The sequence below is a fragment of the Hyla sarda genome, chromosome 5 (assembly GCF_029499605.1).
Source record: "Hyla sarda isolate aHylSar1 chromosome 5, aHylSar1.hap1, whole genome shotgun sequence".
In the NCBI taxonomy this organism is placed as follows: Eukaryota; Metazoa; Chordata; class Amphibia; order Anura; family Hylidae; genus Hyla; species Hyla sarda.
In genome coordinates, this window is record NC_079193.1 from 223,147,490 (window position 1) to 224,177,897 (window position 1,030,408).

Consider the following 1,030,408-nt stretch of genomic DNA (forward strand, 5'->3'; position numbering starts at 1 on the left):
CTAATTGAAACCTATGAATCTGCTTATCACTGTAATCTATTCTAACCAATTAATCATTATAATATAAAGAACAATACATTTGACACTTTTATAGGTATACCTGTTCAATTGCTTAACACAAATAGTTAATGAGCGTATCACATGGCAGCAACTTCATTCATTTGGGCATGTAAATGTGGTCAAGACAACTTTCTGAAGCTTAAACCAAGCTACAGAATGGGGAAGAAAGGGGAATTGACTTTAAACATTGCATAGTTGTTGGTGCTTGTCAGCTTAGGACATGAAACTGAGGCTACAGTTTGCACAAGCTCACTAAAATTGGACAATGAAAGACTAGAAGAACGTTATCTGGTCTGATGAGTCTGGATTCCAGCTGGAACATTCAGATGGCGGGGTAAGAATATGGCATAAGCAACATGAAAGTATAGATCCATCCTTCCTCGAATGAACGGTTCAGGCTCGTAGTGGTGTAATGGTATGGAGGACATTTTCTTAGATTACTTTGGGCCCCTTAGTACCAACTGAGCATCATTTAAACGTGAAAGCTTACCTATTGTTGCTGAGTATTGTTGCTGATCATGTCCATTTCTTTATAACCACAGTGTACCCATCTTCTGATGGCTACTTCCAGTAGGATAATGCACCATGTCAGATAATCTCAAACTGGTTTCTTGAAGATGGCAATGAGTTCACTGTACTCCAATGACCTCTACAGTCACCAAATCTCAATCCAATAGAGCACCATTGGGATAAGGTGGAACGGGAGACTTGCATCATGGATGTGCAGCTGATAAGTCTGCAGACGGTGCATGATGCCATCAAGTCCATATGGACCAATGTCTCTGAGAAATGTTTCCAGGACCTTGTAGAAAGTATGCAATAAAGAATGAAGGCAAAAGGGGGTTTAACCTCTTAACGACAATTGGCATAAATGTACGTCATGATGTGGTGGGACGTAAAGGAAATCTGTCAGCAGTGTCACCCACACTAAAACACAGACTTGTAGCGCGGGTGATGCTGATCAAAAAAAATACTCACGTTGTCCAGATCCGCCCAGCCATTCCGCCGCAATTCTCCTTTTTCTTTTTAAGCAAATGAGGGCCTTGGGGCATGGCCGGAGCTCTGAACCGAGCTAGGGGCACGCTGATGTCATCTTTGCCTGGCAGGTGCTCCACCCTGCTTGTCAATATTCATAACCCCCCCTCCCTGCTCTTGCGACCCATGTTATTGTGCTTCTCGGGCACTCCCAGAGTGGGCGGCGCATGCACCATACACTAACACGAGCACAAGAGCAAGGAGGGAATCAGCGCATTCGCCGTACACTAACATGCGCCGTACACTAACAATAACAAGAGCAGGGAGGGGGGTTATAAATATTGATGAGCCGGGCGGAGCGCCTGACCCGCGACGATGACGTCAGCATGCCCCTAGCTTGGTTCAGAACTCCACCCATGCCCCAAGGCCCTCATTTGCATAAAAATAAAAATGTGAATTGCGGCAGAACGGCTGGGCGAATCTGGACACCGTAAGTATCGTTTTGATCAGCATCACCCACACTACAAGCCGGTGTGACAGACTTAGTGCGGGTGATACTGCTGACAGATTTCCTTTAACGCTTTATGATGTACATTTATGTCATGTACATGACGCAAGCACTGGACTGGTGCTCACATCATGCACGTCAGATACCGGCTGCTGTCAGCAACCAGGGACCTGCTGGTAATGGTGGACATCAGCGATCGCGCTGATGTCCGCCATTAACCCCTCAGATGCCGTGATCAATACAGATCATGGCATCTGCAGCAATGTGGTCGTTTAACTGTCAGGATCCGGACTGGAGAGCTGGGAGGACACGGGAGTGGATCCACTATGTCAGTGAGGAGATGGCGTGGGCCGTACCAGGGGAACGGAATCTAAGGGGGTTACTGGTTTACACCAGAGCAAAGCGGGATGGACTTGCTGCGGCAGGTAACCCCCAGGTCGTTTCACCCGATAGCGACTAAACCTCACTGACAGCTGAGACAGGCGCGGTACACAAGGACTAGGCAAGGCGAGGTCAGACGTAGCAGAAGGTCAAGGCAGGCGGCAAGGTTCGTAGTCAGGGGCAACGGCAAGGGGTCTGGATACACAGGCTTGGGAACACACAGAAACGCTTTCTCAGGGCACAAGGCAACAAGATCCGGCAAGGACAGGAAAGGGAAGTGGGTTTTTATGGAGAAGGAGGTGATTACACTTGATTGTGCCAGGCACCAATTAATGGTGCACTGGCCCTTTAAATCTTAGTGAGCCTAAGGAGCGGGGCCGCGTGCATCGGGAAGAGACAGCAGCAGGCGTGCGGTAGGTGACATGGGACGCGATTATAGGCGCCCCTTAGATCAAGTTTGGTGAAGATCTTAGCTCCACGCAATCGATCAAATTGTTCAGAGATGAGTGGTAGAGGATAGAGGTTTTTCACTGTGATCTTATTAAGACCGCGGTAGTCAATACAAGGGCGTAGAGAGCCGTCCTTCTTGGCCACGAAGAAGAATCCAGCTCCGGCTGGAGAAGATTTCCGGATAAAACCTCTTTTGAGGTTTTCCTGAATGTACTCTGACATGGCTTGTGTTTCCGGGCCAGAAAGTGGATAAATCCTACCACGGGGCGGTGTGGTACCAGGGAGCAAGTCGATAGGGCAGTCATAGGGTCTATATGGAGGTAAGACCTCTGCTTGCTTTTTACAAAAGACGTCAGAATAGTCCTGATAGGCCTTAGGAAGACCAGGCAATGGAGTAGCAATGGAGACTTGGCAGGAAGGAACTGGATGGGGACATTGCTTGTGGCAAGAAGATTCCCAACTCTTAATGTCCCCGGTGGCCCAGTCAAGGCTTGGCGAGTGACTTTGGAGCCAGGGCAAGCCCAGAAGAATTTCTGAAGTACAGTTGGACAGCACAAAAAATTCAATATGTTCATGATGGTGAACTCCAACACTCATGAGCAGCGGTTGAGTGTGGTAACGCACGGTGCAGACCAGCCTCTCTCCATTGAAGGATGAAATGAAGAGAGGTTTGACAAGACGGGTAACTGGAATATTGAATCTGCTGATTTGGGAGGCTTCAATGAAACTTCCTGCTGAACCAGAGTCCAAGAAGGCCACAGTGGAGAAGGAAGTATTGGTATTAGCGGGTATAGCAATCCGCACAGGTATAGTCAGTCGTGGAGAGGAAGGATTCCCACCTGGTAACGCCTCTCCCACGTTAACCAGGTGCATGCGTTTTCCCTGACGTGGAGGACAAATAGGACAGTCCTTCAGGAAATGTTCGGTACTAGCACAGTACAGGCACAAATCTTCGTTCCTGCGGCGAGTCCTCTCTTGTTGGGTCAGGCGAGACCGATCCTCTTGCATAGCCTCCTCGGCGGAAGGCACAGGAACTGGTTGCAAAGGAGACGGGAAGAGAGGTGCCGAGCGAGGAAACCGCCTGGTGTGAACAAGATCCTTTTCCTGGCAAAGCTCCTGGCGTCTTTCAGAAAAACGCATGTCAATACGGGTGGCCAAATGGATGAGTTCAGACAGGGTAGCAGGAATCTCTCGTGCGGCCAGAACATCTTTGATGTGGCTGGATAGACCTTTCTTAAAGGTCGTGCAGAGGGCCTCATTGTTCCAAGCTAGCTCAGTGGCCTAACTGTAAGGCTTATTCGCCCACTGAAGAAGTCCCTTGGACGAGATTCAATAGAGCCGTCTCGGCTGAGGAAGCCCGGGCTGGCTCCTCAAAGACACTGCGTACTTCGGAGAAGAAGGACTGGACGGAAGCAGTGGCAGGATCGTTGCGGTCCCAAAGCGGTTTGGCCCAGGACAAGGCCTTTCCAGATAGTAGGCTGACCACGAATGCCACCTTAGACCGTTCTGTGGGAAACTGGTCCAACAACATCTCCAGATGCAGAGAGCACGGGGTCAGGAACCCACGGCACAGCTTAGAGTCCCCATCAAACTTGTCAGGCAGGGACAGGCGGACTCTGGACGTGGAAGCGGCAGCGCGCAGTGGAGGGAAGGCTGGAGCTGGTAGAGAAGATGACTGCTGGATCATGGCGGTCAACTGCAACAGCTGTTATCCTTGTTGGGTGATCTGCTGAGACTGCTGGGCAACCACGGTGGTGAGGTCAACGAGACTTGGCAGCGGCACCTCAGCGGGATCCATGGCCGGATCTACTGTCAGGATCCGGACTGGTGAGCTGGGAGGACACGGGAGTGGATCCACTATGTCAGTGAGGCGATGGCGTGGGCCGTACCAGGGGAACTGAGTCTAAGGGGTTACTGGTTTTCACCAGAGCCCGCCGCAAAGCGGGATGGACTTGCTGCGGCAGGTAACCCCCAGGTCGTTGCACCCGATAGCGACTCAACCTCAGTGACAGCTGAGACAGGCGCGGTACACAAGGACAAGGCAAGGCGAGGTCAAACATAGCAGAAGGTCAAGGCAGGCGGCAAGGTTCGTAGTCAGGGGCAACGGCAAGGGGTCTGGATACACAGGCTTGGGAACACACAGAAACGCTTTCTCAGGGCACAAGGCATCAAGATCCGGTAAGGACAGGTAGGGGAAGTGGGTTTTTATAGAGGAGGTGATTACACTTGATTGGGATAGGCACCAATTAATGGTGCACTGACCCTTTAAATCTTAGTGAGCCGGCGCGCGCGCGCCATAAGGAGAGGGGCCGCGTGCGCCGGGAAGAGACAGCAGCAGGCGTGCGGTTGGTGACATGGGACGCGATCCGAGAGCGGGCACGTCCCGTCCCGTGGATCGCGTCCCCTCCGGTGACAGGGGAGCAGTGCTCGCGGTCAGCGCCGCTGACTGGAGCACTGCATACAGAGGGACGCCGTGAGCGCTCCGGGAGGGAGCAGGGACCCGTGGGGCTCGGCGTAACATTAACAAGATGATTGGATCGCTCACGGCGCTGCCGCGGGGATCCGATCATCCAGCATGGCGGCCGGAGGTCCCTTTACCTTCCTCTGGCCGTCTCCAGGGGTCATCTGCTCTGGTCTGAGATCAAGCAGACCAGAGCAGAAGAATGCCAATAACATTGATCAGTGCTATGCATATGCATGGCACTGTTCAGTAAATACAATCGAATGATTGCTTTAAATAGTCCCCTATGAGGACTATAAACGTGTAAAAGAAAAAAGAAAAAGAAATTAAAAAAATAATGTGAAAAGCCCCTCCCCAATAAAAATTTTAATGGCCCTTTTTTTCCATTTTATCCCCCCAAAAAAGTAAAAAAAATAATTTATAAACATATTTGATATCGCTGCATGCGTAAATGTCTGAACTATCAAAATATGTTAATTATATGTGAATGGCGTAAATGTAAAAAAAAATTCCAAAATTGCTGCTTTTTTGTCACATTATTACAAAAAAAAAAAATTTATAAAAAGTGATTAAAAAGTTAAATGTAAGCAAGTGGTACCTATAAAAACTACAGATCATGGCACAAAGAATTAGCCCTCATACTGCCCTGTATACGGAAAAATTTGAAAGTTATAGGTGGTCAAAGTAGGGCAATTTTATCCAAACTAATTGTGTTTAAAAAGTTTGAGATTTTTTTTTATACCGGTACAATTATAGAAAAGGATATAACATGGGTATCATTTTAATCATATGGACCCACAGAATAAAGAAAACGTGTCATTTTTACCATAAAGTGTACAGCATGAAAACAAAACCTTCCAAAATTTGCTAAATAATATTGTTTTGGTTGTGCCATACATTTTATGGTGAAATGAGTGATGTCATTACAAAGTAAAATTGGTAACACAAAAAATATGCCCTCATTTGGGTTGTGGATGAAATTATAAAAGTTATGATTTTTGGAGGAAAAAACAAAAATGCAAAAATAAAATTGTCCAGGTCCTTAAAGGAGTACTCCACTGGGCAGTGTTCGGAACATTTAGTTCTGAACGCTGTGTGTGCGCTGCTGGGGTGGCCACGCCTCCTCATTACATCAGGCCACACACCCCAGGGGTGTGGAAATTTTATAAAAAACTACTTGTCCACAGGACTAAAATGGAGCAAAATCTACTTGTCCCTCATGACGATCCACTTGTCCGGGCCAATTTTCGCTTTTACACTCTCGTTTTTTCCTCCTCACCCTATAATAGCCATAACTACCTACTATAATGATACCTTTTAATTTTTCAATAACATATTCTCTGAACCAAAAAAAAAATATATATATATATATTTAAGGAAGTGAAATTGAAATAGTAAAAGATAATTTTGCAGATTTGATGGTTTTCTTTTCTGCGCCATTTACCTTGTGGTAGAGGTAACATGTTAGTTTTATACTTTAGGCGCCTGATTACAGCAATACCAGATTTGTATCGTTTACGTCAGGTTTTACTAATTCTGGACTTTTTCTAATTTTTTTAATTGCCATTTTTTAACCCCTGTAGCTTTATTTTTTTTCCACATACCAGGCTGTATGAGGGGTCATTTTTTGCGCCATAATCTGTTTTTTGTATTGGTACCATTTTGGTATTGATCTGACTTTTTCATTGCTTTTTAACTTTTTTTCTGGGATATTATAAAAATTGCAAATCTGTGGTTTGGTATTTTTTTTACATTTACCGTACGGGATACATAATGTTATATTTTAATAGGTTGCACGAAGCGATACCAAATATGTTTATTTTTATTATGTTTACGTGTTTTTATACAGGAAAAGGGGGTGATTTGAACTTTTAACATGGAAGGGGTTAAAGGAGAACTACGGGATTGAACATTTTATCCCCTATCCTAAGGATAGGGGATAAGTTTCAGATCGCAGGGGTCCGACCGCTGGGGCCCCCCCACGATCTCCCGTACGGGGCCCCGGCTCTCTGCATAGAGAGCGCGTGTCGACCACCGCACGAAGCGGTGCCTTCGGCAATTTCCGGCTCTCCCATAGCAGTGTATGGAGGGGGCATGTCGGCTGCTGCTTCGTGCGGTGGTCAACACGCCCTCTCTAACTAGAGAGCCGGGGCCCCGTACGGGAGATCACGGGGGGCCCCAGCGGTCGGACTCCCCGCAAGCTGAAACTTATCCCCTATCCTTAAGATAGGGGATACATTTTTCAATCCTGTAGTTCTCTTTTAATGCAGCGGTCTTCAAACTGTGGCCCTCCAGATGTTGCAAAACTACAACTCCCAGCATGCTCGGACAGCCAACGGCTGTCCTGGCATGCTAGGAATTGTAGTTTTGTAACATCTGGAGGGCCACAGTTTGAAGACCACTGGGTTAATGTGTGTCTTTCAAACTTTTATTAAAACTTTTTTTTTTTAACACTTCATTACACTTATATGAGGAATCATTAGATTCCTCAGACAGATGAATAGAGTTCTATTGAACTCTATTAATCTCTGTGTTCTGTGATCCATTCATAGAGCCTGGTCCAGCCAGGATCTATCAATGACAGAGCTGGGAATGGAGGAAGCAGAGGTAAGCCCTCCGGCTACCTCTATAGTGGATCTCCCCCCGCGATCGCGCTGCGGGGGGGGGCGATCCACCCCACTAGCCCACCAGGGAGCATTCACATCTCCCTTTAGACGCCACTGTCAGTTTTGACAGCGGCGATCTAAAGGGTTAATAGCCAGCCGCGGCAATCGCCGCATGCTGACTATTAGCGGGGGCCCCCGGCTACTGAGAACAGCCGGGGGCTGCAGAGTATGAAGCCGGCACGAGTCCGGAGCCCCCTCCATACTCCCCTGTGAGCGCCGCATGCATCTCTCCATGCAGACGCGCCTCCTCCCCTCAGCTCTCCGAAGCTAGAGCTGGGGGAGCGAAGGCAGAGGATGCAGGTCTGCACGGGGAGCAAGAAGCCACGCCCCCTCATCTCCCCCCGCAGATCTGCAGAGCAGAGGAGAGAAGACAAATACACAGCTTGTCCCGGGCGTCGGGCGATAGGAATTCCACATCCCTGCCCCCTCAATGCAAGTCTAATGTTCAGAATGCTGCCCAGTGACAAGCAGAATTAATTGCCCAGAATTAATTTCTGAGCAAAAACACTGTATTCTGTGTCCTACAGAAGGCTGAGGTGACTAAGAGGTGAAACGCTGCTGGAATGAGCTTTTCTGTGTAACACACACACAGCGATGTCCGTCCTATCTCTCTGCAGTGTAATGAATGAAATGACGAGCCGGAAAATGCCTACTGAATATATAGGGCTGTGACATCACAGGGGTGATTGGCTGCTGATAGGCTGCATCCTGCATGTGATTCAGGGTCATCCCACCTATTTCTCTTCCCGCCTTGCCTTCCCACCTTCCCAGAGTTCCTTGTACCATGTAATGACATGTGGATCCGCCATTTTAGATGCTCTGGAGCCTGTACCACAGTAAATGGAGTTTAATGAAGCGATTTGCGCAATAGAATCGTGGCAATATTTGAAATACCTGAGAGCCAATAACTTAGAGAGTATATGGGTGGGTGGGGGGTAATTTATCAGCTGGTTTCAAAACTTTTTAAGTTGTAGAAAAACCAATGGAATTTCTCTTGTGCGAGTTTTTGCTAAAGTGATTTTGACTATATTTACTTTGGTACAAACTTTATTTATATATATATTTTTTTTTTTTTTACTTTGCAGAGGTTGCTGATTTTATAAAATTCACACATTTTATGCGCAATGGGGTAAAATTCGGATATCAAAATGAGTTTGCAGAAAAGTCACAGAGAAGGAATAATACAAAGTGGTGTTCTGAAGTTATTTATTATGTTTTGCTTACATACAAAACACACTTTCTAAAGACACACAATGATACATTTCCCCCATAGTGTTTATTATAAGCTAATAACAGATTGTAGCAGCTTTTTTTTTATCATAAAATCTTAACCTCATGTTGTAAAGCTGGGGAAACGAATGGGAAATCCCCACTTGTATTGTTAAATCATTCATTTATTTATTTGATTTGTTATCAATTAATAACAGCTATGAGGAACTATAGAATGAAATAGGGAATTTCCTAATACCCCTAAACTAAATTAAATCATTTACAACATTAAAAGATACAGTGTATTCTATCGGATGTGATATTTCTACAATTTTAAAATAATCTTTATTATTAAGAGGAACAGGCAACATGATGACTTTCACTTGAAGGGATTGTTAACAAAAAAGATTATTCCAGAAAGGCTTCAGAATATTAGGTCTATGCAGGAACAACACCAAAAGAACCTCAGATACTGAATGAAGTAGCTTGTTCTAATACAGCACCAACAGCAGGGAATTTAGGCCTAATCATATCACGATTAGAGTCTTCCCCGTCATATGTGAGGATACTGTTAAAAAGGTATGGTATGGTGTTCCTGTGGTTTCTGTGGCTTCGCCAAGGCATAATGGGAGGAAACGGAGCGCCGTCTATATCCCCCTTTCCACCAATCAATACACAACATAGTTAAAAACACATAAACAGCAAAGAATTGATATCAAAAGTATAGCATATATACATATTAATTGTTGCAGAAGAAAGCAAAACATAAAGATCATAAAAATGAAGATCATTCAGACCGAGCGCACCTGTGGCTCCAGTCCGAATGATCCACTTCGCTTCAGCTTGCAGGAGTCTAGTATGACAATCTAGACCTCCTTCTGTGGGTGTAATTCTCTGTAATCCTTGGAATCTTAGAACACTGCTATCTCCACTCTGTACCTCTTTTATATATGTGATCAAACGCAGGCAGCCCTTTCCAGTTGTAATTGAATTAAGGTGTTTGCGAAATCTATGGAAAAGAGGGCGGATCATTTTACCGATATAAAATAAGCGACAGGGGCACAGCACAGCATACACAACAAAATCTAAAGGACACGTAAGAAAATCCCTCACTATGGGGGACATTTATCAATGTTTGCTTATGTATTCCTTTTTTTAGTTATTTTTTTCTTACTATTTTTTTTGCTTATGTGCGACTTATTTATCAACTGCTTTCAGCCGGTTGATAAATTTCTTTCACGTAAGCACTTTTTCTGTTTTTGCTTTGGTAGTGGCTTTTTTCTGCTTCATGTCTGAGCTGGAGTAAATTTAGTAGGTTTTTTCATGCGATGCGACTTTTTTGCAACTTTCGCATTTGATAAATCTCTGACCACTGCAAGTCAAAAATCACTTTTTGCTTTGGTAAGCAAGATTTTAATTTTTTGCTTAGGACACTGAACAAGCAAAAAGTCACAGAAAAAAGAGCGTAGGCGCACGTGCGACAATTTTAAGCAAGAAAAAACTACTAAATGCTTTGATAAATGTCCCCCAATGTGATAAACGCACCCCAACTGAATGCATCCAAAGTCAATCATTTGTTTGCAAAAGGAGCAATATTTGCATTGAAAATTACATTTAGATAGGCTCTGTTGCATCCAATTGCTGCGGACCTGTGGGAGACGACTACAGACTAGTTCATCTGTTAGATTTCATGATCTACAAAAGGATACCACCAGGGGTGCTATTGTAATAGCCCTAAGGTCAGTGTTGGCTTGAATTATGTTCCAGCTCTTGCGTTTAGTTTGTCTGATAGTGTTAGTTAGGGGGCTATGTTCAAAGGAAAAAACGGCCCGGGTTATTTCGACTTTCTTGCCTTTAGTCCTCTTGAACACCAAATCATGTCTGTCCTTTTTACTAGGCCTAGAGAATGCATCCTGTATCACCTGTTCTTCATAGCTCCGGTTTCTCAGTCTTTGCATCAGTTCACATGCTTGTTCCAGAAATGATGCATACTCTGAGTTGTTCCGTCAGAGAGAAATTGGCCATATGGTAAGACCCTAGTTACGTGAGCAGGGTGAAAACTTGTGAAATGTAACAGAGAGTTAGTGGCTGTGACCTTTCGATAACCTATTACTGTGAGACCAGAGTCGGAGGTTATTAGAGTCCCATCCAAAAACTGAACATCCGTTTTAGAAAAATGGGACATCATTTGCATATTGAGATCATTTGTATTGATATATATTACAAAGTCATCAAACCTTTTATTTGTCCCTGACCAGACAATTAGACAATCGTCAAGATATCTGGACCAGTGGACTATATTATGCTTAAAGGGGTTTTCTGGAGAATAGATAAAAAGCTCCTCCTGGATTGCAAGAAAAAGAATAGAATAGGTTGGTGCCACAGGATTGCCCATAGCGGTACCCGTCCACTGGGCAAACCAGTGGTCGCCAAACTGAAAGGCGTTATGTTCCAACACAAAAAACAAAGCCTCACAAATAAAATCAATACATCTCACGTCCTTACCAGAGCGTGTCAGAAATCTTCTGACCGCATTAACTCTTGGTGTCGGATCTGGGTGTCGGATCTGGGTGTACACATCAATAGTGACCAGCTTTTAATTGCAAGGAATACCTGGTGCCATGATCACTTCTCTTGTGTTGTCTTGTCTCAACTGAGTGCGATTGCAGGATTTAATGCTGCCTTAGTGGTGTTCACACTGTCCAAATGTGAACACATGCAGTATATCTCAGAGTGTATAAATTGTAATACTGCTAGTGTACTAACCCCAATGATTGCAATGATCTATTGGTTCGAAAGGCTTTTGAAATTTGCTTTGTTTTATCATTACTATCATTCTACACTATTTTAATATAATCTAATACATTTTTTGGGGGGGGAGCTGGATTGCACAGTTTTTTTTCTTTTCAAGTTTGGTGACATTCACCAAGGAAACTGCTTGGCTTTGAACCGTGCTTCCTACTAAAAAATTGATGCATCTGAGAACTCATTTACCAAATAAAACAATGATAAATGTCCGCCTATATGTTTTATTTGTATGACACAAAACTACTCTTTTTAGAACATAAATAACAGAGACCACTACAGTCTAAGAGTACTCAGGTCTTCCGCCATGGTCAAAAAGGCCTACTGATCAGCCGGCGCTCTGACATAATTATTAGTCCCTAATTCAACAGTGTCAGTGTTTACTTTTATATTTCTTCTTGAGAGATCTGGAAAATTAGATTTTCAATGCTTGGCAGTCGCAATGTTCCAAACAATTGAATGAGATGTTCCAGATGAAGCAACCACAGTTTAAAGGAGTACTCCGCCCCTAGACATCTTATCCCCTATCGAAAAGATAGGGAATAAGATTTCTCATCGCGATGGGGAACCCCGCGATCTCCCAGCTGCAACCAGCATTCATTTAGAGCGTTGGGTTAAGCACTGGAGGCTCGTTACATCACGGCCACACCCTGTTCATAACATAACCCTGCTCATAACAGGGGGCGTGACGGCCTCCACATCCCCTCCCATAGACTTGCATTGAGGGGGCATGGCTGTGACGCCATGAGCGGGGCGTGACCGTGATGTCACGAGCCTCTGTCCACATAGCCAGTCATCCAGCAAAGATGGGACCCCCGCAGCAGGACCCCGCAATCAGACATCTTATCCCCTATCCTTTCGATAGGGATAAGATGTCTCAGGGTGGAGTACCCCTTTAGCACCCAAAGAACATTCAGCAAGAGTAAAATGGCATAATTTCTCTTTTGTTACCAAATACACATTATATGGTCTTCCAGTTCAGCTGAAATCAGGCAAAATCTAGTATGCATAAGACCAGCTTTAGGGTAGGGTAGGGTAGGGCACTTTTGTAATGTATTTTACCCTGCGGATGTGCTTCTGGCAGTCACAGGACGACGGCAGAGCTATCTCCCTACTCCTTGTAGCTCTGTGTGTTAGCTTGTAGGGGACACAAAAAGCTACCCAGCAGCAGCATGGTGCTCGCTCTGTGACTGCTGGCAATGCATCTGCATCATCAAATACGCTGGGGATGTGCTATGTGTGGCACTATCCTTAGAGTGCAGATTCATGTATGTTTAAAGATGCATATCAATCCCTATGGAGACAGGTGGGTGATGAAGACTCATATGGCACTAAGCAGGTTTAACAAGATTTATTCATTTTTGCCCCAACATCAGGACTTAAATCTGTAATATTCATTAATTAATCCCACTAAAAATGGCAGCATCTTTAAAAGGCTAAGGAATTGTATCAGCACCAGGTGGGTGTGATGCAGATATGTTTACATGAGGTGCATAAACTGTACTGTGTGCATCACTGCTTACTGAATTTGCTGGACTGGGAGCTCTCTTACTCAGTACTGTACATTTATTGGGCTGGCCTGTAACAAGAGTCCTTGCTACTTTCCATGCTGCACTACGCAATAGAGTATTGCGCCTTCCAAAAACAGTAGTATGTCGGCAATTTGTTTGGCAGTGGTTACGTCTAAATGTTCTAGCTAGCATTAGTGAGGTGTTAGGGAGGAAAAGGAGATCAAGTTGAGACAGAGGCTACATACAAAGCAATTTAGAAAAGCATGGGTATAAAAGTACGTGTTTTTTTTTTTGTGTCACCTGCATTCCTACTATAACATTACAGAACCAAATTATTTACCAGTATACATTGTAATGATTCATTAAAGGGAACCTGTAATGAAGATTGAGGGCGTAAAACTAAGAGCAGCATGTAAGGCATCAAAATAAGGTTTCTTTCCATGTTAGTGTTTTGTTTACTGAGTGGTCTAAGTACTGGAAAAATTACTTTTAATTCGGCGCACAGGGTATGCTAATGAACCCTAAGTAGCCATCAGGGTCTAGGAGCTGAGCGCAACAAAAGAAGTGTCTTTGCCTGTCAATATTTGCACCCTGCTCCTTCCCTGATGAATACTTAAGGTTTATTAGCATACCCCACACACCAGATTAATTATTATTTGTTTCAGGACTTATACCATTAAGTAATGGCTCAGTAACTTGGTAATGGCTACTTTTAGCAGCCTGGACTCACCACTAATGCGATCACACATTTAACCCTTTAGATGCCATGTTCAATGCTCATCACATCATCTAAAACATGGAAATATAGTTGATGGGGCACTTATCAGACCCCATGCATCCAGATCACGGGGGTCCGATGAGTGAAGATGGCAGCTGGAGGTCTCCTCCATTCCACTTTCTGGGGATCTTTTTGTATAGTTTCCATAGCACTGAACAGTAATAGCTATCAAAAGATTTTTAAATGTGAAGTTAATAATGGAAACATTTTTTTTTTAAATACAGTCATGGCCTTAAATGTTTGCAACCCTGAAATTTTTTAAGAAAATTAAGTATTTCTCACAGAAAAGGATTGCATTAACACATGTTTTGCTATACACATGTTTATTCCCTTGTGTATTGAAACTAAGCCAAAAAGGGAGTAAAAAAAAGCAAATTGGACATAATGTCACACCAAACTCCAAAAATGGGCTGGACGTAATGCTTGGCACCCTTTCAAAATTGTTGAAAAATAAGATTGTTTCAAGCATGTGATGCTCCTTTATACTCACCTGGGGCAAGTAACAGGTGTGGGATATATAAAAATCCCACCTGAAAGCAGATAAAAAGGAGAGAAGTTCACTTAGGTCTTGCATTGTGTGTCTGTGTGTGCCACACTAAGCATGGACAACAGAAAGAGGAGAAGAAAACTGTCTGAGGACCAAAATTGTGGAAAAATATCAACAATCTCAAGGTTATAAGTCCATCTCCACAGATCTAGATTTGTCTTTGTCCACATTGCGCAACATTATCAAGAAGTTTGCAACCCATGGCACTGTAGCTAATCTCCCTGGGCATGGACGGAAGAGAAAAAATGATGAATGGTGTCAACGCAGGATAGTCCGGATGGTGGATAAGCAGCCCCAAACAAGTTCCAAAGATATTCAAGCTGTATTGCAGGCTCAAGGAGCATCACTGCCAGTGCAAACTATCGGTCGACATTTAAATGAAATGAAACGCTATGTCAGGAGACCAAGGAGGACCCCCCTGCTGACACAGAGACATAAAAAAGCAAGACTAAATTTTGCCAAAATGAGCTTGAGTAAGCCAAAAATCCTTCTGGGAAAATGTCTTGTGGACAGATGAGACCAAGATAGAGCTTTTTGGTAAAACACATTATTCTTATGTTTACCAAAAACTAAATGAGGTCTACAAAGAAAATAACACAGTACCTACAGTGAAATATGGTGGAGGTTCAAATATGTTTTGGGGTTGTTTTGCTGCCTCTGGCACTGGGTGCCTTGAATGTGTGCAAGGCATCATGAACTCTGAGGATTACCAACGAATTTTGGGTCGCACTGTACAGCCCAGTGTCAGAAAACTGGGTTTGCGTCCGAAATCTTAGATCTTCCAACAGAACAATGACCCCAAACATACATCAAAATGTAACCAAGAATGGATGGCAACAAAGCGCTGGAGAGTTCTGAAGTGGCCAGCAATGAGTCCAGATCTAAATACCATTGAACACCTGTGGAGAGATCTTAAAATTGCTGATGGGAAAAGGCGCCCTTCCAATAAGAGAGACCTGGAGCAGTTTGCAAAGGAAGAGGGGTCCAATATTCCGGCTGAGAGGTGTAAGACGCTTATTGATGGTTATAGGAAGCTACTGATTTCAGTTATTTTTTTTCCAAAGGGTGTTCAACCAAATATTAAGTTTAGGGTGCTAATAATTTTGTCCATCCCATTTTTGGAGTTTGGTGTGATATTATGTCCAATTTGCTTTTTTTCCTCCCTTTTTTGATTTAGTCCCAATACACACAAAGGGAATAAGCATGTGTATAGCAAAACATCTATTACTGCAATCCTTTTCTGTGAGCAATGCTTCTTTTTCTAGAAAAATGTCAGGGGTGCCAACATTTACAGCCATGACTGTATAAATAACCCCCAATATTATATATATTTTTAAATTACAATCGATCATGCATGAAACACACCCCCATATGGCCCTGTATGTGGGAGAATTAAGAAAGTTATGGCTATTAAAAGGCGAAGAGGAAAAAATGTAAACTCAAGAAGGAAAAATCGCCTCGTCCACCAATGCACAATGAACAGAGTGAAAGGAGTACTCCACTGGTCAGCCATTCCGGCTGCGTTCAGAACATTAAGTTCAAAACATTATGCACGCACAGCGGGGGGTTGGCCTTGCCCCCTCCAGATGTCGGGTCATGCCCCCTCAATACAAGTCTAATGGAGGGGGCTTGACAGCCGTCATGCCCCCTTCCATAGGCTTACATTGAGGGGCCGTGGCATGATGTCATGAGAGGGCATGGCAGACCCCCGCAGTGCGTGCACAGAATTCTGAAATAGTGGAGTACCCCTTTAACTACTTTTGACCATTAATTGTTTGTTTGCTGGACCATAGCTATGCCGAACAGCTGATCGGCGGGGGTGCCAAGTATCATGACCCTGACAAACAGACATTGATGGCGTATCCTGTGGAGTTGTCTGTGATAAGAGAACCCCTTTAACTATTAAGATAGTGATTGACATTTTCATCTGTTAAAAATGGTTTGTTAAATAGTTTGAGCTATGATAAGGGTATAAGATAACCTTTTGGAATAGAAACCTTTTGGAATATCAAGCATGAATAGACTGTATAGTGAATCTATCTATCTTTTTATCTATCTATTTATCTGTCTATCTATAGATATATCTCCATTCATCCATCTTCCATATGGCTGGTTGCACAATCCTTCTCTACTCTTTGGCATGTCCCAGTTTCCGAATTTCTGTTTTTCCTCAGAATAGCCACATTCCCATCCATAAACAATTATAAAACACAGCAGTTAGGAATTGTGTGTGTAGATGACTGGAATTTCCTAGGTCAAGCTCTGGAATCTATAAGACATAAGGCAGCCAACAGCCAGGAGACACAGCAATATGTGCACGGCTGTTTTCTTTTTCCTTTGACAGGGTTGACAAAAACTACATTCTAAGAAGTTAAGATATAATTTTATTAAAAATCACTCAGAAATTCCCATGAAAAATATTGCAGGTTTTTTTTTTTTTTTTTTTTTTTTACATTTTAACTCATGAATCTCCAGCTTAGTTTAAGATGCCTGCAGCAAAATATGTACAGCAATTGCAAGGCACTTCTGGTTATAAGTTTGGATGAAAAATGTCCCAACAGGCTTTAGGTTAGGAATTGGCAACTTGTTGATCTGAGTTGACAGGTCGAGCGCTGATGAGTCTCACGTAGACCTAATCATCACTCTTAACTTTATCTGTGTCCTCAGGATGCGAATTAAGTTGAAAAGTGCAGCCGAGGTTGGGAGCCTTTGGCTGTGTTGTCACAGCTCACTCTCTATCTTTATGTAAGCTTGTCATACTGCATAGTGCATATTCCTGGCTGCATGCTCCTACATCGTGCCCCCACCTTCATCAGCAATGGAGAAGCTCCCAGCACTACACACATCAAATCCACAGAGTACCACTCTGCTTTAACCCCTCAGTATTCTAGCAGAACAGAAACCGACACAGGTCTTCCACTATGTGGTCCTAGCTCCTAGGGGTGCAATTATACTATGGAATATTTGACCAGAGAAATTTCTGGCAGATATTCTGAGTACTGTTCTGAGTACAGCAGTTAATGCCGATATCAATTGATGCTACGTCCATGAGGACTTGCACTATTCTCATTAACAGCAATGCAGTCCTTGCAGAATTCAGCCGAAATAATGCACATGTTCATTCTTTCGGTAGGTCTGGAATTCTGAATTTCTGCAGTGTGAAAGGCTGTACGGAAACCCCATTCACATCAATGTGCTCAATTCCAATCAGAACTTATGTAGTGTTAATGCACCCTAAGGAGCCAGAAAGTCTGTCTAGTGACTTCCATGTTGTTGTCTAGTAAATCTTGCTTAAAAAGTTTGTCTGATGAGTCTGATAGCGGTTAATTGACAGTTCCTTAAAGGCATGTGCTGTGCAGTGCATGTGAATCAATCACTTCATTGGTACAGTACAGACTTTGTGCCCTGCTGATACACCATGACCCCTCTGACCCTATAACACAGCCCAGCTCATATCCCCAGCTGCTTGCTGCTGCATCCTGCCATCAGCTTTATTTCTGAGTTTAGATCTGTGCAGATTGGATAAGCTTGGTAGCACAAAAAGCAAATCTAATGCCACCCTGGGTGGGAAAGCCAAACCCAACAAACTGAATGCTTTGCATCCGGTATCCCCTTCGGCACTCCTTAGGCTGAAATGGGGCATGGCTACAAAATTCTACCCGCAAGGGCATCTAAAATGGCGGATCCACATGTGAGGACATGGGGCAAGGAATCCTGGGAAGGTGAGAAGTCGGGTAGACCCTTAATCACATGCAGCAAGCAGCCTATCAGCAGCCAGCCACCCCTGTGATGTCACAGCCCTATATAATCGGCAGCCATCTTGCGGCCAGTTACTTCAGCCTTTTATTGCAGAGAAAGAGAGAGAGGGACAGAGGGCAGTGTGTGTTGCACAGAAAAGCATTTTTACAGCAGCGATTCACCTCCCAGTCACATCAGCGTTCTGTTACAGAGAGAGAGGGACAGAGAGCAGTGTGTGTTGCACAGAAAAGCATTTTTACAGCAGCGATTTGCCTCCCAGTCACATCAACGTTCTGTTACAGAGAGAGAGGGACAGAGAGCAGTGTGAATTGCACAGAAAAGCATTTTTACAGCAGCGATTCACCTCAAGCCCAAATCCAGCCTAGAAGCACTGATAGGGAAGGGAGTGAGATTGAGAGGGAAAGTGCAATTTGGGGTGTAGTACACAGCGGCTGTGTGCTGCAGCACTGATGCGTACAACAACTGAAAAGCTAATAGTAGCCAGCCAGTTAGGGTAAGCAGAGCACTAAAAGCGTATTGTCCTCTATTAAGTGTAACCTGTGCGTACATCTAAGTGGTGTACCATTTTGTTCCTGTTAAAGTCTTAAGGGCCTAGATACTGTGAAAGGCCAGGCAAAAGTACACACCTGCTGGTGTAGACAAATATTGTTTTAAGCGTACTGGAGCGCATTGTCCTCCCCTCATAAGTGTATACCACAGACGTACATCCAAGTGTTGTACTATTTTGTTCCTGTTAAAGTCTTAAGGGCCTAGATACTGTGAAAGGCCAGCCAAAAGTACACACCTGCTGGTGTTGTAGACAAAAACTGTGTTAAGCGTAGTGGAGCGTATTGTACTCCCCTCATATACGCACTAAATATGCATATACATATGTCAGACAGTGAAGTGCCAGGACATGTCGGGATGTGGCAGCAGAGTCGGGAGACCATATGGCGTCACAATTGAAGAGATTAAAGAGATTTTTAAATTTAATTTTTATTTAATAAAATGTTTAATCTTTAATTTTTACATTTTTTTTATCCTTTTTTGAGGACCCATTGGAGGGCAAGTCTGATGCCAACAGCACCAGTGGAAGTGTTAAGATTTTTAAGTAGAAGAAAATTCCACATGTGGAAAAAAAAATTTGAAACAAACTGGTGGCAAAACATTAATCTCAGAGTTCTCCTCACTCAGGTTTATGGAACGGACTGTTGCAGAAATTTCTACAACTTAAACTGCCCCCCTTTTAAATCCACCCTTGATGACCTTGTCACATATGATACTACCTCTTTTTTTATAGCACTTTTATCACAGATTTTAGTGTTTTTTGAAGTTGGTATTTTTTGCACTTGCATGTTCTGTAATCAGAGCTGTAGCTCCGATGAGGCGAGTGAGGCGATCGCCTCAGGTGCGCTGTTGCAAAGGGGCGCAAGGGGGGTCCAGCACACATTACACTGAGGCATTATTTCCCAACCAGGGTGCCAGGATACTCTGGTGGGAAATATAGCGCTAACATTTTTTGATTTTTATGCCCAGGCCTGCACACCTGTGAGTCACAGACGTGCAGGCCAGGTGGGAGGGAAGTCTGTGTGCAGTGTCAGAATGGGTGATGCTGCAGCTCCAATCCTCGTGTATCCTCCCTCTCCTGTGGAGCAGCTCTGGACTCTGGATTCTCCCTGGTCCCTCAGCAGAATTATGTGGATGGGGGAAGGAGCAGGGGAAGCACTGACAGAGGCCTACTCAGCTTCAGGTAGTGAACCCCCACCCTTCTTTCAATCCTGTACACCTCTCTTTCACCCCTCGTAACCTCTCTGTAACACCTGGACACCCCTCTGTTATCCCATACACCCCTCTGTCACCCCTCTACACCCTTCTGTCACTCCTCTAAACCCCTCTGTTAACCCTGTACACCCCACAGTTACCACGTACACCCCTCTGTCACCCCTCTACACCCCTCTGTCAGCCCTGTATTCCCCTCTGCACCCCTGTCTCCCATGTACACCTCTCTTTCACTGTGTGGGGTAAGACTGGAGGCATTGTGTGTGGGTGAGGCATGAGGTATTGTGTGTGGGGAAGGCTGAAGGAATATGGGTAAGGCAGGAGGCATTGTGTGTGCTTGTGGGGAGGGGGGGCTGGAGGCATTTGAGTGAGGCTGGAAACATTGGGGGAGATTTATCAAAACCTGTGCAAAGGAAAAGTTGCCCTGTTGCCCATAGCAGCCAATCAGATTTCTTATTTCATTTTGCAAAGGCCTTGTTAAAAATGAAAGAAGCAAGCTGATTGGTTACTATGGGCAACTGGGCAACTCTGCACAGGTTTTGATAAATCTCCCCCCTTGTGCATTGTGTGAAGGCTGGTGGCATTGTGTTCGGATGAGGCTGGAGTCATTTGTAGGGAAAAGGGGAGAAAAATGCTGGAAAAGTTCAGAGCCTAATACTAATATGTTTGTGTTGCAGGTTCTGACCAAGATTTTTGGCTGGAACAGTTTATCATGATGTCCTGTGCCAGATGGGGAAGAAAAAAAAGAGAATGACTCTGATCAGCGAATATGTCATTTGTGAGTTGCTGCATAAAACCGTCCTATAATCTACATAAGAAACATATTTAAAAAATAATTCGCTAAGGTTGTCCCGTAAATTTTTTTTTCAAGGGGTGCCCCAAGCCAAAATGGGGGGTGGGAGGGGCACAATTTTCGGTTCTCTCCTCAGGGGCAATAAGAGCTAGCTACAGCTCTGTCTGTAATGCAAATCATGTAACAATGTTTAGCACTTATCTGATCACTGTTATAAGAGCCTTGTAGTTTGCAGACTTTGTTTAGAGTGTTCTGTTGGTCTCTGTCTGCCAAGTATATGCCAGTGTTACCATTTTTCTTTTTTGTATAGAATAGATCCACCTATGCAGTCTATAGCAGATCCACCTATGGAGTCTATGGCAGTGGCAGCCAGAAAATGTATATGTCCAAAGTTTATCGAACTGTAAATCATAGTGTCAATAGAGCCGAACAAAGTTAAAGAGGGTTTCCCACATTAGGATAGGAACACGGTGCAGATGTGCTGTATATTTTCTGTAGCATAAAATGTGCCAAAGGCAGAAGATGCAACGGGATCCAGAAGATGGGAGGGGAAATAACAAGTAAGGTTTTATACTTCCCCCTTTCTAGCTGGATCCACTACTGGATCCACTGCAATATGTGTTCCTACTCTCATCAAGAGAAAGGATTTTGTTTAAAGCACCACGATTTACTAGCATGAGGAGGCTGTGGTGCTGTGTCCATTCTAATTTTTCACCCATTGGTTCTTGACTTATGGGAGTCTCTACTCGGCTACCATTTAACAAACCCTAGTATATACTATTAATAAGACATCATCTGATCATGTACGAAAAAACCTTCAATTGTCTACTATTTAGTAAAGCAATTGCATATGTTTTCTGCCATAGTTAAAGGGGTATTCTGGCCATCTTATCCCCTATCCAAAGGGACCCCCCACGATCTCCATGCAGCACCCACATTCTATGCGGAGCTGCTGCTCCAGTCTCAGAAACCTCTGCGTTTCTGAGACTGGAGAAGTGACATCACGCCACGCCCCCTTGTGATGTCACACCACACCCCTTTGTGACATCATGCTATGCACCCTCCATCCCTCTCTTCATGTCTATGGGAGGGGGTGTGGAAAAAAACAAAACAAAAACAGAACTCATCTTTTACATGGGCTGGTACTACAACGGGCTGAATGGAATGAACTGCAATATCAGACTCAACCTTTGTATATAAGTTGAGGTGTTTCTCAGAAAGAAGGGGGGGGGCACATTTCTTCTGAGAAACCAGCCTATTGTGTTCTAGTTTAGCTTGTAAATTACTTTTCTATGTGGGTTACTACCATCCATTCTAGAACCAGTAGCTTCTTTTACATAAATTAAAATGGGAAAACCAGAGCAATTGCATAACTTACATTCCTCATCCCATAGTTATAGCAGGAAATAAACCGCAGACCATTTTGTTAAATAATTTGTCAGCCTAGGAATGAAATTGCCTGAAAATTAGAACTGTGTGTTCTTTTCTCTGGAACATTGCTTGGTTTTGGTTGTGTCTGCAGTGGTTTAGCCTTAGGAACATATTCATAGCAGTCAGGAAGCAAATGTATAATTGGCAGTAATGTAATACATCTATGTGCATGCAACCCAGCAAAAGCAACAAAATAAAGGACAATACGGAACATTTAAAAACAAATTTTCAAATTTTTTTTTTATAACTATTATTGGCAGAAGAGACTATATACATGCAAATTGACCTGTCTGCCCAAAGAAAGTTTTTCTGGTTTACTTTGATCTTCCTCCACAGAGAATACAACCATGACACTTAACACTGTTATTCCACTTCTGGACTATTTCAGGATAAATTCACCTAAAATCAATGTTCCATGCCCTGGTATTATATTTTTTGTAAAATATACTTTTTATGGTCCTGTTAACCTTTAAAGTAGCTTAGTTGGGCAATTCTATGAACTTTAATAAATGTTTTGCAAGAACAAAATTGCAAATTGCATTCTTTAGTGGAAAGGCAATGAAATGAATTGTCTGATTTAGCTGCTCTAAGGCCTAAGCCCTCTACCAGTGGTGCATGTACTAATAAGAGTACACGCTATGTCTCGGGGGGTCCTTACACTATGCTCATAGTTTTTATTGACCATCATCCAAGTTACTGGATGGATTAAATTGTCAAGCAGTTGTGTTAAGTGGTCAGTTGTATCCAATGATTGCCCTCATCTTAATGCTGCAGTTTTGTTGAAGTTGAATGTTCTTACTGCTGAGGAACCCACAAAATTGGACTCATAGTCAACAAACTAAAGATTTCCATACACTATAGCCAAAAGTCAGTCAAACCCACCAACTTCGGCAGGACCAATCAACTGTCTAAAGTGTAGGGGGCCTACTGACTCTCGCCTGCCAAAAGATGTGAGGGAAGAGAAGGGGCAGGCATGTTGGGTTTAAACTTCTATAGTTCTTGTAAAGATGAGCTGCCAGCAGAGCTGTCTGCCACCAGCTTACCCCTTCTCTCTCTATAGAGAACACATGTTTGTTCAGCTGTGCTAAGTTTTCATGTATATAGGGAGATTGAGAGAGAGGACTGTTGGCCAAGCGAACATGTGTCCGACAGCTATTGAGAGTGTGTGGCCACCTATAATAGCACATCATACAACCCTTTGTAATGTCAGGCAGTAAGCAGAGAGTGAGGGAGGCTACAAGTTACTACACAGAGAGGATAGCCATGGTCTTGGCATCTGGAAGTGTTTGCCGCACATTTCAGTGGTTGGTGGCTAAGGAACTGAATGCTAGAGGAGATCACCTGAGGCCTAAGACACCTAATGTTAGAGAAGATGCCTAAGCTTAGACCAGGAAAACAGAAGCTGCTTATATGCCTGCTGAAAGCCTGAAGAAGCATTATATCTGAAATTTCTGTCAAATTGCTCTCTTTTTTATGAAACCCTGATGACTTAAAAGCAAGAAATATTATATGTGGTTCCCTTTCTTTGGGCTGACGAATCAAAGTGTTCAATTGAAGTCTTATAGAGCTATCTGCTTTGGATGAGTCTGATGGCATCATTTGAGCCCTCTTAGTTCTCCTTACTGACTGAGAGGGTCTCTTCTACCATAGTATTCCACCGTGTCTCTATCTTGGGGATGCAAATGTAGTTGACAGCTCATAGTATCACTCATAGTGTTGAGCGGCATAGGCCATATTCGAATTCGCGAATATTCGCGAATATATGGACGAATATTCGTCATATATTCGCTAAATTCGCATATTCGTAATATTCTCGTTTTATTTTCGCATATGCGAAAATTCGCGTATGCGAAAATTAACATATGCGAAAATTAGCATATACAAAAATTAGCATAAGCGAAAATTCACACGCCAGTGTCACACAGTAGTATTAGAGCCTTCTTTACACCACACAAGCTGGAAGCAGAGATGGGTGATCACTGTGATGTGTACTGTGAAAAAAAATAATAATAATATTCGTAATTACAAATATATAGTGCGATATTCGCGAATAAAATTTGCATTGCGAATATTCGCGAGCAACACTAGTCACTCATAGATGTTGGGCTCTGGACCACAAATCCAGGTCTTCTGCCATGGATACCTATATGTTCCTTTTAAAATAGTATCTATTAAAAGTATAAGCATTAATAATATTGCAGTAACTTACAATATAGGCTACTTACAAACACAGATACAGACTACTTAAGTTGTCTCTGGCAGTGTGAAGCCCGTTATTTTAGGATCAAGAAAAGCTGGAGAAAAAAAATTGTGCTTGCACTGTCTTTCTCTACGGATTTTCTCTCCAAAAATAACGGCGCCTGACGGACCGCATTGACTATAATGGGGTCCATCGGGACCCATTATTGGCCGATATTAGCCATCAAAATTACGGCCGTCAAACTGCAAAAAAAAAAAAAAGAGGGGAGTTTGCCAGCCGTATTTGACGGGTCATAGCGGCAGTGTGAAAGGGGCCTTTGCCTTGCTCTTTGCTTTCTTGAGCTAAAACAGTAGTGGTAGAAGTCATACCTGTTAATGCATAGCTCTACTTGTATACTTTAAACAAGAGGAGGGTAAGGAGGCACTCATATTTTGCAGTGTATCAGACTTCTTTAGTTTCTGGGGGGGTGAAACAATTGTCACTCACACTGTTTGTACAGCTATGGCGTCTTGTTGTTGTATTGTCTCAGTGCATCGGAAGTCCGATTACCCGCAAAACGTGAGTGCCTCCTTACCCTCCTCTTGTTAATCTCAGGTTTATTTAGTATACAAGACTGTTGATTTAATTGACCCAGAAGTGTTAACCGACGTCACAAACGCCTGTGCCTGCTCTGTTGCTTCTTTTACTTTTCTCTACTTGGATACTCCTGCCTGCATCTCTTTACAGTTTACCACAGACTTTACAGTCTTATAGATTATTTTTAATAATCAGCAAAGTTATGTTGCCCTAAAGTTGTGTGCATATGAAAACTATCTATGCAAATCGAGAGAATATACTGCAGGACAATATAGCATTTGCGTGTGCAATTTATGTGACGTTGCCCTAGTGTCTGTATGCTGAATAGCACCTATGCATGACCTGCTCTAGAGCAAACATCTGTTTAGGGCTATTAAGCATCGGAAATGAGAAGAACCAAAGTATCCTTCCGATTCTGTGTAAGTTAATTGGGACAAAGTTAATAGATTCCATCATCCATTTACCAATGATTACTGTAACATGATACTAATGATGAAACATGCCCTGGAGTTAGCACTCTGGATCACAGATCAGGATGGTCATTTGGAAAGTCTTGCTTTTCTTTATTACACTTGGAAATGCCTTACTTTTATTTGATGTTAATTCACCATTTGCCCTAGCTGTAACAGAAATAAGTATCTTAAAGGGGTTATCCAAGATAAGGAAAACATAGCATTTATTTTTCCCCAGAAACTGTATCGCTCTCGTCCTGTGTGTGATATTTTAACTAAGTTCAGTTGAAGTAAATGGAGCCAAGTTGTTGTACCAGACACAACCTGTGCACAGGTGTGGTGATATTTCTTGGAATAAAGAAGCTATGATTTTTAAAAGTGGTTCTCCACCCCTAAATATCTTGTCCCTAAATGAAGGATAAGGAATAAGATGTTTGATTGCAGAGGTATGGCCACTGGGACCCCCTGCTATCTCCTGCGTGGCACGCAGTCCTGGTGCACGGAGCGAACTCCGCTCCGTGTTGGATGACGGGCGACCACAGCCGACATGCCCCCTCCATTCATGACTGTGGGAGGCGGTGTGACAGCTGTGTACTAGCAGTCATTCCCCCTCCCATAGACATGAATGGAGGGGGCGTGGCATGACATCACGAACAAGTAACGTACAAGCTTCAATGTTCAGAACGCTGTGGTGCTGGCACGGAGATCGCAGGGGGTCGGACGCCATGTGATCAGACATCTTATCCACTAACCTTTGGATAGAGGATATGATGTCTAGGAAAGGAGTACCCCTTTAATTCTTGGATAACCCTATTAACCCCTTAAGGACCAAGCCCATTTTAACCTTAAAGGGGTACTACCGTGCTGACAAATTATCCCCTATCTAAAGGGGACTCCTTTAAACCCATTTTTTTCACCCTTTAAACACATTCCATTAAAGAGTACCCATCATGAACTCAACTGTCCCTAATTGCCTGCCCCCGCCCCCCCCCCCCCCCCCATCCGTCCCTGACTCTTTTTTTCCCTAAAACTCCTTTTCCCACCTTAATCAGTCCCGTCAGCTGAAGCCTGCATGGGCTCACTCCCGCCCTTCATCTGCGGGCCGGCTTATAATCAAGGGGGGGGGGTGGTTTGATGGCGTCGGGCACTGTGGCCCACTTATAATCATGGGGAGACCGCAGATCCGATCCACTCATCATGCAGGGCAGCGCTGCACCAATATTTGGCCAGCGCGTGTTGGCTCTCCTGCTCAGGGGGCGGAGCCTGATTATGCAGCCGGCCATGTCAGGAGCGCGCCCTGCTGAGCTGCGCTGAGTTTGTCACGTGTGCCGGTTGCAGTCTGAGATTTCAGACTCATGCCAGGCCAGCAGGAGTCTGAAATCAAGCAGAGACTAGTGACCGGCTTATGTAGAGAGACCCCTAGTGGTAGTTTCTCTAAACATAAATTACACATAAAAGTATGCATTTTTTAATAAGATATATTTAGAGACTTGCAAAAAAAAGGCTTAATGAACATCATATTAAAAGTTCTTTTCGTGACAGGTACTCTTTAACCTTTATCCAATTTCACAGTAGTTTATGCCACTGTACTAGCAAATCAATTCTGAGTGAATCGAAATTGCTAGGAATTTCAGATTTGTCTGAATCTGAAAAAAATTGAGATTTGTTTTAAGCGAATTGCATTCAGGAGCAAGACCTTATGTCAAAGGCAGAAGTCCCTGCTCCTGGACACTGTGCAGAAAAGCATACACTGTGTGCCTCACAGCTTTGAAATGCGTTGTGCATGTTTTATCGCTTTTAAGAAAATAAACCAACTTGTCCAGTACATTTTCCCACGTACTTGTTGTGCCGGTAATTATGATAAGGATGGCCAGAGGGGAGGCTTGTAGGACACAAAAGTTCTTCAGGTGTAAGTGCTTGGGCTAATTCAAGGTGCATCCCATCATCCTTATAATTATTGGTGGCTTCGAGTTTCAGGAGTAAATCTCAGATCCGTATTTTTGACATTTTCTATATGAGACATGATTAGCTGGATTCTCTTGATAGTGGTGTTGACCTCAGGGTTATCCCTATCAGTATAGGTACAGGGTCTCTTAGGAATAGATAATGGACACAGCTCCCCTGCGCAACGAATCCGAGGAGTCTTAGCTCGGGCACACACATCACAAGAAGCAACAAAAGCTTTCACATCCCTGTTCAGGATTGACCACCAAAATCTCTTTTGAAGCAATCTCCTTGTACAATGGATACCAGGATGACCTGCTAACGGCGAACAATGAGATTCCTCGATTATAGGGAGGCGAAACTGATTAGGTACAAAGATTTTGCCTCCAGGAATTTCTGGAGGAACCAAACCTTGATTACTCAAAATTTCCGATGTTAAATCGGCAGATACTGCAGAGATAACCACGCCTTCTGGAAGAATAGTCTCAGGATTAGAGTTCTATAGGCTGAGAAGCGCTGAAACTTCGAGACAAGGCATCAGGTAAAAGTTCAATAGCACAGACATAATCTCGGTGTGGGGGCAAAGCAGAGGAGGCCTCCTCAGAAAAACCGTCACAAAAATCTGAAATAAATTCAGGTTGAATACTTTTACCCACACCGAGAGTAGCAAGAGAGATGGTAATGCATTTGTTAGAACACTCAGATCCCCACTTGATAAGTTTCCCTGAGGTCCAATCAAAAACAGGGTTATGATTTCTTAACCAGGGTAACCCCAAAATCACATCTACAGACAAATTTTTAAGAACAAAAAAGGTGATTTTTTCAAAATGCATAGAACCGACCAATAATCCCACTTCTGGAGTAGAAAAACTGACACAACCCCCTGACAAGGGTGTATAATCCACTCCAGAAATGGGAATTGGGTCCTCCAACCGTCTCAAAGGTAAATTTAAAGACTTAATAAATTTTAGATCCACAAAATTAGCAGCAGAACCAGAATCAACAAAAGCTTTACCAAATATTTTTCTCTTTTGAAAACATATTTGCACTGGTAACAACATTTTTGAAGATACATTCGGAGGTACCTGTGCACCTAAATGACCTCCCTGATTGTCATTTAGGCGCTGGCATTTGATGCAATTCTGGAACCGATGTCCTTCGTCTCCACAAAATGTGCTTTTCTTCCGAATGGATTTTCTCTGCTGAGGGGAAAATTTCCCTATCTGCATAGGTTCCTCGGCAGAGACATGAAGGACAGGAAAACATGGAAACATGGAGGAAGGAGAGTGAGGAACAGAATTAAAAGTCCGCTCTCGATTTCTTTCTTTCATACATCTGTCAAGTCGTATAGCTAATGTCATGGCTTGTTCTAATGAGTCAGGTGATAATTTACAAAGGCATCCTTAATAGCGTCAGATAATCCTAGTCTGAACTGACACCTAAGGGCTGGATCATTCCAACCTGAAGCCGTGCACCACTTCTGAAAATTCGCACAGTACTCCTCTGCAGTTCTCTTTCCCTGCTTAAGATTGACTAGCTGCGATTCTGCAAAGCCTGCACGGTCTGGCTCATCATCAAAGAAGGCTCAAAGCAGAAAAAAAAGCATCCACTGAACTTAATTCAGGAGCTGAGGAAGGTAAGGAGAAAGCCCACTCTTGAGGGTCTCCTTGCAAGAAAGACAATATAAGTCCTACTCTCTGGTCCTCTGTGCTAGTAGACTGTGGTCTCATGCGAAAATATAGCTTACAACTCTCTCTGAAGACAACAAATTTCTTTCGGTCACCTGAAAAACGGTCAGGAAGACTAATTTTAGGGTCACTTGAAACAGCTGGAGGACAGACCACTTACTGACCATTAGCTGTCTCCTGAGCCTGAACCCTCTCAGCAAGAGAATGCACTAACTGGGTTAATCCTTGCATTTGCTGTACTAAAGCAGTCATTGCTTCCATCATAGCAGATGCAGGTAGTAGCTTGGGCCTGTGAAAATATCACGTATGGGCAGGGAAGGAGTGCAGTGTCTGCTTTGCCAGTTTGTGAATGGGAACAGGGACTCGTGCCTTTGACAGGAGTCCTTGCTCCTTGACGTACTTTTTGTGACACCCCAGGCTAATGGGTAGAATTAAAATGTCATTTGTAATGCAAGTTTATACTAAAACTGACTTTTAAGGAGCACTGACAGGCCCTCTTTTTGACCCAGCACTTTACAGTCATATGTATTTAATATTACTGAAGTGGGGACATATATGCTTGTTGAACCAGGCACATCTGTGAACATTTGTGTTATTGTCGGGATTATACAGTTATAGTAATGCAATGGGATGCTAAGGGGAAAATTAGAAAATGTGTCTGAAACCATAATTTCTTTTAGATTTTCTTGAAAACTACATAACAAGGTAATATTTAAAATGGTGTCATCACAGACGACACAAAATACTACATAACACTGACATTTTGCTCAACCACGTTAGCTCATAAAATCATATTTCTACAGTCAAGAAGGCCTCATCCATAACTATGGCAGATTGGAAGCATTACTTATTTTAAAGTAATGAAGTATTGTGCAGACAGCCAAAAATATCAATATGATGAATCACCTTTACTTTTTCACTGGAAGAATACATGTTGAATGAGCTAATGTTTTACTGGCAGGAATGGAGTCTAAAAAAAAAAAAGTGAACTCATTGCTGGAGGTCATTAAAAAACAACTTATTCAACACAGCGGAGACTTTCTCCTTCGGAAAACATCTATGTATTTAATTACCCATGAACCTTCTGTCACAGAGGCAGTATAGCTATAGGCTTTTTTGACTTTCTATAAAGAGAGAAGAACTTATCATTACTATGCCTGATGGCTATTCAGAGTTACAATAAGCAGTATTCACACAGGTCTGATACAAACTTGTATGTGACACTTGCTGCTCACTTTTGATGAAGATGCTGTAAAACAATCCCATTCACGTATACGGATTTGATTTTCAGCCGCATTTCTCTAACGTTTCAGCAACATGTGTACATCCTGTAAAGCTCCAGAGACATGAACAACATTAAATCAGCCACATAAGATGATTATTGCATTTATTTGTCATTACTATATCAATTAAAGTTCATTAAACCAGTAAATGAGTGTACTGCAGAAAATGATTATGTAAAATTGAGATGAATGAAATTTCTAAATGTCATAGGATTTTTTTTTTCAAACCACTGAATGTCATTTATTCCTAAAATAACACTTTATGCTGTGTTAAAATATAAATGTGATTACCCTATTATTCTATAACAATGGTAACAGGATACTGGATTCAATATATTGTTACTGGAAAGGGTGCTGTAGTGACATCAACATTTTCCTCCCTGCTGCTGTATCCGTCACTGTGTTCTCCATTTGTCAAGCTTCCTTATCAGAATAGTAAGGTGACTTTGACAAAGTGAGGCACATGAATCATAAATTTAAACTCACTTACATCATGAATGAAATCAAATCCAAGTTTTGATCCATAATTAGTTGGCTTTAAATATTTGTCGCAGGGGATGTCATGACCCAGATTTTAGAGCGGTGAAGAACAAACTTGTATAGTGATAGTGAGTCATGAATAGTGTAGCGTTGTCAGTGTGCTCGCATACATTTATCCTAAAATCTGATCAAATGCTAGGTTTTCTAGTAAAAACTACAAATTATAGGATGGCAATGTGTCACTTATGATTTGGTGACACAACAATTCTGAAGTATCAATATTTGATAAGAATAAAAATACATTAATAAAATAAAAAAAATGTATTGTAGTCTGCCATAGACTCATTATGGAGCCCTACAAATAGACAGATAGGCACTGTTGGAAGAAGACAACTTATATACTTCCCTTACCTGTGTTTGGTGGCTGGTATTGAATTTATTTGTCCTTCTTTTCCCTGGAGGTTCATTTTCTGCAGCCTACAAAATGAGTGTTGCCTTGGACCTTTTTCCTGCTTGCTGTGCGGACCCGAGACAATACATTACAAGCAGAGCTCAAGTACTGCAGGAACATGTGTCAGCTGAGTTCCTTCACTTTTTCTACAGCAGGAACACCATTCCCATTAGCAGGACCAGCCCTTGAGTGGAAATCTTGGGTGAGTTCCCACACTTTTTCCCCCGGACTTGACCCCTGATCATAAGTCAGGTGCTAAAAGGGGGCTTGGCTGCTTTGTCTGTTTTGTGTGAAGCCAGCCCCCTGATGATGTTACCAGCACACATGTGCATGCATTCATCATCATACAGATCCACAGCTTGTGTGTCAGGTTGTGCTGTGCTGCATTGGGTGGGACGACCGATGTGTGGGAGGGGAAATAAGTCATCTCCTACCTTGAAACAAAGGATCCTTGGGATTGTAGTTTGAGGATGCCACAGAAACAGGAAGTAGCCAGTTCCCCAAAACAAGCCAGCAGTGTGATAGGGAACACAATACACAGTCATTTACCACCAACACAAGCACATATCCTTGGTAAGCAGTTCCATTACTGCATGAACCTAATGTCTTAATTAGTCTAAATTACTAATGTCACCTTATGTTGCATAACCCCTTTAACATATAATCCACATAAAACACATATTAATAAGGCAACAAAAACATACTGAAAAAAAATGGCTTGAGTTGGTAACATGAGATGGGTGACAAGCCAAGGGTAATGGACCATGAACTTAAAATATACATATTTCTTTATTGGGGGTGTTAAGAATAACACATACCATGTCCATACCATACCATATCCATGTTTGCCATTTTTCTATGTTAATGTTGTTATTCTATATTTAACTAGAAAATACCTATATAGATTCTTAAAGATGGTTGTTAAGCACTGTTAAATGGGCACTGTCAGATACAATATGTTACGCCGAGGTCCCTGCTCCTCCCCGGAGCGCTCGCGGCGTTCCTCTCTCTGCAGCGCCCCGGTCAGACCCGCTGACCGGGAGCGCTGCACTGACACTGCCGGCGGGGATGCGATTCGCATAGCGGGACGCGCCCGCTTGCGAATCGCATCCCAAGTCTCTCACCTGTCCCGGACCCCGGCTGTCTCGTCCTGGCACACGCGTCTCCGTTCACTAGGGCGCGCGCGCGCCAGCTCTCTAAGATTTAAGGGGCCACTGCACCAGTGATTGGTGCCTGGCCCAATCAGTCTGATTAGCTTCCACCTGCTCCCTGTCCATATAACCTCACTTTTCCTGCACTTCCTTGCCGGATCTTGTTGCCATTGTGCCTTGAGAAAGCTATCACAGTGTTTGCCATTTCCAGTGTTCCTGACCTCTTGCCGTAGCTATTGACTACGAACCCTGCCGCCTGCCCCGACCTTCTGCTACGTCTGACCTTGCCTCTGCCTAGTCCTTCTGTCCCACGCCTTCTGGTTTGCCCGCTGTTGATGAGGTTTCCCGGGACTTCTCCGCCGTCTGGAAAGAGACTCAAAAATCCCTCATACAGGCCTCATCCCGGATGAAGAAGCATGCCGACAAAAAAGAAGAACTCCTCCTGTCTTTGTTCCTGGAGACAAAGTGTGGCTCTCCGCCAAGTATATCCGCTTCCGCGTCCCCAGTTTTAAACTGGGACCACGTTATCTTGGACCCTTTGAAGTCAAGTGCCAAATCAATCCTGTTTCCTATGAACTCCTTCTTCCCCCTTCTCTCCGTATTCCTAACGCTTTTCATATCTCTCTCCTTAAACCGCTTATCCTTAACCGCTTCTCTCCCAAGGTTGTTGCTCCTACTCCTGTCTCCGGGTCCTCAGATGTCTTTTCGATTAAAGAATTTTCAGGTTCCAAAAAGAAGGGGAGACCCAAGGGGGGGGGGGTACTGTTACGCCGAGCGCTCCGGGTCCCTGCTCCTCCCCGGAGCGCTCGCGGCGTTCCTCTCTCTGCAGCGCCCCGGTCAGACCCGCTGACCGGGAGTGCTGCACTGACACTGCCGGCGGGGATGCGATTCGCATAGCGGGACGCGCCCGCTCGCGAATCGCATCCCAAGTCTCTCACCTGTCCCGGTCCCCGGCTGTCTCGTCCTGGCGCGCGCGTCTCCGCTCTCTAGGGCGCGCGCGCGCCAGCACTCTATGATTTTAAGGGCCAGTGAACCAGTGATTGGAGCCTGGCCCAATCAGTCTGATTAGCTTCCACCTGCTCCCTGTCCATATAACCTCACTTCCCCTGCACTTCCTTGCCGGATCTTGTTGCCATTGTGCCTTGAGAAAGCTATCACTGTGTTTGCCATTTCCAGTATTCCTGACCTCTTGCCGTTGCTATTGACTACGAACCTTGCCGCCTGCCCCGACCTTCTGCTACGTCTGACTTTGCCTCTGCCTAGTCCTTCTGTCCCACGCCTTCTCAGCAGTCAGCGAGGTTGAGCCGTTGCCGGTGGATACGACCTGGTTGCTACCGCCGCAGTAAGACCATCCCACTTTGGGGCGGGCTCTGGTGAAAACCAGTAGCAACTTAGAACCGGTCCGCCGACACGGTCCACGCCAATCCCTCTCTGACACGGAGGATCCACATCCAGCTAGCCGAATCCTAACACAATAACTTTTGATATGTTATAAAGCATGCAAAAACAATATGTTTTGCAATTGCTTTACTGTGGGTCAGTGAAGGAGGGGGAGAAGTCATCACAGTGAGGAGAAGAGAGAGAGACACGCCCCATGTCTCTGCATGGACAGAAACCTCACTGAGCAATGATGGCAAGTAAATAAAGGTAATTCTGAGAGAAATATAGGTCATAGACACATACAAATTAGATGTACATGATAAGGATGAGGTACTGAGCAAAATAACAGTTTTTTTTTGGGGGTGGGTGGGAGAATCCAACAGGTACGCTTTAACCTAATAGGCATGTGCACATAACATGACACTGTTGATGCACGAGTAATGTAGTTAGCTTGTGCACACTGTCTTGTTGCCAGCACTTGTGTATTTGGATTACTGGGGTGATGTAAGCACTGTACTTTTTTTTCTAAATCATATGAAATATCATATTGCTCATGAACTGAATTTCCTATGTGTATTCCATATTAATAAATATTGTTATAAGTATATTTCATCCATAATTATGCCTAATGGAATTATATGTATATCATGATTTTTAAAACATTTTTAAAACCAATAGACAGCAGCACTGAGCTGAGCACTGTGCCCAGTCATGTCTGCTTGTCACTGCTCAGTTTTTGTTAACACTAAGTACAGTTTTACCCCTTAAGGACACAGCCTACTTTGGCCTTAAAGGTGTACTCCGGTGGAAAACAATTTTTTTTCTAATCAACTGGTGCCTGAAAGTTTAAATAGATTTGTAAATGACTTCTATATAAAAATCTTAATCCTTCCAGTACTTATCAGCTGCTATATGCTCCAGAGGAAGTTGTATAGTTCTTTTCTATCTGATTACAGTACTCTCTGCTGACATCTCTGTCCATGTCAGGAACTGTCCAAAGCAGGAGAGGTTTTCTATGGGGATTTGTTCCTGTTCTGGACAGTTCCTGACATAGACAGAGTGCAGAGGGCAATCCGATCATCCATTCAAACGCCTGCACTGTCGCAGATGCCATGATCTTTAGCTGCCTAGATACTGTGAAAGGCCAGGCAAAAGTACACACCTGCTGGTGTTGTAGACGAATATTGTTTTAAGTGTACTGGAGCGCATTGCCCTCCCCTCATAAGTGCATACCACATACGTACATTTAAGTGGTGTACCATTTTGTTCCTGTTAAAGTCTTAAGGACCTAGATACTGTGAAAGGCCAGCCAAAAGTACAGACCTGCTGGTGTTGTAGACAAATACTGTTTTAAGCGCAGTGGAGCGTGTTATACTCTCCTCATATACTTACTAAGTGCCAGGACGTGCACAGAGGAGTGGCAGAGGCCTAAATTCATCAGGCAGAGGTTGCAGCATACTAGGGGCGAGTGGCAGCAGGAGTTGCAGTGAGAGGCCTGTGCTCCCGGTATCAGCTAGCGGTCGTGTCTCAACCAGCAACCCTGGTCGTCTGCTGTCATCGATTGGTTAACACGGTCATCCACTTCATCACAAGTGACATCTGACACCCCCAGTCAACAGTCAGTGGGTTCCTCAGACACAACCCTCAGTTGGCATGGCCCAGGAGCAGTCCCTGTCCTCCCATTGCCTCTGTCCTATGCTGTTCCCTCCCCCACAGAAGTATTCAGCTCCACTATTTAGTGAGGACAATCTACTAGAGGACAGTCAGCAGCTACTGCCCAGCCAAGAAGTGGAGGAGACATCCGCCGCTTCCTTCGCTAGGTGGGCAAGTAGTCATGAGGAGAGTGGCGTGGGAGGTGGTGTTACGAGCGTTCAGGCTCCTGAAGCAGACACTATTAAGGAACCTGAGAAGGACATCAGTGATGTGCAGACACAACTCAATGATGATAAAGCCGATCGCACTTGGGAGCCAGGTGCAGAATGGGCTTCATTATCATCAGGAGAAGAAGGTTGCAGGTTGCCCGTGAGGCAGCAGCTGAGCCAGAAAGGTGGTAGCATGGTTGGCAGTCAGCATGGTGGCAGAAGTGGAAAGTCTGGAGCCAAACGTGCCCGGAGTAGGCTACCTGCTTCGCGGCAGCCTACCTTCCCGAAAAGTAGTGGAACAGGGGTTCCTGGAGTTGGTGGCAGTTGCAGTCAATCAGTGCGGATTGTTGGTAGGAAAATCAGCTACTTGGCAGTTTTTCATCAAGCATCTGGAGGATGTTAACCTGGCCACATGCAAGATGTGTCGGCAGAAGGTGAAGCATGGCCAGGGTCCCAGTGTTGGAACCACTGCCCTGAGTCAACATATGCAGCGTCACCATAAAGCGGCCTGGGACCGTGGCTCCGAGCCTGCTGCATCACCCAGTGGCACGCCGCTCCCTGTTTCAGCCAGGCAAAGCTACAACACCTCAGCTGAAGGGAGCTGTCTGTCATACCCATCTTCTGTTGCTCCAGATGCTCCTGCTCCTCCTACTTCGAGTTAGTCATTCTGCCAGCAATCCATCAGCAAAGCTATGTCCAAGAGACAACAGTATGCGCCGACTCATCCAACGGCACAGAAGCTGAATGTGCTCCTGTCCAAGTTGCTGATGCTGCAGTCCCTCCCTGTTCAAGTAGTGGACTCCTTTTAGAGAACTGATGGCTTGTGCCAAGCCGAGGTGGAGAGTCCCAAGCCGTCATTTATTTGCAAAGAAGGCAGTAACAGCCCTGCACAATTTTGTGAAACTGGATGTGGGGCAGTCCTTGAGCCTGTTGGTGTGTACCAAAGTGCACGGCAGGTTTGGAGCTGTAACTATGGTCACGGACAATACATGTCCTTTATAGCCCACTGGGTGTATGTGGTTCCTGCACAGCCACAACAGCAACTTGGACAGGTAGCGCCGCTTCTGCCTCCACACTCTCAGGCCGTTGGTCCTGTGACAGTGTGCGACTCCACCTCCTCATCCTCCACCGTGTCCTCAGCATCCACTGCACGGATAAGTCTCAGTGCCCCTCCAGCATATCATGTGTGCAGGGCATGGAGGTGTCACGCTGTTCTTCACATGGTTTGCCTTGGCGAATGGAGTCACACAGGGGAGGAACTGCTAAAAGTCATTCATCAAGAAATCGAATCATGGCTTACTCCACGAAAACTGTAAATGGGAACCATGGTGACTGACAACAGGAAGAACATCTTGTCTGTGATGTAACAAGGAAGCCTGAGCTATGCGCCCTGCATGGCACACGTGTTCAATCTGGTTGTCAAGAGTTTCCTGAAGTGTCCCCCCTTCTGCAAGACATCCTAACAATGGGAAGGAAAATTTGCATGCACTTCAGCCACTCGGATGCCACAAAGCACACCCTCCTTGAGCTGCAGCATCAGAACGGTATCCCCCAACACTGTCTGATTTGAGACATTTCCACACGTTGGAATTCCACCCTCCATATGTTTGACCGACTATACGAACAGAGAAAAGCCATCATCGATTTCTTGATGATCCAAGCGGATAGGGGGACTCCCCTGTGCTACTTCAATGTCAACCAGTGGCAGCTCATACGTGACACCTGCCATTTGCTCAGACCCTTTGAGGAAGCCACATTATTATTCAGTCGCCAGGATTACGGGATGAACAACGTCATTCTACTGCTTCATCTACTACAACAAGTGTTGGAAACAGTGGCTGATCAGGGCACTGGAGATGTGGTGACTACATCTCACGGCCACATGAGCCCTGTGGGGGCTGAACTGGAGGAGGAGGAGGGCGAGGGGCTCAGTGGAGCACAGTTTAGGTTTCAAGAGATGGATGGTTTTTCTAGTAATCTGAGGAGTAAAAAGAGGAGAAGCAGTCAGTAAAGAGGAGGAGCAGGAGCAGCCAGAGGAGCTAGAGGGTTATGATGTAGGTGAGACAGAGGACCCAGACACACCGTAGCAGTATGCAGTGGAGATGGAGGAAGGGAGTCCCTCTGAGTCACTTGCACAAATGGCACGATGCATGCTCTCTTGCTTGCGTAATGACCCCTGAATTGTTACCATTCAGCAGCGGGATGACTTCTGGCTCTCCACCTTATTGGACACTTGCTACCGGCAGAAAAGGGGGGCCTTTTTTACACCCACTGAGAGGGAGGACTAACTGACCTACTACAGAGACATCCTACGTAGTCAGTTGGCCGATGTCTATCTGTGCCATCATCCGTCCTCTCGTAGGTCTGACTCGAGGGGCCCCCTGCGGTCACCTTCCACTACCATGGCTGCTGGGGGGTGGGGTGGCAGGAGCAGTACCCTACTCTCGCATTATTAATTCCCTTCTTGGCAGGTGTTACTCGCTCTAAAAAGGGCGGCCCCATACAGGAACCTTTCCCTATTTCCCCCTACATACACTGCCATTTCCCAGGATTTTTAGGTGGAAATAGAGAGAGTTTCCTGTGTGAGTCCACCCTTTTAGGGTGAATAACACTTGCCAAGAAGGGAATTAATAGAACGAGAGTAGGGCATTACAGGGGAAGTTTTTACCCCCACCTGCTACAATGGACAATATGTTGTTCCCTTCCACCTTTTCGAGGAAAGTGTTACTCATCTTAAAAAGGGCGTCCCCACACAGGAACCAATCCCTATTTCCTGTGTGGGAGATTCCTGTGTGGGGCCGCCCTATTTTTGGGCGAGTAACACTTGCTAAGAAGGGAATTAATAATGCAAGAGTAGGGCCGTACAGAGGAAGTTTTTAGCCCCACCGGTTACAAAGGACCATCCTTTGTGTTCCCTTCCACCTTTTAGAGGTCTTTGGATCACATTAATACTTGGTGGCGTAGGTGGCACATGGTGTTTTTTGCACATCTTTCCTTTTGTTTGATTGAAAAAAAAAATTTGGGGTCCATATATTTTATCATAAGCATATTATTAAAAGTTACGTTTTATGTAATGCATATCCTCAATACTTACTTGTGCACACTAACACTTTTAGGAAAGAGACCGTTTTCTTCTGCCTGCCTGCCTCAGCTACTATTCTGATCCTGCCACTCGCCTGATGCCACACATCTGATGCCAAATTCTCCTTTTTTCACTCACCTTTGTCACCGGGTACTGGTACTGCCACCCACCACACCAGTCTGTCACCGGGTCACTTTCAGGACTCCTGATGCTGTTGCTGCCACCTCCGGGCTGTCTCATTCTGCCACCATATGTTCTCCTCGTGCTGATACCACCTCCAGGCTGTCTCATTCTGCCACCATATGTTCTGCTCATGCTGATGCCAGCTCCAGGCTGTCTCATTCTGCCACCATATGTTCTCCTCATGCTACTGCCAACTCCAGGCTGTGTCATTAAGCCACTATATTATCTCCTCATGCTGCCGCCAACTTCAGGCTGTGTCATTCAGCTGCTATATGGTCTCCTCATGCTTCCGCCACCTCCAGGCTGTGTCATTCAGCCACTATATGTTCTCCTCATGCTGCCGCCAACTCCAGGCTGTGTCATTCAGCCACTATATGCTGCCGCCAACTCAACTCTGGGTGATTCAGGCACTATATGGTCTCCTCATGCGGCCGCCACCTCCACACTTTGTCATGCAGACACCATATATGGTCTCCTCATGCTGCTGCCACCTCGACGCTGTGTCATTCAGGCAATATATGGTCTCCTCATGCTGCTGCCACCTCCACCCTGTGTCATTCAGCCACTATATGGTCTCCACATGCTGCCACCACCTCGATGCTGTGTAATTCAGGCATTATGTGGTCTCCTCATGCTGCCGCCAACTCCAAGCTGTGTCATTCAGCGACTATATGCTGCCGCCAACTCCAGGCTGTGTAATTCAACCACTATGTGGTCTCCTCATGCTGCCTCCAACTCCAGGATGTGTCTTTCAGCCACTATGTGTTCTCCTCATGCTGCTACCACCTCCACACTGTGTCATTCAGCCACTATATGGTCTCCTCATGCTGCCGCCACCTCCACGCTGTGTCATTCAGTCAATATATGGTTTCTCATGCTGCCGCCACCTCCACGCTGGGTCATTCAGCCACTATATGGTGTCCTCATACTGATACCACCTCCAGGCTCTGTCATTGTGCCGCTCTGTGACAGTGATTCTAATAGCGATGCCTCTGGTCTGCATGTCATACTGAATAAAAGTATTATTTCACTAACCCAGCACACACCCTATGCATGTTACAGCAAGGCAAAGTGTTCTACACCCTTATTGAGGCTCTCTGTAAGCCAGAAATAGATGTTTTTAATAGTGATTTGCCACAAATAAATTTGGACCGAAACAAATTTTGGGGGGAGAATTCGGCGAATCGAATTTTTCAAACATTTGCTCATCTCTACTCATAATAAATAGAGAGTAAATGGGGGAGAGAGCTCTGGATATCATAGATTGGAAAACAAATAATGTAGAAAATTAAGAGGTACGAGTTCACATGGTCAACATTCTCTAATAACAAGAGAAGGAAAACAACTTTTAATCAAGTGTTTAAGAATTGGCAGTGCTATAGTACGTTAGTCTATATTCTATAAATTCTATTATTTTTTCCTTCGTCTGACAAAAGGATGGGACGGGGGCTGGGTAAGTTTAATAAAGTGTTGATGGGAAGTTTGGTTACAAACAATGATTTAAATATTAAGTCTACGAGCAATTTTATTGATATGTGATCCTTATCATTTCTGCATCATGTGATGTATATAATTTTGATTATTTGATATCTATAGATCATGTATTCCGGACGCTGTGAGTATGTGAAATACCTTCTTTGTAACCATGCTTCCTAATTTTGTATTTTCATGGAAAATTGTAATAAAGAGATATATTATAAGAAAAAAATAAAAATAAAAAAAAGGTGTTTTTTTTCTGCACTATTACAGTGATTGGCCAAGTTACGAGCGTTATATTGTCTTTCTAGGGGCCATGACTTTACCAGTAAACTTAATTATTCTATGAACTTGGGTCACAGTTCCTTCTAGACACAAGCCTATTCAGTATTGTAGTAACAACACATATATGCCCTATTTTAGAACAACCAAAATAAATGACTCAACTCAGATGGTCTTAATCCAAGGAGGATCGGGCTACCTAACCAGAGATCCAGGATGTGACACAATATCTAGACCCAGCCACAACAGAGTCTATGAGGTTCAGCAGAACATGATAGGGTTTGTGTGTGAAGTGATGACCTCAGAGTTTATAGTATAATTACCCTTTTGACTGCCAGGGATTTTTAGGACAAATAAATCCTGGATTATAAAATATAATAAAAATATATATTACATCTAATACTATATATTTTCTGAAAGTAGACAACCAGTATATTGTAAAAATTAAAGAGGTACTCCGGTGGAATTTTTTTAAAATTCTGGTGTCAGAAAGTTGAAAAGATTTGAAAATGACTTCTATATAAAATATTAATCCTTCTAGTACTTATCAGCTGCTGTTTGCTACAGAGGAGGTTGTATTTCTTTCTGGAATTCTTTTCTGTTTGACCACAGTGCTCTCTAATGACACCTCTGTTCATGTCAGGAACTGTTCAGAGTACAAGCAAATTCCCATGGCAAACCTCTACTGCTCGGGACAGCTCCTGATACGGACAAAGGTGGTAGCAGAGAGCACTGTGGTCAGACAGAAAAGAACCACAGAAAGAAATGCAATTTCCTGTGGAGTATACAGCAGCAGATAAGTACTGGAAGGATTAAGATTTTTGAATAGAAATAATTTACAAATCTGTCTAACTTTGTGGCACCAGTTGATTTAAAAAAAATGTGTTTTCCACTGGAGTACCCCTTTAAACATTTTCTTATGTTTCATGTTATACATATAGAAAGAAACATTTGTTTCCATTATGCTTATACAGTGTGTTTTCTGTCATACAGTATGAAAACAAGATTTTATCAAAATGTGTAACACTAAAGGATCCCAAGTAAACTTCTCTTTGATGTAGATTAGAACCTCCATTATTCTGGAGGTATAACAATATAACAGTAGGAAGGGAATGTGTGATAATGGGCTGATTCTTCTTTTAATGTAATCTTTTATGGCATTACTTATTCAGATTTTTAGTAAGAGGCCTTCTAAGAGATTTACAAGTCTATATTAATGATTGACATATATATATAACTCTGTTTTTTTTAGACCTTGTGTCTCAGCATATGTTTTTTGACATTAGTCTGCCAGCTTAGAAACTATCTATAAAAACCAGTAAGTATGTGACGTGCGCTCATCAGATTACTCAGATACCCACAAGCATAATATGTCAATCTATCTTAAACATGTTGTTACATATATGGAAGAAAATAACTTATTTTCTGTGTCCTCCCGCCCTCCCACCTTATTTGCCTGAGGCTGATGTATTGAGTTTTATAAGTGAATTAATGGCGTCATGACTCATGTATGGATCTTCCCACTACTGCTTTTATCAAAAGAAAACTACACCGACTGCTCAGGAAACGCCATTACACAAATCTATTAAGTTACTTTGTATTTAATGAAAACACTGACATGAAGAACTATTTCCCCAGTATCAACTCATGCATGCATTTACACAAAGGAGGTTGCATCAGCCTAGGGTATTGATATTTTATATCTCAGAGGAGCACATTCCACTTCTAGCACCTCCATGTCTAATGTCAATTGTGCAGAAATGTACAGGAGTCAATTACAAGTAAGACTAGTTAGTGCCAGTTGTGCCTCCTATCTATAAATATTTAGACAACTGACAAGGATAGTAACTTCTGTACTGCTATCCGCTCTTATATGATCATATACTAAACTTTTTAAAGGTAACCAATCAGAAGCTATGTCAACCTGGTTTTACCACCAGCTATCACCATATAGACTGTACAGTGGTCCCTCAACATACGATGGTAATCCGTTCCAAATAGACCATCGTTTGTTGAAACCATTGTATGTTGAGGGATCCGTGCAATGTAAAGTATAGTACCGTGGTCTACAACCTGCGGACCTCCAGATGTTGCAAAACTACAACACTGGGCATGCCCGGACAGCCAACAGCTGTCCGGGCATGCTGGGAGTTGTAGTTTTGCAGCATTTGGAGGTCTGCAGGTTGAAGACCACTGGTATTGGAGGTTAAACTCACGTGTCCCCGCCGCTCCGCACCGTCACCGTTGCCCTGGATGTCGCCTTCCAAAGCTGTTGCCACGTCCCCAGGGTGTCCCCCTCGGGCAAGGCCTCTGCTTCCCCGGAATCCTCGCTCTCCGTCGCCGCCATCACGTTGCTATGCGCGCCGCTCCTATTGGATGATGGGACGGCTTGCGCAGCAACGTGATGACGACGATGGTGTTCGCCGACGATGCAGGGGATCCAAAAGAGGACGTCACGGAGCCCCGAGGACAGGTAAGTGATCGTCAGCGGACCACACGGGGCACCGTAATTGGCTATCCGGTGGCAGCTGAAGCAGTCTGCGCTGCCGGATAGCCGTTTATGCGATGGCCCCGACATACAAAGGCATCGTATGTTGATGAGGGCCATCTGAGAGGCCATCATATGTTGAAATGATCGTATGTCGTGGCCATCGTAGGTCAGGGGGTCACTGTATACCTCTGGCTCCTATTGTGTGTGGTTTACTATGGTGCCAGTAAAAAAGCAGGAGAGATGGTGAGGCCCTGCAGATGATTCTTTTTAAATTCATGAATGAGTTGGCCATGAAGTATCTCAGTCTATGTCCTCTATATACATTGGTCTACCAAAGTCTTGTAAGCTAAAGACACTTTGTGGAGGACTAGCTCTTAAAGCTGTTTAGAGGGACATAGCATAGTCTTCTGGTTCTTGTTTCTCAACTTGACCTCAGAGACAGTATAGACATGATTTGTGGTAAAGAATTTTCACCATCAGTTGGTGGACAGGATGTCACCTTTCTGGATGCAGAACCTTCAAGCTGACCCTGAACTATCTGCACTTGATGCCCTGGAGTGACAGAGTAGAACTGGAAAGCACCAGCATTTTTTCATGAATGTCCCTGAGGGTGTGCTGCTCAGCCATGGTGCCACAACATAGTAAGGCATACTGCAAGGCATAATGCAGGCTGCAGATGATGAGCCCATTGGTGCTAGGCTGGTCACTGCTGCTATGGTCTGGTACCTTGCTTGAGTTCCTAAGTGCCTATTGGGAATATGACACTGCCCCTTTAAAGGAGTTATCAGCATGTAGCTCCATAGTTGTAACAGTACATTGTTTGACTTTAAAGGGGTATTCCAGGATTTTTTTTTCCTTCAGCCTTTGAACCCATGATGCTAAGTTATAATACTGTGTAATATGCTTCTGTTACCTCTGTGCACCACTTTGTCCAATTTACATGCACAGGACCTACACCCAAAAGTGCAGTAATAAATGGCTTTTGAGTTTACTATTGTCTTTGACCTTTCCCAGCATTTCATGTGGCAAGAGACAATATGTCATAAGTCACATGGTCTCCAGAGGATGTTGAAATGCTACAGTGGGTGGGTAGCAATGTGGAAAGGATTTACTGAAGTAATGCTATTAATTCACCCACTGCAGCATAGTCATGCTCCCTGAGATCATGTGACGTATGACATATTGTCTCTGGCTGCATGGAATACTGGGAAAGGTGAGAGACAACAGTAAATGAATATGAAGAAATCCATATGGAGCACTCACCAGGTATGCTTGATAGTTGAATCTTTATTTCGATGAAGTTCAAAAAGAAACAAGTGCTGTTCAGTGGGGAGCAGAGGCTGCAGCGTGTATCGGGCGATTGCAGCCGTTTCACACACAGAGGCGTGTCATTGGTCACCGATGGGCCTGATGACACACCCCTGTGCGTGAAACGGCCACAGTCGCTCCCCGTCGCCCATTTAGCTTAAAGGGGTACTCCACCCCTAGGCATCTTATCCCCTATCCAAAGGAAAGAGGATAAGATGTCTGATCACGGGAGTTCTCCACGCATGGACCTCCCATGATCTCCAGGCCTGCACCCTGGCATTCTGAACATTTATGGCTGTAGTCGTGATGTCACACCATGCCCCCTTCATTCTTGTCTATGGGAGGGGGCGTGACAGCTGTGGTTGAGCAACCCATAAATGTTCAGAATGCCGGGTTGCATTCTTATCCCCTTTTCTTTGGTGAGGAGATAAAATGTCTAAGGACGGACTACTCCTTTAACTCTGTACTTTGTATCATGCTATGTAATATTACTATACTGCACAAAGAATAAAAACATTTCTATGTAATAAAAATTGGGCCTGAAAAGGTTTTAATGTTCGGTTAGAAGTTAATAAGAAGATAATTCTTTACAGACACAAGTGATTTGACTAATTATTTCTTCTCATTTAGAAACCCATTTAATCACCTACATTCTAATGAAGTTAAATTAATGTGATAAAATATTATATTTATATAGTTAATCACTTTCAAATTAGGTCACAATAGAAGTTTTAGCAGGAGGGTGAATGATATTTTGGGAATCATGTTACAGTTAAATAGTATTTTACTCATTTATTCTTACTTAGTTATATGACACCAACATATGGTGATATAAAGTTTTTGCTAAATTTGCAATCATTTATCAGTCCCTGTTGCCAGTGGGGTTGGCAATCCAATTTCACTAAGTGCACATATATGACAATGAGCTATGGACCGTTTTATAGAAAACCTGTATAGCTATTAGGTAAAATTAACACATAGTGCAGGTTTGCTATAAATTTAGACTGCATTTAGATGGCTGTAAACCTGTACCACCCATGGTTCTGCCGATCTGAACATAGATTGTTTTATTTAGAATTCATGTAAATTCTCTATTATTAACTATAAGGCAATATATGTAGCCATTTAAATGTTTTCTTTAGCTCATTTACTGCCTCACTTCAGAAAGCATCAATCAGTAAGTACACTTATAATCTTCACCCACACCCTTGTTTGACTGACATGCGCTATCCCATTCATACTGAGACAACAATAGTTGGTGGTATTATATTTGCACATGTAGACTGGTGGGCTTAGGTAGATGTACAAATTAAATAATGGGCGCAAAGATTGTTTGGCTTAAGCTAAATTGACAGGAACAATACACTAACTAACTTTACAATGGGGATCGGTCAAACTGTGAGCACAGAGCAAGACTCCTGCAAATACCATGTCAGCCTTACAGGTAATGATAAATCCATTTGGGATCCACCATAGCATTATAAAGCATTGGCTTCATTTTCTGGCAGCCCATTTCAGAATAAAGTGCAGTCTTCAATGAGTGTGGGGATGTGGACACATGTTCTTGAGAGTATGTCTTTTAAAGACTGTGAAGTGGCTGAAACCCATACAAACCTAAAACCGAGAGTTTGCTACAATGTTTCCAATCTTTGCAATCATTTGTGAGCTAAACAGCTTGGACTTTTAAAGGCCAATGCATTTGTTTCCAATACAGAAACATTGTAGCATCATACTATGAAGATATGAGGGAGATTTGTTTACTACTGATGCTCATGAAGGGTCACTTATGCTACATTCAGCTTATAGTAGCTAATTAGATCTGTACAGGATCTCAGCTATTTCAGAGAAATCAAGCAGTTCTCCATTCATCAACAGCAAACAGAGATCTTGAAAAAGGTGAAGCTGAAACAAAAAATTTGTTTAAAACATTCAGATCCGGATAGGAGAAAATAGAAAAAAAATCCTATACTTACCTAGCCCGGTCCCCCACAGCTCCTTTTTGACTCTGTCCAGTTCCCTGATATTCTGTCTTCTTCCTGCTTAAGAGAAGAGGAACTGTATGGAGCGAAATGGAAGCAATGGAGAACCAGAGAGAGACAAGGCAAGGTAAGTATGGCATTTTTTTTTCCATTTTTTCCTGCCTCCAGCAGGATATAAATGTGGACAATTATAAATGCTGAATAGCCCCTTAAAGTACCAGAAACCCTCTTTTAATGGGTAACTGTCATTTAAAAAAAAAATCAAGCTTTTCCCATTCCTTTATCTTCAGCACAGCTTAGCTTTGCTCTCTGACCAGAAACACGTGTAGAGTATGGATTCACAGAAGTCAATAGAGGTACCCTTTAACTGGCAAGGTTTTGTACAGTGAATACTGTACAATTATACTGTAGAACATGTCAGCTTTAAATAAAAAGTCAATTCAAATTTTAAAGTAAGTCCCAAACTCATTAGATAAACCTAGCCATAAATAAATATATATTAAATATGTGTCAACCAAACATGCTGTTTCATTGAGATTGACCAACCATCTAATGTAGATGATGACGTCAGGTGTGAGAAGAATCTGGAATGTTCCAATTCAACTGCCTGACCCTTTTTTCTCAGTGTCAGAGCTGTCTGGCAGTGGCTTTCTCCCCTCTTTCTGTTTTTACAAACATGTAAGTGTGTGGGTGGAGGATTCAGAGAAGTAGTTGTCAGTTAAGCAAGCCTTCAGCCGAAAGTAATATTATGTGGCACGATAGAAAAACAAGGGGAATGCATGAAAAACAAATGCACTTGTATTGTTTACTACTGTTCATATGTGTGAATCAGTATTTGTTCTATCAAAACGATGGACACCTTGGCAGTAACCATACAGATACCCTTATGAAGAAATGTGTCCAAATGGCACCAGATCCAGCACAACATTTTGGCTTCTGTTATAGCTTGTTCCATCTTGCCTTCCTTCCACTTGCTTGATAATAAAATAGTTCCTGGTCTGTATTATGAGAGCTTTCCTGCTTATAAACAGAGAGTGATTAATATATTAAGAATATTTTATTTTACAGAGATTCTAAACAATGTATTATGCATATTAAGTTAATAAAAGAGACAATTGTTTATCTTGACAATGGATACACATGAATTTACAGTATCGGACATAAGTGAATACACCCCTCACATTTTTGTAAATATTTTATTATATCTTTTCGTGACAACACTGAAGAAATTACACTCTACAATATAAAGTAGTGAGTGCACAGCATTTATAAATGTGCAGGACTGAGCGTTTTTCTGTTTTTGCTCTTTCATTTTTTCCTCCTTACCTTTTAAAAATCATAACCCTTTCAATTTTGCACCTAAAAATCCATATGAGGGCAAATTTTTTGCGTCACCAATTCTACTTTGTAATGACATCAGTCATTTTACCCAAAAATCTATGGCGAAATAGAAAAAAAATAATTGTGCGCCAAAATTGAAAAAAAAACACCTTTTTGTAAATTTTGGGGGCTTCCGTTTCTACGCCGTACATTTTTCGTTAAAAATTACACTTTATCTTTATTCTGTAGGTCCATACGATTAAAATGATACCCTACTTATATAGGTTTGATTTTGTCTTACTTTTGGAAAAAATCATAACTACATGCACGAAAATTAATACATTTAAAATTGTCCTCTTCTGACCCCTATAACTTTTACATTTTTCCGTGTACAGGGTGGTATGAGGGCTAATTTTTTTTGCGCCATGATCTGAAGTTTTAATCAGTACCATTTTTGTTTTGATCAGACTTTTTGATCGCTTTTTATTCCTTTTTTTATATGGTATGAAAAGTGACCAAAAATACCCTATTTTGGACTTTGGAATTTTTTTGCCATATATGTTTATTTTTATTATGCTTATATATTTTTGTATGAAATTTAGGGGTGATTTAAACTTTTAATAAGGAAGGGGTTAATGTGTGTGTTTTAAAACTTTCTCTAAAGGGTTAATAGCCGACATGCGGCGATTGCTACAGGAATCATCTGGGATTCGGGAGCCTGTGTCATACCCCGTTAACGGCCATTGGACGAGCATAGACGTCCATGGTCATTATCAGGTTAATGTCGCTGTATTCTCAAAATAACTCAACACACAGCCTTTAATGTCTTAGCCTTGGCAACAAAAGTGAGTACATCCCTATGTGGAAATGTCCAAATTGGGCTCAGTTAGCCATTTTCTCTCCCTGGTGTAATGTGACTTGTTAGTGTTAGAAGGTCTCAGGTGTGAATGGGGTCATGTCTTAAATGAAAACTGTCAGCTTGCTCCCCCCGCACTAACCAGTGGTATTGGCTGGTAGTGTGGGGGATGCTGATCAGTTTGATGCCTACCGTGCCCGGATCTGCCCCGCCGTTCAGCCGAAATCGTTGATTTTCTGTATATGCTAATTAGGTGCCAACTGGCACAGGCAGGGTTACTAGCATTCTGACGTCCGTACCGCTCATCCGCAGAGACGGGCAGCTCATCAATATTCTTCCCCTTCCTCACCTTTCCCTCTTCATTACAGAGCGGGGAGTAGAGGGGAGGAATATTGATGAGCTGGGCGGCACTGACATCAGAGTGCCAGTAACTCCGGCCTGTGCCAGGTAGCACCTAATTAGCATATACAGAAAAACTTAGATTTCGTCCGAACAGCGGGGTGGATCTGGGCACGATAGGCATCAAACTGATCAGTGTACCCCGCACTACCAACCAGTACCACTGGTTAGTATGGGGAGGGGGGCAAGCTGACAGTTTTCCTTAAAATTTCATAAATTTGAAAACTGGGTCGCAGAGCTCTGGGTCGCAGGGCAGTATTCCAACATGATAACGACCCTAAACACACCTAAGATGACCACTGCCTTGCCAAAGAAGCTAAGGGCAAAGGTAATGGACTGGCCAAGCGTGTCTCCAGACCTAAACCTTATTGAGCATCTGTGGGGCATCCTCAAACAGAAGGTGGGAAAGCAAAGGTCTCTAACATCCACCAGCTCCCTGATGTCGTCATGGAGTGGAAGAGGACAGTGGCAACCTTTGAAGCTCTGGTGAACTCCATGCCCATGGCCACAAAAAATATTGATACTTTGGGTTCAATTTAGACATTACACTTAGGGGTGTACTTATTTTTGTTGCCAAGGTTTAGACATTAATGGCTGTGTGTTCAGTTATTTTGAGGGGACACAACATTAAACACGGTCATACGGGCTGTGCACTTACTACTTTACATTGTAGCAGAGTGTCATTTCTTCAGTGTAGTCACATGACAAGATTTAATAAAGTATTTGCAAAAACATAAGGGTCTACTAACATATGTTAGGTGTACTACCATACATAGCTCTTATTTAGTACCTTTAGGCCGTGTTCACATGTTGCAGTTGCATTGTAGTTTCATTGCAGTAGTATCACAGCACTGAATAACTTTTCCTGTGACAGTACCACAACAGTGCTGCAATGAAACCGCAATGCAGCCTTATGCTTCTAAGCAGTCAAATTACTAAATCCACTACATTGTTGATTTATCTACTTAAAGCGCAACTGTCATGAAGTTTTAGTCCCCCCAGACTACTACATGTTGTTACAGATGTCCATAAAGTGAGTGTAACAATACCTTTATCACTCCAGCGGTCAGGCACAGTGGGATAGGTGTGGCGTGGCATCCGCCACGCCTATCCTCTCCTTTCAGCTCTTGGACCGCTGTGTAGTAAGACGCAGCACATGTGCCCCTCCCTTACGCTAGTACTGCACCTGCACATTGAGCGCATAGGCAGCGGGAGCGAGTGCTCTCACTCTGTCAATGCAGGGCAGCGGCGCATGCACGTCAGGAGGGGCACATGTGTTGTTGATGCAATATGTTGGTGCTATAAAAATAAAGAATATTAATATTGTATGTGGTCACACTCATTAGTATTGTTATACAAATGAATGGGACAGTTGTAAATGGAAACAGACACTGACCTTCTATAATCACAGTGCAGAAATGGACAAAAGTCTTTCTTGTTCCATATGAAGAGGAATTAAAAACAATGGCTAAGGACGTAAAATAAATGTGTCATATACAGTAATAACTCTAAAATTATTGCCAATATTTTCTTTCAGTAAATAGACATTCTTTGAATTACCTGTCTAGACCTTCCCACACATTATTTGATCATACAGCCTCTGCATAGTACAATTAAGTGGGATTTTCCGGTGACACATGTATACGTGTCACATACTCATGTTTCACCTGTTATAGGTTTTGTATGAAGCTTTAAGCCGTAGGCAATCCTTTTTTGAGTAGTAATCTCCAACCATACCTATTTTCCTATTACTGATCTGCAGTTTTACAAGTATTATGAGAATAACACAGATACTTGTTTAATTTTTTTTATTGCTTATAAATATTAAAATGTTATGCATGGTGCATATATTTTATACTAATAGAAAAATAAACAATGTATGTGTGTTTTGTTCTTTATAGAGGAACGATCAGTAATAGAACTGGAATACCAGCACTGTAGCTTTTTATGTTTAATTATAGACCTGAAATGAAAGTGATCACATTGAATTTTACTGAAATATAATTCAAATCCTGGGCTTATGCTGCTGTTCTTTCATACACTATATAGAAAAAAGTATTGGAGCGCTCTCACATTACATCTAGAGGAGCTTTTATGAGCTGTACAAGTCAGCCACCATCTACATTAGACACATTGGCCCTCATTCACTAAGAGTGGAGTGTCGGATTGTGTTTCTTTTTTGTGTTTTCAACCTTTTTTTCTGTTGCACTTTTCCCGATATTTTTAATCGCAGGGAAAAATTCTGTCGCACGGTAATTTCTGTCGCATGGTCATTTCTGTCGCACTGTAAATTCTGTTGCAGACAGGTTTATTTCTGTCACAGGGTTTCTTCTACAGAAGTACAGATGTGGGAGGTGGGAATTTACCTAGTTCCCACGGTTCAAAAAAATCATGTCTATCCTAGGGATCGACTGATATTGATTCTTTTTTAGGGCCGATACCGATAATCTGTCACCTTTCAGGCCGATAGCTGATAATTTATACCGATATTCCAGTATATGCTATTGGCTATTTCAACCCCCCAGCGTGGCAGAAGCCGTTGCAGATCAATGATTTAAAGCGGGCGCTTTAAATTAATGAACTGCAGCGGCTTTTGCGGTGCCAGGGACCGCCGCCGCCACCCGCTTCTCTTCCCCCGTCTGTCCTGAGTCTAACCACCACAGTTGCCCCATCGCCTCCCCCCCCATCCTGTGCCCACATACCGCCGCCGCTGCCCCATTGCCTCCCTTCATCTTCTGGCCACATACCTCCGCTGCACCATCGCCTCCCCCCATAATCTGGCCACATACCGCTACTGCCCCATCACCTTCCCCCATCCTCTGCCCACACACATACCGCCACTGCCCCATCGCCTCCCCCCATTCCCGGTGTTATAATTACCTGTTCCTGTGGATCCGCGATCCTTCTGGCTCTGTCGGCGTCCTGCGCTGTCACTGTGCATACTGACGGTGACGTCGCGTTGGGGACGTCATTACGCAGTGCAGCGTACAGCAACAGTGCAGGAGCCAGAAGGATCGCGGACCCCCGGGAACAGGTAATTATAACACCGGGGATGGGGGGAGGCGATGGGGCAGCCGCGGCGATGGTCAGGGCGGGGCATTATCGGTATATCGGCAAGGTAATTTCCAATTCCGATAATGTCCAAAATCGCGATTATCGGCCGATCCTAATTAAGGTATAATCCCAACACTGTATATCAACCCAGGAATTGAACCCACAGCAGGGTCTCCCATCCACATTACTACCAGGACCCTGCTGTTTAGCTTTCTACCCCGTTTGCCACAAGATCTCCATAGACCACAATGGGCAAAAAATCACACTGTCATAGATCTAGCCCATTGTTTCCTATATACCACCAATAGACCCTGGAGGCTGACGTCATACTCAGCCTTCAATGGTATTCAGACCCGGCAAACTTCAAATGTTTAATGGGTTAATGTATTCATGGAAATATGTATATATAAAGTACTGTATCCACACACTGTAACTTGGACCTGAAGAAGGAGGGAGACACATATAGATAGATGTATTAAATGAGTATATATATATATATATATATATATATATATATATATATATTTTTTTTTTTTTTTTTTAGAATCCCCATCATTACTGAAAGGATAGGAAAAAAACGCTGAAAAGATTAATAAAAATTGTATTAATAAAGCTATAACCTTGCTTAAAAATTTAATTGTGAAAAAAAAAATTAAATTACAAGTAAGAATTGCTTGAAAAAGATGAGGCAGGCAAAGGAGCAAACAGCCAGAGAATTTACTCCGCTTTCTGAAACTTTATACATGCTTTAAAGTGCCGGGTTTTATTCCCAGATAATTCACATTAATTTCGGAGTGGTTTTAGAAAAAGATGAATGATTTTGGCTGAAATGTTGGGAACTCTCCCCTTTTCCCGAAAAACCACGCCCCTTTTGTAGGGTTTTTATTTTCACTCTGAGTGATTCAGATTCTGTCGGGTTTTTTCTGTCGCACATTCTGTCGCACAGAATTTAGGCGCCAAACCCGACAAAAAGAGTCAGAATCATGTTAGTAAATGAGGGCCAATGTAGTCAGGAACGTAACATTCTCCTGGCATTCACTAAACCCAGACTACTCAATCAGAATGCCAGATAGAGAAGCATGAAACACATAATTACTGCTCCAGAGTCCAGTGGTGGTGTGCTTTATATTGCACCATTTTCTGCTTGCCATTGATCTTGGCATTGCTGTAAAGCTTGTATACAGCTGCTTGACCATGAAAACCCAGGCCATGATGCTCCTGGCAGGACACAGATTTTGTGCTGATTTTATTGCAAGATGAAATTGTTAATTATTATTAATAATTATTAATTATTATTAATAACTCTGCAGTTATTAGGTCAGCACAGTGTTGGTGACCTTTATGCACTAAGCTTCTCAGCACTCTCTCAGTGACCCCCGCTTTGTAACTTTACGTGAGTTGTTGTTGTTCCTAAATACTTCTATTTGAAGACTCACAGTTCATTGTGGAATATCTTTATGCTTATAAAGGCAGACTCTTATGGTAGGTGCAGTCATTGGGAGTTCAATGATTAAGAGGTGGGGCCCATTCATTTGGTCTATATAATGTATGTAACACTCAATTTTTCACAACAGTCCCCAAACACTGAATCTGTTAACAAATTGGAAATTAGGGCTAAACTAGCAATGTGGAAAATAAAGGAGGAAATAAATAGGCTCAATTTCTTTTTAGATTGTATATTTAGCATAGGAAGTGTAATAGTACCACTCCTAGAGAAGTCAATGTTAATATTGTTCTGTCATTGTTCCTCAAAATAACTGCAGTCCTGTGAGAAATATCAGAAACGTGTTGTGATATTTGTAGCAAAAAATGAGTTGAAAAATGATAAACCCAGCTCTGTGGCATTTAACCCCTTAAGGACTCAGGGTTTTTCCGTTTTAGCATTTTCATCACCTTCTAAAAATCATAACGCTTTCAATTTTACACATAAAATTCCATATGATGACTTATTTTTTTGGGACACCAATTCTTCTTTGCAGAGACATTAGTAATTTTACCAAAAAAATCCACGGCGAAATGGGAAAAAAATTCATTGTGCGACAAAATTGAAGAAAAATTTAATTTAGTAATTTTGGGGGCTTCCGTTTCTACGCAGTGCATTTTTTTGGGTAAAAATAGCACCTTATCTTTATTCTGTAGGTCCATACGGTTAAAATGATTCCCTACTTATATAGGTTGGATATTGTCATACTTCGGAAAAAAATCATAACTACATGAAGGAAAATTTATATGTTTAAAATTGTCATCTTCTGACCCCTATAACTTTAAAATTTTTCCGTTTACGGGCCGGTATGAGGGCTCATTTTTTGCAACGTCTTCTGAAGTTTTTATCGGTACCATTTTTGCATTGATCGGACTTTTTAATAGCTTTTTATTCTTTTTTGCATTGATATAAAAAGTGACCAAATATACGCTATTTTGGAATTTTTTTGCGCATACGACATTGACCATGCAGTTTTATTAATGATATATTTTAATAGTTCGGACATTTACGCACACGGCGATACCACATAGGTTTATTTTTATTTACACATTTTTTTTATGGGAAAGGGGGGTGATTAAAAATTTTATTAGGGAAGGGGTTAAATGGCTTTTATTAACTTTTTTTTTCACTTTTTTTTTGCAGTGTTATAGCTCCCATAGGGGGCTATAACACTGCACACACTGATCTTTTACCCTGATCCCTGCAAAGCCATAGCTTTGTATGGATCTGCGTAATAGGGGCTTGATTGCTCAAGCCTGTAGCTCAGGCTTGGAGCAATCAAACGCCGATTGGACGCGACGGAGCAAGGTAAGGGGACCTCCGCTCACGTCCTAGCTGATCGGGACATCGCGATTTTATCACGATAGTCCCGATCAGCCCGACTGAGCTGCAGGGAAGCTTTTACTTTCATTTTCGACACGGCGATAAACTTTGATCGCCGTGTCTGAAGGGTTAATAGCACGCGGCCCAACGATCTATAAATAGCATCCAGGACCGATGCGGTGTGATGCGGGGTCACGGCGTGACCCCGTTTTAAACACCGGGACCGGGTGCAGGGCGTACAGGTATGCCCTGCGTCCTCAAGAGGTTAAAGGGGTACTCCACCCTTAGCAGCTCCCCCGTATATTAGCATCACGGAGCTATGTTTGATCTGTGGCTGATGACGGACGATACAGGAGCAGGGGTATCGTGACGTCACAGCCACCACGCCCCCTCCCATAGACTTGCATTGAGGGGTGCGTGATGTCACGAGGGGGCGTGGCCCCTGTATCACCGATCATCAGCCACCGAGCAAATATAGCTTTGTGCTGCTGATATACGGGGTGCTGCAGGAGAGATCGTGGGGTCCCCAGCGGCAGCACCCGCGTGATCAAAAATCTTATCCCCATCCTTTGGATAAGGGATAAGCTGTCTGTGGGTGGAGTACCCCTTTAAACTTCAGGTCTACTATTTCTGCACACTAAAGAAGTGTGATTGCAAGAATTCCAGCCACAATTGACTTATCCCCTATCCACAAGATAGGGAATAAGTAGCTGAACGCGGGGAGCCCCTCCGCTGGGACCCCTGCCATCTCCAGAATGGGACCTGGCTCTCATTAAGGAGTGCGTAGTGCAGATGGCATGCACTCCATTCATTTCTAAGGGAGTGCTGAAAAGACCCAAGTACAGCAGTCGGGCTTTATCAGTGCTCCCATAGAAATCAGATAGAGAAAATAAACAAACATGGTAGCACATCTACAACATGCACAATGATCTAAGGCTTCTCAGCAAAATTGAATAAACTAGCAGGTCATTAGTGTACTTGATGATCATGAAGTGCAAGCCCTATAAATAGCTGGTCTCTAAAATTCCTAGCATAAAATGGTAAGAGGCGGCCACCACTGCCGCAACACCAGTTCCCACAGGGATAACGACCCACTGGCAGAGCAGCACCAGTGCCGCCTGACCAGACCCTGTGCCGCGCCTCTCTACAGACACGGTCCCATGGCAGCAATGGGCATTTCACTGTGCAGCACCAGAGTGAACAGGTGACAAAGCTCACTTATCATGTGCTCCCAGTCAAAGACTGGGAGACTGCCGGAATGATTAGGGCCCTTTGCAGCTTCCTGCAATTTATATAGGCCTGGGCTGAAAGGGAGGGGAAGAGTGCTGACCAAGTAAAAACAAAAAAAGAGGGGGATAGAAAACACAATGATGAATTCACACTGGTGCTGCGCTGAACGGTGTCCATTACTGCTGCGACGCCGTATGTGTGTGGAGGCATGGCTCAGGGTCTGGTCGGGTGGCAGTGGGGCTGCTCTGCCAGTGGGTCATTCTCCTTGTGGGCACTGGTGTTGCGACAGTGGTGGTCGCCGCTCAGTGCAGCGCCATTTTATGCTAGGGATGTTGGGGACCTGCTATTTACAGGTGGCCATAACGTGGCTAGCGGGCTTGCACTTCATGATCATTAAGTACAATAACGACCTGTTAGTTTAATAAATCATGCTTAGAAGCCTTAGATGACTGTGCATGTTGTAGATGTGCAACCATGTCTGTTTTTTCTCTATATGAGCTTCCATAGAAATTAATGGAGCGTGTGTCGTCTACCAGTAGACGACACACGCTCCTCACTTAAAGAGCCGGGTTCCCATTCCAGAGATTATAGGAGGTCCCAGCGGTTGGACCCCCCATGATCAGATACATATCCCCTATACTGTGGATATTGTATAAGTTAATTGTGGCTAGAATTCTCCTTTAATGGGGTTAATTATGGAAGATTTTTTCCCCTAACTATGCCAATTATGTGGGGTATAAAAAAAATAAACCTCTACTTACCTTTAGCGCTTAAGCAGTGCCTTCAGTGTCCTACTCCAGTCCCATGATGTGATCGTCTTCCTGAGCTGCATTGTGCCCTATTGGGCCTAGGAAGCACCTGCACACAATGTATCACACTGCAGCCACAGTGATGTCCCGCCTCAGCCAGTCATTCAGCAGTATGACACATTCCAACTCAGAAAAACAATTGCATCAGGGGACCAGAGCAGAACACCATAGGCAACATGGGAGTGCTGGAGGTAAGAAAAAGTTTACTTTTTTTTATACCCCATACAATCCCGGATATCCCCTTTAAAGATGACATACCCATTAGTTGTCAGGGCTATTTTTAGACATCAAGGCTTTTAAGGGGCCACTGACAAAAAGGGGCTTAAAGGGATATTTCAGTGGAAAACTTTTATTTTTAATCAACTGGTGCCCGAAAGTTAAACAGATTTGTAAATGACTTCTATTAAAAAATCCTAATCCTTCCAGTACTTATTAGCTGCTGAATACTACAGAGGAAATTCTTTTCTTTTTGGAACACAGTGCTCTCTGCTGACATCATGAACACAGTGCTCTCTGCTGACATATCTGTCCATTTTAAGAATTGTCCAGAGTAGCAGAGAGCTCTGTGTTCTAAAAAGAAAAGAATTTCCTCTGTAGTATTCAGCAGCTAATAAGTACTGGAAGGATTAAGATTTTTTAATAGAAGTCATTTACAAATCTGTTTAACTTTCTGGCACCAGTTGATTTAAAAAAAAAAAAGTTTCCCACCGGAGTACCCCTTTAATTTATACATAAAAAAATGTATTTGAAGAGAGCAATCAGGTGGTGCTTTATATAAATATGTCTCTCTTTCTCACTTTCTCTTTTTCAAGAGTGTGGTGTGGTACATTCTGAAACCCCTGCATTGAGCACCCAGAGACCTTGCTTCACCCCTGCCAGGAATAATACAGCAGAATCAACTGTGTAACACATTCCTGGTCACTACTATATTTATACCATATATTTCCAGCTCTCTCTGTGTAGTTACATTGGTAAAATCAGTTACCGTAAGTGTCATCTTTAATATTTCAACATTTATTATAATGCTTTATCAAATATGATATTCTGACATGATCACTGGGACAAAATATGAAAATCAGCTATGTGACTGACCTATAAATGTTAACAGAAGGTCATTGTGGATGAGGCAAGGGATAAGGCAAAATGATACTTTATTATGTGTATGACAGGTGTAAAAAAACATGCCCTGAGGATTTTTTTTTATGAAAAAGCAGCACGGAAGTTAATGATAGTGTCTGTGATAGAAGATGTCATAGAATCTTTCTTATCATTGCCATCATATTATTCTATTGACTTAATATGGCTATCGTAAAGCATATATTCATAGCTAGCGGCAGCAAAGAATGAGCTGTGTTTGCTTTGGAATGTAGCCCTTGAGGCTCTATTGATTTGCTCTATTTCCCAGCTGTATTATATAAAAGCTTCCACGTCGACAACTGACAAGTCATGTTTTGGCAGACAGCAAAACATGAGAAAGCTATGGCACTGCCTGTACACAAAATATAAGGCCCAGATCATGTTTAGGCTACGTGTGGTCTACTTAATAATACTATAACTCTAGCAACAGTTTTTCCCCCCATGTGCCAGTCATTAACATAATGAGGTCAATTTAAGACTGGCACTTCACAAAATGGTCTTTGGTAAAATCCTGCTGGCCATACGTTCAGAAGATTTATTAAGAGGCATGCACCTTTTTATAAACTTACAATTTCAGCCACAGCTGCCCACACATTTTGCCTTTGAAATCTACATCAGGTCTAAGCTAGCATAGATTTAAGCTACATATACCGTAAATTGTGCAAAATTTGGTCTGCACAGGAGGCCACTTCTCTTTAGGCTAAGCCCTTGCCGCTTGCTTAAATGTGGCCAGGGCAGTGAAAATCTTTCAAAAGTTGCAAATTTTGGTGCAAACCAGAGGACAATATTTTACTGATTTTTCATTGTTAATATGTTTCCTAAATGCAAAGTGAAGCAATTTCCTAAACAATCTTCAATACAAATTTCCAAACATTTAGCTGCTACTCAGAGAAATATAAGTCTATCAGACTGTTCCTTGGCAATTGCAGCAAGGAAAATGGAAAAAAGTTATACGCAAACTCCAAATGTAGACAGGGGGAGAGAAACCTTGAAGGACAGCTCACACAATCTGGACAGAGAGGAGGGCAGATACAAGGCACTTTGCATGAGAGAATCATTCAGGGTGTAGAGAGAGAAAAGAGAGCTTGTAAATCACACTGTACATAACTAAAAAGCAAAAATAAAAAGTATTCATAGCCTTTAAGTAAGAATCTTAAAGGGGATATCCACTATAAGGTGATTTTAGTATGTAACTGGCAGACAGTAATGGACATGCTTAGGAAGGATCTGCGCTTGTCTTGGGGCTAAATGGCTATGTTGTGAGATTACAATAACACTGTGGCTAGCTTTTTGTGAACTGGTATTTCCTGTTTCAGTTTTCTTTTTTTGCCTACAAATCCCAGAATTCCATTTTCCTAACTCCCATACACCAGCCACCCCACCCATTGAAACATAAATGAGCTGCATCCATTCAAAAGACCTGTGGTTTTCAATCAGTGTGCCTACAGCTGTTGCATTAGTTGCAGATTGATCTCTCTCCCACCAAGCGATCGCTCCACCCATTGAAGCAGACAGGTTCCCTGTCATCAGCTGACTAGTGAGTCAGGTCTCGGCTGCATTGCAAGCTGGGAAAAATCTGAGACAACAGTCATTTTATATGCTGTTAAAAATAAATACTGGGTGAAAATCACAGAATTGTGAGAAAACCATCACACACAAGTACAGACACTATATTATGAACTACACTAACTTTACAGCCCCTGTAGCATAGTCAAATAAAAAAAATCCTGGAATACCCCTTTAAGGACAGATCAGTATGTTTTTGAAGTGTCGGGAAAAAATAAAGCACCTATAGGAAACCAGCATGCAATTACTTTTTTAACTTGTATATAGTAATTAAAATATTTGTATGATCTAAAGGTTTTATTCTGCATTTGCAAAACGGCAAACTTGTTGTATGACCAGCATCAACTGTTTAATTACAGAGTACAATTTTTCAGACCTTAAAATTACTTTAAGACTTTTGGCCCTGACCCTATTAAAGAGGACCTTTGATCATTTCTAAAATCGCTATGTACTGGTATGTATAGATTCCTTAGATGAGCTGATCACAAACCTTTTATAGTTTGTTGGATTTCTGAATCCGTCAGATGGGCGTGCATAATTATGATGTGCTGGAAGTATGGATGGATAACTTACTTTCCCGCAGTATGTGCTCTTCTCACTTCCTTGTGACAGTCTTGTGAGATCCTGCTGACTACGTCAGAAGGAAGCAAGAGGAGTGTATACTGCAGGGACATAAGTCCATCCATGTGAATGCGGCCTGACGCAGTGTTTTAGTCTCATCTGACAGATTCCTGAATCCGTCAGATGTTTGTGCATAGTTATGATGTGCTGGAGGTATGAATCGGTTTACTCGGCCAGGGGCAGTCACACACAGGTACAGACACTATATTATGACCCCTACACTGTAATTGGTCTGTGAGAACAAAGGGCACTATGCAGATTCGGTAGCCAATATTTAGTATTTATGTTTGTCCGGAGCTCTTGTCAGTAACAGCGACCGCTGCTACTAAGTAATTTCAGACACTGCAGGAGATGCTAAGCTATGTAAAGATTGCATATATATATATATATATATATATATATATATATATATTTAACAATATGTAGAGATAATAGTAGCTTGCACTCACCGTCACCCGTGTTCTTTTTATCTTTAAAACATTGATACAGCAGGGAGCATATCAGAACATTGCAGGGGCGCTCAGACGGCCATTACATTGTGCCTCCATTTGTGCCTGCTTATAACAGCAATCCGCCACTACAAGCAGACACACTGCAATGTGCGAAATCATCACGCTCATGCACAGTATGCTTGCACACATTGCGGCCGCTTCCCATGCTCCCTGAGCTAGGCCAAGAGCAGCCGCGATGTGTGCGAGTATGCTGCACATGCGCGCAGCGATTTACATATCGCAGCGTGTTTGCTTGTAGTGGCGGATTGCCGCTATGAGCAGCACAGATAAAGGCACAATGTAGAGTTACATCGTAAAATATGCTCCGGATCCGTCCGTGTGAACGCGGCCTCACTCTGGAACAGTGACAGGTGGCAGAAAAACTATAAAAAGGTTTGTGGTCACCCCCCCCCCCCCCCCCTCCTAAAAAATCTATACATACCAGTACATAGTAATTTTAGAAATTACGACAGGTCCTTTTTAAGAAGTAGTTATTTAATAATGTGCACTGTTTTGACCTATGCTAATGTTTACTGGATTTCATAAATGGAAATGTTATATCATTCATACAGAACAACACCTTTTTTTTATCCCCTCCCTTTTTATTGATCACACACAAATAAAAGTGTGCTAAATCCTATTGAATTTAATTGTATAGAGTCAGTAGAGATAGGTCTATACATATCTTTTAGTAGGGTGAAATATAAAAGCTTGCACCGTTAATAAATTATTTTATTAATGACTTACAAGTAGCTGCATGTGGAAGTTATACTGTGCTGAATGCCTGGACTTCATGCTACAGTGACCGTCACACATGACTTAACTATGAATTTTGTTACAATTATCACTATGACAACCCATGATGTTACTATTGACGTGCATCTTGGCTAAAATGCATTCTTCTGTTGTAATGGTTTTTCGTTACCATTTTATTAAGGTTGTAATATACGGTTTCATTCTACTTTCCCATGCCGCAAACATGTGTTCAATCCTATAATTATCCCTATTTTCTGGGAGCACTGAACAATCTGCTAAGAATACTTGAGAAAATATAACTGGTAAATGAACCACTATAGCTGCTGAGAGGCAGAATGATTAAAAGGTCAAGGGATAGCTTAGGCCTTATGCTACTCTTCAAGATGCTAGATACTATTTATTACTGCATAGTTTTAGCAGGTTATGTAGAAAGCTTAGTGTTTACAGAGGCACTGTCATTGTTAAAAACTTTTCATATATTGCAGGACTCATTATAATATGACATTTCACAATATACACCTGTTACATTTTCACCTGAAATTAAAGCTCAAAATAGCCACCACTAGGGGTCGCCTGTCTTTTAGCCAGACAGACTAGTCTAGATTTTACAGCATACTGGATACCGGCCGTAAAGCATACCGGTATCCAGTATAGGAGATTTCTATTGTGTATGCAAAACTACAGATAAAGGATGTGTGGACATGCTGGGAGCTGTAGTTTTAAAACAGCTGGAGGCAACACTGCTCTAACACAGTTATTTACAAACATTGCAGCTTCAGTTGTTACTAAACTACAACTCCCAGCATGCTGAAATAGTCAAAGCTTTCTCGGACTCCTGAATGACAAAGAAGTTGATCAGACATTCAGGAGTCTGTGAAAGATGATTGACACATATAGTGACAGCTATGCTGATTAGCATCCAGCTTTACTAGGAGAAGATAAAACAGATAGAACATGTATTCATAAAAATGCTGTACTTTTATCTAAAAAATCCTTGCACTAATTTTATAAAGATCTATTGTTATATTTATACATTTTATCCTGTTATGAATTCACCATAATGTCTTCTGATTACTGCAGGCAAACTCCAAGTATCTACCTCTGTTTAACATGTACAGCATGAAACCAGAGAGGAAAGGGTTACAGAGTAGAGTGTACTGATTGGCTGACTGCACAGGCTTGCTCCTGTGAGGGAGACACAGACACGCCCCCTCCAGCCTGCACAATGAAAAAGTAACTCACCAGCAGATAAATGCTTATATCTCTGGATATATAGGCCCGCGACACATAAAAATGATATGCACATGATCGGGATTTGGTCCTGAGTAACATATCCCTTTTTTCTTTTTTTTTGCACTATGACAGGTACGCTTTAATTATTAACGTGTATATCTCAATATAGACTTTGCACATCATGTAATAACTAAAACAAGACTGTTATGTTACAATGTTATTGGTTCAAAAAATATACTAATGCGGCACTCTATATGAACTAACAATAGGGCCCCTATTACGAAAAAAGCAGTTGGTGTCCCCTGCATACCACAATACAGATAGCCTATCTCAAGCAAAGGACACACAAAAAAAGTATGAAAAATATACAAATCTTTATTGATGAACACATTTAAAATATAAATTAAAAGGACCAGCAGCAGTTAGAAAAAAGTCACAATTCCAGAAAACCAAAAGGTAATAAATTCCCCACTGTATAAATATACTAAAAATGTGTATACGTATATGATATAATACCCAAGCAGTTGTCCCTGAAAGAGATATTAAATAATCAAGCTATAATAGTAACATAGTAACATAGTTCATAAGGTTGAAAAAAGACCAGAGTCCATCAAATTCAACCTATAACCCTAATGAGTCCCTACTGAATTGATCCAGAGGAAGGCAAAAAACCCTCATACTAGAGGTAAAATTTCCTTCACGACTCCAAATATGACAGTGAGAATAAATCCCTGGATCAACGTTCTGTCCCTATAAATCTAGTATACATAACTGGTGATGTTATTATTCTCCAAAAATGCATCCAGACCACTTTTGAACTCTTTTACAGAGTTCACCATGACCACCTCCTCTGGCAGAGAATTCCACAGTCTCACTGCTCTTACAGTAAAGATCCCCCGTCTGTGCGGGTGTAGAAACCTTCTTTCCTCTAAACGTAGAGGAGGCCCCCTTGTTGTAGATACAGTCCTGGGTATAAATAGATCATGGGAGAGATCTCTGTACTGTCCCCTGATATATTTATACATAGTTATTTGGTCTTCCCTTAGCCTACTTTTTTCTAAACTAAATAACCCTAATTCTGATAATCTTTCTGGGTACTGTAGTCCTCCCATTCCCCGTAATACCCTGGTAGCCCGTCTTTGAACCCTCTCCAGCTCCAATATATATTTCTTGTACACTGGTGCCCAGTACTGTACACAGTATTCTATGTGTGGTCTAACTAGTGATTTGTACAGTGGTAGAATTATTTCCTTGTTGTGGGCATCTATGCCCCTATTGATGCACCACATGATTTTATTTGCCTTGGCCGCAGCTGCCCGACACTGGTCACTACAGCTAAATTTACTGTTAACTAAGAATCCTAAGTCCTTTTCCACGTCAGTTGTCCCAAGTGTGCTCCCATTTAATACATAATCCCAGCCCGGATTTTTCTTCCCCATCTGCCACTTCCCAGTCCAAATCTCCAACCTATCCAGATCCATTTGTAACAGTTCACTGTCCTCTATTGCTTTGACCACTTTACAGAGTTTAGTGTCATCTGCACAGATTGCTACTTTACTATTCAACCCCTCTACAAGGTCATTAATAAATATATTAAATAGAACAGGACCCAAGACTGACCCCTGTGGTACCTCATTAGTAACAGTAACCCAATGAGAACAAGTACTATTAACCAGCCTAGCGGTATTCCCGAGCGTGACTCGGGGTTAATTTTCGCTGCTAGAATCGGTAACCCCGAGTCACGCTCGGGGTAGAATTGCAGAGTTGCTGTGCGGGCTGCACAGTATATCGCAAAAGCAATCAAATCGCGATTTTTGCTTTTTGCGATGTAGTGATGCAGCCCCCGGGAAAATATGTGATTATCTGCTCGGGTCGGCTCCCGTTGCAGGGGCCGGCCAGAGCAGGTAAAGACATATACTAAAAGTCAGTGTTTCTCAACCAGGGGGCCTCCAGATGTTGCAAAACTACAACTCTCAGCATGCCCGGACAGCCAAAGGCTGTCCGGGCATGCTGGGAGCAGTAGTTTCACAACAGCTGGAGGCCCCCTGGTAGAAAACCCTGAACTAAGTGTAAAAGTAAGAAGGAAGAAAATAAAAAAACCTTTTGCTCCCCTAGTCCCGGTCCCTGAAGATGTCGTTCCCCTCCGTGCGCTCTGTTCACTGCTCTATTCATCTTACAGGACCTTTCCCTTTTCAGCCAATCACAGGCCGCAGTGGTGTAAAGCCTGTGATTGGCTGAAGGGGAAAGGACTTGTTCTGCAGCAAATACACTAGGTTTGAAATCTGCCGGCAAACCTAGTGTATACTGCTGCAGGACAAGGGGGGGGGGGGAGAATGTGACACAGGGGAGAATGTAACAAGGGGGGAATGTGACACAGGGGAGAATGTAACAAGGGGGGGGGGAATGTGACATAGGGGGGAATGTAACAAGGGGGGGGGGAATGTGACAAGGGGGGGGGAATGTGACATAGGGGGGAATGTGACATAGGGGGGAATGTGACATAGGGGGGAATGTGACAGAGGGGAGAATGTGACAAGGGGGGGGGGATGTGACAGGGGGGAGGAATGTGACAAAGGGGGGATGTGACAGGGGGGGAGTGGAATGTAACATGGAGAGGGGAGAAGGTAACAAGGGGGGGGGGAGAATGTAACAAGGGGGGAATGTGACAGGGGGGATGAATGTGACGGGGGGAGAGTGTAACAAGGGGGGAGAATGTGACAGGGGGGATGAATGTGACAGGGGGGGGGAGAATGCAACAAGGGGGGGGAATGTGACAGGGGGGAATGTGATATGGGGGGGGAAATGTGACAAGGGAGGGGGAATGTTACGGGGGGGAGATGTGGAATTTCAATGCAAAAAATTGTACCGCTTTTGGTACAAATTTCCAGACGGAATCGTACCGCTAGGGAGGTTAATAACCACCCTCTGTTTCCTATCACTGATCCTGTTACTTACCCACTTGCACACATTCTCCCCTAGCCCAATCCTTCTCATTTTATGCACCAACCTTTTATGTGGAACCGTATCAAATTTTTTGGGGAAAAAATCCAGATATACAACATCCAGTGATTGCCCCTGGTCCAGTCTGGAGCTCACCTACTCATAAAAGCTGATCAGGTTAGTTTGACAGGACCGATCCCTCATAAAGCCATGCTGATATGGAGTCATACATTTATTTTTATCAAGATATTCCAAAATAGCATCTCTTAGAAAACCCTCAAACAATTTACACAAAACAGAGGTTAAACTAACAGGCCTATAATTCCCAGAGTCAACTTTTGTCCCCTTTTTAAATATTGGCACCGCATTTGCCATGCGCCAGTCCTGGGGAACAGTCCCTGTTACTAAGGAGTCCATGAATATGGTGAATATGGTGATTTGTCTATTTAGATTTGTTGTAGGAGGCACTGTACTTCTTCCTGGGTTAGACAGGTGACCTGTACTGGGGAGTTTACCTTATCTTGCTGTATTTCACCTGGCATTTCATTTTCCTCGGTAAATACAGTGGAGAAGAATTTGTTTTAAATATTTTTTTTCTGATCCCCGTTTATAATTTCTTCCTCATCATTTTTTAAAGGGTCTACACTTTCATTTTTGACCGTTTTGCTATTTATATAGTTAAAGAACATTTTGGGGTTAGTTTTACTGTCTTGGGCAATGAGTCTTTCTGTCTCTATTTTTGCGGCTTTTATCAATTTTTTTACATATTTTACTTTTTTCTCTATAGCTTTTAAATGCTTCTTCACTGCCGTCCTGTTTTACTAGTTTAAATGCTTTATTTTTGTCATTTATTGCCCCCTTAATGTTTTTTATCCATCCATATTGGTTTTCTTTTATTTCTGACTCTTTGATTCCCATAAGGCATATACATCTTACAGTGAGAGTTTAAGATATTTTTAAAAGTCTCCCATTTAGCGTCAGTATTCTTGTTTTTGAGGACATTATCCCATTTTATATTATGGGCTTCTCTGAGTTGATCAAACTTTGCCTTCCTAAAGTTCATTGTTTTTGTGGCCCCTCGCGAGATTCCCTTATTGAAGAAAAAGTTATAATGTATTAAATTATGATCACTATTTCCTAAGTGTCCTTCTATTTGGACATTAGTTACTCTGTCAGGTCTGTTGGTTAATATTAAGTCTAGTGGTTGGGCCCTGCCCCATTTGGGACAGGTAATTGTCTTTAGCTATAGACAGAAACCTGTTTCCTTTATGAGATTCAAAGGTCTCAGTCTCCCAGTTTATATCAGGATAGTTGAAGTCGCCCATTATTATCACATCATTCTGATTTGCTGCCTTGTTAATTTGCCCCAGTAATTGATCTTCTGCCTCTTCCGTTATATTTGGCAGCTTATAGCAATCCCCTATGAGAATTTATTTTTTTATCTCCATATATTTCTACCCATAATGACTCCACATATTCGCTTCCCTCCCATATATCCTCCCGCAGTGCGGCCTTCAGACTGAATATATAGAATATAATAGAATATAGATGACAGGGTATGCAGTGGGACCAAAGTCTAGTACATGAATTTTACATACAAAGTAATTGTATCATCAAGTTGTCCACTCAGGAAGTATATAGGATCACAAAATGTGTGGACAGGTGTGCTCACAGACCAAGATGTAAAGAGCCTCATCCAGACCACAAATCATCCTAAACAAAGACAAATCCTACAAGCCTATACCAAGCAGACAACATTCTGTACTTACATTCCTGGAGCTGTGACCACCCCTATGCCGTTTCGCTTTACACTTCCTCAGGGAGTGTGTTGTATAAGTCCCGGGAAGTTATTTATATCCATTCGTGACCAATTTTGAAACCTAGATTAATACCTCCACAGACAGCTGTGGCATCCCGCTGTTAGTTCCGGTGTCCAGCGCCAAACTGCGCATGCGCACTAATGCAGCACCCTACAAAAATGATGTCAAGGATAAGTTACAAGAAAATGTGTTATACAACCTGCCAGTGCATGTCAATTTTAGTATTTCCCATAAAAAAAATATGATGGAACATTATAGATTGTGCAGTTTCTCTGTTATTCCTCCTGTGTATGTATTAATAAATTGACAACAATGTGTCACCATTCATCCCTGTCACTAGGGTGCATCTACACATTCTAACACTGTGAACTGGAATTAGACAAGGAAATAGTATGTAAGGATACGTTCACACGAGTGGATCCCCAGCGCGTATTACGCTGCGGATCCACCACTGAAGGACCGCTGTATGCTGCATTTACAGGTGCCTGCTCGGAGCGGCAATATGCCGCTACGAGCAGACACATTGCGACATGCGAGTTGCTGTGCAGTATACTCGCGCATCACAGCAGCTCTCGGCCTAGCTCATAGAGCAGGGGGAGCGGCCATGATGTGTGCGAGTACACCGCGCATGAGCAGCAACTTGCACATCGCTTCCGTGTATCTGCTTGTAGCAGTGTATAGCCGCTCCGAGCAGGCACCTGTAAAGGCAGCATACAGATGTCCTTCAGCAGTGGAACCGCAGTGTAATACGCACTGGGGATCTGCTGATGTGAACGTACCCTAAGGAGGGTAACGCCTTACAAACCAACCTTATGGTATATGTGTGTAGTTCCCTTTGCATTAATTCTTTCCATGTTGTTGTGCCCCCATTATTATCCCATTGGCTTCAAAAGGGTTAGATACATTCCTAGAACAAAATAATATTAATGCAAATGCAGAAACATGGCATCCCCTCCCCTTCATCCACCCATACCGCTTTCCTTTACCTCCTTGGTTGAACTTGATGGACATATATCTTTTTTTTTTTCAACTGTATAAACTATGTAACTATGTAACCCATCGGTAAGTGCCACAGTACTTTTTCTACAATATATGGATTGGAAGCTTTGAATTTTATGCTGCTGGTTACTCTTGAGCAGCAAACTCAACTTGTTTTACGTACACTGAGACAAGAGTTGTTTTGAACAGTGCCGAGATTCTATTTCTGGCTACCTATATGGATCTTATTTAATAAGCCTTTATCGAATTTGCTTAATAAAACATTTTGTACATATTCCGTATCATTTGTTTTTAATTATATAGTTTACCCATATTATTGCATTTCCTCAGAACAGTTGCATGAAGTATGATGATTAGATTCACATCTTCATTTCACAAGTTTAATCCCTCATGCCAGGCTTCTCCAAATACACAAGAGCATTGTGTTGTCTTTGCTAAATAGGCTGTGTGTAGCAAACCAATCAAGGCAACAGATTTTGTTTTCTCAATATTACATTCTACTCAACACCCACAAGGTTAGTTTAGGTCAATAGTCCATAAAAAAAAACAATACGGGCAGTTCCAGTAAATGTTCCCTCTTCCCTTTTTCTCATGTGTAAGTGACAAAGAGTGTAGTCTACTACCGTATATCCCGGCGTATAAGACGACTTTCAAAAAATTCGGGGGTCGTCTTATACGCCGGGTATTGAGGTCCGGGATAGGAAAACTTCTGATTATCTGCCCAGGCCGGTTCCCATGTGTGGCTGCAGGCGGGGGCCAGCCAGAGCAAGTAAAAACTAATACTGTATACTAAAAACCAGGGTGCCTCCAGCTGTTGTGAAACTACAACTCCCAGCATGGCAAAGGCTGTCCAGGCATGCTGGGAGTTGTAGTTTTACAAAAGCTGGAGGCCCCCTGGTTTTTAGTATACAGTATTAGTTTTTATCTGCTCTGGCCGGCCCCCGCCTGCAGCCACTCACGGGAGCCGGCCCGGGCAGATAATCATAGGTATTCCTATGCCGGACATCCCTGTGTCCCGAAAAATCTTTTTCGGGACCCCACGAACTTTAATGCCACGAATTAACATGTACAAAACAAGGATATCTAGCACAATTAAGCTCCCAAACAAAGAAAACCACAGCAGCACTACTTACCACTGCCATTGTACATGGAATAACTGAAAAAGTAAAGACAAAAAAATATATTCTATCCTTTCCATGCTAAGGCAGTTATGGGGGCAGATAGCAAAGCCATATATGGGGAAGAAAACATCATCATCAGGGGGTTAAGATAACATGGTCACAGTGGTGTAGTTATAGAAGTCTCAAAGGTCGCCGTTGCGACTGGGCCCCATAGCACGGGGGGCCTGCCCCCCTGCCACTACACTATACTACAGCTGCAGGTCGGTCCTTCAGGCACAGCCCGAGGTCCTAAGCCTGAAGAGAAGGCTCGTTGCTGTGACTGCACCAGGCCCGGCGCTTGCCTCAACATCCCCCATACCCAAAGTGCTAGGCGCAACCCCAAAGCCCCCAGTGCAAGCCTAAACCACAGCCCATAAGCCCCATAACATGAACCCCCCCGCGTGCACGCTGGCACTCACCGCACGCAGGCTCCTAATGCTTGCAGCAACAGCCTGTGGGCGCAGTGCTGCCACCGCCGGCACCCGGACACTAACAGGCCCCAGCGCAGATCATCTTAAGGGTGGCCGCAGGTGAGAGGGGGATATCAGGTATGAGATTTGTTGTCCAGAGGAGCGGGAGCTGGGGAGGGGGGGTTTGTGGTCGGGTATGGGATTTGGGGTCCCGAGGCAGCTTGTGTATGAATGATGTGTGTGTATGTACTGTATGTATGATGTATGAATGATGTGTGTGCATGTATTGTTGCATGTACTGTATGTATGATGTATGAATGATGTGTGTATGTACTGTATGTATGATGTATGAATGGTGTGTGTATGAATGATATGTATGATGTGTGAATGGTGTGTGTATGAATGATAGATGTTGTGTAAAAAAAGATGTATGTATGTATAATGTTTGGAAATGTGTGTAAGCTATAAGGATGTATGTATGTATGTATGTACAGTGGGGGATCAAAAGTTTGGGCACCCCAGGTAAAAAAATTTATTAATGTGCATAAAGAAGCCAAGGAAAGATGGAAAAATCTCCAAAAGGCATCAAATTACAGATTAGACATTCTTATAATATGTCAACAAAAGTTAGATTTTATTTCCATCATTTACACTTTCAAAATAACAGAAAACAAAAAAATGGCGTCTGCAAAAGTTTGGGCACCCTGCTGAGTTACTATCTTGTACTGCCCCCTTTGGCAAGTATCACAGCTTGTAAACGCTTTTTGTAGCCAGCCAAGTCTTTCAATTCTTGTTTGAGGTATCTTTGCCCATTCTTCCTTACAAAAGTCTTCCAGTTCTTTGAGATTTCTGAGCTGTCTGTCGATCACTGCTCTTTTAAGGTCTATCCATAGATTTTCAATTATGTCGAGGTCCGGAGATTGTGAAGGCCATGGCAAAACCTTCAGTTTACGCCTCTTGATGTAATCCCCCGTGGATTTCGAGGTGTGTTTAGGATCATTATCCATTTGTAGAAGCCATCCTCTCTTTAAAGAGGTTCTCCGGTGAAAACCTTTTTTCTTTTAAATCAACTGGTAGCAGAAAGTTAAACATATTTGTAAATTACTTCTTTTAAAAAATCTTAATCCTTCCTGTACTTATTAGCTGCTGAATACTACAGAGGAAATTCTTTTCTTTTTGGAATGCTCTCTGATGACATCACGAGCACAGTGCTCTCTGCTGACGTTATTATAATAATAATAATAATAACGCTTTATTTATTGTTTGAACCCAAGTCCCCAGCACTGCAAGGCAGCAGTGCTAACCACTGAGCCACCATGCTGCCCTTAGCATACATCTGCTATGCATGGTTGCTAAAATGGACAGAGATGTCAGCAGAGAGCACTGTGCTCGTGATGTCATCAGTGTTCCAAAAAGAAAGGAATTTCCTCTGTAGCATTCAGCAGCTAATAAGTACTGGAAGGATTAAGATTTTTTAATAGAAGTAATTTACAAATATGTTTAACTTTCTGCCACCAGTTGATTTAAAAGAAAAAAGGTTTTCACCGGAGTACCCCTTTAACTTCAGCTTTTTCACAGATGGCATCAAGTTAGCATCCAAAATTTGCTGAAATTTTATTGAATCCATTTTCCTTCTACTCGTGAGATGTTCCCCGTGCCACTGGCTGCAATACAACCCCAAAGCATGATTTATCCACCCCCATGCTTAACAGTTGGACAGAGGTTCTTTTCATTAAATTCTGTTCCCCTTCTTTCCAAACATACTTTTGCTCATTCCAGCCAAAAAGTTCAATTTTAACCTCATGGGTTCACAGAACTTGTTTCCAAAATGCATCAGGCTTGTCTATATGTTAATTTGCAAATTTCAAATGCTGATTTTTGAGGTGAGGACATAGAAGAGGTTTTCTTATGATGACTCTTCCATGAAGACCATATTTGTACAAGTATCTCTTTATAGTGGAATAGTGTACCACAACTCTAGTGTCTGCCAGATCTTTCTGGAGGGATTGTGCAGTCAAACGTGGGTTTTGAATAGTTTTTCTCACAATCCTGTGAGCTGTTCTGTCTGATATTTTTCTTGATCTTCCAGATCTTGCTTTAACTACCACTGTTCCTGATGACTGTCCATTCTTAATTACATTCCGAACAGAGGATATTGATATCTGAAAATGTTTTGCAATCTTCTTATAGCCTTCTCCAGCTTTGTGAGCATCAACTATTTTCACTTTCAGATTTCTTGACAACTGCTTAGAAGAACCCATGGTGCTGATTGTTGGGGCAAGGGATGAGTCTGGGCATTTAAAACCTTTGAGATTGACATCACCTGGTCTTTCCAGATGACGATTGAGAACAATCTATGACACTGGCAAGTCTCAGCTTTGCAAAGGGGGCAGAGCATGCTATAAATTCTGCAGGGTGCCCAAACTTTTGCAGACGCCATTTTTTTGTTTTCTGTTATTTTGAAAGTGTAAATGATGGAAATAAAATCTAACTTTTGTTGACATATTATAAGAATGTCTAATCTGTAATTTGATGCCTTTTGGAGATTTTTCCATCTTTCCTTGGCTTCTTTATGCACATTAACCCCTTAACGACACAGCGACCCCGCATCACATCGCGTCGGTCCCAGCGCTCATCAACGGCCGGGACTCGCGGCTAATACCACACATCGCCGATCATGGCAATGTGCGGTATTAACCCTTTAGAAGCGGCGGTCAAAGCTGACCGCCGCTTCTAAAGTGAAAGTGAAAGTATCCCGGCTAGTCAGTCGGGCTGTTCGGGACCGCTGCGGTGAAATCGCGGCGTCCCGAACAGCTTACAGGACACCGGGCAGGCCCTTACCTGCCTCCTCGGTGTCCGATTGACGAATGACTGCTCCGTGCCTGAGATCCAGGCAGGAGCAGTCAAGCGTCGATAAAACTGATCACAGGCGTGTTAATACACGCCAGTGATCAGCATAGCAGTGTAAATAAAAATAAAAATAAACATATGTGGTATCGCCATGTGCGTAAATGTCCGAACTATAAAAATATATCATTAATTAAACTGCACGGTCAATGGCGTACACGTAAAAAAAAATTCCAAAGTCCAAAAAAGCGTATTTTGGTCACTTTTTATACCATTAAAAAATGAATAAAAAGTGATCAAAAAGTCAGATCAAAACAAAAAGATCACGGCACAAAAAATTAGCCCTCATACCGCCCTGTAAGTGGAAAAATAAAAAAGTTATAGGGGTCTGAAGATTACATTTTTAAACATAAACATTTTCCTGCATGTACTTTTGATTTTTTCCAGAAGTACAGCAAAATCAAACCTATATATGTAAGGTATCATTTTAACCGTATGGACCTACAGAATAATGATAAGGTGTAATTTTTAACGAAATATGCACTGCGTAGAAACGGAAGCCCCCAAAAGTTACAAAATTGTGTTTTTTCTTCGATTTTGACGCACAATGATTTTTTTTTCCGTTTCGCCGTGAATTTTTGGGTAAAATGACTAATGTCACTGGAAAGTAGAATTGGTGACGCAAAAAATAAGCCATAATATGGATTTTTAGGTGGAAAATTGAAAGGGTAATGTTTTTAAAAGGTAAGGAGGAAAAAACAAAAGTGCAAAAATGGAAAAACCCTGAGTCCTTAAGGGGTTAATACAAAATTTTACCTGGGGTGCCCAAACTTTTGATCCCCACTCTAGGACGTGTGGAGATGTATTATGCGGGGGGGGGGGGGGTGAGAGGTATCTGGAGGTGGCGGGTGTATGTACTGTATGATATGTGTTTATACATGATGTGTGTGTATGTATGCATCATGCATGTGTGGGAGGCGGAGGCGGCATGTGTATGATGTGTATTAAATTTGATTTGGCCGATTTGCTCAATTTTCCGAAAAAATTTGTTTTGTTCAGAATTTATTTGCTGCGAATTTCTGGCCTACAGGGAGCCTCAATAGGGGTGTAGAACACGCATAGGGTGTGCGCTAGGTTAGTGAAATAATATTGTTATTCAGTATGACATGCAGATCAGAGGCATCGCTATTAGAATCAATGTCACAGAGCGGCACAATGACGGAGCCTGAAGGTGGTACAAGTATGAGGAGACCATATAGTGCCAGAATGACACAGCGTGGAGGTGGCGGCAGCATGAAGAGACCATATAGGGGCTGAATGACACAGCCTGAAGTTGGAGGCCGCATATAGTGGCTGAATGACACAGCCTGGAGTTTGCAGCAGCATGAGGAGACCATATAGTGCCTGAATGGCAAAGCGTGGAGGTGGCGGCCGCATGAGGAGTTGTTGGTGTGGCATCATGGTCAATCTACTCTGTTGCATCAGGCATTGGTGGGTGAAAATCCTGGCTGATCTATGCCTGATTCATCTTCACAAAGGTCAGTCAGTCAGATGAGTTCTCCTTGGGGTTACTATGGCCCCCACAGCACTAAACACGTGCTCTGATGGCACACTACTGGCTGGGCAGGACAGCTTTTCCAGGGCAAACTCTGCAAGTTGCGGCCACAAATCCAGATTGGCTGCCCAAAAGTCCAGCGGATCTTTAAGGTGTGTTGGCATGGACCCGCCTAGCGGAGGAAGCGGCGGATGTCTCCTCCACTTCTTGGCTAGGCAGTAGCTTCTGACTGTCCTCTAGTAGATTGTCCTCACTAAATAGTGGAGATGAACCAAAAGCATACGATACTTCTGTGGGGGAGGGAACAGCATAGGACAGAGGCAATGGGAGGATAGGGACTGCTCCCGGGCCATGCCAACTGAGAGGAGCCCACCAACTGTTGACTGGGGGTGTCAGATGACACTTGTGATTAAGTGGATGGCCGTGTTAACCAATCGATGACGGCAGATGGGTTGCTGGTCGGTACACGACCACTAGCTGATACCGGGAGCTCAGGCCTCTCACTGTGACTCCTGCTGCCACTCCCCCCTAGTCTGCTGCGACCTCTGCCTGATGAATTTAGGCCTCTGCCACTCCTCTGTGCACGTCCTAGCACTTCTCTGCCTGACATACTTAGTGCGTATATGAGGGGAGGACAATACGCTCAACTACGCTTAAAACAGTGTTTGTCTACAACACCAGCAGGTGTGTACTTTTAGCTGGCCTTTCACAGTATCTAGGCCCTTAAGACTTGAACAGGAGCAAAATGGTACCGCACTTAGATGTACGTATGTGGTACGCACTTATGAGGGGAGGACAATGCGCTCCAGTATGCTAAAAACAGTATATATCTACAACACCAGCAGGTGTGTACAGGGTGGGCCATTTATATGGATACACCTTAATAAAACGGGAATGGTTGGTGATATTAACTTCCTATTTGTGGCACATTAGTATATGTGAGGGGGAAACTTTTCAAGATGGGTGGTGACCATGGCGGCCATTTTGAAGTCGGCCATTTTGAATCCAACTTTTGTTTTTTTCAATAGGAAGAGGGTCAAGTAACACATCAAACGTATTGGGAATTTCACAAGAAAAACAATGATGTGCTTGGTTTTAACGTAACTTTATTCTTTAATGAGTTATTTACACATTTCTGACCACTTATAAAATGTGTTCAATGTGCTGCCCATTGTGTTGGATTGTCAATCCAACCCTCTTCTCCCACTCTTCACACACTGATAGCAACACCGCAGGAGAAATGCTAGCACAGGCTTCCAGTATCCGTAGTTTCAGGTGCTGCAGAATGGGCAAAACAAAAATTGGAACAGGACCCTCAGTTTACGCAGAAGATTTTGTTCAGTGATAAGGCCAACTTTTATGTGAATGGTGAAGTTAACAAACAAAACCACCGCTAATGGTCTGACACTAACCCTCATTGGATAGATCCCTCCAAGACTGCTGGAACACAAAAATGTATGGCATGGTGTGATATATGGGGTACAAAGATAGTGGGGCCATTCTTCATCAATGGAAACCTCAAGGCCACTGGATATGCGAAATTGCTACATGATGATGTGTTTCCCCTTTATGCACTGAAGCTGGCACGTTAGCTGAGTTTTTCCAACAAGATAGTGCACCACCATATTATGGGTATCAGGTCCGAGCATTCCTAGATGAACAGTTTCCTGGAAAGTGGATTGGTCGTCGTGGGCCAGTTGAATGGCCCCCAAGGTCTCCCCATCTGACCCCCTTAGACTTTTATCTTTGGGGTCATCTGAAGGCAATTGTCTATGCTGTGAAGATACGAGATGTGCAGCACCTGAAACTACGGATACTGGAAGCCTGTGCTAGCATTTCTCCTGCAGAGGGTTGCATTGACAATCCAACACAATGAGCAGCACATTGAACATATTTTATAAGTGGTCAGAAACTTGTAAATAACTCATGAAAGAATAAAGTTACGTTAAAACCAAGCACATCATTGTTTTTCTTGTGAAATTCCCAATAAGTTTGATGTGTCACATCTTCCTATTGAAAAAACTAAAGTTGGATTCAAAATGGCCGACTTCAAAATGGCCGCCATGGTAACCACCCATCTTGAAAAGTTTCCCCCCTCACATATACTAATGTGCCACAAACAGGAAGTTAATGTCACCAACCATTCCCATTTTATTAAGGTGTATCCATATAAATGGCCCACCCTGTACTTTTGGCTGGCCTTTCACAGTATCCAGGCCCTTTGGACTTTAACAGGAACAAAATAGTACACCACTTAGATGTACATATGTGGTATGCACTTATGAGGGGAGGGCAATGCGCTCCAGTACGCTTAAAACAGTATTTGTCTACAACACCAGCAGGTGTGTACACCCCCAAAAAGCGTAAAAAATAAATTTTATAAACATATTTGGTATCGCCGCGTGCGTAAATGTCGAACTATTAAAATAAAATGTTAATGATCCCGTACGGTGAACGGCGTGAACGGAAAAAAAAAAGTCCAAAATTGCTACTTTTTTAATACATTTTATTTAATAAAATTATAAAAAATGTATTAAAAGTTTTTTATATGCAAATGTGGTAGCAAAAAAAGTACAGATCATGGCGCAAAAAATGAGCCCTCATACCGCCGCTTATACGGAAAAATAAAAAAGTTAGAGGTCATCAAAATAAAGGGATTATAAACTTACTAATTTGGTTAAAAAGTTTGTGATTTTTTTAAAGCACAACAATAATAGAAAAGTATGTAATAATGGGTATCATTTTAATCGTATTGACCCTCAGAATAAAGAACACATGTCATTTTTACCATAAATTGTACGGCGTGAAAACGAAACCTTCCAAAATTAGCAAAATTGCGTTTTTCTTTTTAATTTCCCCACAAAAATATTGTTTTTTGGTTGCGCCATACATTTTATGATATAATGAGTTATGTCATTACAAAGGACAACTGGTGGCGCAAAAAACAAGCCCTCATACTAGTCTGTGGATGAAAATATAAAAGAGTTATGATTTTTAGAAGGCGAGGAGGAAAAAATGAAAACGTAATAATTAAATTGTCTGAGTCCTTAAGGCCAAAATGGGCTGAGTCCTTAAGGGGTTAATTAACTTTTTTTTTTTGCACTATTTTTGCAGTGTTATAGCTCCCATAGGGAGCTATAACACTGCACACACTGATCTTTTACATTGATCAGTGGTTTCTCATAGGAAACCACTGATCGATGATTCTGCCGCTCGACTACTCATGCCTGGATCTCAGGCACTGAGCAGTCATTCGGCAATCGGACAGCATGGAGGCAGGTAGGGACCCTCCGGCTGTCCTGTAAGCTGTTCGAGATGCCGCGATTTTGCTGCGGCGATCCCAAACAGCTCCTTGAGCTAACGGCAACGTTTTAGTTTCACTTTAGACGCAGCGTTCAACTTTGAATGCTGCAACTAAAGGGTTAATAGCGTGCGGCATCGCGATCAATGCCACGCGCTATTAGCCACGGGTCCCGGATGTTGTTAGAGGCCGGGCCTGACCCGCTATGCCACGCCGTGGCCACGCGTTATAGAACGGGAGCAGACTCATGACGTACCGGTTGAGTTTTTGTTTTCTGTCTGGCAACAGTGCTCTCTGCTGACATCTCTGATTGTCTTGGGAACTGCACAGAGTAGAAGAGATTTACTATGGGGATTTGCTTCTAAACTGGGCGGTACCCAAGACAGGTATCATCAGAGAGCACTTAGACAGAAAAGAACAACTCAACTTCAGCAGCTCATAAGTACTGAAAGGATTAAGATTTTTTAATAGAAGTAATTTACAAATCTGTTTAACTTTCTGGAGCCAGTTGATATATACTTAAAAAAAAAAAAGTTTCTTCCTGGATAACCCCTTTAACTATCATAGAGAATGAACAGTGCATGTGCTGACCCACTGCTCCATTTAACCAGGAGAGTGGGGTCCCAGTAGTTGAGATTGGGGGGTGGGGGGGGATATGTTTTTAGTCACTGGAGTGCCCCTTTAACTTGCAAATAGTTCAGAAAATTAAACACATACTTAAAAATAATCCATCAGTCTGTTTCTTCAATTACTGCTTGCTGCCCACACAGATCTTGTCTTATGGCACCATAGTCTCTGCTATGCATCTCACCACTTCATCGCCAAGTCTCTTTGTAGCTGCAGCTACAGGCCCCTATAAAGCTCCCTCTTTGTCAGGTACCTTTATTAAAATGTGCTTAATTTTCTTTGCTCTGCACATTTCACCTGTTATGTTGCTAGATTGCACATGTATTCTCTTCCTGGCAACAGCTCCTTATATACGCCCCAAGATTTTGCAACAGCAATGGAATCAGGTGACAACAGTTAATATTACAGCATTAACGCATACATAAAATTAGTTATAGACAATTGCAAGAGACACATAATTTATAATATATAGGCAATAAACAGACACTTTATGCATAGGGAGAGAAATCAAACGTTCTCTGCACATTGGGGTCCCCGCGTTAAAATTTTATGTACATGTTATATGATGAAGGGGTAAAAAGTTTTCTAGATGAGAGCACCACAAGTCCTTTCAGCCAATTACACTTTACTAGTTAAACGCTATGCAAAGTAGCCCTCCTCCAGAAGTAAGGGGGCTTACTCTCTCTCTCGTGCCATTTGAATGGACAAGCATAGATTTACAGGAATGCTACCTCCAAAAGGAGGCACAAAAGGGTAAGCCCTCTTGCTCCTGGAAGAGCGCTAATTTGCATGATATGTCCTGTAATATTGAGAGGCCAGAGCTAAAAAAAAAAAAAAAAACACAGCAAACCTATTGAGGAGCAATAGCTTTAATGTTTGTTTCCTTAATTAGAACTTAACATCTGTAACGTAAATCCAAGCAAAAATGAGAGATCATTTAAGCAGAGTACTTTAAGAGTATTCATAGCTGTGGCTGTTTATATCTTTCACAGTCCTGGCACATTCTTATGTTGGTGAGCAGGTGCAAACGGACACTTTCCCTGTAGAACTAAACAGACAAAATTGGATCATTAGAGAAGGCATTCAATATGTGTGTGACACACAGTAACATTATCTGAATATGAGCAATGAGACCTTGACAGGAAACAGCAAAAAGTCTGTGGTTTCTGTGAGCAGAGGAAAAAGCTTGAATATTTTTTTTCAAAGTCGCCTGGAGAAAGACTAGTAACTGAAACTTCTCTATATAAAAAAAAACAAGCGATAACTTGCAATCACTTGCTCCAAAGATGACACATTCCTACCCTTATATGATTTAAAAGAAAGAGAAACCTTTCAATGGTAAGTGTATATTTTTAATGCATCCTTGGAAGTGATAGTGTTGTTTCATCAGCTCCGTGTTCCACTTCAATAGCTTTAAGTTGTTTGATGAGTTTGCCTAAAAGGGTTTCGCTTCTATATAACCGTCCTCTTGCACTAAGAGTTTAACTTATATGCAATTTTGTTCATTTTCTTTGGCAATATGCCTGTTAAATGTTTATGTATGTATTGTTAAGGAGACTTATAAAATAAAAACAACCTTAAAAATTCTACCATGTTCATTACAGAAACAATAATTTGCATGGGATTTATTTTCTAACATAAAGGAATGCATAGTGTTCTAGTACCCCGATATTCACAACACTATATTGCAGTATACAGTATCTCTCTTAAGTGATTACACACCTTAAAATTACACATCTTTTCACGTGACAACACTGAAGAAATGATACTCTGCTATAATGTTCAGTAGCACACAACCTGCATAACAATGTTTAATGTTGTGTCCCCTCAAAATAATTTAACACACGACCATTAATGTCTAAACCTTGGCAACAAAAGTGAGTGCATCTCTAAGTGGAAATATCTGAATTGGGTCCAAAGTGTCAATATCTTTTAGCCTTAAGCCTCTTGGGCATGGAGTTCACCAGTTTCCACTAAAGTCCTCTTCCACCCCTCCATGATGACATCATGGAGTTGGTCAATGTTAGAGACCTTGGTCCCCCCACCTTTTGTTTGATGATGACCCACAGATGCTCACTAGGGTTTAAGTCTGGAGACATGCTTGGCCAGTCCATCACCTTTAACCTCAGCTTCTTTAGCAAGGCAGTGGTCGTCTTGGAAGTGTGCTTTGGAGCTGTTATGATGTTGGAATACTGCCCTGCTTCCCTATGCCACAGTACATGTTGGCATTTATAGTTTCTTCAATGAACTGTAGCTCCCCAGTGCCAGCAGCACTCATGCAGGCCCAGACAATGACACTCCCACAACCATTCTTGACTGTAGGCAAGACACACTTGTTTTTGTACTCCACAACTGGTTTCTGCCACACACGCTTGACACCACCTGAAACCAAATAAGTTAATGTTGGTTTCATTGGACCACAAGATATGGTTCCAGTAATCCATGTCCTGAATCTGCTTGTCTATAGCAAACTGTTTGCAGGATTTTTTATGTGTCATCTTTAGAAGAGGCTTCCATTTGGGACAACAGCAATGCAGAGAGGCAAGTGACTAACTGGTGAAGGGGTGAAACTGTGTTGAGTTCTAGCACCTGAGGAGAACACCCAATGGGCTTCAAAGCCTAAATTGTATGTCTTTTTTAAATCTGATATTTTAGCACTGGAGAGATTAATTTACGCAACATTGTATCTGAGGGAGTTTTTTTTTCTCTATGAACTACTCTGTTAATCTCACCCATCTATGTTTCTTAAAAAATATGGCTGCTCATTAATATTTTTTAGGAGATTAACACACACAGATTCAACCTGCGTAGAATGCACAAGTATGCAGTGTCCTTTAATAAATCTTTGGCCTGCAATGCCATTTGACAGGCAATACTGAGTAAGCTCACTTTCCCACAGGAGTATTTTGGTCAGTAATTTGCATCATTATTCCTCAGTCAAAGTCAGAAGTGGAACCTACACAGACAGAAACTATAATGTAAAGCACCTGTACTTCTTGGGAGAGGAGCCCAGATCAGTTTTCTATCAGTAGTAAAAGGAATGTGACCAACTAGGGCTGGTCCCCCTCTCTTGAAGGGCCCTATAGCAGCTACATGGTCTGCCTTTATGATATGCATGCCCTTGTCAAACTTTCATTCTGAATTAAGGAAACCTCTTAATTTGGTCTTAAAGTTTACCTGTCAACTTAAATAAATTTTGACATATCGTTTGAACACTCACAACTATTGATCCCTAGAAGTAGAAGGGAGTAAGCACTAGAAGAAGCAGGGAGGGAAGTGCATGGCTCCCCGCTCTCTGTGACAGCAACCAAGGCAATACTATAAACATACATTGTACGTTTGTCTCGGCCACGTGGCACAGACCTGGCAGAGACTGTGCCTAGCAAAATCTTCTGCTGGCTAATTTAGGGATCGGCAGGGGTCTAAACACTTAGACCCCAACCAATCAATGCTTTTGACATGTCTTTACAATATATCAAAAGTTTTTTAAGGTTTTCATTTAAACTTACTGGAAAAATGGCCACTGACCACTGAGAATACAAAAAACATCATTAAAACCCCAGTAAGTTAAACGCTTTTGCATAATATTAGCTCAATAGTTATGAATGTTGCCTTGCAGGTTTGTGGAACAAAGCTCAAATGAAGCCAGACGAAACATCTGAAAGTCCCTTCTTGCTTTAAGGCAATTTCCTCCAGGTACTTACCATGAGAAAGATTTATCAAAGCCTGTGTAGAAGGAGAGTAGTGCAGTTGCCCATAGAACCCAATCACATTGCTTCTTTTATTTCTTCAAAGCCCTTTTTAAAATGAAAATAAAATAGCAAAATCTTTGTGGAGTAAATATTAGCTTATTTTAACAGTTCTAAGGGCCAGTGTGGAAGCTGTAGTATTTTATTTCTAAATGGATAATCTCATTAACCCCTTAACGACATGCGCAGTAAATGTATGGCGCTGCATAGCGTCACTTAGAGCACAGTGCCGTACATTTACAGCGCGGCTGTGACATAAGCACAGGAGCTGCGCTAGTTTCATTCCTGGTTGGTCCCAGAGGCTGTCAACAGCCACGGACCTGCCGATAATGGCGGACATCAGCGATCGCGCTCATGTCTGCCATTAACCCCTCAGGTGCCGTGATCAATACAGATCACGGCATCTGCAGCAGCGCAGCACTTATAATGGCAGATCAGCCAAGATGGCGGACGGAGGTTCCCTCACCTGCCTTCGTCTGTCTCCCGAAGTCTTCTGCACTGATCTGCCTTCCAGCAGACCAGAGCAGAAGATCGCCGATTATACTGATCAGTGCTATGCTCTATGCATAGGACTGAACAGTATTAGCCATCTAATGATTACTATAAATAGACCCCTATGGGGACTAAAAAAGTGTAAAATAAATGTAAAGTTTTAAAAAGTTTTTAAAAAAGTGAAAAAAAAATTGAAAAAGCCCCTCCCACAATAAAGTTTAAAATCATCCCTTTTCCCCATATTAATATAAAAAAGCATAAAAAATGATAAAAAAAATATACATATTTGGTATTGTTGAGTGTGTGAATGTCTGAACTATAAAAATATAATGTTAATGAACGGCGAACGGCGTAAACGTAAAAAAAATTAAGTAAAAAATGTCTGCTTTTTTGTCGCATCAAACTTCAAAAAATTTTATAAAAAGCAATCAAAAAGTCACATATACACAATCATGGTACCAAAACAAACTACAGATTATGGCACAAAAAATTAGCCCTCACACATGCCTGGATGCAGAAAAATAAGAAAGTTAGAGGTGATCAAAATAGGGCAATCTTAAACATACTGATTCTGTAAAAAAAAGTTTGAGATTTTTTAAAAGCAGAACAATAATAAAAGTATATGTAACCATGGGTATCATTTTAAATGAAGTGACCCAGAGAATAAAGAAAACATGTAATTTTTACCGTAAAGTGTACAGAGTCAAAACGAAACCCCCCAAATTTGCTAAATTAGGATTTTTGTTTAAATTTCCTTACACAAAAAATATTTTGTGAGTTTACCATACATTTAAGGGTAAAATGAGTGATGTCATTGTCATTACAAAGCACAACTGGTTACGCAAAAAACAAGCCCTCATATGGGTCTGGGAATGGAAATATAAAAGAGTTATGAATTTTAGGAGGCGAGGAGAAAAAAACTAAAACGCAAAAATAAAATTGTCCTAAAGGGGTTCAAATAAAGCACCACTCACAAATAAAAAACGATTTTAATAAAAAAAAAAAATAAACTGATTAAATAATGTCATTTTTTGACAATACATTTTCTTTAAATATGTGCGTGAAATCAATTATTTCCTCCAAGAAATAAGTGTACTTCTCATTTTGGTTAGTAACTTATGTTAAAAATAGGACATCTGAGCAGGGTTTAAGTAAATAAGGAAGGGTGTTTCTTGTTTGTGTGCATCCTACATAGTCACAATAAGATGACAGATTGACACTTATGAATGCTATCTTACCCAAAGTTTTACATGTGAAATTTTAACACATGACAGCAGGATAGGATGAACCTGAAACCAAGTCCAACATCAAAGAGTGAGGAAAAGTTGATGATGCCTTGCTGCTGATGATAGTAATGCATGGCCCCAGAGTGCTGATTGACACTTCCTGAACATTAGCTGAAGCACTGGCTTCTAGAGAGGACATTTCCCTAAAAAATTTGGATATCACTTTCCAGGTGTACTGATATTATTGTAAAAAAAAATTGGTTCATTTAGAACTATGTCGGTTAACAAATGCAAGGCATGTATATATTGGTTTTATTTTTATTTGAATATGATCAGTACCAATAAAGACACTCTTCATTATGAACCAATATATCAATAGAGTTCTTTAAATTGATCTTATTGTCAGAAAAGCTTTCTGAGGGACTCAAAATTAATGGAACAAAAAGCTTGTAAACAACAGAGCCCACAGAAAACTTTATAGTAAAAATGCACTATAAGATAAAGCTTTGTTCACCTTAGGTTCCATCAGGGACCACCGTCATTCATTCAGTTACAAATGCTGGACAAAATAGCACAGCATGCAATACTATTTTTGTCCAGTAAAATGATGGACATCATGACAGAAACCTGATGGAACCCGTTCTAGCCAATGGTGTCAAGTATAATTGCTTTTCATCATGTGAAATTTCTGGCAGCTGTCATTTTCATTGTTCTGCAATGGAAATGACAATGCAGATGTAAATAAGCCCTAAAAATAACAGGTGATGAGTATTTCTTCTATATCTGTAAGGGATGCGCACATGCTACGTCATGAATCAATAAAATGCTTCCCCACCACCATGGTCATTCATAGAAAGAGGAATGGGATACAAAAATCCCCTATCTTAGTAATCTTTGGAGTCTTAACTTCCATTGATCTAATGCAGAGATCTAGTGCCGCGCATTCTGCACAGTTTGTCATGACAAAATGCAGCTCACGGCGATTGGTTGGGTTATCGAGGCAAGAGTACAATTCCCAGCAAGTTCTGTGCAGAAGTTCTATTAATCAGAATAGGGCTCAATCCCTGAACTTGCTGGGTGTTGTACAGTTACCCCGCCAATCTAAACACTTGGCATGACATGCATCTCTTTACACTGAACTGCAGAGAGTGTGGCACCACATTTCTGGGGTTATTCTTGTAGCTAGAAAGTGATCTGTGGTACCTGGCATTTTTCTAAGGTACACAAATGCAGTGTTCAAATCATCATACCATACATTGCCTAACAGCCACAACTGTACAGTTTCCAAATAATTTCAGCATTAAGTAGCTAGGTAACAGTGTCATAAACTAAACTAGAAAAGGCAGCTGTGTTCTATGCAGTTACTTTTCCATAGATTTGGCAACTAAGTGACGTATTAGAGCTGTCAGCTTTGGGCAAGCAGTGTTTTCTTGAGCACCTCCTGATAATAATTCCCAAGTGACCTGCCCAGATTCGTAAGCAATTTTAATAAAACACATTAGCAATCATGTTTCATAACAGTATGAATACACCTGTGACAACATGCGCTCCGGCAACGGTGCGAGGTAAGAAATTCTTCTTAGTTGACTGGAAGGGATTTGGTCCTGGATCATGGTCTCCTCAAATGTTTTCTCAGCCCCAAAAGGAGGGGGAGACCAAGGGGGGGGAGGGTACTGTGACAACTTGCGCTCCGGCCACTCACTCTGGCTATGAGCGCATTGTCCCCTTCTCTTCCCCAGCCGGCGGGGATGGGATTCGCATCACGGGACGCTCATTCACCTCTGTCCTCTGCTGCTTCCTCTCAGCCCCCCCTACCTCCTAAGGCACGCATGCTAGAGCTCTAAGAGTTAAAGGGTCAATGTGCCCGTAATTAACTGCACCTCCCACATACCCCTGCCGGATCTTTGTTGCCCTAGTGCCTGAGAAAAAGCGATCCTGTGTGTTGTCTTGCTGTTTTCTGACCTCATTGTTCCGTGACCTGACCTTGCTCTTGTGCCGCCTGCCCTGACATTCTGCTATCCTGACCATGAGTTGCCGTATCCTACCTGTGCCTCGAACCTCCTCACTCGCCTGTGTGGTCGAGTCATGCCAGGGGTAGCAACCTTAGACCCCGCTCCCTGGTACGGCCCATGTCATCTGCGACACAGGTCCAGTGGATCCACTACCACAAGTGTTCCTGTCTACTGAACCGTGAGTGTTACAGTAAGATCCGGCCATGGATCCGCTGAAGTACCACTGCCAGAAGTCTCGGATCTTCCTTTCGTCGTGGTGCGCCAGTCTCAGCAGTTGGCCCAACAAGCACAGTAACTTAAACAACTGTCTGCTATGATGCCACAACTCCTAGCCAGGCAGCAGCAACAGCAGCAGACGCAACCTGCTCCAGTGTCTCCACCATTTCCTGCAGTGTCTTCTGGCTCCAAGTTGCATTTATCTCTTCCTTCAAAGTATGATGGTGATCCTAAGCTGTGTAGAGGTTTCGTTACACGGTGCTCTATGTATCTGGAGCTCATGTCGGACCAATTTCCAACAGAACGAGCTAAGGTGGCCTTTGTAGTTAGTCTTCTTTCTGGAAAAGCCTTGGCCTGTGCTCTTTGGGACCGCTTACACCTGATTACCTCCAACTTGATGGCGTTTCTGGCTGAATTCCGTCTTTGAAAAACCTGCATGTGCTTCTTCTGTCGAGATGGCGCTTCTAAATCTCTGCCAGGGGAATTCCTTTGTTGGTGACTACGCGGTCCAATTCCGCTTTCAAAAAAGGATTGTCTTGCAGAATAAAAGACACCCTCGCTGCCCGAGATCCTCTGTCTTCCTTAAGTGAATTAATCCATCTTACTACACGTATTGATGTGTGTTTTGCCGAAGGGCAGGAGGAAATATGCTTGGAGGGGGAACCAATGTGTTTCAATGCCCATCTCTACAAACCTCTGTGCCTCTTGCTGAAGAGGCCATGCAAGTAGATTGTTCTCGCTTGAAACAACTGGAGAGATCTCGACGACGCAGTGAGAATTTGTGTCTGCATTGTGCTAGCCCGGAGCACTTTCTCAAGGACTGTACAGTTCGCCCTCAGGATCTGGGAAATGCTCGCACCTAGGGCACGTGGGAGAGGCGTCTCTAGATGGGAATACTACCTCTCTTCCCTTGACCATTTCTGTAAAAATACACACTTCAGTCATCATTTACTACTTCAGCATTTTTGCACTCTGGTTCCGCAGGCAACTTCATTGATGCCTCCTTGGTCCACAAATATAATCTTCCTGTTACTCGGCTTGCCAAGCCTTTGTTCATCTCCTCTTTTAATGGACAATGTTGGGACTTCCACGTGCTATTCCGCACAGAACCTCTTGTTATGCAAGTGGGTGTTCTGCATCAGGAAAAGATTGAATTCTATATGCCACCTCACTGTACTTCAGAGCTTCTTCTAGGTCTCCCTTGGCTCCAATGTCATTCTCCGCAGCTTTATTGGAGATCTGGAGAGATTACTCGCTGGGGACAGTTCTGTCAAATCATTTTTCAGGCCAGTCCAGCCTAAACTTGTTTGTTATCATGCTCCTCTGCCAGGTCTGCCTCTTTCATATCAAGATTACCCGGATGTCTTCTGTGAAAAGCAGGCCGAGACTCTTCCTCCACATCGTCCTTACGATTGCCCCATTGATTTACAGCCTGGGACCATGCCACCACGTGGAAGAATCTATCCTTTGTCAGTTCCTGAGACTCAAGCCATGGCTAAATATATCCAGGAGAACCTCCAGAAGGGATTTATCCAAAAATCCTCCTCTCCTGCCAGTACAGGTTTCTTCTTCGTAGGGAAGAAGGATGATTCTCTCCGTCCATGAGATCACGGTCAAAAATCGTTATCCACTTCCTCTGATCTCTGAGCTTTTTGACCGTCTACATGGTGCCAAGGTCTTCACAAAATTGGATTTGTGGGGAGTTTATAATCCGATTCGTATCTGTGAGGGTGATGAAAGGAAAACAGCCTTTAACACCCGTGATGGACATTTTGAGTATCTGGTGATGCCTTTCGGTCTTTGCAATGCTCCAGACATTTTTCAGGAATTTGTCAATGATATCTTCCGAGATCTTCTCTACACCTGTGTTGTCATATATCTTGATGATATCCTGATCTTCTCATCCAACCTAGAGGTGCATCGCACACATGTTCGTCTGGTTCTTCAACGCCTCCGGGGGAATCATCTATATGCCAAACTGGAGAAATGCCTTTTCAAGAAATAAAGTCTTCCATTCCTCGGTTACATTGTTTCTCATCAAGGCCTGCAGATGGATCCAGATAAACTGACTGCAGTTTTGGAATGGCCTCGCCCTATAGGACTTCGGGCTATTCAACACTTTCTCGGATTTGCCCACTATTATCGTCAGTTCATCCCACACTTCTCTTCCCTGGTTGCTCCTATTGTGGCTCTCACCAGAATGAACTCTAACCCTAAGTTGTGGCCTCCTGAAGCTGAAGAAGCCTGCACACGCCTAAAGACTGCATTTGCGGTTCCTGTCTACTGAACCGTGAGTGTTACAACACCAAAATATTTAGTTATGTTACCGCTTTCTGTTTATTGTAATCCATTTTTGTTACATAATTGTAAGAACTAATACATCACAACTAATAAAATGCATAGAAAGTGTCAAGAGAAATCCCAGGAAAGGCGAAGTGAAAGAAGAAGAAAGGCAGATGAGAGAGAAGTTGAATAAGGCTAAGTTCTCACATTGTAAAAATGAAAACTAAAAACTGCAGCAAAATAGGTATAAACAGTGGCAATATTTATTTTAACAAATTTGTTTCATTTGCCTATGGAAAAGTTGACATCAGTGCACACATTGTATATAAAAAAAAAACAGGAAAAATTCCAATGTTGAACAGCTGCTTTGGTACAGACTTTAATGGAATGCATAGTTGGTTAAAAATATTGCTGCTTTTTATACCTATAAAATGCAGTTTTTTGTTTTCATTTTACAATGTGTGAACTTAGTCTTATATGGTGCATCATTTCTTGGGTTTAGTGTTCATCTCTAATGTGCTTGCTGAAGTTAATACCATTTTATGCTTCAATATCGTAGAGGAAAATGTTGCAATAATGGGTGTGGGAAATATTGGTGTGGGACCAGAGTCCTAAAAAAGGGGTTTCCCCAATTTAGTTCTCTCGTAGTGCATACTATATATTCAATGCTATATTCATCCACAGCATTTTTAGGTTAACCTAAATGTAGAATCTAAATATATAGACAATTTAAAACACATTGGGGGACATGTATCAAAGATTTTACCCCTGTTTTGTGTGTATTTTTTTGCGCAAGCCCTTTTTTTTTGCACATTTTTTTGCGCACATTTTGGTAGAGCATGTCCTCCAGATGTGGCCGAATCAGGGTACCTTGGAGTGACATCTATAGTACACATGGATTTATTAACTGCGTACTTTTCCTTTACACCAAAAATTTTGCGCCAAGAGCTGTTTTTTTTTTCCGCAAATATAAGCCATCTTGGACTTAACGTAGCAAGATGCTCTAAATCATCTATTCTATTTTCCAAAGAGTGGATTGAGGAGATTACTATATTTACCCGCAATTTATGAAGCTCATTGCGCTTGATTGATAAATTTAGCGCTTCTGCACATAATTTAAAATTCGGGAAAAGGGGTAAACTGCTTCTACCATACACAAATAATGATATATGTCCCCCATTGGGATGTATTCTACAGCCTGATAATGGGAAATGCATGGCATGGGCAGCTATCATGTTTGACAGTCTGGTCACTAGGAAGACATTGTGTAATAACTAGTCTTTATGAGGCTGCCAGCAGCATGTTTGTGTCAAATAGTCTGTCATATACAATGATCATTAAGACCACCTGTCTTTCTGCAAAGCCTCTAGTGCTGCCAAAACAGCTTTAACCCCACAAAAATTTAACTTTAGCAAGATCTCTGAAGGTGTCCCTTGGTATCTAGCACCAAGACATTATTTAAGTACTGTAAGTTGTGAGGTTGGGCCTGACTGTTCAGAATCTTGCTGAAAAGCATCTTGTGTCCAATGGTCCATACAGGTTACTCCACATAAGTTTGTGAATTTATCTGCTATATGTCTGTGCTGAATATTGATATGCCTGTTGACTTCATCCCTGGACAATAATGCATAATACTGTCTAAAATTTGAACTCCTATTTCTGATTGCTGCCGCACGGTACATTCACATGTACAATGTTTGCTGAAGATTTGATGCTGTGTTCAACACTGTACGGGAGAATGTACACTTAAAGCACGATCGCAGACCAGAGCAGAAGACCCCTGGAAGGCAGCAGAGGCAGGTGAGGGGACCTCCGTCTGCCATTTTGGATGATCGGATCGCTGCGGCAGCGCTGAGCAAGATCCGATCATCCATTTTGGTGACCGCGATGCTCCAGATGCAGTGATCTGTATTGATCACAGCATATGAGGGGTTAATGGTGGACATCCGCGCGATGCTCGCGGTTATGCATAGGATGTAAATGTATGTCCTGGTGTGTTAAGTACCAGCTCACCAGGATGTACATTTACGTCCTGCGTCATTAAGGGGTTAAGCTTTCTTACGTGACGTGTGATGTGACAGGTGACATTTCATTCAGTCATGGCTGAGCAGAGTAAGGCTGGGTTCACACCACATTTTCGCCATACTGTTTTCAATCAGTTTTTCTAAAGAAAACCATATGGCAAAGAAAACGGATGGAACCATATGGAAACGTATGGGATTAAATAAACCGTATGCATTTTTATATCGTATACTGTTTTTAAAAGTGCATACAGTTCCGTAATTTTTTTTTTTGAAAAACCATATCTTTTTTTGAAAATTTTATTTAAAATAAATACATTTTTTTTTATTTTTACTTTAGGATGCAAATGTGCATGTGCGAAGTAAAAAACATATGTTACGCCTAGCGCTCCGGGCCCCCGCTCCTCCCCGGAGCGCTCACGGCGTCTTTCTCCCTGCAGCTCCCCGGTCAGTCCCGCTGACCGGGAGCGCTGCTCTGTCATGGCCGTTGGGGATGCGATTCGCACAGCGGGACGCGCCCGCTCGCGAATCGCATCCCAGGTCACTTACCCGTTCCCGTCCCCTGCTGTCATGTGCTGGCGCGCGCGGCTCCGCTCTCTAGGGCGCGCGCGCGCCAGCTCCCTAAGACTTAAAGGGCCAGTGCACCAATGATTGGTGCCTGGCCCAATTAGCTTAATTGGCTCCCACCTGGTCCCTGACTATATCTAACCTCCTCCCTTGCACTTCCTTGCCGGATCTTGTTGCCATCGTGCCTTGTGAAAGCGTTTTGTGTGTTTAAAAGCCAGTGTACCAGAACTCCTGCTATCTCCCCTGACTACGAATCTTGCCGCCTGCCCCCGACCTTCTGCTACGTCCGACTTTGCTTTTGCCTACTCCCTTGTACCGCGCCTGTCATCAGCAGTCAGAGAGGTGAGCCGTTGCTAGTGGATACGACCTGGTCACTACCGCCGCAGCAAGACCATCCCGCTTTGCGGCGGGCTCTGGTGAAAACCAGTAGTGACTTAGAACCGGTCCACTAGCGCGGTCCTCCCCAATCCCTCTCTGACACAGAGGATCCACTACCTGCCAGCCGGCATCGTGACAGTAGATCCGGCCATGGATCCCGCTGAGGTTCCCCTGCCAGTTGCCTCAGATATCACCACGGTGGTCGCCCAGCAAGCCCGACAGATCGCCCATCTAACCCACCAGCTGTCGGAAGTGTCCACCATTGTGCACCAACTTCAGTCGCAACTTCATCAGCAATCATCTCCTCCGCCAGCTCCTGCACCTCCTCCGCAGCGAGTGGCCACTCCTAGCCTCCGCCTGTCCTTGCCGGACAAATTTAATGGGGACTCTAAGTTTTGCCGTGGCTTTCTTTCGCAATGTTCATTGCACTTGGAGATGATGTCGGACCAGTTTCCCACTGAAAGGTCTAAGGTGGCTTTCGTAGTCAGCCTTCTCTCTGGAAAAGCCCTGTCATGGGCCACACCGCTCTGGGACCGCAATGACCCCGTCACCGCCTCTGTACACTCCTTCTTCTCGGAAATTCGAAGTGTCTTTGAGGAACCTGCCCGAGCCTCTTCTGCTGAGACTGCCCTGCTCAACCTGGTCCAGGGTAATTCTTCCGTTGGCGAATACGCCATACAATTCCGTACCCTTGCTTCTGAACTATCCTGGAATAATGAGGCCCTCTGCGCGACCTTTAAAAAAGGCCTATCCAGCAACATTAAAGATGTTCTGGCCGCACGAGAGACTCCTGCTAACCTGCATGAACTCATTCATCTAGCCACTCGCATTGACATGCGTTTTTCTGAGAGGCATCAAGAGCTCCGCCAGGAAAAAGACTTAGATCTCTGGACACCTCTCCCACAGTCTCCACTGCAATCTGCGCCTAGGCCTCCCGCCGAGGAGGCCATGCAAGTGGATCGGTCTCGCCTGACCCTGGAGGAGAGGAATCGCCGTAAGGAAGAGAATCTTTGTCTGTACTGTGCCAGTACTGAACATTTTTTGGTGGAGTGCCCAATCCGTCCTCCACGTCTGGGAAACGCACGCTCGCACCCAGCTCTCGTGGGTGTGGCGTCTCTTGATGCTAAGTCGACTTCTCCACGTCTCACGGTGCCTGTTCGGATTTCTACGTCAGCCAGCTCTCCCCTCTCAGCCGTGGCCTGCCTGGACTCTGGAGCTTCCGGGAATTTTATTCGGGAGTCCTTAGTGAAAAAATTCCGCATTCCGGTGACCCGTCTTGTCAAGCCACTCCACATTTCCGCGGTCAACGGAGCCAGATTGGACTGCACCGTGCGTTATCGCACGGAGCCCCTCCTAATGTGCATCGGACCTCACCACGAGGAAATTGTATTTTTTATCCTTCCTAATTGCACTTCTGAAGTTCTCCTTGGACTACCCTGGCTTCAACACCATTCCCCAACCCTGGATTGGTCCACTGGGGAGATCAAGAGTTGGGGTCCCTCTTGTTCCAACGACTGCCTTCAACCGGTTCCCAGTACTCCCTGCCGTGACCCTGTGGTTCCTCCTGTATCCGGTCCCCCTAAGGTCATTAAGGACTCTGCCTGCCACAGGAAATGCCCCTCCCCCCCTCCCAGTTCCATCAAGCAAGCTTCTGTGTCCCCTCATGGTCCTCATCCTGGTGTCACACTGCCCCGTGCCAGGTCTCGCCCTCTGCCCTCTCTCCCCATTCCTACTCCCGCGGTTCTGCCTGCCGTTGAGGAATCCCTCCATCCTTTCCCGGTGTCCTCATCCCAGGGGAGGCAGTTACCCGATAAAGAGAAGGGGAGACCTAAGGGGGGGGGTACTGTTACGCCTAGCGCTCCGGGCCCCCGCTCCTCCCCGGAGCGCTCACGGCGTCTTTCTCCCTGCAGCTCCCCGGTCAGTCCCGCTGACCGGGAGCGCTGCTCTGTCATGGCCGTTGGGGATGCGATTCGCACAGCGGGACGCGCCCGCTCGCGAATCGCATCCCAGGTCACTTACCCGTTCCCGTCCCCTGCTGTCATGTGCTGGCGCGCGCGGCTCCGCTCTCTAGGGCGCGCGCGCGCCAGCTCCCTGAGACTTAAAGGGCCAGTGCACCAATGATTGGTGCCTGGCCCAATTAGCTTAATTGGCTCCCACCTGGTCCCTGACTATATCTAACCTCCTCCCTTGCACTTCCTTGCCGGATCTTGTTGCCATCGTGCCTTGTGAAAGCGTTTTGTGTGTTTAAAAGCCAGTGTACCAGAACTCCTGCTATCTCCCCTGACTACGAATCTTGCCGCCTGCCCCCGACCTTCTGCTACGTCCGACTTTGCTTTTGCCTACTCCCTTGTACCGCGCCTGTCATCAGCAGTCAGAGAGGTGAGCCGTTGCTAGTGGATACGACCTGGTCACTACCGCCGCAGCAAGACCATCCCGCTTTGCGGCGGGCTCTGGTGAAAACCAGTAGTGACTTAGAACCGGTCCACTAGCGCGGTCCTCCCCAATCCCTCTCTGACACAGAGGATCCACTACCTGCCAGCCGGCATCGTGACAACATATTTCCCGCATGGAACCATATATTTGTGCGTTTCCCATTGACGTTCATGTTAAAAAAAAAAAAAAACATATGCAGTTGCAATACGGATTTTAACCCACAGACAAAACCGTGGTCAACCATGGTTTTGAGTATGTAAAAAAAACGTAATGCAAGCAAACCGGATGCAACTGGATGCATATGTTTTCAAATGTTTGTCTATGTATATGGTTTTCAATACGGTTCCATGCGTTTTCTATAATAAAAACGTAAACGGGAACCGTACTTGAAAAACGTGGTGTAAACCCACCCTTGGATTGAAGGAAGTCTTAGCACTCATGTAGTCTTTGCAAAATTACTTAAGTGTTTATTCACACATCTTCTTATAATGATGCGACACACAGGACGCATTTCGGCCAGAAGCCGTTGTGAACTGTTATGCTCACAGTTTCACATACAATGCAAATTATAGGAAGCCTGCCTGCCCCATCTGATTGGCAAGTTCTATACAGGGACCAGTATATACCTATTGATTTTTTAAGTTCTATACAGGTGTCAGCTAATATTAAACATACGGACAAGAGAATAGTGCATCAGATATCAAAATATCCATAAAGAGACTTCCGGTTCCGGCGCACGGATGTAGGACCGTCAAATGAGAGCTCCGTCCTCACCACTGCCGAATCCCGCTCCCCGCTGCTAATAACTGCACTCCCGGGGCACTTACTTACCGACACTGAATTCTGGACATCTCTGGGACCAAAATGGACCGCTTCGTATCCCGATGCGGGGACGGACAAGTTCAGCGGGCAGGCTCATCTTTTCAGGCGACGGGGGAGGGAGGAGGAGGCAAGATGGCGGAGGCGCGCGCTGCTGAAGCTGGCGCGGCACCGAGTTCAGTGGAGCTTCTGCAGGGATTACAGCTGACCGGTATGCTGGGCAATGAGGACACCCCGATACCAGGTTTACCCTTCTCCTTTAAAACTCTGGCAACACTTATGGCAGCAGAGGTGGCCAAACTCATACTGACTGATATCAAACAGCAATTAGACTCTACTATAGCCACCTCTCTATCTGCTATTCAAGGGGAGGTGTCTCACCATTCCTCACAGATATCTGAGCTAGAAGAATGGCTTAGTGTAGCTGAGGAAGAAATTATGGCCACAAAGCAGCAACTACAGCAATCCATTAAGCTTACAAAAGCGCTACAAGACAAGGTGGACTATTTGGAGAATCGCTCCAGAAGGAGCAACCTGAGGTTAGTGGGCTTACCTGAGAATGTGCCGAATCACCTACTACATATTATCTGTGCTGAGGAGTTGCCGGCTGCCTTGGGTCTGCCATCTAAATGCACAGTAGAGAGAGCCCACAGATTAGGCCCACTGAGACATGCCACTATTGCAGCTGCCCCCTCTGCTGACTCTAGACCGCGACAAGTGATTGTTAAATATTTGAACTATGCTGAAAAGACACTTATCTTGACATCATTCAAGAAAATGAACTCGCCATTAATACTTAGAGGTCACCGTATTCTACTGTTTAACGATTCTCAGCCGAGGTTGCTAAGAAACGGAAAGCTTTCTCTGCTATATGCACGCAGCTGGTGGCGCAGCAGCGCAAATTTGTTTTACAGTACCCTGCTATCTTACGGATTTACAAACCTGATGGATCCACTGAGGTGTTCAGATCTCCTGAGGAGGCACAGGCATCGCTGCGCCTGAGGGCGGCGGTAGAGACTAACCAGGAAATGGACAAGCACAAACGCCGCCGACACAGGAGTCCACCATTGGTGATGGAAAATATGGAGTGAGCTGACTGACCATATTCTGGATGGATGTAAGCTTTCTGGCCGAACTGCCACCTTCCTGAGTCTTAACGGCCTGACTCTTGCAGACATTGTTGAGGTTGTCCTTTTTTCAGGTTTTTTTTTTATCCCCTGTACTCATGGCCGATACTACTGATTGCTAGTTGATGCTCTGCGGAGCTTCCCTTTTTTTTCTCTCTCTTCTTCTTCTCCTTCCTCCTCTGCTTCTCTCTCCTCTCTCTCCCCCTTGTTGTCCTCCCCTTGTTTGTCTTTTATGTGATCTGAAGCACTGCCATTGCTGACCTGGCCAAGGTATCTGTATTGCCTCAGACCTGGGTGTGGACGTTTCTCACTACCCTGAATTTGCTAAGTACATTTCTTGTGTGAGTTAGCGAGAGCTCAATGAGAATCCGTGGAAGAAGTGAAGTCCTGACTTTGCTTATCTCGCATGTGCTCTTAGAGCTATTTTGCTCCTTGATAATGCTTCTGTTCTACCATTGTTTCTGTTTGTTTTGTTGTTATGATGTTATGTTCCCTGATGCCATTCTCGACCCGACTAGATGCACCCTTGATATTTATCACCACTGACGGGTGTTTTTTTTACTATATTTGCTCAGAGTGCCTTTGCGTTTGTGCCTATATTTTCTGTGACTACGTATGAAAGTAGTAACATGGAATGTTAAAGGTCTACGGTCTCCTGGGAAGCGATCACTGGTATTGAGGCATTTACAGAAACTGAAAACTGATGTGGCGCTTCTCCAGGAGACCCATTTACTTAAAGGGGTATTCCGCCCCTGGCATCTTCTCCCCTATCCAAAGGATAGGGGATAAGATGTTAGATCGCCGCGGTCCCACTGCTGGGGACCCCGGGGATCGCTGCTGCGCACCCCGCCATCATTACTGCACAGAGCGAGTTCGCTCTGTGCGTAATGACGGGCAATACAGGGGCCGGAGCAGCGTGACGTCATGGCTCCGCCCCTCATGACATCACGGTCTGTCCCCTTTAAGCAAGTCTATGGCAGGGGGCGTGACGACCGCCACACCCCCTTCCCATAGACTTGTATTGACGGGGGCGGGCCTTGATGTCGCGAGGGGCGGAGCCATGATGTAACGATGCTCCGGCCCCTGTATTGCCCGTCATTAGGTGCAGAGCGATCTCGCTCTGCGCAGTAATGATAGCGGGGTGCAGCAGCGGCGATCTCCGGGGTCCCCAGCAGCGGGACCCCGGTGATCTGACATCTTATCCCCTATCCTTTGGATAGGGGATAAGATGTCTAGGGGCGGAATACCCCTTTAAAGAGGATTTTATGCGCATGCAGAACAGATGGGTTGGAGCAGTACTAGGCTCCCCGGCAGTGGGGAGGAAGGATGGACAGGTTATCTTAGTGCATAGAAAACTGGCACAGTCTATCCACTCACACTGGGAGGATTCAGAGGGCCTACTGCAGCAATTATTACTGGAAGAGGGGGGTCATCTTTATAGTATTTACAATGTATATGGTCCCCATACACGAAAACAATCCTTCTATGAATCTCTTTGAGATCGTATTAGAGCAGATGCTAATGGTTACAAACTGACTGGAGGAGATTTCAACACTGTTCTACACTCCTCAGAGGACAGAAAACTATAGCCTCACAGGAGGAGTTACACTTCTCTAAATTTCACGCGTTCCACTGACATGACAGATTCATGGAGGTACCACAACCCGACTGACAGGGCATTCACACACTTTTCTCATGCACATCAGTCATGGTCGAGGCTAGACTATGTCCTCCTCTCCCCACTTTTGACACGTAGCTTGCACACTAACATACATGATATTGTGATATCTGATCACGCCCCTGTCTCAATAGACTTGGCTGATATGTTTCCTCAGGGTACGGACAGGATGTGGAGATTCCCCTCTTATCTTGCACGTGATGAACGTTTTACTCAACTGTTAGAACACTGGTGGGTGGAATATAGCATTGACAATGATGAACATATAACTGAACCTTTCCTATTTTGGGAAACTGGCAAGGCGGTCTTACGGGGGAGAATAATAGCCTACGCTTCCCATCAGAGGAAAGTGGCCTCTGAGACTTATGCAAAGTATTCAGACACCTTAAGACAGTCCTATGACGCCTTCCTCTCCTCGCCATTGGACACTACTAAACAGGACTGGGTACAGGCTCAACGTAAATTTGAGGCTGCCCAGGCAGCCATAGAGTCTCACTATTCTGACAGATTTGCGTCCGAATTCTAATAAGTCTGGAAAGCTGCTGGCAAACATGGCGAGGGGACAGAGACGGATGACCCAATTTAAGCCACTGAGAGATGAAGAAGGAGCCATAAAAAAGAATCCCGGAGACATAGTTGACGTCTTTAGACAATTCTATCAGAAGTTAAACTCTAAACAACACATTGACGTGGAGGGAGCGACCTCCTTTTTAAATAAGTTGTCTCTACTGTCCCTGACTTCTGAGGCACTGGCCACGCTAAATGCACCTATAACTGTAGAGGAAGTAACTCTTACCATTAAAAATCTTAAAAACCACAAAGTCCAGATGGATTCTCGGGAGAATTCTTCAAAATCTTACGTGACATAATTAGTGGACCTCTCCTGATTGTTTATGAAAATGTCATGTCTACAGGAACCCGGCCCCAATCAGGCAACACAGCGCATATAAAAGTCATATATAAAGAGGGAAAGGACCCTTCTACCCCGGGAGCGTACAGGCCAATATCATTGATAAACGTAGATGTAAAAATATTATCTAAATTAATGGCTGATAGATTAGCTGGGGTTATGCCCTCGTTGATCGGACCTCACCAGGTGGGCTTTATTAAAAATAGAGCAGCAGTCTACAACATTAGAACGGTTTTGGCGGTGCAGGGGTGGGTTGCTTCTCTGCCTTATTCCAGCCAGGTTCCAGCCCTATTGGCACTGGACGCAGAAAAAGCCTTTGATAGAGTTGACTGGACCTGGCTGGATATGGTACTGGGCGCAGCGGGCATATCGGGGCAATTTAGATCACTAATTCAGGCTTTATATGCTGCTCTGCTTTCTAGAGTACATATTCCGGGTTATCTCTCCTCCCCCTTTCCCTTACAGCGGGGCACACTACAGGGGTGCCCGTTGTCGCCCCTCTTATTTAATCTAGCCTTAGAACCACTGGCTCAATATTTTCTGCAATCAAATGTATATCAGGGGATTAAAATCGGATCCATGGAAGTTAAAATTAGCTGTTTTGCGGACGACACCCTGTTCTATGTTAACTCTCCAGACTCACAATTAAGTGCTATTTTTGAAACACTACATTCCTTGGTCTTATACTGGGTACAAAGTGAATGTCGATAAATGTCAATTATTGTATTTGGGCACTACTCCTTCATTACCTCCCCAGGTCCCGTCGGTTCACGTTGCCAGGAAATACATCACATACCTAGGTATTAAGATAGGCCGTACACCTTCATCACTATACAACTTAAACTATCCCCCACTTATTAACAAAATAGAAAGAGAACTGCTTAGATGGAAGTCCTTGCCTTTATCTCTATATGGTAGAATACATTTGATAAAAATGATGAGTTTCTCCAAACTACTCTACCATCTACAGACCATACCATTACTCTTGAGACACATAGACGTCAGACGATTGCAATCCACATTTACGAAATTTATCTGGTCTGGTAAGAGGCCAAGGGTGGCATGTGACACCTTGTGTCTGTTTAGAGGGGTGGGTGGACTACAAATGCCCAATGTGAGATTGTATAACTTGGCTGCAGTGTTTCGACATGTGAGGGATTGGTTGTTTGACATGTCCTATTTTTCAAATACTGCCCTGGAGAGAGAACTATGTCCCTAGGGTAATTTGCAGATATTGTTTCACCTCACATACAAAGATATTCCACCCTCAATTAGGAAAAATATTTTGTTTAGCGACACTCTGGCAGCATGGAAAGTGTTGAGAAAATTGTATAAGCTTCCATGGTGTCTCTCCAGGTTCTTTTCATTGTGGCCTGCACCAGCACTACAACACTGCACTAGTAATCCAATGAGTAAATTGTTGGTGGAAAGGAATACACACGCTTTCAGGAATTTCCTTGACAACAGAGATGGGGAGTTTCTTACATGGGAGGCCTTTAGGGACACATATAATCTTCCACATTCTCACCAGTGGCTATACAATCAGTTGAGCTCATACTTTGGGAGCTTGGTGAGGAGTTACAGACAGGTGGAGAGGCGAGAGAAATTTCACACGCTCGTAGGTCACTCAGTTAGCCATAAGTCCTTATCACTCATCTACGCAAACATCAAGGATGTAGTATTAAGTGAGTCAGAAGACAAGGCATTGTCGAAGTGGTCCACACATTTAGATGACCCTGACTTGTCCACCCGTATGAAAGAGGGCTTAAATGCGGTAGTCTGCTCTACTCCCAGCTCCCAATTACAAGAGGTCCATTGGAGAATACTACACAAGGCTACGTACGCTTTTAACTGGAGAGGATCTCCACCCCCTCCTCCTTATCTAGATCACTGCCCTACATGTCACTTATATAAAGCAGATCTGTGGCACTGTTTATGGGACTGTCCTCTTGTTAGATTGCTATGGGATGAAGTCGGGGTATTGATGCAGGACATTTGGGGTTACCGATTGCCTCCCTCCCCTGAACCGTATTTATTCCACTACATGCCTGCAATAGAATCTGACCCCCCAGACAGAGGGAAATTAAGAAAAGGCGCTTATATTTTACTACTAGTTACTAAATTGTGTTTATTCAGACATTGGCTTAAACCAACGATACCTACCATTACCGAGATCCTCAAAGAATTACACTCTGTAGTGAATAGGGAACTGCTATTGGCCATCAGAAATTCAGAACTACGTGCAAAACAATTCTTTCATAAATGGAAAGCTTATCTACAATATTTACCTGACACTGCTGAGAGACACAGAATGGTGGCTTTCTTTTCATCCACTACTTGGTATAATTTAGAACTTTTGAAGGGGACTCTGAGAAATCTTACTCTACCACAATCAACGGGATGACTGCTCTGTGATACTTGGTCGGATGGTGAAATGTTTCCTCCGTGTCTCTACTACTGTTGGAAGTTGCATCTAGGACTCCCTCTCAATATAAGGACTCGCCTTATATTGAGAGGGTATCCGATAGATGTTCTAAATAAAGCATTCACTAGAGCACAAAATGTAAGTAGAGCTGCCCTGCTGAGAGGAAGAAAATCAAAAGAGAAAAATAAAAACAGAATGGGCACACAAACACTCAGGATAATGATAAGAACCAGAGACTATGTTTTTCCTTCAAATACAGTCTGATGGCTGAAGTAATTAAAAAATCCTTCAGAAACAACTGGTTTCTCCTGCAAAATGATAACGACTTGAAAGACTATACATGTAATATTCCTCTAATAACTTAAAAAAAAACACAACTATTAGAGACCATCTTGTTTCCAGCAAATTACCCATGAAGCGACCAGAGAACTGGCTAGGAAAAACTCTTGATCCCGGCAATTACCGCTGCGGTAGTTGTAATTGGTGCAGTTACATCTACACGGATAAAAGTGTAGATGTAGATGCCCTACATGTCACTTATAGAAAGCGGATCTGTGGCACTGTTTATGGGACTGTCCTCTTGTTAGATTGCTATGGGATGAAGTCGGGGTATTGATGCAGGACATTTGGGGTTACCGATTGCCTCCCTCCCCTGAACCGTATTTATTCCACTACATGCCTGCAAGAGAATCTGACCCCCCAGACAGAGGGAAATTAAGAAAAGGCGCTTATATTTTACTACTAGTTACTAAATTGTGTTTACTCAGACATTGGCTTAAACCAACGATATCTACCATTACCGAGATCCTCAAAGAATTACACTCTGTAGTGAATAGGGAACTGCTATTGGCCATCAGAAATTCAGAACTACGTGCAAAACAATTCTTTCATAAATGGAAAGCTTATCTACAATATTTACCTGACACTGCTGAGAGACACAGAATGGTGGCTTTCTTTTCATCCACTACTTGGTATAATTTAGAACTTTTGAAGGGGACTCTGAGAAATCTTACTCTACCACAATCAACGGGATGACTGCTCTGTGATACTTGGTCGGATGGTGAAATGTTTCCTCCGTGTCTCTACTACTGTTGGAAGTTGCATCTAGAGATTGAGATCTTTTATGTCACTCGACGGGGGGGTTCTAACTTGAGTTACCGTTTAATTAGCCTAAGGTTATGGTTAGTTAGAAAATTCAGAAGAGGTACAGGGGGTCGATGATGATTCATTTTGTAATGTGTATGATACCTATTGCCATCTCATTGTCATTGCCCTGTTCGCTTCTGTGAATAAAGTTTCTTTAAAAAAATATATATATATCAATAAAGAAGCAAAACAGAACGAATGACCTGTATCATGTCAGTCACATTTCTTGACCATACTGTAGCTTGTTATTTTCTACGTAGTGTCTAAAATGAAAACAGAAGGACAAGTTGAAGCATAAATACAACATAATTTTCTATTAAAATATATACATCGGCAGAGTAAGAATAACACCAATAGAGACATTTTATAACAACTGTGTCAACTCATACATGGCTGAGCAGAGGGCTGGCCACATAGCCAACTCCCATTAATCACATCTCAGACAGCAGATGGATGCTCATGAAGTCCATAAGATTGTGCCATGCTTTAACACGGAATTATTCTATGTCCCAGAACCATTGCTTCTATAAGAGAGAGTCTTATTGGGGCACCATACTGAAGCATACATATATAAGACGGCAGTGAGGAAGCGGATCGGCAATGAAACGTATTATGGAGCTCTGATGCTGGGGTTGCTGTAATTTGACAGGTGGAGGAATGGAGACTTCAGAAGTACTGCATATATGACGTGGTGCTCTTTCTATGAGTAGCAGCTCATAAATATGATATGAAAGAGAAAGTAGAAGGCACTCACGTTTAGTTGCTGTGCAGATTTCTTTTTCTTTCACGTGCTTTAAAAGTCCATTTGCGGGAAGCCGGAGCAGGATCAAGCCAGTGTAGTGGTAAAGGCCATATCGCGCATCATCCTCGGCGTTTCATTGGACCACGCCTACTCTCAGGTGAATGGCCAGGTTCTGACTAGAGATGAGCGAACTTACAGTAAATTTGATTCGTCACGAACTTCTCGGCTCGCCAGTTGATGACTTTTCCTGCATAAATTAATTCAGCTTTCAGGTGCTCCGGTGGGCTGGAAAAGGTGAATACAGTCCTAGGAAAGAGTCTGCTAGGACTGTATCCACCTTTTCCAGCCCACAGGAGCACCTGAATGCTGAACTAATTTATGCAGGAAAAGTCATCAACTGCCGAGCCGAGAAGTTTGTGACGAATCGAATTTACTGTAAGTTCGCTCATCTCTACTTCTGACCAGTGACGCCTTAGGATAAGGGCGTTCACATCTCTTTTAATATAGTAATCATAAAAACAACGAAATGTGCAATAAACTACTGGCCTGTACTTATTATCGTAATAGTTAGCTAAAAACAGTGATGCAATGCCATAATAGAAGGGTGCACCGACAGTAAGGGACTGAGGGAGATGCTTTTATGCAAAGACGCTCATATCTAGCCAGTCGTTCAGACCGAGTCCGCCCTGTGCATCTGTCCTAAGTATCCAATTAGCTTCTCTCTGTAGAAGAGCTCTCCGTCTATCCAGCCCCTCTATCGGTTCAACTTTTTCCAACCCTTACACTTGTAGGTCTGATGTTCTACCTCCGTGCACCTCATTCATATGAGCTATGAATCTGGGGGAGCCCTTACCGGTTCTAACCGAAGTAATATGCTCCCTAAAGCATGTATGCATTGCTCTGATGGTGCACCCGATATAGAACGAGTCCCACATGGGCTCAGGAACTACAAGGAGCCTTCCCAGTTTATAGATGATAAAGAATTTCTAGCTGAATGGTCTAAAGTGCACCTGGAGTATTCCTTAAATATGCTGCGATTGGTTATTAAAAGAACTGAAAAAGAGTATGAAATCATCACACAGGAACTCGCAAAAGCTAAGACCGAGTTAAAGGTGCGTCTTTCAGAAACCCACTGGATAAAAAGCTTATATCCTTACAGTCCATCAGTCCCTGTAGGAAATGAAGGACGAGACGAGGCCGGGGCAGAAAATATCGGGACAAAAAGGAAGACTGTCTCATGGAGACATTAAAAGATTCTGAAACATTAGCCGTTATCAACCTCTCGAGCTTTGTTCTAGATGAACCAACTATTTCCGTCCTCTCCAACGGACTTAATTTTTGTGTAACAGACCAATTCTGTGTTGTTCCTGTGTTGTTTGAAATTGATTTGCACAGTTCATTACGAAAAACAAATCTAAAAAAATTCTTTCATAATAAATCCAAGGGTTCAATGCGTACTGAAGTTGAAATACCGGTTAGTATTGGTCCGTTGGGCTTTACAGTGTTACACCGATTTGGAAACGCTAGATTCCCTTATGGATTTATTATCCGAAAATTACATGACAACAGAAACCATAAAAGATGTAATTTCTGTACTGGAGTTCACCGGAGGGGGAGATCCAATTTTAACCCCCCGGTGATCCCAGGTAGTAGTATTGATTTGTTTTCTAAGCGGGTACTGGAAGAGATTAAGGCCCTCAGATATCCCATTGCCCCCTCAAATCTGACATTACAAGAAAAAATAGCATTGGAAAACTTGAAAAAAAGGGATGACATTATTGTCAACAAGTCAGACAAAGGGGGCAACGTGGTACTGATGGATAGAGATTATTATCTGGCTGAGGCAAAAAGACAATTAGATGACCCCAGATATTACTGTAAATTACGCTCGAATCCCTTACCAAAACTTACAGATAAATTACACTCGTTATTGAGATGCTATGCAGAGAAAAATGTATCATCCAAAAGAACTGCAGAAAAACTGTTACCCTCACAACCTAAGACACCAAATTGGTACTTCCTAACAAAAGTACACAAGACCCTTAAGTCCCCTCCCGAGAGAACAATTGTCTCTGGGGTGGGGTCACTCATGGAGCCGCTTTCTAAATTCCTGGATTGGATTCTGCATCCTCTACTTGTGGAGATACCGGCATTGGTCAATGGTGAATGAATTTTTGTTCACTTTAGATGGCCTGAGTTGGCCGGAAAATTGCATACTTTTGTCCATTGACATTGAAAGTTTATTTACCAGTATCCCACAGGTGGAGGTAGTCGAAGCCATCAGGGAATCTCTTTCCTTGTTAGACAAAAGTCCAGATTACATCCAGTTCGTGTGTGACGCTTTAGAATTTGTTCTTACGGGCAATGTGTTTAGGTTCGGAGATGAGTGATACGCCCAAACGGGAGGTGTGGCAATGGGTACACCTGTTGCGTGTACCCTTGCCAACCTCTATGTGGCAATTTTTGAAAAAAGGTACATTTTTACAGAAAATAACTCCTTCCTTAGATACATTGCCTGTTACCGTCGCTTCATGGACGATGTCTTTAATGTCTGGACTGACACGGAGACATCGTTCACGGAGTTCGTTACAAGTATGAATAGAAATAATAACATGAATTTAAAATTTACTTATAAAATAGGTCCACACGAAATGGAATTTTTTGACGTTCTTGTTAAGATAAAAGACAATGGAATCATAACACAAGGATATCGGAAGCCGACTGCGTGCAATGCGTTATTGCACCATGGCAGTTACCATCCTGACCATGTAAAGTTGGCTATCCCCTATGGGCAATTTTTATGCATGAAAAGGATAAACAGTAGGGAGGAGGATTTTTTGGTTCAAGCCAATGATTAAGGACTCGCCTTATATTGAGAGGGTATCCGATAGATGTTCTAAATAAAGCATTCACTAGAGCACAAAATGTAAGTAGAGCTGCCCTGCTGAGAGGAAGAAAATCAAAAGAGAAAAATAAAAACAGAATGGGCACACAAACACTCAGGATAATGATAAGAACCAGAGACTATGTTTTTCCTTCAAATACAGTCTGATGGCTGAAGTAATTAAAAAATCCTTCAGAAACAACTGGTTTCTCCTGCAAAATAATATTCCTCTAATAACTTAAAAAAAAACACAACTATTAGAGACCATCTTGTTTCCAGCAAATTACCCATGAAGCGAACAGAGAACTGGCTAGGAAAAACTCTTGATCCCGGCAATTACCGCTGCGGTAGTTGTAATTGGTGCAGTTACATCTACACGGATAAAAGTGTGAACATCGGCGGAATATCACATATGTTTAAGGAGGTTATATGTTGTAGATCATGTTACGTTGTTTACACTATAGTATGTACATGTAAAAGGTTCTATATCGGGTGCACCATCAGAGCAATGCATACACGCTTTAGGGAGCATATAACTTTGGTTAGAACCTATAAGGGCTCCCCCAGATTCATAGCTCATATAAGCATCATATAAAAGCATCTCCCTCAGTTCCTTACTGTCGGTGCACCCTTCTATTATGGCATTGCATCACTGTTTTTAGCTAACTATTACGATAATACATGCCAGTAGTTTATTGCACATTTCGTTGTTTTTATCATTACTATATTAAGAGATGTGAACGCCCTTACCCTAAGGCGTCACTGGTCAGAAGGTATATACCTGGCCATTCACCTGAGATTAGGCTTGGTCCGATGAAGTGCCGAGGATGAGGCGCGATATGACCATTACCACTACACTGGCTTGATCCTGCTCCGGCTTCCCGCAAATGGACTTTTAAATCACGTGAAACAAAAAGAAATCTGCACAGCAACTAAACGTGAGTGCCTTCTACTTTCTCTTTCATATCATACATATATATAAGGGTCACTGTACAGTGTCCAGTGTCCAAGCTATTTTGTGGGCAAAAGGGGTTATCCCTTTTTTTGGGGGGGGAATCATGAAAAATATTACCATGACAACTTCCGTTTACATAGACCCTAAAATTGATTTTATTAATGTCTTTATAAACGGTACCGACAGGTTAGTGCTGGTGACACTGGTGACAGATTTCCTTTAAAAGAAAAAAAAAATGTTGATGGTAATGTAAAAGCATTATGACCTTTTTAAAAATGATTTAAAAAAAAAGAGGTTCGATTGGTTCTCAAGGTCTATTAGTAAAACAGCTTATTGGTAATCAATTAAAATAAATGAATAAATGGATAAGAAGAATAAATTAATGAATAGAAATATTATATGTTAATCTGGTTATAATGAGTGATATATTCAGATGAGACTATATCAGCTACATTACAACACCAGCTCGCTGCCTTGGGACGGTTTGCAGTCTTGTCAGAGACCCCATCCGCAGCTAGAGCTGCAACTTTACAGGACTACCGTGGAAACTATTTTCACTAGTGGACAATCGCTGGCAAGCCTGCAGCGTATATACAAAAGGATTTCTACGTTGCTGCTTTCCGTTTATTCATTTCTCCTTCCTCAATACGGATTGTGTTTTAAATGACTAGTCACTCTATCATATTGTATGTTTTTGCATGATATATGTTCATAATGCATTTTATTTGATGGACCGTTTAGAACTGCATAGTGTGCAGCAATTAATGGGGAAGCAGAGCGCTAGGGCCAAGCGCTCTCCCCATAGAGTGTATACATTTTTATCATTTTTAACCAAGTAACAAATACATTTACTGTTTCTTATCCTGACCAAGCAATTTCTTTCTTCCTCTATTTTTCCTTTTCCTTTTTCCTCTTGCTCTTTTTCTCTCACCTACACACAGAGATATCATACCTATCATTCATTAACCTTCCATATACACCATTACCATACATAGACCTAAGTGATCACACACATTGCAGTACTCACAATCTTTTCATTCTCATTTGTACAATGCCATATCACTGCCCATTTTACATATATATAAAGTCTCAGCTGAGTATATTCCTCATTATAAACAGATTAACATACAATTTTTCTATTCATAAATGTTTTCTTTTTATCCATTTATTAATTTATTTTAATTAATTACCAATAAGCTATTTTACTAATAGACCTTGAGAACCGATCGAACCTCGTTTTTTTCATTTTTTGCAAATCCCATTTGGGTGTTTGGGGATCACACCCATATTGTAGTTTCTCGGTCGCCACTGACAGATTGAGCACACCTCAACCAATCTTGATTATGACCTTTATAAGGCTTCTGCTGGAAAAAGGCATATCACGCAGCCTCGGGCATAACTAGATTCATGCACTGTCAATTTGTGGAGAAGAGCTATAATTGAACTGATTGCAGTTGTCATGGTCGGAAACAACTAATGATATTATCCACTCACCCAAATATGGATAAGAAAACTAAATAACATGTCTTCTATGCTAGGTTCATTCAGAGGTAAGACTCACAAATGTAATAAACCAGATGGAGCAGTTGAGAAACTAAATTAGTGAATTGATATTACAACGATATAATTGGTATACTGTCTCTTGTGGCATGTGTAAGCTTTTCTCATAGTTTTCTATTTAATATGAAACTGTGGCATTTACCCTGTTTCTATTAAAGTTGTTTCGTAAAAAAAAAAATTTACTCCATATTGCTAGCATATGCCATTAATTTCTGTTTTTTTTTTTACCCTGCTATTCACTAAGACAAATTGGCAAAGCAAGGGAAGCATTATGGGGGAGATTTATTAAAACCTGTGTAGAGGAAAAGTTGACCTCTTTCCCAATCAGATTGCTTCTTTCATTTTTTCAAAGGCCCTTTTAAAAATAAAAGAAGCAATCTGATTGGTTGGTATAGACTTTTCTTCTGCGCTGCTTCCCCGAGCTGTATTACAGGGACCAGCTGTGATATCTGTATGCCTTAACAGCAGGCTGACTGAACAGACAGCTTTGGGGTTTCTTTTATGACCCCAGGGCGTTTTCCCAGTCTCTGACTGGATTATTAGGAAACCATAGACATCCAAGGGTTAAATGAGATCCTGGGTTTCTGAGGCTGCACTAAGTACTGGAGCTGTTTGTAACAGCTTGTTCATAGCGCAGGAGACACCTGGAAGCTGGAAACGTACCTCTACTAGATTCAATCTCATTTTATTGTACAAAAGAGAGAGGGTTACTTATTTTCTCCAACACTAGGTATCACTAATCTAGTTGCTGTCAGAAAAAATCTCAAAATGCCAATTTTAAATGGACCAACTTCACCTGTTAATAATGCTATCTGAGGCGAATTTTTGACTTTTTTTCCAGCATAAACTGAGAAAATCTGTAATACTTTTAATCTAATCTTAATCTTCTGGCACCCCCACCATATGTGTATGTCACGATGCCGGCTGGCAGGTAGTGGATCCTCTGTGCCAGAGAGGGATGGCGAGGACCGCGCTAGTGGACCGGTTCTAAGCCACTACAGGTTTTCACCAGAGCCCGCCGCAAAGCGGGATGGTCTTGCTGCGGCGGTAGTGACCAGGTCGTATCCACTAGCAACGGCTTACCTCTCTGGCTGCTGAAGATGCTGAAGATAGGCGCGGTACAAGGGAGTAGGCAGAAGCAAGGTCGGACGTAGCAGAAGGTCGGGGGCAGGCGGCAAGGATCGTAGTCAGGGGCAACGGCAGGAGGTCAGGAACACGGACTAGGAACAGACAGGGAAACGCTTTCACTAGGCACAAGTGCAACAAGATCCGGCAAGGAAGTGCAAGGGAGGAGGTTAGATATAGTCAGGGACCAGGTGGGAGCCAATTAAGCTAATTGGGAAGATTGGGCCAGGCACCATCATTGGTGCACTGGCCCTTTAAATCGCAGAGACCCGGCGCGCGCGCGCCCTAGCGAGCGGGGCCGCGCGCGCCGGGACAGGACCGAGGGAGAGCGAGTCAGGTACGGGGGGCCGGGGTGCGCATCGCGAGCGGGCGCTATCCGCATCGCGGATCGCATCCCGGCTGAAGGCGGGACCGCAGCGCACTCGGTCAGTGGATCTGACCGGGGCGCTGCAACAACGAAGATGAGGCGAGCGCTCCGGGGAGGAACGGGGACCCGGAGCGCTCGGCGTAACAGTACCCCCCCCCTTGGGTCTCCCCCTCTTCTTGGGGCCAAAGAACCTGAGGAAAAAAAACTCAATTTTTCCGTGATGAGGTCCGATGCAAATTAGGAGCGGTTCTGTGTGGAAACGTACGAGACAGTCCAATCTTTTATTGTAAAAACAATAGATGTAGAGGGGTCTGGCGAGACTGGTCACAGGAACGTAGAACCTGTTGATGAGAGAGGCCAAAAAAAATTTTCCTGCAGATCCGGAATCCAAGAAGAGCATAGTAGAGAAGGAGAAGGTAGAGGCAGATATCCGCACAGGCACAGTAAGGCGTGGAGAAGCAGAGTTGACATCAAGAACTGTGTCACCTTTGTGCGGAGTCAGCGTACGTCTTTCCAGGCGGGGAGGACGGATAGGACAATCCTTCAGGAAGTGTTCGGTACCGGCATAGTACAGGCAAAGACTCTCCATGTGGCGTCGTGTCCTCTCTTGAGGTGTCAAGCAAGACCGGTCAACTTGCATAGCCTCCGCGGCGGGAAGCACAGGAACAGATTGCAGAGGACCAGAGGAGAGAGGAGCCGGAGAGAAAAAACGCTTCGTGCGAACAAAGTCCATATCCAGGCGGAGCTCCAGACGCCATCCGGAAGAACGCATGTCAATGCGAGTGGCTAGATGAATGAGTTCATGTAGGTCAGCAGGAGTCTCTCGTGCGGCCAGAACATCTTTAATGTTGCTGGATAGGCCTTTTTTAAAGGTCGCGCAGAGAACCTCACTATTCCAGGACAACTCGTAAGCAAGAGCACGGAACTGAATGGCGTACTCGCCAACGGAAGAAACACCCTGGGCCAGGTTCAGCAGGGCAATCTCGGCTGAAGAAGCTCGGGCATGTTCCTCAAAGACACTTCGAATTTCCGAGAAGAAGGAGTGTACAGAGGCAGTGACGGGGTCATTGCGGTCCCAGAGCGGTGCGGCCCATGACAGGGCTTTTCCGGACAGAAGGCTGACTACGAAAGCCACCTTAGACCTTTCAGTAGGAAACTGGTCCGACATCATCTCCAAGTGCTGGGAACATTGCGAAAGAAAGCCACGGCAATACTTAGAGTCCCCATCAAATTTGTCCGGCAAGGACAGGCAGAGGCTAGGAGTGGCCACTCGCTGCGGAGGAGGTGCAGGAGCTGGCGGAGGAGAAGATTGCTGGAGAAGTTGCGACTGAAGTTGGTGCGAAATGGTGGACATTTCCGACAGCTGACGGGTTAGAAGGGCGATCTGACGGGCTTGCTGGGCGGCCACCGTGGTTAGGTCAGCGACAACTGACAGAGGAACTTCAGCGGGATCCATGGCCGGATCTACTGTCACGATGCCGGCTGGCAGGTAGTGGATCCTCTGTGCCAGAGAGGGATGGCGAGGACCGCGCTAGTGGACCGGTTCTAAGCCACTACAGGTTTTCACCAGAGCCCGCCGCAAAGCGGGATGGTCTTGCTGCGGCGGTAGTGACCAGGTCGTATCCACTAGCAACGGCTTACCTCTCTGGCTGCTGAAGATGCTGAAGATAGGCGCGGTACAAGGGAGTAGGCAGAAGCAAGGTCGGACGTAGCAGAAGGTCGGGGGCAGGCGGCAAGGATCGTAGTCAGGGGCAACGGCAGGAGGTCAGGAACACGGACTAGGAACAGACAGGGAAACGCTTTCACTAGGCACAAGTGCAACAAGATCCGGCAAGGAAGTGCAAGGGAGGAGGTTAGATATAGTCAGGGACCAGGTGGGAGCCAATTAAGCTAATTGGGAAGATTGGGCCAGGCACCATCATTGGTGCACTGGCCCTTTAAATCGCAGAGACCCGGCGCGCGCGCGCCCTAGGGAGCGGGGCCGCGCGCGCCGGGACAGGACCGAGGGAGAGCGAGTCAGGTACGGGGGGCCGGGGTGCGCATCGCGAGCGGGCGCTATCCGCATCGCGGATCGCATCCCGGCTGAAGGCGGGACCGCAGCGCACTCGGTCAGTGGATCTGACCGGGGCGCTGCAACAACGAAGATGAGGCGAGCGCTCCGGGGAGGAACGGGGACCCGGAGCGCTCGGCGTAACAGTGTAATAGCATTCCCTCCTCTACATTGCATCTCCAGCATCTGTCTGATTGCTCTGGGAACAACCTATACAGTGATTTAGGGCTCTTGCACCTCCTTGACATAATCTTATTATTTTTCTCTTTAACTTTGGCTGATGTGGACATCTCTGCGGAAAGTGAACATATTCTGTTCACCTAAGCTTCGCTGAACATTACCTCTAGTTCTTCTTCCCATTTAGAGAAGAAACTAGCTCATCCGTTGTTACATGTCTTTAGCAGCAGTTGGTAAACCTTTAGAGTGCCCTTATACATTCGATAGGGTTCAGAAACATTTTATCTATGTCGGAAAGCTTCCAGTTTTCAATGGCCTTCCTATTTGACGATATAAATGAGCTTATCTGCGAGTACTCCAGCCAATATATTCTAGAATTTGGAAAAATTCTACCCACCTCTCTAGTGGTACTACTTGGTCGTTTACTAATAGGTCCTTTACTCTACTTTTCTCTATACCCAAATGATGGAGATATTTCTAATCTCCAAGGCTTGGTGGGAAAGATGGGTTGGCAAAGAGGAGAGTCATACCTCAATCAAGTGATCAACCCATCTATCTCAGACCCTCAATGCGTTGGTCACAAATAATGGCTATCCCTGTATGTATTTCCTGTCCTCCTTTGTGCTCCCAATCCAACTGGGGACAGATCCAAGAGCAGGGCCACCCATCTTTTAGAATATATATCATGAGCCCAATCTAGCATTAACCTTAGGGTTGCGGCTCGTGATACCTCTTAATATCGGGTAAGCCCACTACCCCCACTCTTTCTTTTTAGTCAGAGACTCCCATTTAATTCTTGATTTCCCATTGTACCAAATAAATCGGGATATCATTTTCTGAACCGCCTTAAAGTAGCTTCCGGGGACAGGGATTAGTACTGTCTGAAAAACTTACAAAAACCTTGTCCAAATCCGACCAAACCATGACAAAAATTTGTTATGAAAAGCCTGTAAATCCGTTGCCGTGTTTTTCTGTAGAGGAAGTTAATTCAAAGTAAACAGCTTCTCTAGTTGACAGGGAATCTGTATGCCTAAATATGTTATGCTATTCTCTAGATATAAAAGAGAAGCTACTCTTGATTGCTTCTAACTATAAATGAGCGAATTTTTTTAAAATTTAATGCGGCCGATTCAGCGAATTTTCCGCAAAAAGTTGGTTTGTTCCGAATCTATTTGCGGCGAATCTCTATTAAAAATGGCTATTTCTGGCCTACAGAGAGCCTCAATAGGGGTAACATAGTAACATAGTTCTTACGTCTGAAAAAAGACCGGAGTCCATCAAGTTCAACCTATAACCCTAATGAGTCCCTACTGAGTTGATCCAGAGGAAGGCAAAAAACCCTCATACTAGAGGTAAAAATTCCTTCCCAACTCCAAATATGGCAGCCAGAATAAATCCCTGGATCAACGTTCTGTCCCTATAATTCTAGTATACATAACCAGTGATGTTATTATTCTCCAAAAATGCATCCCGAACCACCTCCTCCGGGAGAGAATTTCACAGTCTCACTGCTCTTACAGTAAAGAACCCCCATCTGTGCTGGTGTAGAAACCTTCTTTCCTCTAAACGTAGAGGATGCCCCCTTGTTATAGATACAGTCCTGGGTATAAATTGATCATGAGAGAGATCTCTGTACTGTCCCCTGATATATTTATACATAGTTATTTGGTCGCCCCTAAGTCTTCTTTTTTCTAAACTAAATAACCCTAATTCTGATAATCTTTCTGGGTACTGTAGTCCTCCCATTCCCCGTATTACCCTGGTTGCCCTTCTTTGAACCCTCTCCAGCTCCACTATATCTTTCTTGTACACTGGTGCCCAGTACTGTACACAGTATTCTATGTATGGTCTGACTAATGATTTGTACAGCGGTAGAATAATTTCCTTGTCGTGGGCATCTATGCCCCTATTGATGCACCCGATTATTTTATTTGCCTTGGCCGCAGCTGCCTGACGCTGGTCACTACAGCTAAATTTACTGTTAACTAAGAGTCCCAAGTCCTTTTCCACATCAGTCGTCCCAAATGTGCTCCCATTTATATCATAATCCCAGCCCGGATTTTTCTCCCCATGTGCATTACATTACATTTATCAGTGTTGAACCTCATCTGCCACTTCTCAGCCCAAACCTCCAACCTATCCAGATCAATTTGTAACAGTGCACTGTCCTCTATAGTGTTTACTGCTTTATAGAGTTTAGTACCATCTGCAAAGATTGCTACTTTACTAATGAACCCCTCTACAAGGTCATTAATAAATATATTAAATAGGACAGGACCCAAGACTGACCCCTGTGGTACCCCACTAGTAACAGTCACCCAATCAGAATAAGTATCATTAATAACCACCCTCTGTTTCCTATCACTGAACCAGTTACTTACCCACTTGCACACATTCTCCCCCAGCCCCATCCTTCTCATGTTATGCACCAATCTTTTATGTGGCACCGTATCAAATGCTTTGGAAAAATCCAGATATACGACATCCAGTGATTGCCCCTGGTCCAGTCTGGAGCTCACCTCCTCATAAAAGCTGATCAGGTTAGTTTGACAGAACCAATCCCTCATAAAGCCATGCTGATATGGAGTCATACATTTATTTTTATCAAGATACTCCAAAATAACATCACTTAGAAAACCCTCAAACAATTTACATACAACAGACGTTAAACTAACAGGCCTATAAGTCACCTTTTGTCCCCTTTTTAAATATTGGCACCACATTTGCCATGCGCCAGTCCTGGGGAACAGTCCCTGTTACTATGGAGTCCATGAATATTAAAAATAGGGGTCTGTATATTACATTACTTAATTCTTTTAGAACTCGGGGGTGAATGCCATCTGGACCTGGTGATTTGTCTATTTTGATTTTTGTAGGTGGCACTATACTTCTTCCTGGGTTAGACAGGTGACATGTACTGGGGAGTTTACCTTATCTTGCTGTATTTCACTTGGCATTTCATTTTCCTCGGTGAATACAGTGGAGAACAATTTGTTTAATATATTTGCTTTTTCCTGATCCCCGTTTATAATTTCTTCCTCGTCATTTTTAAGGGGCCTTTTTTGCTATTTATATAGTTAAAGAACATTTTGGGGTTAGTTTTACTTTCTTGGGCAATGAGTCTTTCTGTCTCTATTTTTGAGGCTTTTATCAGTTTTTTACATATTTAACTTTTTTCTCTATAGCTTTTTAATGCTTCTTCACTTCCATCCTGTTTTAGTAGTTTAAATGCTTTATTTTTGTAATTTATTGCCCCCTTAACGTTTTTTTTCATCCATATTGGTTTTCTTTTATTTGTGACCCTTTTATTCCCATAAGGTATATACATCTTACAGTGAGAGTTTAAGATATTTTTAAAAGTCTCCCGTTTAGTGTCAGTATTCTTGTTTTTGAGGACATCATCCCATTTTATATTGTTGAGGGCCTCTCTGAGTTGATCAAACTTTGCCTTCCTTACGAGATTTCCTTATTGAAGAACAAGTTATAATGTATTATATTATGGTCACTATTTCCTAGGTATCCTATTTGCACATTAGTTACTCTGTCAGGTCTGTTGGGTAATATTAAGTCTAGTAGGGCGCCCCCTCTGGTCAGGCCCTGAACCATTTGGGAAAGATAATTGTCTTTAGCTATAGTTCAGGAACCTGTTTCCTTTATGAGATTCAAAGGTCTCAGTCTCCCAGTTTATATCAGGATAGTTAAAGTCCCCCATTATTATCACCTCATTCTGATTTGCTGCCTTGTTTATTTGCCTCAATAATTGATCTTCTGTCTCTTCCATTATGTTTGGTGACTTATAGCAAACCCCTATGAGATTTTTTTTATTTTTATCTTCATATATTTCTACCCATAATGACTCCACATTATCGTTCCCCTCCCGTATATCCTCCCGCAGTGTGGCCTTCAGACTGGCCTTTACATAAAGACAAACACCTCCCCCTTTCCGTTTTGTCCGATCCTTCCTGAATAGACTATAACCCTGTATGTTGACCGCCCAGTCACAGCTATTGTCTAACCAACTCTCTGTTATACCCACTATGTCATAATCCTCCTCAGACATTATCAACTCCAGTTTGTCAGTTCTATTGGACAGACTTCTGGCATTAGTCAACATACAATTCAATGGTGTATGTTTTTTACTATGAAGCCTATCCCTATTAACTATTCTAACCCCTCCCTCCGCTCCACCCCCAGGTACATTAATAAGTCCCCCCTCTCCATCTACACTATCTTCCCCCTCTATGTTGTAGGTTCCCTTCCCCCCAGTCCATAGTTTAAACACTCCTCCACCCTTCTAGCTATCTTCTCCCCAAGCACAGCTGCACCCTCCACATCGTGGTGCAGCCCGTCCCTACGGTAGAGCCGGTAACCAAAAGCGAAGTCGGCCCAGTTCTCCATGAACCCAAACCCCTCCTTCCTACACCAGCTTCTGAGCCACTTGTTTACCTCTCTAATCTCCCGCTGCCACTCTGGTGTGGCTCGTGGTACAGGTGATATTTCAGAAAATACTACCTTGGAGGTCCTTGCCTTAAGCTTGTGGCCTAAGTCCCTGAAATCATTTTTAAGGACACTCCGCCTACCTCTTACTTTGTCATTGCCAGTGCCAATATGTACAATGACTGCTGGCTCCTCTCCAGCCCCACCTAGCAACCTGTCAATCCGATCCGCGATGTGCCGAACTCGAGCTCCAGGAAGACAACACACTGTTCGGCGATCCCGGTCTTTGTGACAGGTCGCCCTGTCTGTCCCTCTAATAATTGAGTCCCCCACTACCAGTACCTGTCTGCCCTACACTCCTCCCTCCCTCCTTACTGGAGCAGACACCCCACTGGCGGTCAGAGGCAGTATCTTGCTGCAATACTGCTAGCTCTGAAATGGCATCCCCCCATCTGCCAAAGTGTAGAACACTTTGCCTTACTGTAAACACGCATAGGGTGTGTGCTGGGTAAGTGAAATAATACTGTTATTCAGTATGACATGGAGATTAGAGGCATCGCTATGTCGCAGAGTAGCACAATGACAGAGCCTGGAGGTGGCATCAGTATGAGGAGACCATATAGTGGCTGAATGACACAGCGTGGAGGTGGCGGCAACATGAGGAGACCATATAGTGGCTGAATGACACAGCACAAAGGTGGCGGCAGCATGAGGAGAACATATAGTGGCTGAATGACACAGCCTGGAGGTGGCAGCAGCATGAGGAGAACAGATAGTGGCAGAATGAGACAGCCTGGAGCTGGCAGCAGCATGAGGAGAACAGATGATGGCGGAATTAGACAGCCTGGAGATGGCTTTAGTATGAGGAGAACATATGGTTGCAGTATGAGACAGCCTGGAGCTGGCATCAGCCCCCCCCCCCCCCCAAAATTTGTAACACCATTTCTTCAGAAGTAAGAACATATCCCATATGTGGAAACTACACCCCTCACGTAATGTAATAAGGGGTACAGTGAGCATTCACGCTCCATAGGTGTCTGACAGATTTTTCATTTGCACAGCCCACTGTTCCAAACATCTGTCAAACGCCAGTGGGATGTAAATGCTCACTGAACCCCTTATTAAATTCTGTGAGGGGTGTAGTTTTAAAAATAGGGTCAAATGTGTGTGGGGGGGTCCACTGTTCTGGCACCATGGGGGTTTTGGAAGCGCACATGGCCCCTGACTTCCATTCCAAACTAATTCTCTCTCCAAAAGCTCAATGGCGCTCCTTCTCTTCTGAGCATTTTAGTTTGCCCGCAGAGCACTTTACATCCACAAATGGGTATTTCCATACTTAGAAGAAATGGTGTTACAAATGTTGGAGGGGCTTTTTCTCCTATTACCCCTTGTAAAAAAAAAATTTTATTTGGGGGAAAACTAGCATTTAATGAAAAAAAATGTTTTTCATTTACACATCCGACTTTAACTAAAGTTGTCAAACACCTGTGAGGTGTTAAGGCTCACTGGACCCCTTGTTACGTTCCTTGAGGGGTGTAGTTTCAAAAATAATATGCCGTGTGTTTTTTTTCTTTTTTTTTTTTTTCTTTAGTTTTTTTTGCTGTTCTGGCACCATAAGGGCTTCCGAACAGCAAAATGCCCCCAAAAACCATTTCAGCAAAATTTGCTTTCCAAAAGCCAAATGTGACTCCTTCTCTTCTGAGCATTATAATTCGCCCACAGAGCAACTTCACGTCCACAAATGGGGTATTTCCATACTCCAAAGAAATGGGGTTACAAATTTTGGGGCCATTTTCTCCTATTGCCCCTTGTAAAAATGCCATATTTGGGGAAAAAACAGCATTTTAGTGAAATTTTTTTTTGTCATTTACACTTTCAAATTTAACGAAAAGTTGTCAACTACCTGTGGGGTGTTAAGGCTCACTGTACCCCTTGTTACGTTCCTTGAGGGGTGTAGTTTCCAAAATAGTATGCCATGTGTTTTTATTTTTTTTATTTTTTTTTTGCTGTTCTGGCACCATAGGGGCTTCCTAAATGCAACATGCCCTCCAAAAACCATTTCAGCAAAATCTGCTCCTTCCATTCTGAGCTCTCTAGTTCACCCATAGAGCACTTTACATCCACATATGAGGTATTGCCATACTCAAGAGAAATTAGGTTACAAATTTTGCGGGGATTTTTCTCCTTTTACCCCTTGTAAAAATGTAAAAAATGCAAGTGTAAAAAAATTAAGATTTTGAATTTTCTCCTTCACTTTGCTGCTATTCCTGTAAAATACCTAAAGGGTTAACAAACTTTCTGAATGTAATTTTGAATAATTTGAGGGGTGTAGTTTTAATAATGGGGTATTTATAGGGTATTTCTAAGATGAAAGTCACTCAAATCAACTTCAAACTGAACAGGTCACTGAAAAATTCAGATTTTTTAATTTACGTGAAAAGTTGGAAAATTGCTGCAATACTTTGAAGCCCTCTAATGTCTTCAAAAAGTAAAAACATGTCAACTTTATGATGCCAACAGAAAGTAGACATATTGCATATGTGAATCAATATATCATTTATTTGAGATGTCCATTTTCCTTATAAGCAGAGAGTTTCAAAATGCTACATTTTCAAACTTTTCATCAAATTTGGGAATTTTTCACCAAGAAAGGAGGCAAGTATCGCCAAGAATTTACCAGTAACATATGTCACGAAAAAACGATTTCGGAATCAGAATGAAAAGTAAAAGCATCCCAGAGTTATAAAGTGACAGTGGTCAGAATTGCAAAAAAGGGCTGAGTCCTTAAGGTTAAAATGGGTCCCTAAGGGGTTAAATTTGTTTTGCGCTATCCATATTTGTGAAGTGTTGGTGTGGCACCATGGTCAACCTACTCTGATGCATCAGGCATTGGTGGGTGGAAATCCTGGCTGATCCATGCCTGATTCATCTTCACAAAGCTCAGTCTCTCCACATTTTTCGTGGACAGAAGAGTTCTCCTTGGGGTAATTATGGCCCCGCTCTGATGGCACACTACTGGCTGGACAGGACAGCTTTTTCATGGCAAACTCTGCTAGTTGCGGCCACAAATCAAGTTTAGGTGCCCAGAAGTCCAGCGGATCTTCAACGTGTGTTGGCATGGTGATGTAAAGGTATGTCACCACCTGCTGGTTCAGGTCCTGCTCCAGGTCTACCTGCTGCTGATGAGTTGCTTCACTATGCGGGTGAAGAAAGGTACTCATCAGCGACTGTAGACTCAGGCTGCTGCTGATAGAGTTGGTACTGCTCCTGCCACCCCACCCCAGCAGCCATGGCAGTGTAAGGTGAGCGCAGGGAGCCCACTGAGTAAGACCTGCGACAGGATGGACAAAGGTGCCGATAGGCATCGGCCAACTGACTACGTAGGATGTCTCTGTAGTAGGTCAGTTTGTCCTCCCTCTCAGTGGGTGTAAAAAAGGCCCCCTGTTTTGTGTCGGTAGCGAGGGTTCAGTAAGGTGGAGAGCCAGAAGTCATCCCGCTACCAAATGTTGATAATTCAGCAGTCACTACCCAAGCAAGTGAGCATGCATTGGGCCATTTGTGCAAGTGACTCGGTGGGACTCCCTTTCCATCCATCTACACTGCATACTGCCACAATGTGTCTGGGTCTTTTGTCTCGCCTCCCTCATAACCCTCTAGCTCCTCTGGCTGCTCCTGCTCCTCCTCTCCTGTCAGATGACTAGAAAAACTGCCCATTTCCTGAAACCTAAACTGTGCTCCACTGTGCCCCTCCTCCTCCAGTTCAGCCCCCACTGAGCTCATGTGACCGTGAGATGTAGGCGCCACGTCTCCAGTGCCCTGACCAGCCATCGTTTCCAACAGGTGTTGTAGGAAATGAAGCAGTGGAATTACATTGTTCATCCCGTAATCCAGGCGACTGACTAAATGTGGCATTCTCAAAGGGTCTGGGCAAACAGCAGGTGTAACGTAAATCAGGGTCTTTTTGCAAAAGGAAACAATAATTTTTTTATAGATTTTTTAATAACTTCAGCCATTGGGCCAAACTGAAAAGAAAAACACAGCTTCTGTGTACCTTTTTGTGCTCTGGATGTGTCGGGGTTACGTGTTGTCTTTTTTTCTGCCTTTCAATAATTTTAGCCTGTTCTGTTTGCTAGCTCTTAATGTAGCTTTGTCTATAATGTTAACAGTATAGCCTCTAATTATTAAGTGTTTTTAGGTATTCTGCTTGTGTGATGAAATCTTGTTCTTCACTATTAATACGCCTTAAAGGGGTATTCCAGGAAAAAAGTTTTTTATATATATCAATTGGCTCCAGAAAGTTAAACAGATTTGTAAATTTCTTCTATTAAAAAATCTTTATCCTTTCAGTACTTATGAGCTTCTGAAGTTAAGGTTGTTCTTTTCTGTCCAAGTAATCTCTGATGACACGTGTTTCGGGAACCGCCCAGTTTAGAAGCAAATTCCCATAGCAAACCTATTCTAAACTGGGCGTTTCCCGAGACACGTGTCATCAGAGATTACTTCGACAGAAAAGAACAACCTAAACTTCAGAAGCTCATAAGTACTGAAAGGATTAATATTTTTTAATAGAAGTAATTTACAAATCTGTTTAACTTTCTGGAACCAGTTGATATCTAAAAAAAAAAGTTTTTTTCCTGGATAACCCCTTTAATCTTAAGAACTGGCCGTATGGGACTGCAGTTTTAACATGATTGGGGTGGTAGCTTTCATAGTGCAACATGAAGTTCACAGCGTCCCACACAAAATCTACAAAATTGGGACTTTTGCCTGCTGATGTTAATATATCTCTAATGACTCCACCTACCCCCGCTTGAGAGATACTTGTATACAAACTCTCAATGTTGATAGACACCAACATACAGTTCTCTGGCCAACTTAATCCCTCAATAGTAAGGAGAAATGGGTTGGTGTCTTTGACTAGGAATTGTATCTCCAATAGCAAGGGATGTAGGAGCTAATCAATGTATAGGGTGGGACATTTATATGGATACACCTTAATATCCATATAAATTGGTGATATTAACTTCCTGTTTGTGGCACATTAATATATGTGAGGGGGGAAACTTTTCAAGATGGGTGGTGACCATGGCAGCCATTTTGAAGTCGGACATTTTGAATCCAACTTTTGTTTTTTCAATAGGAAGATGTGACACATCAAACTTACTGGGAATTTCACAAGAAAAACAATGATGTGCTTGGTTTTAGCATAACTTTATTCTTTCATGGGTTATTTACAAGTTTCTGACTAGTGTTGCTCGCGAATATTCGCAATGCGAATATTATTCGCGAATATCGCATATTCGCGAATTCGCGAATTTCGCGAATATAGCGCTATATATTCGTAATTACAAATATTCGTCGTTTTTTTTTTTTTTTTTTCTTCACAGTACTCATCACAGTGATCACCCCTCTCTTCTTCCAGCTTGTGTGGTGTAAAGAAGGCTGTAATACCACTGTATGAGACTGGCGTGCGAAAATTCGCATATGCGAAAAGTAGCATATGTTAATTTTCGCATATGCGAATTGTCACATATGTTAATTTTCGCATACACGTATTTTCGCATATGCGTAAATAAAACGAGAATATAACGAATATGCGAATATTCGCGAATATATGACGAATATTCGCGAATATTCGCGAATTCGAATATGGCCTATGCCGCTCAACACTATTTCTGACCACTTATAAAATGTGTTCAATATGCTGCCCATTGTGTTGGATTGTCATTGCAACCCTCTTCTCCCACTCTTCACACACTGATAGCAACACCGCAGGAGAAATGCTAGCACAGGCTTCCAGTATTCGTAGTTTCAGATGATGCACATCTCGTATCTTCACAGCATAGACAATTGCCTTCAGATGACCCCAAAGATAAAAATCTAAGGGGGTCAGATTGGGAGACCTTGGGGGCCATTCAACTGGCCCACGATGACCAATCCACTTTCCAGGAAACTGTTCATCTAGGAATGCTCGGACCTGACCTCGAAAAACTCAGGGAACGTGCCAGCTTCAGTGCATAAAGAGGGAAACACATCATCATGTAGCAATTTCGCATATCCAGTGGCCTTGAGGTTTCCATTGATGAAGAATGGCCCCACTATCTTTGTACCCCATATACCACACCATACCATCAATTTTTGTGTTCCAACAGTCTTGGAGGGATCTATCCAATGTGGGTTAGTGTCAGACCAATAGCGGTGGTTTTGTTTGTTAACTTCACCATTCACATAAAAGTTTGCCTCATCACTGAACAAAATTTTCTGCGTAAACTGAGGGTCCTGTTCCAATTTTTGTCTTGCCCACTCTGCAGCACCTGAAACTACGGATACTGGAAGCCTGTGCTAGCATTTCTCCTGCGGTGTTGCTATCAGTGTGTGAAGAGTGGGAGAAGAGGGTTCCATTGACAATCCAACACAATGGGCAGCACAATGAACACATTTTATAAGTGGTCAGAAACTTGTAAATAACCAATGAAAGAATAAAGTTACGTTAAAACCAAGCACATAATTGTTTTTCTTATGAAATTCCCAATAAGTTTGGTGTGTCACATGACCCTCTTCCTATTGAAAAAACAAAAGTTGGATTCAAAATGGCTGACTTCAAAATTGCCGCCATGGTCACCACCCATCTTGAAAAGTTTCCTTCCTCACATATACTAATGTGCCACAAACAGGAAGTTAATATCACCAACCATTCCCATTTTATTAAGGTGTATCCATATAAAGGCTCCATTAGGGTCCCCACCCCAGAGACAATGGGTCTCCCAGGTCGGGACTACAACCTTTTATGGACCCTTGGAAAAAGTACCAATTAGCCCTCTTGGAATGCAGAGGAAACAGCTTTTTGCCCATTTTGCAATAACATTATTTTCCACACAAGACCTCAGTAAGGATTATAGCTTGTCACTTAGTTTTTTGGTGGGATCTTTAGAGAGTTTGCAGTAAAATCTTTCGGCATTCAACTGGTGAGCAGCTTCGGCCAAATAATAATCTCTCTTCATCAGTACAATATTGCCCTCCTTATCAGATTTCTTTACAATGAGGTCATCTCTTGCTTTTAATTTTTTGAGGGCTGTTTTTTCTTCTATAGTGAGATTGGGGGGGGGGGGGGCAATAGGGTACCGTAGGGCTCTAACATCGGCCAGTACTTCTTTATAGAACAAATCCACACTGCTCCCAGGTGGTACCGGGGGGCAGAATGTGGATTTGAGACCACCTGTAAATTCTGGTACAGTTAGCACTTCCCAAGCATCTCCTGTGTATATTACAGATTAATTTTCGGCTAACAGATCTATGAGGTCATCATAAGGCATAAAGCAGCTTAATTCAGATTGTGCAGCATCTTTTAACACTGAAAAACCCAGATGGCCAATGCTCACTGGGGTTTCACCTTCTGCGCTATGTACATTGCAGGTTTTACCATGAAAGAACATTTTGAGGCTGATCTTTCTGATTGATTTATAAAGATCAACCTCAAAAGTGGTGCGGTTGAAACTTTCAGTCATGCAAAAATTAAGTCCCCTAGAAAGAACAGAAACTGTGCGATCGTCCAGCTCATAATCTGTCAAGTTGAAAATGGAAAGATTATCTATGTCGCCCACTGTTTCCAGGAGACTGTTTTTATCTTGGTTCCTGCATTTCCTCGTACGCCCTCTCCTTGTCCTCCTCTTTCTCCTAAAGGGGGATTCTCATTGGAGGGGCCATCACTGTCTCTCTTAATGCGATTTATTCTCACGGGAGGACCTTTCTTGTGCTCCGATTCACTGGTCTCTGATTCGATAGTCCAGTAGTCGGATCTCCTCCGTCTTCCCTTTTTTCTCTTTTGTCACTTCTTGGGGAGACTGGCATCAGACATGCCTACTCCGGAACCGAGGGTCAGGTAAATACCTGTCAGCCTCTGATGTCACGGAGGGGGCGTTACATACCAGACTGCAAACATTAAAAATAAAATTGTATATCAGAGCACAATCAAAAGGTAGGGAGCAAGTTACAGTTCATATATTAGAAAAGTAAACACTAATACATAGCAAAAAAGGTCAGTGTAGACAAAGCAGCAGAGAAAAGAAGACTATAAAAAAAACACTAATATCTAAACGGTCATTCAGACCTAGGTTCCCCTGCGCCTCAGTTTTAAGAATCCATCGCGCCTCTTGTTGTAACAAAGTCTTACGTTTGTCTGCACCTTCCCTACCCATTACCTTTTCCACTCCAAGGAACCACATTTTTCTGGGGTCACTATCATGATATTTCTTCATGTGGGCAATCAGCATAGGGGATCCTTTCCCCGTTCTCAGTGCAGTGGCATGCTCTCTGAATCTGGTGTGCCTAGCACTAATAGTGCAACCTATATAGAACCTTTTACTTTCACATATGATAGCGTAAACTACATAATTACTTTTACAGCATATCACATCTTTGAAGCGTACAGTGATTCCTCCAATATTAACACTTTTATCTAGGAGTAATGAATCGCACCAGTAGGAGTAATGAATCGCCTCCTGGTTTCTTTATCTCGTGATTTCCTATGCTGGATTTATATGGTTGAGCACCGTGGCTAAGTGTTTAGTGCTCGAGCTCTGCTACAGTCTCAGATCCAGAATACCCGGTGAGCCAGTGCCAGCTTCTGTGCCTATGTGTATGCCAAATGAAATCATAGAGTGCATCAATAGATGCCCACGACAAGGAGATAATTCTACCGCTGTACAAATCACTAGTCGGACCACACAGAATATGATGTTGTTACGCCGAGCGCTCCGGGTCCCCGCTCCTCCCCGGAGCGCTCGCTTCACTCTCCCCGCGGCAGCGCCCCGGTCACGTCCTCTGACCCGGGGCGCTGCGATTCCGCTGCCAGCCGGGATGCGATTCGCGATGCGGGTAGCGCCCGCTCGCGATGCGCACCCCGGCTCCCCTACCTGACTCGCTCTCCGTCTGTTCTGTCCCGGCGCGCGCGGCCCCGCTCCCTAGGGCGCGCGCGCGCCGGGTCTCTGCGATTTAAAGGGCCACTGCGCCGCTGATTGGCGCAGTGGTTCCAATTAGTGTTTACACCTGTGCACTTCCCTATATCACCTCACTTCCCCTTCACTCCCTCGCCGGATCTTGTTGCCTTAGTGCCAGTGAAAGCGTTCCTTGTGTGTTCCTTGCCTGTGTTTCCAGACCTTCTGCCGTTGCCCCTGACTACGATCCTTGCTGCCTGCCCCGACCTTCTGCTACGTCCGACCTTGCTTTTGCCTACTCCCTTGTACCGCGCCTATCTTCAGCAGCCAGAGAGGTGAGCCGTTGCTAGTGGATACGACCTGGTCACTACCGCCGCAGCAAGACCATCCCGCTTTGCGGCGGGCTCTGGTGAAAACCAGTAGTGGCTTAGAACCGGTCCACTAGCACGGTCCACGCCAATCCCTCTCTGGCACAGAGGATCCACTACCTGCCAGCCGGCATCGTGACAGTAGATCCGGCCATGGATCCCGCTGAAGTTCCTCTGCCAGTTGTCGCTGACCTCACCACGGTGGTCGCCCAGCAGTCACAACAGATAGCGCAACAAGGCCAACAGCTGTCTCAACTGACCGTTATGCTACAACAGTTACTACCACAGCTTCAGCAGTCATCTCCTCCGCCAGCTCCTGCACCTCCTCCGCAGCGAGTGGCCGTTCCTGGGATACGCCTATCCTTGCCGGATAAATTTGATGGGGACTCTAAGTTTTGCCGTGGCTTTCTTTCCCAATGTTCCCTGCATCTGGAGATGATGTCGGACCTGTTTCCCACTGAAAGGTCTAAGGTGGCTTTCGTAGTCAGCCTTCTGTCCGGAAAAGCCCTGTCATGGGCCACACCGCTCTGGGACCGCAATGACCCCGTCACTGCCTCTGTACACTCCTTCTTCTCGGAAATCCGAAGTGTCTTTGAGGAACCTGCCCGAGCCTCTTCTGCTGAGACTGCCCTGTTGAACCTGGTCCAGGGTAATTCTTCCGTTGGCGAGTATGCCGTACAATTCCGTACTCTTGCTTCAGAATTGTCCTGGAATAATGAGGCCCTCTGCGCGACCTTCAAAAAAGGCCTATCCAGCAACATTAAAGATGTTCTGGCCGCACGAGAAATTCCTGCTAATCTACATGAACTTATTCACCTAGCCACTCGCATTGACATGCGTTTTTCCGAAAGGCGTCAGGAACTCCGCCAAGATATGGACTCTGTTCGCACGAGGCGTTTCTCCTCCTCGGCTCCTCTCTCCTCTGGTCCCCTGCAATCTGTTCCTGTGCCTCCCGCCGTGGAGGCTATGCAGGTCGACCGGTCTCGCCTGACACCTCAAGAGAGGACACGACGCCGTATGGAGAACCTCTGCCTGTACTGTGCTAGTACCGAACACTTCCTGAGAGATTGTCCTATCCGTCCTCCCCGCCTGGAAAGACGTACGCTGACTCCGCACAAAAGTGAGACAGTCCTTGATGTCTACTCTGCTTCTCCACGTCTTACTGTGCCTGTGCGGATGTCTGCCTCTGCCTTCTCCTTCTCTACAGTGGCCTTCTTGGACTCTGGATCTGCAGGAAATTTTATTTTGGCCTCTCTCGTCAACAGGTTCAACATTCCGGTGACCAGTCTCGCCAGACCCCTCTACATCAATTGTGTAAATAATGAAAGATTGGACTGTACCATACGTTTCCGCACGGAGCATCGGATCTCATCATGAGAGGATTGAACTTTTGGTCCTCCCCAATTGCACCTCGGAAATTCTCCTTGGACTTCCCTGGCTTCAACTTCATTCCCCTACCCTGGATTGGTCCACTGGGGAGATCAAGAGTTGGGGGTCCTCTTGTTCCAAGAACTGTCTAAAACCGGTCCCCAGTAACCCTTGCCGTAACTCTGTGGTTCCTCCGGTAACCGGTCTCCCTAAGGCCTATATGGACTTCGCGGATGTTTTCTGCAAAAAACAAGCTGAGACTCTACCTCCTCACAGGCCTTATGATTGCCCTATCGACCTCCTCCCGGGCACTACTCCACCCCGGGGCAGAATTTATCCTCTCTCTGCCCCAGAGACTCTTGCCATGTCCGAATACGTCCAGGAGAATCTAAAAAAGGGCTTTATCCGTAAATCCTCCTCTCCTGCCGGAGCCGGATTTTTCTTTGTGTCCAAAAAAGATGGCTCCTTACGTCCTTGCATTGACTACCGCGGTCTTAATAAAATCACGGTTAAGAACCGCTACCCCTTACCCCTCATCTCTGAACTCTTTGATCGCCTCCAAGGTGCCCACATCTTCACTAAATTGGACTTAAGAGGCGCCTATAACCTCATTCGCATCAGAGAGGGGGACGAGTGGAAAACGGCATTTAACACCAGAGATGGACACTTTGAGTATCTGGTCATGCCCTTTGGACTGTGCAACGCCCCTGCCGTCTTCCAAGACTTTGTCAATGAAATTTTTCGTGATCTGTTATACTCCTGTGTTGTTGTATATCTGGACGATATCCTAATTTTTTCTGCCAATCTAGAAGAACACCGCCAGCATGTCCGTATGGTTCTTCAGAGACTTCGTGACAACCAACTCTATGCCAAAATTGAGAAATGTCTGTTTGAATGCCAATCTCTTCCTTTTCTAGGATATTTGGTCTCTGGCCAGGGACTACAGATGGATCCAGACAAACTCTCTGCCGTCTTAGATTGGCCACGCCCCTCCGGACTCCGTGCTATCCAACGCTTTTTGGGGTTCGCCAATTATTACAGGCAATTTATTCCACATTTTTCTACCATTGTGGCTCCTATCGTGGCTTTAACCAAAAAAAATGCTGATCCCAAGTCCTGGCCTCCTCAAGCAGAAGACGCCTTTAAACGACTCAAGTCTGCCTTTTCTTCGGCTCCCGTCCTCTCCAGACCTGACCCTTCCAAACCCTTCCTATTGGAGGTTGATGCCTCCTCAGTGGGAGCTGGAGCTGTTCTTCTACAAAAAAATTCTTCCGGGCATGCTGTCACTTGTGGTTTTTTCTCTAGGACCTTCTCTCCAGCGGAGAGGAACTACTCCATCGGGGATCGAGAGCTTCTAGCCATTAAATTAGCACTTGAGGAATGGAGGCATCTGCTGGAGGGATCAAGTTCTCCTGTTATTATCTACACCGACCACAAGAACCTCTCCTACCTCCAGTCTGCCCAACGGCTGAATCCTCGCCAGGCCCGGTGGTCTCTGTTCTTTGCCCGATTTAATTTTGAGATTCACTTTCGTCCTGCCGATAAGAACATTAGGGCCGATGCTCTCTCTCGTTCCTCGGATGCCTCAGAAGTTGAACTCTCTCCGCAACACATCATTCCACCTGACTGCCTGATCTCCACTTCTCCTGCCTCCATCAGGCAGACTCCTCCAGGAAAGACCTTTGTTTCTCCTCGCCAACGCCTCGGAATCCTCAAATGGGGTCACTCCTCCCATCTCGCAGGTCATGCGGGTATCAAGAAATCTGTGCAACTCATCTCCCGCTTCTATTGGTGGCCGACTCTGGAGACGGATGTTGTGGACTTTGTGCGAGCCTGCACTATCTGTGCCCGGGATAAGACTCCTCGCCAGAAGCCCGCTGGTTTTCTTCATCCTCTGCCTGTCCCCGAACAGCCTTGGTCTCTGATTGGTATGGATTTTATTACTGATTTACCCCCTTCCCGTGGCAACACTGTTATTTGGGTGGTCGTTGATCGATTTTCCAAAATGGCACATTTCATCCCTCTTCCTGGTCTTCCTTCTGCGCCTCAGTTGGCTAAACAATTTTTTGTACACATTTTTCGTCTTCACGGGTTGCCTACGCAGATTGTCTCGGATAGAGGCGTCCAATTCGTGTCTAAATTCTGGAGGGCTCTCTGTAAACAACTCAAGATTAAATTAAATTTTTCTTCTGCATATCATCCCCAGTCCAATGGACAAGTAGAAAGGATTAACCAGATCTTGGGTGATTATTTGCGACATTTTGTTTCCTCCCGCCAGGATGACTGGGCAGATCTCCTCCCATGGGCCGAATTCTCGTATAACTTCAGGGTCTCTGAGTCTTCCTCCAAATCCCCATTTTTCGTGGTGTACGGCCGTCACCCTCTTCCCCCCCTCCCTACTCCCTTGCCCTCTGGTCTGCCCGCTGTGGATGAAATTTCTCGTGACCTTTCCATCATATGGAGAGAGACCCAAAATTCTCTCTTACAGGCTTCATCACGCATGAAGAAGTTCGCGGATAAAAAAAGAAGAGCTCCCCCCGTTTTTTCCCCTGGAGACAAGGTATGGCTCTCCGCTAAATATGTCCGCTTCCGTGTCCCTAGCTACAAGTTGGGATCACGCTATCTTGGTCCTTTCAAAATTTTGTGTCAAATTAATCCTGTCTCTTATAAACTTCTTCTTCCTCCCTCTCTCCGTATCCCTAATGCCTTTCACGTCTCTCTTCTCAAACCACTCATCCTCAACCGTTTTTCTCCCAAATCTGTTCCTCCCACTCCTGTTTCCGGCTCCTCGGACATCTTCTCGGTCAAAGAAATTTTAGCTGCCAAAAAGGTCAGAGGGAGAAATTTTTTTTTAGTGGACTGGGAGGGTTGTGGTCCTGAAGAGAGATCCTGGGAACCTGAGGACAACATCCTAGACAAAAGTCTGCTCCTCAGGTTCTCAGGCTCTAAGAAGAGGGGGAGACCCAAGGGGGGGGGTACTGTTACGCCGAGCGCTCCGGGTCCCCGCTCCTCCCCGGAGCGCTCGCTTCACTCTCCCCGCGGCAGCGCCCCGGTCACGTCCTCTGACCCGGGGCGCTGCGATTCCGCTGCCAGCCGGGATGCGATTCGCGATGCGGGTAGCGCCCGCTCGCGATGCGCACCCCGGCTCCCCTACCTGACTCGCTCTCCGTCTGTTCTGTCCCGGCGCGCGCGGCCCCGCTCCCTAGGGCGCGCGCGCGCCGGGTCTCTGCGATTTAAAGGGCCACTGCGCCGCTGATTGGCGCAGTGGTTCCAATTAGTGTTTACACCTGTGCACTTCCCTATATCACCTCACTTCCCCTTCACTCCCTCGCCGGATCTTGTTGCCTTAGTGCCAGTGAAAGCGTTCCTTGTGTGTTCCTTGCCTGTGTTTCCAGACCTTCTGCCGTTGCCCCTGACTACGATCCTTGCTGCCTGCCCCGACCTTCTGCTACGTCCGACCTTGCTTTTGCCTACTCCCTTGTACCGCGCCTATCTTCAGCAGCCAGAGAGGTGAGCCGTTGCTAGTGGATACGACCTGGTCACTACCGCCGCAGCAAGACCATCCCGCTTTGCGGCGGGCTCTGGTGAAAACCAGTAGTGGCTTAGAACCGGTCCACTAGCACGGTCCACGCCAATCCCTCTCTGGCACAGAGGATCCACTACCTGCCAGCCGGCATCGTGACAGATGTACAGTACTGGGCACCAGTGTACAAGAAAGATATAGTGAAGCTGGAGAGGGTTCAAAGACGGGCAACCAGAGTTATACAGGGAATGGGAGGACTACAGTATCCAGAAATATTATCAGAATTAGGGTTATTTAGTTTAGAAAAAAGAAGGCTTAGAGGAGACCTAATAACTATGTATAAATATATCAGGGGACCGTACAGAGATCTCTTCCATGATCTATTTATACCCAGGACTGTATCTATAACAAGGGGGCATCCTCTACATTTAGAGGAAAGAAGGTTTCTACACCAGCACAGATGGGGATTCTTTACTGTAGGAGCAGTGAGACTGTGGAATTCTCTGCCTGAGGAGGTGGTCATGGTGAACTCAATAAAATAATTTAAAAGGGGTCTGGATGCATTTTTGGAGAATAATAACATTACAGGTTATGGATTCTAGATCTATAGGGACAGAAGGTTGATCCAGGGATCTATTCTGATTGCCATATTTGGAGTCGGGAAGGAATTTTTACCTCGAGTATGAGAGTTTTTTTTGCCTTCCTCTGGATCAACTCAGTAGGGACTCATTAGGGTCATAGGTTGAACTTGATGGACTCTGGTCTTTTTCAACCTTATGAACTATGTTACTATGATTCGTGCGATCGAATCACGGCAATATTCGCATTTGTTGCGAAGTGAATTTTTCCTGAAATTCGTAACATTCGCATTCGTCAGATTCAATTCGCTCATCCCTACTTCTAATTCATGCTCCGGCAGGGAAATATTAAGCCCTCCTGTCTTTTTAAAGTTGGCCTTAAAGTTGCTCAGTCTCCAAAAGCTCTCTAGTTCTTGAACTATAGATGGCAAGGACATCCGAGGGGAGGTTATGTAAAATAATAAATCGTTGGCATAGAGAGCCAACTATCTGAGTTATTCCGTATAGCAATGGCTAGATGTTCCATTGTTAATATATATATAACATGGGGGACAGAGGGCATCCCTGCTTCATGACATTGTTGATGCTGAAGGCCTCCGACACGTCCAGTAGGCGCTGACAACAGGACCATAACATGGCTAATAAAGACAGGTCCAAGGCCAATCTGTACTAAAGATGCCCGAATAGATTCCCACTGAACCCTATTGAAGGCCTTTTCTGCGTCAACTGCCAAAAGGCAGGATGGTAGCTTTACACGTTGGGCATATGCAATCAGGGAAATAGAATGCAAAGTATTATCTTTTGCCTTTCTGCCACCCACAAAGCCGGCCTGATCCAAATCAGTCACTCTAAGTATGATTTTACTCAACCTATCCGCAAGCATTTTTGAATACATTTTGATATCATTGTTTATAAGTGAGATAGGTCTATAATTCCCACAATGTGTACGGTCTTTACCGTGTTTAGGAAGAACCACCACCTTCCAGAGATTGTTTAGTAAAGGGACAAGCTGATGAAAAGCAATTATACACCTTGGTCATTAATGGCATAAAGGGAGTCCAAAAATCTTTAAAGAAAGCCGCCATGAACCCATTCGATCCTGGACTTTTGCCGCCTTCTAGTGACAGTATCACCTCTTCCACTTCCTCTTGGCCTCCAACTCACCCTCTACCCCTGCTTCAATTTTTTGGTAGGGCCATTCTATTCATGTACTCTGAGATTTTCCCCTCTAGTTCCTCTTTTGGCAGTTGAGCATAATGCCCCTTAATATTGTATAAATTCTCGTAATATTTTCAAAAGGTTCCTGCAATGCTTCATTTGTCACATACCAATTTTCCCTTAGAGTCACAAATGTTTGCTATATAACTTACCTCTACTAAAGCTATACCAGACAGCTTCTTGAAAATTGGGGATCTGCATCGCCTGCGATTAGAAAAATTGAAGAAGATTGTTAAAGGGGTACTATGCCCCTAGACATCTTATCCCCTATCCAAAGGATAGGGGATAAGATGTCAGATCACCAGGGGGACCCCCAGGATCTCCGCTGTGGCACCCTGCTGTCATTACTGCATAGAGCAGACTCGCTCCGTGCGTAATGACGGACAATACAGGGGCCGGAGCATTGTTACGTCATGGCTCCGCCCCTCATGACGTCATGGTCCACCCCCTTAATGCAAGTCTATGGGAGGGGGCGTGTTGGCTGCCACACCCCCTCCCATAGACTTGTATTGAGGGGGCGGGCCGTTACGTCATGAGGGGGCAGAACCGTGACGTAACGATGCTCCGGCCCCTGTATTGCCCGTCACTATGCACGGAGCGAGTCTGCTCTGTGCAGTGATGACAGCAGGGTTCCACAGCGGAGATACCGGGGGTCCCCAGCAGCGGGACCCCGGCGATCTGACATCTTATCTCCTATCCTTTGGATAGGGGATAAGATGTCTAGGGGCGGAGTACCCCTTTAAGGGGTCATTTGCAATTGGAACTTAGATTTGCTACTGTACCCAAACATTTATAGGATATTTCTGCAATTTATAGCTATGCATTTCTAAAAAAAAGACTTTTTCTGGGCATGATTGTTTAAACACAGTTAACCTTTGTGTATTCTGTAACATAGCAGAAATGATGGATCCATATTTATATACTGTATGCATATTTCTATAAATTATGTGTCTAGAGTCTTCTAGAAGCTTTTATCTGAAGTCATAGTTTAGTGTCATAAGAGTGCGTGTACTATTTAGTAAGATGATGCATGTGGACGTTAGATAGCATATCAGCTTTCATCATCAGTATGCTTTTTCCAAAACATATGTACTGCAGATATGTGTCCAGAGCCTTTCCAGTAACTTTGGTCTCCTCTGTTAAGAAATATTTCATTTACGAGCAAATTCCCTCAAGTGGTAAAAGTCAGACAATGATCTGCACATTTCCACTACAATAAGTAGCTTTCAAATTTGTAACTTATTGGCCAACAAACCAAATCACACTAAAGTGCCAATGAGCTCATCATCTGTGGAGGGAACCACACGTTTCTGTGTGGTGTTAAAATCTCACATGCATGTAAGAATTATAAACAGCTGAGAGCATTGACTGTTCCTTGGAGAAACAGAAATTGGAGTAGCGTGTATATCTTCACTTTTGCATGATAACGTTAACCAGTAAGTATTAGTTCTGGGTTTGTCTTATACAGTGTGTAGTGTTTATGAGAGTACTGAAATATGTAAATGGTGCTGTGGCACCATTTGTATTGGCCACTCGTTCAAAAATCAAAATTGGATATAAAATCTAATGGTTAAATATACAGCACATGCTTTTTATAATACTGTCTGTAAAACAAAATGCATATGTTTTTATTATTTCTCTTTCCTAGCTCCATATATATATATATATATATATATATATATATATATATATATATATTAAAGTCACAAAGTTACATAACTATACTGTATATCATTTACTTAAAGTTTTCAAACAAAGCATTAAAAAAGGGAATGTCCCATATTGAAAACCCGTTTTCTTAAGGCAACCCTGCCGGTAATCAGCTCCTATCCCCAGAGAAAGCTGTGGGTGGCACACATTTCCCCTTTGGTGGTCAGTGCATGGGAAATGTAATAATACAATCTTGCTCAAAAGTTTACATACCCTGAAAAATATATGTTAAATAAATATTTTTAAAAAATTACTGTCTTTTATTTAACAAGAGTGATCATTTATTGCCACATAATGTTTGGCTCCTTAAAAAAAATAAAGATAACAGACATCACCCAAATTACCCTGATCAAAAGTTTACATACCCTTGACACTGTCTACACATATTTCAGTACCGATGCATTTTAGCTGTGAATTACCTATGTCCCCATAAAAATGATGTGTTTCAAACACTATTTTAGCAAATTGTGGCAAAAACCTAACATATTTACTAAGGTTTCCACATAAAATGTGGTGGATTTGAGCTGAGGAAAACTCGACAGATCAGAGCATGTGTAAAAAAAGCAAAGTGTAGGGAAAGTGGAAAATGTAGGGAAACCTTAGTAAATACAGTGGAAAATAAATTGTAGGGAATTAAACCCCACAAAGAAACCTACACTCCACTCTTAGTAAATGAGGGCCAATGTGTAAATCACGGCCTGAATGTTTGGCCTTGTTACAGACACATAATGTGTTACACACAGGTGAAAATGGCTAATAAAGGATCATTTCCAACAAATATAGATTTTTAACTGGACTGTACAGGTACGCCCTTGTGTCCTGGTACTTAAGGATCAAGGGTGTACCTGTATGCCCCTGAATCCTCAAGCGGCTTTGAAATGAGCACAGGAGCTGCGCTTGTGTTACAATCTGAGCTCCGGCTGTTTGCGCTGGCCGTGAGTGCACTGCCCTGCTCTCTCCTCCGTCACTCACATCGGTCCTTTGCTGTCTCCTCCCCTGCCTTTCAGTTCTGGAGCACGTGTCCCCGTCTCCTAGGGCACGCACGCATTGGAGCTATAAGATTTAAAGGGCTAGTACGCCCATAATTAGTTTTACACCTGTGCATCACTACATTACACCTGCTCCTCCCACACATCCCTGCCGGATCTTTGTTGCCTTGTGCCATTGAGAAAGCGTTACTGAGTCTTGCCTTACCGTGTTTCTGACTCCTTGTTCTGTGACCTGACCTTACTACTGTGCCGCCAGCCTACTGACCTCCTGCTAAGTTCCTGACTACGCATCAGTGCTGCCTTCCCTGACCTTCTGCTATCCTGACTATAAGTTGCTGTAGCCCTCCTGTGCCTCGAATCTCCTCAGTCGCCTGTGTGGTCGAGTTGTGCCAGGGGTAGCGACCTGGGTGCTGCCTGCTGCAGCAAGACCATCCTGCTTTGTGGTGGGCTCTGGTGAAAACCTGCGGCACCTTAGACTCCGCTCCCTGGTACAGCCCGTGTCATCTGCCTCATAGGTCCAGCGGATCCACTACCTCCTGTGTTCCTGTCTTCTAATTGTGAGTGTTACAGTAAGATTCGGTCATGGATCCCTGCCAGAAGTCGCAGCTCTACCCTCCGTTGTGGTTCGTCAGTCGCAGCAGTTGGCCTAACAGGAGCAGCAACTTACTCAATTGTCTGCTATGATGCAAAAGTTATTAGCCATGCAGCAGCAACCGCAACCTTCTCCACTTCCTCTACCTGTTTCTGCAGCGTCTTCTGGGTCCAAGCTTCGGTTACCTTTACCCTCTAAGTATGTTGGCGATTTCAAGTTGTGTAGAGGCTTCGTTACACAGTGCTCCAAGCATTTGAAGCTTTTGTCTGACCAGTTCCCGACGGTATGAGCTAAGGTGGCTTTCGTCACCAGTCTCTTGTCCGGAAAAGCCCTAGCCTGGGCTACACCTCTTTGGGACCACGGTGACCAGGTATCCTCTAACTTGACGGCTTTTCTTCCTGAATTCCGCAGTGTCTTTGAGGAACACAGTCATGCCTCTTCTGCTGAGACGGCTCTACTGAATCTCTGCCAAGGGAATTCCTCCGTTGGTAACTACGCAGTTCAATTACGCACTCTTGCCTCAGAACTGGCATGGATCAATGAGGCCTTGTGTGCAACTTTCAAAAAGGACTGTCTAGGAGGATAAAAGATGCTCTCACTGCACGAGATCCTCTGTCTTCCTTGACTGAAGTTATCCACTTGGCTACACGTATTGATGTGCGTCTTGCTGAGAAGCAGGAGGAACTTTGCATGGAGAGAGAACCTGCCTGAGCACGGTGATATCCTCGCCTTGCACCCATGTTCCAACGTCCACCACTACAGTCCCCTGTGCCTCTTGCCGAAGAGGCTATTCAAGTGGATCGCTCTCGCTTGTCGCAACAAGAAAGATCTCGACGATGCAGTGAGAATTTGTGTCTGTATTGTGCTATCCCGAAGCACTTTCTGTAAGACTGTACTGTTTGTCCTCAGCATCCGGGAAACGCTTGCACCTAGGGCACGTGGGAGTGGCGTCCCTAGATGTGAATACTACCTCTCTTCATTTGACCATTTCAGTACAAATATATACGCTTCAGTCAAGACTTCATTCATCGCTACCACATTTTTGGACTCTGGTTCCGCAGACAACTTCATTGATGCCTCTTTGCTCCATAGATATCATCTTCCTGTTACCCGGCTTGCCAAGCCTTTACTCTTCTCTTCTGTTAATAGACAACATCTGGACTGTAAGGTGCTATTCCGTACTGAGCCTCTTGTCTTGCATAAGGAAAAGATTGAATTCTACGTGCTTCCTCACTGTACTTCAGAGCTTCTTCTTGGTCTTCCTTGGCTTCGACGTCATTTTCTGCAACTTGATTGGAGAACTAGAGAAATTACTTGCTGGGGACAGTTCTGCCAAAATCTTTGTCTTAGGCCAGTCCAGCCTAAAGTTTCTCGCCTTCCTCCTTTGCCTGCTCTGCCTCTACCCTACTAAGATTTCTCAGATGTATTCTGCAAGAAGCAGGCCAAGACTCTACCTCCACATTGTCCTTACGATTGCCCCATCGATTTACAGCCTGGAACCACACCTCCTTGTGGAAGAATTTACCCGCTATCGGTTCCTGAGACACAAGACATGGCTAAATATAACCAGGAGAACCTCCAAAAGGGATTTATCCGTAAGTCCTCTTCTCCCGCCCGAGCAGGTTTCTTCTTTGTGGGGAAGAAGGATGGTTCTCTGCGTCCATGTATGGACTACAGGAGAATTAACAAGATCACGGTCAAAAATCTTTATCCACTTCCTCTGATCTCCAAACTTTTTGATCTTCTCTGGGGAGCCAGGGTCTTCTCCAAGTTGGACTTGCGGGGAGCTTATAACCTTATTCGTTTCTGCGAGGGAGATGAATGGAAAACGGCCATCAATACTCGTGATGGACATTTTGAGCATCTCGTTAAGCCTTTCGGTCTTTGCAATGCTCCAGCCGTTATTCAAGAATTTGTCAATGATATCTTCCGAGATCTTCTGTACACCTGTGTTGTCGTGTACCTAGATGACATTTTGATCTTCTAAGAGGAGCATCGTTCACATGTTCGGAAGAATCATCTCTACGCCAAACTTGAGAAATGCCTATTTGAGAAGTCTAGTTTCCCGTTTCTCGGCTACATTGTCTCTCATTAAGGCCTGCAGACGGATCCAGATAAATTGTGTACAGTATTGGATTGGCCTCATCCTTCTGGCCTATGGGCTATTCAACACTTTTTGGGATTCGCTAACTATTATCATCAATTCATCCCACATTTTTCTTCCTTGGTTGCTCCAATTGTGGATCTCACTAAAAAAGGCTTTAATCCCAAGACTTGGTCTCCTGAGGCCGAACAGGCCTTCTCACATTTGAAGTCTGCATTTGACCCTGCTCCCGTGCTTTCTAGACCTGATCTGGAGAAGCCTTTTGTCTTAGAGGTTGATGCCTCATCAGTTGGAGCCAGTGCAGTTCTTACTCAGAAAAAAGCTAAGGGCAACTTGTGGTTTCTTTTCCAAGACTTTCTCACCTGCTGAGAGGAACTACTCCATTGGAGATCGAGAACTCCTTGCTTTCAAGCTAGCCTTGGATGAATGATGACATTTATTGGAAGGATCTTTTCATCCAGTCAGCATCTACTCAGACCATAAGAATCTTCTATACCTTCAGTCTCCTCAGTGATTGAATCCCCGCCAGGCAAGGTGGTCTTTGTTCTTTTCTAGATAAAATTTCTTCATTCACTTCTGTCCAGCCAGCAAGAACATCAGAGCTGATGCTCTCTCCAGGTCCTCAGACGTCATAGGTTTGGACTCCACACCAAGGCATATTATTCCTCCAGATTGCTTGATTTCTGATGCTCCTGCCCATATTCAGCAAGTTCCTCCTGAAAAATCCTTTGTACCTGCCAGATTGAGATGCAAGGTTCTGAAATGTGGTCATTCTTCTTTGTTGGCAAGTTATCCTGGAGTACGTAAGACTTTACTTCTAATCTCTCGGCACTACTGGTGGCCGCATCTAGAACGTGATGTTTCCGATTTTGTTCGTTCCTGTGACACTTGTACCAGAGATAAGACTCCTCGTCAGAAACCTGCTGGACTCTTACAGCCTTTACCCATTCCAGAGACTCCCTGGTCCCACATTGCTATGGATTTTATCACCGATTTGCCACCATCCTGTAATAACTTGGTCATTTGGGTCGTGGTTGATCGTTTTTCCAAGATGGCTCATTTCATCCCGCTACCAGGTCTCCCATCTGCTCCACATCTGGCGAAGGACTTTTTGCTACATATCTTCCGTCTACATGGTCTTCCACAGCATATTGTTTCGGACAGCAGAGTTTAGTTTGTTTCTAAGTTCTGGAGAGCTCTTTGTACCCATCTAGACATCAATCTGGACTTCTCCTTAGCCTACCACCCTCAACCAACGGTCAAGTGGAGAGGGTTAATCAAATTCTGGAGACAAGATTTTGCTTTCCTAAAAATACATTCGGTTCAGGATTCCCTGCTACAAGCTTGGTCCTCGCTTTCTAGGCCCATTCCAGGTGTTTCTAAATATGAATCCAGTCTCCTACAAACTCAGTTTACCTGCTACTTTACGTATTCCTAATTCTTTCCATGTTTCCCTCCTCAAGCCTCTAGTCATCAATTGGTTTTCTTGGAAGAATTTTGTCCCCACGCCAGTCTCCGGCGCTTCTGATGTCTAAAAGGTTAAAGAGATTCTTGCCACTAAGACCGTGAGAGGTAAACATTTCTTCCTGGTTGATTGAGAAGGTTATGGTCCAGAGGAAAGATCTTGGGAGCCGGAAGAGAATATCTTGGACCGTGACTTGTGACTATCTCAGGAAATTTCTGCACTACAAATGGAGGGGGAGACCAAGGGGGGTACTGTTACAATCTGCGCTCCAGCCGCTCGCGGTAGATGTGAGCGCACTGCCCCGTTTTCTCCTCCAGCCGGCGGGGCTGGGATTCGCATTTTGGGATGCGCCCGCATGCGAATCCCAGCCCGTCACTCACCTCGGTCCTCTGCTGTCTCCTCCCCTGCCTCTCAGCTCTGGCACGTGTGTCCCCATCTCCTAGGGCACGCGCTTGCCGGAGCTATAAGATTTAAAGGGCCAGTACGCCCGTAATTAGTTTTACACCTGTGAATCACTAATAAATTCCTGCTTCTCCCACACATCCCTGCCAGATCTTTGTTGCCTTGTGCCATTGAGAAAGCGTTACTGAGTCTTGCCTTACTGTGTTTCTGACCCCTTGTTCTGTGACCTGACCTTGCTCCTGTGTCACCTGCCTACTAACCTCCTGCTACGTTCTTGACTACGCATCAGTGCTGCCTGCTGTTACGCCGAGCGCTCCGGGTCCCCGCTCCTCCCCGGAGCGCTCGATACACTCTCGCTACTGCAGCGCTCCGGTCAGATCCACTGACCCGGTGCACTGCGATACCGCCTCCAGCCGGGATGCGATTCGCGATGCGGGTGGCGCCCGCTCGCGATGCGCACCCCGGCCCCCGTACCTGACTCGCTCTCCGTCGGTCATGTCCCGGCGCGCGCGGCCCCGCTCCCTAGGGCGCGCGCGCGCCGGGTCTCTGCGATTTAAAGGGCCACTGCGCCGCTGATTGGCGCAAGTGGTTCTAATTAGTGTGTTCACCTGTGCACTCCCTATGTATACCTCACTTCCCCTGCACTCCCTCGCCGGATCTTGTTGCCATTGTGCCAGTGAAAGCGTTTCCTTGTGTGTTCCTAGCCTGTGTTCCAGACCTCCTGCCGTTGCCCCTGACTACGATCCTTGCTGCCTGCCCCGACCTTCTGCTATGTCCGACCTTGCTTCTGTCTACTCCCTTGTACCGCGCCTATCTTCAGCAGTCAGAGAGGTTGAGCCGTTGCTAGTGGATACGACCTGGTCACTACCGCCGCAGCAAGACCATCCCGCTTTGCGGCGGGCTCTGGTGAACACCAGTAGTGACTTAGAACCGGTCCACTAGCACGGTCCACGCCAATCCCTCTCTGGCACAGAGGATCCACCTCCTGCCAGCCGGCATCGTGACAGTAGATCCGGCCATGGATCCCGCTGAAGTTCCTCTGCCAGTTGTCGCCGACCTCACCACGGTGGTCGCCCAGCAGTCACAACAGATAGCGCAACAAGGCCACCAGCTGTCTCAACTGACCGTGATGCTACAGCAGCTACTACCACAGCTTCAGCAATCATCTCCTCCGCCAGCTCCTGCACCTCCTCCGCAGCGAGTGGCCGCTTCAGGCCTACGACTATCCTTGCCGGATAAATTTGATGGGGACTCTAAATTTTGCCGTGGCTTTCTTTCTCAATGTTCCCTTCACTTGGAGATGATGTCGGACCAGTTTCCTACTGAAAGGTCTAAGGTGGCTTTCGTAGTCAGCCTTCTGTCTGGAAAAGCTCTGTCATGGGCCACACCGCTCTGGGACCGCAATGACCCCGTCACTGCCTCTGTACACTCCTTCTTCTCGGAAATTCGAAGTGTCTTTGAGGAACCTGCCCGAGCCTCTTCTGCTGAGACTGCCCTGTTGAACCTGGTCCAGGGTAATTCTTCCGTTGGCGAGTACGCCGTACAATTCCGTACTCTTGCTTCAGAACTATCCTGGAATAATGAGGCCCTCTGCGCGACCTTTAAAAAAGGCCTATCCAGCAACATTAAAGATGTTCTGGCCGCACGAGAAATCCCTGCTAACCTACATGAACTCATTCATCTAGCCACTGGCATTGACATGCGTTTTTCCGAAAGGCGTCAGGAGCTCCGCCAGGATATGGACTTTGTTCGCACGAGGCGTTTTTTCTCCCCAGCTCCTCTCTCCTCTGGTCCCCTGCAATCCGTTCCTGTGCCTCCCGCCGTGGAGGCTATGCAGGTCGACCGGTCTCGCCTGACACCTCAAGAGAGGACACGACGCCGCATGGAGAATCTCTGCCTGTACTGTGCCGGTACCGAACACTTCCTGAAGGATTGTCCTATCCGTCCTCCCCGCCTGGAAAGACGTCCGCTGACTCCGCACAAAGGTGAGACAGTCCTTGATGTCAACTCTGCTTCTCCGCGTCTTACTGTGCCTGTGCGGATATCTGCCTCTACCTTCTCCTTCTCTACTATGGCCTTCTTGGATTCCGGATCTGCAGGAAATTTTATTTTGGCCTCTCTCATCAACAGGTTCAACATCCCGGTGACCAGTCTCGCCAGACCCCTCTACATCAATTGTGTTAACAATGAAAGATTGGACTGTACCATACGTTTCCGCACGGAGCCCCTCCTAATGTGCATCTGACCTCATCCCGAAAAAATTGAGTTTTTGGTCCTCCCCAATTGCACTTCCGAAATTCTCCTTGGACTACCCTGGCTTCAACACCATTCCCCAACCCTGGATTGGTCCACAGGGGAGATCAAGAGTTGGGGTACCTCTTGTTTCAAGGACTGCCTTAAACCGGTTCCCAGTACTCCTTGCCGTGACCCTGTGGTTCCCCCTGTAACCGGTCTCCCTAAGGCCTATATGGACTTTGCGGATGTATTTTGCAAAAAACAAGCTGAGACTCTACCTCCTCACAGGCCTTATGACTGTCCTATTGACCTCCTCCCGGGCACTACTCCACCCCGGGGCAGAATTTATCCTCTCTCCGCCCCAGAGACTCTTGCTATGTCTGAGTACATCCAGGAAAATTTAAAAAAGGGCTTTATCCGCAAATCCTCCTCTCCTGCCGGAGCCGGATTTTTCTTTGTGTCCAAAAAAGATGGCTCCCTACGTCCTTGCATTGACTACCGCGGTCTTAATAAAATCACGGTAAAGAACCGCTACCCTCTACCTCTTATCTCTGAACTCTTTGATCGCCTCCAAGGTGCCCACATCTTTACCAAACTGGACTTAAGAGGTGCTTATAATCTCATCCGCATCAGAGAGGGGGATGAATGGAAAACGGCATTTAACACTAGAGATGGACACTTTGAGTATCTGGTCATGCCCTTTGGCCTGTGCAACGCCCCTGCCGTCTTCCAAGACTTTGTTAATGAAATTTTTCGTGATCTCTTATATTCCTGTGTTGTTGTGTATCTGGACGATATCCTGATTTTTTCTGCCAACCTAGAAGAACACCGCCAGCATGTCCGCATGGTTCTTCAGAGACTTCGTGACAATCAACTTTATGCCAAAATGGAGAAATGTCTGTTTGAATGTCAATCTCTTCCTTTCCTAGGATACTTGGTCTCTGGCCAGGGACTACAAATGGATCCAGACAAACTCTCTGCCGTCTTAGATTGGCCACGCCCCTCCGGACTCCGTGCTATCCAACGTTTTTTGGGGTTCGCCAATTATTACAGACAATTTATTCCACATTTTTCCACCATTGTGGCTCCTATCGTGGCTTTAACCAAAAAGAATGCCAATCCTAAGTCATGGCCTCCTCAAGCGGAAGACGCCTTTAAACAGTTCAAGTCTGCCTTTTCTTCGGCTCCCGTGCTCTCCAGACCTGACCCATCTAAACCCTTCCTATTGGAGGTTGATGCCTCCTCAGTAGGAGCTGGAGCGGTCCTTCTACAAAAAAATTCTTCCGGGCATGCTGTTACTTGTGGTTTTTTTTCTAGGACCTTCTCTCCGGTGGAGAGGAACTACTCCATCGGGGATCGAGAGCTACTAGCCATTAAATTAGCACTTGAGGAATGGAGGCATCTGCTGGAGGGATCAAGATTTCCAGTTATTATTTACACCGATCACAAGAACCTCTCCTATCTCCAGTCTGCCCAACGGCTGAATCCTCGCCAGGCCAGGTGGTCTCTGTTCTTTGCCCGATTTAATTTTGAAATTCACTTTCGGCCTGCCGATAAGAACATTAGGGCCGATGCTCTCTCTCGTTCCTCGGATGCCTCGGAAGTAGAGCTCTCTCCGCAACACATCATTCCTCCTGACTGCCTGATCTCCACTTCTCCAGCCTCCATCAGGCAAACTCCTCCAGGGAAGACCTTCGTCTCTCCACGCCAACGCCTCGGAATCCTCAAATGGGGTCACTCCTCCCATCTCGCAGGTCATGCGGGCATCAAGAAATCCGTGCAACTCATCTCTCGTTTCTATTGGTGGCCGACTCTGGAGACGGATGTTGTTGATTTTGTGCGGGCCTGCACTGTCTGTGCCCGGGATAAGACTCCTCACCAGAAGCCCGCTGGTCTTCATCCTCTGCCTGTCCCCGAACAGCCTTGGTCTCTGATTGGTATGGACTTTATTACAGACTTACCCCCATCCCGTGGCAACACTGTTGTTTGGGTGGTCGTTGATCGATTCTCCAAGATGGCACATTTCATCCCTCTTCCTGGTCTTCCTTCAGCGCCTCAGTTGGCAAAACAATTTTTTGTACACATTTTTCGTCTTCACGGGTTGCCCACGCAGATCGTCTCGGATAGAGGCGTCCAATTTGTGTCAAAATTCTGGAGGGCTCTCTGTAAACAACTCAAGATTAAATTAAACTTTTCTTCTGCTTATCATCCTCAATCCAATGGGCAAGTAGAAAGAATTAACCAGGTCCTGGGTGATTATTTACGGCATTTTGTTTCCTCCCGCCAGGATGACTGGGCAGATCTTCTACCATGGGCCGAATTCTCGTATAACTTCAGAGTCTCTGAATCTTCTTCCAAATCCCCATTTTTCGTGGTGTACGGCCGTCACCCTCTTCCCCCCCTCCCTACTCCCTTGCCCTCTGGTTTGCCCGCTGTGGATGAAATAACTCGTGATCTTTCCACCATATGGAAAGAGACCCAAAATTCTCTCTTACAGGCTTCATCACGCATGAAGAAGTTTGCTGATAAGAAAAGAAGAGCTCCCCCCATTTTTTCTCCAGGAGACAAGGTATGGCTCTCCGCTAAATATGTCCGCTTCCGTGTTCCTAGCTACAAATTGGGACCACGCTATCTTGGTCCTTTCAAAATTTTGTGCCAGATTAATCCTGTCTCTTACAAACTTCTTCTTCCTCCTTCTCTTCGTATTCCTAATGCCTTTCACGTTTCTCTTCTTAAACCACTCATCATCAACCGTTTCTCTCCCAAACTTGTTTCTCCCACTCCTGTTTCCGGCTCCTCGGACATCTTCTCCGTAAAAGAGATACTGGCCTCCAAGAAGGTCAGAGGGAAAACCTTTTTTTTGGTCGATTGGGAGGGCTGTGGTCCTGAAGAGAGATCCTGGGAACCTGAGGACAATATCCTAGACAAAAGTCTGCTCCTCAGGTTCTCAGGCTCTAAGAAGAGGGGGAGACCCAAGGGGGGGGGGGGTACTGTTACGCCGAGCGCTCCGGGTCCCCGCTCCTCCCCGGAGCGCTCGCTACACTCTCGCTACTGCAGCGCTCCGGTCAGATCCACTGACCCGGTGCGCTGCGATACCGCCTCCAGCCGGGATGCGATTCGCGATGCGGGTGGCGCCCGCTCGCGATGCGCACCCCGGCCCCCGTACCTGACTCGCTCTCCGTCGGTCATGTCCCGGCGCGCGGCCCCGCTCCCTAGGGCGCGCGCGCGCCGGGTCTCTGCGATTTAAAGGGCCACTGCGCCGCTGATTGGCGCAAGTGGTTCTAATTAGTGTGTTCACCTGTGCACTCCCTATGTATACCTCACTTCCCCTGCACTCCCTCGCCGGATCTTGTTGCCATTGTGCCAGTGAAAGCGTTTCCTTGTGTGTTCCTAGCCTGTGTTCCAGACCTCCTGCCGTTGCCCCTGACTACGATCCTTGCTGCCTGCCCCGACCTTCTGCTACGTCCGACCTTGCTTCTGTCTACTCCCTTGTACCGCGCCTATCTTCAGCAGTCAGAGAGGTTGAGCCGTTGCTAGTGGATACGACCTGGTCACTACCGCCGCAGCAAGACCATCCCGCTTTGCGGCGGGCTCTGGTGAACACCAGTAGTGACTTAGAACCGGTCCACTAGCACGGTCCACGCCAATCCCTCTCTGGCACAGAGGATCCACCTCCTGCCAGCCGGCATCGTGACACCTGCCCTGACCTTCTGCTATCCTGACTACGAGTTGCTGTTGTTACACTTCACCCTCCGGCCGCACGCACCGGCCGTGAGCGCATTGTCCCTCTCTCGCCGGCTGCCGGCGGGACTGGGATTCGCATTGCAGGACGCGCTCGAATGCAAATCCCAGCCCATCACTTACCATGTTCCTCTGCTGTGTTTCCCCATCCCCTAGGGCGCTCGCGTGCCAGAGAGCTAAAATTTAAAGGGCCAGTGCACCCATAATTATGTCCAACACCTGTCACCAGTCTATAAGTTCCTGCACCTCCCCCTCTTCCCTGCCAGATCTTCAGTGCCCCTAGCCTGAGATTAAGTGTTCCCTATTGCCTGTTTGCCTTATCCTTGTATCCAGACCTTCCCGCTACGTTTTTTGACTACGCACCTTTGCCGCCTGCCTTGACCTTTTGCTAAGTTAGACTATGCTACTGCCTCTTCCTTTGGTACCTCGCCTGCCCAGCTACCTGTGTGGTCATGCCGTGTCAGGGGTAGCAACCTTGGTGTCGCCTGCAGCAGTAAGCCCATCCTGCATTGCGGCGGGCTCTGGTGAAGACCAGCAGCACCTTAGATTCCACTCCTCAATTTGGTCCACATCCAGCTCCATAACAGCTGTATCCCTCCTGTGCCTCGAATCTCCTCAGCCGCCTGTGTGGTCGAGTTGTGCCAGGGGTAGCGACCTGGGTGCCGCCTTCCGCAGCAAGACCATGCCGCTTTGCGGCGGGCTCTAGTGAAAACCAGCAGCAATTTAGACTCCGCTCCCTGGTACAGCCCGCTTCATCTGCCACACAGGTCCAGCAGATCCACTGCCTCTTGTGTTCCTGTCTTCTAACCGTGAGTGTTACAGCTTGCTTCAGAGCTGTGAGTGATAGGCTATACTCCCCCATGGAGAGACTGAGTGAGAGAGAAAAAAAAAGTGGGATTTTCTGGTAGCTCAGTGGAGCTTGCGGAACTCCCGCAACATGATCACAGGGGTTCCATAAGCTAACATAGCGAAGAAGGGTCCCCCTACCATCCTCCTGCCGCTGATCGCCAATTGACTAATGTAGCCTGGGCTTAGCCAGGCTGTATCAGTGCTAATCTGACTGTGTTATCAGATTTGGTATTGCCACATGCGTAAATGCTTTGTAAAAAGAAATACCGAACACCAAAAATACTGATGTTAAACACATCATATACCAGAAAAATTTATAAAAAAACGATCAAAAAGTCAGATCAAAACAAAAATGAAGCCGCAAAAAATGAGCCCTCATACAGCCCTGTATATGGGAAAAAAAATTAAAGTTGTAGGGGTGAGAAAAGGACAATTTTATGCAAACCAATTTTATTAAAAAGTTAGCTTTTTTTTTTTTTTTTAAATAGCACAATAATAGAAAAACTATATAAATTGGGTATTGTTTTAATTGTGTTGACTTACAGAATAAAGATAATGTATCATTTTTACCATAAAGTGTACTACTTAAAACCAACCCCCCCCAAAAAAAAATTTGCTAAATTGTACTAAAGGTATGCTTATTTTGAATAAAGGTATTTTTTTTCCTCTGTTGCCATGTTTTATTTTATTGTGTCATTCTGTTATAACCTAAACTTGAATTGAAATCCCATAAGAAATAAAAGAAATGTGTTTTACCTGTTCGCACATATATCACCAATTCTAATAAACTTTTGAACACAACTGTACTAAGAATCCAATGCACTGGACCAATGTTTACAAGGTTAAATATATTTTTATTATAAATCCATTAAAATTGATTAAATACAACTGCAGTGGTTTGGCCAATATTAGCCTTTGTCAAGCCAAATGAGAATTACAAGTAACGAGGTAGAAGGCCACACAGTGGGAAGCATGTGTTACATGGAAGGAACTACTATTTGTATTGTAATGTGCAGTTATACATAGCACCCAAGTACCCAAATGTAACTTAATACATGGTGACACTAAGTCATCCAGAATGGTAACATTTATGTTCTGGCCATTTGAAGTCTGGAGCAGGGTACACCTCTGTATGAGGTCTGTATGCTTTAATATAGAAGAATGGCAAATGTGCAAAGAAATGGAAAGTGGCACAGAATTCCTATGTTTCTGCATAGCAATAGTGCTTTCATACAGCTCTGTATTTTCCCCTTGCATAATATGAATCTGTAAGGTGGTGATGTGCATAATTTTGATTAGAAACTCAAAAGAACTAGCACTCAAGGTCTATAAATATAAAGCACATCTAATATTGAACCAAGATGAAATTTTTTAGTATATGTATAAAAATGCATATGCTATCTCAACTGACAGGGCCCTTGTCAGAGAGTGAAATAAAAATGCAGTCATCAAATATTCAAAAAACATCCATGTATAAAATAAAATACAATCTGAACTTCCTCAGTAAAAAAAAATAAAAAATAAAGTCACAAGATCTGACACAAAGTCAAGATTGATGTCAAAATGCTAAAGTTATAAGATGATAAAGTTTTCCTTGTATGCATATAATCAGTAACAAGTCACTACAGCTCGTAGTATAGTAAGATGATATCGCTCACCCGATCCTACGCAGGTCCCCTGGTTCTTGCCACTGGCTGTGTTGAGAACAGCGTGCTGGAGCAGACCTAATACTCACAGTCCCCTAAACAAAAAAGATGCCTGAGGGTTCCAGGTCATTAAATCATAAGCAACCTTTAAGGGGTGACCCCTATCGGGGAAAACCCTTACTAGAACCCCCCCCATAAAAAGTTATATATTATTGTTCTTTATTAAAATGGTTAACATATACCCTTCACGTACAATTATTAAAATTGTCAGCAGTATCTCAGTGGTCTCTATTACTGGGAGGGGGTAGTGTCTCCCAGCTGTGGGGGGTCTGCTGTCAGTTATCAATGGGTATTGTATTGTGCGCCCTATTTTCCGCACATGTGCTGACAGCACACGCTCCCTCTATATGTGCCGCTATGCCACTGTATTAAAACATGACCTTAGCCTCCCCAACGTTTTGCTGAACGAATTAGCTTTGTCAAGGGATGTGAGGCTACTGAGCAGAAGCCCACGACCCATCAGTGGCAGGCTGTTTACCAGCACACTGATCGGTCCTGCGCGGTAGCCCCATTGCATTTTATCACCTTGCAAGCTGTCGAGTTTTCTGTAGAAATTCCTGTATATCCGTTGTTTTCTGTCTTTATTTCTATTTACAGTCATGGCAGTAAATGTTGGCACCCCTGAAATTTTTCTAGAAAATTAAGTATTTTTCACAGAAAAGGATTGCAGTAACACATGTTTTGCTATACACATGTTTATTCCCTTTGTGTGTATTGGAAGTAAACCAAAAAACGGAGGAAACAAATCAAATTGGACATAATGTCACACCAAACTCCAAAATTATTGGCACCCTTTCAACATTTTGGAAAAATAAGATTGTTTCAAGCATGTGATGCTCCTTTAAACTCACCTGGGGCACGTAACAGGTGTGGGCAATATAAAAATCACACCTGAAAGCAGATAAAAAGGAGAGAAGTTCACTTAGTCTTTGCATTGTGTGTCTGTGTGCCACACTAAGTGTGGACAACAGAAAGAGAAGAGAACTGTCTGAGGACTTGAGAACCAAAATTGAGGAAAAATATCAACAATCTCAAGGTTACAAGTCCATCTCCAGAGATCTAGATTTGCCTTTGTCCACAGTGCGCAACATTATCAAGAAGTTTGCAACCCATGGCACTGTAGATAATCTCCCTGGGCGTGGACGGAAGAGAAAAATTGATGAAAGGTGTCCACGCAGGATAGTCCGGATGGTGGATAGCCCCAAACAAGTTCCAAAGATATTCAAGCTGTCCTGCAGGCTCAGGGAGCATCAGTGTCAGCGCGAACTATTAATCGACATTCAAATGAAATGAAACGTTATGGCAGGAGACCCAGGAGGACCTCACTGCTGACACAGACATAAAAAAACAAGACTATATTTTTCCAAAATGAACTTGAGTAAGCCAAAATCCTTCTGGGAAAAGGTCTTGTGGACAGATGAGACCAAGATAGAGCTTTTTGGTAAAACACATTGGCCCTTATTTACTAAGAGTGGAGTGTAGGTTTCCCTACACTTTGCTTTTTTTACACATGCTCTTATCTGTCGGGTTTTCCTCAGCTCAAATCCACCACATTTAATGTGGAAACCTTAGTAAATATGTTGGGTTTTTGTGAAAATGTCGGGAACACGCCGCTTTTTGGAGACCACACCACCTTTTCCTGGCAACCACGCCCCTTTTTCAGGTCTTAGCAAAATGGAGAGTTAGTCAGGGTTTTTTCAATTCTGACGCAAAATCTGGCGCAGACAGAATTTCTGGCGCAGTGCGACAGAATCTGGTGCAAAACCCGACAAAATATGTCAGGTTTGCAATAGTAAATGAAGGCCATTATAATTATGTTTACTGAAAACAGAATGAGGAACAAACAAAGAAAAGAACACAGTACCTACAATGAGATATGGTGGAGGTTCAATGATGTTTTGGGGTTGTTTTGCTGCCTCTGGCACTGGGTGCCTTGAATGTGTGTGTGCAAGGCATTATGAAATCTGAGGATTACCAACAGATTTTGGGTCGCACTGTACAGCCCAGTGCCAGAAAGCTGGGTTTGCGTCCGAGATCTTGGGTCTTCCAGCAGGACAATGACCCCAAACATATGTCAAAAAGCACCCAGAAATGGATGGCAACAAAGTGCTGGAGAGTTCTGAAATGGCCAGCAGTGAGTCCAGATCTAAATCCCATTGAACACCTGTGGAGAGATCTTAAAATTGCTGTTGGGAAAAGGCACCCTTCCAATAAGAGAGACCTGGAGCAGTTTGCAAAGGAAGAGTGGTCCAACATATCGGCTGAGAGGTGTAAGAAGCTTATTGATGGTTATAGGAAGCGACTAATTTCAGTTATCTTTTCCAAAGGGTGGGCAACCAAATATTAAGTTAAGGGTGCCAATAATTTTGTCCAGCCTATTTTTGGAGTTTGGTGTGACATTGTGTCCAATTTGCTTTTTTTGCTCCTTTTTTTTGGTTTAGTTCCAATACACCAAAGGGAATAAACATGTGCATAGCAAAACATGTACTGCAATCCTTTTCTGTGAGAAATATTTAATTTTCTAGAAAAATTTCAGGGGTGCCAACATTTACGGCCATGACTGTATTTGTATTATTTTTTATTTAATAATATTTTTATATATTTTTTTTTTTTCATTTCAATTTCATTTTAAATATTTTTTTTCTATCTTCAGCATTATTTATATTTTATTGTTATCTTTATTTTTATTCTCTTTATTTTCACTTATTTTCACTAATTACTTTTATTTTCACTTTGTTTTATACTTCATATTTGCATACTGCTCATCATTATTGTATGTTTATGAAATGAACAAGACACAACTTTATTTATATTTTTATTTACCGTATATACTCGAGTATAAGCCGACCCGAGTATAAGCCGAGACCCCTAATTTCAACCCAAAATCCCAGGAAAAGTTATTGACTCGAGTATAAGCCTAGGGTGGGAAATACATCATCCCCCCCTGTCATCATCCAGACCCGTCATTAACATCCTCATCATCATCACCACCTGTCATCATCCAGACCCTCATCATCATCACCTGTTATCATCCCCTTGTCATCATCCCACACATCCCCCCTTCATCATCCCCTTGTCATCATCCCCACCCCCCTTCATCATCCCCTTGTCATCATCCCCACCCCCCTTCATCATCCCCTTGTCATCATCCCCACCCCCCTTCATCATCCCCTTGTAATCATCCCACACCCCCCTTCATCATCCCCTTGTCATCATCCCCACCCCCCCCTTCATCATCCCCTTGTCATCATCCCACACCCCCCCTTCATCATCCTCTTGTCATCATCCCACACCCCCCCTTCATCATCCTCTTCTCATCATCCGCCCTCAGTGGTCTTCAACCTGCGGACCTCCAGAGGTTTCAAAACTACAACTTCCAGCAAGCCCGGGCAGCCATTGGCTGTCCGGGCTTGCTGGGAGTTGTAGTTTTGAAACCTCCGGAGGTCTGCAGGTTGAAGACCACTGCGGCCTTCGACATCATCCAGCCCACTCTCACCCCCCTTTAGTTCTGTACAGTACTCACCTCCGCTCGGCGCTGGTCCGGTGCTGCAGGACTGTCCGGTGAGGAGGTGGTCCGGTGGGATAGTGGTTCCGGGCTGCTATCTTCACTGGGGGCGCCTCTTCGCCGTGCTTCGGGCCCGGAATAGAGGCGTTGCCTTGACAATGACGCAGAAGTACGTTGGCAATGAACGTACCTCTGCGTCATTGTCAAGGCAACGTGACTATTCTGGGGCCGGGCCCGAAGCGCTTAGAAGAGGCCTCCCCGGTGAAGATAGCAGCCCGGAACCACTATCCCACCAGACCACCTGCTCTCCGGACAGTCCTGCAGCACCGAACCAGCGCCGAGCGGAGGTGAGTACTGTACAGAACTAAAGGGGGTGAGAGGGGGCTGGATGATGTCGAAGGCCGCAGTGGTCTTCAACCTGCGGACCTCCGGAGGTTTCAAAACTACAACTCCCAGCAAGCCCGGACAGCCGATGGCTGCCCGGGCTTGCTGGGAGTTGTAGTTTTGAAACCTCTGGAGGTCCGCAGGTTGAAGACCACTGCGGGTGGAGAGTTCACTCGAGTATAAGCCGAGGGGGGTGTTTTCAGCACGAAAAATCGTGCTGAAAAACTCGGCTTATACTCGAGTATATACGGTATATCTATATCTCTATTCATATTTTTTCCTACATTCCTAAATTTCCTATGCTGGTCTATCCCCTACAACCCATATTCATACCAGTCTGAATTATATTTATTTTTTTTTGTATTCCTCATATATTTTTGATTATATATTTTATATTTATGATCAGGACATGGCTATATATATATATATAAATATATATATATATATATATATACTATTTATTCCTACATTCTTATATTCCTTATTTTAATCTACTATATTTATTTGTCTTTATATAGCCCCATACAACCCATATTCTCAAACTTTCCAGTTTGGAATTTGTTATCCACTTTTTTGATGCTACCTGCTCTCTGTGACATCACACTCTAGAAGGTGATTGCTAATGTTTAGAACCTGCTAAAGTTTGGAACCTATAAAAACACTGAGATGGATGAATGACTATATATTATTCTTTACTTGTTAACTTCAATGAGGAAGGTCCCTAAGGCGGAAACGAAACGCGTTTGTAATCAGCTATACTACCACGAGGACACCAGCCGACTTCCTTTTCATTTTAATCACATTTTCCACAAGCCACCCAGATCCTAGGTCAGCAGAAACTCCGCTTTTCATCACCGCTACCACCACCTCTGCTATTCATCACCGTTATGCCTCACCACTGCTACCTCCAAGAACATCCAGGTCTGCACCGCACCTAGGATCCACATGCATGAACCAGGTCTTCACATTGTTTTATCAGGATCAGAGAGCCATCCCGCTTCTCCTTTCTTTTTGCATAATTTTGAATAGTCACAATTCCATATGTGCAACATAGACTTAAAAGAGTTATCCGGGAGTAACTTATTTATTAAAGGAGAAATGCATTTAATGAATAAAAAAACTTAGCCCCTATCCACAGCCAAAGATTGCCAAATGGCTCCCCATAGAGATATATGGAGGAGGCATGGCAGCCCCTGTGGCGTGACACTCTGCTCCCTGGGAGAGCCCGGACTCCGTACATGAGATTCCGGGGGGGGGGGGGGGGTTGGGAAGATATGGGATACGTTTTTTTAGTACGAGATATCTCCTTTAATTGAAGCTCAGGCGGGTACTGAAAAAATAAATAAAAACCAAAAAAAGACACCAAAACTATACCCACCTTCCTCAATACCCTGCCATTGCCAATATTACAGAGCTCTGGTAGCACTGCGCAACGCTTTTAAGTTCATTACATTAAATTACATCTACAACTTTATTTTGACAACCTATGTAATTCGTTTTTCCTCTTTGTACCCTATTACTTTTAAAGCACACATGCTAATGAAACGTTTGTTTGTGTCCTACTGTGCATATAGGAATCCTCAAACTCAAATAAACCTTGTGTTTACTTGCTGAAAGGGAGCTCTAAACTTATTAACTTGCCACTGTTAAAGTCAATTACAACTCCAAGACACTCATGTGTACGTAATTTACTAAATGATACCTTATTTCCAGTTAACAAGTGGTATGTCCGATATTTTGATTTGGATTGTTAATAAATGCAGAGCCATTGGCCAGAGGCAGTAAAGTGCTGCATGGACTTTCTGTGGCTTCTCAGCATACCATGACAATGATTCATAAGGAATCTGACTGAAGAAAAATAATTCCTAAAGAAGTCAGACTGTATAGAAGTAAAGTAGAAAATTTTATAGTGTTGTATTACAGCCACGTGCACGAGGCCCAAGTTATGCCAATTTTATTTTTAGAATTCTTATTGTTGCACATGTTTATGTAAAGAGGGCCTGGGTCATGTTATGTAAAGTGAATGAAATAAGTTTTTAACCATTTCACAATTTTTTTTTACTAAATATATATATACATGAAATGTACCTGAATTTTCACCAGATGTTTGTAATAAACCCATATAATCCATACATACAAAGAAACCCAAATAAGCACAAATTAAGCTATGTGTAATAATGTGAAAGGACAGGGAAAAAGTATTGAACACATTAACCCCTTAACAACGCAGGACGTATATTTACGTCCTGCGCCGGCTCCCGCGATATGAAGCGGGATCGCGCCGCGATCCCGCATCATATCGCGTCGGTCCCGGCGCTAATCAACGGCCGGGACCCGCGGCTAATACCACACATCGCCGATCGCGGCGATGTGCGGTATTAACCCTTTAGAAGCGGCGGTCAAAGCTGACCGCCGCTTCTAAAGTGAAAGTGACCCGGCTGCTCAGTCGGGCTGTTCGGGACCGCCGCGGTGAAATCGCGGCGTCCCGAACAGCTGACCGGACACCGGGAGGGCTCTTACCTGCCTCCCCGGTGTCCGATCGACGAATGACTGCTCCGTGCCTGAGATCCAGGCAGGAGCAGTCAAGCGCCGATAATGCTGATCACAGGCGTGTTAATGCACGCCAGTGATCAGCATTAGAGATCAGTGTGTGCAGTGTTATAGGTCCCTATGGGACCTATAACACTGCAAAAAAAAGTAAAAAAAAAGTGTTAATAAAGGTCATTTAACCCCTTCCCTAATAAAAGTTTGAATCACCCCCCTTTTCCCATAAAAAAATAAAACAGTGTAAAAAAAATAAAAAATAAACATATGTGGTATCGCCGCGTGCGTAAATGTCCGAACTATAAAAATATATAATTAATTAAGCCGTACGGTCAATGGCGTACGCGCAAAAAAATTCCAAAGTCCAAAAAAGCGTATTTTGGTCACTTTTTATATCATTAAAAAATGAATAAAAAGTGATCAAAAAGTCCGATCAAAACAAAAATCATACCGATAAAAACTTCAGATCACGGAGCAAAAAATAAGTCCTCATACCACCCCATACGTGGAAAAATAAAAAAGTTATAGGGGTCAGAAGATGACATTTTTAAACATATAAATTTTCCTGCATGTAGTTATGATTTTTTCCAGAAGTGCGACAAAATCAAACCTATATAAGTAGGGTATCATTTTAACCGTATGGACGTACAGAATAATGATAAGGTGTAATTTTTACCAAAATATGCACTGCGTAGAAACGAAAGCCCCCAAAAGTTACAAAATGGCGTTTTTTTTTCGATTTTGTCGTACAATTATTTTTTTTTCTGTTTCGCCGTGCATTTTTGGTAAAATGACTAATGTCACTGCAAAGTAGAATTGGCGACGCAAAAAATAAGCCATAATATGGATTTTTAGGTGGAAAATTTAAAGGGTTATGATTTTTAAAAGGTAAGGAGGAAAAAACGAAAGTGCAAAAACGGAAAAACCCTGAGTCCTTAAGGGGTTAAAGGGGTTATCCAGAAATCGAAACACAAACCTAATTTATTTCAAAGACCACTCCCTGTCAGATTGGGTGTGGTATTACAATTTGGCTCCATTCACTTCAATGGAACTGAGCTGCAGAACCACACCCAACCTAGAGACAGACAGGGTGCGGTATTTAAAAGAAATGATCTCTGTTTTTCGATTCCTGGATAACCCCTTTAAGAAAGGGAGGTACATAAAGGCATGGAAAGCCAAGATAACAGCTGAAGCCTATCAGTAATTAAAAAGCAATCCAGCCTCTTGTCAGGAGGAGAAATGGCACTGCACATTACCCTAAAAACACCATACCAACAGTGAAGTTTAGAGGTGGGAACAACATGGTGTGGGGCTGCTTTTCAACAAATGTTACTAGGAAACTTCACATTATTGAAGGAAGGATGAATGGGCAAATTTACTAAGAAATTCATGGCAAAAATCTGCTGCCATCTGCCAGGAAGATGAAACAAGGGTGGACATTTTAGCAAGACAATGATCCCAAACATACAGCCAAGGAAACTATCAAATGGTTTTGGAGAAAGAAAATAAAGCTGCTAGAACGGCATAGCTAACCACATGACTTAAATTCTATTGAAGATCATAATTCATAGAAGAGGCCCACAGATCCTTCAAGATTTTAAGACTGTTTGTGTGGAAAAATGGAACAGAGAAATGTGTGCGACTAGTTTCTCCATACAGGAGTAATTACCAACAAAAGCTTTTGTAAAAAGTATTAAAAAAATATAAGCAAGCTTGTTCAACACTATTTCACTGTGTCATTTCACACTATTAAACAAAACTTAATTTCTGAGCTTATTTGTTTTGATTTCTTTGTATGTATGAATGTATGAATTACATGGGTTGTTACTAACATCTGCTTTAACCACTTAGGGACCCAGGGCAACAGGCACGCCCCAACACCCTGGTACTGATGTCTATCAGCAGGCACCCTGTGCAAACCCCTGAGGGGGTCCTGAGACCCCCATTTCGGCGATCCATGTCAAGTCAGACCAGCGATTTGCAGCGATTCCAGGTCAATCGGGGTGAATGGGGCTGTGAATGGGGCGAGACAGCCCCATTCATCCTTACCCAGCAGGAGTGAGGTGGCACGGGTGCCACCTCACGATCACGTGATTAATCGGTCGGAACGATCGGGCGGCGATCGGGGCCGGCGGGAGTCTCCTTCCTCTCCCTGGTCCAGCGGGGGTCCCTGAGAAGCGGCGGTAGCAGTCCCGGCGGCAGGAGGGGTGGCAGCAGCGGCGGTGGACCCGACAACAGCCAAAGGGCATGCCCAACTACAACTCCCAGCATGCCCTTTGTTAGACTGTGCATGCTGCAGGTTGTAGTTATGCATCAGCTGGAGGGACAAAAAGTGTGCATCCAGCTGTTGCATAATTACAACTCCCAGCATGTATGGTCTGTCAGTGCATGTTGGGAGTTGTATTTTTGCAGCAGCTGGAGGCATGCCCCCTACCCTGCCCCCCATGTGAATGTACAGGGTACATTCCCACGGAAGGGGGTTTTCAGCGAGTTTTCTGCGGCAAGTTTGAGATGTGGCAAATTTTCTGCTGCAGCTCAAACTCCCAGCAAGAAACTCATTGTAAACCCCCGAACGTGCAAATGTACCCTTAAAACACTACACTACACAAAATAAAAAGTAAAACAGTACATATACATATACCCTTACACAGTCTCCCCCCCCCAAAAAAAAAAAAATCTGTCTTGTACAGCACTGTTGCCAAAATGGAGCCTTCAGCTGTTGAAAAACAACAACTCCCATTATAGCCACTGACTGTCCAGGCATGCTGGGAGTTTTTCAACAGCTGGAGGCTCCCTGTTTGGGAAACACTGCTGTAGGGTATTTTGGTGGCGCATGCAAATCCCCAAAATAGGCCTCAAATGCGCATTGGCGCTCTCTCGCTGCCCTGTTGTACTTAAAGGCAGCAGTTTAGTGCCATATATGGGGTATTTCCATACTTGGGAGAAATTGTGTTACAAATTTTGGGGGGCTTTTTCTCCTTTTACCCCTTATGAAAAGGTAAAGTTGGGGTGTACACCTGCATGTTAGTTTAATGTTTTTTTTTATTTTTTACTCTAACATGCTAGTGTTGCCCCATACTTTTAATTTTCACAAGCGGTAAAAGGAAAAAAGACCCCCATAATTTGTAATGCAATCTGTAATGATCTGTGGGCGGACAACATGGCTCAGAAGTGAGAGCGCACCATGTACATTTGAGGTCTAAATTGGTGATTTGCACAGGGGTGGCTGATTTAACAGCGATTCTGACATTTTGACACAAAACAATAAAAACCCACATGTGACCCCATTTTGAAAACTACACCCCTCACAGAATGTAACAAGGGGTATATTGAGCCTTAACACCCCAAAGGTGTTTGACGGATTTTCATTTCATTTGGATGTGAAAATGAAGAAAGACATTTTTTTTCACTAAAATGCTGGTGTTACCCGACATTCATTTTCACAAGAGAGAATAGAAAAAAACAAAACAAATTTGTAGCCCCATTTCTTCTGAGTAAGAACATGCCCCATATGTGGATGTAACGTGCTCTGCGGGCGAACTACAATGCTCAGAAGAGAAGGCGTGCCATAGGGCTTTTGGAGAGAAAATGTGTCCAAAATTGAAGGCCATGTGTGTTTTACAAAGCCCCAATAGTGCCAGAACAGTGGACCACCATATGTGACCCCATTTTTGAAACTACACCCCTCACATAAATTAATAAGGGGTGCAGTGAGCATTTACACCCCACAGGTGTCTGACAGAGTTTTGGAACAGTGGTCCGTGAAAAGGAAAAATTTTATTTTTCATTTGCACAGCTCAATGTTCCAAAGATCTGTCAAACGCCAGTGGGGTGTAAATGCTCACTGCACCCCTTATTACATTCTGTGAGGAACGTAGTTTCCAAAAAGGGGTCACAAGTGGGGGTCCACTGTTCTGGCACCATGGGGGTCTTTCTAAATGAACATGGCCCCCGACTCCCATTCCAACCAAATTCTCTCTCCAAAAGTTAATTGGCGCTCCTTTTCTTCTGAGCATTGTAGTTTGCCCGCAGAGCACTTTACATCTACATATGGGGTATTTCCATGCTCAGAAAAAATGGGGTTACAAATTTTGGGAGGCTTTTTCTCCTATTACCCCTTGTGAAAATGAAAAATTTGGGTTAACATTAGCATTTTAGTGCAAAAAATCTAATTTTTTAAATCTATTTTTTTTTTGGGGGGGTGGGCTTTTTCTCCTTTTACCCCTTGTAAAATTTCTAAAACTGGGTCTACAAGAACATGCGAGTGTAAAAAATGAAGATTTTTAATTTTCTCCTTCACTTTGCTGCTATTCCTGTAAAACATCTAAAGGGTCAACACACTTTCTGAATGTCATTTTGAATACTTTGAGGGGTGCAGTTTTTATAATGGGGTAATTTATGGGGTATTTCTAATATGAAGGCCCTTCAAATATCCACTTCAAAACTAAACTGGTCCCTGAGAACTGGGACCTTAAGGGATTAAATTAGACTATTTTCTACTCAACATGGCCCTAAAGAGTATTCATTTATAGTAGTTTGAAATGTTGCTAGTTGTGTCTAGAGGCTTCAGCATAGACCCCATAACTCTGGGGGCAGTCAATTCAGGTTTTAAGCCACTGCCCTAACAAGGGTAGGAGTCAGAAGCAATAAAAACAGGTGTGTGCCATACAACAGCATGTAAGTGCAGCAAGGTAAGTGTTACGCCTAGCGCTCCGGGTCCCCGCTCCTCCCCGGAGCGCTCACGGCGTCTCTCTCCCTGCAGCGCCCCGGTCAGTCCCGCTGTCCGGGAGCGCTGCACTGTCATGGCCGTCGGGGATGCGATTCGCACAGCGGGACGCGCCCGCTCGCGAATCGCATCCCAGATCACTTACCCGTCCCGGTCCCCTGCTGTCATGCGCTGGCGCGCGCGGCTCCGCTCTCTAGGGCGCGCGCGCGCCAGCTCTCTGAGACTTAAAGGGCCAGTGCACCAATGATTGGTGCCTGGCCCAATTAGCTTAATTGGCTTCCACCTGCTCCCAGACTATATCTGCTCACTGCCCCTGCACTCCCTGGCCGGATCTTGTTGCCATTGTGCCAGTGAAAGCGTTTCCTTGTGTGTTCCTAGCCTGTGTTCCAGACCTCCTGCCGTTGCCCCTGACTACGATCCTTGCTGCCTGCCCCGACCTTCTGCTACGTCTGACCTTGCCTCTGCCTAGTCCTTCTGTCCCACGCCTTCTCAGCAGTCAGCGAGGTTGAGCCGTTGCTAGTGGATACGACCTGGTTGCTACTGCCGCAGCAAGACCATCCCGCTTTGCGGCGGGCTCTGGTGAACACCAGTAGCCTCTTAGAACCGGTCCACCAGCACGGTCCACGCCAATCCCTCGCTGACACAGAGGATCCACTACCTGTAAGCCGAATCGTGACAGTAAGATTCAAGTTGCCTGATGTGATCTGTAGTACTATGATACAATAACGAAGGTCAGGCACAGAACTCTGCTGTGTTATGGCCCTAACACTGCAATGATAACAAACACTGTGGCCGACATTTATCATTGTTGGTGTAAGTGAAGCATTTTTTTACACTTTTTTTTTTTTACTGGTAATGTGTAGGAGCACCAAATTTATTAAATGGTCACAGAGCATTTGATACATTTTGTGCAGGTCACATTTTTCTATAATTTCTTTCTTCACATACACTAAGCTAAGTCTGGGCTGGTTTAGTTTTAGAGACTTTTCAGTGGCAGTAGATCCGGCCATGGATCCCGCTGAGGGGCCGCTGCCAAGTCTCGCTGACCTTACCACGGTGGTCGCTCAGCAATCGCAGCAAATTGCCCAACAAGGACAGCAGCTGTCGCAGTTGACCGCCACGTTACAGCAACTTCTGCCTCTGCTACAGCAGCAACCATCTCCTCCGCCAGCTCCTGCACCTCCTCCGCAGCGAGTGGCCGCTCCTAGCCTCCGCTTGTCCCTGCCGGACAAATTTGATGGGGACTCCAGACTCTGCCGTGGATTTTTGTCTCAGTGTTCCCTGCATATGGAGATGTTGTCGGACTTGTTTCCTACAGAACGGTCTAAGGTGGCGTTCATAGTGAGCCTTCTTTCAGGAAAGGCCTTGTCTTGGGCCACACCGCTCTTGGACCGCAATGATCCTGCCACAGCCACAGTCCAGTCCTTCTTTGCTGAGGTCCGTAGTGTCTTCGAGGAGCCAGCCCGAGCTTCTTCTGCCGAGATTGCCCTGCTGAACCTGGTCCAGGGTAATTCTTCAGTGGGCGAGTACGCCATCCAATTTCGTACTCTTGCTTCCGAATTATCATGGAATAACGAGGCTCTCTGCGCGACCTTTAAAAAAGGCCTATCCAGTCGCATCAAGGATGTGCTGGCCGCACGAGAGATTCCTGCCAACCTGCAAGAACTTATCCATTTGGCCACCCGCATTGACATGCGTTTTTCTGAGAGACATCAGGAGCTCCGCCAGGAAAAAGACTTAGATCTCTGGGCACCTCTCCCACAGCATCCTTTGCAGTCTACGCCTGGGCCTCCCGCCGAGGAGGCCATGCAAGTGGATCGGTCTCGCCTGACCCAGGAAGAGAGGATTCGCCGTAGGGAAGAAAATCTTTGTCTGTACTGTGCCAGTACCGAGCATTTCTTGGTGGATTGCCCTATCCGTCCTCCACGTCTGGGAAACGCACGCACGCACCCAGCTCACGTGGGTGTGGCGTCTCTTGGTTCTAAGACTGCTTCTCCACGTCTCACGGTGCCCGTGCGGATTTCTCCTTCAGCCAACTCCTCCCTCTCAGCCGTGGCCTGCTTGGACTCTGGTGCCTCTGGGAATTTTATTTTGGAGTCTTTTGTGAATAAATTCCGCATCCCGGTGACCCGTCTCGTCAAGCCGCTCTACATTTCCGCGGTCAACGGAGTCAGATTGGATTGCACCGTGCGTTACCGCACAGAACCCCTCCTGATGTGTATTGGACCCCACCACGAAAGGATTGAGTTATTCGTCCTTCCCAACTGTACCTCTGAGGTCCTCCTCGGTCTGCCATGGCTCCGGCTTCATTCTCCCACCCTTGATTGGACCACCGGGGAGATCAAGAACTGGGACTCTGCCTGCCATAGGAAGTGCCTCTCCCCCCCTCCCAGTCCCGTCAGGCAAGCCTCAGTGCCTCCTCATGGCCCCCGTCCTGGTGTCACACTGCCCCGTGCCAGGCTTCGCCCTCTGCCCTCCCTCCCCATTCCCACTCCTGCTGTACTGCCTGCCGTTGAGGAAACCCTCCATTCTTTCCCGGTGTCCTCATCCCAGGGGAGGCAGTTACTGGACAAAGAAAAGGGGAGACCTAAGGAGGGGGGTACTGTTACGCCTAGCGCTCCGGGTCCCCGCTCCTCCCCGGAGCGCTCACGGCGTCTCTCTCCCTGCAGCGCCCCGGTCAGTCCCGCTGTCCGGGAGCGCTGCACTGTCATGGCCGTCGGGGATGCGATTCGCACAGCGGGACGCGCCCGCTCGCGAATCGCATCCCAGGTCACTTACCCGTCCCGGTCCCCTGCTGTCATGCGCTGGCGCGCGCGGCTCCGCTCTCTAGGGCGCGCGCGCCAGCTTTCTGAGACTTAAAGGGCCAGTGCACCAATGATTGGTGCCTGGCCCAATTAGCTTAATTGGCTTCCACCTGCTCCCAGACTATATCTGCTCACTGCCCCTGCACTCCCTGGCCGGATCTTGTTGCCATTGTGCCAGTGAAAGCGTTTCCTTGTGTGTTCCTAGCCTGTGTTCCAGACCTCCTGCCGTTGCCCCTGACTACGATCCTTGCTGCCTGCCCCGACCTTCTGCTACGTCTGACCTTGCCTCTGCCTAGTCCTTCTGTCCCACGCCTTCTCAGCAGTCAGCGAGGTTGAGCCGTTGCTAGTGGATACGACCTGGTTGCTACTGCCGCAGCAAGACCATCCCGCTTTGCGGCGGGCTCTGGTGAACACCAGTAGCCTCTTAGAACCGGTCCACCAGCACGGTCCACGCCAATCCCTCGCTGACACAGAAGGATCCACTACCTGTAAGCCGAATCGTGACAGTAAGATTCAAGTTGCCTGATGTGATCTGTAGTACTATGATACAATAACGAAGGTCAGGCACAGAACTCTGCTGTGTTATGGCCCTAACACTGCAATGATAACAAACACTGTGGCCGACATTTATCATTGTTGGTGTAAGTGAAGCATTTTTTTACACTTTTTTTTTTTTACTGGTAATGTGTAGGAGCACCAAATTTATTAAATGGTCACAGAGCATTTGATACATTTTGTGCAGGTCACATTTTTCTATAATTTCTTTCTTCACATACACTAAGCTAAGTCTGGGCTGGTTTAGTTTTAGAGACTTTTCAGTGGCTTTGCACCTTATTTGCGCCTTTTCACAAAAAGGCGCAGTTCATAAAACCCTTCCATATCATATATATTGCCAAATCAGTGGACTGCAACTCAAAATCAGCAGAAATGTGTAAACCAAAAGGTGCAAATAAACCCTGCTTGCAGCTTTTATGCGTCGTTTCTAGACACAAAAAACAGTCTAAAGACAATAACTGTCGGCCTATAACTCCATATGGACATGGCCTATTTTGGCCTTGACAGTTTCATTTTTGCATTTTCTTTTTTTCCTCTTTGCCTTATAAGAGCCACAACTCTTTTTATTTTCCAAATAAGGACTTGTTTTTTGTGTAACCAATTGTACTTTGCAATGACACCTTTAATGGTACCCTTAAAGGGGTACTCCGCCCCTGGCATCTTATCCCCTATCCAAAGGATAGGGGATAAGATGTTAGATCGCCGCGGTCCCGCTGCTGGGGACCCCGGGGATCGCTGCAGCGGCACCCGCCATCATTACAGCACAGAGCGAGTTCGCTCTGTGCATAATGACAGGCGATACAGGGGCAAGAGCAGCGTGACGACATGGCTCCGCCCCTCATGACATCACGGCCCGTCCCCTTAGTGCAAGTCTATGGCAGAGGGCGTGGCGGTCATCACGCCCCCTGCCATAGACTTTTATTGACGGGGGCGGGCCGTGATGTCATCTGGGGCGGAGCCGTGACGTAACAATGCTCCGGCCCCTGTATTGCCCGTCATTACGTGCAGAGCGATCTCGCTCTGCACAGTAATGATAGCGGGGTGCTGCAGCAGCGATCCCCGGGCTCCCCAGCAGCAGGACCCCGACGATCTGACATCTTATCCCCTATCCTTTTGGGATAAGGGCTCTTTGCTGTAGTACTTTAAAAAAACAAAGATTTTTTGACAAAATTGGTATGTTTGAATCACTCTATTCTGAACGCTATAACTTTCTCATATTTCCATAAACAGGGCTGTTTGAGGACTCGTATGCACTGTGATGTTTAGTTTTTATTGGTTTCACTTTTGTTTATTTACCTCTTTTTTGTTTTTTTACGTTTATATTATTTACTGTACAGGATCATTAACACTATGTTTTAGTAGTTCAAACATTTACACACGGCGATACCAAATATGTTTATTTTCTTAAAGTTTTTTGTAAAATGGGAAAATCGGATTTACATTTTTATTGGGGGATTATGGTAATTAAGGACAACATTATTGTAATGGGATATTTCATATTTCTGACTATAGTATCATTACTGCTGCTTTACCATTATAAGAAAACAATATAGAGCCAAAGAACAGTTTGAACAACTGAGTGGAGCAATTGTTGTTGTTTCATTTGTTCCCCTACATTGTTTAATTTCTTTGTTTTGCCAAGATTATCTGTTGTGAAAAATACTTTTTTTTTTTTTTTACTATAGCAGTGTTTTCCATAAACTGTAAATTCCCCAGTAAAACACAGTCAGTTCAATTGCATGAATGTGTTTTTACCAGAAAGTGGATATTTAGCTAGCAGAAACTGCTAAATTCATTGGTTTTATGATTGTAGCCAATGAAAATGGCAACTGTTTACACAATGGCCAGAAACTGACATTTGACTCTATGCAATACCAAAAGGAATACCAAAAGGTTTGTCATTAAAATAGCTTCACCTAGAAATGTAAAATATGCACTAAGTTTAGGCCATATGCACATGGCAGAGCATGTGCAGGAGACTGTATGGCAGCTATATATGTATTGTTTTAAGAAGTAACTTGATACTAAAATTCCTTAAAATTACCGTATAGCAAATTAGAGACTATTATGATCAAAATGATATGTATGGCTCACTGGGTTCTACTGCAGGATTCTACCTCAAACATGTCAAAAGTTTAGATCTGTCAGGGTCTCAGTGCTGAGGCCCCCTCCATTGGTTTATTTCTGGTACTCAATCTGACTGATTCCAGGAGATGGGCTCTATTATAACTCTATGGAGAAGAACACAGCCATGTGTCTTACCTGGCTATATCTAAAATTTGGAGGTGGTCTCAGCACTGATCAAAACTTTTGGCATACAAAAATTGATTTGACCTATTAAAGGGGCTTTCCGGGGAGCAGAAAAGGTCCTACCTGTTCTGCTCACCAGTGCTTTCGGTTATCTCGGAAGTATATAGCTCTAAGACAAAAGGAGGTGGTTGCTTGTCCAGATCATCGCTTGCAGAGACGAAGCCATGGCCGCACATGATGTCCAATAACTGCATGTTATTACTAATATTGTGGCGACATCCTGCATCTATTAGACATTACGTGTGGTAGTGGTTTTGCCCACATAGGATGATTGGGACAAACACCTGACAAGGAAGTGGGGACAACCCCTTTAAGGATATTGAAAATGTTTGCCCTAAGGGCCCTAAAGAAAATGTATCCCATACTGTATATTTTTTCTTTTTGGTTCACATTTTATTTTATGTATTTTAGTTATTGTCATATATTGATCGAAGTCTTTATGTTATCATTTTTATAGCAGCGGACATTGCTGTAAAAACTGTTCTGAATTGGAAGTATGCTTACTGTACAAAATCCTGTATTGTTATAGGAAATGAAAGATAGATATAGTTGTCCTTAATTCACCATATTACAGTAGTGAGGTGGAGATCACTGAGGTGGGCCTGTGGTGCAGACTTTAGGTCGAGCAAGCTAAGAAGATCACAAGAGAAAGTCTGTCTGCACACTACAGCTATTCATATTTACATTACACTAGCCATGCTGAGGGCTGATAAACACTTCTCAAACAAAAGATAAGCCTGGCATTTCCTATGTAGGATTGCCTGCCAATTTACTCTTCATTCATTTCTTTCTATCACTTTGTACTAACAATAGTTCAGTGTCATGTTTCATGACTGCATTTTATAAACTAATTACAAGGTTGAGTTCAAGTGCTCAATTTCTGCAGCCTGATGATCCTCACTATGTTCCGCTAGTAGAGATTATTCTGACACTTTCAATTAAAGAGAATGTGTCATCTTGATTGGGTTAACTGATTAAAGGCAGATACTAAAACATGTTTTCTATTTTCGAATCTGTTTTTATTGTTTCTCTTACTGGTTGTAAATTATTTTATTCCTGTACATTATTTGTCTACATTGTGACCTTTACAAAGTTTGCTGTGCAGGCAGGGAGAGGGGAGCTGTGTCTATCACATATTGAGAATGGCCTGATCCCATCTTACCTATTTATGGGGTGTCACCTTTTACTGTATGTAATACTGTTTGTGATGATAAGTAGAGAATTGCTGAAAAACTCTAATATTACTGCCCACAGAGAAAACGATGTCAATCAGTGGTATATCAGAACCTGATTAAGAGCATAGCACTTCAGAATCCAAAGCTACTGTTACGCCGAGCGCTCCGGGTCCCCGCTCCTCCCCGGAGCGCTCGCAACATCCTCGCTACGGCAGCGCCCCGGTCAGATCCACTGACCGGGTGCGCTGCGATACCGCCTCCAGCCGGGATGCGATTCGCGATGCGGGTGGCGCCCGCTCGCGATGCGCACCCCGGCTTCCGTACCTGACTCGCTCTCCCTCGGTCCTGTCCCGGCGCGCGCGGCCCCGCTCCCTAGGGCGCGCGCGCGCCGGGTCTCTGCGATTTAAAGGGCCACTGCGCCACTGATTGGCGCAGTGGTTCCAATTAGTGTCTTCACCTGTGCACTCCCTATGTATACCTCACTTCCCCTGCACTCCCTCGCCGGATCTTGTTGCCCTTGTGCCTAGTGAAAGCGTTCCCTTGTGTATTCCTAGCCTGTGTTCCAGACCTCCTGCCGTTGCCCCTGACTACGATCCTTGCTGCCTGCCCCGACCTTCTGCTACGTCCGACCTTGCTTTTGTCTACTCCCTTGTACCGCGCCTATCTTCAGCAGTCAGAGAGGTTGAGCCGTTGCTAGTGGATACGACCTGGTTACTACCGCCGCAGCAAGACCATCCCGCTTTGCGGCGGGCTCTGGTGAACACCAGTAGTGACTTAGAACCGGTCCACTAGCACGGTCCACGCCAATCCCTCTCTGACACAGAGGATCCACCTCCTGCCAGCCGGCATCGTGACAGTAGATCCGGCCATGGATCCCGCTGAAGTTCCTCTGCCAGTTGTCGCCGACCTCACCACGGTGGTCGCCCAGCAGTCACAACAGATAGCGCAACAAGGCCATCAGCTGTCTCAACTGACCGAGATGCTACAGCAGCTACTACCACAGCTTCAGCAATCATCTCCTCCGCCAGCTCCTGCACCTCCTCCGCAGCGAGTGGCCGCTTCCGGCCTACGACTATCCTTGCCGGATAAATTTGATGGGGACTCTAAGTTTTGCCGTGGCTTTCTTTCACAATGTTCCCTGCACTTGGAGATGATGTCGGACCAGTTTCCTACTGAAAGGTCTAAGGTGGCTTTCGTAGTCAGCCTTCTGTCTGGAAAAGCTCTGTCATGGGCCACACCGCTCTGGGACCGCAATGACCCCGTCACTGCCTCCGTACACTCCTTCTTCTCGGAAATTCGAAGTGTCTTTGAGGAACCTGCCCGAGCCTCTTCTGCTGAGACTGCCCTGCTGAACCTGGTCCAGGGTAATTCTTCTGTTGGCGAGTACGCCATACAATTCCGTACTCTTGCTTCCGAATTATCCTGGAATGATGAGGCCCTCTGCGCGACCTTTAAAAAAGGCCTATCCAGTAACATTAAAGATGTTCTGGCCGCACGAGAAATTCCTGCTAACCTACATGAACTCATTCATCTAGCCACTCGCATTGACATGCGTTTTTCCGAAAGGCGTCAGGAGCTCCGCCAGGATATGGACTTTGTTCGCACGAGGCGTTTTTTCTCCCCGGCTCCTCTCTCCTCTGGTCCTCTGCAATCCGTTCCTGTGTCTCCCGCCGTGGAGGCTATGCAAGTTGACCGGTCTCGCCTGACACCTCAAGAGAGGACACGACACCGCATGGAGAATCTCTGCCTGTACTGTGCCGGTACCGAACACTTCCTGAAGGATTGTCCTATCCGTCCTCCCCGCCTGGAAAGACGTACGCTGACTCCGCACAAAGGTGAAACAGTCCTTGATGTCAACTCTGCTTCTCCACGTCTTACTGTGCCTGTGCGGATATCTGCCTCTACCTTCTTCTTCTCCACTAAGGCCTTCTTGGATTCCGGATCTGCAGGAAACTTTATTTTGGCCTCTCTCATCAACAGGTTCAACATCCCAGTGACCAGTCTCGCCAGACCCCTCTACATCAATTGCGTTAACAATGAAAGATTGGACTGTGCCGTGCGTTACCGCACGGAACCCCTCCTAATGTGCATCGGACCTCATCACGAAAAAATTGAGTTTTTGGTCCTCCCCAATTGCACTTCCGAAATTCTCCTTGGACTACCATGGCTTCAACGCCATTCCCCTACCCTTGATTGGTCCACAGGGGAGATCAAGAGCTGGGGTACCTCTTGTTTCAAAGACTGCCTTAAACCGGTTACCAGTACTCCCTGCCGTGACCCTGTGGTTCCCCCTGTAACCGGTCTCCCTAAGGCCTATATGGACTATGCTGACGTATTTTGCAAAAAACAAGCTGAGACTTTACCTCCTCACAGGCCTTATGACTGTCCTATTGACATCCTTCCGGGCACTACTCCACCCCGGGGCAGAATTTATCCTCTGTCCGCCCCAGAGACTCTTGTTATGTCTGAATACATCCAGGAAAATTTTAAAAAGGGGTTTATCCGCAAATCCTCCTCTCCTGCCGGAGCTGGATTTTTCTTTGTGTCCAAGAAAGATGGCTCCCTACGTCCCTGCATTGACTACCGCGGACTTAATAAAATCACGGTAAAGAACCGCTACACCCTACCTCTTATCTCTGAACTCTTTGATCGCCTCCAAGGTGCCCACATCTTTACCAAACTGGACTTAAGAGGTGCTTATAATCTCATCCGCATCAGGGAGGGGGACGAATGGAAAACTGCATTTAACACTAGAGATGGACACTTTGAGTATCTGGTCATGCCCTTTGGCCTGTGCAACGCCCCTGCCGTCTTCCAAGACTTTGTTAATGACATTTTTCGTGATCTCTTATATTCCTGTGTTGTTGTGTATCTGGACGATATTCTGATTTTTTCTGCCAACTTAGAAGAACACCGCCAGCATGTCCGCATGGTTCTTCAGAGACTTCGAGACAATCAACTTTATGCCAAAATGGAGAAATGTCTGTTTGAATGTCAATCTCTTCCTTTCCTAGGATACTTGGTCTCTGGCCAGGGACTACAAATGGATCCAGATAAACTCTCTGCCGTCTTAGATTGGCCACGCCCCTCCGGACTCCGTGCTATCCAACGTTTTTTGGGGTTCGCCAATTATTACAGACAATTTATTCCACATTTTTCCACCATTGTGGCTCCTATCGTGGCTTTAACCAAGAAGAATGCCAACCCTAAGTCCTGGCCTCCTCAAGCGGAAGACGCTTTTAAACGGCTCAAGTCTGCCTTTTCTTCTGCTCCCGTGCTCTCCAGACCTGACCCATCTAAACCCTTCCTATTGGAGGTTGATGCCTCCTCAGTGGGAGCTGGAGCGGTCCTTCTACAAAAAAACTCTTCCGGGCATGCTGTTACTTGTGGGTTTTTTTCTAGGACCTTCTCTCCGGCGGAGAGGAACTACTCCATCGGGGATCGAGAGCTACTGGCCATTAAATTAGCACTTGAGGAATGGAGGCATCTGCTGGAGGGATCAAAATTTCCAGTTATCATTTACACCGATCACAAGAATCTCTCCTATCTCCAGTCTGCCCAACGGCTGAATCCTCGCCAGGCCAGGTGGTCTCTGTTCTTTGCCCATTTTAATTTTGAAATTCACTTTCGCCCTGCCGACAAGAACATTAGGGCCGATGCTCTCTCTCGTTCCTCGGATGCCTCGGAAGTAGAGCTCTCTCCGCAACACATCATTCCTCCTGACTGCCTGATCTCCACTTCTCCAGCCTCCATCAGGCAAACTCCTCCAGGGAAGACCTTTGTCTCTCCACGCCAACGCCTCGGAATCCTCAAATGGGGTCACTCCTCCCATCTCGCAGGCCATGCAGGCATCAAGAAATCCTTGCAACTCATCTCTCGTTTCTATTGGTGGCCGACTCTGGAGACGGATGTTGTTGATTTTGTGCGGGCCTGCACTGTCTGTGCCCGGGATAAGACTCCTCGCCAGAAGCCTGCTGGTCTCCTTCATCCTCTGCCTGTCCCCGAACAGCCTTGGTCTCTGATTGGTATGGACTTTATTACAGACTTACCCCCATCCCGTGGCAACACTGTTGCAGGCTCTAAGAAGAGGGGGAGACCCAAGGGGGGGGGGTACTGTTACGCCGAGCGCTCCGGGTCCCCGCTCCTCCCCGGAGCGCTCGCAACATTCTCGCTACGGCAGCGCCCCGGTCAGATCCACTGACCGGGTGCGCTGCGATACCGCCTCCAGCCGGGATGCAATTCGCGATGCGGGTGGCGCCCGCTCGCGATGCGCACCCCGGCTTCCGTACCTGACTCGCTCTCCCTCGGTCCTGTCCCGGCGCGCGCGGCCCCGCTCCCTAGGGCGCGCGCGCGCCGGGTCTCTGCGATTTAAAGGGCCACTGCGCCACTGATTGGCGCAGTGGTTCCAATTAGTGTCTTCACCTGTGCACTCCCTATGTATACCTCACTTCCCCTGCACTCCCTCGCCGGATCTTGTTGCCCTTGTGCCTAGTGAAAGCGTTCCCTTGTGTATTCCTAGCCTGTGTTCCAGACCTCCTGCCGTTGCCCCTGACTACGATCCTTGCTGCCTGCCCCGACCTTCTGCTACGTCCGACCTTGCTTTTGTCTACTTCCTTGTACCGCGCCTATCTTCAGCAGTCAGAGAGGTTGAGCCGTTGCTAGTGGATACGACCTGGTTACTACCGCCGCAGCACGACCATCCCGCGTTGCGGCGGGCTCTGGTGAACACCAGTAGTGACTTAGAACCGGTCCACTAGCACGGTCCACGCCAATCCCTCTCTGACACAGAGGATCCACCTCCTGCCAGCCGGCATCGTGACAGCTACTTTATTACGTTCTGAGCTATGGATGTAACAAACTGTAAATCAACATGTAACACAATATATACAATTAATTTCAATGGCATATAATACACCAGTTTAATGTTTGCTACATCTGCTAACAGAGCATGTAAAGACAGGTGACTGCCTCCTTAATGTGAAATATTTATGCAAAACAATCATTACCAGAATTGATCAAGATCGATTTGGCTTGGGATCAGTACTTGAATGTGTAGAAAAAGAAGTAAGAATAAATATGTTGCCAGTAATACAGAAGTAACTATATTTTTTTACCATTATGTTGTCATATTGAAAGTAATTTATAGTTAGCTAATAATAAAGCATATTCCTGTAATACAGTCAGAACTTCAAACAGACTAAGCATACCTGTTGTACTTGGGAGTGAGTTGTTACGCCGAGCGCTCCGGGTCCCCGCTCCTCCCCGGAGCGCTCGCTACACTCTCGCTCCCGCAGCGCCCCGGTCAGATCCACTGACCGGGTGCGCTGCGATTCCGCCTCCAGCCGGGATGCGATTCGCGATTCCGGCTCCGTACCTGACTCGCTCTCCGTCGGTCCTGTCCCGGCGCGCGCGGCCCCGCTCCCTAGGGCGCGCGCGCGCCGGGTCTCTGCGATTTAAAGGGCCACTGCGCCGCTGATTGGCGCAGTGGTTCTAATCAGTGTGTTCACCTGTGCACTCCCTATGTATACCTCACTTCCCCTGCACTCCCTCGCCGGATCTTGTTGCCATTGTGCCAGTGAAAGCGTTCCCTTGTGTGTTCCTAGCCTGTGTTCCAGACCTCCTGCCGTTGCCCCTGACTACGATCCTTGCTGCCTGCCCCGACCTTCTGCTACGTCCGACCTTGCTTCTGTCTACTCCCTTGTACCGCACCTATCTTCAGCAGTCAGAGAGGTTGAGCCGTTGCTAGTGGATACGACCTGGTCACTACCGCCGCAGCAAGACCATCCCGCTTTGCGGCGGGCTCTGGTGAATACCAGTAGTGACTTAGAACCGGTCCACTAGCACGGTCCACGCCAATCCCTCTCTGGCACAGAGGATCCACCTCCTGCCAGCCGGCATCGTGACAGTAGATCCGGCCATGGATCCCGCTGAAGTTCCTCTGCCAGTTGTCGCCGACCTCACCACGGTGGTCGCCCAGCAGTCACAACAGATAGCGCAACAAGGCCACCAGCTGTCTCAACTGACCGTGATGCTACAGCAGCTACTACCACAGCTTCAGCAATCATCTCCTCCGCCAGCTCCTGCACCTCCTCCGCAGCGAGTGGCCGCCTCTGGCCTACGACTATCCTTGCCGGATAAATTTGATGGGGACTCTAAGTTTTGCCGTGGCTTTCTTTCACAATGTTCCCTGCACTTGGAGATGATGTCGGACCAGTTTCCTACTGAAAGGTCTAAGGTGGCTTTCGTAGTCAGCCTTCTGTCTGGAAAAGCTCTGTCATGGGCCACACCGCTCTGGGACCGCAATGACCCCGTCACTGCCTCTGTACACTCCTTCTTCTCGGAAATTCGAAGTGTCTTTGAGGAACCTGCTGAACCTGGTCCAGGGTAATTCTTCCGTTGGCGAGTACGCCGTGCAATTCCGTACTCTTGCTTCAGAACTTTCCTGGAATAATGAGGCCCTCTGCGCGACCTTTAAAAAAGGCCTATCCAGCAACATTAAAGATGTTCTGGCCGCACGAGAAATTCCTGCTAACCTACATGAACTCATTCATCTAGCCACTCGCATTGACATGCGTTTTTCCGAAAGGCGTCAGGAGCTCCGCCAGGATATGGACTTTGTTCGCACGAGGCGTTTTTTCTCCCCGGCTCCTCTCTCCTCTGGTCCTCTGCAATCCGTTCCTGTGCCTCCCGCCGTGGAGGCTATGCAAGTTGACCGGTCTCGCCTGACACCTCAAGAGAGGACACGACGCCGCATGGAGAATCTCTGCCTGTACTGTGCCGGTACCGAACACTTCCTGAAGGATTGTCCTATCCGTCCTCCCCGCCTGGAAAGACGTACGCTGACTCCGCACAAAGGTGAAACAGTCCTTGATGTCAACTCTGCTTCTCCACGTCTTACTGTGCCTGTGCGGATATCTGCCTCTACCTTCTCCTTCTCCACTAAGGCCTTCTTGGACTCCGGATCTGCAGGAAACTTTATTTTGGCCTCTCTCATCAACAGGTTCAACATCCCAGTGACCAGTCTCGCCAGACCTCTCTACATCAATTGCGTTAACAATGAAAGATTGGACTGTGCCGTGCGTTACCGCACGGAACCCCTCCTAATGTGCATCGGACCTCACCACGAAAAAATTGAGTTTTTGGTCCTCTCCAATTGCACTTCCGAAATTCTCCTTGGACTACCCTGGCTTCAACACCATTCCCCAACCCTGGATTGGTCCACAGGGGAGATCAAGAGTTGGGGTCCCTCTTGTTTCAAGGACTGCCTTAAACCGGTTACCAGTACTCCTTGCCGTGACCCTGTGGTTCCCCCTGTAACCGGTCTCCCTAAGGCCTATATGGACTTTGCGGATGTTTTTTGCAAAAAACAAGCTGAGACTCTACCTCCTCACAGGCCTTATGACTGTCCTATTGACCTCCTCCCGGGCACTACTCCACCCCGGGGCAGAATTTATCCTCTCTCTGCCCCAGAGACTCTTGCTATGTCTGAGTACATACAGGAAAATTTAAAAAAGGGCTTTATCCGCAAATCCTCCTCTCCTGCCGGAGCCGGATTTTTCTTTGTGTCCAAAAAGATGGCTCCCTACGTCCTTGCATTGACTACCGCGGTCTTAATAAAATCACGGTAAAGAACCGCTACCCTCTACCTCTCATCTCTGAACTCTTTGATCGCCTCCAAGGTGCCCACATCTTTACCAAACTGGACTTAAGAGGTGCTTATAATCTCATCCGCATCAGAGAGGGGGATGAATGGAAAACGGCATTTAACACTAGAGATGGACACTTTGAGTATCTGGTCATGCCCTTTGGCCTGTGCAACGCCCCTGCCGTCTTCCAAGACTTTGTTAATGAAATTTTTCGTGATCTCTTATATTCCTGTGTTGTTGTGTATCTGGACGATATCCTGATTTTTTCTGCCAACCTAGAAGAACACCGCCAGCATGTCCGCATGGTTCTTCAGAGACTTCGTGACAATCAACTTTATGCCAAAATGGAGAAATGTCTGTTTGAATGTCAATCTCTTCCTTTCCTAGGATACTTGGTCTCTGGCCAGGGACTACAAATGGATCCAGACAAACTCTCTGCCGTCTTAGATTGGCCACGCCCCTCCGGACTCCGTGCTATCCAACGTTTTTTGGGGTTCGCCAATTATTACAGACAATTTATTCCACATTTTTCCACCATTGTGGCTCCTATCGTGGCTTTAACCAAAAAGAATGCCAATCCTAAGTCATGGCCTCCTCAAGAGGAAGACGCCTTTAAACAGCTCAAGTCTGCCTTTTCTTCAGCTCCCGTGCTCTCCAGACCTGACCCATCTAAACCCTTCCTATTGGAGGTTGATGCCTCCTCAGTAGGAGCTGGAGCGGTCCTTCTACAAAAAAATTCTTCCGGGCATGCTGTTACTTGTGGTTTTTTTTCTAAGACCTTCTCTCCGGCGGAGAGGAACTACTCCATCGGGGATCGAGAGCTACTAGCCATTAAATTAGCACTTGAGGAATGGAGGCATCTGCTGGAGGGATCAAGATTTCCAGTTATTATTTACACCGATCACAAGAACCTCTCCTATCTCCAGTCTGCCCAACGGCTGAATCCTCGCCAGGCCAGGTGGTCTCTGTTCTTTGCCCGATTTAATTTTGAAATTCACTTTCGGCCTGCCGATAAGAACATTAGGGCCGATGCTCTCTCTCGTTCCTCGGATGCCTCGGAAGTAGAGCTCTCTCCGCAACACATCATTCCTCCTGACTGCCTGATCTCCACTTCTCCAGCCTCCATCAGGCAAACTCCTCCAGGGAAGACCTTCGTCTCTCCACGCCAACGCCTCGGAATCCTCAAATGGGGTCACTCCTCCCATCTCGCAGGTCATGCGGGCATCAAGAAATCCGTGCAACTCATCTCTCGTTTCTATTGGTGGCCGACTCTGGAGACGGATGTTGTGGATTTTGTGCGAGCCTGCACTGTCTGTGCCCGGGATAAGACTCCTCGCCAGAAGCCCGCTGGTCTTCTTCATCCTCTGCCTGTTCCCGAACAGCCTTGGTCTCTGATTGGTATGGACTTTATTACAGACTTACCCTCATCCCGTGGCAACACTGTTGTTTGGGTGGTCGTTGATCGATTCTCCAAGATGGCACATTTCATCCCTCTTCCTGGTCTTCCTTCTGCGCCTCAGTTGGCAAAACAATTTTTTGTACACATTTTTCGTCTTCACGGGTTGCCCACGCAGATCGTCTCGGATAGAGGCGTCCAATTCGTGTCTAAATTCTGGAGGGCTCTCTGTAAACAACTCAAGATTAAATTAAACTTTTCTTCTGCTTATCATCCTCAATCCAATGGGCAAGTAGAAAGAATTAACCAGGTCCTGGGTGATTATTTACGGCATTTTGTTTCCTCCCGCCAGGATGACTGGGCAGATCTTCTACCATGGGCCGAATTCTCGTATAACTTCAGAGTTTCTGAATCTTCTTCCAAATCCCCATTTTTCGTGGTGTACGGCCGTCACCCTCTTCCCCCCCTCCCTACTCCCTTGCCCTCTGGTGTACCCGCTGTGGATGAAATAACTCGTGATCTTTCCACCATATGGAAAGAGACCCAAAATTCTCTCTTACAGGCTTCATCACGCATGAAGAAGTTTGCTGATAAGAAAAGAAGAGCTCCCCCCATTTTTTCTCCCGGAGACAAGGTATGGCTCTCCGCTAAATATGTCCGCTTCCGTGTTCCCAGCTACAAATTGGGACCACGCTATCTTGGTCCTTTCAAAATTTTGTGCCAGATTAATCCTGTCTCTTATAAACTTCTTCTCCCTCCTTCTCTTCGTATTCCTAATGCCTTTCACGTTTCTCTTCTTAAACCACTCATCATCAACCGTTTCTCTCCTAAACTTATCTCTCCCACTCCTGTCTCCGGTTCTTCAGACATCTTTCCTGTAAAGGAGATACTGGCCTCCAAAAAGGTCAGAGGAAAAACCTTCTTTTTGGTTGACTGGGAGGGCTGTGGTCCTGAAGAGAGATCCTGGGAACCTGAGGACAATATCCTAGATAAAAATCTGGTCCTCAGGTTCTCAGGCTCCAAGAAGAGGGGGAGACCCAAGGGGGGGGGTACTGTTACGCCGAGCGCTCCGGGTCCCCGCTCCTCCCCGGAGCGCTCGCTACACTCTCGCTCCCGCAGCACCCCGGTCAGATCCACTGACCGGGTGCGCTGCGATTCCGCCTCCAGCCGGGATGCGATTCGCGATGCGGGTGGCGCCCGCTCGCGATGCGCACCCCGGCTCCCGTACCTGACTCGCTCTCCGTCGGTCCTGTCCCGGCGCGCGCGGCCCCGCTCCCTAGGGCGCGCACGCGCCGGGTCTCTGCGATTTAAAGGGCCACTGCGCCGCTGATTGGCGCAGTGGTTCTAATCAGTGTGTTCACCTGTGCACTCCCTATGTATACCTCACTTCCCCTGCACTCCCTCGCCGGATCTTGTTGCCATTGTGCCAGTGAAAGCGTTCCCTTGTGTGTTCCTAGCCTGTGTTCCAGACCTCCTGCCGTTGCCCCTGACTACGATCCTTGCTGCCTGCCCCGACCTTCTGCTACGTCCGACCTTGCTTCTGTCTACTCCCTTGTACCGCGCCTATCTTCAGCAGTCAGAGAGGTTGAGCCGTTGCTAGTGGATACGACCTGGTCACTACCGCCGCAGCAAGACCATCCCGCTTTGCGGCGGGCTCTGGTGAATACCAGTAGTGACTTAGAACCGGTCCACTAGCACGGTCCACGCCAATCCCTCTCTGGCACAGAGGATCCACCTCCTGCCAGCCGGCATCGTGACATGAGTCATACTTCAGATTATACAAGGATATCATTTACAAACCATTTTATCAGTTTATCTAAATATAAGAATATGTGACATAAGATTATTGATATAAATGCTTTTTTTTTTGTTTGCCTTCTGTATTTAGTTTTGTTATAATGTCAAACACAAGGAAACAGTATTAAAGGGGTTATCCACCATAAGGTAATTTTAGTACGTACCTGGCAGACAGTAATGGACATGCTTAGGAAGGATCTGCGCTTGTCTTTGGGCTAAATAGCTATGTTGTGAGATTACCATAATGCTGAGGCTATCTTTTTGTGAACTGGATATATTCTGTTGGAGTTTGTTCCCTCAAACTACAAGTCCTATGATTCCTGGTTTGTAAGTTTTCTGTTTCTGACCAAAGTGCATCCAGCTGTTGCAAAACCACAATTCTTGCAGAATGATCTCCCTCTCAACCAGCAGTCGCGCTACCCATGAAAGCAAAGACGGGCTACCTCTGACCACCTGGCTAGTGATGTAATGTCTCGGCCGCATTGCAACCTGGGAAAACCTGAGACAACAGTCATTTTGTATGCTGTTAAAAATAAACATTGGGGCAAAAATCACAAAGAATTGCGAGACCACCATGAAACACAGATACGGACACTATATTATGAACAATACTAACTTTACAGCCCCTGTAGCATCGTAAAATAACAAAAAATCCCAGTGTACTCCTTTAAACAAGAAGTTTAATGTGGCACAACCAAAGCAGCTTGAACTAAAGTCAGATAGCATCTTCATGGATTTCCTATGGCGATTGCTATCAAGTTAGATTGTTACATAGCCTGACATACAAAGGAAAATGAAACAATAGTAAGCAACAAAGTTATGACAGAAATGTAGAACAAAGTGGTAAACTTAAAGATTGTTCTCTACATTCTAAGTATGAATAATATACTTAACATATAAGCTATAAATTATTATTTACATTTTCTAAGCTGTTTAATAATACAGGAATTTAGGTGCACTACTGTGGTAGATGTAAACAATGACATTGGCCAACCCTCAAAACTGATGTTAAAATTGAGACATTAGCCAGTATATCCTTGTAGGGAGGACATACCTGAGCCCATACACCAACGCCAAGGTTTCTCAAGTGGCACCGACCTTGGCGTTGGTGTGCGGGCTCAGGTATGTCCTTCATATAATGATATACTGGCTAATGTCTCAATTTTAACATCAGTTTGAGGGTTAGCCAATGTCATAGTTTACATCTACCACAGTAGTGCACCTACATTTTTGTATTATTGTATTATTCTTTTTGTTACACATTCACACCTTTCATCTGGTGTATGATGCCCATGTGGCACTTGTAGTCTGTTGCAGGCATCCCCCATTGTATGCATTTTATGCTGGGGATCGCCCCTAGCAATGGACCACAAGGGCAGGATCTGCTTCCCCGGCATAAATGTACAACTGCATTTGGGGTTGTGCACCTCCTACCATTTGAGACCACATCTTTGTTGTTGTTTAAAGCTGTTTAATAATGATGAGTTTTTCTGTAGAAATAAGTGTGAATAAGTCGGACACACACTGGGGGAGATTTATCAAAACCTCTGTAGAGGAAAAGTTGCCCAGTTGCCCGTAGCAACCAATCAGATCGCTTCATTCATTTTTAACAAGGCCTCTGCAAAATGAAAGAAGCTGATTGGTTGCTGTAGGCAACTGGGCAACTTTTCCTTTGCACTGGATTTGATAAATCTCCCTCACTGTGCCCATAATGAAAACACATTGTTTCTTCTTTAGCTGAATCTCACCCCTGCACTGTCCTCCCCAGACCTCAGTGTCTTTCTCCTCCAGGCTCCTCCTTCTGCCTCCTCCAGACTCCTCTGTTCCACCTCTCCAGACCCCTTAGTCCTCTCCACGCTCCTCTGCCCCCCTCCCCAGACCCCTAAGTCCTCTCCTGGCTCCTTTGCCCTCCTCCTCCCCAGACCCCTAAATCCTCCCCTGACTCCCCTGCCACTCTCCCCAGACCCATAATCCTCTCCTGGCACATCTGTTACCCTCCCCAGCCCCTAAGCCCTCTCCTGGCACCTCTGTACCCAGACAGCCCCCCCCCCCCCCCATAATCTTTGGTCTCCTCACCAAACCCATTAGCAGCCAGCCCCCCGGCCTTCAGTCATCCTCCTTTACACTTTTCTGCCCCCAGCCCCATTTTCCTCCGCACCCCCCTTCAGTCATGCTACTACACAATTTTCTGCCCCCAGCCCCCTTCTCCTCCACATCCCCCCTTCAGTCATCTCCCTTCACATTTTTCTGCCCATCCCCGACCCCTTCTCCTCCGCCCCCCCTTCAGTCATCATCCTTCACACTCCCCCCCAGCCCCCTGCACCCATCCCTCCAGTCATCCTACTTTACACTTTTATGCCCCCCAGCCCCCTCCGCATCCTCAACTTTAGTCATGCTCCTTCACATTTTCATGACCCACCCATCCCCCCCTCCTCTTTAGTCATCCTCCCTTACACTTTTTGCCTCCTCCCTTACTCTCTCACCTTGTGGAGGAGGGTTGGCAAGAGATGCTGCAGGTTCCTCTCCTCAGAAGAAGAAGTAGGGACGTCCGTGACGTCAGGGGTGTGCCTGTGCACGGACATCTGCTGCTCTTAAACAGCAGTGTCCCTGCCCGACTCACTGCACTTGGAGCCAGGGGACCGGCCAGAGCGAAGACCACTGCAGGTTAGGAAGGGAGGGCGTTAGTGAGTGGCCAGAGGCACTATTATATCATTGGCCGCATCTGATAGAGGGCAGGGAAGGCAGAGGGGCTGGCAGCAATGGGCCAGGCCCTCGGGCGGCAACCGAGTGCCCGACCTGCTGCCGCAGCAACATATAGTGTAGTGGCAGGTCATGAGGCCTGGTCGCGATTTCGACCCTTGCGACCTCTATAGTTATGCCACTGCTGTATATTGTACAAGCTGAAATGACATTACATTGTAGATAAGTGATATACAGTTGTTACTTGGCATATCCCCAAAGCTTAGTAATGTTTTTTAAATTAATGTTTGTATTTTTTTTATTCATGGTGAGTTAAAACAAGTTTATAGAATTGTCTTTAGAAGTCAATACACTGGCCTTGCTATAACCTGTAGACTGGGCTGGTGCTAGACTATTTTGCTCCCTAGCCAAGACCTCCTACTTATACCCCAGAACAAGACTTAATAATATGACCTTTTAGAATCTAGATAATTTGTCTGTTATGTTAATAGGTACCACATAATAATAGTAAAAAAGAGATATTTACACCTGCAGGTGATGTGATGTCTTTAAATGTAACAGCTCAGATGTGTATCATTACATGCCTTTTCAGATAAATAGTACAAGAACAGCCTAAGTTTGTCTCAATCTGAGTCATCTCTTATAAAGTGCCTCTTAATTTTGTCTCATAGAGGGGGTCCAAAGTGGGGCACACTACTTATGACATCCATAGGCCTTAATAGGGCATGTGGACAGGGGTTGTCTTCATCTTCAAAAAAGCACCTTAAACTTACGGTACTTACCACAGTTTAGCTTTCTTGACATCTATGACAACTATGTCAGCAAAAACAAAGACAAACTGGATAAAGAATGAGCAATGAGCTACATCTAAACAACTCCAAAAAGAGGTAACCTCTACAAGACAACATCTGCAAGTATAGAAACTAAATAAACCAATCAATGGCCGGTTATAGTGACCTAAACAGGTGTGAACGGTAGAAATTAGTTGCATGACACCGGGGAGAGAAAATGGCTAATTGGGTCCAATTTGGACATTTGCACTTAAAGGTGTACTCACTTTTGTTGCCAAGGTTTAGACATACATGGTTGTGTGTTAAATTATTTTGAGGTGACAGCAACATTAAACACTATTGTAAATGCTGTGCACTCATTATTTTACAATATATAATATAATATATGTTGTACTAGCTGAGTACCCAGCATTGCCCGTTTTTTCCTTCCAAATTCTTGTGGGGGAGGAAAAGCAACAAAGGAGGAAGCTTTTGTCCTCATATCCTGTCCTCACATCCTGACCTCACATTTCAACCTAATTTCCCCACCTCATATCCCATCCTCATGTCCCGACCTTATTTCTCAACCTCATATCTCAACCTCATATCCCGACCTCATATCCCATCCTCACATTCCGCCCTCACATCTTCACCTCACATCCCAACCTCATATCCCGACCTCATATCCCATCCTTATATCCTGACCTCACATTTCATCCTCATATCCCAACCTCATATCACAACCTCATATTCTGTCCTCATATCCCATCCTCACATCCCAACCTCATATCCCCACTTCACATCCCCACCTCAGATCACAACCTCATATCCCGTGCTTATATCCAGTCCTCATATCCCATCCTCATATCCAATCTATATATCCCATCCTTATACCCCATCCTCATATCCCGACCCTTTGTAATGTCCTCATATACTGTCTTCATATATCATCCTCATATCCCATCCTTAGGTGGGGCTGTTGTGGGGATATAGTTGTTGTAATATAGAATATGTAAGCTGAAAATAGAAGGAGGTGTGGCTTTATTGGAGTGGGCGTGATTTGCCAGCCAGGCTGATGCACAAAAGGGTAGAAAATAAAAGGGTTGTGGCTTAAATCGTGGACGTGGCTTTGTGAGACAGGAGTGGCATGCAGGAAGGGTGTGGCTTGAAAGCCAGACTGACGCAATTACCAGGAGATGCAGAGTGGAGCTTGTGGAGTAAGGTAACGGAAGCCCCATATAGTTGCATGAGACTTGAAATGAAAAAAAAAAAAACATCATTCACGTAACGAGGTAGGTTAGGGTTTATTTAACTATCCTATATTGTTAAAAGAGGTGTATATATGGATATATATACTGATATATTTTCTCAAATCTGGGCTTATATAGTTAGTTAAATACTAAATAGTTGTAAATAAATTGATTTATGTGTTGGTGGTATAAGGTCAAAGAAAGAAAAGGATGGGATATATATATATATATATATATATATATATATATATATATCAGATTACCGCTAGGAGGATCGGTAAGTGGTGCTGTGCACCATCATGTGGATACATAATTGCAATATACCACCTTCGTCCATAGGAATATATGCAATAAAAACAATTTTTTTAAGGATACCGGTATCCACGTTTTACCATAACCATTGTGATACTAACATTTGAACACTAAACTATCTTCACAAAGCGGATACAAACTATAATACTGCAAGGTTATCCAATACTATTGCCTTTTATCCTGGAAAGCGAACAATAGCTGGTTTCCATATATATATACACACCTGTATATATATGTATATATGTGTATAAGTTTTATAAGCTTTATTATTATTTTTTAATTATTTTTAATTAAAAGTTATACATTTTAAACTATTATACTATCAATTGTACTATTCTACCCTATGCAAGGGCCCTGCAGGGGTAGATAGTCACTATATTATAAGTAAATATTGAAATATATTGAATTCTCCTAAATCACTTATTTACCACCCATACACTATCCACTCACATCACCCAATCACTTATTGTAATTTCTACTTAATATTTATACACATTTTCTACATACACATATACTCAGGTGATATACCTGGATATATATATATATATATATATATATATCACATCCTTTTCTTTCTTTCACCTTATACCACCAACACATAAATCAATTTATTTACAACTATTTAGTATTTAACTAACTATATAAGCCCAGATTTGAGAAAATACGCAATCAGTATATATATATCCATATATACACCTCTTTTATATGTAAATAAGGTTGAATGGGTTACACAACCTTGGCGTGAGTACTCATCTGGCAGTGAATTCCATACAATCACATTTTCGGTTGCAGCTACCTCCCTACATTTATCCTATATTGTTACTTTTCATAGATGTAATGTGTGTACCAAGTATTTTCAAAATATCTCCAGCCATACGGAAGTTATGCTGGAACACACATTTCCCATAGACTTGTATGGGATTTTAAACAATAACCTCGACCCTCGCAAAAAGGTTAGGGTTAATTTAACTATACTTATTCATTAGTTGACATATTAGTAACATGTGTACCAAGTTTCATGTTAATATCTTTAGCAGTTTGAATGTGATGCTGGAGCATACACACACATATTGAGTTTTCAAATATGTTAAAACCTAGAGCCTATCAGAAAAGCAATAGAAAGTAGGTTACTAGTTTACCGAAAGGTTAACCACACAAGCCTCATTGAATATTTGACCCCAAGACACATTATTGTGTTGATATCTTTATTTCTACTTTCTGCCTGTATTTCTACCTGTGTTCTTTAAAGAGGTACCCTATTACATCTTATCCCCTATCCAAAGGATAGGGGATAAGATGTATGATCGCGGGGGTCCCGCCGCTGGGGACGCAATCCGTCATTCCACATCCCCCTTTGTGAGCTCTCCGCAGTGCTGGAGGCTCTGAGTGTGAAGCATGATGACCAGGGGGTGGGAGTATCGTGATGTCATGACTCCGCCCCATGTGACATCATGCCCCTCCCCCTCAATGCAAGTCTGTGGGAGGGGGCATGATGGCCTAAGCAGTAACAGGCTGTCGTTATTTAGGCTGGGGATGGCCGGTAACAATTGTCCTCGCCCACCCTGGTACAACAGGCTGTGGCTGCTTGGCTGGTATTTGGCTGAAAATGGGGGAACAATATGCGTTTTTTATATATATATATATATATATATATATATATATATATATATATATATTTAATTATTTAAGCAAAAAAAAAAAAGCATTTTTGATGCATCGGCTGGTACCGGTAAATAAAAAAACACACAACACATTTTAAAAAAATTATTCCAAAAAAACACTCCCCCAAAAGCCCTCGTTAATCATTTTATTAACATTAAACAAAAAAAACACTGGTCATTGGTAATCCACAGGATACACGGATCTGAAATGAGAAGTAAAAAAAAAAAAAAAAAATGAGTAAGTACATTTAGGGGAAAAGAGTGGTAATTTTTTTTTATAAACTCAAATATATGTATCACAAATTTTTTTCAAAGCTGACTCCGAGTTGTCTCATCCTTCCTGTGCCATGTAACACCTCAGCAGCCTGGGTGGACGAGTCGTATCAGGAGTGAAAACTGGCAGCACCTTAGACTCCGCTCCCTGGTACGGCCCACATCATCATCCACACAGGTCCAGCGGATCCACTTCACCTCAGCCGTTACATTGACTTCATATTATCCCATCTTCATATATTGTTGTCATTTCCCAACCACATATCCTGTCCGCATATCCCCTCCTCATATCTCAACCTCATATCCCATCCTCATATCCCGACCTCATACCCTGTCCTTATATCCCCTCCTCATATCTCAACCTCATATTAAAACCTCCTATCCCGTCCTCATATCCCATCCTCCTATCATGTCATCGTATCTCGACCTCATATCCTGTCCTCATATCCCGACTCCATATCCTGTCCTCATATCCCGACCTCATATCCCGTCCTCATTTCCCTCCCTCATGTCCCGTCCTCATATCCTGACCTCATATCCCGTCCTCATAATTCAACCTCATATCCCGTCCTCATATCCTGTCCTTATATCCCGACCTCATATCCCATCCTCATATGCTGTCCTCATATCCTGTCTCATATGCTGTCCTCATATCCTGTCCTCAGGTGGGACTGATTTGTGATGAAGATATTGTAAGCTGAAATAGAAGGGGACATGGCTTTGTGGGACTGGGCGTGATTTGCAACCAAGACCGATGCACAAAAAGGGTAGATATTAAAAGGGGTGGGGCTTAAAGAGTGGGTGTGTCTTTGTGAGATGGGGTGTGGCTTGCAAACCAGACTGACACATTCACCAGGAGATGCAGAGCGGAGCTTGTGGAGTAAGGTACTGAAAGTCCCATATACTTGCATGGGACTTGAAACAAAAACACATCTTTTATATAAGGATGTAGGTAAGGGTTAATTTAACTATCGTATATTTTTATATGACATATAAGTAATATGTGTACCAGGTATTATTGAAATATCTCCAGCCGTACGGAAGTTATGTGAGAAGATACATTTCCCATAGATTTGCATAGGACTTTAAAAAAAAAAACAACCCTCACAAAGGGGTGTAGTTAAGGGTTAAATTAACTATCCTATATTTTAAGTGGACTTACAAGTTACATGTGACCAAGTATTATCGAAATATCTCCAGCCGTTTGCAAGTTATGCAGTAACATATACTGTATTTCCCATAGACTTGTATGGGACAAAAACCCTGACCATGGCAAATGGGGGTGAGTAAGGGTTAAATTACCTAACCTATGTTTGTTGTTGACATATAAGTAACATGTGTACCAAGTTTCATGTTAATATCTTTAGCCGTTTGGACGTGATGCTGGAACATACACATACACACACACATACACACATTGGCTGGCATTTATCATTGTAGTGTAAGTGAAGCATTTTTCTACACCTTTTTTGTGTGCTGGTAATGTGTAGGAGCACCAATTTTATTAAATGGTCACAGAGCATTTGATAATCCCTGCGTGTGCCTTTTTTCTAGACACAAAAACAGTCTAAAGACAATGATGAATGTCGGCCATTGAGTTTTATAGACATAGATTACACCACTGATTGTGTGTTTCCTTAACAAATTTAGTCTTGGTACCCATGAAATGCTTCTGCCACTTCGCCATCTTCAATGTCAGATTCAAGTATTTTGCATTGTAACATCTGTCTATTTTAGCAGAGAACAGCAATTAGCTATTGAGTCTGTTTAGAGGAATTCCAATTGCTCTGTCTGAAAGATTATAGGGCTCAGCCTGTTAAATGAAGCACTTCAATACTCAGTCACCACAGGCACTCAAGAGCAATAGTTCAAGTGCTTTGTTTATTTCTTGGAATACCATTTTTGCCAATCACTTAAAAATAATTGGCAAGGATTTAGCCTAGGAGACAAATGGTGATTATTACAATATAATGAACTATTCTGTCCAAACGTTTAAATGAAAAAATCATTTTGGGAAAGGTACACAATGATCAAAACACAATAATCTAATTTTGGGGCCCAGCAGCTGTAGTGACTATCTTTCACTGTTAAAGGTTCTTCAGAGTTGAGAGGTGATTAGGGATTACTGTTGATAATCCAAGAAAAAAAAGCATGCATACTAAAAATGGAGTGAAAGTCAAAATAATTAAACACTTTTCCATTTATGAACTTACTTTTTGTATTTGCTGCTGATGGTGTACAATGGGACCTATTCCATTTTGTCTACAGGGACTAATGGTTTGAGTTACACACCTACTACAAGTGAAACACTTTTAAATCTAAGGAAATTAAAGGTGACTTAGTATTCTTATTTGTTTATAATACAAACAAGGATACTTTCTAACACACAACTCTGCAAAAGCTTGTTTTGAGATGGGTGGAAGAGGTATTGTGAGCTTAAAGGACACCTGCAGCGGTATAAACACTTATCCCCTATCCTCAAGATAGGGGATAAGTGTTTGATCGCGGGGGGTCCGAACGCTGGGGCCCCCGGCGATCTCCTGTACGGGGCCGCGGCTCTCCCGTGCAGGGGGGCGTGCCAGCCGCAGCATGACGTTGCGGCCGGCACGCCTCCTCCATACATCTCTATGGGAGAGGCGGGGAGGCAGCATTCGTGCCTCCCTGCATCCCCCATAGAACTGTATGGGGACGGGGAGGAGACGGGGCATCACCGTTGACCTCTAGGTCGACGCTACGTCACCATGGGCGCTAATGCCGGCGCCCCGTTAGGGAGATCGAGGGGGGTCCCAGCGGTCGGACCCCCTGTGATCAAACACTTATCCCCCCTGTGGATAGGGGATAAGTGTAATTCCGCTGCAGTTGTCCTTTAACATCAAATATTCTTCTTTAAAAAGAAGTTCTTCCATTGCTGAGACCCACCAGTATGTAATAGACACAGGCAGCATGCTTGGACATTTCAGATAAATCTGAGTTTTGAATAGCCGCCAGGACCTGAGTAAGTGGTCACAGGAGGAGATCCCTGCAGTTGCTTCCCACCCCACCAGCCATGAGTGACATGCCTCCTTCTATACAATGCTAGGCAGATACACATTGCTCAGGGCTGGCGGGACAGGGAGTGTCATAGAACGGGAGCAGGCGCAGGGCATACATTCACGCTCTGCGTCCTTAAGGTGTAAAATACTGAGGGGGCATCAGAGGAACAGTATATGTGTTGACTATAACAACAAATAAGATTCTAGATTTCATTTTTAAAAATGCCTCTGAAAAATGAAAGCTGAGATCTGATTGGTTGCTATGGACACCAGTAAGTAATGGGTCCCTAGCATCCCTAGCATAAAATGATGCATCACTGAGTGGCAACCAACACTGCCACAACACCATTGCCCACAGGGGGAACGACTCAACTGGCAGTGCAGCCCCAATGCCACTCAAACCCGTCCCTGGGCCGCACCACCCCACAGACAAAGTGCTGATGCAGCAATGAACGCCACACAGAACCGCATCAGGGGGAACAGATGTGATAATAAATGTTGTTGAGAAGCATTAGATGGGGTGGCGTGACCACAGGGGGAACGACTCAACTGGCAGTGCAGCCCCAATGCCACTCAAACCCGTCCCTGGGCCGCACCATCCCACAGACACAGTGCTGGTGCAGCAACGAACGCCACACAGAACCACACCAGGGGGAACAGATGTGATAATAAATGTTGTTGAGAAGCATTAGATGGGGTGGCGTGGCCCAGGAACTGGTTTGAGTGGCATTGGGCTCTGCCAGTTGAGTCGTTCCCCCCTGTGGGCACTGGTGTTGCGGCGTGGTGGTTGCCACTCAGTGCTGTGCCATTTTATGCTAGGGATGCTAGGGACCCACTACTTACAGGTGGCCATGACGTGGATAGTGGGCTTGCACTTCATGATCATAAAGTACACTAACGACCTGTTAGTATAATAAATGTTGTGGAGAAGCATTAGATCAAGGTGCATGTTGTGGATGTGCGACCATGTCTGTTTTTTCTCAAGTTGAATTTATCTCATGGTAATGACTAGTTTAAAGGGATTGTCTACTGGGAAAAACCCTGTGAATATCATAGAAGCAGGTTCATTTCCGTATACCCATTGCAATGACCCAGAATGGTAAACTCTGCTTCAATTAAAGTATGCATGTTTTCCAACTGTAAGATGGGTGTTTAAATGACAGCTACAGTTGGTGAAATATGTATTGAACACGTCACAATTTTTCTTACTAAATATATTTCCAAAAGTGCTATTTACATAAAAATTTCACCAGATGTTGGTAACAACCCAAGTAATCCATAAACACAAATAAAACAAAACAAACGGGCTCAGAAATTAAATCCTGTGTAATAATATGACATGACACAGGGAAAAAAAATATTGAACATGCTTCCCTGAAATTTATTTAACCCCTTGCCGCAAAACGCCATTTTTAAAAAGAGCTGCGGCACGGCAGAGTTATGAAGCGAGCTCAGGAGCTGAGCTCGCATCATACCCGCACGGTCCCGGCTGCTATCAGCAGCCAGGACCCGTGGCTAATGTCAAACATCACCGTTCAGACAGATGTCCGTCATTGACTCTTTAGACGTGGCGATCAAAGTTGATCGCCGCGTCGAAAGTGAAAGCTTCCCGGCAGCTCACTCAGGATGATCGGGACCACCACGGTGAAACCGCGGTGTTCCGATCAGCTAGGACGCACGAGGAGGGTGCCTTATTATGCAACAGCTTTTGGCCTTGCAACAGCAGCAGGTACCCCAACCTGGCCCACTCCCACCACCTGCTCCTGCAGTGTCTTCTGGCTCCCAGCTGCACCTGCCTTTACCTTCCAAGTATGATGGGGATTCCAAGTCATGCAGAGGCTTTGTTACACAGTGCTCCATGCACTTGGAGCTCATGTCTGAACTGTTTCCGACAGAACGTGCGAAGGTGGCCTTTGTCATTAGCCTACTGTCCGGCAAAGCCCTGGCCTGGGCTACACCCCTTTGGGACTGCAGTGATCCAGTAGCTTCCAACTTAACGGCTTTTCTGGCAGAATATCGCTGTGTCTTTGAGGAACCTGCACGTGCCTCTTCTGCTGAGTCGGCTTTGCTGAACCTATGTCAAGGGAATTCTTCCGTTGGTGACTACGCGGTTCAATTCCACACTCTAGCCTCAGAACTGGCATGGAATGATGAGGCCTTGTGTGCCACATTCAAAAAAGGACTAGCTAGCAGGATTAAAGATGCCCTTGCTGCACGTGATTCTCCTTCTTCTCTGACTGAACTTATCCACCTGGCCACACATATTGATGTACGTTTTGTTGAGAGGCAGGAAGAATTGAGAGATGGCACCTGCCCAAACACGGAGATATCCTCGCCTGGCACCCGTGTTTCAATGTTCACCTCCTGCGCCTCATGCCGAAGAGTCTATGTAAGTGGTCGTTCCCGTCTTACGCAACAGGAGAGATCACGACAACGCAGTGAGAATTTGTGCTTGTATTGTGCTAGCCCCAAACCCTTCCTCAAAGACTGTTCTGTTTGTCCACAGTATCCGGGAAAATGCTTGCACCTAGGGCACGTAGGAGAGGCATCCCTAGGTGTGAATACCACCTCTCCTCGCTTAACTATTTCAGTACAAGTCTTCGCTTCTGCCAAGTTTTCCTTCAGAGCTACAGCATTTTTGGATTCCGGATCAGCAGGTGACTTTATTGATGCTTCTTTGGTCCACAAGTATCATCTTCCTGTCACTCGCCTTGCCAAGCCCTTGTTCATCTCCTCTGTTAATGGACAAAATCTGGACTGTATGGTTCCACTCCTTACTGAATCTCTTGTCATGCAAGTGGGTGTATTGCATAAAGAAAAGATAAAATTCTATGTTCTGCCACACTGTACTTCAGAGATTCTTCTTGGCCTTCCTTGGCTGCAACATCATTCTCCGCAACTGGAATGGAGAACTGGAGAGATTATTCGTTGGGGACAATCCTGTCAAAATCTTTGCCTCCAACCAGTCCAGCCTTAAAGGGGTACTCCGCCCCTGGTATCTTATGCCCTATCCAAAGGATAGGGGATAAGATGTTAGATCGCCGCGGTCCCGCTGCTGGGGACCCCGGGGATCGCCGCTGCGGAACCTCGCCATCATTACTGCACAGAGCGAGTTCGCTCTGTGCGTAATGACGGGCGATACAGGGGCCGGAGAAGCGTGACATCATGGCTCCTCCCCTCATGACATCACGGCCTGTCCCCTTAATGCAAGTCTATGGCAGGGGGCGTGATGACCGCCACGCCCCCTTCCCATAGACTTGTATTGCCGGGGGTGGGCTGTGACGTCACGAGGGGGCGGAGCCGTGACATAACGATGCTCCGGCCCCTGTATTGCCCGTCATTACGTGCAGAGCGATCTCGCTCTGCGCAGCAATGATAGCGGGGTGCTGCAGCAGCGATCCCCGGGGTCCCCAGCAGCGGGACCCCGGCGATCTGACATCTTATCCCCTATCCTTTGGATGGGGGATAAGATGTCTAGGGGAGAAGTACCCCTTTAAGTTGTTTCTCGCCTTCCTCCTTTACCTGGACTGCCACCACCTTACCAAGATTTCTCTGACGTTTTCTGCAAGAAACGGGCTGAGTCTCTGCCTCCACATCATCCTTACGTTTGCCCTATTGATCTTCTGCCTGGTACCACTCCTCCTCGTGGGAGGATAAACCCTCTATCGGTTCCTGAGACCAAAGCCATGGCTGAGTATATCCAGGAGAACCTCCAAAAGGGATTTATCCTTAAGTCCTCTTCTCCTGCTGGAGCTGGTTTCTTCTTTTTTGGGAAGAATATGGCTCACTCTGTCCATGCATTGACTACAGGAGACGTAACAAAATCACGGTCAAGAACCGTTACCCACTACCTCTTATCTCAGAACTTTTTGACCGTCTACGTGGTGCCAAGGTCTTCTCCAAATTGGACTTACGTGGAGCGTATAACCTCATTCGTAACCGCAAGGGAGATGAATGGAAAAGGGCCTTCAATACTCGTGACCGACATTTTGAGTCTCTCGTAATGCCATTTGGTTTCTGCAATGCTCCAGATGTTTTTCAAGAGTTTGTCAATGATATCTTCCATGATCTTCTCTACACCTGTGTTGTCGTATACCTAGATGGCATCCTGATCTTCTCTTCCAACTTAGAGGAGCATCGTACTCATGTTCGTCTGGTTCTTCAGCGACTATGGAAGAATCATCTCTACGCCAAACTGGAGAAATGCCTGTTCGAGAAATCTAGCCTTCCATTTCTTGGCTACATTTTCTCTCACCAGGGCCTGCAGATGGATCCAGATAAATTGTCTGCAGTATTGCGTTGGCCTCATCCTACGGGCCTACGTGCTATTCAACACTTTCTGGGGTTCGCAAACTATTATTGTCAATTATCGTCAATTGTGGCTCTCACTAAGAAGGCATCTAATCCTAAGTCTTGGCCTCAAGAGGCTGAAGAGGCCTTCTCCTGTTTAATGTCTGTGTTTGCCTCTGCTCCCATGCTTACAAGAACTGATCAGGAGAGGCCCTTTGCTTTGGAGGTTGATGCCTCATCTATTGGAGCGGGTGCCGTTTTTACTCAGAAAAACGCCAAGGGCAAGACTGTTACTTGTGGGTTCTTCTCCAAGACCTTCTCTCCTGCTGAGAGCAATTACTCCATTGGAGATCGTGAACTCCTCGCTATCAAGCTAGCTTTGGAGGAATGGCAACATTTATTGGAAGGTTCTTCTCATCTGGTCAGCATCTACTCCTACCATAAAAATCTTCTATACCTTCAGTCTGTTCAGCGTTTGAACCCCCGCCAGGCAAGGTGGTCACTATTCTTTTCTAGGTTCAACTTCTTCATTCACTTCCATCCAGCAGACAAGAACATCAGGGCAGATGCTCTCTCCAGGTCCATTGATGTCATTGGTTTGGACTCCACGCCTAGGCATATTATTCCTCCTGACCGTTTGATTCCTGCAGCTCCTGCCGAGATTCAGCAAGTTCCACCTGGAAAATCCTTTGTGCCCACCAGATTGAGATGCAAGGTCCTGAAATGAGGTTGTTCTTCCTTGACAGCAGGACATGCTGGAATAAGCAAGGCTCTACTTCTTATCTCCCGGCATTACTGGTGGTCCCATCTTAAACGTGATGTTTCTGATTTTGTTCATTCCTGTGAAACTTGTGCCCGCAACAAAACTCCTCAACAGAGACCTGCAGGACCCTTACAGCCTTTACCCATTCCAGAGACTCCCTGGTCCCATATCGCCATGGATTTTATCACCGATTTGCCACCATCTCATAATAACACTGTCATCTGGGTCGTTGTAGATCTGTTTTCCAAGATGGCTCATTTCAATCCTCTACCAGGTCTTCCTTCTGCCCCGCAGCTGGCAAAGTACTTCTTGTTGCATGTCTTTCGTTTACATGGTCTTCCTCAGCATATCGTTTTGGACCGAGGTGTGCAGTTTGTCTCTAAATTCTGCGAGGCCTTTGTAACCGTCTGGACATGAATCTGGACTTCTACTGGGCCTACCACCCTCAGTCCAATGGAGAGGTGGAGAGGGTTAATCAAATCCTAGAGACTTTTCTTCGGCATTTTGTTTCAGCTCGCCAAGAGGATTGGGTCGACTTTCTTCCCTGGGCTGAATTCTCATATAATCATAATGTCTCCCTATTTTGTTGTCTATGGACTCCATCCCCGTTCTCCTCTTCCCCTCCCAGTCTCTGCCAGTGTGTCTGCTGTGGATGAGCTTGTCCGTGACTTCTCTTCCATCTGGCAACAGACCATGAAGGCACAAGCGGATAAAAGTAGAAGACCTTCTTCATCCTTCTCTCCTGGTGACATGGTGTGGCTTTCATCAAAGTACATCCGCTTCAAGATCCCCTGTTACAAGCTCGGTCCTCGCTACCTTGGTCCCTTCCAGATTCTACAAAAAATCCACCCTGTTTCCTAAAAAAAACTCTGTCTACCTGCTACGTTACATATTCCTAATTCCTTCTACGTCTCTCTCCTCAAGCCTCTTGTCATAAACCGTTTTTCTCAGAAGAATCTTGTCCCCACACATGTCTCTGGCACTTCTGACATATTCATGGTTAAAGAGATTCTTGCTACAAAGACTGTGAGAGGTAAACAATTATTTTTGGTCAACTGGGAGGGTTACGGACCTGAAGAGAGATTTTGGGAGCCTGAGGAGAAACATTAGTGTTACACTTCCTTTAAATGGGCACTTTCATACAAAAAATTGCTATTGCACTCCTTATGGTAAATAATAAATCTTTCTAATGTACTTAGTTTAAAAAAATGAAGTTTTCTATGTTTTGTGTTTAAAAAAGCTGTCACTGGGTGTCTCCCTACTTGTCCAGAGCACATTTTCCCCCATCATTTTAACACACTTTGGACTCCTGCTGGCCTGGCAGAAGTCCAAAATCAGGAAATGTTGAAGGGGTGTGTACAGATTTATCCAATCATAGCTAATCTCACACTGAAATGCTCTGAGCTGTGTGTAGCAGAGTGAGGGAGGAAGTTCTCCTCTGTATGGCTTCAGATGATGTCACGCCTTCTGGGTAACACCCCTTCCCAGTCTGTGAATCTGACTGAGACTGAGCAAAAATTTCAGAGCAAAATCAAGGTAGAAAACTAACAAATAATAAAAAATAAAGGCAGGGGGTGGTTTATCATGATGGGGGCAGTGAACTCGGAGGATGATAAAATGTAACAAGATCATGAGAGGTATTCTTTAATTATGTGAATTTTGCCAGAACCATTTGCACCTCTCTTTCTTCGTTTATTCAATACCTGTTCAATACCTGTTTATTCATTTCTGAGTTTATTTCTTTTGGTTTCTTGGTATTACCAACATCAGGTGAAATTTTCATATCAATATCACCTTTGGAAATATATTTCACCTGCTGTATATACTTGGACTGATTAAGTAAGCATATTTTATTGTATAAGAAATGCCCTACAATAGGACAAAAATGGTGTAAATTTTTTGACTCAGTGGTATCCCACTGTAAGATTATTATGTAAGAATGGACGACTAAATTCTACCAATAACTGATAATACATTATCATTATCATTTACATATTTTATTGTTTATGTACATTTGGCTACAATTTTTATAAGCACAGTCAAATATTCTGTTCTGGTATAGTATTCCCTTAAGAGGATGTGCTCTTGAGAAGCAGACAAAACAACCAGCACATTATCTTTTTTGTATAATCAATTTGCAAAAAAGTTCAAGAACTGAAGAAGCCAGAATAAATTAAGAAGCAGATCATCTCGTATAACACATAAACCACAACCCAATTTCACATGATTTTAAAATGTGTTCAGCAGGAAACCCAATTTTCTCACATTTGATGCAAAAACCCCACTGTACTGCCTCTTCATACTTATTCTAAGAATTGTAATTTTGAATTGGGTGCTGTTTAAATACACTTACACAATTTATTTTCTAAACCATAAATATCTAAAAATGTTATAAATCAAGAAAAACCATACCTTAATTCTAAAGTATTATATACATTCGCTGCTCTGCTACATGTGGAGTTGCTGCAGGTAGGTTATGTATGATTAATTATCAAGTGAATAACTTGATTTATTTAAAGTTTTAATATCTCTGAGAGGGTCTTGTAGCCACACCACTGAGTTGACTTTTCTACCTGAAAGAAAACCTGTCATCAGTGTCAACTGCACTAACCTGTGGGTAGGGTAGGTAGTGCAGGTGACACTGATGACAACCATATTTACCTGGTCCCATTCCGTGCTCCAGCTTGTCCGCTATCTTCCTCCATTGTTTTTGTTCAGGGGCCGACTTGGAGCATGGACGGAGCTTTCTGACATCACCGGTAATGTTAGAAAGCTCTGCCCATGCTCCAAGTCAGCACCCAGAACGAAAACAATGGAGGAAGCTAGTGGGAGAACCTGGGCACAGAATGGGACCAGGTATGTTTGGTTGTCATCAGTATCACCTGCACTACCTGTCTGCACCGCCAGGTTAGTGTAGGTGACACTAATGACAGATTTCCTTTAACCTTAAGGACCACGGGTTTTTCAGTTTTTTTCACTTTAGTTTTTTTCTCCTCACCTTTTATAAATCATACCCCTTTAAATTTTGCACCTAAGAATCCATATGATGGCTTATTTTTTGCACCACCAATTCTACTTTGCAGTGGCATAAGTCATTTTACCCAAAAATCTACGGCGAAAGGGAAAAAAATCATTATGCGACGAAATTGTAGAGAAAAACGCCATTTTGTAACTTTTTGGAGCTTCCAGTACACAGTACATTTTTCGGTAAAAAAGATACCTTACCTTTATTCTATAGATCCATACAATTAAAATGATACCCTACTTTTATAGGTTTGATTTTGTCGTACTTCTGGAAAAAATCATAACTACATACAGGAAAATGTATACGTTTAAAACTGTCATCTTCTGACCCCTATAACTTTTTATTTTACTGCATATGGGGCAGTATGAGGGCTCATTTTTTGCGCCATGATCTGAAGTTTTTAGCGGTACCATTTTTGTATTGATTGGACTTTTTAATCGCTTTTATTAATTTTTTCATGATATAAAAAGTGACCAAAAATACGTTATTTTGGACTTTGGAATTTTTTTGCGCGTACGCCATTGACCGTGTGGTTCAATTAATTATATATTTTTATAGTTTGGACATTTACGCACGTGTTGATACCACATATGTTTATATTTATTTTTATTTACATGTTTTTTTAATGGGAAAAGGGGGGTTATTTGGACTTTAATTAGGGAAAGGGTTAAATCACATTTACTAACTTTTTTTTTACACTTTTCTTTTGCAGTGTTATAGCTCCCATAGGGGGCTATAACACTGCACACACTGATCTTTTACATTGATGACTGCAAAGCCATAGCTGTTAGTTTCGGTTAAAATATACGTCCTTGGTCATTAAGGGGTTAATGGTCTATAACCAGTATACTTGGGTTAAACTAGGATAGAAAACACCAAAGATTACAAGGGGTTGTCTGCTGTAGTATTAGTTTCAAACAATTGGTTGTCTGTTTTAGAATTTTCGGAATGGACAAATACCATATTAGGCCATTTCAAGTAAAAAGGAGAGACTCAACTAGCCAGAATGGAGAATAGGAATAGCATTTCCATAAGTACATTTCCATATTTCACATAGACAATCAGTGGACACCATGTGTTGTTTTTTTATTTGCTTATGCTGGTGATGCTGCAGGAGAATTAAACATTTACTACTACAGATCATAGCTGATTGATGAGGATCCCAGCAGTATGATACTGAAATAGTATTTTATAATACACTATGGGGGACATTTATCATTGTTTGCTTTAGTAAGAAAGTTCTGAAGGTGTTTTTTTTTTTTTGCTTTAGTTTTGCTACATATTTATTATACTATCACAGGGGGTTGACAAATTTGGAGCACATAAGCAAAACAAAATAGTCACAGGTGAGACTTTTGTAAAGACTTTTTAAATTTGCTTACGTATGGGAGTTTTGTACCCCAGGTAAGACTTGGAGCCAACTTGCAACTTTTTGTAAGGGGTTTGCAACTTTTCTTAGCCTACGTGTGACTTTCGCACATCATAAATACCTGAACACTGCAAAGTAAAAACTGATATTTGCTTAGGTAAGGCTGTTTGTAACTTTTTGCTTACTCACAAAAGTTGCACAAAAAAGTGCTTAGGCGCATGTGAGACTTTTTGTGCGACTTTTGTAAGCAAAAAAATAAGGCTCTAAATACCTTGATAAATGTCCCCCTATTAGATTAAAATTATTCAAAGCCTATAGTGCAGTCATGGGATAAATTATATAGAGCTATGTATCCACTGAACATGTTTTTCTTAATTTCTCCTACTGGACACCACCTAAAAATGCCCATACATCTTTGACCAAAGTCGGCTCATACAAGGTTGTTATAGGTCAAATCGCCAATAACTTATTGGAATCTGTCATTCTGGACTACAAAAATCACTGGTGTGCAGCCAGCTTTACTCATCACAAAGTATAAACCACCGTGTACCATGTTTCACCTTTATTAACTAGACTCTAGAAAGGTTAGTTGAGAGTAATGTAAAACAAATTATATAATCAAAGCACATATGTCATAGCCCTGAATTGCATTAAAAAATTCTGAAGGCAGCGACATTTCCCAGCATTCTATTTTAACCCAGTGTCTAAATAGAGTTTATTATAGTGATTTGCATTTTAGGAAATGCAGCTTTTACACAGAGCATTGTACAGTAATGTGACATGAGAAAACTTAACTCTCCCACATTTCAAGACCTTAGCTAAGCTGCTAGGGGTGTGTCAGCCAACAAGTTTTGTGACATATTTAATATACCACCCTTTACATTATGTCATTGTTAACCCCTTCTCTCTTTGGCGATTTTTCATTTTTGCTATTTTTTTTCCTCATCACCTTGTAAAAATCATAAAATTTTCTATTTTCCACCTAAAAATCCATATGAGGGCTTGTTCTTTGCGCCAACAATTTTACTTTGTAATACCATTAATACTTTCACTACATAATCTATGGAGAAACCATAAAAAAATTATTTGTGAGGCAAAATTGAAAAAAAAAGCCATTTTGTAATTTTTAGCAGCTTCCGTTTCTACACAGTGCAGTTTTCGGTTAAAATTGAACCTTATATTTATTCTGTAGGTCAATATGGTCGCAAGCATACCCAATTTATATAGGTTTGATTTTATTTTACTACAAAAAAAAAAAATTTTATAACTACATGCACCAAAATGAATAAGTTGAAAAATGTCCTGTTCTCACCCCTTTAACTTTTTTATTTTTCTGAATAAGGGGCGATGTGAGGGCTCATTTTTTGCGCTGTGATCTGAAGTTTTATGGGTATCATTTTTGTTTTGATCAGACTTTTTGATCCCTTTTTATACATTTTTTTATGGTATAAAAAGTGAATAAAAGTACGCTATTTTGGACTTCGGAATTTTTTTTACGTGTACGCCATTGACCGTGTTGTTTAACTAACAAAATATTTTTAAAGTTCAGACATTTACACACGTGGAGATACCACATATGTTTATTTTTATTTTTATTTACACAGGTTTTTTTTTATGTAAAAGGGGGGTGATTCAAACTTTTATTAAGGAAGGGGTTAAATAACATTTAATAACACTTTATTTTCACTTCTTTTTTTTTTGCAATGTTATAGCCCTCCTAGGGGACTATAACATCACACACACTGGTTTCCTACACTGATAACTGTCATGCAATAGTATGGCATAGATCAGTGTTATTGCCGCTCAACTGCTCCTGCCTGGATCTCAGACACGGAGCAGTCATTCGGCGATCGGACAGCGAAGAAGCAGGTAGGGATCCTCCTCGCATCCTGCAAGCTGTTCGGGACGCCGCGATTTCACCATGGCGGTTCCGATCAGCACCACTGAGCTAATTGGCAATATTTACTTTTGTTTTAGATGCGGTGATCAAGTTTGATCGCCGCGTCTAAAGGGTTAATGCCGGACATCAGCCCGATCAACGATGTCCGGCCTTAGCCTTGCTATAGGCAACCGGGACCCACCGGGTATGATGCACGCTCACCTGCTGAGCGTGTCATACCTCGGGAGCCGCAAATGGACGTTAATGAATGTCCATTTGCGGCAAGGGGTTAAACAGAAACATTGATTTGATGGAAGAAAACAGGCAATTTATCTACAAACCAGTAAATCAGGCGCAGTCAGCCTGTAACAATCCCACCTAGCCAGACATCACATGCTGCGCTCTGGTCACTCAGGATCTGTAGGTGCTGGACCAATCTGCTCTGGCTTTAGCGATTGCACCCTCCTGAGCTGGTATTTATAAGGCTTTAGTCTGCTTCTACTCATCGCCTGTGTTAGAGCTTGTTATCTGCACTAGTTGCCATATTGTTCTTTGCTATATTGATCCTGTGTTTTCTGCACTTGGCTTGTTACCTGATTTTCCTCTGCTTTCCAATTTGGTACTACCCAGCTATCTAGATCGTCCTGTCTAACTTTATTTGTATTTTTCTTTATTCCGTGTTTTGTTATTGCTTCAAGTTATGTGCCTGTTAACCCCTTCCCACTATTGGGCGTATGCATATTTACTGCGGATACGGTCCCGCAAGAACACATACAGTCATAGCCGTAAATGTTGGCACCCCTGAAATTTTTCTAGAAAATGAAGTATTTCTCACCGAAAAGGATTGCAGTAACACATGTTTTGCTATACACATGTTTATTCCCTTTGTGTGTATTGGAACTAAACCAAAAAAGGGAGGAAAAAAAGCAAATTGGACATAATGTCACACCAAACTCCAAAAATGGGCTGGACAAAATGATTGGCATGCTTTCAAAATTGTGGAAAAATAAGATTGTTTCAAGCATGTGCGACTCCTTTAAACTCACCTGGGGCAAGTAACAGGTGTGGGCAATATAAAAATCAGACCTGAGAGCAGATAAAAAGGAAAGAAGTTCACTTAGTCTTTGCATTGTGTGTCTGTGTGTGCAACAGAAAGAGGAGAAGAGGAAAGGAGAAAAGAACTGTCTGCGGACTTGAGAACCAAATTTGTGGAAACATATCAACAATCTAAAGGTTATCAAGTCCATCTCCAGAGATCTAGATTTGCCTTTGTCCACAGTGCACAACAATATCAAGAAGTTTGCAACCCATGGCACTGTAGATAATCTCCCTGGGTGTGGACGGAAGAGAAAAATTGATGAAAGGTGTCAACGCAGGATAGTCCAGATGGTGGATAGCCCCAAACAAGTTCAAAAGATATTCAATTGTTCTGCAGGCTCAGGGAGCATCAGTGTCAGCGCGAACTATCCGTCGACATTCAAACAAATGAAACGTTATGGCAGGAGACTCAGGAGGACCCCACTACTGATACAGAGACATAAAAAGGCAAAACTACATTTTGCCAAAATGAACTTGAGTAAGCCAAAATCCTTCTGGGAAAACATCTTGTGGACAGATGAGACCAAGATAGAGCTTTTTGGTAAAACACATTGGGGGATATTTATCAAAGTTTATGTCCCACATCAATATAGACCAAACTAGAGAGCGTTAGGCTGGTCTATTGTGCGCCTAATTTATCAAAAAGCGCACGGCTCTTGATAAATTCTGAGCACAGACTTTGTGATCTATGCTTTAGACTGTATTTAAACCTGCTCCAACATGTTCTTACATTTCAGCGTACTTTCAGCCGATGCGACTTGTCGCTGAAAAGTCGCTTTTGATAAATTCAGCGCCAATGCATTTTCCAATGCATTTCCTTCTAAAATAGACTAGAATGCAATTTGTTCTAAAAATCCTCTAGAGCAAAAGTCTCAAAAAAGTTGCACATATTTAGACTGCGACTTTCTGTGCGACAAATTTAGACAGGAAGAACCAGTCTAAATCCGTTGATAAATATCCCCCATTATTCTTATGTTTACTGAAAACGGAAGGAGGCCTACAAAGAAAAGAACACAGTACCTACAGTGAAATATAGTGGAGGTTCAATTATGTTTTGGGGTTGTTTTGCTGCCTCTGGCCCTGGGTGCCTTGAATGTGTGCAAGGCATCATGAAATCTGAGGATTACCAACAGATTTTGGATTGCACTGTACAGCCTAGTGTCAGAAAGCTGGGTTTGCGTTCCGAGATCTTGGGTCTTCCAGCAGGACAATGACCCCAAACATACTTCAAAAAGCACCCAGAAATGGATGGCAACAAAGCGCTGGAGAGTTCTGAAGTGGACAGCAATGATTCCAGATCTAAATCTCATTGAACACCTGTGGAGAGATCTTAAAATTGCTCTTGGGAAAAGGCGCCCTTCCAATAAGAGAGACCTGGAGCAGTTTGTAAAGGAAGAGTGGTCCAACATTCCGGCTGAGAGGAGTAAGAAGCTTATTGATGGTTATAGGAAGCTGACTGATTTCTGTTATTTTTTCCAAAGGGTGTGCAACCAAATATTAAGTTAAGGGTGCCAATAATTTTGTCCAGACTATTTTTGGAGTTTGGTGTGACATTATGTCTAATTAGATTTTTTTCCTCCCTTTTTTTGTTTAGTTCCAATACACCAAAGGGAATAAACATGTGTATAGCAAAACATTTGTTACTGCAATCCTTTTCTGTGAGAAATACTTAACTTTCTTGAAAAATTTCAGGGGTGCCAACATTTACGACCATGACTGTATGCATACATCCTATTGAACTCCTGTGCTCTTGGACGCAGTGAATGAGATTTGTGGCGGGACCTGGCTGTCATTTACAGCTGGGATCCCTCCAAAGACGCTAAGACCAAGATTGTGTTGATGCCTAACCATCTATAGGATTGACAGAGGGATAAAAAAATAAAATAAATGCCCCTTTCCCAATAAAGCCTGGTATTATCACAAAAAAAACTATACATAATAGGTCTTGTCACATTAAAGGTATTTATCCCGCATGGTGAATGGTGTAAAAAAAATTTGGGTCCAAAACATGAAATAAAAATGATCAAAAGGTAGCACGTATCGCAAAAATTATACCAATAAAAAGTACAACTCGAACAGCAAATATAAGCCTTCACACAATGGCGTCGGACAAAAAAAAAAAAAAGATATGGCAGGTCGGAATCTGGCAGCATGTGCGGCATGCTGAGGACTGTAGTTATTCCTTCTTGATGTGACGCAGACTGTTCCAACCAACTTTGCTGGCCACATGGGCCAAATAGAGTTGTGGTGCCATTGTTCTAAAGTTAGGTGCAGGTCCCCGAGGTGGGACACACAGGAATACCCATTTATGTGTGTGTGACAACTGAATTTACATATATCTGTTTGAATGCTGTATCTTGGTCAGAGCAAGTGTACAATTGCAAAAAATTACAGATACAATATTTCTCTAATTTTATTTATTTTACAACATTTGTTCAGCAAAGAAGTAGTTATACCAAATTCACAAATCTCTACATGATCATTTTAAGAATTTACACATGTATTATAGATTTGTTGGTGTGAATATACCTTATAAAAGTTTCTTAATGTGCCTGCTCGCATGCCTATTTTACAGCTTTCAAATACTTAAATGGGCACTGTCACCAACTTTATTTTTTGATATGTTGTAGTACTTATGTACTACAACATATCTCTAATATACTTTTATTATTATTTTTTTTTATTAAAATGCTTTAATTTACATTTGAAAACCGGCCACTAGGGGTCTCCCTCACGCCTGAAAAAGGTCTGATGCGGCCGGGCACCGGTCCTTTTTCATTCAGCCTGCGCTCGCTCCCTGCCTGTCAATCAGACAGGCAGGGAGCTAGCGCATTGGCTCCCCGGCCACTGGCTGGGAGGCCACTCCTCCCGCACATCGCCGTCGCCGCCTCATCGCCGCCTCGTTGCCACCGCTGTCCCTGCACGCCCGCTGCCGGACTCTGCAGTAAGTGTAATGAGGGAACGGGGTATGCGGGAGGGGGGTTTGTAATGGAGGGAACAGGATATGCGGGGGGGGGGGGGTTGGTGATGGAGGGAACGGGGTATGGCGCGGGGGGAGGGAGACGGAGGGGACGGGCTAGCGCCGCATGTAACTAACTAATAGTTTATCTACACAGGGTGCCTCCAGCTGTTTCAATACTACAACTCCCAGCATGCCCTGACAGCCAATAGATGTCAGGGCAAGCTGGGAGTTGTAGTGGTGAAACAGCTGGAGGCACCCTGTGTAGATGAACTAAGGGTGGAAGTCCCCCCCAGCAGGCATCAGTGACGTGGTGCCTGCTGGGGAAGTCTGCCTGGTAGTGAGCACACTGCCAGGCAGACAAAAGGCATTTTTAATATAGTAAAAATTAAAATTAAAAGCAGGGAGGGGGTTAGGGATAGATTGGCAATAGGCAGGGACAGAAAAAAAAATAGGATGGTGGGAGCTACCCTTTAACAATTGAACTGAAACCAATGCTCCCTGCTCTGGGGACAGTGCTGAGGTGCTGGGAGTGGGTGGTGAAGGTATACTGAAAGGTGGTTATGATGAGTGTACTTAAACAGGACCAGTCAGCAGCTTTAAGGGTATAATCAGAGTTTTAAAGGTATGCAAAATAGGCTTCTGAGCCCAATGGGCATTCTCCTCAGCTGCTAGATAACAGTGGAAGGCTTGGATTACAGTAGAGCCTAGTGACTGTCAATCAGGGGAGTGGAGGAGGTGACCAGCGCACAGAGGGGAGTGACTAACTAGTGAAAGGGCCAAACTGTGCTAGACCATTACCATACATTTTTCCATTGATATATTATTATTCCTTCTAGAATATGATTACTACAAATGTGGCTGTACAGTTAGACTTTACATTGTATTTCTTTGCAAATAGATATGCTTAATTTTATTGTAAAGGTTCAGCAGTAAGTTTCATTATTATTTAAAAATCAGAACTGAATTTTACCTAAGTTGCAAAGCAAAGTGATTATATGTCTGTGCACCTTTAGCATTATTATACATTGTATGCAATAACTGCATAATGGAAATAATAAGCTATATGTGTTAATGATAACAAGTGTTACTTCAGGGCTCTGTAAGTCAGTCTATGAGGTGCCTTTAAGTGTTCAGCATCATATATTAGGAACATTTTCATTTTTTCCAAGACACAAACATATTCAAAAAATTCTGTTATTTCTAGGCCATTTTTATGCTAATTCATAATTCTTTTTTTTAAACGTAGCTTTATTGTATGATTTTCCTGCTTTACATAATGCATTTGCAAGGATGTAAGTCATAGATCAACACAAAAAAATATTTAAGTGGGCAGAAAAAAAATCATCTGTAATTTTACAACACACTGCTTTGTGGAATATAATCTTCGACTTTTCCCTTTCTGTGGGAGGCCAGCTTGAGCAAGTTGAAGAGTGTTAAATGCCAGTATTAAATGCCATTTGCTTCCTGTTTCATCTACTTAAGCAACAATCGGCATGCTGTATCTGTAAATGACTCAGGGTTATTACAATAAGAGTGGGTGCTCATGGGTCACATAGAGAACAATTGATACTTTATGTAACATTTGCAAAATAGCATTGGCTTAGGGACAATCATGTTAAGGAAATAGTGGCTATTGAAGATAGCCAAGGCAAACAGTGCGGGTTATATCTGCTTTTCTGGGCTGTGAAGATGTAGATGCCTTTGTGGGTATTTGTCACTAAAATGTGTGTATTTTAGACTTAAAAATATTGTTTTTATTAAACATTTTCAACTGTTTCTGCAGCTTCTATGTATTACCGTGCAAAACAAGCTAATTTACAGTGAAATCCATTAGACAACACAAGCTCTCGTAGATTAATGCTTGTTTACACAGCCTACTACAAGACTAAAGCACCATGGAAAAAAGGCTGTACAATCGCTGGATCATTTGTGTGTCCATCTCCTAAAATCAGCCCTCTCCTACAATCAGCCATTGGATCCCTTATTAAGAGATGTGTGGCTGACAGCCAATGATTTTTAAGTAGGTCAGCTGAACACTAGCCCATGTATTAAAGGGTTATTCCGGCTTTATACATCTTATCCCCAATCCAAAGGATAGGAGATAAGATGTGTGATCGCAGGGGTCCCGCCGCTGGGGACCCCCGCTATCTCTGTGCAGCCCCCGGCATTCTGTGCCGGGCGCTTCCTCCGAAACGTGGTAACGGACGCCCCTTGTGACATTATGCCACGCCCCCTCCATTCATGTCTATGGGAGGGGGGGTGACCGGAGGGCTACAACATTATTTGTTTAAGAAAGAGAAGCTTTGTTATTAAACATAATGGCTCTTTTACAAGGGATCCTTATAGGGAGAATGAGGGTTCATAGAAATACCCATTCCCAATAATCAGCCTGTGTAAAAGGTCTGGCAGTCAGCCAAGGGTGGAAAAATGGTAGTTCTTTAGTAGGTATTATAAAAAGGGGTTTTCTACACTGAAAAATCGCTTTATGGACAGGCAGTCCATGTAATGCACAGATGGACTAGATTCTCTTTGTACCTTCTCACAGTTCTTGATATTATATAAGAGCAGAGTACCCTAATAGGAGAAGAAAACAGATTTTCTTAGCCAGGACAACTCCTTTAAGCAATTCAGTTTGATTAAAATTGTAACATATTAATATAATGTACTTAAAGGGGTACTCTGCCCCAAAACATCTTATCCCCCCCAAAGGATAGGGAATAAGATGTCCGATCGTGGGGATAGAGGATAAGATGTTTTGGTGAGAGGAGTACCTCTTTAAGAAAACATATTAACAGATTAGTTTATATTTCCCAGAACAAAACAATATGATCTATGTGAACTTCTTGGTGCTTCTTGTTCTTGTTTTCTTGGAGATAATTAATTAATTGTAAAATAAAAAAAATACAAAATAAACAATTAAAGGAAAAAACTGCAAAATAGTTAATTTCACTGCCCACTTCTGACAAAGTCCACATGGCAGATTAAAGTGTTAACAGATAGGTCATTAGCATGAAGGTACTAACTAATTAGGGCTGCAACAATTGACATTATAGTCAGAATCATTCTTTTAATTAGCTATTATTTAACTACAGTAATTTGAAAGAGTTACTGTCAATAAAATTAACGTTGGGATGTCACACAGACATGTCAAAAGTTAAAGTCCAGTGTAATGAAGAAAACAAACTTCTTTTTAAAAATCCGGTTTAAGTAAAAGAAAAGAGTACTCTCTAAGGGTACGTTCATACTGCTGAATCTCTGCTCGCAGAAATTTGCAAGCAGAGATTACGTTCTGCGGCCGCCGCCAAAGTTACTTCAAGGGTAGGACAGCGCTGCACTTTCTCTGTGCGGAACGATTTTCGTGGCGGAATTGTACACCGATGAAATTCCTCAGTGTGAACAGGTCTCTCGGAAGACCCATTCACATCGATGGTAATGTTCACCTCACAGAATTCAGCTGGAATTCTGCAGTGTGAATATACCTTTACCATCCTCGTTCCCATGCCGCAGCCGGTGTAATGGAGCTCCGCTGCCTGCCGTCCCACACTTACGGGTTTGCTGACGTGAAGTCACACACCCACTCACCCAATCACAATGTGCCCATGCCGCGGGCGCATTTATAATATACCCCACACAGGCGCATATATAAAGTACCTCCCACCAGCGCATTTATAATGTACCCCCTGCCAGTGCATTTATAATGTACCCCCCCCCGCAGGCGCATTTATAATGTGTCCCCTGCAGTGCATTTATAATATTATGCCACCGCTGCCACTATCAGCAGCCGGCGGGCCTAATGATTCTGATAGAAATACTTTTCATTCATAGCGCTGCGGTGGCATATGTATATAGAAGTGGGGGGCAGCTAACGATATATGTCTGCCCCCCTCAGCGCTTCTATATGCATATGCCCCTGCAGCGATATGTATGAAAAGTATTGTAACGGCGGGGGGTACATTATAAATGCGCTGGCGGGGGTATATATTTATAAATGCACCCCGGGGGGTATATTTTTGTAAATCTGCTGGCGGGGGATATATATTTATAAATGCGCCGGCGGGGGGTCATATTTTTATTATTGCGCTGCGGGGGGGGGGGCATATCATAAATGCGCTGGGGGGGCTAGATATATAGGCTATATATATATATGTCTGCCCCCCCTGCAGTGCTAAATATCTTGCCCCCCCCCACAGCGCTTTTAATATACATATGGCCCACGCTGCCACTCACAATGTTCATTTTAAAAACCCTGCTGGGGAGCTGGCGGCATGCTGCGCTTCCCTGCGATGTATAGTGTTTTTACTTTAACTTTTAAATCCACCGCAGGGAGCCCTGAATGGCCGTTACTGAGGAGCCATTCAGGGCTCCCTGCGGTGGATTTAAAAGTTAAAGTAAAAACACTATACATCGCAGGGAAGCGCAGCATGCCGCCAGCTCCCCAGCTTAATAACTTCTGATCGCATGGGGTCTCATGCCCAGTGCGATCAATCCCTCAGACCCTGTACTACAACCCCCATCATGGAACAGAGTCTCTTCCATGATGGGGGTAGTAGTACAAACACTAATGTAGCCTCCTCAACCACCGGCAGACTCCCACAGCCGGGGAATTACTACTCCCATCATGGAAACAAGTTTGTTCCATGATGGGAGTAGTAGTAGTCCCAGCTGTGGGAGTCTGTAGGCAGAGGTGTAAAACTGTAATGCTGTACATGAAGGATGTTATAACGGGTCTTAACAGATGGATATGCCCGTTATTTTGATTATTCAGCCGTTAGCACCCGTTATTTCATCCGTTATTATGCATCCGTTTTTACACAGAAAACGGGATGTTTAACCCCTTAAGGACCCGGGGGAGAGGGGTTAAATGATCTTTATTCACTTTTTTTTGCACTTTTTTTTTTTTGCAGTGTTATAGCTCCCATAGGGACCTATAACACTGCACACACTGATCTTTCACATTGATCACTGGTTTCTCATAAGAAACCAGTGATCGATGATTCTGCCGCTTGACTGCTTATGCCTGGATCTCAGGCACTGAGCAGTCATTCGGCGATCGGACAGCGAGGAAGCAGGTAGGGACCCTCCAGCTGTCCTGTAAACTGTTTGGGATGCCGCGATTTCACCGCGGCTATCCCGAACAGCTCCCTGAGCTAACCGGCATGGTTTCACTTTCATTTTAGAAGCGGCGTTCAACTTTGAACACCACGTCTAAAGGGTTAATGCCGGCCGCTATTAGCCGCGGGTCCCGGCCGTTGTTATAGGCCGGGCCCGACCCGCCGTGGCCCCGCGTTATAGATCAGGAGCGGACTCAGGGCGCACAGGTACGCCCTGGGTCCTTAACAGGTTAATAACGGATGAATACTCATAGTGTGAAAGGAGCCAAACTAATAATAAAATAATCAATACATTTACTCCCAGTCAGGTGTGAACTTAGCCTCTCTGCTGCCCAAGGTGAACTCAAGAAAGGCTGGAGTATGTACTGATACCACTTTTGCGTACTTTTGATTTTTCTTTTTTATCACTTTAATTACATTTTTCTGGGATGTGATATTGACAAAAATTTAATAGTTCAAACAATTCCACTTTCGGAATTACCAAACATATTGTTTGTTTGTTTGTTTTTTTCCTTTTTTTGGGGGGGGGGTGGGTGATTTTAATTAAAATTTGGGGGGGGGGGAAATGTATATTTTTTTAAAAGTTTTTATTTTACTTTTTTTTAGCACCCCTAGGAGCCTTTTAGGGCAGGTTCATACATTACTTATACACAGTGTATTTCTTGCAGCACAGCAAACAGCAGGGCTGCCCAGCGGTAGCCATGTGTGCTCGGTGAGGTTTGGAGGTGTGGTGAGCACTCTGACATGACTGTGACGCACGGCCCTGCCTCTAAACCTCACTGCACACACAGGGCTGCAGCTTTGTAGCACTGTGTTTCTGCTTATAGGAGAATATGCAGCGTATTTCCCTTTGCGCTGCGTATATGTTTCATGTGACTATACCCTTATAAGCAATCACTTGGTTGTTCATAAAGATCAACACAATGCATATGTATTATAATGATCTATTAGACCAAGCCAAGTCACAGTAGGCATCGAGGCCTAGTACAATTCTAAGGGTGCCCAGACAATCAGTTGTGTGAATGCAGATCTGACAAACATCAGGGATATGTGACAAATGTCTAAATGCCGTGATTGCTATTGATCTTAGCATTTAAACATAAATAACTGGCATCGGAGTATTCTCTAAAGTCTGTCACTACCAATTTGTGTCTACAGATTGCAGCTGGCACCCACCAGGTATGTAGCTGGCCCATCTTTCAAAAATGTGCATTACATCCTCAGCCGACCCATGCCATAACCTGTGCCACCCTCCTTCTCCACCTAAGGCTCATGGCAGAAGAAAACAGTTAGAAACAGTTATAAAGAGCATCTGTGAACAGTAACATTTATTCTGTTAAACTAGGTATTAGGGGGGATAGCACTTTGAAATTAATTGAAGGGGGAAGATGTATGCACAGGGGAAAAATCCCCACTTGTAATATGTTTAATAAAGTATGGAGATTCACGAGACGTTTATTAGAGATTAAGGGTAGTATGCACTACACACTAATGTGGGGTAATGGAAATTTTCCAGAAATGGTGAAACTAAAGGAATATGTTAACTGGGAAAGAAATGGGGTTATTAGAGTTAAAGATTTTGTGATAGAAAGCACGTTAAAAGAGTGGAAAACATTCAATAGGGAATTTAGTATTAGTCAGAGCAAATACTTTTCATACTTACAAATCAAAAGCGCTTTTGAGAAGGAGAAGAACAACCCTAGATGGGCAATAAATAGACATGAGTTAATTGACTATATGTTTGGGCTTCGGTCCTCCTCGACAAAGGTATCAGGTAACTTATATAAGGGCCTAGTTAGATTTTCCGTTGAAAATTTTCCTCCAAAGAGTAGGGATAAATGGAAGCAAGTAGTAGGTCAGATCGATGGGGAAGAATGGAGGGAAGTGTTTATAAATATTTCCCAATCATCTCTCAACATGAACCATAAAACTTCTATGATAAAGCTGATACATAGGATCCCATATACGCCGGGGTTCTTGTATAAGATAGGAAAAAGACTTGACTCTAAATGCCCGAAATGTAATATGGAAGGTGCGGATTTGTCACATATGGTGTGGAGCTGCCCAAAACTGCTTTCCTTTTGGACAGGGGTATACAATATGGTAGAAACGAAATTGGGTACTAAGATAAGCTTTGATATTAAAACGGTCATTCTAGGGATAGGACTTAGGATGCAGTGTAAGAACAGTGTTCTGATAAAGGCTTTCGGATTAGCTAGAATAATTATTCTTAGGAGATGGTTTGCTCCCCAGGGCCCATGTTGGGTTGAGTGGCAGAGGGAAGTTCAACAAATGAGAAGATTTGAAGCTATTTACTATCAGGGAAAAAAGATAGGCCAAAAAGTTGAAAACGAGTGGAAGAAATGGGATGAGGCATCCTAGCTGGTAGTGGGTGGGGGGATAGGGGTGTGGGTGGGATTATTTATATTGTGCAAAGCGAATTTTGAAATGCATTATTGTAATTTTGTAATTTGAAATAAAAAAAAATAAAAATAAATAACATTTATTCTGTTGTTCATATTGTACTAATCTGTTAATATGTATTTATTTTCATTGCCATTGTCTTATTGTTTTTCTTGTCTGGGTGTTTCCAAAGGGTGGTTACCTAAGCCCCCAGGGAGGTAGATTTCAAGAGACTAAATTTTCCTGACTACACAATAACATTTCAGAACATAACATGGCCTTTCCAAATATAGAGCCTTTACTATTACACAGAGGAAGCAGACATTTTATGAGAAAAATTATTTCTGTACAAGTTACTAAAAATAATTAAACCAGGGTCACGTAGGTGAGCTTCTATTAATATGATGCAATTGCTTCATGTGTTTATTGCATCTAAATATCCAGTTAAATGCTGATTTTCTCCTTTTTTTCTAGCAATAGAGTAATTTTCTTTAAGTAATTCTTCTGATTTTCAAATGTCTTTCTTAATCAAAATGGATTTTTGGGTTCAGGATATGTTGCAGTTTCTGACCGAAATATGCAAGTGTGAAAGTGGCCTAAAAAATGACATGCTGCTGGGATGGGGTAAAAATAGTTCCTTCTGTTCCCCTGTCTTCTTCCTGCTTCTAAGGAAAGTGTTTGGTGAAGGCATCTGCTGCTCAGCCAATTACTGGCTGCAGTGGTGTTCCATCTGAGCTAATGATTGGCTGAGCCATCAGGTCCAGCAAGGGGCACTCATCTTGGATGACGGAAAATTAGGGGACTGGAAGAAGCTAAATGGAAGCTGTTAGGGACCAGTGGGGGACCAAGATTAGGTAAATATTGCTTTTTTCTTCCCATTTTACCCCTGCCGCAGCAGCTTATTATTTTTTTTTTTTTTACGTAATTACCCTTAACTCCTTGGGGACGGAGCCCATTATAACCCTAAGGAGGGGAGCATTTTTTGCAATTCAGCTGTGGCAAAATGACAACTCCCAGAATGCACTGACAGACCGTACATGCTGGGAGTTGTAGTTTTACAACAGCTGTAGGCACACTGGTGGGGAACCACTGAGTTAGAAAACAGACTAGCTCAGTGATTCCAACCAATGTGCCTCCAGGTGTTGCAAGACTACAACTCCCAGCATGTACGGTCTGTCAGTGCACTATGGGAGTTGTAGTTTTGCAACAGCTGGAGGCACAAGGGTTGGAACCACTGAGTTAGGAAACAGACTCTAGCTCAGTGTTTCCCAACCAGTGTGCCTACAGCTGTTGCAAAACTACAATTCCCAGCATGGCCAGACAATCAGGGATGCTGGGCGTGTAGTTCTGCAATATCTGGCCCTTCAGATGTTGCAGAACTACAACTCCCAGAATGCCTGGACAGTCTGGGCATGCTAGGAGTTGTAGTTATGCAACAACAGGGGAAGAACAGTGGCCTCCAAACTGTAGCCCTCCAGATGTTGCAAAACTACAACTCCAAGCATGCCCAGACTGTCCAGGCATGCTGGGAGTTGTAGTTCTGCAACATCTGAAGGGCCATATATTGCAGAACTACACGCCCAGCATCCCTGACTGTCTGGGCATGCTGGGAGTTGTAGTTTTGCAACATCTGGAGGGCTACAGTTTGGAGACCACCATATAGTGGTCTCCAAACTGTGCCACTTCAGATGTTGCAAAACTACAACTCCCAGCATGCCCAGACAGTCAGTGCATGCTGGGAGTTGTAGTTTTGCAACATCTGGAGGACCACAGTTTAGAGACCACTACACAGTGGTCTCCAAACTGTGACCCTCCAGATGTTGCAAAACTACAACTCCCAGCATGCTCAGACAGCCTTTGGCTGTGTGGACATGCTGGGAGTTGTAGTTTTGCAGCTTTTAGAAGGCCACAGTGAAGATCACTTATCGCGATCTTCACTGCAGTCTTCTCAGCCGCACTTTCCGGCCGTCGCTCCTCCTGCTCGCGCCACTGCAACAGGATGTCGCCTCCGCTGCCTCCTCCGGTCCGGGTAAGCCGGGCCATGTCCCCCACCTCGCCGCCCGTGTTCCCCCCGCTCTGTACCGACTTCGATCGGTGCGCAGAGCGGGGGGAAATGAACTGTAACCCCCCGCCCTCCTCCTGCCATTGGTGGTCAGCCTGACCGACCAAAGGCAGGGAATAGGAGTGGGTGGCAACATTGCCACCTCGCTCCTATCCTTTAGGCTGGTCGGAGCTGTCTCTGACAGCTCCGATCAGTCTTATTTTCCCGGGAGATCGGGTCACCAGTGACCCGATTTGCCCGGATCGCGGCAAATCGCAGGTCTGAATTGACCTGCGATTTGCTGCGATCGCCGATATGGGGGGGTCTCAGGACCCCCCTAGGCATTGCTATGGGATGCCTGCTGATAGCTATCAGCAGGCATCCCGGTCCGATCACCGCCCGGCGAGCGGCAGTGATCGGAAATGCCGAGGGCGTATGGATACGCCCTCCGTCCTTAAGTGACGGGACGCGAGGGCGTATGCATACGCCCTTCGTCCCCAAGGAGTTAAAGGGGTACTCCGGTGAAAAACTTTTTTTTTTTAAATCAACTGGTGCCAGAAAGTTAAACGGATTTGTAAATTACTTCTATTAAAAGATCTTAATCCTTCCTGTACTTATTAGCTGCTGAATACTATAGCGGAAATTATTTTCTTTTTGAAACACTGAGCTGTCTGCTGACATCATGAGCACAGTGCTCTCTTCTGACATCTCTGTCCATTTTAGGAACTGTCCAGAACAGCATATGTTTGCTTTGGGGATTTCCTTTTACTCTGGCAGTTCCTAAAATGGACAGAGATGTCAGCAGAGAGCACTGTGCTCATGATGTCAGCAGACAGCTCTGTGTTTCAAATGGAAAATTATTTCCACTGTAGTATTCAGCAGTTAATAAATACTGGAATGATTAAGATTTTTTAATAGAAGTAATTTACAAATCTGTTTAACTTTCTGGCACCAGTTGATTTAAAAAAAAAAGTTTTTCAACGGAGTACGCCTTTAAAGAGGTTCTCCGCGACTAGACATCTTATTCCCTATCTTATCCCCTGCCTCTGCAGCACCCCTGTCATCTGGTGCACGGAGCGAGCTTTGCTCCGTGCCTGATGACTGGCGATGCAGGGGCCGGTGGATTGTGACGTCACGGCCCCGCCCCCTCATGACATCATGCCCCGACCCCTCAATGCAAGTCTATGAGAGGGGGAGTGATGGCCACCACGCCCCCTCTCATAGACTTGCATTGAGGGTGTGGGGCGTGACATCATGAGGGGGCAGGGCCGTGATGACACGATCCTCCGGCCCCTGCATTGCCACTCATCAGGCACTGAGCGAGGATCTATTTGTGCACCAGATGACAGGGGTGCTGCAGGAGAGATCGCCGGGGTTCCCAGTGGTGAGATTTTATATATATATATATGTTTTTTCTATAATTTTGCTTAATTTTGCTTGACTTGCGCTAAAATTCCATTTGTTTTTAACCGAAAATATTGTTGTTACTATTCTAATGTGAAATGTGGTGTGTAAGTGTGGAACACCCTTACCTGCTGATGTAGGTGTTCAGGAAGTATTTCACCTGACCCCTTACACACAGGTAGGCGTGACCTGAGGAAGTGCTGGGATCGGCACGAAATAGCTATTGTGACCACACGCTCTTTCCTGTAGCGTGTATGTATTCTACTGCACCTTGAATCTGAATAAAGAAGCCAGCATCTGATCTATGACATGTGAGTGCCCCCGTATTTTCTTACCTTTGTCACTATATACTGACTGACCGACCGTACTCTGTACAGGCAGTCAGTAAGTCACAGCAGAGAGGGGGCCCGCCACTTTCATCCCGTTATTTATTTATTTTTTAATTACTGAGGCACGACCAGACCGTACCAACCTGCGGCTGTGGTTCAGAAGGGGGCCCAGGCCTTCACCTGTGTGCCCCAAAATCTCTGATGGCAGCCCTGGTTGCAATCCACTGATTTTTGCAATAAACATGATATGGAAGGGTTATATATACTGCGCCTTTTTGTGAAAAGGCGCAAAAAAGGCTCAAAGCCACTGAAAAATCTATAAAACTATACCAGCCTACACTTAGCTTAGTTTTTTGGTGTATGTGAAGAGAGAAATTTCAGAAAATGTGTACCTGCATGTGTACCTGCAGAAAAGCAGCCCCAAAGCATAATGTTTCCACCCCCATGCCTCACAGTGGGTATGGTGTTCTATGGATGCAACTCAGCATTCTTTCTCCTCCAAACATGACGAGTTGAGTTTTTACCAAAAAGTTCTACTTTGGTTTCATCTGAACATATGACTTTTTCCAATCCTCTTCTGGATAATCCAAATGCTCTCTAGCAAACTTCAGATAGGCTCGGACATGTACTGGCTTAAGCAGGGGGACACGTCTGGTACTGCATGATTTGAGTCCCTGGTGGCGTAGTGTGTTACTCATTGTAGCCTTTGTTACTTTGGTCGCAGCTCTCTGCAGGTCATTCACTAGGTTCCCCTGTGTGGTTCTAGGATTTTTGCTCACCATTCTTGTGATCATTATGACACCAAGGTGTGAGATCTTGCATGGAGCCCCAGATCGAGAGAGATTATGAGTGGTCTTGTATGTCTTCCATTTTCTAATAATTGCTCCCACAGTTTATTTTTTCACACAAAGCTGATTCAGTTATTACACCTATTGCAGATTCAGTCTTCCAAGCCTAGTGCAGGTCTACAATTTTGTTTCTGGTGTCCTTTGACAGCTCTTTGGTCTTGGCCATAGTGGAGTTTGGAGTGTGACTGTTTGAGGTTGTGGACAGGTGTCTTTTGTACTCATAACAAGTTCAAACAGGTGCCATTAATACAGGTAATGAGTGGAGGGCAGACGAGACTCTTAACCTCTTAAGGACTGTACGCCCTAAGCCCGGTCCCGGTGTGAAAAACAGGGTCTCGCCGTGACACCGCATTACACCGGGTCGTCCCGGCTGCTAACGATAGCCGGGACCCTGGGCTAACAGCGCGCGGCATCGATCATTGTGCCGCGCGCTGTTAACCCTTCAGACGCGGCGATCAAAGTTGATGAAAGTAAACGAAAGTAAACGGAAAAAAAAAAGTAAAAAGTTGACAAAAGTAAACTGAAAACGAAAGTAAACGGTTCCCGGCAGCTCAGTCGGGCTGATCGGGACATCGCGATAAAATCGCGATGTTCCGATCAGCTGGGACGCAGGCGGAGGTCTCCTTACCTCTCTCCGCGGCGTCCGATCGTCGATTGATTGCTCCAAGCCTGAGCTACAGGCTTGATCAATCAAGCCCCTATCTGACTGATCCGTGCAAAGCTGTGGCTTTGCAGGGATCAGCATAGGAGATCAGTGTGTGCAGTGTTATAGGTCCCTATGGGAGCTATTACACTGAAAAAAAAAAGTGGAAAAAAAAGTTAACAAAGGTCATTTAACCCCTTCCCTATTAAAAGTTTGAATCACCCCCCTTTTCCCATAAAAAAAAACTGTGTAAATAAATATAAAAATAAACATATGTGGTATCACCGCGTGCGAAAATGTCCAAACTATAAAAATATATCGTTGCACGGTCAATGGCGTGCGCGCAAAAAAATTCCAAATTCCAAAATAGTGTATTTTCTGTCACTTTTTATATCATGAAAAAATGAATAAAAAGTGATCAAAAAGTCTGATCAATACAAAAATGGTACCGATAAAAACTTCAGAACACGGTGCAAAAAAGAGTCCTCATACTGGCCCGTATGTGGAAAAATAAAAAAGTTATAGGGGTTAGAAGATGAGAATTTTTAACATATAACTTTTCCTGCATGTAGTTATGATTTTTTTTCCCAAGTACGACAATATCCAACCTATATAAGTAGGGTATAATTTTAACCGTATGGACCTACAGAATAAAGATAAGGTGTTATTTTTACCGAAAAATGCACTGCGTAGAAACGGAAGCCCTCAAAAGTTACAAAATGACATTTTTTTCTTCAATTTTATCACACAATGATTTTTTTTCCGTTTCGCTGTGGATTTTTTTGTAAAGTGACTAATGTCACTGCAAAGTAGAATTGGTGGCGCAAAAAATAAGCCATCATATGGATTTTTAGGTGCAAAATTGAAAGCGTTAAGATTTTTAGAAGGTGATGTGGAAAAAATGAAAATACAAAAACGGAAAAATGCTGCGTCCTTAAGGGGTTAAGGAAGAAGTTATAGGTCTGTGAGAGCCAGAAATATTGCTTGTTTGTAGGTGACCAAATACTATTTTCCACCATAATTTGCAAATAAATTCTTCAAAATTCAGACAATGTGATTTTATGTATTTTTTTTCTCATTATGTCTCTCATAATTGAGGTATACCTATGATGAAAATTACAGACCTCTCACATCTTTTTAAGTGGAAGAACTTGCACAATTGTTGTCTGACTAAATACTTTTTTACCCGAAATTTTATATACACATTTATTTCAATAGAAATAACAAAAGTTATGTTTTTAACACTCATATTGCACCACTGTAGAGAGGAATTACTGAAGTGCACATCAACCAGGGCATGCACTTCAATAATACATGTGATTTACAAGTTAACCACCCATACTATTTGGCTGCATTTTCTAGCCAGCTCCATGTGCCACATACCCAAATTGTCTGCGACTCTGTATATAGAATGTGGCTTCAAGTTACTATGGCCCAGAAAAGAGCATTGTTTATTGAAAATATTGTAACCTCGGGTCATTGAAACCTGAGGGATTGCTGTACAGTATAGTCCCTATAAAGTCTATAGGTGAATGGATAAAATATTTCCATTAAAGGGGTACTCCGGTGGAAAAAATTTTTTTAAATCAACTGGTGCCAGAAAGTTAAACAGATTTGTAAATTACTTCTATAAAAAAATCGTAATCGTCGAGTACTTATCAACTGCTGTATGCTTCAGAGTAAGTTCTTTTTTTTTTTTTTTTCTGTCTGACCACAGTGCTCTCTGCTGACATCTCTGTCCATTTTAGGAACTGTCTAGGCTAGAAGTAAATCCTCATTGCAAACCTATCCTGCTCTGGACAGTTCCTGACATGGACAGAGGTGTCAGCAGAGAGAGCTTTCTGGCTCCAGTTGATTTAAAAACATGCCCAGTTTTCTATTCTAAGTTATGATGTCACAAACAAATCTAATGAATTCGGAAAGCCTTCGGACCAGTTAATGTATATGTTTTTTAACAAAAAGACATATACATTAAACTAAAACAGAAATGCAGTGTGAACGCATCTGCACATCGCGGCCATGTGCTAACATTTTTTTAAAATTCTAGTTTTCCACTATCAATCTGCACTCAATACCCCATAAGGAGAATGTGAAAACAAAATGTTAGAAATGTTTGCTAATTTATTAAATTGGAAAAATTGTGACATTGCATCCATGCAGTAATTGACACCGTAGTGCCCTGTCTCAGCCTATGATTGGCTGAGTGTGACAGTTCATGCATGGTCCTCTCGGCTTCTTCTTGCTTCCTCTGGTTTTGCAACTATGAAGCAACTGACCCACTGAGAAAATGACTTAGCTTATCAGTGGCTGCCACTGCCCTTTAAGCACAAAAAAGCTGAGATGAATCGTGAGCCACTTTAAATGCAGCAGCGGGGAACCAGTATGAATTAGTATAAGGCTATGTACTAAATGTTTACTACGGCTATTTTTGCGCCCTATTTTCAGCTGTTACTGCTCAAAAAATGATGTATGAGCATAGCCTAAGAGACATTACAAACAGAGTAACAATCACAGGGCTATTCATTTGGACGTTCTGCCAGGAATCTAATGGAAAAATAATATAGTCAGTGTTATACCTTGCTGAAATGGCTGAGGACAGGGATCAACATATTGACAGGAGCTATAGAAATATAGATATATGTAACTAAACTTAAAAGGGTTCTCCACCATAAGGTGATTTTAGTACGTACCTGGCAGACAGTAATGGACATGCTTAGGAAAGATATATACGCTTGCCTTGGGGCTAAATGGCTATGTTGTGAGATTACCATAATACTGTGGCTAGCTTTTTGTGAACTGGTATTTCCTGTTTGACTTTTCTTTTTTTGACTACAAATCCCATAATTCCATTTTCCTCCTTCCCACACATCAACCACCCCACCCATTGAAACATAAATGAGCTGCATCCATTCAAAAGACCTATGGTTTTCAATCAGGGTGCCTACACCTGTTGCATTAGTTGCAGATTGATCTCTCTCCCACCAAACGATCCCTCCACCCATTGAAGTAGACAGGTCCCTGTCATCAGCTGACTAGTGAGTCAGGTCTCAGTCGCATTGCAACCTGGGAAAAATCTGAGACAACAATAATTTTGTATGCTGGTAAAAATAAATATTGGAGTGAAAATCACAGAAGAATTATGAGAAAACTGTCATACATTATATTATGAACTACACTAACAACACTCTACACTAAATTCCTGGAATACCCCTTTAAAATGCTGAAGCATAATCACTGGTGTTTTTAAGATGCAGCACCTTGATGCACAAAATATAAAGGAAGCATGAAAAAAAAAATCAGCAGAAAAAGAACAAAGCCTTCGGCAGACATAAGCAATTCATAAACAAAAAAAAAAAGGAGTGAATTGGCCCAATTTCTTAGCAGTGATTGTTTTCATTGTGCCTGCATTCCTCCTTTTTGGCCCACGCATAGCTTGGATTCCTTCTGACTGCTTTGCTTTTCCTTCCATAGTGAGACTGAGCTTGCCAAGTAGATTCAAGGAGTCCAGGCAGACCAGACATGAGCAGCACACCAGCCATACCTCACCATTTAGCTCACTGTCTGACAGCTTTTAGGCATTGCCAAGTGTAAATAAGCTTTCTTTATAGGTATTTGATTTAACGTTTAAATAATCTTTAATGTTCTGGCAGAACCTGTGTCCCCACTTTTATAAGAACAAATGCAAAATAATATCATACAGGCTTTCTCCTTTTATAATGCTGCTGGTTGTGTAAATCTGCATAAGTAGGTTACTGTTGATACACCATAATGGATACTATAAGTAAAAACTTATCGACCTCATGAATTAAAAAAAGGTGAATTGGTCATCCAGATGTTCATCCATATAAAAGCCAAACAAACCAAGGGAGGGCTGGATACAATTTATTCACATCCACACATGCACACGGAGCTGCAGTACCAGACACACTAGAATGGATGCAATGACGTACCTATGCTGGGTAATGATGTATCTTCATTCCGCTGATTAGTGGGCAACCCAGGGACATTAAGGGTGTATTTACACGCACAGGATCTGCTGCATGTTTGATACTGCAGTTTTCAAAGTAAACTAAACAATTGAACACAGCATCAAATCTCCAGCTTTAAATCTGTGGCATCAAATATGGAACAGATCCTTTTTTGTAAGAATACACCCTGACATGTACTGGATCTGAAACATATTTTCGCTTTATATTTTGTGCAGCTGATTTTGCTACCTATTAACTTCAATGGGTAGAAAATATGCAGCAAAAATATGCAACAGATCCTGTACGTGTGAACGTACACTAAAGGAGTTTTCCCACCTGACAGCTATGCCCTATTGCCCTATCCACAGTAGAGAGGATAACTAGCTGATTGCAGGAGGTCTGACCACTGGAGGGTGAGTTGCATACGGATGCTGCCTCTTATATTATTCTCTATGGCTGTTTCCACCAGATCCCATATAGAAAGAAGGGAGCAGTTACCCACTGCTTCATTCTAATGCTAGACTGGGGTTCTCATTCTCAAGATTGGTTAGTCCTCCTCATCCTGTGAATAGGGAATAACTTTGTTAGATGGGTGAATGCCTTCAGGTGCCATTCCAAAGGATAGGCCATTAATGTTATATCAAAGAGAAGATATATTATTCTGTAGGGCTCGTTAATTTGTTGAGCATTGAGTTACAGGGATGGCACTATAGCGCAAGCTCTATTTCATCTGGAAAACTACAGGGTGGGCCATTTACATGGATACACCTTAACCCCTTAAGGACCCAGCCATTTTACACTTTAGGACCCGGCCATTTTTTGAACATCTGACCACTGTCACTTTAATCATTAATAACTCTGGAATGCTATTGTTACGCCTAGCGCTCCGGGTCCCCGCTCCTCCCCGGAGCACTCACGGCGTCTCTCTCCCTGCAGCGCCCCGGTCAGTCCCGCTGACCGGGAGCGCTGCACTGACATGGCCGTCGGGGATGCGATTCGCACAGCGGGACGCGCCCGCTCGCGAATCGCATCCCAAGTCACTTACCCGTCCCGGGCCCCTCCTGTCATGTGCTGGCACGCGCGGCTCCGCTCTCTAGGGCGCGCGCGCGCCAGCTCTCTGAGACTTAAAGGGCCAGTGCACCAATGATTGGTGCCTGGCCCAATTAGCTTAATTGGCTTCCACCTGCTCCCTGGCTATATCACATCACTTCCCCTGCACTCCCTGGCCGGATCTTGTTGCCTTGTGCCAGTGAAAGCGTTTAGTGTTGTCCAAAGCCTGTGTTACCTGTACTCCTGCTATCCATCTTGACTACGAACCTTGCCGCCTGCCCCGACCTTCTGCTACGTCTGACCTTGCCTCTGCCTAGTCCTTCTGTCCCACGCCTTCTCAGCAGTCAGCGAGGTTGAGCCGTTACTAGTGGATACGACCTGGTTGCTACTGCCGCAGCAAGACCATCCCGCTTTGCGGCGGGCTCTGGTGAACACCAGTAGCCTCTTAGAACCGGTCCACCAGCACGGTCCACGCCAATCCCTCGCTGACACAGAGGATCCACTACCTGTAAGCCGAATCGTGACAGTAGATCTGGCCATGGATCCCGCTGAGGTGCCACTGCCAAGTCTCGCTGACCTTCCCACGGTGGTCGCTCAGCAATCGCAGCAGATTGCCCAACAAGGACAGCAGCTGTCGCAGTTGACCACCATGTTACAGCAACTTCTGCCTCTGCTACAGCAGCAACCATCTCCTCCGCCAGCTCCTGCAACCCCTCCGCAGCGAGTGGCCGCTCCTAGCCTCCGCTTGTCCCTGCCGGACAAATTTGATGGGGACTCTAGACTCTGCCGTGGATTTTTGTCTCAATGTTCCCTGCATATGGAGATGTTGTCGGACTTGTTTCCTACAGAACAGTCTAAGGTGGCGTTCGTAGTGAGCCTTCTTTCAGGAAAGGCCTTGTCTTGGGCCACACAGCTCTGGGACCGCAATGATCCTGCCACAGCCACAGTCCAGTCCTTCTTCGCTGAAGTCCGGAGTGTCTTCGAGGAACCAGCCCGAGCTTCTTCTGCCGAGACTGCCCTGCTGAACCTGGTCCAGGGTAATTCTTCAGTGGGCGAGTACGCCATCCAATTTCGTACTCTTGCTTCCGAATTATCATGGAATAATGAGGCTCTCTGCGCGACCTTTAAAAAAGGCCTATCCAGTAGCATCAAGGATGTGCTGGCCGCACGAGAGATTCCTGCCAACCTGCAAGAACTTATCCATTTGGCCACCTGCATTGACATGCGTTTTTCTGAGAGACATCAGGAGCTCCGCCAGGAAAAAGACTTAGATCTCTGGGCACCTCTCCCACAGCATCCTTTGCAGTCTACGCCTGGGCCTCCCACCGAGGAGGCCATGCAAGTGGATCGGTCTCGCCTGACCCAGGAAGAGAGGAATCGCCGTAGGGAAGAAAATCTTTGTCTGTACTGTGCCAGTACCGAGCATTTCTTGGTGGATTGCCCTATTCGTCCTCCACGTCTGGGAAACGCACGCACGCACCCAGCTCACGTGGGTGTGGCGTCTCTTGGTTCAAAGTCTGCTTCTCCACGTCTCACGGTGCCCGTGCGGATTTCTCCTTCAGCCAACTACTCCCTCTCAGCCGTGGCCTGCTTGGACTCTGGTGCCTCTGGGAATTTTATTTTGGAGTCTTTGGTGAATAAATTCTGCATCCCGGTGACCCGTCTCGTCAAGCCGCTCTACATTTCCGCGGTCAACGGAGTCAGATTGGATTGCACCGTGCGTTACCGCACAAAACCCCTCTTAATGTGCATTGGACCCCACCACGAAAGGATTGAGTTCTTCGTCCTTCCCAACTGTACCTCTGAGGTCCTCCTCGGTCTGCCATGGCTCCGGCTTCATTCTCCCACCCTTGACTGGACCACCGGGGAGATCAAGAACTGGGACTCTGCTTGCCACAAGAGATGCCTCTCCCACCCCTCCCAGTCCCGTCAGGCAAGCCTCAGTGCCTCCTCATGGCCCCCGTCCTTGTGTCACCCTGCCCCGTGCCAAGCTTCACCCTCTGCCCTCCCTCCCCATTCCCACTCCTGCTGTACTGCCTGCCTTTGAGGAAACCCTCCATTCACTCCCGGTGTCCTCGTCCCAGGTAAAGCAGTTGTCGGACAAAAAAAGGGGGAGACCTAAGGGGGGGGGGTACTGTTACGCCTAGCGCTCCGGGTCCCCGCTCCTCCCCGGAGCGCTCACGGCGTCTCTCTCCCTGCAGCGCCCCGGTCAGTCCCGCTGACCGGAAGCGCTGCACTGACATGGCCGTCGGGGATGCGATTCGCACAGCGGGACGCGCCCGCTCGCGAATCGCATCCCAAGTCACTTACCCGTCCCGGGCCCCTCCTGTCATGTGCTGGCACGCGCGGCTCCGCTCTCTAGGGCGCGCGAGCGCCAGCTCTCTGAGACTTAAAGGGCCAGTGCACCAATGATTGGTGCCTGGCCCAATTAGCTTAATTGGCTTCCACCTGCTCCCTGGCTATATCACATCACTTCCCCTGCACTCCCTGGCCGGATCTTGTTGCCTTGTGCCAGTGAAAGCGTTTAGTGTTGTCCAAAGCCTGTGTTACCTGTACTCCTGCTATCCATCTTGACTACGAACCTTGCCGCCTGCCCCGACCTTCTGCTACATCTGACCTTGCCTCTGCCTAGTCCTTCTGTCCCACGCCTTCTCAGCAGTCAGCGAGGTTGAGCCGTTGCTAGTGGATACGACCTGGTTGCTACTGCCGCAGCAAGACCATCCCGCTTTGCGGCGGGCTCTGGTGAACACCAGTAGCCTCTTAGAACTGGTCCACCAGCACGGTCCACGCCAATCCCTCGCTGACACAGAGGATCCACTACCTGTAAGCCGAATCGTGACAGCTATTAGTTATCATTCTGATTCCGAGAATGTTTTTTCGTGACATATTCTACTTTAACATAGTGGTACATTTTTGTGGTAACTTGCATCCTTTCTTGGTGAAAAATCCCAAAATTTGATGAAAAATTAGAAAATTTAGCATTTTTCTAACTTTAAAGCTCTCTGCTTGTAAAGAAAATGGATATTCCAAATAATTTTTTTTTATTCACATAAACAATATGTCTACTTTATGTTTGCATCATAAAGTTGACAAGTTTTTACTTTTGGAAGACATCAGAGGGCTTCAAAGTTCAGCAGCAGTTTTCCAATTTTTCACAAAATTTCCAAACTCACTATTTTTCAGGGACCAGTTCAGGTTTGAAGTGGATTTGAAAGGTCTTCATCTTAGAAATACCCCACAAATGACCCCATTATAAAAATTGCACCTCCCAAAGTATTCAAAATGACATTCAGTCAGAGTTTTAACCCTTTAGGTGTTTCACAGGAATAGCAGCAAAGTGAAGGACAAAATTCACAATCTTCATTTTTTACACTTGCATGTTCTTGTAGACCCAATTTTTAAATTTTTACAAGGGGTAAAAGGAGAAACATTATACTTATATTTGTAGCCCATACCTCATATGTCTATGTAAAGTGTTCGCAGTAGAGGGCTCAGAAGCGAAGGAGCGACTAGGCGATTTTGGAGGGTACGTTTTTCTGAAATGGTTTTTGGGGGCATGTTGCATTTAGGAAGCCTCTATGGTGCCAGAACAGCAAAAAAAAAAAAAACACATGGCATACCATTTTAGAAACTAGACCCCTTGAGGAACGTAACAAGGAATAAAGTGAGCCTAAATACCCCACAGGTGTTTCACGACTTTTGCATATGTAAAAAAAATTAAAAAAACATTTCACTAAAATGTGTGTTTCCCCCCAAATTTCACATTTTTGAAAGGGTTAATAGCAGAAAATACCCCCCCTAAATTTGTAACCCCATCTCTTCTGAGTATGGAGGTACCCCATAAGTTGACCTGAAGTGCACTACGGGCGAACTACAATGCTCAGAAGAGAAGGAGTCATATATGGCTTTTTGAGAGCAAATTTTGCTCGGGGGCATGTCGCATTTAGGAAGCCCCTATGGTGCCAGGACAGCAAAAAAAAAAAAAAACACATGGCATACCATTTTGGAAACTAGACCCCTTGAGGAACGTAACAAGGGGTACAGTGAGCATTTACCCCCCACTGGTGTCTGTCAGATCTTTGGAAAATGGGGCTGTACAAAATTTTAAATTTGCACAGCCCACTCTTCCAAAGATCTGTCAGACACCAGTGGGGTGTAAATTCTCACTGCACCCCTCATTACATTCCGTGAGGGCTGTAGTTTCCGAAATGGGGTCACATGTGGGTTTTTTTTTGCGTTTGTCAAAACCGCTGTAACAATCAGCCACCCTGTGCAAATCACCTCAAATGTACATGGTGCACTCTCCCTTCTGGGCCTTGTTGTGCGCCCACAGAGCACTTTGCCCCCACATATGGGGTATCTCCGTAGTCGGGAGAAATTGCATTACAAATTTTGGGGGTCTTTTTTCCCTTTTACCTCTTGTCAAAATGAAAAGTATAGGGCAACACTAGCATGTTAGTGTAAAAAATTTATTTTTTTTACACTAACATGCTGGTGTAGACCCCAACTTCACCTTTTCATAAGGGGTGAAAGGAGAAAAAGCCCCCCCAAAATTTTTAGGCAATTTCTCCCGAGTACGGCGATACCCCATATGTGGCCCTAAACTGTTGCCTTGAAATACGACAGGGCTCCAAAGTGAGAGCGCCATGCACATTTGAGGCCTGAATTAGGAATTTGCATAGGGGTGGACATAGGCCTCCAGCTGTTGCAAAACTCCCAGCATGCTTGGACAGTCAACGGCTGTCCGGCAATACTGGGAGTTATTGTTTTGTAACAGCTGGAGGCTCCGTTTTGGAAACAGTGGCGTACCAGGCGTTTTTAATTTTTATTGGGGAGGGGAGGGGGGCTGTGTAGGGGCATGTGTATATGCAGTGTTTTTTTACTTTTTATTTTATTTTGTGTTAGTGTAGTGTAGTGTTTTTAGGGTACAGTCACACGGGCTGGGGATTACAGCGAGTTTCCCGCTGCGAGTTTGAGCTGCCGCGCAAAATTTGCTGCATCGCAAACTTGCAGCCTGATACTCACTGTAAGCACCCTGCCCATGTGAATGTACCCTGTACCTGTTCACAGGGGGGGTAACCTCCAGCTGTTGCAAAACTACAACTCCCAGCATGCACAGTCTATCAGTGCATGCTGTTAGTTATAGTTTTGCAACAGCTGGAGGCACACTGGTTGGGAAACACTGAGTTAGGAAACAGACAATGTTTCCCAACCAGTTTGCCTCAAGTTGCTGCAAAACCACTACTCCCAAACATTCTCAGGAATGCTGAAAGTAGTAGTTTGGCAACATCTTTAGAGCCAGATTTTGCCGAACTACAACTCCCAACATGCTTACAGTTTGCAGACCACTAATACAGTGGTTCCCAATCTGTGCCCTTTCAGATGTTGCAAAACTACAACTCCCAGTATGCTAAAACTGTCCAGGCATGCTGGGAGTTGTAGTTCTGCAACATCTGAAGGGCCAGATGTTACATAACTACAGAACTACAACTCCCAGCATGCCTGGACAGTAAGGGCATGCTGAGGATTTTGCAACATCTGGAAGGGAGCAGTGGTCCCAAAACTGCGGACCTCCAGATGTTGCAAAACTGCAACTCCCAGCATGCCCGGATGCCAAGGGCTGTCTGGACATGCTGGGAGTTGTAGTGTAAGGGGACCAGATGGAGAAGTTCAGATCACTTTACGGCGGTCTGGACTGCTGCAAAGGTCCCGCGCCGCCGCCGTAGATCCACTAACCTGTCACCACCGCCGTCGGGATCCGGGTCTTCAGGGACGAGGTAAGTACCGGGGCCGGGCCCCAGCACTCCCCCGTCCCCCGCCGCGTCCTCTGGCCTTCCTCCCGTTCTCTCCGGACTTCCAGGGGCCTGGCAGGGCGGGAGGAAGTAACCACCACCCCCTGCGATTGGTCGGTTAGCTAATCACAGGGGATAGGAGGAGGTGGCAGGCTTGCCACCTTGCTCCTATACTTTAGCATGGTCCTGGCTGTCCGTGACAACCGGGATCATGCAAAATTATCGGGCGGTCGGGTCCCAGAGACCCGATCAGCCCGGTAACGCCGCAGATTTGCGACGATCGCCGACATGGGGAGCCGACATGGCCCCCCTCGGCGTTTGCCCTGGATGCCTGCTGAAGCATTTCAGAAGGCATCCGCTTCCAATCTCTGGCCGGCGCGCGGCAGGGACCGGAAAACGCCATGACGTACTCATACGTCATGGGTCCTTAAAGCCCAGGGTGCGGAGACGTCATGTGTCCTTGAGGGGTTAATAAAATGGGAATGGTTGGTGATATTAACTTCCTGTTTGTGGCACATTAGTATATGTGAGGGGGGGAAACTTTTCAAGATGGGTGGTGACCATGGCGGCCATTTTGAAGTCGGCCATTTTGAATCCAACTTTTGCTTTTTCAATAGGAAGAGGGTCATGTGACACATCAATTTTACAAGAAAAACAATGAGGTGCTTGGTTTTAACATAACTTTATTCTTTCATGAGTTATTTACAAGTTTCTGACCACAATAAAATGTGTTCAATGTGCTGCCCATTGTGTTGGATTGTCAATGTAACCCTCTTCTCCCACTCTTCACACACTGATGGCAACACCACAGGAGAAATGCTAGCACAGGCTTCCAGTATCTGTAGTTTCAGGTGCTGCAGAATGGGCAAAACAAAAATTGGAACAGGACCTTCAGTTTACGCAGAAGATTTTGTTCAGTGATTAGGCAAACTTTTATGTGAATGGTGAAGTTAACAAACAAAACCACCGCTATTGGTCTGACACTAACCCACATTGGATAGATCCCTCCAAGACTGTTGGAACACAAGAATTGATGGTATGATGTGGTATATGGGGTACAAAGATAGTGGGGCCATTCTTCATCAATGGAAACCTCAAGGCACCTGGATATGCAAAATTGCTACATGATGATGTGTTTCCCTCTTTATGCACTGAAGCTGGCACGTTCCCTGAGTTTTCCCAGCAAGATGGTGCACCACCACATTATGGGTGTCAGGTCCGAGCATTCCTAGATGAACAGTTTCCTGGAAAGTGGATTGGTCATCGTGGGCCAGTTGAATGGCCTCCAAGGTCTCCCGATCTGACCCCCTTAGACTTTTATCTTTGGGGTCATCTGAAGGCAATTGTCTATGCTGTGAAGATACGGGATGTGCATCATCTGAAACTACGAATACTGGAAGCCTGTGCTAGCATTTCTCCTGCGGTGTTGCTATCAGTGTGTGAAGAGTGGGAGAAGAGGGTTACATTGACAATCCAACACAATGGGCAGCACATTGAACACATTTTATAAGTGGTCAGAAACTCATGAAAGAATAAAGTTACTTTAAAACAAAGCACATCATTGTTTTTCTTGTGAAATTCCCAATAAGTTTGATGTCACATGACCCTCTTCCCATTGAAAAAACTAAAGTTGGATTCAAAATGGCCACCATGGTCACCACCCATCTTGAAAAGTTTCCCCCCTCACATATACAAATGTGCCACAAACAGGAAGTTAATATCACAACCATTCCCATTTTATTAAGGTGTATCCATATAAATGGCCCACCCTGTACATTGCAAATACTGTAAAAACAACTTTAATATCATGATCAGAGAAAAACTTTACCTAATAGTGTAATATGTAAAATCACAAAACAGTAAAAAAAAATTTTTTAAAGCCAATAGTTGCACCTATAAGATCCATGTCTTGATAAAATCATATCACTATGACAGTTAAAACCAAAGGTGCCGTCCATGGATCCCAAGCTGCAGTTCCTAACAGAGTATGACAAATTTTATTTTATTTTTAATAAAAAAATACATGTAATGAAACATTATAAAACAACTTAATTTAACCCCTTAAGGACTCAGCCCATTTGGACCTATTTTTACGCTTTCGTTTTTTCCTCCTCCCCTTCAAAAAATCATAACTCTTTTATATTTTCATCCACAGACTAGTATGAGGGCTTGTTTTTTGCGCGACCAGTTGTCCGTTGTAATGCCATCACTCACTTTCCTATGAAATGTATGGCGCAACCACAAAAATACTATTTGTGTGGGGAAATTAAAAAGAAAACCACAATTTTGCAAATTTTGGAAGGTTTTGTTTTCACGCCGTACAATTTATGGTAAAAATGACATGTGTTTTTTATTCTCTGGGTCAATACAATTAAAATGATACCCATGATTATACACTTTTCTATTAGTGTTGAGCTTAAAAAAAAACTTTTTAACCAAATTAGTACGTTTAAAATCCCCTATTTTGAAGACCTATAACTTTTTCATTTTTCCGTATAAGCGGAAGGGTATGAGGGCTCATTTTTTGCGCCGTGATCTGTATTTTTTATTAATACCATATTTGCTTATACAAAACTTTTATTACATTTTTATTAATTTTTTTGGGAATAAAATGTTATAAAAAAAGGAGCTATTTTGGACTTTTATTTTTTTTTACGTTCACACCGTTCACAGTACGGGATCATTTACATTTTATTTTAATAGTACGGATATTTACGCATGTGGTGATACCAAATATGTATATAAAATAATTTTTTTACACTTTTTTGGGGTAAAATAGGGAAAATGGGACAATTTACGTTTTTATTGGGAGAGGGGGGTTTTCAAATTTTTTTTACTTTCTTTTTTTTTACTTTTTTTTTTACACTCTTATAGTCCCCATGGGGGACTATTTATAGCAATCACTCGATTGCTAATCCTGTTCAGTGCTATGTATAGGACATAGCACTGATCAGGGTTATCGGTCATCTTCTGCTCTGGTCTGCGGGAAGGCAGATCAGAGCAGAAGACTCCCGGAAGACAGCGGAGGCAGGTGAGGGGACCTCGGTCTGCCGTGCAGGATGATCGGATCGCCGCGGCAGCGCTGCTGGCGATCTGATCATTATGTTAAGTGATCGCGATGCTGCAGATGCCGTGATCTGTATTGATCACGGCATCTGAGGGGTTAATGGCGGACATCTGAGGGATCGAGGGTGTCCGCCAATACCGGCGGGTCCCTGGCTGCGATCCACAGCCGGGACCTGCCGCGCATGATGCCGGCATCGCTCCGATGCCCGCGGTTATGCTCAGGACGTAAATGTACGTCCTGGTGCGTTAAGTACCACATCACCAGGACGTACATTTACTTCCTGTGTCGTTAAGGGGTTATTAAATTACTAAAGTCATTTATATGCATAAAGACCATATTACACAGGCCTAAGTTGTTCTGTGTAATAGGGCCAGAGATCAGCCATGGAACAAGCAAACACTTCTTAGTCAGTGGCCAGTCAAAAAATCATTACTCATCCAGCACACATATCCCCAAAAAATAATGGACATGGCAGCAAATGGCCACACGTACAATACAGCGATCATTCATGTAGCCCTCCCACATTATGGTTATAGGCCATGCAAATAAGTGAATATTTACGAGGGCCATCTAATAGGGCCCTTACACATGCATTTGACTAAAGTAATCATTAAAGTGGTCTCAGAGTGTGTATGCTGAGTAAAAAAAAATGTGCTTAAAGGGGTACTCCGCACCTCTAGACATCTTATCCCCTATCCAAAAGGATAGGGGATAAGATGTCAGATCGCCGGGGTCCCGCTGCTGCACCCACCTGTATGGTTTCCACCTCACACCGGGAACGCTGGAGGCTTCGGATCCCGACCACAATGGCGGACGAGCGTGATGTCATGACTCCGCCCCATGTGATGTCATGCCCCGCCCCTCAATGCAAGTCTATGGGAGGGGCCGTGACGGACCTCCCATAGACTTGCATTGATGGGGCGGGGCGTGACGTCACACTCGTCTGCCATAGTGGTCGGGATCCGAAGCCTCCAGCATTGCCTGTGTGAGGTGGAAGCCGTACAGGTGGGTGCTGCAGCCGAGATCCCGGGGGTCCCCAGCAGCGGGACCCCGGCGATCTGACATCTTATCCCCTATCCTTTGTATAAGGGATAAGATGTCTAGGGGTGCGGCGTACCCCTTTAATAAAATTTGCATATTTTATTCAAATTAGGGCCAAATTAGGAGTTCTTATTTAGTTAGGTATGAATGATAAACAACTGAAAATCAGTTGTTTTGGGGACATGCCAAAATAGTTAATATTTCAATTCACAGCTGATGTGATGTTGGTTAATAAAAAGTTCTGCAATTCCATTACTGATTTTGCCTTGTAATTCTATAGCAGAGATTCTCAAGCGCGGTCCTCAAGACCCCCCAACAGGTCATGTTTTCTGGATTTCCTTAGTCTTTCATAGGTGATTTAAACATGGTCAGCATATCAGGCATCACCACAGTTATATCACCTGTGAAAGACTATGGAAATCCTGAAAACATGACCTTTGGGGGGGTGGGGGTGGGGGTGGGGGTGGGGGGGGGAGCTTGAGGACCGCGTTTGAGTAAGGCTAGACTTCCACTTGTTTCTTTTTGGCAAAAATGCCAATAAAAATGCCCATTCTGACACATGGCATTTTCTTTTTTGTGAGAAAACGCTGCAGCCAGATGTTAGCTGCAAGTCAATAGGGAACTGCAAAATGCCATATCCACTGGGCGTTTTTCAATTTGGCGTTTTTTAAATCCTTTTGTCATTTTTCAGCTATTTTTGGCTCCTTGGCAGTTTTTAAAAAACGACCTCTTGTTGAGACTTTGGCTTTTTAAAGAAAAATATTGGCGTTTTCCTCCCATAGACGTCTAGAGGAGTGAAAACACGCCAAGAAAAACGCCATGCGGGTTTTAACTTTGCTGTTTTAGCCGGCAGTTTTTATTCTTTTCTGGACTTTAGCGATCCAAAATAGTGATGGAGATACCTTTTTTTTAGTAAAATTTCTTAGGGTACCATTAAAAAAATATAATAAAAAAGATATAGTAGTGATGGAAAAAATTGTATTTACCAAAATGTATATTTTTTATAACACAATTTTTATTCATTTTTAAACAGGGATCAATTTATGTGGGCAGGCAGGGAACTAAAAATGTAGCCGACAATAATTTAAAACATTTATAAAAGGGCCATTTAAATGTATGAATAATATAATTGTTATAATTAATTTTGTTGAATTTTTTATTAATAAATGTATTTTAATAATGTGTTGAATAAAGTCTGTGTTTTTTTTTTTACTTTTTTCACTTTTTTCTTTATTATTTAATTTTTTTAGGTAGTACTACTACTCCCAGCATGAAACACAGTTTCATGATGATAGTAGTAGTACATGTCCTAATTGACAGATCGCCCCGGGTCTATTGGTCTATTAGTACAGGAACTACTACTCCCATCATGGAACAGTGTGTTCCATGCTAAGAGTAGTAGTACTACCTAAAAAAATGTTTAAAAAAATTAAGGAAAAAGTCAAAACACACACACACACTCATACACACACACTTTATTAAACACATTATTGAAACACATTACTAATAAAAAAATTTGCAAAACTAAAAAATATATAATTTTTACATTTAAATGGCCCCTTTCTACAGTTTTATTATTGTTGGCTACATTTTTAGGTCCTTCTGTCGGGTACATCTTTTTCCATCCTTACTGCATCCCCAAGGGGGCTAAAAATGCTATTTTCACTCAAAGGCAAAAACACCAGAAAAAACACCAGAAAAACTGCCAAAAGGTTGTTTCATTATTTTTAACACAAATTCAAGAAATTCTAAATATTGCCCAGTATAAATACAAAACCAATTCGGAACAGGAGTATTATTTATGTAATTTGGTCAGTTATACATGAAAATGATCATTTACCACAATAGTAAATGGTCATCCTGAATCTTTTCCTAGTTCTGGTATGATCACATTTGTGTTTAATATCGGACTTGGTACATGGAGCAGTTGTAATGACATAAATATGTAACTTATCTAGGAAATTTTAGGCTGAAATATGTAAATGACCTTAATTCCCCTTCTCTTGACTAACTAACATCTGCAAAAGGATGCATGACAACACACAATTCATGTAGCCTACAGGCATGCTTTTAGTCAATTTTATTTAAACAAGGTGGCGTTGTACATACATTGGCAATGTAAATGAAAGACCTAAGTAACATGTAGAATGAAGACTGAATTCAACTATGTGTCTACAACTTCAAGAAGTGCTTGCTATTGTGGGCAGAGAATCTATTTCCTACTGTGCATATTTTGGTTCTGGGAGGATATGCTTCTGTATTGTTTCGTATTCCCTTTTTGGCTGACTCCTAGTAGCTTCAGGGCCCCATTTGTAATACACGATTAGCATAATGCTTTCTTGCATGCAAAGGTACTAGCATTTACATGGGGCAATAGGTGTTTAGGTCACTTAACATATGACCTGCATACAGTATGTATGTGAACAGATAGGAGCAATTGGATGTAGAGACAACAGGACTTGTAATGACAATTATAAAAAATGACACTTGCCAATTCACCTTGGGATCTGCACGCACGTAAAAAAAAAGGAAGATTTTTATCTGAAATACAAAGAAATTATCCTGCTTCCTATTGTAGAGATTATGGTGTCTAATTACACTATATATTTGATGTATCATTTTGTTTTTCGATAAATAGACATTAAAAAAATATATAGCAAATTTAGAAAAACATTTAGAAAAATCAGGATAATACTGTAAAGCCACCAATATATTCCATATGTTAAAAACAAACGTACTTTGTATGATAGAATTAACCAAGGCCAATGTAAATATCACTATTTAACACCTCCAAAACGAGTGTGAGAAGTAGCTGCAGATTACAATATGTCATGTGTCATTCTTATCACATTTGGTAGTGGGACATCTAAAAATACATTTGTCATAAATCTTCTAAAAAGGCATCTATCAGGGGGACATCCGTTTATTGAGGGTATCTATAAAGCTGGCCAGACGCATGAGATAGCCGAGTGATCATTTGGCAGACAGCTATCTCTTTCAGCATCACCATAAACATCCACGTTTGGCTTTATTTCAGTGGGGAGAGAGGATTAAGCCTTATCGTCTGTAGAAACAACGGTTTTTACATGATGAAATCCAACATACGCCGTCCTTTTTTTCTTGACACCTTCTGCTCGAGGACGATCAGTGGACCCTATTTGCATAGGATCATTGGCCAATCCCACAGAAATTTCCAGGTTTTGCTGACTTCTATCTAATGGTCACAGCAGAGAGGGAGCCCACCGCTATCATTACGATATTTATTTATTTTTTTAATTACTGAGGCAAAACCAGACCGTCCCAGGCCTTCCCTGTCTGCGGCTGTGGTCCAGATCGGGGGCTGGAGCGAAAGGGAGCGCCTTCCGGAGGGTAGCACACTGACACTTTTGTGGCTGCAGCTGGTATAAGACGTGCCTGCATGTGGCAGTTACCAGCAGGCCGGCTACACTGCACACAGGTACTAACTTGTATGGGGGCAGTGTATGTGTGCATGATGGCTGTGTGTGTATAGAGATAGTGTATGTGTATGGGGCTGTGTATGTGGGTATATGGGAGCTGTGTATGTGTATATGGGAGCTGTGTATGTGTGTATATGGGAGCTGTGTATGTGTATATACGGGAGCTGTGTATGTGTGTATGAGGGGCTGTGTATATGTGTATGCTGGCTGTGTGTGTGTATAGGGACAGTGTATGGGTATGGGGGCAGAGTATGTGAATGGGGCTATGTATGTGTGTATATGGGAGCTGTGTATGTGTGTATATGGGAGCTGTGTATGTGTATATACGGGAGCTGTGTATGTGTATATACGGGAGCTGTGTATGTGTGTATGAGGGGCTGTGTATATGTGTATGCTGGCTGTGTGTGTGTGTGTATAGGGACAGTGTATGGGTATGGGGGCAGAGTATGTGAATGGGGCTGTGTATGTGTGTATGGGGGGGCTGTGTATGTGTGTATATGGGAGCTGTGTATGTGTGTATATGGGAGCTGTGTATGTGTATATACGGGAGCTGTGTATGTGTATATACGGGAGCTGTGTATGTGTGTATGAGGGGCTGTGTATATGTGTATGCTGGCTGTGTGTGTGTATAGGGACAGTGTATGGGTATGGGGGCAGAGTATGTGAATGGGGCTGTGTATGTGTGTATGGGGGGCTGTGTATGTGTGTATATGGGGGCTGTGTATGTGTGTATATGGGAGCTGTGTATGTGTATATGGTAGCTGTGTATGTGTGTATATGAGAGCTGTGTGTGGTGTCCCGGTACCGTATTGCATACCGTGCCTAGTATGGTGATCCCCAAAGTCAGAGTAACTACTGTGATAGCCTGAGGGATGTAGGGTATGGGGAGCGTAGCTGTGCGGTTATTAAAGGGTGCTTGTTAACCCTTGCTATTTGTGACGCCAGGGTGAGGGCTCCTCAGTAATGCTTGTCCTATCGCCACCCTTCCCAAGAGCGATAGGGAGGTAGATAATAATAGATTGTCCACAACCGGAGAGTTTTTCTGAAACAGTATTAACTTTTACTGAAGGTTTTCTGCAAGCTTCAATAACAAAACAGTCTCTAAGCATAACAATGGCTTTCCTTGGAGATTGACAAAGGTTGGAACTTTAGCATTTAGAGTCTTTTAGTAGTGGATTTAGGGGAATTAGTTGCAGTTTAGTAGTTACGCTAGCATTAGCGGGGAAATTAGATTTGAACTCACGGTTTTGGTTCAGCTGAGGCCGGCAGGTTTTTGAGGCCTAGCGTGTCTTTGAAAGTTGCGTAGCACCGTTCTGTTAGTCCGGCATCCACGAGAGCAGCAACCCAAGAGAGCGATAATTGGACGCAGCTCCCTTATATGGGAAGGGGCTGGACTAGAGCTAATTGGTCATTAGCATGGTCACATGACCGAAGGTCCTGCGACGCTGAACAAGGTAAGTACTATACATTACTATAAAATATATATAATTATTAAATATATACATATATTCGCATTAGAGATAGACTTGAGGAGAGGCGACTAGGGGCTGTCCCACCTGAGGAACCCTACCTGAACGTAGTTACTCTGAATTTGGGGACCTCTACACTAGGTACGGTATGCAATACTGTACCGGGACACCTCACTACGCTAAGGTAGGGTCCCCCAGGTGGGACAGCCCCTAGTTGCCTCTACTCTAATTCTGTAATGTTTATATATGTACATATTTAATATAATGTATAGTATACTTACATACATAGTATACTTACCTTGTTAGCTTCGCAGGACCTTCGGTCATGTGACTGGGTTAAATCCTCTATGGTATGTTAGAGGACCTTTGAAGGTCCTTGGGTCCCATGTTACAAATAATCCTGTGTGACTGTTGACATCAGTATTGGACCAATTAGCTCTAGTCCAGCCCCTGCCCATATAAGGGAGCTGTAGCCAATTATCGCTTTCTTGGGTTGCTTCTCTCGTGGATGCCGGACTAGCAGGACTGATCTGCGCAACTTTCAAAGACAAGCTAGGCCTGAAAACCTACCGGCCTCAGCAGAACCTAAACCGTGAGTACTAATCCCCGCTAAAGCTAGCGTGACTACTGGACCACAACTAAATCCCCTAAATCCAGTGGAACAGTGCATATCAATCTAAAGACTCTAAATTGCTTAAGGTCCCAACTTTTGTCAATCTCCAAGAGAGTTCGCATGTATAGAGACTGTTCCGGTTGTGAAGTTGCCTAAAATCTTCAGTAAAAGTTACAACTGTTTTCAGCAAACTCTCTGGTTGTGGACATTCAATTATTCAATACCTCCCTATCGCTCTTGGGAAGGGTTGCGGTAGGACAAGCATTACAGAGGAGCCCTCACCCTGGCATCACGAATAGCAAGGGTTAACCAGACACCCTTTAGTCACCACACAGCTACACCCCATATACCCTACTCCCCGAGCCCCCATCACATGTGTATGTGTGCATATGGGAGCTGTGTATGTGTGTATATGGGAGCTGTGTGTGTGTGTATATGGGAGCTGTGTATGTGTATATGGGAGCTGTGTATGTGTGTATATGGGAGCTGTGTATGTGTGTACCCCTAGATTAGACCCCCCGGCTGGTACCTCTGCTGCTGCAGTTGTCAGAAATTCAGGGCAGAACCTTCCCCAGTCCCCAGATAAGTGCCTGAACAGCTACGCGTAACGTGCAGTAATGATGTTCGCGCACATCACGCTCTCAGAATACCTAGGGCCGGCGTCAGGACGTAGTAACGCCAGCCCTTGAATTCTGGGAGCGTGACGTGAGTGAACGTGAATACGAGGCCGAAGCCCGCAGCTGTACGGCACTTAACTGGGGGCGGGGACATCCTGAGTTCCCGGCAACTACAGATGGACCGGGAACAAAAATAGGAGCTGGAGACTGAGCGGCTTTAGTCTCAGCATTCTGCTCCAGGCTCTCGCACTGCTGGCCCGGCCGGCAGACAGGGCGAGCTGCCGAACCGGGATAGGAGGACGGCCCGGCACAACAAGCACTGGCTCTGCTCGGGGCCCCTGGCCAGCTCGGGGCCCCAAGCAGTTGCTTGGTTTGCCTGTCCTGTAGCGACGGGCCTTCTACAAAGTATGTGAATAAGACAGAGGTGCACTATAAAGGATGGTGGATATTTTCTTCTTCTTGAAAGCTGGCCTAGTATTATTTTAGAGGGGGAGGTGGGGTGGAATTCTTGGGTGAATTCTCACACTTCTTTTTCCCAGGACATGACCCTTTTATTATCTCTGTTGTTCTTCTTCTATGATAAAGCAAGACAACAAAAACAATGGCGGTGGTGTGAACATAGCTTAATAATGCCCCATGCCACACTAGTCTGTCAAAAGGGACTGAAATCCTGATAGAAGAGAACATATAAAAGTGGAAAGCTTTTCTCTAGTCTACATTATGACACGTTTCTTATTTTTGTCCCTTCTGTTAGGACACTTTTTAGCTGACATATTGGGGGCTGGGCAGCCTGACAGCTGCTGGACTTTGAAGTTCCAAAGAACAAACATAAGAGCCTGAGGTAAAAAGAAGCAAGTATGGCTGAGGGGGCAATGGCCACACATTCCTATGCCCCCCTCCACTCAGCCCACCTCTAACATAGCAAAGTAGTTTTGTTTATTTTTTGTTTTCCTTCACGTGGAGGCCAGGTCACAGGAAGCCATTTTGTCAGCACATAAGAATGCGGCTGCTGTGAGCGAAGTGTATACGGCCATGTCCTGATATAGAAATCACCACAACGTGACGGAACACGAGCACACACACCGAGCAGCCCAGAAGAGCGCGCTGCCGGGAGGCCCCGCCCCGACCAATCACGAGTCAGTATGCTAATGAGCCCTACACTCTGCCCTGTGCTACCCAAACACGGCTCTCAGATAGGAGCTCAGCGTCCGGGCGACTCGTGTGTCCCTAGTATCGCGGCAATTCATTACCAATGTGGACTGCATAACTGGGGAGGACAGGAAGCCTGCAGACATGAAGTACAAGGTAAGGTGGCTGCCTGTTCAACCGTTCACATATGGTAGAACAGCAAGGGAAACGTGACAAGTGGACGGCTCCAGCTGTAGCAAAACTACAACTCCCAGCATGCCCGGACAGCCGAAGGCTGTCCGGGCATGCTGGGAGTTGTAGTTTTGCAACAGCTGGAGCTACCCCGCTTGAGAAACCCTGTTCTATGGAATGTGTATCTTGGCTACTTGTGGCTTCCAAGCTGCAGCTCTCCAGTTGTTGCAAAAATATGATTAGTGGCATGCTGGGAGTTGTAGTTTTACAACAGCTGGAGACCCACAACTCGAAAACTTATGGTGAAGTGAGCAAGGTATGAGCCTGGAATGTTCCCAGCTCCAGCCTGTGAATGAGGGATTGCAGCCTGACTTTATAATGAGGTTCCATGGCAAAAGGTTAACCCCTTGCTGTGCTGCTGCTCCAGGCTACTGGCACGACCAGCATACTTCCAGTAGTCTTCTTCTAGAGTCCTGGCAAGTCTTCTGCACTATAGACAAGATGCCTGCTGACCCTACTCATCTCTGAGGTCATCCTGCCCAGTTACTTTGTATTTACTATATTCACTAATTGGTTACTTTGTATTTACTATTTTTTGTTAAACTCTGTTACTTTATTTACTATTTTTTTGTTAAACCCTGTTACTTTATTTATTTACTATTTTTCCTAATTAGTTTGTATTTGTAACTTATTTATTTAATTTTTTACTCAAGGCTACTTTGTATCTGAAAGTCCAAACTTTTTAGTAAGTCGTAAGAATAGTTTTAGGCTGAGGTCATGTGTGTGATCTGCTTGCCACCAACTTTTCTCAAGTTACCTGAAAATACCAAATGGCTGTCGCTACAAAAAGTCCCATGTTGATCGTACAGATTTTGGTTCACTGTGATATGATCACTAACAGTCATTTGCGCCTTAAAGTTACGTTAACGTTTTTGTACAGTTCTCTCCTATTGTTAGGACTGAGGGTGACCTATGTGTAGTAGTAAGTGGCTACCGTGATGGCTCATTGAACGGAATGATTTTTATCTTCTGTAGACAGTCAATGGGCTGCTATACCGTCACTTTGTTATAAAAGGATCGATTTATTTATGGTACTTTTTGTGGTCGGTGACTGAAAAGTCTTAGATTGTTAATAAGCATAGAGTAATTGTTCTTCAACCTTTGGCTCCCCAGCTATACTATGCCCTGACCGGTTTGGAAACATTGGACTAAGTGAAGGATGCGCATTGTTGTCTGATGTGATATGATCACACTGTGTGACTATATATATATATATATATATATATATATATATATATGCACAACAATGGATCACCGCTCACCACACCCGCAACTGCTCCTTAGTCCGTGCTGCGGACACACCGGTATCGCCTCCAGCTCTCACAATTTGCAACAAAGAAGATAGTCCGGCACAGAACTGTTGTATGCAGTTAAGAACTCAGAACTTTATTTCAGCATAACGCAGTACACAGGATAACCTGACGCGTTTCGCACCGGAGTGCTTAGTCGTAGGACCTACGACTAAGCACTCCGGTGCGAAACGCGTCAGGTTATCCTGTGTACTGCGTTATGCTGAAATAAAGTTCTGAGTTCTTAACTGCATACAACAGTTCTGTGCCGGACTATCTTCTTTGTTGCATATATATATATATATATATATAATTATTGCTTTCTCACATTTGAAACCACTAAATCACTCTTAAAGGGGTGCTCCCGTAGAAAACTTTATTTTTTTTTAATCAACTGGTGCCAGAAAGTTAAACAGATTTGTAAATCACTTCTATTAAAAAAATCTAAATCCTTCCAGTACAATACTACAGAGGAAATTCTTTTCTTTTTGGATTTCTCTGATGTCACCACCACAGTGCTCTCTGCTGTCCATTTTAGGAACTGTCCAGAGCAGCATATGTTTGCTACGGGGATTTTCTCCTGGGCTGGACAGTTCCTAAAATGGACAGCAGAGGTCAGCAGAGAGCACTGTAGTGGTGACATAAGAGAAATCCAAAAAGATAAACATTTCCTCTTTAGTATACAGCCCCTAAAAGGTACTGAAAGGATTAAGATTTTTTAATAGAATTAATTTACAAATCTGTTTAACTTTCTGGCACCAGTTGATTAAAAAAATAAAGTTTTCCACGGGAGTACCCTTTTAAGGGTACGTTCACACGCGTGGATTTTTTGCGGGTTTCCCGCTGTGTATTTGAAAGTGGGCGGGCTCTTCTCGGCTGTCCGCAGCAGATTTTCTGCAGCGGAATTTATGCTGCGGAAAATCCGCCACAGTCCCTACTGACTTCAATGGGGCTTGCAGCAGATTTTCCGCAGTGTACATTCCGCCGCTGAAAATTTGCTGCGCAGAGCTGCGAAGAGCCTGCCCACTTTCAAATACACAGCGAAAACCCGCTAAAAAATCCGCGCGTGCGAACGTACCCTTAGGCTAGAGCCACACAAGATATTATTGCGTTGCTGTATCACAACTAATGATAGTGTTCACATTGTCATTGCTACACAACAGTTGGCAGAAATCTACACCAGCTGGATTTCAACACAACCACCTTTGCTATCATGAGTTGCAGCTTAGCAGTGTGACATTGCCATCTTAAAGGGGTTATCCAGGAAAAAACTTTATATATATATATATATATATATATATATATATATATATATATATAAATTTTATATATAATCAACTGGTAAAAAATCTTAATCCTTTCAGTACTTATGAGCTGCTGAAGTTGAGTTGTGGTTTTCTGTCTAAGTGCTCTCTGATGACAGCTGTCTAGGGAACTGTCCAGCGTAGAAGCAAATCCCCATAGCAAACCTATTCTACTCTGTGCAGTTCCTGAGACAAGCAGAGATGTCAGCAGAGAGAACTGTTGCCAGACAGAAAATAACAACTCAACTTCAGCAGCTGGTAAGTATTGGAAGGATTAAGATTTTTTTAATAGAAGTAATTTACAAATCTGTTTTAACTTTCTGGAGCCAGTTGATATAAAACATTTTTTTTCCTGGAATACTCATTTAATGTTATGTGACCAAAGTTCTGGTGGCCATACAACTTCAATAGCTGTCAGCCAAACATTCATATGGCTTACAGCTATCTCTCCCATTCACCCCAAACACACGAAACCTTAGTTAAACGTTTGTGTTGTGAGAGAAGAGGAAAGCTGCTGCCAGACAGTTCTCACTGTGGTTTATGTTCCCCCAAAACAAAAGGTTCAGGCAGTTAAAATCCAATGTGCTGAATCCTTTCTGCCCCTGATATTTGTCAGGGAAGAGGCAGGAGGGTTCAATGTACATTAGATGGTTGGCCAATCCTGCGGGAATTGTCAGGGAGCATTTAGACTCGAAGTGGATCCATTCCATCAAGTTTTCCATTGATCATTAATGGTCAGAATAGTGCAGTCTAGAAATAGAGACAGACCTTATAGTACCATCAGTGTCTGTTTTATCAGTCAGAGCTCCTATTAAAATGGACACTATGACACAACCGTCAACAGTCTGTCCTTCAAATGATGTGCAGCGGTCCCTCAAGTTACAATATTAAATGGTTCTGGGACGACCATTGTATTTTGAAACCATTGTATGTTGAGACCAGAACTCTATGGAAACCTGGTAATTGGTTCTAAAGGCACCAAAATGTCATCCAAAAATAGGAATAAGTCACAATTTAAAGAAAAATAAGTAGATAACTAATATAGATAAAGCAAATCCTTACATATAAAGGTAAGAAAGAGCTGCTGGGATCTGTAAATCACTGTCTGTCAGTGTTTCCCAAGCAGGGAGCCTCCAGCTGTTGCAAAACTACAACTCCCAGCATGCCCGGACAGCCTTTGGCTGTCCGGGCATGCTGGGAATTGTAGTTTTGTAACAGCTGGGGGCACCATGCTTGGGAAACACTGGTCTATATAGACGACAGGAGCTTCTTCAGGGTCCTATACAGAACATGCAATGTCCTAAAAAAAAGCAACATGAAGTCGCCCTATCCTGGTGTCCAAAGGAGCAGGTAACCTGGGTACAGGTAAAGAGTACAGAACATGTAATACCTCTCTGTACTGTAGGGGGCGCTACCAGACATCAGTCAGTGCATGCACTTCAGTAATACAGGGGTTTTACCAGTGAATGCCCATTCTAATTGGTCAGTTCTTTCAGACATTGACACATTTCACAGATCTGGACTGTCCGTAGCATTGTATGTTGAGTCTGGTTTCAACTTACAATGGTCCAGAAAAGACCATTGTATGTTGAAACTATTGTATGTTGAGGCCATTGTAAGTTGAGGGATCACTGTAGTTCACACTGACAATCAATAGACTCTGGGGCACTTTAGCTGACATCATGGTACCTCAGTTTTCGTGTGTAATCAGTTTTTACTGTATCAGAGTGATTGAAAAATGGATAACGTAATGTTTGTTCATTTCTATTTCTATTGATATGTTGCAGTGCAAAAAAAAGCATACTGTGGTAGTAAGCATGTATACATAGATACATAGCATATAACATTTGTCACTGCTTAGAAATATTTCAGTGATGGGTACAAAGCTGTGAATACCCAAAGGTCAACATTCACAAGCTGTAGCAGGCTGAAAGGTGATGGATTCCTGTTTCAGCCTGCGTGCATGTCCCTACCTCATCTACATGACACTGTGTCTACTGTAAGGCCCAGAACAAGCTTTGTCATTTGCTTCTGGACATGTTATCAGCACTGAAATAAAAGACTGCTCGACAAGACCGAGCAACACAATGTGCTACTTATTATTCTTAAGGGTGTATTCAGGAGACCTTCAGGCAGCAGCATTGAGTCTCCTACTCCCATTCATCTAGCTGGAGGGCTTGTTATACTGTATGTACTTGTAGCCAACTAAAACTAGCACTTTCCCATAGAATTTCACATCTAATTGTGTTTACACAAGATGGATGACTAATACTTCGGGCCAGGGTTTTCTTTTATGGGATCCATAAGCAGACCTATAGCATCACTATATGGGTTTATTTTTACAGTACTGATGACACATATATGTAGGTGGTATAGTGCTGGGCGGCATACCGGTTCATACTGAATATCAATTATTTTTTTTCCTGCATGATGTGAATTTTTCCCATACCGCAATACTGGTTGTCTCCCCCCTCTCGAATGAATGAATTATCAGCCGCAGCGGCTGTCCCCACATTGGGGAACTAATCATATGTGACCTGCGGGTGCTGTTCTGCTTCTCTTACCCCCCCCACCAATGAATTATCATCCCAGCGCTGCGCTGTCCCCCACATCGGGGCATTTTTGCTGCCTGGGCACAGGATAGTACAGTACAGCGCAGTGGCTAATAATTATTTGGGGGGGGGGGAGAAGCAGCGTTCGCAGGTGACATATGATTAGTTTCCTGATGTGGGGGACAACGCAGCGCTGGGTTGATAAACCGGGGGTGGGGGAGAAGCAGCGCCCACGGGTCACATGATTGGGGGGGGGGTGGAAAATACCGCTAAATACAGTGGAACCGCCATAACTTACAAAAAATACCGTGCTACACATTTATGGTCATACCGCCCAGCTCTAAGGTGGTGTATACTAAAGAGACCAGTAATAAGGGGTTGTATACAGGCTCATCCTTGCCAGGATTTCTAAGTACTACTTGGGGACACATATTTTCTATGACTGTACAGGCATGCCAGCACTGGTCACATCCAAGTAGCTTGGTTAATGTTGCTGAGGGCAGAAATGGGAAAAGGTACAATCTCTTCATCAATACACATGTTTGCCCTGACCTGTTATTGAGGATTACAGTTTTTAATGAAAAGTTGAGCTGCTTCTAGGTTTTGTCAGCATCTGTACTTTTGTGTTCCATCAGAAATATGGGGTTTTCCACTAATCTGAATTCTTCAAAGATGATTAAAAAATCCCTGAGAAGGATACCCAATTTACCCAGCTCTGTGGATAAGTGTATAGTCCTAAGCTCTGTTCATTTTATGCAAATAGTGAAGAGGGACAGCTAACAGATCTGCATCTGCTTTTACCTAATACCTCTACACCATGTAGTGACAGGAGTCATGGTCCTCAATCCACAGCCTAAGATAGTTTGTGCTTAAACTGGGCATACAGTAAGTACCCCACCACTGGGAGCCGCCCCCCCCCCCCCCCTCTTTAAGAAGTGGCACAGGGGGATAAAGGGGGAATAAAATGGCACAGGGAGTGGTAAAGAAGGGGTGATGAATTTGCAAAGAGGGCTATAAAGGTGGCATTAGATAGCTAAGGGGGGGATCAAGAGGAAATGATGTGGCACAGGCGGTAATAAAGTGGAAGGAGGAGGATGAATGATGTGGCCGGCAGATGGACAGAAGCAGGAGACCACTGTTTAAACATTGGTCTTGGGCTTCTGCAGGGGGATGCAGCGGGGGCCTGGGACCCTTATTGGGCTATTGGCTGTACCCCGACGGTGGCTCTGTGTACAATGTAGAGCTGGCACATGAGCTTGGTTGTCCCTTATTTGGGGTGTTTTGTCCCCTAATGGAAGTGTTTTCTCTCCTGTTGTCCCCTATTGGGAATGTCCGCTATTCAGAGGGTGCAAATACATTAAGTCTTATGGGACTCTGCCGTGGAATTAAAAACTGTCCGCTATTGGGAGGGGTCCCCTTTTGGGAGGTGTCCACTAAGGGAGTTTTCACTGTACACTTAAAGGGGTATTCCAGGCCAAAACTTTTTTTTATATATCAACTGGCTCCGGAAAGTTAAACAGATTTGTGAATTACTTCTATAAAAAAATCTTTATCGTTCCAATAGTTATTAGCTTCTGAAGTTGAGTTGCTGTTTTCTGTCTAACTGCTTTCTGATTACTCACGTCCCAGGAGCTGTGCAGTTCCTATGGGGATATTCTCCCATCATGCACAGCTCCCGGGACGTGACATCATCATTGAACAGTTAGACAGAAAACTTCAGAAGCTAATAACTATTGGAAGGATTAAGATTTTTTAATAGAAGTAATTTTACAAATCTGTTTAACTTTCCGGAGCCTGTTGATATATATAAAAAAGTTTTTGCCTGGAATACCCCTTTAAGGCTAGGTTCAGATTATGGAAATTCCGCCATCAATTCCGCTTTGAAATTACATAGTTAGTATGGTTGAAAAAAGACATACGTTCATCAAGTCCAACCAGGGAATTGAAGTGAAGGGTGTAAGGGGATAAGGGAAGGGATATAGTTTTATATTTCTTCATAAGCATTAATGTTATTTTGTTCCAGGAATGTATCTAATCCTGTTTTAAAGCTGTTAATCGTTTCTGCTGTGACCAGTTCCTGAGGTAGACCGTTCCATAAATTCACAGTCCTCACGGTAAAGAAGGCGTGTCGCCCCTTTAGACTAAACCTTTTCTTCTCCAGACCGAGGGAGTGCCCTCTCGTCCTTTGGGGGGGTTTAACCTGGAACAGTTTTTCTCCATATTTTTTGTATGGGCCATTTATATACTTATATATGTTTATCATATCCCCCCTTAAGCAGGTGGAAATTCCGCTTGCTAAAATGCATAGTGTAGTGAATGGGTTTCCGTTCACAAATTCACACTTCGGAATTTGTGATACGAAATATGTGAACTGAAAATCCACTTGGAAATTTTCGCATGAAGAATGGCATTGCTCTTTCTTCAGGCGGAAATCAGCGTGGAACACATTGCAGTCTATTGGAGACTGCAGTGTCCACGCGGTCCTAGCTCCGACTGATTCAGTCAGCGTTGGCCGCACTCGGAATCTCCGGGCGGTAATTTTCAGCCCGGAGATTCTGTAGTCTGAACCAAGCCTAATAGTCACTGGAAATCAACTCAGATCTCGGTACCATGATTGATGCTGATCAAATGTTTTTGAAAAGAAAAATAGAATTACAATTACCTTCAAAATGCTATTTATTCTTTCCAAGCTTGTATAGTTCTTTACCTACAACATGTGAAACAAACTCGTATGACTACAGTCAATCATGGCCGTTACTGATTTACAGCGACTTGCCATTCATGTAGTAACAAAGGCAATCTGCACTGGTCTTGCGACAGACCATTGTATCCAGACATGTGAGAGGACTAGATTAGAGTAGTAGTTAAAGCTGCTCCAGGAGACCTCCTCATTGCCTACAATATATTAGCCTGTGTCTCCTACCCTGTAATTGGGATTTGAAGGAATGTCTCTTTATTTATTATTAACTGCAAATGAGCATTTTCTTCAAAGTCAGGCCTGTCCACTTGAGTGGTAGTAACTTACAGACTATATAACAAAGTACCCATGTCTGTAGAAACATGGGAACTATTACTGGAGAGATTCACAGAAATAGCAATAGAGGGACAGTAATAACCTAGGCAACACAAGACTCAATGTATTTTGCTATGCACAGAGAACAGCATGTACTTTGTAGGCTTTGCTTACCCCTCACATTCCTGATCCCTGTGGTTGTTAAATGTCTGGTAACTTTTGTAAATAGAGCTGTGAAAAACATTCTAAAGAACATCATCCTTTGGATAAACTGACTTCTAATGAAAAGCATGACATAGCTTTCCATTTTTGACACTCTTAATACCAAAATGCATGTTTAATGCACACACATGCTAGAGCCAATGTTGTGGGATATAGGACTACACTTTAAATTGCATATATTTATGTGATAGAGAGATGATGTTGTATTCTGCTTTTTTTTCCTGTTTAATAAATATATTACCCTCATTCTGCATTATTTTTTCACTGGAAACCATTTAATGATAAATATCCCTTTTGTGTGATGATCTCATTGTTTAGTCGGGGTTGTTTTGTGTTGGATTACATTACATGACAAAGAAGCACTTTATAGCCCTTTTAGATGGGTTGACATTCAGCAGTGATTGAGCACCGATCAGCACTCATTCACAGATCCTTCACAAGGCTAGATTACTCATGTGGGCATGCTACATTAGCGATTGCTGGATCGCTTGTGCTGCCCATCATTGTCTGTACTTTGGATATTTAGTGCTGTCCAGTGTAAACAACCATTCAGCCAACAAACGTTGCTCGTTTGTTGGCAGATCGCTGGCCATTTTACATGGACCTACTATCGAGAACAATCTTTACTGTACAATGTGATCTGTGCAGCACTGCAGCGAAAAGTGACACCAGAAGATAGCTAAGACCATATATGTAGCTCACATCTCCACCTACCCCTCTATGTGGAATACCCTCTGCAAAGGTCAGTGTGTGCCCACTAAGGTTTTAATGTGAATAGAACAGCTATTGTCTATTGTTGCCTATATCCATGGGGCTTGCTGTAAGTGAATTTCTAAATGTTGTTAAAAACATAAATGTACAAAAAATTAAAAAAATTACAATAAGAAAAAACAGATTAGAAAAATGAACATGTTTCAGTATCTGGCTCTGATCAGATAATAAAATAAAAAATTAGGCCACACGTTCCATTTAAGATTTCAGTTTGAAAACTAAAGGGTATTCCCTACTATTCCGTTCCTGTGTCCACCAGTTAATTATTAGCAAAGCTTTCCCTACGATGAGTGCGTCCTTGAAGAAGCAGGAATTTGGTGGATCGCTACACTTTCTAACTGGATGTATAGTTTTATTTTAGTGCAAATTGATATTGCATATATTTTCCCACAGATTTCTAACAATGGGACATGTTCTCTGATATCTCCTGAATGAAATGATGGCCTATTTTAGTTTCAAAGTGTTGACTTCCACCACTCACTGCTAAATAAACACAAAGATCCAGTGACTTTTTGAAGAGCGAATTGGTCACGCTCATGTATGCGGTAATCAAATTGAAGGTCTTTTTGCAAGAAGTGTCCTATTCACTGCAAGTCTGGCTGCGATTTCTTGAATTTCAAAGGTATAAAGGGTGATGAAGGATGCAAGACTTCCTGGGAATTTAGAAGGCTTGCTATGAAAACGCTTGTGCAGCAGACATCCAAGAGTCAATAGAAACCACCATCAAGCCCTAGCCATGAGTGAAAGAACTTGTTATATGTATCTCAACAAATTCAGATAATTATCCACCTCTAAGGAGATTTCCTTTTTGTAATCGTATTCAGGCAGCTCTAGCCAGCAGAGAAGGGTGGGACATTCATGGAGCTAACCATTGTTTAGGTGAGTATATAGGAAGTTCCATCTCATTTTAGGGTTACCATTTATAATTAGAGAGGATGTCTGATTGATGTTGGATTGAATTGAGCAGGTGCGGGCTCTCCCGCTCAGTAGCATTATAATGTCTTTTTGATCTCATTAATAGCCACTTGTGTTATTCATTCTCTCAGTTTTACTGCTTTGCTTCTAGTAGCCTTTGGCATCATTGCATTTTACTTTAAGTACATAATAACACACCTTGCCAGAGCCTGGAGTCATGAACCTACGATTTCACACACGCCTATGAGTCGATGTTTGTGTTTTTATTTGGTGTGGCATCTTTTAGTCACAGTGAGATCATTGCACTCTGTCATAGTGCTGTATTTCATGCTTTTTTTTAGGCTTGTGCTGTCATGGATTTAAACAGCATTTATTGAGAGAACATAAACATGTTCATGTATATGTTTTTATTAAACTGTCAAATCCTGCCATGGTTGTTGGCTAATAATACCAGTCTCTTGTTTAGCCCTCAGGGCAGATCCTATTGTAGAGGTTCCAGAATCCTATTGTAGGCGTTCTAATCAGACAATGTTAAAGTGGTCTAGTTTAGCTCTCATGTGTTGTAATAGTAAATACTGAGAAACTATATGGTTCTTTATGTAGAATCCTTATCTTTTGGCCAGATTGAAGCATGGACCTTTCCTGTCTAGCATTACACAGACAACCCACTGAACTGAATGAGCACTCTATTTGTGACCAGTTTTCCCTGTGGTGGCGCTGCAAGGAAATTATACACATGCTGCCAGTTTACAGGTAGGGATTGCCCAAAGAGGGTAAAACCCCCTTTTTAATGCTGGCTTGAAGATAAAAAAAATAAAAAATAAAGTAATAATCACCGGATTGATTCCATGCTGTTGCCACCCCGATGCTGCCCAATCCCAGATACACAGAGCTTCCTGCTTTTGTTAGAGGCAAAACAGCTAGAGATTACTTTTCAGTTGGTCAATGGATTTTTCACAGACCTTAACAGAAAAGTATCCTTTGTCCTTCCCATTCTAATTTTTGGTGAACAGGGAGAACTTTTTCAGTCAGCCCATCTTGAATTGGTGTCAATCTTAAATTGTATTGTATTTATATATTTTATGACCTTTTTTTTCCCTTTAAAACAGATGAAATGGTAATATTGGCCCCCCTTATTTACTTAACCTTCATGGGACGTGACAGTGTTCAGCTTTACTAGTACCAATGAGTATAGACAGGCAGTCTATGATCTTTATGATTGTTGAAGGTGATTTAGATATAGCGCCTTACTTTTTCATAAATGTTATTGTTAAACCTTAAAAATGCCACATTCAATGTATTGGACCTTGCACTAACAGGTTGTACTGTGAAAAACATCTTATTCTCTAGACACAGGATAGGCAATAAGTGTCTGAATGTGGGGGTTCTGACCACTGGCACCCCCGCAATCTCCTGAAAGGGACCCTGGCTCACTTTTAAATGATACTTTTCTATCAATGCCAGAACATAATTGCATCTCTCAGCAGTAAAAAAAAAAAAAAATAATCAAATGAATAGACTGATACATTTGGGCATACCCATAATGCACTTGCTTACGTCAGTCCTTCTGTTTACTGGTTGATATTAGTCTCTGTCTATCATTTGATCAGGCTGAACAGGCAGTGCATCTATCCTCTTTAATATTGCATTATTAGAAGACTGTCATAAGACTAAAGAGAGATCACTCCTTTTATTCTGCGTTTTTGATCTTGCCCTTACTTGGAAAAGTTGCTGAAACCTAATTCTTCAGTCTGAAGTATGACACTCCTGAGGATCATGTTGTTTCTCGGTAAAGGATTTATTAAATATGCTGCCGCCATTATAAAGGAGGGAGGTTAATAACACTTTAATAAGACCTTAGTTTTGCAGTTATCCATTATATTCATAAGAGTTTATCAAACTACACTGCTCAAAAATAACAATAAGATAACACATCCTAGATCTGAATTAACTAATCATATGAAATACTTTCATCTTTACATAGTTGAATGTGCTGACAATAAAAATCACACACAAATTATCAATGGAAATCAAATTTCTCAACCCATGGAGTAGGTATCAACCGATTATCGGTTTGGCCGATATTCACGATTTTCTATGTTATCGGTATCAGCAATTGCCTTGCCGATAATGCGGGCGCTTTAAATCAATGAACTGCAGCAGCTTTTGCGGGGCCAGAGACCGCCGCCGCCACCCACTTCTCTCCCCCTGCCTGTCCTGAGTCCAACCACTGCCGCTGTCCTGTGGCAGCCTTTGCGGGGCCAGAGATCGCCACCCGCTTCTCTCCCCCTGCCGGTCCGGAGTCCAACCACTGCCTCTTGCCTCTCCCTGCCTATCCTCTGGCCAGTGACTGCTGCCGCTGCCCCATTGCCTCCCCCATACCCAGTTTTATAATTACATGTTCCCGGGGTCCGCTCTACTTCTGGCTCCTGCGGCGTCCTCGCTGTTGCTGTGCGCTGCACAATGACGAGTGACGTCCTCAACATGATGTCACTGTCAGTGGCCCGGCGCACAGTGACAGCTCAGGAAGCCGCAGGAGCCAGAAGTAGCGCGGACCCCAGGAGCAGGTAATTATAAAATCGGGGATGTGGGAAGGCAATGGGGCGGCGGTGGCAGTCTCTGGCCAGAGGATAGGCACGGGGAGGCAAGCGGCGGTGGTTGGACTCAGGAACGGCAGGGGGAGAGAAGCGGGTGGCGGCGGCGGTCTCTGGACAGGGGGAGGCAATCGGGCAGCGTATTCAAATTCACAGAATATTGGTATAAGCTATTGGCCTGAAAGTTCACAGGGTATCAGTATCGGCTCTAAAAAGTCAATATCGGTCGATTCCTACCATAGACGTCTGGATATGGAGTCGCACTCAAAATCAAAGTGGAAAACTACACTACAGGCTGATCCAACTTTGATGTAATGTCCATAAAACAAGTCAAAATGAGGCTCAGTAGTGTGTGTGGCCTCCACGTGCCTGTATGACCTCCCTACAATGCCTGGGCATGCTCCTGATGAGGTGGCAGATGGTCTCCTGAGGGATGTCCTCCCAGACCTGGACTAAAGCATCCACCAACTCCTGGACAGTCTGTGGTGCAACGTGGCATGGTGGATGGAGCAAGACATGAAGTCCCAGATGTGCTCAATCGGATTCAGGTCTGGGGAACGGGCGGGCCAGTCCATAGCATCAATACTTTCCTCATGCAGGAACTGCTGACACACTCCAGCCACATGAGGTCTAGCATTGTCTTGCATTAGGAGGAACCCAGGGCCAACCTTACCAGCATATGCTCTCACAAGGGGTCTGAGGATCTCATCTCTGTATCTAATGGCAGTCAGGCTACCTATGGCAAGCACATGGAGGGCTGTGCGCCCCCCCCACCCAAAGAAATGCCACCTCACACCACTACTGACCCACCACCAAAACAGTCATGCTGGAGGATGTTGCAGGCAGCAGTACCTTCTCCACGGCGTTTCCAGACTCTGTCATGTCTGTCACGTGCTCAATTTGAACCTGCTTTCATCTGTGAATAGCACAGGGTGCAAGTGGCGAATATGCCAATCTTGGTGTTCTCTGGCAAATGCCAAACGTTCTGCATGGTGTTGGGCTGTAAGCACAACTCCAACCTGTGGACGTCGGGCCCTTATACCATTCTAATGGAGTCTGTTTTTGACCATTTGAGTGGACACATGCACATTTGTGTCCTGCTGGAGGTCATTTTGCAGGGCTCTGGCAGTGCTCCTCCTTGCACCGGAGCGGAGGTAGCGGTCCTGCTGCTGGGTTTTTGCCCTCCTACGGCCTCCTCCACGTCTCCTGATGTACTGGCCTGTCTCCTGGTAGTGCCTCCATGCTCTGGACACTATGCTGACAGACCCTCATACTACCACTAGAGTGAAAGCCCTGCCAGCATTCAGTGACCAAAACATCAGCCAGAAAGCATAGGAACTGAGAAGTGGTCTGTTGTCACCACCTGCAGAACCACTCCTTTATTGGGGGTGTCTTGCTAATTGCCTATAATTTCCACCTGTTGTCTGTTCCATTTACACAACAGCATGTGAAATTGATTGTCAATCAGTGTTGCTTCCTGAGTGGACAGTGTTATTTCACAGAAGTGTGACTGACTTGGAGTTACATTGTATTTAACCCCTTAGGGACTCAGCCTATTTTTTGCATCACCAATTGTACTTTGTAGTGAAATCACTTATTTTATGATATAACCTGCGGTGAAACCCCAAAACAATTCATTTGTGGGGTGAAACGAAAAAAGAAACGTCATTTTGTAAATTTTGGGCGCTCCAGCTTCTACGAAGTGCACTTTTTGGTAAAATTGACACCTTATCTTTGTTCTATAGGTCCATATGGTTACAAGTATACCCAATTTATATAGGTTTAATTTTAAAGGGGTACTCTGGCCCTAAGACATCTTATCCCCTATCCAAAGGATAGGGGATAAGATATCTGACCGCGGGGGTCCCGCCGCTGAGTACCCCCGCACTCTTGCATTTGGCGCCCACCTCTTTGAGCTGCATACCGCGCTGCCAACTCACAAACTGCCGGGTGCTGACCAGGGGGCCGGAGTATCGTGATGTCACGACTCCGCCGCCATGTGATGTCATGCCCCGCACCCGCTATGCAAGTCTATAGGCGGGTTTGTGACGGCTTAAACCGGTTATAATGGACCAGGGCATACAGGTATGCCTTGAGTCCTTAACCCCTTAAGGATTCAGGGTTTTTCAGTTTTTGCACTTTCGTTTTTTCCTCCTTACCTTTTAAAAATCATAACCCTTTAAATTTTCCACCAAAAAATCCATATTATTTTTTGCGTCGCCAATTCTACTTTGCAGTGACATTAGTCATTTTACCCAAAAATTCACAGTGAAACGGAAAAAAATAATCATTGTGCGACAAAATTGAAGAAAAATCGCCATTTTGTAACTTTTGGGGGTTTCTACGCAGTGCATATTTCGGTAAACATGACACCTTATCATTATTCTGTAGGTCCATACGGTTAAAATGATACCCTACTTATATAGGTTTCATTTTGTCGTACTTCTGGAAAAAATCATAACTACACGCATGAAAATTTATACGTTTAAAAATGTCATCTTCTGACCCCTATAACTTTATTTTTCCACGTACAGGGCGGTATGAGGACTCATTGCGCCATGATCTGAAGTTTTTATCGGTACGATTTTTGTTTTGATCAGACTTTTTTGATCACTTTTTATTCTTTTTTTAATGGTATAAAAAGTGACCAAAAATAAGCTTTTATGGACTTTGGAATTTTTTTGCGCGTACGCCATGGACCGTGCAGTTTAATTAATGATATATTTTTATAGTTCTGACATTTACGCACGCGGCGATACCACATATGTTTTATTTTTTATTTACACTGTTTTATTTTTTTTATGGGAAAGGGGGGGTGATTCAAACTTTAGGGTTAAATGACCTTTATTAACACTTTTTTTTTTTTTTTTACTTTTTTTTTTTTTGTAGTGTTATAGGTCCCATAGGGACCTATAACACCACACACTGAGGTCTCATGCTGATCACTGGCGTGTATTAACACGCCTGTGATCAGTGTTATCGGTGCTTGACTGCTCCTGCCTGGATCTCAGGCACGGAGCAGTGATTCGTCAATAGGACACCGACGAGGCAGGTAAGGGCCCTCCTGGTGTCCTGTAAGCTGTTCGGGACGCCGCAATTTCACCGCGGCGGTCCTGAACAGCCCGACTGAACATCCGTGATACTTTCACTTCAGACGCGGCGGTCAGCTTTGATTGCCGCGTCTGAAGGGTTAATACAGGGCATCACCGCGATCGGTTGATAGCTGCCGGGACCGACCCGATATGACGCGGGGACACCGCGTGACCCCGCGGCATATGGCGGGAGCCGGCGGAGGACGTAAATATACGTCCTGCGTCGTTAAGGATCAGGGATGCAGGGCATATGCATACGCCCTGTGTCCCCAAGAGGTCATGTTCCCTTTTATTTTTTTCAGCAGTGTATAAGACAGGGGGATTGTAATGTAACAGTAAGAAATAGGTGTTCATTTAAAATAAACCATATACTATTGTATAAATACTTATGTACAACAAAACATCTTAAGTTCAGTAATGATCCTGTGATTTTTGGCAGGTGAAATGGCATTATCACCAGCAAAATTGTATGGCCAACTAATACACTGTATGAAAACCCACCCAAAGGATGTCTGCGTAGCTTTGTCTTCAAGTTGCTGCTGCCGTGTGAGCACTGTCACGCAATTATCCCATTGTTCTGTGCGAAATCAAACGTCACTAAAACATGCAAGAATAAATAGTTCACTATCGGGTGAATTGCTTGCAGCAGTGTTAGTTCATGATAACAATAGACAAACCTGAATATTCACTGTGAGAAAACACTCAGTGCTATCTCTAGTCTCTGCATTGTAAATCAGGTGATCAGATGATAAGTAGCAACATGCGCTTTCACATGGGAATCAGGTAACCTATTAGGGTTTGGCTACTCAAGTCTAAATAAGAATCATTTTAAGATATTGCACATTTCATGGAAAGACCAAGGGAAAAAAAATAGAGGTAGATACAAAGTTAGATGACTGGTCTAAGGCTGTGTTCACACAGCAAATTTGATGGAAATCATGTATGTTTATGAACTAGGCTAGGTTTACACTTAAATGATCTTCATTTACTGTATATATTTGCATTAAGGGAGTCCTGCAGTATACACCCAATGGACTGACCATAGTAATTAGTAGACTATGCTCGGTCCATTGAATTGAATGGGCACAGCCTGCGTACACAGCGGTATGTCTCGGCAAACTATTCTGCCAGTTTATGTCCCAAACGTAGGAATATACCTTTACATTAATCTTACCATACATCTGATATATGTACATTTGTTTTTCCTTTTGTAATAACTCTTATTATAACCAAACTATTTTTCTTTTGTGTTTAGAATCTAATGGCAAGAGCTTTGTATGATAATGTTCCAGAATGTGCAGAAGAATTGTCTTTTCGGAAAGGGGATATCCTAACAGTAATTGAGCAAAATACTGGAGGTTTAGAAGGGTGGTGGCTCTGTTCATTACATGGTCGACAAGGTATTGCACCAGGAAACAGACTAAAACTTCTTATTGGCCCTGTGTCAGACATTTCTAAACATGACATTCCAAAGCAAGAAGCATCACCTCAATCCTGCTACCAGCATCAAATTTATCAAGTGCCACAAAGCTCTTTACAGGATTCTGTCTACCAGGTTCCTCCACCGCACCATAGTCCTGCTATGTTTAAGGCTTATAGGAATCATGATTTAGAAGACCTAAAACAATCTCCGCAGTTAGTAGGAAATATGGAAGGTTCTCCAGGTGCTAAGGTAAGTTGGTGTTTATCCTTTTATTTATGTTATCAACTTTTAATGTTCTTTAAAAGGTTGAAAAGTTTCATTCTGAAGCTTATTTAAATTAAAGTCTTTCAAATTGTAAAACTAAACTAAACATCACGATTTCTCCATCTGACTTGAGTACACGATTTTATAACATAAAATCATATGAAATCACATATAAATTTGGATCCATTGACCTCCATTAAAAAATCGGATCCATTACACACATCCGATTTCACGCGATTTTTGTTCGGGTCTGAAATCTGGTTTCACCATGATTTTAGACCTGAACAAAAATCGTTTGGAATCGAATGTGTGTAATGGGTGGTTTTTTTGTTTTGTACTCAAGTCGGATGGAGAAATCGGGATGTGAATGCAGCCATAGACAGTAAAAACAGTATAATATGTAAGGGAAGAAAAATAAAAAGTATAAAGAGCTGTTTTTGATAATAAACCCTGAAAAATCTGAGACACCTTTCTTTAAAGGGAACTTTTCTCTAGGTTAAAGGGGTACTTCGGCCCTAAGACATCTTATCCCCTATCCAAAGGATAGAGGATAAGATGTCTGATCGCAGGGGTCCCGCCGCTGGGGACCCCCGTTATCTCACATGCAGCACCCGGAGTCTGCTGGGTCACGACTACGGGGCCTGAGTATTGTGATGTCATGACTCCACCCTCCCATGGGACGTCATACCACACAATCACTGCAAGTCTGTGGGAGGGAGCGTGACGGCCCTGCAGCTCCAAGAGGGTGGGTGCTGCATGCGAGACAGTGGGGGTCCCCATCGGTGGGACCCCCACGATCAGACATTTTATCCTTTTGGATAGGGGATAAGATGTCTTAGGACCGGATTACCCTTTTAATGCTGCTTGAACCATGATACAATGATATATGATTTACTCTAAATGGCGGAACAGGGACCCCAACTATTGGGACAATCTGCTATTTCAGTATAGGACTCGGAGCCTCGTTCTCGGACGGTTAAAACTATGATGTCCCAGAAAGTGTTCATGCATTCTGAGTGAATCCTGGATTGGTGTCATAAGAAAAACCTGTCAGTATTTCATTCATGGACAGGTTCCCTTTTATAGGAGAGCTGCCACAGTGATCAGCTGCTTGTCATTGTTCCGACTCCAGAGTCCTCTGACAGGGAATGACTCCGTAGGCTACATACATCTCCCCTTTTCAGATGAAAGTTTTCAATAAATGTTAGAAGTCCTTATTTTTTAAAGTTCTCTGCTTTAGCTAAGTGGACAAACAGGGGATCCTCTTCTAGGTTATGTAAATGCCATAAAAAGGGAAAGTGCTCAAGCAGTTTTTCTAATGGGGATAAATACCACATTGTGTGCATTAATGTTGTTTTTTTCTATTTATCACTATTTGTTAATATAAATGTTGGACTCCTTGAACATTCACTGATGTGTTAAACAGCTTTTCCTTAAATCAAAAATACAGTGGTTTGAAGCTATCCATCTGTGTCCCAGTATTCTTTAGCACCAGACTTCAGAGACTTGTTGTCAATATGTTTTCACCATTCGCTAGCAGACGCAGGCAGGACACTGAAGAAACTGCTTGGCTGCCATTGCAGTTTAGCATTTGAGAGCCAGCTTATATTGGCAGAGAGGTCAGACATTTTCCTCCCCAGACTTTATGCTGCTGCTCACAGACCTCTGTAATATTTCTTGTGGGACTTGTACGCCAGACGACATTTTTTCTCTTTCTCTAATGCATATTTGGAAAACCAAGGCTCACATGGAATTTATGTTTCATAACACTTGGAGAAGCTCATCTTGGTTTTCATCAAAGCCAGGTGCAGGATTATTATTCTAACAGCGTGTAATACCCAAAGACAGAAAAGCTATAGAGCTGGTACCTCCACTCACTGGTATCTTTATTAGGCTGCCATATCACACAGCTTCTCACACACCATGTTGTCTTCATATGCTGCTCTGTTTACTGTGTGAATGAAGCTAGGATCACTTTTTAGTTTGTGGGGAATTGGCCACATAGCATGTCATGATAATTCCCTATAGGTGACTCCATGTGGGTTTTTTGTCCAACTACAGTGTACAGAATATACAAACTCAAATGACTATGTATTTGTTACCTAAAGCAAACTTGACACCTTGAAGGCACTGTCTAATCTGTGGCCAGGATCCTACATAGATGGAAGATCTGAGCATATTGCTGTATAGTGTTGTGGGAAAAGATTCCATTATAATGTGTATTTTTAATTTAAATCTGCTCATCCTGGTTTAGGATTCCAGTGGGCAGTCCTAACTGGTGGTGACAGCATACAGAATTTACTGTCAATCACTTCTAGTTCTGCCCATTGGAATTTTAGGCTCAGAACAAACAAAACTTTGAATGGATAAATGAGAAACCTATCTGCTCTTTAACATGCTGGCTACAGATCAGACGGCATGTTCAGTATGACAGGTTCCCTTTAGGCAGATTGCAATTGAATAATAATACACTTCTTTGCATTTTCTGGTGGAAAGCAAAACTGAGCAATTACATGGTGTTAATTCCAGATAAATCCCTGCATAGTGATCAGGGGATTAGGCTCTGCATTACAGAGACCTTGAGATTTATTTTGTGAACTAAAGTTCTAAGAAAGTCGATATAGAACACTCATCCATCTGTTCCTATGGAATGCAATAAAGGACTAATGAAAACCACCAACAAACCACATTGTGACCTTGCAGTCTAGCCTGGAACCACTTGAAAGTGGTGGTTGTCGGTTCACACCCAGCTTTTATTAGGTTGATTGAAAGTAAAGCCCCTAAATCATGCAATCTACAAACCAAAGATTTGTATTCACTATTATATAATGTCCCTTTTGGTGTAATATACTGAACCTAGAAATCAACAGCAGAAAAGTGCCATCATGTGAGTGGATGCTGTCCGCAAGCAGGGGAGTGATCATGATCTCATTGATACCTTCATTAATGCTTCCTTTATTTCTCTAAAGCTAACAAGTATTATCTAGTGAGTTTGGCTATGTGCAACATGGTCACATGTGGTTTCGGTGTATTCTGGATAAGTTACGAAATACAATTTAACTTCTGTTAAAATGAAATGGCTCAGAATATGTTTACATTTATTTTCTGAAATGTTGGAATGCCTGCTATATAGTCAATTCTATTGGGTTCTACCCCTAAGCTTCTGAGAATGACACAGTGTCACTTGGGATCTCATGACAATGGCTTGTCATATCTTAAAGTCCCTGCTTGGAAAAGGTTAAAGACTGGTTATTATCATAAGACATAGTTACTCAGCAGTCATCTATATAAGGAAGTGTTAATCTGGACTGTAATGTTCTTATAACCAGCTTGTATTGAAATAGTCCAAAGGTCTGATTGATAAGAGCAGTGACTACATTGTTTTTTACTTTCTTAGCCAATTAAAGCCATACCAAGAGCCAGTTTACTATTATAGCAGTGTGGCAATAAAAAAAATATTCTAAACTGTGTACCTTGTATATCCAAGGGCACCCACTTGGCTTTATGCAGCCCTTTGAAACTTAAACTGTTTTAATGTCACACATTTAATTGCTATTTTTTGTAGAAATGTTGAGTAGGACTTTTAATTATTACATTAACCACTATCCTGAAAGGATAGTGAAAATCAAGGATAAAAGTAAACGAAAAAAGTGATGTTGGTTAGTCAGGAATCGGCTGCTTTTGATTGGCAGCCATATATATAGCACTATCTTCTTTTAGAATATAGTAGACTATTTATTTCTAAGATGTTCTTAATATTGAAAGTATCCCTTTTGTAAGCAACTATTAGCTAAACAGGACGATTATTGCCTTGTGTAAAGGGTCCATCTATCAGCCAACAAATAAAATAAATGATCAGTCATTGTCTGATTGTTAGTCAACAGCGCATCTCCTTGTCAAACTGAGGGAACTGCAGCGGATGTAAATTTAGTGTAAGTGAAGGAACCTTTAAACAAGTGTCAGTCAACTTGTACATTGTCAATTAAATCCTGTACAGCTGTCTGCCTGTGTAAAAGAAGCCTAAAGGTTGCCCATTGAATTTCAATAGCTGTTGGCCAAAAGTACACCTCTCCTATTTACCCCATATACATGAAGGTTCAGCTCTGCTGAATGTTCATGTGTTGTGAATAAGAAGAGGGGAAGTAAGCTGCTGCCAGAAAGCTCTGACTGTGGCTTTCCTCTCTGAAAACAAAAGATTGAAATCCAATATGCCATACATCGCCTCTAAAAAAGAGAGTCAGGAGGCCTCACTTTATAGATTTGGCCAATCCCACTAAAATTGTCAAGAGCTGGCAACTTTTCACTAACTGGAATGAAGACCTTGACTGCTCTCCAGATTAGCTGTAGGACTGCAAACTTCCCATTGTCTTGATGGCTGCCCACCAGCAGACAAAGGATGTGCTACAGGGGTATACAGTCCATTTACTACTATGACTATGAATCTAAATGATCAGATATTAACATTGTTAGAATTGCTATTGTGCTCTATTTTATTCACTTTAAAAACTAAAGTGTATCATATTCGTCTTTAGTTTAACAATTTACTACAATATTTGACCGTAATTCCTAACCTAATGGGTTAATATAGAATGATTTACAGGAGTGGTCACTGGTGATGTCATGCTTGCTCTGGTGGATCTTTGAGTTTCCCAGAAGCTGGTTTTATTCATGAGGCTGTTGCTATGTGTGAAAAATAGACTGAATCATAACTTCAGCCAGAGCTGTTGCTTTTTTTAGCCTGGGTGTCTGAGAGAGCAGGGTTAGCTAACCTGATTAAGATTTTTGGCCACACAAGAGTAAAATCCACCCTCAGAGAAAACACAGCTAGTGGGATACTGATGTAAACACCATTTGCTGCAGCCATTTGGGTTGAACCACAGAAAAGTAAACATAGAGTTGGGTCAATGTTATAATCTGAACTTAGACCAATCACCCTATTTTGCAGTTGGCGTAAATAAAGAAATCTTTATTGACATGTATGTAATTTTTTATTTTTGCTAGAACAGAGTACATTTACATCTGTACAGTGTCTAGATTATTTATAGATTTTTTTTTTAAACCACTTCCTACCAGTTTCCAAAAGATTGTGTTGCATGTCTCATTGGGGTTTGAAACCGTTGGTGCACATAGAGGGTTAATTGCTCTGTTCTGTTTAGCCTTGACTATTTGTACAGCAAGAACACCTGCTGTTTGCCCAGTCGCTTACACTTCATTTTCACCTGATGAAGCCCCAGCTATGTGCAGTCAGTAAAGCCTTTGTTACTTATGAAACCCTTCTCTGAATAGTATTTACTTGTTTGTTTTAGTGCAGACTATATGGATCATGTGTATATGCAGCTCTGTCTCTTATCTGTTTGAACTCCTGCCAGACAGCGATTAGTACCAACAAGGGAAGATAAGTCGGTGGTCTTAATAGGCAGCATTTTAATAGCAATACAGTACACAGGAGCTCCCTACCTTTCCTGCTGGACCCTAAAGTTTTCTGCATATTTATTTCAAGCTGACGCCATTTATTGTAACATATATATATAGTGTCACTGTATAGATTTTGCAGATAGTACTGAAAAGCTAGGGCACATAAAATAATCCTGATCAAAGAAAAGCCAATATAGTTGAGCTGATTCCTTGCCATAAAGGCCAGCAGCCAGCATTGGTGGCATTCCAAGGGGGATGCCTTTTGCTGGCTGTAAGAAATGACAGCAGGTATTTGGGGCCAGAGGTCAGCCTCAAGTCCTCTGATCTCAGTCCACTTTACAGGCTGTCACCTTCTGATGTCTGGAGTATGTCCAGTAGAGGAAATAAATAATTTGCTTCACAATTATTTTCTCACACAAAATCCTGCATTGTTCTCTCACTGCTCCTTCATGAGAAAATCGGCCCCTTAATGGAAGGACCAGGAACTGAAATGTGAGCAACAGGAAATATAGTAACCTCGGAGTGCAGAGGATATTACACAGTACAGTGCATTACTTCAGTGTGGGCTGTTACTTTAAGATGCTGTTTTGATCTTTGCTTCTCTATTCTTTTACTGTTTATGACTGTGAACTTTGTTTCTGATCTTTCACTATGGAGCCACCATGTAGGTCTTGTAAAGAAACAGTGGGTGTGCAAACAGTGGGAGGACAAGTATTCATATTCAGTAGTGGAAAATCTTTGTAAAAAAAAAAAAAAAAAAAAAATGCAAGGTTCATACATTAAATGTGGACAGTGTTTTATCTCTGTAATAATTGACCTAATGCAAGTTTGAGGAACAAATTGTCAGGAGAGGACATATTGATAGTATTAATGAAATATTATACATTTAGGAACAATCTTAGCTTTAACCTCTGTTCATAAAGACATCTTGCTTAAGCTGGATATCCAACCTATCCTCAGGAGAGACAATCAATATTAGATCAGGAGAGGTCTGGCTTCTGACACCCCCAATGATGTTTTGAGGGTCCGAGGTACTTGGGCTGCAGCTTCTTCAGTATTTACCTCTGCTCGACCTTGCTGTCACCATACTATTAGTAAGATTCAAACACTCCACCTCTCCAAGTAATTTTTCGCCGGCACAAACGGACCTCAATACAGGCAATGTACTCCAGTAATGTTTAGTGCTGTATAGCGTGTTAACTATAGAACAACACTTTTCAAGGCCTGGACTGGCCTCTTCGTCAGGTTCATGAACCTGATGAAGAGGCCAGTCCAGGCCTTGAAACTAGTTCGTTCTATAGTTAATAAACGCTATACAGCACTGAACATTACTGGAGTACATTGCCTGTATTGAGGTCCGTTTGCGCCAGTGAAAAGCACTTCCAATAATCATTAAGGCATAAATGGATGGATGACTACACTATGGAGCACTCCTGTATTTTTTATTTTTTTTTTGTAACCAAACTATTAGTAGCAGCGGGCAAGGTACTAATTTTTTGTCACATTAGACTGAACGGGACAGTGCAACACTACAGTGCCTCAGCAACATGACAATCTAATATTATTGGCCTAGCCTAAGGATCGTCCCTCAATTAAGTAAAATTGGATAACCCTTTTAAACTGAGTCATAGAATGAAAGAGGTTGTTCAGTTTAGGCCATGTCTGAAAGGCTTCCCGGTAATTGGTAAGTGCTATAGCATCCCACACAGGTGCAGTAAAATGGTAACATGTTTGTTTACAAGGGACCTTAGGCTAGGTTCACATTGCCGTTCGCATGTGACCCATTTTTTTTTTGGAGCAGATCGGACCCTGAAAGTGGTTGTATGCAAACAGCTACTGCCAGGTCCCGATGGGCCCCTATTCACTTGAATAGGGTCCGTCGGTGACCCAGTAATTTTACAGGATTTTAGCGGAGAAAAAAAATAGGGCTTGCACTCTAATCTTGACAGAACTGCCAACAGAGCTCCACCTAATGGAGCCCGACAGCAGTATGAACAATGCCTTATATTACAGGGACATGTTGGTGTGCAATATTTTTGTCTATTGAGTACTGTTGTAGTCCTTTATCTTTAACACTATTGCCTGTCCCATTTTTAGTCTAGTTTCTAGTCTGTTCACAGTAACCAAAATCTTTTATGCAACCTGGTTTGTGCAATCATTTACATCTAGAAAAGGGATCCAACATGTTTGGGTTAAGGCGTACATTATAAGCAATCTCTCCAGATGCTTCTTAAATTACACAAACAAGTCCAAGAATTATATGGATGGAATCCACTGTTGTTTTCCAGTAAATGACTGTATAATTCAGTGGTAACCAGTGGCTTATATCTCATTATCATGCAAGTCAGGAAGTGCATTCCGAGGGGCTGTGTACATAAGACGAAGGAGAATGGAAATATTTTTTTTTCCTGGAATGTCCCTGGGTATTCTGTAATGGTTGAGCAGTTTACAACAAAATATGCTCCATTCCTGAGACAGTATTATCAGCCCACACGGATGTTAAGAAGTCTACACTAGGCATATGAAAAAATCTCGTCTGTTTGTGCCTTGCTGGGATTCACTTTTTGCAGAGCCACTTAGAATTAGGATTACTTTTATTTTAAATAATACTTTCATCCTTTTACTATTGTATATGTATTCAGCTTATTGTTGGATAATGTACAAGAATGGCCATAATAACTCAGAAAGAACTAGGGATGTCCCGATACCGATACTGGACATTTGGACGAGTACTAATCTGATACCTGCCAGCGGGATTCCTGCCAGCAGGTATCATGGAGCTGCAGTAGCCAGGACCCCTATTAACCCTTTAGACGCAGCGATCAAAGTTGATTGCAGCATCTAAGTCCTGAGATGTACTTCTGATTAGCACAGGGATTCTGATCGGAATCACCGCAGTGTAATTGTGGTGTACTGATCAGTTGTGAGGACAGCTGGAGGTCCCTTACCCTGCTTTGTCCATCCGATGGCCATGGTCATGCATTAGTAAAGGAGCGCTGATAACACTGATCACTGCTATGCTATGGCATAGCATTGATCAGTATGCAATGTACAGATTTCATGTAATAGTCCCCTATGGGGGGGGGACTATAAAGTGTGGAAAAAAAATTATAATAAATGTGAATTAACCTCTTCCCAATAAAAAAAAAATTGAATCACCCTTTTCAAAAAGTTTAAATAAATAATATATAATTTTTTTTTTATATATATATAAAAAAAAAGCCCTTTCTTTTATAAAAACAAAACCTGTCACATGTATCTGAGAGTACTTTGGGACAACCCTAGAAAGAACCTGTATAGCGGAGTTCCTCTGCCAGCCAAACAAGCCAATTAGCATTGACTAGTCATAGGTGATTCTGTTGAGAGAGGCTCAGGTGGAGCCGCAACGTGTTTAGATATGCTAAGCTGAAAGCTTCAATAAAGCAGTGAAAGCTACTTACCATGTGCCGGGTCATCCTTCATTCATGGGTGATGCACTGACTTGGGCTCTGAACTGAACATAACTTAGCAGTAACTGGATGTATTATTTTATTAATCAGAGATACATGCATACATACATTTTACAATTCTAGACCACTGACATTTCCATCACCCTTGAATTCAAATATTTTGAAGCAGGTAGCTACTTTGCATAGGGTAAAAGCTGTCATACTGGCGGGGAGGTGGGAAGAGCCTACAGCTCATGACTACTTTGGACTCCTGCCTCATAGCACTGGCATCTCACTGCAGCTATTAAACAGGGGGTTCTACAAAACTACTACTGCAGATTCAGTCACACGTAATTGCTGTCACTATTTTATGAGGGCGGTCAGGTTCCTTAAATGAACCTTATTTTAATGTAAAAAATATGGGGTTATTGATCCATGGCATTCATCTATGGGTTCTAATGTTTGGTGTTATACTGTAAAAATTGCAATTTGTTACTTTGGCTGCATTCATTAGCAGCCTATCATAAAATCGCATGGTTATATGGGTCTTTTTTTATTAATACTGTTCTGTGTATTTTCACAATTCAGGTCATAACCCCAATAAGGATGGGACAGGGATATGGTTATGAAGCTTCACCAAAGTGGCAAGCCAATGTCTATGATACGCCTCCTGCTCGACCTCAAGGGGTAGGTAAAGAAATAAAGTACAAAATCTAGCAAATATAACTGTGGGTCCAATATTAATTGAAGTCAGATTCTCTTCTTACTGTGTTAGTAGTTTTTACTGCATGTGCTGAGAAAGCAACTAGGGGGGGGGGGGGGGGGGCATTTATCATTGTAGATGTAAGTGAAGCTTTTTTTTTATTATTATTTTTTTTGTTTTTTTGCGTGCTGGTAATTCTCTTCACATACACCATAAAGCTAAGCTAAGTCAGAGCTGGTGTAGATTAGAGACTTTTCAGTGGCTTTGCGCCTTTTTTTGCACCATTTCACAAAAGGGCGCAGTTATAAAATGTGTATTGCCAAAATCATTGGATTGCACCTCAAAATCTGCAGAAATGTGTACACCAAAAGGAGCAAATAAACCCTGCTTGCGCCTTTTTTTTGTGCCTTTTCTAGACACAAATTGTCTAAAGACAATGATAAATGTTGTCCCTAGTGCAGATGGTAAACATGTCCATAGACTCATATTACAAGGTGGAGACCAAAAGAGTGTAATTTTAGCTTGCTTTCATTTGGTTTACGTTTCAGCTTGCTATATGAAAAATCTGAGATTGCTGCACTATTCTATAAGCCAGTATTCAGTAAGAATAAAATATATACCATGTGGCATACTTCTCATGTTAATAATATTTACTCTGATTGTATTCTAGGTATATGATGTTCCACTAGCTGCCAAAAATAGCATGTACCCAAGTCCAGCCAGAGAACAAGGAATATATGATGTTCCTCCTCCCCAAGGGGTAGGTGCAGATGCCTTTGACAAGGCCTAAGCTAAATGTTGTACCTTTTTCTTTTTTTATTTATGTATTTGTTTTTTATTTTATTAAATATATAATATTGTCTCTTGAGTGTACACCATGCAATAACAGTATACATAGTTTAGAGTTTTATTGATATGATTTCATGAAAACTTGATAAATTGCTATTGCAGACCAAAAAATCCAGAATTTACACATCTGTTATTTTACTTTCAGATTTACAACATATTACCCTCTGCTAAGGATAAAGCATATGACTTTCCATCATCGATAAAGCAAAAGCCAGAAGTGACATATGACACACTGCCTCCAAGCTCTAAGACCTGTCAAGAGCAGTGCAAGAAAATGAATGGTGTTAGCCAGTTGCATTCTGAGATTACTTCAAGAAAAGGAAGCGTCTATGACTTTCCTCGCAACCATCTCAGTCAAATAGCATCAGATGATTATGACTTTCCTCGAGGAGTTCACATCTCTAGTGACACTGGATCAGATGACCAGGAAGGAATCTATGATTTCCCACCTCAAGTTCAGCAAGACTGCAAAGGGATGCAGGACGTAACTGATGGTGTGAATAGGTTGTCTTTCTCTAGCACTGGAAGCACTAGAAGCAACATGTCTACATCTTCCACAACTTCCAAGGAGTCATCTGTGGCATCATCACCCTCTCAAGACAAGAAACTCGTAATGGACCCAGACTCTGCATTAGAGTTGTTGCTAAGACTTCAACAGACAGTGGAAATATCAGTGTCTAAGTTATTAACTTTTGTTAATGCCGAGTGGCGATCATATGCTTACATGGAAAGACATATAAATGAAATACATTCTGCTGTAGACAAAGTAAAGCAGTCTCTTTATGACTTTCTTCAGTTCTCAAAAGGGGCTACTATAAATGCTGCTTTTGTTTCAGAGCCTGGTCTGTATAATAAAATGAAAAGGGAGCTGCAGAGACTGGATGATTCCCACCAGATCTTGGCTCAGACCAGCCAGGACCTCAGTAACTTCAATTGGTCACTCAATGTTCTCTCTTACAATAAAGCAGGCAACAAATGTGACAGCCTAGAAAGGTTTGTCATGGTTGCCAGGACAATTGTAGATGATGCTAAGCAGTTAACCACCTCCATCAGTATTAATGCTGAACTTTTATTCAAGCAAGCTAATGTCCAAAATAAAAAACCTTCAGACACTGTGAACAGTAATTCAGAGTTTATGTATAGCTGCACCAAGCCCCAGCTTATACAACCAGATAGTGTTCAGCCATTGACGCAGATTGAAAAAGAGCACCTTCCTAATTTCAAGAGTCGGGAAGGTTCAATGAGAAGTTGGATGGATGATTACGATTATGTCCATTTACAGGTAAAACTAATAGGTTAATCATTGTGTGGATATTGTTTATTTATTACTTTAAAGAACATCAGAAGTGTCCCCTGTAAAAGACCATATATACCCCCTAAATGGAACCCTGTATAATATCAAAAGTTTATAAATGAACCAGATGATATTGATCACCTCCATTGCATACAATGCCCAGCTCAGTACTTCTGTAGTTGCAGCACTTGGGAATGAATATATATATATATATATATATATATATATATATATATATATATATAATATTATACATGTGTTTACCCTAATACAAGACAGTCCACATGGAGTCTGTCATATAATCCCTTGACTCAGGGCCATGCAAAGGGTTTTGTTAAACCAAAACTTGTATATATTAGAGAATGTCTTAGCTTTCTACTTTTATACATTTACTGGACTGGAGGAAGTTATTTAATATAGGAGTAGCACACAGCAGACAAACTGCTACAGGTATAGAGAGATTCTGGTAATAGAAGTATGGCTGAAAAATTTTGTGTGTTTTTAAGATGCAGAAATATTCTACATTTTACTGCAATATACCATATATATATATATATATATATATATATATATATATATATATATATATATATATATATATATATATATATATACTTTTTTTTTTTCTTAAAAACTTTGTTTTTAACTTAATACATGACCCCTAAAATGTTCATTATACTAGTATTCAAGCATAAGATGCATCTATGTAAGTGGCATGAGAGGGTCTATAAAATGCCTTATTTCAAAGCCACAAGCTAATACCCTCTCACTAAAGTATCATCTGCCACTGTCATGTTAGCACAGTCTATAAATTTTTAATGATATATTCTGTCTATGGAAATTGAATTAGTATGTATGTATTAGAGTGCTGTGAAGTTTCTCTTCAGGCTGGGTCAGTTTTGTGTCTCGAAATCTTTGAAGAGTTGCGTTGCAGTTTCTATATATAAGCACAAGATCATTATTATCATTTGTAATGTGATTTATTATTTCCATTGCATAATGACTAACATGGGTGGATTTTCTTTAGGGTAAAGAGGAATTTGAACGTCACCAGAGAGAACTTTTAGAGAAGGAAAATATTACAAAGCAAGGGAAACCACAGCTAGAACAGCATCAGGTAAACTTTCTACCATGGCTTTTTTATTTTTTTCTGCTCTCTGCTATTTTTAGAAAGGATGAAAGGATATGATGGTTTTCATTATCTGTGTTGCAGCTGAGTCAGTTCCAGCAACTGGAGCAGGAGATTACCACACCAATGGAAAATGATATCTCAAAGTGGAAGTCGTCTCACAGCGTTCCTGCTGAAAACAGTTCTTTGACTCCTCAAGATAAGCAACTACTCTCTTTCTACTCTGACCAGTGTGAGACCCTCTTCATCTCCCTACTTAACTCAATCGACGCCTTCTTCAATTGCATGAGCACAGCACAGCCTCCCAGAATTTTTGTTGCTCACAGCAAATTTGTCATCCTGAGTGCACACAAACTGGTCTTTATTGGTGACACTCTTTCACGACAAGTTTCCACAAAAGAGATCTGCCATAGACTGATGAATTCCAGTAACCAACTGTGTGAACTACTTAAAAACATTGTAATGGCCACTAAAATGGCTGCCTTGAACTACCCAAGTGCCGCATCATTACAGGAAATGGTGGACCGTGTGACAGAACTGGACAACCAGGCACAGCTCTTTAAACTTTCTTTGGCACAGATGGCTTCCTTATGAGACTTGCCGTATACATGATAGTTGTATGTATTGTTCATTGTTAGAATTGTACTGTGTATATATAAAAATATTATATTTTTGTAGATTTTTATTGTTTAAAAAGAACAAAAGTGCTTTTTGCTTAAGCCGTGAGATTTGGTATGAAAATTGTAATATCTGACATATATATTACATTCTGAAAGCCCAGATGTTCACTCATTGCACCTTATGTCATGTGTAAATACAATGAATTAAGAAACCTTATTAGACTAGGCCTCTGTAGAAATACTGTTTTTGTCTCTGTGCCTTTTTTAAATGTTAAAATCTGTAGAAAATGGCAACCATAGTCGCAGTAGATCATAGTCTACTGGGGTCCAGTGGTGAACTTCTCTCACTGTATCCAGGGATCTCGCATTTACACCTACTCCGTTACCACAATAAGGGAACTATTCCAATGTAGTGAAGCAATTCCTGTACTATGAAAGTCATGACTGGCCAGTATGTAAGATATTTGATCTTCCTTCTACAGTGCTTTGACTTCATCTGGAAAAGTTGTGTGTTTTTTCGTAAGACTGATGTTTAGTATCAAACTACATTTCAAAGTACCTTTTGGGAAACTGTGTCATAATTTATAAAGGAGTGTTTATTATTTTTTATCAAAGTAATGTTATTGCAGTAAATAGTTACTGTTCTCTATGTAAAATGTATGAACCAAAACATGATTTTTTTTTTTATAAAGAAACTTCCTAAACAAGCCGATATTGTTTATTACTGTTTACTACATTTTCTGACTTTCCCAGTTATCAAATTTTATAGCCAATGGGGGGAATTCATCAAGCTGTGCTTAGAAACACGACTTATGTACATTGTTTTTCATGGTGTAAGTGTTTCTTATGTGTGACACGCTTATCATTTGGTTGATAAATTTGGCATACATAAGTAAAAACACTTTTTTAGTATACATATGCAAAAAACAAGAAATTACTTCAGAACACCACTTTGTAACACCACCTCTTCTCCTCTGTGACTTTTCTGCTCTAAAGCCGCAATTGTGACAAAAATGTGTGAAAACATGGTTGTGGGGGAGTGTTTTTTGGAATACATTTTATTTTTTAGTTTTCTTAACAGGGTTAGTAGTGGCAGCTGTCTAATAGACGGAATCAATTACAAAGCCGAGCTTTGCGTTAGACCCAAAAATAGCTAGTGCTAACCCCCAATTATTACCCCGGGACCTACTACCACAGGGGTGCCTGGAAGAGCTGGTACAAACAGGCCCGGTGCTCCTGGGCCTAGGCGGTAACAGGCTGGTGTTATTTAGGCTGGGGAGGGCCAGTAACAATGGTCCTAATCCATCCTGGTAACATCAGGCTGTTGCTGCTTGGTTCTCGTGCTGAGAACGAAATTACGGGGAACCACACACATTTTTTTTGTATAAATAATTAAAAAATAAAATTTTAAAAAAAGCTTAGGGTTCCCCGTATTTTCAGTCTCAGCACAATACCAACCAAGCAGCAACAGCCTGACGTTTCCAGGGTGGGTGAGGACCATTGTTAATTGCCCTCCTCAGCCTAAATAACGCCAGCGTGTTACCGCTTAGGCAAAGGAGCGCCATTTTTTGACACTCCAGGCCTGTGGGTACCGGCTCTTCCCAACACCCCTGTGGTAGTGGGTCCCGGGGTAATAATTGGGGGTTAGCGCTAGCTGTTTTGTGGCTAACCCTAAGCCCGGCTTAGTAATGGATTCAGTCTATTAGACAGCTTCCACTATTAAGCCTGTTAAGAAAACTAAAAAAAAAAACACGTTTAAAGAAAAAAATTATTCCAAAAAACACTCCCCCCACAAGCCCTCGTTAACAATTGTATTAATATAAAAAAGAAATGCTGGTCACTGTAGTCCGAAGTAGTCCTTTGCATACACTGAACTAAAATGAAAAAAACAATCATACAAACAATGGGTTAGTACATTTAGGGGAAAAAAAGTGTTAAAAAAATTAAATAAATACATATATATGGCAAATTTTTGTCACAAATGCGGCTTTAGAGGAGAAGAGGTGGTGTTCTGAAGTAATTTCTTGTTTTTTGCTTATGTATGCTAAAAAGTTTTTGCTTATGAGCCAAATTTATCAACCAAATGATAAATGTGTCACACGTAAGAAACACTAACACCATGGAAAACAGTGTACGTAAGTTGTGTACGTAAGCACAGCTTGATGAATTCCCCCCGTTGTAACACACACTCTCACAGTGTGTGTGATATAGATAGATCGAATAGATGGATAGATTAGATAGATTATATTGGATAGATAGATAAGATACATAAGGCTGGGTTCACACTACGGTTTGTAACTGCGGTTCCCGTATACGGCTGGGAGGAGGGGTGGGCGGGCCGCAATTAAGCCTCGCCCACCCTCCTCCCAGCTGTATACGGTAACCGTAGTTACAAACCATAGTGTGAACCCAGCCTAAGATAGATTAGATAGATAGAGATATAGGGGGAGATTTATCAAGAAATGTCTGTTAGATCAAATTTCCAGCTTTTTTTTTTTTATGTCTATACTTTGACTAGCGTGTGCCTTATTCATCAATAATGCGCAGCGTAATGATGAATAAAGTGCAGCTCTCCTTTAGTGTGAAAAGTTGTCTAACGTACACCTTTTCTAAAGAAGAGTCAGACCAACAACCAGAGGCCTGGGTTCCCAACCCTTGGTACACGTACCCATAGGGGTATGCTACGGGTTGAGCGTTGGTATGCGAAAGCGCCGACAAATATTGGCCATGCACTGGCAAGTACTTGTCAGCGCATAGCCGGGCAAACCTCCAGCTGTTGCAAAACTACAATTCTCAGCATGCAGTGACAGAAGGGCATGCTGGGACTTGTTGTTTTGCAACAGCTGGAGGCACATGGGTTGACAATCACTGAGTTAAAAAACAGATGTTTCCCAGACAGTGTGCCTCCAGTTGTTGCAAAACTACAACTCCCAGCATGCCCAGACAGCCAAAGGGCATGCTGGGAGTTTTAGTTTTGCAAAAACTGGAGGAGAACGGATTAATGACCACTGTGTAGTGGTCTCCAAACTGTGGCCCTCCAGATGTTGCAAAACTTCAACTCCAAGCATGCCCAGACTGCCTAGGCATGCTGAGAGTTGTAGTTCGGCAACATCTGCAGGGCCAAATGTTACAGAACTACAACTCCCAGCATGCCTGTACATGCTGAGTTCTAGTTTTGCAACATCTGGAAGAGCACAGATTGGAGACCACTGCACAGTGGTCTCCAAATTGTGGCCCTCCAGATGTTGCAAATCTACAACTCCCAGCATGTCCAGACAGCCAAAGGATGTCTGGGCATGCTGGGAGTTGTAGTTTTGAAACTCCTAGAAGCAGCAGCGAAGATTAGTGATGATCTTCACTGCTGCCTCTGACGCTGCCCCATTGCCTCCCCCATCCCCGGTTTTATAATTACCTGTTCCCAAGGCCCGTGATCCGCGCTACTTCTGGCTGCTGCGCTGCGCAATGACGATTGACGTCCTCAACGTCACCGTCAGTGCGCACAGTGACAGCTCAGGACACCGCCGGAGCCAGAAGTACCCAGGGCCTTGGGAACAGGTAATTATAAAACCGGGGATGGGGGAGGCAATGGGGCGGTGGTGGTTTAACTAGGGAGGACCCCAGGACAGGCAGGGAGAGAGAAGCGGGCGGCGGCGGTCTCTGGCCACGCTAAAGCCCCTGCAGTTCATTGATTTAAAGCGCCCGATATTACAGTATAAGTTATCGGCTATCGGGCTGGTAACAGCGGGACTTCTGCCAGTTAACTCGTGTGCAATTCGACGCCTATAGACGGGATTCTGCGGGAAGGGGTTAAAGGTTGGATTGTGGAAGGTAGAAATTCTCACGCCTACTGGTAGGTGGTGTATCTTTGCGCCTAAAAATGTACCTTTGTCAAAAGCCGCTATTTTGTGCGCAAAAGTCGCAAATGATAAATACGTGACCACTGCATGGTCAAAACTAAAAAATTCTATGGGAAGGCAAAAAGAGTAAAACTATCTATATCAAAAGGCGCATAAAAGTCTCAAAATATGCTGCTTGCGCCTGAACATAGACAAAAAAAAATGCTCTAAAAGCAATGATAAATCTCCCCCATAGTCTATATCACTTTTGGCAAATGTATCAGTGCAATAAATGTAGGTTCTGTTCACCTAAATTACCACAAATTAGCTAAACGTGTAACTTCTAAATAACATGTCTGGATGGGGTTACTTCTGCATCAAATACATACATTCCTACAAAGGAGACAGTTGTAGTAACAAATTTGCTACATGTGAATAAATCTATATTTAACCCCTTAAGGACTCAGTCCATTTGGGCCTTAAGGACTCCGACAATTTTATTTTTGTTTTTATTTTTTTTCCTCCTCGCCTTCTAAAAATCATAACTTTTATGTTTTCATCCACAGACTAGTATGAGGGCTTGTTTTTTGCGTGACCAGTTGTTCTTTGTAATTACATCACTCATTTTACCATAAAATGTATGGCGCAACCAAAAAAATACCATTTGTGTGGGGAAATTAAAAAGAAAACAGCAATTTTGCTAATTTTGGAAGGTTTCGTTTTCATGCTGTACACTTTACAGAAAAATAGACATGTTTTGCTGACCTATAACTTTTTCGTTTTTCTGTATAAGCGGCAGTATGAGGGTTCATTTTTTTCTACCACATTTGCATATATAAAACCTTTTTAATAAATTTTTTTTTTTAAACGCCCACGCTGTTCACCGTATGGGATTATTTACATTATGTTTTAATAGTTCGGATATGTACGCACGCGGCGATACCAAATATGGTTACACTTTTTACACTTTTTGGGGAGGAAAATGGGGGGGGGAAAAAACAGACAATTTACATTTTTATTCGGGGAAGGGATTTTTAACTTTTTTTTTTACTTTTTTTTTTTTTACTTTTTTATTTTTTACTTTTATTTTTACATTTTTATAGTCCCCATAGGGGACTATTTATAGTAATCATTTGATTGCCAATACTGTTCAGTGTTATGCATAGGGCATAGCACTGATCAGTATTATCAGTGATCTTCTGCTCTGGTCTGCTCTATCAGACCAGAGCAGAAGATGACGGGAGACGGACGGAGGCAGGTGAGGGGACCTCCGTCCTCAATTACAGATGATTGGATCACAGCGGCAGCGCTGTGGGCAATCCGATTGTCCACATTAAATGCCACACTTCTGCAAATGCCATGATCTGTATTGATCATGGTTAGAGATGAGCGAACTTACAGTAAATTCGATTCGTCACAAACTTCTTGGCTCGGCAGCTGATGACTTATCCTGCGTAAATTAGTTCAGCCTTCAGGTGCTCCGGTGGGCTGGAAAAGGTGGATACATTCCTAGGAAAGAGTCTCCTAGGACTGTATCCACCTTTTCCAGCCCACCGGAGCACCTGAAAGCTGAACTAATTTATGCAGGAAAAGCCATCTGCCAAGCCGAGAAGTTTGTGACGAATCGAATTTACTGTAAGTTCGCTCATCTCTAATCATGGCATCTGAGGGGTTAATGGCGGACATCCGTGCGTTTGCAGATGTCGGCCATTACCGTTGAGTCCCTGGCTGCTATAAACAGCCGGGACCTGCCACGCATGACCCGAGCATCGTTCCGATGCTCGCGGTTATGTATAGGACGTAATAGTACGTCCTGGTGCATTAAGTACCACCTCACCAGGACGTGTACATTTACGTCCTGCATCGTTAAGGGGTTAAAGAATGATAACCGCTAGGCATCTTGGAGAACAGTTCTTCCTACACAAAAAATGAGTCAAAACAAAAGATGAAATTATGAAAATAAAGTAAATGAGAAAACAAGAATTGCAATGTACATTAGATTCTATTTTAATTTATGCATATAAAATAGATGTCCATCAAAGTAATTTTTTCTAGAAGTACTATCAGTTTATTTTTAGAATCAAAGGAGCTTGGTGCTGTTGAACATAGAGCAGCCTTACCATTAGGCTAGGTTCACACTACGGAATCTCCGGGCAAAAAATTTCCGCCCGGAGATTCCGAGTGCGGCCAGCGCTGAATCAGTCGGCGTTAGGACCGGGCGGACACTGCAGTCTCCAATAGAGTGCAGTGTGTTCCGCGAGTATTTCTGCCTGAAGAATGAGCAACACCATTCTTCAGGTGGAAATTTCCAAGCGGATTTTCTGTTCACAAATTCCGAAGTGTGAATTTGTGAACGGAAAACCATTAACTACACTATACATTTTGGTAAGTGGAATTTCTGCCTGCAATTTCAAAGGGGAATTGCAGTTGGAAATTCTGTGAACCTAGCCTTAGAGATGAGCGAAGTTACAGTAATTCGATACGTCACGAACTTCTCGGCAGTTGCTGATTTAGCCTGCATAAATTAGTTCAGCTTTCTGGTGGGCTGAAAAAGGTGGATACAGTCCTAGTAGAGGACTATTCACACGTACAGTATTTGATGCGCAGGGTTTTCTGCTGCAGATTTCAATATAAACTGAACACGGCTGGAAATCCTGCATATCAAATCTGTGCAGAACGTGTGAATAGACCCTAATAAAGTAATGTTTCTACAACACCAAGTCAAATAAAAAAGTCTAACTTTAAAAAGGTTCTGCTCTGGTCTGCTCTATCCTAAATATTTTTTTAGATATATAAATGCAAAAAAACCAAGGACAGAGCATGTAGGACCCCTTAATAATGATAATGGGGAGGTTGTCACAGGCGATCAAGAGAAGGCGGAGCTACTGAATGGGTTCTTTAGTTCTGTATACACTATGGAAGAAGGAGCTGACATTGGCCAGGTCAGTGCTGGTAACACATCATGTAATGTACTGAACTGGCTTAATGTAGAGATGGTACAAGGTAAGTTAAGTGATATAAATGTAAGCAAATCCCCAGGACCGGATGGACTACACCCAAGAGTTCTTAGAGAGGTAAGTTCAGTAATATCTGTACCCCTGTTCATGATATTTAGAGATTCTCTGGTGTCTGGTATTGTGCCAAGGGACTGGCGCAAGGCGAATGTGGTGCCAATCTTCAAAAAGGGCTCTAGGTCTTCCCCAGGAAACTATAGACCGGTAAGTTTAACGTGCATTGTGGGTAAATTGTTTGAAGGACTTATAAGGGATTACATACAGGAATACATAGGGGATAATTGTATTATAAGTGATAGCCAGCATGGGTTTACTAAGGATAGAAGTTGTCAAACCAATCTAATTTGCTTTTATGAAGAGGTGAGTAGAAGCCTTGACAGAGGAATGGCTGTGGATATAGTGTTTCTGGATTTTGCTAAAGCATTTGATACTGTCCCTCATAGACGTCTGACAGGTAAGTTAAGGTCTTTGGGTTTGGAAATTTTAGTTTGTAACTGGATTGAACACTGGCTCATGGATCGTACCCAGAGAGTGGTGGTCAATGATTCGTACTCTGATTGGTCCCCGGTTATTAGTGGTGTACCCCAAGGTTCTGTACTGGGCCCGCTGTTGTTTAATTTATTTATCAATGATATAGAGGATGGTATTAACAGCTCTGTTTCTATCTTTGCAGATGACACCAAGCTTTGTAGCACGGTACAGTCTATAGAGGATGTGCATAAGTTACAAGATGACTTGGATAGACTAAGTGTCTGGGCATCCACTTGGCAAATGAGGTTCAATGTGGATAAATGTAAAGTTATGCATCTGGGGCCTAATAACCTGCATGCATCGTATGTCTTAGGGGGGATTAAACTGGCAGAGTCACTGGTAGAGAAGGATCTGGGTGTACTTGTAGATCAAAGACTACAGAATAGCATGCAATGTCAGGCTGCTGCTTCCAAAGCCGGCAGGATATTGTCATGTATCAAAAGAGGCATGGACTCAAGGGACAGGGACATAATACTCCCCCTTTATAAAGCATTGGTACGGCCTCACCTGGAATATGCTGTTCAGTTTTGGTCACCTGTCCATAAAAGGGACACTGCGGAGTTGGAAAGGGTGCAGAGACGCGCGACTAAACTAATATGGGGCTTGGAACATCTTAGCTATGAGGAGCGATTAAAGGAGTTACAATTGTTTAGTCTTGAGAAGAGACGTTTAAGGGGGGATATGATAAACGTATATAAGTATATTAATGGCCCATACAAAAAATATGGAGAAAAACTGTTCCAGGTTAAACCCCCCCAAAGGACGAGGGGGCACTCCCTCCGTCTGGAGAAAAAAAAGTTTAGTCTCAAGGGGCGACACGCCTTCTTTACCGTGAGGACTGTGAATTTATGGAACGGTCTACCTCAGGAACTGGTCACAGCAGGAACAATTAACAGCTTTTAAACAGGATTAGATACATTCCTGGAACAAAATAAGATTAATGCTTATGAAGAAATATAAAATCTCATCCCTTCCCCAATATCGCGCCACACCCCTACCCCTTAATTCCCTGGTTGAACTTGATGGACATATGTCTTTTTTCGACCGTACTAACTATGTAACTATGTCAGTTGTGGCCAAAATGTTAGATTAAAAGTGTGTATTAACTACACTTCAACCAGTACTATATTAGAACATGGTGGGATTTACTATACAAATGGTTCTGCCACATTAAAGGGGATCTCCACTGAAAACTTCTTATCCCCTATCCAAGGGGACTCCCACGATCTCCGGGCCGGCAGCAGCAGCATCCAGAACCCGGAAGCTTGCAGTCTCCGTGTTCATGATGTTGCGCCATGCCCCCTATATTCATGTCTAAGGGATGGGGCGTGACAGCTAGTACATAGCCTCCTCCCATAGACATGAATGGAGGGGGCATGGCTGTGATGTCACGTCTCAGCACCTAGATCACGGCAGTCTCAGCTGTGGTACCCCTGCTATCAGACATCTTATCCCATATCCTTTGGATAAGATGTATAAGGCTGTAATACCTCTTTAAAAAGCATCATGAAAATTGTTTGACATTTTTTCTTTTCTTTTTAGACAAGCAAATAAAATGAGTTAATAGGTGTGTGTGTGTGTGTGCGCGCGCGCGTGCGTGCGTACGCACACGCATGCACAGGAGCCTTACAGGCTTTGTCCAGGCCTTAGTGTAGTTCATAATATAGTGTCTGTACCTGTGTTTGATGGCTGGTCTTGTTTGATCACTGGTCTTGAAATTCTTATGTGATTTTTGCCCTGATGTTTTTTTTTTATACAGCATACAAAATGAGTGTTGTGTCTGGTTTTTCCAGGTTGCAGTGTGGCCTAAGACATTACATCACTAGTCAGGTGTGCAAAGGGAGCCTGTCTGCTTCAATGGGTGGAGTGACCGCTGGGTGGGAGTGACAATATTCTCCACAGGGCTGCAGGAAATTGTCCCAGGGATGCTTCAATGGGTGGGGTGGCTGATGTGTGGGAGGTAGAAAAGTGACCTTACACTTACAAACAAGGGATCCTGGAACTTGTAGTTGGAGGGTAGAAACTCCAACAGGAAATAGCCATTTCACAAAAAGAAAGCAGCAGTGTTATGCTGGACTCACAACACAGCCATTTAGCCCCAAGACAAGCTTGGACCCTTCCTAAGCATGTCCATTACTCTCTGGCAGGTAAAATACTAAAATCATCTTGTGGTTGATAACCTCTTTAAATGCTGATAGTCGGTCCAATAGATAAGACAATATTTGATTATTTGCAGTATTCCCATTCTTCCTTTCTCAATCATTTTAATCTTAAATTTTTTCTAATATTACAAAAAAAAAAAATTTAAATAAAACATATAAAGAAAAATGCAAGTAATCAACAGAGGAGTAACCCCTGTGTTCACCATACTGCATAATTCATGTTACCTTTAGCATATGATCAAGAGGGGTAAAGAACAAACAGGTATATGGAAGTATCCTCCGTGTTTCCAGCATTTAAATCAAAGTATACGTTGTTGCAAACATCCACAATGTGTGCGCGGCTCCCATGGCGTTGTACCTCCCATTGCACAACTTCCACTAGGTGAGTGAATACGTACCCACCCCAATTCTATTACTCCTACCATCGAATTCCACACGGGAGCTCCCTGTGTCTCTTGTATCTTTAATTACACCTTTAGTATATGGACCAGTATACTGATTACCACAACCAATCAGTGCCCTCAGCAGTCATGTGTCATTTACTGGCATCTTAATTTCGAATCAATAGAGACAATGTTCCAGTGTATGTGATCGACTTCACTCAGGGCGCAGACCATGGTGCTCAGGGTAAAGAAACACACTGTAGTATCTTGCTTTCCAATTACTTAAACTAGAAATCATCCTGTTAGTAACACTAAATGGTAAGTAAGGCCAGTTATAGGACACATGACTGCTAAGGCTACTCACAGTCTGCAGTTTTGCTGTTATATTACATTTATTACATTGCTTATTTTTTTAATGGATAACCCCTTCAGGCTGACTTATTTGGTTTTGCTCTACTCAAACTAAAACTAAAGGTTCAATATTTAGAAAATATGGATATCAAAAGATTCTGCTGATCTCCAGGAAAGTTGATAAAATCAAGACAACTTTATAACATCAAAAGCTACTATTTTATCACCGTTCCCGTACCATCATCAGGACTATTAAGTGTATGTGGATGTTGGCTCCAGCTCAATGCAGTGGAGAATTTATTGGAGAACCTTTCTGTGCAAATGGAATGGTCCAGGTGTGAGTCTGCATCGCACTCATCTTATAGCAAGCACTGCCGTGTTTTGGTGTGCTGGGCTAAATGCCAAAAATGCACAGTAAACTCAGCCTAAGAGCCCCTGAGATAAAATCTTGTATCTACATTTCATTATGTTTTTAAATGTTTCTAATTAAATGGATAGTTTAAATAGGATGATTTATTTCTTATTGGTCATCTTCCCCGAAGAGATGAGATAATGAAATGTTTCAACTGTCCTGCCATTAGGTGTCCAGCACAAGTGGGTGGAAGCTGGAAGTATAAAGACAATGGGACAATACAATGAGACAATACAATTACATTGTTCAGAGGTAAAAAATAAATCAGAGAAGACATATTTCAATAAATTAACAATACATGAATACATTGTTACACCCTGTATAAATGTGTTTAGTGACAGTAATAATCAACACTCCCTTTTATCTCTATGGTGAGGTATGAATTTTTTTTTTATTCCTTCTCGTTTCTGTACCATCCCATATGATGTATGAATAAAAAAGATTATATCGAGGCCATAGAGTGCTGGACTCTTTCGTCATCAACAGAGGTATGATAAATGCTTGTCCTGACCTCTGAGCAAGAAGAAAGAGTTGTTAGTATTGTATCTCTTTCTTAGCAATGTTGAGCTAGAGGCTGGATGGACGACCCACACTATATTCCTCTCATGACCTGTATGACTAAGGCGAGGTTCACATTGCTGTTGTCCTCTGTCCTGTTCTGAGTCCGTTTGTCTATTTTATTTTTTTTCCAAACGGATCCAAAACAGATCAGAGCACAACTGACTCCACTGGGTCACCACTAGGTCTTGACGGATCCCATTGACTTGAATGGCATTTCTTGGGGATCTGGTGGTTTACCAAAGTTTGGCAGAGAAAGAAAATAGTACATACACTATTTGTTTCTGCTAAAGCGTTGTTTTGACTGAATTGCCAACGGAGCTCCTTTTATATTTCTTGACACATATTTTAGCTTTCCATGTTTGTTTCTTTTGAACAAAGGGATAATATTTTGGTGGGTCAAAAGATTGAGGAATTAAAGGGGTACCCTGCCCCTAGACATCTTATCCCGTATCCAAAAGGATAAGGGATAAGATGTCAGATCGCAGGATCGCAGAATGGGGTCCTGCTGCTGGGGACCCCCGGGATCTCGGCTGCGGCACCCTGCTATCATTACTGCACAGAGCAGACTCGCTCCATGCGTAATGACGGGCAATAGAGGGGCTGGAGCATTGTTACGCACGGCTACACCCCCTCGTGACGTCACAGCTCCGCCCCTCAATACAAGTCTATGGGAGGGGGTGTGGCAGCCATCACGCCCCTCTTATAGATTTGCATTAAGGGGGCGGGCCATGACATCACGATGCTCCGGCCCCTGTATCGCTGGTCATTATGCACGGAGCGAGTGTGCTCTGTGCAGTAATGATAGCGGAGTGCCGCAGCGGAGATCCCGGGGGTCCCCAGCAGCGGGACCCTGGTGATCTGACATCTTATCCCCTATCCTTAGGATAGGGGATAAGATGTCTAGGGGCGGAGTACCACTTTAAGCATCTTTTTATTTTTTACTTCACCTTTGTACACAAAAAGATCTTTAACTTTTCTGGAGAACTTATGACTTTATGTCATATTGTCTCTGGCTACTTAGAATGCTTGGTAAGGTCTGAGACAACAGTAAAGTAAAAAGACTTGCACTACAGCATTTCTAGGTGTGAGTCCCATGGATGAAAATGGACAAAGAAGCGCACGGAGGTAATAGAAACTTATTATATAGTATTATAACTTGGCATCATGGGCTCAAAAGCTGAGAAAAAAAACCCTAACCATCTCAACATCAATAAAGCTAAAGACATAAACACCATTTTAAGTCATTTAGGATTTTTTTTCTTGGCACTGCTGATTCATCTCTCTAAATTTACCAGATGAAAAAGTCTAAATTATAGCCACTGGTCCAAAACATTACACAGCTTTCTGGAACTGCCTTAAATATATCACTACAAATAAATGTGGGTATAGTTTGCCATGGAGATATTTACTATGTGAGAGACCTTCTCTGCCAAGGTTAAATTCACCACAGCTCAATAATTCAATTCCTAGACTTTTATTCTCATTAAGTCTGCATTGATATGTTTTGTTATTTTACCTTATAATATGTTTTATTGAAACAAGGTAAACTTTGTTCCACAATATATATTTATCATATGTTATTACCCGTTTAACAGCTGATATCCTGTGGTGCATATTGGTTTACATGTTAAAATGTATATCTGACCACCTATAACTCTTAACTTTTTGATCTATTATGCTATATGGGTGCTCATTTTGTACCACAATCTGTAGATTTGATCAGTAACATTTTGGGATACATCACACTTTTTCATCACTTTTTGGGGGGTGGGGATATGATGTGACCCAAAAATGCCATTCTGACCTCTGGTATTTTTTTCTGTATAAGCCACTTACTGTGTGGCTTATCTTTTAATAGTTCAGACATTTCCACACAGGTGGTAATGGTGTATGTTTTTATTTTTTAAAATGAAAAAAGAAAGGTAATTAAAATTTTCCAATTTTTTTATATATTTTAGAAAAAAATTTTGTGACTTTTCGACTTTTATAAGTAATCATTAATTTGCTTATTTAATACAAAGCAATGCTTATACATTGCATTGCATAAATTATTTGGCAATCTACTAGTACAGTTTGGCTACCAGTACAGTTTGGTTTAATACCCTAACACAGTGTTTCCCAACCAAGATGCCTCCAGCCATGGCAAAATGACAACTCCCAGCATGCCCAGACAGCCGTTGGCTGTCCTGGAGCTGGGATTTGTTGTTTTGCAACAACTGGAGGCATTCTGGTTGGGAAACACTGTTCTAAAGGCTATCCAACAGTGTCTGCAGCTCTTGGTAGTAAATACAGCTGACATTCCTTTTAAACGAGCACCATCCATATCGGTTGTTATCACATCCTCATTGACCAGTGTAAAGAGTCTTGTGTTTCACGTTTTTCATTGCCACATACTTTTTTACTCTGGTACATGTAGCATCATTTTACTTCAAATTTGCACACCAAGGTTACCGTATATACTCGAGTATAAGCCGAGTTTTTCAGCATGATTTTTTGTGCTGAAAACACCCCCCTCGGCTTATACTCGAGTGAACTCTCCACCCGCAGTGGTCTTCAACCTGCGGACCTCCAGAGGTTTCAAAACTACAACTCCCAGCAAGCCCGGGCAGCCATCGGCTGTCCGGGCTTGCTGGGAGTTGTAGTTTTGAAACCTCCGGAGGTCCGCAGGTTGAAGACCACTGCGGCCTTCGACATCATCCAGCCCCTTCTCACCCCCTTTAGTTCTGTACAGTACTCGCCTCCGCTCGGCGCTGGTCCGGTGCTGCAGGACTGTCCGGAGAGGAGGTCGTCCGGTGGGATAGTGGTTCCGGGCTGCTATCTTCACCGGGGAGGCCTCTTCTAAGCGCTTCGGGCCCAGCCCCAGAATAGTCACGTTGCCTTGACGACAACGCAGAGGTACGTTCATTACCAACGTACTTCTTCGTCATCGTCCAGGCAACGCCTCTATTCCAGGCCCGCAGCGCGGAGAAGAGGCGCCCCCAGTGAAGAACCACTATCCCACCGGACGACCTCCTCTCCGGACAGCCCTGCAGCACCGGACCACCGCCGAGCGGAGGCGAGTACTGTACAGAACTAAAGGGGGTGAGAGGGGCTGGATGATGTCGAAGGCCGCAGTGGTCTTCAACCTGCAGACCTCCGGAGGTTTCAAAACTACAACTCCCAGCAAGCCCGGACAGCCGATGGCTGCCCGGGCTTGCTGGGAGTTGTAGTTTTGAAACCTCTGGAGGTCCGCAGGTTGAAAACCACTGAGGGCGGATGATGAAAAGAGGATGATGAAGGGGGGGTGTGGGATGATGAAGGGGGGTGGGGATGATGAAGGGGGGTGGGGATGATGACAAGGGGATGATGAAGGGGGGGGGGTGGGATGATTACAAGGGGATGATGAAGGGGGGGTGTGGGATGATTACAAGGGGATGATGAAGGGGGGTGGGGATGATGACAAGGGGATGATGAAGGGGGGGTGTGGGATGATTACAAGGGGATGATGAAGGGGGATGGGGATGATGACAAGGGGATGATGAAGGGGGGGTGGGATGATGACAAGGGGATGATGACAGGTGATGATGATGAGGGTCTGGATGATGACAGGCGGTGATGATGATGAGGATGATAATGACGGGGGTCTGGATGATGACAGGGGGGGATGATGTATTTCCCACCCTAGGCTTATACTCGAGTCAATAACTTTTCCTGGGATTTTGGGTTGAAATTAGGGGCCTCGGCTTATACTCGTGTCGGCTTATTTTCGAGTATATACGGTAAGTTCCCACTTGTTATTTTGTCCCAAAAAAGCCAACACTGCCACACAGCGTTTTTCCACTGGAAAAACGTAACGGCCAGATGTTAGCAGAAATTCAATAGGAACATATAATACGCTAAACCCATTTTGCCTTTTTTTCGACATTATGCTGCAATTTGGGACTCACTGGCAGTTTTCCCAAATTGCAGCATACCAAGATTTTGGCATTTTTAAAATCAAAAACACCATAGTTTCAGCATCTTTAGAGATAATGCATAGCATTACTACTTACCTCCTCAGCCATACAGTACCCAGCACTGAATAGTGCTGCGCTGGATACGGTCCCTGCCACTATTGGAACTGAGCTGTGACCACGACTAAACAGATTAAAACTAGCTGTTGGTTCTCTGTTTGAGGACCCTTTATGGGCGCTCACCCTAGGGACGAACAGCCTAAATGTACTAATCTTTTTTTTGTGTTAGAATTTTCTTCTAATTTCAAATACGTGTATGCGGAGGACTAATATAGATTTTGTGGACTACATCGATGACCAGTGTTTTTTTCAACTTAAATAAAATGGTTAACGATCGCTTGTGGGTAAGTGTTTTTTTTGTAATATAATTTTATTTTTATAGAAGGCTGTACATTATGAACCCCCCACAACTCAGCAGCACTAGTTATCTTTTTCCTTGCTGGGCCACTAGGGCCGGTTTTAGACTAAGTGTGGCCCTGGGCAAAAATGAAAAAAGGGGCACCCTGATTGCATGATCAAAGATCACTATGTTGCGCTCCCTGAATTGTGCTGCATCTCAGCTTATGTGAGTAAATGAGATTGCACTGCAAACCACAAGTGGCTGTGACTACATGGAAAACATAATAATTCTATCCAGAATGAATTTGTGGCTGCAGTAATTTGGGGGTCGCATCGTGACCCCATTTAGTGCAAATCATCTCAGCTCTTCTTTTTTCAGGAACGAAGTTCACGGACAGCTGTGGAGCAACAGCAACTTGTAAGGACACATTTAAAAAAATTGAGCGGCCCCTTGAAAAAGTGGCAACGAAATCTATTCAGGCGACATGTCCTACACAGACATGGGTAAGCATTTGCATGCCTAATTTGAGCTCACAACCTCACTGTGGAGCGATTGCTGCATAATTGTATTTGAGACTAGTATTGCTAGTAGAAGGATAGGCGTTGTTTTGGAAGAATATGTAAGTATTAGCCTCTGCATTCTAGTACATAATATTAGAACCAATGGGTTGTGAACAATTAGGATTATGTGCAATTGATCTCTTTTATGTGGTGATGTGTCCCCCTAAAACCGGTGTTTTCTCTGAAGCATTTTCTATCGATTGTACTGTATACAAGAATTAGATTTTTTAATCAGTCCTAATAAAGTTGAATTGTTTTAAATAAAAAAGTGGTATATCGGAACTCATTTTTCTATAGGTGTAATATTTAGTTGGAGTTGCCTCATACTTTTCATGTCATGGTTGGGAAAGGAACCATGTAGTCAAGATGACATATAAAGAAGGGAGGTGCTTATTTGGATTCATATGTTTGTTGTAAGGACTGATGTAGAGAAATCCAATGCAAAATGGCATCATAAAATGTACATAAAATGTATGGTCACAGCAAACCACAGGGTCACAGAAAGCCATACAATTTATGATGCCGTTTTAAGGGTTTAATAAATTACCTAAAGAGCAAGAACTGATTTGCGCTTGATTTCTCTATGTCTACATTGACTTACATTAGATGAAATTCAGCCCGATTCAAAGAGAACAACATGACGATCTTTGATTGTGCGACCAATTTTTGCTATGTAGCCCTAACCTAATACTGTCACCTTGCTCTTTATACAGTAATAGTCACCACACACACAGATAAACAGTGATCTTCTCAATGCTACCTATCAGTAATAGCACCCACATTTACTGTAAGAGTGATCTTCTCAGTGCTGCCTGTCAGTAATAGCGTCCACATATATTATAACAGTGATCTCCTCAGTGCTGCCTGTCAGTAATAGTGCTCACATATACTATAACAGTGATATCCTCAGTGCTGCCTGTCAGTAATAGCGCCCACATATATTATAACAGTGATCTTCTCAGTGCTGCCTGTCGATAATAGTGCTCATTTTATTCTTTACACAGTATTAGTTTTCCTATTAATACCCCAAACTTTACAAATGCCCCTTTCGTGCCCCTTACTGTGTAATGCCCACCTTCATGCTCCTTATATACCTGCAGCCCTGTATACGGAAAAATGGTAAAGTTATATGGTCAGATTTTAAACAAACTTATTTTGTTAAAAAGTCTGAGTTTTTTTTTTAAACTAGTACAATAATAGAAACACATATAATATGGGGATCATTTAAATCATATGGACCTACAGAATAAAGAGAACCTGTCAGTTTTACCATAAAGTGCACTGCATAAAAACTAAAATCCTCCAAAATTAGCAAAATTGCGGTTTTCTTTTCAATTTCCCCACAAAATAATATTTTTTTGTGGTTGAGCTGTACATTTTATGGTAGAAAGAAAGGTGTTATTACAAAATACAATTGAATGTGCAAAAAAAACAATACCCATATGGGTCTATGGATGGAAAAATATAAGAGTTATTGCAAAAATTAAAATTAGCTGTGTCCTCAAGGTTAAAATTCTAAATCACCCCCAAAATATGTAAGTGGTTCTACACTGGTTAGGCAGGATAAATGTTCTGGAATTGAATATATCCATTGCACAGAGCCCATACATACACAGCACAAACTTACTATGGATCTTCCAAGACCTGCGATGACATCATTAGGAGTTCTAGCCTATAGGAGTCATCACAGATCCTAGAAGGTTCATAATAAGTCTATTAGTGCTGTCTATGGGTGCTCTGCAGCCCAGAAAGCTTTAGGGCTATACTTACACTACTGTATTTTGCTGCAATTTGTGCGAAATTGCGGCAACAACGCCACAATTTTACGCAAATTGCAGAAAAATGCAGTAATGTGTCCTAAAGCTTTTCAGCTGCCCAGGTTGCCCCCCCTAACACCGGCCATATGGGCCACTACACATTGCTCAGCCTAGCAAGGGCTTACTGTAAACCAGCCATGTATGCTACTTGTAAGGACTCATAATAACAATATACTTTTCTAATTACCTTTTACAGAGTACCACTTATTGCTGCACTCACCCAGAAAGAGGATTAGACTCTAATGCTACGTTCACACATTTTCCCTTTGGACATTCTGCAAATATTATGCTGTCTGAACATAGTCTAAAAAGTATGGTTCATTTGTTGGAAATTTTAGAGGAAAGTCTACATGGGAAAATATTCATGAACACCTTCAAGTTTAAGAAAATTCAGCACACGTGAGTTTTAATTTTGGCAACCACCGACCATGTAAATGAAAAATTGTTCAGGTGAAATGACTCGCTTGTCATGTGTATGACTACGCTCTTTCAGGGTTTCAGCTGCAGAGGTGTTGTTAGCAATTTAAAATTAAATTTGGCAATCTGTGTAATTTAATAATGGACACTAAGTGCTGTAATGGGATCTGAAAGGCTGTTTTTGACAAAACTGCAACTGCAGTGGCATTCAGAATGGGAAATATGTCAAGACTATTACTACTGCAACAGCAGGAAGGTAGACAAAGGCTGTGTACAGTAATTTGTAGAAAATGATATTTAACATTGCAAGACAAACTTTCATAAGAAACATTACTGGCTTGTTTAAATGTTCAGATGTTCATGTTGTGTTTCTAATGACATCCACTTTGGAGCCCAGTAGTTGAACACCTGCTTCTACATAGTTGAATGTTTATTTGCATTTGTCATTTGTATGAGTAGCATGGTAACTCAGTGGCTGTTACTGTTGTCTTGTAGCACTGGGGTCCCGAATAAGGCTAGAATTCCAATGAGGTTTTTCATGCAAAAACATCAATAAAAACGCCCATTTTGCCACGGCCAGATGTTAGCTGCAAGTCAATAGTGAACTGCAAAATGCCAGATCCACTTGGCGTTTTTCATGTTGGTGTTTTTTTAATCCTTTGGGCATTTTTCAGCTCTTTTGGGCTCAGTGGCTTGTTTTCAAAAACATCCTCAAATTCAGAGTATGGCGTTATTTTTGGGAGAATCTTGGTGTTTTCCTCCCATAGAAGTCTATGGGAGTGAAAAAAAAACCAAGAAAAACGCCATGTGGTTTTAACTTTGGCGTTTTTGCAGGCACTTTTTATTCTTTATTTGGACTTTAGTAATCCAAAAAAGTGATGGAGATACCTTTTTTTGTTAAATTTCGTAGGGTACCATTAAAAAAACAAAATTTAAAAAAAGTTACAGTAGTGATGGAAAAAATTGTAATTAACTAAATTTATATTTTTGAGAACAGAATTTTTATTAATATTTAAATGGGGATCAATTTATGTGGGCGGGCAGAGATCTAAAAATTTAGCGGCAATATAAAAAAAGTAGAAAGGGGCCATTTAATTATAAAAATAATAGTAATGTATTTTAATTATGTGTTTAATAAAATGTGTGTTTTCTTACTTTTTTTTCTTAGAATTTTTAGGTAGTACTACTACTCCCAGCATGGAACAGACTGTTCCATGATGGAAGTAGTAGTACCTGTACTAATAGACAGATCGCAGCCGGTGTCACTTCTGACACCCGCTGCGATCCTCTGGTATAAGCTATAGAAGCGGGCACAGGCCGCACTTGTTGGGTCCCCTGCCAGCACTATACTCCGCTGTAATGTGAAGTTCTCTTCACTTCACAGATTCATATTTCGATCTGAGAGCTGTGATTGGCCAGATGGTGTTGGCCACTTACAGCTCTCAGTGGCATATACAAATCTGTGAAGTGAAGAGAACTTCACATTACAGCGGAGTATAGTGCTGGCAGGGGACCGGACAAGTGCGACTGCCGTCCGCTTCTATAGCTTATATCAGGGGATCGCAGCCAGTGTCAGGAGTGACACCCGCTGTGATCTGACTTTAACTGCAGGTACTACTACTCCCAACATGGAGCACTCTCTGCTCCACGATGGGAGTTGTAGTACCTGCATTAATAGACAGATCGCAACGGGTGTCAGAAGTGACACCCGGGCCATATGTCTATTAGTACAGGTACTACAACCCTCAGCATGGAGCAGAGTGTGCTCCATGTAGGGAGCAGTAGTACCTGCAGTAAGAGACAGATCGCAGCAAGTGTCACTCCTGACACCTGTTGCGATCGTCCTTATGTAACTCAACTGTGCTCACAGCTACAGAGCCAGGAGAACAGCTGATGCTGAGCAGTAGATGTACATCGTATATCTACTGCCCAGCAAGAACTTGCAGTGAGTCTGCAATGTGTATATAGTATACTTATTGCTGGCTCACTTAACCCCTTGCTGAGCTATGCGCCAGCCCAGCAAGGAAAGTGTTAACTTACACTGCTGGACAGTGTAAGTTAACTCTTTGGGCGGTATTCACTATATACAGCTATCTATAGATAGCTGTATATAGTGTATACAGAAAACAAAGAAGTCCCCTTACCTTCCTCCAGTCCCGACTGGGTCCGTGTAGCTCCGCCCCTAGTGATGACGTCATTAGGGGCATAGCTACAGACCGGAGCCAGGCTGGTAAGGGTGTGAGGCTCTGTTCACATTGTCCGTTTTGTATAATGTGAATAGACCCTTCTGCCAGTGTCCTCCCAGAAAGGGAATTAAAGCTGTTGCTAAACTACAACTCACAGCATGCCCAGAAAGCCAAAGGCTGTCTGGGCATGCCGGGAGTTGTAGTTTTGCAACAAATGGAGGCTCCCTGTTTGGGAAGACATTGCAATATGGGCGCTCTCCCCAGTGGAGAGCTCCAAAAATATCCTAACCAATTTTTTGTGTTTTTTTTTTCTTCTCGTTTCAGATCCGTGTATGCAGAGCATTACGGCGGATTCAGAGGACTACTGTGGATGAACTGGATTTTTTCTCTTTTAATAAAATGGCTAAAGAGGGGGGAAAAATTTTTTTTATAAAAAAAAACATTTTTCCAATGTGTAATTTTTTTTTCAAATTAAATTTTCAGGCTTAGTAGTTTAAGCCGTCTTATCGACGGAATCCATTACTAAGCCGGGGTCTAGTGTTAGCACCAAATATTACCCCGGTACCCACCACCACAGGGGTGATGGCAAGAGACGGTATCAACAGACCCGGAGCGTAAAAAATGGCGCGCATAGGCGGTAACAGGCTGGCGTTATTTAGGCTGGGTAGGACCAGTAACAATGGTCCTAGCCCACCATCTGGCTGAATAAAAATACGGGGAACCCTATACATTTTTCTTTTTCATAAATAAATACATTTTAAAAATGCATAGGGTTCCCCATATATTTATCTGGCTGAGAATAAAAATACGGGGAACCCTATATGTTTTTCTTTTTCATGAATAAATAAAAAATGCATAGGGTTCCCTGTATTTTTATTCTCAGCCGGATACCAACCAAGCAGCAACAGCGTAACGTTACCAGGGTGGGCGAGAACCATTGTTACTGGCCCTCCCCAGACTAAATAATGCCAGCCTGTTACCGCCTAAGCCCAGAAGTGCCATATTTGATGCTCCGGGCCTGTTGGTACCAGCTTTTCCCAGCACCCCTGTGGCGGTGGGTATTGGGGTAATAATTGGGGGTTAGCGCTAGCTGCTTTTGGTGCTAATGCCAAGCCCCAGCTTAGTTATGGATTCCGTCAATAAGACAGCTTTCACTACTAAGCCTGAAAATTCTATAAAAAAAAACACGACACATTGGAAAAATTATTTTATTTTAAAAAACACTCCCCCACAGCCCTCGTTAGCCATTTTATTAAAAGAAAAAAAAAAACAGTTCATCAGCTGTAGTCCTCCGAATCCGCCGTAATCCTCTGCATACACGGATCTGAAACGAGAAGAAAAAAGAAACACAAAAAATTGGTTAGGACATTTTTGTCTAGGGAGAGCGCCCAAAATGCAACGTCTTCCCAAACAGAGAGCCTCAAATTGTAGCAAAACTACAACTCCCAGACAGCCTATGGCTGCCTGGGCATACTGGGAGTTGTAGTTTAGCAACAGCGTAAGGCACCCTGTCTGGGAGGACACTGTCAGAAGGGTCTGTTCACATGATACAAAACGGACAATGTGAACAGAGCCTAACATCCATACCAGCCTGGTTCCCGTCTGTAGCTCCGCCCCTAATGATGTCATCACTAGAGGGCAGAGCTACACGGACCCGGCGGGGACAGGGAGCAAAGAAGGTAAGCAGACCTTGTCTTCTGTATACACTATATACAGCTACCTATAGATGGATGTATACAGTGGGGATCAAAAGTTTGGGCACCACAGGTAAAAATTTGTATTAATGTGCATAAAGAAGCCAAGGAAAGATGGAAAAATCTCCAAAATGTATTAACACGCCTGTGATCAGTGTTATCGACGCTTGACTGCTCCTGCCTAGATCTCAGGCACGGAGCAGTCATTCGTCAATCGGACACCGAGGAGGCAGGTAAGGGCCTGCCCGGTGTCTTGTAAGCTGTTCGGGACGCCGCGATTTCACCGCAGCGGTCCCGAACAGCCCGACTGACTAGCCGGGATACTTTCACTTTCACTTTAGAAGCGGCGGTCAGCTTTGACCGCCGCTTCTAAATGGTTAATATCGCACATTGCCATGATCGGCGATGTGTGGTATTAGCCGTGTGTCCCGGACGTTGATGAGCGCTAGGACCGACGCGATGTGATGCGGGGTCGCTGTGTCGTTAAGGGGTTAATGTGCATAAAGAAGCCAAGGAAAGATGGAAAAATCTCCAAAAGGCATCAAATTACAGATTAGACATTCTTATAATATGTCAACAAAAGTTAGATTTTATTTCCATCATTTACACTTTCAAAATAACAGAAGATAAAAAAATGGCGTCTGCAAAAGTTTGGGCACCCTGCAGAGTTAATATCTTGTACTGCCCCCTTTGGCAAATATCACAGTTTGTAAACGCTTTTTGTAGCCAGCCAAGAGTCTTTCAATTCTTGTTTGCTGTATTTTTGCCCATTCTTCCTTACAAAAGTCTTCCAGTTCTTTGAGATTTCTGGGCTGTCTGTCACGCACTGCTCTTTTAAGGTCTATTCATAGATTTTCAATTATGTTGAGGTCAGGAGATTGTGAAGGCCATGGCAAAACCTTCAGTTTACGCCTCTTGATGTAATCCCCTGTGAATTTCGAGGTGTGTTTAGGATCATTATCCATTTGTAGAAGCCATCCTCTCTTTAACCTCCTGAGCGGTATTCCCGAGCGTGACTCGGGGTTAATTTTCCCTGCCAGGATCGGTAACCCGCTCGGGGTAGAATTGCAGAGTTCCCGGCCTGGCTGCACGATATATCGCAAAAGCAATGCGATATAGCGATGCGGCCCCCCGGGAAAACATGCGATTATCTGCTCTGGTCGGCTCCCGTTGAGGGGGCCGGCCAGAGCAGGTAAAGAAAAATACTAAAAGTCAGTGTTTCCCTACCAGGGGGCCCCCAGCTGTTGCAAAACTACAACTCTCAGCATGCCCGAACAGCCAAAGGCTGTCCGGGCATGCTGGGAGTAGTAGTTTCACAACAGCTGGAGGCCCCCTGTTAGAAAAACACTGAGCTATGTGTAAAAGGAAAAAGGAGTAAAATAAAAAAAACTTTTGCTCACCTAATCCCGGTCCCTGAAGATGTCGTTCCCCTCCGTGTGCTCTGGTCCCTGCTCTATTCACTATTCATCTTACAGGACCTTTCACTTTTCAGCCAATCACAGGCCGCAGTGGTGTAAAGCCTGTGATTGGCTGAAGGGGAAAGGGCTTGTTCTGCAGCAAATACACTAGGTTTGAAATCTGCCCGGCAAACCCAGTGTATTTGCTGCAGGACAAGAAGGTGACAGAGGGGGGAATGTGACAGAGGGGGGAATGTGACAAGGGGGGAATGTGACAGGGGAGAGGATGTGACAAGGGGGGGAATGTGACAAGGGGGGGAATGTGACAAGGGGGGGGGGAATGTGACATGAAGGGGGGGGGTGACAAGGGGGGGATGTGACAGGGGGAGGGGAATGAAACATGAAGGGGGAGAATGTGACAAGGGGGGGAATGTGACAAGGGGGGAAGAATGTGACAAGGAGGGGGGGAATGTGACAAGGGGGGGAATGTGACAAGGGGGGGAATGTGACAAGGGGGAAAGAATGTGACAAGGAGGCAAGAATGTGACAAGGGGGGAATGTGACAAGGGGGGAAGAATGTGACAAGGAGGGGGGAATGTGACAAGGGGGGAAGAATGTGACAAGGAGGGGGGAGAATGTGACGGGGGATGTGACAAGGGAGAGGGGGAATGTGACAAGGGAGGGGGAATGTGACGGGGGAGATGTGAAATGGGCGGGGGGGGGGAGATGTGAAATTCAGTGCAAAAAATTGTCCCGCTTTTGGTACAAATTTCCAGACAGAATCATACCGCCAGGGAGGTTAACTTCAGCTTTTTCACAGATGGCATCAAGTTAGCATCCAAAATTTGCTGAGATGTTATTGAATACATTTTTCCTTCTACTAGTGAGATGTTCCCTGTGCCACTGGCTGCAATACAACCCCAAAGCATGATTAATCCACCCCCATGCTTGACCCCTTAAGGACCCAGGCTTTTTCCGTTTTTTCATTTTCAATTTTTGCTCCTTAACTTTAAAAAATCATAACTCTTAAAAATTTTCACCTAAAATTCTATTTGATGGCTTATTTTTTGCGTCACTAAATCTACTTTGTAATTACATTAGTCATTTTACCCAAAAATCTACGGTGAAACGGGAAAAAAAATCACTGTGCGACAAAATTTATGAAAAAACACTATTTTGTAAGTTTTGGGGGCTTCCGTTTTTACGCAGTAAATTTTTCAGCAAAAATGATACCTTATCTTTATTCTGTAGGTCCATACGGTTACCCTTATAGGTTTGATTTTGTATCACTTCAGAAAAAAAATCATGAATACATGCAGGAAATGTATACGTTTAAAATGGTCATCTTCTGACCCCTATAACTTTTTTATTTTTCTGTGTTCAGGGCGCTATGAGGGCTAATTTTTTGCGCCATCATCTGAAGTTTTTAGCAGTACCATTTTTGTTCTGATCAGACTTTTTGATCACTTTTTATTCACTTTTTTGTGGTATAAAAAGTGATCAAAAATGCACTATTTTGGACTTTGGAATTTTTTTGCGTGTACGACATTGAACGAGCGGTTTAAAAAGCAGTATATTTTTATAATTCGGACATTTATGCACACGGCGATACCACATATGTTTATTTTTATTATTATTTACACTGTGTTTTTTTTATTCTTGGAAATGCCGGGTGATTCAAACTTTTATTAGGGGAAGGGATAATTGAAAGGGTTAATTATTTTTTTACACTTTTCTTATGCAATATTATAGCTCCTATAGGGGGCTATAATATTGCATTAACTGATCTTTTACACTGATTGATCCATCTCCATAGGAATGGATCAATCAGTGTTTTCGGCGATTGAATGCTCAAGCCTGGATCTCAGGCTTGAAGCATTCATTTGGTGATCGGACAGCGCAGGAGAAGGTAAGAAGACCTTCTCCTGTGCTACAGCTGTTCGGGATGCCGCGATTATACCGCGGTGATCCCGAACAGCTCCCTGAGCTAACTGGTAACTTTCACTTTCGTTTTTAGCAGCGCGGCTCAGCTTTGAGCACGCTGCTAAAGGGTTAATAGCACGCTGCACAGCGATCAGTGCCGCGTGCTATTAGAGACGGGTCCCGGCTTCACTATGACACCGGGCCCGCCGCGATATGATGCGGGGTCACCGTGTGACCCCGCGTTATATCTCAGGACCAGGAACCAGGACGTACCCATATGTCCTGGGTCCTTAAGAGGTTAACAGTTGGACAGAGGTTCTTTTCATTAAATTCTGTTCCCCTTCTTCTCCAAACATACCTTTGCTCATTCCTGACAAAAAGTTAAATTTTAACCTCATCGGTCAACAGAACTTGTTTCCAAAATGCATCAGGCTTGTCTATATGTTCATTTGCAAAGTTCAAACGCTGATTTTTGTGGTGAGGAGGTAGAAGAGGATTTCTTCTGAGGAATCTTCCATGAAGACCATATTTGTACAAGAATCTCTTTATAGTGGAATAGTGTACCACAACTCCGTGTCTGCCAGATCTTTCTGGAGGGATTGTGCAGTGAAACGTGGGTTTAGAATAGTTTTTCTCACAATCCTGCGAGCTGTTCTGTCTGATATTTTTCTTAGTCTTCCAGATCTTGCTTTAACTTCCACTGTTCCTGATGACTGCCATTTCTTGATTACATTCCGAACAGAGGATATTGACATCTGAAAACGTTTTGCTATCTTCTTATAGCCTTTTCCAGCTTTGTGAGCATCAACTATTTTCAATTTCAGATTTCTAAACAACTGCTTAGAAGAACCCATGGTGCTGATTGTTGGGGCAAGGTCAGATGAGTCTGGGCATTTAAAACCTTTGAGATTGACATCACCTGGTCTTCCCAGATGATGATTGAGAACAATCCATGACACTGGCAGGTCTCAGCTTTTGCAAAGGGGGCAGTGCATGTTATAAATTCTGCAGGGTGCCCAAACTTTTGCAGAGGACATTTTTTTGTTTTCTGTTATTTTGAAAGTGTAAATGATGGAAATAAAATCTAACTTTTGTTGACATATTATAAGAATGTCTAGTCTGTAATGTAATGCCTTTTGGAGATTTTTCCATCTTTCCTTAGCTTCTTTATGCACAATTTTTACCTGGGGTGCCCAAACTTTTGATCCTCACTGTATACTGTATACCGCCCAAAGGGGCTATAGGAGCAGGGAGTCCTGTCAGTCTGGTGACAGGTTTCCCGGCTCCTGTATAGTATACACAAGTACCCTATGCACCCCTGTATACTATATGGCCGGGGGAGGTGAGTAGTGATGCTATACATCACTCCTCATCTCCTTACACTCTGTGTACCGGGCGCTCAGCATACAACCAACAGAGTGATACCTGAAGACAGTGAAAAAACTGCCACAGGGTACAAATTTGGCTGTTTCCACACACCAGGAAAAACGCCAGAAAAACTGCCAAATCACGGGTAAAAACTGTGGCAGTTTTTCTGGCAGTTTTTCCTGGCATTTTTGCTGGTGGGAAAAAACTTCATTGGAATCCTAGCCTAACACAACATTTGTACTGATCTGTATCTGTATGTTTTCTTGAGTTTCCTCATGATTTCCCAGTTTTCTCCCACTCTTTAAATGTAAACCTATAGGTTAACCCCTTGGTGACCTGCAGGTATGTTTATTTTATTTATTACTAGCTGAGTACCCGGCGTTGCCCGGTTTTTCCTTCCTAATTCTTGTTGGGGAGGAAAATCAACAAAAGGAGGAAGCTTTTGACTTCATATCACATCCTCATATATTGTTGTCATATCCCCTTCCCATATCCTGTCCTCATATCTCAACCTCATATCCCATCCTCATATCCCATCATCATATCTCGACCTCATATCCTGACCTCCTATCCCATCCTCATATCTAGACCTCATATCCTGTACTCATATCCTGACCTCATATCCCATCCTCATATCTCGACCTCCTATCCCGACCTCCTATCCCGACCTCCTATTTCGACCTCCTATCCTGCCCTCATATCCTGTCCTCATATCCCGTCCTCCTATCTCGACCTCATATCCCGTCCTCCTATCTCGACCTCATATCCCATCCTCATATCCCGACCTCCTATCCCGACCTCATATTCTGTCCTCATATCTCGACCTCATATCCCATCCTCATATCCCGACCTCATATCCCGACCTCCTATCTCGACCTCATATCCCATCCTCATAGCCTGACCTCCTATCCTGTCCTACTATCTCGACCTCATATCCTGACCTCATATACCATCCTCATATCTCGACCTCATATCCCACCCTCATATCTTGACCTCTTATCCTGACCTCCTATCCCGACCTCGACCTCACATTCTGTCCTCATATCCCATCCTCCTATCTCGACCTCATATCCTGTTCTCATATCTCAACCTCATATCCCATCCTCATATCCCATCCTCATATCCCAACCTCATATCCCGACCTCTTATCTCGACCTCATATCCCATCCTCATATCCCGACCTCCTATCCTGTCCTCTTATCTTGACCTCATATTCCGACCTCATAGCCCATCCCCATATCCCGTCCCGTCTTTGTGAGATGGGGTGTGGCTTGAAAGCCGGACTGACACATTCACCAGGAGATGCAGAGCGGAGCTTGTGGAGTAAGGTACTGGAAGTCCCATATACTTGCATGGGACTTAAAGGAAAACTGTCAGCTTGCTCCCCCCGCACTAACCAGCAGTACTGGCTGGTAGTGCCGGGGACGCTGATCAGTTTGATGCTTACCATGCTCTGATCCGCCCTGCCGTTCGGCCATAATCTTCTATTTTCGGTATATGCCTATTAGGTGCTAACTTGCACCGATCGGGCTAACTGGCACTCTGCGTCAGCGTTTTTGGCCACAGCGCCGCCCAGCTCATCATTATTCCTCTCCTCCCTCCGCCTCTCCCTCTTCTCCCTGCTCTGTAATGAAGAGGGAGAGGCGGACGTCAGAGTGCCAGTTAGCACCTAATTAGCAAATACCAAAAATAGAAGCTTATGGCCGAACGGCGGGGTGGATCCGGGCACAGTAAGCATCAAACTTATCATCATCCCCCGCACTACCAGCCAGTACTGCTGGTTAGTGTGGGGGGAGCAAGCAGGCAGATTTCCTTTAAAACAATATTTTAAGTGGACATATAAGTAACACGTGACAAGTTTTATCGAAATATCTCCAGCCGTTTGGAACATATATTTCCCATAGACTTGTTTGGGACTTTAAACTAAAAACCCTGACCCTGGCAAATGGGGTTGAGTAAGGGTTAAATTGCCTATCCTATGGTTGTTGCTGATATGTTAGTAACATGTGTGCCAAGTTTCATGTTAATATCTTTAGCAGTTTGGATGTGATGCTGGAACATACACACAAACACACATACACACACACATTGAGTTTTATATATATATAAATACATCTATAAATATATATATATATATATATATATATATATATATATATATATATAGATGTATTTTTTTTTTTTATAAATTTCAAAATTAAAGTTTCCCCCATCATTCTGCACTTAACCCCTTAACCCCTTAAGGACCGGAGGTTTTTCCGTTTTTGCATTTTCGTTTTTTGCTCCTTGCATTTAAAAAATCATAACTCTTTCAAATTTACACCTAAAAATCCATATGATGGCTTATTTTTTGCGCCACCAATTCTACTTTGTAATGACATCAGTCATTTTGCCCAAAAATCTATGGTGAAGTGGGAAAAAAAATCATTGTGCGACAAAATTGAAAAAAAAACGCTGTTTTGTAACTTTTGGGGGCTTCCGTTTCTACGTAGTACATTTTTCGGTAAAAATGACACCTGATATGTATTCTGTAGGTCCATACGATTAAAATGATACCCTACTTATATAGGTTTGATTTTGTCGGACTTCTGGAAAAAATCATAACTACATGCAGGAAAATTAATATGTTTAAAATTGTCATCTTCTGACCCCTATAACTTTTTTATTTTTCCGTGTATGGGGCGGTATGAGGGCTCATTTTTTGCGCCGTGATCTGAAGTTTTTAACGGTACCATTTTTGCATTGATAGGACTTATTGATATTCATTTTTAAATGATATAAAAAGTGACCAAAAATGCACTATTTTGGACTTTGGAATTTTTTTGCGCGCACGCCATTGACCGAGCGGTTTAATTAATGATATATTTTTATAATTCGGACATTTCCGCTCGCGGTGATACCACATATGTTTATTTTTATTTTTATTTACACTGTGTTTTTTTTTTTTTATTGGAAAAGGGGGGTGATTCAAAGTTTTAATAGGGGAGGAGTTAAATGATCTTTATTCACTTTTTTTTTTCACTTTTTTTTTGCAGTGTTATAGGTCCCATAGGGACCTATAACACTGCACACACTGATCTTCTATGTTGATCACTGGTTTCTCATAAGAAACCAGTGATCAACGATTCTGCCGGATGACTGCTCATGCCTGGATCTCAGGCACTGAGCAGTCATTCGGCGATCGGACAGCGAGGAGGCAGGAAGGGGCCCTCCCGCTGTCCTGTCAGCTGTTCGGGATGCCGCGATTAGCCGCGGCTATCCCGAACAGCCCGACTGAGCTAGCCGGGAACTTTCACTTTTAGCCGCGATCGGTGCTGCGCGCTATTAGAGGCGGGTCCCGGCTTCACTATGACGCCGGGCCCGCCATGATATGACGCGGGGTTACTGTGTAACCCCGCGTTATATCAGAAGAGCAGGACCAAGGACGTACCGGTACGTCCTTGGTCCTTAAGGGGTTAAGGACCAAGGGCGTACAGGTACGCCCTTGGTCCTGCTCTCCGGATATAACGCGGGGTTACACAGTAACCCCGCGTCATATCACGGCGGGCCCGGCGTCATAGCGAAGCCGGGCCCGCCTCTAATAGCGCGCAGCACCGATTGCGGCGCCGCACGCTATTAACCCTTTAGCCGCGCGCTCAGAGCTGAGCCGCGCGGCTAAAAGCAAAACCGAAAGTGGCCGGCTAGCTCAGTCGGGCTGTTCGGGATAGCCGCGGCTAATCGCGGCATCCCGAACAGCTGACAGGACAGCGGGAGGGCCCCTACCTGCCTTCTCGCTGTCCGATCGCCGAATGACTGCTCAGTGCCTGAGATCCAGGCATGAGCAGTCATGCGGTAGAATCGTTGATCACTGGTTTCTTATGAGAAACCAGTGATCAATGATGAAGATCAGTGTGTGCAGTGTTATAGGTCCCTATGGGACCTATAACACTGCAAAAAAAAAAGTGAATAAAGATCATTTAACTCCTCCCCTATTAAAAGTTTGAATCACCCCCCTTTTCCAATAAAAAAAAAAAGACAGTGTAAATAAAAATAAACATATATGGTATCACCGCGTGCGGAAATGTCCGAATTATAAAAAATATATAATTAATTAAACCGCTCGGTCAATGGCGTGCGCGCAAAAAATTCCAAAGTCCAAAATAGTGCATTTTTGGTCACTTTTTACATAATTTAAAAATGAATAAAAAGCGATCAATAAGACCTATCAATGCAAAAATGGTACCGTTAAAAACTTCAGATCACGACGCAAAAAATGAGCCCTCATACCGCCCCATACACGGAAAAATAAAAAAGTTATAGGGGTCAGAAGATGACAATTTTAAACGTTTTAATTTTCCTGCATGTAGTTATGATTTTTTCCAGAAGTCCGACAAAATCAAACCTATATAAGTAGGGTATCATTTTAATCGTATGGACCTACAGAATAAAGATATGGTGTCATTTTTACCGAAAAATGTACTACGTAGAAACGGAAGCCCACAAAATTTACAAAATGGCGTTTTTTTTTTTCAATTTTGTCGCACAATGATTTTTTTTTCTGTTTCACCGTAGATTTTTGGGCAAAATGACTGACGTCATTACAAAGTAGAATTGGTGGTGCAAAAAATAAGCCATCATATGGATTTTTAGGTGCAAAATTGAAAGAGTTATGATTTTTTAAAGGCAAGGAGCAAAAAAACGAAAATGCAAAAACGGAAAAAAACCAGGTCCTTAAGGGGTTAAAGGGGTACTCCAGTGAAAATCAACTGGTGCCAGAAAGTAACAGATTCGTAAATTACTTCTATTAAAAAATCTTAATCCTTCCTGTACTTATTAGCTGCTGAATACTACAGTGGACATTCTTTTCCGTTTAAAACACAGAGCTGTCTACTGACATCATGAGCACAGTGCTCTCTGCTGACATCTCTGTCCATTTTAGGAACTGTCCAGAGTAGGAGAAAATCCCCATAGCAAACATATGCTGCTCTGGACAGTTCCTAAAATTGACAGAAATGTCAGCAGAGAGCACTGTGCTCATGATGTCAGCAGACAGCTTTGTGTTTCAAAAAAGAAAATAATTTCCAGTGTAGTATTCAGCAGCTAATAAGTACATGAAGGATTAAGATTTTTTAATAGAAGTAATTTACAAATCTGTTTAACTTTCTGGCACCAGTTGATAAAAAAAATAAATAAAGTTTTTCACCGGAGTACCCCTTTAATACCCCATAGTGACAAAGTGAAAAAAGAATGTTAGAATTCTTTGCTAAAATATTGAAAAAGGAAAAACTAAAATATTACATTGACATAAGTATTTAGAACCTTTACTCAGTACTTAGTTGAAGCACCTTTGGCAGTGATCACTTTGGAAGCCATTCTCAGGTCTTTGTAGGTCTTTGTAGTGATGTTCAATCGGGTTCAAGTTGGGACTCTGGCTGGGCCACTCAAGCTGTCTCTCAATGACTCCTGTGTTGTCTTGGCTGTGTGATAAGGGGCATTGGGGAAGACAGCATAGCAGTGCTTAAAAATACATATAAAAACATATCAAAGGATGAACAGAGGAGGTTATGGAGGAGGTGGACAAATGCATACCAGATTTGTACAACTTTGGAGGCTTCCCTACTAAACCTCTGCCGTATTGATGCCATGGTGCATTCTCACCACAGCTATGCAATACGTTGACCTAATGGGCCATGAAAGATATGTACTGTTCCTGGCCATACAAGCACTGCTCCATATGTTGATGGTGGCATACTTGGACACAGACGGAAGTATTAGGTTGCTGTATAAATACTTGCTTGATGCAGATGCATTGAGAATTTGATGGAAAAAAAATCACTATCGACAATAGGATGCACATTGCCACATTGAACCCTGCAGCGCGAAAACAGCTTTCAGACCATTTACTTCCAAACGCTGGCCAGTGGAGTACCCCTTTAAAGATGCTGTATAATTAAGGGCACACAGGTGCATGTCATGAGGTAAAAAGGTTTTCCAGGTTATTATATTGATGCTTTAGAATAGGCAATCAATGTGTAATAAATAAGGGTGCAGCCAGGTTCTTCGTTATATCTTGTTGCTGCGTTATGCCCGGCTGTCTGGACTGGTCAGCTGACCTTGATTGGAGCACCTGTTCTGGCTCCATATAAGCTGGCAATCTACTCCCAATCCTTGCCTGCTATAGAGCTCTGTGTACTCCTAGCTAGCATTTATATTGTATTTCTTATATCTGGCATTTTGACACTTTGACTCCGCTCTCTGACTCTTCTCGGCTTTGCAAATTGGCTTATCTGTAACCTCTTGGTATCGACTCAAACTGTGGACAGTGACTTATTGTGTGTATGTTTAGCTATTATACTGTTAGTCTGAGTGATTCCATTCTGTATCCCGACCTCCGTCTTTATTATAGTTTTTTATTTTGACTTGACTGCCCTCACTTATAGTAAGTAGGGACCATCACCGTGGTTACAGACCCGCTACCTAGGGTGGGTACGTAAGTAGGCAGGGATAGGGGGAGTGGGCGAGAATAGTGTGCACTCCTTCCATGCCCAGACGTGACAGTCCCGCTACCAAGGGTGGGTATGTAAGTAAGCAGGGATAGGGGGAGTGGGCCCAGACGTGACAGTCATATTTCAAAAACTGCTTCAAAGGCCTTGCCCTAAGGCCTTGTGCCTTCATAATTTTCTTGTTTTCAATAATTTTAACACTTACTGCACATCTAAATATATGAAAATATGCAACCATTGTTTTTTTAAAAGGGAATGGGAACCACAGTTCACCTTCTGAATTGCAGTGGGTATTTATTTGAGCAAACTTTTTAAATATGCCAAAAAGTGACATCCGAGTGTATCAGTATGTATTGCAGCATGTTTTTTTTTCCCATTTTGTGAACATAATCTAAGGGCCCAAGCCACAAAACAGCAGCAGAAAGTATGGGGAGTTTACTACTATCCATGCCACCATGTCTAGCAGTGCAGTTTACTCACGTTTCAGCTTAAAGCGTTACTGTCATTAGTAAGAAAATGTAAAAAAGGCTTAAATCAATGTAGTAATGTGCCCTAAGACCTGTATGCATAATGATATGCGTGTGTTAATATGTAAAATACCTTTTCATGTATGTTTTCCTGTGCTTAGCCTTTCTTAGTCTTTTGCATTTCTCTCAGAGGCTGAGGTGTTTCCCCTGGAGCATGATGAGCTCCTCTGCTCCCCCCTTCCCTCTACCCTGTCATGAGTTCTGCACAAACATTTTTACATGTTCAAAACATACTGTCTAAATGCATGCTCTATATAACTTTAAAGAGGTATTCCAGGATTTTTTTTATTTGACTATGCTACAGGGGCTGTGAAGTTAGTGTAGTTCCTAATATAGTGTCTGTACCTGTGTGTGACGGTTTTCTCACAATTCTTCTGTGATTTTCACCCCAATATTTATTTTTAACAGCATACAAAATGGCTGTTGTCTCGGATTTTTCCCAGCTTGCAATGCGGCCGAGACCTGACTCACTAGTCAACTGATGACAGGGAGCCTGTCTGCTTCAATGGGTGCAGGGATCAATCTGCAATTAAAACAACAGATGTAGGCACTCTGATTGAAAACCACAGGTCTTTTGTTTCAATTGGTGGGGTGGCTGATGTGTGGGAGCGAGGAAAATGGCATTGTGGGATTTGTAGTCAAAAAAGCATAAGTCAAACAGGAAATACAAGTTCACAAAAGCTAGCCACAGTGTTATGGTAATCTCACAACATAGCCATATCGTTCCTAAGCATGTCCATTACTGTCTGCCAGGTACGTACTAAAATCACCTTATGCTGGATAACCCCTTTAATGCAGCCATACATGCTCTATATAACTGTAATGCAGCCATGTGAAACTATATGATGCAAGGACAGAAGACAAAACCTGATTTTTTTCCCAAAAATAAGATTTTTTTAATTTTTTTAAGCTTTGTAAGCAAAGTTCATGCTTTTTATAACCCTAAAGCAGCTATGTGAACCTAAATGGTGCAAATACACAATAAATAAGTTTATAACATGACCAAAGAGAAACCATTTTGCATATAAATAATAGTTTAGCACCTTGTATTGCTTGTAACTGTGCATGAGGATGCTTCTCAAAGACTGCAGCTCTCTGGATCTTGTTTGTGCTCTGGGTTTGTTGGCAAAATTAAAAAGACGGAGACACCTAGTGGCCATTTTTTTAAAACCCTTTTTTTACATCTTTAGCAATCAAATTTTTTAATAAAGTATGTTACGAAAATGCTTCGTTTTTAAGGAAGTATTAAATGGAAAAAAAGTTGTTACGACAGTAACACTTTAATGTATTCACATGGCTATTCACATCTCACTTCAAACTGCAATGGGAAAGCAATTCTGAATTGCCACTAAAGTAATGCATGCTATATTGAGCATAGTAATAGAGTGAAAGGGGTACTCCACTGGAAAACATTTTTTTTAAATCAACTGGTGCCAGAAAATTAAAGGGGTACTCCGGCGCTAAGACATCTTATCCCCTATCCAAAAGATAGGGGATAAGATGCCTGATCGCGGGGGTCCCGATTGCTCTAGGTCTAATTACTAGCGATCACAGGGACGGATAGTGATGTCACGGCTCCGCCCCCATGTGACGTCACGCTCCGCCCCCTCAATGCAAGCTTAAGGAGGGCTTTTTCTCCTTATAACCCTTGTAAAAATGAAAAAAATTGGAGATTTTGATTTTTCTCCTCCACTTTGCAGTTGTTCCTGTGAAACACCTAAAGGGTGAACAAACTTTCTGAATGTCACTTTGAATACTGTGAGGGATACAGTTTCTATAATAGGTTCATTTATGGGGTATTTCTCACAGAAAGGCCCCTCAAATCCACTTCAAACTTAACTGGTCCCTGAAAGATTCGGATTTTGAATTTTTCGTGAAAATTTTGAAAATTGCTGCTATACTTTGAAGCCCTCTAATGTCTTCAAGAAGTAAAAACATGTCAACTTTATGGTGCCAACATAAAGTAGACATATTGTATTTGTGAATCAATATATAATTTATTTGGAATGTCCATATAGAAAGGATGCAAGCAACAATGAAAATTTACCACTAGGTTAAAGTAGAATATGTCACACAAAAAAATATCAGAATAAAAGGTAAAAGCATCCCAGAGTTATTAATGCATAAAGTGACAGTGGTCAGATGTGCAAAAAAGGGCTGAGTGCTGTAGGTGAAAATGGTCTGAGTCCCTAAGGGGTTAATAGTAGGTCTTCATTTATTTTGGTGTTTTTATTAAAGTAACATTCATTATAAAACAATTTAATATGTTAGTTCACAAAACTTAGAACTGCTTTCTGGTCAAAGGATAAATAGTATGAAATGTCACATTTTTCTAAATTATAATGAATTTCCTGCTGGAAGTCTTTTCCTTGTAGTATGTGATGGCACATTATTGTCTGTTGTTTATTCAAGGTCAGTTGTGCAGCACCACTTTTGTTGTGGTCAACAGTATGGACAACCCATGACTGTATGAACATATTGTTATGTATGAACATATTATTATAAGGAGGTCCTAATAAAAAAAACTGTACTAATGCCAGGGAAATCCCCTAGCTATATGGCTGTATTAGTAATATTACCACTGATATATCAATAGGTCATGGGACAGAGTGAGCCGAAGGCTTTCTGTTGAGTCATCAATATATTATCATCCCAACTGCATAAGGACCTACAAACCAAAAGGATTGTCCTACGTAAGCGTAGATGCCTAGCAATCAAAAAGTCCTGATCACTGAGCACCATCTAGTGGCCAAAAATGATAGTGAACCATTGTTAAATGTACACAATAGAAATGAAGTTTACTTTGCCTCTTGTCTCAAATCTATGAATGGTCCGTCCATTGCAGGGATAGTATTTATTTTTTACCCCTAATCCACATTTTACCACAAACTCTATTTAATAATCCCATAAACGTTTACGTTCTGCAGTATTTACTGTGTGTATATATATGTTAGGCTCTTCTAGGCTTCCCTCATTTTTGCATTTCCGCTCTGCAATTGATTGAAAAAACTATTAAATAATTTTCCATCAGTGACTTCAATACAAATCCCTTGCTAAGAGATAAAGCAACAAAAGAATGCAGCAGCACACTGCCAGCACAAGGATATAGGTGAAACATAAATATGCAGTTAAACATGGAGAGCTATACAGCTATGGTGTAATAGATGCAAATGTGAAACTATGAAATAGTGAGGCACTTAGCTCGCAAATTTGTCTCCGCCGGCGGTCAAATAGCTTGGACCGTCCCACCGCGATAAGCTATTTGACCGCCGGCGGAGACAAATTTGGAGCTAAGTGCCTCACTATTTCATAGTTTCACATTTGCATCTATTACACCATAGCTGTATAGCTCTCCATGTTTTAACTGCATATTTATGTTTCACCTATATCCTTGTGCTGGCAGTGTGCTGCTGCATTCTTCTGTTGCTGTATATCTAGCCTAGTAGCGTGCACCTGCAGGCCAGGTCCATATAATAGTTTGGTATCAACTAAAGTGCTGGCTGACTTATTCTTTGTCTGTATTGCACATACGGGGGAGTGGCTACCTCCATGTTGGCCTTGCACCCCACCCACCTCTATCAGGTGTGTATATAAGGTGTCTTGGATGTTCCAGACCCTGCCATGCTTACTGAACTGTTCACACAGAGGCATATTCACAGTGTAGGGTCCGTCCCAATGAGGCCACCTTATCGCGGTGGGACGGTCCAAGCTATTTGACCGCCGGCGGAGACAAATTTGCGAGCTAAGTGCCTCGTGCCTCACTATTTCATAGTTTCACATTTGCATCTATTACACCATAGCTGTATAGCTCTCCATGTTTTAACTGCATATTTATGTTTCACCTATATCCTTGTGCTGGCAGTGTGCTGCTGCATTCTTTTGTTGCTGTATATCTAGCCTAGTAGCGTGCACCTGCAGGCCAGGTCCATATAATAGTTTGGTATCAACTAAAGTGCTGGCTGACTTATTCTTTGTCTGTATTGCACATACGGGGGAGTGGCTACCTCCATGTTGGCCTTGCACCCCACCCACCTCTATCAGGTGTGTATATAAGGTGTCTTGGATGTTCCAGACCCTGCCATGCTTACTGAACTGTTCACACAGAGGCATATTCACAGTGTAGGATCCGTCCCAATGAGGCCACCTTATCGCGGTGGGATGGTCCAAGCTATTTGACCGCCGGCGGAGACAAATTTGTGAGCTAAGTGCCTCCCTATTTCATAGTTTCACATTTGCAACTATTACACCATAGCTGTATAGCTCTCCATGTTTTAACAGCATATTTATGTTTCACATATATCCTTGGGCTGGCAGTGTGCTGCTGCATTCTTTTGTTGCTGTATATCTAGCCTAGTAGCGTGCACCTGCAGGCCAGGTCCATATAATAGTTTGGTATCAACTAAAGTGCTGGCTGACTTATTCTTTGTCTGTATTGCTAAGAGATAAGATATATAGATGGAATATAACAGAAATTATACAGACTGATACAAACCACTCCACTTGTGCATTAACCTCTTAAAGGGGTACTCCGGCGCTAAGACATTTTATCCCCTGCCTGATCGCGGGGCTCCTGCCACTGGGGACCCCCATGATCTTTCATGCAGCACCCCATTACCATCAGCCCCCGGAGCATGTTTGCTCCGGGTCTGATGACTGCCGATCACAGGGCCGGAGTATTGTGATGTCATGCTCCGCCCACTCAATGCAAGCCTATGGGAGGGGGCGTGACATAGGCTTGCATTAAGGGGGCGGAGCGGGACATCACACGGGGGCGGTCCGGTGACGTCACAATACTCCGGACCTGTGATCGGCAGTCATCAGACCCGGAACAAACATGCTCCGGGGGCTGATGGTAACAGGGTGCTACGTAAAAGATCACGGGGGTCCCCAGTGGCGGGACTCCCACGATCAGGCATCTTATCCCCTGTCCTTTGGATAGTGGATAAGATGTCTTGGATAGTGGATAAGATGTCTTAGCGCCGGAGTACCCCTTTAACAAGAGGGTATTTAAATTTTTCTATTTTTATACTATATATAATCTGTCAGTACGATTACAGAGTTACCCAATTTTTAAGCTTTTGGAGTTTTGTTTTGTTTTTGTGTTTTTACTTCTGACGTGGATTTTTTATCAGTGCTCTGGTAGCTATCTTACTCCCGGCCAAATCCATATACAGAATGTATATAGCGAAGTAAATCAAACAGAGCCATTTGTCGGTTTCAGATGCTTCTGCATTCTCTTTGCTTTCCACACTCTGAACTTTATTTCAAATCGTTCAAGCTTATATCACCTTTGTCATTAACATAAGTTCCCACCCCCTGCTAGGGGGAAAGGCGTGCCATTACTCAGTCTTTCCAAGACTCTCTTTGTTCAAAATCGTCAGACGATGGGAGGGGTGATATGAGAGAGAGCAGATAGGGGAGGAGTGGACAAATAACAGGAATGTGGAGTCTTCACCCTAAATGGGCATTTTACATATACAGTATATAAGATTTATATATACACACATATAAATCTAAATAAATCTATCACAGTCCCCGCTAAAATGACCAATTTTCCCTTTCCCTAACTCATCTGCCCCTATGTGTTTTCTCGAACATTTCACTGTACTTTAAGACGACCCATGGCTTATCCATGGACCCCCTTAGCCTCAGACTTTACACATATGGAGTCAGATGATGTCCCTATGGGTCACTGGTGTTATAGATGGCATTGAAGCTCTGTGATGGGGTATAGGCTTCATCTGTAATCTCAAAGTCCTCACTTGTCATCACTGGCGTGGTATTCTTGTCGGTCGTCTCACACTTCTTCTTTAGGCAAAACACAACACACAACAAAGCAAGATTATTAGAATTATAAGTATGGTTATTTTACTGGTCCTATACTGGCTGAGATATACGTGCAACAAGTCTCCCAAACATCTTGTATACCCCCTTTTTCCTTTTACACCATACATCATATCTAATGCGGTACCATTTTGGAATATTATTGCGGATGGGACTCTTAGTTGTTCGGTCTAACCTTGAAGAGCATTTACAAAGAAATTTATTAATCTTAGTTGGTTATAATAGATATAATTAATTTTATTCATGGAAATCTGAGATATTATTGACTCAACTCCGTCTTTTTATTTGACTTCTAGTTATAAAACTCATCTGGGACCCCCCTTGGGACTCCATTAACATCAATATACACAAAGGGATCAAAACTCACAGCATGGGTTGTACGTTTTCCTCTAAAGTGTGGTTTGGATTCTTTTGCTGGTTCGTTAATGAATGTGTGTATAGGCAGACATGTCTTGACTAACGTGTATTCCTCAGTTTAATTCCTTTCTAATTCAACTCTAAACTTCATTAGTGTTGAGCGGCATATGACATATTCGATTCGTCATATATTCGCAAAATTCGCATATTCGTAATATTCGCGTTTCATTTTCGCGTATGCGAAAATTAGCATATGCGAAAATGAGCGTATACAAAAACTAGCATATGCGAAAATTAGCATATGCGAAAATTTGCACGCCGGTCTCACACACACAGTAGTATTAGAGCCTTTTTACACCACACAAGCTGGAAGCAGAGAGGGATGATCACTGTGATATGTACTGTGATAAAAAAAAAAAATAAATAAAAAAAACTAATATTCGTAATTACGAATATATAGTGCTATATTCGCGAATTCGCGAATATGCGATATTCGCGAATAAAATTTGCATTGCGAATATTCACGAGCTACACTAAACTTCATATCCCCAAGTATCCCATACTTTACGATAGTTACCATTTACTCATCTCATCCCGCTAGCTAGGTGTATCCTTTCTATAATCTTACACCAAGTATTCCTTTCCTTTATAACATTATTACTCACTGAAATACTTGTTGCACCCCGCTATCTGTACATGTTCACCTACTGTTTCTCCTCATATAACGTCACCTCCTAACAATCCGTTGTGATTATCTTTCCCTTTGGAACAACCATGGTTATGCACAGACATAGATTTAACAGTTATCAGAGATACATCTACACGGGATCATCATATGCAATCTTCTCTTTCCTCATTTATTTCCTGCATAGGTTTTGAAGAAATGGGTGACAATTACAGAATCTGAACTAGGTACAGTTTCACAAAAGGTTCTTAATTGTATACTTTACTGTATCTATGGTTAGGGATCAGTACAATTAGAATAAGAGATACTGATATTGACCTACCCCAGGCAGTTAGATGAAGTCTACTCATATTCTCTGAAACAGGTAAGATGTTTGTGGAGCGTGTTGGTCAGGTACCTTTATTGTTTTTACCTAGGTCATATGTCAGATGTAATTGATGACGTCTGTACAAACCTTCTTTCTGCATTGTTGAATCCTGAGGCGACCCAATGTACTGACATTACTATGAACATAGCTCCCCTCTACTTAGTGTATGGGGTCATATATGTTACCATGGGGTACAAGACTGCTGGCACATACATTTTCTTACCAACTCTTTCTGGATGCCGTCTTTGCCCTGTACCACCTCTTTCTTCTTCCGTTGGTCTCTCTCAGCATGCATTGCTGGTTCCTGCAAGAGACCTAACCAGAACATTCCACATTGCCCATCCACCTGTACACTTTGTAACATCATTGTGGGGGAACAGGAGCGCTGCAGCCTTGGCAGCCTCCTTCACCATTCAATCCCCTTGGCTTCTGGAGCTGTTTCCTTCATGTGTCTCTGATCTTTACGATGGCCACTTTCTCTGGCAGCTCTCGGACTTTGAACACTTGAATTACAAACTACAGATTGGTTCGCTCAAGGATTCAACAACACTTTTACTTCCATAGGCCCATACTTGTGGGTGATAATTAAAGTGTACCCGTACTCATTGTGTCATACCTTTAGACATCTTACACATCTCAGTGAATACCTTCAACTCTACTTCTCTGAACCACCAGCTCAGATCGAGTGGTTTATTGCAGTAGAACTTCATTCTGTGTGTGGTCACCATATATCCTGTCTTATGTATTACATCCTTACATTATCTGGAACAAACTTACATTTATAACTCAGCATTAACCATGGATTCTCCGATATCCTATCATGGCTCTTGAATTTTATTTATTTTTTTAAATAAGTTTAAGACAATCAGCATCTTCATATTACACTAAATATCATTATAAAGTTATCCACTTAAAATTGATATTATTCAAATAAATATAATGTAGAAAGTATAGGTATATCACGTTGTGTATGCAGGTACTATAACACATTCAAGTTTAAACAGTAGATTTGTAGTTCCTTCAATTTAATGTGACTGTGTTTCATTAGACCAAGGCTGTTCTATCAATCTTCCTATAAGCCCCTCCTTTCTCCTCCCACTCCTCTATGTCACTGGTCACCACCCCTTTGAGTCTGGCTTTTTGTCTTTCTTTCAGTTTGTTCATTCCTCAAAAATTCTTGAGCAATCAGTGCCTACATGGAGACATACCATGCACATGTAACATGTAACAATACCAACATTTACAAATACTCAATATACAACACACACAGACAGGGCCCACATTCTCACCAAAAATAAAATGCAAAAGAATAAAAATATATTCAGAGCTCTTTCAAAAATTGGGAAAAATCATCTTCGATGCGCATTATTTATAATCAATAAACCATTAGCTGATTTTAAATGCTTAAATTAATATTCATTAATTAAAGTTATCACTTTTTTATTTATTTTACCTTTTATTTTATTCTCCTTGGCCAAACTTCTTTCTTTACTCCTATAATATAATCAGACAGTTAATTGCATTTCCTTATAAATTTCCTTTTTTTTGTATCCATCTTGCACTCCTGCGAAAACAAACTTATTAAGAGATTAATAAAATATCATCAAGTAGTTTCATTATGACATAATCATGTACATACACAGTTTCATCTAAATCCATTCACTGGTCATACTCCATGTATTACTAATTTATCATATATGTTTCACTTGATTAGGTGTGTTAAAATGGCTACAGGGGAGTGGAGGTAAGAACTAATTGTATGACCTAAAATGGTTGCTGGGGGAGGAACTTCACTTCTGGGAGTGGTAACATGGCTGCCCCCCATAGGAGTAAGCACGTGGCAGAGACTAGAAGCCTAGAAGGAGAGAAAGAGAGAGAGAGAGAGGAAGAAAGAGAAAGAAACATGGAATAAAGAAAGGTAAAATCTGGGTTATGATCTTAAGGTGTCACTCCATAAGGGATTCTTAGCTCCATAATAATAGTATTATACAGACCAATTTTCACAGTCTCTCCCTGCTTACTACAAAGGCTCTCTTAATTGAAAATATGATAATTCTCATCATCCTATCACCAGTTTATAAACAAATGTATGTCTGTACATCGGTGTTAACTTCAATACCTAAATATTTGCATCATACTTTCAGCCCACACCTCATGCCTAGCTATTCGCTTCACATTCTTTTGCCTATCTATATCTATTCAGAGAACTTCAACATAACTAAGTCAAATCACAATTGTTCTGAAGAATCACGCAGTTATATATAACTGTATATTATATACCTTCTTATCCCATCAACCATCAATATATTTCAAACTTGCAACTGCCTTAATATCTACAATTTATCAATTCCATTTTGAACTCACCACATGCTTTCCATCAAACTGCATTTTCCTTCTATACAACTCCGTGCAATTCCCTTCCCCCACTTCCTCTCCGTATATGATTTCCATAAGTGAGGTGAGGTTTCTCCTGCACATTCCAAAGCCCCCCCTGCAGCTATAGCCCCCTCTGTCTCCTCCAAAAAGCACACAAACCCTAGGGTGCCCCCAGCTTTTGCCAACTAAAGCCCTCTTAAAAAACCTTGCTGTACTTTTAGGAGATATCCTTAAAACACTAATACATTAGATCTAGTATTAGAAGGGAAGTTATTTCCCCCTCTTCGTCTGAATTAGCTAATTTAACAATTAATCCATGGACATCAGACACACACAATACAAGACACATCACATATTCTATCAGTTGCAATGGGACAAGTTCCAGGAATCTGCTATTGTCGGGAAAATCCCTTTTACCCCCAGTCCTAAATAAGCTCTAATTATGACGTTATACCAGGCAACCAGCACCATATACGTCCTAGATCACTTATCTATTTATGACTCTGTCCTAACCATTCTGATGATGCCTAAACATCCCAATGATTAATTATGACAATGTACTCCGCAAAGCAACTCCCCAATCAACAGTCCCAATTCCACTTATTCACTCACACGCACTTCATACACAGGCAGTAAGATAGCTACATTATACATGGGTAATTGTCTCTGGACGAGAATTTATCTATCTTTCTCTTCTTCATCACAAACCATTCATCTTAAGGCATCAAGATAAACCAAAGGAGGGGAAGGGCAGGAGCACTGTAACTAGGTACAAGAAGGTGTTCTTACCGTACTTCCGGAGATGATCCACTGCCTTCCTCTGTGCCATCTCCTTTGGTACAAAATGATTCCCCAATTCAGCGCGACTAGATTATGTACAAAATAGCCCAGGCCCCCGTTGGGGGACAACTGACGTGGATTTTTTATCAGTGCTCTGGTAGCTATCTTACTCCCGGCCAAATCCATATACAGAATGTATATAGCAAAGTAAATCAAACAGAGCCATTTGTCGGTTTCAGATGCTTCTGCATTCTCTGTGCTTTCCACACTCTGAACTTTATTTCAAATCGTTCAAGCTTATATCACCTTTGTCATTAACATAAGTTCCCACCCCCTGCTAGGGGGAAAGGCATGCCACTCCTCAGTCTTTCCCGGGCTCTCTTTGTTCAAAATCTTCAGATGATGGGAGGGGTGATATGAGAGAGAGCAGATAGGGGAGGAGTGGACAAATACCAGGAATGTGGAGTCTTCACCCTAAATGGGCATTTTACATATACAGTATATAAGATTTATATATACACACATATAAATCTATATAAATCTATCACACTTCTTGCACATTAAAAAAATCTAAAAATTAATAAATAAATATGCAAAATTGTCCTATTCCGACCCTCATAAATTTTATTGTATTTCAATCTACAGAGCTGTAAGAGGAGTAAATTTTTTTTGTGCCATGATCTATAGTACTATTTCTGTATAGCTTTTTATTCGTTTTATTCTGATCCTTGATGTGACTAAAAATCAGCAATTCTGGGGTTCACCATGTGGTTTTGATAATGTTAGATTTTAATAGCTCAGACATTTCCACATGCCAAAATACCAAATATGTTTACTTTTTTGTTTTTTACTGAACATTTTTTAAATAAATATATTTAAAACATTTTTTCATTTTTTCACCTTTTTATCCCACTATGGAACTTGTATGAGCATTTATTTGATTTCTCATACAGATCAAGACAATGCCATTGCGATGATTCTTCAGATCAGTGAGCGGCTAGTACAGGCTGCCTATGACACCTGTAGATCACTAATGGCAGCCACTTAGTCAAGGCCATAACAGAGTACTCCCCTCAATTGTACTAATGAATAAGGAGAGACATGCACACATGTTACCACCTCTCTTTATATTCCATGACTGCACCTGCCAGACATTTATGTTATATCTTGTGAATATGCCATAATGTCTAGGATTCACCAAAAAATTTACTTTGGTCATTTGGCTTCCTAGGAAGTTTCCCTAAGGGAATATTCACCTGGTATATATAAAAATAAGGGGCCTTCTTGGTTAAGAACATATATAGGTATGTTTTTTTTAACTTTTAGTGAGCAACAACAGAATTATCAACTTCCCAGAAATAGCTTTTTACAATATTTACAACTCAGACATGCCTTGCAAAGATAATAAATCTTTCAATTAAAAAAGATGCCGCTTTAGACCTGATTGTGGAACCTATCAGATCTGTAAGGTTTATTTCCAAACTGAATGAACTGTTGATTAAATGTTCTCTGGAATCGGTACCAGTTCCTGCTTTCACAAAGTGGCAGCGGGAACTGGGATTTGAGGGCCTGTGGGAAATAGTCCTGAGGGCAGTCCCTGCTCATTCTGTGGGAGAGGCAGGTCGTTTATCGCAAATATATATTTTGCATAGCGGTTTATCAAACCCCCGTTTTCCTTCATAAAATTGGTCTCCGTAATGATTCCAGATGTCCCCGCTGTCATCAAGAAGGGGCTGATTTATTACATATGCTTTGGGAGTGTTTGGTCCTGAAGGTATTCTGGTCCTCTGTATTACAGAGGATCGGGAATGTTTTTGAAACTAAAATACCAGAAGACACCAAGATATTTTTGTTGGGATATATGGATGGTATACGGCTAGGACAAAATTATAGAACAGCGGTGGGCAGAATTTTATACATTGCTAGAAAAATGATTGCTAAAGAATGGAACAGTCAAAAAGCCCCATCTGTTAACCCCTTAACGACGCAGGACGTATATTTACGTCCTGCGCCGGCTCCCGCAATATGAAGCGGGATCGCGCCGCGATCCTGCATCATATCGCGTCGGTCCCGGCGCTCATCAACGGCCGGGACCCGCGGCTAATACCACACATCGCCGATCGCCGCTTCTAAAGTGAAACTGAAAGTGACCCGGCTGCTCAGTCGGGCTGTTTGGGACCGCCGCGGTGAAATCGCGGCGTCCCGAACAGCTGACCGGACACCGGGAGGGCCCTTACCTGCCTCCTTGGTGTCCGATCGATGAATGACTGCTCCGTGCCTGAGATCCAGGCAGGAGCAGTCAAGCGCCGATAATGCTGATCACAGGCGTGTTAATACACGCCAGTGATCAGCATAGGAGATCAGTGTGTGCAGTGTTATAGGTCCCTATGGGACCTATAACACTGCAAAAAAAATGTAAAAAAAAAAGTGTTAATAAAGGTCATTTAACCCCTTCCCTAATAAAAGTTTGAATCACCCCCCTTTTCCCATAAAAAAAATAAAACAGTGTAAAAAAATAAATAAATAAACATATGTAGTATCGCCGCGTGCGTAAATGTCCGAACTATAAAAATATATAATTAATTAAACCGCACAGTAAATGGCGTACGCGCAAAAAAATTCCAAAGTACAAAAAAGCGTATTTTGGTCAAAAAGTCAGATCAAAACAAAAATCATACCGATAAAAACTTCAGATCACGGCGCAAAAAATGAGTCCTCATACCGCCCTGTACGTGGAAAAATAAAAAAGTTATAGGGGTCAGAAGATGACATTTTTAAACGTATAAATTTTCCTGCATGTAGTTATGATTTTTTCCAGAAGTGCGACAAAATCAAACCTATATAAGTAGGGTATCATTTTAACCGTATGGACCTACAGAATAATGATAAGGTGTAATTTTAACCGAAATATGCACTGCGTAGAAACAGAAGCCCCCAAAAGTTACAAAATGGCGGGTTTTTTTTCGATTTTTGTCGCACAATGATTTTTTTTCCGTTTCGCCGTGCATTTTTGGGTAAAATGACTAATGTCACTGCAAAGTAGAATTGGCGACGCAAAAGATAAGCCATAATATGGATTTTTTTGGTGGAAAATTGAAAGGGTTATGATTTTTAAAAGGTAAGGAGGAAAAAACGAAAGTGCAAAAACGGAAAAACTTAAGGAAAAGTCCTTAAGGGGTTAAAGAACTTTGGGCAAATGTAGACCTTTTAGTTAAAGGGGTATTCCGGTGAAAAACTTTTTTTTTTTAATCAACTGGTGCCAGAAAGTTAAACAGATTTGTAAATTACTTCTATTAAAAAATATTAATCCTTCCTGTACGTATTAGCTGCTGAATACTACAGCGGAAATTCTTTTCTTTTTGAAACACAGAACTGTTTGCTGACATCACGAGCACAGAGCTCTCTGCTGACATCTCTGTCCATTTTATGTACTGTCCAGAACAGCATATGTTTGCTATGGGGATTTCCTTTTACCCTGGACAGTTCCTAAAAATGGACAGAGATGTCAGCAGAGAGCACTGTGCTCATGATGTCAGCAGACAGCTCTGTATTTCAAACGGAAAAGAATTTCCACTGTAGTATTCAGCAGCTAATAAGTACAGGAAGGATTAAGATTTTTTATAGAAGTAATTTAAAAATTTGTTTAACTTTCTGGCACCAGTTGATTTTAAAAAAAAAAGAGTTTTTCACCGGAGTACCCCTTTATGAATGAAGAAGCTATCTATGTGAAGCGTAATAATATTGCTACCCATAAACAGATATGGTCAGTATGGTTATCTAAAAGGTAAAATAAATCGTCAATCTCCCCCCTTTTTTCTTCTTCTTCTCTCTCCCCATCTGCACCTAGACTTGGGAGGTGTGGGTGGGGGATGAGGGGGGGTTGGTGTTATAATATATAATTTAAGATAGATATCCTATAAGCCTTGTTTATTATCTTTGTAAAGGATTTATTATTACTTGAGAAGTATGCTTTGCTGTCTGTTTTTCCTTTTTTTTGTGTAATTGGATATCTTGAATAAAATATATTAATTAAAAAAAAGTATATAAAAATAAGCTGTGAAATACAATGCAGAAAGTCAGAGGACAGCCTTGTGTATTTCGACATTTTGGATGACATTATTATCAGACACTAATTGGCCCCAACTAAACAGCGTCTTGTATCTCCAATGCACATTGCCAAGGAATATGCTCAGAATATACATATTCCTTGGAACTGTGCATTGGAGATACAAGATGCCGTTTAGCGACAACACAAGACTACTGCTTGTTGCAGCTGGTGGCTCTGTAGCTAGTATCTATTTAGTGGCTCTGTACCTAGTACTAATTGTGGGCATTATGTTAAGGACTTATGGTGGTTCTGTGGGATAGCACTGTTATAGAGGATCTGTGACTCATATGGAAGCTGTTTACATGGTATTCACTCTGGACATTATGTCTGGCACTAAAAGGGGAGCGGTTGTTGGCACTGTTATGGCACCTCTTTGTTTTTTAATGTGGTTTAAGACTGTTATGGTGGCTGACACTAACATCTGCAACACGCATGATTAAGGGGATCCTCCCCGAAATGTAGCGTCGGGCTCAGCTAAGGACGTGGATGTAAGGGCTCTGTGCTACTTCTCTGTGAAATATATGCTATTAAGCTCAAATAATGAAAAAATGAAATAAATGAAAAAACATCTGAAATAGGTCTGTGAATTCCTCTTTTTTTACTTATTCATAGTCGCATCCTCTTTATATGACTGGAGAGTTGGATTATCCAGAGCAAGGTGGAGCTCTGTAGACAGAGAGACTTTGCCATAAGGCTGTTCTAAAGTGTATCCGTGTATATCATCAGGCTGACACTAACAGTAACTTTGGCTGCCAATATATAGACTTTGGAAGAGTGGATTTCGGAATGTCTGCCATGGCCACCAAATGAGTTTATCCTACCCACGGTTTTAGGTCTGGTTAGAGAACCATATACAGGGCATAAATTTGCCGACCAGAGTCAGTGTTCGACTCCGGCCGGCTTATTGAAATTAATGGGGTTCGGGATGAATCTGTCTGAGATACGGGAGCGGCCAGACAGACAGCGGCTTTCACTCCTCCCAACCGGATCCGGCATCCGTACACTACAAACGTAGTGTGAACCCACCCTAAGTCTGCTTAGAAGTGAGGGAGGATCATCTAGTCAGAAGAGAGAATAACTGAGCAAGGACTTTTCTGCCAACACTTTATTAATATTTGTGGGCTTGTCATGTGGTTGCCCAGTGCAAGCTTTACTAGCTGCTACACCGAACTTACTTGGGTGGCTAAAGTATTATAAGGTTTACTGAACAGTAAAATGTGTGTCTAAAGTTATCAAGGCCTATACTCTATTACGTATGTATTTTCCTTCATTTCTCTGGTAAAACATGCAGACACTGAGTTTCTTTCAGCATCCTAACCTGGATAGTTTTCTCTGGTTGGTTAGTTCAGTTCTGACCAGAGCACATGTTGCTCTGCAGCTCTTGTCACATACCTAGGTTCCATTGTGAACCTAGATAGCCAAAAGTTGGGTATACTTTCTACAAATAGGTCACGCTGCTACTAGTCCTGTCTGCAACAAAAATCCAAGCACCATAGCAAACATTAAAGTTACTTTTCAGAAAAAGATGAAAAAGGCCTTAACATGTTTCTTGCGGCCCTGCAACAAATCAACTGTTAACATTTTTCATCTAAACCTCTTTTTTGGCCCATTTTGCTTGAGGAAAAAGCTGCCGTATAATTATGCACACCTTATTACACAAATACACATCACCTGACTTACTAATAAGCATTCAAGTTTATTCAGAGGTTAAAGGGGTACTTTGCCCCTAAACATTTTATCCCCTATCCAAAGTTTAGGGGATAAGATGCCAGATTGTGGGTCCGGCCGCTGGGACATCCTGCAATCTCCAGGCTGCCACCCCAGTGTTTATGTTTAGAATGCCAGCAGTGCTTTGCTTAGGGTGGCCGTGGTCATCACAACCCCTACATAAATGCCTTTGGGAGGGGGAATTATGGCTTTGGTTGCTCATAATCCGGCACGGAGCGGAGCTCTCTCCGTGCAGCGGATTACTTGGGTGCTGGGACAGGTATCTGGTGGTGTAGGATAGTCAGTAGTATTGTCTGTGGTGTACCGTAAATTAAGATGAAATGCTCTTAAATCGTAAGTTGTTGTCTAAAAGAAAAACTGTCTTATTTTAGTCTTATTAATAGTAACCAGTCACAGCTCAGCTATCATATTACCAGGACAGTTAAAAATGAAAGCTGACTTCTAAGGCCATTGGGAACCCGGCTCTTTGTTTGCAGTCTGTTTTTCTCCACTATCATCTATTGTGTACTGTGGATATACCTATGAGTTCCCTGAGGATTTCTGTAGGAAGAAGCACATTGGAACATATTTTTCATATATGTATCTGTTTTCTTATGACTGACTGCTCTGGCACTCCCAAACATGATCACTATGTTTACAGCAAAGGTGCAGTATGCTTAGGTTTGGTATAAGCCTGTTTCTTGGATATCTGGTGGTTATCTATGATGGTTATTGTGCTCATTTACATTATCACTAGAGTTGAGTGAAAAAGTTTAGTTTGTGGCGAACAGAAATACGCCTAACAACATGTGTATAACACTGACTAAGAGAAGTTCTGTATAACAATGCTATCTTTCTACTTAGCACTAGTGGGGGAAGCAAATACAGAAATGATGGAACAAACCATCATGGCATGGACATTTCCACCACGCCATGTAACTGAAAATGAATCTACTCATACTTGACTCAATGTCATATCATCAGGCGCTTTCTCAGCCTGAGATGACTGAGCACGAGTCAATCAGTTCACATGAACCCCAATTATCCACCGAAATCACACAACCTCTGAAAAAGAGTTACAACTTTTCCTTGCTGATGCTGCTACTACTACTACTACAATAAGGGACCAGGTTCCTGCTACTACCTGTACTGGGCCTGGGCCAATGAGTTTTGCCCACAAAGCTGGTACTGCCACCAACATGCTTACTGGCATAGAAAATGGCAGGGATGCTCTTTCCTCTACCCTTTGCTCTGCCAACATTGATTTGTGACACATTTTTTTTTATTGAAAAAGCTTTGGACGTTATTCCACATTCACTATACATGCTTTAAATATGTATTTATGTTAAACCCAGGTAAAAAATACTATGTGTTTGATTAAACCAGGAAAACACAGGCAACTTGGCATAAAATGCATATTCCACCCACACTCTCAATGCTTTCAATGCATATTTATGTTAACCCCAGGTAGAAATATAAGGGGAAGATTTATCGAAACCTGTCAGATCACTTTTTGAAAAAGCCTTTGAAAAATTAAAGAAGCAATCTGATTGGTTGCTATGGGCAACTTTTTCTCTGGACAAGTTTTGATATATATGTTTTATCAAACCCAGAAAATACATGTAACTTGGCCTAAAATGGGTATTCCACATTCACCATAAATGTTTTTAATAAAAACTCATATATGTATTGGATAAAGGATTTCTGGGATCATTAGTTCCTGTGCAGTTCCTGTGCACTGGCTTCTCTCTCTCTCAGTACTTTATTTCCAACATGGTGGCCACAAATCAGTGCATGGGGTTTTATCAGCCTCTTAAACCCACTGCTATGCTGTCTCCTGATAAGGCCTGGGAGATGTATGTCACATAATGCAAGCAATCATTGGATAACCTATGGTCATGTGAACTTGCTGCTAGGTGCAAGGTATGCTGGGCTACCCTGACGTCATCTCAGTGTTCCTAGTACTTCCTCCATTCATTCAAGTATCAAAAACACCATGTGTTCCTTATCCCTTCTGCTAATAATAGGCCAATGCCAGGCTTGCATGCGTTGAGCATGGAAAAGTTCGAATGTTCCGCAAGCCGAATTTACCCAAAAGTTCTGAGCAAGACCTTATTCGCCAACTCTAATAATCACTAGTTGCTTTGATATTACTATGGTTGATGTGAGCAAATTTTGGCGCATTATATCAGCAATTTGTAGCACCTGATTGCTCTAGTTTTCATTGATCACATCAAAGGAGCATATCCATCTTTTTAAATTGGTATACCCAGCTGCTTAACCATGTCTCTATGTGTAGAGAATGTACATATATCTTCTTATCTCTCCCTCTTGTTATTTGCAGGTTGCCTAGGATCCCGACCATTGCTCTGCTTTAGAAGCAGTGGTGATGTAACTCCCTGCTCAGGCTTATCTCATCCCATTCATCATGTCTGATAGTTCCAATCATAGTCCATTAGCTTGGGAGCTGTCAGACACAAAAGCCAATGACCTGCCTCTCTGAACGCAGCCTGTCCACTAGAAATCTAGCAGCAGCAGAGAGAGGTTAACAGGAGAGATGAGAAAACCCTTTTGACTGCTTCAAGATAGGAGCAGGTGGATAATAGTAGGGGCTTCTTACTCCTGTGATCTGCTTTGCAGTGCCTGTTGCAGGTGGGAACAGTGTACAAGAACCCCTGCTCAGACATGGGCAATATACCTAGGTTGGTCCTGCCTGGACATTAGGCCATAACAAGGAGGAATAGAGTCCAAGAGTGGGATCATACATTAGAGTGATCACTTCTACTAGGAATAGACAGAGCCTTTCCCCGTAATAGTGATAGACTTCTCTAGGCCACACTATACCGCTTTTCTCCTTGTCCTACACTGTTCGCTTTGCAAGTGTACTTCTTCATAAGTGATTACTATCTTACTTAATAAGTTAATGAATCATTATTGGAGACTACTGATCAGGAGTTGTATGTAATAGAGCCTGAATTGCTCTAGTACTTGAGCCGTTTTCTTTAGTTCATGTTTTTTGTTTTGGTATAAATGTTATACAGAAAAAAAAAATTTAAGATGTTTTTAAGATATTTGCATAGTAAAATTTAAAAAAAGAAGCCTATTTTACCTATTTTGCTTCACTGCATCTTTCAGTATTAGGGCCCCCTGTCTCTGCTAAACTCTGCTGACTCTTCACTTCCTAGAGCTGCAAATACTATGTCACTTTGCCGCTCTGCCAAACACTGCTCCAGCAGTGTCAGCAGAGTCAGTGAATTGTGTACTGAAGATGAGTCAGTGAATTGTGTACTGGAAGATGCAGGGGAGTAACAATCTCACCATTCCCCGTGATTAAACCTAATAAATATAACAAATAAAATATGTTTTTAAAATTATATAAAATAATTTCAACTAAAATAGTATGTAAATAAGGTCTTCATTAATAAAAATCCAATAGCCACTCCTAAAAACACTTTTTCCCCATAAGGATCAGGTAAATTTTCATCTTTGCACTTTAATTTTATTCTCCTCACCCTGTAACAGCAATAGCACTTTTATTTTTCTATCTACACACCCATATGAGGGCTTGTTTTTTTTATTGCTGGACCGATTGTACTTTGTAATGATACCTTTCATTTTTCCATAACTTATACTCTGAAACAAAAAAAATAAATTGAAAAAAAGGTTTTTTTTCCTTTTTTACGCCGTTCACCTTGTGGTCAAACTAACATGGTATTTTGATACATTTGGTCATCCGATTAAATCGATGCCAAATTTGTATAATGTTTGTAATTTTTACTAATTTAAAAAAAACTCTAAACTTTTTAGAATTTTTTTTATTGCCATTTTTGACCCCTATAACCTTTTTATTTTTCCATATACCAGGCTGTATAAGGGCTAATTTTTTTTGTGCCGTAATCTGTTTGTATCGGTACCATTTTGGTATTGATTGGACTTTTTGATCGCTTTTTACGTTATTTAAAAAATGCAATTCTGGGGTTTGGTATTTTTTTTTACATTTATGCCATTTATCGGATGGGATATATAATGTTATATTTTAATTAGTTTGGACGATTATGCAATTACCAAATATGTTTATTTTTATTATGTTTACATGTTTTTAATGGAAAATGGGAAAAGGAGGGTGATTTGAACTTTTAATATGGAGTTAATGCATGTTTTTTAAACTTTTATTAAACTTTTTTTTTTACACCTTTTTGGTCCCCTTAGAGGACTTTAAGAAGGAATCATTCGATTCCTCATACAGAACAATGTGGGATCTGTGCTAATTTTTTAAGCCTGCTCCAGGCACATTCAGTCAAATGCAGATCTACTGCAGCCATGGGATGAGAGGTAAGCTCTCTGGCTACCTCTATAGTGTATCACCCTGATCCGTATAAACTACCAGGGAGCATTTAAATGTCCCTTTAGATGGTGTCAGCTTTGATAGTGGTGATTTACAGGGTTAATAGCCAGCCATGGTGATTGCCACATGCCGGCTATTATACTGAAATCAGCTGGGCACAAGTCAGGAGCCCACTCCACACACCCTGAGCACCGTCGGGTTGTTTGTCTGCCTCTGCTTGCCCAAAGCAGGGCTAAAGGCCTGAAAAAGTCACCTGCCAACGCCAAGTACTGCACAGTACTGCTTGTCCTGGGCGTCGGGAGATAGGATTTCCACATCCTGCCTAATCACATCAGTAAGTTTCCTAATTATAACATTCACTACAAAACCATTAGATAATGTTTTTCACTAATAAATTTTATATACACTAATGCAGACAGTGTATATAAAATAACAAGATATTTTTCTTTTACTCTAATAGTGTTATCATTTAGCTTTTATGATGATAACATTTTAAATATGTTTAAAGGGGTACTCCAGTGAAAAACTATATATTTTTTTTAAATCAACTGGTGCCAGAAAGTTAAACAGATTTGTAAATTACTTCTATTAAAAAAATCTTTACCCCTCCAGTACTTATCAGCTGCTGTATGCTCCACAGGAAGTTCTTTTCTTTTTTAATTTCTTTTCAGTCTTTACAGTGCTCTCTGCTGACTCCTCTGTAGGAACTGTCTGGAGCAGGATAGGTTTGCTATGGGGATTTGTTCCTGCTCTGGACAGTTCCTGACATGGACAGAGGGTTCAGCAGAGAGCACTGTGGTCAGACAGAAACAAAAGCCAAAAGAAAAGAACTTCCTGTGGAGCATACAGCAGCTGATAAGTACTGGAAGGATTAAGATTTTTAAATAGAAGTCATTTACAAATCTGTTTAACTTTCTGGTACCAGTTGATTAAAAAAAATGTTTTCCACCGGAGTACCCCTTTAAAGGAATGCTGTTTTTGTAGAGAATAGACAAGGAAAGAGAAAAAGAGGTGCGCACCTCGTGCAGATTACCCGGTGGATGGGTATGGTGAGCAAAGCTAAATAAGGTGGATCCTTACCTGGCAAAGTTATGCTAAGAGCATAATGTCTAGATGAGCATATAGAAATATCAGCCGCAGCCTCGTGGTCCCTCTGGCGATCTAAGTTTGAAGACCGGCTGTAAATGGCAAAGCAGGTAGGGGGCACGGAGTACCTCTCAAAAATTATACATCAGACAGGTGCAGACTTCTCAAAAGAGTGTAGATGAAAATGTATTTTATTCCAAAGAACATGCAACAGTACAAGTGTTTCAAGCCCGAACCGGGCTCTTCGTCAGGCATATAAACACTGTGAGCAGTAAAAACCAACTAGAAAATGCTTCCGGGTGTCCAACTGATTGAATGAACCGGAACCAGAAGAAAATTGTTTTAAAAGGAAATCTTGAAAAAGCCATTTAAAAATAACACATATATAAAACATGAGAGTGCAATCGTCAATTAGGCTATAAGTTGAAAAATATAGAAGTATGTGATGAAAGAACATTGGTATTTGTAAAAATGTGTGTATATCTGTGTGAAACTAAGATGATGTAATAGAATGGGGATGGGGCAAATGTTAAGGACTTTCAGATAGAGCGGTTGCAGGATGATGCATAAAGGAGGAGACAATGATGTGCATATGTATTAGAAGGACTGCGTAGTGGAGATGATGTCATGCGGTAAATGGATGGAAAGAACAATCCATACTGACACAGTTACAATTGGAAGATGCATGCGTAAAATGGTATGCTGGAAAGAGGAAAAATGTATCACATATACAGGTATGTCAGGTAAAATAACTGCAGCACCCACCATATTATATTAAATACGTGCTGATATTCATAAGATGATTTCCTGCATCTCATTAAGACCATGGGGAGATAATGTACACATCTTCTACATCCAGAACATTTCAAGTCTCTTCAACTGTTCAAATCTGTTGTTGATTGCGGTCGGTGCGTAGTCAATAGGTGTAATAATAATAGACTTTATATTGTTGTAGCGCATTATTTGGACCTTTATCTCCGTGGGAATGTCACCTGCCTTGCAAGCTACTTGAGGGATTTGGTCCTGTCCCTTTGTCTGGAGTCCCCTCAGCCAGAGTCCCTCCATGCTAATGGGCTCTCCTGAAGGGCTAACCCCTAGTCGCCTCTTAATATGGTAATATTTAATCTATATATTTATATATTTAATTAATCTAGGATACCTCTGTATAGGACCTTAGAGGTCACGTGCCTTTAATTTATGTTATGCAATGGTTTAACCCCTTAAGGACACATGACGTACTGGAACGTCATGTGTCCACTCCCGATCTATAACGCGGGGCCACGGCGTGGCCCCGCGTCATAGCGGGTCGGGCCCGGCCTCTAACAACGGCCGGGACCCGTGGCTAATAGCGCGCGGCATTGATCGCTGTGCCGCGCGCTATTAACCCTTTAGACGCGGCGTTCAAAGTTGAACGCCGCGTCTAAAGTGAAACCGAAAGCATGCCGGCTAGCTCAGTGGGCTGTTCGGGATAGCCGCGGTGAAATCGCGGCATCCCGAACAGCTGACAGGACAGCGGGAGGGCCCCTACCTGCCTCCTCGCTGTCCGATCGCCGAATGACTGCTCAGTGCCTGAGATCCAGGCATGAGCAGTCATGCGGCAGAATCATCGATCACTGGTTTCTTATGAGAAACCAGTGATCAATGTAAAAGATCAGTGTGTGCAGTGTTATAGGTCCCTATGGGACCTATAACACTGCAAAAAAAAAGTGGAAAAAAAAAGTGAATAAACATCATTTAACCCCTTCCCTATTAAAAGTTTGAATCACCCCCCTTTTCCCATAAAAGAAAAAACACAGTGTAAATAAAAATAAAAATAAACATAAATGGTATCGCCGCGTGCGGAAATGTCCGAATTATAAAAATATATCGTTAATTAAACCGCACGGTCAATGGCGTGCGCGCAAAAAAATTCCAAAGTCCAAAATAGTGCATTTTTGGTCACTTTTTATATCATGAAAAAATGAATAAAAAGCGATCAATAAGTCCTATCAATGCAAAAATGGTACCGTTAAAAACTTCAGATCACGGCGCAAAAAATGAGCCCTCATACCGCCCCATACACGGAAAAATAAAAAAGTTATAGGGGTCAGAAGATGACAATTTTAAACGTATTAATTTTCCTGCATGTAGTTATGATTTTTTCCAGAAGTCCGACAAAATCAAACCTATATAAGTAGGGTATCATTTTAATCGTATGGACCTACAGAATACATATCAGGTGTCATTTTTACCGAAAAATGTACTACGTAGAAACGGAAGCCCCCAAAAGTTACAAAACAGCGTTTTTTTTTAAATTTTGTCGCACAATGATTTTTTTTCCCGCTTCACCATAGATTTTTGGGCAAAATGACTGACGTCATTACAAAGTAGAATTGGTGGCGCAAAAAATAAGCCATCATATGGATTTTTAGGTGTAAATTTGAAAGAGTTATGATTTTTTAAAGGCAAGGAGCAAAAAACGAAAATGCAAAAACGGAAAAACCTCCGGTCCTTAAGGGGTTAAGGACCTTTGGGTCATGTGATATACCCAGAGTTCTAATGGTCAGGACTGACAGGTTTGGCTATCCAATGAGCTTTGTTCCACCCCCTTAATATATAAGGGGCTGCATCCACTAAATTCACCCTCTTAGGCTCTTGGTTCCTGCACTTCAAAGCAAGCACAACAATCTATATCTCATAATCAATTCAAGCTAGGCCTGAAGCCTTATCTTCCACAGCCACTAAACCATGAGTTATCCAGCTCAAAACTACTAAAATCCTGTGTGACTACTGCAACTCAATTATCATAAATTCAGCAGCACAGTGGCTAGCAAATCAAAGCTCATTGCACAGAAGTCCCAGCAAACCTGTGAGGAACCGGAACTATGGTCCTCTATGCAAAGACTGTTTTGTTACCCGCAGTTGCATAAAATATGCAATAAAGTTTATTCCGGTTTTCATCAACATCTGCTGTGGACATTCCTTTATTTTCCCTACCGTTTATGGGACGGTTGGCGGTAGGGCCATTACCCTAAGGAAACCGCACCCTGGCATCACAATAACAAAGGGTTAATTCCAATACCCTACACTACCACTCCGCAACACCCCATTTCATCCTTCCACCCCGGCACCACAGATTGCTCTCAATTAATTGAACGCCTTTTACCTATGAGTTGGGAACCCAATTTCATCCTCATAGCTTGTGATGTATCCTCTCTTTATTCGAATATTCAGCATGAATATGGTCTTCGCTATGTAAAGGATGCACTAGACAGTGATCCATCTATCACCTCATCACATTGTAATTTTCTTATGGAAGCGCTTTCTTATTTTCTCCATAACAACTTCTTCACATATGATGGGACCATATACCATCAGAAACTCAGAATTGCTATGGTGCCACCTGTTTACGCAAACATCTTTATGGGGGCCTTTGAGTCCAATTACATTTGGGGTAACCCCCTGGTTATGGAAAACATATCGGTATATCACCATCATATTGACGACTTGTTTTTCGTCTGGAAGGGATCGGAGGAAGACATCCCCATGTTCCTCCAATACCTTAATGACAATTCCTGGGGTTTAACATTCACCATCGAATTAAGTAAAAACAGTATACATTTTCTGGACATTTTATATCTCTCACAATGAACAATCATTCATCACATCCACCTTTTTTTTAAAAAGGTGGATGCCAATAGTTATTTGGATTTTCACAGTTCACATTTCAAACAATGGTTACTGAACATACTGTTCAGTCAATATAAAAGAATATGGAAAAATTGTTCCAATCAAGCAAATTTCAAAAAACAGTCCTCAATTTAGCAAGAATGCTTCAAAGAAAAACATTAATCTACCAAAGTATTAAACAATTCTTATAATCGTACTAAAATACTCACAAAGAAAGATTGTCTGACAACCAAAAACAATCTACAAACATCTAATTTCATTACAACCTATAGTTAAGATGCACACCTTATCAAAAGTATAGTCACACGGCACTGGCATATACTAAAAACAGATCCTCACCTTTCCAAAGTCATCCCACCACAACCCCGGTTAACGAACAGAAGATCAGCTTCACTTAGGACCATTCTGGCTCCCAGCCAGATTAGGAAGCAGTTGAACGAAGACATCGTTAATAAGGACATCCTAGGGAGACCACTTAAAAACGGTAGCTACAAATGTAAGAGGACCTGATGTTTATGCTGTCGACAAATTTCAAATGGGTTGGAAAACTTAACTTTTTCATCAACAGGTGAGAGTTTTCCTATTAAATTTCATCTCACTTGTCTGCCCGACCATGTCATATTTAAATGATACAGTGTCCAGATTGCCCTTTGCATGACATAGGATGCACCACTCGTTCACTGCATCTCAGACTAAATCAGCACCGTCAAAACATCAAAAAGAAGTTTCTGTTACATGGAGTTTCCGAACATGTTTTCCTAGCTCATCTGAACAGTCTAAAGTCTATTATTATTACACCTATTGACTACATTGACTATGAACAGTTGAAGAGACTCGAAATGTTCTGGATGTAGAAGATGTGTACATTATCTCCCCATGGTCTTAATGAGATGCAGGAAATCATCTCATGAATATCAGCACGTATTTAATATAATATGGTGGGTGCTGCAGTTATTTTACCTGACATACCTGTATATGTGATACATTTTTCCTCTCTTTCCATTTTACCATTTTACGCATGCATCTTCCAATTGTAACTGTGTCAGTATGGATTGTCCTTTGCATCCATTTACCGCATGACATCATCTCCACTGCGCAGTCCTTCTAATACATATGTGCATCATTGTCTCCTCCTTTATGCATCATCCTGCAACCGCTCTATCTGAAAGTCCTTAACATTTGCCCCATCCCCAATCTATTATGTTATCTTAGTATCACACAGATATACATACATTTTTACAAATACTATGTTCTTTCATCACATACTTCTCTATTTTTTTTTAGCCTAATTGACGATTAGCTGTTTTTTTTTTTAAATGGCTTTTTCAAGATTTCCTTTTGAAACTATTTTCTTCTGGTTCTGGTTCGTTCAATTAGTTGGACAACCGGAAGCATTTTCTAGTTGGTTTTAAATACTGTCTTTAACTCACAGTGTCCAACAGCCTGACGAAGAGCCCGATACGGGCTTGTAACGCTTGTACTGTTGCATGTTCTTTGGAATAAAATCAATTTTCATCTACACCCTTTTGAGAAGTCTGCACCCGTCTGATGTCCCATTTTTGAGAGGTTCTCCATGCCCTCTACCTGCTTTGTAGAGAAGAGATATTTACATATGTTTTGATACATTTGCATGTAATTGTCAACATGATACAGTTTTGAGAGGTTCTCTGTGCCCCCTTCCTGCTTTGTAGAGAAGAGATATTTACATATGTTTTGGTACATTTGCATGAAATTGTCAACATGATACAGTATTTCAGTGTTTGTCACCCCATAACAGTTATTAAATAATTGTTTTGCCTTGCTCTTTTGAATTGCAATGAAACAATCTTGTGCCATGAGATTTCTAAGCAACCTTGAATCATGAGAAACAGTCAAGTGCTTTGTTTCTATTTTTACTCCTGCAGCATTACTTTTACTGAGCCTCAAAATATGTGTCATAGTTAAATGCACTCGAAACAAATGATATCACGTTAGCTGGTTCCAATGTATTGTGTATCATTTTACCAAAATTAGAAAACCAAAACAATGACAAATTTAAAATACAAGGAGTTGTGTTTTTTCTTGCAACCACTAGATGGCAGTTCATCGGGAAACAAGTTCAATGAAACACAGAAATATACTGTAGAAGAGTGACTTCAGGAAAAGAGAACATGGTCCATCCAGTTATTTTCTTTTTATCTTAGGAGAGACATTTGTTTATCTACTACATGTTTAACCTCTTAATGACTGCAGATATGCCTTTCTATGGCAGGCATTAAGGGTCCTTATTCTAGCAAGAATAGGCCGGCCAGGATCTTACGTACAGGGATCAACAGAGCAAGGTTATTAGCATGATAGCTGGGCTGCCACTGGCATGCCATGGTTAAAGTCCCACAGTCAAAGACTAGTAAAAAGTAGTAATAAATAAATAACTTAATACATAAAAATGTAAATCAAATGTCATTACAAAAAAATCTCTACTCAACCGTCCAAAAAAACAAGAACATTTTAATTTTCCTTTACTTACTTTTTCTACAAAACACATAAAAAACACATATTTAGTATTTCCACATCTGTAAGGACCTGAACAATAAAGTTATTTTATTATTGATACTGCAATGCCGTAAAAAGAATTGCTGTAGTTTATTAATCCGCCTCCCAAAAAAACTGAAAAGAAAACAATCAAACTTGTCCTCAATAAACAAATCCTCTTATGGCTATTTTGATTGGAAAATAAAAATAAAAAGCTACAAAGAAAAGTCAATTTCAGCACATTCAGTGCACTTTACAGTAAAACAGGTTCTCTTTATTTTGTAGGTCCATACAATTTAAATGATCTCCATATTATATGCTTTTCTATTATTGTACTAGTTAAAAAAGAAAACAGACTTTTTACCAAAAAAAGTTTGTTTAAAATCTGACCCCTATAACTTTCTAATTTTTCCTTATACAGGGCTGCATGAGGGCTCATTTCTTTGCGCCGTGATCTGTAGTACAGTAAGGAGCATGAAGGTGGGCATTATTACACAGTAAGGCGCACAAAGAGAGCATTTGTAAAGCGCAGGGCATTAAGAGGAAAACTATTACTGTGTAAAGAAAATGAGCGCTATTACTGACAGGCAGCACTGAGAAGATCACTGTTATAGTATATGGGGGCGCTATTACTGACAGGCAGCACTGAGAATATCACTGTTATAGTATATGTGGGTGCTATTACTGACAGGCAGCACTGAGAAGATCACTGTTATAGTATATGTGGGCGCTATTACTAACAGGCAGCACTGAGGAGATCACTGTTATAGTATATGTGGGCACTTTTACTGACAGGTAGCACTGAGGAGATCACTGTTATAGTATATGTGGGTGCTATTATTGACAGGCAGCAATGAGAAGATCAGTGTTATAGTATATTGGGGTGCTATTACTGACAGGCATCACTGAGGAGATCACCGTTATAGTATATGTAGGCACTATTACTAAATGGCAGCACTGAGGAGATCACTGTTATAGTATATGTGGGCACTATTACTGACAGGCAGCACTGAGGAGATCACTGTTATAGTATATGTGGGCGCTATTACTGACAGGCAGCCCTGAGGAGATCACTGTTATAGTATATGTGGGCGCTATTATTGACAGGCAGCACTGAGAAGATCTGTGTTATTGTCAGGGTCCGGACTAGCGGCTGGTGAAGACACTGGCGGTGGATCCTCTGTACCAGAGAGGCGATGACGCGGGCCTTACTGGGGAATCGGTTCTAAGCAGTTACTGGTGTTCACCAGAGCCCGCCGCAAAGCAGGATGGACTTGCTGCGGCAGTAACTACCAGGTCGTGTTCCCCAGTAGCGACTCGACCTCTCTGGCAGCTGAGACTGGCGCGGTACACAAGGACTAGACAGAGGCGAGGTCAGACGTAGCAGAAGGTCAGGGCAGGCAGCGAGGTTCGTAGTCAGGGGCAACAGCAGAAGGTCAAGGTACACAGGCTTGGGACACACTATAACGCTTTCTCAGGGCACAAGGCAACAAGATCCGGCAAGGAGAGGAAGGGGAAGTGGGTTTTTATAGGTTAGGGAGTGATAGGAAGTGATTGGGCCAGGCACCAATTAGTGGTGCACTGGCCCTTTAAATTTAAGCAAGTCGGCACGCGTGTGCCCTAGGGAGCGGGGCCGCGCACGCCGGGAGGAAGCAGACGGGGGCGAGAGGTGAGTGAGATGGGGCGCGATCCGAGGGCGGACATGAGCCGTGCCTCGGATCGCGTCCCCTCCGGGGACCAGAGAGCAGCGCTCGCGGTCAGCAATGCCGACCAGAGCGCTGTAGACAGAGGCACGCCGTGAGCGCTCCGGGTCCCGCTGCCACCCCGGAGCGCTCACGGCGTGCCTCTGTCTACAGCTCGGCGTGACAGTACCCCCCCCCCTTTGGTCTCCCCCTCTGGCTCCCAAGACCTCTCTTCGGGGCCACAATTCTCCCAATCAACAAGAATTTTTTTTTTTACCTCTGACAATCTTTGAAGCGAGAATTTCTTTAACCGAGAAGACGTCAGAGGAGCACGAGACAGGAGCAGGAACAGTGACCTTGGGGGAAAAGCGGTTAAGAATGAGAGGCTTGAGAAGGGAAACATGAAAGGAGTTAGGAATACAAAGAGAAGGAGGAAGATGGAGCTTGTAAGAGACAGGGTTGATTTGACTTTTGACCCTAAATGGCCCGAGGTAACGTGGACGCAGCTTGTAGCTAGGGACACGGAACCGAATATATTTGGCAGAGAGCCACACTTTGTCACCAGGGGCAAAGACAGGAGAAATTCTTCTCTTCTTGTCCGCATGTTTCTTCATACGAGAAGAGGCCAGCGAGAGCGACTTTTGAGTCTCCTTCCAAATAGAGGAAAAGTCCCGGGTCAAATCATCTACGGCAGGGACTCCAGATGAAGTGGGGATGGGGAGGGGGGGGGAAGCGGGTGACGGCAGTACACCACAAAGAATGGAGACTTGGCGGATGACTCAGAGTCTTTGAAATTGTACGAGAATTCGGCCCAGGATAAAAGGTCAATCCAATCATCTTGGCGGGAGGAGACAAAATGTCGCAGGTAGTCACCAAGGATTTGGTTTACTCACTCCACTTGTCCATTAGATTGCGGGTGGTAGGCGGAGGAAAAATTCAATTTAATCTTTAATTGGGTGCAGAGTGCTTTCCAGAATTTCGAGATTAATTGAACGCCTCTATTGGAGACGATATGTGTAGACAGTCCGTGGAAACAAAAAATGTGCAAAAAAAAATGCTTCGACAATTGTGGCGCAGAAAGGAGGCAAGGGAGTGGAACGAAATGGGCCATTTTGGAGAATCGATCAACGACCACCCAAATGACAGTGTTGCCATGGGATACAGGAAGGTCAGTGATGAAGTCCATCGCTATGTGTGACCAAGGCTGTTCGGATACTGGCAGAGGAAGAAGAAGACCCGCGGGCCTCTGGCGAGGAGTTTTATCATGTGCGCAGACAGTACAGGAGCGTACGAAGTCAGTTACCTCTTTTTCAAGGGAAGGCGACCAATAGTGTCTGGCAATCAACTGAGTGGATTTCTTGATTCCAGCATGACCTGCCAAGTGGGAGGAGTGACCCCATTTGAGAGTCCGGAGGCAAAGACGTGGGGGGACATAGGTTTTTCCTGGAGGAACTGGTGCCAGAGAAGCCGGAGCAGCAGAGATCAGACACTCAGGGGGAATGATGTGTTGGGGAGAGGTTTCTGCCTCCGTGGCATCAGTGGAACGAGATAGGGCATCCGCCCTGACATTCTTGTCTGCAGGACAAAAATGTATCTGGAAATTGAAGCGGGCGAAGAACAATGACCACCTGGCCTGGCGAGGATTTAAGCGCTGAACGGACTGTAGGTATGACAGATTTTTGTGGTCAGTGTAGATGGTGATCGGGTGGAGAGACCCTTCCAGGAGATGCCTCCACTCCTCGAGTGCCATTTTAATGGCCAGCAATTCTCGGTCACCAATAGCGTAATTTTTTTCAGGAGGAGAAAATGTTTTTGAGAAAAAACCGCAAGTGACGTTTTTTCCTTTAGCATTTTTCTGAAGAAGAACCGCCCCGGCTCCTACTGAAGTGGCGTCCACCTCAAGGAAAAATGGCTTCAGAGGATCAGGCCTAGTCAAGACTGGTGCGGAGGCGAAAGCGGCCTTAAGGCGAGTAAAAGCTTCTTCCGCTTGGGGAGGCCAGGATCTCGGATTTGCATCTTTCTTGGTCAGAGGCACAATGGGAGCCACGATAATGGAGAAGTGGGGGATAAACTGGCGGTAGTAATTAGCGAATCCGAGAAAGCGCTGGATAGAGCGAAGTCCAGAGGGGCGTGGCCAATCCAAGACTGTGGAGAGCTTATCGGGGTCCATTTGAAGACCCTGTCCTGAGACCAGATATCTGAGGAAAGGAAGACAGGTACGTTCAAAGAGGCATTTTTCAATTTTGGCGTAGAGATGGTTAACACGGAGGCGCTGGAGCACTTGGCGAACATGGAGGCGGTGTTCCTCTAGGTTGGAGGAGAAGATTAGAATGTCATCGAGATAGACCACCACGCAAGTATACAACAAGTCCCGGAAGATCTCATTGACAAAGTGTGTCATGAATGGCATGACCAGGTATTCGAAGTGACCATCTCTAGTGTTAAAAGCAGTTTTCCACTCATCTCCTTCACGAATTCTGATGAGATTGTACGCGCCCCTGAGGTCAAGCTTAGTAAAAATCTTTGCTCCGAGCAGCCGGTCAAAGAGTTCCGAGATGAGTGGCAGAGGGTAGCGGTTCTTTATAGTGATCTTATTGAGGCAGCGGTAGTCTATACAAGGGCGTAGAGACCCATCCTTCTTGGCAACAAAGAAGAATCCTGCTCAAGTAGGAGAAGAAGACTTCCTGATGAAACCTTTTTTGAGATTCTCCTGAATATACTCCGTCATGGCCTCAGTTTCCTGAGCGGAGAGAGGGTAAATCCTGCCACGGGGCAGCGTGGTCCCAGGGAACAAGTCAATAGGGCAGTCGTAGGCCCTATGTGGTGCTAAGACCTCTGCCTGTTGTCACGATGCCGGCTGGCAGGAGGTGGATCCTCTGTGCCAGAGAGGGATTGGCGTGGACCGTGCTAGTGGACCGGTTCTAAGTCACTACAGGTTTTCACCAGAGCCCGCCGCAAAGCGGGATGGTCTTGCTGCGGCGGTAGTGACCAGGTCGTATCCACTAGCAACGGCTCAACCTCTCTGACTGCTGAAGATAGGCGTGGTACAAGGGAGTAGACAGAAGCAAGGTCGGACGTAGCAGAAGGTCGGGGGCAGGCGGCAAGGTTCGAAGTCAGGGGCAACGGCAGGAGGTCTGGAACACGGGCTAGGAACAAACAAGGGAACGCTTTCACCAGGCACAAGGGCAACAAGATCCGGCAAGGGAGTGCAGGGGAAGTGAGGTATAAGTAGGGAGTGCACAGGTGGAAACTAATTAAGCTAATTGGGAAGATTGGGCCAGGCACCAACATTGGTGCACTGGCCCTTTAAATCGCAGAGACCCGGCGCGCGCGCGCCCTAGGGAGCGGGGCCGCGCGCGCCGGGACAGGACCGACGGAGAGCGAGTCAGGTACGGGGACCGGGGTGCGCATCGCGAGCGGGCGCCACCCGCATCGCGAATCGCATCCCGGCTGGAGGCGGTACCGCAGCGCACCCGGTCAGTGGATCTGACCGGGGCGCTGCAGCAACGAGGATGAGGCGAGCGCTCCGGGGAGGAACGGGGACCCGGAGCGCTCGGCGTAACAGTACCCCCCCCCCTTGGGTCTCCCCCTCTTCTTGGGGCCAAAGAACCTGAGGAAAAAAAACTCAATTTTTCCGTGATGAGGTCCGATGCACATTAGGAGGGGTTCTGTGCGGAAACGCACGAGACAGTCCAATCTTTTATTGTTAAAACAATAGATGTAGAGGGGTCTGGCGAGACTGGTCACAGGGACGTAGAACCTGTTGATAAGAGAGGCCAAAAAAATTTTTCCTGCAGATCCGGAATCCAAGAAGACCATAGTAGAGAAGGAGAAGGTAGAGGCAGATATCCGCACAGGCACAGTAAGGCGTGGAGAAGCAGAGTTGACATCAAGAACTGTGTCACCTTTGTGCGGAGTCAGCGTACGTCTTTCCAGGCGGGGAGGACGGATAGGACAATCCTTCAGGAAGTGTTCGGTACCGGCATAGTACAGGCAAAGATTCTCCATGCGGCGTCGTGTCCTCTCTTGAGGTGTCAAGCGAGACCGGTCAACTTGCATAGCCTCCGCGGCGGGAAGCACAGGAACGGATTGCAGAGGACCAGAGGAGAGAGGAGCCGGGGAGAAAAAACGCTTCGTGCGAACAAAGTCCATATCCAGGCGGAGCTCCAGACGCCATCCGGAAGAACGCATGTCAATACGAGTGGCAAGATGAATGAGTTCATGTAGGTCAGCAGGAGTCTCTCGTGCGGCCAGAACATCTTTAATGTTGCTGGATAGGCCTTTTTTAAAGGTCGCGCAGAGAACCTCACTATTCCAGGACAACTCGTAAGCAAGAGCACGGAACTGAATGGCGTACTCGCCAACGGAAGAAACACCCTGGGCCAGGTTCAGCAGGGCAATCTCGGCAGAAGAAGCTCGGGCAGGCTCCTCGAAGACACCACGGACCTCAGCGAAGAAGGACTGGACTGTGGCTGTGGCAGAATCATTGCGGTCCCCATCAAATTTGTCCGGCAGGGACAAGCAGGGGTTAAGAACGGCCGGTTGCTGCGGAGGAGTTGCAGGAGCCGGCGGAGGAGATGGTTGTTGCAGCTGTAGCTGTGACTGAAGTTGCTGTATCTGCGGCTGCAGCTGCTGTATCTGTGACTGAAGACGCAGTGTCTCGGAGGTCAAGTATGCCAGCTGTTGATCTCGTTGGGCGATCTTTACGCCAAATTTGTCCGGCAGGGACAAGCAGGGGTTAGGAACGGCCGGTTGCTGCGGAGGAGTTGCAGGAGCCGGCGGAGGAGATGGTTGTTGCAGCTGTAGCTGTGACTGAAGTTGCTGTATCTGCGGCTGCAGCTGCTGTATCTGTGACTGAAGACGCAGTGTCTCGGAGGTCAAGTATGCCAGCTGTTGATCTCGTTGGGCGATCTTTAGGGCTAGCTGGGCGACCAGTGTAGGATCTTCAGCGGGATCCATGGCCGGATCTACTGTCACGATGCCGGCTGGCAGGAGGTGGATCCTCTGTGCCAGAGAGGGATTGGCGTGGACCGTGCTAGTGGACCGGTTCTAAGTCACTACAGGTTTTCACCAGAGCCCGCCGCAAAGCGGGATGGTCTTGCTGCGGCGGTAGTGACCAGGTCGTATCCACTAGCAACGGCTCAACCTCTCTGACTGCTGAAGATAGGCGTGGTACAAGGGAGTAGACAGAAGCAAGGTCGGATGTAGCAGAAGGTCGGGGGCAGGCGGCAAGGTTCGAAGTCAGGGGCAACGGCAGGAGGTCTGGAACACGGGCTAGGAACAAACAAGGGAACGCTTTCACCAGGCACAAGGGCAACGAGATCCGGCAAGGGAGTGCAGGGGAAGTGAGGTATAAGTAGGGAGTGCACAGGTGGAAACTAATTAAGCTAATTGGGAAGATTGGGCCAGGCACCAACATTGGTGCACTGGCCCTTTAAATTGCAGAGACCCGGCGCGCGCGCGCCCTAGGGAGCGGGGCCGCGCGCGCCGGGACAGGACCGACGGAGAGCGAGTCAGGTACGGGGACTGGGGTGCGCATCGCGAGCGGGCGCCACCCGCATCGCGAATCGCATCCCGGCTGGAGGCGGTACCGCAGCGCACCCGGTCAGTGGATCTGACCGGGGCGCTGCAGCAACGAGGATGAGGCGAGCGCTCCGGGGAGGAACGGGGACCCGGAGCGCTCGGCGTAACACCTGTTTTTTGCAAAAGACGTCAGAAAAGTCTTGATAGGCCTTTGGAAGGCCGAGCAAAGGAGAAGCAATAGAGACTTGGCTGGTGGGTAGCTACTTAAGGCAGTGTGTGTGGCAGGAAGAGCCCCAGGATTTTATGTCCCCCGTGGTCCAGTTCAGGGTAGGAGAATGCCGCTGGAGCCAGGGTAAGCCAAGAAGGATGTCAGAGGTGCAGTTAGACAGGACAAAGAACTCAATCATTTCTTGATGGAGGACCCCCACGGTCATGCGTACTGGGGCCGTGCGGTGACGCACGGTAGAATTCAGTTGTTCTCCGTTAACTGAGGGAATGAAGAAGGGCTTGACTAGATGGATAACAGGGATGTTAAATCGGTTGATGAAGCAGGCTTTAATGAAGTTTCCTGCTGAACCGGAGTCCAAGAATGCCTCCGCAGAGAAGGAGGCTTTATCAGCTGGAGAAATCCGCACTGGAATAGTCAGGCATGGAGAGGAGGAATTTACACCCAGTGACGCCTCTCCCCCGTTCACTAGGTGCGAGCGGTTCCCTGACGCTGAGGACGAAGAGGACAATCCTTTAGGAAATGTTCAGAGCTCGCACAGTATAGGCATAAGTTCTCGTTCCTCCGGCGAGTCCTCTCATGTTGGGTCAGGCGAGACCGGTCCACTTGCATGGCCTCCTCAGCGGGAGGCACAGTAACAGACTGCAAAGGATGCTGGAAGAGAGGAGCCAGGCGTGGGTATCGCCTGGTGGAACGAGATCTTTCTCCTGGCGGAGCTCCTGATGTCTCTCAATGTAGCGCATATCAATGCAGGTAGCCAGTTGGATGAGTTCAGAGAGGAGGGTATCTCTCGTGCGGCCAGACAATCCTTAATATGGCTGGATAAACCTTTTTTAAAGGTCACGCAGAGAGCCTCATTGTTCCAGGCCAACTCAGAGGCCAAAGTCCGGAATTGTATGGCATATTCACCCACAGTAGAGTCTCCTTGGACAAGGTTCAGTAAGGCAGTTTCCGCGGATGAGGCACGGGCAGGTTCCTCAAAGACACTGCGGACTTCAGAAAAGAAGGACTGGACGGAGGCAGTGGCAGGATCGTTGCGGTCCCAAAGCGGCGTGGTCCAGGCCAAGGCCTTCCCAGAAGGTAAGCTGACGACGAACGCCACCTTAGACCGTTCTGTGGGGAATTGGTCCGACAACATCTCTAAGTGCAGGGAGCATTGGGACAGGAATCCCCGGCATTTTTTAGAGTCCCCGTCAAACTTATCTGGGAGAGACAGGCGGACTCTAGCAGAAGAAGCAACAGCTCGGAGAGGAGGAGATGCTGGAGCTGGCGGTTGAGGCTGTGGAGGCAGAAGCTGTTGAATCATGGCGGTCAACTGTGACAGCTGTTGTCCTTGTTGAGCAATCTGCTGGGACTGCTGGGCAACCACGGAGGTGAGATCAGCGAGGCTTGGCAGTGGTACCTCAACGGGATCCATGGCCGGATCTACTGTCAGGGTCCGGACTAGCGGTTGGTGAAGACACTGGCAGTGGATCCTCTGTACCAGAGAGGCGATGACGCGGGCCTTACTGGGAATTCGGTTCTAAGCAGTTACTGGTGTTCACCAGAGCCCGCCGCAAAGCAGGATGGACTTGCTGCGGCAGTAACTACCAGGTCGTGTTCCCCAGTAGCGACTCGACCTCTCTGGCAGCTGAGACTGGCACGGTACACAAGGACTAGACAGAGGCGAGGTCAGACGTAGCAGAAGGTCAGGGCAGGCAGCAAGGTTCGTAGTCAGAGGCAACAGCAGAAGGTCAAGGTACACAGGCTTGGGACACACTATAACGCTTTCTCAGGGCACAAGGCAACAAGATCCGGCAAGGAGAGGAAGGGTAAGTGGGTTTTTATAGGTTAGGGAGTGATAGGAAGTGATTGGGCCAGGCACCGATTAGTGGTGCACTGGCCCTTTAAATTTAAGCAAATCGGCGCGCACGCGCCTTAGGGAGCGTGGCCGCATGCGCCGGGAGGAACCAGACGGGGGCGAGAGGTGAGTGAGATGGGGCGCAATCCGAGAATGGACACGAGCCGTGCCTCGGATCGCGTCCCCTCCGGGGACCAGAGAGCAGCGGGGAGGCAGCGGGACCCGGAGCGCTCGGCGTGACAGTTATAGTATATGTGGGCGCTATTACTGACAGGCATCACTGAGAAGATAACTGTTATAGTATATGTGGGCGCTATTACTAACAGGCAGCACTGAGGAGATCACTGTTATAGTATATGTGGGGGCTATTACTGACAGGCAGCACTGAGAAGATCACTGGTATAGTATATGTGGGCGCTATTATTGAAAGGCAGCACTGAGAAGATCACTGTTATAATATATATGGGTGCTATTACTGACAGGCAGCACTGAGAAGATCGCTGTTATAATACATGTGGGCGCTATTACTGACAGACAGCACTGAGGAGATCACTGTTATAGTATATGTGGGCACTATTACTGACAGGTAGCACTGAGGAGATCACTGTTATAGTATATGTGGGCGCTATTATTGACAGGCAGCACTGAGAAGATCAGTGTTATAGTATATTGGGGCGCTATTACTGACAGGTATCACTGAGGAGATCATTGTTATGGGATATGTAGGCACTATTACTAAATGGCAGCACTGAGGAGATCACTGTTATAGTATATGTGAGCACTATTACTGACAGGCAGCACTGAGGAGATCACTGTTATAGTATATGTGGGCGCTATTACTGACAGGCAGCACTGAGGAGATCACTGTTATAGTATATGTGGGCGCTATTATTGACAGGCAGCACTGAGAAGATCACTGTTATAGTATATGTGGGTGCTATTACTGACAGGCAGCACTGAGAAGATCACTGTTATAATATATGTGGGCGCTATTACTGACAGACAGCACTGAGGAGATCACTGTTATAGTATATGTGGGCACTATTATTGACAGGCAGCACTGAGATCACTGTTATAGTATATGTGGGTGCTATTACTGACAGGCAGCACTGAGGAGATCACTGTTATAGTATATGTGGACGTTATTACTGACAGGCAGCACTGAGAAGATCACTGTTATAGTATATGTGGGCGCTATTACTAACAGGCAGCACTGAGGAGATCACTGTTATAGTATATGTGGGCGCTATTACTGACAGGCAGCACTGAGGAGATCACTGTCATAGTATATGTGGGCACTATTACTGACAGGCAGCACTGGTTAGATCACTCTTACAGTATATGTCGGCGCTATTACTGACAGGCAGCACTGAGAAGATCACTGTTATAGTATATGGGGGTGCTGTTACTCACAGGCAGCACTGAGAAGATCACTTTAATAGTATATGTGGGTGCTATTACTGACAGGCAGCACTGAGAAGATCACTGTAATAGTATATGTGGGCAATATTACTGATAGCACTGAGAAGATCACTGTTAGACCATGTTAACGCATCATAATTTCCGTGCTAGATTCCACATTGGAATCCGGCATGGAGATTCCCCTGCAGCAGAGTCCTGTTGAATTCAACAGGATTCTGCTGCTCTGTGCACACGGCAGAATTTCTGTGCCAGATGTTTCCAGCAGTGAAATTCCATTTTCTGTGTTTACACAAAGAATGAACACGTTCATTCTTTGTGCGGAGTCTGCACAGAATGCATAGTTGTCTATGAGACGGTGCATTCCTGTGTGGTCCTAGCGCTGGCATATGCCCCGCAGAGATTCCCCGTGTGAATATTCTGTAGTGTGAACATAGCCTCATAGTATATGTGGGCACTATTACAGACAGGTAGCACTGAGGAGATCACTGTTATAGTATATGTGGTCACTAGTGTTGAGCGTCATAGGCCATATTCGAATTCGCGAATATTCGCGAATATATGGACGAATATTCGTCATATATTCGCGAATATTCGCATATTCGTTATATTCCCGTTTTATTTTCGCATATGCGAACATTCGCGTATGCGAAAACTATCATATGTGCATATTGGCATACACAAAATTAGCATTCGCGGAAAATTCGCATATACGAAAATTAGCATATGTTAATTTTCGCATATGCGAATGTTCGTACGCCAGTCTCACACAGTAGTATTACAGCCTTCTTTACACCACACAAGCTGGAAGCAGAGAGGGGTGATCACTGTGATGTGTACTGTGAAAAAAAACAAAAAAAAAACGAATATTCGTAATTACGAATATATAGCGCTATATTCGCGAAATTCGCGAATTCGCGAATATGCGATATTCGCGAATAATATTCGAATTGCGAATATTCGTGAGCAACACTAGTGGTCACTATTATTGACAGGCAGCACTGAGAAGATCAGTGTTATAGTATATGTGGGCACTATTACTGACAGGCATCACTGAGGAGTTCACTGTTATAGTATATGTAGGCACTATTACTAAATGGCAGCACTGAGGAGATCACTGTTATAGTATATGTGGGCGCTATTATTGACAGGCAGCACTGAGAAGATCTGTGTTATAGTATATGTGGGCACTATTACTGACAGGCATCACTGAGGAGATCACTGTTATAGTATATGTGGGCACTATTACTGACAGGCAGCACTGAGGGGATCACTGTTATAGTATATGTGGGCACTATTATTGACAGGGAGCACTGAGAAGATCACTGTTATAGTATATGTGGGTGCTATTACTGACAGGCAGCACTGAGGAGATCACTGTTATAATATATGTGGGCGCTTTTACTGACAGACAGCACTGAGGAGATCACTGTTATAGTATATGTGGGCGCTATTACTAACAGGCAGCATTGAGGAGATCACTGCTACAGTATATGTGGGCGCTATTACTAACAGGCAGCACTGAGGAGATCACTGTTATAGTATATGTGGGTGCTATTACTGACAGGTAGCACTGAGGAGATCACTGTTATAGTAAATGTGGGCGCTATTATTGACAGGCAGCACTGAGAAGATCAGTGTTATAGTATATTGGGGCGCTATTACTGACAGGCATCACTGAGGAGATCACTGTTATGGTATATGTAGGCACTATTACTATATGGCAGCACTGAGGAGATCACTGTTATAGTATATGTGAGCACTATTACTGACAGGCAGCACTGAGGAGATCACTGTTATAGTATATGTGGGCGCTATTACTGACAAGCAGCACTGAGGAGATCACTGTTATAGTATATGTGGGCGCTATTATTGACAGGCAGCACTGAGAAGATCTGTGTTATAGTATATGTGGGTGCTATTACTGACAGGCATCACTGAGGAGATCACTGTTATAGTATATGTGGGCGCTATTACTGACAGACAGCACTGAGGAGATCACTGTTATAGTATATGTGGGCACTATTATTGACAGGCAGCACTGAGAATATCACTGTTATAGTATATGTGGGTGCTATTACTGACGGGCAGCACTGAGAAGATCACTGTTATAGTATATGTGGGCACTATTACTGACAGGCATCACTGAGGAGATCACTGTTATAGTATATGTGGGCGCTATTATTGACAGGCAGCACTGAGAAGATCACTGTTATAGTATATGTGGGCGCTATTACTGACAGACAGCACTGAGGAGATCCCCTTGTACTATTATTCCTCCTCCATCTTTATCCCCTTGTGTCATTATTCCTCCTCCATCTTTATCCCCTTGTGTTATTATTCCTCCTCCATCTTTATCTCCTTGTGTTATTATTGCACCTCCATCTTTATCCCCTTGTACTATTATTCCTCCTCCATCTTTATCCCCTTGTGTTATTATTCCTCCTCCATCTTTATCCCCTTGTGTTATTATTCCCCCCTCCATCTTTATCCCCCTGTGCTATTATTCCTCCTCCTCCATCTTTATCCCCTTGTGTTATTATTCCTCCTCCATCTTTATCCCCTTGTGTTATTATTCCTCCTCCATCTTTATCCCCTTGTACTATTATTCCTCCTCCATCTTTATCCCCTTGTGTTATTATTCCTCCTCCATCTTTATCCCCTTGTGTTATTATTCCCCCTCCATCTTTATCCCCTTGTGCTATTATTCCTCCTCCTCCATCTTTATCCCCTTGTGTTATTATTCCTCCTCCATCTTTATCCCCTTGTGTTATTATTCCTCCTCCATCTTTATCCCCTTGTACTATTATTCCTCCTCCATCTTTATCCCCTTGTGTTATTATTCCTCCTCCATCTTTATCCCCTTGTGTTATTATTCCCCCCCATCTTTATCCCCTTGTGCCATTATTCCTCCTCCATCTTTATTCCCCTGTGTTATTATTTATCCTCCATCTTTATCCCCCTGTGTTATTATTCCTCCGCCATCTTTATCCCCTTGTGCCATTATTCCTCCTCCATCTTTATCCCCTGTTGTCATTATTCCTCCTCCATCTTTATCCCCTTGTGCCATTATTCCTCCTTCATCTTTATCCCCTGGTGTTATTATCCCCCCTCCATCTTTATCCCCTTGTCCCATTATTCCCCCCTCCATCTGATCCCCTTTTGTCATATTGGATGATAATGGCACAAGGGGATTAAGATGGAGGGGGGAATAATAACACAAGGGGATAAAGATGGAGGAGGAATAATAACACAAGGGGATAAAGATGGAGGGGGAATAATAACACAAGGGGATAAAGATGGAGGGGGAATAATAACACAAGGGGATAAAGATGGAGGAGGAATAATAACACCAGGGGATAAAGATGGAGGGGGGAATAATAACACAAGGGGATAAAGATGGAGGAGGAATAATAACACAAGGGGATAAAGATGGAGGGGGGAATAATAACACAAGGGGATAAAGATGGAGGAGGAATAATAACACAAGGGGATAAAGATGGAGGGGGAATAATAACACAAGGGGATAAAGATAGAGGGGGAATAATAACACAAGGGGATAAAGATGGAGGAGGGAATAATAGCACAAGGGGATAAAGATGGAGGAGGAATAATAACACAAGGGGATAAAGATGGAGGGGGAATAATGACGCAAGGGGATAAAGATGGTGGAGGAATAATGACACAAGGGGATAAATATGGAGGAGGAATAATAACACAAGGAGATAAAGATGGAGGAGGAATAATAACACAAGGGGATAAAGATGGAGGGGGAATAATAGTACAAGGGGATAAAGATGGAGGGGGGAATAATGACACAAGGGGATAAAGATGGAGGAGGGAATAAAAGCACAAGGGGATAAAGATGGAGGAGGAATAATAACACAAGTGGATAAAGATGGAGGAGGAATAATAACACGGGGGAATAAAGATGGAGGGGGAATAATAACACAAGGGGATAAAGATGGAGGAGGAATAATAACACAGGGGGATAAAGATGGAGGGGGGATGCATTAGTATAAAGGTAAGAACACGCCTTTTGTCCGCGGGTACCCCTCGCGCGCAAGTTCCATGCGAGGGGGTACCCGCGGACATACTTTCAGCCTTTGGGGGTACAGTCGCCAAAAAGATTGAGAACCACTGATCTAGCCAATCAAAGCTCTCTGCGAGAAATATGAATAGGTGTATATATATGGCAGTGCAGGGGACCATGGAAGAGTGGCTGGCCACATCTATACTGTCACGATGCCGGCTGGCAGGTAGTGGATCCTCTGTGCCAGAGAGGGATGGCGAGGACCGCGCTAGTGGACCGGTTCTAAGCCACTACAGGTTTTCACCAGAGCCCGCCGCAAAGCGGGATGGTCTTGCTGCGGCGGTAGTGACCAGGTCGTATCCACTAGCAACGGCTCACCTCTCTGACTGCTGAAGATAGGCGAGGTACAAGGGAGTAGGCAGAAGCGAAGTCGGACATAGCAGAAGGTCGGGGGCAGGCGGCAAGGTTCGTAGTCAGGGGAGATAGCAGAAGTTCTGGTACACAGGCTTTAAACACACAAAACGCTTTCACTAGGCACAAGGGCAACAAGATCCGGCAAGGGAGTGCAAGGGAGGAGACTAGATATAGCCAGGGAACAGGTGGGAACCAATTAAGCTAATTGGGCCAGGCACCAATCATTGGTGCACTGGCCCTTTAAGTCTCAAAGAGCTGGCGCGCGCGCGCCCTAGAGAGCGGAGCCGCGCGCGCCAGCAGATGACCGCAGGAGACGGGAACGGGTATGTGACCTGGGATGCGATTCGCGAGCGGGCGCGTCCCGCTGTGCGAATCGCATCCCCAACGGCCATGACAGGACAGCGCTCCCGGTCAGCGGGACCGACCGGGGCGCTGCGGAGAGAGAGACGCCGTACGCGCTCCGGGGAGGAGCGGGGACCCGGAGCGCTAGGCGTAACAGTACCCCCCCCTTAGGTCTCCCCTTCTCTTTGTCCGGTAACTGCCTCCCCTGGGATGAGGGCACCGGGAAAGGATGGAGGGATTCCTCAACGGCAGGCAGAACAGTAGGAGTAGGAATGGGGAGGGAGGGCAGAGGGCGAGACTTGGCACGGGGCAGTGTGACACCAGGACGAGGGCCATGAGAGGACACAGAGGCTTGCCTGATGGAACTGGGAGGGGGGGAGAGGCATTTCCTGTGGCAGGCAGAGTCCCTAACGACCTTAGGGGGACCGGGTACAGGAGGAACCACAGGGTCACGGCAGGGAGTACTGGGAACCGGTTTAAGGCAGTCCTTGGAACAAGAGGGACCCCAACTCTTGATCTCCCCAGTGAACCAATCCAGGGTTGGGGAATGGTGTTGAAGCCAGGGTAGTCCAAGGAGAATTTCGGAAGTGCAATTAGGAAGGACAAAAAATTCAATTTTCTCGTGGTGAGGTCCGATGCACATTAGGAGGGGCTCCGTGCGGTAACGCACGGTGCAATCCAACCTGGCCCCGTTGACCGCGGAAATGTGGAGTGGCTTGACAAGACGGGTCACCGGAATGCGGAATTTATTCACTAAGGACTCCCGAATAAAATTCCCAGAAGCTCCAGAGTCCAGGCAGGCCACGGCTGAGAGGGGAGAGCTGGCTGAAGTAGAAATCCGAACAGGCACCGTGAGACGTGGAGAAGCCGACTTAGCATCAAGAGACGCCACACCCACGAGAGCTGAGTGCGAGCGTGCGTTTCCCAGGCGTGGAGGACGGATTGGGCAATCCACCAAAAAATGTTCAGTACTGGCACAGTACAGACAAAGATTCTCCTCCTTACGGCGATTCCTCTCTTCCAGGGTCAGGCGAGACCGATCCACTTGCATGGCCTCCTCGGCGGGAGGCCTAGGCGCAGATTGCAGTGGAGACTGTGGGAGAGGTGTCCAGAGATCTAAGTCTTTTTCCTGGCGGAGCTCTTGATGCCTCTCAGAAAAACGCATGTCAATGCGAGTGGCTAGATGAATGAGTTCATGCAGGCTAGCAGGAGTCTCTCGTGCGGCCAGAACATCTTTAATGTTGCTGGATAGGCCTTTTTTAAAGGTCGCGCAGAGAGCCTCATTATTCCAGGATAGTTCAGAAGCAAGAGTACAGAATTGTATGGCGTACTCGCCAACGGAGGAATTACCCTGGACCAGGTTCAGCAGGGCAGTCTCAGCAGAAGAGGCTCGGGCAGGTTCCTCAAAGACACTACGAATTTCCGAGAAGAAGGAGTGTACAGAGGCAGTGACGGGGTCATTGCGGTCCCAGAGCGGTGTGGCCCATGACAGGGCTTTTCCAGACAGAAGGCTGACTACGAAAGCCACCTTAGACCTTTCAGTAGGAAACTGGTCCGACATCATCTCCAAGTGCAGAGAACATTGCGAAAGAAAGCCACGGCAAAACTTAGAGTCCCCATTAAATTTGTCCGGCAAAGACAGGCGGAGGCTAGGAGTGGCCACTCGCTGCGGAAGGGGTGCAGGAGCTGGCGGAGGAGATGGTTGTTGCTGCTGTAGCTGAGACTGAACTTGCTGTAGCTGTGACTGTTGCTGCTGTTGCTGTGACTGGAGCTGCTGTAGCTGCGACTGGAGTTGCTGTGTCATGGTGGTCAAGTACGACAGCTGGTGCTCTTGTCGGGCGACCAATGTAGGGAGGTCGGCGGCAGCTGGCAGAGGAACTTCAGCGGGATCCATGGCCGGATCTACTGTCACGATGCCGGCTGGCAGGTAGTGGATCCTCTGTGCCAGAGAGGGATGGCGAGGACCGCGCTAGTGGACCGGTTCTAAGCCACTACAGGTTTTCACCAGAGCCCGCCGCAAAGCGGGATGGTCTTGCTGCGGCGGTAGTGACCAGGTCGTATCCACTAGCAACGGCTCACCTCTCTGACTGCTGAAGATAGGCGAGGTACAAGGGAGTAGGCAGAAGCGAAGTCGGACGTAGCAGAAGGTCGGGGGCAGGCGGCAAGGTTCGTAGTCAGGGGAGATAGCAGAAGTTCTGGTACACAGGCTTTAAACACACAAAACGCTTTCACTAGGCACAAGGGCAACAAGATCCGGCAAGGGAGTGCAAGGGAGGAGACTAGATATAGCCAGGGAACAGGTGGGAACCAATTAAGCTAATTGGGCCAGGCACCAATCATTGGTGCACTGGCCCTTTAAGTCTCAGGGAGCTGGCGCGCGCGCGCCCTAGAGAGCGGAGCCGCGCGCGCCAGCAGATGACCGCAGGAGACGGGAACGGGTATGTGACCTGGGATGCGATTCGCGAGCGGGCGCGTCCCGCTGTGCGAATCGCATCCCCAACGGCCATGACAGGACAGCGCTCCCGGTCAGCGGGACCGACCGGGGCGCTGCGGAGAGAGAGACGCCGTACGCGCTCCGGGGAGGAGCGGGGACCCGGAGCGCTAGGCGTAACATATACATTATACAGGAGGATCGCAACTGGTGTCAGAAGTGACAAGGGCGATCTGTCAATTAGTACAGGTACTACTACTCCCATCATGGAACAGTGTGTAGTACCTAAAAAATGTAAAAAAAAAAAAAAAGTGAAAAACACACACACACACTGCATTTTTATTAGGCTTATTTCACACCATAGATTATTTATCCGTTATTAAACATCCGTTATCTGTATTGTATAATTTAAAAAACGCATGTATAATAACGGATTAAATGACGGGTGCGAACAGCTGAATAACCTCTGCCAAAATAACAGGCATATTCATCCATTAAGACCGTTATAACATCCGTTATGTACCGTAATTTTATGGCCGTTTTAACACCCCTGCTTAAAAACTCCCACAGCCGGGGCTATTACTACTCCCATCATAGAGCAGACTAGTTTCCATGATGGGAGTAGTCGTTCCCTGGCTGCGGGAGTCTGCCGGTGGCTGGAGAGGCTACATTAGTGTTTGTACTACTATTCCATCATGAAACAGAGTCTGTTCCATGATGGGGGTTGTAGTACAGGGGCTGAGGGATTGATCGCACTGGGTCTTACTTCTGAGACCTGATGCGATCAGAAGTTATTAAACAGGGGAGCGGGTGGCATGCTCCACTCCCCTGCGATGTACAGTGTATTTTTCCTTTAATTTTTAAATTCCTTGCTGGGAGCCCTGAATGGCCGGTAAAGAGGAGCCATTCAGGGCTCCCGTGGGGTTTTTAAACTTACAGTGTGCATAATTACTGTATAATCACATTCCCCCTGACTTAAGTATATACATTTCCCCCCCCCCATGTGTATATGTACATTCCCCCCCTGCCTGCTGCCCAATCATCTTCTAGGGCTGTCACAGTGCACAGCAGGGACATGCCATTCCATTCCCTGCTGCTCATCTCCATACTTAGCAGAGATGAGCAGCGGAGAATGGAGGGACCTGTCTCCCCTGTGCGCTGCTTCATTCACCACCACCACCGGTTCCCAAACATGTGAGTCTATTCCCTACTGCTCATCTCCGTACCTGAAATGTCCCCGCTGTGCAGAATGCAGATTGCGCTTGGAGCAGGGCAGCAGTAGTGACATTTCAGGCGGCTGTGGGGAATGAATGAATAAAGCAGCGCACAGGGGGGAAAGGCCAGGTACTGGCAGTGGCGGGGAATGGAGCGCTATAACAGCGCACAGGGGAGACTGGTCCCTCCATTCTCCACTTCTCCTCTCAGGAATGGAGATAAGCAGCAGGGAATGGAATAGCATGTCCCTGCTGTGCGCTGACAGTGCTAGAAGATGACCGGGATGAAGGCACGGGGGGAATCATACATATACACATAGGGGGAATAAAATGAATATACTTAAGTCAGGGGGAATTAGGCACACTGTAAGTTTAAAAACCCCACCAGGAGCCCTGAATGGCTCCTCCGTAGCGGTTATTCAGGGCTCCCGGCGGGAAATTTAAAAATGAAAGTAAAAATACATTGTACTTCATAGTAGAGCATGCCACCCCCTCCCCTGTTTAATAACTTCTGATCACATCAGGTCTCAGAAGTGAGACCCGGTGCGATCAATCCCTCATCCCCTGTACTACAACCCCCATCATGGAACAGTCTGTTCCATGATGGGGGTAGGAGTACAAACACTAATGTAGCCTCCCCAGGCGCCGTCAGACTCCCGTTATAAGCGAACTACTACTCCCATCATTGAAAGAAGTATGTTCCATGATGGGAGTAGTAGTAGTCCCGTCTGCGGGAGTCTGCCGACGGCTGATACCAGCGGATGAAAACCGGATGTAAATGGATTCCACTAAATGGCATTCCTTTGCATCAGTTTGCATCCATTATTAGAATGGTCTGTTTAGGAGGCAATAATGGAGAAAATATGAACTTTAGCAATCCAAAAAAGTGATGGAGATACCTTTTTTAATAACATTTCGTAGGGTACCAGTAAAAAAAAAAAATGTAAAAAGACACAGTAGTGATGGAAAAAATTGTATTTAACTAAATTAATCTTTATTATAACGAAATAAACAGGGATCAATTTATGTGTGCGGACAGGGCACTTAAAATGTAGCCGACAATAATAAAAATGTAGTGTGTGTGTATTTTTCCATTTTTTTTAGGTAGTACTACTACTCCCAGCATGGAACACACTGTTACATGATGAGAGTAGTAGTACCGGTACTAATTGACTAGATCCCCTGTGTCAACTTCTGACACCCGTTGCGATCCTCCTGTTTAATGTGTAGATGTGGCTTGCCGCTCTCCTATGGTCCCCTGCACTGACGTATATATACACCTATTCATATTTCCCGCAAAGAGCTGTGATTGGGACCAGAGAAGAGCGGCCGCCCGCTCGAATCTATACATTATACAGGACGATCACATCGGGTGTCAGAAGTGACACTCGCTGTGATCTGTCTATTAATGCAGGTACTACAGCTCCCAGCATGGAGCAGAGTGTGCTCCATGTTGGGAGCAGTAGTACCTGCAGTTGAGGACAGATCACAGCAAGTGTCACTCCTGACACCCGCTGCAATCATCCTATCTATTGCAGTGATGCGAGCGCAGGAGAAAGCTGTTCACATCTATACATTATACAGGATGATCGCAGGGGTGTTGCTAATGAAGAAATTCGTTATTTAGAATCGCGTCGATGTTCCAAATCAATTTTTTTAGGAAATTTGGAACGAATTCGTCAGATTCCAGGCAACCTGCAACCCTCTTCTCCTGATGATGATGAAGCCCCTTCTGCACCCGGCTCTCAAGTGTGATCGTCTTCATAATCATCGAGTTGTGTCTGCACGTCACTGATGTCCTCCTCAGGTTCCTCAACAGTGTCTTCTTCAGGAGCCTGAACGCTTGCAACACCACCTCCAATGCCACTCTTCTCATCACTACTTGCCCGCCTAGCGGAGGAAGCGACGGATGTCTCCTCCACTTCGCCGCTGGCCAGTAGCTGCTGACTGTCCTCTATTAGATCGTCCTTCCCTATCAGTTCTTCTAGGCAGAATTTGGGCTTGAGGTGAATCGCTGCTGTTCTGTGCAACACATCGTGCAACACACTTCTCTCTGTAATAGAACGCAGTAGTGACAGGGAGGGGAATTGCTGCTGTAAAAATGATTTTCTGTGCAACACACACTGCTCTCTGTCTCTCTCTTTGTGCAACAGAATGCTGATGTGACTGGGAGGTGAATCGCTGCTGGAAAAATGCTTTTCTGTGCAACACACAGTGCTGTCTGTTTCTATCTCTCTGCAATAAAAGGCTGAAGTAACTGGGCGCAAGATGGCTGATGATTATATAGGGCTGTGACATCACAACCCCTGATGGCTGCTGATAGGCTGCATGCTGCATGTGATTCAGGGTCATCACGCCTACCCTTTGTTCCCACCTTCCCAGGATTCCTTGCCCCATGTCCACTGGCCCTTTAAATCTTAGAGAGCTGGCGGGCGCGCGCCCTAGAGAGCGGAGCCGCGCGCGCCAGAACATGACAGCCGGGGACCGGGACGGGTAAGTGACTTGGGATGCGATTCGCGAGCGGGCGCATCCCGCTATGCGAATTGCATCCCCGCCGGCAATGTCAGTACAGCGCTCCCGGTCAGCGAGTCTGACCGGGGCGCTGCAGAGAGAGAGACGCCGCGAGCGCTCCGGGGAGAAGCAGGGACCCGGAGCGCTCGGCGTAACAATGACCTTGTACAGGGGTTGAATAGCAAAGTAGCAATCTTTGCAGATGATACTAAACTCTTTAAAGCAGTAAACACTATAGAGGACAGTGCACTGTTACAAATGGATCTGGATAGGTTGGAGGTTTGGGCTGGGAAGTGGCAGATGAGGTTCAACACTGATAAATGTAATGTAATGCACATGGGGAAGAAAAATCCAGGCTGGGATTATGTATTAAATGGGAGAACACTTGGGACGACTGACGTGGAAAAGGACTTGGGAGTCATAGTTAACAGTAAATTTAGCTGCAGTGACCAGTGTCGGGCAGCTGCTGCCAAGGCAAATAAAATCATGGGGTGCATCATGCCCACGACAAGGAAATAATTGTACCGCTGTACAAATCCCTAGTCAGACCACACATAGAATACTTTGTACAGTACTGGGCACCAGTGTACAAGAAAGATATAGTGGAGCTGGAGAGGGTTCAAAGACGGGCAACCAGAGTAATAAGGGGAATGGGAGGACTACAGTACCCAGAAAGATTATCAGAATTATTAGTTTAGAAAAAAGAAGGCTTAGGGGCGACCTAATAACTATGTATAAATGTATCAGGGGACAGTACAGAGATCTCTCCCCTGATCTATTTATACCCAGGACTGTATTCATAACAAGGGGGCATCCTCTTTGTCTTGAGGAAAAAAGGTTTCTACACCAGCACAGATGGGGGTTCTTTACTGTAAGAGCAGTGAGACTATGGAATTCTCTGCCAGAGGAGGTGGTCATGGTGAACTCTGTAAAAGAGTTCAAAAGGGGCCTGGATGCATTTCTGGAGAGTAAGAACATCGCTGGTTCTATTCTGACTGCCATATTTGGAGTCATGAAGGAATTTTTACCTCTAGTATGAGGGTTTTTTGCCTTCCTCTGGATCAATTCAGTAGGGACTCATTAGGAATATAGGTTGAACTTGATGGACTCTGGTCTTTTTTCAACCTTATGAACTATTTAACTATGTTACTATATTTTTTTCTTGAATTGTAAGAACTGGTTAATTCATTTAATTAATCCTCGAATGGTTTGAGTTTTGTGTTTTACATCACACACATTTATATTCCCTTTGATACTGCATATGCATCCCAAGGATCTATGAGTGGGAGGTTAAGAAGAATTATGGGATATACAGATGAAACAATTTGACAGTTTGATAGGGCTCTATGATAAGTGCGTTCTGCAAGTAAATATTCACAAGTCAGTCATGATGCCTTTATAAAAATGTACATGGTAACCATTAGAGTAAGCAGATTTGTGCCACATGTGTGCCATGGATCGCACAATAAATTTATTGCAAATATGCATCAAAATCCACACATGCTACATGTGGTTTTTGCGGTGAATTTTGCTGTAGATCAGTTTTCAACAAATTAAAAGAGTTAAAATATGTAGTGAAAATCTGCAACAGAAATTAACATGCTGTGGATTTATAAATTACCTTCATAGGTCAGTTTCCAAGTACAACATTTCCAAAGCATGTGGATGAGATTTATACAAAAGTTTTTTTTTTTTGTTTTTTTTTTCTATTCTACTAGATCAATACATTAGTGTTATACTAGTGGCATTTTAGTAGCAGTATTGTTGAGATATTGCTACACTTTTATAGTAGGTATAATAACCGAAAATATATAACATGTTACCTATGCTTTGTGGGTCTTGCATGTTCACTATATATTCTCTGCATTCTGCACTCTCTCTTACCATATTGGGATTGATACTGGGGTTAGTGCACATTGTATATTTTTGCCTCCCCCTTTCTGCTTTTCACATGTCGACTCCATTGGTCAGTGTGTCTTACCTCACTTGCATATTTATTGCACATTCACTATACTGACCACCTCATATCTTGTATTTCCTGATATGTATATCTTGTCAGCCACATTTCACGTACTATGTACGGAATTTTATAATATGTTTGTTTTATAAATATTTTCAATAAAGCGAGATTTTATGATTCAGTTTGGCGTAACATATTTTTGGTTATTATAGTAGGTGCTGTAATGCCTATGGTATGTTTTAGATAGTAACATTATAGGTTATATAATTTTATAGTTAATATGCAAATACAGTAGTGATAAAATGTGCAATTTTTACCACAATTTCAGTTATTTTCTAAAAAAAAAAAAAAAAAAAAAAACATGGCAAATGCGTACGCAGTCCTGCTAATAAGACCACATGTGAACACAGCCATGAGCACAACATGTTCTAAACACACATCATTCTCCCTTAAAGATACACAATATGTATATATGTGACAGGGAGATCGTGATGTAGGCTGCAAGGGGTGATCAGAAGTGATGACCTCACCCAGAGGACGTAGCTTGAGTTCAGAGACAAGATCCAGTCACGCTCCCTAAACAGCAGGTGATGATATATTGCATTGGGAAAGAGGGAGCAGCCGGTGAGCTGGAGGCAATACCACAGTGAAGATAAAAAAAACTACATAACTTCCTGGAGGGGTAAATCATGCAAAAGCCAGACAATTTGTGACAACAATATATCTGTATTTTCTCTCTCTCTATTATATATATATATATATATATATATATATATATAATTTTTTTTTTTTTTTGAGGTGACAGTCTTATTTAAATATATTTATATATATATATATATATATATATATATATATATATATATATATATATATATCCAGAATACCTCATTTACTTGGAACTAGTCGCTGACTACATGATATGCTCAGATCTAGCCTCACCCCTCCTCCCTCATGCAGCCGGACCTGGCTTCAGATACCCTGGTCGGATAAGGCCCAGGCCAGAGTATCCCTAGTCTGTCATCATAGAGCATGAACTCCCCAAGAGAATGCGTAAGTCAGTGTTTCTGGACCACCATTCTGCATGGACTTATGGGGACTTGGTCAGGTGACTTAGGGCCTGGGAAATAAAGTTTTCCTCATGGTTACTCAAGAGGCTGCTGCTTTGTTTGGGAGTCATTGACTGGCCTGGTTGCTGCATAGATCAGAGGAATCGGTCAGCTGCAACTCTCCCCTGCAAGTCTGTAGGAATACAAAGATACCCAGGGTGACAGACAGACATGAGAAATGTTCACAGATATTAGATACCAGTCTGAATGAGGTACAAAAAAAAAACTAGCAAAACTCTTACAGACCTTACATTGCAGATTGGGGGGGTGTCTACTGATGTAATGATTATCAGAGATGATATACATTATATCCATGACAGACTTACCAATAAGTAAGCAGGAAAAAAGGATACAGATTTGTTTAAGAAAAAACTAATAGGTATGGAAAACCATTCCTGGTGCTGTAATGTGCATATCCTGGGTTTATCAGATGGAATTGAAGGCACAAATACAGCTGCCTTCTATAACGACAGGTTAAGGGCAACTTTTGTAAATCTCTATCCCACTATTGAAGTGAAACAGACTCACATGTGGTAGAGGGTGTGAGATGCAGGCAGATGGAATTACCCTAGGGGCAGATGGCATTAACCCCTTGTACTCGTGATGCCAGGGCATGGTTTATCCTCAATACCACCGGAAGGTATACCGCTGGATCCTGGGCTAGGCACGAGGAAAATAATGACTCCCATGCTAAGTTACGGACAATGGTAGCTTTACTGAGTGACAGATTGTACAGTCTATACAGTGTAGCCGGGCCCACAGAGGTGACCAGTGACTTCAGAGACCTTAAGGGCTTGCTGGGACTTGCAGTGGTTTTGGACAATTTAGTGCAGACCATGATGACTTGACAATAGATGACAGTGACAGACTTGACTTGACTGGAGACAGACTAAGCTGTGACTTTAGCATACTTGTAGACTTGTAACTTGTGGCTGCAGACTTGACTTGAGGCCTCCTATGACTCCAGACACACTCTTAGGCTCAACTGCACCTCAGCAAAGACTCAGGACCTAAGAGAGAGAGAAGAGACTCCTCCCAGGGCTTTTATGGGGGACCCTCTGGTGGGGTCCCATTGGCCACCCTTAACCCCTTAAGGACCGAGCCCTTTTTCACCTTAAGGACCGGAGCGTTTTTTGCAATTCTGGCCACTGTCACTTTAAACATTAATAACTCTAGAATGCTTTTAGTTATCATTCTGATTCCGAGATTGATTTTTCGTGACATATTCTACTTTAACTTAGTGGTAAAATTTTGTGGTAACTTGCATCCTTTCTTGGTGAAAAATCACCAAATTTGATGAAAAAAAATGAAAATTTTGCATTTTTCTGACTTTGAAGCTCTCTGCTTGTAAGGAAAATGGATATACAAAATATTTTTTTTGGGGTTCACATATACAATATGTCTACTTTATGTTTGCATCATAAAATTGACGAGTTTTTACTTTTGGAAGACACCAGAGGGCTTCAAAGTTCAGCAGCGATTTTGAAATTTTTCACAAAATTTTCAAACTCGCTATTTTTCATGGACCAGTTCAGGTTTGAAGTGTATTTGAAGGGCCTTCATATTAGAAATGCCCCATAAAAGACCCCATTATAAAAACTACACCCCCCAAAGTATTCAAAATGACATTCAGTAAGTGTATTAACCCTTTAGGTGTTTCACAGGAATAGCAGCAAAGTGAAGGAGAAAATTCAAAATCTTCATTTTTTACACTCGCATGTTCTTGTAGACCCAATTTTAGAATTTTTGCAAGGGGTAAAAAGGAGAAAATTTTTACTTGTATTTGTAGCCCAATTTCTCTCGAGTAAGCACATACCTCATGTCTATGTTAATTGTTCAGCGGGCGCAGTAGAGGGCTCAGAAGGGAAGGAGCGTCAAATGGTTTTTGGGGGGCATGTCACCTTTAGGAAGCCCCTATGGTGCCAGAACAGCAAAAAAACACACATGGCATACCATTTTGGAAACTACACCCCTCAGGGAACGTAACAAGGGGTAAAGTGAAAATTAAAAAAAAAAGTGTAATAGCAGAAAATACCCCCCAAAATTTGAAACTCAATTTCTCCCGATTCAGAAAACACCCCATATGGGGGTGAAAATTGCTCTGCTGGCGCACTACAGGTCTCAGAAGAGAAGGAGTCACATTTGGCTTTTTGAAAGCAAATTTTGCTCTGGGGGCATGCCGCATTTAGGAAGCCCCTATGGTGCCAGAACAGCAACAAAAACCACATGGCATACCATTTTGGAAACTAGACCCCTCGGGGAACGTAACAAGGGGTAAAGTGAACCTTAATACCCTACAGGTGTTTCACGACTTTTGCATATGTAAAAAAAAAAAAATTTTTTTTTTACCTAATATGCTTGGTTTCCCAAAATTTTTACATTTTTAAAAAGGGTAATAGCAGAAAATACCCCACAAAATTTGAAGCCCAATTTCTCCCGATTCAGAAAACACCCTATATGGGGGTGAAAAGTGCTCTGCTGGCGCACTACAGGTCTCAGAAGAGAAGGAGTCACATTTGGCTTTTTGAAAGCAAATTTTGCTCTGGGGGCATGCCGCATTTAGGAAGCCCCTATGGTGCCAGGACAGCAAAAAAAAAAACAAACACATGGCATACCATTTTGGAAACTAGACCCCTCGGGGAACGTAACAAGGGGTTAAGTGAACCTTTATACCCCACAGGTGTTTCATGACTTTTGTATATGTAAAAAAAAAATTATTTTTTTTTACCTAAAATGCTTGTTTTCCCCAAAAAATTACATTTTTAAAAAGGGTAATACCAGAAAATACCCCACAAAATTTGAAGCCCAATTTCTCCCGAGTACGGCGATACCCCATATGTGGCCCTAAACTGTTGCCTTGAAATACGACAGGGCTCCAAAGTGAGAGTGCCATGCGCATTTGAGGCCTAAATTAGGGATTGCATAGGGGTGGACATAGGGGTATTCTACGCCAGTGATTCCCAAACAGGGGGCCTCCAGCTGTTGTAAAACTCCCAGCATGCCTGGACAGTCAGTGGCAATACTGGGAGTAGTTGTTTTGCAACAGCTGGAGGCTCCGTTCTGGAAACAGTGGCGTACCAGACGTTTTTCATTTTTATTGGGGAGGGGAGGGGGGCTGTGTAGGGGTATGTGTATATGTAGTGTTTTTTACTTTTTATTTTATTTTGTGGTAGTGTAGTGTAGTGTTTTTAGGGTACAGTCACACGGGCGGGGGTTCACAGTAGTTTCTCGCTGGCAGCTTGAGCTGCAGCAGAAAATTTGCCGCAGCTCAAACTTGCAGCCGGATACTTACTGTAATCCTCCGCCCATGTGAGTGTACCCTGTACGTTCACATTGGGGGGGGGGGGGGGGGGGGGACATCCAGCTGTTGCAAAACTACAACTCCCAGCATGTACGGTCTATCAGTGCATGCTGGGAGTTGTAGTTTTGCAACCGCTGGAGGCTCCGTTTTGGAAACAGTGACGTACCAGACGTTTTTCATTTTTATTGGGGAGGGGGGCTGTGTAGGGGTATGTGTATATGTAGTGTTTTTTACTTTTTATTTTGTGTTAGTGTAGTGTAGTGTTTTTAGGGTACAGTCGCATGGGCGGGGGGTTCACAGTAGTTTCTCGCTGGCAGTTTGAGCTGCGACAGAAAATTTGCCGCAGCTCAAACTTGCAGCCGGATACTTACTGTAATCCTCCGCCCATGTGAGTGTACCCTGTACGTTCACATTGGGGGTGGAAACATCCAGCTGTTGCAAAACTACAACTCCCAGCATGTACGGTCTATCAGTGCATGCTGGGAGTTGTAGATTTGAAACAGCTGGAGACACACAGGTTGTGAAACACTGAGTTTGGTAACAAACTCAGTGTTTTGCAACCAGTGTGCCTTCAGCTGTTGCAAAAGCTACAACCCCCAGCATGTATGGACAGCGGAAGGGCATGCTGGGTCTTGTAGTTATGCAACAGCCGGAGGCATACTACATTGGCTGGGGATGCTGGGGATTGTAGTTATGCAACAGCTGGAGACACACTGGTTTACTACTTAACTCAGTGTGCCTTCAGCTGTTGCAAAACTACAACTCCCAGCAGTCACCGACAGCCAACGGGCATGCTGGGAGTTGTAGTTATGCAACCACCAGATGCACCACTACAACTCCCAGCATGCACTTTAGCTGATTGTGCAAGCTGGGAGTTGTAGTTACACAACAGCTGAAGGTACACTTTTCCATAGAAAGAATGTGCCTCCAGCTGTTGCAAAACTACAAGTTCCAGCATGCCCATAAGGGCATGCTGGGAGTTGTGGTGGTCTGCCTCCTGCTGTTGCATAACTACAGCTCCCAGCATGCCCTTGTTGCATGCTGGGAGCTGTTGCTAAGCAACAGCAGGAGGCTGTCACTCACCTCCAACGATCCACACTGCAGGACTGTCCCTCGCCGCCGCCGTCGCTCCTGGGGCCCCGATCCCAACAGGGACGCCGGGGATCGGGGTCCCCAGCACCGGGGGTCGTCTTCCCGCACCCGCTCACGTCCTCTGGAAGAGGGGCGGAGCGGGTTGCGGGAGTGACACCCGCAGCAGGCGCCCTGATTGGTCGGCCCCTACATCATGATTGCCCCCCCCCCTTGTGCCCCCCCTAGCAGCAGTAGGTCACTAGCAGCTCTCATGGCCACCAGTAAGGGTCCCGAGCCCCCACTGCACCCCTCGCCCCCCGGAGCCATCTACTCCGGCCTTTTTTTAAAATAAATCTTCAGCCTGCAGCCCTGTCACCACGCAGGGGCTGCGCTATGCAGACTGGGAAGAGCAGACAGGAAGCTCCTCCCCCTCTCTCACTCCCCTGTATACTGGACCTTGTGGAGCAGGCCCGCTGTGTGTATACAGGCCCGGACACCACCAGTATGGAAGACTTACCTGCCCAGTGCCCACTGCTGATGCTGCCATTTTAACCCCTTAAGGACCCAGCCATTTTACACCTTAGGACCCGGCCATTTTTTGAACATCTGACCACTGTCACTTTAAACATTAATAACTCTGGGATGCTTTTACTTATCAATCTGATTCCGAGATTGTTTTTTCGTGACATATTCTACTTTAACATAGTGGTAATATTTTGTGGTAACTTGCATCCTTTCTTGGTGAAAAATCCCAAAATTTTATGAAAAATTAGAAAATGTAGCATTTTTCTAACTTTGAAGCTCTCTGCTTGTAAGGAAAATGGATATTCCAAATATTTATTTTATTTTATTCACATATACAATATGTCTCCTTTATGTTTGCACCATAAAATTGACGAGTTTTTACTTTTGGAAGACACCAGAGGGCTTCAAAGTTCAGCAGCAATTTTCCAATTTTTCACAAAATTTTCAAACTCACTATTTTTCAGGGACCAGTTCAGGTTTGAAGTGGATTTGAAGGGTCTTCATATTAGAAATACCCCACAAATGACCCCATTATAAAAACCCCCCAAAGTATTCAAAATGACATTCAGTCAGCGTTTTAACCCTTTAGGTGTTTCACAGGAATAGCAGCAAAGTGAAGGAGAAAATTCACAATCTTCATTTTTTACACTTGCATTTTCTTGTAGACCCAATTTTTGAATTTTTACAAGGGGTAAAAGGAGAAAAATTATACTTGTATTTGTAGCCCAATTTCTCTCGACTAAGCACATACCTCATATGTCCATGAAAAGTGTTCGGCGGGTGCAGTAGAGGGCTCAGAAGCGAAGGAGCGACAAGGGGATTTTGGAGAGTACGTTTTCCAGAAATGGTTTTTGGGGGGCATGTTGCATTTAGGAAGCCCCTATGGTGCCAGAACAGCAAAAAAAAAAACACATGCCATACCATTTTGGAAACTAGACCCCATGAGGAACGTAACAAGGAATTAAGTGAGCCTTAATACCCCACAGGTGTTTCACGACTTTTGCATATGTAAAAAAAAATAAAAAATTCACTAAAATGTGTGTTTCCCCCCAAATTTCACATTTTTGCAAGGGTTAATAGCAGAAAATACCCCCCAAAATTTGTAACCCCATCTCTTCTGAGTATGGAGGTACCCCATAAGTTGGCATGAAGTGCATTACGGGCGAACTACAATGCTCAGAAGGGAAGGAGTCATATTTGGCTTTTTGAGAGCAAATTTTGCTCGGGGGGCTTGTCGCATTTAGGAAGCCCCTATGGTGCCAGGACAGCAGAATAACCCCCACATGGCATACAATTTTGGAAACTAGACCCCTTGAGGAACGTAACAAGGGGTACAGTGAGCATTTACCCCCCACTGGTGTCGTTCAGATCTTTGGAACAGTGGGCTGTACAAAATATTTTATTTGCACAGCCCACTGATCCAAAGATCTATCAGACACCTGTGGGGGGTAAATTATCACTGCACCCCTCATTACATTCCGTGAGGGGTGTTGTTTCCGAAATGGGGTCACATGTGTTTTTTTTTTCTTTTTTGCGTTTGTCAAAACCGCTGTAACAATCAGCCACCCCTGTGCAAATCACCTCAAATGTACATGGCGCACTCTCCCTTCTGGGCCTTGTTGTGCGCCCCCAGAACACTTTACGCCCACATATGGGGTATCTCCGTAGTCGGGAGAAATTGCATTACAAATTTTGGGGGGCTTTTTTCCCCTTTACCTCTTGTCAAAATGAAAAGTATGGGGCAACACCAGCATGTTAGTGTAAAATTTTTTTTTTTTACACCAACATGCTGGTGTAGACCCCAACTTCCCCTTTTCATAAGGGGTGAAAGGAGAAAAAGCCCCCCAAAATTTGTTAGGCAATTTCTGCCGAGTACGGAGATACCCCATATGTGACCCTAAACTGTTGCCTTGAAATACGACATGGCTCCGAAGTGAGAGCGCCATGCGCATTTGAGGCCTGAATTAGGGATTTGCATAGGGGTGGACATAGGGGTATTCTACGCCAGCGATTCCCAAACAGGGTGCCTCCAGCTGTTGCAAAACTCCCAGCATGCCTGGACAGTCAACGGCTGTCCAGCAATACTGGGAGTTGTTGTTTTGCAACAGCTGGAGGCTCCATTTTGGAAACAGTGGCGTACCAGACATTTTCATTTTTATTGGGAAGGGGGGCTGTGTAGGGGTATGTGTATATGTAGTGTTTTTTACTTTTTATTTTATTTTGTGTTATCGTAGTGTAGTGTTTTTAGGGTACAGTCACACGGGCGGGGGGTTACAGCGAGTTTCCCGCTACGAGTTTGAGCTGCCGCGCAAAATTTGCTGCATCGCAAACTTGCAGCCTGATACTCACTGTAAGCCCCCTGCCCATGTGAATGTATCCTGTACATTCACAAGGGGGGGACCTCCAGCTGTTGCAAAACTACAACTCCCAGCATGCACAGTCTATCAGTGCATGCTGGCAGTTATAGTTTTGCAACAGCTGGAGGCACACGGGTTGGGAAACACTGAGTTAGGAAACAGACAATGTTTCCCAACCAGTGTGCCTCCAGTTGTTGCAAAACCACAACTCCCAGCATGCCCAGACAGCCGAAGGGCATATTGGGAGTAGTGGTTACGTAACAGCTGGAGGAGAACAGTTTGGGGACCACTGTGTAGTGGTGTCCAAGCTGCAGCCCTCCAGATGTTGCAAAACTACAACTCCCAGTATGCCAAAACTGTCCAGGCATGCTGGGAGTTGTAGTTCTGCAACATCTGAAGGGCCAGATGTTACAGAACTACAACTCCCAGCATGCCTGGACAGTAAGGGCATGCTGAGGATGTGTAGTTTTACAACATCTGGAAGGGCACAGTGGTCTCCAAACTGTGGACCTCCAGATGTTGCAAAACTGCAACTCCCAGCATGCCCAGACGCCAAGGGCTGTCTGGGCATGCTGGGAGTTGTAGTTTACAGGGTCCCATTACAGCAATGCATGTCGTTTTACGGCGACGTGCATTGCTGTAAAGGGCCCGACCGCGGCTGAAGATCTACTCACCTGTCGCCGCCGCCGCCATCTTCATCGCCGGGATCCGGGTCTTCAGGGACGAGGTAAGTACCGGGGCTGGTCCCCAGCACTCCCCCGTCCCCCGCCGCGTCCTCCGGTCTTCCTCCCGTCTTCTCCGGACTTCAAGGGGCCGGGCAGGACGGGAGGAAGTAACCGCCCCCCCTCCTGCGATTGGTCGGTTAACTAACCGACAGATCGCAGGGTATAGGAGGAGGTGGCCGGCTTGCCACCTCGCTCCTATACATTAGCATGGTCCTGGCTGTCTGTGACAGCCGGGATCATGCGAAATTACCGGGCGGTCGGGTCCCAGAGACCCGATCAGCCCGGTATCGCAGCAGATCGCAAGGGTGATTTCCCTTGCGATTTGCGGCGATCGCCAACATGGGGGGCCTACATGGCCCCCCTCGGCGTTTGCCCTGGATGCCTGCTGAAGCATTTCAGCAGGCATCCGCTTCCGATCTCTGCCCGGGGCGCGGCAGAGACCGGAGAAACACCAGGACGTACTAGTACGTCCTGGGTCCTTAAAGCCCAGGGTGCCAAGACGTTCTAGTACGTCCTGGGTCCTTAAGGGGTTAAAGTAAGTAACTTGCTTGGGGGAGAGGGGGGAAGTTGTAGGAGACAGTGGGAGGTAGTTCAGTGTTTCCCAACCAGGGGGCCTCCAGCTGTTGCAAAACTACAACTCCCAGCATTCCTTTGGCTTTATGAGCATACTGGGAGTTGTAGTTTTGCAACAGCTGGAGGCCCCCCTAGTTGGGAAACACTGATCTATATCAATCATCTATTTATTATCTATTTAACTATCTATCAAAAAAAAAAAAAAAAAAAGCAAGAGACCAGCAGCACACAGAAAAATTAGTGCAAAAAAGGTGGAGATCTATTGCATTATCCCAGTGTACAAAAGAAGCGACGTTTCAGCGACCTCTCGTCGCCGTTCTCAAGGAGCTTGAGAACGGCGACGAGAGGTCGCTGAAACGTCGCTTCTTTTGTACACTGGGATAATGCAATAGATCTCCACCTTTTTTGCACTAATTTTTCTGTGTGCTGCTGGTCTCTTGCTTTTTTCTAGTACAAGTGAACCTCTCACCAAGGTCCACACCCAGCGTGCACCATTGCATTGGTTTTCTTAATTTTGTTGTGCTGCTCTTATGGAGTTTTTTTTTTTTTTTATCTATCCATCTATCTCCTATCTATCTATCTATTTATCTATCTCATATCTATCTATCTCATATCTATCTCATATCTATCTATCTATCTATCTATCTATCTCATATCTATCTATATCATATCTATCTATCTATCCATCTATCTATATCCATCTATTTATGTATCTATCTATCTTTCTATTTATCTATGCAAAGAAGCAGCGGCACACCAATTTCCAAGTGAAAAAGAATGGATGGCTTTTATTTCAACCAAACATCTATAGGAGCGACGTTTCGCCTGTCTCACACAGGCATTGTCAAGCTGTGTGAGACAGGCGAAACGTTGCTCCTATAGATGTTTGGTTGAAATAAAAGCCATCCATTCTTTTTCACTTGGAAATTGGTGTGCCGCTGCTTCTTTGGATAACTACTTTGGACCTGGGACCGGGTTATCCAGCGTGCACCCCCCTTCTCTACGTGTGCTGCCCAAAATATTTTTCACAATTTCTATTTATCTATCTATCTCATATCTATCTCAGATAGATGAGAGATAGATGAAAGATAGATAGATATGAGAGATAGATAGATAGATGATATATAGATATATGGATAGATATGAGATAGATAGAAAGATAGATTAATAGATGATAGATAGATAGATGATAGATATGATATAGATAGATAGATGATAGATAGATATGATATAGATAGATAGATAGATAGGAGATAGATGGATAGATAGATGATTGATAGATAGATAGAGCAGTGTTTCCCAACCAGGGGGCCTCCAGCTGTTGCAAAACTACAACTCCCAGTATGATCATAAAGCCAAAGACATGCTGGGAGTTGTCGTTTTGGAATAGCTAGAGGCCCCCTGGTTGGGATACACTGATCTATCTATCTGTCTATCTCATATCTATTATCTATCTATCTATATATCATCTATCTATCTATCTACAAAACTAAAGATCCAGCGGCACTCCCAGATAAGGTGCAAAAACAAAGGGGGAGATGTATCAATGTTGTTGTTGGTAGACGTTTTTTGTAGATCATTTTGGTTGGTCTAAATTTGGAGCAATTTCTCCAAATTTATCAAACTTGTGCAAGCCCCATGATAAATTTCGTGCAATGGTCTAAATCTCCACAAAGTTCTATTTGTAGACCTGTTCTACACCTCACAGGAATAGTGGTGTATCCTGGACGCTGGGATTTTGTTCTATTGTTTTTCAGGATTCCACTGAGGTTTTTTTTGTCCACCAGCAAAAACGCCTGAAAAACGGTCCCAGCTTTTCCTGCATTTTGGTAATTTTTCTTGGGGGAGATTTATCAAAAACTGTGCAGAGGAAGAGTAGTGCAGTTGCCCATGGCAACCAATCAGATTGCTTCTTTACAAAAATGAAAGGAGCAATCTGATAGGTTGCTATGGGCAACTGCACCGCTCTTCCTCTACATAGGTTTTGATCTCTCCCCTTGTGTTTTTTCTTGCATTTTTGCTGGTGTGCGGAAACAAACATTTTTGTACCCTGTGTGCATTTTTTTCACTGCAGGTACTACTCCATGGGTCGGATGCAGAGCGCCCGGCCCACGGAGTGTAAGGAGGTGAGGAGTGATGTATAGCATATACATATACAGGGTGCAGAGCATCACTACTTACCTCCGCCCGCTGTATAGTATACAGGGGGCATAGTGTATCCATGTATACTATACAGGAGCCCAGCAAGGAAAGAGTTAACCCACACTGCAGCTCTGAGTTAAATCTTTGTGCGCTCTCCTGTATATACAGCCATCTATAGATGACTGTATATACAGGATACAGTAGGCAGACAAGAACAATTGGAGGCTCCCTGTTACACACTGCAGTATGGGCGCACTCCCCAGGTAAGATCGCAAATGATGTCCTAACCTTTTTTTTTTCTCATTTCAGATACGTGAATGGGGAGGACTACATCAGATTCAGTGTATTGCGATGATGACCAGCTTTTTTTTAATGTCAATAAAAGGGCTTTGTGGGGAGTGTTTTTTTTAAATACATTTTTTTTTCAATGCCGGGCTTAGCGTTAGCCACAAAAACAGCTAGCGCTAACCCCCAATTATTACCCCGTTACCCACCGCCACAGGGTTGCCAGGAAGAGCCAGTACCAACAGGCCTGGAGTGTCAAAAATAGCGCTCCTGGCTGGGGTTATTTAGGTTGGGGAGAGCCAGTAACAATGGTCCTCGCCCACCCTGGTAACGTCAGGCTGTTGCTGATTGGTTGGTATCTGACTGACACTGAAAATATGGGGAACCACACACTTTTTTTTATTACAAAAAAAAAACAACACATAGGATTCCCCATATTTTCAGTGTCAATCAGACACCAACCAATCAGCAACAGCCTGACATTACCAGGATGGGCCCTCCCCAGCCTAAATAACCCCAGCCTGTTACTGCCTAGGCCAAGGAGCGCTATTTTTGATGCTCCGGGCCTGTTTGTACCAGCTCTTCCCGGCACCCCTGTGGCGGTGAGTACCGGGGTAATAATTGGGGGTTAGCGCTAGCTGTTTTCGGGGCTAACGCTAATCCCAGCTTGGTAATAGATTTCGTCTACAAGACAGCTTCCACTACTAAGCCTGAAATTTCAATTATAAAAAACACAACACATGAAATAAAAAATGTATTTAAAAAAACACTCCCCCACAGCCCTCGTTAACCCTTTTATTGACATAAAAAAAATGCTAGTCATCATCACACTCCACCGAATCTCATGTAGTCCTCTGCATTCACTTATCTGAAATGACAAGAAAATAAAAACACGAAAAATGGGTCAGTACATTTTTGGCGCTCTCCCCTGGGGAGAGCGCACATAATGCAGTGTGTTCCTAAAGAGGGAGCCTCCAATTGTTGCTAAACTACAACTCCCATCATGGGGGCTGTAGGTAAACAACAGCTGGAGTCTCCCTGTTTGGGAACACACTGCCAAAAAGGCTCTGTTCCCATTCTGCAAAACGCATAATGAGAACAGAGCCATACTTACCACCCTGGCTTCAGGCCTGGACTGTGAAGCTCCGCCCCCTAATGATGTCATCACTAGGGGGCAGGGGCGGAGAAGTTGCAAGGGGTCTCAAGAGTGAGACCCCTGAGATCCGTCAGTCTGCCCTTGGACTACTACTCCCATCATGGGAAATTTGTGTCCCATGATGGGAGTAGTTGTAGTACCGCAGTGCTGAGGGATGGCTCTTACACATCCCCCAGCTATGAAACTGTATTGTGACTGTTAGGACTACTACTCCCATCATGGACAGACTCTGTCCATGATGGGAGTTGTAGTCCTCGGGCTGAAGGACAGATCGCAGCAGGTCATTCTCCAGAGACCCGCTGCGATCTGCATTTATTAACTTAAAAAGCCGGCGGCAACACTGCACTCCCCACCGCCTCCTGTATACAGATGTCACGATTCATAATCCTCGCCGCTGGGAGACCGGAGCTCTGATTGGTGGAAAGCTATTCACCACTATACACCAATCAGAGCTCCTGTCTTCTGGCGGGGATTATGAATTGTGACAGGTCTATACAGGGGAGCGAGTGGAGCCGCTTCTACAGTATATAATTGTTATGTGTATTTCCCCATCACAGACTAATAGTGACCCCCTGTAAAGTGAGCGCTGGGACTGCTGTGTGATTGACAGGTCCCCAGCGCAAGTGTCCGGCCCCACTGACCTTTATATGTTATAAATCTTCATGATACACACTGCCCGTCCTCCTCTTCATTCTTCTGATGCTGGAGACGCACGGCTTCTGTATCATAGTCTATAGACAGAGCGCCTGTCTATAGTGAAAGCAGAAGCCGCGCGACTCCGGTATCAGAAGAATGAAGAGGAGGACGGGCAGTGTGTATCATGAAGATTGATAACATATAAAGGTCAGTGGGACCGGACACTTGCGCTGGGGACCTGTTAATCACACAGCGGTCCCAGCGCTCACTATAGAAGGGGTCAGTATTAGTCTGGGGGGGTACAGTACACATAACAATTATATACTGTAGAAGCGGCTCCACTTGCTCCCCTGTATAGACCTGTCACAATTCATAATCCCCGCCAGAAGACAGGAGCTCTGATTGGTGTATAGTGGTGAATAGCTTTCCACCAATCAAAGCTCCCCTCTCCCGGAGACGGGGATTATGAATCGTGACATCTGTATACAGGAGGCGGCGGCAGCGCAGTGGAGCCGCATGTACCGCCGGCTTTTTAAGTTAATAAATGCAGATCGCAGCGGGTCTCTGGAGAATGACCTGCTGCGATCTGTCCTTCAGCCCCAGGACTACAACTCCCATCTTGGACAGAGTCTGTCCATGATGGGAGTAGTAGTCCTAACAGTCACAATAGAGTCCCGCAGACGGGGGATGTGCGTCTCTCAGCGCTGTGGTACTACAACTACTCCCATTATGGGACAGATTCTGTCCCATGATGGGAGTAGTTGTAGTACTGCAGTGCTGAGAGACGGCTCCTGCATTCCCCACCTACATCTTCCACCGTCTGCCATCTTCTACGAGTCCTTGCTAGCACTCTTAGGTTTAGACTACTTTTCTTGCAAAAAAAAGCGCAATTGCGCAAAAAAAAAATCTACTTTTTTTTGCGCAATTGATAAATACCAGTCCACTGGATTAGGTGGTGTACGGTAGACCAAACTGATGACAACTTTAGAAAACTGTCCACCAAAAAAAACGCAGCTCTATGCAAAAAAAGCGCAATTGCGCAAAATTTGTAGACGTGAAAAATGGTCTAAATGCAATGATACATGTCCCCCAAAGTGTTTTATTCCCCCATGTATGTGTGACGTTTCGATAGCATCCCGCCATCTTCATCATACGTACAGTTGACATCACTGTGCTTCATAATAAACTGTGACATCACTGTGCTTCATAATAAACTGTGACATCACTGTGCTTCATAATAAACTGTGACATCACTGTGCTTCATAATAAACTGTGACATCACTGTGCTTCATAATAAACTGTGACATCACTGTGCTTCATAATAAACTGTGACATCACTGTGCTTCATAATAAACTGTGACATCACTGTGCTTCATAATAAACTGTGACATCACTGTGCTTCATAATAAACTGTGACATCACTGTGCTTCATAATAAACTGTGACATCACTGTGCTTCATAATAAACTGTGACATCACTGTGCTTCATAATAAACTGTGACATCACTGTGCTTCATAATAAACTGTGACATCACTGTGCTTCATAATAAAGTGTGACATCACTGTGCTTCATAATAAACTGTGACATCACTGTGCTTCATAATAAACTGTGACATCACTGTGCTTCATAATAAACTGCGACATCACTGTGCTTCATAATAAACTGTGACATCACTGTGCTTCATAATAAACTGTGACATCACTGTGCTTCATAATAAACTGTGACATCACTGTGCTTCATAATAAACTGTGACATCACTGTGCTTCATAATAAACTGTGACATCACTGTGTTTCATCCTGTAATTTGATGTCACTGTGTATAACAACCCTGTAGTGACATCACAGTTTATTATTCTTGAATGCTGACTTCACTGTGTATATTTTCCCGGTACAATGACATCACTGTATAGTTACCCTCTACTGTGAAAACACTGCGTTTATTAACCCTGTAGTGGCAAAACTGTTTATTGTCCCTGTACAGAGACATTACTGTTTATATTAACTCTGAACTGTGATGTCACTGTGCATATTTACCCTGTATTGTCACTCGCAGTGCAAGGTAAATATGTACAGTGGCATTAGGGTATACAGGCTTAATATATACAGTGATGTCACAGTGCAGTGATGTTGCAGTATAGAGATAACACACAGTGATGTTATAGTTCAGAGATAATATACACAGTGATGTCACAGTACAGGGATAATACACACAGTGATGTCACAGTACAGGGATAATATACACAGTGATGTCACAGTACAGGGATAATATACACAGTGATGTCACAGTACAGGGATAATACACCCAGTGATGTCACAGTACAGGGAGGGATAATATACACAGTGATGTCATAGTACAGGGATAATACACAGTGACGTCACAGTACAGGGATAATACACAGTGATGTTACAGTACAGGGATAATACACAGTGATGTGACAGTACAGAGATAATACACACAGTAATGTCACAGTACAGGAATAATAAACAGTGATGTCACAGTACAGGAATAATACACAGTGATGTCACAGTACAGGAATAATACACAGTGATGTCACAGTACAGGGATAATATACAGAGTGATGTCACAGTACAGGGATAATATACAGAGTGATGTCACAGTACAGGGATAATACACAGTGATGTCACAGTACAGGGATAATACACACAGTGATGTCACAGTACAGAGATAATACACACAGTGATGTCTCAGTACAGGGATAATACACACAGTGATGTCACAGTACAGGGATAATACACACAGTGATGTCACAGTACAGGGATAATATACACAGTGATGTCACAGTACAGGGATAATACACACAGTGATGTCACAGTACAGGGATAATTTACACAGTGATGTCACAGTACAGGGATAATACACACAGTGATGTCACAGTACAGGGATAATATACACAGTGATGTCACAGTACAGGGATAATATACACAGTGATGTCACAGTACAGGGATGATACACAGTGATGTCACAGTACAGAGATAATACACACAGCGATGTCACAGTACAGGGATAATACACAGTGATGTCACAGTACAGAGATAATACACACAGTGATGTCACAGTACAGGGAGGGATAATATACACAGTGATGTCATAGTACAGGGATAATACACAGTGACGTCACAGTACAGGGATAATACACAGTGATGTCACAGTACAGAGATAATACACACAGTGATGTCACAGTACAGGAATAATACACAGTGATGTCACAGTACAGGAATAATACACAGTGATGTCACAGTAAAGGAATAATACACAGTGATGTCACAGTACATGAATAATACACAGTGATGTCACAGTACAGGGATAATATACAGAGTGATGTCACAGTACAGGGATAATATACAGAGTGATGTCACAGTACAGGGATAATACACAGTGATGTCACAGTACAGAGATAATACACAGTGATGTCACAGAACAGGGATAATACACAGTGATGTCACAGTACAGGGATAATACACACAGTGATGTCACAGTACAGGGATAATATATAGAGTGATGTCACAGTACAGGGATAATATACAGAGTGATGTCACAGTGCAGGGATAATTCACAGTGATGTCACATTACAGGGATAATACACACAGTGATGTCACAGTACAGGGACAATACACAGTGATGTCACAGTACAGAGATAATACACAGTGATGTCACAGTACAGGGATAATACACAGTGATGTCACAGTACAGGGATAATACACACAGTGATGTCACAGTACAGGGATAATACACAGAGTGATGGCACAGTACAGAGATAATACACAGTGACGTCACAGTACAGGGATAATACACAGTGATGGCACAGTACAGAGTTAATACACAGTGATGTCACATTACAGGGATAATACACAGAGTGATGGCACAGTACAGAGATAATACACAGTGATGTCGCAGTACAGGGATAATACACAGTGATGTCACAGTATAACCATCTCACAGCCGGACCACCATGTAATTTCAGCAGAAAATAAAGCAGGGCCTCATGTTCAAGTTTCACCTAAGGCCTCACAAAGTCTAGAGCCGCCTCTGGTCGGCCCTACCATGGGACCCGGTGGGACCATAAGTCCCAGGTGGCACTTTTCAGGGGCGGCATTTTGCTGCCCCCTTTTTTTTTTGTGCCTAGTAGGTTCATGGTAGGGTTGGCGCCGCCGCTGCTCACTGTTCTAAAGCAGCTGCGGGGTATAATAGCACAGCGGGCACTTTAGACAGTGAGTCTGCCTCCGGCCGGCCGGGGTCTGACGAGGGACGTCGCACAAGTGACGTACTTCTGCAGACCCGCTCAGGAGGACGTCAGTGACGTCACTCGTCGGGCCGCTGCCGGAGAGGAGAAGCGCTGTGCAGGGCAGATAAGTGTGTCTCTGTGTGTGTCTGTGTCTGTCTGTGTGTTTGGTGGGGCTATGGCTACCTAATGTGAGGAATCTATGCTACCTAATGTGGGGAAACTATGTTACCTAATGTGGGGAATCTGTGCTACCTAATGTGGGGAAACTATGCTACCTAATGTGGGGAAAGTATGCTACCTAATGTGGGGAAGCTATGCTACCTAATGTGGGGAAACTATGTTACCTAATGTGGGGAATATGTGCTACCTAATGTGGGGAAAGTATGCTACCTAATGTGGGGAAGCTATGCTACCTAATGTGGGGAAATGATGTTACCTAATGTAGGGAATATGTGCTACCTAATGTGGGGAAACAATGCTACCTAATGTGGGGAAACTATGTTACCTAATGTGGGGAATCTGTGCTACCTAATGTGGGGAAACTATGTTACCTAATGTGGGGAAACTATGTTACCTGATGTGGGGAATCTGTGCTACCTAATGTGGGGAAACTATGCTACCTAATGTGGGGAAACTATGTTACCTAATGTGGGGAAACTGTGCTACCTAATGTGGGGAAACCATGCTATCTAATGTGGGCAAACTATGCTACCTAATGTGGGGAAACTGCTACCTAATGTAGGGAATCTATGCTACCTAATGTGAGGAAACGATGCTACCTAATGTGGGGGATCTATGCTACCTAATGTTGGGAATCTATGCTACCTAATGTGGGGGGCTTCAATGAGCTGCGGCATATGGGAGGCCTTAATAAATAATTAGAAACTTATACAGCAAGTGACATATGGGGGTCCACCTGAGTAAGTGACACATGGAGGGGGGGTGCTGAACAATTGATGTTTTGGGCGGGGGGGGGGGGGGGGCACAGGCACATTCTTTGCACAAGGGCCCTCTGCTGTCTGTGTCCGCCCCAGGGTAGAGAATAAGGGGTAAAGTGGAACATAGAACAAATTCAGTTATTTTTTTCTTAATTTTTTTTTAATGAAGTAAACGAGATGAAGGTAAGCAATGACTTTTCCTCAGTCTGAAGCATGGTCCTCATCGGCAGGAAGCAGTGAGGAGGAGGAGGATGACGGAGGTTCTGATTCCATCTCTGCTTCTTTTTCGTCCCTCTCTATATATAGGGCCGTGGCCATGAAGAAGGCCCCTCCGATGACTGCCATTATGGTGCAGGTCATGAGGGCATACTCCAGGCTGCGGTATTTCAGAAGAGGGGATTTGGCATATCCTCGTTCATAGGTGTCAGATATCAGGCCGATGAGGTACGGGCTGCCGGCGTCACCTAGGAGGTGATAGATTGTCATCTGCACGGCCAGGGCTGAAGATCTCCTCCACGGAGTTACTACTTTTAGTATAATGTCAGATATGAGGGTGAAATTTACTGACAGAAGCGTCTCTCCGATGAAGATGAAGATGTTGGTGGCAACGAGGCTGATGTTGCCAAAAGTCAATGCCAACAGAAGAAAAGGGGCGGAGAGCATCATCGCGCATCCACACACAAGCGGGTCCGCCCGTGGGTTGGATTTGCGATATCTTTTACTTATCTCCGTCCCCGCTACAACTCCCAGAATGCCGGAAACGACTGTAACCACACCAAATATTAGAATGTCGTGATAGTCACACGGTTCAGCACGGCAAGGATCCTTCTCTTGTAGGAGTGTTCGTGCATGGGTCAGGTATGACGGACCCCATACACCTATGGCTCCCACTATGAAGGATACAGCCGTCGATCCCATGGTGGTTAACATGAAGCTTCGATTTTTAAATAGTTTTTTCAGATCTGTCGCCCATTTGGCAAACTTCTGGGATTTGTTGTTCTTCTTCCCGTTTTTAGTCGTTCTTGGAAGCTCCTTTGTGACCAAAATCATCAAAGCCACAGCTATGAGGCCCAGGCCAGGGGTGACCCGAAATGCCCAGTGCCAATCGCCCCTTGCTGCATCAGTCACTTTGGGCCCGATGATGTATCCTAGTCCGCAGCCTACAGGTATGACGGAGTAAAACACGTTCAGCATGCGGGTCCGCTGGTCACTTGTAAAAAGGTCTGCAATGATGGAGGGGGCGATGGTGCAGAAAGTCGCCTCTCCGGCTCCAACCAATCCACTCGTCAGCAGGAAGAGCAGGAAGTACCCATCAGGGATGAATGACAGGGTAAGTGTCATGCTCAGCCAAACGATGACTCCTGCGCAAACAGTATATTTCTTATTACAGTGGTCGCCCAAATATCCGGCAATTGGTGCGACCAGCACGTAGCTTCCAATGAACAATGTATTCAATAAGCCAGACAGACTAGCATTGGTGTCATATGCTTTCTGTATATAAGGCAGCACCCCCGCCACGCTGGAGCGATTTGCATAGATGAGCAAATTAACAAAGGCGAGGATCACTACGGTGATGATGGAACGTGTGGTGGACATCACGCTTAGAGATGGCAGGTTCTGCCTCTCAGGGATATCGCCCTTTTCTACATCCATATCACTATGGTCCTCCATTGCTTCTTCCTCCTCCTTCAGCAATGGGTCTTGTGGAGAGGCCATGGTCACAGGTCAGAGCCTGAAAACACTAGAGAGAGAGAGATAAGTGAAGACATTAGACAACATGTCATCATTCCTGTCATTATACAATAGATCCTTCATACAGAGCAGAAATGTCCAGCACAGAACCACAAGATAACACTAAGACCATCGCAGCCTCAGAAGAAGACGCTTCTCTATAAGTGTTTTATATGGAGACGTCTTCCCTGAGGTTACCAATGTTTGATAACCCTGAACCTGTCCGGTCCTAGTAATATCTGATAACCCTGAACCTGTCCGGTCCTAGTAATATCTGATAACCCTGAACCTGTCTGGTCCTAGTAATATCTGATAACCCTGAACCTGTCCGGTTCTAGTAATATCTGATAACCCTGAACCTGTCCGGTCCTAGTAATATCTGATAACCCTAAACCTGTCCGGTCCTAGTAATATCTGATAACCCTGAACCTGTCCGGTCCTAGTAATATCTGATAACCCTGAACCTGTCCGGTCCTAGTAATATCTGATAACCCTGAACCTGTCCGGTCCTATTAATATCTGATTACCCTGAACCTGTCTGGTCCTAGTAATATCTGATAACCCTGAACCTGTCCGGTCCTAGTAATATCTGATAACCCTGAACCTGTCCGGTCCTAGTAATATCTGATAACCCTGAACCTGTCCGGTCCTAGTAATATCTGATAACCCTAAACCTGTCCGGTCCAAGTAATATCTGATAACCCTGAATCTGTCCGATCCTAGTAATATCTGATAACCCTGAACCTGTCCAGTCCTAGTAATATCTGATAACCCTGAACCTGTCTGGTCCTAGTAATATCTGATAACCCTGAACCTGTCCGGTCCTAGTAATATCTGATAACCCTGAACCTGTCCGGTCCTAGTAATATCTGACAACCCTCATTCTGTCCGGTCCTAGTAATATCTGATAACCCTGAACCTGTCCGGTCCTAGTAATATCTGATAACCCTGAACCTGTCCGGTCCTAGTAATATCTGATAACCCTGAACCTGTCCGGTCCTAGTAATATCTGATAACCCTGAACCTGTCCGGTCCTAGTAATATCTGATAACCCTGAACCTCTCCGGTCCTAGTAATATCTGATAACCCTGAATCTGTCCCAGTAATGGTGGATTATAAGGGCTTGGCTGTATGGTCACTGGGCCATGTGAACTTCATACTGTAGATACAGCTATTCTGCTATATACATTTACTAATAATGAACCTACCCCACCTTATTGGGATCTATCCGTCCCCTATATGACTTTCTGCCACTAGTTGATTTGAAAATTTTCCCTTTCGGAGTACCCAGAGTATTTCTATTGTTAGTACACACAGAATTCTATTATATAATATTATATTTCTGCCCTAATCTTTCTGTTATTCTTTTACTACACCACCAAATCTTTCTCATAGACTTATATCTTTTAGAACTTCATGAATTAGGACTCTTTTTCTTGGGGCTTTTTTGGGCATAATTGCATTTTAGCAGTTTTGCAAGAAAAAGCTCTGGTCATGTTACTATCTGTGCGTTTTATTATGTTTAATGCCTAAGCCAAGTATTGTCACAATGCTATGAGAAATATAACTTTTGTTATTTCTTTTGGAAATTAATTTCTTGGTTTTTTTTGCTAAAAAAAAAAGCAACAGCAATAAAAAAAAACTGTCAAACAAAAAGCCCTGTGTATGTATGAATAGAAGAGGCTGAGACTTACCTTGTGGTTCTCTCTTCAGACAAGGAACGGTCAAAATCTTGAATTCTCTATCGCAAATAGAAACTCTCTAAAAAACACTTTGCAACACAGGTTGTGAATGCAAAACACACTGAAGAGACTGCAGCCGGCGCGCACCTCCTTGTACAGCTTACGGTGACATCATCACAAGCATGTGTGACATCACAGGGTTCCAAACCATCTTCAGGTATGTGTATATCTGTATAGTAAATGTGAGTAGCCGTATTAGTCCAATGATGCAGATTGTAATACCTTTTTTATTGGACTAACAGAATTTTGTAGAGACAAACTTTTGGGATTCCTCCCTGATAATTTATAAAGTCCTTTGATCATTAGTCCTTGACTATTGGACTTGATAAAGGGAGGAATCCTGAAAGCTTGTCTCTACAAAATTCTGTTAGTCCAATAAAGAAGGTATTACAAGAGACTGCAACATATTTTTTGATTTGTGTGTATATATATATATATATATATATATATATATTTATATATATATAGTTCCAAGCGTGAGTAGGTGCCTCCAGCTAGGGTCCGTGTCCAGGATCCTGCATACGTAGTTCCAAGGAAAATGCTGTGGCACTCAAGGTATGGTGAAAAAATGAAAACTATTTATTCATCCCAAATGTGCAAAGAGCAACGTTTCAATGGTCTCACACCATCATTATCAAGCCAGTAGGTGGAGGCACCTACTCACACTTTAGGAGTGCTGCTTTCTTCTTTGACATATATATATATATATATATATATATATATATATATATATATATATATATATATATATATATATATATATTAATATACAGCTAGAAATACATCAAGTACATAAAAACATCTTTTTGAAAAATATTTCTCCAGGCCTGCCGAGTATATCCCGTACTTCACAGTGTCTTCTTAGTTTATATATTTTAATCTTTTGACCTTTTAACCCCACTAGGACCAAGGGCATCCTGGGACTTAAAGGGGTATTCCAAGCCAAAACTTTTTTTTTATATATATCAACTGGCTCCAGAAAGTTAAACAGATTTGTAAATTACTTCTATTAAAAAATCTTAATCCTTTCAGTACTTATGAGCTTCTGAAGTTAAGGTTGTTCTTTTCTGTCTAAGTGCTCTCTGATGACACCTGTCTCGGGCAACGCCCAGTTTAGACGCAAATCCCCATAGCAAACCTCTTCTAAACTGGGCGTTTCCTGAGACAGGTGTCATCAGAGAGCACTTAGACAGAAAATAACAACCTTAACTTCAGAAGCTCTTAAGTACTGAAAGGGTTAAGATTTTTTAACAGAAGTAATTTACAAATCTGTTTAACTTTCTGGAGCCAGTTGATATATATAAAAAAGTTTTTGCCTGGAATACCCCTTTAAGATTGAACCGATTATTATTGATATATGTCATGAATGCATCAACAGTCAGATGGTCGGACGACCAAATGATGACCACATCGTCTACATACCTCCCATACCATGCGAGGCATGTGGAAAATGGATTGGTGTCAGAAAAAATAAACTGCTCCTCCCACCAAAAAACAAAAAGGTTGAAAAAACTAAAATCATGAAAGATTTGGTTAATCTACAATCAAAAGTAATGTCCTAATTTGAATAAAAAGGAGGCTGCTGCCATAAAGAAATTAAAGAAAAACTAAAATTTGACGATCCGATCCGCCGATAAAGGCGGCTCGGTAGTATGTATGGACACGGGACTGTATATCAATTTAAATGAAAATCTACTATCTGATGATAAAACTTACCTTAAACTTTGTGGGGATCCCACTGAACCTTTTAAAAAAGAACTGTTGACTCTGTTGGAAGAGGGGAAAGCCAGATCTATTTTGACCCAAAAAGAAGGGGATTATATTTTCGTGCCTGCTCCAATTATTCCTATCTTCCACTCGCTACCCAAGCTGCATAAGGACCGATTCCCGCCGCCGATGCGTCCGATCGTGGCAGGGATCGGATCCCTTAACGAGCACCTATGCGAGTGGTTGGACTCAGTACTGCAACCTCTGGTTATGCAATGCCCAAGTTATATCAAGGACACTAAGCACTTGCTAAAAATCATGGATGAATTCACATGGAGCGATTCTCTGTCGTGGCTTACTTGCTACATTGAATCGCTCTATTCCAGTATTCCGCAAAATCTGGCATTATCAGCTATCTCGGATATACTGATGAGATTTTCTAAATATTCTGTGGATTTGAGACATTACATTATTGAGGTGGTAGATTTTGTGTTAGAACACAATTATTTTATGTTTGGTAACAATTTTTATTTGCAGCGCACGGGTGCTTCAATGGGAGCAAAGTCATCACCAGGGCTAAGCTTTTTGTTTTTTGGTGGGAGGAGCAGTTAATTTTTTCTGACACCAATCCATTTTCCACATGCCTCGCATGGTATGGGAGGTATGTCATCATTTGGTCGTCTGACCATCTGACCGTTGATGCATTCATGACATATATCAATAATAATCGGTTCAATCTTATGTTTACCAACACATGGTGTAAAAGTGAAACCCCCTTTTTGGATGTCATATTACGTGGCAACCCTGATACAAATAAAATTGAGGTTGATCCTTACAGAAAAAAGATATCAGGCAATACCATCCTAAGGGCAAATTCATCCATTCCAAACAAACAGTAAGAGCCATACCAGTAGGTGAACTTATACGAATTAAGCGGAACAGTTCTTCCGCCGAGGTGTACCGCAGGGAAGCTGATGCAGCATGCACACGCCTGGCGGCTCGAGGTTACCCTGGATGGCTCTTGAAAAAAGCTCGGTCGAGAGTGGATCCTATGGATCGAAAATCCCTTTTTACAAGTAAGCAACCAACTGAATCACAAGATTGTCCTACATTTGTCACCACGTACAGTCCAGAATGTAATGACATCAAACGCATTGTAATTAAACACTTACCTTTGCTATCAACAGATCCCACGGTAGGGGAGATTATAAAGTCAGGTGTGAGATTTGCAGCGAGGCGGGCACCTACTCTATCCAATCTCCTTGTTCCCAGTATGGTGGACACGGCTAGTGTTACCACCCAGTGGATTAGCACCAAGGGCTTCCACAAGTGCGGTAAATCACGGTGTGTGGTATGTCCCTTTGCCGAAAAATGCCAGAAAATAGAAGGTACGGTGGATGGCAAATGCCATGTCATTCACAACTTTATAAACTGTGATAGCACTTTTGTTGTATATAAAATCATGTGCACACAATGTCACTTAACATATGTGGGTTCCACCAAAAGGTCCCTTAAAAAACGCATGCAAGAGCACATTAGACATGCTGCTGGCCCTTTAAGCTCGAACATTTCTAACATATCTAAACATTTTCTAATATGTCATAATTCAGACACCACTTCCCTCAGGTTCTCAGGCATTGAGAACGCGCACATGTGATGTGGACCTGTCCCTCCCCTTCCTGTGGGAATGGGGAAAATGTCCTGGAGTATATAAGGGTGCCTCATTTGAGGATCTACAGGCTATGAGTAAGGATCGATAGATCAGAAACGCATCAGCCATGCTTGGGACCCCCCTCTGTTTGTGCAATATTTCATATTTTTGATATGTTCACGGTTTGTCTGCCACCGTGAAGGCTTTTAAGGAAGAACCCTGAATAAAGACGGACGTTTTACTTCTACTTGCTGGCTTTTTTAGTATTTTATTTTAGTTTTATCCACTGTGCCATGGATGAAAATTATTCCAAAAGAAACTAACTCAACTGTCTATGCTCCCCCATTGCTCTAATATTGGTGTCCCGTTCTCTGTTTGCCACTTTCTGCTTTTCCTGCAGGTCAGTGAATCACGGTGCGCTCAGTGTCATCATTGTTTCAGCACCAGTTTTACAAATCAGTGTGCCTCCAGTGTTACACCAGTGTTTACAAATAAGTGTGCCTCCAGCTGTTGCAAAACTATAACTTCCAGCATGCCTTGACAGCTAGAGACTGTCCGGGAATGCTGGGAGTTGTAGTTTTGGACCACCTGGAGAGACACTGTTTTGAAAACACTGCCTTAGTCAGTATTTTCCAACCTGGGGACTTCCAGCTGTTGCAAAGCTACAACTCCCAGCATTCCCCTGACAGTCTTTAGCTGTCGAGGCATGCTGGGAGTTATAGTTCTGCAACAGCTGGAGACACTCAGGTTTGGTAGGTAGGTCCTTAGTCCATTGTTTTCCAACCTGGGTGCCTCCAGACTCTAACTCCCAGCTTAAGACTGTCCGGGCATGCTGGGAGTTGTAGTTTTGCAACAGCTGGATGCCCCCAGGTTGGGAAACACTAACTACGGCAGTGTTTTCGAAACATTGTCTCTCTATCTGTTGCAAAACTACAACTCCCAGCATGCTCGGACAGTCTTAAGCTGGAAGTTAGAGTTTTGCAGCAGAAGGTGGCATTTTGGTGGGTAGTTGGGCCCTTAGTCCAGTGTTTCCCAACCTGAGTGCCTCCAGCTGTTGCAAAACTACAACTCCCAGCATGCCCAAACAGCCAAAGCCTGTTTGGAAAACACTGGACTAAGGGCCTACCTACCAAATGTAACGTGGCCACCCACCTACCAACCAAACATATTACCTACCTAGCAAATGCTTTTCCTGCCTACCTAACAAACGTATACCGTATATACTCGAGTATAAGCCGAGTTTTTCAGCACGATTTTTCATGCTGAAAACACCCCCCTCGGCTTATACTCGAGTGAACTCTCCGCCCTCAGTGGTCTTAAACCTGCGGACCTCCAGAGGTTTCAAAACTACAACTCCCAGCAAGCCCGGGCAGCCATCGGCTGTCCGGGCTTGCTGGGAGTTGTAGTTTTGAAACCTCTGGAGGTCCGCAGGTTGAAGACCACTGCGGCCTTCAACATCATCCAGCCCCTCTCACCCCCTTTAGTTCTGTACTCATCTCCGCTCGGCGCTTGTCCGGTGCTGCAGGACTGTCCGGTGGGGAGGTCGTCCGGTGGGATAGTGGTTCCGGGCTGCCATCTTCATCGGGGGGGGCCTCTTCTCCGCGCTTCGGGTCCGGAATAGTCACGTTGCCTTGACGCCACCGCAGAGGTACGTTCATTACCAACGTCCCTCTGCGTCATCCCAAAAGTTACAAAACCTAACCTACCCCCCCCCCTTTTTCCTTTCTCCTTGGTATGCTGCTGGGAGGCTTGATACTATGTTTGTTGGATAATGCCTTCTAGCATAATTGTGTTCTCACTGAATGCACATTGTTCTTATTGGTATTGTGAATTTTCCTTATGGGGATGTTCACCACTGCTCCCTACCTGTTTGTATTCATTTATTACCCTGACACATGAAATAAAAAATTACAGTGCTAAAGCAGTTTTTACCATTTAAAACTACAGATCCCAGTATGACCTAAGTAGTGGTGAGGATATGCTGAGAGTTGTTGTTTCACCCATGAAAACTGAAAACTTACAAGTGACTACAGCTCTGAAGGGACATAGGGGGATATTTATCAAAACCTGTTCAGAGGAAAAGTTCAGATCGCTTCTTTCATTTTGCTGAGGTCTTGTTAAAAATTAAAGAAGTGAGCTGAGTGGTTGCTATGGACAACTGGGCAACTTTTGCTTTGCACAGGTTTTGATAAATCTCCCCCATAGTGAGGAGAATGCACAATGATATCAGTGACTACAGGTGACAGCTTCGATGGTACATACCGCTGTGACTTTGTCAGCTAAATCTTCTCTCTGCAGAAAATGACTCCCAGATGGCTCCTTAATTTGTCAGTGGATTCTGATCCTCTATATGAAAACAATAATTATTACAATACCGCGAAACACCGTATCCTCTGAATACCCCACACTGCACCCTCTGAATATAACACTATCACACACTGCACCCTCTGAATATATTACTACCACACACTGCACTCTCTGAATATAATACTACCACACACTGCATCCTCTGAATATAATATTACCACACACTGCATCCTCTGAATATAATACTACCACACACTGCACCCTCTGAATATAATACTACCACACACTGCACCCTCTGAATATAATACTACCACACACTGTACCCTGAATATAATACTACCACACATTGCACCCTCTGAATATAGCACTGCCACACACTGCACCCTCTGAATATAATACTACCACACACTGCACCCTCTGAATACAATACTACCACACACTGTACCCTGAATATAATACAACACACTACACCCTCTGAATAAACTACCACACACTGCACCCTCTGAATATAATACTACCACACACTGCACTCTCTGAATATAATACTACCACACACTGCACCCTCTGAATATAATACTACCATACACTGCGCTCTCTGAATATAATACTACCACACACTGCACCCTATGAATATAATACTACCACAGACTGCACCCTCTGAATATAATACTACCACACACTGTACCCTGAATATAATACTACCACACATTGCACCCTCTGAATATAGCACTGCCACACACTGCACCCTCTGAATATAGTACTACCACACACTGCACCCTCTGAATACAATACTACCACACACTGTACCCTGAATATAATACAACACACTACACCCTCTGAATAAACTACCACACACTGCACCCTCTGAATATAATACTACCACACACTGCATTCTCTGAATATAATACTACCACACACTGCACCCTCTGAATATAATACTACCATACACTGCGCTCTCTGAATATAATACTACCACACACTGCACCCTATGAATATAATACTACCACAGACTGCACCCTCTGAATATAATACTACCACACACTGTACCCTGAATATAATACTACCACACATTGCACCCTCTGAATATAGCACTGCCACACACTGCGCCCTCTGAATATAATACTACCACACACTGCACCCTCTGAATATAATACTACCACACACTGTACCCTGAATATAATACAACACACTACACCCTCTGAATAAACTACCACACCCTCTGAATATAATACTACCACACACTGCACGCTCTGAATATAATACTACCACACACTGCCCCCACTGAATATAATACTATCACACACTGCACTCTCTGAATATAATACAACCACACACTGCATCCTCTGAATATAATACTACCACACACTGCACCCTCTGAATATAATACTACCACACACTGCACCCTCTGAATATAATACTACCACACACTGCGCTCTCTGAATATAATACTACCACACACTGCATCCTCTGAATATAATACTACCACACACTGCACCCTCTGAATATAATACTACCACACACTGCACCCTCTGAATATAATACTACCACACACTGCACCCTCTGAGTATAAAACTACCCCACACTGCGCTCCCTGAATATAATACTACCACACACTGTACCCTCTAAATGTAATACTACCACACTTTACCCTCTGAATATAATACTATTACACACTGCGCCCTCTGAATATAATACTACCACACATTGCGCTCTTTGAATATAATACTACCACACACTGCGCTCTTTGAATATAATACTACCACACACTGTACCCTCTAAATGTAATACTACCACACACTGTACCCTCTAAATATAATACTACCACACACTGCGCCCTCTGAATATAAAAATACCACACACTGCACCCTCTGAATATAATACTACCACACATTGCGCTTTCTGAATATAAAACTACCACACACTGCACTCTCTGAATATAATACTACCACACACTGTATCATCTGAATATAACCTTGCTGTGCAGTGCACCCTCTGAATGCAATACTGTAATGTATTGTGGCCCATAACAATCGTACCAACCCTGAAATTCCTTTATAATATACACCATACCTCTAAAATGCAAAACACTCTGTGCCTTCACATATAGTAATAATGCCCCATCCTGTGCCCCCACATATAATAATTATGGCCCTTCCGCGCCCCCCACATATTAATATTGTCCGTCCTGTTCCCCCCACATAATAAAAATGCCCTCTGTCCTGTGCACCTAACATATAATGCCCCCTATGCTGTGCCACTCACATATAATGCCCTCTGTCCTGTGCCCTTCACATATAATGCCCCCGTGCTGTGCCCCTTACATATAATGCCCCCTGTGCTGTGCCCCTTACATATAATGCCCCTGTCATGCTCCCCTAACATTTAATGCCCCCTGTGCTGTGTCCCTCGTATAATGCTCTCATCATGTGCCCCTCACATATACTGCCCCCTGTCCTGTGCCCCTAACATATAATGCCTCCTGTCCTGCCCCACAGGGGGCATCATATGTGAGGGGCACATGATCGAAGCATTATATCTGAAGGGCACATGATGATAATGGGGGCATTATATGTGAGGGGCACAGCACAGGGACCCCCTGTCATGTGCTATTCACATATAATGCCCCTTGACACAGGCACCTCACATTAAATGTATCCTTTTTTGCGCCCCCTATGTTTTTAAATTGCCCCCTGACCACAGTGCCATATAGTTGTGCCAAACAATACATACACATCTATTACGTTCCCGCACTGAGCAGCTCTCTTCATCTTACGTGCACACACTGTGCAGACAGGTGAGCGGCGAGCCGCGATGATGGGATCTGCAGGCGCCGGCGCGATAATGTGACGTCATCGCGCCGGCCTGCCGTTGATTGCCAATCCCAGCGGCGAGAAAGGTAAACTAATGAGTGAACGGGGGAGCGGGAGCTGACAGCACCCGCTCCACCATGTTAGAAATCGGGGGGGCAGAAATCTCGTGGGTGGTGATTCCGCTGAAATTCCGTAGTGTGCACTATGCAGCCAAATCCCATTACCACCAATGGGATTCTGCTGCACCAGAATTTCCGACTGAAATTCCTAAGTGAAATTTTCAAATCAAAAATTCTTAAGTGTGAACCCAGCCTAATGTTCTAACAATCATTCCTATGTGTGCACTTCTTCCAATACAATAGGACTGCTCAGATGTAAGTCTTGTGTAATGTTTCCAAAATATTTCAATACAATCCATATTTAGTTATTAAGTATATTAGATATTGTATGTTGATAACATACAATTTATTTCCCTTTTTCCTTTTCTTTGGTGTTTATCCACTGAATAAATAGCTATAATATTCACTGTTATTACTAAACGTTACAGCAGCAATTTACAGATTTATCTCAGATTTCAGACCGCTACAGTGCAGGACATAGAAAACTGCCTTCAGCTATTACATGACTGATGGCTGGACTCAGTCATGTATGACAGTATAAAAGATGTGGGAGATAAGCTCCATAAAGCCAGGCAAATAGCAGCAAATAGTAGTCAGAGACATGAACACTGAAATTTCAGTTTTTTTCCTCAATCCTTCACGCTCAGACATAAACACAACAATAAGTCCTGCTTGTCCAGCTCTAACTATACATAAATTGTCCCTGTCTATACAGATGGTTTACTAGCACCAATCATAAAGTTCCCTTTTTGAAGCTGCAGCATTCAGCATTCCAACTCTGATCAGTGGTATAAGGCTGGGTCCACACTACGTTTTGTCCCATACGGGAGCGCATACGGCAGGAGGGAGCTAAAACCTCGCGCTCCCGTATGTGACCGTATGCGCTCCCGTATGCCATTCACTTCAATGAGCCGACCGGAGTGAAACGTTCGGTCCGGTCGGCTCATTTTTGTGCCGTATGCGCTTTTACAACCGGACCTAAAACCGTTTAGCCCAAAAACTTTATTTAGCCCAAAAAAAATTTAGCCCAAAAACATCACTTGCCAAAACTACTGTACATTTTTCCAAGGATTTTAACCATTTTTGTATTTCCTATATTTCACCCTGCTTTCTCTTGGTCGGATCTGCACCTCCTGAAACCTGGTATCTACATATGATATATAGCTTGGGGAAATGTAGTGCTTCCTAAATACCATTCCTGTCACTGTTTATAAAACAAACAGTTAATTATTAAATATACTTAGGTTATGTTTCTTGATAATATCTGTGTCAGGTAAAAACCTATTTTTCTTAAAAAAAAGAAACGAATAGAAATCACTTTTAATGAAGAACCTGTAAAAGGACAATACATTAACAATTCATTTTATGTATCTATGATTAAAAAAAATTCTAAAACACCATTATCTCCATAGTTTTAGTTCACAATGCTTGCAAAATTCATACAATGGAAAATGGTAGAATACTTTAAATAGCAAAATGAAATAAGATAAATGAAATAAAGATATGAATAATGATGAACTAAATAAAGATAAAAAAAAAAAAAAGTTACTCCACCTGAACACTAGGGCATTGTGTTTACTGCATTTGTGCAAGATTTTGCTCCGGGCTGTGAGTGAGGTCACAGCCCAGGGGTGGGTCTTCAATACAAAGTGGGCGTGGATAAGGCCTTGTTCACATTGCCCATAAGGGTCCAATCAGTTTTTTTTTTTTTTGGAGCCGATTGGACCCTAAATGGGTCGGATGCAAACAGCTACTATCAGGTCCCGATAGACACCATTCACGTGCATGGGGTCTGTCTGTGAACCGGTAATTGTACAGGAATTTAGCGGAGAAAAAAATTGTGCTTACACTATTTTTTTCTCCGCTAAACTTCAATCCTTCTTGCCTGATTGCCGACAGAACTCTGAATTGCGGAGTCCAACAACAATGTGAACAAAGCCTAAAGGAGCTTAGAGAAGAGCTTTGGAAGGAATTAGCAGTGCTCCTAAAATAAAGCTACTCCCAGCTATGTCTCCTGTTAGGCACTAATGGTGCTTTATTCAGTATTCACTATTTCATTTCAGTTTCCCTTTATTCCCTTTCCCTTTATTTGTGGACTGAAATTGATAAAAAGGCAGTTCTGCAGCTTTTCTTAGGGTTTTGTTTTTATGTTGCCAAACCTGTAGTGTAAAACTGACAAGTTAAAAATGGAAACTTCAATAAAAAGATCTTCAATTTTCCGTTCCATATTATCATGCTTACACTGTTCTGATAAAAACATTCAGATTCAATTACCCAGTGTTAGGATTCGGCAGGCTGGATGTGGATCCTCTGTGTCAGCGAGGGATTGGCGTGGACCGTGTCGGTGGACCAGTTCTAGGTTGCTACTGGTATTCACCAGAGCCTGCCGCAAAGCGGGATGGTCTTGCTGCGGCGGTAGCAACCAGGTCGTATCCACCGGCAACGGCTCACCCTCGCTGACTGCTGAGAAGGCGTGGGACAGAAGGACTAGACAGAGGCGAGGTCAGACATAGCAGAAGGTCGGGGCAGGCGGCAAGGTTCGTAGTCAATGGAGATAGCAAGAGGTCAGGAACACAGTTATGGCAAACACGCTTTCTCTGGCACAAAGGCAACAAGATCCGGCAAGGAAGGGAAGGGGAAATGAGGTTATATAGACAGGTGCACAGGTGGAAGCTAATCAGACTGATTGGGCCAGGCACCAATCATTGGTGCACTGGCCCTTTAAATCTTAGAGAGCTGGCGCGCGTGCCCCAAGGAGCGGAGCCGCGCGCGCCAGGACGTGACAGCCGGGGACCGGGACAGGTGAGTGACTTGGGATGCGATTCGCGAGCGGGCGCGTCCCGCTATGCGAATCGCATTCCCGCCGGCAGTGTCAGTGCAGCGCTCCCGGTCAGCAGGTCTGACCGGGGCGCTGCAGAGAGAGGAACGCCGCGAGTGCTCCGGGGAGGAGCAGGGACCGGGGCGCTCGGCGTAACAGTACCCCCCCCCTTAGGTCTCCCCCTCTTTTTGTCCGGTTGTCGCTTCACATGGGACGAGGACATTGGGAGCGATTGTAGAGTTTCCTTCTGGAAGACAGAGAAGTCCTGGGTATACTCATCAAGTGCAGGCAGTTCAGAAGGAGTGGGAATGGGGAGGGGGGCAGAGGGTGAAGCTTAGCACGGGGTAGAGTGTTACCAGGACGGGGGCTATGATGAGGCAAAATCTCTGCTCGTTTATTGTAAAAAACCTTGGCATAGTCCTGATAGGCCTTGGGGAGACCAGGTATAGGAGGAGACACTGAGGTTTGACTGACGGGACTGGGAGCAGACGTGAGGTATTTTTTGTGGCAAGAAGCACCCCAGCTCTTGATCTCCCCGGTGGTCCAGTCAAGGGTAGGAGAGTGGCGTTGGAGCCATGGCAGACCGAGGAGGACTTCAGAGGTGCAGTTGGGCAAAACAAAAAATTCAATTTTTTCGTGATGCAGTCCAATGCTCATGAGCAGGGTTTCTGTGCGGTAACGCACAGTGCAGTCCAATTTCACTCCGTTGACCGAGGAAATGTAGAGCGGCTTGACGAGACGGGTCACAGGGATGTTGAACTTATTAACAAAAGAGGCCAAAATAAAATTTCCTGCAGAACCAGAGTCCAAGAAGGCCACAGCTGAGAAGGAGGAGTAGGCAGAAGGAGAAATCCGCACGGGCACAGTGAGACATGGAGAAGCAGACTTCATACTAAGAGACGCCACACCCACGTGAGCTTGGTGCGTTGGTGCGTTTCCCAGACGTGGAGGACGAATAGGGCAATCCACCAAGAAATGTTCGGTACTAGCGCAGTACAGACATAAATTTTTATCTCTGCGGCGAGTCCTCTCTTCATGGGTCAGGCGAGACCGATCCACTTGCATAGCCTCCTCGGCGGGAGGCACAGGGTTAGATTGCAAAGGATACTGTGAGGGAGGTGCCCAAAGATCAAGGTCTTTTTCCTGGCGGAGCTCCTGGTGTCTTTCAGAAAAACGCATGTCAATGCGGGTGGCCAAATGGATAAGTTCATGCAGGTTGGCAGGAATTTCTCGTGCGGCCAGCACATCCTTGATGTTACTGGATAGGCCTTTTTTAAAGGTCGCGCAGAGGGCCTCGTTGTTCCAAGATAATTCAGAGGCGAGGGTACGAAATTGGATGGCGTATTCGCCTACAGAAGAATTTCCCTGGACCAGGTTCAGCAAGGCAGTTTCGGCAGAAGAAGCTCGGGCTGGTTCCTCGTAGACACTACGAACCTCAGCGAAGAAAGACTGGACAGTCGCAGTGACAGGATCATTGCGGTCCCAGAGCGGTGTGGCCCATGACAGGACCTTCCCAGACAGGAGACTAACCACGAAAGCCACTTTCGACCGTTCTGTAGGAAATTGGTCCGACAACATCTCCAAACGTAGGGAACATTGTGACAGGAAACCACGGCAGAGTCTAGAGTCCCCATCAAATTTGTCCAGCAGGGACAAGCGGAGGCCAGGAGCGGGCACTCGCTGCGGAGGTGGTGCAGGAGCTGGCGGAGGAGATGGTTGCTTCTGTAGCTGTGGCAGAAGTTGCTGTAGCATGGCGGTCAACTGCGACAGCTGTCCTTGTTGGGTGAACTGTTGTCCTAGTTGCTCTATCTGTAGAGACTGCTGGGTGACCACCGTGGTAAGGTCAGCGACAACTGGCAGCGGGACCTCAGCGGGATCCATGGCCAGATCTACTGTTAGGATTCGGCAGGCTGGATGTGGATCCTCTGTGTCAGCAAGGGATTGGCGTGGACCGTGTCGGTGGACCGGTTCTAGGTTGCTACTGGTATTCACCAGAGCCCGCCGCAAAGCAGGATGGTCTTGCTGCGGCGGTAGCAACCAGGTCGTATCCACCGGCAACGGCTCATCCTCGCTGACTGCTGAGAAGGTGTGGGACAGAAGGACTAGACAGAGGCGAGGTCAGACGTAGCAGAAGGTCGGGGCAGGCGGCAAGGTTCTTGGTCAATGGAGATAGCAAGAGGTCAGGAACACAGTTATGGCAAACACAGTAAACACTTTCTCTGGCACAAGGGCAACAAGATCCGGCAAGGAAGGGAAGGGGAAGTGAGGTTATATAGACAGGTGCACAGGTGGAAGCTAATCAGACTGATTGGGCCAGGCACCAATCATTGGTGCACTGGCCCTTTAAATCCTAGAGAGCTGGCGCGCGCGCGCCCTAAGGAGCGGAGCCGCGCACGCCAGGACGTGACAGCCGGGGACCGGGACAGGTGAGTGACTTGGGATGCGATTCGCGAGCTATGCGAATCGCATCCCTGCCGGCAGTGTCAGTGCAGCGCTCCCGGCCAGCGGGTCTGACCAGGGCGCTGCAGAGAGAGGAACGCCGCGAGCGCTCCGGGGAGGAGCAGGGACCCGGGGCGCTCGGCGTAACACCCAGATTTGCTATTGAAAATCTTCCAGGCTGCAAACACAATGTGCCCCCCAAAATATGTCTCACATAAAGTGTGCCATATTTCTAATGGGTTTTAGACACTTTTAAGACACCTTCCCAAGTACGGTTTCAATAAAGAGGGTGTGGCTTAACTATGAAAGAGGACTTGAACTACATGCGGCAAAAAGTTCCAAAATCAGTTTAAAACACTTTGCTAAATCTGACCCATTTGAAGATTGTCTTTCTAAGTTTAAACTGTCTAAGAGTTAGACCATTTTGGTAAATCTAGGCCATTGACATTTTTATTTGACGGTCTTTTTTCACATTTTGTTCACACTGAGTAATTCAAGAGGAAATTAGTCAAGTAATTCCTCTTGAATTATCCATCTCCCCTTCCCATTGACTGCAATGTTGTTTCCGCTGTCCTGTTCACATGTTCATTCTTCAAGTGGAATCCGCGAGCAGAATCCTTCCCAACAGCGTCTTTGAGCATAATACGCGCGGAATTCTGCGCAAAAATTATAGAAAAGACAGCCCATGAAAAAAGGATGAAAAAGGACACCCATTCTCCACCCCACTCTCCACCCTTTTTTTTTTTTTAACTTATGGCAACATCGGGCAACTATATGTTGAGCAGAGGAGGTACATGTATATGAAGTTTGTCTTTATGTAAAGTCCAGTCTGAAGGCCGCACTGCTGGAGGATATACGGGAGGGAAACGATAATGTGGAGTCATTATGGGTAGAAATATATGGAGATTAAAAAAAATTCTGATAGGGGTTTGCTATAAGCCACCAAACATAATGGAAGAGGCAGAAGATCAATTACTGGGGCAAATAAGGCAGCAAATCAGAATGAGGTGATAATAATAGGTGACTTTAACTATCCTGATATAAACTGGGAGACTGAGACCTGTGAATCTCATAAAGGAAACAGGTTTCTGACTATAGCTTAAGACAATTATCTGTCCCAAATGGTGCAGGGCCCGACCAGAGGGGGGCGCTCTACTAGACTTAATATTAACCAACAGACCTGACAGAGTAACTAATGTGCAAGTAGAATGACACCTCGGGAATAGTGACCATAATATAATACATTATAACTTCTCCTGCAATAGGGGAATCTCGCGAGGGGCCACAAAAACAATGAACTTTAGGTAGGCAAAGTTTGATCAACTCAGATAAGCACTTAATAATATAAAATGGGATAATATCCTCAAAAACAAAAATACTGACACTAAATTCTCACTGTAAGAGACATATACCTTATGGAAATAAAAGGGTCAGGAATAGAAGAAAACCAATGTGGATGAAAAAAATATTAAAGGGGCAATAAATGACAAAAATAAAGCATTGAGGAAGCATTAAAAAGCTATAGAGAAAAATGTTAAATATGTGAATATGTTGCAAAAAACAGATAAGAGCCGCAAAAATAGAGACAGAAAGACTCATTGCCAAAGAGGGTAAAACTAACCCCAAAACATTCTTTAACTATATAAATAGCAAAAAGGTAAAAAATGTAAGTGTAGGCCCTTTAAAAAATGATGAGGAAGAAATTATAGACGGGGATCAGGAAAAAGCAAATATATTAAACAAATTCTTCTCACTGTATTCGTAGAGGAATATAAAATGCCAGGTGAAATACAGCGAGATAAGGTAAACTCCCCAGTACAGGTCACCTGTCTAACCCAGGAAGAAGTACAGCGCCACCTACAAAAAATCTAAATAGACAAATCACCAGGTCCAGATGGCATTCACCCCCATGTTCTAAAAGAATTAAGTAATGTAATAGACAGACCCCTATTTTTAATATTCAGGGACTCTATAGTAACACGGACTGTTCCCCAAGACTGCTGCGTGGCGCATGTGGTGCCAATATTTAAAAAAGGGGTCAAAAGGTGACCCCGGGAATTATAGACCTGTTAGTTTAGCCTCCGCTGTATGTAAATTGTTTGAGGGTTTTCTAAGAGATGCTATTTTGGACTATCTTGATAAAAATAAATGTATGACCCCGTATGAGCATGGCTTTATGAGGGATCGGTCCTATCAAACTAACCTGATCAGCTTTTATGAGGAGGTGAGCTCCAAACTGGACCAGGGGCAATCACTGGATGTCGTATATCTGGATTTTTTCAAAACATTTAATATGGTTCCACATGGTGCATAAAATGAGAAGGATGGGGCTGGGGGAAAATGAGTGTAAGTGGGTAAGTAACTGCCTCAGTGATAGGAAACAGAGGGTGGCTATTAATGGTACTTATTCTGATTGGGTGACTGTTACTAGTGTGGTACCCAAGGGGTCAGTCTTGGGTCCTATTCTATTTAATATATTCATTAATGACCTTGTAGAGGGGTTGTATAGTAAAGTAGCAATCTTTGCAGATGATACTAAACTCTGTAAAGCAGTAAACACAATAGAGGACAGTGCACTGTTACAAATGAATCTGGATAGGTTGGAGGTTTGGGCTGGGAAGTGGCAGATGAGGTTCAACATTGATAAATGTAAGGTACTGCACATGGGGAGGAAAAATCCGGGCTAGGATTATGTATTAAATGGGAGAACACTTGGGACGACTGATGTGGAAAAGGACTTGGGAGTCTTAGTTAACAGTAAATTTAGCTGTAGTGACGAGTGTCGGGCAGCTGCTGCCAAGGCAAATAAAATCATGGGGTGCAACAATAGGGGCATAGATGCCAACAAGGAAATAATTCTACCGCTGTACAAATCACTAGTCAGACCACACATAGAATACTGTGTACAGTACTGGGTACCAGTATACAAGAAAGATATAGTGGAGCTGGAGAGGGTTCACAGACGGGCAACCAGAGTAATACGGGGAATGGGAGGACTACAGTATCCAGAAAGATTATCAGAATTAGGGTTATTTAGTTTAGAAAAAAGAAGGCTTAGGGGCGACCTAATAACTATATATAAATATTAGAGATGAGCGAACTTTTCAAAAATTCGATTCGGCCGATTCGCCAAATTTTCCGATAAAGTTTGTTTTGCTCCGAATTTTTTCGTGGTGAATCTATATTAAAAAAGGCTATTTCTAGCCTACATACAGCCTCTCTAGGGGTATAGAACACTTTGCTGTGTTCTAAAACGCATATGGAGTGTACTGGGTTAGTGAAATAATACTGTTATTCAGAATAACATGCAGATTACCGGCATTGATTTTAGAATCACTGCCGCACCGCAGCGCAATTACAGAGCCTGGTGGTGGCATCAGTGTCAGGAGACCATATAGTGACTGAATGACACAGCGTGAAGGTGTTGGCAGCATGAGTAGACCATATAGTTGCTGAATGGCACAGCGTGGAGGTGTTGGCAGCTTAAGAACACCATATAGTGGCAGAATGACACAGCGTGGAGGTGTTGGCAGCATGAGGAGACCATATAGTGGCTGAATGGCACAGCATGGAGGTGTTGGCAGCATGAGGACACCATATAGTGGCTGCATGACACAGCATGGACATGTTGTCAGCATGAAGAGACCATATAGTGGCTGAATGACACAGCATGGAGGTGTTGGCAGCATGAGGAGACCATATAGTGGATGAATGGCACAGCCCGGAGTTGCCAGCAGCATGAGTAGGCACTAGGCCTTCACAATCCCTAAGATTAAAAGATGAATTAAGAAATTTAAACCAAAGATTTTGGACAGCGGGTGCTTCCTATGAGAAAATTTGAAATTCCCAGACCCAGGCCCCACAGCGGCATCAGTAACCCATATATTGCCTGAATGACACAGCCTGGAGTTGGCTGATGCACGAGTACACACCAGGGCTTCACAATCCCCCCCAAAAAGCACCACAATTTTAGAAATTTTAAAAAAAGGTTTTGGATAGCGGGTGCTACCTATGAAAAAATTTGAAATTACAAGACCCAGGCCCCACAGCGGCATCAGTAACCCATATATTGCCTGAATGAGACAGCCTGGAGTTGGCTGATGCACGTGTACACACCAGGGCTTCACAATCCCCCCCCCCCCCCCCCCCAAAAAAAAAAACACCACAATTTTAGAAATTTTTGAAAAAGATTTTGGATAGCGGGTGCTACCTATTAGAAAATTTGAAATTACCAGACCCAGGCCCCACAGTGGCATCAGTAACCCATATATTGCCTGAATGAGACAGCCTGGAGTTGGCTGATGCATGAGTACACACCAGGGCTTCACAATCCCCCCCAAAAAACACCACAATTTTAGAAATTTTTGAAAAAGATTTTGGATAGCGGGTGAAAATTTGAAATTACCACACCCAGGCCCAGCAGCGCCATCATTTTTTTATTTGAAAATTAAAACAAACTTTGAGTGTCCCGGACCCCATCGTGTGGGTACGAAGGACCAAATCCAACAAGCCCCCACAGGGCTCATGTGGCCGTGAGATTTAGGCGCAACGTCTCCATTGCCCTGACCGACCATTGTTTCCAAGACTTCTCGCCAAGGCAAACCATGTGAAAAACAACGTGACACCGCCGTGACCTGCACACATGGTATGCTGAAGGGCCACTGAGACTTGTCCGGTCAGTGGAGGCTTAAGACACAGTGGAGGATGTGGAGGCGGAGTAGCACACTGTCGCAGGACCAACGGGCTGACAGAGTGTAGCAGGAAGCAGCATTGAGTACACACCAGGGCTTCAGAATCCCAAAGAAAAAACAAACATTTTTAAAATAATTTTAAGAATATTTAGGACAGCGGGTGCTACCTATATATTGCCTGAATGACACAGCCTGGAGTTGGCTGATGCATGAGTACACACTAGGGCTTCACAATCCCTCCAATAAAATACAACAATTGTAGAAATTTATGAAGAAAACTTTTGGATAGCGGGTGCTATCTATGAGAAAATTTGAAATTCCCAGACCCAGGCCCAGCAGCGCCATCAGTAAACCATATATTGCCTGAATGACACAGGCTGGAGTTGGCTGATGCATGAGTACGCACCAAAGCCCCACAATCCCTAATAAAAAAGACAAACATTTTTTACAAAAAATTTTAACGAAAATTTAGGACAGCGAGTGCTCTCTATATATTACCAGAATGACGCAGCCTGGAGTTGGCTGCAGTATGAGGAGACCATTGAAATGTGTGATTTTTTTATTTGAAATTTAGATCAAAATTTGTGTCCCGGACCCCGCCGTGTGGGTACAAAGGACCTAATCTCACAAGCACCCACAGGGCTCATGTGGCCGTAAGTTGTAGGCGCAATGTCTCCATAGCCCTGACCGGCCATTTTTGGTTTTTGTACCTTTGTTTAAGAACAAGCGCATATCCAAGAGTCCAGAAGACTCTATAATGCAGGACGGTGGACCACCAAAAGACATTCTTCTATAAAATAATTTTTTATGAAATAAAGAAGAAGAGTTCATCCCTCTGCGTAATTTTTTTTGAAAATTTTACTTAAAAATCACACGCAACAATCGTTCAATGGTGTAATGGTTATTATTGTGGAAAATTCAAGTTTATTACTGTGATAATTATCAGAAAATTTGAAAAAAACACTACCCAAGAGTGTTTAATAACATACATTGCACCATAAATGTTGAAATTTTAATTAAGCATGCATGTATGTATTTCAAAAATCCTAAATTAAAGGCCCAAGCCCAGAAGCATCATGAAGTCAAGTAGTTCCTGAAAGACACAGGAGCAGTCAGGAGTAGGCATCAGCAGTACCCAAGAGGCTTTAATAACCCCTTACATTGCACGATCACTCGCAAGATCGAGCAATAACAGGTGTGTTATGCCCTCAGATGTCCGGGGCTGCACGCGCGCTACACTGAACGGACCCGCGTGTGTCTATCTTTCACCGACAGGTGCGGGTAACCCGCTGAACCCCGTTCGCGATAGGGATCAGGGATTGCAATTATTTGCCAGGAAAGAAGAATCACAATTAAGCGTGGGTCATAAACTAGGGTTCATTAAGTCCCTGCCCTTTGTACACACCGCATGTCTCTACTACCGATTGGATTGTTTAGTGAGGTCCTCGGATCGGCCCCGGCGGGGTAGGAGAAGGCCCTAACAGAGCGCCGAGAATTTAAAGATCATAGTTGAAATTTGCATTAAGCAAGTATTAGCTACTGCTAAACTTCCAAAAATTGAAGGCCCAAGGCCTGAGGCATCAGGGAGGCAATTATTTCCTGAAAGACACTGAATGAGTCAGGAGCAGTACCCAAGAGGGTTTCATAACCAACCCTTTACATTTAAAGATCAATGTTGAAATTTGCATTAAGCATGTATTTAGCTACTGCAAAACATCCAAAAATTGAAGGCCCAAGGCCTGAGGCATCGGGGAGGCAAGTAGTTCCCGAAAGACAAATAATGAGTCAGGAGCAGTACCCAATAGGGTTTCATAACCATCCCCTTACATTTAAAGATGAATGTTGAAATTTGCATTAAGAATGTATTTAGCTACTGCTAAACATCCAAAAATTGAAGGCCCAATGCCTGAGGGCAGGGAGGCAAGAAGTTCCTGAAAGACACAGAATGAGTATGGAGCAGGCATTCTCAGTACCCAATAGGGTTTCATAACCAACCCCTTACATTTAAAGATGAATGTTGAAATTTACATTAAGCATGTATTTAGCTACTGCTAAACATCCAAAAATTGAAGGCCCAAGGCCTGAGGGCAGGGAGGCAAGTAGTTCCTGAAAGACACAGAATGAGTATGGAGCAGGTATTCGCAGTACCCAAGAGGGTTTCATAACCCCTTACATTTAAAGATCAATGTTGACATTTGCATTAAGCATATATTTAGCTACTGCTAAACATCCAAAAATTAAAGGCCCAAGGCCAGAAACATCAGTGAGGCAAGTAGTTCCTGAAAGACACAGGATGAGCCAGGAGCAGGCAATCGCAGTACCAAAGAGGGTTTCAAAACCCTAATTGATAACCCAAGAGGGTTTCATAACCAACCATAATTGGGAAATGTTGGTGTAGCAGCATGGTCAATCTAATCTGAGGCATCTGGCATTGGTAGCTGGAAATCCTGGCTGATCCATCCCTGATTCATCTTGACAAACGTCAGTCTCTCCACATTTTGAGTGGACAGACGAGTTTGCCTTGGGGTGACTATGGCCCCGGCCGCACTAAACACCCGCTCTGATGGCACACTACTGGCCTGGCAGGACAGCTTTTCCAGGACAAACTCTGCTAGTTGTGGCCATAAATCAAGTTTGGCTGCCCAGAAGTCCAGCGGATCTTCATTGGTTGTTGGAATTGCCATGTCAATATATGCCACCACCTGCTGGTTCAGGTCCTGCTCCATGTCTACCTGCTGCTGATGAGTTGCTTCACTATGCGGGTGAAGAAAGCTACTCATTAGCGACTGTAGACTCAGGCTGCTGCTGATTGAGCTGGTACTGCTCCTGCCACCCCTCCCCTCCCCAGCAGCCATGGCAGTGGAAGGTGAGCGCAGAGGGCCCCCTGAGTCAGACCTGCGAGTGGATGGACCATGTTGCCGATAGGCATCAGCCAACTGACTACGTAGAATCTCTCTGTAGTAGATCAGTTTGTCCTCCCTCTCAGTGGGTGTTAAAAAGGCCCCCATTTTGGGACGGTAGCGAGGGTCTAATAAGGTGGAGATCCAGAAGTCATCCCGCTGACGAATTTTGACAATTCGGGGGTCACTACGCAAGCAACTGAGCATGCATCGTGCCATTTGCGCCAGTGACTCGGAGGGACTACCTGCCTCCATCTCCACTGCATACTGCCACGGTGTGTCTGGGTCCTCTGTCTCAACTTCCTCATAACCCTCCAGCTCCTCTGGCTGCTCCTCCTCTCCTGTCCAAAGACTAGAAACACCAGCCATCTCATCCAACCTAAACTGTGCTCCGCTCTGCCCCTCATCATCATCCTCCTCCAGTTCAGCCCCCACAGGGCTCATGTAGCCTTGAGATGTAGGCGCAATGTCTCCATTGCCCTGACCAGCCATGGTTTCAATCATTTGTTGTAGGAAATGTAGGAGTGGAATTACATCATTCATGGCGTAATCCAGGCAACTCACAAATAATGTGGCTTCCTCAAAGGGCCTCAGCAAACGGCAGGTGTCACTTATGAGCTGTCACTGTTTCACATTGAAGTTACACAGGGGAGTACTCCTATCTGCTTGGATCATCAAGAAATCGGTGATGGCTTTTGTTGTTCGTATAGTCTGTCCAACATATGGAGGGTGGAATTACAATGTGTGGCAACGTCACAAATAAGACTATGTTGTGGGATACCGTTCTGACGCTGCAGCTCAAGGAAGGTGTGCTTGGCGGTGTACGAGTGGCTGAAGTGCATGCACAGTTTCCTTGCCATTTTCAGGATGTTTTGCAAATGGGGTGAAGACTTGAGGAAGTGCTTGATAACCAGATTCAACACGTGTGCCATGCAGGGCGCATGGTTCACACTTCCTTGTCGCAGCGCGGACACAATGTTCTTCCCGTTGTCGGTCACCATGGTTCCCATTTCCAGATTTCGTGGAGTAAGCCATACTCTGATTTCTTTACGAATGAACTTTAGCAGTTCCTCCCCTGTGTGACTCCGTTCGCCAAGGCAAACCATGTGAAGAACAGCTTGACACCGCCGTGCCCTACACACATAGTACGATGAAGGGCCACCGAGATTTGGACGTGCAGTGGAGGCTGAGGACACGGGGGAGGATGAGGAGGCGGTGTCCCAGGCTGTAACAAGACCATCTGCCTGGGAGCGAGAGCGTGGAGGAGGAAGCGGTGTGACCTGTCCAAGTTGCTGTTGTGGCTGTGCAGGAACCACATTTACCCAGTGGGCCATAAAAGACAAGTATTGTCCCTGCCCGTAGTTACAGCTCCACACGTCGGCGATGCCGTGCACTTTTGAACACACCAACAGGCTCAAGGACTGGCCCACCTTCTCTTGTACAAACTTATGCAGGACTGGTACTGCCTTCTTCGCAAAGAAATGACAGCTTGGGACTCTCCACCTCGGCTCGGTACAAGCCATCAATTCTCTGAAAGGTGCAGAGTCCACCACGTGAAAAGGGAGGGACTGCAACACCAGCAACTTGGACAGGAGCACATTCAACTTCTGCGCTGTTGTCTCTTGGACATGGCTTCGCCGATGGATTGTTGGCGGAATGGCTGACTAAAAGCGGGAGAAGCAGGATCGACAGAAGGAGGGTTTGACACACAGCTCCCTTCGGCTGATGTGGTGGAGCCTTGGCTGGATGAAGGAGGGAGCGGATGGCCACTGAGTGATGCAGCAGGCTGGACCACTAAATCGGAGCCTCGGTTCTCCGAGGCCGCTTTATGGTGGCGAAGCATGTGTTGACGCAGGGCCGTGGTGCCGACATTGGGACCCTGGCCACGCTTCACCTTCTGCCGACAGATCTTGCATGTGGCTACGTGAACCTCCTCCGGATGCCGTATGAATAACTTTCACACTGCCGAGTAGCTGATTTTCCCACCCGCAGTCCGCACTAATTGACTGCTACTGGCGCCGTCTCCAGGAACCCCTGTTCCACTACCTCCCGGAAAGGTAGGCTGCCGCGAAGCAGGTGGTCACCCCCGGGCACGTTTGGCTCCTGAATTTCCACTACTGCCACTACGCTGACTGCCAACCGTGCTACCGCCTTGCTGCCTCAAGGGCAACCTGCAACTTTCTTCTTCTGATGATGATGATGATGATGAAGCCCCTTCTGCACCCGGCTTCCAATTGCGATCGGCTTCATCATCATCAACAGTTGTGTGCACGTCACTGATGTCCTCCTCAGGTTCCCCAACAGTGTCTGCTTCAGGACCCTGAACACTTGCAACACCGCCTCCCACGTCACTCTCCGCATCACTACTTGGCCGCCTAGCGGAGCAAGCGGCGGATGTCTCCTCCCCTTCTTGGCTGTCCAGTAGCTGCTGACTGTCCTCTATTAGATCGTCCTCAGTAAATAGTGGAGCTGAACCCACAGCATAAGATACTTCTCTAGGAGAGGGAACAGCATAGGACAGTGTCCATGGGAGGACAGGGACTGCTCCCGGGCCATGCCAACTGAGGGTTGTGTCTGAGGAACCAACCGACTGTTGACTGGGGGTGTCAGATGTCACTTGTAATGATGTGGATGAGCGTGTTAACCAATCGACGACGGCAGATGGGTTGCTGGTGGAGACACGACTGCTGGCTGATAACGGGAGCTCAGGCCTCTCGCTGCGACTCCTGCTGCCACTCGCCCCAAGTCTGCTGCCAACTCTGCCTGAAGTATTTAGGCCTCTGCCACCCCTCTGTGCACCTCCTGGCACTTCTCTGCCTGACATACTTAGTGCGTTTATGTGGGTATTACAATACGCTACACTAGTCTTTAAACAGTATTTGTCTAGAACAGCAGCAGGTGATTACTTACGGCTGTCCTTTGACAGTATGTAGGCCCTTGACAGATTAACAGGTACCAGATGGTACAATACTTGGATGTACCTATGCGGTCTGCACTGATGAGGGCAGTAATAAGCGTAACTATGCGCAGAAAAAACTCTGTATTTTTGTAAAACACCAGCCGGTGAATGCTATTGTTTGGACTTTGATGGTATGGAGCACCTTGACAGCTTAACAGGTACTAAATGGTACAATACTTGGATGTACCTATGCAGTATGCCCTGATGAGGGCAGTAATATGCCTAACTATTAGCAGAAAAAACTCTGTATTTTTGTAAAACACCAGCCGGTGGATACTATTGTTTGGACTTTGACGGTATGGAGCACCTTGACAGATTAACAGGTACTAAATGGTACAATACTTGGATGTACCTATGCTGTATGCACTGATGAGGGCAGTAATAGGCCTAACTATACGCAGAAAAAAATCAGTATTTTTGTAAAACACCAGCCGGTGGATACTATTGTTTGGACTTTGACGGTTTGGAGCACCTTGACAGATTAACAGGTACTAAATGGTACAATACTTGGATGTACGTATGCAATATGCACTGATGAGGGCAGTAATATGCCTAACTATTAGCAGAAAAAAATCTGTATATTTGTAAAACACCAGCCAGTGGATACTATTGTTTGGACTTTGACGGTATGGAGCACCTTGACAGCTTAACAGGTAGTAAATGGTACAATACTTGGATGTACCTATGCGGTATGCACTGATGAGGGCAGTAATATGCCTAACTATACGCAGAAAAAAAATCTGTATTTTTGTAAAACACCAGCCGGTGGATACTATTATTTGGACTTTGACCGTATGGAGCACCTTGACAGATTAACAGATGCTAAATGGTACAATGCTTGGATGTACCTATGCGGTATGCACTGATGAGGGCAGTAATATGCGTAACTATACGCAGAAAAAACTATTTTTTTTAAAAACAGCCGGTGAATACTATTGTTTGGACTTGCACAGTATGTAGCCCCTTGACAGATAGATTAACAGGTACAGAATGGTACAAATGCACTACAGTCCACTGAAAAATTACGTATTTCTGAACAGCAGCAGGACCCAACAGCGTAGCACCACAAAAAATCCAGGGATTAAACCCTAAATTGCACTCTGTCACACAATTCTGAGCAGCAGAAGATTTGTGGAGCAAAAAAAATAAACTCAATTGGGCTGAGAAATGAGGAGATAAGATGCTTCAGAAAGTTCAGGCAGCTTGTTGATCTGTATGAGGCAGCTGACAGCTATCTGCCCCCTCTCTGCTGCAATGCTCAATAACGTGAATAGTAGTGTTGAGCGTCATAGGCCATATTCGAATTCGCGAATATTCGCGAATATATGGACGAATATTCGTCATATATTCGCGAATATTCGCATATTCGTTATATTCCCGTTTTATTTTCGCATATGCGAACATTCGCGTATGCGAAAACTATCATATGTGCATATTGGCATACACAAAATTAGCATTCGCGGAAAATTCGCATATACGAAAATTAGCATATGTTAATTTTCGCATATGCGAATTTTCGTACGCCAGTCTCACACAGTAGTATTACAGCCTTCTTTACACCACACAAGCTGGAAGCAGAGAGGGGTGATCACTGTGATGTGTACTGTGAAAAAAAACAAAAAAAAAAACGAATATTCGTAATTACGAATATATAGCGCTATATTCGCGAAATTCGCGAATTCGCGAATATGCGATATTCGCGAATAATATTCGAATTGCGAATATTCGTGAGCAACACTAGTGAATAGGAGGTTTAGCTATCAATGATCCTTCTCAGTGTTACAGCACAGCACTCTGCACTCCTGCCTTTCCCTAATGCTGATGTGACTAGCAGTTGCAGTGTAACGCTGTGGTATGAGCTATTCACACACACGCAGACCTGTCCTCTCTATCTGAGTGCATAGATTAAATGAAGAGAGGCAAGATGGCCGCCGATTATATAGGGGCTGTGACATCACAGGGGTCAGTGAACACTGATAGGCTGCATCTCACATGTGATTCAGGGTCAGCCGCCTACCTTCATTCCCGCCCCTGTTTCCCGCCCTCCCATAATCCCCTGCCCCATGTACTCACATGTGGATCCGCCATCTTAGGTCTCCAATAGCCTGGAACGCTGTAAAATGGGGTTTAATGAAGTGATTCACGCGATATTTGCATTCCTTGCGAATCCAATTTTTCATGAAATTCGTAACGAATTCGGGTTCGTCAACTTCGATTCTCTCATCTCTAATAAATATATCAGGGGACCGTAAAGAGATCTCTTCCATGATCTATTTATACCCAGGACTGTATCTATAACAAGGGGGCATCCTCTATGTATAGAGGAAAGAAGGTTTCTACACCAGCACAGATGGGGGTTCTTTACTGTAAGAGCAGTGAGACTATGGAACTCTCTGCCAGAGAAGGTGGTCATGCTGAACTCAGTAAAAGAGTTCAAAAGGGGTCTGGATGCATTTTTGGAGAGTGATAACATCACCGTTTAAGTATACTAGATTTATAGGGACATAACGTTGATCCAGGGATTTATTCTGATTGCCATATTTGGAGTCGGGAAGGAATTTTTATCTCTAGTATGAGTTTTTTTTTTTTGCCTTCCTCTGGATCAACTCAGTAGGGACTCATTAGAGGTATATGTTGAACTTGATGGACTCTGGTGTTTTTTCAACCTTATGAACTATGTAACTATGTAACTCCCAGCATTTCACACCATATTGTTGTATCCAAAAGGGAATGGTGCAACATGCTGGGAGTTGTAGTTTTGAATCAGCTGCAAAGATATAGGTCATATCATGGCAGGCTGGGTGTTATACTTAGGAACTGCATCTCCCTGTATTTGTTGACCCACCCTATGGCTTTGCAGCTGAACCCAAAATACAATTCCCAGCATGTTACACCATAACCTATAATATCACACTATATAGTGCAACATACTGTGAGTTGTTGTTTTGGGACTGTATCAAAGCCATAGCCTGTGTCAATGATTGCTGCGACTTGAAATAACTAAATTCAACACCTAGCATGACCCGTTGCAGCTTATACCTCTGTAGCTGACTCTAAACTACAACTCCCTGCATGTTGCACCATATTATAGTATGATAAAGGGAATGGTGCAACATGCTGGGAGTTTTAGTTTGGGCGCAGCTGCAGAGATTTAGGCTGTATCTGGGCATGATGGGTGCTGTAACTGCAACTTCCTGCAATTGTTGACATAGCATATGGCTTTGCACAGCATATGGCTTTGCAGCGGACCCTAAACTACAACTCAAAGCATGACACACTATATTTTACTTTGGTGAAGGTAATGGTGCAACATGCTGGGAGTTGTAGTTTGGGCTCAGCTGAATTTTTTTTTTACTCTTTCAGATTTCTTGCATCTTGGAGAGTATCGCATTGTTGCACCCCCAATCCCGAGTTGGTAAATCTACCGCCTCTGGAATTGTGAGGTCAGCATGCCATGTGATCTGGCAACACTTGCAGCCCATTTCGATGCCCAGTCCAACCCAGGAGACGTGGCTACAAGCAGCAGCAGGCTTTCAGTCTGTAGCCAAATTCCCCAACTGCATAGGCGCCGTCAATGGGAAGCATGTACGAGTGCAGCAACCACTGCGATCAGGATCACAGTACTTCAATTACAAGAAGTACTTTTCTGTGGTCCTGATCGTGGTGGCTGATGCCAATTATAAGTACATTGCCATCAGCGTTGGTGCTTATGATAGTATTGGTGACTCGCGGGTGCTGATGACATCTGAATTTGGGCGGCAGGTTTTGAAAGATCTGACTCTGCCTCCACCAAGACCTCTTCCGGGTACCACGCATCCAGTCCTCTACGTCCTGGTATCAGATGAGGCCTTTCCTCTGATGAATAACCTGCTGCGCCCATACCCACAGAGGGGACTGAATGCACGAAAGAGAGTTTTCAATGAAAGGCTGACCCGGGCATGACGCTTCGTGGAGTGCACCTTCGACATCATGAATAGGAAGTGGAGGATCTTCACCTGTGCAATGCAGTTGGATGAGGCCAAAGTTGATGCAGTCATCAAAGCTGCGTGTGTCCTCCACAACTATGTCCGAGACTATGATAGCCCTGACATAGAAGTGGAACCACACGTGGCTTTGGATGAGGAGCCCATCAACTGGGGCTCAGGTCGTCCATCCAACTGTGCTGTACTTGTGAGGGAAACCTTCGCTGACTATTTTATGTCCCCCAAAGGTGCCGTGTCCTGGCAAGTTTAATCAGCCTTGGTGATCAACAAACGTTCTCTGGAATTGAAGGCTAAGGACCTGAAGCAGATTGTCAAGGCCCTCAATAGATGTCCTCACATCGTGGACTACCTTCAAGCAACCTGTCTACCTTCCCCAACCGTGTGGTCTTCCTTCTATCTGCATGATGTGGACTATCTTCCTACACCTTTTGGCTTCTGCTCTACTTGTTGGGCACTACCTTCAACCACATGTGGTCGGCTACAACCACCACCTTATTTATAGTAGACTAGTGGTGGTCTGCTGTGCTACCTGTCTAAGTTAAATGTTTGAGGACATTGGTGGTCTGATACGTTACTTTTATAGGGAACTACATCTGTTGTGGAATTTATTCCACCACCCTATGTTATAAAGAATTTTGAGAAAATGTTAATTTGTGAGTTTTTTTCCCCCCATACATAGGTGTTTTGGGTGATCTAATGCATATGGTTTTTTATTTAAAATAAATAAAAAAAAAAAGAGAATTTGGCAATAGCAAACATTTATCTCCCTTTTTTTATTTTGTTAAACAGATGTAAAACTATCAAAAATTGTAAGGGATCTGATTGGTTGCTATGGTCAACTCAACAACTGTAAATAGTGACAAGTCATGACAATCATCCAGAAAAAAAGGAAAACACAATCATTTAGATTTATAAAACATATTTAATACATAACAAAAAACCCACACCCCTCCCGAAACAATCCCACCCACCAATCTCTCTCACCTTTAATTAAAAGGAAAACAAAACAGGTAAACTTGAAGCAAATATTCCGACTAATGTTGATGACCATGACAATATTGATATTTTAGATGCACGTGGTAAACATATGGATGTGCACAAAAAATCCACTTTTTTTCCTCTGGGACACAGAGGCAATTTTGTGGAGACATTTTACTCATTGGTGGGGAATGATTTTAGGAACATTAATGAAGCTCCCCGTTTGACTCATAAGGATAATTTATCCTTGGAAGAACGAAAAGCGCTCAAATCATTAAGAAATAATGAGAATATTATAGTGAGACCCGCTGATAAAGGGGGGGGTACAGTCATTTTAAATAGATCGGATTACATTAAGGAGGCAATGCGGATCCTTTCGGATATAAATTATTATGAAGTCCTGTCAGATGATCCCTCTGTAAAATATTTTGAGGATTATTTATTCTTTATCAAGAATGCCTTTGACATTCAGGTGCTAAATAAAAATGAATATGAATTTTTAAAGATCAAAAATTACCAACTCCCCACCTTTTATTATTTGCCAAAGGTCCACAAGGATCAAAGTAATCCCCCCGGGAGACCAATTATCTCTGGGGTTGGTGCTATTAGTTCCCACCTATCCCACTTTGTGGAACTTTTTTTTACAGCAATATGTGTTGGAATTGCCTAGCTTTTTAAGAGACTCCACCCAGCTCATTCAAGAATTTGAATTTTTTAGAAATATTGATAATAATAATTATTTATTTATAACCTTGGATGTTAGTGCTTTGTATTCCAACATTTTAAAAGAAAAAGGGCTTGGTGCAATCAGATACTATTTGGAACAAGATGCTGCTATATCTAGTGCCCAGTTGGAATTTCTTCTTTATTCCATTCATTTTATTCTTGAGGACAATATTTTTTATTTTAATGGACACATTTTTAGACAGACCCTTGGTTGTGCGATGGGGACTCGATTTGCCCCAAGTTATGCAAATTTATATATGGGGCATTTTGAGTCCCTTCGCATTTTAAATCCGCACATCATATTTTATAAGCGTTTTATAGATGATTTATTTATACTTTGGAATGGCACTGAAGATGAAGCAACACTTTTTATTAATGAAATTAATCACAATGATTGGGGATTATTATTTACTCCAACAATTTCATCTACCAGTTGCGTGTTTTTAGATTTGGAAGTTTTTAAAAATAACACAGATGAAATACAGACACGCACACATTTTAAAAAGGTAGATGTGAATAGCTTTTTGAACTTTAATAGTTGCCATTATCCGAAATGGATTTTAAATGTCCCATATGGACAATATCAGCGTGTGCGGAAAAACTGCAGTTCTGATGCAGATATTCTTGTGCAATCTAAAATACTGCAGGAAAGATTTTTAGAAAAGGGTTATCCCAAAAAAATAGTGTCCACTGCTTTTCAGAAAGCAAGCACCTTAGAACGCAAGGAGTTGGTTCATAAAATAAATAAAAAGACAAAAGGAAGGAATGCTGTGATCCAGAATACTAATAATAAAAGGAAATTTAATTTTATTACCACTTATAACAATAATCCTGATCGGATCCGGGGGATACTGACTAAATATTGGGGAATCCTGCATGCAGATCCGATTTTAAAACAAGTTTTACCAAAGAGACCTAATTTAACATTTCGAAGGGCAAAAACCCTTAGAAATCAGTTAGCCCCAAGTAGGCTAAAAATATTGAATAATGATGTAATCTCTAGAGATATTACAAAAAATGCAAAATCAGGTACCTTTAAGTGTGGGACCTCGAGATGTCTGTGCTGCAAATGGATCCCCTGTAAGAATACATCCCAACTAACATCGTTTTCCACTCAGGAGGTAATAAAGTGCAGGGATAGTGCAAATTGTGCATCTTCTTTTGTAGTTTATTTACTAATATGTAGATGTGGGATCCAATATATTGGGCGCACAGTGCAAAGTTTGCGAGCTCGAATGAACAAACATCGCTCTAATATTGCAAAAAAATGTATGCAGCACAGTGTCTCGAGACACATAACCTTAAGTCACCCTGATAATATCGACTGTCTGTCAGTTTTTGTAATCGAACAAATTCCTGCTAATAATCCTAATCGGTATCAACAGTTAATTAACTGAGAATCGTATTGGATTTTTAGATTTAATACTATGTGGCCCGAGGGGTTAAATGAGTGTATAGAAAAAACGGCCTTTTAATGTAGGTTTTATTGTGTGTTTTTTATGTATCAATGTGTTTTTTATGCATTTGTACATTATTGCATTTTTTTGTAAAATAATCCTTTCTGTTATTGGACAGGTTTATTATCTATTGTGGAATATAGTGGATTTATTATTTAGTGATTATATGTAGCATTAATAATATTCATTATGTTTACTTGTGTGAGAATTGTGGGCGTGTTGTTATCCAGGTGCGATACGTCACTTCCCTTATATATATCTCCTGCATTCTGTGTTTTGTATCACGCCTGAAGAAAGGATTATTAATATCCAGAAACGCGTTGTGTGAATAGAATAAAAGAAATTAAGACTTCTACCAGTATCCTTGAACCTTCTCTGCAACAGCGCGATCTCAGCTTCCGATTTCCTCCTCCTTCACTGTCTCTTACACGCCGGTGGATCCAGCGTGGGAAGCCGCAGCAGTTGTTACATTAAGCCCACATCAGCGTTGTGCCTGGAATATGCACAACCTGACCAGGTGAGTGCGTTCCTCACTCACTCACATTATCCTATTTGTGCTCTGTTGTTTTTTGTCTTTTTGACTTGCTAAAACTGGTGGGTTCAGACAACTGTGTATGGCCAGGTTAAGAAGTCAGAGAAGCATAAATTTTACACATTAGGATGGGAATAATGCTAAAAGAGTAACTTGTTTTCTAGTTCTCTATTATTTGGTTCTACATTTTCACATACAGAAAGTCTGTGAGTTCTACTTCAGAATGATTGACAGTCCTACCTACAAACTCTTTATGTGGGTGGATGAAGAAGGTGTAGACTGTAAACACATACATAGGTATTTTGTTAATATCTGAAGAATTGTACATAAAAATCTAGAAAATTCAGCAAAAAGCCCTTCCCCAGACCATTAGACTTGCACCTAACATTTCCACTGATTTCTAGCATGCCTTGAGAACTAATTTCTAGGCCACATAATGGTTCTCATACAAGGTGACCAAGTCACAGATATCTTAACTCTTTCCTGTCCTCCACCAGCTCCTCTGGACACACCAATCCGTACTGATAACTCAAATATTGGTTACGTTACTTAAGTTGCGGCGGCATATAATTATAGAAGCACTGTGGGGGCAAGACATATAGCATTATCTGGCCCCCACAGTGCTTCTATGTACATATGCCACCGCAGCGCTATGAAAGACAAGTATTCTTTCAGCAGCGCTTCGGGCCACCCAGCTTCCCGGCCCGATGCTCTGCTAATAGAATACTTTTCATTCATAGCGCTGCCCGGGGCTTATGATAGCGCTGCAGGGGGAATATGTATATACATATGCACTGCGGGGGAAAATACCTCTATAAATGCGCTGCGGGGGGCATTTGATTGCGCTGCGGGGGACAATACCTATATAGATGTGCTGCAGGGGGCAAGACTTATATAGCGCAACAGGGGGCAAGATGTATAGAAGCGCTGTGGGGGTCAGACATATACCCCCCAGCAATTCTATAAATATCTTTCCCCGCCGCAACGCTTCTATTTAAAAAAAAAAAACTAGTGCCCTGAATGGCTTCTCAGTACCAGCCATTCAGGGCTCCTGGCGGGGAATTTAAAATTGAAAGTAAAAGTACACTGTACATCGCAGGGGAGAAGCATGCCGCCCACTCCCCTGCATAATAACGTCTGATCAGATCGGGTCTCAGAAGTGAGACCCGATGCGATCAATCCCTCAGCCCCTGTACTACTGCCCCCATCATGGAACAGACCATGTTCCATGATGGGGGTAGTAGTATGAGCACTAATGTAGTCTGAATTTATAGAGGCAGACGGCTGTGTAAATGCAGCCTTTCAACATGTTACATTGTACAACTTTTTTAAATTCCTTCTGGCCCATATATCTTAATCTGTTCCTTAATCTGTTCTGTGTGTGTATGCTTCTCACTTTTCTATCTTTAATTGGATGTTTCTGTAATCATCTTGGCAATACTACCTGTCAGGGCAGAATACATTTTGTGCGATAGATTTAAACCCGTGCGACACAAAAAAAAAAACAGAGACGGACGACAGATCAGTAAATCAGGGGGGAAAAAAACCAGAGTAAAAAGAAAAACACTTCACATTAAAGGGGTACTCTGGTGAAAACCTTGGTTCTTTTAAATCAACTGGTGGCAGAAAGTTAAACATATTTGTAAATTACTTCTATTAAAAAATCTTAATCCTTCCTGTACTTATTAGCTGCTGAATACTACAGAGGAAACTATTTTCTTTTTGGAATGCTCTCTGATGACATCACGAGCACAGTTCTCTCTGCTGACGTTATTATAATATTAACACTTTATTTATTGTTGCCCTTAGTGGGATTTGAACCCAAGTCCCCAGCACTGCAAGGCAGCAGTGCTAACCACTGAGCCACCATGATGTCAGCAGAGAGCACTGTGTTCGTTATGTCATCAGTGTTCCAAAAAGAAAGGAATTTCCTCTGTAGCATTCAGCAGCTAATAAGTACTGGAAGGATTAAGATTTTTTAATAGAAGTATTTACAAATATGTTTAACTTTCTGCCACCAGTTGATTTAAAAGAAAAAAGGTTTTCACTGGAGTACCCCTTTAAACACTCGGTTTTTAGTAAATCAGGGCCAATATGTTTGACTGCTATAAATGTGCATGTCTGCCATTAAAAAAAAAAAAAAAAAAAATGTAAAACAATAGCAGAATGGCTTTTTTCTGTCTGGCACTTTTCTAAAAAAAAATTATAAAAATCAATTATTAAGTCCCATGTAACACTACCAATGTCCGCTACATTTCTTCCTGCAAAAAACAAGCCCTCAAAAGCTACATTGCCTGAACAATAATGGGGCTGTGAAATGCAGTGACAAAGAAACAAGAAAAAAATCAAAAACTCACCTAACAAAAACCATGCCCACATACAGAACAATAGAAAAGTTAGAACTTTGGGAGGGAAAAAATAAGAAAGCTAAGGAAATGAAATGAATTGCTTCTGAAGGGACTGCTCCATCAACAAAACAGGATTAACAATGACTCCCTACGATCTGGCGAACAGGGCTCCCAAATTCAATATACAGATCAACAGCGGCTATGCTGGTGGATATACAGTGAAACCTCCTAAGAAGACCATCTCTTTGAGAAGACCCCCTCCCATTTGGCCACGTTTTTTCTGAAGTCGTTTTTTTTTTCTTCCATTAAAGTCTTTAGAAGGTGCCATCAACGTATCTGGCCAAAGACCATTTTTTCAAGCTAATTTTGTAATGGGAACCCCTGTGATGAGACTATGCAATGGAATGATATTCATGGCACAGCAAGGACCACTGCTTTATCTCTCTCTCTCTCTCTCTCTCTCTCTCTCTCTCTCTCTCTCTCTCTCTCTCTCTCTCTCTCTCTCTCTCTTTCTACATGATAAAATTGTATATGATAATACATATAAATAAATGAAAGATACAGTGGGGCAAAAAAGTATTTAGTCAGCCACCAATTGTGCAAGTTCTCAAACTTAAAAAGATGAGAGAGGCCTGTAATTTTCATCATACTTATACCTCAACTATGAGAGACATAATGAGGAAAAAAAAATACATAAAATCACATTGTCTGATTTTTAAAGAATTTATTAGCAAATTATGGTGGTAAATAAGTATTTGGTCACCTACAAACAAGCAAGATTTCTGGCTCTCACAGACCTGTGACTTCTTCTTTAAGGCTAGGTTCAGACTACGGAATTTCCGACAGAAATTCTGTCGTAAAATTTCCGTCCGAAATTCCGCTTACTAAAATGTCTAGTGTAGTGAATGGGTTTCCGTTCACAAATTCACACTTCGGAATTTGTGAAGCGGAAAATCCGCTTAGAAATTTCCGCCTGAAGAAAGGCGGTGCTCTTTCTTCAGGCGGAAATCCGCGCGGATCACATTGCAGTCTATTGGAGACTGCAGTGTCCGCGTGGTCCTATCGCCGACTGATTCAGACGGCGCTGGCCGCACTCAGAATCTCCGGACGGAAATTTTCTGCCTGGAGATTCCGTAGTCTTAACCTAGCCTAAGAGTCTCCTCTGTCATACACTCATTACCTGCATTAATGGCACCTGTTTGAACTTATCAGTATAAAAGACACCTGTCCACAACCTCAAACAGTCACACTCCAAACTCCTCTATGGACACTGATAATCTCCCTGGTGACCCCGCAGTGACCCCGCGGTGACCCCGCATCATATCGGTTTGGTCCTGGTGCCCATCAACGGCTGGGACCTGCGGCTAATACCGAACATCACCAATCAAGGTGATGCCCGGTATTAACCCTTCAGAAGTTCAAAGTTGATCGTCACGTCTAAAGTGAAAGTAAAACCTTCCCGGCAGCTCAGTCGGGCTGATCGGGACCACCGTGGTGAAACCGCAGCATCCCGATCAGCTGAATGGACACGAGGAGGATCCCTACCTGCCTCCTGCGCGTCCGATCGCCGAATGACTACTCCATGCCTGAGATCCAGGCAGGAGCAGTCGAGCATCGATAATACTGATCAATGCCTTGCTATTGCATGACAGTGATCAGTGTAGGAAATCAGTGTATGCAATGTTATAGTCCCCTATGGGGGCTATAACATTGCAAAAAAAAAAGTGAAAATAAAGTGTTAATAAATGTGATTTAGCCCCTTCCCTAAGAAAAGTCTGAATCACCCCCCTTTTGCCACAAAAAAACTATGTAAATAAAATAAATATAAACATGTGGTATCGCCGTGTGTAAAGTCCGAACTATAAAAATATATCATTAATTAAACCTCTTGGTCAATGGCATACACATAAAAAAAATTTGAAAGTCCAAAATAGCGTATTGAGATGAACTTTGAGATGAAGTATTGAGATGAACTTTTATCATTGACCAAATACTTATTTTCCACCATAATTTGCAAATAAATTCTTTAAAAATCAGACAATGTGATTTTATGGATTTTTTTCTCTCATTATGTCTCTATGAAAATTACAGACCTCTCTCTTCTTTTTAAGTGGGAGAACTTGCACAATTGGTGGCTGACTAAATACTTTTTTGCCTTATTCATTTTAAATGATATTGCTGTTAACATGGCATTATATGACCTCCACAGTGATTATATTTACAATGGCAAAAAAATGTCAAAAAGTGTCTCACAGACCCAGCAGAGAAAGGAATAGGGTCCATTAACTCCCACAGACAGTATGAAGGTGAGCACATGACTGTATTAATCCTTTTACAAGGGTCACAGGATATTTGTTACAACATATTCTGCAATATTATTTTCATTCCCTGATAACAGCACTCTGAATTATTTCATATTTTATTCATTAAAAACTTACATACCTGTAGATAATAGACCTTTATCTGTAGAATAAAGATAAAACTTCAAAGTGCATTCATGGCATTCACATACTTGCTAAATTCAATCATCACACACTCCTACACCAGGTCGAAAACAATTGAATAGACTTAAATGTTAGTGGAATAATAATGGCATTTGCATAGACATCAAGAACATTGCTGACAGAACAATGAGTGATTGAAAGGCTTTCAGCAGAAACAAGAGCTCACTCTGTCAGCCAAACTTGAAATAGCTGTATATTAGAATATTGTGCACATATTGGCCCTCATTTACTAAGAAAATCGGGTTTTAAGTCTATCTTGCTTTCTTACCCGACTGCTTTTTTCCCCTGGTATTTATTATTATGTTGCATCCTGTTTGTCGCACGTGGGTTTTGGTTTCCAACTACTCTTAGTTGTCGGGAAAAAATCCACAACAATTCAACAAATTCGGATTGGAAACCTTTATAAATATGTGGGAAAGCTCAGAAATGTCGGTTTATGCCCCTTTTTCGGGTTTGGGAGAATCCACATCGGGTCAGTCGGGAAAAAATGTCGCATCGTGTCGCACGATGTCTGCGATATGTCGCAGACAAAGATGCGTCAAAAAAACCCGACAAAACAAGTCGGGTTTAGAATAGTAAATGAGGGCCATTATCTGCATATTGCATGTAAGGCTCTGTTCACATCTCCATCCAAGGCGGCCTTCATTGCGGCTGTTGCAGATTCCATCAGTCGTGGTGGACACAATGATGAAAACCCAGCAGACTACATTATAGTCAATGTAACAATTTGTTTCCATCATTTTACAGCTATGGCACCACTGTCAATTTTGCGTTCTTTTCCTATGATGACACAGAACAGCCACACAGCCAGTTAAATTAAATGATACAATTCTTACTGTCTGCAGCCACCACAAGGGGGAGCTGCATTACCGAACAGATATTACAGTTGGCTGCCAGATGATTTGACAAGCTGCAGCACCTCAAGGGATAGCTTCATCCTACAACTAGACAAATGATTTGTGGTGTACCAATTATTAATCAGTTACTTACCTCATAACCCTGTATTCCTATATAACTACAGTGGGGATCAAAAGTTTGGGCACCCCAGGTAAAAATTTGTATTAATGTGCATAAAGAAGCCAAGAAAAGATGGAAAAATCTCCAAAAGGCATCAAATTACAGATTAGACATTCTTATAATATGTCAACAAAAGTTAGATTTTATTTCCATCATTTACACTTTCAAAATAACAGAAAACCAAAAAATGGCGTCTGCAAAAAAATTTTCCCACCAAATTCCCCTTTAAATGAATGCCGGGTGCAGCACAGAGATCGCACGGGTCCCGTATTGCCAGTCATCCGGCATGGATCAGGCATCTTATCCCCTATTCTTTGGATAGAAACAAAGGATAGTCACCGCTCTCACTCCTCCTGCATACCTGTGCACGGGCTGCTGGGCTGCATCTGCACAAGGTCTGAAAGTCCACAATAAAATAAATGAAACTCGACATCCACAGTTGCAGTGCAAACAGGAACTTCTTCATTTGTACGATGTTAAGACAGAACACATACAGTGGGGATCAAAAGTTTGGGCACCCCAGGTAAAAATTTGTATTAATGTGCATAAAGAAGCCAAGAAAAGATGGAAAAATCTCCAAAAGGCATCAAATTACAGATTAGACATTCTTATAATATGTCAACAAAAGTTAGATTTTATTTCCATCATTTACACTTTTAAAATAACAGAAAACAAAAAAATGGTGTCTGCAAAAGTTTGGGCACCCTGCAGAGTTAGTATCTTGTACTGCCCCCTTTGGCAAGTATCACAGCTTGTAAACGCTTTTTTTAGCCAGCCAAGAGTCTTTCAATTCTTGTTTGAGGTATCTTTGCTCATTCTTCCTTACAAAAGTCTGCCAGTTCTTTGAGATTTCTGGGCTGTCTGTCACGCACTGCTCTTTTAAGGTCTATCCATAGATTTTCAATTATGTTGAGGTCAGGAGATTGTTTACGCCTCTTGATGTAATCCCCCGTGGATTTCGAGGTGTGTTTAGGATCATTATCCATTTGTAGAAGCCATCCTCTCTTTAACTTCAGCTTTTTCACAGATGGCATCAAGTTAGCATCCAAAATTTGCTGAAATTTTATTGAATTCATTTTGCCTTCTACTCGTGAGATGTTCCCTGTGCCACAGGCTGCAATACAACCCCAAAGCATGATTGATCCACCCCCATGCTTAACAGTTGGACAGAGGTTCTTTTCAATAAATTCTGTTCCCCTTCTTCTCCAAACGTACCTTTGCTCATTCCGGCCAAAAAGTTCAATTTTAACCTCATCAGTCCACAGAACTTGTTTCCAAAATGCATCAGGCTTGTCTATATGTTCATTTGCAAAGTTCAAATGCTGATTTTTGTGGTGAGGACATAGAAGAGGTTTTCTTCTGATGACTCTTCCATGAAGACCATATTTGTACAAGTATCTCTTTATAGTAGAATATCTTTCTGGAGGGATTGTGCAGTCAAACGTGGGTTTTGAATTGTTTTTCTCACAATCCTGCGAGCTGTCCTGTCTGATATTTTTCTTGGTCTTCAAGATCTTGCTTTAACTTCCACTGTTCCTGAAGACTGCCATTTCTTAATTACATTCCGAACAGAGGATATTGACATCCGAAAAAGTTTGGCTATCTTCTTATAGACTTTTCCAGCTTTCTGAGTGTCAACTATTTTCAGTTTCAGATTTCTAGACAACTGCTTAGAAGAACCCATGGTGCTGATTGTTGGGGCGATGTCAGATGAGTCTGGGCATTTAAAACCTTTGAGATTGACATCACCTGGTCTTCCCAGATGATGATTGAGAACAATCAATGACACTGGCAGGTCTCAGCTTTGAAAAGGGGGCAGTGCATGTCATAAATTCTGCAGGGTGCCCAAACTTTTGCAGACGCCATTTTTTTGTTTTCTGTTATTTTTAAAGTGTAAATGATAGAAATAAAATCTAACTTTTGTTGACATATTATAAGAATGTCTTATCTGTAATGTGATGCCTTTTGGAGATTTTTCCATCTTTCCATGGCTTCTTTATGCACATTTATACAAATTTTTTCCTGGGGTGGCCAAACTTTTGATCCCCACTGTATATGTTGATGAAGAATACAAGATACAAACCAACATATATAGAAAACCAACTGCAACCAACAGCTTTCACCATTGGCAAAGCTGGCATCCGGGGCCATTAAAACGCAGTATACCGTATGGTCAGTTTTAAGAGCAAAGAGAAATTGCTCTGAAGAGGAGAATTTCCAAGCTGAAAGTAATAATCCAATGCAATGCTTTATTGATAGGGGTTACCCTAAAAAAATATGAGAAGAGCTTATAATAAAGTAAAAACCATGGATAGAGGGAGACTTCTTGGTCAAAAAAAGAGAAACAGAAATGACACAAAAGATAATCAGATGTATTGTGACATTCGATGGATATGTATCTCAGATAACACGTATTCTGAATCAACACTGGCATGTGCTGAGATTAGACCCTGACCTACAGGAGGTGATTGGTAAAAGACTAAATATCACACATAGAAGACGGGCGAACTTAAAAGATATCTTGGTGCACAGCCACTTTCAGAAGAGAGATGGAAAACTAACTACATGGATTCCCAATCCATCTATGGGATCTTTTTCTTTTGGACATTGTGCATTATGTAAGTGCCGGCTTACCAGCATTTTGCTTTTACTTTCGTTTACTGGGGGTTTGGGGCCGGGGCACGCCGCCCGCTCCCTCTCTGTGGTCACGGCTGCCTCCCCGCTCCGCCACGCGATGCAGCTGTCACCTGCTATCAGCATTCTGGCAGCGCTCCCAAACAGCGCTACAGCATGGAGAGGGTAATGTCGGTTAGCCTCACAAGTTCAGGAAGGGGGGCTTTTCATTGATATGTACGGTTGGGGGGGGAGGGGGTATTTACCGGGGTCCGCACGTGACTGAATGGGCCAGTACAGGTGCTATGTGTCTGTGCCGCGTGCAGCTCCAATGCGAGGAGCTGGCATAGGTACAGGAGGGACATTTGCTGTACTTATATAGGTGCCAATGCAGGGGCGTCAGGCACGATGGCGTCAATACTACTGTCTTGTCGTACACATAGCAGCTGGAAGGTTAAAGTAAGAAAAAAAAATGGGTTAATTGCTTTTAATGTTTGTGTATTTACTGCAGAATTATTCAGTGGTCTCTTGGAATTGTCATATATTGAGCAGTTCCTAGCGTTGATTCTGCAGAGTTGCAGCAGGTGTGTGCTATATTGGGAAATTAATTTTATATGTATATAGGTATATGTGTATATATATATATATATGTTTTTGGGCAGGAGGTGCGGTGCTCGTTACGGGCACGTTCCTCTAAGCAAGCCCACATGTCTTGATATGTGTATAAGTTAATCATTAGCTTATCATGTGTACGTATACAGCTTTCCAGACGGGGCTTGGCTGACATGCTGAGATCGGATCCTACATTGATTGGTCAGCAATGGTTACCTGGGGTAGGTTCTTTGTTTAGTTATATAGTGCTCTGCTTGGTACCCGCATGCTTCTTAGCTTCACTCTAGGCCCACACGACCTAGCAGCACTCATGGTGGTACCCAGTGGCCTGGCGCTGCTCCAGGTTGGCTGGGTTCCCGGGGCTACTGACTCATTTTAGTACGTCTTGTTATGATGTCATGAGCAACTATCACGCCATAGCTCCTAGGAGGGTTGTTACTGTCACATCATTTCAGCACTATTCTGCATATTTACAGTAGCTAGGCAGGTTTTATCTGACTCTATGTGTTCCTACATGAAGTTACGCAGGCCTCTGATTGCTGTCGCTTCGTTAATAATTATTGTCACCACTGGTCGCTCGAGCATCAGCTGGCAAGGGAGGTTTGTGAGTTATGTTATCCACTCTTGTTACGGACACATTTTCAGAGCAACACGCCACTGTTATACAATCATTAGCATGGCACCCGGTACTAGGATTTTCTCCTACTTACGCCACAGGGTTAGAGTATCTTATCAGCTCACTTACTGGGTGTGGCCTACCTGGCTCACGGTTGGACTGACACGTTTATTCAGTCTAACGCTTTGTTGGCATTGTAGTATGTTTAGGTCTGGTTTAACTCTGTACTTGTACTTATATACAGTTACGTTGGTCTCCGGGTTGCTGGCGACTCGTCAGGGTGAAGTCTTCGTTGATCGAATAGGCTACAGCTGTTTGGGGTATGTGTATGAGTTCTCTATCCACTGTTGTCACTGTCACGTTAACCAACACACTAGCTGCACACACTTTGGTTAGGAGGTCTTACGCTTCTCTGACTCTCCAGTTGGAGGTTTTGGTTGCTGCTGCCTCTGAGCAGTAGGAGGGTGTCCCCAGATGGTGGGGTACTTTGGCTCACTATCTCACTAAGCACGGGTAAGCTTACCTTCCTCGTGGGTCTGGTACTGACACTTCTTTAGTGTACACCTTATTTTCCTTGTCTAGTATCCAGGTTGATTGTTTGTTTTCATTACTTGTACCCACATACAGTTATGTTGGTCTCCTGCTTACTGATGCTTCTTTAGAGTGGAAAACTTTGTTGATTGCTCAACATCGTGCAAGTTGGGGTAGGTTTATTGCTTGAGGTGTTCTCTTGTTACTCTCACGGTTCAAAGTAGCACACCAGATTTACACAGGTTGCTAGGATGCTACCCAATTGCCTGACTTTTCAGGTTAAGGGGTTAATGTCGGTTGCTCCTGACTCGTGTTCAGAGCAATTCCAGTTATCATCGTTCTTGTTGTCTTAATCACTTGACAGCTCAGATACAACCTCCTCTGTTGTATTGCACGTTCATGGTACAATTCGTTTTCTCGCTAGTTGTTACAGGTCTACAGTCGGTCGTTGTGTCAATTGCATACCGATACACCCTAAGTGGGTAATAATAATAAATATAGTCCATGATACATGCTGGAGGGGGTTTAATTGTTCTTGTTTCCTTTTCCGCCGGTGCCCTGTTGGCCCGGAAAGATACCTTCTCAAGCATGTCGCATGGTTCGGACATAGAGGATTCCTTGTCCTTACTAGGTACCCCAGCCAGGGTGTCTGAGAGAGGCGGTGGTGTCGAGTAGTGTTGCTCGCGAATATTCGCAATGCGAATTTTATTCGCGAATATTGCATATTCGCGAATATAGCACTATATTACGAATATTCATTTTTTGGTTTTTTTTCACAGTACACATCACAGTGATCATCCCTCTCTGATTCCAGCTTGTGCGGTGTAAAGAAGGCTATAATACTACTGTGTGAGACTGGCGTGCGAATTTTCGCATATGCAAATTTTCAGATATGCTAATTTCCGTATCAGCAAATTTTCACCGAATATGCGAATTTAGCGAATATATGACGAATATTCGTCCATTCGCGAAATATCTATATGCCGCTCAACACTAGTGTCGAGTACCGATCATGGACCATCCCCAAGTTGATGGAAGAGCTCAGGAAACGTGGGGTCCCGTTTGCTTCTACAGCACGCAAACACGAACTGTACAAATTGTTGAGGGCCGAACCAACGCCCGGGTCAAGCCAGCAGCAGTACCCTGTAGCAGCTTCTCTGGGACAGCTACACGCCATGATGACTACCATGATGGACTCTCTTTCCAGCATACAGGCTAGAGTGGATAGTCTGGAGGGCAGCACCTCTCATCAACTGCTCTTGTATCCACGGTGATGCCTCCTCCTCTGGCCACTGGCACGCAACCTACGGCACCAGTTCCAGGAGCTAGCTCCGACTCAGGTAGGGCGTCCCTGCCCCCCAGCGTTGCTCCAGCCTATTTCGTCCCTGCCAGTGTGCTCAAAGACATACTGGAGGGCAAGGATGTTAACTTGCGTCCTTGCTGATTGTCACCCACGACATGGTGGACACTAGAACCGTGGCGTGCGGAGAGTTATCAGTAGTGCTGAAAAGCAAGGACGTCAGACTGGGCAGGAAATTATCCCTGTCTGAATTTGTAGTCGTGTTTAGCATGTTCAGAGATGTTATCTGTTCTGCTAAATCATACAGGAGGGAGGAGTTGGACACGTAATTATTCAACATATCGGAGTTGTGTAATAAGTATGGCAGTTCTTACTTCTACGACTACCACAAGCCGTTTTCTGCTAAGGCAGCAGCAGCTAACAAACAACACGGCTATTGTTACGACTGGTCGAAACTCGACACCGAGTTATTCTGCAGGCATTTCGTGGGTCTCAGTACCCCGTCATGTTCCTCCTGCCAGTCAATTTCGCACGCCACTGCTTGGTGTAACTTGGCACAGGAGGAATCATCAGCAGGTAAAACTAGTACTGCACAGACGAACCGCAAGGGTGTCGACGCAGTAGACAAATTGGACAGACCAGTAAAATTTCAAGGCAAGACCCAAATCTGTAACAATTATAACCTAGCTACTTGCAACTATAACCAGTGTAGGTTATTACACGTTCGTTTCAAATGTTTCCGGGCTCATCCCCGTTTTCTGTGTGCAATTAAAACTGGTACATCCTACCTAGGTGTCATACAGATGCATGTTTTGGAGGCACTTCTTGGCTCTCACCCCGAGGTGGAATGGTTGGCTGCTGGATGGTTTCACCAGCGGGTTCCACACCGGGTTAGTGACTCTGCCACAATCCACGCACGAATGTAGGAACTTACTGTCTACAGCCAATGACCTCATGACAGTGACGGAGCTGATAGACATGGAGGTTGACAGGGGTTACATGATTGGGCACTTCACAGTACCTCCTTTCCAGGCAAGGAGGGTGAGCCCTGTCGGCATTGTCACAGGCAAATTTAGCAACAAGAAACGGGTGATTATTGACTTATCAGCACCCCATGGGTCGGCCATCCCGAGCATTAATTCATAATTTCCGTCTTGTGAATTCTCCATGAAGTAGATGTTATTAGGCTTGGGGGCAGGTGCCTGGTTGTCCAAAATTGATATCATGGACAACGCCTTCAAGCTTCTGCCAGTTAAAAAGGAACTATGGCAATGGTACGGGGTCAGGTGGCAGCAACAATATTATTTTGCAGTCAAGTTATCCTTCGGGTCAAAATACAGTCCCTGGTTGTTTGATCAGCTCACTTGCGCATTGCACTGGATACTACAGCACTCAGTAGGGTGCCTGAATGTGATCCATTACCTGGACGATTTTTTGGTAGTAGAGCCCCCTCAGCAAGCACCTTGGCAGTTGCAGCGAGCGTTAGAAACATTCAGGCTATTGGGAGTACCGGTTTCCCCCAATAAGGTAGAAGGGCCGATCAAAGTCTTAACCTTTCTTGGCATAGTTTTAGATGCTCAGAAAATGGAGGCCCGGTTACCTGCAGAGAAGCTGGAACGCATCCGAGGGATGTTGCATAAGTTTTCTCGGTCCCGGGTCACCAACAAAGTAGAACTACAAAGTCTTTTAGGGATGCTGGCTTTTGCAATGAGGGTTATCCCTCAAGGTAGGTCCTTCATCTCGAGGCTGCTGGAGTTGCTTGCATCTGCTCCTCTCCAAGACAGCACTATCCGGTTGGGGCAATTGGCAATGGCAGATCTGCTCATGTGGCAGCGCTTTCTGGACAGTTGGAACGGGGTCTCCTTATTCGTGCCAATCTCCACCGAATCTCCACGCATATACACAGACACCTTGTCCAGCATTGGCTTTGCAGCTATTTTTGGGGCACGATGGTTAGCTAGCAGGTGGCCCAGCCAGGTTCACGATATACCAGGTTTCAGGGAGAGCTCCGCTACCTTTGAGATCTTCCCCATAGTCGCTGCTGCAGTAGTTTGGGGGGGATTGCTGGCGCAATAGCTCAGTAGTCTTCATGTGTGATAATTCAGCCACGGTGGATATCCTCAACAGAGGGACGTCTAAATCCGCACTGATCATGAAATTCTTGAGGAAATTAGTTTGGGTGGCCTTGCAGTGTAATTTTTATTTCATGGCACAACATATTGAAGGGGTCACGAATGTGCCAGCTGATGCCTTATCCAGTCAAAAATTTTACCTTTTCTTTCAGGTGATGCCGGGGGCAGACATGCACGGTCATCCAGTGCCTCACTTCCATGCACTCAGCATGGACTAGCACAGTACAAACAACTGGCACATGAGCTGATGATGAAGGCATTAGCTCCCAGTACTGCTAGTTCGTATAAATTAGCATGGGAGGTAGACAATAAGTTTTTAGAAGATTTTTCCAGTCCTTCTGAAAATGACCTTTCAAATTTAATTTGTTTCATCACGTTCTGTCATCACACTAAAAAATTGTCATATAATACCATCAAGCTTTACTTGGCTGGTATACAGCACTTCCAGTCCATGGAAACTCCTGGTCGGCCGTCACTCTTTTCGGTCCATGTCGTTAAGTCCGTACTACGCGGGATCCGTAGCGCCCCCACGGTTAGTAGTAGGGTCCGATGGCCCATTTCGGGTGACGTATTCAGAAGCTTATCCGACTTATTAGACACAGCGCCGTTGGGTTTTTGGCATAGCCAATTCAATAAAGCAACCATGTATCTGTTTTTTTATGGTTTTCTCAGGCCAGGGGAAGTCACTGTCTCATCCGTCAAAGCTAAGCCGGTACTGAGACAGCAGCTGTCTTGTGTTGGAGCTAGATACGTGCTGTCTCTCCTGGGCACCAAGACGTCCAAAACACAGGTGCTGGTCACGTATTTTCCCACAGGTCATAAATGGTGTCCAGTTGCGGTGTTGGATCACTTCATGGCTAACAGGGCTCGTGGCATGCCATTGTTGTTGTTGACAGGGTCTTCACCCCTGGTGACTACTCGCTTTACCAGTTCCATTCGCTCACTGCTCAACATGCTAGGTCTAGATGCTATGAATTTTTCTGGCCACACTTTTCGGATAGGGGCGGCATCGGCGGCCTCCAAACACAAGGTACCCGCGCATGTTATCAAAAGGCTGGGTAGATGGCAATCTTCCTGTTATGCACGCTATATCCCGAATCCGGATAACGAAATGGCTGACGTGTTTAAGTTATTAGTGTTGTGATTAATAAAGTACATTTTGCTCAAACTAAGAGGCTTGTCTTTTTGCCCTCTATAGGCATGCCCTCATCTCAAGCGGTTATGGCACAACTCAGACTGCTGTAGGATGGTGGTAGGTTACTCACTACATGTCCCAGTGGGAAGCATTTACCACAATTAGTATTATCTACATACAAAAGAATAGAGCAGTACAAAGTTCAAAATAGTACCAACCACATTATAAGAATGTAAATAGATGGCAATAAATATTGCATATACATCACTGGGTGACTAAAATCAACACAGGGTTAAAGTTACAGCACAAACATTAGATATGGTACAAATAATAATCACACAAAAATTGTTCCAAATACGCAACAATAAATTCTAATTGCATTAAATATACCTATATACTTATAATCTGACATATAACATATACAGCAGTAGCAAAATACTAGTTCTGATATGAAGACATTACTCACCATAGAATAAAGCATTAATACATGCGCAGTAGAAACAACAGAAAGAAATTCAGTCTAAGTGCAGAAACATGCGCATTGGAATCAGCGCCGAACTCTCGCGATGCCGCGGCTCCTATGTTTACATCACGTGACCGAGATCACGCAGAGAGGATGCGCGCATACTTGAACTGGATTGGTCAAAGAAATAAACGCGACAGACGGGAGTAGTGACGTCAAAGCAGGTGATTGGAGAAACGAAACCGGAAGTGACATCACAAGAAAGTTTATTTAAGCAACAGACGGCGTTTAAGGACGCATTAGCCTCGCTACCCTTGACAAATCTGATTCTTTCAGCGAAACGTCGGGGAGGCTATTAGTTTTAACACAGTGATCTATGGGCGCATAAGAAAATGATGATCTGGCACCAGTAGCCAAGGGTGGCTGGACAGTAAGCACCCAGTACAAAGCAAATATCTGGGCCAAACAGCAAACCGTGTACAGTAAATGATCTATACTCACTTATACAGACCACACATGTCGCTGGAATTTTAACTAATTGTGGGGTATATTTTAATAGCAAATCAATAAAGATTACATTTTAAGGGGGGTTCTAGTATAGGGTTTTCCCCGCGAGGGGGCAACCCCTTAAAGGTTGTCAATTGATTGCAATTGCCCTGTAATCTCAAGGGACCATTTTGTTGATTTTGGTTGTGACCATAGGAGATAGAGACGCACCAGAAGGGGCAGTCAGAAGCTAAAGGAAACCTGTACAAGCCAGCAGTCTGAAAGCCAACAAGGTGATGCCGTCCAACATATAACAGATGCAACAATTTAGTGTTCTGCTGTTCATCCAGAAGTCTGCGCCCCGCTTTGATGTCCCAATTTTTCCCAAGGTCGGTGACCTGTTTCTTTCTATATTAAAAAGCACCAATTCTGCTCCTACCATTGGGCCCTAGTGGTGGATGCAATATAATGTATTAGGAATAATATTTATGAATGGCGGCACTATAAAGGTAATTTGGATCTATCCTATAAGTCCAATATGGTGGTTAATGGTGATAAATGTCCATAAACTATATTGTATCAGATTCTAAACATACAGTTCTTATGTTGAATTGTCACCCGAGGAGTTTCGCTGGTTCCATATTGCAACGGACCTGTTACACTCACCAGTGTATCAGTAGCTGGTCACATGCTGCGACGGACCCAGTGGATGTATTACTGCTGAAGATAGCTTATCACTGGGAGATTTTTCACGGACAGATGATGTTCGACAAGCTCCAGCAGAGGCAGTCTAGCTGGGGCTTGGGCTCCGGCAGGAGCGCGATGTGGCTGAGACTCTGGCAGAAGCGCGATGTTCACAGTCAGGCTGACACTCCGGCAGAGGTAAGATGAAAATTTGCTGTCTCACTTGTACCGGGTGACGTAGATTCTGGTTGCATGTGAATCCGGAATAATTGGAATGAATACTGGATTTTCCAAATAAATGCCGTAGTTGCTGTGTTCACACAAATGAATCTAGGTGCGTTTCAGGATACTCAATGTGCTCATACAACCCCTTCCTCAGTAGATAGAAAGTTCCAAATTACCTTTATAGTGCCGACATTCATAACTATTATTGCTAATACATTATATTGCATCCACCACTAGTGCCCAGTGGTAGGAGGAGAATTGGTGCTTTTTAATATATGTACATTTTATTTACATTTTACATTGTTTGGTAATAAACTATCTGGATTTTTTCCATATTGTATGGTGAGGTCTTTGGGGTGTGGTTAAAAATTTGAGGTGTGTACTTTTGGCTGGCCTTTCATAGTATCTAGGTTCTTAAGACTTTAACAGGAACAAAGTAGTACACCACTTAGATGTAAGTATGTGGTATGAATTTATGAGGGGAGGACAATGTGCACCACTACGCTTAAAACAGTATTTGTCTACAACACCAGCAGGTGTGTACTTTTACCTGGCCTTTCAAAGTATCTAGGCCCTTAAGACTTTAACAGGAACAAAATAGTACACCACTTCGATGTATGTATGTGGTATGCACTTATGAGGGGAGGACAATGCGCTCCAGTATGCTTAAAACAGTATTTGTCTACCACATCAGCAGGTGTGTACTTTTGCCTGGCCTTTCACAGTATCTAGGCCCTAAACACTTTAACAGGAACAAAATGATACACCACTTAGATGTACGCTCAGGTTACACTTAATAAAGGACAATGTGCCTTTAGTGCTCTGCTCACCTTAACTGGCCGACTACTATTAGCTTTTCAGTTGTTGTACACACCAGTGCTGCAGCACACAGTCGCTGTGTACTACACCCAAAATGTCACTTTCTCTCTGAATTTCACTCCCTTCCCTATCAGTGCTTCTAGGCTGGATTTGGGTTTAAGGTGAATCGCTGCTGTAAAAAAGCTTTTCTGTGCAATGCACTGCTCTCTGTCCCTCACTCTCTGCAACAGAACGCTGATGTGAATGGGAGGTGAATCACTGCTGTAAAAATGCTTTATTGTGCAACACACTCTGCTCTCTGTCCCTCTCTCTGCAACAGAATGTGGATGTGACTGGGAGGTGAATCACGGCTGTAAAAATGCTATTCTGTGCAACGCACAGCACTGTCTGTCTCTCTCTCTCTCTGCAATAAAAGGCTGAAGTGACTGGCTGCAAGATGGCTGCTGATTATATAGGTCTGTAACATCACAGGGGTGGCTGGCTGCTGATAGACTGCATGCTTCATGTGATTCAGGGTCATCCCGCCTACCCTTGTTCCCGCCTTTCCAGGATTCTTTGCCCCATGTCCTCACATGTGGATCCGCCATTTTAGAGTCCCTGGAGCCTGGACCGCACTAAATTGAGTGTAAAGAAGCGATTCGCACAATCGAATCGCGGCGATATTCGCATTTGCTGCAAATCAAATTTTTCCTGAATTTTGTAACAAATTTGAATTCGGCAGATTCGATTTGCTCATCCCTACCCACAAGCCCTCATTAGCCATTTTATTATAAGAAAAAAAATGCAGGTCCTCAACATAGTCCACAGATTTGGTTGTAATCCCCTGCATACACGGATCTGAAACGAGAAGAAAAATAACAAGAAAAATGGGTTAGTACAATTGTGGTGACACAGGGGTGCAAGGTAGACTTGTCAATTTGTGACACCAGGGCACCGATAGCCTATACATGGTCCAAGATGGAGATAGTCACAGGGGCAATGCCTCATGTCTTTTACTGAGGCAGGTGTAGATGGTACAACACACACAGTACTGAGCAGAGTAGAGGGGATGCAGTGTAACCCTTGGGAGCCCTGTTGCATTGCTGGGACTTATGGTGCTTTTCACCCATTTGGATTAAATAGACTGGAGACTTGTAGATTAAGAGATATCCCACGCTAAATAGGGTAGGGTTCTGCTAAGGTCCAATTTCGCTGGCACTGCCAGGGTATGACTCTGTAATGGATGGATGTATGTATGTATATATATATATATATATATATATATATATATATATATATATATATGTACAGTCACCCACCGACTTATGATGGCCCCAACATACGATCATTTCAACATACAATGACCGCATGGTTGAAGGCAGCATCAACATACTGTACGATGCTTTTGTATGTCGGGGCCATCGCAAAGACGGCTATCCAGCAGCGCAGACTGCTTTAGCTGCCACCGGATAGCCATTTAATGTGCCCCGTGTGCTCCAGTGAGTGTCACTCATCTGTCCCCGCTGCTCCGGACCGTCCTCTTCATGCTCTACTTGGCATGGCTGTCTCTCTCCTTTATCGTCATCAAGTCGTCGGCGATGGAGAGCGACGATTCAGGGCAGCGGCGGCGGTCCTGAGCTGCGGGAACACGTGAGTATAGCATTGTATATTATTATTGCACGGATCCCTCAACATACGATAAATTCAAGTAACGGTGGTTCATTTGGAACGAATTACCATCGTATGTTGAGGGATCACTGTATATGTATGTGTATGCAGTATAAAAGGACTATTTGAGAAGGCCCATCCTCCATGCTACTCTGCTCCTTGTTCCCCTCCCCCCTCCCTTCGTGTAAGGAATTTCCTGTCCTAGCCAATGCCTAAGAGCCTTCCAAAAAATCTAACAGAAAGACCATACCTTAAATAATATGCCAAGGTTATACGCACGCCCCTAGTGAGGGTGGGAACTTATGCTAATTGCAATGTCTAAATAACTGGATGACTGGCAAATAAAATTATGAAGTACTCACAACTGACACGGCGTCCATTCGATTTACTTTTGTGCATGCATTCGGATTAAGGAATTTTAGGACGGGAGTCAGATACTTACTAGGTCACTGATGAAGTCCATATCAACTCACCAACTCCTGTACGGGGAACACTTGCAGAATGGCGAGGCTGACTTGATTAAAGATTTTCTTCAGGCTTCCCTCTGGATCACCTCACACTTCTTCCAACCGCTTTCCACACTGCAGCTCACATGGAGCTCTGCTCTCTGCAGTGACTTAGCACTGAACTGGGGAAACTTACCCCCCCCCACACACACACACACACACACTTTATATGCAGGAAAATTTGGGGGTCACCTGATTACTCTGCTTCTCCTTCTTAAAGGTACAGCCCATATACAATACAGAAATATAGTGAACACAGTAAATATAATAAAGGGCAGGAACATGGTAAACAGTAGAACAGTGGGCCCGTCACAGGAACAGCAGGTGCTGGCACACTACAAACTCCTCCTCTTAAAGAGTACCTCTCATTAACTTGATACATTTTATAATCCTCCCAGTTCACTAGAGGAGCTATGATTGGATAAGGATGGACCCCCCCTAGCACTCCTGACTGCATTTCCTCTTGGACTTCTGCCAGACCAGCAGGAGTCCAAAGTCTGTGAAAAAGATGGGGGGGGGGGGAAATGTGCTCTGGACAAGTAGGGAGACACCTAGTGGCAGCTTTTTTTAAACACAAGTAAAACATAGAAAACTTCATTAACTTTTTTTAAACGAAGAATATTAGAAAGATTTTTTTTATTTACCATAAGGAGTGCAATAGCAAAAATTTGCTTTAATGAGAGTGCCCATTTAAGAACAACCATCCTCGGCGCCCAGTCCTGGAGGCTGACGATTGACGAGGATGGTGAACTATTACGGTCCTTTTTAGGTGTAGAACAAAGTTTTTTTTATTAGAGCAAGTTGGCGAAATTTCCAGAAATTGCATTTTGATGTTAAATGCCATATATTTTACCTGATAATTATATTTATAATATTTTCTATTCTATTTAGCTGTAAAGACGTACAGACGGATAAGAAGAACAAACATAAAACATACAGACATAAAAAATATCTTGAGGCTCTGCCTTGGGTTGCAGCATTTTCACAAGCAAGATGACTCTGAAAGGGGGGGCAGGAGTTGCCATAGGCTATCCATCGCTACTGGTCCTGTGCCACAGGGCCCATTGGCTTATAGCATCTTCTCCCCGCAACTGAAGAACATAGAGAACAGGTCCTGGACAAAAATAAGGGACACTACAACACTACAAGAGGCATATAGACTCCTTCCTATGTGCAAAATTTCAGCCAAGGTATTAACCCCCCCCCCCCCCCCCGCCACCACCACCACAAAATTGGTGGTGAGCCTTACTTTGGCCCACATTTTCTTCTTTTGTAGACTTCCAATGAGTGGTATACTTGTCAGGGACGGACCCTCTGGTGGGTTAATGGTATTAATCCATGGGACTCTTGACAAGTTTGAATGGGACATGCTGGAGCAGATAGTGACCACCATTTGTACTTAGGTGGTTTGCGACACTGGGGCTGGTGGTACTGCAGCAGCTGCTCCCTCTACTGCTTCCTGTGGTGGAGGTGACTGGGGCCTAGGCGGTAGTGCAGCAAGCCTAAGTAGGGTGACAGCAGATGTGGGGGTAATGGACTAAGGTTTCTTCCCTGCAGTTTCCTTAGGGATAAACAGTCCATGAAGGTCAGAGGCCCAATCCTCAGAGGGGAAATAGACAAATGGCAGCTGAGTAGGGTTTTTACGTTGGGTAACCGCAGCCTCCCACTCTCCCCTGGAACTCTCTACTCTACAATTTCCCCACTCTCAAGGTTGTGCGGATGTTGGGGCAGATAGTCCCTTTTCACCGCCCTTCTGTTTACAAGTATGGTGCCCTCATAGTATGCAGTGGAAAATATAAAAAGGAACAAAGGGGGCGCTATCTAAGTGCAGTAATTGTGTTATAATACTATGACATAAAATATACTAAAATAACAATGATGGAAAAGGAGAGTACAGTTGGGATTGGCACACTCACCTTTTCGTTTTGTGCTAGTTCAGGCACAACACTGATGTACGCATTGCGAGTGGAGAATTCACTCTGTCTGTTCCTCGCGGCTGCCAAGCATCTGTCCTGATAGTCCGTGGTATTGGTCTGGTCAGTAGTTGCTTCAATGCCGGAGTACCTCAGCAGAGTGCTTGTCCAGCGGTTAGAAAATGATGATGCTTCTATGGGGCGCCTCGGAGGATTCCTGTTTTCTATTCAAGCTCTGGGTTTTGGAATGATGGTACAGGAGCGAGATGTGGTAAAGTAATTCCTTTATTTTGACAATGCGTTTTGCAAGGGGTCCCTTGCTTCGCTAGGTCATAACAAAAAGACATACAAGCGTTCTTTATATACATGCACAAGTTTTTGCAAAAATGCGGGAGATGAGACCTAGTGTTGACATCACTTAATTGCCAGATGTGATGTATCGGCTTTGCCATCGCATCCCGGTAGTAATGCTGATTTAAGAGTTAAAAAATTAATTTGCAGTAAGAAGAATACAGATTTGTCAGTAGAAGGCAAGCAGGCTGTCATAATTCATGCTACAGCAATGAGGGAGAGAGTTGACACCCTATATAAAAAAAACTTATGCTGTGACCATATGCCTGTAAAAAGCATAGGCAGACTAGACTGGTATATTGGATATATTGTATCATATCGCACATATGTACATATATAAAAGAATGTGCGTGAACTGGATGAAAGGTATACATAGAATCTGGGAAAAACCCAAAGAGCTTGTTTGTTGTGGTTAGAAGGCAAATTTGATGATATTTATCCTGGTGGAAGTATTATACTTGGGATCATAGTATGGGTAGTAATGATGCCTGTATGAATGTGAATATCATTGGTGTAGAATTTATGCAGACAAAGTCAGGAGGGAAGGAAGGAAGGAAGGGGGATACCTCAATACCAGCCTCATAGAAAATATTTATTTTAAAATGTCTGGAAATAATTTTAACCAATAATTTCATTATTTATGACAAATGCAAATCTCGTGATCGGCAGATTTGAAGTCCTTTTTATAAACTCACAGGAATTTTTTAAAGAACATGTCGTCATATACAAAAGGTATATTGACGATCTGTTTTTCATCTGGAAAGGATCACATGAGCATATTCTCTGTTTTGTAGAAACCATCAACAGTAACCCTTGGGGGATCACCCTCACTTCACAACAATCCACAGAAAAGAAAGTGTGGTGGCCACGGGTGAGATCCGCAGCCACCGCTACGCTGGGGTTAGCTACTTGGTTCTTGGGGGTATTAACCCAGGGTCGGATGGTATTAACCCTTAATGTCCCGTGACGCCACTGTAGTCTTGGTATCTCCCGGGGTACTACCGGTCCGGGGAACTCCGTCTCCCCACAGGCTAGCAAGGAAAGAATTGACTCCACACTAGGTTGCAGTTTAACGGAGGCTTTACTAACTTGAAGATAGGTGGTACAATCTTCACAGCGCTCAACCAAAGTCTCCCAAAGGTTTAACAGACAGTCTCTAGAGGACCACACAGCTTGCAGTGCCTGGACTTGATATTGCATATATGCTTGGCTCTTGCGGCCGGACTAGGAGTTTTAGCTCTGCGCTATATTAGGCTTGAGACTAAAGTCACTTACTGAAGTGTCGGTAGATTTGTGGCTTTTCGCCAGAAGATAATGAATTGTCCTTTAAGAATCCTCTGATCAAGGCTGAAGTAAAGGCTTGATATTTCTCCACTCTGTACTCTGACTGTAATGAGTTGATGATTCTTCACTCTGAACTCAACTTCTCTCTTGAACTCCTGCACTCCACTCCACTCAGCTTCTCTCCACACTTGAACTCTGAACCCTTCTGACCTTCAGAACTCCACTGAACTCTCCAGAAACCTTCTGACCTCCACAACTCCACTGAACTCTCCAGAACTGCTGACTGCAGAACGGTGTAATTCCTACACCGTTCACCTGATTTGGATGTAAATACCCTCAAATTAAAGCTGACAGTCTGCAATTAAAGAACATCTTGTTCATTTCATTTAAAATCCATTGTGGTGGTGTATAGAGCCAAAAATGTTAGAATTGTGTTGTTGTCACAATATTTCTGGACCTGACTGTATTTATCACCACTGATGCACTTTTTCCTTGGCTTTGATGCAAAACAAGAATTTCAATATAATCTAATACCCGATGGCTCTTCTGAGGTTGCTGCTTGCACTCTACTGACAAATCTGTATTATTCTTACTGAAAATTTATTGTTTAACTCTTAAACCAGCATTACTATCAGGATGCGATGGCAAAGCCAATACATCACATTTGGCAATTAAGTGACAGTGGGGGTGACTTGGGTCGCTTACTGAGGGCATTTGCTGACTTCTACGGTGTGGCTTCTGCTTTCAGAGTCAGAGCAGCAAAGTCCATTAGAGAACCCCAAGTGGGTAGGCCTTCTGCAGTCCCACTGGGCTCCCTGGTACTGGGGTGTCCGGCCAGGTATCATCTTCTAGCAATGGCACAGTCAGCCACCACTCGTCTAGGGACAGCCCCGCTCTTCTACTCGCTCTGCGAGGAGTTGCATCAGCTCGGGGGTATCAATTTCGGTCAGCTGTGGATCACTGGCCGCCATCTTAGTACACCCCTTGCGAGGTGCTTTTGGCCATCATCTCTCTTTGGAATCCACGAGATACAATGGGGCAAAAAAGTATTTAGTCAGCCACCAATTGTGCAAGTTCTCCCACTTAAAAAGATGAGAGAGGCCTGTAATTTTCCTCATAGGTATACCCCAACTATGAGAGACATAATGAGAAAAAAAAATCCATAAAGTCACATTGTCTGATTTTTTAAGAATTTATTTGCAAATTATGGTGGAAAATAAGTATTTGGTCAATAACAAAAGTTCATCTCAATACTTTGTTATATTCCCTTTGTTGGCAATGACAGAGGTTAAACGTTTTCTGTAAGTCTTCAGGTTTTCATACACTGTTACTGATATTTTGGCCCATTCCTCCATGCAGATCTCCTCTAGGGCAGTGATGTTTTGGGTCTGTCGCTGGGCAACATGGACTTTCAACTCTCTCCAAAGGTCTTCTATGGGGTTGAGATCTGGAGACTGGCTAGGCCACTCCAGGACCTTGAAATGCTTCTTGTGAAGCCACTCCTTTGTTGCCCGGGCAGTATGTTTGGGATTACTGTCATGTTAAAAGACCCAACCACATTTCATCTTCAATGCCCTTGCTGATGGAAGGAGGTTTTCACTCAAAATCTCACGATACATGGTCCCATTCATTCTTGCCTTTACACGGATCAGTCGTCCTGGTCCCTTTGCTGAAAAAGAGCCAAAAATTATTATGTTTCCACCCCCCATGCCTCACAGTAGGTATGGTGTTCTATGGATGCAACTAAGCATTCTTTCTCCTCCAAACACGACAAGTTGAGTTTTTACCAAAAAGTTCTACTTTAGTTTCATCTGACCATATGACATTCTCCCAATACTCTTCTGGATCATCCAAATACTCTCTAACAAACTTCAGATGGGCCCGGACATGTACTGGCTTAAACAGGGGGACAAGTCTGGCACTGCATGACTTGAGTCCTTGGTGGCGCAGTGTGTTACTGATGGTGACCTTTTTTACTTTGGTCCCAGCTCTCCGCAGGTCATTCGCTAGGTCCCCCTGTGTGGTTCTGGGATTTTTGCTCACCGTTCTTGGGATCATTTTGACACCACAGGGTGAGATCTTGTGTGGAGCCCCAAATCGAGTGAGATTATCAGTGATCTTGTATGTCTTACATTTTCTAATAATTGCTCCCACTGTTGATTTCTTCACACCATGCTGCTTGCCTATTGCAGAATCAGTCTTCCCAGCCTGGTGCAGGTCTACAATTTTGTTTCTGGTGTCCTTTGACAGCTCTGTGGCCTTGGTCATAGTGGAGTTTGGAGTGTGACTGTTTGTGGCAGAACTTGCACAATTGGTGGCTCACTAAATACTTTTTTGCCCCACTGTATGTCACAGAGTTCTGGGGTCCCTCTTATAGCAGACTGTGCAACAAGGGGCGGTCTTTTGAGTACCAATTTGGGCTTGGCACATCAACTTGGTTCCCGCACCCGGGGGTGGGGCATTTTGCTTGGCGAGCTAGTAATAGTTTATTCTGCAAGATTTCTGCTCCTGTCTGCTACAGCCCTCCTCTGTGAGTGATTACTCAATCATCCTATAGGTACTACTGCTCTCATCTATTGCATTCAGCTTGGTAAATAGTTACTCATTATTTATAACTTGATAAAAGCATGTAGGTATTTCTTCTCTGATAGCTGGTGGGTCTTCCTGTCCTGCTCCACTAATAAGACTTGGGGGTATCTGAGTACAGCCATTAGTATGACCCTGAAAAGGCGGCTGTTATAAGTGACGACTAGTGCCCTGCAGACTAGTGCCCTGCTAATACCATTATAACCACATGGCGCCACTGTCAATTTCCTTTTAAAACCATTCTATTCTGACCCTTCTACTCTGTGATCTGTAGTTTTAGGTGCAGGAAAACACATGGATCTTACACGTTTCATTTGTTTGTTCATTTATTCCATTACCTCAGAATCAGAACTATTCACAACACTTGCCACAAGTCACCATACCAGTACTAGCTAGTCCAGTGAAGCAGGTTGTGGATCAGCCAATCTGACTCGGCTATTTGGTCTTGGAAGATCAGCAACAGAGAGCATTGGAGCACCAGCTCCACAGAAGCAATGCACATTGTGGAGGGAAGGAACAAAGAGATGGCCTCCTACATCATGTCGTCAGGCTAGGCTCCATAGTGTGTTAAAGAGAATCTGACACTGGGTTATAGTACGGGTGAAGAGCTGTAAAATGAATGGTCACTCACTCATTTTTGTGGCTATTGTGCTGTGTTTGGACTTTTTATGCTGTTATTTATATTGTGCATTGGAGGTTGGGAGCCGGCTTGCCAAGCTCCCCTTCCTCATCAGTATTTCCTCCCTGGCCTGCCCCCTTCTGTGACTTGAGCAGGGGGGGTGGATGCGCTCTGCTCCCTTTAAACAGAACACCCCCCTTTCCCCGGTTGTCTCTCACGTCACAGAAGGAAGCAGGTCGGGGAGTGAATATTGATGAAGCAGGGGAGCTGGGCAAGTAATATGAATAACAGCATAAACAATCTGATGCTGGGACCCCCTGCGATCTCTCGGCGTAGCATTCTGAACACGGAAGCTTGAGGCTTCCATGTTTGGGACGTCACACCATGCCCCCTCCATTCATGTCTATGGGAGGGGGAGTGACAGATAGTACACAGCCATCATGCTCCCTCCTATAAACATGAATGGAGGGGTGTGACGGCTGTAGTTGCCCATCATCCGGCATGGAGCGAAGTTCACTCCATGCAGTGAATTTTTGTGTCCCGTGCCGGAAATTGCGGGGATCCCATCGGCCGGAAACCCTAGTCCTTTGGATTGGAAATAAGATGTCTAGAGTTGGAGTATGCCTTTAACTATAAACATGATATTTCATTGTGGGACTCCTTTTAATACTGCCTCCTGCCTATTGTAATATAACATAGTAACACAGTTTGCTTTGCTATCAATCATACCTTTATTATAAATAAATAGGTAAATGTCTTAAGAACATTTATGGTCCAATAATTCGTACCTTTCCATTCTGTTTGGAAATAGTTCACAGCCCCTCTTTGTATGCCACCTCTTCAGTGTATAGAATTCTCATAGATTTTCTGTAATGTCTACTCTGAGTCATCAGTAATGTTTGGGCTAGATTATAACCCTGTAGCGGCCACACAGAGCCTGTGGGCAACCAATTGGATAGCTGTTCCCTAGGCATCCAGACAGATGTTGTAATTATTCCCTTACTTCTCCGGGATCACAATTATAGCGCTGCACGCTTTTGCACAAATAAAACTCTCTGAAAGGTGAAGATTGAAAGTGTTGTGCTGCTCCCCTTCCATGGATCTGCAGACAAGTCATTCTCAATGCTAATGAAATCTGAGGGGGCAGACAGAGAACACGCAAAAGGCGGGGGAGGGGGGGAGCCTCTTGACCTCTCCTAAATTAGCAGGTAATGCATGTTAATGACAAACAGCTCCGCTCACAATTCAGAGGGGAGGTTTTACATCTTCATATACCGAAAGAAACGGCAGAGCTGTCAGCACATTGCTCTCATAGTCTCTATCCACAGATGAAGCGCTTACCTGTTCACCTTGCCTGGACCCTCCTGCTCTAACTTACTTCTTACCAAAGGACTGTCAGGAAGTAAATCATTTTGGTGAGTACCCTGCTTACATTCCAAGAGTCCCCCTGACATGTATTTTTCACAATGCCTTCAATTCTCTGACATTTCCATATAATGTAATTCTAGCAAACATATCTGTGGTTTATTATTATTATTTTTTGCTTTCTTAGCAACTTATTGACCAATCACTGAACAGACGACACTAGGACAGTCTTCCCATTGTAAACCCTCATTTACTGTCAATTGGAACTACAGCTTCTAAACTAATAGTTACATTCATATGTTCAGATCCTCAACACCAGAGATTAGTGTTACAGCTGAGCAGGCAGTGAACTGTTAACAGGATTCCTTCACTTACGAAATATTGAGATCTATAAAGAGAGGGACTAGGAATAATGGAGCTTCATGTTTATTGCTTGTGGAAATGAAGTATGAAAGATAATCCTCTCGAGAAGTGACTTCAAAAGATAAAGAGGTGGATGTGCAAGCTCGGCAAAGATGTGTATTTAGCCTCTTCGGTTCTATATCCTAAATAAGTTTAATCAAAGGGAGGGACGGTGATTTTTTTCTACGTCAGGTGGAAAGCATTGAAGTGATGGAACTAAAGCACTCTGTTGCCATGGTTATGCCTACTAGCCATTTTTATCAGTTGATCACTGGAAGTCCGCATTATTCATCTGGATTCTAGTCATAGAATCAAAATTGTTCTTTACACTGGGCAATTTTGCAACAATCGAAGAAGCTTGGCTTAGGAGCAGTTTCCGTGAACTAGCACAACCTCCTGCTAACTGATGTCAGTAAGTATTGTCTGTTGGCATGCTGCCATCTGGGCACCAGATATGTTCTGAGATTGAAAAGTTATTTAGCTGCTTCTGTATGAATCTCATATTGCAGAATCTCTGCTACATTCCTGCGTTATTGAACGATGTGTTACATAAGAGATGCAGTGCATGTACGTAATGATGAGGAGCTTAGAATGGGTACATCGACTTAATCCTTGCATAGATTACAATATCTGCAATATACTATCGAAAATAACATTGATATTATGATATTGTGTTGGCATTTATGGAATAAAATCTTTATGTGCAATGTACATGTAAAAAAAACGGTTCTATGAAATGGACTTCACCAGTGTGTTAATAGACTAATATGCTGAATGGGAGATGAAGATTGCTACCAGCAGTGCTTGAGACTGTACTGACATTTATTTAGACCCTGTACAAGCACAAGGACTGCTGTGAAACCTTCACTGAAGTAATAATCCTCTCATGTTCAACCAAGACCAAAAGACAATTATAAATGATTGATTTGTTTTATGTTTAATTATTCTCCGGCAATCTGAATCTTGCTGTACAACCTGCCCCATACACACAAGAAAAAGAAGGTCAGCAGGTTGTATGCTTCATAGTATAGTAAATGGGCTGTATAAATAAATGAAGAATGCCTACTTACACATTGATCAGGGGGAGATTCAAATCTGAAAGGCAAATTGGTAAAAATAAAGAGGACAGCACAGCAATAAGGCTGATAAAGCTGCTTTGAAGTAGACTTTTGGTTAGGGTGCTTTTGGACTTAGGACATCTTCAATATTTAATTTGCTCTTATGTAAGTTACCGTATTTTTCGCCCTATAGGATGCACCGGCATATAAGACGCACCCAATTTTAAAGGTGCAAAATCTAGAAAAAAAAGATTCTGAACCCAACAGTGATATTCAACCTGCGGACCTCCAGATGTAGCAAAACTACAACTCCCAGCATGCCTGGACAGCCGTTGGCTGTCCGGGCATGCTGGGAGTTGTAGTTTTGCAACATCTGGAGGTCCGCAGGTTGAAGACCACTGGATAGGAGGTAATACTCACTGGATAGGAGGTAATACTCACTGGATAGGAGGTCCGCCGCTCCGGACCCGACAACGCTGCCCTGGATGTCGCTCCATCGCTGTCGCCACGTTCCCGTGGTGTCCCTGATGCTCCGGGCGTCTTCTTCCCCAGGATCCACGCTATCCGTCACCATCATCACGTCGCTACGCACGCCGCTCCTATTGGATGGCGGGACGGCGTGCGCGACGACATGATGACGTTGAAGGAGAGCGCCGCTATGAGGGGATCCCAGCACGGAGCAGACACCGAAGAGGCAGGTAGGTCCCTCCCGGTGTCCTGTAAGCTGTTCGGGACGCCGCGGCGGTCCCAAACAGCCCGACTGAGCAGCCAGGTTAGTGTCACTTTCCCTTCAGACGCGGAAGTCAGCTTTGATTGCCGCGTCTGAAGGGTTAATACAGGACATCACTGCGATCAGTGATGTCCTGTATTAGCCGCGGGTCCCGGCCGTTGATGGCCGCAGGGACCGCCGCGATAGGTGTGTGTATTCGCCGTATAAGACGCACCAACTTTTCCCCCCCAGTTTTGGGAAAGAAAAAGTGCGTCTTATGCAGCGAAAAATATGGTATATAGAAGTACAGTTTATAAGCATGAGTTCCATTCATTTCAATAGGTTGTTTCTGCAGCATGAGAATGGATGTCAGCAAGCCCAATTCAGAAGAATAAGACAGTCACGGGCACTTTAGTTACAAAGATTGCAGCAAGTTGTAGAAACAGTCCAGTGGGCACACAAACAATGATTTTGATGCCAAACATAGCAGAGTTCATAGGCTAGATTTAAACTTGGAAATCATTTATTTTTATATTTATTTTACTGTTTATGTTAAAAGGAGTTTAACTGCTGATTGGCGGGGTGCTGACACCCATCATCCCCCTACGATTGGCTGTTAGGGTGTGAGCTGCAGCATTGCACACTACACAGTGAATGGGGTCTGTGTGCCATTCATTGTATTGTGGTGGTGCTGGGTTCCTGCAGCTCTGCTCCCATTGAAACCAATAGTCTACTAGAGGATTTGTTCAAATCACCTACAGATTCAATTCAGATTCAATGGTTGATTCAGATTTGCATAGAAAGAGGGACTCTTGTCTTTGACAGGAGTCCCTGCTTCTGTACAGAAGGAACTTAGCAATGAGGCTTACACTGTATGCCTTGCCTCTCAGTGAACATTTGCTGGACTGGTCTCAAAGCACCAGCTCAGCAAATGTAGAGACAATTTACTGTACGGGATTAGAAACTCCTTTCCTTGAGTCCCTGCTCCTCTATGTAGTTTCTGTGGTACTCTCTGCTATTAATGTAGGGAACCTTCCAATCTGCATACAGGAGCAGGGACTCCTGTCCTTGCTCCAATATAGGCATTGTATGCTTCAGTAATCCGCGAAAATTTGCTGGACTGAGCACAGAGTATTATTTCTGAGCCTGGCCCAGAGAGTGTTTACTGAGAGTGGTGATGCAGAGCTGAGCTGGGCTGGCTGCTGGGACCCCTGGCGATCTTCGGGCCGGCGCCCCGGCGTTCTGAACATTGGAACTTAGGGCTTCCAAATTCGTGACTTCACCCCACGCCCCCTCCATTCATGTCTATAGGAGGGGGCATGATGGCTAGTACAGAGCCGTCACAACCCCTCCCCCAGACATGAATGGAGGGGGTTTGGCGTGACCTCACAAACACAGAAGCCCCAAGCTTCTGTGTTGAGAACACCACAGCACCGGCCTGGAGATCGACGGGGGTCCCAGCGGTCAGCCCCCCCACAATCAGAATCCTTTGAATAGGAGATAACATATCTAGGGGCGGAGTACCCCTTTAAGCTCAATGTCATTTGATGCATTTTTCTTTATCTTTATCAGATTTTTCATCATAAATTGACTGCTTTAAATATCTAATGATGACAAACTTTTTGGATGTGGATTCTATACCAAGGCTTTTATTCAGCCAAGGAGCGCAAGGTAATTTGCATTTGTTCTTACACATGTTCTTGTCTCCGTTGACACCATAATACCCTCGATGTCAGTGCCCCGATTCTGGTAGAGAACAGACAATAGCTTGCAGCTTTTATTGGGAAATATGTATGCTCATTGCTGACTATAGCAGTGCTGCAATCTTCAGTGTTATTTTGTGTAATTATCTGATTGTCCAAGAAAGTAATTATACCAACAGACTCACTGCCTGTGCCAGGAAACGCAAGACTGATCTGTACACAGAGAAAATATGTGGGTGTAAGAAGACTGGTGGAGGATCATTTTATTCAAGCAATGAATGTGTCACTCAGATGACGGCAAAATAAGGGGAAAAGCAACTACGCTGTCTTATGCAGTAAAAATAAACTGCAAAATGTTTTAGATAATGTGCCAATGCTGAGCCCTCTTCGTTCATTCATTTATATAAAAAAAACACAGATATATTGTTGGTATACACAGATAGATACATAGATAGATAATTGACAATAATTAAATTGATAGATAAATAGATAGATTAATAGATATAGTGTCATTTTAGAGAATCAAGGGAGGACAGAATTTTAAGAGAATAATGGAATTTGCATCACATTAAAAACACTAAAGCATCCCCTCACTATAGCACCAGTAACATCCATATACTGCTGTCCACTCAAGTCAATATCAAGTCACATATATATAGATGTTGTTTTGTCAGATAATACAGTGAAGTGGCCATAGTGGTCTTACCTAAAATTTCTGCACTGAATTCTGCATGGAAATTCTGCATAAATTCATAGCCAATAAACTTCAAAGGGATTTCACTGCAGAATTTCCGCTGCCAGAATTCCGTTGAAGTGAAGGCTATAAATTCATGCTGAATTTTCATGTAGAATTCCATGCAGAATTGAGTGAAGAAATTCTGTTGTGTGAACCCTGCCTTAAAGGGGTTATCCAGGAAAAAACTTTTATATATGTATATATATATATATATATATATATATATATATATATATATATATATATATATATCAACTGGCTCCAGAAAGTTAAACAGATTTGTAAATTACTTCTATTAAAAAAAATCTTAATCCTTTCAGTACTTATGAGCTTCTGAAGTTTAGGTTGTTCTTTTCTGTCTAAGTGCTCTCTGATGACACGTGTCTCGGGAACTGCCCAGTTTAGAAGAGGTTTGCTATGGGAATTTGCTTCTAAACTGGGCGTTTCCCAAGACACGTGTCATCAGAGATTACAGAAAAGAACAACCTTAATTTCAGAAGCTCATAAATACTGAAAGGATTAAGATTTTTTAATAGAAGTAATTTACAAATCTGTTTAACTTTCTGGAACCAGTTGATATATAAAAAAAAGTTTTTTCCTGGAATACCCCTTTAAGGCTAGATTCAGACTGAGGATTCTTTCGCCAGAAATATTCAGCCGGAGATTACAGTGGATTAAGTTGACTGAACATTGTGGCTCCCTATCGACTGCAATGTATTCCGCACGGTATTCGGCCAAAAGGAATTTCAGTGGTAAAAGCTCCATCGCTGAAATTCCGATGTGTGCACTGTGCAGCAGAATCGCATTGACAGCAATGGAACTTTGCCGCATGGGAATTTCCAAGCATAATTTCTAAGCGGAGTTAGTCTCGGAAATTTCGCATTCTGATTCCCGCCTATAAAGAGAAGAGAGACTGCCATTTACCTTTTTTCAACCTCTCTGTCTTTTTTTCATTCCACAGCATGGATGTTATTACTACCGGTATACCATGCATAGCAATCTGGAAAATAATAGAAATAAAGGTTGTTACAATGTAAAAAGAGGAACAGGGGTGAAGCAAAGATTACAAGTGCTATTAAGAACCATGACTCATGTATGCAAGAATGTAATTCTAGTTTATATTTGCGCTGGAGTACAGAGCTTAAAGAAATATTTTTTAATAAATCCGGTGCACAATTTGATAAAAGCAGTTTTTCAGGTTTGTATATAAGGTTTCGGAAATTGTCTGATCATACGGAGAAAGCATTAGAGATGGGCATGCAGCACCAGAGAAGCTTTGCAGGCAAATGTCATTGAGAAATAATTTGCATTATGCCAAATAATTGGAAGAATGTAAAGGTACGCCATGCTAGTTTTTCAATTAGCTACTTTCCGCACTGATATCTTTGACTGCATAAGGCAAAATACATAAATTTGCATGGAATGGTCCATGCAGTTAACTGTAATTTCAGCAGTTTACTAGAACATCATTTATTTATATATGTGCATCATTTTATAAAAACATTCAGATGCCTTTACAGTACATTTGGTGTGAGTTTTAATGTAAATCTGCACCAAAGCTGCAGCACATGGGGTCAAAGTGCCCATGCAGATTTCTGCCCAACATCGAAAGAACCTTCCATGGGCCTATGAACAATAAAACTAGTCCATGGAGTAATGAAATAAGGTGGCCGGGTCTAAGAATTATGTTTTCTTTTACATTTGAGATAGGGAGGCGGAATTCCCCGAAATGTCACATCGCACACCAGATCTTTACCGATTGATAATGGTGGTGAATAAATTCCTATGTTTGCATTACAATTGTAGGGCAGGGTCACACGAGGTGCATCTGCAGCATATCTGATGCTGCAGATGTGCCAATGGCAGTCACAGAGGGACTGCAGAGCAAGCATCCAGCTGCGGCCGGGAGTGCGCTCTGCAGTCTCTCTGTGACTGCCATCAGCGCATCTGTAGCGTCAAATACACTGTGGATGTGCCCCGTGTGACTCTGCCCTTAATAGAGATTTTACGAATCTGAAAATTTGAAAATAAAGTATTTCAAAGCATAACTGCATAAGTGGAATGGGTTCTGTTGTTTGAGAATGATATGGAAATTTGGGAGACCCCTGGTTCCACTCCAATACAGCTATATGAAGGGTGTGGATTGTTTTTGATGTTTTCTTTTACACCATGTGGACAGCTCAGTAACTTACCTAGAGAACAGATGGCATCAGCATGCGCTATGAGAAAAGACAAGCTGGCAAAGACAATGTGGTGCTTAGGGCAATGTTCTACAGAAAAACCTTGGATCCAGGCATTAATATGAATGTTACTTTGACACATACCACCTAAACACTGTTGCAGACCATCTACATCTTATTTATGGTAACAGTATTCTCTAAAAAGTGGCCTCTTTCATCTGCATAATGCACTCTGCAACATTACAAAAATTGTTCAGAAATAGTATGGGCAACATGACTATTATTTAAGTTTTGACTTCAAATTCCCCAGATCTCAATCCGATTAGGCATCTGTGGGATGTGTTGGAAGAAACAGTTTAATCTATACAGGCCTCGCAACTTTTTGGACTTTAAAGGGAATCTGTCAGCTGTATTTGCTACTAAGAGTTGTAGACACCCTTGGATATCTGTTAAGGCATAAAGGCAAAATTTGCCATTATTGGAGTGGATGGTGGTTGCCAAAAATATGAAATAAACTTTTTTCTTAGCTCAGTGTCAATGAGGAGGGGCTGAGCTGCTCAGGTGCTGCTAATTGGCATGCCTGCACGCTTAAACTTAACTTCCTCCCCCACTTTGATCGTAAGCCAATCCTTGTATGTCAATAAAGGAGAAGCTAACAGCTATCCGGTATATGCAGCTCTTAGCAGCATATACAGCTGACAGATTCCCTTTAAGGGTATGTTACTGATGTCTTGATCTCAGACACTACAAAACACCTTGGTAGGTGCTGTGAAGTAAATCTCTTGATGGGTCAGACCTATTTTTGTGACACATGGGGACCTTCACATTATTAGGCAGATGTTTTTAATGGTATGGCCAATCGCTGTATGTGTCAACAATTTACCTTTGTTTGTAGCTGCTACATAAAATACTATATAATGTTGGTCTCCGAAGCCATTTGCTTTTTTTTTTTTACTTATAATGGGCCTCTTTTACATCATTCCTATACTTTCAAATTGAGAAATAAAATGATACATATCTGCGACAACTGCTAGACGTTGCTGAAATGAGTCATCAAGATAACAGTTGTCATGGTAACTACAACATTTTCAAAGGTCAATTCAGCATCTACAAGAAATATTAATTAAATCTTTACATAAATGATAAAAGATAAGTCACTCATAATCTTCGAGTTATACATAGTTTCATGCGTCAGATCCACATTCTATTGCAGCTAGGTTCTACTTCTGAAAGCTACAATTTTGTGATGCAATGCAATCTAACTGGCTCCTTAAAGAGGTTATCCAGTATCTAAAAATGTATCCCCTATCTGCTGGGATCCCCACTATCTCTTGCACAGCGGTCATACCCCCCGTGATCTGACACTTCTCCCCTATCCTGCAGATATGTTTGAAATACTAGATAACCTATTCAAGGCTTAGAACAAACAACACAAAAAACTGCCCCCTATTTTTTATTCAAGATAAAGATACAATTTTTGTGGCATTTTTTCCCAAAAATAGTGAGCATTAGTATAGTTGTTTTTTTGTTGTTGTTGTTTTAGACCTTTTCTAAATAATGCTTTATTTATCAATGAAAATCTGGGATTTCATCACCCCCTTTCCAAAGGCTTATATACTTGTGTGTCAACACAGCGTCACTAACCAGTGAACTCAGTATAGAATAAATGTCAGAAATAAGACCCTTCATCAAAGAGCCTTGACGACATAGCTGATCGAACCAAGTGGACTGAGAGACCATTGTAGGGGTTAAGGAAGCCATGTCACGATTGAAGATAATAAACTTGTTTGGAGGAAGGGAGCTCAAACTTAACAACCAATTGGTCAAACGATAGTGAATCTCCAGAAAGAAAAACATTTGCCACAGCAGCATATTAGAAAAGGCCTTTAGGGGCCCATGTGTTAACCATTCCCGTGGTCATACTAACTGGAAGCTCATAATAAAAAAGAAATGACTGCATTGGGGTAAAGGAGGAAAATTACCAAAATGTCACAGTACAGAAGGCTATAGGTCCTAGGAGGGGGCAAGGAGGGACAAACAAAATACTGGATCTCCAGAGAAATAATCTGGATGTACTGGATCAAACAACATTTTTCCTCCTCCCTCCATTGATTGAAAGCACAGTATGAGGACCAGGAAGAAAGTTGTTGGAGGCAAGCCGCTAAGTAGTATTAAATAATACTGTCAACATTCATATCCCATAAGGATAGGGGATAAGATGTCTGACTCCCAGAAGTCCCCTAGGTGCTGCGCCGGAGGCTCGTGATGTCATGGCCATGCCCGCTCCTGATGTCATGGCCACTCCCCCTCAATGCAAGTTTATGTGAGGGGTGTGATGGCCGTCATACCCCCTCCATAGACTTGTATTGAGGGGGCATGGCCGTGATGTCAAGAGCAGGGCGTGACCATGATGTCACGAGCCTCCACCTCGCATTGCCAGTTATCAGACGCGGAGCGGAGTGCGCTACATGCACCGATTGATTGGGGTCCCGCAGCCGAGATTGCGGGGGTCCCATCTTATCCCATATCTGTCTGTGCTGGTGTAGAAACCTTGTTTCCTCAAGATGTAGAGGATGCCCCGTTGTTATAGATACAGTCCTGAGTATAAATAGATCATGGGAGAGATCTCTGTACGGTCCCCTCATGTATTTATACATAGTTATTAGGTCGCCCCTAAGCCTTCTTTTTTCTAAACTAAATAACCCTAATTCTGATAATCTTTCTGGGTACTGTAGTCCTCCCATTCCCTGCATTACTCTGGTTGCCGTCTTTGAATCCTCTCCAGCTCCACTATATCTTTCTTGTACACTTGTGCCCAGTACTGTACATAATATTCCATGCGTGGTCTGACTAGTGATTTGTACAGCAGTAGAATTATTTCCTTATCGTGGGCATCTATGCCCCTATTGATGAACCCCATGATTTCATTTGCCTTGGCAGCAGCTGCCCGACACTGGTCACTACAGCTAAATTTACTGTTAACTAAGACTCCCAAGTCGTTTTCCATGTCAGTCGTCCCAAGTGTGCCCCCATTTAATACATAATCCTAGCCCAGATTTTTGCTCCCTATGTGTATTTCCTTACATTTATCAGTGTTGAACCTCATCTGCCACTTCCCAGCCCAAACCTCCAACCTATCCAGATCCATTTGTAACAGTGCACTGTCCTCTAATGTGTTTTCCGGTTTACAGAGTTTAGTATCATCTGCAAAGATTGCTACTTTACTATTCAACCCCTCTTCAAGGTCATTAATGAATATATTAAATAGAACAGGACCCAAGACTGACCCCTGTGGTACCCCACTAGTAACAGTCACCCAATCAGAATAAGTACCATTAATAACCCCACTCTGTTTCCTATCACTGAGCCAGTTACTTACCCACTTGCACACATTCTCCCCCAGCCCCATCCTTCTCATTTTATGCACCAATCTTTTATGTGGCACCATATGAAATGCTTTGGAAAAATCCAGATATACGACATCCAGCATTTCCCCCTTGTTCAGTCTGGAGCTCACCTCCTCATAAAAGCTGATCAGGTTAGTTTGACAGGACTGATCCTTCATAAAGCCCTGCTCATACATTTATTTTTATCAAGATACTCCAAAATAGAATCTCTTAGAAAACCCTCAAACAATTTACAGGTCTATAATTCCTGGGGTCACCTTTTGACCCCTTTTTAAATACTGGCACCACATTTGCCATGCGCCAGTCCTGGGGAACAGTCCCTGTTACTATAGAGTCCCTGAATACTAAAAATAGGGGTCTGTCTATTACATTACTTAATTCCTTTAGAACACAGGGGTGAATGCCATCTGGACCTGGTGATTTGTCTATTTAGATTTTTTTGTAGGAGGCACTGTATTTCTTCCTGGGTTAGACAGGTGACCTGTACAGGGGAGTTTACCTTATCTTGCTGTATTGTACAGCGGCAAAGTTTCCGCCGCAGAGCAAACTCCTAGCGGGAAACTCACCGCAAACCCCCGCCTGTGCGAATGTACCCTTAAAACACTACACTACACTAACATAAAATAAAGGGTAAAACACTACAAATACACCCCCTTACACTGTCCACCCCCCCCCCCCCCAATAAAAATGAAAATGTATCGTACGGCAGTGTTTCGAAAACGGAGCCTAGAGCTGTTGCAAAACAACAACTCCCAGCATTTCCGGACAGCCACTGACTGTCCAGGCATGCTGGGAGTTTAGTAACAGCTGGAGGCACCCTGTTTGGGAATCACTAGCGTAGAATACCCCTATGTCCACCCCTATGCAATACCAAATTTAGTCCCCAAATACGCATGGCGCTCTCTCACTTTGGAGCCCTGTCGTATTTCAAGGAAACAGTTTAGGGCCACATATGGGGTATTTCCCTACTCAGGAGAAATTGAGTTACAAATTTTGGGTGGCTTTTTCGCCTTTTACCCCTTATGAAAAGGAAAAGTTGGGAGTCTATCCAGGCCTGTTAGTGTAAAAAAAAAAGTTTTTACACTAACATGCTGGTGTTGCCCCATACTTTTTATTTTCACAAGAGGTAAAAGCAAAAAATAGACCCCCAAAATTTGTAACGCAATGTCTCCTGAGTATGGAAATACCCCATATGTGGGCGTAAAATGCTCTGCGGATGCACAACATGGCTCAGGAGTAAGAGCGCACTATGTACATTTGAGGCCTAAATAGGTGATTTGCACAGGGGTGGCTGATTTTACAGCAGTTCTGACATAAACGCAAAAAAAAAAAAAAATACCCACGTGTGACCCCATTTTGGAAACTACCTACAACCCTCACGGAATGTAACAAGGGGTATAGTGAGCCTTAACACCCCACAGGTGTTTGACGAATTTTCGTTAAAGTTGGATGGGAAAAAAATAAATAAAAATGTTTCACTGAAATATTGGTGTTACCCTAAATTTTTCATTTTCCCAAGGGAAAATAGGAAAAAAGCCCCCAAAATTTGTAACGCCATTTCTTCTAAGTAAGGACATACCCCATATGTGGATATAAAGTACTCTGCGGGTGCACTAAAATGCTTAAAAGAGAAGGAGCGCCATTGGGCTTCTGGAGAGACCACGTGTGTTTACAAAGCCCCCATAGTGCCAGAACAATGGACCCCCCCACATGTGACCCCATTTTGGAAACTGCACCCCTCACGGAATGTAACAAGGGGTGCAGTGAGTTTCCAAAATAGTATGCCATGTGTTTTTTTTTTTTGTTTTTTTTTTGTTTTTTGCTGTTCTGGCACCATAGGGGCTTCCTAAATGTGACATGCCCCACAAAAACCATTTCAGCAAAATTTGCTTTCCAAAAGCCAAATGTGACTCCTTCTCTTCTAAGCATTGTAGTTCGCCTGCAGAGCATTTTATGTCCTAACATGGAGTATTTCCATTACCCTTTGTAAAAATGGTAAATTTGGGGGGGGGGGGGGGGGTGAAATGCACTTTAGTGAAAAAAAATTTTTTTTCATTTACACATCCAACTTTAACTAAAAGTTGTCAAACACCTGTGGGGTGATAAAGCTCACAGGACCCCTTGTTACGTGCCTTGAGGTGTGTAGTTTCTAAAATAGTATGCCATGTGGGTTTTTTCTGCTGTTCTGGCACAATAGGGGCTTCCTAAATGCGACATGCCCCCCAAAAACCATTTCAGCAAAATTCACTCTCCAAACTGTGCACGCCGAACACTTTACATACACATATGAGGTATTTACTTACTCAAGAGAAATTGGGTTACAAATTTTGTGTTTTTTTTTCTCCTATTACCCCTTGTAAAAATTCTAAAACTGGGTCTACAAGAACTTGCGAGTGTAAAAAATGAAGATTTTGAATTTTCTCCTTCACTTTGCTGCTATTCCTGTGAAACACCTAAAGGGTTTAAAACTTTCTGAATGTCATTTTGAATACTTTGAGGGCTGCAGTATCTATAATGGGGTAATTTATGGGGTATTTCTAATATGAAGACCCCTCAAATTCACTTCAAACCTGAACTGGTCCCTGAAAAATTCAGATTTTGAAAATTTTGTGAAAATTTGGATAATTGAAGCCCTCTGATGTCTTCCAAAAGTAAAAACATGTCAACTTTATGATGCCAACATAAAGTAGACATATTGTATATGTGAATCAATATAAAATGTATTTGGTATGTCTATTTTCCTTACAAGCAGAGAGCTTCAAAGTTAGAAAAATGCAAAATTTTAAATTTTTTCATCAAATTTTGGAATTTTTTACCATGAAAAGATGCAAGTATTGACGAAAATGTACCACTTACATAAAGTAGAATATATCATGAAAAACAATCTTGGAATCAGAAGGAAAAGTTAAAGCATCCCAGAGTTATTAATGCTTAAAGGGGTTATCCAGGAAAAAAAAATTTTTATATCAACTGGCTCCAGAAAGTCAAACAGATTTGTAAATTACTTCTATTAAAAAATCTTAATCCTTTCAGTACTTTTGAGCTTCTGAATTTGAGTTGTTCTTTTCTGTCAAGTGCTCTCTGATGACACGTGTCTCGGGAACCGCCCAGGTTTCCTATGGGGATTTGCTTCTAAACTGGGCGTTTCCCGAGACACATGTCATCAGAGAGCACTTAGACAGAAAAGAATAACTCAACTTCAGAAGCTCATAAGTACTGAAAGGATTAAGATTTTTTAATAGAAGTAATTTACATATCTAGCAACACAATGAAAAAGAGGTAGCGTGCACTCACCGCGGGTAAACAGCTGCAGGCCCGAGGTTTGGGATCACCACGACATAGACGGAGACGGTAAGGGGCGCTCAGAGGCTACGCCGGCTGTTTCGGACGTAGGAACGTCCTTCTTCCGGCCTCAGAAGGACGTTCTTGGAGGCCGGAAGAAGGACGTTCCTACGTCCGAAACAGCCGGCGTAGCCTCTGAGCGCCCCTTACCGTCTATGTCGTGGTGATCCCTGACCTCGGGCCTGCAGCTGTTTACCCGCGGTGAGTGCACGCTACCTCTTTTTCATTGTGTTGCTTGATACTTTATCTAGTGTGTGCACCCCGCAGGTGCTGCGTTGTAACTTATCGGGTCCGGAGGCTGCCAGTGTACACCAGCGGTATTGTATATCTGCATGTTTAGCTGCACGGTGTGCTCTCTCCTCTTACAGTGGCTTAATTTACATATCTGTTTAACTTTCTGGAGCCAGTTGATATATAAAAAAAAGTTTTTTTTCCCTGGATAGCCCCTTTAAAGTGACAGTGGTCAGATGTGCAAAAAGCGCTCTGGTCCTTAAGGTGAAAATGGGCTTGGTCCTTAAGCGGTTAATATATTAGCTTTTTCCTGATCCCCGTCTATAATTTCTTCCTCATCATTTTTCAAAGGGCCTACACTTTCATATTTGACCTTTTTGCTATTTATATAGTTAAAGAACATTTTGGGGTTAGTTTTACTCTCTTTGGCAATGAGTCTGTCTCTATTTCTGCCTCTCTGTGGCTTTTATCTGTTTTTTCCATATTTTACATTTTTCTCTATAGCTTTTTAACGCTTCTTCACTGCCATCCTGTTTTAGTAGTTTAAATGCTTTATTTTTGTCATTTATTGCCCCCTTAAAGTTCTTATTCATCCATATTGGTTTTCTTTTAATCCTGACCATTTTATTCCTATAAGGTATATACCTCTTACAGTGAGAATTTTAAATATTCTTAGAAGTCTCTTATTTAGTGTCAGTATTCTTGTTTTTGAGGACATTATCCAATTTTATATTGTTAAGGACTTCTCTGAGTTGATCAAACTTTGCCTTCCTAAAGTTCATTGTTTTTTGTGGCCCCTCGTGAGGTTCCCTTATTGAAGAACAAGTTATAATGGATTATATTATGATCACTATTTCCTAGGTGTCCTTCTACCTGCACATTAGTTACTCTGTCAGGTCTGTTGGTTAATATTAAGACTAGTAGGGCGCCCCCTCTGGTCGGGCCCTGCACCAATGCAAAACATTTTTTTTTTACACTCGCATGTACTTGCAGACTTAGTTTTTTAATTTTTACACGGGGTAAAAGGGGAGAAATCTTCCTAAAATTTGTAACACAATTTCTCACAAGCAAGGAATTACCTCATATGTGTATGTCAAGTGTTCTGTGGGTGCACTACATGGCTCAGAAGGGAGGGAGCAACAGTGGAATTTTGGAGAGTGAGTTTTTCTGAAATGGTTTTTGGGGGGAATGTCACATTTAAGAAGCCCCCATAGTACCAGAACAGCAACAGAAACAAAAAACAAAAAAAAAACACATGGCTTACTATTTTGTAAACTACACCCCTCAAGGAATGTAACAAGGGGTCTATTGAGCCTTAACACCCCACAGGGGTTTGACGACTTTTTGTTAAAGATGGATGTGTATTTTTTTTATTTTTTTTATTTTCACAAAAATGCTAGTTTTCCCCCAAATTTTAAATTTCTAAAAGGGGTAATAGGTGAAAATGCCCCCCAAAATTTATAACCCCATCTCTTCTGAGTATGTAAATACCCCATGTGTGGATGTCAAGTGAACTGCGGGCGCACTACAATGCTCAGAAGAGAAGGAGTCCCATTTAGCTTTTGTTAAGCAAATTTTGCTGAAATGGTTTTTGGGGGGCATGTCGCATTTAGGAAGCCCTTATGGTGCCAGAACAGCAAAAAATCCCCCACACGGCCTACTATTTTGGAAACAAGGGGTACAGTGAGCCTTAACACCACACAGGTGTTTCACGACTTTTTGTTAAATTTGGATGTGTAATTTTATTAATTTTTTTCACTAAAATGCTAGTTTTCCCCCAAATTTCACAGGAGAAAATACCCCTCAAAATTTGTAACCCCATCTCTTCTGAGTATGGAAATATCCCATGTGCGGATGTCAAGTGCACTGCGGGTGCACTACAATGCTCAGAAGAGGAGTCACATTTGCAAATTTTGCTGAAATGGGGGAGGGGCATGTCGCATTTAGGAAGCCCCTATGGTGCCAGAACAGCAAAAAATCCCCCACATGGCATACCATTTTGGAAACGACACCCCTCAATGCACTTAACAAGGGGTACATTGAGCCTTAACACCACACAGGTGTTTGAGAAATGTTCATTAAATTGGGATGTGAAAAGGAAAAATTTTATATTTCACACTAAAATGCTGGGGTTACCCCAAATTTTTCATTTTCACAAGTGGTAAAAGGAGAAAATGTCACTGTAAATTTGTAGATACATTTCTTTGGAGTAAGGACATACCAGATATCTGGGCGTAAACAGCTCTGAGGGTGCACACCAGGTCTCGGAGGAGCAGGAACGCAGTCAGGGGCCTTGAGCTTTTGCATAGCTGCCTATGGGGCCAGAACAGCGGGACCCCCCCCCCTCAAGGGGCATTACATGGGGTACACTAAATAACTAAAATGGGGTACAGTGGTACATAAAATAATAAAATAGGCTATGTTCCCAGAATGATGACCCAGAGCATAGCCACAACTAAAAAATATGCCTGCCCCAAACCCTAAGCTCTGAATCATCATTCTGGGAATGTGATGTGTGTGGCCGTCTCTAACCTGCTGCCTCAAATGCGCACCCGCTCAGGTGGAGAGAGAGCGTTGCGCATTTGAGGCAACATAAAAATTCCCCGATGATAGTGACTCAGAGACCCATGACCCATTTTTTGAAAAAATACCCCCAGAGGTCTGATCATTTTTTTTTTTTTTATGAAACATTTTTTGGGGCAATTTAGTGGTTTATGGGGTTAAAACTTGGACTTGGTACATTGGGTTCAAATTATGGAAAATTTAAATGAAGAGGGAAAATTTAGTACCGCATGGAAGTGTGATACTCTCTGAAGCCGTTTTTAATGCAGAGGCCCGGATGGTCGGGGCAAGTGTCACATCGAGTGGTGGTATCCTTCCGAATCCCCCTCCTGTTACACACTCTGCATTTTTTCTGGGATCGTCCCTTCTTTCCAGTGTGGGGGACTTCACCTTGAAAGTGTTGGGCTGGGATGATCCTGGCACCTATAACTTCAATTCCTTGGGAACTCCGGCCTGCTCTTTCCTGGTCAGCAAAGATCAGGGCCCTTAGGACTTCTTCTTGGAACTGGAGGAATGTCCCTGTGTTGCCAGCGTACTGGGACAGTACAAAAGAGTTGTACATGGCAACCTGTACCAAGTAGACCGCAACTATGGCTTGAGGACTTGATCAGAGAGATCAACTCCCACCATATGCTGATTGTAGTCCAGAATACAATCAGGCTTGAGGACAGTTGTTGTGGTACCTCGCACAGGGACGGGTGAGCTGCCGTTACCATGAATTGTGGTCAGCATAAGGACATCCCTCTTATCCTTATACATGATCAGCAACAGGTTTTCATGGGTAAGGGCACGGGATTCACCCTTGGGCATATGTGTCTGAACAAAATTTCACAAGCGGACGTAGATCTGGCGGCAAGGGATGTGAATAGAGGGATGCTGGTATTAAAGTTGTCCACGTACACATGGTAACCCTTATCCAGCAATGGGTGCACAAGGTCCCAAACGATTTTCCCGCTAACACCCAGAGTGGGGGAACAATCTCGGGGTTCAATACGGGAATCTCATCCCTCATACACTCTAAACTTGTAAGTGTACCCGGAGGTACTCTCACAAAGTTTGTAGAGCTTCACGCCATAAAGCGCCCGCTTCAAGGGAATATACTGGTGGTATATGAGTCTCCCCTTAAAACTGATAAGAGACTCATCTACCGAGAGCTCCCTAAGTGATACGTAGGCCTCCAAATATTTGGCCCCAAAGTAATCGATGAGCGGCCTCACTTTGTAAAGCCGATCATAGGCGGGATCACTTCGGGGTGGACATGCCTCATTATCTGCATAATGAAGGCATTTCCAAATGGCCTTGAACCGCTTCCGTGTCATGTCCTCATTTCTGCTGCATCAATGGCATACCATTCATTGGACCTGGCCAAAAAAGAATCAAGAGTGTGTGTGTGTGTGTGGAGGGGGGGAGTATGTAGTGTGTGTTTGGTGTGACTGTTTTATATAACGGTGTGTGATTAGAAATCACACACCGTTATATGGGGGGAGCGCTGCGGCCCAAAAAAAAGGGGGGGGGGAAATCACAGCGCCCTGAACCCCTAATAGGGCCTGGGTCACTCTGAAAAAGCTTGGAGATCTATTAGGGGGTCAAGGGGGGCAAATTAGTTTTTTAACTTTTTCTTTTTTATTACCTCCTACCTTTCCCTTCACTGTCAACTCACCCTGACTAAATGGTCACTTCTTCAGCCCTGAGGGGCACAGATCTCTGCAAAGGGGGGGGGGGGGTCCCTGGCTCTCTCTCACAGCTCTGCCCACTGACTGAACTCAGTGAGCCAGCAGAGCTGCGATAAGGGGACATTAACCCCTCCCCTGCTGGCTGCTATTGGCTGGACGATCGTCCGGCCAATAGCAGCGCTCCTGGAGGGGTGACAAAATCTCCAACCTCCCCATAAATACAGGAGGTGATTGGGGGTGTATCCTATGCCCCCGATCACCATGTATCTCCGGGTCAGCGGAATCGCCACAAATTGCAAGTGTGAATTCACATGCAATCTGCGGGATCGCCGACATAGGGGGGTCTGATGACCCCCCTGGGCATTTGCGCGGGGTGCCTGCTGATCGATATCAGCAGTCACCCCGGTCCGGTCCCCTACCAGGAAGCCAGTGCCTGGGTCCTTATGGGGTTAAACACTCCTCCACCCTTCTAGCCATCTTCTCCCCAAGCACAGCTGCACCCTCCCCATTGAGGTGCAGCCCGTCCCTATGGTAGAGCCGGTATCCGAAAGTTCTCCATGAACCCAGACCCCTTCTTCCTACACCAGCTTCTGAGCCACTTGTTTACCTCCCTAATCTCCCGCTGCCTCTCTGGTGTGGCTCGTGGTACAGGTAATATTTCAGAAAATATTACCTTGGACGTCCTTGCCTTAAGCTTGCGGCCTAAGTCCCTGAAATCATTTGTAAGGACACTCTACCTACCTCTAACAGACATGCCATTTTTGTATAAAGATGTAAAACAAAAACTCATATTCGCCCCTATTGAATTTTTTGGGGCCAAAAATGCTGCAGCCAGTTGTTAGCTGGGAGCCAATAGGAAATAAGTTCTTATAAGTTGCAATGAGAAAAATGGAGGGGAAATAATGCCATATAAAAAATAAAAAATAAACATAATAATACACACTACTTCGGGGGAAAATGCCACAAAAACTGGAGGAGAAAAAAGGGGGTATGTTTTTTTTTTTTCAGATGCCTAAAGGGGTTTCCCCCATATCATCAGTCTGTGAGGTTGAAGGGGACACTGTACTAATGTAGAGCTGCACTTTCCTATGTTTTTGTTTCTTCCTTACAGTGGCCTTTCAGGTCACCTAGCTATGTAGAAAGCTGCTGGTGATGTATTGGGCCATGCTGCCATTACCTGCACAGCTGGGTGATGGGTGACCACTGTGCAAGAATAAAACAGTCCTTTAGAAAGCCAATATCCTAAAGAGGTTATCCAGTAATAGAAAAACAGAGCTACTTTCTTCCAAGAACAGCACCACTCCTGTCCGCAGGTTGTATGTGGTATTACAACTTGGCTTTATTCCCTTCAATGGAACTGAGCTGCAAAACCCCATCCAACCTGCAGACAAACGTGATGCAGTTTTTAGAAGAAATTGTCTCTGTTTTTCGTATACTGGATAACCCCTTTAAGTAAGGAATATGAAACAAGTTGGATAGATGGAATTTATCTGATAAGTTTATCAGCAAACAAATATAAACTAAAATTATAAAATTAGAGAAAAAAAATTTTTTCCTTATAAATCTTTGTCTCTCATTAAGCAATAATTATATTCTACAATCCTTTGTATTCAACCCACAAGAAAGACTCATGTTTGTTCTCAAATAGCAGAAAGACCAGCAAGAATAATGACAGGTTGTTTCTGTCTTTTCAATTTACAACAAGTGAAGATAATAGCCGGGAACACACCAGGTTTTCAAACATAAGGATTATGATGGGGAATATGACACAGCAAAGATGGGTTACATCAGTCTTTGTTGTGCATTCAGATATTAGGTGCTGTAATAAGTACCACAAATGGCGTAAATCAGCGTTCTTCATGCACCAAATATCCTGACAGTTGCCATGAGAACCAATATTTTGGCACTTGACAAACTATAATCACTTTGCCAGATGCATCCATGTAGTATCAAGCTGTGAGATATCCAAATAAATCATTTTATCTGCCAACTGTAGTAGCCTAATAAAAAATAAAAAAATAAATTTAATGAACAGATGAAAAACTAAAGACACTACAGTTGCTACAATTTGAATATCTAGCTTCATCAATTCACAGTGTTGAGATCTTCTAGAGGTTATTTAAATGTCTTATTCTAAAATGTCTATATAAATGGCTAGTACTAGACAAAAAAAGCTCAATTCACCCCCAACCAGGGCTGTACCTAGCTTTTACTATATCTGGGAAGGGGAGCAGGCGAACAGTGGAATGGTGCCATATAAGGGTAGGGGTAGAGGACAGATAGTAAAGACAAAAACAATACCATTTTTATGTTGACACATCATAGAAAGATGTGTAACATCTGCGTTAATTAATCTGGTTCCAGATCATTAGGTTAAAGGAGTAGTCCAGTATTGGAAAACTTATGCCCTATCCTAAGGATAGGGGATAAGTTTCAAGTCACGGGGGGTTCAACTGCTGGGAACCCCTGCTATCTCCCATATGGGGCCCTGGCTCTCTGGCCATATAGCGTGTCGACCACCACACAAAGCTGGTAGATTTTTGAAGGCAGTGCTCCAACTCTCCCATAGAGTTGTATTGAGGGGCGTGTCAGACGCCGCTTTGTGCAGGGACACGGTATGGGAGATGGCAGGGGTCCCAACGGTCAGCCCCCCGCGATCTGAAAATGCTGAGGATAGGGGATAAGTTTTCCAGCCCTGGAGTGCCCCTTTAATACCTGCTGTATCTTTGTATTTGTAACTACAGCTCCCAGAATGGCCTGAACAATGATAAGGATATTCTGGGAGTTGCTTCCACAATGCCACTAACCATCATCTTTCTGCAGACTATACAGTCATTCCATTATTTATGTTGCTCCCTTTTATTCAATTTAAACCGTCAGGGACCTACCTTTGATCATGACTTGTCTTTTTTTGCCACTTCAATGTCTTTCGCATGTTTCGCAATATCCGTATCTTTGCACTTTCTAAAAATAAAAACTCCTCACCAGGGGCGTCGCCAGGTGTGGCCCCCATAGCCCCGGGTGTCGTGCCCGCTTGCTTGCTTATGGGGATCCAGGACACTTGTCCCAGATCACCAGGTGAGCGTGCAGGCGCAGCTTTTAGCTGTACGCACATACTGTACATGCGCATACAGCGCCTAAAGCTCTGTCCCCTGATTTCTTGTGGGACATAGCTCCGTCCCCCAAAAGAAATCTCTCCCCCCTCCAGGCTGGTCCATCATCCCCGCCCATCGTCCGCCCGCTCGCCGGTTAAAAGAAAACAACGCAGCTCACACAGTGCTTCTTTCTTCACTACTACTGCCCGGCAGCACTGTGTGCACCTTTAAGACACATGCAGCTTTCAATATGTGCCGACTGCTGAAGTGACAGGAAGGAGCCAGCAGCTTCATCCTGTCACTCCAGCCCGGGCTTCCTGTGTGGCAGCGGCTTTAGAAAGAGGCTGTCCCCACAGGAAGCAGAGAGAAGAGGAGCTGCAGCAGCTGCAGGGGAATAATGGAGAGGTGAGTGATTTTTTTTTTCATGCTGTGAGGGGCATAATATACGATGGGGGGTAATGTAACATAGTAACATAGTTCATAAGGTTGAAAAAAGACCAGAGTCGGTCAAGTTCAACCTATAACCCCAATAAGTCCCTATTGAGTTGAGTTGATCCAGAAAAAAGCAAAAAAAACCTTGTTCTAGAGGTAAAAATTTGTTCCCGACTCCAAATATGGCAGTCAGAATAAATCCCTGGATCAACCTTCTGTCCCTATAAATCTAGTATACATAACCAGTAATGTTATTACTCTCCAAAAATGCATCCAGCCCCTTTTTGAACTCTATTACAGAGTTCACCATGACCACTGTCAGGATCCGGGCTGGTATGCAGGAAGGGTACTGGAGTGGATCCTCTGTGTCAGTGAGGCGATGGCGTGGGCCGTACCAGGGGAACGGAATCTAAGAGGTTACTGGTTTTCACCAGAGCCCGCCGCAAAGCGGGATAGACTTGCTGCGGCAGGTAACCTCAACCTCACTGACAGCTGAGACAGGCACGGTACACAAGGACAAGGCAAGGCGAGGTCAGACGTAGCAGAAGGTCAAGGCAGGTGGCAAGGTTCGTAGTCAGGGGCAACGGCAAGGGGTCTGGATACACAGGCTAGGGAACACACAGAAACGCTTTCTCAGGGCACAAGGCAACAAGATCTGGCAAGGACAGGAAGGGGAAGTGGGATTATATAGTGTGGGGAGTGATTGGAACTGATTGGGCCAGGCACCAATTAATGGTGTACTGGCCCTTTAAATCTGAGAGACCCGGCGCGCGTGCGCCCTAGAGAGCGGGGCCGCGCACGCCGGGACTGAGCAGGAGGACGGGGCAGGTGAGTGGAATGGGATGCGACCCGCGGGCATCCCCGCCGGGGGACACAGAGCAGTGCTCCAGGTCAGATAGTCTGACCGGGGTGCTGCAAGTAAGAACAGAATGCCGCGAGCGCTCCGGGGGAGCAGCGGGACCCGGAGCGCTCGGCGTTACAGTACCCCCTCCCCCCTTGGGTCTCCCCTCTTTTTAGAACCCAAAAATTTATAAATGAGTTCCTTGTCCAGGATATTGGCTTCAGGTTCCCAAGACCTCTATTCGGGGCCACAATTCTCCCAATCAACAAGAATTTTTTTTTACCTCGGATGACCTTGGAGGCGAGGATCTCTTTCACCGAGAAGACATCAGAGGACCCAGTGACAGGAGCAGGAGTGGTGACCTTGGGGGAATAACGGTTAAGTATGAGGGGTTTGAGAAGGGAGACATGGAAAGAGTTAGGAACACGAAGAGAGGGAGGAAGATGGAGCTTGTAGGAGACAGAATTAATTTGATTTTTGATTTTAAAAGGCCCGAGGTAACGAGGGCCCAGCTTGTAGCTAGGGACCCGGAACCGAGCCATACTTTGTCACCAGGGGCAAAGACAGGAGGAGTTCCTCTCTTCTTATCCGCATGTCTCTTCATGCAAGACGAGGCCAGTGAGAGCGACTTTTGAGTCTCCTTCCAGATAGATGAGAAGTCCTGAGTTAATTCATCTACGGCAGGAACTCCAGATGAAATGGGAATGGGAAGGGGGGGCAGCGGGTGACGGTCGTACACCACAAAAAATGGAGATTTGGCGGAAGACTCAGAATTCTTGAAATTGTACAAAAATTCGGCCCAGGACAGAAGATCAACCCAATCATCTTGACGGGAGGAGACAAAATGTCGCAGGTAGTCACCAAGAATTTGATTCACCCTCTCCACTTGTCCATTGGATTGGGGGTGATAGGCGGATGAGAAATTTAATTTGATCTTTAATTGAGTGCAGAGTGCTCTCCAAAATTTTGAGATAAATTGAACGCCTCTATCAGAGACAATATGCGTGGGAAGCCCGTGGAGACAAAAATCTGCTGAAAAAAATGCTTTGCCAACTGTGGCGCAGAAGCGGGACAAAATGAGCCATTTTGGAAAAACGATCAACGACCACCCAAATGACGGTGTTGCCATGAGATGAAGGAAGGTCCGTGAGGAAGTCCATGGCTATGTGGGACCATGGCTGTTCAGGCACCGGCAGGGGTGGAGAAGACCTGCAGGCTTCTAGCGGGGAGTTTTATCACGTGCACACACTGTACAGGCCCGTACGAAATCAGTCACATCTTTTTCCAGGGAAGGCCACCAGTAGTGTCTGGAAATCAACTGTATGAATTTTTTAATTCCAGCGTGACCAGCAAGATGGGAGGAATGACCCCATTTGAGAGTCTGGAGGCGAAGACATGGAGGAACATAAGTCTTTCCTGGAGGAACTGGCACCAGAGAAGCAGGAGCAGAGGAGATCAGGCACTCTGGAGGTATGATGTGCTGAGGAGGGGTCTCGGCTTTGGAGGCATCGGTGGAACGTGATTAGGCATCAGCCCTGATATTTTTATTTGCAGGACAAAAATGAATTTGAAAATTGAAGCGGGCAAAGAACAACGACCACCTGGCCTGGCGAGGATTTAAACGCTGGGCGGACTGAAGATAGGACAGATTTTTATGGTCAGTGTAGATGGTGATAGGGTGAAGGAACCCTTCCAGGAGATGTCTCCACTCTTCAAGTGCCAACTTGATGGCCAACAGTTCCCGGTCTCCTATGGAATAGTTCTTTTCAGGAGGAGAAAAAGTTGTGGAGAAAAAAACGCAAGTGATGTTTTTTCCTTTAGCGGTTCTTTGAAGAAGGACAGCCCCGGCTCCTACCGAGGAGGCGTCAACCTCAAGGAAGAAAGTCTTCAGTGGATCTGGCCTAGATAAGAGTGGTGCAGAAATGAAGGCAGCCTTAAGGAGAGTAAAAGCTTCATCCACTTGGGAAGGCCAGGACTTCGGATTCGCGCCTTTCTTCGTCAGTGCCACAATAGGGGCAACGATGGTGGAGAAGTGGGGAATGAACTGACGATAGTAGTTGGTGAATCCGAGAAAGTGCTGGATAGCATGAAGTCCAGAGGGGCGTGGCCAATCCAAGACCGCAGAGAGCTTGTCAGGATCCATTTGAAGACCCTGTCCAGAGACCAGGTATCCCAGGAAAGGAAGACATATATACGTTCAAAAAGGCATTTTTCTAATTTGGCGTAAAGATGGTTTACACGAAGGCGCTGGAGTACTTGACGGACATGGAGCCGGTGTTCCTCAAGGTTGGAGGAAAAAATTAGGATGTCATCTAGATAGACCACTACGCAGGTATACAGTAAGTCCCGAAAGATTTTGTTGACAAAATCTTGAAAAACTGCAGGGGCATTGCAAAGTCCAAATGGCATGACGAGATATTCGAAGTGGCCATCTCTGGTATTAAAAGCGGTTTTCCACTCATCTCCTTCACAAATTCTGATGAGGTTATAGGCACCCCTGAGGTCAAGCTTTGTAAAAACTTTTGCTCCGCGCAGACGGTCAAAGAGCTCAGAGATGAGAGGCCGAGGGTAGCTGTTCTTTACTTTAATTTTATTGAGGCCACCATAGTCTATGCAGGGACGTAGTGATCCATCCTTCTTGGCAACGAAGAAGAACCCCGCTCCGGCTGGTGAAGAAGACTTCCTAATGAAACCTCTCTTACGATTTTCCTGAATGTATTCAGACATGGCCCTGGTTTCAGGAGCGGAGAGAGGATAGATTCTGCCACGGGGCGGAGTGGTGCCTGGAAGCAAGTCAATAGGACAGTCGTAGGGTCTATGTGGAGGCAGGACCTCCGCTTGCTTTTTACTAAAGATGTCAGCAAAGTCCTGGTAGACCTTAGGAAGGCCAGGCAATGGAGTAGCGATGGGGACTTGGCTGATGTGTACAGACTTAAGGCAACGTTTGTGGCAGGAAGCGCCCCAGGACTTAATGTCCCCAGTGGTCCAATCGAGGGTAGGAGTGTGACGCTGGAGCCAGGGCAAACCAAGCAGAATGTCCGAGGTACAATTTGGCAAAACAAAGAATTCAATTTTTTCTTGGTAGAGAATTCCAACGGTCATGAGCAAGGGTTCAGTGCGGTAACGCACGGTGCAGTCCAGATTCTCTCCGTTTACTGATGAGATGTAGAAGGGTTTGATGAGACGAGTAACAGGAATGTTAAATCTGTTGATGAACGAGGCTTCAATAACATTTCCTGCATAACCAGAGTCCAGGAAGGCCACCGCAGTGAAGGAGGAGTTAGCGGATGGAGAAATCCGCACTGGAATAGTCAGGCGTGGAGAGGAGGAACTCACACCTAGTAACGCCTCTCCCATGTTAACTAGGTGCGAGCGTTTCCCTGACACGGAGGGCGAATAGGGCAGTCTTTAAGGAAATGTTCAGTACTGGCACAGTACAAGCAGATGTTTCCATTTCTGCGGCGAGTCCTCTTTTCTTGGGTCAGACGAGACCGGTCCACTTGCATAGCCTCCTCGGCGGGAGGCACAGGGGTAGGTTGCAGAGGACTCTGGAAGAGAGGTGCCAAGCGAGAAAACCGCCTGGTGTGAACAAGATCCTTTTCCTGGCGAAGCTCCTGGCGTCTTTCAGAGAAACGCATATCAATGCGGGTGGCCAATTGAATGAGTTCAGACAGGGTAGCAGGAATTTCTCGTGCTGCCAGAACATCTTTGATGTGGCTGGAAAAACCTTTCTTGAAGGTTGCGCAGAGTGCCTCATTGTTCCAAGTTAGCTCAGAGGCGAGGGTGCGGAACTGCATGGCATATTCGCCCACTGAAGAGCTCCTTTGGACGAGATTCAGAAGAGCTGTCTCAAGAGAGGAAGCCCGGGCTCGCTCCTCGAAGACGCTGCCTACTTCGGAGAAGAAGGACTGGACAGAAGCAGTGGCAGGATCGTTGCGGTCCCACAGCGGTGTGGCCCAGGACAAGGCCTTTCCAGATAACAAACTGACCACGAAACCCACCTTAGACCGTTCTGTGGGGAACTGGTCCGACATCATTTCGAGGTGCAGGGAACATTGGGACAGGAATCCCCGGCACAACTTAGAGTCCCCATCAAATTTCTCCGGGAGAGACAAGCGGACTCTAGAGGTAGTTGCAGCAACTCGGAGTGGAGGAGATGCTGGAGCTGGCGGAGGAGATGGTTGACGCTGGGCTGGCTGAAGCTGCTGGAGCTTTGCGGTCAACTGCGTCAGCTGTTGTCCTTGTTGGGCAATCTGCTGGGACTGCTGGGCAACAACGGTAGTGAGATCAGCAAGACTCGGCAGCGGCACCTCAGCGGGATCCATGGCCGGATCTACTGTCAGGATCCGGCCTGGTATGCAGGAAGGGTACTGGAGTGGATCCTCTGTGTCGGTGAGGCGATGGCGTGGGCCGTACCAGGGGAACGGAATCTAAGAGGTTACTGGTTTTCACCAGAGCCCGCCGCAAAGCGGGATGGACTTGCTGCGGCAGGTAACCCCCAGGTCGTTCCACCCGATAGCGTCTCAACCTCACTGACAGCTGAGACAGGCGCAGTACACAAGGACAAGGCAAGGCGAGGTCAGACGTAGCAGAAGGTCAAGGCAGGCGGCAAGGTTCGTAGTCAGGGGCAACGGCAAGGGGTCTGGATACACAGGCTAGGGAACACACAGAAACGCTTTCTCAGGGCACAAGGCAACAAGATCCGGCAAGGACAGGAAGGGGAAGTGGGATTATATAGTGTGGGGAGTGATTGGAACTGATTGGGCCAGGCACCAATTAATGGTGCACTGGCCCTTTAAATCTGAGAGACCCGGCGCGAGCACCCTAGAGAGCGGGGCTGCGCGCGCCGGGACTGAGCAGGAGGACGGGGCAGGTGAGTGGAACGGGATGCGACCCGCGGGCAGGCACGTCCCGCCGCGCGGATCTCATCCCCGCCGGGGGACACAGAGCTCCCCGTCAGAGAGTCTGACCAGAGCGCTGAAAGTAAGAACAGAATGCCGCGAGCGCTCCGGGGGAAGAGCGGGACACGGAGCGCTCAGCGTTACAACCACCTCCTCCGGGAGAGAATTCCACAGTCTCACTGCTCTTACAGTAAAGAACCCCTGTCTGTGCTGGTGTAGGAACCTTCTTTCCTCTAGACGTAGAGGATGCCCCCTTGTTATTGATACAGTCCTGGGTATAAATAGATCATGGGAGAGATCTCTGTACGGTCCCCTGATATATTTATACATAGTTATTAGGTCTCCCCTAAGCCTTCTTTTTTCTAAACTAAATAACCCTAATTCTGATAATCTTTCTGGGTACTGTAGTCCTCCCATTCCCCATATTACTCTGGTTGCCAGTCTATGAACCCTCTCCAGCTCCACTATATCTTTCTTGTACACTGGTGCCCAGTACTGTACACAGTATTCTATGTGTGGTCTGACTAGTGATTTGTACAGCGGTAGAATTATTTCCTTGTTGTGGGCATCTATGCCCCTATTGATGCCCCCCCATGATTTTATTAGCCTTGGCAGCAGCTGCCGACACTGGTCACTACAGCTAAATTTACTGTTAACTAAGACTCCTAAGTCCTTTTCCATGTCTGTCGTCCCAAGTTTTCTCCTATTTAATACATAATCCTAGCCCGGATTTTTCTTCTCCATGTGTATTACCTTACATTTATCAGTGTTGAACCTCATCTGCCACTTCCCAGCCCAAACCTCAAACCTATCCAGATCCATTTGTAACAGCGCACTGTCCTCTATAGTGTTTACCGCTTTACAGAGTTTAGTGTCATTTGCAAAGATTGATACTTTACTATTCAACCCCTCTGCAAGGTCATTAATGAATATATTAAATAGAACAGGACCCAAGACGGACCCCTGTGATACCCCACTAGTAACAGTCACCCAAAAAGAATAAGTACCATTAATAACCACCCTCTGTTTCCTATCATTGAGCCAGTTACTTACACACATTCTCCCCCAGCCCAAAACTTCTCATTTTATGAACCAACCTTTTATGTGGAACCGTATCAAATGCTTTGGAAAAATCCAGATATACGACATCCAGCGATTGCCCATGGTCCAGTCTGGAGCTCGCCTCCTCATAAAAGCTGATCAGGTTAGTTTGACAGGATCGATCGCTCATAAATCCATGTTGATATGGGGTCAAACATTTATTTTTATCAAGATATTCCAAAATAGCATCTCTTAGGAAACCCTCAAACAATTATAATTCCCAGGGTCACCTTTTGACCCCTTCTTAAATATTGGCACCACATTTGCCATGCGCCAGTCCTGGGGAACAGTCCCTGTCGCTATAGAGTCCCTGAATATTAAAAATAGGGGTCTGTCTATTACATTACTTAATTCCTTTAGAACACAGGGGTGAATGCCATCTGGACCTGGTGATTTGTCTATTTTGATTTTTTTGTAGGTGGCACTGTTCTTCTTCCTGGGTTAGACAGGTGACATGTAAAGGGGAGTTTACCTTATCACACTGTATTTCACCTGGCATTTCATTTCCTCAGTGAGTACAGTGGAGAAGAATTTGTTTAATATATTTGCTTTTTCCTGATCCCCGTTTATAATTTCTTCCTCATCATTTTTTAAAGGGCCAACACTTTCATTTTTGACCTTTTTGTTATTTATATAGTCAAAGAACATTTTGGGGTTAGTTTTACTCTCTTTGGCAATGAGTCTTGCTGTCTCTATTTTTGCGGCTTTTATCTGTTTTTTACATATTTTACATTTTTCTCTATAGCTTTTTAATGCTTCTTCACTGCTGCCCTGTTTTAGTAATTTAAATGCTTTATTTCATTTATTGCCCCCTTAACATTTTTATTCATCCATATTGGTTTTCTTTTATTTCTGAGCCTTTTATTCCCATAAGGTATATACATCTTACAGTGAAAATGTAAGATATTTTTAAAAGTCTCCCATTTAGTTTCAGTATTGTTCTTTTTGAGGACATTATCCCATTTTATATTGTTAAGGGCTTCTCTGAGTTGATCGAACTTTGCCTTACTTGCATATTAATTACTCTGTCATGTACGTTGGTTAATATTAAGTCTAGTAGGACGTCCCCCTCTGGTCGGGCCCTGCACCAATTGGGACAGATAATTGTCTTTAGTTATAGTCAGAAACCTGTTTCCTTTATGAGATTCACAGTTCTCAGTCTCCCAGTTCATATCAGGATAGTTAAAGTCCCCCATTATTATCACATCATTTTGATTTGCTGCCTTGTTTATTTGCCTCAATAATTGATCCTCTGATCTTCCATTATGTTTGGTGGCTTATAGCAAACCCCTATCAGAATTTTTTTTGTTTTTATCTCCATATATTTCTACCCATAATGACTCCACATTATCGTTTCCCTCCCAAATATCCGCCAGCAGTGCGGCCTTCAGACTGGACTTTACATAAAGACAGACTCCTCCCCCTTTCCATTTTGTCCGATCCTTCCTGAATAGACTATAACCTTGTATGTTAACCGCCCAGTCACAGCTATCATCCAACCAAGTCTCTGTTATACCCACTATGTCATAATCCTCCTCAGAAATGTTCAACTCCAGTTTGTCTGTTTTATTGGACAGACTTCTGGCATTAGTCAACATGCACTTCAATTGTGTATGTTTTTTTTTCCTATGATGCCTATCCCTATTAACTATTCTAACCCCTCCCTCTGCTCCACCCCCACATACATTATTAAGTCCCCCCCCCTCTATCTACACTATCTTCCCCCTCTATGTTGTAGGTTCCCTCCCCCCCAGTTCCCTCCACCCTTCTAGCCATCTTCTCCCCAAGCACAGCTGCACCCTCCCCATTGAGGTGCAGCCCGTCCCTACGGTAGAGAGGGGAACCGACAGCGAAGTCGGCCCAGTTCTCCATGACCCCAAACCCCTCCTTCCTACACCAGCTTATGAGCCACTTATTTACCTCCCTAATCTCCCGCTGCCTCTCTGGTGTGGCTCGTGGTACAGGTAATATTTCAGGAAATACTACCTTGGAGGTCCTTGCCTTAAGCTTGCAGCCTAAGTCCCTGAAATCATTTTTAAGGACACTCCACCTACCTCTTACTTTGTCATTGGTGCCAATGTGTACCTTGACTGCTGGGTCTTCTCCAGCCCCACCCAGCAACTTGTCAACCCGATCCGCGATGTGCCGAACTCGAGCGCCAGGAAGACAACACACTGTTCGGCGATCCCGATCTTTGTGACAGATCGCCCTGTCTGTCCCCCTAATAATTGAGTCCCCCACTACCAGTACCTGTCTGGCCTGCCCTGCACTCCTCCCTCCCTCCTTTCTGGAGCAGACACCCCCCTGGCGGTCAGAGGCAGCGTCCTGCTGCAGTACCGCTAGCTCTGAAATGGCATCCCCCTCATCTGCAAACTGGGCAAACTTGTTGGGGTGTGCCAGTTCAAGACTATCCTCCCTGACATTTTTCCCTCTACCCAGTTTTCTAACTGTAACCCAGCTAACTTCCTGACTGTCCTGCACCTCTGTCCCACTATCCTCCCCCACCTCTACCCCAGAGAGTACTTGCTCAGTGAGCAGGAGACTCCTCTCTGGGTTGTCAATGCATCTCAGTATTGCCAGTTGCTCCTCTACATCCAGGATCTGGGCTTCCAAATGAACAACTCGCACACATCTCGCACAACAATATGCACCCTCAAACTGCTGTTCAAGGATTGCATACATTGTGCAAGATGCACACTGGACTGCCTTTTCCAACATGGAGGTCATACTAGATTTGGGGATAGCAAAAATTTACAGAAAAGAAAAAAAATCTAATATTTCAATTTAAACTTCCTGAATTTAAAGTCCCTTAATTTTAAGTCCCCTCACTTTTATACTCACTCACTTGTATACTTCACACTCTTGTATACAGACACACAATCACTAGCTCAGACAATCGCCAGATATACTTGGTTTTATAGTTACCAAACAGCACCTCTCTCTTCACAGCCTGGAAGTGAATGCAAGGGCTCCATGTCAGGGGGATAATATACAAAAGTGGGCACTGTGAGGGGATAGTATACAATGGGGAGAAAATGAGAGGGATAATATAGAAAGAGGGGGTAAAATAGAAAGGGGAGCAATATGAGGGGGATGATATAGAAAGGGGAGCAATATGAGGGGGGTAATATACAATGGGAAGCAATATGAGCAGTATAATATACAATGGGGACAAAATGAGAGGGATAATATACAATGGAGTAAAATGAGGAGCATAATATACATGCTGGGAGTTGTAGTTTTGCAGCAGCCACGTGCACTCTGGTTGAGAAACAATGACCTGCCTGCATACCTGGCTACCTACAGCAGTGTTTCCTAACCAGGGTGCATCCGGCTGTTGCAAAACTACAACTCCCAGCATGCCCAAACCGCCAGAGTTGTAGTTTTTCAACAGCCGAATGCTTCCTGGTTGGGAAACAATTACCTACCTGAATACCTGGCTACCTACTACAGTGTTTCCCAACCAGGGTGCATTCGGCTGTTGCAAAACTACAACTTCCAGCATGCCCAGACACCTGGCTAACTATGGCCGCGTGCCCACAGAGGGTGCTCAGCGTTCTACCTGTGGCACGCGTGCCATAGGTTCGCCATCACTGTCCTAACACATTACCAGCACACACAAAAAAAACTGTGTAGAAAAATGCTTCACTTACACCTACAACGATAAATGCTGGCATCTGATAAATTTTGTGCAGGTTACATTCTCTTCACATACACCAAAGAGCTAAGCTAAGTCTGGGCTGATGTAGTTTTATAGTCTTTTCAGTGGCTTTGCGCCTTTTGTGCGCCTTTGACAAAATCGGTGGATAGCAACTCACAATTAGCGGGAATGTATAAACCAAAAGGGGCAAAAAAGGCACAAGTAAACCCTGCTTGCGCCTTTTTTTTGCGTCTTTTCTAGACAAAAAAAGAAAAAACTGTCTAAAGACAATGATAAACTTCAGCCAATGAGAGTTATATAAAGTGTGCAAAACAACCCATCAATTTGTTGAGAGGTGCAGGTCTCACATGTGGAACTATCAGATATTTATCAATCAAATATTTATGTCATATCATGTAGATATCCCATACATGTTCAGATGCAAATACCCCTTTTATGCTCTTTTGTTATATCTTTGACTCTGCTCATTTAGTTCTATCTATATCAGACAGCATATTCAGTAATGTCTGTTTTTTTTCTGCTACTGTGATAGCTTAAAAAATGTGGAACTAAGCATTTACCATACACACAATGCAGTAGAGACACCTTCTGGTCACTATAAAAACTGCTGTTAGCTCTGATACACTATTCCCCAGTCTACATAATGGTAAGAATAAGCAATGCAAACACATAGTAACCTGAATCAAACATTCCCAAGCAGAGTTAACCCTTTGGTTTCCATTCACCAAAATTGTTTAACTAAGTGAGCAAATATTCTGATTACTTTTTAAGCTTCACATTTCTTTATTGTCCCTGATTTTAAAAACACACACATATATAGATAAATAGATACATGCATTATAAAGCTGTTAGCAAAATACTTATGCAGGCATCAGCTACCTACCTCTTCCCTTTATATGCAAACATCAGCCAGTCTTGTGTGTATGATCATTTAATAGGGAGGAGGCATAAGTAATTGTCATTCCCCTAAAGGAAGCCAAGAATTTGGTATGTTAAAACTGAATATGCCCAGTCTTTTTCCCCAATGTCTTCCATCGAGCACAATCAGACTGCCTATGAACATTATACTGCCTGACAACCTCGCTAAAATCAATGGGTTCAACCAGCATTAATCTAATGTGTATGGTCAGCTTTAGTCTTGCCATCTGAGTATGGTGACTGGAGCACACAAGAATTATTTGCTCAGAAATATAAGGTCCCTATGCTTTGACTGAAAGTAGACACCTGCAGGGCTGCCCACTATTTTCCCAATCACCAATAAACAAAAAATGTAAACCACAGGACAAGAAAAACAAGAGCCCTTTAGTTCAATGGGGAAGGAAGGAGGAAACTTTATCACCATACATATTACTCTCATACTGTTACTAACCAAATACTGTATACTGAAACCAATATGTAGTAGAGGGTGTGAGATGCAGGGCAGATGGAATAACCCTAGGGGCAGATGGCATTAACCCCTTGTATTTGTGATGCCATTGCATGGTTTATCCTCAATACCACGCGAAGGTATACCGCTGGATCCCAGGATAGGCACGGGGGCAATAATGACTCCGACGCCAAGTTACGGACAACGGTAGCTTTACTGAGTGACAGATGGTACAGACTTGACAATAGATGACTGTGACTGACTTGACTTGAAACTGACAATGCTGTGGTTTTAGCTTACTTGTAGAATTGTGGTTGCTGGACTGTCTTGAGGCCTCCTATGGACTCCAGACAAACTCTAGGACTGGACTGCACTGCAACTCAGCAGAAAGAGAGAGAAGAGACTCCTCCCAGGGCTTTCATAGGGGAGACTCTGGGTGGGTCCCATAGGTCACCCTTAAGTCACATGGTCACTGATACCTCCTGGGTTACACTCACATGACAACTCACATGACAACTGGTGATCACATGTTAACCTCTCTTAAAGTAATAACACTTTCTATATGCATTATACTTTATAACACATACATAAAAATGTATAAACAATATAAACATAAGGGGACACTGTAAGGAGGCTGCCTGAAAGGGCAGCAAGGGTATGGGGACACAACTTCCCCACTGGGCAACCACAAAGTCCCCCTCTTAAACACAGCCCTCCTCGGTGCCCAGTCCTGGAGGGCAGACAACTGGAAGTGGCCACTGGGGACTGGTGATTACAGTTCCTGGGGCATTATTGTCGAATGTCCTTCACAGGTCTGAATATTAAAATATAACTGGGGACGAGTCCATGTAGCACTTTGTGAAAATGTCCATACATGCTTCTTGTGTTAATGGGACATAAACATGTGTGATTCATTACCCTTGTAACTGCATTCTTAACAAAGTTAAGCATAATTGAACACATTTGTTGCGGATTGGGCTGCTGGAGGCTCTGTACCCAATGCCTTAGCTACTGGGGCGCATTGGCACTAGCTACTTCTCCCCAGAACTCTATACATGTTTTACACCATATACCTTTGTATACAGCAACTCTGTCTCTATATGTGCTTTATTTATTCCTCAGGGGAACCCTCTGGCCAGTAGAGTACCCTGTACATGTGGACAGGAAAAATGATTAGACATATATACATTAGACAATTGTGGACTGGTAATATACATCTTGGCTTCAGTCCTAAGTAGCTATTACATGTGACTAGTCTATATCCAAGCTCTATGTACATCACTAAATTAGTTATGTGTAAACTGACTAGATTGGACTTTATGGTGTACAACTTTATACATGGAACCGCGACTTATTCTCTGTACCTAGCTGGTATTTGTCCCTGCGTCGACCTTTAAGATCTGCGTAACACCACCTCTGGAGAATCTGGAACTCTTGAGGTTTTTGGAGCTCTTGGGATTTCTGGCGTTACAGCTGGCTCTTCCTCAGCGAACTCAGGAGCAGGTATTAGTTCAGGACTGGCTGGACCCAGAGTCGCTGGCAGCTGTCCTGGAGAGGCTGGAGACAGGGTTGGCACCCTGGAGACTGGTGTATAGGCCAGAGCCAAAGGTGACAAGACTGGGACTGGCGTGGAGACTAGTGTGGGTTGAACCAGCCCTGGGGTTGGTGAGACACAGAAGATCGCAGGCTCATTTGGAGAAAACATTGAGAAATCCATAGTTGGGTGGATTCCCTCGCCCAGGACATACTCTCTCACAGGTCTGACAGCTGGAGGAAGCGGTGCTGGGAGCAGTGGTAATTCTTCTTTGAGATATAACTTGATTCTATTCCTGTGAATGACTTGGGGCTCATACCCAGATTTTTGTACTTCGTACATATCAGACTCAGGATAGGGTGTGGCCGTCACCGTGCATGGTTCTGTCTCCCTCTTCTAACTTGTTAGTCCTTGGAAACTTCCGTAGCCAGACTTTGTCGTCCAACTGAAGTGCTTTGGAAGAGGCATGTCGGTTTTAGTCCTCTTGTTGTCTCTGTTGAGCCTCGTCCATCTTCTTGCTGACAATTTCTTTGGCTTCTTGGATCCTTCTCTGGTGGTCAGAGACCCATTCTAGGGAGGCTTGCGGAGAATTGTTGAATGAAGCCTGGGGCCCAAATTTACGTTCTTTAGGCAGCTGCCCATGTCACCCCATCATCAAGGAGAAAGAGGTGTACCCGTAGAACAATGGACTGTGTGGTTATATATCTCCAGTAATTCGGGCAGCAGTCCGTTCCACTCTTCTTGTCTTGACACAGAGACTGCTCGCAACATGTGGAAAAAAACTTGATTGATGTGCTCACAGAGCCCGTTCCCCTGGGGGTGGTAAGCGGTAGTCCGGAGTTTCTTGCAAGCACGGAAATGACATAACTCTTGGAAGAGTTGGGTCTCAAAGGCCGTTCCTCAGTCTGTTAGGACAGACTCCGGACACCCAAGGGTTTGCACCCAATTGGAGTAGAACATCTGGGCCGCTGTCTTGGCTTTGAGATCTTTAATGGGTACAACGACAACCCATTTGGAGTAATGATCCACCATGGTGAGAGCATAAGTATACCCAGACTGGGTAGGAGACAATTTGACATTGTCTAGCGTGACCAACTGGTTGGGCCTTTCCCTCTGGTCATTGCATACATTTTTGGTAACAGACAGCACATTCACTGCACCATTTCTCAATGTCACTCTGCATTCCAATCCAATAGAATCTTTGCCTGACAGTACCTTCGGTCTTGTGGACTCCAAAGTGTCCCGACTGGTCATGGTATGCAATGAGGATCATCGCAGCGTCTCTTCAGGGAACCAGAATCTGAATAAATCGATCACCAGAGACCGGATCCAAAGAATTTAGGTACAACAGTCCTTTGTGCACAGTCGCTTCCTATGTCACCACAGATGTTTCATCTCATAATCATAATCACACTGGGCCCAGCGTAGACGGGTTGGTACCTTTTTCACCCAACAGATCCCCTTCCAGGTGTACAGGTCTTCTTTAACCTTTTCAGACCTGGGTTCACTGTCCATCAGGGTGGTCACACCGTTGATAAAATGGGGGCATCTCCACATCTTCCCACACGTCTTCGACAGGTGGTTCTTCACTGGGGGTAATTCCAGATAGTACATCTGCATTGACGTTTGACTTGCCGCTTCTGTACTTGATAGTGAAGCTGTAATTGGCCAGTCTTGAAGCCCATCGCTGTTCAATGGCACCCAACTTGGCAGTGTTCAGGTGGGCTAACGGGTTATTATCCGCGTAGACAGTAAATGGCGTGGTGGCCAAATAGTTTTTGAACTTTTTGGTCACGGCCCAGACCAGGGCAAGAAGTTCCAACTTGAATAAGCTCTAATTAGCATTGTTCTTTTACCACTGGCATAAGCAATTACTCGCTCTCGTTCATCCTGGACCTGGGATAGGATGGCTCCCAGACCTTCAAAATTGGCATCAGTGTATAGCCGGAATGGCTGACTTTAGTCTGGATACGCCAGGATGGGTGGTTCCGTCAGCAAATGTTTAAGAGCTCAGAAAGCTGTCTCTTGCTCTTCAGCCTATTCAATTGGTAGTCTTCCAATATAAGGGTGCGTTCAATCTGAGGAATATGAGAGGAATCCTCACATAAAAATTCCGCCTCGCAATTTACGTGTTTTTTTCCCCTGCAAAATTTGCACGAAAATTGCGCAGAATTAATGCAGAATTCTGCCTGGATTTTCTGTGTGGAATTTAGAAGGAAACTGTGTTTTTTTTTTTTTGCTGGACTATAACCACCAATTGGAATTTCTATTTTTACTTTTTTTTTTCATACAGAATTTCCGTGTGAATTTCGTGCAAATGCCACCCGAATTTCGTGCAAATTCTGTGCGGAAACGATTTCAAGGGGAACATTTTTTACCATTGACTTCAATGGACTGCTGCTTGCGTATTCCGCAAGAAGAATATACATGTTCTTGCTTCTAGTAGAATGGAATTCTGCGCGGAATTCCGCAAGCAGAATTTACGCAGTGTGAACAGTGCAAAGTAACATACATTGAAGTCAATGGCAAAGCATATGTTAATTATTTCTAAGTGGAGAATTCAAGAGGAATTACTTGAGTAAATTCCTCTTGCATTACTCAGTGTGAACGCACCCTAATTTTCCTTTGCTGTAACCCATATGAGAGCTGTGAGGGATTCTGCAATGTGGGCAAAGTGTTGATGAAGCGTCGGTAGTAGTTGGGAAACCTCAGAAAGCTCCTGACATCTTTCACCACGCGCTGGGTTGGCCGGTTCTTGACAACTTCCACCTTTTCAGGATTGGGCTGGACTCCCTCTGCGCTGAAAACATGACCTGAGTACCTGATTTGAGGTTTGAGCAAATGACGGTATAATCTTCAATCCATGCTTGATTAGGACTTGAAGGACGTCTGACAGATGGCTGAGGAGTTCCTGGTAGGACTTGGAACACACAATGACATTGTCCAGGCACAATAGGACACTTTGAAAATTCAGATGGCCAAGGCACCTTTCCATCAGATGCTGGAACGTAGCAGGGGCAGTGCACAGCCCAAACGGCATACTTTTAAACTAAAACAGCCCCATGGTCATGAAGGCAGTCTTTTCCAGTCCTCCATGGCCATGGGCACTTGTCAGTATCCGCTGGGTAAGTCCAGGGTGGAGAAGTCAGCAGCAGACCCGAGGGCTATGAGTGACTACTCGATCCTTGGCAAAGGATAAATGTCTTTATGTGTAACATTGTTCAGTTTCCTGTACCGTATATACTCGAGTATAAACCGAGTTTTTCAGCACGATTTTTCGTGCTGAAAACACCCCCCTCGGCTTATACTCGAGTGAACTCTCCACCCGCAGTGGTCTTCAACCTGCGGGCCTCCAGAGGTTTCAAAACGTCAACTCCAAGCAAGCCCGGGCAGCCATCGGCTGTCCGGGCTTGCTGGGAGTTGTAGTTTTGAAACCTCCGGAGGTCCGCAGGTTGAAGACCACTGCGGCCTTCGACATCATCCAGCCCCCTGTCACCCCCTTTAGTTCTGTACAGTACTCGCCTCCGCTCGGCGCTGATCTGGTGCTGCAGGACTGTCCGGTGAGGAGGTCGTCCGGGGGGATAGTGGTTCCGGGCTGCCATCTTCACCGGGGAGGCCTCTTCTAAGTGCTTCGGGCCCGGCCCCAGAATAGTCACGTTGCCTTGACAACGACGCAGAGGTACGTTCATTACCAATGTACTTCTGCGTCATCGTCCAGGCAACGCCCCTATTCCGGGCCCGCAGCGCGGAGAAGAGGCGCCCCCAGTGAAGATAGCAGCCCGGAACCACTATCTCACCGGACGACCTCCTCACCGGACAGCCCTGCAGCACCGGACCAGCGCCGAGCGGAGGCGAGTACTGTACAGAACTAAAGGGGGTGAGAGGGGGATGGATGATGTCGAAGGCCGCAGTGGTCTTCAACCTGCGGACCTCCGGAGGTTTCAAAACTACAACTCCCAGCAAGCCCGAACAGCCGATGGCTGCCCGGACTTGCTGGGAGTTGTAGTTTTGAAACCTCTGGAGGTCCGCAGGTTGAAAACCACTGAGGGCGGATGATGACAAGAGGATGATGAAGGGGGGGTGTGGGATGATGAAGGGGGGTGGTTATGATGACAAGGGGATGATGAAGCCCCCCTTCATCATCCCCTTGTCATCATAACCACCCCCCTTCATCATCCCACACCCCCCCTTCATCATCCTCTTGTCATCATCCGCCCTCAGTGGTTTTCAACCTGCGGACCTCCAGAGGTTTCAAAACTACAACTCCCAGCAAGTCCGGGCAGCCATCGGCTGTTCGGGCTTGCTGGGAGTTGTAGTTTTGAAACCTCCGGAGGTCCGCAGGTTGAAGACCACTGCGGCCTTCGACATCATCCATCCCCCTCTCACCCCCTTTAGTTCTGTACAGTACTGTGTGGGATGATTACAAGGGGATGATGAAGGGGGGGTGGGATGATTACAAGGGGATGATGAAGGGGGGTGGGGATGATGACAAGGGGATGATGAAGAGGGGGTGTGGGATGACTACAAGGGGATGATGAAGGGGGGTGGGGATGATGACAAGGGGATGATGAAGGGGGGGTGTGGGATGATGACAAGGGGATGATGACAGGTGATGATGATGAGGGTCTGGATGATGACAGGCGGTGATGATAATGAGGGTGTTAATGACGGGGGTCTGGATGATGACAGGGGGGGATGATGTATTTCCCACCCTAGGCTTATACTCGAGTCAATAACTTTTCCTGGGATTTTGGGTTGAAATTAGGGGCCTCGGCTTATACTCGGGTCGGCTTATACTCGAGTATATACGGTAAATCTTTTATTAGAAAAATATAAATCATAACAAACACAAAACCAGCACAACTTTGCCATAATGGAAAACAACAAAATGAAATAACATAAACCCATACTTTTCAAGAACAAAAATCCTGCCTAAACGGCCAGCCCAGCTTTTCCTAAAAATACTAGTACTACACCAAACATAACCAAACACACTCACATGCATGCATACCTAATGTGCAAAAACCAAATATAAAATAGCATATTTAGCTTTAACTAAAAAAATACCCAAACTTGGGAGAATCACACATTACAAAAACACAACAAGCTCTCCTGTTCAGTTTCCTGTAGTCAACACAGAAGCGGATGGTGCCATCATTGTTCTTGACCAGTACAAGTGACACCGCCCAGGTGCTCTGATTTTCTTGCATCACATCTGCCTCTTTCATGTCGACCAGCATCTTCTTTCCTTGATAGGTGGGCTGTTACCTGTGAGGATTCGGTGCTGGATCATTGAAGTCTGCCCAAAGTCTGTGGGGTGCTTGCTGAAAGCCTCATGGTACCTCTTGGCGACAGTGATGATCCCATTGACTTAGTCCCTTGGGGTAGTGTCGTCTCCAACCTGGAGTTGCGCCCACCAGGGCTCTGGAGGGCTCACACTGGATCCTTTGGCCACTTGAACTGCGCGCTGTCGGGCCACCAGATGCTCTGTCATAATGTCCTTCAATTGTAGGAGGTACAGCTTAGCTACTGGAGTGAATTTGGGTAAGACAGTAGCAGAATCAGACAGGTTTACTAACCGCACTGGGACACTCCCGTTGGTGACAGTGACAAGGTTTTTCGCAGTTCGGACAAGAGGATGATCTTCTAGTTGCATAGGTTCCAGCAGGGTCTGATTCTTGACTCCGGGGCATACACAACAACTGATAATAGTCTCTGTGTTAAGCTGTAAAGTCACCGACCTTATGTCTTGAACTCGTACTCGGCAGATTTCACCTTGCTTATTGGCAAACTTCTGCTCCGCCTGTAGAACTTTCAAGTGGTGCTGCGCAGCCCGCTGGCCTGAAGGGGACAGATGGGGAAGAGGGGCATACAAGGCTTCTAATATTTTGGCAAAACTATTTTTCATAAAGTTCATCCCCAATGTAAACTCGGCAGACCCCTTATCTGTCACATTAGTTACAATCACTCCCTGCCCGGTAAGTACATGCTTTCCCAACTGAATAGTTGGCTCCCAGTATCCATGTCTGGGACTGGTTGCCCATTACCTGCTACTACCCTGAAATTGACATCATCATGTTCACACAGCAAACTAGCATCCCAAAGCTGATAGAGATCACTTTTAGGTATGGTAGACACTTTTGACCCTGTATCTATCAACCCCTCTAAAGGCACACCTTCTACAATAACTTTTACATTGGGGGAGGAGGCGACATAAAGTGAGAGTCCTGATTTAGGTCGCTCGGCGGTTGAACCTGGTGATGGTTTTCCTGAGGGCCAGTCCTGAACCTCAGGATGAATCCGTTTAAATCCCAGCACTGCATTTTCCAATGGCCATGCTTGTTGCAATAGGTACAGAAAGGTCTCTGAGTCCCCGAATATCTATTGGGTGGAGGATTATGGTAATTGGGATTGCGGGGAGCAGGAACAGGGGCAGGTTTCCTGGGTAAAGGTGGTTCACTGTCAGGTGGAGCAGGCCAGGTGGCAAGCTCCATAACATCCTTGGTCAATTGCTCAATGTCCTGCTTAACGCTCTGTAGATCTAAGGCTGTGGTGACTGGTAAAGTGGGCTGCACTGGGACGGGGACAGGGGACGGTGATGGTATAGGCCTGGCTACCGCCCCTAGTGGCTCTTGAACAGGTGTGAGGGGAGTACAAGTTTCCTCTAGCTCAGTCCCGGACTCAATCACTTGGATAGCCAGTCTTTTGAAATGGGGGAATGACATGTTGGGGTTTTGGACCGCTAACATTCTCAACTGGGCTTTGTCCCACTTATTATGAGCCCCATCAATAAATCTGTCCATTAACACCTTGTTGCCATGCTCGGGAGTTATACCATCTAGCTTCTGGACAGTCTCTAGGGAATTCTGTAGGGCTACAGCATACGCTCGTACAGCATACGCTCTAAAGGTCTCACCTGGCTTTTGTTGCCTTTCATATGCCTCAAATACCTGTTACAGTCCTTCAAAGATCTGCTCTACAGTCTCCTGCTCGGAGGCTGGCCAGGTGCGGACTTCCTCTAACGCTGGTCCCTGTAGTTGTCCTGTGAGCAATTGCACCTGTTGATTAGGAGGGAAAGATTACAGACAAACAAACTCTGGATCCTTTTTTTGAAATCCCTCAAGGTGAAGGGGTCTCCATTGTAGGTAGGGAGGACACTGTTCCCCATTAATACCGGTGCAAACGCTGGAACACCAGGGCTGTTGATGTTGACTGCAGGCAGGGTCCCAACTGCTGGGGCAGGTGATGACTTCACTGCTGGAGATGAAGTGGCGCTGCCACCTGGTTGATCTGGAGAGTTAGGTTCTGACATCCTGTGGATTTTTGAGTGTGCTGTCGCTTTAAGAGAAATAAGGTGCATTCCCTTTTAAGATGCTTACTGAAGCACTACAGCGGCTTTGACTTGACCAATGGGGGTACTATATGGATACTCCCCCTCTATTATGCAAGCACCCGGTTATGGATAGTCTTGCGACCAGACTTGCGGGCACCAACAGGTCAATCGTTGGTGTTTGCAGTCTGCGCTGCAGCGGGTGCTTGACAGATAACAGCAGAGACGAGCGCAGCAGCCGGAGCTTCCAATATGTCTGCCCCCAGGGACCTTCCGGTTTTGGTCTGGTCGGCAAAATCTTCCCCTGTGTAACACAGGGTGGCTCTTTGGTTCCTCCTCGCTGTACTGAAGAGGCATCACCACTGGGAACTGATGGGGCAGAGCTGTGACCGCTAGCATGCGCGGTAAACACCGGGCCAAGTTAACCCTTTCAGGTACCGACTCTCTACAGCTCACAATGGCAAACAACAGTCCTTTCTTCACCTCCCCCTCTATTTCACAAGCGCCTCGGGTAAAACACTTTTCACTGGCAAAGTCCTGTAAACTTTATGGCGCAAATTTTATTCGCATCGGCATGCGACAATATTGTACACAGTTCAGACTGGGGGGCAGATGCAGGGTAGATGGAATTACCCTAGGAACAGATGGCATTAACCCGTGTATTCGCGATGCCAGGGCGTGGTTTATCCTCAATACCACCCGAAGGTATACTGGATCCTGGGCTAGGCACGGGTGGGGGGCAATAATGACTCCAACGCTAAGTTACAGACAACGGTAGCTTTACTGAGTGACAGATGGTACAGTCTATACAGTTCAGCCCATAGAGGTGACCAGTCACTTCAAAGACCTTAAGGGCTTGCTGGGACTTGCAGTAGATTTGGACAATTTTAGTGCAGGCCACTCTGACTTGACAATAGATGACTATGACTGACTTGATTTGAGACTGACAATGCTGTGGTTGTAGCTTACTTGTAGAATTGTGGCTGCTGGACTGTCTTGAGGCCTCCTATGGACTTCAGATACACTCTAGGACAGTGATTCCCAACCGCGGTGCCGCGGCACACGTGTGTGCCGTTCAGCACTGTCCGTGGTGCTGCAGGATTTTGCCTTGATTTTTTTAAATTTTTTTTATTATTATTATTATTTTTTTTAAATGTCCCGCCCCGGCCTGACGGCGCAGGGGGGAAGGGAAGTCTGCGTGCGCACTGCGCACACAGCGTCCTCCTGCGTCTCCTGCGTCCCACGCAGTCCCCTCCTTCCCCCTCTGTTCCCTGTGTCCCCCTCCTTCACCCTCCGTCTTCTGCGTCCCCCTCCGTCCCCCTCTCCCTTGCAGCGCAGTGAGCCGAAAATGGTGCCCTGGGGCGGAACGAGCTGCACCTGAGTCGGACTCCCGTGCCTGCTGTGGAACTGCAAGCTGCGCGGGCTGGCTTGCTTAAGGTACCGTACCCTTTCTAGCCCTCTGTTCACCTTCTCGACCCTGTCTGAATCCCCCCACCGTCACCCAGGTCCACCCTCTACCCCCCCCCCCCCGTCACTCATGTCCACCCCCCCTGTCAGCCATGTCCGCCTTGTCCACCTCCCTGTCCATCTCTATCACCCCTGTGCACCCCCCTGTCACCCATGTTCACCCCCCCTGTCACCCATGTCCACCCCCCCCCCGTCACCTGTGTCCACCCTCCCCATCACTCATGTCCACCCCGCCAGTCACCCATGTCCACCCCGCCAGTCACTCATGTCCACCCCCCCAGTCACCCATGTCAACCCTCCCTGTCACCTCTGTCCACCCTCCCTGTCACCCATGTCCACCCTCCCCTGTCACCCATGTCCACCCTTTCCTGTCACCCATGTCCACACCCCCTGTCACCCATGTTCACCTTCCGGTCACCCATGTCCACCCTCCTGTTCACCCATCTGTCCCTTTGTCACCCCAGTCCACCCCTCTCTGTCACTCCTGTCCCTCTTTTACCCCCTTGTCCACCCCTCTGACCCCCTGTCACCCATTTCCCCCCCCTGTCACCCATGTCCACCCCCCTGTCACCCATGTCCACTCCCCCTGTCACCCATGTCCACCCTCCCCCTGTCACCCATGTCCACCCTCCCCCTGTCACCCATGTCCACCCTCCCTGCCTCCCTGTCACCCATGTCCACCCTCCCCTGTCACCCATGTCCACCCTCCCCTGTCACCCATGTCCACCCTCCCCTGTCACCCATGTCCACCCTCCCTTGTCACCCATGTTCACCCTCCCTGTCACTCATGTCCACACCCCCCCTTTCACCCATGTTCACCTTCCTGTCACCCATGTCCACCCTCCCTGTCACTCATGTCCACCCTTCCCTGTCACCCATGTCCACACCCCCCCTGTCACCCATGTTCACCTTCCTGTCACCCATGTCCACCCCCCATCACTCATGTCCACCCGCACTCACATATGTCCCCCCACCTATCATCCCCGTCACCCATGTCCACCCTCCTGTCATCCATGTCTGCCTTGTCCACTCCCCTGTCCATCCCTGTCACTCATGTTTACCCCCCTGTCTACCCCCGTAGTCTACTCTGTCACCCATGTCCACCCTCCTGTTCACCCATCTGTCCCTTTGTCACCCCAGTCCACCCCTCTCTGTCACTCCTGTCCCTCTTTTACCCCCTTGTCCACCCCTCTGACCCCCTGTCTCCCCTGTCCACCCTCCTGTCACCCATGTCCACCCCTCTGTCACCCCTATGCCCCATCACCCATGTTCACTCTTCTACACCCATCTATCCCCCTTGTACACCTCCCAACACCCCCCTGTACACTCCTCTACACCCCTCTGTCACCCATGTACACTTCTCTACAACCCTCTGTCACCCATGTACACCCATCTGTCACCCATGTACACTACTCTACACCCCTCTGTCACCCATGTACACCCATCTTTCACACATGTACACTCCTCTACACCCCTCTGTCACCCATGTACACTCCTCTATACCCCTCTATCACCCATGTACACCCATCTGTCACCCATGTACACTCCTCTGCACCCCTCTGTCACCCATGTACACCCATCTGTCACCCATGTACACTCCTCTACCCCCCTCTGTCACCCATGTACACTCCTCTACACCCCTCTGTCACCCAAGTACACTCCTCAACACCCCTCTGTCACCCATGTACACTCCTCTACACCCCCTCGGTCACCCATGTACACTCCTCTACACCCCTCTGTCACCCATGTACATTCCTCTCTACCCCTCTGTCACCCATGTACACTCCTCTCTACCCCTGTCACCCATGTACACTCCTCTCTACCCCTCTGTCACCCATGTACACTCCTCTCTACCCCTCTGTCACCCATGTACACACCTACACCCCTCTGTCACCCATGTACACTCCTCTATACCCCTCTGTCACCCATATACACTCCTCTACACCCCTCTGTCATTCATGTACACCCATCTGTCACCCATGTACACCCCTCTGTTACCCATGTACACTCCTCTATACCCCTCTGTCACACATTTACACTCCACTACACCCCTCTGTCACCCATGTACACTCCTCTACACCCCTCTGTCACCCATGTACACCCATCTGTCACCCATGTACACTCCTCTATACCCTCTGTCACCCATGTACACCCATCTGTCACGCATGTACACTCCTCTATACCCCTGTCACCCATGTACACTCCTCTACACCCCTCTGTCACCCATGTACACTCCTCTACACCCCTCTGTCACCCATGTACACTCCTCTACACCCATCTGTCACCCATGTACACTCCTCTACACCCCTCTGTCACCCATGTACACTCCTCAACACCCCTCTGTCACCCATGTACACTCCTCAACACCCCTCTGTCACCCATGTACACTCCTCTCTACCCCTCTGTCACCCATGTACACTCCTCTACATCCCTCTGTCACCCATGTATACTCCTCTACACCCCTCTGTCACACATGTACACTCCTCTACACCCCTCTGTCACCCATGTACACTCCTCTACACCCCTCTGTTACCCATGTACACTCATCTACACCCCTCTGTCACCCATGTACACTCCTCTACACCCCTCTGTCACTCATGTACACCCATCTGTCACCCATGTACACTCCTCTATACCCCTCTGTCACCCATCTGTCACCCATGTACACTCCTCTATACCCCTCTGTCCCCCATGTACACTTCTCAACACCCCTCTGTCACCCATGTACACTCCTCTATACCCCTCTTTCATCCATGTACACTCCTCTACACCCCTCTATCACTCATGTACACTCCTCTACATCCATCTGTCACCCATGTACACACAACTACACCCATCTGTCACCCATGTACACTCCTCTATACCCCTCTGTCACACATGTACACTCCTCTACACCCCTCCGTCACCCATATACACTCCTCTACACCCCTCCATCACCCATATACACTCCTCTACATCCCTCTGTCACCCATGTACGCTCCTCTACACCCCTCTGTACACTCCTCTACAATTTTGCACCTAAAAATCCATATGATGGCTTATTTTTTGCGCCACCAATTCTACTTTGTAATGACATCAGTCATTTTGCCCATAAATCTACGGTGAAACAGAAAATAAAATCATTGTGCGACAAAATTGAAAAACAAAACGCAGTTTTGTAACTTTTGGGGGCTTCCGTTTCTACGTAGTAATTTTTTCAGTAAAAATGACACCTTATCTTTATTCTGTAGGTCCATACGATTAAAACGATACCCTACTTATATAGGTTTGATTTTGTCGGACTTCTGGAAAAAATCATAACTACATGCAGGGAAATTAATACGTTTAAAATTGTCATCTTCTGACCCCTATAACTTTTTATTTTTCCGTGTATGGGGCGGTATGAGGGCTAACTTTTTGCGCCGTGATCTGAAGTTTTTAACGGTACCATTTTTGCATTGATAGGACTTATTGATCGCTTTTTATTCATTTTTAAATGATATAAAAAGTGACCAAAAATGCACTGTTTTGGACTTTGGAATTTTTTTGCGCGCACGCCATTGACCGAGCAGTTTAATTAATGATATATTTTTATAATTCGGACATTTCCGCACGCGGTGATACCATATATGTTTATTTTTATTTTTATTTACACTGTGTTTTTTTTTATTATGGGAAAAGGGGGGTGATTCAAACTTTTAATAGGGGAGGAGTTAAATGATATTCATTCACTTTTTTTTTCACTTTTTTTTTGCAGTGTTATAGCTCCCATAGGAGACTATAACACTGCACACACTGATCTTTATCATTGATCACTGGTTTCTCATAGGAAATCAGTGATCGACGATTCTGCCGCATGATCTCAGGCACTGAGCAGTCATTCGGCGATCGGACAGCGTGGAGGCAGGTAGGGGCCCTCCCGCTGTCCTGTAAGCTGTTCGGGATGCCGCGATTTCGCTGCGGCTATCCCGAACAGCCCACTGAGTTAACCGGCAGCTTTCACTTTCGGTTTTAGCCGCGCGGCTCAGCTCTGAGAGCGCGGCTAAAGGGTTAATAGCGTGCGGCGTCGTGATCGGCGCTGCGCGCTATTAGCGGCGGGTCCCGGTTTCACTATGACACCGGGCCCGCCGTGATATGATGCGGGGTTACCGTGTAGCCCTGCGTTATATCAGGAGAGCAGGAGCAAAGACGTACCAGTACGTCCTTGGTCCTTAAGGGGTTAAAGGGGTTATCCAGGAAAAAAAAACTTTTTTTTTTTCATATATCAACTGGCTCTAGAAAGTTAAACAGATTTGTAAATGACTTCTATTAAAAAATCTTAATCCTTTCAGTACTTATGAGCTGCTGAGGTTGAGTTGTTCTTTTCTGTCTAAGTGCTCTCTGATGACACCTGTCTCGGGGACTGTCCAGAGTAGAAGCAAATCACCATAGCAAACCTATTCTACTCTGTGCAGTTCCCGAGACTAGCAGAGATGTCAGCAGAGAGCCCTGTTGTCAGACAGAAAAGAACAACTCAACTTCAGCAGCTGATAATCATTGGAAGGATTAAGATTTTTTAATAGAAGTAATTTACAAATCTGTTTAACTTTCTGGAGACAGTTGATATATATATAAAAAAAAAGTTTTTCCTGGAATATCCCTTTAACCCCTTCCCGACCTATGACATACCTGTACGTCATGGGTGGCAAGGTGTTCCCGACCCATGACATACAGGTACGTCTTGAACATTTTTGCCGCTACTCGCGGCATCCCGCAGAGCACGGAAAGATGGTGGCTATCACTGATAGCCAGCCATCTTACCATGCGACCACGGGGGGTTTCATCCCCCACCCCCCTGCGATCGCTGCTATCAGCTGATCAAATCTGACTAGCTGATAGCAGCGTTTCGCTATCAGAATACTTAGCAGCGCGGTGTGTGAGTCCTGATCACGGGGATCGGGACACACACCGCTCTGCTAAGTGTCCCTGACCCGTCCCCCGGCGTCACTTACCCGTCCGAGCGGTGTCCCGAGCGGTCCCGGCGCGAGCGACGTCCTCCATGCGGTCCCGGCGGTGCTGCGTCCCGGAGGTGAGTTTCTGGCAGCAGTGCGGCATCTTCATTGGCAGCAGTGAGATCGCCGTAAAGCGATCTCACTGGTGCCTCTAGGAGTTTCAAAACTGCAACTCCCAGCATGCCCAGACAGCCTTTGGCTTTCTGGGCATGCTGGGAGTTGTAGTTTTGCAACATCTGGAGGTCCTCAATTTGGAGACCACTGTATAATGGTCTCCAATCTGTGCTCTTCCAGATGTTGCAAAACTACAAATCTCAGCATGCTCAGTCTGTCCAGGCATGCTGGGAGTTGTAGTTCTCTAACATCTGGAAGAGCACAGATTGGAGACCATTATACAGTGGTCTCCAAACTGTGGACCTCCAGATGTTGCAAAACTACAACTCCCAGCATGCCCAGACTGCCCAAGCATGCTGGAAGTTGTAGTTCGGCAACATCTGATCCTTCAGATATTGCCGAACTACAACTTCCAGCATGCCTGGGCAGTCTGGGCATGCTGGGAGTTGTAGTTTTGCAACAACTGGAGGCACACTAGTTGGGAAACATTGTCCGTTTCCTACCTCAGTGCCTCCAGCTATTGCAATTGTTGCAAAACTATAACTCCCAGCATGCGCTGACAGACCATTCATGCTGGGAGTTGTAGTTTTGCAACAGCTGGAGGCACACTGGTATGGAAACACTAAGTTTGGTTGCAAAACACTTGAAAGTTTATTACTTAACTTAGTGTTTCCAAACCAGTGTTCCTCCAGCTGTTGCAAAACTACAACTCCCAGCATGCACGGACAGCCAAAGGGCATGCTCGGAGTTTGCAACAGCTGGATGTTTGCCCCCTCCCCCCAATGTGAATGTACAGGGTACACTCACATGGGCGGAGGTTTACAGTGAGTGCTGCAAGTTTGAGATGGCGCAAATTTTGCGCTGCAGCTCAAACTTCCAGCGGCAAACTTGCTGTGAACCTCTGCCCATGTGACTGTACCATAAAAACACTACACTAACACAAAATAAAATAAAAAGTAAAAAACACTACATATACACATACCCCTACACAGCCCCCCTCCCCTCCCCAAAAAAATGAAAAACGTCTGGTACGCTACTGTTTCCAAAACGGAGCCTCCAGCTGTTGCAAAATAATAACTCCCAGTATTGTCGGACAGCCATTGACTGTCCAGGCATGCTGGGAGTTTTGCAACAGCTGGAGGCACCCTGTTTGGGAATCACTGGCGTAGAATACCCCTATGTCCACCCCTATGCAAATCCCTAATTCAGGCCTCAAATGCGCATGGCGCTCTCTCACTTTGGAGCCCTGTCGTATTTCAGGGCAACAGTTTTGGGACACATATGGGGTATCGCCGTACTCGGGAGAAATTGCCTTACAAATTCGAGGGGGCTTTTTCTTCTTTAACCCCTTATGAAAAGGTTAAGTTGGGGTCTACACCAGCATGTTAGTGTAAAAAAATAAATTTTTTACACTGACATGCTGGTGTTGCCCTATACTTTTCCTTTTCACAAGAGGTAAAAGGGAAAAAAGACCCTCTAAATTTGTAATTCAATTTCTCCCGAGTACGGAGATACCCCATATGTGGGCGCAAAGTGCTCTGGGGGCGCACAACAAGGCCCAGAAGGGAGAGTGCACCATGTACATTTGAGGCGATTTGCACAGGGGTGGCTGATTGTTACAGCAGTTCTGACAAACGCAAAACAATAAATATCCATATGTGACCCCATTTTGGAAACTACACCCCTCATGGAATTTAATAAGGGGTGCAGTGAGCGTTTTCACCCCACTGGTGTATGACAGATTTTTCGAACAGTGGTCTGTGAAAATGAAAAATAACATTTTTGATTTGCACAGTCCACTGTTTCAAATATCTGTCAAACGCCAGTGGGGTGTAAATGCTCACTGCACCCCTTATTAAATTCCATGAGGGGTATAGTTTCCAAAATGGGGTCACATGTGGGGGGGTCCACTGTTCTGGCACCATAGGGGCTTCCTAAATGGGACATGCCCCCCAAAAACCCTTTCAGAAAAACTCACTCTCCAAAGTCCCATTGTCGCTCCTTCCCTTCTGAGCCCTCTACTGCGCCCGCCGAACACTTTACATACGCATATGAGGTATTTCCTTACTCGAGAGAAATTGGGTTACAAATTTTAGGGTGATTTCTCTCCTTTTACCCCTTGTAAAAATTCAAAAATTGGATCTACAAGAAAATGCGAGTGTAAAAAATGAAGATTTAGAATTTTCTCCTTCACTTTGCTGCTATTCCTGTGAAACACCTAAAGGGTTAAAACATTTACTGAATGTCATTTTGAATACTTTGAGGGGTGCAGTTTTTATAATGGGGTCATTTATGGGGTATTTCTAATATGAAGACCCTTAAAATCCACTTCCAACCTGAACTGGGCCCTGAAAAATTACGATTTTGAAAATCTTGAGAAAAATTGGAAAATTGATGCGGAACTTTGAAGCCCTCTGGCGTCTTCCAAAAGTAAAAACTTGTCAATTTTTTTATGCAAACACAAAGTAGACATATTGTATATGTGAATCAATATGTAATTTATTTGGAATATCCATTTTCCTTTCAAGCAGAGACTTTCAAAGTTAGAAAAATGCTAAATTTTCTAAATTTTCCTGAAATTTTTTGATTTTTTACTAAGAAAGGATGCAAATATCAGTGAAATTTTACCAATAACATAAAGTAGAATATGTCACGAAAAAAATCGGAATCAGAATGATAAGTAAAAGCATTCCAGAGTTATTAATGTTTAAAGTGACAGTGGTCAGATTTACAAAAAATGCCCAGGTCCTGAAGGGGAAAATGGGCTGGGTCATGAAGGGGTTAAGGTAGGTAGTGCAGATCAATGTAACATGTGCATGTATACCTGGACCAAGGTTTCCTAGCAGAACATTGCCCTGAGCATGACATTGTTCCCACCAGCCTGCTTTCTTCCTATATGCATACTGATGCCCTTCTTCCCTAGGTCTACACACCCCATGCTGTGCACACATGTAAATGAAAACATGATTTATTAGACCAGGACAACGTCTTCCATTGTTTTTTGGTCAGTTTTGATGCTTATTCTCCCATTGTAGGGGTTTTGCAGGGGGACTGATCTGCAGCTGTGCAGCCCCATATACTGCAAGCTTTGGATCGATCTGTAGTATCAGACCATCAAGATAGCCCTCATTCCTTGAATGTTTATGTTGCTTTTGCCGGTTCACTGGTTGTCCTTCTATGGACCACTCTTGATAGGTACAAACCATTTCATTACTAGGAACATCTCATTAGGGTTCTAGCTGCAACTGATCCAGTCCTCTGCCATGTAAATGGAAATGTGTATTATAAATGAACAATACAGGGTGGTAAGTGATATGGTATTGGAACAGTAAGGTAACATTAGTTTCATGTTACCATCCAAATGAATTTTTGGTGTTAAAAAAAAAAAAATACAAAACAAAAATCTACAAAAATAGCTGAACATGCCTGGAGTGGTTAAACATTGAATATAGAGAAAATTAAATATAAATGGTTTAAAGGGGTTATCCAGGAAAAAAAAAAAACTTTTTTTTTTATATATCAACTGGCCCCAGAAATTTGAACAGATTTGTAAATTACTTCTATTAAAAAATCTTAATCCTTTCAGTACTTATGAGCTTCTGAAGTTAAGGTTGTTCTTTTCTGTCTAAGTAATCTCTGATGACACGTGTCTCAGGAACCGCCCAGTTTAGAAGAGGTTTGCTATGGGAATTTGCTTCTAAACTGGGCGGTTCCCGAGACACGTGTCATCAGAGAGCACTTAGACAGAAAAGAACAACCTTAACTTCAGAAGCTCATAAGTACTGAAAGGATTAAGATTTTTTAATAGAAGTAATTTAAAAATCTGTTTAACTTTCTGGAGCCAGTTGAGATAGATAGATAGATAGATAGATAGATAGATAGATAGATAGATAGATAGATAGATATAGAAAAAAGTTTTTTCCCGGATAACCCCTTTAAGGTGATCCGAATGCCATAATCTCACTCTGGAATAACCTCATTTGCAAATAATTGTTATGTAAAATATTTACTGTGTGTTGGATAAGAAAACAATGGTTGCATGGAGTTCCCATGTAGTCATAATAGCCGCCTAGTTTGGACTGATAGAGTTTTGATAATGGCGCATATTTCATAGCAAGCCCTGCGACCAGGATCCTGGCCAAGATCAGGGCAGGTAGAGGTGAGTTATGAGCCAATTCCCAGCATCTACCTTTTTTTTACCATGGTGACAACTGTAACTCAATAGCAAGTAGGTCCATCACCCAGCTTGCCGACACATGTATTAAAAGCAATATACTGATTTGCCTTATGGGCCAAGTTCTCCTAATAAGTCAAAAGTCCACGTTTCCTAGAGAACCTTTTCTAGAGATCACGAATTAGAAAGAGCTAGACATTTCTTCCAGGAACACATTATTGTGCTATATATTATTTATGTAGCATTTTATATTTTGCTCACAGTGTGACCATTTACTCCTAGTGAGTTAGGCCTCCATTGCTTCTATCACCTATGTCAGTGTTTCCCAACCAGGGAGCCTCCAGCTGTTGCAAAACTACAACTCCCAGCATGCCCGGACAGCCGAAGGCTGTCCGGGCATGCTGGGAGTTGTAGTTTTGCAACAGCTGGAGGCACCCTGGTTGGGAAACACTGACCTATGTATATATTATGGTATCCTTGACATGTGAGGCTGCCTATAGATTTGCTTTATTGGTATTATTATTATGCTCGCTTAGGATTAGAGATGAGCGAACTTACAGTAAATTCGATTCGTCACGAACTTCTCGGCTCGGCAGTTGATGCCTTATCCTGCGTAAATTAGTTCAGCTTTCAGGTGCTCCGGTGGGCTGGAAAAGGGGGATACATTCTTAGGAAAGTCTCCTAGGACTGTTTCCACCTTTTCCAGCCCACGGGAGCACCTGAAGGCTGAACTAATTTACGCAGGATAAGTCATCAACTGCCGAGCTGAGAAGTTTGTGACGAATCGAATTTACTGTAAGTTCGCTCATCTCTACTTAGGATGTTGTTGCAGACAATATGATAGATATCACTGAACTCATAGAAAGAGCACCCCAATGATTTTGTGTCCCACTCTATATCTCCTATGGAGTCTTTTAACCAGAAAGGCTAAAAATAATAATAATAATAATAATAATAATAATCTGCCACATAATAGAGAAATGATGAGGTCATCAGAAAAAAATAAAAGGATTGAAATAAATATTGTCATTGTAATAAGGGATGATAGCAGGGTCACCCTGGACAGTATGTTATCATGTCCAGAAGCAGCCCCAGCTATAAGCATCTGCCCATTCATGCAGTGCCACATCAGCCTCTCAGCTCTGCCATGCAGCAGCTATTCCACTGAACCCTTTTGGTGCCATCATGCAGAATCAGTCAGTAACCCTTCGCATGCTGCACACAATAGAGGATGCCCAGTGTCTGGCAGTACATGTCAGTGTAAGCAGTGACAGCAGCTAGGCTGGGGGAGGGATCTCCTCACCTCCTGCTCCTGGCTGCTCTCTCTCTCCTCCTGCTCCCATCTACATTCAAATCCTTAACGTATTTTCTCTGTTTCCCTCCTCCTCCTCTGCTCCTGTCTCTTTCTGCCTTTTCTTCTCCTCCCCTCCCCCTCTTCCTCTCCCCTCCATCTCCCCCCTCCTCCCCGGCACCTTCTTCCTTCTCTTCCTGTCCCCCTTTTTTGGCACTGATCTACCCACTGCATTAGCTCGCCGGGCAACCTTGTTCACTGCTCACCCCTTAATGGCGGCATCTTCAGAGGAGGAGACTGATCGGCGGCCCATCAGGAGAGTCCGGTCAAAAAGTGACACCCCTTATCTGGCTGAAGCGAGGATATCCCTGAACCTGGAGACAGGTAAGAAGAACCTCCCACCCATCCTCATCATGTCTTCAAGGAGCTGTCCATACAGCCGGTGCTGAACCGCAGTCTCTACACTGGTGCCTTTGTGTCAATGTGTTCTGATCCCAGACAGGTCACCCCAAATATTCTGCACCCATATAACGTGTGTAGTCACTGTCCTCATGTGTAAGGGGAACATGACAGTGTTTATACCAAACTTATCTATGTGACCACATTTACAATGAAGGTTCTTTATGTCCATATATGTTTATCTCAGACAGGTGACCCCCAAATATTCAGCACCCATATAACGTGTGTAGTCACTGTCCTCATGTGTAAGGGGAACATGACAGTGTTTATACCAAACTTATCTATGTGACCACATTTACAATGAAGGTTTGTTGTGTCCATATATATTAATCCCAGACAGGTCACCCCCAAATATTCTGCTCCCATATAACGTGTGTAGTCACTGTCCTCATGTGTAAGGGGAACATGACAGTGTTTATGCCAAACTTATCTATGTGACCACATTTACAATGAAGGTTCTTTATGTCCATATATATTAATCCCAGACAGGTCACCCCCAAATATTCAGCACCCATATAACGTGTGTAGTCACTGTCCTCATGTGTAAGGGGAACATGACAGTGTTTATACCAAACTTATCTATGTGACTACATTTACAATGAAGGTTTTTTTGTGTCCATATATATTAATCCCAGACAGGTCACCCCCAAATATTCTGCACCCATATGGCATGGGTGTGTGTTTATGTGTGTGTTCTCTAACAAACTTGTCTATATGACATGTGTTCCCCCCTATACAATGGAGGATTTTTGTGTCCATTTATGTTGATCCCAGACAGGTGAAAATCTAAATCAGTTTAGGTCTAAATCAGTTTTTCCAACAAGGGTGCCTCCAGCTGTTGCCAAACTACAACTACCAGCATGCCTGGACAGCTGCAGGCTGGGAGTTGTAGTTTTGCAACAGCTGGAGGCACCCTTGTTGGGAAACACTGCCCTAAATATTCAGCACCCAGATGAATTGTGTGTCTGTGTAGTCACTGTCCTCATGTGTAAGGGGAACATGACAGTGTTTATACCAAACTTATCTATGTGACTACATTTACAATGAAGGTTCTTTATGTCCATATATATTAATCCCAGACAGGTCACCCCAAATATTCAGCACCCATATGGCTTGGGTGTGTGTTTATGTGTGTGTGTGTGTGTGTGTGTGTGTGCTCTAACAAACTGGTCTATCTAACATGTGTTCCCCCCTATACAATGGAGGATTTTTGTGTCCATTTATGTTGATCCCAGACAGGTGACTCTAAATCAGCCGCAGGCTGTCCAGGCATGCTGGGAGTTGTCGTTTTGCAACAGCTGGAGGCACCCTGGTTGAAAACACTGCCCTAAATATTCAGCACCCAGATGAATTATGTGTGTGTAGTCACTGTCCTCATGTGTAAGGAGAGCATGACAGTGTTTCTTACAAACTTGTCTATATGACATGTGTCCTCCCTTTACAATGAAGGTTATTAGTGTCCACAAATATTGATCCCAGACAGGTGACCTCAAAATATTCAATGTCCTATATGCTCAGTTTTTAGCTGTCACTTGTCTCCTGTATCAGGAGAACATGGTCTTTCCATAGACATTGGTTGAAGGAAGCTTCAGACTGCATATATAAGGAATATGTGTGTAGTCACTGTCCTCATGTGTAAGGGGAGCATGACAGCGTTTCTAAAAAAAACTTGTCTACATAAAATGTATCCTTCTGTAATACATTTACAATAAAGGTTATGTGTGTCCATATATGTTGATCCCAGACAGGTAACCCCAATTATTCAGCTCCCATATAAGGTTTGTGTGTGGTCACTGTCCTCATGTGTAAGAGGAGCATGACAGTGTTTCTAACAACTTGTCTATATAAGGTGTCCCCCCCTAACTACATATATAATAAAGGTTATATGTGGCCATGTGGGTTGATCCCAGACAGGTGACCCCATAATATTCAATGTCCTAAAGCTCCCTTAGGAGTGCTGACAACATGTTCTTTCCATAGACATTGGTTGAAGGAAGCTTCAGTGTGTCTTGCTATATAAATAAATATATATAGATAGATAAACAAGGATAAGTTGGCCAGCACTACTGATACCGAAACTACTATATGGACCTGGCATACAGGTGCACACTGCTAGATAGATAGATACAAACAAGGATAAGTTGGCCAGCACATACTGATACCAAACTACTGCATGGACCCAGTGTATATATATATATATATATATATATATATATATATATATATACACATATATATATGGAATAATAGTAATTTTAATATCCCAGCCAATATTCCTATCCTGCTGCTATGGCAATAATATGGGAAGGCCACCAGGAAAAGGAGTTTGCAGGGTGACGTATCATGAAAGAACACCGCTGTGGATTTACTAGGTGATAAATGGAAGTACTTAGATGAAGTGTTAATAAGCAATCTGTGCTGTCTCATCATATTACCTATTGTATGGCATGGTTACACTGGTGCCGAACGCATTGCATGGTCCACTTTGGAATATGCCTATAGTGTTAGGTGAAACATGTTGACTATTATGTGCTATAAACATGCTTATATGATACTTGTATTGCTTTAGAATAAAGCAGATGTACAATATTGTATTAATTGTCTGTTTAACTGAGCATTTCCCAACCAGGGTGCCTCCAGCTGTTGCAAAACTACAACTTCCAGCATGCCCGGACAGCCAACAGCTGTCCGAGCATACTGGGAGTTGTAGTTTTGCAACAGCTGGAGGCACCTTGGTTGGGAAACACTGGCTTAAAGGGGTTATCCAGGAAAAAAATTTTTTTATATATCAGCTGGCTCCAGAAAGTTAAACAGATTTGTAAATTACTTTGATTAAAAAAATCTTAATCCATTCAGTACTTATGAGCTTCTGAAGTTGAGTTGTTCTTTTCTGTCTAAGTGCTCTCTGATGACACGTGTCTCGGGAACCACCCAGTTTAGAAGCAAATCCCCATAGCAAACCTCTTCTACTCTGTGCAGTTCCCGAGACAAGCAAAGATGTCAGCAGAGAGCACTGTTGCCAGACAGAAAACAACAACTCAACTTCAGCAGCTGATAATTATTGAAAGGATTAAGATTTTTTAATAGAAGTAATTTTCAAATCTGTTTAACTTTCTGGAGCCAGTTTTTTACTGGAATACCCCTTTAACTGTAGCCTCTGAATACTATAAACTTGTTATTATCTTCTATAAACATATAACATGTTTATATTATACTTGTATATACTATATTATTGTTACTAAATAAATTTTTATTATTGTTTCTATATACATTTCATTTGTTTATTTTATATATATATATATATATATATATATATATATATAAATATGTATATATATATATATATATATATATATATATATATATTTATATATATATATATGTGTGTGTGTGTGTGTGTTTGTGATTCTGCCAGTGCAAGAAGCATATTGTATGTTTTATATATATATATATATATATATATATATATATATATATATATATATATATGCTTGTGATTCTGCCAGTGTAAGAAGCATATTGTATGTTTATATATATATATCTATATATATATATATATATATATATATGTTTGTGATTCTGCCAGTGCAATAAAGCATATTGTATGTTATATATATATATATATATATATATATGTATATATATATATATATATATATATATATATATGTTTGTGATTCTGCCAGTGCAAGAAGCATATTGTATGTTGTATATATATATATATATATATATATATATATATATATATGTTTGTGATTCTGCCAGTGCAAGAAGCATATTTTATGTTAGACTGCTGTCTCACCAGGTATTTGCCAGTCATATTATACCCATAGCCAATGTAATGGATGCAGCAATTGTCGTTGATATCTTTGAGATTATCCATTATATGAGTAATGGGGATATAACGGTCTAATGTCTTATTATAGAAAAAATGATCAAGTTCAATGATTAGATAGATAATTTTATTTTGCCGAATTAAGCTACGTGGAAGGTAAATGTTGTCATAAAAATACTTTTTTTTTTTTTTTTCTGCTGGATTGAATGAAAGGATGTGTTTCCATGGCAATTGAAGTGCCCCCGGCTTGGAGACAATCGCGGGCAGAACAGTCAATCAGATCTGGCTTTCACATGTGTATGTTATTTCTCTCATTCATGCAATTAGACTGTAGACGGAGGCGCTCGTTTAATTAATGGAGCAACAATGCTTGACAGGCAATGTACTCATTAGGATGCTTGTATAATGTTTGCCTATTGTGCTGCCGAATTATAGAGACTGTATTAATAGTGTGTTCATTGCCACTGCTGCTACTACTAGTAACCTGGCATCTACATATCTTAAAGGGGTACTCCGGATAGCAAAAAGAATTAATATTTTGTCTTCTCATGGCCAGACCAGCTGTATTGTTACCTGTACTGGGCCATTTTCCTTGTTGGAATAGGCTGTGACCTACCATCCTCTGTCCACCCCGTCTCCTCTCAACTGAGACAGAGATCATGTGATACTTTGTACTGGCTTTCAGTGTATGTTACACCCTTTCTGAAACATAGAATGTGTCGGCAGATAAGATCCATTTGGCCCATCTAGTCTGCCCAATAATCTGAATCCTATGAATAGTCCCTGTCCCTATCTTATATGAAGGATAGCCTTATGCTTATCCCATGCATGTTTAAACTCCTTCACTGTATTTGCAGCGACCACTTCTGAAGGAAGGCTATTCCATGCATCCACTGCTCTCTCAGTAAAGTAATACTTCCTGATATTACTGCATAAACCTTTGCCCCTCTAATGTTAAACTATGTCCTCTTATCTCCTTTACCCTGTTGATTCCCTTTATGTATTTAAAAGTCTCTATCATATCCCCTCTGTCTCTTCTTTCTCCCAAGCTATACATGTTAAGGTCCTTTAACCTTTCCTGGTAAGTTTTATCCAGCAATCCATGTACTAGTTTAGTAGCTCTTCTCTTACTCTCTCCAAAATATTTATATTTTTATGAAGATACGGCCTCCAGAACTGCGCACAATACTCCAAGTGAGGTCTCACCAGTGTTCTGTACAGCTGCATGAGCACTTCCCTCATTCTACTGCTTATACCTCTCCCTATACACCCAAGAATTCTGCTAGCATTTCCTGCTTCTCTATAGGGGAGCTTTATCAAAACCTGGCCAGAGGAAAAGTTTCTAAGTTGCCCATAGCAACCAATCAGATGGCTTCTTTTATTTATCAGAGGCCTTTTCAAAAATGAAAGAAGTAATCTGATTGGTTGCTATGGGCAGCTGGACAGGTTCTGATAAATCTCCCCCTTTGACAGTGTTTCCCAACTAGGGTGCCTTCAGCTGTGGCCAAACTACAATTACAAACATGCCCGGACAGCTTTTGACTGTCCAGGCATTCTTGGAGTTGTAGTTTGGCGACAGCTGGAGGCACCATGGTTGGGAAACACTGCCCTATGACATTGTCTGCAGTTTTCAATATAACATTCTGACATTTTGATGTCCAACCAAGGACATGCCCCCTTTTCAGTGACCCCGCCCCCTTTCCCTGCCAGCCTTGTTCCTTTTTCGGGTTTCCTAAGTAAAGTGGAGAGTTAGTAGGATTCTTTTGGAATTTTTGTAGGAAACTCTGGTGCACGACACGCTCAATCTCAGGAACATGGACTCCTACTGTATGTTTGCTGCGTATTGTACATGGGAGATGTGTATATAATATACACCTATATCTACTACTCATTCATGGACGTACAGCATCATACAACCGCATGAGCCTCTATAGCTCCTGTCCCTGAGATGGATGGAGTATATTACAGACGTTCAACCCAGCTAAATGAACTTTAATTACATTGTTCCAGAACCACTTTAAAGTCAGTGGAAGGACAAAGGAATTGTACAATGCATCTTGTCCTGAGCACTCTCAGCATTCCGTCAATGAACAGTGAACTTTTGGGCCGCCTGCCCAGCATGCTTTATTCCGTCTACCATCTCTTCTCCCCTGGTTTGATGAGTGCGCCTGTCAGTGTCTCCACTCACTGGACACAGAGTTTTAGCTGATGGTAGGATGGATTTGTGCAAATGTTAAATTGTAAATGATGTCAATATATAAGGCCCACATTTCATGTAAGGTGATTCTCTATAGTTCCTGTTCAGTTTGTTTTCTATAATACATAACAGGGTCACCAAGGCCCTATGTCAGACAGGCATCTATCTGTATCCTACATTGAAATCCTCAGATGGTATGTATCTAGTGCACATGGATACAAATCGTTTATTCTATTTATTTTTTTATTTTTTTTATTTCTGTGTATTTGTTTTCCTTTAAGACAACAAAGCAAACAGTTATATAGGAGCCAAATGAGTTGCAAAATACTTACCCTGTAAATGCCAGTATCTACTTCCAAGTGTTGCAGTGATGTGGTGTGTGGGTGCACAGAGTGCTGACACCTAATGTTATATAGCCACTGAAGACAATTTCAGACCACCAGGTTAAAGGGGTACTACCATGCTGACAACTTATCCCCTATCTAAAGGATAGAGGATAAGTTGCCTGATCGCGCGGGGTCCCACGCGATCTCGCACGCAGCACCCCGCTCTCATCAGGCCCCGGAGCGATCACGGGGCTGGAGTATCGTGACGTCACAGCTCCGCCCCCATGTGACATCACGCTCTGCCCCCTCAATGTAAGTCTATTGCAGGGGGCGAGACAGCTGTCTCGCCCCTGCCATAGACTTGCATTGAGGGGGCGAAGCGTGACATCACACGAGGGCGGAGCTGTGATGTCACAATCACCGGCCCCGTCATCAGACACAGAGCGGATGTTCGCTCTGGGGCCTGATGAGAGCGGGGTGCTGCGTGTGAGATCACGGGGGTCCCCGATCAGGCAACTAACTTATCCCCTATCCTTTAGATAGGGGATAAGTTGTTGGCACAGTAGTACCCCTTTAATCCAGTATCACTTGGTCTCAATGTGTGTAAGGTTATTAAGATCCTATGATTTGGTAGAAAAGCTACACTTGCTCCTCCCACTCACCTTTGTATAGGCAACCATATATATCATTTAAAAGAGTTGTCTGGGCTCGAAAACCCACTGAGGCAATTCTGAAGAAAAGGCCTTTTGCTATACAGTAATAACACTCTATCACCTGTGACATGTTTCATGTCCCCGCTAATTATAAGAACTGGGGTCCTTTGTACCTCTATGTTAACTGCTGCTCTATTCAAACTCTAGGGAACTGTTGAAGATAGCCAAGTACTTTGCTCGGATATCACAAGTAGCCCCGTAGGGTTTGAATGCAGTGACATTCAAACACCTGAACACAGGACCCCCATTTTCATAATCATTGGGTGTCCCAGAAGCCCCCAATCCCAACCCCCCGAAAAAAAGAAAATTAAATTGGCGATAGGTTTTTATTATGACAAAAGTCCCTTACTAAAGTAAGGTTACTAATTTAGGTCCCCCAACTATTGGCCAGAGAGGAATGCTGCTATGGGGAACACCTATCTTTGGGGGAAGAGCATGGGCAGCCCATTAATTTTAACTCTTGTGGTCAGCTTATCATAGTGGTTGCTTTTAAGAGGAAGAGATTGTTTAACCCTTTTGACTATTGATTTGTTAGGTGGCACTAAAAATAATGACAATATTTTGCAATTTTCTTACCCAATAGAAACTGATGTGCAGCCAGCAACAACATTTTTATATACGTCCCCATCACTTTGTAGTGTAATAGAGAAATGTTGTATTAGTTAATCTCTGCTGACTTTCCTCAGATCTGAACTATGAACATCATTTCCAGACTATAGAATGTTGGATTTTTATAACTTTAGCTTAGGTCACTGTGATTCTATTTCAGTGAAATATATTAAGTGTAAAGACTGATTTGGTAATGTAATAGAGCCACCTAAAGCTCAGCTTTCTTGTTGTAGCAGTAATAGAACTATTTGTCTTGAAAGGCTGAACTGTGTAGTGTGAAGAGCAAGAGTCAGCGTTTTCATTTTCACTCTGCAAAATGACGGTGTCATAAGACTACGTGGGCTTCAACTGTGGTAATTCGACAAGAAATAAAAATGTTTAATTATTGAGCTGATTGAAGTCGTGAGGAATTTCTGTAAATGGAAGTGAGCATTTCACTATTTCAGCTAAAGAAAGATATTATATTCTGATCCTTACAAGTACAAAACAGATTACCCTTATAGTATGGATGCGACCGTATATACTCGAGTATAAGCCGACCCGAATATAAGCCGAGGCCCCTAATTTCACCCCAAAAACCAAGGAAAAGTTATTGACTGGACTATAAGCCTAGGGTGGGAAATACATCATCCCCCCCATGTCATCATCCAGACCTCCGTCATCATCCAGACCCCCGTCATCATCCCCCCCCCTTCATCATCCCCCCCCTTCATCATCACCACCTGTCAATCCCTTCATCAGTGGTCTTCAACCTGCGGACCTCCAGAAGTTGCAAAACTACAACTCCCAGCATGCCCGAACAGCCAATGGCTGCCCGGGCATGCTGGGAGTTGTAGTTTTGAAACCTCTGGAGGTCCGCAGGTTGAAGACCACTGTGGCCTTCGTCATCATCCCCTTTAGTTTTCTACTCACCTCCCCTCGGTGGGAAGGAAGGGTGAGCTGGTCCGGGCCTTCTATGCTGCAAGGACCGTCCGGTGGGGAGGGTTAGTCGTTCCCGGCTTCCGGTGCAGGCTGCGAATGAACGTCCCTGTGCGTCGTCATCAAGGCAACGTCACTAGTTCGGGGCAGGACCAGAGCGCAGAGAAGAGGGCCCCCTCCCCCTGGGGAAAATGGCCATCCCGGAACGACTAACCCTCCCCACCGGACGGTCCCTGCAGCACAGATGGCCCGGACCAGCTCACCCTTCCTTCCCACCGAGGGGAGGTGAGTAGAAAACAAAAGGGGGGTCTGGATGATTATGAAGGCTATAGTGGTCTTCAACCTGCGGACCTCCAGATGTTTCAAAACTACAACTCCCAGCCGATGGCTGTCCAGGCATGCTGGGAGTTGTAGTTTTGCAACATCTGGAGGTCCGCAGGTTGAAGACCACTGAGAAGGGATTGACAGGCGGAGAGTTCACTCGAGTATAAGCCGAGTATAAGCCAAAAAATTGTGCTGAAAAACTCGGCTTATACTCGAGTATATACGGTATGTTTTATCCATTAAAGAAACAGAATTTTTCTTTTTTATTTCTACACCACACTGTGTAATAAATAGCCAGACAACCTGTTCGAACGCTCAACATTTTGGGGGCTGCCCCCTTACTCATGCCTACTGAAGGCAGGTGTGTACTAGATATTTAAATAGATATTGTACTTGACTTCAGTACACGTGAGCAAGGGGATGGACCCCAAAACATCACTTGTCCGAACTTGTCAGTTGTCTGAATGAACACTGACACCAGCCATGGTATTGTAATACCTTTCATTGCATTTGAAGCATTTTTTGTGTTTTGTGCTGCAGGGCCTGTGAGCTCATGGTCATGTGACATATACCCAGATCTTTTACACATTCTAAGCACAGAGCCTACACTAATAATGCATGGCTGGCACAACCCATGTAGTCTCTGCTTGAGTGCCTGCTTTGTGCTGATGCCCAGAACAGGCAGGAACCCTAGGCCTTACCAGACAGTTAGCCGTGCCTCACAGTTTAATGGGATAGAGACCCCTCCCCCCCCCCCCCCCACCACCACCACCACCACCACCCAACCACCCAACCTAAATAAAGACAAACAACATTTTGGATAAAAAGGCCACGGACGTTTATTGAAGGGATTTAATTAAATAAATAAATAAATAATTTATTAAATAATTTACCATATAAAACCATAAATATAAATATCAACTCAAAACTCCATAACCTGAATATCAACTTCCCATTTTCTCAAATAACCACCAACTGTCCGCCCAGACCATTCTGGGTGACCCCCACAAGACTAAATAGCTGTCCGCCCAATATTGGGCGACGCCCCTCAAAACGGCCGTGACAAGGGAGAGAAGGAGGGCGACGGATCCTCTTCCTGTCTTCACAGGACTGAGCACCGCTGCCAGGATGACCGGTTATTTATCCCTTACAAAATTCCCGCCAAAGCGAATCCACCAATCAGGATACACTCATATCTGCCCAGCAACAGCCGGCCCTGTAAGAAAACTCAGCACCACCGTGAGTCATACAAACATAGCATATTAACCCTTTACTTACTACAGTATAATTTATGACCAATGAAAACTCCTTATGCAAGCGGCAATTGGGGATGGGGGGGAGCACATCCCATGTGGCCCCTCCGTTAGCCTTCTGGGCCCTGCACAGAAGGGCAGTTGTAATGCATAATTTAGGGGGACATATAAGGTAATTTTCATTTAATTTAAGAGAAATGGAAAAATGCTTGTTAAAACCCCAAGAAAATGCGCAGTATAAACTCTGACTTATATTGCATAAGATCTGATAAATCCTCGGTCATATAACAAGCTCAGAATGATTTGTTACACTAAAATATTTTATCAATTATTTGTTACTGAATAGTATTTTCCTTGCAAAATAGAATTCTGAAACTGAATACAGTTTAACTACACCCAAAAGTTATAGAACTTATCTTCACTAAGGTAAAAGATTATTTAAGCAATATTAGCTGTGATGATTGGATTTAGAAAAGCTGAGTGGCTTTCACTGCTAAGCTTCATAAAGTCTATATATATAAATTAGGCATCCATCTGTTACGAATTGTTCTGCCGATCGGAGACTGTGGAATTACATTGCTCTATTCCTGACCTCCAGTGCTCTCTGTGCAGATGATGGTCGAAGTTACTGAAAAAAGTGTTAAAATGTAAGAATTTCCATCATTTATCATTTTATTTTATCTTTTAAACAATGGTGCGAAGTAGTTGTAGGGAGGGAGAAAACTTAAAGGGGTACTCCGCTGCTCAGCGTTTGCAACAAAGTTTTCCAAACGCTGTAACCAGCGCCGGACGTCATAGCCCCGCCCCCTCTTGATGTCACACCCCGCCCCCTGAATGCAAGTCTATGGGAGGGGACGTGGTGGCCGTTTGTTCCAATCGCTGAGCAGCGGAGTACCCCTTTAAGAGTAGGTCCAAAATCCTTATACTTCAGTATCTCTTTGTTATAAAACATTATAAACCATTGTTGCTCATATAATATTATTTATCCAAAAAGGCCGGCCTTTGAGGGACACCCTACTATACATTTACAACATGCAGATGGTGGATCTATTGTTGGTTGAGTCTCTTTCATGCATACTATATGGATGTCCCCTGCATGTATTTATTAGTATTCAGATGATATATGGACATATAGTTGAGGTTTTCCAATACATTATGTAAAATTGTACAACCAGATATCCAGAAGTCAATAAGGTACTTTACAATGCTTGTAGACTGCATCAGCTAACAGTATTATACATTATGTAAATGGTATAATAACTATGCTTTTTTATTATAAGCTCAGATGTTGGGTCATGGTGTGGTGGTTGTTAGAGGGTCCGTTTCTTGATGGTAGGTTTCTTGATTTTATACAAAAATACTTCTTCTGAATACTTCTTCTGAGTATATTAAATAAAAGAACCTGCATCAAATACTATAAAGGGATAATTTAACTATTACTTATCTGTCAGATCCATTGCCAATACTCCAATGGTCAGCACCCATCTACATTTACTTGTTCTGCCATGATGACCTCCATGGGGCAGCCAGTTCTACTATACATTTACAGCTGCAGAAGGTTGATCTAATGTTGGTTGAGCCCCTTCATGCATACTACACTGCTCAAAAAATAAAGGGAACACTTAAACAACAGAATATAACTCCAAGTCAGTCACACTTCTGTGAAATCACACTGTCCACTCAGGAAGCAACACTGATTGACAATCAATTTCACATGCTGTTGTGCAAATGGAACAGACAACAGGTGGAAATTATAGGCAATTAACAAGACACCTCCAATAAAGGAGTGGTTCTGCAGGTGGTGACCACAGACCACTTCTCAGTTCCTATGCTTCCTGGCTGATGTTTTGGTTACTTTTGAATGCTGATGGTGCTTTCACTCTAGTGGTAGAATGAGACAGAGTCTGCAACCTACATAAGTGGCTCAGGTAGTGCAGGATGGCACATCAATGCGAGCTGTGGCATGAAGGTTTGCTGTGTCTGTCAGCGTAGTGTCCAGAGCATGGAGGCGCTACCAGGAGACAGGCCAGTACATCAGGAGATGTGGAGGAGGCCGTAGGAGGGCAACAACCCAGCAGCAGGGCCGCTACCTCTGCCTTTGTGCAAGGAGGAGCACTGCCAGAGACCTGGAAAATGACCTCCAGCAGGCCACAAATGTGCATGTGTCCACTCAAATGGTCAGAAACAGAAACAGACACTGGCGCCCTGTGCTCTGCACAGATGAAAGCAAGTTCACACTGAGCACATGTGACAGACGTGACAGAGTCTGGAGACACCGTGGAGAATGTTCTGCTGCCTGGAACATCCTCCAGCATGACCGGTTTGGCGGTTGGTCAGTAATGGTGTGGGGTGGCATTTCTTTGAGATGCTGCACAACCCTCCATGTGCTTGTCAGAGGTAGCCTGACTGCCATTAGGTACCGAGATGAAATCCTCAGACCCCTTATGAGACCATATGCTGGTGTGGTTGGCCCTGGGTTCCTCCTAATGCAAGGCAATGCTAGACCTCATGGGGCTGGAGTGTGTCAGCAATTCCTGCAATAGGAAGACATTGATGCTATGGACTGGCCCACCCGTTCCCCAGACCTGAATCCGATTGAGCACATCTGGGACATCATGTCTCACTCCATCCACCAACGCCACGTTGCACCACAGACTGTCCAGGAGTTGGTGGATGCTTTAGTCCAGGTCACCTCATCAGAAGCATGCCCATGCGTTGTGGGGAGGTCATACGGGCACATGGAGGCCCCACACACTACTGAGCCTCATTTTGACTTGTTTTAATGACATTACATCAAAGTTGGATCAGCCTGTAGTGTGGTTTTCCATTTTGATTTTGAGTGTTACTCCATATCCAGACCTCCATGGGTTGATAATTTTGATTTCCATTGATAATTTTTGTGTGATTTTGTTGTTAGCACATTCAACTATGTAAAGGCGAAAGTATTTCATACGATTAGTTCATTCATTCAGATCTAGGATGTGTTATCTTAGTGTCCCCTTTATTTTTTTAAGCAGTGTATATAGATATCCTTACAGGCCTTAACATGTGCATCCCCACTGGAGCCAGAGATTGGTTGCAGTGTACACATGTATATATATGCAGCATGTCATTGCAGGACCACTAGAGCACTGCTGGATTTGACAGGTAAGTAGTGGTGGGTGGGTTTGTTATTTTACTACAACACATGCTTTCTCTTATTATACTCCTATAAATCTCCTTTATTAAAAGAAATAAGTACAAGAAGAGAGTCCTAATTCTTTTTAGTGCATTTGACAAAATATTGTCAAGTAAAGGAATTTTTCCTTAGTCCTTAGCTATGTAACACTACTGCAGGGCATTATAGCTATCTGACACTAGACAGTCGCATTAAAGGATCTCTATGACTTAACTATATCAAACACGATTATAGGCATTAAAGCATGGGCACCATTATTAGAAGTATGGTCACTATGGCTGACACTGTAAATGTCAACCATAAATGCTCTTTAGGCACTGTTGTGCTTGATGTTGTTATTCTTGTACCTAATTGTACTATCACTTAAACACTGTATAAGCACTGACTGAGCTTTTACTCATGCACTGTATCGCTGCATTATTCATAACAGTCTGCAACATTTTCTTGTGACACTATTTGTATATATTTTGGTGGGATATGACCCTGCATGACCCAGCAAATTTTTTCAGGATACACTGTCCTGTGTGTATACATGAAGAGAGGCACTACTGCTCTGCTCTGAAGGCTTTATCTGTAATTTTAAGATGTGTTGATCCAGAGGAAGGGAAAAAATCTTATGTGGCAGATACCAGCTGCCTCATACTAGAGGAAAAAAATCCTTCCTGACTCAAAATATGGCAATGAGAATAAATCCCTGGATCACATTCCACTCCAGAAATTTAGTATCCAAAGTTTGTTATAATATATTTTTAAAGGCTCCTCTTAAACTTGTTCAAAGAATCAACCATAAACACATCATGTTTTGCCATCTTTAGGAATTATTTCATAATGGACAGGTAAAAAAGGAATATATAAAGGATTACTTTTTAATGGAACAACATATAGTAATTTATTCGTACAGTATAATTATTGATTTATCTAAGAACAGATAACATTTATGAATGCTAGAGTCTCATAGGACATTGACTTCTTTCCGTGAAGGCATTCTGAAGTCTCCTTCATGAAATATTACCCAATTAATCTATCTTTAATTGTGAATTGGTCAAAACACAATATCTCTCATTTGGGAATTCGGTGGCATAGCTGTCATGGATTGAGAGCGGAATATGTGAAAGTATGACCTTTATTCATGGAGATGAGAACATTCTTATCATCCAAGTGACAGACGATGTAACCACTTGTGGTTTATGACTCTCCTTTATCAGCTGCAATAGTTGGATTCCTTTGAGACCTGCTTCATATGTGAGTGAAGCCACAAAATGTTCCTCCAGATATGCTTTTTCATCTTTATATTCATAAAAAAAATAAAGATTTTTAATAAATATGTATACTTAAAACTAGAGATGAGCGAATCAGATCTGACGAATCCGAATTTGTTAAGAATTTCATGGAAAATTCAATTCGCAATGAATGCGAACATTGCCGGAATTCTATCACGCAAATCGCTTCATTAGACTCCATTTAGTGGGGTCCAGGCTCCAGGGCATCTAAAATGGGGTATCCACATGTGAGGACATGGGGCAAGGAATCCTGGGAAGGCGGGAACAAAGGTAGGCGGGATGACCCTGAATCACATGCAGGATGCAGCCTATCAGTAGCCAGTCACCCCTGTGATGTCACAGCCCTATATAATGGGCTGTATATTACGGCCAGTCACTTCATTCTTACACTGCAGTGACATAGATAGGGACAGCCCTGTGTATTACACAGAAAAGCTTTTTACAGCATCGATTTACCTCCTAGTCAAGTCAGCGTTCTGTTGGACAGAGAGAAGTTTGTTTGTCACAGAAAAGCATTCTTACTGCTGTCACTGTCTACAGGGTTCTATTATAGAGAGGGACAGAGAGCAGTGTATTGCACAGAAGAACAGCAGGGATTCAGCTCAAGCACAAATCCTGCCTAGAAGCACTGATAGGGAAGGGAGTTAGATTGAGAAAGTGCAATTTTGGCTGTAGTACACAGCGACTGTGTGCTGCAGCACTGGTGTCTACTGCTGGTGTTGTGCACAAAAACTTTTTTAAGCTTACTGTAGCGCATTTTTCTGCCCTCATATACGTACATCTAAGTGTTGTACCATTGTTTTCCTGATAAAGTCTCAAGGGCCTAGATACTATGAAAGGACAGCCAAAAGTACTCACCGGCTGGTGTTGTACACAAAAAAAATTTTAAGCATACTGTAGCGCATTTTTCTGCCCTCATAAGTGCATACCACAATTGTACATCTAAGTGTTGTACCATTTTGTTCCTGATAAAGTCTTAAGGGCCTAGTTACTGTAAAAAGCCAGCCAAAAGTACACACTTGCTGCTGTTCTAGACAAATACTGTTTTAAGCATAGTGTATTGTACTCCCCTCATATACGTACTAAGTATGTCAGGCAGAGAAGTGCCAGGACGTGAACAGAGGTGTGGCAGAGGCCTAAATTTATCAGGCACAGGCAGAGGTTACAGCAGACTAGGGGCAAGTGGCAGCAGGAGTCACAGTGAGAGGCCTGATCTCCCAGTTCATCAGCTTGCGGTCATGTCTCGACCAGCAACCCATCTGCCGTCATCGATTGGTTAACACAGTCATCCACTTCATCACAAGTGATAGCTGATACCCCCAGTCAACAGTCGGTGGGTTCCTCAGACACAACCCTCAGTTGGTATGGCCTGGGAGCAGTCCCTGTCCTCCCATTGCCTCTGTCCTATGCTGTTCCCTCCCCTACAGAAGTATCTTATGCTGTGGGTTCAGCTCCACTATTCAGTGAGGATGATCTAATAGAGGACAGTCAGCAGCTACTGCCCAGCCAAGAAGTGGCTAGGGCAGTAGCTGCTGGAAAGTAGTGATGAGGAGAGTGACGTGGGAGGTGGTGTTGCCAGCGTTCAGGGTCCTGCAGCAGACACTGTTGAGGAACCTGAGGAGAACATCGGTGACGTGCAGACACTTGTTGTTGATGATGAAGCCGATCGCAATTGGGTGCAGAAAGGGCTTCATCATCATCAGGAGAAGAGGGTTGCAGGTTGCCCGTGAGGCAGCAGCTGAACCAGCAAAGTGGTAGCATGGTTGGCAGTCAGCATGGTGGCCGAAGTGGAAAGTTTGGAGCCAAACGTGCCCTGGATGCCGGCTTCGCGGCAGCCTACCTTGCCGGGATGTAGTGGAACAGGGGTTCCTGGAGAGGCGGCAGTAGCTGTCAATCTGTACGGACTGTTGGTGGGAAAATCAGCTACTCGGTGGTGTGGCAATTTTTCATCAAGCATCTGGAGGAGGTTAAAATAGCCACATGCAAGATGTGTCGGCAAAAGGTGAAGTGTGGCCAGGGTCCCAATGTTGGCACTGCGGCCCTACGTCAACATATGCTGTGCCACCATAAAGTGGCCTGGGAGAACCGTGTCTCCAATGTGGTAGTCCAGCCTGCTGCATCATCCAGTGGCACGCCGCTCCCTCTTTCAGCCAGCCAAGGCTCCACCACCTCAGCCGAAGGGAGCTGTGTGTCAAACCCTCCTTCTGTCACTCCAGATGCTCCTACTCCTCCTACTTTTAGTCAGTCATTCCGCCAAACAATCTTTCGGCGAAGCCATGTCCAAGAGACAACAGTATGCGCCCACTAATCCAACTGCGCAGAAGCTGAGTGTGCTCCTGTCCAAGTTCCACATGAAAAATAAAAACACTATACACATTGAAAGCTGTCTGCCACACTCCCCCTCAGTACAATCCTACTGCGGCTGTAACTAGCATAGTAAATTTAATTAGAACATTATTTAAATTAGAAATTATTATTATTAAAACATTATTATTATAATTATAATATTATTATTATTAAAACATTATTTAAATTAGAAATTAAATTAGAAAAAAGTTGCTAGAAATATATTTGTAAGAAAATGTAGACAGTGTTGTGAATTTCTCCCCATTTTGAGATATGAGAGTGAAGAGTGGGTTGCACTTTATGATGATAGTAGTAATTATCTCTCTCTCTATGTGATTGTCTCCTGGCAGGTGTTGGGGGATGTGCCCTTGATGGTGAGGATAGGCAGGTGACAGGGGTAACTTCAAACAAGAAAACTAACAGTTGTCTTTACTTGTCAAGTAAGTGGTTAGACTCTTGTACAACAGGAGGCACAGTCAGAAGGCACTGTGGGGGCCTCCATAGTAGCAGCAATTCTGTGAACATCACTAGTTACTGTCCCTTACAATCGCCATGCTGGATGCTCTGTGCCCGGTCTACCGAATCTTTACTGAGCTGTTTGGATGGAGCCCTAGCATAGAGCACCATAGAAACTACCTACTAATTTTGACAGCCTGCACAATACCTGGACTTCCTGTTGGGTGCTGTTTCCTAGAGGAGGACTTGAATAATTTCCATGCCACCTGGCCATTTGGCATCCAAGTCCCTCTGCAGGCACTGACAGGTCAGATGAAACCTCAAGCCAGGTAAAGGAGGCCTCTTTTTCAAGTGTGGTAAACTGCCTTGGGGTGTTGTGTAGATGGGGTGTTGCTGGGTTGGTATATGAGGGGTTAATTTAACCTGGAGCTGGAGCGTTGGCTTGACGAAGTACACTTGGTGCACGAAACGGAGACCGTCCCATGGAGGCGCCCCCACATCTGTATCTTCTGTACCTGCTTTACATGCCCCCAATAAAGAACTTGAGCTACAGTGGTGAGTGCAATCTTCTGAATCTCTTTACTTGTTAGATTTTGTCTTACATTTATATTGGCTTGATGGTGACTTCCCAAAGTCTTTTAGAGTCTTAGTTACAAATAATCATAGCAGAACATACCATGCCGTCTTTACACAGCTGAGTGCCCATACTATTTATTTACTGACAGATAAGGAATGGCTTCCATTCTCATATCTGATGAAATGTAGATTTTATTTGCAGACCTATTGGCACCAAGTTAGGATCATATTTCTTGAGAGGTAATTGGTATAAGGCAGACCTTCATTTTGGCACATCCTGCTCCGCAAGCTAGTTGCCTTTTTATTGTAAAATAGGTTTTGTTGCTGGAAAAGACTTCACATTCAGGTAAAAAGACCTTGACTGGAAATCACAATGTGGCTTTTATGTCTTTATAGTCGATTTCTCCTTTGATTAAGCATTAGGTTATACATGCAAATTGTAACTAAGGGGGTCTCCACCTTCAGGAGCTGTAGCCCATGTGACCAAATAGGATAACATATTTTTGTCTTTGGATATGCCTAAAGGCATTCATATAATAACATAGGGGTATGTAGCATTATCAAAGAGTTTATTTCCATATATTCCCTTATGTAGCACAGTATCTGTATTCATTGTACAATACTTATGTGTTGCACGTTCGGCATATACAGTGGGAAATGCCCCAACATATATCCCTCATGTGTCCATAGGCTATAGTAAACCTAAGTTCCCTTTTGGTATTCATATGGACTGTACATTTAGGCTTTATTCATTTGAAAAGCTTGTCTGTACAAAGGAATCCTAAAAAAAACTAAATTTGGAATTATATGCATTTTTTTTTTTAACAAGGAGAGCCATTGGTTAAGATATGGTGTTATGTGAAGACTATGGCTCAGATTTATTCATCTCCCTGAGACAAAAACAGATGGGATTTTCCCACAACAACCAATCGCAGCTCAGGGGTTACTTACTTCAATAGGTAAAGTATTGCCAGAGTTATGTAGGTTTAACCTCTTATTGCTATTGCATTGCTGTGCATAATGGAGGCGCACAGCAGCGTAAAATGAACAGTAACTATGAATATATGTAGATACCGGCACTGCTATATCACGAAACGGTACTGTATGCATGGCAAAAATTGCCCATATTCCCGGTAAAGAAGGTGTGTGGTGCTCTACATTAAAGTGCCAACTTATATTGCCCAAAAATAGAAAAAAGCAGAGATTGAGCACTCACCACATTAATCTTCTTCTTACAGTCTTTATTTCATTGCACTTAAATGTATAGACGAACACAGGATAGGTGCAGGGGACCTATGAACCTATGTGGTCACTGTGAGCAAAAACCTTTGGTTCTTATATTTTCTATGTTTGTGTATATAGCACATTATGCAACCACATGGTCCAAATTTGGAGTTGTAAGCTGGGACATCTGCGCTGCTTATATCTCGTGTTATATGTCATGTACATAATGTGAGTTACATTGCTATTATGTACAAGTGGTTGTATGAAGGATTGCACTTTAAAGCACTGATAAAATGGCTAAAGAGTTAATGTGCATGCTTTGCTTTCGCTGTGAGCTTAACCCCTTAAGGACTAAGGGTTTTTCCATTTTTGCACTTTCCTTTTCTCCTCCTTACCTTTAAAAAATCATAACCCTTTAAATTTTGCACCTAAAATTCCATATTATGGCTTATGTTTTGCGTCACCAATTCTACTTTGCAGTGACATTAGTCATTTTACAAAAAAATCCACGGCGAAACGGAAAAAAAATTAATTGTACAACAAAATTTAAGAAAAAATGCCATTTTGTAACTTTTGGGGGCTTCCGTTTCTAAATTTTTCAGTAACAATTACACCTTTTCTTTATTCTGTAGGTCCATACGATTAAGATGATACCCTACTTATGTAGGTTTGATTTTGTCTTACTTCTGGAAAAAATCACATGCACCAAAATGAATACGTTTAAAATTGTCATTTTTTGACCCCTATAACTTCTTGATCGCTTTTTTTAAATATTTTTTTTTTAATATAAAAAGTGACAACTCGGTTTAATTAACCATATATTTTTATAGGTCGGACACTTCCACACACGGCGACATCACATATGTTTATTGTTATTTTGATCCACAGTTTTTTTTAAATGGAAAAAGGGGGTGATCCATACTTTTATTAGGGAAGGGGTTAAATGATCTTTATTAACTTTTTTTCACACTTTTTTTTTGCAATGTTATAGCCCCCTTTAGTGGCTATAACACTACACACTGATCTTCTACACAGATCACTGCCATGCATTAACATGGCAATGATCAGTGTTATTGGCGGTCGATTGCTCAAGCCTGGATTTAAGGCTTGGAGTAATCAATCGCCGATCGGATGTGCCAGAGGCAAGTAACGGACCCTCCGCTTGCGTTCTAGCTGATCGGGACATCGCAATGGTCCCGATCAGCCCGGCTGAGCTGCCGGGAGTGTATTTTTGTTACTTTAGACGTGGCGATCAACTTTGATCAACAGGGTCCCAACTTTCATTAGCCGCCGGGGCCGACCCAATATCACCTTAAAAGGTTAAAGGGGAACTCCAGTGGAAACAAGTGGAAAACAAATGTTTTCAAATCAACTGGTGCCAGAAAGTTAAATAGATTTGCAAATTACTTCTAATAAAAAATCTGAAGCCTTCCAGTACTTATTAGCTGCTGTATACTACAGAGAAATTTGTGTGCTTCTTTCCAGTCTGACAACAGTGCTCTCTGCTGACAGCTCTGTCCATGTCAGGAACTGTCCAGAGCAGAAGGCAATCCCCATTGAAAACCTTTCCTGCTCTGGACAGCAGAGAGCACTGTGGTCAGATTGGAAATAACAAATGTCTCTGTAGTATATCTGTAGTTTACGCAGCTGATAAGTACTGGAAGGGTTGATATTTTTAAATAGAAGTAATTTACAAATCTATTTAACTTTCTGGAGCCAGTTGATTTGAAAACATTTTTTCCCACCGGAGTTCCCCTTAAGTTCCAAAACTTTCCATAAGTTAATTGATGTGAGTTGCTGTGATTAATGTGAGTTGCTGTGATTGGTGTTAACTGCTGTTTACCCCATCAGTGGTAGTCATGGTACTGGGACATTCCTTCCAGGACCAATGGGCTCTCTGACCAATGGTCCCTCTGTCTAGGACAGGATGTTTTGGCAGGTTGCCCTGTCCAGGGGAAGTGCATATATTTAGACCCGGTTTGCAACTAATACTGTGTTGCGTAACATTATTCTGCTGAGATAAATACTCTGAGACAGAATGCTGCTGTGTGGCTGTGAAAAGTCCATGCGATTCAGACTGTCACTGTAAGGGTAGGGTCACACGTGCCGTAGTTTGCTGCATATTTGATGCAGCTGATTTTGCTACCTATTGACTTCAACAGGTAGGAAAATATGCAGCAGCAAATATGCAGCAAAGTACGAAACATGTGACCCTAACCTAGAGAACAAATCTCTGACCTGTCAAGACAATGCATCTCTGCTGAGTGTTGCCGTGTGAGGGATCCAGGATCTGTGTTCAGACTGTATTGGGTCAGAGGACCTCATGTTGGTGTCTTGATGATGGAGCACTTCATCTTGCTTGTCTGCAGAAACTTTGCAAGGACTGTCCTGTTAAGAGATGACAGCTTTGTACAAGAGAGACTGTGAGTTTCAAAGAGTTGTCTTAACGGGGTACTCCGGCGCGTGGCAGAGACCGGAAATACATCAGGACGTTCTCTAACATCCTGGGTCCTTAAAGCCCAGGCTGTCAGGACGTTCTCTAACGTCCAAGGTCCTGAACAGGTTAAAGGGGTACTCCGGTGGAAAACTTTTTTTTTTAAATCAGCTGGTACCAGAAAGTTAAACAGATTTGTGAATTACTTCTATTAAAACTTCTTAATCCTTCCAGTACTTATTAGCCGCTGTATACTACAGAGGAAATTATTTTCTTTTGGGATTTCTTATCTGTCATGACAACAGTGCTCTCTGCTGACATCTCTGTCCATTTTAGGAAGTGTCCAGAGCAGCATATGTTTGCTATGGGGATTTTATCCTGCTCTGGACAGTTCCTGACATGGACAGAGGTGTCAGCAGATAGCACTGTGGTCGTGACAGAAAAGAAATCCAAAAAGAAAAGAATTTTCTCTGTAGTATACAGCCGCTAATAAGTACTGGAAGGATTAAGATTTTTTAATTGAAGTAATTTACAAATATGTTTAACTTTCTGGCATCGGTTGATTTAAAAAAAAAAAAAAAAAGTTTTCCACCGGAGTACCCTTTTAAGAATGAAAGCAATTATTGAGATTGGCTAAAGCTGAGTGGCCTAAGTTGAGGAGACAGCAAATTGTTTTTGAAACTTAAAGGACATCTGCAGTAAAAGACAATTTATCCCCTGTACACAGGATAGGGGATAAGTGTTTGATCGCGAGATGTCCAACCCCTGGGACCCCCCCACGATCTCCTGCATGGGGCCACAGCACTGCTGCAGCGCTCCTGTGCAGGAGGCATGCCAGCCACAGCATGACTTCGCGTGCCAGCCACAGCATGACGGCAGACACACCTCCTCCATGTAGTTCTATGGGAGAGGCGGGGAGGCAGCATTCGTGCCTCCCTGCCTGTCCAATAGAACTGTATGGGGGAGGGGGCGTGAAAGGGGCGTACCGTCGACCTCAGAGAGGTTGACGCTATGCATATTTGCCGCTCACATAGAGCGGCAATGCAGGGGCCCTTTTGGGAGATTGCGGGGGTCCCAGCGGTCGGACCCCCAGCGATCAGACACTTATACCTTATCCTGTGGATAGGGGATAAGTTGTCTTTTGCTGCAGATGTCCTTTAAGTCTGTTTGCTACCATTCAAGTCTTGTGCCTCCTTGCTGAAAAACTCCAGTCCTGCAAATGACTCTTGTGTGTGTCTTTCTCTACCAGCCCCACTCAGTACCACTGGGCATGAGGTCTATCTCCTTCTCCATCCAAAAACCTGCGGTGTTGACACCCACATGGAATACCCTGGTGTCCACCACACGCACACCACAAACATGGTGCTCACAGAGCCTAATTCAGCTCACCAAATGTCAATAGGTTGCTTTCAATTTTGTGAGCAAATGTGCCCAAAAATAAACCACCCTCATTGGTACATTCACACGTACAGGATCTGCTGCTTATTTTTGCTGCATATTTTGTGCAGCTGACTTTGTTACCTATTAAATTTAATGGGTAGCATAATTAGCTGCAGAAAACATGCAGCAAATCCTGTACATGTGAACGTACCCTTAATATGTATTACTATCCATTCTACGGTCTATATTTCTTTGGTCTTATTTTATAAGAGTTTAGTATAGACACAGTTGTGTCCCAATAAATGGTCAGTCAAATTAGGACCTATTCACACTAGTGCCAAGTTGTTTTTTTCCGAAGGGTCTATTATAGATCAATTTGTAATGGCTCAAAACAGAAGACTAATAGATCCTAACAGACCTTTATGAGATCTGTAATGCTTTAATGCTCTTTCACTTTCTTCTCTTTCCATGAGTCTGATAGTTGGGAATACAAATGATGCCAACCAATGAAGCATCATGGGATGAATAAGATTTTAGAGACAGTGGTCATTTTAGAACCATGCACTGTGCATTTTGAAGATTAAGTGCACATATTTTCCATCTCTACTTTATTGTTTTGAATATCGAATATTATTTTGAATATATTTTTTTGAATTGTTTTAAATATCTAGAAGAGGTCTATGCTGGTACAGTACACAATAATAGAAAAAATGCACGTAATATGATACTAGTAAGAAAATCTACGGTAAAATGGAAATAGAGAAATTGCATCACCCTTCAAAGTAAATATATATATATATATATAAATAAATATATATATATATATATATATATGAGAAGCATAAGCGAAACAGCATAGGGGCCGATGTATGGAGAGTTTGTATGTGGTTTGGATAGATGTGTGGTCTGTTGTTTTACAGGACATGTCTATCTTCAACCCCAGTGCTGGGACTACCATTGCTCAGTCAGTAGTTCTTCTGCTGGCTTAGTCTGACCTGTGTTTTAGTCCTTACAGAGAAACTGTCAGCTTGGTCACCCACACTAAATGCAATATACTGTGTTGTAGTGCAGGTGAGTAGCTTTAAAAAGATGGGTTACTTACATTAATCGCTGTAGTAGTTGCAGAGTTATAGGTGTTTATTTATTCCTTTCTATTGTGCTGCTATGCACAATGGAGGCAGGAAGCTGGCTCGCCAGGCTCCCCTGCCTCCGCAATATTCACCATCCAGCCCACCCCTGATACGAATATGCAAATACTTTTACTAGCCCGCCAGGGGTGAGCTCTCTGCTTTCTGAGCAGAGTGCAGGCACTGCTGCCTCCCAGGGGTAGTGAGACAGGCTCTCATGTCCCACCTGCAGGCTCTCATGTCCTAGTGATGTGAGAGTGAAGATATTTCTCTATTCATCTCTGGGCGGCTGGGCAGTAAATATTGACGGGGCAGGGGAGCTTGGTGAGCTGGCTCCTCGCCTCTATTGCGCACAATAACAAAGACAATAGGAAGACGAACCAGCTCCCCGCCAACACTGTGCACAATAGAAAGGAATAAATAAACACCCATAACTCTGCAACTACTACAGCGATCAATGTAAGTAACCCCTATTTTTAAAGCTGTTCATTTGCACTATAAGTTAGTGCGATGAACAAGCTGTCAATTTCTATTCAAGTACCTGCCATTTCACAACAGACCACTGTACCTGTGTGTCTCTTATATATGTTCGTGTCTCATCTACACACTATTGGTGTCACATATTAACCCCTTAAGGACCAGGCCATTTTACACCTTAGGGCCAGAGCGTTTTTTGAACATCTGACCACTGTCACTTTAAACATTAATAACTCTGGGATGCTTTTAGTTATCATTCTGATTCTGGGATTGTTTTTTCGTGACATATTCTACTTTATTTTGGTGGTAAATTTTCGGCGTCACTTGCTTCCTTTTTTGGTGAAAAATCCCAAAATGTCATGAAAATTTTGCATTTTTCTAACTTTGAAGCTCTCTGCTTGTAAGGAAAATGGATATTCCCAATAAATGTTATTTTTATTCACAAATACAATATGTCCACTATATTTTATCATCATAAAATGGACATATTTTTGCTTTTTGAAAAAATTAGAGGGCTTCAAAGTAAAGCAGCAATTTTCTAAAATGTCATGAAAATTGCTAAATCTGAAGGGACAGATGTTACAGAACTACAACTCCCAGCATGCCTGGGCAGTTTAGGCATGCTGAGAGTTGTAGATTGGCAACATCTGGAGGGCTACCGTTTGGGCCTGGGCACTGTAACAGTGGTCTCCAAACTGTGACCCTCCAGATGTTGCAAAACAACAACTCCCAGCATGCCCAGACAGCCTTTGGCTGTCTGGGCATGCTGGGAGTTGCAGTTTGGCCTTCCTAGTGGTTGCCACAGTAAAGATCACTTTACTTTCACTTTCAATTCCCCCCTCCCCCACAATAGTTTCCTTACCTGACCCAGGATCCAGCAGTCTCCAGCAACGATCGGGTCTCCAGGCATCTTCTCCTGCAGGTACCGACCTCCATCTTCTTTCCACGATCCCCTCGACATCCAGGGGTGGCCAGAACGGGGGGTTGCCATGGCAACCCACTGTCCTGCTCTGCCATTGGTCAGAATCAATTCTGACCAATGGCAGGGGATAGGAGGAAATCGCAGCATTGCGACTTCACTCCTACCCTTCAGGATGATCTGGGCTGTCACAATTTTCCGGGTGATCGGGTCACCAGAGACCCGATCAGCCTGGAATAGGAGAAAATCGCATGTCTGAATTGATTTTCTGCGACTGCCGACATGGGGGGGTCCCGGGACCCCCCTCGGCATTTGCATGGCATGCCTACTGAAGGATTTCAGCAGGAATGCTGTTCCGATCTCTGCCCGGCGCGCGGCAGAGACCGGAAATACACCAGGACGTTCTCTAACGTCCTGGGTCCTTAAAGCCCAGGCTGTCAGGACCTTCTCTAACGTCCAAGGTCCTGAACAGGTTAAAGGGGTACTCCGGTGGAAAACTTTTTTTTTTTTTATCAACTAGTGCCAGAAAGTTAAACAGATTTGTAAATTAATCATTACAGTACTTATTAGCTGCTGAATACTACAAAGGAAATTATTTTCTTTTTGGAACATAGAGCTCTCTGCTGACATCTCTGTCCATTTTAAGAACTGTCCAGAGTAGGAGAAAATCCCCATAGCAAACATATGCTGCTCTGGACAGTTCCTAAAATGGACAGAGATGTCAGCAGAGAGCACTGTGCTCGTGATGTCAGCAGAGAGCTCTGTGTTCCAAAAAGAAAATAATTTCCTCTGTAGTATTCAGCAGCTAATAAGTACTGGAAGGATTAAGATTTTTTTAATAGAAGTGAATGCATGCTGGTACTTTTTGTGCAGCCATTATTTATTGGTGGGGACATGTATTTTTCTTAGAGATTGAAATAGAGTTACTGTGTACCTTTGCCTTGCTTTTATTGTCTAATGTTCTAATAAAGATTGTAATTTATTTAATGATTGTTGTGTTCAGTGTCTCACAATATATGCAGTATGTTTCTGCTAGGTAGGACTTGTCACTCCTATACATTTAAATGGGTTTTGCAAAAATCCCACCCATATGATACATACAGAAATAACCCCATTCATATGTATGGAACACGTTTTTCAGAATAAAAAATGATTCCACAACTCATGATAACAATTCCTCCAATGAAGAAATATAAGGTTAAAATATAACCACATATATAATGTAATTTCATGAGCCACATAAAGACATTTTGTCATAGCCTTATTTGCCATTACACTTAAGGGAAGATCATCTTCCAAGAGAGATAGTTGAATTAAGTGATGACTAAATATTCCTTGCTATACACTATTTTTTTTTTTTGGCGTCTTGCTGTGTAGTATTTTTGTACAGGTTTTTACTCCTACTCGCTCACTATTTTTAGCAGCCACATTTGTTTGATTAAAAAAAAACAGCTTGTACTCACCAAAATAAATAAAAAGGAAAAATCTGTTACCTTAAAATGGAGAGAAAGCTCACATAAGCCTACGATCTTAGCTATTTTATGATATCTGTGGTACTGAAATTTTTTAGGGAAATTTTATTTAATTATTCAATTTCCTTCGGAAGAACTTTCCAATTTTGTAAAGTTCTTAAAGGAAAACGGTCATCTGTTCACCCACACTAAATCCAAGACACTGGGTTATAGTGTTGGTGAACAGGAGACCAGTGAGGGGTTAATGGGTTAAATACGTACCTGCAGCCTGGAGATCTGTCCCAGCAAAGATCTTTTTCCATCTTCAGTGAATTGTGCACTGGAGGTGGGCCCGCTGACTCAACATGAATATTTATTGGCGCGGGTCATGTGGGCACTCGGTACGCAATAATTTTTAAATTATAACCAATTTTACAAATGTAAATGTAAATTGTAAATATAATTTAAGGTTTATTTATCCATTCAAGACTAGAGGTAGGACAGTAAGGTCATATGTAAGTATGTCCAGTAAGGTCATAGTATACCCATAATAGGGAAATGAAATAGGGACATATGAAATCCCCGACGCCAAGTTACGGAACAACGGCAGCTTTACTGAGTCAGACAGATGTAACGTCCTATACAGCTTGGTTAGGTCCACGGAGGTGACCAGTGACTCCAGAGACCTCAGGGCTTTCTGGGACTTATGGTGGACTGTGACAATTTGCTGCAGATCCATGCTGACTGAAGACAGATTGACTTGGACTGACTTGACTATGGCAGACTATGACTGACTTCACCCCTTCTGTAGCTTACCAGGCTCTGATTTGACCTGTGGGGTACTGGACTTTAGGATCTGTGGCTGCAGGGTAGATGCTGGGACCTTCCATAATTTCATGCCCAGCACCACAACTGTCTCAATGCATGGAGCAACCTCCACTCCATGCACAGATTATTTTCGATCATGGCATGAAGAGGTGGCCAACATGCCCCTCCATGTATCTATCTCTACGCCATATCTACGGCTCTCCCATAGAGATAGATTGAGGGACCGGTTGGCCATCACTTTGTGCTGTGGTCAACAGTAATTCGTGTTCAGAGCGGAGGTCACTCTGTGCATGAGGAGAGACGAGGTGGCAGGCCGAAGATCGCGGAGGTTCCCAGCAGTCGGACCCCCCCTGCAATCAGACACTTATCCCCTATTCTGTGGATAGGGGATAAGATGTCCTGTACCGGAGACTCCTTTTAAGTAGAGATAGAGTATATGAAGCTACGGTGGTAATTGGTAGAATGGAACATTATGCGCATTTCACAACTCATACATATTATTGAATAGGATCTAAAAATATTTCTGCCTTTGGCCAATGACTGTTAGTCTGTAATATGCATGCAAGGCAAAGTCTTGTTTCATTTACTTTGAATTAATAGCATTACTTACTTTGCTGATTAGTCAGTTGTAATTGCAAAATTCTAATTTGCGTCTTAATAAGAACGTTGACTTTTATTAATAAAATATGAAAGCAAGTTGCATGGATGAGTCCCATACATAGTCATTGGGGGCTCTCAAAAATATTTCACTATATAAGGATTATCAGCAGTGTTAGCCATGCAGTGTACATTTGGGCATTACTGTCTTTTCATGAAATGAAAGAGCAATTTATCTCAATTTTAAAATGTAGAATGTATTAGTGGGTAATGGAAATTTACCATGAAATTCCTATGTAAAGCATTATTACTTGCAGCATATATATATATATATATATATATATATATATATATTTCATGAAACTAAAAGTAAGTGGCAGCTTGTTTTTCACGCAGCGTTTGTTTTCCCTGAACCTCTCTATGGATGACAATATGATTACAGATTATAATCCCTAGCATGGTGTAAAATCTCTTCATAGGCTGTAACATGATAGGGCTAGCTGTGACAGTAATGTAGCGCAGAAAATGATGCACAAGTCACAGGGGCTCATTTATTTATCGTGTTATGACTAGGTATGAGTGAATTTTTGAAAAATGTGATTCGGGCAATTTGCAGAATTCTCCCCAAAAAAGTTTTTTGGTCCGAATTTATTCGCGGCAAATTGCTATTAAAAACAGCTATTTCTGGCCCACAGAGAGCTTCAATAGAGGTGTAGACCACTTTGCCTTGCTGTAATACGCATAGGGTATGTGCTGGGTTAGTGAAATAATACTGTTATTGTTACGCCGAGCGCTCCGGGTCCCCGCTCCTCCCCGGAGCGCTCGCAACATCCTCGCAATTGCAGCGCCCCGGTCAGACCTGCTGACCGGGTGCGCTGCAATACCTCTCTCAGCCGGGATGCGATTCGCGATGCGGGAGGCGCCCGCTTGCGATGCGCATCCCGGCTCCCGTACCTGACTCGCTCTCCGTCGGTCTTGTCCCGGCGCGCGCGGCCCCGCTCCTTAGGGCGCGCGCGCGCCGGGTCTCTGCAATTTAAAGGGCCACTGCGCCACTGATTGGCGCAGTTGGCTTAATTAGTGTGTTCACCTGTGCACTCCCTATTTATACCTCACTTCCCCTGCACTCCCTCGCCGGATCTTGTTGCCATTGTGCCAGTGAAAGCGTTTCCTTGTGTGTTCCTAGCCTGTGTTCCAGACCTCCTGCCGTTGCCCCTGACTACGATCCTTGCTGCCTGCCCCAACCTTCTGCTACGTCCGACCTTGCTCTTGTCTACTCCCTTGTACCGCGCCTATCTTCAGCAGTCAGAGAGGTTGAGCCGTTGCTGGTGGATACGACCTGGTTGCTACCGCCGCTGCAAGACCATCCCGCTTTGCGGCGGGCTCTGGTGAATACCAGTAGCAACTTAGAACCGGTCCACCAGCACGGTCCACGCCAATCCCTCTCTGGCACAGAGGATCCACCTCCTGCCAGCCGAAGCGTGACAGTAGATCCGGCCATGGATCCCGCTGAAGTCCCACTGCCAGTTGTCGCCGACCTCACCACGGTGGTCGCCCAGCAGTCGCAACAGATAGCGCAACAAGGCCACCAGCTGTCTCAACTGACCGTGATGCTACAGCAGCTACTACCACAGCTTCAGCAATCATCTCCTCCGCCAGCTCCTGCACCTCCTCCGCAGCGACTGGCCGCTTCCGGCCTACGATTATCCTTGCCGGATAAATTTGATGGGGACTCTAAGTTTTGCCGTGGCTTTCTTTCGCAATGTTCCCTGCACTTGGAGATGATGTCGGACCAGTTTCCTACTGAAAGGTCTAAGGTGGCTTTCGTAGTCAGCCTTCTGTCTGGGAAAGCTCTGTCATGGGCCACACCGCTCTGGGACCGCAATGACCCCGTCACTGCCTCTGTACACTCCTTCTTCACAGAGATTCGAAGTGTCTTTGAGGAACCTGCCCGAGCCTCTTCTGCTGAGACTGCCCTGCTGAACCTGGTCCAGGGTAATTCTTCTGTTGGCGAGTACGCCATCCAATTCCGTACTCTTGCCTCCGAATTATCCTGGAATAATGAGGCCCTCTGCGCGACCTTTAAAAAAGGCCTATCCAGCAACATTAAAGATGTTCTGGCCGCACGAGAAATTCCTGCTAACCTGCATGAACTTATTCATCTGGCCACCCGCATTGACATGCGTTTTTCCGAAAGGCGTCAGGAGCTCCGCCAGGATATGGACTTTGTTCGCACGAGGCATTTTTTCTCCCCGGCTCCTCTCTCCTCTGGTCCTCTGCAATCCGTTCCTGTGCCTCCCGCCGTGGAGGCTATGCAAGTTGACCGGTCTCGCTTGACACCTCAAGAGAGGACACGACGCCGCATGGAGAATCTGTGCCTGTACTGTGCCGGTACCGAACACTTCTTGAAGGATTGTCCTATCCGTCCTCCCCGCCTGGAAAGACGTACGCTGACTCCGCACAAAGGTGAGACAGTTCTTGATGTCAACTCTGCTTCTCCACGCCTTACTGTGCCTGTGCGGATATCTTCCTCTACCTTCTCCTTCTCTACTATGGCCTTCTTGGATTCCGGATCTGCAGGAAATTTTATTTTGGCCTCCCTCATCAACAGGTTCAACATCCCGGTGACCAGTCTCGCCAGACCCCTCTACATCAATTCTGTTAACAATGAAAGATTGGACTGTACCGTGCGTTACCGCACGGAACCTCTCCTAATGTGCATCGGACCTCATCACGAAAAAATTGAGTTTTTGGTCCTCTCCAACTGCACTTCCGAAATTCTTCTTGGATTACCGTGGCTTCAACGCCATTCCCCAACCCTTGATTGGTCCACAGGAGAAATCAAGAGCTGGGGTACTTCTTGTTTCAAGGACTGTCTTAAACCGGTTCCCAGTACTCCCTGCCGTGACCCTGTGGTTCCCCCTGTAACCGGTCTTCCTAAGGCTTATATGGACTATGCTGACGTGTTTTGCAAAAAGCAAGCTGAGACTTTACCTCCTCACAGGCCTTATGACTGTCCTATTGACCCCCTCCCGGGTACTACTCCACCCCGGGGCAGAATTTATCCTCTGTCTGCCCCAGAGACTCTTGCCATGTCTGAATACATCCAGGAAAATTTAAAAAAGGGGTTTATCCGCAAATCCTCCTCTCCTGCTGGAGCTGGATTTTTTTTTATGTCCAAAAAAGATGGCTCCCTACGTCCTTGCATTGATTACCGCGGACTTAATAAAATCACGGTAAAGAACCGCTACCCCCTTCCTCTTATCTCGGAACTCTTTGATCGCCTACAAGGTGCCGACATCTTTACCAAACTGGACTTAAGAGGTGCTTATAATCTCATCCGCATCAGGGAGGGGGACGAATGGAAGACTGCATTTAACACCAGAGATGGACACTTTGAGTATCTGGTCATGCCCTTTGGCCTGTGCAACGCCCCTGCCGTCTTCCAAGACTTTGTTAATGAAATTTTTCGTGATCTCTTATATTCCTGTGTTGTGGTTTATCTGGACGATATTCTGATTTTTTCTGCCAACTTAGAAGAACACCGCCAGCATGTCCGCATGGTTCTTCAGAGACTTCGAGACAATCAACTTTATGCCAAAATGGAGAAATGTCTGTTTGAATGTCAATCTCTTCCTTTCCTAGGATACTTGGTCTCTGGCCAGGGATTACAAATGGACCCAGATAAACTCTCTGCCGTCTTAGATTGGCCACGCCCCTCCGGACTCCGTGCTATCCAACGTTTTTTGGGGTTCGCCAATTATTACAGACAATTTATTCCACACTTTTCCACTATTGTGGCTCCTATCGTGGCTTTAACCAAGAAAAATGCCAATCCCAAGTCCTGGTCTCCCCAAGCGGAAGACGCATTTAAACGTCTCAAGTCTGCCTTTTCTTCTGCTCCCGTGCTCTCCAGACCTGACCCATCTAAACCCTTCCTATTGGAGGTAGATGCCTCCTCAGTGGGAGCTGGAGCTGTCCTTCTACAAAAAAATTATTCCGGGCATGCTGTTACTTGTGGGGTTTTTTCTAGAACCTTCTCTCCGGCGGAGAGAAACTACTCCATCGGGGATCGAGAACTACTGGCCATTAAATTGGCGCTTGAGGAATGGAGGCATCTGCTGGAGGGATCAAATTTTCCAGTTATCATATACACCGATCACAAGAATCTCTCCTATCTCCAGTCTGCCCAACGGCTGAACCCTCGCCAGGCCAGGTGGTCGTTGTTCTTTGCCCGTTTTAACTTTGAAATTCATTTTCGTCCTGCCTACAAGAACATTAGGGCCGATGCCCTCTCTCGTTCCTCGGATGCCTCGGAAGTAGAGGTCTCTCCGCAACACATCATTCCTCCTGACTGTCTGATCTCCACTTCTCCAGCCTCCATCAGGCAAACTCCTCCAGGGAAGACCTTCGTTTCTCCACGCCAACGTCTCGGGATTCTCAAATGGGGACACTCCTCCCACCTCGCAGGCCATGCGGGCATCAAAAAATCCTTGCAACTCATCTCTCGTTTCTATTGGTGGCCGACTCTGGAGACGGATGTTGTTGATTTTGTGCGGGCCTGTACTGTCTGTGCCCGGGATAAGACTCCTCGCCAGAAGCCTGCTGGTCTCCTTCATCCTCTGCTTGTCCCCGAACAGCCTTGGTCACTGATTGGTATGGACTTTATTACAGACTTACCCCCATCCCGTGGCAACACTGTTCTTTGGGTGGTCATTGATCGATTTTCCAAGATGGCACATTTTATTCCTCTTCCTGGTCTTCCTTCAGCGCCTCAGTTGGCAAAACAATTTTTTGTACACATTTTTCGTCTTCACGATTTGCCCACGCAGATCGTCTCGGATAGAGGCGTCCAGTTCATGTCTAAATTCTGGAGGGCCCTCTGTAAACAGCTCAAGATTAAATTAAACTTCTCTTCTTCTTATCATCCCCAATCCAATGGGCAAGTAGAAAGAATTAACCAGGTCCTGGGTGACTATTTACGGCATTTTGTTTCCTCCCGCCAGGATGACTGGGCAGATCTTCTACCATGGGCCGAATTCTCATAGAACTTCAGAGTCTCAGAATCTTCTGCTAAGTCCCCATTTTTCGTGGTGTACGGCCGTCACCCTCTTCCCCCCCTCCCTACTCCCTTGCCCTCTGGTTTGCCCGCTGTGGATGAAGTGACTCGTGATCTTTCCACCATATGGAAAGAGACCCAAAATTCTCTTTTACAGGCTTCATCCCGCATGAAAAGGTTTGCCGATAAGAAAAGAAGAACTCCCCCCATTTTTGCTCCCGGAGACAAGGTATGGCTCTCCGCTAAATATGTCCGCTTTCGTGTCCCCAGTTACAAACTGGGACCACGCTATCTTGGTCCTTTCAAAGTCTTGTGCCAGATTAACCCTGTCTCTTACAAACTCCTTCTCTTCGTATTCCCAATGCCTTCCATGTCTCTCTCCTTAAACCACTCATCATTAACCGCTTCTCTCCCAAACTTGTTTCTCCCACTCCTGTTTCCGGTTCTTCTGACGTCTTCTCCGTGAAGGAGATTCTGGCCTCCAAGACGGTCAGAGGGAAAAAAAAATTCTTGGTGGATTGGGAGGGCTGTGGCCCAGAAGAGAGATCCTGGGAACCTGAGGACAACATCCTAGACAAAAGTCTTGTCCTCAGGTTCTCAGGCTCCAAGAAGAGGGGGAGACCCAAGGGGGGGGGGTACTGTTACGCCGAGCGCTCCGGGTCCCCGCTCCTCCCCGGAGCGCTCGCAACATCCTCGCAATTGCAGCGCCCCGGTCAGACCTGCTGACCGGGTGCGCTGCAATACCTCTCTCAGCCGGGATGCGATTCGCGATGCGGGAGGCGCCCGCTCGCGATGCGCATCCCGGCTCCCGTACCTGACTCGCTCTCCGTTGGTCTTGTCCTGGCGCGCGGCCCCGCTCCTTAGGGCGCGCGCGCGCCGGGTCTCTGCAATTTAAAGGGCCACTGCGCCACTGATTGGCGCAGTTGGCTTAATTAGTGTGTTCACCTGTGCACTCCCTATTTATACCTCACTTCCCCTGCACTCCCTCGCCGGATCTTGTTGCCATTGTGCCAGTGAAAGCGTTTCCTTGTGTGTTCCTAGCCTGTGTTCCAGACCTCCTGCCGTTGCCCCTGACTACGATCCTTGCTGCCTGCCCCGACCTTCTGCTACGTCCGACCTTGCTCTTGTCTACTCCCTTGTACCGCGCCTATCTTCAGCAGTCAGAGAGGTTGAGCCGTTGCTGGTGGATACGACCTGGTTGCTACCGCCGCTGCAAGACCATCCCGCTTTGCGGCGGGCTCTGGTGAATACCAGTAGCAACTTAGAACCGGTCCACCAGCACGGTCCACGCCAATCCCTCTCTGGCACAGAGGATCCACCTCCTGCCAGCCGAAGCGTGACAGTTATTCAGTATGACATGCAGATCAGAGGCATCGCTATTAGAATCACTGTCGCAGAGCGGAACAATGACACAGCCTGGAGGTGGCGGCAGCATGAGGAGACCATATAGTGACTGAATGACACAGCATGGAGGTGGCAGCAGCATGAGGAGACCATATAGTGCCTTAATGACACAGCCTGGAGTTGGCGGCACCATGAGGAGACCATATAGTGGCTTAATGACACAGCCTGGAGTTGGTGGCAGCATGAGGAGACCATATAGTGGCTTCATTACACAGCCTGGAGTTGGCGGCAGCATGAGGAGACCATATAGTGGCTGAATGACACACCATGGAGGTGGCGCCTGCATGAGGAGACCATATAGTGGCTGAATGACACTGCGTGGAGGTGGCAGCAGCATGAGGAGAACATATGGTGACAGAATGAGACAGCCTGGAGGTGGCAGCAGCAGCATCAGGAGAATTTTTTTTGCTGGGCACCGCTACTGAATAATATTCAATGCACAACAAAAAATGGCTAAAAAGAAGCAATATACAACACCTATATATCTGTTAGCTATGTGGATTACAGTGCTGCTGTATGCATGACTCACAGGTAATGTCTGATCAGAGTCGTTCACTTTTCTTTTTCTTCTAAATCTGGACGGGACCGTCATTGTGGTTGATGGTTTCTTCCAGCCACAACTATTTACCGCATGGACCTGCAGGAAAAAAAATATTAGGCTCCGTACTTTTCCAGCATTATCCTATCTTTTTTCCCACAAATACCTCATGTCTCACACACAGTGCCTCCAGCAGCCTCACACACATGCACACAGTGCCTCCAGCAATCACACTCATACACACAGTGTCTCCAGCAGCCTCACACACGTGCACAGAGTGCCCCCAGCAGCCTCACACACATGCACACAGTGCCCCAAGCAGCCTCCCACAATGCCCCTAACAGCTTCCCACAATGCACCCAGCAGCCTCACACAATGCCCCCAGCAGCCTCACACACACAATGCCTCCAGCAGCCCCACACACACAATGCCTCCAGCAACCTCACACACACAATGCCTCCAGCAGCCCCACACACACTATGCCTCCAGCAGCCTCACACACAATGCCTCCAGCCTCCCCCCAAATGCCTCAACCTCTCTCCCATACAAGCAATGCCTCCAGCATCCCCCCAAATGACTCCAACCTCTTTTCCCCACCCACACACACAATACTTCCAGCCTCCCCCCAAATGCCTCCAGCCCCCCTCTCATACACAATACCTCCAGCCACACTCGATGGACTCTTTTCGACCTTACCAACTATGTTATTATGTTACTCTCCCACACACAAATACCTCCAACCTCTTTCAAATGCCTCCAGCCTTTCATCCACCCTATTGCCTCCAACCTTTCACCCACCACTATTGCCTTCATACTCCCTCATTGCCTCCAGACTCCCACCCACTCACCACTATTGCCTCCAGCCAACCAACCACTCACACCTTTTGCCTTCAGCCTCCCACCCAAATGCCTCCAGCCACCCACCTGCCTCCCAGCACCATTGCCTTCATTCACCCCCCGCCATTGCTTCATTTCAACCCCCACCCCTGCTTCTATTCACCCCCACCCACCCTGCCACTGCTTCAATTCACCCCCCAGTCACCCACCCTTGTCACTGCTTCCATTCACCCCGCAGCCACCCAACTACTCACCCTTGCTTCCATTTACCTCCACTGCTTCCATTTACCCCCACTGCCCCTACTTCCATTCACCCCCCACCTTGCCCCTTTTTCCATTCACCCAAGCCCTGCCCCTGCTTCCATTCACCCCCCAGACACCCTGCCACTGCTTCCATGTACCCCCACTGCTTCCATTCACCCCCCTGCCCCTGTTTCCATTCACCCCCACCCTGCCCGTTTCCATTCATCCCCACCCTGCTTCCATTCACCCCCTCCTCCCCCCACCCTGCTTCCATTCACCCGCCCCATCCCCCAACCCTGCTTCTATTCACCCTCTCCATCCTCCACCACTGCTTCCATTCACCCCTATCCCCCCTGCCAATGGTTCCATTCACCTCCCAGCCATCCACCCTTACTACTGATTCCATTCTCCCCCTAGCCACCCACCCCTGCCACTGATTACATTCACCACGCAGCCACCCAACCACCCCACCTGCTCCTGCTTCCATTCACCCCACCTTCTCCTGCTTCCTTTCACCCCCCTTCTCCTGCTTCCATCCACCCCCCCCCCCCGCTCCTGCTCCGATTCACCCCCCCCTACTCCTGCTCCCATTTACCCCCCTGCTCCCATTCACCCCCCTGCTCCTGCTTCTATTCATGCCGAAGCCAACCAACCACCCCCCTGCTTCCATTCACCCTACCTGCTCCTGCTTCCATTCACCCCACCTGCTCCTGCTTCCATTTACCCCCCCTACTCCTGATTCCATTCACCCCCCTGCTCCTGCTTCCATTCAACCCCCCCCCCCCTGCTTCCATTAACCCCCTTTGCTCCCATTAACCCCCCCCCCCCCCCTTGCTTCCATCACATCAATACTTGGTGGTGTAGGTGGCACATGGTGTTTTTTGCAAGCCTTTCCTTTTGTTTGATTTCATATATTTTTTTCCTAAGAATATTATTAAAAGTTAAGTTTTATGTAATGCATATATCCTCAATACTTACTTGTGGTCTGATGAGGAGGAATGTCTGAAACTGGGGAGCACTATCCACATTTGTGAAGTGTTGGTGTGGCATCATGGTCAATCTACTCTGATGCATCAGGCATTGGTGGGTGGAAATCCTGGCTGATCCATGCCTGATTAATCTTCACAAAGGTCAGTCTCTCCACATTTTTCGTGGACAGATGAGTTCTCCTTGGGGTTACTATGGCCTCCATGACACTAAACACCTGCTCTGATGGCACATTACTGGCTGGGCAGGACAGCTTTTCCAGGGCAAACTCTGCTAGTTGTGGCCACAAATCAAGTTTGGCTGCCCAGAAGTCCAGCAGATCTTCAAGGTGTGTTGGCATGGGCATGTCAAGGTATGCCGCCACCTTCTGGTTCAGGTCCTTCTGCCGACACATCTTGCATGTGGCCATGTTAACCTCCTCCGGATGCTTGATGAAAAACTGCCACACCGCCGAGTAGCTGATTTTCCCACCAACAGTCCGCACTGATTGACTACTACTGCCGCCAGCTCCAGGGACAACTACCTCTACCTCCAAGGAAGGTAGGCTTCTGCGAAGCAGGTGGTCTAGACTCTGCACGTTTGGCTCCAGACTTTCCACTTTTGCTTGCTCAGCTGCTGCCTCACAGGCAACCTGCAACCCTCTTCGCCTGATGAAGAAGCTCCTTCTGCACCAGCTCCCAAGTGCAATCGGCTTTATCATCATCGAATTGTGTCTGCACCTCACTGATGACCTCCTCAGGTTCCTCAACAGTGTCTGCTTCAGGAGCCTGAACGCTCGCAACACCACTTCCTACGCCACTCTCCTCATCACTACTTGCCCGCCTAGCAGAGGAAGCGTCAGATGTCTCCTCCACTTCTTGGCTGGGAAGTAGCTGCTGACTGTCCTCTAGATCGTCCTCACTAAATAGTGGAGCTGAACCCACAGCATAAGATACTTCTGTGGGGATGGAACAGCAAAGGACAGAGGCAATAGGAGGACAGGGACTGCTCCCGGGCCATGCCAACTGAGCGTTGTGTCTAAGGAACCCACCAACTGTTGACTCGTGGTGTCAGATGTCACTTGTGAGGAAGTGGATGACCGTGATAACCAATCGATCATGGCAGATGGTTTGGAGACACGACCGCTAGCTGATATCAGGAGCTCAGGCCTTTCACTGTCATACCTTCTGCCACTTGCCCCTAGTCTGCTGCGAACTCTGCCTGATGAATTTAGGCCTCTGCCACTCCTCTGTGCACATCCTGGCACTTCTCTGCCTTACATACTTAGTATGTATATGAGGGGAGTACAATACGCTCCACTACGCTTAAACAGTTGTAACGTCTGGGCAGGGAAGGAGTGCACACTATTCTCGCCCACTTCCCTGTCCCTGCCTACTTACTTACCTGCCCTATACGACAGGTCTGTAACCACGGTGACAGTCCCTTTCTAAATAAGTGAGGGACAGTCAAAAAGTCAAAACAATAAACTACAAAACTGACAAAAGGTCGGGAAAGGCTGGAGGTACACGACTAACAGAAAACAAACCTAAACACGCACACACAAAAATACGTAGTCAGAGGGTCGATTCTAAACCTGGAGAACATGAAGTACAGTAACAGAGTATCAAAGGGAAGTCAAAAGCCAAGCCAAAAGTCACAAAACCAGAATAAACAGAATGAGCACAGAGATAGCTAGGTAATTACTAAGAACTATCACAAGCAGAGAATGACTGAAATGGGCATCCTTATATATGCCTGAGCTGCAACCAGGAGGACTCTAATTGGCTCAGCAAGCTTAACCACACCCAGGAGCACAGAGGCGTCATCCCAGCAACCAAAACAAACAACAGGGCTAGAAATCATTAACCCTATGGGTTCTGGCAGAACCAGTCATCACAGTACCCCCCTTTTATGAGGGGCCACCGGACCCTTCCAAGGCATATCAATTCCCCCCAGAGAAAAATTGACAGGTTTACATTTTTGGGAATTGGAAAATACCTGTGCGCCCCCAAGTGGCCGCCACAATGACCACTTGGACGCGGACGCTTGGCACAGGTACTGATGAAATGAGTATCCTCTCCAAAATAGAAACACAGGCCGCTGAGATACTGGAACCTTTTATGCTTTTCTGGAGTAGATATGGAGCCAAGTTGCATGGGTTCCTCCTCAGACACTGGTTGATGATTGGAAACAGAAGAGGAGACAGGCAAAAATGGAGAGACAGAGGAGGAACAACATTCTCATCTGCATTCACGCAAACGACTATCTAATCGTACCGGTAAAGTCATAGCTTGGTCTAAGGTGTCAGGAGAGGGGTAGGTCACCAGCATGTCCTTTGGGATGTAAGATAACCCCAGTCTGAACTGGCAAATCAAAGCTGGGGTGTTCCATTTGGAAGCCACACACCACTTCCTAAAATCTGTGCAATATTCCTCGACAGGTCTACATCCCTGTTTTAATGTATGCAGCTGAGACTCAACATACGCAGCTCTGTCAGGTTCTGCATACAGAAGACCCAGCCCAGTAAACAGAGAGGACAACTCAGGGGCATCAGGATCAAGAGAAAATACCCACTCTTTGGGACCTCCTTGCAAAAGAGACATAATAATACCAACTTTTTGGGCCTCAGTATAAGACGAATGAAGTCTTAACTCAAAGTATACACGACTAACAGAAAACAAACCTAAACATACACACTTAAATATATGTAGTCAGAGGGCCAAGTCTAAACCTGGAGAGCAGGAAGTACAGTAACAGAGTATCAAAGGGAAGTCAAAAGCCAAGCCAAAAGTCACAAAACAAGAATAAACAGAATGAGCACAGAGACAGCAAGGTAAGTTACTAAGAACTATCACAAGCAGAGAATCACTGAAAAGGGCCTCCTTATATATGCCTGAGCTGCAACCAGGAGGACTCCATTTGGCTCAGCAAGCTTAACCACACCCAGGAGCACAGAGGTGTCATCCCAGCAACCAAAACAAACAACAGGGCTAGAAATCATTAACCCTATGGGTTCTGGGAGAACCAGTCATCACAACAGTATTTGTCTACAACACAGCCGGTGTGTACTTTTGGCTAGCCTTTCACAGTATCTAGGCCCTTAAGACTTTAACAGGAACAAAATAGTACACCACTTAGATGTACATATGTGGGATGCACTTATGAGGGGAGGAAAATGTGCTCCAGTATGCTTAAAAAAGTATTTGTGTACAACACCAGCTATACACACCAGTGCTGCAGCACATAGTCGCTGTGTACTACACCCAAAATTACACTTTCTCTCTCAATCTCACTCCCTTCCCTGTGCTTCTAGGCAGGATTTGAGCGTGAGGTGAATTGCTGCTGTTCTGTGCAACACACTGCTCTCTGTCCCTCTCTGTAATAGAACGCTGTAGTGACTAGGAGGTGAATCGCTGCTGTAAAAATGCTTTTCTGTGCAACACACATTGCAACACACATTGTCCCTCTCTATCTCTCTGCAATAAAAGGCAGAGTAAAATAAAAGTGACTGGACACAATAAGGCTGACGATTATATAGGGCTGTGACATCACAGGGGTGGCTTGCTGCTTATAGGCTGCATGCTGCATGTGATTCAGGGTCATCCCGCCTACCCTTGATCCCGCCTTCCCAGGATTCCTTGCCCCATGTCCTCACATGTGGATCTGCCATTTTAGATGCCCTGGAGCCTGGACTGCACTAAATGGACTTTAATTTAGCGATTTGTGCAATTGAATCGCAGCAATATTCACATTTGTTGCGAATCAAATTTTTCCTGAAATTCGTAACAAATTCGGATTCATCAGATTTGATTCGCTCGTCCCTAGTTATGACACACATGGAATATTTGATATTTTACATTTACATTGGCATTTACTGTAAAACAAGCACTACATTTTTATCACATTGTGCCAGTCTGTTCATAGAAATAATGCCAGTTTAAGTAGCTGTTTTTCTATACAAGCATGGTTGTCTATATATTTGGAAAGTTTTCTGACTCTTTAACTTTTAACACATTTTGTTATGTTGCAGCCTTGTGTTAAAATAAATAAAACTATTATTTTTTCCCCATCAATGTGCACTCAATACCCCATAATGAAAATGTAAAAATTGAATTTTAGACATTTTTGCAAATGTATTAAAATTGAAAACCTAATATTTTAAATGGACATAAGTATTCAGACCCTTTGCTATGTCACTATGATGTTTAGCTCTGGCTCCTCCCATTTCTCTTGATCAGCTTTGAGATATTACTATGTGGTGTCCCGGTACCATATTGCGTACCGTACCTTGTATGGTGGTACCCAAAGTCAGAGTTACTACGCTCAGGTAGGGTCCCCCAGGTGAGACAGCCCCTAGTCGCCCCTCTTCTACTCTAATTTTATAATGTTTCTATGTACATATTTAATAATGTATATTTAATATAATGCATATTAGTACTTCCCTTGTTGGCATCGCAGGACCTTCGGTCATGTGACTATGTTAATTGCTCTATGGTATGTTAGAGGACTTTGGAGGTCCTTGGGTCACATGCTACCCATAATTCTATGTGAAGGTGATTGACAGAAGTATTGGACCAATTAGCTCTAGTCCAGCCCCTGCCCATATAAGGGAGCTGTAGCCATCGCGCTATTGGGTTGCTGCTGGATGCCGGACTAGCAGGATGGATCTGCGCAACTTTCAAAGACAAGCTAGGCCAGAAAACCGGCCTCACCCTAAACTAAACCGTGAGTTCTAAACTAATCCCCGCTAAAGCTAGCGTGACTACTGGAACAGCGCTTATCAGTCTAAGGACTCTAAAATACTTAAGGTCCCTACCACTGTCAATCTCCAAGAGACTTTGCATGTATAGAGACTGTTCCGGTTATGAAGCTCGCATAAAATCTCCAGTAAAGTTCCAACTGTTTTCAGCAAACTCTCCGGTTGTGGACATTTGATTATTCTATACCTCCCTATCGCTCTTAGGAAGGGTGGCGGTAGGACAAGCATTACAGAGAAGCCCTCACCCTGGCATCACGAATAGAAAGGGTTAACCAGACACCCTTTAGTCACTGCACAGCTACACTCCATATACCCTTCTCCCCCAGGCTATCACAACTACACTTTGTTTGAAGTCACCTGTGGTCAATTCAATTGAATATGCAACAAAACTATGGACAGACAGAGCTATGGACAGACAGGGCAGACATACTACCCTCCCATCGAGAGTATCCATGCAGCCACTCCTTGAGTACTTCTTTGTCAGGGCTGCAAAGGTATCACTGTCACATTCCTCAACTTCCAGCCCACTTCGTCCACAGGTTAGCTTGACAGGTACTTACCTGCAGAAATACCAGCAGGGCTTAAAGGGGTACTTCTGTGGAAAACAAATGTTTTCTAATCACCTTGTGGTAGAAAGTTAAACAGATTTGTAAATTACTTGTATTTAAGAATTGTAATCCTTCCAGTACTTATCAGCTGCTGTATGCTCCAGAGTAAGTTGATTTGTTATTTTCTGTTTGACCACAGTGCTCTCTTCTGACACCTCAGTCCATGTCATTAACTGTCCAGAGCAGGAGAGGTTTGCTATGAGGATTTGTTCCTGCTCTGGACAGTTTCTAACACGGACAGAGGTGTCAGCAGTGAGCACTGTGGTCAGACAGAAAAGAACTATACAACTACCTCTGTAGCATGCAGCAGCTGATAAGTACTTAATGGATTAAGATTTTTAAATAGAAGTAATTTACAAGTCTGTTTAACTTTGTGATAAAAAAAAAAATTGTATCCCTTTAAGTCCTACATGAACGCATGGGAACAGAGTTCCTGTACCTTTTCCACAGCAGGAACACTGTTCCCATTAGCAGGAATCCTGCAGGACCAGTCCTTGAATGGAAATCTTGGTTGAGTTCCCACACTTTTTTCCCAGGACTTGACCCCTGAATACCAGATTCTTAGCTTCGGAATCCCCTATAACCCTGCTAGAGGACAGCACATCTATGCAGTGGAACAAAACAGATATACATTTCATAACCAATAAACATAATCACCATTTCAGTCCGGATCCGTAAAGAACAGGCAACACAATAAGGATAATGGAGCACTCCATTCGTTGCAAGGGGCAAATGTTCATTTTTAACCCCCTTATACCCAAGATGGTTCTGATATAACATTTTGTTAAAATGTTGAATAAAACATTTTCTTATGTAGTACAAAAAGAACATTTTATAGTGTAGTCAGGATTTGTTGTCATCAAAGCCATTCCTATGTATGGTACGTATTGTACCAATTTGGACCATACTGGCCCACCATGATACCAGGGAAATTGGCTGTAACACAATAATGATCATCTAATACATCAGTAGAGTTTACTACCAGTCATATATTTATCCAAGGAAGGTTAAAGTGTACCTGTTGTCAACAAAAACTTTTTATGTGATGTAGATAATACCATTATATGTATATTTGCAATATACAATGGATTAAAATGTGTATATTTTTGGGTAAAAAAAAACTGCTATCCCTTCAGCTATTGCCTGTGTGTCTCTATGAGGAGTCCAAATACATGAAGTGAGGGTAGGACAAGCAGGGCTCTGTACAGGCTGCTGGCTTGTTAATCATTCTAAAGCCCGTTGCAAGTTATAGAGCCTCACTGCAGAGCCCTGTTTGTCCTCAGTGTACAGAGCCCTGCTTGTCCACCATCCCGTCCTGTATTTGGACTCCTCATAGAGACACACAGGCAATAGCTACAGGGCCAAAAAAATATATGTTTGAGCTGTTAGAGATGCAGCAGAGTAATCTAGTTAACTAGATGTGTTAACCTGTTAACTCTGCTACATCTGCAGTGTTTGATGTTTTATGTTAAGTGCAAAATGGCAATGTTATTAGCATAGATGCAGCATGGGAATTATCCCCTCGGCTTGTTGTGGTTACACTGCTTATATATTCTATTACACATTTTTTGCCAAAGATTAAGTGGGTATTTTATGATAAGTAGTGAAACTTGAGTTGAAGATGTGGTAACATGAAAATGATGACTGTGGTAAAAGGTGAATGATGCCAAGCTGATGTGAAATACAACATTTACGTTTTATGTACAAAGCTAATTATTCACCTTTGCTTGGAAATATAAGGAAATGTTTCAACATATTTTATTTATTTATTAGGACATATACATATGCCATTCATCTTGCGAACTGTTGTATCTCATAAACTGATGGAACAGCATCTCTAGCGATCACTGTGTTCCATAAATACCGTATTTATCGGGGTATACCACGCACCGGCCTATAACAGGCACCCTCATTTTACCAAGGATATTTGGGTAAAAAAAGTTTTTTACCCAAATATCCATGATAAAATGAGGGGGTGTGTGTGCGCGTGTATACCCCGATATACCCCCAGGAAAGGCAGGGGGAGAGAGGCCGTCGCTGCCCGCTTCTCTCCCCCTGCCTTTCCTGGGGTCTAGAGCGCTGCTGTCGGCCCTTTTCACCCCCTGGTTATCGGCGCCGGGGGAGAGAAGGGGCAGCGGCACCCATTGCCGGCGCCGCTGCCCCGTTGCCTCCCCCCATCCCCGGTGGCATAATTACCTGAGTCGGGTCCGCGCTGCTCCAGGCCTCCGTCGTGTGTCCCCAGCGTCGTTGCTATGCACGGCGCGGCGCTCTGACGTCATGCGCTGCGCCGTTCAGCGCATAGCAATGACGCCGGGGACGCACGACGGAGGCCTGGAGCAGCGCGGACCCGACTCAGGTAATTATGCCACCGGGGATGGGGGGAGGCAACGGGGCAGCGGCGCCGGCAATGGGTGCCGCTGCCCCTTATCTCCCCCTGGCTGTCGGCGCCGCTTCTCTCTCCCTGGCTATCGGCGCCGGCACCGATAGTCAGGGGGACAGAACGGGCAGCGGCGCCGATAGCCAGGGGGAGAGAAGGGCCGACAGCAGCGCTCTAGACCCCAGGAAAGGCAGGGGGAGAGAAGCGGGCAGCGACGGCCTCTCTCCCCCTGCCTTTCCTGGGGGTGTATCGGCGTATAACACGCACACAGACTTTAGGCTAAAAATTTTAGCCTAAAAAGTGCGTGTTATACGCCGATAAATACGGTATGTATCTTAAGTTTCGCAGGGAAGTACAATGTTTATTTTTTTTGCTAAATACAATTTTTTTTATATCTCTCCAAAATTGTCAATATTACTTACTCTTAGGCCCAGTTTAGCAGCACTCTAATACTGAGAAAGAACACCCTTACAATGAAGATGTTGCAAGGTTTTGTTTTGTTTAATTTTACTGATTAGAGTCAGATACTGATACATGCTCTTTTTTGCAATCTGTTTCTTTTTTTCTGATTTAATTTTTTGTATATGTATCATGGGGGCAGCAATCAAGGTTGAGCTGTTTTTAACATCATTTATAGATATGCTTTACGTCAAGCCCCATGGACATAGACAACAATAGTCTGGAGTTGACTTATTGACGTTAATGGTAGAGGTTTCTGGGTGTGCTCTGTGACCTGTGCAGAAGTTATTCCACAGAGAGGGGAAGGCTAAGCTATGGGCTAATGTGAATCAATTATATCTAATCTATACACTGGTGTCGCCTTTCACTGTAACCCTGTCTGTGATGATAAGGAGGATATTGCTAGAAAGTGATCTACACAGAACAGGAAGTGTCACATGCCACAAGTAATGTGTAGTGATAGGCATACCACAAGTCTCAGCCTATGGGAAAGGAGTTATATAGTAACAAGTCAGCGAGCCTGAGATAATTAAGTCAAGCCAATCACTGACAGGATACAGCGCAAATGCATTCCTAGTCATTGCCAAACACTAGTAAATGGGGTATGTTTACTGGTGCAGACGGACAAAGTGGTACCTCAAAGCAAATAAGTTGGCAAACTGCGGTCCTATAGCCATTATAAATGAATTAATAAAGTTCCATTGACCCAGTAATAAAAAATAAAAGGGAAGTATAGTGGCAAATAATACTGATGTTGCACAAAATATATAGACCTGTGTAGCGGGTTATACCCTCAGGCGTCAACCATGCAGACAAATGTTGCAAAATATTTTTACTCAGCCAGAAGTACTAAACCCTCATAACTATGTGGCAGAGTGGGACTTACAGCACCCAAAATTTAGGGTAGTAAGCTCAGAGGGATCACTAGGGGGAGTGAGCCCATAAAGATGCATATGTCAAAACATGTGTCTTGGGGCTTGTGTCTTAATCCCTCAAGTGCACAAACGCCTTCACTATTCCATACTGCAAACTCCAACATGTACTAGCTGAATGAAGGCCAAAATTACACTTTTTTGGTCTTTGTCGGGATTGGCTGAATGTCTAATGTGTATGGGGCAGGGACATTGCTAGGTTTTCCAAAGACTCAGGGCTAAAGCCCAAAGACCTTCCGTGTCCCTAACCACACCCTTAGGCATGTCCAAGCATACCCAGCCTCCTCTTTTAATTCTCACTAATGCCAGCGGGCAACCATACAGCGTAGTTGCAGCAATCACACTCCTATCACCCTTAGATTTCAGCATGTACATGCTGCCTGAGAGTAATAGGAGTGTAATTGGTGCAACCACACTATCACCCTAGCACAACCTATACATACTCAGAAAGGCTGTACATTGTGAGATCTAAGGGTGACAGGAGTGTGATTGCTACAGCCACACTCCCATCACTCTCAGGTACCCTGTCCATGCTGAGATCTAATAGATAGTCTTACTTTCTAAGTAAAAAGAGGAGTTGGAATATACATGTAATGTTAACATAGCTAAAACATTTCTATGTACCTCTAAAACAGGGGTCTCAAACTAGTGGCCCGCCAGATATTGCAAAACCTCAACTCCCAGCATTCCCTACAGCCATTAGCTGCAGCAAATGACTGTCTGAGCATGAGCAAACGACTGTCATGGCATGCTGGGAGTTGAAGTGTTGCAACATCTGGAGAGCCACGAGTTTGAGACTCCTGCTGTAAAAGATATTCATACAATTACCAAATAACAAGAAGCAAATATCACCATGCATGTTACTACCATACTGTTACTGACCAAATCCTGTATACACAGACGAATATAACCAGTAGAAATAACACCAGCACCTCCAAACAAAATTCTAGGTGCACACTGCTAGCTTTGTATGTTACCAGTAAGGGACAAGCAACAAATAATACTGCCACATCATGATCACCACTACCATTACCACCAACTAATAAAGCTATATTGTTACTGATTGAAATCCACTATACAAAAGACCAATATTCCCACATACTTCACCATATAGAGGTAGATACCAGCTGAACGTAGGATCTGTATACCATATAAGTGAGAAAACATGACCATTTAGTAACATAGTAACAAAGTTTATAAGGTTGAATAAAGACCAGAGTCCACCAAGTTCAACCTATAACCCTAATGAGTCCCTACTGAGTTGATCCAGAGGAAGGAAAAAAAAAACTCATACTAGAGGTAAAAATTCCTTCCCGACTCCAAATATGACAGTCAGAATAAATCCCTGGAACAACGTTCTGTCCCTATAAATCTAGTATACATAACCAGTGATGTTATTACACTCCAAAAATGCATCCAGACCCCTTTTGAACTCTTTTATAGCATTCACCATGACCACCTCCTCAGGCAGAGAACTCCACAGTCTCACTGCTCTTACAGTAAAGAACCCCCGTCTGTGCTGGTGTAGAAACCTTCTTTCCTCTAAACGTAGTTGTTATAGATACAGTCCTAGGCATAAATAGATCATGGGAGAGATCTCTGTACTGTCCCCTGATATATTTATACATAGTTATTTGGTCGCCCCTAAGCCTTCTTTTTTCCAAACTAAATAACCCTAATTCTGATAATCTTTCTGGGTACTGTAGTCCTCCCATTCCCCGTATTACCCTGGTTGCCCGTCTTTGAACCCTCTCCAGCTCCACTATATCTTTCTTGTACACTGGTGCCCAATACTGTACACAGTATTCCATGTGTGGTCTGACTAGTGATTTGTACAGCGGTAGAATTATTTCCTTGTCGTGGGCATCTATGCCCTTATTGATGCACCCCATGATTTTATTTGCTTTGGCCGCAGCTGCCCGACACTGGTCACTACAGCTAAATTTACTGTTAACTAAGACTCCCAAGTCCTTTTCCACATCAGTCGTCTCAAGTGTACTCCCAATTAATAGATAATTAATTCCTCCCCATGTGCATTACCTTACATTTATCAGTGTTTAACCTCACCTGCCACTTCCCAGCCCAAACCTCCAACCTTTCCAGATCCATTTGTAATATTGCTCTGTCCTCTAAAGTGTTTACAGAGTTTAGTATCATCTACAAAGATTGCTACTTTACTATTCAATCGCTCTACAAGGTCATTAATAAATATATTAGATAGAACAGTACCCAAGACTGACCCCTGTGGTACCCCACTAGTAACAGTCACCCAATCAGAATAAGTACCATTAATAGCCACCCTCTGTTTCCTATCACTGAGCCAGTTACTTACCCACTTACACACATTCTCCCCCAGCCAAATACTTCTCATTTTATGCCAACCAGCCCAACCTTTTATGTGGCACCGTATCAAATGCTTTGGAAAAATCCAGATATACGACATCCAGCGATTGCCCCTGGTCCAGTCTGGAGCTGTCCTCCTCATAAAAGCTAATCAGGTTAGTTTGACTGGACCAATCCCTCATAAACCCATGCTGATATGGAGTCATACATTTATTTTTATCAAGATATTCCGAAATAGCATCTTTTAGAAAACCCTCAAACAATTTACATACAACAGAGGTTAAACTAACTGGTCTATAATGCCCGGGGTCACCTTTTGACCCCTTTTTAAAGATTGGCACCACATTTGCCATGCGCCGGTCCTGGGGAACAGTCCTTGTTACTATAGAGTCCCTGAATAATAAAAATAGGGATCTGTCTATTACATTACTTAATTCCTTTAGAACACAGGGGTGAATGCCATCTGGACCTGGTGATTTGTCTATTTAGATTTTTTGTAGGCGGCAATGTACTTTTTCTTGTGTTAGACAGGTGACCTGTACTGGGGAGTTTACCTTATCTCGCTGTATTTCACCTGGCATTTCATTTTCCTCGGTGAATACATTGGAGAAGAATTTTTTTTATATATTTGCTTTATCCTGATCCCCATTTATAATTTCTTCCTCATCATTTTTTAAAGGGACAACACTTTTATTTTTGACTTTTTTGCTATTAATATAGTTAAAGGGTACCTCTCATCAAATAAACTTTTGATATATTTTAGATTAATGAATGTTGAATAACTCTCCAATAGCATGTTAATGAAAAATATGCTTCTTTCTATTGTATTTTTCCCGATCAGTCCTGTCAGCAAGCATTTCTGACTCTTGCTGGAGTCCTAAACACTCAGAGCTGCCAGCCTGCTTTGTTCACAGCCAAACAGTTCTGAGTGTTCTCCTTTATGAACAAAGCAGACTGGCAGATCGTAGTGTTTAGGACTCCAGCATGAGTCTGAAATGCTTGCTGCCAGGACTGGTAGGGAGACCCCTAGTGGTCATTTCTTCAAAGTGGAAAATTAAATAGAAAGAAGCATATTTTTTTAATAACATGCAATTGTAAAGTTATTCTGCATACATTAATCTATAATATATCAAAAGTTTTTTTGATGAGAGGTACCCTTTAAAGAAACTTTTGGGGTTAGTTTTACTCTCTTGGGCAATATAGAGGTAGATACCAGCTGTACACAGGATCTGTATACCATATATGTAACGATGCTGGATGTGGATCCACTGACCTGAGTGGCTGATGACACGGGCCGTATGGGGGAGCGGAGTCTAAGGTGCTGCTGGTCTTCACCAGAGCCCGCCGCAAGGCAGGATGGTTTTTCTGCGGCAGGCGACACCCAGGTCGCTACCCCCGATACGACTCGACCACACAGGTAGCAGGGCGAGGTGAAGTACAGTAGGATGAGGCAGTAGTTGGGCTTAGCAGGAGGTCAAGGCAGACGGCAAAGGTGCGTAGTCAAATAACGTAGCGGAAGGGTCAGAACACGGGCAAGGTAAACAGACAGTATGGAACGCTTAATCTCAGGCAAATGGCATTGAAGATCCAGCAGGAAAGAGTGGGAGGTGCAGGGATAGAATATTGTCAGGTGTTTCACATATTTATGGGCGTACTGGCCCTTTAAATTTCAGAGCCCTGGCGAGCACGCGCCGGAGCTGAGAGGCAGTGGAAGAAGCAGCAGAGGAGCGTGGTAAGTGACGGGCTGGGATTCGCATTCGGTCGCGTCCCACTATACGAATCCCAGCCCAGCCGGCAACAGGGGAGAGGGGGACAGTGCGCTCACGGCCAGGGGAAGTTGCCGGAGCGCAAGGTGTAATAATATACAGTGGGGCAAAGTCATTCCTTCCTCTCTGCAAGTCATTCACTAGGTCCCCACATATGGTTCTCGGATTTTTGCTCACCGTTCTTTTGATCATTTTGACACCACGGGGTGAGATCTTGCGTGGAGCCCCAGATCGAGGGAGATTATCAGTGGTCTTGTATGTCTTCCATTTTCTAATAATTGCTCCCATAGTTGATTTCTTCACACCAAGCTGCTTGCCCATTGCAAATTCAGTCTTCCCAGCCTGGTACAGGTCTACAATTTTGTTTCTGGTGTCCTTCGACAGCTCTTTGGTCTTGGCCAATAGTGGAGTTTGGAGTGAGACTGTTTGAGGTTGTGGATAGGTGTCCTTTACTGATAACAAGTTCAAACAGGTTCCATTAATACAGGTAACGAGTGGAGGACAGAGAAGACTCTTAAGGAAGAAGTTACATATCTGTGAGAGCCAGAAATCTTGTGTCAGGGACTGACCAGGGAACAGGGAGAGTGAGCCCTGAACTGACCCTAAAACCGCTCTCCCTGCCCACATGCCCATCCACCCTAACCAGTGGATCGACAACTGGGCGTCAGTCCCTCCCTGAACTAAAGTGAAGGGGAATAATAAAAACACATACTAATAAATAGTCGGTCACAAACCAGAAACATAACAGGAACATAGAACTCTATAACAGATTAAGTTACGAGGACACAGATCAGTGAGCAGCACAGGAGACACTATGGATCAGCGGTCATGAACAGAGGACACTATAGATCAGCAGACATGAACAGAGGACTCAGTGGTCATGAACAGAGGACACTATAGATCCATGGTCATGAACAGAGGACACTATAGATCTGTGGTCCTGAACAGAGGACACTATAGATCAGTTGTTATGTACAGAACTCCAGAGATCTGAATAAAGAACTAATAAACATATACGGGGACACTTATCATCGTTGCTTTGGTAAGCGAGTTCTGTAGGCATTTTTTTCTTGCTTTTGGTTTTGCTTATGTGTGACATATTTATTATACTATCATGGTGGGTTGATAAATATGGCTTACATAATCAAAAACCAATAAATTACTTTTGAATACCATTTTTTTTGCACACATATGCAAAAAACAATAAATGACTTCAGAACACAAATTTGGAGCTTTGAAAAAAATGTGTGGTATATATATATATATATATATATATATATATATATATATATGTTTTTTTACCAATTTTTTCCCCCTAAATGTACTTACTCATTTTTTTTCTTCTCATTTTCAGATCTGTGTATCTTGTGGATTACTTTAGATTCCGGGGAGTACAGTGATCAGCATTTTTTTTGGTTTAATGTTAATAAAATGGTTAATGAGGACTTTTGGGAGAGTGTTTTTTTGGAATGATTTTTTTTTAAATGTGTTGTTTTTTTATTTACTTGACAGGCTTAGTAGTGGAAGCTGTATAATAGGCAGAGTCCATTACTAAGCTGAGGCTTAGCGCTAACCCCCAATTATTACCCCGGTACCCACCGCCACAGGGGTGCCGGGAGGAGCCGGTACCAACAGGCCTGGAACGTCAAATATGGCGCTCCTGGGCCTAGGCGGTAACAGGCTGGCATTATTTAGGCTGGGGAGGGCCAGTAACAATGGTCCTCGCCCACCCTGGTAACATCAGGCTGTTGCTGCTTGGTTGGTATTTGGCTAAAAAGAAAAATAGGGGGAATCTTATCTTTATTTTGCATAAATAATTAATTATTAAAAAAAAATCGCATAGGGTTCCCCGTATTTTTATTTTCAGCCAAATACCAACCAAGCAGCAACAGCCTGACGTTACCAGGGTGGGCGAGGACCATTGTTACTGTCTCTCCCCAGCCTAAATAACGCCAGCCTGTTACCGCCTAGGCCCAGGAGCGCCATATTTGACGCTCTGGGCCTGTTGGTACCGACTCTTTCTGAAACCCCTGTGGCGGTGGGTACCAGGGTAATAATTGGGGGTTAGCGCTAGCTGTGTTGGGGGCTAACACTAAGCCCAGGCTTAGTAATGGATTCCGTCTATTAGACAGCTTCCACTACTAAGCCTGTCAAGTAAATAAAATAAAAAACACAACAAGTTTCAAAAAAAATTATTCCAAAAAACACTCCCCCACAAGCCCTCGTTAGCCATTTTATTAACATTAAACAGATTTTTAAAAAACGCTGGTCATCGAAGCAGTCCACCGAATCCGAAGTAGTCCACAGGATACACGGATCTGAAATGAGAAAAAAAGAAAAATAGGCTAATACATTTATTGTCACCCGTCCGCGCATGACTACAACTCCCAGCATGCCCTTACACTAAGGATATGTTGGAAGTTGTAGGGGGGGGTAGCAATCTCCCGCACCACATGACTACAACTCCCAGCATATCCTTACTGTAAGGGCATGCTGGGAGTTTTAGGGGGGCGGGTGACAAGCCTGTCACCTGCTCCCTGCCACACAACTACAACTCCCAGCATGTCCTTACTGTGAGGGCATGCTGGGAGTTGTAGTCATGTGGTGTGGGAGATTGTCACCCCCCCCCCTCCTACAACTCCCAGCATGTCCTTACTGTAAGGGCCTGCTAGTAGTTGTAAGGGGGGGTGACAAGCCTGTCACCTGCCGCACAACTACAACTCCCAGCATGCCCTTACAGTAAGGACATTCTGGGAGTTGTAGGGGGGGGACAATCTCCCACACTACATGACTGCAACTCCCAGCATGCCCTTACAGTAAGGACTTGCTGGGAGTTATAGTTGTGCAGCAGGGGACAGGTGACAGGCTTGTCACCCACCCCCCTACAACTCCCAGCATGCCCTTACAGTAAGGATATGCTGGGAGTTGTAGTCATGTGGTGCAGGAGATTGTTACCCCCCCCCCCCCCCCTACAACTCCCAGCATATCCTTATTGTAAGGGCATGCTGGGAGTTGTAGTTGTGCGGCCGGGGGAAGCGGGTGTTAATCCGCTCAGCCCGGGCTCCTTCTAACATCTAGCAGAGCCACGGAGCTTTTAATCCCTAATGTAATATCAAATTTCCCGTGATTGGCTGCTCGGTCCTGGCCAATCACGGGACCCATAGGGAAATATGAAATGACATTAGGGGAAATAGAAACTCAGCGGCGCCGAGGTATGTTAAAAGGAGCCCGGGCTGGAATCACACTGCAGCCGCCCGGGTCCTTCCGATTCTATCCCCGCTACCCTAATATAATGATGGGAATGGGGACACTGCATTACATAACCCCCACCCCCCTTGTCTTCCACCCGCCCGCCCGCGCCGCACATTGTCCGCCCGCTACAATACTACAACTCCCAGCATGCCCTCACTGTATGGGCATGCTGGGAGTTGTAGTCTTGCAACAGGTAGCAGACAGATGGGAGATGTGCGGCGCAGGAGACAAGGTGGGATGTCATTATGTTAGGGTAGCAGGGTTAGAATCAGACAGAGCCCAGGCGGCTGCAGAGTGATGTACAGTTGTAAAATATTTCCCACTGAAGCCGTGATGTCGGCTGCCAGCGGGAAATATAAAATTTGCTCTCAAAAGCCGTTTTGTATGCCAGCTCTGGGCTGGCTTACATTTATGCAGTTTTTGAGGGCTTGGGACTTTTTTTTGCGCAGTTGCGACTGTCGCAGTCAATGAATACCAGACTACCTGTAGTCCATTTAAAAATTTTTACTACGTAGTTACGTTTTGGAAAACTTGCTTTTCTCGCTTACCAGTCAAAATGTCGCACGAAAAATCGCGTAGTCGCAGGTGCGACATTTTTATTTAAAAAAATTTTACTAAATAGCTTGATAAATGTCTGTCATAGAGTTCAAAAGACCAGACAGGAAAATGGACTTTAGGAACAGACAAGAATATAGCATAATCCCCCAGAACATCCAGTAGACACAAAGCCCCCATGAAACAGGGATCAATCGCTAATTAGGAATATTTGCATTCCCTGTGCAAACCTCTAGGAGACACAAAGTCCCCATGGACAGGTAATAGAGATGCCTAGATACACAGGAAATATTTATTGAACACTGTTTACACTGAACACAAGACAGGAATAATCGCAATCCTTTTAGAACACCTCCAGTAGACAAGGACTCCCATGGAGCGGTAACACGGATGCCTACATACACAGGATATATTTATAGAGCACTGTTCACACTGAACACACAAACTGGACACTCCACTCCAATATAGGAGTAGCCATTAATAATAAATCCAAATAGACTACTGGCCAGCGGCACACTCCACCATGTGGTCAGGATGCTGGCCCAGTAGGAAAACAGAAATATAAAACACAGAACTTCACATAAATGGATACAAGAGAAAACACAGTGTGAATAGACACATAGCAGCAAGGATAAAAAATTCCTAAAACAGACTATACAAACACAGCTTAAAATCCACTTAGAGCAACCCCCTAACATGGCTAAAACCAGAAAATACAAAGTACATGCTGAAACAGAGATAGTAGATTAAAAGCTCAAATAAAAAGAGTTTCAAAGTCAATAACCAGCCCAGAGGCTAGGCTGGGCTGACATTAAATAGACACACCCTAGGAGCTATTGGCTAACAGAGGCTGAGGCTGAAAAAGCCAGAGACATTAGCTATGCCCTCACCAGGGAACATGAAACTGTTAACACACAGCAAATCCAATAGCTGTGTGTGAACACAGACCAGGACAGACAGGACATCTTTGTAGGTCACCAAATACTTATTTTCCACCATAATTTGCAAATAAATTCTTTAAAAATCAGACAATGTGATTTCATGGATATTTTTTTTCCATCAGTCTCTCATAGTTGAGGTAAATTACAAGCCTCTCTCATCTTTTTAAGTGGGAGAACTTGCACAATTGGTGGCTGACTAAATACTTTTTTGCCCCACTGTAAGTGATTACAGTAGTTACATCTAGTGACTTACAAGTGATGTCTTCTATGATCAGAGTGGTTCACATTTCCTTTCCTACTCTAATTGCCCCCCCCTCCCCCATCGTGAAACCTTCTCCCAGCCACAACTTGACAGAATCTGCCAGACAAACATTTTAGGCTTCTTTGTCCCGCACCATCCTCACCTACATGAACTCCCCATGTGTATTGCCTCACTTAGTTTTAATACACTTTTTGTGCCCCCATGTACTACATAGGCCCCCTCTGTGCCCCCATATATCAGTAGGCCCCCATTAGGCAGAAGTAAGCCCCCATACAGCAATGCCTGTCCCCATATAGAAGAAATTGCCTCATGGTAATTATCCCCCAATATAGTGGTAATAGGCCCCCATATAGTGATACTAAGCCCCATATAGTGGTACTAGGCCCCAAACAGCCATAAGCCCCCAGAAAAGCATTAGGGTACATTCACATGTTAATAACTCTGCTGCAAGTTTCTCTATCAATTAATTCAATGGGTCCATGGACAATCTGCAATAGTGACTGCAGATTTCAGAGCTCAGCGGGATCCTCAAACTGCAGTCAGACCCTGGGGCTTTGGATGCCAGAACCAAGGCTTCAGCCCCCTTAGCCCCCTCCTCCCCCTGAGATGCCCCTGGTAAAGTGGGGCTTCCCTAGAAAAGTGTATGTGGCCCTACTGCACCTATTTAGGACTCTGATTTAATTCATATTACATATTTTGGAGACATTTGCAATTCTTTTAAGTGAGAACACCTGTGTAATCCATCATAGAACAGTGTATGTGGCTCCTTGTATTCCATACAAGCTCTGTGCTTGTAACTCTTCCATGACCCTGTAGCTTTATACATAAAGATGACTGTGAAAGTGTGACTAAACATTCGACAAACGCATTCTTTGACGGACTATTTAGACGATGTTGTACATGTGTGCATGTGACCAAACAGTAGAAAAAAGAGAAGGTTGCACTCTTGGTCAAAAAATGGAGGCTCTTAGCGCACTTTTTGATCAAAATGTGTCCCCCATCCACCACGCGTAGGTGGCCTCTTGTCGGATGGGACCCTAAGTCACTCCCCTTCTGCTGGGCATATAGCCTCTGACTGGGTGACATGAAGGATCCACTATGAATTTAAAAACCTCTTGTGAAAAAGGGTGGGGTGCTCGGCTAGAAAGGGGTGCCATTCCCCCTAACTTGCATAGCAGAAACACAAAAAAGACAAATCGCAAGCAATACACGGGTACAAGCTGCTGTGGAAAATACTGAGTATTCAAAAAAGAGATGGTTGTAGCAGCACTCTTGGTAAAAAATTGAGGATCCTGTTCCTTGAGCATCCTAGCAGTAATAATTTCTTGAAAATGTATTTTTATTTTATTATTCCAGCAGTTATTACAGCTTTTGCCGCAACAACACTACTGTATATTATTATTAAATCATTCTAGTAAGAAGGGCTATATCCAGCAAGTGATCATGAAAATGCTCCCAACTTCTGGCTTTGTAAATGCTCAGCAGCCAGTACCTTTTCCTGAGTGCAGACTGAATGAAGGCAGTGACAGCCAGCCAGGAGTGTGCTGCAGCTCTGCAGGGATTGCAGAAAGATCAGAGCATTGGTCAGGGACGGCTTACCACGTTGTCTGCTCTTCACTCCAGCTTCCACCTTATTCCAGTCTAGGGGACTATTTACCAGTTATGACTAGAGGCCGGTTGGGAAATCATCTCAGGTAAATACTTAGTTTCATTCCATTAAGCTTTGCAGTTGAGAGTTATGCCTTATGTTTTGCAAGACTTAACTAGTGCTTTATGCCATAGACTGATGGACAAGCTGATAGCATGGGACACTGATGCATAGATATGAGGATATGTAGCGTATGGATAAGTTAACTCATAACTAGCACATGTTGCTTCACTGGGAAACTAATCGGCTTAATGATTAATCGGTGACAGGCAGGCTGATTTGCTTTCCTTATAGCAATGGTTAAAAATAACCAATGCTTGAGCACTGTGCGTCATAGCTCTGTGAGAATGAATGCCTTTCTTTACACATTCGTAAGGAACTGCCAATCAGCTTTGCCCATTCCAAGGCAATGCTTGCATTATTGTGCCTAGAATACACTCGGCAGGGCTTTCATTGGTGACATCATATGAGTAGGTCGTCAAAATGATATAGGATTTAGTCTATATACTCTAAAGCAAGAATAAAAACTGTATTTACCCCTGCTCTATATGGTTGATTTTCACCGTAGTGAACTACACAGGGACATATGATTACCTGCATGCTTCATTGGATTTAGCACTATCAAGTTTCTTGAGATTGATTATGTACTTTATCACAATAAGAATAATTGCTAGTATTTGGATACAAACCATGTAACCTGTTTAAAACACCAGGCAGCGTGCACATCGCAATGCATCCGTAAAAGACAAGTGCCTTATTTTTGGGCTTAAAGTTTGGCATCAGCTTAGGAACAAAGAGAAGAAATCAGCCGAGCTTTGCTGGGCATAATTAAAGAAAACAATCTATGCCATTGTTCAGCAGGGCAGGCAAATAGAGTTATTCTGCAGATTTGATCATGGGTTCTCTATAAAAGAAAAGCTTAATCTGGCAATTTCTCGCAGCACCCTGGGAGGTGAACAGCAACATGTTGATGTCTGCAAGGTAGCAGCGTGCCTGCATTGCAGTAGGCAGTCCATTAATGCATGGAGCTATAGCTTCTGAAAGGGAGATGCCCAGGCTCCTTAACATGGGACATAAATTATGTGTCATGAATTAGCTTTGCGGCCCATTGTTCAGATTTTTATGAATAATTCATTTCAGTTAATTAGTTTTAGTGTTGACTACAAATAAAATACATTAAGGAGAAGACAAAGTGAATTAAATATTTTGACTCATCACTTGTTAGGTAAAGTTTGGAAATGTAGGATTACCAAGAAGCATTCTGAGTCATACATTATAATTTGGCAAAAGAAAAGACTTGCGCATAAATCCTCATGGTTTAGGCTTTAGCCACATAGGCACTTTTGTATTTGTTGGCCGGGTTTTGATCCTTGCGCAATGAGTTGGCAACCTTTCTTTCTGGGCGGCCTAAAAGTTATAATTAATACGAGTTTCAGTTGGTTGGTAAATTAATAAAAAATAGGCAAAATATCACCATCTACTATGTAAACCAGCTCCTGCCCTGCATTCCAGTCTGTATACGAAGTTTACTACTTGTGATTCACATATTACACAAAAATAATAATCCAAATCAGCAAAGAGGGAAAAAGAGACAAGCACTTCACAAACATGCTTGTTAATGTCCATACAGTCACTAGAATGCAGGCCTCTATGTCTCCAAGTGTTGAGGTGCTAGTGGTGTCCGGTATCGAACAGGAATTGGCTGAGCAGGCAGGACCTGCTTCAAGCTTTTGTCTCAGAAGTAGGCAGAAGAGACATGTGGCAGGGAACGGAAAACAGATGAATAGGAGCTGCAGCACATCCATTGGAGGCCTGGGGGTAGGTAAGTATAACATTTTGTTTGTTTGTATGTTTCACTACAGTTCCAGAACTCTTTAAAAAGTTGGGTCACACTGGAATGCTCCTTTAAGCTTACAGTCCAGCTTAAAATCTTTATCCAAGCAAAGAAAGGAAAGTTGCGGCACTCACCACTAGACCCAAGACTTTTTTTTTATATAATAAAAAAGAAGTGGAATTTTTTTTTTATCACCTTCACCTGCAAAAAGAAAGCAAACGTTAATGCAGTAATATGTGAGTGCAGATGTTATGATATTGATAAGAGTATAAGACATATGAGTATAAGATTATACGATGAACATATACTGTATATATGTTCATTTATGTCCCTAGGATGGCAAGGAATTTCCAAAAGTAATTTAGCATGAGCTAAATAAACATAAAGGTGGTACTACCACCTGGTATTATGTAGGGTGCAGGTACCTGAGCCTGGGGTAACCTAAATAAACTGCTTTTGCAAAAAGAAACAGAGCTGATCCTGCATAGCTGGAATCTAGACCCGCATAGCCTGAATGACCCCAGTGATAATGAGCATCTTTAACTTTTACAGAGAAACTGACAGCTTGTTCACTTACACTAAACCTAATATATTGGGTGAAGTACTTGCTGAGTTATGGCCGTTTATGTGTTCTTTCTTTATTGTGCAGCTCTGCGCAATGGAGGCGGAGAGCCGACTCGCCGCGATCCCCTGCCTTATCAGTATTTACTGCCCATCCTGCCCGTGTGATGAATATGCAATTAGGTGAGTGCTCAGAGAACAGAGGACTAACCAAACTCCAACACCTAGACACTTCCCCAACCCCTGCAGGTTCTTACGTCCTAGTGACATGAGAGTGAAGACGTTGAAATATTCATTACGGAAGTGAGCCAGGAGGGGAATATTGATCAGGCAGGGGAGCTTAGTGAGCCGGATCCCTGGCTCTATTGCACAAAGCCTGCAATAAGAAAGAATATATAAACTGGTGTCACCTTTCACTGTACTCTTGAGAAGAAACACATTACTGGGAAATGATCTGTACAGAACAGGAAGTCTCAGCTTAGTTTTAAACCTAGTGGCCAGATACCCAGTAAAGACCGTATTAAAGGGGTATTCCGGGCAAAAAAAATCTTATCCCCTAGGATTACCCCCATAGACATGAATGGAGGGGGCGTGGCAGGACATCACGTCCCCAGTCCCGGAAACCCGGAGGTTTCCGAAACAGGAGACGCAGCCCGCAGAGAATGTGGGTGCTGCAGGGAGATCACGGGGGGTCCCAGCAGCGGGCTCCCCGCGATCAGACATCTTACCCTATCCAAAGGATAGGGATAAGATGTTTTTGCCCAAAATACCCCTTTAAGTATTCCCCTCCATATAAGGAGCAAGTCGTTGAGCTAGATATAGAGGACAGACCCATAGTTACTTAGCTAAGAGAATTGTGCACACATACAATGATAAAATGGTGATTCATCAGACACCACTGTATTTAATCATCACTATACAATTAACAGGCATATGGAGTAGGAGTAGCAGGAGATGTAGAATGTCAACAGTATCTACTTGCACATGTCACTCCAAGGGCTATAGAAATATTTCCTGTAACACTGCACACATCATATTACCTTACAGTTACAAGTATATAGAAACCGTACACCGTATGGTTTATGTTGCTCAATGACGAGTAAGTGTATCGTCACCTTGGGAATATGTTGCACTTCATTTGTTAGAATCAAAGCTTTGTTATATGGGTTTTAAAAGCATGACATAGTGTTGTACTGTTGTAAAAGTTTGTATGTATCAGAAACAGTTTAGTCTGTCCTCATGTGAACCTCTCACTGTCTTAACAGAATTGTCAGGCAACTGCGTAAATAAAGGCATTATTATTTTTCCCTCTAAATGCTGAGAACTAATCTTAATCATTCAGTGATGGAGCTTTCTCCCATCGTCATAGAAACAAGAGACGATTTCGAAACAATGGATCTAAACTCCATTGTCAGCCATTTTATGTGCTATATTGCTATTTTGAGGTTTTTTGAAAAGTCAACTGTCTAAGGCTAGGTTAGTGGCATCCTTTTGCATCAGTTTTTCATCCATTACTCAGCCACCTACAGACTGCAGCCGGGGGTATTACTACTCCCATCATGGCACAGACTTGTTTCCATAATGGGAGTAGTAGTTCCGCCCGCTAGGGATGAGCGGCGGGGAATGGAGTGACATGTCCACGCTGTGCACTGTGCTTGTGCTCAGAGATGTGGAGCGGGAGTCTAGTGAATGAAGTAAGATTCTTCACAGTAGAAATTAAAAAACCCAGCTAAGAGCCACTTCCATTCACGGCCATTCACGGCTCCCGGCGGGGGATTTGAAAATGAAAGTTCAAAACAGTATATACATCACAGGGGAGCGGAGCATGCTGCCTGCTTCCCTGGTTAATAGCTTACGATCGCATTGGGTCTCAGAAGTGAGACCCAGTGCAATCAATCCCTCAGCCCCTGTACTACTACCCCCAGACCTTGTTCCATGATGAGGTAATAGTACAAGCACTACTGTAGTCTCCCCAGCCACTACAGACTCCCACAGCCGGGGGAACTACTACTCCCATCATGGAAAAAGTCTGTTCCATGTTGGGAGTATTAGTAGTCCCGCAGCACTGCAGGAGTCTGCTACTTTCACCTCTTCTGAGCATGCTCAGAAGTAATAACGGTTCAAAAATGGATTTTAAAAACCGGGTGCAAATGGATGACATTAAAGGCTCATATGTTTGCCATAGACTTCAATGTTAATTATAATATATACATTATTTTTGGCAGAGGAAGAAATACTGCATGCAAAGTCTTTTCTTCGCTAAAAATAACAGAAGAGGGACCAATGAGTACAAACGGGTGACAAAGGATTGTAAAAAAAATCCCATTGACATCAATGGGATGTATTTACAGCCACTTGCAAGCCATTTGCAAAAGGCTTGAACGGATTTGAGAATGGGCATGAATTAACGGGGACAGACGTTAATGTGGACAAGCCCTTACTTTATAAGCGTTTTTATCTACTATCACCTGGAATGTTACGTCATGTGCACTATTACTAAAACCAAAGAGACCAAGCCAACACGTCAGTCATGGAGGTGCCTTGAAAGGCTTTTCTAACAAGTAGATGTGGTGATTTTTGCCGGTCTTTTGTGGCCCAGGGTAACACCCTGTGGGCTTTTTTTTACCGCTATTTTGTATTCCAATCAAAAGCATAATATTTGAGTGCCAGAGGGGTCAATTATCTAAACAATGATGTACATACACTCAGGGTCAGATACCCTGTACAGTCATGGCCTTATTTTATACACCAAAAAGCCCTTGACAGGTTTGCTTTAAACCTGACCTCTTGTACTACAACATAAGTGACTTATAAGGTAATGTGTACTTCGACTATCCATAACTACAGTTGTGGTCAGGGCAACTATCAGAAAGCCTCGAGCCTAACTACCTCCATACTACAATGCAGCATAAATTGTGACCTGAGGTTGACCAAGCATGATGACTGAGTAATACTTACCTTATATATACAATAAGCAGCTTGAATTGGGACCTAGCCGCCTAATGAAAGTACGCCTATAAAGTGGGCATACCCTGTAAAAAGGTAAGTATGAAAGAATAGATAAAAAAGGGTGGGTCGGGTGGGGCAAGCGGTGATGATGTCAGTGTAAGAGATGACCTTTAAGTAGGGACAGTAGCCCCTCCCACAACAGGTGTTAAAGCCTAACACACCAGTGACACATTAGACATAATTAAGGATTACGTCAACTGCTGCCTGTGAGTGCGGTGTGAATGAGTTGCCCCTCCCACAAAAACGGCAAATTAACCCTAACACTTATCCAGTGCACGACTGTGATGTCTTTGACCTAACAGAGGAAACTATTTGGCAAGTTGTATTGTTCATCTATAAAGAATATGTACAATATAGGATATATAATCAATATGAAATCAAATCAAATAGGTTATTTGTGAATCACTATTAGAAATAGGCAAGGCTAGTTCCAATGTTAGCTCCAAATGGGGATGCTATTGGCTGAACCTTGAATCTGGGCCCATCGGAGGATACTCTCATGGGTTAATTCTAGTCTGTAGTTACTGATACAGTGTTTACCTAAACATAGGACACATGAATTCTTGAAGATAATTCTGTTGATTCATGATTCCTTCATTTAGAAGGGGGAGCCCTGGTGGGCATTTATCTTCCTCCTTGCAGTGACACACTTTAGTGCTTTTCTGCATATTGTATTTATGAATGTATCTCAATTACAGATGATTAATGAATGAATTCTTATAGCCGGCTAAGTATTTGTGTTATTGCTGCCTACTGATTCTCACACGGTTACTGGCACACAGATTAATTGTGTAAGCAGTGGGCTACAGGAGGCCTTTATATATTCATGCTGTATGTATTCTTTGTTCTTATTGACAACTTTATATTACAGATCCCATTGTAATGTTACCTTAATGCTCTAGATTTATAGCCACACGGTATATCTAAGTAAGCATTTACAGATTTACAAATGCTTATTTACAACAGTGTATCGTTTTTTAGACATCATGTCTTTTTTGAGCCGGAGATCCCATCTGCTAGTATGTTCTATTTTTACATATTTTTTTTGCAAAGTGTACTAATAGCTGTAGTAACAGATTGCATGAAAAAACTATAGTGTAAAGCTCCAGATTTTTAGTGCAGAAGCTCTTACGGAGGCCTAACCAGGTATGCTAATTGAGATTTATATATATATATATATATATATATATATATATATATTTCATTGATATTATTTTTGTCCAATCAAAGAAAGAAAAGTTGCAGCACTCACCATAAGATCCAATACTTTTTTCATTATTAAAACTAGGTCAGCAATACTTATATGGCCAAGGCTGTTTTGCATATGTTCATGCTTCCTCTGGGCCTCATGTCATATTCAGTGCCTGCCCCTTACATACATATACATATTGCACAACAAAAAAAACACTTCACAGGTTATAGTGTGGGCAAACAGTTTTAAAAAGAGGGTTTACTTACATTTATTGGTTAAAGGGGTTGTGCGCTGCCCTGCAGTTCGGAGCTCCGCTCACAGCGTCCGGAAGTTCATTACTCCGAACGCTGTGTGCGGGCTTCCGTGTTCGCAGCCGCCGGACAGCAGTTGCGCCCCCTTCCCATAGACTTTCGTTGAGGGGGCGGGCGAAGCGTCACGAGGGGGCGGGCTAGACGTCACGAAGGGGCCGGGCGTGACGTCACGCCCGGCGGCTGCGAACACGGAAGCCCGCACACAGCATTCAGAGTAATGAACTTTCAGACGCTGTGAGCGGAACTCCGAACTGCAGGGTAGCGCACAACCCCTTTAAGTACTTGCTGAGTTATGGCACGAGAGATAACTTTGGATCCACCAGCATTCACAACAGAGCTCAACATTCCCTCTTCCTGTAGAATGAACTATGAAAAGGACACAGAGAATGCTCAGTGGTGTCTCCAATTCATCTGAATGGGACAGCCCCAATTCATCTGAATGGTACAGCTCCTGTCTATTTGACTAAATGCTGGTAAAAACAGCTCAGCAAAAGATGGAAGCCCCCATAATAATGCACAATAAAATGAAATTAAAAAAAGGATCCAAAAATAGAAACAGATTAGCAAAAAAGAATATTGTTATTCCAAGTGCGAGCATCCTACAGCGCCTCCAATGAAAAAGCATTCCCATGAACAAATAGATTAAAAATGTGTGGCAAGAAGAGCTAAAGCATCAGAAGAAGAAAGGGCATTCAAACGAATGAGAAAGCAAAAAGAGGTTGTAAAAGCAGCCCTGAAAGAAAAAAAACACCAAATGGCTAACCAAAAAGGAATGGGCAGTCGTATTACGATCTTTAGACATCCAGTTGTATTGCCCAGCTCTGCTCAATGAAAGCGGGGAGCCAGCTAGCCACATTCCCCTGCCTCCTCAATATTTCCACTTTGCCTTCACTGTTCACTGTCATGCTGCCGTGAAAAGTTTTAAATGTTTATTACGGAGGTGTGCCAGAGCGGGAAAATTAAGGAGGCAGGGACGTGTGGAGAGTCGGCCCCCGTCCCTATTGTGCACGGCTGCACAATACAAATGGATGACTAAAGACATATAACTCCTGAAATACTTCATTAATTTAAGTAAGTGACCCCTCGTTGCAATGTTGTTCACCTGTATTATGACCCACTATATTGGGTTTAGTGCAGGTGCACAGAAGGTCATTTTCACTTTAAGATCTATTTTGGCATAAATGTAGTAAATACTTCCTATGTATACTTTCATGGATGCCTCTGAAGTATACAATTGTATGACATGCACATGCATACTTCACCAATAGATCCACTATGAAAAACAATTGGCACTGTGCCTGGTGCATGTATATGTAAGAGTAGCTAGTCTGTGGGCACTGCTATGTGATTATTGTGTGGTAACTATCATGTGACTCTCACAACCATTTTGGTATCCACTCTCTGTGGTATCTTTATTTATCTGTGGTGCAAACTTTATTGTCTAATAAAACCTTACGTCCCAGATTTAAACAGGTTGCTGAGCGGAGTAGTTTATCCTTTAAATGCAGAGCAATTAAGTCAAATTTACTAAACAAAGTATACCAAAGAGAACACACAATCTGCACCTCAACTGAGAAGGGTGCAGCGCTTATCTAAAAGAGGTGTGGTGTGGGCAGAAAGGGATATGGCCTAATGTGTATTGCCATGCACCACAAAGGAGCCAAAGCATGGTCAATAGCAAATTGGCCCAATAAGTTGGTCTACAAAGTGCAAACTCCGATGGACAATCCTGAATTATGCCACATATAGCGTCACTTTGAGTGAGTTGGCACTGACAGTGTTAGTAAATCTTTCCCTTTTTGTCTACCACATGTCACACATGTCAAACTTTGAGTTCCACCTAAAGGAGTTCTCCGCTGCTCAGCGTTTGGAACAAACCGTTCCAAACGCTGGAGCGGCACCAGGAGCTTGTGATGTCATAGCCCCACCCCCTCATGCTGTCACGCCCCTCCCCCTCAATACAAGTCTATGGGAGGGGGCGTGACGGCTGTCAGTTTGTTCCAAACACTGAGCAGCGGAGTACCCCTTTAAAGCAGCTGTTTCTGAGAAGTGTATTCACTGACTGCATGAACCTTACATCAATACTTTTCATGGTTGGACACACTGAAAGTATTGATTTCTTCCTTAAAAAATCTCCTAATACTAGCAGACCGAGGTTTTACACCAGGGGACATGTTGGTTAATGTCACTGCCTTGCAAAAAATAGAATGTGCCCCAAACATTTTTTAACAGTCCAATATGTAATTTTTTATATATATATATATTATTTAGTGTTTTAATAACCCACATATCCTAATTATTTTGCTTTATTTAATTGAATGCATTTTAAAGATTTATATTTAATCTCCATTCTCAAGCTGCACCTTTGGAGTCTACAGTAGAAGTATACGGTATGGCAGAAATCCCTGACATAAACCTGCAGGGGCGTACGCTAGATTTTCTCAAGGAAGGAGGGGGGTTAAAAAAAATAATAATTCCGCCACATCATGACCACATATTACTAGATAAAAGAAACATACTATACACAGACCAATATAGCCCCATACTGTGATAGATACCAGTTGCACACAGTTTCTGAAGACTGTATAAGTAATTACAGTGCAGTAACATCCAGTGACTCCCAGGTGACGTCTCCTCTGATTGAAGCACCTTCATCACCTTGCCCCCCCCCCCTCCCCCCACCTATAGTGCCCAGTACAGTACTAATGTCTCTTTGGTGTCCCATGCAGAAAAGTGGGTAGGTAAGTGGGTTTGAATGGAAGAGGTGGGTAGGTCACCCCAATAGGTAGATAGGTCAGGTCATTCCAGTAAGTAGACTGATCCCCCCAATATGATGTTTCCTCCATTAGATGGGTGCCACCAGTATGTCATTTTCCCAATATATAAGTGCTGCAGTAGGTAGTTTCCCTATTATATAGGCCCTCAGTAGGTAATTTACCCATTATAGAGGCCCCCAGTAAGTACTTTACACTTGTATATAGGTCCCAATAGGTAGGTTTTGCCTGTAGATAGGTTTGGGATTAAAGTTTTTTTCAGGTTTCCTACTTGATGTGATAGACCCCTACAATGTAGTGTGTTGCAGAATATTATTTTGACTATAATAATATATAAAATATTTAGTAGTTAGTTGGCCACGGTTAATGCAATGTAACAGACTGTAGTATAATCTCCTATTGTATCTAATTAACTAACAGCTTCCAGTGTAGATTCTATTGCTCATCTAATATAAAAGTACAAATAACGAATGTGATTATGTATTTCAGTAGTCTTTATTCCCAACAATGCTTTGACAGCGGCAACCAGTGTTGAAACATCTACCATTTGTAGACAGATCTTTTATGTGCGAAACATCAATCCTCAACATCTGGAACAACATGTTTTCTCATTTATAATTGAGAAGAGTCTACAAATATATACACAAAACTGGTTCTATTGCTTTCTATTCAATTATTTACAGTAGTTTGCTAAATGTTCAGATCCATGTCTAGATACTTAACACCCATTTTCGGCAAAGTAGCTACACTCTTGTTTGTATTCACTCATTAATAAGCGATAGTGTTTCCCAGCTTCCATACAATTTAGAGTGATCTAGTATTTAGTCTCATTCGCTCAGTTCATTTGTTGCATATATGCATATTATATATGGTCGTTCTCATTGAGCCATAAATAAATCTCCACCAGTCACTCATCCTCCTGAACCACAGTGTATACAAAGTATGGCAGGCAGACATGTTGCAGCACAATTTATTGCGTTTTTTCCCTCTAGCTAGTATCCATTAGCTATACTGAGTAATCAGAACCGGTGTACTCTGAGGGCATCTGTTGTGTATTCTACATAAAAACCTTGTGAACAATAGAATTTTCCATTTATTTTACATTTCATCAAGAAAATGTCAATGTATCTCACTTCTGAGATTCTGAGACTTCCCATTGTATGGTGGTGTGTGTTTCTTATGTTCATCAAAGCACAGCAGAGGTTGCAGTCTAGGTAAAATCAAAATAAAAAGATAATGGGAAAACATTGGGAAGTATTATAGAAGGTGAATCAAAGTCACAGGACCATATGGCAAAGGACCTTTAGATCCTGCTTACAATAACTAAGTGCCAATATGCAAGATACACAATATTGTGATTTTAAATATCATGTTATTTAGCAGGGAGGGATCTTTGACCATAACCTACGTTGTCTAGCTCCGGTCCCGACTGCGGTCCTCTTTCTCACTGAAATCATGATGCTTGGGCCCGGAGTGACGTTCATTTATGTTTAAGGGAGTATGGCGCGCTACGGAGCCAGCCCACGCTATCTGACACTTGCCAGCAATGGCCAACATCGAAGGTCACTGTGATGTTGGTCATTTGACTGTTTAAATGACACAATTAATAACCAATGCAACATTTAAACAGTTTTTGGTGCACACTCCTCTGATGCCGATCCGTTCCGTTGTCCCCTCAAAATAAAAATTCTGATCACTCACCTTTTTCTATTTTCTTAAAAGGGTACTCTGTTGCTAGACATCTTATCCCCCATGGATAGGGGATAAGATGTCCATCAACGGAGTACCCCTTTAAGAAAAACAATTACATATTTGGTATTCACAGGTATGGAATTGTCCAGACTATTAAAGCGAAACTGTCACCAAGAATATGCTTGTAAAGCTGCACACACCGTGCACTAGGGCTATACAAGCATATTCTAGGCATACCTTTATTCTCCCCTTAGGCTAATTTATACTTACACAATCAAGCTTTATAATCCCCTCGGGAGTCAGACTGACAAAACCCGGGGTCCGCTCTGCTCCTGTAATTTCTTTTTATTTGTATTTTTATCTGTTTAGGTGTGTATTCACACACTACTTTGTTCTGAGCAGTTTGCTATTCTCCCGGGTTTGGGAATAGTGTGTGTATTTTAACCAGAGTTCTCCTGTATTCTGGCGCTGGTTATTGTGCAATACACTTCCGAGTCTGCTTGAGCATGCACCTTGTATTTATCCTGTGATATATCTTAGTTTTAGCCATGGTTAAAGGGGTACTCCGGTGGTGAACGTGTTTTTCCATTTTTGACTTACCCTATTTGTTTTGTTTCATTTCTATTCTTGTTGTTTAGGCTACTCTATTTCCGTTGTCCTTTTTATCCCCCACTTTGTTTTCCTATCTTTTCTTCTATTTCCTGTTTCTTGCTGTGCTGAAAACTACAAATCCCAGCATGCCACATGCCTTGCTGGTTTGGGGCGGCTCCTTTTTTTTTTTGTTTGTTTGTTCCGCCCTTTATCCACCCTACTATTTTCCCGAGTCAGCCCCCTTATACACAGCACACTAATATACATCCTAACATGTGGACAACAGTAAGAGATCCAACACAGAACTACAGGACTTCCTGGCCCACAAACAGGTAAGAAAAAAGACACATGCTACACAAACATATAATACATGTCAGTTGCAAAAAACAGGAACATTAAAAGAAGATGCAATATAGCTAAAAATCTTAACCACCGGAGTACCCCTTTAAATAGTCTTGTTAATTGTAGATTTTAGTCTGTGTTATTTGTCGGTTTTTAGGATGTATGTCTGTTCTGCTTAGTCTGTGTTCACACTGTGAGAATCCTGTCCCGTTTTTCCACATAGTGGTGTTTGGCTTTGAATTTATCCTGTCTTGTATTTTGAAATATATCCTGTTTTGAATCTTGGGAAATATCTTGTCTAGTATCCTGACCAGTGTTCCTCTATGTCGTAGAATTTGGTTTTCTTGTATCCGTTTTTATGAAGTTCATGTTTGTTAACTGTGTCCAGTGTGAACAGTGTCCTATGTTACATGATCGGTTTAGTGTTTTAGCTTTCAGATCTTCCGTTCATCCCCTGCTCTCCTGAATTCTGCTATATTCTTGTTGCATACCTAATCTTGCTTATTTTATCATGACTGCTGTTTATCTGATATCTGGTTTATGAACTGTTTGTTAATAAACAATTTTCTGCCCTGTTAGTATTTGTATCATGTCTGGTATATCTGGTTGTCTGTTAGTTTTCCGTTTCTGTTTCCGGCCTGTGGCCGACTATGTATATTTGTTTTTATGCCACTGCACTGTAGCGCAGGGAGGGAACGGCTTCAAGTGGGTAAAAACATTTTTCTTTTAACCCCTTAAGGACCAAACTCCCCCCCCCCCCCCCCCCCCGAATGCCACCATTTTAAAAACTAGACCCCTCAAGGTATTCGCTAGGGGGTACAGTGAGTATTTTAATACCGTAGTTTTTTGCCAGGAATTATTACAAAGTCAGTGTTAAAAAATCGAAACTAGCTTTTTTTCACAAATGCATCCTTTGTGGGACATATTTTTTGTACATCACTTCTGATATTGAAAGAAACCCTATATTTTATTTAGCTGCTTGTCCCATGTTCGGAAATACCCCCGCTTAGGCAATATATGGTTCCTTGGCCGCGTGGTAGGACTCAGAAGGAGAGGAGCGCAATTTGGCTTTCAGGGCAGAACAGTACCCCCACCCCCACAAGTGACCCCATTTATATACCACACCCCTACAAGTTATTGGCTGGACCTATCTGATTGGTCCTTGGTCAGCTAGTAGTATAACGCGTCTGTCTGTGACAGTTAAGGCTCCTGATGGATATATCCGCCATGTTGTGGGAATAAGCACCCGCTCATGGCGAATATATCCATTACTGCTGCGGCTGGGTAGCTCAGTGTGTCCGCTCATGACTGCCGGCGGGAAATCCGCCGCTATAAGTGGACACACAAAGCTACCCAGCCGCAGCAGGGATCTCATTACCGTGACTGCTGCATAATGTGTAGGATCACATGGTGGACATCCACAGCATATTACATGCTGTGGATGTCCGCCAATGCGATCCTGCACATTTTTTTTTATTAGATTCATTTAATAAATTTATTTTTTTATTTTTTATTTATTTTTACACTTTTATTACATTTTTATTTATTTTTACACTTTTATTTTATTTATTTATTTATTTTTACACTTTTTAATGCTTTGGAATACTTAGTATTCCAAAACATTGCAGTTATATGCTGCCTGACAGTTTTCACTAGCAGGCAGCATATCAGGACGTGCCTCTGGCGTCCTGACAGGCAATACCCAGGGCAGACCTGGGGGTCTTTGTAGGACCCCCGGCTGCCCAGGTATGCAGCAGCACCCCACGATGCTCCGGGGTGCTGCAGGAGAGACAGAGGAAGCCCCCTCCCTCTGTCAGAACTCCTTACAGTGCGCGGTCTGTAAGGGTTAAACTGTCGGGAGTGAAGTGAACTTCACTCCCGGCAGTGCGGCAGGCCTCGGCCAGCCGCGGCCACACACAGCACCCCGCGATCGCGATGCAGGGTGCTGCAGAGGAGATAGAGGGAGCCCCCTCCCTCTGTTATAACACTTACAGCCCACGGTGACTTCCGACCGTGGCTGTAAGGGTTAAAACTGCCGGGACAGAAGTTTACTTCGGTCCCGGCAGTGCAGCAGGGTCCCGGCTGTGTGATACAGCTGAGTCCCTGCCGCGATCTCGTGGGTGCACTGGGCAGCAACCACGAGAATAATGGATGAGTATAGACGTCCATTTGCGGGAACGGCCGCCAAACTGGACGTCTATACTCGTCCATGGTCGTTATCAGGATAAATATAAAGTTAATTCTTGTGACAATCCCATCAACTCTACAATAATGTTATCCATATGCTTCTGATTTCATACAGAAATATATGGGGTATTTTATTATTCAATTTATAAAGAACCAATGTTGCCTTGTGCTGTAGGATACAGTCATAGCCATAAATGTTGGCACCTCTGAAATTTTTCTAGAAAATAGTATTTCTCAAAGAAAAGGATTGCAGTAACACATGTTTTGCTATACACGTTTATTCCCTTTGTGTGCATTGGAAATAAACCAAAAAAGGGAGGAAAAAAAGCTAATTGGACATAATGTCACCAAACTCCAAAAATGGTCTGGACAAAATTATTGGCACCCTTTCAAAATTGTGAAAAAATAGGATTGTTTCAAGCATGTGATGCTCCTTTAAACTCACCTGAGGCAAGTAACAGGTGTGGGCCATAGAAAAATCACACCTGAAAGCAGATAAAAAGGAGAGAAGTTCCCTTAGTCTTTGCATTGTGTGTCTGTGTGTGCCACACTAAGCGTGGACAACAGAAAGAGTAGACGAGAACTGTCGAGGACGAGGACTTGAGAACCAAAATTGTGAAAAAATAAAAAATATCAACAATCTCAAGGTTACAAGTCCATCTCCAGAGATCTAGATTTGCCTTTGTCCACAGTGCGCAACATTATCAAGAAGTTTGCAACCCATGGCACTGTAGCTAATCTTCCTGGGCGTGGATGGAAGAGAAAAGTTTATGAAACGTGTCAACACAGGATAGTCCAGATGGTGGATAAGCAGCCCCAAACTAGTTTCAAAGATATTCAAGCTGTTCTGCAGGCTCAAGGAGCATCAGTGTCAGCGCAAACTATCTGTTGACATTTAAATGAAATGAAACGCTATGGGAGGAGACTCAGGAGGACCCCACTGCTGACACAGAGACAAAAAAATGCAAGACTACATTTTGCCAAAATTAACAAGCCAAAATCCTTCTGGGAAAACATCTTGTGGACAGATAAACGGAATGAGGCCTACAAAGAAAAGAACACAGTACCTACAGTGAAATATGGTAGACGTTCAATGTTTTGGAGTTGTTTTGCTGCCTCTGGCACTGGGTGCCTTGAATGTGTGCAACCACACTACTCTAATAGGCCAATTAACACATGTAGAGGTATAGAACCTAACAACAATATAACCCTAGGGGGTTAAATAGAATCTCTATATACATGTGCTAGAGATAAGATAAAACGTAACTTTTATTATGTATTTTATTTCTTAACAAAAAAAGGAGAGAAACACAGAAAAACACAATCATTTATATATATTGTTCCTGTTTTAGACACAGTGGAGATGCAATTTAAAACAATAAACTGTCACACCCCGACATGTTTTGCCACCTATGTGGCTTTTTCAAGGAGATCAACTGACAGCAATGTATGTTGAAGTCAAATGAGCCCTTTTATGTGGTACACTCATGACCTCATAATTCAATAAACATATAGAAGCCTGTGTATCTTTACACCAATCCTAGACTTCCTATAAGATATGATCACACCAAAAGTTAAATTTTATCTCTAGCACATGTATATAGAGGTTCTATTTAACCCCCTTGAAGGTGTGCAAGGCATCATGAAATCTGACGATTACCAACAGATTTTGGGTCGCACTATACAGCCCAGTGTCAGAAAGCTGTGTTTGCATCCAAGATCTTGGGTCTTCCAGCAGGACAATGACCCCAAACATATGTAAAAAAGCACCCAGAAATGGATGGCAACATAGCGCTGGAGAGTTCTGAAGTGGCAGCAATGAGTCCAGATCTAAATCCCATTGAACACCTGCGGAGAGATCTTAAAATTGCTGTTGAGAGGCCTGGAGCAGTTTGCAAAGGAAGAGTGGTCCAACATTCCGGCTGAGAGGTGTAAGAAGCTTATTGATGGTTATAGGAAGCGACTGATTTCAGTATTTTTTTCCAAAGGGTGGGCAACCATATATTAAGTTAAGGGTGCCAATAATTTTGTCCAGGCCTTTTTTGGAGTTTGGTGTGACATTATGTCCAATTTGCTTTTTTTCCTCCCTTTTTGGTTTAGTTCCAATACACCAAAGGGAATAAACATGTGTATAACAAAACATGTTACTGCAATCCTTTTCTGTAAGAAATACTTAATTTTCTAGAAAGATTTCAGGGGTGCCAACATTTACGGCCATGACTGTATATTCTCCCACACAATATGGTGCAGTCTTTAAGTACCATTGGGAGACACATGCTGATCGAGTCCTGTCTTATTGGTTCTTATGTAAAGCCTTTTTTGTTGACTCTTTCAATGATGAACCTAGGTTGGGTTGTTCATATGGATCCAGATAACTAGTTTGCACTTTAAAACTAGTGAAACAATGTTCACATTGCCAGGCACCTGACGTTTTGAAGGCACCTGACATTTTTAAAGGGGTTTTCCAGGCAAAACCTTTTTTATATATATATATCAACTGGCTCTGGAAAGTTAAACAGATTTGTAAATGACTTCTATTAAAAAATCTTAATCCTTCCAATAGTTATTAGCTTCTGAAGTTTTCTGTCTAACTGCTCAATGATGATGTCACGTCCCGGGAGCTGTGCATGATGGGAGAATATCCCCATAGGAACTGCACAGCTCCCGGGACGTGAGTCATCAGAGAGCATTTAGACAGAAAACAACAACTCAACTTCAGAAGCTAATAACTATTGGAAGGATTAAGATTTTATTAATAGAAGTAATTTACAAATCTGTTTAACTTTCCGGAGCCAGTTGATATATAAAAAAAGTTTTGGCCTGGAATACCCCTTTAATCATGATTGATCTCGCATTAAGTTTTGTATCCCTGCCGAGGCTCTGGATCTCGTTGGAGTAAGTGAAACATATGGCGACACACACGAGCTGGATTATGTGTGTTTGTATTTTAGATAATTTTATACCTGAAACCTGTACAAGTAAAATATAACTCACCTCTCCTTATCAACTGGCTGTACTGTAGCCTACTGTAGTTACTGAAACAAAGGTTACGTAATGGATGTGTTTTCCTCCTGTAACAAAATGAGTTGCACCTGTTCCAAGTCACATAAACCTATTAGTATGCTGCAGAGACCCTAATATATCAGTTCTGGGCTTCACATTATTTCAGCTTTTTGTAATAGAAAAGTGGAGTCATGGAGTGAAGGACAAATGTTACCAAGAATACAGACATATACCGGTACCCATGCCTGAAGCAATTATTCATAGGCAGCTACAATATAACGTCTTATTATACAGTATTTACCTGCCTATTATAAAATAGCTTTATTAATGGGAAATCAGCAGTTGAGGTAGTTTGTTTTATAGTAGAGCTATAATGTGAACCTATCTTCAGTGTGAGGTATAAATCAATGATTCTGATTTTAATTAAAATATATTCAGTCCTGATATTGAGTGGTACATGTCATGTAATGTATATTGGGAGGGGGGGTGCTGCATTCTGACATGAATATGCTGTAGCTATATTTTATGACTGAATATCGACTAAGTCGTAGAAAACATGCAATTAGTGTGGAATATATATATATATTAACAATAAATCACCAAAACATTCATTAGTGACCGTCTACGGATTGTCATCCAATAGTAATGATATGACATATAGTCATGACATGCAGTTACTAGGGCTCAGCACTGTGGGATAAAGTACAAATTAACATATTTATTTACTGAACTATTTTATTTAATTACAAAAGAAAACATAACTGTCTTTATTTGTTTGGATTGTATTTTTTTTTATAGTGACCAAAATATTTGGAGCATTTGCACTGTATATATGTTGGAAACCAAAAGTACCCTCAAGCCCCAACTCGTTTTTACTACAGTCAGTGGTTTCCTCAGGGGGAGGCAAGGTATTATAATTGTATCCGAAAAGCAAAATCTTCACAGGCAGGTGCACAATTTGATACCATACTTTGTGTATGGTGTGTAAAACTAACAGAGGATATTTCATAATATAATGAATAATAACGGTATATAATAATCCAGTGATAACTGAACACTGTAACTGAATAATACCATAAGGATATTATTGCTATACAGTAAAGGAATAATATTGTATAAAATGAACATCTTTAAAGGAGTACTCCAGCAAAAAAATAACTTTTTTCCTATCAATAACCTATCCCCTATGGCCTTGAGGAAAAAGCCGATTTTTGCATTTTCGCTTTTTCCTCCTCTTCTCTTTAGAGCTAAAACTCTTTTTTTTCCATCCATAGACCCATATGAGGGCTTGTATTTCACACAACCAATTGCACTTTGTAATGACAACTTTTTATCTTAACATGGCGCAACCAAAAAATACACTTTTTGTGGCAGGAAAATAAAAAGAAACGGTTGCAACTTTTTTTTCTGGATTTTTTAAACAAAATAAATATGTTTAAAATTGCCATGTTTTGACCCCCTGTAACTGTCTTAATTTTCCATTTTTTTATACAGGAAACTAGATCCTCAGAGGTGGATTCTGTTGACTTTAAAAGGGTTGATACAAGCAGGCAAGCACTGCCTATATGTCCTTTATGGGGTTTTGTTTACATCATAGAGGCTGGTCTTTGACTGGTGCAGATTTTTTTTATTAGTATTATACTAACAGAATTACTCTCTTTTTTTGAAAAATTAGTGGCACCATCCCCATGACTTGTTATAGGTAATTTGCATGTGGCGTGTGCTTTTCACTAACTTTATTTTATAATTTAGGCTGCAAAATATACAGAAATATCTTTAGAAACCTATTACCTTTAGGTATATTTGCAGTGTGGCGGTCCTAAAATGTGTTGACCGGTGTCCTTTAAATGCTAGATATATATAAACCTACCTTTTACTTTGGATAAGTCACAACATAAAACCTTTCTACTTTCTTAGCTTTTGGTTTGCATAGGGGTTGTTGTAAATGGTCAGGTATTAAATAGATGCCAAACTGACTACAACTGTATTCAGTTAGTCATGAAAATGGTGGCATTGCTGGCTAATGATGTACTGATGGGGCTTATCTACAATCTTTGGTCTAAAGAGGTCATGGAAGGAGGTGACTCTAAATTGAGCCAGATTTATTGCAAACTATACATGGTTCTAGTTCATTAAGATTAATGCTTTTCTCCATATGGATGATATTTCGGTGTCCCTGGTAATATTTTTGCATACTCAACATTCATTGACTCCTCATAATGATTATATTTAACATTTTCTAAAAATCCTTGCTAGGAAACCATTCTGCTATATACAGATACTACTGTGGCTTGGCTGGAAATTAAATGGCCTTGGTTCAGGGCCATCAACAGATGGTTTAATTAGTATGTATGTTAATAATGCCGACTGAGTCTTTATGATCTACTAGTATTCAATAATCACCTCAAAAACAAGCCTAGGTTGAATAAAACTTATCATTACATTTAAAGGGAAACTTCCATCAGTTTCACCTGCACTAACCTGTTGTAACAGGTGTGTAGTGCGGGTGACACTGATGATAACGATACTTACCTACTCCCAATCCGTGTTCCTGTTTGCTCAATAACTTACTTGTTCGGGTGACAGGCTGTGTGCATGGGCGGAGCTCCAGGAGCCCACTGATGTCGTCACATCAGTGTGCTCCTGAAGTGCTACCGGCGTACCAAGCCTCTCACCCAAAAGAGAAGGTTAACAGGCAAATGGGACCACTGATCTAGGGTAGGTAAGTATCATTGTCATCAGTGTCAATCGCACTACCTGACTGTACCTGCAGGTTAATGTGGGAGAAACTGATGACAGATTTCCTTTAAAAGACCAAAACTCATAATCAAAACACCAACCAAGAACTGGTCAGTGTTTTTTTACACATCAGAGACAAAATTCCAGGTGATAGGGACCCAAATTAATTATTAATTAAATTATTAATTTATTCAAATTAAATAGGGGACACCCTAAGGTCACGTTCTCACATGCTGGTGAATACATGCGGCTGAAACCATACCTTCATGCCTTTACCAATGGCTGTGCAATGTTAATGATAATCCTGGCATCATTGCGTGGTCATTGTAGAACGCAAGGAGGCTTAGTTTCAGATGCATACATGCATGTGGGAATACAACCTTAGTAGAGGCAGTAAATAGCATATAATCATTGCTAGTGACACACCATATAATGGCACAACAAATTGTATATAAGCTATTATTTACCTACAGACGTCTTCATATCTACTGTGGTTAATGATGTCATTCTCATCTGCAATTTACTGTAATATACACACAAAAATGAAAGATGGCACCTGATACATAGGATGGGAAAATCCCACATAAGATTAACTGATTAACTGATGTTATGTAATATCACTGGGGGAAAGGATCTGTTGTGTTGATGATCCTGCTGGGTAATATGCATATTGGCAGTAATACATGTTATGTTGTGGGGTTTCGTCCTTCATTTTTTTCCATGGTATTAATAATTACAAGTTTTCTTTACTGGTAGTAGTTTTTGTTTATTTACATACTGTATGTTGTCTTATGCTCATGTGAAGGTGTTGGGCTTATTGTAACCCGGCTTTTTTGTGGCATTGGCGCCGTAGATGCTTCTTTCTGTCAATTCAACCATTCAGCTCATTTTTGTTCAAGTATCATAGTCATATTGTACTCTATGGGGGAGATTTATCAAAACCTGTGCAGAGGAAAAGTTGCTGAGTTGCCCATAGCAACCAATCAGATCACTTCTTTCATTTTGCAGAGGCCTTTTCAAAAATGACAGAAGAAATCTGATTGGTTGCTATGGGCAACTGGCCAGCTTTTTCTCTGTACTGGTTTTGATAAATCTCCCCCTATGAAACTACCACAGTCTTTTCCCAGAGCAATGTGTATTTCTTCCTAGATTACCTGTAGATTTTTCGTTTTATCTCAAACAATTCTTTTGGCAGTTGCAGCCAATATCTTTCTTGGTCTATCCGAACATGGCTTTGTGTCAAGAGATCCCTGATTTTTTTAAATTAAAAGTGATTAAACAGTACTAACTGGCATTTTCAAGGCTTTGGGTATGTTGTAATATACTATTTTTTACATCTTTATAAATTATGCATTATGCAGGCCTTTTGGCAGTTCTCTTCTGCTCCCCATGGCTCTGTGTCTGGCCTGCTCAGTGCGTGTGTGAGCTAACACACTAATTCACTATTTATACACAGACACTAATTGCAATTCAAAAAGCTACAGGAATGGGAAATGAACCTTTTATTACCATTTTAACCTATGTGTGTCACCTTGTGTGCCTGTAGCAAGGCCAAACATTCAAGGGTATGGAAACTTTTGATAAGGACCATTTAGGTGATTTCTGATATCATTATTATTTAAAAAGGAAATAAACTGGATCTCAGTCCAAAAAATGGTCTATCATCAGCAGCAAATCTGTAATAGGCAGGGGGTGTGGACCGGCTGTGCCACCCAACCTGTGGTTTGCTGCCTTATCTATTTGCCCCAGAAGTAGGTTTTCCATAGATTCAGCTATATTGGTGGCTTATAGTAAACCCCTAACATGGGTTATTGTTCTTTTTCTCTCCATGTATTTCTACCTATAGTAACTCCACAAGTAGATGTTTCTCGCTTATATTTTAAGGTGGAAAAAACTGGCTCATAAGTTATGGTGTGCCTGTCAGCCCTACTTGTCAGCCCTTCATAATGAATGCCATGTGATGGGAAATATATAAATACATACAATGAAAACCACACTGCATGTGACATTTATAATGTAAAGGATGATATTTTAGTCTTTGTAGCCCTCCTATTTCTGAAGAATCACAATTCTGTTGCTGAGATTGATGTCTGCACAACTATTAGGAAACCATAAACCACAGGGAACAGTGTGTACTCAGCTTACACATCAAATTCTAACTGCAAATTAATAGTGAATGGGACAGATATATCAATAAAGTACATTGTTTTAGCAACACTACTGAGATATCTGAAAAAAAAATCTAATGGCTCGCAGTAAATGTCTATACAATAAATAGTGGTATTTGTAAATAATATAATAACCTAAAGCAAAACAAATCAATACAAGTTTTAGTAAATAGGGTGCATGTTACCTGTGACAGTTTGTAGAACCCATCTAGGCATCTCTTCCATTTTTTTCCAATGTTTTCCCTGTGCCTATAAATCAAACAGTCCTGAAATATTGTTTTCACAACTAAAATATTATGTCAAATATTAATTGTAGTCTAGATACAGAGTCTCACTCGAAGGTATAGTATATACAGAATGACCATTGCCCCTACAGGGTGACATCACTTTTTTAATCCAGCCTGTGAGATGGCATGTCATTAACACATATGACACACAAAACATGGGGGCGGTAAAGTAAATTATTAAAACCACCAGATGTTCTAAGGTCCTACTTCTGTCATGTTGGCCAATTACGTAGTGGTAGGGTGATTTATCAGACCCCGGGGGCTATGTAGCATTCTGTGTGCTCGTGCATAAAGACATTACAGCGTATTTATATTGTATGTTATCTTCTTTACTTATCTGATATCAAATGCGATAGTGTAGAATTTTCTTGTACATACAAAGTGTAAAATATTTTAAATTAAAATGTTTATCGATTTATTTATCATGCGGCATATTCTTGCCCACAGCATGTTTAATACAGAATTGAGTGTAATGTAAATATAAGCATTTGTGACTGTACATACAACATCCAGATGCTGGAAAGCATTAGCCACTTCATAGCAGACAAGGTCCTGATGATAGTAATAGCTGTTTATTAGGTAACAGTCAGTTTAAAAAAAAAAAAAAAACTCTGACATGTCGTACGTAGTGTGGGGAAGGGTGCCAACTTATATTTACACAACCAAATGTGCCCTATTGGCACTTTTGTGTTGTTTGGTCGTTCTTTTCAGCTCAGCGCCACTTAGCTTTGCTATAAGAGAGAGGCTGGAACAGCACACAGATTTAGAGAGTCGCTATGACATATCAAAGGTTTCTTAAGGTGACAGTTGTCTTTTAAAAAGTACCAGTCACCAAATTAAACTTTTAATATATTGTTCCCTATGTAATTATAAAACATTTTGCTATTTTCTTGCTGTTTAAATTCTCAACCTTTATATGTTTTTAATGTGATTGAACAAAAAATGGCCACTAGGTGCTTTGTTCTGTTCCCCGCCCAAGTGAGTTAGTTCCTGAGTTTGGTCTCCTGGCCTGGCAGGAGACCAAACTCAGGAAGTGCGTGTGGGGCATAAAGAGGCACAGCTCTTGCAGGCTTCAGTGACGTCGCGCCTGCTGGGGAACGCCCACTTTCTCCTGCCGGGAGCTCACACAATGTGAGCAAGGGGAAAGGTATCATACAGAGCTTAAGGGCAGGAGGGGTGTTAAGTGTATATATAATCTATATATATATATATATATATATATATATATATATATATATATATACAGAATATAATCTGAGTTTGTTTAAAAAATATGGTTTGATGACAGGTACTCTTTGCATACACTTCTCCCTGGCTCATTTTAGCGATTTTAGACCCCCACCAATCAAAACTTATGACCTGTCTCTAAAAGGTATCAGATGTTTTTAGAAGTGACAGTACCCATTTAATGTTATCCCTGTAGGCGAGCAGGGGCCAGTTTGAAAGCTTGAGGTACTGAAGAGCCATAGAACACCCTTGGGTGTATGGAATCACTGGGGTTGGGATCCCACTCATTGGAGCACATTTGCATGCCCTTCACTTTCTTACCTTTGGGCATACAATAACCGTATTTGAATGGGGTTTCGGATGCAAGGGAATATCGAGCAACCCTGGTTTCCCATTCTGGGGAGGGCAAAAAAATAAATTTGAATTGTGGTTTTGGGTTACAATAAAAAAGTGAATGAATAAAAATCAGGCTATTTTTAATGTGACGGTATAATAGGAAGTTGTGTTATTTGTCCGATAGCTCATTAGCTCACCAGTCACTCGAGTCTAGTTGATGTATGTGCTTTTATTATGTTTGATATTTTTACATTTCTGCCCTAAGGTCACTGCCTGCCAGGAGGATTTGTTGGCAGTGCAGCTGCGGATAAAGAATGATGTTTTGACCTCATCACTTCTGCAGATCTTCATTTCTTTTAATGTGTCATGTTACTGAATACAGTATGGGTAATAATAAAACAAAGGAGCTGCAGCCAAGGTCGGGTGCTTCTGTCTATGCCTGCTTGTTGTGCCAGGCATGCCAGGTGCACCAGATTTTAATTGTTACGTCTCATTCATGTCTAGTTTTGGAGGATCAATATAGAGTATATTAAAGAGTTGTTGATTTTATTTATTTATTCAATATATTTATATTTTTATTCAAAACAATACATAACGTACTCTTAGATAAATAGGCAGTCTTGGCAATTTAGACATCTGGAAAAGCTAAATGAGAATAAAAAAGAGAGTGTAGTGGAAGTGACTTTCTGTTGCCACTGCCGTAACATGGTGAGTTGGAGCTATCATAGAAAGACATAGAAGCACTGTCAGCAACTTGACAAACAAAACTCAAGGATTTTAAAGACAATGGGAGAGATGAATCAAACCCTGTGCAGAGGAAAAGTGGGGCAATTGCCCATAGCAACCAATCAGATCGCAAACAATTTTTCAGAGCACTTTTTTAAAATAAAGAATTAATCTGGTTGCTATGGTAACTGTTCCACTTTTCCTCTGCACGGCTGCACATGTGTACATTTGATCACCTCTTATTTTATTGTACAATGGGAATGGTTTACCTAGAAACGGAATGTATCACTTGTGGTCATAGCACCATGACCGCTACCATTGCCACTACACAGTGACTGAATACAGCTTACCTGACTAAAGAGAACACACTATACAAAGACAAAAAATGCCTCCATACAGTGACCATATAGTGGTAGACCAGAGCTGTACACAGGCTCTGCATCCTATATAAGGGATTTAAGTGCAGTTACATCCAGTGACTCACAGGTGACATTGGGGGAGAATCACCAAGACCTGTGCTGAGGAAAAGTTGACCAGTTGCTCATAGCAACCAATCAGATTGCTTCTTTTATTTTTTAGAGGACTTTTCAAAAATGAAAGTAGCAATCTCATTGGTTGCTTTGGGCAACTGGTTGACTTTTCCTCTGCATACAAGTTTTGATGAATCTCCCACATTGTCTCTAATTTGTTTTCTTTCATTTCCATCTGGCCCTGGCGACTTGTATCTGTCGAACAAACATCTTAGTCTCTGCACTTTTACAGTATCATCGTTGCCTTTTCCCCACCCATAGTGCCCCTCTCAGTAGATAGGTGGTGCTTCCAATTGGTAGATAGGTGCCCCTCAGTAGGTAGATATGTGCTTCCAGCAGGCAGTTACCCCGGTAGGATGTACATAGGTGCTCCCCAGGAGGTATATAGGCCTCTGAAAAATGCAGTTTGATTGGTTGCTATTAACAACGGCACCACTCTTCCTCTACACAGTTTTTGATAATATGATAATGGTCTGGACTTCTTTATAGAACAGAAAAGCTCCTTACAGTGCCAAAATCTCTTGGGCACTGCCAAATCTAAGCAAAGAGCCATTCACTTCAATGGCAGTGTGTTTTTTGGAGAATGTCGGTTGTGTTAGAATTTCAGCAGAAGTCTCCTAGTGGTACCAAAGGGATTTGTGCTCTCTATAGAGCATTTTTGGTCTGGAAATCATGTTGGAGTGAGATAACAGATTTCATTAACACTCTTACTTTTATCGATGACAAAAATAGAATTTTGACTTGATTTCCCCTTTATATTTAGCAATTTAAACTTGCAGCTGGAGGTTCCTTTACTCTTCTTTATTATGTGGGTTTCCTCTGGGTAAAATAGATAGTGATAAGTCTGATTCCTAAGAAGCTGGCACTAAAATACTGTATTTATCGGCGTATAACATGCACCCTCATTTTAACAGGGAAATTTTAGTAAAAAGAATATATAAAATGACTTGGAAACTCACACATCGTTCCCCATGCTCCTCCGTCGGATCCTCCCTGTGCCACATCATTCTTCCTCCTTTATCGGCCCCTGTGCCATAACAAAATTCCCCTCTCGATCCCCCTGTGCCTCATAATTTCCCGTGACCACCCTTGCACCTCATTTCCCCCTGTGATCCCTCTCCTGTGCCTCATCATTCCCACCCTGCTTAATTATTTCTCCCTGTGCCCCATCAGTGCCCCCCCCCTGCTTAAAAATTTTCACCCCTGTGTCTCATCATTGACCACCCCCAGCCTCCCCCTTCTCCTCTGCTTTTTCTTTCTTTAATGATTTTCCCTAACTTCCGCTCTGTGCGGAATGACGGGCGATACAGGGGCCGGAGCAGTGTGACGTCATGGCTCCGCCCCTCATGATATCACGGCCCGTCCCCTTAATGCAAGTCTATGGCAGGGGGCGTGACGACCGCCACGCCCCCTCCCATAGACTTGTATTGACGGGAGCGGGCCGTGACATCATGAGGGGCGGGGCCATGACGTAAAGATGCTCCGGCCCCTGTATTACCCGTCATTACGTGCAAAGCGATCTCGCTCTGTGCAGTAATGATAGCGCGGTGCTGCAGCAGCGATCCCCGGGGTCCCCAGCAGCGGGACCGCGGCGATCTAACATCTTATCCCCTATACTTTGGATAGGGGATAAGATGTCTAGGTGCGGAGTACCCCTTTAAAGGGTACCTCTCATCAAATAAACTTTTGATATATTTTAGATTAATGAATGTTGAATAACTTTCCAATAGCATGTTAATGAAAAATATGCTTCTTTCTATTGTATTTTTCCCGATCAGTCCTGTCAGCAAGCATTTCTGACTCATGCTGGAGTCCTAAACACTCAGAGCTGCCAGCCTGCTTTGTTCACAGCCAAACATGCTGTGAACAAAGCAGGCTGGCAGCTCTGAGTGTTCTCCTTTGTGAACAAAGCAGACTGGCAGCTCGTAGTGTTTAGGACTCCAGCATGAGTCTGAAATGCTTGCTGCCAGGACTGGTAGGGAGACCCCTAGTGGTCATTTCTTCAAAGTGGAAAATTAAATAGAAAGAAGCATATTTTTTAATAACATGCAATTGTAAAGTTATTCTGCATACATTAATCTATAATATATCAAAAGTTTTTTTGATGAGAGGTACCCTTTAAAATCAGTTTACTTAAACATGTGGTTTCCCAGCTTTTGAAGAAACAAAACCCCCAGTGTGCTCTGTAAGTAAATAAATACATTTCATGTACGTTCCTGCTTTGGAACTGAAAGCGGTTGCCCACTTTTAAGACATTTTTGGAAAATATATGGTAATGTTAGACTCGGTCCCCAATCTGCATAATGAGAAGCTCCATACCCCCCATCCCCAATCCTAAACAGTCCAGAAAAGCTGTAATATTCCTAAATAAGCTCTGTCACTTAAAATAAAAAAATAAAAAAAACTTTTGAGATGTTATAGAGACATGTCCAAAGTTTGATGGTTCAGGGTCTAAGTGTTCAGACCACAACCAATTACTAAAACTAGGTGGGAGAAGAGAGCACTAAGCGAGAAAAACATACAATGTAAGTCTATAGGAATGCCTTGCTTAGCCATGCTTTTCTCCCCTCTCATTCAAACAATTGGTTGGGGTCCAAACACTTAGACCCCAACCTATCAAAACTTTTGACATGTCTCTAGAACGTGTCAAAAGTTTTTTTTAAAGTGACAGGTGCACTTTAAGGCCAGGTTCACACATTGATCAGTGCTTTGATCAATAGTATTTTGTAGCTAAACACAGCGGGGGAAATTTTCTGCTCGGAGATCCCGCAGTGTGAACCTAGCTCAAGAAACTCATCACAATTGACTTACTGTATCTAGTTATTCTCTGAATGACTTTTAACCTGCTCTGCCATCTAGTGGCCATTAGTGAGATCTTACTAGATAAAAATGATTTTGTCTTAGGTTTACATGCACTTTCATCGTCTGATAGTTTCAGTCGCATGTAACTTTTGTCACCTTCCGTGGTTGCCAACAAAAATTCTAAATGTAGCACTGAACTTATTGAGGATTTGCAAGACAAAAATTTGAATTATTTATGGAGATTTCTCAAAACCAATGCAGAGGAAAAGTGGTATAATTGCCCAATCAGATTGCTTCTTTCAGTTTTGAAAAGTCCTGATTGGTTGCTATGGGCAATTGGTCAACTTTTTCTCTGCACAGGTATTAATAAATCTTCAAAAGGAAAAATAGCCAGCACAACAACCTAATACACAGGTGCCCGCTGCTGTGGCAAATACAAAATGTACAAAAAAGAAAGTTGCAACAGCACTCTAGGTCAAAAAATGGAGGCTCTTAGCGCACATTTTGATCAAATTTTGATTTTGAATAAGAGCCTCCATTTTTTGACCTAGAGTGCTGTTGCAACTTTCTTTTTTGTACATTAATAAATCTTCCCCATTGTTTTTTTTTTGTCATTGTATGAATGTTTTCCCATTGAAAAATAGTTAATCATGAAAAAAGTGTCATAAGTATTAATAAAATTATTCTTAAAGAGGATGTTTTACTTGCCCATATAGCCCTCTAAAGCCCATGGATGTCACAAACAAAAACTGGGCACAGCCATGTATAACCTGGCTGCCCATTAATTTGAATGGGCGTTGTGTCACCCTGGGAGCACTGGGCAGTGGCCCGCTGGTTCTTTTGTTGTATATTACTTGCAACTATTTCTGCAGACCTTAAAAAACTGCATTTACCTTTTGTACCCCCAGCAGAGTGCACTGCCTCTCCATTTGCACACAAACTTACAATAAACACTCATTGGGAGATTTATTAAAAGCTGTGTAGAGGAAGAGTGGTGCAGTTGCCCATAGCAACCAATCAGCTGCTTCTTTAATTTTTTTAACCCCTTAAGGACGCAGGACGTAAATGTACGTCCTGGTGAGGTGGTACTTAACGCACCAGGACGTACATTTACGTCCTAAGCATAACCGCGGGCATCGGAGCGATGCCCGTGTCATGCGCGGCTGATCCCAGCTGCTGATTGCAGCCAGGGACCCGCCGGCAATGGCCGACGCCCGCGATCTCGCGGGCGTCCGCCATTAACCCCTCAGGTGCCGGGATCAATACAGATCCCGGCATCTGCGGCAGTTCGCGATTTAAATGAACGATCGGATCGCCCGCAGCGCTGCTGCGGGGATCGGATCTTTCAGAACGCTGGACGGAGGTCCCCTCTCCTTCCTCCGTCCGGCTCCCAGCGTCTCCTGCTCTGGTCTGTGATCGAGCAGACCAGAACAGGAGATGACCGATAATACTGATCTGTTCTATGTCCTATACATAGAACAGATCAGTATTAGCAATCATGGTATTGCTATGAATAGTCCCCTATGGGGACTATTCAAGTGTAAAAAAAAATGTAAAAAAATGTAAAAGTAAAAGTAAAAAAAAAGTGAAAAATCCCCTCCCCCAATAAAAAAGTAAAACGTCCGTTTTTTCCTATTTTACCCCCAAAAAGCGTAAAAAACATTTTTTATAGACATATTTGGTATCGCCGCGTGCGTAAATGTCCGAACTATTAAAATAAAATGTTAATGATCCCGTACGGTGAACGGCGTGAACGAACAAAAAAAAAGTCAAAAATTCCTACTTTTTTAATACATTTTATTAAAAAAAAAATTATAAAAAATGTATTAAAAGTTTTTTATATGCAAATGTGGTATCAAAAAAAAGTACAGATCATGGCGCAAAAAGTGAGCCCCCATACCGCCACTTATACGGAAAAATAAAAAAGTTAGAGGTCATCAAAATAAAGGGATTATAAACGTACTAATTTGGTTAAAAAGTTTGTGATTTTTTTTAAGCACAACAATAATGTAAAAGTATATAATAATGGGTATCATTTTAATCGTATTTACCCTCAGAATAAAGAACACATGTCATTTTTTCCATAAATTGTACGGCGTGAAAACAAAACCTTCCAAAATTAGCAAAATTGTGTTTTTCGTTTTAATTTCCCCACAAAAATAGTGTTTTTTGGTTGTGCCATACATTTTATGATATAATGAGTGATGTCATTACAAAGGACAACTGGTCGCGCAAAAAACAAGCCCTCATACTAGTCTGTGGATGAAAATATAAAAGAGTTATGATTTTTAGAAGGCGAGGAGGAAAAAATGAAAACGTAAAAATGTAATTGTCTGAGTCCTTAAGGCCAAAATGGGCTGAGTCCTTAAGGGGTTAAAGGTCTTTAAATAAAAAAAAATTAAAGAAGCAATCTGGTTGCCATGGGCAACTGCACCCCCTTCCTCCACACAGGTTTTAATAAATCTCTACCCATGGACACCCAATACAGTGCAGTACATCAAACTACTCAGATGCAAATTCTCATGTTGCACGTACACTACACCGGTGTTTCCCAACCAGTGTGCCTCCAGCTGCCTTTGGCTGTCCGGGCATGCTGGGAGTTGTAGTTTTGCAACAGCTGAAGGAGCACTGGTTTGAAAAATACTGCTCTGTACATACATAAACACACTTATTCATGCAGTGCCATACATAAACAAGGTATAATGGCCAACCTCTTAGGGTATGTTAACACTACATAACAACCGCTAGGAATCATGGATCAAAAATGATCTGGATTTGGCGCAATCTGCTGCAGACATAAGCGCTTTCCAATTGACGGATGGGTATTCTCTCCACTGGACGATTGAAAATGTTCAGTCTTCTGTCAGAATCCATTTCCTCATTGGAAGTTCTGCTTCTTAGCATGTCGGCTCCCCATCCCTCCCAATCTGTAATTTTCTTGACAGGACACTAAAATGACAAAATCCTGTTTTGCTGGTACAGAGTTCTCACTGTGTTGCATAAAATGTACCAACCATTGGTCTAACTGCTGGGACCAACCGCTAGCGCCAGGGCTAAGAGCTCAACACCTTTGCATATGTAATCAATTAAAACAATTGCGTGGCTGCCCGGACTTCGATCCTACCATACTGGGAAGGCTTGGTAAGTAGCTTGACACCGCTGGACAGAGCAACGGGAAAAAAAAGAAAAGGTTTTACATGGGCACACACCACTTTGGTAAAGATCAGTCGTGGACACCGTAAGGAAAATAAAAAGGTGGAATGCTCTCTTTTTCAAGTCACATCTATCATATGACTTGAAAAAGAGAGCAGAGACTCTTGAAATGCGTTGTCAATGTTTTAACAATAAAATTCCACCTTTTTTATTTTCCTTACGATATCAGCGGTTGATCTTTACCGAAGCTGTGTGCGCCCATATAGAACCTGCTCTTCTTTCTTTTCCCATTGCTTCGTCCAGCTGTGTCAAGCCCCTTTATTTTAAGCTACATTTCACATCTGTTCTGGTGGTCAGTTAGGTTTCCCAGCAGAAAGACCCCACCGATCACCTAGTTATCCCCTATCCTGGGGATACAGCATAATTTTGAATTGTGGAAATGTGGTGACCCACGGTGTATGGCGGGGCCACGGGGTGTAGCCGTGTAGGTGGAGGAGCAAGATGGTATTAACCCTGGTGGCAAGGTGTTGTTAACCCCTAATGTTCGTGACGCCAGAGTGGTTTTTGGGTACCGGAACCACACGAACGGTATCTCCACTATTCCAATGGCTAGGTAGTGAAAGGAGAGTCCACAACCAGTTATGGTTTAACGGAGGCTTTACTGAGTTCATATAGATGGCATTATTTTCACAGCTAGGCTAGATTCCCAGAGAGATGGCCAGCAACACAGAAAGACCTTGCAGCTTGCTGGGACCAATTAGACTGGTAATAGACTTTAGATAATTATCTTGAAGCTTGATTTTAGACTGGACTTGACTTTGGGTAGTGACAGCAGACATAGACTTTTGACTTACTGGGATGACTGTAAATTTGAGGCCTTCCAGATGTTGGTCACTAGCAGAGAATAGAGATAAGAGACAGAATTGTACTGGCCGCCACTTTATATAGTGGGGGGCTGGACTAAAGCCCATTGGTCAAGCTGCGGGTCATAGGTTAAGCTGGTGCTCTTTGGGTAACATCATGTGAGAACATAACATGTAACATTTCACAGGTCCGTTAGATGTCATTACTGGAGTCCTCCAAAGATCATTTGTACTAACTATACATAGATATACTGACTATACATACAATACAACAAATAAAACTACAATAGCAGCAGGGGAGACACTGCAATAGAGCCCCCAGGTCACTGAGGTACTCAACCTGACAGGGCCTAAGTGTAGTGTAGGACCATGTCTTGTACTGGGACATTACGGAAATACCTCTTTAACAGCAATAATATTGATAGCTTGCCATCTGAGTTTAGAAGGACCTGACAGACTGAAAACCACCACTATCATTATGATGACAGACCATATAAGTGATTTAAGTGCAGGTTTATTCAATAATGCCCCTACATAATGCATAACTTACCACTACAGATATTAAGTGATTGCAGTCCAGTTACATCTGGTCACTCACAGGTGATGTTTTTTTTTGATCAGAGTATTTCCTTTTTCTTCTTAATTCAGCCCAGCTCTGCACATTTCTAGCACCTATAGTGGTCCAAACAATAATAACTGGTGGTGTCCCACACAGTAGAGTGGTTAGATAAGTGGGTTTGGGAAAAGTAGGTAGGTCTCCCCATTAGTAAGTTAGGTTGCTCAAGTAGTTATAAAGATTCCCTCAGGTAGATTCCCCCATTACATAGGTGCCCCTCCATAGAAAGTTGCCACCTGTACCTAGGTCCCCAGTAGATAGCTGCTCCCTATAGGTGGTTTTCCTTGTGGATAGTTTCCCCCTGTAGGTGGGTCCCTTGAAGATAGTTTGTCTCTGGAGGTAGGTCCTCTATAGGTAGCTACCCAGTGTACTTAGAAGTCTCCTGTAGATACAGTCATCGCCGAAAATGTTGGCACCCCTGAAATTTTTCTAGAAAATGAAGTATTTCTCACAGAAAAGAATTGCAGTAACACATGTTTTGCTATAAACATGTTTATTCCCTTTGTGTGTATTGGAACTAAACCAAAAAAGGGATGAAAAAAAAGCAAATTGGACATAATGTCACACCAAACTCCAAAAATGGGCTGGACTAAATTATTGTCACCCTTAACTTAATATTTGGTTGCACATCCTTTGGAAAAAAATAACTAGAATAAGTCGCTTCCTATAACCATAAATAAGCTTCTCACACCTCTCAGCCGGAATGTTGGACCACTCTTCCTTTACAAACTTCTCCAGGTCTCTCTTATTGGAAGGCGCCTTTTCCCAACAGCAATTTTATGATCTCTCCACAGGTGTTCAATGAGATTTAGATCTGGACTCATTGCTGGCCACTTCAGAACTCTCCAGTGCTATGTTGCCATCCATTTCTGGGTGCTTTTTGACATATGTTTGGGGTCATTGCCTTGCTGGCAGATTCATGATCTCGAACGCAAACCCAGCTTTCTGACACTGGGCTATACAGTGCGACCCAAAATCCATTGGTAATCCTCAGATTTCATTATTCCTTGCACACCTTGAAGGCACCCAGTGCCAGAGGCAGCAAAACAACCCCAAAACACCATTGAACCTTCATCATATTTCACTGTAGGTACTGTGTTCTTTTCTTTGTAGGCCTCATTCCATTTTCGGTAAACAGTAGAAGGATGTGCTTTACCAAAAGCTCTATCGTCGTCTCATCTGTCCACAAGATGTATTCCCAGAAGGATTTTGGCTTACTTAAGTTCATTTTGGCAAAATGTAGTCTTGCTTTTTTTATGTCTCTGTGTCAGCAGTGGGGTCCTCCTGGGTCTCATGCCATAGCGTTTCTGTTACGCCTAGCGCTCCGGGTCCCCGCTCCTCCCCGGAGCGCTCACGGCGTCTTTCTCCCTGCAGCGCCCCGGTCAGTCCCGCTGACCGGGAGCGCTGCACTGTCATGGCCGTCGGGGATGCGATTCGCACAGCGGGACGCGCCCTCTCGCGAATCGCATCCCAGGTCACTTACCCGTCCCGGTCCCCTGCAGTCTTGTGCTGGCGCGCGCGGCTCCGCTCTCTAGGGCGCGCGCGCGCCAGCTCTCTGAGACTTAAAGGGCCAGTGCACCAATGATTGGTGCCTGGCCCAATTAGCTTAATTGGCTTCCATCTGCTCCCTGGCTATATCTGTTCTCCTCCCTTGCACTCCCTTGCCGGATCTTGTTGCCTTGTGCCAGTGAAAGCGTTTAGTGTGTCCAAAGCCTGTGTACCTGAACTTCTGCTATCCATCCTGACTACGAACCTTGCCGCCTGCCCCCGACCTTCTGCTATGTCTGACCTTGCCTCTGCCTAGTCCTTCTGTCCCACGCCTTCTCAGCAGTCAGCGAGGTTGAGCCGTTGCTAGTGGATACGACCTGGTTGCTACTGCCGCAGCAAGACCATCCCGCTTTGCGGCGGGCTCTGGTGAAAACCAGTAGCCTCTTAGAACCGGTCCACTAGCACGGTCCACGCCAATCCCTCGCTGACACAGCGGATCCACAACCCGTAAGCCGAATCGTGACAGTAGATCCGGCCATGGATCCCGCTGAGGTGCCGCTGCCAAGTCTCGCTGACCTGACCACGGTGGTCGCTCAGCAATCGCAGCAAATTGCCCAACAAGGACAGCAGCTGTCGCAGTTGACCGCCATGTTACAGCAACTTCTGCCTCTGCTACAGCAGCAACCATCTCCTCCGCCAGCTCCTGCACCTCCTCCGCAGCGAGTGGCCGCTCCTAGCCTCCGCTTGTCCCTGCCGGACAAATTTGATGGGGACTCTAAACTCTGCCGTGGATTTTTGTCTCAGTGTTCCCTGCATATGGAGATGTTGTCGGACTTGTTTCCTACAGAACGGTCTAAGGTGGCGTTCGTAGTAAGCCTTCTTTCAGGAAAGGCCTTGTCTTGGGCCACACCGCTCTGGGACCGCAATGATCCTGCCACAGCCACAGTCCAGGCCTTCTTCGCTGAAGTCCGGAGTGTCTTCGAGGAGCCAGCCCGAGCTTCTTCTGCCGAGACTGCCCTGTTGAACCTGGTCCAGGGTAATTCTTCAGTGGGCGAGTACGCCATCCAATTTCGTACTCTTGCTTCCGAGTTATCATGGAATAACGAGGCTCTCTGCGCGACCTTTAAAAAAGGCCTATCCAGTCGCATCAAGGATGTGCTGGCCGCACGAGAGATTCCTGCCAACCTCCAAGAACTCATCCATTTGGCTACCCGCATTGACATGCGTTTTTCTGAGCGACACCAAGAGCTCCGCCAGGAAAAAGACTTAGATCTCTGGGCACCTCTCCCACAGCATCCTTTGCAGTCTACGCCTGGGCCTCACGCCGAGGAGGTCATGCAAGTGGATCGGTCTCGCCTGACCCAGGAAGAGAGGAATCGCCGTAGGGAAGAAAATCTCTGTCTGTACTGTGCCAGTACCGAGCACTTCTTGGTGGATTGCCCTATCCGTCCTCCACGTCTGGGAAACGCACGCACGCACCCAGCTCACGTGGGTGTGGCGTCTCTTGGTTCTAAGTCTGCTTCTCCACGTCTCACGGTGCCCGTGCGGATTTCTCCTTCAGCCAACTCCTCCCTCTCAGCCCTGGCCTGCTTGGACTCTGGTGCCTCCGGGAATTTTATTTTGGAGTCTTTTGTGAATAAATTCCGCATCCCGGTGACCCGTCTCGTCAAGCCTCTCTACATTTCCGCGGTCAATGGAGCCAGACTGGATTGCACTGTGCGTTACCGCACAGAACCCCTCCTGATGTGTATCGGACCCCATCGCGAAGTGATTGAGCTCTTCGTCCTACCCAACTGTACCTCTGAGGTCCTCCTCGGTCTGCCATGGCTCCGGCTTCATTCCCCCACCCTTGATTGGACCACCGGGGAGATCAAGAACTGGGACTCTGCCTGCCATAGGAAGTGCCTCTCCCCCCCCTCCCAGTCCCGTCAGGCAAGCCTCTGTGCCTCCTCATGGCTCCCGTCCTTGTGTCACCCTGCCCCGTGCCAAGCTTCACCCTCTGCCCTCCCTCCCCATTCCAACTCCTGCTGTACTGCCTGCCGTTGAGGAAACCCTCCATTCTTTCCCGGTGTCCTCATCCCAGGGGAGGCAGTTACCGGACAAAAAAAAGGGGAGACCTAAGGGGGGGGGGTACTGTTACACCTAGCGCTCCGGGTCCCCGCTCCTCCCCGGAGCGCTCACGGCGTCTTTCTCCCTGCAGCGCCCCGGTCAGTCCCGCTGACCGGGAGCGCTGCACTGTCATGGCCGTCGGGGATGCGATTCGCACAGCGGGACACGCCCGCTCGCGAATCGCATCCCAGGTCACTTACCCGTCCCGGTCCCCTGCTGTCTTGTGCTGGCGCGCGCGGCTCCGCTCTCTAGGGCGCGCGCGCGCCAGCTCTCTGAGACTTAAAGGGCCAGTGCACCAATGATTGGTGCCTGGCCCAATTAGCTTAATTGGCTTCCATCTGCTCCCTGGCTATATCTGATCTCCTCCCTTGCACTCCCTTGCCGGATCTTGTTGCCTTGTGCCAGTGAAAGCGTTTAGTGTGTCCAAAGCCTGTGTACCTGAACTTCTGCTATCCATCCTGACTACGAACCTTGCCGCCTGCCCCCGACCTTCTGCTACGTCTGACCTTGCCTCTGCCTAGTCCTTCTGTCCCACGCCTTCTCAGCAGTCAGCGAGGTTGAGCCGTTGCTAGTGGATACGACCTGGTTGCTACTGCCGCAGCAAGACCATCCCGCTTTGCGGCGGGCTCTGGTGAAAACCAGTAGCCTCTTAGAACCGGTCCACTAGCACGGTCCACGCCAATCCCTCGCTGACACAGCGGATCCACAACCCGTAAGCCGAATCGTGACAGTTTCATTTCATTTAAATGTTGACGGATAGTTTGTGCTGACACTGATGCTCCCTGAGCCTGCAGGACAGCTAGAATATCTTTGGAACTTGTTTGGGGCTGCTTATCCACCATCCGGACTATCCGGACTATCCTGCGTCCTTTCATCAATTTTTCTCTTCAGTCCTCGCCCAGGGAGATTAGCTACAGTGTCATGGGTTACAAACTTCTTGATAATGTTGCGCACTGTGGACAAAGGCAAATCTAGATCTCTGGAGATGGACTTGTAACCCTGAGATTGTTGATATTTTTCCACAATTTTAGTTCTCAAGTCCTCAGACAGTTCTCGTCTCCTCTTCCTGTTGTCCATGCAAAGACTGCAAAGAGTAAGTGAACTTCTCTTCTTTTTATCTGCTTTCAAGTGTGATTTTTATATTGCCCCACACCTGTTACTTGCCCCATGTGAGTTTAAAGGAGTATCACATGCTTGAAACAATCTTATTTAGCCAAAATTTTGAAAGGCTGCCAATAATTCTGTCCGGCCCATTTCTAGAGTATGGTGTAACATTATGTCCAATTAGCTTTTTTTTTCCTCCCTTTTTTTGGTTTAGTTCCAATACACACAAAGGGAATAAACATGTGTATAGCAAAACATGTGTTACTGCAATCCTTTTCTTTGAGAAATACTTCATTTTCGCGAAAAATTTCAGGGGTGCCAACATTTATGGCCATGATTGTAGTTGCCCTCATAGTTGCTTCCTGTAGGTATTAGCCACTGAAAGTAGTATCCCCCTGTAGGTAGTTTTCCCCTGTAGGTAGTTGTCCCCTGTAGATAGTTATCCCCTGTAGATAGTTGACCCATGTACGTAGACCCCCTATATACTTGCCCCCTGTATGTAGACCTTATGTTGATAGTTGTCCCCTGCTCATGATTTAAAAAATAAAAATACTCACCTTCCCCTGCCAGCTCTGGTGAGGTAACTCATCTGTGCCAGAGCACAGAGGAAGAGATGCTCAAACTCTTTTGGCTTGTGGCTCTTGTGGCTGTGATAATTCGAACAAAAAAGTGATTGATAAGTCGGCCACAAGAGTGATTGATAGGGTGAGCCAGAGCAAGTGGCTGTTCGCTCTGTAAAACTTACAACAAACACTGAATTTAATTTTAAGGACATCATTTGGACACATTTACAGTTACTGTAAATGTGAGACATGTGGAGATAGTTGTGAGGTATGGAAATTGCGTGCTTGCTGTGGAAAACATACTGGAATGCCATTCCAATGCAGGACTCGAGCCCTGCTGTAAAGAGCCAAAAGGGCTTCAACTAAGTTCTGAGCAAAGGGTCTGAGTACTTATGTCAATGCAATAAATACATTAGCAAAGATTTCAAAAAATTTATTTTTACTTTGTCATTATTGGGTATTAAATGTAGAATGAACATTATTTTATGTAAATCAAGTAACAGCTCCCAAAATAAAGAAAAATATTTTTTTTTCAAAGTCTTCCTAACCATAAAGGGGTATTATGGGCAAAAAACATCTTATCCCCTATCTAAAGGATAGGGGATAAGATGTCTGATCGCAGGGGGCCCGCCGCTGGGACCCCCCGCGATCTCCCTGCAGCAGCCCGCATTCTATGCATAGTTGCGTCTGGAGTTTCGGAAACCGCCGGGCTTCCGAGACGGGAACGCGACGTCACGCCATGCCACGCCCCCTCCATTCATTTCTATGGGAGGGGGCATAGCGGCCGCAATGCCCCCTCCCATAGACATGAATGGAGGGGGCGTGGTGTGATGTCACGTCCCCGTCTCGGAAGCCCGAAGGTTTCCAAAACTTCAGACGCAGCTACGCATAGAATGTGGGCTGCTGCAGGGAGATCGCGGAGGTTGAACGCCGTGTCTAAAGGGAAAGTAAATCATTGCCGGTTAGCTCAGGGGGCTGTTCGGGATGTCTGCAGCGAAATTGCTGCATCCCGAACAGCTGTGACACAGCAGAAGGGTCCCTTACCTGCCTCCTTGTGTCCGATCGCCGAATGACTGCTCAGTGCCTCAGATCCAGGCATGAGCAGTCAAGCGGCAGAATCATTTCCTATGAGAAACCATTGATCAATGTAAAAGATCAGTGTGTGCAGAGTTATAGGTGCCTATGGGAGCTATAACATTGCAAAAAAAAAGTGAAAAAAAAAAGTGAATAAAGATCATTTAACCCCCTTCCCTAATAAAAGCTTGAATCACCCCCTTTTCCCATTAAAAAAAAAAACGTTTTAATTAAAATTAAAAATAAACATATGTCGTATTGCCGCGTGCTGAAATTTCCGAATTATAAAAATATATTGTTAATTAAAATATAAAAAAATTCCAAAGTCCAAAATAGCGTATTTTTGGTCACTTTTTATTTATGAAAAAATGAATATAAAGCGATCAAAAAGTCCGATCAATACAAAAATGATACCGCTATAACCTTCAGATCATGGCGCAAAGAAATGAGCCCTCATACTGCCCCATACGTGGAAAAATAAAAAAGTTATAGGGGTCAGAAGATGACAATTTTAAACTTATAAATTTTCCTGCATGTAGTTATGATTTTTTTCAGAAGTAGGACAAAATCAAACCTATATAAGTAGGGTATCATTTTAATCGTATGGACCTACAGAATAAAGTGAAGGTGTCATTTTTACCGAAAAATTTACAGTGTAGAAACAGAAGCCCCTAAAAGTTACAAAATGACTTTTTTATTTTTTTTTTCAATTTTGTCTCGCAATGATTTTTTTTTACATTTCGCCATACATTTTGGGGTAAAATGACTGATGTCATTACAAAGAACAATTGGTGGCACAAAAAATAAGCCATCATATGGATTTATAGGTGCAAAATTGAAAGAGTTATGATTTTTTTAAAGGTAAGGAGGAAGAAATGAAAGTGCAAAAACTGAAAAACCCCTGGTCCTTAAGGGTTAAAGAATCAATTTGCAAATTATGGTGGAAAATAAGTATTTGGTGAATAACAAAAGTTCATCTCAATACTTTGTTATATATACCCTTTGTTGACAATGACAGAGGTCAAAGGTTTTCACACACTGTTGTTGGTATTTTGGCCCATTCCTCCATGCAGATCTCCTCTAGAGCAGTGATGTTTTGGGGCTGTCGCTGGGCAACACAGACTTTCAACTCCCTGCAAAGGTTTTCTATGGGGTTGAGATCTGGAGACTGGATAGGCCACTCCAGGACCTTGAATTGCTTCTTACAAAGCCACTCCTTCGTTCCCCGGACGGTGTGTTGGGGATTATTGTCATGCTGAAAGATCCAGCCACATTTCATCTTCAATGCCCTTGCTGATAGAATGAGGTTTTCACTCAAAATCTCATGATACATGGCCCCATTCATTCTTTCCTATACACGAATCAGTTTTCCTGGCCCCTTAGCAGAAAAACAGACCCAAAGCATAGTGTTCCCCCCCCCATGTTTCACAGTAGGTATGGTGTTCTTTGGATGCAACTCAGCATTCTTTCTCCTCCAAACACGACGAGTTGAGTTTTTACCAAAAAATTCTACTTTGGTTTCATCTGACCATATGACATTCTCCCAATCCTCTTCTGGATCATACAAATGCTCTCTAGCAAACTTAAGATGGGCACAAACATGAACTGGCTTAAGCAGAGGGACATGTCCGGCACTGCATAATTTGAGTCCCTGGCGGTGTAGTGTGTTACTGATGTTAGCCTTTGTTACTTTGGTCCCAGCTCTCTGCAGGTCATTCACTAGGTCCCCACGTGTGGTTCTTGGATTTTTGCTCACCGTTCTTTTGATCATTTTGACAACAGGGGGTGTGGTGTGGAGATCTTGCGTGGAGCCCCAGATCGAGAGAGATTATGAGTGTTCTTGTATGTATTCCAATTTCTAGTAATTGCTCCCACAGTTGATTTCTTCACACCAAGCTGCTTGCCTATTGCAAATTCAGTCTTCCCAGCCTGGTGCAGGTCTACAATTTTTTTCTGGTGTCCTTCGACAGCTCTTTGGTCTTGGCCATAGTGGAGTTTGGAGTGTGACTGTTTGAGGTTGTAGACAGGTGTCTTTTAAACTGATAACAAGTTCAAACAGGTGCCATTGATACAGGTAACAAGTGGGGGACAGAGGAGACTCGTAAAGAAGAAGTTACAGGTCTGTGAGAGCCGGAAATCTTGCTTGTTTGTAGGTGACCAAATACTTATTTTCTTATTTTACCGTAATTTGCAAATTAATTCTTTAAAAATCAGACAATGTGATTTTATGGATTTTTTTTCTCATTATATGGTATATATATGATGAAGATTACAGGCCTCTCTCATCTTTTTAAGTGGGAGAACTTGCACAATTGGTGGCTGACTAAAAAACTTTTTTGCCCCACTGTATATTTATATATTTTTTATTAATATTTTTATTTTTTATTTTTAGTGGTCTTTGTAAATTATAATAACAACAATTTAGATTCGTTGCAAATAAGGAAAACTGGTGATGCTTTCTAAGCTACATTTATTGCAATTCTCTTTTACATTGATATGACTCCGCAATGTTGCTCGCTGTTCCGCACGATCACCACTTGGTGTCAGAAATGCTATACGGTGTTAAATGTCTTCCTGCTTGAATAAAACATTTTTCACAGCAGAATTTGGACTGCTTACCAGAGCAGACTTCTCTGAAAAACTGTTTTGAACATTTGGAAGAGAAAATATGGAACATATTATTTGGATTGCAAAACTAGTACAGTAAAATTGTTAACATGCTCAGTCAACAGATCAGAAAAATCTGTAGAAATGCAATACTCCCAGAGGTCTTCTTACATAGAAGACTGGAAGAAATGGAATTCATAATGCTCCAAATATAAAGCAAACCGAATCATACGACTTGAATTATACATTGCTGTGGAAGAGAACAACACAGGAACTGTTCTTGGGTCTTGGATGCATAAAGTTGATATGTTGATCTGCTTGGCGGCTTTGTGATATTCCATGCTATTTATTCACCGACAAAGCAGCTGTGAAGCTGGAGCCAACAGATGTGCAAAGGATACTGCATACCGCTCTGCCCCACCAGGTACACAACATCTCTGCATGCTATGGAAATGCTCTCCGTCTTACACACTGTACACTAGTGTTTCCCAACCAGGGAGCCTCCAGCTGTTGCAAAACTACAATTCCCAGCATGCCCGGACAGCCAACGGCTGTCCGGGCATGCTGGGAGTTGTAGTTTTGCAACAGCTGGAGGCTCCCAGGTTGGGAAACACTACTGTACACAATGATTTACTGGGAATGTATTTCCCTAGTATCATCTGTTGTGTTCTCAAACAATGTGGATTATATATGTGATGTCTGCCTATGTTGTCTGAGACAATCTTTCAGATAGGAAACATATGCATGGAAATGTTTTATGATGTATGGAGAGGGTGTCATACAGAACAATGAAGGGGGTCTTGTAAAGGCCTTTTTTTGGGGGGGGGTCTCAATTCTCTTTTACAATATTTACAATGGGTCACTAGGGTGACCACTGAATCCTAAATTTACCATCCACTATTCAAGTAAAACTCAACTTTTAATGTCTCAAATTAAAGGGGTTATCCTGGAAAAAACTTTATATATATATATATATATATATATATATATATATATATATATATATCAACTGGCTCCAGAAAGTTAAACAGATTTTTATATTACTTCTATTAAAAATTCTTAATCCTTTCAGTACTTATGAGCTTCTGAAGTTAAGGTTGTTCTTTTCTGTCTATGTGCTCTCTGATGACACGTGTCTCGGGAACCGCCCAGTTTAGAAGAGGTTTGCTATGGGGATTTGCTTCTAAACTGGGCGGTTCCAATGCAGTTTTGGGTTATTATACAAACATTAACTTAAATGGGCCCTGTCAGATACCAAAAACTTTTTATATGTTGTTAAATATGAAAATTAAAGACCTTTTGTTATATGGTTGTTTCAAAAATGTTAAATATAGAAAACAGCAATCCCGCCACTAGGGGTCCCCATACCTACTGGGACACTAACTAGTCCTGCAGCAGAATCAGGCTTGTCCATAATGAAAAGAGGGATTTTTATAATTAATATAGGTAATAAAGAGGCATAAAAAATAGATGTACATGGTCAGGATTAGGTACCGAGTAACATAGGCAATTCTTTGTTGTGGGTTCACTTTAAAATCAACAATGCAACTAAGTATACCAAAGCATTAAAAAAGTGATCAAGCAATCGTATGTTTTAGTGAAATTTGAAAAATACAAATGATTGTCCCACAAAAAAACAATTTCCAATCAGCGTAAAGTCATAGCTGTATTGGACACTGTCCACCTTCATCCTGAGGCTCATTCCTCTCCAGCTATCTTATCCATTGATCAAAAGGCTTTTTATAACGTGAGTTAGGATTGGTTATGGAGTGACCGCAATTGTATGGGCTTTGATGGGGCTTTTTAACTTATGTGTGCTCATTGTATTTGACCCCTTTAGCTAGGGTACACCTCCCAGGGTTTCTTTCTGAACCATTTTCGGCCCAGCTAGGCACTCGTCAGGGGTGCCCTTTATCCCCTTTGCTATTTAACTTGGTTTTAGAACCTCTGTTGAGGGTCCTGGCCACTACTTCCTCTTTTACGGGTATAAAGGTAGGCACCCATGAAAGTCCGCTCTATTTGCGGATGATATTTTATTGTTTTTTTCTCATCCTGAGAGAGACTTGCGGGGGGGTGTTTGAGATCCTTACCGATTTTGGGAAGGTTTCAGGGTTCAAAGTGAACCCTCTAAACGTACTCTTTTAGATATTAAGGGATTTTTTCGCCCTTCTCCTAACCCACATTTGGGTATTCATGCACGTTACTCTCCTGCATCTATCTATGCGTTGAACTATCCCCCTTTATTTAAGAAATGTATTTCTGATTTAAGATGTTGGCAATCCCTTCCTCTTCCTTTCCTAGCCCGGTGCCATCTCCTGAAAATGATGGGGTTTTCCAAATTACTATACCCGAAGCAGACTATCCCTTTATTACTTAAACATAAAGATGTCACATTGTTATGTTCTGAGTTCTCCAAATTCATATGGGTTAATAATCGACCAAGAATAGCTTTAAAAAAGCTGATGCTACCTGGTGATCAGGTGGGGGTATTAACTTCCCAAATATTAGACATTATAACCTAGCCTGATTATTGCGCCATGGGGTGGATTGGGTAAAGGGCTCTATTGTTTACTCTAACTTTGAACTTGAGGCTGGGATGATGAGGCCTTGGTCTTTACCAGCCTTATTGCACACTAGATTCTCAGCCTTACCGAGACTCATTAAGGGTAGACCACTTTTAAAAAACACTATTGCTGCATGGAAGGCTTGCAGGGAGGCCATGAAATTGCCATTCCTCATTAGCAAGGACATGCCATTGTGGTCTCACCCGGAGTTTCCCTTGGGGCATCAAAGTCCTTTATATTGGGATTGGAGAGCAGCAGGGATACTTCTGATGAGACACCTTTAACATCCCACTGAACCCCGCTATTATACCCTACCTGAATTAACGGCCCAATATGGGATTGGACCCTCACATTTTCTGCATTGTTGTATTTTGTTCGCCTGAGGCTGATAGATCTGACTGTAGAAAGGGGCACTACCTCATTTGATGCATTCTTGACTGACACTTCTTTTTTTTTATTTTTCATAATTGTTAATTTTGGAGAAAATTTTTCATTTTTCAAACAAGTACAGCATGAAGAAAGAAAAAAATAAGAAAAACAATGTACAAGTGAATATAAAGTAACAGAAACATATATCCAAAACCGCTGAGAGCAGTGTGTGTCAAAGTCTGCCAGATTTTTTGAGAGAATTCTCACATATAATAAAGAAAACATATTTAATAATTATTTTTGTTTTGTTTGTGGTTTTTCTCTCTAAGATCAATATTCTTAAAGGGTGAGAGGGTAGATTCCTGAGGAGAGGTCACAAATAAAATTCTATCCTTCAGAGAATTGATATTTTACATAAACAGACTTCAAAAAGAAGACACAGGATTAACATGAATAAAATGAATATATGTAATATAATATGTAATATATAGGCCCGCATGGTCCGGTATGTGGGTTATCGAGTAATATAACTCAGACTGTTGTAAAGTTGTATATCCCAGGGGCGTCAAATTATTTGAAATTGAGGTAAGGTGTCGTCTGTGATAGCTGAAAAGCACTCCATGTGTTTCACCTCTCTAATTTTATCTGTCAGTGCTGAAAGGGGAGGAGTTTCAGTGCGCTGCCACCATTGGGCAATAATACATTTAGCGGCGGTCAATAAATGGAGGTATAGGTTAGTTTGGGGTTTGTTAAGACAAATAGCGGGAAGATTGAGCAGGTACGTAGAAGGATCTAGTGGAAAGAAGAAATGGATGAAATTATGGATGAAAGGTCGCACACCTAACCAAAATTGTTTAAAGGGGTACTCCGGTGGAAAACTTTTTTTTTTAAATCTACTGGTGCCACAAAGTTAAACAGATTTGTAAACTTTGTGGCACTTCTATTAAAAAATCTTAATCCTTCCAGCACTTATTAGCTGCTGAATACTACAGAGGAAATTCTTTTCTTTTTGGAACACAATGCTTTCTGCTGACATCACAAGCACATTGCTCTCTGCTGACATCTCTGTCCATTTTAGGAACTGTCCAGAGCAGCATATGTTTGCTATGGGGATTTTCTCCTACTCTGGACAGTTCTTAAAATGGACAGAGCTGTCAGCAGAGAGCACTGTGCTCGTGATTCAGCTGAGAGCTCTGTGTTCCAAAAAGAAAAGAATTTCCTCTGTAGTATTCAGCAGCTAATAAGTACTGGAAGGATTAAGATTTTTTAATTAAAGTAATTTACAAATCTGTTTAACTTTTTGGCACCAGTTGACTTAAAAAAAAAAAAGTTTTCCACCGGAGTACCCCTTTAAGTAAACAGCATTCCCAGATTATATGCAGGAGGGGCCCAATCGCGGTTTTACACAGTCGTTAGGTACTTGAGGGAAAAGTGATCGAGCATGTCTGGGGTATGGTACCAGAACATGAGGACTTTATACTGGTTTTCCTTATGTGTAATGCAGGAGGATGATTTAGCGGCATTAGACCAAATCAAAGGCCATTGATGGTAGGGTATATTTTTCCTCAAATAGGATTCCTACTTGGTCATTTACGAGTGGGGGTGGTAATTATATCAGTGGTTGTGTACAATACAGTATATATCTTGGAGATAAGTGCTTTAGATACCACGTTACCTCTTCATATCTTTTCGAAAAGAGTAAGGGGGGAAGCGGGGTAGTGGTAGGAGTGGGAAAAAAGTGGTTAATGAGATCATTATATAAGGTGATAGACGAGTTAGGAAAATCATATTTGTTTTTTAGGGACCCAAATGATAATGTAGTGCATCTTAGAGAATCAACAAGATCGATAAATAAAAAGAGCTTAGCCTTTACCCAGGGGGCGACTATATCTACCTCATTGCTCTCAGGGATAAAAGGATTAAAAAGTAGGGGAGTTATTAAGGTCTTATGTGGTTTCAGCTTGTATATTGAGAAAGTTTTACCCAAAATTTGTTTTGTGAGTTTCATTGAGCTCAGGAGACCTTTAGGTGTTTTAATAGGATTCCATGACCATATTAAAGAGCCTAGGAGAGTAGGCAAGATCCATTTCTGTTCAATTTCACACCATCTATGTTAGGCGAAGAAGTTCGACCAAATAGGTATTCTATGCAAGTGTGTTGCAAGGTAATATTTGTAGAAAATCGGGGAATGCCAAACCACCATATTATTTAGATAATGCTAAAACCGAAAGAGAAATCCTATGGCGAACTTTAGCAGTGTAGATTGAAGTTTCTAGGGACAGACATGGGTAAAGTTTCAAACAGATAGAGGACTTTGGGTAAAATAGTCATTTTTATGGCTGCTAACCTGCTAAAGAGGGATAAAGGCAATTGTGACCATTTAGCAAAGAGTTGATTTCCTGAAACAGAGGTGGAAAATTGTATATAAACAATGAGGAGAAGGTGGGGGTAAGCTTAATTCCTAGATATTTTATTTGGGTATTTTGCCATCTAAATTTAAAGTTGGTTTTTAGTCCCTGTAAGTCTTTGTCATTGATATTGATAGGTAGCGCTTCTATTTTTTTAAAGTTAATTTTGTATCCAGATACTCCTGAATAATTATCAAGGGTAATAAGGAGATTGGGCGATGAAATGTGAGGGTTAGTTAGTGTAAGGAGGACATTGTCTGCAAATAATGATATTTTAAACTCACTGGAATTTTGTTTTACACCTCAAATGTCAGGAGGATATCGAATTGCGGCTGCCAGAAGTTCTATACTAAGTACATAGAGCAGGGGAGACAAGGGGCACCCCTATCTTGTACCGTTAGATATTTGAAAGAGGCAAGACATAGCAGGTGGTAAGCGTACCTGTGTAGAGGGACTTGACTTACACTTCTGCCATTCATTCCTTGTCTTATCTTTATTGGAAAATATGGAGGCGGGGTAGTGAAGCATTGTGTGCCTCCTTGTTTCACTACTGGGAACGGAAGTTGGGAAGTTGGACTTGGGTAAAGGTATCTTGGAGGGCTGGGCGAAAGTTAGGAAAGCGGTAGTTAGCAAAGTGTGGAGGGAGACGCAATTCAAGATCATGCACTATGCGGTATATAGTTTTACTCTCCCTAGGACGGTTAACAGACCTGACAGGTTGGAGGAATGCCCTAACTGTGGTGAACAATGGTGTCACGATCACACCCTATCGGTCCAGCCAAGACGCTAGAGAGAGTGTGATGGTGCAAGGGTTAAAGCCGCCAGACCTCTGGGTATCCACTACTAGTCCCAGCAAGTCACCAAATTAACCCTTAGATAAACGTGTTTCACCCGAGCTGCCTTCAGAAAGGTGAGCTCATATATTTAGAGATCAAAGACCAGAGCTGATTAATTAAACATTTAATCTGATAAAAGGTATCACAGTGCTGACTATGAAAATACAGAAAGAAATGACATACAGTTACAAAAATATATAAAAGAGTTTAGCAAGTTCAGAAAGCAAAAATTAAGTTCTTACAGCGTAATATTATAGCAGTCCATGAGAGTGGGTCTCCAGCTGTTCTTAGGATGGTCTTGTCAGCTTGGGGCACAGATCTTAACAACCAACTTTGAGTCTAGCATTGTTTAAATATCATATCTGCTTGTTTTTTGGAGGGAAGCTCCACTCCCCCCTCCCCTCTGATCCCACCAAGGGGCATCTGTTATCTCCCACTCCTGACTTCAAACAAACAACCAGCCAGGCCCCCTAATAAACTGCAATACACAAACAGGGACACACCGTCTGAATGACCCCTCACCCCCCAGGTCTTAGTTTATACACAGATGCAATAATAAAAAACAGGTATGTTTCCATAATCAGGCCTTGGGCCTGACAAATGGTCTGATCTTCTTTATGGTTTAGTAACATGTCCTAGGACCCGTAGCTTTTGGACCTCTTTGTGTACTGTCTTAAGGGATACCTTACGGATACATTTAGCGGTAGACCCCTGTTACGCCGAGCGCTCCGGGTCCCTGCTCCTCCCCGGAGCGCTTGCGGCGTTCTCCTCTCTGCAGCGCCCCGGTCAGACCCGCTGACCGGGAGCGCTGCACTGACACTGACGACGAGGATGCAATTCGCATAGCGGGACGCGCCCGCTCGCGAATCGCATCCCAAGTCACTTACCTGTCCCGGTCCCCGGCTGTCACGTTCTGGCGCGCGCTGCTCCGCTCTCTAGGGCGCGTGCGCCAGCTCTCTAAGATTTAAAGGGCCAGTGCACCAATGATTGGTGCCTGGCCCAATCAGTCTAATTAGCTTCCACCTGCTCCCTGCTTATATAACCTCACTTCCCCTTCCCTTCCTTGCCGGATCTTGTTGCCATTGTGCCAGTGAAAGCGTTCTTTGTATGTCCCAAGCCAGTGTTCCAGACCTCTTGCCTTTGCCCCTGACTACGATCCTTGCTGCCTGCCCTGACCTTCTGCTACGTCCAACCTTGCTCTTGCCTAATCCCTTGTACCGCGCCTATCTCAGCAGTCAGAGAGGTTGAGCTGTTGCCGGTGGATACGACCTGGTTGCTACCGCCGCTGCAAGACCATCCCGCTTTGCGGCGGGCTCTGGTGAATACCAGTAGCAACTTAGAACCGGTCCGCCGGCACGGTCCACGCCAATCCCTCTCTGACACAGAGGATCCACCTCCAGCCTGCCGAATCCTGACAGTAGATCCGTCCATGGATCCCGCTGAGGTGCCGCTGCCAAGTCTCGCTGACCTACCCATGGTGGTCGCCCAGCAATCTCAGCAAATCGCCCAACAAGGACAGCAGCTGTCGCAGTTGACCGCCATGCTACAGCAACTTCTGCCACTGCTACAGCAGCAACCATCTCCTCCGCCAGCTCCTGCACCTCCTCCGCAGCGAGTGCCCGCTCCTAGCCTCCGCTTGTCCCTGCCGGACAAATTTGATGGGGACTCTAGACTCTGCCGTGGTTTCCTGTCTCAATGTTCCCTACATATGGAGATGTTGTCGGACCAATTTCCTACTGAACGGTCTAAGGTGGCTTTTGTAGTTAGTCTTCTGTCTGGAAAGGCCTTGTCTTGGGCCACACCACTCTGGGACCGCAATGATCCTGCCACAGCCACAGTCCAGTCCTTCTTCGCTGAAGTCCATAGTGTCTTTGAGGAGCCAGCCCGGGCCTCCTCTGCCGAGACTGCCTTGCTGAACCTAGTCCAAGGAACTTCTTCCGTAGGCGAATATGCCATCCAGTTTCGTACCCTCGCCTCAGAGCTAGCCTGGAACAATGAGGCCCTCTGCACGACCTTCAAGAAAGGCTTATCCAGCAACATCAAAGATGTACTGGCCGCACGAGAAATTCCAGTAACCTGAACTTATCCTTTTGGCCACCCGCATCGACAAGCGTTTTTCTGAAAGACACCAGGAGCTCCGCCAGGAAAAGGACCTTGATCTCTGGGCACCTCTCTCCCAGTATCCTTTGCAATCTACCCCTGTGCCTCCCGCCGAGGAGGCTATGCAAGTGGATCGGTCTCGCCTGACCCATGAAGAGAGGACTCGCCGCAGAGATAAAAATTTATGTCTGTACTGCGCTAGTACCGAACATTTCTTGGTGGACTGTCCTATTCGTCCTCCGCGTCTGGGAAACGCACGCACCCTGTTCAAATGGGAGTGGCGTTCCTTGGTGTGAATTCTGCTTCTCCACGTCTCACTGTGCCCGTGCGGATTGCTCCTTCTGCCAACTCCTCCTTTTCAGCCGTGGCCTTCTTGGACTCTGGTTCTGCTGGAAATTTTATTCTGGCCTCTTTTGTCAATAGGTTCAGCATCCCAGTGACCCGTCTCGTCAAGCCGCTCTACATTTCTTCCGTCAACGGAGCAAAATTGGACTGCACTGTGCATTACCGCACGGAACCCCTGCTTATGAGCATTGGACTGCATCACGAGAAAATTGATTTTTTTGTTCTGCCCAACTGCACCTCTGAAGTCCTCCTTGGTCTGCCATGGCTCCAACGTCATTCTCCCCCCCTCGACTGGACCACCGGGGAGATCAAGAATTGGGGTCCTACTTGTCACAAATGATGCCTCACATCTGCTCCTCATAGCCCCCTTCCTAGTAACACTCTGCCCCGTGACAAGCTTCACCCTCTGCCCCCTCTCCCCATTCCCACTTCTTCTGGATTGCCTGCCGCTGATGTAGCTTCCAGGGACTTTTCTTTTTTCCAGAAGGAAACTCAAGAGTCGCCCCCTATGTTCTCATCTCATTTGAAGGGACAAGGAGACAAAAAGAGGGGGAGACCTAAGGGGGGGTGTACTGTTACGCCGAGCGCTCCGGGTCCCTGCTCCTCCCCAGAGCGCTCGCGGCGTTCTCCTCTCTGCAGCGCCCCGGTCAGACCCGCTGACCGGGAGCGCTGCACTGACACTGACGACGAGGATGCGATTTGCATAGCGGGACGCGCCAGCTCGCGAATCGCATCCCAAGTCACTTACCTGTCCCGGTCCCCGGCTGTCACATTCTGGCGTGCGCGGCACCGCTCTCTAGGGCGCGCGCGCGCCAGCTCTCTAAGATTTAAAGGGCCAGTGCACCAATGATTGGTGCCTGGCCCAATCAGTCTAATTAGCTTCCACCTGCTCCCTGCTTATATAACCTCACTTCCCCTTCCCTTCCTTGCCGGATCTTGTTGCCATTGTGCCAGTGAAAGTGTTCTTTGTATGTCCCAAGCCAGTGTTCCAGACCTCTTGCCGTTGCCCCTGACTACGATCCTTGCTGCCTGCCCTGACCTTCTGCTACGTCCAACCTTGCTCTTGCCTAATCCCTTGTACCGCACCTATCTCAGCAGTCAGAGAGGTTGAGCCGTTGCCGGTGAATACGACCTGGTTGCTACCGCCGCTGCAAGACCATCCCGCTTTGCGGCGGGCTCTGGTGAATACCAGTAGCAACTTAGAATCGGTCCGCCAGCACAGTCCACGCCAATCCCTCTCTGACACAGAGGATCCACCTCCAGCCTGCCGAATCCTGACAACCCCTTTTAATTCTATTGCATGTGACTGACGAGGAGGTTACCCTGACCTTACTGACACACCTATTTTTGCTGGTGGGCAAACATTGTTTGTTGGCTCATTGGCTGTCTTCTGCCATGTCTACGGTGGCCAAGGTTCTTCTACAGATGAGACGGTATCTTTATTTGGACCATTTGGAATGTGGGAGGACAGCGGATAATTTGGTCAAATCCTTATTTTAAAAAAGGAAAACTTTTATAGGACAGTTTTTGCCTGATGCCGAAATTGCTTCTGTAGCAATTCCATTCAATACATAGTGGTACCTGCGCAAAGCCACGGCAGGTACTTTGGGTCATTTGCGGCTGCCTTCTATGCCATATAGAGGGTAGTGGGCACAAGCGCTTTTGTGGAGATTATTAGGCCTACTTTATGTTTTCTTATATACATGGAATGAGCAGTGGTGTTGTTTTTTTTTGTTTGGGGTTTGAATTCTTGCAGTCTGTACCCGCTTTATTAGTGTACCTCTTTGATCTGCTGCATTGCTTCCTGTCTATTCTGGACTCTAGGCTTCACCATTGTCCAGGGGCGTCTAGTCCCTATCTGTTATGTTTTGTAAAACTATAAAACTCATAATAAAGATATAAAAAAAAAAAAATCTCATACATCTAAGTCAATGTAAATATAAAATTGAGGATCTCAGAATGTTATGACATGTTATGAATAAATGTTATGTCAGAACATATTGTTTTATTTTTTGTTAAAACAAAAATTATATGAAATCACTAAAAAATAATAAAACTATATAAATTTTGTATTGCTGTAATCAGATCAACACATAGAATAAAGCTACATTATTTATAGAGTTGTATAAAAAATGCAAAACAATGAATTATTCATACCTCAGAATGGTGGCAATAAAATCTACAATATTGCAGAATACGTAGCTTTTCACAGTGTATTTCATCTGCACAGGTTTATTTCACAGACAAGTGTATATTGACTTAAAGGGGTTCTCTGCCCCTTAGACATCTTATCCCCTATCCAAAGGGACCTCGCAATCTCGGCTGCGGCACCCCAGACATCTGGTGCACAGAGCGAACTTTGCTCCATGAAGGATGACTGGCGGTGCGGGGTGGACGCGCCCACTCGGGATGTCACAGCCATGCCCCCTCAATGCAAATATATGGTAGATGGCGTGACAGCCTCCCATAGACTTGTATTGAGGGGGCGTGGTCGGGACATCACGAGCCTCCGGCGCTGAATCCGACACTCTAAACAAACACTGGGTGCAGCAGGGAGATCGCGGGGGTCCCCAGTGGGGACCAGACCCCCATCGATCAGACATCTTATCTCCTATCCTTTTGGATAGGTGATAAGATGTCTGGGGCGGAGCACCCCTTTACGGACCACTTTAGTAAAAATTCAGCCAACTCCAATAATCGAGGCAGGACCAAACAACTGTGGTATCCCGGTACAGAACATGGTTCTGTACAGTCCTAAATTGCCCTCAGGGGGAGTCCCTAAGGTCCACAGGGCTCCTCTGCGGGGTTCCCCCCTAAGTCATTATATGGTATTGTCTTGTATATTAAGAAACAGTATACAGGGAGGCACTCGTAGATGCAACAGCATTTTTTATTCAGGTCTGGTCACAGGATACAACAGAGGCCAACGGGTCGTTTCTCGCTTACATGCGCTTAATCATGACCAGGTCTGTTGCATCTACCAGCTGTTGCATCTACGAGTGCCTCCCTGTATACTGTTTCTTTGGATTATTGGAAGCTTGTCTCCCTTGGGATAGAGCACCGGGATTAGGACAGCATTGCAAAGTCTCTGGGTGTTGGATGCAGTTCACACTAGCGGTAATTAATGCGCGGCAGTGCCAACACACTTTTTTCTTTTTGTTTGCATCTTGTATATTAAGTATGTACATTTATTATATGTACTAGCTGAATACCCGGCGTTGCCCGGTTTTTCCTTCCTAATCCTTGTTGGGGAGGAAAATAAACAAAGGAGGAAGCTTTTGACTTCATATCCCATCCTCATATATTGTTGTCATATCCCAACCCCATATCCTGTCCTCATATCCCAACCTCCTATCCCGTCATCATATCCCAACCTCATATCCCATCCTTACATCTCGTCCTCATATCCCGACCTCCTATCCCGAACTCTTATCCCAACCTCCTATCCCGTCCTCCTATCCCGTCCTCCTATCCCGTCCTCCTATCCCGTCCTCCTATCCCGTCTTCCTATCCCGTCCTCTTATCTCGACCTCCTATCTCGACCTCCTATCTCGACCTCCTATCTCGACCTCCTATCCCGACCTCCTATCCCGACCTCCTATCCCGTCCTCCTATCCCGTCCTCCTATCCCGTTCTCCTATCCCGTCCTCCTATCCCGTTCTCCTATCCCGACCCCCTATCCCATCCTCCTATCCCGACCTCCTATCCCGTCCTACTATCTCAACCCCCTATCCCGTCCTCCTATCTCCACCTCTTATCCCGACCTCCTATCCCAACCTCCTATCCCGTCCTCCTATCCCGTCCTCCTATCCTGACCTCCTATCCCGACCTCCTATCCCAACTTCCTATCCCGACCCCATATCCCGACCTCCTATCCCGTCCTCCTATCCCGTCCTCCTATCCCATCCTCCTATCCCGTCCACCTATCTCGACCTCCTATCTCAACCTCCTATCTCGACCTCCTATCCCGACCTCCTATCCCGACCTCCTATTCCGTCCTCCTATCCCGTCCTCCTATCCCGTTCTCCTATCCCGTCCTCCTATCCCGTCCTCCTATCCCGACCCCCTATCCCATCCTCCTATCCTGACCTCCTATCCCGTCCTACTATCTTAACCCCCTATCCCGTCCTCCTATCTCCACCTCTTATCCCGACCTCCTATCCCGATCTCCTATCTCAACCTCCTATCTCGACCTCCTATTCCGACCACCTATCCTGTCCTCCTATCCTGTCCTCCTATCCCGTCCTCCTATCTTGACCTTCTATCTCGACCTCCTATCTCAACCTCCTATCCCGACCTCCTATCTCGACCTCCTTTCCGTCCTCCTATCCCGACCTCCTATCCCGTCCTCCTATCTCGACCTCCTATCCCGTCCTCCTATCTAAAGCCTCCTATCTCCACCTCTTATCCCGACCTCCTATCTCAACCTCCTATCCTGTCCTCTTATCTCGACCTCCTATCTTGACCTCCTATCTCGACCTCCCATCCCGTCCTCATATTCCGACCTGTAATATGTGTACCAGGTATTGAAATATCTCCAGCCGTACAGAAGTTATGTGAGAACATACATTTCCCATTGATTTGTATGGGACTTTAAACAAAACCACCGACCCTCACAAATGGGGGTATTTAAGGGTTAAATTAACTATCCTATATTTTAAGTGGACATATAAGTAACATGTGACCAAGTATTATCGAAATATCTCCAGCCGTTTGGAAGTTATGCAGTAACATATATTTCCCATAGACTTGTATAGGACTTTAAACAAAAACCCCGCCCCTGGCAAATGGGGGTGAGTAAGGGTTAAATCACCTATCCTATGTTGGTTGTTGGCATATAAGTAACATGTGTACCAAGTTTCATGTTAATATCTTTAGCCGTTTGGAAGTTTTTGTGGAACATACACACACACACATTGGGGGACATGTATCATTATTTGTGCATGGTAGAAGCAGTTTACCCCTTTTCCCGAACTCTAAATTATGCGCAGAAGCGCTAAATTTATCAATCAAGTGCAGTGAGTTTCATAAATTGCGGGTAAATATAGTAATCTCCTAAATCCACTCTTTGGAAAATAGAATCAATGATTTAGAGCATCTTGCTACGTTAAGTCCAAGATGGCTTATATTTGCACAAAGTGGTGTAAAGGAAAAGTACGCAGTTAATAAATCCATGTGTACTATAGATGTCACTCCAAGGTACCCTGATTCAGCCACATCTGGAGGACATGCTCTACCAAAACGTGCGCAAAAAAATGCGCCAAAAAAGGGCTTGCGCAAAATTTTGCGCAAAAAAAATACTCACAAAGCAGGGGTAAAATCTTTGATACATGTCCCCCATTGAGTTTTATATATATAGACTAGCTAAGTACCCGGCGTTGCCCGGTTTTTCCTTCCTAATGCTTTTTGGGGAGGAAAATAAACAAAGGAGGAAGCTTTTGACTTCATATGCAGTCCTCATATATTGTTGTCATATCCCAACCCCACATCCCGACCTCCTATCATGACCTCCTATCTCGACCTCCTGTCCCGACCTCCTATACCGTCCTCCTATCCCGTCCTCCTATCCAGTCCTCCTATCCCGTCCTCCTATCCCGTCCTCCTATCTCGACCTCCTATCCCGACCTCCTATCCCGTCATCCAATCTCGACCTCCTATCCCGACCTCCTATCCTGACCTCCTATCCCGACCTCCTATCCCGACCTCCTATCCCGTCCTCCTATCTCGACCTCCTATCTCAACCTCCTATCCCGTCCTCCTATCCCGACCTCCTTTCCCGTCCTCATATCTCGACCTCCTATCTTGACCTCCTATCCCATCCTCCTATCTCGACCTCCTATCCTGACCTCCTATCCAGACCTCCTATGCCGTCCTCCTATCCCGACCTCCTTTCCCGTCCTCATATCTCGACCTCCTAACTTGACCTCCTATCCCATCCTCCTATCTTGACCTCCTATCCCAACTTCCTATCCAGACCTCCTTTCCCGTCCTCATATCCCATCCTCCTATCTTGTCCTCCTATCCCGACCTCCTATCCTGACATCCTATCCCGACCTCCTATCTCGACCTCCTATCTCAACCTCCTATCCCGTCCTCCTATCCCATCCTCCTATCCCGTCCTCCTATCCCGACCTCCTATCCCGACCTCCTTTCCCATCCTCATATCTCGACCTCCTATCTTGACCTCCTATCTTGACCTCCTATCCCATCCTCCTATCTCGACCTCCTATGCAGACCTCCTATCCTGTCCTCCTATCCTGACCTCCTTTCCCGTCCTCATATGTCGACCTCCTATCTTGACCTCCTATCCTCTCCTCCTATCTCGACCTCCTATCCCAACCTCCTATCCAGACCTCCTATCCCGTCCTCATATCCCGTCCTCCTATCTTGTCCTCCTATCCCGACCTCCTATCCCGACATCCGATCCCGACCTCCTACCTGACCTCCTATCCCGACCTCATATCTCATCCTTATATCCCGTGCTCCTATCCTGACCTCCCATCCCGTCCTCATATCCTGACTCCTAATATGTGTACCAGGTAATGAAATAGCTCCAGCCTAACGGAAATTATATGGGAACATACATTTCCCATTGATTTGCATGGAACTTTTAAAAAAAAACTGACCCTCACAAATGGGGGTAGTTAAGGGTTAAATTAACTATCCTATATTTTAAGTGGACATATAAGTAACATGTGACCAAGTATTATCGAAATATCTCCAGCCTTTTGGAAGTTATGCAGTAACATATATTTCCCATTGACTTGCATGGGACTTTAAACATAAGCTCCGCCCTTGGCAAATGGGGGTGAGTAAGGGTTAAATTACCTATCCTATGTTTGTTGTTGACATATAAGTAACATGTGTGCCGAGTTTCATGTTAATATCTTTAGCCGTTTGAAAGTTTTTGTGGAACATACACACACACATACATATATACACACACACACGTTGAGTTTTATATATATATAGATTGTACAGTGAAAGTAAGTAATATATGAAGGTTGTTAGGACGTTTACACTGTATAGGACCCTCCTAAGGTCATGTGATATGTCATGTGAGATGTGATCACATGATATACCCAGAGTTCCAGAGACACAGGTAACCACAGGCAGCCAGCTACCAATGGGCTTTAGTCCAGCCCCCTGATATATAAGGAGCTGTAGTCTCCACATTCTCTCTCTTGGTTCCTGCTCTTAATTCCTGTAAGCAAAGCAAGCTCAAGTCCTGTACAAGTCAAATCCAGGATATCTGGGCCAAAGCCTATAAATCTGCAGCTACATCAAATCTGTGTGTTTGTACAAGATACCGGTTCCGCTCACCACCTATTAGGGAACATGCATCAGCTGAGCACGGACGTGCCGGTCCCGCCCTCGGCCAAACACGGAATGTGAACAAAGAAGTCCAGCTCCCAAGATGCAATTAAAAGAAGTATTCTTTATTGATCCATCAGATAGGATTCACACACAGAAGCAGAAGTGTCTGACGCGTTTCGCACAGAACGTGCTTAATCGTAGACTAGCTTCTCAACTTAACACACAGTTTAAAATACAGGTAAGAAGGGTTACATGACCCATTACATCATTGATCAGATACAAGGCATTGCACAAAACCTGGACAGTGGAGGAGTGAGCGATGGTCTCCATGTCTTAGTGGGTGGCTACCTGAGTCCAATATCCACAGCTTTCCGTGTGCCTTCATATTCCAGTGCCCAGGTTACTAATAGCTTATAATGCAATAGCATTTTAAATTACCTCCTCAAGAGTGTTTTTACTCTATATATAAGGCAATCGCACCGGGAAATTTAGAATATATTGCATGGTTGTTTTGCTTTGAGTGTTGCTGAGGGTAACTACCTGAAGACTTCAGAGACGATCTCCACTTCTCCACTTTACAGAATATGTTGATTCTTCCTGATTCATCTAGAAAATAGAGAGATTACAGGACTGTTAGAATACACATTATGAACAATGTTAAACAATGGGAACAGGGATATAAGGTAACATATTCATTAATGTACACTTTGAAAAAAAGAGATTTTTTTCAAAATATATAAATAGTTTTATGTCCCATAGAGGCTACGAGCACGTAACTACTAAGTCAAGCCTCTTATTAAGTCCCTTTGGCTGTCTGGTTTTCAACAAAAACATCCAATATGTTTCCCTATTGTACAGTTTTCTTATGAGGTCTCCACCCCTAGGGCCTAACCGGACCTTCTCCAAGCCTGAAACTCTCAAATGTCTTAGGTACCCGGCATGGGTGTCCCTGAAATGCCTAGTCAGCATAGATACACAGACCGAATTATTACCTACGTCTGAAACATGCTTCCTAAACCTGGTTTTTAAGTAATCGGTGAGTACAAGTCAAGTCTCTATTGTCCCTACCAAAGTCATAACAGTAGTAAAGTGGCCAAGCAAAGTCCAAGCAAACCTAAGAGGATCCCTGTGTCCCGGTCACCTCTGTATTTGTAAAGACTGTTATACTGCCTTCTTCAGTAACGTTCCAGTTGCATCAAAACCCTGCTCTGGACTCTCATTTACCATATGCCGTTTTGGGTTGGGTGTCGGCGGTACCCTAGACCATACAACCACATCCTGGCATCACGAATACTAGTGGTTAAAATCATCTTGCCCCAGGTGTTAATACCATCTGGCCCACTCCCTACATCCGCTACACCCTGTGGTCCCGCCATAACACCCTGGTCACCACACAACTCTAATGGGGGCCCACTGACTTTCCCCTTAGAGATGCCTTGAGTGCAGCCCTTGGCATGAGTATTGCAGTTGATACGTTTTATATTCATCACTTCTTAACCCCTTAAGGACGCAGGACGTAAATGTACGTCCTGGTGCGGTGGTACTTAACGCACCAGGACGTACATTTACGTCCTGTGCATAACCGCGGGCATCGGAGCGATGCCCGTGTCATGCGCGGCTGATCCCAGCTGCTGATCGTAGCCAGGGACCCGCCGGCAATGGCCGACGCCCGCGATCTCGCGGGCGTCCGCCATTAACCCCTCAGGTGCCGGGATCAATACAGATCACGGCATCTGCGGCAGTGCCCGATTTGAATGAATGATCGGATCGCCCGCAGCACTGCTGCGGGGATCCGATCATTCAGAACGCCGCACGGAGGTCCCCTCTCCTTCCTCCGTCCGGCTCCCGGCGTCTCCTGCTCTGGTCTGTGATCGAGCAGACCAGAGCAGGAGATGACCGATAATACTGATCTGTTCTATGTCCTATACATAGAACAGATCAGTATTAGCAATCATGGTATTGCTATGAATAGTCCCCTATGGGGACTATTCAAGTGTAAAAAAAATGTAAAAGTAAAAGTAAAAAAAAAGTGAAAAATCCCCTCCCCCAATAAAAAAGTAAAACGTCCGTTTTTTCCTATTTTACCCCCAAAAAGCGTAAAAAAAAATTTTATAGACATATTTGGTATCGCCACGTGCGTAAATGCCCGAACTATTAAAATAAAATGTTAATGATCCCATACGGTGAACGGCGTGAAATTTATAAAAAGTGTATTAAAAGTTTTTTATATGCAAATGTGGTATCAAAAAAAAAATACAGATCATGGCGCAAAAAATGAGCCCCCATATCGCCGCTTATACGGAAAAATAAAAAAGTTAGAGGTCCTCAAAATAAAGGGATTATAAACGTACTAATTTGGTTAAAAAGTTTGTGATTTTTTTTAAGCGCAACAATAATAGAAAAGTATGTAATAATGGGTATCATTTTAATCGTATTGACCCTCAGAATAAAGAACACACATCATTTTTACCATAAATTGTACGGCGTGAAAACAAAACCTTCCAAAATTAGCAAAATTGCGTTTTTCGTTTTAATTTCCCCACAAAAATAGTTTTTTTTGGTTGCGCCATACATTTTATGATATAATGAGTTATGTCATTACAAAGGACAACTGGTCGCGCAAAAAACAAGCCCTCATACTAGTCTGTGGATGAAAATATAAAAGAGTTATGATTTTTAGAAGGCGAGGAGGAAAAAATGAAAACGTAAAAATTAAATTGTCTGAGTCCTTAAGTCCAAAATGGGCTGAGTCCTTAAGGGGTTAAGAAGTTATGTTTCTAGGTTGTAATTTGTAGCACTAGTACTGGAATACTGGCCTGAGATCAAGTAAGTACTGTTATCGATGCACTTTCTAACATCAGACTATCATGCACAGAGTAATTCTAGGTAAGATAAACTGGGCTACTTTTTCAGTGTCTTTTGGACTTGTGACAAAAATCATAGCAAAGCCGATGTCCCGCAGCATCTTATTCTTCTGGAAATGCACTGACTGAACTCAGGCACATATTTTCAAGCAAGTATTAAGCAAGGTAATAAAAGCTGCCAACCTGGCATTTGGGTTTTAATTACAAAGCCAAATCTAAAGCATTCGAATAAGAAATATAAATATCTAAGTAATGGAAAAATACTGTAATTCAGAGATTTGGAGGATTTAGGAAGTAACATTTCTACAGCCTCAGCAACTGTTCAATTTTCTGCTGCTGAATGCTCTGTGTGAAATAAATGGGCTGGGCGCTACTATGTTTTATTTCTGTCTGTACTGTTCCCCGAATCTCCTGGTGCCCTGGATCACCTCTCTCAGTTGTATCTGTCTTTGGATGTAAAAAAAAGCTGAAGGCAGGGACATATTTTTATAGCGAGTGCTTGAAAAATTGTACAGAAAAATATTGGAAACAAAATATTTCTGTATTCCTAGATATGGGGGAGATTTATGAAAACCTGTCCAGAGGAAAAGTTGCCCAATTGCCCCTAGCAACCAATCAGCTTGCTTCCTTCATTTTTAACAAGGCCTCTGCTAAATGAAAGAGGCGATCTGATTGGTTGCTATGGGCAACTGGGCAAATTTTCCTCTGCACAGGTGTTGGTAAATCTCCCCCATACACTCCATTGGGGATGTTTATCAAAACCTTTGCAGAGAGAAATTGGAGCAGTTGCCCATCAGATTGGTTCAGTCATTTTTAAGGAGGTCTCTAAACCTTACTGCACACACAGGGCTGCTGGGGGTAGCTCTGTGTGTCTGCTCATAGAAGAATTTGCAGCATATTTTAGACATTCCACAGTGTGAACATAGCCTTATGGGTAATTCCCTACCAACACAGTTGGGGGCCAATTTCTAACTTTGGGACTTTGGGAACTTATGAATTCCAGTTGCATTCCTGCCCTTTGGTGTGGCATGGGGTTGTAAGCCTTTGGGCTGGGTTCATTTGTAGTACTTTGGTCAGTGTCACGTCAGCATTTTGGTCCGAATTCTTTGCCATAACCAGGAATGGAACTAACACAGAGCAAAACTACCATGGAAAGATTTGCATCTTTTTCTGGTTTTGTCTAAAAGTACTGGCAAAACTTAGGCTCAAATACTGCACAAAATACTACATGCGAACCCAGCCTTAGGCTGTGATGCCAGATTTAGGTTTTTGATGCAATTTAAAAAAGCCAAACCAAGGAATAGAATTAAAAAGAGGAGAACTCTAAGGGGGGAATGTATCATGCTCTGCACTAGCGCAGATTATGACCTTGTACAATATTTTTTGGGCAAAGATTCAGCTTCCGAAAAAAAATTGTGCACGTTTGCCACTGTGTGCTGGTGCAGGGAATATTAAATTCCCATTCATGTCTTTTATATATTGTCTTAAATTTGTGATTTGTTCCTCTCCTGGCTCTGGCTTCAAAACTCTTTTTTCTTTTAAACAGTGGTTCTAAAAGAAGATTTCAGTAGCCACTGCTCACAGCATGAGTTTATTTATTCAAACAAGGAAACTTGTCTTGGAACAGATCCGGCATGGCAAGCTACATGTATAGACTCTAGTGTACACATCCTGTGCAGACAGTCTCTCTTCCTGGGCGAGGGTCACTTTATGCTGCAAGTAGTAGTCCCTATGATGTGCTTTGCAATACAATTTAGGTTTTGTATGTGTTGTATATGGAAAAGTAAAAAATATGCATACTCTCACATTTAAAGCATTTCTGTCATTTAAATAAAATTTTGACAGGTCCCACTATGCTGAGACCCCCTCCGATCATTAGTTATAGTTGAATGAAGGGCACATCAGTACACTCCTCTCCCTGGCTTGGCGCTCGGTGAAGGAGAAAGGCTCCATAGACTTCTGTAATGAAAAGGACAGCACACTGAGCTGGGGGGGGGGTTGAAGGGGTACTCCGCTGTCCCAGTGTTTGGAACATTTTGTTCCGAATGTTTGGAGCGGGCGGCAGGGTCATGACATCACGACCACATCCCTCATGATGTCACGGTCACGCTCCCTGAATGCAAGTCTATTGGAGGGGGCGTGGTGGCCGCCACGCCCCCTCCCATAGACTTGCATGGGGGGGCGTGACATGACATCATGAGGGGCGTGGCCTTCACGAGCCCGCCACCTGCACCCAGAGTTCTAAACAAATGCTGGGTGCTGCACAGAGATCGTGGTGGTCCCAGATCAGACATCTTATCTCCTATCCTTTGGATAGGGGATAAGATGTCTAGGGGCAGAGTACCCCTTTAAGCACACCATTGCATGCTGTAACCATTGCATTGCATGTAAGCAAGGATCATCGGAAAGGGGTCTAAGCATGAAGAACTCAACCGATCTTAACTGTTGACATGTCTTTGTGGCATGCCAAAAGTTAATCTAAATAACAATTACACTTTAAGCCATATTTAAATAAATGTTTTTAGATAAAAGGGGTTCTTTTTATACCCTTTACCTGTACACCCCTCGCCCGGTCCCGGTGTTTAAAAGGGGGTCACACCGTGACCCGGCATCACACCGGGTCGGTCCTGGCTGATAGCTAGGACCCTGGGCTAATAGCGTGTGGCACTGATCATTGTGTCGCGCGCTATTAACCCCTTAGTTGATCACCGTGTCTAAAAATTAAAGTAAACGCTTCCCGGCAGCTCAGTCGGGCTGATCGGGACTTTCGCGATAAAATAGCGATTTCCCGATCAGCTAGGATGCGAGCGGAGACCCCCTTACCTCGCTCCATCGCGTCCGATCGGTGTTTGATTGCTCCAAGCCTGAGCTACAGGCTTGAGAATTCGAGACCCTATCTCGCTGATCCATGCAAAACTATGGCTTTGCAGGGATCAGGGTAAAAGATCCCTATGGGAGCTATAACACTGCAAAAAAAAAGTGAAAAAAAGGTCATTTAACCCTTCCCTAATAAAAGTTTGAATCACCCCCCTTTTCCCATAAAAAAATGTGTAAATAAAAATAAACATATGTGGTATCATCGCGTGCAGAAATGTCCAAACTATAAAAATATTCAATTAAACCGCACAGTCAATGGCGTACGCGCAAAAAAATTCAAAAGTCCAAAATAGCGTATTTTTGGTTACTTTTTTTATCATGAAAAAATGAATAAAAAGCGATCAAAAAGTCTGATCAATACAAAAATGGTACCGATAAAAATTTCAGAACACAGCGCAAAAAATTTGTCCTCAAACTGGCCCGTACTTGGAAAAATAAAAAAGTTAGAGGGGTTAGAAGATGAGAATTTTTAACATATAAATTTTCCTGCATGTAGTTATGATTTTTTTCTGAAGTACGACAATATCCAACCTATATAAGTAGGGTATCATTTTAACCATATGGACCTACAGAATAAAGAGAACGTGTTATTTTTGCCGAAAAAATCACTGCGTAGAAACGGAAGCCCCCAAAAGTTACAAAATGAAATTTTTTCTTCAATTTTGTCGCACAATTAATTTTTTTTCTGTTATGCCGTGGATTTTTGGGTAAAATGACTAATGTCACTGCAAAGTAGAATTGGTGGCACAAAAAATAAGCCATGATATATAATTCTATGTGCAAAATTGAAAGCGTTATGATTTTTACAAGGTGATGAGGAAAAAATGAAAATGCAAAAACAGAAAAACCCTGCGTCCTTAAGGGGTTAATTAACACTTTTCCCATGGACTTTCTATAATCCTGCATTGTAGCTGAAGGAAATGAGCATAAACATTGCAGGTCAGGAGACAATATTCAACAAGTTTCAGGCAAGAGCGCCTCTAAAGATCAACTGTTTAAATAAAACCGCCATTGTATGTTTTATAGTATATCAGCAAATGTACAATTAGTATGTGTTTGACTGGGCCCACACCAGCATAATACATACAGTATCTCACATAAGTTAGTGCACCTCTAACATTTTTGTAAATATTTTACTATATCTTTTCATGTAACAACACAGAAGAAATTACCCTCTGCTACAATGTAATGTAGTGAGTTCACAGCCTATATAACAGTGTTTAATGTTCTGTCCCTTCAAGATAACTCAATACACAGCCATTAATGTCTAAACAACAAAATAAATTACACCCATACGTGGAATTGTCCAAATTGGGCCCAAAGTGTCAATATTTTGTGTGGCCACCATTATTTCCCAGCACTGCTTTAAGTCTCTTGGGCATGGATATCACCAGAGCTTCACAGGTTGTCACTGGAGTCCTCCCCCTCCATGACAACATCACAGAGCTGGTGGGTGTTAGAGAGCTTGCGTTCTCCCACCTTCGTTTTGAGGATGCCCCAAAGATGCTCAATAGGGTTTAGGTTTGGAGACATGCTTTGCCAGTCCATCACCTTTACCCTCAGCTTCTTTAGCAAAGACAGTGATAGTCTTGGTGATGTGTTTGGGGTGGTTGTCATGGTGGAATACTGCCCAGCGGCCCGGTCTTATGGAGATCATGCTCTGCTTCAGTATGTCACAAAACTTGTTGGCATTCATGGTTTCCCCCAATGAACTGTAGCTCCTCAGTGCCAGCAGGCCAAGTCTGTGACACTCCCACCACCATGCTTGACTGTAGGCTAGAAAAACTTGTCCGCCACACACACTTGACACCATCTGAATCAAATAAGTTTATTTTGGTCTCATTGGACCCCAGGACATGGTTCCAGTCATCTATGTCCTTAGTCTGCTTGTCGTAAGCAAACTGTTTGCAAGCTTTCTTGTCCATCATCTTTAGTAAAGGTTTCCTTCTACGACCACAGCCATGCAGACCAGTTTGATGCAGTGTGCGGCATATGGTCTGAGCACTGACAGGCTGACCTTCCACCCCTTTAACTTCTACAGCAATGCTGGCAGCACTCTTTTTCTCAATATTGTCAACTATGGCAAGGTCTGTTCTGAGTGGAACCTGTCCTGTGAAACAGCTGTATGGTCTTGCCCACCATGCTGCAGTTCAGTTTTAGGGCCTTGGCAAGCTTCTTATAGCTTAGGCCATTTCTATGTAGAGCAACAATTCTTTATTGCAGATACTTAGAGAGTTCTGTGCCATGAGGTGCCACGCTGAGCTTCCAGTGACCAGTATTAGAGAGTGTGAGAGCGATAACACCAAATTCAAGAAACCTGCTCCCCATTCACACCTAAGACCTTGTAACACTAACAAGTCACATGACACTGGGGAGGATAAATGGCCTAATTTGTACATTTGTATTCCCATTTGCTGCCAAGGTTTAGACATTAATAGCTGTGTGTTGAGTTATTTTGTTATTTTGAGGGGACAGAACATTAAACACTGTCATACAGGCTGTGCACTTACTATTTTACATTGTAGCAGAGTGTAATTTCTGCAGTGCTGTCACATGAAAAGATATAACAAAATATTTACAAAAATGTTAGAGGTGCACTCGCTTATGTGAGATACTGTATGAATTTTTTTTTGTGTCTGTTTTATGGATGCAAGTTCCAGCCCTTCTGCAGGTCAAATGATAGCTGTTAGGTTGAATATTTAGATCCACAGTCAAGCCAGGACTCACCACTATAATTCAGATGTAAATATGCATCCATCATATGCTAGTGTGAACTTAGCCAGTATAAACTTAGCTAGTGTGAACTCAACATACTGCTTGTGCCTTTTTATTACATTATGATGCTGTGTCCATTACAACATTGCGATGATATCACTGTAGTCATTATTAAACTTTAGTTGTGACATCACTGCATTTATTTTACACTAGCTGAGTACCCGGCGTTGCCCGGTTTTTCCTTCCTAATCCTTTATGGGGAGGAAAATAAACAAAGGAGGAAGCCTTTGACTTCATATGCAGTCCTCACGTATTGTTGTCATATCCCGACCCCACATCCCGACCTCCTACTATCCCGACCTCCTATCCCGACCTCCTATCTCGACCTCCTGTCCCGACCTCCTATCCCGTCCTCCTATCCCGTCCTCCTATCCCAACCTCCTATCCCGACCTCCTATCCTGTCGTCCTATCCCGTCCTCCTATCCCATCCTGCTATCCCGTTCTCGACCTCCTATCCCTTCCTCCTATCTCGACCTCCTATCCCGTCCTCCTATCCCCACCTCCTATCTCCCCCTCATATCCTGACTTCCTAACTCGACCTCCTATCCCACCCTCCTATCCCAACCTCCTATCCCATCCTCCTATCCCCTCCTCCTATCTCGACCTCCTATCCCAACCTCCTATCCCGACCTCCTATCCCGTCCTCCTATCTCCACCTCCTATCCCCTCCTCTTATCCAATCCTCCTAACTCAACCTCCTATTCCGACCTCCTATTCCGACCTCCTATCTCGACCTCCTATCCCGTCCTCCTATCCCGACCTCCTATCCCGACCTCCTATCCTGTCCTCATATCCCGTCCTCCTATCCCGTCCTCATATCCTGACCTCCTAACTCGACCTCCTATCCCATCCTCCTATCCCCTCCTCCTATCTCGACCTCCTATCCCGTCCTCATATCCCAACCTCATATCCTGACCTCCTATCTCGACCTCCTATCTCAACCTCATATCTCGACCTCATATCCCGACCTCCTATCCCGACCTCCTATCCCGTCCTCCTATCTCGACCTCCTATCCCGACCTCCATTCCCATCCTCCTATCCCGTCCTCATATCCCGACCTCATACCCCGACCTCCTATCTCGACCTCCTATCTCGACCTCCTATCTCGACCTCATATCCCGACCTCCTATCCCGACCTCCTATCCCGACCTCCTATTCCGTCCTCCTATTATGTCCTCCTATCCCGTCCTCATATCCCGACCTCCCATCCCATTCTCAAATCCCGTCCTCAAATCCTGACCTCCTAACTCGACCTCCTATCCCGACCCGTAATATGTGCACCAGGTATTGAAATTTCTCCAGCCGAACAGAAGTTATGTGAGAACATACATTTCCCATTGATTTTCATGGGACTTTAAACAAAAACCCTGACACTCACAAATGGGGTTGGTTAAGGGTTAAATTAACTACCCTATATTTTAAGTGGACATATAAGTAACATGTGACCAAGTATTATTCAAATATCTCCAGCCGTTTGGAAGTTATGCAGTAACATATATTTCCTATAGAGTTGTATGGGACTTTAAACATAAACCCCGCCCCTGGTAAATGGGGTGAGTAAGGGTTAAATCACCTATCCTATGTTAGTTGTTGACATATAAGTAACATGTGTGCCAAGTTTCATGTTAATATCTTTAGCTGTTTTGACGTTTTTGCGGAACATACATACATATATATATATATACACACACACATTGAGTTTTATATATATAGATGTAAGTGAGATTATACCTGTTTTGTGTCATCACTATGCACATTGTCCATTTATTGTGAAATTTTGGTATCCCAGTACCGCAGTGTGTCCTGTCAGGTAAACATTGCTTCAGGTGCCTATGATACGCCCTGCTGCTCAGGTGGTGCTTTAATATTTGTCATGATCTTTACCTGTTAATTTATATTGTGTTGCACTGTGTCTTTAAAACACAGTGCCCAATGGGAGGCCCACCTAGCTAGGCCATGTGTAGTGTAGGGGGGAGGAGCTGTTCAGTTGTTGGAGAGTGTGTGTTCAGTGCAGAGCTCCTTGCGAGCTGCAATGTGGAGAAGAGACAGAGTGTGAGGTGATTCAAGAAAGCCTAAAATAAATCCTCAATTAAGCGACCACGCCATTCTGCAAGTGTTCCCTGCCCAGGAGGAATCGGAAATTCCTAATTGTGAGCATAATACCCGGTGAGTTGACGGGCCACACAGAGATCATACCCTGGCTGTGTAGCATTAATTGGACACTATCAGAACCCTACAAGTCACATCAAGTGTACAGGGCTCCCAAGGGTTACTCTGCATCTCCACTTCTCTAATCTGCTCTGTGAGGATTGCAACAGTTATATGTAACCTGGTATTGGTGTATTTCTTATCCCACACCTGGCCCAGGAGACACTGTCCTATGCTCGGACCATGTAGGTTAACAATGCCCTGGCGTCATCATCACTTCCAAGCACCCTGCACACAGTTCCCCATAATTGGGACCCCCAACATCACAGCATGTAATCACCCTTACCTATGACTTTATTTTGTTTATTATCCATGAACTATGACATAACCATGCGTATCATCCCTGCTCGGTGAAATTAGTTTTGTTATTGCTATAGTAACCTACTATAAACATGCAGAAAACAGTATTTTAATAGTTGCCACTTCAAAAGGAATTACTACCAAAACTGTACCTTCTGTCAAATAATGGTTGAAATATAATGTGGAGCATTTCATTTTATTAACATTGATTTTTGCTACTTAGTATAAAGGTCACGATTCCCCATAAGTCTTTATAAAGTTCAGCTGTGCTTAAGGAAATCTTAGTGAATGAACCCCATTTGACTTGTGGAAGTGTTTTAGGTGATTTATTTAAATTTATGAATGATATTATGGGAAATCGATGAAAGCCATACTATATATCATGAAAATTTGAGTGTGGTTTCTAGAACTGTCATATTTCTCTTCGTCTCTGCATTCTATATACCTAGTAGGCCTCAATTGTGTAAATCTTTCTCCAAGTACTTAGATCCCAAAATATTATTATGTTCTGTGCCCAATAATGTGTTTTTACAATAAAGGAAATCATTTTGATCACTTTGTTTTCATTTTTACATTTTAATTTTTTTTTCTAACCAATGCTAACCTACCAGTAATATTCTAGGAGTCTTATCTGTTTCTTCTGAACTCCTTATTTTCAAACATTTTTAACCCTTTCATTATCGGCAGCTAGGTTATGTGACCCCCTGAGAGTAGGATTTCTCATGGAGACTACACAATTATATCATCTATCAAATCTTTCCTAACAGCTCTCAAATATTCTCTCTCCCTCACCATGCTATACCCTTCGCGTTTGTCTGTTTTCTGCACACCATACACAGTTAGCTGCTGAAGATATTATTTCTGACCTTTCTAAGGGACCAGGAATGCAGTGATATAGTAGGTGATTAGACATTGATTAGCTGCAGTTATAAAACTCCCTTGGTTCAGTTCCACAGGAGTCCAGTGTAGCCTATAAAAGGTACCTTTACACAACTCTTCACTGCCTCCTGTTAGTGTCTGATAGATTCCTCCCTGACAGCTCTTACAAGCATGAGGCAGAGAAGAAAGATTTGTGAATGAAGCAGAATATCCTAGTATATACTGGAGACTCTACATTCTCTACTACTGGAGAGCTAGAGGCTTAATGGGAAATGTAGGATGCAGAGCTGTATATGAGACTGTATAGCAGTGGTCTCAAACTGTGGCCCTCTAGATGTTGCAACACTTCAACTCCCAGCATGCCCGGACATCCGTTGGCTGCAGCCAACTGCTGTCCGGGCATACTGGGAGTTGAAAGTGCCACAGTTTGAGACCACTGCTGTATAGGAAGAACCAAATCAGATGGAAAGATGGCATCAAGATGGCAAACAGTCCATATATGCAATGAACTAAACTAGGTATTCACAAGAGCCTACTTCATGGTGCATTTTTTGCACCATATACGCAAAATATACTAGAATGCTTCTTTAACCTCATTCTTCATTGCGTTCTGTCACACAGCTTGGTGCAATTTTTTTGTTAGTCCTTTAATGTGGCAGTAATAGCTATTGTGCCGCATAAGTATTGTTGGTGTAATACAACTTAATAGCCTGGTAATGTCGCTGTAATTGCTACAGTGTGATAGATTTTTTTTTTTTCATGGAGACAAGAATTATTTTTTGAACATTAAGAGGTAATGTAGGCTGATTCCAGCAGGGAAGAAATTACCTTTGTCAGGACAACTGTGTAAGTGTGCTTTAAATTAGACTAGAAATAGCTAAATGTTTGCCGATGCTTTAGAATATATAAGCGCTGATCCAAAGATTAAAAGTACATATTATGGCGTATTATGCCTCTGTACGTATTCCTATTTACTCCACTATCACAACATACAATGCATTCAGAATGTTTTCAGACTCTCTTTCAAATTTTGCTATGTTGAGGACTAATTTATTAAAAAGGAAAAACTTAAAGCATACCTGCCAGATCCCCAAAATAATATATAATGTTACTCAGTACCTATTCTTGACCCTGTACGTATCATTTTTATGCCTCTAACATCTATATCTATCTATCTATCTATCTATCTATATATATATATATATATATATATATATATATATATATATATAAAACTCAATGGCCCTGATTTACTAAGAGTGGAGTGTAGTTTTTTTTGTGGGTTTTAACTCCCTGCAATGTATTTTCCATAGTATTTACTAAGGTTTCCCTACATTTTCCACTTTCTCTACATTTTCCTTATTTCACACATGTTCTGATCTGTCTGGTTTTCCTCAGCTCAAATCCACTACATTTTCTGTGGAAACCTTAGTAAATATGTCGGCTTTTTGTGAAAATGTCGGGAACACGCCCCATTTCGGTGACCACGGCCTCTTTCCCCCCAACAACCACGCCCCTTTTTGGGGTTTTCTTAGTAAAATGGAGAGTTAGTCTGTTTTTTTACAATTCTGGCGCAAATTCTGGCGCAGACAAAATTTCTGGCACAATGCGCCAGAATCTGACGCACAACTCAACAAATCATGTGGGGTTTGCAATAGTAAATGAGGGCCAATGTGTGTATGTGTGTGTTTGTGTGTATGTTCCAGCATCACTTCTAAATGGCTAAAGATATTAACATGAAACTTGGTACACACGTTACTTATATGTCAACAACAAACATAGGATAGGTAATTTAACCCTAACCTACTCCCATTTGTGAGGGTCAGGTTTTTGTTTAAAGTCCCATACAAGTCTATGGGAAATATATGTCACTGCAATACTTCCAAACAGCTGGAGATATTTCGATAATACTCGGTCACATGTTACTTATATGTCCACTAAAAATATAGGATAGTTAATTTAACCCTAACCTACCCCATTTACGAGGGTCGGGGTTTTTGTTTAAAGTCCAATGCAAATCTATGGGAAATGTATGTTCCAGCATAACTTCCATATGGCTGGAGATATTTTGCTAATACTTGATCACATGTTACTTATATGTCAAATATAAATATATAATACCGCCAGGTGTCGTCTCATACGCCGGGTGCTGTAGTCTGCTGGGATGCCTGGTGTATGGATTATGCATACCCCGGGCGTCCCGGGTGAGATTATCTTCCCCCGTCACATTCGGGACATCCCTGTGTCCTGAAAGATATTTTTGGGACACAAGGATGTCCCAGTTACCTTTCTGCTGTCCCGTGTTAACTTTAAAAACACATGGGCCGCCGGGAGGAAGCACACGCAGGGACATCACTGATGTCCCGTGCATGCGCCCATAGCAGCAGAGCGGAGCGGAGCAGCGAGGACACGTGGGCATGGTAAGTTGCCAGCACGTCATCTTCAGTGCAACAACCACCGCTCCTTAGGTCCCGTGACCTACTGCTATGGCCTATAGGCCATAGCAGTAGATGGTGACCCCGGACCGGAGGAGTGGTGGTCGGAGCACTGAAGTGGGGCAGTACACAGACATACAGACTCCAGCCATACACTGTATATGGCTGAAGGCTGTATGTCTGTGGGGTCCACTGCCTACCTAATATGTGGGAACTATACTGCCTACCTAATGTGGGGGAACTACAACCTAATGTGGGGGAAACTATACTGCCAACCTAATATGGCGGAACTTCAACCTAATGTGGGGGAAATTATACTGTCAGCCTAATGTGGGGGAACTACAACCTAATGTGGGGGAACTATACTGCCAACCTAATGATGGGGAACTACAACCTAATGTGGGGGAACTATGCTGACAACCTAATGTGGGGGAACTATGCTGACAGCCTAATGTGGGGCAACTATGCTGACAACCTAATGTGGGGGGGAACTATGCTGCCTACCTAGTGTGGGCTAACTATGCTGACAACCTAGTGTGGGGGAACAATGGCAAGGTACCATATCACGGTAGAGGGGTAGTCTTATACGGCGAGTATATCCCAAAGTAGTTAAATTAACCCTAAGCTACCCCCATATGAGAAGGATGGGGTTTTTGTTTCAAGTACCATGCAAGTAAATAGGACTTCTGGTACCTTACACCACAAGCTCTGCTCTGCATCTCCTTGTGAATGTGTCAGTCCAGCTGGTAAGCCACACCCTCCCCGCATTCCATGCCATTTCTTGCAAAGACACGCCCACCTTTCAAGCCACACCCCTTTTATTTTCAGCTTACAATATGTTCAGCACAACTCAGCCCCACCTGAGGACGGAATATGAGGATTTGATATGAGGACAGGATATGGGGACGGGATAGGAAGGTCGGGATATGGGGTCAGGATATGAGGACAGGATATAAGGTCGGGATATGAGGTAGGGATATGAGGTAGGAATATGGGGACAGGATATGAGGTCGAGATATAGGGACGGGATATGAGGTCAAGATATGAGGACAGGATATGAGGAAAAGGATATGAGGAGGGGATTTGGGGTCAGGATATGAGGAGGGGATATGAGATCAGGATTTAAGGACAGGATATGAGGACAAAAGCTTTCTTCTTTGTTGCTTTTCCTACCCCACATGGATTAGGTAGGAAAAAACGGGCAGCGCCGGGTACTCAGCTAGTTTATTATAAAAATGCCTTTTTTTCCATTAGATCATAGCGTTACAAATCATCTTAGGGGAAGGGGGCATTTCCCTCCCTTGTGGTGTTGGGAGGGGATTGGTGTGTCTGCTCCTGCAGCCTTATCTATGAGTCATCTCTTGTCCATCACTCATGGACAAGCTGATGGTGCTGCAGGACTGGCTAGTGTCTCAGTAGGTATGGGGACCCCTAGTGGTGGGATTTTCAGGCGCAGTTTTCTTTATTAATTATTGAAAATATTTTAGATAACCATATAACAAAAGGTCTTTAGTTTAAATCAGTAACAACATATCACAAGTTTAGGGATCAACTTTGAGATGTTTCTGCACCTTGTAAATTTAGCTGATTGGACATGATATGTGAGACATAGCTCTGTCTATACAAGGTCTCACAGTTGACAATACATATCAGAGCAAACACCATGCTCTGTAGAGCTCAGAGACCGCATTGTGTGGTGGTACAGATCTGACGAAGGGTGCAAAAAAAATTAAAAATTCTGCTGCACTGAAAATTCCCAAGAGCACAGTAGCCTCCATAATTCTTAAATGGAAGAAGTTTGGAACAACCAGGACTCCTGGTAGCATTCCACCTATCTGTGCTTTATGGCAGGGTCTCCAGAAAGAAGCTTCTCCTCAGTAAATGACACATTAAAAAGCCTGTCTGGAGTTTGTAATAAGGCACCAAAAGGATTTATAGACTGTGCGGAACATGATTCTCTGGTCAGAAACCAAAATTGAATTATCTGGCCTTAATTCTAAGCATTTTGTCTAGAGGAAACCATACCACCAGAAACTAGAAGAAACCCAGACATCCCTACAGGGAAGCATGGTGATGGCAGCATAATATTGTGGGGGTGTTTTTCAGTGGCTGGGACAGGTAGACTAGTAAGGGTGTAGGGGAGAGCGGAATGGAGCATAGTACAAAGATATTTTTAACGAAAACATGATCCAGAGTGCTCTGAACCTCAGACTGGGAAAAAGGTTCACCTTCCAACAAGACAATGACCCCAGGAACACAATTAAGATAACACAGAGTACGTAAGGGAAAACTCTGTTAATGTATGTCAGTGGCCAGGTCGAACATCTCTGGAGAGACCAGAAAATGGCTTCTAAAGACAGTCCCCATCCAATCTGAAAGAACGTTAAATGGGCACTATCAGATACAATAACCTTTGATATGTTATAAAGCATGCAAAAACAATATGTTTTGCAATTGCTTCCATCAGAAATTTTTCAGTATTTCATACTGAAAAAGCCAGTCAAAAATGTGGCCACTAGGGGTCCCCCTGCCTCCTGGCACACATACCAGTCTTGCAGTGTCCTGTGGTCATCGGCATGTCATGGACACCATGAGTGATTGACAGGGTTGCAGGCAGGTCCAGAGCTGCTGTGCTTACTCCCGGCATTCAGTGAGTCAGACCAGAGTGAGGGAGGGGGAGGGGTCATCACAGTGAGGAGTAGAGAGGGGCACGCCCCATGCCTCTGCATGAACAGAAACCTCACTAAGCAATGATGGCAAGAAAATAAAGGTAATTCTGAGAGAAATATGGATCGTAGACACAGAAAAATTTGATGCACATGATCAGGATGTGGTACTGAGCAACATACAACAGTTTTTTTTTGTTTTTTTGTTTTTTGTCATCATACCCAAGAAGACTGGGGGCTGTAACTGCTGTCAAAGGTGCTTCAACTAAGTATGTCCATGCAATGTTTTAGTTTTTAGCTTTATAATACATTTTCAAAACTGTAAAAAAAAATATGAGTAAAAGGTGAAATGGCCTGAAGAATTTCTGAATGCACTGTATAATGTTGTGTGATTTTCAGTCTAAATGACAAAACTTGTCCAAATATAGAAGCAGATTTGTGTTAAGCCATTCTTTTTACCTAAAAACATACAGTATGTTTATACAGTATGGTAAGTTTATGTAGGTGGCTGTCTGCCAAAGTCTCCTTTAATTAGTGAGTCAAACTTGAAAAGGAGGAATCATTTGGCCAGACAGTTTTTTCCCCAAAGAAAATCTGTGCTTTAATTTTTTCATAGAAAAAAATATATATAGAAAAAGGATTGTGTTCTTTTAATTGTACTCTATTTTATTAATGTTTCTAAATAATTAATACAGGAATAAGAATATGAGTCGATAGAACCCATGAGCAATACTGTTAATTCTTAACCCCCCCAGATGGAAAATGTGTACTAAGGCCTGACAGACCTTCTTAGATAAGAAATCATTTTATTTCTGTCCAAACCTTATCTCACCTGTCTCTATTACCTCATCTTAAAGGGGTTATCCAGCCAAAGACATCTTATCCCCTATCCAAAGCATATATGTGTAATATATATAGATCAGGGCATTGTCACTGGCGCGTATCACAAATAATTAACCTTTATTAGATATACTTTAAAAACTGCAAGACAAATCAAAATTCATAAAAAAAGAAAACAAACACCTAATGGTCCAAATAAGGTAATTAGGAATAAGTGATGGTTGCTATTCAAGAGGTCCCAACTTACTTCGCAAATAACATAAAGGGTTCATCAGGGGATCACCATCAACTGGAATAGAAAAAAACAGGCTTTGATTAGTAGTCATGGTTGTACTGTTGATGTACAAAAGGAAGGTAAAAATGCCTGGACTCATCAGAGCCACTCATTTTCAACTCCCTTTCAGCCAAATACCTGGTATAATAAAGTGAAATCCCAAAATGTTTGCTCTTGTTTTTTTTTTTTCTTTTCTTTTCTTTTTAAACTATAACTTTCAAATATTTCCTATTGCTAATATGTTTAATATTGAAGAATACGCTATGCATATGCCATATCTGTAAATGCTTTTTGATTTCATTCTTTTTTTCTGTGAAAGCCTACATTGTACTGTAAACGTTCATAGTGGATAATACAAGTAATCGTGTGTCTTAGGCTTGTTTCACACTACAAAATGCCTCCGTTTTAAAGATCCGTTCAAAGTTCCATCTGAGAATTGGCTGTAAAACGGCGGTTACAAAATCCTATACGACCGTTAGAAAATCCCATTATAGTCTATGGTATAGACTTTTCTAATAGCTGTTTTAACCCGTTTTCGCCCGTTATTAACCCCTACAGGACCCATGACGTACTGGTATGTCATGAGTCCGCTCCCGTTCTATAACGTGGGGCCATGGCGTGGCCCCGCGTCATAGTGGGTCGGGCCCGGCCTCTAACAATGGCCAGGACCCGTGGCTAATAGAGCGCAGCACTGATCGTGGTGCCACGCGGTATTAACCCTTTAGACGCGGCGTTCAAAATTGAACGCTGAGTCTAAAGTGAAAGTAATTCATTGCTTGTTACCTCAGGGTGTTGTTCGGGATGTCCGCGGTGAAATCGCAGCATCCCGAACAGCTATGACACAGCAGGAGGGTCCCTTACCTTGCCTCCTGGTGTCCGATCGCTGAATGACTGCTCAGTGTCTGAGATCCAAGCATGAGCAGTCAAGCGGCAGAATCATTGATCAATGGTTTCCTATGAGAATGTAAAAGATCAGTGTGTGCAATGTTATAGCCCCCTATGGAAGCTATAACATTGCAAAAAAAAAGTGAAAAAAAGGGAATAAAGATCATTTAACCCCTTCCCTAATAAAAGTTAGAATCACCCCCCTTTTCCCATTTAAAAAAAAAAAATAGTGTAAATAAAAATAAACATGTATGGTATCGCCGTGTGTGGAAATGTCCGAATTATAAAAAGATATCGTTAATTAAACCGCACGGTCAATGGCGTACGCGCAAAAAAATTTCAAAGTCCAAAATTGTGTATTTTTGGTCACTTTTTATATCATGAAAAGATGATATATAAGTACTATGAATACAAAAATCGTACCTCTAAAAACTTCAGATGACAGCACAAAAAAAGAGCCCTCATACCGCCCCATACGTGGAAAAATAAAAAAGTTATAGGGGTCAGAAGATGACAATTTTAAACGTATTGTCACGATGCCGGCTGGCAGGTAGTGGATCCTCTGTGCCAGAGAGGGATTGGCGTGGACCGTGCTAGTGGACCGGTTCTAAGCCACTACTGGTTTTCACCAGAGCCCGCCGCAAAGCGGGATGGTCTTGCTGCGGCGGTAGTGACCAGGTCGTATCCACTAGCAACGGCTCACCTCTCTGGCTGCTGAAGATAGGCGCGGTACAAGGGAGTAGGCAGAAGCAAGGTCGGACGTAGCAGAAGGTCGGGGCAGGCAGCAAGGATCGTAGTCAGGGGCAACGGCAGAAGGTCTGGAAACACAGGCAAGGAACACACAAGGAACGCTTTCACTGGCACTAAGGCAACAAGATCCGGCAAGGGAGTGCAAGGGAAGTGAGGTAATATAGGGAAGTGCACAGGTGAAAACCCTAATTGGAACCACTGCGCCAATCAGCGGCGCAGTGGCCCTTTAAATCGCAGAGACCCGGCGCGCGCGCGCCCTAGGGAGCGGGGCCGCGCGCGCCGGGACAGAACAGACGGGGAGCGAGTCAGGTAGGGGAGCCGGGGTGCGCATCGCGAGCGGGCGCTACCCGCATCGCGAATCGCATCCCGGCTGGCAGCAGGATCGCAGCGCCCCGGGTCAGAGGACGTGACCGGAGCGCTGCAGCGGAGGGAGTGAAGCGAGCGCTCCGGGGAGGAGCGGGGACCCGGAGCGCTCGGCGTAACAGTACCCCCCCCCTTGGGTCTCCCCCTCTTCTTGGAGCCTGAGAACCTGAGGAGCAGACTTTTGTCAAGGATGTTGTCCTCAGGTTCCCAGGATCTCTCTTCAGGACCACAACCCTCCCAGTCTACTAAAAAAAAATTTTTCCCTCTGACCTTTTTGGCAGCCAAAATTTCCTTGACCGAGAAGACGTCCGAGGAGCCGGAAACAGGAGTGGGAGGAACAGATTTGGGAGAAAAACGGTTGAGGATGAGTGGTTTGAGAAGAGAGACGTGAAAGGCATTAGGGATACGAAGAGAAGGAGGAAGAAGAAGTTTATAAGAGACAGGATTAATTTGACACAAAATTTTGAAAGGACCAAGATAGCGTGGTCCCAACTTGTAGCTAGGGACACGGAAGCGGACATATTTAGCGGAGAGCCATACCTTGTCTCCAGGGGAAAAAACGGGGGGAGCTCTTCTTTTCTTATCCGCGAACCTCTTCATGCGTGAAGAAGCCTGTAAGAGAGAATTTTGGGTCTCTCTCCATATAATGGAAATCTCACGAGAAATTTCATCCACAGCGGGCAGACCAGAGGGCAAGGGGGTAGGGAGGGGGGGAAGAGGGTGACGGCCGTACACCACGAAAAATGGGGATTTGGAGGAAGATTCAGAGACCCTGAAGTTATACGAGAATTCGGCCCATGGAAGGAGATCTGCCCAGTCATCCTGGCGGGAGGAAACAAAATGTCGCAAATAATCACCCAGGATCTGGTTAATTCTTTCTACTTGTCCATTGGACTGGGGATGATATGCAGAGGAAAAATTTAATTTAATCTTGAGTTGTTTACAGAGAGCTCTCCAGAATTTAGACACGAATTGGACCCCTCTATCCGAGACAATCTGCGTAGGCAACCCGTGAAGACGAAAAATGTGTACAAAAAATTGTTTAGCCAACTGAGGCGCAGAAGGAAGACCAGGAAGAGGGATGAAATGTGCCATTTTGGAGAATCGATCAACGACCACCCAAATAACGGTGTTGCCACGGGAAGGGGGTAAATCAGTAATAAAATCCATACCAATCAGAGACCAAGGCTGTTCGGGGACAGGCAGAGGATGAAGAAAACCAGCGGGCTTCTGGCGAGGAGTCTTATCCCGGGCACAGATAGTGCAGGCTCGCACAAAGTCCCCAACATCCGTCTCCAGAGTCGGCCACCAATAGAAGCGGGAGATGAGTTGCACAGATTTCTTGATGCCCGCATGACCTGCGAGATGGGAGGAGTGACCCCATTTGAGGATTCCGAGGCGTTGGCGTGGAGAAACAAAGGTCTTTCCTGGAGGAGTCTGCCTGATGGAGGCAGGAGAAGTGGAGATCAGGCAGTCAGGTGGAATGATGTGTTGCGGAGGGAGATCAACTTCTGAGGCATCCGAGGAACGAGAGAGAGCATCGGCCCTAATGTTCTTATCGGCAGGACGAAAGTGAATCTCAAAATTAAATCGGGCAAAGAACAGAGACCACCGGGCCTGGCGAGGATTCAGCCGTTGGGCCGACTGGAGGTAGGAGAGGTTCTTGTGGTCGGTGTAGATAATAACAGGAAATCTTGATCCCTCCAGCAGATGCCTCCATTCCTCAAGTGCTAATTTAATGGCTAGAAGCTCTCGATCCCCGATGGAGTAGTTCCTCTCCGCTGGAGAGAAGGTCCTAGAGAAAAAACCACAAGTGACAGCATGCCCGGAAGAATTTTTTTGTAGAAGAACAGCTCCAGCTCCTACTGAGGAGGCATCAACCTCCAATAGGAAGGGTTTGGAAGGGTCAGGTCTGGAGAGCACGGGAGCCGAAGAAAAGGCAGACTTGAGTCGTTTAAAGGAGTCTTCTGCTTGAGGAGGCCAGGACTTGGGATCAGCATTTTTTTTGGTTAAAGCCACGATAGGAGCCACAATGGTAGAAAAATGTGGAATAAATTGCCTGTAATAATTGGCGAACCCCAAAAAGCGTTGGATAGCACGGAGTCCGGAGGGGCGTGGCCAATTTAAGACGGCAGAGAGTTTGTCTGGATCCATCTGTAGTCCCTGGCCAGAGACCAAATATCCTAGAAAAGGAAGAGATTGGCATTCAAACAGACATTTCTCAATTTTGGCATAGAGTTGGTTGTCACGAAGTCTCTGAAGAACCATACGGACATGCTGGCGGTGTTCTTCTAGATTGGCAGAAAAAATTAGGATATCGTCCAGATATACCACAACACAGGAGTATAACAGATCACGAAAAATTTCATTGACAAAGTCTTGGAAGACGGCAGGGGCATTGCACAGTCCAAAGGGCATGACCAGATACTCAAAGTGTCCATCTCTGGTGTTAAATGCCGTTTTCCACTCGTCCCCCTCTCTGATGCGGATGAGGTTATAGGCGCCTCTTAAGTCCAATTTAGTGAAGATGTGGGCACCTTGGAGGCGATCAAAGAGTTCAGAGATGAGGGGTAAGGGGTAGCGGTTCTTAACCGTGATTTTATTAAGACCGCGGTAGTCAATGCAAGGACGTAGGGAGCCATCTTTTTTGGACACAAAGAAAAATCCGGCTCCGGCAGGAGAGGAGGATTTACGGATAAAGCCCTTTTTTAGATTCTCCTGGACGTATTCGGACATGGCAAGAGTCTCTGGGGCAGAGAGAGGATAAATTCTGCCCCGGGGTGGAGTAGTACCCGGGAGGAGGTCGATAGGGCAATCATAAGGCCTGTGAGGAGGTAGAGTCTCAGCTTGTTTTTTGCAGAAAACATCCGCGAAGTCCATATAGGCCTTAGGGAGACCGGTTACTGGAGGAACCACAGAGTTACGGCAAGGGTTACTGGGAACCGGTTTTAGACAGTTCTTGGAACAAGAGGACCCCCAACTCTTGATCTCCCCAGTGGACCAATCCAGGGTTGGGGAATGAAGTTGAAGCCAGGGAAGTCCAAGGAGAATCTCCGAGGTGCAATTGGGGAGGACCAAAAGTTCAATCCTCTCATGATGAGATCCGATGCTCATAAGAAGGGGCTCCGTGCGGAAACGTATGGTACAGTCCAATCTTTCATTATTTACACAATTAATGTAGAGGGGTCTGGCGAGACTGGTCACTGGGATGTTGAACCTGTTGACGAGAGAGGCCAAAATAAAATTTCCTGCAGATCCAGAGTCCAAGAAGGCCACTGTAGAGAAGGAGAAGGCAGAGGCAGACATCCGCACAGGCACAGTAAGACGTGGAGAAGCAGAGTAGACATCAAGGACTGTCTCACCTTTGTGCGGAGTCAGCGTACGTCTTTCCAGGCGGGGAGGACGGATAGGACAATCCCTCAGGAAGTGTTCGGTACTAGCACAGTACAGGCAGAGGTTCTCCATACGGCGTCGTGTCCTCTCTTGAGGTGTCAGGCGAGACCGGTCGACCTGCATAGCCTCCACGGCGGGAGGCACAGGAACAGATTGCAGGGGACCAGAGGAGAGAGGAGCCGAGGAGACGAAACGCCTCGTGCGAACAGAGTCCATATCTTGGCGGAGTTCCTGACGCCTTTCAGAAAAACGCATGTCAATGCGAGTGGCTAGGTGAATAAGTTCATGTAGATTAGCAGGAATTTCTCGTGCGGCCAGAACATCTTTAATGTTGCTGGATAGGCCTTTTTTGAAGGTCGCGCAGAGGGCCTCATTATTCCAGGACAATTCTGAAGCAAGTGTACGGAATTGTACGGCATACTCGCCAACGGAAGAATTACCCTGGACCAGGTTCAACAGGGCAGTCTCAGCAGAAGAGGCTCGGGCAGGTTCCTCAAAGACACTTCGGATTTCCGAGAAGAAGGAGTGTACAGAGGCAGTGACGGGGTCATTGCGGTCCCAGAGCGGTGTGGCCCATGACAGGGCTTTTCCGGACAGAAGACTGACTACGAAAGCCACCTTAGACCTTTCAGTGGGAAACAGGTCCGACATCATCTCCAGATGCAGGGAACATTGGGAAAGAAAGCCACGGCAAAACTTAGAGTCCCCATCAAATTTATCCGGCAAGGATAAGCGTATCCCAGGAGCGGCCACTCGCTGCGGAGGAGGTGCAGGAGCTGGCGGAGGAGATGACTGCTGAAGCTGTGGTAGCAACTGTTGTAGCATAACGGTCAGTTGAGACAGCTGTTGGCCTTGTTGCGCTATCTGTTGTGACTGCTGGGCGACCACCGTGGTGAGGTCAGCGACAACTGGCAGAGGAACTTCAGCGGGATCCATGGCCGGATCTACTGTCACGATGCCGGCTGGCAGGTAGTGGATCCTCTGTGCCAGAGAGGGATTGGCGTGGACCGTGCTAGTGGACCGGTTCTAAGCCACTACTGGTTTTCACCAGAGCCCGCCGCAAAGCGGGATGGTCTTGCTGCGGCGGTAGTGACCAGGTCGTATCCACTAGCAACGGCTCACCTCTCTGGCTGCTGAAGATAGGCGCGGTACAAGGGAGTAGGCAGAAGCAAGGTCGGACGTAGCAGAAGGTCGGGGCAGGCAGCAAGGATCGTAGTCAGGGGCAACGGCAGAAGGTCTGGAAACACAGGCAAGGAACACACAAGGAACGCTTTCACTGGCACTAAGGCAACAAGATCCGGCAAGGGAGTTCAAGGGAAGTGAGGTAATATAGGGAAGTGCACAGGTGAAAACCCTAATTGGAACCACTGCGCCAATCAGCGGCGCAGTGGCCCTTTAAATCGCAGAGACCCGGCGCGCGCGCGCCCTAGGGAGCGGGGCCGCGCGCGCCGGGACAGAACAGACGGGGAGCGAGTCAGGTAGGGGAGCCGGGGTGCGCATCGCGAGCGGGCGCTACCCGCATCGCGAATCGCATCCCGGCTGGCAGCAGGATCGCAGCGCCCCGGGTCAGAGGACGTGACCGGAGCGCTGCAGCGGAGGGAGTGAAGCGAGCGCTCCGGGGAGGAGCGGGGACCCGGAGCGCTCGGCGTAACACGTATACATTTCACTGCATGTAGTTATGATTTTTTCCAGAAGTACGACAAAATCAAACCTATATAAGTAGGGTATCATTTTAATCGTATGGACCTACAGAATAAAGAGAAGGTGTAATTTTTACCGAAAAATGTACTGTGTAGAAACGGAAGCCCCCAAAAATAACAAAAAGTTACAAAATTCAATTTTGTCTCACAATGATTTTTTTTCCGTTTCGCTGTAGATGCTTGGGTAAAATGACTGATGTCATTACAAAGTAGAATTGGTACTGCAAAAAATAAGCCATCATATGGATTTTTAGGTGCAAAATTTAAATAGTTATGATTGTTTAAAGGTAAGGAGGAAAAAACAAAAATGCAAAAACAGAAAACCCCCCGGGTCCTTAAGGGGTTAATAACGGCCATTATTTTGTGACGGGCCATAGTAACAGGAGAATTAGTGCATGCACTATTTCTCCCGTTCATTCGCCCGTCACAAAATAACGGCCGTTATTAATAACGGGCGATAACGGGTTAAAACGGCTATTAGAAAAATCCCATAGACTATAATGGGATTTTCTAACGGCCGTATAGGATTTTGTAACTGGCGTTTTTCAGCCGATTTTCAGACAGAACTTCAAACAGATCTTTAAAACGGAGTAATTTTGTAGTGTGAAAGGGGCCTTATCTGTAATAGTGGAGGGCTAGAATCTGTGTTTAATTTGTCCTTCTTAGTTTATTCACAATTAGTTTTAATGACAATGGGAAGAATTTATTATTTTCTGCGCTATTCGCATACTGTGGAAAGTGTAAAAACAGGAGACCGATGCGGGGTCTCGGACTGCTATACCTAACTGCAGTCTAGAGCCCAGCTCCTCTTAAGGTCCCCCTCTTCCAGTGCTGACTTGCGCTTTGAGGCGGGCCCGTCGGCTGGATTTAAATATTCATAAGCGCAAGTCAGCGCTGGAAGAGGGGGAACTTCGGAGGAGCGGGCTCCGGACTGAAGGTAGGTATAGCAGTCCGAGACCGCGCATCGGTCTCCTGTTCACCCACACTATAACTCCTTGTATCAGGTTTTAGTGAGGGGGATCGGGTGACTGTTTTCCTTTAAACTGTAACAACTGCAAATGTGTTGGAATTCCGGACCTAATTTGTGCCAAACAACTGGCTTACAGGACTTGCGCCACGTTTAATACACTTTTGTGCCTCCCTTGACAAAGGGTTGTGACTTAGTGGAAAGTGGTCATGGCTTTGATGGGAAAGGAGCATGTGCAGCCCTGTGCATTAAATAGTCTACCAAAATTGATCTAAATTGAGACTAAACAGTCTAGTTTGCCAGGTTTATCAAGTCTTTTAAATGTGTCATATTACAGAAAAAATATAATGCTTATATGTTACTCACTAGGTCATGCAGGTGCAGGTGTCTTTCTGTGTCTAGCTTCTGTATTTGGCTTACAAACCCCTCTGTACTGCTGCTTGTTACGCCGAGCGCTCCGGGTCCCCGCTCCTCCCCGGAGCGCTCGCTACACTCTCGCTACTGCAGCGCTCCGGTCAGATCCACTGACCCGGTGCGCTGCGATACCGCCTCCAGCCGGGATGCGATTCGCGATGCGGGTGGCGCCCGCTCGCGATGCGCTCCCCGGCTCCCGTACCTGACTCGCTCTCCGTCGGTCCTGTCCCGGCGCGCGCGGCCCCGCTCCCTAGGGCGCGCGCGCGCCGGGTCTCTGCGATTTAAAGGGCCACTGCGCCGCTGATTGGCGCAAGTGGTTCTAATTAGTGTGTTCACCTGTGCACTCCCTATGTATACCTCACTTCCCCTGCACTCCCTCGCCGGATCTTGTTGCCATTGTGCCAGTGAAAGCGTTTCCTTGTGTGTTCCTAGCCTGTGTTCCAGACCTCCTGCCGTTGCCCCTGACTACGATCCTTGCTGCCTGCCCCGACCTTCTGCTACGTCCGACCTTGCTTCTGTCTACTCCCTTGTACCGCGCCTATCTTCAGCAGTCAGAGAGGTTGAGCCGTTGCTAGTGGATACGACCTGGTCACTACCGCCGCAGCAAGACCATCCCGCTTTGCGGCGGGCTCTGGTGAAAACCAGTAGTGACTTAGAACCGGTCCACTAGCACGGTCCACGCCAATCCCTCTCTGGCACAGAGGATCCACCTCCTGCCAGCCGGCATCGTGACAGTAGATCCGGCCATGGATCCCGCTGAAGTCCCTCTGCCAGTTGTCGCCGACCTCACCACGGTGGTCGCCCAGCAGTCACAACAGATAGCGCAACAAGGCCACCAGCTGTCTCAACTGACCGTGATGCTACAGCAGCTACTACCACAGCTTCAGCAATCATCTCCTCCGCCAGCTCCTGCACCTCCTCCGCAGCGAGTGGCCGCTTCTGGTCTACGACTATCCTTGCCGGATAAATTTGATGGGGACTCTAAATTTTGCCGTGGCTTTCTTTCTCAATGTTCCCTGCACTTGGAGATGATGTCGGACCAGTTTCCTACTGAAAGGTCTAAGGTGGCTTTCGTAGTCAGCCTTCTGTCTGGAAAAGCTCTGTCATGGGCCACACCGCTCTGGGACCGCAATGACCCCGTCACTGCCTCTGTACACTCCTTCTTCTCGGAAATTCGAAGTGTCTTTGAGGAACCTGCCCGAGCCTCTTCTGCTGAGACTGCCCTGTTGAACCTGGTCCAGGGTAATTCTTCCGTTGGCGAGTATGCCGTACAATTCCGTACTCTTGCTTCTGAACTATCCTGGAATAATGAGGCCCTCTGCGCGACCTTTAAAAAAGGCCTATCCAGCAACATTAAAGATGTTCTGGCCGCACGAGAAATCCCTGCTAACCTACATGAACTCATTCATCTAGCCACTCGCATTGACATGTGTTTTTCCGAAAGGCGTCAGGAGCTCCGCCAGGATATGGACTTTGTTCGCACGAGGCGTTTTTTCTCCCCGGCTCCTCTCTCCTCTGGTCCCCTGCAATCCGTTCCTGTGCCTCCCGCCGTGGAGGCTATGCAGGTCGACCGGTCTCGCCTGACACCTCAAGAGAGGTCACGACGCCGCATGGAGAATCTCTGCCTGTACTGTGCCGGTACCGAACACTTCCTGAAGGATTGTCCTATCCGTCCTCCCCACCTGGAAAGACGTACGCTGACTCCGCACAAAGGTGAGACAGTCCTTGATGTCAACTCTGCTTCTCCACGTCTTACTGTGCCTGTGCGGATATCTGCCTCTACCTTCTCCTTCTCTACTATGGCCTTCTTGGATTCCGGATCTGCAGGAAATTTTATTTTGGCCTCTCTCATCAACAGGTTCAACATCCCGGTGACCAGTCTCGCCAGACCCCTCTACATCAATTGTGTTAACAATAAAAGATTGGACTGTACCATACGTTTCCGCACGGAGCCCCTCCTAATGTGCATCGGACCTCATCACGAGAAAATTGAGTTTTTGGTCCTCCCCAATTGCACTTCCGAAATTCTCCTCGGACTACCCTGGCTTCAACACCATTCCCCAACCCTGGATTGGTCCACTGGGGAGATCAAGAGTTGGGGTTCCTCTTGTTTCAAGGACTGCCTTAAACCGGTTCCCAGTTCTCCTTGCCGTGACCCTGTGGTTCCCCCTGTAACCGGTCTCCCTAAGGCCTATATGGACTTTGCGGATGTTTTTTGCAAAAAACAAGCTGAGACTCTACCTCCTCACAGGCCTTATGATTGTCCTATTGACCTCCTCCCGGGCACTACTCCACCCCGGGGCAGAATTTATCCTCTCTCTGCCCCAGAGACTCTTGCTATGTCTGAGTACATCCAGGAAAATTTAAAAAAGGGCTTTATCCGCAAATCCTCCTCTCCTGCCGGAGCCGGATTTTTCTTTGTGTCCAAAAAAGATGGCTCCCTACGTCCTTGCATTGACTACCGCGGTCTTAATAAAATCACGGTAAAGAACCGCTACCCCCTACCTCTCATCTCTGAACTCTTTGATCGCCTCCAAGGTGCCCACATCTTTACCAAACTGGACTTAAGAGGTGCTTATAATCTCATCCGCATCAGAGAGGGGGATGAAAGGAAAACGGCATTTAACACTAGAGATGGACACTTTGAGTATCTGGTCATGCCCTTTGGCCTGTGCAACGCCCCTGCCGTCTTCCAAGACTTTGTTAATGAAATTTTTCGTGATCTCTTATATTCCTGTGTTGTTGTGTATCTGGACGATATCCTGATTTTTTCTGCCAACCTAGAAGAACACCGCCAGCATGTCCGCATGGTTCTTCAGAGACTTCGTGACAATCAACTGTATGCCAAAATGGAGAAATGTCTGTTTGAATGTCAATCTCTTCCTTTCCTAGGATACTTGGTCTCTGGCCAGGGACTACAAATGGATCCAGACAAACTCTCTGCCGTCTTAGATTGGCCACGCCCCTCCGGACTCCGTGCTATCCAACGTTTTTTGGGGTTCGCCAATTATTACAGACAATTTATTCCACATTTTTCTACCATTGTGGCTCCTATCGTGGCTTTAACCAAAAAGAATGCCAATCCTAAGTCATGGCCTCCTCAAGCGGAAGACGCCTTTAAACAGCTCAAGTCTGCCTTTTCTTCGGCTCCCGTGCTCTCCAGACCTGACCCATCTAAACCCTTCCTATTGGAGGTTGATGCCTCCTCAGTAGGAGCTGGAGCGGTCCTTCTACAAAAAAATTCTTCCGGGCATGCTGTTACTTGTGGTTTTTTTCTAGGACCTTTTCTCCGGCGGAGAGGAACTACTCCATCGGGGATCGAGAGCTACTAGCCATTAAATTAGCACTTGAGGAATGGAGGCATCTGCTGGAGGGATCAAGATTTCCAGTTATTATTTACACCGATCACAAGAACCTCTCCTATCTCCAGTCTGCCCAACGGCTGAATCCTCGCCAGGCCAGGTGGTCTCTGTTCTTTGCCCGATTTAATTTTGAAATTCACTTTCGGCCTGCCGATAAGAACATTAGGGCCGATGCTCTCTCTCGTTCCTCGAATGCCTCGGAAGTAGAGCTCTCTCCGCAACACATCATTCCTCCTGACTGCCTGATCTCCACTTCTCCAGCCTCCATCAGGCAAACTCCTCCAGGGAAGACCTTCGTCTCTCCACGCCAACGCCTCGGAATCCTCAAATGGGGTCACTCCTCCCATCTCGCAGGTCATGCGGGCATCAAGAAATCCGTGCAACTCATCTCTCGTTTCTATTGGTGGCCGACTCTGGAGACGGATGTTGTGGATTTTGTGCGAGCCTGCACTGTCTGTGCCCGGGATAAGACTCCTCGCCAGAAGCCCGCTGGTCTTCTTCATCCTCTGCCTGTCCCCGAACAGCCTTGGTCTCTGATTGGTATGGACTTTATTACAGACTTACCCCCATCCCGTGGCAACACTGTTGTTTGGGTGGTCGTTGATCGATTCTCCAAGATGGCACATTTCATCCCTCTTCCTGGTTTTCCTTCAGCGCCTCAGTTGGCAAAACAATTTTTTGTACATATTTTTCGTCTTCACGGGTTGCCCACGCAGATCGTCTCGGACAGAGGCGTCCAATTCGTGTCAAAATTCTGGAGGGCTCTCTGTAAACAACTCAAGATTAAATTAAACTTTTCTTCTGCCTATCATCCTCAATCCAATGGGCAAATAGAAAGAATTAACCAGGTCCTGGGTGATTATTTACGGCATTTTGTTTCCTCCCGCCAGGATGACTGGGCAGATCTTCTACCATGGGCCGAATTCTCGTATAACTTCAGAGTCTCTGAATCTTCCTCCAAATCCCCATTTTTCGTGGTGTACGGCCGTCACCCTCTTCCCCCCCTCCCTACTCCCTTGCCCTCTGGTTTGCCCGCTGTGGATGAAATATCTCGTGATCTTTCCACCATATGGAAAGAGACCCAAAATTCTCTCTTACAGGCTTCATCACGCATGAAGAAGTTTGCTGATAAGAAAAGAAGAGCTCCCCCCATTTTTTCTCCTGGAGACAAGGTATGGCTCTCCGCTAAATATGTCCGCTTCCGTGTCCCTAGCTACAAATTGGGACCACGCTATCTTGGTCCTTTCAAAATTTTGTGCCAGATTAATCCTGTCTTTTACAAACTTCTTCTTCCTCCTTCTCTTCGTATTCCTAATGCCTTTCACGTTTCTCTTCTTAAACCACTCATCATCAACCGTTTCTCTCCCAAACTTGTTTCTCCCACTCCTGTTTCCGGCTCCTCGGACATCTTCTCCGTAAAGGATATACTGGCCTCCAAGAAGGTCAGAGGGAAAACTTTTTTTTTGGTCGATTGGGAGGGTTGTGGTCCTGAAGAGAGATCCTGGGAACCTGAGGACAATATCCTAGACAAAAGTCTGCTCCTCAGGTTCTCAGGCTCTAAGAAGAGGGGGAGACCCAAGGGGGGGGGTACTGTTACGCCGAGCGCTCCGGGTCCCCGCTCCTCCCCGGAGCGCTCGCTACACTCTCGCTACTGCAGCGCTCCGGTCAGATCCACTGACCCGGTGCGCTGCGATACCGCCTCCAGCCGGGATGCGATTCGCGATGCGAGTGGCGCCCGCTCGCGATGTGCTCCCCGGCTCCCGTAACTGACTCGCTCTCCGTCGGTCCTGTCCCGGCGCGCGCGGCCCCGCTCCCTAGGGCGCGCGCGCGCCGGGTCTCTGCGATTTAAAGGGCCACTGCGCCGCTGATTGGCGCAAGTGGTTCTAATTAGTGTGTTCACCTGTGCACTCCCTATGTATACCTCACTTCCCCTGCACTCCCTCGCCGGATCTTGTTGCCATTGTGCCAGTGAAAGCGTTTCCTTGTGTGTTCCTAGCCTGTGTTCCAGACCTCCTGCCATTGCCCCTGACTACGATCCTTGCTGCCTGCCCCGACCTTCTGCTACGTCCGACCTTGCTTCTGTCTACTCCCTTGTACCGCGCCTATCTTCAGCAGTCAGAGAGGTTGAGCCGTTGCTAGTGGATACGACCTGGTCACTACCGCCGCAGCAAGACCATCCCGCTTTGCGGCGGGCTCTGGTGAAAACCAGTAGTGACTTAGAACCGGTCCACTAGCACGGTCCACGCCAATCCCTCTCTGGCACAGAGGATCCACCTCCTGCCAGCCGGCATCGTGACACTGCTTATTCATTCTGACATTCACTGCTCAGGAAGGGGCATGTCCGGGGCAAGCACTGAGCCTGCCCTCACTCTCCATGTATTTACTTCCTCCCTGAGTCTGCTGTGCTGTGGTGGGTATCTTCCTCCAATCACTGCAGGCTGCTCTGTAACCCCCTCCTCTCTGTTTTTATGCTGCAGTTTGACAGTAGTGAGCACAAAGGAGTTCTAAACCCATGCTTACTTTCTGGACTTTGTCCCAACTGGGACAAAGTCGCATGTAGCTGATGTTGCTGTAGCTGGACAGGACTTGATGGTATGGGGACCCCTAGTGGTCTTTGGCTGTCCGGCATACTGGGAGTCTTCCAAACGCTGGAGGCATGCTGGTTGCGAAACACTGTTCTAAATGTATGCTTGCATGTGAACTAATACTTTCATAATACAATATTCTCTAAAATAGAGATAAATAACGTATTATATGCCCATATTATGTATCAGCAGCTGTTTGTGTGATTTACAAAAGTACATAGAAAAAGGAAAATATAATAGGTCATGCTGAAATAGATTTGCCATCATGTAAAACCAAAGGAATGTGTTTGAAACCACATGATTTCATTTAAGTGTTTTTCCTTCTCTACTGATCCTGCTCCAGTCACGATGGTGTCATTTGTTACCTACCATAATCCTTGGGAGGACTAAAACGCTTATCATCCATTTCTTTAGAAATAAAATCAGTGCCAGAACATAACAATGGTGTATTGGTTCACGAAGAGGTGAAAGGGATAGAAAAAAAAACTCAGATGTTGTTCTTGCTAGTAGTCTATGGAGTTTCTTTTTTTTACTATTGATATCATCAAAAACTGTGAAGAGAAAAAGTGGTGCAGGTTCCCATAGCAACCAATAAGAGTGCTTCTGTAAGTTTTAAAAAGGCCTTCAAAAAAATGAACCCCTGCCCGCTATTGGAGATATGCATACATCCCAGCTGCTAACATGTTTGCGCAATTGGACGTATGCATACGTCCAACCCATCTCCTGCTCTGCGCAATGCGCTGCAGGAGATCAGCAGTGGGATCCCGCTGCAGCTGCCGAAACCAAGATTTAGCTGGAAAAGAAAAAGAGTATACATGCAGGGAAAGTATCAACACGTCCGGGATCACGGGGTCATGCAAAGACGGTGTGGAGCGCTCAGAGGCAACACCGGCCGTTTCGTATGACGCTGCGTTCTTCTTCCGGCCTCGGATCTACGTTATTGCGTATTGTTCTTATAAGTCCGGTAGCTGAAGCGGTTCCCCAGGGAACGTATCAACAATGGTACATAGCGCTGAACAAGACAAACATGGAAAAAAGCGTTTTTGGTAAGATTTAGCTGGTTTCAGCAGCATAAACCACATTGATGGCGTGTTCAGGACTGATCACAGCATCTGAAGGATTGACAGGGGAAAGCACCTCCCCTTGTTCCCCATCTGTGATCCTGCAATGCTATGGTGGGGTTCCAGTGGTTGCCATGGCAGAAGGAGGCCAGCTGATGGCTTAGGCCTTAGGCTGAATCTTACAGGCTGAGTGTCAGGTAGTACTGACAGTTATGTAAACATATAAAAATTATAAAAATAAAAGGTTTATCAATAAATAGACAAAGTGTAAAAAATAAAAAAATTCATGCCCAATAAAGCACTGTATAATCACACAAAAAATGCATGCAAACCAACACAAAAAAGAGAATAAATAGGATATTTTATGTAAAGGAAAAAGAACATAAAAAGCTATATAAATTGGGTATCACCATAATTGTAGATAACATAATTTTTACCACACAGTGAACCCCATAAAAAATAATTTAAAAAAAAACACCAGAAATTTTCTAATTTTTCATTATATTTTGACGTTTTTCACATAAAAATGCTCCATGTATCAACAAAAATTTACCATTAAGATTTAACAATGTGTTACAAAACACATGTCAGATTTGAAAAATGGGGCCTTGTCATTAAAGGGGTATTCCAGGAAAAAACTTTTTTTTTTTATATCAACTGGCTCCAGAAAGTTAAACAGATTTGTAAATGACTTCTATTAAAAAATCTTAATCCTTCCAATAATTATCAGCTGCTGAAGTTGAGTAGTTATTTTCTGTCTGGCAACAGTGATCTCTACTGACATCTCTGCTTGTCTCGGGAACTGCACAGATTAGAAGAGGTTTGCTATCGGGATTTGCTTCTACTCTGGACAGTTCCTGAGACGGGTGTCATCAGAGAGCACTTAGACAGAAAAGAACAACTCAACTTCAACAGCTCATAAGTACTGAAAGGATTAGGATTTTTTAATTGAAGTAATTTACAAATCTGTTTAACTTTCTGGAGCCAGTTGATATATAAAAAGAAGTGTTTTCCTGGATAACCCCTTAAAGGTAAAAACAGGCAGCGTCCTTAAGGGATCAAAGAAGCAATCTGATTGGATGCTATGGGCAACTTCTGCAAAGGTCAATCTCCCTGCTAAAGAAAGCCCCTGTAGTGGACAGCATGGGAGTAAAGGGTGCACATGACATGGGTCAGTAGAACAGCGACAGGAATTAAGGGGTCAATAGGGACAGGTGAGGTCAGGGGAAGGGGTGGGGTCAGGCAGAGTTCATCAGGAGGTGATCGGAGGGGGAGGAGCCAGTCAGGACAGAGCAAGAGGAAAAGTTGGCCGCTTGCATTGTTTTATGTTGTATCTTCTTGCTAGTTTGATAGGCTGAGAGTTAGAGGGGGTTACTTGTGGATTTGTCACAGTGTCAGGAGCTGGAGAGGGATTTGGGGAAACTTTAAGAGAATGGTGGTCATCAGATATGATATAACGGCTATTGTGGAGCTGGAACGGTACCCAGCTGGTTTGGGGAATCCCTGTGGGTAAGGGAAAGTTTAGTCTCTAAATGAGGTGTGGCGGTGCCCTTGGGTCAGGTGCTGGAGAACTAAGGGCAAAGTAAGAGACCTGATGGAAATAAGCTGCCTTCAAGTCCCCCTCTTGCTAAGTGGCATGCGGGCAGGGATATTTATAGGATGTTTATATTTATAGAATGTTTATTTATAGGATATTTATAGGGATATAGGATGTTTTTATCTATAGTTAAAATGTTACATGGGCAATGTTTACCTGGTAATTTATTAAGGATGTTTATATTATACATACATACATATTTTTATTTATTTTCTTATTTAATAAAGGCGGCTCTACTGTGACCTTTGGTTTGTATTCATGAAGGTGAGGTTTTTTTTGGGAAAGATGATCACAGTGGATCTATACGATCTCCTAGTAAAGTAAAGCATCCTAGTAAAGTGAACAACTGATGAGGACATAGTATGAGGACACACTGCCATATTAAAGCTTTGTGTTTTTTTATGAAGCTGTCGTTGTAGTCTTTGCTTTTACCTTTTAAATGTGAAGCTACCTCAGTAGGTGGTGCTGAAGAGCAGGTACTTTTCATTTTAAAGATGAGCTGCTGTGCATATTTTTTTCCCATGAGGCATTGCACAACTTTTAAGACTCCATATGCCAGTTTGATGGTCTCCTAAAGGTGACACACTATTCCCCTAGTTTCTTGCTTGTACTTTTCTAGACAAAACCTGGACAGCAGGGTACAGAGGTGCCCATGCCATGCCATACAGGCTAAACCTTAACATTGAGTTTGGTTTGCTCTTTGTTGTTGTTTTGGATCACTATGCCTATATCCTTCTTTATGGTTCTCATGGCATGATAGTTCAATAACAAGACAGAAGAATGCCAACTCATTTAAATGTGTACTAACTAACACAAGCTAGAGGGCACTGCTGTGGAGAAAGACCAACTATGTCAGCATGTACTGTGGAGGCTAGTGTTCTGTCACTGTGGCAACACGGAGTCCTGATGCCTGTGGGTTCGGAGGTGCTGGGAACCAAGAAACCCAAAGTCACTCAATAGCATGCATAGAAAGACAAAAAGGTACCCGCACTCGCCGCGAGGAAACAGCAGACCGACTTCTATGGCATCTCGGACAGATCCGACTTCAGGCTGACAGCAGGGTGCTCATAGTGGAGGCGACTGCCGGCAAAGTTTCGTGCAGATCGCACTTCTTCCGGCCTCGTATACGAGGCCAGAAGAAGCGCGATCTGCGCGAAACTTTGCTGGCAGTTGCCTCCACTCTGAGCGCCCTGCTGTCAGCCCGAAGTCGGATCTGTCCGAGATGCCATAGAAGTCAGTCTGCTGTTTCCTCGCGGTGAGTGCTGGTACCTTTTTGTCTTTCTATGTATGACATTTAAATGTGTTTCTAGGGCCTAAAATGTGCTTGGCATTACCTATTAAAGATTACCCTCATAGCATCATAAATATGCATAAACTAACCAACATGTATAGTTTTATCCATTTCAATCCGATTGTTTGAAAGAACTAGAAAAAATGGTTATAAGGCAAAAAAAAAAAAAAATAACAGATGCAATGTAACATTGACTAAAACAACTCAACAAAGCCATCTGGTTGGATCAGCGTCAAAGATGAAATATGTTTGGCACAAGAGCAAAGGACAGGTAAACATGTATGCAGTCTATGAAAAAGGGCTTCTCCTTGTGATACTATAATGCCATACGTTATTTGTAATACATCTGATGTATTGAAGGATTGGCCTATTGTATCATAATGTTTTCTGGATACACATAATGAATAGGAAAAGTACAATAATAGTTCTCTGGAAAAAATATTAGTATAGCTGAATACTCAATAAGCCTCCTGGGGTTTAGTAAAGCAGTTTACACATTCTTGTGCCCCGTGTCGGGAATATTTTGGCATCTTTTCAACCGAACATTGGCATAGTGTTTGAGAAAGACTAGTGTCAGAACTATTGTGAAGATACGGAGTCCCTAGGCAAGACTATTGTTTAAAATCTTAAGGAATTTACAAATCCAGCAATGAAAAAACCCAATTGTGAGCCCCGATTATCAACAGTCGAGTAACATGGATTTAGTTTCTGTGCTTATGTAAACTGTAGCAGATTTGGTCTTGGCATTGTGATATTCACAGGGGGATTAAATGAAAAAAGAAAACAGAAGAGAACAAGCATGAAGTACAGTACCGTCTGCCAGATATCTTTTAGCAGATTGAAGTTACACTGAGCATGCCTGGGCACATGAGACGAGATCAATAAATAGCCAGAACAAAAGACTGCTCAGCACATCCTGAGGGCAGTCTATTGCTATATCTAGGGTAAGGGGGGTTGCAGGGCTTAAATATTTAAATTATGGATTTGTAGGACACACAGTAAATTTTCGAATGCAGAATGAAAAACTGATGGGGAGAAGTGAAGCATAGTGTTGCCTGGACATCAGGGCCACATTAAGGTCGGTGGAGGCCTATAGCAAAAAAATCTGTAAAGTAACAGTTGCTTATAAAACGCTGAAAGTCAAGATAAGAACAAAGACTGCACCCAGAATATGTAACAGTTTCTGCAGGGCTGCTCTGTGTAGAAATGTATTTCCCTGGACTGTACAAAAACTGATGGATATGCTGAGCTCTATGCAAAAATGGTGGACACCAAATGCATTTCTACGCTGACCAGCCCATATGGAAATTAGGAACTACTAAACTTGTAAATCATATGTCATTGTTCTATAGGGGCAAGTCTATGCCAAAATAAAACAGTCTTTACTATATTACATTGATGAGAACCCTTATACAATGTAATATGTAATACAAAAGTATCTTGTAATGTTTTGCCTGGTATGTATAGTGACCATTGTGAATGTTCCTGAATTTGAGCTCCACATGAATGTAATAAAAATAACAGCAAGTGGATTTAACCTCCTTGTGCCCTTAATTCATCCTTCCTGTTACATAGATTATTATATTACATGTCCATAGTAAAAAAAAAAAAAAAAACATGACAGTGCCACCAATTCAGTATTTACCCATAAGCAATATGTTTTTTAAAGACATAGAAATGTACTCCATTATTATTATCCATAAGGTCCATTACATCAACATTAGCTATTCAGAAAAGTGTACCTGTAATTTGCTAAAACTTTTTATATAAGGTAGATATTTATGTACGGTATGTAAAACGTAGGTAGATAAGGTAGATATTTATGTATGTAATATACATTGGTTAAAACGTGTATTATTTCTAGGTAAAAAAATACCTTCTTGTCCCTGCAGCTATTGTCTGTTTGTCTTTGTGCAGAAACAAAATACAGGAAGTGAGGGTGGGGTAATAGGGCTCTGTGCAGGCTCCTGGCATGTCACAGAGCCTCATTCCACAGAGCTCTGCTTGTCCTCAGTGCAAAGAGCCCTGCTGGTCCTCAGTGTACAGAGCCCTGCTTATCCTCAGTGTACAGAGCCCTGCTTATCCTCAGTGTACAGAGCCCTGCTTGTCCTCTGTGTACAAAACCCTGTTTGTCCTCAGTGCACAGAGCGCTGCTTGTTCACAGTGTACAGAGCCCTGCTGGTCCTCAGTGTACAGAGCCCTGCTTATCCTCAGTGTACAGAGCCCTGCTTATCCTCAGTGTACAGAGTCCTGCTTGTCCTCAGTGTACAGAACCCTGCTTGTCCTCAGTGTACAGAGCCCTGCTTGTCCTCAGTGCACAGAGCCCTGCTTGTCCTCAGTGTACAGAACCCTGCTTGTCCTCAGTGCACAGAGCCCTGCTTGTCCTCACTGCACACAGCCCTGCTTGTCCTCACTGCACAGAGCCCTGCTTGTCCTCACTGCACAGAGCCCTGCTTGTCTTCAATGTACAGAGCCCTGCTTGTTCTCAGTGCACAGAGCCCTGCTTGTCCTCACTGCACACAGCCCTCCTTGTCCTCAGTGTACAGATCCCTGCTTGTCCTCAGTGTACAGAGCCATGCTGGTCCTCAGTGTACAGAGCCCTGCTGGTCCTCAGTGTACAGAGACCTGCTTGTCTGCAGTGTACAGAGCCCTGCTTGTCCTCAGTGCACAGAGCTCTGCTTGTCCTCTGTGCAGAGAGCCCTGCTTGTCCTAGTGCAGAGAGCCCTGCTTGTCCTCAGTCCACAGAGCCCTGCTTGTTCTCAGTGCACAGAGCCTGGCTTGTCCTCAGTGCACAGAGCCCGGCTTGTCCTCAGTACACAGAGCCCTGCTTGTTCTAAGTGTACAGAGCCCTGCTTGTCCTCACTGCACAGAGCCCTGCTTGTTCTCAGTACACAGAGCCCTGCTTGTCCTCAGTGCACAGAGCCCGGCTTGTCCTCAGTGCACAGAGCCCTGCTTGTTCTCAGTGCACAGAGCCCTGCTTGTTCTCAGTGCACAGAGCCCGGCTTGTTCTCAGTGCACAGAGCTCTAGCTCAGGCAATAGCTACAGGGACAAGACAGTATATTTCAAGCAAAAATATACACATTAACCAAATCATAATACAAATGTACATATAATGTTATTATCTACATTGTAGAAAAAGGTTTTTGCAAATGTCAGTGCCCATTAAAGGTTGTAGGAATAGGCCAATGAGTGCATGCTTACAATTAGTGGCCTGGGGTTATTATCCCAACAATTAGGCTAGTTTAGTTAGCATATTTAGTATATACTGTATTATGTGATATATATTTGGAGGGATTTTTACCTCTAGTATGAGGGTTTTTACCTTCCTCTGGATCAACTCAGTAGGGACTCCTTAGGGTTATAGGTTGAACTTAATGGACTCTGGTCTTTTTTGAACCTTGTGAACTACGTTACTATATTTCTTTTGCTAATATCAGCATAAAAACAGAACAAACTTCTGGTCCCCTGCTGCTCACCGAGATGAGATGTTTCAGCAGGACTTGCCTGCTCAGCCAAACGCTGCCCATGACAGGACATTGCTGCAGTTAGTGATTTGCTGAGTGGATAGGTCCTCCACTGATGTTTCGTCTTGAAAGCATGTAGAAACAGTAAACAGCAGAGGACCAGAAGTCACTGTGGGGGATTAGGGTAGGTAAGTTTCACCTTTTTTTTTTTTTTTTTTTACAACAGCAACAGCAAAAATGTTGTTATCCCTTTTATAGATGAACATTTTTAAGCATAGTTGCCATAGCCACAGAAGAGAAGGAAGGATAGGCAGGGACATGCTCCAGCATTGATTTTCTCAGGTTACAGAATAGCAGCCTACTTATTCAAGAGAATCCCAGAGTACATACAGTACTTCTCTGCAACAGTAGTCTACAGTATATCATATAATGCACCATGATCTAACTGAATTTTTCTATGTCCGGAATGGGACCTAAATACTAATGTCAAAAATATTATTGAAAACCTAGAATACAATGGCAAGCTACAAGATTCTGCTGACAGCAGGCATTAGATAAAAAGTATAGAGAACTTCACTACTACAATGTTAGCTTATCATGGTGGTGATTTATGTTGAAGTTGCTGTAAAGAAATGCGCTGTACCAGCACAATGACACTGGCTTAGCTTCTTTTGAGTTGCATCTGAATGAGTTCATTTAAAGCTGGACTTAATGATTTTGCCCTTAATAACCTGAAGCCATCTGGTCGTAGACGTTCCAGCAATTATACACTGTGACAATAATGCACATATGCTTAGCAATTCCAAAACTCATCTTCAAAGCCAGATTCCCGCGATCATTGATGACCTTACATCATTTTAATAGCACATACCAATAAATCAGATACGCTCTTTTCCAAGGTCTTTCAATGCTGTACACAGTAGTGAGGGTTTTAAGTGAAATGAAATTATTTGTTTTTAACAGCAAACTTCTGGTACTTTTAAGTAAATTTGGTGATATTTAGATATTTAGTGTATTTGGTATTTAATTCATAGAACAAAAGCAAAAAAGTAATTGAAAATATAACAGTATATCTGCTCTATTGATTTTCCATTGATGGATTATTGTGCATTCAATAACACAAAGCCCTGACCTTTAAAGAATTTGTCATGCAAGGATAACCTCTTTTTACATGTTATGTCCTATAAGGACATAAGGGTTTCATTGAGGGGTCCTCCACTTGGGAGCCTGTGGGCTATTGCTGCAGTTTCCATGGAGCGACCACTGTAGGATAAATTTAGAATTACATGGTTTCTATTGCAATAATGGGACATCATGTAAGGATAAAGTTTTATGGGACTGTAAAAATCCTAGAAATCATTTAAACTGGATAATGCCATTAAGGACTGTAAAAATTTCATTTGACTATTGACCCACATACCACAACTCCCACCACTGTAATTTAGCCAGAATGATTACCTTTCCATGGAGAGAGGTGCAGATAAAATGAGAACTAGAGGTCTCATACATCACTGGCTTAGATAATTATGTATTAGAATATGTATATATTTATATTTAACTTAAGACCAGAAAGCCAATTTTGTAGGAAATGTGAAGGAAAAGAGGAACAATAGAGGCGCTTGGAATGGAAAACAATATATTTATATACTGCTCACCAGGTGGTATTGAACCCAGGGTCCAACACCTATTGTTACATACATATATAGATATATATGCATCCCAGCCGATGATCAATGGATGATCAGGATGGAAGAATAGAACTAGAATCCCTCAGTAGCCTCCAAGAATGGGCGCTTTCATGGACCACAATTAAAATAAAAAGGATTTTTAATGTGGTTTAAAACTCGGACAACGCATTTCAAAAAGTGTCCACTTCAATTTTCTAGGTCCATAACATAAAATAGAGAATGCAACCTCACAGAAACAAAGAAAAATTGCAGCTGCACCCTCTATATATCATTTATAGTCTTATTTCTTTGGGGACTAAAGAAAATGGTGAATATTTAAATTGAGCCTGCAAGCAGGGTAAAGGCCATGTTCACACACCATTTGGTTGCTGGTATTTCCAGTCGTAAATTAAATGGCCAATTTTAATGAAAAACCAAAAAAAAAAAACAAGATCTGTGCACCAAGGCTCTATGACATGCCACCGGCTCACACAGCAGGCTGATTGCCAAACCAGGAGCCTGCACAGAGCTGTGCTTGTCTGCCCTTACTTTGGGGGAGATTTATCAAAACCTGTGCTAAGAAATAGTTAGGCAGCTGCTTATAGGAACCAATCAGATTGCTTCTTTATTTTTAAAAAGCCCTCTGAAAAATTTAAGAAGTAATCTGATTGGTTGCTATGGGCAACTGTTCAACTTTTTCTCTGCACAGGTTTTGAGAAATCTCCTCTTTCCTATATTTTGTCTTCGCACAGAGACACATAGGCAGTAGCTGTAGGGACAGAATTGTTTTTACCCAAAAATAGAAAAATAAATGTAACCAAAATAGGGAGCGAGATTTATCAAAATCTGTGCAGAGGAAAGTAGAGCAGTTGCCTATAGCAACCAATCAGATTGCTTCTTTTATTTTTCAGAGGCCTGTTTAAAACTGAAATAAGCGATCTAATTGGTTGCTATGGCCAACTGGGCAACTTTTCCTCTACACAGGTTTTGATAAATCTCCCCCAATGTTATCTACATTATATAAAGAGTGTCCCCGAAGAAGGAAGGGTTGTACCACTGTAATATTCCAATCAGAGTATCTGATAAAAACTGGATACGCAGCCGAGTGGGACAAGTCCTGATATAGAGTCCGGAGGCACTAAACAGTAGCCTGCACTCACTACTAGTTTTGAGACTCGAAGCTCCTAGGACGGAGGGATCGGCAGCCCTGGCTCCTGGACAAGCGTGGGGTTCTCAGAGGCCATACCAAGATGATTTTTCGCATGTATTCTGAGCACTATACTTTAACGTTCTAAATAGCCGGCTAGCATTATTCCATAGAAACAATGTTGCAGTCATAAAGCAATCACATTCCATTGTACAGGACATAGTTTCCTCAGTGTAACTGCTTATTATGCTAGCGATTAGCTAATAGAGTGCTTTATGTCTGGCTGGATACCGCACTACAAATGATCATCTCAATTATGTTTCTCTGCTGGACAAAGCCTAAATTGCTATATAACATCCCAAATGGAGTCCCAGATGTTCATACATCACACAGTGAGGTTTATAGCCAACGCTGCTTTCAGTAACGTTTGATACTTGAGGCGTCTATGATCACTTTTAATTCCCTGAAGCAGTTTAATTACTATTTCACACAAACACTTATGGGTGACGTTCCTCCTGGGCACTCGCTAGTCTATATGCCTTTTAGATGTAGGTTTACTGTTCCCCTGTGTCCGTGATAACTCAGGAAATTTCTGTGTTGGATGTTTGATGTTAATAAAGATAGGAATCATATCATTACTTTAATATACATAAAAGACATAGGGGGAGATTTATCAAAATCTGTCCAGAGGAAAAGTTGCTGAGTTGCCCATAGCAACCAATCAGATCGCTTCTTTCATTTTTAATAAGTCCTCTGCAAAATGAAAGAAGCGATCTGATTGGTTGCTATGGGCAACTCAGCAGCTTTTCCACTGGACAGGTTTTGATAAATCTCCCCCATAGAGAGGGCAAACCTGTCCATTTCCCGACCTTGTTCCCATCCCTTGTAGTAATAAAAAAAAAAAAAAAATCTATATTAGGCCATGTTAACACACAGTTTCTGGCACTTTTTACCTGAAAAAACTGCCTTCCCATGTACCAAAAATTGTAGATTGTTGGCCATTTGGTGGTACAAAAGACTGCCATCTGTCTTTTTTTAGTTATTGAATTCAATGGAACTCAGTATTAAAACTGCTGGTAACTCAGGAACAAGACATGATAATAAAAATGTGTGTGAACATGGCCATATGGCGATTAAATTGTACAATGTACTATGGTAAAAATAATTGTTGACATGTTGCCCAGACAAGTCAAAAGTTGTTTATTGCATGAAGTCTCACTCCTGAGACCTGCTGCGATCGTGAGATATAAGTTTGGGAAGTGGGCGGCATTGCAGTTCACTCCCCAGCCGGCCGATCCGAAGTTTTTTCAGTCTAGATTTCTTGCTATCCTGTACTTTACGCTTTCTCAGTGTACAGTCGAGCAAAAAAGTATTTAGTCAGCCACCAATTGTGCAAGTTCTCCCACTTAAAAAGATGAGAGGCCTGTAATTTTCATCATAGGTATACCTCAACTATGAGAGACAGAATGAGGGGAAAAAAATCCATTAAATCACATTGTCTGATTTTTAAAGAATTTATTTCCAAATTATGGTAGAAAATAAGTATTTGGTCACCTACAAACAAGCAAGATTTCTGGCTCTCACAGACCTGTAACTTCTTCTTTAAGAGTCTTCTCTGTCCTCCACTTGTTACCTGTATTAATGGCACCTGTTTGAACTTGTTATCAGTATAAAAGACACCTGTCCACAACCTCAAACAGTCACACTCCAAACTCCACTATGGCCAAGACCAAAGAGCTGTCAAAGGACACCAGAAACAAAATTGTAGACCTGCACTAGGCTGGGAAGACTGAATTTGCAATAGGCAAGCAGCTTGGTGTGAAGAAATCAACTGTGGACCTGCAGAGAGCTGGGACCAAAGTAACAAAGTCTACCATCAGTAACCCACTACGCCACCAGGGACTCAAATCATGCAGTGGCAGACGTGTCCCCCTGCTTAAGCCAGTACATGTCAGGGCCTATCTGAAGTTTGCTAGAGAGCATTTGGATGATCCAGAAGAGGATTGGGAGAATGTCATATAGTCAGATGAAACTAAAGTAGAACTTTTTGGTAAAAACTCAACTCGTTGTGTTTGGAGGAGAAAGAATGCTGAGTTGTATCTAAAGAACACCATACCTACTGTGAGGCAATGGGGTGGAAACATCATGGTTTGGGGCTGTTTTTCTGCTAAGGGACCAGGACGACTGATCCGTGTAAAGGAAAGAATGTATGGGGCCATGTATAGTGAGATTTTGAGTGAAATCTGGCGCTGCTGTGCCATGCAACATGTCAACTTATGCAAGTGAATTGGGTTGCACTGTGACCATTAGATGGATTTCTTGCTACTGTGGAGTCGAGGTTGTGGCCACTTGTAGGTCGAAATGCGTCCCCACTAAATTGCATGAGTTGAGATGCCAAGCGACACAGCAGTGTGACAAGGTGAACCAGAAATCCCTGTGTAGCCCTAGCTTAAAGTATCTTTTTAGCAGGTATACTCTTGAATACATAAATATATATATATAAGTTTTAAAGGGGTACTCCACTGGAAAAAAAACAATTTAAATCAACTGGTTCCAGAAAGTTAAACAGATTTGTAAATGACTTCTTTTAAAAAATCTTAATCCTTCCGTTACTTATCAGCTGCTGTATGCTCCATAGGAAGTTATTTTCTTTTTGAATTTCCTTTCTGCCTGACCACAGTGCTCTCTGCTGACACCTGTGTCCATTTTAGGAACTGTCCAGAGTAGGAGCAAAATCCCCATAGCAAACCTATCCTGCTCCAGCCAGTTCCTAAATTGGACAGAGGGGCCAGAAGAGAGCACTGTGGTCAGACAGAAAAGAAATTCAAAAAGAAAAGAACTACCTCTGTAGTATACAGCAGCTGATAAGCACTGGAAGTATTAAGATTTTTAAATAAAAGTAATTTACAAATCTGCTTAACTTTTTGGCACCAGTTCATTTAAAAAGGGAGTACCCCTTTAAAGGAAGGCTTCCTCTAGACAATGTCATTTTGGAAAATGTAATAAGTTGAAAGGTAGGACACACATTTACACAATTTCTGGCATGTATAAAATGTCATTGACAGTACAAACAGAAAACCCCTTTATGGAAAAATGGGAAGTCCAGGATCAGCACTTGGTGAAAAAATGTTCATTACATAGTTGGGGAATATATATAGAGATCGCTGTATACAAATCCTTTGTACATAAAATATTTAAAACCCTTTTAAAGAATAGCCAAAACACTTAGCAACTACAATTTGAAGCTGAGCCCGTCATCTAGTGCCCATATTTTATCACTTAAATGCCATGACCACTGATGTTCTGCATGTGATGCAGTGTTTCCCAACCAGTGTGCCTCCAGCTGTTACAAAACTACAACTCCCAGCATGCCCGGACAGCCAAAGGCTGTCCGGGCATACTGGGAGTTGTAGTTTTGCAACAGCTGGAGGCACACTGGTTGGGAAACACTGCTGTGATGCAACCTACTGATACATATGCTTCCTATGTTTATCTTCTAAACTGCAGCCTGTACTAACAATCTTATACAATTCTCTAAAGGCAAACATTTTACATTTACATTAGTAGAAATAAACTTTGCAATAAGGCAGGATGCAGACTCTTAATGAACAGATGGGAGCAAATAATTACGGTTGGTATAATCCCACTGCTGTTCCTAATACTCCTTGAGGGAAATCTGTCCAAGATTGCTGGGCTGAGAATGTGGTTTGGGTGGTATATCTCACTTCATAGCGCTGCCTCCAAATGAACAGCGTTAAAATATGGGGGTGAAAGTGGGTGATACACTGTGACGGAAGCATGACTATATACAGAGTCAATTCTAATTACTGGAGTCATGTATTATCAACAAGCATATTATATCACAGCAATAACATAAACATTGACACACAAAGAAAAACAATCCCACACTATCTAAGGGGAATTATTTGCAAATAATATACAAAGCATGTGACAACACGGAAGAGAAATCAATTTGTGTTACATAGCAATATGTGGTAGCGGGGAGTGTGGCGCATGGCAGATGTTGTTACCCTAGGGGCAGATGGCATTAACATCTTGTATTCGTGACGCCAGGGTGAGGTTTACCACCCGAAGGTCTACCGCTGAATCCTGGGCTAGGCATGGGGGTAATAGAGACTCTGACGCCAAGTTACGGACAACGGTAGCTTTACTGAGGGTGGACAGTTGGTAAAGTCTATACAGTTCAGCCAGGGCCCAAGGAGGTGACCAGTGACACAGAGAGCTTAAGGGCTTGCTGGGACTTGTAGTAGGACTGGACAATTGAATGCAGACCACGCTTACTTGACAGATGACAGGAACTGACTTTACTTGACTCAACACTCTGGACACACACACTAGGCACGACTGCACTGGACCTCAGCTTAGCAGAAGAGCAGAGCTCAAAGAGAGAGAAGCTAGCTCCACCCAGGGCTCTTGCGATCACCTGGTCACTGGTACCTATCACATGGTATAACTCTTAAAACAACATTACATTTTATAACGCTTTACATGGTAAAACATATTTACAATGGGGAAACAAGTGCAGGGGCCTTAAGGACACTGAAGGAAGCTGCCTGACAGGTCAGCAGGAGCACAGGGTAACACCTCCTGTACTGGGCCACCACAAATACATCTCATCATATGCTACCAAATTCCTTATTAGTGTTGAGCGGCACAGGCCATATTCGAATTCGCGAATATTCGCGAATATATGGACGAATATTCGTCATATATTCGCTAAATTCGCATATTCGTAATATTCTCGTTTTATTTTCGCATATGCGTAAAATTATCATATGCGAAAATTAGCATATACAAAAATTAGGATAAGCGAAAATTCGCATATGCGAAAATTAGCCTATGCAAATTTTTGCATATGCGAAAATTCGCACGCCAGTCTCACACAGTAGTATTAGAGCCTTCTTTACACCACACAAGCTGGAAGCAGAGAGGGATGATCACTGTGATGTGTACTGTGAAAAAAAAAATGAATATTCGTAATTACGAATATATAGAGCTATATTTGCAAATATTCGCAAATTCGCGAATATGTGATATTTGCGAATAAAATTCGCATTTCGAATATTCGCGAGCAACACTATTCCTTATGACACAATTTAAGTCCTTATTTACACACTAGAATCATTTGCATGAGGCAGGAAAGGATGTAAATAGAGTCTCTGTGACTCTGTATCATGCTTCAAATGCTTCCTTATAGTACTGTTTACTGTACTGCATTTCAGACAAATTATCCCTCTAAGACTTTTCTTTGTTATCTATCAGGCTTATATGGAATCCACCAGAATAAAATCTCTTGCCGCATGCTACATATGGGAGCAGTGTGGGGTCTAACTACTAAATGGGGGCAATGTGGGGGCCCTTCTATACTGGGCCTGTGTAAGGGGCTCAACTATTATATATATAGAGGCAGTGTGTGGGACCTAACTGCTATATGGGGGCAGTGTAAAGGGCCTAATTACTATATGGAGGCAGTGTGAGGGGCCTAACTGCTATGGATAGCAGTGTGAGAGATCCAACTACTGTATGGGGGCAGTGTGGGGGACATAACTTATATATAGGAGTAGTGTGAAGGGCCAAATTACTATATGGGGTCAATGCGAGGGGCCTTATTGCTATTTGGGGGCAGTGTGAGTGACCTAATTACTATATGAGGGCAGTGTGAGGTAGTGCTGAGCGGCATACCGGTTCATACCGAATACTCAAATTTTTGTGCTGCACGATATGAATTTTTCTCATACCGCAATACCGGTTGGGCTCCTCCCCCTCGGGAATGAATTATCAACCCAGCGCTGCGCTGTCCCCACATGGGGGAACTAATCATATGTGACCCCCGAGCGCTGTTCTGCTTCTCCCCCCCCCCCCCCCCCAAGTAATTATCAGCCCAGGGCTGCGCTGTCCCCATCTGGGAACTAATCACGTCACCCGCAAGCGCTGCCTTCCTCGTCCTCCTGTTTGTTGCGGGCCGCTGTATCCCTATGCCCAAGTTAGACAAAATAAACTTTAACACACCTTCTTACGTTCCCTCATCGGTCCGGACCTGCTTCCTGGGTACAGGAATGTCAGAGAGTCGTCAGCCTATCACAGGCACGCAGCGATGTTCTGCCTCGGCCAGTGATAGGCTGAGCCCACTGTCATGTAAAACGACGTCCGGCGGCCCGCAACAAACAGGAGGACGAGGAAGGCAGCGCTTGCGGGTGACGTAATTAGTTTCCCGATGGGGACAGCGCAGCGCTGGGCTGATAATTCATTTGGGGGGGGGAAGAAGCAGAACAGCGCTCACAGGTCACATGATTTGTGGGGGGGGGGAATACCATTATATACCGTGGAACTGCCATAAGTTACAAAAATACCGTGATACACATATTTGGTCATACCGCCCAGCTCTGGTGTGAGGGGCCTGACTACTATATGGGGCAGTGTGAGGGACCTAACTACTATATGGGGCAGTGTGAGGGACCTAACTACTATATGGGAACAGTAAGGGAGGTCCTATCTAATATATGGGGGCAGCATGGGAGATCTAACTAATATATATGGGCATTGTGAAGGGACTTAGTTGCTATATGGGGCAGGGTAATACAAATGGAGAGTTTGTGCAGAGTGTGGAAATAAGACTCTAAAATGTTTGTCTGACAGATTCTGTGGAGATGAGTTGTGGCTGGAAGAAGTCTTCATGATGGCCCAGGCCAGTGGGAGATGGAAAGGAAAAATATGTCATAACTTATATTGTCTGCAGAACCTGTGAAGTACTGGTATCTACCTCTATATAGTCAGTGTATGGGAGAATATTGGTTTCATTCAATAAAAGTAGTGGTATTATCCAGTCACCATGTGTAATATTATTGGTCATGGTGGGGTAGTGGTATTATCCAGTCACTATGTGTAATATTATTGGTCATGGTGGGGTAGTGGTATTATCCAGTCACCATGTGTAATATTATTGGTCATGGTGGGGTAGTGGTATTATCCAGTCACTATGTGTAATATTATTGGTCATGGTGGGGGTAGTGGTATTATCCAGTCACCATGTGTAATATTATTGGTCATGGTGGGGTAGTGGTATTATCCAGTCACTATGTGTAATATTATTGGTCATGGTGGGGTAGTGGTATTATCCAGTCACTATGTGTAATATTATTGGTCATGGTGGGGTAGTGGTATTATACAGTCACTATGTGTAATGATATTGGTCATGGTGGGGTATGTGTGCCTTGTATAGGGGTATATTAGTAATGTGTGCCTCGGTAAATTTGGTCAGTTACAGTATAATGGTAATATGTATGATATTTTGCTCCTTGAATACTTGACCCAAGTGGGCTCATTTAAATGAATGAGATTCGGGATACGGGAGCATCCGGTTTTGAAATTTCTCAGCCGGATTCGGCAGCCGGATCTCACAAACGAGATGTGAATGCACCCTTATAGAGGCTGTCCAATCACTTCTTTACATTGTAGCAGAGTGTCATTTCTTCAGTCTTTTCACATAAAAAAGATATAATACAATATTTACAAAGATGTGAGGAGTGGAAGCACTTTTGTGAGATACTGTATATACACACACATGTTAAGTTTTATATATATATATATATATATATATATATATATATATTAGAACGTCTTTAACCACAGTACAGCAGGAACCGAAGCTCTTCTTCCATTACGAACCGAGCCTAGAGAGTAATATAGACAAATGCAGAATATTCATAGTGCACTGTTGTTCTGATGCAGCTGTGCTGCTATGACAAGCTATGAAAAACATGAGACGCTGGATAAAAAATCTGCCTCCTATTGTCAATCATCGTCATTTGTCCATGAACCAAAGCAATTGTAAATAGCTTCTGGTGTCGACACATTAGTATGCTGTCTTCAATACGTACTGCAGATTTCTAGCATGTAGGGGCCCCATAGAGTCCGCCTATTCCTCGCCTTATCGAAACGCGAGATTTGCTTATAAAAGGTATCCTGCCCTATACTGGCCAATTAAAAGACTTAAAATTTATGTCAGGTCAGTGAAAGCTATAATAAATCCTGATGCCCCTTATAAAATACATCATCAACAAAATAATCCTGTGGATGGGAATTTAGTAATTAAATCACAAGATAGCGATTATATTATTAAGAAGGAAACCATTGCCGGTCCCCAGGGCAGCATCAGCTATTTTTGTCTATTAAAAAATTCTAGCAGGTAGCGCATCTTATTTCGTGAAAATGGCTGCTGGCAAAATCATTCTTCACCGCTTGTGTATTTAACCCTTGAACACTACAGCTCTCACTGGATAAGGGCGGCTAAGCTTAGTTCAGTATATAAAACGTATCCAACCTATTTTGCAAATGTTGATACTTTAAAGATTATTGTACTGAATAAATGTGCCTAGTGGTTGCCAGCATTTGACTTCCACTTTAGCTATACTGTTTATTGCATGGTTACTGTGGAGCTCTATTTGCTGCAGTGTCACAAGTTATTCAATATTGGCTAATTAGGCCTGTACCGTAGCATGTAGGGCAGTGTTTCCCAACCAGGGTGCCTTCAGCTGTTGCAAAACTACAACTCCCAGCACATCCGGACAGCCAAAGGCATGAGTAAAGGCACAGACTCATGCATGAGTAAGGGGGCGGACCCCGAAACGTCACGCGTCAGATCCTGACTCTTTCTGATGCTTGAGGGGCTTCGGCTCTGTCAAAATGTGCAAGTCGTTTGTATCCTCTACTTTTTTGTAAATTGAAAATTAAAATGAAAAGAAAAGACCGGACGGTCGAGAACTACAAGGAAATGTGAGTCCTTTCCCTATGTGTTTGCAAAAATTACCCCCGCTACAGCAAAACTGTTATGTGCCCTAGGACTTTGTATAACATTCTTAATGGGAGCAACTGGTGGAGCTCCACAGCTGGGATGTGATGAGAATAGTGCACTAAAAGACTGAGAAAGTGTTTATATATTACACATGGGCAGGTTACCCGCAAGTTTTCTGTGGCAGGTTTTCGGTGTATTTTCGGCTGGGGAAAATCTGCAGCGGGAAAACTCACAGGTAACCTGCCCATGTGACCATTCCCCTTAGTGCAGTCTTTTAGCGTGTCACATTTCCAGCACAAGTGCACTTGGATAGACCATCTCTGTATGCTGCTCACCCAGTCCAAATATTGTTTAAAGGGGTACTCCGGTGGAAATATATATATATTTTTTTTCAAATCAAGTGGTGCCAGAAAGTTAAACAGATTTGTAAATTACTTCTATTAAAAAATAATCTTAATCCTTCTAGTACTTATGAGCTGCTGTATACCACAGAGGGAGTTATTTTCTTTTTTAATTTCTTTTTTTCTAAATACAGTGCTCTCTGCTGACACCTCTGTCCATGTCAGGAACTGTTCAGAACAGGAGAGGTTTGTTATGGGGATTTGCTCCTATTCTGGACAGTTCCTGACAAGGACAGAGGTGTCAGCAGAGAGCACTGTGGTCAGACTGAAAAGAAATTCAAAAAGAAAAGAACTTCCTGTGGAGCATACAGCAGCTGATAAGTACTGAAAGGATTAGGATTTTTAAATAGAAGTAACTTACAAATCTGTTTAACTTTCTGGCACCACTTGATTTGAAAAAAATTGTTTTCCACCGGAGTACCCCTTTAATATATAAAATGGTGGATGATAGTTTAGAAATGTCTTCAGTTAGTGGCACTGTTGGCAGTATCGCCGCAAAACTTTATGTGTTGTGTTAGGCTATCATGGTGAAAAACGTTGTCGTTTTAATTTAAATTTGTTGAACGGGTTTTGTCAGGACTGTGTTATGTAAATTTAAGCCAAACCTAGTATTTGTCCATTTCACATTCATATGATTGGGGTTAGAGTTTTTTTTTTATGGATTTTATATTGTTGGGTGATCAGTATCTGATTAGTGGGGTCTGACCGCCTGCACACCATTGATCTGCAGATTGAAGGTAGGGTCATATGTAGCACATCCGCAGCATATTTCACACTGTGGATGCACCGACGGCAGTCACAAGAGCGAGCTCTTTAGGAGTTAGCTCTGTGTGTCCCGGATTTCTTGCTAAGGAATGTATTTGCAAATTATGGTGAAAAATAAGGATTCAGTCTACCTAGCCTTGTGCAGGTCTACAATTTTGTTTTTGGTGTCCTTTGACAGCTCTTTTGTCTTGGCCATAGTGGAGTTTGGAGTGTCATTGTTTGAGGTTGTGGACAGGTGTTTTTTAAACAGATAACAAGTTCAAACAGGTGCCATTAATACAGTTAACGAGTGGAGGACAGAGGAGACTCTTACAGAATAAATTACAGGTCTGTGAGAGCCAGAAATCTTGTTTGTTTGTAAGTTACCAAATACTTATTTTCCACCATAATTTGCAAATAATTTCTTTAAAAATCAGACTATGTGATTTTATGGATTTTTTTTCTCATTATGTCTCTCATAGTTGAGGTATACCTATAATGAAAATTACAGGCCTCTCTCATTTTAAGTGGGAAAACTTGCACAATTAGTGACTGACTAAATACTTTTTTGCCCCACTGTTCTGTGCAGTGCTGTGATCTCTTCACTTCCTATGTGAAACACCTCCATATACTGAATATCAGCATGGGTGTCATCAGAAAGCACTGTTGTCAGACTGGAAAGAACTGCACAATTTTCTCTGTAGTATACAGCAGCTGATAAGTACTGGAAGGATTAAGATTTTTAACCCCTTAAGGACCCAGGACGTACTAGAACGTCCTGGCACCCTGGGCTTTAAGGACCCAGGACGTACTAGTACGTCCTGGTGTTTCTCCGGTCTCTGCCGCGCCCCGGGCAGAGATCGGAAGCGGATGCCTGCTGAAATGCTTCAGCAGGCATCCAGGGCAAACGCCGAGGTGGGCCATGTAGGCCCCCCATGTCGGCGATCGCCGCAAATCGCAAGGGAAATCGCTCTTGCAATCTGCGGCGATACCGGGCTGATCGGGTCTCTGGGACCCGACCGCCCGGTAATTTCGCATGATCCCGGCTGTCACAGACAGCCAGGACCATGCTAACATATAGGAGCGAGGTGGCAAGCCTGCCACCTCCTCCTATACCCTGCGATCTGTCGGTTAGTTAACCGACCAATCGCAGGAGGGGGGGCGGTTACTTCTTCCCGTCCTGCCCGGCCCCTTGAAGTCCGGAGAGGACGGGAGGAAGACCGGAGGACGCGGCGGGGGACGGGGGAGTGCTGGGGACCGGCCCCGGTACTTACCTCGTCCCTGAAGACCCGGATCCCGGCGAGGAAGATGGCGGCGGCGGCGACAGGTGAGTGGATCTTCAGCCGCGGTCGGGCCCTTTACAGCAATGTACGTCGCCGTAAAGCAACATGCATTGCTGTAATGGGACCCTGTAAACTACAACTCCCAGCATGCCCAGACAGCCCTTGGCATCTGGGCATGCTGGGAGTTGCAGTTTTGCAACATCTGGAGGTCCACAGTTTGGAGACCACTGTGCCCTTCCAGATGTTGCAAAACTACACATCCTCAGCATGCCCTTACTGTCCAGGCATGCTGGGAGTTGTAGTTCTGTAACATCTGGCCCTTCAGATGTTGCAGAACTACAACTCCCAGCATGCCTGGACAGTTTTGGCATACTGGGAGTTGTAGTTTTGCAACATCTGGAGGGCTGCAGCTTGGACACCACTACACAGTGGTCCCCAAACTGTTCTCCTCCAGCTCTTACGTAACCACTACTCCCAATATGCCCTTCGGCTGCCTGGGCATGCTGGGAGTTGTGGTTTTGCAACAACTGGAGGCACACTGGTTGGGAAACATTGTCTGTTTCCTAACTCAGTGTTTCCCAACCCGTGTGCCTCCAGCTGTTGCAAAACTATAACTGCCAGCATGCACTGATAGACTGTGCATGCTGGGAGTTGTAGTTTTGCACCAGCTGGAGGTCCCCCCCCTGTGAATGTACAGGGTACATTCACATGGGCAGGGGGCTTACAGTGAGTATCAGGCTGCAAGTTTGCGATGCAGCAAATTTTGCGCGGCAGCTCAAACTCGTAGCGGGAAACTCGCTGTAATCCCCCCTGCCCGTGTGACTGTACCCTAAAAACACTACATTACGCTAACACAAAATAAAATAAAAAGTAAAAAACACTACATAAACACATACCCCTACACAGCCCCCCTCCCCAATAAAAATGAAAATGTCTGGTACGCCACTGTTTCCAAAATGGAGCCTCCAGCTGTTGCAAAACAACAACTCCCAGTATTGCCGGACAGCCGTTTACTGTCCAGGCATGCTGGGAGTTTTGCAACAGCTGGAGGCACCCTGTTTGGGAATCACTGGCGTAGAATACCCCTATGTCCACCCCAATGCAAATCCCTAATTCAGGCCTCAAATGCACATGGCGCTCTCACTTCGGAGCCCTGTCGTATTTCAAGGCAACAGTTTAGGGTCACATATGGGGTATCTCCGTACTCGGCAGAAATTGCCTAACAAATTTTGGGGGGCTTTTTCTCCTTTCACCCCTTATGTAAAGGGGAAGTTGGGGTCTACACCAGCATGTTGGTGTAAAAAAAAAAATTTTTTACACTAACATGCTGGTGTTGCCCCATACTTTTCATTTTGACAAGAGGTAAAGGGGAAAAAAGCCGCCCAAAATTTGTAATGCAATTTCTCCCGACTACAGAGATACCCCATATGTGGGCGTAAAGTGTTCTGGGGGCGCACAACAAGGCCCAGAAGGGAGAGTGTGCCATGTACATTTGAGGTGATTTGCACAGGGGTGGCTGATTGTTACAGCGGTTTTGACAAATGCAAAAAAGAAAAAAAAACACATGTTACCCCATTTCGGAAACTACACCCCTCACGGAATGTAATGAGGGGTGCAGTGAGAATTTACACCCCACAGGCGTCTGACGGATCTTTGGAACAATGGGCTGTGCAAATAAAATATTTTGTACAGCCCACTGTTCCAAAGATCTGACAGACACCAGTGGGGGGTAAATGCTTACTGTACCCCTTGTTACGTTCCTCAAGGGGTCTAGTTTCCAAAATGGTATGCCATGTGGGTATTTTTTTGCTGTCCTGGCACCATAGGGGCTTCCTAAATGCGACATGCCCCCGAGCAAAATTTGCTCTCAAAAAGCCAAATATGACTCCTTCTCTTCTGAGCATTGTAGTTCGCCCGTAATGCACTTCATACCAACTTATGGGGTACCTCCATACTCAGAAGAGATGGGGTTACAAATTTTGGTGGGTATTTTCTGCTATTAACCCTTGCAAAAATGTGAAATTTGGGGGGAAACACACATTTTAGTGAAATTTTTTTATTTTTTTTTTACATATGCAAAAGTCGTGAAACACCTGTGGGGTATTAAGGCTCACTTAATTCCTTGGTACGTTCCTCATGGGGTCTAGTTTCCAAAATGGTATGGCATGTGTTTTTTTTTGCTGTTCTGGCACCATAGGGGCTTCCTAAATGCAACATGCCCCCCAAAAACCATTTCTGAAAAACGTACTCTCCAAAATCCCCTTGTCGCTCCTTCGCTTCTGAGCCCTCTACTGCGCCCGCCGAACACTTTTCATGGACATATGAGGTATCTCCTTACTCGAGAGAAATTGGGCTACAAATACAAGTATAAATTTTGTCCTTTTACCCCTTGTAAAAATTCTAAAATTGGTTCTACAAGAAAATGCAAGTGTAAAAAATGAAGATTGTGAATTTTATCCTTCACTTTGCTGCTATTCCTGTGAAACACCTAAAGGGTTAAAACGCTGACTGAATGTCATTTTGAATACTTTGGGGGGTGCGGTTTATATAATGGGGTCATTTGTGGGGTATTTCTAATATGAAGACCCTTCAAATCCACTTCAAACCTGAACTGGTCCCTGAAAAATAGTGAGTTTGAAAATTTTGTGAAAAATTGGAAAATTGCTGCTGAACTTTGAAGCCCTCTGGTGTCTTCCAAAAGTAAAAACACGCCAATTTTATGATGCAAACATAAAGAAGACATATTGTATATGTGAATAAAATAAAATAAATATTTGGAATATCCATTTTCCTTACAAGCAGAGAGCTTCAAAGTTAGAAAAATGCTAAATTTTCTAATTTTTCATCAAATTTGGGGATTTTTCACCAAGAAAGGATGCAAGTTACCACAAAATTTTACCACTATGTTAAAGTAGAATATGTCACGAAAAAACAATCTCGGAATCAGAATGATAAGTAAAAGCATCCCAGAGTTATTAATGTTTAAAGTGACAGTGGTCAGATGTTCAAAAATTGGCCGGGTCCTAAGGTGTAAAATGGCTGGGTCCTTAAGGGGTTAAATAGAAGTAATTTACAAAGCTGTTTAACTTTCTGGCACCAGTTGATTTGAAAACTTGGTTTCTTTGTATCCAAATCTTCAAATAAGGGTTCATTCACACCGGACCTGTGCCGTACCCTATTTACTTCAATGAGCTGGACGGAGTCAGCTAGTGAATCCTGTCGGCTCATTTTTAAACCGTATCAGTTTTGTTTCTGGACCTTGGTTTTAAATCTGGCAGCAAAACTGATACGGTTCAAAAATGAGCTGACCGGACCCACTAGATGACTCCATCCAGCTCAGTAAAGTGAATGGGGTATGGAGCTGGTCCAGCGGAGATGTGTCAACGGATGTTTTTTAAATTCTCCCACCGGATCTGGCTGCCTTATACCCAAATTGTGGTGAAAATGTACCCTTACAAAAATAATTTTTTAGAGTAGTTCTGTCACGGTGAGCACTCCGGTCCGGCGCTCTGACCCGGCGGGACCGCGATTCGCATCGCGGGAATCGCCCGCATGGGAATCATGGCCGTTTGTTACCTGCTGCTTACCCGGCTCTCTGGTTCCCTGCACACACCACTAATTGGTGCCTGTTCCTTCCCATATGTTATTTAAGCCAGCTCCTCCCCCTCTTCCGTGCCGGATCTTCAGTTCCCCTAGCCTGAGATTAAGCGTTCCCTTTTGTCTGTTTACCTTACCCATATACATTTGACCCTTCCGCTACTTTATTTGACTATGCACCTTTGCCGCCTGCCTTGACCTTCTGCTAAGTCCGACTATGCCTCTGCCTCATCCATCTGTACCTCGTCTTGCCCAGCTATCTGTGTGTTTGAGTTATATCGGGGGTAGTGACCTGGGTGTCGCCTGCCGCAGCAAGCCTATCCTGCCTTGCGGTGGGCTCTGGTGAACACCAGCGGCACCTTAGACTCCGCTATCCGGTACGGCCCGTGTCATCTGCCACACAGGTCAGAGGATCCACATGCAGCATCGTTACAAGTTATGATGTCCTCATGTGACTTGAGCTGCATATGTGCATTAGAGAGTGTCATGTCCTCATGTAGAAAAGGAAATATGAAGTACACAACATATTGGGCTAATAACTTAAGAAACAATGGGACGTCTCTTGGTCAGATGATATATGCAATGTACCTAGTAATGGTTTAATTAAAACTTCATAAGTAAATTAGCAGGTGGCAAAGGCAGCTGTCTGACCCAGTGAGAAACCAATTATACCAGCTCTGGGGTTTATATGACCCATTCCTGAATGTGACCGCAGCAACACCTTTTGCTATGCCACTGTGTATTACATTCATTTACAGTGGTTAGGTCAAATCAGGAGGATGTAGTACTCTGTGTCCTTACAAAGTGTAATTCTGTGTTCTCATGCGGTGCTCATTTAGGTTGGATAAATACAATGCTCTGTAATTGTCTAGATAAGAAAGTTAAGATAAAGGGGTCCGGTGGTCTTAATGTATTAGGCCCCTTTCACACTGCCGGTATGCTCCGGCAAATTCGGCCGTCAAAAAGTCCCATCAAAAGAAAAATGGTACCGATAAAAACTACAGACCACGGTGCAAAAAATTAGCCCTCATACCGCCCCGAATGCAGAAAAATAAAAAGTTATAGGGGTCAGTAGATGACAACTTTAAATACTGTATACTAATTTTGGTGCATGTAGTTATAATTTTTTAGTAAAATAAAATAAAACCTACATGAATTGGGTATCCTTTTAACCATATGGACCTACAGAATAACTGTGTAGAAACAGAAGCCCCCAAAATTTACAAAATGGCTTTTTTTTTTTCAATTTCACCCCACAAAAATATTTTTGCAGTAGATTTTGTTATTAAATGATTGATGTCATTACAAAGTACAATTGGTGATGCAAACAAACCCTTATATGGGTCTATAGGTGCAAAATTGAAAGCGTTATGATTTTTAGAAGGAGAGGAGGAAAAAACAGAAGTGCAAAAAACAAAAATTGGCCTGGTCCTTAAGGTCAAAATGGACTTGGTTCTTAAAGGGGTACTCCGCCCCTAGACATCTTATCCCCTATCCAAAGGATAGGGGATAAGATGTCAGATCGCCACGGTCCCACTGCTGGGGAGCCCCGGGATCCCCGCTGCGGCACTGCGCTATCATTACAGCACAGAGCGAGTTCGCTCTGTGCATAATGACGGGCGATGCAGGGGACGGAGCAGCGTGAAGTCATGGCTCCGCCCCTCATGACATCACGGCCCGTCCCCTTAATGCAAGTCTATGGGAGGGGGCGTGACGACCGCCACGCCCCATCCCATAGACTTGTATTGAAAGGGGCGGTCCGTGACGTCACGAGGGACAGGGCCGTGACGTAACGATGCTCCAGCCCCTGTACTGCCCATCATTACGTGCAGAGCGAACTCGCTCTGCGCAGTAATGATAGCGCGGTGCCGCAGTGGCAATCCCAGGGGTCCCCAGCAGCGGGACCGCGGCGATCTGACATCTTATCCCCTATCCTTTGGATAGGGGATAAGATGTCTAGGGGCGGAATACCCCTTTAAGGGCTTAATAAGCCTATTCCTGGTTAGCCTCAAAACCTTATAGTGGGTGTTATAAAATCATATTGTCTGTGGAACCCCAGTTACCAAAAGTACAATAGTATGCAGATTTAGCAAATATAAATAAATAAATAAATCTAGATCATTTTTATAATCTCTGACAGCCCCTTTAAACTCAAGAAAGGAAATTGTTCACAATATAAATGAATTTCTAGCTTTCAGAGAAGGTTAACGCTATTAGGTACCAAAATAAATCCGTCTGAAAATCTGATTTTCTTTTCACTGCCAGAAGTACAAAATGGGAAGTTATTGGCTGCTCATTCCCAAATTACCTAAAAATGAAGAAAAGAATAAGTTAAGCCATTCGGATCTTTCGAACATTCATTGTAACAATCAGGAGATATTAAATCCCATTCTAATGTAGGAATAAAAAGTGTTTTCATTAGAAGAAAGCATGCCTAAAAGCCTCAGCCATTTCCTTGTGATCCTCCAACATCCGTCTGGATGAGACATGTTGTATCCGCCTTCACGGTGAGTGCATGGCAGTGTTGTGATGTCATGTGCCAAGCATTTGCCTGCTACAATCCCATTCTGTTTACTTTTACATTCCGGGAACTAATCTGTAGCATTGCTGAGATGCCATAACAATAACCCTATGGCTGTATATGTTTATCTTTCCGTGAGGTAGTATTTATGGACTCTGGAAAGAATGGCAAGCAATGCGAAATGACTCCTACATGTTGTTATTTTTTTACTATAGTTTTTATTTTATGTTTTAACAACAAAACATTGAATAGAAATTAAATTAGAAAGAAAAACTTACTAGCAACAGTCTTAGTCTCCGATAAAATGTCTATTAACACGGCTGGTTAGTCTTGACAATAATAAGATTTAATTATATAGCACCAACATATTCCGCAGCACTTTATAATTTTTTTTGAGGGTTCAAACAAAGACAAGTATGAGACATTACAATATTACACATGGCCCTACTTTCGAGAGTTTATAGACTGTGAAGAACGGGATTAAGACAAAAAAACAGAAAGTGCTTTTACCGATACAATGATCCAGACATGTTTTATAAATAGGAAAATCACATAAAGGTGGTCACCAACTAAATTTTACCTATATAAAGTGCGGAGAGAGTAGAAGGAGGCGACCAGATATGACACTTTTGATGTCTCCACGACCCATTAGGGAATGTTATAGGTCTGCATGAAGAGATGTAACTTGATATGATATGCCCTGTTAGGAAATATGGATGTCATAGAGGGGGGGTCGCCTGCTTAAGAGACCATCTATGAGCCAGAGAGGAGAGCTGCTAATATCTATGGGGCATTTACGACATCTTGTTTGCTAACAGTCAATAGCAGTCAGGAGTCAAGTCCTGGGAAAAAAGTGTGGGAACTCTTCCACTGAAGGGCCTGCAGGACTCCTGCTAATGGGAACGGTGTTCTTGCTATAAAAAAAAGTGCAGGAACTCAGTTTCCACGTGTTCCTGCAGGACTTGAGCCCTAATAGCAGTCAATGATCAGTTTATTGCTGCAGCAGTTCTCCAATTCTTAAAAGGGGATGTCTCATCACAGGCAAAGTCCTAGGGTGCTTCAAGTTGGAAATGCACCTATTGGAGGAATTTATTAAAGGGGTACTCCGGCGCTTAGACATCTTATCCCCTATCCAAAGGATAGGGGATAAGATGCCTGATCGCGGGGTCCTGATTACTGTCGATCACGGGGACGGAGCATTGTGACGTCACAGCTCCGCCCCCGTAACACGGGGGCGGAGCTGTGACGTCACAATGCTCCGTCCCCGTGATCGACAGTAATCAGACCCGGAGCGAACACGCTCCAGGGACTGATTCTAAAAGGGTGCGGCGTGCAAGATCATGGGGGTCCCCCTTTAACCTAGTTATGTAAGTTGTGTGATGTATAAAAGTTGAAATCTTTGGGGCAAGTCCCACTGCAAAGTGTGTGGTGTTTGGCAGGAATGGGCATGACAAATTTACCATAACGTTTGCCTGCCCTAGATTTGATTTCTGGTGCACAGACAACCAAAAGATGGCACCTTTGACACAAGCATATTGTGGATTTAGAGCAGTTTATAAAATATCAGGCTTAGTAAATTCCATCTATTGTAGTTAAATCGGTGTCAGGGCCGGTCTGTATAGAATGTCGAATAGAACATGTCTATGATAAAATAAAAAGATATTTTTTTACATCAGCATATTCGCCATCACCTTTGCATAGTACTGTATGTTGTTTTTTATTGTTACAATTCATTTGACAGTGTTTTTGTTCAGTGTCCTGCAGGGGTCCAACCAGGAGTAATGTCTTTATAGAGCAGGGCATAAAGAACAGCAGGGGCCCCTTGTATCTCTAATACAATCTAATGAAACAAAGAAAAAAGAATTGATGTTCTCCTTCAAAGGTGGCAACCACCCCCCCCCCCCCCCCCACCCCCCATTGCTTATAGGGTCCCTTAAAGACCTTTTACATGGGGTGATTATCAGTTACACAGCCTGATTTTTCCCCCTATGGAAGAGACAATTGCTTGTTTGTTGGCTGATCGCTAAGATTGTCTAACCCTAAAAATCATTGTTGAGTGGGCCACACATCTCCACATGTAGACAGGAAAGTCAGGAGCCAGTGTTAGTGACAACATGGTGTGTACAGGGTTGAAGAATTTGTTGGTAGGAAATAAAATAACCTAAACAACCACAATTTCTCCTTTGACCCTAAATTGTTCTACATATAGTATATTTTCTTCTGGAGAAAACTGCAAGCACTGTTCCATGTGGACGAATCTAAACTGACCTAAAATATTAAAATGTGTCATGTATGCACAATGGAATTCGCAAGAATGATGTAATTTATTTTAAGAATTTAGTGAGAACATTGGAAAATATCACTTATAGGTTTATCATTTCTGATGTTCTTCCCCTTGGAGAATAAGAAGACTAAGAAGATGTCCTGATCATGATACCAAGCAGTAAAATGTACAGAGGTGTTATCCCAATTGGAATATAGAGGAGCTGGATATCAGAAGGTTACTGTCTCAGTTATTACTAGGGTAAGGTGGAAAGGGACATCTGCTAGTAGACGGCTTCACAAACTTTATTTGGTGGCTGAAATAAAAACTAGAGATAGAGAAGAATTATCATTGTGTTGCACCCCCCTACGTATATTGCAGAAAAAATTGTGAACCCTATCAACAAAAGATTGTCATAAAAGGTAACACAGCTGTGGATGATAGATTCCTGAAAAAAATGCACATAGGGATAACATGGTCTAAAGGGAGTTATTATAGCTAAATATACTCTCCCTTATTGCTCTAGAAAAGTGATCCCAAATCTGTGGCCCTCCAGCTGATGTAAAACTACAATTTCCAGCATGCTTTGTCAATGTCGGCTGGATTCCCACAGATTGGGAATCCCTGTTATTAGACGATAGCTGTAATGGGAAGTCAGACGATCCCCCTCAAAAGGGTCTCCATCAACTGCTCCTGAAGTAAATGTCCATATATGTTTCCTTACTCTGTGGACTCTTCAGGGAAATATGGGAAAGTGATTAGAGCACCAGTATAGTGGATTCATAGACCTAGCATAGCAAGTCCCATCTGACTGCATGGAACAGCATGTACACACAGCGTATTGAACACCAAGTACCTCCCCTAGAAGGAAATGCCTTCTAACAATGAAGGACTCATATGCTGATCCATGTGGCCCAATGCTCCACATTTTATGTATATTTGTGCTATACAGTATGTGGGTAGCCTTGGATGTTTGCTGTGTACTTTGTGCTGTGTAGTGTGTGGATAGCCTTGGATGTTTGCTGTGTACTTTGTGCTGTGTAGTGTGTGGATAGCCTTGGATGTTTGCTGTGTACTTTGTGCTGTGTAGTGTGTGGATAGCCTTGGATGTTTGCTGTGTACTTTGTGCTGTGTAGTGTGTGGATAGCCTTGGATGTTTGCTGTGTACTTTGTGCTGTGTAGTGTGTGGATAGGCTCGGATGTTTGCTGTGTACTTTGTGCTGTGTAGTGTGTGGATAGCCTTGGATGTTTGCTGTGTACTTTGTGCTGTGTAGTGTGTGGATAGGCTCGGATGTTTGCTGTGTACTTTGTGCTGTGTAGTGTGTGGATAGCCTCGGATGTTTGCTGTGTACTTTGTGCTGTGTAGTGTGTGGGTAGCCTTGGATGTTTGCTGTGTACTTTGTGCTGTGTAGTGTGTGGATAGCCTTGGATGTTTGCTGTGTACTTTGTGCTGTGTAGTGTGTGGATAGGCTCGGATGTTTGCTGTGTACTTTGTGCTGTGTAGTGTGTGGATAGCCTTGGATGTTTGCTGTGTACTTTGTGCTGTGTAGTGTGTGGATAGCCTTGGATGTTTGCTGTGTACTTTGTGCTGTGTAGTGTGTGGATAGCCTTGGATGTTTGCTGTGTACTTTGTGCTGTGTAGTGTGTGGATAGCCTTGGATGTTTGCTGTGTACTTTATGCTGTGTAGTGTGTGGATAGGCTCGGATGTTTGCTGCGTACTTTGTGCTGTGTAGTGTGTGGATAGCCTCGGATGTTTGCTGCGTATTTTTTGCTGTGTAGTGTGTGGATAGCCTCGGATGTTTGCTGTGTACTTTGTGCTGTGTAGTGTGTGGATAGCCTTGGCTGTGTAATTTGTGTTGTGCAGTATGTGAGCAGCCTCGGATGTTTGCTGTGTACTCTGTGCTATGCATTTTGTGGGTAGCCTCAGATGTCTGCTGTGTACTTTGTGTTGCGTAGTCAGGAGTCAAGTCCTGGGAAAAAAAGTGGGGGAACTCACCCAAGATTTCCACTCAAGGGCTGGTCTTGCAGGACTCCTGCTAATGGGAACGGTGTTCCTGCTGTGGAAAAGTGCAGGAACTCAGTTCCCATGTGTTCCTGCAGGACTTGAGCCCTTTGTGTAGTATGCAGGTAGCCTCGGATATCTGCTGTGTATATTTGTGCTATGCATTATATGGGTAGCCCCGGATGTCTGCTGTGCACTTTGTGCTGTACAGTATGTGGGTATCCTCAGATGCCTGCTGTGTACTCTGTGTTGTGTAGTATGTAGGCAGCCTCAGATGTCTGCTGGGTAATTTGTGCTATGTATTATGTGGGTAGCCTCGGATGTCTGATGTGTACTTTGTGCTGTGCAGTATGTGGGTAGCCTCGAATGTCTGCTGTGTACATTTGCTGTGAGTATGTGGGTAGCCTTAAATGTCTGATGTGTACTTTGTGCTGTACAGTATTTTGGTAGACTCGGATGTCTACTTTGTACTTTGTGCTGTGCCGTATTTTGGTAGCCTCTGATGTCTGCTGTGTACTTTGTGCTGTGCAGTATTTTGGTAGCCTTGGATGTCTACTTTTTACTTTGTGCTGTGCCATATTTTGGTAGCCTCAGATGTCTGCTGTGTACTTTGTGCTGTATAGTATGTAGGCAGCCTTGGATGTCTGCTGTGTACTTTGTGCTGCATTATGTGGGTAACCTTGGTTGTCTGCTGTTTACTTTGTGCTGTGCAGTATGTAGGCAACCTCGGATGTCTGCTGTGTACTTTTTGCTGTGCAGTATTTTGGTAGCCTCAGATTTCTACTTTGTACTTTGTGCTGTGCCATATTTTGGTAGCCTCAGATGTCTGCTGTGTACTTTGTGCTGTATATATAGTATGTAGGCAGCCATGGATGTCTGCTGTGTACTTTGTGCTGCATTATGTGGGTAACCTTGGTTGTCTGCTGTGTACTTTGTGCTGTGCAGTATTTTGGTAGCCTTGGATGTCTACTTTTTACTTTGTGCTGTGCCATATTTTGGTAGCCTCAGATGTCTGCTGTGTACTTTGTGCTGTATAGTATGTAGGCAGCCTTGGATGTCTGCTGTGTACTTTGTGCTGCATTATGTGGGTAACCTTGGTTGTCTGCTGTTTACTTTGTGCTGTGCAGTATGTAGGCAACCTCGGATGTCTGCTGTGTACTTTTTGCTGTGCAGTATTTTGGTAGCCTCAGATTTCTACTTTGTACTTTGTGCTGTGCCATATTTTGGTAGCCTCAGATGTCTGCTGTGTACTTTGTGCTGTATATATAGTATGTAGGCAGCCATGGATGTCTGCTGTGTACTTTGTGCTGCATTATGTGGGTAACCTTGGTTGTCTGCTGTGTACTTTGTGCTGTGCAGTATGTAGGCAGCCTCGGATGTCTGCTGTACATGCCAGAATATGTATAACAAAATATGTATTAAAGGAAACCTGTCATGTTGGAAATGCATAAATCTACAAGCGCAGAAGATGCATTGACCTCTGAAAACACAGTTTATGCAAAATAGTCTTTATTAGAAAAGAAATATATATAGTAATTTCATAAAACACAAGTAAAAGACCAGATATAGACCACAAAAAGAACAGAAAGAGAAGATAGTGCTGTTTGAGATACCTCAGATACCCCAGCACCATCTTCTTCTCTCTATGCTATGTGTGCTCTTTTGCATAAACTTTGTTTCAGGGTCATTTTAGTGCCTTCTGCATTTAAATGTGTACATATTGTGATATTTTTTGTCCTCTTCAGACTTAACATCACATCTTTAAGCCTATACTTTGGGTAACTTTGTTGTTACATCTTAGAAATACAGTATAATTTGTAGGGATTGTGGGGAAGATTCATCAAAACCTGTGCAGAGGAAAAGTTGCCCAGTTGCCCATAGCAACCAATCAGATCACTTCTTTCATATTGCAGAGGCCTTGTTAAAAAATGAAAGAAGTGATCTGATTGGTTGCTATGGGCAACTCTTCCTCTGGACAGGTTTTGATAAATCTCCCCCTGTGTTACAGAAAATGAGGAGATTTATATAGAGTTATGGAAAAAAGTGAATAAATGGTCATTTATTCCTGCAAATCTCTCCTCATTCTGGGCTTAGTAGTCAAGTGGGCAGTGCTACCCAGTAACTGACAGTTATCTGTGTTAGAGCCCTGCGCGGGACTGTTTTTTTTTTTCTTCTTTTAATTACGCTCCCGCTGGATTTCTGACCATTACCGCCCGCTCCCTCAAGGTGTGTGTTCCATTACTCCCCGCTCCCGCAACATGTGTGTCCAATCCTGCACATCCCTGCAAACATTTTGTCACAGCTTTTAGAGATAGTACCCACTGTGTCATTTCATTACCCCCTTGTACCATTTCATTACCCCCTTGTGCCATTACATAACCCACTTGTGCCATTTCATCAACCCCTTCTGCTGTTTCATCAACCCCACTTTTGCCATATCATTACCTTCTTGTGCCATTTCATCAACCCCCTGTGGCATTTCGGGACTGCAAGTGATTTTGCTGGACCCGCTGTATGTTCTGGTACCGCCCGCTCCCGCCTGCACAACCTCATTACCACCCACACCTGCAATTTTTTTACTGGGTCCCACAGGACCCGTGGGATACCAATCCCGATACAGGGCACTAATCTGTATAGGTGTATTTATAGATGTCAGTCATTGGGTACGACCGCCCATTTGACTACTTAGCCCAGAAGGAGTGGTGGTTTACACAAATAAATAACAAGTTATCCTGGATCTGCCTGATTCTTATGGATCACAGTAAAACCTGCCCGATTCCTATGGATCACAGTGTAGCCTGCCCTATTCTTATGGATCACAGTGTAGCCTGCCCTATTCTTATGGATCACAGTATAGCCTGCCCGTTTCTTATGAATCACTGTGTAGCCTGCACTATTCTTATGGATCACAGTGTAGCCTGCCCTATTCTTATGGATCACAGTGTAGCCTGCCCGTTTCTTATGGATCACAGTGTAGCCTGCCCATTCTTATGGATCACAGTGTAGCCTGCCCATTCTTATGGATCACAGTAAAGCCTACCCGATTCTTATGGATCATAGTGAATCCTGCATGATTCTTATGGATCACAGTGTAGCCTGCCCTATTCTTATGGATCACAGTGTAGCCTGCCCGATTCCTATGGATCACAGTGTAGCCTGCCCTATTCTTATGGATCACAGTGAATCCTGCCCGATTCCTATGGATCACAGTGTAGCCAGTCCTATTCTTATGGGTCACAGTGAATCCTGCCAGATTCTTATGGATCACAGTGAAGCCTACCCATTTTTATGGATCACAGTAAAGCCTACCCGATTCTTATGGATCACAGTGAATCCTGCATGATTCTTATGGATCACAGTGTAGCCTGCCCTATTCTTATGGATCACAGTGTAGCCTGTCCTATTCCTATGAATCACAGTGTAGCCTGCCCTATTCTTATGGATCACAGTGAATCCTGCATGATTCTTATGGATCACAGTGTAGCCTGCCCTATTCTAATGGATCACAGTGAATCCTGCCCAATTCCTATGAATCACAGTGTAGCCTGCCCTATTCTTATGGATCACAGTGAATCCTGCCCGATTCCTATGGATCACAGTGAAGCCTGCCTGCCCTATTCTTATGGGTCACAGTGAATCCTGCCAGATTCTTATGGATCACAGTGAAGCCTAGCCATTTTTATGGATCACATTAAAGCCTACCCTATTCTTATGGATCACGGTGAATCCTGCCCGATTCTTATGGATCACAGTGTAGCCTGTCCTATTCCTATGGATCACAGTGTAGCCTACCCTATTCTTATGGATCACAGGGTCACCTGCCCTATTCATATGGATCACAGTGTAAACTGTCCTATTCTTACGGATCACAGTGTAGCCTGCCCTATTCTTATGGATCACAGTGTAACCTGTCCTATTCCTATGGATCACAGTGTGGCCTGCCCTATTCCTATGGATCACAGTATAGCCTGCCCTATTCTTATGGATCACAGTGTAGCCTGCCCTATTCTTATGGATCACAGTGAATCCTGCCCAATTCCTATGAATCACAGTGTAGCCTGCCCTATTCTTATGGATCACAGTGAATCCTGCCCGATTCCTATGGATCACAGTGAAGCCTGCCTGCCCTATTCTTGTGGGTCACAGTGAATCCTGCCAGATTCTCATGGATCACAGTGAAGCCTAGCCATTTTTATGGATCACAGTAAAGCCTACCCTATTCTTATGGATCACAGTGAATCCTGCCTGATTCTTATGGATCACAGTGTAGCCTGTCCTATTCCTATGGATCACAGTGTAGCCTGCCCTATTCTTATGGATCACAGTATAACCTTCCCTATTCTTATGGATCTCAGTGTAGCCTGCCCTATTCTTATGGATCACAGTGTAACCTGTCCTATTCCTATGGATCACAGTGTAACCTGTCCTATTCCTATGGATCACAGTGTAACCTGTCCTATTCCTATGGATCACAGTGTAACCTGCCCTATTCTTATGGATCACAGTGTAACCTTTCCAATTCCTATGGATCACAGTGTAACCTGCCCTATTCTTATGGATCACAGTGTAACCTGCCCTATTCTTATGGATCATAGTGTAACCTTTCCTATTCCTATGGATCACAGTGTAGCCTGCCCTATTCCTATGGATCACAGTGTAGCCTGCCCTATTCCTATGGATCACAGTGTAACCTGTCCTATTCTTATGGATCACAGTGTAACCTGTCCTATTCCTATGGATCACAGTGTAACCTGCCCTATTCCTATGGATCACAGTGTAACCTGCCCTATTCTTATGGATCACAGTGTAACCTGCCCTATTCCTATGGATCACAGTGTAACCTGTCCTATTCTTATGGATCACAGTGTAACCTGCCCTATTCCTATGGATCACAGTGTAACCTGCCCTATTCTTATGGATCACAGTGTAACCTGCCCTATTCCTATGGATCACAGTGTAACCTGTCCTATTCTTATGGATCACAGTGTAACCTGTCCTATTCCTATGGATCACAGTGTAACCTGTCCTATTCTTATGGATCACAGTGTAACCTGTCCTATTCTTATGGATCACAGTGTAACCTGCCCTATTCCTATGGATCACAGTGTAACCTGCCCTATTCTTATGGATCACAGTGTAACCTGCCCTATTCCTATGGATCACAGTGTAACCTGTCCTATTCTTATGGATCACAGTGTAACCTGTCCTATTCCTATGGATCACAGTGTAACCTGTCCTATTCTTATGGATCACAGTGTAACCTGTCCTATTCTTATGGATCACAGTGTAACCTGCCCTATTCTTATGGATCACAGTGTAACCTGTCCTATTCTTATGGATCACAGTGTAACCTGCCCTATTCCTATGGATCACAGTGTAGCCTGCCCTATTCTTATGGATCACAGTGTAGCCTGCCCTATTCTTATGGATCACAGTGTAACCTGCCCTATTCTTATGGATCACAGTGTAACCTTTCCTATTCCTATGGATCACAGTGTAACCTTTCCTATTCCTATGGATCACAGTGTAACCTGCCCTATTCTTATGGATCACAGTGTAACCTGCCCTATTCTTATGGATCACAGTGTAACCTGCCCTATTCTTATGGATCACAGTGTAACCTGTCCTATTCCTATGGATCACAGTGTAACCTGCCCTATTCCTATGGATCACAGTGTAACCTGCCCTATTCTTATGGATCACAGTGTAACCTGTCCTATTCTTATGGATCTCATGGAGTCCTGAGTGCCATAGAGAAGAGACGCCAGTGTGAACAGTCAGCTTTATTGGATACATTAGCGACTCCCCATTAGGAGTGAGCATGCCCAGCACTGCCCTGTAACCTCTAGGCGCCGTGTAGGGGCGGCAGTGGGCATGGGATGCTGGCATGACAGGTGGAGGAATGTGATGGTGTGCCCGGGCGGTGGGTGGAATCTCTTCAGAGGTCACACAAGACTCCGGGCTCTCCCCTCCTCCTCCTCCTGAGGATGTGTGTGTGAGAGGACTGCTGAGTGAGTGCGGATGGCGGCTCTCACACACTACGGCGGCAGGCAGCCGGGTATCTTTTCGCTGCCCTCCTTTGGCTGCAGGGAGTCGAGCTCTGTAGCGCCTGGCACCGGCGGAGGCGACAAGCAGCGGAAGAAAGCTTTCTATCTGGTGAGGATGAAGCCGCTGAAGGAGCCCTCCAACAACAACAACGTGTCCTTTGTCATCCACTGTCACATAGGCAAGGAGATCAAGCACATCTGCAGCAACTGCAGCCGCGGAGAGGAAGGTAAGAGCCGGGGCGACGGGGCACTGCTATACGGGACCGATAGGATCAGCCGCTACCTGGAGGGGGGCGCTGTGTATGTGCGTACGGCGTGCTGCGGCAGTGTGTATACTCTTCTGCCGTTCTGGGATGACATAGATTCCATTATAACTGTGCGGTGCTGGGGTGACATATACTTCCATATAAATGCGGTTCTGAGGTGACTTATACTTCCATATAAATGCGGTTCTGAGGTGACATATACTTCCATATAAATGCGGTTCTGGGGTGACATATACTTCAATATAAATGCGGTTCTGGGGGGACTTATACTTCCATATAAATGCGGTTCTGGGGTGACATATACTTCCATATAAATGCGGTTCTGAGGTGACATATACTTCCATATAAATGCGGTTCTGGGGTGACATATACTTCCATATAAATGCGGTTCTGAGGTGACACATACTTCCATATAAATGCGGTTCTGGGGTGACATATACTTCAATATAAATGCGGTTCTGGGGGGACTTATACTTCCATATAAATGCGGTTCTGGGGTGACATATACTTCAATATAAATGCGGTTCTGGGGTGACATATACTTCCATATAAATGCGGTTCTGGGGGGACTTATACTTCCATATAAATGCGGTTCTGGGGTGACATATACTTCAATATAAATGCGGTTCTGGGGGGACTTATACTTCCATATAAATGCGGTTCTGAGGTGACATATACTTCAATATAAATGCGGTTCTGGGGTGACATATACTTCCATATAAATGCGGTTCTGGGGGGACTTATACTTCCATATAAATGCGGTTCTGGGGTGACATATACTTCAATATAAATGCGGTTCTGGGGTGACATATACTTCAATATAAATGCGGTTCTGGGGTGACATATACTTCAATATAAATGCGGTTCTGGGGTGACATATACTTCAATATAAATGCGGTTCTGGGGTGACATATACTTCAATATAAATGCGGTTCTGAGGTGACATATACTTCAATATAAATGCGGTTCTGGGGTGACATATACTTCCATATAAATGCGGTTCTGGGGGGACATATACTTCCATATAAATGCGGTTCTGGGGTGACTTATACTTCCATATAAATGCGGTTCTGAGGTGACATATACTTCAATATAAATGCGGTTCTGAGGTGACATATACTTCAATATAAATGCGGTTCTGGGGTGACATATACTTCAATATAAATGCGGTTCTGGGGTGACATATACTTCAATATAAATGCGGTTCTGGGGTGACATATACTTCCATATAAATGCGGTTCTGAGGGGACACATACTTCCATATAAATGCGGTTCTGAGGTGACATATACTTCAATATAAATGCGGTTCTGGGGGGACATATACTTCCATATAAATGCGGTTCTGGGGTGACATATACTTCAATATAAATGCGGTTCTGGGGGGACTTATACTTCCATATAAATGCGGTTCTGGGGTGACATATACTTCCATATAAATGCGGTTCTGAGGTGACATATACTTCCATATAAATGCGGTTCTGGGGTGACATATACTTCCATATAAATGCGGTTCTGAGGTGACACATACTTCCATATAAATGCGGTTCTGGGGTGACATATACTTCAATATAAATGCGGTTCTGGGGGGACTTATACTTCCATATAAATGCGGTTCTGGGGTGACATATACTTCAATATAAATGCGGTTCTGGGGTGACATATACTTCCATATAAATGCGGTTCTGGGGGGACTTATACTTCCATATAAATGCGGTTCTGGGGTGACATATACTTCAATATAAATGCGGTTCTGGGGGGACTTATACTTCCATATAAATGCGGTTCTGAGGTGACATATACTTCAATATAAATGCGGTTCTGGGGTGACATATACTTCCATATAAATGCGGTTCTGGGGGGACTTATACTTCCATATAAATGCGGTTCTGGGGTGACATATACTTCAATATAAATGCGGTTCTGGGGTGACATATACTTCAATATAAATGCGGTTCTGGGGTGACATATACTTCAATATAAATGCGGTTCTGGGGTGACATATACTTCAATATAAATGCGGTTCTGGGGTGACATATACTTCAATATAAATGCGGTTCTGAGGTGACATATACTTCAATATAAATGCGGTTCTGGGGTGACATATACTTCCATATAAATGCGGTTCTGGGGGGACATATACTTCCATATAAATGCGGTTCTGGGGTGACTTATACTTCCATATAAATGCGGTTCTGAGGTGACATATACTTCAATATAAATGCGGTTCTGAGGTGACATATACTTCAATATAAATGCGGTTCTGGGGTGACATATACTTCAATATAAATGCGGTTCTGGGGTGACATATACTTCAATATAAATGCGGTTCTGGGGTGACATATACTTCAATATAAATGCGGTTCTGGGGTGACATATACTTCCATATAAATGCGGTTCTGAGGGGACACATACTTCCATATAAATGCGGTTCTGAGGTGACATATACTTCAATATAAATGCGGTTCTGGGGGGACATATACTTCCATATAAATGCGGTTCTGGGGTGACATATACTTCAATATAAATGCGGTTCTGGGGGGACACATACTTCCATATAAATGCGGTTCTGGGGTGACATATACTTCCATATAAATGCGGTTCTGAGGTGACATATACTTCAATATAAATGCGGTTCTGGGGTGACATATACTTCAATATAAATGCGGTTCTGGGGTGACATATACTTCAATATAAATGCGGTTCTGGGGGGACACATACTTCCATATAAATGCGGTTCTGAGGTGACATATACTTCCACATAAATGCGGTTCTGGGGGGACACATACTTCCATATAAATGCGGTTCTGGGGTGACATATACTTCCATATAAATGCGGTTCTGGGGAGACATATACTTCCATATAAATGCGGTTCTGGGGGGACACATACTTCCATATAAATGCGGTTCTGGGGTGACATATACTTCCATATAAATGCGGTTCTTGGGGGACACATACTTCCATATAAATGCGGTTCTGGGGTGACATATACTTCCATATAAATGCGGTTCTGGGGGGACACATACTTCCATATAAATGCGGTTCTGGAGTGACATATACTTCAATATAAATGCGGTTCTGGGGGGACATATACTTCCATATAAATGCGGTTCTGGGGTGACATATACTTCCATATAAATGCGGTTCTGGGGTGACATATACTTCCATATAAATGCGGTTCTGGGGGGACACATACTTCCATATAAATGCGGTTCTGGGGTGAGATATACTTCCATATAAATGCGGTTCTGGGGTGACATATACTTCCATATAAATTAAGGGGTAACATGCTCCATTATAACTATGCCCGCTGGCTGACTGCAGGGCCCCAAGTCTTGGGAGTCCTGTAACCTCCTTATCCCTGCTCATAGTGGCGCTCCCTGCTGGTGGAAGTGGGTTAATGCAGGTAGAGCCTTCACCTATGGACCCTGGGAATGTGACAGCTGAGAAGACAGCAGAGTGCAGGACTGTACATAGATACAAGATAGGAAGATGATACCTTGATGGGATGTCCAGTCACATAGGGGGAGATTTAGCAAAACCTGTGCAGAGAAAATGTTGTCCAGTAGCCCATAGCAACCAATCAGCTCGCTTCTTTCATTTTCACAGGCATTTAAAAAAAAATGAAAGAAGCAAGCTGATTGGTTGCTATGGGCAATTCAGCAACTTTTCCTTTGGACAGGTTTTTATAGATCTCCCCCATAGAGCATAAATATTCAGTGTACTATTGTACACCCATGATGAGCCTGTGGTTTAGACACGGTGTAGCAGACTATTGGTTACAATGTGGGAGGGATGGCCCCCGGGATAAGTCCTGAAGGTCACAGGAGGTGTGGTTGGTGTCGGAGTGCTTCTTTATCACAGTACCTGGATACCTGGAGGAGGAGGAGGATAGATTCGCTTCTGCTCTCTGATTCCCTGCATTGCTGGCATTGTACACAATAGCAGTCACCTCTGCAGAGTAGATGAAGTGTGCAGGATGTGCTCCTAGCTGGTTACAGCCGGTGGACAACTCTGTCACCCGACTCCATGCTGTGGACCCCCTGATAGATAGGTGAGAGCTGTAAGTGATCAGAAGAGCCGTATGGGTCTGACAGCCTGCCCATAGAGATCTTATAGGGTGCCAAAGAAGTGATTAATGGTATATAGTAAATATCCTATACCTATAGACCATACACTTATCCATAACCTTCATCAGCAGTTATATAGTATATATCCTATACCTATAGACCATACACATATCCATATCCTTCATCAGCAGGTATATAGAATATATCCTATACCTATAGACCATACACATATCCATAACCTTCAGCAGCAGGTATATAGTATATATCTTATACCTATAGACCATACACATATCCATATCCTTCATCAGCAGGTATATAGTATATATCCTATACCTATAGACCATACAAATATCCATATCCTTCATCAGCAGGTATATAGTATATATCCTATACCTATAGACCATACACATATCCATAACCTTCATCAGCAGGTATATAGTATATATCCTATACCTATAGACCATACAAATATCCTATACCTTTCATCAGCAGGTATATAGTATATACCTATAGACCATACACATATCCATAACCTTCATCAGCAGGTATATAGTATATATCCTATACCTATAGACCATACACATATCCATAACCTTCATCAGCAGGTATATAGTATATATCCTATACCTATAGACCATACAAATATCCATAACCTTCAGCAGCAGGTATATAGTATATATCCTATACCTATAGACCATACACATATCCATAACCTTCATCAGCAGGTATATAGTATATATCCTATACCTATAGACCATACAAATATCCATATCCTTCATCAGCAGGTATATAGTATATATCCTATACCTATAGACCATACACATATCCATAACCTTCATCAGCAGGTATATAGTATATATCCTATACCTATAGACCATACAAATATCCATAACCTTCAGCAGCAGGTATATAGTATATATCCTATACCTATAGACCATACAAATATCCATATCCTTCATCAGCAGGTATATAGTATATATCCTATACCTATAGACCATACACATATCCATAACCTTCAGCAGCAGGTATATAGTATATATCTTATACCTATAGACCATACACATATCCATATCCTTCATCAGCAGGTATATAGTATATATCCTATACCTATAGACCATACAAATATCCATATCCTTCATCAGCAGGTATATAGTATATATCCTATACCTATAGACCATACACATATCCATAACCTTCATCAGCAGGTATATAGTATATATCCTATACCTATAGACCATACAAATATCCTATACCTTTCATCAGCAGGTATATAGTATATATCCTATACCTATAGACCAAACAAATATCCATATCCTTCAGCAGCAGGTATATAGTATATATCCTATACCTATAGACCATACACATATCCATATCCTTCATCAGCAGGTATATAGTATATATCCTATACCTATAGACCATACAAATATCCATAACCTTCATCAGCAGGTATATAGTACATATCCTATACCTATAGACCATACAAATATCCATATCCTTCATCAGCAGGTATATAGTATATATCCTATACCTATAGACCATACAAATATCCATATCCTTCATCAGCAGGTATATAGTATATATCCTATACCTATAGACCATACACATATCCATAACCTTCATCAGCAGGTATATAGTATATATCCTATACCTATAGACCATACAAATATCCATATCCTTCATCAGCAGGTATATAGTATATATCCTATACCTATAGACCATACACATATCCATAACCTTCATCAGCAGGTATATAGTATATATCCTATACCTATAGACCATACAAATATCCATAACCTTCAGCAGCAGGTATATAGTATATATCCTATACCTATAGACCATACAAATATCCATATCCTTCATCAGCAGGTATATAGTATATATCCTATACCTATAGACCATACACATATCCATATCCTTCATCAGCAGGTATATAGTATATATCCTATACCTATAGACCATACAAATATCCATATCCTTCATCAGCAGGTATATAGTATATATCCTATACCTATAGACCATACAAATATCCATATCCTTCATCAGCAGGTATATAGTATATATCCTATACCTATAGACCATACAAATATCCATATCCTTCATCAGCAGGTATATAGTATATATCCTATACCTATAGACCATACAAATATCCATAACCTTCATCAGCAGGCATATAGTATATATCCTATACCTATAGACCATACAAATATCCTATACCTTTCATCAGCAGGTATATTATATATATATCTTATACCTATAGACCAAACAAATATCCTATACCTTTCATCAGCAGGTATATAGTATATATCTTATACCTATAGACCATACAAATATCCATAACCTTCATCAGCAGGTATATAGTATGTATCCTATGTTTATATCCTATGCCTATATCACATACCTATATCCTATAGCCTGTACTAATATTCTTGGCCTTAATCAGCAGGTATACCTTTAATAGAAGGTATATAGTATATAGCCTATACCTATAGTCTGTACCATTCATCAGCAGGTATATAGTGTATATCCTATACCTATAGTCTATACCATTCATCAGCAGGTATATAGTGTATATTCTATACATACAGTCTGTACCATTCATCAGCAGGTATATAGTGTATATCCTATACATACAGTCTGTACCATTACCTATAGTCTATACCATCCATCAGCAGGCATATAGTGTATATCCTATACCTATAGTCTATACCATCCATCAGCAGGTATATGGTGTATATCCTATACCTACAGTCTGTACCATTACCTATAGTCTGTACCATTCATCAGCAGGTATATAGTGTATATCCTATACCTACAGTCTGTACCATTACCTATAGTCTATACCATTCATCAGCAGGTATATGGTGTATATCCTATACCTACAGTCTGTACCATTACCTATAGTCTATACCATCCATCAGCAGGTATGTAGTGTATATCCTATACCTATAGTCTATACCATTACCTATAGTCTATACCATTCATCAGCAGGTATATAGTGTATATCCTATACCTATAGTCTATACCATCCATCAGCAGGTATATGGTGTATATCCTATACCTACAGTCTATACCATTACCTATAGTCTATACCATCCATCAGCAGGTATATGGTGTATATCCTATACCTACAGTCTGTACCATTACCTATAGTCTATACCATCCATCAGCAGGTATGTAGTGTATATCCTATACCTATAGTCTATACCATTACCTAAAGTCTATACCATTCATCAGCAGGTATATGGTGTATATCCTATACCTACAGTCTGTACCATTACCTATAGTCTATACCATTCATCAGCAGGTATATAGTGTATATCCTATACCTACAGTCTGTACCATTACCTATAGTCTATACCATTCATCAGCAGGTATATAGTGTATATCCTATACATACAGTCTGTACCATTACCTATAGTCTATACCATCCATCAGCAGGTATATGGTGTATATCCTATACCTACAGTCTGTACCATTACCTATAGTCTATACCATCCATCAGCAGGTATATAGTGTATATCCTATACCTACAGTCTGTACCATTACCTATAGTCTATACCATTCATCAGCAGGTATATAGTGTATATCCTATACATACAGTCTGTACCATTACCTATAGTCTATACCATCCATCAGCAGGTATATAGTGTATATCCTATACCTATAGTCTATACCATTACCTATAGTCTATACCATCCATCAGCAGGTATATGGTGTATATCCTATACCTACAGTCTGTACCATTACCTATAGTCTATACCATCCATCAGCAGGTATGTAGTGTATATCCTATACCTACAGTCTGTACCATTACCTATAGTCTATACCATCCATCAGCAGGTATATAGTGTATATCCTATACCTATAGTCTATACCATTACCTATAGTCTATACCATCCATCAGCAGGTATATGGTGTATATCCTATACCTACAGTCTGTACCATTACCTATAGTCTATACCATCCATCAGCAGGTATGTAGTGTATATCCTATACCTACAGTCTGTACCATTACCTATAGTCTATACCATCCATCAGCAGGTATGTAGTGTATATCCTATACCTATAGTCTATACCATTACCTATAGTCTATACCATTCATCAGCAGGTATATAGTGTATATCCTATACCTATAGTCTATACCATCCATCAGCAGGTATATGGTGTATATCCTATACCTACAGTCTATACCATTACCTATAGTCTATACCATCCATCAGCAGGTATATGGTGTATATCCTATACCTACAGTCTGTACCATTACCTATAGTCTATACCATCCATCAGCAGGTATGTAGTGTATATCCTATACCTATAGTCTATACCATTACCTATAGTCTATACCATTCATCAGCAGGTATATGGTGTATATCCTATACCTACAGTCTGTACCATTACCTATAGTCTATACCATTCATCAGCAGGTATATAGTGTATATCCTATACCTACAGTCTGTACCATTACCTATAGTCTATACCATTCATCAGCAGGTATATAGTGTATATCCTATACATACAGTCTGTACCATTACCTATAGTCTATACCATCCATCAGCAGGTATATGGTGTATATCCTATACCTACAGTCTGTACCATTACCTATAGTCTATACCATTCATCAGCAGGTATATAGTGTATATCCTATACATACAGTCTGTACCATTACCTATAGTCTATACCATCCATCAGCAGGTATATAGTGTATATCCTATACATACAGTCTGTACCATTACCTATAGTCTATACCATCCATCAGCAGGTATATAGTGTATATCCTATACCTATAGTCTATACCATTACCTATAGTCTATACCATCCATCAGCAGGTATATGGTGTATATCCTGTACATATAGTCTATACCATTACCTATAGTCTATACCATTCATCAGCAGGTATATGGTGTATATCCTATACCTACAGTCTATACCATTACCTATAGTCTATACCATCCATCAGCAGGTATATAGTGTATATCCTATACCTACAGTCTGTACCATTACCTATAGTCTATACCATCCATCAGCAGGTATGTAGTGTATATCCTATACCTATAGTCTATACCATTACCTATAGTCTATACCATTCATCAGCAGGTATATGGTGTATATCCTATACCTACAGTCTGTACCATTACCTATAGTCTATACCATTCATCAGCAGGTATATAGTGTATATTCTATACCTACAGTCTGTACCATTACCTATAGTCTATACCATCCATCAGCAGGTATGTAGTGTATATCCTATACATACAGTCTGTACCATTACCTATAGTCTATACCATCCATCAGCAGGTATATGGTGTATATCCTATACCTACAGTCTGTACCATTACCTATAGTCTATACCATTCATCAGCAGGTATATAGTGTATATCCTATACATACAGTCTGTACCATTACCTATAGTCTATACCATCCATCAGCAGGTATATAGTGTATATCCTATACCTACAGTCTGTACCATTACCTATAGTCTATACCATCCATCAGCAGGTATATGGTGTATATCCTATACCTACAGTCTGTACCATTACCTATAGTCTATACCATTCATCAGCAGGTATATGGTGTATATCCTATACCTACAGTCTGTACCATTACCTATAGTCTATACCATCCATCAGCAGGTATATGGTGTATATCCTATACCTACAGTCTATACCATTACCTATAGTCTATACCATCCATCAGCAGGTATATGGTGTATATCCTATACCTACAGTCTGTACCATTACCTATAGTCTATACCATCCATCAGCAGGTATATGGTGTATATCCTATACCTACAGTCTGTACCATTACCTATAGTCTATACCATCCATCAGCAGGTATGTAGTGTATATCCTATACCTATAGTCTATACCATTACCTATAGTCTATACCATTCATCAGCAGGTATATGGTGTATATCCTATACCTACAGTCTGTACCATTACCTATAGTCTATACCATTCATCAGCAGGTATATAGTGTATATCCTATACCTACAGTCTGTACCATTACCTATAGTCTATACCATTCATCAGCAGGTATATAGTGTATATCCTATACATACAGTCTATACCATTACCTATAGTCTATACCATCCATCAGCAGGTATATGGTGTATATCCTATACCTACAGTCTGTACCATTACCTATAGTCTATACCATTCATCAGCAGGTATATAGTGTATATCCTATACATACAGTCTGTACCATTACCTATAGTCTATACCATCCATCAGCAGGTATATAGTGTATATCCTATACCTATAGTCTATACCATTACCTATAGTCTATACCATCCATCAGCAGGTATATGGTGTATATCCTATACCTATAGTCTATACCATTACCTATAGTCTATACCATCCATCAGCAGGTATATGGTGTATATCCTATACCTACAGTCTATACCATTACCTATAGTCTATACCATCCATCAGCAGGTATGTAGAGTATATCCTATACCTATAGTCTATACCATGACCTATAGTCTATACCATTCATCAGCAGGTATATGGTGTATATCCTGTACATATAGTCTATACCATTATTCAGCAGGTATATAGTGTAATCCTGTACATATAGCATATACCATTATTCAGCAGGTATATAGTGTAATCCTGTACATATAGCATATACCATTATTCAGCAGGTATATAGTGTATATCCTGTACATATAGTCTATACCATTATTCAGCAGGTATATAGTGTAATCCTGTACATATAGCATATACCATTATTCAGCAGGTATATAGTGTAATCCTGTACATATAGCATATACCATTATTCAGCAGGTATATAGTGTAATCCTGTACATATAGCATATACCATTATTCAGCAGGTATATAGTGTATATCCTGTACATATAGTCTATACCATTATTCAGCAGGTATATAGTGTAATCCTGTACATATAGCATATACCATTATTCAGCAGGTATATAGTGTAATCCTGTACATATAGCATATACCATTATTTAGCAGGTACCGTATATAGTGTATATCCTGTACATATATCCTTTCAGCATCAGCAGCTTGTTTTGATGGTTCTGGTGGGAGATACCCTCTACTCACTCCTGTGTTCTTGTTTTTAATGCCAGAATAATGAATTTTATCTATAATATTGTACCGAACTGTATAGATTACAAGTTTTGCATCTTGTACTTGTTTCTGGTGAGCTGCTGTTTAGGGCTACCTCAAGGTGCTGACATGTTTCACTGGTTCCATTTCCTTACATTTTATTTTGCTCTGTACAAAAGCATAGTTGAGTACGTAATTGTATACAGCATATATATATATATATATATATATATATATATATATATCTTACGATCTGTCTTTCCATAATGGAAGTCAATGGGAAACAGATCTGCTGCATGGCTTACAGCAGAATCCATTTTTAGCATCTGTTAACGTATATGTTTTCACCCCATAAAATGTATATATGCGTTAAATGGAAACACGGTGTATGTTAGAGCCATGGGCAGGAGGCTGGATAACAGCGCAGAGAATCTGCTTATACCATATTATTCTTAGTCTTATCTCCAGTGCCAGAGATATTTTCTCTTAAAGAGGACCTGTAACCAAGCCATACAAAGATTTGATTTACTGTCATGAAATAGCTTAGGATGCCGTGACCAAACACCTTTTTACAGTTTCTTGATACACCCTCCCGTTCCTGAGATATGAGGGTTTATTCAGGAAGTCAGTCAGGTGGGCGTCGACTTATCAGGTGATGGGCGGGATTATAGAATCAGGGGGTGGGAATGTATTACATTGAGAGGCGTGTGCACACCCCCTGACTTTATAATCCCGCCCATCACCTGATCCCATTATTAAAATTAAATTCACGCCCATCTGACTGATTCGCTGAATTGTTACACAAACTGTAAACCCAAATATCTCAGAAAAAGGAGATGGTAAAAGATGTGTGATCGGGCACCTCAAACTATATAATGATGATAACATTGTCCTTCTTTGATGCACATAAGATAGCTATTGACTAAACACTTGTTCATCCCACAGTTATCTACCCATATCTTGCCTTGTTTATGTGTTCTGCTCCCAGATGTCTATGGCTGTGACCTATGTCTTAAAGGGGTACTCCGCCCCTAGTAATGTAGCAGCCAGCAAGAAACTTCTAAAAAAAACTGTAAATCGTGTCCATCCTGTGGCCCTGTCTAAATGAGGACTTGGTGTATCGTATAGAAAGATAGGAAGTCCGGCACTACAGGATTAAGGCTGGGGTTCATCAAACAGCAGGTGTGGATAACACGGGGATCCTCAGGAGATGATGTAGGACGGAATGGTGCATATATCCATAAGGTGCGAATGCATATATGGTGAAAGAAAACAGAGACTGCACTCACCGTCCATACAGTGTTTATTGAATGTCGTCAGGCATGGCAAGCTGTTACAGGAGCGGAGGCGGGGAACGTAACCGGGACAGGCTGTTTCACTCTTAGTTGTGCTTCTTCATACCGGCTTGAAGAAGCACAACTAAGAGTGAAAGCCTGTCCCGGTTACGTTCCCCGCCTGCTCCTGTAACAGCTCGCCATACCTGACAACATTCAATAAACACTGTATGGACAGTGAGTGCAGTCTCTGTTTTCTTTCACCATAAGTGAGGACTTGGCTTATACTGAAGTTAGGGTGCATTCACACGGCCGTCTGTCCCCGTTTTTTTTTATCCCCGTTTCGGTTCCGTTCTTGCAGGCTGTAAACGGATCAAATTTTTTTTTATTTTTTAAATCCCATTCATGTCAATGGGATTTTTTTACAATTCGTTTACATCGTTTACATTCCGCCTGCACTCATTTACGTTTTTTTGACGGCAGAAAAAACGGCACATGCAGTATTTTTTCTTCGGTCAAAACAAAACGGAATAAAAAATGGATACAGTAAATTTAACATTGAAGTCTATGGAAAACGGATGAGCCTTTAATGTCATCCGTTTGCATCTGTTTTTTCAATTCGTTTTTTGACCCGTTTTTACTTCTGAGGATGCTCCGAACAAAAAAAAAATATATATATATTTTTGGTCTATTAACTGAACAATAACGGATCTAAGTGGATACAAACGGATAACATCCGTTATTGTCCGGTTTTTTTTTTTACGTGCCATGTGAACGCAGCCTTATATAGTTCCTTGGTACAGAGAGTAGTAAATGTTATCTGGCCATAGAGAGGACAATTCTTTGTTCCATCATTGATGAGCCACAGGTGTGAAAATAATGGCATTTCTCCTACCACAACAATCGTGTACGGTCAATAAATCTTTAGGAGGATTTATTATTATTTATTGACAATTTCAAAAACTTGCATTGACCATTGATCAGGATTGTGACATATCTGTCAATAATGAATAATTCACTGTGATCACATGACTGCACGGTCTGTAGGTGTTCTGTAGACAATCAGAATGCATTAGACTTCTTTATAAGATGAATGGTCAACGTTACCAAGTGTAATATACCAATGGCTCCCAAATCAGTCCTCAAGGCCTACCAACATTCCTTTTTTTTATTTTATTTTTTTTAGTTACTCCATTGAAAACATTTAAATCCTGGACTGTTGGGCCTTGAGGATTGGGTTAGGGACCTCTGTTATATCTGACCCCATAATGCAGATGTATTATTTTACCGGGTGCAGTGGGTGTACCAGGCTGGTATAGCTGGATGGCACCAGGACCTAGTGCAGTGAGAGTGAGGTAGAAAGGTATATAGTCTGACCTGGAGTCTGGTATTTTTGTTTTTGTGTGATGGGTCTTAAAAGGGTACTCTGCCCCTAGACATCTTATCCCCTATCCAAAAGAAAGGGGATTAGATGTCTGATGGGGTGGGGGGGTTTAGAACGCTGGGTGCAGGCGGTGGGGGTCGTGATGTCACGGTCACGCCCCCTAGTGACATCACACCTCACCCTCTCAATGCAAGTCTATGGGAGGGGGCGTGGCGCCGGCCACACCCCTCCCATAGACTTGCATTTAGGGGGTGTTCAGTGGCATCACGAGGGGCGTGGGATATATGGGGAGTCTGAATATATTTAAGGGGTCTGATGTGAATATACTTTTGGGGTCTGATATTAATGCACATGGTCTGAATATATTTACCAGATCTGATATTAATATAGGGGGGTTGAATATATCATGCTTTTTATACAAACCAGTTCCTTCAGAGTTCAACTCTCGTTTTTGTCTTGATCTGCTGTCAGAGTATCACCCTCTAAAGGACTCCACCAGGCTGACATCCCTGTTTTAAAAGGGTTTTATCGAAAAGACAAATAGATCTAAGGCTAGGTTCACACCACCACTGAGCTCTGCTAAAGGTAGCTCCGTCGCTCGACTAGTTGTTAGGGTGGGGGTTGAGCTCAACTCTCAAACATTACAGTTAGTTACTACGGCTGCCGCGTCCGGCTGGGAAATTTCAAAACCGGGCTATCCCGTATCCCAGCAAGACCAGTGCAGCTTTTCATTCACTTTAATGAGCCGACTGTAGTCAGACAGTGACTCTGGTCGGCTCATTTTTGTCCGGTATTCGGTTTTGTGATGGGACCTAACACCGTAGTATACTACGGTTTTAGGTCCGGTCACAAAACCGTATATGGGGCAAAAATGAGCCGACCGGAGTCACTGTCTGACTACAGTCGGCTCATTAAACTGAATGGGTTTCGGCAGCTGTAGTAACTTACCGTAATGTGCATGCAGCTTTAAAATAGCTGCCATCTGAGGACCCCATTCAGGTCTATAATATCCGTCGGGTCCAAGCACTGTCCGTTGTGTAAAGGGACCGTTTAGCCCCATTGTTTGGCGCTGAACTGGTTGGAACCTAACCTACACTGATGCATCATATGAAATTATTCCATTGAGATGGTGAAGCATGCTCTGCAAATTGCTCATTAGTCTCTTAATGCAAGCAAGGGGGATTGTGGGAAAGTGTGTGCTTTGTTGCCTAGCAACAGGATGGTCATGGTTCAGAGAGGAAACCAGGAAGTGGTCAGATCCATGGGTGGGGGGTGTTGGGGGGGGGGGGGGGGAGGACTATACTGGGATGTAGGTAATTTTTACCTAAATAAACATCACGTGTCCTTCTTTACATACTACTTTCCTAGCAACTTTGCTACATGGGGAAAACCACTTTAGGGTGTATTCACAGGTACAGTATTCTGCACACATTTGATGCACATGATTTGAAGCTGTGTTCAGTCATTTAGTTTACATTGAAATCTACAGCATAAAATCTGCAACTTCACATCCTGCTCATCAAATATGGGCATGATACTGTACGTGTGTATAGACCCTTAAAGGCGTAGTCCAGTAAAAGACAACTTATTCCCTATCCACAGAATAGGGGATAAGTGCCTGATGACGGATGGTCTGACCGTCGGGAACTCACGATTTTCTGAACGGTACCCCAGTACTCTGAAAGAAGTGCATGCTACAGACAACACACACTTTATTAACTTCAACAGGAGCACTGGAGATGCCTGAGTACAGCACCGGGGTCTCTTCAGAGCTCCTATAGAAATTAATAGAGCAGCACACACTACTCTCAGAGGGCCACTGTCCCGTTCTGGAGATCGCATGGGGATCCCAGATGTCCTGTGGATAGGGAATACGTTGTCTTTCACTGGACCACCCCTTTAAGCTGTCCATACACATACAATAGCTGTTGTCCAAATGTTTGTTCAGCTGACAGCTTTCTCTGATGACTCGCCATACACATGCATGCTCTGCTCAACCTAGCGTACAAGTCATAAATATGGAGAGGATAGAAAACCAAACCCCTCTGGTGATGGCTTATCTCACCTAGAACAATAGGATCAGGCAGTTCAAATCCTCTGAATTTGGTGCCATCAGTAGAGAGTCAGGAGGCTGCCAAACACAGTAGATACTAAGGTGAAGAAAGAAAACCCTTCTGCTTATCCCAAGGATTCCAAGTCAGGGGTATTGTTTAATGGACCAATGACGCATTTCGAGGTGTACTCCCCCTTCCTCGTATTGGTCTTGGATACACAGTAGATAGATGATTCAAAGAAAATTGGTGGATTCAGTAATTGTTTATTGACTATTACTCCATTGCCCCAGCATTCAGAACATTTTGTTCCGAACGCTGGGTGTGGGCTGCGGGCTGCGGGGGTCGTGATGTCACGGTCATGCCCCCTCTTGACGTCACGTCACGCCCCCTCAATGCAAGTCTATGGGAGGGGGCAACGCCCCCTCCCATAGACTTGCATTGAGGGTGTGTGGCTGTGACGTCACAACCCCTGCCTCCCGCACCCAGTGTTTGGAACAAAATGTTCGAAACACTGGGGCAGTGGAGTACCCCTTTAAAGTCAGCTGTCCTTTTTTTATGTGTGTTATAATAAAGGTTTATATACCCTATAAAATAACAGTTCTGTAGCATTTTTTTAAGTACTCGGCATTGGGCCTCTGTTCTCCTCCTGGAAATTTATGAAGATTTTGACAGCATCCCCCCATGTGACACAATATATAGAGATAAGCCTTGTTGACAAAAGGAATAGGCACATTCAGTTTTCAATGTATTTATACATTTTCAGGAGGAATTGCGCAATGCATATTTCCAAGAAAAGATATTCCAGACTTGTTATCCAGAATGTTTCTGTATTTATTAAAACAGACATGTCCGGGGACAGCCTTCACATGCCCCATATACTGTTCCTCTATACCTGTCCATGGTCCTTCCATCCTTACTCCACAAAAAGTAGATTCCATAAAGAAAATGTTAAGTCACTCCTGCTCTAAAATGATGTTTTCATGTTCTTGTTCTTAACACAAAAAAAAATAACTGTAACATGGGTCATAAATATGGACCTGTGACTGTACGCCTCATTGTTTTCCATGTATTTAATTACAGTCACTTACGTCTCATGATACTACTCAAGTCGTGTACCTTTCCGTGCGTGACTCATGCTATAATAGGAAGAATGGGAAAAAGATCAAAATCTCAAAATCTGATGCAACGTGTTATGCCTATTGTTGTGCATAACTGAATGATGCACCGTTGCAAAAGGACATGTACGCTCGGGCTATAAAAGCTTGCCTGTATGCAGCAGCGCCCCATGGCTTTCTCCATTGCGTGGTCAGCATAGAAGTGGGGGGGTCTTTTCATGACTGCGTGGAAAGTGTGGTTCACTGTTTCACCGTTGAAGTCAATGGGAGCATGATTTTTTTGAAGTAAAATCACATGTTTTTTTTACATGGGAACTGAGTGCGTATCACCCGCACTAACCTGTTGGTACGGACTTCTAGTGCGGGTGACGCTGATAACAATGGTATTTACTGTTTTCTCATGCATGGCACTTTTGCTCCATTATTCTTGGATTTCTCGGTGACTTAGTGCGCTCTTGACATTCACAAGTTCACCGTGAGGTCATGCCTGGACCTTCATAGTAAATGTCCGCCTTATGCATGCTGATCCTCCTCCCCAGTGAAATCTTTCTCTGCCCGTGACTTCTCTTCATATCGCCTGTGGATGTTAAGAAGTGGCGCATGCGCAGTTGTTGACACGAGACATGAAGTGAAATCTCTCTGCTTGCAAGATCAGAGAAATTTCACAGGGGAGGAGGATCAGCACAGGGTAAAATGGTGTTTACTCTGAACATTCGGGCCTGACGTCACAGTGCATTTGGGGCTTGGGAACTAAGCCACTTAATTTGCATAAATACAGTGGTCCCTTAAGTTACAATATTAATTGGTTCCAGGAAGACCATTGTACACTGCTCAAAAAAATAAAGGGAACATTAAGATAACACATCCTAGATCTGAATGAACTAATGATATGAAATACTTTCCTCTTTACATAGCTGAATGTGCTGACAACAATAGCACACAAAAATTATCAATGGAAATCAAATGTATCAACCCATGGAGGTCTGGATATGGAGTCACACCCAAAATCAAAGTGGAAAACCACACTACAGGCTGATCCAACTTTGATGTAAGGTCCTTAAAACAAGTCAAAATGAGGCTCAGTAGTGTGTATGGCCTCCACGTGCCCGTATGACCTCCCTACAATGCCTGGGCATGATGAGGTGGCAGATAGTCTCCTGAGGGATGTCCTCCCAGACCTGGACTAAAGCATCCGCCAACTCCTGGACAGTCTGTAGTGCAACATGGCATTAGTGGATGGAGCAAGACATGATGTCTCAGATGTGCTCAATCGGATTCAGGTCTGGGGAACGGGCGGGCCAGTCCATAGCATCAATGCCTTCCTCTTGCAGGAACTGCTGACACACTCCAGCCACATGAGGTCTAGCATTGTCTTGCATTAGTAGGAACCCAGGGCCAACTGCACCAGAATATGGTCTCACAAGGGGTCTGAGGATCTCATCTCGATACCTAATGGCAGTCAGGCTACCTCTGGCAAGCACATGGAGGGCTGTGCGGCCCCCCCAAAGAAATGCCACCCCACACCATTACTGACCCACTGCCAAACCGGTCATGCTGGAGAATGTTGCAGGCAGCAGAATGTTCTCCACAGCATCTCCAGACTATGTCACGTCTGTTACATGTGCTCAGTGTGAACTTGCTTTCATCTGTGAAGAGCCCAGGGTGCCAGTGGCGAATTTGCCAATCTTGGTGTTCTCTGCCAAATGCCTGACCTTTTGAGTGGACCCATGCACATTTGTGGCCTGCTGGAGGTCATTTTGCAGGGCTCTGGCAGTGCTCCTTCTGCCCCTCCTTGCACAAAGGTGGAGGTAGCAGTCCTGCTGCTGGGTTGTTGCCCTCCTACGGCCTCCTCCACATCTTCTGATGTACTGGCCTGTCTCCTGATAGCGCCTCCATGCTCTGGACACTACGCTGACAGACACAGCAAACCTTCTTGCCACAGCTCGCATTGATGTGCCATCCTGGATGAGCTGCACTACCTGAGCTATTTGTGTGGGTTGTAGACTTTGTCTCATGCTACCACTAGAGTGAAAGCACTGCCAGCATTAAAAAGTGACCAAAACATCAGCCAGGAAGCATGGGAACTGAGAAGTGATCTGTGGTCACCACCTGCAGAACCACTCCTTTATTGGGGTGTCTTGCTAATTGCCTATAATTTCCACCTGTTGTCTGTTCCATTTGCACAACAGCATGTGAAATTGATTGTCATTCAGTGTTGCTTCCTGAGTGGACAGTGTGATTGACTTGGAGTAACATTGTGTTGTTTAGTGTTGTCTTTATTTTTTTGAGCAGTGTATGTTGAAACCACTGTTGAGACCATAACTCTATGGAAACCTGGTAATTGGTTCTGAAGCCACCAAAATGTCATCTAAAAATAGGAAAAATAAGTAGATAAGTAGGAGATAAAGCAAGTTCTTACATATAAAAGTGAGAAAGATCAGCTGGAAGCTGTAAATCACTGTCTATGTAGAGGACAGGAGCTTCTTCAGAGTCCCAAAATTTTTTAAATGGAGCTGCCACCACCCTGACACAGGTAAAGAGTAGTACAGAACATGAAGTATCTCCATGTACTGTAGGAGGCGCTACCAGACAGCCAGTCAGTGCATGCACTTCAGTAATACAGTGTTTTACCAGTAAAAGGCCCATTCTGATTGGTCAGTTCTTCCAGCCATTGACATGTTTCACAGATCTGGACTGTACATAGCATTGTATGTTGAGTCTGGTATCAAGTTACAATGGTCCAGAAAAGACCATTGTATGTTGAAAATATTGTATGTTGAGGCCATTGTAAATTGTGGGATCATTGTGCCAAATCGGGAATAATGGAGCATCAGGGAATGGTAAATATTAGTGATGCACCGAAATTTCGCCCGCCGAAATATTATCGCCCGAAAATGCAGTTTTAGCATTTTCGGCTGATGCATATTCGTGCGGAAAACTTCGGGAGGCGTGGCATAAATGAAACAGGGCATACAGGTACACCCTGGGCGCCAGGGACTTAGCACACCAGAACGTGCCTGTACGCCCTGAGTCCCGCCGCGACGATGACTCAAGTGCAGGAGCTGCGCTCGCATCATAGCCAGTGGGTCCCAGCTGCTTTCCGCAGCCAGTGACCCGCCATTAATGGCAGACATCATCGCTGATGTCCGCCATTAACCCCTCAGATGCTGTGATCATTATTGATCACGGCATCTGTGGTGGTTCCGATGGCTGATGTGGTCGCCTGCGGCATGGATCAGATCAGTTGAAATGGCAGCTGGAGGTCCCCTCACCTGCCTTCTGCTGCCATCATGCGGTCATGTGATTGCACCATACAGTCAGCTAATCCGGAGCGAAGCTTTGTGTAGTGCTGGGTCGCTGGGTTGCAGCAGGGGCGCGAGGTCCTCGTAGTGTCCATACTATACACCAACCTGTGTGTCTGTCAATGTCTCCTCAGTTAGGGCTGGTGGATGAGCAGCTTCATGTCCGAGTCCAGGGGAGCCGGTGACATTGAAGAACCTGGTGACGGATGAGCAGGGCCGCCTCTTTGACTCTTGTGCACACCATGAGGCTGATAGCTGCGGCACTGTAGATTTGCACAGGGATGCGGCTCTAGGAGGTGACTACACAATCGACTGCCCAATCGACTGCTATGGAGCCTGTCCCCTCAGTCATGTAGAAGCCTAACCAGAGACTGGAGAAGAAGAGCATGCACAAGGCTGCTATGGTGGTGGAGGTGCTGGTGCACAAGGGACACAGTGTCCCCAATGCTCTACCGGGGGCCATGGTGGCTAAAACTAAACTGAAGAGACTGTGGCTTCTGGAGTGTGGAGGGTCAAACTGAGGGAGGGGGCAGTCAGGGACAGTTTGTTCTTACCCCCAGGTAATAGCACTGCAGCCAGGTGAACTGTAGGGGGCGATAGGACTGATAGGCCATGTTTCCCAACCAGGGTGCCTGCAGCTGTTGCAAAACTACAACTCCCACTTTTGCAACAACAAAACTGGGAGTTGTAGTTTTGCAACAGCTTGAGGCACCCTGGTTGGTAAACACTGCACTACAAAAACAGGGTCCAGTCTGATAGGCCATTCAGGAGTCTAGGAGAGCTGGGTAGTAGCCTTCAGCTGTGCAAGCATGCTGGGAGTTGTAGTCTTACCAATAAACACTACAGATCACGGCGCAAAAAATAAGCCCTCATACATCCCCGTATACGGGAAAATAAAAAAGCTATATGAAAACTATATATATATATATTTTTTTTAAAGTGGGCGGAGCAATGCATTTTCGGTTTCGGTTTTCGGCCAAAAATTTCCCTTTCGGTGCACCCCTAGTAAATATTATTGAGACCAGTGTCTCCCGCACTACAAGCCTGTACCAACAGGATAGCGCTGGTAATCTTGAAGACAGATTCTCTTTAGAAGTGCAACTATCACCTTCGTACAAGGTACAGAGAGGTGCACGCACCATTAGTTAGGGCAAAGGAAGATAAAACTGAGGGTACTTTTCTTTCCTGCATCTTGCCTGCATCTTGTAAACTTATCGGCACCATCTTTTATTTCGATTGAACAACCGAAGAGACCGGCGAAGTTCCCCCAACTGATGGTGGCTGCACCTCTGTACCCTGTATGGAAGTGACCTTGTACTTTAATGCTTGTGCCAGTCATAACATAGCAATATTCTTATCCCAATCTATAATTTCCTTCCTTTGCATACTAATGTATATAGACAGTTATTTACATTAGGGCTGGGCGGTATGACCAAATCTGCGTATCACGGTATTTTCGTAACTTTCGGCGGTTCCACGGTATATAACAATATTTCCTCCCCCCCCAAATTAATTATCAGCCCAGCGCTGCGCTATTCTGCCCCACCAACAAAAATTAATTATCAGCCCAGCGCTGCTCTATTCTTCCCCCCCCCCAACAAATATTAATTATCAGCCCAGCGCTGCGCTATTCTGCCCCCCCCCAACAAAAATTAATTATCAGTTCTCTCTGCTGACGTTATTATAATAATAATAAAACTTTATTTATTGTCATCCTTAGTGGGATTTGAGCCCAAGTCCCCAGCACTGCAAGGCAGCAGTGCTAACCACTGAGCCACCATGCTGCCCTTAGTATACATCAGCTATGCATGGTTGCTAAAATGGACAGAGATGTCAGCAGAGAGCACTGTGCTCGTGATGTCATCAGTGTTCCAAAAAGAAAGGAATTTCCTCTGTAGCATTCAGTAGCTAATAAGTACTAGAAGGATTATGATTTTTTAATAGAAGTAATTTACAAATATGTTTAACTTTCTGCCACCAGTTGATTTAAAAGAAAAAAGGTTTTCACCGGCGTACCCCTTTAAGATTGTCACAAATTTTTGCACAAACAATCAAAGTTTTACGCAATCTCACTTCAGCCCGGACACACTTTGAAACTTAGATCTAAGCTACATAGCTATTTATGAAGAACCTGCATCTCTTTAGATTTGGGGGAAGCACACATGACGTACACCTAGGCAAACAGGATGTACACAGATGTTGTAAAGCTGCGTACAAAGTAAAAGTTATTTGTATTTGAAACCAATTTGACACATAAATACCATATATGACACATAACATGCATTGCGATTCTGTATATGAGAATAAAATATGCGCTGTCTAGTTATATATATATAGACAAAGAATAAGTCAGCCAGCACTTTAGTTGATACCAAACTATTATATGGCCCTGGCCTGCAGGTGCACGCTACTAGGCTAGATATACAGCAACAGAAGAATGCAGCAGCACACTGCCAGCACAAAGATATAGGTGAAACATTAACATGCAGATAAAACATGGAGAGCTATACAGCTATGGTGTAATAGATGCAATTGTGAAACTATGAGATAGTGAGGCACTTAGCTCGCAAATTTGTCTCCGCCGGCGGTCAAATAGCTTGGACCGTTCCACCGCGATAAGGTGGCCTCATTGGGACAAAGAATAAGTCCAGATCCTGCCATTCTTACTGAACTGTTCAGACAGAGGCATATTCACAGTGTAGGGTCCCTACACTGTGAATATGCCTCTTTCTGAACAGTTCAGTAAGAATGGCAGGATCTGGACTTATTCTTTGTCTGTATTACACATACGGGGGAGTGGCTACCTCCATGTTGGCCTTGCACCCCACCCACCTCTATCAGGTGTGTATATAAGGTGTCTTGGATGTTCCAGATCCTGCCATGCTTACTGAACTGTTCACACAGAGGCATATTCACAGTGTAGGGTCCGTCCCAATGAGGCCACATTATCACGGTGGGACGGTCCAAGCTATTTGACCGCCGGCGGAGACAAATTTGCGAGCTAAGTGCCTCACTATTTCATAGTTTCACATTTGCATCTATTACACCATAGCTGTATAGCTCTCCATGTTTTATCTGCATGTTTCACCTATATCCCTGTGCTGGCAGTGTGCTGCTGCATTCTTTTGTTGCTGTATATATACGGTATATATATACTTACTTGTAGTAGTCTAGGGTCATCTGAAGATAATAAAACATGAGTTAGAAAAAGTAAGCCCATTTTATGTGTTATATTATATTTCTATCATATTATATAAAGCCAGACTTTAGTATGAAACAATTGCGCTAAGCCCGCTGCCTGCATGTAATCGGATTATTCTGGGGTGTTACATTGCCAGGGCTAGAACTGTCATTTGTAACCTGGAATACGCACAATATCCTTTAATAGCCTGCAGATGTACCTTGTGTAATTGAATGCTTACATATGGTATTATTGTGCTTGGCGCCATCAGATGACTTTGGAGCTAAATCATTATGTTTGTAAGGATGGCACACACCTTCCTCTGTATACTGTGTGTGGCACATATGTATATACATGTATATAAGGAGGCTTTTTCAGACGTCCGGCCAACTTCCTCATATGTGCTAGCCCTCATAAACACCATCCTTATGTAAAACAGTCAGTGAGTAGGCAAGCCAGCTTTGGTAAGGGTTTTCTTTTTCTAATCCGAATTGGTTCTAAATTCTTTATAGTGATCAGAAATGAATGTGTCATTAGAAAATTACCTATTATTTAACGGGGTATTCCATGATTTTTTTTCTTCAGCTTTTGAGCCCAAGTTATAATTCTGTGTAGTATTCTTCGAATACCTCTTCTATTACCTCCACGGCCTCCTGGAGACCATATTGTCTCTGGCTGCATGGAATCCTGGGAAGGGTCAGAGACAACAGAAAAACAAAAAGACTTGCACAAAAGCACTTTCAGCTGTGGGTCTTGTGCATGAAAACGGAACAAACCGGCGCGCGGAAGTAATAGAAACAAAGCAAATCTGCAGCAGAAAATACGCATGTATTTTTTCATAACATAGTAACAGGTGAGTATTTTCTGCTGCAGATTTGCTGTAGCTGATTTTCCTACAATGGGCAGCAAATTCTGCAGCAGCAAATCTGCAGCAGATCTGCAGCAAAAATATGCACGTGTGAACAGGCCCTAAATGTGAAAACTGTCCTTTAATACATCTAAAATTTTCTCAGCTCAAAAAACACTGTGTGCACATAGGCCATGGATGCTTTCACACAAGACTGAAGTTCTGCTGATTTTTACAGTTAACAACAAAATCCACACTGTAAACCATAAATATTGTCTAGGTCTCCCTTGTTCTACACCTTGTACCACCACTTGTTGAGTCATGTAGTCCACAAGGTCTCAGAAGGTGTACTATATTATCTGATATGTAGAAGCTACCAGCAGAACCATTAAAGGGGTACTCTGCCCCTAGACATCATATCCCATCTTATCCTCAGCCGCGGGACCCCCCGATCTCCCTGCTGCAGCCGTCGTTCGTTTAGAGCGTCGGGTGCAGCGCCAGAGGCTCGTGACATCACGGCATCGCCACGCTTGTGACGTCTCGGCCACACACCCTCAATGCAAGTCTATGGGAGGGGCATGACAGCCCTCCCATAGACTAGCATTGAGGGGGCATGGCCACGACATCACAAGCCTCCGCCCTTCATCGTCAGTCATCCGGCACGGAGCGAAGGTCGCTCTTTGCATTGGATTTCTGGGGTGCCACAGCGGATATCTTATCCCCTATCCTTTGGATAGGGGAAAAAAAGTGTCTAGGGGCGGAGTACCCCTTTAAAGGGGTAATCCTAAGATTACAACCTGTCATCTATACACAGGATAAGTGATAAGTTTCAGATCGATTTGACAACTGGGGTCCGGACAATCAGAAGATGGGGGTCTAGAATGGAACTGTTTGAACGGAGCAGTGCTCAAGTTTTTGCACTGCTGCCCCTTTCAAACTCTATAGGGTTGCAGAAGATAGTGGAGAATGGCGCCGCACAGCCACATTTTCTTTTCTTTATTACTTTTTTTTATACCTTTACATTTTTACATTTGGATATTTAGTTTTGTTTGTTTTGTATCTTGTAGATTTATTTAAAACATACTCATAGTTGAAGTTGCGGTGAGGGTGTGATGCAGGGTAGATGGAATTACCCTAGGGGCAGATGGCATTAACCCCTTGTGTTCGTGATGCCAGGGGCGCAGTTTATCCTCTACACCACCCGAAGGTATACCGCTGGATCCTGGGCTAGGCACGGGGGCAAATGATGACTCAGACGCCAAGTTACAAAACAACGGCAGCTTTATTGAGTCAGGCAGATGTAACAGCTTGGCTAGGCCCAAGGAGGTGACCAGTGACTTCAGAGACCACAGGGTTTGTTGGGACTTATGGTTGACTTGGACAATTTGATGCAGGGCCACGCTGACTTGAGACAGACTGACTTGGACTTACTTGACTGAGACTGACTATGACAGACTTTACCCCGTTTGTAGCTTACCAGGTTTTGACTTGGACCTGGGGGGTAGTGGACTTGTGGATCCATGGCTGCGTAGTAGACTTTATGCCTCATCTGGACTCCAGACACACTCTTACAGGACTTGACCTTACTGTCACTCAGCTAAGGCTGGGTTCACACTACGATTTGTAACTACGGTTCCCATATACAGCTGGGAGGAGGGGGGCGGGGCTTAATCGCGGTGCCTGCACTCAGCAAAATAGGGAACCGTATTTAATGTATGTCTATGAGCCGACCAGAGTGAACCGCAGCCTTCGGTTGGCTGCTTTTTCGGCCGTATGCGGCTTCCCGACCGTAGGCAAAAACGTGGTCGACCGCGTTTTTGCCTACGGTCGGGAAACCGCATACGGCCGAAAAAGCAGCCGACCGGAGGCTGCGGTTCACTCCGGTCGGCTCATAGACATGCATTAAATACGGTTCCCTATACGGCTGAGTGCGGGCGCCGCAATTAAGCCCCGCCCCCCTCCTCCCAGCCGTATACGGGAACCGTAGTTACAAATCATAGTGTGAACCCAGCCTAAGCAGGAAGAGAGTGAGCAGAGGCTCCACCGAGGGCTTATATGGGAGAGACTCTGAGGGGTCCCATAGGTCACCCTGTAGGCCACATGGTCACTGGTACCTCACTGGGTTACAATCACATGACAAAAGGTCTTAAAGGCATAACACATTTTATATGCAATACACTATACAACACAGAGGCTTAGGAATATACATAGGGTACAGGTGCAGGGGGGGCCCAGGGGTCACTGTATGGAGGCTGCCTGACAGGGCAGCAAGGGTACAGGGGTGCAAATCCTGTACTGGGCTACCACAATATATAACAGGTGAATTACGCTAAACATTAACTGCTGTTCTTCATTCAGATACTTGACTAATCCTTTCTGCTGATTGTCTAGTGGTGTAGAATGAGGGATGATGTGAGTCTATGGCTCTTGTGGCTGAGAAGTGTCCATTAGCATCAGGCAAGTGATGTGCAACAGAAATGTGATGATGACTTGACGTACAATGAAGATGTAATAGAAGAACACAAGCACCTGAAATACCAGGACATTATCACCATGTCATGTTTCTCTATACTTTAAATTGCTTTACTGAAGTGTTTACCAAGTTTCTAACTTAATATTATACCAAGGTTACACAATTGTATATAGGGATGGACTGTCTACATGGGCAATTTCTAAAAACCCATGACCAGATGAGCCCCTTTAAGTCAGATGGAGTACTTATTGCCTTTTAACATTGTTTTCCTTTGGAAGACATACATTTTAATTTAAAGAGTACCTGTCACCAAATAAAACTTTTAATAAAGTGTTCCTTGTGTGGTTAGCAGACACTTTCCCATTCACTTGCTTTTAAAATTATCAACATAAATATGTTTAACATGTAATATAAAAAATGGCTACTAGGTAGCTCTGTTCTGTTCCCTGCCACCATTAATATAGTGAGATTGGTCTCCTCCCGGCCTGGCAGGAGTCTGAACTCAGGAAATATTTCTCTGCACTGAGCTTGGTTGACAGCTGCACAGAAAGTGAAATCTCCACAGATTCTCACAGAAAGCCACACAGACTGACGGCTGAAGGAGAGCCTCACTGATAGCAACAGTGAGGGTTTTTTTGAGTTTTTTTTTGCCTTCCTCTGGATTAACTCAATAGGGACTCATTAGGGATATAGGCTGAACATGATGGACTCTGGTCTTTTTTCAACCTTATGAACTATGTTACTATGTAACACAGGCGGAAACATGCACAGAGCCTGAGGTCTTCTATTCATCACAATGCTACAACCATGTGAGGGCGGAAGTGGTCCCCCAACAGGCTTCAGTAATGTCATGCCTGCTGGGGAATGCCCACTATCTCCTGCTGGGAAATTGCACTATGCAAGCAAGAAGAAAGGTAAAATACAGAGCTTTTTAAAGCTCTGAAATTTTTTTTAAGGGCAGGAGGGGTGTTAGGAGTAGTTAGGGGACATAGCCGGAGTTGAGAACAGTTTATTTGGTGATAGGTACTTTTTAATATGCAATAAATGTAATATCAATGTGTATCTTACCACTAGGAAGCTACCAATTCTGATAACAGGAGAGACCCTTCCTACCAGAGAGGTAGCCATGTGTGTGAAGTCATTCTTTATAATAGTTTATAGGATATACAAAAACAGCCATATAGTCTTACTCCTGTTTTTGGGGTTGTGTGGGTTACATACCGTATATGGCATTATATATATGACAAATATAATCATTGGTGGAATTTATTAAAACAGGTTTTTGTCAGGTTGTTTTTTAACATGTTTTTGGGTTAGATATTTGGCTGTTGTGCACCACAGTTATCATTTTGTTGCACAGCATGTGGAAACTTTGGCTATGATAACTGGAGGTTGCGTGGCTTTACGACATTTTGAGCCCAACTGTCTTTATGAAAAGTTGCACATAGTAAATTTGTGCTCTGGGCTTCACACTCGTGCTCGTGGTTACACACACACCTCGATACGCACACACCTGCATGGAACAACATCTAACTTAACAAAGTGGTCAGATCTGTGCCCAATAACTGCAGTGGAGGCAACGCCTTAAGAGGACATGCCCTGTAAATGTATAAATTGAAAAAAGGGAGGGGTGGGAGGGGACCAAAAAACATCACGTATGCCAGCCAGTAGGAGCAGGGGCATTATATACCCCCGCCCCCTACACACAACTCATTAACACCCAGCCTAGAAGTGCGGGGGTGGAAAATACTCACGCCCCTCACACATATACAGGCTGATAGGCTTAACACTTGTGCTCGGAGTTTCACATTTTTGCTCTTGGTTAGATCGATACGCACACACCTGCATGGAACAACATCAAACTCAACAAAGCGGTCAGATCTGTGCCCAATAACCGCAACGGAGGCCACACCTTAAGAGGGCAAAAGTTAACCTGGTAGGATAAATAACAGAATTCATAATTGTAACCCAATACCACAACAACTAACACAAACCCATATTTAGACTCTAACTTGAGACAGAAAAGTAGGATCTGCGAACTAGCTATGATAGTCACGCCCACTCTGAAAGAAAGTAGCTGGCACTGAAACAGGAACAGGCTAACATGCTAGCTGATATATGCATCTTTAACATACTTACTTATGACATCATGAAATACTTACTTATGACATCATGGCAAGGGTGAAACCGATAGATACCTGTCAGGCATAACAGAAAGCTATCTAAGTTCCTGCTATTGAGAGGCAAAAATAAACTGCTAGCAAAATGATATACAAGAACAAAACTGCATGACAGACCTTTGGTGATAATAACCTTGTGGCGCCATATCGCCTGTACACCAACAGGCATGCCTGTAGACATAACAGGTCTTTGTGTAACCATCGTGCCTGTAGACGTGACAGGTCTTTGCGTAATCACCGTGCCTGTAGACATGACAGGTCTTTGTGTAACCATCGTGCCTGTAGACGTGACAGGTCTTTGCGTAATCACCGTGCCTGTAGACATGACAGGTCTTTCATAACCATCGTGCCTGTAGACATGACAGGTCTTTCGTAACCATCGTGCCTGTAGATGTGACAGGTCTTTGCGTAACCATCGTGCCTGTAGACGTGACAGGTCTTAGCGTAGTCATCGAGCCTGTAAATGTGACAGGTCTTGCGTAACAATTGTGCCAGCAGACATGTCATGTATGGAGGGTATACAACTGCTTATGTGTAATGATGTTATCGAGCGTATGTACAGTATAATGGTACAAGCTTATGTACTGGAGGTAAGCCACGATCTTACCAAGCGGTCGGCCAAGCATCCCGTCGTGAGGCAGGTAGCAGACTACGGGAGATGTTGCGGCCGTGCCGACGCCATTACGCTCAGGAACAGCGAGGCTCAATAGAGGTGAGCAGCCATAGAACTTCAACACATGGTGGGAGAATCAAACGCTGGATGCAGCACCTCTACCTGTTCCAAAAAACTTCAGGTGTACGACCCGCCAGTAGGTGCAGGGGCGTTATATACCCCTGCCCCCTACACACAACTCCTTAACACCCCAAAGTACTCACGCCCCTCGCACAAATACAGCCTGATAGGCTTAACACATATTACCATTGCATAATTCCTATCCAAATACAACCATAGACTCAGCTGCTTTAGAAATCTTCTATATGAAAAGTCAGACATTTTGCCGCAGAAAATGACTGTGCCAAACAATTGCGGCAAAAAAAAAAAAAAAAAATCCAAACATAATGATAAATTCCCCCATTTTGTCAGTGATGTAACCAGAAAACCGTATGATGTTCAAGATGCGGAAATGCAAAATGGTAACCCAGCTCAAGTGTATCATGACAATGCTTAGAGTTATCCGACCTTATAAAGAAACCTAACTTTGATTTACTTTGCCTCTAAATAAAAGTTGTGGGGATAGGTACTGCGTTGATAGTTTAATGGGTGCACAGTAATGCGATATTTCAGCAGTAAATTGGACAGACGCGGCAGCAGGAGCACCCACGATCAGCTGTTCACCATTCTCAAATGGAGGTTGCTAAACAATCTTTTAATGGGGCATTCACTTATTAACATATTTTTTTTATGAATGCTGGAAAAGCTGTTGCCTATTCTGCCAAAAATTCTGACACCTATTGTGGTGAGTAATAGATCACATGGTGTGCCCCACTTTTAGTCTCTCATTCAGAAATAGGGTGAAACCTAAGCAGAATAGTAAATGGATATATGACTGTACTTGATGGAAATGATTGATGTGTATATATATATATATATATATATATATATATATATATATACAGTATATATATACCAGCCATAAAGGTGTATAATATGCCCATTGAGTTCATGTGTCATTGGCACCATCTTGATAACTCATAAATTCAGCCTTCCGCTGTCCGGGCATGCTGGGAGTTGCAGTTTTGCAACAGCTGGAGGCACACTGTTTGGAAAACACTGCTCTACTACTATATGCAATAATAGGAGATATCTGGGAGGCTGAGTTCTTTTCATAGAGCTTTATGTAAAGGAACACTTAAAGGGTTATCCAAGAAAAAACTTTTTTTTATATATATATCAACTGGCTCCAGAAAGTTAAACAGATTTGTAAATTACTTCTATTAAAAAATCTTAATCCTTTCAGTACTTATGAGCTGCTGAAGTTGAGTTGTTCTTTTCTGTCTAAGTGCTCTCTGATGACACGTGTCTCGGGAACCGCCCAGTTTAGAAGCAAATCCCCATAGCAAACCTCTTCTACTCTGTGCAGTTCCCGAGACAAGCAGAGATGTCAGCAGAGAGCACTGTTGCCAGACAGAAAACAACAGCTCAACTTCAGCAGCTGATAATTATTGAAAGGATTAAGATTTTTTAATAGAAGTCATTTACAAATCTGTTTTTCTGGAGCCAGTTGATATAGAAAAAAAAGTTTTTCCTGGAATACCCCTTTAATAAGATATATGTGATTATGTGTCTTTGTCTGCACGCTGGCCATAAAATCCTACATTTTACTTCAGACTGAACACATGGCAAGATGGAGGAGAGGGATTTGGCTGCTTGTCCGCCGTCTTATCTTTTTGCTAACACATCACATTTTTAAGTTGCATAAATACATTTCCATGGTTGTATCTAGACGTTCCTTCGTCTCGCGTACTCCTTCATCTGTCAGCACTTCATCTTTCCTTCTTTGTTGTGTTATGAATGATAGCATATGGGAGGTGCAGATCCCTTGAGGAAATTAGTTTTTGGTCTTCCAGGTTGACAGTGTCTGACTGGCACATATTTGCCTTCATCTCAATGTTTATTGTTCCAGATGAATTTAGCATTTTCTTTCTTTTATTAAGGAATAATTAGACATTTTATTCATAATTGTCTATTACCGACACCAGTGAGTAGGGGATGTTACCCCAGAATTGACGTGCTTTCCTATCTTTTATGTTTCAGCTGAAGAAGTGGAAAGACTGGCTGCAATGCGCTCTGAGTCCCTAGTACCTGGCACCCACACTCCACCCATCAGACGAAGGAGTAAATTTGCCACCTTAGGTAGACTTTTCAAGCCTTGGAAATGGAGGAAGAAAAAAAGCGAAAAGTTCAAGCAAACATCTGCAGGTAAATGTACCAAGTTTGCGTTGTACTAAACGTTGCACATCATACACCGTTAAAGGGGTAGTCTGGGGACTGAAATTTTTAGACACTTATCCCCTATTTACGAAAAGGGGATAAGCGTCTGATTGTGGGAGGTCTGACCGATGGGGTTTGCGCAATCTCTTGTACGGGGCCCATCCTACTTACTCATCTTCCTGGATGAACGGAAGTGACAGCCAACTTAATCAATCACTGGCCACAGCGATGTCCCACCTCAGCTGGTGACTAGCTGAGTCGGCTGTTCTTCCAGGAAGGTGGGTACTACTCTGCTCCGAGGACGGATTTGTCGGTTGTTGCCCCGTACAGGAGATCGTTGGGATCCCCCAGCAGTCGGAACCCCCTCCTGTGATCAGACTCTTTTCCCCTAGCCGCTATTCTCTATAAGGGTGCCTTCAGATGAGTGGATCCACAGTGTATTTTATGCTGTGGATCTGCCCCCAAAGGACCTCTACAGGGTGCCTCAGATGTGCCTGCTCATAGCGGCGTATTGCACACTGCTGCGATGTGCACATCACCGCACACCGCATATACTGCGCATGCGCACGGCGACTTGCACATCGCAGTGTGTCTGCTCGTAGCGGCGTATTGCCGCTCCGAGCAGGCACATCTAAAGGCAGCCTGTAGCGGTCCTTCAGCAGCGGATCCGCTGCGTAAAATACACAGTGGATCCGCTCGACTGAACATACCCTGTGTCTACAAAGTTCAGTTCCCTGGACTACCCCTTTAAATAGGACCTGCCAGCTCTAATAAATACTTGTATTCACCATAAAAAATTATTGTTTTTATAAAAACAACAATTTATGAAAAACTTACGTGTCGTGCTGTTTGTCTGTTATTCCTCCTGGAAATGTATGAATAAATTGACAACTGGGTGCATTCCCCTTGACAAGGGGGTATGTCCATGCACAATGTAAGCTTCTATTAAGCAGTGTCAGACTGTGTAGGGACACACCACATTAACAAGAGGAACCATGCCTAGTTTTTCATTTATTAATATATTTCGAGGGGGAATAACAATGGAAAGGGTCAACAGTTCTAGGAAAGGATTGAATACATTATGGCCATTGTGTACGCCTAATGTAGGTCCCCCTGAACGGGTGTGCTTACATTTGCCAGTTAATTTGGTCAGTAGCACAGTGCAGTGTACAGAAATGCCTTAGCAAGTCAGCATTGTGGGATGAATAGGCAGCATGGTGGATAAGCTTTCAGTGCTCTTTAGCTGTTGAGGCCTTTTAGTATATATGGTGGTCCATGGGGCTTCACATGGAGATACTTGTTGATGCCCTGATGCCATAGTAATGGAAAAAGTCTTAATCTGTCTTTCCCCAATCTCTTTTTGCCAGATTTCCTTTGAGGAGATTTATCACAACCTGTGTAGAGGAAGAGTGGTGCGGTTGCCCATAGCAACTTATCAGTTTGTTTCTTTTATTTTTAAAAGGTATTAAAAAAAAAATGAAAGAAGCAATCTAATGGCTTGTTATGGGCAAGCACAGGATTTTGGATAACACACAGTGGGCTGAGACAATGTATTAAGCAATGTCCATGATTTTAAAAGACCCAGCAGGGTAGTAACTCACAGTTAGAAGCTCGTTTCAGAAATTTTCAAGACTTTTATTTCATAACTTCATTTAAATCTTCTTACAAAGTGGAGCAAAGCTAATAACGGACAAATAGGAGCTATGATCTTCCATCTGCTCACACCTTGGACGCAACGGCATTTCGGGGCCGTGTGCCCTTAGTCATGCGTACCAGGTGTGGAGAAGGTGTGGAGAAGGATTATATAGGAATCCTCGATAGGCACCTGTTCACATTAGGTAAGTTTTACGCCGAGCGCTCCGGGTCCCTGCTGCTCCCCGGAGCGCTCGCGGCGTTCCTCTCTCTGCAGCGCCCCGGTCAGACCCGCTGACCGGGAGCGCTGCACTGACACTGCCGGCGGGGATGTGATACGCATAGCGGGACACGCCCGCTCGCGAATCGCATCCCAAGTCACTCACCTGTCCCGGTCCCCGGCTGTCACGTCCTGGCGCGCGCGGCTCCGCTCCTTAGGGCGCGCGCACCAGCTCTCTAAGATTTAGAGGGCCAGTGCACCAATGATTGGTGCCTGCCCCAATCAGTCTAACTAGCTTCCACCCGCCCCCTGTCTATATAACCTCACTTCCCCTTCCCTTCCTTGCCGGATCTTGTTGCCTTGTGCCAGAGAAAGCGTTTAGTGTTGTCCAAAGCCTGTGTTACAGACCTTCTGCTATTGCTATTGACTACGAACCTTGCCGCCTGCCCCCGACCTTCTGCTACGTCTGACCTTGCCTTTGCCTAGTCCTTCTGTCCCACGCCTTCTCAGCAGTCAGCGAGGTTGAGCCGTTGCCGGTGGATACGACCTGGTTGCTACCGCCGCAGCAAGACCATCCCGCTTTGCGGCGGGCTCTGGTGAAAACCAGTAGCAACCTAGAACCGGTCCGCCGGTCCGACACGGTCCACGCCAATCCCTTTGCTGACACAGAGGATCCACATCCAGCTAGCCGAATCCTAACAGTAGATCCGGCCATGGATCCCGCTGAGGCGCCGCTGCCAAGTCTTGCTGACCTACCCACGGTGGTCGCCCAGCAATCGCAGCAAATTGCCCAACAAGGACAGCAGCTGTTGCAGTTGACCGCCATGTTACAGCAACTTCTGCCACTGCTACAGCAGCAACCATCTCCTCCACCAGCTCCGCAGCGAGTGGCCGCTCCTAGCCTCCGCATGTCCCTGCCGGACAAATTTGATGGGGACTCTAGACTCTGCCGTGGCTTCCTGTCTCAATGTTCCCTACATATGGAGATGTTGTCGGACCAATTTCCTACAGAACGGTCTAAGGTGGCGTTCGTAGTTAGTCTTCTGTCTGGAAAGGCCTTGTCTTGGGCCACACCACTCTGGGACCGCAATGATCCTGCCACAGCCACAGTTCAGTCCTTCTTCGCTGAAGTCCGTAGTGTCTTCGAGGAACCAGCCCGAGCTTCTTCTGCCGAGACTGCCCTGCTGAACCTGGTCCAGGGTAATTCTTCAGTAGGCGAGTACGCCATCCAATTTCGTACTCTCGCCTCCGAATTATCTTGGAATAACGAGGACCTCTGCGCGACCTTTAAAAAAGGCCTATCCAGTAACATCAAGGATGTGCTGGCCGCACGAGAGATTCCTGCCAACCTGCATGAACTTATCCATTTGGCCACCCGCATTGACATGTGTTTTTCTGAAAGACACCAGGAGCTCCGCCAGGAAAAAGACCTTGATCTCTGGGCACCTCTCTCACAGTATCCTTTGCAATCTACCCCTGTGCCTCCCGCCGAGGAGGCTATGCAAGTGGATCGGTCTCACCTGACCCATGAAGAGAGGACTCGCCGTAGGGATAAAAATTTATGTCTGTACTGCGCTAGTACCGAACATTTCTTGGTGGATTGCCCTATTCGTCCTCCATGTCTGGGAAATGCACGCGCGCACCCAGATCACGTGGGTGTGGCGTCTCTTGGTACGAAGTCTGCTTCTCCACGTCTCACTGTGCCCGTGCGGATTTCTCCTTCTGCCAACTCCTCCTTCTCAGCCGTGGCCTTCTTGGACTCTGGTTCTTCTGGAAATTTTATTCTGGCCTCTTTGGTTAATAGGTTCTGCATCCCGGTGACCCGTCTCGTCAAGCCGCTCTACATTTCTTCGGTCAACGGAGGGAAGTTGGACTGCACTGTGCGTTACCGCACAGAGCCCTTGCTTATGAGCATTGGACTGCATCATGAGAAAATTGAATTTTTTGTTTTGCCCAACTGCACCTCTGAAGTCCTCCTCGGTCTGCCATGGCTCCAGCGTCATTCTCCCACCCTTGACTGGACCACCGGGGAGATCAAGAATTGGGGTCCTGCTTGCCACAAAAAATGCCTCACGTCTGCTCCCAGTCCCGTCAGGCAAGCCTCAGTGCCTCCTCCTACACCTGGTCTCCCCAAGGCCTATCAGGACTATGCTTTGCCTCCTCATAGCCCCCGTCCTGGTAACACTCTGCCCCGTGCCAAGCTTCACCCTCTGCCCCCCCTCCCCATTCCCACTCCTTCTGAACTGCCTGCCTTTGATGAGGCCTTCTCTGTCTTCCAGAAGGAAACTCTACTATCGCTCCCAATGTCCTCGTCCCACGTGAAGCAACTACAGGATAAAAAGAGGGGGAGACCTAAGGGGGGGGTACTGTTACGCAGAGCGCTCCGGGTCCCTGCTCCTCCCCGGAGCGCTCGCGGCGTTCCTCTCTCTGCAGCGACCCGGTCAGACCCGCTGACCGGGAGCGCTGCACTGACACTGCCGGCGGGGATGTGATTCGCATAGCGGGACGCGCCCGCTCGCGAATTGCATCCAAAGTCACTCACCTGTCCCGGTCCCCGGCTGTCACGTCCTGGTGCGCACGGCTCCGCTCCTTAGTACCCCAACTCTCTAAGATTTAAAGGGCCAGTGCACCAATGATTGGTGCCTGGCCCAATCAGTCTAACTAGCTTCCACCTGCCCCCTGTCTATAAAACCTCACTTCCCCTTCCCTTCCTTGCCGGATCTTCTTGCCTTGTGCCAGAGAAAGCGTTTAGTGTTGTCCAAAGCCTGTGTTCCAGACCTTCTGCTATTGCTATTGACTACGAACCTTGCCGCCTGCTCCCGACCTTCTGCTACGTCTGACCTTGCCTTTGCCTAGACCTTCTCAGCAGTCAGCGAGGTTGAGCCGTTGCCGGTGGATACGACCTGGTTGCTATCGCCGCAGCAAGACCATCCCGCTTTGCGGCGGGCTCTGGTGAAAACCAGTAGCAACCTAGAACCGGTCCACCAACATGGTCCACGCCAATCCCTCGCTGACACAGAGGATCCACATCCAGCTAGCCGAATCATAACATAAGTTAACAATAATAAACCGCATGCGAAACACTATTCTAGAGACAAATTCACATTAACTCAGGTGTTATGTTATAGAAATACTTTAAAACTACATATCTCGTTCAAACCATGTGGAAAAACGCTATTTAATTCAGTAATCCAAAAATATTCTCTTTGTAACAGACGTCTTTTGTTAAAGAGGTACTCCGCCCCTAGACATTTTATCCTCTATCCAAAGGATAGTGGATAAGATGTCAGATCACGGGGGTCCCGCCACTGGGGACCCCCGGGATCTCGGCTGCAGGACCCACATGTTGCAGCTTCCGGAAAGGCTGGAGGCTTTGGCTCCCGACCACGGTGACGTGAGATTGTGACGTCACGACTCTGCCCCCGTGTGACATCACGCCCCGCCCCTAAATGCAAGTCTATGGGAGGGGGCGTGACAGCCGACACGCCCCTCCCATAGACTTGCATTGAGGGGGCGGGGCGTGACGATCTCACGTCACCGTGGTCGTTATGATGAGAGCCTCCACCGCTGCTGGAAGCCACAAAAGGTGGGTGCTGCAGCCGAGATCTCGGAGGTCCCCAGTGGCGGGACCCCCGCGATATGACATCTTATCCCCTATCCTTTGGATAGAGGATAAAATGTCTAGGGGCGGAGTACCCTTTAAGATTTTCATTTGCCTGTATGGGAACCTTCTCAAATATTAACCATTTAAGTGTTGTAATAGAATGGTTATGTTCACGGAAATGTCTATCAACCGTACTCTCTCCAAGCGCAGGATTTTATAAATCTATTTATGATTTATATATGTTATTTACACTCAACACCAACAACAAAAGCGTCAGCAACAACGATGTATGAAACATTACAAAAGTTTATTTATTGAGAATAAAAAAATGCATCATAGCAATTAAAAAGCACAGTGTACACAGCTGGAAGAAAAGGCAGAAACATACAGGCTCAAGGTGAGGGGTATATGAATGCAAAGAACACTGACAAACGTTGCATAAATAAGGGACTCACATGAAAAGATGCAGACCATACAATAAGGTTCAATATTTGAGTATAAATGCAACAGCAGTCAGAAAAGATTACAGAGGTATATTACCACAACCGAGCCATGTAGTTACCTGCACCTACCCCAACGCACGTTTCACGCCAATGCGCTTCGTCAGGGGGCGTGAAACGTGCATTTTTTTATTCTCAATAAATAAACTTTTGTAATGTTTCATACATCGTTGTTGCTGACGCTTTTGTTGTTGGTGTTGAATTTTCCCAGAGGGTGGCCTCGGCAACATATTCTTTGTTATATTGCCTTATAGGTGACATGTTATTTACACTGTAACAGTAAACCACTTCTAAAGTCAAAAATATTTTATTCCATTAAGCACAATAAGAGAATAAGACAATGTTCATATTAAGAACATGGAGTACATCTGTGATATATGTTGGCCTACCTGCCACTGACATCATGGCCACGCCCCCTCAATGCAAGTCTATAGGGAGCGGGCATGACTGTCGTCACGCCCCCTCCCATTGATTTGCATTGAGGTGGCATGACCATGACCTCACAAGGGGCGTGGCCGACCCCCGCAGCTCGAAAACAGTGTTCGGAACATTTACTTTCGAACGCTGGCCAGTGGAGTACCCCTTTAAGGGATAGAATGTGTGCTTTTGATTATGTAAAATAAAAGTATACATTTAGGAACACACTGAGCACAGTCATTATTAGACTAAATTCTGCCCAATAACATGAATAAGTGTACCGAACTTATGCCATGTTATACGCCGCCATGACTTTCTGCCGGTATGGTGATGTACGCCATAGATGAACTGCATTTTTCTAATGTGAACCAAGCCTAACCCTATGATTCCATTTTCAGTAAATGCCATGGGATACAATGTATTTGATCAGCCTGAGAAAATGGAGAATATATTATGTGAATAGTTTGTCATTAGTAGTTTGGCAACTGGAGCGCATTCTCTTTTTCCAACTGGCACATCACATAGACCGGATAAGCCAATACTAAGCAGCATCCTAAAATTTATTTTTCTGATAGATTTTTGAGCAAAATCCTCAATGAATTATGCATGATGTGCCTCGATACAAAACAGATCACTGATAGCGACAAGCTCAACACCTTTCTTTTCAATTATTTCTATTGTGCTAATGCTTATCTCTTAGGAAATAATAAGAACTTCAAAGGCAAAACTGGCTAGCGTGTCTTTTTTTAATCCTCATTTTTCTGGGTTTCCTTTTGTGGTAGAAACTCCAGTTTGGAGAACACTGTTGTAGACTGTGGGCCTCCTCCATAAGGCAAGCTTATCATGGCAGGTTAGCAGCTTTGGTGCAGGGAAGATAAATGGGTATCTGTAGCATTTGTTGACTTTAGTAGTCTTTCTGGGCTAAGGACCTGCTTAAATGTAAAACACTGCATCAGATCTGCTTGCTTTAAAGGACCACTAAACCTCAAAAGTGCTCCTTATATAAATAATATAAGTAGGTGTTATCATGGAGCTGGATATTTGTCTGGATTTGTGTACAGTACAGTCATTTATCCCCTAGCCATAAAGGGGTAACTTGTGATGTTTAAGTGCAGCCCAGTCTAAAGGCGGAGCGGTATAGAACAAGGTTGCTGAGCAGATTGTTGTATAGATTTTATGAGAAATACACTGTAACTTGACATGTTTATCGTCTGTATATCAGTCTAGTACAGTGTTTTTCAACCACTGTGCCGCGGCACACTAGTGTGCCGTGACATAGTGTAGGGTGTGCCGTGGGAAAAACACCCGCCGGGTGTTTTTGCCGCGGGACATCTCTGTGTCCTGAAAGTTGCTTTCGGGACACAGGGATTGCTCTAAGTCCCTGCGGCCCCGCGTTTACTTTAAAAACGCGGGGACCGCCGGGAGGTAGCGCACACAGGGACGTCACTGACGTCCCATGCGTGCGCCCATAGCAACAATCGCGGAGGACCGGAGCAGCGAGGAGGACGCGCGCTGTCAACTTGGTAAGTGTTACCAGCGGCGCGTCTCCTTCGGTGTTCCGAGCACCGCTCCTCCGGGACCTACTGCTATAGCTGGACCGGAGGAGCGATGCTCAGAACACCGAAGTGGGGCAGTACACAGGCATACAGCCTTCAGTAATACACTGTATGGCTGAAGGCTGTATGTCTGTGGGGGAACTATACTGCACCTAATGTGGGGGGACTATACTGGACCTAATGTGGGGGGACTATACTGGGCCTAATGTGGGGGAACTATACTGGACCTAATGTGGGGGGACTATACTGGACCTAATGTGGGGGACTATACTGGACCTAATGTGGGGGGACTATACTGGGCCTAATGTGGGTGAACTATACTGGGTCTAATGTGGGGAACTATACTGCACCTAATGTGGGGGGACTATACTGCACCTAATGTGGGGGAACTATACTGCACCTAATGTGGGGGGACTATACTGCACCTAATGTGGGGAACTATACTGGAACTAATGTGGGGGGGACTATACTGCACCTAATGTGGGGGAACTATACTGCACCTAATGTGGGGGAACTATACTGGGCCTAATGTGGGGGAACTATACTGGACCTAATGTGGGGGACTATACTAGACCTAATGTGGGGGAACTACAACGCGGAATTTTTTTTTCCCGAGGTGTGCCCCGACCCGAAAAAGGTTGGGAAACACAGGTCTAGTAAAACAATTGGTTACTCTATATTCCATCCCATCTGGTGCAGCCCACAAATGAAGGGAGAATGATATGAAGCCAAGCCTGGGCACTGCTAGAAGGGAGGCAGATAAATATCACCTTAGTGTCATAGCTTGATTCATAGCTTGATTCATTCATTCCTCTTTTGTTAGTAGTAATCTTTATGTGGCTGCTGAAAGAATGATTCACACAACGTGTGTAACATGGTCATTTCCATAAAGGAAGACGTTATTTGTGTGTAAATTATAGCCTTACTGCGCTAGTTCTGTCAGTAGTGCAATGGAAATGCTTCCACTCTAGTTCTGTACAATGGGATATCTGAGATAATAAGTAACAATAGATGCCAGCACTAACCATTTGAAGATCTTTCTTGAAAGTATCGGGGCATCTGTACAGCTTTGTCGAACATGGAAGTTAGAAGCAGGGGTATAGGGACAGCACTGTTTCGCGCAGCTCACACGCTTCCACAAGCCTTCGGCCTTCGGCTTGTGGAAGCACGCGAGCTGCACAAAACAGCGCTGTCCCAATACCCCTGCTTCTAACGTCCATGCCTGCCGAAGTTGTACAGATGCACCGATACTTTCAAGAAAGATCTTCAAATGGTGAGTGCTGGCATCAATTCTTACTTATTATCTCATCTTACTTGTGGACTTGCATTGTGCACCACTGTAATCGGAGCAGGTGCAAGAAGTGTAGCAGTCATTCCATGAGACGGTTATTTGACTACTACTAGTGTATGTGCCGGTATACTTACATCTCATTGAATAACAGTGGCATATCTGTCTGTACACGGACTAGTCACCTGTGAATACATGGCTGCAAAGTCCAGTACAATCCATATAGTCAACAGCATAAAGATAGCTTCGCTAGGCACTCCCATTGACTGAAGAGGAATCCATGCATGGCATTGAGGTTGGGGGTGATATGTTGAGTTAAACTGCCCATGTATATGACTTTTTAATACGGTAGTTTCAACTAGTTTCTGCTATACGTACATATACATAAAAAGAAAAAAGAGGCGGATCTAAACATCGGGTAATATAGTTAAGGAGGTATATATAACGTGCATCAACTGGCAAGAACAATGCTAACCTGGGTGGGTTGTTGTGTAGCCACAACTCCAGTCAAAGCGCATCAATCCCTCCCCGGGGTGAACACAATAGATTGTAGATATAGGTTCTTTGCAGCTGTGGGTCACTGTATCATTCCTCACTGACCATCAAGGGGGTCTAAATCTGTACCAAGAAAAACTTTTTGCCAAAAAAAAGTGTCCCAAATAGCTCAATAATAAGCTCAATAATAGAACCATTGCAGGTCGGACCCCGAAATGGCTCGGATGCAAACGGCTTCTACTGGGTCATGACAGACCCCATTCACTTACATGGGGTTCGTCAGTGACCCGGTAATTTTACAGGATTTTAGCAGAAAAAAAAATTGAGCTTGAACTATTTTTTACTAAACTCCCGTCCCCCAGGCAGATTTCCGATGGAACTCCGAAAGACGGAGTCTGACGGCAATGTGAACAAGGCTTTAGTTGATCCCATTTGCCAAGTTTCATGGCCATTTATGTGATAGATGTGCTACAATTTGTTACATGTATGATGTACTATTCTTATTGTACTCCAAGAACCTTTTTCCTGTTTCTTCTCCAGTCTTGTTCAATACAAGTTTAAGTTGCTAAGTTCCTAAGAACTTCATTGCGCCTCCCTCCAGTCACGTCATTTATTAGGCTTGTTTTCTTTCAGTCTCTTCTGAACATGAGCATTAGGCTGGTGTTATTTGGTGAGATGATTGAATTCATTTTACTGTCGCTTATTTTGTGATATTATTGACTTCGCGATACTGTTACTTATCTTGCGCTATTGTTGGCAGCATGATATTTTCGCTTGTTTTGGGTTATTGTTGGATTCCTTGCTCTTTGTCTATTCTAAGTCAGTATTGACTGTATCAAGTTGTTTCCCCGTTTTGCGTCTGTAGCATTGTTATTATTTTTAGATGCTTCTTTTTGTTGGGATTCATTTGCATTCTTATCGCAGGAACATTCTTGGCTTTTCCCTAGTTCTGGCAACCAAATCTGAACTTCTGCTGGAAAGCTGGAAAAAAAATACATATATTAAAGGGGTACTCCGGTGGAAAACTTTTTTTTTTTTTTTTTATCAACTGGTGCTAGAAAGTTAAACAGATTTGTAAATTATTTCTATTTAAAAAACATAATTATTCCAGTACTTATTGGCGGCTGTAAACTATAGAGGAAATTCTTTTCTTTTTTGAATTTCTGTCTGACCACAGTGCTCTCTGCTGACACCTCGGTCCATGTCAGGAACTGTCCAGAGCAGCATATGTTTGCTATGGGGATTTTCTCCTGCTCTGGACAGTTCCTGACATGGACAGAGGTGTCAGCAGAGAGCATTGTGGTCAGACAAAAAATAATTTCCTCTGTAGTTTACAACCAGTACTGGAAGGATGAAGATTTTTAAATAGAAGTACTTTACATATCTGTTTAATTTTCTGGCATCAGTTGATTTAAACAAAAAAGTTTTCCACCGGAGTACCCCTTTAAATTCTCACAATTTTTACAGCCTATTTCAGGGATCGCAAATAAAAACTGGGTTTCTGCGTAACTGAATAGTTCTCATACTATGGATTGTTCTCATTATGTCTTAGAACTGAAATGATGCATGAAATGTATGCTTGTCATGATGGTTCTTCTTACTGTGGCTGTGAGAGAACATCATATGGTTTCTTTATCGCTAACAAGTTATATGCATGCTAGAACATATAGGGCTCTAACAACAAGTAGACTTTGAGATCTACTTTGCAAAAATGCCCCAGCACCACAGAGTATTCAATGTATTGGTGCAGAGTAGGGGGCAATTCACATCTTATTTTCTATTTATGTCACTGGGTCTGATGCAGAGCACTAAGCAAGTAAAGTAAGTGTCCATGTACTTCACAGTAGCAGGGACTCCTTTCTGTGACAAGAGTCCCTACTTCTGAAAGCACTTTCTTATGGTGCTCTAGGCCAGTAGGGTACGGCATCACTCATGTACACATGTCTACGTAACCTATGTTTAGTATATGCCACCCACAAGACACTAAAATAGCACAAAACCCCTGTAGTCTTTTGATGTCACGCTATTATAGTATATAAGCACAATTTAAACATGGGGTTATAATGCAGTAAATGGATTTCTGCTATTTCTCATAACATACACATGAGAGTGATGCAATATGCTTTACATGTGGGAATGAGACTGAACAGAAGGGTCAGTGATATTTAAGGAAAGGGGAAGCAATGTATATGGATCACTAGTAAACATACTGTATGTGGTATTTCTTGTGTCTCTTCCGCTGGCTGACATGTCTACAGGCACTGCTCTTATTTATTGCTCCACATGTAAGAAGGCTGCACTGGCCTCAGCCTTAGGGGAGCCATGATGCATACATTAGGGGTAGTAGATTTATGAATGCAATTTCTCTTGTCTTTGTATCTAGGCTGTAAATCCGAGGGCCGCTAAATGTCCAATAATCTGTAACACTGAGATGTAATGCTACGAGAACATTATGTATTTAAGATTTGGTTTACACATTGTAAAACCATTTTAAAAACTACATCTGTTAGCAATAAATAAGGGTCGTATTTTTAATCTAATAATGTGCTCTATGAAATTCAATGGAAGAGCTGCAGTCAATGAACACACTGGCCTAGATTTATCAATCTGTCTGAAACCAAAACTGTCTGGTTCTGCCCATAACAACCAATTACAGCTCAGCTTTTCTTTAACCACAGCTTGTTAATATATGAAAGCTGAGCTGTGATTGGTTAACCAAACAGTATTAGTTTTAGGCAGATTTAAAAATCTGGGCCACTGTTTAAAGGGGTACTCCGTCCCTAGACATCTTATCCCTTATCCAAAGGTTAGGGGATAAGATGTCTGATGGCGGGGGACCCTCCGCTGGGGACCCCCACATTCTCCCTGCTGCACACAGCATACGTTTAGAGTGCCGGAGGCTCGTGACGTCACGGCCATGTCCCCTCAATGCAAGTCTATGGGAGGGGGTATGCCGGCCATCACGCCCCCTCCCATAGGCTTGCATTGAAGGGAAGGGGCGTGACTGTGACATCACGAGCCTCCACCCCGCATCGCCAGTCATCCGGCACAGAGCGAAGTTCGCTCTGTGCGCCGGATTACTGGTGTACCGCAGCAGAGATTGCCAGGGTCCCCAGCGGTGAGACCCGCAATCAGACATCTTATCCCCTAAGATAAGATGTCTAGGGGCAGAGTACTCCTTTAAATAAATAAAAGTAATTCCATCATTCTTTAATTCCATTTTTTTTCCCGGCAATGCATGCACTGACAGTTGCCTTGCTGTTGACTTTCATAGAGCACATTATTAAATTAAAAACATGACTGCTTTATTCCGATTTAACTGACACATTTAAAAAAAATGCTTTTTCGATGTGTGAACCTAGGTTAAAGGGAAAATGTCATCAGTTTCAGCCACACTAACCTGTTGTGTAGTGCGGGTGACACTGATGATAACTGTACTTACCTACCCCCGATCCGTGGTCCCATTCGCCTATTATACTCCTTGTTTGGGCGGCAGGCTTGGTGAGCAGGTGGAGATTCAGAAGCACACTGCTTCCCCAAGCCTCTTCCCCAGGCAGCCGCGCCGAGTGAGGAAGCAGTAGTGGTTCTGAAGCTCCGTCCATGCACCATACCTGCCGCCTGAACGAGGTGTATAACAGGCGAACAGGAGCACAGATCAGGAGTAGGTAAGTATTATTATCATCAATGTCACCTGCACTACACACCTGTACCAACAGGTTAGTGCTGGAGAAACTGATGACAGTTTCCCTTTGGGAAATAAAAAAAATTGTAAAAAGGAGACATTGTGCCAGAAGTGATACTGTTCTATTAGTGTGCAGTGTATTATAATGAGTTTGGCATGGTATAGATTGGAGGAAAGAAGGAAAAGGGTTGAACGAGTTTCAGGAGGCAAGTGTCTTTACTAGGAACCTAAACACAAGAATTAGGAGGCACAATCTGAGGTTAGTTCAGTATTATTTTAATAAAAGAGGAATATAAAATTGTGCATATGGGTGTGGATGCTTTTTTTATAATGAAATTTGTGAGAAGGTTTCTAATTTAGCCTCCACACACATGTGAACAGTTTCTTAGACCATCATTATGATCAAGGTTGTCTCAAGGAGTAGAAAATGTACAATGTGTATATTTGGTCCCCTATTGGGTTTATATTGTCAACAGAGGAAGCAGGCAGTGTTATAGCGGTCCGCACATCACAGTGGCCTCTCATTTCTCTCTAGACAGAGTATATGGGCACTGTTAAATGGGTACTCCACTGGAAAGCATTTTTGTTTAAATCAACTGGTGCCAGAAAGCTAAACAGATTTGTAAATTACTTCTATTAAAAAATCTTAATACTCCCAGTACTTATCAGCTGTTGTATGATCCACAGGAAGTTGATTTCTTTTTGAATTTCCTTTCTGCCTGACCACAGTGCTCTCTACTGACACATCTGTCCATTTTAAGAGTAAGAGCAAATCCCCATAGAAAACCTATCCTGCTCTGGACAGTTCCTGACATGGACAGAGGTGTTAGCAGAGAGCATTGTGGTCAGACAAAAAGGAAATTCAAAAGGAAAAGAACTTCCTGTGGATCATACAGCAGCTGATAAGTACTGGAAGGATTAAGATTTTTTTAATTGAAGTAATTTACAAATCTGTTTAACTTTCTGGCATCAGTTGATTTAAAAAAAGAAGAAATGTTTTCCAGTGGAGTACCCCTTTAAGCTATGTTTACCTGGAAAACAAAGGCGGATATTCCGCAAATAGCGGGTGACAGCAGAAAGGGGCTGGCACTAGAACCACTTGGAAATGCATCATCTCCATAGACGGCAATGCATTTCTGAGTGGTTCCCTCTGAAAGAATTCACATGTCACTTCTTTCGGAGGAGGCTGGAATCGGCATTTCTGCTGCAGATGTTTCTGCTGTGTGCCCTTTGCCGCAGATTTACATTGAAAGCAATAGAATTCTGCTGCAACTTAATTTCTGAGAGGAATTATTCCACCATATTCTGCTCGGATCCTTTGTGTGAACATGGCCTTATAGGTGTTGTCCGGTGAAAAACAACTCATTCCCTATACACAGAATAGGGGATAAGTATGTGATTAAAATTCATAGACTTCTATGGGATTCTGCACTCCCATTCACACTTCTGAATTTCCGCTTGCGGAACTCCGCAAGCGGAAATTCAGAAGTGTGAATGGGAGTGCGGAATTCCATAGAAGTCTATGAACTTTAATTTGAGGTGGAATTCCGAATGCCAGTAGCTGTCCGGCCATGGTGGGATTTGTAGTTTTGCAGCAGCTGCAGAGACACAGTTAGGAGACCACTTATCTAAGTGACGGTTTATGAATAGATATAAATAGTCTCATTCACTTATTTTCTATAACATGTAGATAGGATAAAATATCTCACATTTATTCCACTTTACATATTTCATCCTCCCCCTAAAGCCACTTTCACACAAGTGTATTTTACATTGGTTTGCATCTATTTTTGCAGACTTCAATATGGAGCTAACATTGATGTATGGGAATACTTACATGGAAGTATAAAATATTATTATATTTATTTATTTTTGTTTTTAAACGTTGCTAGTCTGTTTTACGGATAAAAAATCCTATTAAAGTCTTTGGAGAGGGATTAAAATATGGATACATCTGTATTGGTTCCTTTTTTTCATCAGTATTTTTATGTATTTTACATTTGCTTTTTAATGTTGTAGAAAACCCATCAGTATTTACTGTACAGAAATACAAACTCAATACTGAAGCAATGCTGAGATCTATATAATGCCATTTATATCAATAAGCTTGTGTGAAACAGGCCCGAAAAGGGCAAAAATGTGAGAAAAAAAATGAAAGAAATAAAATGTATTCCCTAGTTGACCTCTCCCTTTTTCCTCTTTCATCTCTTCTATTTTGCCATTTTTCTTTTCTAGGCTATTATTAATTCCTTTCTGATCGCAGATTGTTATTTTTACAGTTGTCGACTAGCACGGCCTTTGCTCCCATTAGAATTAATCGTAAAAGCTTATGATGGTCCCATGAAATTTTATGCATATTTTGATATTAAGGGAAATGCTCAATAAAAATGCAAAAGACATTTCATTGCTCTGCAGCAAGTGTTTCCCAACCATTGTACCTCCAGCTGTTGCAAAACTACAACTCCAAGCATGTACGGACAGCTTGGCCAAATGCTGACTGTGCATATTAGGAGTTGTAGTTTTTCAACAGCTAGAGGCACACTGGTTGGGAACTACTGCTCTACAGTATAGTTTATCTGTGAGGCACTGTATTCTGCACCAAAAGCCAAGTAGAGAGGACAATATATCTGTATTATGGCACTAAGAGGTTTTGTATGGCCCCTTAGCAGTCCATGAGTGCTATATTACAAAACTGTGCAGCACAGATCTGTAGTACAAATCAATACACAAAGTAACGCTCACCACACCAGCACAGGTGCATGGACAACGTTCAGTACACTGTAGCAGTAGTGGAAGAAATGTCCAGCACTCTGTTCTTTATTTGTTATCATTAATCCAAGACATCATATTGACAATAAATAATGCCGGCTTATTTCAGACCATTATTCCTTGTAAGTGCCATGAGTAAGGACTAAAGATGCAAAATGCGTCAGAGTTTTTTCTGATAAAAATGATGTCTTGCAGTAGAGGAAGAAATGTCCAGTACTCTGTTCTTTATTTGTTATCATTAATCCAAGACATCATATTGGGGGACATGTATCATTATTTGTGTATGGTAGAAGCATTTTACCCCTTTTCCCGAATTCTAAATTATGTGCAGAAGCGCAAAATTTATCAATCAAGTGCAATGAGCTTCATAAATTGCGGGTAAATATAGTAATCTCCTCAATCCACTCTTTGGAAAATAGAATCGATGATTTAGAGCATCTTGCTACGTTAAGTCCAAGATGGCTTATATTTGCGCAAAAAAAACAGCTCTTGCGGCAAAATTTTTGGTGTAAAAAAAAAGAACGCAGGTAATAAATCCATGTGTACTATAGATGTCACTCCAAGGTACCCTGATTCAGCCACATCTGGAGGACATGCTCTACCAAAACGTGCGCAAAAAAATTGCGCAAAAAAAGGGCTTGCGCAAAATTTTGCGCAAAAAAATACACACAAAACAGGGGTAAAATCTTTGATACATGTCCCCCATTGACCATAAATAATGCTGACTCATTTCAGAACATTATTCCTCAAACGTGCCATGAGTAAGGACTAAAGATGCAAAATGCGTCAGCGTTTTTACTGATAAAAATTATGTCTTGTAGTAGTGGAACAAAGGTACTGTACTTCTTAATTTCATGAAAGACATTTTTCAGATATCGAGGTTTGCACAATAATATCAATGAAAAGCATGTGCTTGATAGATGCTCCTATAGTATATACTGCTATATGACCTCCCACATACATACGCACACAAGTAAGGAAATGGAGTCAGTTAGAAAAGATTATTCCAACATATATAAATATTTATTAATAATATCAGATATAAAATTATAAAATTGGAGGGATTCCACCAAAGAGGGGGAAGAAATACAGGGTGTTACTCTACTGCCATGAAAAACCTAATCATAATCTACATGTACATCATAAAGTGCCATACATATTATCAGAATTACACAAAGCAGTCTCTCCCACCGTCAAAAGAGTAACCAGTGTATAGCATTATAACAAACCCATCACCAGGTTTAGCAAGGCAGACACCAGAGCAACAAATGCCTTTGTCGAGGGGTGGTGTCCATCCAGCCAGGTAAAATATTTATACAGATACACAGCGGCCACGCTGGAACAGCTATGCGCTCCGGTGAGAGGGAGGGGGTTATTATAACCTCAGGAACCCATTGGACGTTACCTGTATAAATATTTTACCTGGCTGGATGGACACCACCCCTCGACACAGGCATTTGTCAGAACGCCAGCGTTGGGGTGGTGTTGCTCTGGTGTCTGCCTTGCTAAACCTGGTGATGGGTTTGTTATAATGCTATACACTGGTTACTCTTTTGACGGTGGGAGAGACTGCTTTGTGTAATTCTGATAATATGTATGGCACTTTATTGTGTACATGTAGATTATGATTAGGTTTTTTATGGCAGTAGAGGAACACCCTGTATTTCTTCCCCCTCTTTGGTGCAATCCCTCCATTTTTATATCTGATATTATTAATAAAGTTTTATATATGTTGGAATAATCTTTTGTAAGTTTTACAATTTTTAAGTGTTTTTATTAAATTGTGTGTCTTATGATACTTAATTGTGTTTTAATTGTGCAATAAAGATAATTTTTGTATTTCTAAATGATGCATTTGGTGTGCTGCTATTTTTTCAGTGTAGCTTTTTTCTTTATTTGACAATCTTTTGTAAGTGACTCCATTTTCCTTGTTTGTGTTCTTCATTTCATATCATTAACACAACACATATTGCCTAGAAATAATTCGGACTCATTTCAGACTGTTCATCCTTAGATGTGCCATTACAGTCCAAAATGTGTCAATTTTTTATTTAATCAAAATGGTGTCTTGCATTATAGAGTAAAAATAAAGGATAAAACATTTAGTTTCATGAAATAGCGTGTTAGACTGTTCTTCCACAGACTGGTACCACTGCTAGGTGAATGAGGCCTTATAATAAAGCAGTCAAGGCTAGTAGTTTCTGCGCAGAGGCATACTGCAGCACGGTGGTTGTGTAGATACAGCACAAAGGAGATACAGGGCGGTCAGGGAAGAGAAAGGTGCCTGCATGGGCTGAATGATTGCATCAGATTGGTGAATACATTTCCACGTATAGTACTGGGTGTGCTGCTGCTGCTCCTTTGTGCTATATTTCAACAATTAATGTTTCCAGCAGTGATCTGTTGGATTCAGTGGCTCCAGGGAGCTCTCCTCCTGCTGATCTTAGTGTTGTTCCTCTTTATACACGGTATCATTTCTAGCTACAAAACAGCCTGTGTAAATGGCTGATCAGAGTCGCTGAGGCATTTCTATAATGCTTTAAATTTGCTGTCTCTTTCAATTTGTGGTCCTTTTTTCACATGAACGGTAGAACACACTTGACATTTTATCTTTGCAAAAATTCTCCTAGATGGTTACTCGAGATGTGAAGAGACGGCCTGATGCTTCCGTGTTAACTGCAGTCTTTTGTAAAGGTCTTTTAGTGTGGTGGGCCTAGGAAGCACCTCGCTTGAGGGGATTTTTCTTTAGTAATTGGGGATTCAATGGAGTCTGTGCATTTAACTAGAAGCAGGGTAAGAATAGACAGTCATATTACCTAATTTACTGTATTTTTCGCCGTATAAGACGCACTTTTTCTTCCCCAAAACTGGGGGGAAAAAGTTGGTGCGTCTTATACGGCAAATACACACCTATCGTGGCGGTCCCTGCGGCCATCAACAGCCGGGACTCGCGGCTAATACAGGACATCACCGATCACGGTGATGCCCTGTATTAACCCTTCAGACGCAGTGGTCAAAGCTGATCGCCGCGTCTGAAGCCAAAGTGACACTAACCCGGCTCAGTCGGGCTGTTTGGGACCGCCGCGGTGAAATCGCGGTGTCCCGAACAGCTTACAGGACACCGGGAGGGACCTTACCTTCCTCCTCAGTGTCTGCTCTGTGCCGGGATTCCCTGCATGGCCGGAGCTCTCCTTTGACATCATCACGTCGTCCAATAGGAACGGCGTGCGTAGCAACGTGATGACGGCGACGGAGAGCGTGGATCCCGGGAAGAAGACGTCCGGAGCGTTGGGGACACCCCGGGGACGCGGCGACAGCGATGGAGCGACATCCAGGGCAGCGGTGACTGGTCCGGAGCGGCAGGGACACGTGAGTACTGCCTCCTATACCAGTGGTCTTCAACCTGCGGACCTCCTCCGGGCATGCTGGGAGTTGTAGTTTTGCAACATCTGGAGGTCCGCAGGTTGAAGATCACTGTTGGGTTCAGAATCTTTTTTTTCTAGATTTTGCACCTTTAAAATTGGGTGCGTCTTATATGCCGGTGCGTCCTATAGGGTGAAAAATACGGGTATGTCAATCTTTCATCAGTTATCATGTTAATATGTTTCATAGATGTTTAAGAGAATCACTACGTATGTGTGTACAAACATGTATTTACATACATTTCACAATAATTTTTTTTAGTTTCCTCCTTTTGGTTTAAATATTCTCTGTCATTTTAACAAAATTTACATAAATCAATAGAACAAGCAAATATAACAAACTTTGTAATATATCAGTCTCGCTTATAAAGTGTCACTCCTCGTCCAGGCTTAGCTTATCATACACTTTGAAAAACTGCTGGGATGAGTTTTGAGGCAGATTTGCATACTGAGGGACTTGAAGACTGCGGAACAGAGAAGTCTATGGAGAAGGTAGCAGAGACAGAGGCAGAGAGACTCCGAGACAGGCCTGAAAACTCTAGTAGTTCTATCTCACCCTGGATTCACAGCTTACACTGCTCGGTTCTGCTTTATAATATCTTCCGTTCTGCTGCTTCTGAGAATGTGCTATAAAAATATAGGGGCGCAGAATCTCTTCTTCTGTGTGTGTGCAGTGTATGAATTCATAGTAGCTAGTCTTCATCACTAGCTCAGAGACAACTGAGCCTGTAGAGGGGAAAACTGGTTAAATATGCAAGATTCAAGTTGCCAAAAATAGTACAACCCTCATGTACACACATGACGGTTTGTCCTGAAGTTACATGAAATGATACTTTAATAACAGCCTGGTCTTGAATAATAGTGTACACCACACATGTATGTGAAACCTAATGTTCCTTGTCTACCTTGATCTGAGAGTGTTCTATAAAACATCTACTAGGGTTGTCTCCTTTCTCTAGACATGACTATTGATATCAGATACACTTCAGCTGTCATTTACGTACATATGGAGTGGAGCAGTACATGGACTTTTACATTGGATGTGGTATATATTATATTTTTTCAAAGGAGTACGAAAGAAAGGATGATAGTTCGAAAGAAAGGACATTAGCAACGAAGTGTATCAACATTATGAAATGGTGTGAATGCCAAGAATAAATGAGACCTAGCAACCAAGGGTAAGATCTGATGAGTTCCTCCCGTAGGCATCTGTATGCAGAGGACTGCAGTGCCCTAGTATATAGTTGACTCCTGGAGTAGAAAATGTACAGCCGCTGCCAGATTTCCATCCAGATGCTGAAGGTTATAGTTACAGTTACTGAACTAGGTCCAGAAATAGCCTAAAAAAATCAATACTGAATCAATTGGAATTACTTATAAATGAATGTTCCTCTTTCCATTTTATTCATAAGGCTACATTCCCACCAGAACATTGAGGCGCTTCTTCAAAACCTAAGGTGAAGAACGTACCTTGTAAAATAGGCATACGTATGCATAATCTAAAACTGGGGTAGCAGGAGATAGAGTTCCGGCACTTGTAGTGTGGTATATGGTCCTTAAAGGCTGGAGTGGATGATGGATGGCAGCAGACGTGTGATGCAGCAGTGTCGGGGGTGCGCTTAAATGGAAACAAAGGTACAACAATATGGAGAGAAGAAATGATGTTGCACTCACCCGGTTTCATGCCAAAGAATGTTTTTTTTATTGCGTGGTTACATCAGTAACAGGGGTTTGGGTCGGGGAGAAAGAAGCAGGAGCTCGGCTGAGCTCGTGGAACAACGGTCCCGTTTCACCGGTTTTCCACTTGGTCACGCCCCAGGAGGAACATTACTTACAGTACTAACCTTGCATGAGAAAAGTAATGAAAGAGATCTGCTGGTACATGTGTAAAAGATCTTATACCGTGACAGAACTTGACATATTACATGGTGTATAATTGCATGCTAAGGATATGGCATATTTTCTAGAAATGGGTGTTTATATGGGGGCACTTCCTGGAGGAGTGGGGTTCCTTGTTAAAGGGGTATTCCAGGCCAAAACTTTTTTTTTATATATCAACTGGCTCCTGAAAGTTAAACAGATTTGTAAATTACTTCTATTAAAAAATCGTAATCCTTCCAATAGTTATTAGCGTCTGAAGTTGAGTTGTTGTTTTCTGTCTAACTGCTCTCTGATGACTCACGTCCCGGGAGCTGTGCAGTTCCTATGGAGATATTATCTCATCATGCACAGCTTCCGGGACGTGACATCATCATTGAGCAGTCAGACAGAAAACTTCAGAAGCTAATAACTATTGGAAGGATTAAGATTTTTTAATAGAAGTAATTTACAAATCTGTTTAACTTTCCGGAGCCAGTTGATATATATAAAAAAAGGTTTTGCCTGGAATACCACTTTAACTAGTCTACGGATGTGCATTTCACATTCTTATGCTAAATCCTGACCTGTTTACATGAACTACTGAAGATGACATACAAGTGCAAACACCCCCAGATTCTCTTGCATTAAAACTGCTTATAAAGCACCATATAATTATGTCTAATACACAGTTATGTCCATGATTATAAGGTACAGGCTCACAGCAACACAGTATGTTCAGTGTGAACCTATAATCATGACAGTATTGGTGGTTGGATACTATTGTAGACCAAAAACGACTCAACTAAACTTTTATACTCCAGTGTATTCAATGGTGTTAAAGATGTTGACTCCATAAATAACAGTTATTCGAGGTCCATAACAGGCGCAACACTGTGAATCGCTTTGAATAGATAGATGTGGGGAGGCAGCCGGCCGTTGATGCCTTTATCACAACGGTGTGGGATACAGGTAGACAATCTGGATAAGGATGACCTGGCAGGGTTCCTCTTTTTTCCATAAAAAAATTTGACTAATGGCTTGTGACGCAGCATCCAAGGACACAATGATGGTGAGAGCAATGTGTCTTTTATTAGGTAAGTATACAAGACAGCTTCATGGACAACGCGTTTCAAAGGACTCTTCCTTCTTCCTCAGGTCCTCACGGACCTGAGGAAGAAGGAAGAGTCCTTTGAAACGCATTGTCCATGAAGCTGTCTTGTATACTTACCTAATAAAAGACACATTGCTCTCACCATCATTGTGTCCTCGGGTGATGCACTGCAAGCCATAATCGTATTTTTTATGGGAAAAAGAGGAACCCTGCCAGGTCATCCTTAGCCAGATTGTCTAGCAGTGTGGCAAAATAGGCTTGCTTTGGACCTGGTCTGTAAGTTTAAACCTCCCACCGAGCTTCCTGAGACCCAAAAGCTCCTACACATATGTGGAAAAAAGGGGTCCCAAAACTCACTATGAGAGGTAAAGAAGGCCTTCACAGACAGAGATGGCAACTTAGCTCACTTCATTCACTTCTATGGTAGCTATGGAAATAAGTGGGACCTGCATCTATTAGACAGTTATGGTTAAATTAGGTTAAATTATATGCATACAATGCGTTCGTTAAGTTATCAGACCCTTTACTTTTGTCACATTTTGTAATGTTGAGTCCTTGGGCCAAAATAAAATTAAAGTTTTCCTAGTTATTTTGCACTTAAGTGAAAATAGAATATTAGATTAAAACTTAAATTTTATATACACATAAATATTCATACCCTCTGCTATGACTGGGGGCTCCTTTCTCTTGATCATCTCTGAGATGTTTCTGCACCTTGATTGGAGTCACCGGTGGTAAATTCAGGTGATTGGACATGATATGGAGAGATACAGCCCTGTCTATATGAGGTCTCACAGCTGACAATGCATATCAGAAGAAAAACCAAGCCATGAGGTAGAAAGAACTGCCTGTAGAGCTCAGATATAGATAAATGTGGAGGCACAGATCTGGAGACGGGTACAAAGAGTTTCTGCTGCACTGAAAGTTCCAAAGAGCATAGTCACCTTCATAATTTTTAAAGGAAGAAGTTTAGAATAACCAGGACTCTATCTAGAGCAGGCCACCTCACCAAACTAAGTAATTGGGAGAGAAGGGCCTTGGTAAGATAGATGATCAAGAATCACTCTGCCATGGCCTTAAGGATCCTTCATGCAGATGCGAAAACCTTCCAGAAGGTCAGCCATCACTGCAGCACCCCACTAATCTGTACTTTGTGGAAGAAAGAGCTAGAAAGAAGCATGTCTGCAGTAACAGACACATGAAAGTCTACCTGGTGTTTACAAAAAAGCACCTAAAAAATCCTCAGACTGGTCTGGTCTTATGGAACAAAAATTGAATTTCTAGAGGAATGTCTAGAGGAAACCATGTACTGCTCATTGCCTGCTTTATACTACCCCTACAGTAAAGAATGGCAGTGGGGGCATCCTGCTGTGGGGTGTTTTTCAGCAGCTTGGCAGAGAGACTGATCAGGGTTTAAGGAAAGCTAAATGGAGGGTTGTACAGAAATTTTCTTAATAAAAACCCAGACCTTAGATTGGGCTGAAGGTTCACCTTCCAACAAGACAATGCCCCTAAGAACACAACCAAGACAATACAGGAGTCGCTTTACAACTCTGTGAATATCCTTTAGTTGCCCAGGCAGAGACGATTTAAACCCACTTTAACATTTCTTTAGAGACCTGAAATGTCTTCCACCAATGGTCCCCATCTAATCTGACAGAGCTTGAGAGCATCTGCATGGAATGACAAAAAATCTCCAAATCCAGGTGTGTAAACCTTGTGGCCTCATCCCCATGAGGACTGGAGGCTGTAGATATTTCATTTAAAAATATAAAACATTACAATAATAATAAACAACATCATAACAATAATACAAACAACATACACCAAATGCATTGGATGTCGTAAATGTCTAGTCGGCGAATGTCCCTTTTGGGATCCATAGCTGATCCTACTGAAATGACTTTTATTTAATGTTTATGGTCTGCTTTGGGGGGTGTTTATACTTGCAACTAGATATGTTGTAAACATTTCTGCCACTAAGAATGTGTTCCATACATCTGAAAGGACATGTTTCTGCAGCATGTGCATGGATTTTTACAGGCACCATTAAAGGGGTACTCCAGCCCAAAGACATCTTATCCCCTATCCAAAGGATTGAGGATAAGATGTCTGATCGCGGGGGACCCGCCGCTGGGGACCCCCGCAATCTCTCATGCAGCACCCCCCTGTGTGAGCTGCATTCAGCACTGGAGGCTTCGAGTCTGGGTTGGGCGGGGCGTGACGTCACAAGGGGGCAAAGTCGTCATGTCAGGCCTTGTGGTCGTGAGGCTTACGGCTGCAGCTCACACAGGGGGGAGGGTGCATGAGAGATTGCGAGGGTCCACCGCGATCAGACATCTTTACCTCTATCCTTTGGATAGGGGATAAGATGTCCTAGGGCCAGAGTACCCCTTTAAGATGTGTGGAACAAATAATTTTACATAACAATAATTTCCTGTAGTGATAAACTCAGGAACCTCATCAGATAAAATGTGGTCAGTGTTTCCCTGTATTATAGTAACATAGTTCATAAGGTTTAAAAAAAAAAGAGTCCATCAAGTTCAACCTATATCCCTAATGAGTCCCTACTATATTATATGAGGAATATTCTTGTTAATGGCTTACATATACAGTTCTTCATCAGATTGTTAGGCAGTATCATACAGTGCTGACAGCTGAATGTTATGCTGTACGCAGATGCTACCTGTCTTGTTCGTATCATCAAAGCTTGCTGGTGACAAGTCTCTGAGATGCGGTGTTACACTAAGCCTTTGGTGGAGGGTCGGGAAAAACAGAAGTAGCAATCTGTTTCTTATGTAAAATAAAGAACTAATGGCCTTGCTTGGACAAATTCTTCCATCCATCAGTATAAATATAGCAGTGTCAGATGGCGTGCCGTTAACTGCTCATTTAGCCTGTGAAGAATGTCACCATGTGTCATTGTGCTCATATGTGGTTGGGTCAGTCCATCCAGCTCTACCTCTATTAAATATAAATTTGTTCAGCATCGGTATGTTCATATATGTAGTAAGAGCTGGCACCTAGGTTTTTATGGGTCCCTTCACAGATGGATGACATCAGGTCCAGTTCTATCCATCTTCTATTGACATCAACCCAGTATCCAGATCTGTTTGGGCTTTAAAGGAGATCTGCAGCCATAGACACTTATCCCCTATCCGCAGGATAGGGGATAAGTGTCTGATCGCGGGGAGTCCGAACCCTGGGATCCCCCGCGATATCCGGTATGGGGCCCTGGCTCTCCAGTGCGAGAGGCATGTCGGCCTCGGCGTCATGCAGCGGCCAACCCTCTATGTATCTCTATGGGAGAGGCAGTGATGCAGCGTTCATGCATCCCCGCCTCTCCCATAGAACTGTATGGAGGGGGCATGTTCTGCGGATCGGGGATAAGTGTCTAAGACTGCAGTACTCCTTTAATGAGGCAGTGAATTTTATCAGTGTTGTTGCTCCTCATTTCAGCAGTTGTTTTTTATTGAGGTTACTGTATGATACCTATGACAAGAGAAACTGAATACATTCAAGTTACTTTTTTTTATGTCATGTATTAATGAAAAATATTATTCCATTATTTTTAAAGTTTTAAGGGGGTAGTCTGGGGAAGTCAACTGATTCCCTATTCACAGAATAGGGGATAAGTGTCTGATCTCAAGGAGTTCTCCTTCGATCTCCTGGATGGACCCAGCAGCTCACCCTTTCTTGGACGGCTCACTCAGCCAACCACCGGGTGAGATGAGACCATGTTTACAAAATGCAGTTCTATTGCATTTTTTATGCCTCTTGGGGAAAAAGCACATGTTTTTACAGCAAAAATGCATGCACTTTCATTATACAGTTACTGACAGCATAGTTTTAATGTGTGAAGCACTGCCAATAACCGAATCACAAACCCCAGTGATTTGCTATAAAAGGCTTGCGTTTTTGCTGTAAAAATGTGATTAATTTTCCATAAACGCACTTAAAAGGCTAAAGTAATTCAGAGAGTGAACCCTATGTATGAATCCATTTTGGCCTTGAGGGCCATAGCTAATTTGTTTATTTTAGTGCAGGATACATATGGTTATATATTTTTTCCACTTTAGAGCTGATATCATTATTTTTTATTTATTTATTTTTGTAAAGATCTTTAGGGCAGCCTGGGCAAAACAGATTAGATATACAATTCTTCACTCTGTTCTGCTCCAGGATAGTTGGATAGTTGGTTTAATCTATAAAGCTCTGTTCAAACATGCAGCTCCACCAGTTATATTATTGATGACACATTGCCGAGTCTTATCAAAGGAAGTCAAGCCACAATGCATATGTTAACAGAGCTTTATATTTACCCAAAAATAAAATTTTCTTGTGTTTAGAAATAATTGTATAATGTAGGATGGTACTGTAACAGTGAGACCAATAACTGGCCAATGTAGGACACCGCTAATGCCATTGGTTGGCTAAGCCAGAAGGTCATCTCTGAGGCACGAAAAAGACCAACAATCAAGGGGACCAGTCAAAGATGAATGGGAGCTGCAGGGAATCACGGCTAGGTAAGTATATTTTTTTTTCAATTTTTTCCCTGCCCTTACAGGATATGAGTGTTTGCAAAATGCTAGATAACCCTTTTAAGTCTTCACCCAGTTACTTACTGTAACTCAAACATGTATGGAAAGTACCATTGGGTACATATTTTGAGTAGAGTATTGCACCAAGCATGGATGGACAGATAACAGGGCAATCCACACACATAGTGCTGTCCTATGACAACAGAATGTGGTGTGTAGAACCCTGCACTAGGCTATTGAAGAATACAGAACTATTTACAGAAATACTTTTTAGTCTTGTATTGTTTCTTTAGCACGTAAGTAGTGCTGCAAATAATTTCAGGCAGTATTGTGTGCAATCCAAGAAGAAAATGTACCGGGAGGCAGAGATACTTTGTAATTGTATTGCTATAAATATTTTCTTAGAACAATAATATTCTCACTATAAATAGGCACATAAATACATAGGTTCGTTACCATGTTAATTAATGTCAGTTAATAGCTCATTGGGGCATAGTATTTTGTGATTTTTTTGTAATTTTCTTAACCCTTGAACAGTCACATACTGCACCTGTTGTATGCCCCACTGAGAAGGGGACATTTTCTGTACAGTTTCACAATAAGAGCCACTTGTTGCCAGTATTTGTGCACTGGGCATTCCTATATATAGTCCAGGAAGCAACTGTCCCCCAGAGCTGTCAATATAAATTAAGCTTTGACCTAAAAAATTAATAGATTACTCTTCCATGTGGGGACCTGATACATATGAATTGTCGAATTTTTGTTGATTTTTGTGAAATAAATTCTTGTGAAAGCAGTAGGGCTCAAAAAACACCAAAATATAAACAAAAGACAAAGACAGAAGGGCACTATATACAATGTCTGACAAATCAGTGCACCCAAAGACAGATTTTGAGATTCAACATAAGATTCTTAGTAAGGCTTTGCCTCCATGGCAATGCCAGTGAGTTACTATGAAATTGCAGGATTACCATGATTTACATGGAAACTACAATTCATATCTATGGGAGGGGGCATGACGCAAGTACTCCCATAGACATGAATGGAGGGTGCATGATGGCTGTGGTCGCCCCTTAATCATCCTCCACAGAGTGGAGTTCGCTCTGTGCACCGGATGACGAGGGTGCCACATCGGAGATTGCGGGGAGTCCCAGCGGCCGATCAGACATCTCATCCCCTATCCTTTGGATGGGGGATAAGATGTGTAGGAGTACTCCTTTAAGTGCTGTGATGCAAAACATTGATTCATTGTGTCTATATTATTTCTAATATTATTAAATCTTATTAACATTATTATATATTATTACATATTACATTATTATATATTACTACATATTATTATTATTACCGTACTTTTTTGAGACCTTGACTGTTCTTATTTTTCCATCTTTTCTGTTATCTTCACTTGTTTGTTAATTTTACTGGTAGCAACTGTCCTTACGGCAAAAAAATTTGCAAAAAAACATAGGGGGAGATTTATCAAAACCTGTCCAGAGGAAAAGTTGCCCAGTTGCCCATAGCAACCAATCAGATCGCTTCTTTCATTTTTAACAAGGCCTCTGCAAAATGAAAGAAGCGATCTGATTGGTTGCTATGGGCAACTCAGCAACTTTTCCTCTGGACAGGTTTTGATAAATCTCCCCCATAGTGAGGGAGATTTATGAAGGGATTTAGAGCTCTTTTTTTTTGCTTTCAAAAGTCGCTCAAAAAGTTGCACGTACGCCTAAGCTATTTATTTTGCGACTTTTGGCTGTAAGCAAAAAGCTGCAAAAGAGTTTACAAAAGTGAATTTCAGTTTTCACTTTGCAGTGGTCAAGGATTTATCAAGTGCAAAAGTTTCACAAAAAGTCGCAACCGCCTCCAAGGCACCCCAAATGTAAGCCAGCCCAAACCTGGCTTACAAAAATTGCCTTGGAGAGAGGGATTTCATATTTCCTGCCAGGAGCCATGGTCACGGCTCTGGCGGGAAATATGAAATCACAGCCGTACAAAGGAGCCCGGGCTGGCATCACTCCGCCGCCACCCGGGCTTCATGTTATAAACTGAACAACCCCAAGCCCCCAAGCCATTTTTTATGTTCTGGGCCTGTTGGTACCGGCTGTTGATATTGGCTCTTTCCAGTACCCCTTTGACAGTGGTTACCGAGGTAATAATTGGAGGTTAGCGCTAGCTGTTTTAAGGCTAACACTAAGCCCTGGCTAAGTAATGTGCTCCATCTATAAGACTGCTTCCACTACTAAGCCTATAAAGTAAACTTAATTAATAAAAAAAAAAGCATTTTGTTAATATAAAAAAAATACATTTGTCATCTACGTAGCCCACTAAAACCAACAAAGTTCTCAGCATACACGGATCTGAAATGAGAAGAATAACAATACACAAAAAATGGGTTAGTACATTTAGAGGGAAAAAAAAGTGGTATTGGTTTTTACTTATGTGTGCTAAAAAAAAAAATGGTATTCTAAAGTAATTTATTGTTTTTTGCTCATGTGAGCCAAATTTATCAACTCCCTTTGATAGTATGATAAATATATAGCACATAAGCAAAACTAAAGCAAAAAATAAAAATACTGTCAGAACACTCTTACCAAAGCCAACAATGATAAATTTCCCCCAATGTGTTCATCTTATATCTTTTTAGAAATATTTTTAACAAACCCGTATCATTTAGAAAATTCCAGGAATCAGCAAAGTGCCGGTTTCTCCTTTGTTCTTGGGCCTAACATTGTTGTAGGGCTCGAAGGCCTCACTTGGTTTCTTTTCTTATCTGCATTAAAGCTAAGCACTCCAGTATGATTTCCCTAGGTGGTATTTTCTGTTTACGCAGTATAGTATGCACCTTTTTCTAGGAAATATTGACATATTGATGTATTGTTCTTTATCTGCACTGTGCATGAAGGCATTCTGCTGTAGGCAATAAGAGGGTTGGATAATGTTCTTTACTGGAACTGCTAAATGTTAGGCCATTTATCACAGAATATAAGGAAATGCCAGCAAGTGTAAATGCTGTTTAAATGGAACTATGCTGCCCTTATAGATAGCTACAAAGAGGGCAGATATCATAAGGTCCATATAGGGGTGGCAGGAAGCTGTGGGTGTAGATTAATGTCACCAATTTTCTGGTAATAGTACTATTATGCAGCAGTCTTACACATTTCATGCACATTAAAGGGGTACTCCAGCCCTAAGACATCTTATCCCCTATCCAAAAGATGTCTGATCACGGGGGGGGGGGGGGGGGGGTCAGGAAGCGATGATCGCTCCATGTCTGAAGACTAACGACCACAGGGCTGGGGTATTGTGACGTCAGGACTTCGCCCCCTTGTGACGTCATGTGGCCTTTTTATGTTTATGCCTTTTGGGCTTTTTATGTTTATGCCTTTCACCACACTGGATCAGTAACATTATATTTTAATAGTATGGACATTTCCACAGGCAACAATGCCAAATATTTATTTATTTATTTATGTATTTATTTTAATTTTTTTTTTTTATTAGGAAAAAGGAGTGATTGCATTTTTTATTTGGGGATGGTCTTATTCACTTATTTAAAAACTTTTTATCACTTTTTTAAATTTGCTAATTTCCCACAGGGGACTGTGATCCATTTGCACAGCTTGCCAGAAGGCAGACCATACAGATGGATTACAGCAGAGCGGCATGGAGGAGGTAAGGAGACCTCCAGCCACCATCTTGACTTATTGGATGCTCAAAATCGCACTGTGGGTGGTTCAGTCAGTTACTTCTATTAAAATTTTTTAATCCTTCCAATAATTATCAGCTACTGAAGTTGAGTTGTTCTTATCTGTCTGGAAACAGTGCTCTCTGCTGACACCTCTGCTTGTCTACAGCATCTGTAGCACTATATTGAGAAGAGACATCATTTGCTATTTCACGTCTGCCATGCTGGTGCATTATAGGCTATTACAATGCTATAGTGTAGCATCTAGCACTTATGGAGAAATATAACAAAGCTATCGTACTATACTTGGTTAGTTCATCGCTACATTTCTGGACAGAACGGTCCCTGAAAACCAATGTCAATCACATGCATGGGCTAGTAACTCACACATCCTTTTTCTTTTGTGGCCCTTACAAAAATTTATTGGAGAAAGTGACAGGGCTTGAAATATTTGTCTTCTATACAAAATGCTACCTGCATTGTTACTAAACTATTTTAAGGTAAAACAAGTCTGCATCACTGTCTCCACAACGTACAATAATGCAATCCACACACATTATAACAGCTAGTATCCACCGACTAGTTAAAGGGGTACTTCCGTCCCTCAGCGTTCTGAACATTTTGTTCAGAACGCTTGGAGTGGGTGATCGTGAGGTCACGGCCACACCCCCAGGGACCTTTGGATAGGGTAGAAGATGTCTAGCAGCAGAGTACCCTTTTACAGGAAGGGGGGGGGGGAGGAACGGGTGAAAATGCTATATACAATTTATAGAATTGCCAGAAATAGTGCTACCCCTCATGTATACACATGACAGCTTATCCTGAACAGATAATCTTTCTATGATAAGCTGTCATGTGTACATAATATTGGGGGAGATTTATGAAAACCTGTGCAGAGGAAAAGTTGCCCAGTTGCCCATAGCAACCAATCAGATCGCTTCTTTCATTTTGCATAGGCCTTGTCAAAAATATAAGAAGGGATCTGATTGGATAATTGCACATGTTTTGATAAATCTCCCCAGTGTGTAGAGAAAGTAGATCTACAACCCATTATTGATGAAACATGAGACATTTTTATAAGCTTGTCTTCAGCCTACTGCTTCAAATCTAATGTGACCCTTGGTGAGTTACTGTATGTAAGTAGAAAGTTATAACATATAATCTACATATGTCCTGTCATATTGCTTACTTAATCTATTCTGGTAGGATATTTTCTATTCTATTCACATACATTTCAAATGTTGGGGTATAATGGAATTACCGTACTGTCCAGTCTTATCATTCAGCATGTGTGAATGACGCTTTTAAAGCTCTCTATAGCCGTAATTACAATGACTTCCTATCATCCATTTCTGTAATTGTTTTTACCAGGAACACATTTTGGGAAGCTATAAAAGCTATAGTATATATATATATATATATATATATATATATATATATATACCAAACAAGGGTTTTATAATGCAATATGTAGTTTGAGGTCACCAGATTGGCAGTGGCTAAAAGTACGGTAGTAGTATTGTGGTATGGAGTGCAACCAAATCAACATTGAACATTGTAACATATATACTATCTAGCTATCTATCTAAAATGCACTTAGGCATATTCATAGTGTAGGGTCCGTCCCAATGAAGTCACCAGGATGGGGGATAAGTGTCTCATCGCAGGGAATCCAACCGCTGGGACCCCCGTGATTTCCTGAACGAGATTTCCTCTGCAAGGATTGTGTGCTACATATGCCATGTGCTCCATTCATTCTCTATGGGAGCACCGAAGAGACCCGAGTGCTGAACTCAGAAGTCTCCCATAGAAATTAACGGAGCATTTGCTGTTTGTAGCACACGCTCCTTGCAGAGAGCCAGGGCCCATTCAGGAGAATGTGTGTGTGTGGGGGGGGGGGGTCCCAGTGGTTGGATCTCTCACGATCAGACACCTATCCCGTATCCTCTGGATAGGGGATAAGTTGCTTTTTGCTGCTGGACCACCCTTTTGGGGTACTACACCCCTAGACATCTCATCCTCTATCCAAATGATAGGGGATAAGATGTCTGACCGTGGGGGTCTCGAGATCTCTGTGCACCAACCGGCTGCATAAAACTCGTTCTGCATAAAATGTTCCAAACGCTGGGGCAGCGGAGTACCCCTTTAAATATGCTTAAAAAGAGATTTGTAGCAGTATATAACTAAAACCCTATCCTCAAGATAGGGGAAAAGTGTTTAATCGCGGCGGATCCAACAGCTGGGGCCCCCCTGGTCTCCTGTACAGGGCCCTAGTATCTATATGGGAGAGGCGGAGATGCAGCATTCGTGCATCCTCGCCTCTCTCCTATAGAGTAGAATGGAAGGGGGGCGTGTCTGTCGACCTTAGTGAGGTCAACGACACAAGCACTAGCCGTGCAAAGCCGCAGCAGTGCTGGGTCCTGACCGCTGGGACCCCCACAATCAAACACTTATGCCCTATCCTGCAGATAGGGGATAAGTTATACACCACTACAGATCTCCTTTAACTTAAAAACCTGATTTAACCAATAGGTCATTTTCTGATAACACATTCCCGATTTGTCAACTTTTTTGGCTTACGGTTTATTAAAATTTTTTACCACGTTTACAACTCTTTATAACTACATACAGTCCTTGGAAAATGTTATTGGTGTTGCTCTTGGCGTGGACATCTGCTCACCCCACCAATCCTTAGTTCAGGCCCCTATAAATGAGACTGGTTGTGAGATGACCGATTACAGTTTCAATAAATGACATTGCACAAGAATTATGAGTACATGACAGACGAGTGGCAGAAGTAATCTTCCAACCATCTAATTTTGAAGCTCAAAGCTGTTACAAGCTTGTGTAAGTTGCTAGGCTGGAAAATATCTACAGCTGCACAACCCACATTAAAGTCTTAAAATAGTAAATTAATTCTTAAAATTCACCATAGGAAGATCATGTAGAACATGTTCAGGACTTTTAGGAGAGGCTCCTCACTATTAAACATTATTATGAAATTCAACTAAAACTAAAAGAAAGAAAAAGGAAAATATGTTTTTGTATATGCAACAGTTGTTTACTGTATCCTCCATTTTTCTTTTCAAATGATTTTTATTAAAGTTTTTGAATAAACATTTACATGTAAAACATGGTCAATAGTGCATGAACAGAAAGCAATCAAAATGCAGGGTGAAAAATAGAGGTAGCCATTGAGCGGGGATCAGAGTCCCTGAGCAACGGTCACAAGGCAGCAAGTTTAGTGGGGAAAAATTACTGCATGACCAGTATTTTTCTCCTGCTACCTCCTCCTAAATAACGGATACCCGACAGGCCCCATGCAAAGTCAATAGGTTCCGTCGGGACCTCTGTGTTCACCATTCTTGGTTCCAGTTTGTTAGGTATGTAAGACATGTCCCTTGAAGGCACTAACTGGGTCTGTAATGTACTGTAGTTCTGGGTAGTCAAAGTACATTCCTCAGATAGTAGCCTATAAATGTGTACCCTTTGAAATCTGAAGGCTGCTTAGAGAACTTTGACAAGGCTTGTGGTTCTCTATTTGACAACCATTGTATAGGGAAATGCTACAGGTGAAACTCGAAAAATTTGAATATCGTGCAAAAGTCCATTGTATTTCATTAATGCAACTTAAATTAAAGGAAGCATGAAGTGCTCCAAAATCTCCTGGTAGACGGATGCATTGACCCTGGACTTAATGAAGCACAGTGGACCAACACCAGCAGATGACATGGCTCCCCAAATCATAGTAATTGGGGGGCTTTGGGGTTTTCATGAGCTGTAAGCTTTAATCATCACAATTATGACAAATCACGGCTTGAACTATCTTCCTTTGCATGTAATGAGTCTCTCTCATGTATTAGTTTCACCTTTTAAGTTGCATTACTGAAATAAATTAACTTTGCACGATTTTTCGAGTTTCATCTGTATAATAAAGAATACCTGTCACCAAATAAAACGTTTAATATAGTGTCCCTTGTGTAATTAGCAGACACTTTCCCATTCACCTGATATATAAAATTATCAGCAAAATTTTTTTTTAAATGTTATAGAAAATCGGCCACTAGCTGGCTCTGTTCTGTTCCCTGCTAAATTAATACAGTGAGTTTGGTCTTCTCTCGGCCTGGCAGGAGTCCAAACTCAGAAAGCGCTTCTCTGCACTGAGCTTGAATGACAGCTACAAGCTGAAACATACATAGAGCCTCACTGAAAGCTGCAGAGAGCTTGAGGTCTTCTATGCATCACCGCACTGCAACAATGTGAGGGTGGAAGTGGTCCCCCAGCAGGTTTCAGTGATGTCATGCCTGCTGGGAAATGCCCACTTTCTCACGCTGGGAGATTTCACTATGTGAGTAAGAAGAACGGTAAGATACAAAGCTTTTAAAAGCTCTGAAATTTTTTTTAAGAGTGGGAGGAGTAGTTAGGGAACATAGCTTGAGTTAGTTTAGAAAAGTTTGTTTGGTGACAGGAACTTTTTAACCCTCTTTGTTTTACTTACCTGAAGAACACTCAAATTATTTTACTCATATACTGTACTGCTTTGTTTTGTCACTAAACTGCATCTTGTCTGGCCTCCGAGACTGTCGGACACATGTGCGTTTGGATGACAACTATTTTAAACAGGCTCCTTATGCTAGTCCTCTCTATTGTGCGCAAACACTTGTGTCACGCCGAGCGCTCCGGGTCCCGCTGCCTCCCCGGAGCGCTCACGGCGTACTTCTGTCTGCAGCGCTTCGGTCGGCATTGCTGACCGCGAGCGCTGCTCCCTGGTCTCCGGAGGGGACGCGATCCGAGGCACGGGTCGTGCCCGCCCTCGGATTGCGCCCCATGTCACTCACCTCTCGCCCCCGTCTGCTTCCTCCCGGCACGTGCGGCCCCGCTCCCTAGGGCGCGCGCGCGCTGGCTTGCTAAAATTTAAAGGGCCAGTGCACCACTAATTGGTGCCTGGCCCAATCACTCCCATTCCTATAAAAACTAGGGATCGACCGATATCGTTTTTTTAGGGCCGATACCGATAATCGGTGGAGGTTAGGGCCGATAGCCGATAACTTATACCGATATTCCGGTATAAGTTATCGGCTATTTATCCCTCCTCGACACCGCTGCAGAGCATTGATTTAAAGCGGGCGCTTTAAATCAATGCACTGCAGTGGCTTTTGCGGTGCCATAGGCCACCGCCGCCACCACCCGCTTCTCTCCCCCTACCTGTCAGGGTGGGCCGGGCCATCCATCCTCCCTTCCTGTAGTGTCCGGCGGCATTCCGTGTTTAGGGTGAACCGGTCCGGGCTGTCCTTCTTCTCCGGGGGTCATCTTCTCCACTCAGGGCAGGCTCCGGCCTAGTACGCTGCATAGACACCGCTGCGCAGTGACGTCTGTGCGCAGTGATGCACCTGACGTCGCGGCGTAGCGGCGTCTATGCAGCATACTAGGCTGGAGCCTGCCCGGAGTGGAGAAGATGACCCCGGAGAAGGACAGCCCGGACTGGTTCACCCTCCACCCGGAATGCCGCCGGACACTACAGGAAGGATGGATGGCCCGGACCACCCCCATTACGGGTAAGTTTAAATTTTTTTTATTGACTCGGAGGGTGGGGGAGGGGCCCGACCGGTATAGCGGTATGGGCAAAAATACATACCGGTATACCACCTAGCACTACGGGGGGGGGGGCGGTCGCGGTGCAGTGCGGGGGGTGGGGCATTATCGGCTTATCGGCAAGGTAATTGCCGATACCGATAATGCCCAAAATCGTGATTATCAGCCGATAATATCGGCCATAGCGATAATCGGTTGATCTCTAATAAAAACCCACTTCCTCTCCTTGCCGGATCTTGTTGCCTTGTGCCCTGAGAAAGCGTTATAGTGTGTTCCCAAGCCTGTGTACCCAGCCCTTCTGCTGTTGCCCCTGACTACGAACCTCGCTGCCTGCCCTGACCTTCTGCTACGTCTGACCTCACCTTTATCTAGTCCTTGTGTACCGCGCCAGTCTCAGCTGCCAGAGAGGTCGAGTCGCTACTGGGGAACACGATCTGGTAGTTACTGCCGCAGCAAGTCCATCCCGCTTTGCGGCGGCCTCTGGTGAATACCAGTAACTGCTTAGAACCGATTCCCCAGTACGGCCCGCGTCATTGCCTCTCTGGCACAGAGAATCCACCTCCAGTGTCCTCACCAGCCGCTAGTCCGGACCCTGACAACTTGGTAGTGCTCGATATTCATGAGGATCCATATCTGTCAACTGATGGCTGATTGGCAGCCTATTGGTTGCCATTGCAGCCCAACGCCTTACCATGGCATCCCTGAGGCTGCCAGGGATCTTCTGCTGAAAAAGCCTGTCTGTGGCAAGCTCCACCTATAGAGTGCAGATGTTATGGATTAATGAAGGACATATGCCCTGCATTTGATCTGTATGAGCCATCAAATGTTTGCTTTCATACAAAAAGTTTAAATCACCCTTTTGTCATTTTCGATATGGCCGCTTGTGGAATTGTCTGAACGATTAACATATAACACGAATAATGTGAACAAAAAAATACCAAACGCCAGAATTTTTGTTTTTTTTTGTCACATCACACCTTAAAAATATGGAATAAAAAGCTATCCAAAAGTCTCATCTAAACAAACATGGTAGAGATAAAAACTACAGGTTATAACACAAACATGAGCTTTCATACAGCCATCTATACAGAAAAAGAACTAAAAAGTTATAGGTGTTATAGGTGCAATTTTAAGCATACTAATCTTCTTAACAAAAGCAAGAAAAAATAATAATAAAATTAGTAACATAAAATAAAACCTATATACATTAAAATTTCAATATCATCCCACATATAGTTTTTCCTTAGATTTTGTGGTAAAATGAGTAATATCCTAACAAAGTACAATTTGTCTCGCATCATGTAGAGGTTAAGTCAGTAACTACATATAGGGAATGTTATTGTTGTTTGTTATCTACATTCCTCAAATCTTACTCTTTTTTTTTTTTTGCTTCTTTTTATCTCATCTCCATTAAAGCAAAACTGTGACCGGTGACCACAAGTTATCTACAGTGCCTATAGGGGGCCTGAGGTAGTCTGAGACATACCTCCTGTCTCATGGGCTCTCCCTCCTCCCTGCTGCTCTGCCTGTTCATATTGGCTGCTGTGTATAGGCACATGTCTATTACAGGCTCAATAAGAAGTTGGTGTTTGGAGAGTGGATTTCCAGTACAAAGTGCTAAGCCAACAATGAGAAAAGAAAGACTGTCAGGAAACTGCTGCACATACATGGAGGGAAATAAGATTAAGTAATGGGAACACTGGAGTGTCCCTTAAAGGACACTCCTCAAAGGATAGGGGATAAGATATCTGATCGCTGGGGATCCCACGCGATCTCAGCTGCGGTACCCCAGACATCCGGTGCACGGAGCGAAGTTTGCTCCGTGCCGGATGACTGGCGATGCGGGGTGGAGGTTTGTGACATCACGGTCACGCCCTGTTCATCATCCCCCCCCCCCATAGACTTGCATTGAGGGGGGCGTGGCCGTTACGTCACGGGCCTCTGGCATTGAACCCGATGCTTTAAAGGGGAACTCCGCTGGAAACAAGTGGGAAACAAATGTTTTCAGTACTTATCATTTGCTGTATATTACAGAGAAATTTGTGGGGTTCTTTCCAGTCTGACAACAGTGCTCTCTGCTGACACCTCTGTCCGTGTCAGGAACTGTCCAGATTAGAAGCATATCCCCATAAAAACCTCTCCTGCTCTGGACAGTTTCTGATACGTACAGAGGTGTCAGAAGAGAGCACTGTGGTCAGACTGGAAAGAACTTCACAAATTTCTCGGAAGTATATCTATAGTTTACTACAGCTGATAAGATTTTTTTATAGAAGTAATTTACAAACCTGTTTAACTTTATGGCACCAGTTGATTTGAAAACATTTTTTTCCCACCAAATTCCCCTTTAAATTAATGCCGGATGCAGCACGGAGATCGCAGGGGTCCCGCATTGCCAGTCATCCGGCATGGATCAGGCATCTTATCCCCTATTCTTTGGATAGAAACAAAGGATAGTTACCGCTCTCACTCCTCCTGCACACCTGTGCACGGGCTGCTGGGCTGCATCTGCACAAGGTCTGAAAGTCCACAATAAAATAAATGAAACCCGGCATCCACGGTTGCAGTGCAAACAGGAACTTCTTCATTTGTATGATGTTAAGACAGAACACATACAGTGGGGATCAAAAGTTTGGGCACCCCAGGTAAAAATTAATTAATGTGCAAAAAAAAAGCTAAGGAAAAATGGAAAAATCTCCAAAAGGCATCAAATTACAGATTAGACATTCTTATAATATGTCAACAAAAGTTTTCAAAATAACAGAAAACAAAAAAATGACTTCTGCAAAAGTTTGGGCACCCTGCAGAGTTAATATATTGTACTGCCCCCTTTGGCAAGTATCACAGCTTGTAAACGCTTTCTGTAGCCAGCCAAGAGTCTTTCAATTCTTGTTTGAGGTATCTTTGCCCATTCTTCCTTACAAAAGTCTTCCAGTTCTTTGAGATTTCTGGGCTGTCTGTCACGTACTGCTCTTTTAAGGTCTATCCATAGATTTTCAATTATGTTGAGGTCAGGAGATTGTGAAGGCCATGGCAAAACCTTCAGTTTACGCCTCTTGATGTAATCCCCCGTGGATTTCGAGGTGTGTTTAGGATCATTATCCATTTGTAGAAGCCATCCTGATATTTTATTGAATCCAAATTTCCTTCTACTCGTCAGATGTTCCCTGTGCCACTGGCTGCAATACAACCCCAAAGCATGATTGATCCACCCCCATGCTTAACAGTTGGACAGAGGTTCTTTTCATTAAATTCTGTTCCCCTTCTTCTCCAAACGTACCTTTGCTAATTTTGGCCAAAAAGTTCAATTTTAACCTCATCGGTTCACAGAACTTGGTTCCAAAATGCATCAGGCTTGTCTATATGTTCATTTGCAAAGTTCAAACGCTGATTTTTGTGGTGATGACGTAGAAGAGGTTTTCTTCTGATGACTCTTCCATGAAGACCATATTTGTACAAGTATCTCTTTATAGTGGAATAGTGTACCACAACTCCAATGTCTGCCAGATCTTTCTGGAGGGATTGTGCAGTCAAACGTGGGTTTTGAATTGTTTTTCTCACAATCCTGCGAGCTGTTCTGTCTGATATTTTTCTTGGTCTTCCAGATCTTGCTTTAACTTCCATTGTTCCTGATGACTGCCATTTCTTAATTACATTCCGAACAGAGGATATTGACATCTGAAAACATTTTGCTATCTTCTTATAGCCTTCTCCAGCTTTGTGAGCGTCAACTATTTTCAGTTTCAGATTTCTAGACAACTGCTTAGAAGAACCCATGGTGCTGATTGTTGGGGCAAGGTCAGATGAGTCTGGGCATTTAAAACCTTTGAGATTGACATCACCTGGTCTTCCCAGATGATGATTGAGAACAATCCATGACACTGGCAGGTCTCAGCTTTGCAAAGGGGGCAGTGCATGCTATAAATTCACTAGTGTGCCCAAACTTTTGCAGACACCATTTTTTTGTTTTCTGTTATTTTGAAAGTGTAAATGATGTCAATTCTCCAGCAGAATCCGCTCGGAAATACATTGCCATCTATAAAGACAGCGCATTTCAAAGCGATCTTACTGCCGGCAGAACATTCTGTTTGCAGAATGTCCGCAAAATGGCCTAACAGGTATAACTCGGTCATATCTTAATTAGTCTTTTTCCCTTTTAGTGTTTGATAACACTCCATTCTGTATTTGATGGTGGCTCGCAAGAGTTGGAAACCTCTGCTTAACATGCCTGACATAACTGACATTAAATTGACATAACTAACCATTAAAATAAAGTCAGAATAGATTTTATGGATTATGTAACCATTTTCTGCATTAGCTCAGTCCTGTGCATAGAGCTTCCCTTATAGGCTCAGCACTTCTATTTTTAGGAGGCTGGAACAGTTGTGCAATGAACGGCCATCTATAATGGGTTTATATGTGTTGATGTAGTCGCATTCCTCATAAATGAATCTCTTTCATTCTGGTCATAAAATCAAACAATGAAACCGATGTCCTGTGACTGTAGAGTATGTGTATGCAGGTGATTCATGAAAGATCTTTCTAACGGTCTATTCACACGGCAGAATTTCTGCTTGCGGAACTCCGCCTCAAGTAAAAGCCCATAGACTTCTACGGGATTCCACACTCCCATTCACACTTCTGAATTTCCGCTTGCAGAATTCCACTAGCGTTAATTCAGAATTGTGAATCGGAGTGTGGAATCCCATAGAAGTCTATGGCCTTTAAAGGAAATCTGTCACCAGTGTCACCTGCACTAACCTATCGGTACCAACAGATAGTGCAGGTGACACTGATGACAACGGTATTTACCTTGTCTCGTGCTGTGGCGGGGATCTCCTGTAATCTTCTCCATTAAGCTCCGGCCTAGGGCATGGGTGAAGCTTAGTGACGTCACTGCTGCTGCTGCTCCCTGCTGGGTCCCGCTGTGGGGACGTCACTAAGCCGGGCCGGAGTTGTAGCTTAACAGAGAAGATTACCGGAGATCCTCTGCACGGAATGGGACAAGTCACCAGCACTACCTCTCGGTACTGACAGGTTAGTGCAGGTGACACTGGTGACAGATTTACTCTAATTTGCAGAGATTCTGCCGAGTGAATAGACCCTTAGGAGACATAATACATGTGTGACTGCAGTAGGCCAGTAATGATGCTGCCAAATACTGGATACAGCTGCGAGAGGAGAAGGAGGAGGGTTAAATAGATTTCATTCCATTTAGTACAGCGGTGTAGAAATGTAAATACTGAGAAGTCTACCATGCTGTTCCAACCATTCTTCTATTAATGTGTCAAGCCATGCAGGGCTAAAATAAAGAGTGATGTGTATTGAGCATTTATAGTGTAATTGTATTTATAATGTCTTAATGTGCTAGTGGAGGGTTGCCACAATATGAATGAAAATAATGGAGTAAATAACAACCAGAGTTCAACACTGGTATAAGGGGAGTGACATATATGCGGGTATTAATCAGGCACTATTCATGGCCAATATTAACAGTTTATAAATTATTTTATTAAAGCTTTATTTTGCTATATTGCCAACACTTTAGATACAAAGATACATGCACAGACAAAAAGATTTAAAAATAACAACTATAAGTGCCTAGTCCCAAACAAACTAGTAGGAATAAATGAAACAGCAGGATGATCACTAGCACCAGTCTCCAGCCTCATACATACAGACATGCGCTAACCTCTAAGCCACCCCGAAATTTTTCCCCCTTTTCTTATCATAAGTTGTTTTTCTTAATAAACTGGTTCCTCTTCAAATATATCCAACGTACAACAGGGATTCTTTACTGTAAAGGCATCGAGACTATGAAACTCTCTGCCACATGATGTTGTAATGTCTGACTTAATAAACAAGTCCATGGGGGCCTGGATGTTTTCCTGGCAAAATATAATATTACAGGTTATGGATAATAGATTTATGTGGATATAACTTTGATCCAGGGATTTATTCTGCCATATTGGAGTTGGGAAGGAATTTTTCCTCAGGGGTCAATTTGCATCAGCCTCACTGGGGGGTTGCCTTCCTCTGGATCAACACAGTAGGGCTTTAGGTTGGACTCTCGTCTTTTTTTTCAACCTTATTAAAGGAGTACCCCGCTCCTCAGCGTTTGGAACAAACTGTTCCAAACGTTGGAGTCAGCGCCGGTAGCTCGTGATGTCATAGCCCCACCCCTCTTGACGTCACGCCCCACCCCCTCAATGCAAGTCTATGGGAGGGGGCGTGACTGCCGTCACGCCCCTTCCCATAGACTTGCATTGAGGGGGCAGGGCGTGGCATCATGAGAGGGTGGGGCTATGACGTCACAAGCTCCTGGCTCCACCATTCGGAACAGTTTGTTCCAAATGCTAAGCAGCGGAGTACCCCTTTAACTATGTGACTATTATATAGCTTAATTCAGTCCACCTCTGCATCTAGAGAATGATTTCATTCAACCTAGGACCTGTTTGCTTTTGTTTTTTGCTTGTTCTGATTTCTCTAATAATAGTTATACGCTTACTACTGCCATGTGTATTCAGAGGCCTGTATACAATGACTAGACTAAAAGATTTTTGTCTATGTATGTTGGATGTTGTGTAGAGAAGGTAGTGTAGGAAGGAGGGGTTGGGGGGGGTGAACTAAAAATGCCGGTGGCACTTGGTATGGTTATTTAGTTTAGTCTGACAAATGGCTCTCTGCTAGAAGAATGACCTTTAATTCATTTTAAAGAGATAGTACAGTTGTAGGGCACTATCTGGAGCACATCTCTGACACTCTTCATCTAACAATCTGGATTCTGTGATGTGCGCAGCTCATTGTTTATTTATACAGTGTCAGATGAGATGTCTGAGAACTGCGCGGCCTGGTACAGGTTTACCGCCGCCCTGATTTTCACATTAAAGAGAGATGCTGAAAATACTGAACGACCTGGAGCTTAGAGGGTTTCTATTGAAGGAACATGGGTACATGACAGTTCTGATCTGCTCTTTTATGACTACCCCTGTATGGGCTCATGAAAACGTGTCCACTTTGTTTGTACATCACTCCATATAAATGCTAAAGACTATCTCAAAAGTGTATCTAGGGTCTTTACTTGTTTTTATCTAGAGTTAAGAATCCAAAATGCTGTTCCAATTTGTTTCATAGCTTCGTGTTTCTGTTACAAAGCTCCAGATTCCTTGCATACCTTTGTAAAGTCATATTTAGAAGGGTTTTGACTGGACAGCCCCCCTTTAAGAATGTTGACCGTGACTTTGGCTGCTGCAGCCTCTGATGGACAGTTGTCATTACTTGGGGGTGGGGGGGGGGGGGGCGATTTGTGGGCAGGTGCGCAGTGGTCTGTAGGGAAATCACATGGAACCTATTCAACTTAAAGGAATGCTGTAGTGGAATATAACTTACTCTCTATCTGAAAGATAGAGGATAAGTTCTAGATCGTGGGATGGGGCTGCGGCAGTCCGCAGGAAGGGGTGTTCTGTCCCCCACATGACGCGGCGGCCGACACGCCCCGCCCATGTGCCCTGCTGCGGTTGGCGCGGCGCTTCCTGCACACTGCCGCGGCCCCGTACAGGAGATCATGGGGGTTCCCAGTGGTCGGACCCCCACAGTCTATAACTTATCCCCTATCCTTCAGATAGAGGATAAGTAGTAATCCACTATGGTATTCCTTTAAATGGGAACGCTCATTAAAACTAATTTTTGCTATTGCACTCTTTATGGTAAATAAAAAAATATTTCTAATATACTTTTATAAATTAAGTTTTATATGTTTTATTTGTGCTTAAAAAAGCTCAAGAGCACACTTTCCCCCATCTCATACACAGACTTTGGACCGAAGTCCAAACACAGCAAGTGCAGCCTACCATGTAAAAGGTAAAGCAAGAAAGTATACAGTCATCTCCAGTGTAGAAGTAAGCAAAGTAACCAAAGTATTATATGTATCATCATTACAATGTATAGAACATGAATTGTCATGTGTAGAGACATAACAGTATAGAATATAACAATCCAAGTCTGTGAGAAGAACCAATGGTCAATTGGGTCCGATGTAATATCACATTGTATAACACGTAGAATTCACACTGGCAGTTAAGTGTGAGAGGAGCTATGATTGGATGAGGCTGGACACACCCCCTCAGCACTCCAGGCTGCACTTCCTGTGTTTGGGCTTCGGTCCAAAGTCTGTGTATGAGATGGGGGAAAGTTTTTTTTTAAACAAAGTACATTAGAAATATTTTTTATTTACCATAATGAGTGCAATAGCAAAAATTAGTTTTAATGAGAGTTACCCTTTAATAAACAACAATGTGATAAATGGCTGTGTTCAGTACAAGAGCAGCAGTAGATCAATGTAGCTGCTTCCTGTGTCAGATAATAAAGGAGATCTCCTAAATGCTATCTGTCCATGTCAGGAACTGTCCAGAGCAGGATAGGTTTTCTATGGGGATTTGCTTCTAATCTGGCCAGTTCCTGACACGAACAGAGGTGTCAGCAGAGAGCACTGTGGTCAGACAGAAAAGAAATTCACAAATTTCCCTGTAGTATCTGTAGTATACAGCAGCTCATAAGTACTGGAAGGGTTAAGATTTTTAAATAGAAGTAATTTACAAATCTTTTTAACTTTCTGGTACCAGGGGATTTGAATATTTTTTTCCCACCGGAGTTCCCCTTTAAGTTGTTCTGTTTATAACAGTGGTCTCAAACTGTGCCCCTCCAAATGTTGCGAAACTTCAACTCCCAGCATGCTGTCCAGGCATGCTGGGAGTTGAAGTTTTGTAACATTTGGAGGGGCACAGTTTGAGACCACTGGTTTAGAACATCATTTGTTATTCTTCTCTTTTTCTCTTTTCTTTTGTTGTCTTCTCCTATTCCTCCTCTGATAAGAAAATAATAATAATAATAATAATGATTCTGACATGTCACTATGATCTGTTACTGTGAGTATCAAACCTCCTTTTTTATTCCACCATATAATCCACCCCTGATGTTTGTTTAGCATTTTCTGGTGAATTTGATAAAACATTGGATACGTGATTTGTAATTCATTCATTGTGATCTTTTTTCATAGCACTGGAGCGGAAAATCTCAATGAGGCAGAGCAGGGAGGAACTCATAAAGAGAGGAGTCCTGAAGGAGATCTATGATAAAGGTAAACTCTGTCACTTTACATGGCATCACTGACATCACTTATATGTGACTTACATGTCATCGCTTACTTACATCACTTGTGTCACTTACATGTCATCACTGACATCACTTATGTGTCACATGTCATCACTGACATCACTTATGTGTCACATGTCATCACTGACATCACTTATGCGTCACTTACATGTCATCACTGACATCACTTATGTGTCACTTACATGTCATCACTGACATCACTTATGTGTCACTTACATGTCATCACTTACATCACTTGTGTCACTTACATGTCATCACTGACATCACTTATGTGTCACATGTCATCACTGACATCACTTATGTGTCACATGTCATCACTGACATCACTTATGTGTCACATGTCATCACTGACATCACTTATGTGTCACATGTCATCACTGACATCACTTATGTGTCACATGTCATCACTGACATCACTTATGTGTCACTTACATGGCATCACTGACATCACTTATATGTGACTTACATGTCATCACTTACTTACATCACTTGTGTCACTTACATGTCATCACTGACATCACTTATGTGTCACATGTCATCACTGACATCACTTATGTGTCACATGTCATCACTGACATCACTTATGTGTCACATGTCATTACTGACATCACTTATGTGTCACATGTCATCACTGACATCACTTATGTGTCACATGTCATCACTGACATCACTTATGTGTCACTTACATGTCATCACTGACATCACTTATGTGTCACACGTCATCACTGACATCACTTATGTGTCACTTACATGTCATCACTGACATCACTTATGTGTCACTTGCATGTCATCACTGACATCACTTATGTGTCACATGTCATCACTGACATCACTTATGTGTCACATGTCATCACTTACATCACTTATGTGTCACTTACATTTCATCACTGACATCACTTATTTGTCACTTACATGTCATCACTGACATCACTTATGTGTCACTTACATGTCATCACTGACATCACTTATGTGTCACTAACATGTCATCACTGACATCACTTATGTGTCACTTACATGTCATCACTGACATCACTTATGTGTCACTTACATGTCATCACTGACATCACTTATGTGTCACATGTCATCACTGACATCACTTATGTGTCACATGTCATTACTGACATCACTTATGTGTCACATGTCATCACTGACATCACTTATGTGTCACATGTCATCACTGACATCACTTATGTGTCACTTACATGTCATCACTGACATCACTTATGTGTCACACGTCATCACTGACATCACTTATGTGTCACTTACATGTCATCACTGACATCACTTATGTGTCACTTGCATGTCATCACTGACATCACTTATGTGTCACATGTCATCACTGACATCACTTATGTGTCACATGTCATCACTGACATCACTTATGTGTCACATGTCATCACTGACATCACTTATGTGTCACTTACATTTCATCACTGACATCACTTATTTGTCACTTACATGTCATCACTGACATCACTTATGTGTCACTTACATGTCATCACTTACTTACATCACTTGTGTCACTTACATTTCATCACTGACATCACTTATGTGTCACTTACATGTCATCACTGACATCACTTATATGTGACTTACATGTCATCACTTACTTACATCACTTGTGTCACTTACATGTCATCACTGACATCACTTATGTGTCACATGTCATCACTGACATCACTTATGTGTCACATGTCATTACTGACATCACTTATGTGTCACATGTCATCACTGACATCACTTATGTGTCACATGTCATCACTGACATCACTTATGTGTCACATGTCATCACTGACATCACTTATGTGTCACATGTCATCACTGACATCACTTATGTGTCACACGTCATCACTGACATCACTTATGTGTCACACGTCATCACTGACATCACTTATGTGTCACTTACATGTCATCACTGACATCACTTATGTGTCACTTACATGTCATCACTGACATCACTTATGTGTCACTTACATGTCATCACTGACATCACTTATGTGTCACTTACATGTCATCACTGACATCAATTATGTGTCACTTACATGTCATCACTGACATCACTTATGTGTCACACGTCATCACTGACATCACTTATGTGTCACTTACATGTCATCACTGACATCACTTATGTGTCACTTGCATGTCATCACTGACATCACTTATGTGTCACATGTCATCACTGACATCACTTATGTGTCACTTACATGTCATCACTGACATCACTTATGTGTCACATGTCATCACTGACATCACTTATGTGTCATATGTCATCACTGACATCACTTATGTGTCACTTACATGTCATCACTGACATCACTTATGTGTCACTTACATGTCATCACTGACATCACTTATGTGTCACTTACATGTCATCACTGACATCACTTATGTGTCACTAACATGTCATCACTGACATCACTTATGTGTCACTTACATGTCATCACTGACATCACTTATGTGTCACTTACATGTCATCACTGACATCACTTATGTGTCACTTACATGTCATCACTGACATCACTTATGTGTCACTTACATGTCATCACTGACATCACTTATGTGTCACTTACATGTCATCACTGACATCACTTATGTGTCACTTACATGTCATCACTGACATTACTTATGTGTCACTTACATGTCATCACTGACATCAATTATGTGTCACTTACATGTCATCACTGACATCACTTATGTGTCACTTACATGTCATCACTGACATCACTTATGTGTCACTTACATGTCATCACTGACATCACGTATGTGTCACTTACATGTCATCACTGACATCACTTATGTGTCACTTACATGTCATCACTGACATCACTTATGTGTCACATGTCATCACTGACATCACTTATGTGTCACATGTCATCACTGACATCACTTATGTGTCACTTACATGTCATCACTGACATCACTTATGTGTCACTTACATGTCATCACTGACATCACTTATGTGTCACTTACATGTCATCACTGACATCATTTATGTGTCACTTACATGTCATCACTTACATCACTTATGTGTCACTTACATGTCATCACTGACATCACTTATGTGTCACTTACATGTCATCACTGACATCACTTATGTGTCACTAACATGTCATCACTGACATCACTTATGTGTCACTTACATGTCATCACTGACATCACTTATGTGTCACTTACATGTCATCACTTACATCACTTATGTGTCCCTTACATGTCATCACTGACATCACTTATGTGTCACTCACATGTCATCACTTACATCACTTATGTGTCACTTACATGTCATCACTGACATCACTTATGTGTCACATGTCATCACTTACATCACTTATGTGTCACTTACATGTCATCAGTGATATCACTTATGTGTCACTTACATGTCATCACTTACATCACTTATGTGTCTCTTACATGTCATCACTTACTTACATCACTTATGTGTCACTTACATGTCATCACTGACATCACTTATGTGTCACTTACATGTCATCACTTACATCACTTATGTGTCACTTACATGTCATCACTGACATCACTTATGTGTCACTTACATGTCATCACTGACATCACTTATGTGTCACATGTCATCACTTACATCACTTATGTGTCACTTACATGTCATCACTTACATCACTTATGTGTCCCTTACATGTCAAGCTGCTAATTTTGCTGGATATACAATGCATTTGGAAAGTTTCGAGACCCTTGTTCACAGTTTGTTATGTTGCGGCCTTGTTCTTAAATAAAAAAGCAAGTTATGTGCTTTAGTCGGATGGAAACAAAATTTAAAGGGGTATTCTGGCCAAAGACATCTTATCCCCTATCCAAAGGATAGGGGATAAGAGGTCTGATCACGGAGGGCCCACCGCTGGGACCCCCTATGATCTCAGTGTAGCACCCGCATTCCATGCTGGGCTCCTGCTCCAGTGTTGAAAATCCCTCGTGACCCTACGCCCCCTCCATTCATGTCTTTGGATAGGGGATAAGATGTCTTTGGCCAGAATTCCCCTTGTTGTAAGCTTCTTTTTTTTTTATTGGATGCAGTGGACATTGATACATCAACTGCTATTTATTAATTTTTTTGTAATGTGGATGTGTTTAACTATTGAGTTGAAATTGTCTCTGGTAATGTTAACAGTTTTTGTATAGGCAAGATTGGCCTGATACCTGGAATTTATCACCAACAAAAGCCCTAAGTCGACGACACAGAAGCTGAGGTTATGAACAGAAGTTGACTGAGGACTGGGGGAGTAGTCATTTTCCTGGGTGCATTATGATTGCTCCAAATTTATCATACATAGTGCACCTGTTTGGTAAATTTGGGGAAAGTACGTCTTATTCACTGCAACTAAAAACATTGCCAAAAAGCATCCAGACAGTACACACATTCATATATTCCCCCTATTTACCCTTACCACACATCCATGTGGCCAACAACACAGTAGTGACCTTAAGGGGTACTCCGGTGGAAAAAAAAAATATTTAAATCAACTGGTGCCAGAAAGTTAAGCAGATTTGTAAATTACTTCTATTTAAAAAAATCTTAATTCCAGTACTACTGTATACTAGAAAGGAAGTTCACTTCTTTTTGAATTTCTTTTCTGTCTGACCACAGTGCTCTCTGCTGACACCTCTGTCTGTATCAGGAACTGTCCAGGGCAGAAACTATTCCCCATAGCAAACCTATCCTGCTCTGGACAGTTCCTGACATGGACAGAGGGGTCAGCAGAGAGCACTGTTGTCAGACAGAAAAGAAATTCAAAAAGAAAAGAACTTCCTCTGTATTATACAGCAGCTGATAAGTACTGGAATGATTAAGATTTTTTAATAGAAATAATTTACAAATCTGTTTAACCAGTTGATAAAAAAAATGTTTTCCACTGAAGTACCTCTTTAAGGAAAACTCTGTGAATGTTCTTGAGTGGCCCAGTCAAAACCCTGACTTCTCTGGAGAGACCTGAAAATGTCTTCCACCCACGGACTCTATCCAACTTTACAGAGCTTGAGAGAATGTGCAGAGGAGAATGGCAGGAAATCCCAAAATCCAAACCATGTGGCATCATCTCCAAGAAGACTGGAGGCTGTAATCTCTGCCAAAGGGGCTTCAAATAAGTCTTGAGTAAAGGGTCTGAATACTTATGTTAATGTAACTTTTTTTCAAGAAAAGAAGCAAAGATTTGTAACATTCTGTTTTCACTGGGGGAAAACATGAAATTATTTGCATTTTAACACAAGGCCACATTGTAAAATGTGAAAAGGTCTGAAGACTTTCTGAATGCATTGGATGTTTTCTTTGTTTCTGAGATATGATAAAATGGGATTAATCATCACATTAAAACCACTGACAGGGGAAGTGAGTAACATTGATTACTTTGTGACCTGTCAAGGGGGGAGATATATTAGGCAGCAAGTGAACAGTCAGCTCCTGAAATTGATGTGTTGGATACAGGAAAAAAAGGGAAGCTAAGGGTCTGCGAGACTTTAAAGGGGTTATCCAGGAAAAAAACTTTTTTTTTATATCAACTGGCTCCACTAGGTTAAACAGATTTGTAAATTATAGTGCAATAAAGGAATAATGAGATGGCACTCACCGAAGTCGTGATTTCTTATCCTTTATTCATAAGACATAAAAGGCAGAGGTACGGTGTCAGACAGGTAAGCTGGCTAGGATGCCGGGAGCCTCCGCGTGGAGGTGACAGCTGTATCGCACTTCCGTGCTTCTTCAGACCATACCCGCCCCTGGCGTGTAGCCGGTAAAATACCTGCATGACGTCATGGGGAGGGGTAAAGACTATGCAAAGTTAAAAAACATATAAGGTGTATACAAAATAGAAGAAAAGTATTAAAAACAAGTCTCACGCTGGAGGATTGATAAAATGAAACAGATGAAGGAGTACGCGAGACGAAGGAACGCCTAGATACAACCATGGAAATGTATTCATGCAACTTAAAAATGTGATGTGTTAGCAAAAAGATAAGACGGCGGACAAGCAGCCAAATCCCTCTCCTCCATCTCGCCATGTGTTCAGTGTGAAGGAAAATGTAGGATTTTATGGCCAGCGTGCAGACAAAGACACATAATCACATATATCTTATTAAAGGGGTATTGGGGGACATTTATCAAAACCTGTCCAGAGGAAAAGTTGCTGAGTTGCCCATAGCAACCAATCAGCTCGCTTCTATCATTGTTTCATAGACATTTTCAAAATTAAAGAAGCAATCTGACTGGTTGCTATGGGCAACTCAGCAACTTTTCCTCTACATAGGTTTTGATAAATCTCCCCCATAATCACATATATCTTATTAAAGGGGTATTCCAGGAAAAAACTTTATTTTTTATTTTTTATATCAACTGGCTCCAGAAAAACAGATTTGGAAATTACTTCTATTAACCCCTTAAGGACCAAGGACGTACCTGTACGTCCTTGGTCCCGCTCCCGTGATATAACGCGGGGTTACACGGTAACCCCGCATCATATCACGGCGGGCCCAGCGTCATAGTGAAGCCGGGACCCGCCGCTAATAGCGCGCAGCGCCGATCGCGGCGCCACGCTCTATTAACCCTTTAGCCGCGCACTCAGAGCTGAGCCGCGCGGCTAAAAGCGAAAGTGAAACCATGCCGGTGGGCTGTTCGGGATAGCCGCGGAGAAATCGCGGCATCCCGAACAGCTTACAGGACAGCGGGAGGGCCCCTACCTGCCTCCTCGCTGTCCGATCGCCGAATGACTGCTCAGTGCCTGAGATCCAGGCATGAGCAGTCATGCGGCAGAATCATCGATCACTGGTTTCCTATGAGAAACCAGTGATCAATGATAAAGATGAGTGTGTGCAGTGTTATAGGTCCCTATGGGAGCTATAACACTGCAAAAAAAAGTGAAAAAAAAAGAGAATAAAGATCATTTAACCCCTCCCCTATTAAAAGTTTGAATCACCCCCCTTTTCCCATAAAAAAAAAAACACAGTGTAAATAAAAATAAACATATATGGTATCAACGCGTGCGGAAATGTCCGAATTATAAAAATATATCATTAATTAAACCGCTCGGTCAATGGCGTGCGCGCAAAAAAAATCCAAAGTCCAAACTAGTGCATTTTTGGTCACTTTTTATATCATTTAAAAATGAATAAAAAGCGATCAATAAGTCCTATCAATGCAAAAATGGTACCATTAAAAACTTCAGATCACGGCGCAAAAAATTAGTCCTCATACCGCCCCATACGCAGAAAAATAAAAAAGTTATAGGGGTCAGAAGATGACAATTTTAAACATATTAATTTTCCTGCATGTAGTTATGATTTTTTCCAGAAGCACGACAAAATCAAACCTATATAAGTAGGGTATCATTTTAATCGTATGGACCTACAGAATAAAGATAAGGTGTCATTTTTACCGAAAAATGTACTACGTAGAAACGGAAGCCCCCAAAAGTTACAAATGGCGTTTTTTTTTTAAAATTTTGTTGCACAATTATTTTTTCTTCTGTTTCACCGTAGATTTTTGGGCAAAATGACTGACGTCATTACAAAGTAGAATTGGTGGCGCAAAAAATAAGCAATCTTATGGATTTTTAGGTGCAAATTTGAAAGAGTTATGATTTTTTAAAGGCAAGGAGCAAAAAATGAAAATGCAAAAACGGAAAAAACCCCGGTCCTTAAAGGGTTAAAAAAATCTTAATCCTTTCAATAATTATCAGCTGCTGAAGTTGAGTTGTTGTTTTCTGTCTGGCAATAGTGCTCTCTGCTGACATCTCTGCTTGTCTCAGGAACTGCACAGAGTAGAAGAGGTTTGCTATTGGGATTTGCTTCTAAACTAGGCATTTCCCGAGACACGTGTCATCAGAATGCACTTAGACAGAAAAGAACAACTCAACTTCAGCAGCTCATAAGTACTGAAAGGATTAAGATTTTTTAATAGAAGTAATTTACAAATCTGTTTAACTTTCTGGAGCCAGTTGATCTATAAAAAAAAGAACTAGCAAAATGGTCATGGGTGCCTAAGGCTCACTGATGTGCGTGGGGAGCATAAGATAGCTTGTCTATTCTGACTCCACAGAAGAGCCACTGTAGAACAAGTTACTGAAAAATGTAATGGTGGCTATGTACTATGGGATGAAGGCAAGTCAGAAAGGCAGTATAATGATCTGGGCAATGTACCACCTACTTAAACATTGTTTGTGGTATATTGTTGGTGGTAACAGTATTCCCTAATGTCAGTCGCCATTCTTCAGTAGTATAATGCACTCGCCATTCTGCAAGTTGTTCCGGAATGGTTTACGAAACTTGTTTTCTAGATGCCAGTCTGAATAAACATCTATCTATGGATCTAATATACTGCTATTCCTAGTGCACTAGAGTGGAGGGTGCTTGATAGATTATCAAAGACAGAATCAGGCCCTGCATTAGGAGATACCAGAAGTGTACCTGCATGATTTTATTAGATGGACCCTTTAGAGTGGTGACAAGGGGATTTTAGTTCTTTCACTGTGGCAATGGAGCCCCTGAGAGTCCCTACATGGTGCACAGCTATTTTTAATTCTATTTCAGAAGGTTGGAAAAGCTGGGCTTTCTGCCAGTAGCACACACAGCTTTTTTTTCACCTATTTATTTTCTTTTTTTTTTTACATCTTTTTCACTTACTACTATGCCATAACAGTGCTGGTGACAGCACACTTTACTGAACGGCTCGCTTTGTGCTGGATCGATGATTTACACTGTACTTTATTATAGATGGTATGAGGAGGGGAAATGCGTTACTGATGCACTTGCATTGCAAGGTTATATGTGATTAGAAATTAAATAAACAGCAGGAAGGCATTACACTAAGCACTGAACGTCTGCCGCTGGGACTAGAGAAAAGCCTAGATTTACCTTTTTAGGGACTGTGTGACTGTGTGGATCCTGGAGGAGGTATACATGCTCACAAATTGCAGGTGCAAATTCCATGCTCTCCCTCTCTCTCCCATTCCCTACACATAGCAGTAGCTAAGATCCACCCCTATGTTCCTGTGTCCTGTTTCTCTTTAACTAAAGACAGACTGAATCTAACACCAAACAGTGGCCAGCAGTATGCAGGGTGAGTTTGCAAGTGAAACACCTAATGGGCAAGAATTTAGAGTTATTTTTTCTAGGGTTATGAGTCGTTTTTGGTAAACAAAGAGCTTTTCAAATATGTTGGGTATCATCTAGGCTATTAAATGGAGAGAAGTGGTTTGAAACAACAGTGACATTAAGGGATTGCAGTGTCTGAATTTATTTCTAAATCAGTCCCTCTGTGACATAAAGTACACTGCTCAAAAAAATAAAGGGAGCACTAAGATAACACATCTTAGATCTGAATAAATGAACTAATCGTATGAAATACTTTCGTCTTTACATAGTTGAATGTGCTGACAACAAAATCACACAAGAATTATCAATGGAAATCAAATTTATCAACCCATGGAGGTCTGGATATGGAGTCACACCCAAAATCAAAGTGGAAAACCACACTACAGGCTGATCCAACTTTGATGTAATGTCCTTATAACAAGTCACAATGAGGCTCAGTAGTGTGTGTGTGGCCTCCACGTGCCCATATGACCTCCCTACAACACCTGGGCATGCTCCTGATGAGGTGACGGATGGTCTCCTGAGGGATGTCCTCCCAGACCTGGACTAATGCATCTGCCAACTCCTGGACAGTCTGTGGTGCAACGTGGTGTTGGTGGATGGAGCGAGACATGATGTCCCAGATGTGCTCAATCAGATTCAGGTCTCGGGAATGGGTGGGCCAGTCAATAGCATCAATGCCTTCCTCTTGCAGGAACTGCTGACACACTCTAGCCGCATGAGGTCTAGCATTGTCTTGCATTAGAAGGAACCCAGGGCTAACCGCACCAGATTATGGTCTCACAAGGGGTCTGAGAATCTCATCTCTGTACCTAGTGGCAGTCAGGCTACCTCTGGCAAGCACATGGAGGGCTGTGCGGCCCCCCAAAGAAAGGCCACCCCACACCATTACTGACTCACTGCCAAACCGGTCATGCTGGAGGATGTTGCAGGCAGCAGAACGTTCTCCACGGCGTCTCCAGACTCCAGACTGTCACATGTGCTCAGTGTGAACCTGCTTTCATCTGTGAAGAGCACAGGGGGCCAGTGGCGAATTTGCCAATCTTGGTGTTCTCTGCAAATGCCAAACGTCCTGCACGGTGTTGGGCTGTAAGCACAACCCCCACCTGTGGACATCAGGCCCTCATACCACCCTCATGGAGTCTGTTTCTGACCATATGCACATTTTTGGCCTGCTGGAGGTCATTTTGCAGGGCGTTGGCAGTGCTCCTCCTTGCCCAAAGGCAGAGGTAGTAGTCCTGCTGCTGGGTTGTGGCCCTCCTACGGCCTCCTCCACGTCTCCTGATGTACTGGCCTGTCTCCTGGTAGTGCCTCTATGCTCTGGACACTACGCTGATAGACACAGCAAACCTTCTTGCCACAGTTCGCATTGATATGCCATCCTGGATGAGTTGCTCTACCTAAGCCACTTGTGTGGGTTGTAGACTGAGTCTCATGCTGCCACTAGAGTGAAAGCACCGCCAGCATTCAAAAGTGACCAAAACATCAGCCAGGAAGCATAGAAACTGAGAAGTGGTCTGTGGTCACCAGGCTCTATAGACTTACATAGTTGTCTTCTGCAACAAGTCGGATTGAGCAACAAGCTGTCAAGTGAAGTGCAGAGCTGCATGCTTCTGCCGGCTATATATAGAGATTAGTGGAGATCTCAGCACTGAGACCCTTACTGATCAAAACTTTTGACATGTCTGTTTTAAGGGCATGCTGGGAGTTGTAGTCTTGTAGCAGGCGGGAGATGCGCGGCGCAGGTGGGTGGAAGACAAGGGGGGGTATGTAAAGCAGTGTCCTCGTACCCTCAATAAGTTAAATAGAGATGGGGGGATAGCATAGTAAGGCCAGCCCGGGCTCCTTTTAACATATGACGGAGCTGCAGAGTTTCTATATCCCACACTGTAATATCAAGTTTCCCGCCGAGTCCCGTGATTGGCTGCTCGGTTCCGGACAGTCACATGACCCAGCGGGAAATATGAAATTACAGTAGAGATTGGGAAAAACTCTGCAGCGCTGAGGTGTGTTAAAAGGAGCCTGGGCTGCAGCCGCCTGGGCTCCGTCTGATTCTAACCCCGCTACCCTGACTTAATGACAGGAACACTGCTTTACGTCCCCCCTTGTCTCCCACCTGCCCGCACCGCACATCTCCCGCACGCTACCTGCTACAAGACTACTACTCCCAGCATGCCTTCACTGTAAGGGCATGCTGGGAGTTGTAGTCTTGCAACAGTTAGCAGACAGATGGGGGATGTGCAGTGCAGGCGAGTGGGAGACAAGCGGGGGGGATGTAAAGCAGTGTCCCCGTCATTAAGTTAGGGGAGCAGGGTTAGAATCAGACAGAGCCCGGCGGCTGGAGAGGGATCTCCTTTGTACAGTTGTAATATCATATTCCCCGCTGGAGCTGTGATCAGCTGCCAGCAGGAAATATAAAAATTTGCTCTCAAAATCCGTTTTGTAAGCCAGGTCCAAGCAACTTTTTGTGCGACTTTCGCACTTGATAAATCCCTGACACTGCAAAGTGAAAAATGAAATTCACTTTTGTAGCTTTTTGCTTACAGACAAAAGTCGCACAAATATTTGTTTAGGTGCACATGCGACTTTTTGTGCGACTTTTGTAAGCAAAAAAAGAGCTCTAAATCCCTTGATAAATGTCCCCCATAGAGATTCTGTTGCAGCTTTTGATAAGTGCTATATCTTTCACCCTATTGCTTAAGCACATCTTACACTGCTCAGTACTGCTGTATAATGCTCTTTATGCTGCTGGAATGTGTTTGTGTGTAACAGAGATAGGGGAGCAGGATCTCCTCTGTTTGCTATATAAGGTAGACATCATAGCAGCTTGTTTGTCTAATTTTAATAACACACACCGAAAAAGCTTTCCTAAGAGCAGGCTCACAATAATAAATAAAGGGGGTTCACAAGAACCAATGAAATATAATAACGCCTAAAGGTGTGTACACACACCCAAAAGAGAGGTGAAACCCCACAAAGATTTGTAATATAGAAATTTAAAAGAAATAAATAGTGTAGTACAGTAGAACATATGGTTAAAAATTGATTTTATTCACAAAATAAATATCAATACATACAGAATTAATTCATGCGGGCATTAAGACAATAAAAAACATAAAACAGATGTGGGGGCTGGGATACAGAGTCCTGTATGGCTAAAAATAGGAGGATATCATATATATTAAATGCAAGGAGCCTGTACTGCTGGTAAAGTGCTAGTGCAAGGGAAAAAAGGGAATCAGGGGATACAATAATGAGTGAGAATCATATAATGCACAACATAAGCAGTGTAAAGCAAGGGGGAAATGTGCACAATATAGCAAGTGGCAACAAAGAGCCAAACCATGTGACAAAAAGTGAAAACAATTATTAAATAATAAAAACAGCACAAAAAATGGTGCAACAAGTAAACAGTAAGAATAGCTACAAGGTGTCTAGGGGCAGTATAGCAGCAAAAGGGATATCTAATTGGAATAATCTAAACTAGATAACAAACAAATGGGCACCATTGCACTTAAAGGGGTACTCCGGTGGAAAACTTTTTATTTTTTAAATCAACTGTTGCCAGAAAGTTAAACAGATTTGTAAATGACTTCTATTTTTTTATTCTCTTTTATTATTTTCATCACAAAAATGTACAGATACAAGTGATACAAACATAATAAACATAATCATACAGAGAAAGAAACAAACAAACAAAAAAAATCTTAATCCTTCCGGTACTTATTAGCTGCTGAACACTACAGAGGAAATTCTTTTTTTTTTTTTTTTTTGGGAACACAGTGCTCTCTGCTGACATCACGAGCACAGTGCTCTCTGCTGACATCTCTGTCCATTTTACGAACCGTCCATAGTAGCATATGTTTGCTATGTGGATTTTTTCCTACTCTGGACAGTTCTTAAAATGGAGAGCTCTGTGTTCCAAAAAGAAGCCTATAAGCAGCTAATAAGTACTGGAAGGATTAATATTTGTTTTATAGAAGTAACTTACAAATTTGTTTAACTTTCTGGCACCAGTTGATTTAAAAGAAAAAGATTTCCACCGGAGTACCCCTTTAACATGGTGGTTGTCACCTATATTTCCATAGTGTCAGTTTTACCCAGTTAAACAGTGATGGTAAACAGTTGTACTTATAATGCTAAATAAGTTAAATGGGACCTCATCTCCCTAGAGTTTTTAAGATTTCCTTTCAGTATATCAATGCCATTGACACCTATAGGACGCACCGGCATATAAGACGCACCCAATTTTAAAGGTGCAAAATCTAGAAAAAAAAGATTCCGAACCCAACAGTGATCTTTAACATGCGGACCTCCAGATGTTGAGAAACTACAACTCCCAGCTGGGAGTTGTAGTTTTGCAACATCTGGAGGTCCGCAGGTTGAAGACCACTGGATAGGAGGTAATACTCACGTGTCCCCGCCGCTCCGGACCCGTCACCGCTGCCCTGGATGTCGCTCCATCGCTGTCGCCGCGTCCCCGTGGTGTCCCCAATGATCCGGACGTCTTCTTCCCCAGGATCCACGCTCTCCGTCACCGTCATCACGTCGCTCCTATTGGATGACGGGGCGGCGTGCGCGATGACGTGATGACGACGAAGGAGAGCGCCGGCCATGCAGGGGATCCCGGCCAGGAGCAGACACCGAGGAGGCAGGTAAGGTCCCTCCCGGTGTCCTTTAAGCTGTTCGGGACACCGCAATTTCATCGCGGCGGTCCCGAACAGCCCGACTGAGCAGCCGGGTTAGTGTCACTTTCCCTTCAGACGCGGCGGTCAGCTTTGATCGCCGCGTCTGGAGAGTTAATACAGGGCATCACCGCGATCGGTGATGTCCTGTATTAGCCACGGGTCCTGGCCGTTGATGGCCACAGGGACCGCTGCGACAGGTGTGTATTCGCCGTATAAGACGAACCAACTTTTTCCCCCCAGTTTTGGGGAAGAAAAAGTGGGTGTTATACGGCGAAAAATACGGTATATGTTTTAGCATGCATGAGAAACTTGAGAAAAAACCTGTGATGTCTACAATGTCAGTAGGATATGGGATATTATAAATTTTAGCTTTGCTCTGGGATTTCTTTCATCTGAGCTTAGGAATGTAACTGTGTGCCATCTTAGGGATTTTAATGCTACCCGTACAAGCCACTCTTGCTTTTAGCTTTTTTTTCTCTCTCTGTTCATCTCTTTATTTCCTGCAGCAGTCCTCCGTAATCTAACTGCCTCTCTGCAAAGTAATCCTCCAAATTTTACATATATTAATATTCATCTAGGTATGTTAACAGACGTTTAAAGGGGTATTCCAGGCAAAAACTTTTTTTATATATCAACTGGCTCCGGAAAGTTAAACTTGTTTGTAAATTACTTCTATAAAAAAATCTTAATCCTTTCAATAGTTATTAGCTTCTGAAGTTTTCTGTCTAACTGCTCAATCATGATGTCATGTCCCGGGAGCTGTGCATGATGGGAGAATATCCCCATAGGAACTGCACAGCTCCCGGGACGTGAGTCATCAGAGAACAGTTAGACAGAAAAAAACAACTCAACTTCAGAAGCTAATAACTATTGCAAGGATTAAGATTATTTAATAGAAGTAATTTACAAATCTGTTAAACTTTCCGGAGCCAGTTGATATATATAAAAAAAAGTTTTGGCGCCTTTAAGATAAGTTAGTAACTTTAGTTGACAGTACTTGTATTTATAAACTTTTGCAAAAAAATTCTCATTGAGATGTGATACAGCCCCCTGGTAAATATTCATCTTCCTATCTTGATCATGTCGTCTTTACATGCTGTGACATCACCTCCCCCGGTCCTGCTTGTTGCATGTGCCACTACACCTGAAGGCGAAGACTCGATGTGACCAGTTTGTCACTTGAGTGATGTATTTAATCATCAGTTTGCCTACATTTGTTTGTATAGTATATGGAACAGAAAATGTTACTGGTGGCGACATCCCACCAGAATGACTTCGCAACATTGTCCGATAGAACAATCCTTTCAACATATAAGGTATTTACTGTATATGACATCATATAAATCCAGAAAAACTTAAGGATTGTTCCTAACTAGCTGTGTACCCAGTATTGCCTGGTCTTAATGCCTAAACCTTGTGCGAGAGGAAACAATAACAACAATAATGAGGAAGAAAAAGAAGATGCTCACTCTCAATTTTCACATAAGGTCAACAATGACTTGATGGAATAATTGCCTACAGATTAAAGGGAAACTGACAGGCTGTCCACCTGCACTAAACCTAACACACTGGGTTATAGTGCTGGTGAACAGCAATAACATGAGGGGTCACTTACATAAATTGGTCCAGTGGGTTGAAAGTTCTGCCTCCTGGTATCTGCATTGCTATAGGCGCTGCTGTGCACAATTGTCTTGCCGAGCTCCCCTGCCTTCTTTATACCCATCGCTATACCCGCCTATCTGATAAATAATTTCATTTCTTCACTTTCACATCCTAGTGTACGGAGGTCTACGGAGGTGCGGCGCCTGCACTCTGCTACAAGAGGGCTGTGTATAGAGAAGGAGGGGGGAGCTCTGCAAGCCATCTCCCCATCTCCATTGCGCACAGCAGCACTGTAATAATGCAGATATCGGGAAACTTTTAAACCACTGCACCCATTTATGTTTTAATGTAGTTCACCTGCACTCTAACCCAGTGTATTGGGTTTAGTGGGGGTGAACAGCCTGTCAGTTTCCCTGTAATACAGGGTTCTGTTCAGTTTCTGGAACCATTAGCCTGTTTGCAATTAAATCCATTGCTGAAACCTTCTTGCTGGTTGTTTCATCTGTTGTTGTGTTGACATGCCTTTTGTTAAAGGGGTACTCCAGCCCTAAGACATGTTATCCCCTATCCATCCCTTTGGATAGGGGATAAGATGTCTTAGGGCTGGAGTACCTCTTTAAACTGATACCCATTTTAATTCGGGGGACTATCACTGGGTACTGTAGAGCACCATCCTCCCTGCACTCCTACATTGCGGAGAGCAGGGTGAAGACACAGCCAGCCAGTCATATCTTCTGCAGTGACTGCATTGTGACCAATTTATGGAATACAAGAATGGGTTCAGTCACCAAAATAGGAGCTGTTCATAAAGTGCCTCTATTCTGGCTCATCAAGGGGGACCCTGTCTTTGATGTCCATATTACCTAATAGGGCATTGGGCCAGGGAATGCCTTTATGAGACAACCATTATAAGATGTAATATACAGCATTACTTGTCCAATAATATTTCATTTTCTAATAAAAGATTTTAGCTTGAGGCCTTCAAAAATGAGAGTGTAGAGTAGGGAGGTCAAGGAAACGTTGGATTATAGGTATCAGCGAGAGCCACTCGAACACAATCTGCAACTGGAAGCCTTGATCTACTTTTGCTATTGTCTGTGTAATAGGATAGTTTTTGATTGATCATGACCTATGTGAGTTAGATTTTTACTATATTCACAGTTAAATAGGCACTGACATTAAAAAAAAATATTATAAAACTCAAAGTTTTAGTAAAATGAATATACACCAAATTTCATATCACATATTAATAAATAAATACATCTTTATTAATTTAATGATTCATTTGCATTCATTCTTAGTATTCCATTCCTTTCACTCATTCATGTACTTCACAATATTCCAAATGTACAGTCTGTTCAACTATCGAGCTGATTAATTCCTTAAAATTTACTCCACTGAATTTTTTTTTCTATTTTTACATTCTGCCGGCTGCTCAAATATCAAACTTTAACTCACCTACCGAGGCTCCCCCAGTGTGCCGATATCGCTCTCCTGTCTTCTAAACGTCTTCAACACGTCACACCGCGCTGAACTTATTGCCGGTTACAGCGATGTCCCACCTCTGCCGGTGATACACTGAGGGGCAGTGTGATGTAACGGGCCCGGGCTCCAGGAAGGAGGTGGGGCCTGAGCTTGAGTGTATAACCGATCGAGGCAGGACATCGCTGCTGCCGGTGATAAGCTCGAAGAATGCGGAAGAAGACCGGGGCGCAGAAGACAAAAGACTGATATGGGCACACCTGGGGAACATTGGGAGGTGAGTTAAAGTTTGGTATTTTTATTTTTGCAGCAGAACAAAATGTAAAAATAAAAAGATTTAGTGGAGTATTCCTTTAACTTAAATGTTTTTCAATATCACCATCATGACAATAGAAATATGTGCTGGCCATATATGGCTTACCCTTGTTCACTAATTCAGATCTGATTCTGATGCACCCAATTTGTGTGTCATTGTATGTGCGATCTGCCATGTGCGGCTATCTTTGTTTTGGGTATACACTCATAATTCATGGTGCACCTGGTGTCAGTGCATTTGGCATCATTCCTTAAAGGGTAGCTCCCACCATCCCTTTTTTTTTTCTTTCTGTCCCTGCCTATTGCCCATCTATCCCTAACCACCTCCCTGCCTTTACATTTTTTTTTACTATATTAAAAATGCTTTTTTTTCTGCCTGGTAGTGTGCTCACTACCAGGCAGACTTCCCCGGCAGGCATGACGTCACTGATGCCTGCTGGGGGGGCCCGACTTCCGCCCTTAGTTCAACTATACAGGGTGCCTCCAGCTGTTTCACCACTACAACTCCCAGCCTGCCCTGACATCTATTGGCTGTCAGGGCATGCTGGGAGTTGTAGTGGGGAAACAACTGTAGGCACCCTGTGGTGAAAACAGTCTCAGCTGCAGCTGCCACAGATCCCGCTCCCCCAGGCCCCGCCGCGCAACACCCCCCACCCTTCTCCCACAGCCCGAAAAAGACATTCCGCTCCCCCAAACTCCATCACCCCCAGACACCGCCGTGCAACACCCCCCTCCCTCCGACCGCCCAAAAAGAAGACATTCCGCTCCCCTTATAAGACCTCAGATCAGACTTGCCCATCCGGAGGATCAGCGCAGCAATGAGTGCGCGCGCTGCCTCCGGACAGGGTAACGGGGCGGGTGGGGCCACGCGCGGGGCTAGTGGAGCAGCCTGACAGTGGGCAGTGCAGCCCCAGCTATCAACGTGCTCGCTCTCGCCTGTTTGATTGACAGGCGGGTGCGAGAACCGCAGTGACTGGATTTCGACTCATTGCCAGGCTGAAATTAGTCGAAATCCAGTAGTGACGTCACTGCTGAATGCATTCGGCCACTAGGAGGGCGACCCCTAGTGGCCGAATTTAAAAGTGATTTTAAACTTGTTTAAAATCACTTTTTTTAATTAAAGTATATTAGAGATATGTTGTAGTACTTAAGTACTACAACATATCAATTTTTTTACTTCATGACAGTGCCCATTTAATCCATCTGACAGCATATTTACAGGTATCTCATATACTAAATCAAGGGATGTATAATATCTTTGGTTGAAAACATGTATATAGGTGTCAAAATGGAAATACTCCAAGGTTTTCAACCTGTGTTGAAAGTGAAAAATCAAAGCCTGAAAAAACAGCAAAACAGGATGAAAAATCTCATAAATGACTCTGATTGTGAAAAAAAATGAAAACCACGCCCACCTTTTGAAAAATAAAGACAAAGTGGCGGATTGGTTTGAAAAACATATATAACTGAACTTTGGCGCATTTTTGGCATACATTGTTAATGAACAGAGTTAAATCACCATAGAACATGAGCCCCAATATGTCGTAGAGACACGTCAAAAGTTTTGATTGGTCAGAGTCTTCTATGCACGTTCCCTCCCAGCTGTGTTAAGGCCTCTGATAATTTGGTGTTTGTCAATATATTACAGTAAAAATGTTGAACTTTTATATAGGAAACATACTACTTAAACCTAGAAACCAATCCTTCTGTCTGCCTTCCCAATGCTACAATTGATTAAGTAGGTCAGGAAGCTGTGGGATTAAGAATCTTCAGCTCAGTTCCCCAATGCGGATGTTAAACACAATAATTCTTGCTCAAGAAATTCACTATTTCTTTTTGCCCTATAGCATTTCCATGCCAGTTTAATTAAATAATATCTTGTGATAAAACCCAAAAGTCATCTACAGAGCTTGTAAGAAAGGTCAGACTCCTTGCTTGCACTTTTTGTTGCAAATATTCCAAGCAAATTGAAAATTCAGTTACGCCATCCTGTATCTGTATAGATTTTCTTTTTATATAAACTCTAGCAGAGCCTTTATGCTTCACAACCAAACCAAAATGTCATTCTGCAAAGATAGTTAAGTAAAGTTAGTATTGACATATAAATATATATATATGTATGTATATATATATATATATATATATATATATATATATATATACCGTATATATATATATATATATGCTGTTTAAATATGTCGAGGCATGGACTCCACAAGACCTCAGAAGATATCTTGTGCTATACTGAACCAAGATGTTAGCAAGAGATTAAATCTTGTAAATTGGAGGTGCGGCCTCCATGGATCAGACTTTTATTTCCAGCATGTCCCACAGATACTCAATTGGCTTTAGATCTGGAGAATTTGGAGGCCAAGTCACCAGCTTAATCTCTTTTTCATGTTCTGGGTTCCTGCGGCAGTGGTTGTGATGTCACGGCCACGCCCCCTCATTATGTCACACCACACCCTCTCCATTCATGTCTATGAGAGGGGGCGTGTCTGCTGACATGCCTCCTCCCATAGACATGAATGGAGGGGGTGTGGTGTGACGTCACGAGGGGGTGTGGCCATGACATCACAACCATTGCCGCAGGAACCCAACAAAATGTACAGAACACTGGAGCACCGGAGTACACCTTTAAGCAACTATGACCCTGTCGCCAGTTCACTGGTTGTCTTCCTTAGACCACTTTTGGTAGAGACTTATCATTCTGAAGATGCCCTTTTCTTGTCCAGCCGTCACAATTTGATCCTTGTCAGAGCTGCTCAGATCTTTGCTCATTCTAGCTCATCGACCGGCTATTTACTTGCTGCAACCACATGGCTTAAAGCAGAAGGATGTACCAAACAATGTAAAAAAATACGTAACATAGCCGCTGCCTTACTATGTGACTTACTCAGAGCCATGATGTGACTGCTGGCGTGCACACTCTATTGCTTTGTCTGTGTATGTATGGTTAGAATGTCTGCATGTGGCCAAGAAGAGTGTCCTCCCAGAGAAGAAAAGAAGATTTACAACTTTTCAACTCAACTAGATAGTTCATTCATTTGCACTTATCAACATTGCTGAAAAATCAGTTGATCCCAAATGAGCCCTTTAAAACTAGCCCTAAGATATATAGAAGATATCATTCATGTACAGTCTATGGTTACAGAGAAATAAGTGGCCTATCACTTTAATCAGATGTATCTCCAGTGTAAAAGACAATGAACTGGAGTGTCTGTCAGGCAGCGTTCACATTCAGTATCGAGCCCTATCTTTGTTAGGTACAGCTCAATGCTCACAAACTCTTTGTATGTGGACAGAAAAAAGGAAGCTATTCATTGAAGCATGGTTTCCAAGTGAACCTTCTCCTGGGTGCTTTAGATTCTGGAATATTAACCAGATGCTCCACAAGACTGATGGATTGGCTTCACCAAGATTTCACGAGAGGCAGCAAACAGGTTTTCTCTAAAGATAAATCAGAAATACACAAGCAGAAGATGGAGTCCTAATGTTTTCTTATTTATAACCTCCCAGGCTTTCTTACCTCTGGCGCTTCTAGTTTATTCATGTGTGAGATTAGCGAAAATGCTAGATTTTGCTTTTTATTTATGAAACGTAATGTATGCAAGTTAATCTTCCAGGTTGCAGTCAATAAAGTATCTAGATTTGAGTTGTCTGCTGGGTCCTAGCAGGGTGAGATCTGCTGAGCAGAAATGTTTGTACAATACGTGTTAGTGGGCCGATACTGGTCTATATGGAACCTACATTAGTAATAGTAATACAAAATGATATGGCACAGAAATGTCCATCATAACATTCCCTACTAGTCCACAAATGGGATATACATTTCTGTATGTATTTCTTTCTTTATTAAAGGGGTAGTACTCCGCTGCTAGACATCTTATCCCCTATCCAAAGGATAGGGGATAAGATGTCTGATCGCGGGGGTCCCAACGTTGGGGACCCCCACGATCTCGGCTGCAGCACATCAGACATCAGGTGCATGGAGTGGGTGCATGGAGTGAACTTCGCTCCGTTCCAGATGACTGGCGATGTGGGGCAGAGGCTCGTGACGTCGTGGTCATGCCCCGTTTAGAGCATTGGGTGCAGCGCCGGAGGCTCGTGACATCACGGCCTCGCTCCGCTCATGACGTCACAGCCACGCCCCCTCAATGCAAGTCCCCTCACGCCCCCTCCCATGGACTTGCATTGAGGGGACGTTGCCATGACGTCATGAGCGGAGCGAGGCCGTGATGTCACGAGCCTCCGGCGCTGCACCCAATGCTCTAAACGAACGCCAAGTGCAGCAGGGAGATCGCGGGGGTCCCCAGCGGCGGAACCCCCACGATGACACATCTTATCCCCTATCCTTTGGATAGGGAATAAGATGTCTAGGGGCTGAGTACCCCTTTAATGTATTTATTATTATAAGTAGTAGTAGTATTGTTTATTATTTATTTTAAATATGCTGCACCCTGTGTTGTATGAGCTATAACATTGAATAATGGAGTGGTGCCAATGGTAAAAATATTTTATCTTATCTTATGTTGATAAGGACTTAACAGAAGGAAAAAGAAATGTTAAGCCAAAGTTTTTCCATTTTCTGGAGCTAAAAATCCAAGTTTAGCTACGAGTTCATTTTGGGTAAGCTTTCTTTACGAAAACCATTGCTGAAGGGTTTGAATAGAGTAAAAAAGATTCAGAATCACAAAAGGTCAGCTGGTAAAAGTACACTTGGGGACCATCCGCATGGACCCACACAGTCTTAAGAACAAAGAGGCAATGGCCTAAAATACAGCACAGCTCAAACAGGCCAAAATTACGTGACTGGTGCCTTGTTGCAGTTGGCAGTGAGACTTTTCATAGTGGTAGGTTACCAAGCTGTTACATGTTCAGCGTAACTTTAGCTGTCACTCTTCTGTTGCTGATGGCCATGTACAATACAGTTGGTTTTAAACTTTTAATACTGATGTCTCACTGTATATGTTGTTTCTTTTCATGTCAATTCGTGTTGCACTTTTGACATAATGTATTATTCAGTCTAGTACAGTGGTTCTTAACCTGGGTTCGATCGAACCCCAGGGGTTCGGTGAGTCAGTCCTGGGGGTTCGGCAGGTGAGGTCGCAACAGGACAGGCAAACCAAGCAATTGCTTGGTGCCCCGAGCTGGCCCGGGGCCCTGAGCAGAGCCAGTGTTTGCCCATCCTGTAGCGATGGGGCAATTCCCCCCATCACTATTAACTCTCGCAGCCCCGAGTTAAGTTTAAAAACTCAGGGCCGCCGGGACATAGCGCACGCCGGGACGTCACTGACGTCCCGTGCGAGCACCCATGGAAACGAAGGCGCCGAGGACCGGAGGATAGAGAAGGAGGAAGACGCGCGCTGGCCAGCTTGGTAAGTGACCAGCGGCACGTCATCTTCGGTGCTCCGACCACCGGTCCCGAGACCTACTGCTATAGCCGGAGCGGTGGTCGGAGCACTGAAGTGGGCAGTACACAGGCATACAACCTCCAGCCATACTCTGTATATGGCTGGAGGCTGTATGTCTGTGGGGGAACACTGCCTGCCTAATGTGGGGTTACACTGCCAACCTAATGTGGGGGAACACTGCCTGCCTAATGTGGGGGAACACTCCCTGCCTAATGTGGGGTTACACTGCCAACCTAATGTGGGGGAACACTGCCTGCCTAATGTGGGGGAACACTGCCTGCCTAATGTGGAGGAACACTCCCTGCCTAATGTGGGGTTACACTGCCAACCTAATGTGGGGGAACACTGCCATTGTTGCGAAAATGACATGAGAGTGGCACTAGCCAAGGTAAAGCGGCGCATTTCTGAACTGGTCTCTGAAAGACAACAGCAGAAGTCACACTGATTTGCAGTAAATATTCATTATGTTTTTGTGTGAAAATCATGTTTTCATGGTTTTGTTCTTTGTTCTTAATGGTTTTGTTCATTTTGTGCACCTATGTATAAATATATACTTAAATATATACCTCCTATGTTTTGAATTTGAAAAAATCATATTTTATTTTTCCAATTAAGAAGGGTTGGGTGAATGCGCATATGAAACTGGTGGGGTTCAGTACCTCCAACAAGGTTAAGAACCACTGCTCTAGTACATATCTTGTACTGTGTTATATGTGACACCTTTTCATTAAAATGGCACTGTCATTTGCTAAAACTTTTTATATAATGTAGGTAATACCATTATATGTATATTTGCTATGTACATTGGTAAAAGAAAATAAAAATTTTGTGTGAAAAAATTCTGTCTTGTCCCTGCAGCTATTGCCTGTGGGTCTCGGAGACAAAATACAGGAGGTGAGGGTAGGACAGGCAGGGCTCTGTGCAGGCTCATGGCTTTGTGCAGCCTGCTGTGTCTAATAGGGACGTGTCACAGAGCCTCACTGCACAGAGCCCTGCTTGTCTTCGCTGCATAGAGCCCTGCTTGTCTTCATTGCACAGAGCCCTGCTTGTCCTCTGTTCACAGAACCCTGCTTATCCTCAGTGCACAGAGCCCTGCTTGTTCTCAGTGTACAGGGCCCTGCTTGTCCTTAGTACACAGAGCCCTGCTTTTCCTCAGTGCACAGAGCCCTGCTTTTCTTCAGTGCACAGAGCCCTGCTTGTCCTCACTGCACAGAGCCCTGCTTGTCCTCAGTGTACAGAGCCCTGCTTGTCCTCAGTGTACAGAGCCTTGCTTGTCCCCAGTGTACAGAGCCCTGCTTGTCCTCAGTGTACAGAGCCCCGCTTGTCATCACTGCACAGAGCCCTGCTTGTCCTCATTGCACAGAGCCCTGCTTATCCTCAGTGCACAGAGCCATGCTTGTTCTCAGTACACAGAGCCCTGCTTCTCCTCAGTGCACAGAGCCCGGCTTGTCCTCACTGCACAGAGCCCTGCTTGTCCTCACTGAACAGAGCCCTGCTTGTCCTCACTGCACAGAGCCCTGCTTGTCCTCAGTGCACAGAGCCCTGCTTGTCTTCACTGCACAGAGCACTGCTTTTCCTCAGTGTACAGAGCCCGGCTTGTCTTCGCTGCATAGAGCCCTGCTTGTTCTCAGTGTACAGGGTCCTGCTTGTCCTTAGTACACAGAGCCCTGCTTTTCCTCAGTGCACAGAGCCCTGCTTGTCCTCACTGCACAGAGCCCTGCTTGTCCTCAGTGTACAGAGCCCTGCTTGTCCTCAGTGTACAGAGCCTTGCTTGTCCTCAGTGTACAGAGCCCTGCTTGTCCTCAGTGTACAGAGCCCTGCTTGTCCTCACTGCACAGAGCCCTGCTTGTCCTCAGTGTACAGAGCCCTGCTTGTCCTCAGGGTACAGAGCACTGCTTGGTCTCAGTGTACAGAGCCCTGCTTATCCTCAGTGCACAGAGCCATGCTTGTTCTCAGTGCACAGAGCCTGGCTTGTCCTCACTGCACTGAGCCCTGCTTGTCCTCACTGCACAGAGCCCTGCTTGTCCTCAGTGCACAGAGCCATGCTTGTTCTCAGTACACAGAGCCCTGCTTCTCCTCAGTGCACAGAGCCCGGCTTGTCCTCACTGCACTGAGCCCTGCTTGTCTTCACTGCACAGAGCCCTGCTTGTCCTCAGTGCACAGAGCCCTGCTTGTTCTCAGTGTACAGAGCCCTGCTTGTTCTCAGTGTACATACCCCTGCTTGTCCTCAGTGTACAGAGAGCCCTGCTTGTTCTCAGTGTACAGAGCCCTGCTTGTTCTCAGTGCACAGAGCCCTGCTTGTCCTCAGTGTACAGAGCCCTGCTTGTCCTCAGTGTACAGAGCCCTGCTTGTCTTCAGTGTTCAGAGCCCTGCTTGTCTTCAGTGTTCAGAGCACTGCTTGTTCTCAGTGTACAGAGCCCTGCTTGTTCTCAGTGTTCAGAGCCCTGCTTGTTCTCAGTGTACAGAGCCCTGCTTGTCCTCAGTGTACAGAGCCCTGCTTGTCCTCAGTGTACAGAGCCCTGCTTGGTCTAAGTGTACAGACCCTGCTTATCCTCATTGCACAGAGCCCTGCTTATCCTCAGTGCACAGAGCCATGCTTGTTCTCAGTGTACAGGGCCCTACTTGTCCTCAGTACACAGAGCCCTGCTTTTTCTCAGTGTACTGAGCCCTGCTTGTCCTCACTGCACAGAGCTCTGCTTGTCCTCAGTGTACAGAGCCCTGCTTGTCCTCAGTGTACAGAGCCCTGCTTGTCCTCAGTGTACAGAGCCCTACTTGTCCTCAGTGTACAGAGCCCTACTTGTCCTCAGTGTACAGAGCCCTACTTGTCCTCAGTGTACAGAGCCCTGCTTATCCTCAGTGTACAGAGCTCTGCTCGTCCACCCACACTTCCTGTATTTTGTCTCTGCACAGAGACACGCAGGCAATAGCTGCAGGGACAAGACAGCATTTTTTCACCCAAGAATATACACATTTTATAACCAATGTATATTATAAATATAATGCTATTATCTACATTTTATAAAACATTTTTGCAAATAACAGGTATGCTTTAAACAGATCAGGATTACCTTTAATAATGTATTCATGAGCAAACAAAGAAATGGCATTTATCAACATTATTTCTCTGTATAGACAGGCCACGTGTCATTGAGAAAATGAACGCAGACCACTGGCATTACATTTCCTCTCCCCAGTTAAACTTGATGGCAATTTTCTTCTGCTAAGCACCATATTAACAATGCTAAATGTATTCAAGCTATAGCTAACAAACAGACTGTAGGGCCCAATAAGACTGGCCTCTATTCCAGTATGTAGCTCTAAGCATCAGGAAATATTAATCTGCCAGAACTCTTTATTCCTATCCACATGATGGGATGGGCCGCGTTCAGATGATTTACAGCCCACCATTTGTACTTGGTAATTTGGTGCTTCTAGTGTTTTATTAACTCAAGTCTTACACTGTTTCTTCTTCAGTTGAATTATTATGTCATCTGTTGAACAAGGGAAATTGGCTATAACTCGTTCTTCATGTATGAATCCAAATTAAGATATTCAGCTGAAGACACTTCTCATAAAGAAAACTGCTCCCAAAGGAATGTGGAAATGACTTGGACAATCGTCTAAATGACAGTAATTTCTCCATGTAAATAGTAGAAATGAACCCGACACGATTTTGGTGAAGACATGTTTGTTATTTACCCATTAGCAAAATATATGCGACACACTGTTGACAAAAGCTAACAACTGAAGCGCATCCTCCATGTCATGTATATTTAGCTAATACGTGAATAAAGCACAAGCATTTCTTCACCAAAAATCACGTAAACACAAGTGCTGACCCTGAACACTCTCTACATTTTCTCCATTTAGTCTGTCAAGATAACACTGGTACATTTATTGTTGTGTTGAAGAGATCCTAAAAATAGTTTTCAAAAAATACACAAAAAGGAAATCTATACTAATACCAGAAAGCGTAAATTGTATGTGTTCCTCCTTTTTCCAGTATTGCTAGTGTGAAACAATTCATTTGGGAAAGGGAGTAAGACTTACCCTGTTTGAGTATTGGTGGGAGGAAGCTTTCTGCATCAGAAACCTCCCCATGTTATTCTGCCTGCTATTGAGACGTAGCAGTCTAAGGCTAGGTTCACACTACGGAATCTCTGGGCAGAATTTCCGCCGGAGATGTAGCCGGCGGCAATAGGACCGCACGGACTGCATTGCCGTCCCCATAGACAGCAATGCATTTCTGGGTGGAGCTTTTGGGAGATCTGCTCAGAAATGCATTGAGACCTATGGGGACAGCAATGCAGTCCGCACGGTCCTAGTGCCGCCGGCTCAATCTCTGGCAGAAATTCTGCCCAGAAATTCCACAGTGTGAACCTAGCCTAAGGGTCTGTTAACACGGCAGAATTTCCGCTTGCGAAATTTCGCCTCAAAATAAAGCCCATAGATAGACTTCTATGGGATTCCGCGCTCCCATTCACACTTCTGAATTTTCGCAAGCGGAAATTCAGAAGTGTGAATGGGAGTGCGGAATCCCCTGGGTTTTAATTTGAGGTTGAATTCCAAATGCGGAAATTCAGAAATGTGGAATCCCATAGAAGTCTATTAGGTTTTCATTTGAGGCGGAATTCTGCAAGTCTGCCATGTGAATAGACCCTAAGACTTGCTCCCTCTACCCTTCATCAGTCAAAAACATTGTGAGAACATGCATACTAACAAATAGGTATTTTCTGGGATTAAGTCGTTTTTTTGATCAATGTTCATAAGTATCCAGATTGTGGCAAAGCATTCTGGGAATCACAGTTCTAAATTGCTGAAATGCAATATTTACCGACAAGTGTTTGTTTTTCTTTCCTGCTGATATTTGGAAAATGAAAATAAAGCTATATAGTATTATAACATCATAATATAATGCAGCAATATTATGAATAATTCACCAGAATATGAGCTACTTTCTCTTTTTATGGTCGAAATTGCAATTCATTGGTATCTGTATCATACATAATAATCCTTTATACTCAGATGGACCATATAACACAAATTTGGTTTATATTCATGTTTCAGATATAAAAAGAATGAAGATTTTAATAATTTAAATGCTCCACATAAAACAAATAGTAGCATTCAGAATAAAAAAAGAAAAGAAAGTGAATCCAACACAAATGTGATATAGTGAAAAATGCATGGTGACATTAAAATATTCACACAGTTTTTCTGCATTTACCATTTAGGTCATTTGTAAGTCTATTGTAAGTCTAACGTAAGTCTTTTAAGGGAAAGTAGTAGTAGAAAACTGTGCAAACCATAGGATGCTTCAGTGGGGAAAGAAAGAGAAGGGAACAATGCATGTAAACAGTAGTTTCCCATTAAGTCAGTGTTATGCACTAAAAATGCTATTCTCTCATATACTATTCTCCCATTCTCTCATGGGAAACCACACAAGGCCACCTCTCGTGTGAGAACAAAAGGACTGGGCTCATCTGCTCTCAAGAATAATGGGGTCCCAGCAGTCCTGCCCCCTTTGTTCAAACATTTATGACATATGAAACATTGGCCCTGATTTACTATTGTAAACCCGACTTGTTTTGTCGGGTTGTGTGGCAGAATTTGGTGCATTGCGCAAATGTGCACCACATTTATTTTTGTGCCAGAATCAGCGCCAGAATTTGCGCCAAAAGAATCCAAAAACCTGACAAACTCTCCATTTTACTGAGAAAACCCAAAAAAGGGGCATGGCAGCTGGAGGAAAAGGGGGCTTGGTCACCAAAAGGGGGGCGTGTCGATGACATTTTCGAAAAATCCCAACATATGTACTAAGGATTCCACAGAAAATTTGGTAGATTTGAGCCAAGGAAACCCACAGCTGAGAGCTTGTGTAATAAAAGCAAAATGTAGGGAAAAGTGCAAAATGTAGGGAAACATTAGTAAATACTGAGGAAAAAGATCTGTTAGGAAAAAGGAAACACACAAAGAAAACTCCATTCTTAGTAAATCAGGGCCAACATGTCCTAAATGTCTATACTGGAAAGATACCAATTGCAGTACAATTACTGTTAAAAGAAAACCAAATACGGTGCAGTGTTCCAAATACAGTAGTAGTTAGCCTCTTTTGCCGTGAATTAAAGAAGGTTAGGTGGGTTTGATGGCACCCATGAGATCAGCCGCTGTTGCTGGACCATCTGTAATGTGAAGGCTTGTTTACCTTCATGAAAATCTTATCTCAGGGGAACCATCAATCCTCCAGTGTAGAGAGAAGAGTGTGAAGTGACTTTCAGGTTAACGACCCTCCGCATCTACTTCAGTATTTACCTCACTGGGCCCTACTGAGGCATTTTCTACTTTTTTGTTCTTGAGAGCATCTTCTCTGATCACCTTTCTAAATCATCCGATGCAATAGGGCAAACCTCTATATTCCGCCTTATGAAATGACAATAGACAATTATTGATGCAGTATCATGGCTCTTCACAACGCAGACATAATAGAATCAAGTGAATGAGCCTTTATGCTGTATTTAGTAAGTGTCACGATGCCGGCTGGCAGGTAGTGGATCCTCTGTGCCAGAGAGGGATGGAGAGGACCGCGCTAGTGGACCGGTTCTAAGCCACTACAGGTTTTCACCAGAGCCCGCCGCAAAGCGGGATGGTCTTGCTGCGGCGGTAGTGACCAGGTCGTATCCACTAGCAACGGCTACCTCTCTGGCTGCTGAAGATGCTGAAGATAGGCGCTGTACAAGGGAGTAGGCAGAAGCAAGGTCGGACGTAGCAGAAGGTCGGGGGCAGGCGGCAAGGATCGTAGTCAGGGGCAACGGCAGGAGGTCAGGAACACGGACTAGGAACAGACAAGGGAACGCTTTCACTAGGCACAAGTGCATCAAGATCCGGCAAGGGAGTGCAGGGGAAGTGAGGTGATATAGGGAAGTGCACAGGTGAACACAATAAGCTAATTGGGCCAGGCACCAATCATTGGTGCACTGGCCCTTTAAATCTCAGGGAGCTGGCGCGCGCGCGCCCTAGAGAGCGGAGCCGCGCGCGCCAGCACATGACAGCAGGAGACGGGAACGGGTAAGAGACCTGGGATGCGATTCGCGAGCGGGCGCGTCCCGCTGTGCGAATCGCATCCCCAACGGCCATGACAGAGCCGCGCTCCCGGTCAGCGGGAGTGACCGGGGAGCTGCAGGAAGAAAGACGCCGTGAGCGCTCCGGGGAGGAGCGGGGACCCGGAGCGCTAGGCGTAACAGTAAGGTTTGAAATGGAACCAGTCAGAACATTGCTTTTTACTGTGTGGAGATTTATCAAACTGTGTGAGAGAAAAACTGGAGAGATTTCCCCACAGCAGCCAATCACAGCTCAGCTTTCACTTTACCAGAGCTCGTTACCTGAGCTGTGATTGGATGCTGGGGGAAAATCTCTCCACGTTTTCTCTCTCACAATATGATAAATCTGGACCTGGCAGTCTCTATGCATGTCCTTATATCAGTTCTTTGTTGCTACATAATAAAAAAAGAGGTTTGGACGTAGCACTTGCCAGTAAGAGCCATGGAGGTGGTGCTGCTCTTCTGAAGGGTCCCTCTGACCAGTCGCCCAACTGCTTTAATGTATCTGACGTATACACAGTGAAGCACGTATTACTGCTCTTGCCTTTATCTGTACGTGAACCATATGTCACCCGAGCTGGCTTGTAATAATATGTCCTAGCCGGTGGGAGTCAATGAAGCCAGAAATGGTATGTTTAGGGATTGAGCACCATGAAACTTTATAGGTAACTTGCATTCGGCACAAAATGTATGTTAAAAAGAATTAAGGAAAATTGAATGGAGGATTAGACTACACAGGGATTGTTTTTTGTCTTTTACCATGGAGATGTATAGGCCTGTATTGTATAGTCATCTTTTTGTTAATATCTCTGACATTGCTATCAGAAAAAGCCATATTCTGCTTCATATACTCCAGTTTTCCTCTATGCTCCATTTTGAAAATACTTGACTATAGGTAACAAAACAGACACTTCACTAACCTGTTCACCTACTTTACTTTCAGATGGTGATCTACAAAATGAAGAAGGAATGATGGAAAATGGTCAGCCCATTGGTACTCCTTCATCCTCGCTTCCAGTCATAACAGAGTTAGACTCAAGTTCAGGGGACACTTGCGCATATGAAGTTCTTCCAACCTCTGAACTCATGGATGGGACAGGTGAATATCCATATCTTTTCATATTCAATGTCTGCGAGTTGCATCTAGGGAATGGGGGTCTATTTTCAGGGCTTCCCATCCATTCCTTAAATGGGCACTGTCAGATACAAAAACTTTTGATATGTTGTAAAGCATGCAAAACCAATAGGCTTTGCAATTACTTTCTTTAGAAAATTTTCAGTATTTCATACTGAAAAAGCAAGTGAAACAACTGCCCCCCCTGCATGCTTGGACACAGACTAGTCCTGCTGTGTCCATGCGTCATGGACACACTTCCTTGATTGACAGCTGTGAGCGCAGGACTCATAGCTGGAGGAAAGATCCTCCCACTGTCAGATTGTGTCCTGCTACTGTCAGTGAGGACAAGTTGGGAGTTGTAGTTTTGCTAATGCTAGGGGAGATGTGAACAGACAGCATACTGAGGGAGGGGGCGGAGACCTGCACAGTGAGGCCACGCCTCCTCCCTTTGAGAGAAATTCAGACTAGTGAGCTAAATTTAAAGTGTAATAAAAAAATAAATAAAGGTGCTAGACACATAAATTAGATTAAATTAGATGTACATGGTCAGGATTAGGTACTTTTGTATGTCGGGGCCATTGCATAAACGGCTATCCGGCAGCGCAGACTGCTTCAGCTCCCGCCGGATAGCCGTTTATGGGGCCCCGTGTGGTCCGCTGACGATCACTTACCTGTTCTCGGGGCTCCGGCGCGTCCTCTTCGGGATCCCCTGCATCGTCGGCGCTCTTCATCGTCGTCATCATGTCGCTGCGCACGCCGTCCCATCATCCAATAGGAGCGGCGTGCGTAACGACGTGATGGCGGCAATGGAGAGCGAGGATGTCGAGGAAGCAGAGGCCTTGCCGGAGCGTCGGGGACACCCGGGGACGCAGCGACAGCGATGGAAGGCGACATCCAGGGCAGCTGGGAGGAGCGGTGACGGTCCGGAGCGGCAGGGACAGGTGAGTACAACTTCCTATACCAGTGGTCTTCAACCTGCGGACCTCCAGATGTTGCAAAACTACAACTCCCCCAGCATGCCCGGACAGCCAACGGCTGTCCGGGCATGCTGGGTGTTGTAGTTTTGCAACATCTGGAGCTCCGCAGGTTGTAGACCACTGTCCTATACTTTACATTGCACGGATCCCTCAACATGCGATGTTTTCAACAAACGATGGTCCATTTGGAATGGATTACCATCGTATGTTGAGGGACCACTGTATCTTAAAAAAAAAAAAATGTTGTTGGATCTGACGGATACGCTTTTAGCAGTCACAGCCTGTGCCCACACTCGGTAGTGACAGCAATGCCCTTTCCTTCCCCCCAGTAGTCACAGCTGAGTGCCTGTATAGTTACTCTTCTGTGATGCACCCATCGTGATTAGGCTATTTCTAGCTGCCGCATACAGCTTCTTGTTCCTGCATCAGTCTCTGATAACAGCAATGGATGTAGGAAATTCAGCAGTCATTCCCTACTGACTGCTGTGTACTCTTCTGCTTGGTCTGTAATGTCTCCCGTAAGATATGGGCCCTGAATTCTTGTATGTGTCTCTGGGTACAACTGGCTGTCCACAGGGCAAGGTTGGCAGTGTGGATTACCTAATCTGCATATATTTTCATCCAGTTCTGAAAAATACTGATAATACAGACTTCATGGTGTAGAATAGTTTAGTCATTTATACTATGCAATTACTGAAGGAATCTCATGTATGTTTTTTCTGTATTAAAACTTGCATGTCACATTTGTTCCTGATTTTCAGCTTTCGGAATCTGATTTTCCTTTTGTTTAGAAGGCAGGCTTCATGTTTCAGGCTGAAATAAACAATGTTATCTGCTGCTGTGAACACTATTATGTCTCGGATGTATCAGTGGTGACATCTGGTGGGAGGTTTTGGTATAGATCAGTGGTCAGCAAGCTGCGGCTTGCGAGCCACATGCGGCTCTTCACACACTTTAATGCGGCTCCATGGTGGAGCGGGAGATGTCAGCTGTCCTGCTCCACCACTCCGTCACCTTTCACACACGCTCCGGGCTGCGGCTGCTCTGTTCTTGAAGTGTCAGTGACAGCCGCAGGGATGCCATCCACGGCAGGCCGGCGCGATGACATCACATTATAGCGCCGGAAATCACATCCCTGCGGCTGTTACTGACACTTCAAGAACGGAGCAGCCGCAGCGTGTGAGAAAGGTGACGGGTGTGAGAAGGGGGAAGCAAATAAGTGAGGGGCACATGTCAGGGGGGGCATTATATATGAGAGGCACATGGCAGAGGGGCATTATATGTGGGGGCAAATGACAGAACCCCCCCCTGTCATGTGCCCATATAATGCCCCCCTGTCATGTGCCCCTTATATATAAAGCCCTCTGTCCTGTGCCCCTCAGATATAATGCCCCATGTCCTGTGCCCCTCGCATATAATGCACCCTGAGGGGCACATGATAGGGGAGCATTATATGTGAGGGGCACATGTCAGGGGGCATTATATGTGGGGGCACATGACAGGGGGCATTATAAGGGAGGGGCACATGTCAGGGGGGCATTATATTGTGAGGGGCACAGGACATGGGGTATTATATATATATATAAGGGGCACATGTCAGGGGGCATTATTTATGAGGGGCACATGGCAGGGTGGCATTATATGTGGGGGCAAATGACAGGACCCCCCCTGTCATGTGCCCATATAATGCCCCCCTGTCATGTGCCCCTTATATATAATGCCCTCTGTCCTGTGCCCCTCAGATATAATGCCCCATGTCCTGTGCCCCTCGCATATAATGCACCCTGAGGGGCACATGACAGGGGGGCATTATATGTGAGGGGCACATGTCAGGGGGGCATTATATCTGGGGCACAGGACATGGGGTATTATATATAAGGGGCACATGTCAGGGGGGCATTATATATGAGGGGCACATGGCAGGGGGGCATTATATGTGGGGGCAAATGACAGGACCCCCCCCGTCATGTGCCCATATAATGCCCCCCTGTCATGTGCCCCTTATATATAATGCCCCCCTGACATGTGCCCCTCACTTATAATGCCCCCCTGTCATGTGCCCCTTATATATAATGCCCCCCTGACATGTGCCCCTCACTTATAATGCCCCCTGTCATGTGCCCCCACATATAATAAAAACTTATTGAAACTAAAAACAGTGTACCATCTTATGTATTTTCGGTTTTAAAAATGTGGCTCTCAAAATAAATTTCAATCGTGGTTTTGGCGAGATTTGGCTCAGTTGAAAAAAAGGTTGCCCACCCCTGGTATAGATTAAATGCAGCTAATGTTTCAGCTTTGAAGTACTGTATGTACATTCTATTAGATAGGTTATTTTGTACTAGTAAATGCCAAGTCAGTAATATTAATACAACCTCATCCAGTCTACAGTAAGTGACTCTGTATCCACATTGATCATCATATCTGGTAAGATCATTACTGAGCTCCTGCTTTCCGCACGTCCTGAATGTCCAAATGATGCAGTTGTGATCCATTCGCATCATATACGTAGCAAGTTTGTGAACTAACCCATGACTTTCTGTGTTGTTGTCATATGTTTGTTGCTACCTCACATGTAACAGTGTCATGTCTGTGATGTGGTTTGTGCTCCTCAGTGTCTGAAGATCTCTCGTCCGAGCAAGGATCCCTATCCCAGGATCCAACATACAAGCCAACCCTGCTACTGCCCCCCAAAAAATCATCTTACCCTGTAGACCACGAGGACACCCCTATGAAACCACTAACTCACCTCAAGCAGCCCCCTGCCCTGCCTCCTAAACCTCTTTCCAGACTTGCCAATCATATAGCAGGTAAGAAAAAGCTGCTATGCCTTGTATACATCTTACGGTACTTCTGTGGTTGTAGGGCCCACGTATTCCGATTTAGAGTTTTTTCCTTTTATCTGCCTAGGCCCTTATGTAAAAGGTTCCTCCTGTCTGAGATATATATTGTCCAGTCCTCTCAGACATCCAAGAAATCAATGCCACTCTATATGTAGTATAATAATATATTATGTGAATATCTTTTTTAATGAAATTGCATTTTAGTTTCTGAATTGTCACCATTTTGTGAAGCTTTGGGATCTTCTTGGCTCATTTTAATAATCCTTATGCTCAGTGGCAGTTCTGTGGATATTTGTTCAGAGTGTGTCTGTCAACTTTTTTGTTTTTTTGTCTATCAGACATTATCATGTTTTATTCAAAATACTCTACATGGCCAAAAGTTATGTGAACCTCCTTTCCCTTTTAATATGTGGGTTTGGCCATTGTAACCCCAAGTCCAACAATCTGCTTGTCAGATCTGTGTCCTGGTGGTGTAGTTGTCATGTGATAATGTCTAGAAGGTGAAAAGTAGCAACAGCCCACACAAGCTTATAGAACAGATCTGCTTCATACTGGAGCATGTAAAGAACATATGCACAATAGCTGTTGGGCATAAAGTATACATCCAGAGACCTATGTTAAAGCCTCTTAGGATATGACAGATAATGGTTCTTCTTCTATTGTCTACTCATATACTGAAATAGCAGATATGTATTGTCAGATCAGTTGTATATTAGTATAGATACATGAACAGTACCATCACAGTAGTGTAAGGCATGTGCTAAAAAAAAAAAACGATGGCGTAACTGCAAATGTAGTGAATAACTTTTATATGGTGTCTTGTTGGGCAGGGATTGAGTGAAGCCCTAATCTTGCCCACACCCTCGGTTCCTGCCTACTTGCGTACCCGTCCTAAACAACGGGTCCACAACCACGAGGACATTCCCTTCCTACTATGTGCAGGGACAGACAGAGTCAAAATAATAAACTACAAAAAAGTAGGAGTCGGAAACAGCTGGAGGCACACAAACTAACAGTGATACACTAAGACAAACACATAGTCAAAACGTAGTCAGTCTAGCCAAAAGTCGGTAACATGAGATAGTGAAGTAACAAATACCAGAAGAGAAGTCAAGAACCAAGCCAAAAGATCAGAGTACCAAAATAGACAATAGAGATATAAGGAGTGCTAGTTTCAGTCAACAGGTAACTTTTACAAGCAAAGAACAAGATAAAGTGACTTCCTTATATATGAGATTGTAGGTGAAAGGAGAATCCTGATTGACAGAAGAAACCAGAGTACCGATAGGCTGGGAAGAAACTCCAACCACACCCAACAGAGCTATGCAGAATTAACCCTATGGGTGTAGACAGAACCAGTCATTACTTATGGATTTTGTATGTTTCTCAACTGTTAGTTAAATCATTGTCCTTTCTAATGGAATGATATAGCCTATTGAGCAGTAATTACAATCCATTTTCTCTATTATTTTATTTCCTATGGAGAATATGGAGGGTTGATGTATTAAAAAGTAAGATCCAAATGGCTAGTTATACCCCATGATCAGGAGCTGTGCTTACAAGCCTAACAGTAGGAGGATGGTTGGGATTGACAGCTATTCTCCTGTGGCAACAGCTGGGCTAGAGCTACAAAAGCTTTAATCCTGGGCTTTTTTTCCTGTGTATTGTATGTATGCCTGTATGTATTTACGGCTCTGTTAAGCACCATGCATGCAGGTCTGTAATCCTTTTGTTCAATACTGTAAGTTTATCATGTATATTTATGTTAATGTTAACAAAGTAATTTTACATTTAGAGTATAAGATTTATGGATTGTTGTTTTTCCTTAGACTCCGGAGTTCCTGTGAAACTGCCTTGTATGCCGGGGAAGATGTCTCCTCCACTACCTCCAAAGAAAGTCATGATATGCATGCCATTAGGAGGATCGGACTATCCCCATTCCTATTCCAATCAGAAAAGTTCCCAGCATCATCACACCATCCTCCCATCTCAATTAGCCGTCCACCAGCACCAGCTTCAGTATGGAAGCCAGCATCACTCCACTGGATCAAGTTCAGTGCCCATCCATCCATCAATACCTCCAGGATGCAGGGTTATTGAGGAGCTCAACAAGACACTAGCTATGACCATGCAAAGGTTGGAAAGGTAACTACAGTCATAGTCTACACTGCTGTGTGATGTATTGTGTCATGTAGAAATGTGATGAGAGTTCTTGTACTGCCTTCATTGATGTTTTACGATAGTGAATAATTAAATGGGCACATTAAAGGGGAATCCAGCACAAAATATTTTTCTAACATATCATAGTTAGTTATCAGAAGAACACCATTTGTGACATGGATGACGTTCTGTAGAATGCTGTGTTTAGTGGATTTAGGTGCTTTATAATTTAGGATATTAGTGATGGTCTGAACACCAGTATAATCTTCTGGGTGCAAAAAGGCTCTCCCCAACATACTTATCTCTGTATATATCATGTAAACACACTGAGGCAATAAACTCCTGCTTTTTAAATATTTACAATGCATTCGGAAAACTTTCTGACCCTTTCACTTTTTTCGCATTTTGTGGTTAAAATGGTTAAAATCAGTCCCCGGAGTATGTTCGCTCCGCGTCTGATTACCGGCATCCACGGGGCCGGCGACGTGTGACGTCACGCTCTGCCCCTCAATGCAAGCCTATGGGAGGGGGCGTGACAGCTCCGTCCCTCAATGCAAGCCTATGGGAGGTTTGTATTGAGGGGCGGAGCGTGAGGTCACACAGGGCGGAGGCGTGGTTGCCGGTAATCAGACCCGAACATGCTCCGGGGTATGATTTTAACTGGGGTGCTGCGTGCCAGATCACGGGGGTCCCCAGCGGCAGGACCCCCGTGATCAGGCATCTTATCCCCTATCCTTTGGATATGGGATAAGATGTCTAAGCGCCGGAGTACCCCTTGAAATACCTTTTCTGCTCTCTTAAATCATTGGAATGGTTTCTGATGCATAAATTATTGGAGAATATATATATATATATATATATATATATATATATATTTTTTTTTTTTTTTAAACAACCTTTATTTTGGATTGTAAGGTCTTTTAACAGCGTTCTTTCTTGTAAAAGAGTCCTGCAGACCCTTTTCGAGTCTGTGGAAAGGTCACAAGCAGATTTATTCAACAAGGCATTTTGTGTAATGGCTTCTAGTTGTCTAAGCTCCTCTACAATTTCTATAGGAGTTTGGGGGGGGTGATGGAAATGTGAATTATTGAGCAATCAGCGTGCCTTCTATCCATTTGTCGCATTGCCAGAGTGGTGCATTGGTGACTCAGATGTCATTGGACTGTGTCAGCATTTCTTTTCTATAAACCTCCAGCGAAGATAGCTGCTGACCAATTACTATTCTCCAGCCTTAGTGCTTCTTGTTGAACTATTTGTAGCAATGGAAATTTTGCTGAATCCACTTTTTTTTTACTCAGCTGCAATATTTAGATAGGAAAATCAACCAGATGCATTCTGAATTTGATTCAATATTTCTATACAGCCGAATAGAGAAGTGTGGATATAGGGGGTGCTGTGGTACAGTCATCTGCGGACTCTGATGCCTGTGGTGGCTCAAATTCCCCTTCTGTATTATAAATAGTGGATCATATGTGTGGGCCCTTGTTTAAAGGGGTACTCCACTGGAAAACATTTTTTTTTTAAATCAACTGGTGCCAGAAAGTTAAACAGATTTGTAAATTACTTCTATTAAAAAACGTAATCCTTCCAGTACTTATCAGCTGCTGTAAAATCCACAGGAAGTTTTTTTCCTCTTCAATTTCATTTCTGCCTGACCACAGTGCTCTCTGCTGACACCTCTGTCCACTTTAGGAGCTGTCCAGAATAGGAGCAAATTCCCATAGAAAACCTATCATGCTCTGGACAGTTCCTAAAATGGACAGTGGTGTCAGCAGAGAGCACTGTGGTCAGGCAGAAAGGAAATTCAAAAAGAATCATAACAGCAGCCGATAAGTGCTGGAAGGATTAAGATTGTTTAATAGAAGTCATTTACAAATCTGTTTAACTTTCTTGCACCAGCAGATTTACAAAAAATGTTTTCTACTGGAGTACTCCTTTAAATGTTGCACTAGGGTCAGGAGCTTCAAGTTATGCTTCTACAGGATGAGGGGGGGTATTTACTACAGGCTAAAGACGTGGATAGTCAGCACTTTATGATCCATGATTTACCATCCTGTGCAGCTTTACTGTGACCAGCTTCCTGAAGTTCCTATAAAGAAGTCTGCTGAAGAGGCATCATATTGTAAATGGTAAAGTAAAAGTTAAAGGAGTTATCCAGGATTTTAAAAAAACATAGCGGAATTCTTCCAGGAACAGTGTCACCCTTGTCGTCAATTTGTGTATGGTATTGCAGTTCACTTCCATTGAAGTGTATGGAGCTGAGTTGCAATACCACAAACTACCAGGTGTGTTGCTGTTTTTGGAAAAGAAAATGCTATGCTTTTTAAATCCCGATTCTGTAGAGATCTGAGATGCAATACCAAAAACAACCCTTAGGACAGGAGTGTTTCTGTTTTAGGAAGAAAGCTATGCTCCTGGTTTGTCAATCATCCTGCTGTGTGAGCAAGGAGCATGTCACAGAGCCTCACTGCACAGAGCCCTGCTTGTCTTCATTGTACAGAGCCCTGCTTTTCCTCACTGCACAAAGCCCTGCTAGTCCTCAATGCACAGAGCCCTGCTTTTCCTCAGTGCACAGAGCCCTGCTTGTCCTCACTGCACAGAGCCCTGCTTGTCCTCAGTGCACAGAGCCCAGCTTGTCCTCAGTGTACAGAGCCCTGCCTGCCCTCAGTACACAGAGCCCTGCTTGTCCTCAGTGTACAGAGCCCTTCCTGTCCTCAGTACACAGAGCCCTGCTTGTCCTCACTGCACAGAGCCCTGCTTGTCCTCAGTGTACAGAGCCCTGCTTGTCCTCACTGCACAGAGCCCTGCTTGTCTTCAGTGTACAGGGCCCTGCTTGTCCTCAGTGCACAGAGCCCTGCTTGTCCTCACTGCACAGAGCCCTACCTGTCCTCACTGCACAGAGCCCTGCCTGTCCTTAGTACTCAGAGCCCTGCTTGTCCTCAGTGCACAGAGCCCTTCTTGACCTCAGTGTACAGAGTCCTGCCTGTCCTCAGTACACAGAGCCCTGCTTGTCCTCACTGCATAGAGCCCTGCTTGTCCTCACTGCACAGAGCCCTGCTTGACCTCACTGCACATAGCCCTGCTTGTCCTCACTGCACAGAGCCCTGTTTGTCCTTGTACAGAGCCCTGCTTGTCCTCGCTGCACAAAGCCCTGCTTGTCCTCACTGCACAGAGCCCTGCTTGTCCTCACTGCACAGAGCCCTGCTTGTCCTCAGTGTGCAGAGCCCTGCTTGTCCTCAGTGTACAGAGCCCTGCTTGTCTTCAGTGTACAGAGCCCTGCTAGTCCTCAGTGTACAGAGCCCTGGTTGTTCTCAGTGTACAGAGCCCTGCTTGTCCTCAGTGTACAGAGCGCAGCTTGTCCTCAGTGCACAGAGCCCCACTTGTTCTCAGTGTACAGAGCCCTGCTTGTCCTCAGTGCACAGAGCCCTGCTTGGCCTTAGTTTATACAGCCCTGCTTGTACTCAGTGTACAGAGCCCTGCTTGTCCTCACTGCATAGGGCCCTGCTTGTCCTCACTGCACAGAGCCCTGCTTGTTCTCAGTGTACAGAGCCCTGCTTGTCCTCAGTGTACAGAGCCCTGCTTGTCTTCAGTGTACAGAGCCCTGCTTGTCCTCAGTGCACAGATCCCAGCTTGTCTTCAGTGTACAGAGCCCTGCTTGTCCTCACTGCACAGAGCCCTGATTGTCCTCGTACAGAGCCCTGCTTGTCCTCAGTGCACAAAGCCCTGCTTATCCACCCTCACTTCCTGTATTGTGTCTGCGCAGACACACAAACAATAGCTGCAGGGACAAAAATATACACATTTTTTAACCAATGTATATTAGAAATATACATATAATGTTATTATCTACATTATATAAATGACAGTGACCATTTAAATAATATTTAGCATATAGACATGTGGCTGTGGATGGTGCTTTGGATCTGCATCCTTATGATAAGACTGAACTGCCACACCACAGAGGACAGTTGTCAGGGGGATTTTAAACAGAGCGAGTTCAGACCTCCTAATGCAATCTCGCCTTAATGCTTTTCATTGTGTTCCCCGGTTCTGTTTAGAGGACAGTGTGCTCCTAGTCTTGGCTGTAACACAGCAGTTATGATGATTTTTGGATAAGGTGAATGTTTTCTGCGGTGTAATTAAACTCCGCTCTCTGGAATATATACACCGCACTCCAGGTGGCAACAACCTACTGTCAGGGATCTGTCTGGCTTTTTAATGCCAGTGGAGTCAGGCCAAGGACGTATGCAATTTCCAGCAATAACAGGCTGTAGATTACCACAGAGATTTGGAGACGAGTAAACATATATGAATCATGTGTCTCCCTTTGGATCCATTTGTTTTGTCCGGGTAAAATGTTTGGCTGGGACCATGGGTTATTAGGCAGTTATACTGTATACTCCTACAAACATAGGATGTAACGCTTTGCCTGCCAAGTGTTTTCTGCCAGTTGCATAGAGAATAATATATGGCATCATGTTTTACAGAATGTAAGTAAATATCATTGTCCAAACGCATCATTATTTATACCCCAACCCATATACAGTAAATATATATAAAAGAATTCTAGGAATAGTTTACGTATATGACAGCAGAAACGTGAAAGAGAGAGAACTGTCCTAAAAGCGACTCTAGGGAATAAATGTTGGGAAGAATGTGAGTTTATGTTACGTTAAAGGACAAGCATCATGAACAAAAACTTGTGATCTCCTGTTTGAAGCCCCGGTTGTCTAGCATAGGAGGGTGTCTCGACCCACCGCCCAAAGCAAGAGACGCCACGCTCCCTCCATATAGCTCTATGGGAGAGCTGGAGATTGCAAACGGCTCTCCCATAGAGCTATATGGAGGGAGTGAGGATCGTCGCGCGCTCCTGTGCTAGAGAACCGGGACTCCAAACAGGAGATCGCGGGGTCCCAAGCGCATGGACCCCCGCGATCTAAAACTTATCCCCTCTCCTTCGGATAAAGGATAAGTTTTTCTTCATGATACTTGTCCTTTAAATAAGAATAGATTTATAAAAGGTTACTGTACAATATCTTTGCATATCTCTACATTGTTTGGCAAATGAATGTTGATAAAGTAGTTCCTGTAAATAAGGAATATCTCTCTCAAGATGATAATAAGAGTTACTTATAAAGTTTCTATTGATGAGTAGTGGTAGTGGTGATAAGTTCTGAAATGGGATATCTAACACTCAACAGTATGTACAGTCCATATGTGTGCAAGGGTAGAAGAAGATACATCACTGTAGGAGCTGGAAAATCACTCGCAGCCAGTGCCCGATATGGCATACCGACCGAGTGTGTGCCGTGTGCAGATTAGTCGGAGCAGGGCCGGACTGGCCATTGGGCATACTGGGCATTTTCCCGGTGAGCCAGGCTGTCCCCCTGCCTATCTTAAATACTGTGGAGCTGCAGCCCTATTCTGCCGCCTTAAGTGCTGGGGCTGCCGCTTTAAGAGCTCCACACAGAGAGAGAGGCCTAATCTCCTCCTTCCTCAGAGAGACAGCTCACCGCTATGAGGTGAAATCATTATCATCAGGGCCCAGGTAGTATCTCCTCTCTGGCTGCTCATGTGTTATCTGGAAGATTTGTTTATACCAGCAAGTTTAACACTTACACTGCCTGGCAGAGCAGCCAGTGAGGGGGAAGGGAAACTTATAGCGCCATCAATGACACACAGTATGTCCCTTATAAAGCCTTTTGTTTACCTCCCCAAGCCCCCCTTGTCCTCTCCAAACCACTTTGTCCATCCCTGATCCCTCCGTCCATCCCTGATCCCTCCATCCATCCCTGGTCCCTCTGTCCATCCCTGATCCCTCTGTCCATCCATGATCCCTGCGCCCATCCCTGATCCCTCTGTCCATCCCTGATCCCTCCATCCATCCCTGGTCCCTCTGTCCATCCCTGATCCCTCTGTCCATCCATGATCCCTGCGCCCATCCCTGATCCCTCTGTCCATCCCTGATCCCTCCATCCATCCCTGGTCCCTCTGTCCATCCCTGATCCCTCTGTCCATCCATGATCCCTGCGCCCATCCCTGATCCCTCTGTCCATCCCTGATCCCTCCATCCATCCCTGGTCCCTCTGTCCATCTCTGATCCCTCTGTCCATCCCTGATTGCTCCGTCCATCCCTGATCCCCTATTCTGCTGATGAAGTCACTGGGGGGAGTTACTAGGTTTTACCCTGGTTTTGTGGTGTACATTTGTCGCATGGTTTGTCTCACATACTGGTCAGACATTTCATTTCAACTTTTGCTTTAGAAGGTTTTTCACAAAGAATATACCAAGTGGTGATTTCAGTTGATATCATTTAATGATCGCGAATTTATCATGTGCAACTTTTTAGTTTGTCACATCTTTTGTTGTAACTACGCTAACTGAGGCGCAAATCTACACCAGCCCTGACTTGGCTTACAAGACTAACTGCAAGCAGCATTATTAAAAAGTTGCACATTTTGTTGCACAGGCTAAAAAGTCGCAGAGGGGGGGGGGGGGGGGGAACCATACAAAGTGGCATACTGAAGTCAAAGATGTGATCAGGTGCACGTCTTTTTACCCCTTTAATTTGTGTTGTGGGAACTGTGTACCTGCACCAAATTCATCAAATGGCGCAGGACATGTGATAAATCTTGTGCTGACTACATTTCTTACATTAGTACTCCACTCTGTATGGTGATTCCTCTACGTTTTGTAAGCTAAGTTAGGGCTGGTGTAGATTTGTTCCTCAGTTAGTGCATTTGCACCAAAAGATGCAACAAACTGAAAAGGCGCACATCATACTTTCTGACCACTGCATGATGTGAACTGAAATCACGACTTGGTATGTTCTTTTTAAAAAACCTTCTTCACACCACGTTTTTGCCATACTGTTTTCAATCAGTTTTTCTAAAGAAAACCATATGGCAAAAAACGGATGGAACCGTATGGGAAAAAGTCAACCGTATGCATTTTTAAACTGTATACTGTTTTTAAAAGTGCATACGGTTCCGTACGTTTTTAATAAAAAAACAAACAAACAAACATGTTTTTTTAAAATTTTGTCCATTTTTAATGGGAGGGGGGTTGGGTGGGGTCTTTGGGATGCAAATGCGCATGTGCAAAGTAAAAACCGAATACGGTTTCCCGTATGGAACCGTATAAATGTGCGTTTCCCATTGACGTCCATGTTAAAAAAAAACGTATGCGGTTGCAGTACGGTTTTTAAACCGGAGACAAAACCGTGGTCCACCACTGTTTTCTTTAGTTAAAAAATTATTGAAAACAGTATGGCAGAAACGTGTTGTGAACCCAGCCTAAATGAAATGTCGCTTAACTTTGGCACAAAAAATTACTGCGCCACAGAAAAGCACAAAAGAACAGCAAAAAAAGTGTTAAAAAGGGGTAAAAATATTCACAAATTTCCCCCAGTGTGTACATATTTACCATTACAATCCTGTACTGGTCCTGAGTTATATCCTGTATTATACGCCAGAGCTGTACTCACTATTCTGCTGGTGGAGTCACTGTGTACGTACATTACATTACTTATTCCATACTGATCCCTAGTTATATCCTGTATTATACTCCAGAGCTGTTCTCACTATTCTGCTGGTGGATTCACTGTGTACATATTTTTCATTACTTATCCTGTACTGATCCTAAGGTAAATCCTGTATTATACTCCAAATCTGTACTCACTATTCTGCTGGTGAGGTCACTGTGAACATACAATACATTACTTATCCTGTACTGATCCAGAGTTATATTCTGTGTTATACTCTAGAGCTGTGCTCACTATTCTGCTGGTGAGGTCACTGTATACATATGCTACACTGTGGTTCGCTGTGCTGTTACAATGTGCCCGCTAAACACTGCCTGCCAGAGCTGCCACTGACGTTACAAGGAAGGTGAGAGCCTACAGTGAGCACAGATTTGGAGGTACCACTATTAGATAGAAGTGTATTCCTCCTTGTATACTGGTATTATTGGTAATATTGGTCAGTATACAGGATTTGGTCAGTAACAGTATGATGGTAATATGTATGGTGATAATATTCCTCCTTGTATACTGGTATTATTGGTAATATTGGTCAGTATACAGGACATAGTCAGTAACAGTATGATTGTAATATGTATGGTAATAATATTCCTCCTTGAATACTGGTATTTTTGGTAATATTGGTCTCAGTATACCGGATTTGGTCAGTAACAGTATGATGGTAATATGTTTAGTGATAATATTCCTCCTTGTATAATGGTATTATTGGTAATAATGGTCAGTATACAGGATTTGGTCAGTAACAGTGCGATGATAATATGAATAGTGATAATATTCCTCCTTTTATACAGGTATTATTGGTAATATTGGTCAGTATACAGGATTTGGTCAGTAACAGTATGATGGTAATATGTATAGTGATAATATTCCTCCATGTATATTGGTATTATTGGTAATATTGGTCTTAGAATACAGGGTTTGGTCAGTAAAAGTAAGATGATAATATGTATGGTGATAATATTCCTCCTTGTATACTGGTAGTATTGGTCAGTATACAGGATTTGGTCAGTAACAGTATGATGGTAATATGTATGGTGATAATATTCCTCCTTGTATACTGGTATTATTGGTAATATTGGTCTCAGTATACAGGGTTTGGTCAGTAACAGTATGATGATAATATGTATGGTGATAATATTCCTCCTTGTATACTGGTAGTATTGGTCAGTATACAGGATTTGGTCAGTAACAGTATGATGGTAATATGTATGGTGATAATATTCTTCCTTGTATACTGGTGTTATTGGTAATATTGATCTCAGTATACAGGATTTGGTCATTAACAGTATGACGGTAATATGTATGTGATAATATTCCTCCTTGTATACTGTTATTATAGGTAATATTGGTCTCAGTATACAGGATTTCATTGCAGAAAGATTGAGTCCATATTTTTAACATTTATATGCTCGACGTAAGTTCATGGGAAAAAAGAATGTAGTTTTTACATCCGTGTCATGTCACTTTTTTTTTACACAGTTATAGAAAATATGCCCTTTTTTTTTTTTTTTTACATACTATGGGGGAGATTTATCAAAACCTGTCCAGAGGAAAAGTTTCCCATAGCAACCAATCAGATCACTTCTTTCATTTTGCAGAGGCCTTGTTAGAAATGAAAGAAGCGATCTGATTGGTTGCTAGGGGCAACTGTACAACTTTTCCTCTGCTCAGGTTTTGATAAATCTCCCCTGTGTGTATAGAAACTACTTTCCCATAGACATAAAGCACATTAATGTTAAAAATACAGACACAATCTTTGTACAGTTTTGTGAATGCATTATTCACAATGAAATATGCCTAAAATACACTGTTTTACTGTAGCCTAATGTTTATATAGTATACATTTTCTGTTTCGTAACCAGTTATGATTAACATTTGGCCCCTCACATTTCTGGCTCCACCTCCACATAGCCACTCCCACAATCAAAATGGGCTGCTTAATCTAAAAAGCCCAGGCCTATTTTTGGTCCCAGTCCGGCCCTGGTGGATAGTTTGAATAAGATTGCTTATAGCTAGATGTACGTTTCAGGAGTTCTTTTACCCTTTTGTTCAGTAGCAGCAAATATTTCATTACATGAATAGGAATTGGCTGGATTTTTGTTCAGCATTGTATACTGTTACTATCCTATGATGATAAGGAAGCATCTATGGGTTTTTGTTTATCAGTTATCATGGCAAGTATACTCAAAGCAGTTGGAAAATGTCAAGAGTTTGGATGCATAGCGGGGGGGGGGGGGGGAATAAAAACTAATATTGAACTGTCTTTGTTGCCTACATCAACCAATCACAGCTCAGCTTTTACGTCTTAACAAGCTCTTATAAAATGAAAGCTCAGTTCCGATTGGTTGCAATGGGCAACAAAGACTGTTTTACTGATAGGGTCGATTCACACGTACAGTATCCTGCGCATATTCGATGCTGCAGATTTGAAGCTGTGTTCAATCATTTACTTTATAATGAAATCTACAGCATAAGTTCTGCAGCTTTAAATCTGATGATCTTTACCATTCCTAGCCCACAAAAGACCAGAGAATTTTATTTTTAATGCATTTTTTCTCCTCACTCTCTAAAAGCCATATCTCTTTAATTTTTCCATCGACATAGCTCTATAAATTCTTGTTTTTTGTGGTGGATGAGAGGAATTAGGTATTTTTTTCTGCTGCTTGCGTAAACAGCTGAATGCTGTGCTCAGCTATCTCCGGCAGCTAACATAGAGAATGAATTTAGTGCTAGCACACATGCATGACCTGCCACTCCATTCAAGTGGGAGTTTTGGGTCCCCGTTATTGAGATCATAGGAGGCCTTAACAGTTGACCCCCCCAAGATCAGTTGTTATCCCCGGTCCTGTGGGTAGGGTTACAACTTTACAATATGGGAAAACCAATTGGTACTATTGTCCAGATACCACAAAACACCTTGGTGCCCCCACATATATCTATACTTTGCTATATTATCACTTGATTTGAATTCAGTATTGTTTATTTAGGTATACGTTACATAAATTCTGGCTGTTTTTTGTAGCTCGGGGTTACATGGAGGTGACAGCATGTCAAAATCAGGACTCAGTGGCTATACTGACATGAGACAAGTGCCAACCGTTGTTATTGAATGTGAAGATGATAAAGAAAATGTGCCTCATGAATTAAACTATGACGACTCCTCATGCCTGTACTCAAGAGATGATGAAGACGATGAGGATGACGATGAGGAGGAAGACGACGATGATGATGATAGCTCACTTTACACAAGTAAGCGCACAGGTTTTTACACCCAAATGACAGTGATGTGTGTCATGTCATTAATGCAGATTTACAGCCACAATATTTATAGTGTTGGGTCTTAAAAAAAATGTATAACACTGCCACTTTCCCATGCCAATATTCTGGTCATTATATTAAAGGGGTGGGTAACATCCGGCCCATGGGCCATATAAGGCCTGTGAAATAATTTGATCTGTTATTTTAACAGCGGGATCTACCTAGGTAGCGTGGGATCTCGCACATTCACTCTAATGCAGAGAGGTCTAGTTAGTGTGGGAGCACACTGATTGTAGCAAAGCTTTAGCAATGCATTTCGGGGGAAGCCGCAGGACCACATGATAAGCCTGGAACATCCAGTGGTACGGTTTTGTGACAACTAATTATAGAATTATAGACAATATTAATATATATGGTCCACGATTGGGCCTGTAAGTACCCAAATGGTCCTTGGCTGAAATTACATCAGTATTACATCAGTATTTGTAAGTCAAAACTAGGAGCAAGTCCAAAACACAGAAGAGCTCAAATTCAATCTGCTATAGTTTCTCTTTTTGTAAGTTTTACTTCATTCTGATGAACTTACTGCTGCCATTCTGATGAACATACTGCTGTGCGACAGTGGCTATAGTCTGTCCAGTTCTGTGAAAATATAGTACTTTAGTACAAATTAGCCAGAAGCTAGTTAGCAATCTTTTTATTTTCTTATTCCCAAGGTTCGCTGGCATTAAAGGTTCTCAGGAAGGATTCTTTGGCAATCAAATTAAGCAATAGACCCTCTAAAAGAGAGTTAGAAGAGAAGAACATTCTGCCTGTGCAGACAGATGAAGAGAGGCTGGAACTGAGGCAGCAGATTGGGACTAAGCTTACTAGGTAGGTTCATTTTTCCTAATTGAATCTCCCTATAGTTAAGTAAGTTAAGTATTGTTAATGTATGTATATATTTTATAATGTACCTGTATTATAAGTTGCATTAAAAGTGTTAAGTGGTCCTATCACTATTAAACAGTGTGAGCCACAATGTAAACATATACAAGGCTTAAGGGTCATGCAGGGAGGGCCGCACTATCATTGGATTGCTCTGCAGCTCTTCCCTGCAACCAGCCGTCAGCCCCGCATCCCCTATCACATGGGGAGATATTCGGAGAAAAGTTGATAATTTTTGAAGGGGTACTCTGCCCCTAGACATCTTATCCCCTATCCAAAGGACAGGAAATAAGATGTCTGATCGCGGGGGTCGCGAGGACCCCAGTGATCTCCCTGCTGCACCTCTTCGTTCGTTTAGAGTGTCGGGTGCAGCCCTGGAGGCCCGTGACTTCACGGCCATGCCCCGCTCATGATGTCACGGCCATGCCTCCTCAATGCATGTCTATGAAAGGGGACGATAAGATGTCTAAGATAGGGGATAAGATGCCTAGGGACGGAGTACCCCTTTAAGCAGGTCAAAGCAATCTCATCAACCGACCAATGAGCATTCGCTCATTCGTCAGCTGATCGCTGATCATATTACAAATACAGATAATGGCCAATAATCGCCCCATGAAATCGGGCCCTCAGCTCTGTACTGTGAACAAACCAAGAAGATTAAAGTTCATTTCCTGTACATATGACATTTGTTTAATCCCATAAATGCATTGCACAAAATCAGTATTTTATCATAAGGACTTATGCAATTTGTAGTGAATGTCATCTGAGTTCCTTCCTGCTGCGTACCTTAAAGCATCACTATAGCAAAATGTTTTTACTCCCTGACAATAACATTGTACAGTTAAACAGACACACTGTGTACTATTCCAGTCCTGCTGTTCGTCATTATGATGGTCCAATTTCCTCAGCGACTACTATGTGGACCATTCCCTGGTGCTTTTTCGTTGCATGTCTTGGAGGCTCACATTTAGCGTATCATAAAGATGCATTGAGAAAGTGTCTGTCACGATGCCGGCTGGCAGGTAGTGGATCCTCTGTGTCAGAGAGGGATTAGCGAGGACCGCGCTAGTGGACCGGTTCTAAGTCACTACTGGTTTTCACCAGAGCCCGCCGCAAAGCGGGATGGTCTTGCTGCGGCGGTAGTGACCAGGTCGTATCCACTAGCAACGGCTCACCTCTCTGACTGCTGATGACAGGCGCGGTACAAGGGAGTAGACAGAAGCAAGGTCGGACGTAGCAGAAGGTCGGGGGCAGGCGGCAAGGTTCGTAGTCAGGGTGGATAGCAGAAGTACTGGTACACAGGCTTTAGACACACAAAACGCTTTCACTAGGCACAAGGGCAACAAGATCCGGCAAGGGAGTGCAAGGGAGGAGACTAGATATAGCCAGGGAACAGGTGGGAGCCAATTAAGCTAATTGGGCCAGGCACCAATCATTGGTGCACTGGCCCTTTAAGTCTCAGGGAGCTGGCGCGCGCGCGCCCTAGAGAGCGGAGCCGCGCGCGCCAGCACACGACAGCAGGGGACGGGAACGGGTAAGTGACCTGGGATGCGATTCGCGAGCGGGCGCGTTCCGCTGTGCGAATCGCATCCCCAACGGCCATGACAGAGCAGCGCTCCCGGTCAGCGGGACTGACCGGGGAGCTGCAGGGAGAAAGACGCCGTGAGCGCTCCGGGGAGGAGCGGGGACCCGGAGCGCTAGGCGTAACAGTACCCCCCCCCTTAGGTCTCCCCTTTTTTTTGTCCGGTGACTGCCTCCCCTGGGATGAGGACACCGGGAAGGAATGGATGGTTTCCTCAATGGCAGGCAGTACAGCAGGAGTAGGAATGGGGAGGGAGGGCAGAGGGTGAAGCTTGGCACGGGGCAGGGAGACACAAGGACGGGAGCCAAGAAGGGACACAGAGGCTTGCCTGATGGGACTGGGAGGGGGGGAGAGGCATTTCCTGTGGCAGGCAGAGTCCTTAATGACCTTAGGGGGACCGGATACAGGAGGAACCACAGGGTCACGGCAGGGAGTACTGGGAGCCGGTTTAAGGCAGTCCTTGGAACAAGAGGGACCCCAACTCTTGATCTCCCCAGTGGACCAGTCCAGGGTTGGGGAATGGTGTTGAAGCCAGGGTAGTCCAAGGAGAATTTCGGAAGTGCAATTGGGAAGGACCAAAAATACAATTTTCTCGTGATGAGGTCCGATGCACATTAGGAGGGGCTCCGTGCGGTAACGCACGGTGCAATCCAACCTGGCTCCGTTGACCGCGGAAATATGGAGTGGCTTGACAAGACGGGTCACCGGAATGCGGAACTTATTCACCAAGGACTCCCGAACAAAATTCCCAGAGGCACCAGAGTCCAGGCAGGCCACGGCTGAGAGGGAAGAGCTGGCTGAAGTAGAAATCCGGACAGGCACCGTGAGACGTGGAGAAGCCGACTTAGCATCAAGAGACACCACACCCACGAGAGCTGGGTGCGAGCGTGCGTTACCCAGACGTGGAGGACGGACAGGGCAATCCACCAAAAAGTGTTCGGTACTGGCACAGTACAGACAAAGATTCTCTTCCTTACGGCGATTCCTCTCTTCCAGGGTCAGGCGAGACCGATCCACTTGCATGGCTTCCTCGGCGGGAGGCCTAGGCGCAGATTGCAATGGAGACTGTGGGAGAGGTGTCCAGAGATCGAAGTCTTTTTCCTGGCGGAGCTCTTGATGCCTCTCAGAAAAACGCATGTCAATGCGAGTGGCTAGATGAATGAGTTCATGCAGGTTAGCAGGAGTTTCTCGTGCGGCCAGAACATCTTTAATGTTGCTGGATAGGCCTTTTTTAAAGGTCGCGCAGAGGGCCTCATTATTCCAGGATAGTTCAGAAGCAAGGGTACGGAATTGTATGGCGTACTCGCCAACGGAAGAATTACCCTGGACGAGGTTCAGCAGGGCAGTCTCAGCAGAAGAGGCTCGGGCAGGTTCCTCAAAGACACTTCGAATTTCCGAGAAGAAGGAGTGTACAGAGGCGGTGACGGGGTCATTGCGGTCCCAGAGCGGTGTGGCCCATGACAGGGCTTTTCCGGAGAGAAGGCTGACTACGAAAGCCACCTTAGACCTTTCAGTGGGAAACTGGTCCGACATCATCTCCAAGTGCAGGGAACATTGCGAAAGAAAGCCACGGCAAAACTTAGAGTCCCCATTAAATTTGTCCGGCAAGGACAGGCGGAGGCTAGGAGTGGCCACTCGCTGCGGAGGAGGTGCAGGAGCTGGCGGAGGAGATGATTGCTGATGAAGTTGCGACTGAAGTTGGTGCACAATGGTGGACACTTCCGACAGCTGGTGGGTTAGATGGGCGATCTGTCGGGCTTGCTGGGCGACCACCGTGGTGATATCAGAGGCAACTGGCAGGGGAACCTCAGCGGGATCCATGGCCGGATCTACTGTCACGATGCCGGCTGGCAGGTAGTGGATCCTCTGTGTCAGAGAGGGATTAGCGAGGACCGCGCTAGTGGACCGGTTCTAAGTCACTACTGGTTTTCACCAGAGCCCGCCGCAAAGCGGGATGGTCTTGCTGCGGCGGTAGTGACCAGGTCGTATCCACTAGCAACGGCTCACCTCTCTGACTGCTGATGACAGGCGCGGTACAAGGGAGTAGACAGAAGCAAGGTCGGACGTAGCAGAAGGTCGGGGGCAGGCGGCAAGGTTCGTAGTCAGGGTGGATAGCAGAAGTACTGGTACACAGGCTTTAGACACACAAAACGCTTTCACTAGGCACAAGGGCAACAAGATCCGGCAAGGGAGTGCAAGGGAGGAGACTAGATATAGCCAGGGAACAGGTGGGAGCCAATTAAGCTAATTGGGCCAGGCACCAATCATTGGTGCACTGGCCCTTTAAGTCTCAGGGAGCTGGCGCGCGCGCGCCCTAGAGAGCGGAGCCGCGCGCGCCAGCACACGACAGCAGGGGACGGGAACGGGTAAGTGACCTGGGATGCGATTCGCGAGCGGGCGCGTCCCGCTGTGCGAATCGCATCCCCAACGGCCATGACAGAGCAGCGCTCCCGGTCAGCGGGACTGACCGGGGAGCTGCAGGGAGAAAGACGCCGTGAGCGCTCCGGGGAGGAGCGGGGACCCGGAGCGCTAGGCGTAACAGTGTCTTCTGAGCCACACAGCAAGACTTATAAACCATGTAATAAAATGAGTTCTCAGAGTAAAGAAAATATGTCAGTGGTGTCTCATTGACGTATCTTTATGTTTCCTTATTTATAGTCATACATTCCTAAGTTATTAAACGCAGGTGAACTCCATTACTGTCTGTGCTTTTCTTTCTTCCGGCTGTTCATTCAGACTCTATGGACAGTGTATAAAGTCAGCTGTGGTGTCACTGTTTTAGTAGAACCCTCTGGGTACCCTTGCTCCAAGCAGATCTCTAGTAAGATGTGTACAGAAATCATAGGGCCCTATAACAAAACGAAGTATGGGCCCTTCCCCACTGACAGCTCTCAAATGTACTAATTCTCTATCATTCTCTAATATTCACCATCATTTTGTAACAGTTCCTTCTAGAGGTTACTCTGGTAATAGTGATGCACAATGTGAGTGATGTGTGACAGTATATACCCCATGTGTAGGTATATGCCCTGTAGATGGATATGGCTTAAGTGTATAACGTTTTCCAACACTTCTCTAACTAGTGGAATTTTTTAGGAAAAAGTTGTACATCACATGACTTGCCATCTTTACCCTACTCATATGTTTTCTGATACAATACCTCTTGTCCTCTAGTGCTATGAAGCAGGTAAGAAAATCCCTTGTATTCCACATCACTTCAGTCCTTACCACCCATTTGCATACAGTTTCATGCGCTAAAATTGTGGATCAATATTTTGGAGTAAAAGAACCAACTAATAGACAAGGTAGAATGTGCCAGATTTTTAAACAGCTTACTGTAATAAGACAGTACTATTAAAGGAGCTCTCCAGTACAGGAAAACGTATCCCCTATCCTAAGAATATGGGATAAGTTTCAGATCGCGGGGGCTCTGACCGCTGGGACCCCCCACAATCTCCCGTACGTGGCCCTGGCAGTTCGCGGGAGGGGGGCGTGTCGACCACCGCACAAAGCAGTGGCTGACACGCCCCCTCAATACAACTCTATTGCGATCTGAAACTTATTATTGTCACGATGCCGGCTGGCAGGTAGTGGATCCTCTGTGCCAGAGAGGGATGGAGAGGACCGCGCTAGTGGACCGGTTCTAAGCCACTACAGGTTTTCACCAGAGCCCGCCGCAAAGCGGGATGGTCTTGCTGCGGCGGTAGTGACCAGGTCGTATCCACCAGCAACGGCTTACCTCTCTGGCTGCTGAAGATGCTGAATATAGGCGCGGTACAATGGAGTAGGCAGAAGCAAGGTCGGACGTAGCAGAAGGTCGGGGGCAGGCGGCAAGGATCGTAGTCAGGGGCAACGGCAGGAGGTCAGGAACACGGACTAGGAACAGACTAGGGAACGCTTTCACTAGGCACTAAGGCAACAAGATCCGGCAAGGGAGTGCAAGGGAGGAGACTAGATATAGGGAAGTGCACAGGTGAACACAATAAGCTAATTGGGCCAGGCACCAATCATTGGTGCACTGGCCCTTTAAATCTCAGGGAGCTGGCGCGCGCGCGCCCTAGAGAGCGGAGCCGCGCGCGCCAGCACATGACAGCAGGAGACGGGAACGGGTAAGTGACCTGGGATGCGATTCGCGAGCGGGCGCGTCCCGCTGTGCGAATCGCATCCCCAACGGCCATGACAGGGCAGCGCTCCCGGTCAGCGGGACCGACCGGGGCGCTGCGGAGAGAGAGACGCCGTACGCGCTCCGGGGAGGAGCGGGGACCCGGAGCGCTAGGCGTAACAGTACCCCCCCCCTTAGGTCTCCCCCTCTTCTTGGGGCCAAAGAACCTGAGGAAAAAAAATTCAATTTTTCCGTGATGAGGTCCGATGCAAATTAGGAGGGGTTCTGTGTGGAAACGAACGAGACAGTCCAATCTTTTATTGTAAAAACAATAGATGTAGAGGGGTCTGGCGAGACTGGTCACAGGAACGTAGAACCTGTTGATGAGAGAGGCCAAAAAAAATTTTCCTGCAGATCCGGAATCCAAGAAGGCCACTGTAGAGAAGGAGAAGGCAGAGGCAGACATCCGCACAGGCACAGTAAGACGTGGAGAAGCAGAGTAGACATCAAGGACTGTCTCACCTTTGTGCGGAGTCAGCGTACGTCTTTCCTGGCGGGGAGGACGGATAGGACAATCTCTTAGGAAGTGTTCGGTACTAGCACAGTACAGGCAGAGGTTCTCCATACGGCATCGTGTCCTCTCTTGAGGTGTCAAGCGAGACCGGTCAACTTGCATAGCCTCCGCGGCGGGAAGCACAGGAACAGATTGCAGAGGACCAGAGGAGAGAGGAGCCGGGGAGAAAAAACGCTTCGTGCGAACAAAGTCCATATCCAGGCGAAGCTCCAGACGCCATCCGGAAGAACGCATGTCAATGCGAGTGGCAAGATGAATGAGTTCATGTAGGTCAGCAGGAGTCTCTCGTGCGGCCAGAACATCTTTAATGTTGCTGGATAGGCCTTTTTTAAAGGTCGCGCAGAGAACCTCACTATTCCAGGACAACTCGTAAGCAAGAGCACGGAACTGAATGGCGTACTCGCCAACGGAAGAAACACCCTGGGCCAGGTTCAGCAGGGCAATCTCGGCTGAAGAAGCTCGGGCAGGTTCCTCAAAGACACTTCGAATTTCCGAGAAGAAGGAGTGTACAGAGGCAGTGACGGGGTCATTGCGGTCCCAGAGCGGTGCGGCCCATGACAGGGCTTTTCCAGACAGAAGGCTGACTACGAAAGCCACCATAGACCTCTCAGTAGGAAACTGGTCCGACATCATCTCCAAGTGCTGGGAACATTGCGAAAGAAAGCCACGGCAATACTTAGAGTCCCCATCAAATTTGTCCGGCAAGGACAGGCAGAGGCTAGGAGTGGCCACTCGCTGCGGAGGAGGTGCAGGAGCTGGCGGAGGAGAAGATTGCTGGAGAAGTTGCGACTGAAGTTGGTGCGAAATGGTGGACATTTCCGACAGCTGACGGGTTAGAAGGGCGATCAGTCGGGCTTGCTGGGCGGCCACCGTGGTGAGGTCAGCGACCACTGACAGAGGAACTTCAGCGGGATCCATGGCCGGATCTACTGTCACGATGCCGGCTGGCAGGTAGTGGATCCTCTGTGCCAGAGAGGGATGGAGAGGACCGCGCTAGTGGACCGGTTCTAAGCCACTACAGGTTTTCACCAGAGCCCGCCGCAAAGCGGGATGGTCTTGCTGCGGCGGTAGTGACCAGGTCGTATCCACCAGCAACGGCTTACCTCTCTGGCTGCTGAAGATGCTGAATATAGGCGCGGTACAATGGAGTAGGCAGAAGCAAGGTCGGACGTAGCAGAAGGTCGGGGGCAGGCGGCAAGGATCGTAGTCAGGGGCAACGGCAGGAGGTCAGGAACACGGACTAGGAACAGACTAGGGAACGCTTTCACTAGGCACTAAGGCAACAAGATCCGGCAAGGGAGTGCAAGGGAGGAGACTAGATATAGGGAAGTGCACAGGTGAACACAATAAGCTAATTGGGCCAGGCACCAATCATTGGTGCACTGGCCCTTTAAATCTCAGGGAGCTGGCGCGCGCGCGCCCTAGAGAGCGGAGCCGCGCGCGCCAGCACATGACAGCAGGAGACGGGAACGGGTAAGTGACCTGGGATGCGATTCGCGAGCGGGCGCGTCCCGCTGTGCGAATCGCATCCCCAACGGCCATGACAGGGCAGCGCTCCCGGTCAGCGGGACCGACCGGGGCGCTGCGGAGAGAGAGACGCCGTACGCGCTCCGGGGAGGAGCGGGGACCCGGAGCGCTAGGCGTAACAATTATCCTCTATCTTTAGGATAGGGGATGTGTTTTCCTGTACTGGACTACTCCTTTAAATCTGGTTTTCTAAATCATCATAAAGATGTTTAAGGCAGTTGAGGTCAGCTCTCTGTGTTTGACACTCAAATTCTTACACTTCAAACTCGTCAGATGTCCTTATGGACCTCACATTATCCATAGGGGCACAGTCATGAATATGAAAGGGTCTTCCCCATTAAAGTAGGAGGCCCACAATAATGTTACATGTTTTTATGCTGTAGCATTAGCATTACACTTAAGTGATAATAAGGGGCCTTACCCAAACCCTGCAAAACAGTCCCATACCATCATCACTCCTCACATTTCACAGTAGTCACTATGCATTCTGTAAGTTGCTGTTCTGCAACCATCATCCAAACCCAGATTTATCTATCAGACTGTTGAATAGTAAAACTGATCACTCATAAATTCATCTGATAAATTAATCACTGCATTGAACAAATTTCCACTGCTCTAGAGTCTAAAGGCTGTGAGCTCTACACCACTCCAGCCAAAGCTTGGCATTTCATATGGTGACCTTAGTCTTCTGTGCAGCTGCTGCACCTTGGAAACCCTGAGATTCCCAATATGCTGATTTCACTGCCAGAAATGGTTTGTAACTCGGTAGTATGCGATCCAACAGAGGGTATGCAATTTTTTGACACTCTGTGAGTTTAGGTGGTCTTCCACATCTTGACTCCTAGATGCTTCAACTTTACAATAGTAGCACTTGAGTGCAAACACCTGAACTCAATAATTAGGAGGGGTGTCCATATACCTTTGGTCATACAGAGTACTTTCTGTCCTTATTGCACAAAGATACCTTAAATGGGTTGTTTGGAAACATATAAATTTTTATATATGGCTGGGGCTAGTAAAAGAAAAAAGTCATACTTACCTCTCCTGATCTCCCACTGTTCCCAGTCTAACATCATCTCTTCCCCCGCTAGCCACCATTTATTCCTTTTTCTGAGATTAGTTGTCCCATCAGGACCTGCCCACTCAGCCAGTCACTGGCTGTGTCCTGTCTCCTGTCTCAGTCAGTGATTGGCTGAATGGGCAGGTCCAGCTCTAGAAACATATTAAAAAAAAAGTTATGTTCCCAGACAACCCATTTAAAACCCTTAAAAAGTAAAAATGCATTATAAAACAATGTGCACTACTGGACAAAGGTGCCCATACACTTTCAGCTGTCAGCTGAATTTTTCCCCTCCCCTTAAACATGCATGCTAAGTTTGCATGTGAGTTCAATTTGGAGAGAAGTAAGCCAAAGTCAGACTCTGTGACGGCAACTTATCTCCCGTGAGAACAAAATGAACTTGCATTAAAATTTAACATGCCCATTCCTTCTTTACCCCATCATCTATTGGGGAACACATTAGATGGTCAGCCTGTCCTGCAGAAATTAAAAGGGTTATCCGGCGGGAGGGGGCATTTCTTAACTAGTACATAAAAAAATAAACCTACACTTACCTCCAGGGCTTCTGCAGTGCCTCCGGTGTCATGCTCCGGTCCTCTTTCTGAGAGACTGCATGACTTTTGGACCTGGAGTGACGTTGGGGCCCAGTGTGCCATACTGCTGCTAAGCCAATCACTGGCTTCAGCGATATCCCACCTTGTCCAGTGATTGGCTTAGCAGCAATATGACACACTGGGTCCCAACGTCACTCTTGGCTTAAGCGTCACGATGCATCTCAGGAAGAAGATCGCAACAGGACACCGGAGGGAGGGCTGGAGGTAGGTAGAGGTTTATTTTTTAATATAATATAGAATGGGCATAGTTAGGATCCCAATCCCCCAGGATAACCCCTTTAACTGACTTTTCTCTAATGTGTATAGAGGACTTAAAAAGATCCGGAAAATTTGCAGGTAAGAGCAGAAGTTAGATGATGCAATAAACCATAACACTAGCAGATAATTCCACGTCTGGCACAACACTGCATTATTTAGTGTGTGCCTCCTTCATCAATGTGCTTTTACACTTATCCTTTTGCGTAGCAAAACACATTAGCAAGTAAACGGTAAGGAAGTCAGGAAGTTGTGACAGCTAAGGAAATGTTGTAAAGCCTTGTTATCAAGATTAAAAGTAGACATGACTTCACAGCTGGTCCCTCATTCTTGACACTGTAATTTCATTTCTGTACCTGAGCTTTCCTAGTACTAACTTACCGGCTGGAACCATGGGTTTTATAGCAGTGACCATTCTAAAACAAGTCTAGTAATGATAAAAACAACATACATAAAAAAGAACATGGTTAAGAAGATCGCAATCTTTTTTTGCAGACGACTGAGCCAAAGGCCAACAGCTGAAGAGTTGGAACAAAGAAATATTCTGAAACGTAAGTATTCTTTTCTGTTAGATATCCTGTGTATATCAGGATCTGTAGAGAAATAAAGTCCTGGGTTCCTGGCACAATCTACCTAGAAAAGCATGACAGTTTAAATTACTGACATAAGTTAATTGGATTTACCACATACACAATGCATTTCTGGGCTATGGAGCCCCTTCGTCAGATGGGATGGTACAATTGTAAGATCGCTATCACACTTGTTTTGGTGGAGTGCGCCAGAAACTCAGGACTTTCTGCTCTACAGATCCACTATTACATTTTGGCTGGCTGCTCTAGTGCCAACACCTGGGAGGCTGCACCATCATTCTCATGTCCACATAGTGGTTGTGTCTCTTACACAACCTTAAAAGGTGAGCAGTCACTACTAAATTGTCACATCACCATTTTTCATACCTGTGGTAAAACGTATTGCCCTGTGAGAAGCCCTACTTTTCTTTTTCGCCAATATAGATTTGTCTGTGTATATCAAGAGTATCCTCTCTACTGTCTTAAAGGGGTATTCCGGCTTTATACATCTTATCCCCTATCCAAAGGATAGGGGATAAGATGTATGATCACAGGGGTCCCGCCGCTGGGGACCCCCGCGATCTCGGTGCAGCCCCTGGCAATCTGTGTCGGGCGCTGCTTCAGAGACGGAGACACGATGTCACGCCCACGCTCCCTAGTGATGTCACGCCACGCCCCCTCCATTCATGCCAATGGGAGGGGGCTCGACACTGTAACGCCCCCTCCCAAAAACATGAATGGTGGGGGCGTGGCCGTGATGTCACTTCACCATCTCAGAAGCAGCGCCTATGCCCCCAGCGGCGGGACTCCTGCGATCGTTCATTCTTAGGATAAAGAATAAGATGTGTAAAGCCGGAATACCCCGTTAATGTATGTATTTACTGTGAGCTCTTCATGTTCACATGGGGGGAATACAGTATTCTGTGGATATTGTGCTATTGATTTTCATGTGGCTTTTGCTAGGTAAATTCTGCACAACAAAAACTGCAGCTGTGGGTTTTTAATACATTGGGGTTTTTTGGATTCTGCACAACAATCCATGGCAGAAAATCAAATTAGTTTGTGGCAAGTAAAACTGAAACATTGTTTGAGACATCATTGCAGTCCGGGGACCACACAACAGACTGTGTAAACACTGTTCAGTGGGATTTATGTCACATTTACTTAGAAGTAGTTTATGGTTTTTTTGCTTGGTTTTTATTATATAAACATAAGACATAGCCTAAATTATTTGCAATAAAAAGTAACTGTTTTCAGGTCTTGTTTGATGAATTTCCAGTGTTGTGAGGATTAATGCAGATTCTGATTTACAGCTCGTAATGAACAAGAAGAGCAGGAGGAAAAGCGAGAAATTAAAAGGAGACTTACCCGCAAGGTGAGATTAGAGAATGGTGCGCTGAATTGTATCATAGGCTGAATGCACAGACGCCTGTAGAATTAAATTACACATTAAATTAATAGAGAAGCAGACAACGTTTTATGGTTATGTTTCTTTTACTTAGTTGCATGGTGATTTTTGTAAAAATGACAGCAGAAATCATGGGAATCCCAATGAGACATTTTCTTCTATGAAGGAGCAGTATTCTGAGGGCAAAGCTACCATTGTTGCTATACAAAAACATACAGGGAAGTGGCTGCCCAGGATTAGGAGCAACTGATGAGGCATATATCAATCCCCTGGATCAAGTCCCTTGGCTCCTTGGGGGCCTGGGCAACAAGCAAAGTAGGTAGGGCCTTAATGTTCATTCCATAATAAAATTACTGAAACTGACCACTGAAGTGCATAACATTTATTATATGGTGACAATTGTGCCTGTGAAGGGGTGGGATGAATTAGGAAGCAAGTGAACAGTAATTTCTGGAAGATGTGATAATGGCAGAAAAAACACAACTTGTAACAGCAAGTCTTGTAGGGTGTTCCCGGTTTGCAGAGGTTGGTATCTATCGAAAAGTGAAAAACAATAAAGGGATCAGACCTCAACGGAAGGATGGCTAGATACTTTTGTAAGTTGTAATTATAATGCAATAAATTAATACAATTGAGGGATATGGCTGAGTTACCTGCGGTCTTCCGTAGTAGAAAGAAATGAACGATGTACAGTGACAGCTCGGAACGGCGTCCAGCTCACTGTATAGATCTCACCGGCAAGTATAGTCTGTAGATGCAAGAGTAATCTTGCTGCTGATGGCGGCGTCCTCATGCAGTGCCGACTCTCTGAGGACGTGACACACTAAGCAGTGGTCCAGAATAGCGGGGACTGCAGCGCTTGTCAGTGAAGTTTGTCGATGATGAAGGTGGCACAGTCAGACTGTTACAGTCTGTGGGCAAGGGCAGACGCGTTTCCGGGGAGACCCCTTTATCAATGGCAGTATAGTGTTGGTGATGAGAATGTGGTCTTATATAAGGTACCATATTTGATTGGCATCTGGGTTTTTTGGGCAAAAAGATAAAAGGAAAAGGTGGCATCTGGATTTTGTATAGGAAAAAGGAGGAAACTATGGACAATGGATTTGAGATGGTATGTGGTATTGAGAACCAAAACTGAATTAAATAGATAAATAAATCACATGTATTTAAAAAAAAAAAAAAAAAACATTGGTGTACTGGCTATTGACATAGTAGATCAATATATAATGCATAATACAGGGAAATACCAGCTAGATCTAACAGTTGTATAGTGATAAATTAATAAGTATTGTGAAAATTAGATATGTAGTGTGAAAACAGATGATCAGCAAAGGGGACAGGTGTGGTGTGTTGAAAAAATAAAAATAAATAAAATAAATATATAAATGAAAATAAACATAAATGGAAAAAAAAATACAAATAAATAAAAATAAACAATAAAAATGAAATAAAGATAGAAATGAAAATAAAAATAATGGTAAAGGGGATGTGAAAACGGTTAAGTGGGCTAAAGTCTAGAGTCCGTCCAAACATAGGACGTAAAAATGGGTTAGAGCCCAACATGGTGGCTAAAGAAATTCAAAAATTTCCATTTCTGAGTTGAGGCCTCTGGGTTCTAACGATTCAAATTCATATGTTTTTTTGGTTTCGGCTCTAGACATCTTTGACACAAAATCTCCTCCCCCTCCAATCTTTCTTAATGTGTTGTATGCCAAAGAATTTTAATCCTGATTGGTCTTTTTGATCGTCTTTGGCAAAATGGGCAGAAAGAGGGTGTTTATCGTTACCTTTTTTAATATTGTATACATGTTCAGATAGTCTTGTTTTGAGTGATCTTTTTGTGCGCCTTATATACTGTCGCCCTATTCACACTGTAGGTTGTATATAACCTGTTTGGTGTTACAGGTGATGAGATCATTGATCTCTCACTATAAATTATTTGCTGTTGAGTGTACATGTTGTTGTTTTGGTGAAATGTGTTCTTTTACAATTCGGGCATATCCCACATCGGTGAAAGACATTAGTAGTTAGCCAGGTGTCATTTTTAGATTTGTGTGAATTTTGTACTGTTGGTGCAATTGAAAGGCCCAGATTCGGGGCTTTTGTGTAAATCGGGGGTATTATGGAATTAATAATTTTGTATTGCTGTAAATGGAACCAGAACTATATACTATATAGACTGCCGTCTCCCCGAAATGCATCTGGCCTTGCCCACAGACTGTAACAGTCTGACTGTGCCGCCTTCATCATCGACGAACTTCACTGACAAGCACTGCAGTCCCCGCTATTCTGGACCACTGCCTTGTGTGTCACATCCTCAGAGAGACCGCACTGCACAAGGACACTGCCATCAGCAGCAAGATTACTCTGGCATCTACAGACTAATCTACTTGGCGGTGAGATCTATACAGTGAGCAGGATGCCGTTCCGAGCTGTCACTGTACATCATTCATTTCTTTCTACGACGGAAGACTGCAGGTAACGCAGGCCGGGCGCGATCTCCAGCACCTGTGCCAACCTGCGCATTGAGACTACCAATGTACTGTTGTAATTGATATATAACTTTAGTCCAGCACCTATCCTGTACAGACTTATCTCATATATTCCAGCGCAGCAACTATTTTTTCAAACGTCTTTTGAAGTGCCATTTTAAGATATTTTATGCTATAAGTATATTCCACTTTTTATTTCTTCTTTTACTCCTTTTATGTATTATATGTATTATATGTACACTTACTTTATTGTCACTAAAACATCTAGCTTACCATTTCCATAGAAAGGGCCCTGCTTGGGAATTTGAGCTCATCCAATATTGTATGATACATTATATCAGTTAATAAAACACCCATTTTACCAGCCATATCCCTCAGTTGTATTATCTTATTGCACTATAATTACAACTTACAAAAGTATCTAGCCATCCTTCCCTTGAGGTCTGATCCCTTTATTGTTATTTATTGTAATTGGGCACTAGGGGTGTAGTGCATCACAGTACCTCGCAAGGATTGGATAAACCAAATTATACAGTAGTGTGTAGCCTCCCGAACATTATTTCATTATCTATCAAAAGTGGATAAAGGAAGGACAACCAGCGGACAGGCAACAGGAGCAAAGGCATCCAAGGCCTGGTGATGTGTATGAAGAGTGAAGGCTTGCCCATCTGGTTTGATTCCACAGAAGAGCTTCTGTGTAACACAGCTTTATAGCAACAGACCAGTCTATGTGACCATGATGCCCCCTGTCTGCTGCAAAAAGTGATTATAATGCAACAGTTTGCCTTTGATTTGGTAATAAATCCGCTTAGAAGATCATATAGGAGAGGTGAGCGCTGTAAACAGGCATCAGGCAGCTCCTCGGATAGATTTCACAAATGAGACAGAGCAGCGAGCACTATATGTGAAAACCTGCAGGCTGCTGAAGAGAAGCTGAGCACATTTTTATGTGCAGTGGATTTTCCCTCTTATTATTAAATGTGTTTAAAATATTTTGAACACAATACCACTATTGTCCAATTAAATACTGTCATACAATGCCTAAATAGTGATAGGTTAGTAGCAAAGTCCCTGGCGGTCTAGGGCTGACTCGATCTCTCCGGGCCCTTGTGATGTTCTGCTGTTCCAGGCAATGTCAATGTCCTCTTGCAGTTATGATCAGTTACAGGCAGCTGCTCTCCCGCTTGTCTCTGCAATGAAAAATGTCTGTGTGGGAAGGAAATAAATCTTCAACACTTATTGTAGCTGCTTTATTTTCTTCTTTTGCTGGTCATAGTGACCTAAAGAAGCAAATTACAGAGACCTGCGGACAGATAAAATGTACGTCTACAGGCTAAATAATAAACTTATGCTGTCTGACATTAACCTTTAATCATCAGATGTACTGTGGTTACAAAGAAGAAAAAAACTTACAGGTTCAAATGGTTCCCACTTTCTGTAAAAACTTAAGAAACATCCAGCTTGCTTTCTTAAAGGGGTACTCTGCTGAAAAACATCTTATCCCTCCCAAATGATAGTAGATATGATGTCTGATTGCGAGGGTCCCGCCGGCTGGAACACAAAAGCTTAAAGCTTCTGCGTTCATGACGTCACGCCACACCCCATAGACATGAATGTAAGGGGCGTGGTGACTGTAGTCGCCAGTCATCTGGCATGGAGAGTTCGCTCTTTGCACTGATGACTGGGGTGCTTTGCCAGAGATCGCGGGGGTCCCCAGCAGCGGAACCCCCAAGATCGAACATCTTATCCCCTATCCTTTGGATAGGGGAATAAGATGTTTTTCGTCGGAGTACCCCTTTAATGTTTCTTGTATAATGTGGGAGATTAACTTAATAGAATCAGTCAAATAGTGATAAAATAGCATTCAGAGACAGGGACATGGAAGTAATGCTCAAAGAGGACTTTTCCTGTTTAAATTTTTCAGTAACAAAACAAATACAGCCTTTTAACTTTAGGCACAAACACATACAGAATAAATCCTGCTTGTACAGCACTAACTACACAAAATATTCCATCTCTGTACAGGTGGCTTACTACAAGCCACCCAAGAAAACGGTCACAAAAAATGTGTTACTCACTCAAGTAGGGCTAAAGCTAACGATTATTTTAATAATCGATTCGTTGTCGATTATTTCATCCATTACCGTATATACTCGAGTATAAGCCAACCCGAATATAAGCCGAGGCCCCTAATTTCACCCCAAAAACCCAGGAAAAGTTGACTCGACTATAAGCCTAGGGTGGGAAATACATCATCCCCCCATGTAATCATCCAGACCCCCGTCATTAACACCCTCATCATCATCACCCTGTCATCATCCCCCTTTCATCATCACCGCCTGTCATCATCCCCCCCTTCATCATTACCCTGTCATCATCCCCCCCTTCATCATCCCCCCTTCATCATCACAACCTGTCATCATCCCCCCTTCATCATTACCCTGTCATCATCCCCCCCTTTATTATCCCCCTTCATCATCCCCCCTTCATCATTACCCTGTCATCATCCCCCCTTTATCATCCCCTTCATCATCCCCCCTTCATCATCACCGCCTGTCATCATCCCCCTGTCATCATCCCACACCCCCCTTCATCATCACCGCCTGTCCTCATCCCCCTGTCATCATCCCACACACCCCCTTCATCATCACCGTTTGTCATCATCCCCCTTTCATCATCATCGCCTGTCATCATCCCCTCCTTCATCTTTACCCTGTCATCATCCCCCCTTCATCATCACAGCCTGTCATCATCCCCCCCTTCATCATTACCCTCTCATCATCCCCCCCTTTATCATCCCCCTTCATCATCCCCCCTTCATCATCACCGCCTGTCATCATCCCCCTGTCATCATCCCACACCCCCCCTTCATCATCACCGCCTGTCATCATCCCCCTGTCATCATCCCACACCCCCCCTTTATCATTACCGCCTGTCATCATCCCCCTGTAATCATCCCACCCCCCTTCATCATCACCGCTTGTCATAATCCCCCTGTCATCATCCCACCCCCCTTCATCATCACCGCCTGTCATCATCCCCCTGTCATCATCCCACACCCCCCTTCATCATCACCGCTTGTCATCATCCCCCTGTCATCATCCCACACCCCCCCTTTATCATTACCGCCTGTCATCATCCCCCTGTCATCATCTCACACCCCCCTTCATCATCACTGCCTGTCATCATCCCCCGTCATCATCCCACCCCCCTTTATCATCACCGCCTGCCATCATCCCCCTGTCATCATCCCACACCCCCCTTCATCATCACTGCCTGTCATCATTCCCCTGTCATCATCCCACCCCCCCTTCATCATCACCGCCTGTCAATGTCTGAACAGTGGTCTTCAACCTGCGGACCTCAAGATGTTTCAAAACTACAACTCCCAGCATGCCCGGACAGCCACCGGGCTTGCTGGCAGTTGTAGTTTTGAAACATCTGGAGGTCCGCAGGTTGAAGACCACTGCCAGGCCTTCGTCATCATCCAGACCCTCCCCCCCCCCACCCCCTTTAGTTTTGTACTCACCTCTCCTCGGTGGGAAGGAAGGGTGAGCAGGCCCGGGCCATCTGTGCTGCAGGGACCGTCCGGTGGGGAGGGGTAGTCGTTCCGGGCTGTCCATCTTCACCGGGGGGGCCTCTTCTCCACGCTTCGGGCCCGGAATAGTGACGTTGCCTTGACGTCCCTGTGCGTCGTCGTCAAGGCAACGTCACTATTCCGGGGCCTGGCGCAAAGCGCGGAGAAGATGGACAGTCTGGAACGACTATCCCTCCCCACCGGACGGTCCCTGCAGCACAGGTGGCCCGGGCCAGCTCACCTTTCCTTCCCGCCGAGGGGAGGTGAGTACAAAACTAAAGGGGGTGGGGGGGGGGTCTGGATGATGACGAAGGCCCGACAGTGGTCTTCAACCTGCGTACCTCCAGATGTTTCAAAACTACAACTCCCAGCATGCCAGGACAGCCGATGGCTGTCCGGGTATGCTGGGAGTTGTAGTTTTGAAACATCTGGAGGTACGCTGGTTGAAGACAAATGAGGGCGGAGAGTTCACTCGAGTATAAGTCGAGGGGGGTGTTTTCAGCACGAAAAATCATGCTGAAAAACTCAGCTTATACTCAAGTATATAAGGTAATCAGAAAAAACTTAAAAATGCAAAAAAAAAGGGGTTCAGCTGATTCTACTTGAAGAATTATGTACAATGGCCATATTAAAAGTTTCTAGCATGTGATGTGACCAAACAGCATCAATTTGGGAGTTTTTTCTTTTTTTAAACGTTTGCGTCGGTTGCTGTACAGGATCGTTATTAATGATACAGAAACCAGCATCAATTTGATATTGCCGCATGGGTGACTATCTGAACTATTAAGCGTTAATTTTTAACGTAAATTTGTTTTCCCTTAGTCCTAACAGCAGCACAAGTGGGGTGTTCTGCCCCTGTGAAGCTGGCAGGACGGTGGAATTTTTAATTCCGCCCAAGCAATTTAAATTAATTAGCCCCCCCATAAAAGGCCTCCTCCCCTAGGCCATCTCGCTTAATAACAAGTAACAAAAAAGTTTAGGGCGGGAAATTTGTGTGCTGCTGTTAGGACTAAGGGAAAACAAATTTACGTTAAAAATTAACGCTTCCCTTACGTCCTAACCAGCAGCACAAGTGGGGACTTAGCGAGTAACAACACAAATAGGGAGGGACTACGGCAGAGTGGCACTTAGGATTGACTGCCCAAAGGCCAACTCTTCCGATCGTTTGGCATTAACCCTGTAATGACTCAAAAAAGTATTGTGGGTGCTCCAAGAAGCAGCAGCACAAATCTGTTCCAGAGGAACAGACCTTTTCTCAGCAAAGGAAGTAGAGACTGCCCTAGTGGAATGGGCAGTGACAAAGGCAGGAGGAGTTAGCTCCTGGACTATGAAGGTCTCTCGGATTGCCTCCTTAATCCACCTACTTAGGGTAGGTTTAGAGGCTTTCAAGCCCTTGTTCTTTCCAGAAAAAGAGACAAGGAGGTGTTCCGACTTCCTGAATTCTCCAGTTCTTGAGATATAGACTCTGAGAGCTCTAGAGATGTCCAGAGTGTGGTCAACCGCTTCTTCAGGAGAGGATGGATTAGGCAGTAGAACTGGAAGAGAAATGACCTGGTTGGTATTGGAGAAAGTCGGAACCTTAGGAAGGAAGGTAGGTAAAAACCTCAACAGGACTCTGTCCTGAAGAAAAACAGTGTAAGGCTCGAAAGCCGAAAGGGCCTGAAGCTCACCCACTCTCTTGGCTGAGGTTATGGCCAATAAAAAAGTGACTTTAAGGGATAAATACCTAAAGTCTACTTCTTCCAGAGGTTCAAAGGGGGGAGCGCATAACCCCCTGAGAACAGTGGTTAAATCCCAACTGGGAATAGGTCTGAGAACTGTAGGTTTAAGTCTTTCAGCCCCTTTGAGGAATCTTCTAACCAGGGATTCTTGTGATAGAGACCTGCCTAGGAAGGCAGAGAGTGCTGCGACCTGAACCTTTAAGGTGGATGGGCTAAGACCCTTGTCAAGGCCATCCTGGAGAAAACGCAGTACTGCAGAAAAGAGGAGGATCTGAGGTAACTACCTCTTTCGTTGCACACCATTGAAGGAAAATCTTCTTTATCCTGGAGTAAACCTTGTTTGTAGACTCTGCTCTCGAGTGTGCAATAGTTCTCAAGACCTCCGCAGGAAGCCCACTCCTTAGTAGGGTCCTGTCAATCTCCAGGCTGTCAGATTGAGTCTCCTCAGATCTAGGCAGGAGCCTGTGTTGTGAGACACAAGGTTCTGCACGTGGGGAAGCCTCCAATAACACCCCTGACTCATCCTCATGAGTTGGGTGAACCAAGACCTCTTCGGCCAGAATGGGATGATGGCAATCACTGAGGTCTGGTCTTGCCTGACTTTCATCAATACCCTGGGTATCATGGAAAGTGGAGGGAATATGTAGGCCAGCCTGAACCTCCATGCGATGGACAGAGCGTCTATCGCCACCGGATTGTCCTCCTTGTAAAGGGAACAAAACTTGCTCACTTTGGCATTCAGCCGGGTTGCCATGAGGTCTATTTCTGGTGTACCCCACTTCAGGGTTATCCTCCTGAAGATCTTCTCGTTGAGAGACCATTCTCCCTGGACTGCAAGCCCGCGACTTAGACGATCTGCCACTACGTTGAGATCCCCCTTGATGTGGACTGCAACAAGGTGGGATAGGTTGAGCTCTGCCCATGATAGAATAAGTCCGGTCTCCCTGAGGAGCACTTGGGACTTTGTGCCACCCTGTCTGTTGATATAAGCCACTACAGTGGTGTTGTCTGACCGGACTCTTATTGCTTTCCCTAAGATATGGGGAGCAAAGTGGAGGAGCGCAAGACGAACTGCTCTCAGTTCTCTCATGTTGGATGAGAGTAACCTTTCCTGAGGGGTCCAGGTACCCTGGACCGGATGGTCGTCCAGATGGGCTCCCCACCCTAGAAGGGAGGCGTCCGTGGTCAGAGTGATGCACAGAGGTTGAATCAAGGACTTCCCATCTGTCAGGTTCGTCCACCACCTGAGAGAGGCACGGATTTCGGACGACAGGGTGCATTTTTTGTCCAACCCACTGGGGTTGCGATTCCAGGCAGTCAAGACCTGATCTTGGAGAGGTCGGAGGTGCCACAGGGCCCAGGGGACTGCTTCTGCAGACGCTGACATGTGGCCCAACATCTTCATTAGAGTTCTGATGGGCACTCTGCGTGGTACCGACAAAAACTCTGCGGCTCTTATGACGCGCTCTCTCCTTTCTGGGGTGAGAGACAGCGTCATCCGAGAGGAGTCTAGCACAAACCCCAGAAACCTTCTTGAGGTAGATGGGATGATCTCGGATTTTTCCCAATTTATGAGCCACCCTAGGTGTTGAAGAAAATCCAGGGTCAGTTGAAGATGAGCTTGAAGAATGTCTAGAGTCGCGGCTTTTAAAAGCCAGTCGTCTAGATAAGGAACAATCTCTAGGTCTTTTAGTCTTAGAGCAGAGACAACTGGAGCCACCACCTTTGTGAAGGTGTGGGGAGCGGAGGTAATGCCGAACGGTAGAACAGCAAATTGGAAATGCCTTACCATACTGTTACGCCTAGCGCTCCGGGTCCCCGCTCCTCCCCGGAGCGCTCACGGCGTCTTTCTCCCTGCAGCGCTCCGGTCGGTCCCGCTGACCGGGAGCGCCGCACTGTCATGGCCGTTGGGGATGCGATTCGCACAGCGGGACGCACCCGCTCGCGAATCGCATCCCAGGTCACTTACCCGTCCCGGTCCCCTGCTGTCATGTGCTGGCGCGCGCGGCTCCGCTCTCTAGGGCACGCGCGCGCCAGCTCTCTGAGACTTAAAGGGCCAGTGCACCAATGATTGGTGCCTGGCCCAATTAGCTTAATTGGTTCCCACCTGTTCCCTGGATATATCTAGTCTCCTCCCTTGCACTCCCTTGCCGGATCTTGTTGCCTTGTGCCAGTGAAAGCGTTTAGTGTGTCCAAAGCCTGTGTCCTGAACTTCTGCTACCCATCCTGACTACGAACCTTGCCGCCTGCCCCCGACCTTCTGCTACGTCTGACCTTGCCTCTGCCTAGTCCTTCTGTCCCACGCCTTCTCAGCAGTCAGCGAGGTAGAGCCGTTGCTAGTGGATACGACCTGGTTGCTACTGCCGCAGCAAGACCATCCCGCTTTGCGGCGGGCTCTGGTGAAAACCAGTAGCCTCTTAGAACCGGTCCACTAGCACGGTCCCCGCCAATCCCTCGCTGACACAGAGGATCCACTACCTGCCAGCCGGAATCGTGACAGTAGATCCGGCCATGGATCCCGCTGAGGTGCCGCTGCCAAGTCTCGCTGACCTTACCACGGTGGTCGCTCAGCAATCGCAGCAGATTGCCCAACAAGGACAGCAGCTGTCGCAGTTGACCGCCACGTTACAGCAACTTCTGCCTCTGCTACAGCAGCAACCATCTCCTCCGCCAGCTCCTGCACCTCCTCCGCAGCGAGTGGCCGCTCCTAGCCTCCGCTTGTCCCTGCCGGACAAATTTGATGGGGACTCCAGACTTTGCCGTGGATTTTTGTCTCAGTGTTCCCTGCATATGGAGATGATGTCGGACTTGTTTCCTTCAGAACGGTCTAAGGTGGCGTTCGTAGTAAGCCTTCTCTCAGGAAAGGCCTTGTCTTGGGCCACACCGCTCTGGGACCGCAATGATCCTGCCACAGCCACAGTCCAGGCCTTCTTCACTGAACTCCGGAGTGTCTTCGAGGAGCCAGCCCGAGCTTCTTCTGCCGAGACTGCCCTGTTGAACCTGGTCCAGGGTAATTCTTCCGTTGGCGAGTATGCCGTACAATTCCGTACTCTTGCTTCGGAACTATCCTGGAATAACGAGGCTCTCTGCGCGACCTTTAAAAAAGGCCTATCCAGTCGCATCAAGGATGTGCTGGCCGCACGAGAGATTCCTGCCAATCTGCAAGAACTCATCCATCTAGCTACCCGCATTGACATGCGTTTTTCTGAGCGACACCAAGAGCTCCGCCAGGAAAAAGACTTAGATCTCTGGGCACCTCTCCCACAGTATCCGTTGCAATCTACGCCTGGGCCTCCCGCCGAGGAGGCCATGCAAGTGGATAAGTCTCGCCTGACCCAGGAAGAGAGGAATCGCCGCAGGGAAGAAAATCTCTGTCTTTACTGTGCCAGTACCGAGCATTTCTTGGTGGATTGCCCTATCCGTCCTCCACGCCTGGGAAACGCACGCACGCACCCAGCTCATGTGGGTGTGGCGTCTCTTGGTTCCAAGTCTGCTCCTCCACGTCTCACGGTACCCGTGCGGATTTCTTCTTCAGCCAGCTCCTCCCTCTCAGCCGTGGCCTGCTTGGACTCCGGTGCCTCAGGAAATTTTATTTTGGAGTCATTTGTTAATAAATTCAGCATCCCGGTGACCCGTCTCGTCAAGCCGCTCTACATTTCCGCGGTCAACGGAGCCAGATTGGACTGCACCGTGCGTTACCGCACTGAGCCCCTCCTCATGTCTATTGGACCCCACCTTGAGAGGATTGAATTTTTCATTCTCCCCAACTGTACCTCTGAGGTTCTCCTCGGTCTGCCTTGGCTCCGGCTTCATTCCCCCACCATTGATTGGACCACCGGGGAGATCAGGAACTGGGACTCTGCCTGCCACAGGAAGTGCCTCTCCCCCCCTCCCAGTCCCGTCAGGCAAGCCTCTGTGCCACCCCATGGCCCCCGTCCTGGTGTCACACTGCCCCGTGCCAGGTCTCGCCCTCTGCCCTCCCTCCCCATTCCCACTCCTGCTGTACTGCCTGCCGTTGAGGAAACCCTCCATTCTTTCCCGGTGTCCTCATCCCAGGGGAGGCAGTTACTGGACAAAGAGAAGGGGAGACCTAAGGGGGGGGGGTACTGTTACGCCTAGCGCTCCGGGTCCCCGCTCCTCCCCGGAGCGCTCACGGCGTCTTTCTCCCTGCAGCGCTCCGGTCGGTCCCGCTGACCGGGAGCGCCGCACTGTCATGGCCGTTGGGGATGCGATTCGCACAGCGGGACGCGCCCGCTCGCGAATCGCATCCCAGGTCACTTACCCGTCCCGGTCCCCTGCTGTCATGTGCTGGCGCGCGCGGCTCCGCTCTCTAGGGCACGCGCGCGCCAGCTCTCTGAGACTTAAAGGGCCAGTGCACCAATGATTGGTGCCTGGCCCAATTAGCTTAATTGGTTCCCACCTGTTCCCTGGATATATCTAGTCTCCTCCCTTGCACTCCCTTGCCGGATCTTGTTGCCTTGTGCCAGTGAAAGCGTTTAGTGTGTCCAAAGCCTGTGTCCTGAACTTCTGCTACCCATCCTGACTACGAACCTTGCCGCCTGCCCCCGACCTTCTGCTACGTCTGACCTTGCCTCTGCCTAGTCCTTCTGTCCCACGCCTTCTCAGCAGTCAGCGAGGTAGAGCCGTTGCTAGTGGATACGACCTGGTTGCTACTGCCGCAGCAAGACCATCCCGCTTTGCGGCGGGCTCTGGTGAAAACCAGTAGCCTCTTAGAACCGGTCCACTAGCACGGTCCCCGCCAATCCCTCGCTGACACAGAGGATCCACTACCTGCCAGCCGGAATCGTGACACATACCTTTTATGGTGACGGCGATTCTTAAGAACTTCCTGTGGGCAGGAAATATAGGGACATGAAGGTATGCATCCTTCAAGTCTATAGTGACCATGAGATCTTGTGGGTTCAGGATACTGACCACCGAGCGAATGGTTTCCATTCTGAACCGCCTTTTCCTTATAAATCGGTTTAGGTAGCGCAGGTCTATTATCATGCGCCAGTCGCCATTTGGTTTGGGAACCAAAAATATCGGGGAGTATACGCCAGATCCTCTTTGATCTGGGGGAACTTCTTCCAAAGCTTGCTTTCCCAAGTATTGGAGAACTGAGGTTTCTATGACAGCCTGTTTTGGCTGAGGAAGTAACTTTGTTAAGACAAACTTCCTTGGGGGAGGGGAGGTAAATTCTATCCTGTACCCCGACTGAATAACCTTCAGAACCCAGGGATCCTGGATTTCTTGCATCCAGGTTGTAAGGAATAAACTTAAACGTCCTCCTACTGGAGGAGGATGGGCAGATAGATTCTCTGCAACAAACACTTGAGGGGAAGGGAGAGGGAAAACGTTGGTGGATGTCAGTGGAGAGTCATAGCTCGGCCTTCCGGTCTTTACCGCGGCCGCGACCTCCACCACGTTTTTGAAAGGACTGACGTCTCTGGGATCTAGGAGGGCCCTGGGACTTCCCCCCTCTTGCTCTACCTTTACCCCGAAAGGCCTGAACAGGAAGGCACCTGCCTTTCTTGTCAGCATAACCTTCCATTATGCGATCCAGCTCAGAACCAAATAGCCAAGTAGGCTCGAAAGGCATCCCACACAAGTTAAACTTGGAGGTGTTGTCCGCTACCCAAGGGCGTAACCACAAGGGACGTCTGCTAGCAGAAGCGAGTGCCATGGACTTGGCAGCTAGCTTAAGGTGTTGCTGGGAGGCCTCGCAGAGGAAGTCTATACCAAGGAGGAGTGTCTTGAAGCTGTCCAAGATGTCTTCCCTGGGGACATTGTTGTCAATCTCAGTCTGTATGCGCTCCACACGCTCCTTCACGAAGTCAGACACTTCTCCCGAGGCAATAGCCACAGAGGCAGACGCTGATGCTGAATATGTGCGTCTGAGAAGGGAATCCACCTTCCTATCAAGCGGGTCCTGGAGGTTGCTTCCATCATCCGCGGGAACCAAGACTCTCTTGGACAGTTTATTTACTGCCATATCAACCTTAGGAGGTGGCATCCAGGAATCAGATTCCGCGTCCGAGAGAGGGTACATCAATTTGAAGGTACGAGTGACAAGCGCAGGTTTATCTGGGTGCTTCCACTCAGCCTTCATCATCTTTTTGCGTGCATCATTCACCTTGAAAACCCAAGGTTCTCTAGAGGTGGATGCAGAGGCTTCCCCTTGGTCAACATCCTGGTCCCTTGACCGGATGGACCTAAGTAATCTCTGCGTCTTTTCCGCAGGGAAAAGAGGCGGACACATCTTCACCTCAACAGGCTGTTCAGACTGTACAGATGACCTCTGGTCCAATACATCGACCGACATAACGGATTCTTCCGCCACAGAAGGAGGAGTGGATTCAGTTCTAGCTCTTTTGGGAACAAGAGCACTCTTAATTTCAGATATGGAATTTCCCATAAATTCCTTCATCCAGATGAACATGTCCTGGACAGTAGGTTCAGCTGGATTAGGGGGTGGACGGCAACCGGGACACCTGTTATATTCGTAAGCGTCCGGAAGTGGAGTGCCGCAATTGGCGCAAGCTAGATGGCGTTTTTTGGCGCTAGCCTTACGACCACCAGAGTGTGGGTCACTAGAGGAAGGAGTAGACATGACTCTGGAAAGAAAGAAAATAAGTTAGGGATAATAAACAAAATTATTATCGCCCTAACGCCAAATAGAGAGGGAGAGATACCTATAATGCAGATAGGAGCTCTAACCACTAATGCTAGGCTTGTAAATAGGACTAGCTATGATGGCAGCAGAGACAGAATGAAGGTCTCAGCTGTCTTTATATGGGAAGGGGCCCGGAAGCCCCGCCCCCTTCAGAAAAGACCAGCCTGCAATAGGCTGAAACACCCGGAGGGAAATTTTAATAAAAATTATCCACTGAGCCCTTCCCTAACTAGGAAAGGGCTCACGCCAGAATTTTCACCTAAGTATAAACTTAAAAGGCAGCGCAAAGCGCTGAAGAAAGTGAGGCCGGGACCGGAAGTCGTCAGATGACGTACTTCCGGTCCACGGCTCGCACAGAGTAATGGAGGCGAGCGTGCGCCGGGACACGTGGGACGCCAGGCGGGTAAGAAAAAAACCCGCAGCGGCATCCCTAATGCTATGAGGGATCACCGGATCCTTGTAGCAAATAAAATAGTCAAAAACAAATAGTTTTAAGATAAACCAGGCCGGAGGCCCAGCTAATATAAAGAGAAAAAAACAGGGGGCAGTTGAAAAAGGTACTGCGCCCCAAAAATATCTCCCCAATACAGGGGAGACATCCAGGCAGGCTCCAAAGGAGCCTGCACCGTCCTGCTGTCCTTACACAGGACAGAAAAAAAGCGAGATGGCCTAGGGGAGGAGGCCTTTTATGGGGGGGCTAATTAATTTAAATTGCTTGGGCGGAATTAAAAATTCCACCGTCCTGCCAGCTTCACAGGGGCAGAACACCCCACTTGTGCTGCTGGTTAGGACGTAAGGGAAGTAGTTATTTTGTTCATTAAAGGATTTATAACACAAAAAAACATCACCTGGGGGCACCACCGCTTGGACCCCCACCAATCACTAGAACAGAGACCCTAGCACCCCCAGCCCTTCTCACTGCCCGACACTGGAATTGAGAAGTGGTCTTAAATGTTGAGTTAGGGGCCCATCTGTTTCTGTTGGCAGGCTTCTCAATTCAAGCTCCTCCTCAGTGAAGCGGTACAGGGGATTTGAGACCCTGTGGATAGTGATCAATGTTATTAAAAGGGGAACTTTCGGTGGAAATTTTTTTTTTTTTTTTTCAAATCAACTGATGCCAGAAAGTTAAACAGATTTGTAAATTACTTCTATTTAGAAATATTAACCCGTCCAGTACATATCAGCTGCTGAATACTACACATATACTACAGAGAAATTTGTGAAGTCTTCCCAGTCTTACCACACTGCTCTCTGCTGACACCTCTGTCTGTGTCAGGAACTGTCCAGAGCAGGAGAGGTTTGCTATGGGGATATGCTTCTTATCTGGACAGTTCCTGACACGGACAGAGGTGTCAGCAGAGAGCACTGGGGTCAGACTGGAAAGAACTACACAATTATCTCTAGTATACAGCAGCTGATGAGTACTGGAAGGGTTAAGATTGTTTAATAGAAGTAATTTACAAATCTGTTTAACTTTCTGGCACCAGTTGATTTGAAAACATTTGTTTTCCATTTGTTTCCCCCGGAGTTCCCCTTTACAGTAACCTTTTCAATTTACTAAAACCTAGACAATCCCTTTAACTTTGTGGGGTGTTTTGTGTTTGAAACGTAACTTATTAGAGGGTGTCCCTTTACACTCCAGTATATTTGCACTCACATGCACCTGAAATACGTTTTCCGTGATATGGGTCTGTAGTGTTTATAGTCTTCTATTACTATGTGTGCCCTGTACTTCTATCAAACAAATATTCCACAATGTGCCTTTTGCACAGCTCAGCTCTTACAACCCCTGACGTGATGTACAAAATTATAACCCAAATGGTCCAAACAGGTCATGTGAAAGGTAAAAATATGGAGAATCTGCTAATCTAATCATTCTTGGAACACTATCACAATTTTTATCTCTTTTCATTCTACAGCTCAGTCAGAGACCTACAGTAGAGGAGCTGCGGGAGAAGAAAATCCTTATTCGTTTCAGTGATTATGTGGAGGTGGCAGACGCACAAGACTATGACAGAAGAGCGGACAAACCTTGGACTCGATTAACGGCCGCTGATAAAGTTTGTACCCCTCCTGTATTTATTATTCATAATTGCTAAGGATCATGGAATCTATTCTTCATTGTTGAGGACATAGAAGGCCTTGAGTCTACTACACTACACCCTCTTAGATCCACCTACTACTCTACCTCATCTGCTTTTAGTCACAGTGCCCTCTTCACAGTGCCAACCACCACTAGTTTACCTACCAGGTGAACAGCCCATCCAGACAGGAAAGTCTGTCGAATGCTTTAGAGGCCAAGAAAGTGATGTGATGTACAAGAAAGTCTACAATTCTCTGCAAGACTTCAACTTGCAGTGCACTTTTAGGAGAGTGAATTGACCAAGGTGCCAGAAGCAGTAGACATGTGCATGGTCTTTTCATGTTCTACTTCTGGACCGGAAATATGTTTAATATTCAATGTATAGCCTCCAGTATAGTCGCCTAGTCCAATCAAAAGCTTATAAAAAGTTACATTACTGTTATAGTCTTGGAAAAGATTCCTAAGGCATTAGGTTGCCTCAAGGGTCTCCCAGATCTGTGAAGAGATAATGTTAAACATTTGTGTAAAAAGATATCTCATCCTCATATCTTGTCCTCATATCCCGTCCTCATATCCCATCCTTATGTACCATCCTCATATCCTGTCCTCAGGTGGGACTAATTTGTAATGAAGATATTGTAAGCTGAAAATAGAATGGGATGTGGCTTTGTGGTACTGGGCGTGATTTGCAAGCCAGACCAATGCACAAAAAGGGTGGAGAATAAAAGGGGTGGGGCTTAAACAATAGGCATGTCTTTGTGAGATGGGGTGTGGCTTGCAAGCCGGATTGACACATTCACCAGGAGATGCAGAGTGGAGCTTGTGGAGTAAGGTACTGGATGTCCCATATACTTGCATGGGACTTGAAACAAAAACCCATCTTTTACATAAGGGTGTAGGAAAGGGTTAATTTAACGATCATATATTTTTATTTGACATATAAGTAACATGTGACCAAGTATTATTGAAATATCTCCAGCCTTTTGGAAGTTATGCAGTAACATATATTTCCCATTGACTTGTATGGGACTTTAAACAAAAACCCCGCCCCTGGCAAATGTGGGTGAGTAAGGGTTAAATTATCTATCCTATGTTTGTTGCTGACTTATAAGTAACATGTGTGCCAAGTTTCATGTTAAAATCTTTGGCTGTGATGCTGGAACATACACAGATACATACACATACACATTGGCCCTTATTTACTAAGCCAAACCCTACAGTTTTTATCGGTTTTTGTGGACTAAATTTAGGCGCACACCTGTGGGACACTTTTCGCGACATGTTTGGACAAAAAATAGTCTACATTCTCACACATCACTCGGAGAGTTTCAGAAAACTTTACAAAGGGGTGTGGCTTATCAAAAAATGGGCGTAACCCGACAGTTTTCAAAGATCACAGTTTTTTTGTCCACAAACTGACAAAAAAGCGGAGAAGAGTGATTTCTGAATAACCAACTGCCGGAGGCTGGTGAAAAAACAGCTAAAATGGTCAGGTTTTCACAAAGCATGGATATCATGGGCAATATGCTTAAACTAGGTAAAGCAAAATAAAAAAAAAACACTTAACTCGCCTTTCATCGGGACTTATATTCCTGACTTGATATTATATATAGACATTTTTTTTTTACTTTCAATGTGTTGAGATTTAAAATAAATGTATTTTTATAATAGTTTACTTTAATGTTTGCATTGTTTAATGTTATTACTTTTTTAATGTTATCTCTGATTTATTCAATATCTATTGCCCAATTTTTTTAGTTGCATTGCTAACAATCCACGCTCATCCTTTTCTTTCATTTGGTATGTAGAATATTGTCGCTATGGCTGACAGCCTCAGTGTCCAAATGAATATTTAAAAGTTTTTCTAAAATATAGTGAAAAAAATGTGTTATTTCTTATATAAAATTGCCATAGTTCAAAGAGCACATTTGGCACCCAAAGTTAAAAGTGTCCTACAGGGGAGCAGGCGAGGCTGGATGAAGTGCTAATAAGCACGAAACCACCGGTGTTTGCCTCTGAGCCCCCGTCTAGCTCTCCACCCTCATTCCTTCCATGTGCCTTTTCTGACCCAGCGATGGACGCGGTGAGTGCCGGATCATCCCGTCTTATTTACTGCTGATGTTTGTACTTTTGTTTCCTATCCGTGCACCACCGGTTCCCATCCATGCATCTTTTATCTTTCAGTTTCTTCCATATATAATTTTTTCTCCTACATTTTATTCATTCATGAACTGTGCCTCCTCTGTTTCTTTTTTTATGTGGATCTAATCCAGACATTGTCCTACTCTTAGGCTAGGGAGGGCTACATGGCAACTTTGCCAGTGACATGGTTTACTGTAAGATCGCCATGTCATACTGTCAGGTTGCAGTCACTTGTAGATCACAGTCCAACCCCATTCTCTTACATTACCTGAGATGCAGTGTGGCACAGTGATCTTTGGCCATGCGTTCGGTGTCGTGGCCATATAGACCTAGCTTTACACTGCTACAGTTTGATGCAGACAACATTTTAATGTAAACAAGAATTTATTTTTCTTTCTTAAAGAAGAGATCTTAAAAATTACAAGGAAATCTAACAAAACACTTGCATTAAAAAGCGTGCTGCTGGTGGGAATAAAGCGTCAATAAAGCAATTCCTTGTAATTTCACTTGTCATATCTTCTCATTCCAGGCAGCCATACGAAAAGAGCTAAATGAGTTTAAAAGTACAGAAATGGAGGTTCATGAATTAAGTAGGCATTTAACAAGGTGAGTGGTAATGTTTGGCTCTTCTAGCCCCCGGTTCTTTATGCAGATAAGACACTGGTCCCTTTTGTCTTGTGCCTCTGTAAATGACTCCTTTTTTCTGTAGATATGAGGGGGGGGGGGGAGATTTATCAAAACCTGTGCAGAGGAAGAGTGAAGCAGTTGCCAATAGCAACCAATCAGATCGCTTCTTTAACTTTTTTAAAAGGCCTCTGAAAAATAAAAGAAGCAATCCGATTGGTTGCTATGGGCAACTGCCCCACTCTTCCTCGTCTATCAACAGACCTGAGTCCTCATTTAGACTGAAAAAAGTCCCTGTAGTTCAGCCTGTCCTGCATTCACACAGGTTGGAGCACTCTTTAGTGACTGTTCTTCTTCATGATATATAGTAGGATGTCCATACAGAATCTATAAAACCTGTTATTCAGGTTATTTTTACACTTTCCTTACTTACTGCAGTTTTCAAGTACAAAATCCACAGGACATAGCATGTAACCAGCAATAGCATGTGATTTGCACAATGGAGGCAAGGATGCTGGTATGGTGGTTCCCGCCTGCATTGTGCTAAGACGACGATTAACATATTAGCAATGCCCACTTATAACTGGTCTGTCTCCGCAATGGGTAAGTTATACCTCATTGTAATCCTGTGCACCCGCACTATAACCCTGTGTGTTGGTTTAGTGCAGGTGTCCTGGCTGTCAGCTTTGTTTTAAAAGTTAAAAAACCCTGGAATACCCCTTTTTTTTTTTAATCAACTGGTGCCAGAAAGTTAAACAGATTTGTAAATTACTTCTATTTAAAAATCTTAATCCTTCCAGTACTTATCAGCTGGTATTTGCTCCACAGGAAGTTCTTTTCTTTTTAAATTACCTTTCTGTCCGACCGCTCTGGAGTTCTTTTCAGTCTGAGCACAGTGCTCTCTGCTGACAACTCTGTCCATATCAGGAACTGTCCAGAGCAGGAGAGGTTTGCTATGGTGATTTGCTTGTACTCTGGACAGTTCCTTATATGGACAGAGGTGTCAGCAGAGAGCACTGTGGTCAGACAGAAAGGAAATTCAAAAAGAGGAGAACTTCCTGTGGAGCAAATAGCAGCTGATAAATACTGGAAGGATTAAGATGTTTTAATAGAAGTAATTTACAAATCTGTTTAACATTCTGGCACCGGTTGATTTAAAGAAAAAATGTTTTCCAGCGGAGTACCCCTTTAAGGCAGTGTATGAATGAGGGTTTCACGCACAGACCTCAATGATTACATGCTACGAGATTCGCTGTGTACTTTCATGCATGAAATTCAAAGCAAGTAAGACTGGGCTCACACATCTTAAAATTCGGCGCATATTCTGTTCTACACAGGTATGTGCAGCGAAAAAGCAGCCATAACCTGTTAAATGCGGATGCAAAATAAAATGCGGCCAAATTTTGTGGGAATATTCCAATGCAAAATGCAATATGTGCTAAAAATTTCACTCTGTGTGAACCCGGCCTAAGCTAACAGATGTGAATCTCCTTCATTCTTTTACAAAAATGAAAGCGTACAGCATCTGAATAGCATATTATATTGTTCTGCAGCAACTGGTTATATAATATCCTCTACATCTGCACAAACTACATGCCAGTCAGGATCTTCCTGAAAATGCCAATATGAGATTGTTCCTGCTGAAAGAGAACAGTGCCATTCAGTGCCGTACAATCATCATGTTCTGACTTTAGAAAGTGATGTTAAGACATATTGGAGGGAATTGTTGCAAATTTTTGAGCGTAATGGGTAACAATTTTTGTGCAACTCATTTAGACTCCAGAACAATCTTGACTGTATTGCGGTATGGTTAGCTTTGCTGTGGTTGTATATTTATCAATTGCTAATTTTTGCACTCTTGTCAGCCTGGACCACACTAAGGGTATATTCACACAGCAAAAGTTCTGCATATCTGCACCAATTCTGCATGAACATTCATTTCTGGATTGTGCGGAATCCAGGAATCCGTATGCTAAAATTCTCAAGTGTGAATGGGAGTGCGGAATCCCATTGAAGTCTATTAGGCCTTAACTTGATGCATAATCCTGCAGATTTCTGCATGCGGAAATTCTGCCGTGTGAATATAGCCTTAGAAACTTGTCTACATCTAAGCTACATTGCTATTTATAAAGAACGTGCATCTCTTTTATAAATGTGGGAGAAGTACACGACACACACCTAGGCAAATAAGGGTAAAAAAAAAAAAACCTGTAATGAACGCAAACAATGATAAAGTCATCCATCTTTTTTAGAGAAAGATCAATGAAACATTTCTAAAAAAAAATACCTAATCATCCTGGACCTTAATTCTTCCTGTCTCTTTCTTGCAGGTTTCACCGACCCTAGCATTAAAGTTCTACTTGAATACTTTACTGTTTTCAAAAAGGGAACCACAAGTGCTGGGATATTTTGTTTTGTCTTATACTTAAATGTAAATTCTTGGAACTGCCTTGTTTTTCCAAAAAGAAGAAAACAGCATTTGCATAATCTTCACAGATGAATTCCATCTTCACTAGACCTTAGAAATGTGAAGCGTTGTGCAATGCAAAATGTCAGCAATGTCTGGATCTGTCCTGTATGTACATACTGAGCAGAAGTTGTTCTTCGGGTGTCAGCCTCTTGCGTCTCGGTGTAAGTGGTGGTTCATAGGAAAGATCTGGGGCATGAGTGGATTAAGAAGACCTGTAAAACATATGCCAATCCAGCTTCACGCATTTTAGCCAAATTGATGTGGGCTTCAGAAGCAACAAAGAGAGACTTGCACTACTTTTCTTTTCTTGAAGCATTCCCAGTTAACGGTGTCGCATCTTCCATACAGGAGACTGGTTGTTGATTTCTGAGCCTGTTGTGACAATGTGAGTGCTTGTTCAGAAACAGTTAACGGTAGACAAAACAGGGCTGGAATGTCCAGCATCATGTAGCGTTGGGACAGGTTTTGGCACCAAAAGTGTCATTTTATTACCGCATTAAAAGATGAATCAGGGTCAATAAATAAAAGCTTACAGGAACATCAACCCATTTCAAGGAAGACATGTTTCATTTGTTTGGTTTCGAAAGCATCTCAAGCTCCGTGGCCCTCTCTGTTCCTCCTCGGTGCCCATGGGGGTTCCATCATGCATTTCATTGTCTGTCCTGTCAATGTACAGCTCTTCATCTGAATGGGCCGCTCAAACATTTCCTTCTTTCTACAGTCCTCTATCAGCAGGTGCAGACATGGTCAGCTCTACTTTCAGATTCCATCCCAGAACTTATTTTCCTAAAGGCAGATATTGATTGTGTTTGTCTTTGGGAGCGTGTTGTCATTATATTGTGCCTGTTCTGTATAGAGTAGGAACGGTTGGTCAAGACGGACTCAGCCATTATGCCAGGTGAAAAGCCTCCATTGATTGAGCCTGTCCATATTAACATGGAGTTTTCTTGTAAATGAAATGAAGAAATAAACAAGAATATTTTTCAAAATCTACTTTTTGTTTGTGTTATTTTTTTCTGAAAAACTGTAAAGCCAAGCAAAATGTATCATAAAGCAGGTCCGTCCAATTTAATTGGGGTGTATTACGTGTAACCTAGGGATCTAGGCAGCCATCCCTTATATGAAGCAGCAACTAGAACAAAAGGAAAGCGCTCCGTAGTGTGATACCGTGATGGCAAAATATGAATGAAACCAGAATAACTGGTGCTCACCAACGGTGGTTGTACTGCGCCAAGTACAACAATGGTAACCGAGTGTGAAATATAGACAGACGGACGCCTCCAGGGGGATCTCAGGATCAAGAAGGGGCATGGATCTTTTCAAGGGTATGAAAGTTTTGCAGAAAACTGCTTCATCAGGCATATTGGGAACAGGGAGGGTCAGTGGTATTCATACAACACCATTAACTCTTACATGGATAAACAACAAAATTTCAGAATATAAAAATGATACAAACACAAATATACATATTAAAAAATTAAACCTATTTGTATCATTTTTATATTATGACATTTTTTTTGTTTATCCATGTAAGGGTTAATGGTGTTCTATAAATACCACTGACCCTCCCTGTTCCCAATATGCCTGATGAAGCGGTTTTCTGTGAAACACATTGCAATTATGGGTAATATACTTTCATACCCTTGAAGGGATCCATGCGCCTTGCTTGATCCTGAGAGGTGTTCGTCTGATTATATGAAGCAGGACACCTCATATAGGGAAATATATACAATCAAGGCATACAGTATAACAAAATATTTTTATTGCACAAAAAGTGCAGACATCCAGTTAAAAACAAAAACCCAGACATTCTGGGCAACCCTAAACAAGTGGAGGAGGCAAGAATGGCACACCCTCCAGCGGACACCACACTGTCAATGAAGGTAAGTAAATGTATGCTTAGCACTACCACTGTTCCTGTATAATAGATGTGTAGCAGCTCACTGGGGATACTATGTGATAGATAACACGCTATGGAAAGCACAAATATACCCCGTCCATGAGGAGCTACAAACAAACAGGGCCCGCAATCTGTAAAAAAATATAACAATAAATTCCTATTGCTGTAGTAATAGCAAAAAAAAAATCAAAGAAGCCGCACACAGATGGAGGTGCAAGATTATAAGAAGATACTCATTGTGGCTGGGTGTCCACACTGAAGCCCCACGCGTTACGTCACCAAAACTGGTGACTTCCTCAGAGATGAAGCCATTATGTGAATACAAAGCTGAACCCCCCCCCCCCTTCTCCTACTGTTTGCATTATATGAAGCAGGGTCTAGACCAGTGGTGTCAAACTGTTGCCCTCCAGATGTTGCAAAACTTCAACTCCCAGCATGCACAGACAGCCAACGGCTGTCCGGGCATGCTGGGAGTTGAAGTTTTGCTATATCTGGAAGGCCACAGTTTGACACCACTGGTCTAGAAGGAAATCGTTATAGGTTTATCACCCATTTTACACTAGGCTGCACGTTACTTGACTTGTGTTAGGGGAGAAGACGACATATACAGCCTACCATCCTCTGTCCACAATGTAATAACTGAATTACATTTACAAGCATGCAGAGCTATACTGGAAGTTTACTGTCTGTATATAATTCAGCTCACATGGGTTTAAAGGCATTGCAAAGAATTAACCACTGGTAGTCATGCATCTACATCAATGCTTTGCAACTTGAAAAACTTTTAAGTACCAGCACGCTATTACATTTCTAAATTATAATGGCATGTCAAGAAAGTGGATTCACAACAGAGAGAGAGAGCCATAGATTGCAGCAAATAGATGCAAGGTGCTTATACAGTCATGGCCGTAAATGTTTGCACCCCTGAAATTTTTCTAGAAAATTAAGTACTTCTCACAGTGAATGATTGCAGTAACACATGTTGTGCTATACACATGTTTATTCCCTTTGTGTGTATTGGAACTAAACCAAAAAAGGGAGGGAAAAAAAATAAAATAAAGCAAATTGGACATAATGTCACACCAAACTCCAAAAATGGTCTGGACAAAATTTTTATGGAAAAATAAGATTGTTTCAAGCATGTGATGCTCCTCAACTGGGGCAAGTAACAGGTGTGGGCAATATAAAAAAAAAAAAAAAATCACACCTGAAAGCAGATAAAAAGGAAAGCAGATAAAAAGGAGAGAAGTTCACTTCGTCTTTGCATTGTGTGTCTGTGTACCACACCAAGCATGGACAACAGAAAGTGGAGATGAGAACTGTGAGGACTTGAGAACCAAAATTGTGGAAAAATATCAACAATCTCAAGGTTACAGGTCAATCTCCAGAGATCTAGATTTGCCTTTGTCCAGAGTGCACAACATTATCAAGAAGTTTGCAACCCATGGCACTGTAGCTCATCTCCCTGGGCGTGGACAGAAGAGAAAAATTGATGAAAAGGTGTCAATGTAAGATAGTCCGGATGGTGGATAAGCAGCCCCAAACAAGTTCCAAAAGATATTCAAGCTGTCCTGCAGGCTCAGGGAGCATCAGTGACAGCGCAAACTATCAGTCAACATTTAAATGAAATGAAATGCTATGGCAGGAGACCCACGAGGACCCCACTGACGACACAGAGACCTAAAAAAGCAAGACTACATTTTGCCAAAATGAACTTGAGTAAGCCAAAATCCTTCTGGGAAAAAAGTCTTGTGGACAGATGAGAACAAGATAAAGCTTTTTGGTAAAGCACATCATTCTACTGTTTACCGAAAACGGAATGAGGCCTGCAGTGAAATAGGTGGAGGCCCAATTATGTTTTTGGGTTGTTTTGCTGCCTCTGGCACTGGGTGCCTTGAATGTGTGCAAGACATCATGAAATCTGAGGATTACCAACAGGATTTAGGGTCACACTGTACAGCCCAGTGTCAGAAAGCTGGCTTTGTGTCCGAGATCTTGGGTCACCCAGCAGGACAATGACCCCAAACATACGTCAAGAAGCACCCAGAAATGGATGGCAACAGAGTGCTGGAGAGTTCTGAAGGGGACAGCAAGGAGTCCAGATCTAAATCCCATTGAACACCTGTGGAGAGATCTTAAAATTGCTGTTGGGAAAAGGCGCCCTTCCAATAAGAGAGACCTGGAGCAGTTTGCAAAGGAAGAGTGGTCCAACATTCCGGCTGAGAGGTGTAAGAAGCTTATTGATGGTTATAGGAAGCGACTGATTTGAGTTATTTTTTTCAAAGGGTGTGCAACCAAATATTAAATTTAAGGGTGCCAATAATTTTGTCCAGCCCATTTTTGGTGTGACATTATGTCCAATTTCCTCTTTATTCCCTTTGTGTGTATTGGAACTAAACCAAAAAAGGAGAAAACATGTGTATAGCAAAACATGTGTTACTGCAATCCTTTTCTGTGAGAAATACTTAATTTTCTTGAAAAATTTCAGGGGTGCCAACATTTACGGCCATGACTGTACATTACTGTATAGGGTATGTAGAGGCTTTTGTGGCTTTCAGAAAAATCTGAAAACCTAGCCTTAGGGCAGGGTCACAAGATATGCAGACTGCAGTCACAGAGGGACTGCAGAGTGAGCTCATGGCTGTGGCTGGGTAGCTCTGTGTCCTCTGGTAGTGGCGGATTTCCCACTGTAGAAATCCACCACGAGCGGACACACAGAGTTATGCCTTTAAAGACAAACTGACAGCTAGCAGGAAGCTATCATTGCACTGATAGATGTGCCCATTGTGCAGATGTCTTGCGTACCCTGTGCCACCACACTGTGGCAGCACCACTCCGCATGGCAGTTATGCCCGGGCGGAGCCATCTCAGAGCGCAGCGCTTACAGGCTGAGGAGCACAGCGCTCATTCCCCCATCTTGGGAGTGAATATTGATGAGGCAGGAGAGCTGGGCGAGCTGGCTTCCTTCCTCCTTTGTACACTGGTGTGCAATAGAAATGGAATTCATAACTCTGGAAATACTTTACCTAAATATGTAAGTAACCCCTCTTCTTACAGCTATTCACCGGCACTATAACCCAGTATATTGGCTTTAGTGCAGGTAAACTAGCTGTCAGTTGTTCATGGGTCTTTTAACACATTTTTTTTTTTTCAAGCTCTCATGGATTTTAATGTACACTTCCAAGCAGAGCCTCTCTTTGAAAATCCGCACCATGCTAATTTTTCCCCCACTGCCTGTGGACAGGGTTTAAAAAGTGCACCTCAAAATGCCATAGATTTGTAGTTTTTTAGTCCGGCCTGTCTGACTAAAAATGCAAAGTAATCCTTTCATGTCTAAAACATGGCCTAATACTACATATAAAAAAAGCAAAACAATGAACCACCAGATTAAGTCAAAAGAGCATTTATTCAAAATATATACACACAACATACATTTATAGATAAATAAATAGGACATTTACATGCAGCATTACACTGAATGGGCTGGTATTCCACAGTGTTTGTGCCATAAATCTATGGCTTTGTTGACTATTGGGTCAGTGTTGTCCACAGGAATCTGAAAGAAAAAGAGGATAAAACAGAATGAGCCCTATCCACCACTGGACACCTGATCCTTTTACACACAGCAGACTAACATAAGATGTCAGGTATTTACATACAATGCAGGAAGAGGTTCAGGTCTCAGACCAAAGCCAGTATCCAAGCAAATAAAGATATGTTACCTTTTCCAGAAATTCATTAATACTATCAGCCTTATTAAGGGCCATCACTTTCATCTTGAAGGTCAACACGATCTCCACAGCAACAAATAAAAGTATCTTGCATGATCCACTCACCAGTTTGTCCCATACCCTGCGGATAAAACACAAGCGGCTTGTATTGTGATGGCTGAGAGAAGATTACAGACAGATGTTTGCATTACGACATTATACAGTGAATCTACTGGCTACTAAATCATTTCAAAAATAGTCCCAATGACATACCGATTCTGGGTCATCTTTTCTTATAGCTCTATATTGTGTCATTCCTCTGTTATACTTAATAGAAATCACAAAGAGAGAGAAGAACTCCGGCTCAGCTCAGGAAGATACAGCTTTATTGACATCAACGAGGCAACAGGTACAGGGAGGAAGTGACGCGTTTAGTCGTACGACTAAGGCCAGCACCTGGCCGAAACGCGTCACTTCCTCCCTGTACCTGTTGCCTTGTTGTTGTGAAGAAAGCCGTATCTTCCTGAGCTGAGTTGGAGTTCTTCTCTTTCTTTGTGATTACTCCGGGTGAGGTCCACACCCACTCCGCGCCCAGTATCCAGACCAGGGATTGAGCCGGGATACCTGCTTTCTGTATGCACTTAATAGAAATGTATGACTAAATAGCCAGCTGAGTGTTACTAGTTGGGGGCATGTCCCTACACCAGTGTTTCCCAACCAGGGTGCTTCCTGCTGTGGCAAAACTACAGCCTTCGGCTGTCCGGGCATGCTGGGAGTTGTAGTTTTGCCACAGCTGGAGGCACCCTGATTGGGAAACACTGCCCTACACTCTCTGACACCATCCAGTCAAGGCTGACTATGGCAGGTAGTGCAGGAATATAACCTTTTGACAAGAGGAAAGGTAAAATCCACCTGTCAATTAAAGGGGTACTCCCCTGGAAATGTTTTAATCAACTGGTGCCAGAAAACAGATTTGTGAATTACTTCTATTAAAAAAAAAAATCTTAATCCTTCCTGTACTTAGCTGTTTTATGCTCCACAGGAAGTTCTTTCCTTTTTGAATTTCCTTTCTGTCCGACCACAGTGCTCTCTGCTGACACCTCTGTCCATTTTAGGAACTGTCCGGAGCAGGAGAGGTTTGCTATGGGGATTTTCTCCTACTCTGGACAGTTCCTAAAATGGACAGAGGTGTCAGCAGAGAGCACTATGGTCAGACAGAAAGGAAGTTCAAAAAGAAAAGAACTTCCTGTGGCGCATACAACTGCTGATAAGTACTGGAATGATTAAGATTTTTTTTTATAGAAGTAATTTACAAATCTGTAAAAAACTGGGAATGTGCAGCTCACAATTAACTAGCCAAGGTAAGAGGGCTATACACCTACACCTGGTGTTTTATATAGGAGAGACAAAACTAAGAAGGTAGCCAACCCCTCTAGGCTAGCATCAGTTGCCTGATACAATGATGTAATGGTAATAATGATGACTGGATCGTGCTTCAATTATAATATGAAAAGTGCAAATGTATTACACAATATAAAATACATAAAAAATATTTTGTAAACAGTAAATCCTCAAAGCACAAGGGCCCTTGTGCCGAGGGAATTACAATATAAAACTCTTTGAAATGCTATGTCACTTTTAATAATCCGGCCTCCGATAATCCAAAAATGGGTTTAAGTCCCATAAAAGGTATAGATTCCAAATGCTATACGTAGAATAGATATATTATAGTTACCAGCCTGCAATGAGTCCCGATAAAGAGTCACCTTGAGTTGAAATGTGGAGTCCGCACAGTTAAGGTGGTACCAGACGCTGGCACGCGTCTTAGCGGCGGTCTGCCTGCCACAAACCAGCTGGAATGGTAGCCGCTTACTGATGTTTCGCTGCAGATGGTAACCACACAAAGAAGCAGGTGCGGACTTCTGAGTAACTCGATGGAGGGTGACGTCACAGGTGCTGGGCAATGCTGCCTGGAAGATGGTCTCGGGAGCATTATGCTGGTTTGCAGAGCTGGATCGGAGTTCACCGTTAAACAGTCAGGTAGCGGTGATGTATAATATTCTTTTACCTAGATGCGTTTCAGGGCTCGCATATGCTTTAAACACGGCCCTTTCCTCAGTAGGCTTGCGAGTTTTATATTGTAATTCCCTCGGCACAAGGGCCCTTAAGCCAAGTAACAGGGCCATAATGGTATCACTGTACCTTTGTAAGCTGGATGGTGGTAAACAACCTGCAAAGCATTTCCTAAACCACAAGTTATATGGGAGCTTATCCAGAGCACTGCATGTCTTGAGATGCGTCACAAGTCTGCTATCTTCTATATTCAGGTAATGCTCAAATCCTTTCTGCTGCAAAAGAGAAATGTGGACAATGCAGTAAAATAAGGAGTGATAGAACAAAAATATACAGAGAGCAGGAAAGCCAGATTTATTCATTTTACAATAGACATGTATAGTTTTCTTGTAACTGGTGGGAAATTTCCTGTAAGTCTGCATTGCAGCAAGTGAGCTGGACATATATTCTTTCCAAAAGATCTAATAAAGCCAAAATCTCTAGAGCAGTGGTTCTTAACCTTGTTGGAGGCACTGACCCCCACCAGTTTCATATGCGCATTCACCGAACCCTTCTTAATTGGGAAAATAAAATGTGATTTTTTCAAATTCAAAACATAGGAGGTATATATTTAAGTATATATTTATACATAGGTGCACAAAATGAACAAAACCATTAAGAACAAAGAACAAAACCATGAAAACATGATTTTCACACAAAGTCATAATTAATATTTACTGCAAATCAGTGTGACTTCTGCTGTTGTCTTTCAGAGACCAGTTCAGAAATGTGCGGCTTTACCTTGGCTAGTGCCACTCATGTCATTTTCGCAACAATGGCAGTGTTCCCCCACATTAGGTTGGCAGTGTAACCCCACATTAGGCAGGGAGTGTTCCTCCACATTAGGCCGGCAGTGTTCCCACCACATTAGGCAGGCAGTGTTCCCACCACATTAGGCAGGCAGTGTTCCCACCACATTAGGCAGGCAGTGTTCCCACCACATTAGGCAGGCAGTGTTCCCACCACATTAGGCAGGCAGTGTTCCCACCACATTAGGCAGGCAGTGTTCCCACCACATTAGGCAGGCAGTGTTCCCACCACATTAGGCAGGCAGTGTTCCCACCACATTAGGTTGGCAGTGTAACCCCACATTAGGCCGGCAGTGTTCCCCCACATTAGGCCGGCAGTGTTCCCCCACATTAGGCAGGCAGTGTTCCCACCACATTAGGCAGGCAGTGTTCCCACCACATTAGGCAGGCAGTGTTCCCACCACATTAGGCAGGCAGTGTTCCCACCACATTAGGCAGGCAGTGTTCCCCCACATTAGACAAGCAGAGTTCCCCCACATTAGACAAGCAGAGTTCCCCCACATTAGACAAGCAGAGTTCCCCCACATTAGACAAGCAGAGTTCCCCCACATTAGACAAGCAGAGTTCCCCCACATTAGACAAGCAGAGTTCCCCCACATTAGACAAGCAGAGTTCCCCCACATTAGACAAGCAGAGTTCCCCCACATTAGACAAGCAGAGTTCCCCCACATTATGTAGGCCAGTGGTCTTCAGTCGTTGGCTGTCCGCACATGCTGGGAGTTGTAGTTTTGCAACATCTGAAGGACCACAGGTTGAAGACCACTGATTTAGGCAGTGTTCCCCCACAGACATACAGCCTCCAGCCATATACAGTGTATGGCTGGAGGTTGTATGCCTGTGTACTGCCCACTTCAGTGCTCAGACCACCGCTCCGGCTATAGCAGTAGGTCTCGGGACCGGTGGTCGGAGCACTGAAGATGACGTGCCACTGGTCACTTACCAAGCTGGCCACTGCGCGTCTTCCTCCTTCTCTAACCTCCGGTCTTCGGCGCCTTTGTTTCCATGGGCGCACGCACGGGACGTCCCAGCAGCCCTGCGTTTTTAAACTTAACGCGGCGCCGCAGGGAGTTAATAGCGATGGGGACGGGCAAACAGGACGGGCAAACACCGGCTCTGCTCGGGGCCCCAGGCCAGCTCGGGCCCCCAAGCAATTGCTTGGTTTGCCTGTCCTGTTGCGATCTCCCCCGCCGAACCCCCGGGACTGACTCACTGAACCCCTGGGGTTCAATCGAAGCCAGGTTAAGAACCACTGATCTAGACCTACTCAACTATGCGCAATACATGACTTCAGCACAGTCCTAATACATGCAGCTTCCCCTGCTGGTAACATCAGTCGGATCTCCAGTGATCAGCTACAAATCTAGGACACGGCCTTATGGAAGAAGAATGTTGGGAAATAATAGCATTTCTAAAGTGCAGCCTGTCCAGAGGCTCTTACCAGCTGCTGGTGGGAATCCCTAAACTTGGTGTTTAAATGATGCACAAAGTTCTTGATAAGCCAATAACAATCCACCTCATCGTCCACCATCTCCTCCATTGGGCCGGCTATGGCCAAGAACAACTCATCCTCTGGTTCCTGAAAACAAATGTTAGAATAAATAAACCTACAACTCGTTTATATCATATTTTATGATCAAATATAATAAACACATATTGAAAACAAAACCACCAATATAAGCCAAATCCAAGTATAGAGATTGTTCCTAAACCCTGCATTGTTATATAAGGTGTATAGCCACTTCCAGACACCACACTGTATATACAAGGAGACTAAACATATTTTAGCATTCAAAACATTAACCAAAACAGCAATAAAACATTTGAATAACCCAAAAATGTTGCTATTGGCCAAAAATAACCAAGCCTCTCGAGTAATCACTTCGCTCCACTTCACCATATGCTTGGTAAGATCACACAGAAATAGCATGTCATACATCATCTGCTTTAGAAAGGTCTTCTCGGCTCTTCTTACATGTCTGTTTTAGTATATACTGTACTTATATTCCATGTAAAATACCAATTCCTGAACTCTGCAGGGTGTGGTGTCTGCAGCTACTCTGTTATTCCTCCTGGAAATATACTAAGAATTTAAAGAAGTACTCCGGTGGAAAACCTTTTTATTTATTTATTTTTTATCAACTTGTGCCAGAAAGTTAAACAGATTTGTAAATTATTTCTATTTAAAAATCGTAATCCTTCCAGTACTTATCAGCTGCTATATGCTCCAGAGGAGGTTCTCTTATTTTTGAATTTCCCTTCTGTCTGACCACTGTGCTCTCTGCTGACACCACTGTCCATTTTAGGAACTATCCAGAGTAGGAGCAAATCCCCATAGCAAACCTATCCTGCTCTGGACAGTTCCTGACATGAACAGAGGTGTCAGTAGAGAGCACTCTGGTCAAACTGAAAGTAAAGTCAAAAAGAAAAGAACTTCCTGTGGAGCATACAGCAGCTGATAAGTACTGGAAGGATTAGGATTTTCAAATAGAAGCAATTTACAAATCTGTTTAACTTTCTGCCAGCAGTTCATAAAAAAATAAGTTTTCTGCCAGAATACCCCTTTAATGTTACCATTCCCTGTGTCATTAATGAAAACAAATCTATAGGATGTGCTGTCAGAAATCTTACATCTACAGCCAACTGAATTAAACACATTAGACTGTGCTTATTTAATAGTAAATCTCCTTTATCCCATAACTGTGAACAAGACCTAATCTGCCCCAGCTTAGATATTAGATATAGATATTACAAATACCTGTAAAGTCATAGAAAGTATATTAAAGTGAATGTACTGTAGGACTGTATTCTGACATCTGTAACGTCCACAAGACCTGGACCTCCAATATTTAAGTGGCATAATAATTAAGCCAAAATGCTGTATTACAGTTGTCTGAAGGGGACTAGAGATGAGCAAATTTACAGTAAATTCGATTCGTCACAAACTTCTCGGCTCGGCAGTTGATGACTTTTCCTGCATAAATTAGTTCAGCTTTCAGGTGCTCCGGTGGGCTGGAAAAGGTGGATACATTCCTAGGAAAGAGTCTTCTAGGACTGTATCCACCTTTTACAGCCCACCGGAGCACCGGAAAGCTGAACTAATTTATGCAGGAAAAGTCATCAACTGCCAAGCCGAGAAGTTCGTGACGAATCGAATTTATTGTAAATTCGCTCATCTCTAAAGGTGACCAATGGGAAGAACACTTTCTTCTTTCCCTTACTGATATTACTATTGAAATAATACATAAATAAACAATAATAGGAGGGTTCTCTCACTATAACTGACTGCACAAGAGACCGGACAGGATGAGAGACTGACAGAAAGAATATTAACTCCATGACTAGTATGGATAACACTGCAGTTCGTTCTAGAAATAGAGGGCAGGAAACATACAGGAGGTCTACTAAAGGAGCAAAGTCAAGTATTTGTTTCTGCCTAAAATCGTTAAAACGTGGACGCACCAAAGTGTACTTCTGACTTCTAGACAGCTTCCCAGTCTCTAACTGATACATGTAGTGGAACACCTCAGTCTTGGGGGTGGATTCATTGATGAAGTGTATGACCTCTAGAGCATGGTAAACATCCTCATACTGTTCTCTCCTGTACACCATCACCTCAGAGTGAGTCTCTTGGTGGGGAGGAAGGATTCCTTTAAGAAAGAAAACTATATATGTAATGATATTGATTTGATTAATATACAGTGCACAAGGAGTTCTCTTATCACAGCTAATAAAAAGAACAGCTTCTATTAGAGGTAGGGGACTATATGCCAGCATTTCAGATCCACCATTCCATATGTCTAGAACACAGTTTAAAGCATGAGATATCAGAATATTGGCTCAATGGGGGGTCCAGGTAGTGGGGCTGTAATGGCCTTACAGGTTTTTTCTAGAGGTGAATGGTTAAAGGGGTGCTCCGGTGGAAAAAAAAAAATCTTTTAAATCAACTGGTGACGGAAAGTTAAACAGATTTGTAAATTACTTCTATTAACCCCTTAAGGACCGGAGGTTTTTCCGTTTTTGCATTTTCGTTTTTTGCTCCTTGCCTTTAAAAAATCATAACTCTTTCAAATTTACACCTAAAAATCCATATGATGGCTTATTTTTTGCGCCACCAATTCTACTTTGTAATGACGTCAGTCATTTTGCCCAAAAATCTATGGTGAAGCGGGAAAAAAAATCATTGTGCGACAAAATTTAAAAAAAAACGCTGTTTTGTAACTTTTGGGGGCTTCCGTTTCTACGTAGTACATTTTTCGGTAAAAATGACACCTGATATGTATTCTGTAGGTCCATACGATTAAAATGATACCCTACTTATCTAGGTTTGATTTTGTCGGACTTCTGGAAAAAATCATAACTACATGCAGGAAAATTAATACGTTTAAAATTGTCATCTTCTGACCCCTATAACTTTTTTATTTTTCCGTGTATGGGGCGGTATGAGGGCTCATTTTTTGCGCCGTGATCTGAAGTTTTTAACGGTACCATTTTTGCATTGATAGGACTTATTGATCGCTTTTTATTCATTTTTTCATGATATAAAAAGTGACCAAAAATGCACTATTTTGGACTTTGGAATTTTTTTGCGCGCACGCCATTGACCGTGCGGTTTAATTAACGATATATTTTTATAATTCGGACATTTCCGCACGCGGCGATACCATTTATGTTTATTTTTATTTTTATTTACACTGTGTTTTTTCTTTTATGGGAAAAGGGGGGTGATTCAAACTTTTAATAGGGAAGGGGTTAAATGATGTTTATTCACTTTTTTTTTGCACTTTTTTTTTGCAGTGTTATAGCTCCCATAGGGACCTATAACACTGCACACACTGATCTTTTACATTGATCACTGGTTTCTCATAAGAAACCAGTGATCGATGATTCTGCCGCATGACTGCTCATGCCTGGATCTCAGGCACTGAGCAGTCATTCGGCGATCGGACAGCGAGGAGGCAGGTAGGGGCCCTCCCGCTGTCCTGTCAGCTGTTCGGGATGCCGCGATTTCACCGCGGCTATCCCGAACAGCCCACTGAGCTAGCCGGCATGCTTTCGGTTTCACTTTAGACGCGGCGTTCAACTTTGAACGCCGCGTCTAAAGGGTTAATAGCGCGCGGCACAGCGATCAATGCCGCGCGCTATTAGCCACGGGTCCCGGCCGTTGTTAGAGGCCGGGCCCGACCCGCTATGACGCGGGGCCACGCCGTGGCCCCGCGTTATAGATCGGGAGTGGACACATGACGTTCCAGTACGTCATGTGTCCTTAAGGGGTTAAAAAATCTCAATCCTTCCAGTACTTATTAGCTGCTGAATACTACAAATGAAATTATTTTCTTTTTGGAACACAGAGCTCTCTGCTGACATCACGAGCACAGTGCTCTCTGCTGACACCTCTGTCCATTTTAAGAACTGTCCAGAGTAGGAGAAAATCCCCATAGCAAACATATGCTGCTCTGGTCAGTTCCTAAAATGGACAGAGATGTCAGCAGAGAGCACTGTGCTCCAAAAAGAAAAGAATTTCATCTGTAGTATTCAGCAGCTAATAAGCACTGGAAGGATTAAGATTTCTTAATAGAAGTAATTTACAAATCTGTTTAACTTTCTTGCACCAGTTGATTTAAAAAAAAAAAAAAAAAAAGAAGAAGGTTTTCCACCGGAGTACCCCTTTAATGACTGAATTGCAGGACATTTTATAGCTTAAGCCAAGATAAGCAACAGAGGAGAGGGAGTGGACAGGGTCATCTGGGGAGATGATGAGGTCACTGTAAATCTCCAGTAACTATAACATGATTGCATTAAGAAGAAAATGGAAAATAACATATGCGAGTAACACGTATTAGTGTCCATTTAGCTCATTATAGCATTATACACTTCACAGAGCAGACTGTGTTGATAAAAGAATTTTCTTATTCAACTGAAGACGTTGTTTACCAAGAAGCACTTTCCATACAAGTATCCGGTACATGGATGGGAGGGGGAACCTCTGACAGAAGGTACAAAGCTTCTCAATATCTGTGAACAGAAGGTAAAAAACAAATCTGTTATAAAGCACAATGACACCGTACTTTATCTAATACATCTATATATCTACCACAGGAGTTTAGAACAGGTAATGGTGCATGCACACCACGTTTTTGCAATACAGTTCCCGTATCAGGTTTTTGGATAAAAAACGGATTCCTCAAAACCTGACTGAACTGTATCAAAACGTGTACAAATTTTAACCCATATATACGGTTTGAAAAATGGTGTCCGGTTGCATCCGTGTTTCAAGAAAAAAAACGTATATGTTTTTTTAACTTTTCACTCCATTATGAATAAAGTTTCACTTGTTTGATTGAAATTCCAAGAAAAAAAAAAACTGTGCAAAGTCAAAAACCGTATGGTGAAAACCGGATGGAACCGTATGCACACGCAGTTCCAATTGACTCCTATGTTTAAAAAAAACAAAAAAACATATACGGTTTAATACAGTTTTTCACCCGGACCAGAGAACATGGTAGACTACGGTTTTGGGTACGGGTAAAAAATGGACAAAACCGTATAAGACGCAAGACAGACTAAACCGGATGATGCGTTTGACATATGTAGGTTTACAATGTTAAGTCAACGCATACGGTTTTCTATACGGTTCCGTACAGTATTTAACTTGAAACCGTATACGGGAACAGTATAGCAAAAACGTGGTGTGCATGCACCCTTATACTGACAGCACCCGGTGTGAGAAAAGGAATGAATGACTGCTCACCCTAGGTGTTTGTGTAGAGTAATATACGCAACAAAGATGAAAGCACAATGAATAACAGGTCATCTGCTACCCTACAGTGAATCGTAACAGATAACTGGAAAGCTTTGGCTTCAATGGAGAAAACCGGATCACACGGTGCTGACCGACCAGGACACAGTAAGGAGGATAAGAATAGACTTTAATAACGAGGATGCAAAGCGTTTCGCTGCGCATGCGCAGCGAAACGCGTTGCATCCTGGTTATTAAATGGGTACTCCGGTGAAAACCTTTTTTCTTTTAAATCAACTGGTGGCAGAAAGTTAAACATACTTGTAAATTACTTCTATTAAAAAATCTTAATCCTTCCAGTACTTATTAGCTGTTGAATGCTACAGAGGAAATTCCTTTCTTTATGGAACACTGATGACATCACGAGCACAGTGCTCTCTGCTGACATCTCTGTCAGTTTTAGCAACCGTGCATAGAAGATGTATGCTAAGGGAAGCATGGTGGCTCAGTGGTTAGCACTGCTGCCTTGCAGTGCTGGGGAATTGGGATCAAATCCCAATAAGGACAACAATAAATAAAGCATTATTATTATTATAATAACGTCAGCAGAGAGCACTGTGCTCGTGATGTTATCAGAGAGCATTCCAAAAAGAAAAGAATTTCCTCTGTAGTATTCAGCAGCTAATAAGTACAGGAAGGATTAAGATTTTTTAATAGAAGTAATTTACAAATATGTTTAACTTTCTGCCACCAGTTGATTTAAAAGAAAAAAGGTTTTCACCGGAGTACCCCTTTAAAGTCTATTCTTATCCTCCCTACTGTGTCCTGGTCGGTCAGCGCCGTGTGAGCCGATTTTCTCCATTGAAGCCAATGCTTTCCATTTATCTTTAATGAACTGTGTCAGTGCCCCACAAAAAACTGTGCCACAAATGAAGAGTTCCGCCATGCTCTTAATAAATGTTTTCCCAACTGGTGACTCTCCAGCTGCTGTAAACTACCACTTACATCATGAACTGACAGAAGGGCATGTAGAGCTGTAGTTTTTGCAACACCTGAAAAGCTACTGGTGGGAAACACTCTTCCTCCCTCCCTGGTAATACTCACCTAGCCTGTTCCTGCCTCTTCTAGTCAGGTCTGATCAGAGCAGAACGATTCAGGCAGCACTTAATGCTCTGTCTTCATCGCGAACGTGAAGCGGAGAGTGCTGCCTCGCTCTGACCAGCTATTCAGCTGTATCTGTCTCTTAATGACACCAATACGATTGAATGAAGGGACATCCTTCCTCTTATGGGTTTCCCAAACCAGCTGGGGGAGGTAGGTGGATGCATGGTGAAGGTGCTGCTTGCCAGTCCGGACAATTGGCAGCTGCAATCTGACTTTGGGCTGCTGGCTGCTAGTTCACTACCCCTGTGCTCTGGTGGCACCATGGATGTCATAGAAGACATATTACTCAGGTACGGTATATAGTTCTTCACTTCTACAATTTTTTTTAGCACCATTTAATATACTGTAAAGTGTTCTGGGGCCACCATCTTACACCGTCTTGAGCGATGAATATAGGACATCACTAAGATGCTGCAAAACTACCGGTATCAGGATTGAGAAAGCCAAAGTCTGGTACTAGTGATGTTCTCTGACTGCCTGCTCCTTACCCCAGCGGTCATCCTTCAGCAAGATTTCTAGGGATTTCTTCTCCTCCACACCACGAAATCCAACCTTTTCATAGTACACAGACCGAAAATTTCTCTGAGTATCTTCTGACATGTTTCCTACTAAAAAAAATAAAATAATATATATATCCAAAAGACATTACACGGCACAAAGGTGCAATATAATATTCATAACCAATTCATTTTTCTCTATTTTGCATCAAGATTTCTAAATATATCACTAACATAACTCAATCTATATGTCCCGTACTATATGCTGCCCATTGGTGAAACCCCTATGAGATGGTGACTGGAGCCGCTACTATAATGTTACAAAGGGGGAGCCTGACTGGGGTGGCACACTGCCGTGGAGAGGGGCGACTGGGGCGGCACACTGCCGTGGAGAGGGGCGACACACTGCCGTGGAGAGGGGCGACTGGGGCGGCACACTGCCGTGGAGAGGGGCGACTGGGGCGGCACACTGCCGTGGAGAGGACTGGGGGGTGGCACACTGCCGTGGAGAGGACTGGGGGGTGGCACACTGCCGTGGAGAGGACTGGGGGGTGGCACACTGCCGTGGAGAGGACTGGGGGGTGGCACACTGTCGTGGAGAGGACTGGGGGGGTGGCACACTGTCGTGGAGAGGACTGGGGGGGTGGCACACTGCCGTGGAGAGGACTGGGGGGGTGGCACACTGCCGTGGAGAGGACTGGGGGGGTGGCACACTGCCGTGGAGAGGACTGGGGGGGGTGGCACACTGCCGTGGAGAGGACTGGGGGGGGTGGCACACTGCCGTGGAGAGGACTGGGGGGGTGGCACACTGCCGTGGAGAGGACTGGGGGGGTGGCACACTGCCGTGGAGAGGACTGGGGGGTGGCAAACTGCCGTGAAGAGGACTGGGGGGTGGCACACTGCCGTGAAGAGGACTGGGGGGTGGCACACTGCCGTGGAGAGGACTGGGGGGTGGCACACTGCCGTGGAGAGGACTGGGGGGGTGGCACACTGCTGTGGAGAGGACTGGGGGGTGGCACACTGCTGTGGAGAGGACTGGGGGGTGGCACACTGCTGTGGAGAGGACTGGGGGGTGGCACACTGCTGTGGAGAGGACTGGGGGGTGGCACACTGCTGTGGAGAGGACTGGGGGGTGGCACACTGCTGTGGAGAGGACTGGGGGGTGGCACACTGCTGTGAAGAGGACTGGGGGGGTGGCACACTGCTGTGAAGAGGACTGGGGGGGTGGCACACTGCTGTGAAGAGGACTGGGGGGGTGGCACACTGCTGTGGAGAGGACTGGGGGGGTGGCACACTGCTGTGGAGAGGACTGGGGGGGTGGCACACTGCTGTGGAGAGGACTGGGGGGGGGTGGCACACTGCTGTGGAGAGGACTGGGGGGGTGGCACACTGCTGTGGAGAGGACTGGGGGGGTGGCACACTGCTGTGGAGAGGACTGGGGGGGGTGGCACACTGCTGTGGAGAGGACTGGGGGGGTGGCACACTGCTGTGGAGAGGACTGGGGGGGTGGCACACTGCTGTGGAGAGGACTGGGGGGGTGGCACACTGCTGTGGAGAGGACTGGGGGGGTGGCACACTGCTGTGGAGAGGACTGGGGGGGTGGCACACTGCTGTGGAGAGGACTGGGGGGGTGGCACACTGCTGTGGAGAGGACTGGGGTGGCACACTGCTGTGAAGAGGACTGGGGGGTGGCACACTGCTGTGAAGAGGACTGGGGGGTGGCACACTGCTGTGAAGAGGACTGGGGGGTGGCACACTGCTGTGAAGAGGACTGGGGGGGTGGAACACTGCTGTGGAGAGGACTGGGGGGTGGCACACTGCTGTGGAGAGGACTGGGGGGGTGGCACACTGCTGTGGAGAGGACTGGGGGGGTGGCACACTGCTGTGGAGAGGACTGGGGTGGCACACTGCTGTGGAGAGGACTGGGGTGGCACACTGCTGTGAAGAGGACTGGGGGGTGGCACACTGCTGTGAAGAGGACTGGGGGGTGGCACACTGCTGTGGAGAGGACTGGGGGGGTGGCACACTGCTGTGGAGAGGACTGGGGGGGTGGCACACTGCTGTGGAGAGGACTGGGGGGGTGGCACACTGCTGTGGAGAGGACTGGGGGGTGGCACACTGCTGTGGAGAGGACTGGGGGGTGGCACACTGCTGTGGAGAGGACTGGGGGGGTGGCACACTGCTGTGAAGAGGACTGGGGGGTGGCACACTGCTGTGAAGAGGACTGGGGGGTGGCACACTGCTGTGAAGAGGACTGGGGGGTGGCACACTGCTGTGGAGAGGACTGGGGGGGTGGCACACTGCTGTGAAGAGGACTGGGGGGTGGCACACTGCCGTGAAGAGGACTGGGGGGTGGCACACTGCCGTGGAGAGGACTGGGGGGTGGCACACTGCTGTGGAGAGGACTGGGGGGTGGCACACTGCTGTGGAGAGGACTGGGGGGTGGCACACTGCTGTGGAGAGGACTGGGGGGTGGCACACTGCTGTGGAGAGGACTGGGGGGTGGCACACTGCTGTGGAGAGGACTGGGGGGTGGCACACTGCTGTGGAGAGGACTGGGGGGTGGCACACTGCTGTGGAGAGGACTGGGGGGTGGCACACTGCTGTGAAGAGGACTGGGGGGGTGGCACACTGCTGTGAAGAGGACTGGGGGGGTGGCACACTGCTGTGAAGAGGACTGGGGGGGTGGCACACTGCTGTGGAGAGGACTGGGGGGGTGGCACACTGCTGTGGAGAGGACTGGGGGGGTGGCACACTGCTGTGGAGAGGACTGGGGGGGGGTGGCACACTGCTGTGGAGAGGACTGGGGGGGTGGCACACTGCTGTGGAGAGGACTGGGGGGGGTGGCACACTGCTGTGGAGAGGACTGGGGGGGTGGCACACTGCTGTGGAGAGGACTGGGGGGGTGGCACACTGCTGTGGAGAGGACTGGGGGGGTGGCACACTGCTGTGGAGAGGACTGGGGGGGTGGCACACTGCTGTGGAGAGGACTGGGGGGTGGCACACTGCTGTGGAGAGGACTGGGGGGTGGCACACTGCTGTGGAGAGGACTGGGGGGTGGCACACTGCTGTGGAGAGGACTGGGGGGGTGGCACACTGCTGTGAAGAGGACTGGGGGGTGGCACACTGCTGTGAAGAGGACTGGGGGGTGGCACACTGCTGTGAAGAGGACTGGGGGGTGGCACACTGCTGTGGAGAGGACTGGGGGGGTGGCACACTGCTGTGAAGAGGACTGGGGGTGGCACACTGCTGTGAAGAGGACTGGGGGGGGTGGCACACTGCTGTGGAGAGGACTGGGGGGTGGCACACTGCTGTGGAGAGGACTGGGGGGTGGCACACTGCTGTGGAGAGGACTGGGGGGTGGCACACTGCTGTGGAGAGGACTGGGGGGTGGCACACTGCTGTGGAGAGGACTGGGGGGGTGGCATACTGCTGTGAAGAGGACTGGGGGGTGGCATACTGCTGTGAAGAGGACTGGGGGGTGGCACACTGCTGTGGAGAGGACTGGGGGGGGGTGGCACACTGCTGTGGAGAGGACTGGGGGTGGCACACTGCTGTGAAGAGGACTGGGGGGGTGGCACACTGCTGTGGAGAGGACTGGGGGGTGGCACACTGCTGTGGAGAGGACTGGGGGGTGGCACACTGCTGTGAAGAGGACTGGGGGGTGGCACACTGCTGTGGAGAGGACTGGGGGGGTGGCATACTGCTGTGAAGAGGACTGGGGGGTGGCATACTGCTGTGAAGAGGACTGGGGGGTGGCACACTGCTGTGGAGAGGACTGGGGGGGGGTGGCACACTGCTGTGGAGAGGACTGGGGGGGTGGCACACTGCTGTGAAGAGGACTGGGGGGTGGCACACTGCTGTGGAGAGGACTGGGGGGGGTGGCACACTGCTGTGGAGAGGACTGGGGGGGTGGCATACTGCTGTGAAGAGGACTGGGGGGTGGCACACTGCTGTGGAGAGGACTGGGGGGGGTGGCACACTGCTGTGGAGAGGACTGGGGGGGTGGCACACTGCTGTGGAGAGGACTGGGGGGGTGGCACACTGCTGTGAAGAGGACTGGGGGGGTGGCACACTGCTGTGAAGAGGACTGGGGGGGTGGCACACTGCTGTGGAGAGGACTGGGGGGTGGCACACTGCTGTGGAGAGGAATGGGGGGTGGCACACTGCTGTGGAGAGGACTGGGGGGGTGGAACACTGCTGTGGAGAGGACTGGGGGGGTGGAACACTGCTGTGGAGAGGACTGGGGGGGTGGCACACTGCTGTGGAGAGGACTGGGGGGGTGGCACACTGCTGTGAAGAGGACTGGGGGGGTGGCACACTGCTGTGAAGAGGACTGGGGGGGTGGCACACTGCTGTGGAGAGGACTGGGGGGGTGGCACACTGCTGTGGAGAGGACTGGGGGGTGGCACACTGCTGTGGAGAGGAATGGGGGGTGGCACACTGCTGTGGAGAGGACTGGGGGGGTGGCACACTGCTGTGGAGAGGACTGGGGGGTGGCACACTGCCCGTGGAGAGGACTGGGGGGTGGCACACTGCCCGTGGAGAGGACTGGGGGGTGGCACACTGCTGTGGAGAGGACTGGGGGGTGGCACACTGCCCGTGGAGAGGACTGGGGGGTGGCACACTGCCCGTGGAGAGGACTGGGGGTGGCACACTGCCCGTGGAGAGGACTGGGGGGTGGCACACTGCTGTGGAGAGGACTGGGGGGTGGCACACTGCCGTGGAGAGGACTGGGGGTGGCACACTGCCCGTGGAGAGGACTGGGGGGTGGCACACTGCCCGTGGAGAGGACTGGGGGGTGGCACACTGCCCGTGGAGAGGACTGGGGGTGGCACACTGCCCGTGGAGAGGACTGGGGGGTGGCACACTGCTGTGGAGAGGACTGGGGGGTGGCACACTGCTGTGGAGAGGACTGGGGGGTCTCACATTGCTGTGGAGAGGACTGGGGGGTGGCACACTGCTGTGGAGAGGACTGGGGGGTGGCACACTGCTGTGGAGAGGACTGGGGGGTCTCACATTGCTGTGGAGAGGACTGGGGGGTGGCACACTGCCGTGGAGAGGACTGGGGGGTGGCACACTGCCCGTGGAGAGGACTGGGGGGTGGCACACTGCCCGTGGAGAGGACTGGGGGTGGCACACTGCCCGTGGAGAGGACTGGGGGGTGGCACACTGCTGTGGAGAGGACTGGGGGGTGGCACACTGCTGTGGAGAGGACTGGGGGTGGCTGGCACAGTAATGAAGATAAAGAACAAAGCATGATCCATCCACTCACGGTTAGAAAGACATGGAGATACCTGGAAGGAACAAGACACCGCGCAGTGAAGAGGCAGCAGACTCAGCACCTCTCGGCCCCCGTACACCCTCCGCCTCCTCACCTTGATGTTTACTTCCTGGTTATCAAAGCTTCAGTAGATTGGTTGACGGCAGCCGCTAAGGGTCAAACCTCCTCTCTGATGAATACAATAGAAGAATAACGTGTGTCGCATCAGGAGTTGTCAGTGAATAACACCAGATGTGAGGCACGATGACTGGGCGGAGGTGAGCACAATGGTGTATAATAACCTGTCGTTATATATATATAACCTGTCATCCACAGTGTAGAGTGGAGAACAATGCAGCCGTGTAATTGCTGCCTGTGTACACTAGATGTCGCTCATTGCTAATAAGAGAGGGAACCAGGTGACAATCACTATAAACAGACGAGGCTGAAGCTGGTTTCTTATTGGAGCATTTTCTTATAGATGACTATGACTAATAAACCTTTTCTCCTCTTATTTCTCTGCAGTAAACCTGTTTCTTATAAATAAATGTTCAATATTCAGAAAAAAAACAATCGAATTCAGAAAAAAAAATCTAGATCGTTTGTGTTTTTGCTGAAAAACAACGATAGTAAATAAGGATAAAAAAATTCTTTTGAATAAGTAACTGGTGGATTTAAGGGGTTAAATGCCATTGGGCCACTAAATTAAGGGTGAAAATGTAAAGAGTAAGGCCCCTCCATAATACCCAACTGTATCCAGCCTGGCCCAAACGGGATTGGCATTAAAACAGGTGCCAGTCTTGCCAACTATATATATTTTCTGCATTTTAAATAAGTGATGAATTTAAGGGGTTAAACGTGGTTGAGCCACTGACCCAAGGGTTGAAAAATAAAGAGTAAGGGCCCCTCCATAATACCCACTATATACATATTCTATTTCGCCATCTACTGTACGGGGCCCTGGCTCGCTGGCCAGATAGTGCATGTTGACCACTGCACGAAGCGGCGACCGACACCCCCCCCCCCCCCCCCTCAATACAACTCTATGGCAGAGCCAGAGATTGCCTAAGACAATGCCATAGAGTTGTATTGAGGGGGCGTGTCAGCCACCGCGTCGTACGGTGGTCAACACGCCCCCTTCTCGCAGGCTGTCAGGCCACTGAATTAAGGGTGGAAATATAAAGAGTAAGGGCCCCTCCATAATACCCAACTGTATCCAGCCTGGACCAAACTATGGATTGGCATTAAAACAGGTGCCAACCTTGCCAACTTTATTCATTTTCTACATTTTGAATAAGTAACTGAGGAATTTAAGGGGTTAAATGCAATTTGGCCACTGAATTAAGGATGGAAATATAAAGAGTAAGAGCCTCTCCATAGTACCCAACTGTATCCAGCCTGGCCAAAACAGTGGATTGGCATTAAAACAGGTGCCAGCCTTGCAAACTATATACATTTTCTGCATTTTGAATAAGTAACTGGTGATTTCAAGGGGTTGAACACTGTTGGGCCACTGTATTACGGGTGGACATATAAACAGTAAGGGCCCCTCCATAGTACGCAACTGTATCCAGCCTGGCCCAAACAGTGGATTGGCATTAAAATAGGTGCCAACCTTGCCAACTATGTACATTTTCAGTATTTTGAATGTGATGTGAAATGTGAATGTGAAATGTAAAGAGTAAGGGCCCCTCCATAATACCCAACTGTACCCAGCCTGGCCCAAACAGTGGATTGGTATTAAAACAGGTGCCAACCTTGCCAATTAAATACATTTTCTGCATTTTGAATAAGTAACTGGTGATTTCAAGGGGTTAAATGCTGTTGGGCCACTGACCTAAGGGTTGAAAAATAAAGAGTAAGGCACCCTCCATAATACCCAGCCATATCCAGCCTGGCCCAAACAGTGGATTGGCATTAAAATAGGTGCCAACCTTGCCAACTATGAACATTTTCACTATTTTAAATAACTGATGAATTTAAAGGGTTAAACACCATTGGGCCACTGAATTAAGGGTGGAAATGTAAAGAGAAAGGGCCCCTCCATAATACCCAACTGTATCCAGCCTGGACCAAACAGCGGATTGGCAAGAAAACAGGTGCCAATCTTGCCAACTATATACATTTTCAGTGATTTTTAATAAGTAACTGGTGATTTGTAAAGAATCTGCATGACCCAGTGTGTGGCACATAGAAGCATTATTTTTCCTGTGATATGTCAGGTCAACTTAAACACTTTTCTGGCTGGGTACACGGTATACAAGGTCCCAACCATAGCCGTGTGCTATACAAGGCTGTATACAGCACATAGGGCTACATGTCTTATTCCATGTTACACTGATGGAATGATAAATATGTGCACAGCCCCAACAACATGGCTTTTATATGTACCAGGTCTGGACTGGCCTTGGCTGTGTGAACATCTGTGACACTTTATAACATATTTTCTAAAGTTGTACATGATAAATCCTGGCACCAGGTTTAACCCCTTAAGGACCCAGCCTATTTTCACTGTAGGACACGGCCATTTTTTGCACATCTGACCACTGTCACTTTAAACATTAATAACTCTGGGATGCTTTTAGTTATCATTCTGATTCCGAGATAGTTTTTTCGTGACACATTCTACTTTATGTTAGCGGTAAAATTTTGTCGATACTTGCAACATTCCAAAATTTGATGGAAAAATTGAAATTTTTGAATTTTTTTAACTTTGAAGCTCTCTGCTTATAAGGAAAATTAATATTCAAAATAAATGATATCTTCATTCACATATACAATATGTCTACTTTATGTTTGCATCATAAAGTTGACATGTTTTTACTTTTGGAAGACATCAGAGGGCTTCAAAGTATAGCAGCAATTTTCCAATTTTTCACAAAATTTTCAAAATCAAAATTTTTCACGGACCAGTTCTGTTTTGAAGTGGATTTGAAGGGTCTTCATATTAGAAATACCCCACAAATGACCCCATTATAAAAACTACACCCCCCAAAGTATTCAAAATGATATTCAAAAGGTTTGTTAACCCTTTAGGTGTTTCACAGGAATAGCAGCAAAGTGAAGGAGAAAATTCAAAATCTTCATTTTTTTTAAACTGGCATGTTCTTGCAGACCCAGTTTTTGAATTTTTACAAGGGGTTTAAGGAGAGAAATCTTCCTAAAATGTGTAACCCAATTTCTCTCGAGTAAGGAAATACCTCATATGTGTATGTCAAGTGTTCGGCGGACGCAGTAGAGGGCTCAGAAGGGAATGAGCAACAGTGGGATTTTGGAGAGTGAGTTTTTCTGAAATTGTTTTTGGGGGGCATGTCACATTTAGGAAGCCCCTATGGTGCCAGAACAGCAAAAAAAAAAAAAAAAAAACATGGCATACTATTTTGGAAAGTAGACCCCTCAAGGCATGTAACCAGGGGTCCAGTGAGTCTTAACACTCTACAGGTGTTTCACAACTTTTTGTTAAATTTGGATGTGTAAATTATTTTTTTTCCCACTAAAATGCTAGTTTTCCCCCAAATTTTTAATTTTTACAAGGGTTAATAGGAAAGAATGCCCCCCAAAATTTGTTACCCTATCTCTTCTGAGTATGGAAATACCTCATATGTGCACATCAAGTGTTCTGTTGGCGCACTACAATGCTCAGAAGAGAAGGAGTCACATTTGGCTTTTGCAAAGTAAATTTTGCTGAAATGTTTTTTTTGGGGGGAGGTCCCATTTAAGAAGCCCCTATGGTGTCAGGACAGCAAAAAAAAAAAACACATGGCATACTATTTTGGAAACTACACCCCTCAAGGAACCTAGCAAGGGGTACAATGAGCCATAACACCCCACAGGTGTTTGAAGACTTTTCGTTAAAGTTGGACGTGTAAATTATTATTATTTTTTTTTTCACTAAAATGCTGGTTTTCCCCCAAAATTTACATTTTTACAAGGGGTAATAGGAGAAAATGACCCCCAAAATGTTTTAACCCCATCTCTTCTGAGTATGGAAATAGCTCATATGTGCACGTCAAGTGCTCTGTTGGCGTACTACAATGCTCAGAAGAGAAGGAGTCACATTTGGCTTTTGCAAAGTAAATTTTGCTGAAATGTTTTTTTGGGGGCATGTCCCATTTAGGAAGTCCCTATGGTGCCAGGACAGCAAAAAAAAAAACACATGACATACTATTTTGGAAACTACACCCCTCAAGGAACGTAACAAGGGGTACAGTGAGCCTTAACACCCCACAGGTGTTTGACAACTTTGGATGTGTAAATGTTTTTTTATTCTTATTTTCCACTAAAGTGCAGATTTTTCCCAAAATTTTACATTTTTACAAGGGGTAATAAGAGAAATGCCCCCCAAAATGTGTAACCCCATCTTTTCTGAGTATGGAAATACCCCATGTGTGGACGTCAAGTGCACTGCGGGCGCACTACAATGCTCAGAAGAGAAGGAGTCACATTTGCTAATTTTGCTGAAATGGGGGGGCATATCGCATTTCGGAAGCCCCTATGGTGCCAGGACAGCAAAAAAAAAACCACATGCCATACTATTTTAGAAACTACACCCCTCAAGGAACGTAACAAGGGGTACAGTGAGCCTTAACACCCCACAGGTGTTTGATAAATATTCATGAAGTGGGATGTGAAAATGAAAAATTTGATTTTTTTACACTAAAATGCTGGGGTTACCCCAAATTTTTCATTTGCACAAGTGGTAAAAGGAGAAAATTTCATTGTCAATGTGTAAATTCATTTCTTAGGAGTAAGGACATACCTCATATCTTGGCGTAAACAGCATGCACACCGGTCTCAGAGGTGACGGAGATCAGTCAGGGTCCTTGAGCTTTGGCTTTCTCCTATGGAGCCAGAACAGTGGGACCCCCCCTCAAGGGGCATTACATGGGGTAAATAACTGGGGTACACTAAATAACTAAAATGGGGTACAGTGGGACATAAAATTATAAATTATGTTCCCAAAATGATGACCCAGAGCATAGCCAAAACTAAAAAATATGCCCACCCCAAACCCTATGCTCTGAATCATCATTCTGGGAATGTGATGTGTGTGGCCGTCCCTAACCTGTTGCCTCAAATGCACACCCGCTCAGGTGGCAAGAGAGCGCTGCACATTTGAGGCAACATAAAAAGTCCCCGATGATAGTGACTCAGTGACCCATGACCCATTTTTTGTTAAAAAAAAATACCCCCAGAGGTCTTATCAGTTTTTTTTTTTTTTTTTCAGATGAAACATTATTTTGGGCAGTTTAGTGGTTTATGGGGTTAAAACTTGGAATGTACTCTGGACTTGGTACATTGGGGTCAAATTATGGAAAATTAAAATGAGAAGGGAAAATGTAGTACTCCATGGAAGTGTGATACTCCCTGAAGCAATCCTTAATGCAGAGGCCCGGATGATTGGGGCAAGTGTCACATTGAGTGGTGGTATCCTTCCGTATCCCCCTCTTGTAACACACTCTGCATCTTTTCTGGGCTCGTCCCTTCTTTCCAGTGTGGGGGACTTCACCTGGAAAGTGTTGGCCTGGAAGGATCCTGGCACCTATTACTCCAGTTCCTTGGGAAGTCCGGCCTGCTCTTTCCCGGTCGCCAAAGATCAGGACCTTTAGGACTTCTTCTTGGAACTGGAGGAATGTCCCTGTGTTGCCAGCGTACTGGGACAGTACAAAAGAGTTGTACATGGCAACCTGTACCATGTAGACCGCAACTTTTTTGTACCATACCCGTGTTTTGCGCATGGCCATGTATGGCTTGAGGACTTGATCAGAAAGATCAACTCCCCCCATATACGGATTGTAGTCCAGAATACAATCGGGCTTGAGGACCGGTGTTGTGATACCTCGCACAGGGACAGGTGAGCTGCCGTTGCCATGAATAGTGGTCAGCATAAGGACATCCCTCTTATCCTTATACTTGACCAACAACAGGCTTTCATGGGCAAGGGCACAGGACTCACCCTTGGGAATAGGTGTCTTAACAAAATTTAGAGGGAGGCCTCTCTGGTTTTTCCGCACGGTCCCACAAGCGGACGTCGATCTGGCGGCAAGGGATGTGAACAGAGGGATGCTGGTATAAAAGTTATCCATGTACACGTGGTAACCCTTATCCAGCAATGGGTGCACAAGCTCCCAAACGAGTTTCCCGCTAACACCCAGAGTGGGGGAACAATCTGGGGGTTCAATACGGGAATCTCGTCCCTCATACACTCTAAACTTGTAAGTGTACCCGGAGGTACTCTCACAAAGTTTATAGAGCTTCACGCCATATCGCGCCCGCTTCGAGGGAATATACTGGCGGAAGATGAGTCTCCCCTTAAAACTGATAAGAGACTCATCAACCGAGAGGTCCCTGAGTGGTACGTAGGCCTCCAAAAATTTGGCCCCAAAGTGATTGATGACCGGCCTCACTTTGTAAAGCCGGTCATAGGTGGGATCACCTTGGGGCGGACATGCCTCATTATCTGCATAATGAAGGCATTTCCGAATGGCCTCGAACCGCTTCCGTGTCATGGCCATACTGTAAAGCGGGGTCTTGTATAGTCCCCGCTCCAGTAGTGCCTGACACTAGGATTTTTGTCCAAGCCTATATGCAGCAAGAGGCCCCAAAATGTCCTCATCTCTGCTGCATCAATGGCGCGTCATTCATTGTGCCTGGCCAAAAAAGAATCTGGGTGGTGGGCGATGAACTGCCTGGAGTACAGATTCGTCTGCTCCACCATTAGATTGACCAGGCCGTCACTGAAAAAATAACTGAAATAGTCAATTTCAGTGAACCCGGCCGTGTCTATCCAGATTCCGGAGTCGCCAACAAACTCCGGAACCCGTGGCTGATAACCCTCTGGGAGTCTCCAGACAGGTTCACCGGAAGGGGGCTCCGGTAAACTTGTCTGGGGGGTCGGACTCCTAGTACCAGCAGCATTGTCGCTTGTACTAGTGCCAGCCACTGGGCCACTATCATGGGGGGGTGCGTGGCCTCGCCTGGCGGCGTCTCCGCCGCCGTACAGGGGACTCATCATCAGTACTAGATGATGAGGAGGACGATGAAGAACACAGGAATGTCGGATCTTCATCGTCCTCACTGGCAGATTCGGAATCGGAGGCAAGAAAAGCGTATGCCTTCGCTGCCGAAAATGCCTGGCGAGCCATCGCCTTTTTCTACGGAGGCGGGGGGTGGTGGTGGGGTGGCGGTGTCGGGGGGGGGGGGGTGTTGGGGGGGTGGCGAGTATGTACTGTGTGTGATTGGTGTAACTATAAACTGTATGGGGGGGGGAAATTATAAACTATTAGGGGGTCGGGGGGGGGGGGGAATTTTTTTTAACTTAACTTTTATTTAACTTTTTACCCTACCTTTCCCTGGGCTGTATTCTTTCCCTGATCTATGGGGGGCTTCTTTCCTTCTGTGGGGGCTCCGATCTCAGCAGAGGGGGGGTCCCGGTCTTCCTCCAGCAGCTCTGACCACTGACTGAACCCAGCCAGCCGTGGGAGCTGCAGGAGGATGCGGTTAACCCCTCCCCTGACGGCTGCTATCCAGCCAATAGCAGCGATCCTGGGGGGGGTGACGAAATCGCCACCTCACCATAGATACAGGAGGTGATCGGGGGTGTATCCTACACCCCCAATCACCTTGTATCTCCGGGTCAGCGGGTCACCAGTGACCCGCATCACCGGAATCGCAGCGATTCACAAGTGTGAATTCGCTTGCGGTTTTTTGCGATCGCCGACATGGGGGGGTCTAATGACCCCCCCTGGGCGTTTGCACGGGATGCCTGCTGAATGATTTCAGCAGGCATTCCGGTCCGATCCCTGCCCGGCGGGGACCGGAATTGTCCATGACGTACGCGTCAGGTGGAAGTACATGAAGTTCTGTGTATGTAATGTTGGTGCTGGGACAAGTACTATTGGGGAGATTCAGCAAATTCACCACCCCCAGTAATGGCGCCGACCAATCATCGTCATGAGGAGCTCATTTCAGGCTGTTCTCACGTGGTGTTTAATATGCAGAACTAATCCAAAGAAGCGAATGGTCACCGCAAAATAAACGCCAGAGATCCGGAAATTAAAGGAAGGCTTCAACTTTATCCCACACCAAAGTGTATACATGTGCAACGTTTCGGCTAAGGGCCTTTGTCAAGCATAACAAGTAGTACAATGAAGCTTAAATACATCAAGGTGCATTACAATTGGTCAAAAAACATTCCCAGTGATTAGGTCATCCAACCTCCAGGATCTGATAGGTTGTGTATGTAAACATCACATGATCATTAGCCGTCAATGTCCCGTCCTTATGTCCAATCCTCATATCCTGTCATTCCCATACATTTCTTATAGATTTGCATGGGACTTTAAACAAAAACTCAGACCCTCACAAATGGGGGTAGTTAAGGGTTAAATTAACTATTCTATATTTTAAGTGGACATATAAGTAACATGTGACCAAGTATTATCGAAATATCTCCAGCCGTTTGGAAGTTATGCAGTAACATATATTTCCCATTGACTTGTATGGGACTTTAAACAAAAACCCCGCCCCTGGCAAATGTGGGTGAGTAAGGGTTAAATCACCTAGACCTGGACGTGATGCTGGAACATACACACACACACATTGAGTTTTATATGTATATAGATATATTGATTTGTCTGGAATATGTTTTTTATGCACTTTAGTATGATCGGATGATGTAAGTACTTTGAGGATGCTAAACGGAGGTCTCTCTTTATCCTCTATATATCAGATTTGTCTGGAATATGTTTAGTATGATTGACGGCTAATGATCATGTGATGTTTACATACACAACCAATCAGATCCTGGAGGTTGGATGACCTCATCACTGGGAATGTTTTTTGACCAATTGTAATGCACCTTGACGTATATAAGCTTCATTGTACTACTTGTTATGCTTGACAAAGGCCCTTAGCCGAAACGTTGCACATGTATACACTTTGGTGTGGAATAAAGTTGAAGCCTTCCTTTGATTTCCGGATCTCTGGCGTTTATTTTGCGGTGACCATTCGCTTCTTTGGATTAGTTCTGCATATTAAACACCACGTGAGAACAGCCTGAAATGAGCTCCTCATGATGATGATTGGTCGGCGCCATTACTGGGGGTGGTGAATTTGCTGAATCTCCCCAATAGTACTTGTCCCAGCACCAACATCACATTCACAGAACTTCATGTACTTCCGCCTATATTTAATGGCACAGAGTGGGCATTTTAAACCTGGTGCCAGGATTTATCATGTACAACTTTAGAAAATATGTTATAAAGTGTCACAGATGTTCACACAGCCAAGGCCAGTGCAGACCTGGTACATATAAAAGCCATGTTGTTGGGGCTATGCACATATTTATCATTCCATCAGTGTAACATGGAATGAGACATGTAGCCCTATGTGCTGTATACAGCCTTGTATATAGCACATGGCTATGGTTGGGACGTTGTATACCGTGTACCCAGCCAGAAAAGTGTTTAAAGGGGTTCTCCGGTGCTTAGACATTTTATACCCTATCCAAAGAATAGGGGATAAGATGCCTGATTGCGGGAGTGCTGCCGCTGGGGACCCCCGTGATCTTGCACGCGGCACCCCGTTTGTAATCAGTCCCCGGAGCGTGTTCGCTCTAGGTCTGATTACCGACGGCCACAGGGCCGATGGCGTGTGACGTCACGCCTCCGCCCCCGTGTGACGTCACGTCTCCGACCCCGTGTGACGTCACGCCTCCGCCCCGTGTGACGTCACGCCTCCGCCCCGTGTGACGTCACGCCTCCGCCCCATGTGACATCACGCTCCGCCCCCGTGTGACGTCACGCCTCCGCCCCCGTGTGACGTCACGCCTCCGCCCCCGTGTGACGTCACGCCTCCGCCCCTCAATGCAAGTCTACGGGAGGGGGCGTGATAGATGTCACTGATTCATTCATCAGTTACTTATTCAAAATTCTGAAAATGTATATAGTTGGCAAGGCTGGCACCTGTTTCAATGCCAATCCACTGTTTGGGCCAGACTGGATACAGTTGGGTATTATGGACGGGCCCTTACTCTATATTTTTCAACCCTTAGGTCAATGGCTTAACCGTGTTTAACCCCTTACATTCATCAGTTACTTATTCAAAATGTAGAAAATGCATATAGTTGGCAAGGCTGGCACCTGTTTTCTTGCCAATCCACTTTTTGGGCCGGGCTGGACACAGCTGGGTATTATGGTGGGGCCCTTACTCTTTATTTTTAAACACTTAGGTCAGTGGCCCAACTGCATTTAACCCCTTAAATTCCTCAGTTACTTATTCAAAACGCATATTTTTTCATCCACTTTTTTACTATCGTTTTTTTCAGCAAAAACACAAACATAGATTTTTTTTTTCTGAATTCGATTGTTCCTAAATAATATTCTACATTTATGTATAAAAAAACAGGTTTACTGCAGAGAAATAAGAGGAGAAAATGTTTATTAGTCACAGTCATCTATAAGAAAATGCTCGAATAAGAAACCAACTTCAGTGAAGAAGAAGCTGCCGAATAAGAAACCAACTTCAGCCTCGTTATAAACCGCATCCCAGTAAGCTTCAGGACAGGCCGTTGTGAGTCACGTGACTCGGAAAAATTATCTGCGGCTATTATTCATCACAGTCTACTTCACACACTCCTTTTCGGATTGTTTTATTTTTTATTTTTTTCATTTGAGGAGAAAAAAAGCTACAAAAATGCGTTTTGATGGTACATCATGGAGCAGCTTTTGTGTTTTAGTATACGCAGGTTTATTTTTTTTGCAGTATATAAAAAAAAATGAATAAATGCCACACACATCTGCACATGTGATTTTTTTTTTTTTAAGTAAGGAAAAGCCTATGAGCATATAAGAGAAAAACGCCACATATTGGGTGAAAAAAATCCATAGCTACACCATGCTGCCACTGAACCTTATAATGCCAGCTAACATCTGGACAAAGCATTATTTTCTGTAAAAAAATAAAATAAAAACTTTTTTATTCCAAAAAACTCCATGCTTGTTATAAACTTATCCCCTAACCGCAGGATAGGTGATGTGTCTGGTCACGGCGGTCCAACCGCTGAGACAACCCCTACCCTGTGATCTCCCGTAAGGGGACCCGGCCTTATCGTGGCTCTGAGCAGCGGATAGGGGTTAAGTGTCTAACACTGCAGATCTCCTTTAAGGCTTTGTTTTAGTGGGTGGGGGCACCAACATAGATGTACACCTGTGGGGTGGAGGGGGTTTGGTGTGTGGAAAAATATTGTAACCAGAGCATTTTACAATCTTGAAGGTCAGCCAATGACCCAAATAAAATACCACTAAAGGCTGAAAGTATGTAAAACATATAAATGGCAGGTTGGTATAGTGTTTCATACTTTATTTTTGACTCCCGCCTAACATTTGGCCACAATGTTTTTGGCCTCCCAAAAAACATGATGTGGGGAGTATGGCATTTTTTGGTGTTTTTAGACAAAACACTCTTTCCAGCATATCTACAAATTCCTGCCCATTCTTCAGATCTGAGTGAAATGAAGGAATCCAACTTTCCAGGTATACTTTAAGACTTTGGTTGATCATTCCTTTGAAATATGGGAATAGACAGTGCATAAATAAGGCACGTGCTACATTGGCTGCAAGACAGGTCAATGGTCGCCATGTGGTCGCCAACACAGGTCAATGGTCGCATCACAGCAAATGTAAGTGAATGGGGTTGTGTTGTCACCTAGTGGATACGACCAGGACCCCACAATTACCAGAAATCCATGCTAAGGGTACGTTCACATGCGCTGAATTTTTAGCGGGTTTTCCGCTGCGTATTTGAAAGTGGGCGGGCTTTTCTCAGCTGTCCGCAGCAGATTTTCCGCAGCGGAATGTACACTGCAGAAAATCCGCCGCAAGCCCCATTGAAGTCAGTAGGGAATGTGGCGGATTTTCCGCCGTGGAAAATCTGCTGCAGACAGCAGAGAAGAGCCCGCCCACTTTCAAATACGCAGCGGAAAACCCGCTAAAAAATTTGCGTGTGTGAACGTACCCTAAGGGTACGTTCACACGTACAGGATCCTGCACAGATTTGATGCGCAGGAGTTTCTGCTGCAGATTTCAATGTAAGCTGAATGAGCACAGCTTCTAATCTGCAGTTACAAATCCTGCGCATCAAGTCTGCGCAGGATCCTGTACATTTGAACGTATCCTGAATGGATTTCTGTTTTGGCTGCTGCTGTTGCAGGATTACTAAAACAAGTGGATCTTTTCATTGCATTTTTTTATGCAATTCAGAAATGCATCAAACACCCAGTGTGTCAACCACCCTATAACAACAGAGGGGAAGATTTATCAAAACCTGTCCAGAGGAAAAGTTGCCCAGTTGCCCATAGCAACCAATCAGATCGCTTCTTTCATTTGTAACAAGGCCTCTGCAAAATGAAAGAAGCGATCTGATTGGTTGCTATGGGCAACTGGGCATCTTTTCCTTTGCACATGTTTTGATAAATCTCCCCAATTGTTTACACTTTTGGGATATAAATCTGTCCATTTAGGCCAGTGGTTCCCAAACATTTTCAGTTCACCACTATCTTAGGCTCCTTTCACACTAGTGATTTTTCCGTTATTGAACTTCCGTCGCATGTTCCGTCACGATTTTCGGCAAAAACCTGCCGTTACAAAACCCCTGACGGCCGAGACTAAATCGCATTGCAGCCTATGGGATTTTGTAACTGCCCGTTTGCACCCGTATATGCCCGTAATTCATTGCGGACGTTATACAGTGACGGGACATCATGGCGGAAAAATTACTGCATGCAGTAATTTTTCCGCCACGATGTCCCGTCACTGTATAACGTCCGTAATTAATTACGGGCATATACGGGTGCAAACGGGCAGTTACAAAATCCCATAGGCTGCAATGCGATTTAGTCTCGGCCGTCAGGGGATTTGTAACAGCAGGTTTTCCCAAAAAATCGTGACGGAACATGCGTCGGAACTTCAATAACGGAGAAATCACTAGTGTGAAAGGAGCCTTAGTGTGGCACTGGTATAGTAAAATTGGAGTGGTAGTAGTAGTAAGACAGACACATAGTACTGGTATAGTATAATGGGAGTGGTAGTAGTAGTAAGACAGACACATAGTACTGGTATAGTATAATGGGATGGTAGTAGTAGTAGTATGACACATAGTACTGGTATAGTAAAATGGGAGTGGTGGTAGTAGTAGTAAGACAGACACATAGTACTGGTATAGTATAATGGGATGGTAGTAGTATGACACACAGTACTGGTATAGTATAATGGGATGGTAGTAGTAGTATGACACATAGTACTGGTATAGTATAATGGGATGGTAGTAGTAGTAGTATGACCCATAGTACAGCAGCTCCAGGTCCTGATCCATCCTGGTTAAAGGGATCTGTCCTGTCCAGTATCCTCTGCATGCTGACGCTACTGTTCTGGACTAATCCGGATTTTCACCCCCTGGGTGGCGGGCCACGGCCACCCAAGGGCTGAAAATTCGGATTCGGGCCCACAGGTGATGCAGCGCAAGGTACACTAGCCCTGGAAAAATCATCACCATGTCACTGTATCTGTATGGCATCCACTATTTCTGGGGCAGGGGCTTCTGTCCAGCAGCTACACAGCCTCCAGTAAGGGAGGAGGGGCAGTATTGGCCCTTTATTGAAAGGGAGGAGCATTTTTAGCCTCTGCCTTCCATCACTGCTGTCTATCTGTCCACCTGCTTGCTTTTACTGTGGACAGGCAGCACTCCTGATATGGGGCCCTAGCGGCTCTCTCCATCCATGGCTCTCTGAGGTGCCGCAGTGCAGTTTGGAAACACTGATTTAGGCAATGTTCACATGTGGCATTTACCGCTGTCTTCCAAAACTGCCTTAAAATATTGCAATTCCACAGCTATTTACATAATCACACAATCGTGCTGCAAATCACAGTAAAATTGCAGCGGTGCTGCTACATAAACTCCACGTTTAAAGGGGTACTCCGGCCCTAAGACATCTTATTTTGTAATCTCTCATGGCTCATCCCCCCCGTGTGAGTTGCACACAGCGGAGTATCATGACGTCACGACTCTACCCTCCGTGTGATGTCGCTGTGCATGCGCACCATCTGCATTGCATCTTGGTCAGAATAAAGTTACCTGCTTGAAGTGTTGTGACTCCTGCTCCCTCTATGCTGGTCAGTGCCATCTCTATTCCTGTGTCTTTTCAAAGCTCCATTCAATTGTAATGACTGGTGTCAGGAACAGACCGGTAAATGCTTTCCTCTTTCTGCCACATTCAAGCATTGTAACCAATGTTCCTTTAACTTTAAAGGGGTACTCCAGTGGAAAACATTTTTTTTTTTTTCAATTAACTGGTTACAGTAAATTAAACAGATTTGTAAATTACTTCTATTTAAAAATCTTAATCCTTCCAATACTTATCAGCTGTTGTATGCTACAGAGGAAGCATTTTTGAATTTCTTGTCTGTCTGACCACAGTGCTCTCTGCTGACACCTCTGTCCATGTCAGGAATTGTCCAAAGCAGGAGGTTTGCTATGGGGATTTGCTCCTGCTCTGGATAGTTCCTGACATGAACAGAGGTGTCAGCAGAGAACAGAGGTGTCAGCAGTGGTCAGACAGAAAATAAATTCAAAAAGAAAAGAATGTCCTCTGAAGTATACAGCAGCTGATAAGTACTGGAAGGATTAAGATTTTTTTTTTTATAGAAGTAATTTACAAATCTGTTTATATTTCTGGCACCAGTTGATAAAAAATAAATAAATAAATAAAAGTTTTCACCGGAGTACCCCTTTAAATTTGCAAACTATACTTCCAGTTGTGTCCATAGAAACATTTAAGGCCTTTCCTATCTAATAAATTTCCAAAAGCAGTACAATAGAAAAATATGTAAAGATAGTTATTTGTTTTAACCATATTGACCACAGAATAAAGAAGAGAACATGTCAGTGCTACCATAAAGTGTACTACGTAAAAACTTTTATTTTAAATGACCCCCAAAAATTTTAATTTTTTGGTTTTGCTGTACATTTTATGGTAAAATAAAAAAGTGTTATTGTTAAGTACAATTGGTTGCACAAGAAGAAAATGAAAAATGATGTCTCTTAAAAGGAGAGGAGGAAAAAACGAAAACGTCTCAAAGGCCAAAATGGGCTGTGTCCTTAAAGGGGTTCTCCGCCGTACACATCTTATCCCCTATGCAAACGATAGGGGTTATGATGTTAGATCACGGGGGTCCTGCAGCTGAGCTACAAGCTTCCGTGTTCCGGACGCCACAGATGCCGGTCCGGAGATTGCGGGGTCCCTAGAGGAACGACCCCTGCAATCTGACATCTTATCCCCTATCCTTTGGCTAGGGGATAAGATGTGTGCAGCGGAGTACCCCTTTAAGGTCTTACTATTGAACTGAGGATTCCGTAGTAGACTATCAGAAGAGAACAGTAGCTTCACATTTCACATTCCTTTTTATTTACATTTTGTAGCGTGACCCCATAGGTAATAATACATCAGCAAGGTAACAAACCATATATCCAGGGGTCAAGTCCTGGAAAAATAAAAGTGAAGGAACTCACCCATGATTTCCACTCAAGAGCTGGTCCTGCTAATAGGAACGGTGTTCCTGCTGTGGAAAAAGTGCAGGAACTCCATTCCCACACGTTCCTGCAGGACTTGACCCCTGCATATATCATATAACAATCTTTAAGATGCTACTGCAGTTAGCAATAAAGGATGTTCTAGGAGCCTTGGACTTCGACACCAAATAAGAACTAAATTTATTGTGTCCTCCCAATAATCTGTAAGCACACGTGGCAATAAAACAGGAATTTACAAGACCATTTTTTTTTTTAAAACAAAATCTACCTATGTAAGGTCACTGATACCTTACCAGACATTTCTGTAATATATTACAAATAATAAAATGTAATTTGTTAGATAACTGGTGCAAATATAAGATCTTGTTCACATGTAACGTGCTGCAGGTATTTGTCTGAATATTGACAAAGAGGCATTTCATCTTGTGCTCGCAGTCCACCACACTATTCTGCCCCACCTTAGGGCTAGGGTTCCACTATTTTTCGCCTGCGTTTTTCTGGAGAGAAATAAAAATGGAAAAATGCCAGAAAAAGTACCATTGCATTTTCCTGCATTTTTGTCGTTTTTCGGGTGTTTTTTTTTTACCTTTGTGTAAAAATTTCCCTATTCCTGTGTCCAGAAAAAAACAAAAACAAATGCAAAACCCACCTTGCATTTTGATGGTGTTTTTTCTTTTTCACTTCCTTAGACTATGTGAGAAGAGTGTCAAGATTTCAGTGAAAAAACGCCATAGTCGCAACATACTGCAGTTTTAAAAAACTGCCACTGAGCCCAAAAATGCAGAAAAAGGCCAGTTAAAAAGTGGAGTTAAAAAGAAAAAAAGCCAACAAAAAAAACACCATGGGGTATTGAGTTTTGCAATTCCCTATTGACTTGCAGCTAACATCTGGCTGCGGTATTTTTTTTCAGGGGAAAAAAAAAGCGTTGTGGGAAATTTGGGCATTTTTGCCCAAAGTGGAAACCTAGCCTGAAGCAGACCGAACTTTAATTCAACCCTTAGGCTGAAGTTATATTGCGGTATACGTTTCAATACCGTGTTGCCGGTATTCAAATGTATACTCATACAGTAGGCACAGATTTAAATGAAAACAAGGCCTTGCATTGGCTACAAAAGGTTTGATTGTGATCACAAAATGATAATACATTCATAGACTCTTCAGAGAAAGCCTCTTAAGATAAGTGTAAAGAGTAAAAAGTGGGGGGTTTTTGAGAGCGCTACTGTGTTGCAACGGGGGTCAAATGAAACAGAGGTATGAGCCTGCACTTACGCAGGACTAACTTTTATTAGAAAAAGAAGTCAAAGATAAAACAGCACAGCGCGTTTCGGCACACACTCGCGCCTTCCTCAGGTCCACAATCACAAATCTGTGTAGTCCTGGCCAGGGTTCCTGCGGGCGGGCAAGCCCGCCCCGCAGGAACCCTGGCCAGGACTATACAGATTTGTGATTGTGGACCTGAGGAAGGCGCGAGTGTGTGCCGAAATGTGTTGTCCTGTTTCATCTTTGACTTCTTTTTCTAATAAAAGTTAGTCCTGCATAAGTGCTGGCTCATAACTCTGTTTCATTTGACCCCCGTTGCAACACAGTAGTGCTCTCAAAAAAAAAAACACTTTACTCTTTACACTGCCATTGTTGTCCGTCTCCCTCGGGAACACGGAAAAATAAGGGGTGAGAGCAGCAGACTGTTGCTATCTCAATTGTGTCACCCCCCACCATACCACAGGGGCCCCACCCACCTCTGTGCATATCGACTCAAGGTCAGTACGTCACCTTGGGTGTTGGTGGCGGGTATTTTTATCATCCATTTTCTAAGAAATACTACACAGGGAGCAGCCCATTGTTTTTTTCCCTCCTTTTCTCCTTCATCTTAAGATAAGTGAAATAGAAGAGAAACCAGATAGCAGTTTACATTTGTACGGGAAATGGCGCTCTCTATAGATGAAATCCTATCTTGTCTGTGGGTGGCATCACGATCTGCTCAGCGGAGAATATTTTGTTTATAATGAAATGTTCTCTGTTTAATAGGATTACATTTTTGCTGGTTACATCCTTATTTGGTGTAGCTATAAAAAGCGCATGTACTTTCTGCAGTAATGTGACATGGCCTAACTAGATGTAGTATACGGTCACATGGATTTCTTCATTTTAGCCAATGTAGTCTCATACACAGCGACGCTATAACATGCTTGAGTGCTTATAGAACTGAATGGGACCTTTACCATTTTGCTCCAATTTTCTACTGAGACCTACAGAGATTTTTCTATTGGATAGCGGGGGAGATTTATCAAAACCCGTATAGAGGAAGAGTGGTGCAGTTGCCCATAGCAACCAATCAGATCGCTTCTTTCATTTTTGTTCAGATGTCTTTTTAAAACTGAAAGAAGCAATCTGATAGGTTGCTATGGGCAACTGCACCACTCTTCCTCTTCCCATTGGTGTACAAATCTGACTGAAACAAATTAGGCTGCATTCACAATATGATTTCTCCATCCAACTTGAGTACACTATTTTATAACCTAAAATCGTATATAAAGTCAGATCTATTGACCTACATTAAAAAATCGAATCCATTACACACATCCGATTTGATCCGCATCCGATTTCGCACAATTTTTGTTCGGGTGTGAAATCGTGGTCAACCCCGATTTCAGACCTGATCAAAAATCGTGTGAAATCGCATGCGGATCAAATCGGATGTGTGTAATGGATTCGATTTTTTTATGTAGGTCAATGGATCTGACTTTATATACGATTTTAAGTTATAAAATAGTGTACTCAAGTTGGATGGAGAAATCGTGATGTGAACGCAGCCTTATAAGTATTGAGCCCTTATCCTCTGCAATATACAGTAGCACAGAGACCATTCATCTCTATAGTAGCAAATCCTAAATGACCACAAATATTAGACCCATCACCTCTCTAGATCACCACAAATACACATTTACCCTTCCCCATTTTAAATCACTAATATAGAAAATATCAGAAACACTGGTCGCCAACACTTAAAGGAGTACTATGGCACTTTATTTTATTAACCCTCCATGCCTGGCTGCAAAGTGAAACAAAACAAACTTTAACTCACCTGCCTACGTTCCCCCATTGCTCCGATGTCGGTGTCCCGTTCTCCGGGCCCTTTCTTCTTCCGCTTCCTGGGAGACGGTGAGTCACGCTGCTCTCAGCGTATCACCAGCCGCAGCGGGACATTGCTGCGGCCGGTGATACGCTGAGAGCAGAATGACTCACCGACCGGCAGGAAGCGGAAGAAAACGGGCTGGAGAACGGGACACAGACATCGGGGGAACGTAGGCAGGTGAGTATGTTTTGTTTCACTTTGCAGCCCAGCATGGAGGGTTAATAGAAAAAAAAAAAGTGCCATAGCACTCCTTTAAAACACCAATAATGCATTGGGAAAGTTTTCAGACCCTTCAACTTTTTTTTTTCACATTTTGTTATGTTGCAACCCTGTGCTAGGTTTCCACACAGGTTTTTTTCTAGTGTTTTTTGGAAAACTGCCATTGCAGTTTTTGAGCCAATGCCAGAAGTGTATTCAAAAGGAATAGGACATATAAAGGAAGGACTTATACTTCTCTTTACAGCTGGATCCACTTCTGACATGCAGTGATAGTTTTCCAGAACAACACCTGAAAAAAACATGTGGAAACCTAGCCTTATGCGTTATTCTCCTCATAATGACAAAGTAAAAACACAATGTTAAAAATCATCGCAAAAGGAAATACTAAAATATTGCATTGACAAAAATATTCAGACCTTTTAATTATGCCAAAATTCTAATATTCCATTTTCAATTTGTCATTATGGGGTATTAAATGTGGAATGATGGCTGCAAAATGTGACAAAAAAGGAAAGGGTCTGAAGAATGCATATGCGAAAAACATATGACAAACACAGTCATGTCGTTCATAGACTATTTTAGGATCTATTGAAAGGATATGTTGTGAGTTTTTCCCAATGTATCCATTAAACATATGTCATTATATTCTGTAGGTGTCAGATGCCCTATAAGGCATCCGTTTAACACATGCGTCCTCCATAGACTTTAATGACATCCTTTTATTGAATACATCATAAAATGCTATTAAAAATCTCATGATGTAGCTGTTTAATAACCACAGTCTCATCTGTCAAGGTAATATGGTATAAATTAATAATGGGGAAAAAAAAAGTATATATATATTTTTTTTTTTACAGGATCCCATCTATGGAAGTAGTATAATTTACTGCATTACAACCTAATTATCTGCGGTATACTTAGAGCTGGGCAGTATGACCAAATTTGTGTATCATGGTATTTTTGTAACTTTTGGCGGTTCCACTGTATATTTCCTCCCCCCCCCCAAATGAATTATCAGCCCAGTGCTGCCCCCATCAGGGTAAATACTCACATGTCACCCGCAAGCGCTGCCCTCCTCGTCCTGTTTGTTGCGGCTGCCGGTGCCAACACTCCATACTGTGCGGTATCCCTATGCCTGGGCTGCAAAAGGTAAACAAAATAAAACGCATGTTCCGACGTCGGCCTTACGCTGGGGACGGGAACGTCGGACAGCCGTCAGCCTATCACAGGGACGCAGCAATGTTCCGCCTCCGCCGGTGATAGGCTGAGCCCACTGTCATGTAAGGAGCTCTGGCCGGCTTCTTACATGACAGTGGGCTCAGCCTATCACCGGCCGAACATCGCTGCAGCTGGTGATAGGCTGACGGCTGTCTGACGTTCCTGTCCCCAGGAAGCAGATGAGGCCGGTACCGGACCAACGGGAGGTGAGTTAAAGTTAATTGTTTATTTTTTGCAGCCCGGGCATAGGGATACCACACAGTATAGAGCAGTGGTCTTCAACCTGCGGACCTCCAGATGTTGCAAAACTACAACTCCCAGCATGCCCAAACAGCCGTTGGCTGTCCGGGCATGCTGCGAGTTGTAGTTTTGCAACATCTGGAGGTCCGCAGGTTGAAGACCACTGGTATAGAGTGTCAGCGCCGGTGGCCGCAACAAACAGAATCAGGAGGAAGAGGAGGGCAGCTCTTGCGGGTGACATGTGAGTATTTACCCCGATGGGGACAGCACTGGGCTGCTAATTAATTGGGGGGGGGGGGAGAGAACCGCACTAGCGGGTCACATATGATTAGTTCCACAATGTGGGGACAGCACAGCGTTGGGCTGATTCATTCATTTCCGAGGGGGAGGGGCCAAACCGGTATTGCGGTATGGGTTAAAATTCATATATCGGTATGAACCGGTATACCGCCCAGCCCTAGGTATACTTACATATACTTGCCTAACAGCATTTGCTGACATACAGTTCAGACTAATCCAAGGGGGAAAAGGCAATGTGTATCCAACCTTACATAAAGAACTACATTAACACAATTCTACTTTAGGTTAAAAAAAACTCATTCGCAAGCTATTTCACATGCCTATACCACAGGTTCACTCTACAAGAGTCACTAAAGGAGTGCCTCAATGAATAAAGCTGAGCACGACTCGCATGCATAAGCCCGAGGCTGATCCACATGGACTGGTTGTAGGTTATACAAAGCAATGTACTTTTTGCTACAGAAGTGTAGCTATGTGTTATTCCCAGTTTAGATATAAAAGTAGGACTGGCCACAGGGATAGAGACAGAAAAACTGGCCTAGCTGTATTACGTGTGTACCTCAAACTGAGAACCACTTATATGTAATTTCCTAAATGGGGAACAGTACATGTCTGACACAGGACACAGCTGTAGTGTGAATATAGCCTCAGAGGCCACTATAGGGATTGAAATGAATGGAGAGGCAAATAGTCCATTATACAGTGGTCCCTCAAGTTACAATATTAAAGGGGAACTCTGGGATATGAAACTTATCCCCTATCCTAAGGATAGGGGATAAGTCTCAGATTGCGGGGGGTCCAACCGCGGGGGCCCCCCACAATCTCCCGTACGTGGCCCTTGGCTCTTTGCCTAAATAGCGCGTTTCGACAACCACATGACACGGCAGCCGACACGCCCCCTCAATACAGTTGCTTGTGGAGAATTATTGAAGGGAGTCCAAATGCTCTATCTTTTGGTAGCTGGCCCATCATCAAATAGAATGGAGTGTATCCAGTGGAGCAATGTACGGTGTTATAGATCTCCAGCAGCTCCGGTATCAGCCGAGGCCATTCTTCATGTCTGGACACAGACGCTGCTCGCAGCATGTGGATGAAACTTGGTTGATTATTTCACACAGTCCATTCACTTGAGGGTGATAAGCACATCGCTGACTGCCGGGACCCCGTAAGGGAGATCGCAGGGGGCCCCAGGGTTCGGACCCCCTGCAATCTGAAACTTATCCCCTATCCTTATGGGGATACGTTTTCTTATCCTGGAGTACTCCTTTAATTTGGTTTTGGGATTGCCATTCTTAGTAGAAAATATTGTATATTGAGACCATAACTCTATAACTGGTAATGGGTTCCAAAGCCTACATACACTCATCCAAAAATAAGAAAAAAATGTAATACAGCTTAAGCAAGTCCGAACATATAAAGTACAGAAAGAGAAAGTTAAACAGATTTGTAAATTACTTCTATTAAAAAAATCTTAATCCTTCCATATTAGCTGCTGAATACTACAGAGGAAATTATTTTCTTTTTGGAACACAGAGCTCTCTGCTGACATCACGAGCACAGTGCTCTCTGCTGACATCTCTGTCCATTTAAGAACTGTCCAGAGTAGAAGAAAATCCCTATAGCAAACATTTGCTTCTCTGGTCAGTTCCTAAAATGGACAGAGATGTCAGCAGAGAGCACTGTGCTCGTGATGTCAGCAGAGAGCACTGTGCTCGTGATTCAGCAGAGAGCTCGGTGTTCCAAAAAGAAAACAATTTCTTCTGTAGTATTCAGCAGCTAATAAGTACTGGAAGGATTAAGATTTTTTAATAGAAGTAATTTACAAATCTGTTTAACTTTCTGGCACCAGTTGATTAAAAAAAAAGAAGTTTTCCACCGGAGTACCCCTTTAAAGGGAATCTGTCAGGTCCAAGTAAATTAAAACAAGAAAGAAGAGCACTCCATAGCGTAAAACCGCCACTCCAGCGTCCAATTTAAAGTGGTAAAAAACCCTTACCGAAGGCGGTTGTGTGAACTCACACACAACAATGGTCTGCGTGGATGAGAAAGGTTATCTGGTCTGCAGCCTCCCCGACCTGGGCAATATTCAACAGGTGAGGACTTCCAAGGAGCGGTGGGGGGTATCGGCGCTGGCCAAGATCGGACACGTCCAGTGAGTAAAACATTTTTTATAATAAATCTTTTACTCACCAGATGTGTCCAATCTTGGCCAGCGCCGATCCCCCAACCGCCCCTTGGAAGTCCTCACCTGTTGAATAAGGTCCAAGTAAATGGCCCAGAACTTGTGGTGGGAGTAAAAAGCTTCCAATCTTGGAAGTCTATGTCTCAAGGTGGCCATAAACTTTAAAGAAAAGTAGGTTCATGACTGAACATCTGTTGAACGAACAGTTGTCTGTTTAGTCCTTTGGATAGGGGATCAAATGTCTAAAGCCGGAATACCCCTTTAAGTAAATATAAGTTATGAGGTTCCAACCTATAGTGGGACGACCCTACAGGAAAGCTATTAAAATATACCATTTTATTGGTACAAAACTACAGTAAAGCATACTATTGTACACAAAACACATCCTACATTGGACACTACCCACAAGAAACTTTAGTTTTAGGAAGTTTTTTGAGCAATGTGCTAGGAATAATATAATAAGCCATAGCCGACCATGTGTTTAGGCAGCACATAAACAATAGCCAACACACTATTAGTACAGAACTGGCATTCAGATTTTCCATGTAAAGCAATCTCCTTGAACATTTACAATGAAGACCAATTTCCATAACTTAAATGCTATTGGTGTTAAATACCCATAGATGTTTATCCCATACGAATATACATTCTGGTAAATGTTCACAGCTTGTCTGCTGTGGAAAGCGGCCCAGTTCCTTTCCAACTACAGCAGTAACAACTAGATGTATATAAATTATACCATAGACATGTACCACCTGTCTAGCAGCATATATTTACAAATGTTAACATCTCCCCATATGGCCAGGTTTGGAGGGTCTACTAGCAGTATAAAGACATACGGCTCCTGCGCATGGCTTCACTTATTAAGTAAGCAGGGCTTAACTCGGGCTCCTCCGTCATAATCACTATGTTCTGCCATTCACCAGTCTGGTTAGATTTTTTTATCATGTCCACTACACAAAGAGCATAAAGACAGTCATCAAAGGTAGCTGCCATTGTCAATGGCCTGCCATCCCATGTTCTTCTGTCTTCCTGGTCTTCAAACGCCTGCCGCACAGCCTGGATCATTTTGATAGTCCCTCTTAGATATGGGGAGGGAATGTCACTAAAAGCCTTTTCAGGCACGAGGGAATTTCTGACAAGTGTGGAGTCATTTAGAAGTAATTCTCTCTCGGAGGAGCCGTTCCTTTGTCCATACAGATCCGTCCCCATTACGATTAGTCTACCACATGATCCAACAACTATGACATCTTGCTTAAACTCCCAAGGGACATTAAAGTTCAGGGTAACCGTACAGCACACTCCACCTTCAAGGACCATCTGAAATGTGCAGAAATCGTCACTGGTTATCTGTCGGATTCCTTTTATGTGGTCTGTCTGCTTTACAAAGGTTTTCAGAAGTCCATGGACCTTCACTGCTTTCTGGTTGGTCAGAAAAGACAAGAGGTCTATTATGTAGCTACCAACAGAATGCAGCCCACCGCCACCCATGAGATCATCACAGCTCCAGTTGTATTTCTTTCCCAGTAGACTTCCACTGTGGACCTGGACCTCACACATTTGGAGTTCCCCCACATATCCTTCTTGGATCAGGTGCTTCATCTTTAAAAACGCTGGCAGGAATCGCAAGACATTCCCCATGATGCTCATAAGCTTGGGATAATAGTGGGCAGCAGTCATCATTCGGAAAGCATCAAGGGGAGTTGCTGTTCTATCACAGATGACATTTTTACCAATCCCTGCAAAATAATGAAAAAAAGCATTAGCAATATATCTTATAGAAAGAGGTATTTATTGTTTCTTATGTTTGTGGCAAATCATGTCACAACATTAAATATGGGAAAGATAGGCAACCACGCCACTTCAATAACAAGGTGACCAGGCCATAAGGATGATGAGACTCTGTGGCTGTTAACCAGCTATATTATAGCCATAACACACTTCCTTTTATAACCGATTAGCATGAATTCTAATGAACTATTTTCTGTAGAACTCTGGTTCATTTATACACTGCTCAAACAAATAACGGGAACACTAACATAACACATCCTAGATCTGAATGAAGGAACTAATCGTATGAAATACTTTCGTCTTTACATAGCTGAATGTGCTGACAACAAAATCACACAAAAATTATCAATGGAAATCAAATTTATCAACCCATGGAGGTCTGGATATGGAGTCACACTCAAAATCAAAGTGGAAAAACACACTACAGGCTGATCCAACTTTGATTTAACCCCTTAAGGACCAAGGACGTATGGGTACGTCCTTGGTCCCGCTCCCGTGATACAACGTGGGGTTACACGGTAACCCCCGCATCATATCGCGGCCGGCCCGGCGTCATAGTGAAGCCGGGACCCGCCACTAATAGCGCGTGGCACTGATCCGGTGCCGCGCGCTATTAACCCTTTAGCCGCGCGCTCAAAGCTGAGCCATGCGGCTAAAAACAAAAGTAAAAGTGCCCGGCTAGCTCAGGGAGCTGTTCGGGATCGCCGCGGTACAATCGCGGCATCCCGAACAGCTGTAGCACAGGAGGAGGTCTTCTTACCTTCTCCTGCGCTGTCCGATCGCCGAATGAATGCTTCAAGCCTGAGATCCAGGCTTGAGCATTCAATCACCGAAAACACTGATTGATTGATGCATCTCCATAGGAATGGATCAATCAGTGTTAAAGATCAGTAAATGCAATGTTATAGCCTATATGTTAGAGCTATAATATTGCATAAGAAAAGTGAAAAAAAAATCATTAACCCTTTGAATTATCCCTTCCCCTAATAAAAGTTTGAATCACCCGGAATTTCCAAGAATAAAAAAAACCCAGTGTAAATAAAAATAAACATATGTGGTATCGCCGCGTGCGGAAATGTCCGAATTATAAAAATAAACTTCCTTTTAAACCGCACCTTCAATGGCGTACGCGCAAAAAAATTCCAAAGTCCAAAATAGCGTATTTTTGGTCACTTTTTATATCATGAAAAGATGAATAAAAAGCGATCAAAAAGTCCGATCAATGCAAAAATGGTACCGACAAAAAATTCAGATCACGGCACAAAAAATTAGCCCTCATAGCCCCCTGAACATGGAAAAATAATAAAGTTATAGTGCTCTGAAAATGACAATTTTAAACGTATAAATTTTCCTGCATGTATTTATGATTTTTTTTCAGTAGTAATACAAAATCAAACCTATACAAGTAGGGCATCATTTTAACCGTATGGACCTAGAGAATAAAGATAATGTGTTATTTTTACCAAACTATGTACTACGTAGAAACGGAAGCCCCCAAAAGTTTTGTCGCACAATGATTTTTTTTTCCCGTTTTGCCATAGATTTTTGGGTAAAATGACTGATGTCATTGCAAAGTAGAATTGGCGGCGCAAAAAATACGCCATAATACAGATTTTTAGGTGCAAAATTGAAAGAGTTATGATTTTTTAAAGGTAAGGAGGAAAAAACGAAAGTGCAAAAACCGAAAAACGCCTGGCCCTAAGGGGTTAATGTCCTTACAACAAGTCAAAATGAGGCTCAGTAGTATGTGTGGCCTCCACGTGCCCGTATGACCTCCCTACAATGCCTGGGCATGCTCCTGATGAGGTAGCGGAGGTGACTCCTGGACAGTCTGTTGTACAACGTGGCGTTGGTGGATGGAGCGAGACATGATGTCCCAGATGTGCTCAATCGGATTCAGGTCTGGGGAACGGGAGGGCCAGTCCATAGCATCAATGCCTTCCTCTTGCAGGAACTGCTGACACAATCCAGCCACATGAGGTCTAGCATTGTCTTGCGTAAGGAGGAACCCAGGGCCAACTGCACCAGCAAATGGTCTCAGGGGTCTGAGGATCTCATCTCGGTACCTAATGGCAGTCAGGCTGCCTCTGGCAAGCACGTGGAGGGCTGTGCGGCCCTCCAAAGAAAAGCCACCCCACACCATTCATTACTGATCCACTGCCAAACCGGTCATGCTGGAGGATGTTCTCCAGGGCGTCTTCAGACTCACATGTGCTCAGTGTGAACCTGCTTTCATCTGTGAAGAGCACAGGGCGCCAGTGGCAAATTTGCCAATCCTGGTGTTCTCTGGCAACGGTGTTGGGCTGTAAGCACAACCCCCACCTGTGAACGTCGGGCCCTCATACCACCGTCGTGGAGTCTGTTTCTGACCTTTGAGTGGACACATGCACATTTGTGGCCTGCTGGAGGTCATTTTGCAGGGCTCTGGCAGTGCTTCTCTTGCTTCTCCTTGCACAAAGGCGGAGATAGCGGTCCTGCTGCTGGGTTGTTGCCCTCCTATGGCCTCCACCACGTCTCCTGATGTACTGGCCTGTCTCCTAGTAGCGCCTCCATGCTCTGGACACTATGCTGACAAACACAGAAAACCTTCTTGCCATAGCTCGTATTGATGTGCATTCCTGGATGAGCTGCACTACCTGAGCCACTTGTGTGGGTTGTAAATTCCATCTCATGCTACCACTAGAGTGAAAGCACCGCCAGCATTCAAAGTGACCAAAACATCCAGGAAGCATAGGAACGGAGAAGTGGTCTGAGGTCACAACCTGCAGAACCACTTCTATCATTTCTACCTGTTGTCTGTTCTATTTGCACAGCAGCGTGTGAAATTGATTGTCAATCAGTGTTTCTTCCTGAGTGAACAGTGTGATTTCACAGAAGTGTGACTGACTTGGAGTTACATTTTGTTTAGTTTAAGTGTTCCCTTTATTTTTTTGAGCAGTGTCTTTTGCTCATAGCAAATAGCAGATCTACAGTAGATGGCTTCCAGAAAATAGAGAACAAAAATTGCTGGTTGGGATGGGTATGATAAATAATGCTTGTAATTGTAGTTCATCATTCCCTTACTTAAAGCGGTACTCCGCCCCTAGAAATCTTATCTCCTATACAAAGGATGGGGATAGGATGTCTGATCGCGGGGGTCCCGCCGCTGTGACCTCCTGTGATCTCCGTGCAGCATCTAGCATTCTAAACAGTATGTTTAGAATGATGGGTTCCCGCGGTGGAAGACGTAACATCACGCCACGCCCCCTGGTGCAGTCACGTCACGCCCACTCCATTCATGTCTATCTGTCTACTTCCTAGCTGGATATTAGACCCAATGGAGATTTATCAAGACCTGTGTAGAGGAAAGGTGGTGCAGTTGGCCAAAGCAAATGTCCAAAATGAAAGAAGCGATCTGATTGCTATGGGCAACTGCACCACTCTTCCTCTACACAGGTTTGTTTTTATAAATCGCCCCCTTTGGGTAGGTTATATTTTTTTCAGACTCCAAAACATGAAGGGATATAAGCACCTTCCTCTCCCATCTCATCCTTACTCTCTATTATATAGAATTATTATGCCTTTGTGTGCATTTTAATTAAATTCTAATTAAAGTAAAATTCCTTTATTTCAGCACCAGAAAGCCTGGCACTGCCAGGTGTAGTTCTGATGGCTCCAGGTCCTGACTGCTCTCTGCTTCCTCCTGCTGCCACTTACAAACCGACCCCGAAGGAACTGCCCGCTCCGCCAATCTCTGGTGCATCGGTGACCCCCCACAGCCAATGACTAGCAGGGTCATCAGTAAAGCGGAGAGGAGTGGGTACTGGGAGCCGTCAGAACAGCAGTGGTGGGACAGGTGAATATGCTGTATTCCTTATTTGTGCAGCAACCATGGTCCTTTCTTAAAAAAAAATTTTTTTTAAAGTTCTCTCTGAACAACCCTTTTAATGTATCACTGTTCTATTTTTCCAATTAGAGATCGACCGATTATCGGTTTGGCCAATATTCACGATTTTCTAAGTTATCGGTATCGGCAATTACCTTGCCGATAATGCCAATAATGCGGGCGCTATAAATCAATGAACTAAGGTGGCTTTTGCGGTGCCAGAGAGCGCCGCCGTCCGCTTCTTTCCCCCTGCTCGTCCTGGGGTCCTGAGTCCAACCACTGCCGCTGCCCGATTGCCTCCCATCTGGCCAGAGACCACCGCCGCCGCCGCTGTCCGATTGCCTCCCCCATCCCTGGTTTTATAATAACCTGTTCCCGGGGTGCGTGATACAACTGGCTCCGGCGGCGTCCTGAGCGGTCACTGTGCGTCGAGCCACTGACGGTGACGTTGCATTGAGGACGTCACTCGTCATTGCGCAGAGCACAGCAACAGCGCAGGACGCCGCAGGAGCCAGAAGTAGCGCAGACCCCGGGAACAGGTAATTATATCCCCAGGCCGGTGAGGCTGTTCCTGGTGAAGGCCAGGCTGGTGACCGGGGACAGCACTCCTCCGGTGTCCGGGTACAGCATGCTCCGGCCACAGGGTAGCAGAGTGCAGGGCCGGGGAAGGGCTGCGGAGGGACGGCTGGGGCTGAACTCACTCAGCAGCTTCTCCATCTCCATTGTGCAAAGCAGCGGGTTTGGACTCAGGACAGTGGCGATGGTGGTTGGACACAGGACCCCAGGACAGGCAGTGGGAGAGAAGCGGGTAGCGGCGGCGGTCTCTGGCCCCTCAAAAGCCACTGCAGTTCATTGATCTAAAGCGCCCGGCGGGGGGGATTCAAATGCACGGAATATCGGTATCGGCTATGGGCCTGCAAGATCACAGGTTATTGGTATCGGCTCCAAAAAATCAATATCGGTCGATCCCTAATACCAATATGCTTATTGGCATTTATTTATTTTTTTTAAATAACATTCTTTTCAAAAACCAGTCATTTGGAAAAGTGGGAGTTATAGCGAACCATCATTAGCAACAAAGAAAAAATTGCACATTCTTCCGGCCCGATTGCTTTCAGGATGCGGCTTTGTTTAGGACCTAACAAATCATTTCCACTTCTTTGCTGGCTGCTTCACATCTGTTCCTCCTCCTCTTTTGTAAGGAAAAGAGACTTTTGCATGCACTGCTAAAAGCTCATACTTCTGTCTAGATCAGTGTCTCCCAACCAGGGAGCCTACAGCTGTTGCAAAACTACAACTCCCAGCATGCCCGGACAGCCAAAGGCTGTCCGGGCATGCTGGGAGTTGTAGTTTTGCAACAGCTGGAGGCACCCTGGTTGGGAAACACTGGTCTAGATTATAAATATCTGCAAACTTCTGGCAGGAAAACAAAATATGTGTCCAAAGCTGCCCTAATTAATATAATCCTACTATTAGGCTTGTTTGGGTATGTAGGTCACAGGCCAAAGTCAAGGGCGAATGCTATAAATTCCCATGGCAGGAAGCAGCAGCATGAATGAAGCGGCACAACAGGCATTGGCCCATTATGTAGACATAGACATGAGTGCACTCTATTAGGTCACAAGCTAGAACAAGGCCTTTCTACTCCAAGCATGTTAATAGTGGAAATATACTTGACCTACCATTGTATTCAAAGACCTCAATGACTAAACCAATAAATAAAATGTTTAAAAGGGAAAATAAGCATCCGAAAACATTGACACCAGCCATACATATTGGGTAGGTAATGTACATGAGGAAAAAAAAGAGCTAATTTGTTCCAAAAACTGCACCACACCACACGTCAATGGAACTGAGCTGCAATACCACACACAACCTAAGCACAGTTGTGGTGCTGTTATTGGAAGAAATTAGCTTTCTTTTTCTAATCCTGGATAACTCCTTTTAAAGGGCTACTCCGGTAGAATTTTTTTTTTCTTTAAATCAACTGGTGCCAGAAAGTTTAACAGATTTGTAAATTACTTCTATTAAAAAATATTAGTTCTTCCAGTACTTATTAGCAGCTGTATGCAAAAAATTCTTTTTGAATTTGCTGATAGTTATCATTTTAGAAATAGGCTCATTACATGTCTATTGGTCATGGCTATATCTATTTTTGGTTGACATACAACCCTTATTATTTGTTCTGTTTTGATCCCCTGGATACAAATAGAAGTCAATCCATGAAAAAAAGGACAGAAGAGATTCTGTCAGCCAAATTTAGCTCTCTGGACTACCCTTTAAATTAGAGATGTCCCTATACTGAGTACCGATCCTTTATTTTTTTTTTTTATTTTTTTTTTAAGTACTTGCTGATACCAATAACAGATACTTTTTTTAAATGTCATGTGACAGGTTTTTAAAATTATTTATTTTATTTTTTTATTGGAAAAAGGGTGTGTCTTCAGTTTTTATTAGGGAAAGGGCTTTTTTATTTATTTATTTTTTGTTTGTTTTTTTATTTAACATTTTTGACTCCCCACAGGGCACTGTGTGCTTTCTGTCACCCAGCTTTCCCAGTCTCCTGACATATAGTCTCTACAAGAGACTGGGAAAGCTGGATAACAGGTATGTGTTATTTTAGTATGTGGGGGGGAGGGACAAGGAGATTACCTACCTATCCATAGGATAGGGAATAACATGCTAATTGATGAGAGTCAGACTCCCTAGGACTCACCTCCTGCATGCAGAGTGATGTCACTACAACTGCACCAGGGCAGAGGTCAGATGCCGCTCCTGAAGCTGCGGCCTACATTGGGAGCACTTGCTGGCCGTGGGATCCGGGACAAGTGTCCTGCGGCTAGAGAGCGAATTAGAGAGTGGGCAGCTCAGACAGCCATCCGAACCGGCCACTTTTTAATCCTCAGGGGGAGTGCGGCAGGCCTTCCGCACCTCCGTGATACCTGCTGGCGGGGGTACAAGTACTCGTGCAAATGTCCAGTATCGGGACATCCCTACTTTCAATGAATCCTAGCAGCGAGTAGTCAATCTGCTAGACTGTTTTGTAACCCTGCGCCAACAAGTCCGCTATCACTGGCGCATATTCTTTACAGATGTCCTTCGATCACTGATGCAGCTTATCATCAATTCATTAACTGGCAGAGATGCTGCTAAGAAAGTCTACAATAATAAGTCATTGTTACTATTCCTTTGGAGTCTTGTAGAGGCTAAAATGCCACCGGAATATTTTCCACTGACTGCAATACCTGGCGACACACACAGTGTAGATTTGTCTCTGACCTTGGCTGTGAGGTAAGGACACATTACACTGAATATACTGTTTGGAGAATCCTGGCAAGAACACAAGTCATTCCAGTTATTTTCTTTGTATAAACAATGGTCTAAGACATGATTCCCAACCAGTGTGCCTCCAGCTGTTGCAAACACTGGTCTAAGATGTATAGTACATGCTCTATGACGCAGAATTACATTTCTTGCATGGCAAAGACAGGCCAGTCTAAGGAGGGGGGTGCTCTGAGAGAACTGTGAATTGGGGTGTATTCACAACACATTTCAGAGATCTGGCTGCCGGATCCAGATGGAAAACTACATATCTGTCCACTGCCATATCCCAGCCGGATCAGCACCAAATCTCATTCATTTAAATGCTCTGACCGGAGTCATATGAGGGCCGCATAGAACAAGCAAGTGGAAGATGTTCTTTGGAACGCGGGTTGAAACAACTCAGATTCTTATATATAAACATTCTAAAAATAAAAGGTGAAGTATTTAAGCCTTAGCTATGCTTAGCATAACCAAGTACATTTCACATTACTACTAGCTGTCATTGTCCTCTGCTATATGTCTGCCTCAAACATGCAGAAAATCTGCAACAGAATAGAGACGCAGCGAAGTGAATGAGATTTATACAACTTATCCTCCTGCTGCAGGGCAGAATCTAAAGCAGGTCCATTTTTTATGTAAATTTTAGCCAAACATCCAGAGGGGTGCTATGTACAGTGAGGTCCACCACAAAGCTACAGCCACATCTTCAGCCCGATTTATACTGAATATTCTCAATGTGAACACTGCCTATAAAGCTCTGTGCTGCAGATCCACAACGCGGGAGACCAACAGATTTCAATGAATATTAATGTAAGTCACTACTACAGATGAGCGAACTTACAGTAAATTCGATTCGTCACGAACTTCTCGGCTCGGCAGTTGATGACTTATCCTGCGTAAATTAGTTCAGCTTTCCGGTGCTCCGGTGGGCTGGAAAAGGTGGATACATTCCTAGGAAAGAGTCTCCTAGGACTGTATCCACCTTTTCCAGCCCACCGGAGCACCGGAAAGCTGAACTAATTTATGCAGGAAAAGTCATCAACTGCCGAGCCGAGAAGTTTGTGACGAATCGAATTTACTGTAAGTTCGCTCATCTCTAGTCACTACCTTTAATGTCTGAGAGAGTGTGAGCACTGGGGACACATCAGGATGCTCCTCATATCATTCAAACAACATTTTTAGGGCCCGTCCACATTGCTGAATTAGAGCTGGCCGGTATGGCCAAATATGTGTATCGCAGTATTTTTGTAACTTATGGCGGTTCCACGGTATAGAACAGTATTCCCCCCCAAAAAAATTTTTTATTATTAGCCCAGCACTGCGCTGTCCCCAATCGGGGTACTAATCACTTCATCCGCCAGCGCTGCTCTCCTCGTCCGCCTGTTTGTTGCAGCCACCGGCGCTGACCCTATGCTGTATCCCTATGCCCGGGCTGCAAAAGGTAAACAAAATGAAACGAATGCATGTTCTGACGTCAGCCTTACGCTGGGGACGGGAACGTCGGACAGCCGTCAGCCTATGACCGGCCGCAGCGATGTTCCGCCTCCGCCGGTGATAGACTGAGGCCACTGTCATGTAAGAAGCCGGCTTCTTACATGACAGTGGGCTCAACCTATCACCAGCCAAGGCGGAACATCGCTGTGGCCGGTGATAGGCTGACGACTGTCCGACGTTCCATTCCCTAGGAAGCAGGTCCGGACCGACGGGGAAGGTGAATTATAGTTTATTTTTGTTTGCCTTTTGCAGCCCGGGCATCGGGATACAGTATAGAGCAGTGGTTTGCAATCTGCGGACCTCAAGATGTTGTAAAACTACAACTCCCAGCATGCCCGGACAGCCAACGGCTGTCCGGGCATACTGGGAGTTGTAGTTTTGCAACATCTGGAGGTTGAAGACCACTGGTATAGAGTGCCAGCGCCGGCGGCCGCAACAAATATGATATGTGAGTAGTAGTGCTGGGCTGATAATTAATTGGGGGGGTGCAGAACAGCGCTCGCGGGTCACATATGATTAGTTCCGCGCTGGGCTGATAATTCATTCATTCCCGAGGGGGATGAGCCCAACCGGTATTGCGGTATGGGGTTAAAATTCATATCGTGCAGCACAAAAAGTTCGGTATTCGGTATGAACCGGTATACCGCCCAGCCCTATGCTGAATTTCTGCCGGGAGATATAGTCCAGGTAGAGATTCTATCTGCGGTGGTTGTGTGTAACAGTAATAAATAAAGAAAGTGCAGTAATTCAGCTCACCCCAAAACTTAATCCACGTCACGTGCTGGGCCACACCAATATATGAACTCCAAGATGAGAGAGAGCCAGCGTGGAGGATGCAGATAAATCTCATTTATTGAGCATAAAATTCAAAGACACAAAGACGGTGATCGCATCCTCCACGCTGCCTATCTCTCATATTGGAGTAATAAAGGGATCAAGAGTGAGAAATAAAATGGTGCTCATATGAGACTTCAATGTCAATTAATACTTATTGTACAGAAGATTTGCTGACTAAAGTGCTGAACATGGAGGCAGACTAGTATTGGTCTTTATAGTCCCATTGAAGAACACTACAGTCAGCTAGCACACAGCCTAAAATACACAACGATGCACATAAGACAATAGATGTCCATGGTCACTGCGACTTTCAGCAAGTGAAAGATGTTATTTAGGAAGGTCATATTGATAAGGAGCCAACCTGACAATATGAACGCTCAATAGTGATGCTCAACACCCGATAGATATCCTTCTGGGTTATAGGAATTCTTATTCTTCTTAAATGAAGTCCACAACGCTACTGATCACAAACCCTGACAAACATGAAAATATGGAGCAAGCGAGTACAACAGGTTCAGTTATAAAAACTTATTTTTTATTTCACGCTCTTTAAAATTAAAATAGCTGGTGCTAACTGACATGTTTCTGGGGCTTTACGGAACCTTAGTCATGGTTTGTTATAGGAACCTGTGTATGGTCTTGGAGGACAATCATACATGCATCTTGCAACAAGACACCGGCACAAAGTGTAAGTCTTTAAGGCAGCATAAAGGGGTTATCTGGCTGTGTAAATAACATTTAATCACTGGCGAAATAAAGGGTTACACAACAATATAATATACTTTAGGGGAAAATGTATCAAGTTTGGCATTTTATATGTTGGACTTGAAAAGGAGTGGCTAGGAATAAAAGAAAGTTAGTCCTCTAGGAGAGCATAACCCATACAGTGTTTAGATAGTAGGTGTGATTTATTCAAGGAAAGCTCATAAAAGCGTATTAGAATAGATAAGATAAATTCAATATAAACAATAAAAAGGTATACTGACAGGTTTAAGTATAAGTGACAGTATACTTTTTATTGTTTATCACAAATAGGGAAACACAGCCGCACATCCACAATTTGTAATTTGATCTAATTGCTTCTCAGCATAATTTAAAAAACTAACAGGTTGTTAGTATACATTTTGATCAAGAAGTAAAAGCTAACATCTGCCCGCAGCGTTTTTTGGCCGAAAAAACGCCATGCGGCAGAATTGGCGTTTTTCTTGGCGTTTTCACAAAAAAATAAAAAAATAAAACAAGTGGAATTCCAGCCTTACATTCTCTCAGCCCTCTGACAGGGAGCACATGGTAGGTGTTCACACTGGTGTGGTGCTCTGTGGCAAATTTCCACTCACATGCAAAAAACGCCCCAAACGGCAGAAAAAAAAACGCCAAACACAGGAAAATGCTGTGGCGTTTTTTTCTTGCGACTTCTTTGGGCCACAAAAAAAAAAAAAAAAACTGTAGAAACTTACCCTAACCCAGGACAAGGAGCACTGGCACTAGTCACAATAAACCAATGCAGTACAAAAAGTAATAATATCACCCATCCACAAGCAGCAAACATCAGCCGAAAGATCAGAAGGAATACAGTCTGTGTGGTTCAAAGTATGCACATGCTCCACGGGAACCCCTCACGTTCCGTTACTCAAGGCAACTTCCTCAGGGGTGTCTTGCACATGCCCTGCACCCCAAGGTATGTATTACAAGCTGAGCCCCCCCCCTGCTTTCTCAACAGACTGTGGCACTTCTGTCTGGGCACACAAGAGCAGCGGCCATTATAAGGTGATAAGGGCGTTTTTTTCTATTCTGTTACCTAAAACACATATTAATCCATTTTTTTTTTTAAACATTTTTTAAATTACTGGAAAAAACGTTATCATGTAGATGCCTGACACAACCAATGCACTGGATTAAACACACTTCTGGCTTTCTTTCTGGTTATGATGCTATTATAAAACAGGAAAGAAACCAAATGACATTTGACATGAATGCTCATTGTACTAATGTTAAATATTGTTATTTTAAGATAAAATGCACGCTCTTAGACATGAGTAATACACGTAGCATCCTTCCTTCCTGTTTTACCCTTATAGTAAGACCTGACTACCTAAGGACAGTATGGGAAGTGTACAAGTTTGTAACTTTAGGAAAATATCTGGAGCAATGAAACACATATAGTGCAAATTATACTGCAAAGATGTCTAACAGGCGAGCGGTGGCTTCTCCTGACCGGCCTCTTTATGTAAATACTGGGATTCCTCACGAAATAACAACTCTAGAGAATCTTCTCTTGTGACGCCGATGTGCCATGCCTCTGTTCTTACTAGAGAAATATGACTAACCAGCTCACTGGGGATCATCTGCAGTGGAAAAACAGCATTTAGTCTATAAATGACAATAATGACACTCTAGATGACAGTGCAGAATATCTACTAGGGATCGACCGATTATCGGTTTGGCCGATATCATCGGCTGATATTCACGATTTTGGACGTTATCGGTATTACCTTGCCTATAATCCGATAATGCCCTGCCCCCCCCCCCCCCGGCCAGAGACCGCCGCTGCCCCATTGCCTCCCCCATCCCCGGTTTTATAATTACCTTTTCCCGGGGCCCGTGCTACTTCTGGCTCCTGCGGCGTCCTGTGTTACGATGTGCGCTGCACAGTGACGATGTGCGCTGCAACGCGACGTCACCGTCAGTGCGCCCAGTGACAGCTCAGGACGCCGCCGGAGCCAGAAGTAGTGCGGACCCCGGGAACAGGTAATTATAAAACCGGGAATGGGGAGGCAATGGGGCAGCGGCGGTGGTTGGACTAAGGATCGGCAGGGGGAGAGAAGCGGACGTCGACGGTCTCTGGCCAGAGCATGGGGGGGGGGGGTTTGGACTCAGGAGGACCCCAGGACAGGCAGGGGGAGAGAAGCAGGCGGCAGTGGCGGTCTCCGGCACCGCAAATGCCACTGCAGTTCATTGATTTAAAGCGCCCACTTTAAATCAATGATCTGCCGGGGGGGGGGGGGGGGGAGACATAAATAGCCGATAACTTATACCAGAATATCGGTATAAGTTATCGGCTATCGGCCCTAACCTCCACAGATTATCGGTATCGGCCCTAAAAAAATCTATATCGGTCGATCTCTAATATCCACTACTGCTATAATGGTCTTACTTGCAATAAGCCATTATAATCAATGAGACAATTGCCCTCCTTTTATAAAGCTGAATATATAAGGGTCAAGTTAGGCTGGGTTCCCGGATGCCACGATCTGGTGCCCCATAGTCCATAGGTCCCACAGTGTTCCCTATTTCAGCCCATCTGTATAGTTACACTTGATTGAAAACATTACATTATATATTTTTTTTTATCTGGAACAACAAGGCGTGATGGCAGGATCGCCAGAGATATGTGGCCTGGCTTTAGCTGGTCACTCGGCACTGCACTGGCACTAATCGTATGGTGTATGAATTAAGTGGCACAGTTTATTTCAGTTGGTTACAATTAGTAGTCAACATAAAAGGGGGAATTTTATAATTTCCTGCGCCGGCGCAAAGTAAAAAATTGTGCAAAAAAAAACTTGCACAAGTAAAATTGCGCAAAATTGTTTTGCAGATGGAGCCTTTCTTAGAAAAAAATTTTTAAAGTGCACAATTTAGCCACCCAGCATGGGCACAGAGTACTATGAGTACCTCTGAAAATGTAAAACCTATGAGCAGTTGGACTTGGAGCCCTCAAAGACAGCCAACTTGCAAGCTCTAGAGCAGTGGTCTCCAACCTGCGGACCGCCAGATGTTGCAAAACTACAACTCCCAGCATGCCCGGACAGCCGTTGGCTGTCCGAGCATGCTGGGAGTTGTAGTTTTGCAACATCTGGAGGTCCGCAGGTTGGAGACCACCGCTCTAGAGTTTTGCAAGAGTCTGACAGCTACTACAGTAACATTCCTACCATCTCACAGCTGGATTGTTAGGGAAGCTTCTATAGTGTGAATTGCTTTTGAATAATACTTAGGTATAGTTATGGCTGATCAAATCCCAATTGTCTGGTAGCTGATGCACCTCATTTTTGGGTTTTTTTCTATGGAGGACTGTGCGACTTTAGCTACATCAGCTCCAAGACTGCTCAGGAAGTCGATAGTGCTTTGTCCACTTCTGTAATGGATAAGTAAAGAAATCAGAAATAATGTGAGAAGAAGGATTCAGAAACCTGGAACTGAATATATGAAACATATAAATGGAGAAGTACAACACATTCCTTGAGATTTCTCCTTCCGGTTGGATCCACTTCTGACTTTGGCACATTTTCTGCTGCAGAAAATCTGCACTGTAAGGGCTCGTTTAATGGGGTCTGTGGCGGATCTTCTGCAGTGGAAATTCCATTTATGAAAATCTGGCACAGAGAGCCCGTCCCCATTCAAACTCACAGCGGGAAACATGCCGCTAGTTCGCAATTAAATCTGCCCGTGCCAACAAGCCCTAAGGGTCCGTTCAGGCAGGTGGATTTTGTTCCGTAAGTTGTTTGAATCAGAGCAGGCTCTCCGCGGCAGATTTTCGCCTCCATTCAAACTCGCAGCAGGAAACACGCTGCTATATCAAAATCTGCCCATCTGAATGGACTCTCACAACGGAATTCCACCTCAAATTAAAGGGGTATTCCAGGCAAAAACTTTTTTATATATATCAACTGGCTCCGGAAAGTTAAACAGATTTGTAAATTACTTCTATTAAAAAATCTTAATCCTTCCAATAGTTATTAGCTTCTGAAGTTTTCTGTCTAACTGCTCAATGATGATGTCACGTCCCGGGAGCTGTGCATGATGGGAGAATATCCCCATAGGAGCTGGACAGCTCCCGGGACGTGACATCATTATTGAACAGTTACACAGAAAACTTTAGAAGCTAATAACTATTGGAAGGATTAAGATTTTTTAATAGAAGTAATTTACAAATCTGTTTAACTTTCCGGAGCCAGTTGATATATAAAAAAAAGTTTTTGCCTGGAATACCCCTTTAAAGCCCATAGACTTCTATGGGATTCCGCACTCCTATTTACACTACTGAAATTCAGAAGTGTGAATGGGAGTGCGGAATCCCATAGAAGTCTATGGGCTTTAATTTGAGGCTGAATTCCGTAAGTGGAAATTCTGCTGTGTGAATAGACCTCCATTCACACGAGCGGATTTATTTGCGGGTTTCCCGCTGCGTGTTTGAAAGGGGGCGGGCTCTCCACGGCTGTCCGCAGCAGATTTTCGTCTGCAGAATTTCAGCTGCGGTAAATCTGCTGCAGGCCCGATTGCTGCGGACAGCCGTGGAGAGCCCGCCCCCTTTCAAACACGCAGCGCGAAACCCACAAATAAATCTGCCCGTGTGAATAGACCCTTAGGGTGCGTTCACACGCCATTTGTTCTTGCGGGTTTTCCGCTGCGTATTTGAAAGCGGGCGGGCTCTTCTCGGCTGTCCATAACAGTCCCTACTGACTTCAATGGGGCTTGCGGCGGATTTTCTGCAGCGTAAATTCCTCCATGAAAAATCTGCTGCGGACAGCTGAGAAGAGCCCGCCCCCTTACAAATACACAGCGGAAATCCTGCAAGAACAAATAGCGTGTGAACGCACCCTTAGGTTGTATTCACACACACACGATCTGCTGCATAATAGATGCTGTGTTCACCTATTTTAATGCATTGATTAAAAAACATGAAATTTGCAGAGATCCTGTACGTGTGAATACAATAAAGGGATAATCTAGCGAATAAGCGAATACGTCATACGCGAATCCCATGGTTTGTTGGCAAAAAATGAAAGCTCTGCATTCTGTACTATTGTTTTCACACACCCTGTTAAAAAAAATGTGAACAATAGGTTAGGAAATAGGTGGAGGAAGCAGGACACTGTTTAGTTTCCTCCATATGTAATGTAATGCTGATTTACACAGCAGAAATATGCAGCCCCATATTCTCATCTTATACAATATGACCATGTTTAGTATTAATGGACAAATACACCTGTCAATATCCTGACATTTAATGTATGAATGTATTTGTGGGTGTCGGGGTGAACTGTAGTACAGGGATCCCACTCCTTTTTCTAATACAGTCATGAAGTCCTATACCATCATACCACTACATAATGCATCAATAATAACCTAATACACTGCATAACCATTACCTGTACAGTGCCAAAATAACAGTAGTCTAATGCAGTTTTTTGGACCAACAAAATCCACAGTGAATTATGAACGTGTAACTGTAAACATATCCTAAGGGTCTATTCACATGGTAGAATTTCCGCTTGCGGAATTGTACCTCAAATTAAAGCCCATAGACTTCTATGAGATTCTGCACTCCCATTCACACTAAATATTTTCCGCAAGCGGAAATTCAGAAGTGTGAATAGGACTGCAGAATCCCATAGAAGACTATGGGCTTTAATTTAAGGCTGAATTCTGCAAGCGAAAATTCTGCTTTTTGAATAGACTAAGGCTAGGTTCACACTGTGGAATTTCTGGGCAGAATTTCTGGTGGAGATCGAGACGGCGGCACTAGGACCATGCGGTCTACATTGCCGTCCCCATAGATGGCAATGCAATTCTGAGCAGATCTCCCAAAAGATCCACCCAGAAATGCATTGCAGTCTATGGGGGCAGGAACGCAATCTGCTCGGTCCTAGTGCCGCCGGCTCAATCTCCGGCAGAAATACTGCCCAGAAATTCCGTAGTCTGAACCTAGCCTAAGGGTATGTTCACAATACGGAATTCCCGCGGTGTGAACTTAACATTAGTGTGAATGGGTCTCCGCGAGACCCGTTCACACTGCGGAATTTCAGCGGCGGACAATTCCACCGCTGAAATAGTTCAGCGCAAAGAAAGAACATGTTCATTCTTAGCGCGGAAGTCTGCGAGCACTGCATAGCTGTCAATGGTGATGGCTCAGTGCCGCGTGGTCCTACCGCTGCTGCCTGCCAGTCTGAATCTCCGCTCGCTGAATCAGTCAGCGCTAGGACCGCGCGGACACTGCAGTCTCCAATAGACTGCAATGTGTTCAGGCGGAAATACTCGCGGAAGAAAAAGAAACGCCATTCTTCAGGCGATTGCTGCTTTCTTTTCTCAGAGACGTTTTCAAAAAACGAAAGAAGCGATCTGATTGGTTGCTATGGGCAACTCAGCAACTTTTCCTCTGGACAGGTTTTGATAAATCTCCCCCATTAGCCCCTATTCACACGGCAGGCTTGAGGAATTCCTCCTCAAATGAAAGCCCAGTACACTTCTATAGGAGTCCACACTCCCATTCACACTTCTGCAGAATTTCCGCTTGGACTCCGCACCAATTCAGCACAAAATCCTCAAAAGCGGAAGAGGAATTTGGGCGGATGAGTGGAAATTCTGCTGTGTGAACAGACCCTTAAGAGCGTGTTCACACATTCAGGTTTTTAGTTGCAATTCTAGAATACAAGACCAGGAACAGATCACAAATGAAGGACACATATAAAGGTAGGGGTAAGACATGTCAGATCCAATCCTAACTATAAATTCGGTAATGTAATTTAAAACCTGAACATGTGAACAAAGCCTAAAGCTGCTCCTGCTATTACACAGCAATGTGAAGAATAAAGTCCTATGAAGTTATGTCAATAAACCTATTTTCCCTTTGTTCTTTTTATCAGAGATTGTACTGTGGATAAGACTGGAGAATAAGCAGGAAAATGCACTGTAATGCCAAGCGGGTGCAGAACTAGGACAGGGGCACAGCATTCAGCACAGCCTGGCACACATGTATATGGCCTTGTGCCCAAGTTAAATGACACAGCACTGTTGTCTGACACACCGGGCTGCCACAAAATTAGGAATCCTGCAGTTGCCCTCATTTTATGGCGTATAGTGCTTCTAATTCAGTGACATACATGCACAATGGAAGAATTGTATGAAGGGCACATGAGAAATGACTCAAGAAGACAAGACGAACCTGAGCTGGATACATCCAGTACATTTTAGTTAACCTAGTTTTACGCCACATTTGGTCAGAAAACCGGATAGTGTAGATTGTTGATGCAAACTGTGATCTAAACAGACACAAGTCATGGTCATCTTTACAGTCATTTACCCCTAAATATGTTTATGGAATATATATGCCATTAAAGGAGTACTCCACTGGAAAACATTTTTTTTAAATCAACTGATGCCAGAAAGTTAAACAGATTTGTAAATGACTTCTATTTAAAAATCTTAATCCTTCCCGTACTTATCAGCTGCTGTATGTTCCTTTCTGCCTGACCACAGTGCTCTCTGCTGACACCTCTGTCCATTTTAGGAACTGTCCAGAGAAGGAGCAAATCCCCATAGCAAACCTATCCTGCTCTGGACAGTTCCTAAAATGGACAGAGGTGTCAATAGAGAGCACTGTGGTCAGGCAGAAAGGAAATTCAAAAAGAAGAGAACTTCCTGTGGAACATACAGCAGCTGATAAGTACTGGAAGGATTAGGATTTTTAAATAGAAGTAATGTACAAATATGTTTAACTTTCTGGCACCAGTTGATTTAAAAAAATAAATAAATAAAATGTTTTCCAGGGGTGTACCCCTTTAACCTGTCATTGGAGGGTGTCTGACCACTGGGGCCACCATCTCAGCATTCAGGGTTTTCCAGGATACCATTACTGCTGGAAACCTGGCCACATAGAACCGAATGAGGGGACGAGTTCCACTAACTTTCACTATGCCATTTACTTAGATTAGAGGCCATTTGGCTAGAAATCATCTATCAGTTGTACTAATAGGTTGAAGAACTGGGATGGGGGAAAAAAAACTAAAAAAAAACTACTTGTCCAAGGGACTAAAGCAGAACACAATCTACTTGTCCCTCAAGAAAATCCACTTGTTCTGGTAGATTTAATAATTTCAACCAAAATAATACATAAATAAGGTCTTTATTAGTTTCTACATTTCTTTTTTTCCTCTTCGTCCTATAATAGCCGTAACTCTTATTTTTCCATCAATGGACCCATATGAGGCTTGTTTTTTGCGGGGCCAAGTATACTTTGTAATGACACCTTTCATTTTCCCATAACTTATGCTCTGAAACAAAAAAATGTTTTTATTTGTGAGGTGAAATAGAAAAAAAATGCTAATTTTTTTTTTTTTTCGCCATTTACCTTGTGGTCAAACTTACATATTATTTTGATACTTTAGGTCAGCCTGATTACACCAATACCAAATTTGTTTAGTTTCCGTCATGTTTTAAAAATTAAATAAAATTAAAAAAAAAATCCCTGACCCCTATAATATTTTTATTTTTCCGTATACTGGGCTGTATGAGGGCAAATTTTTTGGGCCATAATATGCTTTTTGTATCGGTGCCATTTTGGCATTGATCGGACTTTTTAAACACTTTACTTCATTTTTTTCTGGGATATGATGTTATAAACAGAAAAACTGCAATTCTGTTATTTTTTTATGTTAACGCCATTTACCGTACGGGATATAAAAATTAAAATTTTTTAATAGTTCGGTCAATTAAGCACGTGCCAATACCAAATATGTTTACATATTTTAATATGGAAAGGGGGGGGGGGGGTGATATGAACCTTTAATATGGAAGGGGTTAATGATTGTTTTTAAACTTTTTTTTTATTAAACTTTTTTTTTTTTTAAATACACTTTTTTTTAGGAGGAATCATTTAGATTGTTTAATGTAAGTATGACAGAGATTCTCCGGTATGTATATATTAGGGATGTAAGAAAAAAATCGATTTGCTCGATTATCGGGATTTTTCACTTCGAGATACTGAATCGATTCAAAATATTTTTGAATCGATCCTTTTAGGTATGTGGAATTTGTATCTCCTGACCCCCGGAACAGCATGTCCCAGGCATCAGGAGATACAAGTTCCACATTTGTGGAGCCGGGCAGGCCGGATCTGAAGCGGCAGTGTTCTGGGTGTATGGAGTGGGCTCCGACTCGTGCCCACTCCGTACTCTGCGGCCCCAGGCTGATTTCAGTAGCCGGGGGCCGCTGATGCATCACCGCTGCTAATATCCAGCATGCGGTGCTCTGCAGTGTGTATGGAGCGGGCTCCGGACTCCTGCCCGCTCCATACTCTGCAGCCCCCGGCTGTTTTCAGTAGCCGGGGCCGCCGCTAATAGCCAGCATGCGGCGATCGCCACGGCTGGCTATTAACCCTTTAGATCGCCGCTCTCAAAGCTAACAGCGGCATCTAAAGAGATCTGTGAATGCTCCCTGGTGGGCTATTGGGGTGGATCGCCCCCCCACAGCGCGATCGCGAGGGGGTGATACACTGTGGAGGTTGCCGGAGGGCTTACCTCTGCTTCCCTGCTGTCTGTGGCTCTGTCATTGGATCGCAGATCAATAGAACTCTATTCATCTGTCCGAGGAATCTAATGATTCCTCCTAAAAGTCAAATTAAGTAAAAGTGTAAAAGACATTGTTTTTTAGACAGAATCAGGATATATCGCAATGTATCGTCACCTAGACGGTATCGCGATATCGGGATATATCGAACCGCAACACTGGTATCGCGATTCGAATCGTATTGCCAAATTCTTTGCGATTCACACCCCTAATATATATCTATCTATCTATCTATCTATCTATCTATCTATATAAATATAATCGACCAGTCTTGCCCGAGCTCTATACGCAATACCAGTCTGAGCTGCCAAGGTCTGTCTTGTCACATGATATCTCAGCTGAAGAAGGAATATGCAACCCAGCACCAAGACGCAATGATCTGGCAAATGTGTATAATTCATTATTTACTACCTGTCCAAGGTTTCAAGCCCTGTCACATTAAGGAGTCTCAGAAGTCAAATGATGCCTTGTATCCCTCACTACATTTTATTGGGCGCACTGACATGTCGCTAATTTAGCTCTATAGAAAACATGTTACTTATGTTGGGTCTTCTGTATGATAAGTAAACCTGTCCTTGTGTTCTTTACATGCATAGAATGCCGGTGAACTTAAATGGGTGCTCCGCCCCTAAACATCTTATCCCCTATCCAGATGACGGGGTGCTGCAGGAGAGATCGCAGGGGTTCCCAGCAGTAGGACCCCCGCGATCAGACATCTTATCCCCTAAACTTTGTCAAAAGGGCTTACATCTACTCACTGCATGAGATGGGCTATAATGGAGCCCCTCTCCTGCAATGATTCGGAGTGGGAAGTTGGGGAGTATTGCGTCCTCCCGCGTGTTTCCCAGTCTATATCTAATGGTCGGTGAGGGTCTGCATGACATGTCCAAAGTTTTTACAAATAACAGTTAAGCTTTTATATGGGTACACTAATCCATGTTCAGAACAGGAGAAATTGTAAAAAGAGTAACTAGTTACTAGTTATTAGTAGATAACTAATATAGATAAAGCAAATCCTTACATATAAAAGTAAGAAGGAGCTGCTGGGAGCTGTAATCACTGTCTATGTCAGTGTTTCCCAACCAGGGTGCCTCAAGCCGTTGGCTGTCCGGGCATGCTGGGAGTTGTAGTTTTGCAAATGCTGGAGGGACCCTGGTTGGGAAACAATGGTTTATGTAGAGGACAGGAGCTTCTTCAGGGTCCTATACAGAACACACAGTGTCCCAAATGGAGCCGTCCTTACTTGGTGACCAAAAGGAGCAGCTAACTCTGGCACAGGTAAGGAGTAGTACAGAACTTGTAGTTCCTCCCTGTACTGTAGGGGGCGCTACCAGACACCAGTCAGTACATGCACTTCAGTAATAGAGGTGATTTACCAGTGAATGCCTATTCTGATTGGTCAGTTCCTCCAGATCTGGACGGTCTGTATATTGTATGTTGAGTCTGGTTTCAAGTTACAATGGTCCAGAAAAGACCATTGTATGTTGAAACTATTGTATGTTGAGGCCATTGTAAGTTGAGGGATCACTGTACAGATAAATGCATGAGCATTAGTTATAGCAACTATATGCACAAAAATCACGCATCACGCAACTATATGCACAAAAATCACGCATCACGCAACTATATGCACAAAAATCACGCATCACGCAACTATATGCACAAAAATCACGCTCATTGTGTCTCTGTAGGATCTGCTGTATCAATATAAGTAATGAAAATACATTCATACCCCCCCCCCACCACCACCTCCAGTCACATGACACATCTGTAGTCATACGGTCACACTTTGGTCATACTGTATACATTGTTGTTGAAAGCAAAGCCAATCATATGACTTGCTTTTACTAAGTCTCTGGACAGTACCTTCACAAGCTTCTCCAGTATTCTCATCTTCACGGGTCGTCTCCCATCAATGAGAATCTCATCACTACAAGGTCACACCGGGGTTATCGCACTTGAAGTACGCATACGGAAACACACTTTCATTGACAATATTTCTCTGGGATATTGAATTGAGCTACTTTCATCGAACTAAGCCTCAGCTGACCTCATAACCGAGACTAATGGGCCACGATGTAGTGATTTTCCCAGTAGGCATTACCAGCAGACCAGTGCCTAACAATATGGTGAATGTAAACCTCGTAAGGAGATCATATCATTCAGACCCACAGTGTACAGTGCTCCCTCAAGTTACAATATTAATTGGTTCCAGGACGCCCATTGTATGTTGAAACCATTGTATGTTGAGACCATAACTATGAAAACCTGGTAATTGGTTCTAAAGGCACCAAAAGGTCATCCAAAAATAGGAAAAAGTGAGGATTAAAGATAAATAAGTAGATAACTAATATAGATAAAGCAAATAAAGGTAAGAAAGATCTGCTGGGAGCTGTAAATCACTGTCTATGTCAGTGTTTCCCAAGCAGGGAGCCTCCAGCTGTTGCAAAACTACAACTCCCAGCATGCCCGGACAGCCAAAGGCTGTCCGGGCATGATGGGAGTTGTAGTTTTGCAACAGCTGGGGGAACCCTGCTTGGGAAACACTGGTCTATGAAGAGGACAGGAGCTTCTTCAGGGTCCTGTACAGAACACACAATGTCCTAAAAAAGTAACATGGAGCCGCCCTTACCTGGTATCCAAAGGAGCAGCTAACCCTGGCACAGGTAAAAAGTACAGAACATTTATTACCACCCTGTACTGTAGGGGGCGCTACTAGACAGCCAGTCAGTACATGCACTTCAGTAATACAGGGGTTTTACCAGTAAATTGCCCATTCTGATTGGTCAGATCTTCCAGTCATTGACACATTTCACAGATTTGAACTGTCCGTACATTGTATGTTGAGTCTGGTTTCAACTTACAATGGTCCAGAAAAGACCATTGTATGTTGAAACTATTATATTGTGAATTCGGGTAGAAAAACAGACATGGTGCACATCTACAATCTTGTATAATGATCTGATTGCTTCTCAGCATAATATCAAAAACTAACAGGTTGTTAGTATACATTTTTGATCAAAAAGTACAAGCCCACTCGCCACGTCAAGGCCACCTATCCAGAGTTTTTTGTTTGAACATGTTGTCTGCACTCTTCCCCACCCCCTCAGCTCAACCCTATATAAGTAGTAGTTAGCTACACATGGGTCATTTCTTTCCTAGCAGCCTCCCAGTCTGACTGGGAGAGCATGGTAAGTGAGCCATTACACCTTGTTCACACTGGTGTGGTGCTGTGCGGTGTCCGTTACTGCCGTGGCGCCGTGTCTGCGGGGGGGTGCGGCCCATAGACTGGTTTGAGTGGAATTGGGGCCGCTCTGCCGGTGGGTCGTTCCCCCCCTGTGGGCATTGGTGTCGCGGCGGTGGTGGTCGCCGCTCGGTGCTGCGCCATTTTATGCTAGGGACGTTAGGGACCCACTCTGGATAGGTGGCCTTGACGTGGCGAGTGGGCTTGTACTTTTTGATAAAAAAATGTATACTAACAACCTGTTAGTTTTTGATATTATGCTGAGAAGCAATCAGATCATTATACAAGATTGTAGATGTGCGACCATGTCTGTTTTTCTACCTGAATTGAAACTATTGTATGTTGAGGCCATTGTAAGGTGAGGGATCACTGTACATATAAATGGTTCCAGAACTGAGGCTATACAACAAAATTCACTTCAGATCTGAAACGTGGACTTTGGGGGAGATGTATTATTTGGGACTGTGTGCAGTCATTCCTCTGGCCTTTTTTGTTGTTGAGTTTTCAGCTTACTTGTGCCAAATTTATCAACAAGGCACACAGACTTTTGTCCAAAAGAAAAATCACTGCAGAATTTGCTGTAAGATGTGACCTTTCTAAGGCAAGGCAAACATGGTGCGGGGGATTTATCAAGCTGTTCCCGTCATTTTTGTGGTTGCAAAAAGGTGCAATGTTGCACTATTTTTTTGCACCATTTTGAAATATACATTTTGGGAAAATCTGGCTGTGGGTTGCAGGGATGTGCGGTTACCCATGCTGTGGACAGTATTTATTAACTGTGCCTTTGTTACAAAGGCAAAACATTTTTGGGCAAACATAAAAAAAAAATCCTGCAAGACCATGTAGACCATGACCAACTTGGCTTAAAAAAAGGAGACAGACCACAGTGAAAAGACTTTCAGGCATGGGGGACCACTTATTTAGGAAGGAGTCCTCTTTTAGAATAGAGTAATCCAAATTAGCTAACAATAAGCACCAAGCAGGGTTGGGTGACAGAATTGTTTTTTGAAAAAGAGCAATTTATTATTATGAAGAACAATACATTAGTACATACAATTTGGACATGCCAGACAAGCTAGTATTGTCATGCTGTATTAGATTTCCCATTTGGCAACAGCTGGAGACACCACTGCTGTCGTATTTTCGAACAACCGGCTGGAGAGAGTATTCCAGCATTTGGGTTGCTCCATGAGCCAAATCGCCCTAAATTATCACTCACCTAATGAGCTGGAGAGCGCAAAGTGACAGCCCCAAGCTTTGAGACCAGGGAGCGGTGACAATCCTAGTCACAACGGCCTAGGTGTTGACAGGGAGGGGAGACAGCTCGACAACAGATAAGCTGCGTTTAGTCTGAAGGTAAGTGCATGTGTCTTAAAGGGGTACTCCACTGGCCAGTGTTCCGGCTGCGTTCAGAACATTTAGTTCCAAAAGCGGTGTGGGCGCTGCAGGTTTCGGCCATGCCCCCTCATGACGTCAGGTGACACCCCCCAATTCAAGTCTATGGGAGGGGGCGTGTTGGCCGTCACGCCCCTCCCTTAGACTTGCAATGAGGGGGAGTGGCCTGATGTCACGAGGCCAGGGAATTATAGACCTGTTAGTTTAACCTTTGTTGTATGTAAATGGTTTGAGGGTTTTCTAAGTGATGTTATTTTGGAGTATCTTGATAATAATAAATGTATGACTCCATATCAGCATAGAGATGTGAGGTGAACTTCAGAAACGATGGGAATATCGGTGCTGACCAAGGAGAGGACAATAGAGCCAGGTGTGTAGCGAACAGATTTAATCCAATGCGACGCGTTTCACCGCGCTTGCGCGGTTTCATCAGGCATAACAAACACTTCTCAGGGAGGGATTTATATACACGCAGGTATTAACCCATATCAGCATGGCTTTATGAGGGATCGGTCCTGTCAAACTAACCTGATCAGCTTTTATGAGGGGGTGAGCTCCAGACTGGACCAGGGGGAATCGCTGGATGTTGTATATCTGGATTTTTCCAAAACATTTGATAAGGTGCCACATAAACGGTTGGTGCATAACATGAGAAGGATTGGGCTGGGGGAGAGTGTGTGCAAGTGGGTAAGTAACTGTCTCAGCGATAGGAAACAGAGGGTGGTTATTAATGGTACTTATTCTGATTGGGTGACTGTTACTAGTGGGGTACCACAGGGGTCAGTCTTGGGTCCTGTCCTATTTAATATATTAATTAATGACCTTGTAGAGGGTTGAATAGTAAAGTAGCAATCTTTGCAGATGATACTTAACTCTGTAAAGCAGTAAACACAATAGAGGACAGTGCACTTTTACAAATGGATCTGGATAGGTTGGAGGTTTGGGCTGGAAAGTGGCAGATGAGGTTCAACACTGATAAATGTAAGGTAATGCACATGGGGAGCAAAAAACAGGACTGGGATTATGTATTAAATGGGAGCACACTTGGGACGACTGACGTGGAAAAGGACTTGGGAGTCTTAGTTAATAGTAAATTTAGCTGTAGTGACCAGTGTCAGGCAGCTGCTGCCAAGGCAAATAAAATCATGGGGTGCATTAATAGGGACATAGATGCCCACAACAAGAAAATAATTCTACCGCTGTACAAATCACTAGTCAGACCACACATAGAATATTGTGTACAGTACTGGGCACCAGTGTACAAGAAAGATATAGTGGAGCTGGAGAGGGTTCAAAGACTGGTAACCAGAGTAATACGGGGAATGGGAGGACTACAGTACCCAGAAAGATTATCAGAATTAGGGTTATTTAGTTTAGAAAAAAGAAGGCTTAGGGGAGACCTAATAACTATGTATAAATATATAAGGGGACCGTACAGAGATCTCTCCCATGATCTATTTATACCCAGGACTGTATCTATAACAAGGGGGCCTCCTTTACGTGTAGAGGAAAGAAGGTTTCTACACCAGCACAGACAGGGGTTCTTTACTGTAAGAGCAGTGAGACTGTGGAATTCTCTGCCAGAGGAGGTGGTCATGGTTAACTCTGTAAAAGAATTTAAAAAGGGGTCTGGATGCATTTTTGGAGAGTAAGAAGATTGGTGGTTATGTATATTAGATTTATAGGGACAGAAGGTTGATCCAGGGATTTATTCTGACTGCCATATTTGGAGTCGGGAAGGAATTTTTACCTCTAGTATGAGGGCTTTTTTTTTTTTGCCTTCCTCTGGATCAACTCAGTAGGGACTCATTAGGGTTATATGTTGAACTTGATGGACTCTGGTCTTTTTTCAACCTTATGAACTATGTTACTATATGTTACTATGGTGTGGCCGGCCCCCGCAACACGCGCACCGTGTTCGGAGCTAAATGTTCCAAACGTAGCCGGAACACTGGCCAGTGGAGTACCCCTTTAACAGACAGACGCGACAGCTCTCTGTTCAGCTCTGTTATTCCAACTTGGGGCACACAAATTCTGTTATAATATCTACGGCTTTGTGGGGTAATAACAAACACCAGTAGTAGTGTCTCCAGCTGTTGCCAGACTTTTTAGAACTTTCTGTATGACAATTTTGTGATAAAAAAAAAAAAAAGGGCTGTCGGTACCCTGGTAATGTCTGGCATTCTTTGTAGCTATCATTTAGCTTTGTTCAAAAATAAGACAGGCAAGGAGCCCTTTTTAACATTAAACACTTACAACTAAGGCAACCTGCTATGACAGCACCTTCTGTATGGAGCACAGGCGATTCAGTCTGAGGGAAAGCGAAAGTAAACTTCCAATTTGGCGGCTCACAGACGTTTGTGAGGTGAATTTAAATTTGCACAACATTTATTAAAGTCTGTGGGTCTTTTTGATAAATTTGGTGCACAACAACAAAAAACAGCACCAAAAAAATACACACAAAAAAAGGACTTTGAAACTGTTCATTTTGAGCTTGCGCAAAAAATAACTGTGCAAAAATTTTGCGCCAAATTACAGCCAATAAAATGTCAGGAAGGCAATGATAAATCTTCCCCCTTATCTTTAAATATTAGCATATCAGACTTCTCAGCTTTCCAGTAAACTTTTTACACAGAATTATGGAGATTTATCAAAACCAGCCCAGATTAGAAGTTGCCCAGTTGCCCATAGCAACCAGATTGCTTCTTTAATTTTTAACAAGGCCTCTGCAAAATGAAAGAAGCGATCTGATTGGTTGCTACAGGAAACTTTTCCTTTGCAGATGTTTTGATAAATCTCCCCCACAACCTCTATTTGTGAGCTGCAAAAAAACTGTTCAAAAGGTTGACTAAAGCTTTCGTAGATAAGTATATACTTAAGACTATTAAAGGGGTACTCCGCCCCTAGACATCTTATCCTCTATCCAAAGGATAGGGAATTAGATGTTTGATCATGGGGGTCCCGCTTCTGGCACCCCAGACATCCGGTGCACAGAGCAAACTTCACTCCGTGCCGGATGACTGGCAATGCGAGGTACAGGCTCGTGACATCACGGCCGCGCCCCACTCGTGATGTCATGGCCACACCCCCTCAATGCAAGTCTATTAGGAGGGAGCGTGCTGGCCGTCACGCCCACTCCCATAGACTACATTGAGGGGGCGTGGCCGTGAAGATGTTCCGAGCCTCCGGCGCTGCATCCGACTCTCTAAACGAACGCCAGGGCGGGACCCCCGCAATCAGACATCTTATCCCCTATCCTTTGGATAGGGGATAAGATGTCTAGGGGCAGAGTACTCCCTTAACACTGTAAAGATGCACACATCAAGATACCATAAGGCTAGGTTCACACTGTGTTCCTGTTTCCCTAATAGTTGCTATTAATTTAATTTGTGTTTTACAAGCAGTTTAGCAATCCAGCATTACAATACTGAAATTGGCTAGGGACTCCCCAGAATATCGCAACAGCAAGAGATGTCATTGTAACAGAAGGGATGGGATAGGTGAAGGGGTTACACAGGAAGATAAGATTTCTTTCCAAGGTACCCCCCCCCCATGAGTAGGATTGACTGGTGTAATATCTATTTAATACACTGCCATACACAGGGAGAGTCAGGTTCCGTTTCTCGCGATTGCAGGGGTCCCAGAGGTCACCATCACCCCTCGCACCCCTGTGTATATGTAAGTTTTACATATTCCTTTAACCCCTATCAAACTGATCAGTAGGGGTTTAACTCCTGGGACCCCCACCAATTGTGAGAAAGATGAACAATTGGTCCCTGAATGTAAGGAATGCATCGTGCATGGACAGCGCTCCATAGAGCGTCCGAACACTGCTGAGTGACCCAGGAGCAGATGAATCCTCATGATAACCAGGCTGTTTCCATTCCACTTTTTAGTTTATGAACCATCAGTTTAATTTTGTTTTAAAACTTAAATAAAAATGGAAATGTCCAGATTCCAAAGTCTTTTATAAAATTTGCCAGTAACATTTACCATAAGGTACTTTCTACAGGAAGCTTTCAAAGTAACCATAGCAGGATCATCTAACTCCGAGGAGGAAGCATTTCCTTTGTGCACCAAGCTTCCTGCTGGTTAAAGAGCATTTCCTCTACCAAAACAGTCACCCTGACCCATCTTTCCCGGGCTCTCGGATGGGAAAAACCAGGTTCATGACATAACATAATGACTAGACAGCTGTAAGGCTTTGTTCACATCAGCAGTCAGAGCTCCGTTATGAAGCTCCATTTGCTGATTCTGCTTAAACGATGGGACTTTAGCGGAGAACACCCCTCAGTGTTCGTTTCCCCCCCCCTAAATCTTGCAAAATAAGGGGCATCTTCCCAAAATCCCAACGAATAGGACCTGTCAGGATACGTTATCAGCTGTTGTAATAGAGTCCCAATGTGAACATAGCCTAACAGTAGCCATATTGATTGTGAAACTATTGTAAAGGAGATCACCAGTGGAGGATACAGCCACCATATATTTCTAACGACATTTATCTTTAGGGGAAAAAGGACAAAGAGCCCAAACTGTTTACACTCAACCCATTAAGCCAGAGCTTTCTAAACTATGTGTCGCAACACATTATTGTGTCGGCTGCAATGTGTGGGTGCGTCGCACAAAAATCATCAATACTAACTTGCATGTATTTTTATGGCTTCCCCTTCTGTTGTATTCATGTATTAAACAGGTCTATGGAGAATATGGAGGACGTGTAAGTTGGTTGAAACAGTGGAAGTGTTCCTTTCTAAAAGTGTGTCCCCAAAATGAAAAGTCCACAAGAGGATGGACGCCAGCGGCATTTGTGCTCTGCTGTTTTATATGCACAAATAAGGAAACCTGATCACTGCACCCATGGATGCTGGAGATCTTTTTCCATCTTAAAATAAAAAGTGTGGAAAGCTCTGCATTAACCCCTTAAGGACCAGGCCCATTTTGGCCTTAAGGACCAGGCCAATTTTATTTTTGCATTTTCGTTTTTTCCTCCTCGCCTTCTAAAAATCATAACTCTCTTATATTTACATCCACAGACCCATATGAGAGCTTGTTTTTTGCATCACCAATTGTACTTTGTAATTACATCACTTATTTTACCATAAAATGTACGGCGCAACCAAACAAATATTATTTATGTGGGAAAATTGAAAAGAAAAACGCAATTTAGCAAATTTTGGAAGGTTTTATTTTCACGCTGTACAATTTACGGTAAAAATGACATGTTTTCTTTATTCTGTGGGTCAATACGATTAAAATGATACCCACGATATATGCTTGTCTGCTTTGTACCGCTTTAAAAAAAATCTCACTCTATTTTAACAAAATTAGTATGTTTGAAATTGTGTAGTTCTTTTCAGTCTGACCATAGTGCTCTCTGCTGACACCTCTGTCCATGTCAGGAACTGTCCAGAGCAGGAACAAATTACCACAGAAAAACAGTTACAGGACAGTTCCTGACAGGGATAGAGGTGTCAGCAGAGAGCACTGTGGTCAGACAGAAAAGAACAACTCAACTTCCTCTGTAGCATACAGCAGCTTAGAAGTACTGGAAGGATTAAGATTTTTTTAATAGAAGTAATTTACAAATCTGTTTATCTTTCTGGCACCAGTTGATTTAAAAATAAATGTTTTCCACTGGAGAATCCCTTTAAGTAAATAAACGTCAGACAGCTAAAAATGGCAAAGTGTCTGGCATTAAGAGGCAAGTGAGCGGCCAAACGTGAACAGGCTCGTCAATCAGGCTAAACTCTAGTTACATGAGTATGACGTCGACCCTAAGGCTGGGTTCACACAAATGGAAAACAGAGCCATTATTGCATCTACATTTTGGCCGTGTTGGTCCATCCATGGATCTTCTGGCCCAAACTGACTAAGAATTGATTTCTATTTCAGATCTTTTTAAAGTAGGAGTAATATGCAGCAATCTAACCATTTCTGCTAGTTATAAGCGTTCGAGATTGACAGCTTAAGACAAAAATGTAATGTGCAAAAGTAAACAGTTCCTTCACCTACAGAATTACCAAGCTCAGTCACACGTCCCTTGAAGCAATGTGGAAAAGCTGGAATTTCTGGTGACTGAGGATCTTACACAAACATACTACTGGCCATGTGTATAGCCAGGGCCACACTGCCCCTCTGGGATTTCTGGCAAATGCCAGATGGGCTGGACTCATGATAAGGGTGGGGCATGGCTTGGCCTCCCAGCTTGCACACTGCCCTATACACGAAGCAAGTGGTAAGCAGGTCTATGAGGAGATTTACGAGGGACTGATTGGTAGGCTGAAGGGAGGGGAGATAGTATTTACATGGGACTGTGTGCTAGAGGGGCTGGAGGGAGGGGAGTGATGTTATTTACAGTACATGGGACTGTTTGTTAAGTTTAATGAATGGTATTTATAGGAGTCCACATGTTGGAGGAGGTTGTAGCTGGCTTGAGGTATAAGCTGAAGTATCGATACGATAACGGGTAAGGGCACAGTAAATGTTGTTAGAGCCCTATTACACAAGGCGACTGTCCGCCGAACAGGCCAATATCATCCAGTGTAAGACTGTTGTAACATGCACCCCTGGCGGCCATGTTAATGATCATTGCAGGCCGGTCCTGGAGTTGCCACTTTGAGCAGCAGTTTGTCCAGTTCCAGCCCCAATTTTCAGAAAATCACCAGCGATAGCCGAGGCTCCTAATGCTGACGATTCCCAATAAGAACAGGTCACATCTGGATTTGCTACTGGGTCCAAATCAGGACTCTGGGCCACTCAAGGACATTCACAGCCACTCCTGTGTTATCTTGGCTGTGTGGGTGGAATTTATCATTGGTTTGTTTGTTTGTGTTTTTTAATAAAATTTCCGCATTATTAAGCCTCTTTTAAGAAAGTAACTTGCCTGTAGTGTGGTATGGTTAGCTTTTTGCGGTGGTCTGGGATTTATCAACTGCAATATATATATATATATTTTTTTTTTTTATTGTTGCAAAGATTTTTCAGCAACCTCACACCAGCCCGGACCACACTTACTTAGATCTACACTATTCAGTCATTTGTGAAGATTGTGCACCAACCTACCTGATACATTTAAGGAAAGTACACCTGGCATATACCCAGGCAAATGGGGGTAAAAAGAACTTTAGGTACTCAGACAATGATACACTGACTTGTTGAAACCTTGGCCCAAAAGTGCTGCAGTGTGTACCGTTCTCCAGATCTGTGTCTCCACGCTGTCTCTGAGCTCTACAGGCAGCTCTTTCTATCTGTGAGACCTAATATAGACAGGGAGGTGTCTTTCCATATTATGTCTACAACTGAATTTACCCAAGGCGACTTCCACAGTATTTTGAATAGTCATGCTTGTGGTCAAAGTCACTTCTAATATGTATGTTACAATGAATTGTACTGCCAGGAAATGTGTGCAGGTTTTTAAGAAAATAACTTTTTTCTTTTATGATGCTGCACAGGACGCCGGTATTTAAAGAAAAAAGTGAACTCACCTCCTGACGCTACCTAAATGCCCCCAGTATCCTTGCTCCCGTCGACATGTCTTGCTGCAGCTCATCTAATCGCAGGCCACAGCAATGTCCTGCCTTGGCTTGCGATAGGCTGAGCAGCAGTATAATGTATTGGGTCCCGGCACCAGAAAGAAGACTGCACTGGAAGCAGGATGGAGGTCAGAAATCAGGGGAGCAGGAGGTCAGTCCAGTTATTTATTTTTATTTTTTTTAAAGGGGTACTCCACTGCTACAGTGACATCACACACCCAATGTTCCGAAGGCTAGGGCAGTGGAGTACCCCTTTAATGCAAGCATCCTATGCAGCATGGTAAAAATAAAGTTCTATCCCAGATAACCCCTTTAATATGTTGTGTAGGGACAATACTGCCAGTGACATTCCTAGTCAGAGATTTTCCTACTGCCAAAAACCCAGTGCCTCTTGTGGGTGCCACTCATACAGTACAGTCAGCTCCATATTTGGTCAATCTACTTAAATAGCTGCTCAGAACGACCGGCCGAAGAAATGTCCGTGTTCTGCATTTATAACCAGTGCTGTGGAGTCGGAGTAAATTTTGGGTACCTGGAGTTGGAGTCGGCAAACAATGCACCGGCTCAGACTCCTACTAGTTACTGCAATGCCACCCATCCAAGTCAGTGTCGAAAGATTATTTTCAGCCCTAAAAATAATAAAGTCTGACTTAAGAGCCTCTATGAAAAAGAGGATCTGACAGAGGCAATTCTCTTCCTTAGAACTCTACATTGAATTGATTTGCATTTTCTAAGCCTATAACTATATTGCAAGATTAATATAAACCATTTCTAGGTTTTACAGATTTAGTTTTTGGTTCATATAGATAAGCTTTGTTTTTGTTCTAAAACAATCAAAAGTCTCTATGACAAGGCACCATTGCTCTCAGACACGGCCGCCACTACCTTAGCGACGCTTCCTTGGAGACAACTACTTCCGCCCACCAATAATCTGTCCAACACTTTTGTACTACACTGGCATGTCATTCCTGCATGTCACCACCTGGATTGTATTCTCATCTTGATTCTACTTGTCTTTATTCATGCTAATGTCGATTATTTGTTCTTTCTGCAAGTGATGCATCATTCACTGCATTGTAGTTTGGCCCCTACCACTTTTATTTTGGCACCAAATGTAACTGTATTTAAACCCTGTATGTACTGTATAGCACTATCCCTGATCTGAAGAAGGGCGTGTTGTCCCCCGAAACGCGTTATCCTGTTTACTTTGCTTTATTCTCAATAAAGCGGTCCAGCTTTGTTCCACATCACTTCTCTGGTCCGATCCTTCTTTTCCACACTGGAAACCACAGGATTTTTTGCATCATTCCATGGTACTTTCTCCAAGTTTGGCAAGCCCTTTCCTGAACCCTTGGCTCGGCAGCTGTCTCCAGCATTGTTACCCTGCTTGGTGGGTTGATACACGAGTTTTCCACTCGCTCCAGGTGAGCACCCATTACCTACAGGTAACCTTTGCCCACCTGCCTCTACTTCATCATTCCTTCTTTATTTGCGGTAACACACTAGGCGCACCCCAACGCTCTTTACTTTTCTCTTGAAATACATATTTTACAGACATGATGGGAGTTTTAGCTTTACAATAGCTGGAGAGCCATTTGAACCAAGGTTATTGGTGAGGGTCCCAGCATTTGGACCTCCACCAAAAAATGGGCTGCTTATTCTAGAATGCCCGGGCCTATGTTTGATTCCACTTATATCATTATGTATTCTCTTGACTGTGTCCCATCAGTGCTATAGTCACTGATATCTTTGTGACATATATGTTGCCTTTCTTTCCTTCAAGGAATGTATAAAATACATTTGCATATTAATACAGAGAAGTCGGGGAGTCGGAAGTACAAAAAACTGAGGAGTCTGAGTTGAAGCATTTATCTACCGACTCCACAGCCCTGTTTATAACTGATGAATTTATTTTCATTGTGACAAGGAATTGTGGGAAATGATAGTTAGTGTGGTGGCTCAGTGGGTAACACGGTTGTCTTGCAGCACTGGGGTCCATGGTTCAAAACCTGTGCTTGAATGAGTTTCCTCCCACACCTCAAAAACATAATGAGAGGTAAATTTAGGTTGTGAGCCCCAATAGGGAAAAGGCTGAGGAATCTGTGTGCGCCATATTAATAAAATACATTTTCCACGCAGGTTTTTTTTTTTTTAAACTACCACTGCAGTTTTTGAGGAAAACTCAGAAGTGTATTCAAAGTATACACTTCTCCTCCCTGATGGATCCACTTCTGACTTTGGCTCAAAAACTGCAGTTTTCAACAAAAAAAATGCCACAAAAAAAAAACCTGCGTGGAAACCTAGCTTGATGGATCATATGTTGGCTCCATGGTGCAGGCGTAAGTAGCGGTGTCTACTCTGGTCCACATCTTGAAGCTTTTTTAGGGCTCATTCATGTCTGTGTACGCAGATGGGACCTGTTGTGCAACGGACCATCCAGCTCAGGGGTCTCAAACTGGTGGTAGGGCTGGGCGATATACCGGTTCATACCAAATACCGAAATTTTTGCGCTGCAGGATATGAATTTTAACCCATACCGCAATACCGGTTGGGCCCCTCCCCCTCGGAAATGAATTATCAGCCCAGCGCTGCGCTGTCCCCACATCGGGGAACTAATCATATGTGACCCGCGAGCGCTGTTCTGCCCCCCCCTCCCCCCAATTGATTATGAAACCAGCGCTGCGCTGTCCCCATCGGGGTACTACTCACATATGTCACCTGCAAGCGCTGCCCTCCTCATCCTCCTGTTTGTTGCGGCCGCCAGCGCTGACACTCTATAGCAGTGGTCTTCAACCTCTAGATGTTGCAAAACTACAGCTCCCAGCATGCCTGGACAGCTGTTGGCTGTCCGGACATGCTGGGAGTTGTAGTTTTGACACATCTGGAGGTCCTAAGGTTGAAGACCACTGCTCTATACTGTATCCCTATGCCCGGGCTGCAAAAGGTAAACAAAATAAACATTAAAGGGGTACTCCGGCGCTTAGACATCTTATCCCCTATCCAAAGATCCGTGATCTTGCACGCCGCACCCCGTTTATAATCAGTCCCCGGAGCGTGTTCGCTCTGGGTCTGATTACCGGCGACCACGGGCCAGGCGGCGTGTGACGTCACGTCTCCGCCCCCATGTGACATCACTCTCCGCCCCTCAATGCAAGCCTATGGGAGGGCGTGTGATAGCTATCACGCCCCCTCCCATAGGCTTTCATTGAGGGGGCGGAGCGTGACATCACACGGGGCGGAGCCTTGATCGACAGTAATCAGAACACGCTCCGGGGACGGATTATAAACGGGGTGCGGCATGCAAGATCACGGGGGTCCCCAGCGGCGGGACCCCTGCGATCAGGCATCTTATCCCCTATGTTTTGGATAGGGGATAAGATGTCTATGCGCCGGAGTACACCTTTAACTCACCTTTCCCCATCGGTCGGGAGGTGCTTCCTAGGGAATGGAACGTCGGACAGCCGTCAGCCTATCACCGGCCGCAGCGATGTTCCGCCTCGGCCGGTGATAGGTTGAGCCCACTGTCATGTAAGAAGCCGGCTTCTTATATGACAATGAGCTCAGCCTATCACTGGCCAAGGCGGAACATCGCTGCGGCCGGTGATAGGCTGACAACTGTCCGACGTTCACGTCCCCAGGAAGAGCGTAAGGCCAACGTAGGAAGTTTATTTTTGTTTACATTTTGCAGCCCGGGCATATAGGGATACAGTATAGAGTGTCAGCACCGGCGGCCGCAACAAACAGGAGAACAAGGAGAGCAGCGCTTGCGGGTGACGTGAGTAGTACCCTGATGGGGACGGCGCAGCGCTGGGCTAATAATTTTTTTTTGGGGGGGGGATACCGTTTTATATACCGTGGAACCGCCATAAGTTACAAAAATACCGCAATACACATATTTGGCCATACCGCCCAGCTCTAACTGGCGACCTTCCAGATGTTGCAAATCTTCAACTCCCAGCATGCTTGGACATGCTCAGACAGCCATTTGCAGCTAATTGCTGTCAGGAATGCTGGGAGTTGAAGTTTTACAACATCTGGAGGGCCACCAGTTTGAGACCCCTGATCCAGCTCCATTGTTTGCCTCTGGAATAGACTCTGCAGATGTGAACGAGCCTATAGGCCGGGTCAACATATCTCTGTCACAGTTTTTATACAAAAACGGGCCACACCTGATGCCACATCTGGCCTTATAATGTTTTCTAATAAAAAGGTCAGCGTTGGATGTGAAAATGCTGCACAATGCCTCCACATTCAGGACAGGTCCTAGTGTTTCAAATGAAGCACCACGTGCTAGGAAGGACCCCGCTGATAATACTGGGATTGGTTCTGGCATGAGATTCCCACCGGATCACCTTATATTTGCTAATACGCCCTCTAGAATAAGTGTCCCTGTAGCTCAACCAAACAGTGCTCCGGTGTCTGTCTGGAAGATGGACGGGACAGTTTCTTTTAAATTCTATAGGCACGCCCCCAGATTTTAGACATCCTAAATGATCAATGATACCAAGATTATGATGATGATGATGATGAAGATGATGGTTTCTCGCCTTATTATGCACCTTGCGACCGTCTCGGTAAGTGTTTTCCTCCAGCTGTTGCTAAACTACAATTACCTAGCATGCCCGGACAGCCTTTAGTTTTGCAACAGCTGGAGGCACCCTGGCTGGGAAACCTAGTACGTGAGGCTGCTTTCACACTATAAAATGTATCCGTTTTAAAGATCCGTTCAATGTTCCATTATAAAAAACCTGAAATGCGGCCGTTACAAAATCCCATACGGCCGTTAGAAAATCCCATTATAGTCTATGGGTTTTTTACATTATCCGTTTTAACCCATTATAGCACGTTATTAATAACGGCCGTTATTTTATCACGGGTGAATGGACGGAAGAAATAGTGCATGCAGTATTTCTCCCATTAATATCTTCCGTCATAAAATAACGCCCGTTATTAATAACGGGCTATAACGGGTTAAAACGGATAATGTAAAAAACCCATAGACTATAATGGGATTTTCTAACGGCCGTATGGGATTTTGTAACGGTCGATTTTCAGGGTTTTTTTTACGGAACATTGAACGGATCTTTAAAACGGATACATTTTATAGAGTGAAAGCAGCCTCACAGTCACGAGCCTTATTCTGTATATAAGGCCTGAGTTCTATAATAAGGGATACATCAGATCTCCTCTTGTATACAAACAGTACCAACCACAACACAAAACACACAATTGTGATATTAAAGGGGTACTCGGTGGAATTTTTTTTTTTTTTTTAATCAACTGGTGCCAGAAAGTTAAACAGATTTGTAAATGACTCCTAGTAAAAAAAAATCTTAATCCTTCCAGTACTTATTAGCTCCTGAATACTACAGAGGAAATAGTTTTCTTTTTGGAACACAGAGCTATCTGCTGACACCTCTGTCCATTTTAAGGGTACGTTCACACGCGCGGATTTTCGCAGCATATTTAGCTGCGGATCCGCTGGTGAAGGCCCGCTCTATGCTGGCTTTATATGTGCCTGCTGGTAGTGGCAATACGCCGCTACCAGCAGGCACAGTGCAGCGATGTGCGCGGCGTAATCGCACATCATGGTCACTCTCCCTGCTCTGAGCTAGGCAGAGAGCTCCCGCAATGTGCGAGTATACTGTGACTCTCACATCGCAGTGTGTCGGCTGGTATCGGCGTATTGCCGCTACGAGCAGGCACATGTCAAGCCAGCAGATTTGCAGCATAAAATACGCTGTAAATCCGCGCATGTGAATGTACCCTAAGAACTGTCCAGAGTAGGAAAAAATCCCCATAGCAAACATATGCTGCTCTGGTCAGTTCCTATAATGGACAGAGATGTCAGCACAGAGCACTGTGGTCATGACTGTGTTCCAAAAAGAAAAGAATTTCCTCTGTAGTATTCAGCAGCTAATAAGTACTGGAAGGATTAAGATTTTTTAATAGAAGTAATTTACAAATCTGTTTAACTTTTTTGCACCAGTTGATTTAAAGGGGTAGTCCAGGAAAAAACTTCCAAAATCAACTGGCTACAGAAAGATAAAAAGATTTGTAAATTACTTCTATTAAAAAAAATCTTAATCCTTTCAATAATTATCAGCTGCTGAAGTTGAGTCGTAGAATTCCGCACAAAAATTTATCAGTGTGAACATACCCTAAAGAACAACTCAATTTCAGCAGCTCATAAGTACTGAAAGGATTAAGATTTTTTAATAGAAGTCATTTACAAATATCTTTAACTTTCTGGAGCCAGTTGATATTTAAAAAAAAGTTTCTTCCTGGATAACCCCTTTAAAAAAAATAAATAAAAACATTTTCCACCGGAGTACCCCCTTTAACACACAAGCAACAACACCAGCCCATCCAGCTATATGCTTCCATTCATAGATACAAGCATTGTTGTGACACCACATCCTGCCATGTGACATCTAGAGATGAGCGAACTTACAGTAACTTTGATTCGTCACGAACTTCTCGGCTCGGCAGTTGATGCCTTATCCTGCATAAATTATTTCAGTTTTCCGGTGCTCCAGTGGGCTGGAAAAGGTGGATACAGTCCTAGGAGACTCTTTCCTAGGACTGTATCCACCTTTTCCTGCCCACCGGAGCACCGGAAAACTGAACTAATTTATGCAGGATAGAGTATCAACTGCCGAGCCGAGAAGTTCGTGACGAATCAAAGTTACTGTAAGTTCGCTCATCTCTAGTGACATCTTCCAGTGTTCACACCAGTGTTTCCCAACCAGGGTGCCTCCAGCTGTTGCCAAACTACAACTCCCAGCATGCCCGGACAGCCGAAGGCTGTCCGGGCATGCTGGGAGTTGTAGTTTAGCAACAGCTGGAGGCACCCTGGTTGGGAAACAGTGGCCCAGACCCTTCGCAGGCAGATCTAATACCCCAGTGGCCTCCCATCACTGCTCCAGCTGGGCCATACCATGATGCAGTAGAGGCAGGAGCAGTGATAAGGCCTAACCCAATGCGGTGCACAGGCTCTCACAGCAGGCGCTGCTCACCTAGGGTCTTGACGGCGATCTGCTTGGTGAGCGGCGGGGGCAGGTTGATGCACACCAGGTCCACATCTTGGTGCAGTAAGACGTCGTCGATGCGGCTGGTGTAGAAGGGGACGCTCATCTCCTTGGCCAGCTCCTCAGCCTCCTCCTGTGTCCGGCCCCATAGCGCCTTCACCGAGAAGCCCTCGTCCTGGAGCAGCGGGATGATGAGCCTGGACGTCAGGCTGGTACCGAACACCCCGACCCCGGGCAGCATGGCTGATGGCGACAACACAGAGCGGCTCTCCTCCGGCAGGGCACAATGGCATGGTGCAGCCAGTCAGTCACCAGCACAGGCATCCGATGCCCGCTCCTCGGGGATCACTGATGCCCACGGGATGCCCCTCACCTCTCCGGCTACAGCAGCCAGGCTCTCCCCTCCCTTCACATAGGAGCACCATGCGGCCCAAGGGGGAAGCGGCACCGTACAGGGTAGTATGGGGGCAATGCCAGTCCTCACCCCGCGATACAGACGATCCCGGGCAGCCCTGCCGCCAGCTCTACCCTCCTCCTGCCATGGTCCCCTCCACAGCGCTCAGAGACAGGGTGGGCGGGGTCAGCTGCTGTCACCTAATGGGAATGGTACATGCTATTTCCTAGTGGGCGAAAAGACCTCGTGACGTCGTGCCCACGTGACCAGCCTTTGAGGTGGGAGGGGCTGTGGAGAGGAGCATAAGGGCGCGTTCACACTGAGGAATTCAAGAGGAATTTACTCCAGTAATTCCTCTTGAATTCTCCGCTCCATATTAATGCACATCTCTTCTGCCCGCTGACTTAAATTTTATTTCCACTGTCCTGTTCACACTGCGGAAATTCTGCTAGCAGAATTCCGACGCTGAATTCCGTTCCGCTTGAAGAAAGAACATGTTCATTCTTCAAGCGGAATCCGCTATATCAATAGAAGTCAATGGTAAAAAAAAATTCCACCCGATATCCTTTTTGTGTGGAATTTGCGCAGAATTCGCACGGAAATGGCAAAAAAAAACCTTCGCTTCTTTCTTCCCCATTTTCGCGCAAATTTCACGCGAATTCTGCACGAATAGAAAAAAAAATTCTTACCTAAATTTTTCAGCATGAATTCCTCTTGATTTACTCAGTGTGAACGCACCCTAAGGCTATGTTCACACTAAGTCAAGAGGAATTTACTCGAGTAATTCCTCTTGAATTCTCCGCTCCATATTAATGCACATCTCCTCTGCCCATTGACTTTAATGTTTTTTCCACTGGCCTGTTCACACTGCGGAAATTCTGCTAGCGGAATTCCAATGCTGAATTCCTTTCTGTCTGGAGAAAAAGAATGTTCATTCTCCAAGCGGAATCCAATAGAAGTCAATGGTAAAAAAAATTCTGCCCGACATTGTTTTCAAGCAGAATTCAGAAAAGTAGATTAAATAGCCTTCTCCTTCATTCCTTTTCATTTCGGCATGGAAATTCCGCTTGATGGAGAAGGCAACAATTTTCCTGACCGAAATTATTCCTCGTGAATTCCTTTTGAATTCCTCAGTGTGAACGCACCCTTAGGCTATGTTCACACTGAGGAATTCAAGAAGAATAATTTCGGTCAGGAAATTGTAGCCTTCTGTCATTTTATCCATCGAGCGGAATTTCTATGCGGAAATGAAGAGAAATGAAGGAGGAGGCTATTTAAGGCTAGGTTCACACTACGGAATTTCCGGCTGCAATTCCGCTTTGAAATTGCCGGCAGAAATTCCGCTTACTAAAATGTACAGTATAGTGAATGGGTTTCCATTCCATTGAGTCGTTAGTCTTATTTCATTGCAATTAAATTATAGAAATTATCATTACATTTTATCTCAAAAGTACTTGTTCGCGCAACTCGACGTATGCATACGTCCTAGTGATCGCCTGCACAGCGCTACGCGCTGCAAGAGATCGGCAGTGGGAAATGGCTGTCAAACAGTCCTGATCACAGCATCTATGGGATTGACAGGGGGGAGTGAATTCCCTCTGTTCACCAACGGTGACCCCGCGATGCGATTTTGGGGTCACTTTGGTTGCCATGGCAGCAGGAGGCCAGCTGATGGTCTACTGTCTGCTTAGTACGGCAGCCTGTGAGGTCCAGCCATAGGCTAGATCGCGATGGCTGAGTGTCAGTGTATTACTGACAGTTATACTGTGCTGCAGTACAGATGTACTGCAGCATAGTATAACAAGTAAAAAGTGATAAACTAATAACGTGTAAAAAAAAAAAAAAAAAAAACCCTTTCCCAATAAAGCCCTGTATTATCACAAAAAAAAAATACAGCTTGCTGTGATCTTCCTCAGCTTGCTGTGATCTTCAATCAGAGTCTATCTAGTGCAACTGGATGGAGATTTCAGCAAATCGGGGAGTGAATTGCACAGCTGCTAGCTTCTACCCAAGGGTTCTAATGGTCGGTGTGGGTCTCAGCACTAAGACCATGTCATGTCCGAACGGCAGTGTGAAAGTAGCCTTAGATTGAGCTATATAAGTAGTGCTATATGATTCTATTTGTAAAGTGTTGGAAATATACTGCAATAAAATATATTTTAAAAAAAAGAACCTCAGCACAGCCCCCTTTGAGTGGAAACAGCTGCAGTTTCCTGTCATGCAAGAAAAACTTAAAGAGGGGACTAGGCTTAAAGTGTATATTTTTGTCCCTGCAGCTATTGCCTGTGTGTCTCTGTGAGGAGTCCAAATACAGGAAGTGTGGGCATACAAGCAGGGCTCGGTACAGTGAGGACAAGCAGGGCTCTCTGCACTGAGGACAAGCAGGGCTCTGTACACTGAAGACAAACAGGGCTCTCTGCACTGAGGACAAGCAGGGCTCTGTACACTGAGGACAAGCAGGGCTCTGTACACCGAGGACAAGCAGAGCTCTGTACACCGAGGACAAGCAGGGTTCTGTACACCGAGGACAAGCAGGGTTCTGTACACCGAGGACAAGCAGGACTCTGTACACCGAGGACAAGCAGGACTCTGTACACTGAGGACAAGCAGGGCTCTGTGCACTGAGGACAAGCAGGATTCTGTACACTGAGGACAAGCAGGGCTCTGTACACTGAAGACAAGCGGGGCTTTGTGCACTGAGGACAAGCAGGGTTCTGTACTCTGAGGACAAGCAGGGTTCTGTACACTGAAGACAAGCAGGGTTCTGTACACTGAAGACAAGCAGGGCTTTGTACACTGAAGACAAGCAGGGTTCTGTACACTGACGACAAGCAGGGCTCTGTACACTGAGGACAAGCAGGGCTCTGTGCACTGAGGACAAGCAGGGCTCTGTACACTGAGGACAAGCCGGGCTCTGTACACTGAGGACAAGCAGGGCTGTATGCAGTGAGGATAAGCAGGGTTCTGTACACTGAGGACAAGCAGGACTCTGTACACTGAGGACAAGCAGTACTCTGTACACTGAAGACAAGCAGAGCTCTGCACTGAGGACAAGCAGGGCTCTGTACACAGAGGACAAGCAGGGTTCTGTACTCTGAGGACAAGCAGAGCTCTGTACACTGAGGACAAGCAGAGCTCTGTACACTGAGGACAAGCAGGATTCTGTACACTGAGGACAAGCAGGGCTCTGTACACTGAAGACAAGCGGGGCTTTGAGCACTGAGGACAAGCAGGGTTCTGTACTCTGAGGACAAGCAGGGTTCTGTACACTGAAGACAAGCAGGGTTCTGTATACTGAAGACAAGCAGGGCTTTGTACACTGAAGACAAGCAGGGTTCTGTACTCTGAGGACAAGCAGGGTTCTGTACACTGAAGACAAGCCGGGTTCTGTACACTGAAGACAAGCAGGGCTTTGTACACTGAAGACAAGCAGGGTTCTGTACACTGACGACAAGCAGGGCTCTGTACACTGAGGACAAGCAGGGCTCTGTGCACTGAGGACAAGCAGGGCTCTGTACACTGAGGACAAGCCGGGCTCTGTACACTGAGGACAAGCAGGGCTGTATGCAGTGAGGATAAGCAGGGTTCTGTACACTGAGGACAAGCAGGGCTCTGTACACAGAGGACAAGCAGGGTTCTGTACTCTGAGGACAAGCAGGATTCTGTACACTGAGGACAAGCAGGGCTCTGTACACTGAAGACAAGCGGGGCTTTGAGCACTGAGGACAAGCAGGGTTCTGTACTCTGAGGACAAGCAGGGTTCTGTACACTGAAGACAAGCAGGGTTCTGTATACTGAAGACAAGCAGGGCTTTGTACACTGAAGACAAGCAGGGTTCTGTACACTGAGGACAAGCAGGGCTCTGTGCACTGAGGACAAGCAGGGTTCTGTACACTGACGACAAGCAGGGTTCTGTACACTGACGACAAGCCGGGCTCTGTACACTGAGGACAAGCAGGGCTGTATGCAGTGAGGATAAGCAGGGTTCTGTACACTGAGGACAAGCAGGACTCTGTACACTGAGGACAAGCAGTACTCTGTACACTGAAGACAAGCAGAGCTCTGCACTGAGGACAAGCAGGGCTCTGTACACAGAGGACAAGCAGGGTTCTGTACTCTGATGACAAGCAGGGCTCTGTGCACTGAGGACAAGCAGGGCTCTATACACTGAAGACAAGCAGGGTTCTGTGCACTGAAGACAAGCAGGGCTCTGTACACTGAAGACAAGCAGGGTTCTGTACACTGAGGACAAGCAGGGCTCTGTGCACTGAGGAAATGCAGGGCTCTATACACTGAAGACAAGCAGGGCTCTGTGCACTGAGGACAAGCAGGGATGTGTGCAGTGAGGACAAGCAGGGCTCTGTTGCACTGAGGACAAGCAGGGCTCTGTGCACTGAGGACAAGCAGGGCTCTGTACACTGAAGAAAAGCAGGTCTCTGTGCACTGAGGACAAGCAGGGCTCTGTGCACTGAGGACAAGCGGGGCTCTGTGCACTGAGGACAAGCAGGGCTCTGTACACTGATGACAAGCGGGGCTGTGTGCACTGAGGACAAGCGGGTCTGTGTGCAGTGAGGACAAGCAGGGCACTGTGCAGTGAGAACAAGCAGGGCACTGTGCAGTGAGAACAAGCAGGGCTCTGTACACTGAGGACAAGCAGGGCTCTGTACGCTGAGGACAAGCAGGGCTCTGTACGCTGAGGACAAGCAGGGCTCTGTACGCTGAGGACAAGCAGGGCTCTGTACGCTGAGGACAAGCAGGGCTCTGTACACTGAGGACAAGCAGGGCTCTGTAGACTGAGGACAAGCAGGGTTCTGTGCAATGAGGACAAGCAGGGCTCTGTACGCTGAGGACAAGCAGGGCTCTGTACGCTGAGGACAAGCAGGGCTCTGTACGCTGAGGACAAGCAGGGCTCTGTACGCTGAGGACAAGCAGGGCTCTGTACGCTAAGGACAAGCAGGGCTCTGTACACTGAGGACAAGCAGGGTTCTGTACACTGAGGACAAGCAGGGCTCTGTGCATTGAGGCTCTGTGACACCCTACTGGCTTACACAGCAGGATGATTGACAAGCCTGGAGCCGGTACAGAGCCCTGCTTTTCCACCCCACTTCCTGTATTTGGTATCCTCACAGAGACACACATGCAATAGCTGCAAGGACATAATTTTTTTCACCCCAAAAAGTTTTTAATCAATGTATGTTACAAATATACATATAATTGTATTATCTACATAATATCAAAGGTTTTTGTTAACCACAGGTACACTTCAAATCAGGTCAGACCCCCACGACTAATAAGGTGATTTATTTCCTAGGGATACTATCATGTTACAAACAAAATAGAAATAGCCCCTACTGCATAAATTAGATTAATGAAAATGTTATTGTCTATTGTCTCTTGTCATATACTGTTGGTGACACCTAGTGGTTTGTCATACCATATATGCTGCAGACATTACAATGTAAAGCAAATATCTTGCATTATTATTGTTATGACAAAAGGTTTGAATAACCCACATAAGGCTGGGTTCACACTACGTTTTTCAACTACAGTTCCCGCATACGTTTTCTATAAAAAAAAACGTATGGGAAAAAAAAACGGATGGAATAATATGGGAAAAAGTAAACCGTATGCGTTTTTAAACAGTATACTGTTTTTAAAAGTGCATACTGTTCCATCCATTTTTATAAAAATAAAAATGAAACATAAGTTTTTGAAAATTCTGTCCATTTTTAATGGGCGGGGTCTTGGGTGGGGACTTTAGGATGCAAATGCGCATGTGCAAAGAAAAAACGCATACGGTTTTGCCCTATGGAACTGTATACATGTGTGTTTCCCATTGACGTCCATGTTAAAAAAAAAAAAAAGGTATGCGGTTGCAGTACGGTTTTAAAACTGGAGTCAAAATCGTGGTCAAACACGGTTTGTAGTACTGTTTAAAAACGTATTGCAAGCAAACCGTACGCAACCATATGCATCAGGGTGCATACGGTTTGCAATGCTTTGCCTATGTATACGGTTTTCAATACCGTTCCATACGTTTTCACTAATGAAAACGTATGCGGGAACCGTAGTTGAAAAACGTAGTGTGAACCCAGCCTAACACAGGTTTCCTCTGTTGACAAGCAATAGATATTTATTATATTAGTGAAAAAATGGGAATGATAAAAACACATGACGTTTTTTAAAGGAGATGTCTGGTGCGGACTATTCATATTCCATCCTGCCCGGGCTCCAAAAGAAGAGAAAACAAACTTTCACTTACCTTCCTAAGTTCCCCCGGAGCTCCGCTACAGCTGATCGGTCGGCCGGGCTGTCTACTTCCTACTTCCCTTAGCCCGGGACGTCATACGGCGCTTCAGCCTATCACCGGCCACAGTGATGTCCTGCCTCGGCCGGTGATAGGCTGAAGCACCGTGTGACAAACCGGGCTAAGGGAAGTAGGAAGTAGAAAGCCCGGCCGACCGATCAGCTGTAGCGGAGCTCCGGGGGAACTTAGGAAGGTAAGTGAAAGTTTGTTTTCTCTTCTTTTGCAGCCCGGGCAGGATGAAATAGGAAAAGTCTGCACCGGACATCTCCTGTAAAGTGTTTTTGCCTCATATAGACTTTTGCCACAAATGTGTGCTGTGAAAAAGATCATGTGGAAATCTAGCCTCCGAATATGCCAGTGCTAAGGCCACTAAGAAATGTGCCTTTCCATAGGCATAAATTAATTTCCAAGCGGATTCAGCCAGAAGAATCAACATGTTAATTCTTGCGGCTAAAATTGGGATTTCCAAGACAGATGTTCCGCTGTGTGCACAGTGCAGCAGTATCCTATTGAAAGCAATGGGATTCTGCTGCAACAGACTTTACATGGAATTTTTCGGGCAGATTCCGTTCAGAAATTCTGTTTTGTAAACATAGCCTTAGGGTAGGTTCATACTGCTTTCCTGTCTCTGTTTCTCGTATCTGTTGGCATCCCACCGAAAACAGGAGGCCAAGAAATATTGTTAACAGGAGCAGCAGACGTCCTTGTATACTATGACCAAACGGAGTCACCTAGTTACTCAATTCTGAACATATCCGCTATGTTTAGTGTTCTGAAAAACGGACTGTTGCACTTTTCATATAGTGCATATGTCCCAAATGGATTCACTACTTGACTCCATTCATTGAAAACAATGGAGTCCACTGCTCCCATTGCCATTTGGCATTGATTTCACCAATTGTTTATAGCAGTGAGATCCACAGTAAATGTGCAGCAAAATCCATGTGTAACTCGCATATTTTTGCTGTGTATTTATATAAGATCTACATAAAAAAAACACAAAAAAAACTGACACTTGTAGAATCACTCTTATGGGGGTGTATTCAGGGTCCCTAGGGTAGCACGAGTTTTAAATACCAGCCTATCTTCACACTACACATGGTCAGTAATATACACTGACCCCCTTAAGTACCTATTAATGTATTGCTATTGATCTGCATGGTGTCTGATCACTCCTATTCAATCCTAAGAGTCAGGGCACAGGGCAGGGCGGATGAAGCTTGGCATGGAAGAAGAGCTTGTCATTTAGGCAATGTTCACACGGGCTAATGTCCGCATCTCCATGTGGGCATTACCCTGACACCGGAGCACCGACGCTAGGACAGCTCGGAAATGCGCCATCTCATAGACGGCAATGGAGTCCGCAGAAAGAATGACATGTCTACTCATTCTGCAGACACTGGAATTTGAATTTCAATGCCAGATGTTTCCAGCGTGGAAATTCTGCTATGTGAACAGTGCAGCAGTATCCCATTGAAATCAAAGATGCTGCAGAATCTTAGTGCGAATTCCAATGCGGAATTCTGCACGGTAATTTCATAGTGTGAACATAGTCTGACAGTAGCCTGCTCTGGACGCTTGGACAGCAGTGAGAGTTAGGCTTGGCAGCAGACCCCGGAAAGAACTGTGTCTGAGAACTGGCACAGCTCTCCCTGGCCATCAGCAGCTGGGACCTGTGGCACTGTTCAGGTTGATGTCCAGCATAAACTAATGCTGGACATCTCACTATGACATGTGCTCAGGTCCTGAGCACGCATCATAGAACGAAAGTGGACACAGGGCGTACATGAATAACCAATATTTCAAAAAAGAGATCAAAAAGTCCCATCTCAACCACAATGGTAGCTGTAAAAAATACAGATCTCAGCACAAAAAAATTAACCCTCAAACAGAAAAAAGAATTTTTTTTTCGTAGTGACCAATATAATAAAGAGAACATATCACTTGTACCATAATGCTCACTACGTAAAAACTAAACCCCCTGATAAGGTGAAAATTTACTGTGCTGTACTCCGCCAATAAACATCTTATCCAAAGGATAGGGGATGAGATGTCTGAACGTGGGGGTCCTGCCGCCGGGGACCCCCGGCAATCTCCGATGCGGCACCCCAGTCATCTGTGCACAGAGCGAACTCCGCTCAGTGCCGGATAACTGGCGACTACAGCCGCCACGCCCCCTCCATTCATGGCTAGGTACTAACCGTCACACCCCCTCCCATAGACATGAATGGAAGGGGCGTGGTGTGACGTCACAAACGCGGAAGCATCACGCCGCTGCTGCCGGCCCAGAGATCACGGGGGTCTTCAGCAGCGGGACCACCACGATAGGGGATAAGATGTTTTTCTGTGGAGTACCCCTTTAAAGGGAATCTGTCATCAGTGTCACCTACATTAACCTGTCAGTACAGACAGGTAGTGCAGGTGACACTGATGACAACCATACTTGCCTGCAGGGCCGTCATTAGGGGGGGGGGGCAATCCGGGCAATTGCTGAGGGCCCCCATCCCCCAGGGGGCCCCTGTGGGCTGCTCAGTGGTGGTTCCCGGGGGAGGGCTGCCACTGAGTAGCCTGCAGGGGGTCCCGTCACATTCGGGTCATCCCTGTGTCCCAAAAGATCTTTACAGGACACAAGGATGTCCCCGTTACCTACCCCATTACGCATTAACTTTAAAAACGCAGGGGCCTCCAGGAGGTAGCCATAGCAGTAGATTGTGACCCCGGACCGGAGGAGCATTGGACGGAGCACTGTGAGGCAGTACACAGACATATAGCCTCCAGCCATACACTGTATATGGCTTAAGGCTGTATGTCTGTGGGGAAGCTATACTGCACCTAATGGGGGGGGGGACTACAATCTAATGTAGGGGGACTACAAACTAATGTAGGGGGACTACAACCTAATGTGGGGGAGCTATACTGCACCTAATGTAGGGAACTATACTGCACCTAATGTGGGGGAACTATACAGCACCTAATGTGGGAAAGCTATACTGCACCTAATGTGGGGGAACTATACTGCACCTAATGTGGGGGAACTATACTGCACCTAATGTGGTGGAACTATACTGCACCTAATGTGGGGGAACTATACTGCCTACCTAATGTGGGGAACTATACTGCCAACCTAATGTGGGGGAACTATACTGCACCTAATGTGGGGGAACTATACTGCACCTAATGTGGGGGAACTATACTGCACCTAATGTGGGGGAACTATACTGCAGCTAATGTGGGGGAACTATACTGCAAGTAATGTATGAGAACTATACTGCCAACTATACTTCCAACCTAATGTGGGGAACTATACTGCCAACCTAATGTGGGGGAACTATACTGCCAACCTAATGGGGAGGACTTATACTGCCAGCCTAATATGGGGGGAACTATAATGCCAACCTAATGTGGGGGAACTACAACCTAATGTGGGGGAACTACACTGCCAACCGAATGTGGGGGAACTACAACCTAATGTGGGGGGGACTTATACTGCCTGCCTAATGTGGGGGAACTGTGCTGCCAATCTAATGTGGGGGAACTATAATGCCAAACTAATGTGGGGAAACTACAACCTAATGTGGGGGAACTACACTGCCAACCGAATGTGGGGGAACTACAACCTAATGTGGGGGAACTATACTGACAACCTAATGTGTGGGAACTATACTGACAACCTAACAAGGGGGGACCTATACTGTCAGCCTAATGTGGGGGAACTATACTGCCAACCTAATGTGGGGGGACCTATACTGCCAACCTAATGTGGGGGGAACTATACTGCCAACCTAATGTGGGGGAACTATGCTGCCAACCTAATGTGGGGGAACTATGCTGCCAACCTAATGTGGGGGAACTATACTGCCAACCTGATGTGGGGGGGAACTATACTGACAAACTAATGTGAGGGAGCTATGCTGCCAACCTAATGTGGGGGTAACTATACAAAAATATAAAATCTTACTATTCTGATCCCTATAACTCTTATTTTTCTGTATATGAGGATGTATGAGGGTCATTTTTTTGTGCTGTGATTTGTAGTTTTTATCAGTACCATTTTTGTTTTTGATGGGACTTTTCAATTGCTTTTTAGATATTTTTTTTATAGTATTTGAAGTGACCAAAAATGTGCAAATCTGGTTAGTGCACTATTACTACTTTTGGGGCCCCACTTTTGATTTTGCCCAGGGCCTTGCTAAGCCTAAAACCGGCCCTGCTTACCTGATCCCGTTCTGTGCTACCGTTCTCCTGCTATCTTCGACTTGTAGCATGGGCAGAGCTTTCTCACGTCATTGCTGCTGTCTGCCACCAGCGGGACCCAGCAGAGAACAGAAGTGACGAAGCTCCACCCATGTTACAAGTCAACCCCGGTGTAATAAAGAATTATGTGTCTTGAAGAATGCTGGTACCTGCACCAACCCATAGTATGGGGCGGGTGTGAGCGCCTCAGCCAATCACAGTGCCTGTGCTGACTCAGCATTTTCATCAGCTGTTTGGGACACAGTTCTCTTTAAGAAACAGAATTCTTCATTACACCGGAACAGAAGATACTGAGGAAGATAGTGGGATAACCGGAGAATGAAGCGGGGTCAAGTAAATATTGTTGTCATCAGTGTCACCTGCACTACTTGCTTGTACCGATAGGTTAGTGTAGGTGACACTGATGACAGATTCCCTTTAAAGGAGAACTCCAGAATATAAAAATTGTCCCCCATACTGCCGGCAGTAAAAAAATAAAGATGTACATACCTTCCTCCTCTCCCCCGGGGCCTCCGGTAAATGGCTCTGGTCTCCGCCGCAATCATCTTCCTGGTTGCTGGTGGTCGGCGAGTCATACTGCACCAGCCAATCACCGGCCGCAGTGAAGTCCCGACTCGGCTGGCGATAGGCTGAGCGGCAGTGTGACGTTTTCGGCCCTGGCAGCAGGTGCCGTTGTAGTGAAGAATTATGTGTCCTGAAGCGTTCTCACACTGCCGCTCAGCCTATCGCCGGCCGAGTCGGGACTTCACTGCGGCCAGTGATTGGCTGAGCGCAGTATGACTCGCCGACCACCAGCAACCAGGAAGATGATTGCGGCGGAGACCGGAGCCGGTTACCGGAGGCCCCGGGGGAGCGGAGGAAGGTATGTACATCTTTATTTTTTTACTGCCGGTGCATTGCCGTGGAATGAGATTTGCCATAGAATGAGATGGTCCGCCTCCATCACATCCTATTGGCTCTCTCTTGTCACGTGACATATTTAAACGTCACGCATCGATGCGCACAGCAGTGTCAGTTTGGCTATGACAGGGAGAGGATCTCCTCACCCTGTGATAGCTGAAGCTGCACGGAGCCCTCATGGCCTCTGTGGCCCGACAGAAGTTCACACGTACGCAGCTCATACGGCTGCCTCATATACATTTACTGTTGATCCACAGCGCTATCGGGATCCCGATGCCCGATGGCGCTGTTATCAGTGTGCGTCCCCGCGAGCGCCCCACGCCCGCAGCTCTACTCCCCGTCCCGTTAACGCTCAGGGAGCGGGGACCAGAAAGTAGAGCATCGGGCGCAGGTTAAGTTATTCGCGTAGTGCTGCGCATGCGCAGTACTACTTTACCTGCGCCCGATGCTCTACTTTCTGTTCCCTGCTCCCTGAGCATTAACAGGACGGGGAGTAGAGCTACGGAGGGACTGGGAGTAGAGCTGAGGGGGACGGGGAGTACAGCTGCGGGCATGGGGCGCTCGCGGGGACGCACACTGATGACAGCGCCATCGGGCATAGGAATCCCCATAGCGCTGTGGATCGCTCCCTGAGCGTTCACAGGGGACGGGGAGTAGAGCTGCGGGGACGGGGAGTAGAGCTGCGTAGGACGGGGAGTAGAGATGCGGGGGACGGGGAGTAGAGCTGCGGGGGACGGGGAGTAGAGCTGCGGGGGACGGGGAGTACAGCTGCGGGGGACGGGGTGTAGAGCTGCGGGCGTGGGGATCCTGATGACAGCGCCATCGGGATCCCGATAGCGCTGTGGATCAACAGTAACTGTATATGAGGCAGCCGTATGAGCTGCGTACGTGTGAACTTCTGTCGGGCCACAGAGGCCATGAGAGCTCCGTACAGCTTCAGCTATCACAGGGTGAGGAGATCCTCTCCCTGTGATAGCCAAACTGACACTGCTGTGCGCATCGATGCGTGACGTTTAAATATGTCACGTGACAAGAGAGAGCCAATAGGATGTGATGGAGGCGGACCATCTCATTCTATGGCAAATCTCATTCCACGGCAATGCAACGGCAGTATGGGGGACATTTTTTATATTCTGGAGTTCTCCTTTAAGCGGTTACTGCTCGTTTTCTGTTACTGGGAGTAGCAAACTTTAGAATAATAGAGCATTTAACAGAAAACTATCGTTTTACCTAGCTTTTGGGGGATGGAGGAGATTTATCAAATTCTGTACAGAGGAAAAGTGGATTAGTTGCCTATAGAAACCAATCAAATTCTTAATTTCATTTTTCACAGGCCTTTTTTAATACTTATCTATCAGGTTGCTACGGGTAACGGCACCACTTTGGGACAATGAGGGAGATTTATCACAGGTTTTGATAAATCTCCCTCATTGTCCCGGTGTCTGGCCTGATAGTTCCTGTTCCTGAGGTCTATTAGGCTGTATTATCCTTACTATACAGTAGGTGGCGCTGTGGGCTGCGTCTCACTGTTATTGAAGTTGCTGCAGGCCTGGCTGCCCGGCAGGTAACAGCCATTGTCTGGGACGGGGTTTTCTGGCGTTTGGGGCAGTGTCCCGGGGGTCTGGCAGGTTCTTGGGTGCAGACAGGTGGGGGGCAGTGCCGTCCTGGTGTCGGGGGTCTCCACCTGCAGCCCGCCCTGTACGCGTCATGTGTGGGCACAGTGTTATGGTGGCACGCTGTGTCCTGTGTGGGGCAGGGCGGGTGTGTACTGTACAAGCTGACAACACAGTCAGCTCTGCTATACGGGGACACTGGTGAACACAGCAGCCATGTCTGCCATCTGTTATAATGAAGTCCTATTAACCCCTCATTGAAGCTCTTTACTAGTGAATTCTATTTTTGGGGCACTTAAAGGTGTCAGCCTGTTTTCCATAAGAGCTGGTCACATGTGGGGATAGACATACTGTTTTTAAGTCCATATATTGGCTATTAAACCAGTGTTTCCCAGTCAGGGTGCCTCCAGCTGTTGCAAAACTACAACTCCGAAGGCTGTCCAAGCATGCCGGGTGAAAGGATCTGCAACTCCGTTGTAGTTTTGCAACAGCTGGAGGCACACTGGTTGGGAAACACTGTATTAACACTGGTTTATTCTGTACATGACAATATTTGGATGACCAATTGGGCACATATATGTATTTCTATACTTCTAATCTAGAAATACAATACAGTTAATGGCTGTCCGAGCATGCTGGGAGTTGTAGTTTTGCAACAGCTGGAGGCACCCTGACTGGGAAACACTGGTTTAATAGCCAATATATGGACTTAAAAACAGTGTGTCTAAGTCCATATATTGGCTATTAAACCAGTGTTTCCCAGTCAGGGTGCTTCCAGCTGTTGCAAAACTACAACTCCCAGCATGCTCGGACAGCCTTCGGCTGTCCGAGCATGCTGGGAGTTGTAGTTTTGCAACAGCTGGAGGCACCCTGGTTGGGGAACACTAGTGTAAGAACACTAAATGTATTAAATGATCACAGAGCATCTGATACATTTTGTGCAGGTAAACATTTTCTGGAATTTTACTCTTTACATACACCAAAAAGCTAAGTTAAGTCTGAGCTGGTGTGGTTTAGAGACTTTTCAGTGGCTTTGCGCCTTTTTTGTGCCTTTTCAACAAACAGGTGCAGTTCATATCATGCACATTGCCAAAATCAGGGGATTACAACTCAAAATCAGCAAAAATGTATAAACAAAAAGGCACAAAAAAAAGGACACTTGCGCCAAATATAGATGGTAGACATGAGCGAACTTACAGTAAATTCGATTCGTCACGAACTTCTCGGCTCGGCAGTTGATGACTTTTCCTGCATAAATTAGTTCAGCTTTCAGGTGCTCCAGTGGGCTGGAAAAGGTGGATACAGCAGGAAAAGTACTACTCTACTCAAAATCCTTGCACTTGGCTCTGTCTTGAACTTTTTATACCCCTGATGTCAAAAATCAAACTATAGGAGGGTTATGTGTCAAACAGGCTTTGGTGGAGGGAGCTGATCCCCCATTGTCAGCAGAATGTGAATGCCATTCTCTGTGCACACGTAGCACTTTATAGAGTGAGATGCCTGGAATCGCACGTCTCCTGCCTTTCACTCCCATCCCAGCCTCCGCAGCGCTTCTCCCCTATTCTTCAAGGCTCAGCTGCATACTTGTCCTTTGCCTGTCTCATGGTAAGATGCTGAGTCCACTTGCTTAGTTACACCTTCATCCCTCCTTCCAAATGCTCTATCCTTAGTACCGTTTCCCTATAGAAATAGAGATGTATGATGATCTTGACATGCCATGTTTACAGTATTATACGGTTTTAAAAAATTGCACCAATAAGCCAGGATTTTAGCAAGATTAGGCCTTGGAGTACTGGATCTCCCAAATGGCGTTGTTGTATATATGTTTGGTAATGTACAATTTTTTTTATAACACTGTAACTAATACATATGGTTGCTTTGTATTTCAGCTGTTCTAGTTGCTCCTAATGATTTTTCTTCCGTTGCACACCCGAAGGCTCGTAACCCACGTTTACTGTGGGTTAAAACTTGGATCAGGTCAGAAGGGGTTAAATGTGGAAATGACACGTCCGAGCTCTAGTAAGTGTTTGGTGGTGAAAGATAGACAGACGGTGCCACAGTTTTATTACATTTATTTTACAATATCTTTTTGGTTCACTGTGTACACATAACATTGCACATATGTCCAGAGCATCACATGGTGACCTGTCTTCTTCCCATAGTACATCTTGGTGACAGTTTGCTCCCTAGTAAGCAATGCACATGTAGTGTCCCAGTATAGCTGTGCCAGCTACAATCCTAAGATGTTTAAGAGTCCCTTTGGACCAGAATAGAATTACCATCGTAAGAAAATTGTTGGGTAGCTGAGAGTTTAAAGGTCTAAAAGTGTGTGTGTGTGTGTATATGTATATATATATATATATATATATATATATATATGAGAATTTTATTTTTTTTGCATTGCACTTAAAAGGGTATTCCAAAACTTTTTTTAATATATCAACTGGCTCCGGAAAGTGAAACAGATTTGTAAATTACTACTATAAAAAAAAATCTTAATCCTTCCAATAGTTATTAGCTTCTGAAGTTGAGTTGTTGTTTTCTGTCTAACTGCTCTCTGATGACTCACGTCCCGGGAGCTGTGCAGTTCCTATGGGGATATTCTCCCAGCATGCACAGCTCCCGGGACGTGACATCATCATTGAGCAGTTAGACAGAAAACTTCAGAAGCTAATAACTATTGGAAGGATTAAGATTTTTTAATAGAAGTAATTTACAAATCTGTTTAACTTTCCGGAACCAGTTGATATATAAAAAAAAGTTTTTGCCTGAAATACCCCTTTAATGCATACACTGATGCTTTGGTCACATGCTAAGAAAGTCCCTAATACAACCTTTCTATCCCATGGGAAGAGGTGAACCTAAACTTGTCCAAAACAGTTAAAGCCTGGCTTTTCCCAATGTCCCGCAGCTCACTCAGCTCTTGAGGAGACAAGTTGGTTTGCTACTGCGAGGCACACATACCCTGTCTACACATACCCTGTCTACACATACCCTGTCTACACATACCCTGTCTACACATACCCTGTCTACACATACCCTGTCTACACATACCCTGTCTACACATACCCTGTCTACACATACCCTGTCTACACATACCCTGTCTACAATCAAGTCACTGTTCCTTGTTCCTGGCCACGCTGTGATGATATAGCCTTATAAGGGGGAGATTTATCAAAACCTGTCAAGAGGAATAGTTGCTAAGTTGCCCATAGCAACCAATCAGATGACTTATTTCATTTTTCAGAGGCCTTGTCAAAAATAAAAGAAGGGATCTGATTGGTTGCTATGGGCAACTCAGCAACATTTCCTCTGGACGGGTTGTGATAAATCTCCCCTATAAGTGTCTGATCTCAAAAAGGCAGTATTTTATCTTTGCAAGAAAGGAGAATGCTGAACATGGGCCTCTCCCAATTTATTTATTTTTTTTTGTGGGCCAAATGGTCAGGTCAGTGATGCCTGCCTTCCACATAAGGAAGACCTACCTGAATGCGCCTTTTTCGATCATTGTGTCACAGAAGGTTTTTTTGTTTTTGTTTTTTTTTCTTTTAAGGCTGAAAATAATGCCACCCAAAAAATTACCCTTGAATATAGCCTGAAGATGAAACTGTCTTGAGCCACTTGAGTATTGTTTGTATTTAAAATGACTACGTAAAGCAGAGTATTATTAATTGTGTAATGGCTTTAAAGTGTAAAGACATAGGAACTGCCCTCATCATTTTCCCTGTGCATCAGATTTGGCAGAATTTCGAGAAGCTTTTGCTAAGGCAAAACATATAGCTGTGATTACGGGAGCTGGTGTCAGCGCAGAGAGTGGAGTGCCCACCTTCAGGGGCAGTGGAGGGTTCTGGAGGAAATGGCAAGCACAGGTAAGAGTTTTTAATCAGCTCAATTGGTTAATTGGTATCACACTGTAGTTTTTTGGGAAACTGGCAGAATTTCATTTTAGACCAAAACCAGAAAAATATTTAAACGGAATGAGAAAAATAAAGGAAGGACTGCACAGAGGATCTGCTGCAGATTTGAAGCTGTAAAATCCGCATTTGCAGGTCCGCAGCTGCAGATTTTACAAGGCAAGTCTTATGTATTTTTGACTACTTTGTGAACACCACTAAAGTGATGACTGCACTTATCACCGCTATACCTGGTGATAAGTGTAGTTACTGCCATACCCCCCCTTCTCCTGGTAGATATTCATGTTTAAAGCATTACTGGCATTAAAATGTTCTTTTTCACACAATTCTGAGACCCCCTCTGATTGCTATTTATAGCCAGGAAAGGCACATGGCTGCATGATTGACTCCCCGGCTTGGTGCACTGTTCAGATGTTGGACTCCATTATAGTTTAAGCAAGTGTTTCCCAAGCAAGGTTCCTCCAGCTGTTGCAAAGCTACAACTCCCAGCATGCTGGGAGTTGTAGTTTTGCAACAGCTGGAGGCACCCTGCTTGGGAAACACTGGTACACTGGTCTAAGCAACCTATCTGCTGTACTCACCTGGCTATACCCAGCAGCTGGAGGGTTTCTCAGCACTAAGACCCTGTCTGATCTTAACTTTTGACATGTTGTACAGACATGTTTATCTTAATGACAGTAACACTTGAAAGTATTAAAGGAAAACTGTCACTAACCCCCCCCCACACACACATACACACACACTAACCAGAGTAGTAGTAGAGGGGAGAGGTGGAATGAATATTTATAAGCCGGCGGCGCTGCGGATGAGCGGCGCTGACGTCACAGTGCCAGATGGAGGCATGTAACCCTGCCCGTGCCAGTTAGAAGATCATTTGCATATCAAGAATAAAAAAGATAACGGGCGAACGGTGGGGCGGATCTGGGCATGGTAGACAGCATATTGTTCAGTGTCCCCCGCAGCCAGTATCTCTGGTTAGTGCGGGGGAGGGGGGGAGTTTAGTGACAGTTTTGCTTTAATACACTATTATTTGCATGGGACTTCTTGTAAATCTGTAGATTGCTCGCTTTGGCAGTGGGCTACAGAGTTGCTGGGAGTTTTAAAAGTGTATCCTGCTGCCGCAAAAATATTGTAGTTACACTTAGTTGGAAATACCCCTTTAGAGCACAAGAGGTTTATCATCAGCTAGAGGGTGTTTTAAGTAACCTTTAGTCTGACCATATGTGGGTCCCTTCATGAAACCCTAATTTACTCCTAAAATCTCCCCAATCAAAAAAAAAAAAAATCCATGGACCTGTATGTCACTCATTGTCCCTAAATATTATTAGTTGCTGACTAAACGTTTTGTCATTGAATTGCCATGCTTTCCTTTGTCATATATTTGTGGGAAATTGTTTGTGTAAGCATAAACATGTACACGGGATGTTCTATTAATATGACAATTGTTAACAACTTTTTCTTTATATTGTACTAAGACCACTTTGTTTGTTCGTAATTTAGCACTTAGCAACTCCTGAAGCTTTTGCAAGGAATCCATCCCGTGTATGGGAATTTTATCACTACCGTAGAGAAGTGATGCTGACGAAAAGCCCCAACCCAGCACATCTGGCCATCGCAGAATGTGAATCCCGGCTTAGCAAACAGGGGAGACGAGTGGTGGTGATAACACAGAATATTGATGAGCTGCATCGCAAGGCAGGGACACGCAATCTGTATGAAATTCATGGTATGAAGACGGCTAGTATTGTCTGCCCTGAAATAACAAAGTCATTATTACTGAACCATTACTTTCTAATATACATGGGACTTGCTGGATTGTTCATGGGATAATTCCTGTGACAATTCCAATAGTGACATGCCAGGCTTAAGTGGCAGATCACTTAATTATAAAAAAAAAGTGGTGGTGTGCAGACCGGCATATTGTCAGCCGGCTATGGGCAAGAAAATACATTGTGGCTAGTCACATTTCCCGTGTAATGTATGGAGGATGGTCATCCCAAATCATACAGCCAGGCTTTGAATGGACACTGTCAAAATTTAAATCTTTCTATGTGTTGTACATCTTGGCAAAATATTAAAGTGTACCTGATGTCAACAAAAATTGTTTATATAATGTAGATAAACCATTATATGTATTTTTGTAATATACATTGGTTAAAAAAATTGTACATTTTTGTCTCTACAGCTATTGTTTGTGTGTCTCTGAGGAGTCCAAAAACAGGTAGTGAGGGTGGACAAGCAGGGCTCTGTGCCGTGAAGCTCTATAACATGCCCCCGCCTCACACAGCAGAATGATTGACAAGCCAGGAGCCTGTACAGAGCCCTGCTTGTCCTCCCCCCACTTCCTGTTTTTGGACTCCTCAGAGACACACAGGCAATAGCTGCAGGGACATCATTTTTTCACCAAAAATATACACATTTTTAACCAATGTATATTACAAATATACATATAATGGTATTATCTACATTATATCAAAAGTTTTTGTTGGCGACAGGTACACTTTAACCTTTCTAATATGCTTCATTAAAAAAATCATCCTTTTTATACAAATCTTGGCTTATAAAAAACACCACTAGGGGTTCCTGTATTATTCAGAACACAATCCTGTCTGGCTGCAGCATCATCTTTGTCCCAGATGTAGCACAGGCAGGGATAAAGTACAGTAAGTGAGGGAAAGACTAGCATTCCTCTGTGCTCATATCCTGTCTGAAAATGGAGAAAAGAGGGTCAAGTTAGGACTATAAAACTGCTGTATAGCCCAAGTCAAATTTCAGTACTGTATTACATTGAAAGCATGTCACCTCCTTGTCCATTGAAAAGCGCATTTCATAAGGATGGATTTGAATTCCCACAGGTAGCTTGTTTAAGACTCGATGTACCACTTGCGGAAGTGTAAGCGAAAACTACAAGAGCCCTGTGTGCCCTGCCCTTGAAGGAAAGGGGTAACTTTGCATATGTATTTTGTATTGGCTATATCTACATTTGTTAGTTAGGGTAACTTTAAAAATTTTAGTTTTTCTATTTGTTTTACATTTTTATTATTGTGTCATAGTGTTGCCTTTTCACTGGGGCTGGTTACATATGATCTTTAGTGTAAGAGCATTGACTGAGTAGCTGAATAATTGAATGGTTGGCCAGTGTTAATGACATTTATTGATTATGTTTATTTGCACTTAGGGCACCTAATGCTGATGTACAAGATGCTGCTATTCCAGTAGAGGATCTACCACGGTGAGGACTTCAGTGAGGTCATGTTTCTGTGGTTTTTGGTCATATGTTTCTTTTAGACATGAAATTGCCCTTTTTCCTCACCAAGAATAAGTACATGCAGAGTTATACATTTGAGCACGGGCTGAAGTGTAGACGCACACAGTTCTGGTAAAGCAATAACTATGTAAAATACACGTTATATAAAATAATCCAGTAAAAGCCTGATAGATGAAAGAAGTTTTACCTGTCGCCTTAATAAGGTGCATGGTGTAATGGGGGCTTGGCATATGCTATTGAGCACACTCAGGATGTTTTTCGTTTTGAAGCAAAAAAAAACAAAAAAATAATGCAAACTGGAGAATTTTTTTTTCCTTTTTAGATGATATGGTGCCAATAGAGAAGTGGCAAAACTGCAACTGAATATATTCATATGTGGGGCTTACAGGATAGTAAGGAATTTTCTTGCTGTGTTTCTTCAAAATACCAGTCAAACCACCGCCATAGAAATGTATGACATTCTGTAGCAAGAACCCTTTAATGCTAATGATTTTATTGCATTGAAGTCAGCATTAAGGAAAGGTGGCCAGTAAGCAGGGACTGAAAGGGTTACATATTAGATTAGAATAAAGGTATAAGATGCCACATGAGACACAATGTTTGGGTAACACCAGTGCTTGGGTGAAAAAAACAGTTTTGTTTGTTTTTTGGTTCATACTGTTTGTAAACATACATTCATTAAATACATTTCTATTTGTGTTCAGATGTGAAGAAAAGGGTTGCAATGGCCTCCTACGACCTAATGTGGTATGGTTTGGGGAGACGTTGGACTCCAATCTTCTAGGAGATGTGGAAAAAGAGTTGGAAACCTGTGACTTATGCTTGGTGGTGAGTATTGCGGAAGCTAAATAATAGACCGGATAAACGGAGTTCTATAATAAAAGCATTAGTATCAATGTACAAAAATGAAGTAGAGGACTTTTTCTTCATTGACAGTCGTACTGATAAAGGGGTATGCCAGGATTTTTTTTTTCTTCAGCCTTTGAGCCCATGATGCCAAGTTATAATACTGTGTAATATGCTTCTGTTACCATTTGTGGTCTGTTTTGTCCGATTTTTAGGCACAGGACCCACTCCCAGAAGTGCTATAGAGCAAGTATTTTATTTTACTGTTGTCTCTGACCTTTCCCAGCGTTCCATGTGGCCAGAGACAATATGTCATAAGTCACATGGTCTCCAGGAGGCGTGGGTGGGTGGATAGGATTACTTCAGTTCCCTTCCTACTTACTATCCACCCACCCACTGCAGCATAGCCATGACTTATGACATATTGGGGGAGATTTATCAAAACCTGTCCAGAGGAAAAGAGGTTTTGATAAATCTCCCTCATTGTCTTTTTTTTTTTATAGTGAAATAAAAAAACATGCACTGTGGCACAAGTGTGAGTCCCTGCATGAAAACGGTACAGAGTGGCGCTCAGAGATAAGAAAAGCATATAGCACAGTATTATAATTTAGCATCAGAGGACATTAGATTTATCATTTAGTACGATCTGCTCTTCCAGATGACTGCATATACCAAATGCAGCATATGATAATTAATAAATGCATTGGTTGCTGTATATACTGATTGCCCATCATATATTTTCCTGTGCAGGTTGGAACTTCTTCTGTTGTTTATCCTGCTGCCATGTTTGCACCACAAGTGGCTGCAAGAGGGGTACCTGTAGCAGAGTTCAACATGGAAAGCACCCCAGCAACTATGGGTTTTACGTGAGTAAAATTTGTGTTTAAATTCCTTAGATTATCTGTGATGCCTTTAGCCGTCACAACATTAAAGTTTAACTTCTTAACAACACAGGACGTATATTTACATCCTGCGAGGGCTCCCGCGATATAACGTGTGACCCAGCGTCATATCTGGACGTCCCGGTGGCCATCGATGGTCGGGAACTGCGGCTAATACCGGACATCACCGATCGCAGTGATGCCCGGTATTAACCCTTCAGACGCGGCGATCAAAGTTGACCGCCGCGTTTGAAGTGAAACCGAAAGCATCCCGGCAGCTCAGTCATACTGCTCGGGACTGCCGAGTGAAATTTCACCGCTGTGTCCAGAACAGCTTTCAGGACACCAGGAGGATCCCTACCTGCCTCCTGCATGTCCGATCGCCAAATGACTGCTCCGTGCCTGAGATCCAGGCAGGAGCAGTTGAGCGGCGATAACACTGATCAATGCCATGTTAATGCATGCCAGTGATCAGTGTAGGAAATCATGGGCTATAACATTGTAAGAAAAAAAAGTGTTAATAAATGTGATTTAACCCCTTCCTTAATAAAAGTCAGAATCGCCCCCATTTTCCCATAAAAAAAAATAAAAAAATAATGTAAATAAAAATAAATATAAACATATGTGGTATCTCCGCGTGCGTAAATATTCAAACTATAAAAATTAAACCGCACGGTCAATGGCGTACACGAAAAAAATTCCAAAGTCCAAAATAGCGTATTTTTTTATACCATAAAAAAATTAATAAAAAGCGATCAGTCCGATCAAAACAAAAATGGTACTAATAAAGGTCACGGCGCAAAAAATGAGCCTCATACATCCCCATATGCAGTAAAATAAAGTTATAGACATTTTTAAACATATAAATTTTCCTGCATGTAGTTAGGATTTTTTACAGAAGTAGGACAAAATCAAACCTGTATAAGTAGGGTATCATTTTAACCGTATGGATCTACAGAATAAGAAGGTGTAATTTTTACCGAAAAATGCACTGCGTAGAAACGGGAGCCCCCAAAAATTACAAAATGGCGTTTTTTTCCTTCAATTTTGTCGCACAATGATTTTTTTTTTGCCATTTCACGTGGATTTTTGGTTAAAATGGCTAATGTCACTGCAAAGTAGAATTGGTGGCGCAAAAAATAAGCCATAATATGGATTTTTTTAGGTGGAAAATTGAAAGAGGTTGAGCCCTTAAGGGGTTAAAGCATAGGGTCATTTTAGTTTTTATATTGAGATACATTTAAATGTAATGCTCATTCCAGAAACTGTCTATATTTTTCTATTTGATGTATACACTTGTTGGGAAAAGCTCCCAACATGTATGTTAAAAGGGAGGCTGTATAGGGTGCCATACATTGAATAATGTATCTATTAAAGGACTACTCCACTGGCAAGCATTCGGAACATTTAGTTTCAAACACTGTGTGCACACTGCAGGGGTCGGCCACGCCCTCATCATGCCTTCAGGCCACACACCCTCAATGCAAGACTATGGGAGAGACTTGGCGGACGTCGCGCCCCCTCCGATTGACTTGCATTGAGGGGGCGTGGCCTGACAGCACAAGGGGACGTGGCTGACCCCCGCTGCGCGCACACAGCGTTCAGAACTAAACATTCCAACACTGGCCAGTGGAGTAGCCCTTTAAATGGATGACATAATAATCTATATGGACAAAAGGTGCACGCCACTGTGTGAAACCTCCAACAATCAGGTAGCGAGTGATGGTTGAGATCACTTACCGATGTATATACCCGTATATAAATTGACTGAGCACTTTTATCTCCTCCAGGGGATAATGGGCACTGGCATGATCAAACAGGTATATAAACAAACAAATTTATTATATTAAAATGTTACAATGTGTTTCAAGGATGTTCTGTCCTATTCCTCAGGTAGGATGTTACTAATACATGCCACAGTACATATCCCCTTCACGAAGTGACTTCACAGGATAGATATACTATGTGCTGTAAAGAGCTCAGCACAGCATCTGGACACAAAGTTCTCTCTGGTGGAAGTTGACAGATACATCTTGGGATCAACAGCATTGCCTGCCGATAAAATTCACTTACAACTGAGAGACCTGGAGGCCCCGCACCAGTGCCTGTATCACATGATCGTGCGTGATCTGTGTGTTTGGTTGCCCCCAGCAACCTGTGGACAGCGAGGAGAATTGAAAATACTGATAACGCAATTGCCAGAGGTAACCAGAACCCTGGGCTGCTGCAGCCTGCTAGGAGCTGAAAAAAACTCCTCAAATTTCTCGCATGCCAAAAGGTAAATTTAGGTTGTAGAAGGTAATACTTTACGCAAGACCAGATCCATTCTGTAAATAAGCCAATGTTTGCATTGATTGTGTTTATTTTCCTATGTGAACAATTGTAATTGGTAGTATAATTGTATTAGTGGTTTCCTTTCTGGTTTTCTCCAGAGTTTCTCTGTTTTATGCATTTTCCTGTGAAACAGAATCTTGGATCAAAAACTCTTTATCATTGGTGCAGTTTTTGCGACATCACTGATGTTGCCCACGTGGGATATTAAACATCCATTTTGAATAATAACAGCTGGAGAATTCACATTTAAATGCATTAGTATGCAATGAATTAAGAAAAATTATTACTTTTCCAAATCAATGGATGAACGGAATGGATTAAAAAGCCTTTGAGAGAATCCTAATATTATAATAAGACCTGCTGTCAAGGAGGGTGTTACTTTAGTATTGAATAAATCAGATTATGTAAAAGAGGCTTCTCAAATTTTATCCAATATAAAATATTACAAAGTTCTGCCTGCTAACCCTCTTAACTGATCACCTAAATTATTATGACAGCCTGATAGGTAGAACTATTGATAAAAACTTTTTAAATAAAAAAAATAAGAGCAAGAATTTTTAAAAGTGAGAAAGTATCAGTTACCAACTTTCTACTACTTAATCAAGGTTCACAAATGTCAAGAAAACCCCCTGGGAGGCCTATCATGCCGGGGGTGGACTTTATTCACATTTATCTCACTATATTTATTTTTTCAGTCATATGTTTGTTCTCTTCCTGCCTGTCTTAAAGGGGTACTCCGCCCCTAGACATCTTATCCCCTATCCAAAGGATAGGGGATAAGATGTCAGATCGCCGAGGTCCCGCTGCTGGGGACCCCGGGGATCGCTGCTGCAGCACCCCGCCATCATTACTGCACAGAGCGAGTTCAGTCTGCATGTAATGACGGGCAATACAGGGGCCGGAGCATCGTTACATCACGGCTCCGTCCCTCGTGACGTCACGCCCCCTGCCATAGAATTACATTAAGGGGACGGGCCGTCATGTCATGAGGGGCGGAGCCATGACATCACGCTGCTCCGGCCCCTGTATCGCCCGTCATTACGCACAGAGCAAACTCGCTCTGTGCAGTAATGATGGCGGGGTGCCGCAGCGGCGATTCCCAGGGTCCCCAGCAGCGGGACCACGGCGATCTAACATCTTATCCCCTATCCTTTGGATAGGGGATAAGATGTCTGGGGGCGGAGTACCCCTTTAAGGATTCTCCCCAGTTGATTTATGAACTCAAATCTTTGGACTTAAATCTCCCTTTACTCAAAAATACTAGAAGCATTGGGTTTAGCAGCTTTAGCTAATATTCTTGAAAGTGATCAGTTTTATGTTGTAACCAGAGACTTTTTCATTTTAGAGAGTATTAAGTATATCCGTAGACACAATGGGGGAAATTTATCAAAACCTGTGCATAGGAAAAGTTGGCCAGTTGCCTATAGCAACCAAATCAGATTGTTTTTTTTTTTTTTTTTAAATGCCACTGGAAAATGAAAAAAGTAATCTAATTGGTTGCCATGGACAACTGCTCCACTTTTTGCATTTCACAGGTTTTGATAAATCTCCCCCAATGTGTTATGCAAATTTATATATGGGGCTCTTCGAATCACAATACATCACGCAATCCCAATAGTCCCTAAATTATATTTTATATTTTGAATGTTTCATAGAAAACTTGTACTTTATTTGGTCGGGGACAGAATCAGAGACAATAGCATCTGTAAACCAGTTTAACAAAAACGACTGAGGATAAGTTTTTCACACCCAACTTTTCCTTCTCTGCCATAGTATTTCTGGATGTAGAGATTATTTAAGACAATAAGGGTGACTAAAACCCACTTTAAGACAGTGAATGTTAATAGCTTTCTTGAATTTTCCAGCTGTCATTATTCAAAATGGATCTCACGAAGTATATTGAAAACAACTTTTAAAAATACTTGATCACTTGAACAAACAGAATTGGTAAATAAAAAAACAAGTGACAAAACCCTGAAGCAAATCAGAAAGAAAACCACAAATATAATTGTATTACCAATTACAATTATTCACACAATTATTAAACCCATTCTATGTTAACATTGGCCTATTTTAAAGGAGTAGTCCAGTATTGAAAAACTTATCCCCTAAGGATAGGGGATAAGTTTCAGATCACGGGGGGTTCTGACTGCTGGGACCCCCCACAATCTCCCGTACAGGGCCCTGGCAGTCCGCAGTAAGGGGGCGTGTGGACCACCGCATGGAGAAGCAGCTGACACGCCCCCTCAATACAGCGCTATGGAGGAGACAGAGATTGCCGAAGGCAGCACTCTGGCTCTCCCATAGAGTTGTATTGAGGGGGTGTGTCAGCTGCTGCTTTGTTCGGTGGTCAACACTCCCCCTTCCTGCGGACTGCTGGGGCCCCGTACGGGAGATCGCTGGGGGTCTCAGCAGTCGGACTCCCTGCAATCTCTGAAACTTAACCCTATCCTTAGGATAAGGGATACGTTTTTCAATACTGGACTTCTCCTTTTAAGAATGGACCTGTAAGGTAATTACCATCTACACCTAAAGTTTCCTTTTAGAGTGTGAGAACCTTGAGGAATTTCTTAGTCCCTAGCAGGTTGCAGCAGTCCACGGTTCTGGTTATCAGTTGTCAGTCTCTTTAATTTTCTGCACTGTCTACAGGTTGCCTAGAGGGGGAAAAAGGACGCACCCACTGAAGAAACAGGCATGTGATGCAGGCGCTGTATGTTTAGATGCAGGGCCTCTAGGTGTCTCTGTTGTAAGTGGATCTTATCAGCAGGGAATGTTTTTGATCCCAAGGTGTGTTTCAGTCAAATTCCACAGAAGAGACATTTGCTTCTAGATGTTCTGCTGAGCTCTTCACAGTACTGAGGACAATACATGGGCCAAACTATGCAGATGAAATGGTCCCAAATAAACAAATACCGATACAGCATTAGTCTCAGGTCTCGAGACACATTGCTTCAGAACACACAAATAATAAAGTTTGTATTAAATTGCAAGTTATCAAAAGTGTCTCTGATTTGGTTCATAAAATTAATCAATAGGGAGTCCTATTGAATTTATAAATTAAACACATTGTGGCCACAAAGTAATTGAAAGAACTAGTGGTTAATCTTTATATGTATGTTACTTAGTACCCAATGCTGATCATGTACGTATTTTTCTTATTTGTTGTTTCTATCTGTTCTATCTGTTACTCACTTTGTTTGTTTGTCATTCTGTGCTTTGGCATGGGGCATGTCCTCACTCAACATTCATTCACTTCCTCTCTGAGTCTGTTGTGCTTGGTCTTTTCATCCAATCGCTGCAGGCTGCTCTGTAACCCCCACCTCTGCTTGCATGCTATATATATATATATATATATATATATATATATATATATATATATATTTAAACAATAAAATTAAACCTAATGAATATAAAAGTAAATCCTCCAGATAGTTGTCCCATAAATGAAACCCTCATATAAGCTATGCAGGTAGTAGGTAGCCCTCCTTTTAGCTTGGTAGTTAGTCTCCATAATAGCTTGTAGGTAGTAGGTAGCTCCCCACATTAAGTAGGCAGCAGAAGTCCCGCACATTAGGTACCTAGGAGATGTCCCCCATATTAGGTATCCAGCAGAAGTCCCACAAATTTTGTAGGCAGCAGAGGTCCTCTCCGTAGTAGGCAACCATTCCCTCATAGTTTGCAACAGTTCCACGATAGCAGGCAGCACAATAGCAGGAAGCAGTTCCCCTATAGGAGGTAGCAGTTCCCCCATTGTAGGCTTGTAGGCAATAGTGATAAGCGGCATTGCCCATATTCGAATTCGCGATATTTTGCAAATATATAGACGAATATTCGTCCTATATTCGCAAATTTTGCATATTCGCATATGTGAATATTCGCATAATCGTGTATACGAGGAAGAAAACAGTGAGGGGGTGGGCAACTTTACTATTGGTTGCTAGGGATGTTGTTGATAACCTCTGACAAGAGTATTTGCATCATTTTAATTGGCCCACAAATGAAAAGAAAGAATATGCGAATATTCACATATGTGAAAATGCGCATATGCAAATATTCACATATGTGAATATGCGCATTTTCGAATATAGCGAATATATTCGCAATATTTGCGATAGAAAATCTAAATGCGAATATTCGTGCCCAACACTAGTAGGCAACAGTTTGTCCATAGCAGGCAGCAATTTCCACCCCCCCTTCTCTGGCATACACAACTCCTGTGGCTCTTTCTTTTTCCCCTGTCGGCTCCAGCTATCAGCCACCATCTTACCAGGTGCAGCACTACACGTTCAGTGGCGGCCATTATCTGCATGACGTACATGTATGTCACAGGTCGGGAAAACCTTCCATGACAGGCCAAGATTGCTGAGTGTATGGCAGTTTTTCCCAAGCAGATGTTTCAATACTACAACTCCCAGCATGCCAGACAGCCTTTGGCTATCTGAGAATGCTAAGAGTTGTAGTTTTGCAGCAGCTGGAGGCACCCTTCTTGGGAAACACTGATAAATGGACTCACTCAGCAGCCGGACCAGGCCCCGGCTGTTTTAATCTAGTGATGCCCCTGGCTGTCAGCATATTACAGAAGTCAAAGTCACATATCTTGTAAAGTACATAGCTCCATAATATCCCACATCCGATCAGCTGTTTTCCCACTGTGCCAAACTTTGCCACCACAGAGAAGAAAAAAAACAAACAAACAAACAAAGCAGTAGCAAAGTAGAAATATTTACAGAAAAATATAATGGTGTTCCTTGAAATGAAGTGAAGCTCCTTGTGCTGCGATCCTCAGAGGCTCCTAGCACTGATGCTGTAAATTCATGCATGCTCGCTCCTGGGAGCTGCATGCTACCCCAGGTAAAGTGACAGGCCAGGAGTGAGCACAGCAGAATTCTAGTCCCATCCGCAGCTTTGTCCATCAGCCATCTCTTGTCCTTGATTCGTGGACAAGCTGATGATGCTGCGTGACTCGTCAGTGTTCCAGGAGGTATGGGGACCCCAAGTGACGCAATTTTCAAAGACAGTTTTCTTTAAGAAAAAAAAATAATTTTTTTTATAAAGAAGTATATTAGAGAAATTAGAAAAACTATTTTTCTGCCAAGATGTACAGCATATACATTTTTTTTTTTTATATACATTTACATTTTTAATTTGTACTAAAATGTGGTGTGCGTGTGTGTATATACTTATTTATTGTTTTTTCATTTTATATTTCTTATAAATTCTGATTTCTGTGACAGCACTTTGTGAAGGATAGATTTACTGTCATATGTATTGGTAACATCGTACCTAAAAGGACAGAACTTCCTTGAAACACATTGCACGTTTTAAAATAATAAACTTCTTTGTTCCTATAGCTGTCTATTATTCCCTGGAGGAAATAAGAGTGCTCATTGTTTTAGCGGTATACTGACATATACCAACCCAATGGAGGCCAAACACACTTTTTGGCCTTCCTTAGAATAATATAACCCTGTGTGTATGTTGGGAGCTTTCCTGGTGTATGCCCTAAATATAAATCAAAACAATTATATAAACAGGTATTTAAAGGGGTACTCCGCTGGAAAACATTTTTTTTTATCAACCTGTGCTAGAAAGTTAAACAGATTTGTAAATTCCTTCTACTTAAAAATCTTAATCCTTCCAGGATTTATCAGCTGCTATTTGCTCCACAGGAAGTTTTCCTTTTTGGATTTCCTGACCACAGTGCTCTCTGCTGATGTCCATGTCGCGAACTGTCCAGAGCAGGATAGGTTTGCTATGGGCATTTTCTCCTACTCTGGACAGTTCCTAAAATGGACAGAGGTGTCGGCAGAGAGCACTGTGGTCAGACGGAAAGGAAATCCAAAAAGAAAAGAATTCCTGTGGAGCAAATAGCAGCTGATAAGTACTGTAAGTACAGTGCATAGTAGGGGTGTGAATCGCCAAGAATTTGGCGATTCGATTCGAATCGCGATACCAGTGTGGCGATTCGATATATCCCGATATATCGCGATACCGTCTAGGTGACGATACATCGCGAGATATCGCGATATATCGCCCACCTGGGAGCATTCATAGATCCCAATAGACGCCGCTGTCAGCTTTGACAGCGGCGATCTAGTACTCCGGCGCACACTTTTCTCATGTTATCCCGTCCGGGCTGCAAAATAAAATAAAACGCACTTTATCTTACCTGCCAACGAGCCCCCGGAGCTCCGGTACACTCCGGTACAGGTGTTCGGTCCCCGGGCTGTATTCTTCTTACTTCCTGTTAGTCCGGCACGTCACATGGAGCTTCAGCCTATCACCAGCGGAGGCGGGACATCGCTGCGGCTGGTGATAGGCTGAAGCTCCATGTGACGTGCCGGACTAACAGGAAGTAAGAAGAATACAGCCCGGGGACCCAACACCTGTACCGGAGCTCCGCGGGCTCGTTGGCAGGTAAGATACGGGCGTCCGCAGATAAAAATTTCACATCCCTAAAAGAATCGATTCAAAAATATTTTGAATCGATTCTGTATCGGCAAATGAAAAATCGCGATTATCGCGAGAATCGATTTTTTTCTTACATCCCTAGTGCATAGTGAAAGTATTCGGCCCCCTTGAACTTTTCGACCTTTCGCCACATTTCAGGCTTCAATCATAAATATATAAAACTGTAATTTTTTTGTGAAGAATCAACAAGTGGGACACAATCATGAAGTGGAAGGAAATTTATTGGATATTTCAAACTTTGTTAACAAATAAAAAAACTGAAAAATTGGGCGTGCAAAATTATTTAGCCCCTTTCCTTTCAGTGCAGCAAACTCTCTCCAGAAGTTCAGTGAGGATCTCTGAATCATCCAATGTTGACCTAAGTGACTAATGATGATAAATAGAATCCACCTGTGTGTAATTAAGTCTCCATATAAATGCACCTGCACTGTGATAGGCTCAGAGGTCTGTTTAAAGCGCAGAGAGCATCATGAAGAACAAGGAACACACCAGGCAGGTCCGAGATACTGTTGTGGAGAAGTTTAAAGCGGGATTTGGATACAAAAAGATTTCCCAAGCTTTAAACATCCCAAAGAGCACTGTGCAAGTGAAAATATTGAAATGGAAGGAGTATCAGACCACTGCAAATCTACAAAGATCTGGCCGTCCCTCTAAACTTTCAGCTCATACAAGAAGACTGATCAGAGATGCAGCCAAGAGGCCCATGATCACTCTGGATGAACCTCAGAGATCTACAAATGGATCTGGATAGGTTGGAGGTTTGGGCTTGGAAGTGGCAGATGAGGTTCAACACTGATAAATGTAAGGTAATGCACATGGGGAAGAAAAATCCAGGCTAGGATTATGTATTAAATGGGAGAACACTTGGGACGACTGACGTGGAAAAGGACTTGGGAGTCTAAGTTAACAGTAAATTTAGCTGTAGTGACCAGTGTCGGGCAGCTGCTGCCAAGGCTAATAAAATCATGGGGTGCATCAATAGGGGCAAAGATGCCCACAACAAGGAAATAATTCTACCGTTGTACAAATCACTAGTCAGACCACACATAGAATACTGTGTACAGTACTGGGCACCAGTGTACAAGAAAGATATAGTGGAGCTGGAGAGGGTTCAAAGACGGGCAACTAGAGTAATACGGGGAATGGGAGGATTACAGTACCCAGAAAGATTATCAGAATTAGGGTTATTTAGTTTTAGAAAAAAGATGACTTACAGGAGACCTAATAACGATGTATAAATATATTAGGGGACAGTACAGAGATCTCTCCCATGATCTATTTATACCCAGGACTCTATCAATAAGGCTGGGTTCACACCACGTTTTCCAAATACGGTAATCGTATACGGTTTAACGCAAAAAAAGGTATGCCAAATGTTGTGTTCGGTTGCATCTATTTTGCCTCGGATACGGTTTTGCCGATTTTTCAACCGTAGGCAAAAACACTGTCGACCACGTTTTTGCCTCCGGTTGGAAAACCGTATGCGAACCGTATGCGGTTCTTTTAACATTGTTGTCTATGAGAACCGTACACAGAATTTCAGAATACGGTTGCACACGGTTTTTCTAATCCGTTTTTGGAGTTGACACATGCGCAGATCTTCTCTCACACTTCCCTCAAGCCAGGGTGATCCACACAGGAAACCACTCCCACATCCTTTGGAATTTCAATAGAACAATAGTAACTTTATTAAATTGCTGGAAAACTAATTCCAACAAAATAGCAAAACCGTTGGCAAAAACGGATGCAAACGGATAGAACCTTACATATGTTTTGGAACTGTATACGGGGAAAAAACCGTATGCGTTTTAATTTGGAGTCATAAGGTTGCATACGGATTTTGCCATACGGTTTTTAGCGGAAAAACGTGGTGTGAACCCAGCCTAACAAGAGGGCATCCTCTACGTCTAGAGGAAAGAAGGTTTCTACACCAACACAGACAGGGGTTCTTTACTGTAAGAGCAGTGAGACTGTGGAATTCTCTCCCGGAGGAGGTGGTCATGGTGAACTCTGTAATAGAGTTCAAAATGGATCTGGATGCATTTTTGGAGAATAATAACATTGCTGGTTATGTATACTAGATTTATAGGGACAGAACGTTGATCCAGGGATTTATTCTGACTGCCATATTTGGAGTCGGGAAGGAATTTTTACCTCTAGTATGAAGGTTTTTTGCCTTCCTCTGGATCAACTCAAGTCAATAGGGACTTATTAGGGTTATAGGTTGAACTTGATGGACTCTGGTCTTTTTTCAACCTTATGAACTATGTTACTATGTGGAAGACTCTGTCCATAGGACAACAATCAGTCGTATACTGCACAAATCTGGCCTTTATGGAAGAGTGGCAAGAAGAAAGCCATTTCTTAACCCCTTAAGGACTCAGCCCATTTTGGCCTTAAGGACCCAGACAATTTAATTTTTACATTTTCGTTTTTTCCTCCTCACCTTCTAAAAATCATAACTCTTTTTTAGATTTTCATCCACAGACTAGTATGAGGGCTTGTTTTTTGCGCGACCAGTTGTCCTTTGTAATGACATCACTCATTATATCATAAAATGTATGGCGCAACAAAAAAACACTTTTTGTGGGGAAATTAAAAAGAAGGTGGGCGTCGGCCATTGCCGGCGGGTCCCTGGCTGCGATCAGCAGCCGGGATCAGCCGCGCATGACACGGGCATCGCTCCGATGCCCGCGGTTATGCACAGGACGTAAATGTATGTCCTGGTGCGTTAAGTACCACCGCACCAGGACGTACATTTACGTCCTGCGTCCTTAAGGGGTTAAAGATATCCATAAAAAGTGTTGTTTAAAGTTTGCCACAAGCCACCTGGGAGACACACCAAACCTGTGGAAGAAGGTGCTCTGGTCAGATGAAACCAAAATCGAACTTTTTGACAACAATACAAAACGTTATGTTTGGTATAAAAGCAACATAGCTCATAACCCTGAACACACCATCCCCACTGTCAAACATGGTGGTGGCAGCATCATGGTTTGGGCCTGCTTTTCTTTAGCAGGGACAGGGAAGATGGGTACAATTGATGAGAAGATGGATGGAGCCAAATACTGGACCATTCTGGAAGAAAACCTGATGGAGTCTGCAAAAGACCTGAGACTGGGACGGAGATTTGTCTTCCAACAAGACAATGATCCAAAACATAAAGCAAAATCTAGAATGGAATGGTTCACAAATAAACATATCCAGGTGTTAGAATGGCCAAGTCAAAGTCCAGACCTGAATCCAATCAAGAATCTGTGGAAAGAACTGAAAACTGCTGTTCACAAACTCTCTTTATCCAACCTCACTGAGCTCCAGCTGTTTTGCAAGGAGGAATGGGCAAAAATTTCAGTCTCTCCATGTGCAAAACTGATAGAGACATACCCCAAGCAACTTACAGCTGTAATCACAGCAAAAGGTGGCGCTACAAAGTGTTAACTTAAGGGGGCTGAATAATTTTGCACGCCCAATTTTTCAGTTTATTTGTTAAAAAAGTTTGAAATATCCAATAAATTTCGTTCCACTTCATGATTGTGTCCCACTTGTTGTTGATTCTTCACAAAAAATTACAGTTTTATATCTTTATGTTTGAAGCCTGAAATGTGGCAAAAGGTCGAAAGTTCAAGGGGGCCGAATACTTTCACTATGCACTGTATTAAAGGGGTACTCCACTGCTCAGCGTTTGGAACAAACTGTTCCGAATGCTGGAGCCGGGAGCTTGTGACGTCATAGACCCCCCTTCGTGATGTCACGCTCCACCCCCTCGATGCAAGTCTATGAGCTTAAGCCACACAGAAAACTAGCAGGCATGCTGTGGGGGAGGGGGCAGGCAGAGTAGGCAGGGTGGGAGGGCTGTGATGAAGTAAAGTAAAGCTATGCATTCTGGGAATTGTAGTACTGAGCAACTGCTGTACCAGAAGATAGTGTTTCTGACATTGTAGGGAAGAGAACTACAGATGTACAAACAAATAGATTTTTGTTGGTTACAGAACTGGGACAGGTATGCAATGCTATATGCTTCTGAAGCATTTTTTTTCTCACTGATTTTTTGAATACCACTATTAAGCTTGTCATACACTTTAGACAGCATAAAGCTGAGCAGTAGGTTTATTTCAATGGTACAGGGAAATAAACCACTGCAAGACCCCACGGGTCGTGGAATAATTTGCCTGGAAACAGTTGGGCATGATGAATATTTACACATTATATAATTGTCACTTGAAATCAGTGGTTTGAATGACTTGGCAAATGTGTATGGTGAACTTTACAATGGTGCTTGCCATTTTGGGCTCATTCACACTACGGAATCTCTGCCTGGAGATTCCGTCTGGATGAGGCGCCGGCAAAACAAGCCAACACTAGAACCACTCAGAAATGTGCTGTCTTCCTTCTGTAGTGGTGCAGCAGAATCCCATTTTGAACAATGAGAGTCTGCTGCACTGTATTTTCCAAGCAGAATTCTGCTTGGAAAATGCCTAGTGTGAATGGACTTGCACACCTTGCCCAAATCCCATGGTTTCAAACTAAATCAATAAGTCTTTTGTCTGCTTAGGTTTCACTTCCAGGGACCCTGTGGAACAACATTGCCTCCTGCACTTGCTCGCCATGAATCAGAACTCATCTCTTAAATCGAATTACACAGCAGAGCAAAATGGTTGTCAATGTAAATTTGGTGTGTGAACACGAAGACTGCAAAGTGGCAGAATCATCCAGATTAATTTGCCCATTTGGCTGGTCCTGTTCATGTTTCCAGGGCATAGTACAGTATTATGGACATTGTATTGCACGAAAAACATGTCTCATGATTGAGCATACAAAATAGTCCTAAAATGTTAATGATGGGTGATCAAGTGGGCAGCTTTTGTGTGTATGACTGATCAAATGTCCTAAATGTTGGACCTTTGTTTATATTAAAAAGATTGTCCATTGACACTTTTTACATGTTACCTTGTTCTCTGTAACTACCCGGTATACATTTAATGTTACAGATATTGGCCTATATTTATCAATCTACTTAAAACCAATATGATTTGGTTTTGCCCATAGCAACCAATCAGCTGTGATTGGTTATTATGGACAAAACCAGACAGTTTTGGTTTCAGGTAGGTTGATATATCTGGGCCATAGTGTTGAATTTATTACATTACTGTTACTCTGGTCTGGAGTATATGCCATTCTGTTTCTGGTGTGTTACCTTTTATCCACTGTGTCATTTAACTGTTAAAATGACAACAAGCAAAGACACTTTTTTGGGAGCCGATGAGAATGTTTGATTTATTTTATTACTAATACAGCTGGGAAATTATTTCTAAAGCTAATAAACTTTACAATGAGAGGATGAGTGTGTTTCATATCACCTTTTATGGGTTTGGATATTAATTTACTTTTCTTTTAAAGGCAGGTTTGGAGTTCTTTGAACTGTTACTTATTCTCAATCAGAATCACTACATCAGTTTTTATCAATAGAGACACAAAACATAAGCGGCAAATATACAAAAACAACCCTTTTTCTCTCAGAAAGCGATCTTGTACCTTCTGGCAGCTAAGGCCAGCTTAGGCATTGAGTAGTGGGATAAGAAGTGAAAGCCCATAGGGTGCGTAGATTCTGGTGAAAGAAACACCGGTTGGGTAACATGCTGGGTCCACACTCATTTGCACATTTAAGTTTGCTCAGGCCATGGATCCCGCTGACAAACTCAGGCCTGTTGTGAAGGATCTATACCAGGAGTGATCTTGGAGACATCCTGCTTAAGTTTATGAATAATACGAGCCGAGTACCCGGCGTTGCCCGGTTTTCCTTCCTAATCCTTGCTGGGGAGGAAAATAAACAAAGGAGGAATCTTTTGACTTCATATCCCGTCCTCACATATTGTTGTCCTGTCCCGTCCTCCTGTCCCGTCCTCCTGTCCCGTCCTCCTGTCCCGTCCTCCTGTCCCGTCCTCCTGTCCCGTCCTCCTGTCCCGTCCTCCTGTCCCGTCCTCCTGTCCCGTCCTCCTATCCCGTCCTCCTATCCCGTCCTCCTATCCCGACCTCATATCCAGACCTCCTATCCCGTCCTCATATCCCGTCGTCCTACCTGACCTCCTAGCCCGTCCTCCCATCTCGACCTCCTAGCCCGTCCTCCTATCCCCACCTCCTATCCTGTCCTCCAATCTCGTCCTCCAATCTCGAGCTCCTATCCCGACTTCCAATCGCATCCTCCTTTCTCGAGCTCCTATCCCGACCTCCTATCCCGTCCTCCTTTCCCGTCCTCATATCTCGACCTCCTATCCTGTCCTCATATCCCGTCCTCCTATCCCGACCTCCTACCTGACCTCCTATCCCGTCCTCATATCCCGACCCGTACCTCCTATCCCGACCTCCTATCCCATCCTCCTATCCCCACCTCCTATCCTGTCCTCCAATCTCGAGCTCCTATCCCGACCTCCAATCCCGTCCTCCTTTCTCGACCTCCAATCCCGTCCTCCTATCCTGTCCTCCAATCTCGAGCTCCTATCCCGTCCTCCTTTCTCGTCCTCCTATCCCGTCCTCCTATCCCGACCTCCTATCCCGACCTCCTTTCCCGTCCTCATATCTTGACTTCCTATCCAGACCTCCTATCCTGTCCTCGTATCCCGTCATCCTACCCGACCTCCTATCCCGACCTGTAATATGTGTACCAGGTATTGAAATATCTCCAGTCGTATGGAAATTATATGGGAACATACATTTCCCATTGATTTGCATGGGACTTTAAACAAAAACCCCTACCCTCACAAATGGGGGTAGTTAAGGGTTAAGTTAACTATCCTATATTTTAAGTGGACATATAAGTAACATGTGACCAAGTATTAGCGAAATATCTCCAGCCGTTTGGAAGTTATGCGGTAACATATATTTCCCATTGACTTGCATGGGACTTTAAACATAAGCCCCGCCCCTGGCAAATGGGGGTGAGTAAGGGTTAAATCACCTATCCTATGTTTGTTGTTGACATATACCGTATTTTTCGCCATATAAGACGCACTTTTTCTTCCCCAAAACTGGGGGGGAAAGTCGGTGCATCTTATACGGCGAATACACCCCTATCGCGGCGGTCCCTGCGGCCATCAACGGCCGGGACCCGCGGCTAATACAGGACAGCACCGGTCGCAGTGATACCCTGTATTAACCCTTCAGACGCGGCGATCAAAGCTGACCGCTGCGTCTGAAGCGAAAATAACACTAACCCGGCTGGTCAGTGGGGCTGTTCGGGACCGCCGCGATTTCACCGCAGCGGTCCCGAACAGCCCGACTAAATAGCCGGGTTAGTGCTTACAGGACACCGGGAGGGACCTTACCTGCCTCCTCTGTGTCTGCTCCGTGCCGGGATCCCCTGTATCACCGGCGCTTTCCTTCCTCGTCATCACGCCGTCGCGTACGTGCGTTGGCGTGCATAACGACGTGATGGCGGCAACGGAGAGCGAGGATACCCGGACGGCTGCAGACGTTCCGGAGCGACAGGGACACGGCGACAGCGATGGAGCGACATCCAGGGCAGCGATGACTGTTCCGGAGCGGCGGGGACACGTAAGTATTACCTCCTATACCAGTGGTCTTCAACCTGCGGACCTCCAGATGTTTCAAAACTACAACTCCCAGCATGCCCGGACAGCTAACAGCTGTCCGGGCATGCTGGGAGTTGTAGTTTTGCAACATCTGGAGGTCCGCAGGTTGAAGACCACTATTGGGTTCAAAATCTTTATTTTTTTTAGATTTTGCACCTATAAATTGGGTGCGTCTTATACGCCGGTGCGTCCTATAGGGCGAAAAATACGGTAAGTAACGTGTGCCAAGTTTCATGTTAATATCTTTAGCCGTTTGAAAGTTTTTGTGGAACATAAACACATACATACATACACACACATGTTGAGTTTTATATATATAGATTTTAGTCAGTCTTGATGTGCATTTTCTGCTGCATCATGTTTTGGCATCCTGTTTCCATTGCGATCAAGCTAAAATATTAATTCTATGGCCTGCTGCAGTTTCCTCAATCAGTGCCACTTTGTACTGCATGGACACATTTTTCCCACTGAGTAAGTTAAACTCTGATTTTTTTTACATTGCTGTCTGGTGATACTTTACCTGGGCTAATTTTCTCTGGGAATGATGTGGATCTGAGAGCAGACTTACAGATTTTCCTGGCTACTTTCCATACTGTTTTGGGGAACCCAGGGCATACATTTTCTATAGTATCTGCTTCATTCTGCCTTTGTAAAGGCTACCAGACCATATGAACAATATGCAGTATGTAATGCCCAACTGGTGTAGAGTCACTGTGTAACCTAACTGGTTTAACATAGGGCCACCCTTGGGGGAGTGCAATTTAAGTATCGCCCTTTATTCTGCTACAGGATGCGAAAGCTAGACTTCTGCTGCTAGAGGATACCAGGTCGCTGCCCCCATGAGTGGTCGTGGTATAGGTAAGGGCTGGCCAGACAGAAAATAGGCAGAGCTAATACTGGTGCAACAGATTAGCAGTTTGGTGTTAATAGCAAGAGACAAAAGGCCAATGTGGGTTAAACAGTCAGTAGCAGAAGGACGCTCTACTAGGTGGTGCTGGCAGAAGATTCAGCCCTACAAGGGGTAAGCAGTTTAAAGGAATGGAAGAAGCAAAGCTGAGGAAGTTCTAGTAGTAGCAGGATGAATCGCTTATTTAGATACAGACTCAAGTACAGTATTGACAGTCCATTTCCTCCACAGGAGTCTGCAAGGTACACAAGGGGTCATGCAAAGGAAACATCAGGCACAGGTCAGGTACAAGATAGTAAAATAGGAAGACACACCTTCACTATGGTTAAACCACAATATTTATTTAAATAAGTGATGACAGGCAGTGATAGCCAGTTCATCTGTGCAACTGCAGCTGTGGGGGGGAGCAGTAAGAGAGGCAAGAGGAGCAAACCCCGGAGCAGAAAATGCGGCCCCGTGGGAGTGCCGACAGCCAGCATTACACTGTTCAACCTGAACACATGCAGCTAAATTATCATGGAAGCATGAGACTCAACATGTCATTTTTTGGGAGGTTCTTAGTGACCTCATGAAGAATGTTTGTTTTTGTTCTGATCTCTTAAGCCACTTGTAGTTTAAAGGGGTACTCCGGTGGATTTTTTATTTTTTTTTATCAACTGGTGCCATAAAGTTAAACAGATTTGTAAATGACTTCTATTTAAAAATCTTTACCCTTCCAGTACTTTTTAGCAGCTGTATGCTACAGAGGAAAGTCTTTTCTTTTTGAATTTATTTTTTGTCTTGTCCACAGTGCTCTCTGCTGACACCTCTGTCCGTGTCAGGAACTGTCCAGAGCAGCATAGGTTTCCACTGGGGATTTTCTCCTGCTCTGGACAGTTCCTGATATGGGCATCAGGTGTCAGCAGAGAGCATGCATCCTCTGTAGCATGCAGCTGCTAAAAAGTACTCGAAGGGTAAAGATTTTTTTATAGAAGTCCTTTACAAATCTGTTTTAACTTTCTGGCACCAGTTGATTTAAAAAATAAAATGTTTTTCACCGGAGTACCCCGCATTATAGAGAATGTTCCGGAGTTGACACTTTATTTTGCAACTTCTGCTTAATTCTTTCAACTCTGGCCTGAGTGGAATCCTTATCCTTCTATACTCTTGAAGAGCGGAAAGGAATGTCTATAGCATTATATTTGTGCATCTAATGTGGTGAAAATTCCCGCTTCGTGTGCATGTGCCCTCTTAAGGTGAAAGCGTCCTGGCTCCATAGGAGTGACCTCAGACAATAGACAAAGATTTCTCCTAAATCCTATGGCCTAGGTTTATCAATCTGCATGAAACAAAAACATTTATTGATTTCACCACAGAAACCAATCACAGCTCCCCTTTCATTATAGCAGAGCTATAATTGGTTGCTATGGGCAATTCCTACACCTTTTTTGTCTCATGTTTATAAAAAAAAAAAAAAATATATATATATATATATATATATATATATATATATATATATATATATATATAATAATCTTGGGCTAGTGTACCTGAGACACTTGTGAAAAGTTATGCTGAAAATTTTGCCCAAAATCCAGGTTCTGTTTAGGATCTCACAAGTCAGGTCTGAGTATGGAGGCCTCGTGGTATACAATTAAATCCTGCCTTTGCTGTGGAGTGACACCATGCCTCATCTTCTAATGGGATGATGTGAAAAGCAGACAGATATGACAGTCGGTCACCTCTATTAGTAATATAAGGAACACTAAACAGCTCAACATGTGTGCAGGCATGGCAGGGATTCCAACTGGCATTTTTCAGCAAGATGATGCTCCCAAACACAGCCATGGTTTCCTAGGATTGTCTACACCAGATTGCAACACTTACTTGGCCTGCCTGGCACCAGATTTATTGTCAATTGTGCATTTATGGAAATATCTCATCCAGGCCATAGATGGTCCAACAGGGTACTAGAGCCTCTTTTTTCAATAGTACAGTTTTCACATATACACTTATTCTGTGCCTTTTAAAGGAAATCTGTCACCGGTGTCACCTGCACCTAGCAGATACATAGCAGGTCCTGGACGGGGAATCACTGAGGAGCAGAGATCTCCACATAGAACACAGCAGCAGTGACTGCCTGACCAGGATCTGAATTGTATCTGCTGGAGGTTGAGGGGCTGTGGTGATGTCACAGTCTTGACCAGTACATGTGGGGCGGAGCGAGAGATCATCTTGTATTATATTTCCAGGGCTGCAGTCACTAATCTCATGGGGTGGAGTCACTGGGGGAATTTATCATTAAATATACACAGTTTTCACTGTCTATATTGCGCAATTCTGTTTTTTGCATTTTTCTGCACAATTTTTGATAGAACTTTACAAGTGGAATTCTAAATGTTGGTGTAGAGTAGAGCTGATTATGTGGTGAACATCGATTTATCAACTGTGTCTTTTCTCTTTACGCACAAATGTTGCGCAAGTCCTGATTTTACTGCGCAAATATACACCATCAAGGAGGACATTTAAAATGTTATAAGAATAAGTCCAGCTAAGAATACCACTGCTGAGTGTGTGTGATTGTGTATATGCAGCAGAGCTGAGTGTGTGATTGAGATATGCTGCAAAGCTGAGTGTGTGATTGTGTGTATGCAACAGAGCTGAGTGTGTGATTGTGTGTATGCAGCAGAGCTGAGTGTATAATTGTGATATGCAGCAGAGCTGAGTGTGTGCGTGGTCATGCATACACATAATCACACATTTAGTTCTGCTCCATACACATGCTGCACACTTATTTCTGCTACATGTACATGATCACACACTCAGCTCTGGTACATGTACACAGTGTTTACCAACCAGGGTGCCTCCAGCTATTGCAAAACTGCATCTCCCAGCATGCCAAGTTTTGCAACACTTGGAGGCATTCTCATTGGTTAACACTGATATAGAGGTAAGGGGACAGATTGTTTAGCAAAATTAAACATTTTTTAAACCTAGACATTCTGTGTACTTTATAAAGATTTATGATTTTACTACTGTGCAGAGTTGTGTTGGGCACACACTGCTGCTCTAGCACTTCTAGCTATGTTAGCAGTGTACCGCGGGAAAATGCCACCGCTCTGAAGTAGAGAAGGAGTGCACTGTAGAGCAAGGGGGGGGGGGGGTGGCGTTTCTATATTTGCGCAAAATTTGAAAGGACGTCCGCAACTTTTGTAAATTTTGAGTAAGAGTGTAAATTAGACAAGCAGTGTAAATGGGTAGATCTGTGTCTAGACACCTAATGATAAATGTCCCCCACTTTGTATATACATTACTTATCCTGTACAAGGGATTAGATCTAATCCCTTGTACAGGATAAGTAATGTATGTACACAGTGAGCCGCATTTCCAATGGAAAGATGATAATACTGGGAATGGGAGGACTATAGTACCCAGAAAGATTATCAGAATTAGGGTTATTTAGTTTAGAAAAAAGAAGGCTTAGGGGAGACCTAATAACAATGTATAAATATATCAGGGGACCTTTACAGAGATCTCTCCTATGATCTATTTATACCCAGGACTGTATCTATAACAAGGGGGCCTCCTCTACGTCTAGAGGAAAGAAGGTTTCTACACCAGCACAGACGGGGGATCTTTACTTTAAGAGCAGTGAGACTGTGGAATTCTCTCCTGGAGGAGGTGGTCATAGTGAACTCTGTAAAAGAATTTAAAAGGGGTCTGGATGCATTTTTGGAGAGTAAGAACATTGCTGGTTATGTATATTAGATTTATAGGGACAGAACGTTGACCCAGGGATTTATTCTGATGCCATATTTGGAGTCGGGCAGGAATTTTTACCTCTAGTATGAGGGTTTTTTGCCTTCCCCTGGATAAATTCAGTAGGGACTCATTAGGGATATAGGTTGAACTTGATGGACTCTGGTCTTTTTTCAACCTTATGAACTATGTTACTATGTTATCCAAGGATCCCAAACACTAGTGAAACGCTCTACAGATGGACGACAATTTCTATTTCAGCATAATAACGTTGACACGGTCTACAACCCTCGATAGTGACAGGAAAGGCAACAGCCTATTTGGTATATGGCCAAGGAGGTGTTTGTGGTAGGTGGCGAGACAGGACATCATCTAACAAGTCAAGGACCTGCGTCCAGAAGGCGGTCACCAAGGGGAAACACCACCAAATATGCTACATGGTGCTCTGCTATGTGCAGCCTCGAAAACAGAGTGGTAAGACAAGGGAATAGATGGCATGCAATTGTGTCATGACTAAGTACACCCTGTGGAAAATCTTGATAGACATCTCAATCAGGGACACCTGCCAGCTCCCTATGCTAAACAGTCTCGCCAATGAGCAAGTAAGAGGGAGGAATGGATGTCACCCTCCCATGCTTCCATAAATGTTTTATATCCTTAGGGAGGGAATTAAAATAGCCTTATAAAAGACAAAATAACCTCAGTATTCTAAGAGAATAGAGAAAAAATGCCTCGAGGAACATGGCGTTCACCTCAAATCCCCTATGGGCCTGAGATGCAAATTAGGACAAAACCTGGTGAGCCCTAAAGTATTCCATAAGGTAGGGCATGTTGGGAGCAGAATGTCCCTAGAAAAATTAGTGATTTGCCACTAAGGCCATGTTCACATGCTGCAGCAGAGTCAATAGGAATCTGCTGGAGCAGAATTTACAAGCGGAATATTACTGGAATTCCGCTTGGAAATTTTGCCATGTGAACATAGCCTAAAAAGGTCCTGTAGTCTAGTAAGTTTATCTGACCACTACTTAAACCGTGCAGGAGACATACCAGGTGGAAAGGTAAGAATAGGGAGATGGGAGATTGCAGAGAGAACTTGAACTGGATTTGCCAGTTGCAGGACATGATCGCTGGATTAAGATCTTCCTGCTTGGGCATGTCCTCTCCCTCAGAGGTCCTGACTGGTAAATCTGAGCGGGATCCCACCATGTTTGCCCATGTGCCAGATCGAAAGAATTTGGGAATGGACTGTGAAAGAGCCTGAGAAAAGTTTGGATGCTTCTTCTTGCTGAACTTGGACATGTTCACCGAATGCTAGGTGAAGTTGTTTGCAGCAAAAAACGGCGCTAAGGCGGTTATACAAAGTCAATATTATAAATATCTTCTACCCTCCCTTTCTCTTCTTGGCAAAGCCCTACTTTACCTATATAACACATTGTCCCCTTTCTCCCACGGCAAAACCTCACCTTTATGGGGATAAAAAGCCATGCTATTTTATACTTTTGAAAGATTTGTGCATTCTTGACTTAAAAACTTTGTGCAGAGAAACAGTGGAGCTGTTGCACATAGTAATAATTAGATTCCAGCTTTCTTTTTTTTAGAGGCATTTTAAAAATAATAGAACAATACATCAACAGTATTTCCTTCTGTACCAGGAAAGTAATCTTCATGTAGCAGAAGGGTTATAATATCCTGATACAGGGGAAAATACAAAATATCAATAAAAAAAATTTGTTGCTAAAATGCTACTGAAGAACAATATTTAGAATATATTATTTTACTGATCTTCAGTCATTTCCTATACTTTGTAACTTGGTTTATTAGTTGTGGGTAGGGTCACATGTGCCGTATTTTGCTGCATATTTTTTGCAGCTGATTTTGTTATCCATTGACTTCAATGGCAGGAAAATATACAGCAGCAAAATGTGGCACGCGTAACCCTACTCTTAACACTAATATGTAAATCTGTTTATTTATTTAAAATCTACATGGCTAAAAATAAAAATGTAACTATTAAAAAAAAAAAGAATAGGTTTAAAAAAAATAAAAATAAATAAATAAATATATATATATATTTTTTTTAGGGATAGACCGATATTGATTTTTTAGGGCCGATACCAATATTCTGTGAACTTTGAGGCCGACAGCCGATAACTTATACCGTTATTGCAGTATAAGTTATTGGCTATCCCCCCCCCCCCCCCCCGGCGCCGCAGAAGCCGCTGCAGATCAATGATTTAAAGGGGTACTCCGCCCCTAGACATCTTATCCCCAATCCAAAGGATAGGGGATAAGATGTCAGATCGCCGGGGTCGATGCTGCGGCACCCCGCTATCATTACAGCACAGAGCGAGTTTGCTTTGTGCATAATGACGGGCGATATAGGGGATGGAACAGCGTGACATCATGGCTCCGCCCCTCGTGACATCACAGCCCGTCCCCTTAATGCAAGTCTATGGCAGGGGGCGCCCATTCCCATTCCCATAGACTTGTATTGAAAGAGGCGGGCCGTGACGTCACGATGGGCGGAGCCATGACGTAACAATGCTCCGGCCCCTGTATTGCCCGTCATTATGTGCACAGCGAACTCGCTCTGTGCTGTAATGATAGCGGGGTGCCCCAGCGGCAATCCCAGGGCTCCCCAGCAGTGGGACCCCGGCGATCTGACATCTTATCCCCTATCCTTTGAATAGGGAATAAGATGTCTGGAGGCGGAGTACCCCTTTAAAGCGGGCGCTTTAAATCAATGAACTGCAGTGGCTTTTGCGGGGCCAGAGACCGCCGCCGCCACCCGCTTCTCTCCACCTGCCGGTCCTGGGGTCCACCTGAGTCCAACCACCACCGCCGCTGCCGCTGCCCCCTCCCCCCCCCCCCCCCCCCCCCCCCGCCTATCCTCTGTCCAAAGACCGCCGCCGCCCGCTTCTCTCCCCCTGCCGGTCCTGAGGCCAACCACCGCCGCTGCCCCATTGCCTCCCCCATCCCCGATTTTATAATTACCTGTTCCCGGGGTCCACGCTACTTCTGGCTCCGGCGGCGTCCTGAGCTGTCACTGTGCGCACTGACGGTGACGTCGCGTTGAGGATGTCACTCGTCATTGCGTATGACACAGAAACAGCGCAAGATGCCACAGGAGCCAGAAGTAGCGCTGACCCAGGGAACAGGTAATTATAAAACCGAGGATGGGGGAGGCAATGGGGTGGCAGCGGTAGTCTCTGGTGGGGGGGCATTGCATTATTGGCATGGTAATTGCTGATACCGATAATGTCCAAAATCGTAAATATCGGCCAAACCGATAATTGGTCGATCCCTAAAATATATATATATATATATATATATACACATACACACAGTGGTGCAAAAAAGTATTTAGTCAGCCAATTGTGCAAGTTCTCCCACTTAAAAAGATGGGAGAGGCCTGTAATTTGTATCATAGTTATACCTCAACTATGAGAGACATAATGAGAAAAAAAAAATCCATAAAATCACTGTCTGATTTTTAAGGAATTTATTTGCAAATTAGGGTGGAAAATAAGTATTTCTCTATCAGCTCCATTGGGGGACACAGACTCTGAGACTCTGGGTATATGCTGCTGTTTCTAGGAGGTTGACACTATGGTAACCAAAAAGTCGGCTCCTCCCAGCCGGATATACCCGCCTCCAGGCCACTGAGCAATTCAGTTTTTGCTTAGTGTCTTAAGGAGGTGGACATGGTCTGGTGTTAGGTTTAGGGAATATGTTGGTTCTTTATTCCTTTTTATTTCTGGGGAACAGGAACACAATGTTCACTGTTTCACCATTGCGAGAGGTGTCAGGCATCTTGGATGTACTGTTAACCCCCTCTCGCCAATGGTCAGCACTTGGGGTTGTACCTCATGGGTCCGGGTCCCCCTACCTCCCTGTTCGCCTCACTATGAGCTTTGGAGGATGAGAAGACGGGCTTCGGTGGAATGCCGGCTTTCAAATGGCGCAGGACATAGTCAAACCAACAGGTAAGTAAAATGCTAGAGTCGTTTATTCTCCCAACATGCAACGCGTTTCACTGCTACAGCAGCTTCATCAGGCATTTGATGCCGGCATTCCACCGAAGCCCGTCTTCTCATCCTCCATTGCTCAGTCTGGCTGGCTGCGGACATTACATGCGCTCACCATTGTTGTGTATGTGGGTACACAACTCTACCAGGTGAGCCTTTTTTCTATTTGCACATATACCCTACGGGTCTCTCTTTTATTGCACCATGGAGCGCTATATTTCTTATCTTTTATCGCTATGAGCTTGGCTTGCCGCAGGTGAAAATGCTGACTGAAGACTACAGTCTGAAGACTTCTTTAGGTAAGTTCTTCAGCATGAGGTGAGTATCTTTTTCTCCCTAGGTCTTGCAACAGCTGGAGACCCCTGTTTTTTGGCCCTGTCCTGCAGATGCTGGGGCTGGCCTGAGATATTGTTCCCTGCAGGGGGATTGTTCTTTATTATTAGGGGAGCAGTGGCTGCACAGTGAGGGGGCACAGTAAGAGGGCACTTTATTGAAATATGTGTTACTTTTTACACGCGCCGCAGGCTTCTCCCTGCGGGCGGCTTGCGCCTTTTTTACTTTCACGTTCGGCAGCCGCGGCTGCCGACGGCACTTCGCCCGCTCCCTCCCCGGGCGCACGGACCTTACTACAGGCGGGCGCCATTACAGAGTGAGTCCCGCTGTATTCTTCGGCGGCCCAACGGACGTTTGCTCTGCCCACCTGGCCGCATAAGCACCTCAGCAGCGCGAAAAAGGGCCACCAATCAGCGCTGTGCGCGCGTTGGGGCTGTGCAGGGGCCAATCACAGAACTCCTTGCCTTGACCCAGCCTCTTCCTCCTATTGGCCGGCGTCTTTTCTCTTTCCCCTCAGCACGGTGCAGAGTTTTCCTCACAGCAGCTGCCTTGGGACACAGACACTGGGTGAGACTGTTCATTTTTTGGCTATGTCCGTGCCCAGAACTGTTCCTCCCTCTAAGCAGATATCTGGACTATTAGTTACCCATTACGCTTGTAAAAGCTGCTCTGCAAAAATGTCAGGTTCTGCTGAACCCACTTGTTCTGCCTGCTCCACTGCTCCCCCAGACCCCCCTGCTATTTCTAACCCAGGTGCCCCTTCAGACCCGGTGGGTTCGGCCGCCCCTACAGCCTGGTTTTCCTCCCTCTCCCAGTCTATTTCCCATTTGGCACAGGTCTCCCGTTCTGTGGTGACTACCTTGGAGAGGTCTACCCTTCACCGGCCCTCTAGAAGGTCCCGTTCCCCTTCTCCCTACGCTTCGCATAAGCGTAATAGGGGTGTCTCCTCTGACTCATCCCCTGAGTCTTCTGGTAGACACGGGCGTTTCTCTCCCAGGTCTCGCCCGACCACTGCTTCAGGCCACACGCGTCACTCTTCCAGAGGACGTTCCCGTGGTCACCGCTCTGGCTCTCCTGAGCCACATACCAGGTTGGAGTCTCCTTCCAGGGCCGCCTCCACTCGTTCGCACTCTCCTGGAGAGCCAGCGGCCGATGGTTTCCGATTCGGCATCCGATTTGGAGGACCGTTCGGACTCAGTGGACACGGTGAACTAATTGGTTATGGCCATAAGAGACACCTTTAACCTAGAGGACCCAGGAACTTCGGACACAGCTCCAGAAGTATCCTTTCATCGTGCCCGTCCGGCACCCAAAGTGTTCAGCTCTCACGCTGAATTTGAGGCCATTCTAGAATCTGCCTTGAAGCACCCTAAGAAGAAGTTTCAGGGACTGAAGAAAGTCCAAGTGCGTTCGCCAAGGACCTTGTCTCCAAAGTAACTTCTCCGTCGGTGGATCCTCCGGTTTCCCGCCTCTCTAAGGCTACTACTTTGCCGCTGGCGGATGCAGCTGCCTTCAAGGATCCTGCAGACAAAAAGGTTGAGGCGTTAGCGAAGTATGCCTTTGAAGCAGCGGGTTCTTCCCTGCTTCCTGCCTTTGCCTCCACCTGGGTGTCTAAGGCCCTTTCGGTTTGGCATTCACAACTCCGTCAGGGCATTCTTTCATGTTCTCCCCCAGAAGAACTGTCTGCTATGGCCCTCCAATGTTCCAAAGCTGGAGATTTCCTGTGTTCTGCTTCCTTGCACTCAGCTCGCTGCGCTGCCTTTGCCACCGGTAATCTGGTGGCCCTCCGTCGTTCCATTTGGCTTAAAACTTGGAACGCGGATGCCGCATTTAAGAAGTCTCTCACCGAGATTCCTTTTACTGGTTCCCGACTTTTTGGCAAGCGCCTGGATGAGATTATCTCTGAGGCGACAGGTGGCAAGAGCTCCTTATTACCTCAAAACAAGTCTAGCACTTCTTTCCGTAGGAAGTCTTCTTCCTTTCGGTCCTTTTGGACGTCTGGCCCCTCTAAAGGGTCCAGCCAGGTGCCTCCACGGGACAAGAAGGTTCCATTTTTCAAGGCCCGTCCCTCGTGGAAATCGGACACCAACCGCTTCGACCGTTTTGCGGCCAAATCAGGCAACGGCAAACCCACGTCTGCATGAAGGGACGCCCCCACCCACAGCTTTTTTTTCGGGTGGGAGGTCGTCTTTTGCTTTTTCAAGACGTTTGGACCATGCACATTCAGGACTCCTGGGTCAGGGACGCGGTGTCCAACGGATACCGGATAGAATTTGCCTCCCTTCCAAGGGATCATTTTTTCCAGTCCCGTGCTCCCCGATCTCCCTCGCTTGCGAGGGGATTTCGGGAGGCTCTTCAGTCCCTTCTCGTCCAGGGTGTCATCATCCCAGTTCCTTCAAGGGAATGCTTTTGGGGTTTTTATTCCAATCTTTTCGTGGTTCCCAAGAAAAACGGTTCTGTGCGGCCTGGATCCCAAACGTCTCAACAAACATCTTCTTATCCGCCATTTCCGAATGGAATCTCTCCGTCCGTGGCATCTATGGATCAAGGGGAGTTTCATTCCTCGGTGGACATCAAGGATGCCTACCTCCACGTGCCAATTTTTCCCGGACACCAGAGGTACCTTCGCTTTGCGGTTCAGGAAGGTGATTATCAATTTGTGGCTCTCCCCTTCTGTCTGGCCACGGAGCCACGGGTCTTTACCACGATTCTGGCGCCTGTGGTAGCTCTGTTACGGTGATACCCTACTTGGACGACCTTCTCATCAAAGCCCCCACCAGAGCCCAGGCTCTGGAGAATGTGAGCCTCACTCTTCAGACCTTATGTCGCTTCGGGTGGATGGTCAACCGAGTCAGTTCTCTCCGCCACCCAGTCTCTGGTCTCCTTGGGGCTTTAGTTCGACTCTGCCTCAGCTCGGATTCGCCTTCTGCCGGACAAACGTCTGGCCCTCTTGTCGGGAGTCCGCTCCCCCCGGACACCATCCCCGGTCACCATCCGTACTTGCATGAAAGTCTGGGTCGGATGGTGGCAGCCATGGAGGCCGTACCCTTTTCCCAGTTTCATTACCGTCCTCTTCAGCTGGCGATTCTTGCACGATGGGACAGGTCCCCTCTTTCTCTCTTGATCGCAAGATTGTTCTCCCGCTCCGGACTCGTCGGTCTCTGCGCTGGTGGCTCCGCTCCCCTCTTCTTCTTCAGGGGTGTTCGTTCCTCCCCCTCCACTGGCAGGTGGTCACGACGGACGTCAGCCTGTTGGGCTGGGGGGGTGTTTTCATGGATCAAACGGTTCAAGGCCTCTGGCCTTCTCAAGAAGCCCTTCTTTCCATAAACATTCTGGAACTGAGGGCGATTTATCTTTGTCTGAAGCATTGGGAGTCCCTGCTTCTGGGCCACCCTGTCAGTGTCCGGTCGGACAACGCCACGGATGTGGCATACATCAATCGGCAGGGCGGCACTCGCAGCTCAGCGGCCATGTCCAAGGTGTCAAAGATCCTCCTCTGGGCGGAACAAGTAGTTCCAACCATTTCGGTGATTCACATTCCGGGAGTGCTCAATTGGGAAGCGGATTTCCTCAGTCGGTCCTCAGCCGACCCCGGAGAGTGGTCTCTTCTTCCGGAGGTGTTCGCACAGATCTGCGACCTCTGGTTGTGTCGAGACGAGAAGAGATCCACGTCCGGGGTACGTGGATCTCTTCTCGTCTCGACACAACCGGAAAGTTCCGAAGTTTATGTCAAAGTCCAGGGACCCCCTGGCTCTAGCGGCGGATGCCTTAGTAATTCCGTAGTCGGGCTTTGTCCTGCCCTACCTGTTCCCTCCTCCCTCTCCTTCCCAGGGTTCTGAGGAAGCTCAAGGCGGAAGAAGTCCCCGCCATTCTGGTGGTTCCAGACTGGCCTCGAAGGGCATGGTACGCCGACGTGGTCTGGCTTCTGGACTACTTCCGCTCCGCCTTCCTCTTCGTCCAGACGTACTATCACAGGGTCCCCTTTGTCACCCCAATTTAGAGTAACTGTATTTGACGGCGTGGAGGTTGAGACCGCGGTTCTAAGGGCCTGCGGCTTCTCTTCCCAGGTAATTCGCACCATGCTTAGGGCTCGCAAGCCCTCCTCTGCGAAAATTTACTACCATACCTGGCGGTCCTACTTTCGTTGGTGCGAAGCTCAATCTTTTTCTTCAGTTACCTTTTCCGTGCCCCGTCTCCTCTCCTTTTTACAGTTGGGGTTGGAACAAGGGCTGGCTCTCAGCTCCCTTAAGGGTCAGGTTTCGGACCTTTCTATTATTTTTCAGCATCCTCTGGCTTCCAATTCTCATGTCCGGACCTTCCTCCAAGAAGTGGCACATGTGACCCCGCCTTATCGGTCCCCTTCTCCCCTTGGGACTTGAACTTTGTTCTTGGCGCTCTCCAGGGCGCACCCTTTGAGCCTCTTAGAGAGGTTCCCCTATCCTGGAAGGTGGCTTTTCTTATAGCCATTACCTCCATTAGGAGAGTTTCTGAACTGGCAGCTCTCTCCTGCCGCTCTCCTTTCCTGGACAAGGTTGTTTTCCGACCAGATCCGTCTTTCTTGCCTAAAGTCATTTCGGCTTTTCATCTCAACGAGGACATCTTCCTTCCGTCCTTTTGTCCCACTCCTTCACATCCCAGGGAGCGCTTGCTCCACAAATTGGATGTGGTATGAGCTGTTTGGACTTATCTTTCCGTCACCTCTTCCTTTCATCAGTGTGATTCTTTTTTCGTCCTTACGCAAGGCCGTCGGAAGGGACAGCCTGCTTCTAAGGCCACCATTTCTCGGTGGATCCGATGTGCTATTTCGGAAGCTTACCGCTGCAAGGGGAGGACCCCACCTTTCAGGGTTTTGGCTCATTTCACCGGCTCTGTGGGAGCATCCTGGGCTCTCTGAAACAAGGCCTCGGCCTCGCAGATCTGTAAAACGGCCACCTGGTCGTCTTTGCACACTTTTTTGAAATTCTACCAGGTTCATACTTTCGCTTCGGCTGATGCTAGTCTGGGCCGTAAGGTGTTGCAGGCGGCGGTTGTACAGCCGACTGCCTGACCTTTTTTCCCTGCCCACCCAAGGGACGGCTTTGGTACGTCCCAGAGTCTGTGTCCCTCAATGGAGCCGATAGAGAAAAGGAGATTTTTTAGACTTACCGTAAAATCTCTTTCTCGAAGGATCCATTGGGGAACACAGCTCCCGCCCTTTTTCTGGGGTTCCTTTTCGGTTATCTGTCCGAGGGAGTGTTCAGTTATTGTTTCTTCTGGTTCTCGGACAGTTCATGTTTTTCTTTCTTTTGAACTGTCGGTCGCCTCCTATTGCTCTGAGACTAAACTGAATTGCTCAGTGGCCTAGAGGCGGGTATATCCTGCTGGGAGGAGCTGACTTTTTGGTTACCATAGTGTCAAGCCTCCTAGAGACAGCAGCATATACCCAGAGTCTCAGAGTCTGTGTCCCCCAATGGATCCTTCGAGAAAGAGATTTTACGGTAAGTCTAAAAAAAATCTCCTTTTGGTCAATAACAAAAGTTCATCTCAATACTTTGTTGTATACCCTTTCTTGGCAATGATAGAGGTCAAACATTTTCTGTAAGTCTACACAAGGTTTTCACACACTGTTGCTGGTATTTTTGCCCATTCCTCCATGCAGATCTCCTCTAGAGCAGTGATGTTATGGGTTTCATCTTCAATACCCTTGCTGATGGAAGGAGGTTTTCACTCAAAATCTTACGATACATGGCTCATTCATTCTTTCCTTTACACAAATCAGTCGTCCTGGTCCCTTAGCAGGAAAACACCCCCAAAGCATTCTTTGAATGCAACTCAGCATTGTTTCTCCTCCAGACAGGACGAGTTGTGTTTTTACCAAAAAGTTCTACTTTCATCTGACCATATGGTTTCATCTGACCATATGACATTCTCCCAATCCTCTTCTGGATCATCCAAATGCTCTCTAGAAAACTTCAGACGGGCCAGGACATGTACTGGCTTAAGGGGGAACTCCTGTCCTAATACATCTTATCCCCTATCCAAAGAATAGCGCTGGAGGCTCCAAATGGGTAGCGTGATGATCACGGGGCCGGAGTATTGTGACCAGACCTCTTATCCCCTATCCTTTGGATAGGGGATAAGATGTATTAGGACCGGAGTACCCCTTTAAGCAGGGGGACACGTCTGCCACTGGATGATTTGAGTCCCTGGTGGTGTAGTGTGTTACTGATGCTAAACTTTGTTACTTTGGTCCCAGCTCTCTGCATGTCATTCACTAGGTCCCGCCATGTGGTTCTGGGATTTTTGATCTTCGTTCTTGTGATGATTTTGACCCCACAGGGTGAGATCTTGCGGGAGATTATCAGTGGTCTTGTATGTCTTCCATTTTCTAATAATTGCTCCCACAGTTGGTTTCTTTGCACCAAGCTGCTTGGCTATTGCAGATTCAGTCTTCCCAGCCTGGTGCAGGTCTACAATTTTGTTTCTGGTGTCCTTCAACAGCTCTTTGGTATTGGCCATAGTGGAGTTTGGAGTGTGACTGTTTGAGGTTGTGGACAGGTGTCTTTTATACTGATAAGTTCAAACAAGTCCCATTAATACAGGTAACGAGTGCAGGACAGAGGAGACTCTTAAAGGGGTACTCCGGCCCAAGTCTATGGGAGGGGGTGTGACGGATGTCTTAGGGCCAGAGTACCCCTTTAACCCCTTAATGACCAAGTCCATTTTCACCTTAAGGACCAGGCCAATTATATTTTTGCGTTTTCGTTTTTTCCTCCTCGCCTTCTAAAAATCCATAACTCTTTTATATTTCCATCTACAGACCCATAAGGGCTTGTTTTTTGCATGACCAATTGTACTTTGTAATGAAACCTCTCATTTTACCATAAAATGTACGTTGAACCCCCCCAAAAAAAAATTTTAGGTAGGAAATTTTAATGAAAACCAAAATTTTGCACATTTTGGAGGGGTTTGTTTTTACACTGTACAATTTACGGTAAAAATTACATGTTTTCTTTATTCTATGGGTCAATACGAATAAAATGATACCCATGGCTAGATACTTTTATATTTTTGTACCGCTTAAAAAAAATCTAAAACTTTTTGTACAAAATCAGTAATCTAAAAATCGCCCTATTTTGACCACCTATAACTTTTTCATTTTTCCGTATATAGGGCGGTATGAGGGCTTATTTTTTGCGCCGTCATCTGTACTTTTTTTTAGATACCACATTTGCATATATAAATCTTTTAGCTAATTTTTTATAAAAATTTTTTGAATAAAATGTGACAAAAAGCAGCATTTTTTGACTTTTTTAAAAAAAAATTTACGTTTACGCCATTTACCGTACGGGATAATTAACATTATATTTTGATAGTTCGGACATTTACGCACGCGGCGATACCAAATATGTTTATTAAAAAAAAAATTACACTTTTTGGGGGTAAAATGGGAAAAACTGACAATTTTCATTTTTATTGGGGGAGGGGATTTTTCCCTTTTCTTTTTTACATTTTTTAACTTTTATTTTACACTTTTTATGTCCCCTTAGGGGACTATCAATAGCAATCCTTTGATTGCTAATACTGTGCAGTGCTATGCATAGGACACAGCACTGCTCAGTATTATCGGTGATCTTCTGCTCTGGTCTGCTCGATCGCAGACCAGAGCAGAAGACCCCCGGAGACGGCCGGAGCCAGGTGATGGGACCTCTGACCGCCATGCTAGATGATCGGATCACTGTGGCAGCGCTGCGGGCGATCCGATCATCCAATCAAAGTACCGCAATGCCGCAGATGCCGTGATCTGTATTGATCACGGCATCTGAGGGGTTAATGGCGGACATCTGCGCGATCGCGGATGTCGGCCATTACGGGCGGGTCCCCGGCTGCTGCTAGCAGCCGTAACTTGCCATGTATGACGCGAGCACCCTTCCGATGCTCACGGTCAAACACAGGACGTAAATGTAAGTCCTGGTGTGGGAAGTCCCGCCAAACAAGGACGTACATTTACGTCTGTGGTCGTTATGGGGTTAAAGAAGAAGTTACAGGTCTGTCAGAGCCAGAAATCTTGCTTGTTTGTAGGTGACCAAATAATTATTCTCCACCATAATTTGCAAAAAATTTTTTTTTTAAATCAGATAATGTGATTTTATGGATTTTTTTTTCTCATTATGTCTCTCATAGTTTAGGTATATCTATGATGAAAATTCCAGGCATCATCTTTTTAAGTGGGAGAACTTGCACAATTGGTGGCTGACTAAATTCTTTTTAGCCCCACTGTGTGTGTGTGTGTGTGTGTGTGTGTATATATATATATATATATATTTTTTTTTTTTCTTTATATACAGGGTGGGTCATTTATATGTATACACCTTAATAAAATGGAAATGGTTGGTGATATTAACTTCCTGTTTGTGGCTCATTAGTATATGTGAGGGGGGAAACTTTTCAAGATGGGTGGTGACCATGGCGGCCATTTTGAATCCAACTTTTGTTTTTTCAATAGGAAGAGGGTCATGTGACACAAACTTATTGGGAACGTCACAAAAAAACAAAAAACAATGATGTCCTTGATTTTAACGTAACTTTATTCTTTCAGGAGTTATTTACATGTTTCTGACCACTTATAAAATGTGTTCAATGTGCTGCCCATTGTGTTGGATTGTCAATGCAACCCTCTTCTCCCACTCTTCACACACTGATAGCAACACCGCAGGAGTCCCCTCACCTGGCTCCGGACGTCTCCCGGGGTCTTCTGCTCTGGTCTGAGATCGAGCAGACCAGAGCAGAAGATCACCGATAATACTGAGCAGTGCTGTGTCCTATGGATAGCACTGCACAGTATTAGCAATCAAAGGATTACTATAGATAGTCCCCTAAGGGGACATGAAAAGTGTAAAATAAAAGTTGAAAAATGTAAAAATGGTCACCACCCATCTTGAAAAGTTTCCCCCCTCACATATACTAATGTGCCACAAACAGGAAGTTAATATCACCAACCATTCCCATTTTATTAAGGTGTATCCATATAAATGGCCCACCCTGTATATTCTAATAATGTTTGCACAAACCAATTCTGCAACGTCACTGCAAGACTGTCCCACCAGATGTTCCCCGCTTACCTTGCAGCGCTGTGGTTTCCCCCACAATGCATTGCCGAAACCTTCTTACAAACAATGCGATGTCGCGCTAACTGACGAGATTGTGCTGCATTACAATGATTGTGTGATATCTCACTGTTATAATAACGCTATTTTTATAACAAGATCTCTCACAATGCATTGGAAATGCATGGTGGCAGAAACCAAAGCACATGGTAAGCCAAGAACATATTTCATGTTTTAGACATTACAACAAATATAGACCTACATGCCTATACAGTACTTCCACCCCTATTTGTGTAATAGAATAACCAGCATATGCTTGGACAACTGTATGCCCTGGTACTTAGCGCACCAGGATCTACATTTACATCATGAACATGAAGCAAGCACAGGAGGTGCATTTGTTTTATGCGCTGCAGGTCCCGGCTGCTATGAGCTCATAGGAGCTAGGACCTCACAAATAAAGGCAAACATCAGCCATAATGCTGATGCCCACCATTAACCCTTTAGACGCTATGGTCAATACTGATCATGGCGCCTAAAGCAATTGCAGGCTTTGTGAGACCACATTTGTGAGATCACTGCATGATTATAGGGGTCTGAAAAAAAAGTCCCAAATTTTTGGTCACATCACATTCTATAAAAAATATAAAGTCACATATACATAAAAGTGGTATCAATAAAAACAACAGATGATGAGCACAAAAATGAGCCCTCATACAGTCCCATACACAGAGAAATAGGTTTCAGAATAGGGCAATTTTAAACACAAGGGGGGAGATTTATGAAAACCTGTGCAAAGGAAAAGTTGCCCAGTTGCCCATGGCAACCAATCAGCTTGCTTCTTTCATTTTCAAAAGGGCCTGTGGAAAATGAAAGAAGTGATCTGATTGGTTGCTATGGGCAACTTTTCCTTTGCACAGGTTTTGATAAATCTCCCCAAGGTCTTATAAAAAGTTAAACTTTTTTTTGTTCAAAGTAATACAGTAACAAATAAGCATGAAAAGACCCACAAAATAAAGAGATCATGTCAGTTTTACCTTAAAGTTAAAGTGTAAAAAGAACCCCCCCCCAATTGTAAAATTGTATTTACTTTTATTTTTTTATATCTCACACAAATATTTTTTTCATTGCGCCGTACAGTATATGTTAAATTAACCCCTTCCCAGGACGTATGCATACCTCAAAGTTGCTAGCTAGTTGGTGCAACTGGACGTATGATGTAAATCTCCAAACACTAGAATCTCCAAACACTAGAAGAGACAAACTGGAACCAGTGGGAAAACTTACTTCACTTTTATTGGGATCGGTTAAAACATTTCAAATAGACAAAAGGACATAAAAGCTTCAGTCTTCAGACATCATGATGAAATCAAGAAACACTGGATATGCAGGACGCGTTTTTGATCACATGACCAGAGACACGTCATGCGTGTCCAGCGTTTCATGATTCCATCATGATGTCTGAAGCTTTCATGTCTTTTTGTCTACTTGGAATGTTTTAACCGATCCCAATAAAAGTGAAGTAAGTTTTACTGCTGGTTCAAGTTAATCTGTTCAACTGGACGTATGCATACATCCCAGCGATGATCTGCTCAGTGCGATGCGCTGCAGGAGATCGCCACCGGGACCCAGCTGTTAATCACAGCCGCGGTCCCGCCGCAGCTGCCGAGCTCGGGATTGCAGTGGTCTTGGCAGTATTAACCCCTTAGATGCCGTGATCAGTCCTGATCATGGAATCTATGGGGTTGACATGGATAGGGGGTTCCCCCTGTCCACCAACGGTGATCCCGCGATGTGATCGTGTTGGTTGCCATGGCAGCAGGAGGCCAGCTGATGGCCTCCTGTCTGCCTAGTACGGCAGACTGTGAGGTCCAGCCATAGGCTGGATCGCACAGGTTGCATGTCAGTGTACACTGACAGTTATACTGTGCAGATGTACTGCAGTATAGTATAACTGGTAAAAAGGGAAAAGTAAACAAATAATCTTTCCCAAGAAAACCATATATTATCACCCCCCCCCCCCCCCCCCGCCAAAAAAAAACCCCGCCCAAACCTATACATAGTAGGTATTGCCACGTCCATAATGACTTGTACAATAAATAAATAATTGTATCTATCCCGCACGGTGAACGCCTTAAAAAAAAAACACCAAAAAAATGCAAATTTTGGTCAAAAACTTGGAATAAAAAAGATCAAAAAGGTAGGATGAATCGCAAAAATGGTACCAATAAAAAGTACAGCTTGTCCCGCAAAATATAATCCCTCACACAATGGCTTTGGACCAAAAATAAAAAAGTTATTGCTGTCAGAACACAACAACACAAAAAAGGGGGAAAAGACATAAAAATTCTATATAAATAGTGTCTCCATAATTGTACTGACCCACAGAATATAAATAACATTTTTTACCATACAGTAAATTCCATAAAAAAATTATTTAAGAAGAAATGCCAGAAATTTTCCAATTTTTCACAATATTTTTAAGTTTTTCACAAAAAAATGCTGCATGAATCAACAAAGATTTACCACTTATGCAATATGTCATGAAAAAACAATCTCAGATATGTGTCTCTAAGTAAAAGCATGTCAGAGGTATTACCACTTAAAGGGAACCAATCAGTATATTTTAGCATATATGACGCATGGCAATGCATTATGTAAGCTAAAATCATTATCCTCACCATCCCCGGGGGACATTTGAACCCCCAGGGATGTCCCCCCGTGCCGCGGGGCAAGTAGTCCCTGACGGTTTCAATGACGGCTCGCGTCATTGCTCTGCTCCCTAAGCAGATGAAGCAGAGCAGTGACGTGAGCCATTATTCAAACCGTCGGGGCCACGGCTGCTGAGAACGGAGCTGGTAAGTGTAAGGCCCCGCCAGGGGGACTACTTGCCGGGCGGCCCAGGGAGATTTTAGAACTTGATATCTTCACCATACCTGGGGGCACAAACGTCCCCCAAGATGGTGAGGAAAATGATTTTAGCATATATAATGCATTGCCAAGCGTTATATATGCTAAAATCTACTCGACAGATTTGAAAAATTGGGCCATGTCATTAAGGTAAAAACAGACAGTGTCTTTAAGGGGTTAAAAGTGTGATTACAAAGTACAATTGGTCGTGCAAAAAACAAGCCCTCACATGGATCTGTTGATGAAAAAATAAAAATGTTATGTCTCTTAAAAGAGGCTGTGTCCTCAAGGTCAACAGGCTGTACCCTTAAAGGGTACCTCTCATCAAATAAACTTTTGATATATTTTAGATTAATTAATGTTGAATAACTTTCCAATAGCATGTTAATGAAAAATATGCTTCTTTCTATTGTATTTTTCCCGATCAGTCCTGTCAGCAAGCATTTCTGACTCATGCTGGAGTCCTAAACACTCAGAGCTGCCAGCCTGCTTTGTTCACAGCCAAACAGGCTGTGAACAAAGCAGGCTGGCAGCTCTGAGTGTTCTACTTTGTGAACAAAGCAGACTGGCAGCTCGTAGTGTTTAGGACTCCAGCATGAGTCTGAAATGCTTGCTGCCAGGACTGGTAGGGAGACCCCTAGTGGTCATTTCTTCAAAGTGGAAAATTAAATAGAAAGAAGCATATTTTTTAATAACATGCAATTGTGAAGTTATTCTGCATACATTAATCTATAATATATCAAAAGTTTTTTTTGATGAGAGGTACCCTTTAAAGGAGAACTCCATCCAAAATGTAAATTTTTCTATTCTTTCTGGAATGCAACAACTAAAATCATGAACCTCAACTTCCCTTCTTCCGCTTCCCTGATGCGGCTGAAATCCTTCTCCCATTCTCCAGCCCCGGTCTTCTTGCTTTTGGTGCCGGACACGTCACACTGCTTTCAGTTAATCACTAAGTCATGTAAGAGGCCCAGCCTTCTTCCTGGGGTCTGGGCCCATACAAGACACTGCCGCTCAGCCTATCACTGGCAGAGGTGGAACAGAGGGCAGTGTGACGTGTCGGGCACCAAAAACAGGAAGAAGATCGAGGCCAGAGAAGAGCAGAGCGATTCCATCAGCATTGTGGGAGCCTGGGAAGGCTAGTTAAATCCAGCTAGTTAGTCCAGCCCTGAAAAACATATCCCCAGCGGCGGCTGACACGCCCCCTCAATACAACTCTATGGCAGAGGCGGAGCGCTTCCTTTAGCAATCTCCAGCTCTGCCATAGCGCTGTATTGAGGGGGCGTGTCGTCTGCCGCGGGCTGCCGGGGCCCTGTACAGCGGTCGGACCCCATGCAATCTGAAACTTATTTCCTATCCTTAGGATAGGGGATAAGTTTTTCAGGACTGGACTACTCCTTTTAGGTTCATTATTTTAATTGCGGCAGCCCGAGCAGAAACAACAAATTTGGCCGGCGTCAAGTGGTTAACAATAGAACTAATATCCTTAGCAAACCTATATGGTGACAAAATGAGATTTTAGCTTAGGCTGCCCTAGACCTGTTAAGTGTCAGAATAAATGTACTGTATAAGTATGTTTACACGTACAGGATCTGCTGCATATTATGGGTAGCAAAATCAGCTTCACAAAATATGCAGCAGATTCTGTACGTGTGAACATACCCTTAATAGGTATCTAGGCTGATCATATAAAATTTGGAGGCCTAGAACTAAGGTGCCATCTTGGCCTTTTCCACATCTCCTGCTGGCTGCTTGTCCCTATGAGGACTATGATCTGAACTGCACTAGTGGCAGTTGTGTATTTATTTCCCTGAAATATTGAACTAGTTGGCAAGTGGATATAAGTAAGTGAGGATGCAGGAATACATTGTCAGTAGAGATAAGCGAACTTACAGTAAATTCGATTCGTCACAAACTTCTCGGCTCGGCAGTTGACTTATCCTGTATAAATGAGTTCAGCTTTCAGGTGCTCCGATGGGCTGGAAAAGGTGGATACAGTCCTAGGAGACTCTTTCCTAGGACTGTATCCACCTTTTCCAGCCCACCGGAGCACCTGAAGGCTAAACTAATTTACTCAGGATAAGTTATCAACTGCCGAGCCGAGAAGTTTGTGACGAATCGAATTTACTGTAAGTTCGCTCATCTCTAATTGTCAGTTGTTCTCCAACCAGTGTGCCTCCAGCTGTTGCAAAACTACAGCTTCCAGAATGCCCGGACAGCCTTTGCCTTCAGTTGTTGCACAAATACAACTCCCAGCATGTCCAGACAGCTTTTTGCATCTAGCTGTTGCATAATTAAAACTCCCAGCTAAATATTGTCTGGGCATTCTGGGAGTTGTAGTTTTGCAATAGCTGGAGGCACTCTGGTATATATGGATGAAGTTTTAGCTATATAAAACAAAACAAAAAATAACCCTTTGGAAACAGTTTAGGTATTCTTTCCAGCTTGGATTAAATAGCAAATACAATACAAAACAAATCTGTATGGATATATCCCCACCAGGGAGGACAGCAGGGGGATACTTAGCAAAACCTGTGTAGAGGAGCAGTTGCCTATAGCAACGAAATTACAGCTTTCATTATAAAAATTAAATAAAATGAAAGTAACAAGCTGATATGTTGCTATGGGCAACTGCACATCGTTTTTGCTACATATATTTAGATAATTCTCGCTCGTTTTCCTTCCTAGAATTGCTTCTAGTTTACCACACCCCTCCGGGGCAGCAGAGGGCGCTCTAGCGTTCAGCGTCACGTCAGTCATACAGCCCTACAGTTGTTGGTGTGCGGTGTTCCTGTTCCGCTGGTCAGCTGATCCACGGTAGACAAGCATGACTCCCGAGCACGAACTAGAGAGTGAAGAAGATGATGCGCCCGAAGAGGTGACCTTCCAGAGCGCCAAGAGCCAGGCGCAGGAAAGTGCACGGGCAAGACGGGAGGCGGTCATCAGGTAACGGCAGGGACTCCGCTCAAACTACAGGATTATAGGTAAAGGGGCTGCTGGTCACGTGCTGTGGAGCAGAGCTGCAGCTTCCTATATACCACAGATGTCATCCTGATAACGACCTACAGGGGGCGTAAAGAAGACTTGTAAAGATGTTAAAAAAAAACATCCTACTGCTGGGACCCCTGTGATCTCCTGTACTCTACCCATGCAGGAGGCGTGTTGGTTGCAGCATGATGCCGTGGCTGACGCGCCCCCTCCATGTACCTCTATGGCAGAGGCAGCATTTGTGCATCCCCACCTCTCCCATAGAGCTGAATGGAGGGGGCGAGCCTGTTGACCTCTTAGTTAGGTCGTCGACACAAGCATTAGCCATGCAGAGCCACAGCACTTCCAGGGTCCCGTATGGGAGATCACAGTGGTCCCAGTGGTCAGACCCCTCCGTGAGCAGACACCTGGCTGCAGTACTCCTTTAAGGTCTTTTTTAAAGCACCGCCATATTCCACAGCATCATACAATTGGGAATGGAACACACAAACTAATTGACTAAATGTCTGTCCTCCTTGGTTGAACATGGTTTTTTTTTTCTCCTTTTAAACCATGCAGAACAATGATCCAAAACGAGAGCTGACATTCTAAGGCTGCATTCACATTGTGTTTGGGTCATTCTGCAACTGGATCTGGCAGAAGAATTTGAAAACCGGCTGCTGCCACATCCCCATCGGACTCATGGGGACAGCTAGTGACTGGGTCATTTTTGGGCAGTTTCTGTTGCCAGATTAAGGCTAAGTCTCCACTTTTTTTTTTTTTTTTGCAAAACGCAAAGAAAAACGCCAATTCTGCTGCATGGCGTTTTTTTGGTCAAAAAACGCTGCGGTCAGATGTTAGCTGGAAGTCAATGAGAAATCGCAAATTTCGAATTCCACTTGGCGTTTTTTCACTTTGGCGGTTTTTTTTAATCCTTTTGGCGTTTTTTCACTTTTTCTGTGTTTTTTCCCGCTCTTTGGCGTTTTGAAAAAAACGCTGTAGTTCCCTCAAACCGGTGTTTTTTGTCAAAATCGTGGCGTTTTGCTCCAATAGAAGTCTATGGGAGTGAGAAAAGCGCTATGTGGATTTTAACTTTGGCGTTTTTGCAGGCGGTTTTTAATCTTTTTTTGGACTAGTGATCCAAAAAAGTGATGTAGATAGCTGTTTTTAATAAAATTTGGTAGTTACCATAAAAAAATTTTTTTTCAAAAATATACAGTAGTGAAGGAAAAAATTGTATCTAACGAAATGTATATTATTGAAAAAAAAAACTATTTCTTTTTAAACAGGGATCAATTTATGTGTGCGGGGAAATAAAAATGTAGCCAACAATTATAAAAATGTATTTTTTTAGTTAGTACTACTACGCCCAGCATGGAACACACTGTTCCATGATGGGAGTAGTACTACCTGTACTAATAGACAGATCGCCCGCTGCGATCTTTCTGTATAATATATAGATGTGGCGGCCGCTCTTCTGTGGTCCCCTGCACTCACGTATATATACACATATATGTGAGAAATATGAATATGTGTATATATACGGCCGTGCAGGGGACCATAGTAGAGCGGCCGCCGCATCCATACATTATACAGGAGGATCACAGCGGTTGTCAGGAGTGATACCCGCAGTGATCTTTCCATAACTGCAGGTAATACTACTCCCAACATGGAGCACACTCTGCCTCATGCTGGGAGCTGTAGTACCTGCATTAATAGGCAGATCAAAGCTGGTGTCAGAAGTTACACTTGCTGCGATCTGTCTATTAATACAGGTACTACAGCTCCCAGCATGGAGCAGAGTGTGCTCCATGTTGGGAGTAGTAGTGCCTGCTTAAGGACATATCACAGTGGATGTCACTACTGACACCCTCAGTGATCGTCCTGTCTATAGCAGAGATGGAGTGACTGTATACATCGCTCACATCCCTGCTCTGCACTATGCTCCGGCCCGGCCACTCATTCATTCATCTATTCCTCAGAGCTGTGATTGGCTGCAACCATCCGGCCAATCACAGCTCTGGGTTGGAAATATGAATTTCTGTTGACATCAGTGGCCGGAGTATAGTGCAGAGAGGCGAGCGATGTATAGACCCTGTGTGAAACACGCACTTTATAAAAAAATAATACAAATTGGGTTATAAAATATATACATTGTGTTTAATAAAAAAATTTCCTTCACTGCTGCATCCAAGAAATTTTGGGTACCAAAAAAAACCCGCCAAGGGGCAATTTCCACACAAATGAAAAAAACGCCGGAAAAAAACGCATGATGACGTCACTTGTACTGGCGATTTTTCAGACTTTTTAATCCATAAAATCGCAGTGCAAAAAACCAAGTGGAGACTTAGCCTAAAACAGCAGCAGACCACGGTTTTCAGTCCCACTGGAAGAAGGAATATTGTCAAAAAATGACCGAACTGCATTCACTAGCTGACTCTGTCTGGTTCATTGAAATGAATCGGGTACAGTGGCGGTTTTTAAATTCTCCTGCCAGATACAGCTGCTGTATGCCACAAATGTGATGTGACTGTAGCCTTAGAGGAATGGGAAGAATGACTGGATTAGAATTAAAAAATACTAGCACACAGAGCTGAATAGTGTATACCTCAATGGTGCTTATAACTGTACGCCATATTACACAGACCAATCAGCCTCTTCAGTTATAAGCACACTATTCAGCCCTGTGGCACACATCAAATTTTTTTTTTTCCGTATTCACTCTCTGGTGGTATTTTTAAAGAGTTTTTGTGCTAATATTTTAATAAAAGTTATGTTTTAGTTGGGTAAACAATAACGAAGAGTGATCTTATTTCACTGGAATCTTGTCTAATTTGAAGTTGTTAAAGGGGTACACCACTGGAAAACATTATTATTATTATTATTATTATTATTATTATTTTTTAAATCAACTGGTGCCAGAAAGTTAAACATATTTGTAATTTACTTCTATTTAAAAATCTTAATCCATCCAGGACTTATCAGCTGTTGTACACTCCAGGAAGTTCTTTCCTGTTTAATTTCCGTTCTGTCTAACCACAGTGCCTTCTGCTGACACCTCTGTCCATTTTAGGAACTGTCCAGAGTACAAGCAAAACCCCATAGCAAACCTATCCTGCTCTGGACAGTTCCTAAAATGGACAGAGGTGTCAGCAGAGAGCACTGTGATTAGACAGAAAGTAAATTCAAAAAGAAAAGAACTTCCTGTGGAGCATAAAGCAGCTAAGTATTGGAAGGATTAAGATTTTTTAAATAGAAGCAATTTACAAATCGGTTTAGTATAAATCAACTGGTGCCAGAAAGTTAGGGCGGTCTGTGCCCTTAAAGAGGTACTCCACTGGCCAGCGTGGAACTAAATGTTCCGAACGCGGTTTTCACGCTGCGGGGGTCGCCAAGCTCCCTCAATGCAAGTCTACGGGAGGGGATGTGATATGCGTAACGCCCCCTACCATAGACTTGCATTGAGGGGGTGTGGTCGTGATGTCACAAGGGGGTGTGGCCGCCCCTGCCATGAGAAAACACCGTTCGGAACATTTAGTTCCACGCTGGCCAGTGGAGTACCCTTTTAAAGCTTTACAGTCTTATATATATTTCAATTCTCTTACTACTTTTGAAAAGTGCCAAGGAAAATGAGCGGGGTTAGTGAGGGTTGTGGTCGATGACAACTTTATTACATTTTATACCATAGAAGGGCAGGAAAAGCGATGCAAATCTTCACAGGTGCAGATTTGATGTTCTCTCTCTCTAATAGAGTGGCAGACTTGTCACTGTAGGCTGTAGTACTTTACTAGCTGTATTGCTTGTGACTTTTATTTATTTATTTCTCTTTTATATACTAGTTGTATCTCGTGTTCTGCCCCTTTTTTTGAAGTCTTTGTAACTTTTTTCTTTGATTTCGTAACAGAGAAAAGGCTTTACTGAAGGAGAAAAGGAAACGCAAGGAAGAGCTGTTTAAAGAACAAAAGGTGAGAACTGAGTTTTCTTTCAGTTTCATATATGGTATATAAATAAAAAATCATATGGAATATAAATGATACTGCTCATCTGATCCCTTTATTAGTATCAGTTCACAATTAGTTCACAATTAGATTCAATTAGTTTTATTGTATTTATTAGGGAAACTAGTGATGTATTTTGTGAGAAAATGTTACCTGGTTAAAACCTTTATAGAACAAATTGTATCAAAAGGAGAGAAAGACAGCAATAGACTTTTTCTCTGTGCAGGTGACCATCTGAACAGCCAATCCAGACTCCTCAACATGAAGAAAAAAGCCCAAGGTCACAGCATCAAAATAGAATACACAAGATCTATATCACATAACCATGTAGTCATGGAAACCCAAGTGTTTATAAATCCAAATATGAAAAATAAAGTGCCCAGTGCAATATATTATGTAACAACATTTATACTATTTTAGTATATAGCCTATACATACTGACAGCAAATGCTGATCACCTCCTCCATCAAAAGATATAACCTCAAACGTGTCGACGGGTTTCAAGGCGCTGGACACAAAAGTGCAGGGTTCTCAAGTTAATTCACCCATGATGCAACGTGTTTCACAGTAAGACTGCTTCATCAGGCATGCCTGATGAAGCAGTCTTACTGTGAAACGCGTTGCATCAGGGGTGAAAAAACTTGAGATCCCTGCACTTTTGCGTCCAGTGCCTTGAATCCCGTTGACACGTTGGAGGTCATTTCTTTTGCTTGTATCTATTTGGACGTGGAGCGGCTGCAGGCACCCAACTTTACTGCCCTTTGTAAAGTTGGCAGCGTGTAACTTGATGTGGTAAGGACCAATTTAACCAGCTACACCCTGTGTAAAAACGGTATCACACTACGGAGCGCTGTCTGTTTTTTGTTTCACCTCCTTCATCAGTCACTATTAATAAAAGCATGACAATCTTGTTTGTAAACAGTGCATGGATATGATGTTAGTGCTTATTCATCATGCCCTAACCCTCAAACCATCAACAGGACCAGTAGCAGTTTGTTTCTCACAGCGCTTCCTGCTTGCCCATCTACTGGCTTTTATAGTGGAGACTCAGTAACTTATGCTTAGTGGCAATGAGAAGCACTTTACATACCGTGATATATAGGACAATAACAAGGATCACAACAAGTAAGAATAAGTATAGGCACTGCAATGGTTAATAGACCAGTTAACCATATAAGCCAGGAAGTCTGATTAGTCAGTCAGCTAGCCCTGGTGTTCTATACCAAATAAAGTACAAAACAAGTCCAATATGGATGTAGGAAAGAAATCAAGCAGTGCACTCAGCACAGGGTCTTTAGGGCGTCTGTAAGTTTATTGGCGTGTCGCAACAAAAACGACAGCTCTTTCAGACAATGTTCACACAGCAGAATTCCGCTAGGATTCCACTGAAAGCTTTTCACAATTCCGGCAGAATTTCAGCAGAACTTATGTGTTCTCAAAACACAGAATTCTTCTGAAATTCTAAGTACCATTCACTTCAATGGAATTTGGCAAAATTAAAGACAGGTCTTCAAAATTTGGTAGAATTCAATATTTCCGCTGCAGAAATGTGAATGGGACAGCAAAATCCTATTAAAGTCTTGGGCAGTAAATTTCGGCATAATTTCCGGCAAATTTTTCCACAGAAATCAGCATGGTGGGCTGTATGGGCATCCTAAAGGATTGGGGCTCATCCGCTTTGATTTGATAAAGTATGAAATGATGAGCAGGTCATTGTATGGTATTGTCTCCTCAGTAGAATTTGCTTATATGACTTATGTACAGATAAATTTTCTTGTTTTAGAAAAAGAAGTTGCTCTCGGATGACATCCTTCAAAGCATCACTTCTCATCCGGAAAAAAGGTACCTTGAAGTCTTACACGTTTGTTTTAAAAAAAATTCTAGACATAAATAGGGGTACAGTATGGGTACAAAAATTGACTAGAATAGAGTGGACATGTGAGGTAGGGTGATTGGCTCCATTTCCTAACTTTGAGCAGTTTATCAAACTTTTTTTTTGGTGACTTTGACTTTAGCTTTAAGAACTTTAGATTTTTACTTAAGAAACAATTATTATTTCTTGTTTTCTAAGGGAGGAAGCAAATAAACAGCATGAAGAGAAGAAAACAAAAGGTACTGTTATAAGTATTTACTGTTTTCACATATGCAGCCAATCGTGACAGAATTGCATGCCTTTTATAGCAAATTTACCTAATTATTCATTGTTCCCCCCCCCCCCCTCATAATTCAGTAGAACACACGAATACCTCAACATTTGTAACATAAGATAAATGTGCTGACCGAGGTGCAATTATTGTTCCTTTTGGTGCCTTTTGCTTTGTGCCGTACCCCATTCACTTTAATGAGCCAACCATATTAGCTTTTAAACCTGACTAAAAATAGTCTGCTATGGTTTTTATGCAAAACCAGCTAAAACGAAACTGAACAGCGTGGATGTGCTGTTGGCGAAAAGCATTAAGGGAAGCACTTGACCTTTTTTATGAATTTGTGGTTGCAAAAAAAACTGCTGCTGTCCCCAGTCAGCACTGTGCAGCTATTGTCTGAAGCTCACTTGCAGTAACTCTGTACTAAACAATGTACGACGTTGAGACTACTGGCCCCCGTACATTGTTTAAATCCAGGCGGTGCTGGGTGTCGGCGCCTTTCCGATCAGCTATTGATGGCCTATCCTGTGGAACGGTCATCAATGGAGTTTGACTGGACAACCTCTTTAAAGGAAATGTCAGACAATTTTTATTATATGTAATCTCCGGCAATAGCACATGGCATTCTGTGTAATCTGTATCTTTGACACTATTGAGCATGTGTGTATCCCTGACTGTATGGAGCGCGTACATACGTTCCTGACTGTATGGAGCGTGTACATATGTTCCTGACTGTATATGGAGTGCTTACATGTGCCCTTGACTTTACTGTACTGGGCTTGTGTGTGTGTGTGCGCCCCTGACTGTACTGTACCGGGCTTGTGTGTGTGTGTGTGTGTGTGCGCCCCTGACTGTACTGTACCGGGCTTGTGTGTGTGTGTGTGCGCCCCTGACTGTACTGTACCGGGCGTGTGTGTGCGCGCCCCTGACTGTACTGTACCGGGCTTGTGTGTGCGCGCCCCGGACTGTACTGTACCGGGCTTGTGTGTGTGCGCCCCTGACTGTACTGTACCGGGCTTGTGTGTGTGCGCCCCTGACTGTACTGTACCGGGCTTGTGTGTGTGTGTGTGTGTGTGTGTGTGTGCGCGCCCCTGACTGTACTGTACCGGGCTTGTGTGTCCCTGACTGTACTGTACCGGGCGTGTGTGTGTGCGCGCCCCTGACTGTACTGTACCGGGTGTGTGTGTGTGCGCGCCCCTGACTGTACTGTACCGGGCGTGTGTGTGCGCGCCCCTGACTGTACTGTACCGTGCGTGTGTGTGTGCGCGCCCCTGACTGTACTGTACCGGGTGTGTGTGTGTGCGCCCCTGACTGTACTGTACCGGGCGTGTGTGTGCGCGCCCCTGACTGTATTGTACCGGGCTTGTGTGTGCACGCCCCTGACTGTACTGTACTGGGCTTGTGTGTGTGTGTACGCGCCCCTGACTGTACTGTACCGGGCTTGTGTGTGTGTGCACGCCCCTGACTGTACTGTACTGGGCTTGTGTGTGTGTGTGTGCGCCCCTGACTGTACTGTACCGGGCGTGTGTGTGCGCCCCTGACTGTACTGTACCGGGCGCGCATATGTTTGAAATACCGTAGCTGGTCAGCCCTGTGTTAATGTACCCATAGTCTTCTGCAACTATAGTTTACTTCTGTGCAGACACCAACAAAATGGCAGCGCACAGTGGTGTTGAAAAAATGATTCCCCCTTCCCCTAATGTTTTACACACAATCACAAGAGGAAGAGAGGGGCTACATCAAATTTGTAGCAGTCATGTTACAGGTGGTTTTCCTTCACTAGTTTCTCTTGCTAGCTCCTTCTGCTGTTGAACAGTGAGAGATGTATAAAAAATCTTATTTAGCAGTAAGAGAAAAATATTTTAAGAAATATATTTAAAAAATTAAAACTTTATTTAATCTCTAGGTAAAAAAAAACAAAAAAAAAACAAACAGCAAACACATTCTCTTTAATGTTAAAAGAACAGTAATGCATATATAAATAAAATTATGGTATACTTCTCACTCTGACAGGTAATGAGGGAACTGTTGGAAAGAAACATGTAAAGAAGGTGCTTCCTCGGAAAAGGTATGAACTTTGACTGGAAATTTTGATAATCCAATAGGCTCAAACTTAAACTCTATCAGATGTCCTGATTAAATCTCATAGACTTACAGCACTTCAGAGTCCTTCTATGGTTAAAGGGGTACTCCGCTGCTCAGCGTTTGGAACAAACTGTTCCAAACGCTGGAGCCGGCTCTGGGAGTTCGTGACGTCATAGCCCTGTCTCCTCATGACGTCATGCACCACCCCCTCAATGCAAGTCTTTGGGAGGGGGTGTGACGGCTGTCACGCCCCTTCCCATAGACTTGCATTGAGGGTGCATGACGTCATGAGGGGGCGGGGCTATGACGTCACGAGCTGCCGGTTCCAGCGTTTTGAACAGTTTGTTCCAATCGTTGAGCTGCGGCGTACCCCTTTAAGTCTGATGGGAACCTATCTTTTAATACAAGCCCACAATTTATGTAGTTTTACATCGTTCTAAGAGAGAGGAACACATTGTAGTTTGTGTGACCTGCAGTTTCATATGATGCCATTTGCTGGAATTGTACTTGTACTGAGCATAACCAGAAAATTGTCATCGAGCTGAAATCTGTCCTTCACAATACGTGTGCAATTGTTTCATCTGAGAGCTGGGCAGATAAGTCATTGCTATAGCAGACATTTACACATTATGGGGGAGATATCCAATAATGTCATTTCTGTTCCAGCGATATTCATTTTTTTTTCTCCTCACATTTTCAAAGGTCTCTTGTGCTACTTTGAAAATATGTGAGTTCATTTTCATGCCACTTTATTTATTTATTTTTTCGTGCCAAAAACTGCCAAATTTGGCAATTTTTGGTGCAAAATTTTAAATCACGGAAAATTCTGGCGTAGGCACCTCATGTAATATTACATGATAACTGTGTAAATAAAACATTTCTAAGGCTTAAATGTGAGTTTAGGTGCAGTGACCATTAAAATAAAATATAAATTTTTTTCAATAACATTTTCCAATAATAATAATTTTTTTTCAATAATTGATTGAATAAAACCTTTTCCCCAAAAAACTAAAGATCAAAAACTAAAAAACAACTACCGTATATACTCGAGTATAAGCCGACCCGAGTATAAGCCGAGACCCCTAATTTCAACCCAAAATCCCAGGAAAAGTTATTGACTCGAGTTTAAGCCTAGGGTGGGAAATACCTCATCCCCCCCTGTCATCATCCAGACCCGTCATTAACATCCTCATCATCATCCCCTTGTCATCATCCCACACATCCCCCCTTCATCATCCTCTTATCATCCCACACATCCCCCCTTCATCATCCTCTTATCATCCCACACATCCCCCCTTCATCATCCCCTTATCATCCCACACATCCCCCCTTCATCATCCCCTTGTCATCATCCCACACATCCCCCCTTCATCATCCCCTTATCATCCCGCACATCCCCCCTTCATCATCCCCTTATCATCCCGCACATCCCCCCTTCATCATCCCCTTATCATCCCGCACATCCCCCCTTCATCATCCCCTTATCATCCCGCACATCCCCCCTTCATCATCCCCTTATCATCCCGCACATCCCCCCTTCATCATCCCCTTATCATCCCGCACATCCCCCCTTCATCATCCCCTTATCATCCCGCACATCCCCCCTTCATCATCCCCTTATCATCCCGCACATCCCCCCTTCATCATCCCCTTATCATCCCACACATCCCCCCTTCATCATCCCCTTATCATCCCACACATCCCCCCTTCATCATCCCCTTATCATCCCGCACATCCCCCCTTCATCATCCCCTTATCATCCCGCACCCCCCCCCTTCATCATCCCCTTGTCATCATCCCACACATCCCCCCTTCATCATCCCCTTATCATCCCGCACATCCCCCCTTCATCATCCCCTTATCATCCCGCACATCCCCCCTTCATCATCCCCTTATCATCCCACACCCCCCCCCCTTCATCATCCCCACCCCCCTTCATCATCCCCACACCCCCCCTTCATCATCCTCTTCTCATCATTCGCCCTCAGTGGTCTTCAACCTGCGGACCTCCAGAGGTTTCAAAACTACAACTCCCAGCAAGCCCGGGCAGCCATCGGCTGTCCGGGCTTGCTGGGAGTTGTAGTTTTGAAACCTCCGGAGGTCCGCAGGTTGAAGACCACTGCGGCCTTCAACATCATCCAGCCCCCTCTCACCCCCTTTAGTTCTGAGTACTCACCTCCGCTCGGCGCTGGTCCGGTCCTGCAGGGCTGTCCGGTGAGGAGGTGGTCCGGTGAGGAGGTGGTCCGGGCTGCTATCTTCACCGGGGGCGCCTCTTCTCCGCGCTTCCGGCCCGGAATAGAGGCGTTGCCTTGACAATGACGCAGAAGCACCTATGCGTCGTTGTCACGGCAACGTGACTATTCTGAGGCCGGGCCCGAAGCGCTTAGAAGAGGCCTCCCCGGTGAAGATAGCAGCCCGGAACCACTATCCCACCGGACCACCTCCTCACCGGACAGCCCTGCAGGACCGGACCAGCGCCGAGCGGAGGTGAGTACTCAGAACTAAAGGGGGTGAGAGGGGGCTGGATGATGTTGAAGGCCGCAGTGGTCTTCAACCTGCGGACCTCCGGAGGTTTCAAAACTACAACTCCCAGCAAGCCCGGACAGCCGATGGCTGCCCGGGCTTGCTGGGAGTTGTAGTTTTGAAACCTCTGGAGGTCCGCAGGTTGAAGACCACTGCGGGTGGGGGAGTTCACTCGAGTATAAGCCGAGGGGGGTGTTTTCAGCACGAAAAATCGTGCTGAAAAACTCGGCCTATACTCGAGTATATACGGTATTCCTGTGATTTCTACACTAGCCTAAAGCTGGCGTGAAATTTTCTATGTAAAATGGACTCTCACCCCTATGAAACTAGTGACTAGTGTAAACATTGGATAATTCTCATGTAAAACACTGAATATCTGATGTAAAGTTTTTGATGTGAACAGTTTTGAATATGACCCCCCTATGTGTCTGTAAATGTTAGGCAGCTCTAAACATAGAATCTCCCAATAGCGGACACTCACAGGCAATAAAAAAGTGTCCACTATCGAGAGATGTCCCTTATTGGGGGGGAAAAAGCTCAAAAACTTTCTAAATGACCAAATACTGTCCTGTACTCACTCCAGAGTGTAATTACCTATAAAACACTATAAAAAGCAAAATTACACTAGAATCTCCCAGTGACGTTTATTCTCCCCTTATCCCTCCCCTGTATCACCTCATCCCCCTTTATACCCTGTGCCACCTTATTCTCCGTGCCTTGTGCCAAATTATCTCCTCCCCCCCCCCACCCTTCCCTGTGCCATATCATTCAACCTTTATTACCCTCTGTGGAAATTCATCCCCTCCCCTCTATATGAAATGGCAAAGTGGGAATGAAATGGCACAGGGGGTGGTAAAGAGGGAATGAGATAGCAAAGGGTAATAAATGGAGGGCAGGGGATGATTCGGCTCAGGGTAATAAAGTGGCATGGGGGATCAGGGAAGAAGGGGGGTGAATGATGTGGCCAGCGGACGTACAGAAGCTAGAGACCACTGTTTAAACATCGATCTTCTGTTTCTGTGCTGGGGCTTCCGCAGGGGGGTGCAGCAGGGGCCTATGCCCCTTACACGGGTATTGGTTGTAACCCCTGATGGCGGCCCTGTGTACAAGGTTGGGCCGGCACATAAGCTTGGTTGTCCCTTATTTGGAGTGTTTTGTCTCCTATTGTCCCCTATTGGGAGTGTTTTGTCCCCTATTAGGTGTGTTTCCGTGTCCGCTATTGGGAATGTCCCCTATTCGGAGAGTGCAAATACATTAAGTCTTATGGGACTTTGCCGGGGAATTTAACCCCTTAACGACGCAGGACGTATATTTACGTCCTGCGCCGGCTCCCGCGATATGAAGCGGGATCGCGCCGCGATCCCGCATCATATCGCGTCGGTCCCGGCGCTAATCAACGGCCGGGACCCGCGGCTAATACCACACATCGCCAATCGCGGCGTCCCGAACAGCTGATCGGACACCAGGAGGGCCCTTACCTGCCTCCTCGGTGTCCGATCGACGAATGACTGCTCCGTGCCTGAGATCCAGACAGGAGCAGTCAAGCGCCGATAATGCTGATCACAGGCGTGTTAATACACGCCAGTGATCAGCATAGGAGATCAGTGTGTGCAGTAATATAGGTCCCTATGGGACCTATAACACTGCAAAAAAAAAAGTTAAAAAAAGTGTTAATAAAGGTCATTTAACCCCTTCCCTAATAAAAGTTTGAATCACCCCCCTTTTCCCATAAAAAAAATAAAACAGTGTAAAAAAATAAATAAATAAACATATGTGGTATCGCCGCGTGCGTAAATGTCCGAACTATGAAAATATATAATTAATTAAGCCGGACGGTCAATGGCGTACGCGCAAAAAAAATTCCAAAGTCCAAAAAAGCGTATTTTGGTCACTTTTTATAACATTAAAAAATGAATAAAAAGTGATCAAAAAGTCCGATCAAAACAAAAATCATACCGATAAAAACTTCAGATCATGTCGCAAAAAATGAGCCCTCATACCGTCCCGTACGTGGAAAAATAAAAAAGTTATAGGGGTCAGAAGATGACATTTTTAAACGTATAAATTTTCCTGCATGTAGTTATGATTTTTTCCAGAAGTGCGACAAAATCAAACCTATATAAGTAGGGTATCATTTTAACCGTATGGACCTACAGAATAATGATAAGGTGTAATTTTTACCGAAATATGCACTGCGTAGAAACGGAAGCCCCCAAAAGTTACAAAATGGCGTTTTTTTTTAGATTTTGTAGCACAATGATTTTTTTTCCCGTTTCGCCGTGCATTTTTGGGTAAAATGACTAATGTCACTGCAAAGTAGAATTGGCGACGCAAAAAATAAGCCATAATATGGATTTTTTGGTGGAAAATTGAAAGGGTTATGATTTTTAAAAGGTAAGGAGGAAAAAACGAAAGTGCAAAAACGGAAAAACCCTGAGTCCTTAAGGGGTTAAAACTGTCCGCTATTGGGAGGTGTCCACTATTGGGAGGTGTCCGCTATTGGGAGGTGTCCGCTATTGGGAGGTGTCCGCTATTGGGAGATTTTACTGTAGTGTGTAATGTGCCTGACATTTTACTTGGAGTGTGCTGATGATCTGTTTCTTTTGGCTTAGACTGCAAAATAACTACCAGGTAGTACAATTGGAAGAATACAGTTCAAGAAACTTACTGCAGCAAAGAGCTAAATCTTTCATCCGAGGAAAGTTATATGGGAAGAACAAAAACAGGACAACAGGTGATTATTGTGCAGACTTGGATAGCCTTCATTTACATCTGAACTTTGCCTAAATAAATCCAAGTGGTCTCACCCCCCTGACAGTGAAGTGATTCCAGGCGCAGGTATTTGGGATCACTCAAGGATACAAAGGAACAAAAGATTTTGGTAGCAAATAGCATCAGATCAAATTTAGACTTTGTATTGACATACAGTGAAACCTCTCCAAAAGACCACCTCCCTTATCCAGACCACATTTCACGTGACTAATCTTCTAACCACCATATATTATGCAAAACTGCCTCTGAAATTCCTCTGCCAAAAGAATGTTCTTGTTTATTCTCTAGGCTAAATCTGCTCCGCAGACATTGCCGTCTATAGGGACGACATTGTCCGCATGGTCCTAGCACCGACTGATTGAGTAGGTACTGGCTGCACTCGGAATCTTCGCACGGAATTCGTCCAGACGGAAATTCTGTGGTGTCGATCCAGCCTTATAGATTTTAAAAGGCAGAGCAGATAAAATTAAAAAAGGCAATTAACCCCTTAGGGACTCAGCCTATTTTCACCTTAAGGACTCAGCAAATTTTTGTTTTTACATTTTCGCTTTTTCCTCCTTCCTTTCTAAAAATCATAACGCTTTCAATTTTGCACCTACAGACCCATATAAGGGCTTGTTTTTTGCGCCAACAATTGTACTTTGCAATGACATCACTTATTTTATAATATAACCAAAAACAAAATTATTCGTGGGATGAAATAAAAAAAACTGCCATTTTGTAACTTTTGGGGGCTCCCATTTCTACGCAGTGCAATATTTGGTAAAAATGACACCTTATCTTTATTCTGTAGGTCCATACAAGGTTACAAGGATACTCAATTTATATAGTTTTTATTTTAATACTTAACCTCTTAAGGACGCAGGACGTAAATGTACGTCCTGGTGCGGTGGTACTTAACGCACCAGGACGTACATTTACGTCCTGTGCATAACCGCGGGCATCGGAGCGATGCCCGTGTCATGCGCGGCTGATCCCGGCTGCTGATCGCAGCCAGGGACCCGCTGGCAATGGCCAACGCCCGCGATCTCGCGGACGTCCGCCATTAACCCCTCAGGTGCCGGGATCAATACAGATCCCGGCATCTGCTGCAGTGCGCGATTTGAATGAATGATCGGATCGCCCGCAGCGCTGCTGTGGGGATCCGATCATTCAGAACGCCGCACGGAGGTCCCCTCTCCTTCCTCCGTCCGGCTCCCGGCGTCTCCTGCTCTGGTCTGTGATCGAGCAGACCAGAGCAGAAGATGACCGAAAACACTGATCTGTTCTATGTCCTATACATAGAACAGATCAGTATTAGCAACCATGGTATTGCTATGAATAGTCCCCTATGGGGACTATTCAAGTGTAAAAAAAAAAAATGTAAAAGTAAAAGTAAAAAAAAAAAAATCCCCTCCCCCAATAAAGTAAAACGTCCGTTTTTTCCTATTTTACCCCCAAAAAGCGTAATTTTTTTTTTAGACATATTTGGTATCGCCGCGTGCGTAAATGTCCGAACTATTAAAATAAAATGTTAATGATCCCGTACGGTGAACGGCGTGAACGAAAAAAAAAAAGTCCAAAATTCCTACTTTTTTAATACATTTTATTAAAAAAAAATTATAAAAAATGTATTAAGTTTTTTATATGCAAATGTGGTATCAAAAAAAAGTACAGATCATGAGCCCCCATACCGCCGCTTATACGGAAAAATAAAAAAGTTAGAGGTCATCAAAATAAAGGGATTATAAACGTACTAATTTGGTTAAAAAGTTTGTGATTTTTTTTAAGCGCAACAATAATAGAAAAGTATGTAATAATGGGTATCATTTTAATCGTATTGACCTTCAGAATAAAGAACACACGTCATTTTTACCATAAATTGTACGGCGTGAAAACGAAACCTTCCAAAATTAGCAAAATTGCGTTTTTCGTTTTTAATTTCCCCACAAAAATAGTGCTTTTTGGTTGCGCCATACATTTTATGATATAATGAGTGATGTCATTACAAAGGGCAACTGGTCGCGCAAAAAAACAAGTCCTCATACTAGTCTGTGGATGAGAATATAAAAGAGTTATGATTTTTAGAAGGCTAGGAGGAAAAAATGAAAATGTAAAAATGTTATTGTCTGAGTCCTTAAGGCCAAAATGGGCTGAGTCCTTAAGGGGTTAAAGGGGTATTCCAGGCCAAAACTTTTTTTTTTTTTATACATCAACTGGCTCCAGAAAGTTAAACAGATTTGTAAATTACTTCTATTAAAAAATCTTAATCCTTCCAATAGTTATTAGCTTCTGAAGTTGAGTTGCTGTTTTCTGTCTAACTGCTTTCTGGTGACTCACGTCCTGGGAGCTGTCCAGCTCCTATGGGGATATTCTCCCATCATGCACAGCTCCCAGGACGTGACATCATCATTGAGCAGTTAGACAGAAAACTTCAAAAGCTAATAACTATTGGAAGGATTAAGATTTTTTAATAGAAGTAATTTACAAATCTGTTTAACTTTCCAGAGCCATTTGATGTATAAAAAAAAAGTTTTTGCCTGCAATACCCCTTTAAACTACCTGCATCAAAATTAGTTAGTTTAAAATTGGCATCTTCTGACCTCTATAACTTTTATTTTTCGGTGTACGGGGCGGTATGAGGGCTAATCTTTTGCGCCGTCATCTGTAGTTTTTATCGGTACCATTTTAGTTTTGATGGGACTTTTTGATCGCTTTTTATTATTTTTATGGTGTATGAAGGGACCAAAAATGCACAATTTTAGACTTTGATATTTTTTTTACGTGGACACCATCAACCGAGTGGTTTAGCTAACCTTACATGTGGCGGTACCACATATGATTATTTTTATTCTTTATTACATTATTTTATTTTAAAAAAATGGGACAAGGGGGGTGATTTAAACTTTTAATAGAGAAGGTTTTTTTTTTTTTTTTAAAAGAGAACATTTTAAGGTTGTTTTTTTTTTTTAACAAATTTTTTTTTTAAGCCCTTAAACATACAATCTTCTGATTGCTTACACTGATCAGTGCTATGCCATTGCAAAGCATTGATCAGTGTAACCGGCGATCTGCTGCTCTAGCCTCGTGCGCAGGTATGGAGCAGTAGATCGCCGATCGGACAACGGAGAGGCAGGTGAGGACCCTCCTGTTATCCGGTAAGCTGATCGGAACATTGCGATTTTGTCGCAATAGTCCCGATCAGCTCCGCTGAGCTGCCGGGATTCTTTTACTTTCGTTTTAGACGCCGCAATCAAGTTTGATCACAGCATCTAAAGGATTAATGCCGGGCATCAGCCCGATCGGCCATGCTTGGCAGTAGCCGGTGGTCCTGGCTGCCGTAGCAACCGGAACCCACCGGGTTTAACCAGTTTTCCGCCGGTGACAACTGTTTAAACCCGTTATACCATACCAGGGCGTACAGGTATGCCGTGAGTCCTTAAGGATCGGGGATGCAGGGTGTATGCATACGTCCTGTGTTCCCAAGAGGTTAAGGACACGCACCATAAATGCATGCACACAGCGCTGTACATTTACGGCGAGGCTATGAAGCTAGCCCAGGAGCCGCGCTTGCTTTATAGCAGGTGAGTTCGGGATACTATATTACCTACAAGCTTAGCGGCTAATCCAAAACTCAATTATATAGCTACAAAAATTAGCCCAGAAAGAATTATTTATGTAACCAACATCTCTTTATTAATCACAATCAATAACAATAGGTAGAAAAAACCCATAAAAAATACCCACCCTTAAAAATGCCCCCCCCCCACACACACACAAAGGCAGGATGTGGGGAACCCAATATATAGATTCAATGAAATGTGCAGAGTCCCTATCAGCATGCCATCATATAATAATTAGATCAAGTACTGTACCTGTCGGTAGCATGCTGAACAAGTCCCCACGCTCCTACCACCTGACACATGTTTCGGACAATCCCTTTCTCAAGAGGCTACTCGGGATACTCACTGATAATGAAGATATCAGTGGTTTCGGTTGGGCTCATTGGACCCCTGCAGAGCAGTCGTGGTGGTTCAATGAGTGCAAATGGCCGCCGGAGGTCTTATACCAGCCTCTGGCCTGCAGGATGGAAGATCTTCCTGTGCACCCAGCAGAGCTAGGCTGTGCAAGAAGATCACGAATAGTACCAATCAGTAATATGTGATGACATAACAGTACAGTACATTGCAATATAACGATTGCTTGTAAGTCTCCTATGGGGGCATACAAAGTGTAAAATAAAATAAAAATGCTTTAAATATGTAAACCCCCCCCCCCTTATGAAAATATAAATCATCCCCCTTTTCCCGTTTGGGAGAGAGAGAGAAAAAAAAGGTTTTAACACACTGTTGCTGGTATTTTGACCCATTCCTCCATGCAGATCTCCTCTAGAGCAGTGATGTTTTGGGGCTGTCGCTGAGCAACACAGACATTCAACTCCCTCCAAAGGTTTTCTATGGGGTTGAGATCTGGAGACTGGCTAGGCCACTCCAGGACCTTGAAATGCTTCTTACAAAGCCACTCCTTTGTTGCCCGGGCGGTGTGTTTGAGATTATTGTCATGCTGAAACCAGCCACGTTTCATCAACAATGCCCTTGCTGATGGAAGGAGGTTTTCACTCAAAATCTCACGATACATGGCCCCATTCATTTTTTCCTTTACACGGATCAGTCATCCTGGTCCCTTAGCAGAAAAAAGCCGCAAAGCATATTGTTTCCACCCCCATGCTTCACAGTAGGTATGGTGTCCTTTGGATGCAAATCAGCATTCCTTCTCCTCCAAACACAACGAGTTGAGTTTTTACCAAAAAGCTCTACTTTGGTTTCATCTGACCATATGATTCTCCCAATACTCTTCTAGATCAGCAAACTTCAGACGGGCCTGGACATGTACTGGCTTAAGCAGGGGGACACTTCTGGCACTGCATGATTTGAGTCCCTGGCAATGTAGTGTGTTACTGATGGTAGCCTTTGTTACATTGGTCCCAGCTCTCTGCAGGTCATACACTAGGTCCCCCCGTGTGGTTCTTGTGATCATTTTGACACCATGGGGTGAGATCTTGCGTGGAGCCCCAGATCAAGGAAGATTATTAGTGGTCTTGTATGTCTTCCATTTTCTAATAAATGCTCCCACAGTTGATTTCTTCACACCAAGCTGCTTGCCTATTGCAGATTCAGTCTTCCCAGTCTAGTGCAGGTCTACAATTTTGTTTCTGGTGTCCTTTGACAGCTCTTTGGTCTTGGCCATAGTGGAACGTGGATTGTGACTGTTTGAGGTTGTGGACAGGTGTCTTTTATACTGATAACAAGTTCAACCAGGTGCCATTAATACAGTTAACAAGTGGAGGACAGAGGAGACTCTTAATCCCTTAAGGACTCAGCCCATTTTCACCTTAAGGACGCAGCCAATTTTATTTTTGCGTTTTTGTTTTTTCCTCCTGGCTTTCTAAAATTCATAACTCTTTATTTCCATTCCCAGACCCATATGAGGGCTTGTTTTATGCGTGACCAGATGTACTTTGTAATGACATCACTCATTTTACCCTTAAATTTATGGTAAACCCAAAAAATGATTTTTTGTGTAGGGAAATTTAAACGAAAATCATAATGTAGCAAATTTGGGGGGCTTTGTTTTCGCGCTGTATACTTTACGGTAAAAAATACATGTTTTCTTCTCTCTGTGTTTTTTTATTTTATTAATTTTTTTACGTTTACGCTGTTCACCGTAGGGGATTATTAACATTATATTTTTATAGTTCGGACATTTACACACGCAACGATACCAAATATGTTTATTTCTAATTATTTTTATGCTTTTTATGTATTAATATGGGGAAAAGGGTGATTAAAAACTTTATTCCCCTTTTTTTTTTTTTTTTTTTTTTACTTTTTTTTTACATTTATTTTACACTTTTTTAGTCCCCATAGGGGACTATTTCTAGCAATCAGCACTGATCGGTATTATCAGTGATCTTCTTCACTGATCTGCCTTCCAGCAGACCAGAACAGAAGACCCCGGGGGACAGACGGAGCCAAGTGAGGGGACCTCCGTCGGCCATCTTGGCTGATCTGATCCCCGCGGCAGTGCCGCGGGTGATCAGATCAGCCATTATAAGTGGTGCACTGCTGCAGATGCCATGATCTGTATTGATCACGGCACCTGAGGGGTCAATGGCAGACATCGCTGATGTCCGCCATTACCGTGAATGAAGCGAGCACATCTCCTGCGCTTGTATCGCAGGGGAGCCGTACATTTACGACGCGTGTCCTTAAGGGATTAAAGAAGAAGTTACAGATCTGTGAGAGCCAGAAATCTTGCTTGTTTGTAGTTGACTAAATACTTATTTTCCACCATAATTTGCAAATAAATTCTTTAAAAATCAGACGATGTGATTTTATGGATTTTTTTTCTCATTAGGTCTCTCATAGTTGAGGTATACCTATGATGAAAATTACAGGCCTCTTACTTTTCAGTGGGAAAACTTGCACAATTGGTGGCTGACTAAATACTTAAATACTTTTTTGCCCCACTGTGTGTGTGTGTGTGTGTGTGTGTGTGTATATATATATATATATATATATATATATATATATATATATATATATATATATATATATATATATATATATATATATATATATATAATTATTCTTATTTATCCTTATTATAATTTTTAAATTTTTTTTTTTACAGCATCAGAATTTCTGTCACTGTCAAGGAAAACGAGTTTTATTAAAAAGCCAGCTGTTCAGTTTGTGGACCATGCCTGGGGTGCGTATTAAATGTCTGTTTGCTATATACACAGAAGGTTATAATGTAATGTATATGTACTTTGTGGTTCTCCTGCTATCAAAGCATTATTCCCCGTTATTTGTTACTTTTTGTTCTGTATAGTAATGTTCTGTTTCCACAACATATACAGAAGTGTGGTTAAGTGTTGTGGCTGTAGCAGTGCTTATCACTATTGATACCACTGAGCACATCACATCATGACAGCCGTGTATTATGGGAATTAGTCCAGTCCTTCTCTCCCATGATATGATGCTTCTTGTCTGAGGGGATGGATCGCAGATTTGCTGGTCAGTAGTATTTGGAAGAAGTGCAGTCCTCAGGTGTTTACCTGGGGATTTCTGTGGTGTGAGCATACAGGGGTGGGGGCGAGAGATGGATAGGAAGAATTGGGGAGGAGGGTGTAAAAGAAATGAGAGGGAAAGGCACATTGTTGTGGGGAGGAGGGAGAAAAGTGATCAGACTCAAGTAAAGTGAAATGAAATTATTTATTTAAATGAACGTTTGTGGTAAAAAATGTGGGGAGGTTCGCTGGGCCCTAGCGACCACCAACCTAGTCACCTGTTACAATAAAAAACAAAATTGCTCAATAAAAGACATACAACAGTCTCCCCCTATATTGCCAGAAGTATGGGTGTCAGGTTGCCACCAATAAACAATACAGTCAATGTTAAACCATCCAGGACCAAGGGCATACCTGTACACCCTGGTCCCGTTAATTGGGTTTAAACCATTCTCACCAGCGGAGAATGGGTTAAATGCTGTGGGTCCCGGTTGCTACGTGCTAACGCCGGGCACTTTTGATCGGGCCGATGCTCGGCATTGACCCTTTAGATGCCGTGATCAAAGTTGATTGCTGCGTCTAAAAAGAAAGTGAGTGTCTCGGCACCTCAGCGGAGCTGATCGGGACTATTGCGACATTATCAAGATGTCCCGGTCAGCTTATCAGACGACGAGAGGGTCCTCCCCTGCCTCTCAGTCGTCCGCACGGCGATCTGCTGCTCCTAGCCTGCAGGCTAGTGCAGCAGATCACCGGTTACACTGATCAATGCTATAGCACTGAACAGTGTATGCAACCATAAGATTGCATTTTCTAGCCCCCTGTGGGGTCTAAAAAAAAAAAAAAAAAAAAAAAAGGAAATAAGTGAATTAACCCCTTCCATAATAAAAGTTCAAAACACCCCACTTTCCCTATTTTTTTAAATTTAAATAATGTAATAAAAAATTAATCATATGTGGTACCACTGCGTGTGTAAATGTCCGAACTATTAAAATATAAGGTTAGCTAAACCGCACGGTCGATTGCGTACACGTGAAGTCCAAAGTTGCGCATTTTTGTGCACTTCATATACCATAAAAATAAGCCATAAAAAAGTCCCATCAAAATAAAAATGGTACCGATAAAAAAAATGAGCCCTCATATAGCCCTGAATGCGGAAAAATTTAAAATGTCGGTCAGAAGATGACAATTTGAAACATACAAATTTTGGTGCATGTAGTTAGGATTTTTTTAAAGTAGTAAAATAAAACCTATATAAATTGGTTATCACTGTGATTGTATGGACCTACAGATTAAAGATCAGATGTCATTTTTACTGGAAATTGCACTGTGTAGAAACGGAAGCCCCCAAAATCACAAATTGGATATTTTATTTTTTTCAATTTCACCTCACAAAATTTTTTTGGGGGGTTTTGTTATGAAATGATTGATGTCATTACAAAGTACAATTAGTGGAGCAAAAAACAAGCCCTCATATGGGTCTGTAGGTGCAAAATTGAAAGTGTATGGTTTTAATAAGGTGAGGTAGAAAAATAAAATTGCAAAAATTAAAAATAGGCTGGTCCTTAAGGTGAAAATGTGCTTAGTCCTTAAGGGGTTAAGCAGGCACAGATTCCTCCTGAGTGCTATGCGCTCCCTGAAAAAAAGACCATATCCCTCCTGTATAGAGGTAGGTTCTCTTGAGAGCTGTGCGCTCCCTGTAAATAAAGTGCAGTTCCTGCTATGCAGATGATACGTTCTCCTGAACGCTGTGCGCTCCCTGTAAATAAAGTGCAGTTCCTGCTATGCAGATGATACCTTCTCCTGAGCGCTGTGCGCTCCCTGTAAATAAAGTGCAGTTCCTGCTATGCAGATGATACGTTCTCCTGAACGCTGTGCGCTCCCTGTAAATAAAGTGCAGTTCCTGCTATGCAGATGATACATTCTCCTGAGCGCTCCCTGTAAATAAAGTGCAGTTCCTGGTATGCAGATGATACATTCTCCTGAACGCTCCCTGTAAATAAAGTGCAGTTCCTGCTATGCAGATGATACATTCTCCTGAGCGCTCCCTGTAAATAAAGTGCAGTTCCTGCTATGCAGATGATGCGTTCTCCTAAACGCTGAGCGCTCCCTGTAAATAAAGTGCAGTTCCTGCTATGCAGATGATACGTTCTCCTAAACGCTGTGCACTCCCTGTAAATAAAGTGCAGTTCCTGCTATGCAGATGATACGTTCTCCTGAACGCTGTGCGCTCCCTGTAAATAAAGTGCAGTTCCTGCTATGCAGATGATACGTTCTCCTGAGCGCTGTGTGCTCCCTGTAAATAAAGTGCAGTTCCTGCTATGCAGATGATACGTTCTCCTGAGCGCTGTGCGCTCCCTGTAAATAAAGTGCAGTTCCTGCTATGCAGATGATACGTTCTCCTGAACGCTGTGCGCTCCCTGTAAATAAAGTGCAGTTCCTGGTATGCAGATGATACATTCTCCTGAACGCTGTGCGCTCCCTGTAAATAAAGTGCAGTTCCTGCTATGCAGATGATACGTTCTCCTGAACGCTGTGCGCTCCCTGTAAATAAAGTGCAGTTCCTGCTATGCAGATGATACGTTCTCCTGAACGCTGTGCGCTCCCTGTAAATAAAGTGCAGTTCCTGCTATGCAGATGATACGTTCTCCTGAACGCTGTGCGCTCCCTGTAAATAAAGTGCAGTTCCTGCTATGCAGATGATGCGTTCTCCTAAACGCTGAGCGCTCCCTGTAAATAAAGTGCAGTTCCTGCTATGCAGATGATACGTTCTCCTAAACGCTGTGCACTCCCTGTAAATAAAGTGCAGTTCCTGCTATGCAGATGATACGTTCCTCTGAACGCTGTGCGCTCCCTGTAAATAAAGTGCAGTTCCTGCTATGCAGATGATGCGTTCTCCTAAACGCTGAGCGCTCCCTGTAAATAAAGTGCAGTTCCTGCTATGCAGATGATACGTTCTCCTAAACGCTGTGCACTCCCTGTAAATAAAGTGCAGTTCCTGCTATGCAGATGATACGTTCCTCTGAACGCTGTGCGCTCCCTGTAAATAAAGTGCAGTTCCTGCTATGCAGATGATACGTTCTCCTGAGCACTCCCTGTAAATAAAGTGCAGTTCCTGCTATGCAGATGATACGTTCTCCTGAGCGCTCCCTGTAAATAAAGTGCAGTTCCTGCTATGCAGATGATACGTTCTCCTGAGCGCTCCCTGTAAATAAAGTGCAGTTCCTGCTATGCAGATGATACATTCTCCTGAGCGCTGTGTGCTCCCTGTAAATAAAGTGCAGTTCCTGCTATGCAGATGATACGTTCTCCTGAGCGCTGTGCGCTCCCTGTAAATAAAGTGCAGTTCCTGCTATGCAGATGATACGTTCTCCTAAACGCTGTGCGCTCCCTGTAAATAAAGTGCAGTTTCTGCTATGCAGATGATACGCTCTCCTGTGCGCTCCCTGTAAATAAAGTGCAGTTCCTGCTATGCAGATGATACGCTCTCCTGTGCGCTCCCTGTAAATAAAGTGCAGTTCCTGCTATGCAGATGATACGTTCTCCTGAACGCTGTGCGCTCCCTGTAAATAAAGTGCAGTTCCTGCTATGCAGATGATACGTTCTCCTGAACGCTGTGCGCTCCCTGTAAATAAAGTGCAGTTCCTGCTATGCAGATGATACGTTCTCCTGAGCGCTGTGCGCTCCCTGTAAATAAAGTGCAGTTCCTGCTATGCAGATGATACGTTCTCCTGAGCGCTGTGCGCTCCCTGTAAATAAAGTGCAGTTCCTGCTATGCAGATGATACGTTCTCCTGAGCGCTGTGCACTCCCTGTAAATAAAGTGCAGTTCCTGCTATGCAGATGATACGTTCTCCTGAGCGCTGTGCGCTCCCTGTAAATAAAGTGCAGTTCCTGCTATGCAGATGATACGTTCTCCTGAGCGCTCCCTGTCAATAAAATGCAGTTCCTGCTATGCAGATGATACCTTCTCCTGAGCGCTGTGCGCTCCCTGTAAATAAAGTGCAGTTCCTGCTATGCAGATGATACGTTCTCCTGAACGCTGTGCGCTCCCTGTAAATAAAGTGCAGTTCCTGCTATGCAGATGATACGTTCTCCTGAGCGCTGTGTGCTCCCTGTAAATAAAGTGCAGTTCCTGCTATGCAGATGATACGTTCTCCTGAGCGCTGTGTGCTCCCTGTAAATAAAGTGCAGTTCCTGCTATGCAGATGATACATTCTCCTGAGCGCTCCCTGTAAATAAAGTGCAGTTCCTGCTATGCAGATGATACGTTCTCCTGAGCGCTCCCTGTAAATAAAGTGCAGTTCCTGCTATGCAGATGATACGTTCTCCTGAGCGCTCCCTGTAAATAAAGTGCAGTTCCTGCTATGCAGATACGTTCTCCTGAGCGCTCCCTGTAAATAAAGTGCAGTTCCTGCTATGCAGATGATACATTCTCCTGAGCGCTGTGTGCTCCCTGTAAATAAAGTGCAGTTCCTGCTATGCAGATGATACGTTCTCCTGAGCGCTGTGCGCTCCCTGTAAATAAAGTGCAGTTCCTGCTATGCAGATGATACGTTCTCCTAAACGCTCTGCTCTCCCTGTAAATAAAGTGCAGTTTCTGCTATGCAGATGATACGCTCTCCTGTGCGCTCCCTGTAAATAAAGTGCAGTTCCTGCTATGCAGATGATACGCTCTCCTGTGCGCTCCCTGTAAATAAAGTGCAGTTCCTGCTATGCAGATGATACGTTCTCCTGAACGCTGTGCGCTCCATGTAAATAAAGTGCAGTTCCTGCTATGCAGATGATACGTTCTCCTGAACGCTGTGCGCTCCCTGTAAATAAAGTGCAGTTCCTGCTATGCAGATGATACGTTCTCCTGAGCGCTGTGCGCTCCCTGTAAATAAAGTGCAGTTCCTGCTATGCAGATGATACGTTCTCCTGAGCGCTGTGCGCTCCCTGTAAATAAAGTGCAGTTCCTGCTATGCAGATGATACGTTCTCCTGAGCGCTGTGCACTCCCTGTAAATAAAGTGCAGTTCCTGCTATGCAGATGATACGTTCTCCTGAACGCTGTGCGCTCCCTGTAAATAAAGTGCAGTTCCTGCTATGCAGATGATACGTTCTCCTGAGCGCTGTGCGCTCCCTGTAAATAAAGTGCAGTTCCTGCTATGCAGATGATACGTTCTCCTGAGCGCTCCCTGTCAATAAAATGCAGTTCCTGCTATGCAGATGATACCTTCTCCTGAGCGCTGTGCGCTCCCTGTAAATAAAGTGCAGTTCCTGCTATGCAGATGATACGTTCTCCTGAACGCTGTGCGCTCCCTGTAAATAAAGTGCAGTTCCTGCTATGCAGATGATACGTTCTCCTGAGCGCTGTGTGCTCCCTGTAAATAAAGTGCAGTTCCTGCTATGCAGATGATACGTTCTCCTGAGCGCTGTGTGCTCCCTGTAAATAAAGTGCAGTTCCTGCTATGCAGATGATACATTCTCCTGAGCGCTCCCTGTAAATAAAGTGCAGTTCCTGCTATGCAGATGATACGTTCTCCTGAGCGCTCCCTGTAAATAAAGTGCAGTTCCTGCTATGCAGATGATACGTTCTCCTGAGCGCTCCCTGTAAATAAAGTGCAGTTCCTGCTATGCAGATACGTTCTCCTGAGCGCTCCCTGTAAATAAAGTGCAGTTCCTGCTATGCAGATGATACATTCTCCTGAGCGCTGTGCGCTCCCTGTAAATAAAGTGCATTTCCTGCTATGCAGATGATACGTTCTCCTGAGCGCTGTGCGCTCCCTGTAAATAAAGTGCAGTTCCTGCTATGCAGATGATACGTTCTCCTGAGCGCTGTGCGCTCCCTGTAAATAAAGTGCAGTTCCTGCTATGCAGATGATACGTTCTCCTGAGCGCTCCCTGTAAATAAAGTGCAGTTCCTGCTATGCAGATACGTTCTCCTGAGCGCTCCCTGTAAATAAAGTGCAGTTCCTGCTATGCAGATGATACATTCTCCTGAGCGCTGTGTGCTCCCTGTAAATAAAGTGCATTTCCTGCTATGCAGATGATACGTTCTCCTGAGCGCTGTGCGCTCCCTGTAAATAAAGTGCAGTTCCTGCTATGCAGATGATACGTTCTCCTGAGCGCTGTGCGCTCCCTGTAAATAAAGTGCAGTTCCTGCTATGCAGATGATACATTCTCCTGAGCGCTCCCTGTAAATAAAGTGCAGTTCCTGCTATGCAGATGATACATTCTCCTGAGCGCTGTGCGCTCCCTGTAAATAAAGTGCATTTCCTGCTATGCAGATGATACGTTCTCCTGAACGCTGTGCGCTCCCTGTAAATAAAGTGCATTTCCTGCTATGCAGATGATACGTTCTCCTGAGCGCTGTGTGCTCCCTGTAAATAAAGTGCAGTTCCTGCTATGCAGATGATACGTTCTCCTGAGCGCTGTGTGCTCCCTGTAAATAAAGTGCAGTTCCTGCTATGCAGATGATACATTCTCCTGAGCGCTCCCTGTAAATAAAGTGCAGTTCCTGCTATGCAGATGATACATTCTCCTGAGCGCTCCCTGTAAATAGTGCAGTTCCTGCTATGCAGATGATACATTCTCCTGAGCGCTCCCTGTAAATAAAGTGCAGTTCCTGCTATGCAGATGATACATTCTCCTGAGCGCTGTGCGCTCCCTGTAAATAAAGTGCAGTTCCTGCTATGCAGATGATACATTCTCCTGAGCGCTGTGCGCTCCCTGTAAATAAAGTGCAGTTCCTGCTATGCAGATGATACGTTTTCCTGAGCGCTCCCTGTAAATAAAGTGCAGTTCCTGCTATGCAGATGATACATTCTCCTGAGCGCTGTGCGCTCCCTGTAAATAAAGTGCAGTTCCTGCTATGCAGATGATACGTTCTCCTGAGCGCTGTGCGCTCCCTGTAAATAAAGTGCAGTTCCTGCTATGCAGATGATACGTTCTCCTGAGCGCTGTGCGCTCCCTGTAAATAAAGTGCAGTTCCTGCTATGCAGATGATACATTCTCCTGTGCGCTCCCTGTAAATAAAGTGCATTTCCTGCTATGCAGATGATACGTTCTCCTGAACGCTGTGTGCTCCCTGTAAATAAAGTGCATTTCCTGCTATGCAGATGATACGTTCTCCTGAGCGCTGTGTGCTCCCTGTAAATAAAGTGCAGTTCCTGCTATGCAGATGATACATTATCCTGAGCGCTCCCTGTAAATAAAGTGCAGTTCCTGCTATGCAGATGATACATTCTCCTGAGCGCTCCCTGTAAATAAAGTGCAGTTCCTGCTATGCAGATGATACGTTCTCCTGAACGCTCCCTGTAAATAAAGTGCAGTTCCTGCTATGCAGATGATACATTCTCCTGAGCGCTCCCTGTAAATAAAGTGCAGTTCCTGCTATGCAGATGATACATTCTCCTGAGCGCTATGTGCTCCCTTAATGGTGATATTCAATTCCTGTTATGCAGAAGGTAAATGCTCCTGAGCGCTATGTGCTCCCTGCAAACATGAAATAAAGTCTAATTCCTTATTTGTGGCAGGAGGCACGTACGTGCTTGGTAAAGGCAGCAGATTAAAAGTCTTATGTAATGTACAGCATCAAGTGACACTAAGAACGGTCTTATGAGGTAACGTATACTGGGGGACTATGTCCCGCTTACCCCTCCGCCGGTCTTCTTTGAAAACTGCAAGACGTGGGCTGCAGAAGGCTCCCCACGGCGAGTTCTCATGCTGATGTAAGATTCCTCTGTTGGCACCGTCCTTCTCGCGCTTCAGAAGGCGTGTTGGTGTGCGGATGTTATGTCTGAAGTTCGCGTCGTGCTGTATTAGTGCAGATCGTGCCTTGGCGAAGTTCTAGATGATGGAGGTTGCAGTCTATTTAGGGCTAGACGTGTTTCAGGTGGTCTCCTCCTTTCCTCAGTAGCTATACAGCGTGACCCGTACTTCAGGCGAGCTCTGAGTGCGCCTTCTGAAGCACAAGGAGGACAGTGCCAACAGAGGAATCTTACATCAGCCCGAGAACTCTCTGTGGGGAGCTGTCTGCAGCGGTTCCCCGCGGCTTGCAGTTCTCAATGAAGACTGGCGGAGGGATGAGTGGGACATAGTCCCCCAGTATACATTACCTTAGTGTCACATGGGGAGACTTATCCAAACCTTTGCAGAGGAAAAGTTGATCAGTTGCCCATAGCAACCAATCAGATCGCTTCTTTAATTTTTAAAAAGGCCTCTTCAAAATGAAAGAAGCGATCTGATTGGTTGCTATGGACAACTGATCAACTTTTCCTTTGCACAGGTTTTGATAAATCTTCCCCATAGACACTTTATGCTGTACATTACTTAAGACTTTTACTCTGCTGCCTTTACCAAGCATGTACGTGCCTCCTGCAGGAATTAGACTTTATTTCATGTTTGCAGGGAGCACATAGCGCTCAGGAGCATTTACCTTCTGCAGAACAGGAATTGAATATCACCATTAAGGAGCACACAGCGCTCAGGAGAACGTATCATCTGCATAGCAGGAACTGCACTTTATTTACAGGGAGCGCACAGCGCTCAGGAGAACGTATCATCTGCATAGCAGGAACTGCACTTTATTTACAGGGAGTGCACAGTGCTCAAGAGAACCTACCTCTATACAGGAGGGATATGGTCTTTTTGTTTTCAGGGAGTGCTCAGGAGAACCTACCTCTATACAGGAGGGATATGGTCTTTTTGTTTTCAGGGAGTGCACAGTGCTCAGGAGAACCTACCTCTATACAGAAGGGATATGGTCTTTTTGTTTTCAGGGAGTGCACAGTGCTCAGGAGAACCTACCTCTATACAGGAGGGATATGGTCTTTTTGTTTTCAGGGAGTGCACAGTGCTCAAGAGAACCTACCTCTATACAGGAGGGATATGGTCTTTTTGTTTTCAGGGAGTGCACAGTGCTCAGGAGAACCTACCTCTATACAGAAGGGATATGGTCTTTTTGTTTTCAGGGAGTGCACAGTGCTCAGGAGAACCTATCTCTATACAGGAGGGATATGGTCTTTTTGTTTTCAGGGAGTGCACAGCGCTCAGGAGAACCTACCTCTATACAGAAGGGATATGGTCTTTTTGTTTTCAGGGAGTGCACAGTGCTCAGGAGAACCTACCTCTATACAGGAGGGATATGGTCTTTTTGTTTTCAGGGAGTGCACAGTGCTCAGGAGAACCTACCTCTATACAGGAGGGATATGGTCTTTTTGTTTTCAGGGAGTGCACAGTGCTCAGGAGAACCTACCTCTATACAGGAGGGATATGATCTTTTTGTTTTCAGGGAGTGCACAGTGCTCAGGAGAACCTACCTCTATACAGGAGGGATATGGTCTTTTTGTTTTCAGGGAGTGCACAGCGCTCAGGAGAACCTACCTCTATACAGGAGGGATATGGTCTTTTTGTTTTCAGGGAGTGCACAGTGCTCAGGAGAACCTACCTCTATACAGGAGGGATATGATCTTTTTGTTTTCAGGGAGTGCACAGTGCTCAGGAGGAGTCTGTGCTGGGTTTGCGCTGACTACTGGTCCTGGCTCTGCCTGTACTACTCTGTTAGAAGTGTGCTGATGTAAACTACTGTAATAAAGGACCCTGTCAGTGTTTAATGCTGCCTATTGTTCAGGCAAGCATGAAAGTAATGCCAGGTACCATTTAAAATAATTATTTTAGGTCCCAGGGCCTCAGACGCTTGCCCTCAGGACTTTCGGTATGAGTGTTGAAAATTGCTCCAATGCTGTTCTCCACAGCTGTATGCAATGCTACATAAGGCAGAAAAGAAATAAACATCCCCTCACCCAGTCACAGGAGGACAGGTGCGGCACTGATTTTGAAAAAAAAAAAGTTTCTCTATTTCTGGATAACCGCTTTAAACTCTGCTCTTAGATATACCCCAGTTAAGACTATATAAATTCTGCCTTCTGATATGAGAGCATTGGGGAGGACATGAATATTTGTGGTTCTTGTAGATGGGTTTAGCCATTGATCTACAATGATGATTCTTTTTTATTTTTTTTCTGCAGATGAAGAAATGAAAGCAAAAGCAGAGAAGTTTAATCTTCAATGGGCGCACAGAAAGAAACTTTGATCATTTTTGAAATTTTTAGAATTTTCAACTTTAAAACCTGAATTTAGTCTAATGTGATATGTAACCCAGTAACTGTTCCAGAGATCTATTGTGCACACTTATCTATATTAGACGTCTCCATGTGCCTCTCATACATCTGGAAGGTGTGTGCTACCTGTAGTACATGGACGGTTTTATCTGAAATCATTGTGCAGATGTGACCATGAACTTGTAACAGTCTTCGCCTGCTTTTATATAAAAGGATGAAATGTAAGCTGCTTACTTTTGTATATGCTAGTATGTTTACAGAAGAGTACACAGTAGGGCTGGGCGGTATGACCAAATGTGTGTATCACGGTATTTTTTAAACTTTTGGCGGTTCCACAGTATAGAACTGTATTTCCTAGCCCCCCCATATTATCAGCCCACATCCCCATCGGGGTAAATACTCACATATCACCCGCATGCGCTGCCCTCCTCGTCCTGATTGTTGTGGCCGCCGGCGCTGACACTCTATACTGTGCGGTATCCCTATGCCCGGGCTGCAAAAGGTAAACAAAATAAACTTTAACGCACCTACATCGGCCTTACGCTGGGGACGGGAACGTCGGAGAGCTGTAAGCCTATCACCGGCTGCAGCAATGTTCCGCCTCGGCCAGTGATAAGCTGAACTCACGGTCATGTAAGAAGCCGGCTCAGCCTTTCACCGGCCGAGGGGGAACATCGCTGCGGCCGGTGATAGGCTGACGGCTGTCCGACGTTCCCGTCCCCAGGAAGCAAGTGAGGTCGGTATCGAACCAACGGGAGGTGAGTTAAAGTTTATTTTGTTTTTTGCAGCCCGGGCATAGCGTACAGTATAGAGCAGTGGTCTCCAACCTGCGGACCTCCAGATGTTGCAAAACTACAACTCCCAGCATGCCCGGACAGCCAGCGGCTGTCCGGGCATGCTGGGAGTTGTAGTTTTGCAACATCTGGAGGTCCGCAAGTTGGAGACCACTGGTATAGAGTGTCAGCGCCCGGCGGACGCAACAAATAATAATTAAGGGGGGGGGGGGCAGAACAGCGCTCGCAGGTCACATATGATTACTTCCCCGATGTGGGGACAGCGCAGCGCTGGGCTGATAATTCATTCATTCCCGAGGGGGAGGAGTCAAACCGGTATTGCGGTATGGATTAAAATTCATATTGTGCAGCACAAAAATGTTGGTATTCGGTATGAACCGGTATACCGCCCAGCCCTAGTACACAGTAATATTCTTCAGTTTTCACCTATTAATGATGTCCGTGTGAGCTCTGCTTCCATCCATGGGAAGAAAATGACGGAATCCTCTTCCTGAATAGGTTCTGTGCAGTTTCCTCCTGTCTGAGAATAGAATTGCTGCCTTTTGCTGACCTCTCTGAAGACGCTGGAGATGAGCAGTTAAGCACAGAATAGCAGATGGAGCGCTGAAGGCAGCTCGCATACGTACATGGGTTTTTTTTTCTTGCTCAATCTACAGGCACAGGATTTTGTCAGTGTTGTCAGCCAGATTTGCTGTAAGCTGCTTGAGTTGCCTTGCTGCACTAATTCTGGGTCGCAGTACTTGTTCTGTACAAAACACATCTCTAGGAAAATGTGACAGTGGTCCATGTGCATTGAGAACTGGGCAGGACTTGCTTAATCATTGGGTCAATGTGGTACCGGTCAAATTTCCACCAATATTTGATTTCTTAGTGTATATCGCCTAACAAAAATTTTTGTTTGTAGGTTCATTAAAAAAATTTGGGGACAGTCAACTTGCCTGATCGTTTTTTAATACGCATTTAGTGATATGCTTTCCTGAAAGGCCCATAGACCATTAACATCTCCAGGGTTATAGCCGCTGTCATTCATCCTGACCAAACGGGTTTTATGTCAGGGAGAGCTACAGACATTAATGTTCTGAGATTACATCTTAAAGGGGTACTCCCATGGAAAACGTTTTTTTTTTGTTTTTTTTTTTAATCAACTGGTGCCAGAAAGTTAATCAGATTTGTAAATCACTTCTATTAAAAAATCTTAATCCTTCCAGTACTTTTTAGGGGCTGTATACTAAAGAGAAATCCAAAAAAAGAAATGCATTTCCTCTGATGTCATGACCACAGTGCTCTCTGCTGACATCTCTGTCCATTTTAGGAAGTGTCCACAGCAGCATATGTTTGCTATGGGGATTTTCTCCTGCTCTGGACAGTTCCTAAAATGGACAGCAGAGTTCAGCAGAGAGCACTGTGGTCATGACATCAGAGGAAATGCATTTCTTTTTTGGATTTCTTTAATATACAGCCCCTAAAAAGTTCTGGAAGGATTAAGATATTTTTAATAGAAGTGATTTACAAATCTGTTTAACTTTCTGGGACCAGTTGATTTAAAAAAAAAAAAAAAAAATTTCCACGGGAGTACCCCTTTAACATAGCTGCTGCAGAGGAGGCTGCTTCTGGGGGTTATGTCGTTAGCCTAGATGCCTATAAAGTCTTTGATTCAGTGGAATGGCTGTACTTGCGAGGGGGGCCCTTGGATTTGATCCTCGGTTCTGGGCGTGGGTGCGGTTACTTTATGATTGTCCTAGAGCTAGGGTGCATACTAACTTGGAGGTTTCTTACTCTTTTCAGCTAGGAAGGGGAATGAGGAAGGGGTGCCCCCATCCTCTTTTTTGTTTGCCCTGGCAGTTGAGCCCCTGGCTGCAGCTATCCGGGCGTCTTCCCATATTCGTGGGGTCTGTAGAGGTTCCTTGGAAGAAAGTGTCCTTGTATGCGGATGATACTTTGGTTTACTTAGCGGATGTCCGTGGTTCCCTTGAGACCTTATTTACTCTCCTGGATGATTTTGGTTCCTTTGCCGGTCTTAGGGTCAATTGGGCCAGGTCTTCCTTGCTGCCGCTGTCTGTGTCGGCAGGTCAGATCTCTTCGCTTCCTCATAGGTTGCAGGTGATAACTCACTTTAAAACTTGGGAGTAGAAGTTTCGACTAATGTGAAGGTTGAATTTGGACCCTGTGTTGTTATCTATTACTGCTAAATTGCAGGCCTGTTCCCCTCTGTCTCTGGCGGGCAGGATTAATATATTTAAAATGATATATCTGCCTAAGTTTCTCTATCTCTTTCATCTCTCTCCGGTGAATCCCCATAAGAAATTTTTTACGAGGCTGAGTGGCGTTCTGAGATCCTTTTTATTGGCAGGACAAACATCGGCATCTTGGTCAGGCGCCCAAACTGAGGGGTGGTTTAGCTGCTCCTAACATGTACAATTATTTTCTAGCATCTCAACTGGTGTATGCTGCCTGGTGGATCGACCTTGGATCTGGCGAACGTTTCCAATGCTCTGGCAGGAGCTCTCATGGGTTCGTATGAAACACTGACTAATATCCTCTATAGATATACCCCTTCTTCTAAGTTGTTGCCCCCTCTGAGGACTGGCTGAGGTGTGGTCGGTGGTTTCTAGACTCTTTCCGTTACCGATATGGTCTCCCAGGGCACCCTTGTGGGGGAATCCTCATTTTGAGCACCGGCAGGGGTTTGGCTGCCGGGTTCTGTAGCGCTCATGGAGTCAAGTTCGCCACGCGCTTGTTTGGGGACTTTTCTTCGTTCCCTTCATTTCAAGCAACGTGTGACCGCTTCAGTCTCCCTCTGAGTGCCCAGTTTAGGTACTTCCAGTTGACACGCTGTGGTGGTGCAATTTGGCTCGCTTGATGTGACCCCTGCCTTTTCTGAAGTGGAGCTGCTGCTGGGAACCACCGACCTTACTAAACCTTTGCCCCAAGCTTATGAATTGCTGCAATCGGTGGGTCCTGATCCATTTGAGTTGGCCTTTGCGAAGTGGGCAGTGGATCTGCCGGGTTTAACGGGGGAGCAAAGGAAGGAAATAGTTAAGTCCTACTACCCTACGGTGGTCAGTGCTAGAGATTTACTTATTCAGGTTAGACTTATCCTTCGGCAAAATTTACTCCGGTTAGACTTTCTCGTATGGGTGTCTCTAATTCTGATTTATGTTTTCGATGTCAGGCGGATGTGGGCACTCTGCTTCATGCTATGTGGAGCTGTCGCTGTGTGGAACCCTTCTGGAGGGAGGTGCTACAATTCCTGTCAGAACACTTGGAAAGTTGGAATTCCCCTTTGTGTTTTCCCCCTGTTGTCTGTCTGTTGGGGGTTATTGATGACTTAGCTTCAGGCTCCCATAGGCACCTTCTTATTAGATTTCTATTGTTTTGTGCTCGGAAAGTTCTGATTATGGCCTGGAAGGATACTGGAAGTATTTTTCTATATACTAGTGTCACCTTTCCCTGTAATACTGTACAGATCACTTTCCAGCAGCCTCTTGCTTATTAGACAGAAGCTTTAGACTTAAAGGGGACTCTGTGACTTTCTGGCACTAGTTGATTGGAAGGAAAAAGTGTTTTCAGATATGTAAATTACTTATATTTAATTCTTCCACTACTCATCAGCTGCTGTATACTACATAGTAAGTGCTTTTCTTTTTGAATTTATTTTCTGTCTGACCACAGACGAGGTTTCCTTTGGGGATTTGCTCATGCTGTGGACAGTTCCTGACATTAATTTGACACTTGTTTAGGGATCGACCGATTATTGGTTTGGCCGATATTATCTGCAGATAATCACGATTTTGGGCATCATCGGTATCGGCAATTACCTTGCTGATAATGCGATATTGCCCCGCACCGCGTAGTGTTACTGATGGTAGCCTTTGTTACATTGGTCCCAGCTCGCTGCAGGTCATTCACTAGGTCCCCCCGTGTGGTTCTGGGATTTTTGCTCACCGTTCTTGTGATCATTTTGACACCATGGGGTAAGATCTTGCATGGAGCCCCAGATCGAGGGAGATTCAGTGGTCTTTAAGGTCTTCCATTTTCTAAGAATTGCTCCCACAGTTGATTTCTTCACACCAAGCTGCTTGCCTGGTGCATGTCTAGTTTTGTTTCTGGTGTCCTTTGACAGCTCTTTGGTCTTCGCCATAGTGGAGTTTGGAGTGTGACTGTTTGAGGTTGTGGACAGGTGTCATTAATACAGGTAATGAGTGGAGGACAGAGAAGACTCATAAAGAAGTTGTTACAAGTCTGTGAGAGCCAGAAATCTTGCTTGTTTGTAGGTGACCAAATACTTATTTTCCACCATAATTTGCAAATAAATTCTTTACAAATCAGACAATGTGATTTTATGGATTTTTTTTCTCATTATGTCTCTCATAGTTGAGGTATACCTATGATAAATTACAGGCCTTTTTTTTACGTGGTAGAACTTGCACAATTGGTGGCTGACTAAATACTTTTTTGCCCAACTTTCCAAGCACAAAACAATCACAGGTCCGAGCCCTATGAACAAAACCACACAGGTCTTCCATCGGATGGGTTAATACATTTCATTCTTGTTGCTAATTTAAAGGGGTACTCCGGTGGAAAACTTTTTTTTTTATCAAATGGTGCCAGAAAGTAAAACAGATTTGTAAATTACTTCTGTAAAAAAAAATCTTTACCCTTCCAGTACTTCTCAGCTGCTGTATGCTACAGAGGAAACTCTATACTTTTTGAATTTCTTTTTTGTCTTGTCCACACTGCTCTCTGCTGACACCTGCTGCCAGTGTCAGGAACTGTCCAGAGCAGCATAGGTTTGCAATGGGGATTTTCTCCTGCTCTTGACAGTTCCCTATATGGGCACCAGGTGCCAGCAGAGAGCACTGTGGACAAGACAAAAGAAATTCAGTATAGAATTTCCTCTGTAGCATACAGCTGCTAAAAAGTGCTGGAAGGGTAAAGATTTTTAATAGAAGTAATTTACAAATCTGTTTAACTTACTGGCACCAGTTGATTTAAAAAAAATTCCGCCAGAGTACCCCTTTAACAACTACTTGGTAGATGTCCTGTTGATAGTAATGTTACTTGTGCACATGGTTCTAAGAGATGAGCGAACTTACAGTCACGAACTTCTCGGCTCGGCGGTTGCTGACTTTTCCTGCATAAATTAGTTGAGCTTTCTGGTGCTCTGGTGGGCTGGAAAAGGTGGATACAGTCCTAGGAAAGAGTCTCCTAGGACTGTATCCACCTTTTCCAGCCCACGGGAGCACCAGAAAGCTGAACTAATTTATGCAGGAAAAGTCATCAACTGCCGAGCCGAGAAGTTCGTGACGAATCGAATTTACTGTAAGTTCGCTCATCTCTAGTTCTAAGTTAACAGCAATAGAGGTATACAGACACCTGAGGATACTGGGGCTGGAAGGTCACTTGTGTGCTTCATAGATCTGATCTCTCAATAGGTTGAGTGGTTACATTTCAAGTTTACTTTATTATTACAGAAGATCTGTCACTAACCTGCTTACCTTTTAGTTTAAGCAAAATTTTGTGTTATTTTCTTCACTCCATCATTGTTTTACATCCAAGATAAACTGAACCCATTGCCACATGAAAAGTAATGGACTGAGCTCACACTTTTTATAAAGGGAGGTGATCTAAGATGAGCTATTAAATACTTTTTCTTGTACAGGGCTCATCTACTATATTTGTCAGCCTAATAGTCCATAAAGAATGTAAAGTCGGTAGCTGGTGAAGATGCTGAAGCGCCAGATATCTGGAGTATACAGGTCACCAGAATGATGATGATTCTCTTTATGCTTTTTTTTTTATAAAGAAACCGCTGCTACCATAGTGCAGATAGTTTTCATAACACAAGTCAATAACATTATAAGCTACAGAAAGATCCTGCAATGCAATTGCAACTATTTTTATTATATGTGAGGTATATTCCATGTAGGTGTACAGTAGTTCATCACTATAAATCCCTGCAGTATGCAATAAAGTATTCATACTTTTTATCCAGTTGAGACTGCTTAAACATTATTTGTTCTTTTGGTGTAACTTAAATCAACTTGTGTCAGAAAGTTAAACAGATTTGTAAATTACTTCTATTTAAAAATCTTAATCCTTCCAGTACTTATCAGCCGCTGTATGTTCCACAGGAAGTTCTTTTCTTATTAAATGTCTTTACTGTCTGACCACAGTGCTCTCTGCTGACACCTCTGTGCATGTCAGGAACTGTCCAGAGCAGGAGAAAATCCTTATAGCAAACCTATCCAGCTCTGGGCAGTTCCCGAAATGGACAGAGGCGTCAGCAGAGAGCACTGTGGTCAGACAAAAGAAATTCAAAAAGAAAGTACTGGAAGGATTAAGATTTCTAAATAGAAGTAATTTACAAAGCTGTTTAAACTTTCTGGCACAAGTTAAAAAAAAAATAAAGTTTTCCACTGGAGTACCCCTTTAAGTGCAGGAGGGGAGGTATTATTTTGTAACAAAATGTAAAAAAAAAAAAAAAGTGAAAGGGTCCAAAAGATTTCCAAATGCACTGTATATTATAGCAAGTGAAATTGTGTCTCAATAGTAAGCAGACACTGGTTATTTTCTGCTTACTATGTAGTAACATTCCTGGTTTGGACTAAAAAATACTGAGCAAAACAGTGTGTGTGAACACAACTAGAGATGAGCAAACTTACAGTAAATTCGATTCGTCACTAACCTCTCGGCTCGGCAGTTGATGCCTTATCCTGCATAAAGGAGTTCAGCTTTCAGGTGCTCCCGTGGGCTGGAGACTCTTTCCTAGGACTGTATCCACCTTTTCCAGCCCACCGGAGCACCTGAAAGCTGAACTCATTTATGCAGGATAAGGCATCAACTGCCGAGCCGAGAGGTTCGTAACGAATCGAATTTACTAAATTCGATTCGTCACGAACTTCTCGGCTCGGCAGTTAATGACTTTTCCTGCATAAATTAGTTCAGCTTTGCGGTGGGCTGGAAAAGGTGGATACAGTCCTAGGAGACTCTTTCCTAGGAATGTATCCACCTTTTCCAGCCCACGGGAGCACCTGAAGGCTGAACTAATTTAGGCAGGAAAAGTCATCAACTGCCGAGCCGAGAAGTTCGTAACGAATCAAATTTACTGTAAGTTTGCTCATCTCTAAACACAACCTATACATAAATACTCCTACAGAATAGTCCCTTAGATTTAATAATACCACCAGAGCATTCGTATAGCCTTCAAATGGAGAAAAAAAAACTACAGGTTTCCGAATTAAATTTTTATTGGCAGATTAATTTAAGTACAGTTACATTTTATTCAATATTTTAGCACTTAAAAATTAAAGTGTACAAAGGTGAAATAAAGATACCTAGAAGAAGACTAAATATTTGGTTCTTTTCTATAAATAAATGATTAAAGACACACCAATCCCTATTTAATATAGTGTGAAGAAGCCGTCCTGTTGTTACAGAAGGAGTCAAGAATTCTTCACGTCACACGCTGTGCTGACATGTTACAATAAAGAGATTATCACACAACAGGAAAAAACAATGACACAGCCCATAGCAAGTACAAACGTTGAAGCTGGCCGTATCAACGTGCCCTGGGACTAGAGGGTTGGGGTGCAGATTAAAAAAAAAGGGGGGGGGGAAACAACACTCCTTTTGGGGCATTTCAAGTTTCATGACATTGGTGGGACACTGCAGTCTACAGTGTATGTCAGTCCCCTTTAACTGTGCCCTCTGGGGGGGGGGAAACAAAAGCAGATTGATGTCTACATGAGACATGCCATACACAACCTGTACACTGGCAGCCTTAGAAAAGTATCACATATGTCCTGTGATCTCAGTCACAGTGCGTGCAGATACACAGCAGGACCTGAAGGGCATGAACTGTGCAAATAAAATAAAGACAAAAGAAAACAGGGCGCAGCCTGTAGTCACAAGGATTCTTCAGCACAGCATTTAAGTGTCTATAATGCATCCCAAAATAATAGAATATAAAAAAAATATATATCACAGAACTGCTGCAAGCACATTGCTTGTATGTTAGCGTCGCCCTGTGATTTGTTATTCTTCACTGTACCTCACGTATTGTAAGAGGATTAACATAGATTAATATAGTCAAATCAAATTATTGCTGGTATGGCAAACCAGAACAACATAGCAACATCCTTAAAAACTCAATGAAATAATATTTTTTTTAAAAGGAAGGAAAAAAGGCTATTTAAGTCAAATGATAGGGACGTGCTTATTACAAACGTAATAAATGAAACGGATGAGTTCCAAGTAACTAGAGCTGGTCTATGTGTCTTACAGTATTTCCATACTGCATGTAGTCTGTTGACTTCTACTGCATAGCTAATGTAAGTAATCACTTAACCTAGCAAAAGCACAGGAACCGATGCCTGAGTGGGCCATCATCTCTAAACACTGCGCAGCTTGTTCTAAAGCCAGGGACAGGGGCGGCTGCTTTGGCAGGTTGTGAATATCTATAGGATTAAACAAACAAAATATGATTAGAAACTTAAACCACTGATAAGGGCTAAGACTCCTAAGGCTAAGTTCACACTGTGGACTCTCCAGACAGAATTTCTGACAGATGTGCAAGGACTGCGCTGCCGTTCCCATAGACTGCAATGCATTTCTGAAGGGATTTGCTCAGAAATATATTACTGTCTATGGGAAAGGCAATGCAGTCAGCATGGTACTGTATATACTTATTCTGAAAAAGGACATAGGAAACAGCATCTTTTTTTTGTCAGTGTGCCCAAACAGTGCTGATGTGTTGCAATGCAGTGATCTGATGTGTGAGGGCTAAGATAACAAAGGATCCATGTTGAAGATCTTAAGAGCATAACTTGTAGACACATATTCTGAACAAAGAGAGAGGGGGCCTATAGACTGTGTTGTATACAACATCCACCATTGACCTTACTCTAAAGGGTCTATTCACACGGCAGAATTTTCACTTGTGGAATTCCGCCTCAAATTAAAACCCATAGACTTCTATGGAATTCAGCACTCCCATTCACACTTCTGAATTTCTGCTTGTGGAATTCCGCAAATGGAAATTCAGAAGTGTGAATGGGAGTGCGGAATCCCATAGAAGTCTATGGGCTTTAATTTGAGGTTGAATTCCACAAGCAGAAACTCTGCCAAATGAATAGACCCTAAGGCTAGGTTCCCATTGAGGTTTTTTCTGGCTTTTTTTTTTTAAATGTATTTATTTATTTTAACTGCTATTGCAGTATTTGAGACAAAGCCAGAAGTGTATTCAAATGGAATAGGAAATCTAGTGGAAGGACTTCTACTTCTCCTTCCTGCTGGATCCACTTCTGACTTTGGCTTAAACACTGCAGTTGCAGTAGAGAAGGTAGGAGGACTAGTCACCATTTACGCAGCACAAAATCTGCCGTGCAGCAGAAAATAGGCTGCATATTCTCCGATAGGCATAAAGTTCAGTGAGGTTTGGAGGTGACAAAGCCCCGTGTGTATGCTCATTGGAGAATAACCTGCATATTTGCACAGCGTGAAAGCTGCAGAATTTGCACAGCGTGAAATACACTGCGTAAGTGATAAGATGATGTGCATGATGGGGATTGTGTCATTACTAATAAATATTCTTACAGGCAGCCAGCAGGAACTAGGAGCAGTGAGAAAAAAAAAGTGGGTGGCACTGGCTACCTAGAGGAGATGCCATCTAGTATTAGATCTAAAAGTGGGTGGCACTGGCTACCTAGAGGAGATGCCATCTAGTATTAGATCTAAAAGTGGGTGGCACTGGCTACCTAGAGGAGATGCCATCTAGTATTAGATCTAAAAGTGGGTGGCACTGGCTACCTAGAGGAGATGCCATCTAGTATTAGATATAAAAGTGGGTGGCACTGGCTACCTGGAGGAGATGCCATCTAGTATTAGATCTAAAAGTGGGTGGCACTGGCTACCTAGAGGAGATGCCATCTAGTATTAGATATAAAAGTGGGTGGCACTGGCTACCTGGAGGAGATGCCATCTAGTATTAGATCTAAAAGTGGGTGGCACTGGCTACCTAGAGGAGATGCCATCTAGTATTAGATATTTGATATCTAATACTCTATGGCAGATGTGCACCACTGGGTCATGTTAGATGATCATGTGACGTCCCCACCACGTCATGTGCTACAGAGACATAAAAACAAAACTGAAGCCTGGCATATGAATGCCAATATGTTCTAACAGCTGGTGCTTTCTGCTGGACTTGTGATACAGGCTGTATAGATGTAATGTAGTAGATGGTACATTCCAGTCAGAAGACAGGCTGCTTGTATGTAGTCCCTGAAAGAATGGCGGCTTGTAGGCATGAACAGGCAACCCCCTCACTGCTAAAATCACACACATATCGACAATGTTGCATTGAATTTGGCAGAATTCCCAGAATGTTTCCATGGTAACCAAAGCTGGGAAATGACAAACTACTGTATAAAAATACCAGGCTTTGCGTTTAAATTCTGTGCAGCGTCTGCCGGCAGATAATGTAAGCACAAGCTGAGGCACAGACACAATAATGGAAGAACATGATCTAAAAAGAATCTTGTTTTGCTTTTGGAACCTAGGAAGGAACAAAGCTGTATAATGTACCATACCCTTCCCTTCATATACATCCGCTCCCTGACATGACTTTTTTGTAGCTGTACTTTGTAATCCTATGCATTCATGCTGTACAAGCAGACGTTTATTTATATATATAGCAGATGTAGAAATTGTAGGAATGTGCCTGGTCTGGCCATAAAGCACTTCTTACCTAGTATTGCACTATTAAGAGAGGAGCACACATGCTCCCTCTGTATAGGATCAAGCTGGTAACCAACTGGGCTGTTCCAGGGGTCAGAGTATGCAAGTAAACTAAATGCATCCTGGTCAAAGAGAAAACAAAAATAATATCAAAAACAAATGCATTAATTGTAAATAACACAATTGAAGTTTTTTTTTTAACACTGCTACAGGGCACACTGTACAATATTAAAACCTGTAAAAGCTTAAAAGGGTTTATCCAGTGGAATTAGTTAATTTACTATTGTCCCCAGCCTGCCTAAAAAATGATAAATACTAACCCACCCTCCTCCGCTCCCTCATAGTTCCAGGATCCGGACGCCCCGTCTCTGGCCAGTCTTTGCTGACAGTCTTCTTCAGCAGAGCCGAGGAGAGCTGTAGACGTGCTGCTCAACTAATCACTGGCCACAGTCAAGTCCCGTCTCAGCCAGTCATTGGCTCCCCCGGCTGTAGGCGCTATGCTCTGTAGCTCAGGGTAAAGCTGTGTCACCAGCCGTAGATGGGGCACCCCAATCCCGAAGCTATGAGGGAGCAGGGGAATGTGAGTTAGGCTAAGTTCTCACTATGGAATTTCCTAGCAGAATTCCGTTTTGAATGCTAGCAATGGGATTCAGCTGCACAGTGTACACTATGGAAATTTAGAGGCTGATATTCTGCCAATGAAATTCCACCGCCAAAAGAATGGTCTTGTCCATTCTTTAGGCAGAATCGCTCCACAGACATTGCCGTCTATGGGGAAGTCAATGTCCATGCATGCTGAGTGCTATGGAACTACAGGTGCCACAAACCACAGTATGGCATATCTTGTAATGTGTATGGCTTACAACCCATACATTATCTTATCATATCTTTAGGACTGAAACAAGATAATCCAAAATGCTGTGACTTTCCCACTGACTTTCAGAGCGGATTGGATGAAGAAAATTTGGGGACAGAATGGGGTTCAGTGAACAGGTGACCTTTGACACTTCAGTGTTCCTGGAAAGGAGCAGGCACAGAGTCTATGGTCTTTTCTTTTTTGCAAAGATACTGTCACTGGCCACTTCTACCTGGATGGGTTAATATAATGGTTTATGCTACAGATATAGGAAGATCTGCCAAATGTAGTCTACCATCAGGATGGTCACCGCCACATTTCCATTTGGATGCTCACAGATACCAGAATGAAACTCTACTGTTGGATCAGTCGCAACGATTCACTAATGTTGAAATGACCTACACAGTTATCAGATCTAACACCCTGCCACTTCTTTCTGTTGGGATACATCAAGGACTGGCCCCCGCCCAAAAGATCTGAACAAACTTAGACAATGTATCACTGGTCATATGAAAGGATTTTATTTTGGAATGTGATGTGACCAAAACACAGCAATTTGGGACTTTGTAATTTTTTTTTTTAAGTTTATACGTTAACACCGTACGGAATAATTTACATTATATTTTGATAGTTCGGACGTTTACGTAAGTGGCAATACCAAAAATGTTTATTAATGAATTTTTACGCTCTTTGGGGGTAAAATGGGAAAAGGGACGATTTAGATTTGTATTGGGGGAGTTATTTTTATTTTTTTTACTCTTTATGGGGGAGATTTATCCAAACCTGTGTAGAGGAAGAGTGGTGCAGTTGCCCATAGCAACCAATCAGATTGCTTCTTTCATTTTTCACAGGCCTCTTTAAAAATGAAAGAAGCAATCTGATTGGTTGCTATGGGCAACTGTACCACTCTTCCTCTAGACAGGTTTTGATAAGTCTCCCCCCCTATGCCCCCATAGGAGACTATTGATCATTTGATTGCTAATACTGTTCAGTGCTATGCATAAGCACATAGGCATAGCACTGATCAGTATTATTATCAGCGATCTTCTCTTGTCTGCTCGATGTCAGACCAGAGAAGAGGATGAAGGGGGACGGACGGAGGCAGGTGAGGGGACCTCTGTCTGCCATCTTGGCTGATCTGATCCCAGTGGCCGTACCGCGGGCAAAGAGACCAGTCGTTTAAAGCACTGCATTGCCGCAGATTCCATGATCTGTATTTATCACAGCAAGTGAGGGGGTTAGTGGCAGACATCAGCGCAATCGCTAATGTCCACCAATATCAGCAGGTCCCTGGCTGCTATCAGCATGATGCGAGCACCGCTCCAGTTCTTGCATCATGTATAGGAGGTAAGTGTATATCCTGGTGCGTTAAGTACCAGCGCATCAGGACGTACATATAGGTCCTATGTCCTTAAGGGGTTAATCATTTGTAGTGTATTAGTAAAGCCTCTCTCTCTAGGTTATGAATACCGAGGCTATAATATTTACCTGCCACTGATCCCCAATAATGTCTGTCCCTGCTGCCCAGGGCTTCCTGCTCTCTTCTTGACCAGAGACTGGCTGAGCAAGTATTTCCTGTGTCTCAAAAGGATGGAAAGAAGCGTGTGGCAGCAGGGACTGGCAAAGTCACAACAATACATTTTATTCCACTTTTCAGGACATTCCCATTAAAAAATTATTTTTATAATTGAGAGGATAGATAGACAGGACAGAGAAAAGAAAACTGGGTTTACAGTGATTTACCTTCAGCATATTTTTGTTAGTGGCGTTTTTCCCACGTTCTCTCCTTAGCTGCTCGCTCATGGCTTGCAGTTCTCTCCCAAAACATATCATCCTCTCAACGGCAGCCTGGCTTCCTCCACACAGTTGGCGTCTCACCTGAGTTGAATCGACCTCTGCCAGAAGAAAGCTTATTGATCTCTCAGAACATAAAGGGACAAGTGGTGCACTACATATTGTGACTTTTGGAGTCGCCTGACTTTAGTTCCTTAGAAATAAAAAGCTATAAACATCAACAGAAAACAAAGCAAAGAGCAAAAAAGAAGAATTTAGATAAAGGAAACTAATTTCTGGGCCCATAGGCTACCTGATTCCTGGAATTTCTCCAGCCCTGTCCTTGAAGATGCAATAAGAAAACCTTACAGGGGCTTATTATGTGTCTGCAAATCATATTAACAAGATAATTTCCATATAAGCTCTGCTACTGGGGACCTTCCCCCCCATCTAATAGCCAAAGTAAAGGAAGATATCACATCCATAGAAGGTGCATCGATTTAATAGGAATTATGTGATGCTTCCCTTTCCACATGGTGTTTAAACAGGACCACACCGCTTCCTTCAACTAGAACTACTGTCGGATGGGGGGACTCTGGGACTTTGGACTAGTCTGTTATATGTGAATAGATAAAAAGTTAACTTCTATTTCTAATCTTTGGATCATAATATAGACAGGATACAGGCAGCACATCATGCCACCAATCCATGGCTCCTGTTTATTGTTTGATATCGGCACTTATTTCTTTGAAAATAATTAAACCATTGAAAGTAAAAAATACATAAATAAAATAAACCAAAATGCAACAAATCTACTATGTCTAATCATAACATGTTTTTAAAAAGTGTTCACTAGAAGTATAAAACGTTTAGTATGACATCTATT

General features: G+C 43.9%; 8 protein-coding genes and 1 long non-coding RNA gene across 27 annotated transcripts in view; 4 read left to right on the forward strand and 5 right to left on the reverse strand.

Annotated features, from left to right (window-relative positions):
• Window positions 1–79,614: 79,614 nt before the first annotated feature.
• On the forward strand, window positions 79,615–268,990 carry NEDD9 (neural precursor cell expressed, developmentally down-regulated 9). 3 transcript variants are annotated; one of them, XM_056521180.1, is made up of 7 exons: window positions 79,615–79,635; window positions 254,325–254,741; window positions 264,188–264,286; window positions 264,973–265,062; window positions 265,297–266,433; window positions 267,473–267,562; window positions 267,659–268,990. In XM_056521180.1, exons 1-7 carry the CDS (start codon window positions 79,633–79,635, stop codon window positions 268,166–268,168), a joined length of 2,346 nt encoding a protein of 781 aa, XP_056377155.1. In that variant the 5' UTR covers window positions 79,615–79,632; the 3' UTR covers window positions 268,169–268,990. The 3 variants fall into 3 exon arrangements, with proteins under 3 accessions (XP_056377155.1, XP_056377154.1, XP_056377157.1); XM_056521179.1 differs by lacking the exon at window positions 79,615–79,635 and adding an exon at window positions 236,762–237,242 and having other exon boundaries at window positions 267,659–268,989; XM_056521182.1 differs by lacking the exon at window positions 79,615–79,635 and adding an exon at window positions 248,060–248,136.
• LOC130273822 (uncharacterized) lies at window positions 177,386–208,442 on the reverse strand. Its single transcript, XR_008844133.1, has 4 exons — window positions 208,371–208,442; window positions 181,360–181,421; window positions 180,182–180,212; window positions 177,386–177,475 (listed from the first exon to the last, which is right to left on the reverse strand). It is a non-coding gene; the product is annotated as an uncharacterized LOC130273822 (long non-coding RNA).
• A 103,835-nt stretch (window positions 268,991–372,825) lies between the features above and the next one.
• On the reverse strand, window positions 372,826–376,212 carry LOC130272652 (protein spinster homolog 1-like). The gene is made up of 2 exons (XM_056518492.1): window positions 376,062–376,212; window positions 372,826–374,377 (listed from the first exon to the last, which is right to left on the reverse strand). Exon 2 carries the CDS (start codon window positions 374,350–374,352, stop codon window positions 372,838–372,840), a length of 1,515 nt encoding a protein of 504 aa, XP_056374467.1. The 5' UTR covers window positions 374,353–374,377; window positions 376,062–376,212; the 3' UTR covers window positions 372,826–372,837.
• A 59,628-nt stretch (window positions 376,213–435,840) lies between these two features.
• Window positions 435,841–837,019, forward strand: PHACTR1 (phosphatase and actin regulator 1). Of its 8 annotated transcripts, none has more exons than XM_056521185.1 (15): window positions 435,841–435,992; window positions 439,684–439,782; window positions 490,460–490,606; window positions 708,310–708,474; window positions 753,910–753,990; window positions 784,672–784,827; window positions 788,438–788,632; window positions 790,495–790,810; window positions 801,388–801,614; window positions 802,340–802,496; window positions 812,760–812,815; window positions 814,147–814,208; window positions 830,627–830,767; window positions 833,462–833,538; window positions 835,887–837,019. In XM_056521185.1, the coding sequence occupies exons 2-15, from the start codon at window positions 439,719–439,721 to the stop codon at window positions 835,900–835,902; spliced, it is 1,860 nt and encodes a 619-aa protein (XP_056377160.1). In that variant the 5' UTR covers window positions 435,841–435,992; window positions 439,684–439,718; the 3' UTR covers window positions 835,903–837,019. The 8 variants fall into 8 exon arrangements, with proteins under 8 accessions (XP_056377160.1, XP_056377164.1, XP_056377159.1 ...); XM_056521184.1 differs by lacking the exon at window positions 435,841–435,992 and adding an exon at window positions 436,427–436,756; XM_056521189.1 differs by lacking the exons at window positions 435,841–435,992; window positions 788,438–788,632 and adding an exon at window positions 436,410–436,756.
• A 4,300-nt stretch (window positions 837,020–841,319) lies between these two features.
• On the reverse strand, window positions 841,320–858,471 carry TBC1D7 (TBC1 domain family member 7). 6 transcript variants are annotated; one of them, XM_056521204.1, is made up of 8 exons: window positions 858,333–858,471; window positions 852,946–853,065; window positions 850,489–850,569; window positions 848,017–848,204; window positions 845,996–846,133; window positions 843,839–843,984; window positions 841,649–841,778; window positions 841,320–841,482 (listed from the first exon to the last, which is right to left on the reverse strand). In XM_056521204.1, exons 2-8 carry the CDS (start codon window positions 853,055–853,057, stop codon window positions 841,396–841,398), a joined length of 882 nt encoding a protein of 293 aa, XP_056377179.1. In that variant the 5' UTR covers window positions 853,058–853,065; window positions 858,333–858,471; the 3' UTR covers window positions 841,320–841,395. The 6 variants fall into 6 exon arrangements, with proteins under 6 accessions (XP_056377179.1, XP_056377180.1, XP_056377175.1 ...); XM_056521205.1 differs by having other exon boundaries at window positions 852,946–853,062; window positions 858,333–858,421; XM_056521200.1 differs by having other exon boundaries at window positions 858,252–858,396.
• Window positions 858,356–958,465, forward strand: SIRT5 (sirtuin 5). 3 transcript variants are annotated; one of them, XM_056521198.1, is made up of 9 exons: window positions 858,356–858,495; window positions 937,306–937,435; window positions 939,152–939,285; window positions 940,831–941,056; window positions 942,186–942,273; window positions 942,509–942,562; window positions 943,303–943,426; window positions 944,195–944,310; window positions 957,683–958,465. In XM_056521198.1, exons 2-9 carry the CDS (start codon window positions 937,324–937,326, stop codon window positions 957,756–957,758), a joined length of 930 nt encoding a protein of 309 aa, XP_056377173.1. In that variant the 5' UTR covers window positions 858,356–858,495; window positions 937,306–937,323; the 3' UTR covers window positions 957,759–958,465. The 3 variants fall into 3 exon arrangements, with proteins under 3 accessions (XP_056377173.1, XP_056377171.1, XP_056377172.1); XM_056521196.1 differs by lacking the exon at window positions 858,356–858,495 and adding an exon at window positions 935,235–935,367; XM_056521197.1 differs by lacking the exon at window positions 858,356–858,495 and adding an exon at window positions 936,829–937,021.
• Window positions 881,559–935,423, reverse strand: GFOD1 (Gfo/Idh/MocA-like oxidoreductase domain containing 1). Of its 2 annotated transcripts, none has more exons than XM_056521195.1 (2): window positions 935,297–935,423; window positions 881,559–882,833 (listed from the first exon to the last, which is right to left on the reverse strand). In XM_056521195.1, the coding sequence occupies exons 1-2, from the start codon at window positions 935,376–935,378 to the stop codon at window positions 881,914–881,916; spliced, it is 1,002 nt and encodes a 333-aa protein (XP_056377170.1). In that variant the 5' UTR covers window positions 935,379–935,423; the 3' UTR covers window positions 881,559–881,913. The 2 variants fall into 2 exon arrangements, with proteins under 2 accessions (XP_056377170.1, XP_056377169.1); XM_056521194.1 differs by lacking the exon at window positions 935,297–935,423 and adding an exon at window positions 921,937–922,549.
• A 25,951-nt stretch (window positions 958,466–984,416) lies between the features above and the next one.
• NOL7 (nucleolar protein 7) lies at window positions 984,417–1,016,241 on the forward strand. Its single transcript, XM_056521207.1, has 8 exons — window positions 984,417–984,664; window positions 988,590–988,650; window positions 990,467–990,525; window positions 990,755–990,795; window positions 992,841–992,895; window positions 998,048–998,169; window positions 1,004,880–1,004,957; window positions 1,015,267–1,016,241. Exons 1-8 carry the CDS (start codon window positions 984,546–984,548, stop codon window positions 1,015,329–1,015,331), a joined length of 600 nt encoding a protein of 199 aa, XP_056377182.1. The 5' UTR covers window positions 984,417–984,545; the 3' UTR covers window positions 1,015,332–1,016,241.
• A 7,150-nt stretch (window positions 1,016,242–1,023,391) lies between these two features.
• Window positions 1,023,392–1,030,408, reverse strand: part of RANBP9 (RAN binding protein 9) — an 87,926-nt gene continuing 80,909 nt past the window's right edge. For both annotated transcript variants that reach the window (XM_056521193.1, XM_056521192.1), the window contains exons 12-14: window positions 1,029,493–1,029,644; window positions 1,026,904–1,027,015; window positions 1,023,392–1,024,612 (exon numbers count right to left, since the gene is read on the reverse strand). In XM_056521193.1, the coding sequence (XP_056377168.1) occupies window positions 1,024,482–1,024,612; window positions 1,026,904–1,027,015; window positions 1,029,493–1,029,644 (395 nt within the window). In that variant the 3' untranslated portion in view covers window positions 1,023,392–1,024,481. The remainder of the gene's footprint in view (window positions 1,024,613–1,026,903; window positions 1,027,016–1,029,492; window positions 1,029,645–1,030,408) is intronic.

Excerpts from the sequence above, each read along its gene's own strand:
- NOL7 (XM_056521207.1), top strand. The coding sequence starts at position 984,546 with ATGACTCCCGAGCACGAACTAGAGAGTGAAGAAGATGATGCGCCCGAA. Across the intron at positions 990,796-992,840 it reads TGAAGAGAAGAAAACAAAAG|GTAATGAGGGAACTGTTGGA; the intron begins GTACTGTTATAA and ends TCACTCTGACAG. Across the intron at positions 992,896-998,047 it reads AAGGTGCTTCCTCGGAAAAG|ACTGCAAAATAACTACCAGG; the intron begins GTATGAACTTTG and ends CTTTTGGCTTAG.
- NEDD9 (XM_056521179.1), top strand. Across the intron at positions 264,287-264,972 it reads CTCCTGCTCGACCTCAAGGG|GTATATGATGTTCCACTAGC; the intron begins GTAGGTAAAGAA and ends ATTGTATTCTAG. Across the intron at positions 267,563-267,658 it reads CACAGCTAGAACAGCATCAG|CTGAGTCAGTTCCAGCAACT; the intron begins GTAAACTTTCTA and ends TCTGTGTTGCAG.
- SIRT5 (XM_056521198.1), top strand. The coding sequence starts at position 937,324 with ATGATTTTTCTTCCGTTGCACACCCGAAGGCTCGTAACCCACGTTTAC. Across the intron at positions 939,286-940,830 it reads GGAGGAAATGGCAAGCACAG|CACTTAGCAACTCCTGAAGC; the intron begins GTAAGAGTTTTT and ends TTCGTAATTTAG. Across the intron at positions 941,057-942,185 it reads CAATCTGTATGAAATTCATG|GTAGCTTGTTTAAGACTCGA; the intron begins GTATGAAGACGG and ends GAATTCCCACAG.
- LOC130272652 (XM_056518492.1), bottom strand. The coding sequence starts at position 374,352 with ATGGCCTCTCCACAAGACCCATTGCTGAAGGAGGAGGAAGAAGCAATG.
- GFOD1 (XM_056521194.1), bottom strand. The coding sequence starts at position 922,189 with ATGCTGCCCGGGGTCGGGGTGTTCGGTACCAGCCTGACGTCCAGGCTC. Across the intron at positions 882,834-921,936 it reads GATCGCCGTCAAGACCCTAG|GGATTGGTAAAAATGTCATC; the intron begins GTGAGCAGCGCC and ends ATTATTTTGCAG.
- TBC1D7 (XM_056521204.1), bottom strand. The coding sequence starts at position 853,057 with ATGTCAGAAGATACTCAGAGAAATTTTCGGTCTGTGTACTATGAAAAG. Across the intron at positions 850,570-852,945 it reads GCTGAAGGATGACCGCTGGG|ATATTGAGAAGCTTTGTACC; the intron begins GTAAGGAGCAGG and ends TTCTGTTCACAG. Across the intron at positions 841,483-841,648 it reads TTAATGAATTTCTGGAAAAG|ATTCCTGTGGACAACACTGA; the intron begins GTAACATATCTT and ends TTTTTCTTTCAG.
- PHACTR1 (XM_056521183.1), top strand. The coding sequence starts at position 676,315 with ATGGCGGCTCTCACACACTACGGCGGCAGGCAGCCGGGTATCTTTTCG. Across the intron at positions 708,475-753,909 it reads GTTCAAGCAAACATCTGCAG|CACTGGAGCGGAAAATCTCA; the intron begins GTAAATGTACCA and ends CTTTTTTCATAG. Across the intron at positions 801,615-802,339 it reads TGATAGCTCACTTTACACAA|GTTCGCTGGCATTAAAGGTT; the intron begins GTAAGCGCACAG and ends CTTATTCCCAAG.